General features: G+C 39.6%; 1 protein-coding gene across 2 annotated transcripts; it reads left to right on the top strand.

Annotated features, from left to right (window-relative positions):
• Nucleotides 1-267076: 267076 nt before the first annotated feature.
• LOC149186940 (ABC transporter G family member 28-like) lies at nt 267077-848444 on the top strand. Of its 2 annotated transcripts, none has more exons than XM_089412709.1 (14): nt 267077-267725; nt 267861-267937; nt 427076-427354; nt 520340-520403; nt 520512-520658; nt 520934-520968; nt 645814-645887; nt 646097-647028; nt 647612-647908; nt 648167-648667; nt 648791-648939; nt 649112-649380; nt 649484-649617; nt 848177-848444. In XM_089412709.1, the coding sequence occupies exons 1-14, from the start codon at nt 267502-267504 to the stop codon at nt 848340-848342; spliced, it is 3348 nt and encodes a 1115-aa protein (XP_089268835.1). In that variant the 5' UTR covers nt 267077-267501; the 3' UTR covers nt 848343-848444. The 2 variants fall into 2 exon arrangements, with proteins under 2 accessions (XP_089268835.1, XP_089268834.1); XM_089412708.1 differs by having other exon boundaries at nt 649091-649380.
• Nucleotides 848445-1153433: the final 304989 nt, after the last annotated feature.

Below are 1153433 nucleotides of genomic sequence, written 5' to 3'. Positions count from 1 at the left end.
GGTCTCAGTCACCTTTCTTAGCACACTCTATACCTCTGGATCCTATAACTAGCTACTGAGATTTTCAACCCCCTGAGATTGGGATTGAGGATTACTGACCTTCTGAGAATTTCGGACTAGAGCTTATCCATAGATGTAAGAATGCTTTGACTTGGATCACAATCTTTCCCTTTTTCAATGTGAATATTTGTTCCACAAGCATGGGTATTACTTTCAACTCGGTCCATTTGACATTTAGAGCTTCCCTTTAATCCTTATAGAGATTTTTATTGGATTGAAATAGATAACTTGTCAAGACTGCTTTGTCTACTACAAGATCTGAATACAATATTTCAATGACATCTAATATATTTCCAAGACTTTTGTATGCATAAAACAAGATTGTTACCAAGATAAATTGAAGACTAATTTAGATAATTGTCTTCGGTTTATCGGATCTTCTAAGACTCCTGAGATTATTCGGCCTTCTTAGAATGAGGAGTATATTTGGTCTCTTGATTTCTTGAGGCATTTAGTCCACAAGAACTGAGGTCCAAAAATTTAGAGCTTTGATCATTTTCTTATAACATAACTTCAATCTCTCATTAACTATGTTACAAACACTTCTTCAAGGCTACTCTTAAACCCTTGCTTTGATACCGTGTTGATTTTTAGGGATCTTATTATCTGGTAATTACTTCTAAACACATTCATTTAAAATTTACTTGCATTCACATTAGTCATTAAGCAATTACACAGAAGATCATCAACAACATGACAAGAATGACAGTAGGATCATAAAGAGACAACCACACAAGAAATACAGAGCATTTTATTCTAGGAAAACCCACAAGGGGAAAAACCCAACAGCCTTTTCCTTAGAGAAATCGATTTGTTCAACAAGAGATACATCTAGGTTAAAACCCTAGGTCAAATTGATCATTAAAATAATTCTAGTCAAGCCTATTTTATTATCCCTTTAGTCAATTCATTTGTATGTCTAGAGAATTCGGCCTATTTTGTTCTTTCACAGAGATTTGGTCCTATAATCATCACATAGATTCGGCCTTGTAACATCACAAAGATTCAGTCATGTAGCACCATAGAGATTTGAACCTGTAACCATCACAAAAATTTGATGTTGTGGCATCACAAAGATTCAAACATGTAGCCAGCACATAAATTCGGTCTTGTAGCTACTTTCAAAATTTTGGTTGTGCTACCATCATGCCTCAAACTTGTCTTACTTAACCCTCAGATCTTAACCTTTCTATCTAGCTCGAATTCATGTTTCTTTCTTCCTCAGGAGATTTGAGCTTGCTTTGAATAGAAGATTTGGATTGGTGCTCTTGGAGGAGGTGTAGTGCCTTATATATACTTTTCTACCTAGTTGAATGGGTGTGACATTTGACTAGGCCAATTTGAGTTGTTGAATAGCCAACTTGATCATGTAGAGGTTGACTTGACTTTATTTGGAACCAAAATATTCAAATTTTGTCTTTTGCAAAATGCATGAAGAACATGTCTTTAATATTTTTCTTTTTCCACTAGGATGAAGAACATGCTTTACATTATCATTATAAATACATCAAGGGCTAAAAATATAGATCATGAAGACCAACCATGGCTACAAAATTTCAACATTCACACTATTGTTTTTTAATGAAAATTTGAGTTTAAAATGGCTAAAATCTTAATAATGGCTAAAGATCCATTAACCAAAGATACTAAGAAAAAATAACCTTGATGAGTAGGATAAGGGTGAGGTTTCAAGAAAAGTTTCAAACATTGATGTGGTAAAAGGTTGGGATCATATTTGGATTGAAAAAAATGTGGCCAAAATCCAATTTTGAATGTAATTCTAATATCAAATGAAATGGGCAATAATTCATTTAATGAATAATATGAACAACTTGGTTCATAAATTGAATTTCTAAAATAAAGAGAATATATGAAAGAATCCATACATATTAAAATAACATATTGAATATGTAAGATGAGAGATAGATGAGATGTTAAGATGAGCCATGTGAGGGTGCTCTTAGAGAATTTGATTAGTCACACTGGTTGATGAGACATGTCATTTAGTTAGGATGTGTCACATCATTTATTGTCATTACTTTTATTTTTATTTTTTATTTTGTTTATCTAATGTTTATTTATATGTTTATGTTGATGGCCAAATTTCAATATGTTACCAAGAAAGAACCAATGAAAGATTTAGACGTTTGTAGAAGAAAAGAAGTTGTAGATGCAATCACAACCATTAAAAATCCAAAATGGAGGAAGTAAACCTTTAAGAAACAAAAGATAACAACTCTTTGATATTTTCCACACAACACAACTCACATACCCACTTTAAACTTTCTTACAAAGATCCAGTAATACAACTATGGAAGTGAAATAGAAGTGCATGCATCCTTAACCCACTCAAGGAAAAACAAAATTCACCACCAAGATGCTAAGTTAGGCGTGGTCCTACAGCATTTGTATGAGACTGCTCATACTTGGGGTGAGATATACATCACTACAAATATTAGAGTAGGCTTTGGCATTTGTAGATGTGCTAACTTAAAGAGCATATTGTAATTAAGATGCCCTATTAGGTTCAACTCTATTTTGGAAAGAAAAGATAATTGAAGGATACAATAAAATATTTCAAGTCTTGGAGTCAAAGGCCAAACTCTTAGACATGTAATATGAAAAATATACATTTCAAATTTGAGGTGATGTAAGAACATTCGAACCTATTTTTAAAAAATACCATTATATTAGCTAGAAGAATGGAGAGTTGTGTTAAAGATATTAAGAGATAGGTACTTGGTACTTAGTAAAAAAGGTTATCCATATAATGAGACAAGGAAGAGGGAACAACAAAATGCCACAAATAAAACCCTTGTTGTGTCTTTACCCAAACACCTAACCTTTCAACTTTGAACCTTTATTTTAAATGTTGTAGTTTCTAAAGGAACAAGTTCACAGTCCTCAAAAAGTTATATGTTTGAATATTTGCACCAGTTTAACTCTAAATCTATACCTAAGGGTACTCCTCCTAAACTATCAAAAACTACTTTGATCCACAAGATTGGTTGAACCCACCATTTGAAATAGGGGACCCTTGATCTCCCTTGTTTCTATGGGTTGGGTAGTCATGATACTTCAAGTTGTATGCGTATGTTAAAAATAAAGGCTTCTTATTCTATTTATCTCAGTAGTGTATTGAACATTCTTAATATGTGAAGGGTTAAGAAATCGGGCTTCCATCTTGCTACTTCATACCACTTCCCCATCAATCTCATAGGACATAAACACGTTCAATGTGAAGGTGTGGTGCATCGAGCTAAAATGTTGAAACTTTGAGTGCTTCCCCATGAACATCCAAGGTCATAAACACATTTAGTGTGAAGATGTGATTCAAAAGGTAGAACTCACAGTGGGTGACTATATACTCAAGGATGATTCTTATATCATAGAGATTGGAGGATTAGATGTTTTGAGTGTTCAATGACTTCCATAGAGACCTACTCCACCAACCACTTGGAGATGTTCCTCTCCTTTTATCATGATGGTTGTAAATACACTATCAAAGGCTTTCCACCTAAAATTATCTAGGTCACTGATCCCAAATGCATCTAAATGTTTGAAGGGTCACTTTGGCTTCATGACTTGGTTGTAATGCATGGTTGAAATTCCTTGCCAACAAACAAATATAGGGTGTTCTTTTAAAAAATGCCCATGGAGCTATTAGAATAATTAATTCATGTGTTGTGTATAAATAATTTGTCACATAGTTTATTATCATATTGGTTATTTTCAAGTAGAGAATGTCTCTATGTGAATATCCTTCTTGAGTGGTTTTAAGAGGCTTTTAGGTGAGAGATAAATCAGCTCCTAGTTTACAGTGTGGTTGAGATATTCTCTCAACTGATTATGATGTGATAAGTTAGTGCATCTAACTTTAGGCAAAGTCTTCATGTATTTATATGTTACAATTACATTGATATAAAGAACAAGCAATATAGTTTTGTTTTGGAAACATTATTCCCTTATTTTGTGATATTGTATTAAACCTTTGGGATTTTTGAGGTGAGATGCTTGTGTGGGTATTTTTCTCTAAGAACTCCCCATAGCTCAAGAATGAGAGGAAGGTAAGTGTTGCGTGTTGTAGTTGTAGAAAGTTAACTTAGGAGAGTGATGCATTTATATTATATTGGTTGTGTAGTGGTTATGCTCATGGGTATAGAGAAAGATTTGTGATCTTGAAGTGCATATCTATGGTGGTGTTATCATTAATCATTGAATGTTGAGAAATGATAATTGGATAAAGGAGGACGACACCGAGTGAAGGGGATATATAAGATCTTTGTTTAGTTAATGCTCCACATCCAAAGGAGGTTCTCTAACAGATGCAACAAAGCTATGTTTTGGAGAAAATTTGTCATTGTTTTAGCGTGTCTTTTCAAGGAAAAACCAAAGATGAACATATAAAAGTGGAATATGATGCATCAATGAAAAAGAAGATTTAAAAATTGTTGACATTGCGTTGAAAGAAAATCCATTGATTCTAAGTAGATTTTTAAAACCAAATATATATCTAATGGTTCTTCAAACAAGTACAAAGCTCAATATCTTGTTGCCAAAGAATATGTACAGGGGTTAAACTATTGATGATTTGACCGAGTCCTTTTGGACATAGAGTGAAAATAGCTCTAAGCCAAGGGGATCGTGTCTAAGATCTTGCCCAGGGAGGAAGATGTAAAGATTAATAAGTCTCAATCCTATGAGGGACCTATGAAGCATAACTAGATGTGATTACATATAACTATGATAAAGATGTATTGGTGTTGTTGTCCACCTAGATTAGTTTCTCTATTTAACTACATGGTTGTGTATATCTTTGAAGTTGCACTAAACAAAGAAGCTCCACCAAAACTGTGTTGCATCATTTTCACTCAGGTAAGGCTTTGAATCAAAAATCTAGTTGTGTAACATGGCGAGATGTCATATTTATAGTTTATGGATTATATTTATTTTGACTTTAGATTTTGAAATATTTCAAAAAAATTAACTAATGAAATTAATTATTTAACTTCATCCTTTCCATCATCATATTTTTGGAATATTCCATAATTTATAATCAAATCAAATTTAGCAATAGTTCTAGTTGCATTGCTAAAGAGGCACACAAGACAAACCACAAACCAAAATAGTTCAGTATATGATCCGTGAGTGGCAACTTGAGGAAGGATTGTACACTCTGAGATGTCGATTTGTCGATCTATAGAAATTGTTACTTGCCTTCCAAACGAGTGATAGACTTGGCCCAATCCGCAATGGATCAACAATCACAACAATTGTGGCCATGATCCTCGAAAGACTACAAGCAGAAAGGATCTGCTGGAGACTTGTGAAGGAGATGTGATTTGTGTAGGATCTAAGTCTGGTTGTGAAGAAATAGATCAAAGACCTAGGGCTAGATTCGTGAGCGGGATCTGGTCCTGAGAAGAGGATGCTCTGGGAAGTGTGATTCCTTATCTGCATGGAAGAGACATGTTCCAAGTCCGCGTGCAGGCTAGAGGCGAACAATCGGGAACACACTGACCTGCGAAGAGGAGGGCCACTTGGATACAGAGTTAATGAGGGGCGAGGTGTCCATGTCTCCCAATGCCTCTTGTCTCATGGCCATCAAAATTTTTAGAGGGATGCTCTACAGAGGTTTTGAGGTCTTGAAAGAGGTCACCTAGGTCATCTTTGATGAGATTCACTCCATGAAGGACCAAAAGAAAGGGGATGTCGAATGCCACAGAGTTCTCAGAGTAGATCGGCATGCTGCATGCCCAGCCCTCCAATGTCATCTACCCCGATTCTGGCTGACTCCGCTACAGCAATGTGTGTTTCAGTTGGGGGTTTCAGAGAGGACCATTCTTGAAGGCAGGACGTTATGAAGTCAAGTTATTCCAATTGTGAAGCATCAATCAATGGCATCTGATTGATTTTTGATATTTCAGTAACCTTTCCCTATTTGCATCTTCATTTTGACATTTGTCCATATTTTTACCATGTGCTTCTGTTTGGTGTAATCACATGTTATCTTACTTAAGTTTGTAACCTACTAACAGCAAGGTAACATTGCATGGCAACCTATTTGCATCTTTATTTTGACATTTGTCCATATTTTTACCACATGCTTCTGTTTTGGCGTAATCACATGTTATCTTACTTAAGTTTGTAACCTACTAACATCAAGGTAACATTGCATGGCAAAACTGAGTGTTTGTGTTTGTTGTATAATGAGGTCATCTATAGTTAGTTATTTGTTGGATTTGTATGGTCACATGGTGAGTTGAATCCATTGTGTGAGAATAATAGAGATAATTTTATTATTGGTTATCTAGATGGTATAAATTATAGTATTGGTTATTTAGATGTTATAAATCTTGGTATTGGTTATTTAGATGTTTTAGTGGATGGAAATTTATTTATAGGATGGTTAAGTGCTTAATTTGTATACTAGTGTTTAGCTAGTTGGTATAGATATGACAATCTAAAATTTTAATGGGGGTAGCATTACATTTTTAGGGTGAATTTGAGATTTGTAGCAGAAATGATGTATGGTGAGAAGGATGTGCAATAACCTTAGTTTCAATTTGACAGATGTTATCTTAAGAAGATGGGGTGAATGAGTGACATTATTTGACATTTGAGTTCAATGTTAAGGTCCAAGGTTGTCATGTTTAAGATAAGAAGTCAATTACAGGTCATCAAGAACAAAGTTATGGTGCATTGATAGTGTCTTTTATGATGTGATTGATCACATGGAAAGTAGTTGATTGTCATAAGTCTTAGAGGAAGGGACATTATGCAGTGTTTATGTATTTTTACCAAGTTGTAAATGAGAGGAATGTAAGAGGGAGTATCTCAAAAATAGCTCTTGATTGGAAAGGAAGGATCAAAACTATGTAGCTCTCAAGAAGCAGATATGCGGTGAAAAATAACATTGAATTTTCTAACTTAATGTTACAAAAATTTGTTGATATTGAAATTAGGCACTCCAACATTAGACAAGTTTGTTTTGTAGGATACAAATTGTTGAAGACAAAGATGAAAACATCAATTATATGCATGACTCCAGAGGAATAAAAGGAAGAATAAATCAACAAAGGTAAGTCTTATGGCCCTAGGATATTTGGGGTAAGGTTTAAAATTTGCATAATGTAATTAGGCATATGGTTGTAAGCTCTATATATGTATGTATACCCTTAGTTTGGTATGGTGCATTAGACCCATGGGTCAATATTCAACAATGGTTATGTGGAATTAGACTCATGATTGAGGTTTGATGTTTATTGATGAGTTTCCTTAAAGAGGAGGTTGTTCACCTATACAAGGGTTTGTTAACACTTATTTGTCAAGTGAGTCATTCATGAGTTGTAGACTATGAGTGATGTTAGAGAAGATTTGCCAGAATCCAATCAAGTAAAATTTAAAGAACAAATTTTAGTAGAGAGCAAGGTGCATTAGTGGCATTGATTAGTTATTGGAAATAGATGGAGTTGTTGCACATTTTAGCAGGGGTTCATTAGGGAATTGAATGAACCATGTAGGTGAAGAATTTCCTATTAGACTAGTAGACACAGTGGTTGGGTGTTGATGTGCTTCGAGGGATAGTTGTTCCTTTTAATGGACGTTGGCAATTTGGTAATGACTCTATGCTCAAGGTATGAAATACAAATACTAGGTTAGGAAAAATGAAGACTTTGTAGTGTGGGCTAATCATTAGGATCTAAAAAAACCATTTGTTATAGTAAACTAGAGAATAATGAAGACATCACTTGACAAGACAAGTACTCATTAAGGGGGATTTTTAGAATGGTTAACTCATACTTGTCTTGTGCGTTAATATTTAGTCACATAGTTTGTTGTGGTATTGGTCATTGTTAAGTAGAGAATGTCTCTACATGAATATTCTTATGAGTGGTTTTATGATGTTGTTGGATGATAGCTAAATTAGCTCCTATTTTTGTGTCTGGTTGAGATATTCTCTCACCTAGTTATGATTGTGATAAGGTAGTGTGTCTAACTTCAGGCAAAGCCTTCATGTATTTATATTTTTACAATTACATTGATATAAAAGAGAATCAACACACTTTTATTGTGACAACACTCTTATTTTCTGACAAGAGATTCCACCTTACAAGGGTATGGAACATGTTATTGAGCTTGACTTTATAAAGGCCAGTTAAATTGGTTTGGCCCTATTAACAATAGAATTTCTAAAAGTTTATGATGAAAAATTTTGTGGAGGAGTTCTTAGAAGTCAGGATCATAACTCTGACAAAGTGTCCTTATGCTACTCTTATTATTGGTGGGAAAAAACATGATTCTTACCTCCTTTATATTGATTATAGATCACTTAAGCATATTATGATCTAAAATAAGTTTCAAGTGCCTCACAATGATGATTTAATGGATGACCTACATTGTGTTAAGTTTTTTGTAAGATTAGATCTTGCTTTATCTACCAAATTTCCATAAAGCTCCATAACCAATAAAACATTGCACTAAGAACTAATCAAAACATTAGTAATTTGAGTGATCTTATTTGAACTCTACAATGCTCTTGCTACATTTTAGGCCAATGTGTTTGGTAAGTACCTAGATCTTATATTAGCTACTTTATCAAAGCATAAGATCTATTCAATAGAATCAAAGTATGAATTTGTGAGGATAGTTTCCCAAGAATATATAAGTCATGTTTTCTATATAGGCACTGTTCATATTGATCTTGTAAATATTCAAGCCATTTTAGAGTGGTCAATGCCTATGACAAGTGTCAACTATTTTTGGGCTTAATACGTTTTTACTACCTCCAGGTACAAAATTTCTCTATTGTTGATCATCCTTTAATCAACTTAACACAAAAGGATGTCTTTCATTAGTGAGATTAAGCATACCAAGCTTTCAAGAGTTCGAAGGAAGCTCTTGCTTTTATTCCAATGCTTGTTATATTTGATATCGCTTGACCCTTTATCATTAAGCGTAATTTTTCTAGCTTTGGACTTGGAATAATGCTCTTACAAGATGATAGACCCATTTCTTTTGAAAATTGATTAGTATATAATAACACATATCCACATACATTAAACAAATATTGGTTATATTTCATCCATTGGCTAAGTGGCATAAGTGTTTTATTAAAATTGATCCCCTTAACTTCAGCTTATCGATGTAAGTTACTTTCAAATAGGAGCAATATACATGCATTCACCATCCTTAAGTCTATGACTTTGAGAATATATATATATCTATATATATATATATTCCACTGAAAAAAAAAAAAAAAAATAATAATAATAATAATAATAAATAATAAAATAAATAAATAAAAATAATAATAATTTGTAATTTTTATTAATGAAGATAAAAATTACATTGTGTAGACGCACCACGTGCATATGTAATCTTGATTCAGAAAATGTCCAATACAAAAATCAATACACAGGGCACACATGCCTGCAGAAAAACCCCATGAAAGAGCACCTCAAGAAACCACGCAATAGGAAACCATTACAGACAGGGCACACAGGCCCATAGAAGACCCAAATAGGGGTAGAAATACATAACAAAACCAGCCAACATTGGAAATCAAAACCCTGAGAAAAAATCTAAAAACGCAGGCTGGAAAAACATTTGGCAAGCTATTCCAAAATACCTTTGGTGGAAAGTGTGGTTGGCTCGAAATGAGTGTGTTTTTAATGACAGGATCCCAAAATCAGTGGAAGTGGCTGCCAAAGTAAAAGCTCTCTTGTTGGAAATAATAGATAAACCAGCTTTTGCCTTTACATTATCTGCAGAAGTATTTGTGTGGCTAGGACCCTGTGTGCCAGGAGAAAGGAAAGATTCAATCAACAAACCGATGAAAGATCCTGCTTGGTGCCTACGTCTCACTGCAAATGACTTTCTTAAGTGGTGGTGGACCCCAAAAGCCACTATCTTCTTTGATGGAGCATCCAAGGGGAATCCAGGCACAGGGGGACTGATTCTTTACCCAGACAGATCGAAAAAAACCAGTTTCAGTTGGGGCCTAGGCATAAGTTTGAACAATCAAGCAGAGAGTTACAACGTCCTAAAAGCTTCCCAGATTGTGAAGGAGTTAAAATACAAAACAATCAAAATATTCGGAGACTCGGAGCTTCTGATAAAGCTCTTAAACTTCGAAGATTATTTTAATAACCCAGAAACAAAACCTTGCAGAGAATTCGAAACACTTTGAAAGACTTCGACACAGTCAACTCATACCATATTCTGAGGGATTTAAACAAACAAGCGGACTCGCTGGCAAATAAAGGCTGCCTGCTGACTCAAGGTAATATTAGCCTTAATGGAGGACCCTTCTCGATTCATCCTTTGCCTTAACAATCTACAGAAGGTAGATATGCTTTTCAGAGAGAGAGTGGTATTTGGTACCTTGAAAGTCACACTCAAGATTGCCAAGTAGCAAGCAGATGGAACAACAAGCACAAGGACTATCAAGCTAAAGAAACAACACCAGAATGTATAGCAACAAATGGTAGAATGAATACCCGCAGAAGGAACAACAACCAAAATGATCAACAGTATAAAGATCAGCACCAGAAGGAACAACAGGTCAAAGGAATAGTAGAAGTAGAAGCAAAAGGAACAACAAGAAGATTAAGGAACAACAGTAGAAAGAACAACAATCAGTAGGAATATCATCAGAAGGAACAACATCAGAAGGAATAGCAAGCAAAAGGAACAGCAACAGAACGAACAGCAAGCCGAAGGAACAACAACAGAAGGAACAGCATCCAAAGGAACAGCAGGCCAAAGGAAAAACAGGCCGAAGGAATAGCATCTGAAGGAACAACAGGCCGAAGGAACAACAAGCGAAGGAACATCAGGCCAAAGGAACAGCAAACAGTACGAACAATAGTAGTAGGAACGACAAACTTAAGGAACAACAAAAAGAAAAACATAAGGAAAAGGTCATAGAATTTTCTCTTCCAGAGATAAAATGTAACACAGAAAACAAGAATAGCCAAAGAACTCACAAAACTTATGAATTTAAGCTTAGGAGAAGGGATTACCATCAGCTCATTCTCATTGATCAGTTTCTAGAAGCTACTGTCGATTGTAATAGGAGCTTGCTCCACTTTTGGAAATAAATACATCAATTGTTCTTGTTAAAAAAAAAAATGGCAGAAAGACCCAACAAAAGAAGAAAAAACAAAATATGGGCATAAGTTGCTCGACTAAGTCAAAAGTGAGACCCAAAAATAGACCTCAAAGAAAAAAGGTGGGTCACAAAACCTAGTGAGAAGATATGCCAAAATACATTCAACAAGTAGACGACATTGGAGAGAGAAACGAGCATTAGAGAAATTTTGAGGTCTAAAATGGGCCTTCTAAGGAATATTATAAACTAATAGTGGAAATAATAAAATAAGATTAGATCACCTCATCATGTTTTGGAGGGAAAAAAGAAAAAACTAGTTTTTCAACTCATATTTTCAACTTATCTCCCTATGATTTTGCTCAAATTTCAAGCGGGAGCACTCATTGGATGCGGAATTTAATTTTTCATCTAAGGAGTGTCAATGTTTCATACTTTCAATGGACCCTACTATATGAAAAAAAATTGAAATACATGAAAAATGTTATTGCAATCACATTTTCATTTTTCCTGTAGTAAGGTCCATCAAAAGTATGCAACATGGGTACTCCTTGGGTGAAAATTAAATTATGCATCCAATGAGTGCTCCCATTCGAAATTTGAGTAAAATTGTAGATAGATAAGTTGAAAATATGAGTTGAAAAAATAGTTTTTTTATTTTTACGCTAAAATGTGTTTTCTCTATGGAGTTGGCTAGACAAACATTGTTCAGCTCAACGAATCTCCTGGCTCCATTTTTGTCGTTCCCTCCCATCACAATTCAACACGTGATACGAGGTTCCTCATATATAGGGTTTTTCGAGTCTCATTTACTCCACCTTCGAGTCTCATTTAAAGCATCTCGCGGCACATGGTTACGTGGGTAGGATAACCTCCATCACGTCAACAATGATGTTGAGTAATGTCAGGCGTTGTTGTCAGTCTTTTGATGAACTTTCCATTCCACAACTAGAAGATTGAGGATATATTTTTTTAATTATGATGATTTATATTTGTTTACTGAAGTGCTTCCTACTAGGTCGCACTAGTTACTTCTTTTCCTTAACCACAACGTGTTGTAGAGGTAAGAAATCATGTTATAATTCCTCTCTGGCAGTGAATTGTTTGTTTCCTGGGATTTTTCTTTTACAACCTATAACTTACATTTGTAATAAATTTGCATTTGTAGATAAATTTGTTTATAATCCCACTCATATTCCCTCAGAGGTGATTTAAGTGATGGAGATTTCGTTTTTTCTTGACATTGGTTCCCTTTGCAACAATGGTGACACTTTTATGAACTGCAACCACTAACATATAGAAGGTAATAGTTGGACTTAGTCCCTTCTTGAATGTTTAACACAGTTTTTTCTGAGTATTCTGGAAAGTCCATGAGTTGTAGATAGTTTTTCATGGATTATCTTTATTTTCTAAAATATAAATTTATATGGGTTTCAAACCCTTAAGGTCATTCTCCTTCAATGTAGATGAAACCCTTATCAGTTTATTCGTTCTTATACTAACAAGGTTGCTCTGTTGTTTGTCATTTCTGCAAGTATTATATACATACATACATACTACATATATTGTTACGTTGCTAGGGTATATATTTTTCTATTTCTATTTTTATTTTTATTTTTACAAACAAATTAAAAATATTAATTTTAATTTATTTATTTTTGTTGTGTGAATTACATAGACTAAATATTCTATTATATCAAATAAATATGATAGCAAGTTATGTGTGTGTATGATTGATCTGCCACCAGCCTAGATACAACTTAACTTTGGATCTGAGAGGGATCAAACCTCTCGAGGTGCAAACCATTGGCTCTTTTATATAGAAAAGTAAGATTCAAGTAGAGATCGCATCCATTGACACGACCCTTTTTTATTGCAAGGATTGGAGTGGTTCCTGAGGTGAGAAGGTCAGAAAGTTTTCCCCTTCCATGTGCCATTGTGCACCTCATCAGGTGACACTAATGATGTACCCTGGCACGTCGCACAAGGAGGTAGTTTCCTTGCACATTCTCGGCGCCTCCTTTCAGTTTTCCTTTGCACCTCTCGGTACAATTGCTAGTTATTTATTTTTATCTTTTTACCTTTTTACTCCAAAAATGGTGAATCATCCCCAATCGTTGACATCATCATATTGAATCCTATTGGTTCTTATAAAGTTGATTTTTGTTGTACATTTTTGTTTTGACGACTCATTTTTTACCTCAAAATTTCTATAATAAGTGGCGAACGAAAGCGTTCCAAAACACTAGTGCAAAACACAAGCTGAAAATTGATGTTGACGGGAAATAAAATAAAATAAAATAAAAAATAAAAATAAAAATAAAATAAAATAAAATCTACTAAAAACATGACCGCCCAACCACCATAGAAAAATCCCCTTTGAAAGACAGCTACAACATTGGTGAGAAAAGGCATGAATAAAAGGTCCAAGCATTCGAAGACCACCCAACCCTCCTCCCCCTCGACTCTTACACCGTGAGCCAGGCAACGACATAACCAAGAGAGACTCGGACAAACAAAACCATATCCATAGTGGTCAACTAGAAATGTCATGGCAAACTTGGAACAACACCTACAAAGATTTAGACAGTGCAGCGAAAAAGCGATGGAGAGGCACGAAAAGAGAATATTGTTTTAGATTATTTATTTTAATGAGGTTAACAATCTACTTTCAAATCCACCTACATTAACAAGTTTGCTTGGGTATAAGAGTTTCTTATAACCATAATGGATATAAATATATAAATAAACATTACATATAATAGTAATAATAATAATTTAAGGGAATAACATTTCATCTTTATGACTAGTCAATGCTTACAAGTATATAACCATATTCGAAATTTGCATTGACCTTTAATTAGTTGCAAATTGACCAAAAATTAAATCAATTTAAACAAAGTTAACATTACAATATTTGATTTGATTTTTATTTTTTAATAATTTAATTTAATTATTTTCATTTCTATTGGTTAGAGTCTTATTGCAATATCATTACAATTCGTACGATCGCAATCAGTTGTCAGCACATTAATTCATCAGTTTTCGACGGGTAATTTATTAGAAAGAAGAAATAAAGAAATTATTTTAACGTCCATGAGGCTAAAGATAGCCTATGGGACAGATTGCTTCTTCATCTGCTTGATGTATTCGGCCCTTTTTCTATGAAGCTTCATAATAAATGCTCCCAGCTTCTCGACAAACCCCTCGCTAAATAGATTATCCCAAGAGCTAGCTTCCAGCATATCTGCATAACTTTCCATGTTATCTTTGAAGGCCTCACATTCTAAAATGAAATGTTTTTCTGTTTCCACTTTTCCGGAAGAACAAAAAATGCATACCCTTTCCTCACACACTTCCTTTGGCCTTTTTCAGCGCCCTGTCTCATAACAGAGTTGATGAGAATTAGTCCTTCCTGAGCAATGAGAATTTTGGCTCTCCAAGAGATATTGGCCTCTATGTATGCTTTTGGTTGATGATTATGAGTGGGATTAAACACTTCAATATAGTAATTTTTCTTTCTTCCTAGCTCCTTATCCCAAGTACGTTTGTGGAACTCTTCCATAACAAAATCTTTTATCTCTTTGTTGTTTATAGGACACACGTTCAAGCAAATACCCCATTTATTAAACCATTTGTTATTTTGTTGCATCCAAGTTTTTTTGCTCCTGCACAATCTATCATTAAAGACAACCTTAGGCCATCTACCCTCTTCCATTTGCTCAATTTTTTTTAAATACCTTGTGACTTGCACCATAGCAATTATTTCAATAAGAGCAGTCCCTGTTTCACTTAACAAGATATCATAAGGAACTGCACTTTTAATCTTAAATTTGTTTGTAATCAAACGTTTCTGAATTTTCTCAATTTGTATCCACTGCATGTCGGAGGTACTGCTAGCCCACAGTTCACAACCATAGAGAATCACTAGAAGCCCAAAAAGAGTTTGAGTGGTTTTCCATTCCCATAACTCTGATCTCTACACCTATTTTGAAAAGCATAAAATGTTTTCCAACCCCCCAAAGTTATTTTCTTTCTACAACCATTCCAACTTAGATTTTTGTTGAAGTCAATTCCGAGGTATTTGTAATCCGCAACTTCTTCCAGAATGTTTCCTTCAAAGTAGAACTTATGCTGGTTATGTTTTCTTTTTCTAAAGAATACCACTACTTTCATTTTGCTGATATTGACTTGCATCCCCACACTTCTACAAAAATTCTCAAGGGATAGTATGTGCTCTTGCAAACCAAGAGCTGATTTAGCAATCAGAATAAGGTCATCTGCATACAAAAGAAGCCTTATAACAAACTTGCACAAATAGATACCGTCGCCCCCTTGCGAATTTAACCACTCCTCAAGCTTGTCGATATATAAACCAAAAAGGGTAGGAGACAATGGACAACCTTGCTTGACCCCGATATCGCTTCTAAAACTTTCAAAAATGCCTATTGAAGTTCTATTTTGACTTTTACCTCTTCATACAGCCTATGCACAGCTGCTTTCAAACGTTTAGGAACCCCAAGTTCCTCCATTCTCTGCCAAAGTTTATCCCTAGGAACCGAGTCAAACGCTTTTCTGAAATCAACAAAGCAACAAAAGACTTCTTTCTTTTTCTCCCAAACTTTTTCAATGATGTGCCTTAAAGTTATGCAATGATCTACTGTGGAATGCTTAGGTCTAAAACCTGCTTGCCCTTTAGCACGCTTATCTCTTTCTTCTGCCCACTTGCTAATTTTGTTTTTTAGCATGCTTCCAAATAGCTTTGCAAACAAAGGGTTTATCATGATGGTCCTATAATTGGAGGGATTATTGACATTACCGCTCTTGAAAAGAGGTCTTGCCAGACTAGTTGTCCAATCTGTGGGGAGCCCTTGTTGTATGATTTTGTTGAAGATTTTTGTAATGTGAGGTGCAAGAATCTTTGAGCCCCACTTTAAATATTCTGCTTGGAGTTCAACTAAGTCTTTTGCTTTTCCAACACCCAACTTCTTGATACCCATCTCTACCTCTTGTACCGTGAAGAGTTCAGTATCAGTGTTGACCAAGAGGGGAGGGTCAACCTTGGGAACCTGCTCATAGAGTTGTCTTGCATAGTCAAACCATTTAGAAGCTGTAATATTATTTCCAATTTGTATCTTTTTCGGTTGGAGCTCCTTCCAAAATAATTTGGGATTATTTTTCCCAAGGAAGATTAGTTCTTCCCTCCTTGAGACCATGAAATCAGCCTTTTTCTTGCTTAATAACTTCGTGTAAGATTTGAGCTTTATGTTATCCTTGTTTGGCTCTTTCCACATTCTCATTGCCTTTTTGCATTCCTCGTCAAGCATTAACCGGAAAACAATTTGTTTCAGACTTCTTAATTTTTTTTCTTTTGCACTTTGCAAGTGCACATTGAATTAAATGTGTTAATTCATGACTATGAAGGCTGTGAATTGTAATTTTCTCCTTCTCAAGGAGCCTCTCTAGTGTCATTTTGAAGGTATTACAATTTTCTGGAGTCAAAAGAATTCTGCCCTATGGGAGATTTTGTTGGACATGCTGAATTTTTTACTCTAATTGTTTCTTTCCAATCCAAGAGAAACATAAATAAATTGACTTGTGATCTGATTTCAAATCCCACAGTTGATCTCCAACCAAAACTTCTTCCATTTTCTCACACAAACCATGCAAGCAAATTACATAATCTACCACACTTGCTCCATTGTAAGTATTGCAAGTGAAATTACCGGACTTTGCCCATCTAGTCAAGCCATTACAAATGACTAAATCAAAGGCCCCACATAGAGTAAGCAATTGTTCACCAAAGAGATTGCAACCCTTGTCCTCTGAAATTCTTTCCCACTGATGATTACTTTCTTCTATAAGCCAAATAGGGTCATAATCATCTTTACAACAAAGAATGCTAGCTCGCTCACTTACAGTCCTAGCATTGAAATCACCCACTATAAGGACTTCACCTAGCTGCGAATAAGTTGCAATATCCGCTTTTAAAGTTGCAAATGGATCTTTGTGGTCAAGCCCTCTATCTTTGTAGATTTTTTAAACCTGTGGTGCAAAATAGCATGCTCCAATTCTGATGTGGTTTCAATTTTCTAATATTTTAAACCAAATGAATTGTTTATTTGAGTCTTCTTTTTCTAACTGAATGAGACGACCTTCTTTCTTCCTTACTAAAACCATGATACCCCGTACCCTTTGCCATTCCCTGTTGCCTTGTTCCACACTGCCATCTTCTAATATCCTTCAAACAAATGTGTCTTGCACCCTTCATGCTCATGTGTTTCTATGAGGCAAATTATGTTTCTATTTTCCGCAATAGGCCCTAACCCAGGTCCTCGTCTCCATGGGTAAACTCTGCAGTTCCAACAAACTAATCTTAAGGAAACCTGGGTATGACTTGATTTCTATTTATTTTGACATGCAAGACTCACATTTAATTCTTTGTCCCTGTTTTCCCATACCGACCTTGCTTTCTGATTTCCTGTTGAAGAGTTTGTTGCCTCTTTTTTATTACCATCTTGTTGCTATGTTCTGGAAGGAGGTCCAAATTGCGCTATTACAGCTTTGCCTTTATAAATCCATGCTCTCTTTCTTTCATTTCTTGCTGCCCTAACCTTTAAAATTTCCTCTCTTCTTTCCTCCTGTTGTTTTACAGTTAAATCTTCTTCTAGGAAAAAACGAGAACCCCTCAAGAGATGTTTCTTGCTTAGAATAATATATTTATCATGCAAGCTAGGCATAATGACTTTTATGGGCCTGGCTCTCTCCCCGTTAAACTTACCCATTCTCCATGCTTGGCATATTTGTCCTTGCCATAGCAACTTGTCTTTCAAGAAGTCTCTTGCAAGGTTAAGAGTCAATTCATTTTTCCCATAGTCTTTCACCCCTTTAATAATTATGTTTACTGCCCTATTTCGTCTTTCTTTGCCTTCACTATCTTGCATGTTGTCAACCTGAATATTTGTTTCTCCTTCCTTATTAACAGCTAATAACTTGAGCCCAAGTTTTGGAAACTTTGGTGGAATCTTCTTTCATTTATTCTCTTGCATTCTCTGCATGGTTGTTTATTTGGGCAATCATTTTCCCTTTATCCTCGGATGATTTCACATTCACCACCTCTGTACTTTCCACTACATATTTCTTTATGTTTTGCACATCTGTCTTTATGCATTGCCATTCTGTCTTCCCTATTAAGAGAGCTTTTTGTAGTGATGTCACTTGTTCCTTTAAAATTTTATTGCTTTCTGCTAACGCCTTGTTCTCAGCGATTATTATATGAATTTTATGATCTCTTTCTTGCCTTTTAGCTTCTAAAACCTTCATCCTTTGTTTTGCATTTAACAATTCTTTCACATAAAGATGAGATGACCAGGTGAGAGGTGTGGATGTGAGACTATATAAGGCAAAATCATCAATGACTTTTCACTTGGACTTCTTGTTGCCACGTGCTTGTGGAGAAGACTTATTTGAGTGCTTTTTGTGAAGGGCTAGATTACTTTTCTTTTTATTTCTTCCTTGTTTGCTCCCATTTTAGACGGGCTATTCTTCATTTTAAAATGGCCCGATATTGTTTAGCATTGGCCCAAACCCACTTCCCAGCTTTGGTGGACGAGGCAATTTTCACTTGTCCTAAATCATTTGTCTCCACATGTTCTGAAATTTCTAGTTCCTTTTTCATGTTTGAATGCATTTGCTGCTGTTTGCTTGCTGCTCGATATCTCTGTTGCATAAAAACTCCCTGCTCTCACACTGCTCACTATTCCCTGCTCGCTGCTCTCACTGCTGCCCACACTGCTCTGCTCATATTGCTGACCACACTGCGCACCACGCTGCTCTGATCATAAATGCCAAAATGGCCTGCCCCGAGGATCCAGAAAAATTGCAGATTCTTGTACTTCTTCACAAATCCCTTTGTTTGTCTCCGCTGCCGCAATAGAGTTCGTCCCCAAAAAAAAGGTATTGCTCGTGCGATAATTGGTTGAAATTAGCAGAAAGCCTTTAAAGAATTTGCAAATTCGTCAACAGTCTAAAGAATGCGTTCTCGACATTCAACAGTATCTGGCGTTATTCAATCCTACTTGTTTCCGATGAAGCATCCGGCGTTATTCAATGCTGGTTCCTCATCCTGGCAGCACTCTTGGCCTGCGTTCTATACCAGTGGGTCTCTGTTGCCTCTGCTCTGAAGTTCATGATTTAGTTCCTTCCTTCGGTGTTAGAGTTTACTGATCGCAACATACCTCTGAGGCTGTAAGTATGTCTGTGGGTCTTCTTCTCGACACTGGTATAGATATAACAGCACACTCAGCTCGCATGAAACCAAATACCAAAAGGTTGACGATCCTATGGCTCGGCGTGTCAACAGTCCAAATCAGACCTTTAGTTAAACAAAACATAAATAGTGGTGAACGTTGGCGTGGCATCGCGTTGATTGAAGTGGGCTTGCCGAGTTTGGAACATTTAAAAACGCTGTAGTTTAATTAGTCGGAAGAATTGTCCAGAAAGTTATGGAAATTCTGATTATATTTAGAGAAAACCCAGTAAAGATTTTTGTAAATCTAAGTTATAATTTTCAAATTTCAAAATTAGTTTTTAAACTTCAAAATTTTAAGTGTCTTAGATATTTTTAATAGTGCTGAATTCATTTCCACCATCAAAAACACTATTCAAACACTGTCTCTATAAAAAATTTTGAATTTTTTTTACTCAGATTCTAACCACTTTTGATTCCTCCACCTCCCTTATTTTAAACCTGTGTACACCTGGCCAAACTTGATCGCGCACTACGCCAAATTTATTTACTCCTATTTCAAGTAATATCTCAAATTCGCTGGCCAAGCACCTGCTTCTATGGGCGCCATTTTAATTTATAATCCGCACATTGTCAACGATTGTTGGAATATTTGGAGAGCTTTTTCTCATATCGAAACTCTACTTTCCGGAAATTTATGGGAAACTGTAATGACCGACACTGACAAGCAGGCAGATTCTCCTACTGAGCTGAATCTCTTTAAGCTATGAAATCTCCACTGCACTCTCGTAGATTCAGCTTTATCTACATTCATTTAATCTGCTTTTCAACTTTCAAGGCACCGGGAGACAAGAATACAGAGCACGCAGCCTGTCCTCTCTTGTGCATCGACAGCCCACAATATGAACATATAATAATTTTAATAAAATATAGATAGGTAAAGAGTATACAAAAGGATTAGCTTATATTTGTAATGAACACGTGTATTGCTGGTTTTTAATTTTTCCTATGCTTCGTAAATAAATATGTATATACTTTTTCTTATCTTATAAAATTTTCAAGTTAATTCTAATGGGTTTAAATATTTTAGAAAGATTTTTTGGTTTGGTTTGTGTTACAAATCAACACACCAAAAAGTAGTGGAAATATTATTATTCATTAACTTTACACGTTTGTAAAAGTTGAGCTTTTAAATGATTGGGATTGATTTGAAATCTTCAGCTCCTTAAAACTTATATTTATATTAATAAATTATTCGTTAGTTAAGTTGTTTTAAAAATATTCAGTTCATTCACAATAGTTCTATAATTTCTATACAATAGTCTAGCTTAGCAAGTGGCCAACCAACTGCCAAACTAAAAAAGCTGTTTTAAAAATATTCAGTTCATTCACAATAGTTCTATAATTTCTATACAATAGTCTAGCTTAGCAAGTGGCCAACCAACTGCCAAACTAAAAAAGCGCTCACAACATAAACTTTTTTTGGATTGAAAGTTAATTTAAATAAATACACTTTTATGATATAGTTTTGTTTAACCAAAAAATCTAAAATTAATAATAATAAAAAATTCGTATAAATTAAATTTGAAAATTAAATTTAAATGAAAAAAATTGTAATTCTTTTTTCTAATCATTCAAAACAAATCTAATTAATTATATATCTTAAAAATAATATTTCATTCACTCAAATTTAAAACTTTTATTTCAAAAATTACAGATAAAACCAAAAAAATAATTTCAAACTTAATAAACATCCTCTTATAACATTCAATAAAAAAAAAATAGCTTCCATGGCAATACTTTCACTCCTCAAAGAATTTTTACGTTCTTATGGGGGGTAAAGTCATTGAATTCACTAGTTTACCACCACTAATCTAACTCAATTTTAACGATTGGGTTCTACTCTAGAGCTATTTGTATCTTGGTTTCTTTCTTCTGTTTTTTAGAAACATATTTTGGCACTACCTCACCTATTGGTAAATTTATTTTTTAGTAGTTAACAATTTCCAAGTAAACACAGTAAATAATTTAGATATATATAAAGCATAGAACATCTGAATTTATTTCGGGTGTTAAAATGTGGAGAGGAAAAAAAAATTTAAGGAAAGGAGATTTGAATTTAGTTGGAGTGTGTTTTGTTTCTTTTTACTATATACTTCATGATATTTGAGAAACGTATGGGAAATATGAATTCTTTCTTTACAAAAAAAACACCACAGAAGTTTAAAATCTAGTGTCGACTTCATTTTAAGTATTAAACACAACTTTTGTTAGGATAGGAAAGTTAGTGTAATTTCTTATTGTGATATAAAGTGGTTATATACATTTGTCCAAAAAAGTTCATGTAGTGAAACTCTTATGAAAACATTATTGTTTTCTAGCCAATAAAAATTATACATCAATTTGATTTACAACTAGGTTGTAATCTTAAAATTAAAGTTTTATTATATTTTATTTTATTTCGTATGTTAAAGAAGTTTCCTATTTTATTTTTTAATTTTTAATGAATTAAAACATCTTTCCGCATTATTATTCACAAAAATACTATAAATAAAAATATTTATTATACTAATTAAATTAGTGTTTTCAAAAAAAAATATACTCTTAACTCAAAAATTAAAAACATTATTCTAACAATTATACTAGGTATTATTAATTCATATAGAGAGAGTGAGAGCAAATTTCCAATATAAGGAATCCAAAACTCGTTTGCTTAATTGATGTGTCTAAGTAATGATATATATGAATTTTATGAATTAAGAATGTTTATTTTCTTTGTTGGTTTGGCCCACATGGCTTTGAATCTCATGGTTTACATAGAACAAGTTATCACCAATTGAGCTACCAATTGGTTCATACCTTTCAAATTTCAATAATTAAATTAAGGGGCAGGAAACGCTAGCTATGAGGCCTTGTTATAATTTGCATTCTAATGATATCTTCACGTTGTATTTGTGTTATATTCCCATGAAAAACATATTTATATTCTATCCAAGGAATATATGTGTTATAGTCCTTGAGGCACTGATGAGGCTCAACAAGAAGTCTTGAACCCATTACAACAAAGTTCATCATGTCACTTGTAGGAATTGAACCTAGAGAAAAAGAAACCATTACCACTAACCACCTAAGATAAATTCAACTGACATGTATATGTTTTAAGTTATTCATTTTATATTGGATATTTTCTCATAAATAAACTATTATTCATTACATTAAGGCTAAAACCACTTTAAAAAATTCTAGTATTTTCCCTACACATTTATAAAAAAAAATAAGTGTGAATCTTTGATCACAAATTAGTTTTTAACCATTTCAAATTTAAAAATTCATTTAAAGAAAAGATTATCCTTACAAAATTAAAAAATACCAAGTTGAATCATTATTATACCTAAGTATTTGACTTGTTATTAGTTTTTCTTTGACTTAAAAAATTTAAAATCTATCCAAAGTTTAACATTATGAAATTAAATGTATTATTTTTAAATAATTTTTTTTCTATTTATCTCAAATATAATTGGTTGAAATGTCTTCCCTCTTATTGTGTAATGATGGCAAGAATTGACTTTTGTGTACTCTATTATTAATTATTATGTATTATATCACTAATTACTATGTACAATAAGTATAAATAATTTGAAAAATAACATTATATATTAATTACTATGTACCATAAACACAAATGGTTTGTAATTAAATTCAAAAATTCCCTCCTCTTATTGTGTAATGATGGCAAGAATTGATCCAGGTGGATATTGGTGGCCACCTGCCAAGTCCACTTGGACCCCCACCATTGCTTATTTCAGCTTTTCAGTTTCTTTAATTGTAGGATAGTTTACTATTTTTAGTAGTTTTTCGAGTCCTGAACTTCCAAAGCCGTTTTGAGGTCCTAAACACCGTTTTTTGGGAAAACTGGGAGCAACATGGGTCCATGGACCACTGTTGCTATTCCCAAAGTTGTAGTTCTCAGATAGATCTTTTTAACGAGATACTGTGTGCGTCAAATGAAGATCGTATGCCAATGTTACGACCCCGGGAAGTTGATGTACCAATTTACCCAAATGAGGCCCACAGTTTGGCGTTTCATCTTCTAGGGTTAGGTTTTTGGATGTTTAGGGTTTTCCATTGTTTCTCAACAATAAATAGGCCTTCGAGCCTCATTGTAACAGAGTTTAGAGGCATGTAGCCGCCACATCTCTTCTCAGAGATAAGCTACCATCGCCCTAGCTAGTTTATTTCCATTTCTGTTTGTAAGCATATTTCAGTATTTTACATTAATGAAATGAAGTATTATTTCCACTGCATCTTTGCATATATGGTTATCTCCGTATTTTGTTGCGTTCCTGTTTAAATTTGGATCAGTGGTATCAGAGCGGTCTGTTTTTTTCTCTGTTTTTCTTTGCATGTCCCCAACGAGGTCGGGATATAAGGAGTTAGGGCTTGAACTGGTCGAACCTTTGCAAGACCAGCCTCGCAAATCCCGACGACCTCCCATGGCGGATGAAAAGAAAGACGAGGGGGTAGGAGATCCTATCAAAATCTTGCTCGAAGAAGCCCTCAAGTGAAAAAGGAGCGTGATGATGGACATCTTTGCCCAGATCCTTCAGCGGCTTCCCAGGGGCGACGCATCGGCTTCCAATAGCTACTCTAGAAACACCACATCGTTTAAGGTACAAGTTAATTTTGAAATCCCCATATTGTAGGGTCAGATATACGTAGATGCCATCGATAAATGGTCAAATCTGCTAGAGGGTTATTTTTTTATTCATAATTTTTCCAATCGGGAAAATATTATATTTTCTCTTCTCAAAGTAGCCCCCCACGTCAAGGACTGGTGGGAAACCTACTACGAGCATAAGGATGAAAGTACATGCTCACTATTTTCGGCCACACCCACTTGGAATTCATTACAGGATGCCATCAAGGAGCAGTACTACCATGTCGGAAGCTATGAGGATCAATACATAAAGTGGACCACGCTGTGGCAGGGAAGGGACCAAGACATGCCGGATTTCACCAATATTTTCCATACCCTTCGCACAAAGTTGGGCATCAAGGATTCAAAGCAACATTTGGTACTCAGATACCACAGCTGCCTACACAAGTACATCCAGGAAGAAATAGAATTCCTGAACATCTCCTCGCTAAGCACTGCATACCGATATGTTGTCAGGGTCAAGCAAAAGCTTAAACAAAAGAAACGAGACTTTGGATCTACGAATCCGAAGCAAGGGAAAGGTGCCCCCAAATCGCAGAACAAAGGACAAAGCCAAGGCGGGCAGGCCAAGACAACCCGCCAAAGCTGCAAGCAAAGAACAGCGCCACGAAGCCAAAAAAGGACACGGGAAAGTGGTGTGAGTTCCATAAGAGCTCCACTCACAACACAAGTGAGTGTCGGGCCAAGCAATCACTGGTGGCTGAGCTAAAGGTTTCAGAATCGGATGCAGGTTCTGACTCTGAGTCAGAACCCGACAAGGGGAATGACAAATGGAAGCAGATTATCGATGCAGAGCCCAACGCCACTGTTGCCACCACGAAGATCCAGAAGGAGGAACCCGAAGATCCAGAAGAGGAGGAGCGTCTCTTCCACTCCTAGATGTGGGTAAAGGTCTCCCCGCTACAGTTCATTGTCGACGGTGGGAGCTAAAAGAACCTCATTTCGGCAGAGGTCGTGAAGCGGCTGGGCTTACCGACCATAGCACATCCACAACCGTACACCATCGGGTGGCTTCACCAAGGACGAGATCTTCGCATGAGCCAGCAGTGTCGCCTTCCATACAACATCAAGCCCTTCACGGATGAGGTATTGTGTGACATTGCTCCCCTTGAAGTTTGTGATGTATTACTAGGACAACCATACTTGTGGAAGCGACATGCTATGTATGAATCAAGGCCCCGTGCTGTTATTGTTACTTTGGGAACTAAGTTGTACAGGATACCGGAGGTAGCACCGCCTACCGCCATATCTTTGATTACTGCAAAACAATGCAGTAAGCTCATTTCCAAAACTGGGAAATTTGTTTTCCTGATGATACGCCCTCAAGGAAAGAAGAAGACGGTGGCCATGACCTCCAAACAAGGCCCCTCTGCATGACAACTACAAATGGACAAGGTCATGGAGGAGTACGAGGACATCTTCACCTCCCCCGCAGGGGTTCCTCTGCACTGTCAGGTCAAGCACTCCATCGATCTGACCCCAGGTGCACTACTGCCCAATGGACCAATCTATTGGCGCTTCGTTCTAGAGAATGATGAAATCAAGAGGCAGATTCAGGAGCTGCTGCAGAAAGGTCACATCTGTCCAAGTTCATCGCCCTATGGGAGCCCGATCGTGTTGGTAAAGAAGAAGGATGGGACTTGGAGACTTTGTATTGACTATCGGGTGCTGAACAAGATCACTGTCCGTAATAAGTACCTGATCCCACGGATTGATGACCTCTTGGACCCACTGAAGGGGGAAAGACATTTCAGCAAGATCGATTTGAAGTCAGGATATCACCAGGTACCAATCGAACCCTCTGATGTGTGGAAGACTGCCTTCAAAGCCAAGGAGGGCCTGTTCGAATGGTTGGTGGTGCCTTTCGGATTGACGAATGCTTTTGCAACGTTCATGAGGCTAATGGATGACATCCTGATCTTTAGCTAGAGTTGGGAAGAGCACCTCCACCACATCCGATAGGTTCTCCAAACACGCGACAACACAAGTTATGTGCCAATTTGGAGAAATGCACTTTTGGTATGACCCAGGTTCAGTATCTGGGATACATTATTGATGAACAGGGGGTGCATGTGGATCCATCCAATATCCAAGTCATTCGAGATTGGCCATATCCAACCACTCTGACAGAGCTTCACAACTTTCTAGATCTTGCCAACTTCTACCGTAGGTTCGTGTTGGAATTTTCTCATATCACTTGGCCCTTAAGTCAAGTCACCAAGGGAGGAGTGAAAGCAAAATTCTTTTGGTCTGAATCTCAATAGAGGGCATTCATAGAGTTGAATGATCGCCTCTGCATGGCACCCGTGCTCGCATTACCAGACTTGCAACAACCATTTGAGGTCGAGACAGATGCCTCTGACTATGCTATTGGGGTAGTCCTTACTCAACACGTGCATCTAGTGGCATATCACAGTGAGAAACTTTCAGACACAGTTCGGAAGTATCCCACTTATGACAAAGAGATGTATTCCATTGTGCAAGCCTGCCGACAATGGAAGCATTACATTTTGGGGAAGGAAACGGTCATCCACACAGACCACCAACCCCTGTAGTTCATACAGACCCAAGGGAAATTGCAGAATGATCGCCATCAGAAGTGGTCCACATACCTGCAACAGTTCCATTTGAATATCAAGTATAAGAAAGGTAGCACCAATAATGTTGCAGATTGCCTCAGTCGACCACCGATCATGGCGTTAACCACTATGCTCAACTCTGGCGGGGACGAGACTTCTGATTGGCCACTTCTCTACAAAAGCGACCCAGAATTTGGCCACACATACAAGACACTCTTGGAGGGTCAACATGTTCAAAATTTTCACCTCCAGGATGCCCTGTTATGCCACCTGGGTCACCTTTGTGTTCCTTCAAGCGAGTGTTCCAAGATGATTTGGGAAGCACACTACAGTTGGGCTGCTGGACATTTCAGGGTTGAGAAAACGGTGGCAGTACTGCAGAAGTATTTCTATTGGCCGAATCTTCGACACGATGTTGGGAAGTACATCAGATCATGCACTGTCTGCACCATTGCCAAACCGACCACCAAGAAGCAAGGCCTCTATACCCCGCTGCCTACCCCTAGTCGACCTTGGGAATCCATCTCCATGGATTACATGTCAGGTCTTCCTTCCACTAAGCATGGAAAAAATTGTGTTTTTGTGGTCGTCGACAGGTTCTCGTAGATGGCCATTATGGCCACCTGCAAGAAGAATATCACAGCAGAAGCCACTGCTAAAATCTTCTTTGAATGAGTGTGGGTACACTTTGGGATCCCACAGTCTATCATCTCAGATCAGGACAGCAGGTTCCTCAGTACATTTTGGTCCAGTCGCTATCGATGCTCGACACCAAACTCACTAAGTCCACAACCTTCCATCCTCAAACTGATGGGCCAGATAGAGGTTGTCAACAGGATGATCGTACACATTTTGTGCATGTACAACTCAAAGCATCCCCGCACATCGGACGAGAGCTTCCCCTATGTTCAACACAGCTACAACTAGGCTCTCCACAGCTCGACTGGCCATAGCCCTTTTCAGGTGGGCTTAGGATTCCAACCACTATGTCCCATTGATGTGGCCATGCCTATTGCAGCTACTCACGCATATTCGGCTCATGTCCAGTCTGAAACAGATAAGGCAAACAACTTCATTGAGCACATCCAACATATTTGCCAGCAAATCCATGACATTCTGGAGAAATCAAATTCCAAGTACAAGCAGCGACATGATCAACATTGGGTGCCACACAAGTTTCAGGTGGGCGACGAAGTCCGGTTGCATTTGCAAAAGGAACACCTTACTGGAGCCTATCGGAAACTCAGACCACTCTGATATGGTCCTTACACCATTACCAAGGCTGTGGGAGACAATGCATTTGAGCTCAGCATTTCCCCGTTCCTTGGCCTGCACCCAGTGTTCAATGTGGACCGCCTTCGACCATACTTTCCACCATTATTAGACACATCCGACATTGCAGAACAACTCACACCCACAAAGTTAAATCCAGATTGCATGGAACAAGCTACAACTGATTGGATCATGGACACACAGATCAAGCACACTCGCCAGCAGAATATCCAATTGTATCGAGTTGTCAAAGCAGGCTAACTCCTTCACCAAGGCAAGTGGCTCACCAAGGACCAAGTTCAGCAGAAGTTTCCTCGTCTCATGGAGGAACTCAACGCAATGGGGACCATTGCTTCTTAAGCGGGGAGGAATGATCCAGGTGGATATTGGTGGCCACCTGCCAAGTCCACTTGGACCCCCACCATTGTTTCTTTCAGCTTTTCAGTTTCCTTAATTGTATCACAATTTACTTTTTTAGCAGTTTTTCGGGTCCTGAACTTCCGAAGCCGTTTTGAGGCCCTAAACGACATTTTTTGGGAAAACTAGGAGAAACATGGGTCCATGGATCAATGTTGCTCTTCCCAAAGTTGTAGTTATTGGATAGATTTTTCTAACGAGATACTGTGTGCATCAAGAGAAGATCGTATGCCCAAAGTTACAATCCCGGGAAGTTGATGTACCAATTTACCCAAACGGGGCCCACAGTTTGGCGTTTCATCTTCTAAGGTTAGGTTTTTGGATGTTTAGGGTTTTCCATTATTTCTCAACAATAAATAGGCCTTCGAGCCTCATTGTAACAGAGTTTAGAGGCATGTAGCCGCCACATCTCTTCTCAGAGATAAGCTACCATCGCCCTAGCTGGTTTATTTCCATTCCTGTTTGTAAGCATATTTCAGTATTTTACATTAATGAAATGAAGTATTATTTTCACTGCATCTTTGCGTATATGGTTATCTCGGTATTTTGTTGTGTTCGTGTTTAAATCCAAATCAAGAATTGACTTTTGTGTACTCTATTATTAATTACTATGTACTATATCACTAATTACTATGTACAATAAATATAAATAATTTGAAAAATAACATTATATATTAATTACTATGTACCATAAACACAAATGGTTTGTAATTAAATTCAAAAATTCCATTTTCTCATTGGTGTAAAGTATTGAATAGACAATTTTTATGGGTTTTATTTTTTAATTTACAAAAAAAATAATTTGAAAAAAATATGTAAAAATAACATGTATACAATTTGTACAACTCTCATTATATCAATCTATACTCTAATGACATGACATGTGTACTATAATATGAGCATTATATAAAAAAAAATTGTCATCATTCAATATTAAATAAATAATTATTAATTTGTTATCATTCTCTTCAATGTCAATTATATATATATATATATATATATATATGACTTTTATGTACCAAAAAAAATGTAATTATATTTAAAAAATTAATTAAAAAAAATCAAACAAATATTTATATAACTCATTTTACAATTTTATTATTGTTTGGAGTACATACAACATGTCATGACATTAAAATATTTTATTAAACTAAGCGGCAGGAATGCTAGCTATGCGGTTTTGTTAAATACATATTGAATTTTTTCCACAATAAATAATCTTAATTTTCATCTTATAAGTTTCTATCCCTACCCTTTTTTAATTATTATTTTAATTTTATTAATTTTACATAATTGATAAATTGTATACTAAATATTAGAAGTTTCAATTTCAAATTTTCATTATTATTTTAATTTTATTAATTTTACATGATTGATAAGTTGTATACTAAATATTAGAGGTTTCAATTTCAAATTTTCATTGACATTTTGTCTTTAAAATAATCGAGCAACATTATAGTTAATTATAAAATTATGATAACAACACTGTAGTTTTGTTGAATGTAACTATTTTGTAAATACGCATCAACCGTTGCAATTTTCAATCCTAAATGTCATTATAAAGTCGATCCATTTACAAAACCTTGAATGGTATGTTCGTGCTGCCAATTGAAGAATGAAAAAGGAACGAAAATGAATGACCAATTAAACGGTTATATTCCATTGAAATTCTGATTGTAACAAGGTTGTGGTCGATGGCTACTAGGCGTTTTAGTTTAAAATAATTTGAAATTTTGAACATTGTCAAGATATTATGTCAAATAGAATTATTTTTTCAATGAAATGATATGACAAGAAAAGATGTATTAAAATTTACGATGTATTAAAATTCAAGTAAGTGATTTTTATAAGAATGATAGATTTATAAGGGTCATTTTTTGTTTTTAAATTGCTAAAATTTATCATATATTAAAGATCGAAAATGTTAAAATTTATTTTAAGTGGAGATGGATAATATAAGATTAAATATATATAAAGTTAAATACAAGCATTATATATTATAAGAATATTTAAAAAAAGGAAAGTAAATAACATAAGTTATATACAAGTATTATATATTATATTTATAAGGTTATGTTACTTGTTTTTCGGAAATTTTGTGAAGTTGAGGAGTTTTTAACGAAAAAGTAAGTTAAAGTAAATTAATGGTTTCATAAAAATTAACTTTTTTGGAACTTATTTCATTTTTTGTAATGGAATAAGAGTATTTATTTAGGAACATTCAAAATATAAATATGTTTTATCATTAGAGAGTATTTATTACAAAAGAATATTTAATTAAAATACACAAATGCAAAAAAATTGAATTACAAATTGAAAAGTTCAATTATTTTATTTTATTGGTAGAAAAAACAACATTTTTTCATAAAGATAAAATATGTTACATCTGCAGATTTCTTAGGCACTTACAACATTCAGAAGCAAGCTATGTTAGATACTGAAATGATTACAAGGCCAAAATAGGGTTGGAAACTTAATTGGGAAAAACAAAAACTAGGGAAAGCATTCCATGAGACCAACAAGTTAGGCAGCAGAAGCCCAGGACCAATTAAAAATAAAATAGAGCATATAATTTTGTTTTGCCATAGGAAGCAATCAAGAAAGAAAACCTACCATCACGCAAAAACAAAGGATCCAAAGCTAGTGATTGATCCTTGATCAAGGAATTTGAACTTGATCTGTCTAGGCATAACAAAAATCCCCTTCTTGGAAAGAAGCTTCGCCTAAGAATTCTGCTCTCGAAAGATGTGATAGAAAGTAATAGACTGAAATCCTGCCTTCATAGCTTGGATTTGCAAGAGCCAGTGGGATAGTGATGGCACAATAAGAGGGATAGTTTAATTACAAATTGAAAAGTTAAAGGATGAACTAGGAAAACATCATCCCAATGAGAAATATGATTGCCAAGAGATCCAATATTGCATTAATAAATATGCAAAGGGTTATTTAAAAAAGATGCAAAAAAATCTCATCTAAGGAAGCTTAATAAAAGGTTGCTTATATAAATCAAGGAATTAAAAGATAAGAAGCATTATAATCAAATATTTCAATTGGATAATTTAGATCCCAGAAGTAAATTTGATCAGAATTTCCCAACCACCAAATCATAATTAAAGTCAAAACAAATTGAGTTAAATAACAAGAAGAAGATGCAACAGGGAAAGATAGAACAACTTACTAATGAACCTACGAACACAAAGTTCCAACAAAAATCACATTGACATGGATTAATCCATATAAAATGTAGTATATTTTTTTAAGTGCTTTAAATATTATATCATTTCATTTCTTCAACCATGACAACATAGGAACAAAGTGTTAAGTGAAAGTATTACATATAAGAATCAAAACATAATCTTTTCTAGATTATGTGTTGAGGTCGAAACATATTTGAAGAGGGGTGGAAATGTGATAAATATAAAATATATAAATAAACATTACATAATTTATAAGTATGTAATAGCAAGTCTTATGGTAACTAACTTATTCATTATTAGTGATAACTTCCTAAAAACATATGAATCTTTTTATTTTAGAATTTTTCCTATAAATGAACTATTATTCATTACAACATGTTACACAATGGATCTTACTATAGTTCAAGTTATGTGACATTTTTTATGAAAAAAAAGTTTCATCGTTGGGCTATTAAAAGTAGTGTTTGTGTCATTATTTTTAAGAATTGCATCTATCTATGACATGAATATCCTCTTGCAAAAATATACTCTTTGGCATGGCAATGTGTCTCCCTCAATTCGTCAAGTGGGTTTCCACAAAAGCTACCAAAATGTTTCATCCAACTTTTACTAATAGAAAAGGAAGTTTGATATTGAGCAATTTGTGACAAAATGTTAACACAATAATGTGGAAATTGTTCCTTAGATTAGTATTCTATGACCAAATGGCATATATAATAACAAGTGGTAAGAGGTAGGTATGGACTTCATCACAATTTTGTCTCTCTTTGAAGGTAAGTAAGAAATGTTTTCACAAATTGATTGTTTAACCAAGTATGATCATTTTTATCCCTTTGACTAGTAAGTTTACAATTTCTAGGGTTGTTGATTTATTCTTTAAACATGCATATAAGCTAGATGGACTTCCCCAATTCATCCCTACTGATAGGGAAACTAAATTTGTGAGTCACTTTTAGAAATATGTTTTCAAACCATTAAGAGTCACTTTTAATATGGATACATCATATCAGCCTTAATAGGCATACAAAAAGAGGCAGTTAATAGGTGTGTGGAAGATTATCTTCAAATGCACATTATGTATACATAAATTATACATACAAGGGGGTTGTATCTGACCAAATATTAGTACCACATATCAGCTGGCCACCAAAGTGATCCCCTTTAAAGCGTTCTTTGTTTGAAGCCCCACCACCTCATGACCAAGTCATTAAAATTATTAAAGTCTATGTTGCAACTAATAGATTACAACAAATACATAGCATATTTAGCATCTTAAAAGACAACTTGATATAAATCTAAAGAAAATTTATAGAAGGAAAATTATGAAGTGCATGGTCAAATAGATTTGTATGCCAAAAGAGGTAATGACTTGGAATTTTGAATCATCTCTATCACAACACCCAAGTTTATACATGTTGTAGCTTACCATATCTTGAAAAGTCGTTAACTAGAAAAAAGAAGTAAAAATGTAAAATATTTATTCCTATCATGTTGTAGACATAATAACGTCTCCAGTACAATTGGTTGCCATATTACTTTTTGAAATAAGGTTATTTGGGCATCAAATTTTGCTCTCTATTATAGGTGACTGTTGACGGTGCTGGACCCGCCAACATGTCAAGGGGATCTCCCTGGTAAGAAGTCCCAATTAGACCTCAGATAGTTTGGTGTAGGAGTCCCAGCAATGGATCGTATAGTAATGCCTTGACCGCGATTTCTCACAGAGGCAAGTAAGATAACTCTGTCAATAGCAAGGGTGTGACCGCTGCAGTGAGTCAAGGAAGGTGCATGAGAGGTTCTAACATTGGTGGGTTGAGGTGAGTGCACCCTTTGGTAACCTGTAATAGTACTCAGATGGAAAGGGAACACACGAGCGAAGACGCATCACAAGCTGGAAAGCAAGTCAGCTGACAATCCAAAGTGATGGTTAAACCAATCAACACATTTTAGAAAGATTCACACATGCTCATACGGAGCAGTCCATACATGCGTGCGTAAGAAAAGAAAATACATATGCTATTTAGAGTAAACAAGACAGCTGGAATACAATACAACATATGCATGAAACGTGTTGGCTCTTATTATATAAAGAAGTGTAAGTTCCAGTCATACAATACATCCATGTAAACCCGCTAGCCCCAATAGTGGAACGTTACAACCACATCTACCTACTCCTCTAAAGAGATGTACTAGCTCCGTGCAGTGGAGAAGCCAAGGCGCATTACAATATTGTCCAAGCTCTCTCCAAGATAGTCTTATCAGAAGCTTGGCTGACCAAAAGCCTATACAATGAGTTATGAGGGACTATTTATAACAAAGGTTAGGGTGACCCTTGACATTCCCCTTTGTAATCGTTCAACTACCCTCATGACTATTCACCTACTCTTTGATTGTTACATCCACTATTGACACTTGACATACACTTGACATCACTTAACATTACAATGTACATGTACCCATGTGAACACAATGGATTGAGAAAGCCATGCTAGACATCACTGTGACTTAGACAACCATGGAAATCCAACTCCTCAACATCCTCATGTTGATCAACAGTAACATATCGATGCCAAGATCTGTAGTCCTTGATGGTGTCTGTGTGTTCCGCGGTGACATCTGTCTGAAACCTAACCCTTGCCTCCATAGCATCTGGGTACACTGCTTGGGCTCCTCTGTCCAACTTGTCTGAAAGCATGTGCATCATTATCTTCAATGTGGTCGGACCAGTTACATACTTTTGCATGATGTCTGCACTGAAGGGCAAGTCTGGGCTGGTGGCAATGCACATCAACTCGTCGAAGTACGAGTCAAGCTATAATCGGACCTACTTCTTTGTCTTCACCTGGATGAGAGTCCCAAGTGATGGGATTGCATGTGTGCGCACCACAACATCCATACTCTTGAATACTCGTGCATGGGAGGCCTATATGCTAGTGATGAACTGCGGGAGCTCTTCATAATTCTAGATCTGACTCTGGATATGTGCCTTTAGCTTAACCACATTGGCCTTCATCATCTTAGGCAAGTGAAGTGGGGCTCCCTTGTACTTCATCATCCATGTTTGCATGTCATCAACAACAACATGCAAGTTCATCAAGATATGTGCTCTTCTAGCACATCACTACTGCCATCCGTTGAGATGGACGACTGCCTTGTGCACGGTACCAAACTTGGAGTACAATGCTCGCATAACTGTGTCAAGGGACAATACTTCATCTATTATTTCCTTCTTCAATTCAGCTTGGGCAGACATTGTCACCAAGTTTCCTCCTTGCTTGGTCGTTTGTAGTTCCTTTGTCATTCGCTCATTCTCAACTATTAGGAAGCAAACACTTGAGCTAGTGGCTTCGGCATACACTCTGGTTGCATTAGCCAAGGCAACTATATATATACGCACATCAGTCACGGTCACTCGTTCCTCAACTTGTGCAGGATACGTATGATCCTCTGGAGTTGACACTCTGTGGGACTGCACAACTCTATGTTGGGATTCATCGAACGAGATGTTGTGCATATCTTCTTCCAGCTGATCACCAAGGATCTCAGTGCCTCCTTGGTAATCCGAGACTTTCTCATCACCTAGATGCATTGAAGCGGGTGAGTCAACCTCTTTGTGGTGAGGCATGAGGTCGGTGTCCTGTTCCAACTCCTATTGCTCCATGTTTGCATCCAACTGTTTAAGTGCTTATTCTATCTCATGAGTGAAGTATTTCCCCTACAATGGTTCACCATGTTCGCTTGATGCCAGCTGTTCAGTTGAATCAACTACTTGTACAGGCATTGCTTTGTCTGTTTTCAATTGTTGTGCCCCTTATTGTATCTGTTGTTGTTGTGTTTCCCTCTCTTCTTTACGCAACTCTTGTTCCTTTTCGAGTTGTTCCCTTAGCTTATGCAACTCCTTCTCTACTTCTTCCATTCTCTTCTTATCCCTCTACCTTCGCGCGATTCGCTTGTTGCGTTTCTGCCTCTTTGCCTCTATAGCCATAGCTGCTTTCTCTACAAGTGGATCTGCTTGAAACTTTCAGCTTTTCTCCTCCTCCATGCGATCAAAAATCTTCCTCTTACCTGTGTTTCACACTGGTATGCTTGCTTCTATTTCCACTGTTGCTACTATTGTTGTTGGTGCTCTTCATGATGCCACTTCATGTTGCTTCGATAACCACTCCACAGTGAAGTCGACCGGTTCATTGGGTCTGGGGAAACTGTAGTAATATCTCCATGGGTCATCCTCGGCCCAATGACATGCCCTATGGGTCCAGTTGAACTGAACTCTCGTGCAGTGATATTTCACAATGTAATGTGGGTCATACAAATTGTAGCTTTGGAGGTCGAATGGGTACTTCTTCATCAGTTATGCTTCGACATCTGCTTGCTTGATACTACTGATCTCATATAACCCAATCCGTAACGGAAGAGCAGGCCAAGGTGCCTTCTTCTTCCAATGCATTCTAGCTATCAATCCTGTCGAGATGTGATATGATACTTCCAACATGAAAAGTACATCTAAGGAAAACTTCGGAAGAACATGCGGAGGCTTCTCTGCACTAAACATTTGGATGAAAGTGTCAGATGGTGAGGCATACCAATCTGCAATGCCTATCAATACCTCCATGGCTTCCTTTGACATGCAGGGTGGATCCTATTCGAATATCATCTTGTACACAAGTGTGACAAAATTATCGCAGAGTTGTCTGATTACTCCTTTGAAGTTGCATTCAGACAACAACTTGAAATACGTGTTCACAATAGTCTTCACGAGTGACCATGCCCACTCCAAGTCTGGGAACTCCTGGCGGGCACAGGCTGCATCTAAGATGTAGGTGGACATGTAAATCTTTGCATGCATACCTCCGAGTAACTCTCGAGCCTTCATTACTTGTTCCTTCAACTGATGAGCCAATATGCCAGAACAGTTACATGGTTTTCCTTCTCTAGCCAATTGGTTCAGTGCAACCACCCAACTTTGTGGGAAGTTTTCTGTGCTTGTTTGGAAATATAGTCGACATGAAAATATGACCAAGTATTGGTATGCCTTCCTCAGTATATTTGTCTTATAGATCTGGTTGGGTGTCAACATGAATGGAGCTAGCTCCTTTACCCAGTTCTTCAAAATGTCTCTAGAGTTAGCATTGTTGTTGGGTAAGATGAATGGAATCTTCATGATAGTCACAGGCTCTGACATCTGATACATGCCTAGAAGGTCACAAGCTCTGTCCCACTGACACTGCTTAAGGTCATCATCTTGGGTTCAGTGTGAGAGACAATCCAGTGTATCATGTCCATGCATGGGAATGTGGGATATCTGCATGCAATCTGGTACAAGACGTACTTTTGAATGTTCACGTACACTTGATGGTCTTCGAGGTCTTCCCCAAAAGTGCCTGCAACTGTTTCATTGACCTCTTGCCACTTCAGTTTGATGTCCTTGTCTAGAAACAACTTTGTATCTTCATAGATCTACAGACCAGAGGAAATTCGCTCAACTACTGCTCCAGTTGCATTTCCATCAGTGTCCTGTGATCTTGTTCTCTTGGAAGCCATTGAGACGAATGAACACCTGAAATATCTGGAGATAAGAAACATGCATGGCAAGAAATCTATTAGCGAAAACCAAAGCAAATTCGGGGAATGACATATCACATTCCTGGGAAACTGATGGGCAAGATTATGCAATTTCTTTTGGGAGGCTGGGTGACTGGCTGCCAAAACTGCGCAAAAGGCAGTCTGGGCTATCTGGGAGGAAAGACTAGCTGCTGGACTTGCACAATGCACAATCCAGGATAGCTGCTAGCTGTTGGGATTGCGCAATGTGCAATTCCAACTGGGAGTGACTGCAGGCTCAGGGACTGCATTGCACAATTTTTTGGGCCAGCAGTCACTGTCCCTCATAAATGCGAAAAATAGTCCTGGAGGACAATGCTGGGTAGAAATGCGCATTTCTGGAGAGGAAGACAGAGCCTTCCTTCCCCATATTGCGCAATGTTGTCTTAGTGAAGGCAGAGTCTGGGCCAAGGTTGGCTTGACTCGACGATGAGCAACTGAAAGAAAATATGACAGTGAATGCATGGTGACACTAAGTGATAGTAGAAGTGATTGACAATGCATGCAAACATGAATGAAAGATTCAACAAACAGATCAACATGCATGTGGGTGAAGCGATTCGCTGAATTGACGACCGTTCGTGCAAAACAGTTACATGCATGCGACAACAATGAGATAGCAATGAAAACTAAAACAAAGCTAGGAAAAGTTATTATACATGTAAATGATAGCAAGCGTTCAAATAAATCAGGCAAACAACACTCACACAAGAGAATACACAAAAAGCTACAGAAATGCTAAAAAGGATAAGTTGAGGCCACTGACCCATGAATAGCTGAGCCGGATGTGTCAAAGAGTCCTGGATGTGTTGTGGGATGTCAGAGCTCCAAGATCGATGTGAAAGAATGAGCTCTCATGCATTGAATAAATAAGTTTTGAGCTCATGACGCGCATGCCACAAATCTAGGAAAAAACAACACTTGTAGGAAAGTTTCTAAAACAACTTTGCATGTAACCTCTAGCTACTAAAAATAGCTCCTTGAATCATAGGATGCCTTTTTCATGTTGCCCTTTTCTATTTCAGGAAAAATCAAGCCATGCATGCAAGTCAAGTTTCCTTGGTCTCGGGTGGAACTGGTCAACCGAATTGCTCATGCATGAAGCTGCTCAACTGCTTGAGAAAAATGTGCATTTCTAGTTGGGAGCTAGGTTGGTTGCCCAAGAGATTTGAATAAACTCTGGGCAGAATAGCTGAATTTTGCCTAGATTTGCGCAAATTCTAGGCTGAGTATCATTTTTGGGGAAAATTACTCAATTTTCACTAGGAGTGCTGACTGGCAGAATTGCGCAATTCTGGAGCTCAATAGGCTACTAGACAAGATTGTGCAATTTCTGGAGGGAAGGTTGGTTTCCCTCCAAAAATGCGTAATTTATGGGGGAAGCTGCTCAGCCTACAGCTGGACCAAGTCCAAGTCAATAGCCTATGAGGGGAATGCATCAAGCTGTGGTCAACAGGCTGCCTTTGTGCAAGCAAAACATTGAAGATTGTGTACTTAACGAAGCAAGACAAGGTGTTGTGAAAGGTTGGTATGGAGGCTCCAAAATGAGGCTAAGGCAAAATTTTGGAGGGTGTTTGTAGCTGCTACAACACTTGGTGACACACTATTAGAACTCCAGCTCTCTGAATGGACCTTGTTCATGAAAAGCAAGTCTAACACCTCTGGAAGTATTGTTCAGTCCTTAGGTCATCTTGGCTTCACACTAGCTTGATTGTAAGATGTATCTGTCAAGCTCTTGGTCGATTGACACACATTCTAGGCCAAGGCAACACAGTTGTTTCGATTGGGGTTGAGGGGTATATTGGTGCACAAACAATATAGTCGTCAGAGTCTTAGTTTCATCTCTGGTGTTGCTCTGCTGCCAACAGGCTTGGACAATACCCCGACGGATTCACATAGGAACACAAGCATGGCTCTACTACCAGCAAGCATGGTCAGTACCCCGATGGAGTTACTTGCATCACCTCTTTGTGCAAGAAGCCTTTCTCTTCTTTCGCCTTATTCATTTTCATTTTTGAATTTTTTCACTTTTCATTTTTTTTCATTTTTCATCATTTTTTTAAATTGTGCATAACACTTATTCATTTTCGAGGTGGAATAGGGATCCTGACTTATTGAGAACAGAAGAGGTTGTTCCAATAGAGTAGTAGTTTATTATATCTTTGACGTGCCTGTTAAGGTTTTCCCCCTCACCTTACTCTACTTGACTGAGCTAACAAGGGTTAACCCAAAAACATCTGATTAGAGAAGGTGACACTAGTTAGCGCACAAGCATTGTGTTTCCACCAAGGTTCACTTCGAATAGTACGTATTTTCCTTTGACGTATCACATACTAAAAGTAACAAGTTCTTCATACAAAGGCAAGCTAACAGATAACCAAGTAGTGATAGTTGTGCAAGCCCTCTTGTACTTCACCCAGCTCGTTTCAAAAGTCATACATGTTTTCATGTGAAACTAACCTACGAAAAAAACAAGTGAGCTATACGAATGAAACAAGAGAACTAACATACAACAAGGCAAAGCAAGAGTAGAAGCAAAAGGGAAAACAAAGCAAGTAAGTAAACAAGCATGCAGACAAACAAGCAAACAACGCGATTAAGCAAACAAGCATGCAAGCAAACTGACTGAAAGCGAGCACTACTCCTACTCCTACACTAACGGTGCATGGGCCTGATCACGTGAAGTGATATTTCCAATGTAGCCACCAGAACATTGGTTGACCCATGTTGGTGAAGGCTTGGTCCGCAAGAAACCCAGTTGTGCGAACCAGCAAGCAAGAAAGATATAATAATGAAAACAACCACACTTCGTGTTTCAAAGTGCCCATAAGATATAAGTGAGTATAAGTGCATGACGAGCAGTCTGTGGACTTATCATAGTGTTGTGTGACACTGCATGCAACTTTGAAGCATAAACACACTCTTGACTTTGACATGCAAGCAAACGAAAGAAACAATGATAACTTGCGTCGCGAACGAGTGCTTGCAATGTAAGATTCCTCCAATGCATGAGACATGGGATCGTGCAGTTCAAGTGGAGGAAATATGATCTGTGTGTGAGATGGATCTTTAATGCATACAGATGAGTGATGAGGAGCCTTGGGTGATTGAACAGTTTCATGATCAGAAGTCAGACTAACCCCAAGAGAGTGAGGGCCTAACATAACCATCAGCTTGGGCTGAAGTGCTTCGATAGTCTTGGGTGTTTCAACTTCTTCATCAGACAGATCATCATAAACCGATGGCTTCAAAAGATCAACTGCGATAGAGCCATGATCGTGATCAAATATGGAAACAAATGGATCACAACCACCATGATCAGAAAAATCAATAATCGCATCGACATCGTCATGATCAGATGAATCAAATAGAGGGGTAGATAAAAAGTGAACAAACTCATCCTTTGTGTTTCTGGAAAAGACAAATGAAAGATCAAGTGGATTTTCAATGAATAGCTTATCCTCTCCATTATCGAATGATGGACCAATATCCAACGAGTCCTGCAAGTGATCAACAATGGGTGCATCTGTGGATGAAGATACACATGCAAAATCATGGATGGCAGGTTCACCAGAGATGTTAGGAAAGAACAGAGGGAGCTCAGATGGAAGGAAGTCATCCTTCGCCGAGTGTTGATGCTCAAGCTCCCACTCATACTCTTCGTGAATGACAACGCATGTTGGTTGTGCAACACCAACTCCATCAATGGCTTGTTCCTCATTCACAACAAGTGAAGAGTCTGGAATGGATGAACACAAGACAGTATCATCCGGAGGAACAGCCGAGTGCAAAGACGGAGGTCGTAGAACAGAATGCATATGAGAACTCGAAGGAATCACAACCAAATCTGTGCCAAAATTGAGTGAAGTGATGTTGGGAGAATGTGAAAGTTGAACAAGTGTGTGAGCATGATCTTGAACATCACTCGGCAGTGGTGGAGCTATTGAATGAGGGGAAGGCGGATAGACAGTCGAGATAGTGACTGCATCCACATGAGATTACGCAGCTCCATCAATGAAGAATGTTGAGTGAGGCTTGATCTCAAGCTTCTTCTTGGGACAGGTAGATTTCTTAAGGCAATACTCGAACCAGTCCCAGAGTAGGAAAATTTCATCTGGCTCCTCGGAGCTTGGAACTTCCAATCACAGAAGCGTTGCCAAAAATCAATAACTGATTCATGCGGAGCCTTCCATTGTTGTAGCAATTTTTGGTCAAGATGGTCTAGATCAAAATGATAGAAAGTGTCTTCAATGAGATCATCGAAGTGCTCAAGTGAGTGCATGTTGTCAGCTGGTGGGTTGAGCAACCAATGACATGGAGATTCGTGAAGTGTGTGTGCAAGTAGCAAGCTGGCCTATTTGTCAGAACACCCATCTTCCTCATGAAGCAAGGAAAGAAAGTCATGTAAGTACTCAGGCCATGCCACTTCGCCTTCACCATCATACATGTAAGTGGACAAGAGATCGAAAAACTCCCCCATGATGGAGACATATTCACGGTTCAAGAAACATCACTGAGGGAGAAGAGTGCAAGCATCCATGAAAGGTATACAAAGGTTCAAAACTGGATGAGAGGACACAACTTGTCTTCAGGCCCTCCTTCTAGCGCCAAAAATGTTGACGGTGCTGGACTCACCAACATGTCAAGGGGATCTCCATGGTAAGAAGTCCCAATTAGACCTGAGACCATTTGGTGTAGGAGTCCCAGCAGTGGGTCGTATAGCAATGCCTTGATCGCGATTTCATACAGAGGAAAGTAAGATAACTCTGTTAGTAGAAAGGGTGTGACCGCTGCAGTGGGTCAAGGAAGGTGCATGAGAGGTTCTAACACCGGTGGATTGAGATGAGTTCGCCCCTTGGAAACTTGTAACAATACTTGGATGGAAAGAGAACACACGAGCAAAGATGCATCACAAGCTGGAAAGGAAGTCAGCTGGTGATCCAAAGTGACGGTTAAACCAATCAACACATTTCAGAAAGATTTGTACATGCTCATATGGAGTAGTCCATACATGTGCGCGTAAGAAAGAAAATACATATGCTATTTAGAGTAAACAAGAAAATTTGAATACAATACAACATATGCATGAAACATGTTGGCTCTTATTATATAAATAAGTGTAAGTTCCAATCATACAATACATCCATGTAAACCTGCTAGCCCCAATAGTGGAACGCTACAGCCACATCCGTCTTCTCCTCCAAAGAGATGTACTAGCTCCGTGAAGTGGAGAAGCCAAGGCGCGTTAGAATATTGTCCAAGCTCTCTCCAAGATAGTCTTATCGGAAGCTTGGCTGACCAAAAGCCTATACAATGAGTTATGAGGGACTATTTATAGCAAAGGTTGGGGTGGCCCTTAACATTCCCCTTTGTGACCGTTAACCTACCCTCATGACTCTTCACCTACTCTATGACTGTTAAATCCACTATTAACACTTGACTTACACTTCACATGACTTAACATTACAATGCACATGTACCCATGTGAACACAATGGCTTGAGCAAGCCATGCTAGACATCACTCTGACATACAAACATGGAAGTCCAACTCCTCAACATCCTCATGTTGATCAATAGTAACATATTGATGCCAAGATCTGTAGTCCTTGATGGTGTACGTGTGTTCCGCGGTGACATCCGTTTGAAACCTGACCCTTGCCTCCATAGCATCTAGGTACATTGCTCGGGCTTCTCTGTCTAACTCGTCTGAAAGAATGCGCATCATTGTCTTCAATGTGGCCAGACCAGCTACATACTTGTGCATGATGTCTGCACTGATGGGAAAGTCTGGGCTGGTGGCAATGTGCATCAAATCGTTGAAGTACGATTCAAGCTCTAGTCGGACATGTTTCTTTGTCGCCGCCTGGGTGAGAGTCCCAAGTGATGGGATCACATGTGTGCGCACCACAACATCCATACTCTTGAATACTTGTGCATGGGAGGCCTGTATGCTAGTGATGAACTGTGGGATCTCTTCATAATTTTGGATCTCACTCTGAATACGTGCCTTCATCTTGACCACATTGGCCCTCATCATCTTAGGAAAGTGAAGTGGGGCTCCCTTGTACTTCATCGTTCATGTTTGCATGTCATCAATAGTAGCATGCAAGTTTGTTAAGATATGTGCTCTTCTAGCACATCATTGCTGCCATTTGTTGAGATGGACGACTGCCTTGTGCATGGTACCAAAATTGGAGTATAATGCTCACATAACTGTGTTAAGGGACAATACTTCATCTAGTATTTCCTTCTTCATGTCAGCTCGAGTAGACATTGTCACCAAGTCTCCTCCTTGCTTGGCCATTTGTAGTTCCTTTTCCATTCACTCATTCTCTGCTATTAGGAAGCGAACACTTGAGCTAGTGGCTTTGGCATACACTCTGGTTGCATCGGCTAAGGCAGCTAGATGTTTGCACACATCAGTCATGATCACTCGTTCCTCAACTTGCGTAGGAGACGTATGATCCTTCGGAGTTGACACTTTGGGATTTGTCGAACGAGATTTTGTGCATCTCTTCTTCCAGCTAATCACCAAGGATCTTAGTGCCTCCTTAGTCATCTGAGACTTTCTCATCATCTGGATGCATTGAAGCGGGTGAGTCAACCTCTTTGTGGTGAGGCATGAGGTTGATGTCCTGTTCCAACTCCTGCAGCTCCATGTTTGCATCCAACTTTTGAAGTGCTTGTTCTATCTCATGAGTGAAGTCTTTCCCCTATGATGGTTCACCTTGTTCACTTGATTCCAACTATTCAGATGAATCAACTACTTGTATGGGCATTGCTTCGTCTGTTTGCACATGTTGCGCCCCCCGCTATATCTGTTGCTGTTGCGCTTCCCTCTCCTGTTTTCGCAGCTCTTGTTCCTTTCGGAGTTGCTCCCTCAACTCATGCAACTCCTTCTCTTCTTCTTCCATTCTCTTCTTGTCCCTCTGCCTTCACGCGATTCGCTTGTCGTGCTGCTGCCACTTTGCCTCTATATCCATAGTTGCTTTCTCTACAAGTGGATCTGCTCGAAACTTGCATCTTTTGTCCTCCTCCATGTGATCGACAATCTTCCTCTTACCTTTGCCGCACACTGGTATGCTTTCTTCTACTGCCACTACTGCTACTGTTGTTACTGGTGCTCTTTGTGATGTTGCTTCGATAACCACTCCACAGTGAAGCTGACCGTTCATTGGGTCTAGAGAAACTGTAGAAATATCTCCATGGTTCCTCCTTGGCCCAATGACATGCCCCTTAATCTAGTTGAATTGAACTCTCGTGTAGTGATCTTTCACAATGAAATGTGGGTCATACAGACTGTAGCTTCAGAGGTTGAATGGGTTTCGACATCCACTTGCTTGATACTCCACATCTTACATAACCCAATCCGCAAAGGAAGAGTGGGCCAAGGTGCCTTTTTCTTCTGATGCAGTCTAGCTGTCAATCCTACCGAGATGTGATATCCTACTTCCTGCATGACAAGTACGTCCAAGGCAAACTTCAAAAGAACATGCAGAGGCTTCTCTGCACTGAACATTTGGATGAAAGTGTCAGACGGTGAGGCATACCAATCTACAATGCCTATCATTGCCTCCATTACTTCCTTTGACATGCAAGGTGGATCATGTTCGAATATTATCTTGTACACAAGGGTTAAAAAATGATCGGATAGCTATGTGATTACTCCTTTGAAGCTGCATTCAGGCAACAACTTGAAATACGTGTTCACAACAGTCTCCGAAGGTGACCATGCCCACTCCAAGCCCGGGAACTCCTGTTTGGTACAGACTGCATCTAAGATGTAGGCATACATGTAAATCTCTACATGCATACCTCCGGGTGACTTTCGAGCCTTCGTTACCTATTCTTTCAGCTAATGAGCCAATATGTCGGACAAGTTACATGGTTTTCCTTCTCTAGCCAATTGGTCCAGTGCAACCACCCAACTTTGTGGGAAAGTTTCCGTGCTCACTTGGCCATACAGTCAACATGAAAATATGACCAAGTATTGGTATGCCTTCCTCAGTATCTTTTTCTTGTAGATCTGGTTGGGTGTCAACCTAAATCGAGCTGGCTCCTTTACCCAGTTCTTCAGAATGTCTCTAGAGTTAGCACTATTGTTGGGTAAGTTGAATGGAGTCTTCATGACAGTCACGGGCTCTGACATCTGATACATCTCATCATAATCTCATGCCCAGAAGGTCACAAGCTTTGTCCCACTAACACTACTCAAGGTCACTGTCTTGGGATTAGTGTGAGAGATGATCCAGTGTATCATGTCTACGCATGGGAACGTGGGATATCTGCATGCAATCCAGTACAAGTTGGACTTGTGAATGTTCACGTACACCTGATGATCTTCGGGTGTTATAGACATTTTTGGGCACTGCAACCCCAAGCATAAAATGTCCATAAACCAAGGGCTCCTAAGTCCCTAAAAGTGTTGTTCTAACCCCTAAAGGAACAAGGTCAACTGATTACAGCTTCTCCCAGAAGTTCTCCATGAAAAACTGGTCAGAACTGGTCAAAACAGGATCATTTCAGCTGCTCCATAGGCAAAGTGCGTTGCATCTCACCTAAGTACACTTTGTGGGTGCGTTGCATTTCAAAAAGCCCTTCTATGGGGTGTGATGGGCGAGAAGTGACAAATGGCAGTGTCAATCCACAAGGTGGAGAGGCATGGAATCTTCCATAAACTTCTCCTGTGACACTTGCCTCTCTGAATTCGACCAAGGATGAGTAAGAGATCATCAATCTCCAAGTGGAAGCAAGAACTATCAGAGGGAAGACACTAAGCAAATCACAAGCTGACTCATCTCCCTTACAGATATCTATATATGGATCCCTCATCCCAGAGATCCAGAGGCTGGAATTTTGCATCTTGTAAGGAATTGCTGTTGGTTTCTTGAGACAACATCATAGTGTTGGGTGATCTAAGCTTTGTATGAGGTGAAGAAGGGCTTACTTGCTGAGAGGATGATGCTGGGTCAGAACAACTGGTTGTAACTCCCTTGGCTCTTTCTTGATTATCAATAAAAGCTATTCAAGTTTTCCTCCATACTCTTGTGTCATTTATGTTTTTATGCATTTGTATGGTCAATTTACATCTGATCCTCTGATCCTACAGGTACTCTGTGAAGTTGGGCGTACAAGGAAGCAAGTAGCAAAGGACTATCAGAAGAGAGAGGAATCGAACTAGGAGCTAAGCGAAAGACAGAGATTGGTCTCATTTGTTCTTCTCTCATCTATATTTCATAAAGGAAAAACGAAAGTAGCTTTACTTTGTTTGTTTCTAAGGTAGCTACCACACCTTAGTGGGATAAGTAGTTCTGTGTAGACACTTTTCCCTGTAACAAAATGGCGACTCCGTTGGGGAGCAACTAGGTTGTTTGTTTATCTTCCTTGTTGTTTATTTTATAAACTTACAGACAAAGCCTGAAGTCGGGCCAGGTAGCTTTCGAACTGCATTTGCTATGCAAATGAAAAGTAGATAAATGCCGCTTCAGTCAATCTCCGGGATTTGTTTATGAATTAAACAACTGATTTACAAGCTCTCTAATTTCCCTCGTGGTAGCTCTTGGAACCTCCTTAGATCTACCCTGATTGTTGGTTTACTGATTACGATTTGCTCGGCCAAAACCCCTGAATTGAACTGCAAACTGTGACCCAGAACCCAAGCAAAGTCTCGTCTCTGGCCCAGTGCAGGCTCTGTTCTGTGAATCTGAAATTTAGCGCACTTCCCGAGTGTAGTAGGTGCGCTGCATTTCAAGTTCACTGTGTTACAGGTGTGCTGATCAGACTAGGCATTGTTCCTCAGTTTTGGTTTCTGTTTTCATTCTTTTCAGTTCTATTCATGAGTTTTGTTGTTTGTAATCAGTATATCTCTGTTTGAAACCCCTTTCCTCGCTGATATTCTGCCTCCATTGTGCAAAAGAACTGTAAATGTTTTTGTGTATTTGTTGAGTCATTTTCAGTTCTCCTTTGCAAAAAGTAACGTAATTGTACTGTCGTTTCTTGATTTGAAAGTGTCGCAAGTGTCGTTTTCAGTCATAGGAGAGAGTTTGGTTGCTCTTGATAGTCGATTACCCTGTTACTATTGTATTTGGTCTGAATTTGTAGTTTTTCTAGTGTCGAAAGCAAGTATTCATTTCCGAATCGTAAAGTGTTGTGATTGTCTTCATTTTTTATTTTGAAAAGAAACTTGTTAGTAATTGTCGCTTGAAAAGTAATTCAAATTTGCGCATTAGCTTTCTTTTTATCATTCACATACTAAGAAAGCCGAAAACAAATACATGCATGTGCATTTGCATTTAGACTGTTTGATTGGTTTGATTTAGGACAGTGCATATAGTGTGTGCTCTTTGCTCTTTGTGAAAGAATACTGTCTCTCTTTCCTTAGTAGCTAGGATTTTCATTGCACAAAGAAGATAAAAGACTGTTTATCATCTTAGATTGCATTTTAGGAATTGTACATCTACATCTCGTGGTGAACCTGAAAGGAAAATTTCTTAAGCAAGATCAACTATAAAATAAATTTAATGAATCTAACAACGCTTTGGAACGTAACGCACAACATCTAGAAGTCTAGGCTAGAGACGTATTCTAGCATCGTAAAGCCTGGTAACTGTTGTTCTCACTGATGGTTGGGTGATTCCTCCACTTTGAGACGATAAGTGCCAGTACGGACTTGTGCTCCCACGTACCGTCGAGTATATTTTGGGAGACCACAATAGGCTTGATCCTTTATCCATAGGAAGCCGTGTCTTCCACCCTATCGATCGCAATGCACTGAACACAACATTCAGGAAGATTGACTGCCGTACCGTAAAAAGTATTCTGCAGTTTTGTGATTGGTTTGGTAATCCCTCTGCCTAGATTTCCAGAGCAGTCCCTTTCGTTCCTTTTCAGACTCCTTAACGGAAAAGGTCCATCTGAGCACTTGTCACTTCAGGCTCATTAAAAATCGAAGGTGACTAGAGTCATCTTTTGTTTTTTCTCGACTCTTTAAAAATTGAAAAAACAAGTTGTGTCAAAGCGTCTAAAATTTATTTTAAATGGAATAATCATCACCCTTTCCTACATTGATCTTAGGTTGAGAAAATGGAATCCACCAACCAAGGAATTCCCCTTGGAGGAAATCCTAGTCCCTTCTCCTCTTGGGGAGATGTTGGTGCACCCCATATGGCCACATTGTCACTTCCAGGATTGACAATCGGCTTGCTCGTATGGCTCTTCTCAACCTCTGTCGTTCAGAACACCGCAATTCCTGAACAATCGAGTCAGCAACTAGACGAATCCAGAGTTACACACCAACCTTCTACTTCCTGCAATTCTTCCTCTCCTCCTTCCTCTTTGCTTGATGGGGCTGGTAAAGCCAAAAATCAAGTACCTGAGAAGAAGAAGGAAAAGAAGAAGAAAGAGAAGAAGAAGAAGGAGCCAAAAGCGAAAGGGGGCAACCAAGCGTCGTCTAGCGAAAATCCGCACACTGTACCGATTAGGCCTAAGTTGCCATGTGTCATTTGCAAAGGAGACCACTATCATCGAGATTGTCCCTGCATCCCTCGGATCTTAAGGGACTGGTCTCCTCGTTTGCACAACCCGGTGTCGTCAACCTCTGATGATCATGTTGAAAACACACCGTCGACTAGTGAAAGTGAAGCCCCAGGACAAAAAGGAAAATATAGATTTCCTTGTAAACTGTGCGAAGGCGATCATGCTGTCCACCATTGTCCCTTCTTAGACGAGGCTAAAAGAGTTTTGGACGATCGTCCGGTTTCACCGTTACGACTTCCTCCTGGATATAAAAAACTCTTGCCGAGTCCGTCACTAGTTGAAAATCCGGCTGACCCGCCCAGGTGGTCAGCCGAAGCGTCTATCATTGAAGACAAACCATCTGAACCCATACCAGATGAAAGTCAAAAGGTTGAGGCGGCAGTTGACCCGATCTTGCCTTCAGAGGTTCCATCTTCAGATGATACAGTCACATAAGAGAATAAGGATGACACCGTCCAAATTCTTTTCGTAAGCACAGACTCTGATGAACATGGGGGCAATTTACCCATTCCTTTACTGCAGGAAGGAAGTTCGTCAGAGTCGTACCCGGCCATCTATTCGGTCCCACCTCCAAGCAACCTAGTTGTTTCCTTCGACTGGAATCAACTAGGCAGACCCCGTTTACCGGCTAGTGTACCATTCCGAATTATTGCTCAAATATATATAATAGTTATGGCTGGTACCATCATAGATGAAGGGGCTTCTGTGAGTATCCTTTCCTCGACTGCTTGGAAAGCGCTTGGTTCGCCATCGCTTTTGCCTGAGATGAGAAATCTAACAGGCTTTGACAAAGGAACCAGTCGACCGTTAGGGATCCTTCCCAATGTGCCCATAACATTGAGAGGGAAAACTGTTCACATGAACGTAGTGGTAGTTCAAGGACCCCTGGATTATAATCTACTCCTTGGACGAGACTATATTTATTGCATGGGAGCCATTGTCTCATCACTCTTTAGAGTAATGTGTTTTCTGCACAAAGGAAGAGTGGTCAAGCTCGTAGACCAGCTTTCATTTCCCAGATCACACAGAGCAAATAGTCATATGCCATCCCTGAATGATATTTTCACACAAGGAATGTCTCATCAATCTCTAGTCCGTCCCCCTGATGAGCGCAAGTGATTCGGGGGACATGACTGAAACCCAGGGGGCATGCACCCTGGTCTGCTTTGGCAGGAAAACTTCGGGTATAGGGTAGGTTTCCGCAAGAGATATATGACTAGTTTGTACTCCCGTCCGTGATTGGAAGAGGGGGTTAGACTGGAACAAGATTCCCTCGTCAAAGTTATGTGAGTGGATTGTCTCACCTTTGTCTATTTCGGTAGACATCGCCGAAGAAGTGTTTTGTTTGCAGTGTGAATAGAACAATCTTTGGTAACCTGAAAGAGGTAGACCTTTCCTGGTAAAACAAATGTTTTGTCGGTAGAATGAAAGGTTACCTTGAAGCTTTATTTTATACCTGGGGGCATGCAAACCTTTTGGAGTGCAAGCAAAGAGCGACCATTTATTTTTTTAAATTTGTAGGTCCTCTAACCCTTTAAACTCGTAGGATTGGTCGTTTCCTAACTCGCATAAAGAAAGGATGTGGGGCAAAACTCTAAAAATTGTCGTTTTCATATATGAGACATTCTTATTATACGACTGGATTAATTGAGCAGTTTTAGCACATAGTTCAAGCTCGTTAAAAAATAAACATAAGTCATGAGCAAATGTTTCTCCCCGCGTTTAAGCTCATTAAAAAATGAACTATTTCCCGGTAAATAACCATCGTGAATGTAGTACTTCAGCCTTTAAAGCCTTGGTCGTGTTCTCATCATCACCTCCACTCTGTATTGGCCGATCATTCACCTCCATTTGATTGTTTACCCCTTTTGAGGAACAGCTGCGAAGAGTGATCCCACTAGCCATCCTTGTAACACTGCCGTGATTGGAAAATTCCAAACCTTACTTGGAATCAGTTGCTACCCAATTTTATCACTCGTTCCTCAAAAAACGAGTCTTCTTTAAGCTCTTTTCAACTGACTCGTAAAATATGAAAAGGTTGTCGAGCCATTGGCCTCTCCAGCTCGTTAAAGGGACCGGAAGTGCTATCCCTCCTTTAGATTTTAATATTTTTGGACCTGAGGGATTATTACACAAAACGATCGAGCGCTTGTTTTGTTCGGCTCGTTAAAAGTATCGAAAATTCATCCCTTCTGTATTGTTTTATACTTTTTCGGACTTAAGGGATTAGATGACGAAAAAGGAATTTTGGAGTTTCCTTTATGTCCCTTTTCATACTCTCTAAAATTGAAAAGGACCGAGTTATCTTTGTCGTTAAACTCGTTAAAACTTAATAGCGACAAACTTGTCCATAGCAGACAAGAACGAGTTTCACTATCGCTAGGCTCATTAAAACATAGTGATGGGTTTGCCCGAAGGGAAAATTGTAGAACAAGCATATTTTATCCTCCTCAAGCTTGACAAAAATAAAGAGGTACTGGTCAGCAATGACTGGGGAAAAATTGGGAAGAAAACTTGAAGAAACTTTGTTGGTAGCAAGTCGCTCTTGAACATGACACTTTCACTCCGCATCCAAGTCAGGTTGGGTTGTTTCATTCACCGGTCACATCACCATGGTCCCATCACACCATCCACATTTGGGGTTAATGCTACCAATCCATCACGTCAGTGTCGCCGATATGTTCAAGAGAAGTCATTCAGAGAATTCACCTGTGTCTCACCCGCTGCAATACATTTACACTCCATTCTTTCATGACCGCCACCCTGAACCTTATATCACCAGATCATTTTCACCTCCATTAAAATCATTTGCTCCATTCCGTGTCATTGATGTGGGATTCATTAAGGCCCTCCTATGACGGATCGCTTCTTGTCGACATCAGCTCATTATCCAAGAAGTCGATCTAGGAACACCCCATTCAGTACTTTGAAACTTGCATGCCTCAATGGCGAGTTTCTCACTTCCGGCGACAGGTTTACATCAATGGCCTTCGACCGAAAGACTTTGCGTGGTGTTCAACGCCAAGTCCTTTATTCACACCACGTGAATTGTACTACAGTACCTTGAGGGTCATTATCATTATCGGTGATTCCTCTCACGCATGTTAACAGCTTACATCATTGGCTGGTAATCAGGCGATTTCTTTCCATGTTCGACTCCAGAACATCTCTCACATGGATAGACTTGTACTTCGAGTGAAGATCGAACGAGATTGAAGCCCTCAGATCTAGTTTCATCCATTCGGGCTGCAATATATATTCAGGGAAATAAAGACATCAAATGTACATCATTGCTGCACAGATAATCATCCAATCAAAGGGATGATGACTCTACCAGAATCATCAGTTTACACTTAGACGATTATCTGTCCTATGTACATGAAAATGAATTTATAAAGCTGAGCATGGGAATGCCCGCCTCAGCTAGATCATGAAAATATTATGAAGATAATGTATTATATTGTATCTTATTACAGGTCTCCTCCCAGCTTGAAAGAACTTCGGATCCTCATAATAAAGCATTTCACCCGACATCAAAAGATTAACGACCTCATGCTTTAGGGGGCAACTGTTATAGACATTTTTGGGCACTGCAACCCCAAGCATAAAATGTCCATAAACCAAGGGCTCCTAAGCCCCTAAAAGTGTTGTTCTAACCCCTAAAGGAACAAGGTCAACTGATTGCAGCTTCTCCCAGAATTTCTCCATGAAAAACTGCTCAGAACTGGTCAAAACAGGATCATTTCAGCTGCTCCATAGGCAAAGTGCGTTGCATCTCACCTAAGTACACTCTGTGGGTGCGTTGCATTTCAAAAAGCCCTTCTATGGGGTGCGATGGGCGAGAAGTGACAAATGGCAGTGTCAATTCACGAGGTGGAGAGGCATGGAATCTTCCAGAAACTTCTCCTGTGACAGTTGCCTCTCTGAATTCGACCAAGGATGAGTAAGAGATCATCAATCTCCAAGTGGAAGCAAGAACTATCAGAGGGAAGACACTAATCAAATCACAAGCTGACTCATCTCCCTTACAGATATCTATATATGGATCCCTCATCCCAGAGATCCAGAGGCTGGAATTTTGCATCTTGTAAGGAATTGATGTTGGTTTCTTGAGACAACATCATAGTGTTGGGTGATCTAAGCTTTGTATGAGGTGAAGAAGGGCTTACTTGCTGAGAGGATGATGCTGGGTCAGAACAACTGGTTGTAACTCCCTTGGCTCTTTCTTGATTATCAATAAAAGCTATTCAAGTTTTCCTCCATACTCTTGTGTCATTTATGTTTTATGCATTTGTATGGTCAATTTACATCTGATCCTAGATTGTTTATGATTATAGATCCATGTTCTTGTATAGTGTTATGCTACTCTGATCCTACAGGTACTCTGTGAAGCTGGGCGTACAAGGAAGCAAGTAGCAAAGGACTATCAGAAGAGAGAGGAATCGAACTAGGAGCTAAGCGCAAGACAGAGGTTGGTCTCCTTTGTTCTTCTCTCATCTATATTTCATAAAGGAAAAACGAAAGTAGCTTTACTTTGTTTGTTTCTAAGGTAGCTACCACACCTTAGTGGGATAAGAAGTTCTGTGTAGACACTTTTCCCTGTAACAAAATGGCGACTCCGCTAGGGAGCGACTAGGTTGTTTGTTTATCTTCCTTGTTGTTTATTTTATAAACTTACAGACGGAGCCTGAAGTCGAGCCAGGTAGCTTTCGAACTGCATTTGCTATGCAAATGCAAAGTAGATAAATGCCGCTTCAGTCAATCTCTGGGATTTGTTTATGAATTAAAAAACTGATTTACAAACTCTCTAATTGCCCTCGTGGTAGCTCTTGGAACCTCCTTAGATCTACCTTGATTGTTGGTTTACTGATTACCATTTGCTCAGCCAAAACCCCTGAACTGAACTGCAAACTGTGACCCGGAACCCAAGCAAAGTCTCGTCTCTGGCCCAGCGCAGGCTCTATTCTGTGAATCTGAAATTCAGCGCACTTCCCGAGTGTAGTAGGTGCGCTGCATTTCAAGTTCACTGTGTTACAGGTGCGCTGATCAGACTAGGTATTGTTCCTCAATTTTGGTTTCTGTATTCATTCTTTTCAATTCTATTCATGAGTTTTGCTGTTTGTAATCAGTATATCTCTGTTTGAAACCCCTTTCCTTGCTGATATTCCGCCTCCAAGATCGATGTGAAAGAATGAGCTTTGATGTGTCAAATAAATAAGTTTTGAGCTCATGACAGGCATGCCACAAATCTAGGAAAAAGCGACACTTGGAAGAAAGTTTCTAAAAAAACTTTGCATGTAATCTCCAACTGCTAAAAATAGCTCCCTGAATCATGGGATGCCTTTTGCATGTTTCCTTTTACTATTCCGAGAAAAATCAAGCCATGCATGCAAGTCAATCTTCCTTGGTCTGGGTGGAACTAGTCAACCGAACTGCTCATGCATGAAGCTGCTCAATTGCTTAAGAAAAATGTGCATTTTTGGCTGCGAGCTGGGCTAGATGCCCATGATATTTACGCAATTTCTAGGTAGAGCAGCTGGCTGCTACCTAGATTTGCACAAATTCTGGGTTGAGCAGCGCTGCTGGGAAAAATTGCGCAATTTTCACTAGGAGTGCTGACTGGTAGAATTGCATAATTCTGGAGCCCAACAGGCTATTAGTCAGGATTGCACAATTTCTGGAGGGAAGGCTGGTTTCCCTCGAGAAATGCACAATTTCTAGGGGAAGTTGCTCAGCCTGCAACTAGACCAAGTTCGGGTGAACAACCTATGAGGGGAATGCATCACGTTGTGATCGGTAGGCTTCCTTTGTGCAAGCAAAACATTGAAGCTTGTGTACTTGACGAAGCAAGACAAGGTGATGTGAAAGGTTGGTAGGGAGGCTCCAAAACGAGGATAAGGAAAAATTTTGGAGGGTGGTTGTAGCTGCTACAACAACGACTTAACCATAAAGTGTACCAAACTTATCTTTGCATACACTCATTGAAAATCAACCCAAAGGCCAAAAGTTGGAATCTATTATGAGTCTGGGTAATTTGATGCTTCCTTTAAATATAGAGGTATGTTTCTACATGTTTCAAGTTACTATACTACACATTTCGGACTTGTGTTAGAGAGATGCATATTTTTAGATATTCCAATATTGTTTTCCAAAGTTGGTCTTTATTGTTGGATTTTCAATGTTGAAGGAAAAGGTTTTTTAAAGAGTGGGGACGTCTTTAAGGAATATAAGGTCCTAATAGTGATCCCCATCTTGACTATCCAACTTTATTCTTTGTTATTATTCTGTTGTAGGCATGAAATTTCTACCTCAACATTGGGGGAAAGCCACTCAGTTGGGACCTTAGAGTAGATCCTTTTCCGTTTGAAATGGTAGTTCCAATTGGTTAAACTAGGTCTAGTTACCTTCTCTCTATCTTTGTTGGCTTAAAGTATGTTGTTTTCTTACCAATAGAGAAGATCCATCATATCATCCCTCTTGCTGAGATTCGGCAAGAAAGTGATCCTTAAGCTCATCTAGGGCTCAACCAAGCCAAAATTAAAGTTTTCCTCTTTGATAAGAGGACTTTTAGAAGTGTAATTATTAATCTAAATTCAAACTGATCCTAGAATGCAAACAAACGAAAGAAATCCTAGGCCTATCTTGATTAGGAAGATGTATATCTAACCTAATTGGGAGAAAAGAAATTGAATGATCGGGATTTAACATGCCTGATTTATGAGGAATATCTGACTAATGAAATAATTCTACTAGTTGATATTATAATTACCAAAACATGTCATGTTTGTAGATCATTTAACAATGAATAATTTACTATCAAAACTTAGAAAAAATTCTCATAATTTCAATAGGCATTAAATTGACTTTTGATGATAGATTTCTAAGTAAATAGTTACTTGGAAATATGAAATATTTGAGCAAAGAGAAATTAATAACAGATCTATGTGACTATGAATTGGATAGATAATCCAAAAGACATTTTTCCTCATATCAAACATGAAGGCACAACATGTGAAAATTTTACACAAATCCACCATTACATAAATGAAATTTGTAATTAAATAAAAGTGCTCAAATTACAATCTAATGAAATTTGGTCTCTTGCTCTGTTCCTTGAACTGACCTCTAACAACCTCTTTCAAATTAAACATTCTTCCATCAAAAGGAAAAGTTGCAATAGTGCAAGCTTTGCATATAATACAAAGTCTAGATTTGAAAAAAGTCAAATCCCAATGATTCCCAGATTTGAGATTGATCCTCCTGACTTACAGCATGAAACCCTTATTACAATAGTGTTTTAAGAATTACAAAAATGTATAAGAGAGGATCCCCTTAACCTATTCTACAAACCATTATTTATAATTACAAAAATGAATTCCAAATAGGAGAGTTGTTGAAGAACAAATCTGCTCCAACAATTTTCATTGGTCAAAATTATTTTTCTTCTCTTGCTAGAGAAATTTCATTGATTTAAATATTCTCTTCCTCATCTCCTCAATTCTTCTCTTGCCAAAAACCAATCAAAATTATATTAAAATTCAATTTAAAATAAAAAAATACCAAATTTGAAAACAAAATATCTCTAATAAAAAATCAAATAAATAAATAATAGTAAATCTTAGTTTTCCATTGATCCTTATAAATATCTTATTGGTTAAAGATAACATATTCAAATGGATCTGCACTCAGTAGAGGCTCTGAGCAAATGAAAATGCAAAAAATTTAACTCAAAATTAATTTTGGTTACAAATTTAGAGCTTAATTTTATGCTAAATTTTCGACTCATTTAATGACCGAATCTGGTTATGCAACCACTTCAGAAATATTCTCCATGATTTTATCTATCTAACAAGCCATCCTAGACCTGATTTGGCCAAGTAAAACACAACTTATGAGCTTCCAAAGTTGAAGTGTCGAAATTGCCAGAATTCTAGAAAAAATGTTGCCTAAGCCAAAAATAGGAAATTTTAATTAAAATCTAATCCTAATTATTTTTTTGTCATTCAAAGTTCAATTACATCAACATCAAAGTGCAGAGTACAAAATGCATCTCAACAGGCCCCTTTCTCTCAATTCGACCAGACTTGTTGAGATTGGGACCTAGAGGATAACATGAGCTACATGTATTATTTTCCGACGGCCTAGGAGTCATGACATACAATTGTAAACAAAAAGAGAAACATAACAAAAAGCATCATATTAAGGTGGGGTGGGGGGATTACAAGTGGAGTTGCAAAATATCCAACATATTTGTGCATATGAAAATCAATATGCTCCACTCTCGCTTCCAAACTGTGAAGGTGGTCATTGGTGCACCTTTGCTGGCATTGCAAATTATCCAATTGTTCCATGATTTTGCTTTGGCAAAATTAAATTTCATTGAAGAAAGCTACCAACTTGTTACGGTCATCATACCTTTGGTTCCCGAGGCTTTCCATGTTCACTTGAATGTTCCGGATGAGATAAACTCTAGCGTTGTTCGAGCAACCACATGCCCCAAGGAACCATCAACTCTCTGATTTGTCTCAGGGCTGCCTGACGAACCTGACAAGGCGCCATTGTCTTGCTCTAGCTGATCTTCTTACCATGTTTTTCCACCCCCACGGTGTGGACTCCCTCGGTGGTGAGGCATCTCGGCGTACCCAAAACACTTGAAAGGGCGACGGATGCAAACACCCTCCCAACCCCACACAGCAATAGAAAAAATGTAACTTCTACCACTACCCCCAAAGAGAATTGAGGGGTTATCCTGCACCAGTCATCACCATAATCAACTCTCCATACCAAGGAAATCCAAGACGAAGATTCCTTTACACAGGGCTTCGGAAGTTGAATGTAGCATCCCGCCACCTCTTCTACACTTGCCTCTGTGTATTTCCTCTAGCTATCCTTGCCCTTCCCAACTATAATTCCTCGTGTGGGCCCTGAGAAACCAATGTCTTTCTGTAGGTGCCAATCAGTCCCAAACCACCAATCTCCCGAACAAGTTCCCCACCGCTCACGAACCAAAAGAGGATAATTCGCAAGTGATTGGCCAAGGTCTTTCAGCCCTGGCTCTTCTCCTCTCCCCTGCATCGCATCACGCAAATGAACTGGGCCGACAAGAATTCTAGCCAGTTCATTATCCCTGGACATTCCAGGGTCCCAAGGATCATCCAACGCTACCAGCACACCCTGCACTGTACACCAGTTGTTGGATTCTTCGCCTCTCCCACAAGGCCTAGACCTCGGCGAGGCGTGCTGGAGCTCCACAACCGTTATCTCACTGTACAACACTACCATCTCCCACCACAACCAAGCAATGCATAACCAACTCCAAGAACGAGATTTAATAACCATCATCATGAGTGACAACCTCACACATTGGCCCTTGCTATCACATCTATTAAACATGAGGGTGGGGCACGCGTGGAGGTCGGACAGGCTCCATCGTCACCTCCTCCACCACTTATCCAGCAATTAAGGCACCCCTATCGGAGAAAAATATAATCCTAAATTAAATTAAGAATTATTACTTAATTAATGTAAATTTAATTGTAATTAAATTAAATTAATTACAAACTAATTATATACAATTAAAACAAAATTTAATTAAAATTTTAAATGAATTAAAAAAATTAATTAAGATTATAATTATATTATATTAAAATTATAATTAAAAATTTTAAACAAATAAAAAATTATTTGAAAAAATTTCACAAGTGGCTTTAGATCCATTTGAATGGATCGAAAATAACATAAGGAGGAGGAGTGTTTTTTATAAAAGAAGTGGAGGCCTTTAAGTGAAGTGGAGGCTTAATAAATAGAGGAGACCTTTGTTAAAACAAAACAACCTGTCATATGATATCAGATATCGGAGGTTGACCAATATCAGAATTTTTAAAACGAGTGTTTTGAGATCAAACGGAAAATGTCGATCTCGATACACTATATTGGGATTTATTTATTGGAGGCTTTTTTAATATCAATATTTTTACATCGAAGGTATTTTATATCGGGATTTTTTATATCAAAGTTATTTATATTGGGATTATTTATTAGAGGTTTTTATCAAGACTTTTATAAAAGAGTAAGGGAGGAGGTGAGGTGAAGTGGGGCCCACTTGGAGTGAGACTCATCCATTATAAACTACAGTCACTTGGTAATTAAAAATCCAGCAAAATGAACTACAACCAATTTGCAATTTTGAGATTTCAGGGTTCATAATTTATTTTAAAATTAGAAATTGGACAAATTACCGAGGTCCCGAAAACACATAATTTTAATTATTCTACAATTTGGTTGCGGTGATTTTGTAGGACCGTTAGTGAAAAATGAAATAATTAGTAAAAATTAAGTAGGAATTAATATTTACAATCAATTACTAATTCATTTACAAAAATTTAAATAATATACATTTTGTATCTTTTTTAACCCAGGCAGTAAAAATTATCGAACTTCGGATGAGCACCAATTGCAAATCGTGCAACCAAATGTGATGAAACAAGTAGCGATGGAAAGCTAGCGAAATTTCAAACTCAACGAAGCAATCTGATAAAAACAAAAAATTGGCAAAATTGTAGGACACTTAACTAAAAAAAATATTAAAAAGGTGATTTAGCCAAAATTTTATGGAAAGGGTCCCTTTATTTTGAAATAAATAAGTCAAAAATGAGGATGTTGAATTTTCTCTTCAACACTGGCGACACACGGGGAAGAACCAATTATCTCTGGTTAAAGATAATGAATTTCAATTTACCTAAAGGTTAAAAATAATGGAGTCCATTAAATCATCAAACAATGAAACATTTCCATGGGTCCCACATAAATAGATTAAGCAATATGAGTTCGAAAAATAAGTACTCAAAGCAGACTTGAGTAAAAAATCATGAATCCAAAATTTGGGAAAAAAATATTTTAAAATTACTTTATATGAGGAATAAAAGAAGGTACAGATAGGAGTTTTTGATAAAGCATATATCTATTGTTATGCATAGTCTCTGACATAGCTTCGCTGCCAATAAGTTTGAACAGTGCCCCAACGAAGTTGTCTTTTATGCCATAAAAGCATGGCCCCGCTGCTAGCGAGCGTCCATAGCCCCAACGGGTTTGCTTGTATTTCCCATGCCTCATCTTTTAATCACCCTTTTGATAAGCGCATTTGTGAGCTTTTAGTTTATGATGTACCTGAGTGAAAGAGGTGGGATGGTAATAAAGACTTATGTTAATGGATATAATACTTTCATAATGTTGACTCCATATCTTTCCCCGCGATTATCAATCAGAGGTTTTTTTTATAGTGGAGAGATGAGAGAGATCACTTGAGTTAAACTCAAATGAGTTTTTTCCTTGAAAAGGTGAGCGAGATCACTTAGAAATGATGTGTGTTCCTCCATGAAAATTATTTTAAAGAGAGAGGGCCTCATAATTCCATAAAGATATACCTTTAATGATAAATGAAATTCACTGAAATAGACTGAGTAAATATTTCTCATATATGCCAACCATTGTTGGGTGAGGAAAAGGCCTTCCACATAAATCATTGTGGATTCATCAAAATCAAGCCAAAATCGATAGCAAAAGGAAAAGAATTCCAAATTCAAGTAAAAAAGAAATCAACAAACTCCAAAAAATATAAAAATGAAGAAGAAAAAGCTAAAAGAAAAATCCCAAATTTAAAGAACTAACTCCAACGATATTAACTATAAAATGTCCCAACAAACGAATAAAAGAAGAAAGCCATATGTGTGTTCGTCTTATGTTGAGAATCTAGTAAATTTTACCATGTGGAATTATAAGCAATTAGGCTTTTGAAATTAAAGGGTGAATAGCAGTGATGAGAGATAATAATCTAAATGAGAAGTCTCTGCCTAGTGCAAATTTTCTTGTTTCAAAACAAATCCTGCATAAAAGCATCTTAACCATTTTCTAATAAAGACAATGATTAAGAAGCAAACTAAAAGTTCAAAAACTCCTCCGTTTAATTGATTAGATGAAGATCATTACTGCTTCTCCCAAAAATTCAAAAATACACAAAAAAAGAGACTTAGTGTCAAATATGAACCAACAAGGGTGTGAGATAATTCTGGAAGACCTGTAATACAGAGATATATATTAGCAAAATTAAAAATAAAACTTAAAGAATTAAAAGAATGAAGATGGGCATATGAGAGTTACCATTGGAGAATCTCGTTTAACTTACCTGAAAGGTGTGGATCTTCTCCAACAAAAGATAACCTCTTATTTTAATTGGAAGTAAAAACATAAAGAATTTGCTTTCAGTGTAGTTTTCATTGGCCCAAAATCATAATTTATTCAATCAAAATTAAAGCAAGCATTACTAGAAGAAAACAATGATTCATGTTCAAGGAATCAGAAGTGGAGAAAATCCATCATAAATGAGAATGATGATGTGCTTTTGTAGTGAGGATTGTTCTCTTAATGTTTCAAATTTCATATTCACTCCATGATTCTCATAAATTGTCAAGAATCAAGACCAAGTCTAGAACAGTGTAATGCATATGTGTAGATGAATAGGTCTTGAAATTTTTCATGCTAAATAGAGTGCTTTATCAAAACTCAAGTATAAGAGAAATCAAACATGATTTAACCATGATCCATTACCTTTACATGTTCCAAATTCCTTATCAATTGTTGCATTACCACAATGGTTGCTCAAGAGTTCCTTGAAAAACAAATGAAGATGCACATTAAACAATGACTAAGATAATGAAATGGGCATCCAATAGTGGGACAAAGGCAGAAATATAAATGAACGACAAGTGATGAAACTTCTATTAGCCAGGAAGATTGCCAAGAAGAATAAAATGAGGCCTATGTGCACATACTATGAAGAATCCCCAAAGTCATAAAGTCATCATGAGGAATGAATGTTTGGATTTGATGAAATTGTAATTATAAATACATCCAAGCTCTCAAACATCATGATAACTTGATAAGTCGAACTATATAGTAATGGATGAATTGATAAGAGGCCAACAATATTTATATAATCCGATATCTCACTAGTTTGAGAAATTAAAAGGCTCATAACAGAGAGAAATGGAAATCTTGGAAGAATGAATAACAGAGGATCAGAACTCCAATATTTACCAGTTAGAGGCTCTGAGTCATTTCGGTAGAAAGGAATGTGACTAAAGTGGATGCAAGATGAATGAGTGAAGTGAAATGGTTCAACTCAACCTGGAAAATATGAGATTTGGAAGGGGTAAAGATAAAATCATGGATAAGATTTTTGCAATTTCCTTTGCTTGTAGCAAATTTGGACAAGAAAGAGTCTAATATTTGATTTCATATGCATTAATGATTATTATCTAATTTCGTGTTTTTGTGAAGCAAGGAAATAAGAAAAGAATAAACAATATAGAATACCAATATTTTGATGAAAAACAAATACTTCCCTGAACATGTCAATGGTTCGGAACAGGCCCACTGCTTGCTTTATTGTAAGGCTAAGTAAAAATCGAGTATCCAAGTCAATCTAATAAATACCTACAAAAGAAATAAAACAAAAATAAGAAATAAACTATTAGAAAAGATAAATTGACAACAGATGAAGAAGAATGATGTTAATGCACACCTAGAAGAATTTTGACTCTAAATTTACCTCATAAATCTTTAAATTCTCCCATGTGTTTTTCAAAATTTGCATATGTTCAAAATCATCTATTTATTCAATCCAAATTAAATTGCTAAGTAATGATCTTTCAATTTGCATCTGCTTCATATTTACATTGAGGGACAAGAGTGGTGAAAGTGAACCTCTAGAAATACTTGTGAATTGAAAATTTGGTATTCTAAAAAATTGTCAGGCCATAGCAATTCTTTGGAACTTCACCATATATGATTTTATAACAAAAGCATTTTCAACAATGTGATGAAGTTTTACAAAAGCAAGACAATCAAGCGAATCACAAGTGTGTATGATCCAACGATATAAGAACTTTGATATGTTCTAAGCCACTTTGTTAGAAACTGAAAGGGAATGCCAAGGGAAAAGCTTGGGCTCATTACTTGCTTATTGAAAGTCTGCAATAATAAAATAACTACAAACATGAAAAGAAACTAAATCTAAACTAATCTATCGCTAATCCTAACTGAATGAAAGGAAACATGACTAAGTATAGTTATACTTCCAATGTAACCATTCTCTCATTTTAACTCCTACATGTATGTACAGGTCAATCAACAGGAGTAAAATTGCAACTAAATTATTAAAAGAAAAATTCAACCTACTATGTACAATTAACAAATTCGGAAAAATAAACTTATTTACAAAATTTTTACCTTGAAATTATTCCAACCAAATGTTTATAGGGTCATAAAAAATACCATGTATTTTAGTGAATGATTGGAAGAAGTTCAAAGGAAAAGGAAACATCATGTTAGGGTTGAATTATACATTTTTAAATATTGAAGCCTATTGAACACTGACAAAGTCAAAAATATTCCTGAGCATTGGGACTTCCAGATATTTTTCAAATGGATCGATAAAATATGGATGAACATTTAAAAGGTTTCTAAAAGTATTCCATTGCTGATCAAAATGAAAAGGTACACTCTCAAGAACTTGGGCTTGTGAAACACTTATTTGAAAATAAAAAATAAATTGAGCAAACATGATCATCAAATAAATTTCAAAATAAAATGTAGTTGATGTTCATGCTTGAATTTCTGAATTGATTTTCATATATGCTTATTAATGTACTTGACGAGTGTCTAGAGTTTCAATGCTTGAATCGCTAGTACAATGCGCTCAAAAGTTTAAAAAAGAAATCAGAAAGAAAAATGAATTCAAACCGAAAGAACTGAAAAATGAAGAAAAATAAAATTTACATTAATATTACAAGTAATTTCACAACATGGTTGGGACTCATTTGCAAAGATTTCCTTTCCACAAGTGTCAATAGAAATTATGAAATTAAAATCATTATTTGCATTCACTTGCAGAGAAGAAAAAATTTCAAGATTATGATCCCAACAAGGTATGTCATCGTCGTAGGAATCATAGATTGGGATAAATTCATGATTACTAAAATCATTATGATGATAGGAATTAACTGAAATATCTAGATTAATGTCTTTTTTATCTTCAAAAACATATTTGTTTATGGAATGAGGAATATGAGATTCAGTCAAAACTATTTTTGAAGAAAAAGAGGAATGAGGCTCAGAATTTTCAGTTTTCAATTCATCATTATAAATAATTTCATTAGTAATCCCCTCCTCTGAATAAGGTGAATCAAAACCAAGCAGAAAATTACATGCATAAACAGAATTTTCAGGACTGTTAAAAGTATGGACAATTAAATCCTCTCTATCCCAACCGGAATTAGCAAGCAATTCATTATTAATGACAACTTTTCTATTTTCTAAAATTATATTGGTGTAAAATGATATTGTTGGAGAATTATTTAATGAATTGCAATTATAAAAAAGATCTGGGTAGAGGGAAAAATAAGAATATGGATTTTTGTACCTAAAAATTTCCCTACTCGAAGAATTTTGCTCATTGTCCAAAATAGACATTTCAAATTCTTCCATTCTTGTGTTGTTGTCAATTTCGGGTTGTTGATTATTGTCTTCACATTTGATCAATCTGCAAATTGTTGATGAGCTACTCCATTTTATTATCAGCAAATTGTGAATTAATTTCAGCAGTAGACTTTGCATTATTGTCACTCTTTGGTTGATTTAATTGTTGTTGATTTAGTTGTCGTTGATTGTTGCTAGTAGATTGCACATCTTGTTGAATTTCTACTTGATCAACATTATGTAAAGTTGGAACATTTCTGGCATAATGATTAGCATTTGCAATTTTATTTTGTGAAGAATCAGAGTTGTTATTTTGAACAATTGAATCATTATCAACAAAGGATATACTTTCTAGTTCTTCATAGTTATCACAGGGCAGAGACACTAAATGTCTGAACCATCCAATTAATTGGAATTGAGGAGGCAAATATTTGGACTGAAATTGCATTAAAATTAATTTAAATCTAATATAAAACATATCCAAAGTATCACCTTCCATCCTACGCAATTCTTCTAACTGATCACACATATTTTCATAATCATATTCCTAAAATGTGTGAAGGAAAATCTTCGAAAATTCATCCTAGCTATGTACAGAGGCAACTGGAAGAGATAAGCACCAGCCTTTGACTTTTCTCGTCAAAGTAAGAGTGAAGATCCTACAAATAATATTTTCATCAATATTGAAATTATTACAACTTAAAATAAATTGAAAGAGATGACTAAAAGCATGTTTTACCATTATATTTTACCATTATATTTTACCTGAAACATGGTCTGGATTGATTTTACCAGAGTGGAAGTTGGATGAGGTCCAATAAATCAACTCCAAGGAAGTCTTTTACATAGAGCCATAGTAATAAAACAAAATTTTAAAGCACAAAATCATCAGAGACAATTTTACTAGGCCCTCCTTGTAGCGCCAAAAATGTTGTAGGCTCGAAATTTCTACCTCAACATTGGGGGAAAGCCACCCGGTCAAGACCTTAGAGAAGATCATTTTCCATTTGAAATGGTGGTTCCAACTGGTTAAACTAGGTCCAATTACCTTCTCTTTATCTTTGCTGGCTTAAAGTATGGTTTTTTCTTACCAATAGAAGAGCCATCAGATCATCCCTCTTGTTGAGATTAGGCAAGAAAGTGATCCTTATGCTGACTAGGGCTCAGCCAAGCCACAATTAAAGTTTGTCTCTTTGATAAGAGGATTCTAGAAGTGTAGTTATTAATCTAAATGCAAGCAAAAGGAAAGAAATCCTAGGCCTATCTCGATTAGGAAGATGTAGATCTAACCCAATCGAGAGCAAAGCAATTGAATTATTGGCATTTTAACATGCATGGTTATGATGAATATTTGGCTAATGAAATAGTTTTACTGGCTGATATTATAATTACCAAAATATGTCATGTTTGTAGATCATTTAACAATGAATAATTGACTATCAAAACCAAGAAAAAATTATCATAATTTCAATAGTCATTAAATCGACTTTTGATGACAGATTTCTAAGTAAATAGTTACTTAGAAATCTGATTTAAATATTTGAACAAAGAGAAATTAATAACAGATCTATGTAACTATGAATTAGATACCTAATCCAAAAGACATTTTTCCTCATATCAAACATGAATGCACAACATGAGAAAATTTTACACAAATCCACCATTACATAAATGAAAATTCCAATTAAATAAAAATATTCAAATTACAAACTAATGAAACACAGTCTCTCACTCTGTTTCTTGAACTGACCTGCAACAATCTCTTTCAAATTAAACATTTTTCCATCAAAAGGAAACGTTGCAATAGTGCAAGCTTTGCCTATAATAAAAAGTCCAGATTTGAAAAAGGACAAATCCCATTGATTCTCAGATTTGAGATTGATCCTCCCTACTTACAACATGAAACTCTTATTACAATAGTGTTTTAAGAATTACAAAATTGCATAAGAGAGGAGCCCCTTAACCTATTCTCCAAACCACTATTTATAATTACAAAAACGAATTCCAAATAGGAGAGTTGTTGAAGAACAAATCTACTCCAACAATTTTCATAGATCAAAATTATTTTTCTTCTCTTGCTAGAGAAATTTCATTGATTCAAATCTTCTCTTCCTAATCTCCTCAATTGTTCCCCCTGCCAAAAACTATCAAAATTAAATTAAAATGCAAACTAAAATAAAAAATACCAAATCTGGAAAATAAAATGGCTCCAATCAAAACTCAATTAAATAAATAAATAATAGGAAATTTGAGCTTTCCATTGATCCTTGTAAATATCTTATTGGTCAAAGAGAACATAGTTGAATGGATCTGCACTGAACAAAGGCTATGAGCAAATGAAAATGCAAAAAATTAAACTCGGAAAATTAATTTTGGTTACAAATTCGGAGGTTGATTTTATGCTAGAAGTTAGACTCGTTTAATGACCAAAACTGATCATGAAACCACTTTAGAAATATTTTCCATGATTTTATCTATCTAACAAGTCATCCTGGGCCTGATTTGGCCAAGTAAAATTCAACTTATGAGCTTTCAAAGTTGAAGTGTCAAAAATTGCTAGAATTTTGGAAAAATTGCTACCTAGACCAAAAATAGGAAATTTTGAATAAAATCTAATCCTAAATTAAATTAACAATTATTACTTAACTAATATTAATTTAATTAACATTACAAAATTAAATTAATTATATACTATTAAAACAAAATTTAATTAAAAATTTAAATGAATTAAAAAAATGAATTAAGATTATAATTAAATTATATTAATATTATAATTAAAAATTTTAAACAAATCAAAAATTATTTTGAAAAATTTCACAAGTGACTTTGGATCCATTTGAATGGATAGAAAATAACATAAGGAGTAGAAGATTTTTTTTAGAAAAGTGGAGGCCTTTACATGAGGTGGAGGCTTATAAATAAAGGAGACCTTCGTTAAAATAAAACAACCTGTCGTATGATATCGGATACCAAAGGTTCACCAATATCGGAATTTTTGAAACTATTGTTTTGAGATCAAATGAAAAATGCCAATGTTCGAAAAGTTATATCGAGATTTACTTATCACATGTTTTTTTAATATCAGGGTTTTTATATCAGAGATATTTTATATCGGGATTTAATTATCAAAGATTTTTTTAATATAGGGATTTTTATATCGGAGGTATTTTATATTTGGACTTATTAATATCAGGATTTTTTATATCGGAAGTATTTGTATTGGGATTATTAATCGGAGGTCTTTATCGGGAATTCTTATTGGAGGATTTTATCGGGACTTTTATAAAAGAGTAAGGGAGGAGGTGAGGTGAAGTGGGGTCCACTTGGAGTGGGACTCATCCATTATAAACTACAACCACTTGGTAATTAAAAATTTGACAAAATGAACTACAACCACTTTGCAATTTTGAGATTTTAGGCTTTGTAATTTCTTTTAAAACTGCAAATTAAAATAAATTACCGAGATCCCGAAAACACATAATTTTAATTATTCTACAATTTGGTTGTAGTGATTTTGTAGGACCGTTAGTGAAAAATGAAATAATTAGTAAAAATTAACTAGGAATTAATATTTACAATCAATTACTAATTTATTTACAAAAGTTTAAATAATATACATTTTGTATCTTTTCATGGTAAAAATGATTGAATTTTGGATGAGCACCATTTGCAAACGTGTAACCAAATGAGATGAAACAAGTATTGATGCAAAGCTAGCGAAAAGTTGAACTCAATGAAGCAATCAAAATAGAAATCCGATGAAATGAAAAATTGGCAAAATTGTAGGACAATTAACCAAAAGAAAATATTAAAAAGGTGATTTAGCCAAAAAATTATGAAAATGGTCCCCATTATTTGAAATAAATAAGTCAAAAATGGGGGTGATGAATTTTCTCTTCAACATATTACCATGCTTAATCCTTTTGGTAATAAATTTTATTATTCTCATGCTTAATCCTTTTGTTATTATTCCCAATCTATTTTCTTCTTTTTTCCAAGGAAATATTCGGGGAGATCCACCTGAAGGGATCAATTCTCGCAGGTTTATTAGTAGAGCCTAACCCCAAGGGCGTCAATGACAATTGACTCACTGACCTCCCATTAGCGAGGTGCTTTAGCTACGAGAACCCAAACAATTTAGCTAACCCTCTAGGATTTATTCCCAATATATCTACCTGCAAAATAAATTTTCCATTTATCCCTTATAATATAAAAATCATATCTAGGATCTATCCCTTATTTAGGTCCTATAAAAAATGGTATTTCCATTTTTCTTATCTTAAACACTTGGGGTTTAGCTAAAACTGTGAACTTCAAACTTCATCCTCTTCATAATAATTATCCCAAATTTTAAAATTACTTTTAAATACGTATCTACTCTTTCCCCTCTTTTTAGCGAATTTTGATAACATAAATCGGACATTTCAAACAAAAGCTCAGAAAATGTTAGTTAAGCATACCATTTTATGCCCTAATTTAAGGTTTGTGCTATGGATTAGCATTGTAACTCATGTATATATTACATCATTATGCTTTCCTTTGAGTTTAAAATATGGGCCTATAATATGTTGGTATGTCTTCTTTATAATGTTATGGGTATCCCAAAACTCTACTGTGACAAGAAAAATTTATGATGACTTTCTCGAAACTTGTTTATTTTAGCACCTTGTAGGAGAAGAAATTTATATGGAATTCCATTCTACCAAATTTCTAATTTAAAACTAAAATTAAGAGTTAAAATACTATGATCTATTAGACGAGAATATTAGTTATGTTTCTAATTACTCAAAAACAAAAGCATAAAACTGTTCATTTAATTGTCAACCCAAGATCATATGGAACTTATGAATTGTTGTGCATTATGTGTGAGGACAATCTATTCAACTATTATTCCAATGATAAAGTTGTAGCAAGAATTATTGATCACAAGGCAAGAGTTTTAAGATACTTTTGACAAGATCACCAATATTAGAAATATTAATTTGATAGGATACTCTTCTGATTGCAAGCAAATTAACTAATCCAACTGGCACATGAAGCTTCTTTTTGTAATCCCTAGTTTGATGAAATAGAAATGAAAAGAAAGAAGACTAATCTATTTCAATTGGCACATGAAGCCTTTTGTTGTAACACCCAACTAGACAAAACAGAAATTGCATGAAATCTAATCTATCCTTGTTGGCACTGGAATCCTTTTATTGTAACCCCCAGCTAGGAAAATAGAAATTGTAAAGTATAACTAATTTTCAAAAAACAAATACCACACATTGCTGGTAAAAATGGAAATAACTAAATTGCAAGGAATGTAGAAAGTTAATTGATGACTCTATTTATGAGTATATTCCAACCCTCAACCCTATGTATAAACTCCAAACTTTGCATACAATGTATATTAATCAAATTATAACTTTGTTCAAACTTCTACCAATGCTAAAAATAACACAACTTTTAGAATGAGGTTATAGGAGTAACTGAATCCAACCATAACAAGAAATGAAGTGCATACACAAGAATTGTTGTAACAAATTGTTAAGGATAAATATGTTCACACAAAATTTGAGATTAAAAAAATTAGAAACTATTATATACTAAGTCACGATAGTAATTGGCTAAGGAAGGGGCCAAGGTACTGGGCGATATTTACAGTAAGGGTTTGAACTTAAATCTGCATTGAATCAAACAAAGTAAATTGTGAAGAAACAAGATAGAGTTTTTATTAATTTAAGAATAGAGTATCAAAAATTACATCCACGATTTCTCATTGTCCTCCTACCCCTTCTACTCAAGTTCAACAAGGTTTTTATACAATTATTAAAATTTCTTATCTCAGCAAAGGGGTTGAGGATAGCAGCGAGAATCAACAATTCTCAAGTTGTTCTCAACATCATTCTAAAATCTTGATTAAGATAGAAAGGACATACATTTGTGACTCATCATCCACATCAGTTGGTTGAGATGCTGACAAAAGGCATTGAAGAAATTATGGTCATCCAATGTGGTCCAACTATCCTAGACTAATGACCTCAAGTTGCATAGTTTTTCTTTCCCAAAAAAACACAACATTCACTTGATGGATTGTCTGTCATGGGTGTAATAGTCATGAGTTCCAGCATTGTAACACTTGGTGTGACAACAAGATAGATCAAAGGTGATAGCTACATGGTGGCGACATAACAATAGTGGTGACCACGGGTGTTACAACAACAATAACAGGTATTACAAAAACAACTTTAGTAGGTGCTACAACAACAACAACAACAATAACATGGGTTACAAAATCACACATGTGCTACAACAATAGAAGGTGTAACATAAACTAATTATAGGTGTTGTATCAACTATATCATATTGGTAGGTGTTACAACACACTAGTAGGTATTACAATAACTACAACAGGTGTTACAACAATGTAATCAATGTGCGTTTGTAGTAATGTAACTAATGGTGTTATAGCAACTATAGCAACACATGTGATAGTACTTGTAACAACACCAACATCTATAATAGTACTTTTAGTAGCCTATCCAAAATAGTGTCTCACTCTTCTTAATACTAAACATAAAAAGGCTATGTTTTCCCCTAATCACACTAGTGTGATTTCTTAAAATGATATAAATCCTAGGGAAATATATCTTAGGAAACAATGGCCCATCGGGCATAGAATAGATAGTGAATTGTTAAGGAACTCTATTATGTGAAGGCCACCAGTTTGAAACTTTGTGGGCAAAAATCTAACCATGTTAAGGGTTAGTGTGGCTCGAGCCAGGTGCGACCCCTTAGTGATTTTGATGGCTTAGATGCCCCTGGGTTACAGTTTCTAAAGCCAAAATTTAAGCATGAAGTCATCTTAGGACACACACACACACACATATCTTAGGAAAAATGTGCCAATATTAGAAAAGGTAGGCTTCAAGGTAACTGTTGCATGCCCTCATGCAACCAAGTAGTCAATGTGAATTAGAGGCTCAGTAAGAGTTCTTGGAATGGAGGTTGTCAATGATGAAGTTTGTGTAACCCTAGGCATGGGCCAAGCAAAATCCTCCCTCATGTGGCCTCAGCCTCTTGCCAACACATGGGATCCCTTCTTGCTTCCATGTTGTAGTTGCTTTGGTATTATAGTGAAAGAATCCAGGACAAATGGAAATGAAATATAAGTCTGTTAGGTCCCTATAATACTAGTGTAGACCCTTATTCTTATTAGTGCAACCCCCTTATGGTATTGTTGTGCCCCTACAATATTATTGTTATGTAGGCTCTGATTATATTGGGACCACTTAGACTCCTATATATAGAAAGGATGTATTGTGATTTGTATCATCCAAGAATTTTTCATTTATGTAATGTAAAGGAGGTTTCCCCCTCGAAGAGGTTGATTTTGAAGTCGTTGAGCTATCTTTTCTTCTATTTTGTGAGTTGGTTTCATAACATTTGGTATCAAAGCTTTGGACTCTAGGGTTTCACTACTCCAAACAGGTTATCGTGGAATTTTCGATATTAATTTTTTTTCTACGAAGTTTAAGAAGCTAAAAAAAAGCCCATTTGACCCAAAATCGTTTTGAACCTCGGGTCCAAATTTCTGATCTTGTCTCGCTATATTTTCGGAGATATGGTCTGAGGAAGTTAGGGTTTTTGCAAGCTACATAATTCCATCTCAAACAGGTCATCTTAAAATTTTCGCTATAATTTTTTTTCTACGAAGGTTCAGACTCTGAAATTAAAACACATTTGAGCCGAAATCGTGGTAAATCTAAGGCCCGAATTTCAGATCTTGTTTCACTATATTTTTGGAGATACAGTCCAAGACATTTAGGGTTTCTGCAGGCTCCCGAATTACATCCCAAAAAAGTGACTTGGGAAAAATCGTCATAACTTTCTCTCTGGGCATCAGATTGAAATTTCGTAAGAAGATACAGAAAGAGGACAGACTTTATTTTTCTGTGTATGTTTTTCAGGTCCAAAGGTCTAAACAGTAACATGTGGAACTTAGTACAAGTTCTCTCTACTGAAAAAGTATATAAGTAGGTCATCTTGTTAGATTGGGCATAACTCTTTCTTTGAGAATCCAATTTCGATCAGACTAGTGGAATTGGAAAGAGGAAGCAAAGGACTACTGCAGATAACAATTTCAGACCTTGGAGATCCAAAATTTCAGAGATACAATAGATTCAAGATCGAGATGCTAAAATCAAGAAAAAGAATGACTCGAATCAAGAAAATTGAAACGCTTAGTAAGCAAAATTGGATGGAGGATTTGAAGAATGTGATCGAAGCTAAGATAAATAGTCTTATGTGTGCCATGGAAGCTAATATCGAGGGTAGGGAAGCATATTTGAAGAAAGGCATGAAATATTTGAAGAAAGACATGGTAGATTTGGAGGGCGGGACAAAGCTACTACAAGAAAGGCCTCCTAATGATGAAAAGGTAGTAGAGGAAACTCATGATGAGAAAAAAATAAATGTTAATCATGATTTCATAGAATCTAACATTGGATTGAAGACCCACCATATTCCAAATATTGATATGAGGAAGTTTGATGGCAAGGATCCCATAACATGGATACTATAGATGGAAAAATATTTTGATCTACATTATGTGCAACTGTTACAAAAGGTACGTATTGCATCTTTATATTTAGAACCGAATCAGTTTTTATGGTATAAAGGACTTTGTTCTCGTAAACCACTTGTCACCTGGTCAATTTTCACGGAGGAAATGATAGCACATTATGAGAATACACAAAGCAACACCTTCTTTAGCCAATTGATAAATCTCAAACAAAAGGGTTCACTAGCAGAGCACATTGAGGACTTCCAAAATTGAATATAAGGTTAAATGATATTCCAAAGAAGCAGAGGATTGATGCATTCATAGGGAATTTAAAGGATAACATTCAACATGAGGTTCGCCTTTGGGAACCTAATTCATTGGAGAAGGCATACAGGTTGGCAAGAAAAATTGAAAGAAAAATTATGGCAACAAGCAAGCCTACCACACATAACTATAAATATGGAAGTGTTGTTGCTCCAAACCTTTCACCACCTAGAATTTTGAGACCACAACAACTGGAAGAAAAAATAGCGAAAGGGATTTGTTACAATTGTGATAGAAAATACACTAAAGGTCATAAGTGTGCTGAGAAGAAATTAATTTACATAGATGGGGAAGAGAAGCAAGGAACAAGAAACATCAAAAGAAGAGGATATACACCAGGAACCAATCCCAGAGAAAGAACAAATGAATATTGCCATATCTTGTAATGCATTGACAAGAATTACCACTCCTCAAACTCTCAAGATAGAAGGGCATATCAAGAAGAAAAAGGTAACAGTGTTGATTTATTCGGGTAGTACCCATAATTTTATTCATTGTAACATAGCCAATGAATTGAATTGCTTCTTATATCCAGCACCAGAGTGTCAATTAATGGTTGCAAATGGAGGAACCATAAATTTCTCTAGAAAGTGCCATAATATCAAGCTATCCATGGGAGAATATGTCTTGAATAGTCCAATGCTTTCCATTCCAATGGGTGGTGCAGATGTTGTACTAGGAGTTCAATGGATACAATCTTTGGGTACGATAACTTTTAATTTTCAAGAACTTTTCTTGAAATTTTTTTGGGAAGGAAAGGAGGTTGAATTAAGGGGTATCGCAGGGAAATTGGGAAAGATAATCAACTCTAACAGGATGACAAAACTTATAAAGAAAGAACAATGGGGTGAAATTGCACAATTATGTTCACTAGAAGTACCCACATCAAAATCATCTATTTCTCCAGATCCCCAAAAAGTTTTGGATCATCATTCCAAGGTATTTGAGACTCCCAAAGGCCTCCCACCTATTCATGATCATGCTATTCATTTGATTCTAGGAAGTGTTCGCCCAAACATCAGGCCTTAAAAATATCCATATGCCCAAAAGATTAAAATTGAACATATGGTTGCAGAAATGCTAGAGGTTGGTATAATTCAACCCAGTCAGATTTTTTCTCTGCTCTAGTGGTATTGGTACACAAGAAGGATGGATGATGGCGCATGTGTCTGGATTGTAGGGATCTCACTAAGCTTACTATTAAAGATAAATTTCCCATTCATGTCATGGATTAATTACATGGAGCAATTTACTTCACCAAGTTGGATTTTTGTTCAGGATATCATCAAATCAGAATGAAGATTGAATACATTCCAAAAACAACATTTATAACTCATGAGGGTCATTATGAATTTTTGGTCGTGCCATTTGGCCTTACCAATGCACCTTCTACATTTCGAGGTTTGATGAATTCCATTTTCAAACCCTTAGAAAATTTGTGTTAGTTTTTTTTGATAATATACTAATCTACATCAAGTCTTGGAAGGATCATGTTCAACATGTTGACAAGGTGCTCAAACTATTGGAGGAGAAACAACTATATGAAAAAATCTCCAATTGTTTCTTTGGAGTACAAGAGGTGGAATATTTGGGTACTCAGTTAGCTCATAACTCATCTTATCATCCTAAATCTAATGGGAAAAATGTGATAGTGAACAAATGTTTGGAAGGATATAAACAGACAAAATGGATCAAGTGGTTTCCTCTGGTTGAATGGTGGTATAACACTTCCTTCCATACTGCAGCAAAAATGACACCATTTATGGCACTTTATGGATATTATCCACTGTCCATCACATCATCTTTAAAATAAAATTCTAAGGTTCAAGCAGTGGAGGATCACATCAAGCATCAACAACAAGTTCTCAAAATCTTAAAGGATAACCTCACTTTGGCGCAGAATAGAATGAAACAACATGCATATCAACATCGTAGCGAAATAATTTTTGATGTAGGTGACTGGATATTTCTATGACTACAACCATACAAATAATTGTCCCTCAAGCAAGATAAGAAGGATAATAAATTATCGCCAAAATATTATGGTTTGTACAAGGTGTTACAAAAGATTGGTACTATGGCATACAAATTGGAGCTTCCTGCATCTTCCTAAGTGCACCCAATTTTCCATGTTTCATGCTTAAAGAAGGTTATAGGTGACAAGGTCCTAGTTCAATCAATATTATCGGAACTTGATGAGGAAAGAAAAGTCATATTTGAACCTAAATCACTCACGGATACAAGAACTGGATAGTTAGGAAATCGATCAATTTCAAAGTATCTCATCAAGTGGAAGAACTTACCCGCTGATGTTTCCACATGGGAGGACAAGAATTTTATATAGAAGCATCCAGAACTACTCAAGTGTTGAGGACAACACTTTTTAAAGGAGAGGGGCATGTTAGGTCCCTATAATACTAGTGTAGACCCTTATTGTTATTAGTGCAACCCCTTTATGGTATCGTTGTGCCCATGTAGTCCCCATGTTGTTATTATTGTGCCCCATAGAAGCCCACTATTGTTATTGTTGTGTCCCTGCAATATTATTGTTATGTAGGCTCTGATTGTATTGGGACCACTTAGAATCATATATATAGAAAGGAGGTACTGTCATTTGTATCATCCAAGAATTGTTCATTTGTGTAATGTAAAGGAGGTTTCCCCCGCGAAGAGGATGGTTTTGAAGTCGTTGAGCTATCTTTTCTTCTATTCTGTGAGCTTGTTTCATAACAAAGTCCAAGCCAAATATTTCCACATATACTTACACATTGAACATATGTGTTTAATCTTTGGAGGGTTACTTTGAGGTTCATAAAATTAAATGCATCTCTCCTCCTTATATTTGCAGCAGCCTAGTCCCACCTCTATTTGTACCCTTCCAAGGCATCTTCCCTCAAGAAGTATATATTTCTAGTGCATTGGTTAGTAGCCCCATTTCTTGTGATATCCATAAAATTAACATGTGGGGGAAGTTGACCCATAAATAATATATTTGAAGGATGGATCTCAATTTATGAAACTCACCTCTTACCCATAGGTTGCAATCTTGGTTCTTCTAATTGAAACATAGGGAAATTTTCCATTGAACATGATTGTTATATTGAGTGGTTTCCAAAATATATGATGGTATGAAACTTGTATGAATATGGTTGTTGATGGATCTGAAAAGATGAAGGTTGAACTTGTTGTTTCCATGATGGTTCAACAATCAATTTGTTTCTCTTATTTGCAAACTAGAAGGTTGCAACTACTACTACTAAATGTTTTACAAAATCTCCATTGAATATTGAACTTGTGTTACAACTCTTTCCATGTGAATGGATGTGCTAGAGTCCAGCATTGGAAGAGATCATTGGATTACGAACCATTAATGTATGTCGTTAACCAATGTGATATGACTCACCAATGATGTCAATGATCATAAAGGCACCTTAGTACTTCTTGATGGGGACAAATGAATATGTTGAGGTTGAGTCACCTACAAGATCTGACAATCAGGGGGCATTGATGTATTCCCATTTTTTTCAGCAAGAGATCCTTCCATTAATGCATGCAAGCCTCAAGGTACTAAATGAAGCATTTATTCTTGGACCAAGATAATGTGCCAAATTTTATGGGGCAAGACTTGTTTGTAGGAGGGCCTTAATACGTCCCTCGATAACTAACACAAAGATATACAAAAAATTGAATAATTTGTAAAGGACCAACAACATGATGCAAATATAAATGAGAACTTTGCCCACTAGTAACTTCATTTTCAAGAAAAGTCCCTATTTAACTCCACTAGTATATTGGTTTTCACAGTTAGACTTACTTTTATCTTTACTATTCTGCATGTTTTATTTAATGTATTTTCCTATCCTGCTTGAAAAAGGAGATTCTCCTTCAAGTATAAGAATATTTCTAGTGAAGTCATGTGCATAACAAGATAAAAAAAATATGTTTGTGCTTAGATTTGAAAAGTAAGCTTTAATGTATACCAAAGTATGAGATAACAACTATTTTGGATGATCTGATAAGAAGAGTTGTTGAATAAGATAGTAGTGCTTTTATTTTATGGTCATCTAGTACCAACATTAAATGTAGTCATAATGTTTTTTACTCTCTTACTCATATAGTCCACTTTGGATGACTTCCTCTACTATGCCATGCAGGTTCTTTGTTATTAGATGATTGGTCTCTTGAGTGTGTGATGGATCTGATGATAAGCATGTTAGAAACTCCTAAATCTTAGGTTCTAATGGCTTCTCTCCATAAAATTTAGTCCATGATTATTTGGTCTCCTTAGCATATTGGCAAGGGTGATTAAAGAAGGATTATGGATCTTATTATGGCTCATGGAACTCTTGATCTTCTATTTCTTTCTAGAGTACATATATGTTCTCAATTGATGCCAATATTTTCTATTCCTGAGATGCACAGAGTTTTTGAACCGCTGGTAGGAGTTGAGAAAGTCTTTGGAGTATCATTCTTCTTCTCCCAGCAAGTTTTTGAGTATTCTTGAATGTTTCTTTGCTGGTTGTTAATCCCTATCAGCACATGGATTAGCGTATGGGGGGTTCTTACAGCACATTAAAAAAAACTTTTTAAAGAAATAAATGAAATATACTAAAATAAAACAATTTCAAAGCACAATTGATCATGTGCTTGAATGCTTTCATGTTATTAAGACCTATTGTGACCACTTATTTGTTCATATGAGTTAGCTTTTTCCTTTCCATTAATCAAACTTAAACGAAAATAAAACAACCTTGCATAAGAGGAAACACACCATTCAATAGAATAGAAATCAAACCACAATCACAAGCTCTTAGTGTTACTGAGATTTTGTCATCAACAATTTATCTCTTCACTTTGATAGCTCAAGAATTCCTCTTGAAAATCAAAAGAAAGAAAGAAAGAAACATGCTTTTACCAACACAACAAGGGCCTACAAGACTCACCAAAGTGGTTGTGCAGGTTCTTACCTCTTATCTTACCTTCCCACTCTTCCAAGTCTTAAATGTGGAGGAACCGAGAAAAAATGTTTGCGAGAAAAACTAAACTACTAATGCCCTAACTCTTTTAGCACCTCCCAGGCAATGGCACCAAAAAATTTGGTTGAATTAATTGCTTTATAATTCAACATTAAAATTTCAACCTAAGGTCCATAGACTTTGATATGATATGCTATTTATGCATATTTCAAGGCATCAATAGGATTCTTAAGTGATTCTCCAAGAAAGAAACAGAAAGCACATTCATATAGAATATAAATCTAAAAGGTGTGTGCTAATTGGGGCATCAATACATAGCCCCTTCACCATAGTTTGTAGTCTTTCACAACGACCTAACAAAGTGTTCATGCAACCAAGGAAGAATTTTAATGAATATCCATCCCTTCATAAAGCAATCTCATTTCTATTAAAACAACAATTTAAATACATAAAGAAAAAGGGGAAAATGATGAGATATGGTGATCACTTGGGTTTCCTACAAAGCGCTTGTTGACATGACATAGGCCTTTTACACTAGCTAAACTAAATGGTTAAACAATGAGGAAGGTTACACTACCTGGAATTTCCCTTCAATGATCAATCATTGTTCTTGAAAGCCAAACAAATATTAGCATAAAAACATTCAATAATCAAAGTGAACAGTGCATTCAACCAAACTATCATATATCTATCATAATGAAATAAATGCAACTAAACTATACTATATCAAAAAAAAAAAATAATGGGGCAAAGTGTGCTAAGTTGGTGAGCCCTCCCCACTAGTTATGTGTTTCTTAAGAGACTATAGAATCAAGATTAACTCGATCCACCAATGATCTTGGAACACCAACAATCATCATTTGCATTAATCGAACAATGACTTCAGAATTACATAGTTGTTATCAACAATTTTCCAAAACACAAGGATTTGGAAGCCTCCTTTTTGCAATCTACTCGATTAAAAATCTATAACTTATCCCCTAACAACAATCATGATGAAAGAACTCTCCCAAAACCCATCAACCTACTATTTGTCCATACATTTATACAAGAAAAGAGCAGGGGGGAATTGGAACTAATTTCCCTAAGTTTGGGTTGTCAATCATGGACAAATTCACAAAATATTATCTTTTATGTATTTCTGAATGAATATATAATTACATAGGCTTTATTTAGCATAGAATCGTCTGATAATAAATTGACTTGGTTTTTTTTGCTAACTAGTTACTCGGATTGGGACATAGCTTGTCAACGCTCGCAACCAAAAATATACCCTTGAATGATCCCTGCATATATTCCAATCTATGCATTTTTTGGAGAATCCACACATTGGTATCCTAATTGGGGATGTTATGAACAAACCCATGTCTCTGATTTTATAAATTCTTCTTTGTTTTATTGGACATCACAGTTGAAATCAATCATTTGATTATGCCTAGTACAAGTCCGAATCGAAAAATCATGAGATGGAAACTTGTAGAGTCAACATGGGTATAATGTAAATAACATGAAACCATGTCATCATCCTTAATAACAAAACCTATCTTTTGTAATTCCACATGGAGTTGTTTAGATATACCAAGCACAGAGGCTGGTTATCAGGATTGTATAGGAGCTACATGAACTAAGCATAGCTATCACTAGAAAAATCAAACATAATCCTCTCTAATTCGTTAAAAATAAAGGAAAATAATGACAATTAACTACTTAAGCATTCTTAGGCTCATTGTTTCATATTCATGGAGAAACATAATAAGAAGGGTAATGAATGGTTGACGAAATGAGGTGAAATGATAAAAAATAGATGTTTGGAATGGTGGAAAAGATGACAAAATGGTGGATCAAAAATCATGTGACCCAAGTCATTTCTACCTATTACCACTATGACCTCCAAGTTCATGACAGACCCCCCAAGCATGGCAAACGTATTAGGCTAGGTTTGGACCAACGAATTGTTATAGACATTTTTGTGCCTTGCAGCATTGAGCATGAAATGTCAATAATTCAAGGGATCCAAAGTCCCTAAATAAGTTGTTCCTACCCCTAGAGGAACAAGGTCAACCAATGACAGCTTCTCCCAGAAGTTCTCCACCAAAAACCACTCAGAAATGGTCAAATCAGGATCAATTCAAGAGCTCCACTAGCTGTCTGCGCTGAAATGCAAAGTCTGAACTGGCTACCTGCACTGCAACGCAGGTAGAAGCACTACCAAGGTGCGCTGAGCGGGAATTGACAAATGGCAAGTTCATTCAAGGAGGTGTCAAGACCCTGGAAGCTTCCAGAATCTTCCTCAATGACACTTGCCTCAGTGAATTCGACTAATGATGAGTAAGAGGTTCTCAACCTCCAAGTGGAAGCAAGAACCTCCAAGTGGAAACAAGAACTGACAGAGAGAAGCCACAAGTCAAAGCATGAGCTGACTCATCCTCTCTGCTCACATCTATAAATGGATCTCTCACCCAGAGGTTCAGGAGGCTGGAATTTTGTATTTGCAGAGAATTGTTGTTGGTTTGAGATTGACATTAGCACATTGGGTGATTTATGCTTTGTTGGAGGAGAGGAAGGGATTCTTTTGCTAGGAGGTAGATGCTGGATCGGGCCTCACTTGGTTGTATCTCCTCTTGAACCTTGTTTATCATATCAATAAAGCTACTTGAGTTTCTCCTATATGCATGTATTTCAATGATGTTTTGTTGTATTTTCATATTTAGTTTATATCTGATCCTAAACTAGTTATGAATGTGAATTTATATCTTTCGTGTAGTTTTCCTCTCTTGTGATCTTGCAGGAACTGTATGAAGCTGGACCAGTGAAAGAGCAGGCAGCGGGAAGCGAACAAAAGAGAGAGTGATTGGATCGACAAACTAGCAGAAGACACCGGTTAGTTAGATCCTTCTTTCTCTATTTGCATCTCATAAAGAAGAATACTCAGATAGCTTTCCTTGTTTGTTGCTAAGGCACTATCACCTCTTAGAGTGGGATAGGGGCATTCCGTATTGGATACTTTTCCCAACAACAAATTGGCGACTCCGCTGGGGAGAGTATCTTGTTGGTTTACTTGTGTTTCTATTGCTATTCATTTCATAAACTCAAGAGTGCCGAATCGAACTGCATTTGCTTGCAAATGCAAAGTAGAGATCAGCTACTCTAGCCCTCTCACTGGGCCTGTTTATGATCTGAGAAGCTGATCCACAAGTGCTCTAACAGCCCTTTGTGATAGATCTTAGTCCTCCTATAAATCATCCTCCTAATTGTACCTAATTGATAGCTTTTATCCGGCCAAAAACTGTAGAAAAACTTGCAAACCGCAACCCAGAACCCAGAAACAACTCTCGTTTCTGCTTCAGCGCAGACCCTGTGAAGAGGTTCTGCATTTCAACGCAGGTCCCGTGAAGGCTACCTGCGCTGAATGTCAAAACCTCTGTGTTGAGGGTGCGCTGATCAGTCTTTGCCTTGTGCAGCTGTGGTTCCCTGCTTCCTTTTGCTCAGTTTTCATCTCTGTTTTTGCAGCCTGTTATTAGTCAGTGTACCTATCTTAAACCCCTTTTCTTTGCCTCAATTCCGCTTCAGTTATATAAAGAAACTGTATTTGTTCTTTATGTATTTGTTACATCATTTGCAGTTTCCCATTACAGAAGTAAACTAGTCATACTGTCGCCCCTAGATCTAGACCTGTCATAAGTGTCGTTTTGATCTTAGGAGTGAGTTTGTTTGCTGTTCACAGTTGATTTAGCTTTTACTTTTGTCTTTTGGTTTGAATTTATGCATTTCAAAGTGTCGAAACAAGTAAATCATAAAGTGTCGTAATCGTCTTTTTTATTTTGAAAAAGGAACTTGTTTGTGTTTTCACTTGAAATCGAATTCAAATTTATATAACAGCTTTCTTGGTAGGCATCAATATTAAGAAAGCGAAAACAAATACATGCATTTGTGCATTTGCATTTGACAGTTTGTATGTTGATTTAGGAAAAAGTGCATTACTGTGTGCTCTATGCTCTTTGAGAAAAGATGGTGTCTTTCTTTTCCCCTTGTAGCTAGGATTTTCATTGTTGAAAAGATATAAAGCTTGCTTATCATCTTTAGACTGCATTTAGGAATTGTATCATACATCTCGTGGTGATCCAAAAAGGCAAACTTCTAAAAAAGATCAACCTAAAATAAATTGAATGAACTTAACAACGCTTTGCAACATAACGCACAACATAGAGGTCTAGGCTAGAGACGTGTTCCGGCGTCGTAAAACCTGGTCACTGGTCGCCTCACTGATGGTTGGGTGATTCCTCCTGAGGGACGATTAGTACCAGTACGGATTGTGCTCCCACGTACCATCGCGTATATATTGGGAGACCCCTATAGGAATATAACCTTTATCCATAGGAAGCCGTGTCAGCCGCCCTACTGATCGCAATGCACTGAACACAGCATTCAGGAAGATCGACCGCCCGTACCCTAAAAAGTATTCTGCGGTTTTGCGAAAAGTTTGGCACACCCTCTACCTAGAACTCCAGAGCAGTTCCTTTTGGCCTTTTTCAAACTCTATAACGGAAAAAGTCCATCCGAGCATTTGTCACTTCGGGCTCGTTAAAACATCGAAGGAGACTAGAGTCATCTTTAGCTTTTTCTCGACTCTTTAAAATTGAAAAAGCAAGTTGTGTCTAAAGCGTTCTTAAAAATTTATTTTAAACGGAACAATCACCCTTTATTCCTGCGTTGATCTTTAGGTTGAGAAAATGGAGCCCACCAACCAAGGAGTTCCCCTTGGTGGAAATCCTAGTCCCTTCTCCTCTTGGGGAGATATTGGTGCGCCCCATATGGCCACATTGTCGCTTCCAGGACTGACAATTGGCCTGCCGGTCTGGCTCTTCTCAACCAATGTCGTTCAGAACACCACTATTCCTGAACAGTCGAATCAACAATTAGACGAGTCTAGAATTTCCCACCAACCTTCTACTTCTTATAATTCTTCCTCTCTTCCTTCCTCTTCGCGTAACGGAACTGGTAAAACAAAAAACCAAGTTCCTAAGGAGAAGAAGGAAAAGAAGAAGAAAGAGAAAAAGAAGAAGGAGCCAAAGGCAAATAAGGGAAAACAAGTTTCGTCTGATGAAAATCCACACACAACACTGACTAGGCCTAAATCGCCATGTGTCATCTGCAAGGGAGACCACTTCCACAGAGATTGTCCCTGCATCCCTCGGATACTAAGGGACTGGTCTCCCCATTTGCACAATCCGGTGTCATCAACCTCTGATAGCCATGTTGAAAGTACACCGTCAACTAGTGAAAGTGAAGTCCCAGGACAGAAAGGGAGGGCTAGACCTCCCTGTATACTGTGCGAAGGGAACCATGCCCTCCACCGTTGTCCCTTCTTAGACGAGGCCAAAAGAGTCTTGGAAGATCGCCCGATTTCACCGTTGCGACTTCCTCCTGGATATCAAAGAATCTTTCCAAGTCCTTCGTTAGTTGAGAATCTAGCTGGCCCGCTCAAGTGGTCAGCTGAAGCGTCTATCATTGAGGATAAACCGACTGAATCCATACCAGACGAAAGTCAAAAGGTCGAGGCGGCAGTTGACCCGGTCTTGCCTTCAGAGGATTTATCTTCGAATGATACAGTCACTGAAGAGGATAAGGATGACACCATCCAGATTCTTTTCAGCAACACAGACTCTGACGAACGCGGGGGCAATGCAGCTATTCCTTTATCGCAGGAAGGAAGTTCGTCAGAGCGATATCCAGCCATCTATTCGGTCCCACCACCGAGCAACCTAGTTGTATCCTTCGACTGGAACCAACTAGGCAGACCCCGCTTGTCAGCCAGCATACCATTCAGAATTATCGTTCAAATATACATAATGGTAATGGCTGGCACAATCATTGACGAAGGGGCATCTGTGAGTATCCTTTCCTCTGTTGCTTGGAAAGTGCTTGGTTCGCCAGCGCTTTTGCCTGAAATGAGAAATCTGACAGGCTTCGATAAAGGAACCAGTCGACCTTTAGGGATCCTCCCCAATGTGCCTATCACATTGAAAGGGAAGACCGTTCCAATGAACTTGATGGTCGTTCAAGGACCCTTGGATTATAACCTACTCCTTGGACGAGACTATATATATTGCATGAGAGCCATCGTCTCCTCACTCTTTAAAGTAATGTGTTTTCCGCACGAAGGAAGAGTGGTCAAGCTCGTGGACCAGCTTTCATTTCCCGGATCACGCATCGCAAATAGTCACATGCCATCCCTAAATGGTCTCTTTACGCAAGAAATGTCTCAACCCACGGTCCGTCCTCCCGATGAGCGCGAGTGATTCGGAAGGATATGAATGGAACCCAGGGGGCATGCGTCCTGGTCTGCTTCGGCAGAAAAACTTTGGGTATAGAGTAGGTTTCCGCAGGAGAATATGACTAGTCCGTGTCCCATCCGTGATTGGAAGAGGGGTTGTTCTAGAATAAGATTCTTTTGTCAAATTTATGTGTTTGGCGCTCGTTGTCACTCACCTTTGTTTATCTCGATAGACATCGCCGAAGAAGTGTTTTGTTTGAAAGATTAACGGAACAATCTTTGGGTAACCTGAAAGAGGTAGGCCTCTCCCAGTAAAACAAATGTTTTGACAGAAATGAAGTAGGGGTAACCTTGAAATCGTACTTTATACCTGGGGGCATGCAAACCTTTTGGAGTGCAAGCAAGGGGCGGCTATTTATTTTTTTAAATTTTTAGGTCCTCCCTTTAAACCTGTAGGTCTAACCCTTTAAACTCGTAGGATTAGTCGTTTCCGAACTTGCATAACGAAAGGATTTCGGGGCAAAGCTTTGTAAGGCGCAAGCTCCATAAAAAATGGCATCTTACATGAGACATCCTTATCATATGACTGGAATCGAGCAGTTTTAGCGTATAGTTCATGCTCGTTAAAAAATAAACATAAAATTGAGCAGTTTTAACACATAGTTCATGCTCATTAAAAAATAAACATAAGATCGAGCAAGTGTTTCAATTTGCGTTTAAGCTCGTTAAAAAATGAACTACCCGGTAAATAACCACTGCGAAAGTAAATTATCAGCCGTTAAAGCCTTGGTCGTGTTTGCACCATCACCTCCACTTTTCCATTGGCCGATCATTCACCTCCATTTGATTGTTTACCCATTTTGAGGAACAACTGCGAAGAGTGATCTCACTTAGCCATCCTTGTGACACTGCCGTGATTGGAAAATTCCAAGCCTTACCTGGAATCAGCTGCTAACCCGTTCATCACTCGTTCCTCAAAAGACGAGTCTTCTTTAAGCTCTTTTCATCTGACTCGTAAAATATGAAAAGATTGCCGAGTTTTGGCCTTCCAGCTCGTTAAAGCAACCGGAAGTGCTATCCCTCCTCTAGATTTTAATCTTTTTGGACCTGAGGGATTATTGCACAAAAAGATCGAGCGCTTGTTTTGTTCGGCTCGTTAAAACTATCGAAAATCCATCCCTTCTGTATTGTTTTATACTTTTTCGGACTTAATGGATTAGATGATGAAAAAGGAACTTTGGAGTTATCTTTACGTACCTTTTCAGACTCTCTAAAAATGAAAAGGGACCGAGTTATCTTTGTCGTTAAACTCGTTAAAAAGCATTAATAGCGACAAACTTGTCTTTAGACGAGAACGAGTTTCACTATCGCTAGGCTCGTTAAAATATAGCGATGGGTTTGCCTGAAGGGAAAATTATAGAACAAGCATATGTTATCCTCCTCAAGCTTGACAAAAATAAAGAGGTACTGGTCAGAAATGACTGGGGAAAAATTGGGAGAAACTCAAAGAACTTTTATTGGTAGCAAGTCGCTCTTGAACATGACACTTCCACTCCGTGCCTGAGTCGGGTTGGGTTGTTTCATTCACCGGTTACATCGCCATGGTCTCGCCAATACCATCCACCTTTGGGGTAAATGCTACCAATCCATCACACAAGTGTCGCCGATATGTTCAAGAGAAGTCATTCAGAAGAGTCAACCGTGTCCCATCCACTACCATACATTATCCTTCATCCTTTCATGACCGCCACCCTGAACCATATATCATCAGATCGTTTTCACCTCCATTAAAATCATTTGCTCCGTTCCGTGTCACTGATGTGGGATACATTAAGGCCCTCCTTTGACGGATCGCTTCTTGTCGACATCAGCTCATTATCCAAGAAGTTAATCTAGGAACAACCCCTTCAGTACTTTGAAGCTTGCATGCCTCAATGGCAAGTTTCTCACTTCTGGCGACATGTATACATCAATGACCTTCGATCGGAAGATTTTGCGTGGTGTTCGACGCCAAGTCCTTTATTCACGCCACGTGAATTGTACTGCAGTACCTTGAGGGTCATTATCATTATCGGTGATTCCTCTCGCGCTTGTTAACAGTTTACATCATTGACTGGTAATCAAGCGATGTCTTTCTATGTTCGACTTCAGAACATTTCTCACATGGATCGACTTGTACTTAGAGTGAAGATCGAACGAGATTGAAGACCCCGGATCTAGTTTCATCCATCCGGGCTGCGATATATATTCAGGAAAGATAAAGACATTGACTTGTACATCATTGCAGCAGATAATCATCCTACCAAAAAGGATGATGATTTCATCAAAATCATCAGTCTATCATCAGACGATTGTCTGTTCTATGTACAGAAAAATGAATTTATAAAGCTGAGCATGGGAATGCCTGCCTCAGCTAGATCATGAAAGCAGTATGAAAAATAATGTATTGTATTGTATCTTATTACAGGTCTCCTCTCGGCATCAAAAGAACTTCGGATCCTCCTAATAAAGCATTTCACCCGATAAACGGCCTCATACTTTAGGGGGCAACTATTATAGACATTTTTGTGCCTTGCAGCATTGAGCATGAAATGTCAATAATTCAAGGGATCCAAAGTCCCTAAATAAGTTGTTTCTACCCCTAGAGGAACAAGGTCAACCAATGACAGCTTCTCCCAGAAGTTCTCCACCAAAAACCACTCAGAAATGGTCAAATCAGGATCAATTCAAGAGCTCCACTAGCTGTCTGCGCTGAAATGCAAAGTCTGAACTGGCTACCTACACTGCAACGCAGGTAGAAGCACTACCAGGGTGCGCTGAGCGGGAATTGACAAATGGCAAGTTCATTCAACGAGGTGTCAAGACCCTGGAAGCTTCTAGAATCTTCCTCAATGACACTTGCCTCAGTGAATTCGACTAATGATGAGTAAGAGGTTCTCAACCTCCAAGTGGAAGCAAGAACCTCCAAGTGGAAACAAGAACTGACAGAGAGAAGCCACAAGTCAAAGCATGAGCTGACTCATCCTCTCTGCTCACATCTATAAATGGATCTCTCACCCAGAGGTTCAGGAGGCTGGAATTTTGTATTTGTAGAGAATTGATGTTGGTTTGAGATTGACATTAGCACAATGGGTAATTTATGCTTTGTTGGAGGAGAGGAAGGGATTCTTTTGCTGGGAGGTAGATGCTGGATCGGGCCTCACTTGGTTGTATCTCCTCTTGAACCTTGTTTATCATATCAATAAAGCTACTTGAGTTTCTCCTATATGCATGTATTTCAATGATGTTTTGTTGTATTTGCATATTTAGTTTATATCTGATCCTAAACTAGTTATGAATGTGAATCTATATCTTTCGTGTAGTTTTCCTCTCTTGTGATCTTGCAGGAACTGTATGAAGCTGGACCAGTGAAAGAGCAGGCAGCGGGAAGTGAACGAAAGAGAGAGTGATTGGATCGACAAACTAGCGGAAGACACCGGTTAGTTAGATCCTTCTTTCTCTATTTGCATCTCATAAAGAAGAATACTCAGATAGTTTTCCTTGTTTGTTGCTAAGGCACTATCACCTCTTAGAGTGGGATAGGGGCATTCCGTATTGGATACTTTTCCCAACAACACGAATCACAAGAAGTTCCTTAACAATGCACTCTATTTCCAACTAATCTACATCCTGAAGGGAGACGGTATTAGCATATTACAATTAATCATATATTATAATTATATAGTATATCATTGTTTGTTATCTATATATATATATATATATATATATATATATATATATATATATATATATATATCTATATATATATATATATATATATATATATATATATATATATATATATATATATATATATATATATCATAAATTTTTTGGTCTTATAATCATTATTGGAACACACATGAAAATGCAAAAGGATTTGACAAGTGTGAGATATAATATCCATTCTTGTGGTATACATAAATATGATTTCTTATGACCCTTGGTTTCATCTTCAAAGAGGTCTCTTGGAATCCCTATAACACTTCAAGTTCACTTGTGTCTTTTCATCTTCCTCACAAGTGAATAATCCAAATATACATAATCCTTGAGGATTACATTTCAATCATTTCCCCCCTATTATGAAGGTATGTATGTGAGTCCAATAAGAGAATTAAAATCTGGAGGTGGATAGAAGCCAATGACTTTATGTGCTCTTTGAATATGGTGGTTTAAGGAATACCACAAACAAAATGGGGTAGAAAAATTCAAAGTCTTCCATAGATCGTGGTTTGAGGTTTACACCCAACTATGAAACTTGGCTCAAAGCAATTCCTAGAACAATTCTAAATCAAGATAAAATTTGATGTATTCTACAAAATGGAAGTTCTCTCTAATGATGGTTTTTTTGAGCATGTTTGCAATTGTTGTCACTGATTTCAAGTAATAAAAAGTTTAGGGGGAGCTTGGTTAGCTTTCATCCATGATTCTTATGATGTTATTGATGTCTTGGATGTTTCTATTAACAATGTGGTAAGCTTATGTGGACTTGGTTGTTTGCTAAGTAGGTTATCTTTGAAGGCATGTTTTCTACAGATAACTTGTTCAAAAACACATGAAATTGTTTGGTTGAATAGCCCTATTAAAGAGATTTCCAATGGTATATGGTACTTTTCCTAATTCCCAAGGGATAAGGAGAAATCAAATTATGAAGCGTTGAAGTAAAAGCATGGTTCCAAAGGCTCAAGTTCTACAATGGCACCACCTTATCAAATCAAAGAATCAACAACGTAAGGTGGAAGATTTAAGGAGGAATAGTCTGAAATTCGACGAGCGATCAAGCTGAAAAGTCGTTGGTCACAGCACCCAGTCACATGAGGTCGACAACTAGCACCTAGGTGTTTATCATACTGCCCAAGTAGAATTATTGTTGCACATGTCCAACATAATAGTTGACAATGAAGTGGAAAAACCCAAGTTTCTAGCACCTGGTCATAGGGAGTTGGTTGTAAGAACCTAGGCGAATATCGAACCACCGATGGAAATAAAGTTCCCTCTACACACAAATAACACAAGACGAGTGGTAGGTGGAAAGCCTTGGCACAATTTTTGAAGTGGCAAAGAAAGGTGCAAGCTAAAGACATGGCCCAAAGAGATGATGATGTGTGATGGTGACATGTACTAGATGACATGTGGAACTTTGTGGTCATTACACATGGCAGGTGGACTTGGTCTTTTTTGGTGCCCAAGTGGCCCTTTCTTGAGTGACACGGGTAGTGATGAGGCACGATAGGTGGGAGAGATATGATGTGGAAGCATGAGGAGAATATATGTGGCAATGAAATGGCATGACACATGGAAAATGAGGTGGAAAAGTTGCAGGATTTTCTCCAAGAGGTTGTTTGGTGGAGTTCCTTTGTGTTAATCGATTTGGTAAATTTGTGGGCCTGATAGCCATCAGCCACCTCCCACCTCTCATTGGCATGAGAACAAGCATTATAAAAACTTGATCTAGAAATGAGTAGTAGAAAGAGACTTTTCTGTCAAGTACATCACCATCAAGTGAAGGTTTCGTCCATTAAACCTCTTGTTTTGTAGAAGTGATGAGTAATCAGTGGTGAGCAGAAAAGCGGTGAGTGACAAACAAAGGCTAAAAAATGGAAAAGTCCCTGACAATTAATCTCCATCAATTAGACCATCATCCTGACACTGGTGGGTGTGTGCAAGCTCAGGCGACGAGCGTTGGGCTATTTTGATGGCCAGAAATGTATGTAATCAACAATTTTTAGATGACTTGTTCAAGGCCCCAAGTAAGCCCTTATTTGTTTGGGATGGTGATTATGACTTTAAAATGGGTCCAATTACCCTTCACTCTCCATGCTAACTTTTGATGTCTCTAATTATCATCAACAAGAAGAGAGATATTGTATTTACCCTCTTACAACTAGCTTAAAAGAAAGAAATTCTTAAGCTAAGATAAGGGCTAAACCAAGCCACTAATGAGATCGCTCCTGCAAAAGGAGACTTCTAAAAATGTAATTAATTAATCTAATTTTAAATCTAAATGCAAACCTACTTAATAATGTGGAAATACAAAGGAAACTACTTTAACTCGATACCTAGGAGATAGCTCCTAAATACCAAGTACAAAGATTAAAAGACGATGGGGATTTAAAAACAAAATATATGATGAATATAAGGTTACTAAAGTAGTTCTAATAGCTAGTGTTATAAATGTAATACATCATTTGTTTTAGAGATCAAAATAATAAGAGATGGGCCATTAAAACATGGAAATAGTTCACACAGTTCAATGAATATTAATTTTTTAATGGCAAATTTATAAGTAAATAGTGACTCATAAATTTAATTAAATGCAAGAGAAAATAGAGAAATTAATAGCAGATCCATGTAAATATAAGATCATATAGCTGATACAATAAATAAAATTTCACATATTTAACAATAATGCAAAACATGTAATCCTTGGCATAAATATGCCATCAAAAAATAAAATTTATGTTGACAAATAACAATATTTGAACGCCCTCAGATTCGGGTGTTAGATGAACAATTAATGCAAATCGGCCGCCAGATAAGCAGATGGTTGATCCATAAGCCAACATGCGCCTTCCCCTGTGGGAATTTAAGGCAGGTTACTGCTCCTCGGCCGGTGCCATCAACCAGTTGTGAAAACCAAGAAATTCTCTGCAAATTCAGAAATATGGAGCAAAGCCCCCTGCAATTACCCATTCGGCCTCTCAGTTGCTCTTGCCACCCCTCTGCAGCAGAGCCGAGCCTTCGCACCGCTACGGGAAGACATTGCAGACTCCTCTACTGCGTCGACCTGGGCAATGGTCATCATTTTTCTCAGTCCTTTCTCTGCAACCTGCATTTTGAGGTCTTGGCCCCTCTCTCCGGCCTGGATTTGAATTACCCTGTTCCTCTCAACATCCCCTCTGCCATTCTTGCCCCGCCTCCTGCCCCTGATACTCAACACTCGCTGCAGCTTTCTAGTCAGAGAATCATGCGCCAATGCCATCGAATGCGGTGCAGGCGAGGTGGTAGTCGGGGTGGCGCCACTCGCCCTTCGTCTGTGCCCCCTTCTGTCTCCACTTCCCCGTCTGCCTCCCCTCCCCCAAGCCCTTCCTCTTCTCGCTTCCTTGGCCGATATCTGGACACCCGTAGTGGCCGAGGTAGAATGGGCACCCGTGAGGTTCGGCGTTCAGGTGGAGTCACCCAGCACACCACTTCCACTGCTTCTTCCCAGCAAGCTCAATTCTGGTTTCGCTACTCCATGGATAGGCCGGTCATCATTGCCACTGTCACGGTGGACTTCAGAGAGGTAATTGACTCATGTATAGAACCAGAGCTTAGCCCAGAAATGAACTAGGCTCCTCCATCGCTCGTCAACTTTCAAGGGGAGCCGAGCTCCAGCCACCCGCCGAGAGACATGGACCACCCGTCCAGTAGCCGACAGCAGACCCTGAGAAGCGACGCCACCCGCAAAGACAAAGGAATACAAGTGGAGGACCATGAGCCACAGGACACTGCAGGTGGCGGGCAATCAGTAGAAACTGGTTCAGAAGAATATGGCTGGTGTCCGATCGTGGAAGAGAAGCCACCAACCTAAGCCACCTAGCCGCTACATGCCAGGTCACATGTCAGGTTCTAAGTTCTGATTTTGTTTATTTTCAGTCAATTTTACTATGGTCAATTTTGAGTCTAGCATCCAGCTCGGGTTCCGAGTTCTAGCTCTCTTGGGCTATTTTACTGTGGTTAATTTTGAACTATACTGTGGGTTTTACTGTGGCTGTCTTTCTGAATTTTATAGTCTTTATACAGTGTTAATTTTGGTTAAAAATTTTGAATTCTGGAACTGTAGCCCCTGCGTGGGTAAAATGAACCTTTTTCTTATCTCGTTCTCAGACTGGTTTCCCCAACTGGGGCAGTCGCAATGTCAAGACTTGCTGTTTCAAATGGTCATATAGCTGACCTAGTACCGCAGAGGTCGGTGCCTCTTTGTACATTATTTTTTTATTAATAGATCAGTGTTACTTAGAAAATAAAAAAACAATATTTGAACGCAAGGGGAGTTAACTCTTAGTAGGGAAGAAGCTCTGCACTGGAATATGAAAGGCCGGAAAACCTACGTTTGTAAGGATTTGAAGATGCATTGAAACTTCTAGAGGGGGGAGCTCTTCCCCCTCCTATTGTAATGTTCTGATTGACAGGGGGGAAGGTGTCCAAGGGAGGACTAGAAAATATTCTAACAAGACAACAAGGATTGGTACAGGCACCAGTTAGGAAAAAAAAAAGATACAGAGTCAAACAACACAAATTCTGATGCAGGAAAAGGAGGAGCCACAGAGGAAGATCTAAGGCCTACACAATCAGGCCAAAACGGGGGATGTAGACCTAGACTCCAAAGGTGGTATTAATGGATCTGCAAACCCAAACTCACAAGCACCACATGAAGATGTATTCAATAATTTGAAAATTTATGGGGATATGACCAAATGAGAAAGTTCTTTGAACTTGGATTAATTACATCTAGAAACCCAGAGGGGAGGTTGACCTTTACTTAGGGTTAAAATTCTTATTCACGGTTGTCTTTTCTAACAAGATAGGGATAGGATCTTTGAGGGAGGATCATATTTTCTATTGTCAGTAGGGCTATATGCAACCCTAGAAGGAGAATTTCACCCCATAACAAGAAACGTTTACCTCTATTCCAGTGTGGATCAGGCTATATTTGCTACCCCTAAATTATTGGCTCCCGAAAACCCTTGAAGCCATATGGAACTCGTTGGGGCAATTTATTAAACTCTCATAGGCAACCCAACAGGGAAAATACATAAAATATACTAGGATCTGTGTGGAAATGGATATTTCAGGAGCCCTCCCAAAGGAAATTATGCTTGAATTTCAGGATGAGATCTGGACTTAGGGTATTGAATATGAGCAGATCCCATTCATATGCTGGCATTTCCATGAAAATAGGCACCTCTTTAGAGAATGCTTCTCAATGTCAAGATAGAGCAGACAAAACCCCTCCAGAAAGAGACTCGGAAGGTTTCACAAAAGTTGGTACCTAGGGAAAAGTAGGGAAGAAACAACAACAGAGAATCTCAGGAGGAAATAAGGACTCTAAGAATCCCTGCGAAGTTCAAGCCGAGGAATAAACTCAAGAGGAAACACAATTCATCTAGAGCAAGCAACTTAGGAAGAAGAACCAACAAAGAGAGGTCTCCCCACAAATCAAGAAAGCTTGAAGGCTACCACTCAACCCTTCATAAAGGAAGGAGATCTAATCCCATCTTAGTAGTGGGACAAATATTTGGACATGAAACCAGTGAAGTAGGGGTCAAAGACCTAGATCTGAAAGAAATAGTGGAGCATGAAGGACTGGATCTTTCTCAATTATTACAACAAAGGAAATCAAAAGGGGTGGATATGATTCCCAAAGACCAAATTGATTGGGTGAAATACTTATTTCTTACTTGAGAGGACACCCGACTGAGTGGTACCAAATGAGCGCATGGTGAAGTAAAAGGCTTGGGAGTCAAATTAAAAGCCCAAATCAGCTAAACCCCTAAGCAGATCCAGAGGAAAAGAGGAAGGAAATCTAATAGTGCTACCCTCCAAGAGTTGGGAGCCTTTATAATAAACTCTGATAAGATGAAATCCTGGAACCCTAACTCATCTCCCCCTTTGTTCCAATGAAAGTCTTAACATGGAATATAAGAGGCTTAAATTGCCCCAGAAAGAAACGAATCTTGAAAGAAAAAATAAAATAAAATAAAATCTTGACATTCTCTTTATCCAGGAGACTAAATGCTCAACATATCATATGAAAGTAACCAATGGAAAATTTTGGAATGAGTTTGAATTTGTAGACATATAAGCTAGAAATGTGGAAGGAGGAATCCTAACCCTATGGAACCCTCAAACGGTCCATGTAGTTTCCTTTGAAGCCACCAAATATGCCATGTATTTGGTTTTACATTATGTAGGTTCCTCGGATCCAATCCTATGTACCAATGTGTATGGCCCTCAACAAATTGATGAGAAGCTTAAATTCATCCAATCCTTAGAAGCCCTTTGCAAGAGGTATCCACTCACAAAATGTATCTTGCCTGGGGATTTCAATATAATACTCTATCTTGAAGAAAAGAAGGGAGGAACCAAGAAACTAGAAAGAGACTCAGAAAGATTCCATAATATGATTGACTGCATGAAGCTAGTGTAATTAGAAACTACAAATGATATTTATACCTAGACAAACAAAAGAAAGGGAAAACACATGGTCACACCAAGGCTGGATAGATTCTTAGTTTTGGAGGAGTTAATCTTGCAAGTCATTGGCTTAGAGACTAACAATCTTTATATTAATGGCTCAGATCATTGGTCAGTAACTCTGTTTGCCCAGATTATGGGCACTCCAAAAAATAGGCCCTTCAAGGTTGAGGGTTTCTAGCTGGACCACCCCAATTTTGTAGACAAAGTGAAGCAATGGTGGTAGGAGGGGGGAGTAATGAGAGGCTCCAAGATGTTTAGGTTACAATAGAAATTGAAACAAGTTAAATAGAAAATCAAATTGTGGAACAAACATGAATTCGACAATATCTTCCAAGCCAAAAAAGAAATAAAGGAAAAACTGGAAGCACTACAAAAATCTACAATCATAAGGAAGGATTCATTTTGGAAGAAAAATCAGGAATACTCCCTTCATCGAGAATGGGAAGAAATATGAAGACACGAAGAGAAATTATGGAGACAAAAATTCAGGGTGTGGTGGCTTCAAGATGGAGAGAAGAATACTAAATTCTTTCGTTGAACCACGATCTCCCATAGAAATCACAATAGAATTTTGAAGTTTAAGGACAAATATGGGAACATGCTCCACACCCATCACGAGATCGAGCAAACTTTGGTCCAGCACCTCCTGGACATAACAACAAAGCCCCCAGGAGATAGATGAGGTGCCGTTAGAAAAATCCTGAAGAATAGCCCAAGGAATATAATTACAAAAGATCAGAATGATAACCTCATCAAGCCAATATCGATTGAGGAAGTGGAACAAGCAGTGTGGAACATGCCCAATGGAAAGGTGCCTCACCCTGATGGATTTACAGTCAATTTTTTTAAAGCATGTTAGGAGACAGTGGGTGAGGATATTGTTGAAGTTGTAGAAGATTCCTACAAATCAACAATCATCCTAAAAGCTCTGAATGCCACCTTCATAACATTGATCCCAAAAGAAAAATAAGTCAGCACTCCCAATAGATTTCGCCCTATTTATCTCTACAACATAATCTATAAAATTATCTCAAAAGTTATTGTCAATCGGTTAAAACCTCTACTACCAATTCTCGTCTCGGAAGAATGGGCAGGTTTTGTAGAAGGGAGGAAAATTCTTGACAATATAATCCAGGCCCATGAAATCATTTATTCCCTCAAAGCCCAAAAAAAGGTTGGATGAAAATTGATTTTTTTTGTATGATTAGTTTTGATGTGCTAATAAAAATTACAGATTTATAAACATGTGCTTGCTTCTTTCTTTCTGTGTTGAGGTTTCCTTAGTTGTTGGTGCTTACAAACAGGTAAATTTCGTTAAGTTAAACAAGACATTCATGAGCAAAATAGCTTCAAAAATGAATAATGAACAGTAAACATGTACAGTGCAACAAACCATCAAAGAGACACATTAACACAATGTTTTGATGAAGGAGTTCACCCCTCTTGGGCTACATCTCCTTGGTCTAGCTTCCATGGCTTAGGCCTCTGTATTAACTCAATGTGGAAAAAATGTTGTTTACAAAGCTCTATGTCTCCTGATACTTGCACCAATGTGTTCAGAAGGTCCAAATTAGCCAAAAAATCTTCTTTTTGATCTCAATTTGGTCGAAAATTGAGCAATTTATGCTTCATTCAATTTTTCCTAGGAAACACTCCGCTAAATCTAGAGAGACTCTAGTTAAGTCCGCCAAAACTGGCAGTTTCCGCCTAATTTTGTGTGCCGCCAACTTAATCAACTATTTAATTAAATGCTAAAGGACATTAATTAAATTAAAACACAATTAGCGCACTAAGCACTATCCATTCGTTGGCCCTTGGTTTTCTGGTGCACAGTCACATGGGGTGGGTCTGGCCCGCAGGGCTGGTCCTACCACCCCCGTTATCGTCAATTAATGCGCATTTAAATATCATTTCGTGGCTAACCTTTTCAACGTTTTGTGTTGTGGTTCAATGGTAAGGCATATGGTTTGGGTGGGGAATGTTACAAGTTCAAAACCTGCCTACGCCCAATCCATATTCTTTTGCCATATTAAATGTAACACCATATATATAATGGACTTTTACCATATCAAATAATATTTAAATATGCACCATTCAAATATGTGGATTTGTGAATTCGAATTTAAATTAATTTAATATATAAAATATATATATCTAATATTATAATATGATATATAGTTAAAAACTATATAATATAAAATAAAAATTATATATATAATATTTAAATAATTAAAAAAAATTCAAATTCCATCTTAAGATTACTTAGGCAATTTCACCTTCATATAACCAAACTGGCAAATCTGAAGGTGACACTTGTCACAGCCCCATTGGGCGAGAACTAAAGAAGATTCCCCTTGCTGACTAGACTGTTGACTGGACTGCCATGTCATCATTCTGTCCCATTCTACTATTTTTTTTAGTTGTTTAAGAAAACGAACAACATGGCTTTTCTCCTTCATCCGGACTTTTTTTTTAGTGAAACAAATTGCATTTCGATTGTCTTGATGAGATAGACGCAGTCATACAGTTTTTGAGCCAATCTGAGAACTTTGATTTTTGAGCTAAATATTGAGCACTTGATCATTCCTCCCCACTAGAATCCTTTTGGACCCTAAAAGATATTATCAATTATTCAGCAAGTGAGGGTACAACTCCCTCACCTTTTCGAGCTGTAACCATTTGTCTTGAGAAGGCTTTTATCCCTTGATTCCCACTCTAAGGTATTTGACATCACCTCTCTTTGAGGTTCCGGTTCTTTTGTCATGTATGAGATCTTGGTGAAGCTCATCTAGATATTCTAGCGAGAAATCATCTATTGATGGCAGCTGAACATGCTCTCCTTGATCATCAATCAAAGGAGGCTCAAACAATATCAAAGTCTCAACATTAACAACAGAGTATATTTGCATGTAAGGAGGCAAATCAAGCTTGAATGCATTATTACTAATCTTTTCCAGAATTTTAAAAGGACCATAACAATTTGGTTTCAGCTTTTTACCTTCCCCTTGAAGTCTCTCTTTGCTTATATATGACCAAAATTTGTCGCAAACTTGAAATCTTTTATCAATCCGGTGTTTGGCATGCCTTGCCTTGTAGCTTCTTTGACTTTTCTCAAGTTGTTCTTGCATTGTATGATGTATCAACTGAATTTGCTCTATGAACTTCCTTGTCTTATTGATGTCACTGTGACCTTCGATAACAACATCTTTCTCAAAGATGAAGTCCAATGGCGATCTTGGCAAGTATCCATAACATGCTTCAAATGTCGATGTGTTTGTGGAAGAAAGCTTTGCCCTATTGTATGCATGTTGTATGTAATGCAACTGTTCATCCCACAACTTGGGATGTTTTCTGCAATATCCTCTAAGAAGATGAATAACTGTTCTATTGAACACCTTGGTTTGTCCATCTGTTTGTGGATGAAAGGTTGTACTCTTCTTCAACTTAATGTCAATCATGTCCCATAAATTTGACCAAAAATTCCCAACAAATCAAGAATCTTGATCGCTTACAATAGAAGTAGGAAGACCAAAATGAACCCAAATGTTTTGAAAGAAAAGATGAGTTGTCTGTTCATTTGTAATTTTCTTTTTACATGGTGTTAGTATGCACATCTTGTTGAACCTGTCTACAACTACATACAAGTAATCATGACCTTTCCTTGACAATGGAAGACCTCCTACAAAATCCATTGAGATACTCTCCCATGGACGTGAACGTACTAGAAGTGGAGTGTATAAACCAAGTTTCCTATTACTAGGCTTACTTGTAGCACATAAAGAACATCCTCTTATGAAACAAGAAACATTATCCAACATGTGTGGCCAATAACAATACCTTTGGAGATTCGCTACCGTCTTGCCTACATCAAAGTGTCCAGCAATGAACAAAGTGTGTGCCTCTCTTACAATAATGTTTCTTTCTCGATGTGGAATACACAACTTGCCCAAGTGATACAACAAACTGTTATGTACATGATAATCCAACTCTTCTATTTGGTTTCCTTGACTCATGCTTGCATATACTTCTTGAAAGTCACTATCATTTGCATATTGTTCTCTGTAACTTTCATGCAAAATAGAATTATGCTTGAGTATAATAGATGAATTTGCAATATGCCTTGAAAGCATATCAGCTACCTTATTGTAGATTCCCTTTTTATACCTAATAACCAAATGAAATTTTTGTAGAAAACCCATCCATCTGAAATGGCATGACTACTGCAACTTTGACTATGACTGTAAATACTGCAATAGTTAATGGTCGGTATGGATGATGGTCTCCTTCCCCATCAAATAGTGCTTCCATTTCTTAACACTTTGTACCAATGCATAAATTTCTTTTTCATATGTGGGATAGTTAGTTACAGCTCCATTAAAAATTTCAGAATGAAATGAAATGGGCTTACCATGCTGCAATATAATTGTTCCCATGGCATAATCGTTTGCATCTGTCAGAATCTTGAATAGTTGTATAAGATCTGGAAGTGCTAATACCGGTGTTGAACTTATCTTTCATCAAATTCTTTTTGTTGTACATCTCCCTAATGGAAGACATTCTTGACACTTGTCAATGCATGTAATGGAGCTGCAATGGAAGAAAAATTAGGAATAAACTTTCTCCAATATTGTGTTGCCCCCAAAAATCTTCTTACCTTTGTAACTATATTGGGCTTGGGCCAATTCAGAATGACTTCAACCTTAGAGGGGTATATCTTCAATTCACCTCCTCCAATAATGTGTCCCAAATACACCAAAGAAGTATTACCAAATTCACACTTTGACATCTTTAAAAACAATTGTTCTTTCCCCAAGACATCAAGTACTTCGTTTACATGCATGAGATTTTCATCTCTTGATTTGCTGAATATAAGGATAACATCTAAGTAGACAATGAAAAAATCATCTAGAAATGGTCTCAATACATCATTCATTACTCTCATGAAAGTAACCAGAGCATTTGTAAGACCGAAAGGCATAACAAACCACTCAAACAATCCTTGTTTAGTTTTAAATGTAGCTTTCCAAATGTCTTCTTCAGTTATCTTAACTTGATGATAACCACTTCGTAAATCTAACTTAGTGAAATACTTTGCATACCTCAACTGATCAAGAAAATCATCAATTCTTGGGAATGGATAATGATTTTTTACCATGATTTTATTCAGTGCACGAAAATCCGCACACATGAGCCAAGTACCATCCTTCTTTGGCACCAAGACAATGGGCGAACCATGTGGCGAAGTAGATGGGTGTATGATACCTTTTCTCAGCAATTCTTGAATTTTCTTTTTGATTTCCAAACTCTCCATAATAGACATGCGATACATGCCAATGTTCAGAAATGGAACATCCTGTTGCAACTGAATCTCATGTTGAATTCCCCTCTTAGGAGGTAACCCCTTTGGTTCCTGAAACATCTCGCCATGCTTGCTTACCACATCAAACAAATAAGATTTCAATTTATCATCACAACCTTCAAAATATTCATAATCAATATCATTCTTTTTCTTGATCATGAGAGGTACAAAAAATTTTACTTTCATTTATTAGTCTCTTCATCTGCCCTGCATTAACCAAAGAAATGTTCAGCTTTTTGCGATGGGCTCTCACTATGTACTCCACCCCATTCTTGAGAAATATGTATTTGTTGTCATGTCGATAAAATACTGCTTTTCTATCATACAAATAAGGACTACCCAAAATGATTCCTAAGATGTCAAGTGGAACTACATCTAACTCAACTTCATCAATGAACTTTTCAGTAATGGCGAACTTGAATAAACACTTCCTTGTAACCTATAAGTTTGCATTGTTTACTGTCCAACCCAATGGATATGGATTGTGATCCAAGTCTTCTGAAATCAAGTTTTATTGTGACCCACTATCAAATAATGCATCAATCTTTGTATGATTTGAAATCACTCTAACATGAAACAACTCTATTCTTGACTCTTCATTTGGAGTGTTTTTTTTTACTATGTGATGAACTAGTGCTTGCAACAGTTTATTTTCCTTTTGCATCCATGGTTGAAATCTTGGTCTCATCACCAGAATCTAAACCAAGGTCATGTTGTGTGGTAGCTGTCATCTTCTGTTTTCCCTTATTTTTTTGTTTCTTAGGCCTTAATTTGGGATGTAGTTTCCAACAGTGGGCTTCTACATGCCCCTCTTTGGAACAATGTTTGCATGTTATTTTATCCCCTTCTTTCTTCACACTTGCATTCTTCTTTCCCTTCCATTTTCCACCCTTTTCTTTATCCTTACCCTTGAATGGCTTCCTCTTATTACCCTCTTCCTTAATGTTCTTTCTTCTAGATTCAAGGTGCATGGCTTGCACACATACCTCATCTAAATTGTTTGGATTAAACATAAGGATAGTATGTTTCAAATAGGAATGTAAACCCCCAATATATTTCAGCAATGTATCTTGGGAATTCAAATTCAGTCTTAATAACAAAGCCCTTTTTCTAAACTCCTGTATATAATCTTGGACTGTTTGGCCTTTAAGCTGCCTAAAATTCTGCGAACTCATAATGGCTTTTTGCATATAGGCTAAAGGATAAAACTGTTTTTAATTTCAGAAACAGTGATGGATATCTTACTATGGATTCTCATTTTGTCTTGAGTCTTTGCTTCCCACCAAACTAGTGCAGCTCCTTCTAGCCTCAGTGAAGCAAACTGGATCTTTATTTCGTCTTCTTGAAGGTTCTGAATTCTACAATATACCTCCAACTGTTGAATCCAATTATCCAACTTTTTTGCATTCACCTCTCCATTTTACATGGGAAGTTCGAATTTTATGTCCAATTTCAGTAATGGAGTTTTTCCTTTTGGGGTTTTTGAATGAGTATGGGTAGTTGCAGTGGTGGTAGTGGAAGATGATGTTGTGTGAGATTGTGAAGATGATGAGGAAGATGATGAGGATGGTGGAGATGGAGGTGGCTTTCCACCATTCCCTTTGGAATCCTTCTTCTCATCTTTTTTTTCCTCTAAGCTTCCTTCTCCATGTGGAGGTTTAGAACTCTCTCCAACCATTCTGGTGTTCCTTTCTTCATAGAGGACTTTAACCATCTCAGTCAAAGTATAGAAATATTTCTTAAATTCTTCCTCTTCTAAAGAGGGACTTCAGGCTCTCTTTCTCCAGACATAATGGCTATGGATTCAAGCTCGGAAATTTGCACTGATTGTACCTCTTCAATCTCATTTGAAGGAAAAACTTGAGGAGTTTCAAGTGCAATTGGAATTGGAACTTTAGGTGGTGAAAATTATGGCCTTGTGGCTCTCCTTCTTCTGGGCATTGCATCAGGAGTTGCAACCAATAGCTTCCCTTCTCCTCTCTGCAACCTTAACCTTGTAAGCATCACAATTTGCAACCATTAAAATCCTAATTGCACAAACTCAAGCAAGCAAGCAATTCAACCTTGGGCTCTGATATCAACTTGATCTGTTTTTGTATGATTATTTTTTTGTGGTAATAAAAATTATAGATTTATAAACATGTGCTTGCTTCTTGCTTTTTGTGTTGAGGTTTCCTTAGTTTTTGGTGCTTACAAACAGGTAAATTTCATTAAGTTAAACAAGACATTCATGAGAAAAATAGCTTCAAAAATGAATAATGAATAGAAAACATGTACAGTGCAGCAAACCATCAAAGAGACACATTAACCAGTGTTTTGATGAAGCATTTCACCCCTCCTGGGCTACATCTCCTTGGTCCAACTTCCATGGCTTGGACCTCTGTATTAGCTCAATGTGGTAAAAATGTTGTTTACAAAGCTCTATGGCTCCTGATACCTACACCAATGTGTTCAGAAGGTCCAAATTAGCCAAAAAAACTTCTTTCTGATCTCAATTTGGTTGAAAATTGAATAAGTTATGCTTCATTCAATTTTTCCTAGGAAACCTCCGCTAAATCTAGAGAGACTCCAGTTAAGTCCGCCAAAATTGGAAGTTTTCACCTAATTTTGCGCGCCGCCAAATCTGTCACCGACTTAATTAACTGTTTGATTAAATTCTAAATGGGATTAATTAAATTAAAACACGATTAGCGTGCTAAGCACTATCCATTCATTGGCCCTTGGTTTTCTGGTGTGCGGTCACATGGGGTGGGGTTTGGCCCGTAGGGCTGGCTCCCACCACCCCCGCTGTTGGCAATTAATGTGAATTTAAATATCATTTCATGGCTAGTCTTTTCAAAGTTTTATGTTGTGGTTCAATGGTAAGGCATATGGTTCGGGTAGGGGAGGTTATGGGTTCAACACCCACCTCCGCCCAACCCATATTCTTTTGCCATAGTAATTGTAACACCATATATATAATGGAATTTTACCATATCAAATAATATTTAAATATCCGCCATTCAAATATGCGGATTTGTGAATTCGAATTTAAATTAATTTAATATATATATATATATATATATATATATATATATATATATATATATATAGTTAAAAACTATATAATATAAAATAAAAATTATATATATAATATTTAAATAATTAAACTAGCGAATCCATAGGTGACACTTGTCACCTTCACATAACCAAACTGGTGAATCCAGAGGTGACACTTTCATAGCCCCATTGGGCAAAAACTGAAGAAGATTCCCCTTGCTGAATGGACTGCCATGTCATCATTTTGTCCCATTCTGCAATTTTCTTTTGCTATTTAGGAAAACAAACAATAAGTGTTTTCTCCTTCATCCGGACTCCATTTTCAGTGAAACAAATTGTGTTGCAATCGACTTGATGAGGTGGACGCACTCATATAGTTTTCAAGCCAATCTGAGAACTTTGATTTTTGAGCTAAATATTGAACACCTGATCAATAATGCAGTTGGATATCGCTAAAGAATATGATAAGTTAAGTTGGGAATATTTGGAAAACCTATTGAAAGATTTAGGTTTTCGACAACACTAGATTCAGTGGATGATGTCTCTAGTCACCTCTACTAGCTTCTTAATCATGGTCAATGGGGCTCCAGTGCAACCCTTCTCTCCTTCAAGGGGACTGAGGCAAGGTGATATGTTATCTCCATTTCTATTTGTTTTGGAAATGGAGGGTCTTAGTAGTACCATTAAAGCAGAGACTGACGCGAGGGAGATCAAAGGATTACTACCTTACTCTGAGTGTAAATCAGCTACCCATTATCATTTTGTGGATGACACAATGCTTAATGGTGTTCCTTCTGTCAAGGAGGAAAGAGCTTAGAAGAAGATCCTAGAGGACTTCACAACAGCTACAGGTGGAAGTTAATATATCCAAGTTGATGATATTCTTTTTCAATACTCACATTTTTGTGCAGAGAAACCTTACTCTCATTCTAGGTTTCCAAAGGAAAACCCAACCATCAAAATATCTAGGAGTATCCTTCATAGATAAAGAAAGCAAGAAGTCAACTTGGGAAACCCTAATATCCAAATTACAACATAGTGTCGACAGGTGGACTTACCGAGCCCTAAATCTAGCAGGCAGGATGATGCTAATCAAATAAGTGCTACAGGTTATCCCTACGTTTTTGTTATCAGTGTTACCATATACCAAAGGGATTCTTAACAAAATCAGAGAAATCCAATGAAATTTCCTATGGCAGGGGGCAGAGGAAAAAAATAAATGGGCTCTAGTGGGTTGGGACAAAATATGCAAACCAAAATCCAGAGGAGGGTTAGTCCTCAAAGATCCTGAAAAAATGAATGTGGTCTGTGGAGAAAAATTGTGGTGGAGATGGATCAAGGATGTTAACCTCCCCTGGGCTGCGTTTTGGAAAGAAAAATATGCTCCACAATGGAATCCCCAATCCCTAATTAGATTTAATGACATGATGATGGGATCTGCATCCTCGAACCTAACCTGGCAGAATTGAAGGTTAATACAAGACCATTGTTTTTGGGAGATAAGAAATGGTAGAACAACTTTATTTTGGGAGGACACATGGCAACAAGAACCTAAACTAGTTGGGCCAACATGAATATCCCTCTAGGAGGTGTTGTAGGCATAAGGAAAATGGGAGGTACACCAATATATGGATCCAGGAGGCACCCATAAAAAATGGAGAAAGTGGTCCACTCTAAACCACAATGAGCAACATTTGTTGGACCATATATCCCAAGGCTTGGATGAATAACTCCACAGAAGAAAGGTTCTCTATTCAGAAGACGATGACCAACTAAGGTGGGGAAGACATGAAGGCAGACAATTTACCCTAAAGGAGGCTCATTTATATTTAATAAAGGACCATCATAATATAGCAAAACCAATGTGGAACAAGCATTGGTTAGCTCCTCAATGACCAAAAATAAAAAAATTCTTATGGTTGGTTATGCACAAAAATATTCCAGCTTGGTAAAACCTATGCTGTAGAGGATTTTCTGGTCCTTCATGTTGTAGCCTCTGTGAAAAACAAGATGAACTATCAACCACTTCCTCAATAGATTTGAGTACACGACTACTTTATGGGACTGGGTTTCTCAGATATTTAGCCAAACAGATAGACAACAAGATAGTATCCAAGAAACATTAAGCAAATGGAGAGGAGAAATCTTGAAAAATGAGGTGGTCAACCTTTCCTGGAGTTTAAGCCCTGTTTTTTTGATTTAGACAGTCTAGAAAGAATGAAATCGTTAGATATTTCAAGACAAATCCTCCCCGGCCTTGACCTTGATATCCCGAATCCTGCAACAATTATAGGAAACAATCCTTAGCATCTTTATACAAATGGGAGAAAACAATCCTATAGATCAAGAGAACCAAATTCTAGAAACACTAGGATTAAAAGGCATACAAGCTTATCACCACAAAAGGAAGGAACCATGAATTCATGGAGCGGCAATGACATGGTCGCCTCCAACCCCAAAGTTTCTAAATTTAAATTTTGATGGGACCATGAAAGCAACCCAGGTCGAGCTGAAGCGGGAGGGATAATTTGAGACAGTGCTAGTAGGATCCTTAGGCCCTATTTCACTCACCTAGGTGTGGCTATTAATAATATTTCGGAATTCCATGCTCTGGAACAAGGGTTAGAATTTTTGGTCATAACCAACATTCACCACTACACTATTGAAGGAGACTCAGCTCTAATAATTGGAGTGGCACCAACATAGGGAAGGTTACAAAGCAATGGCGCCTAAGCCAAATCATTCAGTGACTTCAGGGACACTTGGAAGTCATGTGGATCATTGAGTTTAACCTAGTACGCAGATCAGCCAACAAGGTGGGGATAGATTGGCAAATGAGGGTGCCAAAGAGCAGTTTGCGATGGGTGAATATGGTTGGGGTGAAGTCCAAGAAGGATGGTTAAAAGATGATTATGTTTGCCTAGCTGAGTTGGACATGCGTGAGAGAAGTCAGCATCAGACTAAGATTAGGGCAAAGGTGGCAAGCCCTAGAGAGGTACAAAACATGAGAAATGATAAATGATCATTGGAAACAAAAAACCATGGCTGACACGCAATCAATATGAGAGAAGGTCGTTACAACAAGGTGGCATCGAAATTCTCTAGATGCAAGGTATGTGGATGATCATAGCAAGAAAGGTGGTGATAGAGGGAGGTACAATCCCTTACACGATTCCTCTTTCCCCCACAAGTTGGGCCAGAGGCAATATAACATACTACTCAAATCGTCGGCATAAGAAGCTAATACTTATGTCAAATCTACAAATGACGAAAAGATACCAGCTGAAAATGAATCGGGTAAGTGAGCGGTGTGCACTGATTAGTTTGTGCAGATTATCACACCCTAAACAGGAAAGAGGAAAGTTGCATAATGGTGGAAGCTCTAGGATCTAGGCAGACACAACTATTTATCACCCATCCCACCTATCATTTTTCCAACATGAAAAGTGGTTCCCCAAATTCTAGATAATTCGTTTTTTGTTGTTTAATCATATTGTTTACAGAATTATGGATCGTAGCAGCAGGTTTATCGTAGCGGAAGGTCGCGTGGAGGGCTACAAAAGGCCACCCCTCGTAAGCGCACAAGGATGGAGACTGCAACTCGAGAAGCTACTCAATATTATGTGGAACTAGACCCAGAGGAAGGAAAGGTCACTTTGGAAGTAATAGAACAAGACATCAAGGAGCAGAGAGCTAACAAGCCAAAGGGTCAGGGTGCAGAAGAGGTGGATTGGGTCATAGATACGGGGGTCACTAAGACCCGTGAAACCATCTACCACAATTCCATGCACACAACATGGCACATGAAGATGCTCATGGGGAAATTCATTACAGAGACATGCACTCAGGGATCCCAGTCGAAATAGCTTGACATTCTCTAGAAGCGAGTGGAACGGTTGGAAACCAATCTGTGAACATTGGTGGAAATCGAATGTTTCGAGAAGGACCACATTCTCACTATGGAAAAGAAGTTTGATATTTTCTTGCATTACGTCCACCACCTTTACATTACTCTAGGCAATGGCGAGGGCCAACTAGCCAAATTCAGACGATTTTGTGTTCGCAACACCAAACAGGAGACCTCACACTAGGACAGGGACCAGGAGCCATCGAAACCAACGGAAACCCCTTTCGGAAAATACCCTAAACACTAATCTAGATTTTTAATGATGTTGATATGTTACTGGTGGTTGTTTCTTGGCTATTGTTATGTGCTTTTTTCCATGTTTGACTATTGTTATGTTCTTTTTGTCATGTCCAGTACTGTTAGCACAATAGTTATTGTTAGATTTGATCCATTGTTTGGTCAGTGTAGGAGGGTTGGTAGAAGTTATCAAGAGGAATGGTGTTATATATCTTTTTTTAAATTTTGTAAATGTTGGTCAAAACATAATAACATTAGCAATGTCACAACCAAAAGTATGATGAAAACAAGGCTATATTGCATTCGACTTGGTTTTCAATCAGATAGACCAGCTGAAAAAGAATGTAATTTTGTTTTGAAAGATGAATAGAATTCCCACTGATTACTTACAAAAAAAAATGAACACAAAGTTAATCTTGTGCATCTTGTGCTCTTTCCTCACAAGGATCTCCAACAATCCTCTCAAGACAATCAACTCTGCCAATAGAAAATGGAACTACAATAGTGCATGATCTATCTCCACGACAAAGATGCAATCTCAAAAGAAAAACAATACTTATATCTAATTATTCTTCCTAATCATGCAACAATAAATCCTCTTGCAATAGTGCAAATAATATCCAATTTTCAGAAAAGAAGAACCGAGTTTCATTCTCCAAATTGTTACTTATAATTACAAATGAAATCCCTAAAAAGGAAGATTGTTGCAAACAATTTTGCTTCATGATCTTAGAGTTGGAAAAATCCCTTCTCCTCCTTTTTTTTTATCAAATCCAATCACTCCCAAACTACTAGGCCTCAAATCCTTGAAAATCCTCTCTACCAAATCAAATTAAAATTACAATTAAAACCAAAAAAATAGAGAGAAAATCATATTTCTAAAATTATGAAGAAAAAAAAAACAAATTAATGAATTCAAATCTGATTTGATAAATTAATAAAATTTAATTTAATTTTTCCTTTGCTTTCTTGTGGAAAAAATATTACGAATCAAAGAACCTTGGAATGAGTTAGCAACAACAAATCTTCCTGGCCAAAGAATTCTTCCAAAACAACTCAAGAAATTAATTTTAGTTGCATGTTTATATCCCTCTCCTCTGCTAATTTTTTAGAGTATTAAATGACCAAATTCGGTCAAATAACCACTTCCAAATCCTTCTCCTCGGAAGTAGCTTTCTGACGAGCCCTAATTTTCCTCATTTGGTTGAGTAAAACTCAAAATATCGCTTATCGAAGTCGGGGTTCTAAAAATATTTTCTCGCTGGAAATTATAGTGTTGGGCATGTTTTAATATTTTTTTTGTTTGTTTTAATATATAAAAAACATTTTAAAAAATAAAAATAAAAGAAATTTTCAAATACAGATTTCCAAAATTGTAATTCATAATGAAAATAAAAGGTTTCTGGAGAGATATGTTAAAAAAAATTGAAACGTCTAACGTTTTGGGTGAACCCTTCACCCATCACCAAGGAAATGACGCAGAAAACATATGGGTAAAGAGAATGAAACCAATCCTTTAAATGCAATGGTGCCGAGAGAGATGCTAGGGAAGAGATGCTAGAAATTATTGAAACCAGAGAAGAATGGGACCAAAATGTTTGGGATTGATATAAAATACTAATTAATGTCCGAAAGGATGCTTAAATTATAATGAAATTGTTAAAATTACAATTAAACTAAATTAAATATTAAATTAAATTAGTAATAACTAATTAGTTATTACTAATTTAATTTACTATTTTATTAAGTTTAATTTTAGTTTTAACAATTTCATTATAATTTAAGAATCCTTTCGGACATTAATTAGTATTTTATATCAATCCCAAACATTTTGGTCCCATTCTTCTCTGGTTTCAATCATTTCTAACATCTCTTCCCTAGCGTTTCTCTCGGCACCATTGCATTTAAAGGATTGGTTTCATTCTCTTTACCCATATGTTTTTTGCGTCATTTCCTTGATGATGGGTGAAGGGTTCACCCGAAACGTAAGACGTTTCAATTTTTTTTAACACATCTCTCCAGAAACCTTTTCTTTTCATTATGAATTACAATTTTGGAAATCTGTATTTGAAAATTTCTTTTATTTTTATTTTTTAAATGTTTTTTATATACTAAAACAAACAAAAAATATTAAAACATGCCCAACACTATAATTTCTAGCGAGGAAATATTTTTAGAACCTAGACTTTGATAAGCGATATCTTGAGTTTTACTCAACCAAATGAGGAAAATGAGGGCTCGTTAGAAAGCTACTTCCGAGGAGAAGGATTTGGAAGTTATTATTAATTTACTTTAATATTTTACTATTCTTAATTGTAGTTTTAACAATTTCATTATAATTTAAGCATCCTTTCGGACATTAATTAGTGTTTTATATCAATCTCAAACATTTTGGTCCCATTCTTCTCAGGTTTCAATAATTTCTAATATCTCTTCCCTAACATCTCTCTCGGCACCATTGCATTTAAAGGATGGTCTCATTTTCTTTACCCATATGTTTTATGTTTCATATCCCTGATTATGGGTGAAGGGTTCAACTCAAACATTGGATGTTTCGAAAGAATTTAGCACAGTTCGCAAAAAAAACCTTTTCTTTTCGTCATTAATAAAAGAAATTAAATAAAATAACAAAATTATAATAAATTACATATAATGAAGTTACATAACAAATAAAAAATTAAAGTAAAAGGGAGAGGGATTTAAATGGTACATATGGTGGATACATGAGGTGAGGAGAGAGTGGGTGTAGGGCCTAAGTAGAATGCAGGCCCTCCATTATTCCATGTCTTTCTAGCCTACCCATTTATATATGATATGAATGCCCTATGACACCTCACAAGGCCATGTTAGCTTAGGAATTCATCCCTGAGAGATTTTGTTGGTGATTCAAATGAAATCCCTAGGGATGAATCTTTGAGTTAATGTCATCTTTTTATTATTATAATATTATTAATGAATTAAATTGTGTTAATTTAATTAATATGAATTAATTAAATAATTAAAACTATATTAGATTAAAAATTAATCTAAATTAGCACTGAGGGTTAGCTTAATTGGTCGAGGTCCTATCGCTAAAAGCATCTTGCTATTGGGAGGTCATGGGGTCAATTATCCTCGACACTCTCGAGATTAGGCTCTGATGATAAGTCGGTGGGAAGTGATCCCTTCAAATAGATTTGTCTGGATATTTCTTCAGGGAAAAAGTTAATAAATGAAATGAAATTAAATTAAATTAACCTAATTAATTAAGAAATAATTAATCTCAATTAATTGAAGTTAAATAAACTAATTAAATAAATAAATTAAAATGTGTGTGTGTGTGTGTCCATGGGGTCTTGGATATACGATGACCGGGTGCTCTGTTAAGGTACTCCTTGATGTGAAGTCTCTAATTCAATTCCCTGCCCCAATCAGAGTGTTATATTGGACATGATGAAGATTTAGTCCTGCCAAGCTTATATATATATATATATATATATATATATATATATATATATATATATATAGATATATATATATATATATATATAGATATATAGAAAGAGAGAGAGAGAGAGAGAGGTGTGTGCGCATTTGAATATGGTGGTTTTGTAATAAATATTAAATTAAAAAACATTAAATTAATATCTAATTAAATAATTAGAATAATATTGACAAATTTAATAAATTAAAAAGTAATCTAATTAGCTAAATTAAATAAACTACTTAACATTTATTAAATTAGTTAAATTAAAAAAGTTTAATTAACTAAGCTACAATTAATTTAATTAAATAAATCAACTAGATAAATTATATCTAAATTTATACAATTTATAGAATAAAAGTAAAATACATATTTACATATTTTTTAATACCCATGCGGTGAAATTTGACAAATTTTGACCAAGGATATCTTTCAAACCGTAAGTCAGACTAAAGCAAAACTTAAACCGTTAGAAATCTTTCAACAAAACGAAAGCAATGAAATCGTAAAAAAAGATCCAAGCAAAGTTAAAACTCGTCAAATAAAGCAATCAAAACAATTCAAGGTATTATATCAGCAAAATTCATATGGAGGGCCCCATAATTTTTCAAAAATTATGGGGTGGGGGGGTTGTGGCCACAACAATTGGCAACACACGGGGATTAAGCAATTATCTCTTGTTTAGAACAATAGAGCTAACTTTATCAAAGATCAAAATAAAAATTTCCAAGACATTCTCTCATATTGCACCATTTCTAAAGGTCCCACAAAAAATAAAATCAAAATAAGATAAGCTCTTAAATATAAAAGTACTTGAATGCCCAATTCTAAAAAATGAATCTAAGTATAGGGAATAGTGATTATTTTTTAAAATATTCTCTCCACTATTGGATTATTAGGTGGTTTAAATGATTAGTATGCATCTATTATATATATATATATATATATATATATATATATATATATATATATATATATATATACAACTTCGTTGTCAACCGGCATGCTTAGTACCCCAATGAAGTTGTCTTGATATCATGCATGCATTGACCCGCTTCCAGCGAGTATGTTCAATACCCAACGGGTTTGCATACACTTCCTACACATATGTGCTTTCAACCCTCTTATATGCCACCATTTTGATAAGCTTTATTTGGAAAATTGCTTTTAACAATTGGGTGAAGAGAGTGGGGTGGTATGTGAGGTTTTCTACTTAAAGAAATAGATGCAATACTAGTTAAGTTTAACTGCACTAGTCTTCTCTTCATCTACCAATGTAGAGGTTTTAAATGTGGAGGGGTATGGGAGGGATTCAAATCAAAGACTATAGACAATTTGTTCCTTTATAAAGGTTAACTTATACTACTTGAATAGAATCTTAATGTTCCTCATATATAATGGTTAATGCATGAGAAAGTGAAAACTTGATCAAGGTGACCTTTAGATAAATGAAATCCTATTAAAAAATAGAGTAAAAATTTCTCCATGTAAGCCAACCGATGTTGGGTAGGAAAAATTCTCCATAGATTTGGAAATATAAAGAAATCCAACCCAAAATATAAAAATGAAATCAAAATGCTTCGAAGATTGCAAATGAAGAAAGAAAATACAAACCCGAAAGAAAAGGTAAAAGAAAAATCCACGATTGAAAGAAAACTCCAACAAGATAACTTATGAAAATATGTCTCAACAAAATATCGAATAAGAGGAAAGTGTATGTGATTTACTTAAGTTGAGATATCAATTAATTATGTCTTGCAAAGTTGTAACTAATTAGGTTTTTTATTCAAACAGAGTTATGAATATAAGATGAAGTCGCATGAAATGTCTCTTTACTTTCAAATATCTTGTTTCAAAATTAATTTTTGAAAAACAAAGAGCAACATACTAAATGAAAATAGTGAAAGGTACAAAAAACTCCCTAACGTAACTTATTTGTAATTTGATTATTAGCACAACTGCTTTGTTGAACTATAAAGCATGCAAAGAAATCTTGGGATATATGAGCTGACGGAGAATTAAACCTGTCAGGCCAGGCAGTAACTCTCCAAAGGTAGTAAAACTGATTCCATTTATTTCATTAGTATGCTATTGTTATATACAAAGGGTTTGACTGCTCAGTTCATCTCCTGATGACTGTTCACATTCCTGATTTAACTATTTACATAAATTCACCCAATCGTGAGGATTAGGTGTCAACATTCCCCCCCTTAATCTGAAGGGATGTTGGTGATTCCAAGCATCGTTCTGAATCTTTCAAGCTTTTCTCTTCCAAGCACTTTGGTGAAGATGTCTGCAATTTGCTCATTTGTGGAACAATGACAGAGATGGATTGTTTTGGCCTCAACATGATGTCGGATCAGATGATATTTAGTATTGATGTGCTTTGTTCGATCATGGAAATTTGGGTTCTTGTCCAACTTTATTGCAGAGGTTTTGTCAATCATGAGTGGAGTTGATTGTACTTGTTTTACCTGCAAATCTTCAAGAATTTTCCTGAGCCACACAATTCTTTTGTTGCTTCAACTGCTGCCACGTATTATGCTTCTGTTGTGGAATCTGCTGGAACTGATTGTTTGCGTGATCTCTAGGAGACAGCTCCTGATCCAAGACTCATAGCATATCCTGAAGTAGGTACCCCAGTTTCTTTGTCTCCATTGAAGTCTGAATCAGAGTATCCGATCAAACTGAAGTCATCCACCTATGTGTACTTTATTCCAAAGTCTTGAGTTCCCTTCAAGTACTTTAGAACTCTTTTTGCAACAGACCAATGTCCCTCACAAGGCTTTTGCATAAACCTGGAGAGGATTCCAACAGCAAATGAAATGTCTGCTCTGGTAGTAGTAAGGTAGTTGAGACTTCCTACAAGCTGTCTATACTTTGTTGCATCCTCAAATTCCTTTCCTTCAATAGATGTGAGCTTTAAGTTTTGTTCCATTGGAGTAGTAAGAGGATTGCACTCTGTCATGCCAAATCTGTTTAACAAATCTCCAATGTATTTCTTTTTAGAAAGAAATATGGACTTTGGATGTTGGGTTACTTCAATGCTAAGATAGTAATGAACATAGCCCAAATCAGTCATTTCAAAACTTTTCCCCAATTCCTTCTTTATGGATGCAATATAGCTTTCATTGTTCCCTGTCATTAAATGATCATCTACATATACCACAAGATATTCAACTGTTTTTCCAACTTTCTTGACAAATAAAGTTGCATCATCAAGATCAAAATGATTGAAGTTGAGTTTCAGAAGATGCTCAGTTAGTTTTTCATACCAGGCTCGCGGTGCTTGTTTGAGGCCATACAAGGACTTCACAAGTTTGCATACTTTATCTTCATGTCCTTTCATAGCAAATCCTTTAGGCTGGGACATAAAAACATTCTCTTTTAGATCTCCATTCAAGAAAGCATTTTTTACATCCATTTGATGGACTTTCCAACCGTTTTGAGCTGCTAGTGCAAAGAGTGTCCGGATGGTGGCCCATTTTGTTGTGGGGGAAAAAGTCTCCTCATAATCGACCCCTTCTTTCTGTGCAAAACCTTTTGCCACAAGCCTAGCTTTGTGCTTGTCAAGTGAGCCATCAGCTTTGTACTTGTTCTTCCCACTTGTAGCCAATTGGTTTGGTTCCAAATGGAGGATCAACCAGCTTCCAAGTGTCGTTCTTTATGAGGGCATCATACTCCTTTTGCATCGCTTCTTTCCATTCATCATGAGAAGCAGCTTCTTTAAAGGAAGTTGGTTCAAAATCTGTAGACAAGTTCAATTCACAATCATAAGAAACATCCATATCAACAGGTGAATTAGAGTCATCTACATCACCTCCATTTTTCCGGTTTGAATTTCTAGTTCCTGTTTTTCCAATTTCATCAGGATGAACACTTTCAAGTGTCTTTGTCAGCCACTTTGGGGGACCTTTCTGAGATGGTCCAGGCTGCTCTGTTGATTGAGTTGGGACTGAATCAATATTGAGTCTCCCAATTCTATCAATTACATCACTTAAAGCATCATCCGATGTTGAAGTTTCATTCAGGGGAGAGTGTTCTTCAGAAGAAGATTCCACATGTTGATCTAGAATAGTAATCCCCCCTTCAAGATGTGGATTCTAATTATCAAATTCTTGAAATGATTTTGTTTTTGTGAATCTATCCAAGCGATCAAGTTGTCGCTCAACAACATTGTCAAATTTGGATGATTCAAAAAAAATTACATCTCTAGATACAACAAACTTTTTATTTACTTCATCATAGAGGCAGTATGCTTTGGAGGTGTTTGAATACCCCAGGAAGATACACTTATGACTTCTAGCACCAAGTTTGTTTCTATGTACCTTTGGTATCAAAGCATAACAGGTGGAACCAAAGACCCTGAGATGTTTTACCGAAGGAACATGTCCATACCACAATTCATAAGGAGTCTTGTTTCTTATAGCATTAGATGGACATCTATTCTTTATATATGCAGCACATAGAACAGCATCAGCCCAAAACATTATCTTTACATTTTTGAAGAAAATCATGGATCGTACCATATTCAAGATTGTTCTATTCATTCTTTCAGCTACATCATTTTGTTGGGGATTATAAGGCATAGTTGTTTGATGTTTGATCCCATGTTGGCGAAGATAGTTTTCAAATTCATTTGATGTATATTCTTTTCCATTATCAGTGTGAATAGACCCAATATGAGATTGCGCATCATTTTCAATCCATTTATGAAAATTCTTGAATGTTTGAAAAGCATCAGATTTGTTCTTCAATAAATAAACCCAACACATTCTGGTGTAGTCATTAATAAATGTCATGATATATTTATTTCCATTTGCAGAAGGAACAGGCATTGGACCACATAAATCTGAATGAATGAGTTCAAGCTTCCTATGTGCTCTTGAATGTGAATCATGAAAAGACTGTTTGCTATGATTTCCTAGAATGCAAGCATCACATTGCTTATGTTTCCTAGGAATTGTAGGAAAACCAGCAACACCATTTTTCTTCAATAAGCGGAGACTGTCATAGTTTAAATGTCCAAATCTACCATGCCATAATAAACTTGATGGAAGTGTACCTTCTTCATGATGAGAAATATATGAGAAATGTTGTGCATGAGCAGAGGTTCCTTGTAGTTTGAGAAGCCTTTCTTCTTCTATTCCCCTCATGACAAGTGAGTGGTCAAATGATTTTCTTACCTCAAGCTTGCCATCAAACATATGAATGGAGTGACCTTGCTGGCGGATGTGGACTAAGGACAGCAAGTTTCTCTTGAGCTATGGGAGATATAGAACATGATCTAGAAGAAAGTCTGGAAGACCAGGCAGTTTAAGCCTGATTGTGCCAAGCATTGATGGCTTGATTTTTGATTGATCTGCAAAGTATACTGCTCCATCAACATTGTCAGTGAAATCTTCAAAAAAATATTTTCTATGAGTCATGACAGGTTGCTCCTGAATCAAGCAACCAATCATTTTTCCATGAAGCAAGTGAAGCATTAAACAAATCTTCATTTACTCCAATGTTACATTGTGCCTCAACATAGTGAGCAGATTCAGGTGCTTTACCTTTGTCTGTATCATTAGTTTTACCTTTCTGTTGGTTTCTTTTCTGCTCAATTTTGTCCCATGGTAGCTTGCATGTAGAGGCAGCATGTGATCTATTTCTTTTGCAGCGAATACAGTGTAAATCTGCCTTTTCTCCTTGAGAATGTCTACCCCCCTGCCTCTGAAATATCTTCCTCTTCCTCTTCGTCCACCTCTTCCTCTTGTAGAATCTTGAGTAGGATGCTTTTCTTTATGAGCAAGGCACACAGTCTCTTCAGAAGATTCAGGGGTTGTCTTCTTTCCGAAAGCTTTCTCTCTTTCAGCAAACTTTTTCACAAGAGAGTCAAAGGTTATATCTTTAAGATTTCCATTTGCTTGCAATGACTCAAGATAATTGGAGTAAGTAGGATAAAGTGCCTTGAGAAAAGCAATAAGAGGAATATCCAATTCAACCTTAGTGGATTTGATATCATGCATTATAGACTTTACTTCAGATGCAAGAGCAAGAGGATCATTATTTTGCAGTTCAAGAGTGAAGAGTTTAATCATGAGTTGGACAACTTCAAGTGCAGAATGTGAGTCATAGAGCTCTTTCAGCTTTTGTAGGGCTTCAAAGGCAGTTGAATATGACGAAATATGGCGACTCACCTCTTCATTTACAGATGTTGCGATTAATGCATAAGCTTTGTTGTTCTTGTTTTCCCAAATGACGAGCTCTTTGTCTGAGGTAGGTTGTACTGGGTCATTGTCTCCTTCTCCGACACACACTCCTTTCCACAACTCATTGAAGATGAGGGTGTGTTTTATCATCCGGGACCATTCAGGATAGTTCTCCTTGCCAGTGAGAACTATTCCTACCATGGAGATGATTGAATGCATCTGTAAGAAAAAAATTACTTTTGCTGATAGAAAAAAGTATATATGTTATACCTTCCACTTCATTCAAAATAATATATTATCACTCCATATAATATATTATTATTCTTACAGACATGAACATATGTTGGTCACCACACCAAACTGAACTGAGCAGTAATTTAAAAAACTGCGATACCATTCAAATGATTTAAAAACTGCGCATTTGAAATGTTACCATTCAACACTCCATACCATTCAAATGTTACGCTTCCGCTGTGACAACATTATACTCGTTCAATGAAACGATATTCATGATATGCGCCATCTAATAAGAAGGTATAAGCACTAACAAAACTTTGATACAGAAATATATATTTCTAAATGTATATAGGGCACCATACCATTCAACGCTAGTCCGAATTCCAGAAAGAGAAACAAAATATTCAGGTTACCCAAAAAGGATTCAAGTTCTTCCAACTTAACAGCATGTGATTTCTGGGGATAGAACACTGCACAAACCGATTTCAGATTGGATGGCGGACGACATATATAGTATTGTTACCGTGTGGGTCACAGGTTTGAATCACGCACGAACCGATTTCAGACCTCACGAGCATACTAACACGTTCTGATCCGCATTCGAACTTATTTGAAATGACATTATTCAAAGCGTATTTGAAATAAACAGCAGCATTCGAACTTATCAAAATGTATTTGAAACCATTCGAACTTATTTAAAAACAACAGCTTCAAAACCATGTCAGGCAGCATTTATTTGAAAACAGCAGCATTCATTGAAAGCACCACGAACAAGGGAAGAGACCTGGGCTCATCAACGCTTCCGCTGCGCTCACAATCACGCTTCCGCCGCTGGGCTCATCACGCATTCAGGCAGCATTAACGGTGGTATGTCGATTCAACAGAGTTTAGTCCATGGAGGGTAGTATAACAGTTCACCGAAAAGCAGCAAACACATTTGAAACAACAGCAAACGTATATGAAACAGCGTTCAATTCAAGCGTTCAATGTAACACAGTCAATTCAAGCGTTAACCAAGCAACAAGGAGGAGTGGTCAGGCGTTGAGGCAATGAATCACAACGCAGAGGACAGAGGCGTTGAGGACAGTGCTCAGGTCAGAATGACAGAGGACAGCGCTCAGTGGACAGTGCTCAGATCAGAATGACAGAGGACAGCGCTCAGTGGACAGTGCTCAGACCAGCGTACAGCCCACAGTAGCAAAAAATGAAGGGAGTTACAACTTATTTTGAGAACTGGCTCTGATACCATGTCAGGCCAGGTAGTAACTCTCCAAAGGCAGTAAAACTGATTCCATTTATTTCATTAGGTATGCTATTGTTATATACAAAGGGTGTGACTGCTCAGTTCATCTCCTGATGACTGTTCACATTCCTAATTTAACTATTTACATAAATTCACCCAATCGTGAGGATTAGGTGTCAACAAAACCTTCAACAAAGAAAAATAAACCTACAGAAACAAAGCTTAGATCATAAATTATTAAGTAAAAATGAAATTAAAATCAGAATGAAAACAAATGCAAGATGCAAGAAAGCATATGGCAATTTTACCTTGGATAATCTCGTTTTTGTTTACCTTGTAAGTCTTGATTTCCTCCAAAATTCATGTTTTAAAGAAGTAACTTCTTATTATGATTTAAACCAAGTAGTAGGAAGAATTTGCAACTTTATGAAAATCCACTTATGCTATGATATATATCTTTACTTGACTTAAACTAAGGTGAGCATCAAACCAATGAATAGTACTTACCAGAAAGTAATGGTTTCATGTTCAAGATATCAATGATAAATAAGAGTCACCAAAATTTTTAGATTTACAACGTAAACAATAATGTTAAAATGAGAACATTGAAAGTCTATCAAAGTGGACACGGCTTTGTTTTTTGTTGTTCATATTCTTTTTGCAAATTCCAGTTTGTATAATCTAGACCAATTGAAACTCTTTTGATTATATATCAACCCCAAAACTTTTTGAAATCCCATAGAAAAATGTATAATTCCAAACTTGTGTGGCAATTTTTTATATATATATTTGAAGGACTTGAGCCTTTTTTATTGAAGCAATAATATTGCATAGTGGGCCTTTTTATATATCGCTTGTAGTAATGTATATATCCAAAATCATGGTAGATCTTGAATTAGCATGAATTAACTATCACCCAAATTACTTTTATACCGACACTAACGGAGAGGAATCTTGTAAATTTTCAGAGCCAACAAATGTAAAATAATACATGTGCAAATTCATTTTTAGCATTAACATAAGTGTAACTTGTTGAAAATTAAAAGTCTAATGAGAAAATGAAATGGTTCCCTAAACATGTTCAAAGAGCAAGTTGATTTTATTTGTATTCCTCTGAACCATTCTTTTCAAGGAAAATTAAAGGTTTTTTTGCTCACTTGTTTCACACCTGCAATAATAAAAGAAAACAAGAAGAAAAGCAATCTAATTAAATTTCTCCTACTCTAATCTAACCTAGTAGTGCATACTAAACTAAGTGAAATAATACTTCCAATGGATCCATTCCATTAGCTTAAGCCTTGCACATATATTTATATCAAAAATTAGTAATAGAAACAAAATTATTATTAAACTACTAAAAGAAAACTTCAACCAATTATGTACATGAATTTATAATAAGTCGAGAAAAAGAAATTTATCATTTACAGGAAACCTTACTAGAAATGAATTTTCCAACCACATTTCAATATTGTCATGAAAATCATAATGTAAGAACTGAAAACATGCTCAGAATAGCACTTTGTCGAGCAATGTCATTAATTTCTTCCTTTAGAGACATGTTAGTAGTATGTGCAATAAAAGGAATATTAGAAATCTTATATGTGACTGAATTTGAAAAAAAAAAAGAACATTTTTCAAATGAATTGTAAAAATGAGAGTAGAAATTAAATAAAATTTTTTGAATATTTGCAGGTATATAAGATTGCTAGTAAAGATGAAATGTTGAATTCTCAAATGTCGAGGCTTGTACAAGATTTATTTGAGAATAAATAATAAGATAGTGTGATATGAACATCAAATGAAATCGAAAGATTTCAATTTCAAGATGTTCATGATCTAGGCCTTGAAAATGATGTGTTTCCACTAACGCACTCGATGAGTATTCAACACCTGGCTGCTCAAAATGCTAGACTAAGATATCGAAAAATTGAAAAATAAAAGACAAATAAAAATCTGAAACAAACCAAAATAAATGAATAATAAAAAATAAAACTAAATCATCATTTACACTATTGTTACAAATAGTGTTACAGGATAGTTGGGATTTGTTTGAAATAATTTCTTTCTCACAAGTGTCATCAAAGATAATGCAATCGAAACTATTATTAGCATCTACTTGTGAATGAGAAAGAGGCTCAAGACTATGAAAGAATGGGAACTTGAAGAATGCCAAAGCCAAAAATTGGAAAGGACTTATCTTCTTGAAAATTGCAATCACTATGGCATTTTGGGGATTTAAGATGAAAAACTTTTGCAACAATATGATTATAAAAAGATCTCTCATCTTCAGAAATAGATTAATTATGAATATTGAGATCATGAGAATTCAATGATGAGTGAGATAACTCAAAAGTATCAAATTCAAAATCATCATCATAAATGACTTGACAATTTTCATTAGCACTCCCTTACTTTTTGTAAGACACATTAAAACAAGAAGAATAATTAAATGAATTTTCAGAACTATTGAAAAAATGGTCAAATAGATTTGTATGCCAAAAGAGATAATGACTTGGAATTTTGAATCATCTCTATCACAACACCCAAGTTTATACATGTTGTAGCTTACCATATCTTGAAAAGTTGTTAACTAGAAAAAAAGACATAAAAATGTAAAATATTGTTTCCTATCATGTTGCAGACATAATAACATCTCCAGTACAACTGGTTGACATAGTACTTTTTGAAATAAGGTTATTTGGGCATCAAATTTTGCTCTCCATTATATGTGACCTAACCATAAAGTGTACCAAAATTTTCTTTGCATACACTCATTGAAAATCAACCCAAAGGCCAAAAGTTGGACTCTACTACAAGTTTGGGTAATTTGATGCTTCCTTCCAATATAGAGGTATGTTTCTACATGTTTCAAGTTACTTTACTGCACATTTTGGACTTGTGTTAGAGAGAAATGCATTTTTTAGATATTCCAATAATATTTTCCAAAGTTGTAATGTGAAAGCTCACTTTCTTTCAATATCTAAAACCAGTTATGTGCATGTTGTAGAAAACTTCTTCCCGAGGTCTAATGATGGGCTTGGGAAGTGCACGTTGAGCTCCTACATCTTTACTTAAATATGCCCCTAAAGTAGTGTCATTGATCTAATCATGTTCTAGCTATGAATGAGAACAATCTCAAATAGAGAATTGCTCTAAACAAAGACCTAGTTTAGAATGGTGATTCCTTTGTTATAGTTCATCTCACTGAAGTTGCTACTCAAGCAAGAGATACTCGATCTTGTCCTGTGAATCTTGTAAACATATTCAAACATTAGCAAGAATGGCTTTGTTGATTTTGGCCATATCATCAACATTAGAGACTATCAAAGTATTCACTAACTCTAATACTTCAATTCAAACCATTTTTCAACTACTCAATCTTAGTTAAAAAAATTAAGGATATTGGCCTTTACTTAGGATCGCCCACTTACAATGAAAAAGTACAAGTGAACTTACAAAATGCTTATTTACAAGTGTAAAATGCACATTTGTCTCCTATTACTCCGCTAGCAAAAAATTGTTGATTGTTGAAATGCACACAAATATGAGATAAGAAATGTCTAACTCTAAAAACAACAAAATAACAAAAAATATATAAGGTAGGTTACGCCAATGTTCAAGATAAAATACACATACGCTCCTTGAGTTGAATATCTTTAACCAAATCCCAATGTGTACGCAAGTGGTAGACATTGGAGGCTCTCCCAATGATTTGAATGAAGAATATCTATGTCCCATGTAAAGAAAAGCAAATAGATTATAAACATTTAGAAGTTAGTCCCATGAGAGCTTTCTCATATATTTATCACTTGTTTTTCCATAATAATTTTTACTAATGTAGCTCCTTTCACTCTTAGTTACAGTTGTTCGGGGTTGATATGGCCTTCAATAATAAATCTTATGGGCAACCTTGGACGTCCTTGGAGAAAGAGCATTGAATATAGATGAATGGGTTCCAAGGGAAATGAATGGGTGTGGGAGATAAAGAGCCGCAAGGTTCTTCTATGTTGAAGAATGTAGCTATGGTCAGTCTTCACAATCCTTCATGTATTTATAATACTATGTAAACACATGAAAGATAATTAAATTTTAAATTAGAAGAAATAAAATCAACAAAACCACATAGAATAAAGATCCTTGAAAATATCTCATACTCACGTAAATAACATATTTACCATCAGTTACTAACCACCATAATTTAAGCAAGTATTTGTATAAAAGATGGAATAGGAACAACCCTAAGGGTTAGCTCAACTGGTCGAGTCCCCATTGTTAAGTGCCTTGCCGATCGGGAGGTCACAGGGTCAATTCTCCTCGACTCCCTTAGGGTTAGGCCCTGCTAGTTTGGCCAATGGGCTTTAAAAGATTCCCTTCAGGGTTGATCTGCCCAGATTTTCCCGTGGATGTAACATCCACCCAGTGTTCGTGAACCACATCGTAAAAAAAAAGATGGAGTAGGAATAAGATGTAAATAAATATACTTACTAGGAGTTACTGTCTGCTATTATTTACGTGATCTTCAACACTTTAACAAATATGAGAATGTGCAAACTTACTAGAATTTAATTTACAAAGAGATATGATTTAATTTAAGAAACATGTCTCTTGTGTATCTTGGGTATAAAATACACTTGAACTTTTTCATTTTACATAAAAGCTTATCACTCACATGTTTCTCTCTCTCTAACATTGTGGTATCTACTTTCGTTTTCATGGTTATTAGTTGAATTTCTAAATTGTGATTGTTTGATGAAGATAAAAGAACTATATTATATATTCACAAGTAATTATCATAGTTCATAAATGAAGTATTTATATCAATTGTACTGAAAAATCAACATGGTATTAAACATTTGGTAAAAGAAAGAGCACAAAGGTCATTCCTTGAAACCCCTTGAGATCACTTTGAAGAAACCCTAGATCTATATTCAAGTTGCATCCATGGCATCTATTATGAAATTAGGTAACAAGTTAGAGGGGTCACTAACTTTAGGGCTTAAAAGACAAGAATTTACTTAATTCTTGCAAAAAAATATCTTTTGAAATCTGTGCAAGGCAAAGTGATTAAACCTACAAATGAAGCTAGAAAGAAAAAGTACAAGAAAGAGGGCATCATCACCATGAGAATTATTGTGGACTCCATCAAGGACAATATTATTCCATACATCTCAAAGCTTGACACTTCAAAGAAGATGTATGAGGTCCTAAATAAGTTATATACTTCTTTGCAATTTTTCCTAGTGGTTAGAATTTGAAGAATTTGTTTCTAGAGTTTTATCCACAACAATCATTTTCAATCGACGTTTTGAGTCCAAATCAAGCCCTGCCATCAGGATGTAAATTGTTGAGAGAATGAGAGGGAAAATGAGTAAATAAATATAAAATAAACAAGGAAGAATAAAAGTCGATAGGAGGTACACTTAAAAGCTAAAGCCAAAAATGAAGAGAGAATATAATAGATAAAAGGAAAATAATTTATTAATAATATATTAGAATTAATACCCTGATAATATATTAAAATAATTATAAAAAAATAAAAGAATTATTATTAATTATATTAGAATTAATAATATATTAGAATAAAAGTATAGATAGAATATAAATTATTAATATATTAATATTATTAAGAATTTAAGTATAATATTAATACAATTATAATAGAGATGTAAATAGTCTATTGATATATTATAGATAACATATAGTGTTAGAGCAATAAATTAATGTATTTATTATTATTAGTGAATTAGTACAAAAGTATTAATGCATTAATAATAATAATACAATATCTTGATGTTAATTTTTCATAGGGTTATATTATTCTTTGCTTTGATCATTGCATTTCTTCATTAACACATTAAGTTCACCCCATAATGTCATAACATTATTCATCATCATATGCAACTATGTAGAAAGAACGATATCATCATCATCAATGCAGCAGAACATAAAGGAACAATAAAAGAAAAGCATTCGCACATAGAAACACCAGGATTGGTCGTATAGCAGGGAAAAACCACTATGGGGAAAACCATTGGAAATTCTTCTTCTTAGATTTTCATCAAATTATTTAGCAAAATAGAGTACAATGATCCATATCTTCATCTATGCAACTAACCAGCAAAACAACTACAACATCCATCAAATGAACTCAACAATGTATATGCTCAAAACTTTTATTCTGAAGACTATGATGAACTATCACTATCTGCAGTCAACTGTCGAACCCTACGGTAACTAAGCGAAATATTTGGAAGACTGAGTTTTCATCTTTTAGATCACGGACGCACAGAGGAGGTGTCATGTGAGCGACTATAGATTTCTCATTCGCTCCCTTAAGCCTGGTATGTAGACCGACAGGGGTTAGATCTGGATTGTGGTAACCCTAAACTCCTAGTCACATGGATGGAGAGTTTTCTGTGCGATTGGAAGGCTCCAGTCGCATGGATGAGCTTCTGTGCATGCGACTATAGTCGAATCCTTCCTATTATGTGCTTGCGATTGGGGCCCAAAACCCTAAATCAAAGATGCAAGCTTCGGACCCTACAATTTCACCTCAAAATGAGCCTGATCCTCTGCGGACAAGCCTCAGACCTATGTGAGCCAAAAACAAGATAGAAGAGTGTCTCATCGTTTTGTCCAAATGAGGTAGAGGGCACTTGTGTTTACAACCTTTCAAGGTGGTCCACTTTGCTTTGGGGTCAACCTGTTGGGTCCCTATAATACTAGTGATTACCCCATTACTAATGTAGTTGTATCCCTTATTAATATTGTTGTGCCCCTATTGTCCCCATATTTTTATTACTGTGCCCCATAGAATCCCTCTATTGTTATTTTTGTGGCTTTATATTATTATTGTTAGGTAGGCTGGGTTATATTGTACTCCTTAGACTCCTATATATAGAAAGGAGGTTTTGTCATTTGAATCATCAAAGAATTGTTCATTTATGTAATGTAAAGGAGGTTGCCCCCTCGAAGAGGCTGAATTCTAAGGCATTGATCTATATTTTCTATCTTTTTGTGAGCTGGTTTTATAACATTTGTTATCAGAGCTTTGGATTCTAGGGTTTCACTGCTCCAAATAAGTCATCGTGGAATTTTCACTATAACTTTTTTCTGTGATGTTTCAGAAGGTAAAAAAATACCCATTTGAGAAGACATCGTGCTGAACCTCAGGTCCAAATTTCAGAGCTTTTCGTACTATATTTGCGGAGATATGATCTGAGGAAGTTGGTATTTTTGCAGACTCCTGAATTACATTCCAAATAGGTGACCTGGGGAAAATCGTCATAAATTTTTCTCTGAGCATCGGATTGAAATTTCATCAGAAGGTATAGAAAGAGGACGGACTGTAGTTTCTTGTATATATTTTTCAGAGACAAAGGTAGAAACAGTGACTCGTGGCACATCGTACAAGTTCACTCTACTGAACTAGTCTATAATCAAGTCACTGTGGGAGATTTTGCATAACTCTTCCTTGGAGAATCCAATTTGGATCAGACTGGTGGCATTGGAAAGAGGACACCGAGGGTTACTGCAGATCACAATTTCAGAACTGGATGATTGGAAAGTACAGAGATACATCAGAGGCAATATCGAGCTCCTGCAAAGTGAAAAAAGGTGTGTAGATTTTTTTTAATTTTTTCTTAAGCTTGGTTTGAAAATTTATTTTGAAGGAATTCAAAGGGAATAGTAGAGAATTATTATCGGTAACTGATGCCCCGAAGAAAGAAAATGCAAAAACCTAGTAAGCAACCTGAAAGCTCTAGCATGACTCATAAAGAAGAGGAAGAAATGCTACATGATATATCAAAATTACAAGACCAAGTGCAACAAATGTCACTCTCACAAAAGCTAACAGAAGCTAAGATAAATGGCGTGGAATCTAAGATAAATGGAATGGAAGCTAAGATGGATGATTTGAAGATAGATTTGAAGACAGATTTGAAGAGAGACATGGCATATTTGAAGACAGATTTGAAGACAAACATGGCAGATTTGAAGACAGATTTGACAAATTTTCTACAAAAAATACTTACTAATGGTGAAAAGGTAGTAAAGGAAACTTATGATGCGAACAAAAGAAATGTTAATCATGATTTCATAGACTCTAATGTGGGATCGAAGACCCAGCATATTCCAAAAATCGATATGAGAAAGTTTGATGGCAAGGATCCCGCAACATGGATATTACAGATGGAGCAATTTTTCTATCTCAATAATGTGCAAAACACACAAAAGGTATGTATTGCAACTTTATATTTGGAACCAAATCAGTTTGTATGGTATCAATGGCTTTTCTCTCGTAAACAAATTATCACTTGGGCAATTTTTACGGAAGAATTGACAGCACATTATGAGGATACAAAAAGCAACACTTTTTTTAGCCAATTGATAAGTCTCAAACAAAAGGGTTAAATAATGGAGCACATTGAGGAGTTCCAAAAATTGAACATAAGGGTAAAAAATATTCCAGAGGAGCATAGGATTGATGTGTTCATAGGGACTTTAAAGGATAATATCCAACATGATGTTCGCCTTTGGGAACCTGATTCATTAGAAAATGCATTCAGGTTAGCAAGAAAAATGGAAACCAAAATTATGGCAACCAAGAAGCATACCACTCACAACTATAAAGATGGAAGTGTTGTTGCCCCTAGTCTTCCACAACCTATAAGGTTGACACCACAACAATTGGAAGAAAAAAGAGCAAAAGGGCTTTGTTACAGTTGTGATAGCAAATACACTAAAGGTCATAAGTGTGCTGAGAAGAAATTATTCTACATAGATTGTGAAGAGGAAGAAGAAAAGGAGCAAGAAAGGTCAAAAGAAGAGGATATACTCCAGGAACAAACCTAGATAAAGAATAAATGAATTCGACCATAGCTTGTAATGCATTGGCATGAATTACCACTCCTCAAACCATCAAGATAGAAGAACAAATCAAGAAGAAAAAGGTAATAGTGTTGATTGATTCAGGAAGTACCCACAATTTTATTCATTGTAAGGTAGCAAAAGAATTGAATTGCTTCTTATATCCAGCACCAAAGTGTCAAGTGATGATTGCAAATGGAGGAACAATAAATTGCTCTGGAAAGTGCCATAATATCAAGCTATCCATGGGAGAATATGTATTGACTAGCCCAATGCTTTCCATTCCAATGGGAGGTGCTGATGTTGTACTAGGAGTCCAATGGCTACAATCCTTGGGTACAATAGCTTTTAATTTTCAAGAACTTTTCATGAAATTTTCTGTGGAAGGAAAGGAAGTTGAATTAAGGGGTATTGCAGGGAAACCAGGAAAGATAATCAACTCTAACGGTATGACAAAGCTTCTAAAAAAGGAACAAAGAGGTGTAATTGCACAATTATGTTCGCTAGATGTTTCCACATTGGAATCATCTATTTCTCCAGATCTCCAAAAAGTCTTGGACAATCATTCCAAGGTATTTGAGACTCCCAAAGGTCTCCCACCTATTCGTGATCATGATCATGCTATTCATCTGATTCCAGGAAGTGTTCCTCCAAACATCAGGCCGTACAGATATCCTTATGACCAAAAGAGTGAAATTGAACGTATGGTTGCAGAAATGCTAGAGGCTGGTATAATTCAACCGAGTCAAAGTTCTTTCTCTGCTCCAGTAGTATTGGTGCACAAGAAGGATGGATCATGGCGCATGTGTCTAGATTATAGGGAGCTCAACAAGCTCACTATTAAAGATAAGTTTCCCATTCCTGTCATTGATGAATTACTGGATGAATTGCATGGATCAATTTACTTCACCAAGTTGGATCTTCGTTCAGGATATCATCAAATCAAAATGAAGACTGAAGACATTCCAAAAACAGCATTTAGAACTCATGAGGGTCATTATGAATTTTTGGTCATGCCTTTTGGCCTTACCAATGCACCTTCAACATTTCAAGGTTTGATGAATTCCATTTTCAAACCATTCCTTAGAAAATTTGTGTTAGTATTTTTTGATGATATACTAATCTACAGCAAGTCTTGGAAGGATCATGTTGAACATGTTGACAAGGTGCTACAACTATTGGAGGAGAAACAATTATATGCAAAAAGATCCAAATGTTTCTTTGGAGTACAAGAGGTGGAATATCTGGGTCATATTGTATCTCATGAAGGAGTTAAGGTAGACCCTAGCAAAATTAAAGCCATTAAGGAATGGAAAATCCCCACATCCATAAAGCATCTGCGAGGATTTCTCGGGTTGACAGGGTATTATCGCAAGTTTGTTAAGAATTATGGGAGAATAGCAGCACCTCTAACAACATTATTGAAGAAAGATGCATTTTCATGGACTCCAGAAGCAACAAAGGCCTTCGAACATCTTAAAGAGGCAATGTGCCAAGCACCGGTCTTAGCTACACCAGACTTCACAAAAACCTTTATTGTGGAATGTGATGCTTCAGGAAATGGAATTGGTGTTGTTTTAATGCAAGATGAAAGACCCATTGCTTTTGAAAGTCGTCCAATCAAGGGAAAGTTTTTACACAAAGCTATTTATGAGAAGGAAATGTTGGCAATACTCCATGCACTTAAGAAATGGCGACCCTACCTAATGGGAAGACACTTCAAGGTAAAAATGGATCATGATAGCCTTAAATACTTTTTAGAACAAAGATTATCCTCTGAAGAGCAACAAAAGTGGGTCACAAAGATGTTGGGTTATGACTTTGAAATCATCTACAAAAAAGGGAAGCAAAATGTGGTGGCAGATGCACTCTCAAGAAAGGATGAGGATGTGGAAGCATTGTTGTGCGCCATTTCTATTATCCAACCAGATTGGATAAATGAAGCAAGGGAGGAATGGAAGAATGACGAAGAAGTGTGGGCACTTATTCAAAAGTTACAACAAGATTCCAGTACGTCTGATACATTTAGCTGGAAAAATGATTTGTTATGGTACAAAGATCGCTTATACCTCTGTAAGAATTCCCAACTAAAAAAAAGATTCTTATGGAATTGCACACTTCTCCCTTAGGAGGGCACTCAGGATTTTTAAAAACTTACCACAGGGTTAAGAAGGAATTTTTTTGGGATGGCCTTAAATCAGATATTCAAAAGTTTGTGGCGGAATGTTTGGTTTTCCAACAAAATAAAGTTGAAACAATTAAGACACCGGGTCTATTACAACCTTTATCCATTCCAAGCCAACATTGGGAGGAGGTTTCAATGGATTTTATCACAGGTTTACCCAAGTCTGAGGGAAAGAGTGTCATCATGGTGGTAGTTGACAGACTTACCAAGTATGCACACTTTTGTGCATTATCACATCCATTTAAAGCCAGTACAGTTTCTACTGCATTTATGGAAACAATTCAAAAGCTACATGGAAACCCAAAGATTATTGTAAGTGACAGAGATCCCATTTTCACTGGAAATTTTTGGACATAATTATTTTCTTGTCTTGGTACTCAGTTAGCTCATAGCTCATCTTATCATCCTCAATCTGATGGGAAAACTGAGATAGTAAACAAATGTTTGGAAGGATATCTTCGTTGCTTTGTATCTGATAAACAGACACAATGGGTCAAATGGTTGCCTCTGGCTAAATGGTGGTATAACACTTCCTTCCATACAACAACAAAAATGACCCCATTTATGGCACTTTATGGATATCAGCCACCATCCATCACATCATATTTAAGAGAAAATTCTAAGGTTCAAGCAGTGGAACATCACATCGAACATCAACAACAAGTCCTCCAACTCTTAAAGGATAACCTCGTGTTGGCACAGAATAGAATGAAACAACAGGCAGATCAACATCGCAGTGAAAGAAGTTTTGATGTAGGTGATTGGGTATTCCTACGGCTACAACCATATAAGCAAATGTCCCTCAAGCAAGCTAAGAAGGATAATAAATTATCACCAAAGTATTATGGTCCATACAAGGTGTTGCAAAAGATTGGTACTATGGCATACAAATTGGAGCTTCCTGCAGCTTCTCGATTGCACCCAATTTTCCATGTTTCATGTTTAAAGAAGGTTATAGGCGACAAGCTCCCAGTTCAAACAATATTGCCAGAACTTGACGAGGAAGAAAAATTATATTGGAACCGGAAGCAGTCACAGAAACAAGAACTCGACAGCTACGAAATCGATCAATTTCGGAGTATCTTATCAAGTGGAAGAACTTATCCACTGAAGATTCCACATGGGATGATGAGAATTTTATACAGAAGTATCCAAAACTACTCAAGCATTGAGGACAACACTTTTTTGAAGGAGAGGGGCATGTTGGGTCCCTATAATACTAGTGATTACCCCATTACTATTGTGGTTGTATCCCTTATTAATATTGTTGTGCCCCAATTGTTCCCATATTGTTATTACTACGCCCCATAGAATCCCTCTATTGTTATTTTTGTGGCTTTATATTATTATTGTTAGGTCGGTTGGGTTATATTGTACTCCTTAGACTCCTATATATAGAAAGGAGGTTTTGTCATTTGAATCATCGAAGAATTGTTTATTTATGTAATGTAAAGGAGGTTGCCCCCTCGAAGGGGCTGAATTCTAAGGTGTTGATCTATCTTTTATATCTTTTTGTGAGCTGGTTTCATAACACAACCTTATCAAATATGCACTTGTGGGCTTTTATTCATAAGTATATTTTCCCTTATTTTATTTGAGTAATCTTTAGGTCCATTTTGGTTCTCTCGAAAAGAGGAATTCAATGCAATCATTATCTTCAGCAGGTGAGTTGTCCAAAGTGGAATTTGACCACAAATGCATATTTTTAACACTCCCTCTCAACTAGGGATAATTCCACCTGCATCATATCCTGTCATCATATCATATCCAATCTCAAGTATCTCATCATCTCATATCATCCTTGATCATCTCAATTCATCTCTTTCTCACATGCTGAATATTATCGAATCTAGAAGAAGAATTTGTCATCGGAGGAGAGCCTAAGCTACCACCCTCTACTCATCGGGCTACTACACGGAATCTTTGTCAACAGGATACTACCTGAAATCTCTATCAGCGGGCTACTACCCAGAATCTCTATCAGGGGCTACTACCTGAAAATATCAGTGCGGATTCAGATCTACAACCCACATCATCATCGGAGAGAATATCTTCAAGGAGCACATCTCAACCTGGAACCAAATCGGGGAGCTACTACTCAACTCATCCTATTGCCTATTGATCTTCCCAACAATGACCCTCAATAGTCATGTGGTAGAACATCCACATCATAATACGAGCTTGGATGAGATACCCGACTTACCAAGAGGTAAGGATACACGCCCCCAATACTCCTCAACCCGTTGGCAAGACGGGGAGGGACAATCCCAACAAGCCCTTCTTGTAGGTATGATGCCATCTGGGGTATACTCTGCAAAGACCAAGATAGGGTGACCTACTACTCCAAACCTATGGGTAACAGATAGGGATGATACCCTATTGTCCAGAATTCCATCAGCCCCAAGAGCCCTCTATCTAAATTCTACACCCTAGGATCTCATACAAGGGAGGAAGAGTTGGCTCAGTGTTCTCGATCAGTCCTACTCTTTGTAGATCGAAAACATATCACCGTGCTCATATATGGTAATCATCATGTCTCAATCGCAGTTGTCTCTTGTTCATACAGGACATAAAATCAAATATCAAATTAGAACATAAATAATCATATATATCACAAAAATGATATCATAGTCATCCTCCCTCTCAAGGAGGTGCCATCCATAAGCTTGATCTTGGCGTCACTGACTCAATATATGAAGCTATCTCAGTCCCATCTATATGTGGGATTCTCTACCAATCAGTTCCCACTTTTTGTCATCATAATGTATCCATGTCATATCCAAATCTTACTCAGACGGCTCTTCCAAGAAACTTCTTCATATTGCCTCACATCTAGCCATGCTAGCAACATTGTACTCAACTTCGGTTGTGCTAAATACCTCTCATCCATGATATCATGGTAGATATCATACTAAGCAGCATCAAATTTGTTTATCTCATCAATAATGATAATAATCACCATCAGTACATCCAAGTAGTCACATATCACAGGAGGAATGTCTCAGACCAAAAAATTGATCATCCCATGGAAATATCTCGAAGGATACTTGGTGGCAATTCTATGTGAGTGAAGTGGTTCAATCATGAACTCATTCAGGTTCTATGCACATCAGATATATATATATATATATATATATATATATATATATATATATATATATATATAGATATATGGAAGGATGTTCAAAACAGAACATCAATGCTTCAATCAAATGTCAGTTTCCAAGTTGAGTTGAACAAGATTTCTTCACAACTTCTTGAAATTCAATTAGAGTGTCTAATGACTTTCATTTCCACTTTCCAATACTTATTCAATAGCATCACAATATTTATTTTATTTTCCCAACTTCAGAAATCGATTCATCACGCCATGATTTAGTATTTCGAGCTTCAAAAACCATCTCCCTCTTACTTAAATCATCAGAGGCTCATTTCCTGTCAATAGTATACCATCAGTATATAAAACCAAAACCAAAATCAAATTCATACCTTGGAACACTTCTAAAGTAGAGGTTTCGATCAACAAATCTTCTTGGCTTCACTAGATAACTATCAATGCGGGCATATCTGGATTGGGGGCTTGCTTTACACAAAGCTTTCTGCAAACATAAAACTTTACCAAAGCAATATGCTTAGCCTTATATAAATCAATATTGTATAATCAAATCAAAGTTTAGGAGCCAGATCAAAACTAATTTCAAAATCATCACAATATTGTAGTATTAGATTCTTTAGACCAAGTGACAAGTATAGGTCCAATCAAGTAATGACTTCATTTATTGTCATGCCAGCAAATCGTCACGAGCAATATCAAACCAAACTTAATCAAGTCATCCTCATGATCATAATATAGGTCACTAGATGAAAATGCATACACGAAGAATAAGTCATGCAGGTTCCAACCATTAATGGAGATAACTTCATGCTGAATCAAAATTGTCAATACTTCAACCAATGTGCTAAGAACAAGGAGGCCAATAAAAAACCATTAAGGAATACCAATATTAGCCATTGGAAGTTCATATATCATTCTCATCAAGGCAAATCATCAGTCATCAAATCAAATCATTAATCATCAGGTCAAATCCCAAATTTGTTATCATAGAGAGATCTATAGTCCAAAACATATCTCAACATCAAGTCAAAGTTCTAAGTCATTATCAACATCATGTCAAAACTCCAAACATTGCTCATCTATATCAATCATCCAAATCATGTAAAACTCTTGTAGCAGAAACTTGAAACATAACAACATATTTGTATGCATGTATCGACCACCTGCAAACACAAGTTCATTATATATATTCATATTATAGAAAACATTCAAACTTTCCAACTCATAGATATTTCTAATGTCTGCTCCACATCTATATACTGACATCCTTCAGGTGAACATCTAATTTCATGCACAAAACTTCATTTTTGTGTCCAGTAGGCATAGTCGCACCATGGGTCTTCCCTACAAGTGGTTGGGAGACTACAATCGTACCCTTGACCTTACTTCTGTGTGGATGAAAGGCTACAGTCGCACCTGTGAACCTGCTTCCGTGTGACTAAGGTTCAGAGTAGGAGAAAAATCTCTCTCCTTAGATCAGAACTTTGTTGCAGATCAACAATCTCATATGTTTGTCTTATTCGTGCCCATAAATCATACTTTATCAGTAAAGAGTATATAATGATAATGAAAATAGGAGAAGGGATTTTATGGAGAGGTTCTCCCTCTGAATGGGAATCCACCTCAGTCATCTTCATTCATGCCATCAAACTCTCTATAATGCTTCCATGCATCAGTGGATCTGTTAGATCTTAAATTCAAACCATATCACATATTCATCATGGTTATATTATGTTATCATCAACTATGACATCACGACACCAATCTTTCATCAAGGGTTAGTGTCAAATAGCTAATAGGGGCATATTTCAAGAATCATGATCACAACATTACTTCTTTGTCACATAACTCAATCCATCAAGTTAGGCTTTCAATTTTACCATATGCCATAATTATTAAGCACATAAAATCATAACCATGGTCAACAACACGATCTTGAATATTAATCTCATTGTTATACTTCTATCATCGTGGCTGCCATGCGTTTCACAAAAAATATCAATAGTACCAAATTACCATCTACTAGAATCAAGGTGCTAGCCTTTTATGGAGTCAAGATATCCAAAAATGATAGATGATAAAGTATACCAATATATCAAACATCAATATTAAGTAGCCTTATAGAATCAATAAGTTCATCATGATCAAGAAGTAAGATACTTGTTCAATACCAAGTGCACCATTTCATCATAAGAATCATGAATTCAAATCACTTTCATATGCATGCATGAACCATTTGAGAAGGAGACATTCTCATCATACCTTAGGACTTACCTTGCCATAACATTGAAACAATATACCATGCATACCTTGTAGTATTCAAATACATGTGCATCCTTTTATTTGACATAGGAAGCATGTAGCACTTAGTCATCTTTTCATCAGGTGCCTCCTTATCTTTTCCATCTCTAATTTTTCTTTCTTGCATCTCAAATTATCCTCATGAAAGATCCTCTTGTTACATCTCATCAAGGAGATTAGAAACATCCAACTATACTCAAATATACATGCAGGAAGCATAAGTAATGATCAAAATAATAATCAAATCTATAAATATAAACAAGAGTAAATACATAAAGGAGCATCATAAGTCAAGAAATACTGATCTTCAATGAGAGGTGCTCCTCTCCCTCTTGAACCAACCTTCAAGAGCCATCATGGTCGATTGTCCATATAACAATGTTGCCTTCAATCAACTTTATCAACAATCAGGCCTACTAGAGACTATCCCATCTAGGGCTTCATCAAATCTGTCACAAGTGCTTAAACATCTTCACATTGACCATGATAGATTTCATATCCCAAATCTTTTCCATAAACTAGGGTTTCTCTAAAACCCTAACCTCATAATATCCATCAAACTCTAATACACAAATTGCCTAAGATTATCTTCAAACCCTAGAATTATTTTATGTCTCCTCCATCTTCTCTTGCTTCCATTAAAGGTGTCTCTGTGGGGGTGATCTCCATGAATTTTTCTCAGCCAAATTTGATTCCATGTTAATTTTTCATAGGGCTATATTCTTCTTTTCTTTGATAATTTCATTTATTCATTAACACATTAAGTTCACCTAATAACGTCATAACATTATTCAGATTTACATTATTACTCACCATCGTATGCAACTATGTATAAAGAACAATATCATCATCATCAATGCAGCGGAACATAAAGGAACAATAGAAGAAAAGAATTCAAACATAGAGACACCAAGATTGGTTGGAGACCAAGGAAAACCCCATTATGGGGAAAACCCTTGCAAATTCTTCTTCTTATATTGTCATCAAATGATTTAGAAAAATGGAGTACAATGATCCATATCTTCATCTATGAAACTAACCTGCAAAAAAACTACAACATCCATGAAATGAACCCAACAATGTATATGCTCAAAGCTCTGATTTTGAAAATTGTGATGAACTGACATTGTCTGCAGTCAACTGCTGAACCCTACTTTCATTGAGTGAAATCTTCAGAAGATTGATTTTTCATATTTTAGATCCTGGTCACATGGAGGAGGTGTCATGAAAACAATTATAGCTTTCCTAGTCACTCCCTTAAGCCTGGTATGATAGCAACCTAGGTCAGATATTGACCGCGGTAACCCTAAATCCATAGTCGCATGGATGGAGAGTTGTTTGTGTGGCTGGAAGGCTCTGGTCGCATGGATGAGATTTTGTGCCTGTGACTACAGTCAAATCCTTCCTATTTTGTGCCTGTGACTAGGGACCAAAACTCTAAATCATAGATCTGAGCTTTGGACCCTATAATTTCACCTCAAAGTGAACTTGGTCCTTCGCGAACAAGCCTCAAGCCTGTGCGAGCCAAAAACAAGATAGAAGAGTGTCTCATCATTGTGTCCAAATGAGGTAGAGGGAACTTGTGTTTACAGCCTTTCAAGGTGGTCCACTTTGCTTTGGGGTCGACCTTATCAAATATGCACATGTGGGCTTTTCTTCATAAGTATATTTTCCCTTATTTGATTTGAGTGATCTTTAGGTCGATTTTGGTTCTCTCGAAAAGATGAATTCAACGCAATCATTATCTCCATCAGGTGATCTTTCCAAAGTGGAATTTAATCGTAGTTGTATATAAATTAAGGAATAATTAATAAATTGTTAATATTATTAATAGTTTAAGTATAATATTAATACAATGATAATAGAGATGTAAGTAATCTATTAATATATTATAGATAACAAATAGTGTTAGAGAAATAGATTAATGTATTTTTTATTATTAATGAATTAGTACAAAAGTATTAATGCATTAATAATAATAATACAATATCTTGAACCATTATTAAATATGTTAATAGATTATTGTCTTATTGTTTTATTGTTTTATATATCATATGCTAATAGATTCATTTATTATTATGCTAATAAATTAATATTCTAGTATGGATGTATTAGGTTAATAAATTATTAAAATGGATAAAAACCTAAAAACTTAGAGGTGAGAGAGTATCAGGAGCCAACTCCTACTAACTTCGAGTCCATTGTCTTGATTGAGGTTGTTTGTATGTCTTAATATCTTTAGAGCCTCTCTGAATTTTATTTTGAAGTAGTGGTATTTCTTTGCAATGATAGTAGTGGCTTCCAATCATATGTGATGCTTAGTGTGGGGGGAATGCTTTGCAAGATCAGAGGTGTGAGAGCTTTGATTTTTAATGTCAACACAATGCTCTTTTACTCTTGTTTTATATGATCTCTCAGTTTCGCCAATGTAGATTTTTCCACGAGAGCAATTAATTTTGTAGACTCTTTTAAGTTGATGTTGATCAATGTTGTTTTTAATATATTTCATTAAGCACATCTTCGATACTTACATGATGTAACTGGCAGAATAGCTAAAATACTCAGAAAAAGGAATATTATTTCTATTTTCAAACCATTAGAAACAGTGAAACATAAAATGAAATTTGTTAAGGACAACATTGATCAACATCAACTTAAAGGAGTCTATAAAATTAATTGCTCTTGTGGAAAAATCTACATTGGTGAAACCAATATATCATTTAAAACAAGAATAAGAGAGCATTGTGTTAACATTAAAAATCAACGCTCTCGCACCTTTGCTCTTGCAAAGCATTCCCTCCACACTAAGCATCACATATGCCTGGAAGACACTACTATCATTGCAAAGGAAGATCACTACTTCAAAAGAAGATTCAGAGAGGCTATGAGATATTAAAACATACAAACAACCTCAATTAAGATGGCAGACTAGAAGTTAATAGGAATTCGTTGTTGGTATTCTCTCACCTCTAGGTTTTTATATCTTTATTCATTTTACTAATTTATTAACCTAATAATAAAATACTAAAATATTAATTTATTAAGATAATAATAAATGAATCTATTATTATATGATATATAAAACTATAATCTATTAACATATTTACTAATGGATCAAGATATTGTATTATTATTATTAATGCATTAATACTTTTATACTAATTCATTAATAATAAAAAGTGCATTAAGTTATTTCTCTAACACTATAGGTTATCTATAATATATTAATAAACTATTTATATCTACATTATTATTGTATTGATATTATACTTAAACTATTAATAATATTAATTATTTCTTAATTTATATTCTATCTATACTTTTATTCTAATATATTATTAATTCTAATATAATTAATACTAATTATTTTATAAATATTTTAATATATTATCAGTTCATTAATTACAATATACTAATTAAATATTTTCCTTTCATTTATTATATTTCCCCCTTCATTTTTTACTGTAGCTTTTAGGTCTATCTCCTATTGGATTTTATTCTTCTTTGTTTCCTTTTTATTTATTTTTATTTATATATTCCTTTTCCCTCTCCTCCCTATCTCAACAATTTACATACTAATGATGGGTCCTGATATGGACTCTAAACATCAATTTAAAATGATCATTGTGGATATAACTCCGAAAAAAAATAATAAATAAATAAAGCTTCAAGTTATATATTGTCAAGAATATTGGCCAAGTCATGAGCTTGAGAAATGAGCTTCGTGATATAAGAATGACAAATAATGATACAGGCTTCATACTTTGTGAGGGTTTATCAACTAAGAGATACTCTAAAATTTATTGATGGAATTGTATCTAATAAAGAACTTGTGACTTCAGCACTTAATGGACTACCACATTCATGGGATTCATTTGCAACAAGTATAAGCATCCAAAAGGAAGCTCCAAGTTTGGAAGAACTATGGGCAGCTTATGCTCAAGAAGAATCAAGACTTCTCTCTAGAGAAATAAATCCAAAAGAAGAATAAGGTTCTCAAACCTACGTAGCTCTTTCCATGAAAGTTGGAGGAAGAAATAAGTCTGATTTTTGGAAGAAGAAGAAGGGTTTTGATAGCAGACCCAGTCCACAAAGGAAGAAAGATATGTCTCAAATTTAGTGCTTTCATTGCAACAAATTGTGTCACTTCAAAGTCGAATGTCCTGAAAGGTTCAATGATAGGAAGAAGAGAGGAAATCAACATGCTACCATGGCCGAATTTTATGAGAAATCCAAGAGATCCAAAGTTGAAGGAGATAAAGATAACTTCTATTATTCCTCACTTGCGGGATCCTTAGCAAATGACAACAATATATGGTTGATTTACAGTGGATCTTCAAGACATATAACAAGGGAGCGTGATCATATTACAAGTTTGATGGAAAGAAGATTGGCATAAAAAGTAGAGCTTGGAGACAACAATAGTGATGCAATCAAAGGAATTTGGACAACAATCGTTGAGCTGGAAATAGTTGAAAACATTCACTCAAGAAAGATGCTCTATGTTCCAGGTTTAAAAAAGAATTTGGTTTCAATTTCATGCTTAGAAGATAGAAGAGATAAAGTGGCCTTCATTGATGGGAAAGTCGTTGTGTGGGACAAGGTCTCTAGTATAAGCTTTGCTAAGGTTATTGGAATTCGTGAAGGAAGGTTGTATAGACTCATGGGGAAATATTTCAATGCTTTAGTACATAATGCCATTAACCCTAGTGATCTATATCATAGGAGACATGCACATCTTTATTATAGAGCCTTGCCAGCTTTGAAGCAGATTGTTTGAGGTGTACCAAATTTGCAGACAGATCATGAACGAGTGTTTAAGGGATGTGCTCTTGGAAACAATGTTAAGAAACACTTTCCAAGCAATGAACATAGGTCCAAAGAAATTTTGAATCTAGTCCAATTTTATGTGTTTGGTCCTATGCCGAAAACAATGTTAAGAAACACTTTCCAAGCAGTGAACATAGGTCCAACGAAATTTTGAATCTAGTCCAACTTGATGTGTTTGGTCTTATGCCGATGAAATCTCTTAGAGGAGATCTAAACTATGTATCCTTTATTGATGACTTCTCCCGCAAAACATGGATCTATCTTATAAATTCAAAAGAAAAAGTTTTCAAAATGTTCCAATAATTCAAAGCTTAAGTGGAGAACTAGACAAGGAAGAGAATCAAGATCCTATGTTATGTAACCTGATCACAAAACAGAAAAAGAGATAGATCAACGACCTGAAAATAAGCCTCTTCGAGGGGGAAACCTCCTTTTACATCACATAAATGAACAATTCTTGGATGTTTAAAATGACAAGACCCCCTTGGTATATATAGGAGTCTAAGGGGTCAAAATATAACTAGGTCCTACATAACAATAATAATGTAAAGACATAACAATAGTGGGCTTCTATGGGACATAACAATAACAATATGGGGGCTACACTAGTATTATAGGGACCTAACATGCCCCTCTCCTTCAAAAAAGTGTTTTCCTCAATGCTTGAGTAGTTATGGATGCTTATGAATAAAATACTCATCCTCCCATATGGAGTCTTCAATAGGTAAGTTCTTCCACTTAATGAGATACTTTGAAATTGATCTATTTTGTAGCTATCAAATTCTTCTTTCTGTGATTGCTTCAGGCTCCAATATGATTTTTCCTTCCTCGTCAAGTTCTGGAAATATACTTTGACCTAGAAGGTTGTCACCTATAACCTTCTTTAAGCATGAAACATGGAAACTTGGTTGTACTCGCGAAGACGAAGGAAGCTCCAATTTGTGTGCCATAGTACCAATCTTTTGCAACACCTTGTAAGGGCCATAGTACTTGGGTGATAAATCATTATCCTTCTTAGCTTGCTTGAGGGACATTTGTTTATATCTTGTAGTCGTAAAAATATACAATCACCTACATCAAAACTTCTTTCATTGCAATGTTGATTTTCCTATTGTTTCATTTGATTCTGTGTCAGAGTCAAGTTATCCTTTAAGAGTTGGAGAACTTGTTGTTGATGCTCAATGTGATCTTCCATTGCTTGAACCTTAGAATTTCTCTTAAAGACGATGTGATGGGCGATGGACAATATCCATAAAGTGCCATAAATGGTGTCATTTTTGTTGTAGTATAGAAGGAAGTGTTATACCACCATTCTGACGGGAGTAAACAATTGATCCATTGTGTTTATTTATCAAATATAAAGCAATGAAGATATATTTCCAAACATTTGTTCATAGTCTCAGTTTTCCCATAATATTGAGGATGATAAGATGAGCTATGAGCTAATTGAGTACCAAGACAAGAAAGTAATTATGTTCAAACATTTCCAGTAAAATTGGATCTCTATCACTTACAATAATATTTGGGTTTCCATGTAGCTTTTGAATTCCTTCCATAAATGTTGTAGTGACTGTATTGGCTTTGAAAGGATGAGATAGTGCACAAAAGTGTGCATACTTGGTTAATCTATCAACTACCACCATGATGACACTCTTTCCTTCATACTAGGGTAAACTTATGATAAAATCCATTAATACCTCTTTCCAACGCTAACATTGAATGGCTAATTATTCTAAAATAGTTGGGGTCTTAATTGTCTCAACTTTATTTTGTTGGCAAACCAAACATTCTACCACAAACTTCTGAATATCATATTTTAGTCCATCCCAAAAAAAGTTCATTCTCGACCCTGTGGTAAGATTTTAGAAATCCTGAGTACCCTCCTATAGTAGAGGTGTGCAATTCAAAAAGAACCTTTTACTTAAGTTGGGAGTTCTTACATAGATATAGATGATCTTTGTACCATAGTGAATCACTTTTCCAAATAAATGAATCAGATGCACTGGGATCATGCTGCAACTTTTGAATGAGTGTCCATACCCCTTCATCATTATTCCATTCATCCCTTGCTTATTTATCCAATCACTTTGGATAATAGAAATGACACAGAGCAATGCTTCCACATCCTCATCCCTTCTTAAGAGTGCATTTACAACAAAATCTTTCTTCCCTTTTTTGTAGATGATTTCAAAGTCATAACCCAACATCATTGTGACCCATTTTTGTTGCTCTTCAGAAGATAATATTTGTTCCAAGAATTATTTAAGACTATCATGATTTTTTTACCTTGAAGTGTTTTCCCATTAGGTAAGGGCGTCATTTCTTCAGTTCATGTAGTATTTCCAACATTTCCTTCTCATAAATAGGTTTCTATAAATACTTTCCCTTAATTGGACGAATTTCAAAAGCAAAGGGCCTTCCTTCTTACATTAGAACAACACCAATGCCATTTACTGAAGCATCAGATTCCATAATAAAGGTTTTTGTGAATTTTGTTGTAGCTAATACCAAAGCAAGGTACATTGTCTCTTTAAGATGTTCAATGGCCTTAGATACTTATGGAGTCAAAAAAATGCATCTTTCTTCAATAATTTTTTTAGAGGTGATGTTATCTTCCCATAATTCTTAATAAATTTGTGATAATACCCTGTCAACCCGAGAAATCATCAAAGATGCCTTAAGTTTGTGGGGATTTTCCATTCCTTTATGGATTTAATTTTGTTAGGGTCTACCTTAACACCCTCATGGTATACAATATGACCCAAATATACCGCTTCTTGTACTCCAAAGAAACTTTTGGAGGATTTTCAATACAATTGTTTCTCCTCCAATAGTTTGAGCACCCTGTCAAGATGTCGAACATGGTCTTTCCAAGACTTGCTATAGATTAGGATATCATCAAAAAATACCAACACAAATTTTCTAAGGGTTTGAAAGTGGGATCCATCAAACCTTGAAATGTGGAAGTTGCATTAGTAAGGCTAAAATGCATGACCAAAGGCATGACCTTCTAATGTTTAGAAGAAGACTTCCTAGAATCAAGTGAATAGAATGATCATGATTGAAAATAGGCTGGAGATCTTTGGGAGTCTCAAATACCTTGGAATGATTATCAAGGACTCTTTGGAGATATGGAGGAATGGATGACTTAGATGTTTGAAGTGAACATAATTGTGCAATTTCCCACCATTATTCCTTCTTCAAAATATTTGTCATGCCATTAGAGCTAATTATCTTCCTAGGTTCTTGTGATACCCATTAATTCAATTTCCTTTCCTTCCAAGAAAAAATTCAAGAAAAGTTCCAAGGAAAAGAGGTAACTTATTCCATAATGTTGTTAGAATTCCCTTGTGATAATCCTTGTATTCATAAGCCTTGATGATAGTGAGTGTAGGCGAGAGATAGATATGGAAGAAGGCTACAACTACTTTAGTTATGTACATTCTCCAATGAAATTAATGCAAAGTGAAGAAATTTTCCCCATATTTCCATTGTGTAATTTCATTATATATTACATGTTGGATTTTGGTTTGTGCATTAATCTTGTGATTGTAGGGAAGTAGCAGGTTGTTCTCTCTCTTGTGTGTAGGTTTCAGGAAAGGAGTAGGAGCCAAGATCTATAAAGTTTCTTCTTTCAAATTACCTACATCAACATAGACAACGATTTCGTGATATATCTGGTAACTTATTAGTCTTTTTTGTCAATTCTTGTGTGCATGATTGGAGTGTTCTACTTGTATTGCTTCATTTTATACACACCTACCTTCTAGGTAGACTCTTGGCAAAGTCTACTGGATTAAAAGTAGCTTATTACTGTAAGCTAAATTTTCCCTTAACAATAGGAAATCCATTGGTGCACATTGAAATGGGATTGCATAAAATATTATATGGATTCTAGATTAAGTGAAGACATTTTGATATGTTATCTTATTAATGATATATTGTTAATTTATGATTATGATACTATTTAATGTATTGATTTTAGTGTATGTATGCACATGGTATATGATTTTCAATTAGTTAACATATCCATGGGTAATGGCATTGCATGGAAGATGTGCATAGTATCATTAGGAAATGACGAACAATGTCCTTTTTTCCACCTATTAGCACTCATTTTTCTATGTTCTATGTTGAAAATTCATGGTGCTTTTACCTAGAGGTTACACATTGCAATGAAGGAAGGTTGTTTATTTATTACTCACGAGGTTTAGTTAATAGGAACACAATAAGGTGTCATGCTTATTTCTTAGTGGTTATTAGTCTCTCAACGAGATAGGAACAGGTTGAGTTAACTTGGTCTCAACCATTGTACCATTTCCCCATCAAAGAAAATTGCATGCTTGAAGGGCATACATGAGCATGGAACCCTTGGTACTTATTGGAAGGTAGTTCATAAAGGGCATAGAGAATTGTCTCCTCGTGGGATAATCGAGTGGTTGAAACAATGGGATTTTGTTCCCTCTACCTGATTTCAAATCCCATGAGGGGACATCTTTGGCCCATTGTGAAAGGTTCAAGGAGTAGGATCCCCCACCCTCATGGAGTCTCAAACTTGCTAAGTCATAAATTCCTAATATGGCATATAGGTTGTTGGATATACTCTTGGTGCTATAGTGGCAACCACTAGGTTTGATCATGGGCCTCACCCATATTACTCTAACGAGTTACTGATTCACCATGAATTAAAAAAAAAGGGGCATAGAGAATCACGACACCATTGGTATCAATCATATTTATTGTGTAAATGTGCAAGAATATTTGATTAGTGGATGCACTCTATTTAAATTGAGAAAGTTAAATAAATACATGAGTGATTGATATATAGGAAAAATAAGATAGCTTATTTGAAAACTTTTAGAAAAATTAATGTATTAAAAAATGTGTATGAAATAAAAGAAAATTACTTTTAATTAATTTTAAAAATAACTATTAGTGCACACATAAAATAACGAGAAGAAAAAGGAAAAATGATTTCAAATTAAAATGGAGAGTGTGAAAAGATACCTAGACTTGTGTAATACTAATGAGATGATTTAATTAAAATAAAATATTGATTACATGTGCATCCATTCAAATATGAAAAGAGGAGGAGACCAAATGAACATCTAGAAGTACAAACAGGACGGGTAAGTGTATGGTGATAAATAATCATTATGTTATATTTTCAAAAGAGGATTTTTATGCATGTGAGTGAAACATGGGTGGTTGAATAATAGGTAATTAATTATTAAATAAGTTATATTTTTTAAAATAAATGGACAAGTGGATTAACCCACAAATCCTATAAAAGAAGGTTTAATCTAGAGAACTCAAACTTTTTTTTCTCCCTAATGTTGGACGGTTCTCATAATGCAAACTATTTTGTTAGTGAATTCTTGTTTTGGTCTAGTAGAGAATGTGGTTGAGGTGGAGTTTCCTCATAACCTTGATGACTGTGCTCTCTTCTCAATTGATAATATTGTACATTCATATAACCACATTGCGACTTAGGTGTCATTGACGAAGGAGATTACCTATTGGCAATTAGTAGGGTGGTCAACCAATATATGTTTTGATAATTGACAAGTTGACCCAAAAATGAACATAATCTCATGAACAAAAGTTTGACAAATTGAGAATCAATTCTCTACTTTGACATGGAAGTAAGAGGAAGGATAGGTATTGAAACTAGAAGGTGAGGTGCACATCATTCATTACATCCTATGTTTCTCTGTTCTCCACCAAGAGTAGAGGAATATATCCAAGAAAAGAGACATGTGCTAGTAAGAGAAGTAATAATATGATGGATTATTTTCAAATAATATTAGATGCCTGGATAGAGAATAAGGAGGTGTTTTGATGCATGTAGAAATATCACAAAACCCTCCAAGTGTAAATGTTCACAGGGAGTTGGAAAAAGTTAATTTATATAATTTTGGGGCTCCACTAATGGATAATCGACTAAAGCCTAGGTAGAGGACATGGTGATGTGTCTCACACTAAGAGATTATATTTCTATTTGTAACGTGCATATGGATATCATTTAGTTAAAAGAAAGTGTTTTGTTTTGGTGGAAGACTTTATTACCATATTTGGATGTATGTATTTGAGGTATCTTGGGAACTATTTCAGGAGTGTTCCAAGGAATGTTACCTCTCAAAGGAGTTCATTGAGAGACATTTAAATGATTTTAACTAAATGAAATATGGAAATTGGTCAATACAATAGTATGAGGCAAAATTCATGAAGTTGTTGAAGTATATACCACATTTGAACACAAAAAAAGTGTGGGTTAATGAATTTGCTTATCAATTAAACTATAATTAGATCAAAAGTTACATTATTGATTCCCTATACGTTGCATAACAATGTAAAAAGGGCTATCATAGCTAAGGAGGAACTCATGGGAAGTGGCCAGTTGAGATCATCTAGCCTTCAGGTTTAGGTGGATAGAGACATGGCTCTCGGGTAGTTAGTTCATTAAGGCCAATAGCAAGAAACATTAATGCACAAAGAGGACATGTGATGGTGTAGAAATCCCACATGTAGATCACCTGATAATGCAATATACTAAAGCAAAATACTTGATCTACTTCTACAAACCAACTTGCGGAATCTTAATCGATTTTGAGCAAGATCAAATAGAACACATATAACAGAGAATGAGAAATCAATCACACATGAACACAGAAGAATACTCTGGGGAAAGCCTCAGCTAAAAACCCCGATCTCTGTATTATCATACAAGTGGAAATATCTCCAGATTACACAAAGCTTTAGCTCACAAGCTATCCAGCTCTCAGTACAATCCCTCAACACAACTCACAGACTGAATAGACACAACATATGCCTTCCCTCAGCCCTCCAAGCCTCCTATTTCCTTGTGCAATTTCTCCTGGGGTCCAACGCTGCCACCTATGTGAATTGGCCTCATCACACACTCATCAAAACTAAGAAATAACTGTGCAATCCTCAAGGAATGAATTCCTTCTGCATGCAAGGGATATCCTCAATGGAATATTCCTGCAACTGATAGTACATTGTCCCATCATCTGATCTCAACTGGGTCTCTGACTGAACTGACATGCATGAGTTATTTATGAGAGAATATTCAGTTATTTGAAGTGCAGCAGTTACATGCATGCATGCATTAACTAACTGAACTCACAATCAGTTCCACAAACTGTTGGAACTAATCTAACTGGACTTAACTCAGTTAACAGAGCTAACTAATTACAACTCAAAGTACAACTCATCCTCATCTCCTTAACTAAGTGATAAATTCGTCAATCAAAGGGGAAACTGTTGCATGTCTTCACATTGACTTCATGTTTGATTTTCTCCAACTAATTAACTCAAGATGAATTAGTTAATTGTTTTTCAAACAGCTACTAAGATCAAATTCGAATTTTAATTCTCAATTTTAGTTCAGGGACTAACTAAAATTGGAATGTACCCCGAAATGCTATTTATAGCAATGCTATTTTTAGCACTTCTATATTTAGCATTTCTTGTTGCTATTTTCAACAAATGGATACACAAAGATGTCAAATAGGGAGTCAGATACCACAACATATGCCACTAATGCAGTAGATTTAGCATACACAACCAAGTAGTAGGACTACATTTTCTCAATATGGAAGTCAAAATCAATCTTTTAAGAAGGGGTGTTGGACATTTTTAGAGGGATTGTCTGCATGCACAAAGAGGAGCTTGCTAAGAGCATATCAAATATTGTAGGTGGTTTAGGAAAGTATCACTGATCCATGCAATTGTGAATAACTGCCAAATTGAGCATTAGTGTACAATACTTGAGACATTGAGTAAGAGAAATGGCATACTTTTTTCATTAGTAATAAATCTAGGAGAAAAAAAATCATTTCTTATATTGTATTATTAAGATAGAAAATAAGCATAATTAATTAAAAGGATTTAAATCATGTAGAAATGACTTCTAAGTAAAGTATTGGATAAAGATTGTGAGAGTGACCTTTGTGTATGCATAACTTGAGTGTCAATATAATCAACTAATTTAGATCCTATGATGTAGTTATAGCTATGGATTGGTTAGAAAATCATAAAGCAATGTTAGATTATAAAGCAAGGAATTTTATTTTGTAAATGATTGAAGACGTAAAAGAATTCTGATAGGGATGAATAGAAGGGTATCATTAAAAATTATTGCAACATTTCAATTGAAGAAAAGATTGAGGAACGGATGTAGGTTGTATGTAATAACGACTATGAATAAGAAAGAGGATATGATAAATATAGAATAGTAACCCGTGTTATTTAAATTCCCATATGTCCTTATAGAAGAATTTCCTATATTACCACCTAAGAGAGACTTGGAGTTCATGATTGAACTCAAACCGGGAATGGAACCTGACATAAAGGCTCCTTACCACATGATGACTTTAGAGTCATAAGAGTTGCAGATGTAGCTCTAGGAACTCTCAGAATTGGTTATATTCATTAGAGTATATCATCATGGGGAGGGCTAGTGATATTTGTAAAAAAGAATGATTGATCTTGGAGTATTTATAATGATAATTGACAATAAATAAATACATGATAATTAATTAGTATCTATTTCCTAGAATTAATGATCAATTTAATCACATGAAAGTGACTACAATGTATTCTAAAAAAATTTAAGGTTTGAATATCATCAACTATGAATAAGAGAAGAGAATATTCATAAGATGCATTTTGTTCATTATGAATTTGTAGTGTTTCCATTTGGATTGAAAATTGCACTTAGTGCATTTTTTAGCTTAATGAATGGATTGTTTTAACAATATCTCGATAATTTCATGCAAATGTTTTTTGAGAATATTTTGATTATAACATAACACCAAAGTTGCACAAAGAGAATTTGAGACTAGTATTGCAAAGTCTTAGAGAGCATAAGCTATAGGCCAAACTCTCTAAGTCTTTATTTTATGAATTGATGATTCATTATTTGCAACATATAATTTTAGGAAAAGAAGTTGTGTTGGATCCAACAAATATAGAGGTTATTATGGTATGGTCAATGCCTACTAACGTACATGAAGTACGTGGTTTTATGGGTTTGGATAAACAATATAGAATATTCGTGGATGGTTTTTCAAACATTGTGAATCCTATTATTGAGTTATAGAAGAAGAATAAGAAGTTTGTGGGGACAAAATAACATGAGCAAGAATTTCAAAGACTTAAGGAACTATTGATGACAACTACTACATAAAAAGCATCAGATATGGATTAAGATTTTATGGTATCTATGGATAATTCAAAGGAATTATTGGGTGGAATATTAATGCAATAACACAAGGTGCTTACTTACACTTCGAGAAAGATTTGATTGCATGAAGAGAATTATGTAGCACATGATTTAGAACTTGTTGTGATAATGCATGTCTTAATAATTTAGAGACATTATTTGGTTTGAGGAAATTTCGAATAGAAGATAGATCATCATGGAATTCAACATATATTTATGTAATGTATCATGAATGCTTAATAAATGAGGTGGTCAGAATTATTGAGTGAGTGTGATTTTGATACATCATACATTTTCTCAAATTGATCATTAAATATAAATTTGTGAAAAAAGTTATGGAAACTCTAATTTGAAAATGAGTGGTATAAGGAAGTTAAATTGGAATTAGAAATTGAAGTTATGAAAATTCCTAAATATGAAAAATATACCTTGGCTGGTGATGGTTTATTACAATTTCACAAAAGGATTTACGTGTTGTTGAATGATGATATTTGAACTTTAATTTTAAGAGAAATTCATAGAGCATTTTGTGTGGCTCATCCATGAGTAAATAATATCAATGCGGATTTGAAACTATTGTTCTTTTAGAACAAATTGAAGAGAGATATAATTAAGCAAGTAGCCAAATGCCTTGAATGCTAATATGTGAAGGTTAAGCATAGACACCTAGCATGATTATTGGAACCACATGTGATAGTATAATCAAAATAGGAAGTAATTTCAATGAATTTAATAGTAGGATTACCTATAATGGTGAGGATATATGATTTTATCTTTGTAGTAGTAGACGCATTGACTAAAAGTGCATGTTTTATTCCATTAAAGAATATTTGTCAAGCATTGAAAATTGCAAGAGTATTTATCAATGGGATAGTAAGATTGCATAGAATTCCAAAGAAGATAACTTTTTATAAAGGGTCAATGTTTACAAGGAGATTTTGGATAAGTTTACTGGAGGCATTGAGGGTGCAACTTAATTTTAGATAGTGTACCATCCTAAAGTTGATGCATAGACAAAAAGAGTAAATTAAGTATTATAATATAATTTGTGCATGTATTTAATGGATCAATATAAGTGTTGGGACGAGTTTTTATCTATTGTATAATTTCCATAAAATATAGTTATCAAAAATTGATTAAGATGGCATTATTTATTTGTGTGGTAGACTATGTAGGACACCTCTCAATGGACGAGAGAGAGGATAGAATCCTAAATGAACAAAAATAATGTAAGACTTAAAGAACAAATGAAGATGATTTGAGGAAAGTTAAAACAAGTGAAAGATAAATAGAAGAGTTACGTGGATGCACATAGAATTTATAGAAGTTGTAAAGCTAGGGATAATGTATTTTTTCTGAGTTAGATTGCAAAAGAGCTCCATTAAATTTGGCAAAGGAGCTAGGTTGTCAACATGGTATGTAGGACCATTTAGAATTATTGAAAGGAAAGGATCAATTGTTTATCTTGTTGCATTGCCATAATCATTACATCATATGCACGAAATTTTACATGCATTTGCTTTGTGTCGTTATATCTCAAACCCTTCTCATGTTATAGATTTGAGTCCTCTATAGATATCATATGAGGGGAACTTGATGACTAAACCAATCCACAAATTAGACTAGCATACTCAACAACTTCGACGTTGTTTGGCATGTTGGTTGTGTTATTCTTTCCACGACTAACCTTCCTAATTAACCGGGGGGTTAGAGGGGGGGAAGAGCCCCCCCCCCCCCCCCCCCTCATTGCGCCGACTGCACAGCAGAGGTGTCACAGGGGGTTTGAGGGGCGCAGTTATCCCTCCTCTACGAGGTCCGGGGCAGTGTCCCGAGGAAATTTTTTTTTGGACCCTATATTAGGTGGGCGAACCTACTTATGGTTTTGTGCATGGTTTTCGTGCGTGGTTTTGGGTGCGATGGTTTTCGGTCCATGGTATTAGATGCTTCGGCATGTATATATATGTATTATAACATTGAAAAGAATATAATGAAAAATCAATCTGGTAGTCCCAGTTTTGGGATCCAGGGGAAAAATCTCTATGTATATTTGTTTTATGTGTTATGCTCTCGCTATTGTTTATTTTCAAATTTTAGAATTCGTATGCAGTTAATTTCCGTACGGGGTTAAAACCTATAGTTTGGCAGAATTCTCAAGTACTTGGAAGGACATAATTGAGATGTGTTAGCAATTTCTTTATTTGTTTTATAACTTCAAGATGAAGTTCTTAAAGAGGGGTTGTATGTAGAGCCGTCTTTTTCTTTGATTAGTTTCACTAATTAGATCATATTATTGGAGGGTATCTTTTACAAAAGGCCTATTTAATTGACACATGTTATGATGATGAAACTTAAACTTTTTTTACTATTTTGGATCAGATTTAATTGTTGCATTCTTATTTTGAATGAGTTTTGTTTTAGTGTTTATATGATAATCATGGATCGATAAGTTGTGTACTAATATAAAATAATTTATAGTATTGATCCACACGGTTATGAAACATTGAAATGAATGTATATATATTTAAGATGCATTAATTGCTAGATGATATTAATGGTTTTCCAAGTGTGATAAGAAAGACACATGTGCAAACCGATGTGAAATTGCATTAATAATTATGGACTGTGGATTGAGTTGAGACATTATGATATGCTATGTGATTAATAATGCGTCTCAATTATGATTCAGGAACTACTTAACTTATTGATTTCAATGTGTGTAGACACATGGAATATGCTTACTAATTAATCCACACATAGGTAATGGGATTGTATGGAAGATGTACATGGTATCATGAAGAGAAGAGGAAGAGTGCCCTTGGTTCCACATACTAGCACTCACTTTTTATATGTTTTTTGTTTGAAAGTTCTTAATGCTTTTTCCTAGAGGTTGCACATTTCCATGAGGGTAGGTCACGGATTCAATCACTCATGAGGTTTAGTTGAGGGGGGCATAATAAGGTATCATCCTTATTACTAAGTGATAATTAATTTCTCAACAAGGTAAAAACAAAATGAGTCAATTTGGTTTCAACTTATAAGTTAACTTGGTGATCATTTAATAAGTTATGAAAGGATTTGTCTGTTGGTTGAGAGATATGGATTTGCAGACTAGTTGAGATGTTTGTTTTCATGAGTTTGGTTTCAATCAGGAGTTCTTGTGATCTGATTTCCCCTTATCATGTTTGTGGTGATTTCTTGATTTACTTGAAGTATATGATTTCCTCCATGTATGGAAGTTACTTGGCTAATTTCTAGATCTTCACTTGAAATATCCGTTGTTTGAACTACAATATATGAATATGTTTTTCCTTGAACTCTTTTGTCATATTCTTGAGTTGTGATATTGACAAGACCAATTTCCATTCCTTTTTCCTCAACTTGCATTTTTACATCAACACATTTCGATGCTTCCCTCTCGATATGTTGTTGTACTATGGTTTCCAATGAATTCTTATCCTTCCTAAGATTCTTAACCCGTGTAAGTATTTTTTCACTGTGATATTTAAATCGAGAAATTTCTTCATTTTTGTCAGCAATAATTTTGTCAACTTCTTTTTTCATATTTTGCATCAACTTTGACTTTCTTGAAGAATTACTTTTGAGATATCTTGTATGTCTTTTGGTGTTACTGAATTTGACTTCAATGTAATGCCCTGGAGTGTTATTTTTTTCTTCTTGTAGGAAAATGTTAAAAACTTATTTTTCATATTTAGGATGAGGGACCCTAGTGTTTCCATCCAGGATGAACCCATAATAATGTCACCTTGGTCGCTCCATATGGATTGAATAGAGAATTTTGATATAAATGTATAATCCCTAATGTATAATTGTAAATCAGTTATATCATATTTTTTTTGCCCCAATGATGTAATTTTTCGATTATATTTGACTCAGAAATCACCAATTGGTTTGCAATTATAATTTTTATTTTCGGCGGGAGAGTTAGAAATAATATCTTTTCCTACCACAATACCCTTAATTCTAAATAACACTAAAGAATAGTTATATGAAGTTTCTGAAAATATTCCTTTATCTTCCATTATAGATTCCATTTTTTTCTCTTCAATAACTAATTCCATATTTCCTTCGATAAAAAAATACCCTAATAATTCGCTTGAACTTGGTACTTATAATTTTAGGCATTATTTTAAATTTTACCTTGCTACTATTTTATAGCACTTCCAATTTATTTGATGACAGTGAATTTGTATGGATTTTGGAAGTGTATAGAAAACAAGGATGATTATGGCAATAACGGCGGTGTGTGATCCATAGCAAAATTGTTGACGACGGTGGAAGTGGGCGATAGGTAGGCTAACAATGGCCTGCAGATGCAATGAGCCATTGGGCGATGACTACTCCTACATTGCTTTCTTTTTGTTCTTTTATTTTATTATACTATTATTTTTTTTTTATATAAACTCTTTTTTTAATTATTTTATTTTAAATTTTTAAGTAATTTTTCTCTCACACACATACAATTAATTTCTTTTTTCTTTCTTATATATATATGATTTTATTTTATTTTTTTATTTTTAATGGCCAAAGGCCAGATGGCATATATATATATATATATATATATATAGATATATATATATATATATATATAATTTTATTTTATTTTTAATTTTTAATGGCCAAAGGCCAGATGGCATAATGGAGAACCTCCAACAGTTTTCTCTGGCTAAAATCCTTAATTGCAACGACAAAAAACTTGAAAAAGGGTTGATGGCTAAAGGCCAGAATCAAAGAATGAGGCTCTGATACCAATGTAACAAACAAGGTTCGTATACACAACGAAACATTCATAATATCTGAAATATGTAATTATCCATTATATGACAATGATATATTTATAAGAAAAATTAAATGTACAAGAGATATGATATGGCGTGGTTACAAATGAGGTTCCTACTTATATAATATGCAAGGTGCTCCTACGTGAATAGTCATGTCTCAACCAACAGACATGTTCTTTCATAACTTATTAGTTTATACTTATTCATTATTAATTATATACATATATTTATGTTTTTTACATTTTATACCGTTGCCCCAACAAAAAAATTGGATGCTTTAGGGTATGCATGAACATGATGCCTTTGGTACTTACTGAAACATATATTTTGAAGGGAATAAAGAAGCATGACACTCTTGGTATCAATCATAGTTGTTATGCATAGATAGAAAAATTATTTGTCTAGTGCTTGCATTCTATTTAAATTGGTAAGGTTAAATAAATGCATGAGAGATTGATTGAGCATATAGGTTATTAAACATTTCATAAAAATGTTGTTTATTTAAAAAAGATGCAATCTAATGGTTCTACATTTTCGCTTTTTTTGTTGAAATCTGAAAATACAATTTTTGGTGAGATTGTTATTTTTGTGCTTTAAATGCATTTTTGAATACATAAACTGATTCAACGCACTAAAAAACCCTTGGGGTACTTGGATTGTATAGACTACACGGCTCAAACTTGTGATTCCAACAAATTGCTATCATATGTTAGGAAAAATTAACCAAAAAAACCCGAAAAGAGCCAAAATGTGTTGAGAAATCTAGGGGCAACGAATTAAGTGATTTCTCTTACTTTGGTAACTACTTGTGATGTCCTTTTACTTAACTTGATTAGATTCTTATTTAACTTGATTATTATTGTGTTTTCTATCATCAAATAGCTCCCAAACAATGAAGATACAAAAAGACAAGAGGACACAAAATGTAGGTTGCTAGCCAGGGCCAAAACCTCTCCTCTTGAGAGGAAAACCCATAAGAATTCCCCTTATTATAGAATCTTCAAATAACGAATTCCAAGACCTAATACCTGACAGAGAGGCCTTCAAGACCAAGTCAACCTTTCTTCTTGGTGAGCTTTCTTTGCAGCAATTTCAACCCCAACAACTTCGTCAGCAACTTCGACCCCAACAATTTATTCTGCAACTTTGAATGCATCAGTTTCTTCTCCAACTTCGACTTTCTCAACAACTTTCAAACGCTTTGATTTTCCCAACAAATTTCCATCACTTCGACTTACCCAACAAGTTTCCAACACTTTGACTTGCCCAACAACTTTCTAGTATCGCGACTTGCCCAACAACTTTAGAAACCCTAACACAAGAGAGAGAGAGAGAGAGAGTTCCAAAAACTTCAATCTTGCTTTTCTTCTTCTTATCCTTGATTTTTGTCCTTTTCCAGCTTATTTCTTGACGAGATCGAAATTGCTTGTTGTGTGTCCAAATGAGGTCAAGTTCCTTCTTATATTTAGGCCTTCCCGAGGCACGAATTGCTTCCTTGAGGCCAACTTGATCTTTTATGTAGGTCGACTTGCTCGAGATACCATGACAAGGTCTTGGAGGGTCTTTAACTCTAATTTGACTCAAATATTTTTTTCTTTACAATATGTAACATGCCCAAAAGGATCTTCCATACATGAAAATGACTCTTATGACTTGTTGACTCAAAGACAGGCCCTAGAAGCACTCAATAGGTGCTTGATCTATAAATCAATTAACCTTGAGCATGAAACCAATGCCTCAAGAATAAAAATAATAATTTTATTTCTCTTTACATCAAATACATAAAATCATGATTACATATGTCATTATGAAGTCCAAACCTAGTTACATATTTCAACAAAATGTAGAAGAGATAGACTTTGTGTTTAAAAATTTATTAGGAAAATGAATGATCCGAATTTAAACAGGAACGCAAAAAATTACAGATATAACCATACATATAGAGATGTAGCAGAAATAATACTTCATTTCATTACTGTAAAATACTGAAATATGCTTACAAACAGAAATGGAAATAAACTAACTAGGGTGATGGTAACTTATCTCTGAGAAGAGATGTGGCGGCTGCATGCCTTTGAACTGTGTTACAATGAGGCTCGAAGGCCTATTTATTGTTGAGAAATAATGCAAAACCATAAACATCCAAAAATCTAACCCTAGAAGATGAAACTCCAAACTATGGGCCCCATTTGGGTAAATTTGTACATCAACTTCCCGAGGTCGTAACTTTGGCATACAATCTCTGTTTGACGCGCACAATATCTCGTTAGAAAGATTTATCCGAGAACTACAACTTTGGGAAGAGAAACATTGGTCCGTGGACCCATGTTGCTCCCAGTTTTCCTAAAAAGCGTCATTTAGGGCCTCAAAACAACTTTGGAAGTTCAGGACCCGAAAAACTGCTAAAAATAGTAAACTGTGCTACAATTAAGGAAACTGAAAAGTTGAAAGAAACAATGATGGGGGTCCAAGTGGACTTGGTGGGTGGCCACCAATATCCACTTGGATCATCCCCCCCCCCTTAGGAAGCAATGGTCCCCATTGTGTTGAGTTCCTCCATGAGATGAGGAAACTTCTGCTGAACTTGGTCCCTGGTGAGCCACTTGCCTTGGTGAAGGAGTTGACCTGCTTTGACAACTCGATACAGTTGGATATTCTGTTTGCAAGTGTGCTTGATCTGTGTGTCCATGATCCGATCATTTGCAGCTTGTTCCATGCAATCTGGATTTAACTCTGTGGGTGTGAGTTATTCTGCAATGTCGGACGTGCCTAGTAATGGCGGCAAGTATGGCTGAAGGTCCACATTGAACACTAGGTGCAAGCCAAGGAATGGGGGAAAGTTGAGCTCAAATGCATTGTCTCCCCCAGCCTTGGTAATGGTGTAAGGACCATATCGGAGTGGTCTGAGTTTCTGATAGGCTACGCTAAGGCGTTCCTTTTGCAAATGCAACCAGACTTTGTCACCCCCCTAAAACTTGTGTGGCACTCGATGTTGATCATGTCGCTGCTTATACTTGGCTTTTGATTTCTCTAGAATGTCATGGACCTATTGGTGAATATGTTGGATGTGATCAATGAATTTGTTTGCCTTATCTGTTTCAGACTAGACATGAGCCGAATCTGTGTGAGTAGCTGCAAATGGCATGGCCACATCAATGGGACATAGTAGCTGGAATCCCAAGCCCACCTGAAAAGGGTTGTGTCCAGTCGAGTTGTGGAGAGTCCAGTTGTAGCTGTGTTGAACATAGGGGAGGCTCTCATCCCATGTGCATGGATGCTTTGAGTTGTACACGCGCAGAATGTGTACGATCATCCTGTTGACAACCTTTATCTGGCCATCAGTTTGAGGATGGAAGGCTATGGACTTAGTGAGTTTGGTGTCCAGCATCGACTAGAGACTAGACCAAAATGTGTTGAGGAACCTATTGTCCCGATATGAGATGATAAACTGTGGGATCCCAAAGTGTACCCACACTCACTCAAAGAAAAGTTTAGCAATGGCTTTTGCTGTGATATTCTTCTTGCAGGCCGCCATAATGGCCATCTTCGAGAACCTGTCGACGACCACAAAAACATAGTCATTTCCATGCTTAGTAGAAGGAAGGCCCAACATGTAATCCATGGAGATGGATTCCCAAGGTCGACTAGGGGTAGGCAGCGGGGTATAGAGGCCTTGCTTCTTAATGGTCGGTTTGGCAATGGCGCAGGCAGTGCATGACCTGATGTACTTCCCGACATCCTGTCAAAGATTCGGACAATAGAAATACTTTTGGAGTAATGCCACCATTTTCTCGACCCCAAAATGCCCAGCAGCCCGACTGTAGTGTGCTTCCCAGATCATCTTGGCACGATCACTTGAAGGAACACAAAGGTGACCTAGGTGGCATAACAGGGCATCCTGGAGGTGAAAATCTGGAAAATGTTGACCCTCCAAGAGTGTCTGGTACGTGTGGCCGAATTTTGGGTCGCTTTTGTATAGAAGTGGCTAATCAAAAGTCTCATGCCCACAAGAGTTGAGCACGGTGGTTAACACCATGATCGGTGGTCGACTGAGGCAATTTGAAACATTATTGGTGTTGCCCTTCTTATACTTGATGTTCAAATGGAACTGTTGCAAGTATCTGGACTACTTCTGATTGCGATCATTCTGTAATTTCCCTTGGGTTTGTATGAACTGTAGGGCCGGTGGTATGTTTGGATGACCATTTCCTTCCCCAAAATGTAATGCTTCCATTGTCGACAGACCTGCACAATGGAATACATCTCATTGTCATAAGTGGGATACTTCCGGACTATGTCTCAAAGTGTCTCACTGTGATATGCCACTAGATGTCCGTGTTGAGTATGGACTACCCAATAGCATAGTCAGAGGCATCTATCTCAACCTAAAATGGTTGTTACAAGTCTGGTAATGTGAGAATTGGTGCCGAGCAGAGGCGATCTTTCAACTCTGTGAATACCTTGTATTGAGATTGAGACCAAAAGAAATTTTCTTTCACTCCTCCCTTGGTGACTTGACTCAAGGGCCAAGTGATATGAGAAAATCCCAACACGAACCTGCGGTAGAAGTTGGCAAGACCTAGAAAGTTGCGGAGCTCTGTCAGTGTGGTTGGAGATGGCCAATCCCGAATGACTTGGATCTTGGATGATCCAAATACACCCCCCATTCATCAATAATGTATCCCAGATACTGAACTTGGGTCATGCCAAAAGTACATTTCTCCAAATTGGCACATAGCTTGTGTTGCTGCAGTGTTTGGAGAACCTACCGGATGTGGTGGAGGTGCTCTTCCCAACTCTGGCTGAAGATCAAGATGTCATCCAAGTATACCACTACAAATGAGTTGGTGAATGGCCGCAAGATGTCATCCATTAGCCTCATGAAGGTTGCAAGAGCATTCGTCAATCCAAAAGGCATAACGAACCATTCGAAAAGACCCTCCTTAGCTTTGAAGACATTCTTCCACACATTAGAGGGTTTGATTAGTACCTGGTGATATCCTGACTTCAAATCGATCTTGTTGAACTATTTTGCCCCCTTCAGTTGGTCCAGGAGGTCATCAATCCGTGGGATCGGGTACCTATTATGGACAATGATCTTGTTCAGCGCCCGATAGTCAATACAGAGTCTCCAAGTCCCATCCTTCTTTTGTACCAACACAATCAGGCTCCCACAGGGTGATGAAATCGGATGGATGTGACCTTTCTATAGCAACTCCTGAATCTGCCTCTTGATTTCATCGTTCTCCAGAACAGAGTGTCGATATATTGGTCCATTGGGAAACGGTGCACCTGGGGTCAAATCAATGGAGTGCTTGACCTGACAGTGCAGAGGAACCCCTGCGAGGGAGGTGAAGATGTCCTCGTACTCCTCCACGACCTTGTCCATCTGTAGTTGTCGTGCAGAGGGGCCCTGTCTGGAGGTCGTGGTCACCGTCTTCTTCTTTCCTTGAGGGTGTATCATCAGGAAAACAAATTTCCTGGTTTTGGAAATGAGCTTACTACATTGTTTTGCAGTAATCAAAGAGATGGCGGTAGGCAGTGCTACCTTCAGTATCCTGTACAACTTATTTCCCAAAGTAACAATAACAACACGGGGCCTTGATTCATACACAACATGTCGCTTCCACAAGTATGGTTGTCCTAATAATACATCACAAACATCAAGGGGAGCAACGTCACACAATACCTCATCCGTGAAGGGCTTGATGTTGTATGGAAGGCGACATTGTTGGCTCACGCAAAGATCCCGTCCTTGGTGAAGCCACCCGATGGTGTACAGTTGTGGATGTGTTGTGGTCGGTAAGCCCAACCACTTCACGACCTCTGCCGAAATGAGGTTCTTTTGGCTCCCACTATCGAAAATGAACTGTAGTGGGGAGCCCTTTACCCACATCTGGGAGTGGAAGAGACGCTCCTCCTCCTCTGGATCTTCAGGTTCCTCCTTTTGGATCTTCGTGGTGGCAACGGTGACATTGGGCTCTACATTGATAATCTGCTTCCCTTTGTCATTCCCCTTGTTGGGTCCTGACTCATAGTCGGAACATGCATCTGATTCGGAAACCCTTAGCTCGGCCACCAGTGAATGCTTGGCCCAACACTCACTTGTGTTGTGAGTGGAGCTCTTATGGAACTCACACCACTTTCCTGTGTCCTTTTTCGGCTTTGCAGCGTTGTTCTTTTCTTGCAGCTTTGGTGGGTTGTCTTGGGCCGCCCCGCCTTGGATTTGTCCTTTGTTCTGTGGTTTGGGGGCACCTTTCCCTTGCTTCAGATTCGCAGATCCAAAGTCTCGCTTCTTCTGTTTAAACCTTTTCTCGATCTTGATGGTATATTGGTGTTCCGTACTGAGCGAGGAGATGTTTAGGAATTCTATTTCTTCTTGGATGTACCTGTGCAAGCAGTCGCGGTAATTGAGTACCAAATGCTACTCCAAATCCTTGATACCAAACTTTGTGTGAAGGGTATGGAAAATATTGGTAAACTCCAACATGTCTTGGTCCCTTCCCTGTCGTAGCGTGGTCCACTTTATGTATTGATCCTTATAGCTTCCGACAAGGTGGTACTGTTCCTTGATGGCAGTCTGGAATGAATTCCAAGTGGGTGCGACTGAAAATAGTGAGGTCGTAGTTTCATCCTTCTACTCGCAGTAGGTTTCCCACCAATCCTTAATGTGGGGGGCGGCTTTGAGAAGAGCAAAAGTAATCTTTTCTCGGTCGAAAAAATCATGAATAGAAAAATACCCTTCTAGTAAATTTAACCATTTATCTACGGCATCTGCATCTATCTGACCCTCAAATATGGGAATGTCAAAGTTAACTTGTACCTTAAAGGGTGTGCTGCTTTCAGAGTAGCTGCTAGAAGTATATGTGTTGCCCCTGGGTAACCGCTGAAGGATCTGGGCAAAGTTTTCCATCGTCGTGTTCCTTTGTCACTCGAGGGCCTCTTCAAGCAAGATTTTGATAGGATCTCCTGTCCCCTCATCTTTCTTTTCATCCGCCATGGGAGGTCGTCGGGATTTGCGAGGCTGGTCTTGCAAAGGTATGACCAGTTCAAGCCCTAACTCCTTATATCCCGGCCCCGTTGGCGACATGCAAAGAAAGAAAGAGAAATAGCATACCACTGTTACACAGTAATTTTTCACTGACCCCGCATTCCCTATTTTCATAAAAATGACAGTCCGTGTTACTGGCATCTGTTCTATGTCATGTTGCCAAAAATGTGTCAATACCTTCCTTATGATCTTAGGAAGAATGTCTTAGTTCATTATCCTTGAAGAAAACCCCTTTTTGCCTAAGTTTCTGGGTCATCTTGGGCCAGTAGTTATCCTACCCACAACGATGGTCAAAGTTTACAATGGACCTAGTGAAGTCGGTGCTCTGTCCCTATGTTTGACTCACTCCGATCTACTTTTGGCAAGGTTTTTCAACAACTCGTTGAAGTTTTTACATGAAACTGCTTCATAAGCGGTTCTTGGGCTGGTTGTTGGTCAGGTGAGCTCGCCTTTCTCTTCTTGGGTAGTTGTTCCACCTTTTGTGCTAACTCCCTAAGAGATAAGCTCCTCCTCCCATCTCTTATGGAACCTCTCCCTCCTATAAATATCTCCTCCATGAATAAGATCAGCTAGCTTGGATGTAACTGGATGATAGCTAGATGTAATTTGGTAGCTTCAGAAATCTAAGAGAGGAGTAGAGGTAGAGAGTGTGATTAGAGTGTGGAGATAGCCTCACATGTATTTGGTTTGAGAAGATGTTTGAGTAGAGTTGGCTTGAGAACTTCTTGGTATCAACCTTTTGAACCAAAGAGAGAGTCATTTGTTCCCTTGGGAGACAGTTCACAAGTGAATGCTTACGGAGACATACCGACGGAACCCTTCAAGGAAACTTACGACGTCAAGGCTCGGTTGTAAGTTGCACTTTGATTTATATTAATACAAATCAACAACTTGTTTCCTATATTGCATGTTAAATGTCGATAGCTTGAGGTTCCTTGACTCTTCAAGTAGATTGTATGGTTGTTTTCTATTTGCGTTTGTGGTGTTTCTCTACGTGTCAGTTTCAGGTATAAACGATTGGAAGAACAAGAGTTGGAGCGATGCGACGAGGACTTCATCAAACGTCGATTTGAAGGTAAGTCTTCATAACACCATCCTTCTAAGGAAATTCGCTTTGATATTGTCTTGCGGTGACTAGACCTACTCTAGGGCTAGAGGGGTTGCCTCTGTCTGCGGAGGGAACTTGCCTATGTCACAAGTTGGCGACTCCACTGGGGATTCTTGTATTTTGTCTTCTGTTTTGATAATTTTTGTTTGTTTGTCGTATCCCTCATTGCTTGGGTAGCAAGCTTTGTTCTAGGAGTTGTTAGGCTGCTCCTGTAGTCTTCCCACCTTAGTGAGTGGTAGATTTGGCCTTCTCTCAACCAACCTTTCATTCTTTGCCTTTGATTTGAGGTCGTCGCGTTTTATTGTTTAACAGTCGCGAAGCAGTCACATCTGTGATGTCTTCTGGGTTGCGCCTTTTACTGTCCAGTGCAACTAAGTTGCCTAATAGTCACAATGAGTCCTGAAATCAGCTCAGCACAGCTAGCTGATGTACTCTCGTGATAACGTCACGAAGGGCTTAGTTAGTAGAATGCGACGATTTGTTGTTGGCGCAAGTTGCTAGTTTCATACCTGCGACGATTCCTGTAAGTTTCAAATATTGGGATTTGTTTGTTGATTGTCCAGTGTGTTCTATCCTCTTAGCTTGTTTTCTACCCATCTCTTGTATAAAAATTGTTTATTGTTAGAGTTTTTCATTTCGTGTTCCAGGTCTATTGAAATCCTTATTTTTGGACCGTGTGACCTAAATACCTTAGGGTTTCTTGATTGATCAGTTGGTTTGGGTCACTCATTCACTGAGATCTTTAGACTCTGTTTGACGTTATCTCTGACTTCGTGTGAGGCTTCTTCCTATCCACTTCATGTCACCTTCCTGATTGGTGTGTGTCGTTTGGTTACCCAACTTTCATGACTTGTTCGTTTGGTTTCCGTCCGTCACTTGGCATAGATCACATTGCCCCCGATCGGTGAGACAGTTTTCCAATTTGCAAAAGGAATATCTCTTTAGTTTTGAGTCTTTGATTCACTTGCATTAAGTTGTTTGTCATATTTTTGAGAAAAACAAAAAATTGCATTCATCTTGTATTAGGACTTGAAAGACAATTCTTGCATTAGTAAACTCTTGAGATTAAGACATTGAAAAGCAAAAAATGTGTTTTCTAGTTTCTTAATTAGATTGCTTGCACGTTTTAGGAGTATTTCTTTTTCTCTTACATTGGTTTACTCTCTTGTCATTTGATTGTTGTGCATTGAACCTCTCACTCTTCCTTAGCTAGTTGTTCATCCAACGAAGATGGTCTTTTCACTCATTTAGCCGCATTCTAGGGATTTTGAAGATACATTAAGTAGGGCCTTGAAACCAAGACTTAATTCAAGATTAACCGTTAAAATTTATTGAATAAACTTAAAAATGCATTGGAACCTAACACTCATATATCTAGCGGTCTAGGCTAGAGACGTGTTCCAGCATAGTTAAACCTAGTTGCTATTGTTTTCACTAAGTTTGGGTGATTCCTCATTTTGTGATTCGATAGGTACTAGTACGGAATTGTGCTCCCCGTACCGTCGCCTATATGTTGGGAGACCCCACTAGGTTATCATCCTATTATCCATAGAAAGCCGAGTCTACCGCCTTACAAATCGTGACACACCGAACACAACATTCGGGAAGATTGACTACTGTACAGGAAGTCCTTGGTCATTTCTCTTTCATTTTCTTACCAAGGTGTATATGCAGTTTTATGATTTGTCTGGTCAACCTTTTACCTAGAATTCCAGAGCAGTCACTTTCGTTCCTTTTTTACTCTTTAAAAGTAAAAGGATCATCAGACCACTTGTCCTTTCAGGCTCATTAAACTTTGAAGGAGACTAGAGCCATATTTTTCCCTCTTTCTCGACTCTTAAAACATGAAAAGGCAAAGTTTCATTCCTGTGTCATAAAATTTGTTTGTCCATGATAACATCTTACCTGTTAATCTCGACCACATTGTGCTATTATCTTGTGAGGTTTTGTACCCTGTTTGATTATCTCTTTTTCCCAGATTTTTGAGTTTAGGCCATCCTAGTGAACTCACCGATCCTGTCGTCTCTACCAAGTGACAAATAACCCACCTCTCTTGTCTCTTCTGAGGTATCGACTATTGGTGGTACCCTTCCTATCATTGCAAGTGTTCAACCTCTTTTATAGACATTTTTGGGCACTGCAACCCCAATCATAAATGTCCATAAACCGAGGGTTCTTAAGTCCCTAAAAGTGTTGTTCCAACCCCTAAAAGGACAAGGTTAGCTGATTACATCATCTCCCAGAAGTTCTCCATGAAAAACTACTCAGAACTCATCAAAACTGGACCATCTCACCTGCTCCATGGTCAAAGTGCGTTGCATCCCACCTAAATGCACACGGGAGGGGTGATGCATACTGAAAATCCCTTCTATGGGGTGTGATGGGCGAGAATGGACAAATGGCAGGGTCAATCTGTGAGGTGGAGGATCATGGAATCTTCCAGAAACTTCTCCTGTGACACTTGCCTCTCTACATTCGCCCAGGGATGAGTAAGAGATCACCAATATCCAAGTGGAATCAAGAACTATCAGAGAGAGGACACTAATCAAATCTCAAAAGCTGACTCACCCCCCTTGCAAACATCTATATATGGATCCCTCATCCCAGAGATCCAGAGGCTGGAATTTTGTATCTTGTAAGGAAGTGCTGTTGGTTTCTTGGTGTAACATCATAGTGTTGGGTGATCTAAGCTTTTCATGAGGTGAAGAAGGGCTTTCTTGCTGAGAGGATGACGCTGGGTCAGAACAATTGGTTGTAATCCTCTTTGCTATTCTTGATTATTAATAAATCTATTCGAGTTTTCCTCCACATTCTTGTATAATTGATGATATATGCATTTGTGTGGTCAATATATATCTAGTCCTATATTGTTTATGATAGTAGATCTTTGTTCTTGGATAGTGTTATGCTGCTTTAATTCTACAGGTACTCTTTGAAGCTGGGTAAACGAGGAAGCAAGTGGCAAAGGTCTATCAAAAGGGAGAGGAATCAAGCAAGGAACCAAGCGCAAGACAAAGGTTGGTCTCCTTCTTTCCCCTCTTATCTATCTCTCATAAAGGAAAACCAAAGTGGTTTTAGTTTGTTTGTTTCTGAGGTAGCTACCAGCCTTAGTGGGACTAGCAGTTCTGCATAGACACTAGATTTCCCAATAACAAAATGGCGACTCCACTGGGGAGCGAATAGATTGTTTGTTTGTCTATATTTGTTTGATTTATAAACTTACATATGGAACCTGAAGTCAAGCCAGCTAGCCTTCGAACTGCATTTGCTATGCAAGTGAAAAGTAGATCAATGTTGCTTCAGTCTATCTCCAAGTTTTGTTTATGAATTGAACAATCGATTTACAAGCTCTCTAATTGCCCTTGTGGTGGCTCTAGTAACATCCTTAGATCTACCCCTGTGATTTATTTACTGATTACCACTTGCTCGGCCAAAATCCCTGAACTGTGCTGCAAACTGTGATCAAGAACTGGATCAAAAGTCTCGCACTGTACCATCGCACCCTTCCTTCAAGGATATCAGTATGCATTGCACTTCCCGTGTGCTGTAGGTGGGATGCATACTGGAATCCCTGTGTAACAGGTGCACTGATCATAAAGGGCTAATTTTGCCTTCAGACTTTGGTTTTTTCACTCTTTTCAGCTCTATTCAGGAGTTTTGCTGTCTGTAGTCAGTATACCTCTGTTGGAAACCCCTTTCCTTGCCATTATTCTGCCTCTATTGTGCAAAGAACTGTAAATGTTTTTATGTATTGTGATCCATTTTCAGTTCCCCTTTACAAATAAGTAGCGTAATTGAACTGTCGTTTCTTGATTTGGAAGTGTCGTTTTCAGTCACAGAAGAGAATCTGATTGTTCTTGATAGTCGATTACACTCTTACTCTTGTATTTGATTTTAATAGTTTTTCAAGTGTCGAAAGAAAGTTTTCAATTCCAAATAACAAAGTGTCGTCATTGTCTTCATTTTGTCTTGAAAAGAAACCTGTTAGTAAAGTCGCTTTGAAAATAATTCAGATTTGCGCTTAGCTTTCTTTTTATCATTCACACATTAAGAAGGCTGAAAAAAAATACATGCATGTGCATTTGCATTTAGATTGTTTGTTGGTTTGATTTAGGACAGTGCATACAGTGTGTGCTCTCTGCTCTATGTTGAAAGAATATCATCTCTCTTTCCTTAGTAGCTATGATTTTCATTGCAAAAAGAAGATTAAACGATTGTTTATCATCTTAGATTGCATTTTAGGAATTGTATATTTACATCACACAGTGAACCTGAAAGGCAAATTTCTTAAGCAAGATCAACTGTAAAATAAATTTAATGAATCTAAAAACGCTTTGGAACCTAACGCACAACATTTAGAAGTCTAGGCTAGAGACATATTCTGGCATCGTAAAGCTTGGTAACTGTTGTTTTCATTGATGGTTGGGTGATTATTCCACTTTGAGACGATAAGTGCCAGTACGGACTTGTGCTCCCACGTATCGGTGAGTATATATTGGGAGACCACAATAGGCTTTATCCTTTATCCATAGGAAGTCGTGTCTGCCGCCCTATCGATCGCAATGCACTGAACACAGCATTCGAGAAGATTGACTGCCGTACCGTAAAAAGTATTCTACAGTTTTGCGATTGGTTTGGTAATCCCTCTGTCTAGATTTCCAGAGTAGTCTCTTTCGTTCCTTTTCAGACTCCTTAAAGGAAAAGGTCCATTTGAGCACTTGTCACTTCAAGCTCATCAAAAAACGAAGGCGACTATAGTCATCTTTTGTTTTTCTCGACTCTTAAAAATTGAAAAAACAAGTTGTGTCAAAGCCTCTAAAATTTATTTTAATCGGAATAAACATCACCATTCCTACGTTGGTCTTAGGTTGAGAAAAATGGAGTCCACCAACCAAGGGGAGGAAATCCTAGTCATTTCTCCTCTTGGGGAGATGTTGGTGAACCCCATATGGCCACATTGTCGCTTCCAAGATTGACAATCGGCTTGCCCGTATGGCTCTTCTCGACCTCTGTCGTTCAGAACATCGTGATTCCTGAACAATCAAATCAGCAACTAAACGATACCAGAGTTGCCCCCCAACCTTCTACTTCGTCCAATTCTCCCTCTCCTCCTTCCTCTTCGCTTGATGAAGCTGGTAAAGCCAAAAATCAAGTAACCGAGAAGAAGAAGGAGAAGAAGAAGAAGGAGCCAAAGGCGAAAAAGGGCAACCAAGCATCGTCTAGCGAAAATCCACACACTGCACCATCCAGGCCTAAACCGCCATGTGTCATTTGCAAAGGAGACCCCTATCATCGAGATTGTCCTTGCATACCTCGGATCTTAAGGGACTGGTCTCCTCATTTGCACAATCCGGTGTCATCAACCTCTGATGATCATGTCGAAAATAAACCGTCAACTAGTGAAAGTGAAGCCCCTGGACAAAAAGGAAAATGTAAATTTCTTTGTAAACTGTGTGAAGGTGATCACGCCGTCCACCATTGTCCCTTCTTAGACGAGGCTAAAAGAGTTTTGGACGACCGTCCGGTTTCACCGTTACGACTTCCTCCTGGATATAAGAAACTCTTACCGAGTCCATCACTAGTTGAAAATCCGGCTGACACGCCATTGTGGTCGGCCGAAGTGTCTATCATTGAAGATAAACCATCTGAATCCACACCAGACGAAATTCAAAAGGTCGAGGCGGCAGTTGACCCGGTCTTACCTTCAGAGGATCCATCTTCAGATGATACAGTCACCGGAGAGAACAAGAACGACACCGTCCAAATTCTCTTTGTAAGCACAGACTCTGATGAACATGGGGGCAGTCTACCCGTTCCTTTATAGCAGGAAGGAAGTTTGTCAGAGTTGTATCCGGTCGTCTATTCAGTCCCACCTCCAAGCAACCTAGTTGTTTCCTTCGATTGGAATCTACTAGGCAGACCCCGCTTACCAGCTAGTGTACCATTTCGAATCATTGCTCAAATATATAGAATGGTCATGGCCGGTACCATCATAGATGAAGGGGCTTCTGTGAGTATCCTTTCCTCAACTACTTGGAAAGCGCTTGGTTCTCCATCGCTTTTGCCTAAAATGAGAAATCTAACAGGCTTTGACAAAGGAACCAGTCGACCGTTAGGGATCCTTCCCAATGTGCCGATAACATTGAGGAGGAAAACCTTTCACATGAACGTAATGGTAGTCCAAGGACCCCTGGATTATAATCTACTCCTTGGACACGACTATATTTATTGCATGGGAGCCATTGTCTCCTCACTCGTTAGAGTAATGTGTTTTCTGCATGAAGGAAGAGTGGTCAAGCTCATAGACCAGCTTTTATTCCCCGGTTCACAGATAGCAAATAGTCAAATACCATCCCTGAATGGTCTTTTCACGCAAGGAATGTCTCATCAATCCCCAGTCCGTCATCCAGATGAGTGCGAGTGATTCGGAGGACATGACTAAAACCCAGGGGGCATGCACCCTGGCCTATTTCAATAGGAAAACCTTGGGTATAGAGTAGGTTTCCGCGAAGGATATATGACTAGTTTATGAAATTAGACTGGAATAAGATTCCTTCGTCAAAGTTATGTGAGTGGAGCCAGTTGCGCCACTCACCTTTGTTTATTTCGGTAGACATCACCGAGGAAGTGTTTTGCCTGAAGTATGGATAGAACAATCTTTGGTAACCTGGAAATTTTTCGCTATACCTGGGGGCATGCAAACCTTTTGGCGTGCAAGCGAAGAGCGACCATTTATTTTTTTAAATTTGTAGGTCCTCTAACCCTTTAAACTCATAGGATTGGTCGTTTCCTAACTTGCACAAAGAAAGGATGTGGGGCAAAGCTTTGAAAAAATGCCATTTTATATGAGACATCCTTATTATACGACTGGATCGAGTAGTTTTGACGCGGAATTAAAGCTCGTTAAAAAATAAACATAAGCAATGAGAAAATGTTCCCCCAAAGTTTAAGCTCATTAAAAAATGAACCAATTTCCGGTAAATAACCATCGTGAATGTATTATCATCAGCCTTTGAAGCCTTGGTCATGTTCTCATCATCACCTCCACTCTATTTTGGCCGATCATTCACCTCCATTTGATTGTTTACCCTTTTTGAGGAACAGCTGCGAAGAGTGATCCTATTAGCCATCCTTGTGACACTGCCATGATTGGAAAATTCCAAACCTTACCTGGAATTAGCTGCTACCCAAATTTATCACTCGTTCCTCAAAAAACGAGTCTCCTTTAAGCTCTTTTCAACTGACTCATAAAATATGAAAATATTGTCGAGTAATTGGCCTCTCCAGCTCGTTAAAGTGACCGGAAGTGCTATCCCTCCTTTAGATTTTAATCTTTTTGGACTTGAGGGATTATTACACAAAAATATCGAGCGCTTGTTTTGTTCGGCTCGTTAAAAGTACCGAAAATTCATCCTTTTTGTATTGTTTTATATTTTTTCGGACTCAAGGGATTATATGACGAAAAAGGATTATTGGAGTTTTCTTTACATCCCTTTTTAGACTCTCTAAAATTGAAAAGGACCGAGTTATCTTTGTCGTTAAACTCGTTAAAACCGAATAGCGACAAACTTGTCCATAAAAACAATAATGAGTTTCATTATCGCTAGGCTCGTTAAAACATAGCGATGGGTTTGCCCGAAGGGAAAATTATAGAACAAGCATATGTTATCCTCCTCAAGCTTGACAAAAATAAAGAGGTACTGGTCAGCAATGACTGGGGAAAAATTGGGAAGAAAACTTGAAGAAACTTTATTGGTAGCAAGTCGCTCTTAAACATGACACTTTCACTCCACATCCGAGTCAGGTTGGGTTGTTTCGTTCACTGGTCATATCACCATGGGTCCATCACACCATCCATATTTGGGGTTAACGCTACCAATCCATCATGTCAGTGTCGCCGATATGTTCAAGAGAAGTCGCTCAGAGAATTCACCTGTGTCTCATCCACTGTAATACATTTATTCTCCATTCTTTCATGACCGCCACCCTTAACCTTATGTCATCAGATCGTTTTCACCTCCCTTAAAATCATTTGCTCTGTTCCATGTCATTGATGTGGGATTCACTAAGGCCCTCCTATGACGGATCGCTTCTTGTCGACATCAGCTCATTATCCAAGAAGTCGATCTAGGAACAACCCTTTCAGTACTTTGAAGCTTGCATGCCTCAATGGCAAGTTTCTCACTTCCGGCGACAGGTTTACATCAATGGCCTTCGACCGAAAGATTTTGTGTGGTGTTTGACGCCAAGTCCCTTATTCACACCACGTGAATTGTACTGTAGTACCTTGAGGGTCATCATCATTATCGGTGATTCCTCTCACGCCTGTTAACAGCTTACATCATTGGCTGGTAATCAGGCGATGTCTTTCCATGTTCGACTCCAGAACATCTCTCACATGGATCGACTTGTACTTTGAGTGAAGATCGAACGAGATTGAAGACCCTGGATCTAGTTTCATCCATCCGGGCTGCGATATATATTCAGGAAAATAAAGACATAAAATGTACATCACTACTGCACAGATAATCATCCAATCCAAGGGATGATGGCTCTACCAGAATCATCAGTCTGCACTCAGACGATTGTCTGTCTTATGTACATGAAAATGAATTTATAAAGCTGAGCATGGTGATAAGCCCCAAAAATGGATAATTATATGGGCTCATTCAACCTCCTAATTCGACTTAATCCACCATTCTCATTAGTTTATTGCATGTTTTTTATTATATTTATGTTAATAGAGTGAATTGGGTTAGTCATTATGCCAACAAGTCTAATGTGTGCTTTGTGTAGTCTTTTTGGTCGATTTGGAGACAAAATCAAAGGTCTTAATGAGCAATTGGCAGCCAAATTCGTGGGAGAATAAGGGAGAGGATTTTTAGGAAGGTGTCCCCTTCATTTATGGGCCCTTACCTCGAATTCTCCACCATAATCTCGGAGTTCAAGGGCCACCAAATCGATTATCACAAGGGCAGCCAAGCAAGTCAAGTAGGACTGCTGTTAACTGCAAGTTTTGGGCAGCCAAGTCCCTAAAGTTTAGGACGACTGTTGGGGTCCTCAATTTGTATAAATAAGAGGGCTTAGGGCCTCATTTCAGTTAGTCATTTTGTAGTCATTTTGTAGCCAGTAGTTAGTCACTTTGTAGGCAGAAGTTAGCTAGCTTGTAGTTCGATTTTAGTCAGTAGATTAGCTTTGCATTTCAGCACATTTTCAAGCTTTCCCTTGTGGACAGTTTTGATGTAACTCTTCTTTTCTTGCTCAATAAAGATGAATCCAGCTTTGCACTAGTTCTAAATCTCTCTTAGGAGGCTGTAGCTCTTGGGGTTGGGCCCATCTCAAGTACCCAGTACCTCCTTTGTTTATCTTTATGTGTTTTTGCTGCATTCTTAGAATAAAATCTGCTATTTTATATTTAAATCTTGATTTGTTATTTAGATTGCTTTTGATGGTTAAAGTAGCTTTTCATGTTCAGATTTAGTTGGTAGGATAATAATAGGAAAAAGGCTCCAAAAAAGGGTCAACAAACACTTTTCGTTTCACCTCTTCCTTGTTGGAACAGGGGCTGGAATTGAAATAACAGTGTTGTCCCAAACAAAAACACTAGTTTGCTTTACCATGCAATCCTTAGTGTATTGTTTTCATTTGCAGAAGTTGGTTATGTGTTCAGATCTCTAAAATGTTTCATTTCATAGTTGATATACATGGTTCTCTTCCAAATAAAGCTGTTGTTCATTCACTTTATTGTTAGTTAGATTAGATTAGCTAGGACTTTGATTACTTGCAAGACTTTGTTGATTCAGTTGAATGTATACGGTGCAGGGCATCTCTACCACTCTTGCATCCACCTAAGCTTCATCAGAGCCATCTGCTCCATCTCCTAGCTAGGTTCCTCGTCTCACATCTGTCCTCTTGCCCACGTAACCCTACCTTTTTGTGCAATCATTGTTTCAGCCTTCTTTGAGCCAATTTAGCCATCTACACCTTCGCACCACTCCATCCACCAGCCCCTGGGCCACTTCAGACCCCTATCCTACCTCCATATCCATTCATGCATCTTCGCTCACTCACCCATCCTCCAAAATCCAATTTTTAATCATCCTGTAGAAATTTCTGAACATCCTGTAGAAATTCCTGAACATCCCGTAGAACCCCTGCAGACTTCCTGTAGAAGCTCATAAATGAGGTTTCTTGATAGCCAAACTTTGTGAAACTCTCTGGAAGGGTGTTAGGGACTCCTTAGACCCTCTCTGAACCTTCCCGACCTCTTCCAAGCATTTCTCCTCCTTGATCCACCCCTGCACAGTCAAAGAACAGTGAAAGCATATGCATGATGAAACTGACGACTTAATCAAAAATACAAAAAGATGTTTTCTTCAGATAGAGGTAGTCTAGACACGTGTATTTTACCTTCATAGAAGTAATGGAATCTCTTTCAGTAGTTTGCATTCTCTCCTTTGCATCAGTAGGACTAGCTGGTAGAATTAGGGTTTATTAGGGTTTGTGTTTTCCTTCAGTTTTTCAATCTCTTTTCGCAAATAGATTAGCTTCCTTCGAGTTAGCTTTCATCCATCAATTAAAAAGCTTCTTCTAAGAGCTCATAGAAGTTGGCTTAAGCTCCTAGCGGACTTGTGCCAGCTGACCAAGTGACAGTTGCGGCAAGAGCTAGTACTTGTGCATACAGCACCGTCGCTTCCAAGTTTGTAACGAACTACCGAGTTGATAAAATTAAAGAAGGGAATCCCAGGAGTTGCAGCATTATTGCTACAACACTGGGGCTCGCCACATGGGAATGCCCACCTCAGCTAGATCATGAAAATATTATGAACATAATGTATTGTATTGTATCTTATTACAGGTCGCCTTCCAGCTTGAAAAAACTTCGGATCCTCATGACAAAGCATTTCACCCGACATCAAAAGATTAACGACCTCATGCCTTAGGGGGCAACTGTTATAGACATTTTTGGGCACTGCAACCCCAATCATAAATGTCCATAAACCAAGGGCTCTTAAGTCCCTAAAAGTGTTGTTCCAACCCCTAAAAGAACAAGGTCAGCTGATTACATCATCTCCCAGAAGTTCTCCATGAAAAACTACTCAGAACTGGTCAAAACTGGACCATCTCACCTGCTCCATGGTCAAAGTGCATTGCATCCCACCTAAATGCACACGGGAGGTGCGATGCATACTGAAAATCCCTTCTATGGGGTGCGATGGGCGAGAATGGACAAATGGCAGGGTCAATCTGTGAGGTGGAGGATCATGGAATCTTCCAGAAACTTCTCCTGTGACACTTGCCTCTCTACATTCGCCCAGGGATGAGTAAGAGATCACCAATCTCCAAGTGGAATCAAGAACTATCAGAGAGAGGACACTAATCAAATCTCAAAGCTAACTCACCCCCCTTGCAAACATCTATATATGGATCCCTCATCCCAGAGATCCAAAGGCTGGAATTTTGTATCTTGTAAGGAAGTGTTGCTGGTTTCTTGGTGTAACATCATAGTGTTGGGTGATCTAAGCTTTTCATGAGGTGAAGAAGGGATTTCTTGCTGAGAGGATGACGCTGGGTCAAAACAATTGGTTGTAATCCTCTTTGCTATTATTGATTATTAATAAAGCTATTCGCGTTTTCCTCCACATTCTTGTATGATTGATGATATATGCATTTGTGTGGTCAATATATATCTAGTCCTATATTGTTTATGATAGTAGATCTTTGTTCTTGGATAGTGTTATGCTGCTTTGATTCTACACGTACTCTTTGAAGCAGGGTAAACGAGGAAGCAAGTGGCAAAGGTCTATCAGAAGGGAGAGGAATCAAGCAAGGAACCAAGCGCAAGCCAGAGGTTGGTCTCCTTCTTTCCCCTCTTATCTATCTCTCATAAAGGAAAACGAAAGTGGTTTTAGTTTGTTTGTTTCTAAGGTAGCTACCAGCCTTAGTGGGACTAGAAGTTCTGCATAGACACTAGATTTCCCAATAACAAAATGGCGACTCCACTGGGGAGCGAATAGATTGTTTGTTTGTCTATATTTGTTTGCTTTATAAACTTACAGACAGAGCCTGAAGTCAAGCCAGCTAACCTTCAAACTGCATTTGCTATGCAAGTGAAAAGTAGATCAATGCTGCTTCAGTCTATCTCCGGGTTTTGTTTATGAATTGAACAATCGATTTACAAGCTCTCTAATTGCCCTTGTGGTGGCTCTAGTAACCTCCTTAGATCTACCCCTGTGATTTATTTACTGATTACCACTTTCTCGGCCAAAATCCCTGAACTGTGCTGCAAACTGTGATCAAGAACTGGATCAAAAGTCTCGCACTGTACCATCGCACCCTCCCTTCAAGGATATCAGTATGCATCGCACTTCCTATGTGCTGTAGGTGGGATGCATACTGAAATCCCTGTGTAACAGGTGCGCTGATTAGAAAGGGCTAATTTTGCCTTCAAACTTTGGTTTTTTCACTCTTTTCAGCTCTATTTAGGAGTTTTGTTGTCTGTAGTCAATATACCTATGTTGGAAACCCCTTTCCTTGCCATTATTCTGCTTCTATTGTGCAAAGAACTGTAAATGTTTTTATGTATTGTGATCCATTTTCAGTTCTCTTTTACAAAGAAGTAGCGTAATTGAACTCTCATTTCTTGATTTGGAAGTGTCGCAAGTGTCGTTTTCAGTCACAGAAGAGAATCCAATTGTTCTTGATAGTCGATTACACTGTTACTCTTGTATTTGATTTGAATTAATAGTTTTTCAAGTGTCAAAAGCAAGTTTTCAATTCCAAATAACAAAGTGTCGTCATTGTCTTCATTTTGTCTTGAAAAGAAACTTGTTAGTAAAGTCGCTTTGAAAATAATTCAGATTTGCGCTTAGCTTTCTTTTTATCATTCACACATTAAGAAGGCTGAAAACAAATACATGCATGTGCATTTGCATTTAGACTGTTTGTTGGTTTGATTTAGGACAGTGCATATAGTGTATGCTCTCTGCTCTATGTTGAAAGAATATCATCTCTCTTTCCTTAGTAGCTAGGATTTTCATTGCAAAAAGAAGATTAAACGATTGTTTATCATCTTAGATTGCATTTTAGGAATTGTATATCTACATCACGCGGTGAACCTGAAAGGCAAATTTCTTAAGCAAGATCAACTGTAAAATAAATTTAATGAATCTAAAAATGCTTTGGAACCTAACGCACAACATTTAGAAGTCTAGGCTAGAGACGTATTCCGGTGTCGTAAGGCCTGGTAACTATTGTTTTCATTGCTGGTTGGGTGATTCCTCCACTTTGAGACGATAAGTGCCAGTACGGACTTCTGCTCCCACGTACCGTCGAGTATATATTGGCAGACCACAATAGGCTTTATCCTTTATCCATAGGAAGCTGTGCCTGCCACCCTATCGATTGCAATGCACTGAACACAACATTCGGGAAGATTGACTGTCGTACCGTAAAAAGTATTCTACAGTTTTGCGATTGGTTTGGTAATCCCTCTGTCTAGATTTCCAGAGTAGTCTCTTTCGTTCCTTTTCAGACTCCTTAAAGGAAAAGGTCCATCTGAGCACTTGTCACTTCAAGCTCATTAAAAATCGAAGGCGACTATAGTCATCTTTTGTTTTTTCTCGACTCTTAAAAATTGAAAAAACAAGTTGTGTCAAAGCGTCTAAAATTTATTTTAATCGGAATAAACATCACCTTTCCTACGTTGGTCTTAGGTTGAGAAAAATGGAGTCCACAACCCAAGGATTCCCCCTTGGAGGAAATCCTAGTCCTTTCTCCTCTTGGGGAGATGTTGGTGCACCCCATATGGCCACATTGTCATTTCTAGGATTGACAATCGGCTTGCCCGTATGGCTCTTCTCGACCTCTGTCGTTCAGAACACCATGATTCCTGAACAATCAAATCAGCAACTAAACGATACCAGAGTTTCCCCCCAACCTTCTACTTCGTCCAATTCTCCCTCTCCTCCTTCCTCTTCGCTTGATGAAGCTGGTAAAGCCAAAAATCAAGTAACCGAGAAGAAGAGGGAGAAGAAGAAGAAAGAGAAGAAGAAGAAGGAGCCAAAGGCGAAATAGGGAAACCAGGCATCGTCTAGCGAAAATCCACACACTGCACCGTCCAGGCCTAAATCACCATGTGTCATTTGCAAAGGAGACAACTATCATCGAGATTGTCCTTGCATCCCTCAGATCTTAAGGGACTGGTCTCCTCGTTTGCACAATCCGGTGTCATCAACCTCTGATGATCATGTTGAAAATACACCGTCAACTAGTGAAAGTGAAGCCCCTGGACAAAAAGGAAAATGTAAATTTTCTTGTAAACTGTGTGAAGGCGATCACGGCATCCACCGTTGTCCCTTCTTAGACGAGGCTAAAATAGTTTTGGACGACCGTTCGGTTTCACCGTTACGACTTCCTCCTGGATATAAGAAACTCTTGCCGAGTCCGTCACTAGTTGAAAATCCGACTAACATGCCATTGTGGTCGGCAGAAGCGTCTATCATTGAAGATAAACCATCTGAATCCACACCAGATGAAAGTCCAAAGGTCGAGGTGGCAGTTGACCCGGTCTTACCTTCAGAGGATCCATCTTCAGATGATACAGTCACCGGAGAGAACAAGAACGACACCGTCCAAATTCTCTTTGTAAGCACAGACTCCGATGAACATGGGGGAAGTCTACCTGTTCCTTTACAGCAGGAAGGAAGTTCGTCAGAGTCGTATCCGGCCATCTATTCGGTCTCGTATCCGGCCATCTATTCGGTCCCACATCCAAGCAACCTAGTTGTTTCCTTCGATTGGAATCTACTAGGCAGACCTCGCTTACCAGCTAGTGTACCATTTCGAATCATTGCTCAAATATATAGAATGGTCATGGCCGGTACCATCATAGATGAAGGGGCTTCTGTGAGTATCCTTTCCTCAACTGCTTGGAAAGCACTTGGTTCACCATCGCTTTTGCCTGAAATGAGAAATCTAACAGGCTTTGACAAAGGAACCAGTCGACCGTTAGGGATCCTTCCCAATGTGTCGATAACAATGAGGAAGAAAACCGTTCACATGAACGTAATGGTAGTCCAAGGACCCCTGGATTATAATCTACTCCTTGGACATGACTATATTTATTGCATGGGAGCCATTGTCTCCTCACTCTTTAGAGTAATGTGTTTTCTGCATGAAGGAAGAGTGGTCAAGCTCGTAGACCAGCTTTCATTCCCCGGTTCACACATAGCAAATAGTCAAATACCATCCCTGAATGGTCTTTTCACGTAAGGAATGTCTCATCAATCCCTAGTCCGTCATCCAGATGAGTGCGAGTGATTCGGAGGACATGACTGAAACCCAGGGGGCATGCACCCTGGCCTGTTTCGACAGGAAAACCTTGGGTATAGAGTAGGTTTCCGCGAAGGATATATGACTAGTTTATGAAATTAGACTGGAATAAGATTCCTTCGTCAAAGTTATGTGAGTGGAGCTAGTTGTGCCACTCACCTTTGTTTATTTCGGTAGACATCGCCAAGGAAGTGTTTTGCCTGAAGTATGGATAGAACAATCTTTGGTAACCTGGAAATTTTTCGCTATACCTGGGGGCATGCAAACCTTTTGGCGTGCAAGCGAAGAGAGACCATTTATTTTTTTAAATTTGTAGGTCCTCTAACCCTTTAAACTCGTAGGATTGGTCGTTTCCTAACTTGCACAAAGAGAGGATGTGGGGCAAAGCTTTGAAAAAATGCCATTTTATATGAGACATCCTTATTATACGACTGGATCGAGTAGTTTTAACGCAGAATTCAAGCTCGTTAAAAAATAAACATAAGCAATGAGCAAATGTTCCCCCAAAGTTTAAGCTCATTAAAAAATGAACCAATTTCCGGTAAATAACCATCGTGAATGTATTATCATCAGCCTATGAAGCCTTGGTCGTGTTCTCATCATCACCTCCACTCTATTTTAGCCGATCATTCACCTCCATTTGATTGTTTACCCTTTTTGACGAACAGCTGCGAAGAGTGATCCTGTTAGCCATCCTTGTGACACTGCCGTGATTGGAAAATTCCAAACCTTACCTGGAATTAGCTGCTACCCAAATTTATCACTCGTTCCTCAAAAAATGAGTCTCCTTTAAGCTCTTTTCAACTGACTCGTAAAATATGAAAAGATTGCTGAGTAATTGGCCTCTCCAGCTCGTTAAAGTGACCGGAAGTGCTATCCCTCCTTTAGATTTTAATCTTTTTGGACTTGAGGGATTATTACACAAAAAGATTGAGCGCTTGTTTTGTTCGGCTCATTAAAAGTACCGAAAATTCATCCCTTTTGTATTGTTTTATACTTTTTCGGACTCAAGGGATTATATGACGAAAAAGGATTATTGGAGTTTTCTTTACGTCCCTTTTCAGACTCTCTAAAATTGAAAAGGACCGAGTTATCTTTGTCGTTAAACTCGTTAAAACCGAATAGCGACAAACTTGTCCATACAGACAATAACGAGTTTCATTATCGCTAGGCTCGTTAAAACATAGCGATGGGTTTGCCCGAAGGGAAAATTATAGAACAAGCATATGTTATCCTCCTCAAGCTTAAAAAAAATAAAGAGGTACTGGTCAACAATGACTAGGGAAAAATTGGGAGGAAAACTTGAAGAAACTTTATTGGTAGCAAGTCGCTCTTGAACATGACACTTTCACTCCGCATCCGAGTCATGTTGGGTTGTTCCGTTCACTGGTCATATCACCATGGGTCCATCACACCATCCATATTTGGGGTTAACGCTACCAATCCATCATGTCAGTGTCGCCGATATGTTCAAGAGAAGTCGCTCAGAGAATTCACCTGTGTCTCATCCACTGTAATACATTTATGCTCCATTCTTTCATGACCACCACCCTGAACCTTATGTCATCAGATCGTCTTCACCTCCCTTAAAATCATTTGCTTTGTTCCGTGTCATTGATGTGGGATTCACTAAGGCCCTCCTATGACAGATCGCTTCTTGTCGACATCAGCTCATTATCCAAGAAGTCGATCTAGGAACAACCCTTTCAGTACTTTGAAGCTTGCATGCCTCAATGGCAAGTTTCTCATTTCCGGTGACAGGTTTACATCAATGGCCTTTGACCGAAAGATTTTGTGTGGTGTTCAACACCAAGTCCCTTATTCACACCACGTGAATTGTACTGTAGTACCTTGAGGGTCATCATCATTATCGGTGATTCCTCTCGCACCTGTTAACAGCTTACATCATTGGCTGGTAATTAGGCGATGTCTTTCCATGTTCGACTCCAGAACATCTCTCACATGGATCGACTTATACTTTGAGTAAAGATCGAACGAGATTGAAGACCCCGGATCTAGTTTCATCCATCCGGGATGCGATATATATTCAGAAAAATAAAGACATCAAATGTACATCATTACTGCACAGATAATCATCCAATCCAAGGGATGATGACTCTACCAGAATCATCAGTCTGCACTCAGACGATTGTCTGTCTTATGTACATGAAAATGAATTTATAAAGCTGAGCATGGGAATGCCCGCCTCAGCTAGATCATGAAAATATTATGAACATAATGTATTGTATTGTATCTTATTACAGGTCACCTTCCAGCTTGAAAAAACTACGGATCCTCATGACAAAGCATTTCACCCGACATCAAAAGATTAACGACCTCATGCTTTAGGGGGCAACTGTTATAAACATTTTTGGGCACTGCAACCCCAATCATAAATGTTTGTAAACCAAGGGCTCTTAAGTCCCTAAAAGTGTTGTTCCAACCCCTAAAAGAACACGGTCAGCTGATTACATCATCTCCTAGAAGTTCTCCATGAAAAACTACTCAGAACTGGTCAAAACTGGACCATCTCACCTGCTCCATGGTCAAAGTGCGCTGCATCCCACCTAAATGCACACGGGAGGTGCGATGCATACTAAAAAGCCCTTCTATGGGGTGCGATGGGTGAGAATGGACAAATGGCAAGGTCAATCTGTGAGGTGGAGGATCATGGAATCTTCCAGAAACTTCTCCTGTGACACTTGCCTCTCTACATTCGCCCAGGGATGAGTAAGAGACCACCAATCTCCAAGTGGAATCGAGAACTATCAGAGAGAGGACACTAATCAAATCTCAAAAGCTGACTCACCCCCCTTGCAAACATCTATATATGGATCCCTCATCCCAGAGATCCAAAGGCTGGAATTTTGTATCTTGTAAGGAAGTGTTGTTGGTTTCTTGGTGTAACATCATAGTGTTGGGTGATCTAAGCTTTTCATGAGGTGAAGAAGGGCTTTCTTGCTGAGAGGATGACGCTGGGTCAGAACAATTGGTTGTAATCCTCTTTGCTATTCTTGATTATTAATAAAGCTATTCGAGTTTTCCTCCACACTCTTCTATGATTGATGATATATGCATTTGTGTGGTCAATATATATCTGGTCCTATATTGTTTATGATAGTAGATCTTTGTTCTTGGATAGTGTTATGCTGCTTTGATTCTACAGGTACTCTTTGAAGTTGGGTAACGAGGAAGCAAGTGGCAAAGGTCTATCAGAAGGGAGAGGAATCAAGCAAGGAACCAAGCGCAAGGTAGAGGTTGGTCTCCTTCTTTCCCCTCTTATCTATCTCTCATAAAGGAAAACGAAAGTTGTTTTAGTTTGTTTGTTTCTAAGGTAGCTACCAGCCTTAGTGGGACTAGCAGTTCTGAATAGACACTAGATTTCCCGATAACAACCCCTTCCCTCTCGAGCTCTCGGTGAGGAGCCTTTTGATATCAATTGGAATCCTCCCAATGTTTGGGAATTTTTAGACGAGGATCTCCCGTCTACTCCTCCTGGTGCTTCAATCTTGATGGCCTCTTCCAACATGGATGAGATGAGTCCCGTTAGCGGTCAAGAGAGCTTTGTGTCAACCAATGAACTTCAATTTCCTCCGGAAGGCTTTCCTTTTCACACTGCTCATGATATTTCATTACTGCTTCGCTATCATGCTTTGGCTGACATAATTGGTTCTACATCTCTGCATTGGAGCTTTGTATGGTCCCACACTGCCACCCCAACTTCAGGGCCTTTCACGACTTTGACTTCCATACCTCAAACACAGGTCATGTCAATTACGTCTGTTCCGTCAATACCCTCCATTTGTGTGGTCTCTACAGCTCCTTCTATTAGTGTGGTTACTGCATCTTCGGTGTTTACTACCGTTATTCGGGTATCTTTCGAACTCATTAGCGGTGGTCCTTCACCCCTAGCGTCCGAAGTCATTCCACCTACGAGTAATGTCCCACTCTCCTCGGGTTCCATTCTGGCGGGATGGTCATATGAAAAATATTTGTGCGCTCTTCAAAACCCGAATCATAACCCTTTGGGTTCTCAACCACCATCCTATCCGCATAACCCTTTACACTATTATGATCATCGAGGGGCTCATATTTATCACACTGGGTCTCTCCCTCAGGAGGCTACAGTTGAAATTTCGGTTCCGCTTTCGGTTACCTGGAATCACACCACTTACCATGGCCCACAAAGGTCGCCTTTGCAAGGGCAACCTTTGCAAGGTCAACCTCTGCAAGTTCAACCTCTACAAGGTCAACCTCTACAAGGTCAACCTTTACAAGGGAAACCCTTCCAAGGTCAACCTTTCCAAGGACAACCTTCAGGCTTGCAAGGACAACCCCTTCAGGGACAACCTTTGGCCCCTACAGGATCCTCTTTCGTTCATCAGGGGCAACCTTCTGGTCAGGTAGGTCAACCTCAATTTCAGCAAGGCCAACCTTCTGGTCAGGTAGGTCATCCTTAGTTTCAGGTAGGCCATCCTGTTGTCCAGCAAGGCCAACCTTCTGCTCAGGTAGGTCAGCCTCAGTTTCCGATAGGCAACATGTTGCTCAGCAAGGCCAACCTTCTGGTCAATTGAGTTAGCCTCAGTTCCAACAAGGACCTCAGCCTGGTCAAGTCAATCCAGCTCAACCTGGATCCCAAACTCAAGCTGTTTTCCAAGCTCAACCCGTTCATCTAGGTGCAACCTAGACCACAGACACAGTTTGGTCCTCTGCCACAATTCAGCTTCCAAATACCTCAGCAACCCAAGGGACCTCCTCAAGGTACTATGTATCAAAATTATCAGCACCCTCAGGTTAATCCTTATCAGAATTTTCAGCAGCCATATGCTACCCCTGTCTGTCAAGCTGGTAACCAATGGTTTGCTGGCAATCAAAATCCGGGTCAACAACCAGGTTATGGTTTTCATCTGCCTAACTATAATCCTTATGGAAAAAATCCTAATGGACAAAATCCATGGGGGCAACAAGGCTCTGGTTGGAACCCTAATGCTGGCCCTTATCAAAGGCCCATGATGTCTTTTAATCCTCAATTACCTTTTCTCGCAACGTTGGAGCTACCCGATGTGTCGAAGTTGACAAACGACCCTATACTTCATAATCCATATTGGCCACTAGTTCTGACCAAAATTCCCGGTGACTGTCCTAATTTCGACGGTAAGTCTGGAGAAGATCCTCAGGCTCATGTTATGACTTATCATCTTTGGTGTTCATCTAATTCTTGGCTTGATGATTCTATCCGCCTCCGTCTTTTCCAATGGACTCTTACTGGTTCTGCTGCGAAATGGTACATTGAGCTCGCTCATGGAACTTTTCAAGACTTTAACTCTCTTGTGATGGCATTTCTTACCCATTTTCAATTACCGATTCATTATGAAATGGTCACAAATCTCCTTACTTCTCTGAAACAAGACACAAGTACTCACATCTCCGATCATATTCATGAATGGAGAAGACGTTGTCATTTGATCAAGTTCTGGATCCCTGATCAGCTACTGACTGATTGGTTTACTACCTCTTTTGTCGGTCCAATCGCCAGAGATATCGCTATGGGGGCATGTGTTACTGAAGAACAAGCCATCGTGTGTGCCCAGTACCTTGATTTGGTGTATTCCCAATCTAGCACGCTTTATGACGTCTTACCTGATGCTCCGCGACCTGGAACTTCTAAAGCTCCGTCGACACCCTCTGTCGATGGTGTTATTGGTTCTGTCACTCAATCTTCTCGAAAGTCTTCCATGACCCCCACAAAGCAGAAATCTACTACTCCCATTGAGAATGCTTCTCAGTCTTCATCTAATCCTAGGAAAACCTCAGAAGTTAACGTCGTCCAGCCCACCGCGGTGGAGAAAGCTTCGAAGGGTAAGAAGAAAGGAAAAGGTAAAAATAAATCTGATACGCCAAAATCTGAGCCTCCTAAAGCTCCTACCGATGATGGTTCCAAACGCAAACCTAAGTATCCTTGTCTTATCTGTGATGAGGATCATTACACTAAAGACTGTCCTCAACGGTCTGAAGTAAGCCATTTGCTTAAGGGGACTTCAAGGACTCCTGTTGTGCTTAAAGAGCCTTTTCCTTCTTAGCAAACTCAAATGGTGGTGGATCAACCCCAATCCTCTTCCTCATTTGGTTCTCAAGTTTTTATGGCTGGGACCATTCCTATTCACGTAAGTACTCGATCAAAAGATTATATTCCATCATCCAGGAAGGAACCTGAACTACCTTCTTATGTTCCTTCGTCTAGTTCAGGCCCTCTTCATATTTAACGGCCTAGCACCGAGTCTGTCCTTAAACCGCCTACTAAAGGGGTTCTCCAGAAATCTTCTTATAACCCCAATGCTTGTGTTGCACAACACTATAGTATTGTTGAGGACCTAGCTCAAGCTCCTTCGGCTATGTCTGCATTGGAAGTTCTCCAGAGTTGTCCTACCCAACGGCGATCCCTGCTCTCCGCTATTGGTGGCATTCATCCGACAGATTCTGAGTTAATTACATTCAACCTTGAAAATCACGTGCCGCGTTTGCCTCATCAAATAGCTTTTCTTATTCAAGTAGTTATTAACTCGAAGAATATTCATTGTACAGTTATTGATGAAGGCGCTTCAACTTGCATCATGTCTGTTGCTTGTTGGAAGGCCATTGGTTCTCCATCGTTGAATCAATCTCCCAATACTTTAGAAGCATTTGATGGAAGAGATTCCCATCCTTTTGGTATTCTCCCACATTTGCCCATCAACTTGGAAGGCAAGACGGTCGACGTCGAAGTCAAAGTTGTTGACGCTAATCTAACTTATAACCTTATGCTGGGTCGCAGTTGGACGTATGCTATGCGAGCCGTGGCTTCGTCTTTATTTTGTGTACTTCGTTTTCCTCATCAAGGGAAAATTGTTACGGTTGATCAGTTGTCCTTCTTCGCTTCCTCTTCCTCGGATGGCAATGTTCCATTTGTGGAGCATACCAGTATTCCTTATGAGAGTGTGGGTGCTGGACTCTTTAAAGATCCTGCCCTCATGGGTGTCTTTTCACTCCCACCTCCTAATATCGCCTCCGTCAATATGATCTCGGTCAATCCTAATCCTTGGGTGATTCCTCCCCTCGATCAGGTAGATTCATGGGGTGATGTTATGCCATTAAGCCCTGCAGAGCTTAATTATGTTGAAATCGTTTCGGCTTTGGTTTCATCTTTTGCCTCTACTCCTTCGAGTAGATCTCTCGACACATATGTGCAATCCCCCTGGCTTGGAGATCTTGCCTCTCTGGATCTGTTACAAGAAACCTTCCCTTCTGATGAAGCTATTCTTGAAACTTTGTCTTTTGAGGATCCTCCTTAGGCTGATAGTCATCATCGTTCCCTATTTCTCCTAGGCCATGGGGCCATGACTGCCTATCTAGATAGGTTTTCTTCCCGTGTTCCTTCTCCGCCACTTCACAACACCATCCTTCTAAGGAAATTCACTTTGATATTGTCTTGTGATGAGTAGACCCACTCTAGGGCTAGAGGGGTTACCATTGTCCACAGAGGGAACTTGCCTGTGTCACACCACTCTGATACCAATGATCCTGATTTAAACAAGAATGCAACAAATTACAGATATAACCATACATATAGAGATGTAGCAGAAATAATTTTTCATTTCATTACTGTAAAATACTGAAATATGCTTACAAATAGAAATGGAAATAAACTAGCTAGGGCAATGGTAGCTTATCTCTGAGAAGAGATGTGGTGGCTACATGCCTCTGAACTGTGTTACAATGAGGCTCGAAAGCCTATTTATTGTTGAGAAACAATGGAAAACCCTAAACATCCAAAAACCTAACCCTAGAAGATGAAACGCCAAAATGTGGGCCCTGTTTGGGTAAATTGGTGCATCAACTTCCTGGGGTTGTAACTTTGGCATACGATCTCCGTTTGACGTGCACAATATCTCATTAGAAAGATCTATCCGAGAAATACAATTTTGGCAAGTGAAATATTAGTCTATGCCCCATGTTGCTCCCATTTTTCCCAAAAAAGGTCGTTTAGGGCCTCAAAATGGCTCCGGAAGTTCAGGACCCGAAAAACTACTAAAAATAGTAAACTGTGCTACAATTAAGGAAACTAAAAAGTTGAAAGAAACATTAATGGGGTTCCAAGTGGACTTGGCGGGTGGCCACCAATATCCACCTGGATCAATGAATGTATTAAAATTGTACATGAAATAAAAGAGAACTACTTTTAATTAAAATTTCTAGTGCGCCCATAAAATAAGGAAAAGAAAAAGGAAAATTGAATTCAAAAATAAATGGATAGTGGAAAAATATAAGTAGACTTGTGAAATGTTAATGATGATCTAATTAAAAAAAAAATTAAGGAATATATGTGCACCGACTTGAATAGGAGAAAAGTAAAAGATCAAAAACACATCTATGAGTGAAAATAGGAAAGTAATTGTGAGGTGATGAATAATCATTATTTATATTTTTAAAGGAGGAATTAATTGTGCACTTGTGTATGTGAAAGACATATGGATAGGCAAATGATATATAATTAGTAATTACAAAATTCTTTTTTATTTTTTGTTTATTTATTTTTGCATAAAATACACAAATGATTTGAGCCACAAACCTTATAAAGGAGGCTTAAACTAGCATAACCACATTAGCAAATGTAGTTGCCATCATTTATTCTTTAATAAATTTCATAATGATCATTCACATCATTTGCATAATTTTTTATTTGATATTTGTAGAATTTGTGTTGTTTGATAATGTGATAACCACCCTCAATAGGTATGTGTATTTGGGAATATGGTTTTCAAAATTTTAATTTAATCATCAATAATTATTAGGTGGATGGTAGGGATTTAACATTCTCATAACATTCTACAATATTCATAGTAGTATACAAACCAAATGTTGAGATTTATCTCCAAAGTAGTAATTAAAAAAAAAAAATGTGATATGAAGTGAGTTATGGTTTTTTGGGTATGTGGTATTATAAGCCATGGTATTGTAACAAATCAAGGGGAAAAATCTTCTAACACAAGAAAATTGTACTATATTCAAGACAATGTTAGAGATATTAATTCAGAAGGAGAAAACTGGTTTCAAAAGCTTCAACGGTCATGAGTTAACAAATATAATTCAAAGTACACTTGAGAAGTGCAAAAGAGCAAAAAATAGGAAATCAGAATCAAATTATTTTCCTGTAAATGCTTGGCTTGATGAGAAATGCAAAATGGCAAGGAGAACCTTGAAAAAGGTAGGAAAGGAGAAGATGAATGTAAATTTATATAAGCAGATACTAAAAAGGAAAAAAGATGAGTTCATGCAAACACAAAGAGAAGAGTTAATATATTTAAGCAAATATAATCCAAAGTTTTTATGGTATGACCTGCAACTAAGGAAGAAGAAAATTGAAAATAATATTACAGACAATCAATGGTTTGAATATGCAAGGCAACTCTATGAGAAATAATTTGAGGCGGAAACCCCCCCCAGGATCAACACAACTTCAAATCTCTTCACATTACAGGAGGTGGAGAATGGAATTAAGAAGCTTAAAACAGCAAAGGAAAAGGACTTGGTTGAACTTCAAGCAAAGTATCTAAAATGGGGAATGAATGCTCTTGCACTGCACATCATGGAAATATTCAACAACATCATTCAGCAAGGATTCCCAAGAAACTAGACAACTAGCCTTGCAATACCCCTTATTAAAGTGGAGACATTAATAATCCATCCAACTATAGAAAAATTATGATCAATCATTTGTTTGCAAAGCTTTTCGATAGCATGGTAGAAAACATAATTAGTAAGTGGGCATAAGTAAAAGAAAAGAGGGCAAGAGGAAAAGTGGGTTTTAGGCCGAAGCATTCTACAGTGGATCATGGTATCACGTTGAGATGGACACATTGTTGAAAAGGTTTGGGAGGACAAAGAAGAAGTGTTTTTCTGCTTTGTTGACTTCAAAAAAGCATTTGACACAATCCCTAGATATAAGTTGTGGCGTAGAATGGAAGAACTTGAAATTACTGTGCATTATAGAGCCATTGTCCATAGACTTTATGAACAAGTGAAAGTCAAAATTAGAACCTCATAAGGTAGTTCAGAAAGCTTTAGAAGTGACATTGGAGTCAAGCAAGGTTTCCCTTTATCCCCTACTCTTTTTGGTTTATATATTGATAAATTGGAAGAGTGGCTAAATTTGCAAGGTGGAGATGGTGTTCAGTTGGGCAAGTTTGTGATAAAGCTTCTTTTATATGCTGATGATATTGTATTGATTTCTAAATCTGCTCATGGATTGCAAACACAATTATATGCCCTTGAGCATTTTTGTAGAGCAGTGGGGATGCAAGTCAATACTAGCAAGACCAAAATAATGATTTTCTCTAATAAAAGGAAGTAGAGGCAGCATACTTTCTTCTTTGAAGACAACATTCTTGAAGAAGTAAATGAGTACAAGTACCTCGGGATTGATTTCAACAACAAACTCAATTGGGAGGACTGTAGAAAGAAGAGAATTTTAGGAGGGTGGAAAGCATTATATGCTCTTCAAAACAGATGTAGAGAGGCAGAGTTATGGGATTGGAAAACGATTAAAGTTCCTTTTGGACTACTAGTTTGTCCAATGGTGCTATATGGGTTTGAATTATGGGCTAGCAGCACCCCCGTCAAATTGAGAAAATCCAAAAACACTTGATCATGAGAACGTTCGAAATAAAAAGTTCAGTACCTTATGAGATAATGTTGAGTGAAACAGGAACAACTCCCATTGAAGCAATTGCTATGGTGCGACTTGTACGATATCTAAAAAGAATTGAGCAAATGAGAGTAGGTAGATGGCCTAATGTTATCTTCAATGAAGGCATGAGTGAAAGAAAGGAAAAATGGATGAAACAAAACTACACATGGATGCAAAAATGGAATATCTACCTCAATGCTTGTCCCACAAATAGCAAGGAGCTAAAGGATTTTGTTATGGAGAAGTTTCGTAAAAAGGTATGGGGAAAAGAGTTGGGCAGAAATAAGAAGTACTACATTGAGGAATTCAGCCCTACGTGTGATCTACAACAAAAAGAGTTCATTGGAGCTAGCATTTCGTGGAGGGAAAAGGTTCTTATTGCTCAATTAAGGACCAACTCGCATCAACTTTGGTGTGATACAAAACAGTGGAAAAGGCCTAAAGAAGCTTGGGAAGAATGGGTGTGTACATTTTGCACGTTTGGGGCTGTGGAATCAGAAAACATTTCATTTTGGAATGTGATGAATTCAAAGACATCAGAGAAAGTTATGAGAACACGTTAGCATCAGTTTCTTGGCATTGTCTTTTTAGTGAGGGGATTGTTGGAAGGTTGGACTAGCTCATCATCAATTTGAATTGGAAAAGGATTGAATTGCAAAAAACGAAAAATAGGGAACTAATGGTCTCATAGACTATTTTTAGTCTCGTGGACCTTAAAATATCATTTCATTAAGAATCTCCATGATAAAGTGAGGGTAAATATCCTTCTTTAAGAATCTTGTTCCATGTTTTTTTAATGTATATATATTTAACTTATATATTAATTATTTTTATAATTAATAATAATACTTTAAAATAAAGTTACGATTTAGTTAGTTTTATGATTTTTTAATTTTAGCAGTGTGAGACATATTATGAAGTAAGTACTTTGATGTTTATTATGATTGATGACTATCGATATTTACTAATTATTTAAGTTATATGGTTGTGTTAGTTTGTTATTTGTTATTTGAATATGTTATTTGGTTGATGTACATGTTGTCAATTGCCATTTGATATTTTGCATGGTAATTTGTAATTGTATTAGGTAAATGTGAAAAGGTAGACATAGATTTAAAGATGCAAGGTAGTTAATGTTTGAAATTTCATTCATGGATATGGAGGAGAAGATGAGAATATGTCAATATCTTTCTTTTATGACCATAAACAAATATTTGAATTAAAAGAAAGATTAATCTATCAATGTTCAATAGGGGATGCCTATTAGTGTAACTAGATAATTAAGACACTTTTGCTCCTTGGATAGTTGCCATAATGGAAATTTTCTATTGATAATTTTTTGTTGAATTTGGTCTATTAGATAGTGTGCTCGAGATAAAGTTTGCTTGTAAACTTGACGGTTGCACTCTCTTCTTAATTGTTAATGTAATACTTTTATAAAGCACTTTTAAAGCTTCAAGATTCAAGTACCCATTAGATATTGGAAAAGTAGTCAACCATTAAACTTTCCAATAAATTTTGCTTGTAAACTTGATGGTTGCACTCTCTTCTTAATTGTTAATGTTATACTTTTATAAAGCACTTTTAAAACTTCAAGATTATAGTACCCATTAGATATTGGAAAGGTAGTCAACCGTTAAACTTTCCAATAAAGTTTGCTTGTAAACTTGAAGGTTGCACTCTCTTCTTAATTGTTAATGTTATACTTTTATAAAACACTTTTAAAACTTCAAGATTCGAGTACACATTAGATATTGGAAAGATAGTCAACCATTAAACTTTCCAATAAAATTTTCTTGTAAACTTGATGATTACACTATCTTCTTAATTGTTAATGTTATACTTTTATAAAACACTTTTAAAACTTCAAGATTCGAGTACCTATTAAATATTGGAAAAGTAATCCACCATTAAACTTTCCAATAATTGAAAATTTGATAATAAAATCTATACTCACTTTTGAAAATAAATAGGACTATTAATTTAATAAAAACAAATAATTTATTAATATTATACCATGAGACAACGCTAACCTACGTGAAAAGTTATAAATATTTTATTTTTAATTTAAAAACAAAAAATAGTTTCTATAATCTATTCTCTTAATGCCATGCGAGGTTTGACTTTACTAGATGTTATAAAGAAATGAACGCATGTTTAATAATGTTGGAAATATTAAAACTATTTAATCTGTATTCAAGTCTTAGCATTGATGCTTATCCTATTCTACATTAGTGTTATTAAATTCGGCTCTGTTTTTAAATAATTATTGTTTTAAACATCCACGTTTCTATATATTAAAGCATCCACGTTTCTATATCTTGTATCGGTATGCGTTCGGGGAGTCACGTGAATGCACATATTTTATATTCAGTAGACTCATATATATTGGGTTCACATCTTTGTTCTTTATTCAATAAATTCTTAGAGGAACCTGTACGAAATTACACATAAATTACAAGGGTTAGAAGTTATATTTATTTGAAATTGATTTTGAGTTTTATTATAATTGTGGTAGGTATGGTATAATTTATTCAGTTTTGTCCGTATAAGTTTGTTTGATAAGAAATTATGACATTTATTCATAGTTTAATGTTAGGAATTCAATTTTTGTTATTTTTTATTATTATTTAAGTTTATTTATCTGTAAGGTGATTGGTTGAGGTTTTATTATCGTTTGTTTAATAATTTCCATTTCTATTAGTTTTTTTTTTCAACTTTTTGAATTTTTCTTCTTCCTCTTTTCTATTATTTCTATTTTCATGAATTATAATTTTTCACAATATTTTCAATTTAAGGTGACTTATTATTATATTAAAAAGATATTTTAATAAATTTAATTATAGAAAATTATATATTAAGAAAAATAAAACACACACACCTAGATATATGTATCTTAATATAAACGATATTAGTTAATCATATTTCTTAATTTTTGGGAATGACATTCAACAACACATATTTTACTAGTTGTTTTATTTTTATGATGAAATAAATTTAAGCCAAACAACAAGTACTAGCTACTATGTAGCCCTTGTTTTGGGTTGAATTAATTAATAGAAAATGTAGCTTTAATTTTTAAGAAAAATCTAGGTGTAAATTAATTGTGTTATAAGGTGTAAATTAGTTAGTTTGTATGGAGTTTAAATTAGTTAGTTTGTATGGAGTTTAATCTGTATTAAATTTACATTTAAATTTTTTGGGCATGGATTGAAGAAAAAAATTATTGGTTTAGGTTTATCACATCTTACATAATCTTAACAAGCTTTATATCGTTAGTCTTGCCACATAGTTTAAATATAACTAAATTACAATAAAAATGTTGAATTCAAATTAGTGTTAAGGTTTAGAATTCTATCAATTTGAGTTTTATTAATTGCCACATAGTTTAAATATAACTAAATTACAATAAAAATGTTGAATTCAAATTAGTGTTAAGGTTTAGAATTCTATCAATTTGAGTTTTATTAATTGGTAAAGTTATGATATGTGCAATTAAAGAGCAAGGCTCTGATTTCAATGCCTATGCAAACATAGCTTTAAAAAACTATAATATGTTATACTTGCATTTACATTTGAATTAGGTTACTCGTCCAAATCAAAATTATCTCTCCAAATCAAAAATTATATATTTTATTTCTTAAAATTTGAACTAAAATATTCAATAAAAAAAAAATTAATATAATTATTAGTTTATAAAAATACTTGTATTTTTTTAAATTAAATTTAGATTTTAACCCATACATATATATAATTTGAATTAAAATATTCAACTGATTTTTTAATATAATTATTATTATATATTTATATATATATATATATATATATATATATATATATATATATATATAATTTGAATTAAAATATTCAATTAATTTTATTAATATAATTATTAGTTTATAAAAAGTATTGATATGATAAGAATGTACATTGCATTAATAAAAAGTAATGATTTCAAAATATTGATATGATATTGAAATTCTAAGCCAATAATAATAAAGATAAATACTAATAAAAAAATTATATAAAAAAAGTTATATATTTTAACTTTATTATATCAATATAAATTTAAAAAGTTTGACCTAGGGAAGAGATGTCTAATGTTGTGTGAGGACCAGTAATTGATATAGTATTGGTCCCACCAAACCACTAGAAGTTGAGACTTGTGCAGCCAATATTTAAACAAAAATAAATAACATTAAGTGCAAATATGTTTTATTTTATGTCCAAAATTTCTCAAAACATTGATTGGGCCCACAACTATCCATAAATAGTATTTAATACTTAAGAGTACAAATCATATTGACCCAACTAGAAAACAGATAAAACCATAAATCCTTCTAAAATGGTATATTCCAAAAGTACAAAATAGCAATAACTTGAACCTCCACTCATAAGAATGAAAGCTATGTAGTCCAAATACATATCCATACCTGCACATAATAAAAGTGAATGTATGTCAGCCATAACTATTATGTTGTTCAATATTTAAACCCATTGTGTTCAATAAATGACAGCCAACCCATTTTATTTCTCATTAAAACAGATCAAAGCACATGGATCAACAAATAACAAATTCCTAGACATTGAATCACATCCAATTAAATCCATATCACACATTCAAAATGAAGCCATTGCAATCCATATCCATCCTTACCACCAATTAAATTCAAGCTCAAAAAGTTATAAAAAAAGTTCAACCACTGCTGAAGTTGCATGTTATGCATTCAAACTATTCACCAGCCTTGGAGACAAACCATCATAGAACATTGACAGTATATTCAGGTTAGTTATTTCAATTACAACATATTTTTCTTACAGTGCTATTTTCATTTCTCACAGTTTTTATTTCAGTTCTTACAGTTTCATTTTCATGAAAAATATATATTTTTTCTATTTTTCTAATTTTGAATCAGTTCTTACAGTTTCATTTTCATGAAAATATATATTTTTTCTATTTTTCTATATTCTGAATCATTTTAAAGTTGACTGGAAAATATGACACAACCATATTAAATAGTATTGGCTAGTATGACTAGCTATAGATGAAAAAGAACATAACAACTCTGCCTAAGCAACACTAATCTTAGTGGAAGTATTCTAACTTTTCTAAGCAACTTCACTTCTCTCCAGGTGTTTCCCATTGGATACAACGATCTCACTGGTCCAATCCCCTCTCCACCCTAAATCTGGTTGAAAATAGCATGATAGGTACCATACCTGACGCTATTGGAAATTTGACTGGCCTCATCTACCTAAATCTTGCTCAAAATAACTTCATTGATAGTGTTAGGGTCCTATAATAATAGGATTCATAATTTTGAATTGACTATGGTTAGTCTTGTAATATTGTACATACTTTTGCTTTCTGCAAAATGTTTTCCATATTAAAAAAAATAAAAAATGTAAAGAGGGTATGTCCTAAAAGAATAATCAAAGGAAAAAAGGAAAGAAAAAAGGTCAAAAAAATGAAAAATATGAACCCCAAAAAGAGATAAAAATAGATCATGAAAGTGTGCAAATTCAAATGCCACTACCTTTTTACTTTACTTTGCAAAATAAGATTGTGTGTAGCTTGTCCAAAATGCCACAATCCATGGTGGTCAAATAGTTTAATCTTGACTCATTCATGCTTTAAATTTCATGTTGATAGATAGAGAATAAAGATCTAGCCAAATTGTTTAAACTTGGCAGATCAATAGTTAGGTAGGGAATAATAATGAGCTCATCAGTTTAATCTAAGCCACTGGAAGTTATAAGATTAGAATTACGTAGTTTTCTTATCAAAAGAAAAAGAAATAAAGGGTCAATAAGCTCAAATGCACCCATTGAATGAAGAGAAAATGCTAGGGTAAATAAGGGGTGGGTAGAAGAAATGTTGTAAATGCACAAGGTTGCTGAGTCAAATGCATACTCATCGTGTTTAATCCTATGTTTCATGTGCAAGAGGAATTGTGAAAAAGAATGGATATTCACCAAAGCTTGTTTACTAATTTCCCCTCATTTAACTACACCCCCACATACTTATTTGCTAATTTCCCCCATTATCCCTTCATTACTTATTAATACCCTTCCCCCTCATTTTGACCTTTACCCCTTGGTTTCACACATTTCCCTAGATATTACCCTTCAAAAAATCATTCCCCCTTCCCAAAACCCTTTTCCCTAGTGTGAAACCCATTCCCCATTACAAATACTACATTCCCCCTTTATTAATTTCCCCTAAAAAACCCACAAAAACCCTTTATCCTAAGTTTTTCCTAAAGTCCCGCTTTATAAACCCCCCACGTTATAATTTCCCGACACCCTTTTTAACCCACCAACCCTTGGTGTAGTTAAAAAACCCCGCCATATAACCTATGGTCCCACCCTTGTTAACCCGCTGCTTATATTAAATCCCAACATGAATTATTAATTAATTACAATTCCTTGTAATTAAACCCCGGGCCCCGCCAATCACTTTCCCGACTCCATCCGTGCAACTTAACTGCTTGATATCCCTCTGATTTCCCACCCCCAAATCCAACGGCACTTAGCCATATCGCACTAATTCATTGTCCGATAGTTAACGGCCCGAGAACACGCGAGATTCACGGTTTTGGCCGAGTGCTCTTTGCCTATGTGGCGGCACCAGGTTATATCGCGTGCTCGCGAAAAATATCACCCATCATCCAAAAGCGGTGCGATATCGCACAAAACCACCTCCCCACCTAAACCAAAAACTGCCCACTGTTCATTCAATAATACTCGTGCCAAAATGTAACTTTTATCAGTTAAAAGGCCGAAAAAGCCCCAATTCACTCTTTTCGTTCATTTTCGTTGTAAACCTCTGTTAAGCCAATTCTGACACCCTGAACCTCTATGCGACCAATTTAGCCACCTTTTTCCACCTGAAGACACTGCAGACACCAAATTGAAGTAGCAAACAACCAGTTCAAGCTTCAGTACCCTCTGCAACTACCACAGAACCCCATCTGTGCACCAAATCGCCAATTTCCAAGTATTGTTGGAAAAACCAAAACGACCTTGTGAATTTGAAAAATGCACAGTAATTGTTGAATTGTTAATTAATTAAATTAATTAACAAACCTTCATAAACTGAAAAAAGACTTGTTGTGCATCCAAACCCTTTTTTACATATTGAAATTACCCTCCCACTATCCAGAGGTAATAAACCTTACTCCCAAAGCCACAGAAAGAGTAATTCAATTTAACACACCAAATTATGGCTTCCAAAACCTCTCTAAATGTAAGACCTCTGCAAACCCCTCACTTGGATATTGACCACCTTGCATTAGCCAACAGAGAATTTCAAATCAAGGACACTGCTTCCCCTATCTACCTACTGAAATTCCACTGCTGGAGTAAAGACAAGTTTTTGAACCAGAATCATGACATTCACCTATGGGATTCCAATTTGCCCAAGTACTTGTTCCCAGAAGTACACACATTCCCAGAAATCATCCACTTCTGCTAAGCTTGCTATATTACCAGTCAAAGAGCCAGCAAGTTTTATTCACCATTATTGCAGAATCAACTAATCAAATGCTGCAAATTCAGCTAGGCCCCAAGCAAACCCCACTTTCCATTGAAGGTTTACTAGAACTCTACATAAACCTAGACCTTCCCAAGAAGGCTCAGATTTTTCAAACCTTCATCATAGAGGAGTCTCATACTCCAATAGATAGTCCTCCATATGCTGCCACCATTTTTTTTGAGAGAGGAAGACAAATCATAACCATGCTCTCTTGCATTCTAGGGTACACCACAGATGAACATGTGGATGAGGTTGTTCTTGCATTCCTTTCCATCTTTTACCCAAGCAAGCCTCCTGCTACCATTTACAACTATGCTCAGTTTATAGTAGACAGAATCCATGAGCATTTTATCAAAATACCAAATGAGAGAGTCTTCAAATACTCTTCAGTTTTGTTTCACATGTTCCTGTATTATCAGTCAGACAAATTTCCAGTTAACATTTAGAAGTTGGACACCAAAGGCAATCCAAGATCTGTCATCTATTGGACACCATTTATCCAAAAATACTCCACTATTTTTTCCTATAAATACTTCATTAGTTCATTTGCCCATTTAGTTATAAATATGCTAACCAGTAGTTATCAACACGGGATCAGTCGAGATACTAAAAGAGTTTTACAGTTGGCAAAGAACAGTAGAATGGGAGATTGGTATCTATACCAAGACCACACAGAGATAAGGATATATGGATGCCAACTAGCTCCCTATAAACTTCCCAAATACCTCCCCATGAGGATATTTGCATTAGAATACTTTAGGCAGATTATAAACTCTGATGAAGTCAATTTCCTATCAGCTAGGAAGAAGACCCAGTTCAAAATGAAAAATCAATTGGGCCCCTTTATTTGTAATACTAGGGAAGCTGGACCAGAGGCAGATAAGATTTTACAGCAGATGAATTTCAAGAATAGTTTTATGTGGCAATATGACCCTCATGGAGTCATAAATAAACTAAGGCTCAAAGTCAAATTGGGTCCTTTCATACATCATCCCAGGCCAGACATTGAGAGATTTTCCAACCAGTCAGAATGGTTGGAAAACACTTTGATAGATATGGACAGTATTGTAGTAGATGTGGAGAATACTTTGATAGATGTGGAAAAGAAGATTGATACTAGTTCCTTTCTGTAGGTTCCAGCCCTAGAAGAACAGATGAATATTACTCCCATCCTACAAACTCCAACAAATGAAGACAAGAATGTGAAAAGAACCAGGGAAGAAGGTTCTAGTTCAGCAATGGACACTACAGATGAACAATTTGAGATTAGTTACAGGAAGAGGCCCAAGCTTAATCCTGTAACTAAACAAGAAGACACCATTGACATAGTGGAAATTACTGACACTGAAACAATGGTTGGAAGGAATAAAGGCCCAACAGCTTCAGAAGAAACACACCAACCTTCTACCTCAAACACCCAACTTATTGAGAAACAACTCAACATTGAAGTCTCTTCATCTAGCAAGCCTGTGGATAAAGAGAAAGATATTAAGGAGAAATACAAAGAAATTAAGTTGAGGAATGAGGCATTGAAGGCTAAGACTTATGCCCAGTACTTCAAGCAAACACCTGCCAATCAAAATAGGTTAATGTCAGCCTTTAACATTAATACTGGGAAGATGCAAATGACATTCATGCAACCTACAGTCTAGTAGCCCAAATCATCAGCTAACTACAGGAGAACTGAATTTGAATTTTTGGTAAGGGATGTTCACGCTATTGACCAGATCGAATTCCATAAGTAGGCAGGTGAGATGATCTATTCCACCATGACAAATAAAGCTATGACTGTGCACAAACTTCAAAGTTCATTGGATAATATCACTGCACAGTACAAGCTGGAAAATGCCTCCTCACAAGCCAAGGACAACAAAATCAAGTCACTGGAAGACTTGGTGATTGAGCTTGGGTATAATCCCAATGATGTCAAAGCTGCAGAGAAATTAATAAAGAAAAATAATGAGGATATTGCTGCTTTAAAGAAACAATTGAAGTTGCCTCATTCAGAGCATCCACAGACCAAGGAAGTCCTTGAAAGTCAAACTCATCAGGAGGAGATGATGGACCTCATTCTTCAATTGAATGATCAATTGAAAGAAATGGAGAAGGAGTTGGATAGCTTAATACAACTGAAACAAGCTAGCCTTGAGACAGCCACTGCCACTGCCATTCCAACAGTCACTATAGCAGTACCATCCACCTTGGCAGCTTCATTGGCCCCCACAGCACCACTGGCTACAGAACTTCCAGCTGCAACAACATCTACATCAGCAACAGGTTCCACAATAGCAGTAGCTCAGCCAAGTGATGAGGCTAGCAAATTGGTCAAAACAATGGAGGACATGTCCATTCAGACCTCTAAGATAAATAGACTCAAAGAACAGTTAAGGAGTCTGGAGGATGAGAAGAAAATTTCCCAAATTATGCACAAGGATGAAGTTCAGAAGTCAACCAGGTTGACTAAAAGAATGAAGATCTTGGAAAAAGATTTGACATTAAAGGAGCCACATGGCCAAGCTAAAGAATAGTTATGGGCCAATATCATTGACTCTGTCAATGATATTTGGCCATATATACAAGTCATCTTTGAACAAAATGACTTAGTCAAAGAGGCTACAGAAGCAATTCAAAGAGTTAAGGCTGAACTTGGAGACATGCCTGAAGAAGCCACCAGATTAATCCACTTCCTTAACTCTAAAAACAAATATGAATTGCAGGAGCTGGACATAGTTGACATGACTGGCACCATACTAGAGGTGAAAAAGGTGCTCACCAAGAGGAATTTGATGATGAACCTTGAGGAAAAATGCAAAACCATGCAGCTGGCTATAGACAAGTTCATGGTAAAGTTTGATGTTTTAAGGCAAAAAGGTCTGCCAAATCCTTTGGTGATAAATGAAAAGTTGATGCCATAAGAAGACTACAACTGGAGAATCAAAGAGGTGGCAAGAGATCAAGCCAATAATTCCTCCATGAAGGGGATGCCAAAAGGAAAGGTTCTGTACCAAACATTTGAGAACCTATTTTACCTCCAGCATGAGGTAAAACACATTTTTGTAAATAAGCCCACCTTTGCCAAGTACACAGAAGCAGATGAAATCTATAGGAGGATGGAAAATATTCACTTACCAGATGCAGACACATGGGAAAAGTTAAATGACTTACTATAAAAATGCACAGTAAAATTGAAAACAACACAGTGAAAGAAAAGTGACAGATCAGCCAGATGAAAGAGTATCAGGTGAAAGTGTATCAGTAAAAAAGGGCAAAGTAAAAAGAGCAGTCAACATGAAGACCAACAACAAGGCAGAGAATAAACAGCAAAAGATCAAAGCATAAAGACAACAAAAAATAAACAGGGACAACATACATCAGTTGAACATCTGTCTCTATCTTCTTGCATGAAGATATTTCTTTTTCCTACATTAATTCCCAAGATAGTTTGGGATATTTTGTAAACTATTTTTGTATAAATACTTCATAATTCGAAGTATTGAGTGTGGATTGTTAGACATTTCTATAGTTGTATTGATCTGTAACCTGAGGGTTCATTGTGCCAAATTTTTCAAGTCAGTAGACTGGACTAAGTAATAAAGAGATTGCATTACAGGATTCATGTGTTGAGCTACTTCAGTGAAGTATTTTCTTTTGTCAAATTTTTATTTTCTTATGTATTTCACAAACTTGCATGTTATCTAAATTAAATGAATCAACTGGAAATTTTTTTCATAATTTGTTTAAGTACACTCTGTCTTGAACAATTAATCATTTTAATGTTTTTTTCCTGATATCCAGATCTGAGAATCCTTAATTGCTCCCCCATCTCGGTTGACCTCTTTCACTTCCTTCATTATCCGGTTTAAGGAACCCGTAATTTCTCCTTGGATCCGATTGAAAACCACTTCACCATCCAGCCTTAAGATCTAAATTTACTCAGCTACCTTGCCTTGTAAACACTATTTTTAGAACTTAATCCAGTCCTGTTTGCTTAACATTTGACCCTATAGCCCAATGGTAAAAGACATCCCTCTATCCATCTAAGTGATCCCACCACCAAATCAAATCAAAACCCAAGTATAATCATAACTAGCCTAAAATCAATTAACTAAACAAATTTAAATCATAAAGAGAGAGCCCTCTCTGAGCATTAGGAAGGCTAGATCCTAATCTCCAAAGTAAGTTTGTGGTTACCTCTATCATTTCTTTCACAACAACTCTAAGAAATTTTGGAGTGATAACAGATAGCATACCTCAAGCCATAACAAAATTGAGACATTTGGCCACATCAACTAAATTAATTCAAACAACAGTAACTACCAGTAATTAAAATGTTCCAAAGATTTCTAATTCAGTTTATCAATGGACACTGGCCCATGCCACAAGTTGTTGAATCAAAAGATCAGAGAAAAGACTATCTTTAAGTAACATAATTAATAAAATGGGTTAGATTGTATTTCACATTGGATGTTTTTATAATAAATTGAGACATTAATATCGTGTTGAATATTTGAATGAAATGTTATGTCTTCCTCATAAAATTCTGAAGTATTACAATTAGATTGAACTTGGTCAATTAATGTGCTCATCATTCCCTTCAATATGTTCTCAGGTTGGTTATGGTAACTCAGACCATTACTTTTGGCAGTGGCTAGAATATATGAAAACACAAAGACAAGCCTACAATATTGACACTAGCAATCTTGGATCAAATCTTGCAGGAGAAACTTCTACTACAATGGAAGTTTCTTCAATAGTATTTAGACAATCTAATCCTGATTACTCTAATGAAATTTTGAGCCATGCAAAATAGATAATTTTCTCTTATCCATAGAATTTAATATTGATGGCATTATTCCCATATTCAATAACTATACTAGGTATTGCTCTAATCTAATATGATATCTTGATATTCGAATGGCTGGGAGAATTTTGCAGCTTTTTGAGTTTGTTGACAAGTACTAAGGAAAGTATGACAAAAGTATTACAATAGTGAGAGAATATTATGGGTCAATTATTGGATATGATGTAAGTTATTTTCAACTTGAAAGCAACATAAGGCAAACATCATTCCCTTCAATATGTTCTCAGGTTGGCTATGGTAACTCATACCATTACTGTTGGCAGAGGCTAGAATATATGAAAACACCAAGACACGCCTACAATATTGACACTAGGAATCCTGGATCAAATCTTGCAGGAGAAATTTCTATGCTAAGGTAGTCAGTCATCCCTCACACAAAAGAGTTTATATAGATAGGAAGGCTCGAAAGTCACTCCCTTGACTCTAAGCAACTAAAGTATCTAACGAATGTCTTTTCCTCATGTATCTCTGCACTCCTTCAATCTTTGTCTTCGAACAACCCAACTTTGCAAGCCATTTCTCAGTCAATTGAAAACCATATATCCCCATAACATATTTCAATAATCCACAATATCCATAGGATCTCTATCATCCACTTATGCACTAAAAGCATCCTCATTAGAAGAAGCACTCAGGCCTCTCACTCTGACATCACAATGTTGGTGAAGACACTTGGTTGAAGTCTCTTGATGTTGCTCAAGATTGGGAGAAGATCCAACTTCTCCTACCCAACCTACAAATTGACTCATACTGTCAATTTAAGATGCTCATGTAGGCATGTCCACTAGCTCCCTTTCTTGTTGATCATGATATAGGGTTGTCCCCTTCTCAAACTTATGTAACTGAGGATCTATCTCATACAACACAACTGTGAATACCATTGAATGATATCCCACACTACTCTTCTTCACCATTGGCACTATCTGAGCTCCATGGTCTCTAATGATAAAATGTTTATCCTTCTCCAACAAAGGAAATGTTTTTTTTGTCCTCATAAAATCCAAGCCCAAAATCATCGCATAATCCTCCAACAGTATAACTCTCAAATACATCCTACCAAACCATGAGCCCACTCTCATCAATGCATCCTTGAGAATACCAAATGTTGACCTCATCTTAGAGTTCATTACTTTGTGGGTGCTCAACTCTACCTCCATCTTCTTCTTCTATTGCAAAGACTTAACTATCCTCTCACTAATGAAGTTGTGCATAGACATGGTATGGAGGACTTCTACAACCATGGATGTATGTTAGAGAGGGGAGATCTTCTACTATACTAGGTATTTCTCTAATCTAATCTCATATCTTGATATTCGAATGGCTGGGAGAATTTTGCAGCTTTTTGAGTTTGTTGACAAGTACTAAGGAAAGTATGACAAACATATTACAATAGTGAGAGAATATTATGGGTCATGTTAACACTCAGGTTGTTCCCTTTGACTCCCAAGGGAATACGGCCGAGGTAACCACTAACCAATCTTTGGGTCACAGGTTCTAGCCTACCTATGACCAGAGAGGGCTCTCTCTTTATGATTTAACTCTGTTTGTATAATATTTTAGGCTAGTTATGATGCTCAAGGTTTTGTTTTTGGGAATTTGTTGGATGATGACTTCAGTCAGGATATATATGTGCTTACCAGGGTGTTCTAGGCCATTGGGCATGGAGTCAGTGGTGCTTTATTTGTTTGATATGCTGTGTTGATACAGTAGTGATGCTGCAGAGCCAGATAAGTGTCTGAGAAACAGTGCTTTGAAACTGTAATTACGTGTGATGTAACCAGGCTATGAAAGGCAATTAAGAATCTTTCAACAAACTGGTATGGAGAAACAGTGAGAATATTATTTAGAAGCAGTGAAGAATTTCTACATAACATTCATATTTATAGAATTAATGAAAACATGAGCAATTAAGAATTCATGTTCATGATCAATTCTGAAGAAAACATTTTCAGCAATAAAGATTGAGCACAAGGTGTAACCAAACATTTCCTGTACTATTCCTTTTCTCTACTGCTAGATTAGTGAGACATGTGTATGATTTAATAAACATAAGAAGACAAAACATAGATTGAGAAAAACTTATTGTTCCATCAGACAGCACAGGAATTCTGCAACAGCGCGCATAGCATCAGCAAGGCATCAAACATTCAGGAAATCACTGAGCTTTTCCAGCCTTTTGTATTAGATGATCTGAAAATACACAATACAGTTGCCTCAGAATGAAAATCACCAACCCCTCATACGTTGCCAGGGGAGGTATATATACATATTTTACATAAGAAAATATCTAGCTGATGAGTAAATGCTTCATTAATGTCATGCCAACTCCTGGAGCGTTGTAGCTGAGGAAGTAAATGCCGTAGTAACTTCTGGCCGTAATAGCTGTCCAAAATAGTCAGAAAATGTTGACTTTGTGAGCGTTGGAGTCGGCTGAAGATGCGCTGCCCAAAACTTGCGTATTTCTTATCTTTTGCTTGTTGCCGCTGTCTTTTGCTGAGTCACCCTTTCGGCTGCCTGAAGTGCTGTCTTTATTATGCTTTTTGCCTTTTGCTGAGTTGTAGCTGACTGGGACCGAGCAACAGAGGCTACTGTGGCAAAATTTGAAGCATTGCCTACCACCAATCCTCTTTGGGCATTTGGTGTCTTCAAATCTTCACCAAAGTTTCATCTGCCTCTGTATACCTATAAAAATTTGGAGGAACCTAAAAAAGGTGGTGGATTTCATTTGCAATAAAAAATAGATTTTCAAGTTTGTCCAGAAGGCCCTGCCCTGTTGGAGGCCCTGCTTCCTCAGAAGTACTGCCAGATGCAGTGATTTGATTTTCAACAAAGGTTGACATCCTGTTGGCATATTTCTCACGGGGGAGCAGTCTTCCTATGCTGCTTAGTAGGCTAGGCAGTCCCTTTGCTTGCAGTGCTCCCATTTTGAGCTTGTACTCATCCACCTCAGCCTGTATTTCATAGCATTTCCTCTCCACAGTTTGTACAAAATTCCTGAGATTCAGCAACTTTTTAGCTGTAAGAACAGCCTCTGTTCTATTGATAATGTTGATTGTTGCCAGCTCCTCCTTTGTTTGATTGTTCAAAAAATCTATCATTCTATTGGCCTGCTCAGGCCTATTTCCTAGCACTGTTTTGGCCTTCTGAATCTCTATCTGTGCTTGGCCAATTAAATCCATTTGTTCATGCACAGTCTTAATTGACTTCCATTGTCTAGTGATGGATTGGTCAATTCTGGCCCATAGAATTCTTTTTATTTCTGCCATAGCACTTTCTAGCTTGAGCTCTTTCTCCAAGGCCTTTATCTTCTCTTTGAGGGCCTTTATTTCTCTACCTTGCTCTGCCACAGTCATTTTTGACTTGTCATATTTGGCCTCTAGCTCTGCTAGCTTTTCCTTGGCCTGCTTTATCTCAGTGGCCTGGAGCTCCATTTCTTTAATAGCCTTAGTCAACTCTTCCATGCTTGTACTGGAGTCTGGAGCTGTTGTTGTTGTTGCTGCTTCTGTTGTGGCTGTAGTTGTTACAGGGGCTACTGCTGCCTCTGTAGTTGTTGCAGTGGTTGAAGTAGTTGGAGGAGCTTGGGATGTAGATTCTCCCTGCTTATCTTGTAGTGCCCCTTCAAGTTCCTTCTCCAAATCAAGGACCTTCTGGTTGAGCTGCATTATCAGATCCAGTTGCTCATCGGCCTCTTTTTCCTTCTGTAATTCTGTTGTTTGGGGGTGCTCGGTGGGCAGTAGCTTTAACCTTTTCTTCAATGCATTAAGGTCATCTTCTTTTTTCTTCATAAGGGCCCTTATGCCCTTTGGGTCCTTGGGATCATGTCCCAGGTCTATAATGATGTCCTCTAATGATTTGATCCTGTTATCTTTGGCCATGGAGGACATTCTCTCAAAATCCAACTGAATGTTGGTATTTTTCAGTGATTCTTTTAATTCATGGGCCATGGTTGCCCTGTCCACCAAGGTAGCATAGACCATTTCTCCAGTTTGCTTGTGGAGTTCTATTTGGTCCATGGGGTGAATGTCCTTTGCCATGACCTCCACCCTTGTCCTTACAAAATCTGCAGCTGATTTAGGCTGCGGCACTTTAGGTTTGAAGTGGCTGAGGATCATTTTCTCCTCTTGAATGTCATACACTGACATCAATCTTTCTTGCTTGGCCGGTGTTGCTTTCAGAAACTGTTTGTACACTTCAATTCTCAGCAAGTCATTTTGTGCCTTTATTTGTTTGAAAGAAGCCTTGGTACTTGTAGGCTTCTTGCTCTGCTGAGTGGAGGATGACACCTCCAAGCCAAGTTGTGATCCCTGCTCCTGCTGAAAAGAGCTTGTACCTGTCTGCTGGCTGCCTTCCCCATCTTTTCTTGGGCTGTCCAGGACTTCTTCACTGATTTCTTCTATCTCTGGGGAATCAACCCTTTGCCTCTTGGCTTCAGGTTGCTGGGAGGATCCACTTGCAGGAGTGGACTCTTCTCTGTCTCTTTTCTTACCCCTCTCCTCGTGTGCTGGAGTCTGCAAGATTGGTGCTGCTGGTGGCTCAGTTTGTGGTGGAGGGGTCTGCTCTTGTTGCTGCCCAATTGAGGAGGCAGGCTGTTCTTTTACTGTTTCTTCTTCAGCACCCATTATCCCCTTACCTTTATCTGTACCTGGTGCTGTTGTAGAAGGTGCCTGTGTGGTTGGTGCAATTGTTGTGGCCGAGGTCCCTTCTCCCACTGGATGTGGTTGCTTGAAGATTACCTGCTGCACAGAATCCAAGTCAAGAGTTTTTTCCAAATCCTTGACATTCTTTTGCATTATCTCTTCTTCAGTTAATTTTTCAATTAATGTATCTTGTTTCCATTCTTGCTGATTGGCATACTGCTCAATATGTGGAAATTTACAGTGCTCATAGCCTAGCAGCCTGTACTTGACTCTTCTAGCAGTGATGAAGCCTTCAGGGTCATAAGGGACCCACCGGAAGCTTTGTGATAGCTTGTACTTGTCTTTGAGGATTTGTTCAGCATCTTGCCATCCTTCTTTTTTGTTCATGATGAAGGGGCCCAGGTGGTGCTTGAACTTGAGATGGGATTTCTTTTTGGAGCTGTGAAAGTGAGTGAGGTCAGAGTGAATAAGCTGCCTATAATACTCCAAGGCAAACAGTCTCATGGGCACATATTTTGGGAGCCTGTATGGACAGAGCTCACAGCCATAGATTCTAATGACTGTATGATCCTGGTATAGGTACCAATCACCTATTTTATAATTCTTGGAGAGCTGCAGGATTTTTTGTATTTCAAATGACATTCTGGGAGGAGGGGACCTCATCAACAAGCAGGAGACTGGGTATACAAACTGATCAATGAATTCACAATATGAATATGGTGAATTTTGCACTTGGTGGAAGACAGATGTCCAGAAGATAACAGATCTTCTTTCTCCTTTAGAATCCAGCTTTTTAATATGGCATGGAAAAGCCTCGGACTGGTAATACATGAACAGGTGGTAGATATAAGATGAATACTTGAAGATGCCCTCCCTGTCTACTTTGAAAAGCTGCTCATGTATCTTGTTGGCTATGAACTTAGAAAAATTATATTTGTAGGCAGGAGGTTGGCCTGGGCTATAAGCAGCTAGTAATACCAGCACTGTCTCATCAACAAATTCACTGGTTTTATAGCCCAACACATATGAAATCATGTCCAGCAGAAGTTTGCCTATATCAGTAAAGTGGACATATAAGTAGGGAGGTGGCCTTGTGGGCTGGCAGTCAGGCCTCATAAATGTCTTGGTGATTTTCTGCCTGTCATCAGTGGACATCTTGGCACCTGTATCTAGCAGATAGTTCATAGAGAAAGGAAAAAACAGCTGAGTTTGTTTGAAGTTGAGCATCTGGTTGATGGACTCAGCATTAATGTGAAAGAGGATGCTCCCAGATGGAGACTTGACAGCTCTGTGATTTGCATCATAATTCTCAGCACATAGGCGAATAATCTCTGGAAAAATATTAACAGATGGGAGAAAGTAGTATGGTAGATTTGATTCCCATATCCCATATGTATCCTTGCCATTCAGATAGTCATCTCTCAACTCCCTGAAGGTCTGCAAGTGGTCTCTATCACCCACAAGGTCTTGGATGAGGTAGTCCCTGTCAGCAAGAGGCAGGGACTCCAGTTCTTTATTTGGTGGATTTATGGGGGCAACACTGAGAGTTGTGGGTGCAGGAGCGGCCATTATGTAGTTTCTGAATGCTGCAAGGTAAATATAATTGCTTGCAAGGCTTTTATCAAAGCTCAAGTGACAGACTCAATGTAGACAATGCTAGAAATTTTCTTCAAAGTGGAATAGGCAGGCTAGGCAGACTTGTCTCTGCTGTTCTTTGGTAAATTCACAGGAATGGTGAATACTGGAGATGAAATGCAGAGGGTGGGCAGGATTTAAATTGGTGAAATGCAGCTTTTTGGGCATGCACTCGGCAAAAGGGAACAATGCCGGGCAGCTTGAGGATGACTTCACAAATTACGACTGTGAATTATCATTTCAATCTCAAATTTTCAGAACAGGGGGCAATGTAGGTTGCTTTAGTTCAAAATTACTAGGAGACAATCTTCAATTTGGGATTTAACAGGTGTTCAATGGAGAATTTGCAGTGAAACGGCATGAACAGGGGCAAAATAAGAGAATTGCGGTGAATACCTGGATAAATGGTGCGGAAAACCTTCGGGTTGAACAGTGGGTGCAGAATCACAGCTGAATTGGCGAATAATGGCGTCCGGAGCCTTGAATTTGGCGGTTTGGAGGCAAACTTCGCAGCGCACAGCTCACAACGGCTCTCTGTCTTTTTCGCGTGAAAATGACATAAAACGGCCCCTTGGCGCGTTTTTAACGATAATTTTGGAAAAAGCGGGTCATTGGCGCTTTTCCGCCGATGACGTCAGCATGACGTCATGGCGGGCCCGGGTATGGAGGGTGACGTGGGCGCTGAGCTGGAGGCCAGCGTGGCCGGACACGGTGGTGGGCGGTGCAGGGTGGCAAGGTGACCTGGAGGGCCAAGAGGCATGATGGCGGGTGCGGGTGGCACGACGTCATGGTGACGTAGGACCGATGTGACAGCGGAGGTGGCGGTATCGGGGAGAGTGGTAAGCGGTCTCCCCGCACCACTTTTGGGAGAAGGCGGTATCGGGGAGGGGGGCTCCGAACACCCCCGCCGCTTGCCACGCGTCCCGTGTACGGGGGGGAAAACCGCCCTCTCCCCGGACGTTAAAGGGCGGCGGTTTCAAATCTCATAATGCCCGCCCACCGTTGGATCAAAGGGGGCGGGAGATCAAGGGTTGGCGGGGGTTCCGACCCATCGCGCAGGTTGGGGGGGACCCGCCGGCACATTAAAATATTCAATTTAATACTTCGGGGTTTTAGACTTTGGTTAAGGGGTTTTTGTGGGTTTGTTGGAGTATGGGTTAATCTGTCGGGGGGTCAACAAATAGTTAGACTTAGGTTTGAGAGGGGGGAAAGGGGTTTCTCATGAAATTTTTTAGGGCAATGGGTAAATGAGGGTTAAGGGTGAGCTATTAGTCTAACCAGGGGTTAGAGTAATTCTCAAAACAGGGTTGACTATAGCCCCTGGTGGACTAATGTCTCCCATAGAGATACTATTTAGCTATAATGCTAAAGGGGGGATATTTATACATTGTTTGGGGTTTATACACCATGGTGTTATAATAATAGGGAAAGGGGAACATAGGGGATTTAGTGTAGATAGAGTTAGCAGTTAGTATTGTAGGGGAATGTGAATGGGAAGTGCTAGCTACTAAGCTTTTTAGGAATCCAACTTAGTTAGGGAGTAGATCAAAATGAAAAGAATTTTTACACAAGAAATGTGGCTCCTTTTCAAAGAGAGAAGTCACATCTGACATGAAATTTGTATAAATGAAGAGTGTAAGGAGGACTGATCAGGCAGATCCTGCAGTGCTTATGGGGAAGTTAGTAAAAAACTTTGAAGGGGATGGGGGAAGTCAGTGATAGTTTAGTATTTTGCCAAATGAGCCATTGGTCTTGCCTTTCTTTTGCTGGTGACATCATTTTGATTATTCCCATGTGATATGCTTCAATCTTGCTTTCTGCAACCTTCAACTGCCTACCCTCCTAATATGCCTAACATTTTTTCTTCCTTTGGATGGGTGCACTTGGTCTTGCAAACCCTGATAATTCTCTTTTCTTCTTGCTGCCCTCCTATCTAAGTCTACCCTTATGACTTCCAAGGGCCCAGATTAAACAATTGGGCTCCTTTCTTTCTCTATCCACCTAGTCATCTGTCAAGCTTGAACTGTTTGAACAGGTACTTCCTCTCTAGTCTACAACATGCAATTTAAAACATGGTGAGGCCCAGCTTGAGCTGTTGGACCACCCATCAAAGTAGTAGTGGCAATTTGGACTAGCCACTTTCATGGTCTTTGTTTGGGGTTCATTTCTTTTATTTTTTCTTTGACCAATTCATTTTCTTGCCCTTTGATTTTTCTTTTAAGGCATACCCTCTTTACATTTTTTAACTGTCTGCTTTCTTCACAAAAATGGAACCTTAGTAGCATGGAAGGTGAGAATTTTTGGCACTTCCACTGTCAATCATGAGAGATGAAAACCTATTGGTATAGGAGGCTAACAGTGGCTCCACTTGGGGATGGCTTTTCCAGGTGAAAAGCCAAGAACAGCAGGTCAGATTGCCTGAGTTCTGCTTTCTTGCTGCAGGCTGAATTTCTCTGTTGTTGGAGACCAATGGTTAGGATCCTAGATAAATGCAGGCAGCACCCAGTAAGCTGATTTGCTGTGAATTTGCAGATCTGTTTTTTACCTGTTTCTCAAACTTTCTCTTCATGATTTGATAACTACCCTGTGTTTTCCTTGCTGCCCAAATGCCAGGATCAACGTTTTCCAAAAAAGAACATAGTGTATTATCCTGGTGTTCTCAAAATATGATGCACTCGCTGCTTTATTTATCTGTTGTAATTGAAAATACTGGAAATACAAATATTTATGTACAATATATGCCTGTTCAGTGTTTGATCAAAGGGAGTCAAAATAATGCTTGAGCATTCTCCCATTAACTGGGCCTTCCTCGGTGTTTGAGCCATCCAGACTTCTTAGAAAGTAAGTGTTGTTTCCTTGTATAGCATAGATGACATAGGGTCCCTTCCATAAAAAATCAAACTTACCATGTTTGCCTTTGTCTTCCCTTCTGGAATCCCATCTTAACACTTTATTTCCTATAAAGAAATCTTCAGCTTTGGTTCTTTTGTCAAATATTCTTTTAAGCTTTTCTTGTAGAACTTGGGTCCTTTGATAGACTTCTTCTCTTGTTTGCTGTAAATGGATTGTTTGGTTGATTCTTCTTTGGATGTCATTGGGCTCAGCTTGTATTTCTTGCAGCAACTTGATCACTGGAACTACTAGGGATGTAGGAAACTTTGCTTCTAGCCCATAAACCAGTTCATATGGACTCATGCCAATTGATCTCTTGGTGGTCAATCTATCAGCCCACAGTGCATTTACCAGCTTTTTATGCCAATTCTTTTTGTTTTCTTCCAAGACTTTTTTAATGATGTTGATGATACTTTTATTGGAAGATTCAGCTAGGCCATTACCTTGAGGATAATAGGCAGTGGAATGACCTAGGGTCATGTGATACTTGTGACAAAAATTGACCATTTTCTTGGACTTGAAAGCAGCAGCATTGTCTGTAATAATTTTGTCTGGACAGCCAAACCTGGACAAGATGTTGGTTTCTAGAAATTGTATAATAATGGAATCATTGACCTGTCTGCAAGGGATGGCCTCTATCCATTTGGTAAAATAGTCTGTGGCAGTGAGAATCCACCTATGCTGGCCAGAGGATGAAGGGTGAATTTCACCAATGAAGTCTAAACCCCATTGCTGGAATGGTCTCTCAGCTGAAACTGGTTTGAGTGGCAAAGGTAACAGTTTCCTTTTGCCCTCAAAAATTTGGCATTTGTGACAGGCCATTACAAATTTCTTCACATCAGCAAACAAGGAGGGCCAATAAAATCCAGCCCTTAGGATTTTATCAGCTGTGGATTTCCAGTATAAGTGTCCTCCACAGTCACCTGCATGAAATTCTTTGAGGACATTGTCAGTTTCTTCTATTGTTAAACAATTGAGTAAGATTCCTTCATGATTTATCCAAAACAAAACATTGTCAATAATACAAAACTTTGAAGCTTTCATCTTTAAGAATCTTTTCTTGGTTATGGACAACCCTGGAGGAGCTTGCAGGTTCAATAATACAAAACATATATCAGTATACCAAGGAGATTGCGCAAAGGCTTGATTGATCTGTGGAGTCGCCATCTCCTGTTCGTCGTCCAGTTCATTAATGTCAAGGGCTTGAAAATTGGTTTCAGTCATTAGTTTGGCTAGGCCTTGTCCTTTTATCAGTTTGGTAGGTTTAATCTCAATGTCATATTCTAAGATATTGGCAATCCATTTGCCCCTTTTGCCTTCAATTCCTTCTTGGGTTAGAATATCTTTGATCACTGCATTAGGTACATAGGCAATTATATGAGAGTAAAGGATATAGATTCTGAATTCCTTGATGGCTTTTACCAATGCATAGGCTTGTTTTTCCATGATCTGATATTTCAAAGGAGCATCCCTAAGGGCTCTGCTAAAAAATGCAATGGGTTTTTCACAGCCTTGGTCATCTTTTTGTAGCAGAACAGCAGCAATTGTATGCTCAGAAGCAAAAGAGAATATGATCAAATCTTGATCAAATCTAGGACTTGTTAGGACCGGTGTGTTTGTCAATGCTCTTTTGATATCCTCAAAGGCTTGTTTAGCTTCCATAGTCCATTTGACCTTGGAATCCTTTTTCAGCATATTGTTTAGCAGTCTAATGAGTTCAGCCAGATTGGGAATGAATCTCCTCAAGAAGTTGATCTTTCCTAGAAAGCTTTGTAGTTCTTTGATGTTTCTTGGATGAGGTACTTGTAGGATAGCTTGAATTCTGTCTGGATCAATCCTTATACCATCTTTTGAGATTATATGCCCCAGGAGTTTACCCTCTTCCAGCCCAAATAACGACTTCTTTGGGTTCAGTGATATGCCATACTTTCTACAAATTGTGAAAACTTGCCTTAAGTGTTCTAAGTGTTCTTGATCTGATTTTGAAAAGGCGGTTAGATCATCAAGATAGACTACTAGGAAGTCATGAATTTCCTTAGCAAAGGCAATATCCATTGCTCTTTGGAATGTGGCCCCTGCATTCTTGAGTCCAAACGGCATTTTGACATATTTGAATGTTCCCCAAGGGGTTGTAAAGGCAGTTTTGTCTTGATCATCCGGGTGTACTAGAATTTGATTGAATCCTGAGAAACCATCTAGTAAAGAGATCCTAGCAGCTCCCACTACCCTTTGCAAGATATGATCCATTTTAGGTAAGGGATAATGGTCTTTGAGGGATACTTTGTTCAGATTCCTAAGGTCAACACACAGTCGGATTTCTCCTGTCTTTTTCCTAGTAGGCACTAGGTTTGAAATCCATTCTGAGAATCTGATTGGGGCAATGATCCCAGCTTCATACATACGTTTGACCTCTTTTTCAATAAGGGGAAGTAGGACTGGATTGACTCTTCTGAGCTTCTGTTTGAAAGGCTTTTGATTTTCTTTTAGAGGGATAGTGTGTTGGATAACTGATGTATCGTAGGATTTAAGGTCCTCATAACTCCAGGCAAAGACATCTTGAAACTCTTTAAATAACTCAATGTATTTCAGTTTCTGCTCAGGTGGTAATGCTTTGGATAATTTGACCATTTTGGGATTTTCATGGGTCCCAATGTTACAATCTTCTATTTCAGCATTCAATGGTTGCATCTTTGGTTTTCTTGAGATGTCGTTTGAATCGAACAGATCTTCCAAAGGGGTTAGACCTATGGGTAGAAAATTATCTTTTAGCTCAATCACCTCATCTTCTGCTTCAGTCATTTCCTCTGCATCATCTGATTGTTTCAATTCCCGTATAGTTTCCTTGTCAAAGGTGGTAGGATGCAAGACTAGATCAGCTGTTTCAGCTGATATTTCCTGTGTAATTATGCAGATCTGTGGTTTATCATCTCTAGTGCTAGTGTCAATGTTCATGCCAGAAAATTCTTCCTTTAAAGTGAGAAAGTTTTTTATCTGTTTGTTACTCTCAAAGACTTGCCAATTCTTGATGTTATCCGGAACTGAAGGTCTGTGTTTGATTTCAGCAGTAAATGTATGATTGGTTTTGAAAGGCAACTTGCAAGTGCTGGCAAAGGTTGCCAAGCTGTGAGCATGTAGATTGAGTTCTCTGGAAATTTTAGTCAACTGTGATTGAGGGAAGCTCTCAAGTATTTGAATAGCTGCCCCCTTGTATGCTTTCAACCTCAGATCATTTGTGGTGAAATTTCCCTTCATCTGTTGTATGACTAGATCTGAATCTCCCAAGATTGAGATTTTGGTTGCACCTAGATTTTTTATGAGTTTCAGACCTAGCAGGAGGGCTTCATATTCAGCCATGTTGTTTGTGCATCGAAAGTTTAGTCTATATGCATGGCCCTCAGCTTGGTCATTGTGCATATTGTGGATCCATACTCCTGCCCCAGCTCCTAGCTTGTTTACAGAGCCATCAAATTCTAGATACCATAAAGTTTCATGATCAAGATTTGGATTGGGATCATTAGAAAGTTGGATGATGGGTAGGTTGGTTTCTTGCAAGTCACTTGGTGTATCCTGTTCCTTTGCCTTCTTATCAGCTATTCCCACAGTCCCTTGGTCTTTGAAAGTACATTGTTCATCTGACTCCTCGGTCTGTACTGTCATTAATAGGTCAGAATAAGCTTTGTGACAGATGTCAGCATTGTAGAGAATAAACGAATCCATGTCAGAGTGTATTGAGTAGATTGGGAAGTTTTGAGGCTTGTCTTGACTGCTTACCACATATTTCATCAGAGTTTCCCGGTATAATCTCTTTGGCTGCCCAAAGACTGAGATAGTTGCATAGGACATATCTAATTGCAGAGATCCTTGAAGTTTGGCCCCCCAGGATCTGGACAAGAGCATGCCATACTTAGGAGGTATGTCAGCTACCACTACATCCATCAAGATGGTTTTAGTTGGGTATTGAACCAGAGAGACACATAAATCTTTAATCAGGCCTAAACACCTGACTTGGCTTGAATCAAATGAGAATAGATCCTTGTAAGGTCTTGTGATGTCTAAGTCCAGTTTTTCCATCACAGATTTGGGCATTAAGTTGTGTGAGGCCCCAGAATCGAACATTGCATTATGTAGGACCTTATCATGAATGTTCAGACTAACATAAAAGGGTGGCACCCCTCCATTCTCTGTTTTTCCATTAACCTCAGGTCCGAACAGCAACTCTGGTTGGTCATCTAGGACATTCACAGCATCTTTATTGTCTGATATTTGGAGTGATTTATTGATCTGTTGTCTGTATATGTCATGTTTGGCTAATTCCGAAAGAGGAACTGATATCTTTAGCTTGCTTATTTCTGTTTCCAAGTTGAAAGGTTTTTCCATTTGAATTTTGGCATTTAGTGCAACAGATTTTTCCTTTTCAGCTGAGTTATCAAGTGTCTTCTGCTCATAATTAGGTCCATTTTGAGTGAAACTGGTGCCATGTTTGTTTCCTAGGGGAGTGTCTGCCTTTGTTTTTGATGGATGGGGTGTCCCTGACTGATTTTGAGAGGACTGTTGTTCTGAAATGTCTTCCACAGTCACTTCTGTGGCAGGTGGGTTTGAGCTGCCAGCTGATTGGGGAAGAGTAACATTTTCATTTATCTTTTTTGGTTGTTTATTGTCCTTAGGTTTGAGGGGTGTAGGTACATCTACTGTTCTACTTCTTAGTTTGTACTGTTTGTGTACCTCATACACAGCTGCATCATAACCTTCTTTAAAATCAAATGATTCTCCTGACTTAGTGTGGAATTGACTGTCATTGTAAACCTCTTGGTCTTCTTGTGTTAAAAAGACTTGATTTTCACTGTCCAAACCCATCAGATTGATGTGAGGGTCCTCACTAGGTTCACTAGATGTTGAAGCCTCAGCATAATTCTCTTGGAAAGGGGGTCTGACATGCTGGTCAGGATCAGTCCTTCCCACATTAGTATTTTGATTCTTTCTGAAGTTTGGGTTTCTAACATTGCTTGTTTGACCTTCCCATGATGATTTTCTTTCTATGGTTTCCACCCTGTCTCCAAGTCTATCCATCCCTTTGATGATTGCATCTAGCTTTTGCTCAAATGATGAGGGTTCTTCTTTGAAAGTAGTTCTTCTTTCAGTTCTTGCCCGGTTTCTTTTGGCAATTAGATTTGCCTCTACACTCACAGCTATGTTTTGCATGTCTGCTAGAGTAGCAGGGGCTCTTTCTCTTAGTTGATATGCCATGTCAGCATCAAATCCATCAGGGAATTTAATCAACGCTAAATCAGGTGGAGGTCTAAGATTTTGAGGAATGGCATTATAAATAGTATTGAATCTAGTGCAATAGTCCAAGACAGTTTCTTGTGGGCCTCTTTTTATGGTATCATATTCAGATAAAATGTGCAGAGGGTCCTTTTTCTTTTCCCATCTGTTGAGGAAGGACTGATAAAGGGCACCTGAATCAGCTATAGAATGTGCAGCCAGTGCCCTGAACCAGGTTCTTACTTCACCTGTCAGACTTTGGACAAAGATTTTCATCCTTACATCATCATCATCTATCTCATAGTTCTCAAAGTAGTCTTGCATTTTCTTAGTATGCTGTAAGGCAGTGTACGTACTGGTTCCATCAAAATAAGTGATTTTGCCTTGGTAATCCTGAGGCATGGCCCCAGGATTGCCAGGCAACTGAAGGGGTGCATAACGATTAGCCATATTTGGTGGGATAAGTGGGACAACTGGAACAACAGGGACAGCAACAACAGTTTGTATGTTGGTTGTAGACAATATGTTTAGTGAAGTGGATGATGAAGAGGGGGAGGAATGAGTTGTATGGAGGTGAACAGATGGCTTAACAGGGGTTGGAATAAAACTTTGCTGCCCTGCCTCAGGGCTAGTTTCAGGAGATTGTTCTGGTTCCTTCTGGTTCCTATGAGTTTTATGGATCAAATTTGGATTCTCGAAAACAGGTGGGGGATTTGGGTCAGGATTTGACCTGGTGTGCCTAGTTCTCTTCTTAGGAGCCAGCTTCTGAACTTGTTTTTGGTGTTTTTGAGGATATTTTTTAGAACTATTTTAAGGGACTGCTTAAGCTTTTGGAACCACTGTCTAAAAACAGACAGCAGCTGAAAAATACGTTGTCCCCAGTGGAGTCGCCAATTACGTTAACACTCAGGTTGTTCCCTTTGACTCCCAAGGGAATACGGCCGAGGTAACCACTAACCAATCTTTGGGTCACAGGTTCTAGCCTACCTATGACCAGAGAGGGCTCTCTCTTTATGATTTAACTCTGTTTGTATAATATTTTAGGCTAGTTATGATGCTCAAGGTTTTGTTTTTGGGAGTTTGCTGGATGATGACTTCAGTCAAGATATATATGTGCTTACCAGGGTGTTCTAGGCCATTGGGCATGGAGTCAGTGGTGCTTTATTTGTTTGATATGCTGTGTTGATACAGTAGTGATGCTGCAGAGCCAGATAAGTGTCTGAGAAACAGTGCTTTGAAACTGTAATTATGTGTGATGTAGCCAGGCTATGAAAGGCAATTAAGAATCTTTTAACAAACTAGTATGGAGAAACAGTGAGAATATTATTTAGAAGCAGTGAAGAATTTCTACACAACATTCATATTTATAGAATTAATGAAAACATGAGCAATTAAGAATTCATGTTCATGATTAATTCTGAAGAAAACATTTTCAGCAATAAAGATTGAGCACAAGGTGTAACCAAACATTTCCTGTACTATTCCTTTTCTCTACTGCTAGATTAGTGAGACATGTGTATGATTTAATAAACATAAGAAGACAAAACATAGATTGAGAAAAACTTATTGTTCCATCAGACAGCACAGGAATTCTGCAACAGCACGCATAGCATCAGCAAGGCATCAAACATTCAGGAAATCACTGAGCTTTTCCAGCCTTTTGTATTAGATGATCTGAAAATACACAATACAGTTGCCTCAGAATGAAAATCACCAACCCCTCATACATTGCCAGGGGAGGTATATATACATATTTTACATAAGAAAATATCTAGCTGATGAGTAAATGCTTCATTAATGTCATGCCAACTCCTGGAGCGTTGTAGCTGAGGAAGTAAATGCCGTAGTAACTTCTGGCTGTAATAGCTGTCCAAAATAGTCAGAAAATGTTGACTTGTGAGCGTTGGAGTCGGCTGAAGATGCGTTGCCCAAAACTTGCGTATTTCTTATCTTTTGCTTGCTGCCGCTGTCTTTTGCTGAGTCACCCTTTCGGCTGCCTGAAGTGCTGTCTTTATTATGCTTTTTGCCTTTCGCTGAGTTGTAGCTGATTGGGACAGAGCAATAGAGGCTACTGTGGCAAAATTTGAAGCATTGCCTGCCACCAATCCTCTTTGGGCATTTGGTGTCTTCGAATCTTCACCAAAGTTTCATCTACCTCTGTATACCTATAAAAATTTGGAGGAACCTCAAAAAGGTGGTGGATTTCATTTGCAATAAAAAATAGATTTTCAAGTTTGTCCAGAAGGCCCTGCCCTGTTGGAGGCCCTGCTTCCTCAGAAGTACTGCCAGATGCAGTGATTTGATTTTCAACAAAGGTTGACATCCTGTTGGCATATTGCTCACGGGGGAGCAGTCTTCCTATGCTGTTTAGTAGGCTGGGCAGTCCCTTTGCTTGCAGTGCTCCCATTTTGAGCTTGTACTCATCCACCTCAGCCTGTATTTCATAGCATTTCCTCTCCACAGTTTGTACAAAATTCCTGAGAGTCAGCACCTTTTTAGCTGTAAGAACAGCCTCTGTTCTGTTGACAATGTTGATGGCTGCCAGCTCCTCCTTTGTTTGATTGTTCAAAAAATCTATCATTCTATTGGCCTGCTCAGGCCTGTTTCCTAGCACTGTTTTGGCCTTCTGAATCTCTATCTGTGCTTGGCCAATTAAATCCATTTGTTCATGCACAGTCTTAATTGACTTCCATTGTCTAGTGATGGATTGGTCAATTCTGGCCCACAGAATTCTTTTTATTTCTGCCATAGCACTTTCTAGCTTGAGCTCTTTTTCCTTCTGTAATTCTGCTGTTTGGGGGTGCTCGGTGGGCAGTAGCTTTAACCTTTTCTTCAATGCATTAAGGTCATCTTCTTTTTTCTTCATGAGGGCCCTTATGCCCTTTGGGTCCTTGGGATCATGTCCCAGGTCTATAATGATGTCCTCTAATGATTTGATCCTGTTATCTTTGGCCATGGAGGACATTCTCTCAAAATCCAACTGAATGTTGGTATTTTTCAGTGATTCTTTTAATTCATGGGCCATGGTTGCCCTGTCCACCAAGGTAGCATAGACCATTTCTCCAGTTTGCTTGTGGAGTTCTATTTGGTCCATGGGGTGAATGTCCTTTGCCATGACCTCCACCCTTGTCCTTACAAAATCTGCAGCTGATTTAGGCTGCGGCACTTTAGGTTTGAAGTGGCTGAGGATCATTTTCTCCTCTTGAATGTCATACACTGACATCAATCTTTTTTTCTTGGCTGGTGTTGCTTTCAGAAACTGTTTGTACACTTCAATTCTCAGCAAGTCATTTTGTGCCTTTATTTGTTTGAAAGAAGCCTTGGTACTTGTAGGCTTCTTGCTCTGCTGAGTGGAGGAGGACACCTCCAAGCCAAGCTGCAATCCCTGCTCCTGCTGAAAAGAGCTTGTACCTGTCTGCTGGCTGCCTTCCCCATCTTTTCTTGGGCTGTCTAGGACTTCTTCACTGATTTCTTCTATCTCTGGGGAATCAACCCTTTGCCTCTTGGCTTCAGGTTGCTGGGAGGATCCACTTGCAGGAGTGGACTCTTCTCTGTCTCTTTTCTTACCCCTCTCCTCGTGTGCTGGAGTCTGCAAGATTGGTGCTGCTGGTGGCTCAGTTTGTGGTGGAGGGGTCTGCTCTTGTTGCTGCCCAATTGAGGAGGCAGGCTGTTCTTTTACTGTTTCTTCTTCAGCACCCATTATCCCCTTACCTTTATCTGTACCTGGTGCTGTTGTAGAAGGTGCCTGTGTGGTTGGTGCAGTTGTTGTGGCCGAGGTCCCTTCTCCCACTGGATGTGGTTGCTTGAAGATTACCTGCTGCACAGAATCCAAGTCAAGAGTTTTTTCCAAATCCTTGACATTCTTTTGCATTATCTCTTCTTCAGTTAATTTTTCAATTAATGTATCTTGTTTCCATTCTTGCTGATTGGCATACTGCTCAATATGTGGAAATTTACAGTGCTCATAGCCTAGCAGCCTGTACTTGACTCTTCTAGCAGTGATGAAGCCTTCAGGGTCATAAGGGACCCACCGGAAGCTTTGTGATAGCTTGTACTTGTCTTTGAGGATTTGCTCAGCATCTTGCCATCCTTCTTTTTTGTTCATGATGAAGGGGCCCAGGTGGTGCTTGAACTTGAGATGGGCTTTCTTTTTGGAGCTGTGAAAGTGAGTGAGGTCAGAGTGAATAAGCTGCCTATAATACTCCAAGGTAAACAGTCTCATGGGCACATATTTTGGGAGCCTGTATGGACAGAGCTCACAGCCATAGATTCTAATGACTGTATGATCCTGGTATAGGTACCAATCACCTATTTTATAATTCTTGGAGAGCTGCAGGATTTTCTGTATTTCAAATGACATTCTGGGAGGAGGGGACCTCATCAACAAGCAAGAGACTGGGTATACAAACTGATCAATGAATTCACAATATGAATATGGTGAATTTTGCACTTGGTGGAAGACAGATGTCCAGAAGATAACAGATCTTCTTTCTCCTTTAGAATCCAGCTTTTTAATATGGCATGGAAAAGCCTCGGACTGGTAATACATGAACAGGTGGTAGATATAAGATGAATACTTGAAGATGCCCTCCCTGTCTACTTTGAAAAGCTGCTCATGTATCTTGTTGGCTATGAACTTAGAAAAATTATATTTGTAGGCAGGAGGTTGGCCTGGGCTATAAGCAGCTAGTAATACCAGCACTGTCTCATCAACAAATTCACTGGTTTTATAGCCCAACACATATGAAATCATGTCCAGCAGAAGTTTGCCTATATCAGTAAAGTGGACATATAAGTAGGGAGGTGGCCTTGTGGGCTAGCAGTCAGGCCTCATAAATGTCTTGGTGATTTTCTGCTTGTCATCAGTGGACATCTTGGCACCTGTATCTAGCAGATAGTTCATAGAGAAAGGAAACAACAGCTGAGTTTGTTTGAAGTTGAGCATCTGGTTGATGGACTCAGCATTAATGTGAAAGAGGATGCTCCCAGATGGAGACTTGACAGCTCTGTGATTTGCATCATAATTCTCAGCACATAGGCGAATAATCTCTGGAAAAATATTAACAGATGGGAGAAAGTAGTATGGCAGATTTGATTCCCATATCCCATATGTATCCTTGCCATTCAGATAGTCATCTCTCAACTCCTTGAAGGTCTGCAAGTGGTCTCTATCACCCACAAGGTCTTGGATGAGGTAGTCCCTGTCAGCAAGAGGCAGGGACTCCAGCTCTTTATTTGGTGGATTTATGGGGGCAACACTGAGAGCTGTGGGTGCAGGAGCAGCCATTATGTAGTTTCTGAATGCTGCAAGGTAAATATAATTGCTTGCAAGGCTTTTATCAAAGCTCAAGTGACAGACTCAATGTAGACAATGCTAGAAATTTTCTTCAAAGTGGAATAGGCAGGCTAGGCAGACTTGTCTCTGCTGTTCTTTGGTAAATTCACAGGAATGGTGAATACTGGAGATGAAATGCAGAGGGTGGGCAGGATTTAAATTGGTGAAATGCAGCTTTTTGGGCATGCACTCGGCAAAAGGGAACAATGCCGGGCAGCTTGAGGATGACTTCGCAAATTACGACTGTGAATTATCGTTTCAATCTCAAATTTTCAGAACAGGGGGCAATGTAGGTTGCTTTAGTTCAAAATTACTAGGAGACAATCTTCAATTTGGGATTTAACAGGTGTTCAATGGAGAATTTGCAGTGAAATGGCATGAACAGGGGCAAAATAAGAGAATTGCGGTGAATACCTGGATAAATGGTGCGGAAAACCTTCGGGTTGAACAGTGGGTGCAGAATCACAGCTGAATTGGCGAATAATGGCGTCCGGAGCCTTGAATTTGGCGGTTTGGAGGCAAACTTCGCAGCGCACAGCTCACAACGGCTCTCTGTCTTTTTCGCGTGAAAATGACATAAAACGGCCCCTTGGCGCGTTTTTAACGATAATTTTGGAAAAAGCGGGTCATTGGCGCTTTTCCGCCGATGACGTCAGCATGACGTCATGGCGGGCCCGGGTACGGAGGGTGACGTGGGCGCTGAGCTGGAGGCCAGCGTGGCGGGACACGGTGGCGGGTGGTGCGGGGTGGCAAGGTGACCTGGAGGGCCAAGAGGCATGAGGGCGGGTGCGGGTGGCACGACGTCATGGTGACGTAGGACCGACGTGACAGCGGAGGGGCGGTATCGGGGAGAGTGGTAAGCGGTCTCCCCGCACCGCTTTTGGGAGAAGGCGGTATCGGGGAGGGGGGCTCCGAACACCCCCGCCGCTTGCCACGCGTCCCGTGTACGGGGGGGAAAACCGCCCTCTCCCCGGACGTTAAAGGGCGGCGGCTTCAAATCTCACAATGCCCGCCCACCGTTGGATCAAAGGGGGCGGGAGATCAAGGGTTGGCGGGGGTTCCGACCCATCGTGCAGGTTGGGGGGGACCCGCCGGCACATTAAAATATTCAATTTAATACTTCGGGGTTTTAGACTTTGGTTAAGGGGTTTTTGTGGGTTTGTTGGAGTATGGGTTAATCTGTCGGGGGGTCAACAAATAGTTAGACTTAGGTTTGAGAGGGGGGAAAGGGGTTTCTCATGAAATTTTTTAGGGCAATGGGTAAATGAGGGTTAAGGGTGAGCTATTAGTCTAACTAGGGGTTAGAGTAATTCTCAAAACAGGGTTGACTATAGCCCCTGGTGGACTAATGTCTCCCATAGAGATACTATTTAGCTATAATGCTAAAGGGGGGATATTTATACATTGTTTGGGGTTTATACACCATGGTGTTATAATAATAGGGAAAGGGGAACATAGGGGATTTAGTGTAGATAGAGTTAGCAGTTAGTATTGTAGGGGAATGTGAATGGGAAGTGCTAGCTACTAAGCTTTTTAGGAATCAAACTTAGTTAGGGAGTAGATCAAAATGAAAAGAATTTTTACACAAGAAATGTGGCTCCTTTTCAAAGAGGGAAGTCACATCTGACATGAAATTTGTATAAATGAAGAGTGTAAGGAGGACTGATCAGGCAGATCCTGCAGTGCTTATGGGGAAGTTAGTAAAAAACTTTGAAGGGGATGGGGGAAGTCAGTGATAGTTTAGTATTTTGCCAAATGAGCCATTGGTCTTGCCTTTCTTTTGCTGGTGACATCATTTTGATTATTCCCATGTGATATGCTTCAATCTTGCTTTCTGCAACCTTCAACTGCCTACCCCTCCTAATATGCCTAACATTTTTTCTTCCTTTGGATGGGTGCACTTGGTCTTGCAAACCCTGATAATTCTCTTTTCTTCTTGCTGCCCTCCTATCTAAGTCTACCCTTATGACTTCCAAGGGCCCAGATTAAACAGTTGGGCTCCTTTCTTTCTCTGTCCACCTAGTCATCTATCAAGCTTGAACTGTTTGAACAGGTACTTCCTCTCTAGTCTACAACATGCAATTTAAAACATGGTGAGGCCCAGCTTGAGCTGTTGGACCACCCATCAAAGTAGTAGTGGCAATTTGGACTAGCCACTTTCATGGTCTTTGTTTGGGGTTCATTTCTTTTATTTTTTCTTTGACCAATTCATTTTCTTGCCCTTTGATTTTTCTTTTAAGGCATACCCTCTTTACATTTTTTAACTGTCTGCTTTCTTCACAAAAATGGAACCTTAGTAGCATGGAAGGTGAGCATTTTTGGCACTTCCACTGTCAATCATGAGAGATGAAAACCTATTGGTATAGGAGGCTAACAGGTCAATTATTAGATATGATGTAAGTTATTTTCAACTTGAAAGCAACATAAGGAAAACATCATTCCCTTCAATATGTTCTCAGGTTGGTTGTGGTAACTCAGACCATTACTATTGGCAGAGGCTAGAATATATGAAAACACCAAGACAAGCCTACAATATTGACACTAGCAATCCTGGATCAAATCTTGCAAGAGAAACTTCTACTACAATGGAAGTTTCTTCAATAGTCTTTAGACAATCTAATCCTGATTACTCTAATGAACTTTTGAGCCATGAAAAATAGGTAATTTTCTCTTATCCATAGAATTTAATGATGATGGCATTATTCCCATATTCAATAACTATATTGGGTATTGCTCTAATCTAATCTGATATCTTGATATTCGAATGGCTGGGAGAATTTTGTAACTTTTTGAGTTTGTTGACAAGTACTAAGGGAAGTATGACAAAATTATTACAATAGTAAGAGAATATTATTGGTCAATTCTTGGATATGATGTAAGTTATTTTCAACTTGAAAGCAATATAAGGCAAACACTACTTGAACTACATGATTGACAATGCAGGTCCACTTGGTGAGACAGTGTGGGCCATGAATGAATTCAATTGCAATAAAAAACATGAGTCTAAACAAATTAATTCAAACAACAGTAACTACCAGATCAACATCTTAACCAGAAAAGGAACCGGATGACACTTTTTATAGTTGAAATTCCTCTTAGATCTTCCTTCATGTCTGAAGAGTGTTAGCTATAGGAATAACAACAGTATTGACATTAGGTCTCTAAGTTGCCAAAGAACACAAATGAGAATTCAAGGATAGCCCCAAAGAAAACAAGAAATGCAGAAGTACCTGAAGCATTATAATCAACAATAAGTAGAGGGGTCTGCTCATAGTACCAGAAGAAGGTGGAAACCTAGGGAAAACAAGCAATGCAGAAATTTATGAAGCATTACAGTCAACAAAAAATGGATGGGTCTGCTCAGATGACAAGAATGTAGAAACTCAAACGATCTTTTGGGCAAATTAAATACTAAAAGCATGCAAATATGTGAGTAGAAGCAAACATGGTACTTACATACCTAATGAAACTAAACAATATTGAAAAACATGATGCTAAACAATTTAATTTAGATAACAATTTATAAAATCAGAACTAAATTGACTGTTTATAAAATAACAGTTGAAATTCCTAAGATGTCTGTGAGTGTCTCCAAAAGCGTCAGACTTAACATTTTTCAACATTTAAGGATTAAATTTAATTGAAAAACCAGTAAGCCAATGCACTTTATAACTAGGTCCAAGAACATAGCTAAGGCTACCCTCAACAGCCAAACAACTTGCAGAATTACCATGTCTTCCCAATCCAAACCTAGGATGTTTGTGGTCACTATGAATAACAATAAACACAAACATGAGGCTAAACAAATTAATTCAAACAACAGTAACTACCAGATCAACATCTTAACCATAAAAGGAACCGGGATAGCGCGAATAGAAAACAAGCCTCACTCAAAATCTTATGAAGCATTAGAGTCAACAATAAGTAGAGGGGTCTTCTCATAGTACCAGAAGAAGGTGGAAACCAACAGTAGTTTTCCAAGTACAAATACAGTCATGGTATTTTAAGTGTAAAAACAAGTTATCAAAACAACAATCATTGATAATTTTGAAGACATACAACAAAATGATTCTGTAGATTTGATTTTTCAAGGATACTAACATACATGTTGATAATTGTCTGTAATAAAGTAGAAGTATTTTTGCCTTGTATGAAAGCATAATTTTCAAATATTCTTAACTAAATGCATGCAATAATTCTGCAAGTTATTGCATCTAAGGTAAGAGTTAGTTATGTTGCTCGTATAAGAAGAAGTGGCAGTAGAGTGACAAGGGGTGCCCAGCTGCAATGCCCATCGTCAAATGAGGATAGGACAGGTGATGTGAATGTCAACAATGTCCCAAGGAACGTTGTTGAGGATGACCATGCGACTGAAGTTGATGTTGTCACACCATCACCCACAGAGCCACCGTCAACAACAGTCCAAGGGGCAAGTTCAACTAAAAAGATCAACGCTATAAGAGGATGGAAAAAAGAAGAAATGTTAGTTTCAATTGACGACATAGAGTTTAATGGATACTTAGTTCGGACATCTGCAAAAAAACATGGTATTCCTCCCTCATCAATACATTATTGGATAAATGGGCTGACTCATACAAAATGTAGAGGGCCTGTTACAGTTATGACTAACGAGGAGGAGGCCGAGGTGGTTGAGTGGTGTAAAGAGATGGCCCAATTGGGACATGGGATAGATTTGATACAACTCAATTCCACAGTTGCTCAAATCTGTCAAGGGAGACCAAAACCATTCAAAGATGGGTTTCCTAGTAAATCACAGTGGTTTGGGTTTAAAAAAGGCATCCAAACCTTGTATTGCATACAAATGAGGGCCTTAACAGAGACAGAGCATTAAATTTGTGCCCTGCAGTTGTGAAAAAGTTATATGACACTCTCTCTAGTGCTTACGATAAACATTATTATGGTGCAGACCATATATGGAACTGTGATGACACAAGTTTACAAGAAGGGAGGAATTATGGCATGTAGGTAATTTCCAAGAGAGGGAGTCGAAATTTGCCAAAGATTTTGCCTAATAGAAGGGAGTGGATAACTATTTTATGTTGTATCAATGCAATTGGTACTTCAATCCCAAGATTTTATCTATTCAAAGGTAAAAATCCACTGAAAAACTATATACAAAACTATGAACCAGGTGCATGCATGGCTGCACATCCCCATGCATGTATGACTAAAGAACTGTTTTTAAATTGGCTTTGTCACTTTGCCGCATCTGTACCAGGTGGCAACTCACCTAATAACATACACCTATTGATATTAGATGGCCATGGGAACCACATGGTCATACAAACAATTGAGGAAGCAAACAATTTAGGCATCGGCCTATTGACATTGCCTGCTCATACCACTCACATATTGTAACCCCTTGATGTTAGTGTGTTTGGCCCTTTCAAGAACTATTTTAGGTCAGAGCATGCTGCATGGATGGCAAAGAATCTAGGGGTTGAGGTGAAAAGGTTCAAGCTAGCAGAGCTTGCAAGTAAAGATTTTAAAAGGGCTCTGACACCATCAAATATCAAGGTTGGCTTTAGGAGGACAAGAATCTGGCCACTGAATTATGAAGCTCTTATGCATGATACTAGTTGTAGCCAGGTGTTTCATGTGGATGGTCAGGAAGAAGGGCATTTCCAAACAGGTGTTGAAGTGAAAGAAGTAGATGAACAAGATGATGTGATTGCAATTGGTAATATGATTTCCCTCTCTCAAGGAAACTTATATGATGAAGATGATGAAACTGTATGTGAAACACAGTATAATCATGAACAAAATTGTAGTAACATGGAGATCATTCTACCAACTCAAGAACATGAAACTTCTGTTGTTGATATTGTCAATGACATTGTTGAACATGCAGTTGACAATGACCAATTGACATTGCCAAGCCAAGTAACCCCATTGTCATGGCTGGCAGAAACCATGATTAATATGAATGAACATAGTGTCTCAACAACCAATGAACAAAGCATGAATATGCCCTCACAACCAGCAGAATTGAACAGCGAAATTGCTCTTTTTTTGTGGACAATAGATCAATGGAAGAAGATGAAGCACATAATGAGGCATCAAATGAAGATAACAATATAGTTCAATCAGTTGTCTCAGATACTGAAAGGGAAGTACCAAGCAATGACATGCAGGTGGGAGGGGTGGAGAAGATACTTGGTCGGTTCCTAAAGCTACCAGTAGAGAGAGTATCAATGAAAAAAAGGCAAGGTACACCGGGTAGTCTTCGTTTGGGCTGAAGTTCACAATTACTCACCTCAGAAGACTATATAAACCTATTAGTTGAGTCTGGAAAAAAAAAATTTAAATAATAATAATAAATAAATAAAAATGAAATGCAAGAATTAAAATAGAAAAAGAAGGATCTGGCCAAGGAGAAGAAGGCATCAAGGATTGTTGCAACACAACATCTATCAGATGAAAGGCTTGAAAGAGATAAAGCAAGGCAAGATAAGGACCAACAAAAACAAATGGAAAGACAGGAAAAGGAATCAAGAAAGGCACAACAAATGCTTGAAAAGGAACAAGGGATGATCAATATGGTTGACAATGATGCAAGCATAGCTGATGAAACCATGATTATTTCAAACGCATTGGACAATATTACAGATAATACACCATTATTCCAAGACCTCATAAGCATTCAAGTGCCTCACTTTTAAACTGAGGGTTTACCCACTTGCCTTATTCCTACCAGAGGAGGTTTCAATTCTATGTATGCTCATCACACACCTCCACTTAATGCAAGGGTTAGTAGTTCAAATGTGAGGTATGGGTACTCAATTCCTCCATGGTTGGACGATGCAAATTGGACTCAATCATATGGCAGCAATCAACCATTTCCTAATCAACTCTTTTTAGGTAGGCCAACCTACCTGGCTCAAGCAGGTAACTCAGGGAGTTTTGGCACTCAAGATTCTCAAGGCCATAAAGAATAGGGGTGTCATATGTTTTTGGTTTTAACCACATTATGATGTGGATTTTGGATGGATTGTATCTTTTTCTTGTCACAAAAAGATTTTGGCTTACAACCTAAGTTGTTTTATTTCATACGATTTGTGGCATTGTAACCAAAATCCAATTTAGAAAGAACATCTACAATCTATTATAATGTAAAAATCTTACCTGAAAATGCAAATAAAATTTTGTGTTACGCCTCAACACATTACATTATACTGTGAACAACAGGATAATATATTATCAACAAGATAATAACAACTCATCATTAATAAATAAATTAATCTTTTAGAACTAAACTCCATTTAACTTAATATTAAAATAAATTTAAAAAATGCGAATTATCATTCCTCCATTCAACATTGTATATGCAACACAAATATTGTTTGAACCTTGGGCATTCACCCATAACCCAATATCCATTTGCTTGTTTGATGTGTGAAGATTGACTCAAAAATTTTACATAAACAAATGTCGACACATATGTTCAACACATATCATGTATAAGTTTGGTTCCCTTCTTAACCTTAGAAGTTTTGATTTGAGGTTTATAGGATTATTGATTCAAGGTTCACTTTACCTTTCGTTCAACCCATGTTTGGTTCTCTTTTTAACCTTAGAGGTTTTGATTTGAGGTTTATAGGATTATTGATTCAAGGTTCACTTTACCTTTTAGAATAAAATGAAGGCTAGGGTATGTGGCTCAAGGTATTTAATTTGTTAAGTTCAAATCTACGTGTGATAGGCTTGTGTGATAGGCTTGGGTTTGATCAAATTCAAAATCATTTAATTTCCCATAAACTTAGCATTATTAATACAAATATCATAAAACACAACCTTTAAAGTCTTTTTTTTCTTTTGTCTCTTACTTGATCCTGTGTCTAAAATAAGTTTTATTTTTTCCCTGGGTATTTAATTGTGTCCAAACAAAATAAGGTTTTATTTTTTCCCTTGGTATTTAATTGTCTCCAAACAAAATAAGGATAGTAGATATTTGTAACTTGATCTTGTGTACAAAATAAAGAATAGCATATATTTGTAAATTGAATGCATTACAAGACTTTATGTTTTATAATTTTTGTAAGGAGATGCGAGTAAATCATAATTTGATGATATTAATATTTTAAATATGTATTGAATATGTTTGTCATTATTATGAAAGTTATTTAGGAATTTTTATTTTCTAAAGAGAAAATTGTACTTATATTTAAGATGGAAATAAATATAATTTTTAGGTGCAAAAGCATGCATAATATTATTATTTTTAATACAAAAATTGAGATGTTAATTCAAAGAGAGTTTGCAAACATATTTATCATAATTAATTGTTTTTACATCATATTAGAAGGTATTGTGACATCATAGAGTTCACAATTCTAGATTGACATTTTACACCTTTAAGTTATTTTAAAGATCATGAATCAAATACTAAATATGAACCACTACTCATCCATTAAAAGATCTTGTAAAAAGTATGATACTAAGGTAACTGAAGGTCATCTTTAGAAAGTTTGTTCACTATTAAGTTTAGCTCTCTAAAGACACACGAGAAATCATTTTGAGTGAAGATGTTAGTTTTTGTAGCTCGGACATGTATTCTAGTCTCATATTGCGTTTATGAGGCTAGGGAACACATTTTCTCCAATACCCATAAAAGGTTTTGTGAGAAAAGGCCTTGATTAGATTTAATTAAGCGGTTGATTAGTTTTCAACTTTAACTTAGGGAAATAAACTTAATTAATCAATATTAATTGGGGAAAATCGATTTTCCTCTAGATACTCCCAGAAAAGTCACTTAATGGAGTCGAGATGATATTAGCCATCAATTGTGATTAGATCATGGTTGTCGATTTGTCGACGAGAGATTATAAGAGGAAATCGATGGGCATTTGGAGAGCATCGAAGGGGACACATAATTGCAATGAGAGAAATGGCGCAAAGACAGCGTAGGCATACTAGCAACAGGGTTTCAACAGAGAATTTAGGAGAAGATTTCTAGAGGAGATTTCCACAAAGATTTCTAGTATTCTCAGAGTTAGATAGAAGTCAAATTAATCTGCAGAAAGAGGGTCAATCAAGTAGTGCACATGGCTAGTTTACCCAGTGCACGTTGATAGAACAATAATTCCATTTTTAGTTGTTGAAATCATTACTGGAGGAGGTGTGAATAACTTTAGTGGACAAAGGGAAGCAATATTTTTGTCGGAACGAATTTTGGAAGCATTTTCAATTTCCAATGCAAGTTGCAGGATCTAGTGCGATGTGCAGGAAAAGGGTGCAATTTTACTAGAGGAAGCTGAGTTTGTTTTTGCAGAGGAAACTTTGTGTTTCCATGTCAATTTTCTAGTTGGAGTAGTGTAGAAATTTCCCTGAGCTTTGCCAGTGTCAAGCAAACAGTTGATGTACTTTCAAATTGATGAAGATTAATAATAATAAAACCCTTCTTATATATAGACCTTCCAGGGGCACGAATTGCTTCCTTGAGGCCAAATTGATCTTGTAGAAATTCCCACTGTAGATCACCTGATAATGCAATGTACTAAAGCATAATACTAGATCTAGTTCTACCATAAACTTTGCGGAAGCTTAATCACATATGAGCAATATCAACCAAGAACACATATAACTGAGAAGAGAAAGAAATCACACATAACACAGAAATATAATCCGGGGAAAGCCTCAGCCTAAAACCCCACTCTCTGTATTATCATACATAGGATTTATACAAAGCCTTAGCTCTCACACAACTAGCCAGCTCTCAGTACAATCCTCACAGATGAAGGTGGAAATACATCAGGATTACACAAAGCCTTAGCTCTCACAGCTAGCCAGCTCTCAGTGCAATCCTCCTGGATGCTCACAGGCAATCAAGACTTCTCCTAAGCCTTCTCCTCTACCCTCCAAGCCTCCTATTTCCTTGCACAGTTTTTCCTGGGTGATCCTCCTGTTACCAAGTGTAACATTGATCTCTCACATTGATCTCACACCCTGTAAAACTGCACAATCCTCAAGGAACCTTAATCCTTCTGCTTGGATGATTTTCCTTTATAGGAAAAATCCATCCAACTGATAGTACACTGTCCCTCCTCTGATCTCAACTGGGTCTTTCTCTGAACTGACATGCATGAGTTATTTATGAGAGAATATTTAGTTATCTGAAGTGTAGCAGTTACATGCATGCAAGCATTAACTAACTGAACTCACATTAATTTAAACAAACTGTTTAAATCAATCTAACTGGACTTGACTCAGTTAACTGAGCCAACTAATTACAACTCAAATTAGAACTCATCCTTATCTCTTTAACTGATGGATAAATTCCTCAATTAATAGATAAATTGTTGCATGTCCTCACATAGACTTCATGTTTGATTTTTCACAACTAATTAACTCATGGAGAATTAATTAATTTATTTTCAAACAGCTGTTAAGTTCAAATTCAAATTTTACTTCCTATTTTAGTCCAGAGACTGACTAAAAATAGGAATCCATCCTGAACTACTAAAAATAGCAATTCTATTTTTAACACTTCCATTTTTCATTCCCTGTTGCTCAATCCAGCACTGGTACCCAAACTGTGATTTTTAGCGGTGCTATTTTTAGCACTTCTATTTTTAGCATTTCTTGTTGCCATTTTTCAACACTCCCTCTCAACAAGAAAGGCTTCAACTCGAACCTGATCCTGTACCTCTGGAATGTTCTGCATGTAACACTTCTACCAAGTGTGGTTGCTCCAGCAACTCTCGGAACAAAAAAAAACTCCCCACTGACCTCTCTGTTGGGCTAGAAACATACTCTGATGTTGAAGCTCTACATGTTGCTGACAAGTGCTCCCTCTCTGACCTCTGAGCTGTTGCAACACTCAATGCATCTCGCACCGTTGCACACCTCTCTGTGCCATCCTGCACTCGTGCAACACTCCTGTGCCTCTCGCATCGTTGCAGCCTCCTAGCTCTACACAGTCCTGGGACTCCTGCACTGTAGCTTTCTCTGCCGCTCCATCCGCATTTGTCTCTACCTAATCAGTCATTCCTACTACTCCTCATCGGGGCTCCTATAGAAAATTTGAATCAAATAGGTTGGGTACCTCAAGGATCCTACCCCTCCTCCTTGGGACGATCACTCCACATCGCCCCACCTCCTACCTGGAGGTATGGCTGCATGTGATCCCTCTGCCCACCTGGCTCGAAGTTTCCCCCTATTGGAGGTATTTGCATGAGTAGATGTCTCTACTCGATCTCCTTTCAGTTTCTCTAGTTGTGGCTGCTCCACAACCTCCTGAATCTGCTTCACCAATTGTGGCTCCTCCACAATTGTCTGAGACTTCTTCTGGCACAGCATGTTGAAAGGTAATTTACTCTCCCTCTTAACCACCAAGTATATAACCTTTGCCTTGATCCTCAAGGCTTTGAATGCATCTTGTACCTCAAGTGCATACAGGTTCTTGGATAGCACACCAATTTGTTTCATCTTTCCCGTCATCACGAAATTTTCGGGAAAAAGAGCTGATTTTAAATTAGCGATATCTCCCTCATCCGAACTCCGATTCAGACGATTTTTTTTTTGAATTTGGGCCTTTTTCCACAAGGAATCCAGATCTACTATTTGTTTCTGAAAATTTTGCACAAAAATTTTCAAATCTTCTCTGAAAACTCGCAGCCCAAAACTCAAAACTTCGAAATCTCCCTTCATAGTATACTGTTCTCTGCTTTAATCAACTTGGCTCCGATACCATGTAGAATTTTTCTACAAATCGGCTAGCTCTGATACCATGTAGAAATTCCCACTGTAGATCACCTGATAATGCAATGTACTAAAGCATAATATTAGATCTAGTTCTACCATAAACTTTGGGGAAGCTTAATCACATATGAGCAATATCAACCAAGAACACATATCACTGAGAAGAGAAAGCAATCACACATAACACAGAAATATAATCCGGGGAAAGCCTCAGCCTAAAACCCCACTTTCTGTATTATCATACATAGGATTTATACAAAGCCTTAGCTCTCACACAGCTAGCCAGCTCTCAGTACAATCCTCACAGATGAAGGTGGAAATACATCAGGATTACACAAAGCCTTAGCTCTCACAGCTAGCCAACTCTCAGTGCAATCCTCTTGGATGCTCATAGGTAATCAAGACTTCTCCTAAGCCTTCTCCTCTGCCCTCCAAGCCTCCTATTTCCTTGCGTAGTTTTTCCTGGGTGATCCTCCTATTACCAAGTGTAACACTGATCTCTCACACTGATCTCACACCTTGTAAAACTACACAATCCTCAAGGAACCTTAATCCTTCTGCTTGGATGATTTTCCTTTATAGGAAAAATCCATCCAACTGATAGTACATTGTCCCTCCTCTGATCTCAACTGGGTCTTTCTCTAAACTGACATGCATGAGTTATTTATGAGAGAATATTCAGTTATCTGAAGTGTAGCAGTTACATGCATGCAAGAATTAACTAACTGAACTCACATTAATTTAAACAAATTGTTTAAATCAATCTAACTAGACTTGACTCAGTTAACCGAGCCAACTAATTACAACTCAAATTAGAACTCATCCTTATCTCTTTAACTGATGGATAAATTCCTCAATTAATAGATAAATTGTTGCATGTCCTCACATAGACTTCATGTTTTATTTTTCACAACTAATTAACTCATGGAGAATTAATTTATTTATTTTCAAGCAGCTGTTAAGTTCAAATTCGAATTTTACTTCCTATTTTAGTCTAGGGACTGACTAAAAAGAGGAATCCATCCTGAACTACTAAAAATAGCAATTCTACTTTAGCACTTCCATTTTTCATTCCCTATTGCCCAATCCAGCACTGGTACCCAAACCGCTATTTTTAGCAGTGCTATTTTTAGCATTTATTGTTGCCATTTTTCAACAGAGCTTTTATGTAGGTTGACTTGCTTGAGATACCATGATAAGGTCTTGGAGGGTCTTTGACTCTAATTTGACTCAAATAAATTTTTCTTTACAATATGTAACATGCCCAAAAGGGTCTTCCATACATGACAATGACTCTTATGGCTTGTTGACTCAAAGACATGCCCTAGAAGCACTCAATATGTGCTTGACCTATAAATCCAATAACCTTGAGTATGAAACCAATGCCTCAAGAATAACAATAATAAATTTATTTCTTTTTACATCAAATACATAAAATTAGGATTACATATGTCATTATGAAGACCAAACCTAGTTACATATTTCAACAAAATGTAGAAGAAATAGACTTTGTGTTTAAAAATTTATTAGGAAAATGAATGTATTAAAATTGTACATGAAATAAAAGAGAACTATTTTTAATTAAAATTACCAGTGTACCCATAAAATAAGGAAAAGAAAAAGGAGAACTAAATTCAAAAATAAATGGATAGTGGAAAAATATGAGTAGACTTGTGAAATGTTAATGATGATCTAATTAAAAAAAATTAAGAAATACATGTGCACAGACTTGAATATGAAAAAAATAAAAGATAAAAAAAACATCTATGAGTAAAAATAGGAAAGTAATTGTGAGGTGATGAATAATCATTATTTATATTTTTTAAGGAGGAATTAATTGTGCATAATCATTATTATCATTTTATTTATTTATTTTTACATAAAATACATCAATGGTATGAGCCACAAACTTTATAAAAGAAGGCTTAAACTAGCCATCATTTATTCTTTAAGAATTTGCATAATGATCACTCACATCATTTGCATAATTTGTTATTTGATATTTGTAGAATTTGTGTTATTTGATAATGTGATAATCACGCTACATAAGTATGTGTATTTTGGAATAGGGTTTTCAGAATATCAGGTGGATGGTAGGGATTTAACATTCTCATAATATTCTAGAATGTTCATAATAGTATATACAAACAAATGTTGAGGTTTATCTCCAAAGTAGTAATTAAAAAAAAAATGTCAAAGGAAGTGAGTTATGGTTTTTTGGGTATGTGGTATTGTAAGCCATGATATTGTAACAAATCCTATTTACACATTAAGAATCTCTATGATAAAGTGAGGGTAAATCTCCTTCTTTAAGAATCTTGTTCCATGTTTTTTGAATGTAAATATATTTAACTTAGTATTAATTATTTTTATAGTTAATAATAATACTTTAAAATAAAGTTATAATTTAGGTAGTTTTATGATTGTTTTAATTTTAGCAATGTGAGACATATTATGAAGTATATACTTTGTTGTTTATTATGATTGATGACTACCGTTATTTACTAAACATTTAAGTTATATAGTTGTGTTAGTTTGTTATTTGTTATTTGAATATGTTATTTGGTTGATGTACATGTTGTCATTTGTCATTTGATATTTTGTATGGTCATTTGTAATTGTATTAGGTAAACGTGAAAAAGTAGACACGGATTTAAAGATGCAAGGTAGTTAATATTTGAAAATTCATTCATAGATATAGAGGTGAAGATGAGAATATGTCAATATCTTTCTTTTATAACCAAAAAAAATAAAAATAAATAAATAAATAAATAAATATAAATAAATAAATAAATATATATATATATATATATATATATATATATATATATTTGAATTAAAATAAAGATTAATCTGCCAATGTTCAATAGTGGATGTCTATTAATGTAACTAGATAATTAAGATACTTTTTGCTCCTTGGATGGTTGCCATAATGGAAATTTCTATTAGTAATTTTTTCTTAAATTTGGTCTATTAAATTGTGTGCTTGAGGTAAGGTTTTCTTGTAAACTTTGGTTGCACTCTCTTCTTAGTTGTTAATATTATACTTTTAAAAGACACTTTTAAAACTTCAAAGTTTTTAAAGAAAAAAGTACCCATTAGATATTGTAAAGGTGGTCAACCATTAATCTTTCTTGTAAACTTGATAGTTGCACTCTCTTCTTAGTTGCTAATATTATATTTTTATAAGACCTTTTTAAAACTTCAAAATTCTAAAAAAAAAAGAAAGAAGCAAAACCCATTAGATATTGGAAAGGTGGTCAACTATTAAGCTTTTCCATAATTAAAAAGTTGATAATAAAGTCTATATTAACTTTTGAAAATAAATAATACCATTCATGTAATAAAAATTTAAATAATTTATTAATATTATAGCATTAGACAACGCTAACCTACATGAAAAGTTATAAATATTTTATTTTTAATTTTAAAACAAAAAATAGTTTGTATAATCTATTCTCTTGATGCTGTCCGAGCTTTGACCTTACTAGATGTTATAAAAAAATGAACGCATGTTTACTGCTGGAAATATTTAATTCGTATTCAAGTCTTAGCGTTGATGCTTATCTTATTCCAAATTAGTGTTATTTAATTTGGTTCCATGTATTGTGTCCAATATGTGTTCGGGGTACACGATTTTCCTATTTATAGTGCGTTTGAGGTGGAGCCACACGTGAATGCCCCACAAACCTGTGTCTTTTATTCAATAAATTTTTAGGGTAACATGTACGAAATTACAGAGGAGCCGTAACGTTAAAAATTATATTTATTTGAAATTGATTTTGAGTTTTAGCATAACTATGGTAGGTATTGTATAATTTATTCAGTTTTGTGTGTATTAGTTTGTTTTGATTAAAAAATATTGAAATTTTTTTATACTTTAATATTAAGAATTTATTTTTTGTTATTTTATTATTATTATTTAAATTTATTTTATAAGGTGGTTGATTGAGGTTTTATTATGGGTTGTTCAGTAACTTCCATTTCTATTAGTTATTATTTTTTGTTTTTCTTTTTTATTTATTTTTTCTCATTTCTATTATTTTTATGAATTATGAATTATAATTTTTTCACAATATTTTGACTTATTATTATATTAAAAACATATTTAAGTCAATTTAATTATAGACAAATATATATTAATAAAAATAAAACACACACACAGATATATTTATCTTAATATAAACAATATTAGTTAATCATATTTCTTAATTTTTGGTAATGACATTCAACAACACGATATTTTATTAGTTGTTTTATTTTTGTGATGAAATATTTGTATTGTTTTTTTTTTGTTTCATTAAGCTATATTTAAGCCAAACGATAAGTACTAGCTACTATGTAGCCCTTGTTTTAGATTGAATTAATTAGTAGAAAATGTAGTTTTAGTTTTTAAGAAAAATCTAGGTGTAAATTAATTGTGTTATAAGGTGTAAATTAGTTAGGTTGTATGGAGTTTAAATTAGTTATGTTGTATGGAGTTTAATCTCTATTAAATTTATAATTAAATCTTATGGGCGTGGATTGAAGAAAAAAATTATTGGTTTAGGCTTATCACATCTTACATAATCTTAACAAGCATTATATAGTAGCTAGTCTTGCCACTTAGTTTAAATATAACTAAACTACAATAAAAATGTTGAATTCAAATTAGTGTTAAGGTTTAGAATTCTATCAATTTGAGTTTTATTGATTGGTAAAGTCATGATCTATGCAATTAAAGAGCAAGGCTCAAATTCAATGCCTATGCAAACATAGGTTTAAATAACTATAATATGTTATACTTGCATTTATATTTGAATTACGTCCAAATCAGAATTATCTCTTCAAGTCAAAAATTATATATTTTATTTTTTAAAATTTAAACTAAAATATTCAATAAAAAAATCTTTTAATATAATTATTAGTTTATAAAAATACTTATATTTTATTTTTAAAATTTAAATTTATTAAAAATAATAATAATACTAATTTATCAGTTAGTTTATAAAAATGTCCACACTTCTCTTTTATTAATTTATATATATATATATATATATATATATATAATTTGAATTAAAATATTTAATTTTATATATATGATGATGATGGTTAACGTCCGCTGAGACCAAATAATGATCTATCGGACCTAAAAAGACAAATTATTTATTTTGATTTAAGATTTTATTCCTATGCTCAAAAAGCTTGGAGAGAAGCCTCTCGAGCTTAAAATATTTAATTATTTTTTAACCTAATTATTAGTTTATAAAAAAATATTAATAAGATAAAAATGTATATTACATTAATAAAAAATAATTGCAAAATATTAATATTATATATATAATTTAACTTTATTATAGCAATACAAACTTAATAAGTTTGGAAAGATAATATACCATAACCAATAACCCAATATCCATTTGCTTGTTTCATGTGTGAAGAGTGACCCAAAATTTTTACATAAACAAATGTCGACACCTTTGTTCACCACATATCATGTATAAGTTTGGTTCCCTTTTTAACCTTGGAAGTTTTGATTTGCGGTTTATAAGATTATTGATTCAAGGTTCACTTTACCTTTTATAATAAAATGAAGGCTAGGGTATGTGGCTCATGGTATTTAATTTGTTAAATTCAAAGCTACTTGAGATGGTTGGGTTACACTAAATTCAAAATCATTTAATTTCCCATAAACAGCATTATTAATACAAATATCATAAAACACAACCCTTGAAGAGTTTTTTTTTCTTTTGTCTCTAGTACTTGATCATGTTTCTAAAATAAGTTTTATTTTTTCCTTTAGTATTTAATTTTGTGTCCACACAAAATAAAGGACAGTAGATATTTGTAATTTGATTTTGTATCCAAAATAAAGAATAGCAATATTTGTAAATTGAATGCATTAAAATACTTTGTATTTTATAAATTTTTGTAAGGACATGTCAGTAAATCATAATTCGATGATATTAATATTTTAAGTCAGTAAATCATAATTCGATGATATTAATATTTTAAAGATGTATGGAATATGCTTGTTATTATTATAAAAGTTATGTAGAAAATTTTTTTCCCTATGGGAAAATTGTATTTATATTTAAGATGAAAATAAATATAATTTTCAGGTGCAAAAGTATGCATAATATTATTCGTTTTAATATAAAAATTAAGACAATAATGGAAAGAGAATTCTCCAATTTATTTATTCTTGTTGATCATATTAGAAGGTATTTTGATATCATAAAGTTCACAATTCTAGATTGACATATTACATATTCAAGTTATTTTAATGATCATGAATCAAATACTAACTATGAATCAATATTCATCCATTAAAAGATCTTGTAAAAAGTAATGGTTTTTAGGTAACTGAATGTCATTTTTAGAAATTTTGTTCACTATTAAGCTTAGCTCTCTAAAGACACAAGAGAAATCATTTTGAGTGAAGATGTTAGTTTTTTTAGCTCAGACAAGTGTTCTAGTCTCAGATTGTGTTTATGAGGCTAGGGAACACATTTTCTCTAATACTCAGAAAAATGTTTTGTGAGAAAAGGCATTGATTAGATTTAATAAAACAGTTAATTAATTTTCCTAAGTCTAACTTAAGGAAATATGCTTAATTAATCAGTATTAATTGGGGTAAATCAATTTTCCTCTAAAGACTTCCAAAAAAGTCAATTGATGGAGTGAAAATGATATTAGCCATCGATTGTGATTAGATCATGGTTGTTGATTTGTCAACGAGAGATTATAAGAGGAAATCGATGGGCATTTGGAGAGCATCGAAGGGGACACAATTGCAGTGAGAGCAAGGGCAGAAAGGCAACGCAAGGATACTAGCAGCGGGGTTTCAACAGAGAATTTGGGAGAAGATTTCCAGAGGATATTTCCATAGAGATTTATAGTATTCTCAGAGTCATAGAGAAGCTAAATTAATATGCAAAAAGAAGGCGAGCAAGTAGTGCAAATAGCCAGTTTACCGAATGTGAGTTGTTGTAGCAGTAATTACATTTCTAGTTGCCAAAATAATTACTGGAGGAGGTGCAAATAACTTTAATGGACGAAGTGAGGCAAAATATTTTCTGGAACGAATTTCTGGAAGCATTTTTAGGATCTAGTGTGAGAGGGTGCAAGTTTTCTATAGGAAGCCGAGTTTGTTTTTGCAAAGGAAGCTTTGTATTTCCAGATCAATTTGCCAGTTGGAGTAGTGTAGAAATTTCCATGAGCTTTGCTAGTGTCAGGCAAGCAGTTGATGGACTCTCAAATTGTTGAAGATTAATAATAATAAAACCCTCATCTATTGAACTGGTTTTCCCTTTGGGGTTTTTCTAGGGATATTTGTTTGAAAATACCAGTGTACATTATTTATGTGTGTGTGTGCGCGCATAATTTTCTCAATTCATGTCATTTATTACTTTTTCATTAAAGTTGCAGTTGCATTTTATTCAGTATTTGTCACAAGTATTTTGCAATTGACAAATAATCTAAACATATATGAGAATAATAACCAATAAATGCAACATAATTTAACATTTGCGCATAGGAGGATGGGCCATATTCATCATGGAGCACTTAGATTGCTTCGTGAGTCACTGATAGGTGTTCCAGAAGTAAGCACGGGGCAAGATGATGTGTGCAGAGGATGTGTGTTAAGGAATTTTGGGAAAGCATCTTTTCTAAAGAGTGATAATAGATCATAGGGGATTCTAGACCTTGTGCATTCAAATATATGTGGACCAATGTTTACAAAGTCTCTCAGAGGGTGTCAATACTTTTGTACTTTTATTGATGATTTCTCCAAGAACTTGGATATATTTCTTGAAGACCAAGGATGAAGTATTCAGTCACTTTCAAGAGTTTAAGTCTCTAGTGGAAAATACAATAGTAGAAATATCTGGACACTTTGATCAGACAATAGAGGTGAGTACACCAACAAGGAGTTTTAGGAGTTCTATATTAGGGCAGGAATGAGGAGAGAGTGGACAGTTCCTTACCGACCCACAACAAAATGGGGTTATTAAGAGCAAGAATCAGTCCATTTTGGAGGCAGCAAGAGTGATGTTTTATGACTAAGATCTCCCACACTATCTATGGGCAGAGGCATGCAATACAATGGTTTATATTCATAACAGGGTCCCACATAGAGCACTTGGAAAGATGACACCCGAGGAGGCATTCACTGGGAAGAGGCCATATGTTAGTCACTTTAGGATATTTGGTTGCCTAGCGTATTTTCACATTCCAGTTGAAACATGTTTGAAGTTAGATTAGACGATAGAGCAAGGTTACTTCGTTGGGTATAACGAAACCTCAAAGGCATATAAGATCTTCATCCCGATGACCAAGTGGATTATAGTCTAGTGGGATGTCAAGTTCATGGAGGAAAATGCGTACAAAAGGTCTAGAGAGTTGCATGCAATTAAAGATCAGAGTGAGAAGCTAGCAAAAGCTTCTACAGTTAAGCAATATAATCAAGGGCAGTCGTAGAGCACGAGTACAGTGACTAGTACGAGTATAAGTTCAAGTGTGAGTGCTCCTAAGGCATCAAAAAGCATGGAGTAGTAGATGCAATAAATCAAGGAGATGCATTAGGGGGACATGGAGGTGGATATTCCTAAATCCACTACTTGCAGGAGAAATCAAGAGGTTTAGGCTACACTTAGGTATGCTCAAAAGTTTGTGGGTACTCCTAGGACAAGCAGGGGAGAGCAGAGACAGCTAGAGTGGTACACTAGCTATATGGCATTAGTGAATCAATTAGTACATAGTGAGCTTTACAAGTATCATGAGGCCGCACAACAGCAAGTGTGGCAGGATGATATGGTTGAGGAGTACTCCTTGATCATGCAAAACAAAGTGTGGGAGGTTGTACCCAGACTGATGGGAAAGGCAATGGTTAGATCGTGCTAGATCTATAAGGTCAAGCATGGTACATATGAAAACATCGAGAAATATAAAGCTAGGTTTGTGGCCAAGGGGTTCTCTCAGGAGGAAGAAATAAATTATAAGGAGACATTTGCTCTTATGACTAGGTACACTTCTATACGAGTTGTGATCTCATTAGTAATGCAGATGGGATGGAAGATATATTAGAGGGTTGTCCAGATGGTGCTCCTAAATGGTGAATTGGAGGAGGAGGTGTATATAGAACAATCGAAGGGATTTGTGGCACACAACAGAGAAACCCATGTGTGTAGATTGAAGAGAGAATTGTATGGGCTTAGGTAGGCTCCCAGGGCATGGTAAAAGTGCATTGACAAGTACTTGTAGTGCATGGGATTTGTGAAGAGTGTGGTGGATTTAAACCTCTACTACTTGATGGTTGGGGGAGATGTTCTCATTCTTGTCCTATATGTGGATGACTTGTACTTGACAAGTTCACTAGGGCTCATCGAGGAGTGAAAGAGGGATCTTGTAGCAGAGTTCGAGATGAAGGATTTGGGGCTCATGCACTACCTTCTAGGCATGGAGGTGTGGCATATGAATGGCAAGATTTTCCTTGGTCAAGGGAAATATTGCATAGAGATCCCGAGGAGATTTGGGATGGAGGATCGCAAGGCCATGTCTACTCCCATGATCATGAATTGGAGGAAGATAGATGCATCTAGGGAAAAGGAAGTTGACCCCACCTTGTACAGGCAGTTGACATGCTCTCTCAAGTATCTATTCAACACCAGGCCAGGCACATCATATGTAGTAAACTCTCTGAGTCAGTTCATGGTGGAGTTGAAGAGAGTGCATTGGATAGTGGCAAAACACATGCTGAGTTATTTGTGTGGCACAGTCAAGTATGGGATTAAGCATGCTCAAGGTTATGGTGTCAGATTGGTGGGCTATACTGATGCAGATTGGGCAGGTAACATAGTAGATCAGAAAAGCACTTTAGAGAGTTGCTTTGACATGGGATAAGGGGTTGTTTCTTGGTACAATAAGAAGCAGAAGTCTGTGGCACTGAGTTCAACAGAGGTAGAGTACATAGTAGCAAGCATGGCTACTTGTGAAGTAGTAGCCTTGTTTGGTCAGAGGATAGAGACGATGGTTCTACATTGTGGCAATTAGAGTTGCATCATGTTGTTAGAGAGTCTGGTGTTTCACGACAGGTCCAAGCATATAGACATTAGGTACCACTTAATCATGGATTGTGTGCAACGTAGGATTGTCTAGCTACAGTATATACCTACATATGAGGAGGTAACATATAATATGGTGAAGGCTTTGGGGAAGGAAAGGTTTATCTTATTTAGAGATAAGTTGGGTGTTACGCAAAACACATTCCTCGCTAAGAGGAAGTGCTAGTTTGTGTAGCTTAGACAGGTGTTCTAGTCTCATGTTGTGTCTATGAGGCTAAGGAACACATTTTATCCAATACCCAGAAAAGGTTTCGTGAGGAAAGGGCTTGATTAGATTTAATTAAGCAACTAATTATTTTTCCTAAGTCTAACTTAGGGAAATAAGTTTAATTAATTAGTATTAATTGGGGTAAATCGATTTTCCTCTAGAGACTGTAACAACCCCAATTTAAAATATACAAATAATTACATCAATTTATATGATTAATAATCAATACCCAATTATTCAACTATTTAATTTAGAATTTAAAAAAAACATGAGTAGAGACGACTTACATGTATTGATGATATTCCTTACTTGTGCTTTTGGAGTTGAATGCTCTTTGAATTCTTCTAACCGCAAAAAATATTTTGGGGATGTCTTTTCACCCAACCGTAGACTTAGATATGCATAATCTTTCTACATTTGGCCACCCCCGAGCTCTAAATCAACGTACCACTGCCAGGGAATCCTTTGTCTCACAACACTTTTCTCCCAAGAGAATGGATGATCTCATGCTCCTCATCGTCCATTAAATAGACCAAAAAATGGAAAGGAGTTTGCATGCACACATTCCATGTGTCAACATGCAACTTTTATTTCTTTATTTTAAGTTTTACTTAATTTAATATTTCTCTTAATTTAACTCTTTCTTATTTTATTCATTTTTATTTTTTGTTAACTTTACTTATTTTTACTATTTTTATAGTTAATTTTATATATATTTATTTAAAACTCGAGTTTATTATTTACTACTTTATTTATTTATTTTTATTATATTATATTCCTTATTTAGTATTTATTTACTATTATTATATTTTATTTATCATTTATTTACTATTATTATATTTTCCTTATTTTTTACTATTTATTTACCATTATTATATTTTCTTTATTGTTTATTATTTATTTACTTATATTTTAATATTATTTTATTTATTTTTTCTTATTATTAGGGGACATTACATACTCCCTCTCTTTAAGGAACTTCATCCTAAAGTTAAGTTGAATCATTTAATATTTTATTTTATTTAGTTATTTATTACTTCATGTTTGCCCCACACCCTCCGTTGAACTAGTATAACAAGCAAACATCGAAAGTTTCCATAACACCTGGTATGTAAGGGCCACACGTTGTAGGTGGAGACGTGCGAGCGAAGGTGGACGAAATGTGACCAAGTGTGAGTGTTTGGTGTATATACCTGTGGGCGGTCCCAGGCGAGTCGACGGGCGGGCGAGCTGGTGGACGGGCGAGCCGATGGGCGGGTGAACACACACGATGGTTGGGTCGGCCGGTGGGCGGGCCGACCCGTTTAGAAGTTAAAACAATGAAGTATGGAGGTCGGCCAACAGATGGATGCATTGGTTCATTGTTGGGTGAGCCATATACATGGGAGAACTTGGCATGGAGCTAGGGCAAGCAATCAACCAAGCTTCTAAGCGTCCAAGGGTGGAAACGCGAAGAAGTGCAAATTGGTGGTCTGAAATTCGGGCGAAGGTGCAGGGCCGAAGCACTCGAGCCAAGGAAAAGTCGTGCGAAGTCATCTAGGCGAGGGCGTCGTTCAGGAAAATCGTGTGAGGGCGTTGGGCGAGGGCGTCGTGCAGGAAAATCGTGCGAGGGTGTCGGGTGAGGGCGTCGTGCAGGAAAATCGTGCGAGGGCGTCGGGCAAAGGCGTCATGCAGGAAAGTTGTGCGAAGTCACTGGGTGAGGGCGTCATTCAGAAAAGTCGTGCGAAGTCATCGGGTGAGGGTGTTCGTGTAGGATTGTTCGAGGGCATTCGGGCAGGATCGTTCGAGGGCGCGGCAGGGCGTCTATTCGAACGGTCATTCGGGGAGTCGTTTGAGGGCGCGGCAGGGCGTCTGCCCGAACGACCCAAGTTGGTCGAACGGTGAACTAGGTGAAGTCTTGAACGGGTGACACGACCCGCCGGTGGACGAGTTGGGCGTTCAGTGGAAGCGCCCGACGAGTTGGACGAGTTGAACGAAACGCGTTCGGGTGAACGTGCGGAGGAAAACGACGAGTTGGGCAAGAGTCATGCGACGACCATGTGGGCGTGCCGATGAGCTGGGCAACCGAGTTTGTCGATGAATGTAAAATTTGGCTAAGTGTAAATTTGGGGTTTCCTCAAGATTTAACTTATATATATATATATATATATATATATATATATATATATATATATATATATATATATATATATATATATATATATATATATATATATATATATATATATATATATATATATATATATATATATATATATATATATATATATATATATTGTGGGCAGACTCATTACAGGGAGTTGCCCCTCCCTTTATATTGTTGTGCATTTATGTGTTAATGTTGTTTATGGTGAATGTTAATGGTTTTCACTGTGTATAAAGGAAAACATATACTTGGTAAAGAAGAAAATAAACTAAGTATCGAATGTTAAGCATAGTCCATGATCGCAAGTATTGGTGAAAATAAAGTGATCAGTGGTGCCGCACCTCCTATAGTGCGGTTGGAAGAGTACCGCTAGTGTAGGGGCGTGACAGGTGGTATTAGAGCTGATGGTGGGCGAGGTGCAGGATTTGCAGAGAGGCTGATCTACACTTCATCACTGGTGATTTATGGAACCGCGACAAGAAGCTGATCCCACTGCACTATTATGACAGGTGGTATCAGAGGCTGATGAACGACGGGGAGCTGAATGCTTGACATCTGTGAAAAGTGATTCAGAGAATCAAGAAGGATTTCTATCTTGCAGAAAATGGGTTTTGCAACCTTTGAAGAATTTGAAGGAAGTATACTTGAAGAATCAAGTGTTTTGGAACAAAGACTTGCAGAATGGGGCAAGAACTCGTTCGAAACGAAGGATGCTCCTCGTGCCTTGGTCAAGGAAGGGATCTCTGACAGGAATAGGGATGAAGCCTATCGACTTGTAAGGGAAGTGGACTTGTTTGATGCAGAACTCAAGGAATTGAAGATAAGGCAGGACTTGATTCGAGAGAAGTGGAAATGTCTAACTCTTGAGAAGAAGCAATTCATAGCTTTCATTCATAAGGAGAAAGTTGCAGATTACGATGATAAGAAAGAGGAAGTCATGATAGTTGAGGATGTTGCAGATGAGACAATGATGGAGGATGAACTTGAAATTGATCAAGTTGGACCAGGATCGTGCAGTTTGCAGACATTAGTGGATGAGGAAACTTATATGGAGGAACCTCATGATGAAGTATTACTTATACTTGTGTTTCAATGAGACTTTTGGTAGATGAACCGTATGCAGGAAAGAGCAAAATCAGTTTGCCAATGCAAGGGAGGATCTTACCATGGATGTCTACGATGAGACCTTGTATGGAGAGGCAAGGACCATTGGCTATTGCAGGACTTATTGGGGTTGTTTATGACCTTATGGTAGAAGGTGCAAAGGCCCGTGACAAGGGAGGAACGTGATAATCATTACGGAGGAATGGGTCATGCTTTAGCCACATGGAGAATTGGCTAAGTGCTTGGCATGACTCATGGACAGATTGGGAAAGGGCACACACTTGAGTATGGTGATACTTGGGTGGAATTCTCATGGCCGAGACCAAGAGGAAGTCTTGGTGGAACCTTTAGTGGGGGAGCCATGGTGGAAGAGACTCGTGATGTGATGATAATATGGGTTGGGTGAACGAGTTCACTAGACCATATTTGTAGGGCTTGGATGAGGATGACCGATTGTTGAGATGGGTCTACTTAGTTGGACAACATGGACAACTGGAGTCATGGACATCAGGTTGGAGACATGGATCATCGTAGTCTTATGCAGGGAAATTATGCAGGAGCACTTGTAGAGGTGTCATTTATGGGCATCCAATAAGGAGTGCCAAGGCAGGGATGTTTTGCAGGTGGATTTATTGATGTGACATGGAGATGTTTTAGTTATGAGCCGATGGAGAGGTTGTGCACTCTTGTACAACAAGGCCATGGACTTGGTTGGATTTGTGAGCAGACTATGGAGCATTCCTACTACCTGGAGAGCTAAGGCATCTTGCAGAGACCTTTGGGCCGAGACATGTATGCTTGCTGGGATGTTGGTTGGAGATGACTCATGGAGCTCATGATGACATGAGGTTGTGACTTTTGGAGACTTCATATATGCTGGATTTAGAGGATCTGATGCACTGAGGAGCTGAGGTCGGAAACTTTGATGCAGGATGGGGTGCATACTTTTGAGTACATGTATGGGTGTGCTTGAAAGAGTGACTTGATGAGGAGGATCAATATGAGACACTTTGGAGTGATGGAGTTATAGCGATGATGATGCCTTAGTGGCAACACTTGGGCATGGGTTGAGCCGAGACTTAACCACTTTTGACGCATTGGAGCTGATTGATCTATGGTCATGGGTAGCACATGGGAGATGAGACAGGTGCATACTTGTTTCTATGGCAGACTTGAGGGATGGTACATTACAGATATGATGGAGGTTTCTTCATGGACCTAGATGTGGCACATCGAGAGTCGGGTTTGATGAGAGGATCTCTTCACTTTGAGGAGATGGATGTTTTGTAGATGGATGATGATGTTGGGATAGATGCGGCTGATTTCATGCAGCACATTGGTACCAAACATCATGGACAACATGTTACAGATGAGATGGAGACTACTTCATGGACCTGAGCATGGCTTACACTTATATGGAGATGGATTCTTGATCGAATTGATGTTGTGACAGGAGTCTGAGAAAAGACTGATGATGGCATGAGAATGTGCATTCTCATGGTTTGGGTGTGACAGTTGGATTAGCTACCCAACCAGTTCAAAACATGGGGTCCGGAAGTGTGCAAAGATATGTTAGCATTATGTTGGAGTATCATGGCAGTAGTTCACACGATGACGATACATGATGAGGTCGACACGATATGTTGCAGTGAGCATGTAGCTTAAGATGGAGGGGCCAACCTTCCACGGTGGGAGCAACATGTGGAGATTGCAGCAAATGTGGTTGATGATCATGGATTGAGGAGACTTTCCGATGTATGACATACCGGTGGATTATATGCCTTGGTATGGATATCTTGGTGACAGATGGTTGCTGGGATGAGAGATTGTTGAGGACAACAATGATTTCAAGTGGGGGAGAATTTAAGGGCCCCGAGCTGCAGGTGGAGACGTGTGAGAGAAGGTGGATGAAATGTGACCAAGTGTGAGTGTTTGGTGTATATACCCATGGGCAGTCCCAGGCAAGCCAACGGGCGGGTGAGTCGACGGGCAGGTGAGCCGATGGACAGGCGAGCTGACGGGCGGGTGAACGCACACGATGGTTGTGTCGACCGGTGGGCGAGCTGACCCGTTCAGAAGTTAAAACAATGAATTATGGAGGTCGGTCGACGGATGGACGGGTTGGTTCATTGTTGGGTGAGCCATATACATAGGAGAACTTGGCATGGAGCTAGGGAAAGCAATCAACCAAGCTTCTAAGCATCCAAGGGTGGAAAGGCGAAGAAGTGCGAGTTGGTGGTCTGAAATTTTGGTGAAGGTACAGGCAGATGGCGTGCAGGGCCGAAGCACCCGAGCCAAAGAAAGTCATGCGAAGTTATCTGGGCGAGGGCGTCGTTCAAGAAAATCATGCGAGGGCGTCGTGTAGGAAAATCGTGTGAGGGTGTTGGGCGAGGGTGTCATGCAGGAAAATCATGCGAGGGCTTCGGGTGAAGGCATCGTGCAAGAAATTCGTGTGAAGTCACCAGGCGAGGGTGTCGTTCAGAAAAGTCGTGCGAAGTCATCGGGTGAGGTCGTTCGTGCAGAGTCATTTGAGGGTGTTCAGGTAGGATCGTTTGAGGTCATTCGAGGGTGTGGTAGGGCGTCTGTTCAAATGGTTGTTTAGGGAGTTGTTCAAGGGCACAGCAGGGCGCCCGCCCGAACGACCTGAGTTGGTCGAACGGTGAACCGGGCGAAGTCTTGAATAGGTGACACGACCCGTCGGTGGACGAGTTGGGCATTCGATGGAAGCACCCAATGAGTTGGATGAGTTGAATGAAACGCATTTGGGTGAACGTGTGGAGGCAAACGACGAGTTGGGCAAGAGTTGTGTGGCGACCGTGTGGGCGTGCTGACGAGCTGGGCAACCGAGTTTGCCGATGATTGTAAAATTTGGCTAAGTGTAAATTTGGGGTTTCCTCCAAGATTTAACTTATATATATATATATATATATATATATATATATATATATATATATATATATATATATATATATATATATATATATATTGATATTGTGGGAAGACTCATTACAGGGAGTTGCCCCTCCCTTTATATTGTTGTGCATTTATGTGTTAATGTTGTTTATGGTGAATGTTAATGGTTTTCACTGTGTATAAAGGAAAACATATATACTTGGTAACGAAGAAAATAAACTAAGTATCAAATGTTAGGCGTAGTCCACGATCACATGTGTTGGTGAAAAGAAAGTGGTCGGTGGTGCTGCACCTCCTATAGTGCGGTTGGAAGAGTACCGCCAGTGTAGGGGCATGACACCATAAATCCCAAGGAATCTCGGTCATTTTTCCCACTTTAGAAACCAAACATAAGCCTCATCAGTCTATACCATAGCCCAAGGATGGCCCTAAGGCTCGCGTGCAACTTAGACCTCATTTGCTCTAAGGCAGGCACTCGGCTCAGTAGTCCATGCAATAGTACTCTAGGCATCTCGAAAAGCTGTACCACTCCCTCCACACTCACTAAGGTGCATAGCCCCAGGTATAAAAGTCCTTATACCCCCACCAGACTTTGGCATCCCAATACATTATCATGCACTTGGCCTACAATATTAGGCACTTGGTGTTGGGTCCCTATAATACTAGTGATTACCCCATTACTATTGTAGTTATACCCCTTATTTATATTGATGTACCCATGTAGTGCCCATATTGTTACTATTGTGCCACATAGAAGCCCACTATTGTTATTGTTGTGCCCTACAATATTATTGTTATGTAGGCTCTGATTGTATTGGGACCACTTAGACTCCTATATATAGAAAGGAGGTATTTTCATTTGTATCATCCAAGAATTGTTCATTTATGTAATGTAAAGGAGGTTGCCCCCTCGAAGAGGCTGAATTCTAAGTCGTGGATCTCTCTTTTCTATCTTTTTGTGAGCTGGTTTCATAACATTTGGTATCAGAGCTTTGGATTCTAGGGTTTCGCTGCTCCAAACAGGTCATCGTGGCATTTTCGCTATAACTTTTTTTCTGTGACGTTTCAGAAGTCGCAAAAAAAACCCATTTGAGAAGACATCGCGCTGAACCTTGGGTCCGAATTTCAGAGCTTTTTGCGTGATATTTTCGGAGATATGATCTCAGGAAGTTGGTCTTTTTGATGACTCCTGAATTACACTCAAAACAGGTGACCTGGGGAAAAGCGTCATAACTTTCTTTCTGAGCATCGGATTGAAGTTTCGTAAGAAGGTACAGAAAGAGGACGGACTGTAGTTTCTTGTGGGTGTTTTTCAGATCCAAAGGTCGAAACAGTGACTCGTGGCACGTCGTACAACTTCGCTCTACTGAACCAGTATAAAAGCAAGTCACCGTGGGAGATTTCACATAACTCTTCCTTGGAGAATCCAATTTGGCTCAGACTTGTGGCATTGGAAAGAGGACACAGAAGGCTACTACAGGTAGCAATTTCAGAATTGGATGATCCAAAATTACAGAGATACATCAGATTCAATATCAGGCTTCTATAAAGTGAAAAAAGGTGTGTAGTTTTTTTTTTTTTAATTTTTGTGTAAGCTTGGTTTAACGGAATTCAAAGGGCATAGTAAAGCATTATTATCGGTAACTGATGCCCCGAGGAAAGAAAATGCAAACACCTAGTAAGGAACCTGAAAGCTCTAGCATGACTCATGAAGAAGAGGAAGAAATGCTACATGATATATCAAAATTACAAGAACAAGTGCAACAAATGTCACGCTCACAAAAGCTAACAGAAGCTAAGATAAGTGGCGTGGAATCTAAGGTAAATGGCGTGGAATCTAAGATAAAGGGCATGGAAGCTAAGATGGAGGATTCGATGGCAAATTTGAAGATAGATTTGAATACAAACATGGAAGAATTGAAGAAGTTGCTACAAGAAAGGGTCACTAATGGTGAAAAGGTAGTAAAGGAAACTCATGATGAGGACAAAAGAAATGTTAATCATGATTCCATAGACTCTAATGTTGGATCAAAGACTCACCATGTTCCAAAAATCGATATGAGGAAGTTTGATGGCAAGGATCCCGCCACATGGATATTACAGATGGAGCAATTTTTCGATCTCAATAATGTGCAAAACACACAAAAGGTACGTATGGCAACTTTATATTTGGAACCAAATCAGTTTGTATGGTATCAATGGCTTTGTTCTCGTAAACAATTTATCACTTGGGCAATTTTTACGGAAGAATTGATAGCACATTATGAGGATACAAAAAGCAACACTTTTTTTAGCCAATTGATAAGTCTCAAACAAAAGGGTTCAATAATGGAGCACATTGAGGAGTTCCAAAAATTGAACATAAGGGTAAAAGATATTCCAGAGGAGCATAGGATTGATGTGTTCATAGGGTCTTTAAAGGATAATATCCAACATGATGTGCGCCTTTGGGAACCTGATTCATTAGAGAAGGCATTCAGGTTAGCAAGAAAAATGGAAAGCAAAATTATGGCAACTAGGAAGCATACCATTCACAACTATAAAGAAGGAAGTGTTGTTGCCCATAGTCTTCCACAACCTACAAGGTTGACACCACAACAATTGGAAGAAAAAAGAGCAAAAGGGCTTTGTTACAATTGTGATAGCAAATACACAAAAGGTCATAAGTGTGCTGAGAAGAAATTATTCTACATAGATTGTGAAGAGGAAGAAGAAAAGGAGCAAGAAAGGTCAAAAGAAGAGGATATATTCCAGGAACAAAGCCTAGATGAAGAACAAATAAATCCGACCATATCTTGTAATGCATTGGCGGGAATTACCACTCCTCAAACCATCAAGATAGAAGGACAAATCAAGAAGAAAAAGGTAATAGTGTTGATTGATTCAGGAAGCACCCACAATTTTATTCATTGTAGGGTAGCAAAAGAATTGAATTGCTTCCTATATCCAGCACCAGAGTGTCAAGTGATGATTGCAAATGGAGGAACAATAAATTGTTCTGGAAAGTGCCATAATATCAAGCTATCCATGGGAGAATATGTATTGACTAGCCCAATGCTTTCCATTCCAATGGGAGGTGCTGATGTTGTACTAGGAGTCCAATGGCTACAATCCTTGGGTACAATAGCTTTTAATTTTCAAGAACTTTTCATGAAATTTTCTGTGGAAGGAAAGGAAGTTGAATTAAGGGGTATTGCAGGGAAACCAGGAAAGATAATCAGCTCTAATGGAATGACAAAGCTTCTAAAAAAGGAGCAAAGAGGTGTAATTGCACAATTATGTTCGCTAGATGTTTCCACATTGGAATCATCTATTTCTCCAGATCTCCAAAAAGTCCTGGACAATCATTCCAAGGTATTTGAGACTCCCAAAGGTCTCCCACCTATGCGTGATCATGATCATGCTATTCATCTGATTCCAGGAAGTGTTCCTCCAAACATCAGGCCGTACAGATATCCATATGTCCAAAAAAGTGAAATTGAACGTATGGTTGCAGAAATGCTAGAGGCTGGTATAATTCAACCGAGTCAAAGTTCTTTCTCAGCTCCAGTAGTATTGGTGCACAAGAAGGATGGATCATGGCGCATGTGTCCAGATTATAGGGAGCTCAACAAGCTCACTATTAAAGATAAGTTCCCCATTCCTGTTATTGATGAATTACTGGATGAATTGCATGGATCAATTTACTTCACCAAGTTGGATCTTCGTTCGGGATATCATCAAATCAGAATGAAGATTGAAGACATTCCGAAAACAGCATTTAGAACTCATGAGGGTCATTATGAATTTTTGGTCATGCCTTTTGGCCTTACCAATGCACCTTCAACATTTCAAGGTTTGATGAATTCAATTTTCAAACCATTCCTTAGAAAATTTGTGTTAGTATTTTTTGATGATATACTAATCTACAGCAAGTCTTGGAAGGATCATGTTGAACATGTTGACAGGGTGCTACAACTATTGGAGGAGAAACAATTATATGCAAAAAGATCCAAATGTTTCTTTGGAGTCCAGGAGGTGGAATATTTGGGTCATATTGTATCTCATGAAGGAGTTAAGGTAGACCCTAGCAAAATTAAAGCCATTAAGGAATGGAAAATCCCCACATCCATAAAGCATCTGCGAGGATTTCTTGGGTTGACAGGGTATTATCGCAAGTTTGTTAAGAATTATGGGAGAATAGCAGCACCTCTAACAACATTATTGAAGAAAGATTCATTTTCATGGACTTCGGAAGCAACAAAGGCCTTTGAACATCTTAAAGAGGCAATGTGCCAAGCACCGGTCTTAGCTACACCGGACTTCACAAAAACCTTTATTGTGGAATGTGATGCTTCAGGAAATGGAATTGGTGCTGTTCTAATGCAAGATGAAAGACCCATTGCTTTTGAAAGTCGTCCAATCAAGGGAAAGTTTTTAAGAAAAGCTATTTATGAGAAGGAAATGTTGGCAATACTCCATGCACTTAAGAAATGGCGACCCTACCTAATGGGAAGACACTTCAAGGTAAAAACGGATCATGATAGCCTTAAATACTTTTTAGAACAAAGATTATCCTCTGAAGAGCAACAAAAGTGGGTCACAAAGATGTTGGGTTATGACTTTGAAATCATCTACAAAAAAGGGAAGCAAAATGTGGTGGCAGATGCACTCTCAAGAAAGGATGAGGATGTGGAAGCATTGTTGTGTGCCATTTCTATTATCCAACCAGATTGGATAAACGAAGCAAGGGAGGAATGGAAGAATGACGAAGAAGTGTGGGCACTTATTCAAAAGCTACAACAAGATTCCAGTACTTCTGATACATTTAGCTGGAAAAATGATTCGTTATGGTACAAAGATCGCTTATACCTCTGTAAGAATTCCCAGCTAAAACAAAAGATTCTTATGGAATTGCACACTTCTCCCTTAGGAGGGCACTCAGGATTTTTAAAAACTTACCACAGGGTTAAGAAGGAATTTTTTTGGGATGGCCTTAAATCAGATATTCAAAAGTTTGTGGCGGAATGTTTGGTTTGCCAACAAAATAAAGTTGAAACAATTAAGACACCGGGTCTATTACAACCTTTATCCATTCCAAGCCAACGTTGGGAGGAGGTTTCAATGGATTTTATCACAGGTTTACCCAAGTCTGAGGGAAAGAGTGTCATCATGGTGGTAGTTGACAGACTTACCAAGTATGCACACTTTTGTGCATTATCACATCCATTTAAAGCCAGTACAGTTTCTACTGCATTTATGGAAACAGTTCAAAAGCTACATGGAAACCCAAAGATTATTGTAAGTGACAGAGATCCCATTTTCACTGGAAATTTTTGGACAGAATTATTTTCTTGTCTTGGTACTCAGTTAGCTCATAGCTCATCTTATCATCCTCAATCTGATGGGCAAACTGAGATAGTAAACAAATGTTTGGAAGGATATCTTCGTTGCTTTGTATCTGATAAACAGACACAATGGGTCAAATGGTTGCCTCTGGCTGAATGGTGGTATAACACTTCCTTTCATACAGCAACAAAAATGACCCCATTTATGGCACTTTATGGGTATCAACCACCATCCATCACATCATATTTAAGAGAAAATTCTAAGGTTCAGGCAGTGGAACATCACATCGAACATCAACAACAAGTCCTCCAACTCTTAAAGGATAACCTCGTGTTGGCACAGAATAGAATGAAACAACAGGCAGATCAACATCGCAGTGAAAGAAGTTTTGATGTAGGTGATTGGGTATTCCTACGGCTACAACCATATAAGCAAATGTCCCTCAAGCAAGCTAAGAAGGATAATAAATTATCACCAAAGTATTATGGTCCGTACAAGGTGTTGCAAAAGATTGGTACTATGGCATACAAATTGGAGCTTCCTGCAGCTTCTCGATTGCACCCAGTTTTCCATGTTTCATGCTTAAAGAAGGTTATAGGCGACAAGCTCCCAGTTCAAACAATATTGCTAGAACTTGACGAAGAAGGAAAAATTATATTGGAACCGGAAGCAGTTATAGAAACAAGAACTCGACAGCTACGAAATCGATCAATTTCAGAGTACCTTATCAAGTGGAAGAACTTATCCGCTGAAGATTCCACATGGGAGGATGAGAATTTTATGCAGAAGTATCCTGAACTACTCAAGCGTTGAGGACAACACTTTTTTGAAGGAGAGGGGCATGTTGGGTCCCTATAATACTAGTGATTACCCCATTACTATTGTAGTTATACCCCTTATTTATATTGATGTACCCATGTAGTGCCCATATTGTTACTATTGTGCCACATAGAAGCCCACTATTGTTATTGTTGTGCCCTACAATATTATTGTTATGTAGGCTCTGATTGTATTGGGACCACTTAGACTCCTATATATAGAAAGGAGGTATTTTCATTTGTATCATCCAAGAATTGTTCATTTATGTAATGTAAAGGAGGTTGCCCCCTCGAAGAGGCTGAATTCTAAGTCGTGGATCTCTCTTTTCTATCTTTTTGTGAGCTGGTTTCATAACACTTGGCCTCCTCAAGATGGTCCCATAGCCCCTCAAGAGCTATCCATAAAGATCTATACAAGACAAAGGAACCACTGGCATATGTGGTGTTGATTGAGTATGTCCCCAACCCATATGGTGTTACATATTCTCCATCTCATGTATGGGCTCCCACGAGATCATCAAATAGATTAGCCCTCACGACCCATTTGTGAATTTCCTGTCAATCACCACATCTCAAAATGTAACAAATGAATTAGTTATAATCATGGTATCATAGAAAATAAACCACATGTCAACTCATGCATGTCATCATGATAACATAATATCATTGGTAATCACCACATTCTGAATAGTAAAGAACTGCATGCTCGTGCATGTCACAAAATCTACATGTGATTACCACATAAAATACCCTCATAAGTTATAACATCAACATATCAGCATCAAAGACATATCATGACATCACATAATAAACTAACCACATGTCAATATAACCTCAAATCATAACATCATAATCCTTATGCATACCATATTCATCATGAGCATACACCATCATTATCATAACAACTAAATAAATAAGAACCGCATGTGCATCATTATCCTCATACCATCGTATCATGAAAACTTAGTCATAGTGTATTATTTTAGATGTATAAAAAAATTTAAACAAAAAGACATGATTTAGACACTCCACAAAGGTATATATCTAAGCTAAGTTATGCAATTCTATCTATTTCACAACACAATTTAATCAAATAGATAAGGAAAGTCATGAAAATTAACTTCTACATCTTCCCCAAGTAGTAGACCCTTGACTTGACTTGCTCAAACTCACGATTTCTAAGTCAAGGAACCGAAAACATAGTATACAAAATGGTTCAACCAAAAGGACTCCCTCCTTGGAAATTTGTAGACTCCAAAATGGTGGCTTAGTGCTCATCTTGAGGATGGTTTACAATGGGCATGAATTCAATGTTAGGTTTGTGTTTTTTCTCCTTTTTCTTGGTGTTCTTTTTGTCTCAGCCCAAGTTGATACTTCGGAAAATCCCTTCTATAATGTGGACCCCCACATTCCCAACATTCTAATTGACCTAGATCCCCTATATGTCCTTGTCCTTGGCCACCAACTCCTCTAGCTCTACTACTAGTCCTTTTTAAGTAGGGATGACCCCTACGTTCTTTGGTAGGCAACCCAGAGGTTGCACTAGCAATCCTAGCAACCTTGTTTTATCTTCCTTAGGATTCATATTGGTGTCCCCGTTTTCTGCTTACACCCTCCTTGGGGGATTCCTTCTCTATATTTTCATCAACCACCATTTGCCTTTACATATTCATTATCCTCTGGACCTGTTTGGCCAAACTAGTGGTTATTTCCATAATGGTTGGTTTTCATATGACAACTTCTGCTCGAACCAAAGGATCAAGCCCATGCAGGAATATTTCATCTTCACGTTTATCATCTTCCATATAGTCCACATGATGGACCGACACATAGAATTCAACTTCATAGTCTTCGATAAAGCTACCATTCTGTTGCATTGCATGGAAAGCCCCTATTTGTTGGTATTTTATTCCTCTAATAGGTACATGGTTCTGAAGGCTTCCTCAAACATCTCCCAAGTAACTTGTAATGGGTGACTTGAATCTTCATCTCTTCATTTAACCACCATAATAAAGCTTCTCCTTTTAGTAGACTCATTTCTATTTGGGCCTTTTCCCTTGAAGACTATGCCTTAAAGCTAAGTGCTCTCTTGACACCAATTACCCAAGGTTCTACTACTGAACCCCATTTTTGACCTGTGAACTCTAGTAATTTGGATTTTTGGACTTCTTTCATAATATTGAGGTTTGTTTGTCTATCTTTGGCATTGAGTTGAAAATTTAAGTCTTGTCTTTGTTTCTGTTCCAACTCCCTTCTTCTACCTTGATCATTCCTTTAACTTTGACCTTAGATGGTGACCCAATCCTTAAATATGGTTTTCATTTCCCCAAGGGAACGTAATAGGGCTTGTTCCATTGGGGTTCCAATCTTTGCAGTGGCTGGAGGTGGGGTATCCACGTCATGGGTGACTTGGGTTTGTCTTCGATGCTTAGGAGCCATGATTCCTCTATAGGAAACCAAGTTGAATTTCACATCACTTCCAGTGTTACATTTATACAAAAGTTCACACTTACACAAAATAGCACATTGCGGCCATATAGTAAGACAATCAATAATCATGAAAGTCAAACATTGTTAATGCTTCAAAATGGGTTTTAAATTTAATTGCTATTGCAACTATATACACTTCAATTTGTTTCCATATTTATCTAATTTACTTTTCCACAAAGCAAATGAAATGCTCTTCTCTTATATTTAGTATACATTCGAACTTCTTATTAGATTCTATCAATAACTATGTACATTCCAAATATTATTATTTTTAACTACTAGCCTAGATCCATCTTAACATTGGATCTATTAAGTGTTGAGAGGGATCAAATCTCTTGAGGTGAAAACCTCTTTTTGGGTGCAAAACTTGAGGAAAGATTTGCACCTCGAGAGATTTGATCCCTCTCGGCGCTTGATAGATCCAGAGTTAAGATAGGTCTAGGTTAGTTTCAGTTGTGTGCAGCTAAAGAAAATGTAACGAACATATGACTAATTTTATCAATAATATGTAAATTCATCTATTATTAATATAATCATTTTAAATATGCTAAATATGTTTCAGATTAATTTGATCATTTTAATTTTAAATTTTCTTAAGTACCTCAGTTTGTTGAGATGATAAATATTTTCGAATTTAGGCTTCTGTGATCCATAAGTATGATTTTTAGGACATATTTTGGTATTAATCACATCAGAGCTTTTTGTCGACACGTTTCAAACCATCTAGTGTGGTTCATCATCAGGACAAGATGCAGAGTCCGATCATGGCAACATATTAAATAGCGATGAAGAGAGTTAATTTTTCGAGTTGTTAAACTCTAACGGTCGAAAAATTAACTCTCTTCATCACTATTTAATCTGTGGCCATGATCTGACTATGCATCTTGTCCTGATGATGAACCACACTAGATGGTTCAAAACGTGTCAACATAAATCTCTAATGTGATTAATACTGAAAGATGTCCTAAAAATGATAAATATTGTTAATAACTTTAATGATTAAATACAAAATTTGAATGTAAAGTGACAATAAATAGTGTTGAATGATAGAAAATGTGAATAATAAGAATATAGTCAATTACAAATAGTCTTCATTGTGATTAATGCCAAACTATTTTCTTGTACTATTCTTATTTTCACCATTGTTACTTTTGTCATCTTTTCATATCAATTATATGAAAAGGGCATGTTAAATCGTAAACCATTTAACTATTTAGCTCGAGCTATTATAGTAAACATCATACCTTGTCTCTCTTTCTCTCCAATATTAATAGGTTGAATTACAATAACACAAAAATCAATGTACATTGTCAATAATTTTTTGTGCTTACACTGAAATCAATGCACAATGTTAATTCAACCACTTTAAAATTAATGTATCATCATACATCCAATTACATCAAATTAGAAATCAACATCTACATTGAAATCAATGCATCTAATGCAAGCAATCAAATAAGATTATAAAACAATATAAAGACGTATATATATATATATATATATATATATATATAAGTTTTATTTATTTACCATGCTTCTCGTTTATTTATATTTTTATTTATTTACCATACCTCTAGTTTATTTATATTTTTATTTATTTACCATACCTCTTGAGTAAATATATAAACAAAGTTTTATTTATTTACCATATCTCTGGTTTATTTATATTTTTATTTATTTACCATATCTCTTTTTTAGTGTTCGTAAACCTATTTATATTTTAAATTTATATTGTGTTTATACATAATAATAATTAGATTGATTTTTAAATAGGGCCGACATTAGATTAAAAATGTTAAATGTTAAATGTTAAACATTAAGTTTAAGTTTACATGTACGTTTACATGTTTACTTGTTTACATTTTTACATGAGATCTACCTCCATACTGGGTTGTAGAGCACCTCTCGATGCAATTATTAACATTAAATAATAAAAAGAATACATAATTATTATATCTAACAGAAAAATTGACCATGGTAATGGTTTCTTATAGCTTTATTTCAAACAAAAGTAATTCTTAATTTTCACCTTTTTCTATTTTATTTATATTTAAAACAAATTTTATTCAAATTAAACTTTTATAAATAATCATATAAAAGATTAATTACTATACACACCTAATATCTTAAATATTTTAAAAACTCATACTTATAACTTACTTTTACTTACACTTTCACATCTAACGCATTACCCTTTTTCACTTTACCTAACAACTATTACATTATGTTTCATTTACCCACCATAATAAAGCTTCTATTTTTAGTAGGCTCATGGCTATTTGGGCCTTTTCCCTTGAAGTCTATGCCTTAAAGCTAAGTGCTCTCTTGACACCAATTACCCAAGGTTCTGCTACTGAACCCCCTTTTTGACCTATGAACTTTGGTAATTTGGATTTTTGGACTTCTTTCATAATATCGAAGTTTGTTTGTCTATCTTCGGCATTGAATTGAAAATTCAAGTCTTGTCTTTGTTTTTGTTCCAACTCCCTTCTTTGACCTTAATCATTCCTTTGACTTTGGCCTTGACTGGTGACCTAATCCTTAAATATGGTTGTCATTTCCCCAAGGGAACATAATATGACTTGTTCCGTTAGGGTTTCAATCTCTACACTGGATGGAGGTGGGGTTTCCACCTCAGGGGTGACTTGGGTTTGTCTTTGATGCTAAGGAGCCATGATTCCTCTGTAGCGAACCAAGTTGAATTCCATATCACTTCCAGTGTTACATTTATACAAAAGTCCACACTTACACAAAATAGCGCATTGCAACCATTTAATAAGACAACTAATAATATTGAAAGTTAAAAATTGTTAATGCTTCAAAATGGTTTTTAAATTTAATTGCAATTGCAACTATATAAACTTCAATTTGTTTCCATAATTATCTAATTTAGTTTTCCACAAAGTAAATGAAATGTTCTTCTTTTATATTTAGTATACATTCAAACTTCTTATTAGATTATATCAATAACTACGTACATTCCAAATATTATTATTTTTAACTACTAGCCTAGATCCATCTTAACTCCGAGTCTATCAAGTGCTGAGAGGGATCAAATCTCTCGAAGTGCAAACATACTTTTTGAGTGCAAAACTTGAGGAAAGGTTTTCACCTCGAGAGATTTGATCCCTCTCGGTGCTTGATAGATCCGGAGTTAAGATGGATTTAGGCCGGTTTCAGTTGTGTGCAGCCAACGAAAATCTAATGAACATATGATTAACTTTATCAATAATATGTAAATTCATCGATTATTAATATAATCATTTTAAATATGCTAAATATATTTCATATTAATTTGGTCATTTTAATTTTAAATTTGTTTACTTACCTCAGTTTGTTGAGATGATAAATATTTTCGAATTTAGGCTTCTGTGATCCATAATTATGATTGTTAGGACATCTTTTGGTATTAATCACATCAGATCTTTTTGTCGACGTGTTTCGAACCATCTAGTGTGGTTCATCATCAGGACAAGATGCAGAGTCAGGTCATCGCAACAAATTAAATAGCATTGAAGAGAGTTAATTTTTCGACCGTTAGTTTTTTGAGTTGTTAAACTCTAACTGTCGAAAAATTAACTCTCTTCGTCGATATTTACTCTGTTGCCATGATCTAACTCTACATCTTGTCTAAATGATGAACCACACTAGATGGTTCAAAACGAATCAACTAAAAACTCTGATGTGATTAATACCAAAAAATGTCCTAACAATGATAAATATTGTTAATAACTTTAATGATGAAAAAGGTTGAAATAAAAATTTTGAATATAAAGTGACAATGTAATAGTGTTGAAAGATAGAAAACGTTAATAATAAGAATAAATTCAATTACAAATAGCCTTCATTGTGATTAATGTCAAACTATTTTCTTGTACTATTCTTATTGTCACCCTTGTTACTTTTGTCATCGTTTCATATCGATTGCCATCTTTTCATATCGATTATATGGAAATGATAGGTTAAATCGTAAACCATTTAAATCTTTAGCTCGAGCTATTGTAGTAAACGTCATACATTGTCTCTCTTGCTCTCCAATATTAATAGGTTTAATTATTATAACACAAAAATCTATGTACATTGTCAATAATTTTTTGTGCTTACATTGAAATAAATGCATAATGTTAATCCAATCACTTTAAAGTTAATGTACCATCATACATCCAATTACATCAAATCAAAAATATACATCTACACTGAAATCAATGCATCTAATGCAAGCAATCAAATAAGAATAGAAAACAATATATTTAGAGGTTTATGGAGTAAATATAAAAAATAGGTTTTAATTATTTACCATACCTCTAGTATACATTCGAACTTCTTATTAGATTCTACCAATAACTTTGTTCCAAATATTATTATTTTTAACTACCAGCCTAAATCTATCTTAACTCCAGATCTATCAATCGCTGAGAGGGATCAAATCTCTCAAGGTGAAAACATTTTTTTTGAGTGCAAAGCTTGAGGAAAGGTTTGTACCTCGAGATATTTGATCCCTCTCGGTGCTTGATAAATCCAAAGTTAAGATGGATCTAGGCTGGTTTCAGTTGTGTGTGGCCAAAGAAAATATAACGAACATATGATTAATTTGATCAACAATATGTAAATTCATCTATTATTAATATAATCATTTTAAATATGCTAAATATGTTTTAATTTAATTTGTTCATTTTAATTTTAAATTTGCTTAGTTACCTCAGTTTGTTGAGATGATAAATATTTTCGAATTTAGGCTTCTGTGATCTAAAATTATGATTGTTAGGACATCTTGCGGTATTAATCACATCAGAGCTTTTTTCGACCCGTTTCAAACCATCTAGTGTGGTTCATCATCGGCACAAGATGTAGAGTTAGATCATGGCAACAGATTAAAGAGCGATGAAGAGAGTTAATTTTTCGAGTTGTTAAACTCTAACAGTCGAAAACTTAACTCTCTTCATCGTTATTTAATATGTTGTCATGATCTGACTCTGCATCTTGTCCTAATGATGAACCACACTAGATGGTTCAAAACATGTCGACAAAAAACTATGATGTGATTAATACCGAAAGATGTCCTAACAATGATAAATATTGTTAATAACTTTAATGATGAAAAATGATGAAATAAAAAGTTTGAATGTAAAGTGACAATGTAACAATGTTGAATGATAGAAAATGCGAATACTAAGAATATAGTCAATTACAAATAGTCTTCATTGTGATTAATGTCAAACTATTTTCTTGTACTATTCTTATTGACACCCTTGTTACTTTTGTCATCGTTTCATATTGATTATCATATTTTCATATCGATTATATGGAAAGGATAGGTTAAATTGTAAACCATTTAAACTTTAGCTTAAGCTATTGTAGTAATCATCATACCTTGTCTCTCTTTCTCTCCAATATTAATAGGTTGAATTATTATAACACAAAAATCAATGTACATTGTCAATAATTTTTTGCGATTACGCTGCAATCAATGCAGAATGTTAATCCAATCACTTTAAAATTAATGTACCATCATACATCCAATTACATCAAATCAGAAATCAACATCTACACTAAAATCAATGCATCTAATGCAAGCAATCAAATAAGAATAGAAAATAATATAAAGAGGTTTATGGAGTAAATATATAAAAAAAAAGTTTTATTTATTTACCATACCTCTAGTATACATTCAAACTTCTTATTAGATTCTATAAATAACTACGTACATTCCAAATATGATTATTTTTAACTACCAGCCTAAATCTATCTTAACTCCAGATCTATCAAGTGCCAAGAGAGATCAAATCTCTCGAGGTGAAAACCTCTTTTTGAGTGCAAAACTTGAGGAAAGGTTTGCACCTCAAGAGATTTGATCCCTCTCGATTCTTGATAGATCTGGAGTTAAGATGGATCTCGGCTAGTTTCAGTTGTGTGCGGCCAAAGAAAATCTAACAAACATATGATTAATTTTATCAATAATATGTAAATTCATCTATTTTTAATATAATAATTTTAAATATGCTAAATATGTTTCAGATTAATTTGGTCATTTTAATTTTAAATTTGCTTAGTTACCTCAGTTTGTTGAGATGATAAATATTTTCGAATTTAGGCTTCTGTGATTCGTAATTATGATTGTTAGGACATCTTTCGGTATTAATCACATCAGAGATTTTTGTTGACGCGTTTCGAACCATCTAGTGTGGCTCATCATCAGGACAATATGCAAAGTCACATCATGGCAACATATTAAATAGCGATGAAGAGAGTTAATTTTTTGAGCTGTTAAACTCTAACTATCGAAAAATTAACTCTCTTCATCGCTATTTAATCTGTTGTCATGGTCTGACTCTGCATCTTGTTCTAATGATGAACCATGCTAGATGATTTAAAATGCGTCGACAAAAACCTCTGATGTGATTAATACCGAAAGATGTCCTAACAATGATAAACACCGTTAATAACTTTAATGATGAAAAATGATGAAATAAAAATTTTGAATGTAAAGTGACAATTTAATAGTGTTGAATGATAGAAAATGCGAATAATAAGAATATAGTCAATTACAAATAGTCTTTATTGTGATTAATGTAAAACTATTTTTTTTGTACTATTCTTATTGTCATCCTTGTTACTTTTGTCATCATTTCATATCGATTGTCATCTTTTCATATCGATTATATGAAAATGACAGGTTAAATCGTAAACCATTTAAATATTTAGCTCGAGCTATTGTAGTAATCATCATACCTCGTCTCTCTTTCTCTCCAATATTAATAAGTTGAATTATTATAACACAAAAATCAATGTACATTGTCAATAATTTTTTTATGATTACATTGAAATCAATGATGAATATTAATCCAATCACTCTAAAATTAATGTACCATCATACATCCAATTACATCAAATCAGAAATCAACATCTACACTGAAATCAATGCATCTAATGCAAGCAATCAAATAAGATTAGAAAACAATATAAAGAGGTTTATGGAGTAAATATAAAAAAAAAGGTTTTATTTATTTACCATACCTCTAGTTTATTTATATTTATATTTATTTACCATAACTCTAGTATACATTTGAACTTCTTATTAGATTCTATCAATAACTACGTACATTCCAAATATTATTATTTTTAACTACCAACCTAAATCCATCTTAACTCCAGATCTATCAAGCATCGAGAGAGATCAAATCTCTCGAGGTGAAAACCTCTTGATTGAGTGCAAAACTCGAGGAAAGGTTTGCACCTCGAGAGATTTGATCCCTTTCAGCACTTGATAGATCCAGAGTTAAGATGGATCTAGGCCAGTTTCAGTTGTGTGCAGCCAAATAAAATCTAACGAATATATGATAAAAATTATCAATAATATTTAAATTCATCTATTATTAATATAATCATTTCAAATATGCAAAATATGTTTTAGATTACTTTTGTCATTTTAATTTTAAATTTTCTTAGTTACCTCAGTTTGTTGAGATGATAAATTCTTTCGAATTTAGACTTCTGTGATCCATAATTATGATTGTTAGGACATATTTCGGTATTAATCACATCAGAGCTTTTTGTCGACGCGTTTCAAACCATCTAGTGTGGTTCATGATCAGGATAAGATGTAGAGTTACATCATGACAACAGATTAAATAGCAATGAAGAGAGTTATTTTTTCGACCTTTAATTTTTCGAGCTGTTAAACTCTAACGGTTGAAAAATTAAATCTCTTCATCACTATTTAATATGTTGCCATGATCCGACTCTCCATCTTGTTCTAATGATGAACCACACTAGATGGTTCGAAACACGTCGACAAAAAACTTTGATGTGATTAATACCGAAAGATGTCCGAACAATGATAAATATTGTTAATAATTTTAATAATGAAAAATGATGAAATAAAAATTTTGAATGTAAAGTGACAATGTAACAATATTGAATGATAGAAAATGTGAATAATAAGAATATAGTCAATTACAAATAGCCTTCATTGTGATTAATATCAAACTATTTTCTTGTACTATTCTTATTGTCACCCTTGTTACTTTTGTCATCGTTTCATATCGATTGTCATATTTTCATATCGATTATATGAAAATGACACATTAAATCGTAAACCATTGAAATCTTTAGCTTGAGCTATTGTACTAAACATCCTACCTTGTCTCTCTTTCTCTCCAATTTTAATAGGTTGAATTATTATAACACAAAAATCAATGTACATTGTCAATAACTTTTTGTGCTTACACTGAAATCAATGCACAATGCTAAGCCAATCACTTTAAAATTAATGTACCATCATACATCCAATTACATCAAATCAGAAATCAACATCTACATTGAAATCAATGCATCTAATGCAAACAATCAAATAAGATTAGAAAACAATATAAAGTGGTTTATGGAGTAAATATAAAAAAAAAAAAAGTTTTATGTATTTACCATACCTCTAGTTTAATAATTTTAGAATATGTTACAACAGAGTTACAACATAGGCAGTCATTGGCCCAACCCAACGCACTTGCCAAACTTTAGAAATGCACAAGTCTCAGGCAACCATTGGCCTAACCCAATGCACTTGCCCAAGACATTGAGACCCATAAACTAGGGTGTGCCCAACCTTACGATTAACACCTTTCCCAAGCAGAAACCTTGAACTTGACATATCAACAAACTCAAAAAACCAACATTGCGACATGCCCATAAACTTGGCCTACTTGGGTGAGCCCACCTCTTCTACGACCTTGCATTTTGCTGTGTTTTCCCTTTTGCATTGTGCATCCTTCCCTGCGGTTTTGCCTTTGGTTATGCAAACTCACATCTCTTCGATTCGTTGGTTGTTCTCCATCTTCGTGCAATCGCCCTCTACTTATATGCGTTCATGCCCAAGTTATTTCCTTTGAATCGACACCCCTTGAAGTTTTTGTCTGATCTATGTTTGGTTGTGTGGGCACCCCTGTTGTTCAGGCATTCTGACATGCTTGGCATGCAAGGCCCAGCGCCTAGGGCATGAACATTTGCTTGTTGTGCACCACACATTATCCTTTTTCCCATTGGTTCCTTTGCTCACATGCTGTTCTGACCAACTCACTCGTGCCCATCATGCTACCTTTGCTCGCTGCTTGGTTCACACCTTCCGCACGTCTTTCCTAGTATGCTCGTCATGCCTGAGCTCACGTGCCCATCATCGTGTTGTGTACGCAATCTGCTTATGGGTGCTTGGGTACCCCACCTTCGTGTGGGCGCGCCTAGGGCACTTGCATTCATGACTTGCACTCCACGTGATTCCCCTGAGTCTGCTCGATTATCTTCATCTTTAGTTTTTCGGCACTTCAAGTGGGTGTGGGTCGTCATGGGCACCTGTTTGGCCTTGGTGCCAACTCAGGGTCTTGACAATCATTGTCCCTATTACAAGAGCCCACAATTGTTTGTCTATTTTATTATCATATTTAGGGTGGTTGGGTGGTGCAAGGCAAGAGAGTGAAGTTTCCTTCAGGTTGTAACCTGAAAGTATTTCAAAGTGGCAGGGTGGTGCTAAGGCAAGTTGGAGCTTGTAGGGTGTTGAAGCTTCCTATCATTTATAGTTGATAAAACCAGGGTGTTGGAACGTCCTTCCAGTTAGAGCTTGTAAATTAGGGTGTAGGGACATCCTTTCAGGAGTTGGAACTACGTAGTAAACTTGAACGCTTTTCTAGAGTACTAGAGAGTTAGGGCTTCCTCCTTAGTTGTGGCTAAACAATTATATATTCATAAATTAAAGTAAAAAAACAATCAATAATTTTTCTCTTAAAAAAATTTCCACCTAAAAAATTATTGTATACTCTTCTTGTAATGCATTGATTAATATTCTATTATTCTTGCTCTAAAATCTAAAAATTAAATAATGGTAAATAAAACACTGATTATCTTTCATGTATTTCCAAAGGTCTCCATCTATTTTAAACGAAAACAATAAAAAACAAACCAAAAAAGTTGACTTTTTCAGTCAATTATATCTCCATTAATTTTTAACCTTTTGATATTTCTTTTATAAAATAAAAAAATATTAAAACGTCAAAACCATTGAGCAACTCTTTTTACGAACGTAAAAGAACGCTGTGCTGTCTACGATTTCCAATCATTCCCGTTTTAACGTGAAAGATGTTGAAGTCAACTTACAGACGAGCGAAGTTTTACTATGCATAATACCAGAGAACTACCATATATGCTTTCTTTGCTTAAGATTTGCGTTGTTTGTCATCTCTTATAACCAGACACATGACGGGGAATAAAATAACCGACGGCATAAAATGGCATGGCCATCAGTATTATAAGATTCAGGCCTGAAACAATAATAAACCAAGCACGCACGTGCTGAACGATTCCAATTGCGGAGTCAAAGATGGCAGCATCAGATCTGAAAAAACTTGAAACTTTCTACGCTTCAAGGCACACAGCCTTGAATATTTTAGTGCCCATCTTGATGTCCGTCAAGCCTTTAATCCCAAAGTGCATGGTTTTGCTTGTCAGCTCTGTGAAAATATAATTTGTTTGTCCTCGAAACAGAGCGGGAATCGAACCCGTGATCTCAAGTCACGTAGCTGTTTCGGTCTGCAACCTTGAATTCGATGAATTCAAAAAATAGAGAAATGGTAAATTCAAGTCTATCTTTATATGCAGTGTGGGGTTTTATTGTCGTGCTTGGCGTTCGGGCTCAGTTAAACGATACTTCGTCAGCAACCGAACATCTATTATCTCAATTCGCAAGGCGTGCTTATCAACAAATTATGGATATGAACACCAACCTCACCAACGAAATGGCCAACCGTTACGATTTCTGTATAACGAACATGTAAGTGCTAGTAGTTTTTTTTAGGGGTAAAATCCTGACAAATTAACCTGAATGATTTTTTTTTTAAGCATGCTAGCTAGAAGATCCTATTCATGATTTCTAAGAGTCCTTTATTTTATTTTATTAAATTGGCAGACAAAAAGAAAGGAATGATTTATTTAGTTTCTCTTCAAACTTGGACTTCATAAATAAATGCATCTTGGAAACAAAAGGTATGGCATATCTATTTTATTCATGTTTCTGTTTGAGTTTATTTGGGCTGCTCTTCACTTAGTGACAGCATTTGGGGCATACAAACAATCTAAACATACCGGTCTATTATCCATCTTGCAGTTGTAGAACAAACAGTCTGAATCAAATCATCAACAATTCTGTAAAGTTTTCCGTATGGTGTTTCAGGGTTGAGATAGTTTTGACCGAATTGATCTAAAATTTTGCCCAATTGTCATGTATATCAAGCATTACTGCAAGAGAACTCTTTGAAATTCACTTTATGTTGGCAGAAAAGACCTGATTAGAGTTATTGGACGAGAGAAGCGAGCCTAAGTTACCAGTTACCAGAAGCGAAAAGTGGGTTCATATACTTCATTCATGTTTCTTTTGGGTTCATATACTTCATTCATGTTTCTTTTGGTTTTTATGTTAGAGATAATAGAGAAATGGAAATTCTAGATTGATAGAGTTGTTTTTTTAATCCAATCTGGAACTTTCATTTCTCTATTTTTTCTAACATTTTATTTGGGCTGCTCAGCATTTGGGGTATACAGACAATCTAAACATACTGGTCTATGATCCATTCTGCTGTTGTAGAACAAAGTCTGAATAGAATCAGCAACAAAATTGTGAAGTTTTTCCGTATGGTGTTTCAGGGTTAAGTCGAGATAGTTTTGACCAAATTGATCTTAAGTTTTGCCCAATTGTCAAGTATATCAAGCATTGCTGCAAAAAAACTATTCGAAATTCACTTTATGTTGGTAGAAAAGACTTAATTATGTGAAATTTTCTTAAATTGCAGCAACTGGAAATTTATTCTCCTAACTGATTAATTATTCAGTTTATTTGCTACGGAAAACGACGAATAAATCACACTGCAATTTTTCACAAATAAAATGTGCTGTGAAAATAAATTGGAAATCGAGGAAATGATAACACACACAATAAAATTGACACAGTTATTTTTGGATAAATGTCTCCGTAAAAACCCAATGTGGGAAAACCTGTTCATTAGATGAGGGTTTTATTATTACTGTGCAATAGTGAAAATCTGAGTAGAATCTAGATGCTAAACTGGCAATCCTCAGCAAATAATCTGACCAAAATTATTAGAGAGACTTTTCTCTCTCTTGTTAAAATTGGCAACTAGGGCAAAACTTCATGTGGGTCATCTTATTCATGGCTGATAATATTTTTATTAGATTCCTCTCGTCAAGAGGTGTAGGATTGATATAAAGATAATCCGATTCCGATAAGTATTCATGGAGATATGAATTTATTTTGATTATGGAATTATTATCAAGCCAACCTACAACTCATGTAGGCTCAGAAGCCCAACAGTCGCATCTATTCAAACACCAACATTGTGTATAAATATAAGAGGACTTTTCCTCATTTGGACTCACTCATCTCATCACATCTCTCTCTACTGCGTAGAAAAGAGTCTCTTCTCTACTGCGCAGAAAAGGGTCTCTCTCTCACACATGTGAAGCCGGAAGCTGCCGAAACTGAAGCTGCAACTGCAGAAGTAAAGTTTGACCTGTGTGGACTAGCAGATCTCTTTCTCTGAACTGTGCTATAGGTCCATCTGGATCTCCTCTGAAAGCCGCAACTTTTGGTGGTGGAATCAAGTCAATCCGACAGACGGTTTGCAAGATATCGACTACCCTAGTTTGAAGCCGAAAGCTGTCGAAACTGAAGTTGCAACTGCAGAAGTAAAGTTTGACCTGCGTGGACTAGAAGATCTCTTCATCTGAACTGTGCTGTAGGTCCATCTAGATCTCCTCTGAAAGCCACAACTTTTGGTGGTGGAATCAAGTCAATCCGACAGACGGTTTGCAAGATATCGACTGCCCTAGTTTGAAGCCGAAAGTTGCTGAAACTGAAGCTGCAATTGCAGAAGTAAAGGTTGACCTGCGTGGACTAGAAGATCTCCTCATCTGAACTGCGTTGTAGGTTCATCTGAACCTCCTCTGGAAGCTGCAACTTTTGGTGGTGGAATCAAGTCGATCCGATGGTCGGTTTGTGAGATATCATCTGCCCTAGTTTGATGATGAAGTTGCTAATGCTGATGCTGCTAATCTAGGGTTTGCTACTGCTGATATGAATCAGATTTATTGTACTATTTCTCTTTGCTGAATTATTGAAGATAAAAGAAGATTTGATCAAAGGGTTTCCCCACACATTGTGGGGTTTGTCCCTAGCTAGTCACCACATCTTGTGTCTCTTGTCTTGGCTTGTTTTCTGTCGATCGCTTAATGTTCTATCTGCACTTTACTTTATATACATGTGATTGCTAATCTGTGGAATATAATAAGGAAAAGAAGTAAACTGTTATAAGCATAGAACATACCATAATTTAACATGGTATCAGAGCTGAGGTGAAGACAAAGCCCGAGCAAGAGCAAGAGCAATCACCTAAGAGAAGATTGGCAAGGCTATCCTAAAAGAACGATGGGGTCATCAACACTCTTTCTTGCCGAAGACAAGCTCCGTGAGAAAGCTGACTATCACAGATGGAAGATGTCTATCAATCTAACCTTTGAGGATCAAGGAGTGTTGGACCATGTGAGAGGCAATATTGTTGAGCCTCCATCAAATGCATCCGTTGCTGCCAGGAACAAATGGAAAACCGGTGAAGTCTAAGCAAAGAAGATCATCCGAGACTCTATCAACAAGCGCTTGGTGGCCTGCATCTCTGATCTAGACACCTCCAAGGAAATCTACGATAGACTGGTGAGTTTATTTAAAGTAAATGATGCAAATCAAGTTTTGTTTCTTAGAAATACGCTAAGGAAAATCAAGAAGGGTAAAGATGAGAGTATGCAAGCATACTTCTTAAGAATCATCGAGATCAAGAACGATCTCCTATCTATTGGGGAGACTATTACTGACAGAGAAATGGCACTCACAACTCTTGGAGGATTACCATCCGAATGGTACGTGTTCAGGACTACTCTTCTGAACAATAATGTAATTCCTGGTTTCGAGGAATTAATGGCTAGATGCATTCAAGAAGAAACAAGGGTAGAAGAGCAAGAAATGCCCATGCCTAAAGGTCCTCCTGCTGCCTTTTCTTCTCATGCTAAGAAAATAAATAATTTCGGGACTAAATCAAAAGGAAAGGCTGGACCTAAGGATGGAAGAAAAGGACGATGTTACATCTGCGATAAAGCAGGTCACTATGCAAGGGAGTGCCCTGATAGAAAAGACTCACACCGGGACAATGATCAAAATCCCTCTGATGGCAATCAAAGGAATGACAAATTCAATAGCAAAGGTAAGAGGAGAGCTGGGAATCAAGGAAGAGGACAACCATTCAAGAAGGCTAGAAATTCCAACATGTATTAAATGCACCTGACCTCAAAAAGAACTTGGTGTCCATCTCGGCAATGGAAGACAAAGGCTACAAGGTAACCTTCAGCGATGGCAAGGTACGTATATGGAAAAATAATGTTAAAGATGCCTTTACTCTTGGGTTTCGTGTTGATTTCCTGAGTGGATATCAGGTCGATGGAAGTCTGCCAAGTGTCATATCTTATGACACATCTCTTCAGTCCGAACTTTGGCATCGGAGGTTTGCCCACCTTCATTATAAAGCTCTACTCGGTGTAAGACAAATGGTGACAGGGATGCCCGATTCTGAGTAGAGAAAGAAGGTGTATGTCCAGGATGTGCTGAAGGAAAGCTCATAAGGGGACCATTCCCCTCAAACCAAAGCAAGACCTCCGATATATTACAGTTGGTTCACTCAAGCATATATGAGGCTGGCATTAAGAGGGAGACTACTACACCACATACTCTTGAGCAGAATGGTGTGGCAGAAAGGAAGAACCGTACGATTGTGGAAGATGTCTCTATGGGTAGATGATGTAACAATGCCTAATGTGGAAGAACCGATGGATCCTATTTATCCACCTGAGCCTTCCTCTTCTAGGAAGAGGCCTTCATGGCTTAGGGGACTACTTAATGATGCTGAAGGAAATGCTGCACCCTGAGGAACCTTCCGTGAAAGTAAGAAACCCAACAGGTATCAGGGATACCTGACCAGTATGAGCACAATCATACAAAATGAGCCTTCATCATTCTCAGATGCCGTCAAGCATCAAGTATGGAAGGATGCTATGACCATTATGGAGAATGATGTCTGGGAAGTAGTTCCCAGACCCCAAGACAAGACAATTGTTACTTCAAACTAGATTTACAAGATAAAGCTGTAGCAGATGGAAGTACGGAATAGTATAAGGCTCGTTTTGTTGCTCGTGGTTTCTCCCAGAAGGAAGGTATAGACTATGATGTGATATTTGCACCTGTTGCCAGATATACGACCATCCGCTTGATCATAGCCCTTGCGGCTTCACAAGGATGGAACCTACATCAGATGGATGTCAAGACCGCGTTCTTGCATGGTTCGATCAAAGAAGAGGTCTACGTGGAGCAAGCTGAAGGATTGGAGATTTATGATCGAAAATCTCATGTATGCAGGTTGAAGAAGGCTCTCTATGGGCTGAAGCAAGCACCCCGAGCATGGTATGAGAGGATCGATAGCTACTTGATGAAGTTGGGATTCACTAGGAATGAAGCCGATCCTAACCTTTACTTTAAGGTTGAAGATGACAAGCCTCTCATACTGGTGCTGTATGTGGATGACCTCTTTCTAACAGGTGGAGACCCTCTCATTCACAAATGTAAGAGGGAGTTGGCTTCTGAATTTGAAATGAAAGACCAAGGACTTGAAGTGTCGCAGAAGCCAAGGGAAATTTTCCTATCTCAAGGAAAATATGTGGTAAAGATATTGGAAAGATACTGTATGATGGACTGCAAGCTTGTGACTACCTCGAGGATCTTAACATTTAGAAGCTATATGGTAGTGATGTCAGACCAGATTTGAGAAATGCCTCTGAGTTTCATAAACTCATTTGCATTGATGTTCTTGGTGAACCTCCATCCGAACATATGTTTTGTAGTTAGCATTGTGAGCTCATATTTGGTTGAGCCTCACTGGATTGATGCCAAGAATCTTCTGAGATATCTTCATGGCACAATTACTAATGGGTTAAGATACATTGCCGGAGATGTGAGACTACTTGGATATACTGATGCTGATTGGGCAGGCAGTGTGGTGGACTGTAAGAGCACTTTCGGGTGTTGTTTCACCTTGGGATCTGCTTCGATATCCTGGATGAGCAAGAAGCATAAGTCGATGGCTTTGAGCATTGCCGAAGCAGAATATATTGCTACTAGCATGGCCTCCTGTGAGGCAGTCTGGTTGCAGAAGCTCTTCAGTGAGCTGTTTGGATTTACATTGGATACCACTGTGATTCTCTGTAACAACCAGAGGTGGGATTCGATTATTGAGGAATCCCAGATTCGTCGATTGCTCCAGCAGATAGACATCATCTGGGATATGGTAAATCGATGAGCAAGGAGGCTCCATTGCATTAAGATGATGTACAGGTCGATACACCTTGTCATAGCCCCGAGGAAAGATCGAATCTGTGATTTTCCCAAACGACTTGGAGTCGTCAAGAAACCCTTGTACAAGGGTCTTGCATGTTGCATACATTGAGCTCTGGGAGCTTTGAGGGCTTGCGGTTCTTACTGGAGCAACATACGACCACAGGGTGACTCACCCTCCTCTGGTGGTGCACACTAGAACAAGATGATTCGCTCTCTTGTGGGACAAGATGATTCGCTCTCTTGTGGAACAGGATGATTCGCTCTCCTGTGTAGCAGGATGATTAGTTCTCCTGTGAGGCCTGGATTGATGTGTTCTCCATGGCGATTGTAGCAGGATTGATGTGTTCTCCTGCGAGGCCTAGATTGATGTGTTCTCCATGGCGGCCTGGGTTGATGTATTCTCCATGGCGATTGTAGAAGAACTGATGTGTTCTCTTGTGAGGACAAGATTGATTAGTTCTCCTGTCGAGGCATCCTACCATGCAGTCTAGGACTCATGGGAAGTACCTCTCATCTGATCAATGAGCAGGGAAATGATGTTAGGGACCATAGTAGTACCGATGGACGCATCGTTGTATCTACCGTACTCCCTACACTAGGATGACCTCCATTGATCTGGGATCAATGATGCTAGTCTGGGACCAGTGGTAGGAGTTGTACCATACTATGACGCTGACTTCGGGTCGGTTGAGACTGGTCTGGGACCAGTGGTAGGAGTTGTACCATACTATGACGCTGACTTCGGGTCGGTTGAGACTGGTCTGGGACCAGTGGTAGGAGTTGTACCATACTATGACGCTAACTTTGGGTCGGTTGAGACTGGTCTGGGACCAGTGGTACATACTCTGAGACTGACTTCGTGTCAGTGCAGTACTGGTCTGGGACCAGTGGTACACTCTCTGAGACTACGATACTGGTCTGGGACCAGTGGTAGGAGTGGTACTTACTATGAAGCTGACTTTGGGTCGGTTGAGACTGGTCTGGGACCAGTGGAGTTGTACTCACTATGACGCTGACTTAGGGTTGGTTGAGACTGGTCTGGGACCAGTGGTACATACTCTGAGATTGACTTTGAGTCAGTATGATACATCCTCGATCATTTCTTCTTCTTCATAATTCGAACAAAAGCAAAGTAGCGCATAACAAAGCAGAGCCGTGCAGATCAATACAGGGCTGAACAAGACAAAGTAGAACAAGCAGAATAGAGCAGAGCAGGGCAAGGGTCAGGCTATACAAGGCAGTGCATTTGATGGATGAATAGTAACGACCGATAGACAGATTGCAGATGAAGTTCTCCCTAGTTGAGAGGGAGTGTTAAAATTGGCAACTAGGGCAAAACTTCATGTGGGTCATCTTATTCATGGTTGATAATATTTTTATTAGATTCCTGTCGTCGAGAGGTGTAGGATTGATATAAAGATCATCCGATGCCGATAAGTATTCATGGAGATATGAATTTATTTTGATTATGGAATTATTATCAAGCCAACCTACAACTCATGTAGGCTCAGAAGCCCAACAGTCACATCTATTCAAACACCAACATTGTGTTTAAATACAGGAGGACTTTTCCTCATTTGGACTCACGCATCTCATCACATCTCTCTCTCTCTACTGCGCAGAAAAGAGTCTCTTCTCTACTACGCAGACAAGGGTCTCTCTCTCACACATGTGAAGTCGAAAGCTGCCGAAACTGAAGCTGCAACTGCAGAAGTAAAGTTTGACCTGTGTGGACTAGAAGATCTCTTCATCCGAACTGCGTTGTAGGTCCATCTGGATCTCCTCTGAAAGCCGTAACTTTTGGTGGTGGAATCAAGTCAATCCGACAAACGGTTTGCAAGATATCGACTGTCCTAGTTTGAAGCCGGAAGCTGCCGAAACTGAAGCTGCAACTGCAGAAGTAAAGTTTGACCTGCGTGGACTAGAAGATCTCTTCATCTGAGCTGCGATGTAGGTCCATCTGGATCTCCTCTAAAAGCTGCAACTTTTGGTGGTGGAATCAAGTCAATCCAACGGACGGCTTGTAAGATATCGACTGCCCTAGATTGAAGCCGGAAGCTGCTGAAACTGAAGCTGCAACTGCAGAAGTAAAGTTTGACCTGCGTGGACTAGAAGATCTCTTCATCTGAACTGCGATGTAGGTTCATCTGAATCTCCTCTGGAAGTTGCAACTTTTGGTGGTGGAATCAAGCCTATCCGACGATCGGTTTGTGAGATATAGTCTGCCCTAGTTTGATGATGAAGTCGCTAATGCTGATGCTGCTGATCTAGGGTTTGCTATTGTTGATATGAATCAGATTTATTGTACTATTTCTCTCTGCTGAATTATTGAAGATAAAAGAAGATTTGATCAAAGGGTTTCCCCACACATTGTGGGGTTTGTCCCTGGCTAGCCGCCACATCTTGTGTCTCTTGTCTTGGCCTGTTTTCTGTCAATCGTTTAATGTTCTATCTGCTCTTTACTTTATGTACATGTGATTGCTAATCTGTGGAATATAATAAAGAAAAGAAGTAAACTGTTATAAGCATAGAACATACCATAACTTAACATCTCTCCATAAGCAATCATGGCACAACCTGCTTAAAAAACTAGCCCTCCAAGAACCCTTGCGTAGACCCTCACACACATAGCCTGAATCTGCCTCTATTCAAGTCGTCTTGCTAGCTACTACCTTTGGAAGTGATTCTCTGGCCCTTTGGAAAATTATCGCGGCCTCCGACAACTGAATCGATCTCCTCCTTAGCCAAATCAAGCTACCTCACTGAAGCTGTCTGTGTAGTCCCTATGCAACCTCTAGTGGAATAACTTGGCCTCTTGTCGCTGCTTCTCCAGAACTGGAAATTCCTCCGAAATTCATTTCTGTTGCTCCCTCTCTGTCTCTGTGTCCTTCCTGGCTCGAACTTCTTTCCCTTGCTCGATATCTGAAACTCGGTAGCTTGATCTGCTAAGGAACTCGACCTCACAAGTTTCTTCTCCATTTACCCATCGAGTTGCTCTTATAATCTCTCGCTGGTGAACCAATGGCCATGATTAGATCCCCATCAACGACTAATATCATCTTCAACTCGATTCGTGTGAGTTTCTAGAGAATTCTCACATTTCTTAATTAATTACTAGTAATTAATAACTTTTCCTAAGTTGGACTTAGGAAACATTTTATTATTGATCAATTAAATTAATTGGGCCATCTTTAGGTGTTTTCTCTTGAAACTTTTTCTGGATTTGGAGAACTTGTGTTCCTTAGCCTCTCTAACCAAAGTCGAGACTAGAACACCTGTCTGATGCTGCAAAAACTAACACTCCCTCTTAGCGAGAAAGGTGTTCTCTCTGTCTCATAACATCTACCCATACGCTACTAATGTCTAACATCTGGGACAACCTGTCATAGCCCATCAAGCCATTGCGCATACTTTGATTCATCTGCTACTCAATAGCTAAACCATCCTGCATCTGTGCTGATGCTGACACTGCCTTGTACCACCTGTACTGCTGCTAACTCTGCTCTGTGCTATCACTGATCTCATGCTGCTGTTCAGAACCAAAAGCTCTTGCTACTGAAAAGGGTTCTCCACTATACCCATATGTTCTCTAAAATAGATGAACTTAGCTCTTCCTAGAGCTTTTGTGAGTATATCTGCAACTTGCTCATCTATGGGAACATGTTGTAGCTGGACCATTCCACGTTGCACACAATCTTTGATGAAGTGATATCTAATATCTATGTGTTTCGACCTATCATGAAACATTGAATTTTTAGAGAGCCTGATGCAACTTTGATTATCATAGTAGATATTAGTCGGCTCCATTCTCTGATCGAATAGGCTCACCAACAACTTCCGAAACCATATAGCTTTGTTCGTGGTTGTGCTAACTACCATATACTCTTCTTTCACAAAGCTCAGTGCTACTGACTTCTGCTTCTTGCTACACCAAGAAACAACACCTGATCCAACGCTGAAGCAACACCCTGATGTGCTTTTTCTTGTCCACTACACTACCTGCCCAATCTGCGTTTGTGAATCCACATAGTCTGACACCATCACCTCGAGTATACCTCAATCCATATTCGACTGTGCTGCACAAATACCTTAGAATGTGCCTCGCTACTGTCCAATGCACTCTCTTAGGTCCTACCATAAATTGATTGAAAGTGTTGACTGCGAAGCAAATATCTAGCCTAGTATTGACCAGATACATGAGGGAACCAATAAGCTGTCGATACAAGGTGGGGTCAATGTCTTCGTCCTTTGATGCATCTATCTTCCTCCAATTTGTGATCATAACCGTAGACATGGGTCTATAATCCCGCATCCTGAATCTCTTCAAAATCTTTGTAGCATATCTCCCTTGACCAAGGAAGATATCCTTGTCCTTCTGCCACACTTCTAGGCCTAGAAAGTAATGCATCAACCCCAAATCCTTCATGTCAAATTTTTTTGCCAAGTTCCTCTTGTAGTCCTCTATGAGCCTTGATGACCCTGTCAAGAAAAGGTCATCCACATACAATACTAGGATGAGTGGCTCATCTTTTACCATTAGATAGTAAATGTTGGGATTTGCATCACTCTTGATGAATCCCATCTGCTGCAAGTAGTTGTCAATCCAACCATACCATGCCTTGGTAGCCTGTTTGAGCCTCTATAGAGCTTTCTTTAGTCTACACACATATGTGCTCCTCATGTGTCTCGAAGCCCTCTGACTGTTCTATATATATCTCCTCATCTATCACCCCATTCAAGAAGGTTGTCTTGACGTCCATTTGGTGAATCTACCATCCCATTTGTGCTGCTAGAGAAATAACCAACCGGATAGAAGTATATTTGGCAACTGGGGTGAAGGTCTCCTCATAATCTATCCCTTCCTTCTACACATACCGCTTTGCCATGAATCTAGCCTTGTACTTCTCCACGCTGCCATTTTCAACGTACTTGAACTTATAAATCCATCGAGAGCCCACAACTGACCTATCCTCAAGCCTTGACACTACCTCCCAAACATCATTTGTCATGATGGAACTGTATTCTTCCACCATGGCATCTATCCACAACTGATGTTGTGCGGCCTCTTGATAGCTAGAGGGCTCTACAATCTATGCCACTAATGCTTGGTACTTGTCTGCGTTCTCTCTTGTTCATCCTAGGAGCTCCAATAAACTCTTCTACATCTCTCAATCTCTGACGAACTTCCCTGTTGGTTCGACCACTAGTTGTGGGAGGATTAACTAGCTCCTCATCCTGCCTCTGCTGCGAACTTACTGGATCTCCTGCATCAAAGGACGTGTTGGTACTGGTAACTGTACTGGATCCCCGTGATTGTTCTCTAATTACCTGCTAGCATTTCGTGAAGGCTCTGTCCTCAATAAACTTCACTTCTCATCTCACAATAATATTCCTGCTACTAGGAACATAGATCCTATATGCCTTAGAGGGTTCGCTATACCCAATGAAATACCCCTTTTCTGTAGTTTGATCCAACTTGGTGTGCTTCTCATCTGGTGTATGGAAATAAGCTACACTGCCAAAGATCCTGAAGTGATTGACTCTTGGCTTCGTCCCTGAGAAGACTTCTTCTGGCGTTATCTTCCCCAATGCTCTTTGAGGAACCCCGTTATGTATATACACAACTGTGTTACATGCCTCTACCCATAAGTTCTTCTGCTCTACTACTCCATTTTGCTATGGATTGTATGAAGTTGTCCACTCTCTCCTGATGCCTTCCTTCACATAGAAACCCGTGAAGTCACTATATGTGTACTCACTTCCTTTATCTGATTGAAGCACCTTGATCTTCTTTCCTGTCGCATTCTCCACTAGAGCCTTAAACTCCTTGAAGTGATTGAAAACCTCATCCTTGGTCTTTAAGAAATAGATTCCGGTTTTCTTGGAATGATCATTAATGAAAATAATGAAGTACTCGTACCCTTTGAGAAATCTAGTGGACATAGGGCCACAAATATCTGAGTGTATAAGCTGTAACACACCATTTGATTTGCTGTCACTTCTTGGGAATGTTGCCTTAGCATATTTCCCAAGTATGCACCCTTTGCACACATCATCATGTTTTGTGCCTAATTCTGGAACACCTGTTACTGTCTCCCTGAGCATTCTAAGTGCTCCATGATGTAAATGTCCCATCCTCCTATGCCACAAATCATTCAGGTTTCTCCCGCTGTTATGACCATTGCTTACTAGTGCAATTGGAGAGTCGAATTGCAACTCATACAATCTGTTGCTTCGTAGCCCAATTTGTTTTACCTTCTTCTAGTTCTGGTATTTGATGAACACCTTTTTTCCTTATGAAGCGGACATTATATCTCTTATCTTGTAGTTGAGATACTAAAATTAGGTTCATACCTAGCCTTGAAAGATGCAATACATTTGTAACACTGGTGCTTGCTCCTGACTCCTTATGAATCTCAATGGTACCTCTCTCGATTGGAGTGCATTTAGTCCTGTTTCCCATCATTATCTAGAAGCCCATCTCCTCCTCATTATAGCTGGAGAAATATTCTCTAACTCCTGTCGTGTGAGTTGACGCTCCACTGTCTATATGCCAGACTCCCTGTGAAATTGAGCTGGTTAAGCAAGCAATTCCTCCTCCAATATGGAAGACAAATCTGTAGCTCCGTGAATATCATATCTGTCTGTGGCCATACTAGGGGTTTCTGGAAAATTTACTGAAGACATACTGAGTATAATTTCGTGTGCCTTCGTTTTCCACCCAGTGTTGATCTGCTACTGCTGGTCTAATTGCAATCAACTGTGCCTAAATATGCTCAACAAAATCTTTGATCTGCTCACTGAAACTGCTTCCCGACAACACCACTGCTTGCTGGAACTGCTACTGAGCTTGTTCGAACTTTTCCTGCCCTTGCAACTATTAATCGAGTTTCTTGCCCAACAATTCGAACTGCTTGGCTGGCTCTCTACATAGACCTGAAAGAAATTTGCTCAGACTCCCTCTGAACTTTGAAATTTCGCCCTCTTCTCTACGGAGCTCCTAACTTGTCAAGCTTGCTCTGATACCATGTGAAATTTCCTTAAATTGCAGCAACTGGAAATTTGTTCTCCTAACTGATTAATTATGCAGTTTATTTGCAACGACAAACAACTAATAAATCACATTGCAATTTTTTACAAATAAAATACGTCGCGGAAATAAACTAGAAACTAAGAAAATGATTGCACATTACATTAAAATTGACACAGTTATTTTTGGACAAATGTCCTCGGAAAATCCCAATGTGGGAAAACTAATGCAACAAATGAGGGTTTTATTATTATTATGCAACAATGAAAATCTGAGTACAATCTGGATGCCAAACAAGCAATCCTCAGCAAATAATCTACCCAAAATTGTTAGAGACTTTTCTCTCTCTCCACAAGCAATCTCGACACAACCTATTTATGAAAACTGACACTCCAAGAACCCTTGCGCAGGCCTCTATGCAATGCTTCCCAGACTCTCACATGCATAGCCCAAATCTCTCTCTAATCAAGTCATCCTACCAGTTGTTGCTTCTGGAAGTGATTCTCTGGCCCTCTAGAAAATTATCTTGGCCTTCGGCAATTGAATCAACCTCCTCCTCAGCGAAATCAAACTGCCTCACTGTGCGTAGTCCCTATGCAACCTCTAGTGTAATAACTCGGCCTCTTGCTACTGCCTCTCCGGAACTAGAAATTCCTTCGGAATTCACTTCTATTGCTCCCTCTCTGTCTTTGCTAATGTTATCGGAACCGAACCGGTTCCAGCAAAACCGGTTGGTTTGATCGGTTTGGAGGCAAAACTGGTCCGAACTAGCCCTCTGAACCGGAAAATATCAGTTCAGTACCAAACTGGTCCGGTCTAGACCAGTTCCGCTTGTCCGTGGGGCCCATGGCGTGCGGCCTGGGTAATAAAAAAATCGTTATCTATATATATATATATTTTTCTTCTAATAATTAATCCTAATTTCTAACCTAATTTGGGCTAAAGCTATTTAAAAACCCCCACGCCCACGCCCACTCCCTCTATTTCACTCACATTATTCATTCGAGTCTCTGCAATTCTTGAATTGAGTTTGGTGAAGAGAATTTAGAGAGTTTTTTGCAGGGTTGTTCTGAGGGATATTTTTTTGCGGAATTGAAGAGCTGAATGGGGTGTTGGAGAGTTGTTGGGTTGGAAGATTTTCGAGCTATGTCAAAGATTTTTATTTTTTATTTTTTATTATTTTATTTTTTTTATTTTTTTTTTTAGAGATCTTTGGGTTTTTCTCAGTGGTTTTTGGAGCTCGTGGAAGAATTTTTATTTTTTATTTTGTTGGGGCTGCTACATTGCTGATTTCAGATGATTTCGGAGCTAATTTTCTCCAAAAAATTATAGGGTAAATCAAGGAATTTTTAGCTATTTTTTTTTGTTCCATTTTTCTCTAGAAATCAATTTTTTTTTTCTTCTTAAAAAAATTAAAAACCCCAGTGTTTTAATGCAGATTTGTAGGGGCTGCTCCAGAGTTGATTTTGGAGCTGATTTTCTTTAGAAATTAAGAGGGTAATTCAAGGTATTTTTTTCAACCATTAATGTTTTATTTTTCTTTAAAAATTTATTTTTTCCCAAAATTTTTTAAAACCTTGGTGTTTTTATGCATAATTCAGATTTGTAATTTTTTGTTGGAATTTTTTTTTTTTGCCCATTAGTTTCTTCTATTTTTTTGTCAACAATTATTAAAATTTGTAGGGTTATTTTGAGGGATTTCGTTGACAAATTCTTAAGGAAGATTTTGGAGTTGAATCAGCTAATTGAAGAGTTTATTTTCAGATTGGTTGGAGCTTTTTCTCTTCTCAAAATTTACAAATCTTCTCCAGGTATTTTATTGCCTCTACTCTTATTTTTCTCTAAAAAGAAAGTTGCCATAGAATTCTAAAAACACTAGGGTCCCATGCAGATTTTTCATTTCTTTCTCATGGCCCCAGAAAACAAGAATGATCCAGCTTGGATTCACTGCCATTTAAATGAACAAGGGGTAAAAGTCTGCAACTATTGTGGGAAAAAAGTTAAGGGTGGGGGGATCCATAGAATTAAAGAACACCTAGCACATTGGAGAGGGCAAGTAAAACCTTGTGAAAATGTTTCTGATAATCTTAAAGCAGAGATGCAAAGTTTAATTGAAGCCTACAATGAAGAAAAGGGGAAAAACAAAAGAATTAAAAAAGATATAGGCAAAAGTCAAAAGGATGATGCATTGCTTAGTGACCTTGATTTTGAAGAATATGTGCCCAGTTTTGAAGATTCCTCTAGTTTCCCTGCTAGAGTTGGAGAGGGTAGTTCAAGTGCTTTTAACTTGAAGAGGACAACAACCCGTAGAGGGATTGACTCCTCCTTTTAGCCCTACACCACCCCTGGTTCTCAACCAACCCTTGATGCTAAATGGAAGAAGATAGAGAAGGAGGCTGCATATGAATGCATTGCTAGATGGTGGTATGATGCAGACATACCTTTTAATGCTACTAATTTTGCATATTATCAGCCCATGATTGATGCTATAGCTTCATGTGGAGCAGGCTTCAAAGGCCCTAGCTTTCATGATATCAGGGGGCCACTTTTACAAAATGAGGTCCAAAGAATACAAGAGTACCTTACAGAGTTCAAGCAATCATGGACCAAAATAGGATGCACAATTATGTCTGATGGATGGATTGATGGTAGATCTCGCACCATACTAAATTTCTTAATTGCTTGTCCAAAAGGTACTATGTTTCTCAAATCTATTGATGCATTTGATTAGGTGAAGGATGCACAATTGCTATTTCGTCTTTTGGATGAAGTAGTTATGGAAGTAGGGGTTGAAAATGTTGTACAAGTTATCATAGATAATGCCTCTAACTATGTTGCAGCGGGAAATATGTTGGAGGAAAAACACCCCACCATTTGGTGGTCTCCATGTGCAGCTCATTGTTTGGACCTCATGCTTGAGGATATTGGCAAAATTGAGTGGGTGAAGAAGTGTGTGGAAGATACAAAATCCATAACCAGGAACGTCTACAACCATTCATGGGTCTTGAACCTTCTGAAAAAGCACACAAGGGGTAAAGAGCTTGTTCGATCAACCATCACACGATTAGCAACCAATTTCCTTTTGTTGTAATCCCTTATTCAACAAAAATGAAAATTGAGGAAGATGTTTTCATGTGATGAATGGAATTCATCTCAGTGAAGTAAAAAGGCTAAAGGAAAACAGATGGTTGACCAAGTATTTGACAAAAGATTTTAGTCAAAGGTAGAGGAGATTGTGCTATTTAGTGAGCTTTTTTTAGAGTTTTGCGGATGGTGGATAATGATAAACTTGCCATGGGGTTTGTTTATGAGGCCATGGATTAGGCCAAGGAACAAATAAAGGCAGCATATGGGGATAAAAGACAAAAGTACATTCCTCTATGGAGAATCATTGATGAAAGATGGAACAAACAACTCCATAGACCTTTACATGCAGTCGACTACTACTTAAATCCAAGGTATGTAATTTTGGATTTCAATGCTCATTGCTTATAAGTTATAAGTTATAAGTTTTAACTTTTAGTTTTGTTGACTTGATTAATATGTTTTTGTTTCTGAATTTTTGAAGGTACCATTACACTACAAATTTTGAGGCTGATGGGGAAGTTTTAGGGGGATTGTATAAATGCATTGAGTGCATGGTCCTAGATTCCAAGGCTCAAGATAAAATTCATAACAAGCTCTTGAATTTTAGTGAGAGTATTGGTACCTTTGGAATTTATATGGCTATAAGAAATAGAACAAAGAGTCCCCCAGGTAAGAACTGTCAAAATTTGCAAATTCTTATATTAATAATTTACTTTCAAATTCATTTGCTAATACTTTTTTTCATTCCACCCTTTTTGCAGCTTATTGGTGGCAACAATTTGGTAGTGAATGCCCTCAATTGCAAAAATTTGCAATTCGAATTTTGAGCTAGACATGTAGTGCTTCAGGGTGTGAGCAGAATTGGAGTGTGTTTGAATGTATACACACTAAGAAGAGGAACTGTTTGGAGCAAAAGTGGTTGAATGACATGGCTTTTGTTCAATACAACCTTAGGTTGAGGTGCAACCAATCGCTGAATAAAACCCCTGAATCAAGCAACATTGTCTTGGCTCACTTTGATCCAACATCAGAATGGGTTGTGGAGAGTCAAGCACCAACATTTAACAATGAAGACGTTTCTTGGTTGGACTTGGACCTATTTCCACAGGATGCAAAGGTAGATACATTAGAAGCACCAGTAGCAACTTCAGGGCCAGGGGAATCAAGACATATTCCCATTGCAGACTTGGATGCTACTCATTCTTCAAATGAGGATGAGGAGGATGATCAGGAATCAAATGATGATTCTGATGATGATTGATGATTTGATCATTGATTTGTTGTCGTCGTAGCTTGTAGTATAATACTATGATCTATCATGTTATTTTGGACTATAAAGGCATTTTAGAGCTTGCTTCTTGATGTGTGTAACATTTTTGGTTTATCGATGTTTTGCACTAAGTGCTATTTTGGTTATATGCACTATTACTTGCTATATAAATGAGAACTTTTTATTGGACTAGGGCCAAACTCCACCTTGGACAACTCATATGATGGGGGTGATATTTTTATTGGATTCCTCTTTCCGAGAGGTGTAGGATTGATCTAAAGATCATCTCATTTTGACATGTATAAATGGAATTATCAATTTATATCTTCTATGGACAAATTGTCAAGGTCGGCCAACAATCTAATGTAGGCTTAGAAGCCCAAAAGTCATGTCTCTTCACCCTCAACATTGCATATAAATAGAAAGAGCATCTACCTCATTTGGACATTCATCATCTCACACATATCCCTCTCTCTCCTCATTTGATTGGGTTGTACGAATTTTAGGGCAAGCTTCTCCTCCACACGTGCGAAAGTTTAGTTGGGTTTTTGCGTTGACCAAGTAGCAGCCAGCTTTGACCAACGTTGACTGGGCAGTGTTTGACTTTGTTTGACTACGATTTTTGTGGGAACATCTCTGTTTGGGCAAGTCGCATATTGTTGATTTGGGGTAGCATCGGATGTGCTCTAGCCATGAAAATTGGTGGAGAGGCTAAAGCACATGAGATCTCCAAGACCCAGAAATGGTTTCATTCTACCCGATGAAGGAGATATTAAAATAATTAATATTTTTAATGGGTTCCTAAGTCTAAACTTAGGAAAATAAAAATATTAATGGGTATTAATATAACACTGGGTTAGAAGGTTCTAAATGACATGGATTAAGCCAAATATAATCTTAGCTGTTGATTAGAGATATAATCTCGGCTGTTGAAGTCTCAACAGAAAAAGTATAAGAGGAGGCTTGAGGGTCAGTTGGAGATACACCAGATTGATCAATCAGTTCAATTTTCTAGAGCATGGTTTGCTAAGAGAAATCGAACCGATGATCAGAGTTGCAGTGAGGGGCAGTGAGTGCATAGCAGAGAGGCAGAGATAGTGCCGAAAGACCAGCGCAGAGGCAGAGAGGTAGACGCAGAGCCAATAGGAGCCACACAGAGGCTAGAGTGACTACGCAAAGGGCCAGAGGGCTTGTGTGAGTAACGTAGAGGCTGCAAAGGTGACACAGAGGGCCAGAAAGGCTACACAGAGCATTAGAGGGCTGACGCAGAGGGTTTCAGGCTGACGCAGAGGCCAGGAGGGCTGACGCAGAGCCTCAGAGAGGCGTTGGAGAGAGTTTCGTGGAGCAGACTTTCAGAATATCTGCTTCCGAAGAGAGGTATTACTGTCAGATAGATTTTTCTATGGGGTGAGCAGTATGGCACCCAATTGTACTCAAGAAAATCTGCTTAATAATAAAACCCTTAGAACTGCTGCACCGATTTTCCCAAGTTGGGTTTTCTTGGGGACGATTGTCCAAAAATAACGGTGTCCCTTGTGTGTTTGTCTATTTCTTTCAATTGATGATCTGTAGATGGTTGAGACTGCATTGTGTTTATTTCAGTATTTATATGGTTAAATAACGTGTTGAGTAATTAAACAAGTAGGAGAAATAAACTAGATAGTGTAGGAAAATTTCTAACGGGTTAGACTTCAAAATTTCAACATGGTATCAGAGCATTGCAGATCACATGAGAGCTGAAGGCACCAGCTAAATCAGAGAATTTGCAACAGAAACAACTGTCCTGAGAGATATAAGTTGTTCCTATGCGAAAGCAATAGAGTAGGAGTGACACAGTTGGCTAGTGGAGCGATTCATCCACTGTCGGGATTGCGCAGAGCCTAGAGGCTCAATTCTTCAGTTGTTGGGGCATAGGAAGCTATGGGCAGATTGTGGAGTGTGAAGCTGGTGGGGTGTTGTCGCTGTTGAGGCAGAACAGTACCTAACGGGACAGAACCAAGGTAGAAGGGAGTCATTACCTAGGTGGATTTCTCACCAAGAAATCTAGATCAGTGTTGCAGGAGCAAAGGGGATCGAATTGGTGCGATTCAACTGTTGGCAGAAGGATTTCTAGGAGGGAAATCGAGACTCAGAGGGAGTCTAGAAGAGAACTTCCAGGAGGGATGTAGGGACTCAGAGGAGTTGAAAAGAAGAGCAGAGATGTCCATGAACAGACTGAGGGATCAGGGCAGGCTGGACGGGGCGTCCAACTTTGTCATATGGAAGGCCAGGATCCTGTTTGTTCTAGATAGACATCTCATCGAGGCCTTCGCCTTGAGAACCATGGCTATCCCAGTCGACCTAGCTGATACTGAAAAGTATGAGGATGTGATGGCCAAGGCAAAGTGCATAATTCTTGATGGGGTCAAGGATCATGTAGTTCAGCATATTGACGAGAAGAATACGACAAAGGAGATGTTGGACACATTGACACCATTGTATTAGGGCACTTCCGTGCAGAGGAAGATGCTATTAGAGAATCAGCTGCGGTCATATCAAATGCAGAAGGGGGAGCAAATAGATCACTTCGTCAGCAGGTTACAGGAGATCCGGGACCAACTGACTTCCATAAGGGTCACGCCGAATTAGGAGTTGACGGTGATGACTGCCCTGAACGCAGTCTCCGAGGAATGGGATACATTCATCCAAAGCATTTTGGGCAGAGAGAATCTTCCAGATTGGGAAGAACTGTGGGAAGCTCTTTGCCAAGAAGAGATCAAACGGTTGACCAAGGCGGGAAGTAGTGGCAAAGGACCTCGGGTCAAGAAAGAGGAGGAAGAGGATGCAGCTCTGGCATCTATGGGACAGTAAGGGAAGAGGAAGAAAAATGACCTCTCCAAGCTTAAGTGCTTCAACTGTGGGGAGCTAGGCCATTATGCAACCCAGTGTCCTAAGAAGAAGCATAAGGGAGAGGCGTCTGACTCCAAGGCAGTGCCAGCTAAGGTGGAAAAGGAGGTAGAGGATGATGACAATTGTGCCATGAGTGCTCATGTACCTCTAGAGAAGATGTGGGGAGACATCGAGCTGTAGTGAGGAGTACTACAGGAGATGAGGGGCAGGATCCTTGAGGTACCCAAACTCTTGGATCGTATTTGGCTACGAGAGCCCCAAAGTGACAGTAGCAGGATGGCAGATGTCGGTAGAAGCGGATGCGGATGGAGCGACGAAGAGTGCTAGAGTGCAGTAGTCCCTGGCAACGCAGAGAGGGTTGCAGCAATGTGAGAGGCACAGAGGAGGTTGCAGTAGTGCAGGAAGGCACAAAGGTGTTTGCAGCAGTGCGAGAGGAACAAAGTTGTTGTAGCAACGAAGAGGTAGGAGAGGGAGCACAGGATAGTGGCAAAGAGAGCCTCAACATTAAGAGGGTTTCTAGCTTGACAAGGATGTCAGTCGTTGGGTAAATCAATTACCATCATCTCAGTCACTGAGTTGCAGTGCAGCAGTAGCAGTGGTAATGCTATGGGTAGCACGATGCAGCATGAGGAGAGAGGGATGTAGTGCAGATGTAGTGTTGGGAGAAAGGACCACCAACAACACGGATGCAGAGGGAGTGCTGGAATTTCTAAGTTTAACCCGTTAGAAATTCTTCCTGTACTATCTGGTTTATTTCTTTCTACTTGTATAATTACTTAACAAGTTATTTACCATGTAAATACTGAAAATAAACACAAGTACAGTATCAACATCTACTGAAAGAAAAAAAGCACATAAGTGACACTATTATTTTTGGACCAATGTCCCTGGAAAAACCCAATGCGGGAAAACCGGTGCAGCTATTCAGAGGGTTTTCTTATTATGTAGTTTTCAGAATACAACCAAGGTGCCAGAAATGGCTCACCCAATAGAGAATGCCCTCAGCAATAGTACCTCTCCTCGGAGACAGATATTCCGGCTGATCAATCATTGGATGAACGATCCCACAGCAACAATTGCAGCTCCCATTGCTCTGCATCACTTTGATAGGGACTGCGTCACCCTATCCGGCTCACTAGCACCCAGTCTGTCCCACGAAATCCTTCCAGCGCTGCCTCTTGGCCCTGCGTCAGCTCTTCTAACCTCTGTGTCAACTTCTGGAGCTTCTGCGTCAGCCCCTAGACCCTCTGCGTCTCACACACTGGCCTCTCCTGGCTCTGCGCAGCTCCTGGCTGCCTCTGCATAGCACCTTGCTGCCTTTGCGTCAACCTCTCCGGGCTCTGCGCTGTCTCTCTGGTACTGACTCTGCCTCTCTGCTATGTATTCACTACTCCTCGTTGTTGATCACTGATTCTATCTCTCTTAGCAAACCTCGCTCTAGAAAATAGAATGACTGATCACTCTGGTGTCTTCTCCAACTGACTCTCAATCCTCCTCTTATACTTTTCTCGTTGGTCCATCAACGACCGAGATTAAATCTCTAATCAACGGCTAAGATTAGATTTGGCTTGATCCATGACTTGCGGAACATTCTAACCCAATTTTATACTAATACTGATTAATATTTTATTTTTCCTAAGTTTAGACTTAGGAACTCCATTAAAAATATTAATTATTTTAATATCTCCCAAACCGGTTAGAATCCGCCCAAACCATTTCTGGGTCTTGGAGATCTCATGCGCTTTAGCCTCTCCGCCATTTTTCATGGCTAGAGCACATCCAATGCTACCTTAAATCAACACTCCCTCTTAGCAAGGATTGTACTCTAGCAATACTCCACACTGAGCATCACCCTGATTATCCAGCATCGGTCCCTGTGCTAATGCTAGGCCTCCCTGCCCAACATCCTCTGCACTGTTGCATCCTGTACTGCTGCCCATGGCCCTGCCACTACCACTACTGCATCTATACGACAACTCCCTCTGCATCTGTGCTGCTGCTAGTCCATCCTCCCAGCATTGCATCTGCACTGCATCCCCTCTCATCATGCTGCATCGTGCTGTCCATAGCACTGCCACTGCTAACTGTTGCACTGCAACTTAGTTACCGAGAAGCAAATAATTGATCCACCCAACTCTGACATCCCTGTCAGGCTAGTGACACTCCCGATGATGAATCTCCCTCTGTCGCTAACAAGTGCTCCCTCTACTGACCTCTGTGTTGCTGCAACAACTCCCTGCATCTCACATTGTTGCACACCTCTTTGTGCCATCCTACACTGGTGCAACACTCTCGTGCCTCTCGCACTGTTGCATCCTGCTAGCCTCGTGTTGTCCCGGGACTCCTGCATTGTAGCACTTTTTGCCGCTCCATCTGCATCCGTCTCTACCGACATCCGCTAGTCCTACTACTCCTCTTCGGGGATCCCGTAGCAAGGTATAATCCAAGAGGTTGGGTACCTCAAGGATCCTGCCCCTCATCGCCTGTAGTCCGTCTGACTACAGCTCGATTTCTCCCCATTTCTTCTCATGTGGCACATGAACACTCATGGCACAGTCATCCTCATCCTCGACTTCTTTCTCCGTCCTCATTGGTGCTGCCTTGGTCTTAGAAGCCTCTCCCTTACTCTTCTTCCTAGGACACTGGTTCGCAAAATGACCCAGTTCCCCACAATGGAAGCATTTGACCTTGGAGAGGTCCTTCTTCTTTCTCTTCTCCTGCTTTCCCGTAGATGCTAGAGCCGCATGCTCTTCTTCCTCCTTATTGATTCTGATCCCTTTTCTGCTACTCCCTGCCTTGGTCACCCGTCTGATCTCTTCTTGACGAAGAGCCGCCCATAGTTCTTTCCAGTCTGGAAGGCTCGCCCTGCCCAGTATGCTCTGGACAAATACCTCCCAATCCTTTGAGACTGCGTTCAATGCGGTCCTCACCATCAATCCCTGATCCGGCGTGGCCCCTATGGAAGTTAGTTGGTCACGGATCTCCTTCAATCGACCGAGGAAGACATCTATCTGCTCTCCCTTCTGCATATGGTATGACCACAGCTGATTTTCAAGTAACATCTTCCTCCGCACGGAAGTATGCTGTTACAATTTCTTCAGGGCATCCCACATCTCATTTGATGTGTCCTTCTCGGCAATATGCAACACCACATGATCTTTGACCCCATCAAGGATGATGCACTTCGCCCTGGCCATTGTCTCCTCGCACTTCTCATTTTTAGCTTTGTCAACTGGGATTGTTACTGTTTTCAAGGCGAAGTCCTTGATGCGATATCTATCTAGAATGGACAAGATCCTGGCCTTCCAGATCACGAAGTTAGATGCTCCGTCCAACCTATCCTGATCTCTCAGTCCATTCACAGCCATTATGCTGCTCTTCTTCCGACTCCTCCAAGTCTCTCTACTTCCCTGCTAGAAATCCTCTGTTCGACTCCTGCTGAGTCTCTCAACTTCTCGTCTGGAAGTTCTCGGTTCGACTCCCTCTGAGTCTCGATTTCCCTTCTAGAAATCCCTCCTCCTTGGTCTTGCCCTGTTAGGTACTGTTCTGACCACAATACCCCACCATTTTTGCTCCGCAAATTACCCGCAGCCTCCTATACCCCACCAGCTTCGCTCCACAAATTACCCGCAGCCTCCTATACCCCAACAACTGAAGGATTGAGCCACTTGGCTTTGCGCAATCCTGGCACCGACAAATCAACGCCCCTAGCCAACTGTGTCAGCCCTCTTGGCCTTTCCGTGGCTTTGTGTGAGCTTGATTTTTCCTCCCTTAGCCTGTAAGCTGCCTTTCTCTGGCCCAAAATGATAATGCAGTCTCTCTGCATCACTCCTTCCTCTGTCGCTTCTGCATGGATCAACTCTATCACTCGGAACAACTGAATCTGCTGCTACTGCTTTGCTAGCTGATGCCTTCAGCTATCCTGTGATCTGCAACCATGTTCTAATACCATGTTGGAATTTCTAAGTTTAACCTGTTAGAAATTCTTCCTGTACTATCTGGTTTATTTCTTTCTACTTGTATAATTACTTAACAAGTTATTTACCATGTAAATACTGAAAATAAACACAAGTACAGTATCAACATCTACAGATCATCTACTGAAAGAAAACAAGCACAAAAGTGACACCGTTATTTTTGGACCAATGTCCCCAAAAAAACCCAATGCAGGAAAACCGGTGCAGCTATTCAGAGGGTTTTATTATTATGCAGTTTTCAGAATACAACCAAGGTGCCAGAAATAGCTCACCAAACAGAGAATGCCCTCGGTAGTAGTACCTCTCCTCGGAGATAGATATTTTGGCTGATCAATCACCGGATGAATGATCCCACAACAACAATTGCAGCTCCCACTGCTCTGCGTCACTCTGATAGGGACTGCGCCACCCTATCCAGCTCACTAGCACCTAGTCTGTCCCACGAAATCCTTCCAATACTTCCTCTTGGCCCTGTGTCAGCTTTGCTAGCCTCTGCGTCCGCTTCTGGAGCCTCTATGTTAGCCCCTAGACCCTCTGCGTCTCACACGCTGGCCTCTCTTGGCTCTGCGCAACTCTTGGCTGCCTTCGTGTAGCACCCAACTGCCTCTGCATCAACCTCGCCAGGGTTTGTGCTGTATCTCTAGTACTGACTCTACCTCTCTGCTATGTATTCACTGCCCCTTGCTGCTGATCACTGATTCTATCTCTCTTAGCAAACCCCGCTCTAGATAATAGAATGACTAATCACTCTGGTATCTTCTCCAACTGACCCTCAAGCCTCCTCTTATACTTTTCTCGTTGGTCCATCAACGACTGAGATTAAATTTCTAATCAACAGCTAAGATTAAATTTGGCTTGATCCATGACTTTTGGAACATTCTAACCCAGTTTTATATTAATACTCATTAATATTTTATTTTTCCTAAGTTTAGACTTAGGAACTCCATTAAAAATATTAGTTATTTTGATATCTCCCAAACCGGTTAGAATCTACCCAAACCATTTATGTGTCTTGGAGATCTCATGTGCTTTAGCCTCTCCACCAATTTTCATGGCTAGAGCACATCCGATGCTACCATAAATCAACACGGATCTGCCGTACATATGTAGCAGTGGCAGTGGTAGAGCCATGGGTAGTAGTACAGGATGCAGCACTGCAGAGGATGTTGGGTAAGTAGGCCAAGCATCAGCACAAATACTAGTGCCGGATGATCAGGGTGACGCTCAGTGGCGGAGCATTACTAGAGCACATTCCTCCCTAAGAGGGAGTGTTGATTTGGGGTAGCATCGATGTGCTCTAGCCATGAAAATTGGTGGAGAGGCTAAATCACATGAGATATCCAAGATCCAGAAATGGTTTGAGGAAATTCTACCCGGTGAAGGAGATATTAAAATAGTTAATATTTTTAATGGGTTCCTATGTCTAAACTTAGGAAAATAAAAATATTAATGGGTATTAATATAAAACTGAGTTAGAAGGTACTAAATGACGTGGATCAAGCCAAATCTAATTTTAGTCTTTGATTAGAGATATAATCTCGGCCGTTGAAGTCTCAACAGAAAAAGTATAAGAGATGGCTTGAGGGTCAGTTGGAGATACACTGAATTGATCAGTCAGTTCGATTTTTTAGAGCAGGGTTTCCTAAGAGAAATTGAACCAGTTATCAGAGTTGCAGTGAGGGGCAGTGAGTGCATAGCGGAGAGGCAGAGATAGTGCCAAAAGACTAGCTCAGAGGCAAAGAGGTAGACGCAGATCCAGCAGGAGCCACACAAAGGCCAGAGTGACTGCGCAGAGGGCCAGAGGACCTGCGTGAGTGACGTAGAGGCTGCAGAGGTGACGCAGAGGGCCAGAAAGGTTGCACTGAGCATCAAAGGGCTGACACGGAGACCAGGGGAGCTGACACAGAGCCTCAAAGAGGCGTTGGAGAGAGTTTTGTGGAGCAGACTTTCAAAATATCTACTTCCGAAGAGAGGTATTACTGCCAGATAGATTTCTCTGTCGGGTGAGCCAGTTTGGCACCCAGTTGTACTCAAGAAAATCTACTTAATAATAAAACCCTTAGAACTACTGCACCGGTTTTCCCAAGTTGGGTTTTTCCGGGGACGATTGTCCAAAAATAATGGTGTCCCTTGTGTGTTTGTCTATTTCTTTCAGTTGCTGATCTGTAGATGGTTGAGACTGCATTGTGTTTATTTCAGTATTTATATGGTTAAATAACTTGTTGAGTAATTAAACAAGTAGGATAAATAAACTAGATAGTGCAGGAAAATTTCTAAGGGGTTAGACTTAGAAATTTCAACACATATTTGGGCATTGAAACCAAGATTTTCTCGATTGTTTGACCAATGTTGATTGCAGAACATTTGACCACAGGTTTGACTTTGCGTTGACCAAGTTTGACCGACTTCTTCAGGATTGTTTTGGGTTGATTTGGACTGTTTTGGGAGGCCGAATTGACTGGGTTTGATCGAGCTGATTTGGAGGAGTAATTCTACTAATTTGACTAGTGTTGATTTTCTGGTTAGGGCATCCTGTTGACTGCAGTTTGATTGGACAGATTTCACTGTGTTTGGGCAAGTGAATTTTGTAAATTGTACTATCTCTCTCTGCTAAACTTTTGAAGAATAATAAGAAGATTTGATCAAAGGGTTTTCCCCATATTGGGGGTTTTCCCTGGAATCCACCAAATAATGTGTCCTCTTGCCTTGGCTTGTCTTCTGCTTATTATTTATGTTCTATCTGCATTTACTATCATGTTAATGTGATTGCTAATCTGGAAATTGATATTGGGCTAATAAAAAAAATTGAAGTAAATTTCTCTTAAGCATAGAACATACCATTGTTATCTAAAATTAACATGGTATCAGAGCTGAGGTGAAGACAAAGCCCAAGCAAGAGGAAAAAAGAGCAATCACTGAGATTTGTTGGACAAGGACAAGATTCAATGGCCTCCACGTCTTACTTCAAACCATGTCTCTTGATTTGACTTTGGAAGAGCAGGATGTTATGGACTATGTGCAGGGAGAGATTATTGAACCTCCTTCAAATGCACCAGTTGCCGCTAAGACAAAGTACAAGAAAAGTGAAGTCAATGCTAAAAAGATCATCAGGGATTCTATTAACAAGCATTTGGTTGCATACATCTCCAATTTGAACACATCTAAGGAGATGTATGACAGGTTGGTTGGCATGTTCAAAGCTAGCAATGCAAACCAAGTCCTCTTTCTCAAAAACAAGTTGAAGGACATAAAGAAGGGAAGTGGTGAAGATATCCATCCTACTTCATGAGGATTACTGAGATAAAAAATGATCTTTTTTCTATTGGAGAAGTTATTGCTGAAAGGGAGTTCACTCTTATTTCCCTTGGAGGTACCTCGTGAATGGCATGTGTTCAACACTACTATCCTCAACAATGACAGAATTCTATCTTTTGATGAATCATTGACTAGATGTACTCAAGAAGAGACAAGGATGATGGAGAGAGACATGCCTTTAAATATGAATGATCCTACTGCATTCTCCGCTCATGCTAAAAAGAAGAACAATGCAAGTTCTAAGAAGCAATGTCAAGGAAGATTGGGATTCAAAGATGGAAAAAAGGGAAGATGCTTCATTTGTAACAAGTTTGGCCACTATGATAGGGAGTGTCCTAATAGAAGGGATACACCTCGGGACGATGACAACAACTACCACAACAATTTCAGGGGCAACAACAATCAAAGGAATGGTAGATTCAACAACAAAGGAAAAATGAATGCTTTTGCTACTCAACATGGAAATGGTTGACGACCCAAAAGATCATGAAACTCCAGGTATGAGAAATCTAATGTTGTAGATAACAAGAAAAAATAATTTTATCTTATATCTGCCCTCTCTACTGCCTCCCCTTCGGATACCTTGGGAAATTCGTTGATTGAGAGTGGTGCCTCAAGGCACTTCACTGGGTATAAGGAAGCTCTTTCAAATTTGATAGAAAATGATACAAATTTGGAATCGTTTTTGAAGACAATGCTACCTATCCCATGAAAGGAGTTGGGGATGTTACTCTTCAATTAAATCAAGGTAACACCATTCATCTACAAGAAGTATTATATGTACCCGATCTAAAGAAGAACCTGGTATCTATCTCGGTGATGGAAGACAAAGGATTCAAGGTGGCATTCATTGATGGAAAGGTACATGTTTGGAAAAGAAATTTCAAAGAAGCATTTACTCTTGGATTTAAGGTTGATAGCCTATATCAAGTTGGAGGAAGTCCATTGGGAGCTATGTCTTGTGGCACATCTCTTCAATCCGAATTATGGCTCCGAAGGTTTGCTTATTTACATTATAAAGCCCTACCCGATGCAAGGAAGATGGTGACAGGTATGCCCAAATTTAAAGTAGAACATGAAGGTGTTTGATAGGGATGTGTGGAAGGAAAACATACAAGGGGACCATTCCCCTCAAGTGATAGCAAGATTACAGAGATTTTGCAATTGGTTCATTCTGATCTATTTGGTATGTTGCTCATGACATCTTTGGGAGGATATTTATATTATGCTATTTTTGTGGATGACTTCTCTCGCAAAACTTGGATTTATTTCTTGAAGAAGAAGGACGAAGTGTTCACATGGTTCCACTCTTTCAAAGCCTTGGTCGAAAATCAAACAGGGAAGAAGATCAAAATATTGAGGACCGATAATGGAACCGAATATGAATCAAATGAGTTCAATGACTATTGTAGAGAAGCTGGCATTAAGAGGGAGACTACTACCACATATACTCTTGAGCAAAATGGTGTTGTTGAAAGGAAGAATCGTTCCATTATAGAAGCCACTTGTGCCATGCTACATGATTAAGGTCTTCCGAAGTTATTATGGGCAGAAGATGCCAACACTACCGTGTATGTTCAAAATAGATGCCCACATCAAGCATTAGACTCCAAAACTCCCGAAGAAGTTTTCATCGGTAAGAAACCTGATGTTTCTCACTTTGGAATTTTTGGTAGCCCCATGTATTTTCAAAATTAAGGTCTTCCGAAGTTATTATGGGCAGACGTTGCCAACACTGCCGTGTATGTTCAAAATAGATGCTCACATCAAGCATTAGACTCCAAAACTCCCGAAGAAGTTTTCATCGGTAAGAAACCTGATGTTTCTCACTTTGGAATTTTTGGTAGCCCCATGTATTTTCATGTGCCAAAAGAAAAGAGAAGCAAATTGGATGCATTTGGGAAGAAAGGAACATTTGTGGGCTATAGTGAAACTTCTAGGGCATATAGAATCTATGTGCCTATGTTCCCACCATTTCCCGGCCCAGAAGTTGGGGGTTCTCAACACCCTTGCAACTCGTGCCTTAAGGATCTCTGATGATAAGAGCTTCGAGGAGGAGAAATCCCACCTCCTTAATGTCTTTGCTGAAAATGGTTATAGTAGACACTTGGGACAAAAGGCTTTCCTCAAAGCAGCTAAGAATTCATTAACTAAAAGAGGGCCTAAAGAGCGGATTCCTAGTGTCCATCTTCCATATGTTCAGGGGACCACGGATAAGATTGCGAGGGTTCTTAAGAAGCATAATGTCCCCGCAACTTTTAGACCTCTCAACACCATTCGTAAATCCCTCAGATCTGTAAAGGATCCCATCGACCCTAAGGACATGAAAGGGGTTTATATTATTCCTTGTTCTTGTGGGACCCCCTATATTGGTGACACTGGTCGCTCCATTAATCAAAGGATAAGTGAGCACGCAGCTGACCTCAAGCATATGAGAACTAAGTCTTCCGCTCTAGCGGAGCATGTGGAGAAAACCAATCATCATGTCTGCATCGAGGAGGCTAGTGTGATTGCTAGAGTGTCGCAATTCCATCACTGGAAATTTAGGGAAGCCCTGGAGATTGAAAAGAGACCGAACAATCTCAATAGAGAGGATGGCTGGAAGATCAGTAGTTGTTGGATCCCAGCCCTCTCCTCCTAGTCGTTTTCTTTTTTTTCCCCCTTTTTTCATCGATATATTAATTTTTATATGGTAATTTATTTATTTATTATTATTATTATTTATTTATTTTATTTTTATTTATTTATTTTTATTTTTAATTTATATGTGAAAGCTTTTTGACTATTAATTAATTTAAATATATTTTAGTCTTAATATGGTATAATTAATAATACATAAAGTAATTTTAAAATTAATCTATTTTAATATACTATTTTATTTATTTATCTATTTATATTATTTATTTATTTATTTTTTAGACCTTGAATTAATTTCCATCCCTTGAGTTCTCGAATTTTTTTTTTTTTTTTTTTCGAATATTTATATTACTAACTAATGTTTTTATCTAACAATTTGAAATTAATTTTATTCAAAATAATAATAATAATTATTATTACTACATTTGAAATTAATTTATTTTATGTTTTACTTATTATATTATATTAATTTATTCTATATTAATAACCGAATATATATATATATATATATACCCAACTAGCCGTTATAACTAACTAATATTTTTATTCTTATTCTGGTTAATTAATATATTTGAAATTATTTATTTATTTATTATTATTACTTAATGATTTACTAACTTTACCTATTCTAGTATACATTTCTTACAATTTAGGTTTATTAATATATTTAAAATTAATTGTTTTGGAATTAATTTATTTTATGATTTACTTATTATATTAATTTATTCTATATTAATAACTATTTAAATAAAATAAATAAATAATATAAATTAATATAATCAAACTAGCCGTTATCAGGTCAAATCTAGCTGTTGTCTTTTTAACTGAAATCTGAGTCGGTGGATATTCTGCCCTATCTATTTATTGTGCATAGCCAGATCTGCTCATTCAACTTGTCCTGACGATGAACCACACTGGTTGGTTCGAAACGCGTCGACAAAAATTTCTCCATGTGATTTTCGCCGAAGAATTCTTGAAAAATTTGATATGGATCACATAAGTCTAAATTCAATATTTTAATATCTCCTAATCTGTTTAGAATCTGCCCAAACCATTTCTAGGTATTGGAGATCTCATGTGCTTTAGCCTCTCCACCAATTTTCGTGGCCAGAGCACATCCGATGCTACCCCAAATCAACACTCCCTCTTAGCGAGCACTGTGCTCTAGTAATACTCTTCAATGAGTATCATCATGATCATCCGGCATCGGTCGTGGTGCTGATGCTAGGGCTGTTGCCCAACATCCTCTATACTGCTTTATCATGTACTACTACGCATGACCCTGCCACTGCCACTGCTGCATCCGTACGACAACCCCTCTCATCATGCTGCATCGTGTTGCCCATAGCATTGCCACTACTAACTGCTGCACTGCAACTCAGTTACTGAGAAGTAAGTAACTGATCTCCCAACTCTGACATCTCTGTCAGGCTAGAGACACCCACGATGCTGAAACTCCTTCTGTCGCTGACAAGTGCTCCCTCTCTGACCTCTACGCTGCTGCAACAACTCCATGCACCTCGCACTGCTACCTCACGCTGTCTTGGGACTCCTACACTGTAGCTCCCTCTGTCGCTCCATCCGCATCTGTCTCTACTAACATCCGCCAGTACTACTACTCATCTTCGAGGCTCCCGTAGCAAGGTATAATCCAAGAGGCTGGGTACCTTGAGGATCCTGCCCCTCATCTCCTGTAGTCCATCCGACTACAGCTCGATGTCTCCCCACTTCCTCTCAAGTGGCGTGTGAGCACTCATGGCACAATCCTCATTTGTCTCCACTTCCTTCTCCACCCTTGTTGGCGCAGCCTTGGTCTCAGAAGCCTCTCCCTTACTCTTCTTGCTCGGACACTGGCTCGCATAGTGACCCAGTTCCCCATAGTGGCAGCATTTGACCTTGGAGAGGTCCTTCTTCTTTTGTTTCTCCTGCTTTCCCTTAGATGCTAGGGCAGCATCATCCTCTTACTCCTTCTTGATTCTGACCCCCTTGCCGCTGCTTCTCGCCTTGGTCAGCATTCTGATCTCTTCTTGGCAAAGAGCCGCCCACAATTCCTCCCAATATGAAAGGGTCGGCCTGCCCAGTATGCTTTGGACAAACACCTCCCAGTCTTCTGAGACTGCATTCAAGGATGTCCTCACCATCAATTCTTGATCTGACATGGCCCCTATGGAAGTCAACTGATCTTGGATTTCCTTCAATTGACAGAGGAAGGTGTCGATCTATTCTCCCTTCTGCATCTGGTATGACCGCAACTGATTTTCTAGTAGCATCTTCCTCTGCACGAAAGTATGCTGATACAATTTCGTCAGGGCCTCCCACATCGCATTTGCCGTTTCCTTTTTGGCAATATGTGGTACTACATGGTCCTTGACCTCGTCAAGGATGATGCTCTTGGCCCTCGCCATTGCCTCCTTGTACTTGTCGTTCTTAATTGGGTCAACTGGGATCGCTATCGTCTTCAAGGCGAAGTGTTTGAGATGATTCCTGTCTAGAACGGACAAGATTCTAGCCTTCCAGACTATGAAGTTTGAGGCTCCATCCAGTTTGTCTTGGTCTCTTACCCTGTTCACTGCCATTTCACTACTCGTCTACTTCCCTTCTAGAAGTTCTCGGTGTGACTCCCTCTAAGCTTCGATTTCCCTCCAGGAAACCCCTTTGCCAATGTCAAGATGCCCCTACTCCGATCGTTAGTGCAACTGCACCACTGATCCGGATTTCTTGGCTAGAAATCCTCGGCAGCAACTCCCTCCTCCTTGGTCTTGCCTTGTTAGGTACTGTTCTGACCACAGTACCCCACCAGCTTCACTCCGCAACTTACCCATAGCCTCCTATGCCTCAACAAATTGAAGGTTAGAGCTTCTAGGCTTTGTGTAATCCCGGCACCAGTGAAATCCGCACCTCTTGGCCACGGGCGTCAATCCTTCTTGACTGAGAAAGATGACTGGGCACTGCGTAGGTCAGGTCTGCTCCCTTCTGCCACTGTGCTGATCCTCCTCCCGGCTCAAACTTGATGACACAGGCACTGCCTCACCCCTCCCTTGCTGCTTCTCCGCTAGGAACAACTTCTGTCACTTGGGATAGTTGTTTCTGCTGTTGCTGCTCTGCTTAGTTGATGCCCTCAGTTCTCCTATGATTTGCAACCATCCTCTGATACCATGTTGGAATTTCTAATTCTAACTGTTAGAAATCCTTCATGTACTTTTTGATTTATTTCTTCCTACTTGTTTTGTTAATTAACAAGTTTATGAGAAGAGTCTTTAGCGAAAATCACATCCAAATTCATATTGTGACACATTTCGAACCAATGAGTGTGGTTCATCCTCAAGACGAGTTGAAGAACCAGATCAAGGCTGCATGTTAAATAGGGAGAGCAGTTCATCCAACGGCTATATTTGACTGGGAAAACGGTTAAATTGACTGGGCAACTAGATTGGACCACTTGCTGCTAAGTAACGGCTACATTTGACTAGGTAACAGGACCAAGGGTTAAGAAAGGCAAAATTAATAGGTTAATTAAATTTTATTAATTTATTACTATTATTTAATGCAAATGGCTAGTTAATTAGTTTAAGGGTTATTTTGTTATATTCATTAAATAGTCAAGAACCATAACCTAATAATAGGTTCATTAAATATTGTTGAAACCAACTGATTGACTAAACCATTTATCAATGATTAATGAATTAAAAAGAAAAAATTAAAAATTAAAATAAATAACATTTAAATTGGTTGAAAAACCTCATACTAAATTAGAATTGGATAATTGACGATTTTCACTCCTTAATTATAAATCATATATATAGATATAAAGGTCCTTAATTACTAAGAGGGGTTGGAGGAAATTAAATCATTAGAAAGCTAATTTCTTATAATTATTACCCTAAAGATGAGCAATAACCTGGACAAATAGTTAGTTAATTAATCTAAGGGTCGGTTAATATATTTAGTACCCTAAAAATATAAAGTATGTATATAATTACTAAGAACCATAACCTATTAATAGATACATTTAATATTATCTAAATGAATAAATTCAAATGAAATAAGAAAAGTTAAAATAGATATCTTATTACATTAGTTAAATAATTAATTATAGGAATCCAACCTAAATGGAAATTAATTAACTTTGAAAGAATATAGTTTCTTTACTAGGTAAGTTTAATCCAAATTAATTTCACTTAAACATTTGGTTCTGAACTTTTAATTTAGGAGTGAAAAAACTTAAAATTGAATAAAAGCTCAAGAGACGAGACGGAAAAAGAGGAAATCAGATGATTAGGAAGACGACGGGAAAAAAACAAAGAGGACCTATCAGCAAAGAACAACTAAGGAACGGGGGCGGGAGGGGGGAAAACAGTTAGGAAGAGAGGGCAGGGATCCAGCAACTACTAATTTTCCATCCGTCATCTCTATTAAGATTCCTAGGCCTTTTTTCAATTTCAATGGCCTCCCTAAATTTCCGATGATGAAAAGGAGTAATCATGGCAATGACCTGGGCCTCCTCAATACATATGTGATGCTTGGTCTTTCCCGCGTGTTTTTCCAAGGCGGAAGACCTGGTCCTCCCATGTTTAATGTCAGCTGAGTGTTCATGAATCCTTTGATTAATAGAGCGCCCTGTTTCACCAACATAGGGTGTCCCACAGGAGCAAGGAATAACATAGACACCTTTCATATCCTTGGGGTCAATGGGGTCTTTCACAGACCTTAGGGACCTACGGATGGTGTTCAAGGGTCTAAAGGTGGAGGGAACATCATGCTTTTTGAGGATCCTCGCAATTTTATCGGTGGTCCCCTAGATGAAGGGGAGATGAACCCATGAGACTCGATCCTTAGGGTCTCCCTTAGCCTTGGGATCTTCACTGGCTTTTAGGAAATCGTTCAGACCTTGGTGCCTACTATAACCATTATTAACAAAGACGTTAAGGAGGTGGGATTTCTCCTTTTCAAGGTTCTTTTCATCGGAGATTCTCAACGCACGGGTCACAAGTGTGTTAAGGACACCCATCTTCTGAGCAGCGAAATGATGGGAGCTGGCATGAAGATACTGCTCAGTGTGAGGGCAATGCAACAATTGCTAGAGAAGAGATCAAAGTGATTTCTTGCAGTGAGGGGCACGGATAGTTTCCAGAGGAAGATTTCTTGATTTGGGAATACATCACAGGGGAGCCAGAGAGAGATCCAGAAGAGGCAGTGTAAAGGCCACGCTGGGTAGCATAGGGCCACGTCGAGGCAATGCAAAGCCTGAGAGGAGATCTGAATTTGTTGGAGAAGTCAAGTTTCAGAGCCAGAAGTCGGGGTGTGAGACCGGGAGGGCAGAAAATCGAAGTTCCAGAGACAAATCAATTAGCTCTAGGAGAGACGCAGTTCCCAAACGCTGTGATGTAGAGCAACGCAGTGATTGCGCAGAGGCAGCGAGGGGCTAGTCATTCAATGGCTAGATCAGTACTGGATTACCAGTGATAGTGTGAGGTATATCTCACTCATCTCTCTGTCAGTCAGATTCTCTGTATTGGATAACCAGTAAAGCATCCAAAGATTGTATTCAGAAAACTACTGCTTAATAATACAAACCCTCGGCTTCTGCACCGATTTTCCTACATTGGGTTTTTTGGGGACATTGGTCGAAAAAAAACGGTGTCATTTTTGTGTGTTATTTATTTCTTGCTCAGTTCTTGTTTCTGCATATAATTTAAATAGTGAAGGTTGCAGTGTATTGGTTTTGATATTTACTGTAGAACACAGTAAATAATTTATTTAGTTATTTAACAAATAGAAGAAGCTTAATTAGTTGCTGCAGTAGTGATTCGGGGATTATAAATTTTCACACTTGTCCCTAGGTTTCCTTGGTTAGTGGCTTCCTTAAGGGTCATTACACTAAAAACTCAAGTTAGTTTCAATTTCATTGACCCTCTTTCTTCTCCCTTGCTTGGTCTAGATCTTCTGTTTGAAGTTTTACCCAAAATGCTTCCTCGGGTCCACTTGGTTCTCTTTGTAGTCCTACACCTCCATCATTCCTATTTCACAAGACCACTTTAGAAACCCTCTTCCCTTAAGGATCTTAGGTCTAGGGCATCCCTCATCGAGGAATATCCTCAATCCCTAGTTCTAGGCTTCCTCTTAAGCCTTTCTTAGAGAGCCCTATACCTTGCTTCTTGAGCAAGGAATTCCTATCATCTGAGTCTCTCCTATGAATTGGCTCTTGAAATCACTATCCCTCTATCATTGATATACCATTCATAGTGATTTCCCTTGTACTGGGACTCTTCCCATTAGTGAAATTCCGTAAAGAGTAGGGGACATCGATTGAGGTGAAAGTGGATCCTTGTCCCATTGTTTCCACTTGATCTAGTAGTAGTCCCATAGGAACCCCTCCTAGGACCCCTGCTAAATTGAGCGGTAACAAGCAGAAAAGTAGTAATCTATAACATTTGTACTGTCATTTTTGGATCTCTTCTGATGTCGATGGTCGTCATTATCAATATTTGTTGTTGAAGCATGTTGCTTTCCCTTTCTTTTTCTCTCATTTTTCCCTTTAGGACACTTGTTTTTATGGTGACCAAACTTGTGACAACCGAAACTCTAAATCTTTGACATATCCTTCTTCTTCTAATCCTGGATGGGAGCAGGGCTTCTACCTGTATTTCTTTTATGAAAATTTCCAAAATTTCTTCTTCCTTTACCATTCTTCGTATGAGTTGCAAATGCTTGGGACTTGTTGTCTCTCAAATTGTACACCAGATTGTGACAACGCTCAGGGCAGGGTTTGCCACTCTGATACATGCCCTCTTCATTTAAGTTGTCTCCTAGTTCTAGGCTAAGTGGGGTAGCTCCTATGGATGAAGGGATGAATTTCTTGCTAGGAACCAACAAGTGGAGGAGACACAACTAAATGGCCTAGCAACTTGGTTAAGATTAAATGCAAGTATGCTTATTTAAGCAAAACTTGATTAGATTTATTGAAATTATCAGTTACAGACTAGTGCCTTAGGAATCAATTTACTTACACGATATGAATTAAAATTCCTAGTTATCAGATGAACAACTATTGCAATATGCAAATCTATCCTATACGAAGTGCAAGTCCTAGATCTAAGTGAAATGCAAGATCTTGGTAAATTTTAGTTAAATGACCTATATGAATGAGTCCTTACTTTCAACTGTTTTGAAGTTAGTATCAAATGTAGGTTGTAGAGAGAAGCCCACAAAAAGGAGGCTATGGCCTTATGAACGATACCTCCCGTGAGCTTCTAACCACCCAAGTGTGTTGTTTTAGTAGAAATTTCTTGCAAATTCTCTACAAATCTACCTCTGAGATCTATGTAGAAAATTTGTGTGTAGATCACCTGATAATGCAATATACTAAAGTAAAATACTTGATCTACTTCTACTATCAAACTTTGCAGAAGCTTGATCAATTTGAGCAAGATCAATTGGAACACATATAACAGAGAAGAAGAAATCATACACATGAAACACAAAAAATACTCTGGGGAAAGCCTCAGCTAAAAACCTCGCTATCTATATTATCATACAAGTGGAAATATCTCCGGATTACACAAAGCTTTAGCTCACAAGCTATTCAGCTCTCAGTACAATCCCTCAATGCTACTCATAGACTAAATAGACACAACATATGCCTTCCTTCAGTTCTCCAAGCCTCCTATTTCCTTGCGCAGTTTCTCCTGGGTCCTCTAGCTGCCACCTGTATGAATTCACCTCTCACACAACTCACCAAACTCAGAAATAACTGCGCAATCTTGAAGGAGATAATTCCTTTTGCATGGATGAGTTTCCTATATAGGAAAATTCCTCCAACTGATAGTACATTCTCTCTTCTTTTGATCTCAACTGGGTCTCTAATTGAACTGACATGCATGAGTTATTTATGAGAGAATATTCAGTTATCTGAAGTACACTAGTTACATGCATGCATACATTAACTAACTGAACTCACAATCAGTTCCACAAACTGTTGGACTAATCTAACTGGACTTAACTCAGTTAACTGAGCTAACTAATTACAACTCATCCTGGTCTCCTTAATTAAGGGATAACTTCCTCAATCAAAGGGATAACTTTGCATGTCTTTACATAGACTTCATGTTTGATTTTCTCCAACTAATTAACTCAAGATGAATTAATTAATTATTTTTCAAACAGTTGCTAAGATCAAATTCGAATTTTAATTCTCAATCTTAGTTCAGGGAGTATCTAAAATTAGAATGTATCTCGAAATGCTATTTATAGCAATGCTATTTTTAACATTTCTATTTTATCATTCCTTGTTGCTATTTCCAACACTGGTACATGAAATGCTATTTATAGCATTTCTTGTTGCTATTTTCAACACTCCCTCTCAACAAGAAAGGCATTCAACTCGAACCCGATCCTAAACCTTTGGAATGTTCTGCATGCAACACTTCTCCCTAGTGTTGTTGCTCCAACAACTCTAGAAACAAAAAAAATATCCAACCTGAATCAAAATGATGCCTCTGTCATCAAAGTCTCTGACTGCTATTGCCTCTGTCAACTGAAAACTCTGCACCTCTGTGCCCTTCAGTATTTGACTGCTCTAGCCTTTGTCACTTTGATCTCTGACTGCATCAATCACATTGATTCCTCCAGCTGCATCCGTGCTGCTGTTGGTCCTATCTCCCAGCACTGCATCCGCACTACACCTCCTCTCATCATGTTGCATCGTGCTCCCCACTATTGCACTGCAACTTAGTTACTGAGAAGTAAGTCACTGATCTCCAAAATGACCTCACTGTTGGGCTAGAAACATCCTCTAATGTTGAAGCTTCCTCTGTCGCTCCATCCGCATATGTCTCTACCCACTTAGCCAGTCTTGCTACTCCTCGTCGGGGCTCCCGTAGTAAGGTATAATCAAAAAGGTTGGGTACCTCAAGGATCCTGCCCCTATTTCAGCCTTCTTGGGACTATCACTTCACATCACCCCACCTCACACCTGGAGGTATGGTTGCATGTGATCCCTCTGCCCACTTGGCTCGAAATTTCCCCCTACTAGAGGTCTCTGCATGAGTGGATGCCTCCATTTGATCTCCTCTCGGCTTCTCCAGTTGTGGCTGCTCCACAACCTCCTAAAGCTGCTTCCCCAATTGTGGCTCCTCTACAATTGTTTGAGACTTCTTTTGGCGCCGCATGTTGAGAGGTAATGTACTCTCCCTCTCAACCACTAAGTCTCTAACAGTTGCGTTGCTCCTCAAGGCCTTGCATGCATCCTGAACCTCAAGGGCATACAGTTTCTTGACTCGTGAACTGATCTGCTTCACCTATCTCGTGGTGATGTGTCTAAGGAAAACCTTTCCCTTACTGAAGACTACATCATAGTCCTTGTCCTCCATCATCGCAATCGATACTAAGTTTTTCTTCAGTCCAGGCACATACTTCACATCTGTCAAGGTAATACGAGCTCCATGCTCCCTCTAAAAAGCAATCGTGCCTACTCCTGAAACATTATACTTTTCATCATTACCCATCTCTATGCGTATCTGGAGGTCTTTCTCCTCCAAGGTACTGAACAAACTCTTATCGCTGGTCATCTGGAATGAGGCTCCACTATGAAGAAAACAACCACAACCCATCATCGATGAAACCATGCATGCGATGAGGGTAAAATCCAATTCGAACTGAGAGGCCAATGCCTCACCTTCAGATCCTTCCTTGGATCCCTTCTTGGATTTCTTCAATGGACAATTAGTTGAATAATGGCTCACCTCATGACAATTAAAGCATCGCACTTTAGATTTGTCAATCTTCTTCCCACCATGAGAAGAACTTGATTTGGGATACGAATCCTTCTCCTTCCCTTTCTTTGCCTTACTCTCTAAGGCTCAATTTTCTTCATCCTCCTTGGATGAAGAACCATCTCTAGTGCTTCTCCTGATCTCCTCCTGCATCAGATCCGACCACAGTCGTTCCCAATCTGGCAGTTTCTCTCTTCCATTAACTGAGTCCTGGTAGCTATGCCAGCTCTTAAGAAGACCAAGGAGAGCAAGACTCACCATGTCATCATTGGTTGTCGTGATTCCTACACTTCCAAGCTCATCCCTGCAGGTGGTGAGCTTGTTTAGATATGTAGAGATCGTGTCGCCCTTTTCACACTTGATTTTCCGAAGCTTGTCTTTCAGCGCGAGCGTCCTTTGATCGCTGCTATTCTGATATAGATCCTTCAATGTTTTCCACATTGAAAACGATGTCTCCTTCCCATGGAGACTCGAGACAATGTGGTCTCGAACTTCCTCCAGAAGAATCCTCCTCGCTCTCGCCACACATTTCTTCCATTTCGCCAATTCTTGGGCATTAGCTGCTGCTGGCTTGCAGAGTTCTTGATCAATGAAGTCCTTCAAACCATTGTCCTCTAATACTGCCTCCATGCGATCCTTCCATGCTATGTAATTCGAGCTGCCATCCAGGGCATACGAGAATCTCAAGCCATTGAACGCCATTGGTGAACTTTGAGATGTGATAAGAAATCAATTTTGTACTTACAATCAAGAACTTCAAACTTCGAACTTTGAACTTCTTTGTATATTGTTCTCTTCTTTGATCACCTTAGCTCTGATACCATGTAGAAATTTCTTGCAAATTTTCTACAAATCTACCTCTGAGATCTATGTAGAAAATCTGACTGTAGATCACATGATAATGCAATATACTAAAGCAAAATACTTGATCTACTTCTACTATCAAACTTTGCGGAAGCTTAATCAATTTGAGCAAGATCAATCAGAACACATATAACAGAGAAGAAGAAATCATACACATGAAACACTAAAAATACTCTGGGAAAAGCCTCAACTAGAAACCCTGCTATCTGTATTATCATACAAGTGGAAATATCTTTGGATTACACAAAGCTTTAGCTCACAAGCTATCCAGCTCTCAGTACAATCCCTCAATGCTGCTCATAGATTGAATAGACACAACATATGCCTTCCTTTAGTCCTCCAAGCCTCCTATTTCCTTGTGCAATTTCTCCCGGGTCCTCTGGTTGCCACCTGTGTGAATTCACCTCTCACACAACTCACCAAACTTAGAAATAACTGCGCAATCCTGAAGGAGATAATTCCTTTTGCATGGATGAGTTACCTATATAGGAAAATTCCTCCAACTGATAGTACATTGTCGCTTCCTCTGATCTCAACTGGGTCTCTGACTGAACTGACATGCATGAGTTATTTATGAGAGAATATTCAGTTATCTGAAGTACACTAGTTAGATGCATGCATGCATTAACTAACTGAACTCACAATCAGTTCCAAAAACTGTTGGACTAATCTAACTGGACTTAACTCAGTTAACTGAGCTAACTAATTACAACTCATCCTGATCTCCTTAATTAAGGGATAACTTCCTCAATCAAAGGGATAACTGTTGCATGTCTTTACATAGACTTCATGTTTGATTTTCTCCAACTAATTAACTCAAGATGAATTAATTAATTATTTTCCAAACAACTACTAAGATCAAATTTGAATTTTAATTCTCAATTTTAGTTCAGGGACTAACTAAAATTGGAATGTATAAATGCTATTTATAGCAATGCTATTTTTAACATTTCTGTTTTATCATTGCTTATTGCTATTTCCAACATTGGTACCTGAAATGCTATTTATAGCATTTCTGGTTGTTATTTTCAACAATTCCTACAAGGGATGGCCTGCAAGAGAACTGCAAGGTCACCTGTGTTAACCACAAATGAAGGTCTTATTGTCACTCAGATTGTATAGGCAACACGACAACAGCTCAGGGCGGGGGCTATCACTCTGATCCCCGCCCACTTTGTTTTAGCTGTCTCCCAACAACATGCTATGGGGGATAGTCCTTGTGGAAATGAGATGATGAAAGACAAGCTGGGATGCAACTTGTCTGGGAGACGCAGTTGAGTGGCCTAACTACTTGGTTAAATTTGGCAAGACTTAAGGATTTAATTAGATTTATAAATGAGACCAGTGCCTTATGGAGTCAAAATTCTTACTTATTAGAAATTAAGATCAACTAATCGGATGGACAACAACTGCTTAAATGATTAACTAACCTTCCTAAGATTTAGGTGTAATGCAAGGATCTTGGTTACTTTTAAATTCTATGCCTAGTCTAAATGGAACCTTCCTCTTAACTGTTTTGAGACTAGTCTTTAGAGTAGGTTGTGGGATGGAAGCCAACAGGAAACAAGTATAGGTTTGATTAATGATACCTTCCCCTGTGTTTCAACCACCTAGTGCCTCTCGCATAGTAGAGACTGTGGCTCTGATGACTGCAAGGTTACTGTGTTGATTTTTGGTAGCATTGAATGTGCTCTAGCCATGATAATTGGTGGAGAGGCTAAGGCACCTGAGATTTCCAAGACCCAAAAATCGTTTGAGGAAATTCCACCCAGATGGAGAGATATTAAAATAATTAATATTTTTAATGGGGTTCCTAAGTATAAACTTAGGAAAATTAAAATATTAATGTGTATTAATATAATAAGGGTGAGAAAGTTTTAAATAACGAGGATCAAGGCAGATCTAATCTTAGATGTTGATTAGGGACATAATCTTGGCCGCTGAATCATCAATAGGAAAGGTATAAGAGGAGGCTTGAGGTCAGTTGGAGACACACCAAGGCATCAAGAGAGGCCAGTCAGTTCGATTTTTTAGGCCGAGGTTTGCGGAGGAAATCGAACAAGTGATCAGTTGCAGTGAGGGCCAACTCGGCAGGAGGTCGAGGAATACATATCAGAGAGGCAGCAGAGTGCCGGAAGAGGCAGCACAGAGCCTAGGAAGGCTGATGCAGAAGAAACAAGGGTTGACGTAGAGGCTAAGGAGGCCAGCACAAAGGACGTAGAGGACCAAAGGAGTTGACGCAGAGGCCATAGAGGCTAACGTAGTTGACACAGAGGGCTTCAGAGGCTGCGTTGAGGTGATCTAGTGGGACAGACTAAGAGTTGATTGGATGACACAAAGCCAGAGAGGGTGACGCAGTCCCTAAGAGGGTGACCCAGTTCCAGAGAGTGTGTGGAGCAGCTTTCGCTATCTAGCATAAGGAACAACCAGAGTCGCTGTGGGATTGTTCATCTGATTGCTGATCATCCAGATTATCTGTCTCTGGATAGAGGTATTGTTGCCAAGGATATTCTCTGAAGGGTGAGCCATTTCTGGCACCCTAGTTGTATTCAAAATCTGCTTAATAATAAAACCCTCTATATGTTGCATCGGTTTTCCTGCACTGGGTTTTTCCGAGGACGATTGTCCAAAAATAATGGTGTCCCTTGTGTTGTCTCAGTTTATTTCAGTTGTTGATTTGTATATTTGTGAAGGTTGCATTTGTGTTTACTTCGATATTTATGCATTTAAATAACTTGTTAATGCAAAGAACAAGTAGAAGATAGCAAACCAACAAATGTAGTAGGGGTTTCTTATGTGTTAGATTCAGAAATTTTCACATGGTATCAGAGCGATTGTAGATCAAGGAGGACTAAAGAGACCAATAGGAGAAATTTGAGGGTTTGCAGCAGTGAAGCAGCTGTCCCAAGAGACAACGTTGTTCCAGAGGTGAAGCGGCAAGAGAAGAGATGACGCAGAGGCTCACACAGAGCCTGCGTTAGCATTTCGAGCCAAAGGAAGGGCCAGCGCAGAGGTAGAAAAAGGTAGAAGAGGCTCATGCAAAGCCACGTCATCCTTCTTAGCCAGGTAGGATTGATGCACTTGGACGGAGGAGTAGATTCAGCCTTCGCCGTGATTACGCAGAGCCTGAAGGGCTCAAATTCTTCAGTTGCCAAGGCTAAGGGAGCTGTGAAGATTGTGATTTGAGGAGTTGGTGGGACGCTGTTTTTGTAGGTTTAGAACAATGTCTAAGGAGACGGAACCAAGGTAGAGGGAATCACTAGCCAAGGAATCTAGATTCGAGTTGCAGTTGCAAGGAGGTTGGAGAGGAGCGGTTCGACAGTTGGCCAAAGGAATTCCAGGAGGGAAATCATGACTTAGAGATGGCAGAGGACGGACTAAGGGATCAGGACAGATTGGACGGGGCTTCCAATTTTGTCATCTGGAAGGCCAGGATTTTGGCAGTCCTGGATAGATATTGCATCAAGGACTATGCCTTGGAAGTAGTGGCTATCCTAGTTGACCTAGCTGAGAATGAGAAGTATGAGGAGGCCCAGGCATGGGCGAAGTGCATGATCCTAGATGGGGTCAAAGATCATGTCATACCACATATTGCTGAGAAGAACACAACAAAGGAGAAGTGGGACACCCTGACCACCTTATACCAGGGCTCTTCAGTGCAGCAGAAGATGCTATTGGAGAATCAGCTGAGGTCATATCAGATGCAGAAGGGAGAGGAGATAGATCTCTTCCTCCTCAGGTTGCAAGAAATTCGGGACCAACTTACTTCCGTGGGGACTACACCATATCGAAAATTTATGGTCAAGACTGCTCTGAATGCAGTCTTCGAGGATTGGGAGACATTTGTCCAAAGCATTTTGGGCAAAGTGACTCTCCCCAATTCGGAGATGTGGGCAGCTCTTCGACAAGAAGAGATCAGGAAGATGACCAAGGCGGGGAGTAGTGGTAAGGGAGTTTGTGTCAAGAAAGAGGAGGAGGATGCAGCTCTAGCATCTCCGGGACAACAAGGGAAGAGGAAGAAGAAGGACATTTCTAAGGTCAAGTGCTTCAACTGTGGGAAGCTGCGACATTATGCATCTCAGTGCACTAGGAAGAAGGGCAAGGGAGAAGCTTCCGATTCAAAGGCAGCTCTAGCTAAGGCGAAAAAGAATGTCGAGACTAATGACGATTGTGCCACGAGTGCTCATGCACCTCTAGAGAAGAGGTGGGGAGACATCGAGTTGTAGTCAGGAGGACTACATGCTAGGGGCATGATCCTTAAGGTGCCCAAACTCTTAGATCACATCCTGCTACGGGAGCCCTTAATGACAATAGCATGATGACAGGAGTCGGGTGGAGCAAAGTGTGGTGGAGTTGCAAGGCAGGGCTAGAGTGCAAAAGTCTGTAGCAGCGCAGTGGACGCTACAGTAGTGCGAGAGGCACAAAGGTGTTTGCAGCAGCGCAGTGATAGCAGAGGGAGCACAGGATAGTAGCAGAGGTAGCTTCAGCGTCATGAGGCTTCCAGACTGACCAGGATGTCAGTTTTTGGGAGAATTCAGTTACTTACTTCTCGTTAACTGAGTTGAATTGCAACAGTTAGCAGTGGCAGTGCTATGGGTAGCATGATTCAACATTTTGAGAGGGCGCTGCAGTAAAAATGTAGCAGTGACAGTGGCAGTGTCATGGGTAGTAGTACAAGAAGCAACAGTGCAGGGTATGTGAGGCAACAGGCCAAGCATTAGCACAGGTACCGATGCGGAAGATCAGTGTAATGTTTCTATGGTGAAACATTACTAGAGCACATTCCTTGCTAAGAGGGAGTGTTGATTTTTGGTAGCATCGGATGTGATCTAGCCATGAAAATTGGTGGAGAGGCTAAGGCACATGAGATCTCCAAGACCCATAAATCATTTGGGGAAATTCCACCCGGATGGAGAGATATTAAAATAATTAATTTTTTAATGGGGTTCCTAAGTATAAACTTAGAAAAATTAAAATATTAATGTGTATTAATATAATATATATGAGTGAGAAAGTTCTAAATAACGAGGATCAAGCCAGATCTAATCTTAGCCGTTGATTAGGGACTTCATCTTGGTCGTTGAATCGTCAACGGGAAAAATATAAGAGGAGGCTTGAGGGTCAATTGGAGACACACCAACACACCAAGAAAGATTAGTCAGTTCGATTTTCTGGGGCGAGGTTTGTTGAGGAAATCGAACAAGTGATCAGTTGCAGTGAGGGTAGCTCGACAAAAGGCCGAGGAATACATATCAAAGAGGCAGCAGAGTGCCGAAAGAGGCAGTGCAGAGCCTAGGAAGGTTGACGCAGAAGCAGCAAGGGTTGACACAGAGGCTAAGGAGGCCAGCGCAAAGGACGTAGGGGGCCAAAGGCATTGACGCAGAGGCCGTAGGCTGACATCGCTGACGCAGAGGGCTTTAGAGGCTACGATGAGGTGATCTAGTGGGACAGACTGAGAGCTAATTGGCTGTCGTAGAGCCAGAGAGGGTGACGCAGTTCCAGAGAGTGCATGGAGCAGCTTTCGCTGTTGAGCACAAGGAACAACCAGAGTCACTGTGGGATTGTTCATCCGGTTGTTAATCAGCCAAAATATCTATCCCCGGATACTGGTATTGCTGCCAAGGATATTCTCTAAAGGGTGAGCCATTTCTGGCACCCTAGTTGTATTTAGAATCTGCTTAATAATAAAACCCTCTATATGCTACAACGGTTTTCCCGCATTGGGTTTTTCGGGGACGATTATCCAAAAATAATGGTGTCCCTTGTGTTGTCTCAGTGTATTTCGATTGTTGATTTGTATATTTGTGAACGCTGCATTTGTGTTGACTTCGATATTTATGCATTTAAATAACTTGTTAATGCAAAGAACAAGTGGAGATAATGTTAAATTGGCAACTAGGGCCAAACTCCATGTGGGTCATCTTATTTATGGCAGCTGATATTTTATTGGATCCCTCTCATCGAGAGGTGTAGGATTTATCTAAAGATCATCCGATTCCGATAAGTATTTATGAAGTTATGAATTTATCTATGTTATAAGACAAATTGTCAAGTTGGCCAGCAACTTGAGTAGGCTCAGAAGCCCAATAGTCATGTCTATTCATCATTTACGGTTTTAGTATAAATATAGAGGACTTGAAGTCATTTGAAGACACACTCTTAATGTGATCTCCTCTCCACATCTTGGGTTTTTGGAGAAGGAGAGTCACTAAAGAATACGTTGGCCTAGAAGGAGCCCTAGCTGCAGATGATGCCCTAATCCAACGCAGTCAATTACTTATACTGATCATGAGAAGACATTATACGCTGTGCATGTGGAGACCTTATACGTTGTTCTTATACGCTGTTCTGGAAGTCATTTATACACAGGGCAGAGAGACTCCTTACACGCAGTGACATTCATATGGAAGAGCGCAGTCATAACCGTAGTCAACCATGTAAGAAGCCGCAGTCATAATAATGTCAAGGAGATTTGGCCGCAATTAAAAGAGACCTATAGCTGCCAAGGTGTGAAGGTTTTCGCAGCCCTAAACTACAGCCATGTGAAGCCCTAAATGTTGTAGAGGAGAAGACTTTATGAAGACCTATACGCTGTCATAAATAGGTTCTAATCACTGTACAGAAGAGCCCTAATCTAAGACGTTGTCATGACAAGGGTTCTGGTTGCAACCTAACGTTGTCATGGTGAGGACCTATGGAAATGACTAGCACAGTCTCCTAGCCGTAGCATTTAACATTGCCCTAAGCTGCAATACATAAGGATATATACGCAACAACAAGGATAGGATCTAGCTGCTGTCATAATATCGGATTGTTGTAGGTGACAGCATGAAATTAGAAGGATAGTTTAAGATGGGTCGGCTGGAAGGAATCTGGAACTATAGCCTAGCTGCTTTGCTAGGCTGCAAGCCATAGCAAGCAGAGAAGGCTGATATGTATATGGTTGTAAATGAAGCAACAGAAGGATAGTGTTGCAGCATGATGAAGCAACGAGAAGTTATAACAGCTGCATGATGGGCACATCTGTAGGGCAACATGATGATGAATGATGCACATTAGCAAGGGCAACATGATAATGAATGATGCACATTAGCAAGGGCAACATGATGATGAATGATGCACATTAGCAAGGCTCTGCATGATGATGAAAGATGCAGCATAATGGGCAGCATGATGATGAGAGCCGATGAGAGCAGCTCAGTCATCAAGGTCCAGCACTGGGATGGCACGGCATGGTGTCACATGGTTATGTGCAGCAAATGGATGAAAGGCAGCACTGTGATAGGTGAAGGAGTCACCTTAGAGAATCAGTTGAAGCAATATGTCTTCAACTGATCTCATGCGATATCAAAAGTCAAAATATTGACTTCTATTGTATATGTACTACCTCTTTCTCTTTCTCTGCTGAACTTTGAAGAACATAAAAGAAGAATTGATCAAGGGTTTCCCCACATTGGGGTTTGTCCTTGGCTGGCGCCACATCTTGTGTCCTCTTGTCTTGGCTTGTCTTCTGCGATTTATATTTATGTTCTATCTGCAGTTTACTTTATGTTGATGTGATTGATAATCTGTAAAAGAATTTAAATAAATTGCTCTAGCATAGAACATACCAAAAATTAACATGGTATCAGAGCTGAGGTGAAGACAATTCCCAAGCAAGAGTGAAAGAGCAATCACCGAAGACAGTTGGGACAGGACAAAAGGTTCAATGGGTTCCTTATCCCTCTTCTAATTCACCTAGGGTGAAGTCGAAGCAGAGAATATTATCAGAATGGCATAGCGGAAGTTTCTGATGGCCTACCTAAAGATCACGTCATTGGGAAGTTCGGATCTAAGGGTGGAAGGAAAGGCAGATGCCTTGGTTGCAATAAGTTCGGCCATCATGCAAAGGAGTGTCTAAATGGCAGAGACACATCTCTTGATGAAGATAACAATCATTCCAGGGACATCTTCAATGATCAAAGGAATGACTGGTAATGCAGGTCATCAAGGAAATGGTCGATTCTTCAAAGAAAGCAAGGAACCCCAAAATCTCTTTTATGTACCTGATCGCAAGAAGAACCTGGTGTCCATTCCAGCAATGAAAGTCAAAGGTTTCAGGGTGGCACTCATCGATGGAAAGGTACGTGTTTGAAAATAGAATTTTCAAAGATGTTTTTGAGTTCAGGGTTGTATCAAGTTGTAGGAAGTCCACTGGGGATCATGTCCATTGGCACATAGCACCGAAGGTCTATGAGTCAAATGGTGACAGGGATGCCTGAACTCAAAAAGAGCATGAAAGTACATATCTGAGATGTACCAAAGGAAAATCTTACAAGGGGACCATTCCCCACATGTAGCAGGTCCACCGATTTGGAACAACTCGAGGAGTTTGAGATTCATGCCCGGGAATCTCATGTATACAGGTGGAAGAAAGCCCTCTATTGCTTGAAGCAAAACACCCCGGGTGTAGTATGAGAGGATTGATAGCTATCGGATAAAGTTGAGATTCACTAGGAGTGAAACCGATCCAAACCATTACTGGAAGGTTGTGGATGATAGACCTCTCATACCGGAACCTATGTCTGACAGGTGCAGACCCTCTCATTTGTAGAAAGACAGAAGGAACCAGATGTAGTAGGGGTTTCTTATGTTTTAGATTCAGAAATTTTCACATGGTATCAGAGCGGTTGCAGATCAAGGAGGACTGAAGACACCAGCAGAAGAAATCTGATGATTTGCAGCAGTGAAGCAGCTATCCAGAGAGACAATGTTGTCCCAGAGGTGAAGCGGCAAGAGAAGAGGTGACGCAAAGTCTGCGTTAGCATTTCAAGCCATGGGAAGGGCCAGTGCAGAGGCAAAAAGAGGTAGAAGAGGCTCACGCATAGCCTCGTCATCCTTCTTAGCCAGGTAGGATTGACGCAATTGGTCGGAGGAGCAGATTCAACCTTCGCTGTGATTGCACAGAGCCTGAAGAGCTCAAATTCTTCAATTGCCAAGGATAAGGGCGCTGTGCAGATTGTGATTTGAGGAGCTGGTGGGATGTTCTTTTTGTCGGTTCAGAACACTGTCTAAGTAGATGGAATCAAGGTAGAGGGAATCACTACCTCAACAAATTTCTAGCCAAGGAATCCAGATCCGAGTTGCAGTTGCAAGGAGAATTGGAGAGGAGTGGTTCAACAATTGGCTAGAGGATTTCTAGGAGGGAAATCAGGTCTCAGAGAGAGTCCCGAAGAGGAGCAGCGATGGCAGTGAGTGGACTAAGGGAGCAGGACAAATTGGACGGGGCTTCCAATTTTGTCATTTGGAAGGCCAGGATCCTGATAGTCCTAGATAGGCATCACATCAAGGACTATGCCTTGAAAGTAGTGGCTATCCTAGTTGACCCAGCTGAGAATGATGACTGGTTAGGGCACTTCTTGGTTGTAGCTTAGGGATCGAAACAACCCTAAAACAACAACCTCTAGTTCCTCCTTATTGCTGATTCTACCACCCCTCAAGAATAACATTAACTTGCCCAAACAGTCCTTAAATAGGCCACGCTGTCACCTACAGCAATGTGGCATTATGGAAGCTGCTTAGATGACAGTAACAGGTCTCTTAGAGCTGTGTATAAGGTCTTCTTGCTGTGGAATAAGTGCTGCACATAACAGTGGCTAGGGCATCATCCTGAATTTTGTCTAAGACCTTTCCTTGACAGCGTTTAGGAGGAGCTTCTTCAGGTAGCATATAGGTCCTCCCTTGACTGCGTATAAGTCTCCTTCAGGATTGCGGATTAGGGCTCCTCAACAACGGATAGATTAGGTCTCTTTTGACAGCGTTTAGTCCTCCTTTGTGCAGCGTATAGAAGCCTCCTTCAACTGTGGATATAGGGCTGTATTTAGACCTTCTTTTGCTGCGTAATAGGACCTGCGGTAGGGCTCCTTCCAACTGTGGCTATGCCTCTTTTGTGACTGCGGCTAGGGCTTATTAAGGCCTCCTTTATACAGCGTATAAGGATCCTCCTTGACTGTGTCTATAGGGCCTGCGTCTAGATGTCCAACGTATAGATCTCTCCATGGCTGAAGCTTGATCTTCATTAGGGCAGCGTAGAGGTCTCCTTCATGATAGCGTATAGGATAGGGCATCCTCTAGGGCAACGTATCCTCTTTAGGTCTCTCCTCCCACCAAAACCCAAAGACAAGTGGAGAGGAAGAGATCACCAAGAGGATGAGTGTCTAAATGACTTGAAGTCCTCCTTTATTTATACTAAAACATTGAGCACAAGTGGGGTTTATTTGGTTGCTACCCGACCTTGACGAATTGTCCCATAACACAAATAAATTCATATCTCCATGAATACTTATTGGGATCGGATGATATTTAGATCAATCCCACACCTCTCAATGAGAGGGATCCAAGAAAAATATCAGATGCCATTAATAAGATGACCCACATGGAGTTTGGCCCTAGTTGCCAATTTTAACAAAATGACTGTGTTTTTGTGGTCGTCGGCAGGTTCTCAAAGATGGCCATTATGGTGGCCTGCAAGAAGAATATCACAGCAGAAGCCACTGCTAAACTCTTCTTTGAACGAGTGTGGGTACACTTTGGGATCCCACAGTCTATCATCTCAGATCGGGACAATAGGTTCCTTAGTACATTTTGGTCCAGTCTTTGGTTGATGCTGGACACCAAACTCACTAAGTCCACAACCTTCCATCGCCAAACTGATGGCCAGACAGAGGTTGTCAACAGGATGATCGTACACATTTTGCGCATGTACAACTCAAAGCATCCCCGCACATGGGATGAGAGCCTAATCGGGTTCTCCACAGCTCGACTGGCCACAACCCTTTTCAGGTGGGCTTGGGATTCCAGCCACTATGTCTCATTGATGTGGCCTTGCCATTTGCAGCTACTCAGGCAAATTCGGCTCATGTTTAGTCCGAAACAGATAAGGCAAACAACTCATTGAGCACATCCAACATATCCGCCAGTAGGTCCACGACATTCTAGAGAAATCAAATGCCAAGTACAAGAAGTGACATGATCAACATCGGGCGCCACACAAGTTTCAGGAGGGCGACAAAGTCTGGTTACATTTGCAAAAGGAACGCCTTACTGGAGCTTATCAGAAACTCATACCACTCCGATATGGTCCTCACACCATTACCAAGGCTGTGGGAGACAAAGCATTTGAGCTCAGCATTACCACATTTCTTGGTCTGCACCCAGTGTTCAATGTGGACCGCCTTCAGCCATACTTTTCACTATTACTAGACACATCTGACATTGCAGAGCAGCTCACACCAACAGAGTTAAATCCAGATTGCATGGAACAAGCTGCAACTGATCGAATCATGGACATGCAGATCAAGCACTTGCCAGCAGAATATCCAACTATACCGAGTTGTCAAAGCAGACCAACTCCTTCACCAGGGCAAGTGGCTTACCAAGGACCAAGTTCAGCAGAAGTTTCCTCATCTCATGGAGGAACTCAATGCAATGGGGACCATTGTTTCCTAAGGGGGGAGGAATGATCCAGGTGGATATTGGTGACTACCCGCCAATTCCACTTGGACCCCCACCATTGTTTCTTTCAGTTTTTCAGTTTCCTTAATTGTAGCACAATTTACTATTTTTAGCAATTTTCGGGTCCTAAACTTCTGGAGCCGTTTTGAGGCCCTAAACGACGCTTTTTTGGCAATCTACCACCAATGATATGATAGTAAAATCATCTTTTCCGTTGTAGTCCTCAAAAAGATTTTTCCAACGGGGTATCATGCACGTCAAACGAAGATAATATGACCAAGTCGCGACCCTAGGAAGTTGGTTGTCCAACTAACCCCAACGGGGCCCATAAACTCTTGGTGTTACATCTCCTCGGGTTAGGGTTTTGGTTGTTTAGGGTTTGCTCTTATTGTTCAATAATAAAAAGGCCCTTGAGCCTCATTGTAAGGCAGTTGATAGGCATGTAGCCACCACATCTCTTCTCAGGGTTAAGCTACCATCGCCCAAGGTAGTTTATTTCCATTTCTGTTAATAGGCATATTTCAATATTTTACATTAATGAAATGAAGTATTATTTCTACTGCATCTCTGTATTTATGGTTATATCTGTAATTTGTTGTGTTCCTGTTTAAATCTGGATCATATATATAGATAAACCCTTCTAGTGGAAAATTAATGACTTGTTGCCTTGATCATCGTTAAAATAATCTTGGTTGTCGAAAAATATTTGATCATCTTTTAAGCTCCACCATTGAAAATATTTATTTTTGAGGAATTTTCGAATTTCTCATTTAATCCACTTTTTATTAGGTCAAAATTAATTATTTTGAGCTAATTTATTCAAAAAACTGACTTTGACTTAACCACCAAGGTCTAGCGGTGCAATTTTTATTGAAATTTCCAATATTTCCTTGGTGGGGGTGTCCAAAATACACTGTTAAGTTATGGTATGTTCTATGCTTATAACAGTTTACTTCTTTTTCTTATTATATTCCACTGAATAGCAATCACATGTACATAAAGTAAAGTGCAGATAAAACATTAAACGATCGACAAAAAACAAGCCAAGACAAGAGACACAAGATGTGGCGGCTAGCCAGGGACAAACCCCACAATGTGTGGGGAAACCCTTTGATCAAATCTTCTTTTATCTTCAATAATTCAGCAGAGATAAATAGTACAATAAATCTGATTCATGTCAGCAGTAGCAAACCCTAGATCAGTAGCATCAGCATTAGTGGCTTCATTATCAAACTAGGGCAGACCATATCTCACAAACCGACAGTCGGATTGACTTCATTCCACCACCAAAAGTTTCGGCTTCCAGAGGAGGTTCAGATGAACCTACAGCGCAGTTCAGATGAGGAGATCTTCTAGGCCACACAAGTCAATCTTTACTTCTGCAGTTGCAGCTTCAGTTTCAGCAGTTTTCGGCTTCAAACTAGGGCAGTCGATATCTTGCAAACCGTTCGCCGGATTGACTTCATTCCACCACCAAAAGTTGCGGCTTTCAAAGGAGGTTCAGATGAACCTACAGCGCAGTTCCAAAGAGGAGATCTTCTAGGCCACGCAAGTCAATCTTTACTTCTGCAGTTGCAGCTTCAAATTCAACAGCTTCCGGCTTCACATGTGTGAGAGAGAGAGACCCATTTCAGTGCAGTAGAGAAGAGACTCATATCTGCGCAGTAGAGAGAGAGGTGTGATGAGATGAGTGAGTCCAAATGAGGAAAAGTCCTCTTATATTTATACACAACGTTGGTGGGTGAATAGATGCGACTGTTGGGCTTCTGAGCCTACATGAGTTGTAGGTCGGCTTGATAATAATTCCATAATCAAAATAAATTCATATCTCCATGAATACTTATCGGAATTGGATGATCTTTATATCAATCCTACACCTCTCGATGAGAGGAATCTAATAAAAATATTATTAGCCATGAATAAGATGACCCACATGAAGTTTTGCCCTGGTTGCCAATTTTAACACTCCCTCTCAACCATGGAGAACTTCATTTGCAATCTGTCTATCGGTCGTTACTATTCATCCATCAAATGCACTGCCTTGTACAGCCTGACCCTTGCCCTGCTCTGCTCTATTTTGCCTGTTCTGCTTTGTCTTGTTCTGCCCTGCACTGATCTGTACTGTTTTGTTATGTTCTGCTCTGCTCTTGCATTGTTCTGTTCTACTCTGCTTCTGTCCGAATTATGAAGAAGAAGAAATGATCGAGGATGTATCATACTGACTCAAAGTCAGTCTCAGAGTATGTACCACTGGTCCCAGACCAGTCTCAACCAACCCAAAGTCAATGTCATAGTGAGTACAACTCTAATGGTCCCAGACCAATATCATCCTCCACTGACTCAAAGTCAGTCTCAGAGTATGTACCACTGATCCCAGACCAGTCTCAACCGACCCGAAGTCAGCGTCATAGTATGGTACAACTCCTACCACTGGTCCCAGACCAGTATCATTGATCCCAGATCAATGGAGGTCATCCTAGCGTAGGGAGTACGGTAGTTACAACGATGCGTCCATCGGTACTACTATGGTCCCTAACTTCATTTCCCTGCTCATTGATCAGATGAGAAGTACTTCCCATGAGTCCCAGACTGCATGGGTAGGATGCCTCGACAGGAGAACTGATCAATCCTGTCCTCACAGGAGAACACATCAATCCTGCTACAATTGCCATGGAGAACACATCAATCCAGGCCTCACAGGAGAAAACATCAATCCTGCTACAATTTCCATGGAGAACACATCAATCCAGGCCTCACAGTAGAACTAATCATCCTGCTACACAGGAGAGTGAATCACCCTGTTCCACAAGAGAGCGAATCATCTTGTCCCACAAGAGAGCGAATCATCTTGTTCCAGTGTGCACCACCAGGGGAGGGTGAGTCACCCTGTGGTCATATGTTGCTCCAATAGGAACCGCAAGCCCTCAGAGCTCCCAGAGCTCAATGTATGCAACATGCAGGACCCTTGTACAAGGGTTTCTTGCTGACTCCAAGTCGTTTGGGAAAATCACAGATTAGATCTTTCCTCGGGGCTTTGACAAGGTGTATCAACCTGTACATCATCTTAATGTGATGGAGCTTCCTTGCTCATCGACTTACCATATCCCAAATGATGTCTATCTGCTGGAGCAATTGACGAATACGGGATTCCTCAATAATCGAATCCCACCTCTGCTTGTTACAGAGAATAACAGTGGTATCCAATGTAAATCCAAACAGCTCACTGAAGAGCTTTCGCAACCAGACTGCCTCACACGAGGTTATGCTAGCAACAATATATCCTGCTTCGGCGGTGCTCAAAGCCACCGACTTCTGCTTCCTGCTCATCCAGGATATCAAAGCAGATCCCAAGGAGAAACAACACCCGAAAGTGCTCTTACGGTCCTCCACATTGCCTGCCCAGTCAGCATCTGTGTATCCAAATAGTCTCACATCTCTGGCAATGTATCTTAACCCATAAGTGATAGTGCCACGAAGATATCTCAGCAGATTCTCGGCACCAATCCAGTGTATGTGGTGCGGTTCAACCATATGCTGGCTCAATGTGTTGACTGCAAAGCATATATCTGGACGAGAGTTCACTAAGAACATTAATGCTCCGACGAGTTGCCGATACTCGGTAGCATTTCGTAAAACAGGTCCAGCAGCACTACCGCTTAACTTCTTGAATTCAAGCTCCATCGGAGTAGTTACAGGCTTGCAGTCCACCATTCCGAATCTTTCCAATATCTTCATCACATATTTTCCTTGGGATAGGAAAATTTCTCCTGGCTTTTGCCACACTTCAAGTCCTAGGAAGTAGTGCATTAGTCCTAGGTCTTTCATTTCAAATTCAGAGGCCAGCTCTCTTTTACATTTGTGAATGAGAGGGTCTACATCTGTTAGAAAGAGGTCATCCACATACAACACTAGTATGAGAGGCTTGTCATCTTCAACCTTAAAGTAAAGGTTAGGATCGGCTTCACTCCTAGTGAATCCCAGCTTCATCAAGTAGCTATCAATCCTCTCATACCATGCTCGGGGTGCTTGCTTCAGCCCATAGAGAGCTTTCTTCAACCTGCATACATGAGATTTTCGGTCATAAATCTCAAATCCTTCAGGTTGCTCCACGTAGACCTCTTCTTTGATCGAGCCATGCAAGAACGCAGTCTTGACATCCATCTGATGTAGGTTCCATCCTTGTGAAGCAGCAAGGGCTATGATCGAGCGGATGGTCGTATATCTGGCAACAGGTGCAAATATCTCATCATAGTCTATACCTTCCTTTTGGGAGAAACCTCGAGCAACAAAACGAGCCTTATACTTTTCCGTGCTTCCATCTGCTGCATGCTTTATCTTGTAAAGCCATTTGGAAGTAGCAACAGTCTTGTCCTGGGGTCTGGGAACTACTTCCCAAACATCATTCTTTATGATAGACTCATATTCTTCGGTCATAGCATCCTTCCATACTTGATGCTTGACGGCATCTGAGAATGATGAAGGCTCATTTTGTATGATCGTGCTCATGATGGTCAGGTATCCTTGATACCTATTAGGTTTCTTACTTTCACGAAAGGTTCCTCGGGGTGCAGCATGTCCTTCAGCATCATCAAGTAACCCCTTAAGCCATGAAGGCCTCTTCCTAGAAGAGGAAGGTTCATATGGATGAGGATCAATCGGATCCATGGGTTCTTATATATCAGGCATTGATTCATCATCCTTTTCTTTCGGTTCCCTGGTGTCGGCTTCTTGAGAGCTACTCAAAGTCAGTAGATTGTCCACCTTGCTGAGAGCCATATCTTCGTCAAAGGTGACATCATGAATAATTATGACTTCCCTTTGACCGGCTACATAGATTCTATAGCTTTTAGTATTTTCACCATAGCCCACGAAAATTCCCTTCTTTCCAGATGCTCCCAATTTATTTCTTTTCTCTTTCGGCACATGAAAGTATACAGGGCTTCCAAAAATTTTAAAATGAGAAACATCAGGTTTCTTACTGAATTTTTCTTCAGGAGTCTTGGAACCCAATGCTTGATGAGGGCATATACGGTAGTGTTTGTAGCTTCAGCCCATAGAAACTTAGGAAGACTTTGATCATGTAGCATGGCCCGGACAGCTTCCATAATTGTGCGGTTCTTCCTTTCCACCACACCATTCTGCTCAGGAGTATGTGGTGTAGTAGTCTCCCTATTAATGCCAACCTCAGGTATGCCTGAGTAAACCAATTGTAATATATCGGAGGTCTTGCTTTGGCTTGAGGGGAATGGTCCCCTTTTTGAGCTTTCCTTCGGCACATCCCGGACATACACCTTCTTTCTCTACTTGGAATTCAGGCATCCCTGTTACCATCTGTCTTACATCGGGTAGAGCTTTGTAATGAAGGTGGGCAAACCTCCGATGCCAAAGTTCGGACTAAAGAGATGTGTCACAAGACATGACACCTAGCGGACTTCCATCGACCTGATATAATGAATCAACACTAAACCCAAGAGTGAAAGCATCTTTAACATTATTTTTCCATATGCGTACCTTACCATCGCTGAAGGTTACCTTATAGCCTTTGTCTTCCATTGCCGAGATGGATACCAGGTTCTTTTTGAGATCAGGTACATATAATACATCTTGTAAGTGAATCGTATTACCTTGATTCAGTTTAAGAGAAACATTGCCTACACCTTTCACTGGGTATTTCATGTCATCTCCAAGGACAATTTCCAGGTTAGTTTCTTTCTCTACCAGATTATAGAGTACTTCTTTGTAACCAGTGAAGTGTCTTGAGGCACCACTATCAATGAGCCAAATTCCCATAGAGTCCGAAGGAGCGGAGGTAGATAGAGCAGCTGGTAGATAATATTCAGCCTGTTTATCGTCAACAGTGTTAGATTCATACCTAGAATTTCTAGCCTTCTTGAATGGTTGCCCTCTTCCTTGATTTCCCGCATTCCTTTTTCCTTTGTTGTTGAATTTTCCATTCCTTCGATTACCATGAGAGGGATTTTGATCATCGTCACGGTGAGAGTCCTTTCTATCAGGGCATTCCCTTGCATAGTGACCCGCTTTATTGCAAATGAAACATCGTCCTTTTCTTCCACCCTTAAATCCAGCCTTTCTTTTCGATTGAGACCCAGAATTATTTCTTTTCTTAGCATGAGAAGAAAAAGCAACAGGAGGACCTTTAGGCAAGGGCATTTCTTGCTCTTCTACCCTTGTTTGTTCTTAAATGCATCTAGCCATTAATTCCTCGAAACTAGGAATTACATTATTGTTCAGAAGAGTAGTCTTGAACACATACCATTCAGATGGTAATCCTCTGAGAGTTGTGAGTGCCATTTCTCTGTCAGTAATGGTTTCCCCAATAGATAGGAGATCGTTCTTGATCTCGGTGATTCTTAAGAAGTATGCTTGCATACTTTCATCTTTACCCTTCTTGATTTCCCTCAACTTATTTCTAAGAAACAAAACTTGATTTGCATCATTAACTTTAAATAAACTCACCAGTCTGTCGTAGATTTCCTTGGAGGTGTCTAGATCAGAGATGTAGGCCACCAAGCGCTTGTCAATAGAGTCCCGGATGATCTTCTTTGTTTTGACTTCTCCATTTTTCCATTTGTTCCAGGCAGCAGCAGATGCATTTGATGAAGGCTCAACAATATTGCCTCTTACATGGTCCAGCACTCCTTGATCTTCAAGGGTTAGATCGATAGACATCTTCCATCCGTGATAGTCAGCTTTCTCACGGAGCTTGTCTTCGGCAGGAAAGAGTGTGGAGGACCCCATAGTTCTTTTAGGATAGCCTTGCCAATCTTCTCTTCAATGATTGCTCTTGCTCTTGCTCGGGCTTTGTCTTCACCTCAGCTCTGATACCATGTTAAGTTATGGTATGTTCTATGCTTATAACAGTTTACTTCTTTTTCTTATTATATTCCACTGAATAGCAATCACATGTACATAAAGTAAAGTGCAGATAGAACATTAAACGATCGACAGAAAACAAGCCAAGACAAGAGACACAAGATGTGGCGGCTAGCCAGGGACAAACCCCACAATGTGTGGGGAAACTCTTTGATCAAATCTTCTTTTATCTTCAATAATTCAGTAGAGAGAAATAGTACAATAAATCTGATTCATATCAGCAGTAGCAAACCCTAGATCAGTAGCATCAGCATTAGCGGCTTCATTATCAAACTAGGGCAGACCATATCTCACAAACCGACAGTCGGATTGACTTCATTCCACCACCAAAAGTTTCGGCTTCCAGAGGAGGTTCAGATGAACCTACAGCGCAGTTCAGATGAGGAGATCTTCTAGGCCACGCAAGTCAATCTTTACTTCTGCAGTTGCAGCTTCAGTTTCAGCAGTTTTCGGCTTCAAACTAGGGCAGTCGATATCTTGCAAACCGTTCGTCGGATTGACTTCATTCCACCACCAAAAGTTGCGGCTTTCAAAGGAGGTTCAGATGAACCTACAACGCAATTCCAAAGAGGAGATCTTCTAGGCCACGCAAGTCAATCTTTACTTCTGCAGTCGCAGCTTCAAATTCAACAGCTTTCGGCTTCACATGTGTGAGAGAGAGAGACCCATTTCAGCGCAGTAGAGAAGAGACTCATATCTGCGCAGTAGAGAGAGAGAGATGTGATGAGATGAGTGAGTCCAAATGAGGAAAAGTCCTCTTATATTTATACCAATGTTTTAAAACTCCGACTCCGATTCCGACTCGGCCGAGGGTCGACTCCGACTCCGACTCCGACTCGGTATCGACTCGGCCAGCTCGATTTCAATGACTCGGTCATTGTAAAAAATACATTAAATATTTATTTTTTATAAAAACATATAATTTTAAAGATTTTCATTCATGTTTCCAAACACACAACATTAGAATATAGATAGAAGACAACATATGATCAAAGTAGGCTCATGAATATATCCATTATATCAAAATGGCACCCAGTGCATTGTCCAATACATACACGATGATGATATAGAGATCAAAACAAAAACACATAACCAAGGAGGCTATAAATGGCCTCTACAACAAAAGTCTGTGACCAGTACTATTGGCTACTGCTAGAGTTGCCAACATCAACTGGCTCAGTATTACTTGGGAGTAGGAGCGAAAGTGGGGAGCGAGAGAGAAAACGGGAGCGGGAGCGACATTTTAAGAAGCTCCTGGTTTGGGAGCGAATCCCAGAGGAGTTCGACAACCAATGTCACTAACATCAAAGTACATAGAGGGATTGGTGCTCTTGATTAAATACAAGTTCCATACCCTAATACATGACAAAAGTCAATGGAAACATTGCAATCCTGAAATCCTGAAATCCTGAAAAATTGATAAGTCTGCTGGATTTTGAATGAAATCTAAAATTCTACTTTCTCCGTATGAAATCCAATGAGGCCGAAACCACTCTCAAACATCCTGAGTCATTTCATGGTAATGTTAAAAATTTAAGTAAAAGGATGAAAATGAGGATTAAGGAGAATGTCACTTTTACTTTAAGAATTTAACATTACCATGAAATTTGAATAGCATATCAATAGTACAGAGCATTTGAGTGTGTTAAATAGGTTTGGGAGGGGGAAATGGACCTTAAATAACATTTAACTAATTCATACAACACATTGGAGTCCAAACCAATCAGCAAACACCTTAAAAAATCACTAAAAAATTGTTAAATTGCTGTTTTACTAGTGTTACAGGCCACTATTTGTGACTCGGCCGAGTTAGTATGGAAACGGCCGAGTTGGCCGAGTCAGCCATGACTCGGCCGAGTCATTCAATGACTCGGCCGAGTCATGGCTGACTCGGCCGACCGGACTGTTCCAAAGGCCGTTTCAATGTTTGAGGTGCCGGCTCGGATCAACCCTGCCGTTTCGGTTTCGAAACGGCCGTTTCTTAAAACCATGATTTATACACAACGTTGGTGGGTGAATAGATGCGACTGTTGGGCTTCTGAGCCTACATGAGTTGTAGGTCGGCTTGATAATAATTCCATAATCAAAATAAATTCATATCTCCATGAATACTTATCGGAATTGGATGATCTTTATATCAATCCTACACCTCTCGACGAGAGGAATCTAATAAAAATATTATTAGCCATGAATAAGATGACCCACATGAAGTTTTGCCCTGGTTGCCAATTTTAACATATACTTTATTTGATACACACGAATTTTTCCACTTGGAGAATTTAATATCTCTAAGAATTTAATTTTGAGTCTAATTAATTGAATTTTTGGCTTAGGATTTTAATTAATTTTTGGCAGAAAATTTAATTAATTGACACTTGAGGAGATTAATAATTTTTCCTCTCTAATATTTTAGCCCTGGTGTCTAAGTATGAGGGACCATGCACTAAAATATTTTTTACATTAGGTAATTACACTTCAATCTTCAAAGGGTGAAAACCCATTCAGTATAGACCCTCAAATTACATACCCAATTTTAGGACACAATATGATCCAATAGACCAAGTGATTTGTAATAAAATAATTTAGTCAATTAGCTTAAATTATTCTCAAACCACTTTTACATAAGACTCGATAAAAACAGTAGGACTCATGTAAGAGTTTGACGAAGAATTCCACCCTAGCTTTGGGGTGAGGTTGGAGGGAAAAACTCTGCCGACCATCTGTGTTTAGAAACACAGAAGAGTCACTGAGACGAAAAACCTCCTAGAATGAAACTCTTTCCAAAACAATAGGTTTACTTAGGTTTTTACATATATACATGGTCTTACTAGCATCATTTACATTATAAATTTGCAGAATGGGTTGACAATGACTCAATGAACTAATCACTGACGATCCGATCCTTTAAATTTTTTTGGCATATATGCTTCCTTGGAACTTTGACAAAAAGTGTGCAATAGGTCTAAACTTCGCAAGTTGGGTGAGAAAGGTTGTCCTATGTTCTTACAACCAAGCTTATGTTTGGAGGTTTATTTTATTAATGCACTTCTAATCCTAGAATGAGATGCAAGATGTGAGAGAATTTCTTAATGTGATTTGTTAACCGATATGATTTCCTTGACAAGATTTATTCGATTCCAAACACTTATCCGATGCACAATTAGCAAGAGGAACTTGAAATCAGTGTTGCACTAATCGGGAAAAAATCGCGATAATATCATTTTATCGCGATTTTTTCCACAAAATGATTAAATCGGACCAAAAAATCGCGAAAGTTTTTTTAGCCGATTTTTTTCGAAAAAAATCGCAGTTTTTATTGAAAAATCGTTGGCAAGTCGGGCAGCGCGTGTTTAAAGAGAAAAATGCGATTTTTTTTGGTCATTTGGACAGGAGAAGGCGTGCTGGGGTTTGGAGACTTGGAGACTTGGAGATTTTGGAGCTGAATCAACTAAGTGGAGGAGAAAATCGAAGAGTGAGCTAAGGGGGAGACACGTTATCTCCATAAAACTTTGTGTTTTCATTGTTTTGTAACTTTGTTTTTGTTTTTTTCTATGTTTTTGGTTGGGTTTGGAATGGGGTTTTTGACATTTGTCCAATGTAATTCTTTTTTTAAATTTTTTTGGTTGGGTTTGGAATGGGGTTTTTGACATTTGTCCAATGTATTTTTTTTTTTAGTTTTTTTGGTTGGGTTTGGAATGGGGTTTCTTAAATTGTATGTAATTTGTTTTTAGTTTTTGTACAATGTAACATTGTAAATAGTAAAATACTAAATTGTAAGTTTGTAACTTGTAAATACTAAATTGTAATCCTTATTTTCCCATAGGTTCATCGAAACACCATTCAAGTTTTCAAATTCAAAGTTCAAAATCGAACACGCCAAGGAAATTGGACCCTTTTTGGGAATTTGGTGAACCTGATGCTCCGAATGATAGAATAAACTTGTCTTGCAAGTTGTGTGGGCACCATATGTCTGGGGGGGTGTACAGATTGAAGTATCACCTTGCACAAATCCCTGGATTTGATATAGGGCCTTCCATAGAGACAAATCCTGAACTCATCCGAAGAGCCATGAAAGCATTGGAAACTTTAGACCACACTAGAGAGGCCAAAGCAGAAATGAAGAGGCAACTAAAAAAGTCAGCTGAACAAGGAAGTGGCAGTGGTTCTACTGCAGCATCAACCAACCCGGTAGCTACCTCATCATTTTTTGCTCCTCAAACCACACCTGGTTCATAGCCATCTATCAGTTCAATGCTAAAAAAAACTGAGAAAGAACAAGTTGACAAGTTGCTTGCAAAATTTCTCCTTTGGAGTGATATTCCTTTCAGCATTATAAGGAATAATCCATTTTTCCAGCTTGTTGTTGATGCTATTGCAATTGTTGGCCAAGGGTACAAAATCCCTTCTTATCATGACATGAGAGGCTGGATTCTTCAAAATGAAAAGCTTGACTGCACCAAAAGATTGGAGGATTTTAGGGAATCATGGGCACAAACAGGATGCACTGTGATGTCAGATGGTTGGACTGACCAAAAGTGGAGAACTCTTATAAACGTCTTGGTTAGTTGTTGCAAGGGGACTATGTTTATCAAATCTGTTGATGCATCTGCACAAATCAAAGATGCAAGAACTTTATTTGATTTGCTGGATGTGTTTATTCTGGAGGTGGGTGCAGAAAATGTTGTCCAAGTCACATCTGACAATGCTGCAAATTATGTTGTTGCTGGCAGGATGCTTATGGACAGGCATCCTACTTTATTTGGGACACCTTGCGTTGCACACTGTATTGATTCGATGTTGGAGGACATAGGGAAAATTTCCTTTGTCAAGGATATTGTTGAGTCATCCAAAAGAATTACAACATTTATATATAATCATACATCTGTGCTTAGCTTGATGAGAAGATTCGCCAACAACAAAGAGTTGGTGCGCTCCGCCATTACATGGTTTGCCACCAGTTTCATATCTCTTCAATCCCTCTTGAATTCTATGTGGGATGTGAAGAGAATGTTTCTTTCAGAGGAGTGGCGTGCTTTGCCAATGAGTCGCAAATCAGAGGGAGAGGGCATATGCAAACTAGTTTCATACCAGGAAGACTTTTGGGTGGGAGTGCAGGAGGTGTGCGCCATTACTGAACCTTTGATAAAGGTTCTTTGGTTAGTTGATAGTGAGAAGCCTGCAATGGACTATTTGTATGAGGCCATGGACAGGGCCAAAGAAGCCATTCGGGCCTACTATGATGATAAGGGAGATGAGGGGTTTCAGAGACAACTCCTCCTATGGGAAGTGATTGATGAACAATGGAACAACACACTCCATTGTTCCATTCATGCTGTTGGGATTTTCTTGAACCCCACATTTTCTTATGCATGTGGGTTCGTATTTGATGCTGAGATCATGGATGGATTCTTAACCTGTGTCCAGAGGATGGTGCGATCTCCAGCAGAACGTACAGAAATCTCTAAAGAAATTGAGACATATAGGATGGCAGGTGGCACATTTGGCTTTGACTGATAGGACGATTAAAATGCCAGGTATTTTTTAGTTTGTTTCAAATTTCATTGTCTCTTCAAATTCCATTTTTTTCTTATGTTTATTTAAAATTTTATTTGTAATTTTGTAGTAGATGAAGGGTGGAGAATGTATGGTGCCAGGGTACCCCTTCTGCAAAAGCTTTCCATTCGAATCCTCAGCCAAACATGTAGCTCCTCAGGATGTGAGCGCAATTGGAGTGTATTTGAAAAAATACACAATAAGTAGCGCAACAGGTTAACACTTAAAAATTTAAAATATTGCAAATTTCCAAATAAATTTTTGAATTCATTAAATAATATTTTTTTTATAATTATTATTTCATGATCTTTGTACAAGTTGGAGTCCCAGCAACTTAATGACATGGTCTACGTCTACTACAATCTTCGATTGTGGGTGAGGCAACTTCAGAGGACACCTGATATGGAGGCCATCTCATTGGATGGGATTGACACCACTGCTGCATGGAGGGTTGAGGTCGAGAGGCCTCTCATGGAATCTGCTGATGATTGGTTAGTGCAGGATGTAGTGGAGGGGGAGGAGGAGGAGGAGGAGGAGGCGGAGGAGTTGGAGCAATAGGAGGAGGAGGTGACACCACCTGCCCGGGCTACCCCTGCCACCAGTAGAGGACGTGGTCTACCTCCTATAACTCCTACTCCTAGTTCTTCAGCTTCTAGAGCACAACAGACTCCACTGCCAACTCCGCCAGCACCAGCATCTACATCTAGAGGGAAAGGGAAAGCTATGGCATTTTCTCGCAAGAGGGGCAGAGGAAATAAATAGTATTGGACTTTAGTTATTTTGTTCATCTCATTGAATATGACATTATGACTCATGAGATACATTATTATATTTTTTGTTGATATTTTGAGGCTGAGTTGGGACTTAGGAGTCAGGATTTACTATTCAGGACATGATTCACTATTATGTGTGATTTTAGCACTAGAAATGATATTAAACATCTAATATATTAGTTCTTTTATCATATTTATGTGTCAATGTATTTATTTTATGTTGTAGATGGTTTAGATATTAAAAAAATTGAAAAAAAAATGAATATTTTTGTACCAAATGCTTTTTTCTCGATAACGATTAGTGCAACATTGCTTGAAATCACAAAGTGACACAAGAGAGTGCTTAAAGTATGATGCCAAAATATCAAAGACCTTCTAAAAGCAATACACATTGAAATAAACCAATACCCCTTCAATGATAATAGAAAATCTCATGAATGAACCAATTTCTCGCAATTGACAAATCGCAAGAGTTATTATGAGCACAATGCCAAGATCTCATTAAACTTGATATGTCAATTAGAGAACAAAATAGACAATAATTGTTGATTTTTGGGTAGCATCAGATGTGCTCTAGCTGCGAAATTTTGTGGAGGGGCTAGAACACATGAGATCTCGAAGATCTAGAAATCGTTTGGTGAAATTCCACCCAGATTGTATTTTATTAAAATAATCAATATTTTTAAAGGGGTTCCTAAGTCTAAACTTAGGAAAATTAAAATATTAAAGGGTATTAAGGAAAATATGGGTGAGAAGCTTCTAAGAGACGAGGATCAACTTTAATTTAATCTTAGCCGTTGATTAGAGAATTAATCTCGGCTGTTGATTTCTCAACAGGAAAAGTATAAATGGAGGCTTGGGTTCAGTTGGAGAATGCACACATAGAGATTGAGGCAATTGATTTTCTAAGGTGAGAAGTTCTCAGGAGGAAAATTGATTGGGGAGATTTTGTAGCTGAGGGGCAGTGATAGTTCGAGAATACAGACAGAGAGGCGAAGAGAAGCTTGTGGAGGCAGCGCAGTAGCCAGGAGAGCTGACGTTGGGCCAGTTTGGGCCTACGCAGCCTTGATGCAAAGCCAGTAGGGCCAACGCAGAGGGAGAGAGCTGCCTTCCATGTAGAGTGCCAGAACTGTCGGAAATTGCCAGAACAGCCCGAGAAAGATGACGCAGTGGGCAGAAGAGCTGACGTAGAGTTGACATAGAGCCTCAGAGAGCTCCGCGCAAGCCCACATAGTTACTGCGAAGGGGCAACACAGTTGTAGCTGGGGCCAACTTGTTTTACTGCCGGATCAGCCGGGTGAAGTGAGGTAAAACTCACTCAAGTTTTCCGCCATTGTATTTCTCTGTTGCTGGTTTGCCAGGAGGGTAACCAACATTTGCATTCAGAACTTCTGCTTAATAATACAAAACCCTCAAAGCTGCTGCATTGGTTTTTGGGCATTGGGTTTTTACGGGGATGTTTAGCCCAAAAATAAGTGTGTCCTTTGTGTGTTTGTCTCATTTATTTTTCAGTACTTGATCTATATGTTGGTGTAGGCTGCAATGTATTTGCATTTAATATTTTCTGAATATTTTTGAAAATAACTTGTTAAAATGAAGAACACAAGTAGGTAATGCAAATCAGTTTACTGCAGTAGGATTTTTGACTTGTTAGATTCAGAAATTTTCATATGGTATTAGAGCGATTGCAGATCAAGGAGGACTAAAACCATTGGTGAAAGGATAGAGGAAAATTTATATGTGAAGATAGTTGTCCCGAGAGGCAGCGCAGTTTCTGGCCGAGAGAGTAGAGGAGGAGTAACATAGTCACCAAGGGAGGCTCACGCAGAGCCTGCGTCAGCCTGATTGGGTGACGTTGCTGCAAAGGGCAACGCATTGGTCACTGGGCCAACACAGAGACTATTGAATCTCGTTTTTCCAGTTGTAGTGGCTAGAGGTGCAGCGCAGATTTCATCTGGAGTTGCTGGTGGGGTGCTAGTTTTGTTGGTGCAAAACAATACCTAGTGGGGTAGAAGCAAAGTAGAGGGATTCAGTTCCTCAGAAGATTTCTTGTCAAGAAATCTCGATCCAGCGTTGAGCAGCAACAAAGAGAGATCAGAGAGGTGTGGTTCAATAGTGGTTGGTAGAAGGATTTCCGTGAAGGAAATCGAACTTCAGATGGAGCTTGTTCCTTAGAGGATTTCTAGCGCCAAAGAAATCCAGATCCGAGTTTTGCTGGGGCAACAGCGAAAGAGGGAGAAGAGAACCCGTTCAACATTTATTTGAGCAGAGATGGCAGTCAATGGACTGAGGGATTAGGATAGGTTGGATGGAGCATCAAACTTCGTCATGTGGAAGGCCAGGATCCTGGCAGTTTTGGATAAAAATCGCATCAAGGTTTATGCCTTGAAGACAGTTGTTGTTCCAGTTGATGCTGATCCCCTCAAGAAGTATAAGGAGGCTCAGGTTAAAGCGAAGTGCATGATCTTGGACGGGATCAAGGATAATGTGATCCCACATATTGCTGAGAAGGACATAGCAAGGGAAATGTGGCAGGCCTTGACCACATTGTACGAGGGAACTTCCGTTCAGTGGAAGATGTTGCTTGAGAGTTAGTTGAGACAGTTTCAGATGGAGAAGGGAAAGGAAATCGATCCCTTCCTTCTCAGGTTGCAAGGGATTCGTGACTAGCTAACTTCCATAGGGACTACACCAGATCTTGAATTTATGGTTAGGACTACCCTGAATGCAGTGACTGAAGACTGAGAAACCTTTGTCCAAAGCATCTTGGGCAAAGATTCTCTTCCTAGTTGGGAGGAGATGTGGGCAGCTCTTTGATAGGAAGAGATCAGACGGTTGACCAAGGCGGGAAGCAGCAACAAAGGGATCAGAGTCAAGAAGGAGGAAGAGGAGGATGCGGCTCTCGCATCAGCAGGACAACAAGGGCAACAGAAGAGAAAGAAAAAGGACATATCCAAAGTTAGATGCTTCAGTTGGGGAGAAATGGGTCATTTCGCCACACAGTGTCCTCGGAAGAAGGGAAAAGAAGAGAATTCTGACTCAAAGGTTGCTGCAGCGAAAGCTGACAAAGAGGACGATGATGAGGATTGTGCCATGAGTGCTCATGCACCTCTAGAGAAGAGGTGGGGCGATGAGCTGTAGCCAGGAAGGGCAGGATCCTTGAGGTGCCCAAACTCTTGGATCACATACGGCTACAAGAGCCCTTAATGATAGTAGCAGAATGACAGGAGTCAGTTGGTGCGAGGGATGATGGAGCAACAGTGGCAGAGCTAGAGTGCCAAAGTCTGAAGCAGCGCAGTAGAGTGTCGCAGCAGTGTGGAAGGCACAGAGCAGATACAACAACAATGCAATAGCATCAGAGGGTTAGCCCAGATTAGCAGTAGAGGTAGTTTCAGCATCCATGGACATCCAAAATGACCAACATGTCAGCTTTTGGGTGGTTTTTCAGTTGCTTACTTCTCAGTAACTGAGTTGCAGTGCAGCAGTTAGCAGTGGCAGTGCTATGGGCAGCATGATGCAGCATATTGAGAGGGAGATGCAAGACAGATGTAACAGTGATAGGAGCAGTTTCATGGGCAGCAGTACAGATTGCGGCAGCACAGTGGATGAAGGGCAGCAGGCTGAGCATCAACAGCGCAAAGGATTGATGTCATGGATTGTTGAAGAATCTAGGGCATGTATAGTTAATTTGATTCTTCTAAACTTGATAACTATTTGCGAGACATTTTTAATTTTCTTATTAGCACAATCTTCTCTTTGACATTATTGGAATGTGTGTTTCTTATTTCATCAAATAGCTACCAAAACCAAAGAGACAAGAACACAAGATGTTGGCATTCTGCCAGGGCCAAAACCTCTCCCTCTTGGAGAGGAAAACCCGCACATAATTCTTCTTATAGAGATTCCAATTGACGAACACCAAGACCATGACCCTTGACTTACTATGCCACTCCAAGACCAAGACACCAATCCTCTTCTTTGTCACTGTAGAGATAATCATCATTGTTGCACCACTGAAATCATCATCAAGATCTTCACTGCTGTTGTAACATATTTGCACTTTCATCAAGGTCTTAATTGTACCGAGATCTTCTTAAGGTCTGTACCTAGGCTCCCCGAGGTCATGACTGCTGCTCCTTCATTGCTTCATTCTTACTTGAGATCTTCATCATGTCAACAAGGTTTCTATATTGTGCACCGAGATCATGATCTTGTCCTCATTATAATAGAGACCATGAATGCTATATTACCGAAATTATGACTGTGTTGAGTATGTGAATGCATCACTGTGAGATCACCGAGAAGACTGTAACTTGATTAGAGAGCATGCTGAGTGTATCACTGAGATCCTTATTATCATAACTATGCCCAGAACGTGACTGTGATTCTCCTCATGCACTAAGAGCTCCATAGTTGAGAGTACTACCACCAAGAACATCACACTGTAATTATGTACTGTAGTTATACCCGAAGTTGCAGAGACTAGTATTCCTGCACCTCAGCTAATACCCTATACCATTGTGCTTGACCGAGACTTCAGAGGTGTATGCGAACATATTCCTACTCCTTATCTGAAGTTGTAGGATGTTCGAAATCTCAAAGATGTCTAAGTTTTTGTTTCACTGTTCTGCAAAGTTCAGCGGGGTATATATAGTAGTTAGTCTCCATAAATAAGCCAACACGACCACTGAACTGGCGTGTCACCTTTTATGAGACAACTTGAGAATTATATGACTAGGTAGTCTTCTTCTTTAGAGGATGGTGCTTGTCTTGGAGGGCTATTTGACACTAGGTTGACCCATGTAGATTACATGAAGATTCAAGAAGAGCTTCTTACATATGACTTTGACTCTTTGACTTTTTCCAAACTTATGAAATGAGCAAGAAACTCATTCATTTAATTTACAAAAATAATATTTCTTTTTCTTGACAAGTACAAAGATCAAAACTGCATTTACAAATACCGAACCTAGTGACACTTTTCTTCAACATGGATCAATGTGATACTTCTTCTTGGAAGTATTGCTAGAGCACATTCCTCGCTAAGAGGGAGTGTTGATTTTTGGGTACCATTGGATGTGCTCTAGCTCTGAAATTTTGTGATTTTGTGTAGGGGCTGGAACACATGAGATCTCCAAGACCCAGAAATCATTTGGTGAAATTCCACTCAGATTGTATTTTATTAAAATAATTAATATTTTTAATGGGGTTACTAAATCTAAACTTAGGAAAATTAAAATATTAATGATTATTAATGAAAATATGGGTGAGAAGCTTCTAAGAGACGAGGATCAAGTCTAATTTAATTTTAACCATTGATTAGAGACTTAATCTTGGCCGTTGATTTCTCAATAGGAAAAGTATAAATGGAGGCTTGGGGTTAGTTGGAGGACACACACAGAGAGATTGAGGAAATCGATTTTCTGAGGTGAGAATTTCTCAGGAGGGAAGTTGATTGGGGAGATCTTGTAGCTGAGGGCTAGTGATAGTTCGGGAATACAAACAGAGAGGCGGAGAGAAGCTTGTGGAGGTAGTGCAGTAGCCAAAAGAGCTGACGTTGGGCTAGTCTGGGCCCACATAGCCTTGACGCAAAGCCAGAAGGGGGAAGCTGACACAGTGGGCAGAAGAGATGACGTAGAGTTGACACAGAGCCTCAGAGAGCTCCACGCAGGCCCACGCAATTACTGCGAAGGGGCAGCGCAGTTGTAGCCGGGACCAGCCAGTTTTGCTGCCGATTAGCCGAAATCTGCTGGGTGAAGTGAGGCAAAACTCACTCAGGTTTTCTGCCATTGTATTTCTCTGTCATTGGTTTGCTAGGAGGGTAACTAGCATTTGTATTTAGAACTTCTGCTTAATAATAGAAAACCCTTAGAGTTGCTGCACCGGTTTTCCCGCATTGGGTTTTTCTGGAGACATTTAGTCCAAAAATAAGTGTGTCCTTTGTGTGTTTGTCTCATTTATTTTTCAGTACTTGATCTGTATGTCAGTGTAGGCTGCAGTGTATTTGCATTTAATATTTTCTGAATATTTCTGAAAATAACTTGTTAAAATGAAGAACACAAGTAGGTAATGCAAATCAGAGTACTGTAGTAGGATTTCTGACTTGTTAGATTCAGAATTTTTCACAATGATGACATTCACCACAATGATTATCAAGGCTATTGCTTATGCCAATTAGATACCAACTAGAGCACAATATTTCGTGAAATGAGATTGCTAACAGTGATCTTCAAAAAATAGAAGACATCAATGAGATACAGCGAGAGAATGCAATATGCAAATTATGCAATCAACCCAATATAAGATACGAAATTCTAGAAGAGTAGTCTACTTAACACTTTGTTAGGCACTTAGAACAAGACATATAAAGTTCCCAAGGGTTGGAAATGAGTTCTTATGACTTTCAAGCCTTCTCAAGATGATTTTTTATCATTGAAACAAGTATATATCAGACTTAAATAAGCACATACCAGACCTCTTTTCACTTATATCAGATTTCCAAAATCACTTAGAACATTACCAATTAAGAGCATGTAGGTTGATTAGTCTTTTATGCTAAGTGTGAAATTTTCTTAGGCTTATGTGAAGATGTTTTGGAGCTTTTTGGAGATAATCAAGTAAGACTAATAGGAGAGGAGAAGAAGAGGTGAGAGGCAAACCCTTAGGTCTCAAGGCCTTGCTTTATGGCTAGATGGACTTCCAATGTTTACTTAAACTCCTTCAAACACCTGCAACACAAATTATTAGCTTGAAAAATGATGGATCAACCCTCTTATGACAATGATTAGGGCTTCTAGGGCTAGTTGATGGACTAGTGAGACTTCAAGCCCTTCAAATCCATGCCAAACCAAGTGTTACCTTGAAATACAATGGATTAATGGCAAGAATGATATGGAAATCGACTCAAACCCTTGCCAAACTTACCGTAAGCTTGAAAACACAAAATATTATTATTATTATTATCCAATTTTAAGGTCACGACCAAGCCAGACACCAAATTGGTGTATGAGACCCCCTTGTTTGTGGGACAAGGTACCCACCTCCGCGTAGCGATTTGATTGCTAAGTCTACGGAGGCATACATAGTCTACCCTCCTTTGGTTTTGAACCTATGACCTCTTAGGAGGAAATAAATGCTCTTAACCATTAGGCCCACTCAAACTGTAAGTGTCAAATCAATTGCAAAAGGCCAACAATGTACCAAAAATGGGCTGCAATTAGGGGATAAAGGTCTAATGAGGCCAACGACTAGGGTGAAAAGGCCAAATAGGCCTGCTGCCTTGGGCTAAAAGTCCTCTAAGGCCTGTGGCCAAGGGATTAAGGCCCTAAAAGGGTTGTGATTTCCAAGATAAGCCCTCAAAGGGCTGCTGCAATGGAAAAAAGGCCCAAAAAGGGCTACGCCTAAGTGAGGGAGGCCCCTTGGAGGCTGCAGCCACAAGAAAAAGGCCCCAAAAGGCTCGTGAATGCCAAGAAAATCCCTCAATGAGTTGCAAATAAGAGGAAGTAGGCCTTTAAGGCCTGCTACCAGCCTTCAAGAGGATAAAAAACCACACGACACCCCTGCAACAACGAAAATAACTCAAAAAATGATGAAATTCACCTCTAGAAGCTGCGACCTTCCTTCCTTGGGTTGGAAAGCTTCTCAAGAGGCCTAGAAACCCCTGAAACCCTAGCTGTTTAGGCTAGGTGAGGCTAGGGCCCTCCAAAATTTGATTTATGAGATTAAGCTAACACTTGCATAAATGAAAAATAGAAACCCCAAATGCCCAATATATACAAAATTTCAATTAAAAACCCCAAAAACCCCAATACTATACAAAATAGAAATAATGGGTTAATATTAAAATACAAGGGTTAGAAAAATTATTTACAAATATTTACAATATTTACAAAAATAAAATTGCTCTTATTGGCATATTAATCTTTGTAGCACAAGTAAATAGATGATAGAATTTGAATAAATTTTAGAATTTGGCAAAACCTTCCTGCATCAAATATTCGTTAGATCAAGACTTGAAGCCAAACAAAGTGTTATACCCTCATAGTTTGTGAACTTGTGGTTTGTAAGGGCTGGAGCAACCTGTAGGTCAATGCACTTCGAAAAATTGATATTAGATCAAAAAGGGTTCGATTAACACAAGAGATCTAGAAACCTAGAGATACCTGCGAGATCCTCTAGACCCAGAGTGCTTCCTCTAGCTCAACACGTAAAGCAAGATACCTGTGCTAATATATTTTCCTACTACTCGTTTATTGCAATATAATAGCTCAAAGCATATAACAATAAATCATCTAGCACATACCACAGATCGGCAAGTGAGAGACACATGAATTGAACCCCAAAGTCTTATGCTTTTATTACAAAATCCAGCAAAGCCTTGCTCAATACAAAAAGTTTTCAACACTGTTGAAGTTACAATAAGGAGCTCGAAGGCTTCTTTATATAGAAAAATAAGAGAGAAAACCCCTCCAAGTGGAAATAACAGCTAGTTCCCTTAATCTATGGTTTGATCCTCGTCAAAATAATTTGACCCCTTGATTAACTGGCACAAATCTCCAAAAGAATTCGATTTGCTTGACTAGTGGGAGGAAAATTCGAATTTGTTGATGAAGCCCCTTTCTGCTGGTCTAGAAAATATTATTTTGAACCTTTTCCCTCAAAAATTTACTTTTGACTCAACCACCTAGATCCCAAAGGTCAATTTCTCTTAAAAAATAGTTTTTTTCCTTTAAAATTTAATTCCTTTTGGACCCACATTTTTTTGATGATTTTTCACTTGGAGATGATTTAATTTCTTTCAAATTAATTTTTTGACTCAAATTTAATTAATTTTTTGGCTAAATATTTTCTTTTTATTTTTGCTAGAAAAATTAATTAAAAGACTCAAGAGGGGAATAAATATTTTTCCACCCTCTAAGTGTATCTATAACAAAATAATTTAGTCATGGTATCTAAATGAGTAACCACACATTAAATTATTTATTGAAAAATGTAACAAGTGTCGGTCTTCATAATTGTATTTGAGTCATGATGTAATGTATTTGTCGAAAGAAAGAAAAAGAAATTTTATTGTAAAAGAAATTGACTTATTAAAGCATGGATTTCATGCTTAGGTCAATGATTAATAGGTCAAAGCCTCCATTGTAGGCTTCTAGGGTTTGTGTCAAGAATCCTTGTCCTTGTCATTATGTAATAGACCCTTTTTGGACTTCTTGAGTCAAGAAAGAAATTTATTTTAGTGTCAAATAAGTCATTTAGGCCTCCACCAAGTCGGCCTCAAACTGGACAAGTCAGCCTCATTTAAGGAATTTGACCTCAGATTCACTATATATTAGGAGCTATTTGACCTCATTTGAAGTACCAACCAAGAAGTTCGATTTGCAGTAGCTGGAAGTAGAAAAGAGGAGCGAAATTCCCAAGAAGAAGAAGGAAACCCTAGCAAAGGAGGAGACACTTGTCTAGCAAGAAGAAGCTGATTTTCTCTCTCTTTTGTCGCACACGTGCAAAGAAGTTGAAACTACAGGATGACCAGAATTGTATACTTGAAGTTGGGCCAAAATTCTTAAGCATTAAGGCCGAAATTCTATCTTTGATGCAATATTGATGCAATGTTGATGCAATATTGTTGTAGTTGATCATTGAAATTTGGAGGGACAGTGTGAGGGCTGACTTGGTGGAGGAGAAGGGTCTTTTAGTCTGGTTTAAGGTCTTGGATTGTCTCAAGTTTGATTTGAATTTGCTACTGGAAGAATTTGAGTGGGTTTTCCCCTATAGAGGGGTTTTATCCCTGACTGAGTGCTTATATCTTATGTCGTTGATCTTGTTAGTTTTCGTAGCATCGAAGGTGTTCTAGTCTCAAAACTTTGTGGAGAGGCTAAAACACAATATTGTTGTAGTTGATCATTGAAATTTGGAAGGACAGTTTGAGGGATGACTTGGTGGAGGAGGAGGGTCTTTTAGTTTGGTTTAAGGTCTTGGATTGTCTCAAGTTTGATTTGAATCTACTACTGGAAGAGTTTGAGTGGCTTTTCCCCTATAGGGGTTTTAGCCCTGACTGAGCGCCTATATCTTATGTCGTTGATCTTGTTAGTTTTTGTAGCATCGACGGTGTTCTAGTCTCAATATTGTTGTAGTTGATCATTGAAATTTGGAGGGACAGTTTGAGGGCTAACTTGGTGGAGGAGGAGGGTCTTTTAGTTTGATTTAAGGTCTTGGATTGTCTCAAGTTTGATTTGAATCTGCTACTGGAAGAGTTTGAGTGGGTTTTCCCCTATAGGGGTTTTAGCCCTGACTGAGTGCCTATATCTTGTGTTGTTGATCTTGTTAGTTTTTGTAGCATCAACGGTGTTCTAGTCTCAAAAATTTGTGGAGGGGTTAAAACACAAGAGTTCTCCATAACCCAGAAATCATTTATGGAAATTTCACCTAGAAGTGTCTCAATTAGATTATTAGCTTATTTTTAATTATTTCCCAAGTCTAAACTTGGGAAAATGGGTTAATTAATCAAAATTAATTGAGATAAGGTGTGAATCATCTAGAAAATTACATGGATCGACATGGAATTAATTTGGGCCCTTGATTAAGTTTTAATCTTGGTCGTTGGTGTGAAAATTTCTGAATCTAACAAATCAGAAATCCTATTGTAGTTATTGGTTTAACATCTCCAACTTGTTATTTCATTCAACAAGTTATTTAATTTATAAACAGTGATGAAAAACACTACTGTAGAATACACTGACATACAGATCATAAACTGAAACAATAGATGAGACAAACACGCAAGGGACATCATTATTTTTGGACAACACATCCCCAGAAAAACCGAATGCGGGAAAACCAGTGCAACAGATAAATGGTTTTATTATTAAGCAAGCAGAATTTGAGTACAACAACTTGCATCTCACATCGGCTAACCTTTCAGAGAAATCACGGCAACAAGAAATACATACGAGGGTTTACCTCGTTTTCCAAGTCACAACTGATACACTGAGTGGCTTAACTTTGACAAACATTGCGAAATCCCACCGCAATCACTGCTTGGGCCAGCGTCTTGCCTCCAGGAGACTACGTCACCCCTTCTGTTGAATCGATTTGCTAGAGGAAGACTGTTGTTCAACCATCCCGGCTTAGAACCTCGCTTCTCCAACAAAATCTCGGACTTCTGACGAATACTCTGCATTGCCACTACAAGAGACCCTCCTGGCCTGTGTCAGCACTGCGTGAGCCCCCCTGGGCTGCAACACTGAAGCACTGCATCAGCCCTCTTGGCCTCTGCGCCAGCCTCAGACCCCTCTGTGTCAGCCCTCTGAGGCATTGTGCAACCTTTGGGACCCTCTACGTCATTCATGCTGCCCTTTGCGTGGATGACGTAGGCCCTCTAGCCTCTGCGCTGTCTCTACTGGGCTCTGCGTGGCCTGCTCTGGCTTTTGCATCTGCCTCTCTGCCTTTGTGCTGATCTCTCGACACTATCTCTGCCTCTCTATCTAGTACTCACTGCCCCTCGCTGCTTATCACTGATTCGACTTTACTTAACAAACCCCGCTCTAGTAAATTGAATGACTGATCACTCTGGTGTGTTCTCCAACTGACCCTCAAGCCTCTTCTTATACTTTTCTTGTTGGTCCTTCAACGGTTGAGATTAAATCTCTAATCAACAGCTAAGATTAGATTTGGCTTAATCCATGACTTTTGGAACCTTCTAACCCAGTTTTATATTAATACCCATTAATATTTTATTTTTCCTAAGTTTAGACTTAGGAACTCCATTAAAAATATTAATTATTTTAATATCTCCCAAACGGGTAGAATCTGCCCAAACCATTTTTGGGTCTTAGAGATCTCATGTGCTTTAGCCTCTCCACCAATTTTCATGGCTAGAGCACATCCGATGCTACACAAAATCAACACTCCCTCTTAGCGAGGATTGTGCTCCAGTAATACTCCACACTGAGCATCACACTGATTATCTGGCATCGATACCTGTGTTGATGCTAGGAATCCCTACCTAACATCCTCTACACTGCTGCCCATGGCCCTGCCACTGCCACTGCTGCATCTATACGACAACTCCCTCTGCATCCATGTTGCTGCTCGTCCATCCTCCCAGCACTGCAACCCCCTCTCATCATGCTGCATCGTGCTACTACCAATTGCTACTGCATTGCAACTCAGCTACTAAGAAGTAGGTAATTGATCCTCCCAACTTTTGACATCCTTGTCATGCTAGAAACACTATTGATGCTAAAGCTCTCTCTGCCGCTAATAAGTGCTCCCTCTACTGACCTCTGCACTGCTGCAACAACTCCTTGCATCTCGCACCATTGTAAACCTCTTTGTGCCATCTTGCACTATTGCAACACTCTCCGTGCCTCTCGCACTATTGCAGCCTACTAGCCTCACGCTGCCCGGGGACTCCTGCACTGTAGCACCCTCTGTCGCTTCATCCGCATCTGTCTCTACCCACATCTGCCAGTCCTGCTACTTTCTCTTTAGGGCTCCTATAGCAAGGCATAATCTAAGAGGTTGGGTACCTAAAGGATCCTACCCCTCATCGCTTGTAGTCCTACTGACTACAGCTCGATGTCTCCCCAACTCTTCTCTAGAGGTACTTGAGCACTCATGGTACAATCGTCACCCTTGTCGACCTTCTTTTCTGCCTTTGCTGGCGCTGCCTTAGAGTCAGATGCCTCTCCCTTGTTCTTCTTCCTCGGACACTAGTTCGCATAATGACCCAGTTCCCCATAGTTGAAGCATTTGACCTTGGAGAGGTCCTTTTTCTTCCTCTTCTCCTGCTTTCCTGCAGATGCCAGAGTTGCATCCTCTTCCTCTTCCTTCTTGATTCAGACTCCTTTGCTGCTACTTCTCGTCTTGCTCAGCCGTCTGATCTCTTCTTGGCAAAGAGCTGCCCACAATTCTTCCCAATCTGGAAGATTCGCCCTGCCTGGTATGCTCTGGACAAATGTCTCCCACTCCTCGGCGATTGCGTTTAGTGTGATCCTCACCATCAACTCCTGATCCGGTGTGGCCCCTATGGAAGTCAGTTGGTCCCGAATCTCCTTCAATCGACCGAGGAAGTGATCTATCTGCTTCGCCTTCTGCATCTTGTATGATCTCCGCTGATTCTCAAGTAATATCTTCCTCTGCACGGAAGTATGCTGGTACAATGTCTTCAAGGTGTCCCACATTTCCTTTGCCGTCTCCTTCTCGGCAATATGTTGGACCACATGATCCTTGACCCCATCAAGGATGATACATTTCACCTTGGCCATTGCCTCCTTGTACTTCTCATTATCAGCCGGGTCAACTGGGATCGCCACTATTCTCAAGGCGAAGGCCTTGATGTGATGTTTATCTAAAATGCACAGGGTCCCAACCTTCCAGAGCAGAAATTTGGATGCCTCGTCTAGCCTGTCCTGATCCCTTATCCCATTCACGACCATCTCTTTGCTCTTCTGTCGACTCCTCCGAGTCTCTCTACTTCCCTTCGGAAGTTCTCTCTTCGACTCCTGCTAAGTCTCTCTACTTCCCGCTTGGAAGTTCTCTGCTGGACTCCCTCTGAGTCACGATTTCCCTTCTGGAAGTCCTCCTGCTAATCGTTAAGTTGCACCTCTCCAATCTTCTGTGCACCTACAAAACTGATCCAGATTCCTTGGCTAGAAATCCACCTCAGTAGCAACTCCCTCTACCTTGGTTTTGCCCTATTAGGTACTGTTCTGCCTACAGTACCCCACCAACTTCGCTCCTGCAAACTTCCCACAACTTCCTATGCTCCAGCAACTTAAGGATTGGGCCTCCAGGCTCTACACAATCCCGTCACTAGCAAAATTGCTCCCTCGGCCAACTGCATCAACCCTTCTGGTCTTTGTGTGAGCATTTTTCTGCCCTCCTCAGCCCTCTCTCTGGCTCGGACTGATGACGCAGACCCTTTGTGTCAACCCTTCTGCTGTCACTTTCTGCAAGGATCAACTTTTGTCACTCGGGACAACTGATTCTGTTGCAAATGCTCTACTTAGCTGATGCCTTCAGCTCTCCTGTGATCTGAAACCAAGCTCTAATACCATGTTGAAATTTCTAAGTCTAACCGTTAGAAATTTTATCTGTATTCTTCTGGTTTATTTCTCCTACTTGTTAATTACAAACAAGTTATTTAAAACATATAAATAGTGAAATAAACATAATACAGTCTCAACCATCTACAGATCAACAACTGAAAATAAACAAACACACAAGTGACACCGTTATTTTTGGACAACTCGTCCTTGGAAAAACCTAATGCAATAAAACTGGTGCAGCAATTCTGAGGGTTTATTATTATGTAGTATATCCTTGAGTACAACTGGGTGCCAAACTGGCTCACTCGATAGAGAAAAATAATTGGCAGTAATATCTCTCTATTTGGAAGCAGGTATCCAGAAAACCTGCCCCACGAAACCCTCTCCAGCAACACTGAAGCACTGCGCCAACTCTCCTAGCTTCTGCATCAGCCTCAGACCCCTCTGCGTTAGCCCTCTGAGGCATTGTGCAGCCTCTAGGACCCTATGCGTCACTCCTGCTGCCCTCTGCATGGATGATGCAGGCCCTCTGGCCCTTGCATTATCTCTACTGGGCTCTACGTGGCCTGCTCTGGGTTCTGCATTTGCCTTTCTGCCTCTACACTGGTCTCTCAGCACTATCTCTGCTTCTCTGTCCAGTACTCACTTCCCCTCGCTACTGATCACTGATTCGACTTTACTTAGCAAACCCCGCTCTAGTAAATCGAATAACTGATCACTTTGGTGTGTTCTCCAACTGACCCTCAAGCCTCTTCTTATACTTTTCTTGTTGCTCCTTCAACGGTCGAGATTAAATCTCTAATCAACAGCTAAGATTAGATTTGGCTTGATCCATGACTTTTGGAACCTTTTAACCCAGTTTTATATTAATACCCATTAATATTTTATTTTTCCTAAGTTTAGACTTAGGAACTCCAATAAAAATATTAATTATTTTAATATCTCCTAAACTGGGTAGAATTTGCCCAAACTATTTCTGAGTCTTGGTGATCTCATGTGCTTTAGCCTCTCCACCAATTTTCATGGCTAGAGCACATCCGATGCTACCCCAAATCAACAGTTTCCATTATTGAATTGTGTCTTCTTTAGAACACTAAGACTTCCTCATAGAAGTCCAAACTTCTCGATTGTAATAACATTCGAACTTGACTGTAATTATTTATCCAAGTCCGAACCTCTGTCTCTGTGTTTTACCATCCTAATTTCAGAGATCCAAAATGTGATTAGTGTTTAAGAAAGTGTAACTAGGTTTGGTCTTCATAAATATGAAATGTACTTTTGATTCTTGTATTTTGAAAAAGAAAGAAAAATGATTATTATTATTATTGAGCTTGGATTTCTTGCCAAAGAAATTTGTTTTATAGGTCAAGCACCAATTGAAAGTGCTTCTAGGATTGTCCTAGATCAAGAAGTCAAATAGGGACATTGTCATAATATGAAGACCCGATCGGGCATATTGTAAATTGTAAAAAGGATTATTTTTCTATTTTACTAAGCCTTCCAAGACCAAGTTGGCCTACCAGCTTGTCAAGTCAGCCTAGAGGCTGGAATTCGTACCCCTGGAAGACTTATATATAGGAGATAGTTCAAACTTCAACCTCATTTGGACACACTTATTCCTCTCTCTCTCATGCAAAGGAAGAAGCAGAAGAAGGAGAAGAAGTGTTTTGGGTTGCTCTCTCTCTTTTTCTCTCCACACTTGCGGAGAAGAGGGCTGAAATTCTGCAGTTTTTTGCTAGGGTTTCTACTGTTATGCTAGGGTTTCGTTGTGGAGGTTCAATCTAGTGAAAAAACGTTGAAGGAAGGGCCAACAAAGTCCCCTTCTAGATCCAGAAGACAAATTAGGTCAAGCGAGGCAACTGGAGGCCAAGAAGTAGTTCTAGTCCACACGTGTAAAGTAGTTGTTGTTGCCTGGGGCCCAAAGTTTCAGATCTGTAGTTAGGGCCGAAAATCAGTGGTTGGAGGTCGAAGTAGTGTTGCCGTAAGAGATTCTGCTAGGTTTGGAAGCAGTGAAGCCAACATATTTTGAGAAGCTAATCTTGGTCTTGGAAGGGCTTCAGTGTTGGTCAAAGGTCTTGGTATTCGTCAATAAAGAATCTATAAGAAGAGATTGAAGGGTTTTCCTCTCAAGAGGAGAGGTTTTTCCCTGGCTTGGATCTTACATCTTTTGTACTTGTATCTTGTTGATCTTCTTGTTTTAGTAGTTGTTTGATGATTGAAGAACACACGATAATAATAATAATAAGAAGATAATCTTAATAAGTAAAAAGACATCACAAGCAGTTATCATAGTTAGAAGAACCACTAATGTCATCTTGCCTTAGATTCTTCAACAATTAGTCCTTAAACAAGTCTTTGCTGTCCCTTCATCATTTTCTGAGTTCCATTTGAACTGGTGTCTCCTATTTGTGATCCAAACTGGTCTCCTTTCTATGATCTGAACTTCAGAGGAATCTTGAGCTTATCTCTTATACTTCTATACACTGGACCGAGCTCCTTCATCGAATCTTCTTCTATACCCTTATCCGAACTTAGCACAGAAATCAACCTTCGAAAATCTCAGAGATATCTGAGTTCTTGATTGTCCTTATGTGAAGATCGTAACTGAGTATTTATTGTTTTTTTGGTAGAATCGGAAGTGCTCTAGCCTTGAAAATTGGTGGAGAGGTTAAGGCATATGAGTTCTAAAGAACCCAGAAACCGTTTGATGAAATTCCACTCGGATTGTATTTTATTAAAATAATTGATATTTTTAATGGGGTTCCTAAGTCTAAACTTAGGAAAATTAAAATATTAATGGGTATTAATCAAACTATGGGTGAGAATGATCTAGAAGGCGGATCAAGTCATGTTTTAATCTTACTGTTGATTAAAGACTTAATCTCGGCCGTTGAAGACTCAACAGGAAAAGTATAAAATGGAGGCTTGGGGTTCATTTGGAAACACACAAAAAGAGATTGGGGAAATCAATTTTCTCAGGTGAGAAGTTTTCAGGAGGAAAATCGATTGGGGAATCTTGCAGCTGAGAGGCAGAGAGAATCTGGGAGGACTTTCCAGAAAATACAAAACAGAGAGGCAGAGAGAGCTTGCAGACAGGCAACACAGTAACCGGGAGAGCTGACGCAGAAAAATTGCCTGTCACGCAGAATACAGAGCTGCTAGAACAGTTGAAACTGTCAGGAACTGTCGGAACTACTGAGAATTGCTAGAACATCCAGGAGAGTTGACGCAGAGGCAGTGCAGTAGCCGGGAGAGTTGACACAGAAAAGTTGTCTGTGACGCAGAATCTAGAATTGCTGGAACAACCGAAACTGCCGGGAATTGTCGGAATTGCCGGAAGAGCCAGGAGAGATGACGCAGAGGGGCAGAGAAGGTGACGTAGGGCTGACACAGAGCCAACACAGAAATAGGCAGGGTTAGCCAGTCTTATGCCGAATCATTCGGAATTCTGCCAGGTGAAGTGAGGAAAAACTCACTCAGATTTTCTGCCAGTATTTTCATTGTAAATGATTGCTAGATGATCATCCTAGATTTGTATTCAGATATTTCTCTTGCATAATAATAAACCCTCAGAACTGCTGCATCGGTTTTCCTGCATTGGGTTTTTTCCAGCGACTATTGTGTCCAAAAATAAGTGTGTCTTATGTATCTTGTACTTTGCTCTGTTTTCTGTTTCATGAGATCAAATATTTAATTAGTGTAGGCTGCAAAAGTAATTTTTTTCAGTATTCAGAAGAATAACTTGATAAATGTGATTTAAAAATCAAGTAGGTGAAGTAGATTCAGATTTGCTGTAGTAGGGGTTCCTTCGAGCATAGGAATTTTCACATGGTATCAAAGCAGTTGATTTTGATACAGGAAAAGCAGATCAAGTGCTGAGTAGCGAAGCCGAAAGCTGCACTTGGCAGCAATTCGAATCCCCTTGAAGGGATTGCGCAGTCCTTGCCGGGAAGCAAATTTGAGGAAATCTCTCTTTGAGTGAGACGATAGAGAGGTACGGTTTCTAGTTTGTGATTTTGTAGAGGCAGAGGGAGTGACGTAGAGCCTCAGTGTAGTTTCTGCCGGGGCAGAAATCTGCTGGAAAAGAATGAAGACACGTATAAGGGGAATTTTCTCCTCAGGGAACTTTTCGCCAGAAAGTTTGAATTTCTCACTTGTTGAGCAGCCGAGCAGTGCGAAGCAGTGATTAGAGGAGTCAGTTCGATAGTTGGGTGATATGGTATCGCATGGGCTTAGAGATCAGGATAGGTTGGAGGGTGCTTCCAACTATGTCATATGGAAGACCAAAATCTTAGTTGTTTTGGAGGAATATGATCTCGAGGCCTATGTCAATAGTGTTGTAGTTGTTCCTGTTGACAACGATCAAAAAAAGTACAAGGCCAAGTAAGGGAAGGAAAAGAGGCTCATACTCGATGGAATTCGAGATCATGTGGTCTCACACTTGCAGGGCAAGGATACAACCCGATAGATGTGGGAAGCCTTGTCTTCTCTGTATGAAGGCTCTTCCGAACACTGGAAGATCTACTTAGAGCAGAAGTTGCAACGGACCTTGATGCAGAAAGGAGACAGGGTGAACCTCTATCTTCAGTGTCTTTAGGACACTAGAGACTAGCTGCTGCAGTGGGGTCCACTCCTCAGCCAATCGCGATGGTGAGGATAGCCCTAAATGGAGTCTCGGATGAATGCCAAGTTTTCGTCCAAAGCATATTGGGCAAAGAAAAACTACGTTCATGGGAGGAGATGTGGGCGACTCTTCAACAAGAGGAGTTAAGGAGGGACCTAGTGAAGGTCAACCTCAGGGGCAATAGTGGGAGTGGCACAAAGACGAAGGAGGAGGAGAACGTAGCTCTAGCATCGAAGGGACAATAGAAGCCGAAGCGAAAGAAGGACATTTCGAAGGTGAAATGTTTCAGTTGTGGCGAGATGGGCCACTATGCATCCTAGTATCCTTTGTAGAAAAAGGACAAGGATAAGAAACATGATCCTAAGGCTGCTTCAACAAAGATTGACGTGGATGAGTTTTCCATGAGTGTCCACGCATCTCTTGGCGAGAGATGGGGCAATATTGAGCTGTAGTCGGGAGGACTACATGTGGGCAGGATCCTTGAGGCGTCCACCTCTTGGATCAATTCCTTGCTACGGGAGCCCAAGATTCAGCAATAGTGAGATGGACTTAGTGTCAGATGATGCAATGGAGTGTTTAGAGGACAGATGCAGTAGCTAGGGACTAGAGGCTTTTGAAAGTAGAGCAAGGTTGGCAGCAGTGCAGGAGTCAGCAGCAGCGCAGAAGATTCAAAGGGTCAAAATCAACAACAGTCAGATTCCAACATTCATTGTATTATGTTGAACACAGTTAAGTTCAACTAATTTTGGATGTTTTTCAGTTGCTTCTCTCAGCAACTAAGTTGTAGTACAGATGCAGTGTTAGCAGTGGCAGTGCTAGCAGCATAGCAAATGCAACGTTTGAGAGGGAGTTGTAGTACAGATGCAACAGTGCCAGTGTCATGGGAAGTAGTACAGTAGCAGCACCAGCACAGTGTTGGTGGTAGCAGCAGTGCAGAAAGGAGGTGCTTCAGAAACAGAGCAGCTTGCAGGTGGACATTGTTGCTACTTTCCTCGCTAAGAGGGTTTGTTAGTTTTTGGTAGCATCGGAAGTGCTCTAGCCTTGAAAATTGGTGGAGAGGCTAAGGCACATGAGTTCTAAAGAACCCAGAAACCGTTTGGTGAAATTCCACCCAGTTTATATTTTATTAAAATAATTTATATTTTTAATGGGGTTCCTAAGTCTAAATTTAGGAAAATTAAAATATTAATGGGTATTAATCAGTGTTTCACAGGGACACGTCCCCTAGGGTGGGGGACGCGTCTCGATGCTCCCCCACGCTTCAGGTATGGGGAAACTCCTCAGGAAATGTTTCCCCCACGTCCCCTTTTTGGGGAAACTCGGGAACTCTGGGGGGGGGTGTTTTTCTAGTGGTGAAACACGACTCCTTTACAGGGGGACGCCGAGGGGACACAAGGGTGACGCCGGAGGGACGGGGGGACGCCGAGGGGATGCAAGGGGGACGGGGGGATGCCAAGGGGACACAAGGGGGACGCATATGTGTCCCCCCATTTTTTTGTCTAATAATTTTTTTAAAACATTAAAAATTAAAAAAAATACAAATTTAAATATATGAAAAAATATGGAACTATATTAAAACTTGAAATTTATCAAAACTTAATTTTTTTAAATAAATTAATATATTATACTATATTAAAATTTAAAAGTTAAAAATAAAATAAAAACAATAACAAAAAAAAGTATATTAAAACTTAAAATTTAATATTTATTAATATTATTTAGTACTTTTTGAGAAATTTACTAGTATTTCATTGCTCAGGGCTTTCTATGTTTACTTTTAGTTTAGGATTCTATGACTATTTTAGACTTCAACATAATGTCATTGTCATTGTCATTGTCATATCACGACTTTACTTTTTATCATTTTTGAAAATTTGATGTGCATTGCATAATTTCAATTGTGAATTGATGAATTTATTAATTTAATTTAGATGTACCTTGCATCATGCCAAATGATGAATTTAGATGGAACATTGCATAATGTCAAATGATGGATTCAATTAGGTAATTTACTTTTAGATTTACAATGCAGAAATGTCAAATGATCATTGATAATTCATAAATGATAATAGTCTAATATGTAACAATGATCATAGTTAGTCTTTAGATGTACATTTCATAATTATTAAGATTTTCTATTTAGTTATTGACATATTTTTGAGATTTTATTTTTTTTATTTTTATATATTAAATTTTTAATAATTTTTAATTTTATAATTTTTATGACTTTGATGTCCCCCCGTTTCTCCGAAAATTCCCTAAATTTTGGGGTTGCTTATATATTTCCCCCTTGTGCGTATCCCTGCTCCTGTGTTTCCCCGTCCTGGAAACTCGATGGAACATCGGTATTAATCAAAATATGGGTGAGAATGATCTAGAAGGCGGATCAAGTCATGTTTTAATCTTAGCCGTTGATTAGAGACTTAATCTTGTACGTTGAAGACTCAACAGGAAAATCATAAAATGGATGCTTGGGGTTCATTTGGAAACACACACAGAGAGATTGAGGAAATTGATTTTCTAAGGTGAGAAGTTCTTAAGAGGAAAATCGATTGGGGAGATATTGCAGCTGAGGGGCAGAGAGAATCCGGGAGAAGGAATTTCCGGAAAATACAGAACAGAAAGGCGGAGAGAGCTTGTAGAGAGGCAGCGCAGTAGCCGGGAGAGCTGACGCAGAAAAGTTGCCTATGACGCAGAATCCAGAATTGTCGGAACACCTGAAACTGTCGGGAACTGTCGAAACTGCTGAGAATTGTCGGAATAGTCGAGAGAGCTAACGCAGAGGTAACACGATAACTGGGAGAGCTGACGCAGAAAAGCTCCCTGTCACGAAGAATCTAGAACTGCCAGAACAACCGAAACTATTGGTAACTTCCGGAACTATCGGGGACTGCCGAAATATCCGGGAGAGCTCACGCAGAGGGGCAGAGAAGGTGATACAGGCCTGACGTCGAGCCAGTGTAGAAATAATTGGGGTTAGCCAGTCTTGTGCCGGATCAGCCGGAATTGTGCTAGGTGAAGTGAGGTAAAATTCACTCAGATTTTCTGCTAATATTTTCTCTGTAAAGGATTGCCAGATGAGCATCCTACATTTGTATTCAGATATTTCCCTTGCATAATAATAAACCCTCAGAACTGTTGCAATGATTTTCCTGCATTGGGTTCTTCTGGGGACTATTGTGTCCAAAAATAAGTGTGTCCTATGTATCTTGTTCTTTGCTCTATTTTTTGTTTCATGAGATCAAATATTTAATTAGTGTACGTTGCAGAAGTAATTTTCTTCAGCATTCAGAAGAATAACTTGATAAATGTAATTTAAAAATCAAGTAGGTGAAGTAGATTCAGATTTGCTGTAGTAGGGGTTCCTTCGAGTGTAGGAATTTTCACATTTATAGTAGTCTGTCCATAAATAAGACGACTTGTATACATGAAAAGATGTGTCTTTTATTTGTAAGATGAGTTGTGTTATTTAATTCATCTTGCAGGCCGACTTCAAGAGGAGAAACATGCTTGTCTTTTGGAGGGCTATTTTGACAGTCCTATAAACTAGAATAGTTTTGACATATGACATATGACTCTTTGACAAATCCTAAAACTCTCAATGGGAGCCATGAGAAATAAAAACTCTTGCTCATGAAACCCATGAAGCAAGGCATTACAAAAATTATTTTATTCTTTTTATTTCATCATTTACAAAGATCATAATTACATGTCATTATGAAGACCGAACCTAGTTACATTTTACAACACTCCCTCTTAACTAGGGAGGTATTCATAATGGTACTTGGTCATTCTCAATCTGAAAAATTTCTCATAAGAAGAATTTGGATTTGTAACTCATTTGTATAGCATCATACCAACCAGCATTTATATAGCAAGGCCTTGACTAACAACTCTATCTCTCCATAAGATCAGAGCAAAATGTTGGTGAGACAAATGATTTATAGACATCCTCATCATTGTCCCTCTCAGAACATACCCCACCCGGGTTCTCTCAGGATATGCTCCATGAGGACTATTCTTTTCTTGGACTCCCCAGTCCCCAAAAGAATATCGGTCCCCCACGACTACTCTTCCATGGGATTCCCTATCTCATCCCACAAGAGCATCAGATGCCAAATGATTACACAATCCTCCATTCTGTCTTCTCAGGTGAAGCACAAAACAACATGTCTATCGCTCCTTCTTATACCAGGAGGTTTTATTCCTTTGATGTACCCATTCCTATCACATAGGAATGTACCTAAGCTTTTGGCTTAGAAATTTCTGAGTTTCCTCCAAGTAAGAAACTTCTTCTCAGGCTCCCTCTTAACCAGGGACCTATAGTAGCTCTAGAACACTTAGTTGCATGAAGAGCTCCTTTCTTCGATGTCATGAATTTCTTTTAAGGAGTCTTCAACTTTTGGGAACTTCTATATATAGGGCACATATCATCCATCACTTTTGTCCATGAGTTAGTCATGTCCCTAACTCATCAGAAAGTGATCCATCAAATTTTCCATCTGCCTTTGCTTCATGTCATTCTGCTTTCATGCCATATTTCTCGGAAGGACATTACATCCTTCTATATAGTTTGCTTAGAAGTCATTCACAAATCTTCCCTTTGACAGTCCTACATAAGCCCAACCAGATGTTAGTTAAAAAATAATCACTTAATACTTCAAATCATATTTACCTTTGTGATGATCTTTCACCATGACATCTTCCTGTAAAGATCAACATCCTGCATGCAGAATGACACATCTCCCACAGATGTTCAGTGTCAAGGGTCTCTATCTTTTTCTGACTTCACATTCTTCTGGGAGATCTTCTAGTCAAATCTTCTTTGACTTCGGATGTTGAATGCCTTCTACCTTCGTTGCATATTATCACAATCTCTTCCTATCTTTTCATACACTTCATTCCAATTGTCTTCCAATCAGAGTACCTCAATCGTAGTCAACCACCTCATACTTCATATGAGGACATATTAAGTTGATTTCATCTAGTGTGACTCATGCCTTTTGACATTCTTTCATAGGAGGAGATTCCTATCATTTGATCATGTTTCTCAAAATAGAAATAGTATTCCTTGTTACCTGCAACCATACGACATGATTTTATAATATTAAATACAAACATACATACCTCATTTTACCTTTAGGTCATCTAGGCTTCTTTCAGCAGCTTCCTTGATTGAAAAACTCTTCAACCCTTTGATCTGCTTCATCTCTCATGTCATCATACCATCATCCCATGAACTCCACATGTTGGAGGTCCTGATGAAACACTTGCTTCTTCTTTAGATCGATGAATCCTCCAATGAGGATTCCATCTCACATATCCTTATTCAGCAGATGTTTCCCTTTTAAATTGATGTATGATGAGACTTGTCCTAGATGACTTCTTCAAGAGCTATATCTTCCAAAGTTGACTACCATGGATTTTGGTCCAACAGTCCTTCATGTTTCCTTGAGCTCTTGCTTCTAATGCTTCTACTTCCTGGGACTTCCTTCTTTCAACTTCCTTCTTATTTAAGCTAAGAACAATCTTTCCTGTAAAGTACATAATCTTTTACTTCCATAGCATTGAATCTCAACTATGTTCTTCTTCCTTTTCTTCCAGCAAATGTTTGAGTCTTCAATTCTTTTGCCTTCAACTTGTCTTCTTTTATCTTGCATAGAAATCACGAGTTGTTGAATGAGGTAACTTTCTTATCCCATGGATATTTGTTACCTTGATTATCAGTTAGTGTATTATAGATCAATGATGATTATCTTCTTTCCTAGATCTCGTAGATGAGATCTTATGAAGATATCCTTCATCCTTTGATACCTTTACTTTTTGTGTAGATCATATTTAAGTCATGTGACCTTCTTTACTGTATCTTTAGAGAGTATTATTACGAGTTTATCATATACATCTCTTTGATCTCTCCAAAATTGCTATATGAGGGGATATTTCATAAGAATCTCTTTCCATGAGTTCAGAGGAGACTTTTTAATATGTTCAATGACTTCACCTTCTTAGAGGACTATGTCTATCCTCCTTTTTCATGCAAGGAATTTCGATGACCCATCTAACTTATAGATTTCCTTGCAAACACGAAGTCATTTTACCAAATTCATTAAAGAATGAAAGATACTTACTTGACAACTGAATATGAAATCTTCACCTTGATCACTTTGATGATGGTTGAAGAAGATGTATTAGAGATCCCTCTTGGATGACCTTCTTCCAAATGAAAAAACCTTTGTTCAATAGAGAAGGTTGCTCCTTTTGATGAGAATGATTTGCTGCTTCTTTGGATGAACTTCTTCAAGGACAAGGAGAGGATCCTTGCTTGCTTTATAACCTTGAAAATGATGACAATGCCTTCTTGCCTTCAATATACTTCAACTTTTCTTGCAGTGTAGATCAGAAATGCTTCTAGGGTTTGATTTGATGATAACTATAGAAACAAAAGCTCTTGTTGTTGTAGACTGCTTCTTCGATCTAGGGTTTGATTTTTCAATGTAGATCTTGATCCTTCACCTTGCTTTGATGCCTTCCTTTAGACTTGATCCTTGAATGTCTCTTTGATTAGATGCCCTGCCTTTGTCTTCAGCACCTTAGCTCCAATACCATGTTGAGAAATCTAGGGCATTAGTGTTAGTTGCTTTCTCTTTCATTAGTGACTGCTTGTGAATGCTTTTTACTTCTTTAGATTAGGATCTTCTTCACATTAGATTATTAGTGTTCTTTTTCATCAAACAATAACCAATGCATGAACATAAATACACAAGAGACACATCATGTAGGCTATAATTCAAGGCCAAAACCTCTCACTCTTTGAGAGGAAAACCCGCACAAATTCTTCTTATAGAGATTCTAATTGACAAATGCCAAGACCAAGACCCTTGACCTATTAGCCACTCCAAGACCAAGACACTAGTCCTCTGTTCTTGACTTCCTCTTCCTCTTCGACCTTCTTCATACTGAGATCATCTTCTTCAACGAGTTGTAGATACACTAGAGATAGTACCGAAACATGTCAATGTAATGTCACCAAATCACTGTGATATAGCACCGAATCTGTGGTTTCCATTACTGAACTGTGTCTTCTTTATAACACTGAGACTTTCTCATAGAAGTCCAAACTTCTTGATTGTAATAACATTCGAACTTGACTATAATTATTTATCCAAGTCCGAACTTGTCTCTTAGTTTTACAATCCTAATTTCAGAGATCCGAAATGTGATCAGTCCTTAAACAAGTCTTCGCTGTCCCTTCATCATTTTTTGAGTTCCATCTGAACTAGTGTCTCCTATCTGTGATCTGAACTGGTCTCCTTTCTGTGATCCGAACTTCAAAGGAATCCTGAGCTTATGTCTTATACTTCTATACACTGGAATGAGCTCCTTCACCAAATCTTCTTCTATACCCTTATCTGAACTTAGCACTGTAATCAACCTCCGAAAATTTTATAGATATCCGAGTTCTTGACTGTCCTTATGCGAAGATCCTAGCTGGGTATTTATAGTAGTCTGTCCATAAATCAACCGACTTGTATACATGAAGAGATGTGTCTTTTATTTGTAAGCCGACTTGTGTTATTTAATTCATCGTGCAAGCCGACTTCAAGAGGAGAACTGTGCTTGTCTTTTGGAGGGCTATTTTGACAATCCTATAAACTAGAATACTTTTGACATATGACATATGACTCTTTGACAAATCCCAAATCTCTCAATGGGAGCCATCTAGAAATAAAAACTCTTGCTCATGAAACCCATGAAGCAAGGCATTACAAAAATAAATTTATTCTTGTTATTTCATCATTTACAAAGATCATAATTACATGTCACTATGAAGACCGAACATAGTTACATTTTACAACAACCTGTCGGGCAGTGCCCTTGCCGGCTATATGGGATACTACATGATCTCGAACTCCATCGAGAATGATCCTCTTAGTCTTTTCCATATCAGCGTTGTACTTCTTGAGTGGATCTGCATCAATGGGCACAACTACCACACTATTGACATACATCTTGAGATCATGCTCATCTAGAAGGTAGGAGATCCTAGCCTTCCAGATCACATAGTTGGAGGATCCGTCCAACCGATCTTGATCTCTCAATTTTGCTGCTGCCATTTCTCCTGAAAAATTCGAATTGCTCCCTCTTTTCCTCTGCGCAGCTGCTGCCCATTTATTCACACTCCCTTCTAGAGTGAGAAATCCTGCACACAACTACTGCTGCTCAGCTTGGAAAATTCGGACTTCTTCACTGGAGGTCCTCCGAGGAAGAAATTCCCAGTGTTCCACGGGAACGCGCCCCCCAGAGTGTTGAAATTTGTAAGTTTACTTAGTTAGAAACCCCCCATGTACTTTATCTGATTTATTTCTACCTACTTATTATTTTCCTTAACAAGTTATTTACAATGTAAATATTGAAAATAAACACTAGTGCATGCTCAACATCTTACAGATCAGCAACTAAAAGAAATAGAAACAAACACACCATATGACACCATTATTTTTGGACTAATGTCCCCAGAAAAACCCAATGTGAGAAAATCAATGCAGCTATCTGATGGTTTTCTTATTAAGCAATATCAGAGTACAATCTGGGTGCCAAAACTGGCTTACCCAATAGAGAATTTCCTTGGCAGTAATACCTCTCAGTTTCTGACAAATCTACTGGCTGAATCCCTGGATAATCCTTCCGGCAGCTACCCAACACCAATCTGCCCCAGAAACCCCAGCGTCAGCCTCTCTCTGGACTGCGTCAGCCCCTCTCTGCCTCACGCTGGCCATGTGTCACCCCAGATGGGTCTGCGTCAGCCCTGGGAGGCCTTGCATCAGCCCTCTGGCCCTCTGCGTCAATCACGTTGGCCTCTTCGAGGCTCTGCGCAGCTCCCAGATGCCTCTGCGTGGCCCTGCATGAGCCCTGGCTGGCTCTGCGTCACTCTCCTTGGCTACTACGCTGCTCTCCCAGCTCTATCTTTGCCTCTCTGTCTCTCTGTACTCAAATGCCCCTCAGCTGCATCTTCCGATCACTAATTCTATCTCTCTTAGCAAACCCCGCTCTAGAGAATAGAATGACTGATCACTCTGGTGTCTTTTCCAAGTGACCCTCAAGCCTCCTCTTATACTTTTCCTGTTGACATATCAACGACTGATATTAAGTCCCTAATCAACGACTAATATTAGATCTGGCTTGATCCATGTCTTTTGGACCATTCTAACAAAATTTCATTTTAATACACATTAATATTTTATTTTCCCTAAGTTTAAACTTAGGGACTCCATTAAAAATATTAATTATTTTAATATTTCCTGAACTGTTTAGAATCTTCCCAAACCCTTTCTGGGTATTGGAGATCTCATCTGCCCCAACCTCTCCACCAAATTTCGTGGCTAGAGCACATCCGATGTTACCCCAAATCAACACAGGGTGGGGGATGCACTTCGTCGCTCCCACGATGGGGAAACTCCTGGGGAAATGTTTCCCCACGTCTCCTTTTCTGGGGAAACTCGGGGAAACTCTAGGGGGACTTTTTTCTAGTGACGAAAAGCGTCCCCCTGCGTCCCCCAAAATTTTGTTTCTAATAACAATTAAAAACATAAAAAATGAAAATGCCCCCTGAAGGATAAATTAAAACTTTAAAACATAATCATTCACATTTCACATTCATTTCTCATTAACCCTATGATTTTACCTTGTTGCCCGACATTTTCCTTCTACTATTGCTCGACATTTTACCTTGCCACCCGAGACTTTCTTACTGCCCCTGCTCGATATTTTTCATCTACAATTTGCTGTGATTTTCATTTTTTGACTTGGAGCTACCGGACTGCCGCTGTGATTTTCATTTTGTGACTAGGAGCCACCAGATTGGACTTGCAATTTATTATTTAGTACTTTTTGAGAAATTTACTAGTATTTCACTACTTTCTATCTCATTGTCATATGATGAATTTACTTTCGATGTGCATTGTGTAATTTCAATTGTCAAATGATTAATTTAATTTAGATGTACCTTGCATAATATTAATGCTTATTTCCAAATGATAAATTTAGATGGAACATTGCATAATGTCAAATAATGGATTCAATTTAGTAATTTACTATTAGATTTACAATTTTTCATTAATGATAGTAGAAATGTTAAATGATAATTATGATTCATAATAGTCTAATACGAAATGATGATCATATTTAGATGTACATTTCATAATTATTAATATTTACTATTTACTAACTTAGTTATTGACATATTGTTGGGATTTTATTTTTTGTTTTTATATATTAAACTTTTAATACTTTTATATTTTTATGACTCTGACAGCCCCCTGTTTCCTCAAAATTTCCCTAAATTTTGGGGTTGCTTATATACGCCCTCCTTGTGTGTATCTTCGCTCCCACGTTTCCCTGTCCCAGAAACTCGATGGAACATTGGAAATTCTCAAGTGTGCCTTCTTATTTTTCTGATGCTTTTCTGCCCTAGCAACTTCTGTAGAAAATGCATCCCACCTGAAGACTACTCTTTGCTGAAGCTGCTGTTGCGCTGCTCCCTTTGCCACTGATAAATATCGATATGGAAAATCTTCCTCTCTGTCGACTCACTTAGAGAGTTTTTCCTTGAGAATCTTGACCTCCTGGCACTGGACTATGCAATCCTTCTGGGGATTCGATCTGCTGCCTATGTAGCTCTTCGATCTCCCTCTTCAGCTCAGTGTCGGGCTCCTCCGGCCCTTCTCTCCTGCTTCACCTACCCTCTGATACCATGTGAAAAATCGAAAACCCGATTTCCTACTGCATTAACTAATTAGATTACTCCTACTTGTTAATTTCTGAATCAAGTTATTTACAGTGTTACACAATAAACATCGAAATAAAATCTACTCCAGCGTTCACAACATAAAATACTGTGGAAACAAGTACCGAGCAAGAAGGAAATAGCACACATACAATTGACATTGTTGTTTTTGGACAATGTCCTTGGAAAAACCTAATGTGGGTAAACTGGTGTAGCAACTAAGGATTTTAATTATTATGCAGTAGTTTCTGAATACAATCTTTCGATGCCTTAGTGGCTATCCGATATAGAGAATCTGACTGGCAGAGAATTAGTGAGAAATACCTCACACTATCACTAGTGATTCGACATTGATCCAACCACTGAATGGCTAACCCCAAGTTGCCTTTGTGTAGTCACTGCGTTGCTCTGCGTCACAGCTGAAAGGGACTACGTCACTCCCTCTGGTTGATCGATTTGCTGGCTGGATGCTTTATCCTCTAGCCCTCCGGTCTGACACCTCGGTTCCTAGCATTGGATCTGATCTGCTCCTCAGCAAATTCACGAATCTCCTCAAGGGATTTGCGTTGCCTTAGCATGGCTCTACGCTGCCCCTTCTGGATCTCTCTCTACCTCCTCTGAAATATATGCCCAGATCAGGAAACTCTCTAACCAGAAAACTATCTCTACCCCTCACTGCAAGAAATATCCTCGATGACTTCTCCTGCAACTACTGCGCTGCTCTCTTGAGAAATAGATCTCTTGATCTCACTCAATGTGTTTTCCAAATGCCCTTCAAACCTCTTCTTATAATCTTCTCGTTGATCAATCAACGACCCAGATTAGATTCTAATCAATGGCTCAGATCATCTTGGCTTGATCCTCGTCTTCTTCTAGAAGATTCACACTCATTTTAATTAATACACTTTAATTATTTTAATTTCCTAAGTTTAGACTTAGACATCCATTAAAAATAATTAATAATTCTAATTAAACTCTTCCATGTGGAATTTCCCAAAATGATTTCTGGGTAGTGTGGAATGCATGTGTCCTAGCCTCCCTGCAAAATCTTGAGGCTAGAGAACATTCGATGCTATCATAAATCAACAAAGTGCATTGTAAAGAGGTAGAAAGAGCCATAGTAAGGCTGATGCAGGGGTTGGATTTCAAAGAGGTAATTCAATTTTATTGGAGAGAAGCTGGATTTCAGCTCTAGAGGCTGGGAAAGTGTTCTTGCAGGCTAGAGAGACAGTTTCTCAGCTAGTGGCAGTCAGGTCGGCTACAGGGGTAGTTGATTCAGGCAGAGCGTTGAAGGGATTGTGCAAAGGCTGTTTGGACAGGTCACTTGGAGCTGCAGTTAGAGCCCAGATTGCTAGTGGGGGTGAGGAAAATCCGTCACAATATTTTTGCCAATAATTTCTCTGTAGGATTGCCAATTTTCGACATCCAGATTGTACTCAGAATTTCTCAGTGCTACATAATAATAAAAACCCTCAGTTGTTGCACCAGTTTAACCAAGTTGGGTTTTTCCAGGGACATTTGTCCAAAACTAATTGTGTCAATTTTTGTGTGTGTGCTAGAATATTTCTCAGTTTCCAACGCTATTATTTTTCCATAGTTTTATTTGTGAAGTTTTAAGTGTAATTTATTCAGTATTTTCCATAGCAAGTAAATTGTTAAATTAATTTACAATTAGAAGAATAATTTCCAGTTAGTGCAATAAAATTTTGTAGAGAAATTTTCTTAGCTGCGGGAATTATTTCCTAGCGAGAAATTTTCACATGGTGTCAAGGGAGGTTATTCAGATCAGTAGCTCAGAGACGAAGAGGGAGAAATTCGCTGTTCAGAGGGAGCAACAACACAATTTCTCTAGGGTCTGCACAGAGCCTAGCTACGCAATGAGAGTGGCAGAGCAGAAGTTCAATTTCCAGTTGCAGAGTAGAAGGAAAAATTCAAATTGCTTAGAGAAGAACTCCAACGGGCAAAGGTTGTGCCATTTAGTAATTCTGGAGAGCAGTGTAGCAGAATCGTTGAGCAGATTCGAGCGGAAGAGGAAGAGAAAGGCACAGACAAAGAGTATTTTTCTTAGAGGGTTTCTAGCCTAGAAATCTGATTTTCCTAGTTGCATGTTATGAATATAATTCATATAGAAATAATAATAAATATAAATATAAATATAATAATAAATAATAAATAATAATAAATAAATTATCTAATAATAATAAATAAATTATCTAATGGTTAGTTAGTTAGTAATGAAAAGGCATGTCTCAGAGACATGCCTGTTTGTGAAAGGGTACTTGCCTGGCTCTATATATAGGACCCTCATTCTCATTTGTATCGTTCTACATCAATTCTCTTATACAATATACAACTTACAATTCATGTCCTACAATGGATGTCTTTGTCTACGAAGTATTTTAAATATTTTCGCTGCATATACGACTTTTGGTCGTTACATTGGTGTCTGAGCCACATCTGATCCGGCCTTTGGCCTTCAACTCATCGTCAATTTTGTTGCCGTCAATCAAGCATTCACTACAAAGAAGGAGCTTCTCCATTCTGGTAGTCGCTACTAGGCCTTTTGTTAAAATTGGCAACCAGGGCAAAACTTCATGTGGGTCATCTTATTCATGGCTGATAATATTTTTATTAGATTCCTCTCGTCGAGAGGTGTAGGATTGGTATAAAGATCATCCGATTCCGATAAGTAATCATGGAGATATGAATTTATTTTTATTATGGAATTATTATCAAGCCGACCTACAACTCATGTAGGCTCAGAAGCTCAACAGTGGCATCTATTCAAACACCAACGTTGTGTATAAATATAAGAGGAATTTTCCTCATTTGCACTCACTCTTCTCATCACATCTCTCTCTCTCTCTACTACGCAGAAATGAGTCTCTTCTCTACTGCACAGAAATGGGTCTCTCTCTCACACATGTGAAGCCGGAAACTGTTGAACCTGAAGCTGCAACTGCAGAAGTAAAGATTGACTTGCGTGGCCTAGAAGATCTCCTCTTTGGAATTGCGTTGTAGATTCATCTGAACCTCCTCTGAAAGCCGCAACTTTTGGTGGTGGAATGAAGTCAATCCGACGAATGGTTTGCAAGATATCGACTTCCCTAGTTTGAAGCCAGAAATTGTTGAAACTGAAGCTGCAACTACAGAAGTAAAGATTGACCTGCGTGGCCTAGAAGATCTCCTCATCTTAACTGCGTTGTAGGTTCATCTGAACCTCCTTTGGAAGCCGCAACTTTTGGTGGTGGAATGAAGTCAATCCGACGGTCGGTTTGTGAGATATCGTCTGCCCTAGTTTGATAATGAAGCCGCTAATGCTGATGCTGCTGATCTAGGGTTTGCTACTGCTGATATGAATCAGATTTATTGTACTATTTCTCTCTACTGAATTATTGAAGATAAAAGAAGATTTGATCAAAGGGTTTCCCCACACATTGTGGGGTTTGTCCCTGGCTAGCCGCCACATCTTGTGTCTCTTGTCTTGGCTTGTTTTCTGTCGATCGTTTAATGTTCTATCTGCACTTTACTTTATGTACATGTGATTGCTAATCTGTGGAATATAATAAGAAAAGAAGTAAATTGTTATAAGCATAGAACATACCATAACTTAACATGGTTTCAGAGTTGAGGTGAAGACAAAGCCCGAGCAAGAGCAAGAGCATCAGCGAAGAGAAGATTGGCAAGGCTCTCCTAAAAGAACTATGGGGTCCTCAACAATCTTTCCTACCGAAGACAAGCTCCGTGAGAAAGATGACTATCACGGATGGAAGATGTCTATCGATCTAACCCTAGAAGATCCAGGAGTGTTAGACCATGTAAGAGGAAATATTGTTGAGCCTCCATCAAATGCATCCGCTGCTGCATGGAACAAATGGAAAACCGAAGAAGTCAAAATAGAAGATCATCCAGGGCTCTATCGACAAGCACTTGGTGGCCTACATCTCTGAACTGGACACCTCTGAGGAAATCTACAATGGACTGGGAAATGGCACTCACGACTCTTGGAGGATTACCATCCGAATGGTACGTGTTCAGGACTACTCTTCTGAACTATAATGTAATTCCTGGTTTCGAGGAATTAATGGCTAGATGCATTCAAGAAGAAACAAGGGAAGAAGAGCAAGAAATGCCCATGCCTAAAGGTCCTCCTGCTGCCTTTTCTTCTCATGCTAAGAAAATAAATAATTCCGGGACTAAATCAAAAGGAAAGGCTGGACCTAAGGGTGGAAGAAAAGGACGATGTTACATCTGCGATAAAGCAGGTCACTATGCAAGGGAGTGCCCTGATAGAAAGGACTCACACCGGGACCATGACCAAAATACCTCTGATGGCAAATAAAAGGAATGACAAATTCAACAGCAAAGGTAAGAGGAGAGCTGGGGATCGAGGAAGAGGACAACCATTCAAGAAGGCTAGAAAGTCCAAGATGTATTAAATGCACCTAACATCAAAAAGAACCTAGTGTCCATCTCGGCAATGGAAGACAAAGGCTACAAGGTAACCTTCAGCAATGGCAAGGTATGTATATGGAAAAATAATGTTAAAGATGCCTTTACTCTTGGGTTTAGTGTTGATTCATTATATCAGGTCGATGGAAGTCCGCTAGGTGTCATGTCTTGTGACACAACTCTTCAGTCCGAACTTTGGCATCGGAGGTTTGCCCACCTTCATTACAAAGCTCTACCCGATGTAAGACAGATGGTAACAGGGATGCCCGAATTCCAAGTAGAGAAAGAAGGTGTATGTCCGAGATGTGCCGAAGGAAATCTCAAAAGGGGACCATTCCCCTCAAGCCAAAGCAAGACCTCCGATATATTACAGTTGGTTCACTTAGGCATATCTGAGGCTGGCATTAAGAGGGAGACTACTACACCACATACTCTTGAGCAGAATGGTGTGGCGGGAAGGAAGAACCGCACGATTGTGGAAGCTGTCCGGGCCATGCTACATGATCAAAGACTTTCAAAGTTTCTATGGGCTGAAACTACAAACATTGCCGTATATGTACAAAATCAATGCCCTCATTAAGCATTGGGTTCCAAGAATCCTGAAGAAAAGTTCACCGGTAAGAAACCTGATGTTTCTCATTTTAGAATTTTTGGAAGCCCTGTATATTTTCATGTGCCGAAAGAGAAAAGAAATAAATTGGGTGCATCTGGAAAGAAGGGAATTTTCGTGGGCTATGGTGAAAATACTAAAGGCTATAGAATCTATGTAGCCGGTCAGAGGGAAGTCGTAATTAGTCATGATGTCACCTTTGACGAAGATATGGCTCTTAGCAAGGTGAACAATTTTCTGACTTTGAGGAGCTCTCAAGAAGCCGACACCAGGGAACCGAAAGAAAAAGATGATGAATCAATGCATGATGTAGAAGAACCCATGGATCTGATTGATCCTCATCCACATGAGCCTTCCTCTTCTAGGAAGAGGCCTTCATGGCTTAGGGGGATACTAGATGATGCTGAAGGACATGCTGCACCCTGAGGAACCTTCCGTCAAAGTAAGAAACCTAACAGGTATCAGGGATACCTGACCATCATGAGCACGATCATACAAAATGAGCCTTCATCATTCTCAGATGTCGTCAAGCATTAAGTATGGAAGGATGCTATGACCATAGAATATGAGTCTATTATGGAGAATGATGTCTGGAAGGTAGTTCCCAGACCCCGGACAAGACAGTTGTTACTTCCAAATGGCTTTACAAGATAAAGCATGCAGCAGATGGAAGTACGTAAAAGTATAAGGCTCGTTTTGTTGCTCATGGTTTCTCCCAGAAGGAAGGTATAGACTATGATGTGATATTTGTACCTGTTGCCAGATATACGACCATCCGCTCGATCATAGCCCTTGCCGCTTCACAAGGATGGAACCTACATCAGATGGATGTTAAGACTTCGTTCTTACACGACTCGATCAAAAGAGAAGTCTACGTGGAGCAACCCGAAGGATTTGAGATTTATGATTGAAAATCTCATGTATGCAGGTTGAAGAAGGCTCACTATGGGCTGAAGCAAGCACCCTGAGCATGGTATGAGAGGATTGATAGCTACTTGATGAAGCTGGGATTCACTAGGAGTGAAGCAGATCCTAACCTTTGCTTTAAGGTTGAATATGACAAGCCTCTCATATTGGTGCTGTATGTGGATGACCTCTTTCTAACAGGTGCAAACCCTCTCATTCACACAAATGTAAGAGGGAGTTGGCTTCTGAATTTGAAATGAAGGACCAAGGACTTGAAGTATGGCAGAAGCCAAGGGAAATTTTCCTATCTCAAGAAAAATATGTGGTAAAGATATTGGAAAGATTCGGTATGATGAACTGCAAGCCTGTGACTACCTCGAGGATCTTAACTTTTAGAAGTTATATGGTAGTGATGTCGGACCAGATTTGGGAAATGCCTCTGAGTTTCATAAACTCATTCGCATTAATGTTCTTGGTGAACCTCCATCCGAACATATGTTTTGCAGTTAGCATTGTGAGCTCATATTTGGTTGAGCCTCACTAGATTGATGCCAAGAATCTCCTGAGATATCTTCGTGGTACAATGGGTTAAGATCCACTGCTAGAGATGTGAGACTACTTGGATATACTGATGCTGATTGGGCAGGCAGTGTGGTGGACCATAAGAGCACTTTCGGGTGCTGTTTCACCTTGGGATCTGCTTTGATATCCTGAATGAGTAGGAAGCAGAAGTCGGTGGCTTTGAGCACCGCCGAAGCAGAATATATTGTTGTTAGCATGACCTCGTGTGAGGCAGTCTGGTTGCGAAAGCTCTTCAGTGAGCTGTTTGGATTTACATTGGATACCACTGTGATTCTTTGTAACAACCAGAGGTGGGATTCGATTATTGAGGAATCCCGTATTCTTTGATTGCTCCAGTAGATAAACATCATCTGGGATATGGCAAGTCAATGAGCAAGGAGGCTCCATCGCATTAAGATGATGTACAGGTCGATACACCTTGTCAAAGCCCTGAGGAAAGATCTAATCTGTGATTTTCCCAAACGACTTGGAGTCGGCAAGAAACCCTTGTAAAAGGGTCCTGCATACATTGAGCTCTGGGAGCTCTGAGGGCTTGCGGTTCTTACTGGAACAACATACGACCACAGGGTGACTCACCCTCCCCTGGTGGTGCGCACTAGAACAAGATGATTCGCTCTCTTGTGGGACAAGATGATTCGCTCTCTTGTGGAACAAGATGATTCGCTCTCCTGTGTAGCAGGATGATTAGTTCTCCTGTGAGGCCTAGATTGATGTGTTCTCCATGGCGGCCTGGATTGATGTGTTCTCCATGGCGATTGTAGCAGGATTGATGTGTTCTCCTGTGAGGACATGATTGATTAGTTCTCCTGTCGAGGCATCCTACCCATGCAGTCTGTGACTCATGGGAAGTACCTCTCATCTGATCAATGAGCAGGAAAATGAAGTTAGGGACCATAGTAGTACCGATGGACACATCGTTGTATCTACCGTACTCCCTACGCTAGGATGACCTCCATTGATTTGGGATCAATGATACTGGTCTGGGACCAGTGGTAGGAGTTGTACCATACTATGATGTTGACCTCGGGTCAGTTGAGACTGGTCTGGGACCAGTGGTACATACTCGGAGACTGACTTTGTGTCAGTGCAGTACTGGTCTGAGACCAGTGAGAGTGGTACATACTATGACGCTGACTTCGGGTCAGTTGAGACTGGTCTGGGACCAGTGGTACACTCTCTGAGACTGCGATACTGGTCTGGGACCAGTGGTAGGAGTTGTACCATACTATGACACTGACTTCGGGTCGGTTGAGACTGGTCTGGGACCAGTGGTACATACTTCGAGACTGACTTTGTGTCAGTGCAGTGTTGGTTTGGGACCAGTGAGAGTGGTACATACTATGACGCTGACTTCGGGTTGGTTGAGACTGGTCTGGGACCAATGGTACACTCTCTGAGACTGCAATACTGGTCTGGGACCAGTGGTAGGAGTGGTGCTTACTATGAAGCTGACTTTGGGTCGGCTGAGACTGGTCTGGGACCAGTGGTACATACTCTGAGACTGACTTTGAGTTAGTATGATACATCCTCAATCATTTCTTCTTCTTCTTCATAATTCGGACAAAAGCAAAGCAGAACAGAACAATGCAAGAGCAGAGCAGAATAGAGCAAAACAGTATCGATCAGTACAGGGCAGAACAAGACAAAGTAGAACAGGCAGAATAGAGCAAAGCAGGGCAAGGGTCAGGCTGTACAGGGCAGTGCATTTGATGGATGAATAATAACGACCGATAGACAGATTGCAGATGAAGTTCTCTCAGGTTGAGAGGGAGTGTTAAAATTGGCAACCAAGGCAAAACTTCATGTGGGTCATCTTATTCATGGCTGATAATATTTTTATTAGATTCCTCTCGTCGAGAGGTGTAGGATTGTTATAAAGATCATCCGATTCCGATAAGTATTCATGGAGATATGAATTTATTTTGATTATGGAATTATTATCAAGCCGACCTACAACTCATGTAGGCTTAGAAGCCCAACAGTCGCATCTATTCAAACACCGACGTTGTGTATAAATATAAGAAGACTTTTCCTCATTTGCACTCACTCTTCTCATCACATCTCTCTCTCTCTACTGTGCAGAAATGAGTCTTTTCTCTACTGCGCAGAAATGGGTCTCTCTCTCACACATGTGAAGTCGGAAACTGTTGAACCTGAAGCTGCAACTGTGGAAGTAAAGAATGACTTGGGTGGCCTAGAAGATCTCCTCTTTGGAACTGCGCTGTAGATTCATCTGAACCTCCTCTAAAAGCCGTAACTTTTGGTGGTGGAATGAAGTCAATCCAACGAACAGTTTGCAAGATATCGACTACCCTAGTTTGAAGCCGGAAACTGTTGAAGCTGAAGCTGCAACTGCAGAAGTAAAGATTGACTTGCGTGGACTAGAAGATCTCCTCATCTTAACTGCGTTGTAGGTTCATCTGAACCTCCTCTGGAAGCTGCAAATTTTGGTGGTGGAATGAAGTCAATCCGACGGTTGGTTTGTGAGATATCATCTGCCCTAGTTTGATAATGAAGCCACTAATGCTGATGCTGCTGATCTAGGGTTTGCTACTGTTGATATGAATCAGATTTATTGTACTATTTCTCTCTGCTGAATTATTGAAGATAAAAGAAGATTTGATCAAAGGGTTTCCCCACACATTGTGGGGTTTGTCCCTGGCTAGCCGCCACATCTTGTGTCTCTTGTCTTGGCTTGTTTTTTGTCCATCGTTTAATGTTCTATCTGCACTTTACTTTATGTACATGTGATTGCTAATCTGTGGAATATAATAAGAAAAGAAGTAAATTGTTATAAGCATAGAACATACCATAACTTAACACCTTTGGCCATAGAAAAAAAATTAGAAAAAAAATACATATTAAGAAAAAAAATAAAAAAAAACAGAAAAAAATAGCAATTATATAAAAAAAAATATAATTAGAGAATATATATATATATATATATATATTAAAATATAGAAAAAACAGAAAATTTTATTAAAAAAAATAGAAGCAAAAAAAAATAGCCAATATATATTAAAAAAAGAACATACTTGTGGCTGACTAACTAGGCGGCCAATCGTTTGCGATACTCCATTCCACTCCACCACTGACAACCAAAACCAAGCTCCACAGCAATCTAGATTCTAGAGAACACCCACCGTCATCCACCATCCAACAGTTGCCAAAGCCACTAATTGTTGTCGTGCTTACAATCCACACAACCATCGACACCCAAGTCGCAGTCGCATCCACCCCTCGTCGATGCAAGCACTGACGTCGCCACTGCAAAAAGAAAAACCTATACTGCAATCGTCGATGTAGACCATCAAGTCCCACATCTCCTTAACCGCTACTCCCTCCGCATCCACGTAACAATCGATCACTACCTTGTCCACACCCGATCAATGCATCCTCTGCCCGACCTTGTGCCTTCCCTGCTACACAACACAACGTGACTCAAACTATCCCAATTTGTGGCTACTGTGAGACGATCGTGACTCACAGCTGGTCCGTTGTCCGACTTGTTGACCAGGCCATTGGTTGTACGGGCAATGTGTAAACTCTCCACAAAGGGCACGGTCAAACGATGGCTCCGTTACCTTAGTACATAATGCAATTTTTTTATATAGTTATATTACAATATAATTACATAATTTATTATATAATTAAATTAATTAAATTGTTATTTATTTTAAAAGAATAATTAAAGTATTAATTAAATTTTCAAAAAAAATCAAGGAATTCTATTTTAAATAAGAATTATCGAGATTTTAATAAAAAAAATCTAAAGCAAGTACTTTATAAAAGATAGAAGGATGTTTTTAAATAATAAAAGGAAAGGTGTAATTTTTTTAAAGCTATTAAAAGGAGTTACACAAAAAAGGGTTGAAGATTTAAAAAAAGTTAAGGGGGGTTACTTTTAAATCCCAAGCTTAGCGACAAACACAAAAGAAAGTTCATCACCGAAGGAAGATAGAATCTAATTTGAAGATGAATAGAGAAACTATGGATTCCATACACAACTCTACATTTTGGACCAGACGTCCATTTTCTGGAGCACGAGATCAGTATTTATCGATTTTTAAAAATCACACAATACCTTGTCCCAAATGTCGAAGATTGTTTACTTTAGAAGAATATCAAGATAACGCCCAAACACAAATAAAAAAATTAAAAGAAGAAATCTCAAAACTTCAAAAAAAAGAATGAAGCATCAGAATAGAAATATAAAGATCTCCAAGATCGGTTTCATTAAAAATCAATAGAAAACAACGAAGAAATTTGGCATATAAGGAACCACAATGAGAAACTTCTTGCAGAAGTCAAAAAGTGTAAAACTAAGAAGCACAAGTTAGAACAAGAAAAAGAAATTTTGACAAAAAATTCAACGAAAGTCTATCAAAGAAAGAAGAGAAAAATTTATGCTTAAAAGGCCTTAACAAAAAATTATTAGAACAAATCAAGTATTTAAAAGATGAGAAGCTTGAAGGCCAAAATAAAGTTGACTCAGAAAACGAGGAATTCTTACGTCTCAAAAATCATAACCAAAATCTGCTCAAACAGATTAAAAAACTTAAGGACGATAAGAAATCATTGACGAATAGATTCGAATAAATTGTCGCAAAGGAAGTATCAAAATTGCTAGATCTAGTAGTCCAAGTTGGGGAAGAAGAAACAAATATTGATTCCACTAATCTCACAATTCAGGGAAATCCAAATTCTGTTGAAGTGAAGTCACATGTAGAAGTTACAGTTCAAACAATGGATATTTCGAATGGTGATTCAGTCACCAATTCAACAACAACGCCTGAAGGAAACTAGGAAATATCCACTAACATGATAAGGGAAAGTCCAACCAAAAGAACTATGTATCGACATTTGAATCACAAGAGCAAAATTTCCAATCAATCTACATACTAGTATCACTCAGAAAATAAGCGACAAGTTTATGTTTCCGGGAATGCTGAAGTTTGTAGAATCTAGTCCCACGATGACGATTCATCACAAAATTTGATTCTGCAAAAGATCAATCTAGGATGGTCCGATCCGTTCTCAGTACGACAATTTTATATATGACTCCAAGGATCATATCAACTTGTATCGACATCTGAATCGCAAGAGCAAACTTTCCAATCAATCTACATACCAGTATCACTCAGAAAATAAGCGACAAGTTTATGTTTCTAAGAATGCCGAAGTTTGTAGAATCTAGTCCCACGATAACGATTCATCACAAAATTTGATTATGCAGAAAATCAATCTAGGATGGTCCGATCCGTTCTCAGTTCGACAATTTTATATATGACTTCAAGGATCATATCAACTTGTATCAACAAAGATGACCGTACCGAGAAGAGAAGACATTCGTAGCAGATAAGAGATCAAGTCCTTTCATCAACAAGCTTTGAGGACAAAGCTTTTTGAAGGGGAAGACAATGTTATGAATATAATTCATATAGAAAAATAATAAACATAAATATAAATATAAATATAATAATAAATAATAAGTAAATTAACTAATGGTTAGTTAGTTAGTAATGAAAAAGCATGTCTTAGAGACATGACTGTTCGTGAAAGGGTACTTACTTGGCTATATATACAGGACCCTCATTCTCATTTGTATCATCCTACATCAATTCTTTTATACAATATACAACTTACAATTAATGTCCTACAATGGATGTCTTTGCCTACGAAGTATTATAAATATTTCCGTTGCGTAGACGACTTTTGGTCGTTACATTGTATTTGGCAGTAGCTGCAAACATGTTTTTTCACTCTAGAAGGGAGTGGTTATAACAGATTTAGTAGCCAAGCAGGTGAAAGAGGGAGATTTTCATCCCAGCTTTGAGTTTCACAGATTTTGCACCTTGCAAAGATGGTCGTATGAGACTGCCATAGGAGGCCATGCAAGTTAGCTAGAATGCAGATCTAGACAGTAGATCGATTTCCAGTTGCCGAAGACAGGTGCCAGAGGAAGTGCAAGTTGTCTAGTGTGAAATTTAAAGTGAAGAAGAATCCCGTCCTGGGACAAGTCTTGAAAGGAGGTAGTGGGGCACTAGATCCAGGAGGAGTATGAGAGTCTAGTGTGCCAGATTGGCAGGGTCCAGCGCAATTGCAATAAGGAGATTAGTTAGATGAGTTCTAGATTGTTGCGGCATGACCATCACGTTTGCTACATGAGCCCAAAGTTTCATAGTATCAAACTTAGTGTCAGTAGGCACTATCACAGCTGCAGATCTTGTTGTAGTCAGTGCACATGAGAAAATTGTTGAGCTAGATGCAATGACACAGGTTGCGAATTTCCCAGTTACAGTATGCAGGTGCAGTTCTAGCAAGAAGATTTCTAACGGAGAGCTACGCAATCCAGTTCCAGTGCAGGAGGACAGTGCAAATTGCCAGGAGGGAACAGAGACATTTCCCATAGGGAGATCGAGACCCAGAGGGAGTAGCCTTATGGAAGCTAGCGCTTCAAGATCTGCGGAGATCAAACTCATTATTGTAATAGTTCCAGCAGTAGTGCGAAGATAGCAGCAGTATGAGTAGATCAAAGTTCATAGGCAGAGGTTTGGGTAGGATCCATTAAGGTGTCCTCCGCATGGATCATTACCTTTATACAGGGGACCACAATATTCAATAGCATGATGGATCAATGTCTGTGATGTAGTCAGATTCCAGAGTGACACTAGTAGACTAGTAGTAGTTAGGTAATGAGGAGCGCAATGCAGTGTTGGCAGCCGTGCAGAGTCAACAACAACGCAGATTCTCCAGTGGACAGTGTAGTGGCTAGTAGCAGTCAGGACTCGGGAGACAGATGCATCATACTGAACACAGTTGATTCAATATTTAGGATGCTTCTTAGTTGCAGTATTTTTAATAGCAACAACAACAAATGAGAGGGAGTTGCAGTACAGATGCAGAGTTGGCAGCAATATAGCATTGTCAGCAACAACACAGATGCAACATTAGAGTTGTGCAGTGGTTGGTGGGCAGTGGCCATACATTAACAGCGTGACAGAGGGTGGTACAGAGATAGTGTTGTGGCAGAATGTGCAGCACTAGAGAGAACACCTTCCTCGTAAGAGGGAGTGTTAGTTTCTGTAGCATCAGAGGTGTTCTAGCCTCGAAACTTTGTGGAGAGACTAAAGCACAAGAGTTCTCCATAACCCAAAAATTGTTTTTGGAAATACCACCTAGAAGTGTCTCAGTTAGATTATTAGCCTATTTTTAATTATTTCCTAAGTCTAAACTTAGGAAAATGGGTTAATTAACCAGAGTTAATTGAGATAAGGTGTGAATCATCTAGAAACTCACTCGGATCAACTGGGAATTAATCTAGGCCCTTGATTAAGTTTTAATCTTTGTCGCTAGAGGTCCAACAGAGGATTATAAGAAGTCGATGGGTAGATGGAGAACACACTTGCAGAGTTCGATTTCCTTGGAGAGTTCGAGCTTTAGAAGGAAGCAGAGACAGTAAGGGGCAGGGACAGCGAGTTGGAGGAAGTTTACCAGATCCAGTGAAGTGCATTGCAGAGAGGCAGAAAGAGCCACAATGAGGTTGATGGAGGGGTTGCGCAAAAGCCTCTAGAGACAATTCAATTTTACTGGAGAGAAGCTTGATTTCAGTTCCAGAGGTCAGGAAAGTGTTCCTGAAGGCCGGAGAGAGTTTCTCAGCCAGTGGCAGACAGGGTGGCTACAGGAGCAACTGATTCAGGCAGAGTGTGGAAGGGACTGCACAAGGGTGACACAGGTCTGCACAGAGGTTGTTTGGATGGATCACTTGGAGCTATAGTTAGAGCCCGAATTGCTAGTGGGGGTGAGGAAAATTCCTCACAATATTTCTGCAAGTAATTGCTCTGTAGGATTCCCAATTTTCGGCATCCAGATTGTATTAAGAATTTCTCACTGCTGCATTATAATAAAAACACGTAGCTGTTGCAACGGTTTTCCCAAGTTGGTTTTTTCTGGAGACATTTGTCCAAAAATAATTGTCAATTTTTGTGTGTGTGTTAGAATATTTCTCAGTTTCAGTGCTATTATTTTTCCGCAGTTTTATTTGTGAAGGTTGCAGTGTGATGTATTCAGAATTTTCCATAGCAAATAATTTTTTAAATTTACTAACAATTAGAAGAATAATTTCCAGTTACTGCAATAAAATTTCGTAGCGAAATTTTCTCAGTTGTAGAATACTTTTGTAGCTTGAAATTTTCACACATATTCATGTTTTGATTTGATGATTGCTTGATGAAAAAAAGATAAAAGAAGAACATAAAGAGAAGTTAATAAGACTACAAGAATATCACAAGTAATTATCAATATATGAAAATATTTTTGCCTTTCTGATTTTCTAAAATTATTCCTAGACACACTTTTACATCAAATATTACAATGTCAACCCTTAGAAGGGGAAATACACATTGGCACATACCCTTGAGACTCAACCAAATTATGCGACAAGACACATGATCTAACATGAAAAATACATAAGATTCAATAAACACTAGGACCCACCTAAGACCTCATCAACGAATTTCACCTTAGCTTTGGGGTAGATCTGGGAGAAAACTTTGCCAATTATCCATGTTTAGAAATACACATAATTTGGCAAGGTTAAAAAACTCCCTAGGATGAAATCCTTTGAGAAGAGTCGTAGGTGTTGTTACATGGCTTAATAGTCATACTAGAATAATTTACAATAATTTTTTGCAGAATTTGGGATTACAATGATAGAATTGGAAGCTGAATGATGACAATGATTTGAAAAAATTGCATTGCTTTATACCCTACTTCTTGGAATGTTGACACAAGTGTGGTCAACATCTGAATCTACTTGGGGACACGTTGCTTTAGTGAAAGAATGTGAGAATCCAGAATCCTGTATCCAAGAAAACAAAAAAACATCTGGCAAATATCCGCTCTAAATAAAAAATCATCATATATATATATCATTAAATGTAAAACATTTGCTGGAATAGAAATTCTATTATAACCAAAAATGTAAAATATAAATTTTAAAATGAAAACTATCCAAGGACATAAATAAAATTCTACTCTAATAATAGAAATGAAACCTATCTAAGAGATTAGGGTTAGAAATACAATACAAACGATGCTCTATGGCATCATATGTCATCCTTGTGGCTCAATCTGGAGGAGCTGTCTGCTAACAAGTGGATCCATTGGTTGCTTATCTGATGCCCCTTGCTGAATCCTGATCCTCTTTGGCTGATGAAAGTCCTTAGTGCTATACTGCAAAGTCTCATAAAATCTATTCCTCTTTCCCCTTTTGTTTGTGAGACGAGATGAAGTAGGATCTTGGATATGCTGAAAAAACGCAGATACCACTGCATTGTATTTTGTATAATCTAACCATACCACCCTTAGCTGCAGTAATAGTGGCATAGGATAGATCTAACTGGAAACATCCTCCAAGATCAGTTGCAAACTTTCTTGACAAAAGCATTTCCCATACATTTGGTACATCTGGTACATTTATAACAACGATATCCATAGTGATAATTTTGTATGGGAAGTTTGCTAAAAAGACCTGCGAGTCCTTAATCACACCAAAAAATTCAATTTTCTTTGAATCCATGGAACAAATATTATGATAAGGCCTAGATATTCTCAAGTTCAACTGGTCCATAACCTTCTTAGTCATGACATTGGTTGAAGCTCTAGAATCTAACATACAGTTGTGCAACAGACGATCATTTACCATCAAAGTTAGGAAGAAAGGCTAATGATCTTCATTTGTCATATAATAGTTTAGATCCTTAACTTTATTTCCTCATCCTTATTATGGTATTTTATCTTATGCTACAGAGTAACACAGATGGATTTTAGGAATGTTGCTCTCTGGGATGGAATCTTTAATAGCTCAACAACAGGGAAAAATATTTTTGTATTGCTTATCCATGTGACCCAAACAATTTTTAATCCTAACTGATAAGTTTTGGAGGCCACTTGTTGCTTATTCTGCTCTTTACCTTTCTTTTGATTGGTATATCCCTTTGAACAATTTCTAAGATTTGTTCCTGAGACGACTTCTCTCCATATATTTGCGTAATGGGATCCTTTTCATCACTCAAATTATTGATAGTGAAGGATGAAGGGATCATTTCCATGCAACAATCTTATTTTCTATAGACAAGGGAACCTCTTGACTAATTATGTTTATTTGTTCACTCATTCCCTCAGATCCTTCTGGCAAAGGCACAAGAGATTTCTTCATGAAAACTCTCACATGGTTTGCAGAATGGTACAGGATGATCAGCAATGTTGGTAGATTCCAATGGATTAGGAGGCCTTTTCTCATTTGGAGATTCTTCTTTGGCCATGCATTATTATTGCCTCTCTTATTATTATTCCTAGGCTGAATATTTTGAGCTTGGGATCTTTCCATCTGAATTAGCCTAGCTTGCATGGCATTCATTTCTCTAGCATGCTCAATTTTCATATCCTTAATCAATTGAGTTAACTCCTTGATAGGATCATGTTCAACTTCCTTAACTTCTTTTGCCTTAGCCTTAGTTGGACCTCTTTCAAAACCAGGAATTTCAAATTTCCCAAATGCTTTTTTATCCTTTTCCAACTCTTCAGCTAAAGTTTGAGCAGCTTTTAAATCATTCAGTTTAGCATGCGTTAACTCATAAGAAGTATCAACCATGAATGCATCTAGATAGTATTCTATCAAAGATTGGTCTGTTGGCTTATAATATTGATGCATTTCCTTGATAATGCCATTAAATTTCTTATTAAATTCATCAATGGTCTCATTTTCATTCTTCTTTATGTTGCTAATGGTTCTAAGCAAATACCTCCCTTCCCTTTTATCTCCATACTTATCTTTGAAGGCATTGATAATGGCTTGCAGAGAATCAAAGGAATTGTTGGGCCTATCCAAATACTATTCCATTGCATCTTCTTCTAGAGAAAGAACAAACAACTTCATCTTAATATCCTCATGATTGTAGGCAGCTTTGGTAGTATGCTTCACCAAGAAGGTTGTGAATGCTCTGAGATGGGCTTCAACACTGATTGCATTATTCCCCTGGAAAGTAGGCATCTTATCCAAACTGAACTTTGGGAGATCATGAGGCTGACCTTGAATGTTGCCAAAGTTGCAAGAGTGAACAGGTCCATGATGTCTTGCTTGACGGGATCAAGGAAAAGAAGCTGGATATCAAGGAGGGCTTCGTGTCAGAGAAAAAATAGGTGCTTACTAGAATGTAATTTGTTTAATCGAGCTCTAAGAGCCTTTTCAAGATCAGAAGCGGGGTTAACCAAGCTACCCAAATTTCTTCTAGTATAAGTTCTTGTGAATGGATGAATTAGTGAAGTCGCCACCCAAACAAGAAACTAATCCAAATGGCCACGTGCTAAAGAATGTGTAGGTTGATGAAGAAAAGATGAGTGAAACCAAGTATGAAAAGATTATACCCTGATGCTAGAAAATGTTGTGACAATGCTGGGTCAAAGGGATGATGATGAAAATAAAGGATGTCAAAGTGTTGAGAACAAGAAACTTATCCCCGACAACAGCGCCAAAAAATGTTGTTGCTCAAATTGTACACTAGATTGCGACAACGCTTAGGGTAGGGATCAGAGTGACAGCCCTTGCCCTGAGCATTGTAGCAATCTAATGTACAACTAGCGACGATAGGACTCACCATCTTGAGGTCTCTGAATCTTCCCCTTTGAGAGTAGCCTAGACTCCTTTTGGGTATAGGAAGTCCATAGATATTAGATAATCAAACTTTGGAATTTCTGTTCTTCCACAAATGCTTGATACAAATGAATCCCATGAATCTGGAAAGCCTTTAAGGGTCTGTTACCCACCAAAAGTCAGTGACACCACAGGAGAATTTTCACCTAGATTTTCCTTCAGCTGACAGCCAGCAACCCTTGACAGCCACCAGTGTAGCTGATATATTGTGCCACTTGATCTCTGTTGATTTTGGGTAGCATCGAATGTGCTCTAGCTTCGAAATTTTGTGGAGGGGCTAGAATACATGAGATATCCAGAACCCAAAATTGTTTGGAGAAATTCCACCCGGATGAGAAGTTATTAAAATAATTAATATTTTTAATGGGTTCCTAAGTCTAAAATTAGGAAAATAGAAATATTAATGAGTATTAATAAGAATATGGGCGAGAAACTTCTAAGTGACGAGGATCAAGTCTGTTTTAATCTTAGCTGTTGAGTAGGGGCTTAATCTCGGTTGTTGATTCACCAACAGGAAAAGTATAAGAGGAGGCTTGAGGGTTAGTTGGAGATACACTTGCGAGATCAGTCAATTTGATTTTTTTGGGGCGAGGTTTGCTGAGAAAATCGAACAAGTGATCTATTGCAGTGAGGGGTAGTTGGGCAGAGGGACTTTAGTCCAAGGCCGAGAATACATAGCAGAGAGGCAGAGCAGCACCAGGAGAGACAACGCAGAGGGAGAGCTCTGATGCAATGACACGTTATCACAGTGGCACAGTGGAGGCTAAGGGGTCTCAGTGACAAAGTGATGTAGTGTCGTAGTGAGCAGCTCCTAAAGGAGGTGATTCAGTTCTAGCGCAGAGCTTGGAGCAGCCATCGCTCCCCAGCACTGGGAACATCGCAATCACCTGTGGGGTTTGTTCATCCAGGTGCTGATTGGGTTTATTCGCTATTGGGTGAGTCAGATTTGGCACCTTAGTTGTATTAAAAAATCTGCTTAATAATAATAACCCTCTATATGCTACACCAGTTTTCCCGCATTTGGTTTTTCCGGGGACGATTGTCCAAAAATAACGGTGTCTCTTGTGTATTTGTCTCGTTCTATTTTCAGTTCATGATCTGTACATATGTGTAGTCTGCAATAGTGTTTTCATCGCTGTTTAAATAATTAAACAACTTGTTGAATGTAAAAAACAAGTAGGAGATGGTAAACCAGTGATTGTAGTAAGATTTCTGATGTGTAGATTCAGAAATTTTTACATGGTATCGGAGCATTGTAGATGATAGGAGACTGAAGAAACCAGCCAAGAGATCTAGAGAATTTGCTGCAGAGAAGACGCTGTCCCAAATGACCGCGTTGTTCCAAAGCCAGAGACGCAGATGGAGAGTGACGCAGTGCAGAAGAGGTAACACAGAGGCTCACGTAGTGCCTGCGTCAGCATTTTGAGCCAGGTGAGGGTGACGTAGTAGCTAGGAGGAGCCCACGCAGTAACTGCGTTAGCCTTTTAGCCCAACACAGAAGCAAATAGGGGCAGATCAGGCTCACAAAGAGCCACGTCATCTTTCTGGACCAGGAAGGAGTGATGCAGTGGCTAGGAGGAGCTGATCGAGCTCAAGCAGTGATTGCACAGAGCCAGCGGAGCTCAGATTCTTCAGTTGTCGGGGCGGGGGGAGTAGAGCAAATTAGATCTGAGGAGATGGTGGGATGCTGTTGTCATTGGTGCAGAACAGTGTCTGCGGAGACAAAGCCGAGGTAGAGGGAGTCACTGCCTTGATAGATTTCTAGCCAAATAAATCTAGATCCGGTTTGCAGCTGCAAAGGATGATTGGAGAGGGGTGATTCGACATTTGGCCAGAGGATTTTCATGAGGACTCAGAGGGAGTCTAGAGGAGCTTCTTCCTTAGAAGATTTCTAGCGCTGAAGAAACCCAGATCTGAGTCTTGCTAGATTAACAGCAGGAGAGGGAGAAGAGAACCAGTCCTATTTTGTGAGAAGAGATGGCGGTCAATGGATTGAGGGATTAGGATAGATTGGATGGAGCCTCCAATTTTGTGATCTGGACATCCAGGATCTTGGCAATCCTAGACAAATATTGCATCAAGGACTATGGCTTGAAAGTAGTTGTTGTTCTGGTCGACATTGTGTTGGAATTTCTAAGTCTAACTGTTAGAAACCCTTCATGTACTTCACTGATTTATTCATACCTACTTGCTCTGTTAATTAACAAGTTATTTACCATGTAAATACTGGAAATAAATACAAGTACATGCTCAACACATTACAAATCTTCAACTGAAGGAAACAAAAACAAGCACACAAGTGACACCGTTGTTTTTGGATCAATGTCCCTGGAAAAACCCAATGCAGGAAAACCAGTGCAGCTATCTGAGGGTTTTATTATTATGCAGTTTCTGAATACAATCTGGGTGCCAAAACTGGCTCACCCAACAGAGAATAATCTCAGTAGTAGTACCTCTCTACTCGGAAGTAGATATTTCGGCTGAATCCTCAGATAAACACTCTGATAGCTCCCAGCTTCAATCTGCCTACGAAAAACCCCACCGTCTGCCTCTAGGGACTGTGTCAGCCCTTCCTATCCCAGCTTCAGCCCAACGTCAGTCCAATAACCCCTGCGTCAACCTCTGGAGGCACTGCGTCAGCCTTTAGAGTCTCTGCGTCACCCACGCTGGCTCTCTGAAGCACTGCGCAACTCCTGGATGCCTCTGCGTGGGCCCTAGCCGGCTCTGTGTGGCCTCTAGTTGGCTCTGCGTCCCTCTCTCCCGGCTTCTGTACTAATTCTCCCGGTACCCTCTCTACCTCTCTGCTTTTGTATTCACTACCCCTCGCTGCTGATCACTGATTCTATCTCTCTTAGCAAACCCCGCTCTAGAGAATAGAATGACTGATCACTCTGGTGTATCCTCCAAGTGACCCTCAAGATTCCTCTTATACTTTTCTTGTTGACAAATCAACGACCAAGATTAAGTCCCTAATCAACGACTAAGATTAACTCTGACTTGATCCATGACTTTTGGACCTTTATAACACAGTTTCATATTAATTCACATTAATATTTCATTTTCCCTAAGTTTAGACTTAGGGACCCCATTAAAAATATTAATTATTTTAATATCTCCCAAATTGTTAAGAATCTTCCCAAACCATTTCTGGCTATTGGAGATCTCATGTGCTTCAGCCTCTCCACCAATTTTCGTGGCTAGATCACATCCTATGCTACCCCAAATCAACACTCCTTCTTAGTGAGGACTGTGCTCTAGTAATACTCCTCATTGAGCATCACCTTGATCATCCGGCATCGGTCCTTGTGCTGATGCTAGGCATGCTGCCCAACATCCTCTGCATTGTTGCATCATCAACTGCTACCCATGGCCCTGCCACTGCCACTGCTGCATCTGTACGGAAGCTCCCTCTACATCCGCGATGCTGCCCATGGCCTTGCCACTGCCACTGCTGCATCTGCACTGTAACCCTTCTCATCATGCTACCCATAGCATTGCCACTGCTAACTGCTGCACTGCAACTCAGTTACTGAGAAGTAAGTAACTAATCTCCCAACTGTGACATCTCTATCAGACTAGAAACACTCCCGATGTTGAAGCTCCCTTTGTCACTGACAAGTGCTCCCTCTCTGACCTCTGCGCTGCTGCCACAACTCTGTGCATCTCACACTACTGCCTCACATTGTCCTGGGACTCCTGCACTGTAGCTCCCTCTCTCGCTTCATCCGCATCCGTCTCTACCGACATCTGCGAGTCCTACAACTCCTCTTAGGGGCTCCCGTAGCAAGGTATAATCCAAGAGGTTGGGTACCTCAAGGATCTTGCCCCTAATCGCCTGTAGTCCGTCTGACTACAACGCAGTGTCTCCCCACTTCCGCTCAAGTGGCGTGTGAGCACTAATGGCACAGTCATCATCTGTCGCCAATTCGTTCTCCGCCCTTGCTGGCACAGCCTTGGTCTCGGAAACTTCTCCCTTGCTCTTCTTCCTCGGACACTGGCTCACATAGTGACCCAATTCCCCACAGTTGAAGCATTTGACCTTGGAGAGGTCCTTCTTCCTCCGTTTCTCCTTCTTTCTCTCAGATGCTAGGGCAACATCCTCCTCTTCCTCCTTCTTGATTCTGATCCCCTTGCCGCTGCTTCCCGCCTTGCTTAGCCTTCTGATCTCTTCTTGGCGAAGAGCCGCCCACATTTCCTCCCAATCTGGAAGGGTCGCCCTGCCTAGTATGCTCTGGACAAACACCTCCCAGTCTTCTGAGACTGCGTTCAGGGTTGTTCTCACCATCAATTCTTGATCCGACGTGGCTCCTATGGAAGTCAGCTAATCCCAGATCTCCTTCAATCGACCGAGGAAGGGGTCGATCTATTCTCCCTTCTGCATCTGGTATGACCGCAGCTGATTTTCTAGTAGCATCTTTCTCTGTACGAAAGTATGATGATACAACTTCTTTAGGGCCTCCCACATCTCAGCAAATTGTGGTACTACATGGTCCTTGACCCCGTCAAGGATGATGCTCTTGGCCCTCGTCATTGCATCCTAATACTTATCGTTATCAGTTGGGTCAACTGGGACTGCTATTGTCCTCAAAGCGAATTGCGTGAGACGGTTCCTGTCTAGAACGGATAATATTTTGGCCTTCCAGACTACGAAGTTTGAGGCTCCGTCCAGTCTGTCTTGGTCTCTTACCCCATTCACTGCCATCTCGCTGCTCCTCTATTTCCCTTTTGGAAGTTCTCGGTGTGACTCCCTCTGAGCCTCGATTTCCCTCCTGGAAACCCCTCTGCCAATGTCGAGATGCCCCCACTCCAATCCTTAGTGTAGCTGCACCACTGATCCGTATTTCTTGGCTAGAAATCCTCGGTAGCAACTCCTTCCTCCTTGGTCTTGCCCTGTTAGGTATTGTTCTGACAACAGTACCCCACCAACTTCACTCTGCAACTTACCCACAGCCTCCTAACCCCCAACAAACTGAAGGTTAGAGCTTCTAGACTTTGCGCAATCCCGGCACTAGCAAAATTTGCACCTCCTGGCCATGGGCGTCAATCCTTCTTGACTGAGAAAGATGATCGAGAACTGCGTAGGTCGAGTCTTCTCTCCTCTACCACTGCGCTGATTCTCTTCCCGACTCAAACTTGATGACGCAGGCATTGCATCACCCCTTCCTTGCTACTTCTTTGCTAGGAACAACTTCTGTCACTCGGGACAACTGTTTTCTGCTATTGCTACTCTGCTCGGATGATGTCCCCAGTTCTCTTGTGATCTGCAACCACGCTCTGATACCATGTTGAAATTTCTAAGTCTAATTGTTAGAAGCCCTTCATGTACTTTACTGATTTATTCCTACCTACTTGTTCTATTAATTAACAAGTTATTTACCATGTAAATACTGGAAATAAATACAAGTACAGGCTGAACACATTATAGATCATCAACTGAAGGAAACAAAAACAAGCACACAGGTGACACCGTTGTTTTTGGACCAATGTCCCCGGCAAAACCCAATGTGGGAAAACCGGTGCAGCTATTTGAGGGTTTTATTATTATGCAGTTTCTGAATACAATCTGGGTGCCAAAACTGGCTCACCAAACAGAGAATAATCTCGACAGTAGTACCTCTCTACTCGGAAGTAGATATTCCGGTTGAATCCCTGGATAAACACTCCGACAGCTCCTACCTCCAATCTACCCCACGAAAAACCCCAGAGTCTGCCTCTAGGGACTGCGTCAGCCCTTCCTGGCCTAACGTCAGCCCAATAACCCCTGCGTCAACCTTGGAGGCATTGTGTCAGCCTCTAGAGCCTCTGCGTCACTCACACTGGCTCTCTGAGGCACTGTGCAGCTATTGGCTGGCTCTGCGTGGGCCCTAGCTAGCTCTGCGTGGCCTCTAGCTAGCTCTGCGTCCCTCTCTTCCGACTTCTGCGTTGATTCTCCTGGTACACTCTCTGCCTCTCTACTTCTGTATTCACTGCCCCTCGTTGCTGATCACTTATTCCATCTCTCTTAGCAAGCCCCGCTCTAGAGAATAAAATGATTGATCACTCTGGTGTATCCTGCAAGTGACCCTCAAGCCTCCTCTTATACTTTTCTCATTGACAAATCAACGGTCGAGATTAAGTCCCTAATCAACGGCTAAGATTAACTCTGGCTTGATCCATGCCTTTTGGACCCTTCTAACACAGTTTTATATTAATTCACAATAATATTTTATTTTCCCTAAGTTTAGACTTAGGGACCCCATTAAAAATATTAATTATTTTAATATCTCCCAAACTGTTTAGAATCTTACCAAACCATTTTTGGCTATTGGAGATCTCATGTGCTTTAGCCTCTCCACCAATTTTCGTGGCTAGAGCACATCCGATGCTACCCCCAATCAACACGTTGATCCGTTAAAGAAGTACGAGGAGGCCTAGGAGAAGGCCAAGTGCATGATCCTAGATGGGGTCAAAGATCATGTAGTACCACACATTTCTGAGAAGGACACAACAAGGGAGATGTGGGAGACACTGACCACCTTGTACCAGGGCACTTCCATCCAGCGGAAGATGCTATTAGAAAATCTGCTAAGACAGTATCAGATGCAAAAGGGAGAGGAGATCGATCCCTTCCTCCTTAGCTTGCAAGGGATTTGCAACCTGTTGACTTCCATGGGGTCTACACCAGATCTTGAGTTCATGGTCAGGACTGCCCTCAATGCAGTCACCAAGGACTGGGAGACATTTGTCCAAGGTATCTTGGGCAGAGCGACTCTCCCCAGTTGGGAGGAGATGTGAGTAGCTCTTCAACAAGAAGAGATTAGGAGGTTGGCCTAGGCAGGGAGTAGCGGCAAAGGAGCCCGGGTCAAGAAGGAGGAGGAGGATGTAATTCTCGCATCATCGGAACAGCAAGGGCAACAAAAGAGAAAGAAGAAGGATATTTCCAAGGTCAGATGCTTCAAGTGTGGGGAACTTGGACATTATGCCACTCAGTTTCCCAAGAAGAAGGGCAAGGAGGAGGCTTCTGTCTCAAAGGCTGCTCCAGCAAAAGTTGACAGGGGAAGCGAGGATGACGATTGTGCCATGAGTGCTCATGCGCTTCTGGAGAAGAGGTGGGGCGACATGGAGTTATAGTCGAGAGGACTACATGACCCAGGTAGGATCCTTGAGGTGCCCAAACTCTTGGATCACATACGGCTACGGGAGCCCTTAACAACAGTAGCAAAATGACGGGTGTCGGGTGGAGAGAGGTGTGATGGAGCGACAGTGGCAGACCTAGAGTTCCAAAGTCTGACGCAGCGCAGTGGATGTTGTAGCAGTGCGAGAGGCACAAAGCAAATTGCAATAGCGTAGTAGCAGCAGAGGGTCAGCACAAATTAGCAACAGAGGTAGATTCAACATCACGAGGCATCCAAGCTGACTTGCATGTCAGTGCTTAGGTGAAGTTTCAGTTACTTACTTTTAAGTAACTGAGTTGCAGTGCAACAGTTAGCAGTGGCAGTGCTATGGGTAGCATGATGCAGCATTTTGAGAGGGAGATGTAGTACAGATGTAGCAATGGCAGTGGCAGAGTCATGGGCAATAGTAAAGGAAGCAGTAGTGCAATGGATGAAGGGCATCAGGCCAAGCATTAGTAGCACAGAGGATCGATGCAGTGGATTAGTGTAGTACTTCTGTTGACAAGTGTTACTAGAGCACATTCCTCGCTAAGAGGGAGTGTTGATTTTGGGTAGCATCGGATGTGATCTACCTCCAAAATTTTGTGGAGGGGCTAGAATACATGAGATCTCCATAACCCAGAAATCATTTGGAGAGATTCCACTCGGATGAGAATTTATTAAAATAATTAATATTTTTAATGGGTTCCTAAGTCTAAACTTAGGAAAATAAAAATATTGATGGGTATTATTAAGAATATGGGTGAGAAACTTCTAAGTGACGGGGATCAAGTTTGTTTTAATCTTAGTAGTTGATTAGGGAGTTAATCTCAGCTGTTGATTCATCAACAGGAAAAGTATAAGAGGAGGCTTGAGGATCAGTTGGAGATACACTTGTGAGATCAGTCAGTTTGATTTTTCTGGGGCGAGGTTTGATGAGAAAATCGAACAAGTGATTTGTTGCAGTGAGAGGGGTAGTTTGGCAAAGGTATTTCAGTCCGAGGCCAAGAATACATAGTAGAGAGGCAGAGCAGTACCAGGAGAGACAACACAGAGGGAGAGCTCTGACGCAGTGTCTCGTGACGCAAAGGGAGAGCTCTGACGTAGTGACGGATTGTCGTAGTGCCGCAGTGGAGGCCAGGGGGTCTCAGTGACACAGTGTCGTAGTGACACAGTGAGTAGCTCCTAGAGTAGGTGACACAGATCCAATGCAGAGCTTGGAGCAGCCATCATTGCCCAACACTGGGAACAATGCAGTCACCTGTGGGGTTTGTTCATCTAGGTGTTGGCCGGGTTTATTCGCTATTGGGTGAGCCAAATTTGGCACCCTAGTTGTATTCAGAAATCTTCTTAATAATACAAACCCTCTATATGTTGCAGCGGTTTTCCCGCATTGGGTTTTTTCGGTGACAATTGTCTAAAAATAACAGTGTCCCTTGTGTATTTGTCTCGTTCTATTTTCAGATCATGATCTATATGTATGTGTAGTCTGCAATAATGTTTTCATCGTTGTTTAAATAATTAAACAACTTGTTGAATGTAAAAAACAAGTAGGAGATGGTAAATCAGTGATTGCAGTAGGATTTCTGATGTGTAGATTCAGATATTTTCACGATCTTTGCTCCTTGAGCCAGTCATATGTCCCCTCGCCCATTTGTCGATAGCATATGTTTGGCATTCCAATCCTAAATGTATGTTTTTCGTTATGAAATTGGGTGCTTATGCTTGTTTTTCCTCGGGCACTTTGGGCTTCGATTATTGGGTGACTTGGAAGGAGGAAGGATTTTGACTATAGTTTTGTTTCCTCACCTTAAATGGGGGGTTAATCCTCAATCCTAGTCTCATGGGATCTCCCTTATTGGCGTATAGACTTTAGGAAGGCAGTACTTGGGAAACCCCAATTTTGGTAGCACGATCCCATTTTCCCATTTCACATTTTGATTCCCCTCCACACATTACAAGCCCTATTTCATCATCTTCTCTCTTTAGGTCCACAAGGCTCTGGTACACCCCCTCCCCTTGTCCACATGTTTGGGTCGAGCCTAAAAATGTTGCCCCGGAAGTTGATGTAGTGAAAAAAAAGGAGTTAAAAGCATATCATGGCCACAAGCAAGAAACAAAAGAAAAGAATATTATAAAATGCAGGAGATGGTCGGGACATTCTATTAACACGTGGGCAAAAGCCAAACATGAGCTCTACCCCTTCATTATGGCCATCACCCTGGTCCCTATGGCCCCATGAGTGCCCCCACATCATTAAGGAACCTGTGCATGTACGAACCCCTGGTGGACGATGAACTGCCCCACCTTAAGGGGGTAATAACTTCTTATATCATACACAACATGCTCCCATCTCTTGGACCCCTGAGCAGTAATACAAAGAAAACTCAAGAAAAGACAAAAGGAAAATGAAGAAGGGTGAAAAAACAAAGGTTGGGGTAACTCATGTACCACGATTTCTCCTTCTTACATCTATACACCTAAATATGTGGGCATCCCTCATCATTACCACCCTTGAGCCCATAACATTTGGCCTTGAGACCCTTGTGTCCCTATCCACCTCATCATTATTCACATGACCCGTATCACTCGAAGGATGTACCTTGGATAAGACTTTCTCTTAGGGGCTGGGAAGTTTATATATATATATATATATATATGTAATCTAGCCTAAAAAATTCACATATCTTTGATTGGTCTTTTGATTATGCTTCAGGTCCTTAGAGTTCCCCAACACAATATCAATAAGAAATTCACCAAGATCTCAACAAAGTCACTTTCAAGGGGTTGATCCTCTTACCATACAACAGTGACAAGGCTGGAGTGGGACCTTTCCTTAGGTCCAGACTTCAAAACTTTAGATAGTAACCTCAAATCTCTAAAATGATCTCAGATCTCAGACTAATCACAAGCACAAACTCGGATCAATACATGTAACTCAGATCACAAGGCATTGGACTTATACTGTTTCTCTAGGGCTCGAACTAGAGGTCAACTCCACTCTCAGATTGTTGAATATATTGCTCAAACTTCCTCTAGGATTCGAGATAGATCAGTATTCTCAGACACAAGTAATTTGGACAAGGAACAAACTTCAATATTTCGGACCTCCTGTAGTAGTACATAATTCAGATCTTGGACCTTCTACTTGTGAAAATTTGTTAAAATTGGCAACCAGGGCAAAACTTCATGTGGGTCATCTTATTCATGGCTAATAATATTTTTATTAGATTCCTCTTGTCGAGAGGTGTAGGATTGATATAAAGATCATCCAATTCCGATAAGTATTCATGGAGATATGAATTTATTTTGATTATGGAATTATTATCAAGCCGACCTACAACTCATGTAGGCTCAAAAGCCCAACAGTCGCATCTATTCACCCACCAACATTGTGTATAAATATAAGAGGACTTTTCCTCATTTGGACTCACTCATCTCATCACATCTCTCTCTCTCTACTGCGCAGATATGAGTCTCTTCTCTACTGCGCAGATATGAGTCTCTTCTCTACTGCGCTGAAATGGGTCTCTCTCTCTCACACATGTGAAGCCGGAAGCTGTTGAATTTGAAGTTGCAACTACAGAAGTAAAGATTGACTTGCGTGGCCTAGAAGATCTCCTCTTTGGAACTGCGTTGTAGGTTCATCTGAACCTCCTTTGAAAGCCACAACTTTTGGTGGTGGAATGAAGTCAATCCGACGAACGGTTTGCAAGATATCTACTGCCCTAGTTTGAAGCCAGAAACTGCTGAAACTGAAGCTGCAACTGCAGAAGTAAAGATTGACTTGCGTGGCCTAGAAGATCTCCTCTTTGGAACTGCGCTGTAGGTTCATCTGAACCTCCTTTGAAAGCCGCAACTTTTGGTGGTGGAATGAAGTCAATCCGACGAACGGTTTGCAAGATATCGACTGCCCTAGTTTGAAGCCGGAAACTGCTAAAACTGAAGCTGCAACTGCAGAAGTAAAGATTGACTTGCGTGGCCTAGAAGATCTCCTCATCTGAACTGCGCTGTAGGTTCATCTGAACCTCCTCTGGAAGCCGAAACTTTTGGTGGTGGAATGAAGTCAATCCGACTGTCGGTTTGTGAGATATGGTCTGCCCTAGTTTGATAATAAAGCCGCTAATGCTGATGCTACTGATCTAGGGTTTGCTACTGCTGATATGAATCAGATTTATTGTACTATTTCTCTCTGCTGAATTATTGAAGATAAAAGAAGATTTGATCAAAGGGTTTCCCCACACATTGTGGGGTTTGTCCCTGGCTAGCCGCCACATCTTGTGTCTCTTGTCTTGGCTTGTTTTCTGTCGATCGTTTAATGTTCTATCTACACTTTACTTTATGTACATGTGATTGCTAATTGGTGGAATATAATAAGAAAAAGAAGTAAACTGTTATAAGCATAGAACATACCATAACTTAACATGGTATCAGAGCTGAGGTGAAGACAAAGCCCGAGCAAGAGAAAGAGCAATCATTGAAGAGAATATTGGCAAGGCTATCCTAAAAGAACTATGGGGTCCTCAACACTCTTTCCTGCCGAGACAAGCTCCGTGAGAAAGCTGACTATCACGGATGGAAGATGTCTATCGATCTAACCCTTGAAGATCAAGGAGTGCTGGACCATGTAAGAGGCAATATTGTTGAGCCTTCATCAAATGCATCTGCTGCTGCCTGGAACAAATGGAAAAATGGAGAAGTCAAAACAAAGAAGATCATCCGGGACTCTATCGACAAGCGCTTGGTGGCCTACATCTCTGATCTAGTCACCTCCAAGGAAATCTACGACAGACTGGTGAGTTTATTTAAAGTTAATGATGCAAATCAAGTTTTGTTTCTTAGAAATAAGTTGAGGGAAATCAAGAAGGGTAAAGATGAAAGTATGCAAGCATACTTATTAAGAATCACCGAGATCAAGAACGATCTCCTATCTATTGGGGAAACTATTACTGATAGAGAAATGGCACTCACAACTCTTGGAGGATTGCCATTTGAAGGTATGTGTTCAGGACTACTCTTCTGAACAATAATGTAATTCCTAGTTTCGAGGAATTAATGGCTAGATGCATTCAAGAACAAACAAGGGTAGAAGAGCAGGAAATGCCCTTGCCTAAAGGTCCTCCTGCTGCTTTTTCTTCTCATGCTAAGAAAAGAAATAATTCTGGGTCTAAATCGAAAAGAAAGGCTGGATTTAAGGGTGGAAGAAAAGGACGATGTTTCATTTGCAATAAAGCAGGTCACTATGCAAGGGAATGCTTTGATAGAAAGGACTCTCACCGTGACGATGATCAAAATCCCCCTCATGGTAATCGAAGGAATGGAAAATTCAACACTAAAGGAAAAAGGAATGCGGGAAATCAAGGAAGAGGGCAACCATTCAAGAAGGCTAGAAATTCCAGGTATGAATCTAACACTGTTGACGATAAGCAGGCTGAATATTATCTACCAGCTGCTCTATCTACCTCCGCTTCTTCGGACTCAATGGGAATTTGGCTCATTGATAGTGGTGCCTCAAGACACTTCACTGGTTACAAAGAAGTACTCTATAATCTGGTAGAGAAAGAAACTAACCTGGAAATTGTCCTTGGAGATGACATGAAATACCCAGTGAAAGGTGTAGGCAATGTTTCTCTTAAACTGAATCAAGGTAATACGATTCACTTACAAGATGTATTATATGTACCTGACCTCAAAAGGAACCTTGTGTCCATCTCGGCAATGGAAGACAAAGGCTACAAGGTAACCTTCAGCAATGGCAAGGTACGTATATGGAAAAATAATGCTAAATATGCCTTTACTCTTGGGTTTAGTGTTGATTCATTATATTAGGTCGATGGAAGTCTGCTAGGTGTCATGTCTTATGACACATCTCTTCAGTCTGAACTTTGGCATTAGAGGTTTGCCCCCCTTCATTATAAAGCTATACTCGGTGTAAGACAAATGGTAACAGGGATGCCCGAATTCCAAGTAGAGAAAGAAGGTGTATGTTCGGGATGTGCCAAAGGAAAGCTCAAAAGGGGACCATTCCCCTCAAGCCAAAGCAAGACCTCCGATATATTACAATTGGTTTACTCAGGCATACCTGAGGTTGGCATTAAGAGGGAGACTACTACACCACATACTCTTGAGCAGAATGGTGTGGTGGGAAGGAAGAACCGCACAATGATGGAAGCTGTCCGGGCCATGCTACATGATCAAAGACTTCCAAAGTTTCTATGGGCTGAAACTACAATCACCACCGTATATGTACAAAATCGATGCCCTCATCAAGCATTGAGTTCCTAAACTCCTGAAGAAATGTTCACCACCGGTCAAAAGGGAAGTCGTGATTAGTCATGATGTCACCTTTGACAAAGATATGGCTCTCAGCAAGGTGGACAATCTGCTGACTTTGAGTAGCTCTCAAGAAGCCGACACCAGGGAACCGAAAGAAAAGGATGATGAATCATTGCCTGATGTAGAAGAACCCATGGATCCGATTGATCCTCATCTACATGAGCCTTCCTCTTCTAGGAAGAGGCCTTCATGGCTTAGGGGGATACTTGATGATGCTGAAGGACATGCTGCACCCTGAGGAACCTTCCATCAAAGTAAGAAACTTAACAGGTATCAGGGATACCTGACCATCATGAGCACAATCATACAAAATGAACCTTCATCATTCTCAGATGTCATCAAGCATTAACTATGGAAGGATGTTATGACCATAGAATATGAGTCTATTATGGAGAATGATGTCTGGGAAGTAGTTCCCAGACCCTGGACAAGACAATTGTTACTTCAAAATGGCTTTACAAGATAAAGCATGCAGCAAATGGAAGTATGGAAAAGTATAAGGTTCATTTTGTTGCTCGTGGTTTATCCCAGAAGGGAGGTATAGACTATGATATTTGCACCTGTTGCCAGATATACGACCATCCGCTTGATCATAGCCCTTGTGGCTTCACAAGGATGGAACCTACATCAGATGGATGTCAAGACTGCGTTCTTGCACGGCTCGATCAAAGAAGAGGTCTATGTGGAGCAACCCGAAGGATTTGAGATTTATGATCGAAAATCTCATGTATGCAGGTTGAAGAAAGCTCTCTATGGGCTGAAGCAAGCACCCCGAGCATGGTATGAGAGGATCGATTGCTACTTGATGAAGCTGGGATTCACTAGGAGTGACGCTGATCCTAACCTTTACTCTAAGGTTGAAGATGACAAGCCTCTCATACTGGTGTTGTATGTGGATGACCTCTTTCTAACAGGTGCAAACCCTCTCATTCACAAATGTAAGAGGGAGATGGCTTCTGAATTTGAAATGAAGGACCAAGGACTTGAAGTGTGGCAAAAGCCAAGGGAAATTTTCCTATCTCAAGGAAAATATGTGGTAAATATATTGGAAAGATTCGGTATGATGGACTGCAAGCCTGTGACTACCTCGAGGATCTTAACTTTTAGAAGTTATATGGTAGTGATGTCGGACCAGACTTGGGAAATGCCTCTAAGTTTCAAAAACTCATTCGCATTGATGTTCTTGGTGAACCTCCGTCCGAACATATGTTTTGCAGTTAGCATTGTGAGCTCATATTTGGTTGAGCCTCACTGGATTGATGCCAAGAATCTTTTGAGATGTCTTCAGGACACAATCTCTCATGGATTAAGATACACTGTCGGAGATGTGAGACTACTTGGATACATTGATGTTGATTGGGCAGGCAGTGTGGTGGACCGTAAGATCACTTCCGGGTACTGTTTCACCTTGGGATCTGCTTCGATATCCTGGATGAGCAGGAAGCAAAAGTCGGTGGCTTTGAGCACCGCCGGAGCAGGATATATTGTTGCTAGCATAACCTCGTGTGAGGCAGTCTGGTTGCGAAAGCTCTTCAGTGAGCTGTTTGGATTTACATTGGATACCACTGTGATTCTTTGTAACAACCAAAGGTGGGATTCGATTATTGAGGAATCCCATATTCGTCAATTGCTCCAGTAGATAGACATCATCTGGGATATGGTAAGTCGATGAGCAAGGAAGCTCCATCACATTAAGATGATGTACAGGTTGATACACCTTGTCAAAGCCTCGAGGAAAGATCTAATTTGTGATTTTCCCAAACGACTTGGAGTCGGCAAGAAACCCTTGTACAAGGGTCTTGCATGTTGCATACATTGAGCTCTGGGAGCTCTGAGGGCTTGCGGTTCCTACTGGAGCAACATATGACCACATGGTGACTCACCCTCCCCTGGTGGTGCACACTGCAACAAGATGATTCGCTCTCTTGTGGGACAAGATGATTCACTCTCTTGTGGAACAGGATGATTCGCTCTCCTGTGTAGCAGGATGATTAGTTCTCCTGTGAGGCCTGGATTGATGTGTTCTCCATGGTAGCCTGGATTGATGTGTTCTCCATGGCAATTGTAGCAGGATTGATGTGTTCTCCTGTGAGGCCTGGATTGATGTGTTCTCCATGGCAATTGTAGCAGGATTGATGTGTTCTCTTGTGAGGACAGGATTGATTAGTTTTCCTGTCGAGGCATCCTACCCATGCAGTCTGGGACTCATGGGAAGTACCTCTCATCTGATCAATGAGCAGGGAAATGAAGTTAGGGGCCATAGTAGTACCGATGGACGCATCGTTGTAACTACCGTACTCCCTACGCTAGGATGACCTCCATTGATCTGGGATCAATGATACTGGTCTGGGACCAGTGGTAGGAGTTGTACCATACTATGACACTGACTTCGGTTCGGTTCAGACTGGTCTGGGATCAGTGGTACATACTCTGAGACTGACTTTGAGTCAGTGGAGGATGATATTGGTCTGGGACCATTGGAGTTGTACTCACTATGACGCTGACTTTGGGTTGGTTGAGAGTCGAGACTGGTCTAGGACCAGTGGTACATACTCTGAGACTGACTTTGAGTCAGTATGATACATCCTCGATCATTTGTTCTTCTTCATAATTCGGAAAAAGTAGAGTAGAACAGAACAATGCAAGAGCAGAGCAGAACAGAACATAACAGTACATATCAGTGCAGGGCAGAACAAGACAAAGCAGAACAGGCAAAATAGAGCAGAGCAGGGCAAGGGTCAGGCTGTACAAGGCAGTGCATTTGATGGATGAATAGTAATGACCAGTGTTGATAATATCGCCGAGATATCGGCGATATTCGGAAATATCGCGATATTTTCGGCTCGCCGAAATATCGCCAACAAAATATCGCGATATTTTCGGCTTTTGAAAATATCGCGCGATTTCCGAAATATCGCCGATATTGTGGAAAATATCGCGCGACAATCGAAAATATCGCCCGGTGACTGTAAAATTTTTTGCACGGCCTATAAAAATCCGATTTTGGTTTTTTTTCATATCATTTTCATTTCTGATTGCTGGAGAAGGAAGGGGAGAGCTATGTGGTTGCTGCCAAGGAGGGTTTGAGCGTTCTAGGCCCTAGTATTGATATGCTATTCATGGTAATGTTAAATTCTTAAAGTAAAAGTGACATTCTCCTTAATCTTCATTTTCATCCTTTTACTTAAATTTTTAACATTACCATGAAATGACTCAGGATGTTTGAGAGTGGTTCCGGCCTCATTGGATTTCATATGGAGAAAGTAGAATTTTAGATTTCATTCAAAATGCAGCAGACTTATCAGTTTTTTAGGATTTCAGGATTGGGAGATTGTAATGTTTCCAGGTGACACCACCTGCTCGGGCTACCCCTGCCACCAGTAGAGGACGTGGTCTACCTCCTATAGCTCCTGCTTCTATTTCTTCAGCTTCTAGAGCATAGCAAACTCCACTGCCAACTCCACCAGCACCAGCATCTACATCTAGAGGGAAAGGGAAAGCTGTGGCATTTTCTCGCAAGAGGGGCAGAGGAAATCAATAGGATTAGACTTTAGTTATTTTCTTATGTGCTTGTAAGTTGGACATGAACAATGAACATTGAATATTCAAGAATCAAGACCAAGCATATCACATTCTAATTTCTAAATAGTAAATTTTGATTCTATTTATTTTTTTAAAGTGAACTATGAACTTTGAGAAGTAATTATATTTTAATTTGATTAGATAAGCTTCAACCTGCAATTTAATATGGATAAAAAACTATATTTTGGTTTATATATATAAAACGTGTCCCCCATGTCTTGTTTCCAGGTCGTTGTGTTTCGTATTGAATACTCGTATTTACGTGTCCTCCGTGTCTCGTGTCCTCGTGTCATGTGACTTAGCTTAGACAATATTGATGTATTGTCTTCGTGGAGGGTGGAGTCTGAGGAGCCCCTCTTGGAGGAGTCACCTTCATGGTTAGAGCCAGTGGCAAATGATCCATTAGAGCAGGGGCAGCAAGAGGAGGACTCGGAGTCAGAGGAGCAGCAGCACTCAGAGGAGGAGCAGGAGGAGGAGGAGGAGGACACTGCGGGAGCATCAGCATCAACACCATCTGCTATAGATATAGGAGAGCACAGCCCCATACCTAGCACTCATTATTTGACATTAGGTGCAGAGGCAGGGGCAGGGCCTCCTACTACTAGGGGCAGGCCTGGCAAACAACCCATCATGTTTTCCCGTAAAAGGGGGAGAGGGCAGTGATTTCAGATAGATAGTTGCTAGTTTTATTTGTTGTGCTACATATAACTCATGATGATGAGATACTTTTATATATGTGATGTTATTTTGTATTGGTTCTCCACATTTGAGTCCTTGAATGGACAATTATCAGGGATCAGCAGGATTTGGTATCGGCTTTGATGTATCATTTCTATTTGACATCATATATATCAGTGTTTTCTTCATATTTATGTGCCAATGTGTTTATTTCATGTTGTTATTGCTTTATATGTTTAAAAATCTGAAAAAAATGAATATATTATGCATTTTTTATGCTTGCCGATATTTGCCGATATTTTCGCCGATATTGCCGATAAGATATTTTCTGGACCCTCGCCGATATTTTCGCGATACCGATATTATCAACACTGGTAATGACCGATAGACAGATTGCAGATGAAGTTCTCCATGGTTGAGAGGGAGCGTTAAAATTGGCAACCAGGGCAAAACTTCATGTGGGTCATCTTATTCATGGCTAATAATATTTTTATTAGATTCCTCTCGTCGAGAGGTGTAGGATTGATGTAGGAATTTACAGGGTAAGTTCCTCAGACAGAACACCAAAGGACACCGCTCACAACCAGATCGCAGATCAATACACCAGTATTTTTGACGTGGTTAAAACCCTCAAAGAGGGAAACAGTCCACGGCCTGAGCCAACGCGGCCACTTCAGGCAATTTATTAATAAAAAAATGAAAATTTACATATGCTTCTCTCATGCACGGATTACCCTACAAATGACCCTCCATGCGCTTTAAATAGAAATCATGGACCAATCGGGTGTCAAGCCACGGATCAAGTGTCGGTAATACCGAGGAGAGAATGAACCGTCGGATCACTACATATCGTGACTGTTGGATTGTAAGTTACAAAATGTACAACGGTAAAGAAACACACTTTACCTAACTCTATACCTAACTCTATACTAGACCAAGTTGTGCTTAACTATTTCCTATGTGTCGGAATATCCTAACATCCCCCCTTAAGAACAACTTGGGATAGGATTGAAGGATTTACAAATATGACACAATAGGAGAAGGAAGGAGGCACTAGAGCCTATCCCCCCTTAGTGACAACTTCCTGAACTCCAACCATAAATCGAAGTTTAGTGAACTTCGCCTCTGTGAGAGCCTTTGTAAAGATGTCTGCAACTTGATCATCTGTAGAACAATATTGCACTTCAAGAACATGGTCATGGATGAGCTTTCTGATGAAGTGCATGTGCAGTTCAATGTGTTTGCTGCGCTGATGTTGGACTGGATCTTTGCATAGCTGAATGGCACTTTGATTATCACACCAAAGTGTAGTCGGATGCTGCTGCTGAAAGCCAAACTCTGACAGGATCTGACGAAGCCACAAGGCTTCCTTACTAGCTTCTACGGCACCACGATACTCTGCTTCTGCTGATGAAAGAGAAATGGCAGCTTGTTTCTTACAAGCCCATGTAATAGGTCTGAACCAAGAGTGAACACATAACCGGCAGTAGACTTCCGATCATCAGGGTCACCAGCCCAATCAGAATCAGTGAAACCAACCAATAGAGGAGCTGCTTCGGCACTGTAATGAATCCCAAACTGAACTGTACCTCGAACATAACGAAGTATTCTTTTAGCTGCTTTCCAATGACTTTCACGTGGGTTTTGCATAAACCGAGCAACAAGGCCAACAACAAAGGAAAGGTCAGGACGAGTATGGGTTAGATACAAGAGTTTTCCTACAAGTTGACGGTATAAGGTAGCATCAACTTCAGGAGAAGTACAAGTGACTGAAAGTTTGACTCCAGACTGAAAGGGAGAAGGGGCTGGCTTACAGTCTTCCATGTGAAAATGACGTAGAATATCACAAGCATACTTGGACTGGGAAAGGGAAATACCCTCCTTGGATTGCAAGACTTGAAGACCGAGAAAATAGTGTAAGTGTCCTAAGTCTGTCATTTCAAATTTCCTTTTAAGGCTAGACTTCACATGGTTTATAAGGTTGGGATCACTACCAGTAAGGATAAGATCATCAACATAAAAAACAAGGATGATAAGAGAGTTGCCCACTTTCTTGGTGTAGACAGTATTGTCAGAATGACACCTAGAAAAGCCCGATTCTAAAAGAAAGCTATCCATTTACCAAGCCCGAGGAGCTTGCTTGAGACCATAAAGGGATTTCTTAAGTCGACATACAAGGCTGGAGTCTGTTTGTATGAAGCCAATGGGTTGTTCCATATAGATTTCTTCATGCAAGTCCCCATGCAAGAAGGCAGATTTAACATCCATCTGATGGACTTCCCATTTGAAAGAGGCAGCAAGGGAAAGAACAAGGCGGATAGAGTTCATTTTGGCAACAGGGGAGAAGGTTTCAGTGTAGTCAATGCCTTCAACCTGTGAAAAACCCTTAGCAACAAGACGAGCTTTATGTTTATCAACTTTCCCATCTGGTCCATACTTGGTTCTGTAAACCCATTTGCATCTAACAAGTTTTCGTCCCTTTGGTAAAGGAACAAGATCCCATGTATCATTTGCCAACAATGAATGATATTCTTCATTCATAGCTGCTTCCCAATCTGGATGGCCTGAAGCTTCTGCAAAGGTGTCAGGATCATAATTTACTGGAGCTTGAGCCAGTAAAGAAGAGGCTCTCTCGAACTGAGAACGTGTACGTCGCTGATCTGTAGGATCACCGGCAAGATCACCTGCTGCATCTCGAGTAGCACGAACCCATTTTGGAAGCTGAGGAGCTGAAGGAGGATCCTGAGATGGTGGGGGAGGATTGTCATCCTCACTTTCATCATCTGAAGAAGAAATGTTTTCAAAAGTAGAAGAGATAGGGAGAGGTGGCACATCCGCCGGACTAGGCTCGCAGGCCGATATATTTTCATCAAATTTTACATCTCTTCTAATGATAACATTTTTGGACTTAAATGGAATAAGTCTATAGCCTTTGACATCTTCAGAATATCCAACAAAAGTACATTTTTCACTCTTAGGTTCTAAAGCTTTATGCTTTTCATCTGGAATATGGGCCCACGCTTCACTTCCAAAAACACGAAAGTGACTTACATCTGGTTTGATTGAGCTCCATGCTTCTTCTGGAGTGATATTCTTTAAAGCCTTAGTAGGAGTGCGATTTATTATGTAATTTGCACAGTTAATTGCTTCTGCCCAAAAACTAAGACCAAGTCCTTTAGATTGTAGCATACAATTAGCCATTTCCTTTAAGGTGCGATTCTTCCTTTCAGCTACACCATTTTGTTGTGGAGTATATGGAACAGTATGTTGCATTTGAATTCCATTCTCAGTGCAAAAGTTGATGAATGTGTTTTTAACATATTCTCCGCCATTATCAGATCTTAGCTTAAGAATTTGATGTCCAGATTGTTTTTCAACAAAGGCTTTGAAGGCCAAAAATGTGTTAAATACTTCACTCTTGAGTTTTAAGAAGTATACCCAAGTGCGTCTGGAGAAATCATCAATGAAAGTTAAGAAATACTTGCAGCCAGAGAATGAAACAACAGGAAGTGGACCACATAAATCACTATGCACAAGCTGTAAAGGGGCTGAGGCGTGCCAAGAGGCACGTTTTTCAAAACTGTCCCGATGATGTTTTCCGAGTACACATCCGGAACAAACACCATCTCTGCAAGATACCATAGGAAGACCTGTCACCATATTTTCTTTACATAGATGCTGAAGGGAGCGATAGTTTAAGTGACCAAATCGCTCATGCCAAAGTTTGCTCACTTCATCGTTATGAGCAACAAATACTGAGGGAAGATTTGATGACCCAAAGTTGTGAAACTTATACAACCTTGTAGAATCATCAGCAATGCCAGTAGCTAAAATCGTTTTAGGATCTCTTAGGTCCTTGATTACAACATCATGAGGTGAAAATTCAACGATTTTACCTTCACCTGAATGAGTTATCTGATATACAGATAGAAGGTTGCAGGATAAGGTTGGAACACATAATACATCATTAAACTGACCATTGTCTAGATGAACAGTTCCAGTCCCTACAACACTAAGAGATCTATCATCACCAACATATATATTTTTGGTGTTACAATCATTTAAAGAAGAAAACATGGCTTTGTTTTTGGCCATGTGATAAGAAGCTCCAGAATCAATGAGCCACTCATGAGAATGAGAAGAAGAAGATACATTTAATGCATAGCCAGACTGAGATGCTTGACAACCACATGCAGAAAGTGCCATTCCTGAAGATGAAGTTGAAGTTGAAGATTGCCCCAAATGGATGTTATGCTTCTTCATTGCTGCTTCCAAGGCTTCCATCTTCTTAAAGCATTTTGATTCTAAGTGGCCATCTCGATTACAAAAATTGCAATGTCTATCAGTCTTCTTCCCTTTGTTTTTATTTGTTTTATCATTTTGTTGAAATGATTTTTCATTTTGGGGCTGAAATTGCTTAGGACCCTTGTTTGGTTTAGGACCATTCTTTTTAGGATATGACTTCTTAGGATTCTTTGAATTTGGTTGCTGCTGGGCGGCTAACGCTTTCTTGGAAGAGTTTCCAAGATTAAGAAGACCAAGGTGTAAGAGTTTTTCTTGTTCTCTTATTAAAGAATCACAAAAAGAGTCAAAGGAATGGGGCTTGTAGTCTGTTCCTTGAGAAATGAAGGCTTCTCTTGTAGAATGGAAGGTGGAAACAAACACAGAGTAGGCTGGTCCCAATTTAGTAAGAATGGAATAAATAAGGTTACTATCTTCTTTCTTAACTTTAACACCTTCCAGGAGATATTTAAGGGTCTTGAATTTGGACAAGAAATCTTCAATGCAAGAAAAATTATTAGGGTCCAATGTAAGCAACTCATTTTCAAGTTGATGGGCTCTAAGTTCATTTTTAATCCCAAAAACTTTATTGATTTGTTTCATTGCTTCATCAGGAGTATCAAGTTCTGCAATATGGAATCTAAGATCTGGAGAAATAGACATCCCTATCAATCCACGTGCTTGATCTTGCCTATTTTCCCATTTAGCAGCCTTATCTTCATCCTTTGGTTTCTTTTCTTGGCCTGAGGCTATTCGGTAGAGACCTTTACTTCTAAGTAAATCCTCAATGTAGGACAACCATTGGAAGTAGTTGGTGCTGTCAAGGGTAACTTGGTATTGACTTTTCATTTCAACGGAATCTGAAGCTAAAGATGCTGAAAATAAGTGTTCCAATGGATAGATCTCGAAAAATTAGGCTAGTTTAAAAAAAACGGCTTCCGGATGAAGAAGTTATGGCTTTTTTAAAAAAGTTGATGAAGTCGCCGACGAAGTGCGGGAATGTGCGGAAATGAAAAAATCCGCCCCAAAAAAATGGAGACTTGAACCCAAGACCTCTACTCTCTTAGAATAGCTTTGAATCAATTGAGCTATACAAAAAATTTGAGAGAGAGAGAGAGAGAGAGGGGGGTTGATGCTTTGGGTTGCGTGCTTGCTTTGAGAAGGCTCTCTTTCCCTACAAAACAAAAAACACAAAACCCAACACGGACATGCAAAGAAAACGAACCTTACGGCTCGATGTTAGCTTTAGCCGAAAAACTAAATATTTTCAAAAATGAACATTGCGGCTCAAAGTTAGCTTTGGCCGGAAACTAAATATTTTCCTCAATGTTTCTGATTTTCCGAGATCACCCTAAGGCGTAGAGAAAAGAGCATACGCATGAGAAAAATCTTCCTTTCTGTTTCTGATTTGCCCAGATCGCACAGAGTCGCAGGGCAAAGAGCATACGCAGAAATGAAAGGTATAGATCCGGTAATAAAAAAGGCTAAATAAACCGAAACCGAAATAAACAAAGAGAAAATAACAGTAAATTGCAAATAAACACTGTATACCTCCAGATCTTAAAAATGACGCAGCTAGGGCTATCGGAAACCTTTTCGCGTGAAACGAAAGGGGTTCCTCACTGGAACAGATGCTCCCAACACAACAGAGCAGTCCTCTCGGCCCGAAAGCAGTCAGAAACAGCAGATCTAGGAAACGACAGTCGGATGCAGTTCTACTGGCTTCAGATTTGGATCACCAACGGACGCGGCCCTCAAATAGCTCTGATACCATATAGGAATTTACAGGGTAAGTTCCTCAGACAGAACACCAAAGGACACCGCTCACAACCAGATCGCAAATCAATACACCAGTATTTTTGACGTGGTTAAAACCCTCAAAGAGGGAAACAGTCCATGGCCTGAGCCAACGCGGCCACTTCAGGCAATTTATTAATAAAAGAATGAAAATTTACATATGCTTCTCTCATGCACGGATTACCCTACAAATGACCCTCCATGCGCTTTAAATAGAAATCATGGACCAATCGTGTGTCAAGCCACGGATCAAGTGTCGGTAATACCGAGGAGAGAATGAACCGTCGGATCACTACATATCGTGACCGTCGGATTGTAAGTTACAAAATGTACAACGGTAAAGAAACACACTTTACCTAACTCTATACCTAACTCTATACTAGACCAAGTTGTGCTTAACTATTTCCTATGTGTCGGAATATCCAATTCCGATAAGTATTCATGGAGATATGAATTTATTTTGATTATGGAATTATTATCAAGCTGACCTACAACTCATGTAGGCTCAGAAGCCCAACAGTCGCATCTATTCACCCACCAACATTGTGTATAAATATAAGAGGACTTTTCCTCATTTGGACTCACTCATCTCATCACATCTCTCTCTCTCTACTGCGCAGATATGAGTCTCTTCTCTACTGCGCTGAAATGGGTCTCTCTCTCTCACACATGTGAAGCCGGAAGCTGTTGAATTTGAAGCTGCAACTACAGAAGTAAAGATTGACTTGCGTGGCCTAGAAGATCTCCTCTTTGGAATTGCGTTGTAGGTTCATCTGAACCTCCTTTGAAAGCCGCAACTTTTGGTGGTGGAATGAAGTCAATCCGACGAACGGTTTGCAAGATATCGACTGCCCTAGTTTGAAGCCGGAAACTGCTGAAACTGAAGCTGCAACTGCAGAAGTAAAGATTGACTTGTGTGGCCTAGAAGATCTCCTCTTTGGAACTGCACTGTAGGTTCATCTGAACCTCCTTTGAAAGCCGTAACTTTTGGTGGTGGAATGAAGTCAATCCGACGAACGGTTTGCAAGATATCGACTGCCCTAGTTTGAAGCCGGAAACTGCTGAAACTGAAGCTGCAACTGCAGAAGTAAAGATTGACTTGCATGGCCTAGAAGATCTCCTCATCTGAACTGCGCTGTAGGTTCATCTGAACCTCCTCTGGAAGCCGAAACTTTTGGTGGTAGAATGAAGTCAATCCGACTGTCGGTTTGTGAGATATGGTCTGCCCTAGTTTGATAATGAAGCCGCTAATGCTGATGCTACTGATCTAGGGTTTGCTACTGCTGATATGAATCAGATTTATTGTACTATTTTTCTTTGCTGAATTATTGAAGATAAAAGAAGATTTGATCAAAGGGTTTCCCCACACATTGTGGGGTTTGTCCCTGGCTAGCCGCCACATCTTGTGTCTCTTGTCTTGGCTTGTTTTCTGTCGATCATTTAATGTTCTATCTGCACTTTACTTTATGTACATGTGATTGCTAATTGGTGGAATATAATAAGAAAAAGAAGTAAACTGTTATAAGCATAGAACATACCATAACTTAACAAAATTCCTACACTCGAAGGAACCCCTAATGCAACAAATCCGAATCTACTTCACCTACTTGATTTTTAAATTACATTCATCAAGTTATTCTTCTTAATACTGAAGAAAATTACTTATGTAGCCTACACTAATTAAATATTTGATCTGATGAAATAGAAAACAGAGCAAAGAACAAGATACATAGGACACACTTATTTTTGGACACAATAGTCCCCGGGAAAAACCGAATGCAGGAAAACCAGTGCAGCAGTTTTGAGGGTTTATTATTATGCAAGAGAAATATCTGAATACAAATCTAGGATGCTCATCTAGCAACCCTTTATAGGGAAAAATAGTGGTAGAAAATCTGAGTGAGTTTTATCTCACTTCACCCAGTAGAATTCCAGCTAATCCGTTACAAGACTAGCTAACCTCGGCTATTTCTGCAATGGCTCTACTTCAGCCTTGCGTCACCTTCTCTGCCCTCTGTGTAAGCTCTCCCGGCTGAGCCGACAGTTACTGGCGGTTCCGGCAGTTCTGGATTCTGCGTGACAGGCAAATTTTCTGCGTCAGCTCTCCCGGCTACTGCACTACCTCTGTGTTAGCTCTCCTGGCTATTTCAGTAGTTCCCTGTAGTTTTGGCAGCACCCGACAGTCTCGGCTGTTCTGGGATTTCTGGATTCAACGTGACAGGCAACGTTTCTGTGTTAGCTCTCCTAGCTTCTACGTTGCCTCTCTGCAAGCTCTCTCCACCTCTCTATTCTGTATTTTCCGGAAAGTCCTCCTAGATTCTCTTTGCCCCTCAGCTGCAAGATCTTCCCAATCGATTTTCCTCCTGAGAACCTTTCACCTCAGAAAATCGATTTCCTCAATCTCTCTGTGGGTTCTTCAAAATGAACTCCAAGCCTCCATTTTATATTTTTCTTGTTGAGTCTTCAATGACTGAGATTAAGTCTCTAATCAATGGCTAAGATTAAAACATGACTTGATCCGCCTTCTAGATCATTATCACCCATATTTTGATTAATACACATTAATATTTTAATTTTCCTAAGTTTAGACTTAGGAATCCCATTAAAAATATTAATTATTTTAATAAAATACAATCCATGTGGAATTTCAGCAAACGGTTTCTGGGTTCTTTAGAACTCATGTGCCTTAGTCTCTCCACCAATTTTCAAGGCTAGAGAACTTTCGATGCTACCAAAAACTAACACTCCCTCTTAGCGAGGAAAGTGCTCTAGTAACAATGTCCACCTGTATGTTGCTCTGCATCTGAAGCATCTCCTTTTTGCACTGTTGCTGCCACCAACAATGCGGTGTTGCTGTTACTCTACTGCTGCTCATGACACTGTCACTGCCACTGCTGCATTTGTACTACAACTCCCTCTTAAATGCTGCATCTGCTATGTTGCTAGCACTGCCACTGTTAACACTGCATCCGTACTTCAACTCAGTTCTGAGAGAAGCAACTGAAAAACATCCAAAATTAGTTGAACTTAATTGTGTTCAACATAATACAATGAACGTTGGAATCTGAACTTAACTGTGTTCAGCATAATACAATGAATGTTGGAGTCTGAGTTTTGAGGGTTTATTATTATGTAGGAGAAATATCTGAATACAAATCTAGGATGCTCATCTAGCAATCCTTTATAGAGAAAAATACTGGCGGAAAATCTGAGTGAGTTTTACCTCACTTCACCCGACAGCATTTCGGCACAATTCCCGCTGATCTGGCACAAGACTGGCTAACCTGGGCTATTTCTGCTTTGGCTCTGCGTCAGCCCTGCATCACCTTCTTTGCTCTCTGCGTTAGCTCTCCAAGCTGTTCCGGCAGTTCCCAGCAATTCCAACAGTTCTTGGCAGTTCCAGCTGTTCCGACAATTTTGGATTTTGCGTGACAAGCAACTTTTATGTGTCAGCTCTCCCAACTACTTCATTGCCTATGTGTCAGCTCTCCCGGCTGTTCTGACAGTTGTCGGCAGTTCCAACAGTTCTCGGCAGTCTTGGGTGTTCCAACAGTTCTGGATTCTACGTGACAGATGTCACTCACTGCATTGTGGGTTTCAATTGGCCAAGGTTGCCCAAGAGCAGTGAAGTTTGGAGCCTCTGTCCCAGGCCACAGAAGCTATCAGAGCCAAATCAGACCCTCTCCATTACGTAGTGCTCGGAAAGAGCTTTCCAATGGTATATGGAAGTCCGAAAATGGACTCCTGGAGCAAAAGTTAAGGCATTTTGAAGTCTACCTTGGAAAAGCCAAGCAAACCCAGAAAATGACTAAGTGTGGAGGCAAATCACAGTCGAAGGTCCAGAGGGCTGATCGCAATCGCATATCGGCGTCGACGGGTCCAGGCAAGTTAGGAGCACTGATGCTAGAAGGAACAACAATTCGCCGATATCGCATATCGGCAATTGGTGAGTCCGGGCACAACTTTTATCGCATAATTGGCGTATCGTAGTCCCAAACATGCAAGGGGTCGATACTGCGATATTATGTTGCATCGCCGGGGAGGGGCTGGAAAGTGTTAACAAAGAAAATCACGGGAAAACAGGGGCTGGGCCTCCCCTTTGCTCTCTCCTCCACATGGCACAATCTTGCATCCCAGCGACCCTGCATTACGGCAGTCCCACAGTTCGGCATATCGACGGGTTTTAAAAACTGTAAAGACCTGTAAACCGCCGATTTACGATTTTTGTGTAACATCGTCGGGGGGCCGAGAAAATAGGGTACAAAGGAAAAGGCCGACAAAATGAGGGTCGGGCTCCCCCTTTCTCTCTCTTCCACGTGGCATCGATGATCAGTGGAGGTTGTAGTCACAAATTGTTGAAAATTGCCGATCTTGCGATAAAATAAGAAATCACCGGGGGAGGGACGAAAAGGTCTAACACAGGAGAGGCCTATAAAACAGGGATGGGCGGACCCTCTTTCTCTCTCCTCCGGGGGGCCCACGTGTCACACTACCTGTAGGACCCCGCAGTCTCGCAGTCACAGCAAACTCCAAAACCTTGCAGGGTGCCGATATTGCGATATACAGCCAAATCGCTTGGGAGGCACCGATTTTGAAATACAAAGGAAATGCCTGCAAAACTGGGTTGGGCGGGTCCTTTTCTTTCTCCTCCAAGGGACCACGTGGCGGTCTCTGATTGGCCCTATGAGGTGACAGGCCAGCAGTGATGTGGCAGTACGGTTAATGACATGGCAAAGGACTCATGTCACCCTGTTTCAGTGTTTTCATGGGTGACATGCGGCCATTTTTGAGTGCCGCGTGTCACCACTCACAAGGTGACATGTGGCAGTGATGATGTCACTCCGCAGACCGAAGATCACAGCAGTTAAATGAAACAAGCTTAAGACATTGGCGCAAGTGTGATTGCGATATGCAAGCATTCCCCCGGGATGCGATAAAGGATTAAGGCAGGGTCTATAAGGACCTCACGTCCGGACTGTTGGCTCGCGCAAAGGGAAAAGCGTAGAGCAGGGTAAAGCAGTGTTGAAGCACCGATATGCGGGAGAATTCGATAACAAAGGAAAAGGCCTCCAGACACGGGTCCGAGGTCCTTAGCGCCTGAGGGCTTAGCCCCTAGTCACAACTCCCGGTCATATGAGGAAAGGCACATGAAGGGCTACGATAAGGGGGGCTAAAGGAGAAATCCAAAAAACGCCTGTTTTCACCTATTTTAGAAGAAAAAGCCAGCGCTTGCATGACCTTGTTGTTTCCATGGAATGTAGCTCACCCACCATGTCAAGGCAGTGGTTGTGCAGTATAGAGGTTTAATGGGTGGATGGGCCGACAACTAGGAGACTTTAAGGGAGCATGGTGCATCAATGGCGCAATTCACAGGATTCATGAGGATTAAGTGTTTAGCATGGGGCCTCGTCCCTCTGCACAACAAAGGACTGCAAAGACAAGCACTTTCAGTTGACCCAACCCCCACTTCACATAACAAGGCATCTCAGCAGTAAAGGCATAAGCGACGAGGGCAGTTGAGCAGCACAAGAGGCCATACCATGAACAAATTATAGCCTGAGGCTGATGCGATCACAGGATGGGCACAAAGACTTTCATTTACTATTCTGTCTGGTTATTTACTTAGTTTTTTCTTGTAACATGCCTTCCTTCCAATGAGGCATTCATTTCTGTAATATCTTTTTGGGCCATAGAGCCATTCAAGACTGATACAGTGAGTCAACTTGACAGCTGAGTCTAGGGATAGATATTTTTGCTGTAATGTAGCTTCTTGCTCCCCTTTGATAAATAGGGGAAAGCAAGACTTAGTTCAGGTTCATAAATTCTAGAGAAAACACTGCATGTTATATTTTCAGACTGTATCTCCTTTGTAATACAGATCTTTTCAGAATATCAAGGAAACAATGGTGATTCCCTCTTCAAAGGATTACAGTATGTGTTCCCCTTTGTTTAACTCATTTTTATGTCCATGCTTCTTCCCTGAATTCATGTAATTATTGTTGCTAGATGTGTTTCAAGCTCCTTCACAGATTCATTAGTATCTATATGTTAATGCAAATGCTTGTAACTGTTTCACAGATTCATTTGTCTGAACATTGTTTATGTATATGCCTGTGAGGAATATTGAGATTAGATCTTTAAATCTGCAGCACATGAATCATAGCTCTCAGCTCCCCTTTCATTCATTATTTCTGCTTGTAGCCCAAATAAGCATAGAAATCCTTAATGTCTCAAGCTCTGTGTGTTAAATATAGAAGTCTTGAAGCCTTATGCTCTATGTGATGAGTTACTCTTCTCTCTTTTCCTCTCTCACACACTTTGCAAAAGATTATTAGCTGTAAGACCTTGAAGCTCTCAGCCTCCGCTATTTTTATGCTTATTTCTGAGATCTGAACTTGTGAAGAAGTACCAGAAATCCATGTTTTATTTCTTTGGATTAATGAACCAATCTATTTCCTATGTACATATGTATCTATAGATCATAAGTGTTGTCTCCAGTATCTTGTAAATCATTTGAGACACACCATTTTAGATGTGCCCAGGCATTGGTCTTGAAGCAATCCAAGGCTGTCTCTGGGAAATATAACAACAGACAACTTTTCTGCGTCAGCTCTCATGGCTTCTGCGCTGCCTCTCTCCAAGCTCTCTCTGCCTCTTTGTTCTATAATTTTCTGGAAATTCCTTCTCCTAGATTCTCTCTGCCCCTTAGCTGCAAGTTCTCCCCAATTGATTTTCCTCCTTAGAACTTCTACCTCAGAAAATCGATTTCCTCAATCTCTCTGTGTGTGCTTCCAAATGAACCCCAAACCTCCATTTTATACTTTTCCCGTTGAGTCTTCAACGACCGGGATTAAGTCTCCAATCAATGGCTAAGATTAAAACATGACTTGATCCCCCTTTTAGATCATTCTCACCCATATTTTGATTAATACCCATTAATATTTTAGTTTTCCTAAGTTTAGATTTAGGAACCCCATTAAAAATATTAATTATTTTAATAAAATACAATTCGTGTGGAATTTCACCAAATGGTTTCTGAGTTCTTTAGAACTCACGTGCCTTAGCCCATACACCAATTTTCAAGGCTAGAGCACCTCCGATACTCCCAAAAACTAACACCACTGACCTTGTAGTAGAACACACTTCATATCTTGGACCTTCTACCGACCTTGTAGTAGAACAAACTTCGGATCTCAGACCTTCTATATACTCAAATTTTGGATCTCCTTTGGACCTCCTATAGTAACACAGAGCTCGGATTTTGAACCTCTTTTAGTTGCACAAAACTTGGTTGAGTTGCAGACTTCAGATGGCATAAGAAACAAGGTCAAGAACAGACCTTCGAACCTCCTATACAGAGTCTGAGAGTTTAGGTTTACTCCATAGACTTTGTACTAGATCAGACTTCAATGAGAGATGAGCTTTGACCTTGGTGGAGGATGATCGATGCTGCTCTTTGTTGATTTTGGGTAGCATCGGATGTGCTCTAGCTCCAAAAGTTTGTGGAGGGGCTAGAGTACATGAGATCTTTAGAACCCAAAAATCGTTTGGAGAAATTTCACTCGGATGAGGAGTTATTAAAATAATTAATATTTTTAATGGGTTCCTAAGTCTAAACCTAGGAAAATAAAAATTATAATGGGTATTAATAAGAATATGGGTGAGAAAGTTCTAAGTGACGAGGATCAAGTCTGTTTTAATCCTAGCCGTTGATTAGGGACTTAATCTTGGTCGTTGATTCATTAACAGGAAAAGTATAAGAGGAGGCTTGAGGGTCAGTTGGAGATACACCAAGACACTGGAGAGATCAAAGAGTTTGATTTTTCTGGGGCGAGATTTGTTGAGAAAATCAAGCGAGTGATCTAAGTTGCAATGAGAGGGGCAGTTCGGCAGAGGGACTTCAGTCCAAGGTGGAGAATACATAGTAGAGAGGCATGGCAACACTAGGAGAGATAGCGCAGCTCCAGAGAGGGTGACACAAAAGCTAGAGGGGCTGACACAGTCCCTTAGAGGCAGCACTGGGGTTTTCTGTGGGGCAGAGAGAGCAGCAGTTCAACATATCAACTTCTGAGCAAGGGAGGCTCATTGGGAGGGTGACGCAGTTCCAGAGCTTGGAGTAGCCATTGCTACCCAGCACTGGGGACAACATTGTCATCTTTGGGGTTTGATCATCTAGTCGCTGGATTCGCCAAAATATCTGTCTCCAGATATTGGTACTTTTGCGAGGTTTATTCTCTGTTGGGTGAGCCGAAATAATCCTAACTATTTGGTTAGGTTATTTTATTACAAGTTGCTTGGTTTGCTAGATTATATTTGTGTCACAGAACTAGGAAGTCTGTGAGGGTCTTTTGCAAATGGGTTTTCCCCCTTGAGATGTAAAAAATGTGAAAATCATGATGTAAAGTGCCTTGAGGGTTGGAAAAATAATGTATCCCCTAATAGGTTAATTAATTAAATTTTTTGGTAAAAAATTAATTAAAATCCTAAGCTAGAAATTTAATTAATTTTAGGTCCTAGGTAAATTTAAATTCTCCGAAGGCAAAATTCGTTGGTCCTTAAAAATTAAATTTTAATAAGTCTTGGGACTAAGGTAAATTGATTATTTTGCTAAATTTTAAGCCTTTGGTCCCTGGGGTTAAGTCAAAGTCAAAATTTTGAGGAAATTAATTCAAAAATTTAAATTTTGAATTAATTAAAATTCATTTAATTGAAAAATTCGAATTTCTTCAAGAATTTAAAATTTCCACTGATGATATTAAAAGAAATTTTGATCCTCATCAATGGTTGAGATTGCTTTGACGAGGATCACTCGAACTAGCCGTTGGAGGATTTATCTTTAAATAGGAGGTCATTTGTCAGTCAGTTCATCCGATCTTTTGATCGTGTGCTAAGCGAAAAGCTCTCTTGTAATCTTTTTATGAGCAATAAAGAAAGACTTTGGGGTTAATTTCTGCTGGTGTTACTCTTCGTGGAAATACTGTAAGATGTGTCATTTTCATGCATAGATTTTTTTTTAGCCATTGATGATAGCTTTCTGAAAAGTGATTTGAGTACAGGTATCTTGCTTAGTCGCTAGGGTTTGAATGATAATTTAAGTTTTGAATATAATAGCAGGTATCTCTATTTATCTGAATTTTATTATCGTTTTCTCGCTCTATGTTGATGGTTGAATTGAGTTTTGCAGGAAAGTCTTGATTTTTAGATCATCAGGTGTTCGGGGATATTTTCGGTTGAATCAACGAACTCTTGATTCGTGTTTTCTGAGGAGCCTAGCTTAATTTGATCTCGGGCTTATCATAAGATATTTTTTATGGGTGATGCATGAAGGGTTTTGAGCTCGAACCTCTAAAATTCAAAAAAAATAATTTTTTTTGTGCTAAATCGATAGATCTGGCTGTTGAGAGCCTCAAATTATCAGATCTGGGAGCGGAGTTGGGCTCACACCCCCAAGATCTGATAGATCTGTCATTCATATACATAGATCTGTAATTATTTTCAGTTTCCTGACTTGGGTTTTCTGGGTTTTAGTTTTTTGGGTCATTGTATATATCGTTTGGGTGTATTATTGTTGTCTTACAGCTACAAATCTGAAGAAGAAAACTGTGTAGAGTCCAGATCTAGGCCCTGGAGGGTAAGATCTAGATCTCTGGGGTTCATTAAAATCATTTTCCAGGGATATTGTTCAAATATTTTGGAGTCCAGGGTTTAAATTTAAATTCAGATCTGGAAATTTCGTGAGCATTTCAGGGTTAAATCTGAAACAATTGGATTCGACATTTTAATTAAAATTTTCGGAAAATTTTTAAGGGGTTTCACTAACAAATCTGAAGTAGAAATGTGACATTTTGATCATGGTTTTCTGGAAATTTTTTGGGTTCTTCGTCTACCGTTTTCTGTTGGGTTTCTCTTTGTCTACATTTTGAAGGTTTTTCAACAGAAAATTTTGGAAGTATTTTCGCTGCCTAGGGTTTTCTTCCTTCTGCTGCATCTTCTCCTTTTCCCTGCGTTTTTCTTTTTCTTCTCTCAGATCTGATCCCTCCTTGCTGCTATCCATCCCTCTGCTCGCGACAACTCCAATCCCCTTTTTCCTTCCTACGCAGCTGCCTTTTTCGAAATCAGTCCACTGAACCCTCCTCTCCTGTGGCTCTCTACACTTCACGTTTTGCATTTCTCCATCCTTCCACCGCCATCACCGTCGTATCTCCTCAGAGCTCCCTATCCGCTGTCCTTGCAATCCATCCACGCTGCCTAACCCGCACCCTCATACCCTTCGAAAGCTCCTCTTCCCTGCGGACTCCTCTCGTTGCGTATCCTTCTCCTATTGCTCCTCCCTTTGATGTCCCTCCTTTCCTCTCTTGCTGCCACTGTTCAAACCCGTGCAGTTCTATCCTTGTTGCCATTGTCCAAGCCTTCAACCTACAAATAAGAAGTTGAACCCTCAGTCGAGTTGCTCCATTCACTTCCGCGGACCTGCAGCTGCAAAGCATAACAAATAAAAAAAACTTTGACTTTTTCATTTCACTAGTAAATATTTCGATTTTATGTATTAGGTTAGGCTAGGTCTTGTTTAATTTAGTTAGTCCATTTGTATTTCATTATTTCATTTCTATAATTGTAGGAGTTAGGGTTACTTTTTTATTTTTATTTTTTTGTTTTCATTTCATTTTTATTTTGTAATTTATGATTTTTATTTTTGATTTAAAAATTCTAAAACTTAAAAATAAAAAACATTTAAAAATCCTAAAAAAATTAAAATTCTCAAAATTAAAAAAATCATTAAAAATTTTAATAATCTAGAAAAAAAATTCTTAGGAATTGAATTAAAAAAAATAAATTAAAGGGATTTGCATTCACATTAAATTTTTTTATGTGGCCTATGGCCCATTAAAATTTTGATTTGTTTAATCCTTTGATTCACTTCGATTTATTTATTTATCACATTGAAATTATTGCCTAAGGAATAATTAAAATTATTTATCTGAGGTTCCTTAGTGTTATTTGTTGATTAAATGCATTCTCATATTTTTGTATGGTCAAAGTGAAATAAATTTTTTGAAGTCATATTGACTATTGGAGAAAGTTAATTGAATCTAGATTTGGGCAGCAAATGAAAATCATTTTAAATCTGAAGTCTTTTGCATGTTAATGTTTTGGGCGTTTGTATTGATCATACCTAATTGTCACTATTCGTCACATATTGGAAATTTGTTTCTAGATAGCTTGTTTTCTTATTTAATCTATGGTTAATTGAGTATTAAGGCATTGGTCTATAATTGTTTCTATTTTGTGTTCGTGTCTTGGTTACATTAGCGTTTAATTTATTCATTTGAGTTAATCAAAACCCATTTACATTCGTCAAGTTGTCCATCATTAAGATCTCCTAGAGCCCATGTTCCACACACTCTCATCCATTTACCTCAGGGACTACCCCCTTGACTTGCCTAGGAGAGAGTCTAAATGAAGTCAGGATCAAGAGTGACGGCCCTTACTCTGAGCGTTGTCGTGGTGCCTAGACACTTTGTGCGACAACATTTTTTAGCGCCGTTGCTGGGAAGAGTTTTTTCTATCCTTGGTTTCTTCAACATCATTTTAATCATCTCATATTTTCTGCCATTCATTAGCCTATCAAACGGCACAACATTTTCTGGCGTCATTTGATCTTTTCATCGCCTTGCCTTTCGTCATCTCATTAATTATTTCATCTGCACCTTTAGCACCTGGACATATTGGTTCGTTTCTTGTTTGGGTGACAACTCCACTTATTCGTCCATTATTTCTCAAACAAGAAACCCTCCCTTATATCGAGTTGTTTGCCGTTTGGATCTTAGAGCTAGATTCATGTTCAAGTGGCGACTGCACTTCTTTCATTTCTTACAAGAATTTCTAATAGAAGCTCCCTTCTTGTCGATCTCTTGATTTTCTTGAGCAGGGGTCTCTCTCTAGCATCCATTTGGTTCCTCCTTATCCCTTCAAGCAAGTCATCATGGATGATTTGTTTACCCCGTGTCATTTTATTGATTTTCTCCATGATATACCGGAAGAGGACATTCGTAAATTGCATTTGTTCTCAGGTAGTGATCCAGTCACTGTTAGAAAGCATCTATGCAGGTTTACTCATACGAGAATCAAATATTGTAGTTCTCCCCAATATAAACATAAAGATGTCAAAATGCGTCTACTTGCCTTTTCTTTAGAGGGTCAATGCTTTGAATTGGTTTAATAATTGTCCTAAAGATTCTTTTGCCTCTTTACAAGACATCATCAATGCTTTTTTAGATAGATATGGTTATCAAGGTAGCTCGCCCTGTGCACCTAAAATTATGCAACAAAATGAAAGTGATCTGGTAAAGGATCCAACTGTCAATTTCAAGACAATTCTCCATATCAGAATGCGCCATCCACTTGTTGATCCAGGTGGATGTTGGTGGCCACCCACCTATCCCATTTGGACCCCCACAACTGTCTCTTTCAGTTTCCTAAATTGTAGCACAGTTTACTATTTTTAGTAGTTTTTCGGGTCCCGAACTTCCAGAGTCGTTTTGAGGCCCTAAAAGACGTTTTTTTGGGAAATCTGGGGGCAAGATGAGCCCATGGACCTTTCCAAAGTTGTAGTGCTCGGATAGATCTTTCTAACGAGCTATTGTACGCGTCAAACGGAGATCGTATGCCAAAGTTACGACCCCGGGAAATTGATGTACCAATTTACCCAAATGGGGCCCACAATTTGGTGTTTCGTCTTCTAGGGTTAGGTTTCGGGATGTGAAGGGTTTTCCATTGTTTCTTAACAATAAATAGGCCTTCGAGCCTCATTGTAACATAGTCCAGAGGCATGTAGCCACCGCATCCCTTCTCAGAGATAAGCTACCATCACCCTAGCTATTTATTTCCATTTTCTATTTGTAAGCATATCTCCGTATTTTACATTAATGAAATTAATATTATTTCCGCTGCATTTTTGTGTTTATGGTTATCTCTGTAATTTGTTGCATTCCTGTTTAAATCCAGATCAGTGGTATCAGAGCGGTCTGCTTTTTCTTTGTTTTTCTTTGCATGTACCCAACGAGGTCGGAATATAAGGAGTTAGGGCTTGAACTGGTCGAACTTTTGCAAGACTAGCCTTGCAAATCCCGATGGTCTCCCATGGCGGATGAGAAGAAAGACGAGGGAGCAGGAGATCCTATCAAAGTCTTGCTCGAAGAAGCCCTCGAGCGACAAAGGAACGCGATGATGGACAACTTTGCGCAGATCCTTCAGCAGCTACCCAGAGGCGACGCATTGGCTTCCAACAACTACTCTGGAAACGCTACACTGTTTAAGGTACAAGTTAATTTTGAAATCCCCATCTTCGAGGGTCAAATAGATGCAGATGTCGTAGATAAATGGTTAAACCTGCTAGAAGGATATTTTTCTGTTCATGAATTTTTGAGTCGGGAAAAGATTGTTTTCGCTCTTCTCAAAGTAGCCCCCCACGTCAAGGACTGGTGGGAAACCTACTGCGAGCATAAAGATGAAAATACGGGCTCACTATTTTTAGCCGCACCCACTTGGGATTAATTCCGAGATGCCATCAAGGAGCAGTACTACCCTGTCAAAAGCTATGAGGACAAATACATCAAATGGACCACGCTGTGGCAAGGAAGGGACCAAGATGTGCCAGAGTTCACAAACATTTTTCATACCCTTCGCACACAGTTGGGTATCAAAGATTCTGATCTGCATTTGGTACTCAAATACCGCGGCTGCCTACACAGATACATCTAGGAAGAGATGGAGTTCTTGAACATCTCCTCGCTCGGCATGGCGTACCGATACGCTGTCAAAATCGAGCAAAAGTTCAAACAGAAGAAGCAAGACTTTGGATCTGCAAATCCGAAGCCCAAAGGACAAAGCCAAGGTGGGGTGACCCAAGACAACCCGTCAAAGCCGCAAGAAAAGAACAACACCATGAAGCTGAAGAAGGACACAGGAAAGTGGTGTGAGTTCCACAAGAGTCCCACTCATAACACAAGTGAGTGTCGGACCAAGCAGTCGCTGGTGGCCGAGTTGAAGGCTTCTGAATCAGATGCATGTTCCGACCCTAAGCCAGAACCCGACAAGGGGAATGGCAAAGGGAAGCAGATCATTGATGCGGATCCTAGCGCCACTGTTGCCACCGCCAAGATTCAGAAAAATGAGCCTGAAAATCTAGAGGAAGGGGAGCGTCTTTTCCACTCACAGATGTGGGTGAAGGGTTCACCGCTGCAATTCATTGTCGACAGTGGCAGCCAAAAGAACCTCGTTTCAACATAGGTCGTGAAGCGGTTGGGCCTACCAACTACACCACACTCGCAGCCGTACAGTATTGGGTGGCTTCATGAAGGACGAGATCTCAAAGTTCACCAGCAATGTCACCTTCCCTACAGCATCAAGCCCTTCACAGACGAGGTATTGTGTGATGTTACACATCTAGATGTTTGTGATGTATTATTAGGCCAGCCATACTTGTGGAGTTGACATGCTGTGTATGAGTCAGGGCCTCGTGTTGTCATTATTTCTTTGGATAATTCATTATACAGGATACAAGAGGTAGCCCCACCTACTGCCACCTCTTTGATTGCTGCTAAGAAAGGCAGCAAGCTCATCTCATAGACTAGGAAATTTATTTTCTGTCTGGTTCGCTCCCAAAGAAAGGGGAAGATCGTTGCTACATCCATGACCCCCGAGAAGGGTTCCTCTACGCAGCAGCAACAACAAAGGAATACGGTCATGACAGAACACAAGAACAACTTCTCCTCACCCACAGGGGTACCACACAAGCTTCAGGTGGGCAACAAAGTCTGGTTGCATCTGCAAAGAGAACACCTTACCAGAACCCATCAGAAACTCAGACCACTCCGACATGGTCCTTACACCAGTACCAAGGCTACGGGCAACAATGCTTTGAAGCACAACATTCCTCCATTCCTTCACTTGCACCGAGTGTTCAATGTGGATCATCGTCGACTATGCTTCCCACCATTTCTGGACACACAGAGATTGCAGAACAGCTCATCAGAGATCCAGCTTAGCAGAAGCTTCCTCATCTCAGGGAGGAACTCAACGCAATGGGGACCATTGCTTCCTAGGGGGGAGGAATGATCTAGGTGGATGTTGGTGGCCACACACCTATCTCATTTGGACCCCCACAATTGTCTCTTTCAGTCTTTTCGGATTCCTAAATTGTAGCACAGTTTACTATTTTTAGCAATTTTTCGGGTCCTGAACTTCTGGAGCCATTTTGAGGCCCTAAACGACGTTTTTTGGGAAATCTGGGGCAACATGGGTTTATGGACAAATGTTGCCCTTCCCAAAGTTGTAGTGCTCAGATAGATCTTTCTAACGAGCTATTGTACGCATCAAACGGAGATCATATGCCAAAATTACGACCCCGGGAAATTGATGTACCAATTTATGCAAATGGGGCCCACAATTTGGCATTTCATCTTCTAGGGTTAGGTTTCGGGATGTGAAGGGTTTTCCATTGTTTCTTAACAATAAATAGGCCTTCGAGCCTCATTGTAACACAGTTCAGAGGCATGTAGCCACCACATCTCTTCTCAGAGATAAGCTACCATCGCCTTAGCTATTTATTTCCATTTTCTGTTTGTAAGCATATCTCCGTATTTTACATTAATGAAATGAAGTATTATTTCCGCTGCATTTTTGTGTTTATGGTTATCTCTGTAATTTGTTGCGTTCCTGTTTAAATCCAGATCACTTGTACCGTTGCAAGACAAATCCATGATAGTGGAAAAGCAGGAACAAGTTATTGAATTAGTGTCGACAATGAAAGGGAAAATGATAAGAAAATTATAGAAGAACTAAAGCAGTTGGTTAAAGACATGCAATTGAGTCAAACGCAACTGGTAAAAAATATGGAGCTTAATCAAGAAAAATTTGTAACTGATTACGTCAAGGATATGAGGACTTTGTACACCCACTTGGAAAGACATGATAAGGAGATGGAAATCATGAAAATTAAACTCTGATCATGTAACTGACATGTAGATTCAACACACTAAGGAAATGGAAACCATGAAAGCTAATCATAACAAGGAAATTAATTCTATGCAAAGAAAATTATTAGTCCTAGAGGAGATGGAAGCAAGTTATCAAGAAGAAATAAGTTCGATTCAGAACAAATTTTCAACTATGGATGAAGAAATGACCATCATGAGATTCGATTATAATAACTAGTTAGCTACCATGCAAGCAAATCATAAGAAAGAGATAAACTATATGCAAAACTGTTTCATGGGCATGAATGCAAAGAATGATAAAATTATAAAGGACATGGAAGTTGTACAAATATCTCTTTAGAATAGATTATTAGCCATAGAAGAAAAGCAGGTACCATGTGTCATAAATACAAATGGAATACATATCATCGAAAACAGATTAAAAATAATGGAAGTTAATCATTCTAATCAGATGTCCATTATTCAGAATCAAATAAAGGCTATGCAAGCTAATCATGTCACTCTGCAAGAAAGATTTGTGAAAACTGAACTCAATCAAGCGAAGTTAATAGTAAGACATGCTAGAGAAATGGGTTCATTACATAAGAGGCTGGAAGAGAGGAAATCACAGGTCCCGTCTTGTTGTGAATATCCCGAGAAAGAGGCTAACTCCATTAACGAAGATTTAACTAAGAATGACATGATCAAAGAAGAAATTAAAAAAGGTCAAGTTATTACTCATGACACTTGTGCCACTGATCCATCATTCTTGACAGAGCAGATGCAAAATGAAGAAAGACATGTCACGCATATCTTACATACTTCATCTGAGAGTTTTGAAGCAGAATGTTCCACATCATCAGTGATACAGCTTGCCACAAAGAAAAAGCGCAAGAGAAAGAGAATGAGAAAGTGATTTGATGCATCAGATGGTTGCGAACAACTTGATTTTGGATAGGAAAAAGTCCTACCGTATGCAGAATTGGACAAGGCACATCCGAGAAACAACCGACAGATTTGCCTAAAAGCAGGCAAATGCTCAGTATGCACTATATTGAACGCATTTGATGCCATGGGGCATCTTTGTATTGTATTTCTAACCTTATGCCCTGTTATTTCAGTATTTCATTTTGTAGTTAGATTTGTGTTTTTCATGTTATTAGACTAGTTAATAAATGAAGAGCTTATATCTTTCCTGTGCTTAATGTTATATGATGATTTTTGGATGGACGCTACTTATGTTATGTTGTGTGTTGCATGGATGCAGATTCTAGATTCTCACATTCCTCCAGTGCAGCGACGTGTCCCCAAGTAGAGCCAGATGTTGACCACTACGTGTCAACGACCCATAGCAGTACACCCCCTTTTTTCACAAAAGGGATAGTGCCTGATCGATGTGTTCGTTCCGTCCAACTACCATCATCAACTTGATCATCATCTTATAATGTAAACCTAGTCTGCATGTGTATAATATAAATAATTTTAGTAGATTCGTGTCGTTTATGTAATTACCTAGGTAAATCTACTTTCTGGTGACGATCTACATTCCGGGAGGTTTTTTGTCTCACCGATCTGTTCTTGAATGGTCGGCAGAGTTTTCCTTCAGCCTTACCCCAAAACCGAATTGGATTTTGTCACTAAGATCTTAGGGGAGTCCTAGTGTTTTAGGTCGAGTCTATGTAAAAGTGATTTGGGAATAATTCTAACTATTTGGTTAGGTTATTTTATTACAGGTTGCTTGGTTTGCTAGATTATATTTTTGTCATAGAACTGGGTAGTCTGTGAGGGTCTTTTGCAAATGGGTTTTCCCCCTCGAGATGTAAAAAATGTGAAAGTCATGATGTAAAGTATCTCGAGGGTTGGAAAAATAATTTATCCCTTCATAGGTTAATTAATTAAATTTTTTGGTAAAAAATTAATTAAAATCCTAAGACAGAAATTTAATTAATTCTAGGTCCTAGGTAAATTTAAATTCTCCGAAGGCAAAATTCGTTGGTCTTTCAAAATTAAATTTTAAGAGGTCCCGGGAATAAGGTAAATTGACTATTTTGCTAAATTTTAAGCCTTTGGTCCCTGGGGTTAAGTCAAAGTCAAAATTTTGAGGAAATTAATTAAAAAATTTAATTTTTGAATTAGTTAAAATTCATTTAATTGAAAAATTCAAATTTCCTCAAGAATTTAAAATTTCGACGGATGAAATTGAAAGAAATTTTGATCCTCATCAACGGTCGAGATTGCTTTGACAAGGATCACTCGAACTAGCCGTTGGAGGATTTATCTTTAAATAGGAGGTCATTTGTCAGTGAGTTCATCCGATCTTTTGATTGTGTGCTAAGCGAAAAGCTCTCTTGTAATCTTTTTATGAGCAATAAAGAAAGACTTTGGGGTTAATTTCTGCTGGTGTTACTCTTCGTGGAAATACTGTAGGATGTGACATTTTCATGCATAGATTTCTTTTTAGCCATTGATGATAGCTTTCTGAAGAGTGATTTGAGTACAGGTATCTTGCTTAGTCACTGGGGTTTGAATGATAATCTAAGTTTTGAATATAATAGCAGATATCTCTATTTATTTGAATTTATTATCGTTTTCTTGCTCTATGTTGACGGTTGAATTGAGTTTTGCAAGAAAGTCTTGATTTGTAGATCATCGGGCATTCGGGGAAGTTTTCGGCTGAACTAGCCAACTCCCGATCTATGTTTTCTGAAGAGCCCACCTTAATTTGATCCCGGGGCTATCATAAGATATTTTTTATGGGTGATGCATGAAGGATTTTGAGCTCAGTACCTCCTTTAAAATTCAAAAAATTTAATTTTTTTGTGCTAAATCGATAGATCTGGCTATTGAGAGCCTCAGATTATCAGATTTGGGAGCAGAGGTGGACTCACACCCCTAGATTTGATAGATTTGCCATTCATGTACATAGAATTGTAATTATTTTCAGTTTCCTGACTTGGGTTTTCTGGGTTTTAGTTTTTTGGGTCATTGTATATATCGTTTGGGTGTTTTATTATTGTCCTGCGGTTACAGATCTGAAGAAGAAAATTGTGCAGAGTCCAGATCTAGGCTCTGGAGGGTAAGATTTGGATCTCTGGGGTTCATTAAAATCGTTTTCCAGGGACATTGTTCAGATATTTTGGAGCCAGGGTTTAAATTTAAATTCAGATATGGAAATTTCGTGAGGGTTTTAGGGGTTAATCTGAAGTAATTGGATTCGACATTTTAATTAAAATTTTCGGAAAATTTTTAAGCGGTTTCACTGACAAATCTGAAGGAGAAATGTGACATTTTAATCAAGGTTTTCTATAAATTTTTTGGGTTCTTCGTCTACCGTTTTCTGCTAGGTTTCTCTCTGTCTACATTTTGAAGGTTTTTCAACAGAAAATTTTGGAAGTACATTTGCTACCTAGGGTTTTCTTCCTTTTGCTGCATCTTCTCCTTTTCCCTGCGTTTTTCTTTTTCTGCTCTCAGATCTGCTCCCTCCTTTCTTCTATCCATCTCTCTACTCTCTGTAGCTCTAATACCCCTTTTCCTTCCTACGCAGCTACCTTTTTCTAAATCAGTCCACTAAACCCTCCTCTCCTGTGGCTCTCTATACTTCACGTTTTGCATTTCTCCATCCTTCTCTAGCCATCACCGTCGTATCTCCTCAGAGCTCCCCATCCGCTGTCCTTGCCATCCATCCACGCTGCCTAACTCGCACCCTCATACCCTTCGAAAGCTCCTCTTCCCTGCAGACTCCTGTCGCTGCGTATCCTTCTCCTATCGCTCCTCCCTTTGTTGTCCCTACTTTCCTCTCTTGCAACCGCTGTTCAAACCCATGCAATTCTATCCTTGCTGCCGTCATCCAAACCTTCAACCTGCAAATAAGAAGCTAAAACCTCCATCGAGTTGCTCCATTCACTTCCGCGGACTTGCAGCTGCAAAGCACAACAAATAAAAAAAAAACTTTGACTTTTCTTTTTCATTGTTATATATTTCGATTTTATCTATTAGGTTAGGCTAGGTCTTGTTTAATTTAGTTAGTCCATTTGTATTTCATTATTTCATTTGTATAATCGTAGGAGTTAGGGTTACTTTTTTATTTTATTTTTTTTGTTTTCATTTCATTTTTATTTTGTAATTTATGATTTTTATTTTTGATTTAAAAATTTTAAAACATAAAAATCAAAAACATTTAAAAATCCTAAAAAATTTAAAATTCTCAAAATTAAAAAAAATCATTAAAATTTTTAAAAATCTAAAAAAAATTATTAGGAATAGAATTAAAAGAGATAATTGAAGGGATTTTCTTTCACATTAATTTTTTTTTTGTGGCTTATGGCCCATTAAAATTTTGATTTGTTTAATCTTTTGATTCACTACGATTTATTTATTTATCACATTGAAGTTATTGTCTAAGGAATAATTAAAACGATTTATTTGAGGTTCCTTAGTGTTATTTGTTGATTAAATGCATTCTCATATTTTTGTATGGTCAAAGTGCGATAACTTTTTTGAAGTCATATTGACTATTGGAGAAAGTTAATTGAATCTAGATTTGGGCAGTAAATGAAAATCATTTTAAATCTAAAGTCTCTTGCATGTTAAAGTTTTGGGCGTTTGTATTGATCATATTTGATTGTCACTATTCGTCACATATTGGAAATTTGTTCTGGATAGCTTGTTTTCTTACTTAATCTATGGTTAATTGAGCATAAAGGCACTGGTCTATAATTGTTTCTATCTTGTGGTCATGTCTTGGTTACATTAGCGTTTAATCTATTCATTTGAGTTAATCAAAACCCATTTACATTCGTCAAGTTGTCCATGATTAAGACCTCCTAGAGCCCATGTTCTACAAGCTTTCTCATCCATTTACCTCAGGGAATACCCCTCTTGACTTGCCTAGGAGAGAGTCTAAATGAAGTCAAGATCAAGAGTGACAGCCCTTACTCTGAGCATTGTCGCGGTGCCTAGACACTTTGTGCGACAACAGGTCCAAAAACAACGGTGTCACTTGTGTGCTTGTTTTGTTTCCTTCAGTTGATGATCTGTAATGTGTTGAGCATGTATTTGTATTTATTTTCAGTATTTACATGGTAAATAACTTGTTAATTAATCACAACAAGTAGGCAAAAATAAATTAGAAAAGTACATGAAGGGTTTCTAATAGTTAGACTTAGAAACTCCAACATGTAAAAGGTAAAACTAACTATGTAAAATATCCTCGAAGACGTTGTCACTTATCCTCTTCAAGTCGGCCTACATCGATGGAAGAACATGCTAGAAGAAATCGGTCTCACTACTTGTCATCATGTTGGCCTAAGGGTCATGAGTTGATGTGTATAAGTAGCCTCACTCGGCCTCACTTGAAGGCAAGCAACTCAACAAGCATTCAGTGAAGAAGTTCGAAGAAGAAGGGCTACAAAGAGAAGTGTGAAGAAGTGATAAGGAGAGTTCCTTCTGGGCAAGAGAAGGAAGTTTCTTCTAGGTAAGTGAAGGAGGATTCTTCCGAGCATAGCGAAGAAGGTTTCTTTTGGGGTCAACGAAGAAGAATTTCTTTTGGGGCAGCGAAGGAGGTTTCTTCTGGGGCAGTGAAGGAAGGATTCTTTTGGGATACTTGTTCTGGGTAATCGAGATAGAAATCTAGAGACCGAGATTCTCTAGAGGAAGCTAGTGAGATCATAGAGATCTAGTTTCTCTAGAAGAATTCGAGAAGATGCTGTGTAAAGTATAGAGACCAGGTTTCTCTAGAAGGAGGCGAGGAGAGCAGTTCAAGATCAAGAAGAAAGTTGAGAAAGGGAAGAGGTAGAGCATCAAAGTTAGTTACAGGGTTCTTGGGAGGATATTAGAGTCGAGGGTCTTTGTCATGGTCTTGGTACTCATCAATTGAAGATCTAGAAGAAGAATTTTGATCGGGTTTTCCTCTCAAGAGGTGAGAGGTTTTGGCTTTGGCTGACAAGCCTAGATACTGTGTCACTTGTCTTTTATTGTGCATTTTGGTAATTGTCTTGATGAAAGAACACAATAATAACATAACGAAGAAAAGACTATAAGCTAAGAAGTAAAAGTATATCACAACCAAGTATCAAGCAGAGAAATATTTTAACTATTCATGCCCTAGATTTCTCAACACTTTCTCCTTCTGAAATTCGCTAGATCAGAGATAGAAAAGATCAATTCAATGTGTCCAAATGATGGAGGAAGCCTCTCCTTTATATAGACTTCCAAGGGGGTCGAATGGGTGCCTCTTGGGGGCCCAGCTGACCTAAATAAAAGGAGGCCGACTTAAATATACATTTTGGAGGCAAATTATAAATTCAAATTTCAAATTCTTCACATTATGAAAATATCTACCATGGCTACAATTTTCAACAGGATGTGGATGATAGACTTTATCTTGTGAAGTTGTGCATCATGTTGATAAGAGGCATGTCATATGTGATGGAAGCAAATTAAATTTAGATGAATTGGTCCATTATTCCTTTGCCTTGACTAGGATTGCAATTAACATTCCATTCATGTCAATGATGTCATAAAATTCGCACACTAAAAGTCATTTTAGTAAAATATCTGATGTTTTATGATATCCATTTCAAACACTGTACATGACAGCTGACTTAAAATTTTCGTAACAGGTGACATGGTGAACCGACTTTGTGGTGTGGCAGAGATAAAGTTCTACTTGAATAACTACTTAGCAAATCATCAAAATGGTGGTGGCTATGCAAAGCTAAATAAAAATTGCAATATTTCATCATGGGTTTCAGGATGTGAACCAGGATGGTCAAGCATGTTATCACCGCCATTTCAGCAACCTGATCTTCATGATTCCCGAAAAATACCTTCTCGAACTGCAAACTCTGAGCCATGCTGCGAAGGATTTTTCTGTCCTCATGGTCTCACATGCATGATTCGTAAGTTTTAAACATTTTGTACTTCAGCTTTCTTTCTTTACAAGAAATTGCCTAGATTTATTTTTGCTTGAGTTTGAATATGTACCATGTGCTACGAAATACAAGTTTTGAATATGTTATGTTGGCAATGATCAGGACAATCATTATATTATTATGATTTTATTTTCAAGAAACATGCATTTTATTTTCACATTACTACAGAGAACGGTACATCAAGCAACACATCTTATAAAGATCTATGTTACCAGAAACAAGAAATGCAAAATGGACCACGGAATGGGTACAGTACGTGAAACATAAATTCTCAGGTTTCGCTACAAGAAACATTATAGGGCTTTTATTTTCTATTTTAAAATATATATGCAAAAATAATAATTAAAAAAATTAACCATTAAAATTTCTATGGGTACATATATAAAGACATTATATTCATGACAATACAATATAATGTAATATGAGAAAATTGAAGTCACTTAAACATTGGAAAAATATTGTAATATCTTCAGATTGACATAAATGATTAGAGCAAATGGAATTCTACTATGTAATTCACAGAAACTTATTTGAACAATTGATTCAACTGAAAACATGAGCTCAAACACAAACTGAATATCATTTTCTAATATTAATCATTGACAGATTCCATTTGATGGTCACATTTCATTTGTCACACACAAGGAGATGGCATTGCACAAATTCTAGATAAAATAGAAAATATGCCTCAGGTTACCATTTATAATCTACAATCTATAAGAATGTTAAAAAACATAGTCAAATATGATTGGTTAACATCATGATGCCCGCTGCAACTAATTTGACTGACCAATCACGAATCGTTGCAATGCCCTTGATATGGTGAGGTATATGATATCTTTCCATGCAGTTGGCATAAGATTGCCATACCTTCAGATTGACATAAGAGCAGGTGAAATTCTGCTATGTAATCTGCACAAATACAGATAAATGATTGATTCACCTTAAAACATGAGGTGAAACACGAACTGAATATTACATGATAATATCAAATATTGACAGATTTGAAGAATAAAACTTTTCGTACAGAAAACATAGGCATTTGATAGGTAAATGTGAACTTGATAGCTATGTATAGATTTCATAGCGGATGTAAGAAACCACTGTGTTTCTTGGGAAATGCAGGTGATCCAGAGCTTACTGGGATCTGAATTGGACCTCACAGAATCATATCCTATGTAGGAAACTACTTTTGGAACCTTACAAGGTGATTCTAAGGTTGTTGCTTCACCTCACTTCCGAGGAATTTGGCTTAGTGTTTTAGTCTGTCTGGATTCCATCTGGAGGATGAGATGTAACTCAGTTTACAACTCATAATTTTCTTTAGAATCTTGTCGTGGGTTGTTGAATGATGAACCCGAGGCCCAATTTAGAGCAAAGGGAACTTTCACTATGAAAGATACCAAGGATTGTGCTTGTCAGGATCGAACTATTTTAAGGACATTTTTGCTCTTATTTGGATAGATGTGAGTTGGTTTTGTACTTTGTAGTTTTGATATTAATATAAAAGACATTTTTTCATTAAAAAAACTTATATGAGCAAGAACTAGCTTACAATTACATTTTCATGAAGTAGAATAAAAAGTAGGTGTCATTGCAGGTTGTGTTGAAAATATGTAGCTGTGGTGGGTATTTTTGTCAACAAAGCCAAAAGAAAAATTATTATTATTATGCTGTTCAATGTTGATTTCTGGTAGCATCGGATGTGCTCTAAGTCTCAAATTTTGCAGGGAGGCTTGGGCACATGTATTACAAAGAATCTAGAAAGTGTTTTGAGAAATTCCACTCGCAGACAGTTTTATTAAAATAATTAATTATTTTTAATGGGTCCCTAAGTCTAAACGTAGGAAATTAAAATAATTAATGGGTATTAATCTAAGTGTGGGTGTAACTTCTAGAAAAAGACGAGGATCAAGCAGAAATGATCTTAGCCATTGATTAGCTTCTAATCTAGGCCATTGAATGTCAATGAGAAGATTATTTAAGGAGGCTTGAGGGTCATTGGAAGACACATAGAGAGTTGATCAGTGAGATTGAATTGTTGAAGCTAGAGGCAACACAGTGATTTTGTAGTGATCACGCAGAGAGGGGCAGAGAGAGTTTTGGCTGGAGGATCTTCTCTGGAGCCAAGAATACTCAACAGAGAGGCAGAGAGACACATAGAAGAGGCAACACAGTTGGCAGAGAGGGTGACGTAGAGCCAGGAAGGGCTCACGTAGAGCCTACGCAGATCAGCGCAAAGCCTTCACGCAGAAGTCAAAATTCCCTAAGGAGGTTGACGTTTCTGAGCCGGGAGGGCTGGAATCAGCTCCTGAGAGAAAATCGATTCCCAATAGAGGTGATGTAGTGACTTAGAGGCTGATGCAGGCCCACGTAGGGGCAGCGCAAAAGTAGTGGGGGAACTCGTTGGTTTAGCTGCCGGATCAGCTTGAAATTATAGTGTAGAGTGATGTAATATCACTAATTTCTTCTTTCGAGTGATATTCTCTGTACTGCATTTCCAACAAGGCATCTGGAGGTTGTATTTAGAAATACTTCTGCTTAATAATAAAAACCCTCAGATCTGTTGCACCAGTTTTTCCGCATTGGGTTTTTTCGGAGACGTTTGTCCAAAAACAACTATGTCATTTGTGTTGTATCTTTCTCTATTGTTAAGTTTCTTGTTTCGGCATATTATTTTAAATGGTGTAGGCTATAGTTTATGTATTTTGATGTTTGTTGTAGGAAACTACAAATAACTTGTTCATGTAAATCTAACAAGTAGGAGACTTTCATCAGTTGCTGTAGTAGGGATTCCAGTTAGGGGAATTTTCACATTCAAGTCAGCCCCAGTTTGATAGGTCAGCGCCACCTCATGAAGGGGTTTGACCCTTGGTCAAAACCCACTTGTTTAGACATGTATATATTGACAAGTGATTCTCCTCATTTGGCATTTATCACAATAACAATTCATCCCTGTTCTAAGAGTCTTTTGTTCATGTAGATTTTGGGTAGCATCGGATGTGCTCTAGCTCCGAAATTTTGTGGAGGGGCTAAAACACATGAGATCTCCAAAACCTAGAAATCGTTTGGAGAAATTCCGCCCAGATGAGGAGATATTAAAATAATTAATATTTTTAATGGGTTCCTAAGTCTAATCTTAGGAACATAAAAATATTAATGAGTATTAATAACGATATTGGTGAGAAGCTTCTAAGAGACGAGGATCAAGTATGTATTAATCTTAGTTGTTGATTAGAGACTTCATCTCGGTCGTTGATTCATCAATAGGAAAAGTATAAGAGAAGACTTGAGAATCATTTGGAGATACACTAGGCAAATACTCAGTACCCTGAGGGAAATCGATTCTCAAGGGGAAGGAGTTCGATTTCAGATGGAGAGTTGCAGGGTGGAGGAAGAGGAGGGCATCAACAACAGTTAGTGACTGAGGAGGAGGTGACACAGGGCATTAGAAAGATAACGCAGAGGGAAGAGCAGGAAGACCGCACCATTGGAGATGCAGGCTGACACAGAGTGACGCAGAGGGATGCAGAAGTGACATAAAGGTGAGTGAAGGGTCTCCATGGTGTCAGAACTTCTCCAGGAAGAGGAGAAACTTTGTCTCGGGTGTTTTCTCTTAGTAGTGTCTTAGTTTCTCTGTAAAATCATTCCTTGTAAAGCGATTGTTGCTGAATATTAATAAAACCCTCATCTGCTGCACCGGTCTTCCCACATTGGGTTTTTCTGGGGACAATTGTCCAAAAACAATTGTGTTGATGTGATTGATTTTTGTGGCTATATATCACTGTTATTTTCTCTATGTAATTATGTGATAACTGCAATAGAATTTATTTTAATATTTACTGAAGGGTTTTTCGTAAATAACTTATTGTGAGAAATAAGTAGGTGAAATAAATCAATTGTTGTAGTCTAATTCATATTAGAAATTTTCACATGGTATCAGAGCAGAGATTGGGCAACAGGATAGAAGAATTTGTTATAAGTCAGGAGCGTGATGTCGAGACATCAACTCAGAGGGACTCATGCAGATCTCCAAAGAAACAAGAGATCATGAAGAACATGGATCACGATTACTCTATGTTAGCTTCTAGACTGGAAGAAGAAGTCACCTGCCTAGAAAGTTTTGCCTCCTCTGAGGTTTGGTATATAGATAGTGGAGCTTCTTGGCATATGACAGGAATACGATAATGTTTTTCAAATTATCAGGAAGAAAGGATGAATTTTCAGATCACCATGGGAAATAAGGCAAAGTGTACCCCCGTAGGAAGAGGTACTGTAGTCTTTCAAACAGAAGCAGGGGATCGACTTCGAGCAACCAATGTGTTGCATGTGGCAGGATTGGGATGAACTTATTCTCTGTATCTCATCTTCAAAACAAGGGCTATGTCGTTTTCTTCATTAAGGAGAAAGTATATGTCAAACGCCCAAGTTGGAAAAAGAAGGCCCAGATTGGAATACGAAGTAACAACCTGTATAGATTACAACTAGAATCTCCAATGGCACTGATAGGCAATAGTGGGGATAAAGATTTGAATGAACTATGGCACATGAGGATGGGACACTTACATGATGGGGATCTAAGAATTCTCGAGAAAACAATATCGGGAGCTCCAGAATTAAGTACCAAATGAGATGATGTATGCAGAGGATGCGCACTAGGCAAGTACAGTAAGGCAGCATTTCCAAGAAGCAACAATAGGGCTAAGAGTGTTCTGGGATTGATACACTCAGATTCTTGTGGACCCATGTCCACAAAAGCTCTTAGTGGTGCCGAATATTTCGTCACCTTCATTGATGACCATTCCAGAAAGACTTGGATCTACTTTCTAAAAACCAAGGATGAGGTTTTTGGTCGATTCAAAGAGTTCAAGGCTCTAGTTGAGAATCTGATAGGAAAGAAGATAAAGATATTGCGCTCAGACAATTGTTGAGAATACATCAACAAGGACTTCAGTGATTTTTGCACAAGGGAAGGCATCAGAAGACAGTGGACAACCCCTTATAATCCGGAGTAGAATGGAGTAGCAGAAAGGAAGAACCGGATTATTGTTTAAGCAACCAAGGCAATGTTGTATGATCAGGATATGCCCAAGTTTCTATGGGCAGAAGCATGCAACACGACAGTGTATATCCAGAACAAGACTCCTCACAGGGCATTAGGTAAGATTACTCCAGAGAGTGTCTTCATTGGTAAGAAGCCTGAAGTGAGTCATTTAAGGATATTTGGGAGTTTGGCATACTACCATGTACCCGAAGAGAAGAGGAAGAAATTGGATCAGACTGCAGAGAAAGGATATCTTGTAGGATATAGCGAGAATGCTAAGGCATATAGAGTCTATCTTCCGGGGAATAGGAAGATCGTAATCCAATAGGATGTGAAGTTCATGGAGGACAAAGCCTTTAGAAAATCCCGAGAAATGCCTTTTGAAGAGCAGTCAAAGGATGATCCATTGATACAACCACTTCGACCAACAGAAACCAACGCTAGTATTTCTCCTAAAGACAACTCCAGAGGTGGAACCTCAGGAAGAGGATGAACAAATAGATATACCCACTACCAGTGGTAGAGCGAGCCGGGAACTTCGTCAAATACTACGAGATGTGGAGGATTTTGTCGGGGCACCGAGGAACGAGAAAAGGGAGCGTAGACAACTAGACAGATACCAAGCCTTGGTGGCTCAGGTTGGAGAACCCTCCAATTTTCAGGAGGTCGTTCAACATCAAGTATGGGTAGATGCTATGGTGGAGAAATACAGTTCCATAATGGTCAATGATGTCTGAGAAGTGGTACCTAGGCCTCAAGATAGGTTAGTTGTAGGGTTGAGATGGCTCTACAAAGTCAAATACGCTGCAGATGGCAATGTAGAAAAATACAAAGCCAAGTTTGTGGCTAAGGGGTTTGCTTAGAAGGAAGGAATAGACTACAAAGAAACCTTCGCACCAGTAGCCAGTATATTTCTTTTAGATCCATGATATCCCTTGCAGCTCAGATGGGGTGGGAGATTCACCAGATGGATGTCAAGACAACGTTCTTGAATGGGGTGATAGAAGAAGAAGTATACATTGAACAACCTAGAAGGTTTTGAGACTCGTGAGAAGGAATCTCATGTATGCAGATTGAAGAAAGCTCTGTATGGGCTTGTTGTCACACAAAGTGTCTAGGCATCGCGACAACGCTCAGAGTAAGGGCTGTCACTCTTGATCCTTATTCACTCCATTTAGACTCTCTCCTAGGTAAGTCAAGGGGGGTAGTCCCTAAGATAAATGGATGAGAAAGCCTGTGGAACACTGGCTCTGGGAGATTTTAATGATGGACAAATTGATGAATTTAGAATAAGTCTTAGTCAATTGAGATAGATAGACACAATCAAAAGATAAAAATGACTACAGAATAGTGCCTTTAATGTGAACATTAACCATAGACTAAATAAAACAAGCTCTCCAGAACAATTTTCCAATATGTGATGAATAATGACAATCAGGCTATGTTGCCAGGAAATGTGGGTGTGGGGATGGGGATGGGGACGGGGACAACATTTTTGGAAACAGGGTGCGTGGGTTCGTCGGGTAATATAATAATATTAAATTTTAATAATTATATTTTATATGTGAGAGAGCTCAAGGCTACTACTAAAACTGAAAATTCAAAATACATACTAGGATAAATGCTAGACTCAGCTATTTTGGTGAAACTTGGGACAGATTTTGTCACACACAGCTGACTGAGATACACTAGCCAAGTTTCCTACAAACTCAGGAGTACGCTCAAACATCCTAAAGTATTCTGAGTTCTCAAAGATTCAACATTTTAAACTTTATTTTATTGGGTTGCCTTGTGTGTTTGGTGGGACAGCAGTGAAATATATGCTGCCAGCAGCCATAATTTATACTTTAATGTAGCCACAAGCCTTAAAAAACCCACAGAATTTATATGTTAATGACAAATGTAATGATTCAAATTTTCAAAAATTAAAATATATATACTATGAACTGTTTTTCCTGAACAAATTCTGAACCATTTAATTGGATTTTGTTGATCCATGGTGAAATTACATTGCAAGGGCAAGCAACACCATTGTTAGAGGGTAGATAATGAACTGGCTTGAATGTTGTGTAGATGATTGAGTTGAAAATTTGAAATACATTCTCACTGAACGGTTTATATTGTAAAGAATAGCACAGAGCTATATTCAATGTATGAATGCATTTATGTAATGCCATTCATTAATGCAAAAAATGATGAAGATTTTCTGCGCTTTATTAATCTAATTGCAACTATTTCAGGTTAAAAGAACTGAAACGTATACTTCTCATATTATAGTATATAGTATAAAAAATTAAAAATTTAACAAGTCTGGGCTGAGTAGAGGTAAGTTTGTGGCATTGTCATCTCTGTTTAGGGCTTCGGTTGGGTACAGGAGTCTACATAGGGAGGCCGAGGTCTGTTCCTTAGTGAACAGTGAGCTGTTTTGTGTAAACAGTGGCATGAATCAAGCCCTACAGCTCAGCGTTTGACAACAACAAGGAGGAGGGACTATGTTGCAGCTGTAGGAGGCAAATTGAGTGTATAAAAGTGGACTGACAGTTGTGGCTCATGTTGCAGACAGTCCGAAACAGCAAGAAATTGTGACATTCATTCCGACAATTCTGCTTAATGTAGTTGAGCCCCTGTGGGTGTTCACTATTCAAATGTGTAATATAATGCACCTATATTTTTCACACGCGGGTCTTGTGAAACTTTTTCATGGAATAATAAAATTGAAAACGAAAACTTGTAAATACCACTGCCGTTGACGCTGCTCTGTCCACTGCCGCTGAAGCTGCCCACTGCTGCTGAAGCTGCCCACTGCCACTGGAAATGGTAAACGGGGACGGCTCAAGCCTCAACCAAATGGAAAAAACTTGAAAGTTAAATGAAATCAGTAATCACGTATCAAATATTTGCTTGTGTGCGTTCATAAAGAGTTAAAGTCTTAAAGATTTAGGGTTTTTTAAGTTTTTTACCTTTGTTATAAGTTATTTTTAAAATTTCGATAAAAAAATTATTTGAAAATTAAATTTTTAATATAGTTTTTTTAATGAAGAACCCAACCCGAAGAACCCAAGAACCCGTGAACCCGTTAAAGGAAAAGAACCCAATTTTTTTTTTGAAGAACCCGGTTCTTCATGGAAGAACCCTGTTCTTCTGGGTTCGTCTGGGAAGAACCTATACCCGAATTTGGTACTTGGGTGCGGGAACCCGGGATGGGTTCGAGAACCCCACCCCCGGGTGTGGGTACCCGTGCAACATAGCAATCAGGTATGATCAATATAAACGCGCAAAACTGTATCATGCAAGAGATTCCAGATTTAAAATGATTATCGTTAAGAATTCAGATCTTGAACATTTAACTTCCTCCAATAGTCAATATGATTTTAAATGCTTATCGCACTTGACATAGAAAAATCATGAAAATTTTAGATTTTGCTCTTAACACCAGAAACACCAAGAAATTTTAAGTTAGCAATTCAATCGTTCCTTAGGAAATTAATTAAATGTGGCAAATGAAGAAATCAAAATGTTTTCATTGACAAAGTAAATCAAAAGGATCAATAAATCGAAATTTTAATGGGCCATAGGCCACATTAAAAATTTTAATGTGAAAGTGCAAGTCCTTTAATTTATTTCTTTAGTCACCAGAATTAGATTTTTTATGATTTTTAAATTTTTTAGGATTTTTAAATGTTTAGGATTTTTTAGATTTTTTTTATGATTTGGAGGTTTTTATGATTTTTTAAAGTTTTTAATTTTTAGAATTTTTTTAAATTTTGAGAATTTTAAATTTTATAGGTTTTTAAATGTTTAGGATTTTTTGAAATCAAAATTAAAATCATAGATAAAAACTAAAAAAAAAAAAAATGAATTTGAAGTAATAACAAAAAAGAAATAAAAACTAACCCAAAGTATGTAAAAGAAAATCGAATGCGTTAACATCTAGACTAACCTAAACTAAACTAAATAAGAATAATACCTAACTTAACTCATAAAACATGAAAATCAAAAGTTTTTTACTGTGCGTGTGTGTAGGTGTGGAGCTCGATGGCAGGGGGAAAGAGGAGACTCGACGGCGGATTAAAGCAAGCCAACGGAGTGAGGATCGTGGCTGCAACGAGGGTTTGATGGCAACGGAGAATAGGGCAGTGGATGAATGAATGGATGGGGCTGGAGAGGAAGGGATGCAGGTTAGAGCAGCGCTTGAAGATGCAGGTCAAGGGAAATGAGGGCCGATGGAATGCAGGTTAGGCAGCGAGGTGGGATGGAGGACATGAAGGGGATACGGGTAGCAGAAAGGAGAAAAGATGTACGCGAAAGGAAAGGCAACGAGGAAGGGGTGAGACTACAGCGTTGAGGGAGGAAAGGCTGCGGGAGAGGGTTTGCGGTAGCAAGGCGGAGAGCAAATGGGAGCTACGATGTAGGGTTTAGGCAGCTGTAGAAATGACAGCGATGAGGAAGGGACAGCGCACGAAGAAAGTAGCGGATGCAGTGGAGGTTTGAGGAAAACGCAGAGAGAAATGGCAGCAAAGCTGGGGTTTGCAAATTTGAATAGAATGCAGGCAACAACAAAAGGCTGTGGGCCTTGAAAAAATCAAAATTTTTTTAGCAAGACTCCAAAACAAAAACCCAGGCAACAAGTAGAAAGAAAATTGGTGCCCAATAAAACCCAAAATTTTCTAGATTATGATGTTATATTGCTGCTTAAAATTTACTAGTGAAGTCATTAAAAAAAATCTTCCAATTAAAAAAAAATTATTTAAACCCTTGGACTGCAAAATCTGGATATAATCCCTGCAAAAATGATGTTGATGAGCCCTAGAGATTATTAGATCTGGGAACAGAGTTGGACTCACACTCCCTAGATCTGATAGATCTGCCATTCATGTACATAGATCTGTGATTATTTTCAATTTTCTGACTTGGGTTTTATGGGTTTTAGTTTTTTGGGTCATTGTATATATCGTTTGGGTGTTTCTTGTTGTCTTGCAGCTACAGATCTAGAGAAGAAAACTATGCAGAGTCCAGATCTAGGCCCTGGAGAGTAAAATCTAGATCTCTGGGGTTCGTCAAAATCATTTTCCAAGAATATTATTTAGATATTTTGCGGCCCAAGGGTTTAAATTTATTTATTTTTTATTGTTGGATCTGGAAACTTCGTGAGGGTTTCATTAACAAATCTAAGGCAAGTGGATTCCATAATTCTTTTTTAAATTTGAAGAAATATTTTTTTAAGGGTTTCATCAATAAATTTGAAGTAGAAGAATTTGACATTTTATTCAGGATTGCTGAGGTTTTCTGGATATCATTTGTTTGATTGTTTTTAATTTGGTGCCTGGGTTTTTGGGTTTGCTGCAAAATTCAAATTTTTTTTAGCCCTCAAGCCTTTGTCTGCGTTCTCTCATTTGCTATTGTTGCCTTCAAGATCCTCTGTGGCTGCCTCATCTGGTTTTTTACCAACTGCGTATGCATATTCCTATTTATTTTCACTTGATTTTCAACTTAGGTTTTTACTTTTTAAATTTGATTTTATTTCTTTCATTTTGTTTTATTTCGATTGGTTGTCTTGACTTTTATTTTTTAGTTTTTTAATTTTTTTTGATTTCCTTACTTTTTATCTTTGATTTATGATTTCAATTTTTTTTTTTTTTTTTTTTTCATTTAAAAATTTCATTAAAAAGCAATAATAAAAGATCATAAAATTTAAAAAATCTAAAAAAGCATTTAAAGATCTCTAAAAAATTTAAAATTCTCAAAATTAAAAAATCATTAAAAATTCTAAAAATCTAAAAAAAAAAATTCTTAGGAATTGATTCTAAAGAAATAAATTAAAGGACTTGTGCTTTTACATTAAGTATTTTTAATGTGGCCTATGGCCCATTAAAAATTCAATTCATTAACCCTTTGATTTATTTTACTTATTCATTTTTCACATTGAAGTTATTGCTTAAGGAATAATTAAAATTTAAAATTTGAAGTTCCTTAGTGTTATTTGGTGATTAAATGCATTTTTGATATTTTTCTATGGTCAAGTGCAATAAACATTTTAACTCATATTGATTGTTGGAGAAAGCTAATTGAATCTAGATCTAGGCAGTCATTGAAAATCATTTTAAATCTGGAATCTCTTGCATGTTAAATTTTTTGGGCATTTACATTAATTGTTCATGATCGTCACTTTTTCACATCTTTAGGTTTTTTTTGGATGACTTGTTATTACTTAGTCTATGGTTAATTCAATATAAAAGGCACTGGTCTGTAGTCATTTATATCTTGTAATTGTCTCTTATCTTAATCCATCTATTGCAATCGACCGAGACTTGCTCTAAATTCATCAAGTTATTCATCATTAAAATCTAGACTCTGTGTTTCACAGGTTATCATCACCCATTTACCTTAGGGACGACCCCTCTTGACTTGCCTAGGATAGAGTCTAAATGGAGTGAGTAAGGATCAAGTGTGACAACCCTTACTCTGAGTGTTGTCGCGGTGCCTAGACACTCTATGCGACAACATTTTTTGGCGCCGTTGCCGGGGACCGATTTATTGGGCCTTGGCTTTACGACATTCATCTTTCATATTTCTCATCTCTCAATTGAGCCGGAAAATCCAACACTTCTTGGCATTGCCACCGGGGACAAAGTTTTTTATGTCCTTGGTTTCTTCGACATCATTTTAATCATCTCATCTTTTCCGCCATTCATTAGCCTGTCAAACGACATAACATTTCCTAGCGTCATTTGATCTTTTCATCGCCTTTCCTTTCGTCATCTCATTAATCGTTTCATCTGCACCTTTAGCACCTGGACATATCGGTTCATTTCTTGGTTGGGTGGCGACTCCACTTATTCATCTATTATTTCTCAAACGAGAAACCTTCCCTTATATCCAATTGTTTGCCTTTTGGATCTTAGAGCTAGATTCATGTTCAAGTGGAAAATCCACTTCTTTCATTTCTTACAAGAATTTCTAATAGAAGCTCGCTTCTTGTTGATCTCTTGATTTTCTTGAGTAGGGTTCTCTCTCTAGCATCCATTTGGTCCCTCCTTATCCCTTCAAGCAAGTCATCATGGATGATTTGTTTACCCCATGTCATTTTACTGATTTTCTCCATGATATACCAGAAGAGGCCATTCGTAAATTGCCTTTGTTCTCAGGTGGTGATTCAGTCACTGTTAGACAGTGTTCCACGGGGACGCATCCCCCAGGGTCAGGTGCGCGCACCCCTCGCACCCCACGCAACCAGGACGGGGGGACGTCTGGGGAAACATTTCCCCACATCCCCTTTTTGGGGAGACGCGGGGAGATGTAGGGGGGACGTTTCCCTAGTGTGGGGGACGCAACTCCCCAAAAGGGGGACTCCTGGGCGTCCCCCCTCAAAATGAGCTATGCGTCCCCCCTTAAATTTGCTTGTAAACAATGATTTATGATAGGGAAAACGTAGTATTTGACCATATTTCCATACTAATGCTATGCTATTCATGGTAATGTTAAATTCTGAAAGTAAAAGTGACATTCTCCTTTATCTTTCATTTTCATCCTTTTACTTAAATTTTTAACATTACCATGAAATGACTTAGGATGTTTGAGAGTGGTTCTGACCTCATTGGATTTCATATGGAGAAAGTAGAATTTTAGATCTCACTCAAAATCTAGCAAACTTAATAGTTTTTCGGGAATTCAAGATTCGATGGAGTGCAATGTTTCCATTGCATTTTGTCATGTACAAGGGTATGGAATTGGTATTTAACCAAGAGCACCAAGCCCTCTCTGTACTTTCGAGTGACTTTTAGACTCATCACTCCATTGTTTTTGAGTTTTAATTATATCAATTTACTATTCCAGTCTTTAGATCAATTTTTCAGGAATTCAGGATTCGATGGAGTGCAATGTTTCCATTGCATTTTGTCATGTACAAGGGTATGGAATTAGTATTTAATCAAGAGCACCAAGCCCTCTGTGTACTTTAGAGTGACTTTTAGACTCATCACTCCATAGTTTTCGAGTTTTAGTTATATCAATTTACTATTCCAGTCTTTAGATTTCAGTATCTATTATAGTCTATTTTGCTTAGTACTAATTAGATTCTAGAATGATAAATGATGAATTTTAATTTTAAATCAATTTAGAATCTAGAATGATGAATGATGAATTTAATTTTTAAATCAATGTAGATTCGAGAATGGTGAATAATGAATATTGAATATGGATCAAAGTATTTCATTATTGAATCTCATGGTTTATGGATGAATCATGTATGTATTAGTAAGGATGATGAGTATGGATCAATGTATTTCATTATTTAATTCAATTATGTATGTATCATTCTATTTATGCTTTCATTATTGAATATGAATTTGAAATATATATATATATATATTAAAAAGGAAAAAAAATTATATACCCCAACGTCCCCCCGTCCCCCCTAAATTTCCCTAAAATTTGAGGGTACTCCCACACGTCCCCCTTGTGCGTCTCCCCGCACCCACGTCTCCCTGTCCTGGAGACTTGGTGGAACATTGCTGTTAGAAAGCATCTATGCAGGTTTACTCATATAATAATCAAATATTGTAGTTCTCCCCAATATAAACATGAAGATGTCAAGATGCGTCTATTTGCCTTTTCTTTAGAGGGTGATGCTTTGAATTGGTTTAATAATTGTCCTGAAGATTCTTTCACTTCTTTACAAGACATCATCAATGCTTTTTCAGATAGATATGGTTATCAAGGTAGATCGCCTTGTGCCCCTAAAATTATGCAACATAATGAAAGTGATCTTGTAAAGGATCCAACTGTCAATGAAAGATTTCAAGACAATTCTCCATATCAGAATGTGCCATCCACTTGTACCGTTGCAAGACAAGTCCATGATAGTGGAAAAGCAGGAACAAGTTATCAAATCAGTGTCGACAATGAAAGGGAAAATGATAAGAAAATTATAGAAGAACTAAAGCAGTTGGTTAAAGACATGCAGTTCAGTGAAACGCAGTTGGTAAAAAATATGGAACTTAATCAAGAAAAATTTGTAACTGATTACGTCAAGGATATGAGGACTTTGTACACCCACCTGGAAAAACATGATAAGGAGATGGAAATCATGAAAATTAAACACTCTGATCACGTAACCGACATGCAGAGTTAGCACGCTAAGGAAATGGAAACCATGAAAGCTAATCATGACAGGGAAATTAATTTGATGCAAAGCAAGTTATTAGTCCTAGAGGAAAAGATGACGATCATGGAATTCAATCATTCAAATCAAGTGACTGCCATGGAAGCAAGTTATCAAGAAGAAATAAGTTTGATTCAGAACAAATTGTCAACTATGGATGAAGAAATGACCATCATGCGTTTCAACTATAATAATCAGTTAGCTACCATACAAGCAAATCATAAGAAAGAAATAAACTATATGCAAAACTGTTTCATGGGCATGAAAGAAAAGAATGATAAAATTATAAAGGACATGGAAGTTGGTCAAATATCTCTTCAAAATAGATTATTGGCCATAGAAGAAAAGCAGGTACCATGTGTCATAAATACAGATGGAATACATATCATCGAAAACAGATTAAAAATAATGGAAGTTAATCATTCTAATCAGATGTCCATTATTCAGAATCAAATAAAGGCTATGCAAGCTAATCATGTCACTCTACAAGAAAAATTCATGAAAAATGAACTCAATCAAGCGAAGTTAATAGTAAGACAAGCCAGAGAAATGGGTTCACTACATAAGAGGTTGGAAGAGAGGAAATCACAGGTCCCATCTTGTTGCGAATATCCTGAGAAAGAGGCTAACTCCATTAACGAAGATTTAACTAAGAATGACATGATCAAAGAAGAAATTAAAAAAGGTAAAGTTATTACTCATGACACTTGTGCCACTGATCCATCATTCTTGATAGAGCAGATGTAAAATGAAGAAAGACATGTCATGCATATCTTACATACTTCATCTGAGAGTTTTGAAGCAGAATGTTCCACATCATCAGTGATACAACCTGCCACAAAGAAAAAGTGCAAGAGAAAGAGAATGAGAAAGCGATTTGATGCATCAGATGGTCGCGAACAACTTGATTTTCGGATAGGAAAAAGTCCTACCGTATGCATAATTGGACAAGGCACATCCGAGAAACAACCGACAGATTTGCCTGAAAGCAGGCAAATTCTCAGTATGCACTATATTGAATGCATTTGATGCCATGGGGCATCTTTGTATTGTATTTCTAACCTTATGCCCTGTCATTTCAGTATTTCATTTTGTAGTTACATTTGTGTTTTTCATGTTATTAGACTAGTTAATAAATGAAGAGCTTATAATCTTTCCCGTGCTTAATGTTATATGATGATTTTAGGATGGACGCTACTTATGTTACGTTGTGTGTTGCGTGGATGCAGATTCTGGATTCTCACATTCCTCCAGTGCAACAACCTGTTCCCAAGTAGAGCCAAATGTTGACCTACGTGTCAACAACCCATAGCAGTACACCCCCTTTTTTTCGCAAAAGGGATAGTGCCTGATCGATGTGTTCGTGTCGTCTAGCTATCATCATTAGCTTAATTATCATCTTATAATGTAAACCCATTCTGCATGTGTATAATGTAAATAATCTTAGCAAATCTGTGTCGTGTATGTAATTACCTCGTTAAACCCACTTTTCTGGTGACGATTTACATTCCGGGAGGTTTTTTGTCTCACCGATCCATTCTCAGATGGTCGGTAGAGTTTTCCTTCAGCCTTACCCCAAAGTCGGAATGGATTTTGTCACTGGGATCTTAGGGGAGTCCTAGTGTTCTAGATCGAGTCTATGTAAAAGTGATTTGAGAATAATCCTAACTATTTGGTTAGGTTATTTTATTACAAATTGCTTAGTCTGCTAGATTATATTTATGTTGCAGAATTGAGTAGTCTATGAAGGTCTTTTGCAAATGGGTTTTCCCCCTTGAGATGTAAAAAATGTAAAAAATCATGATGTAAAGTTGCCTTGAGGGTTGGAAAAATAATTTATTCCCTCATAGGTTAATTAATTAAAAATTTTGGCAAAATTGAATTAAAATCCTAAACCAGAAATTTAATTAATTCTACATTCTAAGTAACTTTAAATTCTTAGAAGGCAAAATTCGTCGGTCCTTAAAAATTAAATTTTAAGAGGTCCCGAGACTAAGGTAAATTGATTGTTTTGCTAAATTTTAAGCCTTTGGTCCCTGGGGTTAAGTCAAAGTCAAAATTTTGAGGAAATTAATTCAAAAATTTAATTTTTGAATTAATTAAAATGCATTTACTTGAAAAATTCGAATTTCCTGAAGAATTTGAAATTTCGACGGATGAGATTAAAAGAAATTTTGATCCTCATCAACGGTCGAGATTGCTTTGGCGCGGATCGCTCGAACTAGCCTTTGGAGGATTTATCTTTAAATAGGAGGTCATTTGTCAGTCAGTTCATCCGATCTTTTGATTGTGTGCTAAGCAAAAGGCTCTCTTGTAATCTTTTTATGAGAAATAAAGAAAGACTTTGGGGTTAATTTCTGCTGGTGTTACTCTTCATGAAAATACTGTAAGATGTGTCATTTTCATGCATAGATTTCTTTTTAGCCATTGATGATAGCTTTCTGAAGAGTGATTTGAGTATAGGTATCTTGCTCAGTCGCTGGGGTTTGAATGATAATTTAAGTTTTGAATATAATAGCAGGTATCTCTATTTATTTGAATTTTATTATCGTTTTTTCGCTCTATGTTGATAGTTGAATTGAGTTTTGCAGGAAATTCTTGATTATTAGATCATCGGCCTTCGGGGAAGTTTTTAGTTGGACCATCCAACTCCCGATCTATGTTTTCTGAAGAGCCTAGCTTAATTTGATCCTGGACTTATCATAATATTTTTTTTTATGGGTGATTCATGAAGGGTTTTGAGCTCAGCACCTCCGTTAAACTTTAAAAAAATTATTATTATTATTATTATTATTTATTTATTTATTTGTTTATTTATTTATTTATTTTTTTCTGTGTTAAATCGATAGATCTGATTGTTGAGAACCTCAGATTATCAGATCTAAGAGCGGAGTTGGACTCACACTCCCTAGATCTGATAGATCTGCCATTCATGTACATAGATCTGTGATTATTTTCAATTTTCTGACTTGGGTTTTAAGTGTTTTAGTTTTTTGGTTCATTGTATATATAGTTTGGGTCTATGTTGCAGGAAACGTAGCGCAAGGGGGCGTTTCTGTACGGAAACAAGTATGAAACGCTGATACGCATGTGGTACGGTCTTAAAATGTGTTTCAGGCCGTACTGCCATGTTTCACGAAACTGAAACATGGCCAGTACGGCCTGAAACGCATTTCAGGGCCGTACGACTGACGTTTCAGCTTTTTACTTGTGTTTTTTTTAATTTGTTTTCTAATTTATTTTTAGGTTATCCTAGTGACTTCTAGTTGCTTGTAGATGCCTGTCTAAAGTTATAAAAGTGAACTTTTTCCCTAGTGTTGATATGCAGTTCATCAGGAAGTTTGAGGCATATGCAGTTCATGGTAATGCTAAATTCTTAAAATAAAAGTGATATTTTCCTTTATTTTTCATTTTCATCCTTTTACTTAAATTTTTAACATTACCATAAAATGACTCAAGATGTTTGAGAGTGGTTTTGCCCTCATTGGATTTCATATGGAAAAAGTAGAATTTTAGATCTCACTCAAAATCTAGCAGACTTATCTGTTTTTCAGGATTTCAGGATTGGGGGGATTGCAATGTTTCCATTGGATTTTATCATGTACTAGGGTATGGAACTTGTATTTAATCAAGAGAACCAAGCCCTCTATGTAGGGGAGACTCCCAATAATGAAGAGCATGTAGGGTACTAGGGTATGAAACTTGTATTTAATCAAAAGCACTAAGGTCGTTCGACTATGTAGGAGGAGGCTCCCAATCAAGCACGAGACAAGAAATTAGAAATTTCTCGTGGCTGATTTTGGATATTTCTATTTTCATTATGTGATCATTCATGAGTAAACGTGATGTAAATTTAGAGACTTATAGTTTATGCATTGACAATTGACAATTTTATCATAATGTAATAAATTAGAATGTATTATATATGCTTTATGATTGCACATATTTCTTAAATGTCCTATATATATATATATATATATATATATATATATACATTCGCGTTTCCCCGTTTCCAAAATTTGGGGAGGTCGCGTGTCGTATCGGTCCCTGTTTCGGAAACTCGTACCCATTTCCCCGTTTCGTGCAACTTAGGTTTGGGTGTTTCTTGTTGTCTTGCAGCTACAGATTTGAAGAAGAAAACAAGACAGAGTCCAAATCTAGGCCCTGGAAGGTAAAATTTGGATCTTTGGGGATCGTCAAAATCATTTTCCAAGGATATTATTCAAATATTTTGCGGCCCAAGGGTTTAAATTTATTTATTTTTTATTGTCGGATCTGGAAACTTTGTGAGGGTTTCATTAACAAATCTAAGGCAGGCGGATTCCATAGTTTTTTTTTTTAATTTGAAGAAATATTTTTTTAAGGGTTTCATAAATAAATTTGAAGCAGAAGAATTTGACATTTTATTCAGGATTGCTGAGGTTTTCTGGCTATCACTTGTCCGATTGTTTTTAATCTGCTACTTGGGTTTTTGGGTTTGTTGCAAAATTCAAATTTCTTTTTTAGCCCTCAAGCCTCTGTCTGCGTTCTCTCATCGCTGTTGTTGCCTTCAAGATCCCTCTGCGGCTGCCTCATCTGGCTCCCATCGCTCATTTCCCTTTGCTCCACCTGCACAGCAAACAAAACCCTTTTTTTATTTTCGCTGCCCAGCCCCTTAACCCTGTGATTTTGTCCCTCTCCTCTGCTCTGTCTACATCTGTGTCCATACCATTGCTCCTTCGGCCCTTTTCTCCATTCGGCATACCTGCAAAACAAACAGCTCCACTGCTCCAAGATCCGTGTCCATTACCGCAGCCACTGCCTCCCTCCGTAGATGTCTTTTTGAGTCTCCCTCAACCTGCAACTTCTCTTTCCTTCTCCTGCAGTCTTCATCACCTGTATGCAGTCCTCCCGTCGCTGCCTACATCCAAACCCAACTTTCCACAACTCCATTCCTCTGCCCGCTTTCTCTTCCATGTTGTCTGCCCATCAGCTGCTTGAGTGTAGAAACCTTCACTGCCATCAGAGCCTGCATACACACAAACTCAAGCTATTCGACTTTTTTTGTGATATATGCGTTTTCTTAGGGTTAGTTTTTTTTATTCGGTTCCATTTTATCTTTTTTATTTTTCATTCGATTTTTTTTATTATTTGGTTTCTATATAGTTAGGTTTAGCATATGCACATTCTTATTTATTTTCACTTGATTTTCAACTTAGGTTTTTATTTTTTAAATTTTATTTTATTTCAATTGGTTGTCTTGACTTTTATTTTTTAATTTTTTGATTTGTTTTGATTTCCTTACTTTTAATCTTTGATTTATGATTTCAATTTTTTATTTTATTTTTGTTTTCATTTAAAAACTTTCATTAAAAAGCAATAATAAAAAATCTAAAAAAAACATTTAAAAATCCTAAAAAAATTAAAATTCTCAAAATTAAAAAATCATTAAAAATTCTAAAAATCTAAAATAAAAAATTCTTAGGAATTGATTCTAAAGAAATAAATTAAAGGACTTGCGCTTTCACATTAAGTATTTTTAATATGACCTACGGTCCATTAAAAATTCAATTCATTAACCATTTTACTTATTCATTTTTCACATTAAAAATTTGAAGTTCCTTAGTGTTATTTGGTGATTAAATGCGTTTTTGATATTTTTCTATGGTCAAGTGCAATAAATGTTTTAATCATATTGATTGTTGGAGAAAGCTAATTGAATCTAGATCTGGGCAGTTATTGAAAATCATTTTAAATCTAGAATCTCTTGCATGTTAAAGTTTTTGGGCATTTACATTAATTGTTCATGATCGTCGCTTTTTCACATCTATAGGTTTTCTCTGGATGACTTGGTATTACTTAGTCTATGGTTAATTCAATATATAAGGCACTGGTCTGTAGTCATTTATATCTTGTAATTGTGTCTTATCTTAATCCATCTATCGTAATTGACCGAGACTTGCTCTAAATTCATAAAGTTATTCATCATTAAAATCTCCTAGAGTCTATGTTTCACAGGCTATCATCACCCATTTACCTTAGGGACTACCCCCCTTGACTTGCCTAGGAGAGATTCTAAACGGAGTGAGTAAGGATCAAGAGTGACAGCCCTACTCTGAGCGTTGTCGCGGTGCCTAGACACTTTGTGTGACAACAGGGCTTAAATAGGCACCTAGAGCATGGTACGGTCGAATTGATGGCTACTTGCAGAAGATGGGATTCGTCAAGAGTGATGCAGATCCTAACCTCTACTATCTGGTTGTAGAGAATGAGCCTCTAATCTTGGTTTTATATGTGGATGATCTCTTTCTGACAGGATCATCCAGGCTCATCAAAGATTGCAAGGAGAACCTATCCACAAAATTCGGCAGGAAGGATTTGGGACGGATGCATTATTTCCTGGGGTTGGAAGTTTGAAAGCAGAAGGGTGAAATTTTCCTTGGGCAAGGGAGATACCCTACAGAGATTTTGAAAAGGTTCAGAGTGAAGGATTGTAGACCTATGGTTACTCTAATGATCACCAACTGGAAGAAGATTGATGCATCTGAAGATAAAGAAGTCAGTCCCACCTTGTACAAGCAGCTCATAGGGTCCTTGATGTATCTGGTCAATACGAGACCAGACATTTGTTACGCTGTCAACACCCTCAGTCAATTCATGGTAGAACCAAAGAAGGCGCACTAGGCAGCAACCAAACATTTTCTCAGATATATATGAGGAATAGTCGAGCATGGATTGATGTACACCCAAGGCAATGACATCAGGTTGAGTGGGTTCATTGACGCAAATTGGGCTGGAAGTTCAGTAGAGCAGAAAAGTACCACTGGGTACTGTTTCAGCATTGGATCAGGAATGACTTCATGGTGTAGTAGGAAACAAAAATCCAAGGCTCTGAGCTCAGCTGAAGCTGAATATATGGCAGCTAGCATAGCTTCGTGCGAAGCCATATGGCTTAGGAAATTGATTGTGAATTTATTCAGGAGAAAGATGGAAGCGACCATTATTTTGTGTAATAATCAGAGTTGCATCAAGCTCTCTGAGAATCCAGTGTTTCATGATTGGTCGAAGCACATTGATATCAAGTGCACTTTATCAGAGACTGTGTCCAACAAGGGGCAGTGCAATTGAGGTACACCCCAACAGGAGAACAAGTGGCAGACATTCTCACCAAGGCCCTAGGAAGAACAAAGTTTGTTTACTTCAGGGAGAATATGGGGATGGTGAAGAATCCGTTTTAGTAGAAGAAGCAGATAGTATAAGGAGTTGCAGTGCAACAGTTAGCAGTGACAGTGCTATGGGCAACATGATGTAGCATATTCAGAGGGAGTTGTGGTACAGATGTAGTAGTGACAGTTACAGTGTCATGGGCAGCAATACAGGTTGCAACAGCGCAATGGATGAGGGGCAGTAGGCCAAGCATCAACAACGCAGAGGACCGATGACGTGGATCAGTGTGATGCTTCTATTGGGAAGTATTGCTAGGGCACATTCCTTGCTAAAGGGAGTGTTGATTTTGAGTAGCATCGGATGTGCTCTATCTCCGAAATTTTTTGGAGAGGCTAGCACACATGAGATCTCCAAGAGCCAGAAATTGTTTGGAGAAATTCCACTTGGATGAAGAGATATTAAAATAATTAATATTTTTAATGGGTTCCTAAGTCTAAACTTAGGAAAATAAAAATATTAATGAGTATTAATAAAGATATGGTTGAGAAGCTTGTAAGAGACGAGGACCAAGTCTGTTTTAATCTTAGCCGCCGATTAGAGACTTAATCTTGTTCGTTGATTCATCAACAGGAAAAGTATAAGAAGACATGAGAGTCAATTGGAGATACAACGGGCGAATACTCAGTACCCCAAGGGAAATCGATTCTTAATGAGGAGTTCGATTTCAGAGGGAGAGTTGCAGGGTGGAGGAAGAGGAGGGCATCAACAACAGCCAGTGATTGAGGAGGAGGTGATGCAGGGCATTCGAGAGACAACGCAGAGGGAAGAGCAGGCAGACAACACCATTGGAGACACAATCCTCACCCAGGTTGACGCAGAGTGACGCAAAGGGACGCAAAAGTGACGCAGAGGTGGGTGAAGGGTCTTGTAATGACCCATCTACCAGCACAAACTAAATGTGAATTATTAGCATGCATATGATAGCTACATATGCATACGTTGCCTGCATTGCACTAGTAGTATTAAATTATGAAGAAATTCCAATTATAGGATAAAAGATGTAATTGTTGAAGATATTAAATAAATATCTAACTTGCAGAATATATTGGAATATGTATTTTAGTATGAGTCATCATTCATAATAGGTAACCATAGAACATTATCCAAAAGTTCTAAATTAAATTATAAAAGTTTAAAGGGAATTATATTATTATAAAAATAGTAACTCTTAACTAAAGGTTAAACATTAAAAGAAGTATAATATAATAGAATATTAAATAAAACTTATTAACAAAAGGACTACGTAATATAGTTGGTATCACCTACAACCTTATAAAGTGATGAGTGTCAATATTAAGTGTGACTGCCTCTTTAATTCACTGTGAGGAGCCACTTATTAGACAGGGTGCATACAACTAAGGCAATGAAGGATGAATGAGCGGTGGTCCTAAGAGATAAAAGGAGAAGGGAGGAGGACTGAAAGGTGGAGGGAAAATCTTTTGTTGTTGGAGGAAGCACAGTTGAGAGGAGGAAAATTTGTAACACGAGATTACTGACAGTAGGAACTGGGCCTTGTTTGTTTCTAAAGTTTTTGGGCATGGGGGAATAGATTGTAGCAATTGAGAAGCATTCTGGATTGAGTACCTAGGTTGTACCCAGTTTGGCTGGGAGGTTATGGTCTTTTGGTAACAGGAGCGAGAGCGGGAGCAATTCTGAAGCATCTTCATCCGCAAGAACCCAGGTAGGTATTCCACATCAAATTAATTAATCTTGATATATGAATTTTGGTTAAACTTCAGAGAAGGTTTCATGTAGATTTCATAATCTGTTTAGACTAAATATCTGGTTAAATTATTTAGAGCATTACAGGTCCCCAGGGTGTTAGAACTTCTCCAGGAAGAGAAGAAACTTTGTCTCGGGTGTTTTCTCTTAGTAGTGTCTCAGTTTCTTTGTAAAATCATTCCTTGTAAAGCGATTACTGTTGAAGATTAATAAAACCCTCATTTGCTGCACCGGTTTTCCCACATTGGATTTTTCCGGGGACAATTGTCCAAAAATAATTGTGTTGATGTAATTGATTCTTGTGCTTGTATATCACAAATATTTTCTCTATGTAATTATGTGATAACTATAGTAGAATTTATTTTAATATTTACTGAAGGGTTTTTCATAAATAACTTATTGTGAGAAATAAGTAGGTGAAATAAATTAGTTGCTGCAGTAGAATTTCGTATTAGAAATTTTCACAGTTCATACATGCCAAGGAGAGAGAAGTTGAACAACGAAGTTTGACCAAGTCTTTTTTCTGTTTGACCAACATTGACCTTGATCTTATGGAGCTGTTGTTGACCGAATATTTCACTAGCTAGAAGGTTGAATATTTTGGGAATCTTTGACTCGATGTTGACCGATCTTTTGGGCATATTTTTTGAGTTGGCTGAGCCTTCTTTGACCAGTGTTGACTGTAGGTCAATTGTACCAGTTTGATAAAAAATTTAAGGACTTGCAAGGCTGAAATTCGGCACCTTTGATTGTAGTTGACTAGGATCAGAAGAAATTTGGCCTAATGACCAAGTTTGACCTGTTGATCAAAAGTTTGGCTCTCTCTCATTTGACCAAGTTTGACTTGAGAAGTGGTATGGTTATTTTGACTATGGTTGACGAAGAACTCAGATCTACAAAATTCAAATTGATTGAATTGGACAATTTCTCCTAAGAAAAGGTTGTTGGGTTTTCCCAAGGCAATTTTTGTCTCTTTTGTGCATCTTTATTTTACTATGATCTCTACTTTCCTACTACATTTATGGTTGAAATTTGTTGACGTGTAATTGCTTTATGATTTGAAATGTGCTAAAGAAGTAATTGTATCATTAGAACTAATTATCTGGCAAACAATTTGTGCTTGTTTTAATTTCACTATAAAAATCAACATGGTATCAGAGGTTTGGTGAAAGAAAGGGCATTGAGATCACTCTTAAGAGACCTACTTTCTGCAATATGATTATTGTCCAGATCTATGACCATGGGTTCCTACTCCAAGATAGAGAACAAGTTGGAAGGTGATACAAACTTCAGGGCTTGGAAGAAAATGGTTGAGCTTATTCTTGCAAAGAATGATGTCTTGGATTATGTGAAGGGCATGTTGATTTTTGGTAGCATCGGATGTGCTATAAGCCTCAAAATTTGCAGGGAAGCTTGGACACATGTATTTACAATACCCATAAATCGTTTTGGGAAATTCCACCTGGAATTTGTTTCATTAAAATAATTAATTATTTTTAATGGGTGCCTACGTCTAAAATTAGGAAATTAAAATAATTAAAGGGTATTAATCTAACTGTGGGTGAAACTTCTAGAAAAAGACGAGGATCAAGCCAAAATGATCTGAGCCATTGATTAAGATCTAATATTGGCCGTTGGTTCTCAACAGAAGGATTATAGGAGGAGGCTTGAGGGGCATTTGGAAGAGACATCGAGCAAAGATCAGAAGATCGAATTTCTGAAGTACAGCAGTTGCCAGGAAGGAAATTCAAAGTGATATTTTGTAGTGAGGGGCAAAGATAGTATTCGGTGGGGAGTTTTCCTGGGCCGAAGAGTACAGGGCAGAGAGGGCACAACGATGTCCAGAGAGGCTAATGCTGGGTCACGCAGATCTGATGCAGTGGCAGTGTAGAGCCTGAAGGGAGATCGAATTCTTGCTGAGGAAATCGAGTTTCAGAAACTAGGAGCCGGGGTGTGAGACCAGGGGGTTGAGAGTTGAAGTTTCCAGCCAGCAAAGGGTCAAAAGGAATAGCAACACAGTCCCCAACAGAGGTGACACAGAGACTGCGTGGGGTTGACGCAGTTCTGCGCAGAGGCTAATGTAGAAGGGACGTAGAGGCTCACTTCTAGTAGATCAAAGCCAGATCTTCTAGTGACAGGGTGAGATCATCTCACTATTTCGTTTTGTCCAATTTCTCTCTGTATAAGATAGTTAGTTGGGCACCCAACGAATTGTACCCAGAATTACTACTACATAATAATAAAACCCTCAGCTGCTGCACCGGTTTTCCCGCATTGGGTTTTTCCGAGGACATTTGTCCAAAAATAACTGTGTAAATGTGTGTGATGTTTATTTCTCTCCTGTGTTGTATTTAGTTTCCGCAATTTTATTTGTTGTAGGCTGTAGTGTATGTATTTCAGTGTTTTCCGTAGAAAACTGCAAGTAACTTGTTCAATTAATTTAACAAGTAGGTGAAATATAATCAGTTCGCTGCCTAGGAATCGGGTAACCGATTTTTCACAACGTAATGTGATTGAACCTCAAGACAATGAAGGAAAGGCAAGATTCAAGAAGAATGAGATCAGAACCATGAGGATCATTGTTTAGTCCATCAAAGATCACTTGATCCCATATATTTCACATTTTGAAACTCCAAAGGCTATGCATGATGCTCTAGTAGGACTATAATCCATCAAGAACATTGGTTAGAAAATGAGTTTGAAGAATCAACTTCGATATGTTCGAAAGACAAAAGGATGACACTGTGGCTTCTTATTTTATAAGGATCCCCCAATTGAGAGATTAACTTAAAGCTATTGAAGAACCGATTTATGATACAGAGCTTGTAACTAGAACACTCAATGGTTTTCCTTTTTCATGAGATCCATTTGCAGCCAACATTTGTGGAAGAAAGGATGTTCCAAGTTTTGATGAATTATGGGCCTCTTGCACTCAAGAGGAATCTAGACTTGTCTCAAGAGGGAGGATTCAAAGACCTCAAGATGGTGATCAAGCATTTGTAGCTCAATCTAGGAATGGCAGAGGAAGAAGAAATTTTGGAAGGTTTCAAAGGAATATAGGAAGACGCCCGCTCCAAGAAGAAGACCTCCTCCCTCTCAAGGAAGGAATGATATGTCAAGAATTCAATGTTTTCGTTTTCAAAAGTATGGCCATTATCAAGACTAGTGTCCTAAAAGGAACAATAACAGAAAGAAAAGGAGCAAGAAACATGCCTCAGCTGCAGATATGAATGATAACCGAGCACATATGAAGAAGCCAAAGAATGATGATGATAACTTTTTCTTTTATTCTGCTCTTACAGGTTCTATTGCTAATAACAATGATGTTTGGTTGGTAGATAGTGGTGCTTCTAGGCATATGACAAGAAGTCATGAAAGCCTCACAGAGTTGGTGGAAAAGAAGACTACACAAAAGGTGGAGCTTGGTGATGATGGAAAATATGCAGTCAAAGGCATTGGTTCAACATCCTTTCAGCTGGAATCAGGAGGTAACATTTTCTTAAATGATATATTATATGTACCTGGTTTGAAAAAGAATTTGGTCTTTACATGATTTTGGAAGATAAAGGGTATATAGTTACTTTTGTTGATGGTCAAGTTTTAGTATGGAAGAAAGGCTCTAGCATAGATTTTGCCAAAGTAATTGGTGTTCGAGAAGGAGGCTTGTATAGACTCCTGGGACGATCAATTCAAGCATGGATACATAATGACACTGATCTTTGTTGATTTTTCCACGACATTTGAGAATCAGGTTTGAGTCTAAGATCACGTTCATGAACACAGTCAAATGCCACAACACAAGCACTTTACATAGTGGAAAACATATAACAGTGGATCAATCTCATGCACGTGACAATTTTTACCCCAAAACTTGTTATATTACAAATCTTAATACCAGGAATCATGGCCCTTACATACAATCCTGATACAAGACCAACTAGGGTTTGGTGTCAATGTTGAAGTTTCTAAGTTTACTTAGTTAGAAACCCTCCATGCACTCTATTTGATTTATTCCTACCTATTTGTTATTTTTTCCTTAACAAGTTATTTACAATGTAAATACTAAAAATAAACACTAGTGCATGCTCAACATATTATAGATCAGCAACTAAAAGAAACAAGAAAAAACACACCATATGAAACCATTGTTTTTGGACTAATGTCCCTGGTAAAACCCAATGTGGGAAAACCGGTGCAGCTATCTGAGGGTTTTCTTATTAAGAAATATCAGAGTACAATCTGGGTGCCGAAACTGGCCTACCCAATAGAGAATTTCCTTGGCAGTGATACCTTTCAGTTTCTGACAAAATCTACTGACTGAAACCCTGGATAATCCTTCTGGCAGCTACTCAACACCAATCTGCCTCTGAAACCCCAGCGTCTGCCCAATCTGGACTGTGTCAGCCTCTCCTAGTCTTGGCCCTACATCAGCCTATCTTGGCCTGCGTCAGCCCTAGGAGGTCCTGTGTCAACTCTCTAAGTCTCTGCGTTAGCTATGCTAGCTCCTCTGGTGCTCTACGCAACACTTAGTTGCCTCTACGTGGCCTTGCGTGAGCACTGGCTGCTCTTGCGTCTCTCTCTCTGGCTGCTCTGCTGCTCTCCGGCACTATCTCTACGTCTCTGTCTCTCTGTACTCAATTCCCCTCAGTTGCTCTCCCGATCACTGATTCTATCTCTCTTAGCAAACCTCGCTTTAGAGAATAGAATGACTGATCACTTTGGTGTACTCTCCAAGTGACCGTTAAGCCTCCTCTTATACTTTTCTTGTTGACATCTCAACGACCAAGATTAAGTCCCTAATTAATGGCTAAGATTAGATCTGGTTTGATCCATGTCTTTTGGACCATTCTAACACAGATTCATATTGATACACATTAATATTTTATTTTCCCTAAGTTTAGACTTAGGGACTCCATTAAAAATATTAATTATTTTAATATCTCTTGATCTGTTTAGAATCTGCCCAAACCCTTTCTGGGTATTGGAGATCTCATGTGCCCCAACCTCTCCACCAAATTTCGTGGCTAGAGTATGTCTAATGCTACCCCAAATCAACAGTGAACAACTATGACGACCAATCTTTCCCTGAACAAAGTACACTTGACCTATTTGCTGATGTAGCACTTCCATAGCCCTTTTAGTCCACGTACCTTGAACACATCTGGGAGGTCCTTTGCCACCTCTTCTGTTGATCATTGCAACTTCTACAACCTCAAAATGCTTGCATCTCTAGCCGTCCAATCTGCCACTATCAACCCTCCTAGCTACTCCAAGAGTGATTGAACATAGGCTCATCAATCTGCCCTCTAGCAACCCTCTTGCTCCACCAAGATGGCCTTGTTGACCACTACATGTCAACTACCCATAGCAGTACTCCCCCCTTTTCCTTTGCAATAAGGGTAGCGCTTGATCGACATGTCCGTGCCATTCGACAGTGATCGACAGCTTGATCAATCTATGTTGTAAACCCAGTGTGCATGTATAAATTGTAAATAATCTTAGCAGATATGAGTCATGTATGTAAATTGCCTAGGTGGACCTAATTTTCTAAGTGATAATCTACGTTCCGGAAGGTTTTTCGTCTCACCGATCCATGATCGGCAGAGTTTTCCTTCAGCCTAACCCCAAAGCCGGAATGGATTTTGTCATTAGAATCTTAGGAGAATCCTAGTGTGTTAATTTGCTAGATTATAGTTATGTCGCAGAACTGGGTGGTTTATGAGGGTCTATGTCAAATGGGTTTTTTCCCTTAAGATGTAAAGTTGTAAAAGTCATGATGTAAAGTGTCTTGAGGGTTAGAAAATGTTTTAATCCCCTCATAAGTTTTAAGTCTTAAGTCCTAGGTCCTAGGTGTTTTTTCCAAAGGCTAAGTTCGAGGATCCATTTAATTAAAAAATTAAAAAATTAAAAATTAAAAAAAAAGTAATAAAATAAAATAAAAAAATAATAAAAAATTAAAGAAAAATTATAAAATAAAGCAAAAACCCTAAAAATAATAAAATAATAATATTTTTGAGTAAATAAATGCAAAATTTCATTTTTTAATGAATTAACTAATTCGACGGATGAGATTAAGAGATATCTTGATTCTCATCGACGGTCGAGATCATTTCAACATGGATCACTCGAACTAGCCGTTGGGTTTTTTTTCCTTTAAATAGGGTCCTAGGGGTCATTTGAGATTGGATCTGTGAGTCTTGTGCTGAAGAAGCTCTCTTGTAGTTCATTTTTCTTGTGCAATAAAGAAGACTTTGGGGTTAAAAATCTTGCTGGTGTTACTCTTCTGAAAATGTTGTAAGATTGTTCTATTTGTTCTGCATAATTTTATTTTCAGCCATTAATGATAGCTTAATGAAGATTGATCTAGGCACAGGTATCTTGTCTGATCTTTGGGGTTTGAATGATAGTTTAGATTCTGAAATATAGTGGCAGATATCTCCATTTGATCGGGGTTTCACTATTGTTTTCTCCTTCTATGTTGATGGTTGATTTTAAGCTGTGCAGGAAGTCTTTCTTTAGATTACCGGGCGTTAGGGGAAGTTCTCGGCTGAACCAACCAACTCCCGGGTTGTGTTTTCTGAAAGAGCCCAGCCAGTTCTTGATCCCAGGCTTATCATTCGAAATATTTTTATGAATGCATGCAGGGTTTTCTGAAGCATTTTACATTTAAATTAAATTCTGATAATATTACTGTGATTATTGATAAATCTGGCTACTAAAGAGCCTTAGATCTGTAAATACTGTAATTATTTAGTTGGCTTTAGGGTTTTGTCTCTGGCATATTTTATTTCTGGGTTTTTTGTTATTGTAGGTTGCAGGTATAGGGTTTTGAGAAATTCTTCAGGGTTTCTGGAGCGGGAAAGATTGAGAATTTTGTGATCAAGCTACTGGATTTCAAACACTATTACTCTCATCCTGCTGCCATCTCTTCGAAACTCCTTCAGGCCACCTCTCTCTCTCTCATCAGCAAACACAGCCATACATAAACGGTTTTATTCATCCAAGCAGCCATACGCTGGTTCTCCAATATTCTGCCCCTCATTTGCTGCGGCCTTTTTTCACGCAATCGATTCAAGCTACCGGCCATTGCCCCAGCTCTTTGTAGACTTGTCCCGTAAGCCCGCAGCCAAATCCCTTGCCAGCTGCCCTGGGTCTGCATTAAACGCAGAAAGGAATTAAAGGAGAACGTCGTGGGTGAATGGTTGCTCAGGCCAGGGTCAATCTGCCTGCGATTTTGGGTCTCAGCATAACTGATCCTGCGTTCAAACAGTCCCTGCATTCACGTATCTCCAAACTTTGCTTTCGCCATTGCACCTGTACATATTTCAAATCTGCAAACAGTTTCGTCCACACTGCACAAGCATGTCATTGTGTCCAGCGTAGAAGAATGAACGTGCGTCGGTGTGTTCTGCGTATGGGCATCAGGCATTCCGCGCGGGCATCAGCAAGATCTGCAAAATGTGCGTGAGCCTTTTTTCTAAGCGTTGTTGCAAAGGCACAAAACTCATCCAAGAGAGCGTGCGTACCCCTACCTACCATCGAAAACCCTCAGGAGTTTCATCTGTCCGCCGTCGAAGTTCTTGTGTTGTTACGCAGGCCATCACGCAGGCAGTAACATAAATTGTAGTCTTTTCTGAAAGGTATTGCGTTGGTAAGTTTAGCGTATGTCGATTTTAATTTAGCTGTTTCTTTTTCTTTTACTCAGTCTTAGATTAGATTTTTCTGATATTTACGTTTGGTTTAAATTTAGCTTTGCTCTTATTTAGTTTAGATTTAATAGATCTTAGCTTTAGATTTTAATTTAAATGTTAGGCTTTGTTTAATTTAGTTTTATGTTTAGATTTATTTTCTTTAAAAATAAAAATAAAAAAAATATATATATATATATAAATATTTCGAGATCATTAGGTTTCATTTTCTATGCTAAGGCTAAATTTTTTTTGATGTGGAATAAATGTTTATCGTTTGATGCGAGTCTGCACATGAATGATCATTTTGAAGGTTAACTGCATGAATATGATATCTGGTTAATGATTCATAATTGCGTGGTTGTTTAAAGCATTTATCTTTTTCGAAATTTTTAATTGCTGGATATCGTTATTGAGCTTTAATCATTATAAGAAATTTGTGGTTTTACTGGATATCTTGCATCGTTCAAATCATTTGATGCTAAATGATTGCTGTACATGGTAATTAATCGTTTAAACATTAAATCCGCTAGGCATTGGTTCATTAAGCTTAACAAAATCAATTTAGTGCTTGTTTCTTCGTGTCTCCCAACCCAACTGGTTGACAGTTGGTCTTCATCATCTCATAGGGTCTACCCCCCTTAGCCGCGGGAGACAGGCTTAAACGGAGAGATCGGGGATCAGAGTGATAGCCCCCGGTCTGAGCGTTGTCGTGTCAATCTGTGCGACAACAGACCTGTTCTTAAAGACTTTAGGTATGCCCTCTTATCTTTGATATGCTGCTCCACAGTATAGAACTAGTGCTCCACAATCTGCCCTCTTGTTGTCTCTTGGCTGCTCTAGGAATGACAAACCTAGGGCTTACACAATCAACCCTTGCATCATTGAGATGCCTCCTTGCATTCACTGAACTAGGGAAACTCACAATCAACCCTCACACAATGACAAGACGACTTCTATATCACTGAACATAGGGCTTGCAATTCTGCCCTCACATAGTCCACAACTTTGACTGATCTAGGGATTTCTTGCTCAGCCACTAACAATCCGCAAGGGCACTGTTCTTAGGCTACCTTGACTATTGTTCAACACTCTATGAATAGACTTTAACATCATCAATTTCTCTCCACGAAACTGCCCCTTAAATGACCCTTCTTCCTTCACTATACGAGCAATTATTTTCTTCTCATCATCTCACATCACTACACATATTCTGAGGCTGAATGCGACCCATCTCCTCATCTCTTCCTGCTGAAGAGTGGCCCACATTCCTTCCCAATCTGGCAATTTCTCCTTGCCCATGATGCTCTGGACAAATACTTACACTCTTCTAAAATTGAGTTCAGGGCCAGCCTCACCATTTCAGTAGGTTGAGGTGTTGACCCCACAACTGCCAACTCGTCTCGGGTTTCTTGAAGCTTTGCAAGGAACAGATCAATGCGTTCCCCCTTATGCATTTGCGTGGATCTCATCTTCACTCCAAGTTCATCTTCCGCTACTCGAAAGATCCCTGATATAGTGTGGACAAGGCATCCCACATTTCCTTGGTAGTCCCTTTGCCTGAGATGTGACATACTACATGATCCTTCACTCCGTCGAGGATCACCCGCTTGGCCTTTGCCATCTCACCCTTGTACTTTTTGAGCGGATCTAGATCCGCGGGCTCAATTACCACACTATCGACATAGATCTTGAGAAAATGTTCATCTAGAAGGCATGACATCCTCGCCTTCCAGATCACATAGTTGGATGCACCATCCAACCGATCCTGATCTCGTAACCCACTGGTTGCCATCTTTGCCAATGAAAGTGTTGAACTACTTTCTCTCCTCTATGCAGCACTGGGTTGGCCTACACACTCCTTGTTGGAGTTAGTAGATTTGCTCCTCTCTGTTGTTGCTCAGCAATAGAGAAATCAAATTCCCTAGCTAGGAATTCTCTGTGGAATAAATTCCCTCAACAATGTCTCCCTTCTTCCTTCTGACGATTTTCGGCCTTAGCAACCACTGCAGAAAACTGTGTCACACCAGAAAATTGCCTCTTCGCTGAAGCTGTTGCGCTGCTCCCTCTGACACTGGCAAACTTCGATCTGGAAGTCTTACCTCTCTGTCGACTCACTTAGAGAGAGACCTTCCTCGAAAATCTTTGCCCTTTTGGCTTGGATTGCGCAATCCCTCTAGGGATTCGATTCGCTACCTACGCAACACTTTGACCCTCCTCTTCAGCGCTGGGCTCTTCCGACTCTGCTCTCTTACTTCACCTGCAGCTTTGATACCATGTGAAAATTCAATTACTCAAATCACCACAGCAACAACTGATTAAGTTCCTTCTATTTGTTAATTACTGAACAAATTATTTACTGTTTCCTACAGTAAACACCAAAACTAATACACTGCAGTCTTCACCAATTAAATTATAAGTGGAAACAAGAAACTGAGCAAGAAATAAATACACAACACATTACACCATTGTTTTTGGACAAAAGTCCTCGGAAAAACCCAATGCGGGAAAACCAGTGCAACAACTGAGGGTTTGTATTATTAAGCAGTAGTTTTTCTGAATACAATCTTTGGATGCCTTGTTGGCTATCTAGTACAGAGAATATCACTAACAGAATATTAGTGAGAAATACCTCACACTATCACTGGTGATCCTGACTGATCCAACCACAGAATGGCTAGTTCCTTGTTGCGTCTGCGCTGTCACTGTGTAGGCCCAGCATCACATCTCCTAGGGACTGCGTCACTCCCTCTGCTGATCGATTTTCCTCTCTGAGACTTCGATTCTATCCTCCCGGTCTCACACCTCGACTTTCGGCTTCATAAATCGATCTCTTAAGCAAAAATACGGATCTCCTCAAGGCTCTGCACTGCCTACGCTGTCCAGCATAGCCTCTGCGCTGCCTCTCCCAGATATCTCTCTGCCTCCTCTACTGAGTATTCTCGGATCCAGAGAAATATCCAACCGGAACTATCCCCGCCCCTCTCTGCAAGAAATCACTTCAAATCTCTCTGGCAATTGTTGCGTTGCTCACTTCAAAAATTCGATCTCTAATCTCCCACTCGATGTTTTTTCCAAATGCCCATCAAGTTTCCTCTTATAATCCCTTCTGTTAAGAACCAATGACCCAGATTAGATCCTAATCAATGGCTCAAATCATTTTGGGTTGATCCTCGTCTTCTTCTAGAAATTTCACCCACATTTAGATTAATACCCTTTAATTATTTTAATTTCCTAAGTTTAGACTTAGGCACCCATTAAAAATAATTAATTATTTTAATAAAATTGTCTCCCGGTGGAATTTCCTAAAACAATTTCTGGGTATTGTGGAATACATGTTTCCTAGCCTCCCTACAAATTTTGAGGCTAAAAGCACATCCGGTGCTACCAGAAATCAACAAGCAAGCTATGAAAAGACCAGATGAAATTATGCTGATCTAAGTGCTGGAAATGGCTCTAAACTAGTAGTACGCATTGCCTAGAAATTCTACTACTAGATGGTTGATGGAACAGGGATTTCTGCTTGAAATACTGTTAGGAAAATTTTGCAAAATTAGCCCCGAACTCCTCTCACCATACCCAAAGAAACCCATAAATGTTTTGGGTTGGTTCTAGCTAACCAGGAAGCCCTCAAAAGGTGCGAATGGCCTTCCCTGTTCTGGCTATGCGCACTGTTGACCACTACCGGTCAACTACCCATGCAGTACACCCCCTTTTTTCTTGACAGAAAGGGGTAGCACCTGATCAGCATGTCCATGCCATCCTGCAGTCATCAGCAGCTTAATCATTTTGATTGTAAACCCAGTCTGCATGTATGAATTGTAAATAATCTTAGCAGATATGAGTCGTGTATGTAAATTGCCTAGGTGGACCTAACTTTCTAATGATAATCTACGTCCCGGAAGGTTTTTCGTCTCACCGATCTACGATCGGCAGAGCTTTCCTTCAGCCTGACCCCAAAGCCGGGATTGATTTTGTCATTCGAACTTTAGGAGAATCCTAGTGTGTTAATCTGCTAGATTATAGTTGTGTCGCAGGACTGGATGATTTTTGAGGGTCTGTATTAAGTGGGTTTGTCCCCTTGAGATGTAAATTGTAAAAAGTCATCATGAAATGTGTCTTGAGGGTTGAAAATGTTTTAAATCCCCTCATGTGTCCTAAGTCCTAGGTCCTAGGTGATGTTTCCGAAGGCTTAGTTTGATGATCCATTTTTGAATTAAAAAAAAAATAAAAAATAATAATAATAAAATAATAAAACAAATAAAAAAAATTAAAAAATTAAAAAATTAAAAAATAATAAAAAAATTAAAAAATAGAGCAAAAACCCTAACTAATAAAATAATAATATTTTAAGTGAATAAATCGACGGATGAGATCAAGAGATGTCTTGATCCTCATCAACGGTCGAGATCATTTCGACATGGATCACTCGAACTAGCCGTTGGGATCATTTCCTTTAAGTAGGGTGCTAGGGGTCATTTTCAGATGATTGGAATTGGATCTGTGAGTCTGGTACTGAAGAAGCTCTCTTGTAAATCTGTTTCTGGTTAATAAAAGAAGACTTTGGGGTCCAAATCTTGCTGGTGTTACTCTCTGGAAGTGCTGTGAGCTAATTTAGTTTCTGCATATTTTATTTTCAGCCATTAATAATAGCTTATTGTAGAGTATTGTGAGCACAGGTATCTTGTTCACTTGCTAGGGTTTGAGTGGTGTTACAGTTTCTGAAGTAATGGCAGGTATCTCCATTACTTTTTGAGATCTAGCAGCATTTTTGCCCTCTTTACTGATGGTTGAAGTGAGCTGTGCAGGAAAACTCTTACTGAAGAAGATTGCCGGGCGTTAGGGGAAGTTCTCGGCTGAACCAGCCTCCCGCAAGCATTTTTTGCTGAGCCCAGTTGGATTTGATCCTGGGTCTATCATTCAGTTTATTTTTCCTAATTTGCATGAGAGATTTTCTGAAGTTCTTCACAGTGAAAACCTGAAGTTTTTATTCTTTAAAATATTTCTGCGCTTATTGTTGAATCTGGCTGTTAAAGGGCCAAAAATCTGTAAATTAATTAAGCTAATCTAGGGTTTCAAATTTTTGCTTTATGCAGATTTTTCATTAGGGTTTTGTTTTCCTTTGTGTTTGCAGGTATAGGGCTTTGTTTTCTTGAAATTGCAGCTGCCCAGCTTGCAAGTCTATTTCTAGTTAATGTGTTCTCTTCACAAGTGCACTGCCAGACCCGCGTATTTACCTTATCCCCACACAGCCTTGGTAGCTCCTGTAAACCTGCAAGTAAATTGGTCGTCTAATTTCCAGGCCTACGTGAACCAAAATTTCCATATATCTTATGCATTTGGGGTCTAATTTCAAAGTAGTCAACGCAACAGTTGGCTGTGTTTAAATCGAATAGTTGTGCAATAGCCCCGCCCCCTGCACCAATCTGCATTCAGTAATTACCACATTTGGAAACGTTAAAACCTCTGCCGTCAATCGCACAGCAAATGGCGTAATTTATTCATACGCTGGATTTTCTTTGACAGAGAAGCACGCAGATGCCAAAGCGTGACAGGCATGAATAAAGCTCAAATCATGAATTGCTCTTTTCAGTTCACGTGGGCTGATTAAAATTCGAGTTTGCTGTGAAGAGATTTCTGGATACGTGATAAACTGAGAGCCTTCCAACGTGAATGCCAGTGCATCAACGCGTCATCGTATTCATCATATCTCCGTTTTTCAAATTTGTCAACACGCCCAGGTCTCGATTTCTATTTTGATGAAGCCAGGTTAATCTGCCATGCTCACCACCGGCTCAGGTAAATCACCCCGCCGTCAAGAGCTGGAAACCGCACTCTGAGTTCAAGCGAAAATGGTTGCTATTCGGCGTGGAAGCTCCAGGTAAGTTTTGCACTGTTTGCTATTTGCCGCCGTCCTCCCTGCATTTTCTCGGCCTGTCGTATTTTTTTATGCGTAGGTAAAGATTCAGGTTTTGCGTTTCACATTTTAGTTTAGGATATTAAGTTTTTTAGATTTATTTTTGTTTTATATATAATGATATGCGTTTTGGTTTTGGATTGTTTTATGAGGAAATAAATATAAAATTTTGATATTGTAATATTCTTTTTTGATTTATATTAGCTTTTAGGTTTCGTTCATTAAGTTTTAGACTTAGACTTTTTTAGATTTTAAATTTTCCATTTAGTTTTTGTGTTTTAGTTTAAAGATTAAAATTTTCTAATTTAGATTAGCTTAATAATTTAAAATTTTATTTATTTTAGTTTTATTGTTTTAACTTAAAAAAAAAAATAAATAATAATAATAATAATAAAATAAAAAAATAATAATAATAATAATAAAAATAAAATAAAAAATAAAAAAAATAAAAAAAATTAGGTTTTGCATTTAGTTGGAATTTTTGTTTTAATTTTTTGCCTGAAAATCATATAAAAAAAAAAAAAATTGAAAAAGTATAAAAATATTGTGGAAATTTTCTTTGCCAGACTCTGTTCTCGGGAAATTATCTGATTAATGTTTATCATTTGCATGTGGTTAAATGTGCTTGAAGGATCATTTAAAAAATCTTTAGCTGCATAAATGTAGTATCTGGTTAGCGTTTAAAATCATTTTTTATCTTTTGAAGCTTTAATCGCTGGATCATCGTTTAAGCATCTTCTTGCATTTGATAAAAGTTAATTTTCGCTCAGGCTTTGATGATAAATGATTGCTCTTAATGAGATCATGTTTCCGCAGCATCTGGTAATTAAACGATTAAATATTTACTCCACAAGGCACTAGTCTTTTTAACTTCTAAATCCATCTAGTGCTTATCCTATCGTGTCTCCCAACCCAACTGGTTCACAGTTAGTCGTCCTTTTCCTACAGGGTCTACCCCCCTTAGCCGCGGGAGACAGGCTTAAACGGAGAGATCGGGGATCAGAGTGACAGCCCCCAGTCTGAGCATTGTCGTGTCAATCTGCGCGACAACATTTTTTGGCGCCGTTGCCGGGGAAATTGTTTTCTCGGCGTTTCAACGACAATCTTCCTTCTCATTTTTATCTTTTCATCTGGCCTGACAACGCCAACATTTTTTGGCGCCGTTGCCGGGGAATTTGTTTTCTCGGCATTTCAATGACTTTTCATCATTCATCGTTCATCTTTCTATCATTCGTTTGAGCCGGCAACGCCAACATTTTTTGGCGCCGTTGCTGGGGATACTTTATTCTCGGTGTTTCAACGACTTTTAATCATTCATCGCTCATCTTTTTATCATTCGTTTGAGCTGGCAACGCCAACATTTTTTGGTGCCGTTGCCGGGGAAATTGTTTTCTCGGTGTTTCAACGATTTTTCATTCATCTTCTCATCTTTCTCATTTGAGCTGGCAGATTCAAACTTTTGGGTCTTCATTTGGATTTTTTATTGCTTTATTTTTTTCGCCATATCAGCAGCATCTCTTCGGTTTTGTTTCTTGTTTGGGTGGCGACTCCATTTTCTCATTTTTCCCAGACAAGAAGCCTTCCTCATATCTGCTTGCTGGTACCTTTTTGGATCTTAGAATCAGATTCATTGTTCAAGTGGCGACTCCACTTCTTTCATCTCTTGATTTTCTTGAGCAGATATCTAGTTCTATCATCCATTTGATCCCTTATTATTCATCATGGATTATTCATTTAAACCATGTCGTTTTACTAAGCGTCTCCATGATTTTCCGGAGGAGGCCATTTCTAAATTACCTATTTTCTCGGGTGGTGATTCGATCGTTGTTAGAAGGCATCTAGGCTTGTTTACTCGCATAATGATCATATATTGTAGATCCCCTCAGTTTAATCATGAAGATATCAAGATGCGCCTATTTGTCCTTTCTTTAGAAGATGATGCTTTGAATTGGTTTAACAATTTTCCTAAAGATTTTTTCACTTCTTTGGAAGACATTATCAATGCTTTTGAAGATAGATATGGTTATCCAAACAGCTTGCCTTCTTCCTCCAAAATTGTGCAACAGAATGTAAGTAATTTGATAAAAGGTCCAGCTGATGGTGAAAGATCCCAAGACGATTCATCAGATCAGAATGTGTCATCCACCGGAAATATTGCAGATCAAGTTCATGATAGTGAAAAATCAGGGACAAATGACAATGAAAAAGAAGAGCAAAAGCAAATTTTACAAGACCTAATGATGCTAGTGAAAAATATGGAAAGCAATCAAACTAGTTATATCAATGATGTAAGAACTTTATGCACCCATCTGGAGAAACGTAATAGGGAGATGGAGGTCACGCAAAATCAGCATGCTAAAGAAATTGAGGCCATAAAAACTAAATATGAAATAGAAATTAGAAGCATGCAAAGCAAGATGTCAGTCTTACAGGAAAATATGGTGACCATGAAAGCTGATCATGATAGGGAAATTGATTCCATGCAAAACAAGTTGTTAACTATGGACGAAGAAATGACTATCATGACATTCGATCATAATAATCAGTTGGCCACCATGCAAGCAAATCATAGAGAAGAAATAAACTCCATGCAACATTGCTTGATGGACATAAAGGAAAAGAATGATAAAGTAATAAAAGACATGGAGGAACATCATGCCAGACAAATCAGTGATATAAAGGTTCAACACTCTAGTCAGATGGATGCCATTAGAATACAAGTTCAAAGGTTTCAGCAATTGGAAGATAAAAGAAACCAGGTGACATCAACAGATCCAGAGCCTTCTCATTTGTTACAACAAGTTCCGTCTTATTATGAGGAGGCCATTGGTTCGATCGAAAGATGGTTAATTGAAGGTGATCCAGATAGACTTAAAAATGATAAAGATCAGATGCAGGACAAAGAAAGACATGACACGCATATCTTACATACTTCATCTGATAGCTTTGAAACAGAAAGTTCCGTGTCATCGATAATACAGCCTGCCACAAAGAAAAAGCGTAAGAGAAAGAAAATGAGAAGAAGATTTGACGCATCAGACGGTCGCGAGCAACTTGATTTTCGGATAGGAAAAAGTCCTACCATATGCAAAATTGGACATGGCACATCCGACAAGCAGCCGGCAAATTTGTCTGAAAGCAGGCAAATGCTCAGTATACACTATATTGAACACATCTGATGCCATGGGGCATCCCTTGTATTGTATTTCTAACCCTACTTGTCATTTCAGCATTTTCATTTCGGTTTTAGGATTAGATTTGCTTTTCTAGATTAGTTAATAAATGAAGAGCTTATGTCTTTCATGTGCTTAATGTTATATGATGATTTTTGGGATGGACGCTACTTATATTTTGTTGTGTGTTGCATGGATGCAGATTCTGGATTTTCACATTCCTACAGAGCAACAATGTGTCCCCAAGTAGAGCCAGATGTTGACCACTACCGGTCAACTGCCCATGCAGTACACCCCCTCTTTTCTTGACAGAAAGGGGTAGCACCTGATCAGCATGTCCATGCCATCCTGCAGTCATCAGCAGCTTAATCATTTTGATTGTAAACCCAGTCTGCATGTATGAATTGTAAATAATCTTAGCAGATATGAGTCGTGTATGTAAATTGCCTAGGTGGACCTAACTTTCTAATGATAATCTACGTCCCGGAAGGTTTTTTGTCTCACCGATCTACGATCGGCAGAGTTTTCCTTCAGCCTGACCCCAAAGCTGGGATTGATTTTGTCATTCGAACTTTAGGAGAATCCTAGTGTGTTAATCTGCTAGATTATAGTTGTGTCACAGGACTGGGTGATTTTTGAGGGTCTGTATTAAGTGGGTTTGTCCCCTTGAGATGTAAATTGTAAAAAGTCATCATGAAATGTGTCTTGAGGGTTGAAAATGTTTTAAATCCCCTCATGTGTCCTAAGTCCTAGGTCCTAGGTGATGTTTCCGAAGGCTTAGTTCGATGATCCATTTTTGAATTAAAAAAAAATAAAAAATAATAATAATAAAATAATAAAACAAATAAAAAAAATTAAAAAATTAAAAAATTAAAAAATAATAAAAAAATTAAAAAATAGAGCAAAAACCCTAACTAATAAAATAATAATATTTTAAGTGAATAAATCGACGGATGAGATCAAGAGATGTCTTGATCCTCATCAGCGGTCGAGATCATTTCGACATGGATCACTCGAACTAGCCATTGGGATCATTTCCTTTAAGTAGGGTGCTAGGGGTCATTTTCAGATGATTGGAATTGGATCTGTGAGTCTGGTACTAAAGAAGCTCTCTTGTAAATCTGTTTTTGGTTAATAAAAGAAGACTTTGGGGTCCAAATCTTGCTGGTGTTACTCTCTGGAAGTGCTGTGAGCTAATTTAGTTTCTGCATATTTTATTTTCAGCCATTAATAATAGCTTATTGTAGAGTATTGTGAGCACAGGTATCTTGTTCACTTGCTAGGGTTTGAGTGGTGTTACGGTTTCTGAAGTAATGTATCTCCATTACTTTTTGAGATCTAGCAGCATTTTTGCCCTCTTTACTGATGGTTGAAGTGAGCTGTGCAGGAAAACTCTTACTGAAGAAGATTGCCGGGCGTTAGGGGAAGTTCTCGGCTGAACCAGCCAACTCCCGCAAGCATTTTTTGCTGAGCCCAGTTGGATTTGATCCTGGGTCTATCATTCAGTTTATTTTTCCTAATTTGCATGAGAGATTTTCTGAAGTTCTTCACAGTGAAAACCTGAAGTTTTTATTCTTTAAAATATTTCTGCGCTTATTGCTGAATCTGGCTGTTAAAGGGCCAAAAATCTGTAAATTAATTAAGCTAATCTAGGGTTTCAAATTTTTGCTTTATTCAGATTTTTCATTAGGGTTTTGTTTTCCTTTGTGTTTGCAGGTATAGGGCTTTGTTTTCTTGAAATTGCAGCTGCCCAGCTTGCAAGTCTATTTCTAGTTAATGTGTTCTCTTCACAAGTGCACTGCCAGACCCGCGTATTTACCTTATCCCCACACAGCCTTGGTAGCTCCTGTAAACCTGCAAGTAAATTGGTCGTCTAATTTCCAGGCCTGCGTGAACCAAAATTTCCATATATCTTATGCATTTGGGGTCTAATTTCAAAGTAGTCAACGCAACAGTTGGCTGTGTTTAAATCGAATAGTTGTGCAATAGCCCCGCCCCCTGTGCCAATCTGCATTCAGTAATTACCACATTTGGAAACGTTAAAACCTCTGCCGTCAATCGCACAGCAAATGGCGTAATTTATTCATACGCTGGATTTTCTTTGACAGAGAAGCACGCAGATGCCAAAGCGTGACAGGCATGAATAAAGCTCAAATCATGAATTGCTCTTTTCAGTTCACGTGGGCTGATTAAAATTCGAGTTTGCTGTGAAGAGATTTCTGGATACGTGATAAACTGAGAGCCTTCCAACGTGAATGCCAGTGCATCAACGCGTCATCGTATTCATCATATCTCCGTTTTTCAAATCTGTCAACACGCCCAGGTCTCGATTTCTATTTTGATGAAGCCTGTTTAATCTGCCATGCTCACCACCGGCTCAGGTAAATCACCCCGCCGTCGAGAGCTGGAAACCGCACTCTGAATTCAAGCGAAAATGGTTGCTATTCGGCGTGGAAGCTCCAGGTAAGTTTTGCACTGTTTGCTATTTGCCGCCGTCCTCCCTGCGTTTTCTCGGCCTGTCGTATTTTTTTATGCGTAGGTAAAGATTCAGGTTTTGCGTTTCACATTTTAGTTTAGGATATTAAGTTTTTTAGATTTATTTTTGTTTTATATATAATGATATGCGTTTTGGTTTTGGATTGTTTTATGAGGAAATAAATATAAAATTTTGATATTGTAATATTCTTTTTTGATTTATATTAGCTTTTAGGTTTCGTTCATTAAGTTTTAGACTTAGACTTTTTTAGATTTTAAATTTTCCATTTAGTTTTTGTGTTTTAGTTTAAAGATTAAAATTTTCTAATTTAGATTAGCTTAATAATTTAAAATTTTATTTATTTTAGTTTTATTGTTTTAACTTAAAAAAAATAATAATAATAATAATAATAAAATAAAAAAATAATAATAATAATAATAAAAATAAAATAAATAAATAAAAATAAATAAAAAATAAAAAATAAAAAAATTAGGTTTTGCATTTAGTTGGAATTTTTGTTTTAATTTTTTGCCTGAAAATTATATAAAAAAAAAAAATTTGAAAAAGTATAAAAATATTGTGGAAATTTTCTTTGCCAGACTCTGTTCTCGGGAAATTATCTGATTAATGTTTATCATTCGCATGTGGTTAAATGTGCTTGAAGGATCATTTAAAAAATCTTTAGCTGCATAAATGTAGTATCTGGTTAGCGTTTAAAGCCATTTTTTATCTTTTGAAGCTTTAATCGCTGGATCATCGTTTAAGCATCTTCTTGCATTTGATAAAAGTTAATTTTCGCTCAGGCTTTGATGATAAATGATTGCTCTTAATGAGATCATGTTTCCGCAGCATCTGGTAATTAAACGATTAAATATTTACTCCACAAGGCACTAGTCTTTTTAACTTCTAAATCCATCTAGTGCTTATCCTATCGTGTCTCCCAACCCAACTGGTTCACAGTTGGTCGTCCTTTTCCTACAGGGTCTACCCCCCTTAGCCGCGGGAGACAGGCTTAAATGGAGAGATCGGGGATCAGAGTGACAGCCCCCGGTCTGAGCGTTGTCGTGTCAATCTGCGCGACAACACGCACTACAGGAAAATTTTTGTTGATGTATGCTCAAAAATCTCCACTGAAATGCCTCCAAGCTCCCTGCAAATCCTCCTCTGGGAACTCCCTTTTTCCCCACCCCCCTAACTCCTCTGGTAGTAGCCCTTTTTCTACCACTGCACAAGCTTTGCCCAGTAAACTCTACACACTGCCCAAATAAGAGAGTTCAACTCACAAAATAACCTCAACTCTATCCCTGCAAATCACCATCAATTCTCCGACTCTGGAATGGAAAATCCTTTTGCAATCTACCCACACCTGAAATCTCTATAGCTAACCCAAAATTGTACCACACAAATTGCCTTTGCCTTTGTGCCCAGGAAATGTGCAAAGTTGGTTGCGTTGCTGCAAATTCTGCCTGGTTGAAGCCTTGAAGTGGACTCCAAGTTCCCAACTAGGGAGACACTCGAAATTCTCTGAAGATTGGGGTGGAATTTCATTTGAAACTCCCGTCCTAAACGACATTACTACTCCTATGCTCAACAAACCCTAGAGAGTTTGATTTGCTGAAGTTTGATAGTAAAAAGGATGCCACAAGAGTTCTCACTTTTGCCTCAAATACTCCAACCCATGTGTTCCCCTTGGTGGCCCGCACAATCCACTAATTTTTTGTATTTTTCCTTGTCGATTGAATTACCCCTCTTTGTTGGCCCCCACCTTCCACTCGAATTTCATTTTTCCTTCTTATCCTAAGTGTGCCTTCAACTCCAAAAATGAAAAATGGGTTACACTTAGTGAAATTATGAAATTAGGGATATCACAGTTCTCCCCGCCAAAAATTGCTTGTCCTCAAGCAACTATAATGCTGGGTGCTGCCAAACCTTTTCACCCTCCTAGGTAGCATCCTCCTTCGATAAGTCTTTCCACCTAACAAGAAACTCCCAGATGACTCTATTCCTAAGCCTCCTTTCCCGAACCTCCAAAATGGCTTTAGGAACCAACACAAGGTGTCCCTCCTCATCAAAGGGTGGTAGCTCTGTTGATGTTGTAACGTGCTGTCCCAATGCCTTCTTCAGGCATGACACATGGAAAACGTTGTGCACCTTAATTTTAGGTGGGATCTCTAACTTGTATGCCAACTCTCCCACACTTTCTGACCATAGAAGCGAGGCTTAGGCTTCTCGGCCCCCTTCTACTTGAGAGTCGACTATTTGTATGGATATAGGCAAAAATAAACCAGGTTTCTAACCTCAAACTGCCTCTCGACCCAATGGCAGTTTGCATAGATCTTCTCCTGATTCTGCGCAACCTGTACGATGTCCTTGAGAGCCTTGAGTATCTCTTGGCTCTCTTAGATCCAATCTTTGGACCCTGGGGTGTTGTTGTCTCCAAACATCATGTTAGTACAAGATAAAGCATCATAACCATAAAGAGCTTTGAAAAGAGACATAATGATGGACATGTGATAAGAGGTGTTGTACCAATATTCCCCAAGGTGTAGCCACTTCACCCATGTACATTGTTTCCCTGTCACATAGTTCCTCGAGTATCCCTCCAACCACTTGTTCACCAACTCTGTCTATCCGTCGGTCTGGGGGTGGTAGCTAGTTTTGGGTGTGAGGTCTGTGCCCACCATTCTGAAGAGCTCCTGCCAAAACCCCCCCATGAATTTGCTATCCTGGTCACTAACAATGGTCTTGGGGAGACCATGGAGTCTAAATACCTCCGTAAAAAACAACTTGGCCACTTGAACAACAAGACTAGCTAACCCCGACTATTTCTGCTCTGGCTCTGCGTCACCTTCTCTGCCCTCTGTGTCAGCTCTCCCGACTGTTTCGGCAGTTCTGACAGTTCCCGACAGTTTCAGTTGTTCCGACAATTCTGGATTCTGCGTGACAGGCAACTTTTCTGCGTCAGCTCTCCTGGTTTCTGTGCTACCTCTTTGCAAGCTCTCTCTGCCTCTCTGTTAGTATTCTTCGGAAAGTCCTCCCGGATTCTCACTACCCCTCTACTACAAGATCTCCCCAATCGAATTCCCTCATGAGAACTTCTCACCTCAGAAAATCGATTTCCTCATTCTCTCTGTGTGTATTTCCAAATGAACCCCAAGCCTCCATTTTATACTTTTCCTGTTGAGTCTTCAACGGCCGAGATTAAGTCTCTAATCAACGACTAAGATTAAAACATGACTTGATTTGCGTTCTAGATCATTCTCACCGAGATTGTGATTAATACCCATTAATATTTTAATTTCCCTAAGTTTAGACTTAGAAACTCCATTAAAAATATTAATTATTTTAATAAAATTCGATTCGGGTGGAATTTCACCAAATGGTTTCTGGGTTCTTTAGAACTCATGTGCCTTAGCCTCTCCACCAATTTTCAGGGCTAGAGCACTTTCGATGCTACCAAAAACTAATAGACCTGAGTCATTGCCACAATGCCTGTACAATCTAAGCGACAATAGGTAACATGTCACAACTAGAAAATGATAACATACCATTGACCAATTTGTGGTTATTTGTTAAATATTAACAAAATAATCCTATTTTATCCTATCTATTGATGATACTTACTTATGGGATGACTTAGATGGGTACTGTTGCCACATAGTCTAGCAGAGACCATAGGAAGGGAACCTATGTGACAACTACTAGACCAAGTAACAACAATGGGACAAAGACCCACTGTCACCTCAGTTAATGTCCCCTGCTCTTTACAGACTTTCACTGATGGGAGGAGTCTCGGTAGGAGAGGAATCACTTAAAAATGGATATGCTAATGATCTATGTGTAAAGTGGTTCAACTAAGCCCATTCGAGGAGAAGCTCAATCAATGCTCAATGCTTCCAAGAAGCTAAAGGCTCTCCAAGAAAGACCCAGGATGGAAATCAAGACTTAGGGCTCAAATTTGCAATAATAATAGGTTCATCTAAGATCAAGATTCCAAATGTGAGGTAGGACCTCTCAGGAAGCTTTGTAAGATGATTTGTCACTTAAAATAGGTTTTTCACTTCACTTGAGAGACCTGGAAAGAGCTTACACTAGACGTAGGGTTTAGGAATAATTGTGGGAGAAGTTCCTCCAAGTTACTCTCTAGGTCAAGGTAAGGGAGAAGAGAGGGTCTCTTGTGATTTATTTCACCGAATACTAGGTTCATATGACTCTCAAGAAGGCTACCTTATCCAAGGAAAACTAACTAGGTCTCCCTTCTAGGGCACACACAAGGCACAAAAGTTTATGGAGAATTCACCGTGAGAATTCTACCAAAATTTGAGATCCCCAAGAGGAAACACTAAGGAGGAGTCCTATCTAAGCAGAATCTAAAAATACCTTCTCTAATGGATTTGGTTGGATGTCCTAGATGGTCATCTAGGAAAAGGGGGGCAGAATTTTTGGAGAGAAGAAAAGAGAGAGAAGGAAAGTTTGACCAACATTTTTTCTTGAACCAGTGCCTAATCCTTGGGCTATGGAGTGTAAGATGTTTCAAGATTGGCCAAAATCGTCTTCAAGGAGGATACAGAATGATTCCCTAGCAACCACTCATTAATAATTACCTACTTAATATCCATGGCTTTTTATGGAATGAGAACAAAATCCCATCCACTAGGAACATTTATCTATAGTCATGCAATGAGTATGTGCAATTTACAACCAAATAACCTTCTACAATGATATTCAACAAATTAGGGGACAGGAGAAGTAACTAGTGGTAATAATTCCGCACATTAGACATTATCCCGAGAGAAATATTCCAAAAAATAGCACTTCCAAGATGAAAATGAGATATATCCAACCATGGAAGACGAATTAGCTTCAAGAGAGTTTGAAAATTTAGGTAACAAAGATATCGAAATGCATCAAAGATCTCCACTAGCATCTAAGAGAAAAGTGTGAAATTCTTCTACAAGAGAAAAGATCCAAGTGATGATGATGCTCTCTCACAATTGTTTGTTTTTCCACGATACTGGAGTCTAGGTTAGAATCTTAAATCACTGACGCTACCAATCCAAGTATCAAAACAAGACTACTTTGCAAGTGGAACAATATACAACAATAAATCTATTAGTGCACAAAATATATACAACTTTTTACAATTTTATACAACCCGAGTTATATTAGTCAAATTGATAATGCAATAGTCTAGGGCTCCTGTACCAGGGATAATGGCCCTCATATATCCACTAATAGAAGACAACAACAATTAGGGCTTGGTGTTAGTCATGTTGACCACCAATCTACCCAGAACAAGATACTCTGATCATTTGGCTGTAGCGTGCTCTCTTAGCTCCTCTCGGTTGTACCTTGAACACACTTGCCCGGTCCTTCAGCTCCTGATCTGCACCACTTGCCTCTATCAATGCACTAAATCCATCTAGCCACTGAATCTTGGCGCCACTTGCTCTCTCGTTGACTGTTAGTCCTTCAATGCATCGACACATCAAGACTCTTGTCGAGTTATTCGCAACTCCATCTGTGAACAACTCTCAACTACCCACTATTGCTTCTCAGATACTTAGGGACTTCATCTCACTATAGTCTTCCTGCATTGTTGCAATGAATACTGACATAGGGCATGGAGGGCTGCCACCTATCATTGCAAGATGTCCTTCTCCCACAATAAACATGGGCTAGGAGGACTGCCCTTCTTCTGTTGTAGATGTCCTTCTCCACAAGGCAATTCTAGGGCTACTCGAACTGCTCCTGGCTGATCAGACCTATGAGCTCTTCTTCTACCAATTCTAACAGTCCCTTAGTCCTTCAAGGGACTTGTTACTTAGGGCTTGAAGCAAGCCTCTACAATCCTCCCAAGTTGTTCTTTAAGATACTCCAACTCTGCCTCTCCTTGGCCTACACTTGGTCCACTCTCATGCTACCCTCCAACAAAACACGAGCGTCAAATACATGTTGTAGAATTTGTTCACTGGATAGGGCATCTAACAATTGGGATCACCCTTCCTCTTGGCTGCTAACAGACTTCCACAAAACTATCCTCTCCTAGGACACCATCCACTTGCATCAAGTCAACTCTAACACATCAACAACGACACATACCTCATGTCATAAAGGGCTGGTGTAGACTGCTGTAGGTATAACTTTGGTTAGGGCTGATTAGCTCATTGCTACAACTCCTTTTCCTCACCAATCAGACCTCCTAATCATTGCGGCCTCCATCCAACCTTATATTCTCTTCATTTATGTTGATCTGGGCTAGTAATCAACCCCCAAACAAGCCTAATTGCCGTCCTGTATAAGGAAAACAAGGTCTGGGCCTATCTCCCAGCGTCACGACACCCTGTCCAAGAGAATTAAGCGCGTGGCCTAGTTGAAGCAAGCTCCTAAGGGTTGCGGCCCACCTGTTAGAGATAAAACCACTCAACAAACAACCCAATACACCACCCAATTTGCCCTCAATGAATGCGACAACCTCCTATAGGTTTTCAGCCCTGAAAGAGACAAATAAAGAGACACAACATGCCCTCCTCTTCCACATCTAATCTCTGCTCCAACTCGATTGCCTTAGAAGTGTTGTGTCTATGAAATGATTCCCAAACATGTCCCAAACAACTCAGCCCTATTGCAGTTCTACTCGGCCTCCAAGAATAGTCATGAAAGATGCCAACGCTGCCTCCTTCTCCTTTGTTTTGGAGTCTGACCTGACCTGCGGCCTAAACAAAGTTTTCCTTCCTCTTGAGTGAGTTGCTTATGTTCCCTTAAATGTGATCTAATGCTCCTCACACACCTCTTATTTATACTTTAAGGTGTGGCTCCAACATAATGCACATGTGGGCTTGACAACCTGTCCTGAGGCTTATAACACCTCAAGCCGACCTTAAACATGAGACACAAGCCCACACACAAACTTCAAAAATTAATATGTCAAGATAGACAACTCGGATTTCGATGATTTTCAATGCCTTCGATTGCTCTTGAAGTCTTCTATCATCTCCATCACTCACATGTCAAAATATCCTCATGGTTTGGGCCCCACACCGATGGGTACAAAACCCCAAACTTCGGTTCCAAGCCCACAAGAGACTTTTGTGTTCCAAATCCTCCACAACCCTCTAGCCTAGGGTTTGGAGTACCTCCCAAGCTACAAATCTCAACAACAATGAGAGAAAGTTCTATTTATATGAGACCTTTAGAGGCCGAATTCCTATTCTAAAGCTCCTAACATTATTTTGATGTGCAAAAATAAGGTCTTGGTGACAAGCCCACCAAGTAGCTCCAAAAGTTGTGAGTAAACTATCCAATAATAGGCCTAAATGATGATGTCATGATGATATGAGGCCATTTGAAGGCCACGTTGAGTCCGCAAAGTGCCAAAATGAGAGAGGGCTCCATAAATGATGCACGAGGGGATGGCTCCTTGATATCCATGTAAGTCATTATGTGGTGCTCCAAACTGGTTCTGGGGCACAAACACTAGTCTCATGGGTCTCTTGGTGAAAGATAAGTCTGTAGACTGCTCCAACTAAGGGCACTGACGATGGTGTTTGCCCTCCCATGTCTTAATTGTGAGACAAACCTCCTCTGGGCCTTGTATCAACTACCAAACCATGTGGTACACTGCTAAGCCAATTGGGGGCAATGCTAGTCTAAGTGCTTCATCTCACGAATAATGTGGGGTGATGAACAAGTTGTTGAAGGTACTAAGAGTGCCCATGAGATGAGATAATGCTCTATCACATGATGAAGTCTCATGGCTCTCAACGCATCCCCTATAAGTGTCAACATGATCCTCTGGTGGGCTTGGGCCCTAATTAAGTTGCCCAACCCATGATGAAATCACATGCCAATTACATATAAGATCCAATGCATCTCCTCACCATCAGGTACAATAATTCATTAGTGCATCTAAGTGAACCAAGTTTGTTAATCAAGGGCACAAATGAGACTTCATAATGGGATTCCCTTCCAAACTTTGAGCATGTGTTAAGTTATGGTATGTTCTATGCTTATAACAGTTTACTTCTTTTTCTTATTATATTCCACCGATTAGCAATCACATGTACATAAAGTAAAGTGCAGATAGAACATTAAACGATCGACAGAAAACAAGCCAAGACAAGAGACACAAGATGTGGCGGCTAGCCAGGGACAAACCCCACAATGTGTGGGGAAACCCTTTGATCAAATATTCTTTTATCTTCAATAATTCAGCAGAGAGAAATAGTACAATAAATCTGATTCATGTCAGCAGTAGCAAACCCTAGATCAGTAGCATCAGCATTAGCGGCTTCATTATCAAACTAGGGCAGACCATATCTCACAAACCGACAGTGGGATTGACTTCATTCCACCACCAAAAGTTTCGGCTTCCAGAGGAGGTTCAGATGAACCTACAGCGCAGTTCAGATGAGGATATCTTCTAGGCCACGCAAGTCATTCTTTACTTCTGCAGTTGCAGCTTCAGTTTCAGCAGTTTCCGGCTTCAAACTAGGGCAGTCGATATCTTGCAAACCGTTCGTCGGATTGACTTCATCCCACCACCAAAAGTTGCGGCTTTCAAAGGAGGTTCAGATGAACCTACAGCGCAGTTCCAAAGAGGAGATATTCTAGGCCACGCAAGTCAATCTTTACTTCTGTAGTTGCAGCTTCAAATTCAACAGCTTCCGGTTTCACATGTGTGAGAGAGAGAGACCCATTTCAGAGCAGTAGAGAAGAGACTCATATCTGCGCAGTAGAGAGAGAGAGATGTGATGAGATGAGTCCAAATGAGGAAAAGTCCTCTTATATTTATACACAACGTTGGTGGGTGAATAGATGCGACTGTTGGGCTTCTGAGCCTACATGAGTTGTAAGTCGGCTTGATAATAATTCCATAATCAAAATAAATTCATATCTCCATGAATACTTATCGGAATTGGATGATCTTTATATCAATCCTACACCTCTCGACGAGAGGAATCTAATAAAAATATTATTAGCCATGAATAAGATGACCCACATGAAGTTTTGCCCTGGTTGCCAATTTTAACACTCCCTCTCAACCATGGAGAACTTCATCTGCAATCTGTCTATCGGTCGTTACTATTCATCCATCAAATGCACTGCCTTGTACAGCCTGACCCTTGCCCTGCTCTGCTCTATTTTGCCTGTTCTGCTTTGTCTTGTTCTGCCCTGCACTGATCTGTACTGTTTTGTTCTGTTCTGCTCTGCTCTTGCATTGTTATGTTCTACTCTGCTTTTGTCCGAATTATGAAGAAGAAGAAATGATCGAGGATGTATCATACTGACTCAAAGTCATTCTCAGAGTATGTACCACTAGTCCCAGACCAGTCTCAACCAACCCAAAGTCAGCGTCATAGTGAGTACAACTCCAATGGTCCCAGACCAATATCATCCTCCACTGACTCAAAGTCAGTCTCAGAGTGTGTACCACTGATCCCAGACCAGTCTCAACCGACCCGAAGTCAGCGTCTTAGTATGGTACAACTCCTACCACTGGTCCCAGACCAGTATCATTGATCCCAGATCAATGGAGGTCATCCTAGCGTAGGGAGTACGGTAGTTACAACGATGCGTCCATCGGTACTACTATGGTCCCTAACTTCATTTCCCTGCTCATTGATCAGATGAGAGGTACTTCCCATGAGTCCCAGACTGCATGGGTAGGATGCCTCGACAGGAGAACTAATCAATCCTGTCCTCACAGGAGAACACATCAATCCTGCTACAATTGCCATGGAGAACACATCAATCCAGGCCTCACAGGAGAACACATCAATCCTGCTACAATTGCCATGGAGAACACATCAATCCTGCTACAATTACCATGGAGAACACGTCAATCCAGGCCTCACAGGAGAACACATCAATCCTGCTACAATTGCCATGGAGAACACATCAATCCAGGCCTCACAGGAGAACACATCAATCCTGCTACAATCGCCGTGGAGAACACATCAATCCAGGCTGCCATGGAGAACACATCAATCCAGGCCTCACAGGAGAACTAATCATCCTGCTACACAGGAGAGCGAATCATCCTGTTCCACAAGAGAGCGAATCATCTTGTCCCACAAGAGAGCAAATCATCTTGTTCCAGTGTGCACCATCAAGAGAGGGTGAGTCACTCTGTGGTCATATGTTGCTCCAGTAGGAATTGCAAGCCCTCAGAGCTCCCAGAGCTCAATGTATGCAACATGCAGGACCCTTGTACAAGGGTTTCTTGCCGACTCCAAGTCGTTTGGGAAAATCACAGATTAGATCTTTCCTCGGGGCTTTGACAAGGTGTATCAACCTGTACATCATCTTAATGCGATGGAGCCTCCTTGCTCATCAACTTACCATATCCAAGATGATGTCTATCTGCTGGAGCAGTCATCGAATACGGGATTCCTCAATAATCGAATCCCACCTCTGGTTGTTATAGAGAATCACAGTGGTATCCAATGTAAATTCAAACAGCTCTCTGAAGAGCTTTCGCAACCAGACTACCTCACACGAGGTTATGCTAGCAACAATATATCCTGCTTCGGCGGTGCTCAAAGCCACCGACTTCTGCTTCCTGCTCATCCAGGATATCGAAGCAGATCCCAAGGTGAAACAGCACCCGGAAGTGCTCTTACGGTCCACCACACTGCCTGCCCAATCAACATCAGTATATCCAAGTAGTCTCACATCTCCGGCAGTGTATCTTAATCCATGAGAGATTGTGTCCTGAAGACATCTCAGAAGATTCCTGGCCTCAATCCAGTGAGACTCAACCAAATATGAGCTCACAATGCTAACTGCAAAAAATATGTTCGGACGGAGGTTCACCAAGAACATCAATGCGAATGAGTTTATGAAACTCAGAGGCATTTCCCAAATCTGGTCCGACATCACTACCGTATAACTTCTAAAAGTTAAGATCCTCGAAGTAGTCACAGGCTTGCAGTCCATCATACCAAATCTTTCCAATATCTTTACCACATATTTCCCTTGAGATAGGAAAATTTCCCTTGGCTTCTGCCATACTTCAAGTCCTAGGAAGTAGTGCATCAGTCCTAGGTCTTTCATTTCAAATTCAGAGGCCAGCTCCCTCTTACATTTGTGAATGAGAGGGTCTGCACCTGTTAGAAAGAGGTCATCCACATACAACACCAGTATGAGAGGCTTGTCATCTTTAACCTTAAAGTAAAGGTTAGGATCGGCTTCACTCCTAGTGAATCCCAGCTTCATCAAGTAGCTATCGATCCTCTCATACCATGCTCGGGGTGCTTGCTTCAGCCCATAGAGAGCTTTCTTCAACCTGCATACATGAGATTTTTGATCATAAATCTCAAATCCTTCGGGTTGCTCCACGTAGACCTCTTCTTTGATTGAGCCATGCAAGAACGCAGTCTTGACATCCATTTGATGTAGGTTCCATCCTTGTGAAGCGGCAAGGGCTATGATCGAGCGGATGGTCGTATATCTGGCAATAGGTGAAAATATCTCATCATAGTCTATACCTTCCTTTTGGGAGAAACCTCGAGCAACAAAACGAGCCTTATACTTTTCCGTGCTTCCATCTGCTGCATGCTTTATCTTGTAAAGCCATTTGGAAGTAACAACAGTCTTGTCTTGGGGTCTGGGAACTACTTCTCAAACATCATTCTTTATGATAGACTCATATTCTTCGGTCATAGCATCCTTCCATACTTGATGCTTGACGGCATCTGAGAATGACGAAGGCTCATTTTGTATGATCGTGCTCATGATGGTCAGGTATCCTTGATACCTATTAAGTTTCTTACTTTGACGGAAGGTTCCTTAGGGTGCAGCATGTCCTTCAGCGTCATCAAGTAACCCCTTAAGCCATGAAGGCCTCTTCCTAGAAGAGGAAGGCTCATATGGAGGAGGATCAATCGGATCCATGGGTTCTTCTACATCAGGCATCGATTCATCATCCTTTTCTTTTGGTTCCCTGGTGTCGGCTTCTTGAGAGCCATAAGATTGATCACCTTGCTGAGAGCCATATCTTCGTCAAAGGTGACATCATGACTAATTATGACTTCCCTTTGACCGGCTACATAGATTCTATAGCCTTTAGTATTTTCACCATAGCCCACGAAAATTCCCTTCTTTCGAGATGCTCCCAATTTATTTCTTTTCTCTTTCGGCACATGAAAGTATACAGGGCTTCCAAAAATTTTAAAATGAGAAACATCAGGTTTCTTACCGGTGAATTTTTCTTCAGGAGTCTTGGAACCCAATGCTTGATGAGGGCATCAATTTTGTACATATACGACGGTGATTGTAGTTTCAGCCCATAGAAACATCAGAAGTCTTTGATCATGTAGCATGGCCCAGACAGCTTCCATCATCATGCGGTTCTTCCTTCCCACCACACCATTCTGCTCAGGAGTATGTGGTGTAGTAGTCTCCCTCTTAATGCCAACCTCAGGTATGCCTGAGTGAACCAATTGTAATATATCAGAGGTCTTGCTTTGGCTTGAGGGGAATGGTCCCCTTTTGAGCTTTCCTTCAGCACATCCTGGACATACACCTTCATTCTCTATTCAGAATTCGGGCATCCCTATCACCATTTGTCTTACACCGAGTATAGCTTTATAATGAAGGTGGGAAAACCTCCGATGCCAAAGTTCGGACTGAAGAGATGTGTCATAAGACATGACACCTAGCAGACTTCCATCGACCTGATATAATGAATCAACACTAAACCCAAGAGTAAAGGCATCTTTAACATTATTTTTCCATATACATACCTTGCCATCGCTGAAGGTTACCTTGTAGCCTTTGTCTTCCGTTCTCGAGATGGACACTAGGTTCTTTTGAGGTCAGGTGCATTTAATACATCCTGGAATTTCTGGCCTTCTTGAATGCTTGTCCTTTTCCTTGATTCCCAGCTCTCCTCTTACCTTTGCTGTTGAATTTGTCATTCCTTTGATTGCCATCAGAGGGATTTTGATCATTGTCCTAGAGTGAGTCCTTTCTATCAGGGCACTCCCTTGCATAGTGACTTGCTTTATGTAACATCGTCATTTTCTTCTAGCCTTAGGTCCAGCCTTTCCTTTTGATTTAGTCCCGGAATTATTTCTTTTCTTTGCATGAAAAGAAAAGGCAGCAGGAGGACCTTTAGGCATGGGCATTTCTTACACTTCTTCCCTTGTTTCTTCTTGAATGCATCTAGCCATTAATTCCTCGAAACCAAGAATTACATTATAGTTCAGAAGAGTAGTCCTGAACACATACCATTCAGATGGTAATCCTTCAAGAGTTGTGAGTGCCATTTCTCTGTCAGTAATAGTTTCCCCAATAGATAGGAGATCGTTCTTGATCTCGGTGATTCTTAAGAAGTATGTTTGCATACTTTCATCTTTACCCTTCTTGATTTCCCTCAGCTTATTTCTAAAAAACAAAACTTGATTTGCATCATTAACTTTAAATAAACTCACCAGTCTGTCGTAGATTTCCTTGGAGGTGTCTAGATCAGAGATGTAGGCCACCAAGTGCTTGTCGATAGAGTCCCGGATGATCTTCTTTGTTTTGACTTCTCCATTTTTCCATTTGTTCCAGGCAGCAGCAGATGCATTTGATGAAGGCTCAACAATATTGCCTCTTACATGGTCCAGCACTCCTTGATCTTCAAGGGTTAGATCGATAGACATCTTTCATCCGTGATAGTCAGCTTTCTCACGGAGCTTGTCTTTGGCAGGAAAGAGTGTTGAGGACCCCATAGTTCTTTTAGGATAGCCTTGCCAATCTTCTCTTCAATGATTGCTCTTGCTCTTGCTCGGGCTTTATCTTCACCTCAGCTCTGATACCATGTTAAGTTATGGTATGTTCTATGCTTATAACAATTTACTTCTTTTTCTTATTATATTCCACCGATTAGCAATCACATGTACGTAAAGTAAAGTGCAGATAGAACATTAAACGATCGACAGAAAACAAGCCAAGACAAGAGACACAAGATGTGGCAGCTAGCCAGGGACAAACCCCACAATGTGTGGGGAAACCCTTTGATCAAATCTTCTTTTATCTTCAATAATTCAGCAAAGAGAAATAGTACAATAAATCTGATTCATGTCAGCAGTAGCAAACCCTAGATCAGTAGCATCAGCATTAGCGGCTTCATTATCAAACTAGGGCAGACCATATCTCACAAACCGACAGTCGGATTGACTTCATTCCACCACCAAAAGTTTCGGCTTCCAGAGGAGGTTCAGATGAACCTACAGCGCAGTTCAGATGAGGAGATCTTCTAGGCCACGCAAGTCATTCTTTACTTCTGCAGTTGCAGCTTCAGTTTCAGCAGTTTCCGGCTTCAAACTAGGGCAGTCGATATCTTGCAAACCGTTCGTCGGATTGATTTCATTCCACCACCAAAAGTTGCGGCTTTCAAAGGAGGTTCAGATGAACCTACAGCGCAGTTCCAAAGAGGAGATCTTCTAGGCCACGCAAGTCAATCTTTACTTTTGCAGTTGCAGCTTCAAATTCAACAGCTTCCGGCTTCACATGTGAGAGAGAGAGAGACCCATTTCAGCGCAGTAGAGAAGAGACTCATATCTGCGCAGTAGAGAGAGAGAGATGTGATGAGATGAGTCCAAATGAGGAAAAGTCCTCTTATATTTATACACAACGTTGGTGGGTGAATAGATGCGACTGTTAGGCTTCTGAGCCTACATGAGTTGTAGGTCGGCTTGATAATAATTCCATAATCAAAATAAATTCTTATCTCCATGAATACTTATCGGAATTGGATGATCTTTATATCAATCTTACACCTCTCGACAAGAGGAATCTAATAAAAATATTATTAGCCATGAATAAGATGACCCACATGAAGTTTTGCCCTGGTTGCCAATTTTAACAGCATGTAATAGTGTTACCTCCCTAGGTAGGAGTGGCTAATAAATAACCCTATTAGGTGTTCCCAACCCCTAAAGGGAAAGACATGTCCAAGATACATCCTTCAAGTGATAGGGGTCGTGTGGATGATGATGAGGTGGATTGGGACACAAGGGTCTCAAGGCTATTGTTTTTCCACAATACCGATGTTTAGGATATGCTACCAAACCAAGTATCAGAAGTCTACTTTGCATAGCTGAATATAAACAACAATAAATCTACTAGTGCACAAAATATACACAACTTTTTACAAATTATGTACAATAACCCAATCTTTGTTATATTAATCCAACTACATAATACAACATTATAGGGCTCCCATACCAGGGATAATGGCCCTCAAATATTCACTAGTACAAGAATACAAAATACAAGATACAATGAGAGTCTAGCTAATTTAGTCGATGATCACAACTTCTTTATTGTATCCTGTACATTGTGGGTCCTTTGCTTCCGCTCTACAACACCTGCCTCTATCAATGCACCAAGTACATTTGGCTACTGAATCTTGGCTATCCAATCTGCCCTCTAGCTGATCATAAGTCAATCTATCATCAACACTTAGGGTCTTCGCGCTCACTAGTTGCTCTTCGTCCTTCAAGGCAACAACACTCTGAGACTTTTGTCCATTGTTACTCCTTAGCTCTTTTGGGACTATTCTTCCCACTATACTCTTCTTGCACTGCTCCAATGAAGACTAACAGAGGGCAAGAGGGCTGCAATTGGAAACACTGAGAAGGGGGTGAATCAATATTTCTTAGCAATTAGCACTTTATTAATCTTTTTTAGAGCATCAGTTATTTTTTAGCATTATTATTATTATTATTCTGTATCATATATAAAACGCAGTAGACAACACCATACAACAATGCAAAAAGATAAAACAATAGCTTATTATTATTATTCTGTATCATATATAAAATGCAGTAGACAACACCATACAACAATGCAAAAAGATAAAACAATAGACACAATATTTTTAGGTGGAAAACCCCCTTCAGGTAAAAAATAATGCTACTAGTTTCTGCTGGTACTAGTTTCTACTGGTCAAAGTGGTTGGACCAATGGATAGTGAAGCTTCCTGGCATAAATAACATAATAACATAATGACCTTCAAAACCTAGAGATATCTGCTAAATAGATGAAATTAAAATGTTTCTCTAAAACCCATCAACTAATGCAAGGTACCTGTGCAAATAGTTGATCCAACAAATGGCTAAAGAAATAATAATCTATAAAATTTATTCAATAGAGTATTAAGCACATGCTCTAGAAAATATTACCACAAGAAGCTTAAGAGGAACACCACCATGGATAAACCCCCAAGACTTATTTATTAATCAAAAAAAAAATATTACACCAATAGAGCTTGACTCAGAGCTTGGTTACAAGTTTTTTTGTTGACAAATGAGGAGCAAATAGATTATTTATATAGAAAATAAAGAGATCTAGATCCCCCCTCCAAGTGCAAAATGACTAGGTCCAAAGATGTGCACAATTTTGACTTGATCCCGGATAATAACAACTACTTGATGCTTGATCCATGCCAAAATTAAATCTTGTTCCTTGATCTGTATGAAGAAATTCGAATTTCATGATAAACCACTTTTTTCTTGGTTCAAAAAGTATTATTTTGAATTTTTTTCCTCAAAAAGTCACTTTTGACTTAACCACTTAGGTACATAAGTTCAATTTTTCTTAAAAAATTGATTTTTTGCTTGATGGAGTACCTTGGAAAATTAATTTCTTTTGGACCCATGGATTTTCTTCAATGGACTGGACCCAAAAAATTAATTTTCTTGAAAAATAATTATTTTCTAGCCCCATGTGGGATTTTTTGCCTTGGAATTAAATATGTCAAATTTAATTCTTCCTTAGGAAATACCACCTTCTTCAAAATTCGTTTTTCTACTTGGAGAGAATTTTATTTTCTCTCAATTTTATTTTTTTGACTATTTTCTGGCTAATTTTTTGTCGTTTTTTGCCAGAAAACCAAAAAAACAATAATTTGAGGGTATAGACATAATTTCAACAACCAAAAGGTGTCTAAACACAAAGTTGAGATGTATAGGTTTTGTTACCCACCACTTCGTGGGTGATATCCCGAGGAGAAAAGTTTTCTCCAAGATGGTCCTCAACCGGCAACCAGCAGCCACGAACTAGCTTGTTGTGCCATTTCTCCGCCACCTAAGCCAACCATGTGGTTCCTCACCCATTTGTCTTGATCGTATGTTTGAAGGTGGGCCTCCCAAACCTAGAGGTATGTCTTGTCATTTGGTAATTGAGTATTTAGTTATCATGGACAATTCTGGGCATGAACTAATGGGGGGGATTTAGTAGAAAGAGTGGGCTAGGTCTATGCTTCTGGCTCCTAGACCTCTTTTGGATGTTACCCTTGGATCTTAGTCCTGTGGGATCTCCTTTACTGACCATTTGGTTTTAGGGTGGTACTACATGGGAAACCTCGATTTTGGTTGCGTGGTCCCGCTCCCTCATCCACATATATCACTCCCCTTCCATTTATTATAACCCCATTCATCATCTTTCCCGCCTGGGTCCACATTTCCTCTTTGGATCCACATAGGGTTAACCTCCGTTTCCCTTGCCCCCACCTTGGGTTACGCTTGGAATGATGCCCCAGAGGTTGAAGCAACTGAAAAGAAAAGTAAAAGCATAATTGACCATATTCAACAGGAAAACGTACCACAAAATGCAAAACATGGTCGGGACAAACACATTTAACACGTGGGCAAAAGCCAATACATGAGCTCTACCCCATCATCATGGCCATAACCCTGGTTCCTATAGGCCCTAGATGAGCCTCCTTTGTCATTCAGGAACCCATGATTGCCCCAACCCCTGGTAGGAAATGAACCGCCCTACCTTAAAGGGGGCATTCACTGCTATATCTTACACATCATTCTCTTATCCTTTGAGCCCCGAGTAGTTAATCAAAGAAAAATCATAAAAGGCAAAAGACATATAAAGAAGGGTAAAAAATCAAGGCTGGGACACCTCATGTACCACGATTGCTCCCTCCTATACATTATATACCTAGGTTTGGGCTTCCCTTCCTCTAGCTACCCTTGTACCTTGATATGTGGCCCAGGATTGCCCCTCTTCATTCCCTATTCCACTCACCTCTTTGTCACATGCCACCACCATTTGAAGGGTGTACCTTCGACATAATATCCCCTCTAAAGGTATAAACCACCTAATAAGGTACCTGGTTAACCCCCTTTGGAGCCTGGAGACATTAGCACATACCAAAGCCCACTATGAAAGGGCATGCCATTATGAAGTGTCCACCTATTTTCCATGTTTTGTAAGCTCTTTTACCCAATTACTTTAATGACTTGTGCTGGAAGGCTAGGGGACACTTTGGATCTTATGTAGGATTGTAGTTGATTTCCATTCTGAGTTTGGTCTCCCTATACGGGGTCCGAACTCTCCAGATGGCTACATTGGCACACGTAGGGTGTGTGTAGAGAGCCATGGTCTCCACAACAGTAGACAACACTCCATGGATCAACAAAGATGGCCAGAGTTTGCTTAAGATTCACCTATTGGACGAGGAAGATGCATTTGGTTAATCATGCCCAACCGACCCCACAGTTGTATCATGCACTTGGCAGATGACCCAGGACTTGTATGCTGATGTGGCATCACTTATATTATCATCTGAGCCCTTAAAGATGGTATACAGGCATCTTCGATCTACTTGGAGACCCATAAGGTTATTTGGGTGCCCCCACACCCACTGGGAGCACCACAATTTTATTGTTTGGAGGGGTCATCCCCTTGTCCATCACTTTTGAGGGTCCTATTCATTAGTATGGCACTTATGGACTTCATCAGGCCTCTTGGAGGGCCCAACAACAGGTATTATTCATCATTTGACCTCTTGAGTGGTTTATTATTTTGTTTTTTAGCTTGTTTGGTGGGTTTGTCACCATAAGTTAGTTATTTTGCACTTTATTTCATTTTAGGGGTTAATGTAGGCCTAATTAGGAAATTCGAACTCCTAAGAAGTGTACAAATAGGAGTGATGTGAATTCATTTGGAATCATCACTTGGATTGGATCATTCTCTCTCTTGAGATTTTCGCTATTCCTTCTTGGTGGAAGAAATTGCAGTATGGATGAATTTTGATGTCTCGATTACATTTTCTTGTCTTGGAGCTTCTTGATTGGAAAATCTATCGATGGTTGGATATATTCTCTTACATGTAAGTACAAACTTAATGTTATTTTCTTTTACTTTGTCACATGCATTGATAATGGGATTTTCGTTATTTTAGGGCTAATTGTTGCATGCATTTACTGCTAGATTGTGGAATTCTGTTTCTAATTAGCATATCTTTATATATGGGCCATGTATGTTGAACAAATTTTCCTAGAGATCGAATTCATCTTGATAAGCCATCTTGTAAGGTCACTCTCCTTCTTTGCCCTAATACCAAATGAAGTTGTCCTTAGAGCCTCCTTGAGTTAGAAACGAAATCCATTCTCATTATTCATCTTGACTCCATATCCCCAAAGGAAATAGGCATTGGTCCACCATAAGGTGACCACCCTGAAACCATTTTTCTTCACCTTTTCATCCCCCTCTCTAGGTCTAGCCACGTTGGGTCACCTAGGGCATCATTTTCCCGAGTAAATACCCATAGGAAATGTTTGATCTCTTGACCTCTCCTGTGCTAGTGTGTCCTCAAGGTCTCCAAATTTGAAGAAATTCCGATGGTGGGATTGTGAGATATCCCAAGCCCTAGCTCTGAGATCAAACTTTGCCTAGGTTTCCCTAGGCTAGTACCTCATAGCATCATTTTGGCATCTTTAAGTGAAAAATATTTCTTTGATCCTCTTCCCCTCCTCTCTTAGGTTAAAATCATCATTGGTTGCTAAATTCCCTCCTCTTAACCTAAGCTAGGTCAACTTGGTCTCGTGTGGTCCCATTTCTCATCAAAGTCAATTCCTCAAAGACAACTTGGGAATCCAAGTTTCACAAGGATTTTAGGGATTGAGGGGCTCCTTCACAAGTCACACTCCTTTAACCTAGCCCTTAAATCCTCACCTCCTTCTCCTAGAAAGCCTTGTACCTTGCTTAGGAAGTAAGCAAGCCCCACTCTTGACTCCCTTCTAGGAAAGGATCATTGAGGTCACTTCATATCCATTGTTGACCTATCCTTCACAAGTGACTCTCTATAAACCAATGTTTTAAGACTCCGACTCCGACTCCGACTCGGCCGAGGATCGACTCCGACTCCGACTCCGAAACGGTAATGACTCGGCCGGCTCGATTTCAATGACTCGGTCGTTGTAAAAAATACATTAAATATTTATTTATTTTTATCAAAAAACATAATTTTAAATATTTTAAACATAATTTTAAAGATTTTCATTCATGTTTCCAAACACACAGCATTATAATATAGATGGAAGACAACATATGATCAAAGTAGGCTCATGAACCAATCCACTATATCAAAATGGTACCCAATGGCAATACATAGTCAACTGTCATACATGATCAAAGACTCAAAACAAAATACAAATAACCAAGGAGGCTAGAAATGGCCTCTACAACAAAAGTAAACTGTGATGGTGACCAGACTGCAATACTAGTACTACTGGCTAGTAGCTACTGCCAGAGGAGCCAAGATCATCTCGACCAATCTTTGGATCATGATTCATCATCATCAGAGTCAGACAAGGGGCCCCATGGCTCCTCATCATAGAAATAGCTTAGAGTGAGGAAAGATTTGGCATGTTTCTTTGATTGTTAACCTTTCACCTTTTGATCTTGATTCAGTTCTAAGCCTCGCCCTAGATGAAGAGTGCAGAGGTGGTGTCACTGGGGCAACTGATGAAAAAATTGTGTTTTTCTCCTTGGATTATGATACGGTATGCAATTGCTGCACTATAATCCATGCTATTGATATGCAGTTTGATCTCTCAGATTGCCATGTTTTCTGTAATAACAATTTTTTTAATGCTTGTTCCATTGGTGGCATAGGAAAAGTGTCTTACGTTAATTATCAAAACAGGGGTAAAAATTAGGCTTTAAAGTTCTAAGAATTAATTGGAGATTTTCAATCATGTGAAGGACAAATCTAACTCTTTGAATAGCGAAGTCTCAGATTGTTAAACTCTTTTGTTTTGAGTAAGGCTTTTTGCATATTATTACACTTTTACTGAAACGTTACTTTAGAACACTGCATTGGGGAAGATCTTAGGGGTTATTGGGTCTTTAATATCTACAGGGCCTGCCATCTACTCCTGAAGGCTGAAACATAGTGACTTTAATAAAATAATTATGGTGTTAGTATGTTCACACTTAGTATTTCACTAAAGCAAGGTAACAATCAAGTGCAATTTTCTCTGATAAACTGCATTAAACATTTGAAAAATTACCAAAAAAATGATTTTTTTCTAACTTTTTACGCTGCCCAGCCGTCCCAAGTGTGACTCGGCCGAGTCATAATGGACCCGGCCGGGTTGACCGAGTCACACATGACTCGGCCGAGTCATTGGATGACTCGGCCGAGTCATGTGTGACTCGGTCAACCGAACCGGTTAGGTGGCCGGGTCACTCCTTAGGCTAATGACTCGGTTCGACTCGGCCGAGTCGGTTTCGAATCGGCCGGCTTGTAAAACATTGCTATAAACTGGGTCTCCTCCCATCAGTGAAAGTCCGTAAAGAGTAGAGAGCCTTAACTGTGGTGACAGTGGGCTAAGTCACCCTTGACCTAGCAATTGCCCCTTTAGGATTATGTTTTGGGTCCCCTACTAGTTTGAGTGGTATCAAGTTCTAATTATGAGTGATCTACCCCTTTCAACTTTTACAAATATTTGATTTTACCATTTACATCCAAATTATTAAAATTCCGACCAGTTGGAAATTTTAATAATTAAAATAGACACTTAGACTAAACCAAATTTTGCAACACAAGGCATATGATCTAGTATGATAAAAATGCATAGACTCGATAACACTAGGACTACACATGAGACCTTACCATCAAGCCCCACTCTAGCTTTGTGGTATATGTGGGAGAAAAACTCTGCCAATTATTTGGGTTCGGAAACGCGAATAATTTGCGGAGGGTAAAAACTCCCTAGAGGGAACACTTTGTTAAGAATCAAAGGCTTACCTAGATGTTTTTAGATGGCTTCATAGTCATACTAGAATCATTTTTACAACAAAGGCCCACTGGGCTGCAGTGTTTATATTACAATGATAATTTGGAAGGTGCATGTTGAAGATGACCTTGAATTGTTTTTTTGCTGATGTGTACACTGTACTTTTCTTCTTGGGGGTGTTGACACAAGTGTGGTCAACAGGTTCCAGGCCCAAAAATTTCTTTTGTTGCGCTTCAACGTCCAAACCCCGAACCCTAGGGCTTGGAGTACCTCCCAAGCTACCAAATGTCAACAAAGGCTAAATGCCATGGGTTCAAGGGTGGTAATGATGAGGGATGTCCACACGTTTGTGTGTATAGATGTAGGAGAGAGCAATCATGGTACATGAGTGTTAAAATTGGCAAATAGGGCCAAACTCCATGTGGGTCATCTTATTTATGGCAACTGATATTTTTCTTGGATCCCTCTCATTGAGAGGTGTAGGATTGATCTAAAGATCATCCGATTCCGATAAGTATTCATGGAGATATGAATTTATTTGTGTTATGGGACAATTCGTCAAGGTCGGCCAACAACTAAATTGCCCCCACTTGTGCTCCACGTTTTGGTATAAATACAAGTGCTTTGCAAATCATTTGGACACACAACTCTCTTGAGATTTCTTCTTCTCCACTTGTTTTTGGTTTTAGTGGAAAGAAGAATCTCTAAGGGATAAACGATGTCCTAGAGGATGCTCTAAACACAGTCCTAGATGATGCCCTAGCAGCTCTATGCATGACCTAGATCTAGGACATAGTCAGCCCTAATCCAATACACTGTCAAGGAAGACGCAGTCATATTGTGAAGAAGAGATGCCCTAATCCTCTACGCTATCAAGGAAGACAACCCTCATCTAATACGTTGTCCCAAGGGTGACCCTAACCGCAATTATGGAGATGCCCTAAATACGCAGCCATGGAAATGAAGGCAAAAACCCTAGCCGCAGGTCTAAGGAGAAGAGATGCCCTAATCTTAGTTGCTACGTTTTCTAATGGAGATGGCACCTAAATGCTGTCTTAGAAGAGAAGTTCTACACAAGTAATGCCCTCGCTGTCATGGAGCTCTCACACTTAAACGCTGACGTAAAGAAGCCACCTTCAGCTCTCCTTAACGCTGTTCTCTAACTGTTGTTTTGATTGTCATAGATTGTTGTCTTAATGTAAGCCTATTGTTGTCACCTAAACTAGTGCACATAGGTACAACAATGGTACATGGGACAACAATGGAGTGCAACATAGATACAACAATGGGACAGCAATGGTACATGGTACAACAATGGAGTGCAACATTGGTACAACAATGGGATAGAAATGGAACATGGTGCAGCATGTGGTATAGCAATGGGACAACAATGGAACATGGTGCAACATATGGTATAGCAATGGAACATGATGCAGCATATGGTATAGCAATGGAACATGGTGCAACATTGGTACAACAATGGGAAAACAATGGTACATGGTGCAGTATGGTACAACAATGCGACAACATGGTAATGATAGGCATATAGCAGCAACGAGAATGTATTGTAGCAGCAAGATGATGAGATATTGCAGCATGCATTTGGGTGCAACATAGTGCAATGAGGAGCTCAACATAGTGCAACATGAGGAGATGCAGTACAGTGATGGGTACAATCATGATTAGTGAAGCATGATGAAATGCAACATAGTGATGATGGGTGCAACATAGTGCAATGACGAGCTCAGCATAGTGCAACATGAGGAGATGCAGTACAGTGATGGGTACAATCATGATTAGTGAAGCATGATGAAATGCAGCATAGTGATGATGGGTGCAGCATGGTGCAGGACAGTGAGGTGCAACATGATGATGAGGTGCATCACAATGATAGGTACAACATGGTGATGGAGTCACCTTGGAGAATCAGTTGAAGCAGCATGTCTTCAACTGAGTTGAACTACCTCATGTATCATCTTCTTAGAGATGATCTATGCTCCAGTTTGAATAAGTCAAAGTGTTGACTTCTGTTGTATATGTACTATCTCTTTCTCTCTCTCTTTGTTGAACTATTGAAGAACATATAAGAAAAATTGATCAAGGGTTTCCCCACATTGGGGTTTGTCCCTGGCTACCGCCACATCTTGTGTCTTGTTGTCTTGGCTTGCCTTCTGTGATTTACGTTTATGTTCTATCTGCAATTTACTATTACGCTGATGTGATTGCTAATCTAGAAAAGATATTGATCTAACTGTGAAAATTGAAATAAATTGCTCTAAGCATAGAACATACCTAAAATTAACAATGAGTTACCCCCACCTTTGTTTTTCCACCCTTTTTCATTTGCCTTTTGCCATTTTTTGATTTTTCTTTATTATTACTGCTCAAGGCTCTAGAAGATGAGAGCATGCTATGTATGATATGAGTAGTGATTACCCCCTTATTGTGGGGCAAGTCATCGCCCACCAGGGGTTGGGACATGCATGGGTTCCCTAATGATGCAGGGCGGGGAGGCGGGCCCTCATGGGGCCCTAAGAACCAGGGTGATGGCCATAATTAAGGGGTAGAGTTCATGTTTGGCTTTTTCTCATGTGCTAATATAGCGTCCTGACCATCTTTTGCATTTTGTAATTTTCTTTTGTATGTGGCCATGATATGATTTTAATTTTTTTTTTAGCTGCATCAACCTCCGGGGCAACGTTCAAGGCCTGACCCAAACATGTGGACAAGGGGAGGGGGGGTACCAGAGCCTTGTGGACCCAGTGGTCATGTGGACCTAGAGAGGAAAGATGATGAAATAGGGCGTGTAATTTGCAGAGGGGAGTGAAAAATATGAAGCGGGAAAATGGGACCACACTACCAAAATCGAGATTTCCCAAGTAGTGCCTGTTGACCACTACGTGTCAACTCCCATAGCAAGTACACCCCCTTTTTTCGCAAAAGTTATAGCGCTTGATTGACATGTCCGTGCCATTCGACATTCATCGTCGACTTGATCATATTATGTTGTAAACCCAGTCTGCATGTGTGAATTGTAAATAATCTTAGCATATATGAGTCATGTATGTAAATTGCCTAGGTGGATCTAATTTTCTAATGATAATCTACATTCTGGAAGGTTTTTTGTCTCACCGATCCATGATCGGCAGAGTTTTCCTTCAGCCTAACCCCAAAGCCGGAATGAATTTTGTCATTAGAATCTTAGAGGAATCCTAGTGTGTTAATCTGCTAGATTATAGTTGTGTCGCAGAACTGGGTGGTTTATGAGGGTATATGTCAAATGGGTTTTCCCTCTTGAGATGTAAAGTTGTAAAAGTCATGATGTAAAGTGTCTTGAGGGTTAGAAAATGTTTTAATCCCCTCATAAGTCCTAAGTCCTAGGTACTAGGTGATTTTTCCAAAGGCTAAGTTCGAGGAGCCATTTAAAAATAAATTAAAAATAAAAAATTGAAAAAATAAAAAAACAATAAAAATTAAAGATATAAATAATTAAAAAATTAAAATAATAATAATAATAATAATAATAATAAATAAAAATAAATAAATAATAAAATAAAATAAAAACTTAGAAATAATAAAATAATAATATTTTTGAGTAAATAAACGCAGAATTTCAATTTTTAATGCATTAAAAAATTCGACGGATGAGATTAAGAGATATTTTGATCCTCGACGGTTGAGATCATTTTGAAGTGGATCACTCGAACTAGCTGTTGGGAATTTTTCCTTTAAATAGGGTGCTAGGGGTCATTTGAGATCATTCGATCTGTGAGTCTTGTGCTGAAGAAAGCTCTCTTGTAAACTTTTTCTGGTGCTAATAAAGAAAGACTTTGGGGTTGAAATCTTGCTGGTGTTACTCTCCTGAAGTGCTGTGAGCTGTTTTATTTTCTACATATTTTTATTTTCAGCCATTAGTAACAGCGTGATGTAGAGTATTGTTGAACACAGGTATCTTGTTCACTTGCTAGGGTTTGAATGGTAATAATATTTCTGAAATAATGGCAGGTATCTCCATTGTATCGGGAATCTAGTATTGTTTTTCCCTCTTTATTGATGGTTGAAGTGAGTTGTGCAGGAAACCCTTATCGAGAAGATCAGTGGGCGTTTGGAGAAGTTCTCGGCTGAACCAGCCAACTCCCGCAAGCATTCTCTTGCAGAGCCCAGCCAGTTTCGATCCTGGGTTTATCATTTAAGTTTGTTTTTCTGAATTGCATGAGATATTTCTGAAGTTTTTCATAGTAAATCGGGAATTTTGAAAATATTTCTGTGGATTATTGATGAATCTGGCTGTTTAGAGTCATTAATCTGTGAAAACTGTAATTATTTAATTAAATTTGGGTTTTATCCTTGTATATTTTGTCTCTGGTTTCTCTGTTCTTTTTGCAGGTTGCAGAAAAAGATTTCTTGTTGGAAGCCAGATCTAGGCCCTGGGGTAAGATCCGGCCTCACAATCAGTTTTTTGCAAGGTTTCCATTTCGTTGTTCGAGGGTTTCAGATTCAGTCATTTGCAAATCTGGAAATTAACTGCAGGATTTTCATAAGAATCAAAGGGGAATTAAAAGAAATTCAAGGCTGTTCAAAACTGCGATTTCCTTCCTACGCAGTGATCAGTAAGGAAAATCGATTTTTTTTTTGCTTCACGTTTGCAAACCTTGCTCACGCTGCCAATTCCACCTACGTACATCTGCGCGGCCTCTATCTGAGCGCCCTCTCTGCTTGCTTGCTGTTGTCCTTGCAGTTTCACGCTGCCTCAATCCTTCAAAGCCTACGTGCAAATTCATCAAAACAGCAAAATTTTCAGCTGCTCCAAACCTGCACGTCCATTTTCAAAATCTTCGACCCTCTTTGCCTGCGTGTATCCCTTCAATCCTCTGCTCGTCGAGCTACCCTCCGCTTGATCTCCAACTTGCGGCAGGCTTGTCCCTTCCTGCTGCATCAATTCTTTGCAAGCGTTCCCTTGCCCGCCCTCATCACCTGCAACAATACGTATTCCTCGTGGTCTAACCTTCCCACCTGCAAAGCCATTGTCCATCGTTGTTCTCCGTCCGCTGTCGAAAACACTCCGCCGTCACAAACCTGCAGAGACAATAAGAGAACGTTTTGATTTTTGTATATACGGGCTAGCGTTTATTATATGCGTTGGATGTATAGGTATTATAGTTAGGACTTAAGGTTAGCATAGTTAGTTTTAGAATTAGATGATGTTAGGGTTTTAGTTTTGTATTTCGTTTAATTTTTAGATTTAACGCTTTAGTTTTAGATTTAGATTAGATTTTAATAATTTCAAGTTTTGCTTACTTTAGTTTTAGTTTAGATTTTAATTTTAAGTTTTGTTTTAAAATATAACAATAAAAAATTCCTAAAAATTATAAAAACTTTGAAAAGACATAATTTTTTTTCTTATAGTTTAGGTTTTGAATTATTTTAGTTTAGATTTAATTTTGTTAGAAGTAAATAATAAAAAATTGATAAAAGGTTTCCTTTTAGTTTAGTTCAAATTTTGGATTTAAAGTTTCATTTATTTAGTCTTCAGTCTTGTTTTATTTAAAAAACTAAAATATTTTGAGAAGGCTTGACAAAAAAAAACTTGAAAATTTCATTTTGGCGAATTTTGCAGTGTTTATTTTCCATTTTTCTATGGCTAAATGCACTTAAAGGTCTAGTTAAAGTTAGCTATGTGAAAGTGGTAATTGATCAGCATTTAAATTCTATGATCATTTAAGCATTTAATCTTTCTTAAAGTTTAATTGCTGGATCATCGTTAAAGCATTGTGAATTTACTGGATATCTTACATTTCTTGGGTCATTTGATGATAAATGTTTATTTTGCATGGTACATATTTCTGCAACATCCAATCATTTAATCATTAACTCCACAAGACACTAGTCCATTAACTTAACAAAATCAATTAAGTGCTTGTTTCCCCTCGTGTCTCCCAACCCAACTGTTTCACAGTTGGTCATTCATTTTCCCATAGGGTCTACCCCCCTTAGCCGCGGGAGATAGGCTTAAACGGAGAGATCGGGGATCAGAGTGACAGCCCCCGGTCTGAGCATTGTCGTGACAATCTGTGCGACAACATTTTTTGGCGTCGTTGCCAGGGACAGAGTTTTTCTGTCCTTGGTCCTTTCCTTTCGAGTTTTTCCGTGTTTCACTTCCTGTCCGGGTGGCGACTCCACTTCATATATTATCTACAAGAGTGTATACTAGAAGACATCCAAGCAGTCTGTGCAATCCTGCTCCTGATCCTGAAAGGGCTCTCAGGGTACGATTACACAAACTCTCTTCTCGTACACTTCTTGTTAACCTCGGACAAGAAGCCCTCTCTGATATCCATTTACTTTTTACTAGTCCAGTTGAGCACGACATCATGGACATATTCGCCCCGTGTAACTTTGCTAATATTCAGGGTTATCCTAATGATACTCCAAAGCATGGAATGGATAAATTGCCTATCTTTCAGGGAGATAACGCAATCAGTGCTAATTCACATCTGAAAGCTTTTAGTTCATAGCTAGGGAAGAACACAAGGGCCGCTGATTTTAATCATGAAGATGTTAAAATGACCCTTTTTGTTCTGACCTTGGAGGGTGATGCTTTAGATTGGTTTAAAAATTCATTTGATTCCTTACAATCAATTGTTAATGCCTTTAAGGAAAAGTATGGAGATAAGAGAGAAGGAAGACACCTGGTAAAAGCTATCAGCATAATCAAAAAGAGAGAAAATGAAACCGTTGAAGAATTTAATAAAAGGTTTAATGATATTATTAAAGAATTACCTCAAGACTATAAACCTACTGACAAATCTCTTCGAGATTTTTACATTGATGCCTTTAGTCCTGAGCCATCTTATGAATTGAGGCGTGCTAGACTTAATGATTATAGGGAGTGCCAGGTTTTAGCTATCGAGCTTGAAAAGGACAAGGCGGCGTCTGGGAAGTCTGAGATCCCAGGTTTTGATAGGGCTGCTACGAAACTAAAGGAACCTAAAGGAAAAGCAGTTCAAGAGCCTGAAAGCGAACTTGTTCTCAAGTTGCTCCAAAAGATTGAAACCATGGAAATTAATCATAACAAGGAGATAGCCACTTTGCAGAATAGGTTGATTCAAATGGAAAGAACACAAACGCAAAACTTCCAACCTCGAAATAATAATAACAGAAATAACAATTGGCAAAAGAAGGGTCAATCTAGTGAGCAGAGACCTCCTAATCCGATAACTAATTTGGTTGATAATGCTCCTCCTTATTGTCGGGTTTGTGATGCTCTTCATGAAGAGGCCACTTGCCCCATCGTTAGAAGGATCTTAGATAACGGGATGTTTGGGACAGGTGATCAAATAAATGTGGTAGGTAGCAAGTTTCCTTTGTCTATGGATGATTGGATAGAGGTCAAAGAAAATAGTCATGATGTTATGAATCCTTCATCAGCTTTTAGTATAAATAACCTTGAAAATGAAGATGACATTTTGGCTAGGTTATATGGTGAAAAACCTTCTCCCGAGAAAATCTTGGAAATTGCTAGAGATAAAGGTTTGACCTATCAGAGAAGGGATAAAGATCAAAGCGGGAATCAAATTCCCCCTCGAACTTTTAACCCTGGTTTAAACTCTGGATTACATGTCGATTTGGGAAGTTGGTTTAACAATGCAAAAATCTTGGTTCCTGTATCCGAGATTGCTAAAATCCCTTTCCAAAGAGATAAGTTACTAAAAGCTATCCAAGGTCCTCAAGTAAATATTTCTCAACAGAAGAATCGGGAAGTTGACCATCATGATGCTCCCATATATTTACAAAGCTTAGATGCAGATAACAAAGATCACCAGCCTTTCTTTATCACCTTATTAGTTAATGGATATAAATTGAATAATTGCATGTTGGATTCTGGTGCATCAACTTGTGTAATGACTAAAAGGGTCATGGAACAGCTTAACTTAAGAGTTTCTAGACCCTACTATAACATATGTGCCATGGATTCTAAGAAAATTGAAGTGCATGGTTTGATCAAAGATTTGCAAGTTCATCTATCAGTTTACCCAAACATCATGATTGTCATGGATATTGTTGTTGTGGATGTGCTTGATGCCTGGGGTATGCTTTTATCCAGAAAGTGGGCCTCTGATCTAGGAGGAAGTATTCAAATGAATTTGTCATATGCTATGATTCCTTCTCCTAGGGGTGATGGTTTTGTAAGACTAAATAGAGAGCCCGAAAGAAAATTTCATGTCGAAGATCCTAAGAGGCCTCACAACGAGATAATCAAAGAGCAATCTGACATTGGGAACTATGCCATCATGTCTAATTTCATAATTCCTCCCGATGATAAGATTAAGGATCTCAAGGATAAAGTTTGGTATATGTACTTCGATGGTGCATCATCTAGGCATGGTAAAGGTGCTGGAATAGTACTTAAATCTCCCCTTGATCACATTTTCAAGTTTGCCTATCGATTAGAATTTGAAGCAACCAACAATGTCGCTGAATATGAGGCTATATTGTTGGGGCTTGAATTGGCAAAATCTTTGAAGATTAAGTTGCTTAGCATTAAGGGGGGTTCTGATTTAGTTATCATGCAGCTTAAAAATAAATTCACATGCAAAAATCAAAGACTAAGGAATTATCAAAATGCTGTGTGGGATACTATGGAGCACTTTTATGCCCTTGACCTCAAAGCTATCCCAAGAGAGCAAAATAGTTTGGCAGATGAACTTGCTGTAGCTGCTACTACTTTCCAGTTATCTGATGAGCTAATTAATGATAAAATCAAAATGGAAGTAATATTTAGACCATCTATTCCAGATAACTCAGAGAATTGGCAGGTCTTTAATGATGAAAAACAAGTCATTCATTTTCTTAATAGTCTAGATGAGTTTGAATATTTACGGATAGATTCTCAGGAGGATGGATCTTTAAATTATGAGCATATCATAAATCCTACTCCTAGGAATGTGGTTGCCTTAGAGCAACATTTTGATCGGCATGATGCCACAAAGTTGAGAGAAGAAAATAAGATGGACCCAGGCGAATATCTCGAGATAAACATTGGTACTTCTGAAAACCCAAAGATTGTTAAAATTGGTAGAGGTACTAGTGTGGAGGAAAGAAAAAAGTTAACTAATTTACTTTGCGAATATCGAGATGTTTTAGCTTTTTCTTATGATGAATTAAAGGGCTATAGGGAAGATGTCATGGAACATACTATCCCCTTAAAAGATGAAAATGCCAAACCCTTTCGCCAGAAACTTAGGAAAATTAATCTTAAATTAGCCCCTTTGGTTCAGAAAGAACTTGCGAGAATGCTTGCAGCAGGAATTATCGCTCAAACCAAGCATTCGACATGGTGTTCAAATCTGGTGATTGTTAGGAAAAAGAATGGTACTATAAGGCTTTGTGTCGATTTTCGAAACCTTAATCTAGCATGCAAGAAAGATAATTACCCTTTGCCAAACATGGAGACTTTGTTGCAAAGAGTAACTGGTTCAGGAATGATGTCGCTGCTAGATGGTTTTTCTGGATACAATCAGGTATGGGTTAAAAAGGAAGATCGTCATAAAACCACATTCACCACACCATGGGGTACCTTTGAATACATCAGAATGCCGTTTGGATTAACAAACGTTGGGGCTACATTCCAAAGGGCTATGGATTATGCCTTCAAGGGGTTAATCGGGAAATTTATTGAGATCTACCAAGATGATCTTACTGTTTTTTCTAAAGATGGTATCAGTCATGTAAATCATCTTAGGCAGGTTTTCGATAGATGTAGAGAATACGGGATTTCTTTGAATCCAGCTAAGTCTGTTTTTGGAGTAACAGAAGGGAAATTACTTGGCCATATCATTTCTAAGGATGGAATCAAGATTGATCCTGAAAGAATTGAAGCAATCCAAAAGATTCCTCTTCCTCATAATCTTAAATCCCTTCAGTCTTTCCTTGGAAAGACAAATTTTATTAGAAGGTTTATTCCAAATTACGCAGAAATAGTTAAGCCTATTCAAAGTCTTCTAAAGAAAGATGCAAAATTTGTTTGGCAAGAAGACAGCAAAAAGGCTTTTCAAGAAATCAAATGTGCTATTGCAAGAGCTCCTGTCTTAGTTAGTCCCGATTATTCCAAGGATTTCATGATTTTTTCTTTCGCTTCCGAAGATACCATTGCTAGTGTCCTGCTGCAGAAGAATAAAGACGGTCACAAGTAGAGCACTTCAAAATTCCGAATTGAAGTACAATACCATGGAAAAGCAGGCTTATGCCTTGGTCAAGTCCCTTAAGCACTTCAAAACTTATGTGGGTTATTCTAAAATCATTGCTTTCGTCCCACATTCTGTTGTTAAAGATATATTAACTCAAACCGATTGCTTAGGGACTCGAGCTAGGTGGGTTACTAAAATACAAGAATATGATTTAGAGATCAGACCCACCAAGCTAGTCAAAGGCCGAGGTTTGGCCCAAATGTTGACTGAAGGTAACAAAAAGACTCTTGGTTTGTTTTGTCTTAGCGATCTATCTTTGCCAGAGTTGCAAAGATTAGCAGAGCATGAGTGGTACCAGGACATAGTTTATTACTTGATGAATCTCGCTTGTCCTAACCATTTAGCTGCTCATAAGAGAAGGGCTCTTAGACTAAAAGCCACTAAGTATTGCCTTATGAAGGATGGCCTTGGATGGAGAAATCCTGAGGGCATAGTGCTTAGGTGTGTTGATGACGTTGAGTTCAAGAAATTAATCTCTGAGTTTCATTCAGGATTTTGTGGTGGCCATTATGCTGCTAGAACTACCACCCACAAAATCCTGAGAGTTGGTTATTATTGGTCTTCAATTTTTTCTGATGTGCACAAGTCTGTTAGAGCTTGTCAAGCCTGTCAACTATTCACTGGGAAACAGAAACTTGCTGCCCTGCCCCTACAACTTGTCATTGTAGAGGCACCTTTTCAGCATTGGGGTCTGGACTTCATAGGGAAGTTCCATGAAAATTCTAGCAATGGCTACTCATGGATTTTGACTGCTACGGATTATTTCACTAAATGGGTTGAAGCCATTCCTGCTAAGAATGCCACTGAAAAGGTTATTATGGATTTTATTGAAAATAATATCATTACTAGATTTGGTGTCCCTGCTAAGATCACTACTGACAATGCCAAAGCTTTTAGTTCATCAGAATTTTCATCTTTTTGTTTCAAGTATGGCATTGTCTTATCTCATTCGTCAAATTACTATCCTCAGGGTAATGGTCTGGCTGAATCAAGTAACAAGAATCTCATAACCATTATCAAGAAGATAGTAGGAGATAATAAGAGATCATGGGATAGCAAAATCAAGTATGCTTTATGAGCAGATAGAATCACTAAGAAGAAAGCTACTGGTAAATCTCCCTTTGAATTAGTTTATGGCTTGGATGTTGTTGACACCTAATCCGAAACGGATGGGTGAACTGGACAGTCATCTAGAAGATGAACTGATCCGTTTTTATTTTTGTATATAAACATGAGTTACCTAATGAATAATATCACTCAGTTTTCTCTCTTGTTCAATGTGGAGTTACCCTGGCCTGACATGGTATCAGAGCACAGGTCCCAAAATAGTGTAACTCCTGCTGAGCGCTGCCTCATCCTGAGCGATTCCCTGACTGCAATACGTTTCTGATTTTTATTGAATGCCCTGCGCTCTCTGACTGCCAGAGACTGCGCATTATTTGAATAAACGTTTGTCTGAGCTGCCCCTCTCTGCGCATGAATCCATGTATGCATCGGTTATGTTTTTGAGAACTCCCTTGTGCGTTTCTGGCCTGACAGCTACCTCTGCGTAATTCTCTGCACCTCAATGAATTCCAAATGACTGTCAGCTACCTCTGCGTGATTCTCTGCGAGACCTACTGCATCACCTGGACTTGAATTCGAAGACTTTGAGCGCTATCCTGTAACCCTCGTATTCCTCTAGGGTTTGCTCCAACACCTGCTATGCATCACGCCATTTCCTAGCAAAAACGCGCATTGCAGAATCCTTGAAGCTCTGTCACGGCTACCTCTAAGAGATTCTGGTGCGATTCCAACATGGATAATATCTTTTTCGTCGTTGTCGCCGCGGCTGCTTCCGGAGGAATGCAAGACCCTTGAAGAAATGTGGGAATCGAACCCCGATTTTGGTCCTGTGGTATTATACGCCTCCTCGAATGGTAAGACTGCAGTGCGCATTCTGGTGAAGAACGTTGATGGTAAAATATATGGTGAATGCATAACGTTTTTTTCTGGTATTTAATTGAATGGTGATTCGGTTCTGTGGAGAAGTCCGTGTAGAAAAACAAGTGCGAGCGCTAGAAGGGGAGATCCGCATAAGATTGTATGTGGCTCGGTAATTGAAGCGAAACAATCAAAACGTTTTTTACCATGCATTCGTTTGGACACAAAGCTGCGGGGATTGTTGGCTTCGAATTACAGTGAGAGATATTTTTTCAAAAATTTTGTGCTTTATTTTATGATCTGTGCGTGACCTGGCTGCAAGTGGCCTTTGAAATTGCGGGAATTGAAATAATAATACAGTGAAGTGAACTGATATAGTGAAGTGATCCTTGCGCATTTTTTCAATTGCATTGATATATATTGTAGCAGTGATATATGAGCGCCCTCTTTTTTCAAAACATAATATTGTAGCAGTGATATATGAGATATCTTGAGCGCCCTCTTTTTTCAAAACATTGTAGCAGTGATATATGTTGAAGAGATACCTTGAGCGCCCTCTTTTTTCTCAAAACATAATATTGTGGAAGTGATATAAAGAAATGGTGATATAAGAAATGCTGATGATATGCTGATGAAATGTTAGAAGAAAAATAAAATGCATAAGGCTATCATATAAGGATTTTTTTTTCTCTCAACAGAAGTTTTTTGGCAGAGATATTTTTTTTACAGAATGCATTCAATCATTTCTATGGTAGGAATAGTTCTCACTGGCAAGGAGAACTATTCAGAATGGTCTCGGATGGTAAAACACACCCTCATCTACAATGAGCTGTGGAAAGGAGTGTGTGTCGGAGAAGAAGACAAAGACCCTGTGCAGCCTACATCAGATAAAGAACTTGTTATTTGGGAAAACAAGAACAGCAAAGCCTATGCATTAATCGCAGCATCTGTAAATGAGGAAGTAAGTCGTCATATTTCATCCTATTCCAATGCCTTTGAAGCTTTACAAAAGCTGAAAGAACTCTATGATACACATTCTGCACTTGAAGTTGTTCAGCTTATGATTAAACTCTTCACTCTTGAACTGAAAAATAATGATCCTCTTGCTCTTGCATCTGAAATAAAGTCTATAATGCATGATATTAAATCCACTAAGGTTGAGCTGGATATCTCTCTTATTGCCTTTCTCAAAGCACTCTATCCTACCTACTCTAATTATCTTGAGTCTTTACAAGCAAATGGAAATCTTAAAGATATAACCTTTGACACTCTTGTGAAAAAGTTTGCTGAAAGAGAGAAAGCCTTTGGAAAGAAAACAGTCCCTGAATCTTCTGAAGAGACTGTTTGCCTTGCTCATAAAGAAAAGCATCCTGCTCAAGATTCTACAAGAGGAAGAGGTGGACAAAGAGGAAGAGGAAGATACTTCAGAGGCAGGGGGGGCAGACATCCTCAAGCAGAAAAGGCAGATCTGCATTGCATCCGCTGCAAACGAAATGGATCACATGATGCTTTTACATGCAAACTACCATGGGACAAGGTTGAGCAGAGAAGAAACCAGCAGAAAGGTAAAACTGATGACACAGACAAAGGTAAAGCACCTGAATCCGCTCACTATATTGAGGCACAATGTAACATTGGAGTAAATGAAGATCTGTTTAATGCTTCACTTACTTCTTCGAAAAATGACTGGTTGCTTGATTCAGGGGCAACCTGTCATATGACTCATAGGAAAGATTTTTTTGAAGATTTCACTGATAATGTTGATGGAGCAGTATACTTTGCAGATCAGTCAAAAATCAAGCCATCAGGGCTTGGCACAGTCAGGCTTAAACTGCCTGGTCTTCCAGACTTTCTTCTGAATCATGTTCTATATCTCCCACAGCTCAAGAGAAACTTGCTGTCCCTGGTCCACATCCGCCAGCAAGGTCACTCCATTCATATGTTTGATGGAAAGCTTGAGGTAAGAAAGGCATCTGACCATTCACTTGCCATGAGGGGTATAGAAGAAGAAAGACTTCTTAAACTGCAAGGAACCTCTGCTCATGCACAACATTTCTCATATATTTCTCATCATGAAGAAGATGCACTTCCATCAAGTTTATTATGGCATGCTAGATTTGGACATTTAAACTATGATAGTCTCCGCTTGTTGAAGAAAAATGGTGTTGCTGGTTTGCCTACAATTCCTAGAAAACATAAACAATGTGATGCTTGCATTCTAGGAAAGCATAGCAAACAGTCTTTTCATGATTCACATTCAAGAGCACATAGGAAGCTTGAACTTATTCATTCAGATTTATGTGGTCCAATGCCTGTTTCTTCTGCAAATGGAAATAAATATATCATGACATTTATTGATGATTACACCAGAATATGTTGGGTTTATTTTTTGAAGAACAAATCTGATGCTTTTCAAACATTCAAGAATTTTCATAAATGGATTGAAAATGATGCACAATCTCATATTGGGTCTATTCGCACTGATAATGGAAAAGAATATACATCAAATGAATTTGAACACTATCTTCGCCAACATGGGATTAAACATCAAACAACTGTGCCTTATAATCCTCAACAGAATGGTGTAGCTGAAAGAATGAATAGAACAATTTTGAATATGGTACGATCCATGCTTTTCTTCAAAAATGTAAAGACAATGTTTTGGGCTGATGCTGTTCTATGTGCTGCATATATAAAGAATAGATGTCCATCTAGTGCTATAAGAAACAAGACTCCTTATGAATTGTGGTATGGACATGTTCCTTCGGTAAAACATCTCAGGATATTTGGTTCCACTTGTTATGCTTTAATACCAAAGGTACATAGAAACAAACTTGGTGCTAGAAGTCGTAAGTGTATCTTTCTGGGGTATTCAAACACATCTAAAGCATACCGCCTTTATGATGAAGTAAATAAAAAGTTTGTTTTATCTAGAGATGTCATTTTTCTTGAATCATCCAAATCTGACAGTGTTGTTGAGCGGCAACTTGATCGCTTGGATAGATTCACAAAACCGAAATCATTCCAAGAGTTTGATAATCAGATTCCACATCTTGAAGGGGGGATTCCTATACTAGATCAACATGTGGAATCTCCTTCTGAAGAACAATCTCCCCTGCATGACACTCCAACAACGGATGATGCTTTAAGTGATGTAATTGATAGAATTGGGAGACTTAATCTTGATTCAGTCCCAACTCAATCAACAGAACAGCCTGGACCATCTCAGAAAGGTCCCCCAAAGTGGCTGACAAAGACACTTGAAAGTGTTCATCCTGATGAAATTGGAAAAACAGGAACCAGAAATACAAACCGACAAGATGGAGGTGATGTAGATAACTCTAATTCACCTGTTGATATGGATGTTACTTATGATTGTGAATTGAACTTGTCTACAGATTTTGAACCAACTTCCTTCAAAGAAGCTGCTTCTCATGATGAATGGAAAGAAGCGATGCAGAAGGAGTATGATGCCCTCATAAAGAATGGCACTTGGAAGCTGGTTGATCCTCCATTTGGAACAAAACCTATTGGCTGCAAGTGGGTCTACAAGAACAAGTACAAAGCTGATGGCTCACTTGACAAGCACAAAGCTAGGCTTGTGGCAAAAGGTTTTGCACAGAAGGAAGGGGTCGATTATGAGGAAACTTTTGCTCCCACAGCAAAATGGGCCACCATCCGGACACTCTTTGCACTAGCTGCTCAGAACGGTTGGAAAGTCCATCAAATGGATGTAAAAACTGCATTCTTGAATGGAGATCTAAAAGAGAATGTTTTTATGTCCCAGCCTGAAGGATTTGCTGTGAAAGGACATGAACACAAAGTATGCAAACTTGTGAAGTCCTTGTATGGCCTCAAACAAGCACCACGAGCCTGGTATGAAAAACTAACTGAGCATCTTCTGAAACTCAACTTCAAACATTTTGATCTTGATGATGCAACTTTATTTGTCAAGAAAGTTGGCAAAACAGTTGTATATCTTGTGGTATATGTAGATGATCTTTTAATGACAGGGAACAATGAAAGCTATATTGCATCCATAAAGAAAGAATTAGGAAATTTTTTTGAAATGACTGATTTGGGCTATGTTCATTACTATCTTGGCATTGAAGTAACCCAACATCCAAAGTCCATATTTCTTTCTCAAAAGAAATACATTGGAGATTTGTTAAACAGATTTGGCATGACAGAGTGCAATCCCCTTTCTACTCCAATGGAACAAAACTTGAAGCTCACATCTATTGAAGGAAAGGAATTTGAGGATGCAACAAAGTATAGACAGCTTGTAGGAAGTCTCATCTACCTCACTACTACCAGACCAGACATTTCATTTGTTGTTGGAATCCTCTCCAGGTTTATGCAAAAGCCTTGTGAGGGACATTGGTCTGCTGCAAAAAGAGTTCTAAGGTACTTGAAGGGAACTCAAGACCTTGGAATCAAGTATACACAGGTGGACGACTTCAACTTGATTGGATACTCTGATTCAGACTTCGATGGAGAGAAAGAAACTGGGGTATCTACTTCAAGATATGCTATGAGTCTTGGATCGGGAGCTGTCTCCTGGAGATCACGCAAACAATCAGTACCAGCAGATTCCACAACAGAAGCAGAATATGTGGCAGCAGCTGAAGCAACGAAAGAAATTGTGTGGCTCAGGAAAATTCTTGAAGATTTGCAGGTAAAACAAATACAATCAACTCCACTCATGATTGATAACACATCTGCAATAAAGTTGGCCAAGAACCCAAAGTTCCATGATCGTACTAAGCACATCAATACTAAATATCATCTGATCCGACATCATGTTGAGGCCAAAACAATTCATCTCCGTCATTGTTCCACAAACGAGCAAATTGCAGACATCTTCACCAAAGCGCTTGGAAGAGAAAAGCTTGAAAGATTCAGAACGATGCTTGGACTCACCAACATCCCTTCAGATTAAGGGGGGGAATGTTGACACCTAATCCAAAACGGATGGGTGAACTGGACAGTCATCTAGAAGATGAACTGATCCGTTTTTATTTTTGTATATAAACATGAGTTACCTAATGAATAATATCACTCAGTTTTCTCTCTTGTTCAATGTGGAGTTACCCTGGCCTGACAGATGTAACCTTGCTTGTGCACCTGAAATTGCCATCTTATCAGCTCCTTCAGAATTTTTCTACCAATAAAGATGTTGTTCAGAATAGAATAGATCAAATTGTGGAGTTAGATGAAGCTCGTAGGACAACTTTTGATGCTATATGTAAAAATCAATCTAACATTAAGAAAAGCTTTGATAAATTCTCTCGATCTAGATCTTTACAGGTGGGAGATATGGTATTGCTTTGGGACCGCAAGAATGAAAAGCCAGGAAAACATAAGAAGTTTGACAGTTTTTGGCTGGTGTTAGCGCTTGAATTTGGCCTCAGGCTGAAAAGGACAAAATCCAAGGCAACATCAAACCACTTAGCCTCGTAGCTAGCCCTACGGGGCAGGAGAGGGCTCTCTCCGGGTCTATCTCGGCAAAAGGTCTTCAAAGGGCGGAGATGACCAATAAAGAACACTGATTTTAGGCTAGTAAACTGATTGAGAAGGTTTGATTTCAGATTTTTAGGGTTTTGGTGGAAAACAGGAGGAGAGCAATTTTGGGTGCGGGGATGGGACACAGCTTTTGCAGAGGTCTTTTTGGGGCAAGGTAGGAGATTGTCTTGATGCCTTTGATTTAAGTGAATGGATAGGAATGACCAGTGAGGAGCTAAAGAGAGCAAGAAACCATCGAGAGTTCTCTTTAGACAGAGGAAAACATAGATATTAAGCAAACTTAAAGGCAGAGCATACAAATTATGAATTCTACCTTAACACTTCATTTACTTAATGTGCAGAAAAGAAAAGTGGGAAAATGATACACATAACACACTTACAAGTACATGAGAGAAGCACACCATCAACACAAATAACCACAGGAATCCCAAATAGTGCTGCAAAACCCTGGTCTTTCCTTTGCCAAAATTGCAGAGATACAAAGTTTAATACAATAGAAGCTTATCCCTCAAGAGTCCAACCATGAAAATGACTAAGAAAATACATAATATAGGCAAGCTAACACTTTTCCTTGCCTCTAGGGGTCGAGCTCATCATCCTAGGAGCTGTTTCAACCAATTCTAAACTAAGCACTACAATCTAGGCAATCAAAACAACTTGCCTCTATAAGCTAGGAAACCAATTCATTTATTAAATTTTTGACTTTTTATGAATGAATCTTCTAGAAGAGATAAATAAGTGCCATGACATCATAAAATTACATCAATTACATCAAAGAGGATGAAAAATCACTCCAAAAAGTCAAAACTAGTCAAATTTGCGTTTTGCTGAGCTGTAGGTGAAAATCTGGCAAACTTCCCTGATGCGTAGCGCCCCAATCCTGAACGCGTAGCGCGCCTTTGAGCCAACTTTTGAGGCACTTCCCGGCATCCAAATGAGGCAAAAGTAGGCTTGTTGGAAAGGTATGGATGTCTACTTTCCAACCCAAGTGAAATTTCTCAATTTGGTGTCCATTTGCCCCTCCAAAATTGCAATCTCCCGAGACTGCTCCCTGTGTGTCCAAAAAGTGGCAGAAAGTCATTTTTTGCATGCTTTTTGACCTTTTGAGGGCTCAAAACCTGATGAAATGTCTTGGTAATTGCTGAGCAAGTGTAATTTGTCATGACAAATCCAAAAATGTTGAGTTTTTGAGGAATGGACTTGCCCATCTTCAGGGTAGCGCGCGGCGCGCTACGCGTTGAGAGCAAAAACCTGTGTGTGGCACAAAAAAGTCAAAATTGACCAAAATTGCTCACAATTTCCTGAAATTTGAGCTGGAAGTGCATCATTGAGCACCATGCTCCTTCAAGGTAGCTTCAGCCAAAATATGAAGGGGATCGGGCCTTTTCCTCCGTTTTAGTGCCTTGGCCAACCGTCCTTTGAGCACCTTCATTCTTGCTTTACACACATGCATTCAAGCCCAATAGTGATTCTTCATGTGTCGGAGCATGTCTTTGTCCCGGTTTGCCTTTGCTATCAACCTCTCTAGATGTGTGTTCACCTGAATGAGCATAGAGCTTTGCTCCTTGGGTGTCAAATCACCGGGTCTCTTGCGAGCCAAGTTCCGGTCTTCTCAGATCCTCCGCAACTCATCAAGAGAGTGTTCATCCTCTAATTGCTTGTTGCGCTGCTCTAAATAAGTAATTGTCCAATTTGCCATCTCCAACTTTTGCTGCAACAAGTCATTTTCAGCCCTTAGTTGCTGGATGATCTCCTCTGACTCTAGGCTAGGAGAAATGATATCAAGGTCAACAACATCTATGCCTGGAACACCTGATGGCCCCTCATCAATCTTGGGCTGCTTGCCTCTCTCTGGTACCTGTGCTGCTGTCGAAAGCGAGGCCCTTTCCACCTGATGTGGAGATAACACTCGCTGTGCTGATGAAGAAGGCGAGACCCCTTCCACCTGATGTGGAGATAATACTCGCCGTGCAGATGCAAATAAGACCCTGTGGCCTCTCTGATATGTAACATAAGGAGGAGTGCTGACATGCTCAGGCTCTGGAATATCAAACTGATGTGAAGGCTCTCCCTCATCACGGACAACCTCAGGAGGTGGCTGTGGCACTGTGAACAAGTCACGAGAAATGAAATCCTCCCATGGAATACCCTGTTGTGCCAACTGATGCATGACCACAATCTTGATCAGTGCATAATGATAAATGCTCTTGTGTTGCTGTGCTGGGCTCTTTCTTTGCACCAAGGGCACCATCCTCTCTATATTTCGGCACATGAAAAATGGAATGTTCATCATTCGTACCCGTGTGAAATGCATCAACAAACGGATATGGTACGAATACAAACGTGAAAATCTGCCCTCACAAGTGAAATAGCGAATGATGATCTTCATCATAGGTGCATACTCGTCTCTTAAGAATCTGAAGGGAAAAACACCAGTTAGGTACCTCATATATGCAGGTTTGATATATGGATCATAATGAAATCTGTCCAATGGCTGGCGCTTGCTCCATTCTTCTCCAATATTGGGTATCCCTGTTGCTTGAGCAACAATCTCAGGTGACAATGTGAAGTCCACTCCTGCAAGATTCACATGCCCATTGTGCAAATGTAGGACAAACAAGCGGGCCAATTCCTTGTGGTGTTGAATTTGGGAGATTCTCTCACAATATTCATAGCATGATAGATATCGGAAACATGACACTGCAAGTGGACAGGCTTGTAGATAAGCCAAAGAGGTGGGTTCCTCCCTGACATGCTGACCACCCTTACCACCCCTGTGATGCCTCCTTGGCACCTCTATGTTGGTATCATCCCAAGACCCCTTTCTCCTTCCCAAAAACATATCATTTATCCATTCATTTTCATCATATATCCCTCAAAATCCTTGAAAATTGATTATTAATAAGTTTATAGTTATTAAATTGCATAGAAATTGATTTAGGGGTTTTATGTTGAAGAATTAGAAGTTTTTGATGAAATGATTACAGGAAGTACCCACATCCTGTAATGAGCTTATCGTTTGACATGTGGCGCAGCAGATGAGCTAGAACGAAAGGCATGGGCGAAAAGCAGAATGTCCAAGCATGGACAAACACCTATCTCCCAGCCGAATCGAACCTCCTATGTACGCGGTCAACTCAAGTCAAAGCAGGGCACTCTGGCAGACAAAAGCAGCAACAGCAGCTCGTTCCATTTTCATTTTAGTTTTTGTTCTTTTTGAAAACACTTAGCATGGAAACATTTTGAAAAGGCTTATGTAATAAAAGCGGCAACAGCCGAATGTACATTCATTGTAGCAATGACATGGCTGTGCATACGCATATGTAAATACAGTCAGGTTAATGTTTGGATAGTTTTAATCGTTGAATCGTTTTTCAGAACAGAGTTTTAAGTTTAATACAAAGACCTATTCACAGTCACGACGTGTATACCTCTTGCATTGATTTGGTAGCTGATCGATTATAGCCAGTGTACCCTTAGGACGCGGACGGGCCCTGCGTCCAATCGGTATACTGTCCGTTTGTTTCATTTACGTTTCGGTTATCATATGTTTGCACAGTGTTTATATTGGATTTCGATTTCAATAGATTTTGTATGGTTTACATAATAGTCACAGTTACATAGCTTTCGATTCCCATAGCTTTTGATTTCCATTGCATGTATATGGTGTGCGCTTATGAATGGTTTGCGTTTATGGTTATGTTGAACAGTCATCACTGAGATCTGGAAGCGAGTCTTGTAAGGGATTCGATCCCTGTGTGGCTTGTAGAAACACCATCATAAACTCTGTTTCTATTTCATAATTCATTTATGATTTCTATATAGTTTGATATAGTGTAAATATCATTGAATGCTGTGTGTTTATTGAACAAGGGTTTTCTGGGCAATATCTCTGTAAGGAGATTAAAATCATTGTTACAGTCATACACAGTACTTAGGTTCAGGGTTTAATTTGATAGATGTATCTCATGACAGGCATTGTAATCAAGTATATCAATAGGGTAATCTGAGTGTTTGAATGATAGGCTACATATTCCAGTCTTCCGTAAAGAAGCCTTGTAACCTACATCACAATCACTTGGCCAGAGATCCTTTATGTCTATATATTTTAGACCACGCCTCTAAGCTTACGCACCTCGGTCGATATTAAATATAGAGTCTAGACTAGTACCCTAGCTGGAACCACTACACTCTACCTCTGGTGTTGATTCACGGTCATCACTTTGCTCATAATCTGTTTCGGTTTCTGACATGGTTTTGGAGGCAAGTGACTGAAAAATAATGCTGACTGTGCACCCAATGAATTGCTATTTTGACTTGTTTGAATGTTGTTACCAAGGGGACAAACACACATGGGAAATGTTAGGGAAAAGGGAAAATTGAGGGGATTAGGGAAAACAAATGTGAAAGGAAATTTTAGGAAAGGAACATGGAACATATACAATCATAATTTGTAGGATTGTAATGGGAAGTGGGGCTTAGGAAATTTACATAGGATTTTAGGAATTAGTAGGGTTTAGGGATTTTAATGATTTTTAGTTGGGAAATTATATGATTTGCATGGAAAATGTCAAGGAAAATGGTGAGGAAACTATGGGGAAAGAGGAATGGGAAAATGGGTAACCTTGGGCAGCAAATTTTCATGAAACCCTAACACATTTGCATTTTTAATATTTGATACAGCAAGGTAGGGTTTTACTCCATATTAGCATGGCATTTTTGCATTTTCATTGCTCATTCATCTTAGCCAAACCAAAAATCACCATGATTAGAGGCCTACCTGAAAAGATTTGGAGAGAAGAGCAGTTTTGATGGCTTGCTGGCGATTTCCTTAGCAAGAAACCCAACGCGTAGCACGCCCAGCCTGATGCGTAGCGCGCCTCCCAACGCGTAGCGCCTGAGTTAAATTGAACTGGAAACTGCGCGCTGATGCGTAGCGCGCCACCCAATGCGTAGCGCGCTCTTCTGATGCGTAGCGCGCTTCTGCAACTGCTCAATTCGCCCAATGAACTTTGAACCCGTCTTGACAAGTATTCTCTTGGAGTGTTGAGAGGCAAATGAATTACAAATGAGGGATGGCATGCTTTTATAGGCTTCCTTTTAATTTTTCACTTGCCCAAAACCCACTTTGTAATGTTTGCATGTTGACACTTTTTTGCTTTAATTGGCTCTGACCTTTAATTTCATTTCTTTGAAAAATTGGTTGAAATGATGATTTCTTCTGAAAATTTTTGCAGGGATAGCTTCTGGGATGCTTTGGCAAAGGAGACCAAGGCTGCACTTCAACATTTGAAGAATTTGAAATTTTGAGAATTTTTACAAAAATGAGATAATGACCTTGTTTTCAAAAACAGAGTTTTTGAGAACAAGGCAAAAATTTAGTTGTACAATGATGAGAAATGTTTAATGAAGGACATCCCTCTGGCCTGCTGGTCCTTGATGACCTCTCAAGACAAAACTAGACTCAACCCTAGACCTAAGACCTTAAAATTTAAAGCAAAATGAATGACCCTTTGAGGACTTTATTTATTTGAACAAACCTGAACCAGCAGTGCCAAACAAGAGGGGAATAACGACATAAACTCCTTCCACCGAGATTATGGCATGCCTAACAGAATGCAACATGATCACACTGATGAGACACCTAACTATGAAATGCAAAGAGCTTTTGATATCTGGTGGAGGGCTACTAGACCGACTCTAACAGCTGGGACCGTACATCATTCGAGACGTAGCTGGACCAAACTCATTCCACTTGAGCAGATTGGATGGCGAACCACTTGATCTACCTGCAAATGGCCAAATGCTCAAGCTGTTCTTCAAAGATGATATCTGATGCCATAGGGCATCCTTTGTATTGTATTTCTAACCCTACTCCTTGTTATTTCAGCATTTTATTTCTGATTTAGGATTAGATTTACTTTCCTTGTTAATAAATGAAGAGCTTCTATCTTTCATGTGCTTAAATGTTATATGATGATGTTTGAATGGACGCTACTTATTTCTGCTGTGTGTTGCGTGGATGCAGATTCTGGATTCTCACATTCCTGCAAGTGCAGCAACGTGTCCCCAAGTAGAGCCAGATGTTGACCACTACGTGTCAACTCCCCATAGCAAGTACACCCCCTTTTCTTCGCAAAAGGGATAGCGCTTGATTGACATGTCCGTGCCATTCGACAGTCATTGTCGCCTTGATCATATTATGTTGTAAACCCCGTCTGCATGTGTGAATTGTAAATAATCTTAGCAGATATGAGTCATGTATGTAAATTGCCTAGGTGGACCTAATTTTCTAGTGATAATCTACGTTCCGGAAGGTTTTTTGTCTCACCGATCCATGATCGGCAGAGTTTTCCTTCAGCCTAACCCCAAAGCCGGAATGAATTTTGTCATTAGAATCTTAGAGGAATCCTAGTGTGTTAATCTGCTAGATTATAGTTGTGTCGCAGAACTGGGTGGTTTATGAGGGTCTATGTCAAATGGGTTTTCCCCCTTGAGATGTAAAGTTGTAAAAGTCATGATGTAAAGTGTCTTGAGGGTTAGAAAATGTTTTAATCCCCTCATAAGTCCTAAGTCCTAGGTCCTAGGTGATTTTTCCAAAGGCTAAGTTCGAGGATCCATTTAAAAATAAATTAAAAATAAAAAATTGAAAAAATAAAAAAACAATAAAAAATTAAAGATATAAATAATTAAAAAATAAAATAAAAGAAAATAATAATAATAATAATAATAAAATAAAAATAAATAAATAATAAAATAAAATAAAGACTTAGAAACAATAAAATAATAATATTTTTGAGTAAATAAATGCAGAATTTCAATTTTTAATGCATTAAAAAATTCGACGGATGAGATTAAGAGATATCTTGATCCTCATCGACGGTCGAGATCATTTTGACGTGGATCACTCGAACTAGCTGTTGGGAATTTTTCCTTTAAATAGGGTGCTAGGGTCATTTGAGATCATTCGATCTGTGAGTCTTGTGCTGAAGAAAGCTCTCTTGTAAACTTTTTCTGGTGCTAATAAAGAAAGACTTTGGGGTTGAAATCTTGCTGGTGTTACTCTCCTGAAGTGTTGTGAGCTGTTTTATTTTCTGCATATTTTTATTTTCAGCCATTAGTAACAGCTTGATGTAGAGTATTGTTGAACATGGGTATCTTGTTCACTTGCTAGGGTTTGAATGGTAATAAGATTTATGAAATAATGGCAGGTATCTCCATTGTATCGGGAATCTAGTATTGTTTTTCCCTCTTTATTGATGGTTGAAGTGAGCTGTGCAGGAAACCCTTATCGAGAAGATCAGTGGGCGTTTGGGGAAGTTCTCGGCTAAACCAGCCAACTCCCGCAAGCATTCTCTTGCAAAGCCCAGCCAGTTTCGATCCTGGGTTTATCATTTAAGTTTGTTCTTCTGAATTGCATGAGAGATTTCTGAAGTTTTTCATAGTAAATTGGGAATTTTGAAAATATTTCTGTGGATTATTGATGAATCTGGCTGTTTAGAGTCATTAATCTATGAAAACTGTAATTATTTAATTAAATTTTGGGTTTTATCCTTGTATATTTTGTCTCTGGTTTCTCTGTTCTTTTTGCAGGTTGCAGAAAAAGATTTCTTGTTGGAAGCCAGATCTAGGCCCTGGGGTAAGATCTGGCCTCACAATCAGTTTTTTGCAGGGTCTCCATTTCGCTGTTCGAGGGTTTCAGATTCAGTCATTTGCAAATCTGGAAATTAACTGCAGGATTTTCATAAGAATCAAAGGGGAATTAAAAGAAATTCAAGGCTGTTCAAAACCGCAGTTTCCTTCCTACGCAGTGATCAGTAAGGAAAATCGATTTTTTTTTTGCTTCACATTTGCAAACCTTGCTCACGCTACCAATTCCACCTACGTACATCTGCGAAGCCTCTATCTGAGCGCCCTCTCTGCTTGCTTGTTGTTGTCCTTGCAGTTTCACGCTGTCTCAATCCTTCAAAGCCTGCGTGCAAATTCATCAAAACAGCAAAATTTTCAGCTACTCCAAACCTGCACATCCATTTTCAAAATCTTCGACCCTCTTTGCCTGCGTGTATCCCTTCAATCCTCTGCCCGTCGAGCCACCCTCCACTTGATCTCCAACCTGCGGCAGGCTTGTCCCTTCTTGCTGCATCAATTCTTTGCAAGCGTTCCCTTGCCCGCCCTCATCACCTGCAACAATACGTATTCCGCGTAGCCATCGTTGTTCTCCGTCCGCTGTCGAACACACTCCGCCGTCACAAACCTGCAGAGACAGTAAGACCACGTTTTTATTTTTGTATATACGGGCTAGGTTTTATTATATGCATTGGATGTATAGATTAGCGTAGTTAGTTTTAGAATTAGATGATGTTAGTTCTTTTTGTTTAGATTTTTTTTTAATCTTAGGATAGTTTTAAATTAGATATTATTTTTGTTTCATTTTAAATTTAAAAATAAAAAATTTCATAAAAAAAATTTTAGACTTAGTTAGGGTTTTAGTTTTGTATTTTGTTTAATTTTTAGATTTAACGCTTTAGTTTTATATTTAGATTAGATTTTAATAATTTCAAGTTTTGCTTACTTTAGTTTTAGTTTAGATTTTAATTTTAAGTTTTGTTTTAAAATATAACAATAAAAAATTCCTAAAAATTATAAAACTTTGAAAAGACGTAATTTTTTTTTCTTATAGTTTAGGTTTTGAATTATTTTAGTTTATATTTAATTTTGTTAGAAGTAAATAATAAAAAATTGATAAAAGGTTTCCTTTTAGTTTAGTTCAAATTTTGGATTTAAAGTTTCATTTACTTCGTCTTCAGTCTTGTTTTATTTAAAAAACTAAAATATTTTGAGAAGGCTTGACAAAAAAAACCTTGAAAATTTCATTTTGGCGAATTTTGCAGTGTTTATTTTCCATTTCTCTATGGCTAAATGCACTTAAAGGTCTAGTTAAAGTTAGCTATGTGAAAGTGGTAATTGATCAGCATTTAAATTCTATGATCATTTAAAGCATTTAATCTTTCTTAAAGTTTAATTGCTGGATCATCGTTAAAGCATTGTGAATTTACTGGATATCTTACATTGCTTGGGTCATTTGATGATAAATGTTTGTTTTTCATGGTACATATTTCTGCAACATCCAATCATTTAATCATTAACTCCACAAGACACTAGTCCATTAACTTAACAAAATCAATTAAGTACTTGTTTCCCCTCGTGTCTCCAACCGGACTGTTTCACAGTTGGTCATTCATTTTCCCATAGGGTCTACCCCCCTTAGCCGCGGGAGACAGGATTAAACGGAGAGATCGAGGATCAGAGTGACAACCCCCAGTCTGAGCGTTGTCGTGACAATCTGTGTGACAACAGTGCCCATCCTGAAGTTATAAGCCAATAGGGGAGATCTGAAGGGACTAGGGTTGAGGATTAACCCCCATTTAAGGTGGGAACACAACTATAGTCAAAACCATTCCTCCTTCTAAGTCACCCATTAATCCATACCTAGTGTGCCCAAGGAAAAACAAGCATAAACACCTAATTGTACCTTTAAGATTGGATGGCCCACCTTCAAACATTCACTCTTGACAGATGGGCAAGGGGACATATGACTGGCTCAGGGAGCGGAGATCAACTAGCACAGTATATTGACTACATTGGTGGTTGTCAGGAGCTGTCGGCTAAAGACAAATATAGGAGAAAAAATTCTCCTATGGGGTCGTCCACTGGTGGTGGGTAACAGGTACCAATTATTCTATCCACAGGGAAGCAATTTATCCTATTGTTTCATAGACTAGTCATGCATTCCCACTATTTCCTATCTATAAGTGATCTAAGAGTCACCCATATCATTTTTAACGAAACCCAATTAATCCCTTTAGCACATTTAAGAGGCTTTAGGAGGATGATGATTTAGATGGGTACCAATTATTCTATCCACAGGGAAGCAATTTATCGTATTGTTTCATGGACTAGTCATGCATTCATACTATTTCCTATCTATTAGTTATCTAAGAGTCACCCATAACATCTTTAATAAAACCCGATTAATCTCTTTAGCACATTTAAGAGTCTTAGGAGGATACTACCTAGGATTGAGTAGAAATTTCCATGTCCCCAGAATAAACTCTTTGCACATCTTTAGAGAATTTATAATAATTTGGGATGATGGCCACACTTCTTATTGGTGCACAACTATATTACTTGAGATATACATTCATTTGTGTTATTCTTTTTTATTAGTTTTGTGTAAGCTATAGGTATAAATTAGATTGTAGAAGCCTTATTTACTCCTCGCATTATTGTATTTGTCCCTTCTAGTCCCTTTGGTCATATCTTTTGCTAATTTGATTTCCTTCCCCCTATCTTTGACCCGGTGACTCTTTTCATCTGGTCTTGGAAACAGTTACTTTTTGTCTTGGATCATGTGCAAATTTAGATTCCATTTAATTTTCAAATGCAACTTGTTCACTTTCATGCTTTTGTATGACATTCAGTTGAGCAGTCAACAGGTTCATAATTCGTAAGGAGCCTTGACCAAATTTCGTAATGTTTTTTGAGTATTAGTCTGATTCCTTTTTATCTCCAAACAAATGACCATTGGATTCTTTGTTGACTACTATTTCATGCCTGTTTCCCTCTCTAAGGGTCAAGCAAAGAAACAATAGGAACATTGCTTCTCTCTCTCTGCCAATATATTTGCAGGGTCTTAATTTTTTGATAGACATTGAGTTTCTTCATTTAAGAGCATTTCCTAGTATATTATGAAATTGTGGTTTGAATGTTTTTCAAAGAATTGAGAATTTTTATTTTTTTCTAATAATTATTGTGCACATGTTTTGAGGAAAGCATGCCCATTAGGTGCTCACTGTCCAAAAGGCAAGCTAAATGTTTCAACCGGCTTATGTGACCCGTAAGTTGAGATCTCCAGTAGTAACTACTTTTTATCCCTATTATCAATTCTTAGTATGACACATTTCTGATAACATTCAACTGTGCAAATCTTGAGGTATTAATGAAGATATCACTACCGATTACCACCTGGAAAGGGTAATCACTCATGTGGAGCAGCAGATCTATGGGCTGATGTTGGGAGCACACAAGAAGTTTTCTGCCCAGCTGGATTTTATTGTCCAACTACTACCCAAAAGATAGCTTGTAGCAGTGGGTACTGTTTTTTTTCTTTTGCTGCATTTGCTTTCTCCCTTATTATATGTCAACCGAATATTCATTGCATGTGTACTGCAAAAGGTATGGAACGGCTGCCTTTTGTGGCCTAGAGTATATAGCTGATTTATTAGGTTAGTAAGTTTCCACTAAATTCTTTTGTGCAATGTGTTTTACTTCATTAAAATCTTGTGTTTCCTAGTATTTGTTCAGAGGAGGAATTAAATTTTCTGTATGAGATTCTGACAAGTTCCAGCTTATATGTGATTTATGCAGACACTATTGCAGATTAGGCTCTACTTCAGAGAAAAGTAAGTAAACTGTAGATCCATAAAGCAAGGTAGATCCTTCCAACTGTCTTACAGTAGACATGTTTTATATCTATATTTGTACAAACTATTATAATGAATACTGTGATCTCTTTTTAATTCTTCAGGCACAAGATTAAAATTTCTGTATTTTAGAATCCAGCATTTCCATCTACTGCTAAAAGGTTAAAAAGTGGGGTCTGCAAGAAAGAAGACCACCGCTAAATGGTTAATGGTGTAGAGCTACAAGCAAAAGTTCATTATTATAGAAATGGAGTCAACAATGTCAAGCACTGTATCAGTAATGTTGAGAAGAAACACAAAGAGTGGGGAAAAATTTGACAAACAAAAAGATTATAATGATAGATGATGGAATGAATTAATGAGAAATGATGACAGGGATGAGTTCATGTGTTGAAATTCCCTTGCACCCTAGGTCTGGTCTATGCCTTAGCTGGGAACACAAACACACTAGAGATGCCTGACTTTAAACAAATTTGCAGAACAGAATATATCAATAGTGAAATCAACATTAGTACACAAGATTATTGTCCCAAATACTTTTCTTATGAGTGCATTAACAAGAAAATCATAGGGCTCCCATACTAGGGATCATGGCCCTTCAGAAACCCTGATACAATGCTATAATATAATAAAATACAATCTGTCCTTTGAATGTTACAACTAGGGCTGAGGTCTTATTCTTCAGATCCTCATCCTCCCAAAAAACAAAGACAAATAACTCAACTTACTTCTGGTTGACCTTCCTTAGCAATCATCCCTTTCAGTCCTCCTTGTCCACAGTAGATCAGCTCCTTTTGATCACTGTTCACTTGCTGCTCACAGAGAGGTTCCTCCTTTGGCCTTCTATACTAAACCAACATCAATCACCTTGTTGTTAGCCTCTCCTTTGGCTAACAGGCTTCTTTTCTGCCTTTTTTTCCTGCTTTCCACTTCAGTATGCTACAACAACTTTCTACTAGCCTTATGCAGGCCTAAGGGTACTTGTCCCTCACCTTAGAAGGTTCTCAATTGTCTTACTTCTCTTCCTAAGGTCCCATTGAGAAATCAATACTTATAGGAATTAGGGTTTGGTTCCTCTTTCTTGATAATTACTTGTGAATTATGTTGGCTTCATTTACTTGTTTATTAGTTTATCTTTCATCAAGCAATTACCAAATTATATGTATATGAAGACCACAAGAACAAGAAACACAAGTTGTAGGCATTCAGCCAGGGCAAAACCCCTTCAAGGGGAAAACCCAGTGCAACTCTTCCACTAGTAGATTCAGATCAATATGAGACAAGCTAAGACCCTTTAGACCTAGACAAAGACCTCCTCCAATCACCAAGTCAGCCATTTCTTCTAATAGATGATCCCTGTCAAAGTCTCCAAGTCACAGCTTCCTAGTAGCAGCTACAATCCAGAATTTTGGCCCCCAATGACAGAATTTCGGACCTGCAGTAGATTCAGAATTTTGACCTCAACAACTACCCAAAAGCTTCGCACGTGTGAGAGATAGACATCCCAAGAACTCGTTTTAGGTCTTCCTGGCTTCTTTCTTCCTTCTCCAACTACTTCGCTCTCTTTTTCTTGCTTCTCTTTCTTGTAGATCAAACTTGTTGAGTGAGTGTGACAAATAGGTCAAGCTGTCTTTCTATATATAGCGTTTTTGCTGGGTCGAATTTCGCTTATGTAGGCCGACTTCACGAGGACAGGGCCGACTTGGTGTGGAGGTGAAAAATAACCTTTTTGACTCAAATAATTCTTTCTACATGATACAAAAGCCCAAGAAGGGTTTAATAAAAATGACAATGACTCTATTGACTCAAGACAAAACCTAGAAGCCTTCAATGGAGGGCTTTGACCTAGAAAATATTGACCCAAAAATGAAACCCATGCTTTAAAAAGTCATTTTCTTTAATAATAAAATTTCTTTTGACATGAACAATTATGAAGACCAACACTAGTTACATTCTTCAACAACTCAACCTACCTGAACAACCCTCAGCGTACGCTGATTTGACTTCCTCCTCTACTATTTTAGTTTTTGTAGCACTGAATGGTGTTCTAGTCTCGATAGTTGTAAGATAGGCTAAGAATTACTAGGACTCCATAACCCAGAAAAGGTTTCAAGAATATCCACCTAGAATGCCTTATTTAAGTTAATTAACTAGTAATTAAATTTTTCTTGTCTAACTTAGGGAAAATGATTAATCAACAGGAATTAATTAGGGAAGGTGAGATCTCTCTAGAAACTCACACTGATCGACTAGGAAATAATCTAAGCCACTGAATAAGTTTCAATCTTAGTCGTTGGAGTCCCACCATGAGATTATAAGAAGAAGTTGATGCGTAGATGGAGGAGGACACTTGAGATTGATTTCCTTGGGCAGTTTGATTTTCTAGAGGGCAACATCATTCTGTTGAAAGAGTTCGAGCCATAGAAGTGCAGCAAAGATAGAGAGGGGAAGAGACAGTGAGTCTAGAGGAAGTTTTCTAGTTCCAGAGAGTCGAAGAGAGGAGGGTGAGATTTTCTCCAGGAAGCAGCGCAAGGACTGCATAGTTGCTTCAGAAGAGTAGTTCGATCTAGCTGAAGAGGAAGAAGTTTTAAGTTCTAGAGACTGGGAAGAGTTACAGAGGGCCGAAGAAGCATTTTCCCAGTCAGCAGCAGGCATGACAGCTAGATTGGTAGTCGATTTAAGCAGTGCGGGTGGCAAGTAGCGTTAGAGTGATGCAAAGCCTATGCAGACCACTTGGACGGCTAGCTTTTTCAAAGGTCAGACAATGCCGTGATTGCTCGGAGTGAGGGTAAAATCCCTCAGAATTTATTTTTCTAGTATTTGTAATGTTCCAATTTGAATGTTATAGCTAATAACAGACACATGAACTAGGCTACAACAAATGGAATCACAAATATGCATGCACCATCAAAAACATCAAGAAACTAGGCAAATAAGCTGAGCCATTTTATTAAATTATGCGCTGTAAGGAGTACATAAAGCAAGGAACAAGTGAACCTCAGCTTGCATAAGCATGCTGAAGCAACCCAGGTGGAAGAGATGACCCCCAAGAGTTAGGAAACTTTGGCCCAATATCCTTCTGCATAGACCCAAAAATTGGCAACTGCTGCTACACGGGAAATGCTGATAATGGCCCTCTGTAGTGCCCGAAATTGCCGTTGCAACTTCTCCCAAAAATACTCAAACAAACCCAAAAAAGAATCTTCCCCAAACCAACCACCTGGAAAACCCACAAAATGGTGCAATTACCGGCTGAATAATAAAATGCACTGCTGAACAAAAAGGGGATTTCTGGCCTGAATATCGCCCGAAAAATTCTGCAAATTTTACCTTGGACCCCTCTCAACAAACCCACAAAAACCTGGAAAGGATTTTGGCTAATTCCGACCTTCCAAAATTGCCCTCTTTCGGCACTACGCCCTTCTGAACCAAGACTACGTGCCCCAGTGATGTAATCTTCTAAAATCCTCCTTATTTCTCCTTAATCTGCAATAAGAATGATAAAGGAAATTTTCCTGGATGTAGGGGAGAGGTTTCACATCAAGTCCTAGCACAAGATAGTTGAACCCAACTCCACAAAAATGTTGTTTAGTGACCCCCTGCGTAGGCCCTAGGAATATAAATTCACCCCCCTCAATAGCAGTCACCTCCAGCTCCAAAACTTTCCACAAAGGCTAGACTCCCCCTCAAGCAACTCCACTAATTTTCTCCTGGCAAAATACCCTTAGAATTTAGTTGAAATGAGTGGTATGATTTCTCTACTGCATCCTCCCTGGAGTATGAATTGGCTGAAGGAATATGCTGAAATGTGTTACAATACTCCACAAACCTTCTCACCAAATTAGCAATAGCTTGCCCCCCTAGGGTGGCACTCGAAATGCACCGAAAGAAGGGTTAGTTATCCCCTTAGAGAACTTTGCGCTAAGTAGCACTTGTGACCCAGCTAAACAGCTTGAGAAACAAAGGAAATAGATGAGTGAACAAAAGCCTTAATAACTTCTATGCTCCTATTTATAATTTTTTCTTGCCTCCACATGTGGGTCCTATTGTTGCACAAAGTGTCTAGGCACTGCAACAACACTCAGAGTAAGGGTTGTCACTCTAATCCTTACTCACTCTGTTTAGACTCTCTCTTATACAAGTCAAGGGGGGTAGTCCCTGAGGTGAATGAATGAGAATAGCCTGTGAAACACAGGGTTTAGGAGATTTAAAGATGGACACCTTGATGAAATTAGAAGTAATCTTGGTCAACTGAGATGGATAGATTAAGATAAAACACAACCACAAGATAAAAATAATTATAGACCAGTGCCTTTATTCTTAATTAACCATAGACTAAATAAAAACAAGTTATCCCAAGTAATTTATATATGTGGCAAAGCGGCGATCATGAACAAGTAAGTGTAAATGCTCAAAACTGCAATATATCTAGCAATTAAATCCCATGAAAACTTATGAAAATTAAATGCTAAACTATGATTGTAGATTAAAAATGATTTTCTTCAATAACCCAGATCTAGAATTAATTATCTTTCTCCTATCGCCAATATAATTTTTAAAACATTAATCACACTTGACAATAGAGAAATATTACCACAAAATTTAAAATCTTACACTTAACATAAAAGACACCAAGGAACTTTAGATTATAATTTTAATTGTTCCTTAGGAAATTAATTTAATGTGGTAAATGAAGAGATTAAATTTTTAATGTGATAAAAGTAAATTAAAAGGGTTAATAAATCAAAATTTTAATGGGCCATGGGCCACATTAAAATTTTTAATGTATTAGCGCAAATCCTCTTTTAGTTTAATTCTTTAGTAATCTCAAGTCACCAAAATTTAAATTTTTTTTAGATTTTTAAATTTTTTTAATGTTTTAGATTTTTTTTTTTTTAATTTTTTAATGTTTTATTTTTATTTGTTGTTGTTGTTTAAATGAAAATAGAAAAGAAAAATCAAACACATTTTTAAATCATAAATAAATAAATAAAGATGTAAAACAAAAACAAAGCAAATAAAAATCAAATCAAATCTAATAAAACCAAATCGAAGGTCAACCAAGACAAAAATCGAAATGAAAACAAAAAATCAAGACCAAATCGAATTTCAAATGAAAATAAAAGAAAAAATATACTAACCCTAAACCCTAACGCATATACAAATAAAAAGAAAAAGAGTCGAACGCTTTGTTGTTTGCTGTGTGCGTCTCAGGTCTGGCGGCGGAAAGGAGAGAAGCGACAGGGAACTATGGAAATTGAGAGCTGGAGATGTGCAGATCGAAGGAGCAACGGATGGAGAAAGGGAGCCGCCGAGAAGAAAAAGGATGCAGGTAAGGGAGGAAAATTGACGACAGATTTGAGGTAGGGAGAAGGACTAAGCGAAGGTTTAGGAAATGAGGGCCGAGGAGCAGAGGGAAGAGCTAGAATGAAAGGGCAGAGATGCAGCAACGAGTTTCACGTGGATTTTTTTACAGGTTTGTGAGCAACGAGGGATGGCAACGGTGTTTTCTTGCAGAAATGGAGGAAAATGCAATAGCAAGGAGAAGTCGTAGAGCAAATGGGAAGCAAGATGAGGACGAAGATTTGCAGGAATGGGGGTTAATGATGAGGCTCAATGAAATGAGGGTTTATTACAGTTTTAATGGAGAATGCACGCAGCAGCAAAGGGCTGTGGGCCTTCCTTTAAAAAAAATCAAAATTTTTGCAATAAGAAGAATAAAAAGAAGAACCCAGGGAGAATTTCTAGGCAGCCAATGGTAGCCTCAAGAAACCCAAAATAAACCCAGAAAATCGAATTCCACGTCAATATATTTTTTATGCTTCAGATTTAGCCTTGAAACCCTCATGAAAATTTCCAGATCTAAGAATTTTGGAACCCTTGGACTGCAAACAAAATAAATTTGAATAATATTCCTGCAAAATATGTTTATAAACCCCAAGGATCCAGTTCTTACCCTCCAGGGCCTAGATCTGGACTCTACACAAATTTCCACCTTAGATCTGTAGTTGCACGACAACAAGAAAACACCCAAACGATATGTACAATGATAAAAATCTACAAGTCAGAAAACGAGAAAAGAATAAAAATTTACAGATCTATGCACAAGAATGGTAGATCTATCAGATCTGAGGAGTATGAGTCCAACTCCACTCCTAGATCTGATAATCTAAGGCTCTCAACAGCTAGATTTATCAATTTCCACATAAAAATTAAATTTTTAAATTTTAAGGAGGTTTAGGAAATGAGGGCCGAGGACCAGAGGGAAGAGCTGGAACGAAAGGGCAGAGATGCAGTAGCGTGGTGCGAGTGGGGTTTTTTGCAGGTTTGTGAGCAATGGGGGATGGCAACGATGTTTGCTTGGAGAAATGGAGGAAAATGCAACAGCAAGGAGAAGCCGTAGAGCAGATGGGTAGCAAGAGGAGGACGCAAATTTGCAGGAACGAGGGTTAATGCTAAGGCTCAATGAAATGAGGGTTTCTTACAGTTTTAATGGAGAATGAAGGTAGCAGCAAAGGGCTGTGGGACTTCCTTTAAAAAAAATTCGAAATTTTTGCGGTAAGAAGAATAAAAAGAAGAACCTAGGGAGCATTTCCAGGCAGCCAACTGTAGCCTCAAGAAACCCAAAATAAACCCATAAAACTGAATTCCATGTCAATATATTTTTTAGGCTTCAAATTTAGCCTTGAAACCCTCATGAAAATTTTCAGATCTAAGAATTTTGGAACCCTTGGACTGCAAAAAAAATAAATTTGAATAATATTCCTGTAAAATTATGTTGATAAACTCTAGAGATCCAGATCTTACCCTCCAGGGCCTAGGTCTGGACTCTACACAAATTTCCACCTTAGATCTGTAGCTGCACGACAACAAGAAAACATCCAAACGATATGTACAATGATAAAAAACTAAAACCCAGAAAAACTTAAGTAAAAAAAAAATAAAATTAAAAATTTACAAATCTATGCACAAGAATGGTAGATCTATCAGATCTGAGGAGTATGAGTCCAACTCCACTCCTAGATCTGATAATCTAAGGTTTTCAACAACCAGATCTATCAATTTCCTGCATAAAAATTAAATTTTTAAATTTTAAGGAGGTTTAGGAAATGAGGGCTAAGGAGTAGAGGGAAGAGTTGGAATGAAAGGGTAGAGATGCAGCAATGAGGTGCACGTGGGGTTTTTTGCAGGTTTGTGAGAAGCGAGGGATGACAGTGGTGTTTTCTTGCAGAAATGGAGGAAAATGTAGCAGCAAGGAGAAGTTGTAGAGCAGATGGGTAGCAAGAGGAGGACGCAGATTTGCAGGATCGGGGGTAAACGCTGAGGCTCAATGAAATGAGGGTTTCTTACAGTTTTAATGGAGAATTCGGGCAACAACAAAGGGCTGTGGGCCTTCCCTTAAAAAAATTTCGAAATTTTTGCAGTAAGAAGAATAAAAATAAGAACCCAGGGAGCATTTCCAGCCAGCCAATGGTAGCCTCAACGAACCCAAAATAAAACTAGAAAATCGGATTCCGCGTCAATATATTTTTTATGCTTCGGATTTAGCCTTGAAACCCTCATGAAAATTTCCAGATCTAAGAATTTTGGAACCCTTGGACTGCAAAAAAATTAAATTTGAATAATATTCCTACAAAATTATGTTGATAAACCCCAGAGATCCAGATCTTACCCTCCAGGGCCTAGATCTGGACTCTACACAAATTTCCACCTTAGATCTGTAGCTGCACGACAACAAGAAAACACCCAAACAATATATACAACTATAAAAAACTAAAACCCAGAAAAACCCAAGTCAGAAAACCAATTTTTTTTTTTACAGATCTATGTGCAAGAATGGTAGATCTATCAGATTTGAGGAGTATGAGTCCAACTCCACTCCTAGATTGTTGATTTGGGGTAGCATCAGATGTGCTCTAGCCACGAAATTTGATGGAGAGGTTGGGGCACATGGAATCTCCAATGCCCAGAAAGGATTTGGGCAGATTCTAAACAGTTCAGGAGATATTAAAATAATTAATATTTTTAATGGAGTCCCTAAATCTAAACTTAGGAAAAATAAAATATTAATTTGGATTAATATGAAACTGTGTTAGAATGGTCCAAAAGACATGGATCAAGCCAGATACAATCTTAGCCATTGATTAGGGACTTAATTTCGGTCGGTGATATGTCAACAGGAAAAGTATAAGAGGAGGCTTGAGGGTCACTTGGCGAATACACCAGAGTGATTAGTCATTCTATTCTCTAGAGCGTGGTTTGCTAAGAGAGATAGAATTAGTGATCGGGAGATGCAGCTGAGGGGCATTTGAGTACAGAGAGACAGAGAGGCAAAGATAGTGCTGGGAGAGCAGCGCAGTAGCCGAGGAGAGTGATGCAGAGCCAGCTAGGGCTCACGCAGGGCCACGCAGAGGTAGTCGGGAGTTGCGCAGAGCCTCAGAGAGGCCAGCGTGTCTGACGCAAAGGGCCAGAGGGCTGACGCAAGACCTCTTAAGGCTGACGCAGACCCATCCAGGGTGACGCAGGGCCAACACTAGGCAGAGAGGGGCTGACACAGTCCAGAGAGAGGTTGACGTTGGGTTTTCTGGGGCAGATTTGTGTTGAGTAGCTGCCGGAAGGTTTATCCGGGGTTTCAACCGGGAGTTTTGTCAGAAACTGAGAGGTATTACTGCCAAGGAAATCTCTGTTGGGTAGGCCAGTTTCAGCACCCAGATTGTACTCTGATATTGCTTAATAAGAAAACCCTCAGATAGTTGCACTGGTTTTCCCACATTGGGTTTTTCTGGGGACATTAGTCCAAAAATAATGTTGTGCTATGGTGTGATTGTTTCTGTTTCCTTTAGTTGTTGATCTGTAATATGTTGAGCATGCACTAGTGTTTATTTTCAGTATTTACATTGTAAATAACTTGTTAAGTAAAATAACAAGTAGGTAGGAATAAATCAGATAAAGTGCATGGAGGGTTTCTAACTAAGTAAACTTAGAAACTTCAACATGGTATCAGAGCGTGATTGATGATCACAGGAGGACTAAGGACATCGGCCGAGCGGAGCAATAGCAGCAAAAAATAGCTGTCCCGAGGTGACAGAAGTTGTTTCTAGCAGAGCAACAACAAGGGAAGGGTGAGGTGAGCCGGGAATAGGCAGCACAGAGGCTAAGGAAGGAAAAGGGAGCCTCACACAGAGCCATGTAGAACCTGGGAGGGCTAACGCAGTTGGCTGAGGAGGCCGGGTTGCTAGTGGCGGGATTGCGCAGAGCCTAGGAGCTCTTACCTTCAGGTTGTTGGGGTTTAGAAGGCTGTGGCAATATTGCAGAGTGGAATTGGTGAGGCACTGTAGTCAAAATAGTACGTGATAGAGCAAGGCCAAGATGAGGGAGTTACTACCAAGGGCTTCTAGCCGAGGAACTCGGATCAGTGGTGCGGTTGCATAAGACGATCAGAGTAGGGGGCATCTTGACAGCGGCAGAAGGATTTCTAGGAGGGAAATCGGGACTTAGAGGGAGTCCAAAAGAGAACTTCCAGATGGGAAGTAGAGACTCGAAGGAGTCGAACAGAGAATTTCCAGGAGGGAAGTAGAAGAGAATCATGGCACTACATGGAGTAAGAGGCCAGGATAGACTGGACGGAATGTCGAACTTCGCAGTCTAGAAGGCCAGAATATTATTCGTACTTGACAGAAATCGTGTCAACAACTTCGCCTTGAAGGTAATAGCTATCCCAGTCGACCCCAATGATAACGACAAGTACGAGGAGGCAATGGCGAGGGCCAAGAGCATCCTCCTTGACAGGGTCAAGGATCATGTAGTACCACACATAGCTGAAAAGGAAACGTCCTTTGAGATGTGGGAGGCTCTCAAGAAGTTGTACCATCATACTTCTGTGCAGAGAAGAATGCTGCTTGAGAATTAGTTGAGGTCGTATCAGATGAAGAAGGGAGAACCGATTGACGCCTTCCTCGGAGGACTGAATGAGATCCGAAATCAGTTGACTGCTATAAAAGCAGCACCGGATCAGGAGCTGATGGTGAGGACAGCCCTGAATGCTGTCTTAGAAGACTGGGAGGTATTTGTCTAGAGTATACTAGGCAGAGGGACTCTCCCACCTTGGGACGAGATGTGGGTAGCTCTTCACCAGGAAGAGATCAGATGACAATCGAAGACGGGTAGCAGCAACAAGGGGATCAAAGTCAAGCAGGAGGAGGAAGATGTTGCCCTAGCGTCTAAGGGAAAGCAGGAAAAGCAGAAGAAGAAAGTTCTCTCGAAGATCAACTGCTTCCACTGTGGGGAGTTGGGTTAGTATGTGACGCAGTATCCAAGGAAGAAGAGTATGGGAGAGTCTTTCGAGACTAAGGCAGTGCCAGCAAGGGCAGAGAAGGAAGTTTTGACAGACGATGACTGTGCCATGACTGCACACACGCCACTTGAGCGGAAGTGGGGAGACATCGAGTTGTAGTCAGGCGGACTATAGGCGATGAGGGGCAGGATCCTCGAGGTACCCAACCTCTTGGATTAGACCTCGCTACGGGAGCCTCGAAGAGTAGTAGGACTGGCTGAGTTGGGTAGAGATGGATGCAAATGGAGTGGCAGAGAGAGCTACAATGCAAGAGTCCCGAAACATCGTGAGGCTAGCAGGTTGCAGCAGTGCGAGAGGCACAGGAGTGTTGCACCAGTGCAAGATGGTACAGAGATGTGTGCAGCGGTGTGAGATGCAGGGAGTTGTTGCAGCGGCACAGAGGTTAGAGACGGAGCACTTTTCAGCGGCAGAGGGAGCTTAAGCATCAGTGGGTGTCTCTAGCCCAACAGGGAGGTCAGATTGGGAGATCAATTACTTACTTCTCAGTAACTGAGTTGTAGTGCAGTAGTGGGAAGCACGATGCAACATGATGAGAGGAGGTGCAACGCAGATGTAGTGCTGGAAGAAAGGACTAGCAGCAACACGGATGCAGAGGGAGCTGTCGTACATATGCAGCAGTGGCAGTGGAAGAACCATGGGCAACAGTACAGGATGCAACAGTGCAGAGGATGGTGAGCAGCAGGCCTAACATCAGCACAGGGACCGATGTCGGATGATTAGAGTAATACTCAGTGAGGAGTATTGCTAGAGCACAGTCCTTGCTAAGAGGGAGTGCTGATTTGGGGTAGCATTGGATGTGCTCTAGCCACGAAATTTGGTGGAGAGGTTGGGGCACATGAGATCTGCAATACCGAGAAAGGGTTTGGGCAGATTCTGAACTGTTTAGGAGATATTAAAATAATTAATATTTTTAATGGAGTCACTAAGTCTAAACTTAGGGAAAATAAAATATTAATGTGGATTAATATGAAACTATGTTAGAATGGTCCAAAATACATGGATCAAGCAACATCTAATCTTAGTTGTTGATTAGTGACTTAATCGCGGCCATTGATATATCAACAAGAAAAGTATAAGAGGAGGCTTGAGGGTCACCTGGAGAGTACACTAGAGTGATCAGTCATTCTATTCTCTAGAGCGGGGTTTGCTAAGAGAGATAGAATTAGTGATCGGGAGATGCAGCTGAGGGGCATTTGAGTACAGAGAGACAGAGAGGTAGAGATAGTGCCAGGAGAGCAGTGCTGTTGTCGGGGAGAGTGACACAGAGCCAGCCATGGCTCACGCAGGGCCACGCAGAGGCAGCCGGGAGCTGCGCAGAGCCTCAAAGAGGCCAATGTTGCTGACGTAGAGGGCCAGAGGGCTGACGCAGACCCATTCGGGGTGACGCAAGGCTAGCACTGGGCAGAGAGGGACTGACACAGTCCAGAGAGAGGTCGACGCTGTGGTTTCTGAGGCAGATTTGTGCTGAGTAGCTATTGGAAGGTTTATTCAGGGTTTCAGCCAAAAGATTTGTTAGAAACTGAGAGGTATTATTGCCAAGGAAATTCTCTATTGGGTAGTCAGTTTCGGCACCCAGATTGTACTATAATATTGCTTAATAAGAAAACCCTCAGATAGCTGCACCGGTTTTCCCACATTGGGTCTTTCCGGGGACATTGGTCCAAAAATAATGTTGTGATATGGTGTGATTGTTTTTGTTTCCTTTAGTTGTTGATCTGTAATATGTTGAGCATGCACTAGTGTTTATTTTCAGTATTTACATTGTAAATAACTTGCTAAGTAAAATAACAAGTAGGTAGGAATAAATCAGATAAAGTGCATGGAGGGTTTCTAAGTAAGTAAAATTAGAAACTTCAACATAGATATGATAATCTAAGGCTCTCAGCAACTAGATCTTTCAATTTCCCACATAAAAATTAAATTTTTAAATTTTAAGGAGGTGCTAACTCGAAACCCTTCGTGTATCACCAACAAAAAATCTTCTGATAAGTTTGGGATTAATTTTACTGGGTTCCTCAGAAAACACTGATCAACAGTTGGCTAGTCCAATTGAAAACTTCCCCTAATGTTCGAGGATCTAAAATCAAGATTTCCATGCAAAACTCAATCCAACCATTAAAAATTGAGCGAGAAAATAATAATAAAACTCAAACAAGTAGAGATACCTGTTATTATGTTCAAAATTTAGATTATTATTCAAACCCTAGCAACTGAGCAAGGTACCTGTATTCAAATCACTCTTTAGAAGCTATTATCAATGGCTTTAGAAAAAATTATGCATGAAAACAACACATCTTACAGTATTCCCATGAAGAGTAACACCAACAAAACATAACCCCAAAGTCTTTCTTTATTATCTGAAAAAAGATTACACAAGAGCTTCTTGCTAAGCACACGACTCAAAGGTCGAATGAATTGACTGACAAATGACTTCCTATTTAAAGATAAATCCTCCAACGGCTAGTTTGAGTGATCCTCGTCAAAGCAATCTCAACCATTGATGAAGATTATTTTTTTTTAATCTCATCCGTCGAAATATTTAATTCTTGAGGAAATTTGAATTTTTCAATTAAATGTATTTTAATTAACTCAAAAAATAAGTTTTTGAGTTAATTTCCCCAAATTTTTGACTTTGACTTAACCCCAGGGATCAAAGGCTTAAAATTTATCAAAATAATTAATTTACCTTTGTCCCTGGACCTCTTAAAATTTAATTTTTAAAGACCGACGAATTTTGCCTTTGTAGAATTTAAATTTACCTAGGACCTAGAATTAATTAAATTTCTGGCTTAGGATTTTAATTAATTTTTGGCCAAAAAAATTAATTAATTAACCTATGAAGGGATAAATTATTTTTTCAACCCTCAAGACACTTTACATCATGACTTTCATATTTTTTACATCATAAGGGGGAAAACCCATTTGTAACAGACCCTCATAGACTACCCATTTCTGCGACACAAATATAATCCAGCAGACCAAGCAATTTGTAATAAAATAAACTAACCAAATAGTTAGGATTATTCCCAAATCAATTTTACATAGACTCGATCTAAAACACTTGGACTTGCCTAGGATGCCAGTGACAAAACCCATTCCGACTTTGGGGTAAGACTAAAGGAAAACTCTACCGACCATCCGAGAATGGATTGGTGAGACAAAAACCTCCCAGAATATAGATCGTCACCATAAAAGTAGTTTTACCTAGGTTGTTACATACATGACACAGATCTGATGAGATCATTTACATTATACACATGCAGAAAGGGTTTACATAACATCTTGGAAGTTAGGTTGATGATGATAGTTGAACGGCATGGAAACATCGATCAGGCTCTATCCATTTTGCAAAAATGTTGAAAACTTAACACACTAAAATAAAATACTCACACACATAAAATAAATAGCAGACATATAGAAAACCAGACATGGCGGAAAAGACAGAGAGCCATCATGTGGTCTCTCATGCTCATGTAATTCTCTCTTATTCAAATAATTTAATAATACATTTAAATACATGAGCAAGTGGTCTTAAGATAGTGCGTCTATCTTAGACTCACTTGGTTGAGACATTTTCTCAACTTACACACTAATTTAGGAGAGCTAGTTGGAGAGAATCTCTCATCCAAACTAGAATCCTTGGTTTGAGGAATTCTCATGATTTTATTTATTTAATTGGATTTATTATTGATTTTTAAGAGAGTGAGGCTAACATTCCCCCCCTCAATGATAAATCCAAAATGAACAAGGAACCATCTTCCAAGTTCTCAAGTTGATCCTCAAAACAACATTTGCCTGAAAAACCGCCAAAGCTGGATGCTGAAAAAAACTCAAATCTGAAGAGAACATGAATCAACTGCATGTCTAATTCATCTCTGAGTGTCGTTTGACAACTCCATCATGTGCCAAGCCACAAAATTATCCAACTGTCCTTTGCTTGAAAACAACATCTGGTGCCCACTGACATAATTTGATGAGCGCCCACTTGCGTATCTGCTCATGATGATCATCCACTGGCTGAAGATGTCGAAAAACAACTCATGTTGCTTTTGCTGTGATGAACGCTGCTCACTACTACTTTGTTGTTGGTCACCCACTGGCGAATTTGCTGATGCTCACTGTTGATGAAAAATGCCCAGTAGCTGATGAGGATGCCCATTGGCTGATGAAGATTCCCACTTGCTGCTTCGCTGATGTTTTCGAGACTTTCAGTCTGACAACCACTTGTCAATTTCATTGACATTTTCCCCCCTTTGTCAGCTGAAAGGAGAGACAATCATCTGCATTTGATATCTGAACTCTCCCCCTTCAGGTGTAGGAGAGTTTCACTGTTGTACTCGTTCAACTACACGAGAGTACCATCGTCATTTGTTGTTGGCTACAATATGTGTGAGTGAATCCAATTGTAAAACTTGTACAATCTTCTGGCTGTGGATGACCATTCCCAGGGATCAATCCATGAATAATTTATCTTCAATCTGGATGACTGTTGTTGTTTGCTACATTTCTCTGCTGAATGATTTGACTTGCAACAATGGTGACAAGGATGGAGATCAAAACACTGATCTTCCAGATGACCGGTTCTTTGACAATGAGAACATTTCGGTTTGTCTGCAACTTGAGTTTGCGTGCATTTCTGTTTGTCTACATGTTCAGTTTGTGTGCATTGATGTCTGTCTGCAACTTGTGGAGAACTTGCCAAGGTGATATGTTCAAGTAATCCGGCACTGACGAACTGAATGGGCTTTGAATTATTAGGGATATGTAAGTTGTGGTCATCTTCGACATATCCTAAGCTGCGTTGATTTTGATTACTTTGGATTTCTTCCCATGGCTTGATGATGGGTTTGGAAGAAAGTTGAACTGGAACAACTTCAACACTTGAAGCTGGTTGGATGAATGAGTTTGAATGAACAGCTGTATCTGGATTGGTCAAAGACTTAGAAGCAACATGCTTCTCTTGCAACTCTATTCTCTGCAGTTGCGACTCGAGTTGAAGGAACTCAATCATTTCATGTGCATGTTGAATATGCACTTGAATGTCAACAAGAGTGGTTTTGCTGATCTGCACCATGTCATCGGCTGATGATAACATTAAATTGTGAAGAATTTGGGACAGCTGAATGTGTGTCGCCATGTTGTCTTGCTTGCTTTGAAGTCAGGCTCGCTTGGTGTAGAAGTTGTGCTTGAAAATTGCACACTTGAGTTGATCACTAAAATGACAAGCTCGCTTGTACTGTTTGCAGATTGTTGATGATTTAAACACTTGTTTGAATTGCTGATTGTATTCTCGCTTGATGACGATTGATTTTTGCACGCTCGCTTGCTTTCACACTTGCTTGCTTTGATTATTTGAATGATGATTGCTTAAAACACTGCTTCTCCAACACGGTGATACATTTCCACACAGTGTTTTCATATACTCATGCAGCATTTACACACCACATCAAGTCCCACTCGCCAGCACTTTTTCACCAAATCTCCGATACCACATGTTGAAAATTTAACACACTCAAATAAATTACTCACACACATAAAATAAATAGCAAACATATAGAAAACCAAACATGGCAGAAAAGGCAGAGAGCCATCATGTGGTCTCTCATGCTCATGTAATTCTCTCTTATTCAAATAATTTAATAATACATTTAAATACATGAGCAAGTGGTCTTAAGATAGTGCATCTATCTTAGACTCACTTGGTTGAGGCATTTTCTCAACTTACACACTAATTTAGGAGAGCTAGTTGGAGAGAATCTCTCATCCAAACTAGAATCCTTGGTTTGAGGAATTCTCGTGATTTTATTTATTTAATTGGATTTATTATTGACTTTTAAGAGAGTGAGGCTAACAGAAAAAAGGGGATGTACTGGTATGGGTCGTTGACATGTAGTGGTCAACATCTGGCTCTACTTGGGGAAACGTTGCTGCATTGGAGGAATGTGAGAATCCAGAATCTGCATCCACGCAACACACAATATAACATAAGTAACGTCCATCCAAAAATCATCATATAACGTTAAGCACAGGAAAGATATACATATAACATCAGTCTACGTATACATCTCAAGAAGAATCTCATTTGATAAAGAGAAAGGTGTCTCTACAAGTAAAGGACATCACTAAGTATAGAAGAGAAGCATCTCATCTCGAGCTCACATAAGCAAGGTCTATCTCTAGTCAAAGAACAAAGAAGGAGGACGAAGTGTCGGGGAGCAAAGTGTCGGAAGAAGGAAGACTAAGTGTCGGGGAACAAAGTGCAGAATGGAGGAAGGGCTTGACTTGTGCTTGGAGGACATTTTAGTCAAGGGTCTAGGTTTTGGCATTGATCAATAAGAAGCTTCAATAAGAGAAACTTACCAAAGGGGTTTCCTCTCTAAGAGAGAGAGGTTTTGGCCTGGCAGAGAGCCAACATTTTGTGTTCTTGTTTCTAATGTTTTAGTAGAAGTTTGATGAAGTAAACAAACAAACTGATAATAAGAAGAAGATCAAGCTAAGATAAATTGTTAAAGTAATTCCCAAATTGTTATCAAGTCTAGAAGAATCCTACTGTACATTATTGCCCATGATTCTTCAACAGTTAGGACCCCTCTGTGCCCCATCTCTGATTCCTATAGGTATCCAATAGGTAGGCATTGAGCATCAAGAACCTGTGCCGTGAATAACTATTATGAATAAAATATATAGAAAATAATGTAAATGATAATAATCATAAATAATGATAATTAATTAGTGATTAGTATTAAAGAGGCATGTCTAATGGACATGACCTTCCGTGAAGAGGCACCTGCTTAGGCATATAAGCAGGCCTCATTTGTAAAATTGATCATCTTATTTATACTTTCTAATATATATTCTTGTATCTCAATGAAGATCTTTATATTCCAAGTCTTTTGGAGTATTTAACTTGAAGAACGAACTTTGTTCGTTCCAATAACCAACTGCTCCATGCTTGCCCAATCACACAGCAAGATCTGTTGTCCTAGCTCTTGATGATGTGCCTGGGTACTGCCGGAAGCGTAGGTATCATCCTGACAACAAGAACTACCTTCCCCCTTACCTCATGCACACCTAATGCCTCGAGTTGTCCAGCTGGAAAAGCACCATACAACTCCCTCGCGGTCACCTCCCAAAGTGTGCGCCCAGGGGTGGAACATATGCTACTTCAACAATCAACCACACCATCCCTAAACTTGTATCCATCAACTCGTGCACCTACCAAGTGTTTCAACTAGAGAATCTCCTCCCAGCCCATGACACGCAGTGTCTCATCCAATTGCCTAGGGTGAGCCTCCCATGCCTTGCTACCTAACTGGAGAGTGTCAAGGGGTAACACCAAAGTTCAAACACTCTACAACTGTAAGCAACATCAGAGGATGATGGGTGGGTATGTCCCAAAGGGTATGATCAAGAGTCTATTGGAATGCTCAATAGTAATCCTACGAATGACCCTCTCTCCGCCTCAGATTTGCTGATAACCCCCTCGAAGTCCTTTCTCCACTAAACATGGTGTCCCCAGATGCTCAACAATGTCCTCATCGATCCTAGGTGAGTTGCATCCAATGGTACACCTAATGCCCCTGTCCATAAGTCTCCTTGGAGGCAATGCTCCAAGAGCTCACTGCACCACATCATGCATCACTGCATACCACCAAGTATCACCGCACTCCTCGACATGCCCCTGTATGCCGCAACCTGTCCCGGTACACCACTGGATACCCCCGGCTACGGCTATACCATCCTGTACCATTTTGTGTCCCGCCTGTCACTGCACCTGTCACTCCTCGCATGTACTCAATGCGATGTGAGGTACTCCTACTCCTCAACATAGTCCAACATACTATGACACACCCCCATGCGTCTCCATGGCCATCTACAGACCACTGCTCCATCCTAGATGCTCCTATCCGTCCCTGAATGTGATGGCCTAAAGTTGTGTCCATATGCGTCAGCTCACACCCGATCGGAATCATAACCTCCACCATCGCATCGCCATACTCTTCGATGAATGGATCTCCCCTCCAAATCCTCCCTGAGTGACCCAAGAAGTGAATCTCCCTAGGTACCAGTAGTGATGCCACCACTGCTTTTCTCCTCTGTGTTCTCCATGCCCCAAAAAAATGTGAAGAATCCCCAGCTCCATACAAGGCACTGTCTGGTGGCCTATCAATGCACCTCCTCTGAAAAATTCTTGCCAGATTATGATGATCATCCTGCGATCCCATGCACAAACATCATACCAAGACAACCCAAGGACTCTGCCCATAAGCTAGTTGGCCACTAGTGTTGGACCAAAACTCCCCTAGCGAATGCGCGTGCTCAGCTGTTAGGTCAACTATACCATCTAGGCCATAGTCAACCGGTATACCTGGGAAGTGATAGGTGGTTCCTCCCTGTAAGGGTCCTGAATTCAAAATTTAACATGGTCCAACAGATTAATGTTCAAAAAAACTGTGAAGCCTTAAATTCGAAATTTAACAGAGTTTAACAATATTTCTACTTACAAATATGAAATTTTAATACAAAATTTATCCATTCTTCTATTGATAACCAACCTGTTTGCTTTGTCATGACTCCTGCCCCCGCTGGAAATCAGTTGAAAATGTTTTCGAGTGTTGTTCCCGCTGCTGCAATTACCAAACCGCCATTTTCCTCCCAGCCTATCTGGGGTCTACCTATATGGTCCCCAGATCCAGAAGACAAGTCTTCTGGCCCCCGTGCCCAAAACTCCAAGAACAATCAAGCTCAATGTCTATGACTCTGTTAGAACTTCCTCCTCTATTTCTTTCCACCTCAAAACGAATTTCCCATAGTTTGAAACAAAATTCTGTGTTTTTCTTCAGCCCTCCTTTGTTCCTTATATGTTTAAATCCACCTCCTTCCAACCACCTTGTTGTTGGCATCCTCCTCCCTTCCACTGACTCATTCTTCCTTCTGCTACCATCCTCATACATTCTGGACCTTTCCTTATTATATTTTTTTGTTTGGCTAGAGGCAGTTATATTCTTCTTTTAAATGAAGCTTTGAATGGTTCTTTTATAGATTTAGGAGTAAGCAATATTTTATTTTATTACATTTCTATTTTAATTAATTTTTTTTAATTTTTTTGAAATTTCTTTATTTTAACATATGGATTTGTTATCACTCTGATAATTCCTTTGAAGTAATAAGAAGGAAAACCAAAGGTAACCACTATCCACTTTTGGAGATCAGGACCTAGCCTTCTTGATGCTCAAAGAGGGCTCTCTCTTTAAGTTTTAACTTTGTTTTAGTTAAGAAGTTTTAGGCTAGCTATGATTGTTCAAGGGGTTTTGATTTTGTTTGAAATTGGGTGGTGGGATCTCTTAAACAGATGGATAAATTGATGTCTTTCAAACCATTGGGCTATGGAGTCAATTGATAAGGAAGCAAGGCTGGATAAACTCACTAAAGGGGATGTTCCAAGGGCAAGATAGTAGAGTGTATTTCAGATGTTTGAGACAGAGGGGTGAAAGGGTTTCACTCGGGGTGAGAGAGCAGTTAAGGGTTCTCAGACCCAGATAATGAATGAGGAAGGCAGGGGTAATCGAAATCAAAGGGCAGTTAAGAATCCTTTAATCTAGATTATTTATGAAATCAATTTAAACTAAAGAGCAATTAAGAATTCTTTAATTTAAATATCAGAAGAAAACATTCAAATGCTTAACTGTTAAAACAGAGTGTGATTTAAACAAGTTCTGAAATATATTTCCAGTTATAGCATTTAGATTGAAACACATATAAGATTATGAATAACTTTGAGAAATTGACAAAGACACATGAAAATACTTGTCTGATATTCGCTCAACACATGAATCCTTGGAACAGTCTGATCTTTATTAATCAATCCAGCTTGCTGGCTCATCAACTAATACAATAACCTTTTGGTTCTTCTTGATCAAAAAGTCTATAGAAATGTCTAATAGAATCCACCCTACATACTTCAAATTGTGAAGTATTTATACAAAAATTATTACAAAATATCTCAAACTAATTTGAGATTTAATCTAGGAAATAAAAATATCTTCTTGCAAGAAGATAGAGACAACTATTGAATTGCTTCATGCTGTCCCTTTTATTTTGGTACTACTGGCTTTTATGGTTTGATTTTAGCCCTTTATGCTGCTTTGTTGTTTGATCTTTCACGCTGGAATCTTCATTTACTTTTGGCTTTCATCTGATACACTTTGACACTAATACACTTTGACTCTGCTGATCTGTCTTCATCTTTTTACCTGGTTGTTTTACTTTTACTGTACATTAACCTTTTTACTGCATATTTCTCATAGTAAATCAGTCAATTTCTCCCATGTTTCAGCATCAAGTAATTGGATCTTTAGCATTCTCCTATATATTTCATCTACCTTGGTGTACTTGGCAAAAGTAGGCTTATTGATAAACAAGTGTTTTACCTCATGTTGGAGGTAAAACAAGTTTTCAAATGACTGATAAAGTACTTTTCCTATTGGCAATGCCTTGATTGATGATCTATTAACTTGTTCTTTTGCTAGCTCTCTGATTTTGATGTTGTAATCCTGTTGTGTCATGAGCTTGTCATTTATTACTAAGGGACTGGGTAACCCTTTCTCTCTCAAAATATGAAACTTAGCCATAAATTTGTCAACGGCTACCTGCATATTTTGACATTTGTCCTCTAGGTTTAGCATTAAGTTTCTCTTGGAAAGGACTTTTCTCACCTCCAAAATTGTCTTTGTTCTATCCTCTATTTCCAATTCCTAAAGCTCGTACTTAGTTTTACTGTTAAGGAATTGGATAATCCTGGTAGCATCTTTTGGCATTTCTCCTAATTCTTGTTTTACTCTTTGGATGGCTTCTTTAGCCATCTTTATTAAATCTATTTGTTAAAAAATCACCTGAATGGATGGCCAAATATCATTGACAGAGTCAATGATATTGGCCCATAATAGTTCCTTAGCCTGTCCAAGGGGTTCCTTTAGTGTTAGGTCCTTCTCCATGGCTTTTATTCTTTCACTCATCCTCGTAGCTTTGCACTTCTTCTTTGTGCATGATTTTGGCAAGCTTGTAATCAGTTTCCAAGCTTGTCACCTTCTCTTTCAGCTTATTCATTTCTGTTGCCTGTATGGACATCTCTTCCATAGCTTTAACTAACTTTGCTGCTTCTTCACCTGATGTACCTACTGCTGATGTAGACTTTGTTGAAACCTGTTGTGTTGTGGCCATAGGAGCTGTGGGAGCCAATGAGGCAGCCAATGTGGAAGGAACAACTGTTGAGACTATTGGGATGACATTCACTGAGGTTGTGGCAATATCAGTCTGCTTCAATTGGATTAAACTGTCCAATTCCTTCTCTGTCTCCCTTAACTGATCATTTAGTTTGAGGACTAAGTCCATCAACTCTTCATGCCTGGTTTGGTTTTCCAAAACTTCCTTTGTCTGGGGATGCTGCAGCTGAGGCATATCCAATTGCTTCTTGAGTGCTACAATGTCATCATTCTTTTTCTTGATCAGTTGTTCACTAGATTTGATGTCTTTGGGATCATGTCCCAATTCAATCACTAAGTCTTCCAAAGACTTGATTCTGGTGTCTTTGGCCTGTGAGGAGGCCTTCTCTAACTGATACTGGGCTGAGATATTGTTCAATGAATTCTGCAACTGATGGGCAGCTATGGCTTTACCTGTAAGGGTGGAGTAAATCATTTCTCCAACCTGTTTGTGAAATTCAATTTGGTCAATGGGATGAATATCCCTTGCCAATACCTCAAAATCAATCTTTTTGTAATCTGCTGATGTCCTTGGTTGTTGTACAGTTGGTTTTATGAAGGACATTTGCATCTTTCCCTCCTTGATGTCAAAAGCTGACATCAACCTGGTTTGATTTGTAGGTGTAAGCTTGAGATACTATGCATAAGATTGTGCCTTTGTAACACTGAGCTGCCTTTCTAACATTTGAGTGTGTGAGGTAGATGGCTCCTGTGTTTCTCCAGATGGAGTTGTGCCCCTGCTCATGTCAAACTCAGTATTAGTTACTTTTGCTGAGCCTTTTGTGTCTTCCTGTTCTGAAACAGGATTGAGCCTTGGCCTTTTGCTCTGGCTGCCTTCATACTGCACATTCGATGTGTCCATGGCTGAAGTGGAGGCTCTCTCTCTGTTCCTCTTGGGATTCTTTTCTTCATTCTAAGGAGTCTGTAAAACAGCAGGGGTACTCATGGTTGCTTCTTACTGTGATACCTACAGGAATGAGCTTTCATCAAACTGTGTTTCTAAATCACACAAGGTATTTTCAACATCTACATTTGTAATATCCTTGTCTACAAGAGTGTTTTCCAACCACTCATATTGATTGGCATATCTTTCTATTTTTGGTATGGGGTGATGAATGTAAGGCCCCAATTTGACCTTTTGTCTAAGTTTGGTCATAAACCCCTAAGGGTCATATCTCCTCATGAAACTGTTTTGGAACTTCATTTGTTGCAGAATCAGATCTGCTTCCTACCTTGCTTCTCTAGAATTGCAAATGAAAGGGCCTAACTGATTTTTGACTTTGAACTAAGTTCTTTTCTTGGCTGAGACAAAATTGACTTCGTCAGAGTTCATTATCTGCCTATAATACTCTAGAGCAAATAACCTCATGGGGAGGTATTTGGGGGGTTTGTATGGGGCTAGCTGGCAAAGGTACCAATCTCCCACCTTAGTGTGGTTTTGGTAAGGTACCAATCTCCCACCTTACTTTGCTTGGACAATTGGAGGACTCTTTTGATATCTTGACTTATTCTCGGTGGATGACTTCCTGTCAACATGGGCATGACTGGATGGACAAAAGAATCAATGAAGCTTGTATAAGTGTATGGTGATGAATACTTGTGGAATAATGGTGTCCAAAATATGACAGACCTTGGCTGGCCTCTAGTATTAAGCTTTTGGAGGGTGAAAGGGAACTTGTCTGACTGATAATACAAAAACATATGGTATAGTACAAATTAGTATTTGAATACTCTCTCGTTGTGCATTCTAGTAAATTGTTCATGCATCCTTTTAGCTATGAATTGGGCATAATTGTACAAAGTAGCAGGAGGCTTTCCTCGGGTGAAATTGGACATGAAGGCTAGGATAAGATCATCGACAAATTCATCAGTGGTACAACCCAAAATGCATGATATCATAGTCACAATATGGTTGCCCCTTTTAGAGAAAATAGCAGAAACATATGGAGGGACATCTTTAGGAATGTGTTGTTCTTCTACAATGAAAGTTTGGAATAATTGGGCTAGTCTTGATGGACTCAACTTGGTGTATTGGTCTAACAAATCTCTAATTGAGAGTGGGGTTAGGTTTGGACCTGGTTGGACTTGCAACATCTCATTAATTGATTTAGCTGTAATTGTGAACAAAACCTTTTGGTCAGGGGACATTATAGCTCTCTGGTTGGGAATGTAATAGGCATGGCACATATGGACAATTTTAGGAAAAATATGTACTTGGGGAAACTGGTATTTGGGAAAATTGGAGTCCCAAAGGCCAATGTCATCTGAATGGTTTAGGTATTTGTCTTTACTCAAACAATGAATTTTGAGCAGGACCTCATATGCACTTGTGTCTCTGATTTGAAAATCCCTGTCCGCCAGGGGGAGGTGGTCTAGGTCCAAATGGGGAGTTGTGATAGGTTTGACATCCATGGCGACAGGGGCAGCCATAATTCAGTTCTTGTGGATTTGAATTTGACTTTCACAGGTTTATTCAGAGGTTTTGAAGGAAACTGGAAGCTTTCAAAAGGGTTTGGGCACAGACTTTTAAATTTAAAGTAATTTCAATTAATTTTACTTAATTAAAACACTTTACAGATTGAACGTTTTCAAATTGAAAGGGTTGTCTGGCAAATTCGTCTTCAAATACCTGGAATTAGGTGAATTGGCTTCAAATTCAATGTTCTCGGCAATTGCAGAAGTTTGAATGGCTTTGGTACGGACTAAGAGGTTGATTGGGGTCTCTGCAGCTTCTTCAGAGTGAATTTGGAGTTTAATTGGCGAATTTAGCATTTGTAGGAGTCACACTGGTTTGTAGAGGTTCACAAAGAAAACGAGTGAAAAAGGCGAAAAAGGGCCTCTCAGCCTTTTTATTGAGCAACGGTCACTTTTTGGCAGGTAATTCTCAAATGAACAGTGGTGGTTTTTCGGGTTTGGCGGGGAGGTGGTTTTCCAAGCCATCACACTACTTTCATGGAGGGAGTGGTATTTAGGAGGGGTCACCCGATCTATTCCATCACTCGACACGTAGAAGTTGGGGGGTCGGGGAAAACCACCTTATCGGGCGGGTAAAGGTCGGTCATCGGGTGAAGACGATATGGCTGTGGGCTGTCAGATGAGGGCAATGATGATCAGACGGCAGTTGGGTAAGGGAGGTGCATGGATGATAAGAGCATGGGTTTTGTGGGGGCCAGGATTTTAACCCTTGGTGGTATGGGATTAATTATAGGTTAATCACGGGTTTAAATGATCGGGGGGGGGGGGGGGGGGGGGGATTTAATGATGGGTTATCTTAACTTCACCGAAAATTGGTAAGTTAAAAAGGTTTTGTCGCGATATTGGGTAAATTGTATAGTTTATATCAAAACTAAGGGTTGGGATATTTATATAGGGGATTTATTTAATATACGGGAAAAGGTATATCGGGAATTATATAATAAAGTTAAAAATTAATATGAAATGAATGTGCGGAGTGAACATACCACTAAGCAAAATGTAATATTGATGCATTTTCTTGACATACATTCACATTTAGGATAAAGCACTTTTGCGGGTTTTTTTTAGTGAAATAGGATTTACATAGGGTTTATTTACTTTTCCTAGGGAAATGAAGTTTAACCTTAAGAAAAAGGATTTTATTAGAGAAATGAAGGGAAATGAATTTTATGAAGGGAATTCTAACACTTGATGTCCATAAGTCATTAAACTGAGGGTCCGGTCCCAACAAAAGTCAGAGAAATTCTCTGAGCCTTTATGACTTGGAGGATTTAAGTACTAGAACTTACTTGTGGATGGGGAAATTAGTAAGTAAAGGGGTGATAAGAATGAAGGGGAGTTAATTAAATGAACTTGTAAACCATTGTTTTTGCCTTCTTACATGCTCATGCACATTAAAACAAATAATCAAGCATGATAAATGTGCTTTTATCCAATCAACTTTATACTTCAACAACATTTCTTCTACTTACCCATTACTTACCCTACCATTTTTTCTTCATTTTATTTGGGTGCATTTAGACTAGCAAACCCTTATCATTCATTTTTCTTTTGAAAAGTAAACTATCTACCTCTAACCTTATATTATCCAAGGGCTAAGATTAAATTAACGAGCTCCTTTTATTTTCTCTACCTATCTAATGATCTGCCAAGATTAAACTATTTGGTCAAATTTTATTCTCTAACTATAAACATAAAATTCAAAGCATGAAATAGTCAAGTTTAAACAGTTTGACTACCATGGGTTGTGGCATGTATGACAAGTTGCACACAACCATTATTTAAGATAGTAAAGCAGTAAAATAGTAGTGGCATTTAGACTTGCACACTTTCATGATCTATTTTTGTTTTTGGGGTTCATATTTTTTCATTTTTTGATCTTTTCTTATTCTTTTTGTCCTTTGATGTTTCTTTTAGGACATACCCTCTTTACATTTTTAAAATTTTTAATATGGAAAACATTTGCAGAAAGCAAAGGTATGTACAATATTACAAGGCTCAAACTTAGCCAATTCAAAATTATGAATCCTATCACTATAGGACTCTAATAGATGAATTAATTAATTTATTTTAATTAAATTAAAATATCATTTAAATAAGCTTTTGGTTAATTAAAAGATTATTTCAAACAATAATTTATATATATTAATGACATGGGTTATTAATAAGAATAATTTAGCATCAAAATGATAAGTATTAATACTATTTAATAACTAAAATAATAAAGAGATATTTACTATTTATCCTTTATTTATACATCATTCATAATCAATTAGTAAGTATACTATGCATGCTAATACTCTTATTCTGTCTGAAATTCAGGATGGGTCATTACACTCCTGGATCCCAATGCCAGTTTGGGCTTTCTGCATCCCCAGTGCCTGGAAGCTCCTGCTGAACTACACTTGGGTCCACTACCATCTCCACAGACCACTTCACCGGGTACAAACTCAAAATCTCTTGCCATCCAACCCCAAGGGAGGGATCGAATGCACGAACTCGCGCACATAGAACAACCCCAACATGCGGATGTTGCACCCTATGCAACTCAGGTAGTTTCATCTCACTATCTTGGTCAACACATGAAATCTAATTAGGTAGCTCTATCTCTCTCTTCCAATGGGAAAAGGTAACCTAACAGTGCTTCCAGCCCTGTCTATGTATGCCTGAAGAGGGCTGCTCTGACGCTCCAAGGTGCACTCTAGTTGCACCAATAGGGAGTCTAGCCGCTCCTCGTGTGAGTCAATTTGGCCATGGACTCGGCACAAACCACTCTCATGCCCTCTAACTCCTTGTTCTGCTGCAAAATAGCCTCTCGTACTGACGCGACCTTCCTTTTTAATGCTAGAAGGTTGACTTGAAACTGACGAAACTGTTGTGGGTGGCCATCAGCTAATACCTCTGTATCCCCTGGTGCCCCATCATGGGGGGATACATATCGTAGGACCTCCCCCATTTGCTGTGTGCTGCTATCACCCAAAAACTTGGACATGCCCCCGGTCACCTCATCAATGGATGACAAAGCTAACGTATGCTCCACTCTCTCCACTAAGATATCAACCAAAGTGGTCAAGGGAGTCTCCGATGAGGATGACTCGTATGTCACACTAGGTGTATCTACATGCTCCCTAAAATCTGGTGTGCCATCAACCTCATGCCCAACCTCCTCCTCAGGCTCCTGATATCTATAGCCAGGTCTCCACTAGCAAAAGTGCCCTCTGGTCTCACCCTCTAACCATCCCTGTTTCTGTTGACTTTCCCTATATGATGCAGATGGTTGCATCTCCACGGTCTGTGTACTTATAGTGTCTCTGTTGTAAGGATGAGGCTAGGTCGATTTTGTCACCCTCCTCAACTGGGTCAACCTCTCATCGTCCAAAGAATTACACCCCAAAATTCCTACATACTGAATTTCCCTTAAGCCATGGGTTTGTCTATAGTTTCACCAACCACTATGCCTAGTGCCTACATCCCTGAATCTTCCATGATCTTACTGGCTACCCACAGTTGGGCCAAGATCATGCTCTGATACCATTGTAATGTTCCAATTTGAATTTTACAACTAATAATAGACACATGAACTAGGCTACAACAAATGGAATCACAAATATGCATGCACCATCAAAAACATCAAGAAACTGGGAAAATAAGCTGAGCCATTTTATGAAATTATGAGCTGTAAGGAGAAGTGTAGTGAACATCGCGATTAAATCACAATTTTTTTATTTTTTTCGCCTTGCCGATTTTTTCGGCAATTTTTTAATTTTCAAAAATCGCGAAAAAATCACGATCTGAGCTGTAAAAATTGTGATAGGTGGAAACAACGAGTTTTAAAGTGCGCTTTTGAGTTTTTTTTTTTTGTCATTTTTTTTTAGATAGAGGGCAAGAGTGAGAGCTGAGGGGAGGATAAGTCATCTATAAGGGCAAGAGAGGAGAAAAGTGGAGGAATTTAGCATCCACAAGTAAAATTCAAGTTTGGACCAAGTTTCTTTAGCAAAGCATGGTTTCCAGTATGGGCATCAAATTTGGCCCTTTTTTTGTTTTTTTCTTGTTTTTCCTTGGGTTTCTATAACCCATTTATTTTCAATGATTTTTGAGTGGATTTGATTTTGTTTTTTTTTGTTTTTAACTTTTGTTGCATATAGTGGAGAGGGTTTATTTTGGTAAAAAATGCAAAAACTTGATTGTTAGATTTATAAGTTTAATCTTTTCTTGTGCCCTAGTTTTTTTCCATTTTTTTTGGGTTTGATGTTGATTTTTGATAGCATCGGATGTTCTCTAGCCATGAAAATTGGTGGAGAGGCTAAAGCACATAAGATCTCCAAAACCCAGAAATCGTTTGGGGAAATTCCACCCGAATGGAGAAATATTAAAATAATTAATATTTTTAATGGGGTTCCTAAGTCTAAACTTAGGAAAATTAAAATATTAATGTGTATTAGTATAAAATGGGTGAGAAAGTTCTAAATGACGAGGATCAAGCCAAACCTAATCTTAGACGTTGATTAGGGACTTAATCTCGGTCGTTGAGTCGTCAATAGGAAAAGTATAAGAGGAGGCTTCAGGGTCAGTTGGAGATACACCAAGTTGGTCAAGAATTCGATTTTTTGGGGCAGGGTTTGCTAAGAAATCGAGTTAGTGATCTGTTGCAGCAAGGGAGTAGTTCGGCAGAAGGCCGAGAATACATATCAGAGAGGCAAAGAAAGTGCCGGAGAGATAGCGCAAAGCCTTGGAAGGCTGACGCAGAGGCCGAGGAGGCCAGTGCCGGTGACATAGAGGGCCAAGAGGCTGACGCAGAAGCAGCAAAGGCTGCACAGAGATTAGCAGAGTTGACGCTGGGTTGTAGAGGCAGCACTGAGGAATTTTTGTGGGGCAGATTGGGAGTTGAGAGGCAGACACAGAGCAGAAGAGGGTGACACAATCCCTAGAGGGTGACGCAGTTCTAGAGAGAAGCTTGGAGCAGCTTTCGCTGTCCAGCTAAGGAACTGTCAAAGTTGTTGTGGGATCAATCATCTGGTTGCTGATAAGCCAAAATATCTATCTCCGAGGAGAGGTACTTCTACCAAGGAAAGTCTCTGAAGGGTGAGCCATCTCTGGCACCCTAGTTGTATTTAGAAAACTACATAATAATAAAACCCTCATATCTGTTGCACTGGTTTTCCCGAATGGGGTTTTTCTGGGGACGATTGTCCAAAATAACGGTGTCCCTTGTGTGTTTGTCTCAGTCATTTCAATTTTTGATCTGTATATGTGTTAAGGCTGCATTTGTGTTTATTTCGATATTTATATTTATAAATAACTTGTTAATAGAAAGAACAAGTAGGAGATAATAAACCAGATAATGCAGTAGGGATTTTTGATGTGTCAAACTTAGAAATTTCAACATGGTATCAGAGGGTTGTAGATCATAGGAGTACTGAAGGCACCAACAAAAATCTGAAATTTGTAGCAGTAGCAGTTGTCCTGAGAGACAACGCTGTTCCAGAGCAGAAGCAGCAAGAGAAGAAGTGACGCAGAACCTGCGTCATCATTTCGAGCCAGGAGGAAGGCCAACGCAAAGGCAAAGAGGGGCAGATCATATCTACATAGTTCCCGGTCATCTTTCTCAACCAGGAAGGATCGACGCTGTGGCTCGGAGGAGGAGTTTCAGCCTTTGTCGTGATTGCCCAGACCCTGAAGGGCTTAGTTTCTTCAGTTGTCAGGACTTGGGGAGCTGTGGGCAGATTGTGATTTGAGGAGCTAGTGGGACGCTTTTCTGTCGAAGCAGAATAGTGTCTAAGGAGACGGAACCAAGGTAGAGGGAGTCACTACCTCGATGGATTTCTAGCCAAGGAATCCAGATCTGAGTTGCAGTTGCAAGGATGATTGGAGAGGAGCAGTTTGACAGTTGGCTAGAGGATTTCTAGAAGGGAAATCAAGACTTAGAGGGAGATTTCCAGGAGGGGAGTCGAGACTCAGAGGGAGTCTAGAAGAGGAGTTGAAATGACAGTGAACGAACTAAGGGATCAGGACAGGTTGGACAGAGCTTCCAACTTTGTAATTTGGAAGGCTAGGATCTTGGCAGTCCTGGATCGACATTGCATCAAGGAATTTGCCTTGAGAACCGTGGCTATCCCAGTTTGTTGAATTTTCTAAGTCTATTCGTTAGAAAATTAATTTGTATTCTGTTGGTTTATTTCTTCTACTTGTTTAAATTCAAACAAGTTATTTAATACATTTAAATACCGAAATAAACACAATACATTCACAACATCTACAGATCAACAACTGAAGGAAAACGAGCACACAAGTGACACCATTATTTTTGGACAAATGTCCCCGGAAAAACCCAATGCGGGAAAAACGGTGCAGCGATTCTGAGGGTATATTATTATGCAGTATTTTCTTGAGTACAACTGGGTGCCTAATCGGCTCATCGATAGAGGAAAAATACATGGCAGCAATACCTCTATATTTGGAAACAGGTATTTAGAAAAACTGTGCCACGAAACCCTCTCTGGTGACTCTGAAGCTTAGCGCTGTCCCTTCTTGCCTCTATGTCAGCCTCCTACTGACCTGCGTCAACCCCAGGACCCTCTGCATTATCCCTATGAGGCACTGCGCAGCCTCTGGGACCCTCTGCGTCACTCCAGCAGCCTCTGTGTGGATGACGCAGTCCCTCTGGCCTCTACACTCTCTCTGCTGGGCTCTGTGTGGCCTGAACTGGTTGCTGCTCTCACTCTCTCTGCTTCTGCGCTGGTCTCTTAATACTATCTCTGCCTCTGTCTCATACTCACTGCCCCTCGCCGCTGATCACTGATTCAACTTTGCTTAGCAACCCCACTCGAGCAAAATAAATAACTGATCACTCTGGTGTGTTCTCCAACTAACCCTCAAGCCTCCTCTTATACTTTTCTCGTTGGTCCTTCAACAACAAAGATTAAATCTCTAATCAACAACTATGATTAGATTTGGCTTGATCCTTATCCTTTGGAACATTCTAACGCAGCTTTATATTAATACCCATTAATATTTTATTTTCCCTAAGTTTAGACTTAGGAACACCATTAAAAATATTAATTATTTTAATATCTCCCAAACCGGTTAGAATCTGCCCAAACCTTTTCTGGGTCTTGGAGATCTCACGTGCTTTAGCCTCTCCACCAACTTTCATGGCTAGAGCACATCTGATGCTACCCAAAATCAACACTCCCTCTTAGCAAGGACTGTGCTCTAGTAATACTCCACATTGAGCATCACTCTGATTATCCGGCACCGGTACCTTTGCTGATACTAGGCCTCCCTGCCCAACATCCTTTGAACTATTGTATCCCGTACTACTGCCCATGGCCTTACCTCTGCCACTGTTGCATACGTACGGCAGCTCCCTCTGCATCCATGGTGTTGCTGGTCCATACTCCCAACACTGCATCTGTACTACATCCCAGTTGACCCTGTCAGGCTAGAGACACTCTCGACGCTGAAGCTCTCTTTGCTGCTAACAAGTGCTCCCTCTACTGACCTCTGTGCTGCTGCAACAACTCCTTGCATCTTGCACTGCTGCAACCCTCTCTGTGCCATCCTGCACCGTTGCAACACTCTCGTGCCTCTCGCACTGTTGCAACCTGCTAGCCTCGCGCTGCCCGGGGACTCCTGCATTGTAGCACTCTCTGTCATTTCATCCACATACGTCTCTATCAACATCTGCCAGTCTTGCTACTCTCTCTGCGGGGCTCCCGTAGCAAGGTATAATCCACGACGTTGGGTACCTCAAGGATCTTGCCCCTCATCGCCTGTAGTCCTCCTGACTATAGCTTGATGTCTCCCCATTTCTTCTCGAGTGGCACATGAGCACTCATGGCACAATCGTCATCCTCCTCGACTTCTTTCTCCCCCTTCGCTAGCACTGCCTTCAAGTCAGAAGCCTCTCCCTTACTCTTCTTCCTTGGACACGGGTTCGCATAGTGACTCAGTTCCCCACAATGGAAGCACTTGACCTTAGAGAGGTCTTTCTTCTTCCTCTTCTCCTGCTTTCCCGTAGATGCTAGAGCTGCATCCTCTTCCTCTTCCTTATTGATCCAAACTCCTTCGTTGCTACGTCCTGTCTTGGTTAGCTGTCTGATCTCTTCTTGGCGAAGAGCCGCACACAGTTCTTCCCAATCTAGAAGACTCACCTTGCCTAGTATGCTCTGGACAAATATCTCCCACTCCCCGGAGACTGTGTTAAATGCGGTCCTTACCATCAACTCCTGATTCGGTGTGGCCCCTATGGAAGTTAGTTGGTCCTGAATCTCCTGCAACCTGCTGAGGAAGTGATCTATCTGCTCTCCCTTCTGCATCTGGTATGACCTTAGCTGATTCTCAAGGAGCATCTTCCTTTGCACGGAAGTATGCTGGTACAACATCTTCAAGGTGTCCCACATCTCCTTTGTCGTTTCCTTCTCGGCAATATGTTGGACCACATGATCCTTGGCCCCATCAAGAATGGTGCATTTTGCCTTGGCCATTGCCTCCTTGTACCTCTCATTAGCTACCGGGTCAACTGGAATAGCCATTACCATCAAGGCAAAGCCCTTGATGCGATGTCTGTCTAGAATGGACAGAATCCTGGCCTTCCAGACCACAAAGTTGGATGCTTCGTCCAACATATCCTGATCCCTCAACCCATTCATGACCATCTCTGCTCTTCTCTGTTGACTCCTCCGAGTCTCTCTACTTCCCTCCTGGAAGTTCTCGGTTCAACTACTGCTGAGTCTCTCTACTTCCCGTTTGGAAGTTCTCGATTCGACTCCTCCGAGTCTTTCTACTTCCCGTCTGGAAGTTCTCTTCTAAACTCCCTCTGAGTCCCAATTTCCCTCGTGGAAATCCTTCTGCCAACTGTCAAGTTTCCCCTCTCTGATCGTTTGTGCAATTGTAACATTGATCTAGATTCCTTGGTTAGAAATTCGCCTCGGCAGCAACTCCCTTTACCTTGGTCTTGCCCTGTTAGGTACTGTTCTGACCACAATACCCCACCAACTTTTCTCCCGCAAACTGCCCACAGAATCCTTCACCCCAACAACTGAAGGACTGAGCCTCTAGGCTTTGCGCAATCCCGACACCAGCAAAACAAATCCCTCAGCCAAGTGTGTCAGCCCTCCTAGCTTCTTCGAGGCTTTGCATGAGCCTGTTTTTGCCCTCCTTAGCCTCTGCACTGGCCTCTCTTTGGCCCAGACTGATGATGCAACCCCTCTGCATCAACCCTTCCTCTGTCGCTTCTACAAGGATCAGCTACTGTCACTCGAGACAACTAATCCTGCTGCAAATTATCTGCTTAGTTGATGCCTTCAGCTCTCCTGTGATCTGCAACCACTCTCTGAGTCTTTGGTACCATGTTGAATTTTCTAAGTTTATCCTTTAGAAAATTAATCTGTATTATGTTGGTTCATTGCTTCTACTTGTTTAAATTTGAACAAGTTATTTAATACATTTAAATACCGAAATAAACATGATACAGTCACAACAGCCACAGTTCAACAACTGAAAGAAAACAAGCACACAATTGACACTGTTAGTTTTGGACAAATGTCCCCAGAAAAACCCAATGTGAATTGCTTGGAAATACTAAGAGGGGGTGAATCAATATTTCTTTTCAATTGTTACTTTTACCAGTTAGATCACTTATATTTAGAACACAAAATGAACAACAAGAATAAATGCTTTTATTAATTTCTTATTTACACTAAATCAAGTACAATATATGTAGGGCTCCAACCCTAGATGAAAACACCGATCTTCAATTCCCCAGACTCCAACCTGTAATGTGCCAAGCACTGAGTTGGACTTTCCAAGGCACCAACCTTGTTAATTTTGAGGCACCAACCTCAAGGGCTCCAACCCTATATCTGGTTCAGGCTCCGACTTGGTTTCTTGAGGACTTCTATTCTCTAAGGCTCCAACCCTATGCTCCAAGGCACCAACCTTGTCTTTTCGAGGCTACAACCTCTTGGGCTCCAACCCTTAGCTTCACTTTGTCAAGATGTATTTGGTTATACTTCACGGCTCCCAATGTCTTCTTCAATGAGCCCTGTCTATCTTCGTCTTCACTGTAGTCTCCACATTATGTCATCAATGACAACCTTGATCTCTTCACATGAAGGTGTCTCCGCTGTCCTTCATGGTACCCAATCAAAAACTTCAAGGTCACCTCATGATGGCTTCAATAAGCTTTTCCAAGAGTGACTTCAACGGGCTTCTCCAAGAGTGTCTTTAATGGGCTTCTTCAAGAGAGTCTTCAATGGGCTTCTCCAAGGAGTTCTTCAAGATCCAATACTTCTCTTGTGCAAATCCCCAAATGTTCCACTGTTCAAGGTCTTCAAGTTCTTCAACTTGCACAAGCCTCCAAGGTTCACAACTATAGGTCTCCAACACTGTTTCAAATAAATAAAACTCCTTCAAAAGACACTTAACAACTGCTCCAAGCTGCTCTAAAGAGGCTGGAAGAGAGGGTTACAAACAACTTCAAAACAGTCCAATAATCTGCCTCAAAAGATGCCTAAATACAAAACACCGTCTTCAACAAATTCTGTTCATTTGCAAGGCTGTGTGAAGAAGGGCTACAAGTCTGTCACAAATCTGAACACCACAAGTATCACAGGTCGAATCTTTATGCCACAGATCCACAGACTAGGCTGAGGTCGAAGTTTTGTTGTACAACAAAGTTGAAGTTTGTTCACAGTTGCGAGGTTTGTTGCTTCCACATTCGAGTTGCAGTGTTCCACAGGACTGTCCTCAAATAGACACCTGTCCGAGCTTCTACAGGAGTATAGACTGAGATTTAGGAAGCAAGGTATTTAGTAATGAGGCTAAACAAGAGACTGTTTGCCTAACCGAGCCCTCCAAAGTGACTGTCCAACAGTTCTAAATTTTAGTTGACCTCTCCAACAAATTTGAGCCTCACAGATATTTTTATCACTGTAAATTCCAAAACTGTAATCTTCCACTCCTCAGTGACTGTCCTTGACTTTGAAGAATAAACCTTAACACCATAACTGTGCCCAAACAATGATTCTCTGTCCTCTTCGGCCTCCTTTCTCTTTCTGTACTCCTCTGAATTAATCACCAAAATTATGGTTAAAATGAGGTGCTAGACATCATATTTATATAGGATTTCACCTTGAACTGAAGGGACACGTCTTTCTGCAGGTAGGCCGACATGAATGTCTAAGTGTAGGTCGGCTTACTGTCCAGAATAATATTCTTAACTTAAAAAATTCATATCTCCCAAACTATTTGGAGTTTTGGGCCAAGTAAGAGCTCATTAGAAAGAGGAAAAAATCTTGTTTAAGATGGTGTAGGATCCATTTTGAAAGGATGCCTCCAAGCTGTCCAAATTTATTTTTCTTTGTGACTGCTCTTGAAATCTTTAGTGCAGAAGATGATTAGAACAACAATAGGTCATTAGGGCTTGATGATTAGGACAACAAGAGGTTATTAGTGTGTCCCCAAGTGCTTTGTCATCATGTAAGTCATACATGTCACCATGATAGTGTATTTAGCATTCATGATAGTGCAGTGATATGTCACCAACCATAGTGCAACATTTATTAATTTGCCATTAGGAGATTTCCAAGTCCTTCATGTCATGTCTCCAATCATTGTCCATGTCATCAAGACCTTCATCAAGTGCCATCACGTATGACATCATCAAGTGTGGTCATTCATGTATAGTCCTTCAATATCAAGGGTAAGGACATCATCCAGGTTCTAGGCTTCTTCATCAAGAGTAAGAACATCATCATGATTTCTAGGGCTTCTTCATCAAGAGAAAGGATACATGAGGTTATGGTGTCTTCATGGTTAGTTCAAGCATCTAGGACAAGACATCTTCTTAGTGGCTTGACATCATAATGGCATCATTAATAGCTTGACATCTTCATTAATGGCATCCTTATCAAACAAGAGGGACTTGTCATCATGAGCAGGGACATCATCATAATATGCATCACAAGAATATTTGCCATCCCAATAATGCCATATTGACATTGGTGACAACACTGATTAACAATCTCCCCCTTTGTCATTGATGGCAATATTCTTGCCCTGCCAATATTCTCTCCCCCTTTGACATCAATGGCAAACGGTGTGCCCAAGTACTCCCCCTATCAAACTGATTCTTTGCTTCATCAATAATAGTTCTTCATAGGCATGTTACTCCCCCTGTCATGGTGCTCTTTTATCTGGCAATGTGGTCCATGATCGATGTGTTTGCATTTCTTCATGGATGAACCAACTCCCCCTGTTTGCATAAACTCCTCTACCTCAAGAAAGATTGCTTGCTTAGTGATAAAAAAGAAGAGATCCTCAACAATAGTCCATTGGATGAGAAAGGGATCATATTCTTCAATGGAGTTTCTTCCAAGAGATGATCTATCAAAGGATGATTGTCCATGTATGACTCATCAAGGATTTCATAGGGCCCATTTACGGATAGCTTCTCCAAGAATGCTCAAGAATCACAAACTCCCCCTAATTGTATGCATGGTCTCCTTTTTGGCAGAGTCTCACCATCAAATACTTGGAATATCAAGGATGACTTCATCAAATCAACATGTATTGTTGGCTGGAGTGATCAAGAGACTTCCAAACCCAATTTGCGTCCTTCTCCATACTTGTGTAACTTTCTTCTCTGGCTTGGTTGACATAGTTTAAGCTTGTTGAGGGACCAAAGTTAAGTTACAGTCACATGCCATATGTCCAATGTTATGGCAATTGAAGCACTCCATCTTGTTCATGAAGAAGAATTCATGATTTCTTGTAAAATTGCTTCTTGGAGACGTGAAAACTCTGTCACTGCAGCAACTGATTTATTTTTCCTATTTATTTTTCAATAAGTTATTTACGAAATCCCTTCAGTAAATATTAAAATAAATTCTACTGCAAATATCACACCATTAAACAAAAACAAATACATGCACAAGAATCAAACACATCAACACAATTATTTTTGGGCAATTGTCCCCGGAAAAACCCAATGCGGGAAAAGCAGTGCAGCAGAGGAGGATTTTATTAATCAACTTTTCTTGAGTACAATCAGGGTGCCAAGCTAGCTCACCCAACAGAGATAAATTCTCTAGCACCTCCCCTAGGCTCAACGTCAGACCAACTAGCCTCTCTGCATCAGCACTCTGCGTCAACGCTGGGCCTCTCTGCATCAACGCTGGGCCTCTCTGCATCACACATAGTTTTGTTGCCTCTGCGTCTTCCTGAGTGGATCTGGGTCTGACTCTTTGATCTCTGCGCTGATCCTCCGTCTCTGTCCCCGCCTCTGCTCCATACTCACTACCTCTTGCTGCAATCTAGTCTTCTAGTTCGAATTTCTCAGCAAGCCCCACTCTTGAAATCGAACTGACTGGTCTCCCTCAGTGTATCTTCGACTGACCCTCAAGGCCCCTCTTATACTTTTCCTGTTGATGAATCAACGGCTGAGATTAAGTCCCTAATCAATGGCTAAGATTAAAATAGACTTGATCTCTATCTTTTGGAAGCTTCTCATTCTTATCTTTATTAATACCCATTAATATTTTTATTTTCCTAGGTTTAGACTTAGGAACTCATTAGAAAGATTAATTATTTTAATAACTCTTCATCCAGATGGAATTTTCCAAAACAATTCATGGGTTTTGGAGATCTCGTTGGCTTTTGCCTCTCCACCAATTTTTATGGCTAGAGCACATCCGATGCTACCCCAAATCAACACTCCCTCTTAGTGAGGAATGTGCTCTAGTAATACTCCACAACTGAGCATCACCTGATCATCTGACACTGGTACCTACATTGATGTTTGGCCTTCCTGCCCAACAACCTCTATACTGCTGCATCTTGTACTGCAACCCATAGCTCTATCACTGCCACTACTACATCTGTACTGCAGGTTCCTCTACATCCATGCTATTGCTGGTCCTTCTTCCCAACACTGCATTTGCACTGTAACTCCCTCTGCATCCGTGCTACTGTTGGTCCTTTCCTTCCAACACTGCATTTGCACTACAACATCATACCCATTTCTGCTATTGAAATGGATTCTTTATCATCCCCATCTTCTCCCTGAAATAAGCAAACTTTGTTCTTCCAAGAGCCTTGGTAAGGATGTCTGCCACCTGTTCTCCTGTAGGAGTGTAGTTCAACTGTACAGCTCCTCATTGGTCAAATTCTCTGACAAAGTGACATCGAATATCAATGTGCTTTGACTGATCATGAAATACTGGATTCTCAAAGAGCTTGATGCAACTGTGCTAGCGGCCATATATTCTTCTTCAACTGAGCTCAGAGCTACGGATTTTTGGTTCCTACTGCACCAGGAGGTCATACCGATCCAATGTTGAAACTTTACCCAGAAGTACTTTTTCGATCCATTGAACTTCCCACCCAATCTGATCAATAAATCCACTCAATTTGATATCATTACTCCTGGTGTACAGGAGTCCATAATCGACTGTTCCCTATAAATATCTGAGAACATGTTTGGTTGTTGCCCAGTGCGCCCTCTTCGGTTCCACCATGAACTGACTAAGGTTGTTGATAGCGTAACAAATGTCTGGCCTGGTATTGATCGGATACATCAAGGAACCTATGAGCTGCTTGTATAAAGTGGGATCAACATCTTTGTCTTTTGATGCATCAATTTTCTTCCAGTTGGTGATCATTGCAGTAGCCATCGGCCTACAGTCCTGCATCTTGAATCTATTTAGGATCTCTGTAACATATCTCCCTTGTCCTAGGAAGATTTTATCCTTCTGCTGCCAAACTTCCAACCCCAGGAAATAATGCATCTGTCCCAAATCCTTCATGTCAAACTCTGTGGCTAAATTCTTCTTGCAATCCTCGATGAGCCTGGATGATCCTGTCAGGAAGAGATCATCCACATATAATACTAGTATTAGAGGCTCATTCTCTACAACTAGATAGTAGAGATTGGGATCTACATCACTCTTGACGAACCCCATCTTCTGCAAGTAGCCATCAATTCGACCATACCATGCTCTAGGTGTCTGTTTGAGCCTGTTGTCGCGCAGATTGACACGACAACGCTCAGACCGGGGGCTGTCACTCTGATCCCCGATCCCTCCGTTTAAGCCTGTCTCCCGCGGCTAAGGGGGGTAGACCCTGCGAGATAGTGAAGACCAACTGCCAAACCAGTTGGTTGGGAGACACGAGATACGATTAAGATAAGCACCTAAAAGACTCGATTTATCTAGAAGACCAGTGCCTTAAAAAAATGATTTCTTTAAAACCACCACAAAGATCTGTAACCAGATATTGTATTCATATCTCGACTTGCAAAATTTAGCATGAAAGATATAACATGAGAAACCATTGATTTTCCACAAAATTTCAAAATTTTTTAAATCTTTTTCAAAAAAATCCTGAAAAAAAAGTTAAAATTTTAAAACTAAAATCTAATCGTTAGAAAATAAAACTAAAAATATATTTTTTTTATTTTTTTATTCAAAAATTAAAAGCTAACTTAAAGTTAAATCTAAAAAAAATTTAAAATCTAACCAAGCTTAACATCTAAATTTAACTAACCTAATGTAACTTGAAACTAAACTAAAATAAACAAATGAAGTTAAATCTAAGTTACCTTAAACTAAATTCTAAAATTCAAAACTTTAAAATCTAAAATCTAAAAAGGAACTAACCTAAACTAAAGAAATACATTAAAAATCTAAAAAATTAAAATACATCACCACTTCAAATCCTAAACTAATTCTATGCCAAACCTTTTGGATTTTATTTGAAATACAAATTAAACAAAATGAAAACAAAACTATAACGTAACCCTCATCTAAAACCTACGGAAATAAAAAAAACGTGGAAAAATTCTATAATCGACTGAGCGTAACATGATATTTCAATGGCGATTTTACCTGCGGATTTCGAATGGCGCAATGGAGCACGTAACTTCCACAAGGCACGATGAGAGACGGCAAACGATTTTATGCTACAGCAAATGATAAGCTTACCGACGCATATACCTTTCACCTTCTGCCTTTGGTCATGCAGAGAACCCGTCTGAGCGTGATTTACCTGGTCTCCACGATTTGGCAGCGGAAATTTTTATTTGCAGGTTATTTTGACGGCGTGGAAGCAGTCTTCTGGTCCAGAAACGAAACTGACGGAGATCTTGAGCCGAAAATCGTATATCATCAAGCATTAAGCAGAACGTATAACCAAAAACGCTGAAAGGTAACACGATGCCGGACAAATGATAAAATCGAGTTCTGTAATGGCGGATTTATTTTGCGGTTTTGGAGAATGCTGAGGCTCAGATTACACGCAGTCACGAAATTTCATTTCCATCTAGTCGCTGGCCTTATGTCAATAGAAATTTATTCTGAAATGCTCCGATGTGTACAGGCCTGCGATATCTCAGGATATAATGCTCGATGCAGTGAGGGTCAAGGAGATTGACGGCGGTCCTGCAAAAAAACAAAACCCTATATCAAAACTGTACAAAGCAAACTCTTGAAACCCTAATAAAAAAAATTGTGAAAAGCAGAAGCTTGAAAACCCTAATAAAAAAAATGATTAATGTACAGATTTAGCCCCTTAGCAGCCAGATTTAGCAGTAAACACAGAAAATTTTTAAAGATAAGAAATTTCAGATTGTCACTGTGAAAAAGCTTCAAAAATTTTCTCATGCAGATCAGAAACATAAAACCGAATGATAAACCCAGGATCAAATCCACTGGGCTCAGCAGAAAATGCTTGCGGGAGTTGGCTGGTTCAGCCGAGAACTTCCCCGAACGCCCACAAATTCCTTCAGAAAATGTTATTCTGCACAGCTCAAAACAATCGTCAATAAGGAGGGCAAAATGCTGCTAGATCTCAAACAGTAATGGAGATACCTGCCATTACTCCTGAAACCCTAGCAGCACCCAAACCCTAGCAAGTGAGCAAGATACCTGTACCCACAATACTCTAGAAAAGCTCTTATTAACAGCTGAAAATAACATATGCAGAAAATGAAATGATCTCACAGCATTCCAAGAGAGTAACACCAGCAAGGTATGGACCCCAAAGTCTTCCTTTATTAACCAGAAACAGATTTACAAGAGAGCTTCTTTAGCCTTAGACTCACAGATCCCATGATCTCAAATGACCCCCTAAGACCCTATATAAAGGAAATGATCCTAACGGCTAGTTCGAGTGATCCATGTAGAAATGATCTCGACCGTTGATGAGGATCAAGACATCTCTTGATCTCATCCGTCGATTTATTCACTTAAAATATTATTATTTTATTAGTTAGGGTTTTTGCTTGATTTTTTAATTTTTTATTATTTTTCATTATTTTATTATTTTTATTCATTTTTTAATTTTTTAATTCATTTTAAAATGGATCACTGAACTAAACCTTCGGAAACATCACCTAGGACCTAGGACCTAGGACTCATGAGGGGATTTAAAACATTTCTCGACCCTCAGGACACATTACATCATGACTTTTACAAAATTACACCTTAAGGGACAAACCCATTTAATACAGACCCTCACGAAACACCCAGCTCTGCGACACAACGATAATCTAGCAGATCAACACACTAGGATTCTCCTAAAGTTCTAATGACAAAATCAATCCCGGCTTTGGGGTCAGGTTTGAAGGAAAACTCTGCCGATCCGTGGATCGGTGAGACAAAAAACCTTCCGGGACGTAGATTATCATCAGAAAGTTAGGTCCACCTAGGCAAATTACATACATGACCTCATGTCTGCTAAGATTATTTACAATTAATACATGCAGACTGGGTTTACAATCAAAAAGATCAAGCTGCTGCTGATGGCAGGATGGCACGGACATGCTGATCAGGTGCTGCTTCTTTCTGTCAAGAAAAACGGGGTGCACTGCATGGGTAGTTGACCAGTAGAGGTCAACAGAGCCCATACAAGGCTTTCTTCAATCTGCATACATGAGACTTCTTCTCATGTGTCTCAAAGCCTTTTGGCTGTTCAATCTATACTTCTTCTTCTATCACCCCATTCAAGAATGTCGTTTTGACATCCATCTCATGAATCTCCCATCCCATCTGTGTTGCAAGAGATATCACGGTTCTAATAGATGTATACTTGGCTACTAGGGCGAATGTCTCTTCATACTCTATTCCTTCCTCTGAGCATACCCCTTAGCCACAAACTTGGCTTTGTACTTTTCCACACTGTCGTCTACAATGTATTTAATCTTGTAAATCCATCTTGAACCTACCACTAATCTGTCCTGAGGCCTAGGCACTACTTCCCAGATATCGTTCACCATTATAGAGCTGTACTCCTCCACCATCGCATCCATCCAAACTTGATGTTGAGCAGCTTCCTGAAAATTGGAAGGCTCCCCATCCTGAGCTACTAAGGCCTGATATCTATCTCGTTGTCTTCGCTCTCTCATATTGTTTCTCGGTGCTCCAATGAAATCTTCTGCATCCCGCAGAATCTGTTGGAGTTCCCGACTCGTTCTTCCTCTGGTAGCAGGTGTATCTGTAAGCTCCTCCTCTTCTTGTGATTCTTCCTATTCTGAAGAAGAATTCTTGGCTTTCGCTGGTTGAAGTGTTTTGACCAATGACTCATCTTTTGACTGCTCTTCGTAAGGCAGTTCTCGAGATTTTCTGAAGGCCCTATCTTCCATGAACTTCACATCTCGTCAAAATACTACCTTCTTGCTCCCTGGAAGATAGATTCTATATGCCTTAGCGTTCTTGCTATATCCCATAAGATATCCTTTCACTGTAGTTTGATCCAGCTTCTTCCTCTTTTCCTCGGGTACGCGGCAATATGCTAAGCTCCCAAATATCCTGAAATGACTGACTTCAAGTGTCTTCCCTGTGAAGACTTTCTCTGGAGTAATCTTGCCCAATGCCCGATGAGGAGTTCTATTCTGAACATAGACTGTCGTGTTTCATGCTTCTTCCCATAGGAATTTTGGCATATCCTGATCATACATCATGGCCCTGGCTACTTCCACGATAGTCTGGTTATTCCTTTCTGCTACTTCATTCTACTCCAGATTGTACGGAGTTGTCCACTCTCTTTTGATAACCTCCCTAGCACAAAAATCTGTGAAGTCCTTGTTGACATATTCTCCACCATTGTATGAGCGCAAAAAAATTATTTTCTTTCCAGTCAGATTCTCCACCAGAGCCTTGAACTCTTTGAATCGACAGAAAACCTCTTCCTTGGTTTTCAGAAAATAAATCCAAGTTTTCCTGGAGTGGTCATCGATGAAGGTAACAAAGTATTCGGCAACACTGAGAGCTTTAGTGGACATTGGTTCAAAGATATCCGAGTGTATCAATCTTAGTACACTCTTGGCCCTGTTTTTACTTCTAGGAAATGCTGCTTTGGCATACTTGCCCAAAGCAGATCCTCTGCATACATCATCTCTTTCTGTACTAAGATCTGGAACTCCTGTTACAGTTTTCCTGAGAATTCTCAGAGCCCCATGGTGCAAATGCCCCATTCTTCTATGCCATAGTTCATTCAGATCCTTGTCTCCATGGCTACCTATTAGTGCCATGTTGGAATTTCTAAGTTTAACCTGTTAGAATTTTTTCCTACTTGCTTAATTTCTTAACAAGTTATTTACCATGTAAATACTGAAAATAAACACAATTACAGTATCAACATCTACAGATCATCATCTGAAAGAAAACAAGCACACAAGTGACACCGTTATTTTGGGACCAATGTCGGAAAAACCCAATGTGGGAAAACCGATGCAACTATTCAGAGGGTTTTATTATTATGCAGTTTTTAGAATACAACTAGGGTGCCAGAAATTCTTCACCCAACAGAGAATGCCCTCGGCAATAGTACCTCTCCTCGGAGACAGATATTCCGGCTGATTAATCATCAGATGAACGATCCCACAGCAACACTTGCAGCTTCTGCTGCTCTGCGTCACTCTGATAGGGACTGTGTCACCCTATTTGGCTCACCAGCTCCTAGTCTATCCCACAAAATCCTCCAGCACTGCCTCTAGGCCCTGCGTCAGCTCTGCTACCCTCTGAATCAGCTTCTGGAGCCTCTGCGTCAGCCCCTAGACCCTCTGCGTCTCACACTCTAGCATCTATGGCTTTGCGCATCTCCTCGTTGCCTCTGCATAGCCTCCAGCTGCCTCTGCATCAACCTCATTGGGCTCTGCTCTGCCTCTCTAGTACCAACTCTGCCTCCCTGCTATGTATTCACTGCCCCTAATCTGCAACTCAAATCACTCACTCGATTTCCTCAGCAAAACATGGCCCAGAAAATCAAATTCTTGATCTCTCTTGGTGTGTTCTCTAACTGACCCTCAAGCCTCTTCTTATACTTTTCTCGTTGGTCCATCAACGGTTGAGATTAAATCTCTAATCAACGGCTAAAATTATATTTGGCTTGATCCATGACTTTTGACCCTTCTAACCCAGTTTTATATTAAAAGCCATTAATATTTTATTTTTCCTAAGTTTAGACTTAGGAACTCCATTAAAAATATTAATTATTTTAATATCTCCCAAACCAATTAGAATCTGCCCAAACCATTTCTGGGTCTTGGAGATCTCATGTGCTTTAGCCTCTCCACCAATTTTCATGGCTAGAGCACATCCGATGCTACCCAAAATCAACACTCCCTCTTAGCGAGGATTATCCTCTAGCAATACTCCGCACTAAGCATCACTCTGATCATCCAACATAGGTCCCTGTGCTGATGCTAGGCCTCCTCGCCCAACATCCCTTGCACTGTTGCATCCTGTACTGTTGCCCATGGCCTTGCCACCGCCACTACTGCATCTGTACAGCAGCTTCCATTACATCCGTGCTGTTGCTGGTCCGTCCTCCCAGTACTGCATCCCCTCTCATCATGCTGCATCGTGCTGCCCATAGCACTGCCGTTGCTAACTGCTGCACTGCAACTCAGTTACTGAGAAGTAAGTAACTGATCCACCCAACTCAGACATCACTGTCAGGCTAGAGATACTCCCGATGTTGAAGCTTCCTCTGCCGCTAACAAGTGCTCCCTCTACTGACCTCTGTGTTGCTGTTGTAACTCCATGCATCGCGCACTGTTGCACACTTCTCTATGCCATCCTGCACTGGTGCAACATTCCTGTGCTCCTCGCATTATTCCAGCCTACTATCCCAGGACTCCTGCACTGTAGCACTCTCTGTCGCTTCATCCGCATCCGTCTCTACCAACATCTTCCAGGCCTGCTACTCCTCTTCCGGGCTCCCATACCAAGGGATAATCCAAGAGGTTGGGTACCTCAAGGATCCTGCCCCTCATCGCTTGTAGTTTGTCTGACTACAGCTCGATGTCACCCCACTTCTCTCAGGAGCACTCATGGCACAATCGTCATCCTCCTCGACTTCTTTTTCTACCCTCACTAGCGCTGCTTTGGTCTCAAAAGCCTCTACCTTGTTCTTCTTCCTGGGACACTAGTTCACAAAATGACCCAGTTCCCCACAATGGAAGCACTTGACCTTAGAGAGGTCTTTCTTCTTTCTCTTCTCTTGCTTTCCCGCAGATGCGAGAGCCGCATCTTCTTCTTCCTCCTTCTTGATTCTGACTCCTTTTCCGCTACTCCTTGCCTTGGTCACCCGTCTGATCTCTTCTTGACGAAGAGTCGCCCACAATTCCTCCCAATCTAGAAGGCTCAACTTGCCCAGTATGCTTTGGACAAATGCATCCCAATCCTCTGAGACTACGTTCAATGCAGGCCTCACCATCAATTCCTGATCTGGTGTGGCCCCTATGGAAGTTAGCTGGTCACAGATTTCCTTCAATCCATCGAGGAAGACATCTATCTGCTCTCCCTTCTGCATCTGGTATGACCGCAACTAATTTTCAAGTAACATCTTCTTCTGCACGGAAGTATGCTGGTACAATTTCTTCAGGGCATCCCACATCTCATTTGTCGTGTCCTTCTCGGCAATATGCGACACTACATGATCCTTGACCCCATCAAGGATGATGCACTTCGCCCTGGCCATTGTCTCCCCGTACTTCTCATTTTTAGTTGGGTCAACTGGGATCGCTATTATTTTCAAGGTGAAGTCCTTGATGTGATATCTGTCTAGAATGGACAAGATTCTGGCCTTCCAGACCACGAAGTTGGATGCTCCGTCCAACCTATCTTGATTTCTTAGTCCATTCACGGCCATTATGCTCCTCTTCTTCGGATTCCTCCGAGTCTCTCTACTTCCCTCCTGAAAGTCCTCAGTTTAACTCCCTCTGAGTCTTGATTTCTCTCCTGGAAATCCCTCCTCCTTGGTCTTGCCCTGTTAGGTATTGTTCTGACCACAGTACCCCACCAGCTTCGCTTCACAAATTATTCGCATCCTCCTATACCCCAACAACTTGAAGGACTGAGCCTCTAGGCTCTGCACAATCTCGGCACTGGCAAAATCTGCACCTCCTGGCCACAACATCAATCCTTCTTGACTGAGAAAGATGAGCAGGCACTGCATAGGTCAGGTCTTTTCCTCTCTGCCTCTTCGCTGTTCCTCCTCCTAGCTCGAACTGATGACACAGGCCCACTGCATCACCCCTTCCTTGCTGCTTTCTGCTAGGAACAACTTCTGTCACTCGGGACAACTGTTTCTGCTGCTACTGCTCTGCTCGACTAATGCCTTCAGTTATCCTGTGATCTTCAACCACGCTTTGATACCATGTTGAAATGTCTAAGTTTAACCCGTTAAAAATTCTTCTTGTACTATCTAGTTTATTTCTTCCTCCTTGCTTAATTTCTTAACAAGTTATTTACCATGTAAATACTGAAAATAAACACAAGTACAGTATCAACATCTACAGATCATCAACTGAAAGAAAACAAGCACACAAGTGACACCGTTATTTTTGGACCAATGTCCCCGGAAAAACCCAATGCGAGAAAATTGTTGCAGCTATTTAGAGGGTTTTATTATTATGCAGTTTTCAGAATACAACTAGGGTGCCAGAAATGGCTCACCCAACAGAGAGTGCCCTCAGGAGTAGTACCTCTCCTCAAAGACAGATATTTCGGCTGATTAATCACCGGATGAATGATCCGACAACAACACTTGTAGCTTCTGCTACTCTGCATCACTCTGATAGGGACTGTGTCACCCTATCTGGCTCACCAGCTCCAAGTCTGTCCCATGAAATCCTCCAGCGCTTCCTCTAGGGCGTGCGTCATCTCTGCTATCCTCTGCATTAGCTTTTGGCGCCTCTGTGTCAGCCCCTAGACCCTCTGCATCTCACACACTGGCCTCTCTGGCTTTGCGCAGCTCTTGGCTGCCTCTGCGTAGCCTCTAGCTGCCTCTGTGTCAACCTCACTGGGCTCTGCGCTACCTCTTTGGTACCAACTCCGCCTCTTTGTTATGTATTCACTGCCCCTCAGCTGCAACTCAAATCACTCACTCGATTTCCTCAACAAACCCTGCCCCAAAAAATCAAATTCTTGATCTCTTTTGGTGTGTTCTCCAACTGATCCTCAAGCCTCTTCTTATACTTTTCTCGTTGGTCCATCAACGATCGAGATTAAATCTTTAATCAACTGCTAAGATTATATTTGGCTTGATCCATGACTTTTGGACCCTTCTAACCCAATTTTATATTGATACCCATTAATATTTTATTTTTCCTAAGTTTAGACCTAGGAACTCCATTAAAAATATTAATTATTTTAATATCTCCCAAACTGGTTAGAATCTGCCCAAACCATTTTTGGGTCTTGGAGATCTCATGTGCTTTAGCCTGTCCACCCATTTTCATGGCTAGAGCACATCCGATGCCACCCCAAATCAACACTCCCTCTTAGCGAGGACTGTGCAGTAATACTCCGCACTAAGCATCACTCTGATCATCTAACATCGGTCCCTGTGCTGATGCTAGGCGTCCCCGCCCAACATCCTCTGCACTGCTGCATCCTGTACTGCTGCCCATGGCCTTGCCACTGCCACTGCTGCATCTGTACGACAGCTCCCTCTGCATCCGTGTTGTTGCTGGTTCGTCCTCCCAGTACTGCATCTGCACTGCATCCCCTCTCATAATGCTACATCGTGCTGCCCATAGCACTGCTACTGCTAACAGCTACACTGCAACTCAGTTACTGAGAAGTAAGTAACTGATCCACCCAACTCAGACATCCCTGTTAGGCTAGAGACACTCCCGTTGTTGAAGCTTCCTCTGCCGCTAACAAGTGCTCCCTCTACTAACCTCTGTGTTGTTGCAACAACTTCATGCATCTCGCACCATTGTACACTTCTCTATGCCATCCTGCACTGGTGCAACACTCTTGTGCTCCTCGCACTGTTGCAGCTTGCTGTCCTGGGACTCCTGCACTGTAGCACTCTTTGTCGCTCAATTCGCATCTGTCTCTACCAACATCTGCCAATCCTGCTACTTCTCTTCTAGGCTCCCGCACCAAGGGATAATCCAAGAGGTTGGGTACCTCAAGGATCCTGCCCCTCATTGCCTGTAGTCCTTCTGACTACAGCTCGATGTCACCCCACTTCCTCTCAAGTGGCGCATGAGCACTCATGGCACAGTCGTCATCCTCCTTGACTTCTTTTTCTGCCCTCGCTAGCGCTGCCTTGGTCTCAGAAGCCTCTCCCTTGCTCTTCTTCCTAGGACACTAGTTCGCAAAATGACCCAGTTCCCCACAATGGAAGCACTTGACCTTGGAGAGGTCCTTCTTCTTTCTCTTCTCCTGCTTTCCCACAGATGCGAGAGCCACATCTTCTTCTTCCTCCTTGATTCTGACCCCTTTTCCGCTACTCCCTGCCTTGGTCACCCATCTGATCTCTTCTTGACGAAGAGCCACCCACAGTTCCTCCCAATCTAGAAGGCTTGACCTGCCCAGTATGCTCTGGACAAATATGTCCCAATCCTCTGAGACTGCGTTCAATGCGATCCTCACCATCGGTTCTTGATCTAGCGTGGCCCCTATGGAAGTTAGCTGGTTACGGATCTCCTTCAATCCACCGAGGAAGACATCTATTTGTTCTCCCTTCTGCATCTAGTATGACCGCAGCTGATTTTCAAGTAACATCTTCCTCTGCACGGAAGTATGCTGGTACAACTTCTTCAGGGCATCCCACATCTCATTTTCCATGTCCTTCTCTGCAATATGCGTCACTACATGATCCTTGACTCCATCAAGGATGATGCACTTCGCCCTGGCCATTGCCTCCTCGTACTTCATATTTTCAGTTGGGTGAACTGGGATTGCTATTGTTTTCAAGGCGAAGTCCTTGATGCGATATCTGTCTAGAATGGACAAGATCCAAGCCTTCCAGACCACGAAGTTGGATGCTCCGTCAAACCTATCCTGATCTCTCAATCCATTCACGACCATTATGTTTCTCTTCTTCCGACTCCTCCGAGTCTCTCTACTTCCCTCCTGGAAGTTTTTGGTTTGACTTCCTCTGCGTCTCGATTTCCCTTCTGGAAATCCCTCCTCCTTGGTCTTACCCTGTTAGGTACTGTTTTGACCACAATATTCCACCAGCTTCGCTCCGCAAATTATCCGCAGCCTCCTATACCCCGGCAACTTGAAGGACGGAGCCTCTAGGCTCTGCGCAATCCCGACACCAGCAAAATATGCACTTCTTGGCCACAGCGTCGATCCTTCCTGACTGAGAAAGATGATTGGGCACTGCGTAGGTCAGGTCTGCTCCTCTTTGCCTCTGTGCTGATTCTCCTCCTTGCTCAAACTGATGACGCAGGCCCTCTGCGTCACCCCTTCCTTACTGCTTTCTGCTAGGAACAACTTCTATCACTCGGGATAGCTGTTTCTGCTGCTACTGCTATGCTTGATTGATGCCTTCAGTTATCCTGTGATCTGCAACCACACTCTGATACCATGTTGGAATTTCTAATTTTAACCTGTTAGAAATTCTTCCTGTACTATCTGGTTTATTTCTTCCTTTTTGCTTAATTTCTTAACAAGTTATTTACCATGTAAATACTGAAAATAAACACAAATATAGTATCAACATCTACAGATCATTTAACTGAAGGAAAACAAGCACACAAGTGAAACCGTTATTTTTGGACCAATGTCCCCGGAAAAGCTTAATGCGGGAAAATCAGTGCAGCTATTCAGAGGGTTTTATTATTATGCAATTTTCAGAATACAACTAGGGTGCCAGAAATGGCTCACCCAACAGAGAATGCCCTCGGGAGTAGTACCTGTCCTCGGAGACAGATATTTCGGCTGATTAATCACTAGATGAACAATCCCACAACAACACTTGCAACTTTTGCTGCTCTGCATCACTCTGATAGGGATTGCGTCACCCTTTCTAGCTCACCAGCTCCTAGTCTGTCCCACGAAATCCTCCAGCGCTGCCTCTAGGCCCTGTGTTAGCTCTGTCAGCCTCTACATCAGCGTCTGGAGCCTTTGCGTCAGCCTGTAGACCCTCTGTGTCTCACACGCTGGCCTCTTTGGCTATGTGCAGCTCCTGGATGCCTCTATGTAGCCTCCAGCTGCCTCTGCGTCAACCTCACTGGACTCTACCCTGCCTCTCTGGTACCAACTCTGCCTCTCTGCTATGTATTCACTGCCCTTCAGTTGCAACTCAAATCACTCATTCCATTTCCTCAGCAAACCTTGCCCAATAAAATTGAATTCTTGATCTCTCTTGGTGTGTTCTCCAATTGACCCTCAAGTCTCTTCTTATACTTTTCTTGTTGGTCCATCAACGACCGAGATTAAATCTCTAATCAACGGCTAATATTAGATTTGGCTTGATCCATGACTTTTGAACCCTTCTAACCCAGTTGTATATTAATACCCATTAATATTTTATTTTTCCTAAGTTTAGACTTAGGAACTCCATTAAAAATATTAATTATTTTAATATCTCCCAAACCGTTTAAAATCTGCCCAAACCATTTCTATGTTTTGGAGATCTCATGTGCTTTAGCCTCTCCACCAATTTTCATGGCTAGAGCACATCCGATGCTACTTCAAATCAACATGCCATTAGTGATTCTAGTTGTAACCTGTACAACCTGTTACTCCTAATTCCGATCTCCACTTTCTTTTTCTAGCTTGGTTGTTTGATGTACACTTTCTCTTTAATGAAGAAAACATCATAGCCCTTGCTTTGAAGCTGTGATACGGATAGTAAGTCCATCCCCTATCCTGGCACATGCAGCACATTGGTAGCTTGGAACCGCTCTCCCATTTTTGTTTGTAAAATTATGGTCTCCTTCCCTACTAGAGTACCCTTTGCCTTATTCCCCATGATCTGAAAATTCATTCTTTCCTCTTGATATTCAGAGAGACATTCTTAGATCCCTGTCATATGCCAGGAGGCTCCACTGTCTATATACCATACCTCAAATGATGTCGAGCTTGTTACACAAGCAACTTCTTCTTCCAATCCGGAAGCCAACATAGAGAAATCAGATTTCTATCTCTTCTGCAATTTTCTGAAAATCTGCATGAATCTCCTGATGTTTATGCCTCTGCGTTATGATCTCGACCCATAATTGATTTTCCCTTCCTGTCTTTGATTCTCTGCTCCGATATCATGTGAAAATTCTATTACTATAGCAACTAATTTATTTTACCTACTTATTCTTCAATAAGTTATTTACGAAATCCATTCATTAAATATTAAAATAAATTCTACTCCAGATATCACACCATTAAACAGAAACAAATACATGCACAAGAATCAAACACATCAACATGGTTATTTTTGGACAATTGTTCCCGGAAAAACCTAATGTGGGAAAATCGGTGCAGCAGAGGAGGATTTTATTAATCAACTTTTCTTGAGTACAATTAGGGTGCCAAGCTGGGTCACCCAACAGAGATAAATTCTCCAGCACCTTCTCTAGGCTTAGCGTCAGATTAGCTAGCCTTTGTGCAGCTCCTAGACCCTCTTCGTTAGCACTCTGCCTCTCTGCGTCAACATTGGGCCTCTCTACATCACCCACACAGGCCCTCCAGTGACTGCGCAGTCCTGCTGCCTCTACATCTTCCTGAGTGCCTCTGCGTTTGACTCTCTGATCTCTGTGCTGATCCTCTGGCTCTGTCCCTGCTTCTCTACTCCGTACTCACTATCTCTTGCTGCAATCCAGTCTTCTAGTTCGAATTTCTCAACAAGCCCTGCTCCAAAAATCGAACTAACTGGTCTCCCTCAGTGTATCTCCAACTGACCCTCAAGCCCCCTCTTATACTTTTGTTGTTGATGAATCAACGGCCGAGATTAAGTCCCTAATCAACAGCCAAAATTAAAATAGACTTGATCTTTATCTTTTGTAAGCTTCTCATCCTTATCTTTATTAATACCCATTAATATTTTTATTTTCCTAAGTTTAGACTTAGGAATTTATTAAAAATATTAATTATTTTAATAATACTTCATCCGGATGGAATTTTCCAAAACGATTTCTGGGTCTTGGAGATCTCATGTGCTTTATCCTCTCCACCAATTTTCATGGCTAAAGCACATCCGATGCTACCCCAAATCAACAAGAGATTGTCGGAGACCATTATATTTGTCTTTGTGATATGCCTTACAATCTTTTGCCATGTGCCCAAAGTTTGTACAAGAATAGCAATAACCAAGAAATATACTTTAGTACTTGGGAGATGGAGATTTCCTTGATGTATTTCTGAAGTCATTTTGCCTTGAGATTCTTTGATGATATTCATTGCCTTTTGTATTCTTGACACCATCTGCAAGTCTTTTTGGAGTAGGATTTCTTCCATTAATGTCTTGACTCTTCTCCTTGCCTTTGCTGGAACTGGGAGCATCAACATTTCTTCCTGGCTTCCTCACATCCTTGTTGTTTGAAGCATTATCATTCTTGATTGAGGATTCACCTGCATAGCCAAGATCTGATTTATCGAGGGGAGACCTTTGATGACTTAGGATGTCATCTAGGGTTTGAGAACTTTTCAAGTTCTTATTCAGCAAGTCAACTTCCTTTTTAAGAAAAACAAATTCTTCTTTCATTTTCTTGCATTCTTCATCCTTATTTGATGGAATGATCTACATTTCTTCCTTCATCTTGGTTGCTTCACATGATTGGGCCTTAAGAGAAGTGATTTCTGATCTTAACTTGGTGATGTCATTATCCTTTTCTACTAGTTGACATATCTTGGTGTTTCTCTCCTTTTCTGCTTCATCAACTTGTCCTTCTATAAATGCAAAAGCTTCCATCACCTTCTCAGCTCCTTGTGCTTGTTTCCTTGCTTCTTCTAGTTGAGATCTAAGGGAGGAGACCTCTTCATTGTATTGACCAATCTCTGCTTCATGTTTGTTCAAGCTCTTCAATCTTTGTTCAAGGTGGCTTGACAAAGTTTCTTTCTTTTTCTTTGCCTTATCCAATTGATTTGTCATAGATATGACTTCTTAATGATGCTTTCTTTTGTTTTGATGAAATTCCCTTAAGTTTGGTGATCTCCTCATCTCTTTCTTGTACCTAAAGCTTGGAAAGGTCAACTTCCTTCCTTGTCTTGTCTTGGTCATCAACTTGGAAAAATAAAATATTAATGGGTATTAATATAAAACTGGGTTAGAAGGGTCCAAAAGTCATGGATCAAGCCAAATATAATCTTAGCTGTTGATTAGAGATTTAATCTCGGTCGTTGATGGACCAACGAGAAAAGTATAAGAAGGGCTTGAGGGTCAGTTGGAGAACACACCAAAAGAGATCAAGAATTTGATTTTCTGGGGCAGGGTTTGTTGAGGAAATCGAGTGAGTGATTTGAGTTGCATCTGAGGGGCAGTGAATACATAGCAGAGAGGCAGAGTTGGTACCAGAGAGGTAGCGCAGAGCCCAGTGATGTTGACACAGAGGCAGCTGGAGGCTACGTAGAGGCAGCCAGAGGCTATGTAGAGGCAGCCAAGAGCTGCACAAAGCCAGAGAGGCTAGCGTGTGAGACGCAGAGGGTTTAGGGGCTGACACAGAGGCGACTGTGTTGATGCTTGGCTTGTTGTCTCACAACCTCTACATTGTTGCTTCCTGTACTGTTGCCCATGACACTACCACTGCCACTGCTACATTTGTACTACAACTCCCTCTCAACATGCTGCCCATACTGCCCCCTGCACTGCCACTGCTAACTGCTGTATTGCAACTTAGTTACAGAGAAGTAGGTAATTGACTTCCCCCAAATACTGATATCCTAATCAAGTCTGGAAGCGTCATGATGTTGAAGCTGCCTCTACTGCTATTCCGTGCTCCCTCTGCTGCGACTGTGTTGCTGCATACACTTATGTGCCTCTCGCACTGCTGCAACCTCCACTGCATTGCCTCAGATTTCTGCACCCAAGCACTTCCTTGCTGCTCCACTACACTTTGCTCCACCCAACACCTGTCATCATGCTACTATCGTTAAGGGCTCCCGTAGCCGGATGTGATCCAAGAGTTTGGGCACCTCAAGGATCCTGCCCCTAGTATGTAGTCCTCCGGACTACAACTCGATATCACTCCACCTCTTCTCATCAGTCTCGACCTCTTTCTCCACCTTAGCTGGAGCTGGCTTTGAATCAGAAGCCTCTCCCTTGTTTTTCTTCCTGGGACACTGGGATGCATAATGTCCCAACTCCCCACAATGGAAGCACTTAACTTTGGAGATGTCCTTCTTCCTCCTCTTCTCTTGTTGTCCCGCAGATGCTAGAGCCGCATCCTCCTCCTCTTTCTTGATTCGACCTCCCTTGCCACTACTCCCCGCCTTGGTCATCCTCCTGATCTCTTCCTGGCGAAGAGCTGGCCATTCTCTTCCCAATCGGAAAGCGTAGCCCTGCCCAAAATATTTTGGACTAATGTCTCCCACTCCTCGGAGACTGCATTCAAGGCAATCCTGGCCATAAATTCTGGATCCAGTGTAGACCCCACGGAAGTAAGCTGGTCGTGGATCTCCCTCAACCTGAGAAGGAATGGATCTATCTGCTCTCCCTTCTACATCTGATATGACCGCAACTGATTCTCTAGTAGCATCTTCCGCTACACGGAAGATCCCTGGTATAATGTGGTTAGGGTGTCCCACATCTCCTTTGTTGTGTTCTTCTCCGCAATATGTGGTATGACATGATCTTTGACCCCGTCTAGGATCATGCACTTTGCCCTCGCCATTGCATCCTTATACTTCTTGTTCTCAGCCGGGTCAACTAGGATAATCACGGTTCTCAAGGCAAAGTCCTTGATGCGATGTCGATCCAAGACTGCCAGGATCCTAGCCTTCCAGATGACAAAGATGGAAGCTTCATCCAACCTATCCTAGTCCCTTAGTCTATTCACTACCATTTCAGCTCCTTTTATGGACTCCTTTTGAGTCTCGACTCCCCTCCTGGAAATCTCCCTCTAAGTCCTGATTTCGCTTCTGGGAATCTTCTAGCCAACTGTCAAACCACTTCTCTCCAATCCTCCTTGCAATTGCAATTCGAATCTGGATTCCTTGGCTAGAAATCTGTCGAGGTAGTGACTCCCTCTACCTTGGTCCTGCCTCCTTAGACATTGTTCTGCTTCGACAGAAATAGCGTCCCACCAGCTCCTCAAATCACAATCTGCCCATAGCTCCCCAAGCCCCGGCAACTGAAGAAACTGAGCCCTTCAGGCTCTGCGCAATCCGGCAAAGGTTGAATCTGCTCCTCCTGGCCACAACGTCGATCCTTCCTAGCTGAGAAAGATGACTGGGCACTGCGTAGGTCTGATTTACCCCTCTCTGCCTCTGCGCTGACCCTCCTCTTGGCTCGAAATGATGATGCAGGCTCTGCGTCACTTCTTCTCTTACTGCTTCTACTCTGGAACAATGTTGTCTCTCAGGACAACTACTATTGCTGCAAATTTCATATTTCTACTGGTGCCTTCAGTCCTCCTATGATTTGCAATGCTCCGATACCATGTCGAAATTTCTAAGTCTGACACGTCAAAAATCCATACTGCATTATCTAGTTTATTATCTCCTACTTGTTCTTTCCATTAACAAGTTATTTATAAATATAAATACTGAAATAAACACAAATGTAGCCTTAACTCATATGAAGATCAACAACTGAAATAACTGAGACAATCACAAAAGGGACACCGAAATTTTTAGACAATCGTCCCCAGAAAAACCCAATGCGGGAAAAATGGTGCAGCAGATATGAGGGTTTTATTATTATGTAGTTTTCTGAATACAACTAGGGTGCCAAAAATGGCTCACCCTTCAGAGAATTACCTTGGCAGGAATACCTCTCCTCGTAGACAAATATTCTGGCTGATCAGCAACCGGATGATTGATCCCACAGCAACTTCGACAGTTCCTTAGCTGGACAGAGAAAGCTGCTCCAAGCTTCTCTTTGGAATTGCTTCACCCTCTTCTGCTCTGTGTCTGCCTCTTTGCTTCCAGTCTTCCCCACGAAATTTCCTCAGCGCTGCCTCTTCAGCCCAGTGTCAGCTCTGCTAGCCTTTGTGCAGCCTCTGCTACTTCTGTGCCAGCCTCTTGCCCCTTTGCGTCAGCCTCTGGCCCTCTTCGTCACCTGCGTTGGCCTCCTTAGCGTCTGCGTCAGTCCTGGTTGCCTTTGCGTCAGCCTTCCAAGGCTCTGCGGTATCTCTCTGGCACTTTCTCTGCCTCTCTGATATGTATTATCGGCCTTCTGTCGAACTGCCCCTCACTACAACAGATCACTAACTCGATTTAATAGCAAATCCTACCCCAGAAAATCGAATTCTTGACCAACTTTGTGTATCTCCAACTAACCCTCGAGCCTCCTCTTATACTTTTCCTATTGACGATTCAATGGTCGAGCTTAAGTCCCTAATCAAAGGCTAAGATTAGATATGGCTTGATCTTTGTTATTTAGAACTTTCTCATTCATATCATATTAATACCCGTTAATATTTTAATTTTCCCTAGTTTATACTGAGGAGCCTCATTAAAAATGTTAATTATTTTAATATCTCTCCATCCGAGTGCAATTTCCCCAAACGATTTCTGGGTCTTGGAGATCTCATGTGCCTTAGCCTATCCATCAATTTTCATGGCTAGAGTACATCCGATGCTACCAAAAATCAACACCTTGGATTCTCTATCCATCATGCTATCAACAATCACCGATTTCCAAACTTCAATGCCTTGAGTCTTTAAGAAATTTCTCATTCTTGCCTCCCATATATCAAAGTTTCCATTGAACAATGGAGCCTTCACAAATTGATTGACTTCAATTTCGGTAATTGAGAGAGACACATCTTTAGGAGGATTGGAGACTTTCTTCCTTGGCTTCGCCATTTGTGTTCTATTGATCAACCTTCAAGTTGTTAGGCTTTGAGTGAAGGTAATGGCTCTGATACCAATTGTTGAAATACTAAGAGGGGGAGTGAATCAATATTTCTTTTCATTTGTTACTTTTATCAGTTAGATCACTTATATTTAGAACACAAAATGAACAATAAGAATAAATTCTTTTATTAATTTCTTCTTTACGATAAATCAAGTACAATATATGTAGGGCTCCAACCCTAGATGAAGACACTGATCTTCAATTCCCTTGTCTCCAACCTGTAATGTGCCAAGCATCGAATTGGACTTTGCAAGGCACCAACCTTGTCAATTTTGAGGCACCAATGTCAAGGGCTCCAACCCTATATCTGGTTCAGGGTCTGACCTGGTTTCTTGAGGACTCCTATCCTCTAGGGCTCCAACCCTATGCTCCAAGGCACCAACCTTGTCTTTTTGGAGGCTCCAACCTCTTGGGATCCAACCCTTAGCTTCACTTTGTCAAGATGTATTTGGTTATACTTCACAGCTCCCAATGTCTTCTTCGATTTGGCCTGTCTTTCTTCATCTTCACTGTAGTCTCCACGTTATGTCATCAATGACAACCTTGATCTCTTCACATGAAGGTGTCTCCGCTATCCTTCATGGTACCCAATCGAAAACTTCAAGGTCACCTCATGATGGATTCAATAATATTTTCCAAGAGTGACTTCAATGGGCTTCACCAAGAGTGTCTTTAATGGGCTTCTTCAAGAGAGTCTTCAATGGACTTTGTTTTCGCACAGATTGACACGACAACGCTCAGACCGGGGGCTGTCACTCTGATCCCTGATCTCTCCGTTTAAGCCTGTTTCCCGCGGCTAAGGTGGGTAGACCCTATGAGGTGTTGAAGACAACCTGTCGACCAGTTGGGTTGGGAGACACGAAGGAGCAAGCACTAAATAGATTTTATTGAGTTAAATGACCAGTGCCTTATGAGATTGATGTTTAAACGATTACTTGCTAGATGTTGTAGAAATATAAACGATGAACGACAATCATTCATCATCAAATAAATCGAACAATGCAAGATATCCAGTAAAACCACAATGCTCTTATAATGATTCAGCGATTAAAGCTCAATAATGATATCCCAGCGAATTTTTTTTTTCGAAAGATAAATGCTTTAAACAATCATGCAATTATGAATCATTAACCAGATATCATATTCATGCAGCTAATCTTCAAGATGATCATTCATGTGCAGACTTGTCTAAAATGATAAACATTCATTCCACATCAACAAATTTGAATCTCAGCAGGAAAAATAAAATGCGACGAGCTGAGACTAAATCTGGCAAATTTTCAATTTTTTTTTTTTTTTTTATACTTTGAAAACTTTAAAAAATTTGAACTATCTCAAAAAAAAAATCTAAATTAAAGTCTATTCTAAAGTCAAATTTAAACTAAATCAAAAAAAAAAATTAATCCTAAACGAAAACCCTTTAAATTTTTTTTATTTTTTTTTTTTAAACTAATGTAAAATTAAATTAAAATCTAAACGAAAATAAAACTTAACAAATCCTAAACTAAATGTTAAACTGAAAGAAAACTTAACTTTAAACTCTAGCTTAAATCCTCAAATAAAAAAATAACGAGACCATGCTAAACCTAAACCTAATAAAACCTAACATGTAACTGTGAAAACGTATATCATTAAAACTAAAGCAATCAAAAATGAAACTAATCAAATGCTGACCCTAACAAAAAATTAAAGGAAGCTTACAGAACACGCTGGAGTCGTATTCCAAACTGGAGGAGTCTGCGCGGAATGATTTTAGCGCAAATCACCCAGAAACTCACGCCACAATCCTAAAGAATCCAACACAGATTTTAACTGAATCTTCCGTTTAAGCTAATGCAGGGCCACGAAGGTTTCAGCAGTGACAGTCACAAGCAGTTTCGCAGTCGATTTTGATGAGGAAAAACGGCTCCAGCGATTTTGTGCATGTATACGGCAAGGATTTGCGGAAATGGATGCCCGAATTTGTTAAACCACCACACGCATGGAAAATGAATGTATGTGTTCCTTTGATTAAAGCTACACCAAAAATGCTTGCAGTCGATTTAGAATCACACCCTGTGTGATCCCGCGTGGGAAGTTGGCAAAAAAAATACGCAGAAGAAAAGGAATCGAAATCTCTTATGGCTACAGGTTTGTGGGTATTCGGCGGCAGAAGGCTGAATAGGTGGGCGGATCGAAAATTGTCAAACGAGGATGCGATGTGAGGGGAAATGCAAGCGGCTTCACGCTGAACCATACGCTAAGATTTTTAATGGCTCAATAAAAATGCGATCATGGGCTTTGAACAGTGAAATGTATCTTCAATGGTGGCTGAATATCGTTTGTCAGTTCAGGGCCTCCAGCAACCATGTAGAACCACGCTGATCAGATCTGCGATTTTGACGGCAGGAGTTTTTTTTTTTTTTTTTTTTTGATGGCAGAGGGAAGGGTTTGTAATGTATGAATGCAGGGACGATGAAGAGATGATGGGGTTTGACAGAACTGAGACCAGGCTGAGTTAAATTTTGATGGGAGCACAATAAAATTCTCTTCTTGTAAATAATGGAACCCCAACCTTGAAAAACAAATGATATCTGAAACCTCTGGAGAGCAGAATAGTAAACCCTGCAAAAAATAAATTTTCCTCCAGATCTTATCTCAGGCCTGTAACCTGCAAGTGGAAAACAAAAACCCGGCAGATATATGCAAAGATTGAAAGTAAAACCCTTCAAAACTAATCTAAAATCGCAAAAATTTACAGCTCTAGAACAGCCAGATTTATCAATAATCACAGTAATATTATCAGAATTTAATTTAAATGTAAAATGCTTCAGAAAACCCTGCATGCATTCATAAAAATATTTCGAATGATAAGCCTGGGATTAAGAACTGGCTGGGCTCTTTCAGAAAACACAATCTGGGAGTTGGCTGGTTCAGCCGAGAACTTCCCCTAACGCCCGGTAATCTAAGAAAAATGATTTCCTGCACAGCTCAAAATCAACCATCAACATAGAAGGAGAAAACAATAGTGAAACCCCGATCAAATGGAGATACCTGCCACTATATTTCAGAATCTACACTATTATTCAAACCCCAAAGATCAGACAAGATACCTGTGCCTAAATCAATCTTTTTTAAGCTATCATCAATGGCTGAAAATAAAATTATGCAGAAAAACTAAAACAATCTTACAGCGTTTTCAGAAGAGTAACACCAACAAGATTTTTAACCCCAAAGTCTTCTTTATTGCACAAAAAATGACTACAAGAGAGCTTTCTTTAGCACCAGACTCTCAGATCAAATCTGATCTCAAATTACCCCTAGCACCCTATTTAAAGGAAAAATTCCCAACAGCTAGTTCAAGTGATCCACGTCAAAAAGATCTCGACCGTCGATGAGGATCAAGATATCTCTTAATCTCATCCGTCGATGAGGATCAAGATATCTCTTAATCTCATCCGTCGAATTTTTAATGCATTAAAAAATTGAAATTCTGCATTTATTTACTCAAAATATTATTATTTTATTATTTTTGAAGTTTTTACTTTATTTTATTATTTTACTATTTTTATTTATTATTTATTATTTTATTTATTTATTTATTTATTTTTTAATTTTTCAATTTTTTTAATTTTTTTTTAATTTATTTTTAAATGGATCCTCGAACTTAGCCTTTGGAAAAATCACCTAGGACCTAGGACTTAGGACTTATGAGGGGATTAAAAACATTTTCTAACCCTCAAGACACTTTACATCATGACTTTTACAACTTTACATCATGACTTTTACAACTTTACATCTCAAGGGGGAGAACCCATTTGACATAGACCCTCATAAACCACCAAGTTCTGCGACACAACTATAATCTAGCAGATTAACACACTAGGATTCTCCTAAGATTCTAATTACAAAATCCATTCCAGCTTTGGGGTTAGGCTAAAGGAAAACTTTGCCGATCATAGATCGGTGAGACAAAAAACCTTCCGGAACGTAGATTATCACTAGAAAATTAGGTCCACCTAGGCAATTTACGTACATGACTCAACTCTGCTAAGATTATTTACAATTAAATATGCAGACTGGGTTTACAACATAAATTGATCAAGCTGTCGATGACTGTCGAATGGCACGGACATGTCGATCAAGCGCTATCCCTTTTTGCGAAGAAAAGGGGATGTACTGCTGGGAAGTTGACACGTTGTGGTCAACATCTGGCTCCACTTGGGGACACGTTGCTGCACTGTAGGAATGTGAGAATCCAGAATCTGCACCCATGCAACACACAACATAACATAAGTAGCGTCCATCCAAAAATCATCATATAACATTAAGCACAGGAAAGATATAAGCTCTTCATTTATTAACTAATCTAGAAGAGCAAATCTAATCCTAAAACAGAAATGAAAATGCTGAAATGACAAGGAGTAGGGCTAGAAATACAATACAAAGGATGCCCCATGGCATCATATGTGTTCAATATAGTGTATACTGATCATTTGCCTGCTTTCAGGCAAATCTGTCGGCTGCTTGTCAGATGTGCCATGTCCAATTTTGCATATGGTAGGACATTTTTCTATCCGAAAATCAAGCTGCTCGCGGTCGTCTGATGCATCAAATCTTCTTCTCATTCTCTTTCTTTTGCACTTTTTCTTCCTGGCAGGCTGCATCACTGATGACATGGAACTTTCTGCTTCAAAGCTATCAGATGAAGTATGTAAGATATGCGTGACATGTCTTTCTTTATCCTGCATCTAATCTTTATCATTTTTAATTCTATCTGGATCACCTTCAATTAACCACCTTTCAATCGAACCAATGACCTCTTCATAGTAAGATGGAGCTTGTTGCAGCGGATAAGAAGGCTCTTGATCTATTGATTTTTCCTGGTTTCCTTCATCTTCCGACTGCTGTTGAAATTTCTGAAACTGTATTTTAATGGCGTCTATCTGACTAGAGTGTTCAACCCTTATAGCATTGATTTCCCTGGCATGGTCTTCTTCCATGGTCATCAAGCAATGCTGCATAGAGTTTATCTCTTTCTTATGATTTGCTTGCATGGTCGTCATATTTTCCTCTAAGCCTGACATCTTGCTTTGCATAAAACTAATTTCTGTGTCATGATCATAGTTTTAAAAACCGCTCAGAAAAACCGGTAACCGGTCAAACCGGCCGGTTAGCTAGCTGGCCGGTCTGAACCGGCCTAAAAACCCGGTCAGACCCTTCATTTGCCCGATTTTTGGCCCTAACCGGACAAAACCGGCCGGTTTAGGACAAAACCGGCCGGTTTGTTACAAACCGGCCGGTTTTGTCCTAAACCAGCCGGTTTTAGGCACAACCACCATAAAGTTAAAAAAACATGTTTTTGACTGTGTTTGAGGGGTTTTGGGGGGGGACTAAGGGTGTTTCAACCCTAACAATGTTGGCAATTAATGGTAATGTTAAATTCTTAAAGTAAAAGTGACATTTCCTTTAATTTTCATTTTCATCCTTTTACTTAAATTTTTAACATTACCATGAAATGACTCAGGATGTTTGAGAGTGGTTTCGACCTCATTGGATTTCATATGGAGAAACTAGAATTTTAGATTTCACTCAAAATTCAGCAGACTTAATGGTTTTCAGGATTTCATGGTTTGGGGGTAAACAATAAATGCAATTAGAGCTCCAAATGATAAGAAAAACTCCTGATCTAGATCCCATTGTGTTGGACGATATTGATCCAACATCAGAATGGGTAGAGGAGACTGAAGAACCTGTGTTTGAGGCTGATTTTGATATCAACATGGCTTTGGCGGGGGATGAAGCAGATTATGTGGTGGCATCAGAACCAGGATCAATAGCGGCATCAAGGAAAGGCAAGGAACCAATGGAAGGCACTAGTCATGCAGGTCGACAAACTCGTGCTTCCATTAGGTCCACTTCTATTGTCATTGGTGGCATTGATACTGAGGTTGCAGATCAGGCTGAGGCATCCTCAGACTCTGAACTAGATGATGTCTATGTAGCTCCTGATGATGATCTTGTGTCTACTACTAGTAGTGGTAATGAACTTGATGATTGATCATGTGTATACTGTAGACTTGTAGTAGGCCAATGGCCTCATAGCTTGCAGCAATGTTTTTGGACTTTATAGGCCATTTAGAGCCTCATTTGTTATGTATTTTGCTATTTTGTTGATGATATGTATTGCACTCGGTGCCATTTTGATGTATTCACCTTTACATGGTATATAAATGAGCAAACTTTGCATATTTTGTCTCTATTGGCTTGGAATCATGGTTTTACATCTTAAAAATAGTTTTGTTTCATTAAAAATTAATTATTTAATGTATTTTTTTAAAACCGGTTCGTTTAGACCAAACCAGTGCCGGTTAGACCGGTTCCGATCGGTAAACCGGTTCATTAGGTGGACCGGTCCGGTCACCGGTTCCGGTTTTAAAAACATTGGTCATGATTAATCTTCATGGCTTCAATTTCCTTACTATGTTGATTTTGCATGATCTCCATCTCCCTATTACGCTTTTCCAGGTGGGTGCATAAAATTCTTACATCATTGGCACAATTAGTTTGATTGATCTCCATATTTTTTACCAGCAGCATTAGATCTTGTATAATTTGCTTATGATCTTCCTTTTCATTGTTAACACTGTTTTTACAATTTGTTTCTACTTTTCCACTACAAGTGGATGGCAAATTCTGATATGAAGCATTGTCTTGAAATCTTTCTTCGACAGCTGAACCTTTTATAAGATTACTTTCATTCTGTTGCACGATTTTAGGGGCACAAGGCGAGCTATCTAGATCACCATATCTATCTTTAAAAGCATCGACAATGTCTTGCAAAGAAATGAAAGAATCTTCAGGACAACTATTAAACCAGTTCAAAGCATCACCCTTTAAAGAATGGACAAATAGACGCATCTTGACATCTTCATGATTATATTGAGGAAGTCTACAATATATGATCATTACACAAGTAAACCTGTTTAAATGCTGTCTAACAGCGACCGAATCACCACCTGAGAACTTAAATAATTTAGAAATGGCCTCTTTCGGAAAATCATGGAGATTATCAGTAAAATGACATGGTTTAAATGAATAATCCATGATGAATAATAAGGGATCAAATGGATGATAGAAAGAGATTTCTGCTCAAGAAAATTAAGAGATGAAAGAAGTGGAGTCGCCACTTGAACAATGAGTCAAATTCTAGGATCCAAAAAGTAACCAACAAGCTAATATGAGAGAGGCTTCTTGTCTGGGAAAATAAATGAAAAGAAATGGAGTCGCCACCTGAACAAGAAACGAACTAAAGAGTAGTTGTTGATATGACGAAAGATAAAGCGATAAAATATCCAAATGATAACCAAAAATGTTGAATCTGCTAGCTCAAATGAGAGATGAGAAAGATGAAAGAATGATGAGAAATGAGAAGATGAATGTCGTTGAAACGCTAGGGACAGAAAAACTCTGTCCTCGGCAACGGCGCCAAAAAATGTTGGCGTTGCCGGCTCAAACGAATGATAGAAAGATGAACGATGAATGATAAAAAATCGTTGAAATACCGAGAATAAAGTATCCCCGGCAACGGCGCCAAAAAATGTTGTCTCACAGATTGACACGACAACGCTCAGACCGGGGGCTGTCACTCTAATCCCCGATCTCTCCGTTTAAGCCTGTCTCCCGCGGCTAAGGGGGGTAGACCCTATGAGGTGATGAAGACCAACTGTCGACCAGTTGGGTTGGGAGACACGAAGGAGCAAGCACTAAATAGATTTTATTAAGTTAAATGACCAGTGCCTTATGAGATTGATGTTTAAACGATTACTTGCTAGATGTTGTAGAATATAAACTATGAACGACAATCATTCATCATCAAATAAATCGAACAATGCAAGATATCCAGTAAAACCACAATGCTCTTATAATGATTCAGCGATTAAAGCTCAATAATGATATCCCAGTGAATTTTTTTTTTGAAGAGATGAATGCTTTAAACAACCACGCAGTTATAAATCATTTACCAGACATCATATGCAGCTAATCTTTAAGATGATCATTCATGTGCAGACTTGTCTAAAATGATAAACATTCATTCCACATCAACAAATTTGAATCTCAGCAGGAAAAATAAAATGCGACGAGCTGAGACTAAATCTGGCAAATTTTCAATTTTATTTTTATTTTTTATTTTTTATTTTTTTATACTTTGAAAACTTTAAAAAATTTGAACTATCTCAAAGAAAAAAGATCTAAATTAAAGTCTATTCTAAAGTCAAATTTAAACTAAATCAAAAAAAAATTTAATCCTAAACGAAAACCCTTTAAATTTTTTATTTTTTTTTAAACTAATGTAAAATTAAATTAAAATCTAAACGAAAATAAAACTTAACAAATCCTAAACTAAATGTTAAACTGAAAGAAAACTTAACTTTAAACTCTAGCTTAAATCCTCAAATAAAAAAATAACGAGACCATGCTAAACCTAAACCTAATAAAACCTAACACGTAACTGCGCAAACGTATATCATTAAAACTAAAGCAATCAAAAATGAAACTAATCAAATGCTGACCCTAACAAAAAATTAAAGGAAGCTTACAGAACACGCTGGAGTCGTATTCCAAACTGGAGGAGTCTGCGCTGAATGATTTTAGGGCAAATCACCCAGAAACTCACGCCACAATCCTGAAGAATCCAACACAGATTTTAACTGAATCTTCCATTTAAGCTAATGCAGGGCCACGAAGGTTTCAGCAGTGACAGTCACAAGCAGTTTCGCAGTCGATTTTGATGAGGAAAAACGGCTCCAGCGATTTTGTGCATGTATACGGCAAGGATTTGCGGAAATGGATGCCCGAATTTGTTAAACCACCACACGCATGGAAAATGAATGTATGCGTTCCTTTGATTAAAGCTACACCAAAAATGCTTGCAGTCGATTTCGAATCACACCCTGTGTGATCCCGCGTGGGAAGCTGGCAAAAAAAATACGCAGAAGAAAAGGAATCGAAATCTCTTATGGCTACAGGTTTGTGGGTATTCGGCGGCAGAAGGCTGAACAGGTGGGCGGATCGAAAATTGTCAAACGAGGATGCGATGTGAGGGGAAATGCAAGCGGCTTCACGCTGAACCATACGCTAAGATTTTTAATGGCTCAATAAAAATGCGATCATGGGCTTTGAACAGTGAAATGTATCTTCAATGGTGGCTGAATATCGTTTGTCAGTTCAGGGCCTCCAGCAACCATGTAGAACCATGCTGATCAGATCTGCGATTTTGACGGCAGGAGTTTTTTTTTTTTTTGATGGCAGAGGGAAGGGTTTGTAATGTATGAATGCAGGGACGATGAAGAGATGATGGGGTTTGACAGAACTGAGACTAGGCTGAGTTAAATTTTGATGGGAGCACAATAAAATTCTCTTCTTGTAAATAATGGAACCCCAGCCTTGAAAAACAAATGATATCTGAAACCTCTGGAGAGCAGAATAGTAAACCCTACAAAAAATAAATTTTCCTCCAGATCTTATCTCAGGCCTGTAACCTGCAAGTGGAAAACAAAAACCCGACAGATATATGCAAAGATTGAAAGTAAAACCCTTCAAAACTAATCTAAAATCGCAAAAATTTACAGCTCTAGAACAACCAGATTTAGCAATAATAACAGAACTATTATCAGAATTTAATTTTAATATAAAACGCTTCAGAAAACCCTGCATGCATTCATAAAAATATTTCGAATGATAAGCCTGGGATTAAGAACTGGCTGGGCTCTTTCAGAAAACACAATCCGGGAGTTGGCTGGTTCAGCCGAGAACTTCCCCTAACGCCCGGTAATCTAAGAAAAAGGATTTCCTGCACAGCTCAAAATCAACCATCAACATAGAAGGAGAAAACAATAGTGAAACCCCGATCAAATGGAGATACCTGCCACTATATTTCAGAATCTACACTATTATTCAAACCCCAAAGATCAGACAAGATACCTGTGCCTAGATCAATCTTTTTTAAGCTATCATCAATGGCTGAAAATAAAATTATGCAGAAAAACTAAAACAATCTTACAGCATTTTCAGAAGAGTAACACCAGCAAGATTTTTAACCCCAAAGTCTTCTTTATTGCACAAAAAATGACTACAAGAGAGCTTTCTTTAGCACCAGACTCTCAGATCAAATCTGATCTCAAATGACCCCTAGCACCCTATTTAAAGGAAAAATTCCCAACAGCTAGTTCGAGTGATCCACGTCAAAAAGATCTCGACCGTCGATGAGGATCAAGATATCTCTTAATCTCATCCGTCGAATTTTTAATGCATTAAAAAATTGAAATTTTGCATTTATTTACTCAAAATATTATTATTTTATTATTTTTTAAGTTTTTACTTTATTTTATTATTTTACTATTTTTATTGATTATTTATTATTTTATTTATTTATTTTTTAATTTTTCAATTTTTTTAATTTTTTTTTAATTTTTTTTTAAATGGATCCTCGAACTTAGCCTTTGGAAAAATCACCTAGGACCTAGGACTTAGGACTTATGAGGGGATTAAAAACATTTTCTAACCCTCAAGACACTTTACATCATGACTTTTACAACTTTACATCTCAAGGGGGAGAACCCATTTGACATAGACCCTCATAAACCACCCAGTTCTGCGACACAACTATAATCTAGCAGATTAACACACTAGGATTCTCCTAAGATTCTAATGACAAAATCCATTCCGGCTTTGGGGTTAGGCTGAAGGAAAACTCTGCCGATCATAGATCGATGAGACAAAAAACCTTCCGGAACGTAGATTATCACTAGAAAATTAGGTCCACCTAGGCAATTTACATACATGACTCAACTCTGCTAAGATTATTTACAATTAAATATGCAGACTGGGTTTACAACATAAATTGATCAAGCTGTCGATGACTGTCGAATGGCACGGACATGTCGATCAAGCGCTATCCCTTTTTGCGAAGAAAAGGGGATGTACTGCTGGGAAGTTGACACGTTGTGGTCAACAGACTTCTCCAAGGAATTCTTCAAGTTCCAATACTTCTCTTGTGCAAATCCCCAAATGTTCCACTGTTCAAGGTCTTCAAGTTCTTCAACTTGCACAAGCCTCCAAGGTTCACAACTATAGGTCTCCAACACTGTTTCAAATAAATAAAACTCCTTCAAAAGACACTTAACAACTGCTCCAAGCTGCTCTAAAGAGGCTGGAAGAGAGGGTTACAAACAACTTCAAAACAGTCCAATAATCTGCCTCAAAAGATGCCTAAATACAAACACCGTCTTCAACAAATTCTATTCATTTGCAAGGTTGTGTGAAGAAGAGCTACAAGTCTATCAAAACTCTGAACACCACAAGTATCACAGGTCGAATCTTTATGCCACAGATCCACAGACTAGGCTGAGGTCAAAGTTTTGCTGTACAACAAAGCTGAAGTTTGTTCACAGTTGCGAGGTTTGTTGCTTCCACATTCGAGTTGCAGTGTTCTATAGGACTGTCCTCAAATGGACACCTGCCCGAGCTTCTACACGACTATAGACTGAGATTTAGGCAGCAACTTATTTAGTAATGAGGCTAAACAAGGGACTGTTTACGTAACAGATCCCTCCAAAGTGACTGTCCAACAGTTCTAAATTTTACTTGACCTCTCCAACAAATCTGAGCCTCACAGATATTTTTATCACTATAAATTGCAAAACTGTAATCTTCTACTGCTCAGTGACTGTCCTTGACTTTGAAGAATAAATCTTAACACCATAACTGTGCCCAAACAATGATTCTCTGTCCTCTTCGGCCTCCTTTCTCTTTTCTGTATTTCTTTGAATTAATCACCGAAATTATGGCTAAAATGAGGTGCTAGACGTCATAATTATATAGGATTTCGCCTTGAACTGAAGGGACACATCTTTCTGCAGGTAGGTCGACATGAATGTCTAAGTGTAGGTTGGCTTACTGTCCAGAATAATATTCTTAACTTAAAAAATTCATATCTCCCAAACTATTTGGAGTTTCGGCCCAAGTAAGAGCTCATTAGAAAGAAGAAAAAAATCCTGTTTAAGATGGGGTAGGATCCATTTTGAAAGGATACCCAAGCTGTCCAAATTTATTTTTCTTTGTGACTGCTCTTGAAATCTTTAGTGCAGAAGATGATTAGAACAACAATAGGTCATTAGGGCTTGATGATTAGGACATCAAGAGGTTATTAGTGTGTCCCCGATTGCTTTGTCATCATGTAAGTCATCCATGTCACCATGGTAGTGTATCCAACATCATGATAGTGTATTTAGCATTCATGATAGTGCAGTGATATGTCACCAACCATAGTGCATCATTTATTAATTTTCCATTAGGAGATTTCCAAGTCCTTCATGTCATGTCTCCATCATTGTCCATTGCATCAAATGCCATCACATATGACATCATCAAGTGTGGTCATTCATGTATAGTCCTTCAATATAAAGGGTAAGGACGTCATCTGGGTTCTAGGCTTCTTCATCAGGAGTAAGAACATCATCATGATTTCTAGGGCTTCTTCATCAAGAGCAAGGATACATGAGGTTATGGTGTCTTCATGGTTAGTTCAAGAATCTAGGACAAGACATCTTTTTAGTGGCTTGACATCATAATGGCATCATTAATAGCTTGACATTTTCATTAATGGCATCCTTATCAAACTAGAGGGACTTGTCATCATGAGCAGGGACATCATCATAATATGCATCACAAGAATATTTTCCATCCCAATAATTCCATATTGACATCAATGACAACCTTGATTAACAGGATGCCCTTCCTGTTAGATGAATTTGGTTTGAAGACCTATGCAGATAATGTTATGGCAGTATCAACCGATGTAGATCAACTGAAGGAATACAAGAAGGAAATGGCCAAAGTGAAGCATATGATCCTTGATGGAGTCCCAGACCATATAATCTCACATATGTCTGGCAAGAAAACTGCTAGGGAGATGTGGGGTGCTCTTGTAGGGTTGTTTCAGAATCCTTCCGAGCAACAAAAGATGTTCCTAAAAGATAAGTTGAGAAACATCAAGATGTAGAAGGATGAAGGCATAGATCCCTTCCAAATGAGAATTTAGGAAATACGCGATCAACTTGCAGTGGTTGGTGAAGTGCCTCAACCTACAGACCTCGTGCGTTTGGCCGTAAATAGTGTCTCAGAGGAATGGGAATTCTTTGTCCAAGGCATTTTGGAATGAGACACATTAGCAAGGTGGGATAGGGTATGATCAAACCTGCATTAGGAGGAGATGAGACAAGCACTTGTAAAGACCTCCATCAACGGAAGTAGCAACGAGGGTTCAAAAGGTGAGAAGGAGGAGGAGAATGTGGCCCTTGCATCAAAGGGTCCCAGTGAAGGACAGGGGAAGAAGAAGAAGAAGAATGACCTATCTAAGGTCAAGTGCTTCAGGTATGGCGAGTTTGGCCACTGTAGTAGTTAGTGTCCTCTTAGGAAGAAGGACAAGCCAAAGAAGTAGGACCAGGTGGCAGCGTCCGCAGAGATAGACAAATTGTCCTCCAGGTTGGACAAAGACTTTGCCATGTTTGCAGCTATACCTCTAGGAGTGAGTGGGGTGATATTGACCTATATTCCTGTTGAACCTGCCACCTACACCTACCTACAAGTTAATGAGAAAAGCCTTCAACCCCACAAGGTGTGGTTGGTGGCAGGGAACTCAGAGAAGGGGTTGTCACACTAATCCTGACTATCTCTGTTTGAGCTATCTCCTAGGTTAGCTAAGGGTGGTGGTCCCTAATGAAAAATTAAGTTAAAATATGTGAGTTTCTAGGAAAGTGTTATAGTGAAAATACATTACTTTTAAGGATTTATGAGAAAATATGAAGTGAGCAACTTGAAATAACAATGTCAATCATTAATATGACAAAAACCATAAAACCAGTGCCTTGTAAGGAATTTGCAAAATAGCTTAAAGATATAATTTCTCAAAGAAGAATGCAAAGCTCTCAAAAGAGAAAGCAAAGTAACCCTAAAATGTAAAAAATTGTTAGCACAAGATGTAAGACACAAAATGCTTTTGAGATAATACTCTTTATAAATCAAAACATGTGAAACATATCTTGTCAAAACCCCAAAATTAGTAATTAACTTGGAAATGTAAAAGAAAGTAAGTGTTAAACCAAAACATCAATATGCAATTAGACTTGAAGCATGAAAAGAAAGCAGGTGTTTGAAAGGATTACAATACTTGCTTTTGGAATAGACTTTGCATATGAAAACTCAAACCATCAAGAGACAAGTAAACTAAATGTAATGGAAAGTGCTCTTGGTTAATTTTATTAATTATCTCTACAACAAGATTACAATTTAACTTTTCAATCCTCGGACCTCACCTTCACCCAAAGATATGGATTTCACAGTGAAGAGTCAATAGAGGAGTAGAGGATCCCTAAAATGTCTACTTCAACCAACTTATGTTGGAGGTAAAATTTTAATGAGGCTTAGGGCCTTCATATACTAAAATGACTAAATTAAATGCAAGTTTTTTCCCCAAAATAAATTAATACTACATGCAAATGCTTCAAAGAGATTGATTTGTAATGCTTGAAAATAAAATAGTGTTCAACATAAGTTGCAATTATAATTTCAATTGGAGGAATAAAATTAGCTTACAAGTGTTGCATGTATCCCATCAACGAATTAAAATGATAAAAGTAATTTGCTTGAAAGTAAAATTTGTTTCAAATAGACAATGACAATAAATTGCTCCAATATTCAAGATAACAATGTAGCATAAAACTGAAGCATGTATTCAAATGCTCATGAAACAATTTACCAAAGTAAATGGAAACGAATCAAAGTTTGTTAAGAATATAAAATGCTTGCATGTAAAGGATGAATTGCCCAAAGTAAAGTGTAAGCTTGTAGCTTCAAACAACAATGAGATAAAGAATGCAAAGCTCAAATGAAATTGTAACAAACTGTAACTTAATGAAATGTGATAGTGAGGTTGTGTTAATACCCAATTAAAGCATGCATGTAAGTTAATGAAGTATGAAATCTTAAACCATGCAAATGTCAATCCACCCAAGAGAAGCCTCCCTCTAAATGGGGAGATAGGATACCATGGGAGAAATCCCAATCTCCAACAAGCAAACTAGATCTTTTATTAATATTACAATGAGAAGAGGGCCCTTCAAAGTCTCAACTAAACTTCAAGGAGAGTCCTCACAATAATTTCTTGAAACTTGGACAGTAGACCTCATTTCTTGAGAAAGTAGTGACAAGATTTCACGAAACTTATCCAAGGGAAACAAAGTGAAAGTTTCCTCCAAATGACCACAGCTTAGAGAGGAAAATGGGCAGCCCTCTAGTGAACTCGACCTAGCCAAAATAAGCCTCAAAAGGGCTCACGACATCCTTGGAAATCAAACTCCCAACACTTGCCAAAGGTCCTGCAAACACTTTTTAGATTTTGTGGGAGGTTTCTCTTCAAAATCTGCCACACAAGAGTTAGCAAACAATCCAAACAATGACTGCAAAATAAGCTAAGTATTAGTGAAAAAATCAACAAGATAAAATGTATATGTACAATTATTATTTACAAAATGCTAAGCTAAAGAGTGAGAGTAAACTCTTGTCTTTGCTTAGCCATCTTCAAGCTCTTAGATAGAAAATGAAAGAAATGAAGTACAATGTTAATTTAAAAGAGATTTAAATTTAGAAGTGCTCGGCTTGTGTACAAGCTATGTGCCAAAACCCTTGCAAAACCACTTTGTAAGATAAGACTATGAAGGCTCAAAAAACAAATGAGAGCTCCTGTAAGAATGTATCAAGAGAGGGTTGGTCTCTCCAAAGACTTCTCCTCATGCTTGATTCTCTGATCTCAACAAGATGTTCCCTCTACAAAATTTCAATCAAGAATTAGTTCCATATAGATTTAGCAATAAACAATGATAAGAAACTCTAGAGATTTATTTAAAACCAACTAGAGCATTCTATACCTAAAACATACTTCTAAATCAAATGTCAATGCAAGATAGCTCTACATTAACAAATCTACAAGAGCTTATAAAAACAAATTAGATCAAAGCATGAGTAAAAGGAAATATACCAATGATCAAAAATTCATCACACTCCCAAAACAAAAACACCTCATGAATGAAACCCCAAAGTCTTTATTGATATTTTTGAAAGTGTACAAGGTTCCTGCGCTTTCGCAAGGACAATAGCTAGTAACAATATGATACAAATGAGAGCTCAAGACTCTATTATATAGACTATGGGAGCCAATTCCAATGTAGAAGTGATTAAACAAGTGGCATGAGGTGACAATCCCAAAGAGAAATTCGAATTTGTTGAATGGAGTTCCAATGCTAAGTGTAAAAATTGAATTCTGGTAAGTGGACATCATTTTCTTCTTCCCTTATGTTCCAAATTCGAATTTTATGATGGAATGAAAAATGTATATGGGTGGTAACTCATGTGGGGACAATTTCCCACAAAAGTATCCACCAGGATATTCTCCCATATCCTCCCAAATGTGCATTAACTTCACAAATTCGAATTTCCAAGTAAGCAACTTTATCATTTAATCCCAGAAATTTGATTTTATTTGAGCACATGTCCTTTCCTTGATTTTAGGAGTCCACATCACCTTGGGACTTCACTTTCACTCCCCCATAATTTTTCACCTTATTTACACAACATTTAGCATGTGTCTATATTTGTTTTTCTCCATTTATTTAATTTCTGGCTTAATTAATTGCCAGATTTCCCACTAAACTTAGGAAAAGTGGGTTTTGAGGGTTAAAAACACATTTTTAACCCCTCAAAGAGTGTTATAGTAGAAATTTGAGGGTGAGAGGTGCAAATTTCATTACTCATACCCCATAAAACTTCTATAGACATCACTTATTACATTACAAGTACAATTTTTATTGCAGTGTGGAAAATCTAAAATTTTAAAAAATGACTACCTGGACCTAACCAAATTCCACGAGTTTTTTTGTGTGATCTAGTATAGTAATATACATCGACTCTAGACACTAAGATGTGTTAGGGGCTCAACCTTTAAACCGTCACCCTAACTTTGGGGTAAAAAGTGAGTGAAAAAACCCATAAAATTATCTTCCTCTGAAAAAAGGGATAATTAACCAGATAAGAAAAACACTCCAAGGTGTACTCGTTTGTTGATTGAGTCCCAAAATCCTAGGCCTGTTACAGAATTGAAACTCTTCATTACTAGTATCACTGATTACAATTCCCCATAGGGTGTGGAATCTAGGTACAACAAAGATGATGAGAAAATGAAGTAGAGTTTAAAAACTCTAATGGCTGATGATATCTGATGGTATAGGTGTCCATTGGTACATCCTTGGGCATGGAGTCTTCGTATAATCATCAAGTGCCACTCTAGTGGTTAACATTTGGCTCCATATAAGGATGCATGCTAGATATGAAGTGATAGTGTGCAAGAACTTGGAATCTGCATCTATCGACAAAAGACATATATCATCAGTATCCATTCTAAATATCATCAAATGAAATCAAGTACAAAAATGAAGAAATCAAAATTTATTCTAAGAGCATAAATGACAATTTATTCATGAAATAAAACAAATCAAACAAAATCACAAGGGATAAGTGTTAAGTTATGGTATGTTCTATGCTTATAACAGTTTACTTCTTTTTCTTATTATATTCCACCGATTAGCAATCACATGTACATAAAGTAAAGTGCAAATAGAACATTAAACGATCGACAGAAAACAAGCCAAGGCAAGAGACACAAGATGTGGCGGCTAGCCAGGGACAAACCCCACAATGTGTGGGGAAACCCTTTGATCAAATCTTCTTTTATCTTCAATAATTCAGCAGAGAGAAATAGTACAATAAATCTGATTCATATCAGCAGTAGCAAACCCTAGATCAGTAACATCAACATTAGCGGCTTCATTATCAAGCTAGGGCAGACCATATCTCACAAATCGACAGTCAGATTGACTTCATTCCACCACCAAAAGTTTCGGCTTCCAGAGGAGGTTCAGATGAACCTACAGCGCAGTTCAGATGAGGAGATCTTCTAGGCCACGCAAGTCAATCTTTACTTCTGCAGTTGCAGCTTCAGTTTCAGCAGTTTCCGGCTTCAAACTAGGGCAGTCGATATCTTGCAAACCGTTCGTCGGATTGACTTCATTCCACCACCAAAAGTTGCGGCTTTCAAAAGAGGTTCAGATGAACCTACAGCGCAGTTCCAAAGAGGAGATCTTCTAGGCCATGCAAGTCAATCTTTACTTCTGCAGTTGCAACTTCAAATTCAACAGCTTCCGGCTTCACATGTGTGAGAGAGAGAGACCCATTTCAGCGCAGCAGAGAAGAGATTCATATCTGCGCAGTAGAGAGAGAGAGATGTGATGAGATGAGTGAGTCCAAATGAGGAAAAGTCCTCTTATATTTATACACAACGTTGGTGGGTGAATAGATGCGACTGTTGGGCTTCTGAGCCTACATGAGTTGTAAGTCTGCTTGATAATAATTCCATAATCAAAATAAATTCATATCTCCATGAATACTTATCGGAATTGGATGAACTTTATATCAATCCTACACCTTTCTACGAGAGGAATCTAATAAAAATATTATTAGCCATGAATAAGATGACCCACATGAAGTTTTGCCCTGGTTGCCAATTTTAACACTCCCTCTCAACCATGGAGAACTTCATCTATAGTCTGTCTATCGGTCGTTACTATTCATCCATCAAATGCACTGCCTTGTACAGCCTGACCCTTGCCCTGCTCTGCTCTATTTTGCCTGTTCTGCTTTGTCTTGTTCTGCCCTGCACTGATCTGTACTGTTTTGTTCTGTTCTGCTCTGCTCTTGCATTGTTCTGTTCTACTCTGCTTTTGTCCGAATTATGAAGAAGAAGAAATGATCGAGGATGTATCACACTGACTCAAAGTCAGTCTCAGAGTATGTACCACTGATCCCAGACCAGTCTCAACCGACCCGAAGTCAGCGTCATAGTATGGTACAACTCCAATGGTCCCAGACCAATATCATCCTCCACTGACTCAAAGTCAGTCTCAGAGTATGTACCACTGATCCCAGACCAGTCTCAATCGACTCGAAGTCAGCGTCATAGTATGGTACAACTCCTACCACTGGTCCTAGACCAGTATCATTGATCCCAGATCAATGGAGGTCATCCTAGCGTAGGGAGTACGGTAGTTACAACGATGCGTCCATCGGTACTACTATGGTCCCTAACTTCATTTCCCTGCTCATTGATCAGATGAGAGGTACTTCCCATGAGTCCCAGACTGCATGGGTAGGATGCCTCGACAGGAGAACTAATCAATCCTGTCCTCACAGGAGAACACATCAATCCTGCTACAATTGCCATGGAGAACACATCAATCCAGGCCTCACAGGAGAACACATCAATCCTGCTACAATTGCCATGGAGAACACATCAATCCAGGCTGCCATGGAGAACACATCAATCCAGGCCTCACAGGAGAACACATCAATCCTGCTACAATGTCGCCACGGGGTGTACATGTATACCAGCAGGGGATAGTGAATAATCCTGTGGTCATATGCTGCTCCAAGAAGCACCCCACACCCCCCTGGAGCTCTTAGAGCTCAATGCATCATACATGACCCTCATTGGAGGGTCTTTGAACAACTCCAAGTTGTTCACGGAAAGTCAGAAATTTTACTTTCCCAAGGGGTTTTGTCAGAATGTCGGCGACCTGTTCATCTGTACCGATATGATGGAGCCTTATAGCTCCCTGTTGCACCATATCTTGAATATAATGGTATCTGATATCAATATGCTTGGAGCGATCATGGAATACGGGATTCTCTGACAAACGAATCCCACTTTGGTTGTCACAAAGGATCACAGTGGTATCCAATGTGAATCCAAACAACTCACTGAAGAGCTTTCGCAACCAAACTGCCTCACAAGAAGCCATGCTAGCAGCAATATACTCTGCTTCGGTAGTGCTCAAAGCCACCGACTTTTGTTTCCTGCTCATCCAGGATATCAAAGCAGATCCCAAGGAGAAACAACACCTGGAAGTGCTCTTACGGTCCTCCACATTGCCTGCCCAGTCAGCATCTGTGTATCCATATAGTCTCACATCTCTGGCAATGTATCTTAACCCATAAGTGATAGTGCCACGAAGATATCTCAGCAGATTCTTGGCACCAATCCAGTGTATGTGGTGGGGTTCAACCATATGTTGGCTCAACGTGTTGACTGCAAAGCATATATCTGGACGGGAGTTCACTAAGAACATTAATGCTCCGACGAGTTGCCGATACTCGGTAGCATTTCGTAAAACAGGTCCAGCAGCACTACTGCTTAACTTCTTGAAGTCAAGCTCCATCGGAGTAGTTACAGGCTTGCAGTCCACCATTCCGAATCTTTCCAATATCTTCACCACATATTTTCCTTGAGATAGGAAAATTTCTCCTAGCTTTTGCCACACTTCAAGTCCTAGGAAGTAGTGCATCAGTCCTAGGTCTTTCATTTCAAATTCAGAGGCCAGCTCCCTCTTACATTTGTGAATGAGAGGGTCTGCACCTGTTAGAAAGAGGTCATCCACATACAACACCAGTATGAGAGGCTTGTCATCTTCAACCTTAAAGTAAAGGTTAGGATCGGCTTCACTCCTAGTGAATCCCAGCTTCATCAAGTAGCTATCGATCCTCTCATACCATGCTCGGGATGCTTGCTTCAGCCCATAGAGAGCTTTCTTCAACCTGCATACATGAGATTTTCGATCATAAATCTCAAATCCTTCGGGTTGCTCCACGTAGACCTCTTCTTTGATCGAGCCATGCAAGAACGCAGTCTTGACATCCATCTGATGTAGGTTCCATCCTTGTGAAGCGGCAAGGGCTATGATCGAGCGGATGGTCGTATATCTGGCAACAAGTGCAAATATCTCATCATAGTCTATACCTTCCTTTTGGGAGAAACCTCGAGCAACAAAACGAGCCTTATACTTTTCCGTGCTTCCATCTGCTGCATGCTTTATCTTGTAAAGCCATTTGGAAGTAACAACAGTCTTGTCCTGGGGTTTGGGAACTACTTCCCAAACATCTTTCTTTATGATAGACTCATATTCTTCGGTCATAGCATCCTTCCATACTTGATGCTTGACAGCATCTGAGAATGACGAAGGCTCATTTTGTATGATCGTGCTCATGATGGTCAGGTATCCTTGATACCTATTAGGTTTCTTACTTTCACGAAAGGTTCCTTGGGGTGCAGCATGTCCTTCAGCATCATCAAGTAACCCCTTAAGCCATGAAGGCCTCTTCCTAGAAGAGAAAGGCTCATATGGAGGAGGATCAATCGGATCCATGGGTTCTTCTACATCAGGCATTGATTCATCATCCTTTTCTTTCGGTTCCCTGGCGTCGGCTTCTTGAGAGCTCCTCAAAGTCGGAAGATTGATCACCTTGCTGAGAGCCATATCTTCGTCAAAGGTGACATCATGACTGATTATGACGTCCCTTTGACCGGCTACATAGATTCTATAGCCTTTAGTATTTTCACCATAGCCCACGAAAATTCCCTTCTTTCGAGATGCTCCCAATTTATTTCTTTTCTCTTTCAGCACATGAAAGTATACAGGGCTTCCAAAAATTTTAAAATGAGAAACATCAGGTTTCTTACCGGTGAATTTTTCTTCAGGAGTCTTGGAAACCAATGCTTGATGAGGGCATCGATTTTGTACATATACGGCAGTGTTTGCAGCTTCAGCCCATAGAAACTTAGGAAGACTTTGATCATGTAGCATGGCCCGGACAGCTTCCATAATTGTGCAGTTCTTCCTTTCTGCCACACCATTTTGTTCAGGAGTATATGGTGTAGTAGTCTTCCTCTTGATGCCAGCCTCTTTACAAAAGTCATGGAACTCATTAGATTCATATTCAGTCCCATTGTCATTTCTTAAGATCTTGATCTTCTTTTCGGTTTTATTCTCGATTAGGGCTTTGAAGTGTCGGAACCAAGGGAACACTTCATCCTTCTTTTTCAAGAAGTATATCCAGGTCTTTCGAGAATGGCCATCTGTAAAAGTAAGATAATATGAGTATCCTCCCAAGGAGTTCACAGGCATCATACCTGATATGTCTGAGTGAACTAGTTGTAATATATCGGAGGTCTTGCTTTGACTTGAAGGGAATGGTCCCCTTTTGAGCTTTCCTTCGGTACATCCTGGACATACACCTTCTTTCTCTACTTGGAATTCAGGCATCCCTGTTACCATCTGTCTTACATCGGGTAGAGCTTTGTAATGAAGGTGGGCAAACCTCCGATGCCAAAGTTCGGACTGAAGCGTTGTGTCACAATACATGACACCTAGCGGACTTCCACCGACTTGATATAAAGAATCAACTCGAAACCCAAGAGTGAAAGCATCTTTAACATTATTTTTCCATATGCATACCTTACCATCGCTGAAGGTTACCTTATAGCCTTTGTCTTCCATTGCCGAGATGGAGACCAGGTTCTTTTTGAGATCAGGTACATATAATACATCTTGTAAGTGAATCGTATTATCTTGATTCAGTTTAAGAGAAACATTGCCTACACCTTTCACTGGGTATTTCATGTCATCTCCAAGGACAATTTCCAGGTTAGTTTCTTTCTCTACCAGATTATAGAGTACTTCTTTGTAACCAGTGAAGTGTCTTGAGGCACCACTATCAATGAGCCAAATTCCCATTGAGTCCGAAGGAGCGGAGGTAGATAGAGGAGCTGGTAGATAATATTCAGCCTGCTTATCATCAACAGTGTTAGATTCATACCTGGAATTTCTAGCCTTCTTGAATGGTTGCCCTCTTCCTTGATTTCCCGCATTCCTTTTTCCTTTGTTGTTGAATTTTCCATTCCTTCGATTACCATGAGAGGGATTTTGATCATCGTCACGGTGAGAGTCCTTTCTATCAGGGCATTCCCTTGCATAGTGACCTGCTTTATTGCAAATGAAACATCGTCCTTTTCTTCCACCCTTAAATCCAGCCTTTCTTTTCGATTTAGACCCAGAATTATTTCTTTTCTTAGCATGAGAAGAAAAAGCAGCAGGAGGACCTTTAGGCAAGGGCATTTCCTGCTCTTCTACCCTTGTTTGTTCTTGAATGCATCTAGCCATTAATTCCTCGAAACTAGGAATTACATTATTGTTCAGAAGAGTAGTCCTGAACACATACCATTCAGATGGTAATCCTCCGAGAGTTGTGAGTGACATTTCTCTGTCAGTAATGGTTTCCCCAATAGATAGGAGATCGTTCTTGATCTCGGTGATTCTTAAGAAGTATGCTTGCATACTTTCATCTTTACCGTTCTTGATTTCCCTCAACTTATTTCTAAGAAGCAAAACTTGATTTGCATCATTAACTTTAAATAAACTCACCAGTCTGTTGTAGATTTCTTTGGAGGTGTCTAGATCAGAGATGTAGGCCACCAAGTGCTTGTCGATAGAGTCCCGGATGATCTTCTTTGTTTTGACTTCTCCATTTTTCCATTTGTTCCAGGCAGCAGCAGATGCATTTGATGAAGGCTCAACAATATTGCCTCTTACATGGTCCAGCACTCCTTGATCTTCAAGGGTTAGATCGATAGACATCTTCCATCTGTGATAGTCAGCTTTCTCACAGAGCTTGTCTTTAGCAGGAAAGAGTGTTGAGGACCCCATAGTTCTTTTAGGATAGCCTTGCCAATCTTCTCTTCAATGATTGCTCTTGCTCTTGCTCGGGCTTTGTCTTCACCTCAGCTCCGATACCATGTTAAGTTATGGTATGTTCTATGCTTATAACAGTTTACTTCTTTTTCTTATTATATTCCACTGATTAGCAATCACATGTACATAAAGTAAAGTGCAAATAGAACATTAAACGATCGACAGAAAAAAAAGCCAAGACAAGAGACACAAGATGTGGCGGCTAGCCAGGGACAAACCCCACAATGTGTGGGGAAACCCTTTGATCAAATCTTCTTTTATCTTCAATAATTCAGCAGAGAGAAATAGTACAATAAATCTGATTCATATCAGCAGTAGCAAACCCTAGATCAGTGGCATCAGCATTAGCGGCTTCATTATCAAGCTAGGGCAGACCATATCTCACAAACCGACAGTCGGATTGACTTCATTCCACCACCAAAAGTTTCGGCTTCCAGAGGAGGTTCAGATGAACCTATAGCCCAGTTTAGATGAGGAGATCTTCTAGGCCACACAAGTCAATCTTTACTTCTGCAGTTGCAGCTTCAGTTTTAGCAGTTTCCGGCTTCAAACTAGGGCAGTCGATATCTTGCAAATCGTTCGTCGGATTGACTTCATTCCACCACCAAAAGTTGCGGCTTTCAAAGGAGGTTCAAATGAACCTACAACGCAGTTCCAAAGAGGAGATCTTCTAGGCCACGCAAGTCAATCTTTATTTCTGCAGTTGCAGCTTCAAATTCAACAGCTTCCGGCTTCACATGTGTGAGAGAGAGAGACCCATTTCAGCGTAGTAGAGAAGAGACTCATATCTGCGCAGTAGAGAGAGAGAGATGTGATAAGATGAGTGAGTCCAAATGAGGAAAAGTCCTCTTATATTTATACACAACATTGGTGGGTGAATAGATGCGACTGTTGGGCTTCTGAGCCTACATGAGTTGTAGGTCGGCTTGATAATAATTCCATAATCAAAATAAATTCATATCTCCATGAATACTTATTGGAATTGGATGATATTTATATCAATCCTACACCTCTCGACGAGAGGAATCTAATAAAAATATTATTAGCCATGAATAAGATGACCCACATGAAGTTTTTCCCTGGTTGCCAATTTTAACAATAAGGTTAGAAATAAGTTTCAAAATGATGCTCCATAGCATCAGATGTCCTCAATGAAGTTCAGGTTGAGAACCTGCTTACTTTCAGGTAGATCCATGGGCTGCTTTTCCGATGTGCCTTGTCCAATTCTAAATATTTGAGGACTTTGATCAAACCCAACACTGTGCTGTACATGGCCATTAGATTTACCAAATCCTTTCCGCTTTTTTCTTTTTTTCTTAATAGATTGTGAAGTTGATGTTGAGGTGATCAAATTAGACCTTTCTGCCCAATCTTGAAGATGATCTGATGGAAAATTTGATGTATCCAAGACTTATTTGATCTGCCTTTGTCTATTTTGCTTATGCTCTAACATGGGTGATGGATCAATCTCATAAATATAAACTTGATTCCCCTCAGTTTCCTTGCTATCCAAGTCTCCATCCATTAGCCAATTTTCAATGGAGTAAATGTCCTCCTCATAATGAAATGAAGATTGCTTCAGTGGATCGGGAGGCTTATGATTTGTTTCTTTGTTCTTTTCCCATCCGTCATATGGACCAAGTTGGAATTTTTGTACCCGTAATCTTTCCATTTCCTCCAACCTATTCTGAAAAGTGATCTGGTTAGCCTTCATAACACTTATTTCCTTGGTATGATTTGTTTCCATGATGTTGATTAATTGTACTTGTTTTTCTTCCATGGCGAGCAACTTGTTTTGAATAGAGATCATTTGATTAGAATGATTTACTTCCATGGCCTTTATTACTTGTGCATGATTGAGTTGCATATCCTTAATCATTCGAGTCAACTCCTTGATGCGATCCTTATCATTCTCATCAGCTTTTGCTTTGATCTTTCTTTGATCTCCATATTTTTCTTCAAAGGCATAAATGATTGATTCTAGAGAATCGAAACTGTTAGTAGTTAAGTCTATGAACCAACCCATAGCATTGCCATCTAATTAAAAGATGAAAAGTCTCATTTTAACGTCCTCATGGTTAATATCATCGCACCATTTTCTCACACAAAGGTGGAAATTCCTAAGGTGATTCAATACTGATGGCATTGTTACCTAGAAAACTAGGCAACTCTTCAATAGCCTCAATGGTTTCATCCGGAATGAAATTCGGATACCCTGAAATGTTAGTAAAATCACAAAGGGCGAACAAATCATTCATGATGTCATGCTCACTTGAACCTAAAAGAGAAAATGGATACCAGAGAGAGGCCCCTGTCCAAGATTAGCAAGAAATCTACAAGAAGCAAGCTTCAAGAAGAAATCCTTGCAGAAAATAAAATAAGTGGAGTCACCACTTGAACAAGAATCTGACTCTAAAATCCAACCTGCAAAACCCAAAAGCTAGTCGTATTTCCCAAGTACAAGAAAGTTTGTCCCCAGAAACGATGCCAAAGATGTTGACCCTGCCACCTACACCTACTTACAAGTTAGTGAGAAAAGCCTTTGTTAAATTGGCAACTAGGGCCAAACTCCATCTGGGTCAGCTTATTTATGGCAGCTGATATTTTTATTGGATCTCTCTCGTCGAGAGGTGTAGAATTGATCCAAAGATCATCCGATTCCGATAAGTATTTATGGAGATATGAATTTATTTCGATTATGTAATTATTATCAAGCCGACCAGCTCTTACGTAGGCTCTAGAAGCCCAAACTTCATGTCTATTCATCACATACGTTTTAGTATAAATAGAAGAGTTTTGATGTCATTTGGAACACATTCTTGAGGTGATCTCCTCCTCTCCACGTCCTTGGTTTTTGGAGGAGTGAGACACTAAGAATAATATGCTGGTCTAATGGTGATGCCCTAGTCGCAGGTCGATCTACAAATAGAGACACTTGTACACTGTCTAAGGAGTATTCTGGCCGTAGTCAAGCCATGCCCTAGCTGCAGTCAACGTGGTTAAGGAAAGGCTCAATACACGCTGTCAAGAAGCCTTATGAATAGGCCCTAACACACTGTACAGAAACCTTATACTCTACGATGTCCAGAAGTAATAGCCGCAGTCGAGAAGAGGACTAAACTTGCAAAAAGGTAAAGCTGCAGTCAAGAAGAAAGGAGCCGCAATCAAGGAGCAAGAAGCTACATGAATCCGCTGGTCAATGAGACATCGCTGGTCAATAAGACATAATACGCTATGTATATACGTTGATCCAGAATGTATGTAGCAATGTAATACGCTGTGTATGAAGATACACTAATCCAGAATGTATGCAGCAATGTAATTTACGCTGTGTATGAAGATATGCTGATCCAGAATGTACGCAGCAATGTAATACACTGGTCCAAAATGCATTTAATATACGCAGCAATGGAGTGGAGCTACTGTTCATACGCAGTCCTAAATAAGACATACGCTGCCTCTATACGCTATGTAATGAAGTTATAAATAAGAGCTCTAACTGCTGTCAAGAAGAAGATATAATCTCATCTATACACTGTTTGATGAAGGCTCCAGTCACTACTAACAAGGTCTCAAGTATTGTTGTAGGGGACAGCATGAAAATAGAAGGATTGTTTAAGATGGGACTGTGTGGAACTATAGCCTAGCTGCTTTGCTAGGCTGCAAGCCATAGCAAGCAGCTAAGGCAGATATACATTTGGTTGTATAATTATGTTGCAGCATGATGAGATCATGGGCAGCATGAGCAGCATGAAGTATGACGATGCATGGGCAGCATGAGCAGCATGAAGTATGATGATGCATGGGCAGCATGAGCAGCATGAAGCATGATGAGATCATGAGCAGCATGGGCAGCATGAAGCATGAGGATGGATAAGATCATGGACATGGGCAGCATGATGATAATCATGATTAGTGCAACATGCAGTGGTGCAGCAAGTGGACCAGATGCAGCACTAAGATAGGTGAATCTGTCACCTTGGAGAATCAGTTGAAGCAGAATGTCTTCAACTGATCTCATCGTTATAAGAGATGATCTATGCTTAGATCTAGACAAGTCAAAGTGTTGACTTCTGTTGTAAATGTGCTATCTCTCTCTCTCTCTTTCTCTGCTGAACTTTGAAGAACATAAAAAAAGAATTGATCAAGGGTTTCCCCACACATTGTGGGGTTTGTCCTTGGCTTGCGCAACATCTTGTGTCCTCTCGTCTTGGCTTGTTTTCTACGATTTATATTTATGTTCTATCTGTAGTTTACTTTATGCTGATGTGATTGCTAATATGGAAAAGAGATTAAATAAATTGCTCTAGCATAGAACATACCCAAAATTAACAGCCTTCAACCCCACAAGGTGTGGTTGGTGACAGAGAACTCAGAGAAAGGGTTGTCACACTAATCTCGACTCTCTCCGTTTGAGTTATCTCCTAGGTTAACTAAGGGGGGTGGTCCCTAATGAAAAATTAAGTTAAAAGATGTGAGTTTCTAAGAGAGTATTATAGTGAAAATGAATTACTTTTAAGGATTTATGAGCAAATATGAAGTGAGAAACTTGAAATAACAATGCCAATCATTAATATGAGAAAAACGATAAAACCAGTGCTTTATAAGGAATTTGCTCAAAAATTTAAAGATATATTTGCTCAAATTAGAATGCAATGCTCTCAAAAGAGAAAGCAAAGTAACCCTAAAATGTAAAAATATTGTTAGCACAAGATATGTAAGATACAAAATGTTTTTGAGATAATACTCTTTATAAATCAAAACATGTGAAACATATCTTGCCAAAACTCAAAAATTAGTAATAAACCTGGAAATGTGAAATAAAGGAAGTGCTAAACCAAGACATCAATACGCAAGTAGACTTGAAGCATGAAAAGAAAGTAGTTGTTTGAAAGGATTACAATACTTGCTTTTGGAATAGACTTTGCATATGAAAACTTAAACCATCAAGAGACAAGTAAAGTAAATGTAATGGAAAGTGGTCTTGGTTAATTTTATTAATTATCTTTACAACAAGATTACAATTTAACTCTTCAATCCTTAGATCTCACCCTCGCTCAAAGATATGGATCTCACAGTGAGGAGTCAATAGAGGAGTAGAGGATCCCTAAGATGTCTACTTCAACCAACTTATGTTGGAGGTAAAATTTTAATGAGGCTTGGGGCCTTCCTATACTAAAATGCCTAGATGAAATGCATGTAAGTTTTTTCCCCAAAATAAAATAATGCTACATGCAAATGCTTCAAAGAGATTGATTTGCAATGCTTGAAAATGAAATAGTGTTCAACATAAGTTGCAATTATAACTTCAATTGGAGGAATAAAATTAGCTTACAAATGTTGCATGTGTCTCATCAAGGAATTAAAATGATAAAAGTAATTTTTCTTGAAAGTAAAATTTGTTTCAAATAGACAATGACAATAAATTGCTCCAATATTCAAGATAACAATGTAGCATAAAAATGAAGCATGTATTCAAGTGCTCATGAAACAATTTACCAAGGTAAATGGAAACGAATCAAAATTTGTTAAGAATATAAAATGCTTGCATGTAAAGGATGAATTGCCCAAAGTAAAGTGTAAGCTTGTAGCTTCAAGTAACAATGAGATAGAGAATGCAAAACTTAAACGAAATTGTAACAAACTTTAACTTAATGAAATGTGATAGTGAGGTTGTGTTAATTCCCAATTAACGCATGCATGTAAGTGAATGAAATATGAAAGCTTAAACCATGCAAATGTCAATCCACTCAAGAGAAACCTCCCTTTAAATGGGGAGATAAGATACCGTGGGAGAAATCCCAAGCTCCCACAAGCAAATTAGATCTTTTATTAATATTACAATGAGAAGAGGGCCCTTCAAATTCCTCAACTAAACTTCAAGGAGAGTCCTCACAATAATTGCTTGAAACTTGGACACTAGACCTCCTTTCTTGAGAAAGTAGTGACAAGATTTCACAAAACTTATGTATGGGAAACAAGGTGAAAGTTTCCTCTAAATGCCCATGACTTAGAGACGGAAATGGGCAGTCCTCTAGTGAACTCAACTTGGCCAAAATAAGCCTCAAAAGGGCTCACAACATCCTTGAAAATCGAACCCCCAACACTTGCCAAAGGTCTTGCAAACACTTGTTAGATTTTGCAGGAGGTTGCTCTTCAAAATATGCCACACAAGAGTTAGCAAACAATCCAAACAATGACTGCAAAATAAGTTAAGTATTAGTGAAAAAATCAACAAGATAAAATGTATATGTACAATTATAAGTTACAAAAGGCTAAGCTAAAGAGTGAGAGTAAACTCTCATCTTTGCTTAGCCATATGATGAGAGTAAACTCTCATCTTTGCTTAGCCATATGAGAGTAAACTCTCATCTTTGCTTAGCAAAGATGAGAGTAAACTCTCATCTTTGCTTAGCCATATGAAGTTACAAAAGGCTAAGCTAAAGAGTGAGAGTAAACTCTCATCTTTGCTTAGCCATATGAAGTACAATGTTTTTTTAAAAGAGATTTAAATTTAGAAGTGTTCGACTTGTGTACAAGCTATGTGCCAAAACCCCTACAAAACCACTTTATAAGATAAGACTATGAAGGCTTAAAGAACAAATGGGAGATCCTTTAAGAGTGTATCAAGAGAGGGTTGGTCTCTCCAAAGACTTCCCCTCACGCTTGATTCTGTGATCCCAACAAGATGTTCCCTCTACAAAAGTTCAATCAAGAATTAGTTCCATATATATTTAACTATAAACAATGATCAGAAACTCTAGATATTTATTTAAAACCAACTAGAGCATTCTATACCTAGAGCATACTTCTAAATCAAATGTCAATGCAAGATAGCTCTACATTAACAGATCTACAAGAGCATATGGAAACAAATTAGATCAAAGCATGAGTAAAATGAAATATACCAATGATCAACAATTCATCGCACTCCCAAAGGAGGAGCACCTAATGAATGAAACCCCAAAGTCTTTATTGATATTTTTGAAAGTGTACAAGACACCGATGCTTCTGCAAGCACAATAGCTAGTAACAATAAGATACAAATGAGAGCTCAAGGCTCTATTATATAGAACTACAAGAGCCAATCGCAATGTAGAAGTGATTAAACAAGTGGCATGAAGTGACAATCCCAAAGAGAAGTTCGAATTTGTTGAACGGAGCTCCAATGCCAAGTGTAAAAATCAAATTTTGGCAAGTGGACATCATTTTCTTCTTCCCTTATGTTCCAAATTCGAATTTTATGATGGAATGACAAGTGTATATGGGTGGTAACCCATGTGGGGATAATTTCCCACAAAAATATCCACCAAATATTCTTTCAAATCCTCCCAAATGTGCATTAACTTCATAAATTCGAATTTCCAAGTAAGCAGCGCCATCATTTAATGCCAGAAATTCAATTTTATTTGAGCACATGTCCTTTTAGGAGTCCACATCACCTTGGGACTTCACTTTAACTCCCCCATAATTTTCCACTTCATTTACACAAAATTTAGCATGTGTGGATATTTATTTTTCTCCATTTATTTAATTTATGGATTATTTAATTGCCAGATTTCCCACTAAACTTAGGAAAATTGGGTTTTGAGAGTTAAAAACACATTTTTAGGCCCTCTAAGTGTGTCATAGTAGAAATTTGAGGGTGAGGTGAAAATTTCATTAGTCATACCCCATAAAACTTCTCTAGACATCACTTATTACATTACAAGTACAATTTTTATAGCAATTTCCGTAGTGTGGAAAATCTAAAAATTTTAAAAATGATTAACAAGACCTAACCAAATTCCACAATTTTTTTTTTGTGTAATCTAGTATGGCAATATACATCGACTCTAGACACTAAGATGTGTTAGGGGCTCAACCTTCAAACTGTCACCCCGACTTTGGAGTAAAAATTGAGTGAAAAAACCCAGAAAATTATCCGCCTCTGAAAAAGAAGGGATAATTAACCAGATAAAAAAACATTCCAAGGTGTACTCGTTTCCTTATTGAGTCCCAACATCCTAAGCCTGTTACAGACTCAAAACTCATCATTACTAGTATCACTTATTACAATTCCCCTATAATGTCCCCAATTTTGATTTTTCCATTAGAGGGGGTCGACGAAGATTTTGTGGGTGGTGTTAAGCATAGCACAATTTTGAAATTCAGGAATTGGAGGTAATTTTGATATGGGAGGCATGAGGACTTAGGAGAATAGGAGAAATTTCAGCCTTGGTGGAATGTGGGGACCACAAAAAGGAGGCAATTCGTCTCTTTGAGATAATTCGCACTTGTCGAGGAAGAGAGAGAAAGAAAGGGGGTGCGAGTTAGTGGAAAATGGGGTCCACTAAGAGAAAGAGAGCCAACTTCTATAAATAAGGTAAGGAGGAATTTTCACATGGTATTAGAGTGATTGCAGATCATAGGTGACTGAAGACACCAGCCAAGAAATCTGAGAGTTTGTAGCAGAGAAGTCCTGAGAGACAACGTTGTTCCAGAGCTAGAGAGGTAGAAGGAGGAGAGACGCAGTGTAGAAGCGGTGACGCGTAGGCTCACGCAGTGCATGCGTCAGCATTCTGAGTCACGAGAGGAAGACACAATAGCTGGGGGAGCCCATGCAGTAGTTGTGTCAACCATTAGGGCCAGCGCAGAGGCAGAGAAGGGCAGATTAGGCTCACGTAGAGCCACGCCATCTTTTTGAGCCAGGAAGGATTGACGCAGTTAGCCGGGAGGAGCAGATTTAGCCCACACAGAGATTGCGCAGAGCCTGAAGGGCTTAGATTCTTCGAGTTGCCGAGGCTAAGGGAGTTGTGCAGATTTTGATTTGAGGAGTTGGTGGGACGCTATTTCTGTCGGTGCAAAACAATGTCTAAGGAGACTGAACCAACGTAGAGGGAAGCACTACCTCAACAGATTTCTAGCCAAGAAATCTAGATCCGGGTTGCAACGACAAAGGAGGATTGAAGAGGAGTGTTTTGATGGTTGGCCAGAGGATTTCCGAGCGGGAAATCAGGACTCAGAGGGAGTCTAGAGAAGAGGAGTAGAGATGTAAATGAATGGGTTGAGGGATCATGACAAATTGGACAAAGCATCCAATTTTGTCATTTGGAAGGTCGGAATCCTGGCAATCCTAGACAAACATCGCATCAAGGACTATGCCTTGAAGGTTGTAACTTGTTGCTGAATCGGTCGACGTTGATCCATTGAAGAAATATGAGGAGGCCTAGGCTAAGGCCAAGTGCATGATCCTAGATGAGGTCGAAGATCATGTAGTACCACACATTGGTGAGGAAAACACAACAAGGGAGATGTGGGAGACCTTGACCACCTTGTATCAGGGCTCTTTCGTGCAACAAAAGATTCTATTAGAAAATCAGCTGAGACATTATCAGATGCAGAAAGGAGAGGAGATAGATCCCTTCCTTCTAAGGTTGCAAGGGATTCATGACCAACTTACTTCCGTGGGGTCTGCACCGGATCCGGAGTTCATGGTCAGGACTGCCCTGAATGCAGTCTCCGAGGAGTGGGAGACATTTGTCTAAAGCATTTTGGGCAGAGCAACTCTCCCCAGTTGGGAAGAGATGTGGGCAACCCTTTGACAGGAAGAGCTCAGGAGATTGACCAAGGCAGGGAGTAGCGGTAATGGAGTTCGAATCAAGAAGGAGGAGGAGGAGGATGCAGCTCTTGCATCAGCTAGACAACAGGGGCTACAAAAGAGGAAGAAGAAAGACATCTCCAAGGTCAAGTGCTTCAACTTTGGGGAGCTGGGACATTATGCCTCTCAGTTCCCCAGGAAAAAAGGCAAGGGAGAAGCTTCTGACTCAAAGGCTACTCCAGCAAAGGCGGAGAAGGATGTCGAGACTGATAACGATTGTGCCATGAGTGCTCATGTGCCTCTAGAGAAGAGGTGGGAAGATTTGGATTTATGGTTGAGAGGACTACAAAAAGCGGGCAGAATCCTTGAGGTGCCCAATCTCTTGGATCACATACAGTTACGGGAGCCCTTAAAGAGAGTAGCATGATGACAGGTGTCAAGTGGAGCAAGGTGTAATGGAATGGAAAGGTAGTGCTAGAGTGCAGAAGTCTGTAGCAGTGCAGTGGAGGTTGCAACAATGCAAGAGGCACAAAAGAGGTTGCAGTAGCACAGTGGCAGTAGAGGGAGCACAGGATAGTAGCAGAGGTAGATTCAGCATCACGAAGCTTCCAAACTAACTAGGATGTCAGTGTTTGGGTGAAGTCAATTACTTACTTCTCGGTAACTGAGTTGTAGTGCAACAGTTAGCAGTGGCAGTGCTATGGGTAGCATGATGCAGCATGTTGGGAGGGAACTGTAGTACAAATGTAGCATTGGCAATGGCAATGTCATGGGCAACAGTACAGGAAGCAACAATGCAGTGGATGTGGGGCAACAAACCAAGCATCAACACAGAGAACCGATGCGGAGGATCAGTGTGATGCTTCTATGATGAAGCATTGCTAGAGCACATTCCTCGCTAAGAGGGAGTGTTGATTTTGGTTAGCATCGGATGTGCTCTAGACTTGAAATTTGGTGGAGAGGCTAAGGCACATGAGATCTCCAAGACCCATAAATCATTTGGAGAAATTCCACCTGGATGAGGAGGTATTAAAATAATTAATATTTTTAATAAGTTCCTAAGTCTAAAGTTAGGAAAATAAAAATATTAATGTGTATTAATAAGATATGGGTGAGAAAGTTCTAAGTGACGAGGATCAAGTTAGTTCTAATCTTAGCGTTGATTAGGGACTTAATCTCGACCGTTGATTCGTCAATAAGAAAAGTATAAGAGGAGGCTTGAGGGTCAGTTGAAGATACACCAAGTGATCAAAGAATTAGATTTTCTGGGGCGAGGTTTGCTGAGGAAATCCAGTTAGTGATCAGAGTTGCAGTGAGGGGCAGTTCAGCAAGGGATTTTCATTTGAGGCTGAAGAATACATAGCAGAGAGCCAACGCAATGCCGGGAGAGACAGTGTAGGCCCTAGAAGGGCTGACATAGAGGCCGAAGAGCTAACGCAGAGGATGCAGAAGGCGTAGAGGCTGATGCTCGGCCTCAGAGGCAGCGCTGGGGAGATTCTGTGGGGCAGACTAGGAGAAGATCAATAGATTCTAAGCAAGGAGAGGGTGACGCAGCTCCTAGAGGAGTGACGCAGTTCCAGAGCAGTGCTTGGAGCAGCTTTTGCTGTTCAACCTAGGGGACAGCCAAAGTCATTGTAGGGTTTCATCATCCGCTTGCTGATTTGCCGGAATATCTGTTTCCGAATAGAGGTACTACTACCAAGGATATTCTATGTTGGTGAGCTATTTCTAGCACCCTTGTTGTATTCACGAATCTGCTTAATAATACAAACCCTCCATATGTTGCACCAATTTTCCCGAATTGGGTTTTTTTGGGGACAATTGTACAAAAATAACGGTGTCCCTTGTGTTATTGTCTCAGTTTATTTCAGGGCATAATTTGTATATTTGTGAAGGCTGAAATAGTGTTTACTTTGATGTTTATGCAATTAAATAACTTGTTAATGTAAAGAACAAGTAGGAGATTGTAAACCAATAATTGCAGTAGGGGTTTCTGATGTGTTAGATTCAGAAATTTTCACAATTGCCAATAGCAACAAATGAAACACTTAGGTTATTCAATGAAGCAATATTATTAAGATGATCTTATTGCATTTATTAGAATTCCTCTTACTTATATTGTAACAATGAGGAACAAGAGCACAATAAGATAAGCAATATGATTATAGCAGTGGAAGCAGAATCCTCTTATCACTTATGAATGTTCATTGGAAGATTTCTTTCACTTATTAGATTTGCAATTTAGAACCAAAGGCCAATTTAGCAACAAGATGAGATTGCCAACAGTGGTATTAGTGAGTGAAATGCAACAAAAGACTTCAAATATGCAATGCTAGAAACACTCATGCAAAATGAGACCTAATTATGCAAAAATGAGATGAAATGGGAAAAGAAGTTAGTGATTAGACAAGCTATCCTCAAGCCAAGAGATAAACCAATTATGATTGTCAAATCCCTCAAGTATGCCACTGCCAACAAAAGATTAGACTGCTGTAGCTTGTTTAGCAATAGATGACACTCAATTAAATACCAATATCAACTTCCAAATGCAAAGATGGAAGGGTCAATGCATAAAAATCATTCTAGATGCCAAGATGACTAAGTTAGGTTAAGAAATTACCACTGCAACCTTGAAATCAGACCTCTGAAGATTTATATCAGACCTTAAGACAGTCACAAATAAGAGAGTACAAGAGCTAGATCACTGATTTGAGCTTTTGCAGCTAATGTGTGATGTTCTTTAGGTGTTTTTGGCTTATTAGGACTTAGTTTTAGGGTCAGATATTAATGATCATGCCACTGTTAGGATTGCTCCAGATCTGAATACTGATATGACAGTCATGAAAGGGTTAGGGTAGGGAGAGAGCAAACCCCGAGGCCTTATGGCCTTTTTTCAATGCCAAGATTTGAAAGTGGAGGCACCAAAGGGCAAATGAATAGCCTTCAAAAATGAGATATAAGACCTCCAAGCACCTGCAACCATAGAGATCAGTTTGAAAACAAAGGAAAACAATACCTTAAATCCTCACAGCTAGGGCTGACTAGTCTTCCTTGTCATGCAGACCTCCTTGGATGTCTGTTGTATGATGTTCAAACCCAAGAGTATGATGTTTCACCTTTAGATGAGCAAGCAAAACCATTTAAACTCTTTCAAACACCAATGTGTTAGCCCTAGAATCACTCTGATGGTGGATTAAGCCCTCAAAAGCTTGCGACTAGGTGAATTAGTGACCCTAGGCCTTGCGGCTAGGGCTAGGAAGGCTAGAGGTGATGTATCAATAGAAGATCAGCCTTTGAAACCCTCCTCCAGGTGAACGCTAGCCCTGCAAAACAAGAGATTAGTGACAAAACCAAGATCTACAAGTCCTAGAGATTAGAGAATTTATTACGACAATGTAGTGCTAAAAAATCACTTGAAAACTATTGTTTGTTACATTGGTGTCAGAACATTCCTCTGAGTATACGAACCTTGTTCATTACATTGGTATCAGAGCATTCGTCTGAGTATACGAACTTTGTTCGTAACAAAAACCCTTGCAAAAATGATATTAGGTCTGCAACAAAGGGTTTAATTCAAGATTTGAAACAGTGTGGCCAAGTTTTATCCCTTCAAACCCTTGCGACTTTCCATAGAGAAGCCAAATATGCCCTGCAACTAGGCAAAAATAGCCTCAAGGCCCTGCAACTAGCCCTGCACAAGTGCAAACGTTAGATCAAGGCTCAAATCAATGACTATGTGTTATATAAAATTAAAAAAGCGTGTAGTTAGCAAGTAATTAGGCAAAGGGCATGATATTTGCACCAAGAGGCACCCTAGGTTGTATTTAAGCCAGGGCCTCCCACAATTGTAAACATTCATTCATGCATTCAATTATTAATAAAATTATTTATTCTGTCAATTGCTTATCGCGTTTGCTCCAGGTGGTATCAGAGCGAGTTCGCTCCTCGGACTCGGTTGCTGTTCAACCCCGTTGCTGTACCTGATTCCGCCGTTGCTCCACAATTGCACACACAACCACATGTTCTTTCGACCCTATTCTCTATCATCGAACCCGCACCTATTCCCCATCCTCCTCTCTGCCATCGAACCTGCACCTACCCCCCGCGCTCTTCTCCATCATTGAACCCTCTCTCAACGTGCATTTGTTGTTGTCAATTCATCCGACCGTTGACGTCCCGCACTTGTTCCCCCGCCCTCTTCTCCGCTATCAAACCCTCTCTTTCGACGTGCCTTCATTGTTGTCAATTCATCCCACCATCGACGTGCCCCTCATTGTCCATCCAGTTCATTTTAATTGAACGGAAAGGTTCTCTATTAAGTTATATATTAATATAACTATATAATTTATAAAAATAAATAAATTATAATTTAATTATATAGTTAAAAATAAATAAAAATTCTATAATATATATATATATATATATTATTTAATTATTATTTTAAAAAAATTAGGTCAATTTAACGAAAAAGGTTACACTAGATAAGTATACTCCACCTCACACCCGATCAATGGCTTCATCAATGTCGATGGCCGATTTCAATAAAAGATTGTTAGACCTTGAGACTAAGGTGATCGGACAGGGTGAAAAAATCGAGGCACTCCAGGATACAACAAAGAGAATAGAGAGTTAGCTTGAGCAGAACCAAAACGAATTTAAAAAGGATCAGGCAGTCCTTTCAGATAAGGTGGATCAAGCAATGGTATTGTTGACCTGTATTTGTGACAAGATGAAGGTTACACCCGATCAAATACCCCAGAATAATGAAGCTACTCAACATCTCAATTCTCCAGATTCGTCAAACTCGTCAGACTCACATGAGAAACCCGAGTCTCCAAAGACATCTTCCATGCCTAATCAAGAAAATAGTAACACGAATTTTCAAAATAGGCAGCTCTGGAATCCATACACAAATATGTCATTTTCAAATCAATACCCTTTCTTCGCTCCGTCAATAGCTACATATCAACAAAGAGCAAAACTTGAGCTATCCAAATTTGACAGTAACGAAAAATGCAGCGTTGCTTGGTTCAATAAAGCAGAAGAATATTTCGAGATTTACGGTATTGACAATGATGACGAAAAGATTAAGCATGCTTCCATGCAAATGAAAAGCGAAGCATATAATTGCTATATGTGGTGGAAAAAGACGACACTTGCTATCATTTGGAGGAAATTCAAAAATGCGTTCTTTAAAAGGTTCCAAGGTGTCAAGAAAGAAGAGTTCTTCTCAACACTCACCAGATTGCAACAAAAAGGAGGTGGACGAATACTCTCGAGAATGGGAGACTTTAGCTACGCGAGTACCTGGACTATCATAAACTCGTCTCATTCAATTGTACACATTGGGACTTAAACCCCATCTCTAGGTTGAGCTTGAGCTTCATGATATCACTTCTATAGAGGTAGCCAGGCAGAAGGAAAAATATGGTAAAAAGAAACTCGAAAAAATGCAGTGGCCGAAGACGAAGATTTCCCAAGCTGTGAACACGGATAACACAAAGTATGTTCCACCACATTTTCGTGAAGGAGAAAAACCTAGCCTGGAATTGCAAAGAACGAAAGAGGGCAAGTGCAAAGATTGTGGTAAAAAATGGGACCCTAAACATAGGTGTACTAAAGGAAAAGACACCAAGAATATTAAAATTGGCAACTAGGGCCAAACTCCATGTGGGTCATTTTATTTATAGTAGTTGATATTTTTCTTGGATTCCTCTCATCGCGAGGTGTAAGATTGATCTAAATATCACCCGATTCTGACATGTATTCATGGAGATATGAATGTATTTGTGTTATGTGACAATTCGTCAAGGTCGGCCAACAACCAATTTACCCCAAGCTATCCTCAACATTTTATTATAAATAGAAGAGGATCTCAATCCATTTTGGTACACTCATCTCTTGTGATCTCTCTCTTCATTTTGTTTGGGTTTTGATGAAAGAGAGATCTAGAGGGAGTGCCCTAGCCACAGTTATGGAGAGACCTCTATGCTGCCCTAATGAAGATCAAATCACAGTCATGAAGGAGACCTATATGCTGTCTTAGGGAGCTTCTATACATTGTCAAAGGAGGCTCTAAAAGAACCCTAGCCGCAGTCAAGAGGAAGGTTTCTACACTCAGCTAGCCGCAGTCCTAATGGGAGGATTCTAGCCTTACCCTAGCTGCAGATAATGAAGAGATTTGGCCGCAGTCCTAGGGGAGCTCTAGCAGTCAAAGGGAGCTTCAATACGCAGCTTAAAAGGTCCCTAATCTGCAGTCTAATCCTCAGCCTAATCCGCAGTCTCAAGAGGCTTCTATCTGCCCTAGCCGCAGTGAAAGGAGAAGGTTCCAGCCACCAAAAATGGAGGTCTCAAGCAGCTGTCAAATTGTGCCTTAAACCGCAGTCCAAACAAGGAGTTTAAGCTGCAGTTCAGGTGTGCCCTAATCCGCTGTCAAAGTAGGGCTAGTGCTGCCCTAGTCACAGTCCTAAAGGAGGTCATAATCAGCAGCAAATGGAGGAAAGCTGTAGTTAAAGGAGACCTTATCACAGTATGAAAGGACCCTTAGACGCAGCAGGAAAGTGAATCTAAAACGCAGCAAGGGTAATTATATTACAGCATGAAGGATCAATGATAATGTCACATTGCTGTAGGTGACAGCAAGGCTGTTTGGGCATGTTAGTATTGTTCCTAAGCTCGATTTAAAGGGAAGGAGAATCCGCTATAAGGAGGAGCTTGAGGCTGCTATGTAAGGGCTGTTTGAATCACTGTTTGAAGGAACCTAAGTTGCAGTCCACTGCTGGGCTAGGCCGCAGGCCATAGCCAGCAGTTGGAGACCTTTTTAGGAGCTGCGTTCATAAGGTAAGCAATCCTATAATGCAGCGTTTCATTGGAGGATTGTATGAAGGCTAGTCACTGTCTATAGGTGGACTGTGGGGTGTATTATAGGTGCTGTAGCACACTGAGTTTGTGCCCTAACCTGTAATCAGGTTTACCAAGATATGCTTCAGTCCTTTCAGCGTATAAAAGTTGCCAGATGGGCAACCTTGTCATGATCAACGAAGCAGCAAAGGAAGGAGAGTCTTATGGAAGGAAAGCTTTAGTATTTTGGGGTAATTGGTTGAGTTGTTCTAGACCTATCATCTGCTGCATATCTTCAGTCCTTGTCATCAGATCTATTGTGTCATCTTCATGGTGAAGATCTCTGATGTCTGATCTCCTAATTTGGCAAGTCTAGTATTGACTTCAAATGTATTTGTACTATCTCTCTCTCTGCTAAACTATTGAAGAATATAAGAAGAATTGATCAAGGGTTTCCCCACATTGGGGTTTGTCCCTAGCTGGTGCCACATCTTGTGTCCTCTTGTCTTGGCTTGTCTTCTGTTGTTTATGTTTATGTTCTATCTGCACTTTACTATCATGCTGATGTGATTGCTAATTTGAATATTGTCATTGGGCTAATATGAAAAATTGAAGTAAATTGCGCTAAGCATAGAACATACCTAGAATTAACAAAGAACCTGTATAAATGTGAAGCAACTAATGATTCAGACAATAATGAATCAGAATCAGACATAGAAAAAATCGAAGATTCCCCAAAATTCTCTCCAGAACTAGATCGTGAGAATATTCCTCAAGTGTCATTATCAACCATGATAGGTATATCACAACCCCAAACATTAAAGTTAAAAGGACAAATCAAGAAGAACAACATAATGGTTCTGATCGATACCGGTAGCACCCACAACTTTTTGGACTCAACGATGGCAAAAAGACTCAAAATTTTCACATTTCCCATGCCCAACATGAAGGTTATGGTAGTTGATGGTAAGAAAATTGAAAAAGTAGGAAAATGCCATAAAGTCAAATTACAGATTCAAGACTATAATCTAGAATCTTTGTTGTACACTGTACCATTAGGAGGAGTGGATGTGGTCTTATGTATCCAATGGATTACAAACCTTAGGCACTTACTCTGTCAACCATCAAAAACAATTTATAAAATTTAAATGGGAGGGGCAGAAGTACAAGTTATATGGATTCCATCCACCTAAGAATCAAATTGTATCATCATCCCAGATGATGAAAATGATTTGGAAGGGAGCACTCGCTTATGTAGTACAATGTCATCAATTAGAAATGTTAACTTTGAAACTGGTCAATGAAGAAGCACCAAAAGTCCAAGAGCTAATTCAAATGCACGAAAAAGTCTTCCAAGACCTTCCAATGAAGATGCCTCCTAAAAGAGAAATTGAGCATACAATTGAAATCAAAGCAGGATCAAATCCCATCAACATCAAACCGTATCAATATCCACATCATAAAAAAACGGAAATTGAGAGATTAGTCCAAGATCTTTTAAAGTGTGGCATCATCGCAAAAAGTAGAAGCTTGTACGCTGCTCCAGTTGTATTAGTTCGAAAGAAAGGTGGATCATTCAGATTATGCGTCAATTATCTAGAACTAAACAAAATAACAATTAAAAACAAGTTTCCAATTCCGTTTATCGATGAAATGTTGGATGGACTACATGGCACTAAATACTTCTCAAAATTGGACTTAAGGTCAGGGTATTACCAAATCAGAATAAGGTTGGAAGACATAGCAAAAACTGTGTTCTGAACACATGAAGGTCAATACGAGTTTAAAATAATGCCTTTTGGTTTAACCAATGCACCAACAACATTCCAAGCTACTATGAACAAGCTATTCCGTCCATATCTAAGGAAGTTTGTGTTAGTAATCTTTGATGACATTCTAATTTATAGTAAAACATGGAAGGGGCACCTACAACATTTGGAGCAAGTCCTTGCTGTATTAGAAGAGCATCAGTTTTATGCCAAGAAGTCCAAATGCACTTTTGGGAAAGAAGAAGTAGAGTATCTTGGACATATAATATCCAAAGGAGGAGTTAAAGTAGATCCTAATAAGATCAAGGCTATAAGGGAATGGCCCAAACCAGTTAATATCTCCAAGCTAAGAGGATTCTTAGGATTGACCGTGTATTATCGAACATTTATAAAAAACTATGCCCATATAACCGCACCCCTAACGAACCTTCCAAAGAAAAACCCATTTTGATGGAATGATGAAGCAAAAAAGTTTTTTAATACTTGAAGGAAGTTATGTCTAATGCCCCTGTATTGGAAACTCCAGACTTCTCAAAATCATTTGTAATTGAGTGTGATGCTTCAGGTTTTGGCATAGGAGCAGTACTAATGCAAGATGGCCACCCAATCGCATTTGAAAGTAGGAGCTCAATAAGCTAGAACGTCTCAAGTCTACATACAACAAGGAAATGCTTGCTATATCATGCACGCATTAGCCAAATGGAGACAATATCTCTTGGGAAGTAAGTTCTTAATACAAACAGATCATAATAGTCTTCAACATCTCCTCCAAGAGAAAATGTTATCTACAGAACAACAAAAATGGATCGAAAAAGTCGATGCCTTGGACATGGATATATTACATAAGAAAGGGAAAGATAACGTGGTAGCTGATGCTCTGTCTAGGAAAGACGAAGAACCATCATTACTTGCAATCTCAGTTGTTGTTCCCGAATGGCTTAATGAGATTCGAAGTGAATATGAAAAAGATCCTGAAACAAGTGCTATAATTAATAACCTCCCTTAGAATTCAAGATTTGAATGGAAAAACGATATTCTATGGTACAAGGGAAGAATTTATCTAAGTTAAAATTCCAAATTTAAAGCCAAGGTTCTCAAAGAGTCGCATGATTCACTGTCAGTCGGACTTTTAGGATTCATTAAAACCTACTATAATGCATGCCAATCATTCTTCTGGAAGGGAATGAATAGTGTTATTCAAAAATATGTAGCACAATGTGATCAATGTCAGCGAAATAAAAGTGAGAACATTATGACCCCAGGGTTACTCCACCCCTTAAATATCCCAAACCAAAAATGGGAAGAAACATCAATGGATTTTATTGAAGGACTACCCATGTCAGATGGGAAAGATAAAATTCTTGTAGTAGTAGAAAAACTCACAAAGTATGCACACTTCATAGGTACGAGGAAATCAGATTCAGCAAAAGAGATCACTGAGATATTTCGCAAGAATGTCTACAAATTACATGGATTTCCTAAAGTCATTGTTAGTGATAAAGATCCCAAGTTTAAAGGGAATTTTTGGAAGGAGCTTTTCAAACATATTGGAACATACCTTGTTAGTTTTTGTAGCATCGGGTGTGTTCTAGCCACGAAACTTTGTGGAGAGGCTAGAATGAATGAGTTCTCCAAAACCCAAAAATCGTTTATGGAAATTTCACCCAGAAGTGTCTCAATTAGATTATTAACCAGTTTTTAATTATTTGCTAAGTCTAAACTTAGGGAATATGGTTAGTTAATCAGTATTAATTGAGATGTAGTGAGAATCATCTAGAAACTCACATGGATCGATAGGGAATTAATTTGGGTCATCAATTATGTTTTTATCTTGGTCGTTGGTGCTCCAACAAAAGATTATAAGAAGAAGTCGATGGGTAGATGGAGAACACACCTGTGCAGATACTCAGTTGCCTAGGCAGATTGATTTTCTCAGTGGCTGAAGTTCAGCAAGAGAAGATAGAGCCAAAGGGCGAGTTGCAAGGGAGAGAGAGAGGGCATCAATAGCAGTCCGAGAGTGCAGGATAAATTCTGGAAGGGTCAGCATGAGAGAGGACGTAGTTCATTAGGGCACTGTGCAAGGGATGACGCAGTGAGGCCATCATAAGGGTAGAGGGTCCGTTTCATGGTCAAAGAATTTATGTGGAGAGTGAGAAATTTAATGCTAAATTTCTCTCAGTGTTTCTTTCTCTATTTTTGTTGTCCGATATCTTGTACATGAAGTATTGCTGAAGAATAATAAATAAACCCTCATCTGCTGCACCTATTTTCCCAAATTGTGTTTTTCCTGGGACGATTGTCCAAAAATAACTGTGTTAATGTGCTTATTGTGTGCTAGCATTTCTCTAATTTTCCTTGCATTTATTTTTTTGCATTATTTAATTGTAAAGGCTGCAGTGTATTTATTTCAATATTTGTTGTAAGAAAGTGCAAATAATTTGTTTAATTTATCTAACAAATAGAAGAGATAATATTGGTTATTGTAGTAGGATTCCAGACTTCAAAATTTTCACATGGTATCACAGGACAAATCATAAGCCAGAGAGCTCAGTAGCAGAAGGGAAGAGAATTTCGAATCTTTGCAGGGACGACAGTTCGAAACCCTCTAGAGGTAGCGCAATCCCTTGGGGCCAGGAGGGTCAGTTTTTGAGGAAAGTTTATTTCTCTGGGAGGGTCGACAAAGAATAAAATTTTCTAGAGGCAGAGGGAGTTGCAACAGTTTCCTTGCAGAGCAGATTTCCAGCTAGGATGCAGCATTTTGCAGCAGCAAGATCAACGTTGAATAGGAAAGGATAAATAGCACAAAAAAGTCATGGATAGAATTAGCAATCAGGAAGCCTCATAATTGTCTTCTAGATTGGAAGATGAATTTGCGTGCTTGTCAGGTTCAACATCATCTGGTATCTAGCATATTGATAGTGGAGCTCCATCTCATACGACGGGAGTTGGAGAATATTTCTCTAGCTATCAGGAGGAGCAGATGGACTTCCAGATCACTATTGGGAATAAAAGTAATGTTGGAATTTCTAAGTCTAACCCGTTAGAAACCCTTCATGTACTTCACTAATTTATTCCTGCCTACTTGTTCTGTTAATTAACAAGTTATTTACAATGTAAATACTGGAAATAAATACAAGTACATGCTTAACACATTACAGATCATCAATTGAAGGAAACAAAACAAGCACACAAGTGACATCGTTGTTTTTGGAACAATGTCCCCGGAAAAACCCAATGCATGAAAACTGGTGCAGTTATCTGAGGGTTTTATTATTATGTAGTTTTTGAATACAATCTGGGTGCCAAAACCATCTCACCCAACAGAGAATAATATCGGCAGTAGTACCTCTCTACTCAGACGCAGATATTCTGGTTGAAACCCTGGATAAACACTCTGACAGCTCCCAGCTCCAATTTGCCCCATGAAAACCCCAACGTCAGCCACTGCAACAGCCCTTTCTGGCCCAGCGTTTGCCTAGCATCACCCTAGCTCGCCCTGCTTCAGCTCGTAGAGCCTCTGCATCACCCATGATGGATCTTTGAGGCACTGCACAACTCTTGGCTGCCTCTGCGTGAGCCCTCGCTGGCTCTGCGTGAACCTCTGGCTGGCTCTACATTCCTCTTTACCGGCTTCTGCGCTAATCTTCCCAGTACTATCTCTGCCTCTCTGCTTTTGTATTCACTACCCCTCAGCTGCAACTCTGATCACTCTTTCGACTTCCTCAACAACCCTGCCCCAAAAAATCAAAATCTTGATCAACTCAGTGTGTTCTCCAAGTGACCCTCGAGCCTCCTCTTATACTTTTCTCGTTGACAATTCAACAACCGAGATTAAGTCCCTAATCAATGGCTAAGATTAGATCTGGCTTGATCCATGACTTTTGGACCCTTCTAACACAATTTTATATTAATTCATATTAATATTTTATTTTCCCTAAGTTTAGACTTAGGGACTCCATTAAAAATATTAATTATTTTAATATCTCCGAAACCGATTAGAATCTGCCCAAACCATTTCTGGTTCTTGGAGATCTCATGTGCTTTAGCCTCTCCACCAATTTTCGTGGCTAGAGCACATCCGATGCTACCCCAAATCAACACTACCTCTTAACGAGGATTGTGCTCTAGTAGTACTCCTCACTGAGTATCACCCTGATCATCCAACATCGGTCCTTGTGTTGATGCTAGGCCTCCCAGCCCAACATCCTCTGCACTGTTGCATCATGTACTACTACCCATGGCCCTGCCACTGCAACTGCTGCATCTGTACGACAACTCCTTCTGCATTCGTGCTTCTACCCATGGCCCTACCACTGCCACTGCTGTATCTGCACTGCAACCCCTCTCATCATGCTACATCGTGCTACCCATAGCACTACCACTGCTAACTGCTACACTGCAACTTAGTTACTGAGAAGTAAGTAACTGATCTCCCAACTCTGACATCTTCGTTAGGCTAGAAACACTCTCGATGTTGAAGCTCCCTTTGTCACTGATAAGTGCTCCCTCTCTGACCTTTGCACTGCTGTCACAACTCTGTGCATCTCTCACTGCTGCCTCAAGCTGTCCTAGGACTCTTGCAATGTAGCTCTCTCTCTCACTTCATCCACATCTATCTCTACCGACATCTGCCAGTCTTGCTACTCCTCTTCGGGGCTCCCGTAGTAAGGTATAATCCAAGAGGTTGGGTACCTCGAGGATCCTGCCTCTCATCGCCTGTAGTCCATCTGACTACAACTCGATGTCTCCCCACTTCCGCTCAAGTGGCGTGTGAGCACTCATGGCACAGTCATCATCTGTCTCCAATTCCTTCTTTGCCCTTGCTGGTGCAGCCTTGGTCTCGAAAGCCTCTCCCTTGCTCTTCTTCCTTGGACATTAGCTCGCATAGTGACCCAGTTCCCCACAGTTGAAGCATTTGACCTTGGAGAGGTCCTTCTTCTTCCGTTTCTCTTGCTTTCCCTATGATGCTAGGGCAGCATCCTCCTCTTCCTCCTTGATTATGATCCCCTTGCCGCTGCTTCCCGCCTTGCTTAGTCTTCTGATCTCTTCTTGGTGAAGTGCCGCCCACATTTCCTCCCAATCTGGAAGGGTCGCCCTGCCTAGTATGCTCTAGACAAACACCTCCCAGTCTTCTGAGACTGCGTTCAGGGCTGCTCTCACCATCAATTCTTGATCCGACGTGGCTCCTATGGAAGTCAACTGATCCCGAATCTACTTCAATTGACCGAGGAAGGGGTCGATCTGTTCTCCCTTCTGCATTTGGTATGACCGCTGCTGATTTTCTAGTAGCATCTTCCTCTGCACGGAAGTATGTTGATACAACTTCTTTAGGGCCTCCCACATCTCATTTGTCGTATTCTTCAAGGATGATGCTCTTGTCCCTCGGCATTGCATCCTTGTACTTATCGTTATCAGTCATGTCATCTGGGACCATTATTGTCTTCAAGGCGAATTGCTTGAGACGGTTCCTATATAGAACGGATAAGATCTTGGCCTTCTAGACTACGAAGTTTGAGGCTCCGTCCAGTCTGTCTTGATCTCTTACCCCGTTCACTGCCATCTCGCTGCTCCTCTACTTCCCTTATGGAAGTTCTCGATATGACTCCCTCTGAGCCTCGATTTCCCTCCTGGAAACCCCTCTGCCAATGTCGAGATGCCCCCACTCCGATCCTTAGTGCAGTTGCACCACTGATCCGGATTTCTTGGATAGAAATCCTCAGTAGCAACTCCCTCCTCCTTTGTCTTGCCTTGTTAGGTACTGTTCTGACTACAATACCCCACCAGCTTCACTCTGCAACTTACCCACAGCCTCCTAAACCCCAACAAACTAAAGGTTAGAGCTACTAGGCTTTGTGCAATCCCAGCACCAGCAAAATTCGCACCTCCTGGCCACAGGCGTCAATCCTTCTTGACTGAGAAAGATGATCGGGCACTGCGTAGGTCGAGCCTACTCCCCTCTGCCACTGCACTGATCCTCTTCCCGGCTCAAACTTGATGATGCAGGAACTAGGTCACCCCTTCCTTGCTGCTTCTCTGCTAGGAACAACTTCTGTCACTCGGAAGAGTTGTTTTCTGCTGCTCTGCTCAGTTGATGTCCTCAATTCTCCCGTGATCTGCAACCACACTTTGATACCATGTTGGAATTTCCAAGTCTAACCTGTTAGAAACCCTTCATATACTTTACTGATTTATTCCTGCCTACTTGTTCTGTTAATTAACAAGTTATTTACCATGTAAACACTAGAAATAAATACAAGTACATGCTCAACACATTACAGATCATCAACTGAAGGAAACAAAACAAGCACAAAAGTGACACCATTGTTTTTGGACCAATGTCCCTGGAAAAACCCAATGCGGGAAAATCGGTGCAACTATCTGAGGGTTTTATTATTATGCAGTTTCTGAATACAATCTAGGTGCCAAAACTGGCTCACCCAACAGAGAATAATCTCGGTAGTAGTACCTCTCTACTCGGAAGCAGATATTCCAACTGAAACCCCGGATAAACACTCTGACAGCTCCCAACTTCATTCTACCCCACGAAAACCCTAACGTCAGCCTCTACGGACTGCGTCAACCCTTTCTAGCCCAGCGTTTGCACAATGTCACCCTAGCTCGCCCTGCGTCAGCCTCTGGAGGCACTACGTCAGCCCTTAGAGCCTCTGCGTCACCCACGCTGGCTCTTTGAGGCACTGCGCAGCTCCTAGATGCCTCTATGTGAGCCCTGGCTGGCTCTGCGTGAACCTCTGGCTAGCTCTGTGTTCCTCTCTTCCGACTTCTGCACTGATCCTCCCGTTACTATCTCTGCCTCTTTGCTTTTGTATTCACTGCCCCTCAACTGCAACTCTGATCACTCTTTCGACTTCCTCAGCAAACCCTGCCCCAAAAAAACGAAATCTTGATCAACTCGGTGTTTTCTCCAAGTGATCCTCAAGCCTCCTCTTATACTTTTATTGTTGACAATTCAACAATCGAGATTAAGTCCCTAATCAACGACTAAGATTAGATCTAGCTTGATCCATGACTTTTGGACCCTTCTAACACAGTTTTATATTAATTCACATTAATATTTTATTTTCCCTAAGTTTAGGCTTAGGGACTCCATTAAAAATATTAATTATTTTAATATCTCCCAAACCAGTTAGAATCTGCCCAAACCATTCTGGGTCTTAAAGATCTCATGTGCTTTAGCCTCTTCACCAATTTTCATGGCTAGATCACATCTGATGCTACCCCAAATCAACAAATAATTGTACTCCGGCAGGGAGAGGCACCATAGAGTTTCAAACTGAAATAGGAACCAGCACCAGTGCTACTAATGTACTGCATGTGCCAGGAATGGGTATGAACCTAATTTCAGTGTCCCAGTTGCAGGACAAGGGGTACGATGTAGAGTTTGTGGGGAAGAAAGTGTATGTCAAACACTATAGCTGGAAGAAGGTGAGATAGATTGGAGCTAGAAGAAATAGGTTATACAGGTTGTAGATTGATTCTCCAATGGCACTGATAGGCAAGGACAATAGTAGCGGGAAGGAGCTAAACGAACTATGGCACTAGAGGATGGGACATGTACACCATGGAGCACTTAGGATGCTTAGAGAAACTGTGACAGGTGTTCGAGTTCCCAGTACTGAGCACAACGACGTTTTTCGAGGCTGCGTACTTGGGAAGTACGCTAAGGCAACATTTCCCAGAAGTGATAGCAAAGAAAAAGGCGTGTTGGGAATGATACACAGATTTTTGTGGCCCTATGTCCTCCAAAGCTATTAGTGGAAGTGAATATTTTGTCACATTTATTGATGACCATTCTAGGAAGACCTGGATCTATTTTCTAAAGACCAAAGTTGAGGTCTTTGATTAGTTCAGAGAGCTCAAGGCACTCTTAGAGAACATGACAGGGAAAAAAACTAGGTGCTGCATTCAGTTAACAGTGGAGAATACATTGATAAAGACTTCACAAGTTTTTGTGCACAGGAGGGCATCAAAAGAGAATGGATAGCTCCATACAACCCTGAGCAAAACAGAGTAGCAGAGCGAAAGAACAAAACAATAGTTGGGGTTGGAAAGGCTATGTTATATGACCAGGATTTTCCTAGATTTCTATGGGTTGAGGCATGTAATACAACAATGTACATTCAAAATAGAACACCTCATAGAGCATTGCAGAAGAAAACGCCAAAAGGAGTCTTCACAGGGAAGAAACCTGAAATAAATCATTTGAGGATCTTTGGGAGTGTGGCTTACTGTCACATCCCAAATGAAAAACAAAGTAAGTTAGATTATACTGCAGAGAAGGGGTTCCTTGTAGGATATAGCGAAACCTCAGGCATACAGGATCTACATTCCTAGTAGTAGGAAGATTGTAGTAAGGCAAAATGCAAAGTTCATGGAAGACAGAGCTTTTAGAAAATCTCGAGAGATACCTGCAGGAGATCAGTCAGTAGAAGTTCCATTGGTCTAGTAGAAAGGACAACAAGTTGGAAAAACAAGAGAACAGTCACAGGAATCGAGTATGGTGACCAGTACCAGAATCTCCTCAGGAGTAGGAGATCCAGGAAGTTCTCAGCAGACGAAGCAGCATGAACAGGAGGAGGAATTGACTGAACCTCCCACCACCAATGGTAGAGCCAGTAGGGAAGTGCGTGAGACTTTGAGAGACACAGAGGGCTTTGTCAGAACTCATACGACACACAAAAGACAGTGCAGGCAACCTGACAAATATCAAGCCTTGGTAGCTCAGGTTACAGAGCCTTCCAGTTTTAAGGAAGCCGAACAACATCAGGTGTGGGTGGATGCCATGGTAGAAGTATACAACTCTATCATGAGAAATGATGTTTGGGAGGTAGTGCCTCGTCCAGAAGACAGATTAGTTGTAGGTTCCAGATGGATCTACAAGATCAAGTACGCTGTAGATGGCAGTGTGGAGAAGTACAAGGCTAGATTCGTGGCAAAGGGGTATGCATAGAAGCAAGGAATAGACTATGAAGAGATCTTCAACCCAGTTTCCAGATATACCTCTATCAGATCCGTCATATCCCTAGCAACACAAATGATATGGAAAATTCACCAAATGGACGTCAAGACAACATTCTTGAATGGGGTGATAGAAGAAGAGGTATACATAGAACATCCCGAAGGCTTCGAAACTCGTGAGAAACACACTCATGTATGCAGATTGAAGAAAGACCTATATGGGCTCAAGCAGGCACCCAGGGCACGGTACAATCGAATTGACAGTTACTTGCAGCAGTTGGGATTCATCAAGACTGATTAAGATCCAAATCTTTACTATCTAATGGTGGAGAATGAGCCTCTCATTCTGGCTTTATATGTAGATGATCTGTTTTTGAAAGGAATGCAAAAGGAACCTTGTAGCAGAATTCGACATGATGGATATGGGGTTGCTGCACTATTTTCTAAGATTGGAAGTATGGCAGAAGAATGGAGAGATCTTCCTCAAGGGAGATATGCTACAAATTTTTTGAAGAGATTCAAAATGCAAGATTGTAGACCCATGGTAACACCAATGATTACCAATTGGAAGATAATAGATGCATCAAGGGACAAGGAAGTCGACCCCACCTTGTATAGACAACTAATTGGGTCACTCATGTATCTGGTCAACACTAGGCCAAACATTTTCTTCGTTGTCAATACCCTTAGCCAGTTCATGGTGGAACCGAAAAGGGTACATTGGGCAACAACTAGACACATTCTCAGGTATGTGCGTGGAACAATCAAGCTTGGGTTGAAATATACTCGGGGAGATGACGTTAGATTGAGTGGATTCACAGATGCTGATTGGGCAGGTAGTTCAGTGGACAAGAAAAGTAACTTCAAGTACTGCTTCAGTGTTGGATCAGGGATGATCTCTTGGTGCCCTAGGAAGCAGAAGTCAGTAGCACTGAGCTTAGTAGAAGTAGAATATATGGCGGCCAACACGGCTACGTGCAAAGCCATATGGATTAGGAAATTTCTAGTGAGTTTGTTCAACAAGAAAATGGAAACGACCAGTGTTTACTATGATAAGCAGAGTTGCATAAAACTCTCTGAGAATCCAATATTTCATGATAGGTCAAAGCACATTGATATTAGATGTCATTTCATGAGAGATTGTGTTCAACGTGGGGCAATCCAGCTGCAGTATGTCCCCACAAGTGATGAGGTAGCAGACCTGCTCACAAAAGCTCTAGGGAGAGCTAAGTTCATTCAGTTCAGAGAATAGATGGGTATGGTGGGGAATCCGTTTCAATAGCAGAAACTGATGGCTTCTCAGTAGCAGCAGTTGAGAGGGAGTTGCAATGCAGATGCAGTAGTTGACAACAGTTCAACAGGGTCAGCAACAACACAGATGCAACACATATCAGAGTTATGCAGTAGTTGGTGGGCAACAGCAGCCAAACATCAACAACGTGACAAGAGATGCTCCAAAGACAGGGTGTTGTTATAGGGGGCAACAACACTAGAACACTTTCCTCGCTAAGAAAAAGTGTTAGTTTTTGTAGCATCGGATGTGTTCTAGCCATGAAACTTTGTGGAGAGGCTAGAATGAATGAGTTCTCCAAAACCCAGAAATCGTTTAAGGAAATTCCACCCATAAGTGTCATAAAATGGTTAATTAATCAATATTAATTAAGATGTGGTGAAAATCATCTAGAAACTCACACGGATCAACAGGAAATTAATTTGGGCCATCGATTATGTTTTAATCTTGGTTGTTGGTGCTCCAACAAAAGATTATAAGAAGAAGTCGATGGGTAGATGGAGAACACACCAATGCAGATACTCAGTTGCCCAAGCAGATCGATTTTCTCAGTGGCTGAAGTTTAGTAAGAGAAGATAGAGCCAGAGGGTGAGTTGCAAGGGAGAGAGAGGGCATCAGCAGTAGTTTGAGAGTGCAAGATAAATTCTGCAAAGGCCAGCGTGAGAGAGGATGCAGTTCATCAGGGCACTGCGTAGAAGATGACACAGTGAGGCTAGCTTAAGGGTAGAGGGTTTGTTTCAGGGTTAAAGAATCGTTGTGGAGAGTGAGAACTTTAATGCTAAATTTCTCTTAGTGTTTCTTTCTCTATTTGTTGAAGTTTCTAAGTCTACTTAGTTAGAAACCCTCCAGGCACTTTATCTGATTTATTCCTACCTAATTGTTCAGTTAACAATTTATTTACAACATAAACACTGAAAATAAACACTAGTGCATGCTCAACATATTATAGATCAACAACTGAAGGAAACAAAAACAATCACACCAAATGACATCGTTATTTTTGGACCAATCTCCTCGGAAAAACCCAATGTGGGAAAATCGGTGCAGCTATCTGAGGGTTTTCTTATTAAGCAATATCAGAGTACAATATGGGTGCCAAATCGGGCCTACCCAACAGAGAATTTCCTTGGTAGTAGTACCTCTCAGTTTGAGACAAATATCTTGGCTGAAACCCCGGAAACACCTTCTGGTAGCTCCTCAGCTCCAATCTGCCCCAGAAACCCCAGCATTTGCCTTTTTGGACTGCGTCAGCCTCTCTCTACCTAGTGCTAGCCCTGCTTCACCCTGAATGGGCCTGTGTTAGCCTTAGGAGGCCCTGCATCAGCCTTCTGGCCCTCTGCATCAACAACGCTGGCCTCTCTCAAGCTCTGCATGGCCCTAAGTGAGCTCTGGCTGCTACTGCGTCACTCTCCCCAGCTACTGCGATGCTCTCCGACGCTATCTCTGCCTCTCTGTCCCTCTGTACTTAATGCCCCTCAGCTGCAACTCCGATCACTGATTCTACCTCCCTTAGCAAACCCCGCTTTAGAGAATAGAATGATTGATCACTTCGGTGTCCTCTCCAAGTGCCCCTCAAGTCCCCTCTTATACTTTTCTTGTTGACATATCAATGGCCGAGATTAAGTTCCTAATCAATGACTAAGATTAGATCTGGCTTGATCCATGTCTTTTGGACCATTCTAACACAGTTTTATATTAATCCACATTAATATTTTAATTCCCCTAAATTTAGACTTAGGGACTCCATTAAAAATATTAATTATTTTAATATCTCATGAACTGTTTAGAATCCACCCAAACCCTTTCTGGGTAATGGAGATCTCATGTGCCCCAACCTCTCCACAAAATTTCGTGGCTAGAGCACATTCGATGCTACCCCAAATCAATACTCCCTCTTAGTGAGGATTGTACTCTAGCAATACTCCTCACTGAGTATTACTCTGATCATCCAGCATTGGTCCTTGTGTTGATGCTAGGCCTACTGGCCACCATCCTCTGCACTGTTGTGTCCTGTACTACTGCCCATGGTTTTGCCACTGCCACTGCTGCATCTGTAAAACAACTCCCTTTGCATTCGTGTTGCTGCTGGTCCTTTCTCCCAGCACTGCACCTCCTCTCATCATGTTGCATTGTGTTGCCCACTACTGCACTGCAACTTAGTTACTGAGAAGTAAGTAACTGATCTCCCAACTCTGACCTTTCTATTGGGCTAGAGACACTCTTGATGTTGAAGCTCCCTCTGCTGCTGACAAGTGCTCCTTCTCTGACCTTTGCGCTACTGCATCAACTCCTTGCGTCTCGCACCGTTGCACACCTCTCTGTGCCATCCTGCACTAGTGCAACACTCCCGTGCCTCTCGCACTGCTGCAACCTGCTAGCCTCGTGTTGTCTCGGGACTCCTGCACTGTAGCTCTCTCTACCGCTCCATCCGCATCCATCTCTACCCGACTCAGCCAGTCCTGCTACTCCTCTTCGAGGCTCTCGTAGCAAGGTCTAATCCAAGAGGCTGGGTACCTCGAGGATCTCACCCCTCATCGCCTATAGTTCGCTTGACTACAACTCAATGTCTCCCCACTTCTACTCAAGTGGTGTGTGTGCACTCATGGCACAGTCATCGTCTGTCAACACTTCCTTCTCTGCCCTTGTTGGCGCTACCTTTGTCTCAAAAGACTCTCCCTTATTCTTCTTCCTTGGAAATTGGGTCGCATAATGACCCAGCTCCCCACAGTTGAAGCACTTGATCTTGGAGAGATCCTTCTTCTTCCACTTTTCCTGCTTTCCCTCAGATGCTAGGGCAACATCTTCCTCCTCCTACTTCACTTTGATCCCCTTGCTACTGCTACCCATCTTCGACTGCCGTCTAATCTCTTCTTCACGAAGAGCAACCCACATCTCATCCCAAGGTGGAAGTATCCCTCTGCCCAGTATACTTTGGACAAATACCTCCCAGTCTTCTGAGACTGCATTCAGGGCCGTCCTCACCATCAATTCCTAATTCGACATGGCTTCTATAGTAGTCAACTGATCTCGGATCTCGTTCAGTCCTCTGAGGAAGGTGTCAACTGGTTCTCCCTTCTTCATCTGATATGACCTCGACTGATTCTCTAGTAACATTCTTCTCTGCACGGAAGTATGCTGGTACAATTTCTTGAGGGCCTCCCACTTCTCATATGCCGTTTACTTCTCGACAATGTGTGGTACTACATGGTCCTTGACCCCGTTAAGGATGATGCTCTTGGCCCTCGCCCTTGCCTCCTCGTACTTGTTGTTATAATTTGGGTTGACTAGGATAGCTATAACCATCAAGGCGAAGTTCTTGACACGATTTTTGTCAAGTATGGATAAGATTCTGGCCTTCTAGACTACGAAGTTCAACACCCTGTTCAGTCTATCCTAGTCTCTTACTCTGTGTAGTGCCATGATGCTCTTCTACTTCCCTCCTGGAAGTTCTCGATATGACTCCCTCTGAGTCTTGATTTCCCTCCTGGAAATTCTCCTGCTGATGTCGATATGCCCCCTACTTTGATCATCTGTTCAACTGCACCACTGATTCAGGTTTCTCGGCTAGAAACCCTTGGTAGCAACTCCCTCCTCTTGGCCTTGCCCTGGTAGGTACTGTTTTGACTACAATACCTCACCAACTCCACTCTGCAATATTCCCACAGCCTTCTAAACCCCAGCGACCTGAAGGTGAGAGCTCCTAGGCTCTGCGCAATCCTAGCACCAGTAACCCGACCTCCTCAGCCAACTGCGTCAGCCCTCCTAGCTTTTGCGTGGCTCTGCGTGAGGCTCCCTTTGACTTCCTTGGCCTCTGCGCTGCCTCTTCCTGGCTCAATCGTGATGATGCAGGCACTGTGTCACCCTTCCCTTGTTGCTGCTCTGCTAGAAACAACTTCTGTCACCTCGGGACAGCTGTTTTCTGCTGCTATTGCTCCGCTCGGCTGATGTCCTCAGTCCTCCTGTGATCTGCAATCACGCTTTGATACCATGTTGAAGTTTCTAAGTCTACTTAGTTAGAAACCCTCCAGGCACTTTATCTGATTTATTCCTACCTACTTGTTCAGTTACTTAACAAGTTATTTACAATGTAAATACTGAAAATAAACCCTAGTGCATGCTCAACATATTATAGATCAACAACTGAAGGAAACAAAAACAATCACACCAAATGACACCATTATTTTTGGACCAATGTCCCCGGAAAAACCCAATGTGAGAAAACAGGTGCAACTATCTAAGGGTTTTCTTATTAAGCAATATCATAGTACAATTTATGCGCCAAATCCGACCTACCGAATAGAGAATTTCCTTGGCAGTAATACCTCTCAGTTTGAGATAAATATCCTGGCTGAAACGCCAGAAACACCTGTGGTAGCTCCTCAGCTCCAATCTGCCCCAGAAACCCCAGTGTCTGCCTTTCTGGACTGCGTCAACCTCTCTCTTCCCAGTGTTGTCCCTGCGTCAACCTTTTGGCCCTCTGCATCAGCAACACTAGCCTCTCTCAGGCTCTGCGCAGCTCCCGGCTACCTCTGCGTGGCCCTGCGTGAGCTTTGGCTGCTACTGTGTCACTCTCCCCGGCTACTGCACTGCTCTCCCGACACTATCTCTTCCTCTTTGTCTCTCTGTACTCAATGCCCCTCAACTGCAACTCTAATCACTGATTCTATCTCTCGTAGCAAACCTCACTCTAGAGAATAGAATGACTGATCACTCTAGTGTCCTCTCCTAGTGACCCTCAAGCCCCCTCTTATACTTTTCTCGTTGGCATATCAGCGGCTGAGATTAAGTCCCTAATCAATGGCTAAGGTTAGATCTGACTTGATCCATGTCTTTTGGACCATTCTAACACAGTTTTATATAAATCCACATTAATATTTTAATTTCCCTAAGTTTAGACTTAGGGACTCCATTAAAAATATTAATTATTTTAATATCCTCTGAACTGTTTAGAATTTGTCCAAATCCTTTCTGGGTATTGGAGATCTCATGTGCCCCAACCTCTCCACCAAATTTCGTGGCTAGAGCACATCCGATGCTACCCCAAATCAACACTATTTTTGTTGTCTGATATCTTGTACATGAATTACTGTTGAAGAATAATAAAGAAACCCTCGTCTGCTACACTTGTTTTTCCAAGTTGGGTTTTTTCGAGGACGATTGTCCAAAAATAAATGTGCTGATGCGCTTGTATGTGTGCTAGCATTTCTCTAATTTTCCTTGCATTTATTTTTCCACAGTATTTAATTTGTGAAGGTTGCGCTGTATTTATTTCGATATTTGCCGTAAGAAACTGCAAATAATTTGTTTTATTTATCTAACAAATAGAAGAGATAATATCAATTACTGCAATAGGATTCTAGACATCAGAATTTTCACATACCTCAACATGAGTTCTGCATATCATCCTCAAACAGACGGTCACACAGAAACTGTCAATATGTGCTTAGAAGCTCACGTTTGTTGTTATGCAGTAGACAAACAAAATAAGTGGGCTCTGTGGTTACATCTCGCTGAATGGTGGTACAATTCAACTTATCACACTTCCGCAAAGATGACCCCATTTCAAGCTCTGTACGGATATGAACCTCCCAAATGGAAGGATTTGGCCATGTCCGAAACAAATGTTCTAGCAGTAAAGGAGAAATTAGAAGAAACCCAACAAGTTTTTCAAACATTAAAAGAAAATCTAAGTATTGCAAGAAATCGCATGAAGCAACAAGCCGACCGATACATAACAAAGAGAGAGTTTGAAGTTGGAGAAGGGTATTTGTTAAACTTCAACCTTATAAGCAATTATCCCTAAAACAAAAAGGGAAAAACAAATTGGCGCCAAAGTTTTATGGACAATATCAAATTAACAAAAAGATCAGCCAAGTAACATACAACTTAAGTCTTCCAGACAATAGTCGAGTTCACAACATTTTCCATGTATCTTGTCTTAAAAAACATTGGGTAGATACTAATCAGCATAGACAATGCTTTCGATATTAGATGATGAAGGCAAGTTCATATTAGAACCAAAAGGAATTGTTACCACCCGGGAAAGGAAGTTGCGATCTCGAGTAATTAAAGAATACCTTATCAAGTGGAAGAATCTATTAGAAGAAGAAGCCTTTTGGGATACAGAAGCGTTTCGTCAAAAACATCCGTCATTATGTATGCTTTGAGGACAAAGCATCTTTTTGAGAGGAAGGCAATGTTATATAAAATTAAACAAGTGTGTAGTTAGCAAGTAATTAGGCAAAGGGCATGATCAAAGATCATGTCCATTCACCAAGAGGCACCCTAGCTATATTTAATCCAGGGCCTCCTACAATTGTAAACATTCATTCATGCATTCAATTATTAATAAATTTATTTATTCTTTCAATCATTGATCATGTTTTTTCCACTATGATAACAAAATTTACTTGCACAAAACTCCATATGTCAAATGTTATGAAAAACATGTATTATGCAATTAATTATGTCGTCTAGGGCTAGCGGCTCTCTCCAAAAGCTTGAGCGTCGAAATTCTAGGACTTGGGTATGGTAGATCAACATCTCTAAACCGCAGATCCAGCCTCACAAGTTGAACGCTCTCCTTCAAATATATGGATGACTCCTCCTCAAGTGGCTAAGTGCCCACACCCTAGTCATCTAGGCTAGGTGAGGGCTTAAGCCCTCAAGTTTCGAATTTATCCTTGAATCCTTAAGCTATGGTACCTGCAAGTTAGATAAATAGAGCCAATCCCAAATTTTACAAAGTGAACAATTAAAATATAAGGGTCAGTAGATTTATTCACAAATTATTCACAATATTTACAAAAAAATATTAGCTCTATTAAGCAGATAAACCTTGATAGCACAAGTAGATTTAGAAAATAAGTGAAATAAATAATTTCTAATTAACAGACTAGCCAAAACCCTGCATCATAAATCGTTAGATAAGTCGAGAAGCCAAACAAGACGTAGTCTCCTCAAAGTCTATGTACTTGGGGGTTGCCCAAGGGCTGAATCACCTGAAGATCTCTACACACTCAAAAGATAGATTGTTAGATCATAGGGGTTCGATTCACACAAGAAACCCAAAGATCTAGAGATACCTGCTAGATCTACTAGATTTAGAGTGTTTACTCTAGCCCAATACCCAATGCAAGATACCTGTGCAAATAGATAATCCAACCACAATTAGAGCATTAAAATCATTTAGCACATACCATAAATCATTAAGAGATAGACACCTTGAATTGAAACCCCAAAGAGTTTTGCTTTTATTCTAGAAAAAAATATCCAACAGAGCTTAGCTCAGTACATCAGATCCTCATTACAATGAGGAGCAAATAGCTTCCTTATATAGATAATGAGAGGATTAAACCCCTCCAAGTGGAAAATAATAGCTAGTTGTTTGATCCATGGGTTGATCCTTGTCAAAATAATTCGATTTGTTGATCATTGTTGCACAAGTCTCCAAAAAAAATTGACACGTTGAGAAAATCAAGCTTCTAGGTGCATTTGGTCCTTCGAAGAATCTTAAAAAATAGAATTATCGTAACTTGTGCAAAATAATTGATCATTTGGTCCAAAAAATTCGATTTGCTGGAAATATAATTTTCTAGGTCCAACAAATTTCTTGAATGGGACAGTCTACCTTGGAAATGAGGCTCTTGGTTTTTGAATTGAATTTTTCCCTTTGAAAAATAACCTCAATAATTTTTTGATAATTTTTCCACTTGGAGAGATTAATTTTTCTCTCATTTTATTTTTTGATAGTTTCTAGCTTATTTATTTTTATTTTTGCCAGAAAATTATTTAAAAGACTCAAGAGAGGATTACAAATATTTCCACCCTCTAAGTGGGTCTAAAAATGTTTTGGTAATGGTATTCTAATTATGAGGAACCATTCACCAAAAATATTCCTACACAACGCTTTTACATCAAGATATTACAATAATCACCCATAAAAGGGGAAATTTACAATAGACGCAACCTCTTTAGACACAAGCAAATTCTCCCACACAATACACATGCTCTAGTATGATAAAATACATCGACTCGATAACACTAGGACTCACCTAAGACTTATCAATGAGTTTCACCCTAGCTTTGGAGTATGTTTGGGAGAAAAACTCTGCTAATTATTCGTGTCTAGAAACAAAAATAATTAGGGAGGTTAAAAAACTCCCTAGAGTGAAACCCTTTGATAAGAATCATAGGCTTACCTAGGTGTTGTTACATGGCTTAATAGTCACACTAGAATCATTTTACAATAATTTTGCAGAATTTGGGATTAAAATGATGATAATGACTCAAAAAAATTTGTTCACTGCTCTGTACTCTACTTCTTGGAATTGCTGACCTGTACATGGTCGATAGGCCCAATCCTTATTCAAAAAACCATGTTAACTGAGAGAAAATTATTTTGGGGGTAAAGTTGACAATATTATTATATTTTATGACGTGGAGGTCAAAAAATGGTTAACTGATTTTGTTGTGGACAATGTGGAAGGTAGCTCACTGTGCAAAGATCAAGTTAGCCTCCTCCAAGTTATCAATGACAAAGTGCTCACCTTGAGAGTAAAAGAGCGAAAGAATTGTTGCCCAACTTTGATATCATGTCAAGTCTTGGGTAAACCAACTCATCTTTGCTGCCACCAAAACCTTGTGAAGGAAGAAGCAGTTGAGCTGGTTAGGTTATGGTCACTCTGATTATCAAGGGGAACTTTATAAAAAGAGGATAACACATGAAATGGTTCAAAAACATAGTATTTTTGGCCAATTTTGCGAGTAAGAATTTTCTTTTTTTCTCTAATCCCCTCCCCTCATTCTCTTCTGCTTGTGTTTTTTGCGATTAGGTCTGCATATGTGTTTACACTATGAAAGCTAGGCACTGAGCATCTCCTCCTTTCTTCTTCTTTCAGGATTTCCCTGATATTCCAGGTCCACGAGAGGCACATTCTTGTTGTTGAGAGTGAATGCTTGTCAATTTCTGTTTTAGTATTAGTCATCGGAACTTTGATGAGGTGTATGCACCTTATTGTTCCTGAAGATTCTGAATGTTTGATCCCAAGGATTGATTTATTTGATTAAGCAGCCTGGAGAACCATTCAAGTTACATGTTTTTATAACTCTATCCTGGCTTTAAACATAAAAAGTCTCGTTTAGATGTTGCTTTTCAAATCCATTTCAATGTTAAATGCAATAGTTCTTCACTCCGAGAGACCTCTATCACATTTTACTTTTATCTTCCTGATGCAAATCATAGTTAATTTTGGTTGCTTTGCATTAGACGAAAGGAGGAAAAGTAGTTGTATTCTGAGTAATCTGTTTATATTAAAAAAATTCCTTATTTCTTTCCATTTCTGCAAATGGTTGAAACTGCATGGTCCATTATTTAGGCAGAACTGTGCCTAAAGAATATTTTGTATAGCTCAAGAACTTAGCATTAATTTCTTGGGGATTAAATATTTTGTTGTGTAATATTCCCCATTTCGTTTAAAAGACATTATTTGATAAAGAGAAGTACCACCTCAATAAAAATGAAGGATGGCACTCCTTGATTCTGTGAAAATTTCTAAACTGAAATTCTATCACTGCAGCAAATGATTTGTTTCACCTACTTATTATTCTCAATAAGTTATTTACGAAATTCCTTCAACAAATATTAAAATAAATTTTAGTGCAGTTCTCACACAATTACCCAAAGAAAAAATATATGCACAAGAATCAATCACATCGACATAGTTATTTTTGGACAATTGTCCTCAAACAAACCCAATGTGGGAAAACCGGTGCAACAGATGAGGGCTTTATTAATCTTCAGCAACAATTGCTTTTACAAGGAATGATTTTATAGAGAAACTGAAAGAAAACACCTGAGACTTTCCCTCTGAGACCATCTGACACTTTGGAGACCCTGCTCCCACTTCTGCATCACCCCTGCGTCACTCTGATTGACCCAGCGTGGCTCTGAGTGGCTCTGCGTCCCTCTGCATCAGCCTGCGTAGGCCCTGTGTCTCTCCTATGGACTGCGTCTCTTTGTTAGCGTTGTCTTCCACTGACCCAGCGTCACCTCCTCCTTGATCACTGCCTGTTGCTGAAGCCCTCCTCTTCCTCCACCCTGCAACTCCCTCCGAAATCGATCTCCTCTAGCTTGAGAATCGAATTTCCTTGAAATACTGGGTATCTGCCAGTGTGTCTCCAAATGACCCTCAAGTTTTCTCATATACTTTTCTTGTTGATGAATCAACGACCGAGATTAAGTCCCTAATCAACGGCTAAGATTAAAACAGAATTGATCCTCGTCTCTTAGAAGCTTCTCATCCATATCTTTATTAATACCTATTAATATTTTTATTTTCCTAAGTTTAGACTTAAGAACCCATTAAAAATATTAATTATTTTCGTAACTCCTCATCCGGATGGAATTTCTGAAAACTATTTCTAGGTCTTGGAGATCTCAAGTACCTTAGCCTCTCCTCCAAATTTCATGGCTAGAGCACATCCGATGCTACCAAAAGTCAGGACTCCCTCTTAGCGAGGAATGTGCTCTAGCAATGTTTCACTATAGAAACATCACACTGATCTTCTGCATCGGTACTTGTGCTGATGCTTGGCTTGCTGCCTCACATCCCTTGCACTGCTGCTTCCTGTATTGTTGCCCATGACACTGCCACTATCACTGTTGCTCCTGTACTGCAGCTCCCTCTCAACTTGCTGCATCTTGCTGCCCATAACACTGCCACTGCTAACTGTTGCATTGCAACTTCTGATACTTATCTATTATTGAAATGGATTCTTTACCATCCCCATATTCTCCCTGAAATGAACAAACTTTGTTCTTCCTAGAGCCTTGGTGAGGATGTCTACCACCTGTTCTCCTATAGGATTGTACCTCAATTGTATTGCCCCTCGTTGAACGCAGTCTCTGACAAAGTGACACTTGATATCAATGTTCTTCGACCGATCATGAAACACTGGATTCTCAGAGAGCTTGATGCAACTCTGATTATCACACATGATCCTAGTCGCTTCCATCCTTCTCCTGAATAGATTCACAAGCAATTTCCTAAGCCATATGGCTTCGCACGAAGTTGTGCTAGCTGCCATATATTCTGCTTCAGCTGAGCTCAGAGCCACAGATTTCCGTTTCCTACTGCACCAGGAGTTCATTCCTAGTCCAATGTTGAAACAGTACCCAGTTGTACTTTTTCGATCTACTGAACTTCCAACCCAATCTGCGCCAGTGAACCCACTCAGCGTGATGTCATTGCCTCTGGTGTACAATAGTCCATGCTTGACTGTTCCTTGTATGTACCTAAGAACATGTTTTGCTGCTACCCAGTGCACCCTCTTAGGTTCTACCATGAACTGACTGAGGGTGTTGACAACGTAGCAAATGTCTGGCCTGGTATTGACCAGATACATCAGGGACCCTATGAGTTGCCTGTATAAGGTGGGATCAACATCTTTGTCTTCTGATGCATCAATCTTCTTCCAGTTGGTGATCATTGGAGTAGCCATAGGTATACATCCTGCATCCCGAATCTCTTCAATATTTCTGTAGCATATCTCCCTTGTCCCAGGAAGATCTCACCCTTTTACTACCAAACTTCCAATCCCAGAAAATAATGCATCTGTCCCAAATCCTTCATGTCGAATTTTGTGGCTAGGTTCTTCTTGCAATCTTTGATGAGCCTAGATGATCCTTGTCAGGAAGAGATCATCCACGTATAACACTAGGATTAGAGGCTCATTCTCTACAACCAGATAGTAGAGATTAGGGTCTGCATCACTCTTGACGAACCCCATCTTTTGCAAGTAGCCATCAATTCGATCGTAACATGCCCTAGGTGCCTGTTTCAGCCCATACAAAGCTTTCTTTAATCTGCATACATGATATTTCTTCTCATGTGTCTCAAAACCTTCTGGTTGTTCGATGTATACTTCCTCTTCTATCACCCTATTCAAGAATGTTATCTTGACATCCATCTTATGAATCTCCCACCCCATCTACGCTGCGAGAGATATCATGGTCCTAATAGAAGTATACCTGGATACTGGGCTGAAGGTTTCTTCGTAGTTTATCCCTTCCTTCTGAGCATACCCCTTAGCCATGAACCTGGCTTTGTATTTCTCCACATTGTCGTCTGCAGCATATATGACCTTGTAGATCCATCTTGAACCTACCATTGTTCTGTCCTGAGGCCTAGGTACCACTTCCCAGACACCATTGACCATTATAGAGCTGTATTCCTCCACCATAACATCTACCGATACTTTATGCTGAACGAACTCCTGAAAACTAGAAGGTTCCCCAACCTGAGCTACTAAGGCCTAGTATCTGTCTGGCTGTCTTCGCTCCCTCTTACTATTCCTGCATGCACCAATGAAGTCATCTGCATCCTGTAGAATCTGTTGAAGTTCTCGGATCGTTCTTCCACTCGTAGTAGGTACATCTATCAACTCCTCTTTTTCTTGAGATTCCTCATGTTCTGAAGCCTTGTCTTCAAGAGGATTTTTGGTACCAGTTTTTGCTGGTTGAAGTGGTTTGACCAACAGCTCGTCTTTCGACTGCTCCTCGAAAGGCATTTCTCGGGATTTTCTGAAAGCTTTATCCTCCATGAACTTTACATCCTGTCGAACTACTACCTTCCTACTTCCTAGAAGATAGACTCTATATGCCTTTTCATTCTTGCTATATCCCACAAGATATCCTTTCTCAGCAGTTTGATGTAATTTACTTCTTTTCTCTTCAGGTATACGACAATATACTAAACTCCCAAATATCCTAAAATGACAGACTTCAAGTGTCTTCCTAGTGAAGGCCTTCTCCGGAGTGATTGTGCCCAATGCCCTGTGAGGAGTCCTATTCTGGACATAAACTATCATGCTGCATGCTTTTGCCCACAAGAATTTAGGCATATCCTGATCATACAACATTGCCCTAGCTGCTTCCACAATAGTCCTGTTTTTCCTTTCTACTACTTCATTCTGCTTCAGATTATAGGGAGCTTTCCACTCTCTTCTAATGCCTTCCTTAGTGCAAAAATCAGTGAATTCCTTGTCAACGTACTCTCCACCATTGTCCGAGCACAAAACTTTTATCTTCTTTCCTGTCATATTCTCCACTAGAGCCTTGAACTCTTTGAATCGACCAGAAACCTCATCCTTGGTTTTCAAAAAATAGATCCAAGTCTTCCTGGAATGGTCATCGATGAAGGTGACAAAGAGCTCGACACTACTAAGAGCTTTTGTAGACATCGGTCTGCAGATGTCTGAGTGTATCAATCCTAGCACACTCTTCGCCCTATTGTTACTTTTGGAAAACACAGCTTTGGCATACTTGCCTAGAGCACACCCTCTACATACATCATCCCGTTCATTACTTAATTCTGGAACTCCTGATACTGTTTTCCTGAGAATTCTCAGAGCCCCATGGTGTAAGTGTCCCATCCTCCTATGCCATAGCTCATTCAAGTCTTTGTCTCCATCACTGCCTATCAGTGCCATTGGTGATTCTAATTGTAACTTGTACAACCTCTTACTTATGATTCCAACCTGAGCCTTCTTTTTCCAACTTGGATGTTTCACATATACCTTCTCCTTAATGAAGAAAATGTCATAGCCCTTGTTTTGAAGTTGAGATACGGAAAGTAAGTTCATCCCCAATCCCGGCACATGCACCACATTGGTTGCCTGAAGTTGCTTTCCTGCTTCAGTTTGAAAAACTATGGTACCTCTTCCTACTGGAGTACACTTTGCCTTATTCCCCATGGTGATCTGAAAATTCATTCTTTCTTCTTGATAATCTGAAAAACATTCTCGAATTCTTCGTCATATGCCAGGATCTCCAGTGTCTATATACCAAACCTCTGAGGAGGCAGAGCTTGTAAGTCAAGCGGCTTCTTCTTCCAATCTGGTGGCTAACATTGAATATTCGTCCCTTGTGCATTCTTTTGAAAATCTGCGTGAGTCCCCTTGAGGGGATGCCTCTACATCATGCTCTTGACCCATAATCAATTTTCCTTTTATGTTGTCGGATCTTTACTCCGATACCATGTGAAAATTTCTAAACTAAAATTCTATCACTGCACCAACTGATTTATTTCACCTACTTATTATTCTCAATAAGTTATTTACGAAATTCCTTCAGCAAATATTAAAATAAATTCTACTACAATTATCACACAATTACCTAGAGAAAAAATATATGCACAAGAATCAATCACATCGACACAGTTATTTTTGGACAATTGTCCCCGGAAAAACCCAATGCAGGAAAACCGGTGCAGCAGATGGAGCTTTATTAATCTTTAGCAACAATTGCTTTTACAAGGAATGATTTTATAGAGAAACTGAAAGAAAACACCTTAGAATTTCCCTCTGAGACCATCTAACACTTTGGAGACCCTGCTCCCACTTCAGTGTCACCCTTGTGTCACTCTGATTGACCCAGCGTGGCTCTGAGTGGCTTTGCGTCCCTCTCCGTCAACTTGCTTAGGCCCTATGTCTCTCCAGTGGACTGCGTCTCTCCTTCTGCGATGTCTTCCACTGCTCCTGCGTCAACTCCTCCTCGATCATTGCCTGTTGTTGAAGCCCTCCTCTTCCTCCACCCTGCCACTCTCCTTGAAATTGATCTCCTCTTCCTTGAGAATCGAATTTCCTTGCGATACTGAGTATCTTCCAGTGTGTCTCCAAATGACCCTCAAGTCTTCTCTTATACTTTTCCTGTTGATCAATCAACGGCCGAGATTAAGTCCCTAATAAACAGCTAAGATTAAAACAGACTTGATCCTTATCTCTTAGAAGCTTCTCATCCTTATCTTTATTAATACCCATTAATATTTTTATTTTCATAAGTTTCGACTTAGGAACTCATTAAAAATATTAATTATTTTAATAACTCCTCTCTGGATGGAATTTCTCAAAACGATTTCTGGGACTTGGAGATCTCATGTGCCTTAACCTTTCCTCCAAATTTCAAGGCTAGAGCACATCCGATGCTACCAAAAATCAACAGATTCACGCAAGGATTCCCCTCGTCATTGATCTTTTCCTCCTAGAGGAAAAAAGTGATCAACAACATTTCTACAAGCATCCAACAAGGCTTACAACAGTGCAGCAGGAACTATGATGCCTCCCATGCAAGACTTAGTAACTGTCATGAAAATCTCTGCATATGACACATTTCGTAATTTGTATGATACAAAATGAGAATGAGAAAAAATCAAGATGTTTGAAGCATAACTCCTCTGCTTAGGATATTGAGTAAATGAATATTATACCCTGAATCATATTTTGCAGGATGCTATGCACTAACATCATGTCATTCAAATACGGTTAATCAAGACGTTCAAGCCTATGGAATCATGCTTATTGTAAGTTACTATTATTCATCATAAATTATTTCAAAGTCCTTTTCTTTCAGGTTTTTGATATAGTTATGAGAGAAATAGAAAACGGCAAAATTCAGCGTCTTACATCTTATGCAGATTTTTGTACTATTTAGCTGTTATCAATGATTATTAATTGCCCCTTACTGTTGAAGTCACTAATGGGAGAATTCCTTTCCTGAATAAACTTTCAGGTTGTGATCATAACTCTATTTCTGCTCATCTATAACTGCTCTGATCACATTCTTATCATTCGTGAAAGAAGAAAAATGAATTCCAGAGAAGCAGCAGCTTTGTCTGCAAAAGAAAGGACACAAGCATATGAACGATGGAGATTAGTGAGAGAAGCCGCAAAGTTAGGGGAAAAGAATGTCCAAATACACTTCAGTCATACATTTTCATGCAACCAATCTCGTAAGCCTGTAGAAGAACAAGAGATTTTGGTTCCTTGTACATTCCTCTCTGATGATGTGTCAAGATTTGTGCAAGCATCTGTTACTGAAGGGGATATGCTCCAAGGATCATCCATAGAGACAGAATCTGTTTCTAAAGAAACAAGTGACCTGTATGATATCCACCACGCTTCTATTGATGAACTAGATGATCTTCAGGGGGCTCCCACATCAGCTTCTACTGCTTACAATGTTAAGAAACACAAAGGTCAGACACCTCGTACTGGCCAGAGACGTTCTCATATTCTTGAGTATGCTTATGGTGAAATAGAAAAGGAAAAGATGAGAGAGAAAACTCACCTTCCATTGACAGAAATAATTGAAAAGGCTGGTTTATATGGGGTTCAAACCCGACCTAAAATTGAAGTTTCTTTCAAGGATCTTATCCTCACTCTTAAAGGAAATGGGAAGAAAATATTAGCAAATGTTACTGGGAAACTATTGCCAGGACGTATTGCTGCTGTCATGGGTCCATCTGGAGCTGGAAAAAGTACCTTTCTGAATGCTCTGGCTGGCAAGACAACTGGCTGTGTTGTGACTGGTTCTGTGTTTATTAATGGAAAACCAGAATCAATACATTCATACAAAAAAATTGTCGGCTTTGTGCCCCAAGACGATATCATACATGGAAACTTGACTGTAGAAGAGAATCTTTTGTTTAGCGCAAAATGCAGGTTCTGTTTCCCTTGCACTTTCTTTTTTCACAATTATATGTTTTTCTTGCAGTTAGGCATTAGATTGATCCTTAGACTGCTCATGCTTTTGTGGAAAAATTCGTTACTGTTGTTTTGTCCATCGCCTCTTTCCCTAGCTTTGTCTATTTTCAGCTCTTTTTCTGACCTACCTGTTTCACTGAAAAATGTTTTCCCTTGAACATTTGAATTTTTATTACAAACAAACTATGGGTCAGTCTTATATACACTTTTGACCACCATTATGTTTAATCAGAAATTCTGATAAATCTAAGGGATTGATGTGAGTCTTGAGCATGCCTTATAACTGCTTTTTTCCATTGCAATTGTTAACTTAAATAGCATGGAAAGAAAATGAAATGTGCAGCATGGCTTAACTGACTCTTTTCTAAGCCTTTTAGTAATGTTGAATGGGGAAATAGATGGGAGCACCAAAGAGTTTGGTTTAATGCAATTGCTTAATTTTTGTGGATGCTTTGACTTCATTTTCATGAAATAAAATCCTATCTTTCTGATAGTCGATAACTTTCTATGGCTGACACAATACTCTTTGGGATGCATGAAGGCTTCCGGTTAATATGCAAAAAAAAGATGAAGTTTTAGTAGTTGAACGTGTGATTGAAGCATTGGGGTTGCAATCTGTACGAGATTCCTTAGTTGGTACAGTGGAAATGCGAGGGATCTCTGGAGGACAGAGAAAACGTGTGAATGTTGGGCTTGAGCTGGTTATGGAACCATCTCTTTTGTTCTTAGATGAACCAACGTCTGGTTTAGACAGCACATCTTCGCTGTTGCTATTAAAATCTCTTCGTCGAGAAGCTTTAACAGGAGTAAACATATGTATGGTACTTCATCAACCAAGGTAACTTTTGTATTGTCATGATTGACATGTGCTGTTGCTTAAGTGTGGCATAACTGCAGATGAGCAAAAAGGAAAAATGTAAAAGAATTGAACAGTCTATTAATTTCACTCATGCACAGAAGCATATTAACTTAATAGATGTGCCATTGCAGTTTGGGTTTTACTTGCATGTTTATACTTTTTGACTTTTCAGACCATTTTATGGTACCTCTTTATTTACAGCTTATGTAACAGATATGCTTGGTTTTCCTTCTTCAGCTATGAATTATTCAAGATGTTTGATGATTTAATGCTGCTGGCTAAGGGTGGACACACTGTGTATCATGGGCCTATGGATGAACTTGAAGAATACTTTTCTGACCTTGGCATTATATTTCCTGACCATGTTAATCCCCCAGAGTACTTTATGGACATCTTAGAGGGGATCGTAAAGCCAGAAGGAAGTCCAAATTTTGATTGCAATATTCTTCCTGTTAACTGGATGCAACATAAGGGGTATGAGATCCCAAGAGATTTACAGGAATCTTTTGCAAAATATGGTATCTCAACAACCAATGAAACAACCAATGAGGGAATAAAGAAAGAATATTTGTACATAGAAAAGAAAAACCAAACTTTTGGAAAAGATTTATGGGAAGAGGTCTGGTGTAATACTCAATTGACGTGGGATAATATTAGCCATAACTTCTTAAAGTTTGAAGATCTTTCCAATCGTCAGACTCCTAACTTCTTCAAACAATTTAGACTCTACTTGAGAAGGTAATGAATCTATTTATAATATGTATATGACAAATCTCAGGACCAATGGTTCTTTAATTAATATCTTATCTTCTTGCTAAAACTGTCCTCTCTTAATTCATGGGTATTGTTTACTGTTACCAGGGTTGCTAAACAGCGTTTCCGAGACACCAGGATACAGTCACAAGATTATCTTATTTTATTGCTTGCTGGAGCATGTATGGGTCTCCTGGCTAAAGTAACAGATAAGAACTTTGGATTAGTTGGGTACACATATACGATAATTGCAATGAGTAAGTATCAGATCTTTCTTACATGCTTAACATTCAAGGTAAAGGATATTTTTTATCTTATGCATTTTTCAAAGAGTCATTATTAGAGTTTGATTCAAGTGTTCACAATAATTTTTTTTAATTACTTTAGTTCTTGGTCGTTGACATGCAGCTCTTCTGTGCATGATATCAGCATTGAGAACATTTTCTCTGGACAGACTGCAGTATTGGAGAGAGAGCGCAGCTGGCATGAATAGATTGGCATATTTTATTGCAAAGGATTCTGTTGATCACTTCAACACATTGATTAAACCACTAGTTTATCTTTCTCTGTTCTATTTTTTCAACAATCCAAGGTCAAGCTTTGCAGAAAACTATATTGTGACAGTTGCCCTCGTATACTGTGTGGTGGGAATTGCCTATATATTTGCCATCACTCTTGATCCAGGATCAGCTCAACTTGTGGGTTATGATATCATCTATTACAGGTTTCTTTTTAATTTCAAACTGATCTGGTACATGTTTCCCTGCATGCTTAACAAAGGGTTTTTTTGTTGATTCACAGTGTTCAGTACTTTTCCCCGTTGTTTCTACACTGATAGCAATTCAAGCAAACTCAAATGGTATTTTGAAGTATCTTATATACTCAACTTATTCACAATGGGCTCTTGAGGCATTTATGATAGCAAACCTAAAAAGGTGAGATGCACCCTTCTCTTGTGTAGTGTACTTCAGGCAATTTATACGCTTTTTAAATGTTCAAAATTTATTGCATTCCCAACTCATATCATCCTCTGCTTTTCTTAGGTATAAATATAACCTTCTGTACATCAATGGTCAAGACGATTATGTATCTAACAAAGTAGGTTGGAAGTTTATTAAAAATGCATGAAATATAGCTACGTTGGGCTCGTATAAGACATTGTTTGGTCCCAATGCAGCAGTTTTCACTATGTAATGTCTCAAGAGTAATTACGCAAATGTAAATTGTAAACAACTTTCAGTTTATATATGTGTGTATTATGTATTTTCTCCTCAACACAGTTTCAAATTCCATCTTCATAAAAAGAAAATATGTATCGAAGAATATAGAGGAAGAAAATGATGGTGCTGTGTTGAAATTTTGAGAATACGTGCTTAATGCAAATTCATAAATTTCACCTCAATAGTTGAGGTACCGTGGATCGGTTTTTGTAACTTTCTGCATATTGGCTGAATCTGAAATATTAATTACGACCGCATATATTTCACTTCTGTCCAACCAAAGTCACTAGGCAGTCCAAGAAAATGAACACCAAAACAATGCACTTCAAGAGGAGAAGATTCACAGCCTGAAGGCTCAATCCTATTCATAATCAGATCCAAAAAAACTTTATAACAGCATATTTATTACAGCTGTATATCTGCCCCTTCAGTTCCTTTACTTTTTAAATCACTTAATAAATATGCTAAGTGTTCATAATGAATTGACATACCAAACAGCCTTACAAGCTACTCATTAAGTCTGATTATAAGATTCGCAATGCACAATATTTTGACAATAAAGGTACACTTCATATTACTACATAATGAAGATACAAGTATATACCCTCAGCTCATAACAGGCAAGTTCCTCTTTATTAGATCCCTCACCTTTGACAGCCATATTGGGAATTTTCTTTCTCTAGAACACTACAGATTTGTTAGAGTCAACAGAGAGATCAGGTTCTTCAATAGGATTTTCTTGATAACCTTGATCTTCAGGATTGACAGTATCTATAACTGGAGAACCTATAGAGGCATAAGCTGGAGATTCAGTCTTTAGGGGGCTACCTAATATATTGGATGCTACCTGTTCAATTGGAGTTTCAGGTGGGTTCTTTGAGACATCTCGAGGGTTGCTCTCTCCTTCAGGTCTCCTTGCTAGGATGTTAGTGTTATGGATGATGCCTACTGCACTATGAAAACATCCCTGGGCATTTCTATTTGTTCTCATTCATTCTCGCATGCCCTAATGCATGATACCTTTGACAAAGGTTATCAAAGGGGTGGTCGACAATTCCCTAATGTTACCTCTAATTTGGTATCTTTTTTGTGTATCTCTGGCAATGATGCCAAAAATAGTAGTGTTTTAATTACCTTCCTGTTGTCGCACAGATTGTCACGACAATGCTGGGGCTGTCACTCTGATCCCCGATCTCTCCGTTTAAGCTTGTCTCCCGCAGCTAAGGGGGGTAGACCCTATAGGAAAATGGATGACCAACTGTGAATCAGTTGGTTTGGGAGACACGAAAAGAAACCAGCACTAGATAAATATTATTGAATTAATAGACCAGTGCCTTATGGAGTTAATGTTTAAACGATTAATTATCAGATGCTGCAGAAATATAAACCATGTAGAGCAACCATTCAAACAAAAATTAATTTTTATCAAATGCGAGAAAATGCTTAAATGTTACTCCAGCAATTGAAATTTCGAAAGATAAAGTGCTTTGAACAATCACGTAAAATATTAACCAGAGATCACATTCATGCAGTTAACCCTCATATGAACATTGAATCATATTAAACACCAATTCCCAGGTCAAAATTTTAGCCTCAGCATAAAAGAAAGAAACCTAAGAAATTCCAGAGCCAAGACTGAAATTTTCAATTTTTTTTTTTTTATTCAAAATATTTTTTAATTTTTATATTTTTTTTTGGATTTTGTAAAGTTTTAAAATTTTTATAAATTTTAATTTTTTTTTTTAAATAAAAACTAAACTAAAATCTAACTAAATAAAGGTTAAAGCAAATAAAAATTAAAATACTTGAATTTAAACTAAACTAATTCTAAAAATTAAAACAAAACTAAATCTAGAAAGAACCTTTTTATTTATTTTTATTTTTTTAAACAATTTATGAGTTTTTTTATATTTTTTATGATTTTAAAATTTTTTAAACAAAACTAACTAAATTAAAAAAATAAATAAATAAAAATAAAGATCAAATTAAATGAAACTAAAAGCCAGACTAAAATTAAATCTAATCTAATTCTAAAAGAAAATTTTCATGCCCTTTTTTAACTTTTTTGTTTTATTTTTCATGAATGAAACAAAACAAAACCAAAAAAAGTCTAATTCTAAACTTAAATCTAAATTAAAAATAACCTAAATCAAATCTAGAAAACTTTATTTTTTATTTATCTATCATATCAAAATACACTAAAATCATCTAAACTTAAACTAAAAATGAAACGAAACTAAAGCTAAAAACCAAAAAATACAACCTACGCTGAATTTTACCAACGCATAAAAAAAAGGAACAAAAAAAAAACCTATGCTATATTACCCATATGTATATCGTAAAATCGTTTTTTCTTTTGGCTGGCTGCAAGTTCGAAGAGTTCACGTGAGGAGCAGAGGCCGAAATTTACAGCAGCGTAAAATCATTTTTTCTTTTGGCTGGCTGCAGGTTCGAAGAGTTCGCGTGAGGAGCAGAGGCCGAAATTTATAGCAGCGTGAAGCTTTTGCAGGTTAGGAAGACGCTGCGTGTAGGGCATAGACAGCCGAGCGATGTACGTGGAGAGGTTTGGAGGCAGCTCAGGCCAGAACTGCGCGGATTTCTTTCTTTTTGTTTGTTTGTTTGCAGGCTGCGGGCATTGCATGAAGGGAATGGAGCCTGCGTGAAAGAGAAAATCGAGTGTTGTGCGTGTTGCAACTGTGGGATGGGCTGCGTGGTTTGGCAGCAATGGCTACGGATTGAATGAGAACAGCTGGTAATGAGAGAGGGCTGGCCAGGCAGTGTAGAGAAGCCGCAACAACGTGGACAGTGGGGGAATGCAGATTGCAGGCCTGGACAACGATGAGGGAGCAACGTTTTTAAAAAAAATTGAAGTGTTTTATTTTTATGCAGATTTCTGGCAGCTGAAGATAGCTGGGGGATTTGAAAAACGATCTTGCAGTCCTTGGAAAAATATTCCAAACCCGAGACGCTGATATCAATGAAACCGATGTAAAATTTCTTCCGGACTTGAAAAACAATTAAACTTTGAAACCCTTGGACAGCGAAACAATGCAGATAAACCTTGGAAATCTTCAAAAACCCTGTGACCTAGAATGAAAAATCACCCAAAAATGATATGTGCATAAAACAAAACTGAAAACCCTAAACCCAGCAAAAAAAAAAAATTACAGTATTTACAGATTTAAGGCTCTTTAGCAGCCGGATTTGTCAATAATCACAGTAATATTATCATAATTTAATTTTAATGTAAAACGCTTCAGAAAACCCTGCATGCATTCATAAAAAAAATATTTCGAATGATAAGCCCGGGATCAAGAACTGGCTGGGCTCTTTCAGAAAACACAACCCGGGAGTTGGCTGGTTCAGCTGAGAACTTCCCCTAATGCCCGGTAATCTAAAAAAAAGGATTTCCTGCACAGCTTAAAATCAACCATTAACACAGAAGGATAAAACAATAGTGAAACCCAGATCAAATGGAGATACCTGCCACTATATTTCAGAATCTAAACTATTATTCAAACCCCAAAGATCAAACAAGATACCTGTGCCTAGATCAATCTTCATTAAGCTATCATCAATGGCTGAAAATAAAATTATGCAAAAAAAAATAGAACAATCTTACAGCATTTTCAGAAGAGTAACACCAACAAGATTTTTAACCCCAAAGTCTTTCTTTATTAGCACCAGAAAAAAGTTTACAAGAGAGCTTCTTCAGCACAAGACTCACAGATCCAAATCTGATCTCAAATGACCCCTAGCACCCTATTTAAAGTAAAAATTCCCAACAGCTAGTTCGAGTGATCCATGTCAAAATGATCTCGACCGTCGATGAGGATTAAGATATCTCTTAATCTCATCCGTCGAATTTTTATTGTATTAAAAAATTGAAATTTTGCATTTATTTACTCAAAATATTATTATTTTATTATTTTTAGGTTTTTTTACTTTATTTATTATTTTTTTATTTTATATATAAATGGATCCTCGAACTTAGCTTTTGGAAAAATCACCTAGGACCTAGGACTTAGGACTTATGAGGGGATTAAAAACATTTTCTAACCCTCAAGACACTTTACATCATGACTTTTACAACTTTACATCTCAAGGGGGGAGAACCCATTTGACATAGACCCTCATAAACCACCCAGTTCTGCGACACAACTATAATCTAGCAGATTAACACACTAGGATTCTCTTAAGATTCTAATGACAAAATCCATTCCGGCTTTGGGGTTAGGCTGAAGGAAAACTCTACCGATCATAGATCGGTGAGACAAAAAACCTTCCAGAACGTAGATTATCACTAGAAAATTAGGTCCACCTAGGCAATTTACATACATGACTCAACTCTGCTAAGATTATTTACAATTAAATATGCAGACTGGGTTTACAACATAAATTGATCAAGCTGTCGATGACTGTCGAATGGCACGGACATGTTGATCAAGTGCTACCCTTTTTTGCGAAGAAAAGGGGGTGTACTGCTGGGAAGTTGACACGTAGTGGTCAACATCTGGCTCCACTTGGGGACACGTTGCTGCACTGTAGGAATATGAGAATCCAGAATCTGCACCCATGCAACACACAGCAAAACATAAGTAGCGTCCATCCAAAAATCATCATATAACATTAAGCACAGGAAAGATATAAGCTCTTCATTTATTAACTAATCTAGAAAAGCAAATCTAATCCTAAAACAGAAATGAAAATGCTGAAATGACAAGGAGTAGGTTAGAAATACAATACAAAGGATGCCCCATGGCGTCAGATGTGTTCAATATAGTGTATATTGAGCATTTGCCTGCTTTCAGGCAAATCTGTCGGCTGCTTGTCGGATGTGCCATGTCCAATTCTGCATATGGTAGGACTTTTTCCTATCCGAAAATCATGTTGCTCACGGCCATCTGATGCATCAAATCTTCTTTTCATTTTCTTTCTCTTGTGCCTTTTCTTTGTGGCAGGCTGTATTAATGACAACGTGGAACTTTCTATTTCATAGCTCTTAGATGAAGTATGTATGATATGTGTGACATGTCTTTCCTCATCTTGCATCTGATCTTTATCGTTTTTAATTTTATCTGGATCACCTTCAATTAACCACCTTTCAATCGAACCAATGACCTCCTCATAGTAAGATGGAGCTTGTTGCAGCGGATGAGAAGGCTCTTGATCTATTGATGTTTCCTGGTTTCCTTCATCTTCCGACTGCTGTTGAAACTTCTGAAACTGTATTTTAATGGCGTCTATCTGACTAGAGTGTTCAACCTTTATAGCACTAATTTCCCTGGCATGGTCTTCTTCCATGGTCATCAAGCAATGCTGCATAGAGTTTATCTCTTTCTTATGATTTGTTTGCATGGTCGTCATATTTTCCTCTAAACCTGACATCTTGCTTTGCATAAAACTAATTTATGTGTCATGATTAATCTTCATGGCTTCAATTTCCTTACTATGTTGATTTTGCATGATCTCCATCTCCCTATTACGCTTTTCCAAGTGAGTGCATAAAGTTCTCACATCATTGGCGTAATTAGTTTGATTTATCTCCATATTTCTTACCAGTAGCAATAGTTCTTGTATAATTTGCTTATGATCTTCCTTTTCATTGTCAACACTACTATGATCTGCAATGGTACAAGTGGATGGCACATTCTGATATGAAGAATTGTCTTGGACAGCTGGACCTTTTACAAGATTACTTTCATTTTGTTGCACAATTTTAGGGGCACAAGGCGAGCTATCTGGATCACCATATCTATCTTTAAAAGCATCGACAATGTCTTGTAAAGAAGTGAAAGAATCTTCAGGACAATTATTAAACCAGTTCAAAGCATCACCCTTTAAAGAATGGACAAATAGACGCATCTTGACATCTTCATGATTATATTGAGGAAGTCTACAATATATGATCATTACACAAGTAAACCTGTTTAAATGCTGTCTAACAGTGACTGAATCACCACCTGAGAACAAAAATAATTTAGAAATGGCCTCTTTTGGAAAATCATGGAGATTATCAGTAAAATGACATGGTTTAAATGAATAATCCATGATGAATAACTAGGGACCAAATGGATGATAGAACGAGATCTCTTCTCAAGAAAATCAATAGATGAAAGAAGTGGAGTCACCACTTGAACAATGAATCTAATTCTAGGATCCAAAAATCAACCAACAAGCAGATATGAGAGAGGCTTCTTGTCTGGGAAATGAAAAGAAATGGAGTCGTCACCCAAACAAGAAACGAACTGAAGAGTAGTTGCTGATATGACGAAAGATAAGGTGATAAAAGATCCAAATGATAACCAAAAATGTTGAATCTGCCAGCTCAAATGAGAGATGAGAAAGATGAAAGAATGATGAGAAATGAGAAGATGAATGTCGTTGAAATGCCAGGAACAGAAAAACTCAGTCCCCGGCAACGGCGCCAAAAAATGTTGTCACACAAATTGTCACGACAACGCTCAGACCGGGGGCTGTCACTCTGATCCCTGATCTCTCCGTTTAAGCCTGTCTCCCACGGCTAAGGGGGGTAGACCCTATAGGAAAATGGATGACCAACTGTGAATCAGTTGGTTTGGGAGACACGAAAAGAAACCAGCACTAGATAGATCTTATTGAATTAATAGACCAGTGCCTTATGGAGTTAATGTTTAAACGATTAATTATCAGATGCTGCAGAAATATAAACCATGTAGAGCAACCATTCAAACAAAAATTAATTTTTATCAAATGCGAGAAAATGCTTAAATGATACTCCAGCAATTGAAATTTCGAAAGATAAAGTGCTTTGAACAATCACGTAAAATATTAACCAGAGATCACATTCATGCAGTTAATCCTCAGATGAACATTGAATCATATTAAACACCAATTCCCAGGTCAAAATTTTAGCCTCAGCATAAAAGAAAGAAACCTAAGAAATTCCAGAGCCAAGACTGAAATTTTCAATTTTTTTTTTTTTTTATTCAAAATATTTTTTAATTTTTATATATTTTTTTTTGGATTTTGTAAAGTTTTAAAATTTTTATAAATTTTATTTTATTTATTTATTATTTATTTATTATTATTATTATTATTATTTTTTTAAATAAAAACTAAACTAAAATCTAACTAAAAAAAAAGGTTAAAGCAAATAAAAATTAAAATACTTGAATTTAAACTAAACTAATTCTAAAAATTAAAACAAAACTAAATCTAGAAAGAACCTTTTTATTTATTTTTTAAACAATTTATGAGTTTTTTATATTTTTTATGATTTTAAAAAATTTTAAACAAAACTAACTAAATTAAAAAATAAATAAATAAATAAAAATAAAGATTAAACTAAATTAAACTAAAATCCAGACTAAAATTGAATCTAATCTAATTCTAAAAGAAAATTTTCATGCCCTTTTTTAACTTTTTTGTTTTATTTTTCATGAATAAAACAAAACAAAACCAAAAAAAAAAATCTAATTCTAAACTTAAATCTAAATTAAAAATAACCTAAATCAAATCTAGAAAACTTTATTTTTTATTTATCTATCATATCAAAATACACTAAAATCATCTAAACTTAAACTAAAAATGAAACGAAACTAAAGCTAAAAACCAAAAAATACAACCTACGCTGAATTTTACCAACGCATAAAAAAAAGGAACCAAAAAAAACCTATGCTATATTACCCATACGTATATCGTAAAATCGTTTTTTCTTTTGGCTGGCTGCAGGTTTGAAGAGTTCACGTGAGCAGCAGAGGCCGAAATTTACAGCAGCGTAAAATCGTTTTTTCTTTTGGCTGGCTGCAGGTTCGAAGAGTTCGCATGAGGAGCAAAGGCCAAAATTTACAGCAGCGTGAAGCTTTCGCAGGTTAGGAAGACGCTGCGTGTAGGGCATAGACGGCTGAGCGATGTACGTGGAGAGGTTTGGAGGCAGCTCAAGCCAGAACTGCGCGGATTTCTTTCTTTTTGTTTGTTTGTTTGCAGGCTGCGGGCATTGCATGAAGGGAATGGAACCTGCATGAAAGAGAAAATTTTGTGCGTGTCGCAACTGTGGGATGGGCTGCGTGGTTTGGCAGCAATGGCTACGGATTGAATGAGAACAGCCGGTAATGAGAGAGGGCTGGCCAGGCAGTGTAGAGAAGTCGCAACAATGTGGACAGTGGGGGAATGCAGATTGCAGGCCTGGACAGCGATGAGGGAGCAACGATTTTAAAAAAAATTGAAGTGTTTTATTTTTATGCAGATTTCTGGCAGCTGAAGATAGCTGGGGGATTTGAAAAACGATCTTGCAGTCCTTGGAAAGAGATTCCAAACCCGAGACGCTGATATCAATGAAACCGATGTAAAATTTCTTCTGGACCTGAAAAACAATTAAACTTTGAAACCCTTGGACAGCGAAACAACGCAGATAAACCTTGGAAATCTTCAGAAACCCTGCAACCTGGAATGAAAAATCACCCAAAAATGATATGTGCATAAAACAAAACTGAAAACCCTAAACCCAGCAAAAAAAAAAATTACAGTATTTACAGATTTAAGTCTCTTTAGTAGCCAGATTTGTCAATAATCACAGTAATATTATCAGAATTTAATTTTATGTAAAACGCTTCAGAAAACCCTGCATGCATTCATAAAAAAAATATTTCGAATGATAAGCCTGGGATCAAGAACTGGCTGGGATCTTTCAGAAAACACAACCCGGGAGTTGGCTGGTTCAGCCGAGAACTTCCCCTAACGCCCGATAATCTGAAAAAAAAGATTTCCTGCACAGCTTAAAATCAACCATTAACATAGAAGGATAAAACAATAGTGAAACCCCGATAAAAAAAAAGATACCTGCCACTATATTTCAGAATCTAAACTATTATTCAAACCCCAAAGATCAGACAAGATACCTGTGCCTAGATCAATCTTCATTAAGCTATCATCAATGGCTGAAAATAAAATTATGCAAAAAAAAATAGAACAATCTTACAGCATTTTCAGAAGAGTAACACCAGCGAGATTTTTAACCCCAAAGTCTTTCTTTATTAGCACCAGAAAAAAGTTTACAAGAGAGCTTCTTCAGCACAAGACTCACAGATCCAAATCTGATCTCAAATGACCCCTAGCACCCTATTTAAAGTAAAAATTCCCAACAGCTAGTTTGAGTGATCCATGTCAAAATGATCTCGATCGTCGATGAGGATTAAGATATCTCTTAATCCCATCCGTCGAATTTTTATTGTATTAAAAAATTGAAATTCTGCATTTATTTACTCAAAATATTATTATTTTATTATTTTTAGGTTTTTTTACTTTATTTATTATGTTTTTATTTATTATTTATTATTTATTATTTATTTATTATTTATTTATTTATTTTATTTTATATATAAATGGATCCTCGAACTTAGCTTTTGGAAAAATCACCTAGGACCTAGGACTTAGGACTTATGAGGGGATTAAAAACATTTTCTAACCCTCAAGACACTTTACTTCATGACTTTTACAACTTTACATCTCAAGGGGGGAGAACCCATTTGACATAGACCCTCATAAACCACCCAGTTCTGCGACACAACTATAATCTAGCAGATTAACACACTAGGATTCTCCTAAGATTCTAATGACAAAATCCATTCCGGCTTTGGGGTTAGGCTGAAGGAAAACTCTGCCGATCATAGATCGGTGAGACAAAAAACCTTCCGGAACGTAGATTATCACTAGAAAATTAGGTCCACCTAGGCAATTTACATACATGACTCAACTCTGCTAAGATTATTTACAATTAAATATGCAGACTGGGTTTACAACATAAATTGATCAAGCTGTCGATGACTGTCGAATGGCACAGACATGTTGATCAAGCACTATCCTTTTTTTGCGAAGAAAAGGGGGTGTACTGCTGGGAAGTTGACACGTAGTGGTCAACACTTCCTAAAGATGGTGCTGAGTTTAAATCACTTGGTCACTTAATTATCAACCTAGGGTCAGTTAAGCTTGGGAGGCATCATGTGCAGTATATGCAGGACAAAGTTCTGTATTGACTGATCATGCATTATGTTGTGTAATAACTAATTCTATTTGTCCATAAGAAATGGAGATCAAAGAAAATCTATGCTTACTCAAATCCAAAACAAAACCAAAAGTATTAACATTAAAGGAACTCATATTACTCCTAGTTTCAGGCTTAGTTAATGGCACCACTTATGTTGAAGTCATGATGAATTTGATCCTGTGCTTTCAACATTCTAGCTCTATTCTACTAAGCTTGTATCCAAGAGTAAGTCTAATTCTATAGCAATTACAATACTATAGGAAATAAAATGACTTGCAATACTAAAATAAAATTGCAAAACACAGCTATAAAATGTAAACAAATTGAATATAAATAGTGGCACGGCATCGTACCTCGAGTGCCCCCCCTCGAGGATAGGCCTGTGTGTTGATTTTTTGTGTAGCATTAGGAGGTATTCCCGCATGCCAAGAGGCCTCCCAAGTCGGTAAAGGATAATTATGAAAATAAAAATAAAAATTCTAATTTTTGGGCTTCATGTAGGCTCAAAATGGTCAATTTGACCCCACCATGAAAGGGTGTGACTTCCTCATTTGACCAATATGGGTCACACATCCTCTCTTCTATTTCTTATCGACACGTGCAAATTCAAGAGGAAGATTTGACGTTTGACTGAGTTACAAAAGCTTTCATTTGAGTGAGTTTGACCTACTTTATTTATCCAAGAATCTGGTCGAGTTCAATCGCAGGAAAAAGGCAAGTTTGACTGTAGAAGAGGAAGACTTTGACCACAAGATTTGGCCATAGTCAACCACAATTGAATGTAGGGGCTGGAAGGCCGCAGTTTGATCGCAGGGAGACTGTTTGACTAGAGTTGACTTTTTGTCCATTTTGACTGGTTTTACCAGGTTTGACTGGTATCTTGGACTTGGTTTTTGGCATAGATTTCTAGAAAATTTATGTAATTGTGAACCTTGTTGAAGAACAATTTCTCCTAGGGAAAAAAATTGTTGGGTTTTCTCCTAAGTTTGGGTTTCCCAAGAAATATTTGTTGCCTTTGTTGTGCATGGATGTCTCTTTATGATCTTATTGTTCTCATTGCATTACTATTGAGATTTTGTGTGTATAATTTCTCAATAATCTTAGTGGATCAAAGTAAATTAATTAAAGATCATTAGGAAGTAATTATCAGTTCAAAAAATTGGTTTCTGTTGTTCATCATTGTAGAAAATTCAACACGGTATTAGAGTCTGGTTAAAAGAGCAACTACTGAATTCAAACTAAGAAAAGAAGCCTATCTGTTCTAGATAAGCGGAGCTTCGGAGAGTTTTGTTTGATTAGCTATCCAAGAGAGGCTAAATTTTGTCTAAAAATGGATCTAGTTCTATTTCTATGGTTGGTCGCGTTACCCATCAAAAGTGGGGACCCCTAGGAGAGCTTCTTTCCTAGTCATCTCTTCAGTCAACAGCCAACAACCCCTAAGAGCCACCTCATAGCCAATGTGATGTGCCACTTTATCACTACTCCTTGCATCAGTTATATGTTGTTGATTTGAGGTAGCATCGGATGTGCTCTAGCCACACAAATTGGTGGAGAGGCTAAAGCACATGAGATCTCCAAGACCCATAAATGATTTGGGCAGATTCTAACCTGTTTGGGAGATATTAAAATAATTAATATTTTTAATGGAGTTCCTAAGTCTAAACTTAGGAAAAATAAAATATTAATGGGTAGTAATATAAAACTAGGTTAGAAGGGTCCAAAAGTCATGGATCAAGCCAAATCTAATCTTATCCATTGATTAGAGATTTAATCTCGGTCGTTGATGGAGCAGCGAGAAAAGTATAAGAGGAGGCTTGAGGGTCAGTTGGAGAACACACTGAGAGAGATCAAGAACTCGATTTTTTGGGGCAGGGTTTCCTGAGGAAATTGAGTGAAGTGATCTCAGTTGCAGCTGAAGGCAGTGACTACATAGCAGAGAGGCAGAGTTAGTACCGAAAGCATCAGCGCAGAAGCCGGGAGAGGGTTGATGCAAAGGCAACTAGAGGCCAGGCAGAGGCAGCTAGAGGCCAGGCAGAGGCAGCCAGGAGCTGCGCAGAGCCTGAGGAGGGCCAGCGTGTGAGACACAGAGGATCCAGAAGCTGACACAGATCCCCGAGAGGCTGACGCTAGGCCAGATAGGCTGACGTTGGGCTAGAGAGGCTGACGCAGACCCTAGAGACAGTGCTGGGAGATTTCGTGGGACAGATTGGAGCTGGAGAGCTGGATAGGGTGACACAGTCCCTACCAGGGTGATGCAGAGCAACAAAAGCTGCATTGTTGCTATGTGATCATTCATCCGATGATTTAGCTAGAATATCTATCTCCGACTGAGAGGTACTATTGCCGAGGGAATTCTCTGTTGGGTGAGCCATTTCTGGCACCCTGGTTGTATTCTGAAACTACATAATAATAAAACCCTCTGAATAGCTGCACTAGTTTTTCCGCATTGGGTTTTTCTAGGGACATTAGTTCAAAAATAACAGTGTCACTTGTGTGCTTGTTTCTTTCAGTTTATGATTTGTATGTGTTGATATTGTACTTGTATTTATTTTTAGTATTTACATGGTAAATAACTTGTTAAGTAACTGAGCAAGTAGGAAGAAATAAATCAGATGGTACAGGAAGAATTTCTAACGGATAGACTTAGAAATTCCAACATGGTATCAAAGCATGGTTGTCGATCACAGGATAACTGGAGGCATTAGCTGAGCAAAGCAGTAGCAGTGGAAACAACTGTCCCAAGTGACAGAAGTTGTTCCTAGCAGAAGGGGTGATGCAGAGGGGCTTGCATCATCAATTTGAGCCAAGAGGAGGATCAGCGCAGAGGCAAAGAGGAGCAGACCTAACCTAGGTAGTGCCCAATCATATTTCTCAGTCAGGAAGGATCGACTTGTGGCCAGGAGGTGCAGATTTTGCCGATGTCGGGATTGCACAGAGCCTAGAGGCTCAAACCTTTAGATTGCTGAGGCATAGGAGGCTGTGGGTAAGTTGCGGAGCAAAGTTGGTGGGGTACTCTGGTCAGAACAGTACCTATCAGGGAAAGACCAAGGAGGAGGGAGTTGCTGCCGAGGATTTCTAGCCAAGGAATCCAGATCAGTGGTGCAATTGCACAAATGATCGGAGTGGGGCATCTCGACATTGGCAGAGAGGTTTCCAGAGGGGAAATCGAGACTTAGAGGTGTTGGAATTTCTAAGTTTGACACGTTAGAAACCCTTCATGCACTTTACTGATTTATTCGTACCTACTTGTTTTGTTAATTAACAAGTTATTTACCATGTAAATACTGGAAATAAATACAAGTACATGCTCAACACATTATAGATCTTCAACTGAAGGAAATAGAAACAAGCACGCAAGTGACATTGTTGTTTTTGGACTAATGTCCCCGGAAAAACCCAATGCGGGAAAACTAGTGCAGCTATCTGAGGGTTTGATTTATTAAGAAGTTTCAAAATACAATCTGGGTGCCAAATCCAGCTCACCCAATAGAAAAATCTCGACAGTAGTACCTCTGTAATCGGAAGCAGATATTCTGGCTGAAACCCTAGATAAACACTTCGACAGCTCCACAACTCCAATATGCCACACAAAACCCTAGCATCAGCCTCTAGGGACTGCGTCAGCGTCTCTCTGGCCTAGCATGTTGGAATTTCTAAGTCTAACTATTAGAAACCCTTCATGTACTTCTTTGATTTATTTCTTCCTACTTGTTCTGATTAAATAACAAGTTATTCACCATGTAAATATTGGAAATAAAATACATACACATGCTCAACACATTACAGATCATCAACTGAAGGAAACAGAAACAAGCACACAAGTGACACCGTTGTTTTTGGACTAATGTCCCAAAAATAACCCAATGTAGGAAAACCAGTGCAGCTATCTGAGGGTTTGATTTATTAAGCAGTTTCAAAATACAATCTGGGTGCCAAATGCAACTCAGCCAACAGAGAAAAATCTCACCAATAGTACCTCTCTACTCAGAAGCAGATATTCCGGCTGAGACCCTAGATAAACACTCCGGCATCTCCACAACTCCAATCTGCCCCAAGAAACCCCAACGTCAGCCTCTAGAGGCGCTGCGTCAGCCCTCTCTGGTCTAGTGTCAACCCAGCGTCAACCCAATAACCCCTGCGTCAGCCTCTGGAGGCACTGCGTCAGCCCTCTGGCCTTCTGCATCACCCATGCTGGCCCTTCTGAGGCATTGTGCAGCTTCTAGCTGCCTCTACATGAGCCCTAGCTGACTCTGTGTGAACCCCTGGCTAGTTCTACGTCCCTCTCTTTAGCTACTGTGTTGACTCTCCTAGTGCTATCTCTGCCTCTCTGCTTCTGTATTCACTGCCCCTCAGCTGCAACTCTGATCACTTTCTCAACTTTCTCAGCAAACCCAGCCCCAGAAAGTCGAAATCTTGATCTCTTGGTGTGTTCTCTAAGTGACCCTCAAGCCTCCTCTTATACTTTTCTCGTTGACAAATCAACGGCCGAGATTAAGTCCCTAATCAACGACTAAGATTAGATCTGGCTTGATCCATGACTTTTGGACCATTCTAACACAGTTTTATATTAATTCACATTAATATTTTATTTTCTTTAAGTTTAGACTTAGGGACTCCATTAAAAATATTAATCATTTTAATATCTCCCAATCTGTTTAGAATTTGCCCAAACCCTTTCTGGGTATTGGATATCTCATGTGCCTTAGCCTTTCCACCAATTTTCGTCGCTAGAGCACATCCGATGATACCCCAAATCAACACAGCATTAGCCCAACGTCACTCTGGCTTGGCCTGCATCAGCCCTCTATATCACCCATGCTGGCCCTCTGAAGCACTACTCAGCTCCTGGTTGCCTCTGCGTGAACCCTTGGCTGCTTCTGCGTCCCTCTCTCCGGCTACTGCGCTGATCCTCCTGGCGCTATCTTTGCCTCTCTGCTTTTGTATTCACTATCCCTCAACTACAACTCTAATCACTCTCTCAACTTTCTCAGCAAACCCAACCCCAGAAAGTCGAAATCTTGATCTCTTGGTTTGTTCTCCAAGTGACCCTCAAGCCTCCTCTTATACTTTTCTCGTTGACAAATCAACGACCGCGATTAGGTCCTTAATCAACGGATAAGATTAGATCTGGCCCAATCCATGACTTTTGGACCATTCTAACATAGTTTCATATTAATTCGCATTAATATTTTATTTTCCTTAAGTTTAGACTTAAGGTCTCCATTAAAAATATTAATTATTTTAATATCTCCCAAACTGTTTAGAATCTGCCCAAACCCTTTCTGGGTATTGGAGATCTCATGTGCCTTAGCCTCTCCACCAATTTTCGTGGCTAGAGCACATTCGATGCTACCCCAAATCAACACTCCCTCTTAGAGAGGACTGTGCTCTAGCAATACTCTTCACTGAGTATCACCCTGATCATCCAACATCGGTCCCTATGCTGATGTTAGGCCTATTACCCATCATCTGCACTGCTGCATCCTATACTGCTACCCATGGCCCTGCCACTGCCACTACTACATCCGTACTGCAACTCCCTCTGCATCCATGCTGCTGCCCATGGCCCCTCCACTGCCACTACTGCATCTGCACTACAACCCCTCTCATCATGCTGCATCGTGTTGCCCATAACACTACCACTGCTAACTGCTGCACTGCAGCTCAATTACTAAGAAGTAAGTAACTGATCTCCCAACTCTAACATCTCTATCAGGATGGAGACACCCTCGATGTTGAAACTCCCTCTATCGCTGACAAATGCTCCCTCTCTGACCTCTATGTTGTTGTAACAACTCCATGCATCTCGCACCGTTGCACACCTCTCTGTGCCATCCTGCACTGGTGCAACACTCCCATGCTTCTCACACTGTTGCCTCATGTTGTCCTGGGAATTCTACACTGTAACTCCCTCTGTCGCTCCATCCACATTCGTCTCTACTGACATCCGCTAGTACTGTTACTCCTCTTCGGGGCTCCCGTAGCAAAGGTTTAATCCAAGAGGTTGGATACCTCGAGGATCCTGCCCCTCATCGCCTGTAGTCCGTCTGACTACAACTCGATGTCTCCCCACTTCCACTCAAGTGGTGAGTGAGCACTCATGGCATAATCATCATCTATCTCCACTTCCTTCTCTGCCCTTGCTAGCACAACCTTGGTCTCGGAGGCCTCTCCCTTACTCTTCTTCCTTGGACACTGGGTCGCATAATGACCCAACTCCCCACAGTGGAAGCATTTCACCTTGGAGAGGTCCTTCTTCTTCCGTTTCTCCTGCTTTCCCTTAGATGCCAAGGTAGCATCCACCTCCTCCTCCTTCTTGATTCTGATCCCCTTGCTGCTGCTTCCCGCCTTGCTCAACCTTCTGATCTCTTCTTGATGAAAAGAAACCCACATTTCCTCCCAATCTGGGAGGGTCGCCCTGCCCAGTATGCTCTGGACAAACACCTCTAGTCTTCTGACACTACATTGAAGGTTGTTCTCACCATCAATTCTTGATCTAACGTGGCCGCTATGGAAGTTAGTTGATCCCAGATCTCCTTCAATCGACCGAGGAAGGAGTCGATCTGTTCTCCTTTCTGCTTCTGGTATGATCGCAGCTGATTTTCTAGTAACATTCTTCTCTCCATAGAAGTATGCTGGTACGATTTCTTTAGGGCCTCCCACATCTCATTTGCCATTTCCTTTTCAGCAATATGTGGTACTACATGGTCCTTGACCTCGTCAAGAATGATGCTCTTGGCCCTCATGATTGCCTCCTCGTACTTGTCGTTATGAGCTAGGTCAACTGGGATAGCTATCGTCCTCAAGGTGAAGTGCTTGACATGATTCTTGTCTAGAACGGATAGGATTTTGGCCTTCCAGACTACGAAGTTTGAGGCTCAGTCTAGTTTGTCCTGGTCTCTTACCTCGTTCACTGCCATCTCGCTGCTCCTCTACTTCCCTCCTAGAAGTTCTTAGTGTGACTCCCTTTGAGCCTCTATTTCCCTCCTAGAAACCCTTCTACCAATGTCGAGATGCCCCCACTTCGATTGTTAGTGCAGCTGCACCACTGATCCAGATTTCTCGACTAGATATCCTTGGTAGCAACCCCCTCCTCCTTGGCCTTTCCCTATTAGGTACTGTTCTGACTACAGTACCCCACCAGCTCTATTCTGCAACTTACCCACAGCCTCCTAAACCCCAGCAAACTAAAGGCTAGAGCTCCTAGGCTCTGCACAATCCCGACACTACCAAATTAGCTTCCTCAACCAACTTCCTAGCCTCTGCGTGAGCCTGTCTTTGCCTCCCTCAGCCTCTGTGCTACCTCTTCCTAGCTCAATCTTAATGACGCAAGCACTGCATCACCCCTTCCTTGCTGCTATGCTAGGAACAGCTTCTGTCACTCGGGACAACTGTTTTCCGCTGCTGCTACTGCTGCTCGGTTGATATCCTCAGTTCTCCTGTGATCTGCAACCACGCTTTGATACCATGTTGGAATTTCTAAATCTAACATGTTAGAAACCCTTCATGCACTTTACTGATTTATTCCTACCTACTTGTTTTGTTAATTAACAAGTTATTTACCATGTAAATACTAGAAATAAATACAAGTACATGCTCAACACATTACAGATCATTAACAGAAGGAAATATAAACAAGCACACAAGTGACACCATTGTTTTTGGACTAATGTCCCCGGAAAATCCCAATGCGGGAAAACTAGTGCAGCTATCGGAGGGTTTGATTTATTAAGCAGTTTCAGAATACAATCCGGGTGCCAAATCTGACTCAGCCAACAGAAAAATCTCGGCAGTAGTACCTCTCTACTCGAAAGCAAATATTCTAGCTGAAACCTTAGATAAACACTCCGACAACAACACAGCTCCAATCTGCCCCACGAAACCCCAACGTCAGCATCTAGGGACTGCATTAGCCTCTCTTTGGCCTAGCATTAACCCAAGATCACTCTGGCTTGGCCCGCATCAGCCCTCTGGCCCTCTGCATCACCCATGCTAGCCCTTTGCAGCACTACGCAGCTCCTGGCTGCCTCTGCATGAGCCCTAGCTGGCTTTGCGTGAACCCTTGGCTGGTTTTGTGTGAACCCTTGGTTACTTCTGCATCCCTCTCTAGCTACTGCGCTGATCCTCTCGGTGCTATCTCTGCCTCTCTGCTTCTATATTCATTGCCCCTTAGCTGCAACTCTGATCACTCTCTCAACTTTCTCAGCAAGCCCAACCCCAGAAAGTCAAAATCTTGATTTCTTGGTGTGTTCTCCAAGTGACCCTCAAGTCTCCTCTTATACTTTTCTCGTTGACAAATCAATGGCCGAGATTAAGTCCCTAATCAACAGATAAGATTAGATCTGTCTTGATCCATGATTTTTGGACCATTCTAACATAGTTTCATATTAATTCACATTAATATTTTATTTTCCATAAGTTTAGACTTAGGGACTCCATTAAAAATATTAATTATTTTAATATCTCCCAAACTGTTCAGAATCTGCCCAAACTCTTTCTGGGTATTGGAGATCTCATGTGCCTTAGCCTCTCCACCAATTTTCATGGCTAGATCACATCCGATGCTACACCAAATCAACAAGAGGGAGTCTAACCGAGAACTTCTAGACGGGAAGTTGAGAGACTCAGTAGGAGTCGATCAGAGGACCTCTAGGAGGGAAGTAGAGAGACTCGGAAGAGTCGAAAGAGGAGCAATGAAATGGCAGTGAATGGGCTGAGAGATCGGGATAGACTAGATAGAGCTTCCAATTTCGTAGTCTGGAAGGCCAGGATCTTGTCCATTCTAGACAGGTATTGCATCAAAGCACTTTGCCTTGTAAATGATAGCGATCCTAGTTGACCCAGTTGAAAATGAGAAGTACAAGGAAGTAATGGCCAGGGAAAAGTGCATCATCCTTGATGGGGTCAAAGATCATGTAGTGCCGCATATTGCTAAGAAGGACACGACAAATGAGATGTGGGAGGCCCTGAAGAAATTGTACCAGCATACTTCTGTGGAGAGGAAGATGTTACTTGAAAATCAGTTGTAGTCATACCAGATGCAGAAGGGAGAGAAGATAGATGTATTCCTCGGTGTATTGAAGGAGATCCGTGATCAGCTAACTTCCATAGGGGCCACGCCAAATCAGGAACTGATGGTGAGGACCGCATTGAACGCAGTCTCAGAAGATTGGAGGTATTTGTCCAGAGCATATTGGGCAAGACGAGCCTTCCAGATTGGGAGGAACTGTGGGCGGCTCTTCGTCAAGAAGAGATCAGAAGGGTGACCAAGGCGGGGAGTAGCAGAAAAGGGGTCAGAATCAAGAAGGAGGAAGAAGAAGATGCAGCTCTCGCATCTACAGGAAAGCAGGAGAAAAGAAAGAAGAATGACCTCTCCAAGGTCAAATTCTTCCATTGTGGGGAACTGGGTCACTATGCAAACCAGTGTCCGAGGAAGAAGAGTAAGGGAGAGGCTTCTAACACCAAGGTAGCGCTAGCGAGGGTGGAGAAAGAAGTGGAGACAGATGACGACTGTGCCATGAGTGCTCATGCGTCGCTTGAGAGGAAGTGGGGAGACATCGAGCTGTAGTCAGACTGACTACAAATGATGAGGAGCAGGATCCTTGAGGTACCCAACCTCTTGGATTATACCTTGCTACAGGAGCCTCGAAGACAAGTAGCAGGACTGGCAGATGTCGGTAGAAACGGATGTGGATGATGTGACAGAGGGTGCTACAGTGCAGGAGTCCTGGGACAACATGAGGCAACGGTGCGAGATGCATGGAACTGTTGCAGCAACGCAAAGGTCAGTAGAGGGAGCACTTGTCAGCGACAGAGGTCAGTAGAGGGAGCACTTGTTAGCGACAGAGGGAGCTTCAGCATCAGGAGTGTTTCTGGCCTGACAAAGATGTCAGAGTTGGGAGGATCAGTTACTTACTTCTCAGTAACTGAGTTGCAGTGCAATGGTTAGCAATGACAATGCTATGGGCAGCACGATGCAACAAGATGAGAGGGGATGCAGTGCAGATGCAACAGTGGCAGTGGCAAGGTCATGGGCAACAACACGAATACAGAGGGAGTTGTCGTACAGATGTAGCAGTGGCAGTGGCAGGGCCATGGGTAGTAGCACATGATGCAACAGTGCAGAGGATGTTGGGTAGGGAGGCCTAGCATCAACATAGAGACCGATGTTGGATGATCAGGGTGATACTCAGTGAGGAGTATTACTGGAGCACAATCCTTGCTAAGAGGGAGTGTTAATTTGGGGTAGCATCGGATGTGCTCTAGCCACACAAATTGTTGGAGAGGCTAAAGCACATGAGATCTCCAAGACCCAGAAATGGTTTGGGCAGATTCTAACCGGTTTGAGAGATATGAAAATAATTAATACTTTTAATGGAGTTCGTAAGTCTAAACTTAGGAAAAATAAAATATTAATGGGTATTAAAATAAAACTAAATTAGAAGGTTCCAAAAGTCATGGATCAAGCCAAATCTAATCTTATCCATTTATTAGAGATTTAATCTCGATCGTTGATGGACCAATGAGAAAAGTATAAGAGGAGGATTGAGGGTCAGTTGGAGAACACATTGAGAGAGATCAAGAACTCGATTTTTGGGGCAAGGTTTCCTGAGGAAATCGAGTGAAGTAATCCAAGTTGCAGCTGAGGGATAGTGAATAAATAACAGAGAGGCAGAGTTAGTACCGGAAGCATCAGCGCAGAAGCCGAGAGAGGGTTGACGCAAGGGCAGCTAGAGGCCACACAGAAGCAGCCATAGGCCACAAAGAGGCAGCCAAGAGTTGTGCAAAGCCTGAGGAGGGCCAACGTCTGAGAAGCAGAGGCTCCAGAGGCTGACACAGAGCCTTGAGAAGTTGACACTAGGTCAGATAGGCTGACACTGGCCTGACGCTGGGCCAGAGAAGCTTGTTGACCCTGCCGCCTACACCTACCTACAAGTCAGTTGAGAAAAGCCTTCAACGCCACAAGGTGTGGGTGGTGGTAGGGAACTCAGAGAAGCGGCTGTCACACTAATCCCGACTCTCTCCGATTGAGCTATCTCCTAGGTTAGCTAAGGGGAGTGGTCACTAATGAAAAGTTAATTTAAAAAGGATGTGAGTTTCTAAGAGAATTGCTAGAGTTAAATAGATTATCTCTTTAAGATTTATAAGCAAAAAATTGATATGAGCAATAACCATCATAAGATAAGCATCAAATACATAAACAACCAGTGCCTTCCAAGTATTTGCTCTTTAAGAAATGAAATTGTATTTTGCTTAAAATGAAGTGAAATGCTTTCAAATGGAAAGCCAAAATAAACTTGAAAAGTGAAACACTAAATTGTTAGCACAAGATATTATAAATGCTTTCAAGATGAATAAGTCTACAAATCAAAGCATGGAAACTATCTTGCTCAAAATGATACAAAAATAACTCAAATGTTAGACCAAGATGACAACAAAGTATGTTACAAAAATAATCTACAAGAGGCTAGGCCAAAGAGTATGAGCAAGCTCTCCTCTTTGACTAGCCATGACTTAGCTCTTTGAAATAGCCAAATATTGATAAATGAAATACAATACGTAAAAAATAAATTTTTCCAAGTTTGATATTTTGATGCAAGAAATAAAAGCTTTAAGAAACTTGAAAGAATCCCTGCAAGACACAAATAAGATATAGATGAGACTTTGGAATTCAAAACATGCGGGTTCTCCTTGAATATTTTTCAAGAATGGGTTGATTCCTCCAAGAATTTCCCCTCACGCTTGAAAAGTTTGACCAAATAATGATTCATCTACAAAACTTCACCACAAATCATTAAATCGACATGAAATTAAATAATTGCAGTGGAAAGAATTCCTAAAGTTACATCTATTATCCACTAAAAGATTTCTTTTCCTAAAGCAAATAATTAATTCTTATGCTAATATGAGGTAGCTGTATACTAACATAACTTGAAACAAGCATGAAAGAAATAATGACACGAGGAAATAAATAGAAGCATAACAACAAGTCAAGAATTTACCACACATGCAAGGAGAAGAACACCATCATGTTTTACCCCAAAGACTGTTGTATTATATTGCAAGTAGTGAATACAATCCTGTAGAGTCTCCTCAAGCATAATAGCTCGTATTACATGATACAATGTGAGAGCCCATGGGTCTATTATATAGAGAATTGAGAACAAAGCCCAATGAAGAATGACAATGACAAATGGCATTGGAGCCAATCCCAATGTAGAAGTGATTAAACAAGTGGCATGAGGTGACAATCCCAAAGAGAAATTCGAATTTGTTGAATGGAGCTCCAATGCCAAGTGTAAAAATTGAATTCTGGCAAGTGGACATCATTTTCTTCTTCCCTTATGTGTCAAATTCGAATTTTATGATAGAATGACAAGTGTATATGGGTGGTAACCCATGTGGGGACAATTTCCCACAAAAATCTCCACCAAATATTCTCCCAAATCCTCCCAAATGTGCATTAACTTCACAAATTCAAATTTCCAAGTAAGCAGCTTTCTCCTTTAATGCCAAAAATTCAATTTTATTTGAGCACATGTCATTTCTTTGATTTTAGGAGTCCACATCACCTTGGGACTTCACTTTAACTACCCATAATTTTTCACCTCATTTCCACAACATTTAGGATGTGTGGATATTTATTTTTCTCCATTTATTTAATTTCTGGTTTAATTAATTGCCAGATTTCCCACTAAACTTAGGAAAAGTGGGTTTACAGGGTTCAAAACACATTTTTAACCCCTCAAAGTGTATCATAATAGAAATTTGAGGGTGAGAGGTGTAAATTTCATTAATCATACCTGATACAACTTCTCTAGACATCACTTATTACATTACAAGTACAATTTTATTTGCAATTTTTGACCAGCGGGAAATCTAAAAAATTAAAAGATGACTACCTAGACCTAACCAAATTCTATGAAATTTTTTGCGTGATCTAGTATGGTAATATACATCGACTCTAGACACTAAGATGTGTTAGGGGCTCAACCTTCAAACTGTCACCTCGGCTTTGTGGTAAAAAGTGAGTGAAAAACCCAGAAAATTATCTACCTCTGAAAAAGAAAGGATAATTAACCAGATAAAAAAAAAAACTCCAAGGTGTACTCATTTGCTAATTGAGTCCCAACATCCTAGGCCTATTACATACTCAAAAATCATCATTACTAGTATCACTTATTACAATTCCCTGTAGGGTGTGGAATCTAGGTACAAGAAAGATGATGAGAAAATAGAAATAGAGTTAAAAAAATCCGTTGACTGATGATATCTGATGGTACAAGTGTCCTCTGGATCATCCTTATGCATTGAGTTTGTTGACCACTACGTGTCAACGGCCTATAGCAATACACCCCCTTTTTTCGCAAAAGGAATAGTGGGGCAGCACCTGATCAACGTGTCCGTGCCGTTCATCTATCATCATCATCTTGTCATCATGTTATAATGTAAACCCATTCTGCATATGTATAATGTAAATAATCTCAGCAGATCCATGTCATGTATGTAATTGCCTAGGTAAACCTACTTTTCTGGTGATGATCTACATTCTGAGAGGTTTTTTGTCTCACTAATCCATTCTCGGATAGTCGGCAAAGTTTTCCTTCAACCTTACCCCAAAGCCGGAATGGATTTTATCACCAGGAACTTAGGTGATTCCTAGTGTTCTAGATCGAGTCTATGTAAAAGTGATTTGAGAATAATCCTAACTATTTGGTTAGGTTATTTTATTACAAATTGTTTGGTCTGTTGGATCATATTTGTGTCGTAGAAATGGGTAGTCTGTGAGGATCTATCACAAATGGGTTTTCCCCTTTGAGATGTAAAAAGTATGAAAGTTGTGATGTAAAGTATTTTGAGGATTGGAAAAATAATTTAACCCGTCATAGGTTAATTAACTTTTCTGACCAAAAATTAATTAAAATCCTAAGCTAGAAATTTAATTAATTCTAGGTCCTAGGTAAATTTAAATTCTCCGAAAACAAAATTTGTGGGTCCTTAAAAATCAAAATTTGAAAGGTCTTGGGACTAAGGTAAATTGATTATTTTGCTAAAATTTAAGCCTTTGGTCCCTGGGGTTGAGTCAAAATCAAAATTTTGAGGAAATTAATTCAAAAATTTAATTTTTGAATTAAAATTTTGAATTAATTAAAATACATTTAATTGAAAAATTCGAATTTCCTCAAGAATTTAAAATTTCGACGGATAAGATTAAAAGAAATTTTGATCCTCATCAGCGGTTGAGATTGCTTTGACAAGGATCACTCGAATTAGCTGTTGGAGGATTTATCTTTAAATAGGAAGTTATTTGTCAGTCAATTCATCGATCTTTTAATCATGTGCTAAGCTAAAAGCTCTTGTGTAATTTTTATTCGGATAATAAAGAAAGACTTTGGGGTTAATTTTCGTTAGTGTTACTCTTCGTGGAAATACTGTAAGATATATTGTTTTCATGCGTAAATTTTTTTAGCCATTAATGATAGCTTCTGAAGAGTTATTTGAGTACAGGTATCTTGCTCAGTTGCTGGGGTTTGAATAATAATCTAAATTCTGAATGTAATAGCAGGTATCTCTATTTGTTTGAGTTTTATTATTGTTTTCTCGCTCTATTTTGATGGTTGGATTGAGTTTTGCAGGAAAGCCTTGATTTTTTAGATCATCAGGCGTTCAGGGAAATTTTCAGTTGGACCAGCGAACTCCCAATTCATGTTTTCTGAAGAGCCCAACTTAATTTGATCCCGGGCTTATCATAATATTTTTTACTAGTGATGCGTGAAGGGTTTTGAGCTTAGCACCTCCTTTAAACTTTAAAAATTAATTTTTTTCACGTGCGAAATTGATGAATCTGGTTGTTAAGAGCCTTAGATTATCAGATCTGGGAGCGGAGTTGGACTCACACTCCCTAGATCTGATAGATCTATCATTCATGTGCATAGATCTGTAATTATTTTCGATTTTCTGACTTGGGTTTTCTGGGTTTTAATTTTTATCATTGTATATATCATTTGGGTGTTTCTTGTTGTCGTGCACTACAGATCTGAAGAAGAAAATTGTGTAGAGTCCAGATCTAGGCCCTAGAGGGTAAGATCTGGATCTCTAGGATTCATCAACATCAATTTGTAGGGATTTTATTCAAAAGATTTTTGCAGTCCAAGGGTTTTAATTTTTTTTTTAATCTGGAAATAATTTTAAGAGGGTTTCATTGATAAATTTGAAGCATAAGTGTGAAATTCATTTTTTCAGGGTTTATCTTGAGTTTGGGCTACAGTTTCTCCGCTTCCTAAAGTTTTCATATTTGTTTGCTCCCTGGGGTTTTCCAAAAGGAATTTTTCGAAATCGTTTTGCTCTTGCTGCGGTTTTTTTATTTATTTTTATTTTTTAATTTTTTTTTACCTTGGTCTCTCGGAGATTTCGCCATTTGCTGTTGTAGCCTCCCTCTTTATCATTGCTTGGACCTGCATTTACCCTCAAAACCCTCCCTGCCTTTTTCCTCTTGTCGCTTCCTCACCTCAGTTCTTCCTTCTCCATTTTCATCCGCTGCCCCTTCCCTGTCTGCGGCTTTCCTCACCTCCACGTTTCATTTCCTTTGCCTTTCTGTTGCTTCATTGCATATCCAACAACCCCTCCCATCTGTTGTGCACTCCGTCGCTGCCTTTCGCTCCCTCAAATCTCCATCGCAGCAAATCCATCTATCTGTCGGCTCCATCTCCTCTTTACCCACGTTTTTTCACCCTTTACACTACCTTCAATCCGCAGCAGCAAGCTGCTCCCTTCCTCGCTGCCTCCATCAAACCCTGTCATCTGTCTGCAGCCATAATCTCCTTCCTTCCTCGCTGCCTGCTTCGAGCCCTCCCTCCGCGCATTTTGCCGTCCATCCCAACCTCATGTCCACTGTCATCCAGCTGCTCTCACCTCCCGCAAACCTGCATTCACAAACAACAAAGAAATACACATTCGATTTCTTTTTATTTGTATATATGTGTTTGGTTAGGTTAGTTTTTATTTTCATTTAGTTTAGTTAGTTTAATTGTTAAATTGGCAACTAGGGCCAAACTCCATGTGGGTTAGCTTATTTCTGGCAGCTGATATTTTTATTGGATCCCTCTCGTCGAGAGGTGTAGGATTGATCCAAAGATCATCCGATTCCGATAAGTATTTATGGAGATATGAATTTATTTTGTTTATGTAATTATTATCAAGCCGACCAGCACTTGAGTAGGCTCAGAAGCCCAATAGACGTGTCTATTCATCATCTTTGTTTTTAGTATAAATAGGTGAGGACTTGAAGTCATTTGGTGAGATATTCTTGAGTGATCTCTTCCTCTCCACGTCTTGGGTTTTTGGAGAAGGAGGGACACTAAAGAATACGCTGGCCTAGCTACAGATGATGCCCTAACCCTATCCGCTGTAAATAGAGACATATATGCAGGCATATGAGGATGATATACGTAGCAAACTGAGACCTAATATGCTATCCAAAAGTCTTATACGCAGTTCCTAATCTACGCAGTCAAGGAGGCTCCTATAACGCAGTCATAAAGGGTAGCTGTAGTGATATGAAGGAAGCCGTAGTCTATATGCAGTCACTCACTGTCTTGAAGACTTTTATACGCAAGGCATAGACCTTACACGTAGTTCATGAAGACATTCATTCACCGTCAGTGTGATGCCCTAATCTGCTCCGTTGTCATAAAAGAGCCGCAGACATAACAACAGTCAAGCATGGAAGAAGCTGCAGTCATTATAATGTCAAGGAGATCTGGCCACAGTTAAAAGGAGACCTGTAGCTGCCAAACGCAGTGTGAAGGTGTCACCATTACGCAACCCTAAACTACAGCTACGTGGCCCTAAACACTGTAATCATACGCAGTCATGGTTGCCTTTATACTTTGTTCATAAAGACATTTATACACAGAATACAGAGATATTTATATGCAGTCATAACTGCACTCAAGCATAGCCGCAGACTCAGCATACCTGTGTAGCAGAGAAGAATGTATGTGATCTGGGCACATCTATCTTCACGTTGGTAGTCTACATGACCCTCGGCCTACTTGTAGCAGTCTCGATGTGCTATGATCACAACAGATTTTGGTTTTGGTTGGATAAAGAAGATCTCGGTGACATACATCTTGTACAGCGGTAACTTGAAGTATTAGATGATGTTCCTATATGCAGTGATAGTGATCACTCTGCAAAGAGTGTCAGTCTCATCGAAGGTAAGAGACAGGATCATAATCTTACAGTACAGTAAGGTGCAGTTATGATCTCAAGGTACAAAGATCATTTCAACCTCTAGGAACAGTCATGGTGTATAATCCTCTCATCAAAGCAGTGATGAATGATGATGAATAGGGTTGCATAATGATAGAAGGTGCAGCACAGTGGGCATGATAAATAATCAGCAGCATGATGCATGAGATATTGTGGATGGGCAGCGCAATGATACATGGAGCATGAGCAGCAACATGATGGGTAGCACAATGATACATGATATATGGGCAGCGTGATGTATGAGATCATGAGCAGCATGATAATGCATGATGCAGCATGATGGTGCTACACAATCAGGGGCAGCAAATGGACGAGATGTAGAACGATGATAGGTGAAGGAGTCACCTTGAGAATCAGTTGAAGAAGAATGTCTTCAACTGATCTCATCATGATACGAAATGATCTATGCTAGATCTAGATAAGTCAAAGTATTGACTTCTGTTGTAAATGTACTCTCTCTCTCTCCTTCTCTGCTGAACTTTGAAGATAAAAGAAGATTTGATCAAAGGGTTTCCCCACACATTGTGGGGTTTGTCCCTGTCTCGCGCCATATCTTGTGTCCTCTTGCCTTGGCTTGTCTTCTGCATATTATATTTATGTTCTATCTGCAGTTTATTGTAATGCTAATGTGATTGCTAACTGTGAAAATTTAAATAAATTGCTCTAGCATAGAACATACCAAAATTAACATTAATTTGTGAGTTCTTTTTTTTAATGTGTATATGCGTAGAAATTAGGGTTTAGAATGTTTTCCCTTTTTGTATTTGAGATTTCGATTCTGAATTTTATTTTTGATTTCATTTATTCTTTTTATTTATGATTTTTTTTTATTTCCCCTTTATTTTTAATTTGAATTTCGATTTTGATTTGTTTTCGACTTTCCCTTTTTCATTTTCATCATTTGCATTAGTTAGACTCATTTTTTCTTTTATTTCGATTTCCCGTTTTGACTTTAATTTTTAATTTTGTGGTTTGATTTTATTTTCTCACTTCTCATTTTTTATTTTATGATTTATTTATTTATTTTTTTCATTTAAAAAATTCATTAAAAAACATTAAAATTTTTTCTAAAATCATTAAAATTCTAAAAATCTTTAAAAATCTAAAAAATTTTAAAATTTTGGTGACTAAGGAATTAAATAAAGTGATTCACGCATTCACATTAAAAATTTTAATGTGGTCTATGGCCCATTAAAATTTCAATTTATTAATCCTTTGATTTGTTTTACTTTCGTCACATTAAAAGAAAGATTTTGATTTCTTCAGTTACCGTTAAATTTATTGCCTAAGGAATAATTTAAATTTAAATTTGATGTTCCTTAGTGTTATTTGATGGTTAAATGCGTTTTTGATATTTCTTTATTGTCAAGTGCGATAAACGTTTTAAATCATATTGGCTATAGGAGAAAGTTGAAAGTTCTAGATTTGAATTCCTAACGAAAATCATTTAAAATCTGGAATCTCTTGCATGTTAAAGTTGTGGGCGTTTATATTGATCATCCCTGATTATCACCATTCATTACATATTGGAAAATTGTTTTGGATAGCTTGTTATTATGTAGTCTTTGAAGGCACTAGTATATAATTGTTTCTATCTCGTGGTCATGTCTTGGTTACATTAGCGTTTAATCTATTCATCTGAGTTAATCAAGATTCATTTACTATTCATCTGAGTTAATCAAGATTCATTTACTATTCATCAAGTTGTTCATCTTTAAAATCTCCTAGAGTCTGTGTTTCACAGGTTATTCTCATCCATTTACCTTAGGGACTACCCCCCTTGACTTGTCTAGGAGAGAGTCTAAATGGAGTGACTAAGGATTAAGAGTCACAGCCCTTACTTTGAGCATTGTCACGCTGCCTAGACACTTTGTGCGACAACAGAGTCTTCATATAATCATCAGGTGCCACTCTAGTGGTCAACAAGGCTGACGCAGACCCTAGAGGTAGCGTTGGGAGATTTCGTGGGACAGATTGGAGTTGGAGAGCTGGATAGGGTGATGCAGTCACTATCAAGGTGACGCATAGCAGCAAAGCTGCATTGTTGTTGTGGGATCATTCATCCGGTGATTTAGCCGGAATATCTGTCTCCGATTGAGAAGTACCACTGCCGAAGGCATTCTATGTTGGGTGAGCCATTTCTGGCACCCTGGTTGTATTATGAAACTACATAATAGTAAAACCCTTTGAATAGCTACACCGATTTTTCTGCATTGGGTTTTTCTGGGGACATTAGTCCAAAAATAATGGTGTCACTTGTGTGCTTGTTTCTTTCAATTTATGATCTGTATGTGTTGATACCATACTTGTATTTATTTTCAGTATTTACATGGTAAATAACTTGTTAAGTAACTGAACAAGTAGGAAGAAATAAATCAGATAGTACAAGAACAATTTCTAATGGACAGACTTATTAATTCCACCATATGTTTCCTCTCCCATCTGTTGAGAGCATATGTTAGAAGGTGGGCAATCTGATCCAAAACGTATGTTTTTCATTATGCAATCGAGTGTGCTTATTATTAGTTTCTATAATATCGGAGGTGTTCTAGCGTCGAAACTTTGTGGAGAGGCTAAAACACGAGAGTCTTCCATAATACATAAATTGTTTCCTAAAATTCCACCTATAAGTGTCTCAATTAGATTATTAACTTATTTTTAATTATTTCCTAAGTCTAAACATAGGAAAAGGGGTTAATTAATCATAATTAATTGAGATAAGGTGTGAATCATCTAGAAACTCACACAGATCGACTCTGATATGATCTTGGCCGTTGGAGGTACAATAGAAGATTATAAGAAGAAGTTGATGGATTCTATGAGATTCCTTTGAGCCCTAACTGCCCCTTTCATATACTTTGCAAGTGCTTGAGCATCTTCCTTTGCTAGTTTGGCGATTGATCCCTGACATGTTCCATAACTTCATTCTCAATGAGATTCAGATCTCTCCTTTTTTCTTTCATGCAAGATAGTTTGAAGCACCAACCAATTTGTTGCTTTCCTTGCAAAAAGAAATTTTGACAGATTCAAATGTGGACATAAATATACTTACTGTTGAAATTTCTAAGTCTAACACGTTAGAAATTCCTACTACATTATCTGGTTTATTTCACCTACTTGTTTATTCCTTAACAAGTTATTTAACCATGTAAAGACTGAAAATAAACACAAATGCAGTCTCAACTCACATACAGATCATCAACTGAAATAATAGACAAACACACAGGGGACACCGTTATTTTTGGACAATCATCCCCGGAAAAACCCAACTTGGGAAAACCGGTGCAACAGTTCTGAGGGTTTTATTATTAAGCGGCTTTCTTAAGTACAACAAGGGTGCCAAACTGGCTCACCCAACTAAGATTTCTACACGGAAGTAATACCTCTTCTCGGAAACAGATATCCAACTTCTCATCACTAGTTTGCCCCACAAAAATCCTTTCGGCACTTCTCTGAGGCTCTCTGTCATCCCTGCTAGCCTCTGCTTAGCTTTGGAACCCCCTGAGTTAGCCCTCTGCCTCTCTGCGTCAACTCTCTGGCCTTCTGCGTTACCCACACAGGCCCCTCAGCCTTTGCGCAGTCTCTAGCTGCCTCTGTGTGGCTCCTGCTACCTCTGTGTAGCCTCCTCAATCACTGCGTTAGCCCTCTGGCACTATCTCTGCCTCTCTGCTATGTACTCACTGCCCCTTGTTGCAACTCAGATCACTTGTTCGAATTTTTTCAGCAAACCCTGCTCCAAAAAATTGAATTGACTGATTAATCTTGGTGTATCTCCAACTGACCCTCAAGCCTCCTCTTATATTTTTCCTATTGAGTCTTCATTGGCCGAGATTGTTGAATTTTCTAAGTCTATCTGTTAGAAAATTAATCTGTATTCTGTTGGTTTATTTTTTCTACTTGTTTAAATTCGAACAAGTTATTTAATACATTTAAATAACGAAATAAATACAATACAGTTACAACATCTACAGATCAACAACTAAAAGAAAACAAGCACACAAGTGACACCGTTATTTTTGGACAAACGTCCCCGGAAAAACCCAATGTGGGAAAACTGGTGCAGCGATTTTGAGGGTATGCTATTATGCAGTATTTCCTTGAGTACAACTAGGTAGCTAATCGGCTCACTCGACAGAGAAAAAAATACACAGCAGCAATACCTCTATATTCAGAAATAGGTATTCAGAGAACCTGTCCCACAAATCCCTCTCTAGCGACTCTAAAGCTCAGCGTTGGCCCTTCTACTAACCTGCGTCAACCCCAGGACCCTCTGCGTCAGCCCTCTGAGGCACTGCGCAGCCTCTGGGACCCTCTGCGTCACTCCAACAACCTCTGCGTGGATGACACAGTCCCTCTGGCCCTTGCGTTGTCTCTGCTGAGCTTTGCGTGGCCTAAACTGGCTGCTGCTCTCGCTCTCTCTGTTTTTGTGCTAGTCTCTTAGTACTATCTCTGCCTCTCTATCTCGTACTCACTACCCCTCGTTGTTGATCATTGATTCAACTTTTCTTAGCAAACCCGCTCTAGCAAAATGAATGATTGATCACTCCGGTGTGTTCTCCAACTGACCCTCAAGCCTCTTCTTATACTTTTCTCCTTGGTCCTTCAACGAATGATATTAAATCTCTAATCAACGACTAAGATTAGATTTGGCTTGATCCTTATCTTTTAGAATATTCTAACCCAGTTTTATATTAATACCCATTAATATTTTTTTTCCTAGGTTTAGACTTAGGAACTCCATTAAAAATATTAATTATTTTAATATCTTCCAAACCAGTTAGAATCTACCCAAACCATTTCTCGGTCTCGGAGATCTCATGTGCTTTAACCTCTCCGCCAATTTTCATGGCTAGAGCACATTCGATGCTACCCCAAATCAACACTCTCTCTTAGCAAGGATTGTGCTCTAGTAATACTCCTCATTGAGCATCACTCTGATTATACGGCACCGGTACCTGTGTTGATGTTAGGCCTTGCCGCCCAACATCCTCTGCACTGTTGCATCTTGTATTGCTTCCCATGGACCTGCCATTGCCACTGATGCATTCATATGACAACTCCCTCTGCATCTGTGTTGCTGCTGGTCCATACTCCTAACACTGCATCTGCACTGCATCCCCCTCTCATCATGCTGCATCGTGCTACTACATGCTGCTACTGCACTGCAACTCAGTTACTGAGAAGTAACTGATCCACCCAACTTCTGACATCCCTGTCAGGCTAGAAATACTCTTGATGATGAAGCTCCCTCTGCCGCTAACAAGTGCTCCCTCTACTGACCTTTGTGCTATTGCAACAACTCCCTGCATCTTGCACTGTTGCACACCTCTCTATGTCGTCCGACATTGGTGCAACACTTCCATTCCTCTCGTACTGTTGCAGCCTGCTAGCCTTGCGTTGCCCAGGGACTCCTGCACTGTAGCACAACTCCCTCAGCCAACTGCGTGAGCCCTCCTGGCCTCTGCGTGAGCCTGTTTCTGCCCTCCTCAGCCTCTGTGCTGGCCTCTCTCTGGCCTCTACGTCAACCCTTCCTCTGTTGCTTCTGAAAGGATCATCTACTGTCACTTGAGACAGTGGATTCTGCTGCTAATGCTCTGCTTAGTTGATGCCTTCAACTCTCCTGTGATCTGCAACCACTCTTTGATCCCATGTTGAATTTTCTAAGTCTCTCCGTTAGAAAATTAATTTGTATTTTGCTGGTTTATATCTTCTACTTGTTTAAATTCGAACAAGTTATTTAATACATTTAAATAACGAAATAAACACAATACATTCACAACATCTACAGATCAACAACTGAAAGAAAACAAGCACACAAGTGACACCTTTATTTTTGGACAAATGCCCCCGGAAAAACCCAATGCGGGAAAACCGGTGCAGCTATTTTGAGGGTATATTATTATGTAATATTTCCTTGAGTACAGCTAGGTGCCTAACCGGCTCACTCGACAGAGAAAAAAATACACGGCAACAATACCTCTATATTCAAGAACAGATATTCAGAGAACTTGTCCCACGAAACCCTCTCTGGCGACTCTGAAGCTCAGCGCTGGCCTTTCTGGCCTCTGCATCAGCCTTTTGCTGACCTGTGTCAGCCCCAAGACCCTCTGCATTAGCCCTTTGAGGCACTGCGCAGCCTCTAGGACCCTCTGCATCACTCCAACAACCTCTGCATGGATGACATAGTCCCTTTGGCCTCTGCGCTGTCTCTATTGGGCTCTGCATGGCCTGAACTAACTACTGCTCTTGCTCTGTCTGCTTCTGCGCTGGTCTCTTAGTTGTCTCTGCCTCTCTATCTCGTACTCATTGCCCCTCGCTGCTGATCACTGATTCAACTTTGCTTAGCAACCCCGCTTTAGCAAAATGAATGACTGATCACTCTCGTGTGTTCTCCAACTGACCCTCAAGCCTCTTCTTATACTTTTCTCGTTGGTCCTTCAACGACTGAGATTAAATCTCTAATCAATGGCTAAGATTAGATTTGGCTTGATCCTTATCATTTGGAACATTCTAACTCAGTTTTATATTAATACCCATTACTATTTTATTTTTCCTATGTTTAGACTTAGGAACTCCATTAAAAATATTAATTATTTTTATATCTCCCAAATCGGTTAGAATCTGCCCAAACCATTTCTGGGTCTTGGAGATCTCATGTGCTTTAGCCTCTCCACCAATTTTCATGGCTAGAGCACATCCAATGTTACCCCAAATCAACAGAGATTAAGTCTCTAATCAATGGCTAAGATTAGATTTGGCTTGATCCATGTCATTTAGAACATTCTCACCTAGTTTTATATAAACACCCATTAATATTTTAGTTTTCCTAAGTTTAGATTTAAGAACTCCATTAAAAATATTAATTATTTTAATATCTCTCTAACGGGGTGGAATTTCCTCAAACCATTTCTGGGTCTTGGAGATCTCATGTGTTTTAGCCTCTCCACCAATTTTCATGGCTACATTATATCTGATGCTACCACAAATATACACTCCCTCTTAGCTAGGAATGTGTTCTAGCTAATGTTACACCACTGAACATCACATTGATCCTCTAGCACCGACACCTGTGCTGATGTTGGGCCTGCTGCTGTACATCCACTGCACTGCTGCCTCTTACACTACTGCCCATGGCTCTGCCACTTCCACTGCTACATTTGTACTGCATCTCCCTCTGCATCCATGCTGCTCTTGGTCCTTCCTCCCAACACTGCATCTGCACTGCAGCTCTCTCTCAACATGCTGCATCGTGCTACCCATAGCACTACCACTGCTAACTGCTGCACTGCAACTCAGTTACCGATAAGTAAGTAATTGATCTACCCAACTACTGACATCCTTGTCAGTCTAGAAGCCCCTTGATGCTGAAGATACCTTTGCTGCTATCCTGTGCTCCCTCTGCTGCCTCTGCGCTGCTGCAACACCTCTGTGCCTCTCACACTGCTACAACCACCTTTGTGCCTCTTTGCACTGCTGCAACCATCTCTGTGCCTCTTGCACTGCTGCAACCCCCACTGCACTGCCACATACCCCTGCACTCTAGCATTGCCTTATCGCTCCATCCGCATCTTGCTTCTACTGACATCCATCATCCTACTACTGTCACTCGGGGCTCCCGTAGCCAGATATGATCCAAGAGTTTGGGTACCTCAAGGATCCTGCCCCTCATCTTCTGTAGTCCTCCTGACTACAGCTCGATGTCACCCCACCTCTTCTCTAAAGGTGCATGAGCACTCATGGCACAGTCGTCATCCGTCTCGACTTCTTTCTCCGCCATAGCCGGAGCTACCTTGGAGTCAGAAGCCTCTCCCTTATTCTTCTTCCTGGGACACTGGGTTGCATAATGACCCAGCTCTCCACAATGGAAGCACTTTACCTTGGATATGTCCTTATTCTTCCTCTTCCCCTGCTATCCCGCAGATGTTAGACCTGCATCCTCCTCCTCCTCTTTCTTGATTCGACCTCCTTCGCCACTACTCCCCGCCTTGGTCAACCGTCTGATCTCTTCTTGTCGAAGAGCTGCCCACATCTCTTCCTATCTTGGAAGCGTAGCTCTGCCCAAAATTCTTTGGACAAATGTCTCCCAATCCTCGGAGACTGCATTCAGGGTGGTCCTCCTCACCATAAACTCCTGATCTGGTGTAGCTCGTATGGAAGTAAGTTGGTCCTGAATCTCTTGCAACCTGTTGAGGTATAGATCTATCTGCTCCCCCTTCTGCATCTGATACAACCACAGCTGATTCTCCAACAACATCTTCCTCTGCATGGAAGTGCCCTGATATAATGTCATCAAGGTATCCCATATCTCCTTTGTCGTGTTCTTCTCGGCAATATGTTGTACTACATGATCCTTGATTCCATCAAGGATTATGCATGTTGAAATTTCTAAGTCTAACCCATTAGAAATTTCCACTGCATTATCTGGTTTATTTCACCTACTTGTTAATTCCTTAACAAGTTATTTAACCATATAAATACTAAAAATAAACACAAATGCACTCTCAACTCACATACAAGTAATCAATTAAAATAATAGACAAACGTACAAGGGACATCGTTATTTTTGGACAATCGTCCCTAGAAAAACCCAACTTGCAAAAACCGGTGCAGCAGTTCTGAGGGTTTTATTATTAAGTAGCGTTCTTCAGTACAACTAGGGTGCCAAACTGGCTCACCCAATAGAGATTTCTACACGGCAGTAATACCTCTTCTCGGAAGTAGATATTCAACTTCTCAGCACTAGTCTGCCCCACGAAAAACTTTCTGACACTTCTCCAAGGCTCTGCGTCTATTAAAATTGGAAACTAGGGAAAAACTTCATGTGGGTCATCTTATTCATGGCTGATAATATTTTTATTAGATTCCTCTCGTCGAGAGGTGTAGGATTGATATAAAGATCATCCGATTCCGATAAGTATTCATGGAGATATGAATTTATTTTGATTATGGAATTATTATCAAGCCGACCTACAACTCATGTAGGCTCAGAAGCCCAACAGTCGCATCTATTCAAACACCAACATTGTGTATAAATATAGGAGGAATTTTTCCTCATTTGGACACACTCATCTCATCACATCTCTCTCTCTACTGCACAGAAAAGAGTCTCTTCTCTATTGCGCATAAAAGGGTCTCTCCCTGACACATGTGAAGCCAAAAGCTGCTGAAATTGAAGCTGCAACTGCAGAAGTAAAGATTGACCTGCGTGGACTAGAAGATCTCCTCATCTAAACTGCATTGTAGGTTCATCTAAACCTCCTCTGAAAGCCGCAACTTTTGGTGGTGGAATCAAGTCAATCTGATGGATGGTTTGCAAGATATCGACTACCCTAGTTTGAAGCCGGAAGCTGCCGAAACTGAAGCTGCAACTGCAGAAGTAAAGTTTGACCTGCGTGGACTAGAAAATCTCCTCATCTGAACTACGTTGTAGGTTCATCTGAACCTCCTCTGGAAGCTCCAACTTTTGGTGGTGGAATCAAGCAGATTCGACGATTGGTTTGTGAGATATCGTCTGCCCTAGTTTGATGATGAAGCCGCTAACGTTGATGCTGCTGATCTAGGGTTTGCTACTGCTGATATGAATCAGATTTATTGTACTATTTCTCTCTGCTGAATTATTGAAGATAAAAGAAGATTTGATCAAAGGGTTTCCCCACACATTGTGGGGTTTGTCCCTGGCTAGCCGCCACATCTTGTGTTTCTTGTCTTGGCTTGTTTTCTGTCGATCGTTTAATGTTCTATCTGCACTTTACTATATGTAAATGTGATTGTTAATCTGTGGAATATAATAAGAAAAAGAAGTGAATTGTTATAAGCATAGAACATACCATAACTTAACATGGAATCAGAGTTGAGGTGAAGACAAAGCCCGAGCAAGAGCAAGAGCAATCATCGAAGAGAAGATTGGCAAGGCTATCCTAAAAGAACGATGGGGTCCTCAACACTCTTTCTTGCCGAAGACAAGCTCCGTGAGAAAGTTGACTATCATGGATGGAAGATGTCTATCAATCTAACCCTTGAGGATCAAGGAGTGTTGGATCATGTGAGAGGCAATATTGTTGAGCCTCCATCAAATGCACCTCCTGCTGCTAGGAACAAATGGAAGAACGGAGAAATTAAAGTGAAAAATATCATCCGGGACTTTATCAACAAGCACTTGGTGGCCTACATCTCTGAACCAAACACCTCCAAGGAAATCCACGATAGGCTGGTGAGTTTATTTAAAGTTAATGATGCAAATCAAGTTTTGTTTCTTAGAAATAAGCTGAGGGAAATCAAGAAGGGTAAAGATGAGAGTATGCAAGCATACTTCATAAGAATCACCGAGATCAAGAACGATCTCCTATCTATTGGGGAGACTATTACTGACAGAGAAATGGCACTCACAACTCTTGGAGGATTACCATCTAAATGGTACATGTTTAGGACTACTCTTCTGAACAATAATATAATTCCTGGTTTCAAGGAATTAATGGATAGATGCATTCAAGAAGAAACAAGGGTAGAAGAGCAAGAAATGCCCATGTCTAAAGGTCCTCCTACTGCCTTTTCTTCTCATGCTAAGAAAAGGAATAATTCCGGGACTAAATCAAAAGGAAAGGCTGGACCTAAGGGTGGAAGAAAAGGACGATGTTACATCTGCGATAAAGCAGGTCACTATGCTAGGGAGTGCCCTGATAGAAAGGACTCACACCAGGACGATGATCAAAATCCTTCTGATGGCAATCAAAGGAATGACAAATTCAATAGCAAAGGTAAGAGGAGAGCTGGGAATCAAGGAAGAGGACAACCATTCAAGAAGGCTAGAAATTCTAGGATGTATTAAATGCACCTAACCTCAAAAAGAACCTGGTGTCCATCTCGGCAATGGAAGACAAAGGCTACAAGGTAACCTTCAGTTATGGCAAGGTATGTATATGGAAAAATAATGTTAAAGATGCCTTTACTCTTGGGCTTCGTGTTAATTCATTATAACAGGTCGATGGAAGTCCGCTAGGTGTCATGTCTTATGACACATCTCTTCAATCTGAACTTTGGCATCGGAGGTTTGCCCCCCTTCGTTATAAAGCTCTACTCGGTGTAAGACAAATGGTGACAAGGATGCCCGAATTCCGAGTAGAGAAAGAAGGTGTATGTCCAGGATGTGCCGAAGGAAAGCTCAAAAGGGGACCATTCCCCTCAAGCCAAAGCAAGACCTCTGATATATTATAGTTGGTTCACTCAGGCATATTTGAGGCTGGCATTAAGAGGGAGACTACTACACCACATACTCCTGAGCAGAATGGTGTGGCGGAAAGGAAGAATTGTACGATTGTGGAAGCTGTCTCTATGGGTAGATGATGTAACAATGCCTGATGTGGAGGAACCCATGGATCCTATTTATCCACCTGAGCCTTCCTCTTCTAGGAAGAGGCCTTCATGGCTTAGGGGGATACTTGATGATGCTGAAGGACATGCTGCACCCCGAGGAACCTTTCGTGAAAGTAAGAAACCTAATAGGTATCAGGGATACCTAACCATCATGAGCACGATCATACAAAATGAGCCTTCATCATTCTCAGATGCCGTCAAGCATCAAGTATGGAAGGATGCTATGACCAAAGAATATGAGTCTATCATGGAGAATGATGTCTGGGAAGTAGTTCCCAGACCCTAGGACAAGACAATTGTTACTTCAAAATGGCTTTACAAGATAAAGCTCCAGCAGATGGAAGTATGGAATAGTATAAGGGTTGTTTTGTTGCTCGTGGTTTCTCCTAGAAGGAAGGTATATACTATGATATTTGCACCTATTGCCAGATATACGACCATCCGCTTGATATAGCCCTTCTGGCTTCACAAGGATGGAACCTACATTAGATGGATGTCAAGACCGCATTCTTGCACAGTTCGATCAAATAAGAGGTCTATGTGGAGCAACCTGAAGGATTTGAGATTTATGATTGAAAATCTCATGTATGCAAGCTGAAGAAGGCTCTCTATGGGCTGAAGCAAGCAACCCGAGCATGGTATGAGAGGATCAATAGCTACTTGATGAAGCTGGGATTCACTAGGAGTGAAGCCGATCCTAACCTTTACCTTAAGGTTGAAGATGATAAACCTCGCATACTGGTGTTGTATGTGGATGACCTCTTTCTAACAGGTGCAGACCCTCTCATTCTCAAATGTAAGAGGGAGTTGGCTTCTGAATTTGAAATGAAGAACCAAGGACTTGAAGTGTGGCAAAAGCCAAGGGAAATTTTCCTATCTCAAGAAAAATATGTGGTGAAGATTCTGAAAAGATTTGGTATGATGGATTGCAAGCTTGTGACTACCTCGAGGATCTTAACTTTCAGAAGTTATATGGTAGTGATGTCGGACCAGATTTGGGAAATGCCTCTGAATTTCAAAAACTCAATTCACGTTGATGTTCTTGGTGAACCTCCGTCCGAACATATGTTTTGTAGTTAGCATTATGAGCTCATATTTGGTTGAGCCTCACTAGATTGGTGCCAAGAATCTTCTGAGATGTCTTCAGGACACAATCTCTCATGGATTGAGATACACTGCTGGAAATATGAAACTGCATGATTATTCGAATGTTGATTAGGCAGATAGTGTGGAGGATCAATGGAGCACTTTTAGTGTTGTTTCTCTTTGGATTCTGCTTTGATATAATGGATGAGCAGGAAGCAGAAGTCGGTGGCCTTGAGCACCGCCGAAGCAGAGTATATTGTTGCCAGCATGGCCTCCTGTGAGGTAGTTTGGTTGCGAAAACTCTTCAGTGAGTTGTTTGGATTTACATTGGATACCACTGTGATCCTTTGTGACAACCAGAGTGGGATTCGTTTGTCAGAGAATCCCATATTTCATGATCGCTCCAGCAGATAGACATCATCTGGGATATGGTAAGTCGATGAGCAAGGAGGCTCCATTGCATTAAGATGATGTACAGGTCGATACACCTTGTCAAATCCCTGAGGAAAGATCTAATCTATGATTTTCCCAAACGATTTGGAGTCGTCAAGAAACCCTTGTACAAGGGTCTTCCATGTTGCATACATTGAGGTCTGGGAGCTCTGAGGGCTTGCGGTTCTTACTGGAGCAACATACGACCACAAGGTGACTCACCCTCCCCTGGTGGTGCGCACTGGGACAAGATGATTCGCTCTCTTGTGGGACAAGATGATTCGCTTTCTTGTGGAATAGCATGATTCGCTCTCCTGTGTAGCAGGATTGATGTGTTCTCCTGTGAGGCTTGGATTGATGTGTTCTCCATGGCGATTGTAGCAGGATTGATGTGTTCTCCTATGAGGCCTGAATTGATGTGTTCTCCATGGCGATTGTAGCAGGATTGATGTGTTCTCCTATGAGGCCTAGATTGATGTGTTCTCCATGGCGGTTGTAGCAGGATTGATGTGCTCTCCTGTGAGGCCTGGATTGATGTGTTCTCCATGGCGATTGTAGCAGGATTGATGTGTTCTCCTATGAGGACAGGATTGATTAGTTCTCCTGTCGAGGCATCCTACCCATGCAGTCTGGGACTCATGGGAAGTACCTCTCATCTGATCAATGAGCAGGGAAATGAAGTTAGGGACCATAGTAGGTCCGATGGATGCATCGTTGTATCTACCATACTCCCTACGCTAGGATGACCTCCATTGATCTGGGATCAATGAGACTGGTCTGGGACCAGTGGTAGGAGTTTTACCATACTATGACGCTGACTTCGGGTCGGTTGAGACTAGTCTGGGACCAGTGGTACATACTCTGAGACTAACTTTGTGTCAGTGCAGTACTAGTCTAGGATCAGTGAGAGTGGTACACACTATGACACTGGCTTCGGGTTGGTTGAGACTGGTCTGGCACCAGTGGTACACTCTTTGAGACTGCGATACTGGTCTGGGACCAGTGGTAGGAGTTGTACCTACTATGAAGCTGACTTCGGGTCGGTTGAGACTGGTCTGGGACCAGTGGTATGCACTCTGGACTGAATTTGAGTCAGTGGAGGATGATACTGGTCTGGGACTAGTGGAGTTGAACCATATTATGATGCTGACTTCGGGTTGGTTGAGACTGGTCTGGGACCAGTGGTACATACTCTGAGACTGACTTTGAGTCAGTATGATACATTCTTGATCATTTCTTCTTCTTCATAATTCGAACAAAAGCAGAGCAGAACAAAACAATGCAAGAGCAGAGCAGAACAGAGCAGAACAATACAGATCAGTACAAGACAAAGCAAAACAGGCAGAGTAGAGCAGAGCAGGGCAAGGGACAGGCTGTACAGGGCAGTGCATTTGATGGATGAATAGTAACGACCGATAGACAGATTGCAAATGAAGTTCTCCCTAGTTGAGAGGGAGTGTTAAAATTGGCAACTAGGGAAAAACTTCATGTGGGTCATCTTATTCATGGCTGATAATATTTTAATTAGATTCCTCTCGTCAAGAGGTGTAGGATTGATATAAAGATCATCCGATTCCGATAAGTATGCATGGAGAAATGAATTTATTTTGATTATGGAATTATTATCAAGCCGACCTACAACTCATGTAGGCTCAGAAGCCCAACAGTCGCTTCTATTCAAACACCAACATTGTGTATAAATATAGGAGGAATTTTTCCTCATTTGGACACACATCTCATCACATCTCTCTCTCTCTATTGCGCAGAAAAGAGTCTCTTCTCTACTGTGCAGAAAAGGGTTTCTCCCTCACACGTGAAGCCGGAAGCTGCTGAAACTAAAGCTGCAACTGCAAAAGTAAAGATTGACCTGCGTGGACTAGAAGATCTCCTCATCTGAACTGCACTGTAGGTTCATCTGAACCTCCTCTAAAAGTCGCAACTTTTGGTGGTGGAATCAATTCAATCCGACAGACGGTTTGCAAGATATCGGATGCCCTAGTTTGAAGCCGGAAGCTGCCGAAACTGAAGTTGCAACTGCAGAAGTAAAGTTTGACCTACGTGGACTAGAAGATCTCCTCATCTGAACTGCGTTGTAGGTTCATCTGAACCTCCTCTGGAAGCCGCAACTTTTGGTGGTGGAATCAAGCCGATCCGACGGTCGGTTTGTGAGATATCATCTGCCCTAGTTTGATGATGAAGCCGCTAATGTTGATGTTGCTGATCTAGGGTTTGCTACTGCTGATATGAATCAGATTTATTGTACTATTTCTCTCTGCTGAATTATTGAAGATAAAAGAAGATTTGATCAAAGAGTTTCCCCACACATTGTGGGGTTTGTCCCTAGCTAGCCGCCACATCTTGTGTCTCTTGTCTTGGCTTGTTTTGTGTCGATCGTTTAATGTTCTATCTGCACTTTACTTTATGTACATGTGATTGCTAATCTGTGGAATATAATAAGAAAAAGAAGTAAACTGTTATAAGCATAGAACATACCACAACTTAACAGCGTCAACTCTCTGGCTTTCTGCATCGCCCACGCAGGCCCCTCAACCTCTGAGCAATTTCTGGCTGCCTCAGCGTGGCTCCCGCTACTTGTGCGTAGCCTCCTTAATTACTGCGCTGGCCCTCTGGCACTATCTCTGCCTCTCTGCTATGTACTCACTACCCCTTACTGCAACTCAAATCACTTGTTCGAATTTTCTCAGCAAACCCCGCTCCGACTAACTGATCAATCTTGGTGCATCTCCAACTGACCCTCAAGCCTCCTCTTATACTTTTTATGTTGAGTCTTCAACGGACGAGATTAAGTCTTTAATCAATGGCTAAGATAAGATTTAGCTTGATCCATGTCATTTAGAACATTCTCACCTAGTTTTATTTAATACCCATTAATATTTTAATTTTCCTAAGTTTAGACTTAGAAACTCCATCAAAAATATTAATTATTTTAATATCTCTCTAACCGGGTGGAATTTCCCCAAACCATTTCTGGGTCTTGGAGATCTCATGTTCTTTAGCCTTTCCACCAATTTTCATCGCTAGAGCACATCCGATGCTACCACAAATTGACAATTCACTTTTCATTCGCCATTGCATCCTCATACCTTTCATTATCAGCTAGATTGACTAGGATAGCCACGGTTCTCAAGGTGAAGCCCTTGATGCGATGTCTATCCAAAACAGACAGCATCATGGCCTTCCAGATGACAAAGTTGGAGGCCCCGTCCAACCTGTCCTAATCCCTCAGTCCGTTCATTGCCATCTCCGCTCTTCTTCTGGACTCCCTCTGAGTCTCGATTTCCCTGCTGGAAATCTTCCCACCAACTGTCAATTCGCTCCTCTTCAATCCTCTTTGCAACTGCAACTCGGATCTGGATTTCTTGGCTAGAAATCCCTCAAGGCAGCGACTCCCTCTACCTTGGTTCTGTCCCGTTAGGTACTGTTCTGCTTCGACAGCAACAGCACCCCACTAGATTCCCAATTCACAATCTGCCCACAACTCCCTAGGTCCCAACAGCTGAAGAAATTGAGCCTCTTAGCTCTGCGCAATCCTGACAAGGTTGAATCGCTCCTCTAGCCAACTGCATCAAGCCTACCTGGCTAAGTAGGATGATGTGGCTCTTTGTGAGCCTCCTTTGCCTCTCTCTACCTCTACGCTAGCTCTCTCTCTGGTTTGAAATGATGCCGCAGATCCTCTGCGTCACTCCTTCTCTACTACGTTCTGCTTAGGAACAACTCTGTCTCTCAGGATAGTTGTTTCTGCTGCAAATTTTCTGATTTCAGCTGATGCCTTTAGTTCTCCTATGATTTGCAATGCTCTGATACCATGTTGAAATTTCTAAGCGTGACACGTTAAAAATTCCTACTACATTATCTGGTTTATTTCACCTACTTGTTTATTCCTTAACAAGTTATTTAACCATGTAAATACTAAAAATAAACACAAATGCAGGCTCAACTCACATACATATCATCAACTGAAATAATAGAAAAACACACAAGGGACTCCGTTATTTTTGGACAATCGTCCCCGGAAAAACCCATCTTGGGAAAATCAGTGAAGCAGTTCTGAGGGTTTTATTATTAAGCAGCTTTCTTGAGTACAACTAGGGTGCCAAACTGGCTCACCCAACAGAGATTTCTACATGGCAGTAATACCTCTTCTCAGAAGTAGATATTCAGCTTCTCAGCACTAGTCTGCCCCACGAAAATCCTTCTGGCGCTTCTCCAAGGCTCTACGTCAGCCCTGCTAGCCTCTGCGTAGCTCTGGAACCCCCTACATTAGCCCTCTGCCTCTCTGCGTCAGCGCTCTAGCCTTTTGCATCATCCACGCAAGCCCATTAGCCTCTACGCAGTCTCTAGCTGCCTCTGCGTGGCTCCTGTTGCCTTTGCGTAGCCTCCTCAATCACTGTACTGGCCCTCTGGCACTATCTCTGCCTCTCTGCTATGTACTCACTGCCCCTCGCTGCAACTCAGATCACTTGTTCGAATTTTCTCAGCAAACCCCGCTCCAGAAAATCGAACTAACTGATCAATCTTGGTGTATCTCCAACTGACCCTCAAGCCTCCTCTTATACTTTTCCTGTTGAGTCTTCAACAACTGAGATTAAGTCTCTAATCAACGGCTAAGATTAGATTTGGCTTGATCCATGTCATTTAGAACATTCTCACCCAGTTTTATATTAATACCCATTAATATTTTAAAAATAATAATTATTTTAATATCTCTCTAACGAGGTGGAATTTCTTCAAACCATTTCTGGGTCTTGCAGATCTCATGTGCTTTAGCATATCCACCAATTTTCATGGCTAGAGCACATCTGATGATACCACAAATCAACACTTGTTAGGATGCTCCTTCTCCTTGTTGCTCCCTTGATGTTGATGATGATATAGAGAATAGAAAACTTCTCCTTGATGAAGATAGTTTTCTTCAATGGTGATCCTTGATCCCATGGAGAGGGAGATCTCTTTGGATACTTTGATGGTGGAGTCTTTATTGATGAAGATCAATGATGACTTCTTGATGATGTCTTGAATGGTAAGAACCTTGCTTCAACGAGAGAGAGATCGCCTTAGAATCTTGATGACAATGTCCTTGGTTTTGTTTTTCTTAAAAGGAACTTGATGTATAAGTCCTTTAACTTGATTAGGGTCTTTGAGGTCTCTTGAGATGACTTGAGGATTCCAAGACTTCTTGTTGGTGTAGACTTTCTTTGAACTAGGGTTTTGATACTTCCTTTGATATCTTGACTCAAGATGATCTTCTAGATTCGCTTTGATGCCTTCCTCGAGATTTAATCCTTGAGTGTCCCTTGATAAGATGCCCTTCCTCGACTTTGTCACCTTAGCTTTGATACCATCTTGATAAATCTAGGGCATAACAATTAAGCGATTTCTCTATGATAGATAACTACTTGTGAATGCTTTTTACTCTTTTGATTAGGATCTTCTTTTACTTATGTTATTATAGTGTTCTTCTTCATCAAACAGTTACCAATGCATAAACCATAAGGGAGAATAGAAACAAAATATAGGCTATCATCCAAGGCCAAAACCTCTCCCAGTTGAGAGGAAAACCCAAACAAATTCTTCTTCTTATAGAGATTTCAATTCACGAATACCAAGACCAAGACCCTTGACTTATTTGCCACTCCAAGGTTAAGACATGAAGTTTCCTTGATGAGATCCTTAGTCAACAATAGTCAAACTTCTGCTCCTTCCTCCTTCTCGGCTACTCTTCATCTTTGGATTCCTTCTGCTTCAGATCTGCACCTTATTTTGGCCTCCTTGGAAACCTTAGAGGCAATACATGTGACCGACTTCTACACTTTGTTACTTGGAGAGATGTTGCTTCCGACATCTAGACTTCTTACATAGATGTTGCTTCCTGCTGACCGCTGGGATGAGACCTGATGATTATATGTGTTGTCACTTACTGTTAAATGTGTTTTCAGCTATGAAAAGGGTGAGAAAGAGAAGTGAAGTTTGAAGCCATTTCCAGAGCCATAGAAGCTCTCAAAGCTTTGTTGGACCCTCTCCACTGCATAGTGCTCGAAACAAGATTTCCAATGGTATATGGAAGTCCAAAAATGGACTCCTAGATCAGAAGTTAGAGCAGATTAAAGGAACCCTTTGAAAACCAGAAAATAAAGAGAAAATGGCTAAGGGTAGGCTCATCGCAAATCACAATCGAGGCTTTACCGAAGCAGCGGCAAGGGAAGGCATCGAAATCTACGATCGTTCGATCGCCGATATCGTAGATCGATTGGACGTCCCAGACTCATCGCAAATCGCAATTGGTGATTGGAGGTCCCAGTAATCAATACATATTGGTGGGGTAAAATAGTGATCTCCAATATTGCACTCCGTGAGCGCATCGCAAATCGCAATCGGCGCTCAGGGGCACAGTCTATCAGCTTATCAGTGATTGGCGATTCTGGACGGGACTAGGGTTAAAAAGACTATGAAATGTAAGAGTCCCGATATAGTGTAAAGAGCCGGGAGGGGCCAAAAACCGTTCAAAGTAAATCAGCGGAAAACCAAAGGCAGGTAGACCTTTTCTCTCTCCTCCAACAAGACACGTGGCAACATAGGATTGGTCCTCATAAAGACAGATGGCAGCTGACATTTGCATGACTAGTAGTACAGAGGACACGTGGCACGCAAATTTGGCGTTTTCAGGGATCCTTTGGGGGCATATTCGGGTGACATGTGTCACAACTCTAGAGGTGCCACGTGGCACTAATGATGTCATCAATCTCGCGGTCCCTCCTCTGCCATCAAATAAACACCCCCCATCTCTGGACGGCCTAGATAGACTCTGCTAGATTGACGGCTCCTAGGGCTTTTCGCCCCCCCCGCCATGTTTCCCTTTTTCGACGAGGGTGGGCGTCCGAAAAAGCAGTTTCCCCGCCAGGCCATGCCGCTAGGTGTCCCTCTCATATCGTTTCACACACCCCCCCTCACTTACCACTTACTTCTCTTGACCCCCTCCGAAAACCACTCATCCTCACACTCTCTCCCGCCAAAGGCTCTAGCGCCCAAGAACTAAGCACCTGGTCATAGCCCCCCCGGTTATACAAGAAGAAATGTAGACAGGGGCAAAAAAACGAAAGGGGGCCAAGGAGCATCGAGACTCGCCTTTCTGCAGTGCCTTTAAGAGTAAAATTCCCGCTGCCGTAAAGCCTCAATAGTATGGTACAGGGTTTTGAAGGTGGACGGGTCAGCAGCTGAAGCATTGGATGAAGTTGGTGCAGTAGTAAATCACTATGGGTTGACCCAAAAAGACCCACTGTGACACGAAACCAGGGACAACGAATATAGAGTAAATGAAAACATGGAAGGTCAGGGGGACTCAATGATCTAGCATGGTGCTCCTTACAGAGGGAAGACGAGGTACTGCCCAGGTGTCCTCTGCTGCTGTATTGCGACATGAAACTGGCAATTGCCCACTACCAATTTTAAAGAATGAATGCTTCAGGCAGTTAAGGCGAAAGTGATAGAAACCGGTTGAGCAGTTAGAAGGATGCACAATGACAGAGATGTGGCCTGACCAGGGGCCTTCACAGTATAGCAGAGGGAAATTTCCTCCATCATCTTCTGTTTTCCTTTCCTTTGCATTATTTTTTAATTTCTATTTGTTTTCAAGAAAGGGATCAAATCCTAATTATTATCGTTTTGGGCAACAAAGCCTTGCACGCCAAGACAGCTAGTCTAACAGAGAGCTGGATACTCTGGCCAAGATATTTTTGTAACTATAATTCCAGCTCCCCCTCTTCTTATAAATAGGGGGAAGAAACTCTTAGTATAAGTTTCGGGATTCTGCACCTGCAGTGGTCTGAATTCTGTGATTCCATGTTTGGTTCTAAGTTGCTTGTTCATGAGGGACTTGACTGATACACTGTTGAATGTAATGGACTGGTATTTTGACCCTTCAAGTTTTAATGAAACTCCCTGGTGATTCCAAGAAGATCAATGTGCAGTATGTTTTCCCTTCTGTAATCTCATTTTATATACGTTTTTTCTTCTCTGAAATAGTATAATGTTACTATCTGTTTCTCCCTGATTCATGGATTTATCTGGGATGCTAAATAGAGAACAGTACCTGTGTATATTACAGATTTACTTGTGTTATTCAATAGCCTACAATACCTGTAGTAATTACAGATTTACTTGTGTTATTAGATTAACCCGCAGTACCTGTATGAGCACAGATTTACTCACACTGTTTGGTGATAGAGGTACCCATGTTATACCTAGTATGAAACCTTAATAAGCACTCCGCTGTTTCTACCTTTCCACCTCCTCTCTCTTCCATATTTTTGCTGGAACATCATTGCTTAGGATTCTGTGTTGTTTACAGCCCTATGTATCGAATTCCACCCTTTGGTCGAAACATTGCTGCTTAGGATTCTGTCCTATTTACAACCCTCTACATTGAATTCCCTCCTTCCTTTCCTCCTCTTCACTTTACTACAACTTCAATATAAAGCTGCATGTTATTGTGTGTCGGCCACCAAAACCAGACATTTCTCTTTGAGATTGGTCTGATTTACCCCCTGAGCGTTTGGATCCATGTATCGGCTTGAGTTTACCTCCATGACAGACTATTGAACCACGCCCCCTTTATAACATTTTTAACTATGTGACAATTGGAGTGAAACAGAAACCCCACTCATAATCTTCCATGCACTCCTCTCTTTAAGTTGTCCTAAGAATTGGTCTACAATCCACCCAGAGGCTGTCTCTAGGAAGTTTTCTATGTCCCCTGAAGCACTCATGCTGTAGGTGCCATTTAAAGCTACAACATCTTTCTGGCATCGTTGTCCGGAAACTTATTGAAGGATTTTTCCCCTGGGATACGAAAATTTTTCTCATTTCCTTTGTTAGGTGAGCAAGGGAAGTGTGGGTTGAAGATTTCTCACCTTGGCGACTCCACTGTCTCAATTTTATGGTAAACACCCTGGCGACTCCACTATTCATTTCTTTGTTTGATCATCCTAGCTTTCAAGCAACCTCATACTCGCTCTGATGCTAGAGTAACCAAAAACTTTTCCTACCTTTGAACCTCAAATCACTTATCTAGGAAGGTTTTCGAAATGGCCATTCTTGAATTCCTGGCCAACAAATTTGCCCCACTAGATTTTTCTTCTATTGTTGGTTATCCCAATCATGTCCCTTCGTTTCATGAATGGATTACCTATTTTCCTAGATTTAGTGGGAACACAGATACAAGGCCTAACCAACACCTCAAAGATTTTCATGAATGCATGGAACAACAGAGTATTTTTCCTGAATATGTACAAATGAAATTGTCCATGTATGATTTAAATGAGGATGCTAGAGTTCGGTACAAAACAATACCTCATGGCAGCATATCTTCCTTAAAAAGTTTTCATATAGCATTCAATCACTATTTCAAACGACTATTTCAATGCTCTATTTGAAGATTGTTGTGCACAGTTTAATGATGAAGACATTCCCGAGGTCAATGACTCCGTTGAAGATGTTTGTGGAGCTTCGTTCCAAAAAAACATCTATTCGCATCAAGAAGCATCACCAAATGAGCAAGAAAGAGAAGGACACATCATCGAGCTGCAAATAAACCCTCAGAGGTCTGATTTGGCTGAATTTGATGTTTCTCCTTCTTATGATGAATACGATTCTAGTGGAGAGTCAAGTGATGTAGAGCCACAACGCTCCCAGTTATGGGAAGCTGCACAAGAAGAGGAGGGCCACCAAGAGGTCAGCAAAGAGGCTCTAGTCCACGGTGCACATCCGTCACCTGGAGAACATGATCAAGAACCTCCTCCGATTTACGATTCATATTATTCAAAGGATGATGAGACAGCCGCAGAGGTTCAAAGGGAGTTGTTTACCAGCAAGCGGGGAGCAAGCTTCCAGCAACAAATTTTCAAGAAGAGCCTGACGCTGAAGGACCAAGCAGTGTTCCAGTCTGGAAGCTAACATAGAATAGTCGTGATCCATATTCTTCGTGCTTTCCTCTTTCTCGGGAGAACTGCGTAATTCCTTTTGAGTTGGTGCCCTAGCATCATGCTCCCGATTCATTGCAGATTCTCTAATCCCATTGCTCGATCTCTGTTCCGATACCATGTGAAAATTTCTAACACGAAATTCTACTGCAGTAACTGATTTATTTCTCCTACTTACTTTTCAAAATAAGTTATTTACAAAATCCTTCAGTAAACATCAAAATAAATTCTACTACAGTTGTCACATAGTAGCATAAAGAAAATAACAGTGATATACAAGCACAAGAATCAATCACATCAACACAGTTATTTTTGGACAATAGTCCCCAGAAAAACCCAATGCAGGAAAACCGGTGCAACAGATGAGGGTTTATTTATTATTCTTCAGCAACAATCTCTTTACAAGGAATGATTTTACAGAATATAGAGACACCTCTGAGAGAAACACCTGAGACAATTTTCCTCCTTGCTTTGGAGAAATTCTGACACCCCGGAGACCCTTCAGCCTTCATTGCGTCACCTCTGCGTCATGTTTGTGTGAGGACTGTGTCCCTTGTTGCGTTGTCTCTTTGATATTCCCTCTGTGTTGTCCCTCTGATGCTCTGCGTCACCTCCTCCTCAGTCTCTAACTGATGTTGATGCCCTCCTCTTCCTTCACCCTACAACTCTCCCTCTGAAATCGAACTCCTTCTCCTTTAGAATCGATTTCTCTCGGGTTACTGAGTATTTGCCTGGTGTGTCTCTAAATGACTCTCAAGTCTTCTCTTATACTTTTCCTGTTGAAAGTCAATGGCCGAGATTAAGTCCCTAATCAACAACTAAGATTAAATTAGACTTGATCCTCATCTCTTAGAAGCTTCTCACACATACTTTCAATAATCCCCAGTAATATTTTTATTTTCCTAAGTTTAGACTTAGAAACCCCATTAAAATTATTAATTATTTTAATAAAATAAAGTCCAGTTGGAATTTCTCCAAACGATTTATGGGTCTTGGAGATCTCATGTGTTCTAGCCCCTCCACAAAATTTCGGAGCTAGAGCACATATGATGCTACCCAAAATCAATAGATGTATCTTGTAAAAGAATTTATTTTGAATCTAAAAGGTCCTGGAAACCTCTAAAAGACAAGTCAGCCTCGACAGCTACAAATCGGCCTAAAGGAGGGAATTCGACTCCTTGGAAAGGCTATAAATAGAAGCAGATTTTATCTCATTTGGTACTCACAAGTTCGATCTCTCAAGAAGAAGTTGGATTTGAAGCTGGAAGAGGCAAGAGAGGAAGAGTGGAGGTCTAGAAGGAAAAGAAAATCCAAGAGGAAGGAAGAAACTCTGTTTTTAGCTCTATCTCTCTCAGACGTGTGAAATATAGGGTTTTTGCAGCTTCTAAGAAGGCTAAAATTGCAAGAGATCAAGTTGCTAGAAGAGTGAATACTTTGTTTTGAGGTCATGACCTTGGGAAGATCCATTTTGCTCAAAAGAGGATCCCTTGAAGAACTATTCTGTGCAAGAATTAGGGTTTCTGCAGCAACTATAGGGCCTAAGTTGCAGGGTTGAAGTTGAATATGGAAGATGGTTGAAGCAGGATTGAGCTTTGTTGATCTGATACTATTGGAAGGACTTCTTGGAGGGATGACTTGGGACTTGGAGGAGGACCTAGTCTAGGGTTTGGGTCTTGATTGTATAATTTGAAGCAGATTCTATAAGAAGAAAAGAGATTTTCTAGGTTTTTCCCCTTTGGAAGGGTTTTGCCCTGGCTTGGAGCTTAATCTCTCTGTCCACTATTTTTATTAGTTTTGTTTTTGATAATTGTTTGATGAAGAAGATCTAATAAAGAAACATAAGAAGATAAATAAAGTTCACAAGCAATTATTAAGGTAAAGAAAAATTTGAATTAGTAGCTACCATACTGTGTTTTCCAACATCCCCTTGCTGAGTTCATCCAGAATTCACACAAAAGCCATCAGATCTATTGTTATAGAGGTCGATGCATCATTGTTGTAGATCTATTTGGGGCCATCATCTCAGCCATATTCCTGTTTCTTGTACCAGCATATTCACATATTAATAAAATAAGGCTGAGTTCTTCTGCATGTTTGTCTTGTTTATCCTTTAGTTGCAGATTATATTTCCAGTTTTTGTCATTAATTTAATGGTTCAATCTGTGTAAATTGTTTATGGAGTTGACGACTTAAAATTTCTGAAGCAATTTCTTGCTAAATTTGTTTTTGGATTATTGCAATCTCATGTTTGATTAACAATTTACTCTTGTCCTTTGTTGCTTGTAAGTATTTCGAGGACAAGTATCTTGTGTGTTGATGATTTCTTCCATTCTTGCAGATTTGCTAGGTTATTTACAGTATACGAACGCTAGGGACAACCCCTTTGGACTGGAAAAGTGTTGATTTTCTAGTGCAATCAAGACTATTACAATTGTTCAAACTGATAACTACTTCTGATGATACAATTCGACTTATTTAGAGCATTCCAATCATCAAACAATTATACATGAAAAACTTCAACCATTAACAATCGAGAAACAATAGAGATCACATAAGAAATAAGTGTAATATTCCCAAGCAAAATTCAAGCAATTGTTTCAAAAAAATTGAAATTTTTCTTTTGACACATTTCTACAAACAATTAGTGCGCAAATTCTAGAAAGTACTTTCAGTTAGATGCTCAGAACTTTCGTCAAACAGTTCAATAGTAAACTCAGAGAAATAATTCCAACCAATATCTGATTTAAATTGAGATTAATGTTCAAAATTTACAAATGCGAATGGGGGGGCAACACTTGGAAAATACTTCAGCTGATAAAGAGGTACAGACCTCAATTAATTGCTTGGAAATTACACTTTAATACTCAGGATCCGCTTGGCCTCATGGAGAATTAATTTTTTCCTCCACAAATAAGCTGCTATAGTACTGATATGCTTGTGATGATGACCTCCAACCCTTTTCTCAATGAAAATTTGGCCTTGGTTGAGGGTGGCATAAAATTTCCCCCTATAATGGATTTTGTGCATCTTTAAAATAATTATGTGACCACTGAGTTGTTGAGAAATGTAACTAGTTTCGGTCTTCATAATTGTTGTACTTGTTGTCGCTCAAATTATACATGCGAATGCTATAACACTCAGGGCAGGGACCGTTGATTTAGGTTAGCATCGGATGTGCTCTAAGCCTCAAATTTTGCAGGGAGGCTTGGGCACATGCATTCCAAAGAACCCAGAAACCGTTTTGGGAAATTCCACCCAGAGACGATTATATTAAAATAATAAATATTTTTAATGGAGTTCCTAAGTCTAAACTTAAGAAAGTTAAAATATTAATGGGTATTAATCTAATTGTGGGTGTAACTTCTAGAAAAAGACAGAGGTCAAGTCAAAATGAACTAAGTCTTTAATTAGGAGTTAATCTAGGCCGTTGGTTGTCCAATAGGAAGATATAAGAAGGGGTCTAAGGGTCATTTGGAAAATACACCAAAAGAGATCAAGAAATCAATTTTTTGAAGTGAGAGGTTCTCAAGAGGAAATTCGATTGAGGAGATTTCTTACAGTTGAGGGGCAGGGATAGTTGGGGTTGGAGTATCTTCTACGGGACCCCGAATACTCAACAGAGAGGCAGAGAAGCACCAGCGGAGGTAGCCCAGACCCAGGAAGGATTGACACTGGGCCACGAAGGCCCACGCAGTGCTTAACGCAGAGCCAAAAGGGCCAGTGCAGTGGCAAAGCTGTCTTCCAGCAGAAATTCAAAACTTGCTAGGGAGCAGCCGGATCAACCGGGAAGGTTGTCTTTAGAGCTCCAGGAGGCAAGGAGACCCAGCACAGAGCTAACGTAGAGCCTTAGAGAGCTCCACGTAGGCCCACACAGTTATTGCAAAGGGGCAGCGCAGTTGTAGCCGGGGATAGTCAGTTCAGCTACCGGATCAAATGGAATTGCCGGGTGAAGTGAGGTAATCTCACTAAGTTTTCTACTAGTGTCTTTTTCTCTATAACTGGATTGCTGGAAGGGCATCCAAAGATTTACTTAGAATTTGCTACTGCTTAATAATAATAAACCCTCAGAGCTACTGCACTGGTTTTCCTGCATTGGGTTTTTCCAGGGACATTTGTCCAAAATTAATTGTCCTATGTGTTTGTATTTCCTTGCTTAGTTTCTATGTTTCAAAATCATATTTGGTGTAGGTTGCTTCAGTAATTTACTTCAATATTTCAAGAAGAAATCTTAAATAAGTTTGTAATGTAATTTATGATCTAGGTGAAGTAGATTCAACTGGTTGCAATAGGATTCCAGAGATTGTTAGATCTAGGAATTTTCACATGGTATCGAAGTTGTTGATGTGAAACAAGAAGAGAAGATCTAGCACTGAAGCGAGGGCCAACTTGCTGCAGCAAGCAGCAGTTCGAATCCCCTGAGGGATTGCGCAGTTCTAGCCAGGAGGGATATATTTTTGAGGTTATCTCTCTTTGAATGAGCCGACAGAGAGGTAAGACTGTTGGATCGAGACTTTTCCACGGCAGAGGGAGCCACGCATAGCTAGAGGGACGCAGTTTTTTGCAAGCTTAGTGCTGGGCAGAAAAGCTGTTGGAAGAAGGCAACATATCACATAGTGAGGGAATACTTCCTCATTGGTTTCTTGCTGAGGAAATCAGTATTTCTCATTTGCTGGCTAGTAGAGGAGTAGCAGACTTACTAGCTCCATCACAGAGTATGTAAGCCAACCTAGAAGCTACGCAGTAGGGAGAAAGAGGGAGTTGTTCGACAATTTTCAGAGGATATGGAAACCAATGGCTTGAGGGATCAAGACAGTTGGACGGAGCATCCAACTACGTCATCTGGAAGGCTAGAATGTCTTTCCTTCTAGATGAGCATGCCCTCAAGACGTACGTCGACAGTGTGGTGGCTAAACCTGCGAATGCAGATCCGCTAAAGAAGTACAAGGCTGAGATGGCAAAGGCCAAGAGGATGATCTTGGATGGAGTCAAGGATCACGCAGTGTGCCACGTTGCTAGCAGAGCAACTGCTAAGGATATGTGGGATGCCTTGGCCACGTTGTATCAGGGATCTTCCGAGCAATGAAAGATGTACTTAGAGCAGAAGCTAAGATCTGCTCAGATGCAGAAGGGAGAACATGTGGATCCATTCCTCACAAAGCTGAAGGAAACTGGTGATGAGTTGTCTACTTCGGGGCATACATCTCAGGATTCAGAGTTAGTTAGACTGGCCCTCAATTCTGTCTCAAATGAGTGGCAAGTCTTTGTCCAAATTATCCTAGGCAGAGCAGCATTGCCAAATTGGGATGAGATGTGGGCACCTCTAAAACAAGGGGAGTTGAGGAGAGACCTGGTCAAGGTCAAACCTGACGGAAGCAGCAACAACAGTAGGTTGAATCCCAAGGACAAAGAAGCAGCCCTTGCATCAAAGGGGCAGTAGGGGAAATAGAGACGAAAGAAGGACGTCTCCAAGGTGAAGTGTTTCAGATGTGGCGAGATGGGCAACTATGCATCCCAGTGTCCCTTGAAGATAAATAACAAGGATGAGAAGCACAATCCTAAGGTTGCAACTGCAAATATTGAACAAGAGGAGGTCGCCATGACAGCCGAGATACCTCCAGGAGGGAGGTGGGCTGATTTGGAGTTGTAGTTCGAAAGAGCTACGGATGGGCATGATCCTCGAGGAGTCCACCTCATGGATGAATACTTTGCTACGGGAGCCCAGTTTTGCAGTAGCAGAATGGAATAGTGTTGAATGGTGTCGAGGAGTGTCAAGGAGATAGTTGCAGTGGCTAGGAGGGCCAAAGCCTGAACATTGCAAAGCAGAGTTGACAGCAGTGCATATGGCATAGAGCAGAGGCCAACAACAATGTAGTAGATTCAGAGGGTCAGCACAAAGACTAGCAATTGTCAGTTCCAACATTCACATGATATCATACTGAACATAATTAGTTCAGTAATTTTGGATGTTATTCAATTGCTTCTTTCAACGCCTTGATGATTTGGGGTAGCATAGGATGTGCTCTAGCCATGAAAATTGGTGGAGAGGCTAAAGCACATGAGATCTCCAAGACCCATAAATGGTTTGGGTAGATTCTAACCGGTTTGGGAGATATTAAAAGAATTAATATTTTTAATGGAGTTCTTAAGTCTAAACTTAGGAAAAATAAAATATTAATGGGTATTAATATAAAACTGGGTTAGAAGGTTCCAAAAGTCATGGATCAAGCCAAGTATAATCTTAGCCGTTGATTAGATATTTAACCTCGGCCGTTGATGGACCAACGAGAATAGTATAAGAGGAGGCTTGAGGGTCAGTTGGAGAACACACCAGAGTGATTAGTCATTCATTTTGCTAGAGCGGGGTTGCTATGCAAAATTGAATCAGTGATCAATAGTGAAGGGTAGTGAGTACGAGGCGGAGAGGCATGGACAATATTGGGAGACCAGCACAAAAGCGGAGAGAGCAAGAGCAACAGTCAGTCCAAGCTACACAAAGCCTAGCAGAGGCAGTGCAGAGGCCAGAGAGACTGCGTCATCCACACAGAACGTAGAGGCTCCCAGAGGCTGCACAGTGCCTCAAAGGGCTGACACTGGTCAGCAGAAGGCTGACGCAGAGGCCAGAAGGGCTAGCGCTGAGCTTCAGTTGTGCCAGAGAGGGTTTCATGAGACATGTTTTCTGAATACCTATTTCCGGATATAGAGGTATTGTTGTGGTATATTTTTCTCTGTCGGGTGAGCCGGTTTAGGCACCCAGTTGTACTCAGATAAACTGCATAATAATAAAACCCTCTGAATAGCTGCACCGGTTTTCCCACATTGAGTTTTTCCGGGGACATTGGTCCAAAAATAACGGTGTCACTTGTGTGCTTGTTTTCTTTTAGTTGATGATCTGTAGATGTTGATACTGTACTTGTGTTTATTTTCAGTATTTACATGGTAAATAACTTGTTATGTAATTAAACGAGTAGGTGAAATAAACTAGATAGTACAGGAAGAATTTCTAACGAGTTAGACTTAGAAATTTCAACACAACTGAGTTGTAGTAGAGATGCAGTGTAAGCAGTGGCAGTGCTAGCAGCGTAACAGATGCATCATTTGAGAGGTAGTTGTAGTACAGAGGTAGCATTGGCAGTGGCAGTGTCAACGGCAGTGGTACAGTTGCAACAACAACGCAATAGTTGGTGGACAGCATGTCAGACATCAACAATGCAGAGGACGATGCTTCAGAAGCAGTATGCAGCAGCAGTATATTGCTAAAGCACATTCCTCGCTAAGAGGGAGTGTTGATTTGGGGTAGCATTGGATGTGCTCTAAGCCTCAAATTTTGCAGGGAGGCTTGGGCACATGCATTCCAAAGAACCCAGTAACCGTTTTGGGAAATTCCACCTAGAGACGATTATATTAAAATAATTAATATTTTTAATGGAGTTACTAAGTCTAAACTTAGGAAAATTAAAATATTAATGAGTATTAATCTAATTGTGTGTGTAACTTCTAGAAAAAGATGGAGATCAAATCAAAATGATCTGAGCCTTTGATTAGGAGTTAATCTAGACCATCGGTTGTCCAACAGGATGTTATAAGAAGGGGCTTGAGTGTCATTTGGAAAATACATCAAGAGAGATCAAGAAATTGATTTTCTGAAGTGAGAAGTTCTCAAAAGGAAATTCAATTGAGGAGATTTCTTGCAGTTGAGAGGTAGGGATAGTTGGGGTTGGAGTATCTTCTCCGAGACCCTGAATACTTAGCAGAGAGGCAGAGAAGCACCAGTGGAGGCAGCACAGACCTAGGAAGGACTGACGTTGGGCCAGGAGGGCCCACGCAGTGCTTGACGCAGAGCCAAAAGGCCCAGCGCTAAGGTAGAGTTGTCTTCTAGTAGAAGTCTGAAACTTGCCAGGGAGTTGCCGGATCAACCGGGAAGGTTGACGTCAGAGCTCCAGGAGGCAAGGAGACCTAGCGCATAGCTGACGTAGACCCTCAAAGAGCTCCACGCAGACCCATGCAGTTATTGCGAAGGGGCAGCAGAGTTGTAGCCGGGGATAGTCAGTTCAACTGCCAGATCAACCGGATTTGGCGAGTGAAGTGAAGTAATCTCACTAAGTTTTCTTCTAGTGTCTTTTTCTCTATAATTGTATTGTCAAAAGGGCATCCAGAGATGTATTCAGAATTTGCTACTGCTTAATAATAATAAATCCTCAGAGTTGTTGCACCGGTTTACCCGCATTGGGTTTTTCCAGGGACATTTGTCTAAAAATAACGGTGTCCTATGTGTTTGTATTTCTTTGCTCAGTTTCTATGTTTCAGAATCATATTTGGTGTAGGTTGGTTTAATAATTTACTTCAAGATTTCAAGAAGAAATCTGAAATAAGTTTGTAATGTAATTTACGATCTAGGTGAAGTAGATTCTGCTGGTTGCAGTAGGATTCCAGAGATTGTTAGATCTAGGAATTTTCACACTGTCACTTTGATCCCAACCCTCATCGTTTAAGATCTCCCTATAACAGGCTAAGGGGGGTAATCCCTCTGGATGAGATGATGAGTTTGGGAGACACAATTAAATGGCCTAGTCACTTGGTTAAGGATGATTGGCAAGTTTAATTATTTAAGAACCACTTGATTAAATTTATGGAATTTATTGATTAAAGACCAGTGCCTTAGGAGTCAAATTACTTCCACAATATGAATTAAGATACCAAGCTACCGGATGAATAGTTGTTTCTAGGATGAGAAGCTATCCTTTATGAGATGAAAACCCTTAATTTAGTCGTCTTGAAGCAAGTCTTGCAAGAATATAGTAGAAACAAGCCCACAACAAGGAGGCTATGGCCTCATTAACGATACCTCCTGTGAGGTTTTGACGACCTAGGTGCCTCTATTCCTACAAGGGATGTCCACAAGAGAATTACAAGGTCACCTATTTTAACCTTATTGCAAGGATCAAGCGTCGCAAGATAAGAGAGAGGGGGGTCCTATATTTCTATCAAGATTAAAAATCCCTCTAAGGCCTGTGGTTGCCACCCAAAAGGCCTCTAAGGCCTGCGGAAAGGAGAGAGAGCCCTTTTTAGGGTTGCGCTGAGGGTTTCAGGCCCTTAAAGGGTTGCTGCTACAGAAAACAAGGCCTTAAGGAAGTGCGACAGCCCAAAAGAGGCCACAAAGACCTGTGACTAGGCCTTAGAAGGCTACCACTAGGGTTGTAGAAGCCCACAAGTGCTGTGGCCAGCAAAAGAAGGCCCCAAGGGGTTGTAGCTAAGTGAATTAGGACCTTCCAAGGCTTGCGGCTAGTCAAAGTAGGCCATGACACCCTTGAAAACACAAATTTACCTTAAAAAATAATTGCAAAAGACCCAAAAGGGACTACGACCTCCCTCTTTCAGCTAGACATTGAACAAGTGCGACTTGGGAAGGCTAGATCTTACCCTCTAGGGCCTAGATCAGATTCTTTCTCTTGAATTAATAACCCATAAATTGGTTCCTGCTTCAAACCCTTGAGCTATCACCTACACAAATGAACTGGAGAAGACCCAAGAACCCAATATATACAAAAATTGAAATAAAACCCCAAAACCCCAATAATTATTTACAAAACTTCAAAAAAATAAACAAGGGTTAGTGGGAAATTAATTTACAAATATTTACAAAATAAAATTTGCTCTCATTAGCATATTAAACTTTATGGCACAAGTAAAATAATTTTGGAAATAATGAGAGAATAATTTTTTAATTTTTTGCAAATCCCTCCTGCATAAGATATTCATTAGATTAAGACTTGGAGCCAAACAAGGGTGTGATCCCTTCACAATCTGTGAACTTGGAGGCCAAGGGCTGGAGCAACCTGTAACTCAATGCACTTCAAATGATAAGCCTGGAGATACCTACTAGACTTCGCTAGATCTAGAGCATTTACTCTCACCCAACATCTAAGGCAAGACACTTGTACCAATAGATGTTCCTACCAATGTTGCACGACCCATACTCGTATAAGACCCGTCTGGCTATTGACTCGACGACCTGTATAAGACTCAAGAACAACCTATATAAGACTCGGCAAAATACGGAATAAACTTTAAAAAAACATGATTTCCAAATAAGTAAATTAAAAAAAATGAATATTGAGTGGGTCCACAAGTCTTATGCAGGTCTTCACGGGTTCAATACACATAGACAGGTTCTATGCGGGTTTGGACAATTACGAGTAGAGACTGTGGGTCTTATGCGAGTGACCTGTCTCACTATAGAATCCGTCAAGACCCATGGGTACTCGCAGGTCTTATAAGAGTCGTGCTACACTGGTTCCTACTACTGGCAATTGAAATAATAATCAACAATATAATAGCTAAAAGCATATCAAATAAACATCCAACACATCCACAAATCAACAAATGAGAGACTCCTTGAATTGAACCCCAAATACTTTTTATTAAGTGCAAACAATTTCAACAAAGCCTTTCTCAGTACATTAGATAACCGTTACATCATCCAAAGATGAAATGAGGAGCTTGTTAGCTTCTTTATATAGAAAAGGAGAGAAGAAAGCCCCTCGAGGTGGAAATGGCTAGTTGGCTTGATCCTCGTCAAAATAATCTCATGCATTGGTCTTCAATTGAAATAACAATCTCCACCATCGATTGGACTTTAATTTTTTATTTTGAGGAAAAATTTGAATTTCTCTTAAAAACCCTTTTTATTAATTTAAAAAATAATATTTTGGACTAATATCCTCAAAAAATTCTCTTTGACTTAACCACCAAGGTCTAAGGGATCAATTTCTCTTAAAAATTCCATTTTTCCCTTGGTGGAGAATCTCCAAAATTTAATTTCTTTTTGACCCACGAATTTTTTATAATTTTCCACTTGGAGAGAATTTTATTTCTCTCGAATTATTGTTTGACTCAAATAATTAATTTTTTGGCTAATTATTTTTTTTTTTTTTTGTTTGCCAGAAAAATTAATTAAAATACTCAAGAGGGGATTAATTATTTTTTCCAATCTCAAATACTTTAGCCATGGTTTCTAACTACGAGTAACCATGCACTAAAATATTTTTACATCAAGATATTACAATATGTTAGTTTTTGTAGCATCAGATGTGTTCTAGCCACGAAATTTGGTGGAGAGGATAGAATATGTGAGATCTCCAAGACCCAGAAATTATTTCTAGAAATTCCACCTAGAAGTAACTTAATTAGATTATTAACCAATTTTTTTAGTGTTTCCTAAGTCTAAACTTAGGAAAATTAATTAAGTCAAGGTGAGTGTAAAGACCAACCCTATATATATTTTTCTTTTTTTAATCACAATAAAATACAACCAGAAGAGAAAAAACATTGGGAATTCAAATTTATTCAGCACTGGCTAACACATTCAAAAAATTCTTTTCATTGAACATATCATAAAATTTACATATATTTAACTAAGGCCATAAAGAAAACATACAAAATAATATTGTAACGCATATGTACCATTCATCAGAAGACGAGACTCCACTTAATTTGCCATTTCTTGTCTTCCCTTGTTGTCGGTCACCTCCGAGAGTGAATGACGATGTACTTGATCCGAATGTGATGACCCACTGGTTATCCTCCCAGCCTACTCCTTGGGTACTCTTCTTCCCCACGGACCCCCGCGCTGCAATGGGGTTGTACAATGGAGGAATGCACTAGCTGGTAGAGGATAGCACTCCTTGGCTCGAGTCCCCTCTCTAAAATCATCTACCTCACCAAACTCACTATAGTTTCGTAATCACTGCTCTGACATTATCTCATCCATCCAACAATAGGGTTCCCAAAAGAAGTCTCTTCTCCATGGCTTGCCCCTTCTTTTATAGGAGTCCTCATAGGTGACACTTGGCATGTCATGCATAATTAATTATTTTTTTATAATTCAATAGCTTGATTATTCACCCACCCATGTGTCACGCTCTCATCAAGGGTCTCCCAAAATTATTTACTTAAATTTTAATTTAAAACTAATATTTTCCTCACCCCAACAAGATTCCTATTTCTTCTCCTAGTTGTCTCTTTATCCCCCTTTTTATTCCTTAATTTGTGTTCATTACTAAAGTCAATTAGTGAGTCAAGATTTGATCCCCTATCTACTCCCTAATTTAACTCAAGTTATCTCTTAGATGGATATCCTTATGTTGGTTGTTGCCACATGGAGGTTCTCTACATTTCTCTAAATTTAATTTATTATTCTTATTTTAATTCACCTTCCTCTTCTCTTAATTAGGTTTAATTAGTTTAGGATTAATCTTTATCCTTACAATTATGTCCCTCTTTCCCCTTTTACCTAATTAAACTACATAATCTACCTAATATTTTCCAATATGGGAAGGGTAGAGTTTTTAAGGTAATCTATTTTATTTCTTCCTATGATCCTATTACCCCAAGTTTTATTTTTGATTTAATTACCTCCGTTTCTAACATCATTTACCCTTGATGTAAATTTACCTAGTTTTCATTTCTTGATTATATCTATTAATTAATTTATTTTTAATGATTCTAAGGGTGCCAAGTTTGGTCGTGCCTTTCAAGAACTTCCCTTGCAATTTCAAGGGTGCCACGCCTAATAGTTTATTTGTGATGCCAAGGGTGCCAAGTTGATCGTGCCCTTCAAGAAATTCCCTTGAAGTTCCAAGGGTGCCACACCAGTTGCCCTTCAAGCATTCAGTGACTACGAGGGGAAAGTATAGGTGCAATGTCATAGACCACTATCATCTCTTATGTTGCCTGCTATAGTGAGATTAATGGTGTCGGGGATCAAGGAATCCGCCTTGATGCGCGCCCCCTTGTAAAATCTTCATGAGCGACCCAACTTTGGGACCTGCCCTCATGGCATCATGATCTTCAAGGCAAAGGTGTTTCAACCTTTCTAGCCCAAGTCACGGTGGGAGTTCTAGTGGGTGAGATCAGGGACACTGTCCCACCCCTCCCATGTAGTTCCATCCACTTGTACAACCCCATCACCCATATGTGAGTCATTCGGTCAAGCAATTAATCTGTGCCTGCAACCATTAACATATCATCAGAATATAGATAAACATATATAGCAGGTTTCAAAATCAACTTAGAATTTCAAAGATTAAATAATATAAATTTTCCTCAAACTAGGTGTCATCAACTCGTCATATGCAAGTTCCTCCGATGGTTTCCTGCCATACTCAATAATCATCAGTAACAAGGTTTCTCAGTGTTAGTCATTGTCATAATAGCATCATTAACCTCACCTAGTCATTCGCATCATTGCTCATTGTGGACCAGAACTAATGCAAGTAGGTAACATGGGGGCACATCCATCATGGCTATCACCATCATAACATCAATGGAAACATACCTATCCATAAAATCTATCATCATCATGATATCAGTAGAGAGCATACATATCCTTTACTGCTATCATCATCATAAATTCAATAGAGAACATTCATAACCATAAATGCTACAATCATCATAATACCAATAGATACATACATAATCATTAATGCTATCTTTATCATAATATCAATGGAGAACATACATAAACCTCACAACCACTAATAATAGAGTCATATGTCCGGATCCTTAACCTGAGGTCCTCAAAGAATAAAGTGTGGGCCTTAGGGCTAAATAAATGTTAATGACATATCATTGCCAGTCAACTAGAGCGGGGCACTACAGTGAGAATCATCTAGAAACTCACACGGATCAATTCCAAGATGATCCTAGCCATCGATTAAGTTTTAATCTTGGTCGTTGGTGCTCCAACAGTGGATTATAAGAGGAAGTTGATGGGCACTTGGAGAATACATTAGAGAACACCAAAAATTTGATTTCCTTGGAAAATCGATTTCTAGGGTAGCAACAGTCAACTGTCAGGGAGCCAAAGATCGGAGCAGTGAGTGAGGGGCAGGGATAGTGATCCAGAGAAGCAGCAACAAGAGAGCCGAATTATTCCCAATGAGGCAGCACAGAGGACTGCGCAGTTGCTTCAAATTGGCAGTTTGATTTAGCTGAGGGAAAATCCTTTCTCAATTCCAGAGGCTGGGGAGAGGTTCCAGATTGCCAGAGAGACGATTTCCTCAGCTTTGGTAGGCAGAATGACTTCATCAGAGACTGGTTGGATGCTTGATGTCATAGAGACTGTGCAAAATAGTGCAGAGGCTAATGTAGAGGGTCCAGGAGGTTGAGTTTTGTGGAGGCAGGTTGTGCCAGGATTATTTGTGGAGGAAGGGTAATTCCCTTCAATAAATTTTCCCAGATTTTTTTGATGTGGGTTGCTAGTTTTAGGCATCCAAATTGTACTCAAATTTTCACTGCTGCATAATAAAATAAAATCCTCATCTACTACATTGGTTTTCCCGCATTGGGCTTTTTCGGGGACTTCTGTCTAAAAATAATGGTGTTAATTTTATGTGTGTGCTAGTATTTTCTTAGTTCCAACGCTATTTTATTTCCGCAGTTTTTATTTGTGAAGGTTGCAGTGTGTTTATTTCGATGTTTCCATAGCAATAAAATGAATAATTAATTTATTAGTCAAAATAAATAATGCTAGTTGCTGCAATAGGATTTCGATATTGGACTTTTCACATGGTATTAGAGCGTATTTGATTAGCCAAAAGTGAAAGAAGAGAATTCTGTTGCTTAGAGGGAGCAATAGGCCGAAATTCTTGAGGCAACATAGTTGATTTCCAGGCAAGTCGAGTTGCTTGGGGAAGTTCGATTTTTCAGTGCAGAAGGCAGAAAAAGTTCGAATTTCCCAGATCAATGATCCCAACAGGCAGAGAGAGCTGCAACAACTCAGTTTTTCGCTAAGCAGATTCCTGGTTGGACGCAGATAGTTTTGCTGCAGGTTGTAGAAGTAGAATCCGCGTCAAGTGGAAGAGAAAAGCACACACAATAGAGGGAGAATCTTCCTCAGGGGACTTCAAGTCTAGGAAGTTCGAAATTCTAGTTACAGATTAGCAGTGGCAGTTAGCAGAGCCACATATTCCAGAAGGGAGTGCAAATATTAGAGAAGCATCCAAGCACAAGGAAAGAGGGAGTTTTCGACTTGATCAAAGATGGCCACAACTGGGCTGAGAGATTAGGATAGGTTGGAGGGTTCCTCCAACTATGTCATCTGGAAGGCTAGGATGTCCTTCTTGTTGGATGAATATGGCTTGAAGCTCTACATAGACAGTGTTGTGGCAGTTCCCCAGGATGCAGATCAGCTAAAGGAATATAGGAAGGAAATGGCAAAGGCGAAGCGGTTGATCCTAGATGGAGTCTAGGACCATATAGTCTCACACATAGCTAGCAAGGATACTGCCAAAGAGATGTGGGATGCTCTCGCCACGCTATATCAGGGCACTTCCGAGTAGCGGAAGATGTTCTTGGAGGAGAAGCTGAGATGTATCAAGATGCAAAAGGGGGAAGACATAGATCCCTTCCTCACTAGGATTCAGGAGGTCCAAGACCAGTTTGCAGCTATTGGGGATGCACCTCAAGCAATAGAGCTAGTGAGGTTGGCACTGAATAGAGTCTCTGAAGAGTGGCAAGTTTTTGTCCAAAGCATATTGGGCAGAGACAAGCTACCAAAATGGAACAGGATGTGGTCAAACTTGCAATAGGAGGAGTTGAGGTGAGCTTTGTTAAAGAGCTCCATTAGTGGAAACAATAGCAACAGATCGAAGGTGGTGAAGGAGGAGGAGAAAGTGGCCCTTGCATCAAAGGGTCCTGGTCAGGGGCAGGGGGAGCAGAAAAAGAAGAAGAAGGACCTATCAAAGGTCAAGTGCTTCAGATGTGGTGAGCTTGGTCACTACAACACGCAGTGTCTTCTCAAGCAAAAGGACAAGTCGAAGAAGCAGGACCAATAGGCAGCTTCTGCTGAGATTGACAGGTTGTCCTCCAGGTTGGAGGAAGACTTCGTGATGTTCATAGATATAACTTCAGGAGTGAGGTGGGGAGATTTGGTACTGTAGTCGTAGAGAACTACAGAGATTGGGCAGGAACCTTGAGGAATCCACCTCATGGATCAGTGCCTTGCTACAGGGGCCCACAGTATTCAGTAGTAGGATGGATCAGTGCCAATTGATGTAGTTAGTACCAAAGTGACAGTTGCAGACTAGTAGCAGTCAGGTGCTAGGGAGCGCAATGTAGAGTTGGCAACAGTGTAGAGTCAACAGCAGTGCAGATTCCTTGGTTGACATTGCAGTCGCTAGTAGAAGCCAAAGACTCGAGAGACAGATGCATCATACTGAACACAATTGATTCAGTATTTTGGATGCTTTTCAGTTGCAAATGTTGCAGTTGCAACAACAACAGATGAGAGGGAATTGCAGTTCAGATGAAGAGTTGGCAGCATCACAGATGCAACATCAGAGTTGCGCAGTAGTTGGTTGGCAACAACAGCTAGACATCAACAACGTGACAGGAGATGATACATAGATTGTTGTGGCAGGGTGTGCAGCATTAGAACACATTCATTGCTAAGAGGGAGTGTTAGTTTTTGTAGCATCAAATGTGTTCTAGCCACGAAATTTGGTGGAGAGGCTAGAATACATGAGATCTCCAAGACCCAGAAATTGTTTATGGAAATTCCACCTAGAAGTGACTTAATTAGATTATTAACCAATTTTTTTAATGTTTCCTAAGTCTAAACTTAAGAAAACTGGTTAATTAATCAATATTAATTAAGTCAAGGTGAGAATCATCTAGAAACTCACACAGATCAATTCCAAGATGATCCTAGCCATTAATTAAGTTTTAATCTTGGTCGTTAGTGCTCCAACAGTGGATTATAAGAGGAAGTCGATGGGCACTTGGAGAATACACTTGAGAACACCAGAAATTCGATTTCCTTGGCAAATCGATTTCCAGAGTAGCAGCAGTCAGCTGCCGGAGAGCTAAAGATCGAAGCAGTGAGTGAGGGGCAGGGACAGTGATCCAAAGGAAGTTTTCCAAATCTTGAGAGATAGTAGAAAGAGGGTTGAGTTATTCGCAGTTAGGCAGCGGAGACGATTGCACAGTTGCTTCAAATTGGTAGTTCAATTTAGCTGAGGAACAATTCGTTCTTAGTTCCAAAGGTCGGGCACAGGTTCCAGAGTGTCGGAGAGACGATTTCCTTAGTTGAGGCAAGCATAATGAATTCATCAGAGACTGGTTGGAGGCTTGACATCATAGAGACTGTGCAGAGTCTGAAACAGAGGGTCTAGGAGGCCGAGTTTTCTAAAGGCAAGTTGTGCTAGGATTGCTTGTGGATGAAGGGTAATTCCCTTCAATAATTTTTCCCTGATTTTCTTGCTATGGATTGCCAGTTTCATGCATCCAGATTGTACTAAGATTTTCATTGCTGCATAATAAAATAAAACCCTCATCTGCTGCACCGATTTTCCCGCATTGGGTTTTTCCAGGGACTTTTGTCCAAAAATAACGTGTTAATTTTATGTGTGTGTGCTAGTATTTTCTCAATTCCAGTGCTATTTTATTTGTGCAGTTTTCATTTGTGAAGGTTGTAGTGTGTTTATTTCGATGTTTCCATAGCAATAAATTGGATAATTAATTTATCAGTTAGAAGAAATAATACCATCTACTACAATAGGATTATGGTATTGGAATTTTCACACAATTTAATTCAACCCTTAGAAGGGGAAATACACATTTAAACACACCCTCAAGACACTACCCAATTTTGCGACACAATATGATCTAGTATGAAAAATACATAGACTCAATAAACACTAGGACTCACTTAAGACCTTGTCAACGAATTCCACCCTAGCTTCCAGGTTCATATGGGAGAAAAACTCCACCGATTATGCGTGTTTACAAATACACATAAAACTCCCTAAGATGAAATCCTTTGACAAAAATCATAGGCGTACATAGGTGTTGTTACATGGCTTCATATTCATACTAGAATCATTTACAATAATAAAGTTAGAAATTGGGTTTACAATGACACAACTGATGCTAAATAATGAAAATGATTTTTGAAAAAAATTTATCCACTGCTTTGTACTCCACTTCTCGGATTGTTGACATGTACATGGTCAAAAATACTCATTTCAATGTGTATCCTATGTAACAAACAAGAAAAGAAAAGAAAAGTTATCATTATTAATGCATGGATTTCATGCTCATTATTGATGTTATTTGAGGTAAAAGCATGCTCTTCATGTTTCTAGGATTTTTTAGGTCTTAGGATTTACTGTCTTGAGTCAAAGGAGTCAACATCACGTTTATATGACACTTCCGGGAAAAAATGTATTTGTAAAAAGAATTATTTTTGAGTCTAGAAAGTCTTGGAAGCTGTAAAGTACAAATCGGCCCTGGGATCAACAAGTCGGCCTAACAGAGGAATTCAACCACTTGAGAAGGCTATATAAAGAAGCAGTTCGACATCATTTGGAGTTACTCACTCACACAAGTTCGATCTATCAAGAAAGAGTTCAATCTAAAGCTGGGGGAAGTAAAAAAGAAGAGTGAAGGTCTTGGAGAAGGAAGAAGGATGAAGTTTCTTGTTTTTGGGCTCTATCTCTCTCACATGTGTGAAGATCTAGGGCTTATGGTGCTGCAGAAGGAGGCCGGAATTGTAGGTCTGAATTGCAATAGGATGAAGTGCATAATCTTGTAGCTGGAAAGGAGAAAACCATATATTGACCTTATTGACCTTGGAAGAGATGTCTTTTTCTAGGAATGTCTAAGGAGGAGACTAGATTAGGGCCTCCAGAGAAGCTGCAAGGATGAAGTTGCAAGGTCGAAGTTGTTGGACAAGTTGCAATATTGAAATTGGTAGGTTGAAGTTGCAGTGTGAAGTTGGTTGATGCAAAATCAGAGAAGGACTTGTTAGAGGGACGACTTGGTACTTGGAGGAGGACTTGGTCTATGGTTTGGGTCCTTGTATCTCATTTGCAGCAAATTCTAAGAAGAGAAGAGTTTTTGGGTTTTCCCATTGGAGGGATTTTTCCTTGGCTGAGAGCCTAATATCTGTATCCTCTATTGTTGTTATTGTTGTTCTTGATATTGTTTGATGAAAAGATCTAACTAAAACACTAAAAGACAATAAATAAGATTCACAAGCAAGTATCAAGGTTAAGGAAAATAAGTTTAGTAGCTTCCATTATCAATTTTCCAACATGAGTGTGCCAAGGATCAACGCCTTCCTTCTCCCTGATATTAACTTCATATTTGAACCTTTTGTTGATTTTGGGTAGCATCGGATGTGCTCTAGCTCAGAAATTTTGTGGAGGGACTAGAACACATGAGATCTCCAAGACCCATAAATCGTTTGGTGCAATTCCACCCAGATTGTATTTTATTAAAATAATTGATATTTTTAATGGGATTCCTAAGTCTAAAGTTAGGAAAATAAAAATATTAATGGGTATTAATGAAAATATGGGTGAGAAGCTTCTAAGAGATGAGGATCAAGTCTCATTTAATCTTAGTCATTGATTAGAGACTTAATCTCGGCCGTTGATTCATCAACAGGACTAGTATAAGAGGAGGCTTTAGGGTCAGTTGGAGACACCAGGAAAATACTCAGTAACTCGAGGGAAATCGATTCTCTAGGAGTAATAATTCGATTTTAGAGGGAGAGTTGCAGGGTGAAGGAAGAGGAGGGCATCAACATCAGTCAGAGACTGAGCAGGAGGTGATGCAGTGGATCAGAGAGACAACGCAGAGGGAGAGCTCTAAGAGACAACACAGCCAGGGATGCAGTCCTCATGCAGATGATGCAAGGGTGACACAGAGAAGGTTGGAGGGTCTCTGGGGTGTCAGAATTTCTCCAAAGTGAGGAGAAAAATTATCTCAGGTGTTTTCTCAGAAGCTTCTCTATGTTCTGCAGAATCATTCCTTGTAAAGAGATTGTTGCTGAAGATTATTAAATAAACCCTTATCTGCTGCACCAGTTTTCCGGCATTGGGTTTTTCCGCGGATGATTGTCCAAAAATAATTGTGTTGATGTGATTTATTCTTGTGCATGTATTTCTCTGTTCTTTTCTCTATGCTATTATGTGACAAATGCAGTAGAATTTACTTTGATGCTTGTTGAAGGGTTTTGTAAATAACTTATTGTGGAAATTAAGTAGGAGAAATAAATTAGTTACTGTAGGAGAATTTCATGTTTGAAATTTTCACATGGTATTAGAGCTGAGATCGAGCAATGGGATTAGAGAATCTGCAATGAGTGGGGAGCATGATGCTGGAACAACAACTCAAAAGGACTCACATAGTTCTCCCAGGAAAGAGGAAAGCATGAAGAATATGGATCACGACTATTCTATGTTAGCTTCCAGATTGGAAGAAGAAGTCGCTTGCTTGGCAAATTCTACTTCCTCATAGGTTTGGTATATTGATAGTGGAGCTTCTGCAAAAATGACAGGAATAAGAGAATGTTTTTGAGCTATCAAGAAGAATAGATGAACTTCCAAATCACCATGGGAATAAGTCAAAATGTACCCCCGTAGGAAGAGATACTATAGTTTTTCAAACAGAAGTAGGGGATCGGCTTCAAGCTACCAATGTGCTACATGTGCCTGGATTGGGGATGAACTTACTTTTTGTGTATTAGTTACAAAACAAGGGCTATGATTTTTTCTTCATTGGGAAAAAAGTATTGGAGTCAGAAGTAATAGACTGTATAAGTTACAACTAGAATCTCCAATGGCACTAATAGGCAACAGTGGAGAAAAATATTTGAATGAACTATGGCATAGAAGGATGGGGCACTTACACCATGTGGCTCTAAGAATTCTCAAAAGGACCATCACAGGAGTTCCAAAATTAAGTACCAAATGAGACGATGTATGCAGAGGGTGCGCACTAGGCAAGTACGCCAAAGCAGCTTATTCCAGAAGTAACAATAGGGCTAAGAGTGTTCTGGGATTGATACACTCAGATATATGTGGACCCATGTCCACAAAAGCTCTTAGTGGTGCCGAATACTTCGTCACCTTCATTGATGACCATTCCAGGAAGACTTGGATCTACTTTCTAAAAAACAAGGATGAGGTTTTTGATCAATTCAAAGAGTTTAAGGCTCTGGTTGAGAATCTGACAAGGAAGAGGATAAAGGTGTTGCGCTCAGACAATGGTGGAGAGTACATTGATAAGGACTTCATTAATTTATGCGCAAGCAAAGGCATCAAAATAGATTTGACAACTCCATATAATCCGAAGCAGAATGGAGTAGCAGAAAGGAAGAATAGGACTATTGTTGAAGCAACAAGGGTAATGTTGTATGATCAGGATATGCCCAAGTTTCTATGAGCAGAAGCATGCAACACAACAGTATATGTCCAAAATAGGACTTTGCATAGGGCATTAGGTAAGATTACTCCAGAGAGTGTCTTCACCAGCAAGAAGCCTGAAGTGAGTCATTTCAGAATATTTGGGAGTTTGGCATGCTACCATATACTCGAAGAAAAGAGGAAGAAGTTCGATCAAACTGTAGAAAAAGGATATCTTGTGGGATATAACAAGAATGATAAGGCATATAGAATCTACCTTCCGAGAAATAGGAAGATTGTAGTACGACGGGATGTAAAGTTCATGGAAGATAGAGCTTTTAGGAAATCCTGAGAAATACCTTCCGAAGAGCAGTCTAAGTATGATCCATTGATCCAACCACTTTGACCAACAGAAACCAACACTAGTATTTCTCCAAAAGATAAGAATCCAGAGATATCACAACAGGTGGAGTCTCAGGAGGAGGAGCAAATAGATCTACCCACTACTAGTGGAAGAACGAGCCGGGAACTTCGACAGATACTACGGGATGCAGAGGATTTCGTTGGAGCTCCTAGGAATGAGAAAAGGGAGCGTAGACAACCAAATAGGTACCAAGCCTTGGTGGCTGAGGTTGGAGAACCCTCTAGTTTTCAGGAGGTCGTTCAGCATCAAGTATGGGTAGATGCTATGGTGGAGGAATACAGTTCCATAATGGTCAATGATGTCTGGGAAGTGGTACCTAGACCTTAGGACAGGTCGGTTGTGGGTTCGAGATGGATCCACAAGGTTAAATATGCTACAGATGGTAGTGTGGAAAAATACAAACCCAGGTTCGTGGCTAAGTGGTATGCTCAGAAGGAAGGAATAGACTATGAAGAAACCTTCGCCCCAGTAGCCAGGTATACTTCTATCATATCTGTGATATCCCTTGCAGCACAGCTGGGGTGGGAGATTCACCAGATGGACGTCAAGATTGCGTTCTTGAACGAGGTGATAGAAGAAGAAGTATACAGTGAACAACCAGAGGGTTTTGAGACACATGAGAAGAAATCTCATGTGTGTGGGTTGAAGAAAGCCTTGTATGGGCTTAAACAAGTGCCTAGAGCATGGTACGATCGAATTAATGGTTACTTGCAGAAGATGGGATTCGGCAAGAGCGATGCAGATCCCAACTTCTACTATCTGATTATAGAGAATGAGCTTCTAATTCTGGTGTTATATGTAGATGACCTTTTACTAACTGGTTCATCCAAGCTATTCAAAGATTGCAAGGAAAACCTAGCTACAGAATTTGACATGAAGGATTTGGGATGGATGCATTATTTTCTAGGGTTGGAAGTTTGGCAGCAAAAGGGTGGAATTTTCTTAGGACAAGGTAGATATGCTACAGAGATTTTGAAAAGGTTCAGAATGCAGGATTGTAGACATATGGTTATTCCAATGATTACCAACTAGAAGAAGATTGATGCGTCTGAACATAAAGAAGTCGATCCCACCTTGTACAGGCAGCTCATAGGGTCCCTAATGTATCTGGTCAATACCAGGCCAGACATTTGTTACACTGTAAACACCCTCAGTTAGTTCATGGTGGAACCAAAGAGGGCGCACTAGGAAATGGCCAAGCATGTTCTCAGATATGTACGAGGAACAGTCGAGTATGGATTAATCTACACCCGCAACAATAACATCAGGTTGAGTGGGTTCACTGACACAGATTGGGCTGGAAGTTCAATAGATCGGAAAAGTACCATTGGGTACTGTTTCAACATTGGATTAGGAATGACCTCTTGGTGTAGTAGGAAACAAAAATCGGTAGCTCTGAGCTCAGCTGAAGCTGAATATATGGCAGCTAGCACAACATCGTGTGAAGCCATATTGCTTAGGAAGTTTCTTGTGAATCTACTCAGGAGAAATATGGAAGCGACCAATACTTTGTGTGATAATCAGAGTTGCATCAACCTCTCCGAGAATCCATTTTTTCATGATCGATCGAAGTACATTGACATCAAGTGTCACTTTATTAGAGACTATGTTCAATGAGGAGTAGTACAGTACGGTACACTCCAACAGGAGAACAGGTGGTAGACATTCTCACCAAGGCTCTAGGAAGAACAAAGTTTGTTTACTTCAGGGAGAAGATGGGGATGCTTAATAATCCGTTTCAGTAGTACAATCGAATAATGCAGGGAGTTGCAATACAGCAATTAGCAGTGGCAGTGTCATGGGCAACAATATAGGTTGCAGCAGCGCAGTGAATGAAGGGCAGCAAGCCGAGCATCAACAATGCAGGGGACCGATGGAGTGGATCAGTGTGATACTTCTACTGGGAAGTATTGTTAGAGCACATTATTCACGAAGAGGGAGTGTTGATTTTGGGTAGCATCGAATGTGCTCTAGCTCTAAAATTTTGTGGAGGGGCTAGAACACATGAGATCTCCAAGACTCAGAAATCATTTGGTGAAATTTCGCATGGATTGTATTTTATTAAAATAATTAATATTTTTAATGGGATTCCTAAGTCTAAACTTAGGAAAATAAAAATATTAATGGGTATTAATGAAAATATGGGTGAGAAGCTTCTAAGAGATGAGGATCAAGTCTCATTTAATCTTAGCCGTTGATTAGAGACTTAATATTGGCTGTTGATTTGTCAACAGGAAAAGTATAAGAGGAGGCTTCAGGGTCAGTTGGAGACACACTGGGCAAGTACTTAGTAACCCGAGGGAAACCGATTCTCTAGGAGTAAGAATTCGATTTCAGAGGGAGAGTTGCAGGGTGAAGGAACAGGAGGGCATCAACATCAGTCAAAGACTAAGGAGGAGGTGACACAGTGGATCAGAGAGACAGCGTAGAGGGAGAGCTTTGAGAGATAGCGTAACCAGGGACGCAGTCCTCACGCAGATGACACAGGGGTGACACAAAGAAGGCTAGAGGTTCTCTGGGGTGTTAGAATTTCTCCAAAGTGAGGAGAAAAATTATCTCAGGTTTTTTCTCAGAAGTTTCTCTATGTTCTGCAGAATCATTCCTTGTAAAGAGATTGTTGTTGAAGATTAATAAATAAACCCTCATCTGTTGCACCGATTTTCTCGCATTGGATTTTTCCGGGGACGATTGTCCAAAAATAACTGTGTTGATGTGATTGATTCTTGTGCATGTATTTATCTGTTCTTTTCTCTATGCTATTATGTGACAACTATAGTAGAATTTACTTTGATGTTTGCTGAAGGGTTTTGTAAATAACTTATTGTGGAAAATAAGTAGGAGAAATAAATCAATTACTATAGTAGAATTTCGTGTTTGGAATTTTCACACCTTTGACGAGAAGTGCGTGAAGCTCCTTGAGGGAAATTAAGCTCCTCTTATTTGTGAAATTCAGCCTTCTTAAACTTATTTAGAAGCTAATAAATAATGCTTAGAGAATTTCCTTCCAAACTAAGCGAATGCCTGTAGGAGGATGCAACTCGGCTCATGCAATTTTGGGTAGATCAAACCCCTCCTGAATTGGATAGTCTTGGCCCTCACTTCCTGAAAATGATGTGGAATGAACACTGTATATATGGTTGAGTGAAGGCCTTGGTGCAACCAACTCGACCCCTACAACCTTGTCTTGGAAACAGAATAAACTCGTCCTAGTGACTGGTTATTCAATTCAGAATTCAGCCAGCCTGTGGTAGAGGTCTCGACCCCTTGAGAAGAGAACTGATACATCCTCCTTGAGGGATAAGGATCTCTGGAAGAACTCAGCCTCTATACGAAACAAGAGCTCGACCCTCCTGTGATTAAAACCATATCTAAAAGCTAAGGACTCCTGCAATAAACCTATTGAATTTTTTCATAAATGATCTTTGGAAATAAGATCCACTAGGGTGGTAATGATGTCCACTGAAGATGGAGAAATACTAGCTAGGGTGGCAAGAGATCCACCAAAGCTAGTGTGAGGGTTTCGCTTGAAACCTTCAAGACTGAAACTTGCTTGAGATTCTCTTCAATGTCAATAAGAGATGATGAGATAGAATGAATGGCAACTAAGGTCCACCCACCTTTTATAACTTTCATTGAGTCTCCTCCAAGCTTATAGAATCCCTTTTTAATATTATTTTATTGGTGGGGGCCACTTTCCACTAAGTGACTTTTTGCCTCCTTTTTCTAATAAAATAATATTTTCCTCTTTTTATTAATTATAATTTGTGCAAATTTCTAAACTGAAATTCTACTACTGCAGCAACTGATTTATTCCACCTACTTATTATTCACAATAAGTTATTTACGAAATCCCTTTAGCAAATATTAAAATCAATTCTACTGCAGTTATCACACAATTACCCAGATAAAAATACATGCACAAGAACCAATCACATCAACACAATTATTTTTGGACAATTGTCCCCGTAAAAACCCAATGTGGGAAAATGGTGCAACAGATGAGGGCTTTATTAATCTTCAGCAACAATTGCTTTTACAAGGAATGATTTTATAGAGAAACTGAAAGAAAACACCAGAGACTTCCCTTTAAGACCTTCTAACACTTTGGAGACCCTACTCCCACTTCTCTGTCACCCCTGCATCACTCTGCGTGACCCAGCGTGGCTCTGAGTGGCTTTGTGTCCCTCTGTGTCAGCCTTCGTAAGATCTGTGTCTCTCCTCTGTACTGCGCCTCTCTCTGCACTGTCTCCCGCTGTCCCTATGTCACCTCCTCCTCAATCACTGCCTGCTGTTGATGCCCTCCTCTTCCTCCACCCCGCAACTCTCCCTCTGAAATCGATCTCCTTCTGAGATACTGAGTATCTACTGGTGTGTCTCCAAATGATCCTCAAGCGTTCTCTTATACTTTTCCAGTTGATGAATCAACGACCGAGATTAGGTCTCTAATCAACGGCTAAGATTAAAATAGACTTGATCCTCGTCTCTTAGAAGCTTCTCACCCTTATCTTTATTAATACCCATTAATATTTTTATTTTCCTAAGTTTAGACTTAGGAATCCATTAAAAATATTAATTATTTCAGTAACTCCTCATTCAGGTGGAATTTCTCAAAACGAGTTCTGGGTCTGGGAGATCTCATGTGCCTTAGCCTCTCCTCCAAATTTCAAGGCTAGAGCACATCCAGTGCTACCAAAAATCAACATAATTAACCTTTTATATAATATTACCAAATTTGGGAAAAATCCTTAGTAATTTACGCACTTGCAAAATCAGGGATATTACAATAAGACAAAAGACACTAAAATTTAGGCTAGTGACCAGGGAAAAACCAACAAGGAGAAAACCCAATAAATCTTTCCTTATGAGAGAGAATTCAGTTCATCAAAATGTACATTAGAATATTCCAAACAAGATTCCAATTTTTGACCTCAATAATTTCCAAGGCAAACCAATCAAAGGAGAGAGAAAATAGTCAACATTAGTCCAAGTCAAAGCCTGCAATAGAGGGGCCGAATTTTGGCTTGAGGTAGTTGAACAAAAGGGCCAAAATTTGGTCCTGTTTTTATCTCTTATAGAAAACCTTGGCTACGGGAAAAACTTTAAAGTAGCCTCGAACCTCTTTGAGGTTCAAAGTTGGCCCTTCAACCTGGAGAGGGATCTCTCCCTAAACTCAACTACCCAAGGTCACTGTAGTAGAAGGTTTGCAATTGAGTCCTATGGCCAGATTTATCGAAGAATCACTGAAATTGGTTGGCCAGTGTGGAAATACTACCATTGGGCATGGAGTCTGACCCAATCAGTGTTTATATAATTACAGTTTCAATGAGCAAAACACAAAAGCAAGGTAGTGATAATTCCTTTGACACTTTAAGGAATTTGGAAGAAAATGAAAGAAATTAGTGCAATGGTTAAGTGAAAAACAATTATTAAATGCCTGAGAATAAAGAAAAGGGAGCATAAACATATGGATCCTGATTTCGAAAACCCAGTATTTCAAACATGAGTAAATATAAAACGAAGAAAGACGAACAGGGAATCATTACACAAGAATTTCTGTAAGCTTCTAATGAAGACTGTTTTCATTAAGATCTGCTCAATAATACACAGGATGATATATCTCAAATAAACTCCAACCCTTTCTTCTTCTATAGTCTTTGCTTATATAGATAATACAATAACTGAAACTAGTTGTAGCTCAAAATTAATTACAGTAATCCAACAATAGCAGTATAAATCTCTTAGGTACATGCATATGAAAATATCTTTAAACATATCAAGCTTTTCAAATCAAAACAACTCACTGAAATCTATGCTAAAAATGGGGTTGAGAAAATGTATCATGGTTATGCTTCCCTCGCTGTAGATTAGGCCTTGTCATCCTTCAAAAATGGACTTTTGTTGTAGCTCCTTCCTTCTTGGGTATCTCTGCTACAATTCGCTGATAACACCATTGTCAATTTTGTCGCTGCCGAGGCCCGAAACTGATGATTTCATTGACAGGCTGACTGTCAGCATTTTCTTTGAGACTGTTTTTCCAAAGTGCGCTGACAATGAAAATGTCAACTTTTCTCTTCAAAATGCACTGATAATGAGAATATCAATGCTCCCCTGCACCTTTCTGTGTTAAAATGCTAACAAGCTCTTTATCAATAGTAGACTAAAATTTCACTTTGACAGTGAGGGATCAAAAACTAGAAAGATCACAACCAGTTCTCAGCTAAGGGTACTAGCTACCTCCAATATAACATCCACCTTAGCCATCCTTTGTCTTTTGCTTTCTCTAGTCTCCATGGCAATTCCCCTCTTGGCAACCTTTGTTTTCTTTGGTCTTTTTGAACTAGTAGCTCTCTCCATATGTGGGCAGACCTGTAACCTTAGAGATTAATTCCTTTGTCACCTGGAAAGAAATTCCTCCAACCTCCACATGCTGACCATCGAAACCCTGGGCAAATGCTCGTGCATCCTCATCATGAAAATCGGTGCACTGCTTGAAGAATTCTTCCCATTTGGCCTGTCAAAATTGTTGTTGGATCTCCAGGTAGATGTCAAGAAGATTAGGCCCTTTTGGCTCACTCCTATTCAAATTTCCACTTTTCCCCATTTCTCTTTTACAGCCTAACGAACACGCAGAAATAGAGGATCGAGATTCAATCCTTGATCTCCGGTGAGTAACTCAACAAACCGAGCAATTTTTAGCACAAACAATAATGATCATCAGAGATACAGGTGATTTTTACTATATGTGGTAATTCATTTAAAAATGTGTCAGGTCATGTATTATGATAACCTAACTGACAACAGATTTAACCCTCCAATCATGAATCTAAACACATATACCTCTTGGCGGCAAAAACAATCTTTTTATCACGTGATTTTACCGTTTGGAATTAACATAACATGATCAGATAATAACCACCTTTTTGCTGATGTGGAACATGTCAGCGTATTTCAAAATTGAAATTTCAAATTTCAACGTTTGGCATTGATACTCTAGTTACCTACAAATACCCAATAACGCTGACACTCCCATTGTTAGTGTATTTTTCTAAAAAAATTACCAAACTCACAATAGCATTGATAGTCCCACTATCAGCATTGTTTCTTGTTTATTACAAATATTTCGCTAACACTGTAATTGTCATCATTAAAAAATTTCAAACTTAAATAATTGTGTTAACAATTGACTTCACGAGGATGTTGTCGATCGTGGATGATAGCAAGAACCCCATAGACTAGAGGACTTATCCATTGGGCTATTTCCAGCTTCTTCCCTGAAGGCTGAATCCTAGATCCTACTATGTGAACTTCTCTCTAACTTAGTCCAATCATCAATTGAAACTGAACCAAACCAACTGAAAACTATACTACAATGTGAAAGCTGAAAATTGTTTATTACAATCGAATCCACACTCGAACTCTGGTTTCAACCTGAACACCAATTGTTGAAAACTAAAAACTGAAATGCCAAAATGAAAGGATGCTCTGTCTTGTGAGTTTATTTATGCAATGTTCCTATTCTAACTAGTTGACTTTATCTTTCTTCAAGTTATATGAAACTTCTAATGCAACCAATCTAACATCTGATTTGAAAACCAAACTCCTTGATTATAGTTGATTAAAATAAAAACTTGACAATATAATGATAGCTCAGAATAAACTTGATCTTGACAGTGAAACCATGGTTAAAAATTTGAACTAAATAACTCTTCAATATAGACGGCTACAGGATCATTTAAGTCATAAATGTGTTAACCTCACTCTCGCATTAAAAACAATAATAAGTCCACAAATATTAAATTAATTAAATCATGAAAGTTAGGATTTATTCCTACCTTTCTAGTTTGAGTTTGTTCTTTATGGTTAGGAGTTAGTTTAGGTTTAGTTGTTTGAGAGATTCTCTCCAAATAGTTAGGCTCCTAGATTAGTGTTTGGTTGAGAGATTTGCTCAACCATAGTGTCCAAGATAGACATACTATCTTGAGACAAACTTCCTCATGTATTTATTTGTATTATTATCATTCTTTGAAAATTGCATTACATTATGAGAGGAAGAGAGTAAGGCTAAGGCCTTTTCCGCCATTTCTATATGTGTTTTTTATGTGTTAATTTTATTTAGTATTCTACATGTAGTATCGGAGCCAATGGAGATTCTAGATGCATGTGAAAGATCATGTGGAGAGAATGGATCTAGAATTTGAGTGTCTTGTGAAAAGTATTAAATGGGACATGGCGTAAAAGCGGTGTTGGCACGCAAGGCCGAGTTCCAGTGTAGGTTCAACTCTGGTTTCACAGATCCCATTGTGGCGGCAGCCAAGTCCCAAGGACCCATCGCGACTGTATTGATCGCTAGTGCAGCAACAATCATGCGATTGCGCTTAGTGGCGTCGTTGATGATATGAAACAACTCCATCAAGCCAGAAGTCAGGGCCGAATCGAAGAATCCAAACAAGGTCTAATCTGCTAGGGCAAAATTTCTTTCGTGCGACTTTCATTTTTCCCAGGAGATCGAATTTCTAAAGTTTATTCTGGCGGCTAAATGAAAAATTGTAATTGTCACGTTGGGATCAAAAGTGTTAATTGCGAATCGAGGCGGAGATGGAAATGCCGATAGGATTGTTCGAGCCAACACCTCCTTGCATCCATTGATGGATGTGGTGGTCGTTAACTTCAATGAGGGCTACAACCATTCCTTTTGCTGTTTGTGCCACGTCTCGTGGTCGAGTTGGCAGAATTTAAATCACGTATGTGGATCCTACGTGGGTCACACCAGCTTGAAGATCCGTGGAAGCCAACACAGGTGATTCCAGTTTTTCGTTGCCAGTGTATGCGCCAACACCAATGCCAGAATCTGGCAGTGAAACTCCTAGTATTCTATGTGAAAGAAATTCCAAACCATTTTTGATCCATGTGCATCACGCTCTGACAAAATCAATCTTGTTTGAATGCCCAAGCAAATCTTGCCAATTTTTTGAATCCATCAGTGTTTATCCTCGTGGTTCGATGGTGTCTCGCTTTTCTGAATGTGGCTTACAGCTGGTCGGATTAATGGTGCATCTTTCTGGTTATTTGCACTAATGGGATCTGCATCGTAGACTAAAGGTCGATGATGACATTGTTGGTTGTGATCGCAGAGGTTCGGAGCTGGAACTTGGCACAAATTTTTTTCGGGAATTAAAGGAACTAGCGGACTTTGAGCGACCATGGAGGAGCAGTAATATAGCCGGATTTAAGAGATGCATGATCATAGCCACCGTGGAGCAGGAATAGCCAGCATTGTGAATGCTTGGACAAATTTTCCTTAAGATACATGGAAATTGTTGTTGTCTCAAATTAAACAAAGCGTACACGCTGTTGAGGATGTGTGAAGACCAAGGTGAGAAGCATGGAAGAATTGCATGGAAGCTTAAGATGGTTGCTATTAAGCTGTGCGTAAAGTATTGTGTGCCCAAAAAAATCTCAAGAGAACTTCATACCAATGGTGAGTTATTTTAAAGGGTCAAAGGATGTGGATTTTTTTTCCAAAGCATGATGTGTGCTTTAAAAAGTAGATTCATTCACATTTTAAAGTTAACGTAAAATTCACTTATATTTTTTCTTTAAAAGGAACTTCATAAAATTCTTTTAATAGGCGTTTTAAAATAAAAGAGCTTAAAGTTAATGGAGGGATAAGGTGGATCATAAAGTTTTTTATATATATTTGTAATGGAAAAATAAGGAGTATATTTTGTAATATTTTTGGAGTGATAAAGTGTTTTTGGAGTGATAAGTATTTTTTGAAGTGAAAAGTAAGAAGTGATTTTTGTACATTTTGGAGAGATAAAGAGTATTTGTAATTCTTTATGTAATGGAGTAATAAGTGATCTTATGGAGCCTTAAGGTGCATATTTTGTAAATGTGGAGTGATAAGGAAATATTTTTAAAAGAAAAATTCATTGTTGTAATCTAAAGTAATTTTTTAATTTGATAGAGATTGATTTAGTGAACATCAAGTTTTTTAAGACAATTTGTCTCCAAGGAGTTTTCAAACATTGTGCTTGAGAAGTTTCAATGAAGATGTTGTAAAGATGAAAGGTTGATGTACTCAAATACTTAATAAAGACATATTTTCGTGGTGTTGAAGTGTCCTAGATCTGCCCAAAATTGAATAAGGGGATCTTAGGAACACCATGTGTAGTGCATGATTCTTGATGTTGCTTATTTTTGTGTCTAGTTTTGACACTACAATTATCTTATCTAACACACAGAAGGAGTCTAAAGATAGTGAATGAAACAAGAACATTAATCAAAGCACCTAAAATTAAGAAGCTGCAATGAGCATTAAATTAAGCACAAACAATCACATGCATTTGCGCAACTACAACACATACTCAAAGTTGGCAACATCAACATTCTACATCAACAAGCAAATTCACGCAAGGCAATCAAGTTAATGCAGCTACAAACTCATGCATTTCAGAAGACTACATCAACATTCAACGACAATTGATCATTGCGTAACTTGCAAATAATCTTGTTTTTTTGTAAGTCAACTAGTAATCAAAATTAAATTTGAGTCAATTGTAAGGGTGCATTCTTGGTCAAAATTGACACCTAAATTGTGAATTTATAGGAGGTAAAGTGAGTCAATTATCTTCAATTGAGTCACTTTAGTGAGTCAATTCTCTTCAAGTGAGTCAATATCATTTGAACTTGTCATTGTAAACATTGGGTGCATTTTTAGTGGTATTCGACACCCTCATCCTAGTACAAAATTCAAGCGAGCATGAGTTCAACCATTCCATTGATAAATTAAATCAGGCACACAAGTTCAAGAGTTCAAGCGAGCGATATCTTCAAATCCCACAAGTGTTACAAGCAAGCATCAAGAAAAATCAAGCCAACAAGCGAGCCAGTACAAGCGAGCGTGTCAAAACTCATAATGGGTAAAGGAGGAAAACATCTTCAAAGTGCAAAACTAGAGATTAAAGATTTGCAAGATTGCAATCATGAGTTACAGAACAAAGTTGAAATATTGGAATGGAAGTTGAAGCGGAATCAAACTTTAATCATACAAATGACCGATACATTAGAAGTGGCCAAACACTTTCAAATTGAGCTCGAAGTGAAAGAAAAACTCATTCATGCACTTCAAATTAGGTTAAGTGAAAAGCAAGATTTACTTGATGCACAATGTGTAGAGAAGACAGATGCAAGTTGTGACACAGAAGACTTCATCACAACAACAAATGAAAGTTGTGATACAAGTGATATTATTCAACATATTAATGAAGGTTGCAACACAGATGATCTAAGCAATCAGGTTGATATAAGTTGTGACACAAGTAATCTCATCCAATCAGTTGTACTACTAAATGATGCAACAAGTAGTACCAAATATCAAATTGATCATTTTGTTGTAGCATGTCAAACAGATGAATTGTTAATGCTTGATGCCTAATGTGACACAGAAGGTTTAATAAATCAAGGACAAGATGTTAACAACAACAACAAGTATGAATAACAACAACAGGATAGTCTTTCCAAGAAGGTGATCAAACCTTGGGAAGAAATCTCCTTCAACAAAGATCGACATGACCTAAGATACAACAAAGAAAACACTTTGTTTGTTCCAGATTTCTCAAAACCAATTCAGTTTGTAAGTGTTGGTTTTCTAGACAGTGATCAAAATATGGTTAAGTGTAACCATTGTAAATGAAATGGACATATGGAGAGTAAATGCTTTGACCTCCATCCTTGTCACCATTGTGGCAAGAAAAATCATTCATCTGAAAGATGCTGCAAGCGAAATCAACCACTCAAAGTGAAGACCAATTATGCATGGATCGATCCTTGGAAGTGGTCATCTACAGTCAAACAATTGTCTATGTGTTACTGAAGGATTCAGTCTCACATGAAGACCAATTCTACAGTAAAATGAAGATGGTGAAACTCTCCTACACCTGAAGGGGGGGAGTTCAGAAATCAAGTGCAAATAATTGTCTCTCCTTTCAGCTAACAAAGGGGGGAAATGATAATGGAATTGAAGGTGGTTGTTAGACTGAAAGTATCGACAACATTAGAAAAAGCAGCCAGTGGGAAGTCTTCATCAAATCAGCTAGTGGGCATCCTCATTAGCCAGTGGGCATCGACAAAGCATCCAGTGGGCATCATCAACAAATTCACCAGTGGGCGATCAACAATTTTTGCCATCATCAACATCAAGTAGCCAGTGGGTAGTTTTGCATCAACAAATTCGCTAGTGGGCGTTCAACAACAAAAGAAGCAGTGAGAAATTTTCAACAAACAACAGTGAGTAGTTTTGACATCAGCAAATTCGCCAGTGGGCGTTCTCAATATTTTGTCAGTGGACAAAGCAAATTCGCTAGTGGGCATCATCAACATTTTGTCAATGGACAAAGGATGCTGATTGAAGGACAAATGGATCCTTTTGTAGCTTGGCACGTGATGGAGTCGTCAAGCAACTTTCAGAGATGAATCAGACTTGCAACTGATTCATGTTCTCTTCAGATTGGAGTTTTTTCAGCATCCAGCTTTGGCGGTTTTTCAGGCAGTGTTTTTGAGGATCAACAGTTTCAGCATGAGGACTTGGAGATGGTACCAGGTTCTTACTTTGGACTTATCATTGAGTGGGAGACTGTTAACTTCACTCTTACATTAAAAACAATAATAAGTCCCAAAAAAATATTAAATTAATTAAGTCATGAAAGTTAGGATTTATTCCTACCTTTCTAGATTGAGTTTGTTCCACATGGTTATGAGTCAGTTTAGGCCTACTTGGTTGAGAGATTCTCTCCAACTAGTTAGGCTCCTAGATTAGTTTTTGGTTGAGAGATTTTCTCAACCATAGTGTCCAAGATAGACATACTATCTTGAGACAAACTCCCTCATGTATTTATTTGTATTATTATCATTATTTGAAAATTGCATTACATTATGAGAGGAAGAGAGTAAGGCTAAGGCCTTTTCTGCCATTTCTATGTGTCTGGTATTTTTTTATGTGTGTTAATTTTATTTAGTATTTTACAAAATGCCATATCTTTCTTGATTTTCAATGTATTACGTAATCTGATTATCATGGTTGAACTTTTCATGCATGTTTTCTATTTCAAATTCATAATCCAAAACAAGTAATTCACCACTCTCAATAACAGAAGGAAGAAATATGTCTTTTTGTTGTTGTAGAGAAGAAATTCCAAAAGAATGATCTTGATATGGAAAAAATTGTTGATCCTATAAGATTACAAGCTCTATTTGAATTTCCTTGGAATACTCTTCTAAGAAATGAATCTTTCCTTCAGAGCTACACTTACATGACTTTAAATAAGAGGACAAAAATGCAGAAAAAATTGTATCCACTTCACCATCAATATACCCATCATTCCATTATCTAAAACCTTGAATGGAAACATGATCTACTACAGATTCTTTTTTCTCCATCCATGTTTCCAAGAAGAGAACCCAAAAGCTTGTTATGGATGTTATGGACTTCGTAGACAAACATCTAGCCTAATTTTTGCACTTCCTTCGGAATGAATCATAAAATAATCTTATGTGCACATCTTCACACTTGACTTTAAGAAGATCAATAAAGCCACGAAAATTTACGATATGTTTCAAAAGTCAGGCTCAAATCATCACCACTAAATTTTGGTGGATTTCTTATAAAATATTCATCTTTGGGTAGATGATTAGGAAAACCAGGAATAACTATAAAATATAAACTTCATAACTCGAAACAATAGTAGCAGCATCTGATTTCTTCATTGGCCTAGAGAAATAACAATTGAATCATTTGGGCTATGAATCCTTTCGACAATGGAGTCGCCATGGAAGCTTCTAACTCTAGATTCTTGATATCCAAATCTTTGTTTGCCCTCAGAGATCTGATCTTAAACAATTAAATCGTTTGGGGAGAATGTATCTTTCATTCCCCGACAACGACACCAAAATGTTATCTCTTAGAGAAAACCTTGGCTGCGGGAAAATCCCTAAGGTAACCTTGAACCTCTTTGAGATTGAAAGTTGGCCCTTCAACCTGGAGAGGGATCTCTCCCTAAACTAAACTACTCAAGGTCATTGTAGTAGAAGGTTTGCAATTGAGTCTTATGGCCAGATTTATTGAAGAATGACTGAAATTGGTTGGACTATGTAGAAATACTACCATTAGGCATGGAGTTTGACCCAATCAGGCTTTATATAATTACAGTTTCAATGAGAAAAACAAAAGGCAGGGTAGTGATAATTCCTTTGACCCCTTAAGGAGTTTGGAAGAAAATGAAAGAAATTAGTGCAATGGTTAAGAGAACAACATTTATTAAATGCCCGAGATACAGAAAAAGGAGCATAAACATATGAATCCTAATTTCAAAAACTCAATATTTCAGACATGAGGAAATATAAAACGAAGATAGACAAACATGGAATCATTACACAATAATCTCTGTAAGCTTCTCATGAAGATTGGTTTCATTAAGATTTGCTCAATAATACACAAAGGATGACATATCTCAAATAAACTCCCACCCTTTCTTCTTCTACATTCTTTTCTTATATAGATAATACAATAACTAAAATAGGTTTGTAGCTCAAAATTAATTACAATAATCCAACAATAGCAGTATAAATCTCTTAGGTACATGCATATGAAAATATCTTTAAACATATCAAGTTTTTCAAATCAAAACAACTCGCTGAAATCTATGCTAAAAATGGGGCTGAGAAAATGTATCATGGTTATGCTTCCCTCGTTGTAGATTAGGCCTTTTCATCCTTCAAAAACATGCTTTTTTTTGTAGCTCTTGCCTTCTTAGGTATCCCCTCTGCAATTCGCTGATAATGCCATTGTCAATCCTTTAGCTTTCGAAACTGATGATTTCGTTGACAAGCTGACTTTTAGCGTTTTCTTTCAAACTGTTTTTCCAAAATGCATTGACAATGAAAATGTCAACGCTTCTCTGCAAAGTGTGTTGATAATGAGAATATCAGTGCTCCTTTGCACCTTTCTATGTTAAAACACTAACAAGCACTTTATCAGTAGTAGACTAAAATTTCACTTTGACAATGAGGGATCAAAAACTCAAAAGATCACAACCAGTTCTCAGCTAAGGGTACTAGTTGCCTCCAACAGAACATCCACCTTACCCATCCTCTATATTTTGCTTTCTCTAGTCTCCATGGGAGTTCCCCTCTTGGAAACCTTTGTTTTCTTTTGTATTTTTGAACCAATAGCTCTCTCCATATGTGGGCAGACCTGTAATCTCAGAGATTAATTCCTCTGTCACCTGGAAAGAAATTTCTACAACCTCTACACGCTGAGAGCTATAACCTCATAGATTAATTCCTTTTTCACATGGAAAGAAATTTCTCCATCCTCCACACGCTGGCCGTCGTAACCCTGGGCAAATTCTTCTGCAACCTCATCGTGAAAATCGGTGCACCACCTAAAGAATTCTTCCCATTTGGCATGTCGAAATTGTTACTAGATCTTCGGTAGATCTCAAGAAGATCAGGCCCTTTTGGATCACTCCTGTTCAACTTTCCACTTTCCCCATTGCTCTTTCGCAATATGTCTTTTCGTTGTTGTTGAGAAGAACTTCCAAGAAAATGATCTTGATATGGAAAAATTTGTTGATCCTCTAAGATTACAAGCTCTATTTGAATTTCCTTGGAATACTCTTCTAAGAAATGAATCTTTTCTTCTGAGCTACATTTGCATGACTTTAAATAAGAGGACAAAAATGCAGAAAAAATTGTATCCACTTCACCATCAGTATACCCATCATTCCATTCTCTAAAACCTTGAATGGAAACATGATCTACTACAGATTCTTTTTTCTCCATCCATGTTTCCAAGAAGATAACCCAAAAGCTTGTTATGGATGTTATGGACTTCGCAGACAAACATTCAATCCAATTTTTGCACTTCCCTTGGAATGAATCATAAAATAATCTCATGTATACATCTTCACACTTGACTTTAAGAAGATCAGTAAAGTCACGAAAATTTGCGATATGTTTCAAAAGTCAGGCTCAAATCATCACCACTAAATTATGGTCCATTTATATAAAAAATTCATTGTAAGAACTTACAGGGTAAGTTCCTTAGATAGAACACCAAAGGACACTGCTCACAAACAAATCACAGATCGGTACACCAGTATTCTTGATGTGGTTAAAACTTAAAACCCTCAAAGAGGGAAACAATCAACGGCCTGAGCCAACACGGCCACTTCAGGCAATTTATTAATGTAAAAGAAAGAAAAATTACATAAGCTTCTCTCATGAACGGTCACCTAACAAATGACCCTCCACGCTCTTTAAATAGAGATCATGGATCAATTGAGTGTTAATCCACGGATCAAGTGTCGGTAATACCGAGGAGAGAATGAACCATCGGATCACTTCATGTCTAGAACATATCGTGACTGTCGGATTATAAGTTACAAAAAGTACATATTAAAGAAACACACTTAGCTAACTATACACTAGACCAAGTTGTACTTAATTATTCCCTGTGTCGAAATATCGTAACATCCCCCCTTAAGAACAACTTGGGATAGGATTGAAGGATGTACAAAGATGATACAATAGGAGAAGGAAGGAGGCATTAGAGCCTATCCCCCTTAGTGACAACTTCCTAAACTCCAACCATAAATTGAAGTTTAGTAAACTTCACCTCTTTGAGATCCTTTGTAAAGATGTTTGCAACTTGATCATCAGTTGAACAATATTGCACTTTAAGAACATGGTCATGAATGAGCTTTCTGATGAAGTGCATATGTACTTCAATGTGTTTGTTGTGCTGATGTTGGACTGGATCTTTGCATAGTTGAATGGCACTTTGATTATCACACTAAAGTGTAGTTGGATGCTGCTGCTGAAAACCAAACTATGACAGGATCTGACGAAGCCACAGGGCTTCCTTACTAGATTCAACGACACCATGATACGCTGCTTCTGCTGAAGAAATAGAAATGACACTTTGTTTTTTGCAAGCCCATGTAATAGGTCCAGAACCAAGAGTGAAGACATAACCTGCAGTAGAGTTACGATTATCAGGGTCACCATCCCAATCAGAATCAGTGAAACCAACCAATAAAGGAGATGTTTCTGCATTGTAATGAATCCCAAACTGAACTGTACCTCGCACATAACGAAGTATTCTTTTAGCTGCTTTCCAATGACTTTCATATGGGTTTTGAATAAACCGAGCAATAAGGCCAGAAACAAAGGAAATGTCAGAACGAGTATGGGTCAAATACAAAAGTTTTCCAACAAGCTAACAGTATAAGGTAGCATCAACTTCAGGAGAAGTAAAAGTGACTGAAAGTTTGGCTCCAAAATGAAAGGAAGAAGGGGATGGTTTACAGTCTTCCATGTGAAAGTTGCGTACAAGATCACAGGCATACTTGGACTGGGAAAGGGAAATACCTTTTTTGGATTGCAAGACTTGAAGACCAAGAAAATAATGCAAGTGTCCTAAGTCTGTCATTTCAAACTACTTTTTAAGGATGGACTTCATATGGTTTATAAGGTTGGGATCACTACCAGTAAGGATAAGATCATCAACATAAAGAACAAGAATGATAAGAGACTTACCCACTTTCTTGGAGTATACAATATTGTCAGAATGAGACCTAGAAAAGCCAATATCTAAAAGAAAGCTATCCATTTTGGCATACCAAGCCTGAGGGGCTTGCTTAAGACCATAAAGGGATTTCTTAAGCCAACATACAAGGCTGGAGTTTGATTGTATAAATCCAGGAGGTTGTTCCATATAGATTTATTCATGCAAGTCCCCATGCAAGAAGGTGAATTTAACATCCATATGATGGACTTCCCATTTGAAATAGGTAGCAAGGGAAATAACAAGGCAGATAGAGTTCATTTTGGCAACATGGGAGAAGGTTTTAGTATAGTCAATGCTTTCAACTTGTGAAAAACCCTTAGCAACTAGACGAGCTTTATGTTTATCAACTTTTTCATGTGGTCCAAACTTGGTTCTGTAAACCCATTTGCATCTAACAAGTTTTTGTCCCTTTGGAAGAGGAACAAGATACCATGTATCATTTGCCAATAATGAACAATATTCTTCATTCATAGATGCTTCCCAATCTAGATGGCCTAAAGCTTCTGCAAAGGTGTCAGGATCATAATCTGCTGAAGCTTGAGCAAGTAAAGAAGAAGCTCTATTGAACTATGAACATGTACAACGTTGATTTGTAGGATCACCTGCTGCATCCCGAGTAACACAGACCCATTTTGGACACTGAGGAGCTGAAGGAGGATCTTGAGAAAGTGGGGGAGGATTGTCATCCTCACTGTCATCATCTGAATAAGAAATATTTCCAGAAATAGAAGGGATAGAGACAGGTGGCACATTCGTCTAATTAGGCTCGTAGGCCAATATATTTTCAACAAACTTTACATCTCTTCTAATGATAACATTTTTGGATTTAGGTTGAAGAAGTCTATATCCTTTGACATCTTCAGAATATCCAACAAAAATACATTTTTCACTCTTAGGTTCTAAGGCTTTATGTTTCTCATCTAGAATATGGGCCCATGCTTCACTTCCAAAAACACGAAAGTGACTTACATCTGGTTTAATTGAGCTCCATGCTTCTTCTAGAGTGATATTCTTTAAAACCTTAGTAGGAGTGCGAACTACTATGTAATTTTCACAATTAATTACTTCTGCCCAAAAATTAAGACTAAGTCCTTTAGATTGAAGCATACAATTAGCCATTTCCTTTAAGGTGCAATTCTTCCTTTCAGCTACACCATTTTGTTGTGGAGTATATGGAACAATATGTTGCAATTGAATTCCATGCTTAGTGCAAAATTTGATGAATTTGTTGTTAACATATTCTCCGCCATTATCAGATCTTAGCTTAAGAATTTGATGTCCAGATTGTTTCTCAACGAAGGCCTTAAAGGCCGAGAACATGTTAAAGACTTCACTCTTGAGTTTTAAGAAGTATATCCAAGTGCGTTTGGAGAAATAATCAATGCAAGTTAAGAAATACTTGTAGCTGAAGAATGAAACAACTGGAAGTGGACCACATAAATCACTATGCACACGCTGTAAAGAGGTTGAGGCGTGCCAAAAGGCATGTTTTTCAAAACTATCCTGATGATGTTTTCTGAATACACATCTGAAACAAACACCATCTCTGCAAGATACCATAGGAAGACCTATCACCATAGTTTCTTTACATAGATTTTGAAGGGAGCGATAGTTTAAGTGACCAAATCTATTAAAATTGGCAACTAGGGCAAAACTTCATGTGGGTCATCTTATTCATGGCTGATAATATTTTTATTAGATTTCTCTTGTCGAGAGGTGTAGGATTGATATAAAGATCATCCGTTTCTGGTAAGTATTCATGGAGATATGAATTTATTTTGATTATGGAATTATTATCAAGCTGACCTACAACTCATGTAGGCTCAGAAGCCTAACAGTCGTATCTATTCAAACATCATCAGTTGTGTATAAATACAAGAGGACTTTTCCTCATTTGCACTCACTCATCTCATCACATCTCTCTCTCTCTACTGCGTAGAAAAGAGTCTCTTCTCTACTACGCAGAAAAGGGTCTCTCCCTCACACATGTGAAGCCGGAAGTTGCTGAAACTGAAGCTGCAACTGCAGAAGTAGAGTTTAACCTGTGTGGACCAGAGGATCTCCTCATATGAACTGCATTTTAAGTTCATCTTAACCTCCTCTGAAAGCCGCAACTTTTGGTGGTGGAATCAAGTCAATCCGACGGACGGTTTGCAAGATATCAACTGCCCTAGTTTGAAGGAAGCTGCTGAAATTGACGCTGCAACTGTAGAAGTAAAGTTTGGCCTGCGTGGACCAGAAGATCTCTTCATATAAACTGCGCTGTAGGTTCATCTGAATCTCCTCTGAAAGTCGCAACTTTTGGTGGTGGAATCAAGTCAATCCGACGGACGGTTTGCAAGATATCGACTGCCCTAGTTTGAAGGAAGCTGCTGAAACTGAAGCTGCAACTGCAGAAGTAAAGTTTGACCTGCGTGGACTAGAAGATCTCCTCATATGAACTGCGCTATAGGTTCATCTGAACCTCCTCTGAAAGCCGCAACTTTTGGTGGTGGAATCAAGTTAATCCGACGGACGGTTTGCAAGATATCGACTACCCTAGTTTGAAGGAAGCTGTTGAAACTGAAGCTGCAACTGCAGAAGTAAAGTTTGACCTGCATGGACTAGAAGATCTCCTCATCTGAACTGTGTTGTAGGTTCATCTGAACCTCCTCTGGAATCCGCAACTTTTGGTGGTGGAATCAAGCCGATCCGACGGTCGGTTTGTGAGATATCATCTGCCCTAGTATGATGATGAAGCCACTAACGCTGATGCTACTAATCTAGGGTTTGATACTGTTGATATAAATCAAATTTATTGTACTATTTCTCTCTGATGAATTATTGAAGATAAAAGAAGATTTGATCAAAGGGTTTCCCCACACATTGTGGGGTTTGTCCCTGGCTAGCTGCCACATCTTGTGTCTCTTGTCTTGGCTTGTTTTCTGTCGATCGTTTAATGTTCTATCTGCACTTTAATTTATGTACATGTGATTGCTAATCTGTGGAATATAATAAGAAAAAGAAGTAAACTGTTATAAGCATAGAACATACCATAACTTAAAATAGAATTAGAGCTGAGGTGAAGACAAAGCCCGAGCAAGAGCAAGAGCAATCACCAAAGAGAATATTAGCAAGGCTATCCTAAAAGAACTATGGGGTCCTCAACACTCTTTCCTGCCAAAGACAAGCTCCGTGAGAAAGCCGACTATCACGGATGGAAGATGTCTATTGATCTAACCCTAGAAGATCAAGGAGTGTTGGACCATGTAAGAGGCAATATTGTTGAGCCTCCATCAAATGCATCCATTGTTGCCTAGAACAAATGGAAAAACGGAGAAGTCAAAACAAAGAAGATCATCCGGGACTCTATCGACAAGCACTTGGTGGCCTATATCTCTGAACTAGACACCTCCAAGGAAATCTACAATAGACTGGTGAGTTTATTTAAAGTTAATGATGCAAATCAAGTTTTGTTTCTTAGAAATAAGTTGAGGGAAATCAAGAAAGGTAAAGATGAGAGCATGCAAGCATACTTCTTAAGAATCACCGAGATCAAGAACGATCTCCTATCTATTGGGGAGACTATTATTGACAAAGAAATAGCACTCACGACTCTTGGAGGATTACCATACGAATGGTACATGTTCAGGACTACTCTTCTGAACAATAACGTAATTCCTGGTTTCGAGGAATTAATGGCTAGATGCATTCAAGAAGAAACAAGGGTAGAAGAGCAAGAAATGCCCTTGCCTAAAGGTCCTCTTGCTACCTTTTCTTCTCATGCTAAGAAAAGAAATAATTCCGGGACTAAATCAAAAGGAAAGGCTGGACCTAAAGGACGATGTTACATCTGCGATAAAGCAGGTCACTATGCAAGGGAGTGCCCTGATAAAAGGGACTCACATCGGGACGATGATCAAAATCCCTCTCATGGTAATCGAAGGGATGGAAAATTCAATAGCAAAGGTAAAAGGAATGCTGGAAATCAAGGAAGAGGAAAACCATTCAAGAAGGCTAGAAATTCCAGGATGTATTAAATGCACCTGACCTCCAAAAGAACCTGGTGTCCATCTCAGCAATGGAAGAGAAAGGCTACAAGGTAACCTTCAGCGATGGTAAGGTACGTGTATCAAAAAATAATGTTAAAGGTGCCTTTACTCTTGGGTTTCATGTTGATTCATTATATCAGGTCGATGGAAGTCTGCTAGGTGTCATCTCTTTAGTTCGAACTTTGGCATCGAAGGTTTGCCCACCTTCATTATAAAGCTATACTCGGTGTAAGACAAATGGTGACAGGGATGCCCGAATTCTGAGTAGAGAAAGAAGGTGTATGTCCAGGATGTGCCGAAGGAAAGCTCAAAAAGAGGACCATTCCCCTCAAGCCTAAGCAAGACCTCCGGTATATTATAGTTGGTTCACTCAAGCATATCTGAGGCTGGCATTAAGAGGGAGACTACTACACCACATACTCTTGAGCAGAATGGTGTGGCGAAAAGGAAGAACCGTACGATTATGGAAGCTATCTCTATGGATAGATGATGCCTGATGTGGAGGAACCCATGGATCTTATTTATCCACCTGAGCCTACCTCTTCTAGAAAGAGGCCTTCATGGCTTAGGGGGATACTTGATGATGTTGAAAGACATGCTGCACCCTGAGGAACCTTTTGTCAAAGTAAGAAACCTAACAGGTATCAGGGATACCTGACCATCATGAGCACGATCATACAAAATGAGCCTTCATCATTCTCAGATGTCGTCAAGCATCAAGTATGGAAGGATGCTATGACCATAGAATATGAGTCTATTATGGAGAATGATGTCTGGGAAGTAGTTCCCAGACCCCGGGACAAGACAATTGTCACTTCTAAATGGATTTACAAGATAAAGCATGCAACAGATGGAAGTACGGAAAAGTATAAGGCTCATTTTATTGCTCGTGGTTTCTCCCAGAAGGAAGGTATAGACTATGATATTTGCACCTGTTGCCAGATATATGACCATTCACTTGATCATAGCCCTTGTGGCTTCACAAGGATGGAACCTACATTAGATGGATGTCAAGACAGCGTTCTTGCACGGTTCAATCAAAGAAGAGGTCTATGTGGAGCAACCCAAAGGATTTGAGATTTATGATTGAAAATCTCATGTATGCAGGTTGAAGAAGGCTCTCTATGGGCTGAAGCAAGCACCCTGAGCATGGTATGAGAGGATCGATAACTACTTGATGAAGCTGGGATTCACTAGGAGTGAAGCCAATCCTAACCTTTACTTTAAGGTTGAAGATGACAAACCTCTCAGACTGGTGCTATACGTGGATGACCTCTTTCTAACAGGTGCATACCCTCTCATTCACAAATGTAAGAGGGAGTTGGCTTTTGAATTTGAAATGAAGGACCAAGGACTTGAAGTGTGGCAGAAGCCAAGGGAAATTTTCCTATCTCAAGGGAAATTTTCCTATCTCGAGGAAAAGATGTGGTAAAGATATTGGAAAGATTTGGTATGATGGACTACAAGCCTGTGACTACCTCGAGGATCTTAACTCTTAGAAGTTATATGGTAGTGATGTCAGACCAGATTTGGGAAATGCCTCTGAGATTCAAAAACTCATTCGCGTTGATGTTCTTGGTGAACCTTCCATCAAACATATGTTTTACAGTTAGCATTGTGAGCTCAAATTTGGTTGAGCCTCACTAGATTGGTGCCAAGAATTTTCTGAGATGTCTTCAGGACACAATCTCTCATGGATTGAGATACAATGCCGGAAATATGACACTGCATGATTATTCGAATGCTGATTAGGCAGGTAGTGTGGAGGATCACTGGAGCACTTTTAGTGTTGTTTATCTTTGGATTCTACTTCGATATAAAGGATGAGCAGGAAGCAGAAGTTAGTGGCTTTGAGCACCATGGAAGCAGAATATATTGCAGCTAGCATGGCCTCTTATGAGGCAGTTTGGTTGCAAAAGCTCTTCAGTGAGCTGTTTGGATTTAAATTGGATACCACTGTGATTCTCTGTAGCAACCAGAGTGGGATTCAATTATTGAGGAAGCCCGTATTCGTCGATTGCTCCAGCAGATAGACATCATGTGGGATATGGTAAGTCGATGAGCAAGGAGGCTCCATCACATTAAGATGATGTACATGTCGATACACCTTGTCAAAGCCCCGAGGAAAGATCTAATCTGTGATTTTCCCAAACAACTTGGAGTCATCAAGAAACCCTTGTACAAGGGTCCTTCATGTTGCATACATTGATCTTTGGGAGCTCTGAGGGCTTGCGGTTCTTACTGGAGCAACATATGACCACAAGGTGACTCACCCTCCCCTGGTGGTGCACACTGGAACAAGATGATTCGCTCTCTTGTGGGACAAGATGATTCGCCCTCTTGTGTACCAGGATGATTAGTTCTCCTGTGAGGCCTGGATTGATGTGTTCTCCATGGCGGCTTGCATTGATGTGTTCTCCATGGTGATTGTAGCAGGATTGATGTGTTCTCCTATGAGGATAGGATTGATTAGTTCTCCTGTCGAGGCATCCTACCCATGCAGTCTGGGACTCATGGGAAGTACCTCTCATATGATCAATGAGCAAGGAAATGAAGTTAGGGACCATAGTAGTACCGATGGATGCATCGTTGTATCTACCGCACTCCCTATATTAGGATGACCTCCATTGATTTGGGATCAATGATACTGGTATGGGACCAATGGTAGGAGTTGTACCATACTATGACACTGACTTCGGGTCAGTGGAGACTGGTCTGGGACCAGTGGTACATACTTTGAGACTGACGTCGTGTCAGTGTAGTACTGGTTTGGGACCAGTGAGAGTGGTACATACTATGACGCTGACTTCGGGTTGGTTAAGACTGGTCTGGGACCAGTGGTACACTCTCTGAGACTACGATACTGGTCTGGGACCAGTGGTAGGAGTGGTACCTACTATGAAGCTGACTGCGGGTCGGTTGAGACCTGCGTGGACCAGAAGATCTCCTCATATGAACTATGTTGTAGGTTCATCTGAACCTCCTCTGAAAGTCGCAACTTTTGATGGTGGAATCAAGTCAATCCGACGGATGGTTTGCAAGATATCGACTGCCCTAGTTTGAAGGAAGCTGTTGAAATTGAAGCTACAACTGCAAAAGTAAAGTTTGACCCGCGTGGACTAGAAGATCTCCTCATCTGAACTGCGTTGTAGGTTCATCTGAACCTCCTCTGGAAGCCGCAACTTTTGGTGGTGGAATCAAGCCGATTCGACGATCGGTTTGTGAGATATCGTCTGCCCTAGTTTGATGATGAAGTCGCTAATGCTGATGCTACTGATCTAGGGTTTTCTACTACTGATATAAATCAGATTTATTGTACTATTTCTCTCTGCTGAATTATTGAAGATAAAAGAAGATTTGATCAAAGGGTTTCCCCACACATTGTGGGGTTTGTCCCTGGCTAGCCGCCACATCTTGTGTCTCTTGTTTTGGCTTGTTCTATGTCGATCGTTTAATGTTCTATCTGCACTTTACTTTATGTTCATGTGATTGCTAATTTGTGGAATATAATAAGAAAAAGCAGTAAACTGCTATAAGCATAGAACATACCATAACTTAACAAAATCGCTCATGCCAAGGTTTGCTCACTTCATCATTCTGAGAAACAAATACCGAGGGAAGAGTTGATGACCCAAAGTTGTTAAACTTATACAACCTTGTAGAATCGTCAGCAATGCCAATGGCTAAAATCTATCTAGGATCTCTTAGGTCTTTAATTACCACATCATGAGGTGAAAATTCAACGATTTTACCTTCACATGAATGAGTTATCTAATATACAGATAGAAGGTTGCAGGATAAGGTAGGAACACATAATACATCATTAAATTGACGATTGTCTATATGAATAGTTCTAGTCCCTACAACACTAAAAGATCTATCATCACCAACATATATATTTTGGGTGTTACAATAATTTAAAGAAGAAAACATGGCTTTGTTTTTGGCCATGTGATAAGAAGCTGCAGAATCAATGAGCCACTCATGAGAATGAGAGGAAGAAGATGCATTTAGTGCATAACCAGATTGAGATGCTTGACAACCACATGCAGAAAGTGTTATTCCTGAAGATGAAGTTGAAGTTGAAGAGTGCTCCAAATGGATGTTATGCTTCTTCATTGTTGCTTCCAAGGTTTCCATCTTCTTAAAGCATTTGGATTCTAAGTGGCCATCACGATTACAAAAGTTGCAATGTCTATCAGTCTTCTTCTCTTTGTTTTTAGTTGCCTTATCATTCTGTTGAGTTGATTTTCCATTTTGAGACAGAAATGGCTTAGGACCCTTGTTTGGTTTAGGGCCATTCTTTTTAGGATGCTGCTTCTTAGAATTCTTTGAATTTGGTTGCTGCTGGGTTGTTAAGGCTTTCTTAGAAGAGTTTCCAGTATTAAGAAGACCAATATGTAAGAGTTTTTCTTGTTCTCTTATTAAAGAATCACAAAAGGCATCAAAAGAGGGGGACTTGTAGTCTTGTCCTTGAGAAATAAAGGCTTCTCTAGTAGAATGGAAGGTGGAAACAAACACAGAGTAGGCTGGTCCTTAGTAAGAATGGAATAGATAAGGCTACCATCTTCTTTCTTAACCTTAACACCTTCCAAGAGAAGTCTAAGGGTCTTGAACTTGGACAAAAAATCTTCAATAGAAGAAAAATTATTGGGGTCCAATGTAAGCAACTCATTTTCGAGTTGATGGGCTCTAATTTCATTTTTAATTCCAAAAACTATATTGAGTTGTTTCATTGCTTCATCAAGGGTATCAATTTATTCAATATGGAATCTAAGGTTTGGATAAATAGACATCCCTATCAATCGACATGCTTGATCTTTCTTATTTTCCCATTTGGCTTGCTTATCTTCATCTTTAGGTTTAGACTCTTCGCCTGAGGCTATTCTATAAAGATCTTTACTTCGAAGTAAATCCTCCATGTAGGACACCCATTGAAAGTAGTTGGTGTTGTCAAGAATAACTTGGCATGGACTTTCCATTTTAACAGAAATTGACGTTGTAGATGCTGAAACTAAGTGTTCCAATGGAAATATCTCGAAAAAATAGGCCGATTAAAAACAAACAGCTCTGAAAACGACTTCCGGATGAAGAAGTTACGGCTTTTTGAAGAAAGGTTGTTGAAGATGTTGACGAACCACATGAATGTTGAAAAGTGAATGATAATAGTATATTTAAAAAAAATCCTTGCCCCCTTCCAAACTTAATCTAATTAGCTCACTTTTAAAAAAGGTTACTTTATATGACCCACTTTTATAAATAAGTGAAAGTCACTTTTACAATGGTACTTTATGAACTATCCACTAAATTGTAACTTAAATAAAAGATAAAGTGACTTTAGAATTATAAGTGACTCACTTTTTATAATGGGTGAGAACACTTTTACATAAAGTAACTTTAAAACATAAGTTACATGTGTTTTTTGAAAAAGTAACTCAACAAAAAGAAATACTTGAACCCAAGACCTCTATTTTCATAAAGTAACTTTGGACCAAGTGAGCTAGTTTAAAAGGTTAGTAATTTTTGGAAAAGAGGAAGGGGTTTTGTTTTTCTTTGCTCATTGAATCTTTGGAGTGCGTGCTTACTTGAAAAACCTCTTTTTGCCTACAAAACAAAAAAAACCACACAAACCAAAAACGAACACACAAAAGTAATCCAAGCCTTATGGCTTAAAGTTATATTTCGCCGTAAACTATATATTTTCCTCAATGTTTTTGGTTTTCCGAGATCGCACTAAGGCGCTGCAGAAAAGAGCATATGCATGAGAAAAATATTTTCTTTCTATTTCTAGTTTTCCCAGATCGTACAGAGTCCCAGGGCAAAGCGCATACGCAGAAATGAAATGTATAGATCCGGTAATAAAAACAGACAGATAAATAACTAAAACTACAAATAAATATTGTATACCTCTAAATCTTAAACATGACGTAGCTAGGGCTACCAGAAACCTTTTCGCGTGAAACGAAAGGTTTTCCTCACTGGAACAGATGCTCCTAACATAATAGATCAATCATCTCGGCTCGAAAGCGGTCAGAAACACTAGATCTAGGAAACGACAATAGGATGCAGTTGTATTGACTTCAGATTTAGATCACCAACGGATGTGGCCCTCGAATAGCTCTGATACCATGTGGGAATTTACAGGGTGAGTTCCTTAGATAGAACACCAAAGGACACTGTTCACAAACAAATCATAGATTGGTACACCAATGTTCTTGATGTGGTTAAAACCCTCAAAAAGGGAAACAGTCCACGACCTGAGCCAACGTGACCACTTCAGACAATTTATTAATGTAAAAGAAAGAAAATTTACATAAGCTTCTCTCATGAACAGTCACCTAACAAATGACCCTCCATGATCTTTAAATAGAGATCATGGACCAATTGGGTGCTAAGCCACAGATCAAGTGTTGCTAATACCGATGAGAGAATGAACCATCATATCACTTCATGTCTAGAACATATCGTGACCGTTTGGATTATAAGTTACAAAAAGTACATACTAAAGAAACACACTTTACCTAACTATACACTAGACCAAGTTGTACTTAATTATTTCCTATGTGTCGGAATATCCTAACATTCATCTTTGGGTAGATGATTAGGAAAACCAGGAATAACTGTAAAATCTAAGCTTGCATACCTTGAAACAATATTAGTAGCTTCTGATTTCTTCATTGGCCTAGAGAAATAACCATTGAATCATTTGAGCTATGAATCCTTTTGACAATGGAGTCGCCATGGAAGCTTCTAACTTTGGATTCTTGAAAATGGAGTCGCCAGAGCAAACACCTTGCAACCAAAACTAATATCCAAAACCTTTGTTTGCCCTCAGAGACCTTATCTTAAACAATTAAATCGTTTGGGGAGAATGTATCTTTCTTTCCCCGGTAACGATGCCAAAATGTTATCTCTTATGGAAAACCCTGGCTGCGGGAAAAACTCTAAGGTAACCTTGAACCTCTTTGAGATTGAAAGTTGGCCCTTCAACCTGGAGAGGGATCTCTCCCTAAACTCAACTACTCAAAGTCACTGTAGTAGAAGGTTTTCAATTGAGTCCTATGGCCAAATTTATCGAGGAATGACTGAAATTGGTTGCACTGTGTGGAAATACTACCATTGGGCATGGAATCTAACCCAATCAGGCTTTATATAATTACAGTTTCAATGAAAAAACAAAAAAGCAATGTAGTGATAATTCCTTTGACATAGTAAGGAATTTGGAAGAAAATGAAAGAAATTAGTGCAATGGTTAAGTGAACAACATTTATTAAATGCCTGAGAATAAAGAAAAAGGAGCGTAAACATATGAATCCTTATTTCAAAAAAGCAGTATTTCAGACATGAGGAAATATAAAACGAAGATAGACAGGCAGGGAATCATTACACAAGAATTTCTGTAAGCTGCTCATGAAGACTGTTTTCATTAAGATATGCTCAATAATACACAAAGGATGATATATCTCAAATAAACTCCAACCCTTTCCTCTTCTACAGTCTTTTCTTATATAGATAATACAATAACTGAAATAGGTTTTTAGCTCAAAATTAATTAAAATAATCCAACAATAGCAATATAAATCTCTTAGGTACATTCATATGAAAATATCTTTAAACATATCAAGTTTTTCAAATCAAAACAACTCGCCGAAATCTATGCTAAAAATGGGGCTGAGAAAATGTATCATGGTTATGCTTCGCTCGCTGTAGGTTAGGCCTTGTCATCCTTCAAAAACAGACTTCTTTCGTCACCTTTGCTGGCGTTGCCTTTGAGTCAGAAGCCTCTCCCTTACTCTTCTTCCTCGGACACTGGTTCACATAGTGACCCAGTTCCCCACAATGGAAGCACTTGACCTTGGAGAGGTCCTTCTTATTTTTTTACTTCCTGCTTTCCCGCAGATGCGAGAGCTACATCTTCTTCTTCCTCCTTCTTGATTCTAACCCCATTTCCGCTACTCCCCACCTTGGCCACCCGTCTGATCTCTTCTTGACGAAGAGCCGCCCACAGTTCCTCCCAATCTGGAAGGCTTGACCTCCCCAGTATGCTCTGGACAAATACCTTCCAATCCTCTGAAACTGCGTTCAATGCAGTCCTCACCATCAGTTCCCGATCTGAGGTGGCCCCTATGCAAGTTAGATGATCATGGATCTCCTTCAATCCACCTAGGAAGACATCTATCTGTTGGAAATACTGAGAGGGGGGTGAATTAATATTTCATTTTCAACCATTATTTTACCAGTTAAAACATTTATATTCATAACACAAGATGAACAACAAGTATCAATGCTTTTATTAATATAATATTTACAATCAAAGAGATACAATATATAAGTGGTTGCAATCAGTTCCCAAGCACCAAATTGGACTTTTGTGAGGCTCCAACCTCCAGAGCTCCAACTCTGTTTCGCCAAGGAAACAATCCTGGACTTAGGAGCACCAACTCCCAAGGACTTCAATCCTTCTAGTTCCTAAGACACCAATCGCAAGGACACCTATCCTTCCTACTTCTGAGGCACCAATCCCAAGGACTCCAATCCTTCTTATTTCTGAGGCATCAACCCCAAGTACTCCAATCCTTCTTACTTTTGAGGCACCAACCCCAAGGGTTCCAACCCAATCTTGTCAAGGCATGTTTTATAGTAATGTTCTGCTCTCAGAACTCTTCTTTACTAAGTTTTGTCTGTTTACAGCTTCACTATAGTCTCCATGCTACAACATCAATGACAACCAGTGTTCTTATGAAGAAGTCTTTACAACTCTTCATACTGTCCACACAGAATCTCCAATAGATGACCTCTGATAATGTCTCCACACAGCTTTAGTGAGTCTACTATTAGCTGCACTAAGTTTTGCATAAGAACCACCTTTTTGTTCAAGCATATTGTCACAGTGAATACTTCAGCATGACTGCTTCCCTACTGACAACTTTTGCCCTTCAACTGTCTCCTGTCCTGTTGGTCCTTCGGCCCTTTTTCTGTTTTGCTGGACCACCTACTCCCACCTCTGTTTCCTCCAGCATTTTCAACAACGTTCAACCCACATTTGTTCTCTGTTTCTCCTATTTTATCTTCCTGATGCCTCTGTCCAACGGTTTCCTCTTTCCGCTGGCTCTTTGGCTTCCTCCTCAGTCGCTATAGTTTCCTCTGCCTCGCTTGATTCTTGGTTGTTGTGGCTTCCTCTGTACTAGCTTGCTTCTTCTGCTTCCCGATCCTTTGGCTTCCTTTGTCTATTTGAGTTTACCAATGCTCACAGGACACGTTCATTCATAAGAGAGGACCGAAATACACAGAGCAAAAACATGTTCCATGTTAAACCGTAACAACGCTCCTTTTTCAATAATCATAGACATACACAGGACTTTACAGTTTAACGAAGAGACTGTACCAATCAGGATGGCCCCTGCCTACCACGTCACCATCACAATCACAGTCGACATCGTTCAGGCCTCCTGAACTATCAGAACCGTTATCATAAGCCTTTTGGCCTAAAAACCCCGTGCAACACAATTATTTGAATTACACAGGAAATATATGAAAATCCGACTTAAATGCTAAAGGGCGGACTTCAAATACATTTTACCTGCATCTATTCTTGTATCGGATCCACTACATATATCGCAATCGGCAGTCGCAGGTTCCCGATGGCCGATGACCGATTCACCAGTGGATGCGACATGATATTAAAGCAAAATGCAATGTTGCATCGAGTCCGCAACATTCATCGCAATCGGCGCTTGCGGGAGGACAACCCTTTGGGTATTGCACTATGCAAATACTGATAGGGCAGATGCGATATAACGTAAAACCTTCCATAAAGTTGTCGTCGGGTCCACAACGTATCACAGTTGTATGATCTACATATATATATAGCAATTCACATGGTTTAACGTGGCGAGGCTTAAGGCTCGCATACATAATGATATATATGAAATACACTTAAACCCGCTTTGAAGCACTTACCCGAACTTCACCTGTTTATATACCCGGACATATATGTCGTCGGGTCCGTGCATATATATCACAATCGGGGGTTTGGGGTGATGGCACATAACCGAACCGCCGATTATCATATCACCACTAGATATATATGTCGTTGTCAGGGGTTTGGGGTGATGGCACATAACCGAACCACCGATTATCATATCACCGATATATATATATATATATATGCCTCTGATAGTGTAAATACCTATATATATGTGTTTGCGCCTTTGATAGTGTATTTGCATATACATATATTATATACAGCTCCGCTCCTTTTAACTCTTCCGCTCTTCTTGATGCTCCGCTCCTTTAACTCTTCTTCATATATGTATTCCGCTCTTCTTTGGTTGGCATACATTATTCCCGATAAGACTCTTTGGCATGTATTACTCCCGATAAGACTCCTCCTAAGCTCTCGCTCCTTTAACTCTTCTTCATATATGTAGTCCACTCTTCTTTGGCTGGCATACATTATTCCTGATAAGACTCTTTGGCATGTATTACTTCCCGATAAGACTCCTCCTAAGCTCTGATAGCGTTGTTTTCTCCTCCGATGGCTTTGTTTGCTCTTTACTCCTCCAATATGCTCTCTGATAGCTCTGTTTTGCTCTCTGCGTCTTCTGATAGCTTTGTTTTGCTCTCTGCTTCCTCTGATAGCTCTGTTTGCTCCTTTTACTCCTCTTGCTCCAATGTGGCTCCTCTGGCTTGGCAATGTCTTTCAAATACCTCCTCTGATACCTTCATACCTTAATGGCTTCTGCCTTTTCCGATATGCCTCTCTTGCTCTGATATTCGGCAATATGCCTCTCTTGCTCTGATATTTTGCAATAGCTTTGATATGCCTCCTTTGTTAAATCCTCCGTTAACAAACTCTTGCTTATGGCTTGGCTATCCTGATGGCCTTGCTCCTGTCTCTTCATGGATCTTCTCTGCTTCCCCTTGGCTTCATATCATCATCTCGTATCTAGAATATTGCCATATTGACATGAATGAAAACCTAGGTCAACACTATCTGCTCTCCCTTGTGCATCTGGTATAGCTGTAGTTGATTTTCAAGTAACATCTTCCTCTGCACAGAAGTATGCTGGTACAATTTCTTCAAGGCCTCCCACATCTCATTTGCTGTGTCCTTCTCAGCAATATGCAACACCACATGATCCTTGACCCCATCAAGGATGATGCACTTTGCCCTAGCCATTGCCTCCTCGTACTTCTCATTTTCAGCTGGGTCAACCAGGATAACTATTGTTTTCAAGACGAAGTGCTTGATGCGATACATGTCTAGAATGGACAAGATCTCGGTCTTCTAGACTACGAAGTTGGAAGCTCTGTCCAATCTATCTTGATCTCTCAACCCATTCACTATCATCTTGTTGCTCTTCTTCCGACTCCTCTGAGTCTCTTTACTTCCCTCCTGGAAGTCCTTGGTTCGACTCCCCTTGAATCTCTATTTCCTTTCTGGAAATCCCTCCTCCTTGGTCTTGCCCTATTAGATATTGTCCTGACCACAGTACCCCACCAGCTTTGCTCTGCAAATTATATGCAGCCTCCTATACCTCAGCAATTTGAAGGACTGATTCTCTAGGCTCTGCACAATCTCGACACCGACAAAATCTGCACCTCCTGGCCACAGTGTCGATCCTTCCTGACTAAGAAAGATGACCCGGCATTGCGTAGGTCAAGTCTGCTCCTCTCTGCCTCTGTGCTGATCCTCCTCCTGGCTCGAAATGGTGACGCAGGCCCTCTGTGTCACTCCTTCCTTGCTGCTTTCTTCTAGGAACAACTTCTGTCACTCAGGACAATTGTTTCTGCTGCTACTGCTATGCTCGGATGATGCCTTCAGTTATCCTGTGATCTGCAACCACCCTCTGATACCATGTTGGAATTTCTAAGTTTAACCCGTTAGAAATTATTCCTGTACAATCTGATTTATTTATTCCTACTTGTTCAATTACTTAACAAGTTATTTACCAGGTAAATACTAAAAATAAATACAAATACAATATCAACACATATCGATCATCAACTGAAAGTAAACAAGCACACAAGCAACACCATTGTTTTTGGACTAATGTCCCCGGAAAAACCCAATGCAGGAAAACTAGTGCACTATTCAGAGGCTTTTATCATTATGCAGTTTCAGAGTACAACTTGGGTGCCAGAAATGGCTCACCCAACGGAGAATGCCCTCAGCAGTAGTACCTCTCAGTCAGAGACAGATATTCCGGCTAAATCATCGGATGAACAATCCCATAGCAGCAATGCAACTTTTGTTGCTCTACATCACTCTGATAGGGACTGTGTCACCCTATCCATCTCTCTAGCTCTCAGATTGTCCCATGAAATTCTCCCAGTGTTGCCTCTAGGCCCTACGTCAGGCCCTAGACCCTCTGCGTCTCACATGTTGGCCCTCTCTGGCTTTGCACAGCTCCTGGCTGCCTCTGCGTGGCCATTGGCTGCCTCTGTGTAGCCTCTAGCTGGCTCTGCGTCAACCTCTCCCAACTCTGCGCTGATCCTCCTGGTACTAAATCTGCCTCTCCGCTATGTATTCACTACCCCTCAGCTGCAGCTCAAATCACTCACTTGATTTCCTCAACAAACCCTGACCCAGAAAATCGAATTCTTAATCTCTCTTGGTGTGTTCTCCAACTGACCCTCAGGCCTCCTCTTAAACTTCTCTTGTTGGTCCATCAACAACCGAGATTAAATCTCTAATCAACAACTAAGATTAGATTTGGCTTGATCCATGACTTTTGGACCATTCTAACCCAATTTTATATTAATACCCATTAATATTTTGTTTTCCTAAGTTTAGTCTTAGGAACTCCATTAAAATATTAATTATTTTAATATCTCCCAAAGCGTTTAAAATCTACCCAAACCATTTTTGGGCCTTGGAGATCTCATGTGGTTTAGCCTCTCCACCAATTTTCGTGGCTAGAGCACATCCGATGCTACCTCAAATCAACACTCCCTCTTAGCTAGGATTGTGCTCTAGTAATACTCCTCACTGAACATTACTCTGATTATCTAGCACTGGTACCTGTGTTGATGCTAGGCCTCAATGCCCACATCCTCTACACTGCTGCATCCTGTACTGTTGCCCATGGCCCTACCACTGTCACTGCTGCATCTGTACGGTAGCTCCCTCTACATCCGTGTTGCTTCCCATGGCCCTGCCACTACCACTATTGCATTTGTGTGATAGCTCCCTCCGCATCCGTGCTGCTCCCCATGGCCCTACCATTGCCACCGCTGCATCTGCCCTGCATCCCCTTCTCCTCATGCTGCATCGTGCTACCCATAGCACTGCCACTGCTAACTGTTGCATTGCAACCCAGTTACTGAGAAGGAAGTAACTGATCCACCCAACTCTGACATCCCTGTCAGGCTAGAGACTCTCCTGATGCTGAAGCTCCCTTTGCTGCTAACAAGTGCTCCCTCTACTGACCTCTGCGCTGCTGCTACAACTCCATGCATCATGCATTGTTGCACACCTCTCCATGCTATCCTGCACTGGTGCAATACTCCCGTGCTTCTCGCACTATTGCATCCTGCTAGCCTCTGCACTATCCCAGCACTCCTGCACTGTAGCACTCTCTGCTGCTTCATTTGCATTCGTCTCTACCGACATCTGCCAGTCTTGCTACTCCTCTTCGGGGCTCCCGTATCAAGGTATAATCCAAGAGGTTGGGTACCTCGAGGATCCTGCCCCTCATCGCCTGTAGTCCGTCTGACTACAACTCGATGTCTCTCCGCTTCCTCTCAAGTGGCGCATGAGCACTCATGGTACAGTCGTCATCCTCCTCGACTTCTTTCTCCACCTTTGCTGGTGCTGCTTTTGAGTCAGAAGCCTCTCCCTTACTCTTCTTCCTCGAAAAATGGTTTGCATAGTGGCCTAGTTCCCCACAATGGAAGCACTTGACCTTGGAGAGTTCGTTCTTCTTTCTTTTCTCCTACTTTCCCGCAGATGCAAGAGCCACATCTTCTTCTTCCTCCTTCTTGATTCTGAGCCCTTTTCCGCTACTCCCCGCCTTGGTCACCCATCTGATCTCTTCTTGACAAAGAGCCACCCATAGTTCCTCCCAATCTGGCAGGCTTGACCCGCCCAGTATGCTCTGGATAAAATACCTCCCAATCCTCTTGAGACTACGTTCAATGTGGTCCTCACGATTAGTTCGTGATCCGACGTGGCCCCTATGGAAATTAGCTGATCACAGATCTCCTTCAATCCACCGAGGAAGGCATCTATCTTCTCTCCCTTGTGCATCTAGTATGACCGCAGTTGATTTTCAAGTAACATCTTCCTCTGCACGGAAGTATGCTGGTACAATTTCTTCAGGGCCTCCCACATCTCATTTGTTGTGTCCTTCTCGACAATATGTGGCACCACATGATCCTTGACCCCATCAAGGATGATGCACTTTTCCCTGGCCATTGCCTCCTCATACTTCTCATTTTCAGCTGGGTCAACTGGGATCACTATTGTTTTCAAGGCGAAGTGCTTGATGCGATACCTGTCTAGAATGGACAAGATCCTGGCCTTCCAGACTACGAAGTTGGAAGCTCCGTCTAGTCTATCCTGATCTCTCAGCCCATTCACTGCCATCTTGCTACTCTTCTTTCGACTCCTCTGAGTCTCTTTACTTCCCTCCTGGAAGTCCTGTTAAATTATGGTATGTTCTATGCTTAGAGCAGTTTACTTGTTTCTTATTATTATCCACAGATTAGCAATCACATGTACATTAAGTAAAGTGCAGATAGAACATTTAAAGTATCAACAGAAAACAAGCTAAGACAAGAGACACAAGATGTGGCGGCTAGCCAAGGACAAACTCCAATATGGGGAAACCCTTTGATCAAATCTTCTTTTATCTTCAATAATTCAGCAGAGAGAAATAGTACAAAAGTTTAATTTATATCAGCAGCAGCAAACCCTAGATCAACCCTAAACTAGGGCAATCAATATCTGTCAAACCGGAGGTCGGATCACCTTGATTCTTGTGCCAAAAATTGCGGCTTTCCAAGGAGGATCAGCCACACCAAACTCACAGTCAAAGAGGAGCCCACACTGGTCAAAGTTCCTTCTTGCAGCTTCAGCCTTAGAAATCTGCGTCCCTTTTCCACACGTGTGAAAGAGAGTCTTTCTGCGCAGGAGAGAGAAGAGACTCTTTTTCTATGTAGGAGAGAGAGAGATGTGATGAGAAGTGAGTGACCAAATGAGGAGGAGGCATCCTGTATTTATATCCAAACGTTGAAGATGAATAGATGTGTCTGTTGGGCATCTGAGCCTACATAAGTTGCTGGCCGACTTTGACAATTTGTCCATAATCAAAATAAATTCATATCTCCATAAATATTTATTGGAATCTGATGATCTTTAGATCAATCCTACACCTCTCGATGAGAGGAATATAGGAAAAATATTATCAACCATGAATAAGGTGACCCACATGGAGTTTGGCCCTAGTTGCCAATTTTAACACTCCCTCTCAACTAGGGAGAACTCCATCTGCAATTCATCTGACCGTCGCTACTATTCATCCATCAAATGCACTACCTTGTACAGCTTGACCCCTGCTCTGCTCTACTCTGCTTTGTTCTGTTCTTCTCTGCTCGAACTATGAAGAAGAAGAAGTGATCGAGGATGTCTCATACCATCCTCCACTGACCCGAAGTCAGTCTGGAGTGTGTACCACTTTCACTAGTCCTAGACCAGTCCTCTACTGACTCGAAGTTAGTTTCAGAGGGTGTACCACTCTCACTAGTCCCAGACCAGTATCATTGATCCCAAATCAATGGAGGTCATCCTAGCATAGGGAGTACGGTAGATACAACAATGCGTCCATCGATAGAACTACTATGGTCCCTATCCTCATTTCCCTGCTCATTGATCAGATGAGAGGTACTTCCCATGAGTCCCAGACTGCATGGGTAGGATGCCTCAACAGGATAACTAATAACCCTGTCCATAGGAGAACAAATCATCCTTTCCAGTGGATGCCACAGAGAACTAATCATCTTGGCCTACAGGTGAACGAACCATCCTGGCCCACAAGAGAACTAATCATCCTGTTCCATAGTTGCCACAGGGTGTCAGGGGAAGGTTGAACCTTTTACCCTGTACAAAGTGCACGAATAAGGGATGGTGAGTTACCCTATGGTCATATGTTTCTCCAAGAAGTACCCTGCGCCCCCTTGGAGCTCCCAGAGCTTAGTACATCATACTTGACCCTCAAAAGAGGGTCTTTGAATGACTCCAAGTCGTTCTCGGAAAGTCAGGAATTTGACCTTTCCTAGGGGCTTTGTCAAAATGTCGGCGACCTGTTCATCTGTATCGATATGTTGGAGCCTTATAGCTCCCCACTGCACCATATCACAAATATAGTGGTACCTGATATCGATATGCTTGGAGCGATCATGGAATACGGGATTCTCTGATAAACGAATCCCGCTCTAGTTGTCACACAGGATCACGGTGGTATCCAATGTAAATCCAAACAACTCACTGAAGAGCTTTCATAACCAGACTGCCTCACAGGAGGCCATGCTAGCAGCAATGTACTCTGCCTCAGCGGTGCTCAAAGCCACAAACTTCTGTTTCCTGCTCATCCAGGATATCGAAGCAGATCCTAAGGAGAAACAACACCCGGAAGTGCTCTTACAGTCCACCACATTGCGTGCCCAATCAGCATCAGTATATCCAAGTAGTCTCACATTTTCGGCAGTGTATCTTAACCCATAAGTAATTGTGCCACGAAGATATCTCAACAGATTCTTGGCACCAATCCAATGTATGTGGTGAGGTTCAACCATGTGTTGACTCAACGTGTTGACTACAAAGCATATATCTGGACAGGAGTTCACTAGGAACATCAATGCTCCGACGAGTTGACGATACTCGGTGGTATTTCGTAAAACAGGTCCAGCAGCACTACTGCTTAACTTCTTGAAGTCAAGCTCCATCGGGGTGGTTACGGGCTTGCAGTCCACCATGCCGAATCTCTCCAATATCTTCACCACATATTTTCCTTGAGATAGGAAAATCTCCCCTAGTTTCTGCTAGACTTCCAGTCCTAGGAAATAGTGCATAAGTCCTAGGTCTTTCATCTCGAACTCAGAAGCCAGCTCCCTCTTACATTCGTGAATGAGAGGGTCTGCACCTGTTAGAAAGAGGTCGTCAACATATAGCACCAGTATGAGAGGCTTGTCATCTATAACCTTAAAGTAAAGGTTGGGGTTGGCTTCACTCCTAATGAATCCCAGCTTCATCCAGTAGCTATCGATCCTCTCATACCATGCTTGGGGTGCTTGCTTTAGCCCATAGAGGGACTTCTTCAACCTGCACACATGAGATTAGCGATCATGAATCTCAAATCCTTCGGGTTGCTCCACATAGACCTCTTCTTTAATTGAACCATGTAAGAACGCAATCTTGACGTCCATCTGATGTAGGTTCCATCCTTGTGAAGCAGCAAGGGTTATGATCGAGCGGATGGTGGTATATCGGGCAACAGGTGCAAATATCTCATCATAGTCTATACCTTCCTTTTGGGAGAAGCCACGAGTGACAAAACGAGCCTTATACTTTTCCGCACTTCCATTAACTGCATGCTTTATCTTGTAAAGCCATTTTGAAGTGACAATTGCCTTGTCCTGAGGTCTGGGGACTATATCCCAGACATCGTTCTTCATAATAGACTCATATTCTTCGGTCATAGCATCCTTCCATACTTGATGCTTGACGGCATCTGTGAATGATGAAGGCTCATTTTGGATGATCATGCTCATGATGGTCAGCTATCCCTGATACCTGTTTGGTTTCTTACTTTCACGGAATGTTCCTCAGGGTGGTGCATGGCCTTCAGCATCATCAAGTGTCCCCCTAAGCCATCAAGGCCTCTTCCTTGAAGAGGAAGGCTCAGGCAGAGGAGGATCAATAGGATCCAGATGTTCTTCCACATCGGGCATTGTCTCATTTTCTTTTTCTTTCGGTTCCTTGGTGTCAGCTTCTTGAGAGCTCCTCAAAGTAGGAAGATTGTCCACCTTGCTAAGGGCCATATCTTTGTCAAAGGTGACATCATGACTAATCTCGACTTCCCTTTGACCAGCTACATAGATTCTATAGCCCTTAGTATTTTCACTATAACCCACGAAGATTCCTTTCTTTCCAGATGCACCCAATTTATTCCTTTTCTCTTTTGGCACATGAAAATATACAGGCTTCCAAAAATTCTAAAATGAGATACGTCAGGTTTCTTACCGGTGAACATTTCTTCAAGAGTTTTGGAACCCAATGCTTGATGAAGGCATCAGTTTTGTACATATACGGCAGTGATTGCAGCTTCGGCCCATAGAAACTTCGGAAGTATTTGATCATGGAGCATAGCACAGACAGCTTCCACAATCGTACGGTTCTTCCTTTCTGCCACACCATTTTGCTCAAGAGTATATGGTGTAGTGGTCTCCCTCTTAATGCCAGCGTCTTTGCAAAAGTCATGAAGCTCATTGGATTCATATTTAGCCCCATTATCAGTCCTTAGGGTCTTGATATTCTTTTTGGTTTGATTCTCGATCAAGGCTTTGAAGTGTCAAAACCAGGAGAACGCTTCATCCTTCTTTTTCAAGAAATATATCCAAGTCTTGCGAGAATAATCATCTGTAAAAGTGAGGTAATATAAATATCCTCCCAAGGAGTTCACATGCATCATACCGGATATGTCTGAGTGAACCAACTGCAATATATCGGAGGTCTTGCTTTGGCTTGAGGGGAATGGTCCCCTTTTGAGCTTCCCTTCGGCACATCCTAGACATACACCTTCTTGCTCTAATCTGAACTCGGGCATCCCAGTTACCATTTTTCTTACATCAGGTAGAGCTTTATAATGAAGGTGAGCAAACCTCCGATGCCATAGTTCGGACTGAAGAGATGTGTCACAAGTCATGACACCCAACGAACTTCCTCCGACCTGATATAATGAATCAACTCGAAACCCAAGAGTAAAAGCATCTTTAAAGTTCTTTTTCCATACACGTACCTTGCCATCGCTAAAAGCCACCTTGTAGCCTTTGTCTTCCATTGTCGAAATGGACACCAGGTACCTTTTGAGATTAGGTACATATAATACATCTTGTAAGTGGATGGTATTACCCTGATTCAATTGAAGAGTGACATTTCCTACGCCTTTCACGAGATATTTTGAATTGTCTCCAAGAACACTTTCCAGGTTGGTTTCTTTCTCTATTAGATTATAGAGAGCTTCTTTATAACCAGTGAAGTGCCTTGAGGCACCACTATCAATAAGCCAATTTCCCAGCGAGTCTGGGGGAGCAGTAGTAGATAGAGCAGCTGGTAGATAATATTCATCTTGCTTATTGTCAACAGTGTTAGAATCATACCTGGAATTTCTAGCCTTCTTGAATGGTTGTCCTCTTCCTTGATTTCCGACACTTTTTTTACCTCTGCCATTTGACTTGCTATTCCTTTGATTGCTTTGAGAGGGATTTTGATCATTGTCTCGGTGTGAGTCCCTTTTATTAGGGCAGTCCCTTGCATAGTGACCTGTTTTATTGCAATTGAAACATCGTCCTTTTCTTCCACCCTTTGTTCTAGCCTTTCCTTTGAATTTAGCCCTGGAATTGTTTCTTCTTTTAGTATGAGAAGAAAAGACAAAGGGATGACCTTTAAGTATGGGCATTTCTTGCTCTTCCATCCTTGTTTCTTCTTGAATGCATTTGGCCATTAATTCTTCAAATCCAGGAATTACGTTATTGTTGAGAAGAGTAGTCCTGAATATATACCATTCAGATGATAGTCCTCCAAGAGTTGTGAGTGCCATCTCCCTCTTAGGAATTACTTCCCCAATAGATAGGAGATCATTCTTGATCTCGGTGATTCTTAAGAAATATGCTTGCATACTTCAGCTTATTTCTAAGAAACAAGACTTGATTTGCATCATTAACTTTAAATAAACTCACTAGTCTATCATAGATTTCCTTGGAGGTGTTTAGCTCAGAAACATAGGCCACTAAGCACTTGTCGATAGAGTCCTGGACTTGCTTTCTGTTAAAATTGGCAACCAGGGCAAAACTTCATGTGGGTCATCTTATTCATGGCTAATAATATTTTTATTAGATTCCTCTCGTCGAGAGGTGTAAGATTGATATAAAGATCATCCAATTCCGATAAGTATTCATGGAGATATGAATTTATTTTGATTATGGAATTATTATCAAGCCGACCTACAACTCATGTAGGCTCAGAAGCCCAACAGTCGCATCTATTCACCCACCAACGTTGTGTATAAATATAAGAGGACTTTTCCTCATTTGGACTCACTCATCTCATCACATCTCTCTCTCTCTACTGCGCAGATATGAGTCTCTTCTCTACTGCGCTGAAATGGGTCTCTCTCTCTCACACATGTGAAGCCGGAAGCTGTTGAATTTGAAGCTGCAACTGTAGAAGTAAAGATTGACTTGCGTGGCCTAGAAGATCTCCTCTTTGGAACTGCGCTGTAGGTTCATCTGAACCTCCTTTGAAAGCCGCAACTTTTGGTGGTGGAATGAAGTCAATCCGACGAACGGTTTGCAAGATATCGACTGCCCTAGTTTAAAGCCAGAAACTGCTGAAACTGAAGCTGCAACTGCAGAAGTAAAGATTGACTTGTGTGGCCTAGAAGATCTCCTCTTTGGAACTGCACTGTAGGTTCATCTGAACCTCCTTTGAAAGCCGCAACTTTTGGTGGTGGAATGAAGTCAATCCGACGAACGGTTTGCAAGATATCGACTGCCCTAGTTTGAAGCCAGAAACTGCTGAAACTGAAGCTGCAATTGCAGAAGTAAAGATTGACTTGCGTGGCCTAGAAGATCTCCTCATCTGAACTGCGCTGTAGGTTCATCTGAACCTCCTCTGGAAGCCGAAACTTTTGGTGGTGGAATGAAGTCAATCCGACTGTCGGTTTGTGAGATAAGGTCTACCCTAGTTTGATAATGAAGCCGCTAATGCTGATGCTACTGATCTAGGGTTTGCTACTGCTGATATGAATCAGATTTATTGTACTATTTCTCTCTGCTGAATTATTGAAGATAAAAGAAGATTTGATCAAAGGGTTTCCCCACACATTGTGGGGTTTGTCCTTGGCTAGCCGCCACATCTTGTGTCTCTTGTCTTGGCTTGTTTTCTGTCGATCGTTTAATGTTCTATCTGCACTTTACTTTATGTACATGTGATTGCTAATCGGTGGAATATAATAAGAAAAAGAAGTAAACTATTATAAGCATAGAATATACCATAACTTAACACTTTCACTTCTCCCTTGGTCCATTTGTTCCTAGTAGCAACGAATGCATTTGATGGAGGCTCAACCAATGTTGCACGAAGCGCCCCCTACGGAGCGTGGCACTTTGGAGGGCGAAGCGTACGCTTCCTGAAAAAGCACTACACAGCCTAAAAAAATCGATTTTTTTTTTGTGAGTTTGCTTGTTGGGGGTGGGTCCACCTTGGGTTAGGGTGAGGAATGAAGGCAAAAAAAATATAAAAAAATATAAATATAGCAGACTCTCCCTCATGGTAATGTTAAATTCTTAAAGTAAAAGTGACATTCTCCTTTATTTTTCATTTTCATCCTTTTACTTAAATTTTTAACATTACCATGAAATGACTCAGGATGTTTGAGAGTGGTGGACTTCATATGGAGAAAATAGAATTTCATATCCTATTCAAAATTCAACAGACTTAACAGTTTTCAGGAATCCAGGATCAGTGGGATTGTGGCATTTCATTAGATTATATCAAGTATGAAGGTATGCGATTAGCATTTAATCAAGAGCACCAAGCCCTATATGTACCCTAGTGTTGGTGGTGTTAATTGTTGAACTCCTTTGTCACACCCTTAGCAAAAAGTTACCTTTCAATCAAGTCAAAATCATCGATCAAGCATGTTAAGCTTTTTCTACCATATTTTAAGTCTTGAATTAGGTAGTTTGATCAAAATTGGGCAATGTTGACTAATATCCCTAGATAGTTGAGGTAGAGGCAAAGGCTAGACAAGAGGAGAAGAATCTAGTTTCTAGATGGTTGATGCATCTAAATGGTTGATGCTCAAATAATTAATCATTAATGTACAATGGATGCTATATCTATCTTGATTTATGCAAAAATATGCATGTTTTCATGTATTCTACAACTAATTTGGTATTTGGGATGTTTGTTTTGAGTATAAATGCAATAATATATATATATATATATATAGCAGATGCTTCGCTTCCTAGATTTTTGGAAAATGACGCTTCTGCGTCCCTGCTTCCAAAAAATGTCCCCGCTTTGTACAACATTGGGCTCAACAATCCCGCCTCTCACATGGTCCAACATTTCTTGCTCTTCTAATGTTAGATCGAGAGATATCTTCCATCCATGATAGTCAGTGATCTGGAATTGATCTAAGACAATTAATAAGGTATACAGACTCATGTGCATGGATGTGCCTATGTTATTTTATGCGAAATACACAGGCGTTGAAGCAATTGAAGAAAACATAACAGGCAAACATATAAACACAACAAGTTTAATAAGATTGCGAAATACACAGGCATTGAAGCAATTAAAGAAAACATAACAGGCAAACATATAAACACAACAAGTTTAATAAGGAGTTCACCCAATACTCCTAGGCTACGTCTCCTGGTCCAGCCTTTAGTGGTGGCCTCTTTATTATGTTTTCAAGCAGAGTTTTACAACAGTGAGCTCAATTCAAGTCTCACTCAACAGATACAAATCACCAAGACTATACTTGGATCCCCCAAGTCTCTGGAGTACACAGTCTCTCCTTACTGACTCTAGACCTCTATTGGTCACAGTAGTATGAGCCCAATCTGAGACTCATACATGACAAGCGTTACAGAGGAGTGCGCTTGAACCTCTCATGCCTTCTCTAGAGTGCACAAACTCTTTGACTCTCTCTGTCTTTGTCTTAACTCTGGCTTGATGCTGCCTTTGCCTCTACAGGTCAGCTCGACTTCTTCTCTCTGCTTTCGGCTTACTACCTACTACTTTCAGCTTCTTAGCTTTCTCTGCTTACTGCTTACTCTGTCAGTTGGTGACTTTTAAGCCAATCTGCTTCCTAGCTGTTCGTTTCCGCTTCCTGGCTTTCGAGTTCCCCTACATTTGCCCGTTTGAATCCCTCTATCCTGCGTAATCAGTCACTGTATAATGCCTCACAGGGAGGTGGCCACCTATTTCATAACGGATGAGTGTCAGTTCTCTTGGACATGTTTGAAATGACCGTTTTTTTCGTTAACTCCAAGAATACCCACAAAACACGACCTTCCTCCAATGCATTGTCCATATTGGACTTCAAATCCTATACAACTCTGCCTGTTGACCCCGTCAAATCTGGTCATCCATCGGAACACGTCTCCGCCGTTGATTTGGGGGCCCCAAATCCTACGGTCATCGTTCATATCGGGCGGCTAAGTAGCATGATGTTTACCCGTCCGATGTGAACAGTTTTCTCTCTCTTCTGCTAGACACGTGGCACTCGCTATATAGCATCAGGCAGAACTTGGTTGAAACTGTTTATCGCTCGAAGCCCCTCCGATATTCTGTCGGTTTTGTGGAATCCCGCTTCCGACAGAATCAGAACGATATTCGTTGCATTTTATGATTTTTCGGGTCCGGGTGCTTGCGGCCTTTCCTTCTTTGAGGGGTTTGCCCTACAATACGCTAATCACATATCAGAAACTACCCTCGTTTCTCGAAGTGGCCTTTGGATTTTCTAATTTGCGATAGCATGCGTTACCATGGGCCGACAGTCTGCGTGCTTGACCGACAGTCCTTGTTGCTCCGCGCTGATCACAAATTGCAATTGTTACGAGGATATCTCCGATAAGCTTGATCTTTATAAGACTTTTAATCCTTGGCATGATTTTTAAAGAGTTCATGAAAACTTAGAGAGTGTTCTAGGATCCAATTTGGATCATGGCATTCCCACTGAAAAAGCTTTTGGACCACCAAAAGTTGTTTTTTAAGCATCAACCAAGTGAGGATATAGATTCCTTGCTTGCCCAATTTCTATCCATCTTGTACTGCTTGGTTTTGAACCTTTGAGTCCAATCCTGAGGTACTCAACATCCCCTTTGTGTGTTGTTCTCACCTTCTTGTCCAAAACTGTATCTTCCTGCAATTCATTGAGATATTCAGGGAACATATCATCAATAGAAGGCAATTGACTCTGCTCTTCGGGATCTTCGATTAATGAAGGTTCAAATAGTCTCAAGCTTTCTGCTTTAACTACTGAATAGATGGGCATGTAAGCTGGCAAATCAAGGCGAAAAGCATTCTCACTGATTTTCTCAAGTATTTTGAAAGGTCCATACCTTAATGGCTTCAGCTTCTTACCTTCACCTTACATTCTGTCTTTGCTGATATACAGCCAGACTTGATCACCAACTGGGAAACTATGCTCAATATGATGCTTATCATGCCTTGTCTTATACTTGGCTTGGCTCTTTTCCAGTGGTTTTTGTACTACCTGGTGAATCTCTTGGATTTGTTCAATAAAATTGGTTGCCTTGTCCACATCACTGTGTCCATCAACCGCTATGTCTTTACCAAAGACAAAATCCAAGGGAGACCTTGGTGTGAAACCAAAATAGGTCTCAAAAGGAGATCTCTGTGTAGAAGAATGTTTAGCCTAGTTGTAAGCATGTTGCACATAACACAAATGTTCATCCCAAAGCTTGGGATGCTTGCTGCAATAGCCTGTGAGCAACTGGATCACTGTCCGGTTGACTACCTCTATTTGGCTATCTGTTTGTGGATGAAAGGTTCTGCTCTTCTTCAGTCTGGTGTCCATCAATTCCCACAGACTTGACCAAAATTTCCCAACAAATCGGGAATCTCGATCAGATATAATGGAAGTGGGTAATCCAAAATGAATCCATACATGCTGAAAGAACAACTTTGCTGTTTGTTCAGCTGTAATCTATTTGTTACAAGGTATTAAAATACACATTTTGCTAAACCTATCCACAATAACATATAAATAGTCATGACCTTTTCTAGATTTAGGCAGTCCCCCAACAAAGTCCATGGAAACACTTTCCCAAGGATGAGAAGGAACTGGTAGTGGAGTGTACAAGCCTAGTTTTCTATTGCTAGGCTTGCTATTAGCACACATGGTACACCTTGTTACATATATAGAAATTGTTTCATTCATTTTTGGCCAATAACAAAATCTTTGTAGTTGTGCAAAGGTTTTACTTACACCAAAATGACTTGATATCAGGGAAGTATGTGCCTCCCTAATTATGTTAATTCTCTCTATTTGTGGGATGCATAGATTTCTCAAATGATACAAGAGTCAGTTCCTAACATGATAATCCAATTCTTCTACTTGTTTGCCACGACTTAAAGTTGCAAATACATCTTTAAAATCTTTATCTTGAGCATGCTATTCAATGTAGCTTTCATGCAATACTGAGTTATGCTTAAGTATAGTAGATGCATTTATGATCGGTCTGGACAACATATCTGCAACTTTATTGTGTATGCCCTTTTTGTATCTGATGACAAGATGATACTGTTGTAGAAAACCCATCCAACTATAGTGTTTTGATTGTTGCAATTTAGTTTGTGAATGTAAATATTGAAGTGGTTGATGATCAGTATGTATAACTGTCTCTTTGCCCATTAGATAATGTTTCCACTTTTTCACACTCTGTACTAATGCATACAATTCTTTATCATATGTGGGATAATTAACTACTGCAGAATTAAATGTCTCAGAATGATAACATATGGGTTTACCGTGCTACATCAACACTGCTCCCATGGCATAGTCACTGGCATCCGTTTCAATCTCAAAGGGTCTTTGAAGATCGGGCAGTGCTAGTACTGGTGTTGTACTAATCTTTTCTTTTAAGGTGTCGAAGGCTTTTTGTTGTTTGCCTCCCCACTGAAACACCTTATTCAATCCTGTTAAAGCATGTAAGGGAGCTGCAATCAAGGAAAAGTTAGCAATAAACTTTCTCCAATACTGTGCTGCTCCTAGGAAGCTTCTAACTTCTGTAGCAGATTTGGGTTTAGGCCAGTTTACAATGACTGCAACCTTAGAGGGATCTATCTTCAATTCACCACCCCCTACAATATGACCCAAATAATTCAAAGATGTTTTGCCAAATTCACATTTTGATAACTTAACATAAATATTTTCTCTTTTCAAAACATCTAGAGTCTGCTTTACATGCTTCAAATGTTCTTCCCATGTTTTACTAAATACAAGAATGTCATCTAGATATACAATGACAAAATCATCAATAAAAGGCCTGAGTACATCATTCATTACTCTCATGAAAGTAGCAGGAGCATTAGTTAAGCCAAAAGGCATAACTAACCACTCATACAATCCCTGCTTCGTTTTGAAAGCAGTCGTTCATGCATCTTGCTTTGCAACTCTGACCTGATGGTAGCCACTATGCAAATCCAACTTGGAAAAGTAAACAACTTCTTTCAACTGATCTAATAGATCATCTATGCGAGGAAGGGGGTAACGATTTTTTATCGTTATCTTATTCAGTGCTCGGTAATCAATGCACATTCTCCATGAGCCATCTTTTTTTCTCACCAAGACAATTGGAGCTCTTGTAGCTCTTTCTCAAGTAGCTCTTGTACCTGCTTCTTGATTTCTGCATTCTCTAAAGCGGACAACCTGTACATTCCGATGTTAGGCAATGGAGTATCTTGCTGCAAATTAATATCATGTACTATTTCCTTTTTGTGTGGTAGACCTTTAGGTTCTTGGAATAGCATATCATATTCTGAAACAACTTTTTCTAGATTAGCTTGTTGTTTAGCATTACAACCTTCAAATACATTGGTTTGATCAGGTTTCTTTTCCTTTACGACCATCAGTGAAAATTGTTTGCATGAATTTACAATTTTTTTCATCTGCCCTGAGTTTATGAGAATATAATTATTCTTGAGTTTATGAGCTCTTACAATATATTCAATTCCATATTTAACGAGTTGATACTTGTTTTCAGCTCTATAGAAAATGGCTTTTCTATCGTACAAGTAAGGACTCCCTAAAACAATTCCACATATATCCAAGGGAACTATATCTAACTCAACCTCATCTACAAATGTTGACCCAAAAGAAAACCTAAGTTTACATTGTCTAGTCACTTGTAGCTTTGCTTTATCACATACCCAACCTAATGGATATGGCTTCTTGTGAGGTGTGGTTAGTAATCCCAAATTCTTTACAATTGCTTCAGAAATTAAGTTTACTTGTGAGCCACTATCAAACAAAGTATCAATCTTTTGATGCTTGGAAAGAACTCTAATATGAAAATGCTCATGTCTTTTCCTCTCATTTTCTTCATTATCAGTAGATTGTGTAGAATTACTAGTAGATGCTTCAGAATTTTTACCTTTTATACCTGTGGCTGTGATTGTTGTTTCATCGCCTGAGTTTGTCCCCAAATCCTTCTGAATAGCTACAAAAGTCTTCTTCTTTTTGCCATCGTACTTCTTGGGCCTCAGCTTTGGATGCAGAACCCAACAATGTTCATCATCATGCCCATCCTTCTTGCAGTGAGTGCATAAGGTTTGGTCTTTTGTACAGTATTTGTCTTCCTCTCATTCCATTTCTGCTTTCTCTTTTCCTTGTTCTTGTTCGCAGTGGGTTTTGATGATCCCCCAACTTCTGGGTTCATATTCTTGCCTCTAGCCTCTAGATGTGTAGCTTGAACAGATACCTCATCTTTGCTAGTAGGATTAAACATGAGAATGGTGTGCTTTAAATAACTGTGTCGACCACCTATATACTTCAGCAGATTTTTAGGTGAGTCTAAAGAAATTCCTAGAATCAAAGCTCTTTTTCTAAATTCTTGGGTGTAACTTTGTACACTTTGCCCTTTCAATTGGCGAAGAGTTTGCCAACTCATCATAGCTTGCTGCATATAAGCTAGTGGATAGAATTGTTTTTTAATTGCAAAAACAAATTCACTCCAGATAGAAATAATTTTACCATGCTTCTTCAAGTCAGTTTGTGTTCTTCCTTCCCACCATACCAAGGCAGTTCCTCCGAGGCGTAGGCTGGCTAGCTGGATCTTACTTTTGTCTGAATCAATGCTCTGCACCCTGCAATATACATCAATCTGTCTAATCCAATTATCCAGCTTCTCTGCATTCAACTCTCCATCATACATTGGCAAATCAAATTTAACATATAATTTAATTAAAGATGCTTTCTTCTTTTTATTTTCAGGACTATCAGGAGGTGTGGGAAGTTTTTCTTCTTTCCCTTTGCCTTTAGAATGGTCATTTAGGAGAGATTATTCTACTCCTTTGTCATGCTGGGAAGTTGAAGAATCTTCACTTCGACCTTTCTTAAACTCTCTATACATTTCCTCTACCATGGCCCTCATGGTCATGAAACTATCCATGAACTGGGAGTTTGATTCCAAGGGACTTTCTTTTGCCATTTTCCTCCTAGGATAGACTCTTCCAATTTCTGGGTTAGCTTCAATCAACTCTCCTTCTCCTAATTTGAGCTTTGTCCTAGTTAAAATTCAACAAAAAAACTCCATCACAAGCTTGTCTAACCTCAGCAACCTAGAGCTTTGATACCACTTGATTTGGAATTGATCTAAGACAATTAATAAGGTATTACAGACTCATGTGCATGGATGTGTCTATGTTATTTTATGCAACGGATCGATAAGATTGCAAAATACACAGGCATTGAAGCAGTTAAAGAAAACATAATAGGCAAACATATAAACACAACAAGTTTAATAAGGAGTTCACCCAATACTCCTAGGCTACATCTCCCGGTTCAGACTTCAGTGGTGGCCTCTTTATTATGTTTTCAAGCAGAGTTTTACAACTGTGAGCTCAATTCGAGTCTCACTCAACAGATACAAATCAGCAAGACTATACTTGGATCCCCCAAGTCTCTAGAGTACACAGACTCTCCTTACTGACTCTGGACCTCTATTGGTCACAGTAGTATGAGCCCAATCTGAGACTCATACATGACAGGCATTACAGAGGAGTGCGCTTGAACCTCTCAAGCCTTCTTTGGAGTGCACAGACTCTCTGACTTTCTCTGTCTCTGTCTTAACTTTGGCTCGATGCTGCCTTTGTCTCTGCAGGCCAGCTCTGCTTCTTCTCTCTGCTTTCGGCTTACTGCCTACTGCTTTCAGCTTTTTAGCTTTCTCTGCTTACTGCTTACTCTGTCAGTTGGTGGCTTTTAAGCCAATTTGCTTCCTAGCTGTTCGTTTCTGCTTCTCGGCTTTTCGGTTCCCCTGCCTCTGTCCGTTTGAATCCCTCTGTCCTGCGTAATCAGTCACTGTATGACGCCTCGCAGGGAGGTGGCCACCTATTTCATATTCTCTTGGACATGTTTGAAATGACTGTTTTTTCCGTTAACTCCAAGAATACCCACGAAACACGACCTTCCGCCAATGCATCATCCATATCGGACTTCAAATCCTATACAACTCTGCCTGTTGACCCCATCAAATCTAGTCATCCATCGGAACGCGTCTCCGCCGTTGATCTGGGGGCCCCAGATCCTACGGTCATCGTTCATATCAGGCAGCTAAGTAGCATGATGTTTACCCGTCCGATGTGAACGGTTTTCTCTCTCTTCCGTCGGACGCGTGGCACTCGCTGTATGGCATTGAGCGGAACTCGGTTGAAACCCCCTACCGCTCGAAGCCTCTCTAATATTCTGCTGGTTTTGTGCAATCCCGCTTCCGACGGAATCGGAACGATATCCATTGAATTTTATGGTTTTTCGGGTCTGGGTGGTTGCGGCCTTTCCTTCTTTGAGGGGTTTGCCCTACGATATGCAATTAGCAACTTGTCGCTAATCACATATCAAAAACTACCCCCGTTTCTCGAAATGGCCTCTGGATTTGCTAATTTGCGATAGTGCGCGTTACCATGGGCCAACGGTCTGCACACTTGACTGACGGTCCTTGTTGCTTTGCGTTGATCACAAATTGCAATTGTTACGAGGATATCTCCGATAAGCTTGATCTTTATAAGACTTTTAATCCTTGGCATGATTTTTAAAGAGTTCATGAAAACTTAGTGAGTGTTCTAGGATCCAATTTGGATCAGTCAGATTTCTCATGGAGTTTGTCTTCAACAAGGAAGTGTGTTGAGGACCCCATGATTTCTTTAAGATAGCCTTGCCAACCTTCTCTTCAGTGATTGCTCTTGCTCTTGCTTGGGCTTTGTCTTCACCTCAACTCTGATACCATGTTAAATTATGGTATGTTCTATGCTTAGAGCAGTTTACTTGTTTTTCTTATTATTATCCACAGATTAGCAATCACATGTACATTAAGTAAAGTGCAGATAGAACATTTAAACGATCAACAGAAAACAAGCCAAGACAAGAGACACAAGATGTGGCAGCTAGCCAGGGACAAACCCCAATATGGGGAAACCCTTTGATCAAATCTTCTTTTATCTTCAATAATTCAGCAGAGAGAAATAGTACAAAAGTCTGATTTATATTAGCAGCAGCAAACCCTAGATCAACCCTAAACTAGGGCAGTCAATATCTATCAAACTGGAGGTCAGATCACCTTGATTCCTCTACCAAAAATTGCGGTTTTCCAAAGAGGATCAACCACACCAAAATCGCAGTCAAAGAGGAGCCCACACTGGTCAACGCTGGTCAAAGTTCCTTCCTGCAGCTTCAGCCCTAGAAATCTGCGTCCCTTTTCCACACGTGTGAGAGAGAGAATCTTTTTGCACAGGAGAGAGAAGAGACTCTTTTTTTGCGTAGGAGAGAGAGAGATGTGATGAGAAGTGAGTGACCAAATGAGGAGGAGGCATCTTGTATTTATATCCAAACATTGAAGATCAATAGATGTGTCTGTTGGGTGTCTGAGCCTACATAAGTTGTTGGCCGACTTTGACAATTTGTCCATAATCAAAATAAATTCATATCTCCATAAATACTTATCGGAATCAGATGATATTTAGATCAATCCTACACCTCTTGACGAGAGGAATCTATGAAAGATATTATCAGCCATGAATAAGGTGACCCACATGGAGTTTGGCCCTAGTTGCCAATTTTAACAAGTTCTCGGCTCGACTCCCTCTGAGTTTCGATTTCCCTTATGGAATCCCTTCTCCTTGGTCTTGCCTTGTTAGGTACTATTTTGACCACAATACCCACCAGCTTTGCTCCACAAAATATCCACAGCCTCCTATACCTCAACAATTTGAAGGACTGGGCCTCTAGGCTCTGCGCAATCTCGGCACCGGCAAAATATGCACCTCTTGGCCACAGCGTCAATCCTTCCTGACTGAGAAAGATGGTTGGGCAGTGCGTAGGTCAGGTCTACTCCTCTCTGCCTCTGCGCTAATCCTCCTCCTGGCTCGAACTGATGACGCAAGCCCTCTATGTCACTCCTTCCTTGCTGCTTTTTGCGAGGAACAACTTTTGTCACTCGGGACAATTGTTTTTGCTGCTATTGCTCTACTTGGCTGACGCCTTCAGTTATCCTATGATCTGCAACCACCGTCTGATACCATGTTGGAATTTCTAAGGTTAACCCATTAGAAATTCTTCTTGTACTATCTGATTTATTCCTTCCTACTTGTTCAATTACTTAACAAGTTATTTACCAGGTAAATACTAAAAATAAATGCAAGTACAGTATCAACACATATAGATCATCAACTGAAAGTAAACAAGCACACAAGTGACACCGTTGTTTTTGGACTAATGTCCCCAGAAAAACCCAATGCGAGACAACTGGTGCAGCTATTCAGGGTTTTATTATTATGCAGTTTTAGAATACAACCTGGGTGCTAGAAATGGTTCATCTAACAGAGAATGCCTTCGGCAGTAGTACCTCTCAGTCGGAGACAGATATTCCGGCTAAATCACCGGATGAACAATCCCACAACAACAATGCAGCTTCTGCTACTCTACTTCACTCTGATAGGGACTGTGTCACCCTATCCAGCTCTCCAGCTCTCCAGCTCTTAGTCTATCCCACAAAGTTCTCCCAGCACTGCCTCTAGGCCCTGCGTCAGCGTCTCTACCCCTACGTCAGCTTCTGGATCCTCTACGTCAGCCCCTAGACCTTCTTCGTCTCACACGCTACCCCTCTCTGCCTCTACATAACTCCTGGCTGCCTTTGCGTGTCCCCTCGCTGCCTTTGCGTAGCCTCTCGCTGGATCTGTGTCAACCTCTCCTAGCTCTGCACTGATCCTTCTAGTACTAAATCTGTCTCTCTGCTATGTATTCACTGCCCCTCAGCTGCAACTCATATCACTCACTCGATTTCCTCAGCAAACCCTGCCCCTGAAAATCGAATTCTTGATCTCTCTTGGTGTGTTCTCCAACTGACCCTTAGGCCTCCTCTTATACTTTTCTTGTTGGTCCATCAACGACCGAGATTAAATCTCTAATCAACGACTAAGATTAGATTTGTATTGATCCATTACTTTTGGACCATTCTAACCCAGTTTTATATTAATACCCATTAATATTTTATTTTTCCTAAGTTTAGACGGTCTTGGAGATCTCTTGTGCTTTAGCCTCTCCACCAATTTTCATGGCTAGATGACATCTGATGCTACCCCAAATCAACATTCATAATCCTCTCCCTCTTTCTGGGAGAATCCTTGGGCCACAAATCTTGCCTTGTATTTTTCAATACTTCCATCAACTGCATGATTGATTTTGTAGATCCATTTGGAAGACATAACAGATTTCCCTTCAGGCCTTATCACGATTTCGTAAACATCATTCTTCAATATAGATTGGTACTCTTCAATCATGGGGTCATTCCAAACTTGATGTTCATGTTGGACATTGGATAAATCAACGCTCCTCGTGTGTTTTGCGACATGGACTAACTGCCTCTTGTGGATCATTATCTCTGGCAATGTGATCGTTGACTAATACCTATGGGTTTTGGTCTAATGACAATCATGATTCCCAACAAGTGGTATCTGAGCGTAGGTCACAAGTTCCATACACACTCGGCTCGCGTTAGCAGGGAGATTGTTGGACATTGGATAAATAAACGCTCCTCGTGTGTTTCGTGACATCGAATAACTACCTCTCGTGGATCCTTATCTCTGGCGATGTGATCGTTGACTAACACTTGCAGGTTTTAGTCTAACCGAAATTGTGATTCCAAATAGTTCAGTTGTCTCTTCATAGGTAGACGACTCAAACCCAATGATCTTACACATCATTGCGACATAGCCTGAATACTTCTTTGGCCTCTTGCTTTCCCTAAAGGTCCCACGAGGTGCTGCATGTCCTTTAGCTTCCTTCAAAGTTCTTTCAAGCCAGGAAGGTGACAGGTGTCTTTCTAGTCTTAGGTACAATGACTCTAGGTGAATCAAGAAATTCATATGGATGATAGATTCTTCATGAAGATCTTGTTCCATAGGTTCAGGTTCTTTGGATTTCAATTCCACATTCTTAGGAACCAACTACATGTTGATTTTCGGGTAGCATCGAATGTGATCTAGCTCTAAAATTTTGTGGAGGGGCTAGAATACATAAGATCTCCAAGAGCCAGAAATCATTTGGAGAAATTCCATCCGGATTGTGAGTTATTAAAATAATTAACATTTTTAATGGGGTTCCTAAGTCTAAAATTAGGAAAATAAAAATATTAATGGGTATTAATAAAAATATGGTTGAGAAGCTTCTAAGAGACAAAGATCAAGTATGTTTTAATCTTAGCCATTGATTAGGGACTTAATTTCGGTCGTTGATTGATCAACAACAAAAGTATAAGAGGAGGCTTGAGGGTCATTGGAGATACACCAAGTGATTAAATCAGTTCAATTTTTCTGGGGCGTGGTTTGCTGAGAAAATCGAACTAGTGATCTGAGTTGCAGTGAGAGTGGCAGAAGTAGAGATTTGAATTGGAAAGGAGTTCTGAGCCAAACAATACCAGGCAGAGAGGTAGCAGTAGCATCAGGGAGGTAGTGCAGAGGTCTACCCAGCCCATGAAGGGGCTGACACAGGCGAAGAGGGTCTCTTGCAGTGGCAGTGAAGGATATTCGTTAGAAGTTCAAGATTTTGCTGGAGAAGCAAGGTTCTAAGCTGGGAGGGATGAACAACAGTGTTCCTCCAGCAAATCAATCCAGTAGAAGGGGTGACGCAGTCTCGTAGAGGCAATACATTGGCCCAAGCAGTGATTGTGCTGGGATTTCACAGTGTTTGCCTGAGTTAGGCCACTCAGTGGATTAGGTGTGACTTGGAGAAGGAGGGAAACCCTCATATGTATTTCTTGTTGCCGATATTTCTCTGAAAGATTAGCCGGTGTGAGAGGCAAACTGTTGTACTCAGATTCTGATTGCTTAATAATACAAACCCTCTATCTGCTGCACCGATTTTCCCGCATTGGGTTTTCCAGGGACTTTTTGTCCAAAAATAATGGTGTCCCTTGTGTGTTTGTCTCATATATTGTTTCAGTTTATGATCTCTATGTCAGTGTAGTCTGCAGTTGTGTTTTTCATCATTGTTTATAATTAAATAACTTGTTGAATGAAATAACAAGTAGGAGATGATAAACCAGTGACTGCAGTAGGATTTCTGTTTGTAGAGATTCAGAAATTTTCACATGGTATTAGAGCGATTGCAAATCATAGGACATTGAAGCCATCAACGGGGAGATCCAACAATTCTGTTGCAGAAAGGCAGCTGTCCCGAGTGACAACATTGTTTCAGAGCCAGAGAAGCAGCTGAAGGAGTGACACAGTGCCAGAGGAGTGACGTAGAAGCTCACGTAGTGCCTGCGTCAGCTTTCTGAGCCAAGAGGAGGAGACATAGTAGTCGAGAGGAGCTCACGCAGTGACTGTGTTAGCTATCTAGGCCAGCATAGAGCTTGAGGGGCTCAGATCAGTTAGTTGCCAGGGCTGTAGGAGCAGCGCAGATTCGAACTGTGGTGCTGGTGGGATGCTGTTGTTGTTCTTGCAGCACTGTGTCTATGGAGACAAAACTAAGGTAGAGGGAGTCACGACCTTAACGTATTTCTTGCCAAAGAAATCTAGGTCTGGGTTGCTAAGCAGCAACAAAGGAGGATTGGAGAAGGGGTGATTCGACATTATTTGGCGGGAGGATTTCTGTGAAGGAAATTAGGACTCAGAGGGAGTCTAGAAGGAACTTGTTCCTTAGAGGATTTCTAGCACCAAAGAAATCCAGATCCGAGTCTTGCTGGGGTAGCAGCAAGAGAGGGAGAAGAGAATCTGTTCTATACTTGTTTGAGCAAAGATGGCAGTCAATGGACTAAGGGATGAGGACAGATTGGATGGAGCATCCAACTTTGTCATCTGGAACGCCAGGATGTTGGCAGTCTTGGACAAGAATTGCATCAAAGGTTATGCCTTGAAAGTGGTGGTTGTACCGGTCGATGTTTATCCTCTCAAGAAATACGAGGAGGCTCAAGCAAAGGCGAAGTGCATTATCTTGGACGACGTCAAGGATCATGTGATCCCACATATTGTTGAAAAGGAAACAACATGGGAAATGTGGGAGGCCCTGACCACCTTGTATGAGGGAACTTCCATTCAGCGGAAGATGTTACTTGAGAACCAGGTGAGACAGTATCAGATGCAAAAGGGAGAAGAAATTGATCCCTTCCTTCTCAGGTTGCAAGCGATTCGAGACCAGCTAATTTCCGTGGGGTCTACACCACATCCTAAATTCATGGTCAGGACTGCCCTAAATGTAGTCTTTGAAGACTGGGAGACCTTAGTCCAGAGCATTTTGGGCAGGGCTTCTCTCCCCAATTGGGAGGAGATGTGGGCAGCTCTTTGACAGGAAGATATCAGACGGTTAAGAAATCAGAGTCAAGAAGGAGGAAGAGGAGGATGCAACTCTCACATCAGGGGGATAGCAGGGGTAGCAGAAGAGGAAAAATAAAGACATAACCAAAGTTAGATGCTTCAGATGTGGGGAACTGGGACATTTCGCCACTCAATGCCCTCAGAAGAAGGGAAAGGAAGAGAAGTCTGACTCGAAGGCTGCAACAGGTAAAGAATCCAAGGAAGACGATGACGAGGATTGTGCCATGAGTGCTCATGCACCTCTAGAGAAGAGGTGGGGCGACATTGAGTTGTAGTCGGGAGGACTACACAAAAGGGCAGGATCCTTGAGGTGCCCAAACTTTTGGATGACATATGGCTACGAGAGCCCTTAATGATAGTAGCAGAATGATGGGAGTCAGTTGGTGCGAGGGATGATGGAGCGACAACGACAGAGATAGAGTGCCAGAGTCTGAAGCAGCATAGTGGAGGTTGCAACAGTGTGAGAGGCACAGAGCAGATTGCAGCAACGCAGTAGCAGCAGAGGGTCAGCACATATCAGCAGCAGAGGTAGCTTCAACATCACGAGGCATCCAAATTGACCAACATATTAGCTTTTGGGTGGTTTTTCAGTTGCTTACTTCTCAAAAAATGAGTTGCAGTGCAGCAATTAGCAGTGGCAGTGCTATGGTCAGTATGATGCAGCATTTTGAGAGGGAGTTGTAGTACAGATGCAACAGTGGCAGTGGCAGTGTCATGGGTAGTAGTGCAAGTTACAGCAGCGCAGTAGATGATGGGCAGCACGCCAAGCATCAACAACGTAGAGGACCGATGTCGTGGATCAGTGTGATGCTTCTATTGGGAAGTATTGCTAGGGCACATTCCTCGCTAAGAGGGAGTGTTAATTTTGGGGTAGCATCGGATATGCTCTAGCTCCAAAATTTTGTGGAGGGGCTAGAATACATAAGATCTCCAAGACCCAGAAATCGTTTAGAGAAATTCTGCCCGGATTGTGAGTTATTAAAATAATTCATATTTTTAATGGGGTTGCTAAGTCTAAACTTAGGAAAATAAAAATATTAATGGGTATTAATAAAACTATAGCTGAGGAGCTTCTAAGAGACGAGGATCAAGTCTGTTTTAATCTTAGCTATTGATTACGGACTTAATCTCGATCATTGATTCATCAACAGGAAGAGTATAGGAGGAGGCTTGAGGGTCAGTTGGAGATACACCAAGTGACCAAATCAGTCCGATTTTTCTGGGGCATGGTTTGCTGAGAAGATCGAACTAGTGATCTAAGTTGCAGCGAGGGGAAAAAGCAGAGATGTGGATCGGAAAAGAGTTTCAATCCAAAAAGTACCAGGCAGAGAGGCAACAGTAGCATCAGAGAGGAAACGCAGAGGCCTACACAGCCCAGGAAGGGGCTCACACAGTGCTGACGCAGGCCAAGAGGGTCTCTTGCAATGGCAATGTAGGATATTCGTCAGAAGTTCGAGATTTTGTGGGAAAAGCGAGATTCTGAGCCAGGAGGGCTAAACAACAGTCTTCCTCTAGCAAATTGATCCAGCAGAAGGGGTGATGTAGTGTCCTAAAGGCAAGATGTTGGCCCAAGCAGTGATTGCATTAGGATTTCACAGTGTCTGTCGGAGTCAGGCCACTAAGTGGATCAAGTGTGATTTGGTGAAGGAGGTAAACCCTCGTATGTATTTCTTGCTGCCGAGATTTCTCTGAAAGGTTAGCCGATGTGAGATGAAATCTATTGTACTCAGACTCTGCTTGCTTAATAATACAAACCCTCTATCTGCTACACCGGTTTTCCTGCATTGGGTTTTTCCGGGGACGTGTTGTCCAAAAATAACAGTGTTCCTTGTGCGTTTGTTTCATATATTTTTTCAGTTTATGATCTGTATGTCAGTGTGGTCTACAGTAGTGTTTTTCATCATTGTTTATAATTAAATAACTTGTTGAATGAAATAACAAGTAGGAGACGATAAACCAGTGATTGCAGTAGGATTTATGTTTGTAGAGATTAAGAAATTTTCACATGGTATCAGAGCGATTGCAAATCATAAGACACTGAAGCCATTAGTAGGGAGATCCAACAATTCTGTTGCAAAAAAGGCAGCTGTCACGAGTGACAACATTGTTTCAGAGCTAAATAAGCAATTGAAGGAGTGACGTAGTGCCAGAGGAGTGACGTAGAAGCTCGTGCAATGCCTGTGTTAGCTTTCTGAGCTAAGATGAGGAGACGCAGTAGTCGAGAGGAGCTCACAAAATGATTGCATCAGCTCTCTGGGTCAGCGCAGAGCCTGAGGGGCTTAGATCAGTCAGTTGTCGGGGCAGTAGGAGCAATGCAGATTCGATCTGTGGTGCTGGTGGGACGTTGTTGTTGTTGTTGTAGAACAATGTCTGTGGAGATGAAACCAAGGTAGAGGGAGTCACTACCTTAACGGATTTCTTGCCAAAGAAATCTAGGTCCGGTTGATGAGCAGCAGCAAAGGAGGATTGGAGAAAGGGTGATTCGACATTATTTGGCAGGAGTATTTCCGTGAAGGAAATCAAGACTCAGAGAGAGGCTAGAAGGAACTTGTTCCTTAGAGGATTTATAGCGCCAAAGAAATCCAGATCCAAGTCTTGTTGGGGCAACAACAAGAGAGGGAGAAGAGAACCTGTTTTATACTTGTTTGAGAAGAGATGGAAGTCAATGGACTAAGGGATGGAGCATCCAACTTTGTCATCAAGAAGGCCAGGATGCTGGAAGTCTTGGATAAGAATCGCATCAAGGGATATGCCTTCAAAGTGGTGGTTGTACCAATTGATGATGATCCTCTCAAGAAATACGAGGAGGCTCAAGCAAAGGAAAAGTGCATGATCCTAGACGGGGTCGAGGATCATGTGATCCCACATATTGTTGAAAAGGAAACAACAAAGGAAATGTGGGAGGCCTTGACCACCTTGTATGAGGGAACTTCCATTCAACGGAAGATGTTGCTTGAGAACCAGCTGAGACAGTATCAAATGCAAAAGGGAGAAGAAATCGATCCCGTCCTTTTTGAAGTTGCAAGGGATTCGAGACCAGTTGACTTCTATGGGGTCTACAGTGTACACCAAATCCTGAATTCATGCTCAGGACTGCCCTGAATGCAATCTCTGAAGACTGGGAGACCTTTTTCCAGAGCGTCTTGGGCAGGGCTTCTCTCCCCAGTTGGGAGGAGATGTGGGCAACTCTTCGATAGGAAGAGATCAGACGATTAACCAAGGCAGGAAGTAGCGGGAAAGGAGTCAGAGTCAAGAAGGACGAAGAGGAGGATGCAGCTCTTGCATCAGTGGTACAGCCAGAGCAGTAGAAGAGGAAAAAGAAAGACATAACCAAAGTCAGATGCTTCAGATGTGGGGAACTAGGATGTTTCGCCACTCAGTGCCCTCGGAAGAAGGGCAAGGAAGAGAAGTCTGATTCGAAGTTTGTTCCAGCTAAAGCTGACAACGAAGACGATGATGAGGATTGTGCCATTAGTGCTCATGCACCTCTAGAGAAGAGGTGGGGCGACATCGAGTTGTAGTCGGGAGGATTACACAAAAGGGCATGATCCTTGAGGTGCCCAAACTCTTGGATGACATATATTGCTACGGGAGCCCTTAATGACAATAACAGAATGATGGGAGTCAGTTAGTGTGAGGGATGATGGAGCAACAACTGCAGAGCTAGAGTGCCAGAGTTTGAAGCAACGCAGTGGAGGTTGCAGCAGTGCGAGAGGCACAGATCAGATTGCAGTACTGCAGTAGCAGCAGAGGGTCAGCATAGATTAGCAACAAAGATAGATTCAACATCACAAGGCATCCAGACTAGCCATCAAGTCAGCTTTTGGGTGGTTTTTCAGTTGCTTACTTCTCAGCAACTGAGTTGCAGTGCAACAGTTAGCAATGGTAGTGCTATGGGCAGCATTTTGAGAGGGAGCTGTAGTACAAACGTAGAAGTGGCAGTGGCAGTATCATCAGTAGCAATGCAGGTTATAGCAGCGTAGTAGATTAGGGGCAGCAGGCCAAGCATCAGCAGCGCAGAGGACCGATGTTGTGGATCAATGGTGATGCTTCTATTGGGATGTATTGCTAGCGCACATTCCTCGCTATAAGTGAGTGTTGATTTTGGGGTAGAATCACATGTGTTCTAGCTCCGAAATTTTGTGGAGGGGCTAGAATACATAAGATCTCCAAGACCCAGAAATCGTTTGGAGAAATTCCACCCAGATTGTGAGTTGTTAAAATAATTAATATTTTTAATGGGGTTCCTAAGTCTAAACTTAGGAAAATAAAAATATTAATGGGTATTAATAAAAATATGGTTGATATGCTTCTAAGAGACGAGGATCAAGTCTGTTTTAATCTTAACTGTTGATTAGGGACTTAATCTCATTCTTTGATTCATCAACAAGAAGAGTATAAGAGGAGGCTTGAGGTTCAGTGGGAGATACACCAAGTGATCAAATCTGTTCGATTTTTCTGGGGTGTGGTTTGCTGAGAAAATCGAACTAGTGATCGAAGTTGCAGTGAGAGGGGCAAAAGCAGAGATTTGGCTCGAAAAGGAGTTCTGAGCCAAAGAGTACCATGCAAAGAGGCAGCGTAGAGGCCTACGCAGCCCAGGAAGGGGCCCATGCAGTGCTATCGCAGGCCAAGAGGGTCTCTTGCAGTGAGTGTAGATATTCGTCAGAAGTTCAAGATTTTGCTGGAGAAGCGAGGTTCTGAGCCAGGAGGGTTGAACAACAGCCTTCCTCCTGCAAATACATCCAGCAGAAGGGGTGATGCAGTCTCCTAAAGGCAAGACGTTGTCCCAAGCAGTGATTGCGTTGGGATTTCACAGTGTTTGCCGCAGTCAAGCCACATAGTGGATCAGGTGTAACTTGGAGAATGAGGTAAAGACTCATATGTATTTTTTGCTGTCGAGATTTCTCTGAAAGGTTAGCCGGTGTGAGAGGCAACCTATTGTACTTAGATTTTGCTTGCTTAATAATACAAACCCTCTATCTGCTGCACTGGTTTTCCTGCATTGGGTTTTTCCGGGGAAGTGTTGTCCAAAAATAATGATGTCCCTTGTGTGTTTGCCTCATATATTGTTTTAGTTTATGATATGTATGTCAGTGTAGTCTGCAGTAGTGTTTTTCATCATTGTTTATAATTAAATAACTTGTTGAATGAAATAACAAGTAGAAGATAATAAACCAGTGACTGCAATACGATTTTTGTTTGTACAGATTCAGAAATTTTCACATGGTATCAAAGCAATTGCAAATCATAGGACACTGAATCCATCAGCTAGGAGATCCAGCAATTCTAATGCAGAAAGGCAGTTGTCTCGAGTGACAATGTTGTTTCAGAGCCAGAGAAGCAGCTGAAGGAGTGATGCAGAAGCTCACGTAGTACTTGTGTCAGTTTTTTGAGCCAGGAAGAGGAGATGCAATAGCCGAGAGGAGCTCATGCAGTCACTGCGTCAGCTCTCTGGGCTAGCGCAGAGCCTGAGGGGCTTAGAGCAGTCAGTTGTTGGGGCAGTAGGAGCAATGCATATTCGATCTGTGGTGCTGGTGGGACGTTGTTGATGTTGTTGCAGAACTGTATGTGGAGACAAAATCGAGGTAGAGGGCGTCATTGCCTTAACAGATTTCTTGCTAAAGAAATCTAGGTCTAGGTTGTTGAGCAACAACAAAGGATGATTGGAGAAGGAGTGATTCGACATTATTTGGCAAGAGGATTTCCATGAAGGAAATCAAGACTCAGATGGAGTCTAGAAGGAACTTGTTCCTTAGAGGATTTCTAGTGCAAAATAAATCCAGATTTGAGTCTTGTTGGGGCAGCAGCAAGAGAGGAAGAAGAGAACTTGTTCTATACTTGTTTGAGCAGAGATGGCAGTCAATGGACTAAGGGATTAGGACAAATTGGATGGAGCATCCAACTTTGTCATCTGGAAGGCCAGGATCCTAACAGTCTTGGACAAGAATTGCATCAAAGATTATGCCTTGAAAGTGGTGGTTGTACCAATCGATGTTGATACTCTCAAGAAATACGAGGAGGCTCAAGCAAAGGCGAAGTGCATGATCCTGGACGGGGTCTAAGATCATGTGATCCCACATGTTGCTGAAAAGGAAACAACAAGGGAAATGTCAGAGGCCTTGAGTACCTTGTATGAGGGAACTTTTGTTCAATGGAAGATGTTACTTGAGAACCAGCTGAGACAGTATCAGATGCAAAACGGAGAAGAAATCAATCCCTTCCTTCTCAGGTTGCAAGGCATTTGAGACTAGCTGACTTCTGTGGGGTCTACACCAGATCCTGAATTCATGGTCAGGACTGCCCTGAATGCAGACTCTGAAGACTGAGAGACCTTTGTCTAGAGCATCTTGGGCAGGGCTTCTCTCCCTAGTTGGGAGGAGATGTCGGCAACTCTTCAACAAGAAGAGATCAAGCGGTTAACCAAGGCAGGAAGTAGCGGCAAAGGAGTCAGAGTCAAGAAGGAGGAAGAGGAGGATGCAGCTCTCGCATTAGCGGGACAACCAGGGTAGCAAAAGAGGAAAAAGAAAGACATAACCAAAGTCATATGCTTCAGATGTGGGGATGTTAAGTTATGGTATGTTCTATGTTTATAACAGTTTACTTCTTTTTCTTATTATATTCCACAGATTAGCAATCACATGTACATAAAGTAAAGTGCAGATAGAACATTAAACGATCGACGGAAAACAAGCCAAGACAAGAGACACAAGATGTGGCGGCTAGCCAAGGACAAACCCCACAATGTGTGGGGAAACCATTTGATCAAATCTTCTTTTATCTTTAATAATTCAGTAGAGAGAAATAGTACAATAAATCTGATTCATATCAGCAGTAGCAAACCCTAGATCAACATCATCAGCATTAGCGGCTTCATTATCAAACTAGGGCAAACGATATCTCACAAACCGTTCGTCGGGTTGACTTCATTCCACCATCAAAAGTTGCGGCTTTCAGAGGAGGTTCAGATGAACCTACAACGTAGTTCATATGAGGAGATCTTCTAGGCCACGCAGGTCAATCTTTACTTCTGCAGTTGCAGCTTCAGTTTCAGCAGTTTCTGGCTTCAAACTAGGGCAGTCGATATCTTGCAAACCGTTCGTCGGATTGACTTCATTCCACCACCAAAAGTTGCGGCTTTCAGAGGAGATCCAGAAGGACCTACAACGCAGCTCCAAAAAGGAGATTTTCTAGGCCATGCAGGTCAATCTTTGGATCTGCAGTTGCAGTTTCAGGTTCAACAGCTTTCGGCTTCACATGTGTGAGAGAGAGACCCATTTATGCGCAGTAGAGAAGAGACTCATTTCTGCGCAGTAGAGAGAGAGAGAGATGTGATGAGAAGTGTGAGTGCAAATGAGAAAAAGTCCTCTTATATTTATACACAACGTTGGTGTTTGAATAGATGCGACTGTTGGGCTTCTAAGCCTACATGAGTTGTAGGTCGGCTTGATAATAATTCCATAATCAAAATAAATTCATATCTCCATGAATACTTATCGGAATCGGATGATCTTTATATCAATCCTACACCTCTCATCGAGAGGAATCTAATAAAAATATTATCAGTCATGAATAAGATGACCCACATGAAGTTTTGCCCTGGTTGCCAATTTTAACACTCCCTCTCAACTAGGGAGAACTTCATCTGCAATCTGTCTATCGGTCGTTACTATTCATCCATCAAATGCACTGCCCTGTACAACCTGACCCTTGCCCTGCTCTACTCTATTATGCCTGTTCTGCTTTGTCTTGTTCTGCCCTGTACTGATCGGTACTGTTTTGCTCTGTTCTGCTCTGCTCTTGCATTGTTCTGTTTTGCTCCGCTTTTGTCCGAATTATGAAGAAGAAGAAATGATCGAGGATGTATCATACTGACTCAAAGTCAGTCTCAAAGTATGTACCATTGGTCCTAGACTAGTGCCAACCAACCCGAAGTCAGCGTCATAGTGAGGACAACTCCACTGGTCCTAGACCAGTATCATCCTCCATTGACTCAAAGTCAGTCTCAGAGTGCGTACCATTGGTCCCAGACCAGTCTCAGCTGACCCAAAGTCAGCTTTATAGTAAGTACCACTCCTACCACTAGTCCCAGACTAGTATCGCAGTCTCAGAGAGTGTACCACTGGTCCCAGACCAGTCTCAACCGACCTGAAGTCAGCGTCATAGTATGTACCACTCTCACTGGTCCCAGACCAGTACTGCACTGACACGAAGTCAGTCTCGGAGTATGTACCACTGGTCCCAGACCAGTCTCAACCGACCCAAAGTCAGCGTCATAGTATGTACCACTCTCACTGGTCCCAGACCAGTACTGCACTGACACGAAGTCAGCCTCGGAATATGTACCACTGGTCCCAAACCAGTCTCAACCAACCCAAAGTTAGCATCATAGTATGATACAACTCCTACCACTGGTCCCAGACCACTATCATTGGTCCCAGTTCAATGGAGGTCATCCTAGCGTAGGGAGTACGGTAGATACAACGATGCATCCATCAGTACTACTATGGTCCCTAACTTCATTTCCCTACTCATTGATCAGATGAGAGGTACTTCCCATGAGTCCCAGACTGCATGGGTAGGATGCCTCGACAGGAGAACTAATCAATCCTGTCCTCACAGGAGAACACATCAATCCTGCTACAATCGCCATGGAGAACACATCAATCCAGGCCGCCATGGAGAACACATCAATCCAGGCCTCACAGGAGAACACATCAATCCTGCTACAATTTCCATGGAGAACACATCAATCCAGGCCTCATAGGAGAACACATCAATCCTGCTACACAGGAGAGCAAATCATCCTGTTCCACAAGAGAGCGAATCATCTTGTCCCACAAGAGAGCGAGTCATCTTGTTCCAGTGCGCACCACCAGGGGAGGGTGAGTCACCCTGTGGTCGTATGTTGCTCTAGTAAGAACCGCAAGCCCTCAGAGCTCCCAGAGCTCAATGTATGCAACATGCAGGACCCTTGTACAAGGGTTTCTTGACGACTCCAAGTCGTTTGGGAAAATCATAGATTAGATCTTTCCTCGGGGCTTTGACAAGGTGTATCGACCTGTACATCATCTTAATGCGATGGAGCCTCCTTGCTCATCGACTTACCATATCCCAGATGATGTCTATCTGCTGGAGCAATTAACGAATACGAGATTCCTCAATAATCGAATCCCACCTCTGGTTGTTACAGAGAATCACAATGGTATGTGTTCAAACAGCTCACTGAAGAGCTTCCCCAACCAGGCAGCTTCATACGAGATCATACTCGTAGATATGTATCCGGTCTCGGTGGTGCTTATGGCAACTGACTTTTGCTTCCTGCTCATCCATTATATCGAAGCAGAATCCAAAGAGAAACAAAACTAAAAAGTGCTCTAGTGATCCTCCACACTACCTGCCTAATCAGCATTCGAATAATCATGCAGTTTCATATTTCCGGTAGTGTATCTCAATCCATTAGTAATTGTGCCATGAAGATATCTTAGAAGATTCTTGGCATCAATGCAGTGAGGCTCAACCAAATATGCGCTCACAGTGCTAACTACAAAAAATATGTTCAGACGGAGGTTCACCAAGACCATCAACGCGAATGAGTTTTTAAAACTCAGAGGCATTTCCCAAATCTAGTCCGACATTACTACCATATAACTTCTAAAAGTTAAGATCCTCGAGGTAGTCACAGGCTTGCAGTCCATCATACCAAATCTTTCCAATATATTTACCACATATTTTCCTTGAGATAGGAAAATTTCCCTTGGCTTCTGCCATAATTCAAGTCCTTGGTCCTTCATTTCAAATTCAAAAGCCAACTCCCTCTTACATTTGTAAATGAGAGGGTCTACACCTATTAGAAAGAGGTCATCCACATACAACACCAGTATGAGAGGCTTGTCATCTTCAACCTTAAAGTAAAGGTTAAGATCGGCTTCACTCCTAGTGAATCCCAGCTTCATCAAGTAGCTGTCGATCCTCTCATACCATGCTTGGGGTGCTTGCTTCAGCCCATAGAGAGACTTCTTCAACCTGCATACATGAGATTTTCGATCATAAATTTCAAATCCTTTGGGTTGCTCCATGTAGACCTCTTCTTTGATCGAGCCGTGTAAGAACGCAGTCTTGACATCCATCTGATGTAGGTTCCATCCTTGTGAAGCGGCAAGGGCTATGATTGAGCAGATGGTCATATATCTGGAAATAGGTGCAAATATCACATCATAGTCTATACCTTCCTTCTATGAGCAACAAAACGAGCCTTATACTTTTCCGAACTTCCATCTGCTGCATGCTTTATCTTGTAAAGCCATTTGGGAGTAACAACTGTCTTGTCCTGGGGTCTGGAAACTACTTCCCAAACATCATTCTTCATGATAGACTCATATTCTTCAGTCATAGCATCCTTCCATACTTGATGCTTGACGGCGTCTGAGAATGATGAAGGCTTATTTTGTATGATCGTGCTCATGATGGTTAGGTATCCCTGATACCTATTAGGTTTCTTACTTTCACGAAAGGTTCCTCAGGGTGCAGCATGTCCTTCAGCATCATCAAGTAGCCCCCTAAGCCATGAAGGCCTCTTCCTAGAAGAGGAAGGCTCATGTGGAGGAGGATCAATTAGATCCATGGGTTCTTCTACATCAGGCATTGATTCATCATCCTTTTCTTTCAGTTCCCTGGTGTCGGCTTCTTGAGAGCTCCTCAAAGTCGGAAGATTGTTCACCTTGCTAAGAGCCATATCTTTGTCAAAGGTGACATCATGACTAATTACGACTTCCCTTTGACTGACTACATAGATTCTATAGCCTTTAGTATTTTCACCATAGCCCACGAAAATTCCCTTCTTTCCAGATGCACCCAATTTATTTCTTTTCTATTTTGGCACATGAAAATATACAGGGCTTCCAAAAATTCTAAAAGAGAAACATCAGGTTTCTTACCGATGAACTTTTCTTCAGAAGTCTTGGAACCCAATGCTTGATGAGGGCATCGATTTTGTACATATATGGCAGTGTTTGTAGTTTTAGCCCATAGAAACTTCGGAAGTCTTTGATCATGTAGCATGGCCCGGACAGCTTCCACAATCGTGCGGTTCTTCCTTCCCGCCACACCATTTTGCTCAGGAGTACGTGGTGTAGTAGTCTCCCTCTTAATGCCAGCCTCAGATATGCCTAAGTGAACCAACTGTAATATATCGGAGGTCTTGCTTTGGCTTGAGGGGAATGGTCCCCTTTTGAGCTTTCCTTCGGCACATCCCGGACATACACCTTCTTTCTCTACTTGGAATTTGGGCATCCCTGTTACCATCTGTCTTACATCGGGTAGAGCTTTGTAATGAAGGTGGGAAAACCTCCAATGCCAAAGTTTGGACTGAAGAGTTGTGTCACAAGACATGACACCTAGCGGACTTCCATCGACCTGATATAATGAATCAACATTAAACCCAAGAGTAAAGGCATCTTTAACATTATTTTTCCATATACATACCTTGCCATCGCTGAAGGTTACCTTGTAGCCTTTGTCTTCCATTGCCGAGATAGACACTAGGTTCTTTTGAGGTCAGGTGCATTTAGTACATCCTGGACTTTCTAGCCTTCTTGAATGGTTGTCCTCTTCCTCGATCCCCATCTCTCCTCTTACCTTTTCTGTTGAATTTGTCATTCCTTTGATTTGCCATCAGAGGGATTTTGATCATCGTCCTGGTGTGAGTCCTTTCTATCAGGGCACTCCCTTGCACAGTGACCTGCTTTATCGCAGATGTAACAACGTCCTTTTCTTACACCCTTAGGTCCAACCTTTCCTTTTGATTTAGTCCCGGAATTATTTCTTTTCTCAGCATGAGAAGAAAAGGCAGCATGAGGACCTTTAGGCATGGGCATTTCTTGCTCTTCTTCCCTTGTTTCTGCTTGAATGCATCTAGCCATTAATTCCTTGAAACTAGGAATTACATTATAGTTCAGAAGAGTAGTCCTGAACACATACCATTTGGATGGTAATCCTCCAAGATTCGTGAGTGCCATTTCCCAGTCTATCGTAGATTTCCTGGGAGGTGTTCAGTTCAGAGATGTAGGCCACCAAGTGCTTGTCGATAGAGTCCCGGATGATCTTCTATTTGACTTCTTCGATTTTCCATTTGTTCCATGCAGCAGCGGATGCATTTGATGTAGGCTCAACAATATTGCCTCTTACATGGTCTAGCACTCCTGGATCTTCTAGGGTCAGATTGATAGACATCTTCCATGCGTGATAGTCATCTTTCTCACGGAGCTTGTCTTCGACAGGAAAGAGTGTTGAGGACCCCATAGTTCTTTTAGGATAGCCTTGCCAATCTTCTCTTCGATGATTGCTCTTGCTCTTGATCGAGCTTTGTCTTCACCTCAGCTCTGATACCATGTTAAGTTATGGTATGTTCTATGCTTATAACAGTTTACTTCTTTTTCTTATTATATTCCACAGATTAGCAATCACATGTACATAAAGTAAAGTGCAAATAGAACATTAAACAATCGACAGTAAACAAGCCAAGACAAGAGACAGAAGATGTGGCGGCTAGCCAGGGACAAACCCCACAATGTGTGGGGAAACCCTTTGATCAAATCTTCTTTTATCTTCAATAATTCAGCAGAGAGAAATAGTACAATAAATCTGATTCATATCAGCAGTAGCAAACCCTAGATCAACATCATCAGCATTAACGGCTTCATTATCAAACTAGGGCAGACGATATCTCACAAACCGTTCGTCGGATTGACTTCATTCCACCACGAAAAGTTGCGGCTTTCAGAGGAGGTTCAGATGAACCTACAACACGGTTCAGATAAGGAGATCTTCTAGGCCACGTAGGTCAATCTTTACTTCTGCATTTGCAGCTTCAGTTTCAGCAGTTTCCGGATTCAAACTAGGGCAGTCGATATCTTGCAAACCGTTCGTCGGATTGACTTCATTCCACCACCAAAAGTTGCGGCTTTCAGAGGAGATCCAAATGGACCTACAACGCAGTTCCAAAAAGGAGATCTTCTAGGCCACACAGGTCAATCTTTGGATCTGCAGTTGCAGTTTCAGGTTAAATAGCGTCCGGCTTCACATGTGTGAGAGAGAGACCCATTTCTGCGCAGTAGAGACAGAGAGAGATGTGATGAGAAGTGTGAGTGCAAATGATGAAAAGTCCTCTTATATTTATACACAACGTTGGTGTTTGAATAGATGCGACTATTGGGCTTTTGAGCCTACATGAGTTGTAGGTCAGTTTGATAATAATTCCATAATCAAAATAAATTCATATCTCCATGAATACTTATCGGAATCGGATGATCTTTATATCAATTCTACACCTCTCGTCGATAGGAATCTAATAAAAATATTATCAGTCATGAATAAGATGACCCACATGAAGTTTTGCCCTAGTTTCCAATTTTAACAAGGGAACTGGGACATTTCACCACTTAGTGCCCTCGGAAGAAGGGAAAGGAAGAGAAGTCTGATCGAAGGCTGCTCCAGCTAAATCTAACAAGGAAGATGATGATGAGGATTGTGCCATGAGTGCTCATGCACCTCTAGAGACGAGGTGGGGCGACATCGAGTTGTTGATTTTGGGTAGCATTGGATGTGCTCTAGCCATGAAAATTGGTGGAGATGCTAAAGCTCATGAAATCTCCAAGACCCAGAAATTGTTAGCGCAGATTCTACCCGGTTTAGGAGATATTAAAATAATTAATATTTTTAATGGAGTTCCTAAGTCTAAACTTAGGAAAAATAAAAAATTAATGGGTATTAATATAAAACTGGGTCAGAAGGTTCCAAATGACATGGATCAAGCCAAATCTAATCTTAGCCATTGATTAGAGATGTAGTCTCGGCCGTTGAAGGACCAACAAGAAAAGTATAAGAAGCGGCTTGAAGGTCAGTTGAAGAACACACCAGAGTGATCAGTCATTCGATTTACTAGAGCGGGATTTGCTAAGTAAAGTCGAATTAGTGATCAATTTGCAGCGAGGGGTAGTGAGTACTAGATAGAGAGGCAGAGATAGTACCGAGAGACCAGCACAGAGGCAGAGAGGCAAATGTAGAAACCAGAGCAGGAAACACAGAAGCTAGCTGAGACAATGCAGAGGCCAGAGGGTCTGCGTCATCCACAGAGAGGGCAGCAGGAGTGACGCAGAAGGCCATAGAGGCTGCGCAATGCCTCAAAGGGTCAATGCAGAGGGCTTTGAGGCTGACGCAGTGCTTCAGTTGTGCTGGAGAGGGTTTCGTGGGGAAGATTTTCTGAATATTTGCTTCCGAATAGAGAAGTATTACTGCTGGTTATTTTTCTTTATCGGGTGAGCCAGTTTGGCACCCAGTTGTGCTCAAGGATAGACTGCATAATAAAATAACCCTTAGAATTGTTGCACCGGTTTTCCTGCATTGGGTTTTTCTGGGGACGAGTTGTCCAAAAATAATAGTGTCACTTGTGTGTTTGCTATTTCTTTCAACTATTGATTTGTAGATGGTTGAGACTGTATTGTGTTTATTTCAACTTTTATATGTTTAAATAACTTATTTGTAATTAACAAGTAGGAGAAATAAACCAGAAGAATACAAATAAAATTTCTAACAGGTAATACTTAGAAATTTCAACATGGTATCAGAGCGTGGTTGCAGATCACAAGAGAGCTGAAGCAGAAAATTTGCAGCAGAGACAACTGTGCCGAGTGACAAAAGTTGTTCCTTGCAGAAAGAGACAGAGGAAGGGTTGACGTAGAGGGACTGTGTCAACCCTCCGGGCCAAAGAGAAGCCATCGCAAAGGCTGAGGAGGGTAGAAAAGGCTCACGCAGAGCCATGCAGAGACCAGTAGGGTTAACGCAGTTGGCTGGGGGAGCATTTCAGCTAGTGTCGGGGTTGCGCAGAGCCTAAAGGCTCAGTGCTTTAGTTGCTGGGGTTTAGGAAGCTGTGGGAAGTTTGCGACGAGTGACATTGATGGGGAACTATGGACAGAACAATACCTAACAGGGAAAAACCAAGATAGAGGGAATCACTACCGAGGCAGATTTCTAGCCAAGGAATCTAGATCAGTGTTGCAGGTGCATAGAAGATCGGAGAGGTGTGACTTGATGATTGGCAGGAGGATATCCAGAATGGAAATCGAGACTCGGAGGGAGTTTAGCAAAGAACATCTAGGCGAGAAGTAGAAAGACTCAACATGAGTCAAAGAGAGAACTTCCAAAGGAAAGTAGAGAGACTCAGAGGAATCGACGAGAAGAGCATAGAGATGGCCATGAATGGACTGAGGGATTAGGAAATGTTGGACGAAGCGTCCAACTTTTTGGTCTGGAAGGCCAGGATCCTGTCCATTCTAGATAGACATTGCATCAAGGCCTTCACCTTGAGAACAATGGCGATCCGAGTTGATCCTACTGATAATGAAAAGTACGAGGAGGCAATGGCCAAGCCAAAATGCATCATCCTTGATGGGGTCAAGGATCATGTGGTGTTATCGGGAAATCTAGTGTCTATGCAGAGCTGCTAGTCCCACTAAGACGGGTAGCTATCTTAGAAACAAATAGATTAAAGTTATTTGTGCTTTCCTTTATGAGAAGTAGATAGGAGAGGATCAAAGAATACCAACCTCAATCCTTCGCTCGGTTCTTTGCTTGATCCTTCTCCTCACTGACTGGTCTTTGCGGCTTCTCCCTTGACCACTCCACTTCAAAGAGTACCTGTAAAGTCAAAGCAACATAATACCTTCAAAGTGCAGAGATCTACAATCATAAACAACATAGGACCAGATATATATTGACCACACAAATGCATATACTATCAAACATACAAGAATGTGGAGGAAAACTTGAATAGCTTTATTAATATGAAGATTAGAAGAGAGGATTACAACCCATTGTTCTGACCCAGCGTCATCCTCCCAGCATGAAAGCCCTTCTTCACCTCATGAAAAACTTAGATCACCCAACACTATGATATTCCACCAGGAAACCAACAACACTTCCTTACAAGATACAAAATTCCAACCTCTGGATCTCTAGGATGAAGGATCCATATATAGATGATTGCAGGGAGGTGAGTCAGCTTCTGGGATTTTGATTAGTGTCTTCTCTCTGATAGTTCTTGATTCCACTTGGATATTGATGATCTCTTACTCATCCCTGGGCGAATTCAGAGAGGCAAGTGTCACAAGAGAAGTTTCTGGAAGATTCCATGATCCTCCACCTCGCAAACTGTCTCTGCCATTTGTCCATTCTCGCCCATCGCACCCTACAGAAGGGCTTTCTAGTATGCATTGCACCTTTTACACTGGGCAGGTGAGATGCATCGCACCCTTAGCACTGAGCAACCTGTATGGTCCAGTTTTGACCAGTTCTGAGCAATTTCCTGTGGAGAACTTCTGGGAGATGATGTAATCAGCTGACCTTGTTCCTTTAGGGCATGAAACAACACTTTTAGGGACTCAGGAGCCCTTGGTTTATGGACATATATGATTGGGGTTGCAGTGCCCAAAATGTCTATAACAGTTGCCCCCTAAAGCATGAGGTCGTTAATCTTTTGATGTCGGGTGAAATGCTTTATCATGAGGATCCGAGGTTTTTCGAACTAGAAGGCGACCTGTAATAAGATACAATACAATACATTATCTTCATAACATTTTCATGATCTAGCTGAGGCGGGCATTCCCATGCTCTGCTTCATAAATTCCTTTTCATGTACATAAGACAGACAACCGTCTGTGTGGCATACTGATGATCCTGATAGAGCCATCATCCTTTGATTCGGATGATCATCTGTGCAGCGATGATGTACATTTGATGTATTTATTTTCCTGAATATATCGCAGCCCGGATGGATGAAACTAGATCCGGGGTCTTCAAATTCGTCCAATCTTCGCCTGAAGTACAAGTCGATCCATGTGAAAAATGTTCTAGAGTCGAAGATGGAAGGACATCGCCTGATTACCAGCCAATGATGTAAGATGTTAATAGGCACGAGAGGAATCACCGATAATGATGATGACCCTCAAGGTACAACAGTACAATTCACGTGGTGTGAAAATGGGACTTGGCGTCGAACACCACGCAAAATCTCTCGGTCGAAGGCCATTGATGTAAACTTGTCGCCGAAAGTGAGAAACTTGCCATTGAGGCATGCAAGCTTCAAAGTACTGAAAGGGTTGTTCCTAGGTCGACTTCTTGGATAATGAGCTGATGTCGACAAGAAGTGACTCATCGTAGGAGGGCCTTAATGAATCCGACATCTATGACACGGAACAGAGCAAATGACTTTTGGAGGTGAAAACGATCTGATGATACAGGGTTCAGGGTGGCGGTCATGAAAGAATGAAGCGTAAAGGTATTGGGCGACACTTGAAATGGATTGGTAGCGTTAACCCCAAAGATGGATGGTACAGTGGACCAATGGTAATATGACCGATGAATGGAATAACCCAACCCGACTCAGACATGGAGTGAAAGTGTCATGTTCAAGAGCGACCTTGCTACCAATAAAGTTTCTTCAAGTTTTCTTCCCAATTTTCCCCAGTCATTGCTGACCAGTACCTATTTATTTTTATGAAGCTTAAGGAGGATAACATATGCTTGTTCTATAAGCTGCCCTTCGAGCAAACTCGTCACTATGTTTTAACGAGCCTAGCGACAGTGAAACTCGTTCTTGTCTATATGGACAAGTTTGTCGCTATTGGTTGTAACGAGTTTAACAACAAAGATAACTCGGTCCTTTTCAATTTTAGAGAGTCTAAAAGGGATGTAAAGGAAACTCCAATAATCCTTTTTCGTTATATAATCCTTTAAGTCCGAAAAAGTATAAAATAATACGAAAGGGATGAATTTTCGATAATTTTATCGAGCCGAACAAAACAAGCGCTCGATCTTTTTGTGTAATAATCCCTCAGGTCCAAAAAGATTAAAATTTAGAGGAGGGATAACACTCCCGGTAGCTTTAACGAGCTGGAGAGGCCAACTTCTCGGCAATCTTTTCATATTTTACGAGTCAGACGAAAAGAGCTTAAAGGAGACTTGTTTTTTTAGGAACGAGTGATAATTTCAGGTAGCAGCTGATTCCAGGTAAGGTTTGGAATTTTCCAATCATGGCAGTGTCACAAGGATGGCTAACAGGATCACTCTTCGCAGTTGTTCCTCAAAAAGGGGTAAAAAATCAAATGGAGGTGAATGATCGGCTAAAACAGAGTGGAGGTGATGATGAGAACACGACCAAGGCTCAAAAGCTGATGATAATGCATTCACAATGGTTATTTACCGGAAATTGGTTCATTTTTTAATGAGCTTAAACTCTGGGGGAAACATTTGCTCATTGCTTAGGTTTAATTTTTAATGAGCTTGAACTTCACATAAAAATTGCTCGTGCCAGTCATATAATAAGGACATCTCATTGATAGATTCCATTTTTATGGAGCTTGCACCTTTCGAAGCTTTGCTCTATTGCCTCTCGTATGCAAGCTAGGAATGACCAACTACGCTCCTCTACTTAACTACCAAGATCACTACCAAGGTTAGGTAGGAAAATTTTTCCTTTACTTTGCCGGTGCCATTTGGCCCCTGCGAAGACGAATGGTCGATTTGACCACTCACCCGACTTAGGCGGTTGAAGTCAGTGGAACCATAGAGTTAGCGTTATGTTGGTCGCTTCTCACTCGCGCACAAGAGGTTTGCATGCCCCCAGGTATAGCGAAGTAGAGTTTCCAGGTTACCCTTCAATTTGTAGACAAAACATTTGTTCTATCGGGAAAGGCCTACCTTTTAACGAAGGTATCTTATTCCAGTATAACTCCCTCTTCCTATACGGACGGGCGTCGGACCAGTCATATATCATTCACGGAAACCTACCCTATACCTGAAGTTTCCCTGCCGAAGCAGACCAGGGTGCATGCCCCCTGGGTTTCAGTCATGTCCCCCGAATTACTCGTGTTTTTCGGGTGGACGGACTGGAGATTGATGAGACATTCCTTGCATGAAAAGACCATTTAGGGATGGTATTTGACTATTTTCCATGTGTGAGCCGGGGAACGAAAGCTGGTCTACGAGCTAGACCACTCTACCTTCATGCGGAAAACACATTACTTGAAAGAGTGAGGAGACAATGGCTCCCATGCCATAAATATAGTCACGCCCAAGGAGTAGATTGTAATATAAAGGCTCTTGGACTACCATTACGTTCATATACACGATTTTCCTTCTCAAAGTTATAGGCACATTTGGAAGGATCCCTAACGGTCGACTGGTTCCTTTGTCGAAGCCTGTCAGATTTCTCATCTCAGGCAGAAGCGACGGCGAACCAAGCGCTTTCCAAGCAGTTGAGGAAAGGATACTCACAGAAGCCCCTTCATCTATGATGGTACAGACCATGACCATTTTGTAAACTTGTACAATGATTCAGAATGGTACACTAGCCGTAAACGGGGTCTGCCTAGTAGATTTCAATCGAAGGAAACGACTAGGTTGCTTGGAGGTGGGACCGAATAGACGGCCAGATATGACTCTGACGAACTTCCTTCCTACAGTAAAGGAACGGGTAGATTGCCCCCATGTTCATCGGAGTCTGTGTTTACGAAAAGAATTTGAACGGTGTCGTTCTCATTCTCTTCGGTGATTGTATCGCTTGAAGATGGACCTTCCGAAGACAAGACTGGGTCGACTGCTGCCTCAACCTTTTGACTTTCGTCTGGTATGGATTCAGCGAGTTTATCTTCAATGATAGATGCTTCGACCCGTGTCAGTCGGATTTTCAACTAGTGATGGAATCGGCAAGAGTTTCTTGTATCCAGGAGGAAGCCGTAGTGGTGAAGCAGGACGGTTATCCAAGACTCTTTTAGCTTCGTCTAGGAAGGGACAACAGTCGACGATGTGATCACCTTCACACAGTTTACAAGGAAATTTACATTTCCTTTTCTATCCAATTACTTCGCTTTCACTAGTTGACAGTGTACTTTCAACATGATCTTCAAAGGTTGATGACACTGGATTTTGCAAACGAGGAGACCAGTCTCTTAAAATCCAAGGGATGCAAGGACAATCTCGATGATAGTGGTCTCCTTTGAAAATGACACATGGAGATTTAAGCTTGGACGGTGCAGTGTGTAGATTTTCACTAGACGATGCCCAGTTACCCCTTTTTGCCTTTGGCTCCTTCTTCTTCTTCTCCTCCTTAGTTACTTGATTTTTGGCTTTACTAGCTTCATGAAGCAAAGAGGAAGGAGGAGAGGGAGAATCGGATGAAGTAGAAGGTTGGGGGGTAACTTTAGTATCATCTAGTTGCTGACTCGATTGTTTAGGAATCACGGTGTTCTGAACGACGGAGGTCGAGAAGAGCCATATTGGCAAGCCAATCGTCAATCCTAGAAGTGACAATGTGGCCATATGAGGTGCACCAACATCTCCCCAAGAGGAGAAAGGACTAGGATTTCCTCCAAGGGGAAATCCTTGGTTGGTGGACTCCATCTTCCTCAACCTAAGACCAACACGGGAATAGTAATGTTATTCCGATTAAAATAAATTTTAGATGCTTTGACACAACTTGTTTTTTCAATTTTTAAGAGTCAAGAAAAAACAAAAGATGACTCTAGTCGCCTTCGGTTTTTAATGAGCCTGAAGTGACAAGTGCTCAGATGGACCTTTTCCTTTAAGGAGTCTGAAAAGGAACAAAAGAGACTACTCTGGAAATCTAGACAGAGGGATTACCAAACCAATCGCAAAACTGCAGAATACTTTTTACGGTACGGCAGTCAATCTTCCCGAACGTTGTGTTCAGTACATTGCAATCGATAGGGCGGCAGACACGGCTTCCTATGGATAAAGGATATAGCCTATTGTGGTCTCCCAATATATACTCGACGGTACGTGGGAGCACAAGTTCATACTGGCACTTGTCGTCTCAAAGAGGAGGAATCACCCAACCAACAATGAAAGTGATAGTTACCAGGCTTTACGACGCCGGAATACGTCTCTAGCCTAGACTTCTAAATGTTGTGCATTAGGTTCCAAAGCGTTTTTATGTTCATTGAATTTATTTTACAGTTGATCTTTCTTAAGAAATTTGCCTTTCAGGTTCACCGCGTGATGTAGATATACAATTCCTAAAATGCAATCTAAGATGATAAACAATCGTTTAATCTTCTTTTTGCAATGAAAATCCTAGCTACTAAATAAAGAAAGATGATATTCTTTCAACATAGAGCAGAGAGCACACACTAGATGCACTGTCCTAAATCAAACCAACAAGCAGTCTAAATGCAAATGCACATGCATGTATTTGTTTTCAGCCTTCTTAATGTGTGAATGACAAGAAGAATGCTAAGTACAAATCTGAATTATCTTTTCAAAGCGACAGTACTAACAAATTTCTCTTCAAAAACGAAAGGAAGATAATGACGACACTTTGCGACTTTGAATTGAAAACTGCTTTCGACACTTGAAAAACTACTAATTCAAATCAAATACAAGAGTAACTGTATAATCGACCATCAAGAACAATAGAATTATTTTCTTTGACTGAAAACGACACTTGCAACACTTCCAAATCAAAAGACGACGGTTTGATTACGCTACTTTTTGTAAAAGAGAACTGTAAATGGCGCACAATACATAAAAACATTCACAATTCTTTGTACTATGGAGGCGGAATCATGCAAAGGAAGGGAGTTTCCACAGTGGTATACTGATCACAGACAGCAAAACTCCTGAATAAAGCTGAAAAGAGTGAACACAGAAACCAAAATCTGTAAGTAGAAGAGGTCTTGTCTGACCATCGCACCTGCAACACAGGGAAAGTGCAATACAGTGCACCTACTGCATACGGGAGGTGCGATGCATCCAGATTCCCAAGAGGAGAAAGTGCAATGGTCTAGGGACGAGACTTCAACTTGGTTCTTGGTCACAGTTTGCAGCTTAGTTCAGGGATTTAAGCCGAGCTAATGATAGTCAATAAATAGAAATCAGAGGGGCTGATCTAATGAGGTTACTAGAGCCACCACTAGGGCAATTAGGATGTTTGCAAATCGATTGTTCAGTTTATAAACAAAACCTGGAGATAGACTGAAGCAACATTGATCTATTTTGCACTCACATAGAAAATGCAGTTCGAAGGCTAGCTGGCTTAACTTTAGGCTCCATCTGTAAGTTTATAAAGCAAAGAAGTATAGACAAGCAAACAAGCTATTCGCTCCCCAGCGGAGTCGCCATTTTGTTATCGGGAAATCTAGTGTCTATGCAGAGCTGCTAGTCCCACTAAGACGGGTAGCTATCTTAGAGACAAACAGATTAAAGTTATTTTCACTTTCATTTATGAGAAGTAGATAGGAGAGGATCAAAGAATACCAACCTCAATCCTTCGCTCGGTTCTTTGCTTGATCCTTCTCCTCACTGACTGGTCTTTGTCGCTTCTCCCTTGACCACTCCGCTTCAAAGAGTACCTGTAAAGTCAAAGCAGCATAATACCTTCAAAGTGCAGAGATCTACAATCATAAACAACATAGGACCAGATATATATTGATCACACAAATGCATATACTATCAAACATACAAGAATGTGGAGGAAAACTTGAATAGCTTTATTAATATGAAGATTAGAAGAGAGGATTACAACCCATTGTTCTGACCCAGCGTCATCCTCCCAGCATGAAAGCCCTTCTTCACCTCATGAAAAGCTTGGATCACCCAACACTATGATATTCCACCAGGAAACCAACAGCACTTCCTTACAAGATACAAAATTCCAGCCTCTAAATATCTAGGATGAGGGATCCATATATAGATGATTGCAGAGAGGTGAATCAGCTTCTGGGATTTTGATTAGTGTCTTCTCTCTGATAGTTCTTGATTCCACTTGGAGATTGATGATCTCTTACTCATCCTTAGGCGAATTCAGAGAGGCAAGTGTCACAAGAGAAGTTTTTGGAAGATTCCATGATCCTCCACCTCGCAAACTGTCTCTGCCATTTGTCCATTCTCGCCCATCGCACCCTATAGAAGGGCTTTCCAGTATGCATCGCACCTTTTACACTGGGCAGGTGAGATGCATCGCACCCTTAGCACTGAGCAACCTGTATGGTCCAGTTTTGACCAGTTCTGAGCAGTTTCCTGTGGAGAACTTCTGGGAGATGATGTAATCAACTGACCTTGTTCCTTTAGGGCATGAAACAACACTTTTAGGGACTCAGGATCCCTTGGTTTATGGACATATATGATTGGGGTTGCAGTGCCCAAAAATGTCTATAACATGTGGTCCAACATATTGCTGAGAAGGAAACGATAAAGGAAATGTGGGACGCCTTGAAGAAGTTGTACTAGCATACTTCTGTGCAAAGGAAGATGTTACTTGAGAATCAGTTGTGGTCATACCATATGCAGAAGGGGGAGCAGATAGATCACTTCCTCGGGAGATTGAAGGAGATCCGGGACCAACTAACTTCCATAAGGGCCACGCCGGATCAGGAGTTAATGGTAAGGACTACTCTAAATGAAATCTTCGAGGATTGGGAGACATTTTTCCAGAGCATTCTGGGTAGGGCATATCTTCCAGATTGGGAAGAATTGTGGGCAGCTCTTTGTCAAGAAAAGATTAGACGGTTGAGCAAGACAGGAAGTAGCATCAAAGGAATCCAGATCAAGAAGGAGGAAGAAGAGGATGCAACTCTGGCATATGCGGGAAAACAGGAGAAGAGGAAGAAAAAGGACCTCTCCAAGGTCAAGTGCTTCAACTGTGGGGAACTGGGTCATTATATGAGCCAGTGCCTGAGGCAGAAGAACAAGGGAGAGGCGTCTAACTCTAAGGCAACGCCAGCGAAGGTGGAAAAGGAGGTAAAGGAGGATTACGATTGTGCCATGAGTGGTCGTGTACCTTTAGAGAAGAGGTGGGGAGACATTGAGCTGTAGTCAGGAGGACTACATGCGATAAGGGGTAGGATCCTTGAGGTACCCAAACTCTTGGATTATACCTTTGCTACGGGAGCCCTGAAGAGAGAGTAGCAGGACTGGTGGATGTCGGTAGAAATGCATGCAGATGAAGTGGCAGAGAGTGTTACGGTGTAGCAGTCCTGGGCAGCGCAGAGCTAGCATGTTGCAGCAGTGCGAGAGGCACATAGGAGGTTGCAACAGTGCAGGATGGCACAAAGAGATTTGCAACAGTGCGAGAGGCAGGGAGTTGTTGCAGCAGCGCAGAGGTAGTAGAGGGAGCACTTGATAGTGGCAGAGAGAGCTTCAGCATCGGGAGTGTTTCTAGCTTGACAGGAAAGTCAGTAGTTGGGTGGATCTGTTACTTACTTCTCAGTAACTGAGTTGCAGTGTAGTAGCGGTTAGCAGTAGCACGATGCAACATGATGAGAGGAGGTTGCAGTGCAGATGCAATGTTGGGAGAAAGGACCAGCAACAACACGGATGTAGAGGGAGTTGTCATACGGATGTTGCAGTGGTAGTGGAAGGGCCATGGGAAGCAGTACAAGATGCACCAGTGCAGAGGATGTTGGGCAGGGAGGCCTAGCATCAGCACAGGTACTGGTGTCGTCTAATCAGAGTGATGCTCAGTGTCCTCGCTAAGAGGGAGTGTTGATTTGGGGTAGCATCGGATGTGCTCTAGCCATGAAAATTGGTGGACAGACTAAATCACATGAGATCTCCAAGACCCAGAAATTGTTTGGGTATATTCTGTTAGCGCTTGAAATTTCACCTCAGGCTGAAAAAGGTAAACTCCAAGGCAACATCAAACCACTTAGCCTCGTAGCTAGCCCTACGGGGCAGGAGAGGGCTCTCTCCGGTCTATCTCGGCAAAGATCTTCAACAGGCAGAGATAACCAATAAAGAACACTGATTTTAGGCTAGTAAATTGATAAAAAGGTTTGATTTGGGATTTTTAGGGTTTTGGTGGAAAATTGGGGAAAGGCAATTTTGGGTGCGGGGATTGGACACAGTTTTCGCAGGGGGTTCTTTGGGGCAAGGTAGGAGACTGTATTGATGCCTTTGAAAGATTTGGATGGATGAGAATGACTGGTGAGGAGCTAAGGAGAGCAAGCAATCACCTTGAATTCTCCTTAAACAGCTGAAAACATTGATATTAAGCAAACTTAAAGGCAGAGCACAACAACCATGAATTCTACCTTAACACTTCATTTGCCTAATTTGCAGAAGGAAAAGTAAGAAGATGATTCACATAACAAACTTACAAGTACAAAGAGAAACACACCATCAATACATGTAACCACAAGAATCCCAAAAAGGACTGCAAAACCCTGGTCTTTCTTCCTTTGCCAAAATTGCAGAGATACAATGAGTAATACAATAGAGCTTTCTCCCTCAAGAGTCCAACCATGAAAATGACCAAGAAAGTACATAATATAGGCAATCTAACATCTTTCCTTGCCTCTAGGGGTCGAGCTCACTATCCTAGGAGCTGTTTCAACCAATTCTAAACTGAGCACTAAAAACTAGGCAGTCAAAACAACTTGCCTCTATAAGCTAGGAAACCAATTCATTCATTAAATTTTTGCCTATCTCATGAATGAATCTTCTAGAAGAGATAAATAAGTGTCAAAATATCATAAAATTACATCATTTACAACAAGGAGGATCAAAATTCACTCCAAAAAGTCAAATCCAGTCAAAACTGCGTTTTGCTGAGCTGTAGGTGAATTTCTGTGAAAACTGCCCAACAGGTCGCGCCCTGATCCTGAACAGGTCGCGCGCCTTTGGAGATGCTTTTGAGGCACTTTCAGGTGTCCAAATGAGGCAAAAGTGGGCTTGTTGGAAAGGTCTGGATGTCTACTTTCCAACCCAAGTGGAATTTCTGAATTTGGTGGCCATTTGCCCCTCCAAAATTGCAATCTCCCAAGACTGCTTCCTGTGTGTCAAAAAGGTGGCAGAAAGTCATTTTTTGCTTGTTTTTTGACCTTCTGGAGGCTCAAAACTTGATGAAATCTCTTGGTAATTGCTGAGAAGGTGTATCTTTGCATGACAAATCCAAAAATGCTGAGTTTTCCCGAAATGGAGTTGCCCATCGAATAGGTCGCGCGCGGCGCGCGACCTGTTGGTGGAGAAAACCTGTTTTTGGCACAAAAAATTCACAATTGACAAAATTTTCTCCAAATTTCTTGAAATTTGGGCTGGGAGTCCCCAATCAAGTACCATGCTCAGTCAAAGAGGCTTTGGCCAAAATTTGGAGTGGATCGGGCCTTTTCCGTCGTTTTAGTGCCTTGGCTAACCTCCTTGGATTTGGCGATTGTAATTTTGACATTTCTCTAAAACCATGACACTTGTGCAAAAAGTGAAGGAGGTTTTTCGTCTTTGGCATGTTGTGGACAAAAACCTCTCTTAGTTTTCCCAAATTCATCTTTGATTGCTCTGAAACATCTTTTGAGTGCAACTTATCCCGATGTGTGGAACAAGGGATTTTGTCGAAGTGAAGCGAAATGAAGGGGATAAGGGGCTTCTAAATTCTTGAGGAAATTTTTGGGAGTAGGGAGGGATGTTAGGAAGCAGGGGAAAGTGGAATCTCAGAGATTGAGTGAGGGGAAGGGGTCCAAAAGGGCAAAACACAGGCCCAAACCTAGAAAATTGCCAGGTTGTAGCAAGAAACTAGGGTTTGTGCGAAAATGAGGAATTTGGCGGATCTAAGGGATGGGAAGCATTTAATAAGGTACTTTAAGGATAGGGGAAGGTGTATGAACATCAGGATACAAGTTTTGCCGATGATTTGACCATTCAAGAGAAATTAGCTTTCAAAACCCTAGGAGAGGGAAATGACCTTGCCTAGGTGCAACTGAAGCATGAACAAGGTGTAAAATGACTCATTAGACACTGACATGATAATGACAACGCAATGAATGATGATAGACTCAGCTGAATAGTGACATAGATTGACATTTGGACAACTTTAGAAGGAGTGAAAGCAAACCCTAGACCTAATGCCTAGTGACCAAATTTTGCTTGAAGACTCACTGAAATGACAAAATTTGACCTTGACACTTCGAAATCACTTTGTAAGAGTACGTTTGATCACTGGAGGAAGGCTGGAAAGACTGACACTAACAGATTCTACCCGGTTTAGGAGATATTAAAATACTTAATATTTTTAATGGAGTTCCTAAGTCTAAACTTAGGTAAAATAAAAAATTAATGGGTATTGATATAAAACTGGGTTAGAAGGTTCCAAATGACATGGATCAAGCCAAATCTAATCTTAGCCATTGATTAGAGATATAATCTCGACCGTTGAAGGACTAATAGGAAAAGTATAAGAAGAGGCTTGAGGGTCAGTTGGAGAACACACCAGAGTAATCAGTCATCTGACTTACTAGAGTGGGGTTCGCTAAGTAAAGTCGAATTAGTGATCAATTTGTAGCGAGGGGCAGTGTGTATTGGACAGAGAGGCAGAGATAGTGCGGAGAGACCAGCGTAGAGGCAAAGAGGCAGACACAAAAGCTATAGCATGTCGCGCAGAGGCTAGCTAAGACAGCGCAAAGGCCAGAGGGCCTGCGTCATCCATGCGAAGGGCAGCAGGAGTGACGCAGAAGGCTGTAGAGGCTGCACAGTGCCTCAGAGGGCTGATGCAGTGCTTCAGTTGTGTTGGAGAGGGTTTCGTGGGGCAGATTTTCTAAATATCTGCTTCCGAATAGAGAGGTATTACTGTCGGTTATTTTTCTCTGTCGGGTGAGCCAGTTTGGCACCCAATTGTACTCAAGGATAGACTGCATAATAAAATAAACCCTCAGAATTGCTGCACTGGTTTTCCTGCATTGGGTTTTTCCAGGGATGAGTTGTCCAAAAATAACGGTGTCACTTGTGTGTTTGCTATTTATTTCAACTGTTGATCTGTAGATGGTTGACACTGTATTGTGTTTATTTCGATGTTTATATGTTTAAATAACTTGTTCGTAATTAACAAGTAGGAGAAATAAACCAGAAGAATACAGATAAAATTTCTAACGGGTAATACTTAGAAATTTCAACACAAGTTGTAGCCGGGAGGACCAAACAAAAGGGCAGGATCCTTGAGGTGCCCAAACTCTTGGACCACATATGGCTATGGGAGCCCTTAATGACTGTAGCAAAATGATGAGTCAGTTGATGTGAGGGATGATGGAGAAACAATGGCAGAGCTAGAGTGTTAGAGTCTGAAGCAGCATAGTGGAGGTTGCAGCAGTGCGAGAGGCACAAAGCAGATTGCAGCGACGCGGTAGCAACAAAGGGTCAGCACAGATCAACAACAGAGGTAGCTTCAACATCACGAGGAATCCAAACTGACCAGCATGTCAGATTTTGGGTGGTTTTTAAGTTGCTTACTTCTCAGCAACTAAGTTGTAGTGCAACAGTTAGCAGTGGTAGTACTATGGGCAACATGATGCAGCATTTTGAGACGGATCTGTAGTACAGATGCAGCAGTGGCAGTGTCATGGGCATCAGTGCAGGTTGCATCAGCGCAGTAGATGAGGGGAAACAAGCCAAGCATCAATAGCGTAGAGGACCGATGTCATGGATCAGTGTGATGCTTCTATTGGGAAGTATTGCTAGAGCACATTCCTCACTAAGAGGGAGTGTTGATTTTGGGGTAGCATCGGATGTGCTCTGTTGAAATTTCTAAGTCTATCCGTTAGAAATTTAATTTGTATTCTTCGGGTTTATTTCTTCTACTTGTTAAATTTGAACAAGTTAAAAACATATAAATAACGAAATAAACACAATACAGTCTCAACATCTACAAATCATCAGCTGAAAGAAAACAAACACACAAGTGACATGGTTATTTTTGGACAAATGTCTGCGGAAAAACCCAACTTTGGAAAACTGGTGTAGCAATTCGGAGGGTTATATTATTATGTAGTCTTTTTGAGTACACCGGGTGCCAAACTGGCTCACTCGACAGAGATACAAAACTCGGCAGCAATATCTCTCTTCGAAAGCAGGTATTCAAAAAGTCTACTCCACGAAACCCTCTCCAGCAACTTTGAAGCACTGTATTGGCCCTTCTGGCCTTTGCGTCAGCCCCAAACCCCTATGCATCAGCCCTTTGAGGCACTGCGCAACCTCTGGGACCATCTGCGTCACTCCAACTGCTCTCTGCGTGGATGACGTAATCCCTTTGGGCTCTGCGCTGTCTCTGTTGGGCTCTGCATGGCCTGGTTTGGCTGCTAAACCCCTATGCATCAGCCCTTTGAGGCACTGCGCAACCTCTGGGACCATCTGCGTCACTCCAACTGCTCTCTGCGTGGATGACGTAATCCCTTTGGGCTCTGCGCTGTCTCTGTTGGGCTCTGCATGGCCTGGTTTGGCTCTCTGCCTCTGCGCGAGTCTCTCGACACTGTCTCTGCCTCTCTGTCCAGTACTCACTGCCCCTCGCCGCTAACCACTGATTTGACTTTTCTTAGCAACCCCGCTCTAGCAAAACGAATGACTAATCACTCTGGTGTATCTCCCAACTGACCCTCAAGCCTCCTCTTACACTTTTCTCGTTGGTCCTTCAATGACCAAGATTAAATCGCTAATCAACGACTAAGATTAGATTTGGCTTGATCCATGAATTTTGGAACCTTCTAACCCAGTTTTATATTAATACCCATTAATATTTTATTTTTCTTAAGTTTGGACTTAGGAACTCCATTAAAAATATTAGTTATTTTAATATCTCCCAAACCGGGTACAATCTGTCCAAACCATTTCTAGGTCTTAGAGATCTCACGTGTTTTAGCCTCTCTACCAATTTTCATGGCTAGAGCACATCCGATGCTACCCCAAATCAACACTCCCTATTAGCGAGGACTGTGCTCTAGTAATACTCCTCACTGAGCATCACTTTGATTATCTGGCACCGGTACCTGTGCTGATGCTAGGCCTCCCCACCCGCATCCTCTGCACTGTTGCATCCTGTATTGCTGCCCATGGCCCTGCCACAACCACTGCAACATCCGTACGGTAGCTCCCTCTGCATCTATGCTATTGTTGGTCCATACTCCCAACACTGCATCCTCCTCTCATCATGCTGCATCGTGCTACTGCACTACAACTCAGTTACTGAGAGGTAAGTAACTGACCCACCCAACTTCTGACATCCATGTCAGGCTAGAAACACTCCTGATGTTGAAGCTCCCTCTGTCGCTAACAAGTGCTCCCTCTATTGACCTCTCTGTTGCTGCAACAACTCCCAGCATCTCACACTGTTGCACACCTCTCTGTGCCATCCTGCACTGTTGCAACACTCTCCGTGCCTCTTGCATTGTTGCAGCCTGTTGGCCTCGCGTTGCCCGAGGACTCCTGCACTATAGCACTATCCACCGCTTCTTCCGCATCCATCTCTACTTACATCCACTAGTCCTGGTACTCTCTCATCGGGGCTCCCGTAGGAACGTATAATCCAAGAGTTTGGGTACCTCAAGGATCCTGCCCCTCATCGCCTATAGTCCTCCTGACTGTAGCTCGATGTCTCCCCACCTATTCTCTAGATGTACATGAGCACTCATGGCACAAGTGATATCCTCCTCGACTTCTTTCTTTGCCTTCGTTGGCGCTGCCTTAGAGTAAGACGCCTCTCCCTTGTTCTTCTTCCTCAAACACTGGTTTGCATAATGACCTAGTGCCCCACAGTGGGAGCATTTGACCTTGGAGAGGTCCTTTTTCTTCCTCTTCTTCTGCTTTCCCATAGATGCCAGAGTTGCATCCTCTTCTTCTTCCTTCTTGATTCAGACTCCTTTGTTGCTACTTCCCACCTTGCTCAACCACCCGATCTCCTCTTGGCGAAGAGTCGCCCACAATTCTTCCCAATCTAGAAGATCCACCCTACCCAGTATGCTCTGGACAAATGTCTCCCAATCCTTGGAGACTGCATTAAGTGCAGTCCTTACCATCATCTCCTCATCCGGCGTGGCCCCTATGGAAGTCAGTTGGTCCCGGATCTCCTTCAACCGACCAAGGAAGTGATTTATCTTCTCTCCCTTCTGCATTTGGTATGACCGTAGCTTATTCTCAAGTAACATCTTCCTCTATACGGAAGTATGCTGGTACAACATCTTCAAGGTGTCCGACATTTCCTTTGTCGTCTCCTTCTCAGCAATATGTTGGACCACATGATCCTTGACCCCACCAAGGATGATGCATTTTTCCTTGGCCATTGCCTCCTTGTACTTTTCATTAGCTACCGGGTCAACTGGGATAGCCATTACTCTCAAGGTGAAGCCCTTGATGCGATGTCTATCTAGAATGGATAGGATCCTGGCCTTTCAGACCACAAAGTTGGATGCTTCGTCCAGCCTATCCTGATCCCTCAGCCCTTTCATGGCCATCTCTCTGCTCTTCTCTGCCGACTCCTCTGAGTCTCTCTACTTCTCGCCTGGAAGTGTTATGTTCGACTCCTGCTGAGTCTCTCTACTTCCCATCTGGAAGTTCTCTGTTTGACTCCCTCTGAATCTTGATTTCCCTCCTGGAAATCCTTCTGCCAATCGTCAAGTTGCACCTCTCCGATCTTTTGTGCACCTGCAACACTGATCCGGATTCCTTGGCTATAAATCTGCCACGGTAGCAACTCTCTCTACCTTGGTTTTGCCCTATTAGGTATTATTCTTCCACTGTACCTCGCCAACTTCACTCCCGCAAAATGCCCACAGCTTCCTATGCCCCAGCGACTGAAGGATTGAGCCTCTAGACTCTGCGCAATCCCAACATTGGAAAAAAAGCTCCCTCAGCCAACTGCGTCAACCCTCCAGGTCTTTGTGTGGCTCTGTGTGAGCCTCTTTCTGCCCTCCTCGACCTTTGCATTGGCCTCTCTCTGGCCCGGGCTAATGACATAGTACCTCTGCGTCAACCCTTCTTCTGTTGCTTCTGCAAGGATCAGCTTCTGTCACTCAGGACAACTGATTCTGTTACAAATGCTCTGCTTAAATGATGCCTTCAACTCTCTTCTAATCTGCAACCACACTCTGATACCATGTTGAAATTTCTAAGTTTATCCATTAGAAATTTAATCTGTATTCTTCTGGTTTATTTCTTCTACTTGTTAAATTCGGACAAGTTATTTAAAACATATAAATAACGAAATAAACACAATACAGTCTCAACATCTATAGGTCATCAGCTGAAAGAAAACAAACACACAAGTGACACGTTATTTTTGGATAAATGTCCCCGGAAAAACGCAACTTGGGAAAACCGGTGCAGCAATTCTGAGGGTTATATTATTATGCAGTCTTTCTGAGTACATTGGGTGCCAAACTAGCTCACCTGATAGAGGTACAAAACTCCGGCAGCAATACCTCTCTTCGGAAGCAGGTATTCAGAAATCCTGCTCCACGAAACCCTCTCCAGCAACTTTGAAGCACTGCGTTGGCCCTTCTAGCCTCTACGTCAGCCCTCTGAATCACTATGCAGCCTATGGGACCCTCTGCATCACTCCAGTTGCTCTCTGCATGGATGACACAGTCCCTCTGGGCTTTGTGCTGTCTTTGTTGGGCTCTGCGTGGCTTGGTCTAGTTGTTGCTTCTCGCTCTATGCTTTGCGCTGGTCTCTCGACACTATCTATGCCTCTGTGTCCAGTATTCACTACCCCTCGCTGTTGATCATTGATTCGAATTTGCTTAACAACCCCGCTCTAGCAAAACGAATGACTGATCACTCTTGTGTATCTTCCAACTTACCCTCAAGCCTCCTCTTATACTTTTCTTGTTGGTCCGTCAATGTCCGAGATTAAATCTCTAATCAACGACTAAAATTAGATTTCGCTTGATCCATGGCTTTTGGAACCTTCTAACCCATTTTTATATTTTTTTTTTTTCTCGGTAATAAGGATAATCTATTAAATATGTACAGAGTGCAAAATTACATCAGGTAAGACCAGTATGCTCTTGCCCTCAAGGGGCACCAGACATAGACAAAACTAAGACTGACAAAGACCCAAACAAAATTTCCCATAGCAAGCCCTCGCAGGGGTGATTCCATGAAGTTCCGAGACTGTCCATAGACGGAAGCCCGTGCAGGGGTCTTAGACAAAAAGAACTGTTCAAGACGTCCCGCGCAGGGGAAACAGTAAGTACTTTCATCATTGACACAAAAAACCAACAGCTTTAACATCCTAAAACAACATTGACTGAAACAACAACAAACCAGGAGACGGCAGCTGAGACTGGAGCGACCTGGTGGAGCAAGGGCGCCGGCGTGATTATTCACTCGGCTCATCCGGTTGCTCTTCCACAATTGGGCACCAGCTGTAGTAATCTGGCTCAGCATGAGTAGGCGAGGTCGCTCCCACTTCCCCAGTAGTGGGAATGCTTGGATTTTTCCTCGACGTTGGCCCGGCTCTTTTCTTCCTGCTCCAACTCAGCTGTCGGAGCCTGCTCTGCATCCCCATGGTAGTCCTGCATCCCTTGCTCCCGAGCTTCTATGGGGTCATCCACCTCAAGAGGGTTCTCGATGAACAGAATGGAAACATGAGCACTAATTCTCGGGTTTGCCGTAGAGCTGGTGAAGTTGAAAATAGTGGAGCCAAAGGCTGGCAAGGAGGCCGAGCTGGATGCCCCGGCATCCATATGTTGGCCAGCGTGCAGGGGAATGGCTCCAATGGAGCTTGCCAGATTACAGTGGCAGCAATGCCTCGTTTCATCTCTCACAGGTCTGCTCGAACCCCCGCCTCTGGAAGAACCACGACGGCTCAGCAACCTCTGTCTGGGTCTCACCATAATGGGATGAGACTCCCTGCAAACTGCCAAGTGAACCAGACTGTCGATTACCAGAACCAGCTCCGTAATAGACTCAACCGCCTGAGAAGGGACCGCTTCAACGGCAGAGAGGCCAGCCAAATGCAACACGACCAAAATTCCCTGCTCCAAACCGGATTTATGCTCTTCATCGTCACCTACCCACCTCGAATTCCCATCCGCCATTACTACAGCGATGCTCTGGATCGAGTGCACTCTCCGGGCATTCACTGCTGTCGTCCCCCGTCCCTTCGTTTTAAACCGGGATTGTTCTCGTCGTCCTCTCGCATGGAGTGCCACGTGATGCCCGTGGAGCGGCATGTGGCCAGCTTCCAACTCCCGTCCCATCGCTTTAAACACCCGCATCCGGGGTAACCCATTTTTATATTAATACCCATTAATATTTTATTTTTCCTAAGTTTAGACTTAGGAACTCCATTAAAAATATTAATTATTTTAATATCTTCCAAACCAGGTACAATCTGTCCAAACCATTTCTGGGTCTTGGAGATCTCATTTGCTTTAGCCTCTCTACCAATTTTCATGGCTAGATCACATCCGATGCTACCCAAATCAACATGCTCTAGCTTTGAAATTTTGTGGAGGGGCTAGAATACATAAGATTTCCAAGACCAAGAAATCATTTGGAGAAATTCTACCCAGATTGTGAGTTATTAAAGTAATTAATATTTTTAATGGGGTTCCTAAGTCTAAACTTAGGAAAATAAAAATATTAATGGGTATTGATAAAAATATGGCTGAGAAGCTTTTAAGAGATGAGGATCAAGTCTGTTTTAATCTTAGCCATTGCTTAGGGACTTAATCTCAGTCATTGATTCATCAATAGGAAAAGTATAAGAGGAGGCTTGAGGGTCAGTTGGAGATACACCAAGTGATTAAATCAATTCGATTTTTCTAGGGTGTGGTTTGTTGAGAAAATCGAAATAGTGATCTGAGTTGCAGTGAGAGGGGCAGAAGTAGAGATTTGGATCGGAAAGGAGTTCTGAGCCAAAGAGTACTGGGCAGAGAGGCAATGGTAGCATCATAGAGGCAACACAGAGGACTACGCAGCCTGGGAAGGGGATCACGTAGTGCTGACGCAGGCCAAGAGGGTCTCTTGCAGTGGCAGTGCATGATATTCGTCAAAAGTTCGAGATTTTGCTGCAGAAGCAAGGTTCTGAGAAAGGAGGGCTGAACAACAGTCTTCCTCCAGCAAATCGATCCAGCAGAAGGGGTGACGTATTCTCCTAGAGGCAAGATGCTAGCCTAGGTAGTGATTGCGCTAGGATTTTGCAGTGTTTGCCGAAGTCAGGCCACTTAGTGGATTGGTTATCACTTGGAGAACGAGGTAAACCCTCGTATGTATTTCTTGCTGTCGAGATTTCTCTTAAAGATTAGATGGTGTGAGAGGCAACCTATTGTACTAAGATTCTGCTTGCTTAATAATACAAACCCTCTATCTGTTGCACCGTTTTTCCCGCATTGGATTTTTCTAGGGACGTGTTGTCCAAAAATAACGGTGTCCCTTGTGTGTTTGTCTCATATATTGTTTCAGTGTATGATCTATATGTCAGTGTAGTCTACAATAGTGTTTTTCATCATTGTTTATAATTAAATAACTTGTTGAATGAAATAACAAGTAGGAGATGATAAACCAGTAACTGCAGTAGCATTTCTGTTTGTAGAGATTCAGAAATTTTCACACTACATCTCATTATCAAAGTTCAAGTGCCCTTGGTCTTCCAAAAAGTAGCATCTTCATAAAAAATGAAATCCTTGCAAGTTTCAATAGAACATCGTCCCAGTAAATAAACCTTGAAGGCCTTTAAATTTTCACTGTAGCCAACAAAATTCCCTTCTTCCCAGAAGGTTCCAAGTTCGTCCTTTCTCTCCTTGGGCACATGAACATAAACAAGACAATTAAAGATCTTAAATGTTCAACATTAGGTCTCTCACCTGTGAAGACTTCTTCAAGAGTCTTGTAATCTAAGATTCGATGTGGACATCTCTTTTGAACATAAACAACTATCTTTGAAGCGTATCCCCTTAGAAACATCGACAACTCTTGATCATGAAGCATGGTCTTGGTAGCTTCCATAATAGTTCTATTCTTCCTTTCGACAATTCCATTTTGTTGATAATAGTAGGGAACTATAAGCTCCCTCTTACTTTCAACATCCCTGCAGAAAGCAATCAACTCCTTGGATACATACTCTCCTCCATTGTCAGACCTTAAAGTCTTCATCCTTCTTCCTATAACATTTTCAACCTGTATCTTGAATTCCCAAAACTTCTCAAATACATCATCCTTGTATTTCAATAAATAAATCCATGTTTTACTAGAGTAGTTATCAATGAAAGTGACATAGTACAAATCACCACCCAAGGATTTGTCAGACATAGGCCCACAAACATGAGATTGCACAAGGTCCATGATTCCTTTGGATCTACTATCACTACTAGTACATTGTCCTTTGACATTTTTCCCAGGAGCACATCCTTTGCATGTTGATTTGGGGTAGCATCGGATGTGATCTAGCCATGAAAATTGGTGGAGAGTCTAAAGAATATGAGATATCCAAAACCCAAAAATCATTTTGGAAAAATCCATCCAGATGAAGAGTTATTAAAACAATTAATATTTTTAATGAGTTCCTAAGTCTAAACTTAGGGAAATAAAAATATTAATGGGTATTAATAAAGATAAGGATGAGAAGCTTCCAAAAGATAAGGATCAAGTCTATTTTAATCTTAGCCGTTGATTAGGGACTTAATCTCGGTTGTTGATTCATCAACAAGAAAAGTATAAGATTGGACTTGAGGAGATACACTAAGGGAGACCAGTCAATTCGATTTCAGGAGCGGGGTTTGCTGAGAAATTCGAACTAGAGGTCTAGATTGCAGTAAGAGGTAGCGAGTACATAATAGAGAGGCAGGAACAATACCAAAAGCTCAACGTAGAGATCAGATAGGTAGACACAAAGGCAACAGGACTGTGCAATCACTGGAGGGCCTGCATGGGTGGCGTAGAGAGGCCCAGTGCTAACATAGAGAGGCAGGGGTTGACGCAGAGGGTATGGGAGTTGCGCAGAGGCCAGCAAGTCTGACGCTGAGTCTGGGGGAGGTGCTGGAGAATTTATCTCTGTTAGGTAAGCTAGTTTGGCACCTAGTTGTACTCAAGAGTTGCTGAATAATAAAATCCTCCTCTGCTGCACCGATTTTCCCACATTGGGTTTTTTCGGGGACATTTGTCCAAAAATAACGATGTTGGTGTGTTTGTTTTGTGTATGTATTTTTTTCTGTTCTATGGTGTGATATTTGCAATAGAATATATTTTTGATGTTTATTGAAGCAGTTTCGTAAATAACTTATTGAATAATAAGTAGGAAAAATAAATTAGTTGTTGCAGTAATAAAATTTTCACATTGCAAACTCCATCATGATCAATCTTGATTGCAGGTATACCTTTAATAAAATCTTTCATTCTAGACAAGGCTTTATAATGAACATTATCATACCTTCAATGCCATAGCTCACAGATATCTGTGGTATTATGTAACAAGGCTTGAATTGAGCGTCCAAGAAGATGATATGTAATTTCCCTTCTCCATAGATTCTGCTAAGAGGAGAACTACAATTTTGCAATTTTGGAACTAACACCTTTTTGGATACCAACTTAGGAAAAGTGGGTCAAAGTTTAGAGTTGGTGAAATGTGGGGGCCACCCCTCATGGAATACACACCCCTTGGAGGAAAAATCGATTTTGTGGAAGGAGGTCGAAATATTTGGATGAGGGACCCACAAGGAAAGGTGAGACCACAATTATAAATAGAGGGTTGAAGGCAACATTTAGAATCTTTGGCTAATTTGACTATTACACCATTGTTGCTCAAGTTGTTTGGTTGGGTCACAAGTGTTGTTCAACACCAGATATTTGTAAGGGGAAATCTCACTCTTTCTTCGGTGGACCTCCAGTGCCACCCTAGGGGAGCATTGCCATAATTCCTTGGAGGCTTTATGGAGAATATTTCAGGAGGTTCGAGTTGCTCTATGGAGAAAACTGAGTACAACAAAGAGGAACCACACATTCTTGTGGGAGGTATTCCGGTGAACATAGTTCTGGGTTTTTGCAGGCCCATTCCTTGGACAAATTGCAACATATTTCAGGTGGATTTGAGGGTTGAAATAGTGTTCATTGCCCAAGTCAAATTATTCTTCCTAGGGCCTGCGCATTAGGTGTTATGGCTTGTGCAGTTCTTGGTGGATTTATTTGTGGGGAAGTCTTGGCTGAGGAATTTTGGGGATGGCTTGCTAAGAGTACAAGAAGTCTTGTTGGGAGGAATTTCTCAACATTTTGGAGGGGTTGTGGAGGCTGATTTTTTGTAGGACAAATTTTATAGGCAGTGGAGGAACTCATAGAAATTGGGGGTGATTCTGAAGCATCAAAACTAGACCAAACACTTCCTAGGTTTATTGCGTTTGTGGTGGAGAGTCTAATATTAATTTGGAGAAACTTTTTGAGCACTCTTGGAAGATCAAACGGGGTTTTCTTCCAGCCAACAATTGCAGAATTACCAAGGCCAACATAGAACATTGAGGAGAAGTCTTTCCTTTGCATCTAAGTAACATTTTTCTCACTTGGGATTGTCTAGCTTGCTTTGGCAAGCCCAGGTGCACACATTCCATGCATTATACTCTCCTCTTGATAATATAGTGGCTCAGTTTGGCACAGTTTTGGTGCAAATTATGGGTGTTTAATTGTTATCCAAATATTTCTATATTGCATGTGTTTTTTTGCTTAATATCACTGTTAATTTTCCTAATAGGAACATTACACGATATAGGCCTCCAATTCGCAGACCAATGACCTTGCCATATTCAAAGGAGGATTCCTTTCATACTAGAACTTGTACATCAACAAAAGCAATTGTATATCCTTTGTATTCAAGAGATGAAATAGACAACAAGTTCTTCAAACCAGGAACATATAAAATATTATTAATAGAGATATAACCTCCTGATCTCAATTCGAAGGACGATGAACCAATGCCTTTCACTTCGTACTTGCCATTGTCTCCAAACTCAACCCTTTGTGCTATCTTCTTTTCAATCAATTTAGAGAGATGTCCACGATTTTCAGTCATGTGCCTAGAGGCACCACTGTCCACCAACTAGATTTTATCATGACCAACAATGGAACCTATAAAAGAAAAATAAAATGAATATTTATCATCAGATATCTCTTTCTATGCATCCTCTTATGTGAGGGTTCATTAAGGCCAGTTGTAGAAGCATGGTGCTTCCCTTTCCTTTTTCGATCATCATCCCTTTGATAATCATTCCTTTAGTAATCATTCTTTTGAGGACACCTGTTTTGATAGTGACCATATGCTTGGCAACAGAAGCATTGAACATTTGTCATGTATCTTCATTCTTGAGAGGGAGGAGGAAGTCTTCTTTGTGAAGCAAGTCCTTTTCTTGGAGCAGGTCTTGGGGTAGGTCTTGAATTAGGTATTCTAGTTGATTTTCTTTCAAATCTTCCAAAATTTCTTCTACCTCTGTTATTCTTTGAGTGAACTGCAAAAGCTTGAGATTCTTCACCTGGATTTACAATCTTGCCTTTGGATAAGAGCCTCGATTCTTCTTGAGTGCAAGAAACTCACAACTTATCAAAGGAAGGTGGATTTTCCCTGCCACTAATGCTTGTTGCAAAAGTGTCCCAAGATTCAAGCAGACCACCCATTACTATAGATACTAATTCTTTGTCAGATACTTATTCATCAATAGCTTTGAGTTGATCTCTTATTTGAGATATTATTACAAAGTATTATGCCATTGTACCATTCTTTCTCATCTTGACCTCACGAAGCTAACCCCTTAGACTTATAGATGATTGATGTTGTTGATGGTGTACAATCCAATGAGGGCATCATACATATCCTTGTAAAATTATGATCAACAATATAGGAAATTATATGATCCCTAACAGATTCCACAATGATGCTCCTAGCCAAGATGTCATCTTCCTGAAACTTGTATTTTCCTGCTTGCTCAGTTGGTTTAGTAACTTTTCCCAAAACAATACCCAAGGCCTTATGCCTCGCAAGCACTAGGTCAATTCTAGTCTTCCATGCCCTGAAATGTGTAGCTCATTCAATCTTGTTCTCTGTTTTCATGAAGGGATTCATGATGAAGATGACCAATCAAAACAAAAGACACAGAATCCAAAATATCTTCAATGCTATTCAAGGTGCTCGGAAGGTGATCTCAATGCTCTTTCCCTTCACCAAAGCTTTGATACCATGTTGATTTTCTAGTGCAATAAAAAATAGTACACGTTTTCAAACTGATAACTACTTCCAAGGATATAATTTGACTTCTTTAGAGCATTCCAATCCTGAAGCAATTATACATGAAAAATTTCAACCATTAACAACAGAGCAGCAATAGGGATCACAGTAAACAATAAGACAAAATAAACCAAAATTTAGGCCAGTGGCCAGGGAAAAACTCAGAAGGGGAAAACCCAACAGATCTTTCCTTATGAAAGAGAATTCAATTCATCAAAATGTACATTAGATTATTCATCAGAGAAATTTTGAAGTCTAAAATGGGTTTCAAAACAAAAATGTACAACCCAAATCAACTTTATAAGAACCAATAGGATTCAAGATGATGATGTCAACCATGGAGGATGATTCACCATTTTTGGAGTAAAAATGTAAAAAGATTAAAAAAAAAACCTATTTTTTTAATTTGTATTTTCAACTTATCTCTCTACGATTTTACTCAAATTTCGATTAGGAGCACTCGCTGGATGTGAAAATTAATTCTTCATCCAAGGAGTATCCATTTATGCATACTTCCAATGTACCCTACTACACAAAAAATGAGAAATACATGAAAACATGATTGCAATCACATTTTTCATGTATTTCTCATTTTTCGTGTAGCAAAGGCCATTGAAAGTATGCAACATGGGTACTCTTTGGATGAGGAATTAAATTTCGCATCCAATGAGTGTTCCCACTCAAAATTTGAATAAAACCGTAGGGAGATAAGTTGAAAATACGAGTTGAAAAAATAGTTTTTTTTCCCTCTAAAATTTGATGATGTAATCTAATGTTATTTTATTATTTCCACTATTATTTTATAATATTCCTTAGGAGGCCCATTTTAGACCTCAAAATTTCTCTAATGTCCAAACAATATTCCAATTTCTCACCTCAATATTTTCCAAGCTAAACAAATTAAAGGAGAAAGAAAATAGCCAACGCTGGTCCAAGTCAAAGTCTACAATAGAGGGGCCAAATTTTGGCTTGAGGTAATTGAATAGAAGGGCTGAAATTTGTCCTATAATCACCTCAAAATTTCTTTCAAAGCCTTGAGTTTGACCTGTAGTCAAACCTGTAGTCCACAACCTAGAAACAAAGTCAAACTTTGGTCAAACCAGTCAATGAATCACAAATGAACTCAGCTTCCAAGATTAGTCAAAAATTCAATCAGACTTCAACAGATAATCCCAAGTCAATGCTAGTCATACAGAAGGAAAATGGTTGGTCAACACAGATCATATTTTGTCCTTTCTCCTTCTCATGTGTGTACTTGTTCTTCTTCTTGTTTCAGATCAAATGTGTGAGTGAGATGTGTGTTTTAATTGAGGTCAACGAACTTCTATTTATATGAGCGTTTGGAGGAGGGTTTTAACCTTGGGGTCAAACCCATTCAAAGAGTGGGGTTGACTTGTTCAATTGAGGCTGACTTGGTCAATATGAAAAATATATAAATTCTTTGTCACATTGCCAATGAAAATATTGACCAAAGATACCAAAATTTCAACAAAAATCACCAGTTCAAATGGACAATATGAGCAAATGACAATACGCTAATTGCTTATAGCTATTTTGTAGATTTTCTAGTGCAGATTTGTGAGATAACATATGATAAAACTCCAAGGTGGGGAAACATCCATGGAAGCAAGGCCTTGTATTCCTTTGATTGTTGAAAGTTGTAGCTAGTTTCGGTCTTCATAATTTTATTTGTATCATGACTTGATGTAATCATTGGACTTGTCAAAGAAAATGGAGAAAGAAAAATATTTTCTAAAAGAAAAATGGTTTATTTTTTAGAATGGGTTTCTTGCCCATGGTCATTGGTTTTAGGTCCAGCACCCATTGTGTGCTCTAGGGGTTTAGTCTTGAGTCAAAGTCAACATAATGATGTGAAAGACCCAATGGGCATTTGCATCAAGAAAAAAATATATTATTTTTGCTATATAGAAAGATCCCAAGATCAAGTCGGCCACCCTCCTTCAAGTCGGCCTAGAGAGGCCCTTCTAGCTCATGCGAAAGCTATAAATAGAAGAGTATTTTGACCTCTTAAGGATTATCACACAAAAATCATCATGTTTTTGTTCTGCAGTTGGAAAGGAAGTGCAAGGATACTAGAAGAGAAGGAGAAGGCCAACGAAGATGAAAGGAAATCTGCCTAAGTTATGTGAAGTTTGTTTTCTGCTCCAGAAAAGAGAAATTTTCTATGAATGGCTTGATCTAGGGTTTCCACAGGTTGGAGATGTTACAACATCAGTGACTTATATTCTTGGTGGCTAGCTCGATCTTGGTGAGTCTGGTCTATGTCTTGGTCTTGCAAGTCTTCCTTGAAATTCTATAAGAAGAGAAGGTTATAGGTTTTCCCCTGTTGAGGGCTTTGTCCCTAGCTTGGAGCCTATCTCTGGTGCCTTTTGTCTGCACTTTTGATCTTCTTGTTTGACATTTATCTTGATGATAAACAAAACTTAATAATGATGAAGGAATAATGTAATAAAAATCACAAGAACTTGTCAAGTTAAAAGAGAATTATGTTAATGAACCCTAGCAACTTGATGCCCTTGAATTATCAACATTGATAACACTATCAAATACAACAGCTAGAGTACACTCAAGTATGGAGTTCATATAGGATCCATACAACGCTCAAACACTAAACACACATTATCATAGAGAATCCTTCACATCTATTATATAGGTTAGAAGGATAGGAGACCATATCCCACGGTGACTATGGGATAGATGATACAGGAGGATCTTATCAGTCCAGCATGAGCGGAGTCTTCAGTAGTTCAACATCGAAGTGATCATCAAATGATCATTGGTCAATGAGGTCTTGAACTGTATCAACTTCGCCAGTTTCATCGTCAGCATTCAGTCCAGTGTCATTAGCTTCGACAGTGATGTTTATGTTCAAGTTGCCAGTAATGTATATGGTTTTCATGGTGTTCGACGAATATGGTTTGATACCTGATTGTCGACATGTGATTGTCGTCAGTTCCGCCAGAATATGGTTGTTGACATATGGTTGTCGTCACTCTGCCAGGATATGGTCGTTGACGTTGGTTAGTCATCCACCTTGCAAAGTTCATTTGTTGACAAGGGTTTTTCTTCATATGGGTTAATGTCACATTGTGACAAATGATTGTAAAAAAGGGGTTGTTTTAAGAACCAAAAGATGTAAAGTCCTAATGACTAAAATCTAAACCTAAGTCTACAACCCTCAGACCATGCTACATTACAAAAAACATGTATTAATATATTAAAAACATTACAAATTATAACATAGTCCTGACCGTGGGGTTTAGGTGTCGGAACCACGGCCATGTGAGCAGTCATGGCAGTCGAGGTTACAAACATCGGAGATGTCAAAGCCTTAACCACAGCAACCGTGTCATGTGAACGTTTAGCAGTAACGGTGGTAAGCTATCAGGGTAACCACGACTGTAACCACCATCGTAACTGCCAGGTTGCAGTCAGAATGTGAGAAGGGTTAACGCAACAGTCAAAGTTGACCACAACCGCTGGGGGCAAGCCGCACCGTCAGCTGAGACCGCCGAGAAGTCAGGTCACATGTTGACATGGCCATTGACCATTAGGTAGAACCGTCGGAAGCTAGCGCCGGGTGTCAGCTTGCAGTTAGACTGCGGTGGTCACATGTAACAGCCTCCCTCCTCTACCCGGTCAGCAAACCGCTTATGGTTTTCTCTTATCCAAAGTGCAAAAATGGTTTTTTTTGATTATTTGTCATTAAAACTAATTTGACGACCATGCATGTTAACCCTAAGGTGTCAAACAATGACAAGACCAAGGGAATATGAACCCTAATTGTATCTCATTCATCTCGAACTCAACCTAAGGAGGTTAGAGTGAATCTGCAGGGCTAGTAAAGGCAGTTTTTCTCATTGAAGAAGGAAGAGTGGTTTTGAGTTTTTGTATGCAGATTCTGGAGGATATAGGCGATTTTGTTTTCAGTGTAACAGGAGCATCCGTAGTCATAATTGTGAATCGTGATAGGCGTTGGAAAGCTGATTCAGAGAGTTTTCTTATGACAGTGACTAGAAGTGCCTTCGTGCACATTTAGTTTGGTCAATTTGTTGTGTAATCTACCTCCTTAGATTCAATCCTAATAAAGTGGTCGCCCATCTTGAAAGTGGACCCGGAGACGTAGTCCATCAGGGACGAACTCTGTAATCAATATTTCTACCTGATATTGATGTGTATTTGTTGTTTTCACTTCTGTTTTTCATCTTGCTTATGTTTATCATCTTTCTTAAATTCTTTCTTCTCAAGTGGTTCTCTCGGTTTTAGCACTTTAAGTTAACAGTCATTTCACTTTTGGCATAATCAATTCTACTTTAGTTTTAACATATGATCATTTCAGATCATATAATTTGGTATCAGAGCAGGTTACGTTTGTATAATTTTTCCATTGAATGTTAACCAGGTCAAAGTCACAACGTGGAGAAGGAATCCTCGAGCAGAGTGATCCAGAAATTGGAAAGCGAGGAGTTGTTCATAAGTTGACCATGATAGGATCTGATATAGGTGAAAATCCAGAAACTAAGATGAGCGATGAATAGTTTCAGCAAGAATTTTTGAATATGCAGCAAATGTTGGGAGAACTTTACGAAGATAAGAAGGCGAGAGATGCAGCTTCTTCTTCAAAGATATCGAAGAAGGACAGAGGTAAAGGCAAGGCTGATAAACCTCCTTCACCTCCATCACCTCCATCATCATCTTCTTCTTCTTCTTCCAGTGCAGAATCTGAAACAGAAAAGAAACCTAAGAAAACATCTCTTTTGAAACTTGATGTAAAATTTGAGTTACATATTTATGATGGCGAAATGAATCCTGAAAAGCTAGATAACTGGATTAAACAGTTAGAAGTGTATTGTTGTATTTAGAACATTTCTAACAATAAAATGAAAATTTAGTTAGCTACAATTAGAATGGGGGGAACAACTTTAATCTGGTGGGAAAGTAAACCTCAAATAGAATTAAAGCGAAAAGGAAAAGTCATCTCTTCATGGTCTAAGTTTTTAAAAGCTCTTAGGAAACAATTCTATCCTTTAGGATACATGCAACAAGCTGTTATTGATTGGCAGCATTTGAGGCAAGGTAAAGGGTAGAGTGTTCAGGAGTTTACTCAGGAGTTCAGAAAGAAAGCATTGGTGCTTGGTATTTCATTGGATACACATGAAACTTTATTAAAATACATCGACAGTTTACATTTATATTTGCAGTATACATTATTGATGTTTAATCCTTATGATTTTGATGAAATGTGTGTTCAAGCCATACATATTGAATCAGGGGGCGGACCATTCAAATTTTCACCGCAATCATCCAAAGAGTTGGAAATCAATGATTCCAATGATAGTAAAGGGAAGAACAATTCAAAGAGAAAGAAATCAACGATAACTCAAAAGGAAAGACCTACTTGTTCTCATTGCCAAATAATCGATCATGATGAATCTAAGTGTTGGAAACTTCATCTAGAACTTAAGCCCAAAAAGTTCCTTAAAGAGAAGGATGAAAAGAAGGCAATTGCAGCAGTCCAACAAGATCTAGGTTCTGATTCAGGTGATGAAAGGAGGATAATTGTGATAGTCTCGACAGGGAAAACTTTTGACATTGGTTCAAGTTCGAATACTATTGCATCTTCATCAAACATAAATCCTTCAAATGAGGATAAAAGAGTTGAATTATTTAACATAAGGATAACTTCTAAGCACACAAAGATAGATACAATGTTTGACAGTGGATCACAGGGAAAGTTATATTTGAATATTTAGTTAAGAATTTGGGTTTGGAGACACGGAATCATCCAAGACCTTACCCATTAGGATGGCTAAATATATCAACTCAGATAAAAGTCACAAAACAGTGTCGATTAAGATTTGCCATTACAACGAATTACATTGATGAAGTGGAATTAGATGTGGTTTCAGTAGACATATGTGGAGTTGTCTTAGGAAGTCCTTATCTTTATGATCGTGATGCAATATTTTACAGAAGAGAGCATAAATATCACCTTAAGAAATATGGGGTTGAATTTATTGTTAGGGCACATCAAAACAAAAATCACTAGAATTTAGTTGTTGCTAATCAGATGAAGTGATTAATAAGTTCAAATAAGAGATTTGTAATCATGTGTGTAAAGGAACAACATAAGAATCGACATGATGTTTTTTCAAGTTATGAGTTTCAGCTTAAAAATAGTTTGATCAAAGAGGTAGAAACTTCTCCAGTTCTATTTAAAGAAACCAAACATCTTACTCATAAGCAGGGAATACAACATGAATTACAATTGATGCCTAAAGCTCCTCTTCCTAATGTCAGAATGAATCAATTCAGTCCAAGATTGGAAGTTATAAGTTACAGGGATGTAGTTCAGTATTGGGGAAAGTCAGTGTTAAATTTCTCTTGTATTGTGTCACCATTTTATGTTTCAAACAGTTTGGAAGCCTCTTTTCAAGTGGAGAGGAAGCCTATTTGTTTTCATATCAAAGCCTTTCCTAAAGCATTGTCAAAGTATCCAATACATCTAAGGAAAACTTATGCATCAGGGGAAGTGCTAATCAATGGAAACATTATTTAATGAATAAGGAAACAATGATTCAAACAAATCAACAGCCATTTAAATACTTTCAAAATCAAACTAAGTTGCAGTAGTTTCCATATTACAGTTTGATGGGTTTATTGCAGCAAGTTCACTTAGTAATTAGGAATCAGGAAAGTATCTCAAGTCAAGTAGCTGGTATGATGTCAAAAATGTCTGATTCTCTGTCATTCTGCAATATAGGTTGTTAAATTGAACAATATCCTGTAGAGATTGTTTTCAAAGATGATTATGAATCACTAACTCATGGTATTTCGTGGAAAGAAGTCAATTTCCATGTTCATAATAGGTTGTTTAACCATCTTCGCAAGTTGTGCATAGTGCAGATGGATGGAATAGGTCACCGATTCAAAATGTGCCATGGTCAGCATCATCAGGGTCATCACTTTTAGGTGGTTGATAGAATGTATTGGTACATCTTCCGGACAAGGTGGAGAGTGAGGGAGCTCTACCCTCACCTGCTATCTGTCTAGTCAAACTTTTGTGGTCCAAAAGCTTTCAAGTGGAGAGGATTGATCCAGGAGGATCTTGTCAGTCCAGCATGAACATAGTCTTCAGTAGTTCAACATCGAAGTGATCGTCAAATGATCATTGGTCAATGAGGTCTTGAACTATATCAACTTCGCTATTTTCGTCGTCAGCATTTAGTTCGATGTCGTCAGCTTCAACAATGATGTTTATGTTTCAGGTTGTCCGGTAATGTATATGGTTTTCATTGTGTTTGGAAAATATGGTTTGATACCTGATTGTCAACATGTGATTGTCGTCAGTTTCGCCATGATATGGTTGTCGTCAGTCCGCCAAGATATGGTCGTTGACGTGGGTTGGTCATCTGCCTTGCAGAGTTCGTTTTTCGACGAGGGTTTTTCTTCATATGGGTTAATGTCACATTCTGACAAATGATTGTAAAAAAGGGGTTGTTTTAAGAACCAAAAGATGTAAATTCCTAATGACTAAAATATAAACCTAAGTCCTAGCCCTAAAAAGCTATGGTACAAATCTAAACCCTTTAAACCTAACCCATGTATTAAAAAATGCAATAAAAAATTCACAACCCTAAGTCTACAACCCTCCGACCATGCTACATTACAAAACCATGTATTAATACATTCAAAACATTACAAATTATGTCTTGACCACGGGGTTTAGACCGTGTCGGAACCGGAACCATGTGAGCAGTTGTGGCAGTCGGGGTTACAAACAACAGAGATGTCAGAGCCTTAACTGCAGCAATCATGTCATGTGAACGTTTAGCAGTAACAGTGGTAAGCTGTCAGGGTAACTTCGAGTGTAACCACCATCGTAACCGCCAGGTCGCAGTCGGCATGTGAGTAGGGTTAACGCAACAATTGGAGTTGACCACAACCGTCGGGGGTAAGCTGCACTGTCAGTCGAGACTGTTGGGAAGTCAGGTCACATGTTGACATGGTCGCTGACAGTTAGCCGGAACCGTCAGAAGCTAGCGTCGGGTGGTAGCCTGCGGTTAGACCGCCACTGGTCACATGCAACAACCTCCCTCCTTCACCCGATCAGCAAACCGCCTACGGTTTTCTCTTATCCAAAGTGCGAAAATGGGTTTTTTTTGTTATTTGTCATTAAAACTAATTCGATGACCATGCATGTTAACCCTAAGGTGTCAAACAATGACAAGATCGAGAGCATATGAACCCTAATTGTAACTCATTCATCCCAAACTCAACCTAAGGAGGTTCGAGTAAATCTGCAGGGTTATAAAAGGCAGTTTTGCTCATTGAAGAAGGGAGAGTGGTTATGAGTTTTTGTATGCAGATTCTAGAGGATATAGGCGATTTTGCTTTCAGTGTAACAGGAGCATCCGAAGTCAAAATTGGGAACCGTGATAGGTGTTGGAAAGCTGGTTCAGAGAGCTTTCTTATGACAGTGACTAGAAGTGCCTGCATGCACATTCAGTTTGGTCAATTGTTAGTTGAATTGAGGCTTCTGTGATCCATAATAGTTGAAAGAATAACTTCGGCGTAAATCACATGTAGACAAACATTTGTCGACGCGTTTCGAACCAACTAGTGTGGTTCATCGTCAGGACAAGTTGAAGAAACAGATCCAGCTTAGCATGATAAATAGTCTGAGCAGAGTCTCCAACGGCTAAATAGACTAACGGCTAATTTTGACCTTAGGACCCAGGTTTAGTTATTTTAATATTATTATTTATCTAATACTATTTATGGAAATAAGGTAAAAATACATAACTAAATTAATATTAAAGAAATTTAATTATTTATTTAAATTAATTATATATATATATATATATATACTTTAATTAAAGTTATAATATTAGGTTAATAAGATAAAGGTTAGGATTAATAAGTAAAATAATTTCAATGGTTAGTTAAAAAATAAAAAATAAAAAAAATAGATAAATAAAAATTAAAAATTAAAAATAAAAATTAAAAATTAAAAAAAAATAATAATAATAATAATAATTTATTTATTTATTTAAATTAATTCATAATTATTATATATATATATATATTTTAATTAAAATCATAATATTAGGTTGCTAAGTGACGAGTAACTTAATGGTTAGTTTATTTTTAATATTATTATTTATGGAAATTAGTTAAAAATATATAAAATAATTTTAATGGTTGGTTAAAGTAGTAATTTATTTTTATTTAAATTATATATATATATATATATATATATATATGCTAATTAAAGTTATAATATTAGGTTATTAAGATCAAAGTTAGGATTAATAAAATAATTTTAATGGTTAGATTAAAAAGATAATTTATTTATTTACTTAAATTATTTAATAATTATTATTATTATATATATATATTAAAATCATAATAATAGGTTGAGAATTCTCATTTACTAATTTAATAATAATTTATAATGGTTAGTTTAAAAAAGTGATTTAATAGTTATTTATTAATAATCAAATATATATATAACTTATAATAAAAATTATAAAGTTAGGATAAAATACTATATAAATAAATAGAATAATTCAAAGGTTAGCTTAAAAAGGTAATTTATTTATTTAATTAAATTATTTATTAAATATTGTTAATGTTGCATATATACATATATATTCTAAAAAAAAAGAAAAAAAAGGAGGGGGCAGAAAAACCGACTAAGAAGAGAGTGCTGGAATCCAGCACCTACTGATTTTCCAGCCATCATCTCTATTGAGATTGCTCGGCTTCTTTTCAATCTCAATAGCTTCCCTCAATTTACGATGGTGGAACTGAGAAACTTTGGCAACAACCTTGGCCTCCTCAATACACACCTGATGCTTGGTCTTTTCCACATGCTCAGCTAATGCTGAAGACTTGGATCTCCCATGTCTCATGTCGGCCGCATGTTCGCAGATCCTTTGACGGATGGAGCGCCCTATTTCCCCAATATATGGGGTCCCACAAGAACAAGGGATCAAGTAGACACCCTTCATGTCTTTAGGGTTAACGGGATCTTTCACCGATCGGAGGGATTTGCGAATGGTGTTGAGGGGCCTAAAGGTTGAGGGAATATCATACCTTTTAAGGATCCGAGCAATCTTGTCTGTGGTTCCTTGAACATAGGGAAGATGGACACCTGGACGACGTTCTTTTGGCTCTTTCTTAATTAACGCGTTTTTAGAGGCTTTATGGAAAGCCTTCTGACCCAGGCGTCTACTATATCCATTCTCGACAAAGACATTAAGGAGATGGGATCTCTCCTTATCAAAGCTCTCACGATCAGAGATCCTAAGGGCACGAGTAGCGAGGGTGTTAAGAACACCAAACTTTTGAGTAGGGAAGTGATGGGAATCAGCATGAAGATACTGCTCAGTATGCGTTTTCTTTCATAACACAGAGTGGGAGAGAGAACCATCTTTATTCCGAGATATAAGAATATCTAGGAAAGGGAGGCAACCATTGACCTCTTTTTCCATGGTGAACTTAATGGCAGAGGACCGGCTGTTGAGGTGATTAAAGAAACGATCCAACTCCTCCGGGCCATGGGGCCAGATGACATTAGTGTCATCCACATACCTTTTCCAAAGCTTAGGAAGAAGACGAGATGAGGATAAAGCTTTGGCTTCGAAATCTTCCATAAAAAGATTCGCAACAATAGGGGAAAGAGGGGAACCCATGGAAACACCACAAGTCTGCTCAAAGAATTCACCCTCGAAACAGAAGAACGTGGAAGTGAGACAGATCTCCACTAGATGCGTGGTATCGGGATCTGTTAGGCGATAGATCACTTCCAAGGCCTCCTTTATAGGGATGCAAGTATAAAGGGAGACCACATCAAAGCTGACGAGAATGTCCTCCGGGCTAAGCTTAATATCCTTAAGCTCATTAATGAAGGATGTAGAGACTTTCACGAAGGACTCAGTGCGGCCAACCAGGGGCTTAAGTTTAAGGGCAAGGAACTTAGCCAGAAGATAGGTTGGACTGCCAATGGTGTTGACGATAGGCCTCAGAGGGGCCCCTTCCTTGTGAATCTTCGGTAACCCATAGATCCTAGGAGCAATGGGACTACTTTCAATGAGCTTGTGGCACATGGAACTCACTGAATTATTAGATTTAATGGCGAGAGCCACTGTCCTAGAAATCTTCTTCAGAGGGTTCTTGGACAGTTTTTTATAACTGCCACTATTGTGGAGATGATCTAGCATCTTCCTCCGGTAATCATCCTTGTTAAGGATGACCGAAGCTCCTCCTTTGTCTGCCTTCAGAACGACAATATCTTCGTTCTGATTTAAGGATTTTAGGGCGGAGGCTTCCTCGTTGCTGAGGTTCTTCCGAGGGGGCTTAGCCTTCCTAAGGACGACAACACAATCCTGTCTAATAGTGTCCTTGATATTATCCGGAAGATCTCTAATCCCGTATTCCACGTCGCAAATAATGTCCTCCACCGGGATTTTTCTAGGGGCTAGGGCAAAGTTTAGACCTTTGCCTAAGACACTGAAAACCGAAGGGGAAAAAGAAAAGCTAGAAAGATTAACAACCTTAGAATTGCGGGAAAAAACCTTATTGTCCAGGTTACCATCATTGTTATTGCTAGAAGATTTTGTTCCATTGCGATATAAAATGCTGTTATTATATGAATTATCATTATTATTAATAGAAAAATTATTCTCCGAAATAGTATTATTACTCTCATTGTTATCAATATTATTATTAATAAAACTATTATTAGAATAAAAATTCTTATTATTAATACTAATATTATTCGTATTAATATTATTCTTATTATTAAGAAAATTATTAAAATTATATAGATTTTCATTATTAGTGATAGTCTTGTGTGTATTAATAATATTATTATTGTAATAATAATAATTATTAATATTCTTATGACTATTGTTAGAGTAATATAAATTCTTATTTTCATTACTACTTGAAGCGTTACTACTTGTTGTGTAATCGACCTCCTCGGATTCAATCCTAATAAAGTGGTTGCCCATCTTGAAAGAGGACCTGAAGACGTAGTCCATTAGGGACGAACTCCATAATGAATCTTGTTATCTGGTGTTGCTATGTATTTGTTGTTTTCACTTCTGTTTTTCATCTTACTTATGTTTATCATCTGTCGTAAAGTCTTTCTTCTCAAGCAATTCTCTCGGTTTCAGCTCTTTAAGTTAACATTCATTTCACTGTTGGCATAATCAATTCTACTTCAGTTTTAACATATGATCATTTCAGATCAATAGATTTACTTTGTACTTTAGTGGGTTAATGAAGAATAATATGCTCAATGGCCTACTAATATCTCATTGTGTATATAAGATACCTTGTCATAATGGTAGGTTATACAACAGTAAATGTGGCCACCAAACAAACATTACACATTCTTACAATAATCCATGGATGTAATGTTATCTCTATTGCCCCTTTTTTAGCTTAAAGGGGGTTGGTGCAATGGGGGGGGCGCGGTTGCTGCGATGTTTTAATTAATCTTCACTTGTGGTCATGTGCTAGCCCATTGTATGAGTAGTTGAGGCCCTTTATGGGTTGCCTTGTGGTAGTTTTGGATTTCTACACCCATAATTACACTTTATTGTATTTTAAGGTAAGGTTGGGCTAGTTTCCTCCTTTGAGATAGTGCCTTAACTTTAGTGGAGTGGTATAAATGCACCATCTCCACCATTTATAAGATCGTCTCATGAAGTGAATTTATTCATTATTTTTCTTAAGGGCACTTACACTTGTGTTGCATGTTCTCGTGAAGTCTCATATGTTCATTAGGGAATTTTTGAGGTGTAAAATGAACCTCCTAAGGAAATTATAAAATAATATTGGAAATAATAAGATAAGATTATATTACGTCATCAAATTTTAGAGGGAAAAAAGAAAAAAACTATTTTTTCAACTCGTATTTTCAACTTATCTCCCTGTGGGTTTACTTAAATTTAGAGTGGAAACACTCATTGGATGCATAATTTGATTCCTCATCCAAGGAGTACCCATGTTGCATACTTTCGGTGGACCCTACTAAACGAAAAATGAGAAATACATTGAAAACGTGATTACAATCACATTTTTTCATGTATTTCTCATTTTCATGTAGTATGGTCCATCGAAAGTATGCAACATGGGTACTCCTTGGATGAATAATTAAAATTTTCATCTATCGAGTACTCCCGCTTGAAATTTGAGTAAAACCTTAGGGAGATAAGTTAAAAATACGAGTTGAAAAAGTAATTTTATTATTTTTTAATCTTTTTATTTTTTTACTCCAAAAATGGTGAATCATCCCCCATGGTTGATATCATCATCTTGAATCCTATTGGTTCTTATAAAGTTTATTTTGGTTGTACATTTTTCTTAGGAGGCCCATTTTAGACCTCAAAATTCCCCTAATGCATCATTAAAGCATTGTTATATTTCATCTTGTTTATCTTATTGGATTGGGGTTTGTAGGAGAATTCACCATAACTTCTCTACCTCATGATTTCTAATAGAAGCCTTGTGTCTAATTTATGGATCTAGTGAACCATCAAAGTATTTGATCTCGTCCCAAATGTTTATTTTTGTAGCTTGGGCAGGTATTTCTGGATAGGCATTGTGTCCAAGCATGCAAAAGTTGCCCACATTCTCCTTAGAACACTTGCTCAAGTGTGAGCAAGTTGTTAATGTAACTTAGCCTAAGTCTAACTTAAGAAAAAACACATATTAATATGTTGGCTTATTAAGCTAATAGAAACTTAGGAAAAGTAAAGTTATTGTTTTAGTGATTTTGTTTAATCTTAGCCATTGATCTCCAATGAGGCGAGATCTAATCTTTGTCGTTATTCACTTTAAGAATATGGTTAGGCTTAGGGATTTAGCTCAATGTAAAGCTATAAAAGCAAGGTTGAGGAAAAGAGATAGACACACAACAACAACACAAGATTGAAAAGTGCAGAGAGGCTGGAGATGTAGATCTACAAGAGCGATCGAGCACTAATCTAGGGTAGATTTGCTGGATCATATCTACATTATATATTATGTATTTACTCAGGTGGGACATTATCCTAGGACAGGAGCTCATGTAAGTTTGGATTTGTTAATGAAAAAATCGTTGGGACGAAATATGATTGTATAATTGTGATCCAGATTGTTATATTTGTTTCCACTAAATATTTTATTAGGAACCTAATTGTGTGTTTATTCAGCAAGTTTTGTGCTAGGAATTAAATACTGGGTGTTAGGTTTGCAGGAGATATAACACCAATAAAAGGTACTAGAGAATTTACTTCTCATGGTACAATTGTACAATGGATGGTGATGTTGAGTTAATCACTGATGACATTCATGTGTAACTCTAGTAATTGATTTGTTTGACTTGCATTTAGAATCAACAATTTTTTTACCTACTTCAAACTCTTCAACCATTTCTTGTCATTGTTGTATAATGATTGCCCAGGATCTTTTTGCTGTAGAAGTTTCTCTCCCGCTTTTGGTTTTTACTAAAGGCATATATCTCACAATTTCTCTTAGTGAGAGTATTATTGTTTTTTCTAAACCTTAAACCAGGTCCTTGTCTATATATGTAAGCTATTGCTAATACATAACATTGATCTAGCAAGATTTCTATGTTTTGATACGTATTGGAATTTCTAAGTTTAACCCGTTAGAAATTTTTCCCGTACTATCTAGTTTATTGCTTCCTACTTATTTAATTACTTTACAAATTATTACCATGTAAATACTAAAAATAAACACAAGTACAGTATCAACATCTACAGATCATCAACTGAAAGAAAGCAAGCACACAAGTGACACTGTTATTTTTGGACCAATGTCCCCCAAAAAACCCAATGTGGGAAAACTGGTGCAACTATTCAGAGGGTTTTATTATTATGCAGTTTTCAGAATACAACCAGGGTTCCATAAATGGCTCACCCAACGAAGAATTCCCTCGGCAGTAGTGCCTCTCCTCGGAGACAGATATTCTGGCTGATTAATCACCGGATGAATGATCCCACAGAAACAATTGCAACTCCCACTTCTCTGCATCACTCTGATAGGGACTGCGTCACCCTACCTGACTCACCAACTCCCAGTCTGTCCCACAAAATCCTCCCAGTGCTGCCTCTTGGCCCTGCATTAGCTCTGCTAGCCTCTGCATCAGCTTCTGGAGCTTCTACGTCAGCCCTCAGACCCTCCGCGTCACACACGCTGACCTCTCCTGGCTCTGCGCAACTTTTAACTGCCTTTGCGTAACACCCAGCTGCCTCTGCGTCAACCTCTCCCAACTCTGCGCTGTCTCTCTGGTACCAACTCTGCTTCTCTGCTATGTATTCATTACCCCTCGCTGCTGATCATTGATTCTATCTCTCTTAGCAAACCCCACTCTAGAGAATAGAATAATTTATCACTCTGGTGTGTCCTCCAACTGACCCTCAAGCCTCCTCTTATACTTTTCTCGTTGGTCCATCAACAGTCGAGATTAAATCTCTAATCAACAACTAAGATTAGATTTGGATTGATCCATGACTTTTGGAACCTTCTAACCGAGTTTTATATTAATACCCATTAATATTTTATTTTTCCTAAGTTTAAACTTAGGAACTCCATTAAAAGTATCAATTATTTTAATATCTCCCAAAGCGGTTAGAATCTGTCCAAAAAATTTTTGGGTCTTGGAGATCTCATGTGTTTTAGCGTCTTCACCAATTTTCATGGATAAAGCACATCCGATGCTACCTCATGTTGGAAATAATACTGGGGGGGTGGGGGTGAATCAATATTATCAAGTCAATAATATTTCATTTCCATAATCAGATTCATATACGCTACTACAGTTAATGAAACTTGTGTGTATACGCAACTGTATTTAAGGACACTAGCGTATACCCTGCAAACTTATAATGTAGTTAATACATCATATGTTGATTTTTAATCTATGCATTAGAACTATATAAACAGTAACCAGGTGCAGTGAAAATAGAACAGACAATCACACACATAAACACAAGATATAAGGTGGAAACCCAATGTGGGTGAAAACCACCTGCTGCAATCGTCTCTACCTTCCTTTTAATAAGAAACTTCTTTTTACAATTTTTGTATTGGTGCAGTCTTATACCAGTACGAAGGCTTCTACCTGCAGAAGGCTACAACCTTCTCTCGTTCTCCAGCCTCTCCTGGAAGGGAGCCACAACCCCCTAGCTTTTGTACTAGCTGATGTGTTTACTAGTACGTAGATGTTGGCTTATAGAAGGCTACAACCTTCTCTTTTTTTCTAGGGACAACGTTTCATAAATTTTCAGATTAGATCCATCAATAACATCAATCAAACATCAAATATATATGTATCAACCAATCTCCTTTACACCAACCAAAAATGAATCAATCAATCACTTCTCAGAACGTTGTAACCAAAATACAGTAACAGTAACTAGAACCCAAGCCAGAACCCAGAATACTGCAACAACAAACAGAAGTAGCTAAAGCATATTTTATTAGGTATACACTACTTCAATGTGTCGAACCTGCGAACATACATTGTTTTCTCAAAGCGAACCTGCGTATACGTTGTTTTGATATGCAGAACCAACATGTATACGCGCCTTTGCTAAAGTGAACCTACATACAGATCTGTAAATGATGATTTAAACTTTACAACAATTCCAGACGTCCGCTATACCCAGATCATCATATTTACATATTACAACATGCGCCAGTTATTCAGATAAAAGATCAAAACCACACAAAGATACATCTCTTCAGGCCTTAAGATATTGACCGATTATTAGATGTTATCCTTCGTCAAGTGCTAAGGTTCATCTAGCTATGCATCATAACCCAATAAACTATATTCTAGATCTTTCTCTTCATCAGATATTCAATGCTTGAGTGCGCTTGCCTAATGATCTTCTCCTCCTTTTATAGTCTTAGGCCTTACTTAATACCATGGACCAAAACTACTTAGAACCAATACCTTGGACCAAATACCATAGACCAAAACTAATTTTTCCAACATGTACGCGCCTTTCCTTCCGTGAAAGTGCGTGTGTATGCTATACGCGCCTTTTGGTCTGCGAACCCATGTGTACATGCGGCTTGGTCAATGGGGAACCTACATATACCTCTCTTTCTTCATTCTGTGAGTCTAAACTGTGATATGTCATCTGAGTGAGTTGCCATCAAGGACAACACCTGTGTCATAGGGTGAAATTTGTATCATAATGCCAACAATCTCCCCCTTTGGACTTGATGGCAACCCCAAGTCACTCTCCCCCTTTGTCATCAAGGGCAAAGGGTTATGCTCCCCCTAAGTAGATGCTGAATTTTCTGATATGCTGAAGTGTGCTGATTGAGCTCCATGCTCGAGTCCATGCTCCCCTTGAAAATAAGCAAGGTCTGTAAAAAGATGACTCTATACATACATCATAAATGACCTTCCTATCACTAATGACTCATACATACATCCATCTCCCAACCAAGTGGGGATATACCAAGTTTGACTCATCCACCCAACCAAGTGGGTATATACCAGAAGTTTATACATGTCAAAACAAGAACATTACGTCATCCATCCCATGCATAGTGGGGAAACAAAATAGGTCGTTTCATGACCTTGACATTAAAAGATGACATAGACACCAAACATCTGAACCAAGAATATGATAGTTATCAGCAACTATCATTAGCATCATCTGTCAATCACCATCCAGACCAACAACCATGATCCCCCCCTAAACCTGTTCCACCTGAATAAAAAACAACTGTGAATTTGTACCAAGATCTTCTAAGATAATGCCAACAATGCATTATTAGAAGTATATTCACCCCCTGAACCTGTGCCTACTCCTTTCATCTTGAGTTTGGCCCACTGATTTTCTTCAAACCAACATATACACGACTGTATCCACAGCAACCGATATATGTATGCGGATATGCTTCATGAAATTCGCGTATAACCACTTTTCTCTGAAACAGATAAGTTTTAACAGCAAGATGATGCATCAACTACTCCCAGCTTTTGTCTGAGATATTCAAATGTCTCTCTGGGCAGTGGTTTGGTGAATATATCAGCAACCTGTTCTTTGGAGGGAACATACTCCAATTTGACCTTTTGTTCAAGCACTTGTTCACGTAGAAAATTATATTTGATGGGTATGTGCTTGGTCTTGGAATGCATGATTGGATTCTTTGAAACATTGGTTGCACTTGTATTATCACATAGAATGGATATGGGTGGAGTACATGTGATCTAAATGTCTTGCAATGTTTGCATCATCCAAAGGAGTTGTGTGCAGCAAGATGTAGCAGCCACATATTCTGCTTCAGCTGTAGATAATGCAATTGAACTTTGTTTCTTGCTGAACCAAGACACTAATCTGGAACCCATATAGAATGCACCACCACTAGTGCTTTTTCTGTCATCAATGCTTCCTGCCCAATCTGCATCTGTATATGCATGAAGTGTAAGATCTGTATCTCTAGGATACCATAAACCAAAATTCTGTGTTCCTTGAAGATATTTGAAAATCCTTTTGACTGCCTAAAGGTGTGATTCCTTTGGATTGGCTTGGAATCTTCCAACTATTCCCACTGCATGCATGATGTCTGGGCGGGTACCTGTTAGATAAAGCAGACTACCAATCATGGATCTGTAGGTTGGTTGATATACTGCTGTTGATTCATCATTTGAGCTGAGACTGCATCCTGTTACCATAGGGGTACATACTGGTTTAAAATCTTCCATGCCATATTTTTTCAAGATCTGCTTGAGATACTTGGTTTCAGATAGAAAAATACCATCTTTATTTTGTTGAACTTGTAGACCAAGAAAATATGTGAGCTCACCAAGCAGGGACATTTCAAATTCTTGTTGCATTACCGAAGTGAAATTTTGACTCATGGCTTCTTCATTGCTACCAAAAATGATATCATCAACATACACAACAAGTATTAGCAATTTATCATTGTCAATCTTTGTATATAGATTGCTATCAACTGATCCTTTCAAAAAACCTTGTTGATAGAGGTATTTGTCAAGACGGTAATACCAAGCCCTTGGAGCTTTTCTTAGACCATAGAGAGATTTTCTGAGTCTGCATACAAGTTTTGGATCATTTCCAAGGATGAATCCATCTAGTTGCTCAATATATACTTCTTCTTCTAAGTCTCCATTAAGAAAGGCAGATTTTACATCCATTTGGTATACTCTGAATTTCTGAAAACTAGAAAAAGCAAGGAACATTCTTATGGCTTCAAGTCTAGTAACAGGTGCAAAAGTTTCTTCAAAATTTATACCTTTTTGTTGAGCATATCCTTTACAAACAAGCCTGGCCTTGTTTCTGATAACTTCACCATTTTCAGTCAGCTTGTTTTTGAATATCCATTTGGTTCCTATGATATTCTTATCATGAGGTCTAGGAACTAATTCCCAAGTATTATTCTTTTCATTTTGCTCAATTTCTTCATTCATGGCATTGACCCAACATTCATCTTTGCATGCTTCATTTACATTTTGAGGTTCGATGGAGGAAAGCAATGCTAGATAGCTTGAAGCTTCTGTAATAGTTATTCTTGTCTACCCACCTGCCTCTTTCTGTCCCAAAAATTGAGTCTCTGGATGATTTTTCTGAACATACCTGGATGGAGTCTTTTCTTCTGTCGTTATCTGTTCTTCTGTTGCTTCATTGGTTTCTTCTTCAGAATTAGTCTGATTTCCTTGATCACACATTTGACTGACACTCAACAGGTTATGCTTTAGACCATCAACATACATAACATTCCCAACTTTAACTTTTTCTTTTAAGATAACAGATCCTTTACCTTTTATGACAGCAGGAGTGTCATTTCCAAATGAAACCTTCTTTTCTTTTTCTAAGGCATTATATGACTGAAGTTTTTCTTTATCACTTGTCATGTGTTTCAAGCATCCACTATCGATGTACCATTGATTTTCTTGTCCTTCTACATGCAAGGCTATACCACATCTTTTTGTTTTTGGTTCTTTCTTTCTCCATATTTTGGAATTTAATGAAGTTTTCTCCCTCTGAGATGTTTGCCGAAATTTTCTCCTGCATTCAGATTCTTCATGACCAAAGTTGTTGTAGATATAGCATTCTATTTCATTTTCAAGAAGAGAAAAGTTATTGTAGGTCCATTTCATGATCCCCATCACATTCCTTTGATTTCGTGCTTCTTTAGTCATGATGGTCTTGTAAGTAACACATTGAGCAGCTTTGTTTCCAAAGTTATGACATGAAAAACATTGGCCATTGAAGAATTTCCTGCGATTATCGAATCTACTGACCTAGTGATTGTAGTTTCTATTCATTCTTGAAACAGATTGAGTATGATTTACCTGAGGTTGGTTGTAGCTTCTGTTTATCCTTGAAGTAAATTGAGCCCGATTTACCTGGTGATCTGCTTTATGCCTTTGTTGTCGATTGTCAAACTGCTCACTACTCTTCGTCGCATCAAGATAGCTTTTGGAGGAGGTTGACGACTTCTGTGCTTGGGATGCTTCTTCAGTATATCCAAGACCTGTCTTTGTCAGAGGATAATGTTGCACTTTGATAATTTCATTTAGGGTTTCTGATTTTTTAGCAAATCTAAGATTGAGAGTTTTTGTTTTCTCAATATCCTTTCTTAGAGCCACAATTTCACATTCTAGTTTTTCATTGTGTTTTTCTCTTTCAACAAGTTGGAATGTCAGAGTATCTATAATCATGTTCTTTTCTTCTAAAAAATTTTGAGTTTAGAGATTTCTTCATAAAGGCCATCTTCATCTAAAGCATCCAATAAATCATCATCTTCAAAAGCCATTAGAAGTCTATAGTCATTACTATTTTCATCTTCATCACTATTTGATAAACCATCGCTATCTTCATGCGTATAGTATCTCTTCTTACTTACACTTTGTTTTCTATTACATTTTTTTTATTCCTTACCTTTATCAAGCTTGTCTTTATGAGGACATTTGGCTGCATAATGACCAACTCTTCCACAAGCAAAACATTTGAAAGGTATTTTACCTCTGAATCTTCCAGAACCCTCTTGAAGATTCTTGACAAAGTTTGCTTCTTCCTCTCCTTCTGAAATATGTCCTGATTCATTGAGTTCTTCTCTTCCTGAAGCTTTGAATGTGGCTTCTCTCATATTTGATGGACCTCATTTTCTCATTTCGAAAGCAGTTAAGATTCTGTGCAGCTGTGTCATAGTAATATTCTGAAGATTGTGCTTTTCTTCTATGGCAGAAACTTTTGATTCAAACTTAGTAGACAAGGATCTTAAAACCTTTTCAACTAAAGTAACTTCTTTTATCTCTTCACCCAAGTTCTTCATGCAATTAACAATCTCATCTATACGTAAGAAGTAACTAGCTATACTTTCATCATTATGCATTTTGAGAGTTTCATATTGAATTATGAGAGATTGCAGTTTTGCACGTTTTACCTGATTGTCTCCTTCATAGCTTAGAACGATCTTGTCCCATATTTCTTTGGCGGTTTTGAGCTGCATAACTTTGAAAAATTCTGATTGTGACAGACTCCCCAATAATGTATTGACAACCTTAGCATTGGTTTCATATTGCTTTTTACCTGCCGTATTTGTAGGAATTGTTGATGGAAATGTATATCCTCCTTCCACGATTTCCCAGACATCTGTTCCAAGAGATTGAAGATAGGTTGTGGTTCTTACCTTCCAATAAACAAAGTTGCTCCCATCAAAGATTGGTGGTCTAATGGATCCCTCTCTTTCATAGTTACTCATGATGATAGATCTTCCTTCAAGCGATCAAGCTTCTTCTGAAGGACCTGCTCTGATACCAATTGTTGGAAATAATACTGAGAGGGGGGTGAATCAGTATTATCAAGTCAATAATATTTCATTTCCATAATCAAATTCATATACGCTACTTCAGTTAACGAAACTTGCATGTATACGCAACTGTATTTAAGGCAACTAGTGTATACCCTGCAAACTTATAATTTAGTTAATTCATCATATGTTGATTTTTAATCTGTGCATCAGAACTATATAAACAGTAACTAGGTGCAGTAAAAACATAACAGACAATCACACACATGAACACAAGATATAAGGTGGAAACCTAATGTGGGTGAAAACCACCTGCTGCAATCGTCTCTATCTTCATTTTAATAAGAAACTTCTTTTTACAATTTTTGTACTGGTGCAGTCTTATACTAGTACGCAGGCTTCTACTTGCAGAAGGCTACAATCTTCTCTCGTTCTCCAGCCTCTCCTGGAAGGGAGCTACAACCCCCTAGCTCTTGTACTAGCTGATGTGTTTACTAGTACGTAGGTGCTGGCCTACAAAAGGCTACAACCTTCTCTTTTCTTCTAGGGACCACGTTTCATAAATTTTCAGACTGGATCCATCAATAACATCAATCAAACATCAAATATATATGTATCAACCAATCTCCTTTGCACCAACCAAAACTGAATCAATCAATCACTTCTCAGAATGCTATAACCAAAATACAGCAACAGTAACCAGAACCCAATCCAGAACCTAGAATACTCCAACAACAAACAAAAGTAGCTAAAGCATATTTTATTAGGTATACACTACTTCAATGTGTCGAACCTGCGAACAGACATTGTTTTCTCAAGGAAAACCTGCGTATACGTTGTTTTGATATGCAGAACCAACATGTATACGCGCCTTTGCTAAAGTGAACCTGCATACAGATCTGTAAATGATGATTTAAACTTTACAACAATTCTAGACGTCAGCTATACCCAGATCATCATATTTACAAATTACAACATGTGCCAATTATTCAGATAAAAGATCAAGACCACACAAAGATACATCTCTTCAGGCCTTAAGATATTGACCGATTATTAGATCTTATCCTTCATCAAGTGCTAAGGTTCATCCAGCTATGCACCATAACCCAATAGCCTGTATTCTGGATCTTTCTCTTCATCAGATATTCAATGCTTGAGTGTGCTTGCCTAATGATCTTCTCCTCCTTTTATAGTCTTAGGCCTTACTCAATACCATGGACCAAAACTACTTAGAACCAATACCTTGGACCAAATACCTGGGGTCAACACTTCGGACAAGATACCTTGGAACAATACCATGGATCAAAATACCATGGACCAAATACCATGGACCAAAATTAAGTTTTCCAACATGTACGCGCCTTTCCTTTCGTGAAAGTGCGTGTGTACGCTATATGCACCTTTTGGTCTGCGAACCCACGTGTACACATGACTTGGTCAATGGGGAACCTGCGTATACCTCTCTTTCTTCATTCTGTGAGTCTTAATTATGATCTGTCATCTGAGTGAGTTGCCATCAAGGACAACACCTATGTCATAGTGCCAAATCTGTATCATAATGCCAACATCTGAAATCACTGCTCCCTCTTAGCGAGGACTGTGCTCTGGTAATACTCCACACTGAGCATTACCCTGATTATCTAGCATCGGTCCCTGTGTTAATGCTATGCCTCCCTGCCCAACATCCTCTGCATTGTTGCATCCTGCACTGTTGTCCATGGCCTTGCCACTGCCACTGTTGCATCTGAACGGTAGCTCCCTCTACATCCCTGTTGTTGTTGGTCCATACTCCCAGCACTGCATCTGCACTGCAATTCCCTCTCATCATGTTGCATCGTGTTGCCCATAGCACTGCCACTGCTAACTGTTGCACTGCAACTCAGTTACTGAGAAGTAAGTAACTTATCCACCCAACTTTGACATCCTTGTTAGACTATAGACACTCTCGATGTTGAAGCTCCCTCTATCGCTAACAAGTGATCCCTCTACCGACCTCTGCAATGCTGCAACAACTCACTGCATCTCGCATTATTGCAACGTGCTAGCCTCGTGTTGTCCCTCAACTCCTTCACTATAGCACTCTCTATCGCTTCATCCACATCCGTCTCTATTGACATCCGCTAGTCCTGCTACTCTCTCTTCGAGGCTCCCATAGCAAGGTATAATCCAAAAGGTTGGGTACCTCAAGGATCTTGCCCCTCATCGCCTGTAGTCCTCTTGACTACAGCTCAATGTCTCCCCACTTCTTCTGTAGTGGCACATGAGCACTCATGGCACAATCGTCATCCTCCTTGACTTCTTTCTCTGCCTTCGCTGGCGCTGCCTTAGAGTCAGGCGCCTCTCCCTTGTTCTTCTTCTTCGGACACTGGTTCACATAATAACCCAGTTCCCCACAGTGGAACCACTTGACCTTGGAGAGGTCCTTCTTCTTTCTCTTCTCCTTCTTTCCCAGAGATGCTAGAGCCGCATCCTCTTCTTCCTCCTTGTTGATTCTAACCCCCTTTCCAATATTCCCCACCTTGATCACCCGTTTGATCTCTTCTTGATGAAGAGTCTCCCACAGTTCCTCCCAATACAGAAGGCTTGTCCTACCCAGTATGCTTTGGACAAATACCTGTCAATCCTTTGAGACTGTGTTCAATGCAGTCCTCACCATCAATTCCTGATCTAGTGTGGCCCCTATGGAAGTTAGTTGGTCACGGATCTCCTTCAATCAACCGAGGAAGACATCTATCTGCTCTCCCTTCTGCATCTGGTATGACCACAACTGATTTTCAAATAACATCTTCCTCTGCATGGAAGTATGCTGGTACAATTTCTTCAAGGCATCCCACATCTCATTTTCCATGTCCTTCTCAGCAATATGTGGCACCACATGATCCTTGACCCCATCAAGGATGATGCACTTCACCCTGGCCATTACCTCCTCGTACTTCTCATTTTCAACTGGGTCAACTAGGATCGCTATTGTTTTCAAGGAGAAGTCCTTGATGCGATATCTGTCTAGAATGGATAAGATCTTGGCCTTCCAGACCACGAAGTTGGATGCTCCATCCAACCTATCCTAATCTCTCAGTCCATTCACAGCCATTAGACTGCTCTTCTTTTGACTCCTCCGAGTCTCTCTACTTCCCTCCTGAAAGTCCTATGTTTGACTCCTACTGTTTCTCTCAACTTCCCGTCTGGAAGTTCTTGGTTCGACTCCCTCTGAGTCTCGATTTCCCTTCTAGAAATCCCTCTGCCAATGTTAAGCTACCCCACTATGACCGTCTGTGTAACTACACTACTAATCCAGATTCCTTGGCTAGAAATCTGCCTCGGCAACAACTCCCTCCACCTTGGTCTTGCCCTGTTAGGTACTGTTCTGACCACAATACCCCACCAGCTTCACTCCGCAAATTACCCACAACCTCCTATACCCCAACAACTGAAGGATTGAGCCACTTTGCTCTGCGCAATCCTAGCACCGGCAAATCATCTCCCCCCGCCAACTTCGTCATCCCTCCTGGCCTCTACGTGACCCTGATTCTGCCTTCCTTAGCCTCTATGCTGCCTTTCTCTGGCCCAGAATGATAACACAATCTCTCTACGTCACTCCTTCCTCTATTGCATTTTGCATGGATCATCTTTGTCACTTGGGACAGTTGAATCTGCTGCTACTGCTCTACTAGCTGATGCATTCAGTTATCTTGTGATTTGCAACTACGCTCTGATACCATGTTGGAATTTCTAAGTTTAACCCGTTAGAAATTCTTCCTGTACTATCTGATTTGTTTCTTCCTACTTGTTTAATTACTTAACAAGTTATTTACCATGTAAATATTGAAGATAAACACAAGTACAGTATCAACATCTACTGTTAGGTACTGTTCTGACCACAGTACCCCACCAGCTTCACTCCGCAAATTACCCACAACCTCCTATACCCCAACAACTAAAGGATGGAGCCACTTCGCTCTGTGCAATCCTAGCACCGGCAAATCATCTCCCCTGCCAACTGCGTCATCCCTCCTGGCCTCTACGTGACCCTGATTCTGCCTTCCTTAGCCTCTGTGCTGCCTTTCTCTGGCCCAGAATGATAACACAATCTCTCTGCGTCACTCCTTCCTCTGTCGCATTTTGCATGGATCATCTCTGTCACTTGGGACAGTTGAATCTGCTGCTACTGCTCTACTAGCTGATGCATTCAGTTATCTTGTGATTTGCAACTACGCTCTGATACCATGTTGGAATTTCTAAGTTTAACCCGTTAGAAATTCTTCCTGTACTATCTGATTTGTTTCTTCCTACTTGTTTAATTACTTAACAAGTTATTTACCATGTAAATACTGAAGATAAACACAAGTACAGTATCAACATCTACAGATCATCAACTGAAAGAAAACAAGCACACAAGTGACACCGTTATTTTTGGACCATTGTCCCCAGAAAAACCCAATGCGGGAAAACTGGTGCAGCTATTCAGAGGGTTTTATTATTATGCAGTTTTCATAATACAACTAGGGTGCCAGAAATGGCTCACCCAACAGAGAATGCCCTCGGCAGTAGTAGCTCTCATCGGAGACAGATTTTCCGGCTGATTAATCATCGATGAATGATCCCACAACAACAATTGCAGCTCCCACTGCTCTGCGTCACTCTGATAAGGACTGCATCACCTTTCTCGGCTCACCAGCTTCTAGTCTATACCACGAAAGCCTCCCAACATTGCCTCTTAGCCCTGCGTCAACTCTGCTAGCCTTTGCGTCAGCTTCTAGAGCTTCTGCATTAGCCCTTAGACCCTTTATGTCACACACATTGGCCTCTCCTCGCTCTGCGCAGCTCCTAGTTGCCTCTGCGTAGCACCCCGCTGCCTCTATGCCAACCTCTCCTAGATTTGCATTGTCTCTCTGGTACCAACTCTGCCTCTTTGCTATGTATTCACTTCCCCTCGCTGTTGATCATTGATTCTATCTCTCTTAGCAAACCCCGCTCTAGAGAATACATCTCAGGTATAGCAATCGGTGGTAGGTTTCCCTCTCCCTTTCTAAGAATTAAGTAGTTAAGTAGCATTGCTTTAATAATTTAAGTATAATAATAATAATAATTAATACTTAATTACGACATTTACAATAATAGCTATTTATTAGTAACTATTATAAAAATTGGTATTATTAAGTACTATTTAAAAATAATAAAATTAAAAAATAAAAAATAAAATAAAATAATATAGTTAATTATTAGAAATTAGAAATTAAAACATTCAATCATCATTTATTAATATTAATATTAACTTTTTATTAATTAATTATGAATATTAATATTAATATTAGTATTAATATTAAAAATTAATATTATTTAATATTAATATTAATTAATTAATAATTATTAGTCATTAGTCATTAATTATTTATATTAATTAATTTTTAATTAAAAAATAAATAAATAATTTAATTTTTAATTTTTAATTATTAATAATGAATATATATGTATCACTAATTTTAATTTTAATTTTAAAAATTTTAATACAACACTCTTATATTAATATTATTATTCATTAAATACCATTTTATAATAAATTTTTCACATTCTATTTTATAATGAACACTATACTAACATATAGTATGTATATATTAAATATTAAATACAAAATACTAAAATTACTAATACCAATATATACTGATATTAAACAGTTCACATATTATTAATAATATTAAATGCTTATATGAATTAAAATTTATAATAATAACTACTATATTAAAATCAATTAATTACTAATAATATTAAAACTAATTAAAAGGTTTTATAATAATGATTAACATAATAATAATTTATAATTATTTGAAACAATTGATATTAAAATAGCGGACATTCATCTCATCCTTTAATCTTCTCCCCTCATTACTATTTAATTCCCTCAATTTAGCTCTTCTTCTATCAAGCATTCAAGCGTCTTGATGATAGATCCTAGTTGAGATTTGAAATGTTGACGGAAAATAAGTTATACCGTGGATTCTCCGATAACTACGTCTAATGATTAATCACTCTGGTGTGTCCTCCAACTGACCCTCAAGCCTCCTCTTATACTTTTCTCCTTGGTCCATCAACAGCTGAGATTAAATCTCTAATCAACGGCTAAGATTAGATTTGGCTTGATCCATGACTTTTGGAACCTTCTAACCCAGTTTTATATTAATACCCATTAATATTTTATTTTTCCTAAGTTTAGACTTAGGAACTCCATTAAAAATATTAATTATTTTAATATCTCCCAAACCAGTTAGAATTTGCCCAAACCATTTCTAGGTCTTGGAGATCTCATGTGCATTAGTATCTCCACCAATTTTCATGGCTAGAGCACATCCGATGCTACCTCAAATCAACAATACGAAAAACACTTGGAATAAAAAAGCAAAATCACTTTAGACCATAATTTAGGGACTTGGATTTCATTTCATGATTTGGGAAAATGACAGAATTAAGCAATACACTAAGAGAAGTGTTATTAGATTTCTTACAACTTTGTCCAAAGAGAACTTTAGGATTCATGCTTCCTAAGTCCTTAAATGAGGATCGTTTCTCTCATTAGAGACAGGTTCTTTGTCTTCAAACAATAGTATATTTTATATTATGTTAGTCCCATTTATCCGTGGAGGAAAAACTGAGCCTCCAGATTTCTTTTCATAACTCTTATATATGTTTTCTATCTAGTTGCTAACTTGGAAAAAGATTTGGTCAGTGGGCTCACCATGCACATCAGAACCTATAGCCCAATTCCTATTTAATTGTTGAATGAACTTTACCAATTCCTTCATGAATATATAGACATAGCTATTCCCCTGTACCCTATGACCTTACACTAGCAATTCCTAACAAAATCTTGGTATTATATTTTGATCTTGAAAATATTTAGCTAATACTGACTCTTTCACTAGGAAGCTTGTCTTTTCAACAATCACAACACTTGTTTTATTTACTATAACCAAAATAAAGTGTTGATTGCCAAAAGAAGGTAGTACAGAATGAATATAATCATTATTATTAAATGATTTTTTAGACAAAATCTCATGACCATGTAGAGAAATGATTTTTCTTGTGATTATTAAATGATTTTTTATTGCTTGCAGATATTCTGGTGTGTGGTTGATATCTCGTTGTGGCTTACTATTGAGAAAAGGATACCATGTAGAGCACTGGGTTCGTTGTATCGGTATCCTTGTTGGCTTTGGAGTATTAGCCCGGATGTTTTCTTTTCTTTGTTTGATTGCCTTTCATAGGAAAAGGCAAAGATGATTTGCAAATCAAATTCACTAGGAAAAGGTTATATGTGTTTAGTTATTAGTTTAAAAATGCAAGGGATAAATTCTTCTATGTTGAATCTATATCAAATCTATTAATGCCACTTTTACAATGCCTATGTTTCCTTGATTGCTAGTTGTACCAATGCCTATCATATGCTGACTTTTGTTTCATTGTTTGTCATGTAAAGTGTTGACTTATACCTTGTCTGGTCTTTAAGATTGTAATTTAACATCAATTGAGATTTCTACTCAGAAAACTTGCAACCTTATGTTTTCAATGTCCAATTAGTCTTACTTAAGGTCAGCAAAGTATGTTCCTCAACACAAAGTATAAGAACATGAAAGTATAGACTTTGTATGTAACAAAAGAGTATCATATATGATGTGTTCATCTATCATCATTGGTGGCTTATCCCATTCAACTTGTTCTACCCAATAGTTGAAAATAATATGTTGGCATTTTTAAACTTATTTTTTACAACCACTTTTCTCTCAATTGCTATTTAGGATCCGCCTCTGGTTTGGTTAAAGATAATAGTCATAATTAGAACTTAAAGATATCTAAATAGTTAGATAATTGGGACTTATGCAACCAATTATTCTCCTACCATATAATGAGACTGATACATTGCATCATCTAATAATAATAAAGAATCAATATACTATTTTCTCATTTTAATATTGTTCTATAATAAAGAATCAATTTACTCTTTCTCATCCTTATATTATTCTTTTTCACAATTGTGTAAAAATCACATGGTATGAAAGCCATGGTGTGGAGAAATTGCATTGTTGTGATCAAAGGGGGCACCAAGGGACTATAATTTCATACACATTTGGATGGATGAATGACTACAAAGACAAGTAATTCATGTATTACACTCTGGTACTATATCATAGTTCATGTCACTATTTAAAATAAAGTGTGTTTTTCCGTGAAATAAAAGAATATTATAAGCATTGTTATAGGTGTTGGAACATATTTGGATGCGTTACATAGAGAAGAGAAAGCCCTAATTTGTCATGTCCTTCATGTGTTGATTAGAGTCATCAAAAAGGTTGTATATGAGAATTGAACCTCAAATTATTCTTAGAATTTTTTTTAGAGAAGAAAGGACACAGTGGGAAGTGAAGAGCCCAGTGGTCAGGTCCATGAGAGGAATCGAGTCGTCTTGGGATAATGGTGTAGCCCTAGGGGAGATAGTCGTGAGCCAATAGATATAAAGATAGTGGAGACACAACAACACATGATTTATGATTAGGAAAATTGATGTAAAGGTGATAATTGTCAAAAACAATAGAAACCAGGACACTACTGGGGGGGTGAATTAGTAGTGTGGCCAAATTACACAATTCTTCACAGATTTCACTTTTTAATCTCTTTAAAAATTATTCATGGATCAACAACACAACTCAATCATGTATAACATCATAAACATCAAGCGCATGAGCAACATATACACAAGATGCCAATCTTATTTTTATTACAAGCTTCAACTTGATTACATCATGGCCCCACAAGCTACCACTTGTCGGTTTATCAATTGCTACTTAAAGGGACTACTTCCCCTGCTCGTTTATTAGCTACCACTGAAAGGGACTGCTTCCCCTACTCGTTTACTATTATTTGCAGGAAGGGACACTTGCCCCTACTCATTTATCAGTTTCTGTTGAAAGAGACTCTTGCCCCCAAATATTTACTAGCACGCACAACAATGGAAACATCTACATGATGCCCTAATCCATTGGCAACACAACAATGGAAACATCTACGTGATGCCCTAATCCATTGGCAATGCTCTATACGCGTAGCAATGAACTCTATATGCACAACAATAAAGAGACTCTATACGCTGTCATCTATACGCACAACAATGAACCTATATGCACAACAATAAAGAGACTCTATGCGCTGTCATCTATACACACAACAATGAAGAATATATATACACACTGTCTATACGCTATCATGACTATATACGCACATCAATGAAGAATATATCTACGCACAGTCTATAAGTTGTCATGACTATATACGCACCGCACTGAGCCGCAGTCATAAAGAGGAAAGCTGTAGGAGCCACAGTCACGAAGAAAGGAGCCGCAGTAGGGTTTGAATGCACCGTTTGGGTTTAAGGTGCAGTCACAACCTCATGGAGCAGTGGATGGTGTCACCGCAGTGAGTTGGAGTCTCAACATTCTCGCATAAAGAATGGCAACAAATAATGGTTGTAGTCTGGGCATGTCACTATCTCTGTCTCAACATTCTCTCCTAGCATACTACAGTCTCGGCATACCAATCATAGATGGTATCATTATAGCAGTCTCGGTGATAAGTACAATGGCTCAAGCACTTGTGGTTAAGTAGAAGTACAATAATATGAAACCTCAGTGAGAACTGTAACTTGATGGGTATCATGATCCTAGATACAATCCCAACAAAAGAACGAACGTTACCACAGTCTTAGTGGACTTATCTCTCAATAGTCCATGTACATATATGATGAAAAGAAGCCCAGAACCCTCACTATATCAGAATAAGTTTCCACTGTTGCAATCACAGTTTAGACACACACTCTTGACATGCTCACAGTTGATGTGATGACAATATTAGTTAAAGTACAGTAATGGTGATCAAACTTTCAGGGAGATCTCATGGATATGATAAAGAAGCAATAGTGAGGATCTCAGTGATGATGTAATAGCTTCAATGGTGCAGCAATGAGGATGACCTCAGCAGCAACAGAAAGGAGGATTGAAATCCTAGTCTTGGAGAGGCACAACCTGTATGGTACAGCAAATGGATGAAAGGCAACACTCTGATAGGTGAAGGAGTCACCTTAGAGAATCAGTTGAAGCAATATGTCTTCAATTGATCTCATGCAATATCAGAAGTCAAAATATTGACTTCTATTGTAAATGTACTATCTCTCTCACTTTCTCTACTGAACTATGAAGAACATAAAAGAAGAATTGATCAAGGGTTTCCCCACATTGTGGGGTTTGTCCCTGGATAGCACCACATATTGTGTCCTCTTGTCTTGGCTTGTCTTCTGCAATTTATATTTATGTTCTATCTGCAGTTTACCTTAATGCTGATGTGATTGCTAACTGTGAAAATTTAAATAAATTTCTCTAGCATAGAACATACCTAAACTTAACAAGTTATCAATCTTTGATCTGTAGTTCTTGGCTCATTAGCTAAGATAAGTTGTTTTCTTCAATTCTGGATTTGTTATAGGATTTAGCTGGGCCTTTGCCTTTTTTAACTGCAATTAAGTTTGGCTTAACTACCAAAACTGACAGTTTTTCCATTTTGAGCTTAAGTCCTTTTTCTCTATTGCTCACCTATTTTTCTACCAAATCTATCACCTAAACATGTAGTCTCGTAAAAAACAAGTTGTCGAATGCTCATGCCAAAGCCCAGAGGCTTTGTTGAATATTTTTGCCAATTGTTCTTTCCATGCCGATGTTGCCAAACCAAGATGCCAAATTTAGTTTCCATGCACAACACTTTGTTGTAGGCCAAAAAGGCCCTCGTGGCCCCTTTTCTTATTTTAAACAAAAAACATTGTTAAAAATTTCAGTTCTGCCGAATTTGGCCTTTAGGTCCTTTGCCGCTAGCACCTTCATGCTTTCCTACCATAAGATCGGGTCTTCACAACGATCGACTTAGTCCCTAGGTGCTAAGCTCTTCGTGGGCCAATTTCTCGTGTTAACAGTTTCGCGTCATTGGTCCCGTTTCTATGTGAAATGACCAACCATAATGCCCAAAGGCTAGAGCTCCCAAGCTCCCGACTCTTTTTATTCCATTGTTCCCTTTGTTTCTACGTGAAATGGAACAGGGCAGGTCCAGGCGCTAAGCCTGATCTCCCAAGAGTCTCCACGACTCTATTCTATGTGCCCTAGGTTCATTTCTACGCAAAATGACCCAAGGGTTGGGTCTCGACGCTAAGCCTAGAACTACCAAACTTGACGCTTTTCATTTTGTGCCTCTATATAAATCACCGAGCTATGTCCAATAGGATGAGTTGTCCCGTGGGGTCCTACTAAAAGCTCTTTGATTGGCCTCCATCCATCATCTGTCACGTCTCCATGTCCCAGCACCCCTATCTTTGGCGCTTTTGCTTAGTGCACACCAACCATACTATCGGGCTCATACCACCGTGATGACATCACTCCTACCACATGTCGACCTATGAGTGGTGACACGTGTCACCCAAATACAGGCCATTAGGGTGCCCAAAAATGCCAAAAATGACTGCCACGTGTCCACCTCCTATTGGTTGTGTTGACGTCACCTTCCTTCGTCGTCTAACGCAATCGCATGTTGCCATCTGTCCAGTCAAAGGAGACAGAAAGGGGGTCCTGGAGACTTGTCCTGTGAGTAATTTATTTGTTAATTAGTTTCCAGGATTACCAACCATTTCCTTTGTTTTTCATAGATTTCCGTTGGGTTGATGCCTTGTTGCAATGCCACCTTGTTTTCCCTCCAGGCTAAGTTGTTGGAGTAGGCTCCTCCTGATCTAATCTGATCATATATTAAATACTGATGTAGAGTTGATTAGCCATTAGTGAATTGAATGAAAACTGAAAGCACGGAAAATGAGGAAAACTGTTGGAGCAGAACACTTTACGACAGTTGAAAAACCATAAGAAAGATGCAAAATTGAAGTGTAAGCAGCAAAAACATAGATATACCAGACAACGATATTGATTACGGAGTTCGTCCCTGATGGACTACGTCTCCGGGTCCGCTTTCAAGATGGGCGACGGTTTTTATTACGAAGAAGAAGAAGAAGTGGTTTACATAGTGAATTAGTCAGATTAAATTTGCACACAGGCAATTCTAACCTCTTTCAACAGAAAACTCTCTGAATCAGCTTTCCAACACCGCTTATGGTTCCTCAATCTGATTCTCGGTTCTCCCGATATCCTAAAAACAAAATAGCCTATCTTTCTCCATAACATGGACACAAAAATATAAAAACCCTCCTCCTTTCTCCAATGGACCATTCTGCCTTTTATAACCCTGTACGTGCATAAAAACTTCTTGCCTACAACTTAGGAATGAATCAGCTGGCTTTGAGGTCGAATCGGGTTGTTTAAGGCCACCTTAGGCTCATAGTCATGGTGTTGGAATTAATTTTTAAACCAAATAACACATAAAATCCAAAAATACTTTGCAATAAACCCGAAAATCACATGCAGTTTAGCTGATCGAGTGGAGGCTTGACACCTCATGTGAACAATCGACTTTATTCGCGGTTTACGTGCCAACGGTTCTGGTAACTGCCTGATAACTGCGCGGTGTTCACATGTCAATAGTTATGGTGGCGGTTCTGGTTTTCTCTGCATGGTTCTGAAACCTTGACGGTATTACAAACTACTGGTCACATGTTTTAAACAAACCTGCTGTAGTCACAGTCGACCTTTCCCCATGCGGTAAGCTCCGACAGTTTATGCCATGGATTTCTCACATGACAGCGCGGTCCCGCTACGGTCAACCACGCGGTTAGGGACTACTGTGGGTTTAATTGCAATGTTTTGCATTGTATTTCATTTAGAATAGGCTGAGGGTAATATACCATAGGTTTAATGTTATTTGAATGTATTTTGTTTGCAAAGGGGTTTTAGCACTAGGACTAGGGTGCGATAGGTAGATCGGACTTAGGTTTAATACATAGAATGTACTTTGATGTGGAACATGGGATTTGAGGGTAGAATTTTAGGTTAGGTGTTTGACATAGTATTAGGGTTTTGCTATAGGCTTTTAGAATAGGATTTTGGCATTAGGAATAAGTAGGTCTTAGGATTTTTAGGGTCTAGAATTAAAAAGAATTACATCTTTATCACAATGCGAAAATCAAACCATACATAACATCGACAAACGACGTTATCAAAAACTCTGCCATGGCAACAACCCACATCGTTGAATCCAAGTATTTTTGCAACGACAACTCGGACGATGACTCTATGCCACTGACAACACTGATCATAACCAACACTTGTCGATCTGTCGAAGCTGTACTGAAGCGACAACAACACTGAACGACACTTGTGCATTTGGATCGATGGATCCTCCTCGATCATTCCTCTCCACTTGAAAGCTTTTGGACCACAAAAGTTTGACTAATTAAATAGTCGATGAGGGTAGATCTTCCTCTCTTTCCACATTGACCTGATGATGCACCAACACATTTGATCAATCATCTGCATGCGATGACCCTGATGATGCTGACCATGATACATTTTGATTCGGTAACCTGTTTCTTCTATCCGCAGTATGGCCAACTTGCGATGATGGGTAAACAACCTATTATCAACATGGAAATTGGATTCTTTCCACGAAGAATCATAATTTAGAGATTCAAAAACATCTTTGAAAACAGTGTTTGTAGAACTTTGTTCAATACATCTGATGGGTATTAACAATCTACTTTCTGGAATAACTAAAATTTCAAAGACTCCTTTGACTTTGACTTCACATTAATTACTTGATTTGATTTACTTTCCTTTTGATTGATTACTAAGTGAATTTGTTGCCCATAACTCATCCAGTTGTGATGTAAAGACTATTGCAACTTAGTTTGATTATGAAAGTATCTAAGTAATTGTTGATTTACTTGAATCACTATGTCTATTAACTGATATTTCCGTCGACCAACACTTCCAGTTAATGTATTAGTTTTCAAACCTCGGTAAGGAAACTTTAGATCTGCTTTTCAAAATGCCTTGTCATGAAAACTTATAGACTTCCTCTCCACTTGAAGAGAGGCTTCATTACTTTTAAAAGCATTAAATGATGATGCAATACTAAAGAAATGTGACACTAACTTTCCCCAATACTGACTTGCACCCCTGAAACTGAAAATTAACATACCATCTGAAACAAATCTCTGATTAGACTCATATGTACCATTCCCTGCAATACACTGTTGATGATGATAGCTTCTATAATTCAGTTGAATGAATGAATTGAGATTCATTTTGTCTTTAAGAAGATGTTCGTAGGACATTAAATGTATCTCATGTTGCTTATCCTATTCATGAAGAAGATTTTTTGGAAAAGAATTAACCACCTTAAACAATTGATCTATAAACTGAATCTCGCATCTTGAATAATCAACCTCATGTTGTTCCTTAATAACCATGAGTGAGTACATACTTGAACTTATAAATTGCTTAGCTTGATTTGAAACAATTAAATCCAAGTTTGATTTGACTTTATGTGCCCTAACAACAAATTCAACCCCTTCTTTCTTTAGGTGATATTTATGTTCTCTTTTGTAAAAGACTGCATCTCTATCATAAAGATAAGGACTCCCTAAGACAACTCCACAAATGTCTATTGGGACCACATCTACTTCCACTTCATCAAGGAACTTAGATGTAATTGCAAATTTTAACCGACACTGCTTTGTGACCTGTATTTGAGTTGATTTATTAATCCAACCTAATGGATATGGTCTTGGATGATTATGTGTTTCCATTCCCAACTGATTAACTATAGGCTTAGATATTAAATTTGTTTGTGATCCACTATCAAACATTGTGTCAATTTTTGTATTTTTAGTAGTTATCCTTATGTGGAAGAGTTCAACTCATTTATCCTCATGTGGAGGATTTATGTTTGAAGAAGATACATCAGATTTCGAACTTGAATCAATATCAAAACTTTTACCTGTCGTAACCATGGTGGTTATTTTCCATTCATCACCTGAATCTGAACCGAGGTTTTGCTGGATTGATGTATTAGCCTTCTTTTCATCCTTTTCCTTAAGGAACTTTTTAGGCTTAAGTTCCGGATGAAGTTTCCAGCACTTCGATTCATCATGACCGATCCTCTAGCAATGAGAACAAGTAGGTCTTTCCTACTGAATCACTTCTGATTTCTTTCTCTTCAAAATGTTCCCCTTACTATCTTTGGATTCTCTATTTTCCATCTCTTTGGATGACTGAGATGAAAACTTGAATGGTCTGCCACCTGATTCAATATGTATGGCCTGAACACACACCTCGTAAAAATCATCAGGATTAAACATTAATAAAGTATGCTGTAATTATGAATGTAAATTGCCGATGTATTTTAATAAAGTTTCTCATGTATCCAATGAAATACCAAGTGCTAATGCTTTCTTCCTGAACTCTAGAGTAAACTCCTGAACACTCTGCCCTTTACCTTGCCTTAGATGCTGCCAATCAATAACATCTTGCTACATATATCCTAAAGGATAGAACTGTTTCCTAAGAGCTTTCAAAAACTTAGACCATGAAGAGATAAATTTTCCTGTATGCTTAACATCTAACTGAGTTTTACTTCCCATCAGATTAAAGTTGTTCCCCCCATTCTAAGTGTAGCTAACTGAATTTTAGTTTTATCTTTAGAAATGTTCTGAATACGACAATACACTTCTAACTGCTTTATCTAACTTTTCAGGATTCATTTCACCATCATAAACAGGTAACTCAAATTTAACATCAAGTTTCAAAAGAGATGGCTTCTTAGGTTTCTTATTCGTCTCAGATGCTGCACTGGAAGAAGAAGAAGAAGAAGAAGAGGATGATGGAGGTGAAGGAGGTTTATCACTCTTTCCTTTACCATTGTCCTTCTTTGATGCCTTCGAAGAGGATACTGCATCTCTCGCCTTCTTGTCTTCGTACAATTCTCCCAACATCTTTTGCATCGTTAAGAAAGCCTGCTGAAACTGTTCCTCACTCATCTTAGTCTTAGTGTTTTCCCCTACATCAGATCCTGACATGGTTGCTTTCTGAACAACTCATCGTTTTCCAATCTCTGGATCGATCTGCTCAAGTATTCCTTCTCCTCATTGCGACTTAGACCTAGTTAACGTTCAAAGGAAACTCTACAATCGAAAACCTACTCTGATACTAAATTATATGATCTGATATGATCATATATTAAATACTAATGTAGAGTTGATTATCCATTAGTGAATTGAATGAAAACCGAAAGCATGGAAAACAAGGAAAACTACTGGAGTAGAACACTTTACGATAGTCGAAAAACCATAAGAAAGATGCAAAACTGAAGTGTAAACAACAAAAACACAGATTTACCAGACAACGATATTGATTACAGAGTTCGTCCCTGATGGACTACGTCTTCGAGTCCGCTTTCAAGATGGGTGACCATTTTTATTAGGAAGAAGAAGAAGAAGTGGTTTACACAGTGAATTAGTCAGACTAAATTTGCACACAGGCAATTTTGACCTCTGCCAACAGAAAGCTCTCTGAATCAGCTTTCCAACGCCACTTATGGTTCCTCAATCCGATTCCCGGTTCTCCCGATATCCTGAAAACAAAACAACCTATCTTTCTCCAGAACTTACACACAAAACTATAAAAACTCTTCTCCTTTCTCCAATGGACCATTCTGCCTTTTATAACCCTGTACATGTATAAAAACTTCTTGCCTGCAACTTAGGAATGAATCAACTAGCTTTGAGGTCGAATCGGGTTGTTTAAGGCCAAGGAGTGTGTGTTGGAGACGAAGACAAAGCCAAAACAGCCTACCTCAGACAAGAAATTCACCATTTGGGAAAATAAGAACAAGGCTTATGCATTGATTGCAGCATCAGTAAATGAAGAGGTGAGTCACCATATTTCGCCATTTTCAAATGCTTTCGAAGCTTTACGAAAACTGAAGGAACTCTATGAATCACACTCTACACTTGAAGTTGTTTAACTCATGATTAAAATGTTCACCCTTGAATTACAAAATGATGATCCTCTTGCTCTTGCATCAGAAGTAAAATCTATTATGCATGATATCAAAGTCACTAATGTTGAACTCGACATTCCTCTGATAGCTTTTCTCAAGGCTCTTTATCCCACTCACTCAAATTATCTTGAGTCATTGGAAGGAAATGGAGGCCTCGAAGATATTACCTTTGACTCCCTTATGAAAAAATTTGTTGAAAGAGAGAAAGCTTTTGGGAAGAAGACAACTCCTCAGTCTTTTGAAGAGGTTGTGTGTCTTGCACATAGAGAGAGGAATCTTGCTCAAGATTCTTCCAGAGGAAGAGGTGGTCAAAGAGGAAAAGGAAGAAATTTCAGAGGCAAGGGGGGCAGACACTCTCAAGGAGAAAAATCATATTTTCATTGCATATGCTACAAAAGAGATGGATCACATGATGCATCTACTTGCAAGTTGCCTTGGGACAGAATTGAGAAGGAAAGAAACCAACCCAAAGGTAAAACTAATGACAAAGAGAAAGGTAAAGCACCTGAATCCACTCACTATGTTGTGGCACATTGTAATATTGGAGTAAATGAAGACTTATTTAATGCTTCGCTTGCTTCTTGGAAAAATGATTCGTTGCTTGATTCAGGAGCAACCTGGCACATGACTTTTAGAAGAGAATTTTTTGAAGAATATACTGACAATGTTGATAGAGCAGTATACTTTGCAGACAAATCAAAACTCAAGCCATCAGGGCTTGTCACAATCAGACTTAAATTGCCTGGTCTTCCAAACTTTCTTCTGCATCATGTTTTATATCTCCCACAGCTGAGGAGAAACTTGTTGTCCTTGGTCTACATCCGCCAACAATGACACTCCATTCACATGTTTGATGGCAAGGTTGAGATGAGAAAAGCATTAGACCACTCACTTGTCATGACGTGGATAGAAGAAGAAAGGCTTCTCAAGCTGCAGGGTACCTCTGCTTATGCACAAAATTTCTCATACAATTCTCATTATGAAGAAGGTACATTTCCATCAAGTTTATTATTGCATGCTATATTTGGACACTTAAACTATGACAACCTCTGCTTGTTGAAGAAAAATGGTGTTACTGGTTTGCCTACAATTCGTAGGAAACTTAAGCAATGTGATGCTTGCATTCTAGGAAAGCATAACAAACAGTCTTTTTCATGATTCACATTCTAGAGCACATAGAAAACTTGAACTCATTCATTCAAATTTATGTGGTCCAATGCCCGTTCCTTTCGCAAATGGAAATAAATATATGATGACATTTATTGATGACTAAACCAGAATGTGTTGGGTTTATTTATTGAAGAACAAACCTGATGCTTTTCTAACATTCAAGAACTTTCATACATGGATTGAAAATGATGCACAATCTCATATTGGCTCTATTCACACTGATAATGGAAAAGAATACACTTCAAATGAATTTGAAAACTATCTTTGCCAACATGGGATCAAACATCAAGCAATTGTGCCTTATAATCCCCAACAGAACGGAGTAGCTGAAAGAATGAATAGGACAATCTTAAATATGGTGCTCTCCATGATGTTTTTCAAGAATGTAAAATTGATGGTTTGGGTTGATGCAGTTCTATGTGTTGTATATGTAAAGAATAGATGTCCATCTAATGCTATTAGAAACAAGACTCCTTATGAAATGTGGTATGGGCACATTCTTTCGGTAAAGCATCTCAGGGTCTTTGGTTCCACATGTGATTCCTTGATACCAAAGGTACATAGAAACAAACTTCATGCAAGAAGTTGTAAGTGTATCTTCCTGATGTATTCAAACACCTCTAAAGCATAATGTCTCTATGATGAAGTCAATAAAAAGTTTGTTGTATCTAGAGATGTAATATTTCTTGAATCATCCAAAACTAACAATGTTGTTGAGTGACAACTTGATCGCTTGGATAGATTCACAAATGCAAAATCATTTCAAGATCAAATGGATGTAAAAACCGCTTTCTTGAATGGAGATCTAAAAGAGAATTTTTTTATGTTCTAGCCTAATCGATTTGTTGTGAAAGGACATGAACATAAAGTATGCAAACTTGTGAAATCCTTGTATGGCCTCAAACAAGCACTGCGAGCCTAGTATGAAGAAGTCAAGCCCCAAGCTGAAGAAGTCAATGGTATATTGATAGTGGATGATCAAATATATGACTAGAGACAAAAACATATTTGTAACATTGAAGAAAGAAAAAGAAGGATCTATCACTTTCATGAATGATAACTCTACCAAAATTATAGGGAAAAGCATTGTTAGCCTTGAAATCAAAGATGTGGTGACATAAAATATTTTATTTGTTGAAGACAAGAAACATAATTTGCTAAATGTTAGCCAAATTTGTGATCAAAGACGCACACTTCTATTCAATTCAAAAGAATGTGAAATAAGGAAAGAAATATCAAGGAAATTGGTTGCAACAACAAAAAAAACTCCAAACAACACATACATCTTAAATGAGATTGTTATCACCAAAAAATGATCACCTAGCTATTTCTAACTAGGTGGATCGAAATACACCATGTAGGATTACCTTTTCCATGGTATAATCACTTTCACTGTGGAAAATAATTTAGTAAACCACTTTTATTAAATTATTTTCTGATATAAACAAAAAAAACCCATAAGAATAATTAGATAAATCATTATTTATTTAATTTTCTCTAGGAATATTTATTAAATCATTGTTTAAGTAATTATTCGTTGTCACATTTGACTAAATCCCCTAGGAATAATTAAATAAATCACTATTTATTTATTATTCATGTTTTTTATTATTTGAATAATTGTTAAATCACTATTTAATAATTATTTCAATTTCATTGTTGAACAGGTTGTTATTGATATCAAAACTAGAGTAGTTGTGAAACGGGTCATTGATGTCATAGCATGAGGGGGATGATACAATTGGATGAAACCCTAGTCCTAGGGTTTGAGTTCCTTGGACGATAAAGAGACTCGTCTTTCGTTGGAATTTTTGGAGAAAAAATCAATGTGCTTGCCTCAAAGACCCTCACCATCAAATTCTTCTTGTCAAGTTGTTTCCGCTGGTAAGCTAAGCATTTCATGGGCCCTCACGGTTTGTGAGATATGCTTTGCCAAACTTTGTAATCCAACTTCTAGACCAAAACCCCAAGGGCAACTAAGATGGTAATGATGATGATGTGGTAAAATTAGATGATTGTTAAGAATTTTCTCAAGGATAAATACATGGTAGCTTTTTAAAAAGCAAAGTATATCATAAATTGAAATTTCTATGTAGACTGGCCCACAAAATCATGGGATCAAATTAAAATCTCAAAAAAGAATTATTTATATGGAGGATATCTTAATGGCATAAATTTACTTATATGGTCCAAAATTTAAAAATAACATTTGGTACCCATATTAATTAATATAATCCTAAGTATTTGCATTACAATACTTTTGGTCCAAGGCATCCAGCGTGGTGGGCCCATAACCCATTTGTCCCTAGAGAAGCTCATCAAAATCTATATAAACTAAGATATGAATGATCAAAAGCATCGATTTTCTTCTGTCTCATGACATAGAAGCGGAAGTCTGAGAATTTGCATAATTAAGGGTTTCGATTATTTGAAGGGTCGAGAACAGGGGTTTTATCGTTTTAGAGAGCCAAATTCCATTGAAAATTCAGAGGCCGAACATATTTCGTCTTCCAGTCTTGAACGCCAAAGTTTGTTCCATCTAGAGGCCGCATTCTAGGTGCCATTCCTCCATCGAATATCTCAGCGTTGTCTTCTTGCACCAGTAATTGAGTCAGAAAGGAAGAATAATACGCTTGAAGGAGAACGGATTATTTCCAGGCCAAGAATCTTATTCACTTGCAAGTTTGACAAGTCGAAGAAAGGTTTTTTGGTTGGAGATTTCAGAAAAGGCGATTTTTGTTGGGTTCCGCTTTTGTATCTATTGCAGAAAGAAAGTTTCTTTTGGGTTTAATCCCCGCTTGTTTCATTTGACGAATCAGTGTGAAGGCCTCGGTGGGAAGCCTATGCATTACATAAGATGTGATCATCATTGTCCATGACACCCCACTGCGCTCGGCCATGTGATCGAAAATTCTGCGAGCGTCCATTAAAAACCCACATTTCGCATACATGTTGAGCAACGTGTTTTTTATAAAAATGTCTGCCTGAAATCCCGTCTAAGCCATGTGGGCATGGACAATGGCTTTCTTAAGAGTATTGAGAATTTGCAGCGCTTCTTTCAAACGGCCATTGTTGCACGCTGCTCTTAGTTCCTCACTCATTGATGATGCGAGTTCCCTTGCCATTGGTTTTAAGAGAAGTAAAAGCAGTAGACGGCCTGCTGCTCTAAGAATCAAGGATGGGATAAATAGAGAAAATTATAAATGTCCTTATTCGCAATTTTTAGCTGGTTTCCAAGGCCGGGTATATTTCATAGATTGCGATTTTCTTTAAACCGCAGACATTAGGGAATTGGCCGAGCATATTGATGATAAGTAAGCAGTTATGTGTGTTACACATGACTAAACTCCTACGAAGATGAACAGGGTTGTACACATTGTTTATCCCAAATAGAACTGGTTGTCTATGGCGTTGTACAATTGCAAGAACAAGGTTTTGGCACTGGTATATTTCATAGAATGCGATTTTCTTTAAACCGTAGACATTAGGGAATTGGCCGAGCATATTGATGATAAGTAAGCAGTTATGTGTGTTACACATGACTAAACTCCTACGAAGATGAACAGGGTTGTACACATTGTTTATCCCAAATATAACTGGTTGTCTATGGCGTTGTACAATTGCAAGAACAAGGTTTTGGTACTGGTGTTGTAATTTGTTTTTTTTTTTTTTGCATCGCTTTATGATAATGATATTGGTTCAATCCTCTTTGTCTGGAATTTTGACTGATCATCATGTGAATTGCGTATTGATTCATTTTGGGCGCTAAATCGAATCGATCTCACCAAAATGCCCTCCGATGCCCCAGCGAGTATATGCATTGGCAAAGTGATTTCTTGGTTTGTTGATCCCACCGTTGTTAGGGGTTTCAAAGACAGACGTTGAACCACATTCTCCTCGTCTACAGAAAGGGTAGCAGAGGTAACAAAGCTAGACCAGCGATGTCATTGTTTGGGTTCTAAAATCACCACCGTCTCGAAGAGGACTTAGATACCTAGACTTGCTCTGCGTGGAGTCAACCACATCATCAAACAAGATGTGGTGATTTAACAAGTATGAAAGGGCAGGGATAAAATTGAAGAAGCAAGTAGTGAAAAGTAGTTGTGCAGCAGACATCAGTGTGATAGTAGGAGCAGCAGTAGAAGACAATTGCATTGAAGTTACTGAAGCAGTGAAGGCAGGGAAAGCAGTGCAAGCAGTTACAGCGCCTGTGATGGTAACAGCAGACAGAAGCAGTGGACAGTGATAATATAGCAGCAGCAGATGGACCAGTAGTAGATCAACGATATGTTAAAGGTAGGAAATCGCAATTTGAGAGACCTTTAGTAGTGGACAGTGTGAAGTGACAGCAGTAGAGCTTGAGTTGTAGCAGCAGCGGGTATAGCAGTATGGTGCAGGAAGTAGTTGGCGCAGAGACAATGTGGAACAGCAATAAGCTAATTAGATAGTGAAGGCAGTAAAGAGCGTTGCAGCAGAAGTTGCAGTAATGAGTATTATAGTGGCAGCTGTAAACAGTAGGTGCAGTAGACGCAGGATGCGGTGGGGGAGGCATACAGAGAGGCAGCAATAGAAATTAATGTAATAGTGGAAGTTGTAGTGGCAGTAGTGTTTGTACTTGGGCCATTATCCCTGGTACGAGAACCCAACTTTCAAGGAGCATTTTGTTTCTTTCTAGATTGTTGGAAACTCTTGGGAGTTTCACACTTCCTTCTAGGGCTTCGTGGTAAAGTATTGTATGTACACTGTACACAATAGTTAGAGCAAAAATCCTTTGTACTGCTCTTCATGTTTTTATAATGATGCTCTGAATTGTTTTTAAGAATTTTAAAAAATAATAAGAAATATTGATTCACCCTCTCTCAGTGTTTTCATCATTTCACATCATTCTTAATCTTCGCGAAACAATTAATAAATCATTTCATTTGTTAATTATTTCTAAGTAAAGATATTTAACCATTTTAAATATTTTTTCCCTCTCCAATAAATATAATAAAGTATTCCTAGTAGTTAGAACTTGATTTGGTCAATATTATTTTATTATTGTCTTTTTTCGAGATTAACTCAATACTTTGTTATAAATAGGATGATTTTCAATTCATTCTTCACCATGATCATTATCATTGTCACCATTATCGTCTCTTTTCTTTTAAGCTCCCATTTGGGTTCCTCACATTGTTTTTGGTTTTTCACACATTGAGAGAGAAGATCGATTACTCAAGCATTGAGGACATCAAAGGACCCATCTCAGGGAGGGGGATTTGAAGACCCTTTTTGTAGATCTCCTTCACCGAGTGTTATCAATAAAGAATTCATTCAATTAAAGTCTTTCCATTTGGGTTATTTCATTGGATATCTTTACTGATATTTTCTATTATGGATCGTGTTGTCACGCGGCTGACACGACAACGCTCAGACCGGGGGCTGTCACTCTGATCCCCGATCCCTCCGTTTAAGCCTGTCTCCCGCGGCTAAGGGGGGTAGTCCCTGTGAGATGATTAGACCAACTGTCGACCAGTTGGTTGGGAGACACAAGACGCGATAAGATAAGCATTAGATGGATTTGATTAATTTAGCAGACCAGTGCCTTAAGAGATTGTGGTTAAAACGATTACTTGTTAAATGATATAGAAATATGGACCATGAACAACAATCATCTATCATCAACTAAATCACAATACTCTTAGAATGACCAAAACGATATCCAGCAATTGAAAATTTTCAAAAAAGATAAATGCCTTAAAGCACCACGAGAATCATGAATTATTTAACCAAACATCGTATTCGCATCTCGACTTGAAAATTTTAGATCTCAGGATGAAAGATGATAAATCCCGAAAATGACTGGATCTGACGAGGAAAATTTTCCACAAAATTATTTTATACTTTTTTTCAATTTTTATTTTTTTATTTTTTTTTATTTTTTATTTTTATTTTATAAAATCTAAAAGGGAAAAAATTAAAACTTAATTTACAAATCTAAACAAAATAAATCCTAAAATAAAAGAACTAAATCAAAACTAAAAAGGACTAAACTAAATGAAAATCGGCTTATTATTTTTTTTATATTTTTTATTGTTAATAAATCTTTTTTTTTTTTTAATTTTTATTACTTTTTATATAATAAAAATCTATAAAAAATGAAAACGATTAATTATAAGAATTAAAATCTAAAAAAAAATCGTAACTTTACAAAACCATAAACTAAACAAAAAAAATAAATTAAAATCTAAATACATGACTATACAAAACGTTAAATTAAAATCTACGCTAACTATGAATAAACACTATTACGCATGGATATCAAAATTTGAAAAATCGAAAACGACTGAACCCTAAAGATACGCATGTGATTTACCTGCTACGAACATGAAGTGATTTTTACCTGCGTGACGGTTGAAAATCTTCGAAGGATAGCCAGCGTTGAAATCTCAACAGTCGACGGCGGCAGTGTGGAGACTTCAACACTCATCCACTATTTAACCTGGTGCCCCACTGTTGATGCACGATAAAATGGAACCTCATGCGTAGTCTTTACAGATTTCCGTGGGTTTTCTGACGGCAAGGAGGGATCAAGGTTTTCGTATGCAGCAATGAATATTTGAATTTGTAATGCGAGTTGCTGATTTCCGATTGACAACAGGAGAATGATTGCCAGAGAAACGCTTTTTCCAATACGCACTTCTATGCAGGAGTCAAAAAATATGGCCTGGAAAGGGATGGGTATAGGAGAGAAAGGTCTGATGGATGCAGGGCAAACGAATGCAAACAAAAACGGCTATGTTTAAAACGATTTCTGAGGGTTGCATTTGCAGGACGTTCTGAACATGATAATGCCTTCTTGCAGGGCTTAAGGTTTGATTTGAGATGCAATCAATGACTTAATGACTGTGAGGATATAGCTCTGGCAGATTCGCAAGTTGAAAAGCTGAAAAGGGCAGAAAAAGAGAGTAATAATGATTGAAATCTGGTAACCTGATCACAAAACTTTCGGTCTTTCTCGCTCAGAAACCCCTGAAGAAAAAACCCTGATCCTGAAATGATGAAATCACCCAAAAAATAATATGTACATAAAACCGAAATCAAAAAACCCTAAAAAAAAAATTTCGAAACCCTAAAACAGCTGATTAATGTACAGATTTGGCCCCTTAATAGCCAGATTCAGCAAATAAGAGCAGGAATACTTTAAAGAAATAAAGATTTAAGGTTTTCACTGTGAAGACTTCAGAAAGTCTCTCATGCAACTTAGAAAAATAAACCGAATGATAGACCCAGGATCAGATCCAACTGGGCTCAGCCAAAAAATGCTTGCGGGAGTTGGCTGGTTCAGCCGAGAACTTCCCCGAACGCCCACAAAATTTCCTTCAATGATGTTTTCTGCACAGCTCAAAACAACTGTCAATAAAGAGGGCAAAAATGCTGCTAGATCTCAGGAAGTAATGGAGATACCTGCCATTACTTCAGAAACCCTAACAACACCCAAACCCCAGCAAGTGAACAAGATACCTGTGCTCACAATACTCTACAAAAAGCTATTATTAACGGCTGAAAATAACATATGCAGAAAATGAAACAATCTCACAGCATTTTAAGAGAGTAACACCAGCAAGATATGGACCCCAAAGTCTTCTTTTATTAACCAGAAACAGATTTACAAGAGAGCTTCTTCAGTATCAGACTCACAGATCCCATGATCTGAAATGACCACCTAAGACCCTATATAAAGGAAATGATCCCAACGGCTAGTTCGAATGATCCATGTAGAAATGATCTCGACCGTTGATGAGGATCAAGACATCTCTTGATCTCATCTGTCGATTTATTCACTTAAATTTTTTAATTATTTATTATTTATTATTTTATTTTATTTTTTTAAATTTTTTTAAATTTTTATTATTTTTTATTTATTTCATTTTTTAAATTTTTTAAAATTTAAAATTTTTTTATTATTTATTATTTTTTTTTTTATTTTTTTTTAATTTTTAAATTTCTATTTATTTTATTATTTTATTTCATTTTTAAATGGATCATCGAACTAAGCCTTTGGAAACATCACCTAGGACCTAGGACTTAGGACTCACGAGGGGATTTAAAACATTTTCAACCCTCAAGACACATTTCATGATGACTTTTTACAATTTACATCTCAAGGGGACAAACCCACTTAATACAGACCCTCACAAAACACCTAGTTCTGCGACACAACTATAATCTAGCAGATCAACACACTAGGATTCTCCTAAAGTTCTAATGACAAAATCCATCCCGGCTTTGGGGTCAGGTTTGAAGGAAAACTCTGCCGATCCATGGATCGATAAGACAAAAAACCTTCCGGGACGTAGATTACCACTAGAAAGTTAGGTCCACCTAGGCAATACACATACACGACTCATGTCTGCTAAGATTATTTACAATTCATACATGCAGACTGGGTTTACAATCAAAATGATCAAGCTGCTGATGACTGCAGGATGGCACGGAAACGCTGATCAGGTGCTGCCCCTTTTTGCAAAGAAAAGGGGGGTGTACTGCATGGGTAGTTGACCAGTAGAGGTCAACATCTGGCTCTACTTGGGGACACGTTGCTGCTTGCAGGAATGTGAGAATCCAGAATCTGCATCCATACAACACAAAAATAAGTAGCGTCCATCCAAAAATCATCATATACATTAAGCACAGGAAAGATAAAAGCTCTTCATTTATTAACTATCTAAAGCAGAAATAAAAATGCGGAAAAACAAGGAGTAGAGTTAGAAATACGATACAAAGGATGCCCCATGGCATCAGATGTGTTCAATATAGTGCATACTGAGCATTTGCCTGCTTTCAGGCAAATCTGTCGGCTGCTTGTCGGATGTACCATGTCCAATTTTGCATATGGTAGGACTTTTTCCTATCCGAAAATCAAGCTGCTCGCGGCCGTCTGATGCATCAAATCTTCTTCTCATTTTCTTTCTCTTGCGCTTTTTCTTTCTGGCTGGTTGAATTACTGATGACCTGGAACTTTCTGTTTCAAAACTATCAGATGAAGTATGCGTGATATGTTTTTCTTTAGCCCGCATCTGATCTTTATCAATCTTAAGTCTATCCGGATCACCTTCAATTAACCATCTTTCAATCGAATCAATAACCTCCTCATAATAAGATGGAGCTTGTTGCAGCAAATGAGAAGACTCCTGATCTGTTGATGTTACCTGGTTTCTTTCATCTTCCAATTGCTGAAACCTTTGAACCTGTATTCTAATGGCATCCATCTGTCTAGAGTGTTCAACCTTTATATCACCGATTTGTCTGGCATGATGTTCTTCCATGTCTTTTATCATTTTATTGTTCTTTTCCTTTATGTCCATCAAGTAATGCTGCATAAAATTTATTTCTTCTTTATGATTCGCTTGCATGTCAGCCAACTGATTATTATGATTGAACGTCATGATAGTCATTTCCTCTTCCATAGTTAGTAACTTGTTTTGCATAGAGTCAATTTCCCTATCATGATCAACTTTCATGGTCACCATATTTTCCTCTAAGACTGACATCTTGCTTTGCATGCTTCTAATTTCTGTTTCATATTTAGTTTTCATGGCCTCAATTTCTTTAGCATGATGATTTTGCGTGACTTCAATCTCCCTATTACGTTTTTCCAGGTGGGTGCATAAAGTTTTCACATCATTGACATAATTAGTTTGGTTGATTTCCATATTTCTTACCAGCATCATTAGATCTCGCAAAATTTGTTTTTGCTCTTCCCTTTCATTGTCATTTGTCCCTGATTTTTCACTATCATGAACTTGATCTGCAATATTTCCGGTTGATGACACATTCTGATCTTGAAAACTTTCTTCAACAGCTGGATTTTTTATAAGATTACTTTCTTTCTTTTGCACAACAATTTTAGAAGTAGAAGGCAAGCTGTTTGGACTATCATATCTATATTTAAAAGCACTGAGAATGTCTTGTAAAGAAGTGAAAAAATCATTAGGAAAGTTATTAAACCAATTCAAGGCATCACCCTCTAAAGAATGGACAAATAGACGCATCTTGAAATCTTCATGATTATATTGAGGAAATCTACAATATAAGATCATTACACAAGTAAACATGTTTAAATGTTGTTTAACAGTGATCGAATCACCACCCGAGAACTTAAATAATTTAGAAATGGCCTCTTTCGGAAGATCATGGAGATTATCAGTGAAATGACATGGTTTACATGAATAATCCATGATGAACAGTAAGGGATCAGATGGATGATAGAAAGAGATTTTTGCTCAAGAAAATTAAGAGATGAAAGAAGTGGAGTCGCCACTTGAACAATGAATCTAATTCTAGGATCCAAAAAGAAATCACAAGCAGATATGAGGGAAGCTTCTTGTCTGGGAAAAATGAGAAAATGGAGTCGCCACCCAAACAAGAAACAACCCCAAGAGATGCTGCTGATATGGGATGAAAAGATGCCAAAAATATTGAATCTGCCAGCTCAACTGAGAGATGAGAGATGAGAAGATGAATGTCGATGAAACTCCAGGAACAGGAAAACTCTGTCCCCGGCAACGGCGCCAAAAAATGTTGGTGTTGCCGGGCCAGATGAAAAGATAAAAATGACAAGGATGATTGTCGTTGAAACGCCGAGAAAACAATTTTCCCCGGCAACGGCGCCAAAAAATGTTGGTGTTGCCGGGCCAGATGAAGAGATAAGAAATGATTTGTCGTTTGAAACATCGAGAAAAAGTATCCCCGGCAACGGCGCCAAAAAATGTTGGCGTTGCCGGGCCAGATGAAGAGATAAGAAATGAGAAAAATGATTTGTCGTTTGAAACACCGAGAAAAAGTATCCTCGGAAACGGCGCCAAAAAATGTTGGCGTTGCCGGCTCAAACGAATGATAGGCAGATGAACGATGAATGATGAAAAGATGTTGAAAAACCAAGGACAGAAAAACTCTGTCCCCGGCAACGGCAAAAAATGTTGTCACGCGGATTGACACGACAACGCTCAGACCGGGGGCTGTCACTCTGATCCCCGATCCCTCCGTTTAAGCCTGTCTCCCGCGACTAAGGGGGGTAGTCCCTGTGAGATGATGAGACCAACTGTCGACCAGTTGGTTGGGAGACACAAAACGCAATAAGATAAGCACTAGATGGATTTGATTAATTTAGCAGACCAGTGCCTTAAGAGATTGTGGTTAAAACGATTACTTGTTAAATGATATAGAAATATGGACCATGAACAGCAATCATCTATCATCAGCTAAATCACAATGCTCTTAGAATGACCAAAACGATATCCAGCAATTGAAAATTTTCAAAAAAGATAAATGCCTTAAAGCACCACGAGAATCATGAATTATTAACCAGACATCATATTCGCATCTCGACTTGAAAATTTTAGATCTCAGGATGAAAGATGATAAATCCCAAAAATGACTGGATCTGACGAGGAAAATTTTCCACAAAAATTGTTTATACTTTTTTCAATTTTTTTTTTTTTTTTTTAATAAAATCTAAAAAGGGAAAAAATTAAAACTTAATTTACAAATCTAAACAAAATAAATCCTAAAATAAAAGAACTAAATCAAAACTAAAAAGGACTAAACTAAATGAAAATCGGCTTATTATTTTTTTTTTATTTTTTATTGTTAATAAATCTTTTTATTTTTTAATTTTTATTACTTTTTATAAAATAAAAATCTATAAAAAATGAAAACGATTAATTATAAGAATTAAAATCTAAAAAAAATCGTAACTTTACAAAACCATAAACTAAACAAAAAAAATAAATTGAAATCTAAATACATGACTATACAAAACATTAAATTAAAATCTACGCTAACTATGAATAAACGCTATTACGCATGGATATCAAAATTTGAAAAATCGAAAACGACTGAACCCTAAAGATACGCATGTGATTTACCTGTTACGAACATGAAGTGATTTTTACCTGCGTGACGGTTGAAAATCTTCGAAGGATAGCCAACGTTGAAATCTCAACAGTCGACGGCGGCAGTGTGGAGACTTCAACACTCATCCACTATTTAACCCGGTGCCCCACTGTTGATGCACGATAAAATGGAACCTCATGCGTAGTCTTTACAGATTTCCGTGGGTTTTCTGACGGCAAGGAGGGATCAAGGTTTTCGTATGCAGCAATGAATATTTGAATTTGTAATGCGAGTTGCTGATTTCCGATTGACAACAGGAGAATGATTGCCAGAGAAACGCTTTTTCCAATACGCACTTCTATGTAGGAGTCAAAAAATATGGCCTGGAAAGGGATGGGTATAGGAGAGAAAGGTCTGACGAATGCAGGGCAAACGAATGCAAACAAACGGCTATGTTTAAAACGATTTCTGAGGGTTGCATTTGCAGGACGTTCTGAACATGATAATGCCTTCTTGCAGGGCTTAAGGTTTGATTTGAGATGCAATCAATGACTGTGGGGATATAGCTCTGGCAGATTCGCAAGTTGAAAAGATGAAAAGGGCAGAAAAAGAGAGTAATAATGATTGAAATTCGGTAACCTGATCACAAAACTTTCGGTCTTTCTCGCTCAGAAACCCCTGAAGAAAAAACCCTGATTCTGAAATGATGAAATCACCCAAAAAATAATATGTACATAAAACCGAAATCAAAAAACCCTAAAAAAAAAATTTCGAAACCCTAAGACAGCTCATAAATTTACAGATTTTTGGCCCCTCAATAGCCAGATTCAGCAAATAAGAGCAGGAATACTTTAAAGAAATAAAGATTTAAGGTTTTCACTGTGAAGACTTCAGAAAGTCTCTCATGCAACTTAGAAAAATAAACCGAATGATAGACCCAGGATCAGATCCAACTGGGCTCAGCCAAAAAATGCTTGCGGGAGTTGGCTGGTTCAGCCGAGAACTTCCCCGAACGCCCACAAAATTTCCTTCAATGATGTTTTCTGCACAGCTCAAAACAACTGTCAATAAAGAGGGCAAAAATGCTGCTAGATCTCAGGAAGTAATGGAGATACCTGCCATTACTTCAGAAACCCTAACAACACCCAAACCCCAGCAAGTGAACAAGATACATGTGCTCACAATACTCTACAAAAAGCTATTATTAACGGCTGAAAATAACATATGCAGAAAATGAAACAATCTCACAGCATTTTAAGAGAGTAACACCAGCAAGATATGGACCCCAAAGTCTTCTTTTATTAACCAGAAACAGATTTACAAGAGAGCTTCTTCAGTATCAGACTCACAGATCCCATGATCTGAAATGACCACCTAAGACCCTATATAAAGGAAATGATCCCAACGGCTAGTTCGAATGATCCATGTAGAAATGATCTCGACCGTTGATGAGGATCAAGACATCTCTTGATCTCATCCGTCGATTTATTCACTTAAATTTTTTAATTTTTTATTATTTATTATTTTATTTTATTTTTTTAAATTTTTATTATTTTTTATTTATTTCATTTTTTAAATTTTTTTAAATTTTAAATTTTTTATTATTTATTATTATTATTATTATTTTTAATTTTTAATTTTTAATTTATTTTATTATTTTATTTCATTTTTAAATGGATCATCGAACTAAGCCTTTGGAAACATCACCTAGGACCTAGGACTTAGGACTCACGAGGGGATTTAAAACATTTTCAACCCTCAAGACACATTTCATGATGACTTTTTACAATTTACATCTCAAGGGGACAAACCCACTTAATACAGACCCTCACAAAACACCCAGTTCTGCGACACAACTATAATCTAGCAGATCAACACACTAGGATTCTCCTAAAGTTCTAATGACAAAATCCATCCCGGCTTTGGGGTCAGGTTTGAAGGAAAACTCTGCCGATCCATGGATCGGTGAGACAAAAAACCTTCCGGGATGTAGATTACCACTAGAAAGTTAGGTCCACCTAGGCAATACACATACACGACTCATGTCTGCTAAGATTATTTACAATTCATACATGCAGACTGGGTTTACAATCACTCTATTTAATCACGCTAAGCTGGATTGGTTCTTCAACTTGTCCTGACGATGAACCACACTGGTTGGTTCGAAACGCGTCGACAAAAGATTCGCTATGTGATTTTGCCGAAGATTATCTTACAAAATGATCAAGCTGCTGATGACTGCAGGATGGCACGGAAACGCTGATCAGGTGCTGCCCCTTTTTGCAAAGAAAAGGGGGGTGTACTGCATGGGTAGTTGACCAGTAGAGGTCAACAGATCGTATATGTTTTTGTTGCATGTTTTTTTCATTTTTATTTCAGATCTGAATCATAAGCAGTCATCAAATTATTATTAGGGTCACTTGTCACCTAGTGACTTAAGTGAAGTGTTTTTGATACACCTTCCAATAAATTTCACACCAACAAATGGCGACTCCATTGGTGTGATAACAACATTCTTGGGTGACTGAAGTTTCAGTAAATATCATGGTTTTCTATAGCAATTTTTAACCTCAATTTTTATTTATAGTAATATTTCTTTTTTTGGTCAATTTTTCAGTTCTGGTGGTTTTCTGGTTTTTTCCGCAAGTCACAGGTACTAGCCAAACATGAGATGGGCCAACCGAGAATCCCAGGAGAAAAAATCACTTTTTAGCCCCTAATCTGCATTCAAGGGCACACTATCTGGACCAGAAATTGTGTTTTCCATCGTTCCAAGTCAATATCTATGTTTTGGTATTTTTCCAGAATTTTTTCAGAATTGCCAAGAGTGTTGTCAGCAGACTGAATTGGGTACTTCACCTATGTTTTTAGTCTCCCTTAGGCCTAAATAAATTTAATTTGTCTCTCTGAGGAAGGAAAAATCCCCCCTAGGGTTTAGAATACAACTCCACATTGTTAGGAAGAGATTTGTTGAGTGAGGAGTCTAGGGTTTCAGCATTTTTAGCCATTGAATTTTAGAATTTGATCAATTACTTTTCAGCACTTTTGGATAGTTTTCTTTTACCTTTTCTCCCTTTAGATTTTTTTTTGCCTTTTTCCCCTTTGGATCCCCTTGAGCTTCTTAGGTTTTAGAGCTTCACTTTTATCCTTTGCAGCATTTTTCACCTTTGATTTTTGTTGTTTTTTTGCACCATTTACAGCAAATTAGTGCCTCTAGATCTCAGTCCCTTGAAATTAGATCATTTAGGCCTTTTTATTTCTTTGAGTAGCCTGTTTTCCCTCTCTTTTTTAGCTTCTTGGTAACCCTTGTAGGTGGGGTTTTGTGTGCTTGATTGGTTGTTTATTACCTATCATTTTCAGATTTATTTATAGTATTTCAGCACTTTATTTTCAGCATCACATGGTATCATAAAACATGCTCAATTAACTCATCCACTTGAAACATTATTTTTCACACACTCACACCTTAATCAAATTTGAGCTTAGTTAACACTGCGAAGATAAGACTTGAAACACTACACCTTAATAACTCAACACACATAGATTAAGCCCACTTGGGCACCAGGGCCAAACAATCTTTGTAGTTTAAGTTTAGGACTAATGGGATAGGCTTCCAATGACACCCATCAGTCACTTTCATTGAGACATAGAATTTGACATATTAGGGAGCTTAAAGTCCTTCATCATACCACAGTCCAAAGCTGGAGTGCGTCAAAAACCCGATCTATAGGGGGTTAGGCTAGGTCATCATGCAAGTGATTCTCCTCAAGGCTATCTAACCCATGGCAAGGAATCCCGTGTGTTGGCTAACTACCAAGAAGCTCAAGACTCAACCACCCCCGTGGGACAAATGTAACCATAGTGACCAATATTAGGAAAACACCCTATAGGACTGGCTATGGGAAGCAGTTGGTTCTCTACCCCACCTTTCTCTAGACAGCTCTTCTTGTGGGGATCAGATTCCATCAAGTAAGAAGTTTTTTGGAAGGAAATATGAAATAGTAGATCTAGGATTGCTTGAGGATCTAGATCACCTATATTCTAGAGGTATTTTTCGTTGATAGGACGTGTTTGCATTTATTATAGTAAAATTATTAATATAGTTAGTTTACACTTGGCACCACTGCACTAGGTGTATGCTTTTTGTTTGTTTCTCTTTTCCCAATCATCACCCTTTAGTCCTTAGATCATTATTGTCTTTATATCATTGCACCCCCTAGGCGTTTGTCGCGGAGACTTCGAGGACTTCACCCTCAGTTCTCGTTAGGACATATTACTCCTTCCCGTAGAGTTAGAGTACATCCTGCCAATCCTTCATCAAGTCATCATTCTGATTTTGATTCTACTGATTCTTCCAATTCCTCCTTTGATTATGTATCTTCTCAAACCCATACTGCCACCATGTCAGGCATCAACATGGGTGTGGGAAACCTGGGTGGTAACCCCAGTACCTGCTAGGGTACCCCCACTAGCGGAACCCCCATCGGTGTGGTCACCCCTACTCCATTGCTTCCTTTTATGGTTGCTTTTAGTCTCCCATATTTTATCCATCTCATTAATGATTCCCTTCTCCATGATCTCACTTAGCTAGCTATGCCTACTAAACTCCCTTCATACATCCCAAAGTTTGAAGGTAATCTTGGAGAAGATACCACTAATCATGTTCACTCATTCCACATGTGGTATTCATCAAATTCCATTACTGAAGACTCCATCCATCTTCATTTTTTCCAATGCACGCTCACTAGAGTTGCTGCTAAGTGGTATGGCGATCATCCCAGAGCCACTCATTCCACTTTTGCGACTCTTGCCAAATATTTTCTTGCCTATTTTCAGTTACGTCTCTGTTATGACACCAGTATTGAACTTTTGACTTATTCTCGTCAAACTTTTGTCATTCGCCTATCCGACCATGTTCAGGAATGTCATAGGAGGAGCGTCTAGAGGCCTCCTAAATTTGAAGATCGTGCCTATATTGAGTGGTTCCTTAGATCACTTTTGGCACCCATTGCTAAATATGTTACATCACACTTTCCCCAGTCTGAGGAAGATGCGCTCCAAGTAGCCTTAAAATTTGATCCGATCTACACCCAGTCCATTTATGTTTACACTGTCATCCCCGATTTGCCTCAGCCCGGTGTTGCTAATGCACGGGGGAATCTCATGTCGTGGATGGCATAGTTGGAACCATTTGACACCCTCAACCAAATGCTCCACCTCTAATGAGTTACGGTTCATCTAAGGGAGGGACCAGTTCCTCTTACATTTATCCCTCCCCCACTCCTCCACACGGCAACTCTTATCTGATTCCTAGCATGCCATATGCATTTCCCCATCTGCATCAACAAATGTCAAGGCCATCTATTGCACTTCCTATTTATCCCAATGTTTCTCCTTCTCCTTATTATCATTATGCATCGCATATCGCTCCAGCCCCTTCTAAACCAATGCCCCAGCGCCCCATGCATGCTCCCCCTCAGCCACAACAGCCACCTCCTTCACAAGGTCAAGTGTATGCTTAGCAGAGAAGAAACAATCCCCCTAAACCCAAGAAAAGGAATAAGAGGAAGGGTAATGGGAACTAGAAATCTCAAGGTAATCAAAGTAATCACAGTCCTCCACCCAATGCACCTTAGGGTCCTCAGCCTAATCCCGTAACCCAGCAACAAGGCGGTCATCCCAAGAAAAACAAGGGTCTTCGTACGAACAAACCTCGTGCCTGTTATAGCGTATATGGTCATTATGCTCATGAGTGTCCCCTTTTATCTCATATGCGTCAAGTATGGGAAACTTAAGCAATTTCTTCTCGAGGATCGTAGCCCATCGCTCCTCCTCCCCCTCCTACTTCATATCAACCTACAGTGCTTACCAATCCTTTTCCTCACCAAGGATATATTGCTACCCAACCTACACAAGGTTAGGCAGCTCAGCCAACTCCACCATCTAGTCACCATAATTATCAGATTCTTATGATGAATTCTAATGAGTTTAATACCGAGAAAGTCAACCGATAGACTCGATCGCACCAATATGACAAGTCATCTTCTAAGTCCACGACTGAGTTCCAACCCCAATTTTCCACTGAGCCTCTGTCATCATCCAATGGTACCTTACAGATCCCTCAGCCTAAGGTAGATATTATTCCCAATATCCCCAAAGGTCAATTATGTCGAAACGCTACTTTTTCTAAGCTCACCCATACGTATATCATAGTAGATGAATTGGCGTAATCAATTGCTTCCATGTCAACACTGGAAGTCCTCTAAACGTGCCCATCCCAATGGAAAGCTCTACTCTCTACTTTGGGTTTCGTGGATCCCCAAGATAATCATATGATTGTATTTCATGTTGAAAAGTCAGAAAATCCTCCCCTACCTTCATCCATTTCATTTCAAATACTAGTCTCCATTAGAAACACCATTGTTTAGCGATGTATCATAGATGAAGGTGCCTCCACCTGTGTGATGGATGTCAGTGTTTGGAAGAAACTTTGTTCCCCTTACCTATCCCCATCCACCATCACTCTTCGTGCATGGGATGGTCATCCCTCACAAGCCCCTGGCTTATATTGCAATTGTCCAGTCACAGTTGTCAGCAAGACTGTCTCTATTGACATTGAAGTCATCGATGCTCCCTTAGACTATAACATCCTTTTGGGCCATAGTTATACATGTGACATGTCATTTGTTGCATCTGTAGTTCATCGTAAGATGTGCTTTCCTCACAATGGAAATATCGTCACCGTTGATTAGTTGACGTACTATGATCCCAAAGCTCAGACTTCACCTTAAACCAACATCTCATTCGTGACTGACAATAAGACTGTCTTGTCCCTCACCAATGTCTCTCCAAGAGTCTACCAAGATTCCACTTTTCTTGGTGTTTATTCTACTCTACCACCTACTCCTTCTGAGCCTAGCTCATCCACTGTTTGCATGCTCCAAGCGTCACAGGCCGACCACAAATGGTCTAGTATGCCTTCACAACAGATAGCACCTTCACAACTTGTTGTTCCTAACTCAGCCCAACCTTCTGATACTACTCCTCAAGGATCATTTCATTTTAATGGTGTCTCTCCTAATCTGTGTCCACCTAGAACCATTCCCCCAGGTCTTAACCATCCCAGAGCAATTCCTCCAGGCCATTATCCTTCTATTCAGATATCGTTCTTATCCCCCCCCCCTCCCCCGCCCTTGGAGTTTATCCCCCCCCCGCCCTTGGAGTTTATTATACACCTACTATGGCTATATTGAGTTTACCCAATATTACCTTGGGTATCCCAATTTGGTACATCGATCCTCCCACAAACACTCCCCCCAATCAACTCAAATCTTACACTGCTTTGACCCCGATCCAACGTGTTGTTCCTACCCTTGCCTTTGCTTCAGTTCCACCACAACCTCAACAGGAACCTACCCCTGTTGCGAAATCATCTACCAAGGGGGGAAAACCCAGAAAAAGGGAACCAAGACAAGACTCCCCAACAACTCCATCTCCTCCTAATCCGCCAAAGCCTATTCCTCCATGCGCTTTGTGTGATGTTGTTGGTCATGCCAACAATAATTGTCTGCAATGTACAAAATTTCAGCCTCTGGATCTCTGGGATGAGGGATCCATATATAGATGTATGCAAAGAGGATGAGTCAGCTTATGATCTGACTAGTGGCTTCTCTCTGTCAGTTTTTGTTTCCACTTGGAGACTGAGAGCCTCTTACTCATCCTTGGTCGAACTCAGTGAGGCAAGTGTCATTGGGGAAGATTCTGGAAGCTTCCAGTGTCTAGCCACATCGCAGAATGAAATTGCCATTTGTCATTTCCCGCTCAACGCACCCTGGTAGTGCATTTAGGTGCGTTGCAACGCACCTAGTTAGTGTACTTGGGTGCTATGCAATGCAGCTAGCTAGTGGAGCAGCTGAAATGATCCTGATTTGACTGATTCTGAGTAGTTTCTGGTGGAGAACTTCTGAGAGAAGCTGTAATTTGTTGACCTTGTTTCTCTAGGGGTCGGAACAACACTTTTAGGGACTTAGGATCCCTTGGTTTATGGACATTTCATGCTTAGAGCTGTAAGGCACAAAAATGTCTATAACAGTTGCCCCCTAAAGTATGAGGCCGTTTATCGGGTGAAATGCTTTATTAGGAGGATCCGAAGTTCTTTCAATGCTGGGAGGAGACCTGTAATAAGATACAATACAATACATTATCTTCATACTGTTTTCATGATCTAGCTGAGGCGGGCATTCCCATGCTCAGCTTTATAAATTCATTTTCATGTACATAGGACAGACAATCGTCTGATGGTACACTGATGATTTTGATAGAGCCATCATCCTTTTGGTAGGATGATTATCTGTGCTGCAGTGCTGTACATTTCAATGTCTTTATTTTCCTGAATATGTATCGCAGCCCGTGTTAGTGTCAGTCTTTCCAGCCTTCCTCCAGTGATCAAATATGCTCTTACAAAGTGGTTTCAGAATGTCAAGGTCAAATTTTGTCATTTCAGTGAGTCTTCAAGCAAAATTTGGTTACTAGGCATTAGGTCTAGGGTTTGCTCTCACTCTTTTCAAAGTTGCCCAAATGCCAACCTATGTCACTATTCAGCTGAGTCTATCATCATTCATAGGGTTGTCATTATCATGTCAGTGTCTAATAAGTCATTTTACACCTTGTTCATGCTTCAGATGCGCCCAGGCAAGGTCATTTCCCTCTCCTAGGGTTTTGAAGGCAATATCCCTTGGACGGTCAAATCATTAGCGAAACTTGTATCCTGATGTTCATACACCTTCTCCTATCCTTAAAGTACCTTATCAAATGCTTCCCATCACTGAGATCCCCTAAATTCCTCATTTTCGCGTAAACCCTAGTTTCTTGCCACAACCTGACAATTTTCTAGGTTGGGCCTGTGTTTTGCCCTTTTGGACCCCTTCCCCTCACTCAATCTCTGAGATTCCACTTTCCCCTGCTTCCTAACATCCCTCCCTACTCCCAAAAATTTCCTCAAGAATTTAGAAGCCCCTTATCCCCTTCATTTCGCTTCATTTCGACAAAATTCCTTGTTCCACACATCGGGATAAGTCGCACTCAAATGATGTTTCAGAGCAATCAAAGATGAATTTGGGAAAACTGAGAGAGGTTTTTGTCCACAACATGCCAAAGAAGAAAAACCTCCTTCACTGTTTGCACAGGTGTCATGGTTTTAGAGAAATGTCAAAATTACAATTGCTAGATCCAAGGAGGTTGGCCAAGGCACTAAAACAACGGAAAAGGCCCGATCCACTCCAAATTTTGGCCAAAGCCTCTTTGACTGAGAATGGTACTTGATTGGGGACTCCCAGCCCAAATTTCAAGAAATTTGGAGAAAATTTTGTCAATTGTGAATTTTTTGTGCCAAAAACAGGTTTTCTCCACCAACACGTCGCGCGCCGCGCGCGACCCTTTCGATGGGCAACTCATTTTCAAGAAAACTCAGCATTTTTGGATTTTTCATGCAAAGATACACTTGCTCAGCAATTTCCAAGAAATTTCACCAAGTTTTGGGCCTCCAAAAAGTCAAAAAACAAGCAAAAAATGACTTTCTGCCACCTTTTTGACACACAGGAAGTAGTCTTGGAAGATTGCAATTTTGGAGGGGCAAATGGACACCAAATTAAGAAATTCCACTTGGGTTGGAAAGTAGATATCCAGATCTTTCCAACAAGCCCACTTTTGCCTCATTTGGACACCTGGAAGTGCCTCAAAAGCAGCTCCAAAGGCGCGCGACGCGTTTAGGATCAGGGCGCGACGTGTTGGGCAGTTTTCACAGAAATTCACCTACAGCTCAGCAAAACGCAATTTTGACTGGATTTGACTTTTTGGAGTGGATTTTGATCCTCCTTGTTGTAAATGATGTAATTTTATGATATTTTGACACTCATTTATCTCTTCTAGAAGATTCATTCATGAGATAGGCAAAAATTTAATGAATGAATTGGTTTCCTAGCTTATAGAGGCAAGTTGTTTTGACTGCCTAGTTTTCAGTGCTCAGTTTAGAATTGGTTGAAACAGCTCCTAAGATAGTGAGCTCGACCCCTAGAGGCAAGGAAAGATGTTGGATTGCCTATATTATGTACTTTCTTGGTCATTTTCATGGTTGGACTCTTGAGGGAGAAAGCTCTATTGTATTACTCATTGTATCTCTGCAATTTTGGCAAAGGAAGAAAGACCAGGGTTTTGCAGTCATTTTTGGGATTCATGTGGTTACATGTATTGGTGGTGTGTTTCTCTTTGTACTTGTAAGTTTGTTATGTGAATCATCTTCTTACTTTTCCTTCTGCAAATTAGGCAAGAGAAGTGTTAAAGTAGAATTCATGATTGCCATGCTCTGCTTTTAAGTTTGCTTAATATCAATGTTTTCATCTGTTTAAGGAGAACTCAAAGTGTTTACTTGCTCTCCTTAGCTCCTCACCAGTCATTCTTGCCCATCTGACTCTTTCAAAGGCATAAATACAGTCTCCTACCTTGCCCCAAAGAACCCCCTGCAAAAACTGTGTCCAATCCCCACACCCAAAATTGCCTTTCCCCGATTTTCCACCAAAATCCTAAAAATCTCAAATCAAACCTTTTATCAGTTTACTAGCCTAAAATTAGTGTTCTTTATTGGTTATCTCTGCCCTTTGAAGATCTTTGTCGAGATATACCGGAGAGATCCCTCTCCTGCCCCGTAGGGCTAGCTACGAGGCTAAGTGGTTTGATGTTGCCTTGGAGTTTGCCTTTCTCAGCCTGAGGTGAAATTTCAAGCGCTAACATATTGGTGACCATACTGGGGAGAACAAATGGTTTACTTGTTGATGTCATTTGTTTTATAAGCTACAGACGGAGCCTGAAGTTATGCCAGGTAGCCTTCGAAAGGCTTTTTCTTTGCATTAGCGGAAGTAGATAAACGCTGCTTCAGTCAATCTCCGATCTAGCTTGTAAACGTGACATCTAACTTGTTAATTACTCCAGTACATCTATCAAGTTCAGATCTGATTGTTGATGGTGGACAACGATCAGACACTGACAAGGCTGAAATCATTCACCTGGCGACTCTTTTCACTGAAGAATCCAGCCACCTGTGCTTCATGGTGACTTCACTGCAGGAAGATTAGTAGCTTTGAACTTTTCAAAATGGATCGAGTTGCAAGAAGATATGCTCCCATGAGCCGAGATCACATCCCTGGTTTTCCAAATAAAATTCCGAAGGTAGATTGGTCAAGGAATTTGCCTACATTTAAAGATGATGGTAGGAAGGACGCTGCTCTACATCTGGTTAGATTTCACATGCATATTCGCAAGTTGAAGGTGGAATTTCCTGAAGATTGCTTGATGAAGATATTCCTGGCCACTCTGGAAGGTGAAGCCCAATCCTGGTATGAAAGTTTGCCGCCTGCTTGTATTTACTGTTTAAAGGGTTTTCATGCTATGTTCATTGAACGATATAAGGACTCTTATCCATCATTAAATTTAGTTCATGACTGTTGCAAACATGCTTCAACTTTTATTGAAAGCCTTGAGAAATATTATGAAGATGATAATTTTATGGATGTTGAAATCATAGAGGCCCTGTATGAAAATCCATTTCAGCAGCATAAAGAAAACTTAGTGGATACCCATCAAGATGATCAGGAAATTTTGCAGCAGAATCAAGATCAACAGCTTGAAGATGGCCATATGGCTGAAAATGATGAAAGAGAGGGTTCTATTTCAGATCTGCCCACAGAAGAAGACAACGTGCAGGGTAGTCAAGATTCATGTGATGCAGTCAAGTCAACTATTTCAGATCAACATTCAGATCATGATGACCAAGAATACCTTGTGACGAATCCTATAAAGAAAAACTTGGCTGTTGAGATCATTTGGCATGAAGAAAACAAAGTTACAAATTTAAGTGCTCCCATTTCATCAGAACAGAGTCTTCATGAGGAGGTCATTCAGTCTGCTTATGAACAGCGAGGTGAGATCTTTGTGCAAGTAAGTGATGAATCTCCTTTCAATAACTCATTAACAAATGATAGTCTGAGTGCCCTATCATATGGAGATAATTACTGTTTAAGCAGAAGAAAACAAAAGGCATTGTCTCCTTTGTCTGAAGAGGAGATAGATCAGCTCTTGAAAGGTCTTGTTACAGCTCAAGCTACAGCAGATTTGCAGGGCACACATAGTCAGGAAAGTGTTGGGGAAACTTCTTCCTCTGTTGAAGAAGATGATTGTCTTGTAGATCAGCAAACAGATAATGTTTTCCTTCACAAAGATGATAATCTGGCTGTCATATCATATGAAGATGACCTACCATATTGTCAGACTACAGAAGATCATAGCATACAGGATTACCTTTCAGATTCTTCATATGTCTCATGTGTTGAAATGTTTTTCCAAGAAGAGATCTGCCCATCCATTTGTTCAGAGTTTTTTGAAGCCCATGAGCATAATTTTACTGAAGCACATGATGAAGGCAGATCAGAATTTGAAACAAAGGACACCTTGTTCTTTCAGCAGGAGGTGGCAATGGCAAATCTTCATGTTTTTTACGATCCTCTAGCAAGTTTGTTGCAGCCAGCAGTGAAAGTGTTTATTACAGTGTTTTGTTGCAGCCATGGTCAACTATGTTTTGGATGCCAAGTGATCGGTTTGTACTGTTGACCAGAAGATCTGATAAGAAGAATCAGTCAAGAAGGCATCTGCTTGATTGGTTGCATTGGCATTTTGATATAGTTTGATGTATATTGTCTTGTAAGAAACACAGGTGGTTGTCATCATGATTTCAAATCTTGATGGACTGCTGCCCCTCAAAAAGCTTTGAAAAGTCTTGTTTTAAGTCAGTCATGAGTCATTTGTGTTTGGTCTGTTGAGTGAGTTTTTCAAGTTATTTCAGTTTTCCATCGAGTCGGTTTGAGTCAAGCTTCAGTTAAGATTTAGTCAGTTTTCAGTCAAGTTTTCATTCAATAAATGTGTCAAAGTTTTGTGTCAAAGGTGGAAATAATGACTCCATCGCCCAATGGATGAAAGCACTGGTCTGCTCTCCCAAAGATCTGTTGTTCTTGGCACCTCCAAGGAGCTACCATCCCCATTGGAGCCAATGTTAGTGTCAGTCTTTCCAGCCTTCCTCCAGTGATCAAATATGCTCTTACAAAGTGGTCTCAGAGTGTCAAGGTCAAATTTTGTCATTTCAGTGAGTCTTCAAGCAAAATTTGGTCACTAGGCATTAGGTCTAGGGTTTGCTCTCACTCTTTTCAAAGTTGCCCAAATGCCAATCTATGTCACTATTCAGCTGAGTCTATCATCATTCATAGGGTTGTCATTATCATGTCAGTGTCTAATGAGTCATTTTACACCTTGTTCATGCTTCAGATGCGCTAAGGCAAGGTCATTTCCCTCTCCTAGGGTTTTGAAGGCAATATCCCTTGGACGGTCAAATCATTAGCGAAACTTGTATCCTGATGTTCATACACCTTCCCCTATCCTTAAAGTACCTTATCAAATGCTTCCCATCACTGAGATCCCCTAAATTCCTCATTTTCGCGCAAACCCTAGTTTCTTGCCACAACTTGGCAATTTTCTAGGTTGGGCCTGTGTTTTGCCCTTTTGGACCCCTTCCCCTCACTCAATCTCTGAGATTCCACTTTCCCCTACTTCCTAACATCTCTCCCTACTCTCAAAAATTTCCTCAAGAATTTAGAAGCCCCTTATCCCCTTCATTTCGCTTCATTTCGACAAAATCCCTTGTTCCACACATCGGGATAAGTCGCACTCAAATGATGTTTCAGAGCAATCAAAGATGAATTTGGGAAAACTGAGAGAGGGTTTTGTCCACAACATGCCAAAGAAGAAAAACCTCCTTCACTTTTTGCACAGGTGTTATGGATTTAGAGAAATGTCAAAATTACAATCGCCAGATCCAAGGAGGTTGGCCAAGGCACTAAAACGATGGAAAAGGCCCGATCCACTCCAAATTTTGGCCAAAGCCTCTTTGAATGAGCATGGTACTTGATTTGGGACTCCCAGCCCAAATTTCAAGAAATTTGGAGAAAATTTTGTCAATTGTGAATTTTTTGTGCCAAAAACAGGTTTTCTCCACCAACACGTCGCGCGCCGCGCGCGACCCTTTCGATGGGCAACTCATTTTCAAGAAAACTCAACATTTTTGGATTTTTCATGCAAAGATACACTTGCTCAGCAATTGTCAAGAAATTTCACCAAGTTTTGGGCCTCCAGAAAGTCAAAAAACAAGCAAAAAATGACTTTCTGCGACCTTTTTGACACACAGGAAGCAGTCTTGGGAGATTGCAATTTTGGAGGGGAAAATGGACACCAAATTCAGAAATTCCACTTGGGTTGGAAAGTAGACATCCAGAAATTTCCAACAAGCCCACTTTTGCCTCATTTGGACACCTGGAAGTGCCTCAAAAGCAGCTCCAAAGCGCGCGACGCGTTCAGGATCAGGGCGCGACGTGTTGGGCAGTTTTCACAGAAATTCACCTACAGCTCAGCAAAACGTAGTTTTGACTGGATTTGACTTTTTGGAGTGGATTTTGATCCTCCTTGTTGTAAATGATGCAATTTTATGATATTTTGACACTCATTTATCTCTTCTAGAAAATTCATTCATGAGATAGGCAAAAATTTAATGAATGAATTGGTTTCCTAGCTTATAGAGGCAAGTTGTTTTGACTGCCTAGTTTTCAGTGCTCAGTTTAGAATTGGTTGAAACAGCTCCTAGGATAGTGAGCTCGACCCCTAGAGACAAGGAAAGATGTTGGATTGCCTATATTATGTACTTTCTTGGTCATTTTCATGGTTGGACTCTTGAGGGAGAAAGCTCTATTGTATTACTCATTGTATCTCTGCAATTTTGGCAAAGGAAGAAAGACCAGGGTTTTGCAGTCCTTTTTGGGATTCCTGTGGTTACATGTATTGGTGGTGTGTTTCTCTTTGTACTTGTAATTTTTTTATGTGAATCATCTTCTTACTTTTCCTTCTGCAAATTAGGCAAGAGAAGTGTTAAAGTAGAATTCATGATTGCCATGCTCTGCTTTTAAGTTTGCTTAATATCAATGTTTTCATCTGTTTAAGGAGAACTCAAGGTGTTTACTTGCTCTCCTTAGCTCCTCACCAGTCATTCTTGCCCATCTGACTCTTTCAAAGGCATCAATACAGTCTCCTACCTTGCCCCAAAGAACCCCCTGCAAAAACTGTGTCCAATCCCCGCACCCAAAATTGCCTTTCCCCGATTTTCCACCAAAATCCTAAAAATCTCAAATCAAACCTTTTATCAGTTTACTAGCCTAAAATCAGTGTTCTTTATTGGTTATCTCTGCCCTTTGAAGATCTTTGCCGAGATATACTGGAGAGAGCCCTCTCCTGCCCCGTAGGGCTAGCTACGAGGCTAAGTGGTTTGATGTTGCCTTGGAGTTTGCCTTTCTCAGCCTGAGGTGAAATTTCAAGCGCTAACATATTGGTGACCATACTGGGGAGAACAAATGGTTTATTTGTTGATGTCATTTGTTTTATAAGCTACAGACTGAGCCTGAAGTTATGCCAGGTAGCCTTCGAAACGCTTTTGCTTTGCATTAGCGGAAGTAGATAAACGTTGCTTCAGTCAATCTCCGGTCTAGCTTGTAAACGTGACATCTAACTTGTTAATTACTCCAGTACATCTATCAAATTCAGATCTGATTGTTGATGGTGGACAACGATCAGACACTGACAAGGCTGAAATCATTCACCTGGCGACTCTTTTCACTGAAGAATCCAGCCACCTGTGCTTCATGGTGACTTCACTGCATGAAGATTAGTAGCTTTGAGCTTTTCAAAATGGATCGGGTTGCAAGAAGATATGCTCCCATGAGCCGAGATCACATCCCTGGTTTTCCAAATAAAATTCCGAAGGTAGATTGGTCAAGGAATTTGCCTACATTTAAAGATGATGGTAGGAAGGAGCTGCTCTACATCTGGTTAGATTTCACATGCATATTCGCAAGTTGAAGGTGGAATTTCCTGAAGATTGCTTGATGAAGATATTCCTGGCCACTCTGGAAGGTGAAGCCCAATCCTGGTATGAAAGTTTGCCGCCTGCTTGTATTTATTGTTTAAAGGATTTTCATGCTATGTTCATTGAACGATATCAGACTCTTATCCATCATTAAATTTAGTTCATTACTGTTGCAAACATGCTTCAACTTTTATTGAAAGCCTTGAGAAATATTATGAAGATGATAATTTTATGGATGTTGAAATCATAGAGGCCCTGTATGAAAATCCATTTCAGCAACATAAAGAAAACTTAGTGGATACCCATCAAGATGATCAGGAAATTTTGCAGCAGAATCAAGATCAACAGCTTGAAGATGGCCATATGGCTGAAAATGATGAAAGAGAGGGTTCTATTTCAGATCTGCCCACAGAAGAAGACAACGTGCAGGGTAGTCAAGATTCATGTGATGCAGTCAAGTCAACTATTTCAGATCAACATTCAGATCATGATGACCAAGAATACCTTGTGACGAATCCTATAAAGAAAAACTTGGCTGTTGAGATCATTTGGCATGAAGAAAACAAAGTTACAAATTTAAGTGCTCCCATTTCATCAGAACAGAGTCTTCATGAGGAGGTCATTCAGTCTGCTCATGAACAACAAGGTGAGATCTTTGTGCAAGTAAGTGATGAATCTCCTTTCAATAACTCAGTAATAAATGATAGTCTGAGTGCCCTATCATATGGAGATAATTACTGTTTAAGCAGAAGAAAACAAAAGGCATTGTCTCCTTTGTCTGAAGAGGAGATAGATCAGCTCTTGAAAGGTCTTGTTACAGCTAAAGCTACAGCAGATTTGCAGGGCACACATAGTCAGGAAAGTGTTGGGGAAACTTCTTCCTCTGTTGAAGAAGATGATTGTCTTGTAGATCAGCAAACAGATAATGTTTTCCTTCACAAAGATGATAATCCAGCTGTCATATCATATGAAGATGACCTACCATATTGTCAGACTACAGAAGATCATAGCATACAGGATTACCTTTCAGATTCTTCATATGTCTCATGTGTTGAAATGTTTTTCCAAGAAGAGATCTGCCCATCCATTTGTTCAGAGTTTTTTGAAGCCCATGAGCATACTTTTACTGAAGCACATGATTAAGGCAGATCAGAATTTGAAACAAAGGACACATTGTTCTTTCAGCAGGAGGTGGCAATGGCAAATCTTCATGTTTTTTACGATCCTCTAGCAAGTTTGTTGCAGCCAGCAGTGAAAGTGTTTATTACAGTGTTTTGTTGCAGCCATGGTCAACTATGTTTTTGGATGCCAAGAGATCGGTTTGTACTGTTGACCAGAAGATCTGATAAGAAGAATCAGTCAAGAAGGCATCTGCTTGATTGGTTGCATTGGCATTTTGATATAGTTTGATGTATATTGTCTTGTAAGAAACACAGGTGGTTGTCATCATGATTTCAAATCTTGATGGACTGCTGCCCCTCAAAAAGCTTTGAAAAGTCTTGTTTTAAGTCAGTTATGAGTCATTTGTGTTTGGTTTGTTGAGTGAGTTTTTCAAGTTATTTCAGTTTGCCATCGAGTCGGTTTGAGTCAAGCTTCAGTTAAGATTTAGTCAGTTTTCAGTCAAGTTTTCATTTAATAAATGTGTCAAAGTTTTGTGTCAAAGGTGGAAATAATGACTCCATCGCCCAATGGATGAAAGCACTGGTCTGCTATCCCAAAGATCTGCTGTTCTTAGCACCTCTAAGGAGCTACCATCCCCATTGGAGCCAATGTTAGTGTCAGTCTTTCCAGCCTTCCTCCAGTGATCAAATATGCTCTTACAAAGTGGTCTCAGAATGTCAAGTTCAAATTTTGTCATTTTAGTGAGTCTTCAAGCAAAATTTGGTCACTAGGCATTAGGTCTAGGGTTTGCTCTCACTCTTTTCAAAGTTGCCCAAATGCCAATCTATGTCACTATTCAGCTGAGTCTATCATCATTCATAGGGTTTTCATTATCATGTCAGTGTCTAATGAGTCATTTTACACCTTGTTCATGCTTCAGATGCGCCCAGGCAAGGTCATTTCCCTCTCCTAGGGTTTTGAAGGCAATATCCCTTGGACGGTCAAATCAATAGGGAAACTTGTATCCTGATGTTCATACACCTTCCCCTATCCTTAAAGTACCTTATCAAATGCTTCCCATCACTGAGATCCCCTAAATTCCTCATTTTCGCGCAAACCCTAGTTTCTTGCCACAACTTGGCAATTTTCTAGGTTGGGCCTGTGTTTTTCCCTTTTGGACCCCTTCCCCTCACTCAATCTTTGAGATTCCACTTTCCCCTGCTTCCTAACATCCCTCCCTACTCCCAAAAATTTCCTCAAGAATTTAGAAGCCCCTTATCCCCTTCATTTCGCTTCATTTCGACAAAATCCCTTGTTCCACACATCCGGATAAGTTGCACTCAAATGATGTTTCAGAGCAATCAAAGATGAATTTGGGAAAACTGAGAGAGGTTTTTGTCCACAACATGCCAAAGAAGAAAAACCTCCTTCACTTTTTGCACAGGTGTCATGGTTTATAGAAATGTCAAAATTACAATTGCCAGATCCAAGGAGGTTGGCCAAGGCATTAAAACGACGGAAAAAGCCCGATCCACTCCAAATTTTGGCCAAAGCCTCTTTGACTGAGAATGGTACTTGATTGGGGACTCCCAACCCAAATTTCAAGAAATTTGGATAAAATTTTGTCAATTGTGAATTTTTTGTGCCAAAAACAGGTTTTCTCCACCAACACGTCGCGCGCCGCGCGCGACCCTTTCGATGGGCAACTCCTTTTCAAGAAAACTCAGCATTTTTGGATTTTTCATGCAAAGATACACTTGCTCAACAATTGCCAAGAAATTTCACCAAGTTTTGGGCCTCCAGAAAGTCAAAAAACAAGCAAAAAATGACTTTCTGCCACCTTTTTGACACACAGGAAGCAGTCTTGGGCGATTGCAATTTTGGAGGGGCAAATGGACACCAAATTCAGAAATTCCACTTGGGTTGGAAAGTAGACATCCAGAAATTTCCAACAAGCCCACTTTTGCCTCATTTGGACACTTGGAAGTGCCTCAAAAGCAGCTCCAAAGGCGCGCGATGCGTTTAGGATCAGGGCGCGACGTGTTGGGCAGTTTTCACAGAAATTCACATACAGCTCAGCAAAACGCAGTTTTGACTGGATTTGACTTTTTGGAGTGGATTTTGATCCTCCTTGTTGTAAATGATGTAATTTTATGATATTTTGACACTCATTTATCTCTTCTAGAAGATTCATTCATGAGATAGGCAAAAATTTAATGAATGAATTGGTTTCCTAGCTTATAGAGGCAAGTTGTTTTGACTGCCTAGTTTTCAGTGCTCAGTTTAGAATTGGTTGAAACAGCTCCTAGGATAGTGAGCTCGACCCCTAGAGGCAAGGAAAGATGTTGGATTGCCTATATTATGTACTTTCTTGGTCATTTTCATGGTTGGACTCTTGAGGGAGAAAACTCTATTGTATTATTCATTGTATCTCTGCAATTTTGGCAAAGGAAGAAAGACCAGGGTTTTGCAGTCCTTTTTGGGATTCCTGTGGTTACATGTATTGGTGGTGTGTTTCTCTTTGTACTTGTAAGTTTGTTATGTGAATCATCTTCTTACTTTTCCTTCTGCAAATTAGGCAAATGAAGTGTTAAAGTAGAATTCATGATTGCCATGCTCTGCTTTTAAGTTTGCTTAATATCAATGTTTTCATCTGTTTAAGGAGAACTCAAGGTGTTTACTTGCTCTCCTTAGCTCCTCACCAGTCATTCTTGCCCATCTGACTCTTTCAAAGGCATCAATACAGTCTCCTACCTTGCCCCAAAGAACCCCCTGCAAAAACTGTGTCCAATCCCCGCACCCAAAATTGCCTTTCCCCGATTTTCCACCAAAATCCTAAAAATCTCAAATCAAACCTTTTATCAGTTTACTAGCCTAAAATCAGTGTTCTTTATTGGTTATCTCCGCCCTTTGAAGATCTTTGTCGAGATATACCGGAGAGAGCCCTCTCCTGCCCCGTAGGGCTAGCTACGAGGCTAAGTGGTTTGATGTTGCCTTGGAGTTTTCCTTTCTCAGCCTGAGGTGAAATTTCAAGCGCTAACAGCCCGGATGGATGAAACTAGATCCGGGGTCTTCAATCTCGTCCGATATTCACTCGAATTATAAGTCGATCCATGTGAGAAATGTTTTGGAGTCGAACATGGAAAGACATCGCTTGATTACCAGTCAATGATGTAAACTGTTAACAAGCGCGAGAGGAATCACCGATAATGATGATGACGCTTAAGGTACTGCAGTACAATTCACGTGGTGTGAATAAAGGAGTTGGCGTCGAACACCACACAAAATCTTTCGGTCGAAAGTCATTGATGTATACCTGTCGCCGGAAGTGAGAAACTTGCCATTGAGGCATGCAAGCTTCAAAGTACTGAATGGGGTGTTCCTAGATCAACTTCTTGGATAATGAGCTGGTGTCGACAAGAAGCGATCCGTCAAAGGAGGGCCTTAATGAATCCCACATCAATGACACGGAACGAAGAAAATGATTTTGATGGAGGTGAAAACGATCTGATGATATATGGTTCAGGATGGCGGTCATGAAAGAATGAAGTATAATGTATGGTAGTGGATGGGACACGGGTGACTTCTCTGGATGACATCTCTTGAACATGTCGGCGACACTTATGTGATGGATTGGTAGCATTTACCCCAAATGTGGATGGTATGGCGTGACCATGGTGATGTGACCGGTGAATGAAATAACCGAACCCGACTCAGGCACGGAGTGGAAGTGTCATGTTCAAGAGCGACTTGCTACCAATAAAGATTCTTTGAGTTTCTTCCTAATTTTTCCCCAGTCATTGCTGACCAGTACCTCTTTATTTTTGTCAAGCTTGAGGAGGATAACATATGCTTGTTCTATAATTTTCCCTTCGGGCAAACACATCGCTATGTTTTAACGAGCCTAGCGATAGTGAAACTCGTTCTCGTCTAAAGACAAGTTTGTCGCTATTGATCTTTTTAACGAGTTTAACGACAAAGATAACTCGGTCCTTTTCATTTTTAGAGAGTCTGAAAAGGTACGTAAAGGTAACTCCAAAATTCTTTTTTCGTCATCTAATCCCTTAAGTCCGAAAAAGTATAAAACAATACAGAAGGGATGAATTTTCGATAGTTTTAACGAGCCGAACAAAACAAGCGCTCGATCTTTTTGTGCAATAATCCCTCAGGTCCAAAAAGATTAAAATCTAGAGGAGGGATAGCACTTCCGGTTGCTTTAACGAGCTGGAAGGCCAAAACTCGGCAATCTTTTCATATTTTACGAGTCAATTGAAAAGTGCTTAAAGAAGACTCGTCTTTTGAGGAACGAGTGATAAAATGGGTAGCAGCTGATTCCAGGTAAGGGTTGGAATTTTCCAATCACGGCAGTGTCACAAGGATGGCTAGTGAAATCACTCTTCGTAGCTATTCCTCAAAATGGGTAAACAATCCAATGGAGGTGAATGATCGGCCAATGGAAAAGTGGAGGTGATGGTGCAAACACGACCAAGGCTTTAATGGCTGAAATGCTTCATTCACGGCTGTTATTTACCGGAAAATAGTTCATTTTTTAATGAGCTTAAACGCGGGTGGAAACATTTGCTCATGTCTTATGTTTATTTTTTAACGAGCTTGAACTATGTGCTAAAACTGCTCGATTAATCCAGTCATATGATAAGAATGTCTCATATAAAATGACAACTTTTAGATTTTTGCCCCACATCCTTTCTTTATGTAAGTTAGGAAACGACTAATCCAAAAAACAGATAAATAATCGCTCTTTGCTTGCACTCCAAAAGGTTTGCATGCCCCCAGGTATAAAATATGGTTTCAAGGTTACCCCTCAATTTGCAGACAAAACATTTGTTCTATCAGGAGAGGCCTACCTCTTACAGGTTACCAAAGATTGTCTTATTCGCGCAGCAAGCAAAACACTTCTTCGGCGATGTCTACCGAGATAAACAAAGGTGAGCAACGATGTCCGCCACTCACATAACTTTGACAAGAGAATCTTATTCTAGAATAACCCCTCTTCCACTGACGGACGGGGTACAGACTAGTCATATTCTCCCGCGGAAACCTACTCTATACCCGAAGTTTTCCTACCGAAGCAGACCAGGACGCATGCCCCCTGGGTTTCAGTCATATCCCTTCGAATTACTCGTGCTCATCGGGAGGACGGACTGGAGATTGAGACATTTATTGCGTGAAGAGAACATTTAGGGATGGTATATGACTATTTGCTATGCATGATCCGGGAAATGAAAGCTGGTCCACGAGCTTGACCACTCTTCCTTCGTGCGGAAAACACATTACTCTAAAGAGTGAGGAGACGATGGCTCCCATGCAATAAATATAGTCTCGTCCAAGGAGTAGGTTATAATCCAAGGGTCCTTGAACTACCATTACGTTCATTTGAACCGTCTTCCCTCTCAATGTTATGGGCACATCGGGAAGGATCCCTAAAGGTCGACTGGTTCCTTTATCAAAGCCTGTTAGATTTCTCATCTCAGGCAAAAGCGATGGCGAACCAAGCGCTTTCCAAGCAATAGAGGAAAGGATACTCACAGAAGCCCCCTCATCTATGATGGTACTAGCCATGACCATTCTATATATTTTAACGATAATTCGGAATGGTATGCTTGCTGGTAAACGGGGTCTGCCTAGTTGATTCCAGTCGAAGGAGACAACTAGGTTGCTTGGAGGTGGGACCGAGTAGACGGCCGGGTATGGCTCTGACGAACTTCCCTCTTGCGGTAAGGGAATGGGTAGATTGCCCCCATGTTCGTCGGAGTCTGTGTTGATGAAGAGAATTTAGACGGTGTCATCCTTGTTCTCTTCAGTGACTGTATCATTCGAAGATAAGACCTCTGAAGGCAAGACCGGGTCAACTGCCGCCTCGACCTTTTGACTTTCGTCTGGTATGGATTCAGTTGGTTTATCTTCAATGATAGGCGCTTCAGCCGACCACTTGAGTGGGCCAGCTGGATTCTCAACTAGTGACGGACTTGGCAAGAGTTTTTTATATCCAGGAGGAAGTCGTAACGGTGAAACCGGACGATCATCCAAAACTCTTTTCGCTTCGTCTAAGAAGGGACAACGGTGGACGGCATGATTGCCTTCGCACAGTTTACAAGGAAATCTAGCTTTCCCTTTTTGTCCTGGGGCTTCACTTTCGCTAGTTGACGGTGTGCTTTCAACATGATCATCAGAGGTTGATGACACCGGATTGTGAAAACGAGGAGACCAGTCCCTTAGTATCTGAGGGATGCAAGGACAATCTCTGTGAAAGTGGTCTCCTTTGCAAATGACACATGGCGATTTAGGCCTGGTCGGTGCAGTGTGTGGATTTTCGTTAGACGACACTCGTTTTCCCCCATTCGCCTTTGGCTCCTTCTTCTTCTTCTCCTTCTTCTCCTTAGGAACTTGACTTTTGGCTTTGCCAGCCCCATCAAGCGAAGAGGAAGGAGGAGAGGAAGAATTAGAGGAAGTAGAAGGTTGGTGGGCAACTCTGGACTCGTCTAATTGCTGATTCGATTGTTCAGGAATGGTGGTGTTCTGAACGACATTGGTTGAGAAGAGCCATACTGGCAAGCCAATTGTCAGTCCTGGAAGCGACAATGTGGCCATATGGGGTGCACCAACATCTCCCCAAGAGGAGAAGGGACTAGGATTTCCACCAAGGGGAATTCCTTGGTTGGTAGACTCCATTTTCTCAACCTAAGATCAACGTAGGAAAAGGGGATGAATATTCCGTTTAAAATAAATTTTTAGACGCTTTGACATAACTTGTTTTTTCAAATTTTAAGAGTCGAGAAAAAACAAAAGATGACTCTAGTCTCCTTCGATTTTTAATGAGCCTGAAGTGACAAGTGCTCAGATGGACCTTTTCCGTTAAGGAATCTGAAAAGGAACGAAAGGGACTGCTCTGGAGATCTAGGTAGAGGGAGTACCAAACCAATCGCAAAACTGCAGAATACTTTTTACGGTACGGCAGTCAATCTTCCCGAATGCTGTGTTCGGTGCATTGCGATCAGTAGGGCGGCCGACACGGCTTCCTATGGATAAAAGGTTTTAAGCCTATAGGGGTCTCCCAATATATACTCGGCGGTACGTGGGAGCACAAGTCCGTACTGGCACTTATCGTCTCAAAGTGGAGGAATCACCCAACCATCAGTGAGGACAACAATTACCAGGCTTTACGACGCCGGAATACGTCTCTAGCCTAGACCTCTAAATGTTGTGCGTTAAGTTCCAAAGCGTTGTTAGATTCATTCAATTTATTTTAAGTTGATCTTTCTTATGAAGTTTGCCTTTTGGGTTCACCACGAGATGTAGATGTAATTCCTAAAATGCAATCTAAAGATGATAAGCAAACTTTTATCTCTTTTCAGTAATGAAAATCCTAGCTACAAGGGGAAAAGAAAGACACAATCTTTTCTCAAAGAGCAAAGAGCACACTGTAAATGCACTTTTCCTAAATCAAGCCAAACAGACTGTCAATATGCAAATGCACATGTGCATGTATTTGTTTTTCACTTTCTTAATATTGATGCCTAAAAAGAAAGTTGATGTACAAATCTGAATTTGCTTTCAAGTGACAAACACAAACAAGCTTCTTTTCGAAATCAAAAGGTAGAGATGATTACGACCCTTTATGATTTTGAAATAAGTACTCGTTTCGACACTAGAAAGTCATAAATTCAAACCAAAGGAAAAAGTAAAAGCATAATCGACTGTCAACAGCAAATAAACTTTCTCCTATGATCAAAATCGACACTTACGACAGATCTAAATCAAAGGACGACAGTATGACTATTCTACTTTTCAATGGAAAATTGTAAATGATGTAACAAACACACAAAGAACATCTACAATCTTTTTGTACAAAGGAGGCAGAATTAAGGCAAAGAAAAGGGGTTTTTAAACATACACATACACTGATCACAAGCTGCAAAAATCAGAGACAAAACTGAAAAAATGAAGCAAAGAACCTCAGCTGCACAAGTCTAGGCTGATCAGCGCACCTGTTACATAGAGAAACTGGATTGCAGCGCAGGTAACCCTCTCGGGAACTGCATTGAAATGCAGAGTCTCTTCACAGAGCCTGCGCTGGGGCAGAAACGAGAATTCTATCCGGGTTCTAGGTCACGGTTTGCAGTTTAATCTATGGTTTTTGGCCGAGTAAAAGAAATCAGTAATGCACAATCAGAGGGTAGATTTAAAAGAGGTCTAAGAGCTATCACAAAGGGAAATCATATCATTTTTGAATCAGCTGTTCAAATCATAAACAGATCCAGTGAATGGATTGAAGTAGCAGGTGTCTACTTTGCATTTGTTAATGGCAAATGCAGTTCGATTGCTACTTCTATGTTTATGAAACAAACAACAAGAGAAACACAAACAAACTAACTAGACACGATCCCCAGTGGAGTCGCCATTTTGTTAACGGGAAAAGTGTCTATTTAGAACGACCCTATCCCACTAAGGTGTGACAGTGACCTTAGAAACAAACAAGGAAAACTACTTTCGCATTCTTCTTTATGAACTATAAATGAAGAGGAATAGGATGAACCAACCTGTGTCTTGCGCTAGTCCTTTGATCCACTCTCTCTCCTCTTTGACAGCTTCCAGCTACCTGCTCCCTTACTTGCCCAGCTTCACCAAGTTCCTGTAAGATCACAGAAGAAGAAAACTACACAAAGACATGGATTTATATTCATAAATAGCTTAGGATCAGATTTAAGCTAAACATACAAATGTAATAATCATCAATGATACACAAGCATGTAGGAGAAACTCAAATAGTTTTATTGATATAACAAGAAGGTCCAGGAGGAGTTACAACCGATGATTCCTGATCCAGCATCAACCTCCCAGCATAGAAGTCCCCTCTTCACCTCCAACAAAGCATAAATCACCCAATACTCTGATATCTATCTCAAAACCAACAGCAATTCTCTGCAATGTACAAAATTCCAGCCTCTGGATCTCTGGGATGAGGGATCCATATATAGATGTATGCAAAGAGGATGAGTTAGCTTATGATCTGACTAGTGGCTTCTCTCTATCAGTTCTTGCTTCCACTTGGAGACTGAGAGCCTCTTACTCATCCTTGGTCGAACTCAGTGAGGCAAGTGTCATTGGGGAAGATTCTGGAAGCTTCCAGTGTCTGGCCACCTCGCGGAATGACACTGCCATTTGTCATTTCCCGCTCAACGCACCCTGGTAGTGCATTTAAGTGCGTTGCAACGCACCTAGCTAGTGTACTTGGGTGCTATGCAACGTAGCTAGCTAGTGGAGTAGCTGAAATGATCCTGATTTGACTGATTCTGAGCAGTTTCTGGTGGAGAACTTCTGAGAGAAGATGTAATTTGTTGACCTTGTTCCTCTAGGGGTCAGAACAACACTTTTAGGGACTTAGGATCCCTTGGTTTATGGACATTTCATGCTTAGAGCTGTAAGGCACAAAAATGTCTATAACACCATGACCAACCCTGATTATCCTTGGGATGATATGCACCATCGTGCGTACTTCCTTTCGCAGCGAACCCATGACCAATATGTTGTGGAGTCCAAAGACTTCATTCATGGTGAACTTGATTGGTTTAGAAATCCCATTCCTGCATGAAACGCTTTTGAAGAAGGAAATATGGCTAACATTTCCCCTACCATCAAAATTAACATTTTGAATAAACTAGGAATTGAAGAAAATATCATCTTGGGGGCACAATCCACCCCGGAAGAAATTGATGCTTACACCAAGTTATTCAAGTAATTCTTTCATGTTTTCACCTGGTCTTATTCTGAATGCTCGGACTTGATCCTTTCATTGTTGAACATCATAGCAACACTTGGCCCGATGTCATACATGTGTGCCAAAAACAAAGGTCTATCCACCCTTCCAAACATGAAGCTATTAAAGTTGAAATCGATAAGATCAAGAAGGTTGGTTTCATATATCCCATTGAATACACCACATGGGTGTCCAATCATGTTCCTGTTTTTAAGAAACAAGGCACCATTCCTGTTTGCACAAACTTTCGCGATCTGAACAAATCTTGTCCCAAAGACAACTGTCCCACACCCTTCATAGACTAGGTCATTGATGAGTGTGCAGGGCATGAGGTTCTATCCTTTATGGATGAATTTTTCAAATATAACCAGATAGCATATCCGTTATGTCGAGCATATTAAAACCGCTTTCACTAGTTCGTGGGGAACTTTCTCTTACAAGGTCATGCCTTTCTGTTTAAAGAATGCTGGGACCACTTTTCAGCGTGTCATGTCCTACTATTTACATGAATTGCCTTGTATTATCCTTGCATATCTACATGATATCACCACTCGTTCCAACCTTCGGTCGCAACACCTTCATGATTTGCCTACCGTGTTGCTGTGATGTCACAAGTATAACATTCTCCTCAACCCACTTTATTGTGTCTTTTGTGTTCCTGCTAGATGACTTTTGGGCTTCATTGTATCCAAAGACGGTATCAATCTTGACCCGCTCAAATTTCAAGCCATTCTTGAACTTCCTCCTCCTCATACCCTTCGCTAGTTACAAAGCCTCCAAGGCAAAGCTAAGTTTCTTCATCAGTTTGTTCCTGACTATGCCACCACGACTCATGGGTTCCTTAGACTCCTTCGATCTAACATTCCATTTGTTTGGGATGACCAAGCTCAACAGTCTTTTGATACCCTCAAGCGTGCTCTCACTTCCGCTCCCTTGATTAGTCCATCTAACTTTAAAATGGATTTCATATTGTACATCTCTGCGTCCACCTATTCGGTCATTGGGGTTCTCATACAGGAAGATTCTACAGGAAATGAGCATGTCATATACTATGTCAATAAGAACCTTAACGCCCCCCTGTGTCCTATTCCCATGAAGAAAATTTGGCACTGAATGTTGTGTTATCTATTCAAAAACTTCTCCATTATAAGGCTTACGCATACCACCAAAGTTGTGACCAATTCCAACCTCGTGGATTTCCTGTTGAGTCGACGGATCATTAACAGGAAGTACATCCATTGGATCGTTATCCTTCAAGAATTCGATCTCGAATTTGTCACACCTGAGAATAAGAAAGGTTTAGCCCTCACTGAACTCATTTCTGAATTTGCCACTGGTGCGCTTGATCCAGCAGTAAAAAATGATCTTCCAGATGAACACGTGTTCACGGTTACCTTAGATGGTCCTTGGTATGGTGACATCCTTACCTATCTACGAACCCATAAATTCTCCCCCCCACCTCACTCATGATGATTGATAACATATTCGACATCAAGCCCCTCGCTACCTCCTCATCGGTAACAACCTTTATCGTCGCGGTGTTGACATTGTTCGTCATTGTTGTCTCACCCATGTTGAAGCCAAGAAAGTGCTCAATGCCTACCACAGTGGCGCTTGTGGTGGTCACCTCTCTGAAATGGCCACTGCCCAAAAAATCATGAGCATCAGGTACTTTTGGCCTTCTCTCTTTAGCGAATGTATTGAGGCAATAAAACATTGTCCCAATTTCTATTTATTCGCCCCTAAAGCACAAGCTCCACCCACTCCCCTCCATCTCGTTGTCGCACTTGGTCCTTTGTGTAAATGGGTTGTTTACTTTATGGAGTGTCAACCCCCATCGACTAATAACCACAAGTATATTATCATGGTCGTCGACTATTTTACCAAATGGGTTGAATCCATGCCAACATTCAATAACACCATGGCTATTGCAACCCTCTTCTTCTTTAACCATGTTATCACTCGATTTGGGGTTCCAAAACAATTGTTCTATGACCCTGACCGACACTTTGAAGATGAGATATGGCGTGAGATATCCTATTTGTTGGGCTTCGAACACCAATATTCATCATCTTATTACCCACAAGGCACTAGCCAAGTTGAAGTTTTCAACAATATCCTTAATACTATGCTTCAGCGGACGATGAATAAACACGACCAAATGGCATATAATGCTCTTCCCTACTCTGTTGGCCTATAGAACTTCTATCAAGATTGCCATCGGGTTCGCTCATTTCCACCTTGTTTTTGGAGAGGAAGCAGTCTTACCAATCAAGTGTGAGATTCCTTCTCTTCACCTTGTCGTCGAACTCCTCCCAAACACCCAACCATGAGAACAATGACTTATCATGCTTGAGCATGCCACTGAAGGTCGACGTGTTGCATTGCAAACCATTGAAGCGGTCAAAAAGCACACCAAAGCTCAGTATGACTACAAAGTCTACCCTCGTACCTTCCATGAAGGCGATCTTTTTCTTGTATATGACCAAGCTCATGATGTCCTGGGGCATGGGAAGTTTGAACCATCATGGATAGGACCTTATATCATCTGTAAGTGTTTGGGAAAGGGGGCATACCTATCAGAGGATCCAGAAGGAGAAATCCTTCCCAATCCTTGAAATGCACTCTACCTCAATAAATTTTACCCATTTTACCTCAATAAATGTGTGTGTCTCTTTCTTTCTTCTTGAATTTAGGTAGTTTGCATTCCCCACCATCTTATACATTGTCTTCTTGCAACTTTCATATGGATCCATCATCCACACCCTATATCGGTTATGCCGATGGTGCGAATCGCTTCACCAGGAATCTAGCCTCGGCAACTTGGGACATTTTCACCCCCTTGCATTCGTTAGTCCACTCCAACGATATTTGCATTGGATCTTCCACCAATAACCAGGTTGAATATGATGTTGTGATAGGTTTGTTACTCGATGCCCTTGATCGTCGCATCCTTCACCTTCATGTTTGTATTGATTCCTTGCTACTTGTCATGCAATTGAACATCGTTTATCGTGTGCATAATCTTGTCCTATTTATAAAATATCTATGAGTTAATCTTTTGGCGCATGAATTTGAATCCATTTCATTCAATCATGTTCCTAGAGCCTAGAATCACTATGTAGATACCATTATAAATAACATTCTAAATTGGCATTTATCACATGTACAAAGACATCCATAAACAAATGGTGAACCACAATCATCACACAAAAAGATGCATAATCATAAATATGTATCATAATACAATGTTTTGAGTCCACTACTCTAAATACATCCAACATGCTCATTCGCATGTTATCATAAAACAAAAATGGGTACCCACATGTCCCTATGCCTAATCACTATCATCTGGAGGCTCCCGAGCCAACGGCTCCATTTCCCATGTCGTAGATCTCACACTACATGACCGTCCATCGCAATGTGCCGTGTGATTCCTCACCACTCCGAGGGAAGACCCGTACACTCATCTGTATACCGATCTTCTAGCTCATGCCACCCGCACTCTATCACCCCGATCAGTAACATGTCAAATTTACGTTGGAGATCCTCTAGTAGAGAATCACCTCCCGATATCTGTTGTGATGTGGCCCCACTTTGATCTCCAGCCCCAGGCACCATGGTTCGTCTTGTGTATCCTGTCAGCCCCACTGATGCTATATCCGCATACCACAAAATTTAGAAATCAATACCATATACAAATATTTCTTAAACTATAAATGCATCATATGTATAGAAACTTTCACTTGCTATATGGACCCCATGCTCATCCCAGAGGAAGTGGTAAGTCAGGATCCCCATGATCATTCATGCCACTATATGGATAGTCATCTATGTACAGTGGCATCTGGTCCCAATGAGAAAAAAACTCAGGTCGAAACACTCATATGACTCCCCCTCCTCCACCTTGTCTCAATAGCGGCCCCCAATGGCGCATCCTAGTCCCTTGTGGGCCCCCATCATGGATATGTACATGAGGTCGAATAGTGGGGACCTTCTCAAAGAACAGTGAGCATAACACTATCCCAAATAGATATATATCATTGGTCCTCCATTTTCATAGTGTCAATTGTCATTTCAACAATGACAGCATCATCTAGGCCCACCCATAGTACGTCCCTCCTAGCACACTCTCCACCAGCATCATCTTCCCTTTAGTGATATGGTGGAAGGCATGACTACCCAAGATCCACAAAAATGTTGTGGTTGTATCTCGTGTCTCAAGCCCCTCCAGGTCACTTCTCTGAATGGTTGTGCCCTTTGCACAACTCCACAATACACAATGGCGATCAACAAACTCACCTATATGCCTCCCACAAGGCAGCACTAGATGTATCTCCCCTACCACCCCCAAGGGGGAAATCCTGTCAGAAAATATATATCTTGGATCATGATCTTGATCTTGTTCCCTTATACTACAAAGGCCTCCTAATCTGGGTCCCAATAACTCACCATCCTCAACATCAAGGGCTCACTATCCCTCATCATAGGGTTCTCTAAGAAATTCATCATGCCATATCATCTCAACACCCCTCTCACTGCTTGATTCCCATGAATCTCAACACGGAGGGACTCCAAATTTCATTCTTGCCATGATACCTTCAACTCTACCATACCTACAAAATTACATTATGTTTTGTCAGTCCATAGTCAAAGGCATGCATGTCTAGTACTCAGCTTCAGCTCATAACATACCACCAATCTTGCCCATCCTCTCGGTCCAAAACATAGTTTTTTCCCTCAAAACTATGATGGACGCACTTGTGGGCCCAGTTCCTGCACTCCAAAGCAAAGAACAGGCCCCCAAAAGTGCGTTGAGACCATGATGATGAGTAGGGGTCCCCCACAGTGAATTGAAGCCCTAATATGAAAGTATGATCCACCAAAAATGATAAGTAAGGTTAGACCACCTACCTCCAACTTGTAGATCTTGATTCCGATGGTCAGTTTTTCCACTACAATCTCCACAATATTTTGGTCCTTCTCCTCCTCTCCAAATTATCCACAGCTCACTAAGAAAATGAATTAGATTTGGGGGCAAAAGGTCCTTTTATAGGAAAAACCCTAGTTTTTCTTCATCTCCCATTCCGACGAAATCGTAGCTCTATTTGACAAATCGTAGGCACCATTGGAAACCTATCATTGAGTTATATAATGGGTCTATTTTTTTTTTTTGGTAATTTGACACTTCACTGGGAAGCCATTTTTTCCATGAGGTCTCACTTTGCCGCCTATTAAAACTGAATTTATTCATTTGAGCCACCCATACTCTGGTACCACTTTAACTTTGTACCAATTGAATCACGTATCGACTTTTGTCATGAGTAACCATCATTTACTCATGTTTTCATGGTTCCCTCCAGGCATCCCCATGGCAGCATCATCAAGTCACCCTTGTTCAGAACAACCAAGATGAGTCACCCTTGTCTCTATGGAGTCTGTTTAGAGTCCCCTTGAGTCTAGTTACAATGTTCCATACATCATCATGTCACATCCATCCCATTTTTCATATTTGGCCTCCATCTCTACTGTTATCTTTGTTGAACCCCCATTTGAGTCATTAACCATCCCCTCCGAAATCAAGTCGGTTGTTGCTAGGTCAACCATACTTATTATGCTCTAACAATGGAATTCATTAGTCAGCCACCCATCTTGTTTCCTTCCATCATCATCCCTGGTGTCATTCCATCATTCACTCTAATATGATTCCTCGTGCCTTTATTAAGGACCCCTTATTGCCTTAACTCTAGCGGGCCCTCTTCTGTTGACCTTAACACATTTATTCTAGAAGAATGGTCTAGAGGGTGGTGTACATTGGTTCCATATTCCATATTTGTTCAAAGTCTCGGATCAAGCAAAGGGAATCATCGTTTCCCTTTGACTTTGTTGTTTCTCACATGCTCGACACCATCTCCTTATCACACGATTGAGATTTGTACACTTGACAGTTCGGTGATCCAGACGATTGTCCCAGTGATTCTCGGGTGGGTGTGATATGTTTCAGACCTCATGAGGGGGTGGTCATTCAAGTATCCCCTCACATGCTTAGATGACCACAGATATTGATCCAACCTCAGATGCAGTTTCATAGATGTGATGAGTTCAGTTTCCGCCGTTTACAACGCCCATAACATGCATTTTTCCTTCAGATGATCCATTCAGATCTTCGTAGCCCTTTCCTATTCAGCAGGGCTTCTTTGGTTTTGATCCCCCCTCACCATGTCATCTTGAGGGGCATTTTGTCTCATGTACTCAAATGTTATTGTATTTAGTCCCGGACTATGTTTTTATAGGTGCATTATGTGTATGGGATTCATTGTATTATTTTCTGCCCTATTGATGTTATTGTATCATGTATCATGTACTTTGTAGCTCAGTCCCACATTGTTGTGCTCATCATTATTATTTATACGCAGTTATCTTGGCAGGTATGGGTATTCCTCCCCTACCTCATTTGAGATCATGTACTCCAAAATAAAAGGAGACTTCTATCAATTTAGTAGGTCTCGCCCCCTCCATTATTTGTTTGTCCTTGCATTACTTCAGTTCTCTCTCTCTCTCTCTTTGACTCCCCTTTGATGTCTTATGGAAGTGTAACCTACAACATATTTCAGTCATACGATTTTCTCCTAACACTCATACGTTGGGGGGCAATCTGTTATCACCAAAAAATGATCACCTAGCCATTTCTAACTAGGTGGATCAAAATACACCATGTAGGATTAATTTTACCATAGTAAAATCACTTTCAGTGTGGAAAATAATTTAGTAAACCACTTTTATTAAATTATTTTCTGATTTAAATAAAAAAACCATGAGAATAATTAGATAAATCATTATTTATTTAATTTTCTCTAGGAATAATTATTAAATCATTGTTTAAATAATTATTCCTTGTCACATTTGACTAAATCCCCTAGGAATAATTAAATAAATCACTATTTATTTATTATTCCTTATTTCTATTATTGGAATAATTGTTAAATCACTATTTAATAATTATTTCAATTTCACACCATTCTTAATCCTCATGAAATAATTAATAAATCATTTTATTTGTTAATTATTTCTAAATAAAGATATTTAACCATTTTAAATATATTTTCCCTCTCCAATAAATATAATAAAGTATTCCTAGCAGTTAGATCTTGATTTGGTCAATATTATTTTATTATTCTCCATTTTCGAGATTAACTCAATACTTTGTTATAAATAGGAGGGTTTTCCATTCATTCTTCACCATGATCATTATCATCATCACCATTATCGTCTCTTTTCTTTTGAGCTCCCATTTGAGTTCTTCACATTGTTTTGGGTTTTTCACATATTGAGAGAGAAGATTGATTACTGAAGCATCAAGGACATCAAAGGACCCATCCCACGAAGGGGGATTTGCAGACCCTTTTTGTAGATCTCCTTCACCAGGTGTTATCAATAAAGAATTTATTCAATTAAAGTCTTTCCATTTGGGTTATTGCATTGGATATATTTATTGTTGTTTGCTATTTTGGATCGTATATGTTTTTGTTGCAGGTTTTTCCATTTTTATTGCAGATCTGAATTGTAAGTAGCCATCAAATTGTTGTTAGGGTCACTTTTCATCCAATGACTTAAGTTTTTTTGGTACACCTTCCAAGAAATTTCACACTAACAAAGATTGGAAAGGAAAAATTCTTCCTAGGAAAGGAAGATGAAATTTGGCTTTGGCATAAGGGATTGGGGCATATACACTTTGACAACCTTGTCAAGATTAGCAAGAATGAATCTGTAAAGCATGTGACTGAAATTAAAAAGCCTTCAAATACTATATGCAAGTATTATCAACATGGAAAAAAAACTAGAGTTGAGTTCAAAACTAAGGAACATTCCATGACAAAATCACTGGAACTTGTACTTAATGATTTATGTGGTCCAACAAGAACAAAAGGAGTAGAAATCAAACAATACTTCATGTTGCGTGTTGATGACTACACAAGGACAAGTTGGGTTTGTTTTCTTAAAAATAAATCATAATCTTTTGAAAATCTCAAAATATTCAAGTAACTTGTTGAAAATGAAACCGATTTGAAAATCAAATGCTTGAGATCAGATAATGGAGGAAAAATTACCTCAAATGAATTCAATAATTATTGTGAAGAACATGGAATAAGAAGACACTTCTCAACAACTATAAATCCTCAAAAAAATGGAGTTATTGAAAGAAAGAATAGAACTATGGAAGAGATGGCTAGAAATTTGTTGCACGAATCCAAACTAAGAAATGTTTTCTGGGTACAAGTAGTACATACATTCACATTTATAACAGTGGATTGGTCAAAAGCAACAATGAAAAAAATCCCTGTGAACTGTGGAAGGGAAGACCAACTAGTTTCAAGCATTTCAAAATATTTGGAAGCAAATATTACATAAAGAGGGATGATTAGAAGTTAGGAAAATTTGACTCCTGGAAAGATGAAGGCATACTTGTTGGGTACTCATGTAAAAACGAAGAATACAAGTGCTAAACTCTTAGACTCAATAAGATAATAGAAAACATCAATATAAAAATTGATGAAAGAAACGTGTTAAAGGCCAAGAAGTAAAGAAAAAAATTTCACATCTTCGAATAATAGGAAGAGGAAGAAGTAAAGCAATATGAATAAAAATAAGAAGAGGAACACCAAGAAGAGAAGTAACTCAAGGAAGAACAAGAAAAAGTAGATAAATTAACAAGATTTTCAAACACCTCCCAGGACACCTAAATTCTAGTATCAAAGAATAATCCACCAGAACAAATCATTAGGGACGAGAGTGTAGGAGTAGAAACTTGAAGAAGAAAACAAGCACAAACACTAGAGCAAGGGAATCTATCACTATTGTCCATAATTGAACCTAGTAATTTTGGGTAAGCTAGAAATGATGAACATTATTTCAAGGCCATGGAAGAAGAACTAAATCAAATAGAGAAAAATGAGACATGGGAACTTGTACCAACACCCACATACAAAAATTTGATTAGTACAAAATGGGTCTTTAGAAAACAACTAAATGAAGATTGAAAGGTGAAAAGAAACAAAGTGTAACACCCTCATCCCACATCTACCCAAGTAACCGGCCAACCAGGGTAAATATACGACGAGAGGCCACTAAATGAGATTCAACCTCCTAGGTGACCTTAAGGAAGTGGAATCGATAGAAACCCACAACACAAACCTTTTATACCTGCTATAAGACTCCCAGAGGACTTCCCAGTCATCCCCATGACCAATCTCTGGGTCCCACTAAGATTTTAGACCATTAAACCCTTGGATGCTCCCTTGATATGGACAAGAGTGCATCTGGGAGGCTCCATTCACTTCCACATCAAGGCATGGGTGCTTTTGGGGAATTTGTTCCTCGGTCCGGTGCCAGTGACTCCAGTATTTGTGCCACTTTTTCAAGCCCAAATCCCAGGTAACTACCGAGAACTCCATCACACTTTTAGAACTGAAAAATAAGAATGGAATAATGATACAAATGCAATTACTTGAACAAGGACTTGGTTGGCCCCTACTATCCATGACAGGAATTTCGTCAAACATGTCACAAATATGTAATATACATGTTTAAACAACATATCTAAGCATAGGGGTATCATACTTATCAGAGAATTGCTAATAAGCATTGTTCCCTTATATCATTAGTTTTATTATCACCTATTAGGTCATAGATACATTTTTCATTTATTTACAAATCAAAACATGAGGAGATCCATACATCATCATTGTCATAATACATGCTTATAACCAACATAATAACAACAGAAATATCAAGGATAAATCAGTCATAGAATCCACATATAAACCAGTACATTTACACATAAGATACCAAGGAAATAACCTCTTATTAATGAATGCAAAATCCAACCCGGTATGGGACTACCACATTCCACTCGATCATAGATTGGCTGAGCCAAATATCTCTTCAGCCAATCACCCCTATGCCATATTCCAAGCATGAATGTGGGACTCAAACCAAAAGAACCAACCAGGGCATCCTGAGGCTAAACCACCTCACCCTCATCAATATAAACTAGGCTTTACCATAATGCACACCGAATCACTAGGCCAAAACAATAAACATGTAATAACAGGATTTACCATGATCTCCATATCACTAGGAAAAAATAAGCATGGATGCCACCAAATTTCTCCACCTAGAACGTGAGGAATTTTCATGTCTCCTAGTCTCTAGGATTTATTGCAATCCACACCGGATCACTAGGACCTAACCAAGACTCCACTCTCCAAGCTTTACCATATATCCCATCCCATGCTTACTAGGCCTGATGGAGAGTTCACACATATAGGCTTTACCATATATCTCGTCCTTCACTGGTCGGGGATTCGTAGGCCCACCAAGGCAAAAAAAAAAAGGCTTTACTGCAACCCACAGTCCGGTTCAGGGGTTACTAGGCCATGTGTTCTTTTATTAAATGATCCACCTCACTCAGCTTCGAATCCATCTAGAAATCCAACTCTATCAAAACATGAGAACCCCATCACACCATGGATATCTGGAAATGGCAAGGCTAGGCTAAAAAACATTGTCACACCTGGAAAAACCCGTGCCAATGATAGAAACAGAACTAAGAACACACATACAACACCATGCATGTCAAATATAGCAAGGAAACCACACATGCAAATTGATACCTCCAAAGAATCTTGATGTAGCTGCTTGATCCTGCTCTTCCTTGCTTGATCTTTGCTTCCTCTTTGCCTCCTTTTCCTTCCTTGATCCAATGTTGAGATGTTCCAAGAAAACTCTAGGTGTCCAAGAGTGTGAGAGAGAGAGAATAGAGAGAGCTCCAAAACTGAACTAATAAAAGGTAACAATGACAAAAAGGTACCAAATGATCCTTATAAGCCTTTTATCAATTAAGCCTCTATTTTCTTCACTTTCCATTATTTTCCTTCATTTTCCTTCATTTTCCTCCTCGCATGAAACTTGTGACCTTTCACCTTCCTTTTCTCCTAGTTTCCATTATTTTCATAAATGAAATGACAATTAATGCCACTTTTCCTTTCCAAAGGCCTTAGCCATTTCCTTTTCAAATTTCCTTAGCCATAATAAACCAAATGAACACCCACACTAGGATGTTTTTCCCAACATTCGGCTTGGAATAAGTGTCCCATAATCCATGGTTATTATTTTTCCTTTATTAACATTTATTACATGGAATTTTCACCAGGGTTGTTATAGAACCCTCCCCCTAAGGGGACGCCGTCATCAGTGTTCAACCACACCTATAACTCAGCAAAACCACTGAAAAGCAAACATACTACCCATGGAGATTTATAACATAGCTCAATGAAATATTTACAATGATAACAAACCAACATGACAACATAACAACATAACAACATGACAACTATAACAACATGACAACTATAATGACATGACACCTATATTGGTTATTGGAGCTTTATAACATAGCTCATGGTGCTATTTACATCCATATACATGTGTACATATACCTAAATATCACACCAAAACATATGTCAATCATATACCAAAACATCATACCAAAACTGCTTTGCCTCAACCAGCAAACAATGAAGGATACATAGCCCGCATCTAATCTGCCATTTCCCATGTAGCTTAATCAGGCCCAAAGTGCTTCCACAGCACTTTAGCCTATTTGATTTCTCGATTTCGAAGCATGAGCACCTTTCTCTGCAATATACACCAAGGTTTCAGTTGGAATTCTCCATCTAGCTCCACCTGCAATACGGAACAGTCAATCACATGATCATCATCTTAACATACTTCTTAAGCAATGACACATGGAAAACATCATGTACTTTCACTATCGAAGGTAGTGCAAGTCAATAGGCTACTGGTATGATCCTCTCAAGAATCTCAAAAATTCCACAAAACCGTGGTGCCATCTTGGCATATGATCCAACCAACAATGAAATCTTCTTTAGTTTGATAAGAAAGTACACCTGCTCCCCAACCTAAAACTCCTTAAACAACATGTTTTGATAACTCTTCTACATATCCTGTGTTTCTTTTTAATTATTCTTGATTACCTGCATTTCCTATTCCATTTCTGCCAACATGTATGATCCAATCAACACCCTGTTAATTGGATCACTCCAATTGATGGGAGTATTGCAACTTTGCCCATACAATGTCGCAAATGGCCTCATATTCAAAGATTCCTGATACATATTGTTGTAAGCGAACTCTACCAGTGGAAGATTCTCTTCTCACTTTTGTTGTTGATGCATCACGTACATCCTCAACGTGTCCTCCAATATCCTATTGACCCTCTTAGACTGTCCATCTGTCTGTGGATGACAAGTTGTATTAAAGGCCAACTTTGTGCCCAAACCTACAAACAACTCCTTCCAATACTTGGAAGTGAACTTTGCATCCCTGTCTGACACAATATTCTTTGGAACACCATGCAATATGATCACATCTCTAATGAACACCTATGCCACATCACTAGTTGAATATGCAGTCTTAACTGGAATGAAGTGTGCAACCTTTGTCAACCTATCCACAACAAGCATAATGGAATCATGTTGTCTAGATGTCTTGGGAAAACCTATGATGAAATCCATGGAAATGACCTCCCATTTCCACTAGGGAATCGCAATTGGTTGTAGTAGCCCACCTGGATTCTTAAACTTTTCCTTTACCTGCTGACAATCCAAACATCTAGCCACAAACTCTGCCACATCCTTCTTCAGCTTCGGCCAATAATACAACTTCTTACCTGTAGTCAATGTCTTATGATAGCCAAATGACCAAAATATGGTTTGTCATGAAACTCCCTCAAGATCATCTTATTGACCTCACTATTGTCTAACATATATATCCTATCTCTAAACCTAACCAATCCATCTGTTGTAAGACAATAGTCCACATCCTATGCACCTATAAATGCACTTGTACTTGTACTTTGTTGCAACCTATACATAAGCTCTCTATACCTGCCATCCTGTTGGCCTTCCTGTAAGATCTGATCCTGTAAGTATGTCCCATAGGATCTCATATTTTCTATATGATTCACCTGTATCCTCCTGCTAAGATCATCTGCAACCCTATTCTCTTTTCCCTTGATGTACCTGATCTTCAAGTCAAACTCACTGATCATGGCCAACCATCTAGGTTGCCTGGAATTTAGATTCGGTTGGTCAAACAAGTATCTCAACTCACTGTGATAACTCATAGTACGAATCTCCTACCAAGAAGATAGTGTCTCCACATATTCAATGCATGAATGATCACTGCCAACTCAAGATCATGTGTCATATAGTTCTGCTCCTATTCATTTAGTTTTTGTGTTTTATAGCATACCACTTGTCCTTCTTGCATGAGGACTCCACCAAGTCCTCTTTTACAAGCATTTGTACATACCATGAACTCTTTGTTCGGATCTGCGATCTTTAACACTGGAGCATGTGTCAACAACTGCTTAAGCTGCTCAAAACTGGTCACACATTCCTATGTCCATTCAAACTTCTTACCTTTCCTTTGCAATGATGTAATGGGATAATAAATTTGTGAGAAGTTCTTAATGAACCTCCTATAATAACCTATCAAACCCATGAAGGACCCCACCTCATCCACATTTCTAGGAGATTTCCCACTCCATGATAGCCCTTATCTTTTCTAGATCTACTGTTATACCTTCCTTGGAAACCACATGTCCCAAGTAATGTACATCTGTCTGAAAAAAACTACATTTGCTAAGCTTAGCATACAACTAATGCTCTCTTAGAAATCTCAATACTGCTGCTAAATGTTCAGCATGTTTTTCTTCATTTTTAGAATATACCAATATATCATCAATGAACACAATAACAAAATTGTCCAGATAAGGACACAACACACTATTCATCAAGCACATAATGGTAGTTGGCGCATTAATCAAACTGAATGGAATTACAACAAACTCATAATGTCCATACCTAGTCCAGAAAGTTGTCTTATAGATGTCCTCCTCTTTCATGTGTACCTGATGATATCCGGATCTCAAATCAATCTTCGAGAACACTGCTTCTCCCACTAGTTTCTCAAATAAGTCATCAATCCTTGCAAATGGATACATTTTCTTGATGGTCACTTTCTTCAATTGCAAGTAGTCAATGCATAATCTGAGAGTACCATCCTTCTTTTTGACAAGTAATATCGGTTAACCCCAAGGTGATACACTTGACCTAATGTATCCCTTGTCAAGCATTTCCTTTAAATGCAACTTCATCTCTACCAACTCTGGAGTGTTCATCTTGTATTGTGCTTTTGATGTCGGTGCTGCCCCTGGTACCAACTCAATAGAAAATTCTACTTCCCTGTGAGGTGGAAACTCTGGAATCTCTACAAGAAACACATCCTTAAACTATTGTAGAACTGGGTACCTACTCAAAACATCTGCATCCTCAAATTCTTTACCTTTGTTGCTAGAAATATGCACTATAAATAACACACACCCTTTTATGTGACCGCGCTTTTCCTGCATAGTTGTCACCATCCCGATTAATGTTGCTTTCATCCTACCCTGTAACATTCTCAGCTCCCCATTGTTATCCAAGCACTCAATGGATTTTTCATAACAATCCACCTTGGTCCTATGAAGATATAACAATTGTACGATACCAATGGCAATACATTCAGATGTGTTAATGTAGAAATGTCATTCAACTCAAATGCGCGAGCTCTTACCCAATGATGAACTCCTTTCTTTGTACATGTAGCCAATTGCACTTACCAATACTTTGCATGCACTTATTTATTCAAACCACACTTATCCACCAATTCATGACTAACATAACTATAATTAGATCTAGGGTCAATCAAAATAGAAACAACTTTATCACAAAGCTTACCATCCATTTCAACGATAGATGCTTGATGGTCTACCTACCTATTATCCAGTGTTGCATAGATACGAGGAACACTCTGACCAACATCCCCAATAGTCTGCACCTCCTGTGCACTATATATCTGAGGCCTACCACCCTGATTTTGCAGAAAATCTCTCTTTATATGCTCCTTACAGCATATCCAACACTCCAACAGCCTAGTACCATCACCTCTATGTTGTTGTTGTGACCCATGTCCCTATCTAGTAGCATTGAACTTCTTTTGTGGTGCCACATTTTCTTTCTCTTCTACATTTTGAGGCCTTGTGTTTTTCGACTGCCATTATTTGTTACCTTTATCTTTCTCTTTCCATCCTTCCTGAGATTCATTCTTACACTTCGAATGCTCATATCAATGCTTCCATTTCCCAATAACTTCCTCAAGTGACCAAGTCTCATCATACTCAATCTAATCTCTAAATGTTAATGGAAAACCACTGACAAATCTTTGAACTTTAGCTTTCTCATCTTTAAGATATGGTACATACCTCAATAGCTCCAAGAACTTAGTCATGTACTCTTCATCTGTCATTGATCCCATCTTTAGCTCATAGAATTCTTTGGCCTTACCATCATAATACCTTTCTGAAAAGTAATTTTTCCTGAAAAGCCTTTTGAACTCATGCCAACTCAATTCCTCTTGATGTCTCTGACCCACTTCACATCTTCCCACCAAATATTTGCTTTACCTATCAGGCTAAAGGTAGCTACTTTGGCCTTCATATTATTTGTGTAATTATGCAACTCGAAGAACTTCTTCATCCCAATTATCTAAGCCTTTGCATATTTCGGCTTCTTCAAATCTCCATCAAAAGTAGGTGGATTTTCTTTCTTAAATTCATCTGGCAAGTATCCCCTATCACTCCTCTTGTAAGGATGATAACGATGATGATCATAATGTCTATTAGAACCAGAACTAGAGTAGTACATGTGTCCATCACCTCTCCTATCTAGAGTATCCAACAACTTACCATCTCTCACTGTGTCATCTTTATCTGACCTGTGGCCACCATGAGACCTACTGCCATATGCCCCATTAGTTTTTTCCTCCTGCCCATGGCTGATCCGAAGTGGCCCTTGTCGCTGCAATTCTAACAAACGTGAAGGAGTATTGTGTTAACCTCTTCTTGTTTCTCTTATGCTTGCATGATTTTGTCATTGTTCACCTTACAACTCCTTATTTCTTCCTTCAATATTCTCAATGTGTCTGCTAAATAATAAGAGTGCCCAAGACCACGCTACTCATCTAATTCATAGGGAGAATATTTGTAGTCTACCATCTTGCTAGTCATTTTTTATCTCTTTCCTACAAGGCATACTATGTCAGCTAAATCAAGTCACAATAAACCAATGTACCTTAGCATAATTCAGGGAGGATATCTCATCTGCAAGATCAACCATATCAACATAATACGTATACAAACATAATCATAACAGTATATATACATATAACAAATAGGTGTATCAACACATAAACATCATTCAATCTAGATTCTAGTCATCAATACATGACCATATCAACCACACACCATGACCTCATGCATGACAACAACAACCATAACAATGTACACTGACAATACGCAAGCATAAACAACATGTAACTAATCATACACTCATGATGACACATTCCATGACAACGCCCTCACTTTCACATGGCAACATCACTACAATCATGAATATACATATGCAATAAGCATATAGACCACAAGGATGAGTAACACATGTGCAACCGACATGAATGCATGACCAACACACACCTCCCATCCAGTCCAAGGGGTGAACCATGCTCTGATACCACTCTGTAACACCTTCATCCCACATATACCTAAGTAACCAACCAACTGGGGTAAATATGTGGCGAGAGGCCACTGTAATGGGATTCAACCTCCTAGGCAACCTTAAGGAAGTGGAATCGATGGAAACCCATAACACAGACCTTTTATACTTGCTACAGGACACCCATAAGCCTTCCCAGTCATCCCCGTGACTAGTTCTTGGTTCCCACTAAGTTTTTAGACCCCTGGACACTCCCTTGATATGGACAAGAGTTCGTCTAGGAGGTTCTAGTCGCTCCCACTGCAAGGCACGAGCATGTCTAGGGTTTTTTCTCCTCGGCCTTATCCCAGTGACTCCGGGATTTGTGCCACTTTTTCAAGCCCAAATCCCAAGTCACTACCCAGAACTCCATGATACTTTCAGAACTGAAAGATAACAACAGAATAATGATACAACTGCAAATACTTGAACAAGGACTTGACTGGACCCCTACTAGCCATGACAGATATTTTGTCAAACATATCACAAATATGTAATTTGTAGGTTTAAACAACATATCTAAGCATAGGGGTCTCATACTTATTTGAGAATCACTAACAAGAAATGTTCCCCTATATCATTAGCTGCATTATCATATATCAGGTCATAGATACATTGTTCGTTCATTTACAAATCAAAACATGACGAGAGACATACATCATCATTGTCATAATACATGCTTATAACCAACATAATAACAATAGAAATATCAAGGATATAGCAACCATAGAATCCACATATAAACCAGTACATTTACACATAAGATACCAAGGAAAGAACCTCTTATTAATGAATGTAAAAGCAAACCCCGTATGGGACTACCACGTTCCACCCGATCATAGATTAGTTGAGCCAAATCTCTCTTCAGCTAATCACCCCCTTGCCATATTCCAAGCATTAACATGGGACTCAAACCAAAATAACCAACTAGGGCATCCCAAGGCTAAACCACCTCACCCTCATCAATAAAAACCAGGCTTTACAACAATCCACATCGGATCACAAGGCCAAATAAGCATGGATGCCAATGGATTTCTCCACCTACAACGTGAGGAATTTTCCTATCTCCTAGTCTCTGGGATTTACCGCAATCCACATCTGATCACTAAGCCCTAAGAGAGAATCCACTCTCCAGGCTTTAACATATATCCCATCCTGAGATTACTAGGCCTAATGGAGAGCACCCACCTCTAGGATTTACAGTATATCCTACCATTCACTATTCAAGGATTCCTATGCCCACCGAGGCAACAAAAAAATTGGCTTTACCACAACCCACAGCTTAGTTCAGGTGTTACTAGGCCATGTGTTCTTTTATTCAAAGATCCACCTCACTGAGCTTCGAATCCATCAGCAATCCATCTCAATCAAAACATGAGAACCCCATCACACCATGGCTATCTGGAAATGGCAATTCTAGGCTGAAAAACACTGTCACACCTAGAAAAACCCATGCCAATGACATAAATAGAACCAAGAACACACATGCAACACCATGCATGCCAAATATAGCAAGGAAACCACACATGCAAATCTATACTTGCAAATAATCCTATTGTAGCTGCTTGATCTTGCTCTTCCTTGCTTAATCTCTACTTCCTCTTTACCTAATTTTCCTTTCTTGATCCAATGCTGAAATTCCCCAAGAAAACTCTAAGGTGTCCAAGAGTGCGAGAGGGAGATAATAGGGAGAGAGCTCCAAAACTGAACTAACAAAAGGTGACACTGACAAAAAGGTACCAACTGATCCTCGGAAGCTTTTTTATTAATTAGGCCTCTATTTTCTTCATTTTCCATTATTTTTCTTCATTTTCCATTATTTTCCTTCATTTTCCTCCTCATATGGAACCTATGACCTTTCACCTTCCTTTTCTCCTAATTTCCATTATTTTCATAAATAAATGTCAATTAATGCCACTTTGCCTTTCCAAATGACTTAGCCATTTCCTTTTCCAATTTCCTTAGCCATAATAAACCAAATGAACACCCACACTAGGATGTTTTTCCCAACATTTTGCTTGGAATAAGTGTCCCATAATCCGTGGTTATTATTTCACCTTTATTAACATTTATTACATGGAATTTTCACCAAGGTTGTTACACAAAGCAGGGTTAGTGTACAAAGGATATGCCCAAGTTGAAGGGATAGACTTTGAAGAAACTTTTTCTCTAGTAGCTGGAATGGAAGTAACCATTCTCTCAGCCTCGGAATGCTACAAAGAATCAAAGTGTATCAGTTAGATGTAAAATCAACCTTTCTTAATGGGGAGCTAGAAGAAGAAGTCTACATAAAACAAAAAGAAGGATTTCTATTATAAAAGATGAAGAGTATGTTTGTAGATTGAATAAATCTATGTATGTACTTAAGCAAGCCCCTAGAGATTGGTACTCAAGATTGGATAGGTATTTGTACAAACAAGAGTTCAAAAAGGGAAATATATACAATAAACTCTACATAAACGAAGATCAAGACAATATGATCATCATTGAAGCATATGTTGGTGACATCATGGAAGTGATGATGATAGATTAAGTCAGAATTTTGCAAAATATACGTATAATGAATTTGAAATTTCTTTTCTTGGGGAGTCAACTTTCTTTTTTGACTCCAGATATCTCAACTAGATGGAGGAATTTCCATTTATCAAACTAATTACATTTGTAACATCCGTTGTGAAAAATCCATGTAGTAAAAGTTAATAAAGGAAAAATAATAACCATGGTTGATGGGACACTTTCCAAGCTTAATGTTGGGCAAAAGCATAGTGATGGATATCACTGGTGATTGATTAATGGCTAAGGAAATTGGCAAAGACAATCGAAAAGGCCTTGGAAAGGCAAAATGGCATTCTTAGCACATTTATTTATGAAAATCATGGAAATTAGGAGAAAATAGAGGTGAAAGGTCACATGTTTCATGTGAGGAGGAAAATTAAGGAAAATAATGGAAAATGAAGAAAATAGAGGCCCAATTAATAAAAAGGCTTCTGAGGATCAATTCACTGACTTTTGTCAGTTCAGTTTTGGAGCTCTCTCTCTCTTCTCTCTCTTACATACTCTTGGACACTTAGAGTTTTCTTAGAGCACTCTTGGACAGTGTGGCATACTTGGATTTTTGGAGCAAGAATGCAAAGGAAGAGCAGGAAAGCGCAAGAGGACATTGGGATCAGCAGCTACAACGGGTTTTGCTTGTAGGTACTGAATTGCATGTATGTTTAACTCACTAGTTTTGGCATGCATGGCATATGCATGTGGTTTATTGGTCATGATTTTTCATTGGAATGGAGGATTGCCTAGATTGACAGTGGATTTGCTTATCCATGCCATTTCCTAGATAGCCATGGCGTTGTGGGTTCAATTCTTTGTCTTTTTGGTTGGTTCTCGTGTTTCCTTTAGCTTGGGTTGAGTTACTAGTTCCTAGAATCCATAGTTGTACAAACGCTCTAGAAGCCCTGTAACAGCTTGTGTTGAGTTACTAGTTCTGGAAGCCTTGGTTGGAAAAACGCTCTGGAAGCCCTTGGTGGGTTGAGTTACTAGTCCTGGAAGACCTGGTTAGACAAACGCTCTAGAATCCCAGAGTAAGATGTGGGTTTAGTTACTAGTCCTGGAAGCCTTGGTTGGAACAATCACTCTGGAGCCCTAGAAATCTTGGGTAGAGACCCATCTGGTGATGGTTGTGATGTCCGAACGTGAGGTGGAATCACTGTTTAGCGAGTGAGTTAGTTGGTCTCTGGAATCCTTGGATGGTTTTTTATTGATGTGTTTTATGAGAACCTAGATTCATGCTTGGAATATGGCACAGGGGTGACTGGCTGAAGTGATATTTGGCTCAGCCATGTCTACGGTCGGGTGGTTCATGGAAGTCCCACAACTGGTTGGACTTTGCATCATTAATATGAGGTTATTTCTCCTTGTTATTTCATGAGTATCATATTGGTTTATATGTGGATGATATGGTTATGATTTCCTTGGTATTTCTATTACTATTATGCTGGTTATGAACATGTATTATGATAGTGGATATGTATGGCTCTCATCGTGTTTTTACTTGTAAATGAATGAACAATGTATCTATGGCCTAATGGATGAAATTGCAGCTAATGTGTTGAGGCATCAATGCTTCTTAGTGATTCTCAGATGAGTATGAGACCCCTATGCTCAGATCTATTGTTTAAACCTATAGATTACATAATTGTGACATGTTTGACGAAATGCCTGTCATGGCTAGTAAGGGTCCAGTCAAGTCTTTGTTTAAGTAATTGTATGTGTATCATTGTTTTGTTGCTATCTTGCAATTCTAAAAGTGTTGTTCAAGTAATTGTATATGTATCATTGTTCTGTTGTTATCTTGCAATTTTGTAAGTGTCATTGAGTTATGGGAAGTGACCTAGGATCTAGGCCTGAAAACGTGTCTCAAATATCGGAGATGCAGGCAAAACACTTGGAAGAAAATTCCTTGAATGCATGCATACCCATTATGTGGGAGCGTTTGGAGCCTCCTTGACACATGCTTGTCCATATCAAGGGAATTTCTGGGGTTTAATGGTCTAAAAACTCGGTGGGACCTAGGGGCTGGTTACCTAAGTGTTTGGAATAGTTCCTAGGAGTCTTGTTATTGATGTGGAAGGTCTGTATGGTGTGTTTTTATTGGTTCCACTTCTTTAAGGTGACTTAGGATGTCGAATCTTATCATAGTAACTTCTCATCACATGTTTACCCCAGTTGGTCGGTTACTTGGGTAGATGTGGGAGGAGGGTGTTACATAGTGGTATCAAAGAATGGTTCACCTCTCGAACTGGATTGGATGTGTGTTGGTCATGCATTCATGTCGGTGGCATATGTTTTTTTTGTAAGACCATGTGCTTGTTGCATTTGTATGGTATGGGTCATGGTTGCAGTGATATCGCCATGGGAAGTTAATGGTGTTGTTGTGGAGTGTGTCTTCATGAATCTATGGTTTGATTATGCATTGCTTATGCACATAGCGTTGACATGTGGTAAAGTGTAGAGTGATGTGGTGGTTGTTGTCATGCATGAGGTCATGGTATGTGTAGTTGATATGGTCATGCATTGATGACTGGACTCTAGCTATAATGATGGGTACATGGTTATATGCTTATGTGTTATATTCTATATCATGTCATGATTATGTTATACATCTATTACGTTGATTTTTTTATCATGCAGACGAGGTATCCTCCAAAAATTATGCTAAGGTGCGTTGGTTTATTGTGATTTGGTTTAGCTAACATGATATACCTTGCAGGAAGAATATCAAAGATGACTACAAATATGGTAGACTATAGTTCCCGAGACTCTCCCTATGGATCAGATGAGCAGCGTGGTGTTGGGAACTCTTCTAATTTGGCAGACACACTGAGAATCTTAAAGGAAGAAATAAGGAGTTGTAAGGCAGACAATGACAGAATCATACAGGCACAGGAGAAACAAGCAGAGGTAAATGTAGTGATACTTCAGAGTTTGTCATAATTGCAGCGACAGGGACCCCTTCAGATCAGCCATTGGCAGGAGGACAAAAGTAATGAGGCATATGGTAGTAGGTCTCATGGTGAGTATAGGTGAGATAGAGATGACACAATCAGAGATGGCAGGTATTTGGATACTTCGGATAGGAGAGGTGATGGGCGTAGGTATGATTCTAGTTCTGGTTCTAATAGACATTACAATCAACATCATTATCATCCTTACAGGAGGAGTTACATGGGATATTTTCCAAGCGAGTTCAAGAAAGAAAAGCCACCTACATTTGATGGAGAGATGAAGAAATCACAGGATGCAGAGGCATGGTTGCTTGGTATGAGGAAGTTCTTCAGGTTGCATGATTATTCAAAGAACATGAAAGCCAGAATAGCTACATTCAGTCTCAAAGGTAAAGCAGATATTTGGTGGGAATATGTGAAGAATGTCAAAGGTATTCATGAGGAGGACTTGACATTGAATTAGTTAGAGAGACTATTCAAGCAGAAGTACATATCGGAGAGATACTTTGATGACAAGGCAAAATAATTCTATGAGCTAAAGATGGGACTGATGATAGGTGATGAGTACGCTAGCAGGTTCTTGGAGCTACTGAGGTATGTGCCTTACCTCAAGGAGGAGAGGGCCAAGATTCAGATATTCACTAGTGGATTACCAATTGCATTCAGAGACAGGATTGAGTTCGATGAGCCTAGATCACTGGAGGATTTCATCCTAAAGCTAAAGCATTACTGTGAGTAATCAAAGTGCAGATATGAGACTAAGCTAAACTAGAAAGGTAATGCAAGGAACAAAGGAAAATGGGACAAGATGCAAGCAAGACCTCAGGGTACATGTTATAAATAGAATGCAACGCCATCTAATAAGTTTAATGCATCTGACAGAGGACAAGGACTTTGATCTGAGGAGCAGAACAAGGATGCAGGATGGAAGCCTATAGAGTGTTGGACTTGTGGCAAAGATCATCGTAGGAGAGATTGTCCACAGCATCAGGGTGGTAGACCGCAGATCTACAGTGCTCAGGAGGCACAGACAGTGGGAGATGTTGGGCAGAGTATTCCTAGGATCTATGCAGTGTTGGATAACAGACAGGCAAACCATCAGGCATTTATCATTGAGATGGAAGGTAAGCTTTATGACCAAGTTGTTTCTATTTTGATTGACCCTAGATCTAATTATAGTTATGTTAGTCCTGACTTGGTCAATAAGTGTGGTTTTAATAAAGAAGTGCATGTATATTCTTGGTTAGTGCAGTTGGCTATAGGTACAAAGAAGCGAGTTCACCATTGGGTAAGAGCTTGTGCATTTTATTTGAATGGTATGCCTACCGCGACACATTTGAATGTATTACCTTTGGGATCATACAGTATGTTGTTGGGCATGGATTGTTTGTACCTTCATACGACCAAGGTGGATTGTTATGACAAATCCATTGAACGCTTGGATGACAGTTATGCAAGCAAAGTGCAGTCACAGAAAAGGGTGTGTGTTATTTTTCATACATATCTCTAGTGACAAGGGTAAGGAATTTAAGGATGCAGATGTTTTGCCCAGGTAACCAGTTCGACAGCAGTTTCATGATGTGTTTCCCGCAAAGATTTCAAAGTTCCCACCTCACAGGGAAGTATACTTTTCTATGGAGTTGGTGCAAGGGGAAACTCCAGCATGTAGAGTTAAAGTTGCAGCTGAAGGAGATGCTTGACAAAGGATACATTAGGCCAAGTGTATCACCTTGGGGCACACTAGTATTGTTTGTGAAGAAGAAGGATGGTACTCTCAAATTGTGCATTGACTATAGGCAATTGAACAAAGTGACCATCATGAATGGGTATTTGTTGTCGATGATTAATGACTTGTTTGAGTAGCTAAAGGGAGTAGTAGCATTCTTGAAGATTGATCTAAGATTCGGATATCATTGGGTATGTGTTAAAGAAGAGGACAACTACAAGACAACTTTCTGGACTAGGTATGGGAATTATGAGTTTTTTGTAGTTCCATTTGGTTTAACTAATGATCCAGCTACCTTTATGTGCTTGATGAATGGTGTGTTGTGTCCATATTTGGACAAGTTTGTTATTGTGTTCATTGATGATATATTGGTATATTCAAAAAATAAATAAGAGAATGTTGATCATTTAGTAGTAGTGTTGAGATTGTTGAGGGATCATCAGTTGTATGCTAAACTCAGCAAGTGTAGTTTCTTTTAGACAGTGGTACACTACTTGGGACATGTGGCTTCCAAGCATGGCATAGCAGTGGACCCAAAAAATATAAGAGCTATCATGGAGTAGGCAGCTCCCAAGAATGTGGATGAGGTGAGATATTTAATGGGGTTAGTAGGTTATTATAGGAGGTTCATCAGAAACTTCTCACATATTTCTTATCCTATCACATCATTGTTGAGGAAAGGTAAGAAGTTTGAATGGACAGAGGAGTGTGCGGCTAGTTTTGAGTAGCTCAAGTAGTTGTTGACACATGCTCCAGTGTTAAAGATTGTAGATCTAGACAAAGAGTTTGTAGTATGTACAAATGCTTGTAAGAGAGGACTTGATGGAGTCCTTATGCGGGATGGATAGGTGGTATGCTATGAGTCGTGGAAACTAAATGAGCACAAGCAGAACTACCTGACACATGATCTTGTGTTGGCAACAATCATACATGCATTGAAGATGCGGAGGCACTATCTTCTTGGCAGGAGGTTTGTATTGCTGAGTGATAACAGTGGTTTGTGGTATCTATTTGACCAACCGAATCTGAATGGAAGGCAGGCTCGGTGGTTGGCCACAATCAGTGAGTTCGATTTTGTGATCAGGTTGATCAAAGTTAAAGAGAACAGGGTGGCAGATGCTCTTAGAAAGCGGATACAGGTAAATCACATAGTAGTTATGAGCTCCTACGGGACAAATTTACAGGATAAGATCTTGCAGGTAGGTCAGTAGGATGACAGGTATATGGAGATTGTGCACAGGTTGCAATAGATTATAGGTACATGTACAGGTACTGGTATAGGTATAGGTACGAGTAGTGGTACAGGTACCGGTACATATGTAGGTGCATAGGATGTGGACTATCATCTCACAATAGATGGATTGGTTAGATTTAGAGACAGGATATATGTACCAGATAGAAGTGAGCTCAAGAAGGTGATCTTGAGGGAGTTTCATGTGAAACCATATTCAGGTCACCCAGGTTATCATAAGACACTAACAGCAGTGAAGAAATTTTATTATTGGCCGAATTTGAAGAAATACGTAGCAGAGTTTGTGGCTAGGTGTTTGGATTGTCAGCAAGTGAAGGCAGAGTGTAAGCATCTAGGTGGACTGCTACAGCCGATTCTGATTCTTGAGTGGAAATGGGAGGTCATTTCCATGGACTTTATCATAGGTTTGTTGAGGACATTGAGGCAGCATGATTCCATCATGGTAGTGGTAGACAGGTTGACAAAGGTATCGCACTTCATTCTAGTGAAGTTTACCTTCTCAGCGAGTGATGTAGCACAGGTCATCATTAGGGACGTGGTCAGATTGCATGGAGTTCTGAAGAAGATTGTGTCAGACAGGGATGCAAATTTCACTTCCAAGTTTTGGAAGGAGTTATTTGCAGGTTTGGACACAGATTTGGCCTTCAATATAGTTTATCATCTGTAGAAAGATGGATAGACAAAGAGGGTCAACAGGATATTGGAGGACATGATGAGGATGTACGTGATGCATCAACAGTGAAAGTGGGAAGAGTATCTTCCACGGGTAGAGTTCTCTTATAACAATGTGTATCAGGAATCCTTGAGGATGAGTCCATTTGAGGAATTGTATGGGTGGATTTGTAATACTCCCATCAGTTGGAATGATCCAGTTAATAGGGTGTTGATTGGATCGGACATGTTGGCAGACATGGAGTGGGAAATGCTAGAAAACAAGAAGAATTTGAAAGCAACATAGGATAGGCCGAAGAGCTATGTAGATTGGAATAGGTTGTTCAAGGAGTTCCAAGTTAGGGAACAGGTGTACATGCACATCAAACCGAAGAAGATCTCCTTGTGGATTGGATCATGTGCCAAGCTAGCACCCTGGTTTTGTGGACCTTTCAAGATTATTGAGATAATTGGGTCAGTGGTTTATCAACTTGCACTACCTCCGATAATGAAATTCCATGATGTTTTCCATGTGTCATTGGTTAATAAGTATGTTAAATATGTTGATCATGTGATTGACTGGTATGTGTTGCAGGTGGAGCTAGATGGATAATTCCAGTCAAAGCCTCAGTGTATATTGCAGAGAAAGATGCTCATGCTCTGGAACCAAGCAATCGAGCAGGTTAAAGTGCAATGGAAATACTTTGGGCTCGATGAAGCTACATGGGAGATGGTGGATCAGATGCAGGTTATGTATCCTTCCTTATTCGTTGGTTGAGCGGATGTTTTGGTATATGTCTTCGGTATATGTCTTTGGTACATGTTTTGGTGATGTTTGGTATATGTACATATGTAAATGGATTTAAACACTGTCATGAGATATGTTATAAAGCTCCAATAAGCAGTATGGGTGTCATGTCATTATGATGTTATACGTATTATGTTGTCATGTTGGTTTTCTTCTCAGCACGATGACCATTGTAAATATTGAAACGAGCTATGTTATAAAGCTCCATGGGTAGTATGTTTTGCTTACAACAGCCTTGTTGGTTGTAGGTGTTGTAACAGCCCTGGTGAAAATTCCATGTAATAAAAGTTAACAAAGGAAAAATAATAACCATGGTTAATGGGACACTTATTCGAAGCTGAATGTTGGGCAAAAGCATAGTGATGGAGATCATGGTGATTTATTAATGGCTAAGGAAATTGGAAAAGGCAATGGCAAAGGCTTTGGAAAGGCAAAATGTCATTTTTGGCACATTTATTTATGAAAATAATGGAAATTAAGAGAAAAGGGAGGTGAAAGGTCATAGATTGCATATGAGGAGGGAAATGAAGGAAAGTAATGGAAACTGAAGAAAATAGAGGCCCCATTAATAAAAAGGCTTATGAGGATCAATTCATGGACTTTTGTCAGTTCAATTTTGGAGCTCTCTCTCTCTCTCTCGTACTCTTGGACACTTAGATTTTTCTTAGATCACTCTTGGAGAGTGTGGCATACTTGGAGTTTTGGAGCAAGAAGGCAAAGGAAGAGCAAGAAAGTGTAATAGGACATCAGGATCAGCAACTATAGCAAGTTTTTCTTGCAAGTACCAAGTTGCATATATGTTTTACTCACTAGTTTCGGCATGCATGGCTTGTGCATGTGGTTTATTGATCATGATATTTCATTGGCATGGAGGATTTCCTGGATTGACATTAGATTTGCATAACCTTGCCATTTCCTAGATAGACATGGTGTTGTCGGTTCACTTCTTTATTTTTCTAGTTGGTTCTCATGTTTCCTTTAGCTTGGGTTGAGTTACTAGTTCTTGGAAGCCCTGGTTGGACAAACACTCTGGAAGCCTTGTAACAGCTTGGGTTGAGTTACTAGTCCTAGAAGCCTTGGTTGGACAAATGCTCTGGAATCCCTTGGTGGGCTGAGTTACTAGTTCTGAAAGCCCTGGTTGGAAAAACGCTCTAGAAGCCCGAAATAAGTTGTGGGTTGAGTTACTAGTCCTGGAAGCCTTGGTTGGAACAAACACACTGGAGCCTTGGAATGCTTGGGTGGAGACTAATCTGGTAATGGTTGTGATTTCCGACCATGAGGTGGAATCACTGTTTGACGGGTTGAGGTGGTTTGGCCTCTAGAAGCCCTGGATGGTTTTTGATTGATGTGTTTTATGAGATCCCACATTCATGCTTGGAATATGGAGCATGGGTGACTGGCTGAAGTGAGATTTGTCTCAACCATTTCTACAATTGGGTGGTTCATGGAAGTCCCACAATTGGTTGGCCTTTGCATCATTAATTTGAGGTTATTTCTCCTTCTTATTTCATGAGTATCATATTGGTTTACATGTGGATTATATGACTGTGATTTCCTTGGTATTTATGTTACTATTATGTTGGTTATGAACATGTATTAGATAGTGGCTATGTATGGCTCTCATCGTATTTTTACTCATAAATGAATGAACAATGTATCCATTGTCTAATGGATGAAACTACAGCTAATGTGTTGAGGCATCAATACTTCTTAGCGATTTTCAAATGAGTATGAGACCCCTATGCTCCTATCTATTTTTTAAACCTGTAGATTACATAACTGTGACATGTTTTACTAAACATTTGTCATGGCTAGTAGGGGTCCAGTTAGGTCCTTGTTCAAGTAATTGTATGTGTATAATTATTTTGTTGTTATCTTACAATTTTGAAAGCGTCATTGTGTTCTAGACATTGAATTGGGCTTTGGGCCTGAAAAATTGGCTCAAATTCCAGAGACATAGGCACAGCACTGGGCAGAAAATTCCCTAGTCACATGCATACCCATGTTGTGGGAGCGTCTAGAGCCTCCTGGACGCATGATTGTCCATATAAAGGGAGCATTCGGGGGTTTAATGGTCTAAAAACTCAGTGGGACCTAGGGGCTTGTTACCTCAGTGGCTAGGATGGTTCCTGGGAGTCCTGTTGCTAATGTGGAAGGTCTGTATTGTGTATTTCCGTTGGTTCCACTTCCTTAATTTGACTTAGGAGGTCAAATCATATCATAGTATCTTCTCATCACATGTTTACCCCGGTTGGCTGGTTACTTGGGTAGATGTGGGAGGAGGGTGTTACAACAAAGAAAGGTTGAAGAAGTTCAAAATGGAAGATTGTAAACCTGTGAGAACTCCTATGGTCACTAGATGAAATTTGAGAAAAAAAGATGAATCCAAAGAAGTGGATCAAAGACTCTATAGATAAAATATTGGTAGCCTACACTATGTGACAACTTCAAGACCATATTTATTACAAGCAATTAGACAGGTTGCAATATTTAAAGCAGCACTAGAGGAAACTCATGTTCTAGTAGTGAAAAGGATCTTTAGATATCTCAATGGAACAATACACTTTGGGTTGCGGTATTCAAAATGAAAGTAATTAACACTAATAGCTTACACATATGTGGATTAGAGAGGACTTATAGATGATAGAAGAAGTACAAGTGGAGAAACCTTCTAATTGGGAGAATACTTAGTATCTTGGTTGAGAAAGAAGTAGTCTTCAATATCCTTGTCTACAGTAAAAGAAAAATATATTACATCATGTTGTACTTGGTTCCTATTGATGAAGCAAACCTTGCAAGACATACAAGTAAAATATGATGAGCCTATTCTTATAATTTGTTACAACACCAACACAATAAAAATCTCCAACAATCAAACGATGCATTCCAAGACCAAGAATATTCCTATCAAGTTTCACTTTCTAAGGGAGCAGGTTATAGAAAAGAATATCAAGCTAGAGTATGTTGGGACAAAGGAAAATATTGTAGATATCTTCACCAAACCACTTCCTAGAGAGACATTTGAGTATATTAGAGAAAAATGGGAGTAATTCTTGCTCCAAATTGATTTGCACAATCTTTAGCAAATAAATATAAGGGGAGGGACAGTGTTAGGGGGGAGGAGAGAAAGATCAAGGAGTATGAACACAGGGGGAGCATGATCACAGGGGGAGTATAATAGTTTCCATCAATGATAAAGGGGGGTATTTTTGAAAGATGTTGTCATTGATTTCAAAGGCCATCCAAATGAAAGAGAACGTTGCATATTCAAATAACATATTTCGAAATTTTGTTTTTGGAATTTTGATGCCTAATTTGGATACCTTATATTTGAATGTGTTTTTACTCCATATATCTATATCAAATAGAAGCATAACAAATATGTTTGAAAATCTTATTCCAATACCTTTCCAACAATATATAACACTCCCTCTAACTCCGAACATTTGAGAAAAAATGAATTTTCGAATATTCACTATATGTTTTTCTAGTTTCACAAGTCAGTCTAGCATGTGTACAAGTTGACCTTGACTATACCTCAAATGCACTATAAATAGGCATGATAAAAGGAATTTCAATTAATTCACTTAAGCCAGTTAAAATTTATTCAAACAAGCAAAGGAAAGAAGGAGTTTTGAGGTTCATATATCATGAACCAAAAGTGAAGAGGCCTGATTTAGAGAGACCTTCTAGGAAGGATTTTTGGAACACCTTTTAAAGGTCTCAAGCCTTTAATTAAAGGTTGATTGTAGACCTGTTCTTGAGGGAAAATTTTCAAATTTGTGTAGAGGGTAAAATTCTAGTGTGGAAGGGCAAATTTCTGATACAAAGAAGACCATACTCAAGCTTGTTTTGAGGGCTAAATCCTAGTCTGTGTTTGAGGGCAAGTTTTACCTCAATTTTGAAGATCTAACATTGTCCTTTTTTAAGGAGGAAAAAACTTGTGTTGAGGAGGCTGAGTTCTATCGATAAGGAGGTCGAGTTCAAGGATCATTTGTTGAGGAAAGTTTTGATGCTAAGAAGGTCATGTTTAGAAAGTTGAGTGCTTGTGTGATGGATGAAGGAGTAGCTGCAAGAAGGGCATACTTTCTTTGACTAATATTAACTCTTGTTGAAGCTTTTGTGCTAATAAATCAAGGATTTGGTGTTGATAAATTAGGGAGTTGGTTATTCCTTTCAGTTGGTGCTCATAAACCATGGAGTTGGCGCTTCCTTTTAGTTGGTGTTGATAAATTTGAATATAATCTTTATATAAATTAAGAAAATCATTCTATGTTTTTCATGTAATAATATTTGTGCTATGTATATTTATGTTCTATGATTTATACCCATGGATGCATTTACAAGTTTTTGAAGTTAAAAATTGTTAATATTGATTAACCACCCCTCTTAGTATTGTTGTATATTTAAATAGTAGGCTCTATAATTGTGGTGGATTGTAAGGATGGGGCAATTCAATGAAGGTTTGAACCTTTGAATGGTTGATAATGATGTCAACCGAATCCTAAAAATTTACCAACAATCATGTGGAAGAGACACTTAATGGAGTTCAATAGTATGTTATACTTGTGACACTTAAATAAGATAGTATGCAAGTATTCCAAGCCCTAGAATTATTTCATTGAGTGATTAATGAGATCATTGAGATAGGCCGAAGAAATATGAATCAATACATGAAAATAATATGACATGGAAAACTAAAATGTAGCTTTAGAAATCTCTAAGTGGGAAAGCACAACCTTATATGTGAAGGTTCCAATGGGGTGGTAAAAACATATTTTTGTTGATCTTGGGGTCAAATATAGATATGATTATATCACAAGAATCCATCCATGAAGGAAAATATCGCATAGTCTACATGAACATTGAATATTTGTTCAATGAATGGCATTGGATTATTTTCTTTGGGATAGGCCCAATTTATTTCATGAAAATTAATGTAGACATGAATTATTCCATGTTTCTTACAAGGGGAACATGGTTAGAAACCAACGAAGTGTATGTGATAAGTTAAATGAATCCTACTTGACAATGTTTATCAATTTTCACTTTGATGGAAAGAGACTTTATAGAGTGAATAGGCTAGTGTTTTTTATGAATGACATTGAAATTTATCCTTGTACCAATTTAGTGTTTTACAATCGTAGGATCAAGTTCGCATTTCATATACAACTAAGTAAAACATCCTAAATTTTTTGGAAAAGGGATTTATAAGTAAAAAACTCTTTAGGATAATAGTTCACTCCAAGAAGAATGTGTCCAACAACATTGGCATAACTAGGATATTCACCTTAATGTTAGTTGAAATTCTGACCAAATTCCCCCCCTAAAACACATTAGGTGCATGAATGGAAATCTTGAAATAGTTGAATTTTCCATGGGGAATAAGGATTTCATTTCAGTAGCATATTAGTTAGAGGGATGTATCCACTAATGCAAAAAAAGGGGATTATGATGGAGATTTCCGTTAGGGTAGTCAAGAGAGGTAAGGGACTCTAAAATTTATTCATTGAAATGAATTATGAGGGAACTAGAGTCTACATTACCATTTTATTTGGTGGAAGTGATGGAAGCTAGGATAGTGAACCCTATATCAATGCCAAAGGAATAAGAGGCATGGCTCACATAGGACATATCTATAGGTGAATACATGAAACTAGTGGAAGGAGGATTCACTAATGTTAAAATAAATGGGGCATTATAAATAGAAGGGATGCTTCAATGTACACTAAATGAAAATCAAGGATTTTTAGTTGAAATTCCCATGGAATTTGAGGGATAGAGAATGTGCATGGTATTCTCATCAATTATAATAGAAGGAAGACCAATTTCAACAATTGGTTTTTCCACAATTTTAAAATATTATTGATGTCAAATGGAAAGGTCCTCCACTAATGGAGTTGATTTTTTCTTGGGTGAGGAATCAACATGAAGAACAACTACATGGGCATCACAAAATTGAGGTAGCTTAGGACATGATGAGAATAGTGATCATATATATCACACAAAGCACAGGGGTGGTTCTTTTGCAAGGAATTAATTTGCCTTGTCAATAATTTAGGAAGAGTAATTTTCACTTTAGGGGTGTATGGATTGGGTTCTAAATCATTAGTGTTAAAAATACCCTTCAATTCAAGGAGCACCGAAAATTTATTGGTTGTGTGGCTAGTGAAGTCACATAAAATCAAATTGAGGAATGAATCTAGGTCTACTAGTTTGAATGGTTGTAGTATATCCACAGTTAGAGGTGCCCCCAATCTTAATAGATTTACCCCCTATGGAAAAGCATTTCCCATACTTGATAAGGGTTCACTAGGATAGTGTATATTATATAGAAGACATAGGGGGTGGCACTTATACGATGAACAATGTTAAGATGAAATGAAGAGTTGGTGCATAGGTGTTGGGTCTCCAAAATTTCATTCATTTCACCCTCTTTTCTTTCACTTTGCTTCAGAATTTACCATATTCCGCAATTCCATAACCATGCACTAAAACCATCTTCATAATTAAATATGGGATTAGACACATTATTTTCCAATACATTTATTTTGGTATTTTAAGTGAATTTATGGCTAAATATTAAAAAAATAACATGTATTCACTTATATATAGAAGTTGGATGAGTTTTGTGATGTGTGTAGGCATATTTGAATATTCCAGGACAATCATATTTGGCCTCCAAGACTCAAATTCGATTTTCCTCTTCAAACTCTTGATTGTTTGGGGAAGATTTGATATCATTGGTCAATCACATTTCATGGAGAAAGATCATGGAAGTTTTCATAAGTGTCTCCTATCAAAGCTAGGAGATATTTGTGAGAGGATATGAAGAGATGCTAATTGCTAGATGTCAACACATGGTTGTAACCACATGAGATATTTGTGGATGTAGGAGAGATTTGTGGATCTACATTTATGAGTTATTTATCTTACTTTTTGTATAAATAGGAGTGCCTACTCCATTCATAGGGTGTGAAAAGTTTGGGAGTTATGATCATGGTTCAATGTAGATTTTTGGATGTTAAGGATTAGCACTATGCTTATGAATGATGTAATGAATACCATTGTAGTTCACTTTGATATGGTTGTGTCTTCATTTGGTGTTTGATCAAGATTTTTCTTAACTTTCCACCTCTAGTGCACTTTGGGATGGCCACCTAATGAGTATATGATATATTCTAATGTTTTATTTTTTTAGTTTCTTTATGTTCATTTTAAGTCTTTTGATTAGATGCATTGTTTACATTCTTTCATGCTCATTCCATTTATGTTCTTTTGCAGGTTAAGCGTTATTGCTCTCATTTCATAGATTCATTTCTTTTCAATTTGTTTGATAGATACTCATGAATGATTCTAATTTGATAATGCACACATTAGTAATTTCAATTGATCTATCACTGCTTTCAAAAATAGGTTTCTTTTAAAGTTCATAGATTAAGAATTCAATGCTTTCTTAGTATAGGATTTGTTGCTTTCTAGATTAAATTTACTTTCAAGTCATTAGAATAGATTTACTTTCTTGTTGATAAGATAGATTTACTTTCATGTCACTAGAATAGATTTATTTTCATGTCAATAGAGTAATTTTACTTTCATGTCAAATGTTATTTCAATTTCATAGACTAAAATATTGTTTTCCAAGTTCTGAATTTGAGACTTTTGAAAAAGAAAGTGTTTGCATACTCATCTTAGAAATTTTTCATGAATAGGTTTTATTTTAGTCTTGCAATTTCTTTCAATAGAGTAGAATTTCCTTTTTGAAATTGAAAGTTTATTCCTAGCATATATTATGCAAGTGTACTTCGTAAGTTCATGAACCTGGGGTTTGACAATTTAATGACTAGTAATTTAACTGACAATTAAATTACCCAACATTTTGGTGTCATTGACGGAGAAGTATACATAGGCTTTAGTTTTCAATTTAAAATGTCCTTTTAGTTTACAATCTCATTTTTAGTTGCATATGTAAAGCATGATAAATAGGATGCATGAATTTCAACCAGTTTTTGAACTATGAGAGTTTTGACACTAATCCATATATGGACAAGATATCTAGGATGATGATCAAGCATTTCTTGGAGAGTAAGGACTACATCAAAGATTGGTTTCAAAAAGTGACTATGCCACAACATTCGTCCATTCTTCAACAAATCCTAGCACCTAATCCGAATGTACAATTGGTCTCTCATATCCTAATGAACATTGAGGTATAATTTTCAAATTTGGATGTGAGCATACTAGAAAGTTTGATCCGTAAATAGCTTCATTGGAAATACTCATATACTTGAAAAAAAAAACTTTCATTTTCAAAATAAAGTAGGATAGAATAGGAAAATAAAACCAAGCTTGGTAAAGTTCGAGTTTTTGAAATTTTTGTTTGATTTCATTTTATTTTCTTGAAAATTTCATTCGGTGGTGTAGTAAGAGCCACCTTGTTCACTAACCATTGGCAAGAAGATCTACAATAAAAGAGATGTATGTAAAGAAGGAAAATAAGTAGAGTTTCGAAAGAAAAACTTGAGGTTTGAAAGATCAATTCTTCTTACTTTGTTTTTCAAATTTCAAATGAATAAAGAAACATGATAATCTTGAGTATGCTCTCTTCTCGCACCTTGTTGCGACCTGGAAGATCATAAAGGAAAATTGGATAAGTTAGTCTTGAAATGAAATTTTGCAATAAAATTCATAAATCTAAAAATTGGCTAAGAGATCTAAATTCATCATTCATTCTAAAAGTACTAAAATTTTGATCTCCAACTTTCACTTAGATTTGTCTCAAAATTATTAAAAAAAAGTTTTCTTTTAATAAAAAATAAAATATGTTTCTCTAAATCTCCGAATTACTAATAAGATTAAAAAAAAAAAACCCTAATTTTTTAAAATAAAACATAATTATAAAAATAAGCAAAACACAAATAATTTTTTTTTAGAAAATTCAAAAAAATAAAATATTAAAAACAAAACACATAAAACAAAAAATTAAAATAAATAAATAATAAATAAAAAAACAAAACAAAACATAAAATTTAAGATTTAAATTTAAACACAAATAAAAAAACACAAAACAAAACAAAATCATATAAAACAAATAAAAGAAATATCAATAAAAAACCATCCACCAACATAGGTTTTGAAAACAAACCCAATGAAACTTTAAAAAAAAACAACAAAAGAAATAAAGATTCTTAGGGCAGAAGGCATAAAAGCCCATGTAAATTTAAAAGGGTCATAATAAACAAGGGGCCAAGAGCATGTAATGACAAACGCACTGCATCAAAAATGCATACGAAGAAACGAGGGTTTCAACATAGCAGTGTGCAACATTGGTGAAAATATAAGCTTCGCATAGGCCTTAAATCCAGCTTCTCGAGTGCAATGAGCTTCGGTGTTGATTCCAACTTCATTTTACCTGCAACAAAAATTACCATGTGCTATTCCAAACATGCATTCAAGCTTCAGTGGATGGATAAATTTCAGTTTAAGGCTGCAGAATGATCTAGCTTTCTGGGCACATATGGATTTTAAATGACCAATGGTGGTTGTAGTGGTTAATTCGTTGAGATTTTGTTGGTAGAAATCGTAGATCCATTCCTCCACTGGTTTTTCTTTTAATGCGATGTTAATTATTTTGTTGTATTGTTTGTAATTTTGTCGAACTATTAATTTTGTAGAGGTTAAATAAAGTTGTTTTTATACAACTTGAGTGGGCCTAATGGTTAAGAACATGAGGTTAAATAAAGTTGTTTTTATACAAAATGAGTGGGCCTAATGGTTAAGAACATGTGTTTCTTCCTAAGAGGTCACAAGTTCAAAACCAAAGCGGGTAGAGTGTGTATGCCTTCATAGACTTAGCAGTCAAATCGTTGCACGGAGGTGGGTCCTTTTTCCCACAAACAAGGGGGTCTCATTGTTGGTTTAGGGGGTCATGATCTAGGTTCAGAGTTAATTGTGCCAACCAACAAAACACTACACTACTGGCTCTTTCGGAAACAACCTCTGTAGCTCATGCTGCAGTCTCACCCGAAGCAGTATGGGGGGATGCTAGAACCAAGTTTCTACATCTAGAGACTAGCGTGATGCCTTTTAGCACCTCAGATCTGCCTTCGTGCAGATCGATACACCCTTAGTGCTCGTTGCTACAACTATGTTAAACAGCCTTCAGACCTTCACGAAGGTCTACGATCAGTGTTTGCGGACCTTTAATAGTGGATTTATCCGCTTATGTGCATCAGAGAAAAACCCTAAATTAGTGTTCGCGCAGATCTGTTTAAGTTATTAGTAAACATAACAAAATTCATCAGAGTCTTCGTGAAAGTACTTAAACATGAATTGCGTACATTATTAAGAGTTATTCAAGATAATCGTGCAACATTCGATCAATATTCCATAAAACACATTATTCATCAATAGCATATAATATTAACAAAGATAAACAGAAATGCGTAAGAATTCTTCGGAAATTGTTTTTATTGATCTTCAATTCAGGATTACAGACTGAAAACTTTCCTGCGCACACAGCTGCAGGGGTCCGCGCAGACCACTGCAGAGGTCTGCGCACTTCGCTGCGGACTCTACCTAGGCCTCCGCGTACTCAGCTGTGGTGCCTTTCTTTCCCTATCTAAGTGCAAGAAGCAGAGCCTTCCTGCCCTAGACTTCTTCGCTCAACCCAATTCTCTATATTCTTCTATATCTTCCTTCATTGCCTCCTTCTTCCACTAAGACTCACTGTTTATAGACTTTTTCATACAATGCCATGGTCCACGGACCATGGATGAATCTCAAAACCGACTCAAACTTTACATAAAACAAATGGCTAAACCCCTTTGGCTCCTAGTCATCTACGCACTCCACATCCACAAATCGTAGAGACTTTACATTATTTACACAAAATGTACCAAAACTTGGGTTATCTTAACCCCAAAAATGACCTAGGGTACCTCATCCCAATGCTCATACACCAATTTGGTGTTTGGCTTGGCCGTGACCTTAAAATTGGATAATAATAATAATATATAGTTTATTGTTCAATGGTAAGCTGTTTAAGTTGTGAGTAGGAGGTCACTAGTTTAATTCTTGCGCAGAGATATTTTATTACCTATACAACATTTTGACATTAACTGTGCAACAATTTGATGCCACGTCGCGACCTACGATTGGCCTATGTGGCAGCGAAACATTGGTCCATCCATCCATGACATCATCATCCATTTAGTAATTGAGTTAAAATTGACCAGTCAATGGCCACATTAGCTGCCACCACAACACTACCACATGGCACCCTCTAGTGCTGCCACGTGGCACCTGCACAACATTTTTTTATTGTTTCATAAAAACTTCAAACAACCATAACTTTATCATACAATATTCGTTTGAGGCGATTCAAGCGTCGTTGGAAAGATATCAATGAGCTCTATGTGATTAGATAGTTTTCATTAGCATTTGAGACAATAAAAAAATGGTCATTTCTTTTATGGATTTTGTAGCGATTAAACTTGTAAAACATCATAAAATCATTAAAAACATGTTTCGTATATGAATTTTCTTTAACCTAGTTTTTAAATCACTGAAATTCGATATCAAACGAAAAAATTATCAGCGAAATATTGATAGGTTGTCCAAGGTACCACTTTTTAGCAAGGAAAAAGTGCATTTCATTTTTATTTATCTTCTTTGAATTTGTCTTATTAGCACTATTTATGAATTTATTGTGTATATATCATATGAGGAGAAACTGATCACCTCTCTCCTTCAAGAATCTTACGTTTTATTGCAAATTAGTGCTAATTTTTTGCAAGTTCCAAGATGATCAAAGAAGATTAATTTATGCACAAGTGGTTCTCAAAGACCAATTTCTTTTTCAATAAGAACATGAAGAAGTCAAATCCATTTCAAATCACATCCATGATGCCATTACTACTCATTCATTTTATTTTTTCTAAGATTATAGTCCATCCATGAATTTCCATCTTTCTACTACAGGATCATGACTGCAAAACTATTTTCCCTTTGCAAATTTCACACTTTCCTACCTCACTTGCATTTCACTCCTAACCCATGAATAAAGTCATTCAACGCACTTACATGTTGATTTACCCTATTGTCATTTTCCATTTCCCAAATAAAACCTGCTTCATAAATGTAAATCTTTCATCTATGGTCCTTTACATCATTATTTTATGCTCACGTTAGATGATGGAGGATTCATTCAGGCCCTCATTCTAACAAGTCTTGACCCGTCGACTTCAGCACATTATTTGGGTTTGAGACTAGAGTAATTTTTAGTGTCTTGAGGCTTGCATTCCTTAATGGAAAGTTCTCTCACCAATAAATAGTGTGAATACATCAATGTCCCATATTTATTGGATCTTCTAGGTGACTCAACTTCAACTCATTTATTCGTACCTATTAAGATGTACTTGGGAATATTCGCTCTTATTGAAATAAATGGTGAGAAGTATCGCGTTGGTTAACGACATTCATTAATGGTTGGTAATCCAACAATTTCTTTGTTTGTTCGAAATCAACAAAATTTATTCACATAAAAAAGAATTATGCTACGATGTGGATAAGAATGAAGGATATATGATTTCCGTAGCCTACAGTGGTGTTATAATGAATCAAGATTCATTTCAAAGTTCGCCAACAGTAGTTGTCTAGTCAATTTAACGTCTTAAATTGCTGTTGTCTAGTCAATTTAACGTCTTAAATTGCTCTGCATAAATTATCAATCCGAGTATTGTAAACTGATGAAATGTGGTGCACCATATGTGCTTAGTTAACCTTTTTCTTACTTCGTTGTTTTATAGTTTTTATCTTGTTTTGGGGTTTTGTTCTTTTTGATCTCCTAAAGTGTCTAATGCAAATGGAAATCCTATTCTAAGGTCTTAAAAATATTTTTAAAGGTCAAGTATGGATGTAGATTTCAAGACAAGGTTTATGTCCCTTATGGTAACTTCCAAAACTTAGCACTTCAAAAGATCTCAAAACATTTTTTTCTTTCTTGTGTTAATATACTCTTTAATTGATAAAATCCGCGCGCTCTGCTCCCGCGCCCTGCTGCGCACCTGACCTGAACCCTGAGCGTGCCCGCGCCTGGCAGCTTTGCTGCTGGGCTGCAGCCTCCTACTGCTGACCCCCCATTGCCCAGGGCCTTCTGCCCTCTCCTCTACTGAGCCTCCTGCCCTTTTACCCTTCCCGTTCGTTGGCGGAGCGCCCCTGTGCTGCACTATGGATCCACCCTCTCAGGAGCAGGCAGAACTGGAAAAAGCTTTTGCATCTCTCATTCCAGAGAACAACATGGAAAGGATCCGCCCTTCAGCCTCAAAGTTTGTCAAAAAACTTGATGCAATCCCGGAAGTATCGCTCCCCCCCGCCCTTCCAAGGAGAGCTGCTGTGGCTCTTGCTGAACGAGGCTTGGTTGGCCAGTTCACGGGGTTATGGCCTTCTCCTCGCACGGTCCAACGTTGGGTTGAACGAAACTGGAATGCAATGGTCCAAGGCAAGATCGCAATAAGGTTTTGTGGAAGGGGGTTCTTCACCTTCCTCTTTGAATCAGTGGAAGATCGTAACCTCATTTTCAGAAATGGTCCCTACTTCATGGACACCAGAGGCCTTTATCTCAACCGATGGACTCCCGACTTCGATCCAGAAATGGACGTCCCCAACGCGGTCCCCGTCTGGGTCCGCCTTCCACATCTGCCGCTCCACTGTTGGGGAGATGAATCTGTGCGAGCCATCGGGAACGCGGTAGGGAAATACATCGATAGATCGGAGCCAAAGGAGAATATGCATGCATGCGCTAGGATATGTGTAGAAGTGGATTTGGGGAAAGGATTACCGGAGGCAATCAAACTCAAAGTAGACCAGTGGACGCACATTCAACAGGTGGACTACGAGCAGCTGCCATTCAAGTGTAAGGTATGTCATGAATACGGGCATTTTGCTAATAGGTGTAGCAAATCTAAATCAATAGATAATAGCAATGATGAAGCCCCGGAAGAAGCTTGGGAAACCGTCAAGAAAAAAAAGACAAACCCTCCCCCTGTTTCATCAGAGCCCTCCTCTGAAACCCCAATCCTCTCTTCTCAACCCTCTGGATCTGGCCCTCCCTTCCCTTCCTCCTCCAATCCTTTCGAATCCTTGGCATCAGAGGAACCCTTATCCCCCCCTCCGTCTCCCAAGTGCCCCAGGGCTTCCCCTTCTTCCCCCCTCCAGGCCTCCCCCCCTCCAACAGTGGAAAGAATTCTAACTAGAAATAAAACAAAGGAAAACATCTCAGCCACGGACCCCCCAAGAAAAGTAGGAAGGAAATCAAACAAAGAGATAAGAGATGAGAATGCAGCAAAAGAAATGGCCACATGGACCCAACAGCCAATGGATACTTACCTTGATAAGAATAAAGGAAGCGGGGAGAAGATGAAGGAGAAGAGCGGGATCCACAACAAATCAAGTAAATGATGATTTTGGTCTCTTGGAACTGTAGGGGGATGGGCTCCTCCCTAAAATCAAATGCAGTCCGAGACCTTATTAAAGCAGAACATCCAGACTTCCTCCTACTCCAGGAGACCAAAATCAATGAACAAGAATTCCATAACAGTCTTAAAAGAAGTAGAAATTATGAAGGACTAGCCATGAGTGCAATAGGAGCCTCAGGAGGCATAGGGGCAATCTGGAATAAAAACAAATGGAAACTCACAGACAACAGGCAAAACAGATGGTGGATCAGACTAGATATGCAAAGCACAGCCAAGATGGAGGAATACACAATTTATAATGTCTATGCTCCTCCCCATTTCAGAGACAAAGCCTCTTGCTGGGATTCTCTCATCACAGATCTTGTGACTGCCCAAGGGAGGAATATTTTCCTGGGAGGAGACCTTAACTTAATAAGGAATGCAGATGAGAAAATAGGAGGGAATTTTTTGGTCGATCCCTCAAGAGACAAACTGGAAGAAATCATTCAAACACACAGTCTTATTGACATCCCTCCTCAGAATGGCCGCTACACCTGGTCAAACAAAAGAACAGGCAAAAAAAATATCAAAGAGAGACTTGATCGAATTCTGGTCCAGGAGAGAATGGTTGCCAACTTCTCGAGGATTCGAAGTACAATTATACAGGGCTTCATATCAGACCACAAACCAGTGGCGCTGCATTTAGACAAAGGGGAAGACATGGGTCCGCTGCCATTCAAATACAACAGAGCATGGGATTCCAGTGAGGACTTCAGAAACGTGATAAAAGAAGCCTGGGAAACGGAGATAACAGGCTCCCCACACTTCATTTGGGAATCAAAGCTCAAACTGCTGCGGATTGCCATAAAACAGTGGGCTAGGAATCACGCGTTAGAGGAAAGGAAGGAAAAAACCGACCTGCAAATGAAATTAGAGCAATGGAATCAGGAAAAGGAAGCCGGCCAAGATACAGAAGAAGACCAAAGGAAAGAAAGTGAGCTGTATAAGGCGCTCTACAACCAGCATCGTAAAGAAGAGGACGAGCAAAGACAAAAATCAAGATGTCTCTAGCTCAATTCTGGGGACAAAAACACCTCGTTTTTCCATAACAGTCTTAAAGTAAGGAGAGCTGGAAACAACATTGAAAGGATAACATTTGAAGGCAGAGAGCTTATGGACCAAGGGGAAATCAAGGAGGCGACATCTAGACACTTCCAAACTCTTCTTACAGCAGACCCTCACTATCAGGAAAATCCGGAATTCCTCAATATCATTGAGAGAAAGATCTCTGAAGCACAAAACTGTGAGCTGGACAAAGAAATCTCAAGGGAGGAGATTGAATGGTCAATCCATAGTATGCCCTTGGACAAAGCCCCTGGGCCTGATGGCTTCACGGTGAGCTTTTATAAAACTCACTGGGATATCATCAAGAAAGATTACATAAGAATGGTGAAAAATTTCCACTCAAAATGTAAAATGGGCAGCAGCATCAAATCTTCACATTTAGCGCTAATCCCAAAAGAGCCCAATCCCCAATCTTTTGACAGGTTCAGACCTATTTCATTGTGCAATGTCTCTTACAAAATTATCACTAAGATCCTGGCAAATAGGTTAAAAAAAATTCTTCACTCACTCATTTCCGAAAACCAAGGAGGATTTGTCCCCAAGAGACATATAACAGATAATGTTATTCTCATTCAGGAGGCAATACATAGCAGCTTAGCCAAAAATGAAAAGAATATGATCATCAAGCTGGACATGGCGAACGCTTTTGATAGGGTAAACCACTCTTTTCTGCAGGCAGTCCTAAAGAACTTCGGTGTCTCAGAGCTCTTCATCAGCAGGGTCATGGAATGCATCTCCTACAATTGGACAGCCCCTTTAATTAATGGTAGGCCCTGCAGCGCCTTCAAAAGTTCAAGAGGCCTGAGGCAAGGATGTCCTCTATCTCCTTTCCTCTATATCATCATGGCAGAAACACTAAGTTTGCACCTGGAAAACAAGCGAAAGTTAAAGGAAATAATAGGAGTGGACATTGTTCGTGGAACCAAGGGGATCGATCACTCCTTATTTGCAGACGACACCCTTCTAATCGGCGGTGCATCAAGCCTCATGGCCAGGAGATTCAAGAACATCCTGGACCTCTTCCTTCAAGCCTCTGGGGGCAAATTAAACAACAATAAGTGCATGGTCTATACCTGGAGTGTACCAAGATACATAACTCAAAGAATCTCTATGATCATGGAAATCCCAGCCCAATCAAATTGGTCCCACTTTATGTACTTAGGGCTGCCACTAGCTAAAGAATCAATCAAAAATGAAGTTTGGGTAAAGCTAATCGAGAAATTGAGAGGGAAACTGCAGAGCTGGGGGATGTATTGGCTCAACTTGGCGGGCAGAACAATACTCATCAAGGCCATTCTATCAGCTCTTCCTATCTACCAATTTGCCATTACCCTCGCCCCAGCAAGCATCCATAAGCACATGGAGCTGATTATCAGAAGTTTCCTATGGAAGGGGGGAAAGCAAGACACAAAAAAATTCAGCTTGGTGAAATGGGAAAAGGTCATCCTTCCCCTAGAAAAAGGAGGACTGGGAATTAGAATTCCAAGACTGGAAAATATGGCAATGGGCTTCAAGTTAACTTGGAGAATCCTCAACGAGAAAGGGACCTGGTGGGCAGAGGCCATCAAAAGGAAATATCTGAATGGGATCAACAGCAACATCCTCTCTGAAGTCATCACTGACAGACATTGTACACCTGTTTGGAAATTGATCAAAAAAACTCTTCCCCTCTTCAAATCTAGCATATCTAAAGCCCCAGGTAACGGAAGATATATCAGCATATGGGAGGATAGAATTATGGGCACGGAAGCCAGGGAAAAGTCCACCAAATTCAGGCCCCTTCACCAGTGGATGACAGAAGCTAACCTCAAAACCCTCTTTGACATCTCCCTTTGGGACCAAAACAGCTGGATAGGATGGAAAGCACTGCATCTCCCCAATGAAATAGAGAACCTCTGGAGTAACCTTAAGCTCTCTCTCACAGGGTCAGCCCCTATAAACAGAACGATAGATGACAATTATGTTTGGGATCCAAACGGAGGCAACTACACAGTGAAAGAAGGTTACAAGGCACTCCAAAATTCGACAGCAATCAACAACTGGCATCTATATAAAGCAGCATGGAGAATTGAAAGCCTGCCGAAGATAAAACTATTCAATTGGACCCTGCTTCATTGCAAAATCCTAACAGCAGAAAACCTTAGGAAAAAGGGTATCCAGGGCCCCTCATTTTGTTTCATGTGCAGGGAGGCAGAGGAAAACATCAATCATCTTTTCATTGACTGTCCAGTAGCAAGGTCCTGTTGGAAGCTTATAACTAGTCCTCTAAATATTGGAGACCTTCCCAATCAGATTTCTCTCCTCCAGAAAGGTTGGGGGAAAAGCTTCCCTTACGCCAACAAAAACATGAATCTGGCAAAGAGGATATGGACCAGCATCCCTTCAAATCTCTGTTGGCAGTTATGGTTAGCTAGGAATGAAAGTATTTTCAAAAATACGAAACCTAGTATATCCAGCATTCTGGCCAAAACAACTGCTCTCATCACAGAAACAATAGAAGCAAATGGAATCTCTCAAGCTGACCCGGACTATACAGATGGCAGGGTGAAGGAGTGGGTTCGGAGATTCAACTATAAACCAAGAGCAAAAAATAATACAATAACAGGCCCTGGACAAAAGGATTGGAAACTGAGAGGGACAAAGGACGAAGTCAACAATTGGATCCAAAATCAAAAGAGGTTTACACTCCACTTTGACAGGGCTTCAAAAAACAATCCAGGCAGAGCTGGAGCTGGGGGAATAATTAGGGATCCTTAGGGGAAAACGATTGTTACATATGAGTGGGGCTTGGGTACCATGATGAATAACAAGGCTAAAGCTTACAGCCTTCTAATGGGGACCTCCATCGCCATGAAACTAGGCATCCAAAATCTTCTAGTACTGGGCGACTCTGCAATCATAACAGCAGCTATGAACTCTGGAAAAGACTTTAACCAAACAGCCTTAAACAGAATCAAAGGCAGAATCATGGATCAGATCAGGTGCTTCAGCAAAGTGACATTCAAGCATATCCTAAGAAGCAACAACGTGGAAGCGGATGAGCAAGCAAACAATGCAACAGGAAGATCCACGGGCCAGGTAAGGGAAAACAATGAGTCTTATGAAAGGGATATTCCATAGACGGGCCTCTATCCCCTCTCTCCAGGTTATCGGTCACCTCAGGCATCCGTATCAATGCATTTGGCCCTTCCACAACTTATCTTCATCATTTTCTATCCTTCTCGACTGCCAAAACAGGTGTTACAGGACAACATATCGCCCTCAGGATCCGAGGAACGCAGGCAGGGTATGGACTCTCTCACTGACCAGCGCAGACATTTTCAGATGGTGTGATCACGCCCATACTGGTGGCAGGTTCCTCGGGCACGTAAAAATCACCTCTAAAGATCTCATCGATACCAAGAACAGATACTCTACTACTCGAAACAAGAAAGAGCAAGTCCTCACCGCTCCTATAAATGACAGTGAGCATCTCAGGACCACCACAGTTCAAGGCTATGCAAGACAGAGGCGCGGTGATTTCTACAGGCGAAGGCTTCAGTTAGCGGGCTCCTTCCAGGATCATAAGATCAACTTTTTGTTTATGGTAAACATCGGGCTCCTCTCGGTTTTCATTAGTCAAACTAATCTTTCGTTCTGTTTTCGCAGAGGTCCAGGGATTACTTATTTCATAGTGGACTGCGCTTCTTCTCCTCCGATCATCCCTCTCAGGATTTTTGTCCCTCCCTTTGTTCTTCTCCGCCCTGCTACCCTCCTCCACTACCACCTCTCTGTTCTTCACTCCGTTCACTGCCTCATGGAGAACCAAGACCTGATAAATGTCCATGACTCAGCCATCAGGCCAATCGATAGACTCTTCAGCAGAGACTGCACCATGTGTAAAGCTCACACAACAACGATCAACAGTTTTGTGAAGCAGTTTAAGGATTTGAAGGATGATTTCGAAACTGATAGCAGGTCGAAGAGAAAGAAGCTAGAGAAACAGAAGGAAGAGATTGAAAGTCTCAAAGGAAGGTGCAGTCACCTTGAAGAAGCCATCGAACAGATTAAAGCACTCTCTCAAAGTTACCAGGCTGAAGCCTCCACCAAGGCTAGTGCAAGGAGGGATCCCAGGCCGGATGATTCGGTCACACAAAAACTCCCTAAAATCTTACATGGTTTTCAAATTCTGCTGGTTAGGCGGCACCTTTGTAAGGCAATATAGCCAATCTCTTTTTAACTTCAGTCATTATAGAGGCAGAATTGAGGAAAATGGGTCTGCGTACCTAATTTTGATCCTCTTCGCTCTAATCTCTGACATCTATGTACTAGAATTTTGATCTTGGGGTTTTATAATATGAAAGTAACCAAAGTTGTTAAAAAAAAAAAGATCTCAAAACATGCTTATTGATAAAATTAATACTTGAACAGGAATGTAAATATGCAGCTACTTAAATCAAACAAAAGATGAAATATTGATCATGAAATCACTGTCTCTGCTGCCCATCTAATTACAGAAATAAAATCTAAACTATTGCACTCAAACAAACCAAAAATTGCAGACTAACAAAAGCAAGATCAATTTACTTCACTTATAATCCGATAGCTCGTCAAGTAGCTCTTCTGGGTTAAGCCATGGCTCCGGAGATAACGTCAATAACATGAAGAATTGGTATCTAAATTACCTACTTACAAATGAAAGTAAAATCAAGTTACTTCACTTATAATCCGATAGCTCGCCAAGTAGCTTTTCGGGGTTAATCCATGGCTCTAGAGATAATGTCAATAACATGAAGAACCTGATATCTAAATTACCTACTTGCAAATAAAAGTAAAATCAAGTCACTTCACTTATAATCTGATAACTCGCCAAGTAGCTTTTTGGGGTTAAGCCATGGCTCTGGAGATAACGTCAATAACATGAAGAACCTGATATCTAATTGCAGAGATGAAAGTAAAATAAAATCACTTCACTCATAATCCGATAGCTTGCCAAGTAGCTTTTCGGGGTTAAGCCATGGCTCTGGAGATAACGTCAAATGACATGAAGAATTTGATATCTAAACTAACTAACAACAACAAATAAATAAGACTGAAATCAAAGCATAACTGAAATTGAAAAGCTTAAGAAAAATTTCAGCAGAGAGGCAAATCTCATGTCACTATTTGATGCAAAAACATGTAAAGAAAAACTAATCTACAATCAACCGGTTGAACACACTTGCATGAATTAAAATTGCATCAATGGAAACTCTAATCTATCAAACTTGAAAGCAATCAAATGACATAATGAAATCAAAGCAAAATTACAAAATAAAATCTACTCTACCTTACATTCTAATGTGCTCCATGACATCTACTTCACATCTCCTTCCATGTTGAGAACATCAAAGCTTTATTCAAATTCTTCAAAATTACAAAGTACAACAAAGCTTTCCAAAGCTTTCAAAAGCCATCAAGGAAGAACTATAAACTCCAAGCTAAGCTAAGACTAACAAGCTAACAAGCTCTAAACTCTAACAAATGAAGGAGAGAGATCTCCTATTTATACAAAAAGATGAGAAGCCATCTCATTAAGGAGAGTCTATGAATTTCTCCCTCTACCTCTAGAGTCCTAATCAAAATAGGAACTGATAAGACACATGTCTTCTTAGAGTTTCAATACAATTAGGAGATGTGACACATATCCTCATCATCCCATGATTCTTTCCATTCAAATTCGAATTTGGTCTTAGAGTGCCACATAAGGATCTTCTAGAAGCCTCCTTTTGACCTACACATGTCAACAATCTCAACTCACTTGTTAGGTATAAGCATATGCACATTATTTTCTAATTTTTAACCACAAATTCACTTAATAAAGGCTAAGAATTAATAAAGTTTGGAAAAACATAAATGTGGCCCAATGATAATGAAAGTGGGATGAATGTGGTGACATAGTAGTGAAATGGAGGTGAAATGGAGGTGATACAATGGACATAATAGTGAAAGTGTAATGGAAATGAATGACATTTTCAAGACCCAACAGTAGCATTGGTTCCAACAACAAGAAGGCATAAAGCTTCCAATTTCATATTTCATCCTCCTTTCCTACAGTCAAGAGATGAAGAAGCGGATCAAATTCTTTGACTTCATATTCCATGATCTAGCGGTAACAACCAAGACCTCACAAATGCATAGTTCATTGAATTTTCAGGTAGGTGAAGGTATGTTATTTTCTAACCTTTAATCATTAATTCCTTGAATGCTAAAAGATATGTATTTGGAAAATTCCCCATGTGACATTTCTTTCCCAATTTTCAAAAGATAAAAACACCTTCAATTGGGGGATATTCATTACCATTTTTCATTTTCATATTCCATAACCTCATACATTCTTGACCAACATGCTTCTCCCAACTGAATGTTGTTGCTATTTTTGGTTCTCTAAAGATGGATATGTTTTGTAAAAGATTCAAATTATGAGCAAGGATTGATTAATATGTATATGAATAGGTCTTCATTTTGAATACATTATTAAGTATTTTTTGTTTCAGCAATAAGAAGAATAAAAGAAAAATGTTGCCACACAAGAACCGATACCTGAAATAGTTATGGTTGTCACACAAGAAACAACCATAAGAACAACCACTTAGATATCTGTCAAATAATGAAGACATTTCGAAAGATGTAAGTCTTGCAAAAGTATATCAAGTCACAAAATGGCTTGTTGACAAATCTTCAAGGCTACAAAACTACTAAAAATGACTTTAGAATCAATGCAAAATTGCATGAGGACGTGCAACATCTTTGGTTGGGGGAAAGTTGGGTCTCCAAAATGCCATTCATTTCACCCTCTTTTCTTTCACTTTTCTTCAGAATTTACCATATTTCGCGGCTCCATAACCATGCACTAAGACCATCTTCATAATTAAATATGGGTTTAGACACATTATTTTCCAATACGATTATTTTGGTATTTTAAGTGAATTTATTGTTAAATATTAGAAAAATAACATGTATTCACTTATATATAAAAGTTGGATGAGTTTTGTGATGTGTGTAGGCATATTTGAGGATTCTAGGCAAGTCATATTTGGCCTCCAAGACTCAAATTCGAATTTACTCTTCAAACTCTTGAATATTTGAGGAAGATTTAATATCATTGGTCAAGAACATTTCATGGAGAAAGATCATGGAAGTTTTCATAAGTGTCTCCTATCAAAGCTAGGAGAGATTTGTGAGAGGATATGAATATGAAGAGATGTTAATTGGTAGATGTCAATGCATGATTTTAACCACATGAGATGTTTGTGGATCTAGGAGATATTTGTGGATATGCATTTATGAGTTAGTTATCTTACTTTTTGTATAAATAGGAGTGCCTACTCCATTCATAGGGTGTGAAAAGATTGGGAGTTATGCTCATGCTTCAATGTAGAGTTTTGGATGTTAAGGATTGGCACTATGCTTATGAATGATGTAATGAATACCATTGTAGTTCACTTTGATATGGTTGTGCCCTCATTTGGCGTTTGATCAAGAGTTTTTTCAACTTTCCACCTCTCATGAACTTTGGGATGACCACCTAATGAGTATGGGATGTATTCTAATATTTTATTTTTTTAGTTTCTTTATGTTCATTTTAAGTATTTTGATTAGATGCATTGTCTACATTCTTTCATTCTCATTCCATTTATGTTCTTTTACAAGTTAAGTGTTATTGCTCTCATTTCATAGATTCATTGTTTTTCAATTTGTTTGATAGATACTCATGAATGATTCTAATTTGACAATGCTCACATTAGTAATTTCAATTGATCTCTCACTGCTTTCAAAATAGGTGGTCTTGAAAGTTCATAGATTAAGAATACAATGCTTTCTTAGTATAAGATTTGGTGCTTTCTAGATTAAATTTACTTTCAAGTCTTTACTTTCTAGTCATTATAATAGATTTACTTTCTTGTTGATAATATAGATTTACTTTCATGTCACTAGAATAGATTTATTTTCATGTCAATAGAGTAAGTTTACTTTCATGTCAATTGTCATTTCAATTTCATAGATTAAAAGATTGTTTTCCAAGTTCCAAATTTGAGACTTTTGAAAAAAAAAGTGTGTGCATACTCATCTTAGACATTTTTCATGAATATGTTTTATTTTAGTCTTGCAATTTCTTTCAATAGAGTAGAATTTACTTTTTGAAATTAAAAGTTGATTCCTAGCATATATTGTGCAATTGTACTTCGCAAGTTCACCAACCTCGGGTTTGATAATTTAATGACAATTTATTTAACTGACAATTAAATTACCCAACAATAGGGTGTAAGAGGAGTAGGATGACCCAAGTACCATATAGGGATTTCACAAATAATATTATGTAAACTTAAAGTTGTCAGAAACAATGTTAATACTAGGGGGTGAATTAGTACTATGATAACTTTACTTTTAATGTCAATTTATATTTTATTTTTTGACTTGGAAATCATTTATGTGAGCTTTTCACAACTAAATACATAAGAAACAATGTAAATCATTCACATGAACATACACATCAAAACCATGAGTGGAAAACACAAGAAGACAGATATTTAATGTGCAAACCCAAAAGGGAAAAGCCACCAATATGTTTTGTTGTGATGTAAATCAAAATTCACTACTATGATTACATCATGTTGTTCATGAGCACCTACTCAAAGGAAGCACCAACTTCTTTAGTTTATTTTCTATAAACCACTAGCAAGAAGCACTAACTCCCTTATTTTGTAGACCCCTGATCAACTTACCAGAAGCACCAAATGAAGCACCAACTTTTTGTATTTATTGAAAGGACCAACTTGCAACTTCATGTATTTGTTGCAAGCACCAACTTGTAGGAGGCACCAACCTCTAAGCTCTCTTCATAAATCCAATAAGATGGAAGCTCAAACTCCCTGTTTTATAGGCTTCAACCCACACTCAATAAGGAACTTGAATGCTCTCTATTATGACACCCACTTGGCTTGATTTCAACTTTGAATTCACTAACTCTTGGTCCTATGTTTTTCTCAACAAAATACACTCAACACTCTATCCTTTGTTCTCATTAACATCCTTCACTTCGCTCAACCCATGCATCACTCATTTTTCTCACTCTGCAGCAACACACATAAGCTCTCAGCCTTCTTCATTCAGTTTGCGTAACAAGCAACTCTCAGCCTTTCTCAACAATACACTTACACACATGGATCTATCCACTCAACTCTCAACACTCTACGTTGTCAACAATCTTTCTCTTTCCTTTGTCACGCACCGGTATGTTTACCTCTGCAACTGCTCTCCCAGATGCTGCTTCGCTAACCATTCCATGGTGATACCAACTGGTTCATTGGGCCAGGAGAAGTTGTGACAATATCTCCATGGATCTTCCTTAGCCCAATGACATGCCTCATGGATCAACGGAAATTTCACTCTCGCTCAGTGATCCTTCACAAAACAATGCAAGTCATATGGATTAAAGTTTCTGGAGCCGAAAGGACATTTCTTGAAATGTTTACTTTTGGCAGCTGCATGCTTGAGATTTCATATCTCGTACAACCCGATCTGCAACGAAAGAATGGGCCAAGGTGCCTTATTCTTCGGTGCATCCTAGCTGACAGTCCTTCTGAGATGTGGTATGATACTTCTTGCATGATGATATTTTCCATGGCAAACTTCGACAAAACATGCAGAGGCTTCTCCGCTCTGTACATCCGTATGAAGGTGCCAAGAGCTAAAGCGTACCAATCTACTATGTTGATCAGTGCCTCCACTTCTTCCTTTGACATGCAAGGTGGATCCTGCTCAAATATCATCTTGTACACCAGGGTGACAAAATGATCTGACAGCTATATGATGACCCCGCGGAAGCTGCATTCGGAAAACAATTTACAATAAGTGTTCACATTGGTTTCTGTTGGTTTCCATGCCCACTTCAAGCTCGGGAACTACTGTCAGGCATAGATTGCATCCAAGATGTATGTGGACATGTATATTTATTCTTGCTGAATTTTGGGTGGCTTTTGAGCTCCTATTACCTGTTCCTTCAGCCTGTGAGCCAACATGTCAGATCAGTTGCATGCTTTTCCTGCACTCGCCATTTGGTCCAACGCAATCACCCAACTCTGTGAGAAGGTCTCCATGCTCTCTTGGCCATACAAGTGACATGCAAAGATGACCAAGTACTGAAACACCTTTCATTGTATCTTCGTCTTGTAAATTTGGTTGGGTTTCATCCTGAATTTGGTTGGCTCCTTCACTCAGTTCTTCAAGATATCCCTAGAGTTGGCATTGTTGTTGGTATGCTGAAGGGTGTGTCCATGGTGATCATTGGCTTCGGAAATTGGTACACATGTTGATAATCCTATTCCCTGAAGGCAGCAATCTCTGTCTCACTGAAAATGCTCAATACCATTGTCTCGGGGTCAGTGTGCGAGCTGATCCAATGTATCATATCTATGCATGGGAACGCTGGATACCTGTATGCAATCTGGTACAAGCCGGACTTGTGGATGTTCACATAGACTTGGCGGTCTTCGAGATCTTCCCCAAATGTTCTTGAGAATTCATCATTACCTCTTTCCATTTCAGCTTGATATCTTTGTCTACGACCAGCTTGGTGTCTTTGTAAATCGACAAACTCATAGACACTCGCTCAACTACTGCTCTAGTTGCACTTCCGTCGATGTCCTTTGACCCTACTCTATTGGAGGCCATTGATCCTGAACTATTGAGAGATGGATGAACACCTGTTATATCTAGAGACATGGTGACATGCATGGTAAGAAATTTGTCAGTTAAAACCAAAGCAAACTTGAGGAATGACATGCAACATACCCGTGGAACTGCTGGCAAGAATTGCGTAATTTTTATTGGGAGGCTGGGAGATTGACTTCCAGAACTGTGGAAAAGGCATTACGGCCTGTCAGGAGGCTAGTTGACTACTGGAATTTCAAAATGCGCAATCCATACTGGCCTTCTGGGTGTTTAGCTTGTGCAATGAACAATTTCAACTGGCAAGTGATGCAGGCCCAGGGACTGCATTACGCAATTTTCTAGGCCAACAGTCACTGCCTCTCAGAATTGCACAAAGCAAGACTGGAGGGCACTGAATGGCCATATTTGCGAATTTTTTGGGAGGAAGGCAGAGCCTTCCCTCTCAGAATTACACAATGTTGTCCAGGCAAGGCAGAGTCTGGGCCAAGGTTGCCCAGACCCGCCAACAGGCAACTGGAAGCATATGAAGATGTGAATGCATGGCGATACTGAGTGTAAGCATGAATGAATTATCATGCATGCAAACAACGAATACAAGATTTATAAAATGGAACAACATGCATGTGTGTGAAGCGAGTCACCGAATCAATGACTGTTCGTGCAAAACAGTGTCATGCATGCGACAACAGTGAGATGCAAACAAAAACTGAAACGATGTTTGTACAAGCTAACATGCATGCAAACGAAAGCAACGGTTCACAGAAATCAAGAAGACAGCACTCACACAATCCAAATCACAAAAAGCGATAGAAATGTTGCACAAGACAAGTAAAGCGAACTTACAGAGAAATGCTGAGTTGGATGTGCCAAAGACTCCTCGATGTGTTGTGGGATGTTAGAGCTTCAAGATCGATGTGAAGAATGACCTTTGAAGTGTCAAATAAATAAGTTTGAGGCTCATGACGTGCATGCCACAAATCTAGGAAAAAGCGACACTTGGAGGAAAGTTTCTAAAATAATCTTTGTATATAACCTCACTCTGCTAAAAAGGGATCCTTAAAATCTAGGGATGCTTTTTGCTTCTTGCTTTTTTCTATTTCAGGAAAAAGAAATCCATGCATGCAAGTCAATTTTTCTGGGTCCTGGGTGGAACCAATCAACTTGAAGGCACATTGCAACAGCCTGCTTGACTGAGAAGGATTTTTGCACAATTTCTGGGAGGAAGCTGGGCTAGCTGTTGAGAGGGATTACACAATTTCTGGGAGGAGCAGCTGGCTACTGCCTAGAATTGAGAAAATTCTAAGCTGAGCTGCACTGCTAGGCTAGATTGCGCAATTTTCTTAAGGAAAGTTATTTGACAGGATTGCGCAATTTCTGAGCCCAACAAGATTCCATTCAGATTTGCACAATTTCTGGAGGGAAGGTTGGTTCACCTCCAAAATTGTGCAATTTTCTAAGGGAGTTTCTCAGCCAGCAGCTGGCCCAAGTCCAGAGTGGTAGCCTGTGAGGGGAGTGAAGCAAGCTATCATGCACAGGCTGGAAAGCTACTAAAAAACCAATGAAGCTTATGTACTTGACCATCCAAGACATGTTGCTAAGGATGGTTGGTAGGGAGGCTCCAAAACGAAGCTAAGGCAAAATTTTGGAGGGTGGTTGTAGTCACTGCAACACTTGGCGACACACTGGTAGAACTCCAACTCTCTGAATGGACCTTATTTGTGAAAATTAAGTCTAACACCTCTGGAAGTATTGTTCAGTTCTCTGTTCATTTTAATTTCCACACTTGCTTGATTGCAAGATGTAGCATCTACCAAGCTCTTCGTCAGTTGACACACATTCCAAGCCAAGTCAACACAGTTGTTTCGATTGGGGATGAGGGGTATCTTGGTGCACAAGCGTTATGGTCGTTAGAGTTTTAGTTTCATCTCTGGTGTTTCTCTGCTGCCAGCAGGCCTGGATAGTACCCCAGCAAAGTCACGCAGGAACACAAGCATCACTCTGCTACCAGTGAGCCAATCAGTACCCCGGCAGAGTTACTTGCATCACCTCTCTGCACTGGAAGCATTTCTCTTCTTTCGCCTTATTCATTTTTCATTTTTTCAAAATTTTTCACTTTTTCATTTTTCATTTTCATAACTGTGCATAGCACTTATTCATTTCAGAGGCAGAAGAGGGATCCCAACTTATTGAGAGCAGAAGAGGTTGTTCCTTCAGAGAAGTAGTTTATATATACCTCTGACGTGCTTGTTAAGGTTTTCCCCCTCACCTTACTCTACTTGAATGAGCTGACAAGGGTTAACCCAAAAATAACTGAATAAAGTAGGTGATACTAGTTAGCACACAAGAGTTGTGTTTTCACCAAGGTTCACTTTAAACAATATGTATTTTCCATTGGCGTATCATGGACTGAAGATAACAAGTTCTTCATGCAGAGGTAGGACGACAGATAACCAAGTATTGATAACTGCACAAGTCATGTTGTACTTTACCCAACTTGCTTCAAGAGTCGCACACGGTTTCATGCAAAACTAACCTACGAACAAAAACAAGAAAACAAACACAAAACAAAGCAGAAGCAGAAGTAAATGCATAATAAAAGAGAGTAAGCAAACAAGCATGCAAACAAACAAATGAACAAAATAAGAAGCAAACAAACCAAAAACAAACACTACTCCTACTCCTAAGCTAATGGTGCATGGGTCTGCTCACGTGAAGTGATACTTCCAATGCAACCACCGGCGCATTGGTTGACCCATGTTGGTGAAGGCATGGTTCGCGAACAACACAGTTGTGTGAACCAGCAAACAAGAAATATATAACAATGAAGACAAACACACTCAGAGTTTAAATGTGTCCACAGAACATAAGTGAGTGCAAGTGCATGGCATGTGATCCGTGGACTTACCATGATGTTGTGTGATACTGCTTGAAGTTGTTAAGCATACACACACTCTTGATTGTGACATGCAAGAAAACGAAAGAAACAAAGACAAATTGCGTCGTGCACGTGTGCTTTCTATGTAAGATTCCTCCAATTCATGAGCAATGGGATCATGTAGTTCGAGTGGAGGAAGCGTAATCTCTATGTGAGATTGATCTTCAATGAATACACATGAGTGATGAGGAACCTCGGGTGATTCAACAATTTCCCAATCAGAAGTGAAACTAACCTCAGGACAGCGAGGGCCTCACATAACCATCAGCTTGGGCTGAAGTGCCTCAATGGTCTGTGGGGTTTCGACTTCATCGACAGATATATCATCATAAATACATGGCTTGGAAAAATAAACTATGATAGAATCATATCATGATCAAATATGGTAGTAAATAGATAATGACAGCGACGATTGGAAAAATCAATGATTTCATCGGCATCCTCATGATCTGATGAATCAAATAGAGGGGTAGATGAGAAACGGAAAAATTCACCCTTTGTGTTTCCGGAAAAAGCAGATCAAAAATCAAGTGGATTTTCAACAAATAATTGGTCCTCTTCATTGTCGGATGATGCACTAACATCCGATGTGTTCTTTGAATGATCAATAATGGGTGCATCTGTAGATGGAGATACACATGCGAAATCATGGATGGCAGAATCACCAAAGATGTCAGGAAAACACAGACGAGGCTTGGATAGAAGGGATTCATCCTTCACCAAGGATTGATGCTCAAGCCCCCATTCATCCTCTTCATCAATAATAGCGTAGGTCGGTTGCGCAACACCAACTTCATCGATAGCTTTATCCTCGTTCACAACAAGTGTAGAGTTCAGAATGGAAGAACACAAGACAGTGAAATCTGGAGGATCAGTAGAACACGAAGATGAAGGTTGAGGTAAAACATACATGTGACAACCCATGGGCTTCGCAACTAAATCTGCGTGAAAAATGAGAGAATTGATGTTGGGAGGGTGTGACAGTTGAAGGAATGTGTGTGCCTATTCACCCACATCACTCTGCAGTGGTGGATTTGTTTGATGAGGGGACAGCGGATAGTCACTTGTGACAGTGACCATGTCTATCTGTGATTACGCAGCTCCATCACCAAAGTATGCTGAGCAGGGCTTGGGCTTGAACTTTCTTTTAGGATTAACATATTTGATAAGACAGTACTCAAATCTGTCCATGAGATACTGGAATTTCATCTGACTTTTCGGAGCTTGAAACTACAACACACGAATGCAGTCCCAAAATTCCACAGGTGATTCATGCGGGGCCTTCTGGTTTTGTAACAGATTTTTGTCAAGAGGTTATGGATCAAAATGATAGAAAGTAGATTCAATGAGATCACATAACCGCTCAAGTGAGTGCAAGCTGTCGGGAGGCAGACTCCAACACCACCGTTGTGGGATTCACGAAGTGTGTATGAAAGTAGTAGGTTGACCTCTTCTACATAGAACACGTCTGCATTCTCAAGGAATACATAGAAATTTCTAATTACTTAGGCCAGGCTACTTCGCCTTCACCATCATACGTGAATTTGGACAAGAGATCAAAAAACTCTCTCGTGATGTTGAGAGGTTCGGCATGTGAAAGACATCATGGAGGGGTGAGTGTAATAGAATCCATGATAGATGTGCAAAGGTTTAAAACTAGATGAGAGGACACAGCTTTTCATCTGGCCCTCCTTCTGGCGCCAGAATGTTGACGGTGCTGGACCCGCCAACATGTCAGGGGATATCCCCGGTAAGAAGTCACAACTAGACCTTAGACCATTTGGTGTAGGAGTCCCGACATTGGGTTGTACAGTATCGCCTTGACCGTGGTTGCACGCAGAGGCAAGTAAGATGTCCCTATTGGTAGCAAGGGTGTGCCATGCGCAGTAAGCCAAGGAAGGTGCATGAGTGATTCTAACACACGAAGAGTGAGGTGAGTGCGCCCCTTGGAAACTTGTGGAAGCACGTGGCTTGGAAGGGAACACACGAGTCAAGATGCACCACAAACTGGAAATAAAGTAAGCTAACAATCCAAAGTGATGGTTAAACTAATAACACATCTCAGTAAGATTCATACATACTTATACATAAAGAGCCCACACATGCATGTGTAAGCAAACAGATACATATATCATTAGAGTAACCAAGATAGCTGAAATACAATAACAACATATGCATGAAATGTGCTAGCTCTGTTATATTAAGAAGTGAAAATTCCAATCATACACTACAACCATGACCAACCACTTGTCCCGATAGCGGAACATTACAGTCACTGTTACCTGCTCCTCCAAAGAGATGTACTAGCTCTGCATTGTGGAGAAGCCAAGGCTCGTTACAATACTCTCCAAGCTTTCTCTATGATACTCCTATCGGAAGCTTGGCTGACGAAAATCTTCTACAATGAGTTATGAGGGACTATATATAGCAAACGGTCGGGTGACCCTTGACATTCCCCTTTGTGACTGTTCATCTACCCTCATGACTCTTCAACTACTCTATGACTGTTACATTCAACTATCGACACTTGAAATTCCACTTGAAAAGACGTTACATACAATCTGCACATGTACCCATGTGAGACAAAATAGGCTTGAGCAAGCCATGTAAGACATCACTATGACTCAGACAACTGTAGGAAGACCATCTCTTTGACATCCTCACGATGGTCGACGGTGGCGAACTGATACCAAGCCCGATAGTCTGTGATGGCGTCCGTGTACTCTGTGGTGACATATTTCTGGAAACGAACTCTTTCCTCTGTTGCATCCGGGTACACTGCTTTGGATCCTTTATCTAACTCGTCTAATAACCTGTGCATCATTGTCTTGAGTGTTGCTGGACCAGTGACATACTGATGCATGGTGTCTGCACAATGATTGCCAAGTTTGCACTAGTGGCTATGCGCATCAACTCGTCAAAGTACGAGTCAAGCTCCAGTTAGACTTGTACCTTTGTCTTTGCCTAGGTGAGTGTCCCAATAGATGGGATCGCATGTGCATGAACCACAACATCCATGCTTCTGAATACCCATGCATGGGAACCCTACAAACTAGTGATGAGCTGTGGGAGTTCTTCATAGTTTCAGATCTGACTCCGGATGCGTGCCTTTAGCTCGACTGTTCTAGGATTTATCATCTTGGGCAAGTGTAACTGGGCTCCCTTGTATCTCATGGTCCATGTTTTCATGTGGTCAACAACAGTATGCAAGTTTGACAATATATGTGCTCTCCTAGCACATCGATGCTGCCAATCGTTGAGATGGACAATTTCCTTATGCACGGTACCAAATCTGGAATACAACGCCCACATGACTGTCTCAAGGGATGATACTTTATCCAGTATCGTCTTCTTCAACTTTTCTTGGGCGGATGCTGTAACTAGATCTCCTCCCTGTTTGGCCGTCTGTAAGTCCTTAGCCATTTGCTCGTTCTCTGCTATCAAGAAGTGAGCACTCGAGCTAGTGGCTTCGACATATGCTTTGGTAACATCAGCCAATGTTGTTGGATGATTGTGCACATCAGATACGATCACTCGTTCCTCAAAATACACAAGAGACGTGTTGTCATCTGGAGTAGACACTCTGCGCGATTGCACAACTCTATGATGTGACTCATTGAATGATATGTTGTGCATCTCTTATTCCGGATTGTCTCCAAGGATCTCAGTGTCTCCTTGGTTGCTTGGGACTTGCTCTACTTTCGGATCCGATGAATCTGGTGGATCAACCTCTTGGTGATAAGGTATGAGGTCGATGTCTTGCTCTAACTTTGGCTGCTCCATCTCCATATCCATCTACTCAAGTGCTCGTTCAATCTCTTGAGCGAAGTCCTGCTCCTGTGACTACTCACCTTGTCTGCTTTGTGCCAGCTGCTTGGATGAGTCTACTACCTGTATGGGCATAGTTTCATCAATCTGTGTACGTTGTGCCCCATGTTTCATATGTCCTTGCTACGCTTCCTTCTCTTGTCTGCACAACTCCTGTTCCTTCCGGAGTTTCTCCTTCAACTCATGAAACTCCTTCACTATTTCCTCCATCCTTTATTTTTCTCTCTGCCTTTGCGTGGTCCTCCTACCACATTGTTGCGTCATTGCCTCTATTGCCAAATCTTCTTTCTACACAAGTGGATCTACTATAAACTTGCAACTTTATTCTACCTCTCTGCTATCGACAATCTTTCTCTTTCCTTTGTCATGCGCTGGTATGTTTACCTCTGTTGTTGCTCTCCCATATGCTACTTCACGTTACTTCACTAACCATTCCACAACAATGTCAACCAATTCATTGGGCCTAGAGAAGCTGTGAAAATATCTCCATGGGTCTTCCTCAACCTAATGACATGCCCCGTGGATCCATGTAAATTGTACTCTCACACAGTGATCCTTCACAAAAAAATGCGGGTCATACAGATTAAAGCTTCTGGTTCTGAAAGGATATTTCTTGAACTCTTCTGTTTCGGCATCCGCATGCTTGAGATTTTGTATCTTGTACAACCCGATCCGCAACGGAAGAGTGGGCCAAGGTTCCTTCTTCTTTTTGTGCAGCCTAGCTGACAGTCCTGCCGAGATGTGGTACAATACTTCTTGCATGACGAGCTTGTCCATGGAAAACTTCGGAAAAACATGCGGAGGCTTCTCTACATTGTACATCCGTATGAAGGTGCCAAGAGGTGAGGCATACTAATCTGCTATGTCGATCAGTGCCTCCATTTGCCTTCGACATGCAAGGCGGATCCTACACAAATATCATCTTGTACATCGGGGTGACAAAATGATCTAACAGTTGTGTGATCACCCCGCGGAAGTTGCATTCAGAAAACAGTTTACAATAATTGTTCACAGAGGTTTTTGTTAGTGTCAATGCCCACTTCAAGCCTAGGAACTGTTGTCAGGCATAGATTGCTTCCAAGATGTATGCAGACATGTAGATTTCTGCTTGCTGACCTTTGGGCAGCTACCGAGCTCCTGCTACTTGTCCCTTCAGCCTGTGAGCCAACATGTCAGACCAGTTGCATGCTTTTCCTTCACTAGCCAGTTGGTCCAACATGATCACCCAACTCTGCAAGAAGGTCTTCATGCTCTCTTGCCCATACAAGCGATATGCAAAGATGACCAAGTATTGATAGGCCTTCCACAGTATCTTCGTCTTGTAAATATGGTTGGGTGTCATCCTAAATTTGGCTAGCTCCTTCACCAAGTTCTTCAAGGTATCCTTGAATTTGGCATTATTTTTGGGTATGTTGAAGGGTGTCTCCATAGTGATCACTAGCTTCGGCAAGTGGTACATCTGCTGATAATCTTGTGCCCTGAAGGTAGCAATCTTTGTCCCACTGACACTACTCAATACCATCGTCTCGGGGTCAGTGTGAGAGACGATCCAATGTATCATGTCCGCACATGGGAACGCAGGATACCTACATGCAATCTGGTACAAGTCGGACTTGTGGATTTTCACATAGACTTGGAAGTCTTCGAGATCTTCCCCAAATGTGCGTGAGAATGCATCATTTACCTCTTGCAATTTAAGCTTGATGTCTTTTTCTATGATCAGCTTGGTGTCTTCGTAAATCGACAAACTCATAGACACTCACTCAACTTCTGCTCCAGTTGCACTTTCGTCGGTGTCCTTTGACCCTGCTCTCTTGGAGGCCATTGATCCTAAACTGCTGAGAGACGGATGAACACCTACTATATCTGGAGACATGGCAACATGCATGGCAAGAAATCTGTCAGTTAAAACCAAATAAAACTTGAGGAATGACATGCAACATAGGATTGCGTAATTTTCACTTGGAGGCTGGGAGACTTATTGTCAGAACTGTGCAAAAGGTAGTCCATCCCATCGGGAGGATGGTTAACTATTGGAATTGCGCAATGCGAAATCCAGACTAGCCTATTGAGTGCTGGATTGCGCAATGCGCAATTTCAGCTGGCAAGTGATGCATGCCCAAGGACTGCATTATGCAATTTTCTGGGCCAGCAGTCACTTCCTCTCAGAATTGCGCAAATCAAGACTGGAGGGAATTGACTGGCCATATTTGCACATTTTCTGGGAGGAGGGTAGAGCCTTCCCTCTCAGAATTGTGCAATGTTGCCTAGGCAAGGCAGAGTCTGGGCTAAGGTTGCCTAGACCCGCCGACGGGCAACTGAAAGCATATAAATATGTGAATGCATGGTGATACTGAGTGTAATCAGGAGTGAATGATCATGTGTGCAAACATCGAATGCAAGATTCAAAAAATGTAACAACATGCCTGTGTGTGAAACGAGTCCCCAAATCCGCAACTATTCGTGAAAAACAGTGTCATGAATGGGACAGTAGTGAGATGCATACAAAAAATGAAATGGTGCTTGTACATGCTAACATGAATGCAAACAATAGCAAGCGTTCACAGAAATCAAGCAAACAACACTCACACAAGCCAAAACACAAAAATTGACAAAAATGCTACAAAAGACAACTAAAGCAGACTTACCCTGAAATAGTTGAGTTGGATGTGTTGAAGACTCCTAGATTTGTTGTGGGATGTCAAAGCTGCAAGATCGATGTGAAGAATGAGCTCTGAAGTGTCGAATAAATAAGTTTGAGGCTCATGATGCACATGCCACAAATCTAGGAAAAAGCTACACTTGGAGGAAAGTTTCTAAAACGATATTTACATTTAACCTCCAGCTACTAAAAATAGATCCCTAAAATCTAGGAATGATTTCTGCATGTTGATTTTTTCTATTTTGGGAAAAAGAAGCCCATGCAATCAAGTCAATTTTTCTGGGTCCTAGGTGGAACCGGTCAACCTGAAGGCACATGAAACAGCCTGCTTGACTAAGAGGGATTTTTGCAGAATTTCTGGTAGGAAGTTGGGCTAGCTATCAATAGGGATTGCGTAATTTCTGGGAGGAGCAGCTGACTGCTGCTCAGAATTGCACAATTTCTAGGCTGAGCTGCACTGCTGGGCCAGATTGTGCAATTTTCTTGAGGAAGGTTTTTTGACAGGATTGCGCAATTTCTGAGACCAGCAGGCTACCAGTCAGATTTTCACAATTTCTGGAGGTAAGGTTGGTTCCCCTCCAAAATTGCGTAATTTTTTAAGGGAGTTGCTCAGCGAGCAGCTGGCCCAAGTCTGGAGTGGCAGCCTATGAGGGGAGTGAAGCAAGCTATCATGCACAGGCTGGAAAGCTATTGAAAAACCAATGAAGTTTATGTACTTGACCATGTAAGACATGTTGCTAAGGATAGTTGGTAGGGATGCTCCAAAATGAAGCTAAGGCAAAATTTTGGCGAGTGGTTGTAGCTGCTACAACAAGCTCATGTATCACGTCATCCCAATAGTTTGATCCCCAAAACAAAACACTTGTGCTTTCTTCGGAAACCAACTAGGGTCAACTGCAGGGGTTAGGTATCTTGTTGGATCCCATGAATCATCTCTCATGTGCTTTGATTGGTCCTTTCCATCACTTTTGTGCCACGATGTCCCGTTGGTCCTGTCCCTAGTACTTTTGAACTTAGACCCACTTGGAAACTATTGGATAAAATACCTACCAGGATTATATGTCATGGGAGGGAATCACATGTTATCCCTCCTAAGCTTTAATTGGTCCACCTCATATTCCTCTTTCCACCTATATGTTGACTAAGCCGCAGGGCCCATGGAAAAATCACCAAATTTCACTTTTGGCTTGCTAACTTTGACTTGCCATATCTTTTGATCTAGGAAGCCTTTTTCAGACTTTAACATACAGTTGGAAACCTATTTCTAAGAAATATCCATTGTTTCCATTTCTATAAGCATTTGTATTGATATCTTAAGGAAGAAATTCCTTCAAAGCGATAACTCCCCCTTTGGCTCTGGCCAAGGCTCCAACTCCAACTAACAAACAACACACCAAATCAATGCCACACACACTATGCATCTTGCATCCTAACCCAATTGACATCATGCTAGCCTATTTGACATCAATTATAACACATTTGGTTCCACCTTCCATCCTAACATTGCCAACTATCCAACAATATCCCCCTTTGTCATTGATGGCAACACTCATTACTTCACATTAATGACCACTCCTCATGCTTCATCCAGCTAACACAAGCCTTCCTATCAATGGTTAGCATTGAGTTGTCTCCTCTACTTGAGCCACCAATAGATTTCTCTCCCCCTTTGACACCAATGGTAAAGGGATACAATATGCTTTATCCACCCCCACTTTCAATTAACGTCTAAGGATCGAGCTACTAGCTCTCTCTCTCTTTTTCTTGTGGCTAAAAACTCTCTCTGCCAATGCATCCCTTGTACCAATTAGAACTTCAAATGGTATTATTGCTACTACAAATACAATAGCTAATGATGAATTTTGGTTTATTTTCCACTATTTTTGTTTCTCGAGTGACTGTGTTCACTCCTCCTAAGAATATTAGTCAATCAAATCCTTCTCCCCATAATATCATACATACACTAATAGGGACTTCTTCTTGAATAACACCAATTAGTACCAATACATTGATTCCCATTGGATAATGCACCAGGAAATCTCCCATGTTTTCTTCTCAAAAATAGATGTCCATAAAGAACAAGGTTACTTCAATTGAACCAAGAGTTAGCATTTGACGTAGCAATCCCAAATGATAACCAAGGAACATGCAAAGAAAACCACTTATTTTCATGAACTCAAGACTACTTGAAATAATCCAATTTGTTATTTAAATGAAATAAGGGTACTTCATATAAGATGCAAATGTTTCATTTCCTAAGAAATAACTCTTCCCAAGACCAAGGATGATTCTTGATACTGCTAATAAAGAAACTCCCCCTGAGACAATGATCTTCTTTTCTCTGATCTCTTACATCATCCTTCTTGATTTTTCCTGGGGACTGATCTTGTGGACCTGATTTTCTCTTTGGACCTCTTATCACTCCATAGTTCTACTGCAACTCCTCTTCTTCTCGAAACATGAGATATTGTTGCGTACTCTGCCTAGAACCATGTTCGTTGCACTTTCATTTCTCCTGCAATGCTAATACATTTGAAATAAACCAATTCATTATTTAAATCAGCAAGGGGAGTTTGTCTTACCTCCATAATTTAGATGCACTTATTTATAATTATTTCTTATGCTTGCATCTAACTTCTTTGGCTTCACTTGAAGCCCGTCTCTTCATTTCAATGAAAAAACTATGCATCTACTCCCCTTGAGTATATTATCCACCTTCTTCTTCCAAATCTTGGTGGGCTAAGTCTTGACAGGAGCATTACCTTCTAGAATTTTACTTATCCCTTGGGATTAATCTTGGTTGCGCAGTGCTTGAGGGAAATTCTCCTTCACCTCCTCTTTCTTCACTCAAATCCCCTTGAGGCATTTTTTATTTCTCTACAAAGAGGAATCAATTGAATTGTTGCTTCATTTTCTTGTCTGATGCTTTCACTTGTCGCAGCTGAAACTAATAGAGGAGTTCACGACTAAGATACAAGGATCGTTATTTTAAATCCCTTCTAATTTTCTTAAACGAAAGATCAAACCTTTTCTTCAATATTCAAGATGCCACATTTGTTGCATATTCTAAGGCACATGACTTGTCTTCTCATATCTATAACTTGTTGCCTTGTACCCAAATTTTCCACAGTTTTAGCATTCGATGTGATATAGGAATGGGGAAGAAACTACTTGGCAACATTCATTCCAAAACATCTCTTGCTACTACCATGTTCATTCCTGGGAATTTTATGATTACTATATCACTGCAACCCATCACACTTTGTTTTCTTGCATGACATCTGCAACTTATGGCTTTATGCCCATAATTATTGCAAGAAAAACAATAGCCATAAAAGGAATTTTGAAGATTGAAGACACATTTTCTTTGAGGGATTTGTCCTTGAGAGGGAAAGGACCTTTGTTGGTTCTTCATGTGTCTTCCATGGTTGTTCGAACTGCTCTCTTGAGTGATTCATTGCTAGTGCTTCTTTCGCTGCTTATTTACTTGCCTTTGTTGCTGCTTCTTATGCTACTAATGTTCTTACCTTTGTTGCTTCTTTTTCCTCTCTTGTTGATGTTGTTGTCCAACAACTCATTTTCATTTGATGTTGTTGCACTTTCAAACTGTATCAGCCTAGCTAGCTAATTATTTTCTTTCTTCCTTCTTTTATCTTGACTTATTGAGGCCCAAACCAACCTTGACGAGAGAGGATATTTTCTTACTAAGAATCTCATCCAAGATCTTAGAGCCCTTCTCAAGCTTGTGATATTGAGAAAAATCTTTGATAGACTGTTCTAAGTCATGTCTTAATGATACTACTTTAGCTTTCTGTCTCTCACAGTAGGTTTCTATTTCATTTAGTTGGTTTGTCAACATATCATTCAATCTACGAACCTATCCTTATTGAGCATTTAGTTCAATAGTTGTTTTTCTTAACTTATCATTCTCAAGCTCATACTCTTGCAACTAATCCTTTTTCTTTATATTTTCTTCTAAAATATGCTTGATCTCTTCGATAGCAAAGATGATCTTCTTCCTAATATATATCCTCTCATATAGATATTTTATTTTATGGATGAACATTCATGAGATATCTTCTCTCTTTCCTCATGAGGTGTTCCTTTCTCTTCTTCGTAGGTGCCCTGATTAGCTATTGATACAAAAGTAGTTCTATCTTCACAACTACTAGATGTATGGATATTTCTATCTTCAAATGATGCACATGAACATCTAGATGACAAACAACCTATTTCTTTGCAATTATCACAGAACAATAGCTTACCTTCGGAGAAAATTTGGCCTTTCTTATTATTCTTCATCATCATCTTGAGAGTGATGAGTAATATCTTGCATATTTGAAGTAAGAACTTTAATCTTCTAAGGATCCTCTCTTTGAGATGTTGTCTTCTTCCTCTTCCTTCTCTTCTTCTCAAGTCCAATAACAACTTCTTTGGATTTGGACTCACTACTTCAATAGCAAGGTTCTTCAACCTTCTCTTGAGCTTCATGAATTTCTTTTCCATATGTATAATGAAATTGTTTTAGCATGTCTTTGGAAGTCTCACAATGGCTCACTTCGTTGGAGTCTGATTTTGATAATTGCTTCAAATTTGTTATGCAACCAACTCAATAAATAGAAGAAAAGATAGATCAATGACTTGAGAAATAACCTCTTTGAGGGGGAAACCTATTGGGTGTGTGTTATATTCTTTCCAAGACTAGTCGCATGCGAGGGGCGGTGACAGGGGGGTGTGAGACCCCCCTGTTCGTTATGTCGAGTGCAGTAGGGGGGGGGGGGGGGACCCCCCAGTTGAGAGATGTCAGGGGCACGGTAACCCCCCTATACAGAGTCTGGGGCAGTGCACTGGGAAATTTTTTTTGGACCCTATATTAGGTGGGTGGAACTACCTATGGTTTTGTGCATGGGTTTTGCAAATGGTTTTAGGCATGATGGTTTTCTTCCCATGGTATTTTGTAGATCTAGTCAAGGGAACTATGGTTATGTTCTAATCCGAGGTTAATTGATTGGGTTTTATGAATGCTTAGGCATGTTTATATATGTATTATAACATTGAAAAGAATATAATGAAAAATCAATCTGGTAATCCCCGTTTTGAGATCCAGGGGAAAACCTTTGTGTATATTTGTTTTATGTTTTATGTTCTCACCATTATTTATTTTCTGTTTTTTAGAATTCGTATGCAGGTAATTTATGTATACAGTTAAAACCTACATTTGGTATCAGATATGTTTCGACTTCAAGGGGAGGCCTTTATTGTTGAGGGTTTTTATTCGAGCCTTTGGTAGACCCTGTTTAGTGGAAGATCTGTGGGATCGATTCTTGCGGTGAAAGAATATGGCAAGCAATGGAAAGATAGAGATTGAGAAATTTAATGGTCAGAGTTTTGAGTTGTGGAAGCTCAAGATGAAGGATCTGCTAGTAGATAAAGATCAGTGGATCGTGGTAGATCTAGGTACTAAACAAATGACAAGGTCAGCAAAAGACTCGGAAAATTTGGATTGGAAAGAAAAGAGCACAATACAATTGTGTATCTCAGATTCAGTATTATTAGATGTATCATGGGAAGCTACGACGAAGGCTTTGTGGGACAAGTTAGGGACTTTATACCAATCTAAGTCTCTAGTGAACAAATTGTTCCTATGGAAAAATATGTCTAACCTGAGGATGAAGGATGGAGACTCGGTGATAGAGCATATGAACACCTTTAATACGGTGGTAAGCCAGTTTTTATTTGTTGATATTAAAATTTTAGATGAAGATAAGTGCATCAGTTTTCTCTACCAAATTCGTGGGATAGTCTGGTTGTTGCAATAGGTAGCAATACAATTACCTTAAAGTTTGATGAAATAGTCTCATCCTTGCTGTTGGAGGAGATGAGATGGAAAAATATGGAAGCCCATAATGGAGATGCCTTATCTGTACAAGGATGGTCCCAGAATAGAAACAAAAATAAGTCCTTGAGTGGAAGATTGTTATAGACATTTTTGGGCACTACAACCCCAAGCATGAAATGTCCATAAACCAAGGGCTCCTAAGTCCCTAAAAGTGTTGTTCTAACCCCTAAAGGAACAAGGTCAACAGATTACAGCTTCTCCCAGAAGTTCTCCATGAAAACCTGCTCAGAATTGGTCAAAACAAGATCTTTTCAGCTACTCCACTGGCCAAGTGCGTTGCATCTCACCTAAATACATTGTGTGGGTGCGTTGCATTTCAAAAAGCCCTTCTATGGGGTGCAATGGGCGAGAAATGACAAATGGAAATGTCATTCCGCGAGGTGGAGAGGCAATGGAAGCTTCCAGAATCTTCTCCTGTGACACTTGCCTCTCTGAATTCGACCAAGGATGAGTAAGAGATCATCAATCTCCAAGTGGAAGCAAGAACTATCCGAGGGAGGACACTAATCAAATCATAAGCTGACTCATCTCCATTACAAATATCTATATATGGATCCCTCATCCCAGAGATCCAGAGGCTGGAATTTTGCATATTGTAAGGAATTGTTGTTGGTTTCTTGAGACAAACATCAGATTGTTGGGTGATCTAAGCTTTGTATGAGGTGAAGAGGGGCTTCCTTGCTGAGAGGTTGATGCTGGGTCAGAACAACTGGTTGTAACTCCTCTTGGCTCTTCCTTGTTTATCAATAAAGCTATTCAAGTTTTCCTGCATGCTCTTGTGTCATTGATGTTTGCTAGATTTGTATGGTCAATTTACATCTGATCCTAGATTGTTTATGATTATAGATCCATGTCTTTGTATCGTGCTATGCTACTATGATCTTACAGGTACTTTGTGAAGCTGGGCGTGCAAGGGAGCAGGTAGCTAAAGACTATCAAAGAAGAGAGGAATCAAATCAAGAGATTATCGCAAGACAGAGGTTGGTCTTTCTGTTCCTCTCTATCTATAATTTATAAAGGAAAAATGAAAGTAGCTTTTCTCTGTTTGTTTCTAAGGCAGTTGTCACACCTTAGTGGGATAGAGTAGTTCTATATAGACACTTTTCCCTGTAACAAAATGGCGACTCCGTTGGGGAAGAATTAGTTTGTTTGTTTATCATTCTTTGTTGTCTGTTTCATAAACTTATAGGTAGCATTCGAGCTGAATTTGCCATAACAAATGAAAAGTAGATAAATGCTACTTCAATCCATCTACTGGATCTGTTTATGATTTAAACAACTGATTCACAAACTCTTTGATTTCCCTTGTGATAGCTCTTAGATCCTCCTTAGATCTACCCCTGATTGTTGCATTACTGATTACCTTTTGCTCGGCCAAAACCCTTGAACTGAACTGCAAACTGTGACCTGGAACCCAAACAGAGTCTCGTTTCTGGCCTAGCGCAAGTACTGTTCAGAGAATCTGAACTTCAGCGCACTTCCCGAGTGGACAAGGTGCACTGCATTTCAAATTCTCTGTGTTACAGGTGCGCTGATCAGACTAGGCTCTGTGCAGTTTTGGTTTCTGTGATTCATTCTTTCCAGTTCTATTCCTGAATTTTGCTGTCTGTGATCAGTATATGTCTGTTTGAAACCCCTTTTCTTTGTTGTTATTCCGCCTCCTTTGTACAAAAGAACTGTAGATGTTTTTGTGTGTTTGTTGAGTCATTTTTAGTTCTCCTTTGCAAAAGTAGCATAATCGTACTGTCATCCTTTGATTTGAAACTGTCGCAAGTGTCGATTTCAATCGTAGGAAAGAGTTTGATTGCTATTGATGGTCGATTATCCTGTTACTATTGTTTTTGGTCTGAATTTGTAATTTTCTAGTGTCAAGAACAAGTATTCATTTCAAAACGTAAGGTGTTGTGATCGTCTCCATTTTTGATTTCGAAAGGAAACTTGTTGATATTTGTCGCTTGAAAAGAAATTCAGATTTGTGCATCAACTTTCTTTTTAGCATTCATATACTAAGAAAATCGAAAACAAATACATGCATGTGCATTTGCATATAGACAGTCTGATTGGTTTGATTTAGGAAAGTGCACTTAGAGTGTGCTCTTTTCTCTTTGTGAAAAGATTATGTCTTTCTTTCCTTAGTAGCTAGGATTTTCATTTCACAAAGAAGATAAAAAGTTTGTTTATCATCTTAGATTGCATTTTAGGAATTACATCTACATCTCGCGGTGAACCTGAAAGGAAAACTTCATAAACAAGATCAACTATAAAATAAATTCAATGAATCTAACAACGCTTTGGAACTTAACGCACAACATTTAGAAGTCTAGGCTAGAGACGTATTCCGACATCGTAAAGCCTGGTAACTGTTGTTCTCACTGATGGTTGGGTGATTCCTCCGCTTTGAGGTGATAAGTGCCAGTACGGACTTGTGCTCCCACGTAACGTCGAGTATATTTTGGGAGACCCCAATAGGCTTAATCCTTTATCCATAGGAAGCCGTGTCTGCTACCCTACCGATCGCAATGCACTGAACACAACATTCGGGAAGATTGACTGCCGTACCGTAAAAAGTATTCTGCAGTTTTGCGATTGGTTTGGTAATCCCTCTACCTAGATTTCCAGAGCAGTCTCTTTCATTCCTTTTCAGACTCCTTAACAGAAAAGGTCCATCTGAGCACTTATCACTTCAGGCTCATTAAAAATCGAAGGAGACTAGAGTCATCTTTTGTTTTTTCTCGACTCTTAAAAATTGAAAAAACAAGTTGTGTCAAAGCGTCTAAAATTCATTTAATTCAGAAACATACTTCCCTTTTATTTTTAGTTGATCGAGTAATCCGCAATCATGGAAGAAAGTCAATTGTAACCTCGTCGTTCGCAGAGGCTTACGAGTCAACCGTCTTTGTCTCCAGAATCAAAGCTAGTACAGACAAAACGAACTCGTTTAACCGGTTCCAAATCTCTTGTTAAAGTTAGAACAAGTGTTTCAACAACATCAGAGACTCCGGTTACTCCAAACATTTCTGGAATCCCTGCCTCTACAGAAGAAGTTCAGCAGCCACAGAAGGATAGTAGTATTGATCCTAGTTTGAGGGTAAACGCTTGTGTTACTGAACCAGTTCCATTTACAACTGGTTCGGAGAGTCTTACTACTCAAACATCTGTTGCTGCCGATTCCATACCTTCTTCGGCACCAGAAATATTCTACGGACCTGACGGTCTCCCCCTTCCACCTGGTTTGATTGCCATAGAAGAGATTGTGGAAGATCCTCCAACTAGTACTCCATCGCAATTTGGAGTCGGGATCACTCTATATCCTTCTTCATCATAAGTTAGTCTACCGCCAGCGAAAACTCCTGTAGAATCGCTAGGTAATCTTTTGGATAGACTAGAAATGTCTGAACAACCGTCAACATCTAGGACTATGTCGTCTGACACAGAGACGACAGAACTCCCTACTATCACTCCAACAATGTTCGCCGGTATACCATCTGTCCCAAATAGCTCTCAACCGCTAGAAGGAGCCCACTCAGGGGCCGTTTCGACAGTATGGTCTGTTCCTTTTTGTTCAACCGGAATAATATCCGGAAACTCTTATGTTGAGTCTCAACAAATTGATCCATTTGGAGGTCGATTTGGGCAGTCCGGCCCTCAAGGGCAAACCATTCCCTTGAGTTCTTTATTACCACCGTATGGGGGGCACTATGCCCTTTCATTATCCCCTGAGGGAGGACAACCATACGGGAGTTCACAACAAAATTCGGGTTATGTTGGAATTACCTCTAGTGGTTGGGTACCGATACTACCTCAACAACCAAGAGTTGTATACTTGATGCAACAATGCTTACCTATGTCAAATATACTGACAATGCCAGCTATTGTGACGGTGTCGCAAGTTCAAGCGCTGCATGTTGTATGTCAACCTCAGGTTTCTCAGGTTGTGATCCAACAGCCCCTTGACCCTGTGACTCAACCACAAGCGCCGACTAGTGGAACGACACAGGTTCAGACAGGTACAATTACCCCTCAACTTGGTCAAACTGTTAGTATCGGGAAACAGCACATGGCTTCACAATCATGGCTAGTACAATACCAACAACCGCAATTCCAACAAGTATACCAAGGTTCTAAGCAACAAATATTTGCAAATAGTGGGCAGCCGTATATTCAAAACGGTCAAAATCAACCATTTTACAATGGTCATGCCCACCAACCTTACCAAAGTTACCAGCATCAAATGCATTATGCCGGTATGCAAAGACCAACTGCTCAGGCAATCCCATCTTATCCTGGGTATGCTTCACCTAACCTGAATCAATAGTTACCCTTTGTGGCAACTTTAGAGTTACCTGATTTAAATTGGTTAACAAACGATCCAATCGCTTACGCCCCTTGGTGGCCAGCGATTCCGCATAAACTTCCATAAGATATTCCTAAATTTAATGGAAATCCGGGTGAAGATCCATCGAATCATGTGATGACCTTTCATCTGTGGTGTTCATCAAACACCCTAAATGATGATTCGATAAGGCTTCACCTTTTTCAGAGGACGTTAACTGGTCCAGCGGCAAAATGGTACATCGAATTGCCTAGAGCTTCATTCGACAACTTCAGTACCTTAGCCACAACCTTTTTAACCCATTTTTAATTACCAATAAGGTACGAAACGAGAACGGAACTCCTTACCAACTTCAAACAGACGACGGCCACTCACATATCTGATCATATACATGAGTGGTGACGTCGTCGTAGAATGGTAAAAACATATGTTCCCGATCAGCTCTTAGCTGAATGGTTTATCAAGTCATTACTACCTTCCATCACGGAAGATGTGGCAAAGGGGGGAGTCATAACAGAAGAGCAAGTTATCGCTCGTGCGCAATATTTGGACTTGATTTACACTCAGTCCGGCACGCTCTACGATAAAATACCTGATGCCCCTAGACCGGAATTCTCAGTTCCTCCTCCTCCTAAATCAAACAATGACTCTCATGCCGGCGATGGCGTGATTGGCACAACAGACACGAAATCGACAAAGGCTACATCCAAAAGGCCCGTAAGATTTCAGGTCAAAATGCAAAAGATGAACTTCTTACCTTGGAAGTAAATGTCGTATCGTCAGATAAAGGCAAAGAAACCAAACAACCAGGGGGCAAGAAGAAAGGCAAAGGGAAGAAGAAGAAACAGGAAGAATCATCACCTGAAAAATCTTCTGCAAACCCTCCTGGAGATAGGAAACCAAAAAATCCATGCTTTATATGCGATGAGGATCATTGGACCGCAAATTGTCCACACAAAGCTGAGCTTAAAAAATTCTTCAAGAATTCAAAAACCTCCGCAGTGTTAACTGATCTGTTTCCAAATCCAGGAACAAATCTGGTTGAAAGTGGAAATGCTTCCCCGTCTCAAGTGCTAATGTTGTCGGTTTCAAAACAGCAAAATGATGCTTTGATATTGACAAGGAACAAAGATTATGGGAATCCACAGCTGTCGAACAATAAGGATAAAGATCAACCTAGTAGTTCGACAATGACTTCGACAGAAGTTGCACCGCCCATCATTCCTTAATTGACAATAAAACCGCCGAAGGGAGTAGTACACAAGTCGACGTTTAATCCCCATGCTAGAGCGGCATAGCACTATAATATAGTGGAATATTTGGCCCAATCTCCATCCACTATGTCGACTCTTGAAGTACTACAAAATTGCCCATCCCAAAAGCAGGCTTTATTATTAGCCATTGGTGGGATAGACCCAAAGGATTCCAATCTTGTATCCTTCGATCATAAAGGATACGATCCTCAATTACCATCTCAACTAGCTTTCCTTGTTCAAGTGAAAGCCCTCAACAAAACTGTTCATCGAACAATTATTGATGAGGGGGCATCTACATGCATTATGTCGATGAGTTGCTGGAAAACTTTAGGATCTCCAACCTTGTCGTGATCTTCGACGACATTAAAAGCATTCGATGGAAGGACATATACCCCATATGGTATTCTAAGTAACTTGAAAGTTGAACTAGGAGGGAAAACAGTAGAAATAGATGTTGAAGTAATCAATGGAAATCTCGATTACAACATTCTACTAGGAAGACCATGGATATATGCTATGGATTCCGTTGTATCGACCTATTTTAGGAAGATTGCATTTCCCTTCCAAGGAGGGATTACAATCGTGGATCAACAAAACTTCCTCCCCAATGGTTCTCAAGTTACAGGAAGCATTCCCATGATCCATGAAAGCCCCCATTCGCTTCAAAATATCGGAGTAGGCCTACTAAAAGACCCTATATTAATGGGAACTTTCGCCCTTCCACCTCCAATCGATATGGCAGAAGTAGCGTCGGTAGAAACCTGCAATATGATATCTTCTAAAAAGATCTCATAAAACGATATCGACATGTATCATGCAATGGTTTTTCCCCCAAGCCCAACGGAAATATTGTAGCAATCAATGTTCCTAGCCTGGATGGCAAACCCAAATCAACGCTCATCAAGTGTTTGGATAGATAGGTCTAAAGAATATGGTACCCCTTTAGATCCTTGGTCGCGAGTGCATGTCACTGACGAAGGAATTGTTCAATCAATGGTAATTGAAGGAGCACCATGGAATGATTCCCACCATCGTTCCCTTCTTCCGGATTGTGGAGAAGATACCCCTGATGACCTTTATCATCCTTTAGTTTTTGATTTTCTATCAAATACTGTAAACACGGTGGATTCCGAGCGAAACTTGTCCAACATTGAAGAGACTATCGCCATAAATATCTCGACCAAAACAGATGTTGTAGAGAATATTTATGTTGGCAAATGTTGTTCTCCTTCAGAACTGGAAATATATGACGCTCTTTTTCGCGAATTCAAAGATGTCTTTGCTTGGTCATATAGTGAAATGCCAGGCATTGACTCGAGTATCGTTGAACACGAAATTAAGATGTATCCAGATGTCAAACCAGTACGACAACGGCTACGGCAGGTGCACCCCAAGAAAGCCGCTGCCATTAAGGCAGAAGTTGAGAAACTTCTCCATGCTGGTTTCATTTACCTGGTTCCTCTAACCGATTGGGTATCGAATATTGTCCATGTTATGAAAAAACAAGGAACAATTAGAGTGTGCGTCAATTATAGGGATGTAAATCAAGCTTGTCCAAAAGACAACTACCCTACACCCTTCATCAACCAGATAATTGATGAATGCGCCGGATGTGAAATCTTTTCATTCATGGATGGATTCTCCGAGTATAATCAAATAAATATCTGCCCACAGGACCAGTCAAAGACTGCATTTATTTGTCCATGGGGCACATTCGCATATCGAAAATTACCGTTTGGTTTAAAGAACGCAGGGGCGATGTTTCTGAGGGCAATGAATTATGCCTTCCATGACATCAAAAACATCGTTCAACCATACCTCGATGACCTTCCGGCTCATTCGCGAAAGCAGACTAATCACCCGCAGCATTTAAGAGCGATATTTGTACGTTGCCGACACTACAAGATATGACTCAATCCACACAAATGTGTATTTTGCGTCAGTTCTGGTCGTTTGCTTGGCTTTGTAGTCTCAAAGGACGAGATTCATCTCGACCCATGTAAGGTCGAGGCAATCATAAATTTGCCTCCACCTTCGAATTTGATTCAGATTCAGAAACTCCAAGGGAAAGCAAACTTTCTGAGGAGGTTCATTCCAAATTACGCCGAACTTGCTAAAGGTTATACGCGTCTTTTGAAAAAGGGAGTACCCTTTTTCTGGGATCAGGTTGCGCAAGCTTCCTTTGATGCTTTAAAAGAATCCCTAATGAAAGCATCATTAATGTACGCTCTTGATTATCAAAAAGATTTTAACATGTATCTGGCTGCAGCGGATACGACCATCGCAATGGTTTTAGTTCAAGAAGTCAACGGAATTGAACATCCTATATATTATTTAAGTAAAAACTTAAATGATACAGAAAGAAAATATTCTTATGTTGAAAAGCTAGTGCTCACAGCTGTTCAAGCAATACAGAGATTTCGACACTATGTCCTCTTTTGAAAAACTACCATTCTGTCAGATTGCAACCCCATGACTTATATATTGACGCGATAGTTGCTGGGGGGCAAATATTCAAAATGGATAACAGTCCTACAAGAGTTTGATCTAGAATTTGTAAAATCCAAGTCAAAGAAAGCTCTGGTTTTCACAGAATTATTATGTGATCTCCCATCGTCGTCCAACGATGAAACATCCGATGAAACAATCGTGGACGAAAGTTTGTTTCTGATATATTCAAGCAATCAATGGTATGGGAATATAATCATTTATCTCCAAACCCAAAAATATAGGCCAAATACCTCTTGCTCCGAACAAAAACGTATTCGATACCAAGCAAAAGACTACATGATCGTCGGTGATACACTTTACCGTCGCGGTATCGATACAGTTCTGAGAAGGTGCCTGTTGTGGCCAGCAACACCCCCCCTAGTTCATTTAAGTGTCAACCAAGATACTTGAATGAATGGGGACCCTTAGTTAATTTTTAGGAAAAGCAAGTGTTTCTTCTTAAGGTTACAATCATATGCTTATGAAAAGCCTCTTGGATATTTTAAGCCTAAGTTTATGATGAGAAGAAAATCTTCAAAGTCGCATTGCAAAAAGATAGGAAATATCTTCATTTCTCTTTAAAAATCGATATGCGCACGATCCTTGTGTTAACAATAAAATCGCATTGCAACAAAGTAGTGCCCATAAAGAAAAGCTTAAAGATTCACCGATCTGCGATAACGCCGATCGCTAGATCGCATATCACAGAAGTGAGCAACAGATTTGACAAACATCAAAATTCTGCGATTAGCGATCGTGCGACATGCGAGGTTACGTCAGCAAATCATAAATCACTCCAATACAAATCCTTCAGGCACGCCATTCAAAGAAAAGCCACTTACCATAATCTGACCCGAAATTATGCGCTTTTAATGATAGTAAATGAATTAGTTGTCAGTTATTAAATGGGTTAAAGACGCGTGCCTTGCTAGAGATTTACTTCACGTAAGGTGGCATGTTTGATTGATCTGTTGCATTTAAAACTCTCCCATCACCTTTTTGGATCAGTCATTTCCATTTCACTCGTAATCTGCAGGAACAAAGAGCTAAGACGACTCAGGCTGAAACGGAAAGAGAAATGGGGAAGAAAAATAAAGCTCAAAGCTCCGAAGCAAGGGAGAAGACTAAGGAGATGGCGCCCCTGTACACAGACACAGCCTGTAATAGAGACGCAGGGATATCAACATGGGAAGGCATGTACAGGCTGTTAGAAGAGGAAAAACCTAGAATAATGAAGGTTGCTGCTGTCGCAGGTGCACCACGCTCTTCTGAGGCGTCCTTAGAGGACCTAGCATGTTCATTCCTTCACAGAATAGCGGCAAGACCCAAAATTCTACCATATACAGACATGATCAAGTGGATACTGGATGATGCAGACTTGAACAACAGACAATTCAAAGTTCATGGACATGGGCTCGTCGGATCGTTTGTTGCGCAAGATTTGAAGCTTATGTATCATCTTCCAGAACCCCAAGCGACCTATAATGCACAATTTGTTAAGAAGTTCACGGCGGAGAATCCAGATCTATCAGACACCACTAAAGAATGGTCTAGAAGAGACGAGCCACTAAAAAAGGATAAAAATGGTATGTACAGCACTGGTTCTCTCACCTCTCCATATTGTTTTGCTACGGCCATGCTCTGTAGGTTATTTGGGATGCCGGATATCAATAAGTTTTCATCTGAATGGCTACCATTAATTGATGCTGCCACTAACGCCGACATCCTAGATTGGGCCAAAATCCTTTCTCATACTCTATACACGGCTGTTCTCAATTACCGGTCTAATAGATCCTTGTCTCAAAGGGTCTATCCTCCTTTTTATCTGTCTGCCTATATTATGGATTCTGTTTGTCTTGTATCTGAATTCCCTATTATGGGTTGGAAATGGACTACCCAAGACCCATTGCCCATCCATGTTTATCATAAGGTATTATGGGATTCCCAGTTTGCCCCTCACTTTTACCAAATTTGCCATGGGCTTATTTTTCCCCTATATAGAATGATGTATGATAAAGACCCCCCAAGGTGCTCTCCCGAGGCCCAAATTGACATCATCCCCGTCGCAAGATGGTTCGGGGAAGAATGGTTTACTTACATTAGAGTTTTTGGAAGCACTGTACCTCCACATGTCCTACCCTTATATGTCCCTGATAAGCTTTTGGCTCGGGAAATCGCTTATCAAACCTGTTCCGAAGGCGACCTAACCAAAGAACTAAAGGACAAGAAGAAGGCCATATGGCCTCAATTTCCCGTAACTTGTGGGGCCTTCTCTTTGTTCGATGTAGGACACGCTTTTGGCGAAGTGGAGAATGTGACGTGTCTTCAATTATTTAAATTCCCAGTGAGGCCATTCGACCCAAATGATGTGGCCCAAGAATTCACAACGAATGTCAAGATAAGAGTGTTCTCTCGAAAGAAAGATTTGTTTGATGATCTGTTTCAGAATAAGAGTTCGCTCCAAGAAATTTTGTGGGAAGCTCGGTCGAGGTTGTCTCCAGGAGACCTCCAAAAATTCACGTTATACAGAGAAAGAAGGCTGGCCAGTATTCCGCTAGAGAAGCTGCGACTGCCTGCTAGAGAACCAACTCCAAGCATCAGCCTCAGTGAAAACTCTAGCACTTCCAGATCTAAGTCCAACGTCGTGCAAGAAGTATCTGAGCATCCTGAAGAGTCTGTTCACGACCAAGGAAAAAACGAAGAAACAACCAAAGATACAGCTCAGTCAAGTGCAATGTCTCAACAGCAAGTTATCGCCTCCCCACCAAGGAATCTCCCCCCTCCTATCATCGAAGCACCACTTGTCACAACAGAGCTAGATAAAGAGTGGGAAAACTTCAATGAATTGATCAATCTTGAAGGACAAGCCCCGAAAACACCTGTGAATAATACACAGGTGGTGCAAGAAGTGGTTCCGACCATAGTCAGTAGTGCCGCAGAAGCAGAACGCCTTCCTATCGCTCCACCTTCAGAGCTTCTACTTAACGTAGAAGAAATTCCCCCACTGGATGTATTTTATAGTCCCCAACACAAAGCAGTTGTAAGGAGACAGAGAAAGAAAAGAAAACTAGAGAACACACTGTCTCAAGATGCTGAACATTTGGACGTCTTATGGAAAGACCCCAATAATAATCCGACTGAAAATCTCACGAAGCTGTCTCAGATTGCAAGAGCATATGCTTCTGCAACTATTGACAAGGCCTCGGAAGTTCAGCAACTATTGAAGGAACAAGAAAATCATATACAGCTACTACAACAACAGTTGCAACAAGCCAACGCTAACACTGAAGCTTCCAGACAGCTCGAGAAACTACAGGAAGACTTTCAACAAATGCAGATAGGCTATCAAAGGAGTCTCGAAGAAAAAGAAAAACAGTTGCAGACTTTACAAGAAATGCATAAAGATGAGCCCAAACTGGCAGAATTCATTTCAGAATCTATTGGCTTGAACGAGCAACTACTGCAGCAACAGGAAGAGTTGGGACGTAAAATATCACAGTGGAGGCACTATTGTGAGCTAAGCGACAAAATCACCAGTCAAGTGGTGGACTTGCAGAGTGACTATGATCAGAATGACAAGAGAGTGACAGAATATTTGACTTGGCAAGATGATGATGAAGGCAAAAGGGCAGGTGCACCCAGGATAAATGAAAATCATAAGGAGTTTCTCTTTAATAAATGGGACGATCAAATCAGGCAGGCGGAGCAAGCAGCAGAGACAGCGGCAACTCAGGCGAGTATTCTTATCGACTGTGTAAATGAGAATTTACACAGGGCCAATTTAATTGCAGAGACCACCCCGGGGTACCTACCAAACAAGTCGCAACTGGAAACAAAATGGAGGCAGAAAGCGCAGGCAAAAGGGAGAGCAATCCAGGCATTGTCCAGGTTGAATTGGGAATGTTACTGGACGTACTTGGTTAAACCGCACAGCCAGTGGATGACGGTGAAATGCATTACAAACGCAACCGAAAAGGTAGCGCCAGCTCTCGTAGATGCCGTTTTCGCAGCCCAGCTCAGCGCGGAAATCAGTCAGCCGACTCTTCTCAAGCCTATGCTGAACACTTGCAACTTTAAGGACCAAGTTCATAAGTGACTTCATTTAGAATGTTGTTTTTTTTCCTTCAACTAGATTAGAAAAAGGACGGTCGTTTGAAAATCGCATCCTAAAATTTTGTAATAATACTATTATTAGAATTAGGTAGTAGTATTTTAACCCTTCTCATTGCATTGGAGAAGGGTCCAGAAATTTGTCAAAAACTTGTCCTCGGAACATGCACTTCTGCACCCTCAGAGGAGGTTTTGATAAATGGATGGATCGTGATTTATTTATGTTTGCATTTTAATGTCTGCTACTGATGTTTCACTTCTGTACTCTTAGTAGATATTAGAACAAGTAGAGATAAATCGTTATTGCTTGAAGTTTGTGAGTGAAATCAGTCATAAATGGTACTTTTATCTCTTGACCAATTTCTGCTTATATTCTTAGAGTGATATGCAGTTTTAGTTGTTTATATGTTAATATATGAATGTGTGGGTTACCATTTGGCACTTCTGTACGGTGGAGTCATTTTATTTGTGTTTGACATATGAATAACTTATTATGCGATATGTTGTTCACAACTGTTTTGCCTAACTTCTTATGCAGAATGGTTTATCTTAATTGATTTATATTCTTATGATAGCTGAATGATCTTTATTACCAGTTATTGTTCGAAATCTCTTTAGATCGCATAATAGAGGAAATATACCCCGGGTTAGCGTAGATTAGATGTGTTGTTTTCATTAGATTACAATAGCATAGAATCAGTTTAGAAGTTAGAATTAAATTAGCTTAAAAATACTTCCAGATCAACATCATCAAACTCTACACACACACACACACCCCTTACATTGGGAAACTGGTCCCATTATCCCCAGTCGGACCTGCTATACCAAACGGACAAGGAGCTGCCAACCAACAGTTGCTGGGGGGCAAATATTCAAAATGGATAGCAATCCTACAAGAGTTTGATCTGGAATTTGTAAAATCCAAGTCAAAGAAAGCTCTGGTTTTCACAGAATTATTATGTGATCTCCCATCGTCGTCCAACGATGAAACATCCGATGAAACAATCGTGGACGAAAGTTTGTTTCTGATATATTCAAGCAATCAATGGTATGGGGATATAATCATTTATCTCCAAACCCAAAAATATAGGCCAAATACCTCCTGCTCCGAACAAAAATGTATTCGATACCAAGCAAAAGACTACATGATCGTCGGTGATACACTTTACCGTCGCGGTATCGATACAGTTCTGAGAAGGTGCCTCACCCATGAGGAGGCCGAAAAAGTCCTGAATGGTTGCCATTCGGGCGCGTGTGGGTGGCATCAATCCGGTTATGCTACAGCACAAAAAATATTACGAGCAGGATACTTCTGGCCAACAATGTTCAAAGATTGCATAACCACAGTCAAAAGTTGCCATGCTTGTCAAATTTTCGATAGCAAAACCAGAAGACCACCCACACCTCTGCAACCAATAGTTGCTGTTGGGCCATTCACCAAATGGGGCATCGATTTCATGACATGTAACCCCACCTCGACCGGGGGGCATGGGTATATCATAGTTGCAGTTGACTATTTTACCAAATGGGCCGAGGCGATGCCTACATTAGATAATACTGGTGAAATAGCTGCCCTCTTCTTTTTCAATCATGTAGTCGCCAGATTCGGCGTACCACAAGCTATAGTCACAGATCATGGATCGCATTTTCGCAATCACATGATGGTTGAATTAGCTGCCAAACTAGGGTTGTCTCACGACAGCTCTACTCCATATTACCCGCAAGCCAACGGACAAGTTGAAGCAATCAACAAAGTCCTGAAACGCATGCTGCAAAGGATGATTGGATTTCACAAAAGAAGATGGCACCTAATCCTGTACTCAGCTTTGTGGGCTTACCGAACATCGGTAAGGAATGCAACCGGGTTTACACCTTTCCAACTAGTATACGGCCTGGAAGCAGTCTTACCAATCTAGTGTGAAATCTCGTCCCTCAAACTCGCAATTGATCTCCTCCCCGGAACTTCAGAAGAAGAAGCTTGTTTCGTGGAACTAATCCAATTGAATGAAACCCGTCGTGATGCCACTTTGGCTAACGAAGCCCATAAGAAATGATTCAAAGCACAGTTCAACAAAAATGTCAAACCCGGTGTCTTCTCAAAAGGTGACTTGGTCTTGCTTTATGACCAAGAATCCGATAAATTGGGAGCAGGTAAATTTAAGTCTTTATGGATGGGCCCCTATATTGTTAAGCGGGTGTTAGCAAAAGGATCCTACGAGTTGATGGATTATGACGGAATTCCACTGGCACAACCTCGTAACGGGTTGTACCTCAAGCATTACTATGCATAATGGTAACCTGTATGCTTTTGTTATGTTTTTGTTTTCGCTAAAGTGTTTATTTTGGTCAAGTAATCCACTTTTTACATTTGTTGCAGATGTCAAACCTATTGGAGTCATGTGTTGGATATGCCGATGGAGCGAGTCGAAGTTCGCGGAACCTATCTTCCGCAGCCTGGGCCATTTTTGATCCAAGCGGCGAGTTAGTAAGTTTCAGAGGGGTGTGTATTGGTCGATCAACAAATAACATCGTTGAATATAGCACATTGATAGAACTTCTCTCTGATGCCATCACACATGGTATACGCCGACTGATTGTCAGGCTAGACTCACAACTCGTAATACTACAACTCACTGGTATCTATTCTGTCCGAAATCCAGCTATTTATCACATGTTCCTAAGGGTTAAGATTTTGGAAAGACAATTTGATTTTATTCAATATCAACATATTTCCAGAAACTTAAACACATTAACTGACTCATTGGCAAATTATGTGTTAGATAGACATTTGCGACATTTATAAAAAGAAACATACCATCAATGTTTGCATTTGGATCATGTAACTTAACCAAAATAAGACTCCGAAAATCAAAAATATATATAACTGTTTATGGTTTACACATGATGTTCTGTAACCAAGAAAAAGTTGGTCAAATGACCAAAAAACTCAAAATGCTAGGGGGCACCCTAGTCTAATGATGCTCGTGATAGCAAGTCACAGCTTGTGCGATCATGCGTAAGATACGAGTCCATCGTCTTGGCACACCAGTAGTATGCCGCTGTAACGTCAAAGGTAGCTCGTCAGTCCTCACATCTGGAATACCAAGAGTGAGGCCCTCAACCTACTCCTGTAATGCTGTGAGAGTATCGGCCACATCGAGGTCGTGAAGGATAGCCCTTCCAACAGCCTCTCCTGCTGGGGCGGCAGCTGGCACTCTCAGGCGTGCTACAGGCCGAACAGGACCAACATCTGCATGTACACATGAGTTTGATTAAAGTCTTGATAGAATAAAGCACAAGGACATTATAAATGAAAAATGATAAACATGAATATGGTCAAAGAATTTACCAATGGCGCCCCATTGTTCCCCATCCGGCAGTACTAAATCTGGATCACCCCGGAAGTCCATGCCAGCATATGGATACTCGGAATAAACCATCTCCTGACGATTGAACCACCTGAAGAAGGTATCAAAAGATGAAATCTGAGACTGACCAGCGTGCCTAGACATATGGTCAACCCATCTCTGCATACGTGGTTCAGTAGGTGAAGGTAAATCGAGTGCAATATACTGCGGTTGCATCAGTGGTATCTTTTCCAAGGCAAAGGCGGTCAAAATAGAACCATACCCAAAGTTCTTCAACCTCCCGCTCTTTACCTTGGACAACTATTCTTTCATCACAAGAAGTACTGCATCGCACCAATTGAACACCTTCGGTTGGAGGCATTTCAAGGCATACTGCATATAAGATCGGTTGGCTACATGAAGAGCCGCACCACCAGCCATCCTACCAAAGTAAATAGAATAGTCCTAAGGGACCTGTTAGTGACATCACGGATGATGATCTTTCCGTCTTTACTCGGCTGAGATCCCTCTCTGCAATACCGGCGAACATAATCTCTCACAGATTCACCTCCTTGGGCCGAACTTGATAAAGAGATGGGTGCACCCCGCCTCGACAAGCCAGTCAAGAAATAGATGTCTACTACAGTCAAGGGGATGGATTTTCCCCTGATCTAGAAAACCTGGTTGGTAGGATCCCAAGCATCGAGCAAATACTGTAGTAAGTTGATCTGTTGTCTCATGCTAGAAATGCGGAAAAACTTCAGCAAGCCACAGTTCCGCAGTGTGTTTACTGTAACTGGATCATGTAGGGCAAGCATGTCCTCTTCTTCATGCTCACGTTCTCGCCATGTAATGGTCATCTTATTCCAAAGATCTATGAAAAACAAACAAGAGAAGAGTTAGATCCTGATTTTGGTAAGAAACAGGCAAAATTTCCATCAATAACTGTGCATAAAATTCCTTCTCTGCGCCCATCGCACCTACAGTAGTGCTCTGGGTGCGTTGCATGTCAGATGGCCATTAGACAGGCCAACATCCAACGCACCTTTCGATACACAGAGGGTGCGCTGAAGGCAGAATGAGTTTTTCAAACCCTGGAGGCTCAGAAAAACCAGGAATCAAGCTCAGAATGCAAAATGGAAAGCATGAAATGAAAGAGCTCAAGTTTAGCTCCTACCTGGTCCAGACGGCACCGAGAATCGTCCACAGAATCTCCTGAAATCAGCTGATGAAAATCAAAGGGGGAAAAGCACCTCCAAAGCTCCAACAAACCAAATTTCAAATGAAATGGTAAAATGAGAGGTAAAAACACTTTTTCATTACTTTTTACATAGTTCAAAGTAAAATATTAGTGTTCTAACTCCTTTTTCAAGCATATATTGTTCATTTCTGACTAGTTTGATGAAGCATTTGAAAATACAGTACAATCTTTGAAAGAACAAAGCTATTTATGGTAAAGTCAAAAAGAGACCATTTAATCGAGCAGTTTTAGCACATAGTTCAAGCTCGTTAAAAAATAAACATAAGACATGAGCAAATGTTTCCCCCCGCATTTAAGCTCATTAAAAAATGAACTATTCACCGGTAAATAACCATCGTGAATGTAGTACTTCAGCCATTAAAGCCTTGGTCGTGTTTGCACCATCACCTCCACTTTTGCATTGGCCGATCATTCACCTCCATTTGATTGTTTACCCATTTTGAGGAACAGCTGCGAAGAGTGATTTCACTAGCCATCCTTGTAACACTGTCGTGATTGGAAAATTCCAAACCTTACCTGGAATCAGTTGCTATCCATTTTATCACTCGTTCCTCAAAAGACGAGTCTCCTTTAAGCTCTTTTCAACTGACTCGTAAAATATGAAAAGATTGCCGAGCCATTGGCCTCTCTAGCTCGTTAAAGGGACCGGAAGTGCTATCTCTCCTCTAAATTTTAATCTTTTTGGACCTGAGAGATTATTACACAAAAAGATCGAGCGCTTGTTTTGTTCGGCTCGTTAAAAGTATCGAAAATTCATCCCTTCTGTATTGTTTTATACTTTTTCGGACTTAAGGGATTAGATGACGAAAAAGGAATTTTGGAGTTACCTTTACGTTCCTTTTCAGACTCTCTAAAATTGAAAAGGACCGAATTATCTTTGTCGTTAAACTCGTTAAAATTTTAATAGCGACAAACTTGTCTATAGACGAGAACGAGTTTCACTATCGCTAGGCTCGTTAAAACATAGCGATGGGTTTGCCCGAAGGGCAAATTATAGAACAAGCATATGTTATCCTCCTCAAGCTTGACAAAAATAAAGAGGTACTGGTCAGCAATGACTGGGGAAAATTGGGAAGAAAACTTGAAGAAACTTTGTTGGTAGCAAGTCGCTCTTGAACATGACACTTCCACTCCGCGTCCGAGTCGGGTTGGGTTGTTTCATTCACCGGCCACATCACCATGGTCCCATCATACCATCCACATTTGGGGTTAATGCTACCAATCCATCACATCAGTGTCGCCGATATGTTCAAGAGAAGTCATTCAGAGAATTCACCTGTGTCTCACCCACTACCATACATTTATACTCCATTCTTTCATGACCGCCACCCTGAACCTTATATCACCAGATCGTCTTCACCTCCATTAAAATCATTTGCTCCATTCCATGTCATTGATGTGGGATTCATTAAGGCCCTCTTGTGACGGATCGCTTCTTGTCAACATCAGCTCATTATCCAAGAAGTTGATCTAGGAACACCCCATTCAGTACTTTGAAGCTTGCATGCCTCAATGGCAAGTTTCTCACTTCCGGCGACAGGTTTACATCAATGGCCTTCGACCGAAAGATTTTGCATGGTGTTCGACGCCAAGTCCTTTATTCACACCATGTGAATTGTACTGCAGTACCTTGAGGGTCATTATCATTATCGGTGATTCCTTTCGCGCCTGTTAACAACTTACATCATTGGCTGGTAATCAAGTGATGTATTTCCATGTTCGACTCCATAACAGATTTCACGTGGATCGACTTGTACTTCGAGTGAAGATCGAATGAGATTGAAGACCCTAGATCTAGTTTCATCCGTCCGGGATGCGATATATATTCAGGGAAATAAAGACATCAAATGTACATCATTGCTGCACAGATAATCATCCAATCAAAAGGATGATGGCTCTATCAGAATCATCAGTCTACACTCAAACAATTGTCTGTCCTATGTACATGAAAATGCATTTATAAAGCTGAGCATGGGAATGCCCGCCTCAGCTAGATCATGAAAATATTATGAAGATAATGTATTGTATTGTATCTTATTACAGGTCTCCTCCCAGCATTGAAAGAACTTCGGATCCTCATAATAAAGCATTTCACCCGACATCAAAATATTAACGACCTCATGCTTTAGGGGTCAACTGTTATAGACATTTTTGGGCACTACAACCCCAAGCATGAAATTTCCATAAACCAAGGGCTCCTAAGTCCCTAAAAGTGTTGTTCTAACCCCTAAAGGAACAAGGTCAATAGATTATAGCTTCTCCCAGAAGTTCTCCATGAAAAACTGCTCAGAATTGGTCAAAACAGGATCATTTTAGCTGCTCCACTGGCCAAGTGCGGTGCATCTCACCTAAATACACTGTGTGGGTGCATTGCATTTCAAAAAGCCCTTCTATGGGGTGCGATGGGTGAGAAATGACAAATGGCAGTGTCATTCCGCGAGGTGGAGAGGCAATGGAAGCTTCCAGAATCTTCTCCTGTGACACTTGCCTCTCTGAATTCGACCAAGGATGAGTAGGAGATCATCAATCTCCAAGTGGAAGCAAGAACTATCAGAGGGAAGACACTAATCAAATCATAAGCTGACTCATCTCCATTACAGATATCTATATATGGATCCCTCATCCCAGAGATCCAGAGGCTAGAATTTTGCATATTGTAAGGAATTGTTGTTGGTTTCTTGAGACAAACATCAGATTGTTGGGTGATCTAAGATTTGTATGAGGTGAAGAGGGGCTTCCTTGCTGAGAGGTTGATGCTGGGTCAGAACAACTGGTTGTAACTCCTCTTGGCTCTTTCTTGTTTATCAATAAAAGCTATTCAAGTTTTCCTCCATGCTCTTGTGTCATTGATGTTTGATAGATTTGTATGGTCAATTTACATCTAATCCTAGATTGTTTATGATTATAGATCCATGTCTTTGTACAGTGCTATGCTACTGTGATCTTACAGGTACTTTGTGAAGCTGGGCGTGCAAGGGAGAAGGTAGCTAAAGACTATCAAAGAAGAGAGGAATCAAATCAGGAGATTAGCGTAGGACAGAGGTTGGTCTTTCTGTTCCTCTCTATCTATAATTCATAAAGGAAAAATGAAAGTAGCTTTTCTCTGTTTGTTTCTAAGGCAGTTGTCACACCTTAGTGGGATAGAGCAGTTCTATATAGACACTTTTCCCTGTAACAAAGATCTAAATCTAGAAGTAGATCTAAATCTCCAGGAAAACATGTAAAGGTGTGCTGGAAATGTAGAAAGGAAGGGCACTTCAAAAAGGACTATAGATCTAAAGCTCCTGAGAAAGGGAAGGGATATAATGATGCTCCTTCTGTGTTATACAACCCAGACTTTGGTAAATATTTCTTGCTCTATACTTTTGCTTCTGACACCTCTCTCGCTGTTGTACTTACCCAGAAGGATGGGTTGAAAAATGAGCGACTTATCTCATTCATGAGCACAATTCTGCAAGGATCAGAGCTTAATTACCCCTACAACACCCTCCTCCCACATCTACCCAAGCAACCAGCCAGCCGGGGTAAACATGCGACGACAGGCCACTATGATATGATTCGACCTCCTAAGTCACATTAAGGAAGTGGAACCGATGGAAACACACCATACAAACATTCAACATCAGCTTCAGGACTCCTCGGAAGGAACCCAACACTTTAGACAGCTTGCCCTTAGGTCCCACTGAGATTTTGTACAAATTAAGCCTCAGTCGCTCTCATGCTATAGGCATGACAGTGTCCAAAAACCTAGAGTTTCTCTCACAGGCTTGCCTGCCAGTGTCCAGAAATTCATTTAGTCAATGCTATGTCAACATCCTCAAGATTTGAGCCACTCTTTGAATCCCAGAGCCTAGGTCTCTGCCTATAATTTCATGATACCTTCAGAAATTAAAATAACATGGAAATGACAGTACTAAATAAAATAATTGTTTAAGACCTTGACTGGACCCCTACTAGCCATGATAGGCATTTCATCAAACATATCACGAATATGAGATCTACAGGTGTAAAGAACATATTTGAGCATAGGGGTCTCATACTTATCTGAGATTAGCCATGAAGCATTGATGCCTCAACAATTTAGATGGCATTCCATACGTTAGACCATAGATACAATATTCATTCATATACAAGGAGAAACATGATGAGAGCCATACGTAGCTGCTGTCATAAAACATATACATAACCAGCATAATAGGGAAAGAAATACTAATGAACTCACCCCCATATAAACCTCGTATAATCCAGTATAATGCTCATAGAAATACAAGGAGAAATGACCTCTTATTAATGATGCAAAATCCAACCTGGGATGGGACTTCCACGTTCCACCCACCATAGAATGGCTAAGACAAATCTCTCTTCATCCATTCACCCCCATGTCATATTCCAAGCATGAATGTGGTATATCACACACATCAATTAAAACTCATCTAGGGCTTCCAGAGGCCATCCACCTCAACCCATAAAGCAATGACTCCACCTCACAGTTGGACATCACAAAACCATCATCAAATTGGTCTCTACCCAAGCCTTCCAGGGCTCCAGAGAATTTGTTCCAACCTGGCTTCCAGGACTAGTAACTCAATCCACGACTGCGGTCGGGCTCCAGAGTGTTTGTCCAACCAAGGCTCCAAGACTAGTTACTCAACCCATAGCATTTTCCAGGATTCTAGATCGTTTGTCCAACCAGGGCTTCCAGGACTAGTAACTCAACACACCAAGGGCTTCTAGAGCGTTTGTCCAACCAAGGCTACAGGACTAATAACTCAACCCAAGATGTTATAGGGCTTCAAAGCATTTGTCCAACCAAGGCTACGGGACTAGTAACTCAACCCAAGTTGTTACAGGGCTTCTAGAGCGTTTTTCCTACCAAGGCTCCAGGAACTAATAACTCAACCCAAGCTAAGGAACATGAAACCAACCAAAACCAAACAATGAAAATAAACCCACAATCTCTGTGACTATCCAGGAATTGGCAAGGCTAGGAAATCCATTGTCAATCTATGCAAACCTCCATGCCAATGACATATCACAACCAATAATCCACATGCATATGCCATGAATGCCAAAACTAGTGAAGAAATCATACATGCTACTTAGTACCTGTAAGAAAATCTGATGTAGTTGTTGATCTTGATGCCTTCTTGTGATTTCCTACTCTTCCTTTGCCTTCTTGCTCCAAGAATCCAAGTATGCCACACCCACCAAGAGTTCTCCAGGAAAACTCTAAGTCTCCAAGAGTATGAGAGAGAGAAAGAATCATGAAAGAGCTCAAAAATTGAACTGACAAAAGGTTAGCAAAAACTTGAGCCAAAATCTTACACTGACCAAGATCTTGCCAACTAATCCTCAAAAGCCTTTTTATGAATGATGCCTCTATTTTCTTCATTTTTCATAATTTTCCTTCATTTTCCTCCTCACATGAAACATGTGACCTTTCACCTTCCTTTTCTCCTAATTTCCATTACTTTCATAAATAAATGTGCTAAAAATGCCATTTTTCCTTTCCAGAGCCTTACTCATTGCCTTTTCCAATTTCTTAAGCCATAATAAACTGAATCAACCACCCATTAGGATGTTTCCCCCACCATTTAGCTTGGAATACATGTCCCATCATTCGTGGTTATTATTTTTCCTTTATTCACTTTTATTACATGGAATTTTCACCAGGGTTGTTACAGAACCCTCCCCCTTGGGGGAACATCGTCCTCGGTGTTCAATGACACCTATAACCAACAAGACTGCTGAAAGCAAAACATACAACCCATGGAGCTTTATAACATAGCTCATTGCAGTATTTATAATGAATACTATTGAAACATTACAAACATACCGTTTACTATAGCTTTATAACACATCTCATTACAGTATTTACAATCCACATATACACATACACATACACATTTGCTTCAACCAGCAAATAACCATACTGTTTGTGGAGATTTATAAACTAGATCGATACAGTATTTACAATAATATACACATATACGCACATTTGATCAACCAACAAATAAAAGGATACGATCCCTACATCCACAACAAGGAAATCGAGAGACTCACACTATTGAGCTCTGAAACTACATCTCTCCTACACATTTTCCTAGACTTTTTCCCCTCACCAGTACCTCATAAGCTATCAAAGATCATTGCATATTGATTCTAAAAGAGCATTTAAGTGGTTTTCTAACTATGTTTATGTGTTTGCTGTTTGAATTAGATTTTTCTCATTAGCTGCGGAATGCAGCCACTTTCCGCAGCTGATTCAACTTTCCGCAGTTGTTTTTGTTGATCTCTAGGTTACAAGTGTCATCAAGCAAAAGGAGGCATGTGGGCAGTTTAGGAATGATCTGGACATGGATCAGGTCCTATTTGGTTTAGCCAGATTCATAAAGGGAAGCCGTGGTCAAACGGTGGTCAAACGAAGGAGTCCTACGACAACAGGTCTCTGTTTTTCAACATGTGAAGGGTCCAAGGCTGTTCCTATATCCCTGGGTTCATTTTGACAGCTGTAGACTGCCTCCACGATGCAAATCCAACAGCCATCTTTGATAGATTGAATGATCTCAGCAACCATCATGCTAAACCCACGGATGCTGTCTTTTTACATGTCCTCTGTTGAAGGTGTTTCATGAGAAAACAGTTATGTAATTTTCCTTATAAATAACGCATTTGCAAACACATGTAGAGTTAGTTTTTGATGTCGTTTTGCTGTTAGTCGTTGTACTGTGCCATGAACTGGTCCTGTTGTTGTAATGAGAGGAGTCTTCCTCTGTTTTGCAATACAATAGAACTCTGTTTTATATGACTGTGTGAGCGTAATTCCAGACTGATAATGTGTTGACCAAGGCCGTGCAGAGGGCCCCTGCACGCTGAGGTTTTGTTTTCTTTATTGCTGTACAGTTTTATGTGTTGTTTCCTTATTTCCATTGTACATGTTTCATAATTCGTTCACCTATGTATATTTCATAAGATAGTCATGGTGTTAACATTACAGTCCTGTACATGATTTTTCAAGTATTGTATATTGTTGCTAACACTGATCAGTGTGTGTTTCAGGATAGGCTAGGCCCAAGCATTTTCATACAATTTTTACTATAACTAGTGACATGAGATTAGCCTTTCTGCTGACTTTTCTTTCCTTAACTTTTCAATTACAGTTATGCATTGATTTCAATTTTATTCATTTGCTTTGTCAGTTAGTTTAGATATCAAATTCCTCATATCATTGACGTTATCTCCAGAGCCATAGCTTAGACTACTTGGTGAGCTATCAGAGTATGAATGATGTGATTTGATTTTAACTTTATTTTTCTGCAATTAGATATCAAATTCCTCATATCATTAACGTTAGCTCCAGAGCCATAGCTTAGAATACTTGGCGAGCTATCGGACTATGAATGATGTGATTTGATTTTAACTTTATTTTTCTGCAATTAGATATCGATTCCTCATATTATTGACGTTATATCCATAGCCATAACTTAGACTACTTGGCGAGCTATCGGACTATAAATGAAGTGAATTGATTTTACTTTTATTAGTTTGCATTTTTTGATTTGTTTGAGTGCAATAGCTTAACTTTTATTTCTGTATTTAGATAAGCAGCAAAGATAGAGATTTCATGATCAGTAGTTCATCATTTGTTTGATTCAAGTAGCTACACATTTACATTCTTGTTTCGCTGCACCTTTACATTCTTGTTCAAAGAATCAATTTCATTACTAGACTGTTTTGAGATCTTCCCAAGTGTTAAGTTCTGGAAGTCATCATAAAGGACATAATTGCCTTAAAATCTATACCCAAACTTTCCTTCTAAAGTATTCTTAAAACTTAGGAACAGGATTATCATTTGCATTAGGAGAGAAACCAAGATAAAACCCCCAGGACAAGATAAATTTGATAAAAAGTAAGAAAGAGGTTGTCTTGCACATATAGGGCGCCACACTTCATCAGTTTACGACTCTCGGGTTGATAATTAATGTAGCAATTTAGGACATACAAAATTGACTAAACATTTTGGCGTCGTTTTTGGGGAAGTGTAACTAGGTAGCCAATCTCTTAAAAAAAAAAAGGAGGGAAAAATTGATAGCTTCTTAGTATGCTCTCCTCTTGCACCTAGTGTGATCTGGAGGATCAGAAAATAGAGTTATTAGTTCAATAATTTCTTGATTATGCTCTCTTCTTGCACCAACAATGTAAACTTTGAAACTGGAACTATAAACTCAAAACGGGAACTCTGGCCAAAAAACCCCAAAAAAACATCAAAAACAGTGCTAAAAACGAAAAGTGTGTATACTAGAACGATGTTTTTATTTTTTAGGCGTTAATTTTGAACATGTTTTAAAAATGGCAGTAACTACGAACTTTACTATGAAATTTTCGTGCAAAATATAGCTTCAAAATGAAAGTGATGATACTGGAATAATGATTTTTTTTTAGGGTCAATTTTCAACATTTTTAAAAAATGCTAATAAAACCAAATTTTTATGTGTCAAACAAAGTTGTTTATGAGGAAAAAAAACACATTAATGTTTTTGGTAGAATATCATTTTTCTTTCCTAAGTATAAATTTAACATGTTTTCAACCATAACATGCTAGGGTGGGCGCCACAGCGCGACTCGTCCCCTACCTCTAACCCCCCTCTCGACACCCTTACTACCTTCACCCACAACCCACACCCCTGGACCCTTTAATCCCTACCAACCCAACCCAACGCCTGCCCGAGCGCCCACACCCTTCCCCCTGCCCGGCCCGGGCACCCTCTCAACCCCCGCCCCCCCAACCCTCTCAACCCCCCCCCCCCCCCCCCCCCCGCCAGCCGGGGCGCCTTGCAACCCTCCCCGCCCGGGCGCCCACACAACCCCCCGTGCCCAAACCCTCTCAACGCCCCCCTCCCCTGGCCCGGGCGCCCTCACCCGCCCACAGAACCGACCCCCCACCCGGCCCCGGCGCCCTCACCCGCCCCCCAGCCCTGGTGCCCTCACCCACCCTCACCCGCCGACCCACCCGGCCCGGGCACCCTGCCAATCCCCCCCGCCCGGGCGCCCACACAACCGCCCGCGCCCCAACCCTCTCAACCCCCCCTCCCACCAACCCGGGCGCCCACAACCGCCCCCCCACCCGGCCCCGGCGCCCTCACCCACCCCCGGGCCCGGGCACCCTCACCCGCCCGCCCGCCGAGCCCGGGTACCCTCACCCGCCCCCTCGCTCGGCGCCCTCACCCGCCCCCCCACCCGGGCGCCCTCACCGGCCCAAGCGCCCTCACCCGCTGGGCCCGGGCGCCCCCACCCGCTTGGCGCCCTCACCCGCCCGCCCCCCCCCCCCTGCGTGCCCTCACCCGCCTGGCACCCGCCTACCAGCCTGGGCGCCCTGACCAACCCTGCCTCGGCCGCGCCCCCGCCTGGCAGGCAGCAGGGCGATTCCCGGAATCGCCCTGTCGCCTGCCGGGGGGCGGAGCGAGCCACCCAGCAGGCGGCAGGGCGATTCCGGGAATCGTCTTGCCGCCTGCCGGGCGGGGGCGCGGGCTGCCCGGGTGACGCCTGGCTCCGCCGCGCAGCGACGCGACCCGGGCGGCCTGCGCCCCCGCCAGGCAGGTGGCAGGGCGATTCCGGGAATCGCCCTGCCGCCTATCGGGCGCGGGCCGCCCGGGTCGCGCCTGCCTCGGTCGCGCCACCAGGGCGGCCCACGGCCCCTCCCGGCAGGCGGCAAGGCGATTCCGGGAATCGCCCGGGCAAGCGGGTGAGGGCGCCTGGGCGGGCGGGCGAGGGCGCCGGGCGGGTGGGCGGGCGATCGCGCCAGGGTGGGTGAGGCGGGTGAGGGCGCCGGGCGGGCGAGCGGGAGAGGGCGCCAGGGCGGGTGAGGGCGTCGGGCGGGCAAGGGCGCCCAGGCGGGTGAGGCGGGTGAGGGAGCCGGGCGGGCGGGCGAGGGCGTCGGGCGGGCGGGCAAGCGAGGGCGCGGCCGGGCGGGCGGGTGAGGGCACCCGGGCGATTCCTAGAATCGCCCTGCGCCGGGCGGGCAAGGGCGCCGGGCAAGCGAGGGCGCGGCCGGGCAAGTGAGGGCGCCGGGCAAGCGAGGGCGCGGCCGGGCGGGCGGGTGAGGGCACCCGGGCGATTCCTAGAATCGCCCTGCGCCGGGCGGGCAAGGGCGCCCAGGTGGGTGAGCCGGGTGAGGGTGTCGGGCGGGCGGGCGAGGGCGTCGAGAGGGCGGGCGGGCGAAGGCGCCCGGGCGGGTGAGGGCGCCCGGGCGGGTGAGGGCGATTCCGGGAATCGCCCGGGCGCCCTCACCCGCCCGCCCGCCGGGCGCCCTCGCCCGCCGGGCGCCCTCACCCGCCCGCCCACCGAGCTGGTGAGGCGGGTGAGGGCGCCGGGCGGGCGAGGGCAGGGGCGGGTGAGCGGGTGAGGGCGCCCGGGCGGGTGAGGGCGATTCCGGGAATCGCCCGGGCGGGTGAGGGCGATTCCGGGAATCGCCCGGGCGCCCTCACCCGCCCGCCCGCCCGGCGCCCTCGCCCGCCCGACGCCCTCACCCGCCCGCCCGCACGACGCCCTCACCCGCCCGGCGCCCTCACCCGCCTCACCCGCCCGGGCGCCCTCGCCCGCCCGACCGGCACCCTCACCCGCCCGGCGCCCTCACCCGCCTCGCCCGCCCGGGAGCCCTCGCCCGCCCGCCCGGCACCCTCACCCACCTCACCCACCCTCACCCGCCCGCCCGCCCGGCGCCCTCACTCGCCTCACCCACCGAGCGGGTGAGGCGGGTGAGGGCGCCGGGCGGGCGGGCGGGTTAGGGCACCCGCGCAATTCCCGGAATCGCCCGGGCGCCCTCACCCGCCCGCCCGCCCGGCGCCCTCACCCGCCTCACCCGCCCGGCGGGTGAGGCGGGTGAGGGCGCCGGGCGGGCGGGCGCGTGAGGGCGCCCGGGCAATTCCGGGAATCGCCTGGGCGCCCTCACCAGCCCGCCCGCCCGGCGCCCTCACGGGCGGGCGGGCGGGCGGGCGGGTGAGGGCGCCGGGCGGGCGAGGGCGCCGGGCGGGCGGGCGGGTGAGGGCGCCTGGGCGATTCCCGGAATCGCCCTGCCGCCGGGGCGATTCCCGGAATCGCCCGGGCGCCCTCACCCGCCCGCCCGCCCGTGCACACGTCCGCCCGGCGCCTTCACCCGCCTCACCCGCCCAGCGGGCGGGCGGGTGAGGGCGCCCGGGCGATTCTCGGAATCGCCCTGCCGCCCGGGCGATTCCCGAAATCGCCCGGGCGCCCTCACCGGCCCGCCCGCCCGGCGCCCTCACCCGCCTCACCAGCTCGGCCGGCGGGCGGGCGAGGGCGCCGGGCGGGCGGGCGGGCGGGCGGGCGGGTGAGGGCGACCGGGCGATTCCCGGAATCGCCCGGGCGCCCTCACCCAGCCGCCCGCCCGTGCCCTCGTCCGCCCGGCGCCCTCACCCGCCTCACCCGCCCGGCGAGCGGGCGGGAGAGGGCGCCGGGCCTGCGAGGGCGCCGGGCGGGCGGGCTGGTGAGGGCGCCCGGGCGATTCCGCCCTCACCCGCCGGCCCGCCCGGCGCCCTCACCCGCCAGGCGGGTGGGTGGGTGAGGGCGCCGGGCGATCGGGCGGCAGGGCGATTCCGGGAATCGCCCGGGCGCCCTCACCCGCCCGCCCGCCCGACGCCCTCGCCTGCCCGGCGCCCTCACCCGCCTCACCCGCCCGCCCAGGTGAGGGCGTCGGGCGGGCGAGGGCGCCGGGCGGGCGGGCGGGTCAGGGCGCCCGGGCGATTCCCGGAATCGCCCGGGCGGGTGAGGCGGGTGAGGGCGCTGGGCAGACGAGGGCACGGGCGGGCGGGCGGGTGAGGGCGCCCGGGCGATTCCGGGAATCGCCCGGGCGCCCTCACCCGCCCGCCCGCCCGGCGCCCTCGCTCGCCCGGCGCCCTCACCCGCCCGCTCGCCCGGCGCCCTCACCCGCCCGCCCGCCGAGCGGGTGAGGCGGGTGAGGGCGCCGGGCGGGCGGGCCGGTGAGGGCGCCCGGGCGATTCCGGGAATCACCCGGGTGGCAGGGCGATTCCTGGAATCGCCCGGGCGTCCTCACCCGCCCGCCCGCCCGTGCCCTAGCCCGCCCGGCGGGCGGGCGGGTGAGGGCGCCCGGGCGATTCCAGGAATCGCCCGGGCGCCCTCACCCGCCCACCCGCCCGGCGCTCTCGCCCGCCCGCCCGCCGGGCGGGTGATGCGGGTGAGGGCGCCGGGCGGACGAGGGCACGGGCAGGCGGGCGGGTGAGGGCGCCCAGGCGATTCCTGGAATCGCCCGGGCGCCCTCACCCGCCCGCCCGCCCGGCTCCCTCACCCGCCTCACCCGCCCGGGCGCCCTCGCCCGCCCGCCCGGCTCCCTCACCCGCCTCACCCGCCCGGGCGCCCTCGCCCGCCCGCCCGGCACCCTCACCCACCTCACCCGCCCGGGCGCCCTCGCCCGCCCGACGCCCTCACCCGCCTCACCCGCCCTCACCCGCCGAGCCCTCGCCCGCCCGGCACCCTCACCCGCCTCACCCGCCCGTGCGCCCTCGCCCGCCCGGCACCCTCACTCTCCTCACCCTCCCTCGCCCGCCCGGCGCCCTCGCCCGCCGGCCTTCGCCCTCCCGCCTCGCCCGCCCGCCCTCGCCTGCCCGGCGCCCTCGCCCGCCCGCCCGGCGCCCTCGCCCGCCCGCCCTCGCCTACCCGCCCGCCCGCCCTCGCCTGCCCGACGCCCTCGCCCGCCCGCCCGGCGCCCTCGCCCGCCCGCCCTCGCCTGCCCGCCCGGCGCCGTTACTCGCCACACCCGCCCGCCCGATGCCCTCACCAGCCTCACCGGCCCGCCCGTCCCGGCGCCCTCACCCGCCCGCCCGGCGCCCTCACCCGCTTGCCCGCCAGGTGCCCTGACCCGCCCGCCCCCCTGCACGGGCTCCCTGACCCGCCGGCCACCCTCACCCACCCTGCCTCGGCCGCGCCCCCCCCGGCAGGCGGCAGGGCGATTCCAGCAATCGCCCGGGTGGCCCTCACCCGCCCGGCTCCCTCACCCGCCTTGCCCCACCAGGCGCCCTCGTCCGCCCGCCCGTCCGGCGCCCTTGCACGCCCGACACCCTCACCCGCCTCACCCGCCCGGGCGCCCTCGCCCGCCCGCCCGCCCGGCGCCCTCACCCGCCTCACCTGCCCGCCCGCCCTCGCTCGCCCGCCCGCTCTGCGCCCTAGCCTGCCCGCCCCGCGCCCTCACCCGCCCAGGCGCCCTCGCCCGCCCGCCCGACGCCCTCACCCGCCTCACCCGCCCGGGCACCCCCGCCCGCCCACCCCGGCGCCGTCACCCGGCTGCCCGCTCGCCCGGCGGCCTCACCCACCTCACCCGCTCGGCGCCCTGACCCGCCCGCCCCCCTGCCCGGGCGCCCTGACCCGCCCTCCCCCCCCCCGGGGCGCCCTCACCCACCCTGCCTCGTCCGCGCCACCCGGGCGGCCCCCGCCCCGGCCCGGCAAGCGGCAGGGCGATTCTGGTAATCGCCCTGCCGCCTGTCGGGCGGGGGCGCGGGCCGCCCGGGTGGCGCCTGCCTCGGCCGCGCCACTCGGGTAGCCCGCGCCCCCGCCTGGCAGGGCGCCAGGTGAGGGCGGGCGGGTGAGGGCGCCGGGCAGGGGGCTGGTGAGGGCGCGCGGGTTGGGTGGGTGAGGGCGCCCGGGCCGGGTGGGGGAGCGGGTGAGGGTGGGTGAGGGCGCCCGGGCCAGGGGGCGGGTGAGGGTGTCGGGGCTGGGTGGGGGGGCGGTTGGTGGGGCGGGTGAGGGCTCCCGAGCCAGGGGTGGTTGAGAGGGTTAGGGCGCGGGGGTTTGTGTGGGCTCCCGGGCGGGTGGGGTTGGCAGGGTGCCCGGGCCGGGGTGGGGGGTGGGTGAGGGTGGGTGAGGGCGACGGGGTAGGGTGGGGTGTCGGTTGGGGGGGCGGGTGAGGGCGCCCGGGACGGTGGAGGGGGGGGTTGAGAGGGTTGGGGCGCCGGGGGTTGTGTGCGAGATTCGCAGACATCAAAGACCCATTAGAAGAGGAAAATGAGCAAAAGGAAACAGAAAATATTGTGGAAGAAGGCAATGATGAAACTCTAGAGGACGAAGAGTTTGGATTACGTGACATTGTTGATTAAATTTAAGTTATGCTTGTAAATCAAGCTTTGCAATGTTTTGACTTTGACATTTTATGAGAAGAATAAACACTCAATTAGGGTTGTTATACGTTCAATATCTGTAATATGTGATTTTCGCATTGATTTTTAAGTTAATCATTATTTTTTGAAAAAAAAAGTGATTATTATTATTTTTTTGACATGAAATTCATAAAAAAAGCTATTATTTAACCATTTTTAGTTAAAATTATCATATAAAAATTGTGATTTTGACATGTCAATTCTAGCAAAAAATTATCAAAACGTGTAGTTTTTTAGTTATATTTATGTTAAAAATGGTTATTTTTATGTCCATTGTTAAAAAATATTGTTTTTTAGAAACAATTATTTCATGTGGATTGAAAAATTAATTAAGGATGTATAAATATGTAGAATATCGAAAATTCTAAATATCGACCTCCTAATTTAAAAATGCAAAACAATAAAAACCTCACTAAAAAAAAAAGTTAAAATTAAAATAAAAAACAAGAAAATGTGAAGAAAACGACCACTTCAACAATGATCAAATTTACAAAATAATTATTTACATTTTATACATTAGAAAATTTAAAGCCAAAAAACAGGTCTTTTAAAAAAAGGGGGTGATGCAGAATACTCACTTTTTTAAATCAGCATGAAAATCACTATGATTCTAAAACGTAATGTACATAAAAAAATTAAAGTGCCAAAAACTATGCTCTAAGAAAAACATGTTTGTTCTGCATCACCCCTTTTCAAAATCAGGTCACTTTTTTGCTATCTCTACGAAACGGGTAACAGTATCAGTTCCCGTTTCAAAGTTTACATTGTTCACCTAGTGTGACCTGGAAGATCAGAAAGAGAATTATTAGCCAGACTTAAAAATGAAATAAAAAAGATAAAAAAAATGACATGCATAGAGCAAGAGATTCTAGGGGAAGGTTTATAGCTAGGGCCAAATTTTCGATTTTCACAACTCCAGCTACTTCAAGGCATATACAAGATACACCTCCATCATCTCTGACTCATACTCCCAGCCTTAGGATTCCTGGAATTCAAGGGGCAGCAGTTGAATTAGGAGACTCTCCCACACTATCCATTAAATCTGATCTAGGAGAAGAACCTTTCTTCACTTCTACAGGGGAACATATTGTAATCAAAGAAGTAGAATCACCTGAAGAAGAGGAGGGAGAAACTCTTCCTCATTCACCATTAATAGAAGAACCAGAGGACTCTAAGGACTCTGAGGAAACTATCATGACAGAGGAAGTAGTAAATGGATTTGGAGGAGGGGGTCGAGGTAGAGGAAGAGGAAACAATGGAGGAGGTAGAGGTAACAATGGGGGAAATAGGGATGGAGATAACTCATTTGGATTCCCTATAGCCGATGAGGAAACCCATACAACAACGAAAAACATTTCACCATCTGTCCTCCCAAACTTTTATGGGTTGCGAAGTGAGGATCCTGAAACATTTCTATTTGAGTTTGAAGTCTTGTGCCGAACCTATGACTATATGGAAGACTCTTAAAAACTCAAACTGTTTCCTTCAACATTGAAAGGAGCTGCTTTGAAATGGTTCATGGGATTAGTCACTCAATCTATTAGGACTTGGAATGATATGAAACAAACATTTTTGGATAGATACCTGGATTATTGTATGCCCACCAATCATAAGGATGAGGTATTCAAGATGATGCAAAAAGAAGATGAAAACTTGGAGGATTTACTTGAAAGATTTCAATACAACTTAAAGAGAGCAAAAATGAGTAATTTAGATGAGGAAACCTTGAAAGCCCTTCTATTGAAAGCCATTAGAGATGAATGGATAGATATTTTAAACATGATGGGGAAGGGAGATATTTCTCAACTTCCACTCCATGACATAGCAGAACTATGTGTCCATCTCTCAAGGGGAAAATCTAAAACTGGAAAAGGGCCTAGAGATCCTTCTCTGATTAGAGCAAACAAATCTGCAACTAGTTCAGTAAGTAGGGCAGAAATTGGAAATATGCTTGATGAGTTCAAAACTGATATTCTAGGGAGCCTTAGTGAACAACTAGACACCCTTAAACTTCAAAACAAATAGAAAACGGATGCTGATGCCTTGGCCATATTTTGTCCAAAATGTAGAAAGAAACATGCTCTAAGGGAATGCCCCTTGGATGCAAAAGTTGTAGAAACATGTATGATTTTCTCAGAAAGCCATGAGACCAAGGAGTGTCCTTCAATTCCTAGGCTCAAAGTTGTCTTTTAGGAAGATCCAAATTCAGTAGAGTCCCTTTGTTTTGTTTCAAGAAGACCATGGCAAGGGAAACAAAATCATGGATTTAACAATCCTATGAACTTTCAGCTCCCGCAAAATTGAAATTCTTGGCAACAACCTTGGCCCCAATCTCAAAATCCATACCATCATAGGCACAAGGGATGCAAAATCCTTATGGGAGATTTGCTCAATTTTATCAATATCCTCCATCTTTTTCAAATCAAAAACATCCACCAATTCCAAATCAAAACCCACAACTTTCATTACCATTCCCACAACAACAACCTTCTCAACAAAATCCAAATTCTCAACTCTTGCTTCCATTTCAACAAAAGACAAATAAATTACCAGCCCAGCCATTGCCAAATCCCAACAACAAAAATCCTCAGAATGCTTACATGATAGAAGGACAACAACTTCCTACCTATATGACTGTTCCTCTTAATGATGTTCAACTCAGATCTGGTAGAGTTTTAGAAAAACCTTCTATATACGTTCAAGAGCAAGGTACTTTTGAGGAGGATTCTCTTAAAGTCAATAAAGGTTCTAAGGAAGCATCTCTTCAAAACCAAATTATTCAAAAAGAAAAATAAAAACTGTCAACCCCCACAACTCCTATAGTTGAGCAACCTGCATCTTCATCCACTCCTCCTTTCCCTGAAAGATTACAAATTGACAAAGGGGTGGAAAAAAAATCCTTGTTGCCTGACTATGATTTTCTAGATGAATTGAAGAATGTTTGTATCAAGATCCCCTTGCTACAAGCCATTCAAGAGATTCCTATTCTAGCAAAAACAATAAAGGAGTTGAGTCTTAAAAGACCAGGAAGGAAACCAAGAGATACAAGAAGAATCCACCTGGTAGGGAAAATAGCAGATATCATGATGGGAAAAATTACCATGCAGAAGTATGTAGATCTAGGTAGTCCAATTGTCAAGACACATATAAATGGGATAGAAATTACAAACGCTTTGATTGAATTGGGGGCTGCTATCAACATTATGAGTAGACAGACTACTGAACAGCTTAAACTTCCTAATCTTCTTTTTACACCCACCTTACTGCAAATTGCAGATAGATCAATAATCAAACCAGATGGTGTACTAGAAGATATTTTAGTCTCCTTATATTCTTGGGATTATCCAGTAGATTTCATGATTTTGACTCCCAAGAGTAATCTAGGAGGACATCCACTCATATTAGGAAGACCTTGGCTAGCCACAACTGATGCTTTCATTAGTTGTAGATCTGGAGATATGTACATTTCTGATGGTAGTTCGACAAAGAAATTCAATATGTATCCTCCAGCAAAGGCAATTACAGAAGTAGGAGACAATGAATGGATTGACGATGAAGATATTATACAACCTGTCTTTACTGTTTCTGAAATTAGTGAAGATAGTCAAATTCTGAACACATTAGAAAATTTTGAAACATCTTCAGAATATGACCACACACAATTTCAATTAGATTCTGATATTGAATATCTATCATCAAGACAAATGTCTCTTTACTCTATGGAGGAGTTTGGTAGCTCTACCATTGAGATTTTTCTAGGAAAAACACTGAATATCAACAAAAATTTGGAAAAGTCACAACAGGAAGAGCTAACCAAAATCTTGCAAAAACATTCTACTGCATTTGCATGGGAGTATACTGATATGAAAGGTATTGATCCTAAGACTTGCATCCATCATATCTATATCGAGGAAAATAGTAGACCAATCAGACAACCTCAGAGAAGGATGAATCCAAATCTTAGGGAGATAGTGAAAGAAGAGCTCCAAAAACTACTCAATGTAAATTTCATTTACCTAATTTCAGATAGCCGATGGGTTTCTCCTTTGGTTATAGTACCCAAAAAGAATGGTAAATGGAGGGTATGCATTGATTACAGGGAATTGAACAAAGCAACTTTGAAGGATCACTTTCCCTTGCCCTTTATCGATCAAGTATTAGGTACATTAGCAGGCAAAAAGTACTTTTCATTTCTGGATGGTTTTAGTGGTTATAATCAAATTCAGGTAGCACCTGAAGATCAGGATAAGACCACATTTACCTATCCATGGGGAAATTTTGCTTATCAAGTACTTCCTTTTGGATTATGTAATGCACCAGCAGCATTCCAAAGAGTAGTACTAGGAATTTTTTCTGATCTAATCCATAATTGTGTAGAGGTTTATATGGATTATTTTACAGTTTATGATGATTCGTTTGAAGGGGCCTTAGAAAATTTGGAAAAAGTCCTTATAAGATGTAAAGAAACAAACCTTTCACTAAGCCATGAAAAATGCTTTATGATGTTTACTGAAGGTATTGTTTTGGGACATCATATTTCAGGTGATGGGATTAAAGTTGATAGATCAAAAGTTGAAGTCATCTCCAAGTTGCCTATTCCAAATTGTCAAAAAGATGTTAGAAGTTTTTTGGGATTCACTGGATATTATCAAAGATTTATAGAAAACTTCACTAAAATAGCATCTCCACTCTTCAAACTGCTTACAAAAGATTGTGAATTCAAATGGGATCCTGATTGCCAATCATCATTTGAAACTTTGAAAACAAGAATATCTGAAGCACCTATCTTGAGAGGACCAAATTGGAAACTTCCTTTCCATATTTCTACAAATGCTTCAGATACAGCTCTAGGGGCTGTATTGGGACAAAATGATTTAGTTCCTTATGCCATTTACTATACCAGTAAAAATTTAACTCCTACGGAGTTGAACTATACTGTGACTGAAAAAGAGTTCTTAGCTATTGTTCATGCAGTCAATAAGTTTAGACATTATATAACATGCTATGAAACTTTTATTCATACTGATCATTCTGCAATTAGATATCTAATGAACAAACCCATTACTAATGGCAGAGTTACAAGGTGGCTCTTACTTTTACAGGAATTCAATATTACTGTGTTAGATAGACGAGGGAAACAAAACACAGTAGCTTATTTCTTATCTAGGATTCAGAATACTAAAGAGGATTCTCCTGTAGAGGACAAGTTTGCTGATGAATATTTATTTGCAACAACTACTAAGACTCCTTGGTATGCAGATATTGCTAACTATTTGGTTACAGGGAAACTACCTCCACATTTATTTCTTGGTGAAAGAAGAAACATTATTCAGGAGAGTTCAAAATATTCATGGATTTCGAACGAATTGTTTAAAACAGGGCCAGACTTTGTGATCAGAAGATGTGTTAGGGAAGATGAAATGCCTTATATTCTCAAAGCATGCCATGATAAACCATGCAACAGACACTTCGCTGACAAAAGGACAGTCTATAAAATCCTCTCTTTAGGATATTATTGACCATCCCTCTTCAAAGATGCAAAAAAATATGTCAAAAGGTGTGATAGCTGCCAAAGAATAGGGAAACCTACCCTTTCAAATGAAATGCCATTACAACCACAGGTACTCATCGAACCCTTTGAAAAATGGGCTTTAGATTTTATTGGACCTATTAACCCACCATCTAAACAAAGAAAGTATATATTGGTATGTACTGATTATGTCACTAAATGGGTAGAAGCCAAAGCATTATTTTCTGCTACTGAGCATGCAGTTGTTAGTTTTCTTTATGAGGATATTTTTACTCGCTTTGGTGTTCCAAGAGAAATTGTGACAGATCAGGGAGGACAATTCACATCCAAACTGGTGGAGAAGTTGATGGAAGAGTACAAGGTCAAGCACAGAAAATCTACTCCTTACCATCCACAAGCAAATGGTCAAGTGGAGTCTACAAACAAAGTTCTTGAAGGCATCATTACCAAGACTGTTCATCTACACAGAAGAGATTGGGCAGAAAGGCTTCCTGAAGCCTTATGGGCCTACAGAACTACATGGAGGAATACAACAGGACATTCTCCCTATGAACTTGTTTATGGGAAAGAAGTCCTGCTCCCCATTGAGTTCCAAGTCAAAACTTTCAAGATGGCAGTTCAGTTGGGAATGGATCTATCAGAAGCCCAAAAGCATAGAATGGAGCAGTTGAATGAGCTAGATGATATCAAACAAGAAGAAAACCTAAGAACTGATCTAGTTCAATATCAAAGAGCTAAGTGGCATGACAAATACATCAAGGAGAAAAAGTTTCAAGAAGGAGATTGGGCATTGCTATTTGATTCCAATGTTAAAGATTTTAAAGGAAAATTTCAGACTCATTGGCTTGGGCCATATGAGATTGACAAAATATTTAGCAAAGGAGCGGTAAGAATCAAAACCATTGATGAACATCAAACTCATCTTATTGTAAATGGCCACAGATTAAATATCTATCATAAGCCACTCTCAAAAGAGGAATTTGTCAAAATCTTTCAAGATAGTTCTGCAATAAAGTTGGTGAAGAAAAATCCTTCTTCTCCACCAGCCTAGTCTTTGTTATTTTCTGTTTTATTAAAATATATATATGTGTGTGTGTGTGTAAGCCTGAAAACCAATCACTGATTGGCAGTCTTATACAAAAAATACAGGGCGAAAATCAGGAACTCCTGACGCCCTATATTTTCCAAAAAAAAAAAAAAATCTTTCCTCATTGTATTCATAGTTTCATGTCATTTCACCTCACTCCATTTCATCATCTCATTTCGCCAATAAAATTCCTTTCATGACCAGTTTTTCTATATCATTCACTCAGTCATTATTCATTTCCATCCATCTACATTCAGTCATATGTTCACTGTATCAGTTTCCGCAGCTGAATTCAGTTTCCGCAGCTAGAAACTGATTCTACAGCCAGTTGATTGATTCTGCAGCTAACACTCTGTTATTCAACACTGACAGTCAAATGTTAGCCAAATGCAGGTATGAAAAAAAATATGTTGAAGCACCTAAAGCACCAACAGGAAGCAGCTAATCAAAGGTTAATGGATAAAAGTGGCAAAAATTCCAAGGTATGAGCAAGATTTGTTTCAAATAGCATTTTAAAAAGCACATTCTATATAGTTATGAAACCACGGCTCCATTATATGTAATGATTAGCATTGATAGCTTCCATAACTGCTCCATGACCTTTACATGATTTCTCCATGAACCTTGCATTAATTTTTAACGGCCTCATGATCCGCCTCCGAATTTAACTCGTGTTTATTTGTACATTGGCATTCCACCTGCTGAACTGGGTAATTATGAGGACGTGATCTATTTGATCACGGCTCTGTTCCGCCGCACATTCCGCAGCCATTTTGAGAACGTGCTCACGCTTATTCTGCAGCCGTCTATTTCAAAAGCTAAGCTCACTCTATTCCCATACTATCCCGCCTGTTATTTTCGGACTGTTTACACTCCCGTGAACTCATTCTCATTACCTGTTCTCTGCTCTTTCATTTACGATTACTGGTTTTTCTCCATAAACCTTCTCCATTCCCCGCTAACACAGTCGTTTCACCTCCGTCAATCCATCATTCACACAGACGTATTTTAAAGCAGAAGGAAGGAATGGGGTTTTTGCTAAGAGCAGAACCGGAAGGGCCCAAATTCATGGAGGGGTATCCACAATTGAAGAGCATACTAAGGAAGGCACGGTGGCTATAGTTCATTCAGAAATTTAGAGGCTACAACAAAGAAGTTACGAAGACATTTGCGAGGTCTTTTAATGGCATGGAAGTTGAGGTTGGAGACCTTAAATTTTCAGTCACAGAGGCATCTATCACTGCAGCAACGGAACTCCCACAGGAAGGGGAACAGTGGTTCAAAAACAAAAGCTTTGATGAGAGAGCATGGAGGGTTATCCTACACAATCCAGGTATGGATATAACCATTTTCAAACGTGGAATCCCTGTCTCTGCTTTAGAAGAAAAGTGGGCCAGTCTATTATTGATAATCCAGAAGTTTATTACATGTGAGGGACGGTTCGGGTCCATGTATATGTACCACACCCGGTTGCTGATGAATTTTCTAGAAAATCAAACCATTAATTTGCCTTACTTTTTGTTAAATAGCCTGAAAAAGATGTCCATAACTGTCCAAAAGAATCTGGGGGACGTAGAACCCCACCTGTACCATCACGGCCTTGTGAAAATTTTGATTGAAAAACAGTTGAAGGAAAAGAAGGACACCTGGGAGCAGTTTTTGGTTAGAAACTTCTTTCAAGATCCACCTGAAACACCCGAGAGCAGCTCAACAAGGAAAAGTAGGAGAAAGAAAACAAGTGTTAGAATTCAGGACACTCCTACTAACATAGTTAAAGAAACTAGTAGGGAAGAAAAGCTGTCTGAAAGTAGGAAGGAAAGAACTGAGGTTAAGAAGCCAAGAAAATCAAAAGGGAAAAGAAATATTGAGGCTGTCTATCAAACCCCAGAACCTTCCTCAGAAGAGGACCACCAAATACTTTCTGAAAGACTAGTTTACCTTCAGGAACAGTCAGCTGCAGCAAAGAGAAAAGGGAAAGAAAAACAGAGTGTGGAGAAAGAAGACACTAGTTCACAAAATTTAAGGAGGAGCTCCAGACTTAAAGGAAAATTGAGGAAAGTACAAACAAAAGGGCCCCACTTCATTGATTTAGGAGGGGAAACATTGGAACAACCTTCAGCAATCCCTCCTGGCCGTGGCCCACACCATACTCCTATTCCTCAACCAGATTTTGAAAATAGTCCTTCTCAGCCAGATTTTGAGATCAGTCCTTCTCAACCAGATTTTGGGGACAGCCCAAGGAAAACTACACCTGAGATAGATCCAACCCAGCAAGAAATGTATGATTATATTGAAACATTGGAGAAAATTGCCACAGATCAAGGCACTTCATCTGCCCAGCCTAATACAGCCCAAGAAGCTCAAATCCAATCACTAAAACAAGAAGTTTTTGAGCTAGAGGTCCTAAATAGACACATCAAAAGAGAAAATGAAACATTGAAAGAATAGGGCAGGTTAGATAAGATTATTCACGACAACACCATGTTGCATCTAAGGCTATGGCAGAAGAAAAATAGAAAATTGAAGAAAAAGAACAATAGGTTGAGCAGGGCTCTCATCAACCTCAAATTCAAGTGCCTAATGAGGAAGCCAAGGATGACAATGGTCCCAAGAAAGAAGAAAAGAAGGTTGGATGTGTTGGCAGAGGTCTCAGAACACATGAACTGAAGGGAGGATGGTCAAATTTTTGGTTGCATGAGAACATGCAACACCTTCACAGTGGGGGTATGTTGAGCTCTGAAACTACATCTCTCCTACACATTTTCCTGGACTTTTTCCCCGCACCGGTACCTCATAAGCTATTAAAGATCATTGCATATTGATTCTAAAAGAGCATTTAAGTGGTTTTCTAACTATGTTTTTGTGTTTTCTATTTGAATTAGATTTTGCTCATTAGCTGCAGAATGCAGCCACTTTCCGCAGCTGATTCAACTTTCCGCAGTTGTTTTTGTTGATCTCTAGGTTACAGGTGTCATCAAGCAAAATGAGGCATGTGGGAAGTTCAGGAATGATCTGGACATGGATCAGGTCCTATTTGGTTTAGCCATATTCATAAAGGGAAGTCGTGGTCAAATGGTGGTCAAACGAAGGAGTCCTACAACAACAGGTCTTTGTTTTTCAACACGTGAAGGGTCTGAGGCTGTTCCTATATCCCTGGGTTCATTTTGACAGTTTTAGACTGCCTCCACGACGCAAATCCAACAGCCATCTTTGATAGATTGAATGATCTCAACAACCATCATGCTAAACCCATGGATGTTGTCTTTTTATGTGTCCTCTGTTGAAGGTGTTTCATGAGAAAACAGTTATGTAATTTTCCTTATAAATAACGCGTTTGCAAACGCATGTAGAGTTAGTTTTTGATGTTGTTTTGTTGTTAGTCGTTGTACTGTGCCGTGAACTGGTCCTGCTGTTGTAACGAGAGGAGTCTTCCTCTGTTTTTCAATACAATAGAACTCTGTTTTACATGACTGTGTGAACGTAATTCCAGACTGATAACGTGTTGACCAAAGCCATGCAGAGGGCCCCTGCATGCTGAGGTTTTGTTTTCTTTATTGCTGTACAATTTTATGTGTTGTTTCCTTATTTCCATTGTACATGTTTCATAATTTGTTCACCTGTGTATATTTCATAAGATAGTCATGGTGTTAACATTACAGTCCTGTACATGATTTTTCAAGTATTGTATATTGTTGCTAACACTGATCAGTGTGTGTTTCAGGATAGGCTAGGCCCAGGCATTTTCATACAATTTTTACGATAACTAGTGACATGAGATTAGCCTTTCTGCTGACTTTGCTTTTCTTAGCTTTTCAATTACAGTTATGCATTGATTTCAGTTTTATTCATTTGCTTTGTCAGTTAGTTTAGATATCAAATTCCTCATATCATTGATGTTATCTCCAGAGCCATAGCTTAGACTACTTGGTGAGCTATCAAACTATGAATGATGTGATTTGATTTTAACTTTATTTTTCTGCAATTAGATATCAAATTCCTCATATCATTGACATTATCTACAGAGCCATAGCTTAGACTACTTGGCGAGCTATCGGACTATGAATGATGTGATTTGATTTTAACTTTATTTTTCTGCAATTAGATATTGATTCCTCATATTATTGATGTTATCTCCAGAGCCATAGCTTAGACTACTTGGCAAGCTATCGGACTATAAATGAAGTGAATTGATTTTACTTTTATTAGTTTGCAGTTTTTGATTTGTTTGAGTGCAATAGCTTAACTTTTATTTCTGTATTTAGATAAGCAGCAAAGATAGAGATTTCATGATCAGTAGTTCATCATTTGTTTGATTCAAGTAGTTGCACATTTACATTCTTGTTTAGCTGCACATTTACATTCTTGTTCAAAGAATCAATTTCATTACTAGACTGTTTTGAGATCTTCCGAAGTGTTAAGTTCTGGAAGTCATCATAAAGGACATAATTGCCTTAAAATCTATACCCAAACTTGCCTTCTAAAGTATTCTTAAAACTTAGGAATAGGATTATCATTTGCATTAGGAGACAAACCAAGATAAAACCCCCAAAACAAGATAAATTTGATAAAAAGTAAGAAAGAGGTTGTCTTGCACATATAGTGCGCCACACTTCATCAGTTTACGACTCCCGGGTTGATAATTAATGTAGAAATTTAGGACATACTAAATTGACTAAACACACACCTCCACCCTCAAAGTAATACCAGCATTCACCTCCTTCCCAGGAAGTCTATAATCCACTACAAAGTCAAATATGCATCCAATATCGAGCGCTACAATCCATCGCCACTTTTCCTCTCAGTGAACAGTTATCGGCTCATTTTTCTAGGGTGCACTCCCAATGTGTATTGAATTCCATCTGGCAATGCTAATGACCAAAATAAATAGATCCCCCGTCCTTCCCTTCTCTGCTACACAATCCCTCAGGCAATCCAATCAACCCCTTCCGTGTAATCACTCACCTTCCAAGTTCCATTGACACCCCCATCTCAGGCATCCCATCCCTTGGAAAAGCTTCTCGCATCGGAAGATACAAAAACAAGGCATATACCTACTTCAAACCATCATATCGATCATAGCATGCTCATGGAAATCAATGGAAACTATTGGGTATCAATGTCCCACAATGGCCCTGCTTCTGAAGTGCTTTACCAACATACTATTGTGTGTTCCAATTCCTTTTGTTGTTGCTAATTCTTGCAGTTGGTTTTGACCACTCAACTGGGCATGTTCATGCATTCTTGTTCCAAGCACATAATTTCCATTAGATTCAAAATAAATTGAAATAACTTCAAATGATACCTCATTAGTGGCTCGTCAATAAGGTACACTTGCAATCATGTTTACTTCCTGTCACAACAAGTCAAACTAGCATCTTTGATCAAATCATCATGTATAAACATATCACATCAGGTTAGCTCGAAACACAACCATCATATATCAACATCATAAATCACATGTAACCATCATAAACTATAATCAAAGATCACATGTAATCATCATAGATCGAAATCACAAATCACATGCATAAGAAAACTGAACAAAATATTTATAATTATCCTTTAATCAACCCTTGTCTTCCACCTTTGTCCTTATTCCATACGCACACTGGATTGGTTGCCACACCCGACAAACACCCAATGCCTTCTCCTTAACCGTGTGCACACACACATAGTGTACATCCAACACATACAACTACACACAGCATACCACACCATGAAATACATGCATCTACACCTGACATACAACACATACACTGACACCCAGTGTACAACAAAACACAATACATACGCCTGAACCCTGTGTACAACACAACATGACATGTATATGTACACAATGTACATCACAAGACATGCATCTGCAGACAACGTGCGACACCACAAATGCATACACATACACCCAATGTTCAACACAACTCATACATTTATACCCAATGTACAACGCCACACAATACATGTACCTACACCTGGCGTATATCACAACAAAATACATGTACTACACATAGTACTGTTGAGATTTTCTGTTTTATTAAATTTGGCAAAAATCTCATGTATGTGACAACAATAGGATTAGTTGCTATATTAGCTCCAGTATTTTTTGAGGAGTTAATGCATCCTATATTTGTTGTGAGGGAATTTATGATTCAGTTTTATACTCCAGCTATAAGAAATGTAATCCCGTAGAGGATTGTGTGTGTGTAGAGAAAATAGGGTGAGCTGAGAGTATGTGTGAAGAATTAAAATTGTTGTAATCTCCTGTTGAATAATAAGATTGTCGATGCCTCTGTTCTGGTGGACGTAGCCCAGATTGGTTGGGTGAACCACGTTAAAATCTTTGTGTTATGGTTTGTGATTTTGTATGTGCTGTGTATGTATGTTTATTTTTATTTCCGCTGCGCATTGTTTGGTCTAACAATTGGTATCAGAGCGGCGCAGCAGAAGCGTGGAGGGATCATAACCTACAGGACTCTGGTTGTGGAGCTGGTACGTGTGACAGAGACGCAGAAAATGAAGCCTTTTTGGTTGGTGTGGTTTTGGCTGGAACAGCAGCGCCAATTTTGAGCTAAAGAAGGGGTTGGCGCGGTTTATTCAGTAAAAGTCGCACCAATTGGCGCGGAAGTTCCAGGAACAGTCGTGCCAGTGCGCCAACATGCCAGAAGGGGTCTTCCGCCGTCGAGGAGCACCAGGAATTTCAGGCGCGGGTTTTCCGCCGTCAAGGAGCGCCAGGGAGTTTTTCCTTCTAGTAAACCTGCAATTTTTTGTTTTTCTTTTCAAATTGTAATTACACGGTACGACAGAGGCATTTTATAGTATAAAGAAAAGGCATTTTTAATTTGGAATTGGAGATTCTGTTTGTTACAACATGGAAAAAACTCAAAGTTCTCATTTTGAGATCGAGAAGTTCAATGGCAAAAATAACTTCGAAATCTGGAAAGTGAAGATGCATGATCTACTTGTGCAACAAGGCGTGGCGAAGGCGCTGTTGGGAAAATCCAAACAGCCTTACACCATGACAGATGATGAATGGAATGAATTGGATGGAAGAGCTCTGAGCGGTATTCGACTATGTTTGGCGGATGATGTTTTGTTTAACATCGTGTCAGAGAAAACTGCTGCTGGTTTGTGGACAAAGCTTGAGAAGCTGTACATGACAAAATCCTTAACCAATAGGATTCTTCTGAAGCGACAATTGTACAGTCTGCGCATGAAGGAAGGTACAGCTATTACTGATCATTTGAATGTCTTTAATACTCTCCTGGTGCAATTAGAAAGTATAGAAGTAAAATTTGAATCAGAAGATAAAGCTATAACTTTATTATGCTCGTTGCCCGAGTCATGGGATCATTTTGTTACTTCTATAAGTCTAAGTATATCAGAAACCCTTGAATTTGATGATGTTGTTGGAGCTTTGTTGTCCGAAGAGACAAGGAAGAGGTCAAATTCCGAAACCTCTACATCAGAAGCAATGATGGCTAGAGGTCATTCTAGAGAAAGACGCTCCGGTAAGCACAGCGACTCGCGTTCAAAATCGAAAGGGAAGAAGAGTAAGGTAAAGTGTTGGTTTTGTGGCAAATCGGGACATTTGAAGAAGGACTGTTGGAAGAGACAGCAAGCATCCAAAGAAGACTCTTCAACAGAGAAGAAAGAAGCAAACACGACAAATACAGGTTCGGCATCCAAGACAGGTATGAGTGATGAAGTGTTATCAGTTGATTTGTCTAGTCATGATCAACATTGGCTGTTAGATTCTGGTGCATCAAATCACATGTGTATTCATAGGGAATGGTTTAAAACTTATAAAACAATTAATGATGGAGTAGTTTACATGGGAAATGATGTCACATGTAACATTGTGGGAATTGGAAGCATCTAGCTTAAAATGTTTGATGGGACAAATAAAATTTTAACTTATGTAAGACATGTACCTAAACTAAGGAAAAACCTCATTTCATTAGGAGTACTAGATACTAATGGATATAAAACCTTTATTCAAGGTGGAGTAATGAAAGTTTATAAAGGAATTTTACTAGTAATGAAAGCAAAGAAGGTTGGAAATCTTTTTTAGTTAGAAGGAAGAACAGAGTCAGATCATGTTTCTACAGTGTCTGAAAACGACAGTAATTCTATTCGTTTATGGCATCAAAGGTTGGGCCATATGAGCGAAAGAGGTTTAAATATTTTATCTGATCGTAAGTTACTTCCTAATTTAAAGTCTGATAAGTTAGATTTCTGCAAACACTGTCTGTTTGGGAAACAAAGCAAGCAGAAGTTTAAAACTGGGAAACATACTAGTAAGGGAATTCTTGATTATATCCATTCTGATGTTTGGGGTCCATCTCCTACAACCTCATATGGAGGTTCGTCATATTTTGTATCTTTTATTGATGATTTCTCTAGAAAAGTGTGGGTCTACATGTTAAAGAAGAAGTCTGATGTGTTTACAGTTTTCAAACAGTTTAGAGCATTAGTTGAAAACATCACTGGAAGAACTATTAAATGTCTAAGAACTGACAATGGTGGTGAGTTTACTTCAAAGGAATTTGATAATTATTGCAAGGAAGCTGGGATCGAAAGACATAAAACCACTGTGTATACTCCTCAGCAAAATGGAGTTGTTGAACGCATGAACAGGACTCTTTTAGAGAGAGCAAGAAGTATGCTGAGTAACGCCAATTTGCAGAAGGAATTGTGGACAGAAGCGGTTGCTACAGCTTGCTATTTGATAAATCGATCACCATCAACTGCAATAGGATGCAAAATTCCTCAAGAGGTATGGAAAGGTCATCCTTGTGATTATTCTAAACTGAAATTTTTTGGTTGTGATGCATATGCTCTAGTTCCAAAACATCAACGTTCTAAATTAGATCCTAAATCAAAAAGATATATCTTTGTTGGATATGGTGATGGGACTAAGGGATATAGATTGTGGGATCCTACTACTCACAAGATCATCATTAACAGAGATGTTAAATTTAATGAATTCTCACTTGAAAGTTCAGATGTAGATGATAAATTGAAACAGGATAATGTATCTAAGCTTCAACACATTTAGTTTGAAACCAGTTCAAATACTGATAATGATCAAGATGAACATGGTTCAGATGCTAGTCATGGACAAGTTTCATATATAGATCATGTAGATCATGAACATGTTTCAGATGCAGATCATGAAGAAGTTCCTACAGATAATAATCAGCAAATTGTGGAAGTACCAGAAACATCTTTAAGGAGGTCCACAAGAATTAAACGTCCTCCTAGAAGGTATGATGATTATGTTACTTCAGTTGCTTTAACCACTAACGATGATGAACCTTTGTGCTATCAGGAAGCTGTAGAAGGTTCTAAAAGTGAAAAGTGGAAAGAAGCTCTGAAGGACGAGATGATAGCATTAGACAAGAATGACACATGGTATCTGGTAGAACTTCCTGAAGACAGAAAAACTGTGGGATGTAAATGGGTGTACAAATTGAAAAGGGGTGTTGATGGTTCAAAGGACAGGTACAAAGCAAGGCTGGTCACGAAAGGTTTTTCTCAGAAAGCAGGCATTGTTTGGTCTAACAAGTACAACACAACAAGTATGCATTTCACAATACCACAACTACACAATACGCATACATAGTACCACATGTACACAACACAACATGTACGACACACACACAATACCACATGCACGACATGTACACGACACCACATTACATAGTGCCACATGCACAACATGTACACAACACAACCTGCGCACAATGCCACTTGTACCACATGCTCACAACACCACTTATACAATCATGCACACAACACCATAAGTACATAGCACCATATGTACAACATGCACACAATTCCATATGTACATAGCACTGCATATACAACATGTACATAGCACCATACACAACACTGCATATCCAACATGCACACAATGCCATATGCACACAACATTAGATATCCATCATGTACATAGCATCGTCTATACCCAGCACTGCATATGCAACATTCACACACCACTATATGTACCACCTTGTACATAACATTGCATAAATAACATCTACACGCACTATATATACACAACACCGCATGTGCACAACATCACATATGAAACATGTACAACATATACAACATATGCACAACAATAGTACCACACATCCAAACCACATTGTCTCTACCAGGTAACCTTGCTTCTAGTGTCTCTTTGCCATCCATGCTTATCCTAGCATGCCACGAACCACACGTCTTTCATTTTTTTGACGTGTCCCTTGGTATAACTTGTCCATAACATAGACATAATATAATCACATAATATCAACCCATAACCACATGATATTGACCTCATAGATGTGTTAGGGTACTCTTCTCACTTGATTCTTCATGAACCGGGAATCTCTTCATGTCATTCACCTGCATAAGAAATCATTCCTCCACACGAACGATCCTTGATAACCTTGTCAGACAGTGACATAGATACATAGATACATACATATATAATCATTGGCATAAAAAATTCATCATCTTTTCAGACAACGACATACATACATACATGTATACATATATAAACATCAACACAATCATGATTACAACATAATTACCAAATATCATAAGGTAAAGGTTAAGATAACGCCCTTTATCTGTGCACACCATGCAAAACTTTGAGAGCAATCATTCCCAACGTAGTCAAGGCATATGACACCTCATATCCATTTACTTCACCTTTCTTGTTATATTTCTCATGACTATCCTACCATTGTCAATTTACACCAATGGACGAAACCAATCCAACCAACTGTCATAAGGCTTACCTTCTACTGTACTTACTTATGCACAGAGCTTCATCTAAATATTACATTACCTTTCAGGTACCACACAACTCTCCCCAAGCTCTATTAACTTTCCTCTTTTCCCAACCAATTCCCAAGACTCAAAAAATAAAAGAAAGCCAAGAAACAAACAAGAAGAAAACCATGGAAAACCACAATAATACGACACCACAAACAAAGTGGTATGGGCATACACTAGACATAAACAAAGATTCCAATCAAGCGCAACTGAATCACAAAATACCAAAAGAAAGAAAAAAACAACAAACACCATGACTCAATCCCCATGGTTCGCAGTGCTTCCAAAGAATAGCTCAACCTGAGCCTTCTTCAAAATTTAATGGCAACCTCTCTTTCCATGCAACTCCCTGCATCATGTTGTCATTAACACATAACTGTTAGTGCATAAATAAATATAACCATACACCAAATACTGTATCTTGTTGTGTCAAGCACGTTGCCTTGTAGTTGAACACATCCATGCCATCTCTCAAGGGACTCTGATTCCCTTGACAAATCCACTCGTAACTAAAGACTAGCTAATATAATTATCAATTACATGTCCATGAATATAGCACATATCCACATAATTTCATAATAAACAAGGTTAAGAAGAATTCCTACATGCAAAGTACTCATGCGTTTGGAATTAGGGTTTCCAAATATAGCCAAAGGAATTCTTTCCCAGTTCCTTTCTTCTACCTTTTTACTTTGTTACAATTGAGACTTATTATGCACTATCACATCACCCAACTGTTAGTTATATAAATACATCAACTATTACCTTGTCATGCTAATACCATGCATGTTTCAACCACATGTTCCAAATATCAAGACAATCATACCTATCAATTTGAAACCAACTTTTACAAACAATCATGTCATAACCCATAGTCAACTCATCTTCATTAGACATAATGCTACAATTGTCAACTACATTCAAGTACATATCAACTGTCTCAACACATGTGTTAGTACAATCATTTTGAAACAAGATCATTTAAATACATACTCATATTATGCAATTCATCAAACATTCAACCAACTTTCAAACATACCATGTTAAATAAATCAACTAGACGACATAATAGATACCAAACACTCAAACACCAAATGGATGTCATAATCAAACAGTCAAGCACAAGGTAGATGACATAAACAAGTTCATACCTTAATGTATCTTAGGGGAGGCAATCTTGTCTGCACAATCAATCTAGTTAGCATGATATAACTTCTCAACACATCAGCTTAAACATAAATAAGATCATGATATCCATAATAGTCACTAAAACTCATAAACAATTATCATTCATACATAATAATCACATTTTCACAATCAGTCTAGATTAGTATGACATAATATCACAACATATTAACTCACAACTGAATGTCATAACCCTAACCATTTGCATAGACCAATCTAACTTAGTATGATACATATAACATCAAGATCTTAATGTAATAACCCTAATCACCAAGTTACTAGCATTTAACAAGAACAAGTTAACATATAACATACTCATCAACAAATATAACCTAATCATCAAGCTAACTATTATAAAACATCAATAGCAATGCATACAACCACATGCTACTATCATTCTTGACTATACGACACATGTGCTTATGACTATACTAATCAACTATCATCTATCATGTATGTAACCATAACATCAAAAGTCATGTACATAAACCTAATGTATATAACAATCCCTTAACTTACATACCTGCATGCCAAACATACAATACCTGTATGGAAATCTGCTCTTACCCCAAATTCTAATGCTACAACCTCATTATGACGATCTGCATCTCCTGCTCTATCTCAGCCAACACATTAACATCATAACAACCAATAGCACCATGATGACCTAAATTGCATACCATGACTTCAAAAGTGTTGAGTGTGTGTTATATTCTTTCCACGACTAGCCCCAATAGTGAAGCTGGGGGGTTAGAGGGGGGAGGTTAGATCCCCCTTCATTGTGTTGGGTGCAGCGGAGGGGGTCACAGGGGAGGCGAAAACCCCCCTTGTCGAGGGGTTTGAGGTGGGTGGTAGCCCCCCTCTACGGGGTCTAGGGGAGTGCCCGGGGGAAAACAATTTGGACCCTATATTAGGTGGGCAGACCTACCTATGGTTTTGTGCGGGGTTTTCGCACATGGTTTTGGGCATGATGGTTTTTTTCCCATGGTATTTTGTAGATCCGGTCAAGGGAACTACAGTTATGTTCTAATCTTGGGTTAATGGATTGGGGTTTATGGATGCTTCGGCATGTATATATATGTATTGTAACATTGAAAGGAATATAATGAAAAATCAATCTGGTAGTCCCAGTTTTGGGATCCAGGGGAAAATATCTGTGTATATTTGTTTTATGTTTTATGCTCTCGCCATTGTTTATTTTATATTTTTAGAATTCGCATGCAGGTAATTTTTGTACGGGGTTAAAACCTACATTTGGCATCATAGTTGTTTTGGCTTCAAGGGGACGTCTTTGTTGCTGAGGGGTTTTGCTTAGGCCTATGGTAAACCATGTTCATTGGGATATTTGTGGGATCGTTCTTGTGGTGAAAGAGAATGGCAAGTAGTGGAAAGCTAGAGATCAAGAAATTTAATGGTCAGAGTTTTGATTTGTGGAAACTCAAGATGGAGGATCTGCTAGTGGATAAAGATCAGTGGATCAGGGTAGATATGGGTACTAAACCAACAGTAATGTCAGCTGAAGACTATGTGAATTTGGATTGGAAGGCAAAGAGCACAATATGGTTTTGTATCTCAGATTCAGTATTGTTGAATGTATTAGGGGAAGCTTCGACGAAGGCTTTGTGGGACAAGTTAGGGACTTTTTACCAATCTAAGTCTCTCGTGAATAATTTTTTCCTACATAAAAAAATGTATAACTTGAGGATGAAGGATGGAGACTCAATGAAAGAGCATATAAACGCCTTTAATATTTTGGTAAGCCAGTTGTTATCTATTGATACAAAAAAATTAGACGAAGATAAGTGCATTAGTTTGTTGTGTTCTCTACCAGATTTGTGGGATAGTCTGGTTGTTGCAATAGGTAGCAATGTGACTACCTTGCAGTTTGATGAAATTGTCTCATCCTTGCTATCAGAGGATATGAGACGGAAAAATATGGAGGGCCAGAATGGAGATGCCTTGTCTGTACGAGGATGGTCCCAAAAGAAAAACAAAAATAAATCCTCGAGTGGGAGATCTAAATCTCCGGGAAAACCTATAAAGGTGTGTTGGAAATGCAGAAAGGAAGGGCACTTCAAAAAGGACTACAGATCTAAATCTCCTGAGAAAGGGAAGGAATATGATGATGCTCCTTCTACGGATGAAAAAACCACCTCATATGAAGGTGGGGATGTGTACTTGGCTTCTTCTTCAAGTACACATGTAGATCATGAGGCATGATTGATTGACTCAGGTGCATCCTTTCACTTCACTCCCCACAAGGAGTGGTTCTATGAGTATGATCAATATGATGGTGGTGATGTCTTCTTAGGGGATGAAATGAAGGCTAGAATCGTCGGTCGCAAAAAATTCAAGTTGAAGTTGCAAGGTGGAAGGATTAGAGCACTTCTAGGTGTTCTGCATATTCCTGCGATGTCCAAAAATCTGATTTCTTTAAGCAAGCTAGATGATGCAGGTGTAAAAACAACGATAGAGAAAGATACCTACAAGATGGTTTAGGGAACACTAGTATTGATGTGGGGAGTTCGGATTGGAACTCTGTACAAGCTTTAGGGTAGCACTGTTATTGATGGGTGCAAAACTATTGTGGTTCCTGAAAGTGGAGCAGAAAATCTAGTGGTATCTAGAGAAAAGACCATTCTATGGTATCAAAGGCTTGGACATATTGGAGAGAAGGGAATTTGAATACTTCATGGTAATGGTATGGTAGAAGGTATGTCTAATTTCTCTCTAGATTTAGATTTGTGTGAAACGTGTATATGGGAAGCATAATCGAGTGAGTTTCCCCTCTAGTGCTAAGAGGGTGAAACGAATAATTAGAGCTTGTGCATAGTGATGTGTTTGGACATGTGTCAGTTCCATCATTGGGTAAGTTTGTGTACTATGTATCATTTATAGATGACTTCTGAAGGAATACATGGATATATTTCCTTAGGAAGAAATATGATGTCTTTGACAAGTTTAAATAATTTTAGGCTCTAGTGGAAAACCATACATAGAAGAAGATAAAGATGTTGAGGATAGATAATGGTGGAGAGTTTTGCAATAAGGAATTTGAAGAGTTTTGTAAGAAGTGTTGTATAGCATGGCAGAAGACTATTCCATACACACCTCAAAAAAATGGAGTTGCAGAAAGAATGAACAAGACATTGATGGAAAAGGCAAGAAGCATGCTTACTGGTGTTGGGTTAGGACAAGAATTCTAGGCAGAGGCGATGGAGACTACATGTTACCTCGTCAATCGATCACTTTCATCAACATTGGAGGATAAGACTCCACAAGAGGTATGGACTGGTAAGAAACCCTATCTCTCATATCAACGGGTATTTGGATGTGATGCATATGTACATGTTCCAAAGGAGAAAAGAACCAAGTTGGATAGTAAATCTGAAAGGTGCACCTTTATTAGGTATAAGGATGGCTTAAAAGGTTATAAGCTTTGGAACCCAGAAACAAGGAAGTTTGTGTACATACATGATGTGGTGTTTCGAGAGGTGAAATATGTTATTAAACATGAATTCCTATCAAAGGAACCTGAGAAGACAGAGTTTGAGCTAAAGGAGGAGGAGTGAGACTCTACAGCAGAAGAGGAATCAGAAGATGAAGAGCCACAAACTCCAGCTGTGGGAAGATTAGTTCGAGAAAGAAGGAAACCAGAAAGGTATAGTCTAGCTTCTTTCTGTTCAAATTTTTCTTTATCTATTATTAATGATGATCCCATAACCATCAAGGCAGAAATAGATCCGAAGGATGGAAAACTATGGAAAGAGACCATGGTTGATGAAATGGCATCTTTACACAAAAATGTGGCTTGGGATATGGTGGAGTTGTTAGCTGAAAGGAAACCCATTAGAAGAAAATGGGTATTTAAGAAGAATATGAATGCAAAAGGCAAGGTGGAGAAATACAAAGCTCAGTTGGTAGAAAAAGGTTATTCTGAGGTGCCAAGAATTGATTTTGGTGATATTTTTTTTCTTGTTGCCAAGGTAGCTTCTATTAGATTACTCTTATCTGTTTCTATTGCTTTTAATTTTGAGGTAGAATAGATGGATGTGAAGACAACATTTCTTCATGGGGATATGGAAGAAGATATCTACATGAAACAACCTGAAGGCTTTGCAATGAAGGGTAAGAAAGAACTAGTATGCAAGTTAAAAAGGTCTTTGTATGGGATAAAACAATCAGCAAGGATGTGGCATCAGAAATTTGATACATATATACGGGGGCTTGGCTTCAGTAGAAGAAAAGCTGATCATTATGTGTATTTTAAATTAATTGGTGACCGTGTTATTTATTTGGTCTTGTATGTGGATGGTATGTTGCTGATTGGAAATAACAAAGAAATTATCCAGGAATTGAAGATCCAATTGTCCTCCAAATTCAACATGAAAGATCTTGGTGCAACAAAATATATTTTGGGCATGGAAATTAAATGAGATTGGGAAAAAAGGAAGCTCTAGTTAAACCAGAGGAAGTATGTTGAGACAATACTGCAGAGGTTTAATATGTAGGATAGTAAACCAGTGAAGGTTCTTATTCCTGTAGGTGTAAATTTATCTGTTGAACAGTGTCCCAAGACACAAGAAGAGGAAGAGGACATGTCCTATGTTCCATATGAAAGTGTAGTCGGTAGCCTTATGTATGCAATGGTTTGTACTAGACCAAACATTGCACATGCAGTGGGAGTATTAAGCAGGTTTATGTCAAAACCAGGGAAGGAGAACTGGACAACAGTGAAGCGGGTTTTCAGGTATTTGTGTGGCACTATTGATTATGGTTTGTGCTACCAAGTAAGACCAAGATTGGACAGAGTTTTGGAAATCTGAGCTTTGTTGATATAGACTAGGCTGGAGATCTGGATCGGAAAATATCCACAAGTGGGTATGTGTTTAACTTATTTGTAGGTGCAGTCTGTTGGATAAGTAAGAGACAATCTGTAGTGGAATTTCAAGTATAGAGGCAAAATACATGGAAACCACTCATGTAGGCAAGGAAGCAGTTTGGTTGCAGAGATTTTGTTCAAGTATGGGGTTTGTACAGCGAGCTATGAGGATAGACTCTGACATCCAAAGTGAATTTTTCTTGGAAAAGAACCATGCTTATCATTCAAAGACAAAGCACATTGATGTTCAGTATCACTTTGTAAGGGATATGGTTGAGGATAAAAGGTGTTGTTGGTAAAGGTGGACACTCTTAATAATACTGCAAATGCATTGAAAAAGTATGTGAGCACTGAGAAGTACTCTTGGTGTAGAGAAACAATGGGCATTGCAGGGTTGGACCAATGACTAAGCTCTCTTGTGGCCCCTAGTGGAAAGAAAACAACAAGTGGGAGAATTTTGGTTGTGTGTTATATTATTTCCACAACCAGCCCCAGCAGTGAAGCGGGGGGTGGGTAGCTCTTCCTTCATTAGGGGGGGTCTGAAGGGGACGATAGCCCCCCTCTACGAGGTCTAGGGTAGCACCCCAGGGACTTTTTTTTTGGACCCTATATTAGGTGGGAAGACCTACCTATGGTTTTGTGCATGGTTTTCGCACATGCTTTTGGGCATGATGGTTTTTTGCCCATGGTATTTTGTAGATGCAGTCAAGGAAACTACGTTTATGTTCTAATCTAGGATTAATGGATTGTGGTTTACAGATGCTTCGGCATGTATATATATGTATTGTAACATTGAAAGGAATATAATGAAAAATCAATCTGGTAGTCTCAGTTTTTGGGTCCAGGGGAAAATCTTTGTGTATATATGTTTTATGATTTTAGAATTCGTATGCAGGGAATTTCTGTATGGGGTTAAAACCTACAACAATTCATGTTTGACCTACATTTCATGCATAACTATAACCAAGATCATGCATGCATAACGAATGCATATATACATATAACACATGAGTACGAAACCATATACACATCATTCTAGCTAGGGTCATGTCATCAATGTATGACCATATCAACTACACAAACCATGACCTCATGTAGGACAACAACAACCACATCATGTGCACTTTAGAATATGTGAAAACTGACGTGCATAACAAATTCATAATCAACCATGCACACATGAAGACATACTCCATGACAACACCTTCAATCTTCACATGGCAACATCACTACGACCATGAACAACATCCGGCAAATGCAACAAGCACATGGAATGCAATCTTGAGAGACACACATGCAAATTACATGCATTCATGACCAACACATAGCCCATCCAATCTGAGGGGTGAACCATGCTTTGATGCCACTCTGTAACACCCTCCTCCCACATCTACCCAAGCAATTGGCCAGCGGGGGTAAACATGCTACAAGAGGCCACTATGATATGACTCAACCTCCTAAGTCACGTTAAGGAAGTGGAACTGATGGAACACACCATACAGACATTCAACATCAGCTTTAGGACCCCTGAGAACCAATCCAACACTTTAGACAGCTTTCCCTTGGGTACCACTTAGCTTTTGGACAACTTAAGCCTCAATCGTTCTCATGCTATAGACATGACAGCGTCCAGAAACCTAGAGTCGCTCTCACAGGGTTGTCTGCTAGCGTCCAGAGACTTATTTAGTTAGTGCTATCCCAGAATCCCCGGGATTTGAGCCACTTTTTTAGGCCCAAAGCCTAGGTCACTGCCCATAATTTCATGATACCTTCAGAATAGTAAAATAACATGGAAATGACAGTACTAAAGAAAATACTTGTTTAAGACCTTGACTGGACCCCTACTAGCCATGAAAGGCATTTCGTCAAACATATCACAAATATGAAATATATAGGTGTAAAGAATAAATCTGAGCATAGGGGTCTCATATTTATCTGAGATTCACCATGAAGAATTGATGCCTCAACACATTAGTTGTCATTCCATCCATTAGACCATAGATACATTGTTCATTCATATACAAGGAGAAACATGATGAGAGCCATACATAGTTGTTGTCATCAAACATATACATAACCAACATAATAGGGACATAAATACTAATGAACTCACCGCAATATAAACCTAATATAATCCTGTATAATTCTCATCAAAATACAAGGAGAAATAACCTCTTATTGATGATGCAAAATCGAACCTAGGATGGGACTTCCACGTTCCACCCGACTGTAGAATGGTTGAGCCAAACCTCTCTTCAGACATTCACCCCCATGCCATATTCTAATAACAAATGTGGGATCTCATAGAACACATCAATCAAAACTCTTCCAAGGCTTCCAGAAGTCATTCACCTCAACCCATCAAATAGTGATTCCACCTCACGGTTGGACATCACAAAACCATCATCATATTGGTCTCTACCTGTTATCACTCAGGTTGTCCCTAAAGCTCCTTAAAGGGATACGGCCGAGGTAACCACAAACCAATCTTTGGACTGCAGGTCCTAGCCTACCTGCAGTCAGAGAGGGCTCTCTCTTTATGATTTATATTTGTTGAAGATGATATTAGGCTAGTTATTGAGTTCAAGGGGTTTTGTTTATGTTTGGTGGAAGGAGGATGTTTTCAAGTAGAGAGGCAATGCATAGTGTGGTAAGTTTCAAACCATTGGGCATGGAGTCATGGAGTAGGACTGCTGGTGCGTTTTCTTGGTCACAAGAGGAATGAGGAGCAAGGTAGCTGTTGTGAAACAACACTTAAGTTTAAAAGGATAGAATGAGGGCTAGGGAATGAGAGGCAACAAAGAATCTCTCACTCAGATTAACAGAGGGAAGATGAATGAGCTCTATCTAGGAGCAGCTAAGAATTCTTAAACAACAGTCATTCATATGTGAAATAGATCAAACATGAGCCATAAAGGAATTCATATCTATGCCTAAATCAAGAGGAAAACATTAAGAAGCCGCAGAAACTGAGCATAGAGTGCAGCTAAGCAAATTCTAGACCAATATTTTGTTCTGTGACTTGAGCATGTATGAAATTGAAATAACAGAGGTGAGAAACACTTATTGATCCATATAGCAGCACATGAATTCCATCATTCACTCTTCAACCATTAAAAACACTTCAAACAGTCCATCCTCCAAGCTTTAAGCAGTCTTTGATTAAAGAAATCATATCAGATACAAAGCGAGTCTCTAGAGGAGTCATACAACCAACCAACCCTTAAAACAGTGCAGAGGGTGGTATATATAGAGGAAATGTCTACAAAATATCTATCAAAATAGATCAAAAAAGATCTGTGCAATAACTGCTTCTAATGCTAAGTTCTGCTGGAAATGAATGCATAAAATAACTTAAAACAGCTGCGCATGAGGGAGCAGCCTCATCAAAATGGCTCTTTAGGGCTGCACAGGGTCCTGCAGCTTCAAAAATGGACTGAAAGAGTGCCTTGAGCCACGCGCTGTCCTCTGTGTGATAACTGCACAATTAAGGAAGCAGCGCTGCTCCAAAATGTGACTGGGACCATTGCACTTGTCATAAATCTGCATTGAAAATCCTTTAATCTACCTTCAAGTGGTCCTGTTGCCTTAAATGGCCAAAATCTGTGAGTTGGTGAGCTATACGGCTCAATGACGGCTTGCTAGATCTGCTGGGGCCATTTTGAATTCATCTGCTTTGAACCGCAATACTGATACTCTCTGCCGCTTTCCTGATACCCTTTGACATGCACTTGAGCCTTCTCTTTCCTCTGATACACTTTACGTTGTCAAATCGCCCCTTTTCTACCTTTTAATGCAAAATTAACTGTTGCAAAGGTTCCCATGGCCTTTGGAATGCTATCGACGCTCTGGTCGATCAAAACTAGCCTTAAAATTTTTTAAAAATGGTGCAAACAGGAGGAAAAAGTGTTGCCAACTGTGCCGAGGCCGAGACTGGCCCCCTGGAGCAAAACCGGGCTTGGAGCGATCCTAAATGGCTTAAGGATGTATGATTTCCCTTATTGGTTGTGGTGGGCGGGAGCGCTGCACACAAACCTTAAACAATGGCCATTTTATCATAATATGAAAATGCTCTCAAAACACTACGAAATTGTGAAAATTTGGCGCTTAAGTGGACACTGTAGCAACCATTAAACCTTGGCCGTTGGATCCGGCGCGGGCCGATCCAACGGCCCAGATCTCATCGCAATATCGCATCAGGGCGGACCAGGGGGTGGCACATAAACAATCACCGAAACTGCGCGGACCCGATATGCTATAGGCCCTTCCTTTTATTTGGAATCGCGTCCGGCCCATCGGCGATGTCATATCGGTGGATTTACAAGAATTTGGTTTGTGGACCCGAAATGCTAATATACCATGCTTTATTGTTATTTCAGCTCTGCCAGTCGGAGCGATACATGGGGAGTGCTGTGATTAAATCAGGGCCATTGATCTGGGGGCCCGATCCGACTGCTGGCGCTAAGTCGCATGTTCGCAGTCGGAGGGACCGGGGGGAAACATATGTGCGATCGCCGAAATAGCTGCGGACACGATATGCTATACAGACCCACTTTATCTCTTTTCGGGTCCGACCCATCGGGACCCTCATATCGGCGGATTTACAATTGAAACGGGTCCGCGGACCCGAAACCCTTAACACTGTATTTACATACCATTTCGGCTCCGGCTCGTCGAGAGCCTTCCTTTCACTGCACAAGGGGCCCTTACGGACCCGAAAACCTCATAAGCTGCACCTTTATAATATTTCGGCTCCGCTGGTCAGAGCCAAACACAAGGGGTGACCGCCGATCAAACATGGGCCGTTGATTTGTTGAAGGTGATGGACGGCAGATATTACGTCGGCATTTCGCTATCGGCGAGGTCATGGGGCTGCCACATAGAAACGCCGAAACCCATCGGACCCAAAATGCCTTTGCAAGCCCTTTATTATTTGCAATCGGGTCCGGCCCGGGCTTTCGGCAATGCACCATAGAGTTAACACATTTTATCGCCCGACCTCCGACAGCGATATCGCGTCGGAGGGAGGGCACCTGCCTTCGGAGAAATGCCAAATATGTTCGTTACATGCCACTTTCCCCTCCCGATAGCGAAATCGAATCGGAGGGGGAACAAATAGAGCCTTTTCTCATCGTAGCATGCATTTTATTAAAATGCAAAGGTAAAATAATTCGGAGGGGTGATGAAAGTGCTTTGAATGGATCTATAGGGCATCGGAAGGGGTCCGATGGCCCGAAAAGGAGGATTTTTCAATTTTTTGAAGGTTTTTACATGGTTTGGGTATTCTTATGCCTTGGAAGGAGTCCAAAGGCACTTAGGAGGAAAGTGATGTGGTTTTGAGAGGGGTTTAGTGGGCAAAAGGGGTTTCATGCCTTCTAAAGGAAAACCAAGGTAAAAGGGGTGATTTTTTAAACATGTGAAGGAGAATTATGCAAAGAAATGAGTCCTTATGCATTTGGAAGATAGTTAGGGGGTGATGAAGGGTTCTATGCATCAGAAAGGGTCCAAAATGCATGAGAAGATGGTTTGACGGGAGAAGTGAGGATTCTTGCTGAGTTTCAGATAAACTTAGCAATTTCCAAGGATGTATATGGTTATTTTCAACCAGGGGGAGGGATAAATATATAGGGGAGTTATATACATAGTTTTAGTAGGGGAAGGGGAAATAGATAGGGAGTTACATAATAAAGTTAGTAGTTAATATGATAATGATGAGAAAAAGCGCTAAGAATGATGTCTTAAGCTATCAATGGGGGAAAATGACTGATAGAAGAAGTGTGAACATTCCTTTAGTGAAGCAGATCTTCACCAAGGCAGATGATATGGAGAATGATGAAATTAAAAGATATCAAGCAGATCTTGACCTCTTTTAGGGGAAGTTAATGAGTGATTTGGGGAAAGAAGAAGAAGGGGAAGTTAGACATGCATTTCTTGAAGTCCTTCAACTGAACAACTGCCTTCAACTTGTGATATGATAGATATAACACTTGACAATATGAAATGGATCACAAGCCATGATTCTGCAACCACAAAGCTACCTACCCGACCTACTCACCTAGCATTTTCTCTTCTTTTGGTTTGGGTGCACTTGAACTAGCATACCCAGCTTTTCATTCTTTCTTGTTGCTTGTGCTCCTATCTACTTCTACACTTATTTCAGCCAGGGGCTCAGATTAAGCTGTTGAGCACCCTTGTTTCTCTACCTAACTACAAATCTGCCAAGATTAAGCTGTTTGGACAGATGTTCATTCTCTATATTCTACAACATGAAATTGAAACCCAGGGAAGCCAAGATTAAGTTGTTTGGCCTTTCCCATGCTTGAAAACTAATCAAAAAATGGCTTACTTATCAAAGCTGGAACAAAGCAGTAGCATTAAAACTGGCACACCTTCATGGATACTTCTCTGGTCATCTGTAGCAAATATGGAGCATTGCAGCATGCATAGTACGACATATTTGGCATGTAAAAATGTCGATCATGAAAGATGATTAACCTGCTGCAGCAGGAAGCTAACACTACCCAAGCCTTCCAGGGCTATAGAGAATTTTTTCCAACCCAACTTCCCGGACTAGTAACTCAACCCACGGCTGCCGCCAGGCTCCAAAGTGTTTGTCTAACCAAGGCTCCAGGAATAATGACTCAACCCACAACATGTTTTGGGCTTCCAAATCATTTGTCTAACTAGGGCTACCGGGACTAGTAACTCAACCCACCAAGGGATTCCAGAGCCTTTTTCCAAACAAGGCTACGAGACTAGTAACTCAACCCAAGTTGTTACAGGGCTTCCAGAGCGTTTGTCCAACCAAGGTTATGCGACTAGTAACTCAACCCAAGCCATTATAGGGCTTCAAAAGTGTTTTTCCAACCAAGGTTCCAAGAACTAATAACTCAACCCAAGCTAACCAAACAATGAAAATAAACCCACAATCTCCATGGCTCCAAAACTAAACTGACAAAAGGTTAGCAAAAGCTTGGGCCAAAAGCTTGCACTGACCAAGATCTTGCCAACTAATCCTCAGAAGCCTTTTTATGAATGAGGCCTCTATTTTCTCCATTTTCCATTATTTTCCTTCATTTTCCTCCTCACATGCAACCTGTGACCTTTCACGTTCATTTTCTCCTAATTTCCATTATTTTCATAAATAAATGTGCAAAAAATGCCACTTTGCCTTTACAAAGCCTTAGTCATTTCCTTTGCCAATTTCCTAAGACATAATAAACCGAATCAACACCCATTAGGATGTTTCCCCCACCATTCAGATTGGAATACGTGTCCCATAATTTGTGGTTATTATTTTTCCTTTATTTACTTTTATTATATGGAATTTTCACTAGGGTTGTTATAACCCCACCATGGAAAACTAGGCTTATGCAGTGTACGAGGCAGTAAATCACTTCATACCCTATCTATTAAAGAACTGTTGTGTTGTATTTGTTCAACACCCATTAGTCAGATCACTACTTGTTCAACAAAAGCTGGGTGAAAGGAGGGCGAACTGGATGACAGGGTTACAAGAATATGATCTAGACATCAAGCCAATTCACAAAATCAAGGGTCATGGTCTTTTACAATTAATAGCAGAGGCAGTAAATGCAAAATATGAAGAAGAAGAGCTTGTATGATGGGAGTAAGTTATTGAAATGTACAACGTTGAGTGAACCTCCCCCACTACGGACATAAACTCCTTGTACATTGTTATGAAACCAGCTCACAAAAAGATAGAAAAGATAGATCAATGACTTAGAAATTAGCCTCTTCGAGGAGGAAACCTCCATTACATTACACAAATAAACAATTCTTGGATGATAAAAATGACAAGACCTCCTTTTTATATAGGAGTCTAAGGGGTCCCAATACAATCTGAACCTACATAAAAATAATATTGTAAGGGCACAACAATAACAATAGTGGGCTTCTATGGGGCATAATAATAACAACATGGGGACTATATGGGCACAATAATACAATAATGGGGTTGCATTAATAAAAATAAGGGGTTACACTAGTAGAATAGGGACCTAACATGCCCCTCTCCTTCAAAAAGTGTTGTCCTCAATGCTTGAGTAGTTCTGGATGCTTCTGTATAAAATTCTCATCCTCCCATGTGGAATCTTCAGCGGGTAAGTTCTTCCACATGATGAGACACTCTAAAACTGTTTGATTTCATAGCTATCAATTTCTTGTTTTTGTAATTGCTTCCAATTCCAATAAGATTTTTCCTTCCTCGTCAAGTTCTAGAAATATTGTTTGAACTCGGACCTTCTCACTTATAACCTTCTTTAAGCATGAAACATGGAAAACTGGGTACACTCGGGAAGATGCAGGAAGTTCCAATTTGTATGCCATAGTACCAATATTTTGTAACACCTTGTACAAATCATAATACTTTGGTGATAATTTATTATCCTTCTTAGTTTGCTTGAGGGACATTTGTTTGTATGGTTGTAGTCGTATAAATACCTAGTCACCTACATCAAAACTTCTTTCGCTGCGATGTTGATATGCCTATTGTTTCATTCTATTCTGCGCTAAAGTGAGGTTATCCTTTAAGGGTTTCAGAACTTGTTGTTGATGCTTGATGTGATCTTCCACTTCTTGAACCTTAGAATTTTCTTTTAAAGATGATGTGATGGACGGTGGATGATATCCATAAAGTGCCATAAATGGGGTCATTTTTGTTGTAATATGGAAGGAAGTGTTATACCAACATTCAGTAGAGACAACCACTTGACCCATTGTGTCTGCTTATCATATATAAAGAAATGAAGATATCCTTCCAAACATCTCTTCACTATCTCATTTTTCCCATCAGATTGAGGATGATAAGATGAGCTATGAGCTAACTGAGTACCCAAATATTCCACCTCTTATACTCCAAAGAAACATTTGGAGCTTTTTTCATATAATTGTTTCTCCTCCAATAGTTTGAGCACCCTGTCAACATGTTGAACATGATCCTTCCAAGACTTACTGTAGATTAGTATATCATCAAAAATACTAACACAAAATTTCTAAGGGTTTGAAAATGGAATTCATCAAATCTTGAAATGTAGAAGGTGCATTGGTAAGGCCAAAAGGCATGGAAAAAAATTTGTAATGACCCTCATGAGTTATAAATGTTGTTTTTGGAATTCCTTCAGTATTCATTCTGATTTGATGATATCCTGAACGAAGATCCAAATTGGTGAGGTAAATTTCGCCATGTAATTCATCAATGACATGAATGGGAAATTTATCTTTAATAGTAAGCTTGTTGAGCTCCCTATAATTCAGACACATGCACCATGATCCATCCTTATTGTGTACCAATTCCACTGGAGTAGAGAAAGAACTTTGACTAGGTTTAATTATACCGACCTCTAGTATTTCTGCAACAATACGTTCAATTTCACTCTTTTGGGCATATGGATATCCGTTAGGCCTGATGTTTGGGGGAACACTTCCTTGAATCAAATGAATAGCATGATCATCATCACGAATAGGTGGGAGACCTTTGGGAGTCTCAAATACCTTGGAATGATTGTCCAAAACGTTTTGGAGATCTAGAGAAATAGATGATTTTGATGTGGGAACCTCTAGTGAACATAATTGTGCAATTACAGCCTGTTGTTCTTTCTTTAGAAGCTTTTTCATGCCATTAGAGCTTATTATCTTTCCCAGTTTCACTGTGGTACCCCTTAATTCAACTTCATTTCCTTCCCAAAAAAAATCAAGAAAAGTTCTTGAAAATTAAAATTTATCGTACCCAAAGATTGTAGCCATTGGACTCTTAGTACAAAATCTGCACCACCCATTGGAATGGAAAGCATTGTAATATTCAAGACATATTCTCCCATGGATAGCTTGATATTATGGAACTTTGGAGAGTAATTTATGGTTCCTCCATTTTCAACCATTACTTGACACTCTGATGCTGGATATAGGAAGCAATTCAATTCCTTGGCTATCTTACAATGAATAAAAATATGGGTACTACCCAAATCAATCAACACTATTATCTTTTTCTTCTTGATATTCCCTTCTATCTTGAGAGTTTGAGGAGTGGCAATTCATGTCAATGCATTACAAGATATGGTCAGATTCATTTCTTCTTTCTCTGGGATTGATTCCTGGTGTATATCCTCTTCTTTTGATGTTTCTTGTTCCTTTTCTAGCTCCTCTTCCCTATCTATGTAAATTAATTTATGCTTAGCACACTTATGACCTTTAGTGTATTTTCTATCATAATTGTAACAAATCCCTTTTTCTCTTTTTTCTTCCCATTGTTGTGGTGTCAACCTTGTAGGTGGTGAAAGTCTATGAACAACAACACTTCCATCTTTATAGTTGTGAGTGGTAGGCTTCCTTGTTGACATAATTTTTCTTTCCATTTTTCTTGCCAACCTAAATGTCTTCTCCAATGAATCAGGTTCCCAAAGATGAACCTCGTGTTGAATGTTATCCTTTAAAGTCTCTATGAAGACATCAATCCTTTGCTTCTCTGGAATGTCACTTACCCTTATATTCAATTTTTGGAATTCCTCAATCTCCTCTTCCACTGAACCCTTTTGTTTGATACTTATCAATTGGCTAAAGAAGGTGTTGCTCTTTGTATCCTCATAATGTGCTATCATTTCCTCCGTGAAAATTGACCAAGTGACAAGTGGTTTACGAGAACAAATCCCTTTATACCATAAAATTTTATTTGGTTCTAAATATAAAGATGAAATACGTGCCTTTTGTAATAGTTGCACATCATGTAGATCAAAATATTTCTCCATCTGTAGTATCCATGTTATGGGATCCATGCCATCAAACTTCCTCATATCGATCTTTTCATCATTAGGAGGCCTTTCTTGTAGCAGCTTTGTCCCACCTTCCTTCAAACCTTCCATGTCTTTCTTCAAATATTCCATGGCTTTCTTCAAATCTTCTTCCATGGCACATATAAAACTATTTATCTTAGCTTTTATCGCATTCTTCAAATCATCGATCCAATTTTGCTTACTAGGTGTTTCTATTTTCTTGACTTGAGTCATTCTTTTTCTTTCTTTTAGCATCTTGATCTGGAATCTATTGTATCTCTGAAATTTAGGATCTCCAAGATTTGAAATTGAGACCTGTAGTAGCCCTCTGCGTCCTCTTTCCACTGCCACCAGTTTGATCAAAATTGGATTCTCCAAGAAAGAGTTATGCCCAATATCCCAAGATGACCTCATTATATACTTTTTCAGTAGAGAGAACTTGTACAACATGCCACGTGTCACTATTTCAACCTTCAGACCTGAAAACAATAAACAGAAAAGTTTAGTATGTCATCTTTCTGTAACTTCTTACTAAATTTCAATCTGATGCTCAGAGAGAAAGTTAGGATGAATTTCCCAAGGTCACCTATTTGGGATGTAATTCGAGAGCCTACAAAAATCCTAAATGTCTTGGATCGTATCTTCGAAAATATAGCGAAGCAAGATCTGAAATTTGGGCCCGAGCTTCACCAAGATTTCGGCTCAAATTGGTTTTAATTTCAAAGTCTGAACCTGTTAGGCCCCTATACTACTACTGTAACCCCTTATTGTTATTAGTATAACCCACTTATTATACTGATGTACCCATGTAGTGCCCATATTGTTACTATTGTGCCCCATAGAAGCCCACTATTGTTATTATTGTGTCCTTACATTATTATTGTTATGTCGGCTCTGATTATGTTATGACCCCTTAGACTCCTATATATAGAAAGGAGGTATTTTCATTTGTATCATCCAAGAATTGTTCATTTATGTAATGTAAAGGAGGTTTCCCCCTCGAAGAGGCTGAATTCTAAGGCGTTGATCTATCTTTTCTATCTTTTCTTGAGCTGGTTTCATAACATTTGGTATTGGAGCTTTGGATTCTAGGGTTTCGCTGCTCCAAATAGGTCATCGTGGCATTTTCGCTATAACTTTTTTTCTGTGACGTTTCAGAAGTAAAAAAAAAAACCCATTTGAGAAGAAATAGCACTGAACCTTGGGTCTGAATTTCAGAGCTCTTTGCGTGATATTTGTGGATATATGATCTGAGGAAGTTGGTATTTTCCGAGACTCCTGAATTACATTCAAAATAGGTGACCTAGGGAAAATCATCATAACTTTCTCTCTGGGGATCGGATTGAAATTTCATAAGAAGGTACAGAAAGAGGACAGACTGTAGTTTCTTGTATGCATTTTTCAGATCCAAAGGTTGAAACAGTGACTCGTGGCACGTCGTACAAGTTCGCTCTACGGAACTAGTCTATAATCAGGTCATCTTGGGAGATTGTGTATAACTCTTTCTTGGAGAATCCAATTTGGATCAGACTGGTGGCATTGGAAAGAGGACACAGAGGGCTACTACAGGTCACAATTTCAGAACTTAAAGATCCAAAAATACAGAGTTACAGTCATTTCAAGGTAGAGCTCCTAAAATCAAGAAAAAGCAAGAAGAGGAAGTTTGATGGCAAGGATCCAGTAAATTGGATACTTCAGATGGAGAAATATTTTGATATACATGGTGTACAACTGTTACAAAAGGTATGTATTGCATCTTCATATTTAGAACCAGATCAATTTTTATGGTACAAAGGGCTTTTTTCTCATAAACAACTTGTTACGTGGTCAATTTTCACGGAGGAAATGATAGCACATTATGAGGATACAAAGAGCAACACCTTCTTTAAAGCAACACCACAACAATTGGAAAGAGTAAAAGGGCTTTGTGACATAGTGGAAAGAAAAATTATGGAAACCAGGAAGTGTACCCCTCACAACTATAAAGATGGAAGTGTTGTTTCTCCTAGCCTTCCACAACCTACAAGGTTACACCACAACAATTGGAAGAAAAAAGAGAAAAAGGGCTTTGTTACAATTGTGATAGCAAATGCACTAAAGGTCATAAGTGTGCTCAGAAGAAATTATTTTACATAGAAAATGAAGAGGAGGAAGAAAAGGATCAAGAAACAACAAAAGAAGAAGATATACGCCAGGACCCCACCCCAGAGAAAGAAGAAATGAATCAGACCACATCTTGTAAAGCATTGGCAAGAATTACTACTCCTCAAACTCTCAAGATAGAAGGACATATGAAGAAGAAAAAGGTGCAAGAAGTGAAATATCACATCGAGAAAGAAGAAATGAATCCAACCATATCTTGTAATTCATTGTTCGAAATTATCACTCCTCAAACTATCAAGATAGAAGGACATATAAAGAAGAAAAATGTTCAAGAAGTGAAAGATCACATCGAGCATCAAGAAATAAATACGACCATATCTTGTAAAGGATTGGAAGAAATTACCACTCCTCAAACTCTAGAGATAGAAGGACATATCAAGAAGAAAAAGGTTCAAGCAGTGAAAGATCACATCAAGCATCAACAACAAGTTCTCCAACTTTTAAAGGATAACGCCACTTCGGTGCAAAATCAAACGAAACAACAGGCACTTAAAAAATGGCGACCTTACCGAATGGGAAGACTCTTCAAGGATGAGGATGTGGAAGCATTGTTTTGTGCTATTTATATTATCCAACCAGATTGGATAAACGAAGCAAGGGATGAATGGAAGAAGGACGAAGAAGTATGGCCACTTATTCAAAAGTTGCAAAAGATCCCAATTCAAACAATATTGCCAGAAATTAAAGAGGAAGGAAAAATCATATTAGAACCTGGAGCAGTCACAGAAACAAGAACCCGACAGCTACGAAATCGATCAATTTCAGAGTATCTCATCAAGTGGAAGAGCTTACCCGCTGAATATTCCACATGGGAGGACAAGAATTTTATACAGAAGCATCAAGAACTACTCAAGCGTTTAGGACAACGCTTTTTGAAGGAGAGGGGCATGTTAGGCCCCTATACTACTATTGTAACCCCTTATTGTTATTAGTATAACCCACTTATTATATTGATGTACCCATGTAGTGCCCATATTGTTACTATTGTGCCCCATAGAAGCCCACTATTGTTATTATTGTGCCCTTACATTATTATTGTTATGTCGGCTCTGATTATGTTATGACCCCTTAGACTCCTATATATAGAAAGGAGGTCTTTTCATTTGTATCATCCAAGAATTGTTCATTTATGTAATGTAAAGGAGGTTGCCCCCTCGAAGAGGCTGAATTCTAAGGCGTTGATCTATCTTTTCTATCTTTTCTTGAGCTGGTTTCATAACAGAACCTTCATAGAAAAAAAAAAAAATTATAGTGAAAATTCCACGATGACCTATTTGACATGGAATTTTGGAGCTTGCAAAAACCCTAACTTCCTCGGATCATATCTCTAAAAATATAGCGAGACAAGATCTGGAATTTGGCCCCGAGGTTTATAACGATTTCGTCTCAGATGGGTTTTTTTAGCTTCTGAAACTTCGTAGAGAAAAAGTTCTAGCAAAAATTCCACGATGACCTGTTTGGAGTAGTGAAACCCTAGAATCCAAAGCTCTGATACCAAATGTTATGAAACCAGCTCACAAAAAGATAGAAAACATAGTTCAATGACTTAGAAATTAGCCTCTTTGAGGGGGCAACCTCCTTTACATTACACAAATGAACAATTCTGGATGATATAAATGACAAGACCTCCTTTCTATATATAGGAGTCTAAGGGGTCCCAATACAATCTGAGCCTACATAGCAATAATATTGTAAGGGCACAAATATAACAATAGTGCGCTTCTATGGGGCATAATAATAACAACATGGGGACTATATGGGCACAATAATACAATAACTGGGTTGCACTAATAATAATAAGGGGTTACACTAGTAGTATAGGGACCTAACATACACAGATGTGCATCAATACCTCGAGCATGGCACAGTGCCCTCTCACTTCTTTACATGGCAGAAGATGGCACTCTACTTAAAGCATTATCATATCAGTTGGTGCATGGGGTGTTGTTCAGTAAGCACCATAATGGAGTACTGCTTAGGTTTTTGGAGGCACACGATTCAAAAAAGGTATTACGTGATCTTCACATGGGACCAGTCGAGGGACACTTTGTAGGCAACAGTACATCACATAAGGTTATGAGGGTTTGCTTTTACTAGCCTACATTATTTAAAGATGCATATGCATATGCCCGCAAGTGTATAGCCTATCAAAGGTGTGCCGGTAGAAATCAGAAGTTAGCAGCCCCGCTGCATCCCGTGGCAACGGAAGAACCTTTTCAATAGTGGGGCATGGATATCGTTGGGCAAATTTTCCCACACTCGTCGAAGCAACACCGCTATATTGTAACTTCTACAGACTATTTCACGTGGTGGACAAAGGCAATTCCACTAAAATAGGTGAACGATTAGGAAGTCATTAGCTTTCTACAGCATAACATCATCTCTAGGTTCAACATTCCTATGTCACTTGTTTGTGACAATGCAACATATTTTTCATCATTGAGACTTTATGATTTTACATTGGAAAATGGTATTATATTGAAACACTCAGCTAATTATTATTCATACGGGAATGGTCTTACTAAATCCATGAACAAAAACCTTATTTGTATCATAAAAAATACAATATTCTCTAAACAGGTAACTGGCACTCTACTTTGGTGAATGCCTTATCAGCTGACTAAGTCACGCCTAAACCTTCTCTGAACACCTCCCCTTACTTCTTGGTGTATGAAAAAGAAGCTATCCTCCCGCTAAACATCTACTTGCCCACTCTTCAACTGTCCCAAGATTCCCAAGGCAAGCCATGTCTTTTAGTTCACCGTAGGATGAACACTTTGCACAAGTTACAGGAACAAAGGTTGAAAGCTAAAGAAAAGTTTTTATTTCACTAAAGTTGTATCAAGAGGTGGTTTGACAGGAAGTCTGCAGGGAAAAAGCAGCTTTAGTGTGGGTGACTTAGTCTTAAAGTGGGATAAAACCTACGAGGAAAAAGGCAAACATACTAAGTTTTGGTCCCTGTGGATTGGACCATACACAGTACATGAGAAGCTTAGCCAACACACGTATCATCTTCAATCACTTGATGGGAATATTGACTCCCTCCCTGTCAATGGCCAAGACCTAAAACAATATTTTTAGTTAATATCTAGGGTTGTGCCCCGCGTTATGTACATAGTCTTTTGTTGTTTTTCATTTATTTCTTTGCTTGAATTTTGTGTTGTTTTGTTATGTGAATAAGCGTTGTGCCTGATTGCGTTGCGGCTTATAAGTATGCATGTGGATGAAGTCTAAAGAGTCTTGTGACACTGCAGCATTTGGCTAGCCTTCTGTTTGTCTTCCTTATGTTGGTTACATCTTTTGGCCGATGAAGTCCCGATATAAAAGATGCTCCGTCCATTAGGAGAGTTTTGGTCCAAGAGATGAACCCATGGCTAGTCCAAAAACCTCAAGCCTACACTCGTTTTTTTGTTGGTGTTCTCAATCTTATCCAATTAGTAGAAATGGAGAAGGGAAAAATCTAAACAACCAAACCAAAATCACAGGTCTCTATATGCTTCTCTAAAGGAAAAAACTCTTATGCTCTCAATAAGTCGGGATCCCTCTTCAACCCCAAAATAAATAGGTTTCAATGCACAGTTGTTTTTAAATAAGTAAATAATGGTAAAAGAAGAGAAGGCTTCCTGTGCAGAGGGGTGAAGCAAGCAACTCTGTCGGGGTACTATCCAAGCTCGTTGTCAACGGAGAAATGTTTGTGTTCCTGCATGACTCTGTCAGGGTACTGTCCAGACCTGCTGGTAGTGGAGAAAAACCAGAGATAAAAAATTATACTCTAAAATCTTAAGCTCGTGAACCAAACTACCCTTCCCAACTCAAAACATTGTGATTACGTTGAATCTTATGTTGTCTTCAATTGAGAAGGTATAGATGGGACCATGTCTTCCCATGGGGTAAGTGGTAAGGCCAAAATGATATGCATGATTAATCAATACTCCATGAGCAAACAAGGCCCTGCATAGAAGAAACTAACCAAGACAAAGAAGTTGGAATTCAACCAGTGTGTCACCAAGTATTGTAGTTGTTGCAACACCCTCCAAAATTTGGGTTGCACTCAAATTTTGGAGCATTCCTTGGTCTATTCCTTAAGTTTCAAACACTTAAGCTCATTTCATGAGTTTTCTTGAAGTTCTTTGACCCCTTTTTCTTATTGGATTAACTATCATCTTTTGGCATGTTTGACTATTATGTAATGTTTGTGAGCCTTTTCTAGTGGTTTCAAAGGTTGGCCTTTGTGTAAATCAATTGCCATAACCATGTAAACATTTGTTGCACTCATACACAAAGTCTTAAGCATTGTCGCACAAGTGTCATCACAGTCGTCCTAAAGTCTATCTTAAGTGTCGCATTTCTCACCTCTTGTCATGGGGAAAACACACATAGTGGAATGCTTTGTTTGTTTGTTCCGATGATCTATGTTTTTGTGTCATCAAAGTATGCTAAGTGTGTGATCACAGTTCAAGTTCGTCATGAGTCCATATCTATTCCCGTACTTATCCATTTTCATAAAATATTCCCAACCGGGGAACTTAGCTTCATTGAGCCCTGACTAAGCTCCACTATATGCAGTCTCAACCCTCATTGATGTTACCTTGCTACCTAGAATTGTGCAATGTGCAGTCACTATCCTCGAGGGTTGTTGTTTTGCGTAATTCCAGAGTCCAACAGCCTTTCTTGACCCCCATAATTGTGCAATTGTGCCTCCATTTCTACCTTGAACTATGTACTTCACGCCTTCGACCCTTAATTTTTTCCCTTGACTCATTGAATTGCACAATGTGTAGAGAGCCCAGCCTCCCTTGGCCTACAAAACTGCACAAATGCTTTTTCCAGTGCCCTTTCCTCAACCAGAACTCACTACCTTCAGAAATTGTGTATATTTTCCCTTCCGGCCTCTCTGCCACCCAATCCCCTCTTGCCTCTTGAAACTACGCCGTTTGTCCTCCCGGAGCCTCATCTCGTACCATCTACTACCTAATTGAACTGAGAAAATTTGTCCCTTAGTGGTCATTGTGCAATTTTTCTCCTCAGTGAGGACTGTGCAAAAAGGTTCCTCAGTCAAGTCTGACTTGTGCTATACACAGTCTCAGTGATCAAGCTCTCTCCTTAGAAGCTAGAACTGCACAATGCTCATTCATTGAGCCCTTCCTCCTAGTTTTTGAAACTTCCCTAGCTCGATTCATGGATAATAATGCATCATCTTAGACTAGGGAATTTTATATTAATGTCGTCCTGTCATGAGTAAATTCCAGGAACATGTACACTATCAAGTCATGGTGAGATGATGAACAAGGAGAAGAAGGGAAGCATGCCTAAAGACTCACGTGTAGTTGAACTTACAAATGAACCTATCAAGAGTAAGCAAAGGGACACAAGTTTGTAACCACCTTCCAAGACCGAAGATCATTTAAGACCCCGCATCACCAAGCTATGTGGAGGAGAAGAGAAAGCATATCTAAGAACACATCTAGCACTCAGCAACAACAATGACTTGACATTACCACATCATCAAGCCAATCCATGTCAACAGTGTCATGCAAAGTCATGTCATGAGTTGTGTCACATCACTATGCTGGACCATATATATTGTAATCAATGTATTGTAAATTGGAAGTCCAAAGGACACACATGAATATGAAGAGTCATGTAAGTTGAAAACTCATACGAAGCTGAACAGTCATGAGGGTAGTCAAAGAGTCACAAGGGGGAAGCATCACCCCTTGCTTATATATTCTCCCTCATTGTATGAGCAAAAGACTTTTCACCTTGGCTCCTCCCGCAAGGCAATAGAGAGATCAGCTAGTTCTTTGAGGAGAAAGGGGTGGATCCAATGTCACACTACTGGGGCTAGGGATGTACAATGTAAATATGTGTCTTGGAACTTTTTCTTAATAATAGAAGCCTCTTAAGGGCAACAGGTTCTTCATGCATGGACTATGAATGTTTTTAAGACTATTCTGTGGACGTTTGTATTTCATGTATGCTTTCACATGTGCTAAGATAGTTGAACTATTTTGTTTATTTTAGTGCTTATCTTATTGAGAATGTGTTGTAATGGTTGTTATCATTGTCCCATACTTATGGAGTATTATGTGGGATACTAGACAGATCATTCCTTGTTTGTTGGTTTTAACGATTGTCGCATCCATTGTGGACTATTCCATTGGATGTTAAACGTATCTTTCCTTGTTTGTTGGTTACAACGACTGTCGCATCCATTATAGACTATTCCACTGGATGTTAGACGTGTCCTTCTAGTTCATGTGTGTCTCTTCCTGGGTAGTACTATTACCTCTCACTTAGAGGCTCAATTTTCTTTCCCCCTTTCTAGTAGAAGAACATCAACACAATTGCACTACACACTCACCAGGCACACTCCCCTTGCTTTTCGAAGATACCATTGCATCAATCTCTTGTGCTGACAGTTAGAGCCAAGGAAAATATTTAAGGATTTGGAAACCGATCCTTTCTACCATATGGGACTCCTACACCAAACGATGTGAGGTCTGATTGGGAATTCATATCAAGTAGATTCCATGAATGTTGACGGGTCCAGCACTGTCAACATTTCTAGCGCTAGAAGGAGGGAAACCAGTATTTTATGGCTAATAGACCCACCCACCCACTAATCCATCTTCTGGTCAAGACAACAATGTTCACTCCATCTCCCCTACTTTTACTTCTGAAGATGGTGACTCTTCCAAGCCTAGGCCTGAACGTGAAATTCTATATGATCAGCGTCGGGTCATCTACCCCATCATCCGTCAATTTGCAAAAGTTGATTGATTCTGGGAGTAATCAGTCTTCCATATTCTCAAAAGAAGAACAAGACATTTTTTGGAGAATTTGGTATCTATGGGTAAATACTAATTCCCTAGATAAGTAGTGGTATCTATAACAACAGTTTAAAGTGTTTTAAACTTTTCCTATAAGCAATAGATAAGGTGAGAAGATGAGAAGACCTACTTGTAGTTCCGCTTCCTCTCGTCTCCCTCGTATCGATCCTATCCCTCCTTCCCGTACTTAATACGCTTGAGAAGTACCCTGTAAACACAACAAAAAACAAAGAACCGATCAAAGCACATGATCTATTGAATATAAGTGAAAGGAATCAGATATAATTCATAAATATAAGCATTATGAAACAATACAAACATATGGGAGAAAGGTTCAAACATTTTATTAGATAGAAGAAGGAATTAGAACCATTGGTGTTTGATTCAAAGCCATTCCTCCAGCTTGGATCCCATCCACATCACATCAAAAACATGACAAACTTTAGCATTATAATACTTGCTTCAAAACCAAATCTCATAGCAACATTATCTTCTTACAATTCAACATAATCTTGTCCTTGATCACTTAGATGAGTGGTCAATTTATAGGAAGATGAAGGAGGTTTTGTCATAAATGGTGGCATTGAATGGCCTTCCATACTTAGAATTAGTTCCATCGAGGAAGGGATGAGAGGATAGGATTCACCTTAACTCATTCCTCATCCATTTTCGAGCTCATAGGAATTGATAAGTGAGGGAACATTCTAGATGACTCCAAAAGATAAGAATATTCCCCAAACCTATGTGAATTACGCTCATTCTCTCCCAGCGTAGGTGAAAGGAAGCCTAAGTGCTCTGCAAAGCACCCTGGCAACGGACTCAACTGCTCTGCAATGCACCCTTACAAGGGCTTACCTGTGCTTGTCCCTCTAGAGGCTATTTTTGGATGTCTTCAAGTCATGAAACTATCTAGGAAGGAGGCATTCAAAGGGGTGACTTGTATAGGGCATGAAGCAACTGAAATTAGGGTTTGATGAGCCCTAAAACATTGATCTGGATGTTGGGATTGATGTGCCCATATGGATTTGTAACAGCTGCCCCCTAAAGCATGAAGTCAGAAAAATGCCAATGTCGAATGAAATGCTTTACGATGTGATGAGGAGGTATCAAAGTGGAAATTGACCTGCATAAATTACAATACATATATCGTGATTTTTTATTTTTACATGAATTGTTGAGGGAAGGCATACCCATGCTCAGCTTATAAACTTTCATTACATGTACATAAATAGTCATCTACAGATATAGACCCATGATCAGAATGACCAACAACGTAAAGCCATTGTACATATGATTTAGTACTCCTGAAATTGTAGCCCAGATGGATGAAACTAGATCCAAGGTCTTCTATCTCATTCAATCGTTCGCTCAAGTGCGATTCTATCCATGTGAATATGCGATTTGAAGTCGAACATGGGAAGACACCATCTCATTACCAACCAATGATGTAAGTTGTTAACAGATGCGAGAGAAATCACCGATAATGATAATGATCCTCAAGGTACTGCAGTACATTCTGCATGGTGTGAATGGATGATTTAATTTCGAACACCATACAAAGTCTTTCGGTCGAAGGCCATTGATGTATGCCTATCGCTGGAAGCGAGAAACCTGCCATTGATGTATGCAAGCCTTAAGGTACTGGAACGGTGCTTCTAAGTCAACTTCTTGGATAATGTGTTGATGTCGACAAGAAGCGACTTGTCGCAGGAGGGCCTTGATGTATCCCACATCGACGACTCAAAACGAGTGTAGTGATTTTAGATATGGAATTTGGCTGATGACACAAGGTTCAGGAATGGCGGTCATGAAAATGAAGGCTTATGGTATTGCAAAGGATGAATTTTGACTGAATGGCTTCTCTTGAACATGTCGGCGACACTGAAATGAATTGGTAGAATTGACCCAAAATAGAGTGATGGATGGTATGATAGACCAACGATGTGATAACCATCAATCTAATAACCCAACCCAGATAGTCACGGTGATGGAGTGAAAGTTTCATGTTCAAAAGCTACCTACTACCATAAAGTGGTTTTCCCCTTTTTTCCATTTTCCCCAGTCATTGCTAACCAGTACCTCTTTATTTTTATCAAGCTTGAGGAGGATAACATATGCTTGTTGTATAATTTCACCCTTCGGGCGAATCCATCACTATTTGATGTTTTAACGAGTCTAGCAAAGGTGAAACTCGGTCTTGTCTAGATGGACAAGTTTGTCATTATTTGATTTTATAACGAGTTTAACGACAAAGATAACTCGGTCATTTTCATGTTTAGAGAGTTTGAAAAGGGACAAAAAGAAAGCTCCAGAAGTTCTTTTTCATATATTTGTCTCTCAAGTACGAAAAAGTGTAAAACAATACAAGAGAGAACCTATTGACCATGTTCGATCAACGTATTCCTTTTTCGTAAATAATCTATCTCAGTCTGGAAAAGGGTTAAACTTATACTGAGTAGATGTCGTTTCCAATCTGTTAACAAGCTAAAAAGGACAAGCACTCGACAATCTTTTCATATTTCGAGAGTCTGAAAATAGCTTAAAGAGGACTCCACTTTGAGGAACGAGTGGTGTCTAGGATAGAAACTGGTTCCGGTGATGTTGGAACTTCTCAAAACATGTTGATTTATGTGAAGAGGCTAGCTAATAAGACCACTCATTGCAATTGTTCCTCAAAAAGGGTAAAACAACCAAGTGAAAGCGTATGATCAACCAAGCAGATAGTGACAATGGAAGAAAAACCAAGGCTCATCTAGCGGAAGAGGCTGATAGAATGGCAATCACGAGGGTTAAAATGGAAATGGGTTCATTTTTAGACAAGCTTGAACCATAGGGAACTATGCTTGGATTCAGTTTCATGTTTACACAATCTTGAAACGAAAAACTACGCTTGGATTCGGTTTCATTTTCACACAAGCTTAAAATGAAGAACTATGCTTGAATTCAGTTTCATTTTTACACAAGCTTGAAATGAAGAACTATGCTTGAGATTGGTTTACATGCCCCCAACACGATGAAAGGGAGAGTCTCCTGTAAGCAAATGGAAGTCGCTGTGGTGAAGCAGGACGATTATCCAACACCTTTTTGGCTTTGTCCAGATAGGGACAAAGGTGAATGGGGTGATTCTCTTCACATCACCTACAGGGAAACTTAACTTTACCACTAAGTGCATGCCCCCCAAGCCTAATTACATTCACCTAAGTAGACTACTCATGGCTATCACGTGGATGGAATGAAGTTTCATTTACAAGATCAAGTGAAAGACAAGACTGGGATTTTACGAGATCTAATCAAAGAATTACTCCAGGGGACCTTGTTTCATTTTTTAATGAGCTTGACACAAGACAAGGAACTCTACTCAAATTCCTTGTTTCATTTTTTAACAAGCTTGACACAAGACAAGGAACTATGTTCATACTCCTTGTTTCATTTTTTAATGAGCTTGACACAAGACAAGGAACTATGCTCATATCCTTGGTTTCATTTTTTAGCAAGGTTGACACAAAACAAGGAACTATCCTCATGCCCTTTGTTTCATTTTTTAACGAGGTTGACACAAGACCAGGAACTATCCTCATGGGATTTATTTCATTTTTTAATGAGGTTGACACAGTAAAAGAACTATCATCATGGGCCTATTTCATTTTTTAATGAGGTTGACACAATAAAAGAACTATCCTCGTATTCCTTTTTCATGACCCATACGAGGTCATGACTTCCAAGAGGTTCCCATATGATGAGAGAAAAATGCTCTGGAAGGGATCCGTAGCAAGGAAACCAAGATCTGGTTTCCCCTAGTATATAATGTACAACATCACTGAATTGATCGTCAGTTAATGTAGGCGTTGAACGGGTTGCCACATAATTAACCTGTGGCGAGGATGATACCATTGGTACAAAAGGACCACTTAGCGAAGATGGTTGACTGGAAGCCATATTTGGATCGGGAAATGAAAGCTGGTCAACGATGACAATTATGCCTTCATCGGGAAACATGTCACTCGAAAGAGTGTAGAAACAATAGCTCCCATGTCATAAACATAGTCGCACCCAAGAAGTAAATTGTAATCTAAAGGGCCTGGGACTACCATCACATTTAGATAAATGATTTTTCATCCCAAAGTAATAGGTAACTAAGGAAGGATCCCTAATGGTTGACTAGTTCCTCTTTTAAAAGCCAAGCGACGGTGAACTGAGCGCTTGCCAAGAAGTTGAGGAAAGTATACTCACGGATGCACCTTCATCTATAATAGTGCTAGATACAATCATATTACAAGCATGCACTATGACCTGGAAAGGCACATAAGAAGGAATAAGGAATCCTGTCAGTCGATTCCAATCAAAGGAAGTGACCAGACTACTTGGAGGGGGTATCGTAGAAACGGAAGAATTAACACCTTGAGTTACGAGAATGGGAGGATTTTCCTCCTGTCTTGATGGAATAGGAGGATTGCCCCTAAGCTCATTAGAATCTGAAGATACAAAAAGAACCTGAGTGGTATCATATCCACTCTCTTCGGGAAAGGTACGATTAATTGAAGGTGAAATCGAGTCAATTGTTACCTCGACCTGTTGATTTGGATCAGGTATAGACTCATAGGATTCACTTTCAGAGCGAGTGGATTTGACCGACGGTTGATTTGAGTCAGTCAATTCATCAACTAGTGAAGGATTTAGGGAGAGTTTCTTGTAACCAGATGGAATTCACTACGGTGAAGCAGGATGGTTATACAACACTTTTTTGGCTTCATCCAGATAGGGACAAAGGTGAATGGGGTGATTCCCTTCACATAACCTACAGGGAAACTTAACTTTACCCTTGGTTCCATGAACTTTACTACCACTAGTTGATGGTGTGTCACCAGCATGATCTCCAGAAGTTGATGACACAGGATGATGTGAATAGGAATACCATTCTTCTAAGATCTGAGGAATATCTGGACAATTTTGAAGAAGATGGTCTCCCGCACAAAGTTTTCATGGATATCGAACTTTGTGAGGCTTGATGGATGGTTTCGCATCAGATGTTGCATTCAAAGCAATGGTGGCTTAGTTGCCCCTCTGCTGAATTTACTTCTTCTTCTTCTTCTTCCCTTTCTTCTTCTTCTTAGCCACCTGGTTACTAGTACCAATACTTTCACCAGGAAAAGAGGAAGAAGGGGAGGAAGAAACAATCGAGGAAGAAGGAAAAGGGTCAACTTTAGGATCAACTCGAGGTTGATTTTGTCCAGTTGGAGGAGTACTTGATTGCGGAGAAATCACGACATTTTGAACCAAGGAGGTTGAAAACAACCACACTGGCAATCCAATGGTAAGTCCCGGAAGGGACAATGTAGCCATATAAGGAGCACCAATATTTCCAAAAGGAGGAAAAGGACTAGGATTCCCATCAAAAGGAATTCCTTGATCAGTAGACTCCGGATTTGTAGCCATATGTTTCAACCTAAGATCAACTAAGGAGTGAGCGTGGAGGATGTTCTCCGCGGTCAATTAATTTTATTTTAATCAAATCAACATAACAAAACAAAATAAGGATAATCTAGGCAAAAGGTTTACCAAGCAACTGTGAATTGCAGAACATCTCCTAGCAAACCAAGAAGTACAGGCAAACAATCTCCCCGAATGTTGTGTTCGGTGTATCACAATGTACAAGGTGGCTGACTCGGTTACCTAAGGATGGATAGCAACCTAGTGTTGTCCTCCCATATATACCTGAAAGTACGTGGAGGCCCAATCCATATAAGCGTTGTCTAATGCAAAACCGCATAGTGAGAGCATTCCCATATACTTTACGTACTGTAACACCGCCCTATATACCCGAAGGTACGTGGATGAGCTATGATATACTCACGTACATGGAATGAGGTGTCACACTCAGGATGTATTGCAGACAGGTTAGTGACAGCTACTTTTTTTAACGATGCCAGAACATGTCTCTAGCCTAGAACCACTAAATGTTTTTCGTTAGGTGACAATGCTTCATTAGGTAAATTCAAATAAATTTTAAGTTGATCTTCTTTAGAATTTGCCTTTCAAGGTTCACCACGTGATGTATGTTTTCAATTCCTAAAATGCAACTAATATGATAAGCATTCTTTTCATTCAAGTTAACAATGAAAATCCTAGTTACTAGGGATAGAGCAATCAGATTTCTTTCGATCAAAGAGAAAAGAGCACAATATAATGCAATTTCCCTACACTATTCCTATGAGCACACACAAAATTTTCAATGCAACATGCATGTATTTCTTTTAGATTTCCTTAATGTGAATATGAACAAAAGGAAATATGCACATACAATCAATCAATCTTTAACAAGAACGAAGACTTTTACGACAATTCTGTTTCGAAGGAAAAGAAGGCTTTACGACACTTTCTTTCGAGCAAAGATTAATCAAATATATTCTAACTTTGACTATCGATCGATAATGACAAAGAAAACATTAAGAAACATTAATCAATCAAATCAAAGTTGGGCTAGACAAGGAGATAGAAATTTGTTCTGTGAGACATAACATTCATTGATCAATCAACAAACAAACAAACAGAGAAAAATTGGCAAAAGCACTTTCCAAATGTGGGAAAATGACCCTAGGAGGATCAACACAGCCCAAAATGGGAGACAGTGTGCTTCAGAGCATTGTTCCTAAGCGAAGGGTTCTATGCAATGCACTATGTCCCTCACAAGCCTATGTTGGTGACAGTAAGCCATTTCAAGAGGTAATTTGACATAGTTTTAACCAACTTTTCAATGCAAGGAGATTAATTACAATCTATGAACACAAATAAGGTCTGCAAGGATGTCCTAGGAGGTGGATAAGCTACTAGGAAAGAGGATCTTCCCCAGCGAAGTCGCCAATTTTTTTTGGAGAATTTGGTATCTACGGATAAATACTAATTCCATAGATAAGTAGTTGTATCTAGAACAACAGTTTAAAGTGTTTTAGACTTTTCCTATAAGCAATAGATAAGATGAGAAGATGAGAAGACCTACTTGTAGTTCCACTTTCCTCTCATCTCCCTTGTATCGATCCTATCACTCCTTCTTGTACTTAATACGTTTGAGAAGTACCCTATAAACACAATAGAAAACAAAGAACCGATCAATGCACACAATCTATTGAATATAAGTGAAAGGAATCAAATACAATCACACATATAAGCATTATGAAACGATACAAACATATGGGAGAAAGATTCAAACACTTTATTAGATAGAAGAAGGAAATACAACCATTGGTTTCTAATTCAAAGCCATTCCTCCAGCTTGGATCCCATCCACATCACATCAAAAGCATGACAAACTTGTAGCATTACAATACTTGCTTCAAAGCCAAATCTCATAGCAACATTATCTCCTTACAATTCAACATAATCTTGCCCTTGATCATTTAGATGAGCGGTCAATTTATAGGAAGATGAAGGAGGTTTTGTCATAAATGGTGGCATTGAATGGCCTTCCATACTTAGAATTAGTTCCATGGAGGAAGGGATGAGAGGATAGGATGCACCTTAACTCATTCCTCACCCATTTTCGAGCTCATAGGAGTTGATAAGTGAGGGAACCTTCTAGATGACTCCAAAAGATAAGAATATTCCCCAAACCCTATGTGAATTTCGCTCATTCTCACCCAGCGCAGGTGAAAGGACACCTAAGTGCTCTACAGAGCACCCTAGCAGTGGACTCAACTGCTCTGCAGCACACCCTTACAAGGGATTACCTGCATTGGTCCCTCTAGAGTCTATTTCTAGATGTCTTCAAGATGAAATTGTCTGGGAAGGAGGCATTCAAAGGGGTGACTTGTTTAGGGCATGAAGCAACTAAAATTAGGGTTTGATGAGCCCAAAAACACTGATTTGGATGTTGGGATTGATGTGCCCAAATAGATCTGTAACAAGACCACCCCCACAGGGATAGTAGTCTTGTTCGTTGAATAAGTGGTCCTTGCCACTCTTAAAGAAGTAGTAGACGTTATGGAAACAGAAGAAGAGCCTCCACTCTTTCATGGAGGTAACGAAGGAAACCCCTTACTCTCAGGTTCAACTTTTGGTGGGACAGGTGGAGAAGAAGAAGAAGAGGAAGAGGAACCATCAAATTCATAAAAGGAAGAGGAGACAACGAAGAGGAAGACATGGCAGAGAAAAAAATGGACTAGATGACCCAGGGCCCACTGGTACTTCCAGATGTCTTGCACAAGATGCCGAGGCATGTGGAGAAGCTCTTAACGAAGTATGACCCTGACAAGGCAGTGAAGGCTGAAGATCACTTGGACAACTTTTACCTACATCTGCAAACACTTGAGGTACATTACGATGATGTTGCATGCAGACTTTTTCTGTGTACCTTGGATACTAGATTAGTTGTATTGTATCACAACCTTCCTCCAAACTCCATCCATAATTGGAGGGGATTCAAAAATATCATTCTTGAAAAAATTGTTGAAGATAAGACCCCTGCCATGTTACTAAAGGAATTGGGTAATCTTAAGATGGAGAAAAAGGAAAAAGTTAAATATTTCAATTAGAGGTTCAATCACATCTTAAAAAAGAAATTAGACGACATAAAACCTCATGATTCCATCACCATAAATTACTACATTTTTCCCTTGCCAGCAAATATTATGCAGTTTTTAAAGCGAACTGCAAGACAGACATTGACATAAAACAACAAAGAGGCTATCACCGTTGAGAAGGATTTGTGTTCTATTAGAGTTATCTCAGATGATGAATCAACAAAAGACTCAAAGGACACGGGTAAGAAGTCTTAGGCCTCTGGGAGTAAGGCTAAGGAGAAAGAACCGAATGACCTTGAAATCCTAACTCATCTCGTTAAGTCGCTGACCACTCAAATTGATGAACTCAAAAAAAGGACAAGTGAGACTAGAATGAGTAGTAAGCCTCCCAAGTTCCTGTTCAGAAGGAATTTAGCTTCTAACATCAGCGGCAATCAGCCGACAAAGTTTGTGCAGAGTTCCAATGTTGTCCTGAATATTGAAAAAATTGGCACGAATTCGTATTGCATGTTTCATAATGAGCACCATTTAGAGAAGACGTGCCCACAATGGAACCAAATCATGAGCAGAATGGATGCGCAATTTGTTAACACAGTCATGGTTGAGAAGCAGGTTGAGCCCGATGAAGAGAAGGAAGAAGTTGTTGTAGTTGATGAAGCTCCAAGCATTGGGAATGCAGTGAACATGTATCATTGCGTTCTTCCTACTCAAAAGCATATTGTTGATAAGCAGCCTCCGAGTGATAGTCTGGCCCAGAAGCAGAGCAACCAATACAACTTAGGAATCCAAGGGCCGACCACCGTGATTAAGGTGTTGAAACAAAAATTTAAAGAAAATATGTTAAGGAAACTCAATACATTGGCTAACTCAACGCAGAACACTTAGAGCAAGTCTGGGAAAGAAATCTCAATGAAAAGTGTTTCTGATAACAGTAAGGACATAACCATCCCTCCGGAAACCACAAACCAAGTTCCATCCCTAGACACCTCAGTCAGTATTCCTATTGTGGATTATAACATTGTAGACAATATGAAGAAGGTTCGTGCAAACATCTCCATGTTTGAACTCACAAAGATCACGAGCCAGTGGGACATCCTTCTATGGGCACTTGGGCAAACCTCTTCAAGTAATGCCACCTCTTTGGACAAGGGATCTAGTAAGTCTCCTGACACTCTCGCATTTGTACTTAATGCGATCATGATGGATGCAAACATACTCTCCCCATTGTTCTTGTTAACATTCAAAATATTCAATTTCAATTTACGCAATTGCTTGGTTGATTTAGGTGCATCGGTGAATGCCATGCCACTATTTGTTGCCAAGAAGATCAATGCTAAATGGGAAAGTACAGATGCACATATTATTCAGCTGGACAGGACTCATGTCTAGGCAATTGGTGAACGCAGAGATGTTATCATTCCTTTATCATCTGATAGACGAGTTCACCAATGTATCAACATAGTGATTGTGGACATTCTGGAAGCATAGGGAGAATTATTGAGAAAATGTTGGTCAAACAAGCTTCAAGGATACTTTGTCATAGTCTGGTCACACTTATGGATTTTGTACAGGGGCAGGAACAATCAGATCTGGGTAGAATCAAAGAGATACATGAAGCATACAGTGACTCCCTTGAACGGACATAACAAACTGATGGTTTTCGCAGAACTGTTATTTGCAATTATTTTCTAGAGACACAGTTGGGGTGTTATCTTGCAAATCCATCCCTAGTCCCACCAAACACACAGCTGGATCTCCTTCCATGTCCAACTAGCGATAATGAACTTTGTACAGTTAGTAGTAGTAAAATTAGTACTAGTGCAGTTAGCAGTCCTTGTACATATTATATGTGGACCATGTATTTTGATGGATCCAAGACAAAGGAGGGCTTTGGAGCTGGTTGCATTTTAATAGACTCATTGTAGAGAAAACATTTGATCTCTATCTGCTTGGAATTTGAGTGCACGGATAACACTACAGAGTATGAAGCACTTGCCTTGGACTTGCAGAAGGCCATCGACCTCAACATTTCCATTATGAAAGTGGTAGGTGACTCAGAAATTGTGGTGCGTCAAGTATGTAACATTATACATTGTGTGTCACCTCATCTTAAAATTTATCAACAAGAGGTATGGAGACTTATCTCTCACTTTCAATATTTTAATATTATTTCAATTCCAAGAAGGTGTAATGCAGTTGCGGATGCCTTAGCAAACACTTATGCTAGGATGCCACCTTTATGGATGGGTTTTCTAATGAAATTTTGTATAAACCTTCATTCCTAGATAATATCACTAACTTACGCATTTTTTATGATGACTAACGAATACTATATTTTATGGTGAACGCTGACGTATTCAAAGATGCAACAATTGATGAGGACGAGCATGAAATGGCACTATAGGACACAACCAATGCAAGTAAAGGGAACCTCATCACCAAGGGTGAGGTATCATTAGAGAATTTGTATGATCTGAAGAACCGCTTTCGGGGACCTGTTAATTCCAAGACCCACAGTTCCATGTTGTCGCATGAAAAAATCAACTTGGGAACTAAGAAATAAATGAAATATGTTAATCTCGGTACTTGTTGCACACCACAAGAGCGACAAGCCTTCATCTTCTTATTCAAGCAGTATTGTGATGTCTTCGCGTGGATGTATGATGAAATCAAGACATATGACACGTGAATCATCCAGCATGTAATACCAATCAAGGAAGGGGCCAAGCCATTTCAACAGAAACTAAGGAAAGTTCATCCAACGCTTGAGCCCCTCATACAAAAGGAGTTGAGAAAACTGCTAGATGCTCGGATCATCTACAAGGTGCGACATTCAACATGGGTATCAAACTTGGTTCCTGTGAGAAAGTAGTTCGGGGAGATTCACCTATGTGTAGATTTCTGAAATCTCAACAGTGCCATAGACAAGGATAACTACCTCGTGTCATCCATGGATTAAATACTGCAAACAGTATTTGGGGATGAAATGTTTTCTTTGCTTGATGGATTTTCAGGATACAACCAGGTTCTGGTGGTAGATCCTGACAGACTAAAAACTACTTTCAAAACGAAGTGAGGCACATTTTTGTTTCGTCGAATGTCATTTGGGCTATTCAATACTGGTGTAACATCCCATCGTGCAATGGAAATTTCCTTTCACGGGCTTATTCGACAAATTGTAGTGGTCTATATTGATGATGTGACAGTTTTCTCCAAATAGACGTGAGACCACCTGCTCCATTTGAAGAATATTTTTTAGTGATGCCGCAAATACGAAATATCCTTGAAGCCCAAGAAGAGTATCTTTACAGTGTCTGAAGGTAACCTCCTAGGACACATCATTTCTAAAAGTGGGATCAAGGTATACCCGGACAGGGTTAGGACTATCGCGTAGATTCCCCACCCAGTGAACAAGAAATTCATGCAGTCCTTCTTGGGGAAGATCAACTTCCTTAGTAAGTTCATCTCTAACTATGCCAAGATTGTTAAGCCAATACAAGAGATAATCAAGAAGGACGCAATTTATAATTGGGATAAAAGGGAAAAGGACACATTTTTCTGTATCAAACAAGCTAGAGTAGAAGCACTCGTGTTATAGAACCCAGAATTTGGTAAATATTTATTGCTCTATACTTTTGCTTTTCACACCTCTCTAGATGTTGTACTTACCCAAAAGGATGAGTTGAACAATGAATGACATATCTCCTTCATGAGTGCAAGTCTGAAAGGACCAGAGCTTAATTACCCTTCCATGGACAAACAGGCTTATGCAATGTACAAGGTGGTAAAGAACTTCACACCATATCTGTTAAAGAATTGTTGTGTTATATTTGTTCCACACCCAACAGTCATATCAGTTAAAGGAGGGCGAACTTGATGAGTGGGTTACAAGAATATGATCTACACATCAAGCCAATTCGCACAATCAAGGGTCATCGTATTTGCCAATTAGCAGCAGAGGTAGTAAACACAAAAGAGGAAGAAGAAGAACTCTCATGATAGGAGCAAGAGATTGAAATGTACAACGTTGAGTGAGCCTCCCCCACTATGGACATAAACTCTTGGTACACGGATGTGCACCAATACCTCGAGCATGGAACAGTGCCCTCTCACTTCTCTACACAGAAGAAGAGGGCACTCTAACTTAAAGCATTATCATATCAGCTGGTGCATGGGGTGTTGTTTAGGAAGCACCACAATGGAGTACTGCTCAGGTGTTTGGAGGTGCACGATTCAAAAAAGGTATTACGTGATCTCCACAACGGACCAGTCGAGGGACACTTTGTAGGCAACACTATAAATCATAAGGTTATGCAGGTTGACTTTTACTAGCCTACATTATTCAAATATTCTCATGCCTATGCCCGCAAGTGTCCAGTCTATCAAAGGTGTGCCGACAGAAATCAAAACTCAGCAGCCCCGCTACATCTCGTTACAGTGGAAGAACCTTTTCAACAATGGGGCTTGGATATCATTGGGGAAATTTTCTTGCACTCATCTAAGAAAAACGGCTATATTCTAACTATTACAGACTATTTCACGCAGTGACCAAAGGCGGTTCCACTAAAATAGGTGAATGAGCCGGAAGTCATCAACTTTTTGTAGCAGAACATCATCTCTAGGTTTGACATTCCTATGTCACTTATTTTGTACAATGCAACATAATTTTCATCATTGAAACTTTATGATTTTTCATTGGAAAATGGCATTATATTGAAACACTCAGATAATTATTATCCGTAGGGGAATGGTCTTGCTAAATCCATGAACAAAAGCCTTATCCATATCATCAAAAAGACAATATTCTTTGAACAGTGAAACTGACACTTTTCTTTGGTGTAGGCCTTATAGGCTGACTGAGTCATGCCTAAACCTTCTCTGAACACCTCCCCTTACTTCCTGGTGTACATAAAAGAAGGCATCCTCCCACCGAACATCTACTTTCCCACTCTCAAACTGTCCCAAGAGTCCCAAGGCAAGCCATGTCTTTTTCTTTAGCGTAGGATGGACACTTTGCACAAGCTAAAGGAAGAAATTTTGAAAGCTAAAGAATTTTTTTTACTTCACTAGAGTCATACCAAGAGGTGATTTGACAGGAAGTATGCAGGCAAAAAAAGCTTTATTGTGTGTTATCACAAAATCAACCCCTGATAGGCTGCCGATCAAGTAGACCTTGTGTAACTCTTTCAAACCAACTTTTGGCTGAGGCTTAGCCTCCTCAACCTGAGAGGGCTCTCTCACTAGATTAAAGATTTTGATAAATATTAAGATTATATGGATAACTCTATGGAAAATTCGAACAGCAACGTATAAATGGTTGAAATACCAATTAAAAAACTTCCATTGGGCTATGGAGTCAAAATGTGTTTTAATACAACAGAAAGATCAATTTCACATGGAAGTCAGGGCATAGAGGGTTTTAACATAAAGGCAAAACAGAGATATAATATAGAGAACACAGCCTACAAACACATGAAGGAAGTTAGAGCATCATCAAATGAATTCTAAGTAACATGTGTCTATACCACTGCAAGTAAGTATATGAAGGAAGCCATGAGGAAAATCAAACATTGAAACCCTTTCTGAATCCTGAGTAGTGAAAGCAATTCTTTGTATTAACCTGAAAACATACAGTCACATACAATAGTACAATGTGCTTGTTTCTTTGAAAATTGCCAACCCTTGGTGTATTACATCTTCTCCAATATATAGAGTTCATTACATGACTTAGATTCCTCCTCCAGCATGAGGGGAATTTGAATTCATCCTACTATGACACCTATTGATACTTAAAACTAACTATTAAATGCAAATGACAGCTAACTAGTAGTCCTAGAGACCTAATACAACTAGGAGTGTAACTCCTTATTATGATTAAACCACCTCAACTAAACATTAAATGCATTCTTTGACAGCTGCAACCTCATGAAGTCGAATTTGATGAAGCCTCCCATGTTATCACCTGACTGTTGATGACAAACCCTAGAAATTAGGGAACATGTTTCCCTATTTTTAGGTTTAGGATCCTTGAAAGTTGGCACGTGGGATAGAGCCTTTATCTCCTCATCCATGACACATTTTACGAAACTGAAAGATTTTTTTGTATTCCATGTTTTCTAGAAAAAAACCTCTCCTGGTTTTTTAAAACACTTCTCCAGCTGTCCAGAATTTGTCCTTGAAAAACACGTGTAAAACAGGAAAAATTCGTTCTCTGAAATTTTGGTTTCAAAGAAAGCTTAGTATCTCCCAACTGAAAACACTTATGAAGAAAGTGAGATAGGTTATTGTAGCTGGAGAGTTGATGAAGAAAAACCTCCTTCAAAATTCCAAAATACCATTTCCTGTGACCACAAATTGTCTTTGAATATAAGGTGAAAACTGGTAAATTTTGGTTTGTGAAAAATTGCACCTTCAACAGTTTCGTAGCGCAAGTTTAACCATAAATTCCTCCAACCTCAGAACGAATTTGAAGAACCTAAAAGAGGTTTTTGTATTTTAGTATGTTAGGAAGTAAAGCCTCTTTCAGTTTTTGAAATTGAGTTCTCAGTTTCTCAGGAGACATTCTAGAAGTTGACTAGTAAAAACAGAAAACAGAGATTTTTATGCTGAAACAAGCTGCTTCAAGGGTTTCCCGCTACCTTAACTATTCCGCCATGACCAAGCGGTCTGAGATTCAATGCCCAAAAGTCCCTACCTTTGATAAGGTAGACCCTAACCCAATTAGACCATATCGAATGGTCGTTGTCCAAGTAGATATGCCAAAGATGCTTGAGCATAGCTGCTCTCTTCCAAAGATCCACTGGCTTTAAAGCCAAACCTCCTTCTTTCTTTGGTCTACAGATTACATCCCAAGCCACCTTAGCCCCAGATATTTTGAGCTCTGATCCCTTCCATAAAATAAAAAGGATCTGAGAATCTGTTCCACTTGCTTTCTCGCTTGACTTGAGGATTGCTGGTGAAACTCGGCTTCCTAGCTATTGGAACGAAAACTCCTAGTTCAAAATCCCCAATTTCGTAGCGCAGCCAGTGAAAATTCTAGGTTTTGTGCTACGAAAACACCTAGAGTGAGTTTTTCACTACGAAAACCTTGACACAAGTTTGACACATGGAATTTTAGGTGATGTGGGACCAGTGATGGGCAAGAACGGAGTGTTGACCCTATTTGACCATACCAACAAGACTCTTTTCTAAATCTTAGACACTAAAGCGACCATGGAAAGACTAGACCAAGACTAACACCAATCCTTTGGAATCTTAGTGATGTCAAAACACATGGTGAGGCTTTTAGGACATGGAATGAGGCTGTGAAACTTTTTTTTTGGAAAAGAGAATGACACTTATTTAGATGAGATGACTCAAAACCTATAAGACTATGACTAGAAACAAGGCGAACTTTCCAAAGCTTAGAAACAAAAATTTTAGGGTGATAACAGTGTGGGTGACTTAGTCTTGAAGTGGGATCAAGATTGCAAGGACAAAGGCAAACACACTAAGTTTTAGTCCTTGTGGATTGGACCATACACAGTACATGAGAAGCTTAGCCAGCACACGTATCGTCTTGAATCACTTGACAGGAAGATTGACTCTCTCCCTGTCAATGGCCAAGAGTTAAAATAATATTTTCAGTACATAGTCTTTTGTTGTTTTCCATTCGTTTCTTTGCTTGAATTTTGTGTTGTTTTGTCGTGTGAATAAGTGTTGTGCCTGATTGCATTGCATCTTCTAAATGTGTGTGTGGCTGAAGTCTAAAGAGTCTTGTGACACTGCAGAATTTTGCTAGCCTTTTGTCTGTCTTCATTATGTTGGTTACATATTTGACCAATGAAGTACCAACGAAAAATACAATCTATCCATTATGAGAGTTTTATTCCAAACATGAGCCCATGGCTAGTCCAGAAACCTCATTCCTACACTCAGTTTTTATGTTGGTGTTATCAATATTATCCAATTAGTAGAAACGGATAAGGGGAAAATATAAATGAGCAAACCAAAATAAAAGGTCTCTATATGCTTCTCCGAAGGAACAACCTCTTCTTCTCTCAATAAGTCGAGATCCATCTTTCGCCCCAAGTGTCGATGCACAGTTCTCTTTAAATAAGTAAATAAAGGCGAAAGAAGAGAAAGCTTCCTGCGTAGAGAGGTGAAGCAAGCAACTCCGTCGAGGTACTTTCCAAGATCACTGGCAGCGAGACAATGTTTGTGTTCCTGTGTGACTCCATCGGGGCACTGTCCAGACCTTCTAACAGCGGAGCAACACGAGAGATGAAAAATTATACTCTAAAAATATTAAGATCCTGAGCCAAACTACCCTTCCCAACTCGAAACATTGTGATTATGATGAATATTATGTTATGTTAAACTAAGAAGGTATATAGAAGACCATGTCTGCCCATGGGGTAAGTGGGAATTCCAAAATTATCTTCACGATGAACCAATACTCCTTGAGGAACCAAGGCTATGCACAAAAGAAACTAAGCAAGATAGAGAAGCTGGAATTCAACCAGTGTATCACCAAGTGTTGTAGTTGTTACAACACCCTCCAAAATTTTGGCTTGCACTCAAATTTTGGAGCCTTACTAGGTCTTTTCCTTGATTTTTGCAAATACTCAACCTCATTTCATGAGATTTCTTGAAGTTCTTTGACCGCTTTTTCTTATTGGATTAATTGTCATCTTTTGGAATGTTTTAATATTATGTAATGTTTGGGAGCCTTTCATGGTGGTTTCGAAGGCCAGTCGTTTTGTTGGGTCCCTATAATACTAGTGATTACCCCATTACTATTGTAGTTATACCCCTTATTTATATTGATGTACCCATGTAGTGCCCATATTGTTACTATTGTGCCACATAGAAGCCCACTATTGTTATTGTTGTGCCCTACAATATTATTGTTATGTAGGCTTTGATTGTATTGGGGCCACTTAGACTCCTATATATAGAAAGGAGGTATTTTCATTTGTATCATCCAAGAATTGTTCATTTATGTAATGTAAAGGAGGTTTCCCCCTCGAAGAGGCTGAATTCTAAGGCGTGGATCTCTCTTTTCTATCTTTTTGTGAGCTGGTTTCATAACATTTGGTATCAGAGCTTTGGATTCTAGGGTTTCGCTGCTCCAAACAGGTCATCGTGGCATTTTTGCTATAACTTTTTTTCTGTGACGTTTCAGAAGTCGCAAAAAAAAACCCATTTGAGAAGAATTGGCGCTGAACCTTGGGTCCGAATTTCAGATCTTTTCGCGCAATATTTTCAGAGATATGATCTGCGGAAGTTGGTCTTTTTGCAGACTCCTGAATTACACTCAAAACAGGTGACCTGGGGAAAATCGTCATAACTTTCTTTCTGAGCATCGGATTGAAATTTCGTAAGAAGTTACAGAAAGAGGACGAACTTTAGTTTTCGTTTATATATTTTTCACAGTCAAGGGTTGAAACAGTGACACGTGGCACTTCATACAAGTTCGCTCTACTGAAACAGTCTATAATCAGGTCACTGCGGGAGATTGTGCATAACTCTTTCTTGGAGAATCCAATTTGGTTCAGACTAGTGGCATTGGAAAGAGGACACAGAAAGATACTACAGATCACAATTTCAGAATTGGATGATTCGAAATTACAGAGGTACATCAGATTCAATATCAGGCTTCTACAAAGTAAAAAAAAGGTGTGTAGTTTTTATTTTTTATTTTTGCATAAGCTTGGTTTAAAGGAATTCAAAGGGCCTAGTAAAGCATTATTATCGGTAACTGATGCCCCGAGGAAAGAAAATGCAAACACCTAGTAAGGAACCTGAAAGCTCTAGCATGACTCATGAAGAAGAGGAAGAAATGCTACATGATATATCAAAATTACAAGAACAAGTGCAACAAATGTCACGCTCACAAAAGCTAACAGATGCTAAGATAAAGGGCATGGAAGCTAAGATGGATGATTTGAAGACTGATTTGAAGACAAATTTGAAGAAAGACATGGCAAGTTTGAAGACAGATTTGAAGACAGACATGGCAGATTTGAAGACAGATTTGACAAATTTTCTACAAGAGATACTTACTAATGGTGAAAAGGTTGTAAAGGAAACTCATGATGTGAACAAAAGAAATGTTAATCATGATTCCATAGACTCTAATGTTGGATCGAAGACCCACCATATTCCAAAAATCGATATGAGGAAGTTTGATGGCAAGGATCCCGCCACATGGATATTACAGATGGAGCAATTCTTTGATCTCAATAATGTGCAAAACACACAAAAGGTACGTATGGCAACTTTATATTTGGAACCAAATCAGTTTGTATGGTATCAATGGCTTTGCTCTCGTAAACAATTTATCACTTGGGCAATTTTTACGGAAGAATTGATAGCACATTATGAGGATACAAAAAACAACACTTTTTTTAGCCAATTGATAAGTCTCAAACAAAAGGGTTCAATAATGGAGCACATTGAGGAGTTCCAAAAATTGAACATAAGGGTAAAAGATATTCCAGAGGAGCATAGGATTGATGTGTTCATAGGGTCTTTAAAGGATAATATCCAACATGATGTTCGCCTTTGGGAACCTGATTCATTAGAGAAGGCATTCAGGTTAGCAAGAAAAATGGAAAGCAAAATTATGGCAACTAGGAAGCATACCATTCACAACTATAAAGATGGAAGTGTTGTTGCCCATAGTCTTCCACAACCTACAAGGTTGACACCACAACAATTGGAAGAAAAAAGAGCAAAAGGGCTTTGTTACAATTGTGATAGCAAATACACAAAGGTCATAAGTGTGCTGAGAAGAAATTATTCTACATAGATTGTGAAGAGGAAGAAGAAAAGGAGCAAGAAAGGTCAAAAGAAGAAGATATACTCCAGGAACAAAGCCTAGATGAAGAACAAATAAATCCGACCATATCTTGTAATGCATTGGCGGGAATTACCACTCCTCAAACCATCAAGATAGAAGGACAAATCAAGAAGAAAAAGGTAATAGTGTTGATTGATTCAGGAAGCACCCACAATTTTATTCATTGTAGGGTAGCAAAAGAATTGAATTGCTTCCTATATCCAGCACCAGAGTGTCAAGTGATGATTGCAAATGGAGGAACAATAAATTGCTCTGGAAAGTGCCATAATATCAAGCTATCCATGGGAGAATATGTATTGACTAGCCCAATGCTTTCCATTCCAATGGGAGGTGCTGATGTTGTACTAGGAGTCCAATGGCTACAATCCTTGGGTACAATAGCTTTTAATTTTCAAGAACTTTTCATGAAATTTTCTGTGGAAGGAAAGGAAGTTGAATTAAGGGGTATTGCAGGGAAACCAGGAAAGATAATCAGCTCTAATGGTATGACAAAGCTTCTAAAAAAGGAGCAAAGAGGTGTAATTGCACAATTATGTTCGCTAGATGTTTCCACATTAGAATCATCTATTTCTCCAGATCTCCAAAAAGTCCTGGACAATCATTCCAAGGTATTTGAGACTCCCAAAGGTCTCCCACCTATGCGTGATCATGATCATGCTATTCATCTGATTCCAGGAAGTGTTCCTCCAAACATCAGGCCGTACAGATATCCCTATGTCCAAAAAAGTGAAATTGAACGTATGGTTGCAGAAATGCTAGAGGCTGGTATAATTCAACCGAGTCAAAGTTCTTTCTCTGCTCCAGTAGTATTGGTGCACAAGAAGGATGGATCATGGCGCATGTGTCCGGATTATAGGGAGCTCAACAAGCTCACTATTAAAGATAAGTTCCCCATTCCTGTCATTGATGAATTACTGGATGAATTGCATGGATCAATTTACTTCACCAAGTTGGATCTTCGTTCAGGATATCATCAAATCAGAATGAAGATTGAAGACATTCCGAAAACGGCATTTAGAACTCATGAGGGTCATTATGAATTTTTGGTCATGCCTTTTGGCCTTACCAATGCACCTTCAACATTTCAAGGTTTGATGAATTCAATTTTCAAACCATTCCTTAGAAAATTTGTGTTAGTATTTTTTGATGATATACTAATCTACAGCAAGTCTTGGAAGGATCATGTTGAACATGTTGACAGGGTGCTACAACTATTGGAAGAGAAACAATTATATGCAAAAAGATCCAAATGTTTCTTTGGAGTCCAGGAGGTGGAATATTTGGGTCATATTGTATCTCATGAAGGAGTTAAGGTAGACCCTAGCAAAATTAAAGCCATTAAGGAATGGAAAATCCCCACATCCATAAAGCATCTGCGAGGATTTCTTGGGTTGACAGGGTATTATCGCAAGTTTGTTAAGAATTATGGGAGAATAGCAGCACCTCTAACAACATTATTGAAGAAAGATGCATTTTCATGGACTCCGGAAGCAACAAAGGCCTTTGAACATCTTAAAGAGGCAATGTGCCAAGCACCGGTCTTAGCTACACCGGACTTCACAAAAACCTTTATTGTGGAATGTGATGCTTCAGGAAATGGAATTGGTGCTGTTCTAATGCAAGATGAAAGACCCATTGCTTTTGAAAGTCGTCCAATCAAGGGAAAGTTTTTAAGCAAAGCTATTTATGAGAAGGAAATGTTGGCAATACTCCATGCACTTAAGAAATGGCGACCCTACCTAATGGGAAGACACTTCAAGGTAAAAACAGATCATGATAGCCTTAAATACTTTTTAGAACAAAGATTATCCTCTGAAGAGCAACAAAAGTGGGTCACAAAGATGTTGGGTTATGACTTTGAAATCATCTACAAAAAAGGGAAGCAAAATGTGGTGGCAGATGCACTCTCAAGAAAGGATGAGGATGTGGAAGCATTGTTGTGCGCTATTTCTATTATCCAACCAGATTGGATAAATGAAGCAAGGGAGGAATGGAAGAATGACGAAGAAGTGTGGGCACTTATTCGAAAGCTACAACAAGATTCCAGTACGTCTGATACATTTAGCTGGAAAAATGATTCGTTATGGTACAAAGATCGCTTATACCTCTGTAAGAATTCCCAGCTAAAACAAAAGATTCTTATGGAATTGCACACTTCTCCCTTAGGAGGGCACTCAGGATTTTTAAAAACTTACCACAGGGTTAAGAAGGAATTTTTTTGGGATGGCCTTAAATCAGATATTCAAAAGTTTGTGGCAGAATGTTTGGTTTGCCAACAAAATAAAGTTGAAACAATTAAGACACCGGGTCTATTACAACCTTTATCCATTCCAAGCCAACGTTGGGAGGAGGTTTCAATGGATTTTATCACAGGTTTACCCAAGTCTGAGGGAAAGAGTGTCATCATGGTGGTAGTTGACAGACTTACCAAGTATGCACACTTTTGTGCATTATCACATCCATTTAAAGCCAGTACAGTTTCTACTGCATTTATGGAAACAATTCAAAAGCTACATGGAAACCCAAAGATTATTGTAAGTGACAGAGATCCCATTTTCACTGGAAATTTTTGGACAGAATTATTTTCTTGTCTTGGTACTCAGTTAGCTCATAGCTCATCTTATCATCCTCAATCTGATGGGCAAACTGAGATAGTAAACAAATGTTTGGAAGGATATCTTCGTTGCTTTGTATCTGATAAACAGACACAATGGGTCAAATGGTTGCCTCTGGCTGAATGGTGGTATAACACTTCCTTTCATACAGCAACAAAAATGACCCCATTTATGGCACTTTATGGGTATCAACCACCATCCATCACATCATATTTAAGAGAAAATTCTAAGGTTCAGGCAGTGGAACATCACATCGAACATCAAAAACAAGTCCTCCAACTCTTAAAGGATAACCTTGTGTTGGCACAGAATAGAATGAAACAACAGGCAGATCAGCATCGCAGTGAAAGAAGTTTTGATGTAGGTGATTGGGTATTCCTACGGCTACAACCATATAAGCAAATGTCCCTCAAGCAAGCTAAGAAGGATAATAAATTATCACCAAAGTATTATGGTCCGTACAAGGTGTTGCAAAAGATTGGTACTATGGCATACAAATTGGAGCTTCCTGCAGCTTCTCGATTGCACCCAGTTTTCCATGTTTCATGCTTAAAGAAGGTTATAGGCGACAAGCTCCCAGTTCAAACAATATTGCCAGAACTTGACGAAGAAGGAAAAATTATATTGGAACCGGAAGCAGTTATAGAAACAAGAACTCGACAGCTACGAAATCGATCAATTTCAGAGTACCTTATCAAGTGGAAGAACTTATCCGCTGAAGATTCCACATGGGAGGATGAGAATTTTATGCAGAAGTATCCTGAACTACTCAAGCGTTGAGGACAACACTTTTTTGAAGGAGAGGGGCATGTTGGGTTCCTATAATACTAGTGAGTACCCCATTACTATTGTAGTTATACCCCTTATTTATATTGATGTACCCATGTAGTGCCCATATTGTTACTATTGTGCCACATAGAAGCCCACTATTGTTATTGTTGTGCCCTACAATATTATTGTTATGTAGGCTTTGATTGTATTGGGACCACTTAGACTCCTATATATAGAAAGGAGGTATTTTCATTTGTATCATCCAAGAATTGTTCATTTATGTAATGTAAAGGAGGTTGCCCCCTCGAAGAGGCTGAATTCTAAGGCGTGGATCTCTCTTTTCTATCTTTTTGTGAGCTGGTTTCATAACACTTTTTGTAAATGATTTTTCCTAACCATGTAAACATTTGTTGCACTCATACACAAAGTCTTGAGTGTTGTCACACAAGTGTCATCACGGTCGTCTCAAAATCTATCTTAAGTGTCGCACTTGTCGCGTCTTGTCATGAGGTAGTCACACACACGGGAATGCTTTGTTTGTTTATTCCAATGATATATGTTGTCATGTCATAAAAGTATGTTAAGTGTATTATCATAGTTCAAGTTCATCACAGTCCATCTCCCTTCTCGCACTTCGCCATTTTCAGAAAATCTTCCCGATCGGGCAACTTAGCTTCATCAGGCCTTGACTAAGCTGCGCATTGCATAGTATTAGCACTCATTGATGTGACCTTGTTGCCTAGAATTGGGAAATGTGTATTCAATGTCCTCCAAGGTTGTTGTTTTGCATAATTCCAAAGTCCAACAACCTTCCTTGACCCCCAAAATTATGCAGTTGTGCCTCCTAGTCTGCATTTAACTGTGCACTTCACACTTTCAACCCTCAATATTTTCCCTTGTTTACTCGAACTGTGCAATGCACAGATATCCTAGCCTCCCTTGGCCTCCAAAATTGCGTAGATGCTTCCTCCATACCCTTCCCTCAGTCGGAACTCACTCCCTTCATAAACTGTATAGATTTTCCCTTCAGGCATCTCTCCTGCCTAGTCCCCCCTTGCCTCTTGAACCTATGCAATTTGTCCTACCAGGGCCTCGTCCCATAGTAGCCATTGCCTGATTAAAATGCATAATTTTATCCCTCATTAGGAACTGTGAAATTTTTCTTCTCAATGAGGACTATGTGGAAAAGTTCCTCAGTCAAGCCTGAGCTGTGCTTTGTGCAGTCTCAATGATCAAGCTCTCTCCCTAGAAGTTGGAACTACGCAATGCGCAGTCATTAAGCCTTTCCTCCCAGTCTGTGACTTGTCCCGTGCTCGGTTCATGGATAATAATGCATCATCTTAGACTAGGGATTTTTTGGATTGATGTCATCCCGTCATGAGTAAATTGCATGAACATGTACACTATCAAGTCATGGCGAGATGATGAATAAGGAGAAGGATGGAAGGATGCCTAAAGACTCACTTGTAGCTAAACTTATGAATGGACCTATCAAGAGAAAGCAAAGGGACGCAAGTTTACAACCGCCTTCCAAGACCGAAGATCATTGAAGACCCCACATCACCAAGCTATGTGAAGGATAAGAGAAAGCATATCCAAGAACACATTCAACACTCAACAACAACAATGACTTGACATTGCTACATCATCAAGCCACTCAATGTCAGTAGTGCCATGTCAAGTCATGTCATGAGTTTGTTAAATGATCCAAAAATAAATATTATCATAGGTTATTAAGTTAGAATAAAATAATTATTAATTTAAGATATTAAATTAATAATTATTAATCTAGAATATTTAATTATTTAATGGAGACATTTAGAATTAGTATATTGTTGTAAAAGATATGACTCTACAAATGTGTCGTATCTTAGGCTCTATTTTAGGAGAATTGTTAGTAAGATTGTTTGAATAGCTTTTATTGTAAGTGGACACTTGTTATTGCATAAGTGATCCATAATTAGAGGTAGTTAGGACATTGAGCTTATAAATAGCTCATTGCAAGAGTGTTTGGTTGTTCGGGTGTAAACTCTTGCAAAATTCCAGATGTAATTGTTTTTTCTGATTAATAAAATTATGTGTCTAAGGACACTTCTGCCATTATTGTGGTATCGGAGCTCCAGTAATGCTGCAGTGGATGTGAGGAGGATATTCCAGCTCAACAAAGTCCTGGAAAACTCCATTCAATTGACCAGCAAATGATTGACTTTGCAATCAGATATGATCATTAAATGCAAAGAGAGTTGTAGAGAGGCCCTCGTAGATGTGCCCTCCGCTACGAACATGAATCTCCCACCCAAGTTTTATGCAGCACGCCACCGTTTTCTGCACCTGTTGCCTGCTCCGTGGGACAATCAGAGCGTATGGCTTGGGCACACTCGATTCTGTGTAACGTAGATTTTGCACAACAAAATTGACTACTGAGTAATGAAATTGCAGAGAGAACAACCAGCGATAGCACCAAATCGATCATAAAAAACAACATCAATTATACAACAATTTCAGTACATATATTTTCCCTGGTCTATAATATCATTACAGAGAAAACTTGTCTCTCAAGCTATGAAAACTGCAGAACGAGAACCCAGAAAACAGTAGTGCATTCTCAGCCCCTTTATATTGTAACAATCTTCTCCTCTGTAGCGTGGATCTGGATCCTCAAAGGAATTACAATAGCGTAATTCAGTTTCCATCGTTCTCTCCTGCGTTGGAATCCCTTTTTTTGCGTCTCTTGTCTCTGCTTTCCTTCGGGAGCTTCTTCTCGGCCTTTGGCGCGGGTTTCTTCTCAGCCGCGGGAGATTTCTCTGCAACCGGCTTCTTCTCAATGGGCCCCTTCTCAACTTTGGGAGCCATTGATACTGCAAATTGTTGGTCAATATCATTAGCAGTATTACACGATCAAAAGCCAATCTAAATTCTAAATACAGCAAGAAGCCAGCTAGCGTGAGCCAGCCAACCACCAGAGTGAAGGACGAGTAAAAAAATTCAACTTCTTACAGTGTTTGTTTTTTACTAAGTTTAAAGTTGAATCGGAGAAGTGAAAAAGTCTTTGCTGGAGAGATAAGGAATATTTTTTTTAATTTTGTAAATTTTTGGAGAGATAAGGCATATTTTATTTAGGAAAGATATGGTGAGTTTTTGTATTTTGGGAATTTATTGTTTGTAAAAATTTTGGAGCAATAAGGGGATATTATCTGTAATTTTTATTTGGAGAGATAAGTGTGATATTGTAACTCAAAGTAATTTTACTTTGGGGGTGGTAACATTTTTTTACCAGGTTTTCCAAGGGCATCATTGTAAAAGTCAAATTTTGAAAGTTACCTTGTAAATATTTGAGAAATTGACTAGAGCCAAGTGCAAAGCTCAGTCATTTTTTTCCTCTTCCAATGACTATATGAGGGTCAAGGCCCAGCCCCGATAGATCGTTCTTTCTTTTTGCGTAATGTGTTTCATGGTGTGTTGCCCATCTTGATATTTTTTTAGCCAGATTCTTGGTGTGAAGCTTCAACACTACAATGTCAAAGCTGATTAATTTGTTTTCTGATTCCGACAAACTTGAAGGCACAAAATCTTACAAAACATGGCAACGCCTCATCGAAAGCACTCTCATTTATAATGAATTGTGGTAGGGTATATGTGATGGTGATATTAAGCCAAATAAACCCACAGATGCAGCTACACTAGAAAAATGGGAAGTTAAGAATGTCAAAGCATTAGCTCTCATTAAATCTTCTGTCAATGATGAAATGTATGTCCAAATATAAAATTCTACAGATGCATGGTTTGCTTTGAGAACTTTTAAAGAATTCTTTGATACTCAGCCTGAATCAAAGAAATTTGATCTACAATTAAAATTATTGCAACAAAAGTTGACTGAAGGAGGTGATGTTCTTGAATATATCTCCAGACTTAAGAATATTAGGCAGGAAATCATTAATGTTGGTTTTCTAGCAGTAGATGATAGTTTTATGGTCACAATTTTAATTGCTGGACTTCCTTCTTCCTACACACATTTTTTGGAGACTCTACAATTAACTGGTAAGTTAGAGAAACTAAAGTTTGATGAGCTCTGCGAAATGTTGACCCAACATGATAAAACCTTTGGGAAGAAAAATAAAGTTGGTGAAGATGTCTTTTTCACAGAGGCCAACACTAGTAAATCATTGACTGACAATTCTAGAAACAGAGGCAGAGGGAATTTCAATCAGAATCAAGCAGCACATAATGTACAAAATAGAGGTAGAAGCCAAAGCAGAGGAAACAACTTTAATAGTGGCAAGTAATTTTCAAGGTAGAGGAAACAATCAAGGAAGAGGCTATTTTCAAGGAAGAGGAAATAATAATCAAGGTAGAGGAAAAACTCAAAACAGAAGTCAAATTAGAGGCAGAGGACAATCTCCAGGAAGATGAAGAGACTTAAGTCAAATTGGGTGTCGAAGATGTAACAAAGTTGGACATTATGCTGAAGATTTTCGAACTTCTCTTAATAAAATTCCCAGGTTTCATCAGCACTCAACACAATTTGCAAATGATCAAGATGATGATAACTTAGAATATGTTTTTACTTCTTCATTGGTATTACAACTTTCATCCCATCTTAGAAGTGATTATGAAGATGCTTGGATCTTGGATTCAGGGGCAACTCAACACATGACTTGTCGATGTGATTTTTTTTGGAATTTTCAAGATTGCCAACTTAATTCCATTTTTCTTGCAGATGATACAAAACATACTCCTTATGGAAAAGGAATTGTTAAAGTTTTTCTCCTGGCATTGGAGAAAAAATGATCTCAAATGTATGGTATGTACCAACCTTTAAGAAAAAATTTCTATCTTTAATCATGATTCGACAAGCAGGACATTAGGTAATTATGGAAGATGGCCTAGTTAAGATTAATTCAGTCAAATAGAGCTTGAAAATTGTGATGACAGGTTATGAAGATGGAAAATTGTTAAGGATGAAAGGGACAGTTATTCCAAGGCATTCTGATTTTGCAGGGGCAGTGACTACAGGAATTTCACCTATAAGATTATGGCATGTAAGATATGGACATTTAAATTTTGATAGTCTTTCTCAATTGCAGAAACAAGGGATGGTTAAAGGACTTCCCACTTTCAAAAAGGAAAATGCAAAATGTGAAGCTTGCATTTATGGAAAACAAAGTCGAGAAAGCTTTCCAACAAGTTCATGGCATGCAAACAGGCTGCTGCAACTAGTTCACAGTGATGTGTGTGGACCACTACAAACTTCATTCGATGGTTGAAAATATTTCTTACTATTCATTGATGATTTCAGTAGAATGACTTGGGTTTATTTCTTAAAGCAAAAGTCAGAAGCATTTGAAAAGTTTAAAATTTTTCGCCAACTTGTTGAAAATGAAGTCAGTACTCTTAGGACAAATAATGGGGGAGAATTCACTTCAAATGAATTCAAAACTTATTGCAGTGATAATGGCATAATAAGACATCTTACAAATGTTTACACTCCACAACGAAATGGAGTAGTAGAAAGAATGAATCTCACCTTGTTAGGAAAGGTAAGATCTATGTTAACTTTCAAAAGGTTAAGTCCAACATATTGGGCAGAAGCAATTCATACAGTTGTCTACTTAAGAAACAGATCTCCAACTGCTTCTTTAGACGGAATCACACCTTATGAAGCTTGGTTTGGTTTCAAACCTTGAGTTAAACATCTTAGAGTTTTTGGATCAATATGTTATGCCTTAGTTCCGAAAGAAAAATGAACTAAGCTTGACTCAAGAAGTTTTAAATGCATAATGATTGGCTATTCTGATGAGAAGAAAGGGTACCGTCTTTTGACCAATGGAAAATTTATTGTCAGCAGGGATGTAATTCTTGATGAAACAGAGAGTAAGAGTGCTGAAGAAATCGAAAGTCTTCTTCAAAAATTAGAAATCAAAGGCAGTCAAAGAAAAGGAAATATGCAAAGTCAACCAAATTCACCAAATTGGTATGAACTTGATTTTCCTTCATCTAAATATGATTCCTCCAGTCCATCTGCTTCAACAACACCATCAGGATCTTCTAGCAGTTCATCCACATCTTCAAGCATTAGTAGTTCTTCAGACAGTGATTCTCCACCTCTAGAGTCTTCAACTAATCGACGAACGTCAGTTTATATTAATCCACTTTACAATGATGGTGAATTTTCAGAATCTCAAACAAGTGAGCATCAACTACCAAAATGGGCAGTTCAACTTTTGAAAGATGTAAGGCCTGATGAGCAGAATAAAAAAGGAAAAAGGAAGTCACACAGAAGTGAAGGAAATTTTACACCGATAGCACATGATTTTCCTGAACCTTCCACATACAACGAAGCAGTAAAACATAAAGAATGGAAATAGGCTATGATTGAAGAATATCGAGCAGTAATTGATAACAACACTTGGAAACTTGTTGATTGTCCTCAAAATGTTAAACCCATAGGATGCAAATGGGTTTACAAAATTAAGTACAACCAAAAGGGCGAACTTGAAAAGTATAAAGCAAGACTTGTCGCTAAAGGTTTTGCGTAGCAGGAAGGCATTGATTATGAGGAAACTTTTTCTCCTACAGCTAAATGGAACACCATCTGATTAACACTTGCATTGGCTGCTCAGAAAGGGTGGAAAGTCCATCAAATGGACGTCAAAAGTGTTTTTCTCAACGGGGATTTACAGGAAGAAGTGTATATGACACAACCACCAAGTTTTGAAATTGAAAGGCAAGAACATAAAGTCTGCAAATTGATCAAGGCCTTATATGGGTTAAAACAAGCTCCCTGAGCTTGGTATGCAAAAATGGATGAATACCTTAGGAAAGTTGGTTTTCAACGAAGTGAATCTAATGATACTTTGTATGTGCAACAACAAGGAAAAGATCCGGTGATTCTTGTTATGTATGTAGATGATTTGATCATTACTGGAAACAATGATGATCACATTGCACAGGTACAAACGGAGTTACATGCAGGTTTTAAGATGACAACTTTGGGATTACTTCACTACTATCTTGGAGTTGAAGTCTTCCAACGTCCACATCATATTTTCATTTCTCATAGTAAGTATGAAGCAAAGGTTCTTCAACGACTTGGAATGCAGGATTGCAAGCCTGTTCTTACCCCAATGGAGCAAAACTTGAAACTTGTCAAAATTTGAAGGGGGGTAAATGGTGGACAGCACTACTTACAGACAATTGATTCGCAGCTTGATTTATTTGACAAATATTCACCCTGATCTATCTTATGCAGTCAATATTCTTTCACGTTTTATGCAGCAACCATGAGACAGCCACTGGAATTCTTCCAAAATAGTTCTTCGATATATCTAAGGAACAAAAGATTTTGGTCTTCTTTACACAAAGAGTAAAAACTTTGTACTTAGTGGATATTCAGATGTTGACTTTGCTGGAAGTATTGATGATCGAGCATCAACATCATGTTATTTAATGAACATGGGGTCAGCAGTAGTATCTTGGAGTTGTAAGAAACAAGCTACAGTGGCCACTTCTTGAGCAGAAGCAGAGTACTTTTTAGCATGGAAAGCAGCATGTGAAATTGATCGGTTGTGCAGAATTTTGCAGGACTTGGGCATTACTCAAGCAGAAGAGACATCATTATTCATTGACAGCCAGTCAGCCATCAAACTTGCCAAGAACCCAGTTTTTCATTCAAAGACAAAGCATGTGGACACCAAGTATCATCATATCAAATCTCTCATTTCCAAAGATGTCCTCAAGCCATTTTATTGTCCTTTAGAATATCAGATCTCTGACATTTTCACGAAACTACTCGGCAGAATAAAATTTACTAGGTTCAGGGATGAACTTGGTATCTGTTCTAATGTGTCTTTGGATCATAGGGGGGAATGTTAGATGATCCAAAAATAAATATTATCATAGGTTATTAAGTTAGAATAAAATAATTATTAATTTAAGATATTAAATTAATAATTATTAATCTAGAATATTTAATTATTTAATGGAGACATTTAGAATTAGTATATTGTTGTAAAAGATATGACTCTACAAATGTGTCGTATCTTAGGCTCTATTTTAGGAGAATTGTTAGTAAGATTGTTTGAATAGCTTTTATTATAAGTGGACACTTGTTATTGCATAAGTGATCCATAATTAGAGGTAGTTAGGACATTGAGCTTATAAATAGCTCATTGCAATAGTGTTTGGTTATTCGGGTGTAAACTCTTGCAAAATTCCAGATGTAATTTTTTTTTCTGATTAATAATTATGTGTCTGAGGACACTTCTGCCATTAGATTTGTCATATGCCACATCACTATGGTGGACCATGTATATTTTAATCAATGTATTGTAAAGTGGAACTCCAAAGAATGCACATGATGTTGGCATTATGATGCATGTGTTGTACTTGATGGCAACCCTCTCATAGAAGAATATCTCACTTATGTATAACTGGATGAATCTTCAGAAGAGATATCAGATGTGACTGATGGAGGACAGCTCAAAGGAATCAGATGATAGTTCTAAGTGTGACAAGTTAGCTTTGCCATCAAGTCCAAAGGGGGAGATTGTTGGAATTATGAGATAAGTGTTGTCCTTGATGGCAAACCACACTGATGACAAATCATAGTGCAGAAGGTCAGCAGCAAGGAATTGATGATCAGACTATAAGAAGAAGAGAAAGTTCATACACGCAGGTTCATTAAGCCCAAGTCGCGTATACATGCTAGTTCACTATATACCAAGTCGCGTGTATGCAAGTTCGCTATATACCAAGTAGGGTATACACGCAGTTTTATAAACGGAAAAGAGCGTACATGTCGGAAAGCTTACATTTGGTCCGTGGTAGTTAGTCCTTGGAATTTGTGCCTGTGGTTTTGGACCATGGAGTCTCGACAGACATGTTGATCCCTAGTATTGAGTTGATGGTATTGGGTTACTATGGTTTTGGACCGTGGTATTGTGAAGGGCCTAAAGCTATATAAGGAGAAAGATCATTAGGCCAAAGGGTGAGTGTGTGAGTGATGAAGATTTGAGGAAGTGTGAGATCCAAGTGCTGGTTATGGGTTGGTGATCTGAACCAAGGTTTCACTCATGTGGAGGATGATGAATGATGGAACGAGATCTCAAGGCTTGGAATGATTATCTTCATATGGTATGACTGTGGATAGACTAGATCTATTGTCGCATGTTTATTGTTATGATCTGGGTATGTTTTGATGTCTGATATAGCTGCGGAGTTATAAGTTAGAATTTGCAGATCTGTACGCGGGTTTGTTTTGGTAAAAGAGCGTATACACGCAGGTTGGGTTCGTTGAAGTAGCGTATACAATGTGAAGTATGATATTTGAAGATGGAGTTGGATCTAGTTGTTGTTATGTTGTCTGGTTGTTGTTGACAGGGTTTCAGTGATTCAGTATTGGGTGATTCAGAGATTGATGATGCAGGTTGTACTACAATGGTGATAGTTTCATGGATCCAGTATGAAAATGTATGAAACGTGGTCCCGGGAAGATCGTAGGCCGGCACCTACGTACTGGTAAACATATCAGCCAGTACAAGAGCCATGGGGTTGTAGCTCCCTTCCAGGAGCAGCTGGAAAACGAGTAAAGGTTTAAGCATTATGTAGGTAGGCACCTACGTACTAGTAAATGGATCAGCTAGTACAAGAGCTATGAGGGTTGTAGCCCTCTGCAGGTTGTAGCCTGCGTACTGGTAAAGGACTGCACCAGTACATTGTAAAAGAATTTTCTTATTAAAGGAAGATAGAAACAAATTGCAGCAGGTGGTTTTCACCCACATTGGGTTTCCACCTTATATCATGGTGTTCATGTGTGTGGCCTTTGTGTGATGATCTGTTCTGTTATACTACACCTATTTACTATTAATATGGTTAATAATGTTCTGATGCATTTATTGAAGATAAGCTAACTGAATCATAAGATTTCTGCATATACGCTAGTTGCTTTAGACACAGTAGCGTGTACACGCGGGTTCACTTAACTGAAGTAGCGTATATGTTTCTGAGTATGAAATTGGAAAAGTTTTATTGATCTGATAATACTGATTCACCCCCCCTTCTTAGTATTATTTCCAACAATTGGTATCAGAGCAGGTCCTTTGATAAAAGCTTGATCGCTTGAAGGAGATCCGTGGAACAATGGGAAAGAAGCTTAAGAAGAAAGCTCATAAGAAGAAGAAGACATCTCAGAAGGACTATGACAGTGGGAGAATCGATTGGGGATTAGGTATAAGAAGCTCTTCAGATTCAGAATCAGATTCAGAATCATTATCAGGTATGAATGTGTTATCCTCTGATGTTCCAGCTATATTTCCTTGTGAAAGAGATGAAAGTGATAGTGAAGCAACTGAATTTGCTTTTATGGGTGAGCAAGAAAAGTATCAAATAGAGGCAGTATTTAGAAGGCTTACAGACAAAATTAAAGATCAACAAGATCTATTGAACAAAAGGGAATGTGCTTTCAAAGAAGAAGTTACCAAACTAAAGGCTCAATCAGAGGAAGGAAACAAGGTAAGAAAACTACTCAAGGACAAGGAAAATCAATGTCAAAAGTTGCAGGGTGAAGTGACATCATTAAGAGATGAAGTCAATGAGAGAAGCACAACCATCAAGAAACTTAGAGATAGATCCAGTTACTATGAAAATCTTGAAGCTACAATCCTCTCACTAAAAGGAGATCTTGAAGAATCAAAGAAGCAGAATACAGATCTACTCCAAGCTATTGCAAAACAAGAAAACGAAGTCATCAGCTTAAAATCTCAACTAGAATGTGCCTTCCGAGTTCGTCAAATGCAGCAGGATCTGAATGAAGAACAAGAAAAGGAGATTCTCAAACTAAGGGAACAAATGGAAGAAGGAAGGAAAGCTGAAGAAGATTTGAAAAGGCAATCTCTTGAAAAGGAAGAACAGCTTCAGATTGAGGTAAATATCTTGAAAGGTAAACTAGAAGAAAAGGATAAGCTTTTACGATTTCAAGATAGTTCCAAAGTCCTGGATGATATTCTTAGTAGTCAAAGATCTCCTGCTATAAAGACTGGTCTTGGTTTCCATGAATCTATTGAAGGTGAATCTAGTTCACAAGGTGAGGCAAGGAACTCTAAAGAGAAATCTAAAGTGATCAATGAAGAAATGAAAGATCCATCTCATCATCAACCAAGGAAAGAGATTCTTCAAAGAAAATCTTTTACTTCTCCTATGAATAATGTTGAATGTTATGTATGTCATAATCTTGGACATGTTGCAGCCAGATGTGGAAGAAGAAGAGTTCAAGACCATCATGCAGAAAGATCATCACATTCAAGGTACTTTAATGGATATTGCTTTGCTTGCAATAAGTTTGGTCACAAAGCTGCTGATTGCTACAGGAGGAATATGAAACATGTAAGATGCTATGCATGTAACAAACTTGGACATATAGCAAAGGAATGCAGGAACAAAGGACGGACATCACACCAAAAGGAGAAAACATCATCACACTTGAAGATATGGAAGAAGAAGGAAGTTCAGCCAGAAATATGTGGTACAGCACAAAATACTCAGGTTCAGCACAACACAGACTTAATAAACTCAGAGGGAGCTGAAGGTGTAAAACTTCAGTGTCCTGAAACTCATACGCAAGTTTCATAAACTGAAGTCGCGTATATACGCGAGTTATACACTGAAAAGTCGCGTATATGTCAGTTTGTGGAAAAGCAGTGGGGACAGGCTTAGAAAAGGGGTCTGATATGATTCAATCCAGTATCTGCTCTATTGGTTAACAGTTACAGTCTGCTGAGAATGTCTAGAAATGACTTGATACTTGTAAGATGCTAGAAGTGTTTTAATCCTAACTTGATGGTGATGATGTCTTGATGCTTACTACTGATGTATGCATGTTCATATCTAACAGCAAACAGATGGCACAGGTTGAGGGGGAGAATATGCCTTTAATATTGCATTTTTGGCATTATGGATTAATATTCCTTGGTGATGTTACTTATATGGCTAAATGATATACCTTTCTTGTGAGTAGTCCATGATAAAATCTCATATGATTCTTGGGGTTTCATAGTTGATGTTCAGATCAGATTTATGGTTGACTCATTGATGATGCATATATGGTGCTTACATGGTGATCTTCATAAGGATAAGGAGAAGTACAAAGCTTGAATACACATCTTCCTCACTTGATGATGAGTCACTCATATGTTGCTGTCGTCATATGCATAAAGATCATACAGTTATGATGCAGGCACTCTTGTGGATAAGGATTGTTGCTGTTGATGATATCAAGAAGCTTTGTCAAATGAGCTTGAGCTCAAGATACATAATGCTGATACATGGATAACTACTCAAAGTTGCTTTGTTGGAGACATGGTGATGAGTTCTTATCTATATGATGATAGGTTGATACTTACATATGTTGATTGATGCAGATGTTCCCAAGTAATGATACTTGGATCATGTAGATCTTGACGTTGATGTAATGGCTATGGTGGTTTCACACATAATGTGAATGATTTCAGGATGATGTTTAAAAAGGAGGAGTTGACATCTATGTCCAGACATACCTTGTTGCAGGACATTTTACAGGTTGCTGATATGGAAATGGTTGTACGCGAGTTTCATAAGGCCTATCCGCGTATATACGCTTGTTTATGTGGATGCAGACGCGTATATGGAGTTTTGAAGGAAATCAGCAGGGACAGATGTTGGTTACAGAGAGTCTGATATGGGTCTGACAGAGACCATCTGGCACAGGTTCAGGGGGAACAGATAATCTTCCAATGATGCATTGTTGGCATTATCTTAGAAGCTTTTGGTTCTAGTTCACATTCATTGTTGGTTTCAGGTGGAACAAAGGGCGAAAGGAGAACAGAAGGATCTCTTGGTTGCTGATCTAAAAGATGATTATCAGATGTTGCTGATGACTTTCATAAGTCTTGATCTAGATCTTTCGTCTCTATGTCATGTATCTCTTTTGTGATATCTCTTTTATGGTGTCAAGGTCATGTAACGGCCTATTTTGGTTTCCCCACTATGCCTGGGATGATTGATGCAATGTGATTAGTTGTCATATGTAAACTTTTGATATATCCCCACTTGGTTGGGTGGATGAGTCAACTTTTGTATATCCTCACTTAGTTGAGAGATGGATGTATGTATGAGTCTTTGGTGATAGGAAGGTCTTTTATGATGTATAGAGTCATGTTCTTCTTGAAGAACATCTTTTGCAGATCTTGCCTACAGTCAGGAAGAGCATGAACAGCACACTTCAGCAGTACAGAGACTCGGCATGTACTCAAGGGGAGCTTTGACAGATTGGTACACTTTGGCATATACAAAGGGGGAGATCATTCAGAGATTTTAACAGATACTCAGGGGGAGTATGGACAGCAAAATTTTCAGCAAAGGAAGAGAACATCTTGGTCCACCCTTTGCCCTTGATGTCAAAGGGGGAGAGTGATTTGGTGTTGTTGCCATCAAGTCCAAAGGGGGAGATTGTTGGCATTATGATGCATGTGTTGTACTTGATGGCAACCCTCTCATAGAAGAATATCTCACTTATGTATAACTGGATGAATCTTCAGAAGAGATATCAGATGTGACTGATGGAGGACAGCTCAAAGGAATCAGATGATAGTTCTAAGTGTGACAAGTTAGATTTGCCATCAAGTCCAAAGGGGGAGATTGTTGGAATTATGAGATAAGTGTTGTCCTTGATGGCAAACCACACTGATGACAAATCATAGTGCAGAAGGTCAGCAGCAAGGAATTGATGATCAGACTATAAGAAGAAGAGAAAGTTCATACACGCAGGTTCATTAAGCCCAAGTCGTGTATACACGCTAGTTCACTATATACCAAGTCGCGTGTACGCAGGTTCGCTATATACCAAGTAAGGTATACACGCAGTTTTATAAACGGAAAAGAGCGTACATGTCGGAAAGCTTACTTTTGGTCCGTGGTAGTTAGTCCTTGGAATTTGTGCCTATGGTTTTGGACCATGGAGTCTCGACAGACGTGTTGATCCCTAGTATTGAGTTGATGGTATTGGGTTGCTATGGTTTTGGACCGTGGTATTGTGAAGGGCCTAAAGCTATATAAGGAGAAAGATCATTAGGCCAAAGGGTGAGTGTGTGAGTGATGAAGATTTGAGGAAGTGTGAGATCCAAGTGCTGGTTATGGGTTGGTGATCTAAAACAAGGTTTCACTCATGTGGAGGATGATGAATGATGGAACGAGATCTCAAGGCTTGGAATGATTATCTTCATATGGTATGACTGTGGATAGACTAGATCTATTGTCGCATGTTTATTGTTATGATTTGGGTATGTTTTGATGTCTAATATAGCTGCGGAGTTATAAGTTAGAATTTGCAGATTTGTACACGGGTTTGTTTTGGTAAAAGAGCGTATACACGCAGGTTGGGTTCGTTGAAGTAGCGTATACAATGTGAAGTATGATATTTGAAGATGGAGTTGGATCTGGTTGTTGTTATGTTGTCTGGTTGTTGTTGACAGGGTTTCAGTGATTCAGTATTGGGTGATTCAGAGATTGATGATGCAGGTTGTACTACAATGGTGATAGTTTCATGGATCCAGTATGAAAATGTATGAAACGTGGTCCCGGGAAGATCGTAGGCCGGCACCTACGTATTGGTAAACATATCAGCCAGTACAAGGGCCAGGGGGTTGTAGCTCCCTTCCAGGAGTAGCTGGAAAACGAGTAAAGGTTTAAGCATTCTGTAGGTAGGCACCTACGTACTAGTAAATGGATCAGCTAGTACAAGAGCTATGAGGGTTGTAGCCCTCTGCAGGTTGTAGCCTGCATACTGGTAAAGGACTGCACCAGTACATTGTAAAAGAAGTTTCTTATTAAAGGAAGATAGAAACAAATTGCAGCAGGTGGTTTTCACCCACATTGGGTTTCCACCTTATATCATGGTGTTCACGTGTGTGGCCTTTGTGTGATGATATGTTCTGTTATACTGCACCTGTTTACTGTTAATATGGTTAATAATGTTCTGATGCATTTACTGAAGATAAGCTAACTGAATCATAAGATTTCTGGATATACGCTAGTTGCTTTAGACACAGTAGCGTGTACACGCGGGTTCACTTAACTGAAGTAGCGTATATGTTTCTGAGTATGAAATTGGAAAAGTTTTATTGATCTGATAATACTGATTCACCCCCCCCCCCCTCTTAGTATTATTTCCAACACATGAATAGGAAGAGTCATGTAAGTTGAAAAGTTATAGGAATTTGAACAGTCATGAGAGTAGTCAAAGATTACAAGGGGAACCAGCACCCCTTGGTTATATATAACCCCTCATTGTATGAGTTAAGGACTTTTCACCTTGGCTCCTCCTGCAAGGTATTAGAGAGATCAGTTAGTTCTTAGAGGAGCAAGGAGTGGCTCCAATGTCCCACTATTGGGGCTAGTGATGTACAATGTAAATATGTGTCTTGGAACTTTTTCTTAATAAGAAAATCCTTTTAAGGCTAGCATGTTCTTGAAGCATGGACTATGAATGTTTGTAAGACTATTATGTAAATGTTTGTATTTCATGTCTGCTTTCACATGTACTAAGATAGTTGAACTATTTTGGTTATTTTAGTGCTTATATTATTGAGAATGTGTTGTAATGGTTGTTATTGTTGTCCTCTCCTTGTAGGGTAGTCTGCGGGACACTAGATAGATCATTCCTTTTTTGTTGGTTGTAACAATCGCCGCATCCATTGTGGACTATTATGCTGGATGTTAGACGTGTCTTTCCTTGTTTGTTGGTTGTAACGACTGTCGCATCTGCTATGGACTATTTTTCCAGATGTTAGACGGGTCCTTCTGGTTCATTTGTGTCTCCACCTGGGTGGTATTATTACCTCTCACTTAGAGGCTCACTTTTCTTCCCCCCTTTGCAGTAGAATAACCTCGACACAATTGCACTGCACACTCACTAGGCACACTCCCCTTGCTTTTCGAATATACCATTGCATCATTCTCTTGTGTTGACAGTTAGACCCAATGAAAATATTTAAGGATTTGGCAATTAGACCTTTATACTATATGGGATTCCTACACCAAATGGTGTGAGTTATTATTGGGACTTCATATTGGGGAAATCCCCTGAATGTTGGCGGGTCCAACACCATCAACATTTCTGGAGCTAGGAGGGAAACCAATAATTTGTGGCTGATAGACCCACCTACCCGACTAATCCATCTTCTGGTTAAGAAAACAACGTTCACTCCATCTCCCCTACTTGTACTTCTGAAGTTAGTGACTCTTCCCAACCCAAGCCTAAACGTGAAATCCCATATGATCAGCTTCAGGTCATCTGCCCCATCACCCATCAGTTTTCAAAATCTTATTGATTCTAAGAGTAATCAGTCTTCCATATTCTCAAAAGAAGCACAAGACCAACCCCACAGGGATAGTAGTCTCATTCGTTGAAGAAGTGGTCCTCGCCACTCTTGAATAATTATCAAACATTGTGGAAAGGGAAATAAGAAGCTCAACTCTTTCACGAAGGTAATGGAGGCAACCCCTTATTCTCGGGTTCAGCTTTTGGTGGGACAAGCAGAGAAGAAGAAGAAGAATAGGAAGAGGAACCATCAGATTCAGAAAAGGAAGAGGAAGACATGGCAGAGAAAAAATTGTACAAGATGACTCAGGACCCACTAGTACTTCTGGGTGTCTTGAACAAGATGTCGAGGCATGTGAATAATCTCTTGATGAAGTATGACCCTGAAAAGACAGTGAAGGTTGAAGATAACTTGGACAACTTTTACCTACATCTACAAACACTTGATGTATATTACGATGATGTTGCATGCAAACTTTTTCCATGTACCTTGGATGGTAGAGCAGTTGTATGGTATCACAACCTTCCTCCAAACTCCATCCATAATAGGAGGGAATTCAAAAATATCTTTCTTGAAAATTTTGCTAAAGATAATAACCCTACCATGTTACTAAAGGAGTTGGGTAATCTTCAGATGGAGCAAAAGGAAAAATTTAAAGATTTCAATCATAGGTTCAATCGCATACTGAAAAAAAATTTCGGATGACACAAAACCTCATGACTCCATCACCATGGATTACTACACTTCTACCTTGCTAGAAAATATTGTGCAGTTTGTAAAGCGAACTGCGAGACAAACATTGATATAAAACTACGAAGAGGCTATCGCCATTGAGAAGGACTTATGTGCTATTAGATTCATCTCAGATGATTAGTCAACAAAAGACTCCAAAGACATGGGTAAGAGGTCTCAAGCCTTTAGGATCAAAGTTAAGGAGAAAGAATTGAATGATCTTGAAAGCTCAACTCATCTTGTTAAGTCCCTAACCATTGAAATGGATAAACTCAAAGAAAGGACAAGCGAGAATGTCGTGAGAAGCAAGCCCCCCAAGTTCTTGTTCAGAAGGAATTCAGCTTCTAGTAGCAACAACAATCAATCAGCAAAGTTTGCGCGGAGTTCTAATGTTGTCCTTAATATTGAAAAAATTGACATGGATTTGTATTGCAAGTTTGATAATGAGCACCATTCAAAGAAGACTTTCCCACAATGGAAATAAATGATGAGAAGAATGGTTGCGCAGTTTGTTGACTCAGTCATGGTTGAGGAGCAATTTGAGCCCGATGAAGAGAAGGAAGAAGTTGGTGCAGCTGATGAAGCTCCAAGCATTGGGAATGTAGTGAATATGTATCATTGAATTCTCACAACCCAAAAGAATATTATCAATAATCAGCCTCCAAGTGATGGTCTGGATCAGAAGCAAAGTAACTGATACAACTTAAGAAGCCAATAGCCAACCACCATGATTGAGGTTCCGAAACAAAAATTTAGAGAGAATTTGTTAAGGAAACTCAATCCACCATCTAAATCGACACAAAAGACTCAATGAAAGTATGGGAAATAAATCTCAACAAAAAGTGTTTCCGACCGCAGTAAGGACAGAAACATACCTCCAAAAACCACAAATAGAATAGATTCAGGCTCTACAACAGAACGGGAATAAGAAGATGAAGAGCCACAAACTTCAGCTGTGAGAAGATCAGTTCGAGAAAGAAGGTAGCCAGAAAGGTATAGTCCATCTACTTTTAGTTCAAAATTTTATTTATCTATTACTAATGATGACACCATAACTATTAGTGAGGTAGTAGATTCAGAGGATGGCAAACTCTGGAAAGAGGCCATGGTTGATGAAATGACATCTTTGGAAAAAAATAAGACTTGGGATCTCATGAAGTTGTCGACTGGAAGGAAACCCATTGGAAGAAAATGGGTGTTTGAGAAGAAGATGGATGAAAAAGGAAAGGTGGAGAAATACAAAGCTCAGTTAGTAGAAAAAGGTTATTCCCAGGTGCGAGGAATTGACTTTTGTGATATTTTTTCTCCTGTTGCCTAGGTAGCTTCTATTAGATTACTTTTATCTGATGTTGTTGCTTCTGATTTTGAGGTAGAACAGATGGATGTGAAGACAACATTTCTTCATGGGGATCTGGAAAAAGAGATCTACATGAAGCAACCTTAAGGCTTTACAGTGAAGGGAAAGAAAGAACTGGTATGCAGGTTAAAAAAATCTCATTATGGGTTAAAATAGTCATCAAGGATGTGGTATCTATATACGGGGACTTGGCTTCACCAGAAGAAAAGCAGATCGCTATGTGTATTTTAAATTAATTTGTGACAGTGTAATTTATCTCGTCTTATATGTGGATGATATGTTGCTGATTAGAAATGACAAAGAAATTATTGAGGATTTGAAGACCCAATCATCCTCCAAATTCGACATGAATGGTCTTGGTGCTGCAAACTATATTTTGGGCATGGAAATTAAATGAGATCGAGCAAAGAGGAAGGTCTGGTTAAACCATAGGAAGTTTGTCGACACAATATTGTAGAGGTTTAATATGCAGGATATAAACCTATGAAGGATCATATTCATGTAGGTGTAAAGTTCTCTGTTGAATAGTGTCCTAAGACACAAGAAGGGGAAGAGGACATGTCCTGTGTTCCATACGCAAGTGCATTTGGTAGCTTGCTGTATGAAATGGTATGTACTAGACTAGACATTGCACATTTAGTGGGAGTATTGAGCAGGTTTATGTCAAAACCATGGAAGGAGCATTCGACAACAGTGAAGCGATTTTTCAGGTATTTGCATGGCATTAATGATTATGGTATTTTCTACCAAGGAAGATCGGGATTGGACATAATTTTGGACATTCGTGGCTTTGTTGATGTAGAGTGTGCTAGACATCTGGATCGGATAAGATCTACAAGTGGGTATGTGTTTAACCTATTTGGAGGTGCAGTTAGTTGGATGAGAAAGAGACAGTCTGTACTGGCACTTTAAACTACAAAGGCAGAATACATGGTAGCCACTCATGCAAGCAAGGAAGTAGTTCAGTGTAGAGATTGTGTTCAAGTATGGGGTTATTAAATCGAGCTATAAGGATAGACTGTGACAGCCAAAGTACAATTTCTTGGCAAAGAACCCTACTTATCATTCAAAGACAACGCACATTTATGTTCAGTATCACTTTGTAAGGGATATGGTTGAGGACAAGAAGTTCTTGTTGGTAAATTTGGAAACTTTGAAAATTTTTATAGATGCATTGATGAAGTCTATGAGCACTAAGAATTTTTCTTTGTCTAGAGAAACAATGGGTGTTGCAGGGTTGGACAAATGACTTGTTGAAAAGTGTAACTAGGTTCGGTCTTCATAATGACATGCAATTATGATTTTATGTAATGAGATGTAAATAAGAAAAATAAGATTATTATATTGACTTGCTTCATGGGTTTCATGAGCAAGCGATTTTGTTTTTGAGTCAATACTCACATTGAGAGTCTTTAGGATTTATTTATCATCTAGTCATAAAATGTTAGAGTCATTGTCATGTAAATTAAGTCATGTTACACTTTGTAATAGGTCAATCTTGTCTATGTAAAGTATCCTCCAAGAAATTGTCATCTAACCTCTTCAAGTCGACCTACAAACAATGAAGAAATTGCTAGATAAAGTGGGCCTAACTCCAGTTGTGAAGTCAACCTAAAGACCGAGTGAAGGGGTGAATAAATAGAATATCTCGGCCTCCATTCAAAGCTAGCAATTTGATTTGAATTTGGTCTAAGAGAAGTGCGAAGAGAAGGTGCGCAAGAAAGTATGAAGTAAGGATAGTGAAAGGGTTTCTTCTAGGGCTGCGAAGTTCATTCTTTTAGGACATCAAAGAAGGGATCTTCTGGATCAGTGAAAGAGGCATTCTTTTGGGGTAGTAAATGGGATTCTTTTGGGCATACGAAGAAGAATTATTCTGGGACCTGCGAAATAGAGTTTCTTCTGGGATAGCAAAGGAAGGTATCTTATGGGGCAGAAAAATAATACTCTTATTGGTAATCTAAGTAGAGATCAAGTTTCTCTAGAAGACCCAGAGACCAAGATTCTATAGGGAAGTTGTGAAGGATCAGTGGAAAAGATAGAGACCAAGTTTCTCTAGAAGGAGCCAAGGAGAAGCAGTTCAAGGTCTGCAAGAAAGGTGAAGGAAGGAAGAGGTAGAGCATCGGGGATAGTGAAAAGGTTCTTGAGAGGATACTAGAGTCAAGGGTATGTGTCATGGAACTTGTCTCGTGTAAAGTGATTATAACTCTTCTGGAAGTTTTGTTCAATTCTTTGATCATCACGCTTCCTTCACTAGATTGAGTTAAATATATAGTCCCTTCCATTCTCTTGATCTATCAACAAACATACCAATCCAAGTCAACTGATTTGTTTTGTTTAGGGATGAGGGGTATATTGATGCACAAGTAATATAGACTGTCAGAGTTTAAGTTTCATTTCTAGTGTTGCTCTGCTGCTAGCAGGCCTAGAAAATACCCTGGTGGAGTCACTTCAGTAACACAAGCATTGCTCTGCTGCCAGCGAGCCTGGACAGTACCTCGGTAGAGTTACTTTCTTCACCTCTTTGTGCAGGAAGCCTTTCTCTTCTTTCTCCTTTATTTATTTTTTTTTCATTCTTCATTTTCAAATAAATGTGCATAGGCACTTATTTATTCAGGAGGCAAAAGAGGGATCTCGACTTATTGAGAGCAGAAGAGGTTTCCCCTTCAGAGAAGGATGTTATATATACCTATGACATAGTTGTTAAGGTTTTCCCCCTCACCTTACTCTACTGAGTTGACAAGCGTAAACCAAAATTAGAAAACCGATTAGAGTAGGTGGTACTAGTTAAAAATGCAAGGATTGTGACTTCACCAAGAATCACTCTGAAAGGAACGTATTTTATATCAGGGTATCGTTGACTGAAAGAACTCAAGATCTTCATAAAGAGAGGGAATAAACAAATAACCAAATGTTGATAGTTGTACAAGTCCTCTTGTATTTCACCTTGCTTGTCTCAAGAATCCAAACATGGTTTCATGGGAAACTAATCTTACGGGTGCATAAACAAATAAACAAGCAAAGGAAGGAATTAAAATGAAAGAAAAAGCAAACACTACTCCTACTTCTAATATAAACAGTGCATGGGCTTTCTCATGTGAAGTGATACTTCCAATGTAGCCATCGGTGCATTGGTTGGGCCATGTAGGTGAAGGCATGGTTAACAAGAAAGATATTCAGGAAAACCAACAAAAAAGAAAGGTAAAGCAATGAAAACCAACACGCTCGAAGTTTTAATGCATCTACAGAAAAGAAAAGAGTAAGGCACATGATAGGAACTCTGCATAAGTACCATGGTGTTGCATCACACTATGTGCAAACAAGCATGCACACTCTTTCGACATTGACACATGAGCAAACATGCAGAAAGAAGAAAACTTCCATTTTGCAACATGACTTGCTACATATGACTCCTCTAATGCATGAGCGATAGGATCATGTGATTCTAGTGGAGGTGTAAAGACTGTAGATCAGGTTGATTTTCAATGTGCAAGAGAGAGTGATGAGGAGTTGGAGGTGATTCAAAAAATTCCTGATCTGAAGTGGGATTTCCCTCAGGACTGCGAGAACCTAACATAACCATCAGCTCGGGCTCAACTGCCTCGACAGCTTGAGGGGTTTCCACTTCATCAACAGATGTTTCATCAAAGACTAGTGGTTTAGAAAAATCAACAGAAAGTGCATCAGAATCATGATCAGATGAATGAGTCGAAAGAGCATGACAACCACGATCAGAAAATTTGAGATGTGCATCGTCATCCTCATGATCTGACAAATCATATAGAGGATTTGATGAGAAACAAGATTTTTTTACCCTCTGAATTTATTAGAAAAAAAAAAGGGATGACAGATTGAGTGGATATCAAAAGAAATATTTGTCCTCTCTGCAATCAAATGACGAACTGACATCCTGTGTGTCATGTGAATGATCAGAATTAGAAACTTTTGGCAATGAATTTTCACCAGAAAAATCAAAAATGGAAGGGTCACAGAAGATTTCAAGATAAAGCAGATGAGGTGCGGATAGAAGCAGGTCATCCTTCACCGCAGGTTCTTCTTCATATTCCCGCACATACTCATGAAAAATGATAGCACAGGTTGGCTTCTCAATGCCAACTTCATCGACAACTTGTTCCTCGTGAACAACAGATGTGGAGTCCGGAACGGATTAACACAACACACAAAAAAAAATCGGAGGATCATAAGAACCAAAGGACAGAGGTTGAGAGAATGAGATCACGTGACAACTATCAGGGTTGCAGTCCAAATCTATGCACCCAGAGAAGATGGGGTGTGAGGAGGGGACAGTTCAACAAACTAGTTCACAATTTCTCCCACCTCATCTTGCGGAGCTAGATCTGTTTGATGAGAAGAAGACAGAGGGTCACTCGTGACAGCGACCTTGTCCGTCTTAGATTTGGAATCTCTAATACCGAGGTATGTTGGGAGAGGTTCGAATGATTCTAACTCATGTGGATTTTCAGATACGTGAATAAGATACTGAAATCTTTCTTTGAGAAATTTCCAATCCATTTCATCTGGAAGGATTTGAAAAGCAATATTACAAAACTGATCCAAAAATTGCGCAACAGATTCATCAGGTGCTTTTCGTAATTCTATAATTTTTTTATTAAGCACTTTACGATCATAACGGAAGAAATCATTACCTAACTCTCTAATCATATGATTAAAAGAGTGAATAGAGGTTGTGGGCAATGTGAGATACCATTGTTGAACATGCCATATGAACATGTGAGCGAACAGCCCACAGGAAATGTCGTCCGATGGGACATCATTCCTCTCACAAAAGCCTAAGAAGGCAACTTTGTGTCTTAACAGGGCTATTCCACCTTCAACATTGTCTTCAAGTCATGAGAAGTCGTCAATGACCTCCTCCAATGCTTCAAAATCATGTGCATGAGAAAAACATGTCAGAGTTGAGATTGTAATGTAAGTCATGAATGATGTGCAGAGATTCAAAATAGATTTTGAGGGCTTAGCTTGTCATCTGGCCCTCCTTCTAGCACCAGAAATGCTGACATGTCAAGGTATCTCCTTGGTAAGAAGTCCTAACTAGACCTCAAACTGTTTGGAGTAGGAGTCCCAACAGTGGGTAGTAAAGTAGTGCCTTGACCACGGTAACGCACTGAGGTAAGTATGATAACTTTGTCGGAAGAAATTGTGTGACCTTGCAACGAGTCAAGTGAGATACATGGGGGTTGTAACATAAAGAGGGGAAAAGGAAGTGTGCCCCTTAGAATCCTGTAATAGTCCGCAGCCTGAAAGGAACACATGAGTGGAATGACATCACAAGAAAGAAAGCAAAATATTCCAAAAACCAAAGTGACGGGTTAATACAGCAACATGTCTTCAACATGATTCATACAATTTCATACAAAATAGTTCATACACAAATGTGTAAGTTAAATAATATACATTTCTAAAGCAACCAGAATAGTCCAACTACAATAACAACATATGCATGAAAACATGTTGGCTCAATTTATATTATTAAGTGAAAGTTCCATCCATACATACAACATTAACATCCACATTAAAGTCATTGCCACCTACTGCTCCAAAGAGATGTACTCGCTGTACTTGTGGAGAAGCCAAGGCTCATCACAATACTCCCTGAGCCTTCTCTAAGCAATGCCTAGACAAAATATTGGCTCCCAAAAATCTCATACATATATAACAAAGGTTGGGGTAACCCTTGACATTCCCCTTTGACTCTTTGACTACCCTCATGACTCTTCAACTCCTTTAAAAATAGCTCTTTATATTACATAGTGACTATTCACATTCCACTAATGACACTTGGAATTTCACTTACAATATATTTACAAATAATAGTACAATTTCACATATACCCGAGTGGGACAAAATAGGCTTGAGTTAGCCTAACAAGACAAACACCATCACTTGGAATCTTGGAGAAAGACCAACTCGGCAACATCATCTTGATGGTCTTCAGAGACAAACTAATACCAAGCTTGGTATTACACTATAGTGTCCCTGTATTGTTTGGTGATGTCTTTTTGGAAATAGACTCTTGCCTCCATGGCTTCCGGGTATATGGTTCTGGAGCATTGCAAACCTTGGTCAACGCGTTCTTCAGTACCTTATTGAATGCTTCCACCGTCCCATTAGCCTGTGGGTGATAAGGCGTGTTTTTCTAGTGATATACCTGAAATTCCTCCGTTAGCAAACTGATCGTTTTGTTCAGAAAGTGCTACCCTGATCACTCATCACAATCTTTGGACACCCAAATCACGTCAGTACATACTCAAAGAGAAACTTCACAGCAGTCGCGCCTGTGCAGTCTTCACATGCTGTGCCTCCACCCATCGAGCCAAATACTCAGTCATGGCGATAATGTACCACGCACCCGTCTTCTTTCTTGGAGGTTGAATGGGTCCCACAAAATCTATTACCCATTTCTCAAAAGGTTGTAATGTCATCTATGGATTCAGAGGAAGCTCATCTCTCCGCGATGGCCTACCAGTCCTTTGACACATGTCACACTCACTGCAGTAGGCTTTTGAATCCTCATGGAGGGTTGGCCACCACAACCTTGCGCGTAGAATCTTCTGCACGGTTGCCCTTCCTGCATAATGGCATCCTACGGCACACCCATGAGCGTCCACGAGGATACTGCTTCTTCCAAACTCTGGTACATATCGTCGCAATACTTCATTAGACCCCATTTTGTACAGATGTTCGGAAATTACCGAAAACTCTGTCGCACGCACCACAACTCCTTTTCTGCTAGGTGGTGTAGCCTTCTGGGGCAGTTCTGGTCATTAAGAAGTGTATGATGTCTTCAAAGTGACCATCCATGATGCGCACTTCAAATAGTTGCACGTTAAGTAATCCTCCCTCCAAATTATTGGGCTCTTCTCCTATTTCGATGCGTGACAGATGGTCTAGTCTCATGTTCAATCGCCCAGGCTTCACAATAACTTCAAAATCATACTCCTAGAATTATAACAACCACCTACAGATTCTCCCCCCCAACACAGGCTTATTGACTAGGTATTTCAACGCAGAATGATCTGTATACATCTTAAAATGTCCACCCAGCAAATAGTGTCTAAACTTCTGGAGCGCGTATACCATGGCTAGTCCTTCGTGCTCGGTGGTGGAATAGTTCTTCTCAGCCTTGGATAACCTCCTGCTTGCGAATTTTATAGGATGGTCCAATTCTTCTTCACCAGCCTATGTCAGTACTGCTCCCAGTGCTATACATGACGTGTCTACATGTACATGAAATTCCTTCTTTCAATCCAAGAAGACTAAAATCGGCACGGTGACCATTTTTCCTTTCAGTGCATCCAAGCTTTTCTGACAGTCTTCGTTCCAACAGAATGTGACATCCTTTTTCAACAACTTCTCCATAGGCGTGGTGATCTGGGCATAGCTCTTGATAAACTTCTTGTAGTACCCAGTATGTCCCAAGGTTGCACGCAACTGTTTCACACTCCTCGGCGCCTCCAGGTTAATTATCACTACGATCTTCGTGGGATCTACCATCAATCCCTGTTTGCATACCACATGACCTAGCAAAGTCCCAAAAGGGACACAAAACAGAAATTTCTTCAAATTGAGTGCAATCTGGTACCTTTGACAAGTATCTAGCTTTAAGCATAAACTTGCCACATGGCTTTTTACCAACCAAAACACAGTCCAGTCATCAAAGTACACCTCTAGAAACTTATGAATGAAGTCTTTGAATGCAGCAATGACTACGCATGAAAAAATCGCAGGCGCATTCTTTAATCCGAAAGGCATTACAGTGTACTGAAAACATCCCCATTCTGTCGCGAAGGTCGTCTTGCTTCTATCTCCAAGCACAATTTTGATCTGATGGTACCCAGAGAATCCATCAGTGAAGGAGTACGCTTCCTGGCCACCTACATTATCCAATACCTCATCAGTGAACGGAGTCGAGAAAGGATCTTGCACGCAAGTGTGATTCAGCGTCCTGAGATCTACAGATATCCTTATTTCATCCTTCTGCTTCTTTTCATGTACCACCATTGGGCTCACCCAATCAGATTCCTCTATGGGCTCAATGATGTTTGCCGCGAGAATCTTATCTAACTCCAAGCGGACCTTCTGCTTATACCTCGGACTGAGACGATAAGGTCTTGGCTTAACCGACTTCGCGTCGGGTTTTAACGTGATCTTCATAATGCTCGGGTCTCCTATTATCCCCTTTAACTTCGTAAAATTGGTAGGGAACAAATCCTAGTGCTCGCGGAGCAATTCAGTGACCTTATCTACCGTCGCGTCATCCCAGTAATCTCTAATCTTCGCGAATTTGGGCTCCGCCTCCGTGCCAATATTTATCTGTTTAGTTTTCAGCGGCGCGGTTATATCAAGATTCTCAATCGGCGGTCCCTCGACCTCACAGTGACCCTCGGTTTCAGGGATATTAATATTTCAGGGGTCCTCATCTTCTTCTTCAGTAGTCACATTATAGAATTCAAGCACATGGCTTAACTAAGTAGTCCAATCGAGTTGAATCAGATCCAAAGGATCTTGCGGTATCCTAAAGATCGTTGCTTTAACTTCTTGTAGTGCTTTGTCAATATAGTCAAACTCGTCTTCAAAGTTGAATGTCATTATGAACCCTTCGCGCAAAATATCACATTCTCCTGTGCCATGGTGGAGCTCTGTCTCCAAGTACCAGTTCATCGGGATGACATCCAGGGTGTGACAAAACAAGTGCACCCATTCAAGTTGGGGCTTTGCTCCATAGGCCTTAGCCCATTTGGCCAAGTGTTCGCACGGATCATCCTTCCCATCATACTTGTTTGTCATTCATACCTTTGGCTTCCCAAAGCATGTTCTCATTATCTTCCTATACTCGCGCTAATCATCAAAACTACCTTTGTGCATACCCCACCATCTCGCAGGTGTAGCGCGCAGTGCCCAGTCCAAAGCCTGGAAGCGCTGCTTCTCTGGTACTTCCCTCTCAAATGCATCCAAAAACACATCCACATCATTCAAGCCATCATAAGTGGGTAGATTTCGTACCTCTGACGACCCACGGCGCAGTGACCGGGTTATCATGTTATAGCTCAGCGTAGTTACTTCATGTAGCTGATTCTGCCAGTGCTCTAATTCTTCGTCCGAGTCTGAGGTGCAGGAACTCTCGCAATCCCATGTAATTCGTCCATTCGTTGTCAGATTCACCCAATCTTGGTCTCGTGTTGTTATCTTATATATGCAATCCAAATTGTCATCACTTTCGTAATCGCGGACTGGTTCGGTATAGCGCGATCCTTCTGCCAGATCTAAGGGTACTATTACACGAAGCAATTTCTTTTCAAATATCATCTTTAACTTCTTTAGATTGATTACCCCATTCATGTTAGTATCCCAATCAATGCCAAGGAGCGTAGGGTATGCGTTGTTGTCATCCACAATTTCTATTACTTTAAAATCAGCCAATGTGCTTGCGCCTTCAATATCTATAGTTACTCCATGCAGCCATCCCATGGGGATGATCTTCTACTGATTTTCCATCCTTAGCTAAATCGGAGACCACTGCAGCGCGGGTCTCCCCATCGCTCCCAAGACTACTTTGGCAAAACGTTCGCACTTGACCCCAGAGCCATAATAACTTGATCCATTTCATATTCTCTTATTTGCGTGGTGAGTCTCATCTCACGTCCTATCCTTGCCTTATGCTTACCAATCTTCTGTACCACACGCGATTCAACCAGAGTGTTTCCGATGCATCTATTTATAAGTTCCTGTAATCCCTTCACAACCTTTTTGTCATGCAACATCTTCATGCAAGTCTCTAGAAAGGTCGTAAGCATGGAAGGGTCCATTTCCTGAACAGATTTATCCCGACTCCCTCAGGTAGAGGCCTCAGCGAAGCTCTTCTTTGATTCCATGAACATTTCGCGTGCGCACTCCAAATCAAATTTAGCCTCCTTCTCTGGAGCTTTGTGAACCCACGCGTTGTCTTCAGGTTGTTTCCCCTTATCGTCGCCCATTGAAATTCCACTTCGAAGCACTATATTCACATTCGGATCTTCTTCACGAGGCTCAACCCTCATCATCTGCAGGTTATAAGTCAGCTACAGAGGTAGCATCCCTTTATCGCGTATCCTTGTTATTAGTGTAGGACAGTCCTCAGTCTCATGATCAAATTGAGTGCAATATTTTCATGATGGACACGTTGGGTTAGTGCATTCGTGGGCATAGTGTCCTGGTCCTCCACAATTGTAACAGATCAGTTGTCCCCGACCTCTACTAGGTCCTCCTCCACCTCAACCTCGTCTGCGCCCCATAAATCTTGTCCGCACCATTCCAGGGCCCTAGTCAGGAGGCCGCATTTCTGCCTAAACTCTATAGGCGGGTGTTCTATCCATCATTAATTCATAACTTCGACAATTGTGCTCATCATGCCCTACCGACCTACAGAAGTTGCAGAACAGTTGTTGCGGTGTTTGTACAAACTTTTGCAGCAAATGAAAATTATCAGTCGCATGTTTCCCTGCTACCTAACATATAGTGCACCACAACACAGGCCCCGCGCTCAGCACTGCTTGGACTTCTGGACTCAAAGGCATCAGTCCTCCTCCTGCAATATAGTTCCCAAAGACCGGGCAATGGTCTTTTTCATGCCCCTAACCTTTACATTTCAGGAACCATATCTCTTTGTGCACCTCTGGCCAAACTATTTTGTCCTTCTTCAGACTTTTCATATCGAGGCAAAGATTTTTCAACTTTGCATGGATCTGTTGTACCCCCAGATTCAGATCTTGCATCAACGTTTCATGCAATCTTATTGAAATCTCCAAGGCCTCTGCCTGAGTTGTAATCTTTTGTTGTGACAACGAAACCCTTAGGTGAGGCAGGAGCGAAGCCACGAACCATTCGTAGTGCTACCCATCCGTTAAATTCATATTAGCTTCTCGGATTTTACACTTCAACCTCTAATCCAATTCCCAAGGTGTCTCACCGGGTTTCATCACGATTTCCTTGAACCCCACAATCGACTACGCCTCGGATTTAGGCCTACTGAACTCTTTATTCAGCGTGGTCTGGATCTCTGCCAATGCAACGTTTGGGTTATCATTAGAGTACTTGATGTACCAAGTTAGCGTGGGATCCTGCAAAGCACTAACCAATGTTTCCTTCTTCATGTGGTCATCTGTGATGCCCTGAGCTTCCCATACATATTTTACGACGAACCAAAACTAGTAAGGGTCTTCATTTCCGAAACCCTTAAATAATGGCAGCTTCACTGAATTCGCCATGTTGAACTGCGGTGGAGGTGGTGGTGGTGTGGGTGAAGTCATAAGTGATGTGGTGAAGGTGAAGGTGGTGTAGGTGGAGGTGGTAGTCACGGGAACCCTTGTTTTATCAACTGAACTGCACCTCTCAAAGAAGCCTACACTACTCCCTCTTCGTCACTCAAAGGAGGTGAAATCAGAGGGCTATATTTAGGATCCTTTATCCCTTCATTCCTGTAAGTCTTTCCACTTCGCGTAGCTCCAAACATCAAGGTAGCTGCATAACCAGATTTTCGCACAATAATGTCTTAATCCAAGTATTTAAAGACTTCAAGTACTTACCTCGTGAACCTTTGAAAAAGTGCCGCTCCACCTCGTTGTAACTGACAGAGGTATCGACCACAAATTCAGTCACAAATCCTCCTATGATACGATTTAGCCAATGATCAACAACGCTGGCGATCTTATCCTCAGAGGCTTCCTGTCTCTGCACTAACTCTGAGACCCAGATAATAGGACCGTCAAGCCTCCACCTTCCTTGGTTATCCACTAGCTTCGCAATCCACTCGCATAACTCAATTGGAAAATAACATAAAAATATCTCGTGGATTTCTGTATACAGGTACCTGTTTAACCACCATTCCTTTGTCAATCGTGGATTTCTATTCTCCTGTGCCCCAAATTCGTGGATCTTCCTATCCAACCAGTCTTCGATCTCTTTCTTAGTTGGATTCCAGTGATACGAAATCACACATCTCTCATGCATATTCTGGTCCCGGCAACGGAACCATTTGTTGGCTTAGCGGGCCCTAACCTAGGATCAGCATTAGTCAGCGAAACAAATCCCTACACTATTGGCCCTTTCGGCATCAGCTCGTGGAGCGCGGACCGAAGTCTCACCCAAAGCAGTATGGGGGGATGTTGGAACCAAGTTTTTGCACCCTGATATGGTTGTGATGTCGGTTTATACCCCCTGCTCCTGCCTTCGTGCAAGTTGCTAAGCCTTAGGAATTATCGTTCTACACTTTAACCCACCCTTCAGTACCTCTGCGAAGGTGTACAATTGACCTTCGCGCAGCCCTAACCAGCGGTTCAGGTACATTCGCGCTCCTATGACGATGTATTGTATAAGTTCCCAAGTTATCTCCAGTGTTTTACTTATTTTACCAATCAATTATAGTTATCGTCGTGTAAACAAATATTCTTACTCGCATTCAATTAACAAATACAATCACATAAATTCATGCATCAAGTAAACATTGTAATATAAACCTAGATCGTAACGAAATATAATCAGATACATTAACAGAGACTAAATACACAGTAATTGCAGAATTCTTCTCTTTATTGATATCTCCAGTTTAATACAGACTCTATCCACCCTACGCACACAGTTGTAGGGGTTTGCGCACTCAGTTGCGGAATTCTACCCTAGGACTTTCCGCACTCATATGCAGAGCCTCTACCTATGCTAAGGCCTAAGAACACTTAGACTTCTCCACTCTACTTCGCTACTTTCTTCCTTACTTAACTACCTAGAGCTTACTTACTTAGCTCCTTTTTATACAATCCCATGGTCCGCGGACCATGGGTAGATCTTTACAGCCGACTTGACACTTTAGAAAAGAAGGGCAGACAACCCTTTATGACTCTTGACACCTTCACACTCCGTGACCACAAAATGCGGAGACTTTACAACTTTATTACAAAATTATCCCAAAACATGGGCTTTTAGCCCCAAAACTGCTCTTGGGGGAACCCATTCCCAATAGTGCTGCTTGGGTTGACATCAATGACAACCTCAGATCATCTTTAGATCAACACTGGAGTTGAAGCTCACTATTGGGTTGAACTGCGCATTTCCTAAGAGCAAGGTTGGTTGCCCTCTAGGATTGCGCAGATCATCAAGGCAGTGCTAGAACCATTTTGCAACCAAGTCAGAGGATGTCAGCTTGTGGTTAGATAGCAAATAAAGTAAGTGAACACAATATGTAAAGCGAAAGATAAAATTCAAATAAAAGCACAAGTACCTAGGCAGTGTAAGTTAAGCTGATGGGAATTTAGTAGGGAGGATCCAAAACAAAGAGAAGGCAAAATTTTGGAGGGTGGTTGTAGGCACTACAACATTGGTGACACACTATTATAACTCCATCTCTTCGTATGGACCTTGTATCGTGTAAAGAGAGTCTAACTCTTCTGGAAGTATTGTTTGATTCTTTGATAGTCATGGTTCTTTCACTAGTTTGATTTAAAGATATAGTCCCTGCAATTCTCTTGATCGGTCTACACACATACCAAGCCAAGTCAACTAAGTTGCTTGTATTCAGGATGAAGGGTATATTGATGCACAAGTAATATAGACTGTCAGAGTTTAAGTTTCATCTCTTGTGTTGCTCCGCTGCCAGCAGGCTTGGATAGTACTCTGGCGGAGTCACTTCAAGAACACAAGCATTGCTCCACACCCAGTGTGCCTAGACAGTACCCCGACGAATTTACTCGCTTCACCTCTCTGTGTAGGAAGCCTTTATCTTCTTTCGCCTTTATTTTTTTTCATTTTCAAAGAACTATGCATAGGCACTTATTTATTCAAGAGGCGCAAGAGGGATCCTGACTTATTGAGAGAAGAAGAGGTTGTCCCTTCAGAGAAGGATGTTATATATAACTCTAACGTACTTTTTAAGGTTTTCCCCTTCACCTTACTCTAATTGAATGAAATGAAAAGGGTTAAACGAAAATAGAAAATTGCTTAGGGTAGCTGGTACTAGCTAAAATTGAAAGTGTTGTGACTTCACCAAGACTCACTCTAAAAGGAATGTATTTTCCATCGAGGTATCATTGACAAAAAGAACTCAAGATCTTCATAAAGAGAGGGAATAGGCAGATAACCAAATGTTGATAGTTGTACAAGTCCTCTTAGATTTCACCTTGCTTGTCTCAAGAATACAAACATGGTTTCATGGGAAACTAATCCTACGGGTGCATAAACAAACAAACAAGCAAAGGAACGAAGTAAAATGAAAGCAAAAACAAGTAAGTAAAAGCCAAAAAAGAAAGAAAAAGAAAACATGAATCCTACTCCTAAGCTAAACAGTGCATGGGGTTTCTCACGTGAAGTGATACATCCAATGCAGCCATCAACACATTGGTTGGGATATGTAGGTGAAGGCATGGCTAACAATAAGATATTCAGGCAAACTAGCAAACAAGAAAGGTAAAGCAATGAAAACCAACACGCTCAAAGTTTCAATGTGTCTATAGAAAAGAAAATATTAAAAGCACATGACAGACACTTTGTAGACGTACAATGGTGTTGCATCACATTATTTACAAGTGACAAGCATGCACACTCTTTTGACCTTGACACATGAGCAAACATGCATAAAGAAGAAAACATTCATTTCACAACATGACTTACTACGTATGACTCCTCCAATGCATGAGCGATAGGATCGTGTGATTCTTATGGAGGATGTAAATATTGTAGATCATTTTTATTTTAAATGTGCATGAGAGAGTGATGAGGAGGCTGAGGTGATTCAACAGATTCCTGATCGGAGGTGGGACTAACCTCAGGACTACAAGAACTTGACATAACCATCAGCTCAGGCTGAAGTGCCCCAGCATATTGAGGGGATTCCACTTCATCAACAGATGCTTCATCAAAGACCGGTGGCATAGAAAAATCAATAGCAAGTGCATCAGAATCATGATCAGATGAATGAGTAAAAAGACCACGACAACTAGAAAATTTGAGATGTGCATCAACATCCTCATGATCTGACAAATCATACAGGGGGGTGATGAGAAACATGATTTTTTACCCTCTGAATTTTCAAAAAGAAAAGATGACAGATCGGGTGGATTCAGAAAGAAATATTTTTCCTCTCCGTAATCAAATGACGAACTGACCTCCTGTGTGTCATGTGAATGATCGGAAGTAGAAACATCCAAGAATGAATTTTCACCAGAAAAATCAGAAATGGCAAGGTCACAGAAGATGTTAGGATAAAGCAGATGAGGTGCAGATAGAAGGAGGTCATCCTTCACCATAGGTTCTTCTTCAGATTCCCACAAATACTCATAAAAAATGACAGCACGGGTTGCTGCACAACACCAACTCCATCAACAACTTGATCCTCGTGAACAAAAAATGTGGAGTCTGGAACAGATGAACACATCACAATAAAATCTAGAGGATTATAGGAACTAGAGGATGGAGGTTGAGAGAAAGAGATCACGTGACAACCATCAAGGTTGCAGTCCAAATCTGTGCAGATATCCAGAGCAGGTGGGCTGGGAGGAGGTGATTGTTCAACAAATTCATTTGCAACTTCTCCCACCTCATCCTGAAGAGCTAGAGTTGTTTGATGAGAAGAGGACGGAGGGTCACTCATGACAATGACCTTGTCCATATTAGATTTGGAAGCTCTAACACTGAGGTATGTTGGGAGGGGTTTGAATGATTCTAACTCATGTGGATTTTGAGATACGTGAAGAATATACTGAAATATTTCTTTGATAAAAATCCAATCTATCTCATCTTCAGGGATTTGAAATCAAGATTACAAAAGTGATCCCAAAATTACACAACAAATTCATCAAGTGCTTTTCATAATTCCATTTTTTTATTAAGCACTTTACAATCATAACCGAAGAAAGAATTACCTAACTCTTTGATCATATAATTAAAACAGTGAATAGAGGTTGTGGGAAATGTGAGACTTGTTGAACGCGCCATCCGAACATGTGAGCGAACAACCCATAGGCAATGTTGTCCGAGGGGACTTCATTCCTCTCACATAACCTTAAGAAGGCAACTTCATGTCTTAACAAGGCTATTCTGCCTTCACCATTGTATTCGAGTTGTGACAAGTCATAGATGACATCCTCCGGCGCTTCAAAATCATGTGCATGAGAAAAACATGCTAGAGTTGAGATTGTAATGTAAGTCATGAATGATGTGAAGAGATTCAAAACAGACTTTGAGGAGTTAGCTCATCATCTGGGCCTCCTTCTAGCGCAAAAAATGTTGACGGTGCTGGACCCACCAACATGTCAAGGGATTTCCCCAGTAATAATTCCTAACTAGACCTCAGACCATTTGGAGTAGGAGTCCCAGTAGTGGGTAGTAAAGTAGTGCCTTGACCATGGTAGCGCACAAAGGAAAGAATGATAACTTTTACGGAAGCAAGTGTGTGACTTTGCAGCAAGTCAAGTGATATGCATGGGGGTTCTAACAAACAAAGGGGAAAAGGAAATGTGCCCCTTAGAATCATGTAATAGTATTCAGACAGAAAGGAACACATGAGCGGAATGACGTCACAAACTGGAAAGGAGAATAGTCCACAAACCAAAGTGGCGGGTTAATACAGCAACATGTCTTCAATGATATTCATACAATTGCATAAAAATAGTTCATACACAAATGCGTAAATTAAATAACATACATTGCTAATGCAACCAGAATATTCCAACTATAATAACAGCATATGCATGAAAATGAGTTGGCTCTGTTTATATTATTAAGTGAAATTTCCATCCATACATACAACATTGACAGTCACTAGCCCCAATAGTGGAACATTACAATCAACATCGCCTACTCCTTCAAAGAGATGTACTCGCTCTACGCTGTGGAGAAGCCAAGGCTTGTCACAATACTCTCCAAGCCTTCTCTAAGGAATGCGTAGCAAAAAAATTGGCTCCAAAAAAGCTTGTACTATGAGTTATGAGGTTCTATATAGAACAAAGGGTGGGGTGACCCTTGACATTCCCCTTTGAATCTTTGACTACCCTCATGACTCTTCAACTCCTTTACAAATAAATCTTCACATTACATAGTGACTCTTCACATTCCACTAATGACACTTAGAATTTCACTTACAATATATGTACAAATAATAATACAATTTCCACATATACCCATGTGGGACAAAATAAGCTTGAGTCATCCTAACAAGACAAACATCATCACTCGGAAGCTTAGGGGAAGACCAACTCGGCAAGATCCCCTTGATGGTCTATAGTGACGAAATGATACTAAGCTTGGTATTGTGATATTATGTCCCCATATCATTTGGTGATGTATTTCTGGAAATGGACTCTTGCCTCCATGGCTTCTGGGTATATGGTTTTGGAACCTTTTTCCAAATCATCTTGAAGCATGCGCAACATTGTCATGAGGGTGGTTGGACCACTGATGTACTTTTGCGTGTTTTCTGCGCTCAATTGCAAGTCATCATTGGTGGCCTCCCGCATCAACTGCTCCATGTACTTGTCAACCTCCAGCAGGACTTGGTTCTTCTTCATGGCTTGAGTGAGGGATTTGATTGAAGGAATCTTGTGTGTCCTAACTATGACATCTAGACTCTTGAACAACCGTTTATAGGAGGCCTCAATGCTAGTGATGAGATGAGGGAGTTGCTCATAGTTCTGGAACAACATCTAAATCTGTGCTTTTTCTAGCTCTTCCTGTGGCTTTATTATCTTAATCAAGTAAAGTGGGGCTCCCTTGTACCTCATTTTCCATTCATGTACATGTGTAATAGCAACGTGTATGTCTTTGCGAGTTTGGGAAATATTCTTGCATTGCTACTAAAAACCATATCAATGGGCAATCACCTTGTCCACGGTGACAAATTTGTCATATAGTTTCCGCATGGTGGTCTCAAGAGTTGATACTTCAACAAGTATTACTTTTCTCATCTCTGCCATAGCAGACCCTGCAGGCTGTTATGTCCTCTACCTGGCCTCTTGCAAGTCATTTATCATCCGATCATTCTCTGCTCACAAGAAATTTCCAATTGAACTCGTGGCTTCCGCATAAGCCTTATAATAATCGTCCATGGTAGCTGGATGTCTTCTAACATCTGACATGATCACCCTTTCCTTTATATGTGCAGGTGACGCATGATCATCTAGGAGCTTATTTCTTTGGGCCTGTACAATCCTTTGTTGAGACTCATCAAATGATAGATTGTACACATCCATCACCGAATCATCATCAAGGAGAACAACCTCTCCTTTCCCGCTCGGGACTGATTCTGATTCTAGAAGTGGCGGGGACTGAGGTGTGACCTCAGATGTTCTTGGCATTACGTCGGTATCTTGGTCATGTGGCTCCTATTCCAACTCCATTTCCATTGCTTCAACCATCTACTCAATCTGTTGAGCAAGTTCACGAACTTGCACCTGCTCACCCTCTTCTTCATCTGCTGGTTGATCTAACTCCTCAACCTATATAGACGTAGTGTGTTCTGTAACTGCACCTTGCCTTCCTTCGCATTCTTTTTTCTACTTCTGTTCCCTCCCTCTCCTTCTTAGCTCCTGCTTTTCTTTTAGTTTTCTTCTCTGTTTCCTGCATCTTCCTCTCTGCACCTTCCAACCTTTGCTTCCCTCTTTTCCTTCATTCTACTCTCTTTATGTGTTGTTGCCTCTTCGCTTCTATCTCCAAAGCTACTCTCTCAACGAGAGTATCTTCTCTGAACTTGTAGCTTTTCTCAACCTCTTGGTTCTCATCAATCTTCCTCTTGCCTTTGTCTTGCACTGGTTTGCTCACTGTTGTTGTTTTTGTTGCTTTCTATGGTGCTTCTGCCTACAGAGTTGCTTTCCGTTTTATATCCATGTTGACTGGTTCATTGAGCTTAGAAAATTTGTATAAATACCTCCAAGGGTCCTCCTTTGGCCAATGACATGCCCCATGGATCCATGGATAATACACCTTCACACAGTTGTTCTTACATATGCAGTGGGGATCATGCGGATTGAAATCCTTGGTTTCGAACTCAAACTTATCTAAGTCCTTGACCTCGCCATTGGCATCCTTCAAGCTATGGATCTGGTACAATACAATCTACAAAGGAAGAGTGAGACATGGTGCCTTCTTCCTCCTATATAGTCTTGTTGATAACCTTGTGGAGATGTGATATTCAACCTCTTGCATGACCAACTTATCAGTGGAAAACCTTGGTAACACATGCAGAGGCTTCTCTCCACAAAAAATCCTAATGAATGTGCCATTGAGTGAGGCATACCAATCTACAATGTTAAGCAATGCCCGCATCGCTTCTTGGGACATGCAAGGTGGATCTTGCTCAAAGATCATATTGTAAACTAGGGTGATGAAATGATCAGATAGCCTCGCCATGACTCTTCGATAGTTACATCCAAAAAGAAAATCACAATAAATGTTCACATCATTCTCTGATGGTGTCCATGTCAAACCCATGCCAGGAAACTGATGTTGGGCACAGATTGCATCAAGCAGGTACGCAGACATATAAAATCTCGTTGGCTCATCCTTAGGTGAATTTTGGGCATTAGTCACATGAACTTTCAGTTGAAGAGCTAACATATCTGACCAGTTGAATGACCTTCCTTCATTTTCTAACTGATCCAACAAAACCACCCAATTCTGCGGATAGGTCTTCGTGCTCTCTTGATCATACAAGTGGCATGCAAAGATCATCAAGAGTTGGTAGGCATTTTAGATTGAGTTAGTCTTGTAGACCTAATTTGGTATCGACCTGAACTTCGATGGCTCTTTTACCCAACATTTCATGATGTCTCTAGTGTTCACATTGCTATTGGGAGTATAGAAGATTGCATCCATGCGGTTCACCGACTCTGCTAATTGATACATCTGACCATAGTTTTCCATCTTGAAGGTAGCAAGTTGTGTTCCACTGGCATTTCTCAATGTCATGGTCTTGGGATCATGTGTGAGATAATCCAGTGAATGATGTCCGCACATGGGAAGGCAGGGTACCTGTATGCAACCTTATACAAGCCTGATTTGTGGATGTTGACATAGACATGTCGATCTTCTAGGTCTTCGTTGAAGCTGCCTACAAATATGTCCTTAATTTCCTACCATGTTATCTTCATGTCCTTGTCTATGAACAGTTGTGTGTCTGCATAGACTGGCAAGTTCATTGGCACTTGTTCAACTACATCTCCAGAACTGCTCTCGACAGTATCCTTTGATCCAACTCTCTTGGAAGCCATGCTACCTGTACTGCTGAAGAGCTTCTCAACAACTGTTGCACCTAGAGACAGAGTGGACACTCATGGCATGCAAATGTTAGCTTGAAATCATAAATCACTTCAAGGATAGATCATGCAACAACTGGGCAACTGGTGGGCAAGATCACGCAATTTTTTGTTTTAGAGGTGAGGGACTATCAGCTGGATATACGCATTGCGCAGTCCCAGCTGCAAGTGAGAGGTAATGATGACTGGAACTGCGCAATACGCAATCCAGTTGGCTTATTGTTGACTGGAACTGCGCAATGTGTTGTTTAGTCTGGCTTTGATGCTAGCTGGGACTACGCATTATGCATTCCCAGTGGGAAAGACTCTCGGACTGGCTACTGCAACTGCACAATGCATAGTTGGATCCAGTCACTGGTAGCCTCTACGCAATTCCTGGAGCCTAGGTAGAGCCTTGAGATCCAGAAATGCATATTCCATGCTGGGAAGAGCTAGATCCGAGTCAAGGCAGCCTAGATATGCCCAAGGGCAACATGAAAACAAGCAGATTTAAATGTGTGAGTGAAGGTTGTTATAGATCTCAGTGAATGGCGATGCATGCAATCAAAGCAAATGCAGGAATCAGTCAAACAGAAGAACAACGAAACTTGTGGGGAGAGTCTCCACAACGGGGACCGTTAGTGCAAAAACTAGGTTATGCATGCGACGCTTTGGAAACGCAACGCAAAACTTAAAACAACACTTCTACAAGATAAAACAAATCAAAATTCCAGTGATAGTTTAATAAAACGGTGAAAACAACACTCTCACAAGCCAAGGAAACAAAAGCGACAAAAAACACAGTAAAGACAAGAAAAGAAAGACTTACCCAGAAAAGTTGCGCCAACTGTGTCAAAGGTTCCTAGATGCCTTGAGAATGATAGAGCTCCAAGATCAAATGCGCAAATGAGCTTTGGAAACATCCATTAAATAGATTTTATTGACTTAGGGTTTATGACGCGAAGGCCAAAAATCTAGGAAAAAGTAGCACATGGCGGTAGTTTCTAAAATTAACTCAAGTGTAACTCCAACTACTATAAATAGATCCCTATTTTTTAAGGATGATTTTTTCTTTTTTCTTTTTTTGCTTTTTCGGGAGAGGCTTCCATGCATGCATGGAGAAATTGCACAGTTCTGTGGAGAACTAGGTAACTCACCAGCGGATGCATCGAACAACCGCTGAGGGAATGCTTCTGCGCAATTTCTAGATTGAGTGGCTCTGACTTCCTCTCATGCTCTACGCAATTTATGAGCTGAAGACTAGCTGCCAGTTTGATCTGCGCAATTTTCGAGGCAAATCCTACTGTTACGTTGAACTGCACATTTCCTGAGAGCAAGGTTGATTTCCCTCTAGGATTGCGCAGATCATCACGACATTTCTGGAACTGGTTTGCAACATAGTCAGAAGAAGTTAGCTTGTGGTTACATAGAAAAGCAAGTAAGTGAACACAAGCTATAAAGAGAAATATAAAATTCAAATGAAATCACAAGTACCTAGGTAGTGTAAGATAAGATGCTGGGAATTTAGAAGGAGGCTCCAAAATGAAGCGAAGGCAAAATTTTTGAGGGTGGTTGTAGTCGCTACAACATTAGCGAGACACTAGTAGCACTCAACCTCCCTGTATGGACCTTGTCTCGTGAAAAGTCAGTCTAACTCTTCCAGAAGTATTGTTCAATTCTTTGATCGTCATGGTTCCTTCACTAGCTTGAGTTAAAGATATAGTCCCTATCATTCTCTTGATCAATCAGCACACATAATAAGCCAAGTCAACTGATTTGATTCGATTGGGGATGAGGGGTATATTGATGAATAAGTAATGCAGACTATCAGAGTTTAAGTTTCATCTCTCGTGTTGCTCCGCTGCCAGCAAGCCTAGACAGTACCCCGGCGGAGTCACTTTAAGAACACAAGCATTGCTCCGCTACCAGCGAGCTTGGATAGTACCCCTATGGAGTTACTTGTTCCACCTCTCTATGCAAGAAGCCTTTCTCTTCTTTCGCCTTTATTTTTTTTTTCATTTTTCATTTTCAAATAACTGTGCATAGGCACTTATTTATTCAGGAGGTAGAAGAGGGATCTCGACTTATTGAGAGAAGAAGAGGTTACCCCTTCAGATAAGTATGTTATAGATACCTCTAACATACTTGTTAAGGTCCCTCACCTTACTCTACTTGAATAAGTTTACAAGGGTTAACCGAAAATAGAAAATTGATTAAAGTAGGTGGTACTAGTTAAAAGTGCAAGCATTGTGACTTCACCAAGACTCACTCTAAAAGGAACGTATTTTCCATCGGGGTATCATTAACTGAAATAACTCAAGATATTCATAAAGAGAGGGAATAGGTAGATAACCAAATGTTGATAGTTATATAATTCCTCTTGGATTTCAGCTTGCTTGTATCAAGAAGCCAAATACAGTTTCATGGGAAACTAATCCTACGGGTGCATAATCAAACAAACAAGAAAAGGAACGAAGTAAAATGAAAGCAAAAACAAGTAAGCAAAATCCAAACAATAAATAAAACACTTCTCCTACTCCTAAGATAAAAAATGCATGGGCCTTCTCACATGAAGTGATACTTCCGATGCAGCCACCAATGCATTGGTTGGCCCATGTAGGTGAAGGCATGGTTAACTAGAAAGATATTCATGCAAACTAGCAAACAAGAAAGGTAAAGCAATGAAAACCAACACGCTCGAAGTTTGAATGCTTCTAGAGAAAAGAAAAGAGTAAAAGCACATGAAAGGCACTCTGTAGACGTACCATGGTGTTGCATCACACTATGCGTAAATGACAAGCACGCACACTCTTTCGACCTTAACACATGAGCAAACATGTAGAAAGAAGAAAAATTTCGTTTCGCAACATGACTTGCTACGTATGACTCCTCCAATGCATGAGCAATAGGGTCGTGTGATTCTGGTGGAGGATTTAAAGACTATAGATCAAGTTGATTTTCAATGTGCATGAGAGAGTGATGAGGAGCCTGAGGTGATTCAACAGATTCCTAATCAGAAGTGGGACTAGACTCAGGACTACAAGAACATGACACAACAATTAGCTCGGGTCGAAGTGCCTCCAAAGCTTGAGGGGTTTCCACTTCATCAATAGATGTTTCATCAAAGACCGGTGGCTTAGAAAAATCAACAGCAAGTGCATCAGAATTGTGATCAAATGAATGAGTAAAAATATCACGACAACCATGATCAAAAAATTTGAGATGTGCATTGGCATCCTCATGATATGATAAATCATACAAAGGGGTTGGTGAGAAACAAGATTTTTTACCCTCTTAATTTTCATAAAGAAAAGATGATAGATTGGGTGGATTCAGAAAGAAATATTTGTCCTCTTTGCAATAAAATTATGGACCGACATCCTGTGTGTCATGTGAATGATCAGAAGTAGAAACATCTGAGAATGAATTTTCACCAGAAGAACTAGAAATGGCAAGGTCACAGAAGATGTCGGGATAAAGTGGATGAGGTATGGACAGAAGGAGATCATCCTTCATGACAAGTTCTTCTTTATATTCCGACACATACTCATAAAAAATGACAGCATAGGTTGGCTTCTTAACACCTACTCCGTCGACAACTTGATCCTCGTGAACAATAGATGTGGAGTCTATAACGAATGAACACAAAACAGTGAAATCCGGAGGATCGTAGGAACCAGAGGATGGAGGTTGAGAGAACGAGATCACATGACAACCATTAGGGTTACATTCCAAATATGTGTAGATATCCAGAGCAGGTGGGGTGGGAGGAGGTGATAGTTCAACAAATTGGTTCGCAACTTCTCCCACCTCATCCTGTGGAGCTAGAGTTGTTTGATGAGAAGAGGACGGAGGGTCACTTGTGATAGCGACCTTGTCTGTCTTAGATTTGTAAGCTCTAACACCAAGGTATTATGGGAGGGGTTCGAATGATTCTAACTTGTGTAGATTTTTAGATACGTGAAGAAGATACTGAAATATTTCTTTGAGAAATTTCCAATCCATTTCATCTCCAGGGATTTGAAAAGCAAGATTACAAAAGTGATCCCAAAATTGTGCAACAGAGTCATTAAATGCTTTGCGTAATTCCAGACATTTTTTATTAAGTGTTTGATGATCATAATGGAAGAAATCATTACCTAACTCTTTGATCATATGATTAAAAGAGTGAATAGAGGTTATGGGAAATGTGAGACACCATTGCCAAATGTGTCATCTGAACTTGTGAGCGAACATCCCACAGGAACTGTCATCCGAGTGGACTTCATTCCTTTCACAGAAGCCTGATAATGGAACTTTATGTTTAACAAGGCTATTCTGCCTTCACCGTTGTATTTGAGTTGTGACAAGTCAACAATGACATCCTCTGGCGCTTCAAAATCATGTGCATGAGAAAAACATGACGAAGCAAAGATTCAAAACAAAATTTGAGGGCTCACCTTGTCGTTTGGCTCTCCTTCTAGTGCCAAAAATGTTGACGGTGTTGGACACGCTAACATCAAACCATTTGGAGTAGGAGTCCCAATAGTGACTAGTAAAGTAGTGCCTTGACCGCGGTAGCGTGCAGAGGTAAGTATGATAACTTTTTTAGATGCAAGTGTGTGACCTTGCAGTGAGTCAAGTGAGATGCATGGAGGTTCTAACACACAAAGGGGATAAGGAGGTGTGCCCCTTAGAGGCATGTAATAGTACACAACCTTAAAGGAACACACGAGTGCAATGACATCACAGCAGAATAGTCCACTAACCAAAGTGATGGGTTAATACAACAACATGTCTTCAACAAGATTCATACAATTTCATACAAAATAGTTCATACACAAATGCGTAAGTTAAATAACATACATTTCTAAAGAAACCACAATAGTCCAACTACAATAACAACATATGCATGAAAATGTGTTAGCTTAATTCATATTATTAAGAGAAAGTTCCATCCATACATACACCATTGACATCCACATTAACGTCATCACCACCTACTACTCCAAAGAGATGTACTCACTCTACATTGTGGAGAAACCAAGGCTCATCACAATACTCCCCAAGCCTTATCAAAGCAATTCCTAGCCAAAAGCTTAGCTCCCAAAAATCTCATACTATGAGTTATGAGGTTCTATATATAAAAAAGGGTGGGGTGACCCTTGACATTCCACTTTGACTCTTTGACTACCCTCATGACTCTTCAACTCCTTTAAAAATAACTCTTTACATTACATAGTGACTATTCACATTCCACTAATGACACTTGGAATTTCACTTACAATATATTTACAAATAATAATACAATTTCCACATATACCCAAGTGGGACAAAATAGGCTTGAGTCAAACTAACAAGACAAGCACCATCACTCAGAAGCTTGGGGAAATACCAACACGGCAACATCCTCTTGATGGTCTTCGGAGACGAACTAGTACCAAGCTTGGTATTGCGCTACAGTGTCCGAGTACTGTTTGTTGATGTCTTTCTGGAAATAGACTCTTGCCTCCATGGCTTCCAGGTATATGGTTCTAGAATCTTTATCCAACTCATCTTGAAGCTTGCACAGCATTGTCCTGAGTGTGGTTGGACTACCGATGTACTTCTGCATGTTTTTTGTGCTCAACTGCAAGTCATTGTTGGTGGCCTCTCGCATCAATTGCTCCATGTACCTATTGACATCTAGCAGGACTTGGTTCTTCTTCATGGCTTCAGTGAGGGATCCGATTAAAAGGATCCCGTGTGTCCTCACTATGAAATCCAAACTCTTGAACAACCATGCATAGGAAACCTCAATGTTAGTGATGAGCAGAGGGAGCTGCTCATAGTTACGGATCAACATCTAAACATGTGCTTTGTCTAGCTCTGCCTCCAACTTCATTATATTATGCAAGTAAAGTTGGGCTCCCTCATACCTCATTGTCCATTCTTGTACATGTGTAATAGTAACGTGTATGTCTTTAAGATTTTGGGAAATCTTCATGTACTTTTTCTGAAAGCTATATAGATGGACAAATTCCTTGTGCACGGTGACAAACTTATCATAAATTTTCCGCTTGATGGTCTCAAGAGTCGATACTTTAGCAAGTATCACTTTTCTCATCTCTGCCATTGTGGATCTTGCAGACCGTTCTCTCCTCTCCCTGGCCTCTTGCAAGTCCTTTGTCATCTGATCATTCTCTGCTAAATAGAACTTGACAGTTGAACTCGTGACTTCTGCATAAGCCTTAGAAGCATCAGCCATGTAATCCGGATGTCTTCTAACATCTGACACAATCACCCTTTCCTCTGTATAATTACAGGTGACGTGTGATCATTTGGGAGTTGCTTTCTTCACGCCTATATAATCCTTTGTTGTGACTCATCAAATGAAAAATTGTACACATCCATCACCGGATCATCATCAAGGATAATAACCTCTCCTTGCTCGCTCGAGACTGGTTCTAATTTTGGAAGTGGCGGAGACTGAGGTACGACCTCGCATGTTCTTAGCATGAGGTTGGTATCTTGGTCTTGGTCCTATGCCTCCTGTTCCAACTCCATGTTCGTTGCTTTAACCATCTTCTCAATTTGCTGAGCAAGTTCCCGAACCTGCACCTACTCACCCTCTTCTTCATTTGTTGGCTGCTCTGACTCCTCAACCTATATAGGTGCAGTTTGTTCTATCATTATGCCTTGTCTTTCTTCCTATTCATGTTTCTTCTTCTCTTCCCCCTCTCTCCTTCTTAGCTCCCTCTCTTCTTTTAGTTTCTTCTATGTTTCCTTTAACTTCCTCTATGGATCTTCCAACCTTTCCTTCTCTCTCTTCCTTCATTCTACTCTCTTTATGCATTGTTGCATCTTCACCTCTATCTCCAAAGTTACTCTCTCAATGAGAGAGTGTTCTCTGAACTTGTATATTTGCTCAGCCTCTGGGTTCTTGGCAATATTCCTCTTTCCTTTTTCCTACACTAGTTTGCTTCTCACTACTATTGTTTTTGTTGCTTCCTCTGGTGCTACTGCTTGCAAGGTTAATTTCCATTATATATCCATGTTGACCAGTTCATTGGGCTTAGAGGAGTTGTAGAAATACCTTCAAGGGTCATCCTCTGGACAATGACATTCCCCGTGGATCCATGGATAATATGCCTTCGCACAATGGTTCTTTCATATGCAATGGGGATCATACGGATTGGAATCCTTAGTGTCAAACTAAAACTTATCTAAGTCCTTGACCTCGGCATCCACATCCTTCAAGCTCTGGATCTCATACAATCCAAACCACAAAGGAAGAGTGGGCCATGGTTGTTATAGCACCATTTACCACTCTTGGCATATGTGATGCTTTTTTTATGGCCTAGGGCAACCCCTCCTTCTAGACTTGGTCCAACTATATAAAAAACATTGTTTTATTCCTTGTACACTACTTTGCCCTGACCTAAAAGAGTTTACACGTGGGTCAGTCAATACCCAACCCGCGTATATGTATTAAAACACTTAAAAAATTAAATTTCCTTAATTATGGGCAGAGTTCACAGGTTTTACCTGTTGATTACCTCCTATTGCCCATGGCCCAACTGTTTCCCAACTAAAAAAATAATTGGGAGAGGTATAAATAGACCTCTATGGTAAGACCTTAAGAGGAGAAGAGATAGAGTTATTATACTGAGATTATCCCTGACTGAGTCAGATGAATCCATGTGCCTCATGCACTTCCCTGAGATATCATGGTGTTGGTGATGGAAGAAGATTGTTGAAGGCTAGGATAGGACAAATTCAGAGGATGGTTCCGCTTGGAGCCAGAAGAAGACTCAGGTGAATTCTCTCCATGTTATTTATAGTTTACTGCAATAAAAGAAATGTTGTCTTTTTTCCGAAATTAACTATGTTTATGCATCAAATTATGTTTTAATTCATATATGAATGTCATTTTGATGTATGATCAATCATTTTTTTATATGATATAAAATCAATTTCGTGAACATGCTTTACTTCTATACTACTATGTATGTTCGAATTGAATGATTTTCAGGTTTGAAGAACATCAGGAGTTGCAGGGGGTCTGAACCCTGCGAGACCTACTCAAAAGAAGGAAATCTGGGTACGGTCACTCTTACATAGTTTGATAGTATAAGCATCTTGCTTGAGCTGTATGAGTATTTCTTATTGTAGTTTTCTCCTGCTCTGTTGGGGTTATAACCCAAAGCCCTAGGGTGCTTCCACCCAAAACAAAAATGGTAAGTCCGCTAGACTCCCAGGCCTCAAGTCTGATCTTTTGGATCAGACTCCCAGGCCTCAAGTTTGATCTTTTGGATCAGACTTTGTTTTTTTATTTGGTCTACTAGACTCCCAGGCCTCAAGTCTGATCTTTTGGATCAGACTTTGTTTTTTTATTTTTTCTTGCAAAGATTTGTATATGCCCTTTACTTTGTTTACAGTAGCGTATACACCCTTGTTTCTGTAAAGTAAACTCGCGTATACATGAGTTCACTGTGTCAGAAGCGTGTGTGCACGCTTCTGTGTTTGAAAATAGTGGTGTATGTGTTAGAGTCGGTCTGGTCAGCCCTCCGTCAGAGATCAAAACTCTTTGTGCATTTCAATTTTAGGTGTCCCGCTCCATTCACTCAGCTGCATTTCGCTAGGGACATGCCATGATCTGACGGAGAAATTCATGCTAGTCATTTTCCCTCATGTCTGGCCCCTGCTGGCTCAGGTCTTGGTCCATAATCACCGAAGCTCATGACAGTCCAGGTCTGGTCCTTTACAGGACAAAGTCATTTTTTATGATTGGGTCTAGGAATTCATCAATTTGGTCTTTGAAAACATGTCCAGAACAAGCCATGCAGGCCAGAGGGAGGCCTTACACAGCTATGGTTCAGAAAGCTTCATCATCACCTGAAGAGACTTCGACTCTTCTTCAAAACTCTGTTTTGAAGAAAAGTCAAACAAGCTCAATTATGACAAAAAATTTTCAAAAAATCACCAGTTGAATTTTCAGATGCAGTTATGATTTACATGGCCCAATGCTCTGTCGTACAGTCCCTGCAAAGAGGTGCCGAAAATTTCATCATTTGAGCCAAAATGTCAAAGGGAAAGTGAAAATCAGTGTGTCTAAAGGTCAATGAAAAAGTGCAAAACTCAACATTAGAAAAGGGGTTTTCAAAGAGACAAAAATCAAACCCATCTCCTCCAAGGCTATAAATACATGTTTTCACCCAAATCAAAAGCATTGTGCTCTTGCAAGCTTTGCAGATACATTGCAAAAGTGAGAAAGCGAAATTGTGAGCATTTGAGTGAGTGAGAGTTGGATTTTGAGGGCGCAGCGCATACACCAAGGAGCACGGTGCACACAGAGGGCGCAGCGCACAGGCAGCCAGCCCGCAGTGGGAAATTTACAAGGGCGTGATGCACACCCAGCGCGCAGCGCACTGGGCTTGGCGTGCGACGCACACAGCCATGGGCATAAAAAATTGCCAAACCGCTTCAAGTCTTGGTGAAGGCTAGCAAAACAAGAGGTAGGCCCTGTGGACACCTCTTCTCCATCAATTTTGTCATTGATATGGTGTTTATGAGATGTTTAAATGTCACCCAAAAGCATAAGGTCAACCATGAAAAAAATCACCAAGAAAACGATGGCTAGGGTTGCAAAAATGTGATGATAGCACCAAGGTTTCACTCCACTCCCCTTGTCCCCTCACCCATCATCTTTCTCATCTCCCCTTGACCATTTTTCCTAAGAACCCCACCCTAAAACCACTACATAACCCTTTCCCTATCCCTGCAAGCAATTCATGGTGAAATTCTGAGTGCGCGACGCACACACAAGGAGGCGCGGCGCACTCATTGTGCGCGGCGCACTGGGAGCCGGTTCACAGTGTAAAAATGCCACTGGCGCGGCGCACAGAGATATAAGCCCAGAAAACCACCAATTTGCCTAAAAATTTTGTGAATGCCTATCAAACTTGAGAGGTAGACTAACTACCTTCACTCTTGGCATTAAACTTGAGAAGAATACCATGATTTTGATGAGTATAAATCTAAATGCCAAAAAAAAATTTAGTAAACAAAAGAAGACACAAAGAAATCAAGCTCCTAGGATTTTTGCTACAGTAACAGTGTTGTCAAAGTGTTCTCCTACCCTGCCCCTATCACCATTTTCCCTGCATCATTTTCCCCTTATCATCACCCTAACACCACTGTAATCATATTCCTTTTCCCCCTCCTCCTATGACTCAAAAAACCCAAACCCTACCAAAATAAATTCAAACCCTACCCCATCAATACTATACCCAAAACACTCCCAAAACCCTGATAAATCTCTCCCTTTAGCCCCTATTCCCATTTCATCATTCCTCTCCTAATACTCCTTGTTTTATTGTCCCCTTGGTGACAGATTTTCAGAGCATCTACCAGTTCCATTGGATTCAGAGGGCAGCATAAAACTCAGGGTACAAACAGCAGTAATGGCATCAAAAGTTTCATCAGAGTATGAGGAGGGGACCCACAGTGACACATCTTCAAGAGAGAGGGCCCATAGGAGACATCACCGGAGTGGCAGACATCTTAGAGATGAGCCAAACACCCTCACTGAGTTGCAGGCATGCCCTCTTGCCATGTCTTGTTTCCAGCACTTGGCATGTTATGAATTTTGTCAAAGGGTGGCAAATGTCAGAGTCCATCATGAGTTGGCCCATCTTTTTGCACTTCATCTACAGGGAGGTCAATCTGTCCTGGCTGGGGTCACTTTCACATTGACACCGGAAACCATCAGTGGCAACAGGAATATCGAACATTGGGGAACAGTGGCATAAGAAAAAGAAGGTGGAGAGGCATCATTATGAGCCTTACATCAAGGACAGCTGTTTGAGCCATCTCACCAGAGTTTTTCCATTCAGATTTTTGAGGGATGAGTATGCCCCACTCATGAGATTGATCATGAAGTATTTCAGTTGCGAGGGGAGGTTTTCTCGCCTTTATGCCTATCACATCAGGTTGCTCATGCACTTCACCAGGGTGCGGATGATGAACCTCCCATTTTTCATTTGCAACAACATAGAGAAGATGAAAAACTTCATGCAGCACAAGACCCCTCGACAACAGCTAAACAGTGTCTATCATTTTGCTCTCATCCGGATTTTGGTGGACCATCAGTTGGGATTGCAGGGTATTTCCTGGGAGGACTTCATCTCCCGTGATTTCTTCAGCGCTCCACCGGTGGTATTAGAGACAGAGCATGAGGTAGGGGGTCCTTCACATCCATATGAGCGCCAGGAGACTGCTACCATGCCAGTGTACATCACATACCAAAAGGGCAGTAGACCTTTGTTTGCAGCAGCAAAGCGAGTGTTATCTCCACCCAGGGTGGAAGGGGCCTCGCTTCCGACATCAGCATCATAGGAGCAGAGCAGAGGTAAGGAGCCAGTGCATGATGAGGGGCCTTCAGGAGAGCCATCAGGTGAAAAAGAGTCGAATTCATTCTCCTTCAGGATGATGAGACAGATGCAGAACCAACAAATGAGGAGATTACAGAGATCATCCAGGGGCAGCAGTTAGTGATTGAGTCCTTATCCTTTAACTTGGACAGGGCCAAGTGGAACATGAACTACCTGGAGTGGAGGAACAAACAGCTTGAGGACCAACAAATGATCAGGAAGCTGCAGAACATCCGTGAGCATCGCCAAGCTGCTCAAAGGAGAAGAGTTCAGCCCACATCACTGGAGCAGGCGATAAATGAAGACCGGGAGGCCTATCTTGAGATCAGGAACATGCAATTGGAGAGGTTGCTAGACAAAGTCGACTAGGACCTTTCTCTATTAAGAACTGTGGCTTTCCATTACAGGGTGCGAAACATGAGTGCACAGGCCCAGATAAGGAGTTCAAAAGCAAAACTGAGGAAAGCCACAAGAAGGGAAAAACGGGCAAAAGAGCAAGATAGGATTAGAATATTCACTGAGGCTTCCTTAGCTCAGCATGGCACCCCATAGAGAACTTTCAGCCCAAATTTCAAAAAAATTGGGCAAATTTTGGTCACATGGTGATTTTTTGGACAAAAAATAGGAAATTCCTCCCTGTGCTAAAATTCTAGGGCTCCAATCAAGGAATGGTTTGAATTTTTGGATTCATCATGGAAAATCACGACTACTGGTGTCCAGGCAAGAAATTTTGACAAGATCTGGGTCTCCTAAAGGTCAAAAAACACCCAAAAATGGCCTCTCTGCCACTTTTTTGACACACAGAAAGCAGTCTTGGGAGAATGAAGATTTGGAGGGGTAAATGAGCACCAAATTTGGAAATTCCAGTGGGGTTAGAAAGTAGACAGGACAGGCTTTCCAACAACCCCACTTGGGCACATTTTGGATACCTGAAAGTGCCCCAAAACAGGCCCCAAAGTAGCGCGACACACAGATAAAATGGCGCGGCGCACAGAGGAAAAATTGCCAATTTTCTTCCGTTTCGTGAAATTTCGGTTCGCGACTTCTCCAAGTGGGCCCGGTCATATACACTTCAGTTATTTGGCACCAAAGGCGGCATTTAAAGATTTTTTTCTCCAGATTGGCTTCTACCAAGTGGCGAAGGAAGGCAAACAGTCACCCAATGCCAAATGTCATGTTTGCAACGCTGCACCTGTAGCTGATGGTTGGTTCTCCATCTCCATTTTGTAATGATTCGAGTAACTTCCCAACCCCTGGGCGTTCTATCTCTTCCTCACACATTCTATATATTGTATGCAAGTTATTTGCAAAGGGTTGGTTGACTTGTAACTTCTGGGAGACTGTGGGGAAAGAAACTTTGTTTCTTCACTGTGTATTTTTTACAGAGAATTAATGAAAGGCAGCGGCTCTGTTTCATGAGATTCTTGTGGTTGTGAGTGTAGCAAATGTGTCTCTTATGTTTTCATATGTATTTCGTTATGTTTCATTATTCATTTCATGTTCATTTCCAGTGAAATTTTCTGAGTGAGATTAGGTAGAATTCAATTTTATTGCTCTGCCTGTGGGAAAATTTCATGTTCAGTGTTATTCTTTTGTTGAAAAGGATTCATGTCACTATGCCCTTTTCACTTTCTTCAGCAATCTATTCATGTTGCAGTACCTCAAACTAGCTTTGTTACATTTCCCGCCTACCTTGCCTCATGGAATAATATGTGCCTTTGTATTAAATTCTCTGTTCTTTGCTAAGCGCCAGTCCCATAAACATCCCAGAAGCTCGGTCATTCATAAAATTGTTTCCAGAATCCCTATTCACTTACTAGCCTAAGGTAAATAGTTCGTTGTAAGTCATCTCAGACCGTTTTCGATTATCTATTCACTGAGCGTGACTCGGAGAGAGCCCTCTCCTGCTCTGGTAGGGCTAGCTACCAGACTAAGCGTGGTTTGTGGTTACCCTAATTTTTGCCTTCCTTCAGCTTAAGGCAGATTTAGGTGCTAACATAGTGGCGACTCCGCTGGGGACTAAGTTGAAATCAAATCCCCTTATTTCATAATAATTCTAGGCTTTCGGATGATGAGCTTAGGATTGGAAAGGCTGAGAGGCGTGTCCTGTGATTTTTCTCAATAGCACGATGGCTTGGAGGAGATATACCAGAGCCAATCCAGACCCGGATCCTCCTCATATTTACGAAAACCCCAATTTGATCCCAAGACTCCTTTGTCAAGAAAGCACCATAACTCCCGTGTTCAAATCCCATTCATGTCCCGACATTTTCAAGTATCTTGAAGAGCTTGAGTTTGACGAACGATTTGAGATATCACTGTTTGAGTCTAAATCCGAAAGGGTTGTTGATTATACAGTCCCCAATCCGCAATTTCTTGTAGACCTCGAAATCGAAAGAGCTAATAGATTAATTGATAACTACATTGCAACACAACCCCAAACTCCAATTGCAAGCCCCTTGCAAACTGTGCACACTCCTCCAACACCTCCAAGGCCAAATCCACCGAGAATGATGGCTGCCCGTTTCGCACCCCTTGTTCTGCCCCAAGTCCTAGATGACATGCCAAATGATTATCAAAGTAAAATCTCATTTTTTGATGGCACTCCTAACAACATTACTGCTCAGCAACATGTAGACAAAATGGCAGACTTTTATGAACTTCATGAGATTGATGCAGAGAACGTGGCAATGAGGCTCTTTGTACAGACATTTGCAGGTGATGTGAGGAAATGGTTCAGAGGTTTGACGGCTGCAAGTATCACTACCTTGGCTAAACTACAAAGACAATTTTTGAACCAATGGGAAGTGAAAAAGAATCCCCTTCAAATTCTGGGTGAGTATGAACAAATCAAACGAAATTCTGGTGAGTCGGTCCAAGATTATTGTGTTAGATTTAATGTTGTCTACAACGAAATTCCAGACCATCTAAAGCCACCTGTGGGACTAGTGATGATGAAGTTTCCAGATGGTTTTGATGTTGACATGGCATACCAATTAAGAGAGAGAGAACCGGCTACAATGGAAGACATGCAGAAAATTGCGATCAGCATTGAGGCAAATCTGTTGTCCAAAAGAGCTAGAGCAAAAGCAGAGAAGAAAACCACTGTGAAAGAGGAATCTTCTTCAATGGATCAGCTTCTCAAAAAGGTAGAGCAGATGCTTGAAAGGGTAAAACTTGACAAGCCAGAGCCACAAGTTAGGAATCTTAACTTTCATGGTCAGCAACAGCCACAATATAGAATAAGACAAAGAGATCAGCGAACTCAAGAGCAGACAGCACAACAACCAGTACAAACACCCTTGCAGCAGAATTTTGTGCATGGATTGGAGTCAGATGAGGACGAGAATGTAATAGGTGAGGAAAACCACCTCTTTACTCTAGATGAGCTGCCTACTTACATTACCGAAGAGGAAGAATGTGCAGTGAATTCAGCTGCACACCAAGACACTGATTTTATTCTAGCTAGCGACACCGTGTTGGAAGAAGAATCAGAAGAATATCAAAGGGGGTATATGAATGCTCTGTCTGCACAACAACAGCGATATTCACTTAGAAACAGAGATGTGCCGGCCAAACCAATTCAGAAAAAGAAGGAGGGTGAAACAACAAAAAATGATTCATCAGCTACACAAAGAAAAGGAAAGGAGGCGGTTGGTCCGAAGAGCAGCAAATCAAAATCAGCAGAACAATCACAGCAACCAGCCACATCAAAATAAAAGGAAAGGAAAGAGACCCCAATCAAAGAGGTAGAAAAAACTCCCGCTTTTAGCCTAGAGAACGATATTTCTAAGTTAAAGGTATCCATCCCCTTGACTGAAATAATGAAGAACAACAGTTATAGAGGACAGATTTCTAAAATGTTGAATTTGGACCCAATGTCCGACATGGTAAATGTAGAGTATGATCATCCTGAAATGATTTTTGGACCAGCAACAAATGGTGAGTCTCCCGATAGCGATGTGCCACCCTTCTATATCAGTTTGCAATTGCATGATTTTGTGTTACACAATGCCATGTTCGACTCCGGAGCTTCTCACAATCTCATGCCCAAGGCTTTCATGGATAAGCTTGGTCTGGACATCACCCGACAATATCGTGATCTCTATTCATTTGATTCCAGCAGAGTAAGGTGTATAGGACTCATCAAAGACTTAGTTGTGAGTTTGGATCAGCTTCCTATGAAAAATGTTCTGATGGATGTGGTGGTAGCAGATATTCCCCCAAGGTTTGGCATGCTTCTTTCCAGGTCTTGCGTAGCGAAATTGAAAGGGACACTACAGCTGGATTTCTCCTATGCAACAATCCCGGTGTTTGGACAAATGAGGAAGTTATATTGGGAACAAAAAATGAAATATATGATCACAATCAAGGAGAAACCTATAAATCATCCTATTAATTATGTACATACAGATTTAGAGTCTTTTGTTTTGTTTTCAGATAGTTTAAATGAGATAGATAGTCAGATAGTAGAAGCAGTTGACATTCCGGAAATAACAAAAAAATTCAGAGAAATTTTGAAGAAAGAAAGACAAGAAAAGCAGGAAAACGTTGGGCAATCAGCTGAAAGTGATGGGCAGCAAGCAGACAAGGCACGGAAAACATATTTCCAGCACTTACAAGAGGAGGAAGAAGATTTGTGGACCATGGATTTCGATGGAGCAGTAGGGAATGATGGCACTGGAATTGAAATTTGGGTACGCAGTCCTTTCTCCGTCCCAAACAAAGTGCCTAGCAATGTGAGAGTTTGCTCTTACAAGCTGGCCTTTGAATGTTCAAATAATGAAGCTGAGTATGAAGCTCTGATTGCTGGCCTGAAGATTCTTAGAAAGTTGAATGCAAAGAGGATTTCGGTATATGGTGACTCCGAGTTGGTAATAAAACAGGTCAGAGGTGAGTATCAAGCAAAACATCCTAGGATGCGGGCCTATCGTAATGCAGTTTTAGACATCTTGAAGTTATTTTCAGAATACACCTTGACATGTGTGCCTCGTATACAAAATAGTATTGTTGATGCTCTTGCCAAGGCAGCGAGCAGCTTGAAGATCCCCATGAACTCCAGCAATAAATTTGAAATCCATGTCAAGCATCGTCCAACCATTCCAGACAATCAGCGATATTGGCAAGTGTTTCAAGATGATGAGGAGATTAAGGATTTTCTGCTCAACAAAGGCAAGTTCAAAGAAACCTCAATTGATGTAGAAAACGATGAAGGCAAAGGGAATGGTACAGATGAAGTGCAGATCAATCAAATGGACGTATTGCAGCTGAAGAATAACATCATTCCTAAAGGCTTGATACCTCTAGAGGAACTTTTTGATCAGGATGATGTAGCCCGCAAGCCAACATTGCAGCCGACAGAGAAGGGTGTAGAAGAAGTCAACATCGGTACAACTGCCAATCCAAAGTTGGTAAAATTGTCCAAAGCATTACCGCCAAAGATCAAGGACAAATACATCAGTTTGATGGCTTCATTTGTAGATGTGTTTGCTTGGGATTATTCTGATTTAAAGACCTATGATACAAATATTATTTAGCACACAATACCCATCAAACCCAACCAAAAACCATTTAGACAAAAGCTGAGAAGGATAAATCCAAAGTTGCTGCCATCCATTGAAAAGGAGATAAATAGGTTGTATAAGTCAGGTATCATTGTGCCCATCAGATTTTCAGATTGGATATCTAACTTAGTGCCTGTACGCAAGAAGACCGATGAGATCCGCCTATGCATTGATTTCAGAAATTTGAATAAGGTCTCATTGAAGGAAAACTATCTGCTGCCCAAGATGGACCATATACTTCAGCGAGTAGTGGGGGCATCTCGTATGTCACTGCTTGATGGTTATTCCGAATATAACCAAATTTTTGTCCATGAAGATGATAGAGACAAGACAGCATTCACCACTCCATGGGGAACCTTTCACTGTGCCAAAATGCCCTTCGGTTTAAAGAATGCAGGTGCCACATTTCAGCGGGCAATGGACTTGGCGTTTGCAAATGAGAAGGATGTGTTTTTGGTGGGGTACTTGGATGATTTGACGGTATTTTCCAAATCTGATGAAGAGCACATGCATCACTTAAAAATTGTCTTTCAAAAATGCAGGAAATATGGTTTATCGCTGAATCCTAAGAAGAGCTTGTTCGCTATGGAGGAAGGAAAATTACTTGGGCACATCATTTCAAAGGATGGCATTCGTATAGACCCAGCACGTGTGCAAGCAATTCAGCAAATCGATCTGCCTAGGAACAAAAAGGAAATACAATCATTCAATGGTAAAATGAATTTTCTGCGTCGTTTTGTGCCTAATCTTGCAGAACACTTAAGAGAAATGACCAACATGCTTAAGAAGGACAGCCAAGTGAAATGGACAGAGGAGGTTGTAAAATCTTTCAACTTGGTCAAATTGGCCCTTTCTTCAGCTCCAGTTCTAGTCAGCTTGGACTACACTCAGGATTTCATATTGTTTTCATTTGCTTCTGAGCACACTATGGCAGCGGTATTATTGCAGAAGAGAGATGATCATGAAAGACCCATTGCATTCTTCAGCAGGGCTATAAGGGATGCAGCTTTAAAGTACAACATCATTGAGAAGCAAGCCCTGGCATTGGTGAAGGCATTGAAGGATTTCCGGGTATATATCCTACATTCTCACATTCTGGCCTATGTTCCTAATACTGCTGTAAAAGATGTTTTAGTGCAGACCGATCCGGAAGGGAGAAGAGGCAAATGGATTGCAGCCTTGCTGGAATATGATGTGGAGATAAAACCTACAAAGCTGGTCAAAGGACAGGGGTTGGTGAAGCTAATGGCCGAATCAAACTTGCATGCCTTGGACATAAATCTGATCGTTGCCATGTCCGATGAGAATGAGGAAGGAACGTCAATTCAGGTATCCGAAATGTTTGCTTTGTCCCCATGGTATTCAGATATAATATATGTGCTGAAAAATCTATCACCACCGCCCGGCATGACTAGAAACAAAGCGAGAACACTCAAATTGAAGGCTGCCAAGTTTTGTATTTTGAATTCTGCACTGTATTGGAAAGATCCCAGTGGCATTTTGTTAAACTGTCTGGTGGAAGAGGAGGCCAAGAAAGCCATGGAGGATTTTCTGATGTGCATAAGATGGTCAAGCGCTATCATAAATGTCAGATTTTCGAAGGAAAATAGAAATTACAACCTTTTCCACTTAAGCCTATTGAAGTGAGCGCTCCCTTCCAGCAGTGGGGGTTGGATTTCATTGGGGAAATTCATCCCGCCTCTTCCAGACAACATAGATGGATCCTTACAGCAACAGACTATTTCACAAAATGGATTGAGGCAGCCCCTACCAGACAAGCCACGGACATGGTAATCATTTCATTTCTCGAAAATAACATCTTGTCTCGCTTTGGTTGTCCAAACAAATTAATCACCGATAATGCAGCAGCTTTCAAATCAAAAAGGATGGTAGAATTTTGTCATAAGTATCACATAATTTTGGGTCATTCAACTGCCTATCATCCGCAAGGCAATGGATTGGCGGAATCTTTGAATAAATCTTTGGTCAACATCATCAAGAAGCTGCTGGAAATAAATAAGAAGAGCTAGAACAAGAGGTTGGTCCATGCGCTTTGGGCAGATCGGATCAGTCAGAAAAAGTCTATTGGTATGTCACCGTTTGAGCTTGTTTATGGAGTTGACACAGTATTCCCCGCCTCTCTTGCTGCCCCGGTGGTCAGACTTCTTCAGGAGGCCGGCAGTGAAGAAGATCCCATGCAGAGAAGGCTGAATCAAATGATCCACTTGCAGCAAACAAGAGAAGAAGTTTTCAAGAACACATCCAAGTTGCAGGAGAAGATAAAGAAAATTTATGACAAAAAAGCAAAAGCAAAGAAATTTCAGTTGGATGATGTGGTGCTGAAGTGGGATGCAAGGAATGAAGAGAAAGGCAAGCACAGAAAGTTCGAAAATCTGTGGAAAGGTCCTTTCAATATTGCAGCATATAGGGGTCAGAATGCCTTTCTTCTAAAGGAAATGAATGGGGAAGATTGTCCTGGAGGGCCGATCAATGGTCGGCTGCTCAAGCAGTATCACTGCTGATCTATTAACGCTGCTTCCACTATCATTGTAAATACCATTTTTATTTCAGTTTGGTTTCAGTCTGTAAAGTTAGTTTTTGAGTTATTTCAATGTCAAGTAGAGCCAATTTCTTGGTCATTTCAGTTTTATAAATAAGTCAGAGTCCTGTGTTGTTTATCGAAATGATGACTCCATAGCCCAATGGACAAAAGGCATTGTCTAGCTCCTCCAGAGATTTGTTGTTCTTGGCACCTCCAAGGAGCTACCATCCCCCATTGGAGCCAATGTTAGAGTCGGTCTGGTCAGCCCTCCGTCAGAGATCAAAACTCTTTGTGCATTTCAATTTTAGGTGTCCCGCTCCATTCACTCAGCTGCATTTCGCTAGGGACATGCCATGATCTGACGGAGAAAGTCATGCTAGTCATTTTCCCTCATGTCTGGCCCCTACTGGCTCAGGTCTTGGTCCATAATCACCGAAGCTCATGACAGTCCAGGTTTGGTCCTTTACAGGACAAAGTCATTTTTTATGATTGGGTCTAGGAATTCATCAATTTGGTCTTTGAAAACATGTCCAGAACAAGCCATGCAGGTCAGAGGGAGGCCTTACACAGCTATGGTTCAGAAAGCTTCATCATCACCTGAAGAGACTTCGACTCTTCTTCAAAACTCTGTTTTGAAGAAAAGTCAAACAAGCTCAATTATGACAAAATTTTTTCAAAAAATCACCAATTGACTTTTCAAATGTAGTTATGATTTACATGGCCCAATGCTCTGTCGTACAGTCCCTGCAAAGAGGTGCCGAAAATTTCATCATTTGAGCCAAAATGTCAAAGGGAAAGTGAAAATCAGTGTGTCTAAAGGTCAATGAAAAAGTGCAAAACTCAACATTAGAAAAGGGGTTTTCAAAGAGACAAAAATAAAACCCATCTCCTCCAAGGCTATAAATACATGTTTTGACCCAAACCAAAAGCATTGTGCTCTTGCAAGCTTTGGAGAGACATTGCAAAAGTGAGAAAGCGAAATTGTGAGCGTTTGAGTGAGTGAGAGTTGGATTTTGAGGGCGCGGCGCATACACCAAGGAGCGCGGTGCACACGCAGCCAGCCCGCAGTGGGAAATTTACAAGGGCACGACGCACACCCAGTGCGCAGCACACTGGGCTTGGCGCGCGACGCACACAGCCAGGGGCATAAAAAATTGCCAAACCGCTTCAAGTCTTGGTGAAGGCTAGCAAAACAAGAGGTAGGCCCTGTGGAAACCTCTTCTCCATCAATTTTGTCATTGATATGGTGTTTATGAGATGTTTAAATGTCACCCAAAATCATAAGGTCAACCATGAAAAAAATCACCAAGAAAACGATGGCTGGGGTTGCAAAAATGTGATGATAGCACCAAGGTTTCACTCCACTCCCCTTGTCCCCTCACCCATCATCTTTCTCATCTCCCCTTGACCATTTTTCCTAAGAACCCCACCCTAAAACCACTACATTACCCTTTCCCTATCCCTGCAAGCAATTCATGGTGAACTTCTGAGCATGCAACGCACACACAATGAGGCGCGGCGCACTAGGAGCTGGTTCACAGTGTAAAAATGCCACTGGCGCGGCGCACAGAGATATAAGCCCAGAAAAACACCAATTTGCCTAAAAATTTTGTGAATGCCTATCAAACTTGAGAGGTAGACTAACTACCTTCACTCTTGGCATTAAACTTGAGAAGAATACCATGATTTTGATGAGTATAAATCTAATGCCAAAACTTTTTTAGTAAACAAAAGAAGACACAAAGAAATCAAGCTCCTAGGGTTTTTGCTACAGTAACAGTGTTGTCAAAGTGTTCTCCTACCCTGCCCCTATCACCATTTTCCCTGCATCATTTTCCCCTTATCATCACCCTAACACCACTGTAATCATATTCCTTTTTCCCCCTCCTCCTATGACTCAAAAAACCCAAACCCTACCCCATCAATACTATACCCAAAACACTCCCAAATCCCTGATAAATCTCTCCCTTTAGCCCCTATTCCCATTTCATCATTCCTCTCCTAATACTCCCTGTTTTATTGTCCCCTTGGTGACAGATTTTCAGAGCATCTACCAGTTCCATTGGATTCAGAGGGCAGCATAAAACTCAGGGTACAAACAGCAGTAGTGGCATCATAAGTTTCATCAGAGTATGAGGAGAGGACCCACAGTGACACATCTTCAGGAGAGAGGGCCCATAGGAGACATCACCGGAGTGGCAGACATCTTAGAGATGAGCCAAACACCCTCACTGAGCTGCAAGCATGCCCTCTTGCCATGTCTTGTTTCCAGCACTTGGCATGTTATGAATTTTGTCAAAGGGTGGCAAATGTCAGAGTCCATCATGAGTTGGCCCGTCTTTTTGCACTTCATCTACAAGGAGGTCAATCTGTCCTGGCTGGGGTCACTTTCACATTCACACCGGAAACCATATCAGTGGCAACAGGAATACCGAACATTGGGGAACAGTGGCATAAGAAAAATAAGGTGGAGAGGCATCATTATGAGCCTTACATCAAGGACAATTGTTTGAGCCAGCTCACCAGAGTTTTTCCATTCATATTTTTGAGGGATGAGTATGCCCCACTCATGAGATTGATCATGAAGTATTTCAATTGCGAGGGGAGGTTTTCTCGCCTTTATGCCTATCACATCAGGTTGCTCATGCACTTCACCAGGGTGCGGATGATGAACCTCCCATTTTTCATTTGCAACAACATAGAGAAGATGAAAAACTTCATGCATCACAAGACCCCTCGACAACAGCTAAACAGTGTCTATCGTTTTGCTCTCATCCAGATTTTGGTGGACCATCAGTTGGGATTACAGGGTATTGCCTGGGAGGACTTAATCTCCCGTGATTTCTCCAGCGCTCCACCGGTGGTATTAGAGACAGAGCATGAGGTAGGGGGTCCTTCACATCTGTATGAGCGCCAGGAGACTGCTACCATGCCAGTGTACATCACATACCAGAAGGGCAGTAGACCTTTGTTTGCAGCAGCAAAGCGAGTGTTATCTCCACCGAGGGTGGAAGGGGCCTCGCTTCCTACATCAGCATCACAGGAGCAGAGTAGAGGTAAGGAGACAGTACATGATGAGGGGCCTTCAGGAGAGCCATCAGGTGAAAAAGAGACCGAATTCATTCTCCTTCAGGATGATGAGACAGATGCAGAACCAACAAATGAGGAGCTTACAGAGATCATCCAGGAGCAGCAGTCAGTGATTGAGTCCTTATCCTTTAACTTGGACAGGGCCAAGTGGAACATGAACTACCTGGAGCAGAGGAACAAACAGCTTGAGGACCAACAGACGATCAGGGAGCTGCAGAACATCCGTGAACATCGCCAAGATGCTCAAAGGAGAAGAGTTCAGCCCACATCACTGGAGCAGGCAATCAATGAAGACCGGGAGGCCTATCTCAAGATCAGGAACATGCAATTGGAGAGGCTGTTGGACAAAGCCGACCAGGACCTTTCTCTATTAAGACATATGGCTTTCCGTTACAGGGTGCGAAACATGAGTGCACAGGCCCAGATAAGGAGTTTAAAAGCGAAACTGAGGAAAGCCACAAGAAGGGAAAAACAAGAAAAAGAGCAAGATAGGTGTAGAATCTTGGTTGAGGCTTCTTTGGCTCAGCATGGCACCCCATAGAGAACTTCCATCCCAAATTTAACAAAATTTGGGCAAATTTTGGTCACATGGTGATTTTTTGGACAAAAAACAGGAAATTCCTCCCTGCTAAAATTCTAGGGCTCCAATCGAGGAATGGTTTGCATTTTTGGATTCAACATGGAAAATCACGACTACTGGTGTCTGCGCAAGAAATTTTGACAAGATCTGGGTCTCCTAAAGGTCAAAAAATCCCAAAAATGGCCTCTCTGCCACTTTTTTGACACACAGAAAGCAGTCTTGGGAGAATGAAGATTTGGAGGGGCAAATGAGCACCAAATTTGGAAATTCCAGTGGGGTTAGAAAGTAGACAGGACATGATTTCCAACAAGCCCACTTGGGCACATTTTGGACACCTACAAGTTCCCCAAAACAGGCCCCAAAGTAGCGCTATGCACAGAGAAAATGGCGCGGTGCACAGAGGAAAAATTGCCAATTTTCTTCCGTTTCGCGAAATTTCGGTTCACGACTTCTCCAAGTGGGCCCGGTCATCTACACTTCGGTTTTTTGGCACCAAAGGCAGAATTTAAAGATTTTTTTCTCCAGATTGGCTTCTATCCAAGTGGCGAAGGAAGGCAAACGGTCACCCAATTCCAAATGTCATGTTTGCAGCGCTGCACCTGTAGCTGATGGTTGGCTCTCCATCTCCATTTTGTAATGATTCGAGTAACTCCCCAACCCCTGGGCATTCTATCTCTTCCTCACACATTCTATATATTGTATGCAAGTTATTTGCAAAGGGTTGGTTGGCTTGTAACTTCTGGGAGACTGTGGGGAAAGAAACTTTGTTTCTTCACTGTGTAATTTTTACAGAGAATTAATGAAAGGCAGCGGCTCTATTTCATGAGATTCTTGTGGTTGTGAGTGTAGAAAATGTGTCTCTTATGTTTTCATATGTATTTCATTATGTTTCATTATTCATTTCATGTTCATTTCCAGTGAAAATTTCCGAGTGAGATTAGGTAGAATTCAATTTTATTGCTCTGCCTGTGGGAAAATTTCATGTTCAGTGTTATTCTTCTATTGAAAAGGATTCATGTCACTATGCCCTTTTCACTTTCTTCATCAATCTATTCATGCCGTGGTACCTCAAACTAGCTTTGTTACATTTCTCGCCTACCTTGCCTCACGGAATAATTTGTGCCTTTGTTTTAAATTCTCTGTTCTTTGCTGAGCGCCAGTCCCATAAACATCCCAAAAGCTCGGTCATTCATAAAATTGTTTCCAGAATCCCTATTTCACTTACTAGCCTAAGGTAAATAGTTTGTTGTAAGTCATCTCAGACCGTTTTCGATTATCTATTCACTAAGCGTGACTCGGAGAGAGCCCTCTCCTGCTCTGGTAGGGCTAGCTACCAAACTGAGCGTGGTTTGTGGTTACCCTAATTTTTGCCTTCCTTCAGCCTAAGGAAGATTTAGGTGCTAACAGTATGCAAATTTTTGCCTCGTTTTTTCAAATCTTTCTGCCCAAATAGATTTTTTGCCTGGTCTTTTTAGTCTCTGTGTGGTCAATTGTTGTCTAAAGAATTTAATTTTTCTGCAAGATTACTATTTCGAAATCTCTTCCTCATTGAAAAGATTTGGCCTAGGTTTGCTTCTTTAGCAAGTTTGTAGTTTGTGTTTTGGCACACAAGACTTCGTCCTGAAGTTCTTGATTGTTCTGGTCCTCCAGAACACGAGATTGTTTTCAGTTTCAGTGTCAAGCCCGAATTTCGTATCTACTTGCTTTGCTTTCCTTCGTTTTGTGGCCTCATAGCTTTTCTTGCTTTTTGAAAGTCTTTTTTACGAATTTGTAAGTATTTCTTTCATGGCTTCTTGATCAGTTTTTCGAGCTCTTTGCTGCTATTTGGGTCTCTTTGTACAAGTTGAACTCTTTTTGCTCAAGTTTTTGTTCATTTTCAAGTTTGTAACTTGCAAAGACTCATTGTGCTCTTTTTCGATCTTTTGAGTTTTAGTAGCATTTTGGTGATTTCAAAAAGTTGTTTTGGTTGCTTCTTTAAAAAATAAAAGATCTCAAAAAAACTTTGTTTTTGTTTTTCTTTTGCCTAGTTTGGTTTATGGTTTCTTTTTGTTGTTGAAAGCGAATTGCGAACTTTTACAATTTGTCCTTCTTGTTTGGAGAGAATTTTGTGTTCAAAATTTGTATCCTCTTCAGTACTTAAGTTGGCTCATTATTAGTTATAAGCAATTGCTTTTGTTTTTTTAGTGTTATTTAGGATCTTGCATCTCCATTATATCCTGCACTAGGGTAGTTTGCATTGTTAAAGCATTCATAGTCTTTTAGTTTTTTAGTGTGTGAAGTGTGTTTCAAGAAAAGAAGAGAAAAAGTACTTTGCTTTGTAGAAGTTTCGTAGAACCCATATAGAGATCTCTTTTCATCGAAGAAAAAATTATTGCATTCATGTAGTTAGTTTTTCATTGATTTTTGTTACGTCATACAAACATCATTGGTTTAACTCCCATCTATACCCTTGACTTAAAGAATAGCCATTAAAATAAAGTGATTAATTAAAATAAACTAGAACTTTTATGTTGTCATCAGAATACACCAACAAGTTTAGGTTTATTAGGGCCTTGGATTAGGTGAGAGGAGAGTTAACTCTCCAAGGCCGCTCAAAATTACAAAACATAGAAGTTTGATTAATAAGAGAAATCCAATAGCATTAGGAAGACCGAGAAAGCTCCATAACTGGGAGTAAAGCACAAGGGAGAGTGAAGATAAGGACGAGAGATACCCCCTCTCTTACTTGTCGGATCCCGCCTCACAATTGTTTCATCCAGCTTCTAATATGAGTTGGTGACCATAGTTGCCTATCCTAGGGACCACATAGGTGGCTGCAGAGCAGAATTCCATGGCACCTGAGGTTGACATTGTATCACATTCAACAAAACTTCTGGAGGGTACCCTTGCGAAGCTTGGGTGCTTGCACCGACAAAGGCTGTTGTCTGGAGGTTAGCGTAACTACCTCTGATACCTTCGCTAGTAGGCCTGGGGCGTAATTACCCCAGTCTATTTTTGGAAGGCCCTTGTTATTAAATTTCTTGTATTTTGGTGTCTGGTCCTAATCACCCGGAGCAGAAATACTCGAGAGTTTTTTTATTGCTGATATCTTTAGGGAATTTTTAGTGAGTGTTCTTTGCTCCTAGTCGGCCTAGCTTTATAATTTTTTGAGTCTTTAAGTAGATCTTTTAAATAATTCAAAGTGGTTGATCGACCATCTCGATGGTCTAGGAGACTTCGTGGGCTATCACCTACGAGTCCTGAGCCTTCTCCTAGAAGGCGTAGGAGCAATTTTGCTAGTGGTTTTCAACCAGTGGCAGCAGGCGCATCGGAGATTGATCCTCTGCTTGGGATCACTAGTTCACAGGATAGACCTGGCACCAGTAGAGAGTTAGAGAGTAACACACCAGTTATTTCTCGAGTAATTTTTCAGTCGGAAGATAATATCGAAGCTTAAGAACTTTCAGAGTCAGTTGCGGCTCCGAATTCTCCTCTTCCTCCTGATCATCCAGACATTCTATTGTACATCGGAACCCCGACTCATAGGCCTTCGAGCCCAGGTTTACACCCATCTATTCCTTCGATGACCACTGCTGGAAGCATGGCATCTACGACGAGTGTTGCGAGCATGCAGACTCCCATATCTGTACAAGGAGGAGGAACTATTTCCATCCCTTCTATTACTCCTAGCACGGCTATATTTGGGTCTACTTCCATTCCGTCAACGAGTGGAAGTTCTCAAGCTACTGCATCCGGTTTTGGATTTATCCCTTATGGAATGTCGTCTCACAGGATTTCTTCAGTTCCTTTGAATATACCATCAACCGCCTCTACATCCATGATGAGTGGATTGGCTTCTTTTCAGGGTTTCCCATTTGGAAGTGGTCATATACCACATTCCAATCCAACATTAGGTTCAATGCATTTTTCCTTTATAAGTCAAGGTAATAACCCATTCCAGAGTTGGACAAACCCTGCGGTTAGTGGGATAGGAACTGGGAATCAATTTTTCGGCCAATAAGGGAATGTGTCGTATTCTTCAGTTAATTCGTTTTAGTATTTCCACCCTTTTCTAATGCATGGAATCCTTATCAGGGGCTATCGGCTCCTTTCAACACTTCATTAGGGGGTAACTTCACTGGTTACAGAGGATTTTTGGCAAGAGTTGTTCAAACTCTGAATTTTTTTGGACCATAAGGAGCACCTTTTGGTTCAGTATGCTCTACGAGTTACTTCGGGCAACCTTGTGTTTTTCAAAATCCAAGTCATTCTTTTCAGACCTTTGGGAACCCCACCCACATTGGATGGAATTCCCAAAGGTCTGCTATGACTCCCTTTTCTGGCCACGCTGAACTTGCCAGACTTAACTAAATTGACAAATGATCTGATTCGGTACAATCCGGCTTGGCCTTTGGTCCCAACTAAACTTCCCTTGGAAATCCCAAAATTTGAAGGGAAAGGTGGTGAAGATCCAAGAGACCACGTAGCTACATTTCACTTATGGTGCTCATCCAACTCCCTGATAGATGATTCGATCAGGTTGAGGTTATTTCAGTGCACCCTAACCGGAAATGTGTTCAAATGGTATATAGAGTTGCTAGGGGGCACCTATACTTCTTTCGGTGATTTGGATAATGTCTTTTTGAACCATTTTCAGTTGCATGTCCGATATGAAGCCGAAACTCAACTTCTGGCTAACTTTCAGCAAGACACCGCAACTCACATTTCGTATCATATACAGGAATGGAGGAGGAGGAAAAGGCTTATCAAAGCTGAAATCCCACCAAAATTCCTTCTCGAATGGTTTCTCAAATCATTACAACCTGAGATCTCAAAGGATGTGTCTCTTTCCAGTGTTTATTCGGAAGAGCAGGCCATTTTCCGAGCCCAGCAATTAGAACTGATATATTCTCAATCTGGGATTCTTCAAAAAATTCTACCTGATGCTCCTAGATCTAAGGTCGATTTAGCCAAACCGAAACTAGGCCCCCACACTGATGGTATAGTCAGATCGATTGATGTTAACGCGGTGAACCTATTGAATCAATTACAGCAGTTGTCTCTACAAACTGCTTCTTCTAACCAGGCAGCACCATTTGTACCTACACCTTCCCAACCTACCTCTATAAACATCGTCCAGACCTCTAACCCCAAAGGAAATCAACAATCTAATGGGAAGAGGAAGGGACGAGGTAAGAAGAAGAACCAGGAAGGGAAAGGCAATGCAAACAAACCCGGCAATGGTGCCGGAGAGGGTAGGAAAGAGTCCAAGAAAAAGGTAAAATTTCCATGCAAGTTATGCAATGGAGATCATCTGACTCACCTCTGCCCTAAGATGCAAGACGCTCAGCACTTATTAGTACAGTAAGGGTCCTCTAGCTCCCAAGTTGTTCTAACTAACCCTTTTCCCCAAGGGTAGCAATTACTTGTTGGCGCGAATTCTAATGCTGGTACCTCCTCTAGGGGCAACCAGGAAGGGGAAAATTCGTCAAATGTTTATATGGTGAGCTCTCATATCGACGTCGCTATGCGAACACGCAATTATGGTGAACCAGAAACATCTAAGGGTAAATCTGTTCCCAAAGTTGCAGAACCACTTCATATTGAGCAGCCCTCTATTGAGTCTATGCCTCGGATACTAAAAGGCTCTGCAAAGCGCTCGACTATTAACCCTAATGCCAAGGCAGCCCAAAACTACTCGATTGTAGAAGATATGGCTCAAAGTCCTTGTGCTATGTCTGCATTGGAGGTACTCCAGTCATGCCCTGCTTAGAGAAGTGCTTTGCCTTCGGCAATTAGCGCAGTAGATCCAAAGAATTATTTAGTGCTCACTTTTGATATGTTGAATGTCAAAGAGAGACTTCCTCACCATTTTTCGGATAATTATAGATGAGGAAGCTTCCACATGCGTGATGTCTATGTCATGTTGGAAGGCCATTGGATCACCTTCAATTGTTCCTTCACCGACTCTTTTGATGGCATTTGATGGACATTCTCATAGGCCGCACGGGATTATCCCGACCTTTCCTATCTGTGTTGGGGGAAAGGTAGTAAATATCAAGGTAGAAATCGTCGATGTGAACCTGGATTATATCTCTTAGGCAGGAATTGGATTTACGAGATGGTGCCATTGTTTCATCGTTATTCCACATCCTCTATTTTTCTCATGGGGGAGGATTTTTAGAGTTGATCAATTAGATTATTCTCCAAGTGACTCTCATGCAACTTCGGTTTCTACCGTTCCATTGGTAGACAATCCCTGTCAACCTATTGAGAATTTAGGAGTTGGGATGTACTCTTCGTTAATGGGTATATTTGACCTCCCTGCTCCTACAGCTAGAATTAATGTGATTTCATCCTCTAAGGGACCTTCTCGGAAAGAGTTCTTTCGAACTCATTATTTTTCAGACCCTTGGCCCTTACCTTCATCTACCACCACATTAGATGGAGGGAAAGTAGGTGGAATGGCATTTCCCATGTCTGCAGCGGAACTCACTTATCAATCTATCGTTAACTCTACAGACAACCCTCCCACTCCTTTTTCACAATAGGAGTTAGATGGTGATGTGGCTCCAGCTTGGACCCTCGATCCTACTTCAGCTCTGGATTGCTTGGATACAGTCTTACCATCTGAAGAAGCAATGATGGGTGTGGATCAACTATGGGAGGATTTACATCATCGTTCATATTTTCTTCCTCCATTGCATGAAGTTGAATCTAGTTTGTCCAATTTGTCTACTAGTGATGTTTGTACAGTTTCAAAGCCTTTGGCTCCAGTACAATTTTATGCCGAAGGTAACATGTCGGTTATCTCACGAAATGTACCTGTGAACATCTCTAGGAATCCTAACATAATCTAAAATGTCTTCATCGGAGCTAATTTTTCCCCTGAAGAAATTCAAATCTGTACCGATATCTTTAAAGAGTTTCGAGATGTGTTCGCTTGGTCCTATGAAGAAATGCCTGGAATTGATCCATCTATAGTCCAATATGAGATCAAGACATATGAAAATGCCAAACCTATTCATCAAAAACTTTGACCGGTCAATCCTCAGAAAGCAGCAGCTATTAAAGCTGAAGTTGAAAAGCTACTTAAGGCGAGTTTCATATACCCCGTTCCTCTAACTGAGTGGGTCTCCAATCTAGTCCTGGCAGATAAGAAGCAAGGAACGATCAGAGTATGTATCAACTTTAGGGATTTAAATAAACCTTCACCAAAAGACAATTACCCCACGCCTTTTATTGATCAAATTTTTGATGAATGTGCGGGTAATGAAATTTTTTTGTTCATGGATGGTTTCTCTAGTTACAATCAAATTACTATCTGTCCAGAGGATCAGTACAAGACAGCCTTTATTTTTCCTTGGGGTACATTTGCATACAAGAAGATGCCCATTGGCCTTAAAAATGTTGGATCTACTTTTCAGCGGGCCATGTCTTATGCTTTCCACGACATCAAACATGTTATTGAAGCATACTTGGATGACTTAGTTGCTCATTCTCGCAAGAGAATTGATCATCCCAGCCACCTTCGGTTAGTCTTTGAGAGATGTCATTTTTATAAAATCCAGTTGAATCCAAATAAGTGTGTTTTTGCGGTCACATTCGCTCAGCTATTAGGATTCATTGTATCTACTGAAGGGATTCGAGTTGATCCTTTCAAGGTTGAGGTAATAATTCAGTTGCCTCCCCTGTCTTCCATTTGTCAACTTCAAACTCTCCAAGGAAAGGAAAATTTCTTGAGGAGATTTAAAGAAAATTACACCGAGATTATCAAAGGATTTATGTGTTTACTTAAGAAAGGAGTTCCATTTTTACGGGATGATTTCACGCAACGATCTTTTGATGCTTTGAAAAAAGCATTAACCTCTGCTCCATTATTGAGTCCACCAGATTATGGCAAATATTTCCTTTTGTATCTCGCTGCGATAGAATCAACCATCAGTATGGTTTTGGTTCAGGAGGATGATGCTCTTAGTGAGCATGTAATATACTACTTGAGTCGAGGCTTAGTAGGACATGAGCTACGCTATTCTCCCATCGAGAAATTGGCCTTGGTGGCTGTCCATGCTGTCCAGCGGCTTCGTCATTACATTCTGATTCGCAAAACGTTCGTCTTAGCAGTTGTCAATATTTTTTAGTTTGTCCTCAGTAGGTGAGTGATTGGGGACAAGTATAATCGATGGATTGTTATTTTGCAAGAATTCGATCTCGAATTTTTGTTAGCTAAATCTAAGAAGTCATTAGTTTTTGCAGAATTGATTTCGGAGCTGCCTTGTGAGGAAGCTATTGTTTATGAGGAAAATTTTCCCAATGAACATTTGTTCCTCATTTCTTCACAAGATTACTAGTACGAAGATATCATTATATATCTCCAGACTTCGAAGTTTCCACTTGATTTTTCCAAAGATGAGCGTCGAAAGTTACGTCACCTTGCCAAAAACTATGTTATTATTGGTGACACAATATATCGCAGAGGGGTTGACTCAATCCTTAGGCATTGCTTAAATTTGGAAGAAGCCAAGTCAGTACTTAATGATTACCACAGTGGAGCTTGTGGTGGTCATTTATCAGGCCTTGCAACAACCCAAAAAATTTTGCGAGTAGGCTACTTTTGGCCTTCAATTTTCAAAGACTGTATTGAAGCAGTCAAACGTTGCCATCCTTGTCAAGTTTATACTCAGAAAATGCGCGCGCATCCAGCTCCACTTTTTCCTGTTATCACTGTCAGTCCATTTACGAAGTGGGGTATTGATTTTACTACTTGTAATCCGCCTTCGGCAGGGAATCACAAGTACATCATTATGGCCATAGACTACTTTACGAAGTGAGCTGAGGCCATGCCTACTTACAAAAATGATAGTGAGACAACAACCTTGTTTCTCTTCAACTAGGTTATTTCACGATTTGGTATCCCAAGAGATATTATCACTGACCATGGCAGTCACTTCCAAAATCAATTGATGACTAAATTGGCTCTCAAGTTGGGCTCCCAGCAAGAACATTCATCTCCATATTATCCTCGGGCCAATGGGCAAGTTGAAGCCGGGAATAAGTCCCTTAAGACCATCCTGCAAAGGATAATTGATAAAGCTCGATCCAATTGGCACATCATGTTGTACCGGGTGCTTTGGGCATATCGAACCTGAGTTAAGACTGCCACTGGTTTTACTCCTTTTCAACTTGTTTACCAGTTGGAATCTATTTTCCCTATCGAATGTGAAATTTCGTCTCTTAAGCTAGTTGTAGAACTTCTTCTGGATACATCTAGTCTCAAAGAATGCCTCGTTCATTTGGAACATCTTGATGAGCAGCGTCGAGATGCAGCCATAATAAACGAAGCCCATAAGAAGAGGTTTAAAACTCAATACGATAAAGTTGTCTGTCCTCGTGTTTTTTCTGAAGGTGACCTTGTCTTAGTCTATGACCAAGACAAAGACGCTCTGGGGGTAGGCAAGTTCAAATCTATGTGGTATGGTCCCTTTATAGTTGTCAGACCAGGCAGTAACTCCATAAGGAAAAAATGATTCATATGTCTTATTCCATCAGGTAGGTCTTCATTATATACATGAGGGAGAGACTGTTCAATTCATCTCCCGATGACTGTTCATATTTCTAATTTATCTATTTACATAAATTCACCCAATCACAAGGATTAGGTGTCAACATTCCCCCCCTTAATCTGAAGGGATGTTGGTGAGTCCAAGCATCATTCTGAATCATTCAAGCTTTTCTCTTCCAAGCGCTTTGGTGAAGATGTCTGCAATTTGTTCATTTGTGGAACAATGACGGAGATGGATTGTTTTGGCCTCAACATGATGTCGAATCAGATGATATTTAGTATTTATGTGCTTCTTTTGATCATGGAACTTTGGGTTCTTGGCCAACTTTATTGCAGAGGTATTGTCAATCATGAGTGGAGTTGTTTGTACTTGTTTTACGTGCAAATCTTCAATAATTTTCCTGAGCCACACAATTTCTTTTGTTGCTTTAGTTGCTGCCATATATTCTGCTTCTATTGTGGAATCTGCTGGAACTGATTGTTTGCGTGATCTCCAGGAGACAGCTCCTGATCCAAGAATCATAGCATATCCTAAAGTTGATACCCCAGTTTCTTTGTCTCCATCGTCTGAATCAGAGTATCCAATCAAGCTGAATTCGTCCACCTGTGTATACTTGATTCCAAAGTCTTGAGTTCCCTCCAAATACCTTAGAACTCTTTTTGCAGCAGACCAATGTCCCTCACAAGGCTTTTGCATAAACTTGGAGAGGATTCCAATAGCAAACAAAATGTCTGGTCTAGTAGTAGTTAGGTAGTTGAGACTTCCTACAAGCTGTCTATACTTTGTTACATCCTCAAATTCTTTTCCTTCAATAGATGTGAGCTTTAAGTTTTGTTCCATTGGAGTAGTAAGAGGATTGCATTCTGTCATGCCAAACTTGTTCAACAGATCTCCAATGTATTTCTTTTGAGAAAGAAATATGGACTTCGGATGTTGGGTTACTTCAATGCCAAGATAGTAATGAACATAGCCCAAATCAATCATTTCAAAACTCTTCCCCAATTCCTTCTTTATGGATGCAATGTAGCTTTCATTTTTCCCTGTCATCAAAAGATCATCTACATATACCACAAGATATACAACTGTTTTTCCAACTTTCTTGACAAATAAAGTTGCATCATCAAGATCATAATGTTTGAAATTGAGTTCCAGAAGATGCTCAGTTAGTTTTTCATACCAGGCTCGCAGTGCTTATTTGAGGCCATAAAAGGACTTTACCAGTTTGCATACTTTATGTTCATGTCCTTTCACAGCAAATCCTTCAGGCTGGGACATAAAAACATTCTCTTTTAGATCTCCATTTAAGAAAGAAGTTTTTACATCCATCTGGTGGACTTTCCAACCATTCTGATCTGCTAGTGCAAAGAGTGTCCGGATGGTAGCCCATTTTGTTGTGGGGGAAAAATTTTCCTCATAATCGACCCCTTCCTTCTGTGCAAAACCTTTTGCCACAAGCCTAGCTTTGTGCTTGTCAAGTGAGCCATCAACTTTATACTTGTTCTTGTAGACCCACTTGTAGCCAATTGGTTTGGTTCCTAATGGAGGATCAACCAGCTTCCAAGTGTTGTTCTTTATGAGGGCATCATACTCCTTTTGCATTGCTTCTTTCCATTTATCATGAGAAGCATCTTATTTGAAGGAAGTTGGTTCAAAATCTGTAGACAAGTTCAATTCACAATCATAAGAACATCCATATCAACAGGTGAATTAGAGTCATCTACATCACCTCCATTTTGCCAGTTTTAATTTCTAGTTCATGTCTTTCCAACTTCATCAGGATGAACACTTTCACATGTCTTTGTCAGCCACTTTGGGGGACCTTTCTTAGATGGTCTAGGCTGCTCCATTGATTGAGTGGGGACTGAATCAATATTGAGTCTCCCAATTCTATCAATCACATCACTTAAAGCATCATTCATTGTTAGAGTTTCATGTGGGGGAGAGTGTTCTTCAGAAGAAGATTCCACATGTTGATCTAGTATAGGAATCCCCCCTTCAAGATGTGGAATCTGATTATCAAATTCTTGAAATGATTTTGCTTTTGTGAATCTATCCAAGCGATCAAGTTGCCGCTCAACAACATTGTCAATTTTGGATGATTCAAGAAAAATTAAATCTCTAGATACAACAAACTTTTTATTTACTTCATCATAGAGATGGTATGCTTTGGAGGTGTTTGAGTACCCCAGGAAGATACACTTATGACTTCTAGCACCAAGTTTGTTTCTATGTACCTTTGGTATCAAGGCATAACAGGTGGAACCAAAGACCCTGAGATGCTTTACCGGAAGGAACATGTCCATACCACATTTCATATGGAGTCTTGTTTCTTATAGCATTAGATGGACATCTATTCTTTATATATGCAACACATAGAACAACATTAGCCCAAAACATGTAGAGGCATCATGTGATCCATTTCTTTTGCAACGTATGCAGTGCAAATCTGCCTTTTCTCCTTGAGAATGTCTGCCCCCCCTGTCTCTGAAATATCTTCCTATTCCTCTTTGACCACCTCTTCCTCTTGTAGAATCTTGAGCAGGATGATTTTCTTTATGAGCAAGGCACACCGCCTCTTCAGAAGATTCAGGGGTTGTCTTCTTTCCAAAAGCTTTCTCTCTTTCAGCAAACTTTTTCACAAGAGAGTCAAAGGTTATATCTTTGAGATTTCCATTTGCTTGCAATGATTCAAGATAATTGGAGTAAGTAGGATAGAGTGCCTCGAGAAAAGCAATAAGAGGAATATCCAATTCAACCTTAGTGGATTTTATATCACGCATTATATACTTTACTTCAGATGCAAAAGCAAGAGGATCATTATTTTGCAATTCAAGAGTGAAGAGTTTAATCATGAGTTGAACAACTTCAAGTGCAGAATGTGAGTCATAGAGTTCTTTCAGCTTTTGTAAGGCTTCAAAGGCAGTTGAATATGACGAAATATGGCGACTCACCTCTTCATTTACAGATGTTGTGATTAATGCATAAGCTTTGTTGTTCTTGTTTTCCCAAACGACGAGCTCTTTGTCTGAGGTAAGTTGTACTGGTTCATTGTCTCCGTCTCCGACACACACTCCTTTCCACAACTCATTGAAAATGAGGGTGTGTTTTATCATCCGGGACCATTCAGGATAGTTCTCCTTGCCAGTGAGAACTATTCCCACCATGGATATGATTGAATGCATTCTGTAAAAAATACTTCTTCTGATAAAAAAATACTTCTGCTGAGAAAACTGTATCAAATGCAGACCAGAGATTTGCCGTATTCATACTCATACATTAGTCCTTTATTGGTCTAGCTTTAACGTCTTATTTATACATAAATCGAAAAGTAATGAGACAAGTAGACAAGACAGGAATGACTACTCATTTCTATTTATACATAGGCTTTTTGCATGACTGAATTTGGGTATTTGCAAGCCTTGTCATAAGCCTTGCTCAAGATTGAAGTCTGGACATTTAAATATTTGTATGTCCACATTTCCTCATGAAAAATTTAGAATTTCCAACTTTAAAACCTAGGCGCATTACTTAATATAGAACCAGGCCATGTGAAGGCTCTGATAGGACAAGCTCATTATATGACTGAAGTCCTACAAAACCATTATAACCCTAGTATGAAACCATCTCAGCTTTGACACAGAAATACAGTTTTTTTTTAATCACCATTGGAGCCATTCCCAGATTATCTCTGACCGCTCTCATCATCGAGCTCGCACAATGTCGGCTAGTTATGGAGGATTTGCAAGGTCTGCGAGGTTACCACGAAAATCAGGCCTTAAAAGATCTCGGTGCAGTGTTAATTCATATTATAGGTAGTGTAATATCATATTCAGGTAGCATAAATCACACAGCATTCAACACATATGCCAAAAACAGTGTATAGCCAAAAAATACTCAACATATATATATACCAGCGTTCTTCAAAACAAGAGCAGCATTCTCCACCGGAGCAGCGTTCAAATCAGCGGAGTAGCATTCTTCACAATCGCTGCTAATCTCATATGCACTTTTAAATTGCTAAAACATTTCCAGGTAGGAAAATTTCACTGCGATTTACTGCAACATCGATGACAGCCTCATGATGGCTCTTGGGGCCACACAGCAAGAGAACCGTCCTTTGAAACTAGAACAAAATGTAGCAAGAGCTATTCCACCGAAATGTCTTCAAAAAATATTCCAGAAGCCATCCCTCTCTCAACACTTTCTGAATTTAGGCAGTAAGAATAGTGAACAGACTATGAACACACTACGCAGTAGACAGAGAGGATAGAGGGCACAGTAGACAGTGGACAGAGAGCAGTAGACAGTGGAGTTACAACTATTTTGGGAGCTGGCTCTAATACCATGTCAAACCAGGCAGTAACTCCATAAGGCAAAAATGATTTGTATGTCTTATTCCATCAGGTAGGTCTTCATTATATACATGAGGGAGACACTGTTCAGTTCATCTCCCGATGACTGTTCATATTTCTAATTTATCTATTTACATAAATTCACCCAATCACAAGGATTAGGTGTCAACAATAGTCAAACATGTTTTGGAAAAATGGGCTTATGAATTAATTTATTGTGAAGGGACAAGCTGGCGGAGCCCAAAAATGGGCTCTACCTTAAGAAGTATTTTTCTTAGGCTTCATCCGAGCAATTACTTGTTTGTATATATTGTATATTTGTACATATTTGTCTGGCATTTTGTGATATCAGCATTTTTTTATCTGCTTTGGCAGGTATTGATGGATGATTCGATATATTTCGGATTCGCCGATGGTGCAAGTTGGCACACTTGGAATCTTGCTTCCGTGGCTTGGGTGATTTATTATCCATCTAGCCAGTTGACAGTGTCGAGGGGAGTATGTATTGGCCCTACTTCGAACAACATTGCTGAATATATTGTCGTTCTTAATTTACTATCTGAAGCAATATATTATGGGATTGATTCATTGGTTGTTTATCTAGACTCACAACTAGTTGTGTCGCAGTTAAATAACACTTATCAGGTTCGAGATCCTTATTTATATCGCCAATTTTTTAGAGTGAGAGTGTTGCAACGATCATTTATTTATATCACATATGTTCACATTCCACGATATGAGAATTCATTAGTAGACTCTATTGCTAATCAAGCATTAGATTGGCACATTAATCATTCATCAAAATAAATAACATCAAAAAAATCGAATCTGTATATATATCATAAAATCACCTGTATATAGATGGAGTGTTCAAAAAATAATATACAAAATCGAGACAGGATGCCCTCAAAATTTGAGCTTATGCCCATAATCATGTCCAGTCATACATAGATCTATCTATCGACCCGGCTCAGGATGAGCAACTAAAAAGTTAACCACAGCATTGGCTACACGCCGAAGTATTCGGACCCAGTCCCGTGGTACCCCTACCACACGGCACTGCATCTCCTCAGGCATATCCTCTACAGCTATCATAGGTACCTGGTGACTTAATCTCACCAATTTTCTCTGAACAGCATAAAGGACTCTCTCTATCTCAACTGCCGCCTCTTCGGCCCCTCTTCCACGACGCCTATGCCTTGGAAATCTATCAGGTCTCACTGGACCCACATCTGGAACATGGTCATTATATTTTGTCTCATCAAAAATATTTTGTTTAAGTTCATTTCATATTAAAAAATCCAAAAAATCTTAAAAAATTCACAAAAATTTAAAATTGTTACCTATGTCTCCCCATGCCGCATTTGGTGGTAACACTAAGTCTGGATCTCCTTGGAAATCCATGCCGGCATATGGGTAGTCATCGACCGCGATGATTTGTTGATCCCACCAGGTGAAAAACTCATCATCAAAAGTCGTTCTAGGCACGTCACCACCCCCAAGGCGCTTCATCAAGTCCGCCCATCTACCCATTCGTGGATCTCTAGGGATGTTGATGGATACTGATACTTTGGGACATAGCCCAGGTACCTTCTCGAAGAAGAATGAACACAAGATGGTTCCATATCCAAAATTCTTCGTTTGACCCTTTTGTATAGAGGTCAATTGACTCTTCATGTTAGTCAGAAGAGGCGTGCACCAGTCAAATACTGTGGTAAGACATTCCACTACTAGGCTCATAGATACTCGTGATGCCTGATGCAGGGAAGCTGACCCATTTACCCGTGCAATGGTAAATAGCAAAATCCTCAAGGATAAACTTTCCACATGTTTGATTGGAATTTGACTTCCAATCTTCTCTGGATGTCCAGGACAATATATATGGACATAGTCTTCCACCGAAAGACTACCTCTCATCCTACCTGTCGAATGCACGACCTCCCCTCTTTGGGAGAGACCGGTAATAAAATAGATATCTTCAACCTCAATCTATAGAGGCATTTGGTCTATCATGAAAGCGTCATCCTCTGCGCTCCAGTAGTGGATCAAAAGTTCTAGCAAGCGTGTTTTGGCTTTCATATTTGGCATTTTGAAGAATTTGAGTAAGCCACAGCCTCTGAGAGCATCCAAAGCGTTTTGATCATTCATTACCCCATTATCAATAGCAGTATGCTCTCTTTCCCTCCAAGTGATACTCATCCTACAAAAAATTGAAGTTTCAACCGTTAGTTTATATGTTAAAACTTCAACTTGCGTACACGTGGGTTCCCTTTACACACAGTTGCGTGTAGGGTCGTCGTATACGCAGTTTGCTCACATCCAACCCATGTGTACGCAAAGTTGAATTCTTGGGCATAGTTTCCCACGGTCAAAACTTTGAAAAAACTTCTAAAAACTATCATAAAGCATTACAAGTAGGATTTGAGGATTACCTGGAGACTTTGGGGTGATTTGAACGGTCCAATTGTTTAGAGGAAAGCTTGCTTCGTTTTGCTCCATAGCTCTTTGCTCCAAACAGAAATGAAAAAAACTGTGAGTCCAAAAGTCATTATATAACTTTGAAATTGCAAAATATTTTTTCAAAAATTGATTTTTGTCTCATGGATTTTTTGACCTGTGGGCTTGGATTGTCGAGAGTGGGTTGTTTTTACAAGAAATTTTGGAGACTTCTTCGAGATGTTGTTTTGGTCCCATGACCACTGACCCGTCATGGCAGGTATCGTTCTCTCACTGGCATTTAGGTTAGGGAAAACCATTTTCCGCTTCATATTACACACTAGCCTTCATTCAGCGATACATTAGCCGTAGGGTCGACCCCATCGTATCTTGGTTAACAAACCATTTTCACTCACTGATTTTTAAATCTTGATGTGATGGTAGAGCCATCCTTTACATGGGCATCTTAGTTAGAACCTCGCTGACATTTGTTTCCCATGCTACTATATTGAGTAGGCTGGGGAGTCCTCTTTAGTCCTGCCATGACTTGTGTGTTGAAGCCTCATTCCTTTACTTTTTCGCTATCTTTCTGGCCATATACCTAGAGGCTCCTTTGTGTTGAGTTGTACTAATACATTGCATTTTGACTATTTGCACCTTTTGGCCTTGAGTCAGCTTCAATTGGACTCGTGTTTAAGCCACTTATTTGACCATGTCTTCTACAAAGTCAACCATGCTATCACTTAGCTTCTGCAACTTGACGCATCTTTTTACCCGTGGAAAGAGCATCCCTTTGAGTGTCCTTGACCAATTTCGCCTCCTTGCATTAAGCATAGGAATGTTCCCCTCCCAGGAACTAGATCATCTATTTCTCTAACACTCATTCTTTCCACTGTACTATAGCATTCTTTTATTCTTTTTCCAGCTTAAAGAAAAAGACAAAAAAATTATATATTCCAAAAAGAGCGGGAATGGGACAACATTTCCATATTTTGTTGGCAGCTAGAGTCAGTCGTGTCGCCCTTGAACAAAGCACTCAAAAGAAAGTCTCTCCTCCATTGGGGTGGGATTTAGTTTGACTTAGGAGCACCTTAACCTTGTTATTGAGTCAGTACTCCTTTGATTGGTTATCTCTTCCAATCATATGGAGAGTTTTCTTATGCCTCTTGCATGACAAACTTATACAGAGTTATCATATGTTGCCATATAGTCATCATTGAGTCGTGCTTTTGTTCAAGGGAAGTAAACCTGAGTCGGCCTCTCTGCGGTGTCTCTTGACCTATTTTTTAGTTGGCCATCCCTGGTTGTCAGTGTCATGTTTGTCATCACATCAGTTATATTGGTCCTTTGCTCGTGCCGGTTTGAGAAGGTCTCCATTGACTTCTTGCTAGTGGGTCTTGTCCTTATCGACTACGACAAATTTCTCTGAGGGCAGATCTAGAGCCACACCCTGGCCCTATTTTCATTATTGATAGGTCACCTTGTGCTCAACATCGATCAGTATCATGGGTATTTGACTGAGTGGTTTCCCTTGTGTTCGACATTAGCTTTCCTTATCACACATTGGGATTTGTGCAGTGCCTTGGTTTCCATTTGATCCTATTGGTGGATTCCTCACCTTTGTGTCAGCTTTCATTATTGGTTGGTTCATAGGGTTTCTATTGTGCGCTAGCTACATCTTGTGTATGCCAGAAACGTGCTTAGGTTTGGTTACTACATCTTTTTTATCTGATTCCTTCCACGTTATTGGCCTACGGGTTACACTCACGCTAGATTGATGAAGGATGCCTTAATGCCTTCCTTCTAGTGGATCTTTTCCTATCGACTACAACTCATTTTCTCCGAGAAAAAGATGTAGAGTCCATTTGGCAGTACCTTGGGGTTTGCAGTCATCAGTGGCAGATTCCTTCTCTATCGATAGTGGGAAACCATCATTGTATCCGGATTGATAGATTCTTTCAAGTGTTCGACTTCAGCTCATTCATTCGCACTTGTTAGATTGTATTGGGTACCTTGACTCTCATTATCATTATTGGTGAGTAGTCTCGCGTTTGTTAGCAATATACATCAATGACTGGTAATCAAACGATTTCTCACGTGGTCAACCTCAAATCGTTCATTCCCATTGTGTAGAAATGTACCGCGATGGTCGGCTGTTATGAAACCAGCTCAAGAAAAGATAGAAAAGATAGATCAACGCCTTAGAATTCAGCCTCTTCGAGGGGGAAACCTCCTTTACATTACATGAATGAACAATTCTTGGATGATACAAATGATAAAACCTCCTTTCTATATATAGGAGTCTAGGGAGTCACAATATAATCCAGCCGACCTAACAATAATAATATAAAGCCACAAAAAATAACAATAGAGGGATTCTATGGGGCACAGAAATAACAATATGGGGGTAATAGGGGCACAACAATATAAATAAGGGGTATAACTACAATAGCAATGGGGTAATCACTAGTATTATAGGGACCCAACATGCCCCTCTCCTTCAAAAAAGTGTTGTCCTCAACGCTTGAGTAGTTTTGGATACTTCTGCATAAAATTCTCATCCTCCCATGTGGAATCTTCAGCGGATAAGTTCTTCCACTTGATAAGATACTCTGAAATTGATCGATTTCGTAGCTGTCGAGTTCTTGTTTCTGTGACTGCTTCCGGTTCCAATATAATTTTTCCTTCCTCGTCAAGTTCTGGCAATATTGTTTGAATTGGGAGCTTGTCACCTATAACCTTCTTTAAACATGAAGCATGGAAAATTGGGTGCAATCGAGAAGCTGCAGGAAGCTCCAATTTGTATGCCATAGTACCAATCTTTTGCAACACCTTGTACGGACCATAATACTTTAGTGATAATTTATTATCCTTCTTATCTTGCTTTAGGGACATTTGCTTATATGGTTGTAGCCGTAGGAATACACAATTACCTACATCAAAACTTCTTTCACTGCGATGTTGATCTGCTTGTTGTTTCATTCTATTTTGTGCCAACACGAGGTTATCCTTTAAGAGTTGGACGACTTGTTGTTGATGTTCGATGTGATGTTCCACTGCCTGAACCTTAGAATTTTCTCTTAAATATGATGTGATGGATGGTGGTTGATACCCATAAAGTGCCGTTTTCGGAATGTCTTCAATCTTCATTCTGATTTGATGATATCCAGAACAAAGATCCAACTTGGTGAAGTAAATTGATCCATGCAATTCATCCACTAATTCATCAATAACAGGAATGAGGAACTTATCTTTAATAGTGAGCTTGTTGAGCTCCCTATAATCCGGACACATGCGCCATGATCCATCCTTCTTGTGCACCAATACTACTGGAGCTAAGAAAGAACTTTGACTTGGTTGAATTATACCAGCCTCTAGCATTTCTGCAACCATACATTCAATTTCACTTTTTTGGACATAGGGATATCTGTACGGCCTGATGTTTGGAGGAACACTTCCTGGAATCAGATGAATAGCATGATCATGATCATGCATAGGTGGGAGACCCTTGGGAGTCTCAAATACCTTGGAATGATTGTCCAGGACTTTTTGGAGATCTGGAGAAATAGATGATTCCAATGTGGAAACATCTAGCGAGCATAATTGTGCAATTACACCTCTTTGCTCCTTTATTAGAAGCTTTGTCATACCATGAGAGCTGATTATCTTGCCTGGTTTCCCTGCAATACCCCTTAATTCAACTTCCTTTCCTTCCGTAGAAAATTTGATGAAAAGTTCTTGAAAATTAAAAGCTATTGTACCCAAGGATTGTAGCCATTGGACTCCTAGTACAACATCCGCACCTCCCATTGGAATGGAAAGCATTGGGATAGTCAATACATATTCTCCCATGGATAGCTTGATATTATGGCACTTTCCAGAGCAATTTATTTTTCCTCCATTTGCAATCATCACTTGACACTCTGGTGCTGGATATAGGAAGCAATTCAATTCTTTTGCTACCCTACAATGAATAAAATTGTGGGTGCTTCCTAAATCAATCAACACTATTACCTTTTTTTTCTTGATTTGTCCTTCTATCTTGATGGTTTGAGGAGTGGTAATTCCCGCCAATGCATTACAAGATATGGTCGGATTTATTTGTTCTTCATCTAGGCTTTGTTCCTGGAGTATATCTTCTTCTTTTGACCGTTCTTGCTCCTTTTCTTCTTCCTCTTCACAATCTATGTAGAATAATTTCTTCTCAGCACACTTATGACCTTTAGTGTATTTGCTATCACAACTGTAACAAATCCCTTTTGCTCTTTTTTCTTCTAATTGTTGTGGTGTCAACCTTATAGGTTGTGGAAGACTAGGGGCAACAACACTTCCATCTTTATAGTTGTGAGTGGTATGCTTCCTGGTTGCCATAATTTTGCTTTCCATTTTTCTTGCTAACCTGAATGCCTTCTCTAATGAATCAGGTTCCCAAAGGCGAACATCATGTTGGATATTATCCTTTAAAGACCCTATGAACACATCAATCCTATGCTCCTCTGGAATATCTTTTACCCTTATGTTCAATTTTTGGAATTCCTCAATGTGCTCCATTACTGAACCCTTTTGTTTGAGACTTATCAATTGGCTAAAAAAAGTGTTGCTTTTTGTATCTTCATAATGTGCTATCAATTCTTCCGTAAAAATTGCCCACGTGATAAATTGTTTACGAGAGCAAAGCCATTGATACCATACAAACTGATTTGGTTCCAAATATACAGTTGCCATACGTACCTTTTGTGCGTTTTGCACATTATTGAGATCGAAGAATTGCTCCATCTGTAATATCCATGTGGCGGGATCCTTGCCATCAAACTTCCTCATATCAATTTTTGGAATATGGTGATTCTTCGATCCAACATTAGTGTCTATGGAATTATGATTAACATTTCTTTTGTTCTCATCATGAGTTTCCTTTACTACCTTTTCACCATTAGTGACCCTTTCTTGTAGCAACTTCTTCAATTCTTCCATGTCTGTCTTCAAATCTATCTTCAAATCTGCCATGTCTCTCTTCAAATCTGTCTTCGAATCATCCATCTTAGCTTCCATGCCCTTCATCTTAGATTCCACACCATTTATCTTAGATTCCACGCCACTTATCTTAGCTTCTGTTAGCTTTTGTGAGCGTGACATTTGTTGCACTTGTTCTTGTAATTTTGATATATCATGTAGCATTTCTTCCTCTTCTTCATGAGTCATGCTAGAGCTTTCAGGTTCCTTACTAGGTGTTTGCATTTTCTTTCCTCGAGGCATCAGTTACCGATAATAATGCTTTACTATGCCCTTTGAATTCCGTTAAACCAAGCTTACACAAAAATTTAAAAAAAAAAACTACGCACCTTTTTTCACTTTATAGAAGCCTGATATTGAATCTGATGTATCTCTGTAATTTCGGATCATCCAGTTCTGAAATTGCTACCTGTAGTAGTCTTCTGTGTCCACTTTCCAATGCCACAAGTCTGAGCCAAATTGGATTCTCCAAGGAAGAGTTATGTGAAATCTCCCACAGTGACTTGCTTTTAGACTAGTTCAGTAGAGTGAAATTGTACGACATGCCACGAGTCACTGTTTCAACCTTTGAATCTGAAACACACACACAAGCAACTACAGTCCGTCCTCTTTCTGTACCTTTTTACAAAATTTCAATCCGATCCCCAGAGAGAAAGTTATGACGATTTTCCCCAGGTCACCTGTTTTGAATATAATTCAGGAGTCTGCAAAAAGACCAACTTCCTCAGATCATATCTCCGTAAATATCACGAAAAAAGCTCTGAAATTTGGACCCGAGGTTCAGCACGATTTCTTCTCAAATGGGTTTTTTTTGTGACTTCTGAAACATCACAGAAAAAAAAGTTATAGCGAAAATGCCACGATGACCTGTTTGGAGCAGCGAAACCCTAGAATCCAAAGCTCTGATACCAAATGTTATGAAACCAGCTCAAAAAAAGATAGAAAAGATAGATCAACGCCTTAGAATTCAGCCTCTTCAAGGGGGAAACCTCCTTTACATTACATGAATGAACAATTCTTGGATGATACAAATGACAAAACCTCCTTTCTATATATAGGAGTCTAGGGAGTCACAATATAATCCAGCCGACCTAACAATAATAATATAAAGCCGCAAAAAATAACAATAGAGGGATTCTATGGGGCACAGAAATAACAATATGGAGGTAATAGAGGCACAAAAATATAAATAAGGGGTATAACTACAATAGTAATGGGGTAATCACTAGTATTATAGGGACCCAACATCGGCGAAGACCTCGGGTTGCATCAGCATCTTTTGGTTCACTTGTCAGTTGCTCATGTTGCTGCTAGTTGACACCATCCACCTTATATGTTGTAGTTCTTCATAGCGACATCTTATATGATGGCATATGAGTTGCGATGTAGTATCATTTTATTCTATCATGTTCATTTGGTACTATTGGGATCAGTTTTTGACATCAGTGATTAGCTTCATACTTTAGCATCATTGATTGTCTTCTTATATGTGATATTCAGACATGTACTTTTTCGATCACAATCAGATGATCCATTATGTACTTTCAGTTCCTTTATACTAGTATACATATTGGATCCGCTTGTACTTGATATGTGGACATGCTTTACTTTCTCTGAGCATGGGTATGCCCACCTTAGACAGCAGTTTCTTTCTAATCTCTTTTGATGGCTTGGCAGGCTGAATTCTGGTGAAGTCCTTCTCAGTCTCGACATGATTATTTCCATACACTTAATACATTTCGGCCATCATGTACCCCTTCTGACCTCATATATTAGGGGGCATCTGTTATAACACCATTTACCACTCTTGGTATATGTGATGCTTTGTTTATGGCCTAGGGAAACCCTTCCTTCCAGACTTGGTCCAAATATATAAAAACAGTGTTTTATTCCCTGTACACTACTTTGCCCTGAGCTAAAAGCATGTACATGCGGGTCAGTCAATACCCAACCCGCTTATATGTATTAAAACACTTAAAAAAATAAATTTCCTTAATTATGGGCAGATTTCATAGGTTTTACCTATTGATTACCTCCTATTGCCCGTGGCCCAACTGTTTCCCAACTAAACAACTAATTGGGAGAGGTATAAATAGACCTCTATGGGAAGGCCTTAAGAGGAGAAGAGATAGAGTTATTATACTGAGTTTATCCCTGACTGAGTCTGATAAATCCCTGTGCCTCATGCACTTCCCCAAGCTTCAAGAAACCCTTGTTTCCTTGATTTTATATATCCTTCCTTTTGCGTGAGATATCATGGTGTTGGTGATGGAAGAAGATTGTTGAAGGCTGGGATAGGACGAATCTGGAGGACGGTTCCGCTTGGAGCCAGAAGAAGACTTAGGTGAATTCTCTCCATGTTATTTATAGCTTACTACAATAAAAGAAATGTTGTCTTATTTCTGAAATCAACTATGTTTATGCATCAAATTATGTTTTAATTCATATATGAATGTCGTTTTGATGTATGATAAATTATTTGTTTATATGATATAAAGTCAATTTCGTGAATATGCTTTACTTCTATACTGCTATGTATGTTCGAATTGAATGATTTTCAGGTTTGAAGAACATCGAGAGTTGCAGAGGGTCTAAACCCTGCAGGACCTACTCGAATGAAGGAAATCCAGGTACAATCACTCTTACGTAGTTTGATAGTATAAGCATCTTGCCTGAGCTGTATGAGTATTTCTTGTTGTAGTTTTCTCCTGCTTTGTTGGGGTTCTAACCCAAAGCCCTAGGGTGCTTCCACTCAAAATAATGGTGCCTTCTTCCTCCTATGTAGTCTTGTTGATAACCCTGTGTAGATGTGATATGTAACATCTTGCATGACCAACTTATCCATGGCAAACCTTGGTAGCACATCCGAATTTTTCTCTCCACCAAACATCCTGATGAAGGTGCCACCAAGTGAGTCATACCAATATGCAATGTTAAGTAATGCCTGCATCGCTTCTTAGGACATGCAAGGTGGAACGTGCTCGAAGATGATCTTGTAAACTGAGGTGATGAAATGGTCATATAGCCTTGACATGACTCCTCCGTAGATGCACTTAGAAAGAAACTTGCAATAAAATTTCTGAGCATTCTTTGATGGTGTCCATGTCCAACCCATGCCAGGAAACTGATGTTGGGCATAGATTGCATCAAGCAGGTACATGGACATACAGAATATTGCTTCCTCATCCTTAGGCGGATTTTGGGCATTAGTCACATGCACTTTCAGCTGAAGAGCCAACATATGCGACTAGTTGAATGGCCTTCCTTCATTTACCAAATGATCCAACACAACCACCCAATTATGCGGAAAGGTCTTCGTGCTCTCTTGACAGTATAAGAGGCATTCAAAGATGATCAACAGTTGGTAGGCCTTTGTGAGTGACTTAGTGTTATAGACCTGATTGAGTTTCGACCTAAAATTCGATGGCTCTTTTACCCTGTTAGCGCTTAAACTTGGCCTCAGGCTGAAGAAGGCAAAATCCAAGGCAACATCAAACCACTTAGCCTCGTAGCTAGCCCTACGAGGACAGGAGAGGGCTCTCTCCGGGTCTATCTCGGCAAAAGGTTTTCAAAGGGCTGAGACGACCAAAAAAGAACACTGATTTTAGGCTAGTAAACTGATAGGGAAAGTTTGATTTCAAATTTTTAGGGTTTTGTTGGAAAACTCAGCATGGCAATTTTGGGTGCGGGGATGAGACACAGTTTTTGCAGAGGTCTTTTTGGGGCAAGGTAGGAGATTGTCTTGATGCCTTTGAAGGAAGTGAATGGACAGATATGACTGGTGAGGAGCTAAGGAGAGCAAGAAACCATCAGAAGTTCTCCTTAAACAGATGAAAACATAGATATTAAGCAAACTTAAAGGCAGAGCATAGAAACCATGAATTCTACCTTATCACTTCATTAGCCTAATTTGCAGAAGGAAAAGTGAGAAAATGATATACATAATAAAACTTACAAGTACATAAGAGAAGCACACCATCAACACAAGTAACCACAGGAATCCCAAAGAGGGCTGCAAAACCCTGGTATTTCCTTTACCAAAATTGCAGAGATACAAAGTGTAATACAATAGAAGCTTATCCCTCAAGAGTCCAACCATGAAAATGACTAAGAAAATACATAATATAGGCAAGCTAACACCTTTCCTTGCCTCTATGGGTCAAGCTCATCCTTCTAGGAGCTGTTTCAACCAATTCTAAACTGAGCACTAAAATCTAGGCAGTCAAAACAACTTGCCTCTATAAGCTAGGAAACCAATTCATTCATTAAATTTTTGACTTTTTATGAATGAATCTTCTAGAAGAGATAAATAAGTGCCATGACATCATAAAATTACATCAATTACATCAAGGAGGATGAAAAATCACTCCAAAATTCAAAACTAGTCAAATTTGCGTTTTGCTGAGCTGTAGGTGAAAATCTAGCAAATTTCCCTGATGCGTAGCGCCCCAATTCTCTACGCGTAGCGCGCCTTTGAGCCAACTTTTGAGGCACTTCCCGGCATCCAAATGAGTCAAAAGTAGGCTTGTTGGAAAGGTCTGGATGTCTACTTTCCAACTCAAGTGGAATTTCTCAATTTGGTGTCCATTTGCCCCTCCAAAATTGCAATCTCCCAAGACTGCTTCCTGTGTGTCCAAAAAGTGGCAGAAAGTCATTTTTTGCATGTTTTTTGACCTTCTGAGGGCTCAAAACTTGATGAAATGTCTTGGAAATTGCTGAGCAAGTGTAATTTGTCATGAAAAATCCAAAAATGCTAAGTTTTTGAGAAATGGACTTGCCCATCTTCAGGGTAGCGCGCGGCGCGCTACGCGTTGAGGGCAAAAACCTGTTTTTTGACCAAAAAAAATTCAAAAATAACCAAAATTGCTCCAAATTCTCTGAAATTTGAGCTAAAGGTGTGTCATTTAGTGCCATTCTCTTTCAAGGAAGCCTCAGCCAAAATATAAAGGGGATCGGGCCTTTTTCTCCGTTTTAGTGCCTTGGCCAAGCGTGTTTTGAGTACCTTCATTTTTGCTTTGCACACATGCATGCGGGCCCAATAATGATTCTTCATGTGGCGGAGCATGTCTTTGTCCCTGTTTGACTTGGCTAGCAACTTCTCTAAATGAGTGTTCACCCGAATGAGCATAGACCCTTGCTCAATAGGTGTCAAATCACCGGGTCTCTTGCGAGCCAAGTTCCGGTCTTCTCAGATCCTCCGCAACTCATCAAGAGTGTGTTCATCCTCCAACTGCTTGTTGTGCTGCTCTAAGTATGTGATTGTCCAATTTTCCATTTCCAACTTTTGCTGCAACAAGTCATTTTCAGCCTTTTGTTGTTGAATGATCTCCTTAAGCTCTAAGCTAGGAGAACTGATATCAAGGTCAACAATATCTATGTCTGGATCACCTGATGGCCCCTCATCAATCTTGGGCTGCTTGCCTCTCTCTTGTACCTGTGCTGCTGTCGAAAGCGAGGCCCCTTCCACCTGATGTGGAGATAACACTCGCTGTGCTGATGAAGAAGGCGAGACCCCTTCCACCTGATGTGGAGATAATACTCGCCGTGCAGATGCAAATAAGACCATGTGGCCTCTCTGATATGTAACACATGCTGGAGTGCTGACATGCTCGGGCTCTGGAATGTGAAACTGATGTGAAGGCCCTCCCTCATCATGAACAATCTCAGGAGGTGGCTGTGGCGTTGTGAAAAGGTCACGAGAAATAAAATCCTCCCAAGTAATGCCCTGTTGTGTCAACTGGTGCATCACTATGATTTTGATCAATGCATAATGATAGATGCTTTTATACTGATGTGTTGGGCTCTTCCTTTGTACTAAAGGCAAAACTGAGTACAAACCATGGACATAAAGCCTACTTGTGTTTTAACTGAGTTAGAGGAGGATTTGAATGCTTGCTGGCAAGTTTCTAGGCGAAAAACCCAACGCGTAGCGCGCCTTGCCCAACGCGTAGCGCCCCTCTGATGCATAGCGCCTGAACAAAATTACACTGAGAAAATCACGTTGATGCGTAGCGCGCCCCTGACGCGTAGCGGGCCCTCCCTGACGCGTAGCGCACACTCAACTACATAGTCAATTTTGCAGGAGGCTTTTGAAGGCCTTCCCGATGTCCAAATTGGGTGCACGATAGCTCGTTGGAAAGGTATTTGAGTCTAATTTCCAACAAAACTGGAATTTTTCAATTTTGAGTTAATTTTCCCTGTCAAAAATCAAATATCCCAAGACTGGTCAAAATGTGCCAAATGAGGCTGTCTCAAGGCAGAGTGCTGTTGTAGTCAACTTTTGAATGCCTTACTCAACTCCAAATTGAGCTCATGATAGCTCATTGGAAATATATTTGTGTCTATTTATCATTTGACTCATCAAGAAAGTCATTTGGCCAACCAAGCTAGGAGAAAACTTGATTTTCCCAAGGTCACTTCAGAGGTGCATTCGATTCTCCTGAGGCAACGGTATTTTTGACATTTCTCTAAAAAAATGACACCTGTGTAAAAATTGAAGGAGGTTTTTCTTTCTTGGAATGTTTTGGACAAAAACCTCTCTCCGTTTTCCAAAATTCATCTTTGATTGCTCAGAAACATCATTTGAGTAAAACCTACCCCGATGTGTGGAACAAGGGATTTTGTCGAAATGAAGCGAAATGAAGGGGATAAGGGGCTTCTAAATTCTTGGGGAAATTTTTGGAAGTAGGGAGGGATGTTAGGAAGCAGGGGAAAGTGGAATCTCAGAGATCAAGTGAGGGGAAGGGGTCCAAAAGGGAAAAACACATGCCTAGCCTAGAAAATTGCCAACTTGTGGCAAGAAACTAGGGTTTGTGCAAAAATGAGGAATTTGGGGGATCTCAGTGATGGGAAGAATTTGATAAGGTAATTTAAGGATAGGGGAAGGTGTATGAACATCAGGATACAAGTTTTGC

This window comes from Pinus tabuliformis, chromosome 3_1 (genome assembly GCF_031772625.1).
Source record: "Pinus tabuliformis cultivar Carrire ecotype Pingquan chromosome 3_1, CPIR1, whole genome shotgun sequence".
Taxonomy (NCBI): Eukaryota; Viridiplantae; Streptophyta; class Pinopsida; order Pinales; family Pinaceae; genus Pinus; species Pinus tabuliformis.
This window is presented reverse-complemented; position numbering and strand designations above follow the sequence as displayed.

What these genes read in the sequence shown, in the direction of transcription:
- LOC149186940 (XM_089412708.1), top strand. Translation starts at nt 267,502, where the DNA reads ATGAATTCAAAAAATAGAGAAATGGTAAATTCAAGTCTATCTTTATAT. An exon ending in AGGCTCTACTTCAGAGAAAA is followed by an intron (nt 520,969 to 645,813) that starts GTAAGTAAACTG and finishes CATATTTTGCAG; the next exon opens with GATGCTATGCACTAACATCA. An exon ending in ATGATAGCAAACCTAAAAAG is followed by an intron (nt 649,618 to 848,176) that starts GTGAGATGCACC and finishes TATTGCTTGCAG; the next exon opens with ATATTCTGGTGTGTGGTTGA.